Raw genomic sequence first — 1,153,433 nt, forward strand, 5'->3', positions numbered from 1 at the left:
CGTATGAAGCAAAACAACACAAGCAGGTCCTCAGTGAACTCCACAAACAGGCGTCGGACCTTTATGCCAGGAATTGCCCGGTGAATCCAGTACTCAAAGAACAGTACCCAAAACTTGCGGAAGGGGAACGCATACTCCCTAGGGAAACGCGAGTCACTCTAGCTCAACTTCGTTCTGGATACTGTAACAGGCTAAACTCTTACCTATCCAGAATCAACACCGACATACAAAACGTATGCCCCGCTAGCAATTTCTCCCCACATGACACCAACCACCTCTTTAATTGTAATGTGGAACCAACGCCTCTAACATCCCTTTCATTATGGTCCACCCCTGTTGAAACAGCAAGTTTCATTGAACTCCCGTTAGAGGATATTGATGACAATTTGTGATCGGTCGCACCTATTGGATGGGGCGAAGCCCTGCTACACCAACAACAACATAACACTCCCCAGCGCCTTCAGAGAGTGTCCTTATCGCTACAACAACAACAACAACTTTTTTAAATTCAAATGATAGCAACGGTAACGTGTATCCGTTCCTTTCCGTTCTCCAAATGCATTCTAATAAAAAAATATAAGTACATTTTATAGTAGGTTTTTACTTATAGTTTATTATATAATTATTATATTACTATCATCGTTTTTTTATTACATTTTTTTTTTGTTTTGTATGTGCTTTTCCTGTTCGTATTCTGTATTTAAACGTATCTTTAAATCCCCAATTTGTAAATTTTTTTGCCTTAGATAATTTTAACAATTTATCGTATCATAAAATGTTTTCAAAGTATTTTAAAAAAAATCTGCATTCATATAGAGTACATACAAGTCAAACTTATTTCTTACTTTATCATGTTTGATACACGTGTTTTAAATAATCCCAATTCTATGTGCAGCAGAATTTTTGTATATGCACTTAGCTTTTGATACTATAATAAAACAAAGCATTTTCCATGTAAAAAGTTCAATAACTAATATCGGGGAAGGGTAGTTTTGTTGCTACAAATGCGTTAACTTTTAATACATACAATTTTTTCTGGTTTTTTTTTTATAAATTTTGTGGTTTTGTCGTTGCATTTGTAGAACATAATTATAATAATCAGCAGCTTTCTGATCTTTATGAAATTTACTGTACAAATTGCCATACTCGTAAAGCAGCATTACTTTTATATTTCTGGAATTTCATATTTTTTTTGTTTGTATTGTATTTTATACGTGTATGTATGTGTATGTATATTTTCCTGTTGTGAGCAGCATTTCTACATCGCAAACATTATAAAGCGAATTTTTTATTTCATATATCCAATAGTCAAGTAATCAAGGCTCAACATGAACACATTGGTTCCTAGAAGTCTGTGTATCGTTGCCGAAGGTTTTGGCGTTTCGCAACAAAGTTCATCTGTTGACAAAAAACGAACCAAATTAAAAAATGTTTAAATATAAATTCTTGCATTGAATTATATATTGTACTACTCACTAAGCGCGCTTGACGTCGTTCACGACATAGCTCATACTGATTCAGTAAATTGGGACATCGCTGACTGATGAATTCTTCTGTTTCCCAATATAAACCAGGCCGATCAGCATAACGTAGCAGGAACTCCACCTGTTCGAAAAGAAATAACAATTCACATAAACGTAAAATTCATTAAAATTCTTGACAGAAAATCATGCTTCTAGAAGAGCATAACGCAAAAATGTGCGATGCAGCTGAAGGTTTGCAACCTAACCTGTGGAACGAGCTAATACATTTTGTACAACCGTGAGGTTACTGACACTACCCAAAATCTTCAGAGATTAATATCTAATACGGAGGATTGCCGCTTAGGGGCTGTAAAACCATTCTGGATGTTGTTACACAGAAGGAACCTCTCAGACAGGAGAAGATCCATCTCAGAAACAACACTGGTTTAAAATAGCGGCAGGCAAAGGCACTTAAAATTGTCTTCTTTTTTTTAGCACCATTTAGGTATTAACCCGACCCGCAGGAAAGATTTAATATAACCATGTTGAGACCCCTAGGCCAATCAACTCCCTTCTCTCCGTGGGAAACTTGTTATCATAAGGTCTCTTTCAAAATAATCAATTTTGTGATTAGGTAAAAAAGAACCCCCAGCGGGTAAAGGGGTCAGAATACACCCGCGTTAGGTATGCCTGTCGTAAGAGGCGACTAAAATACCAGATTCAAGGGGCTCTGTAGCGCAACCCTTTCAGGTTGCCAGCGCAATATATAGCTTCTTCAAACCCAATTTTCAACCTCACCTATCCGTGGCGAATCCTGTTTCATTAACAGACGAGGCTCTGGCGACCACAAGCTACTCATGGAACTTGGGGTTGGGGAGGGAGGAATGGCCTGAAGGTTTAATGTGGCCATATAAATCGTTCCAGAGATGGTCGGGCTAGCACCTTAATGGTGCTGTGTTACCGGAGCGTACCGGATCTGTATCCGGCAAAGGACTATCACATCGATAACAGTCCCCAAAGGCTTCGGGGAGTACATACATACATTTCATAAATCAAAAACAATTATGCAAAATCCAAAGACTGTACAATGTATAAATTTGATCTCATATATTTAATCTAAGTCCAAAGGCTCTAATCAATAAATAAATAAATAAAAAACAATTGTGGTTGAGGTTGAATAGTTAGTTTCACCAAATCCAACGTTTAAAGGGTAAAATTTGGAATAAAATACCGGAACAGCTTAAATGCATACATAACTTGTATGAAGAAGCAAGAATACGTTGTAATTCAGCTGAAATAACATTTAATAAAGGTTTAGAGTATCCTCGTGGGATGAAGAAGGAATAACGTCGTTAGCAGTGAGCCCACAAAAATCCTTTTCTCCCGTGAACGAAGGCGTAATAAAAAAGCTAACAAGTAAAAAATAATGCAACCAAAGACTAAATCCTTACCTTTCCGCATTTTATTTGTTTTCCTAAAATGCATGCAACACCATTCTCGGGCACTACTTCACCATGCATATCCTCCTCGTCGTCTTCAACAATTTCGCATAGCTGTGGTAAATCTTCTTCTTCTAGGAGACCGCTTTGCGTGGTGACATTACTTTTATCAAAAGAGCCAGCAAATGTTAGCGGATGTTCCTTTAAATAATCTTGCGCATCTTCTATCGTTTTAGCTATACTAACTATGTCTTCCTCTTCAACATCGTCCTCTTCATCCAATTCCATATCATCTTCAGCTGACATACCACGTTGACTACCACCGGACGCTTCATCACCGCCAGAACTTGCATCGCCAGATGAGCTTGCGCCACCTTGTGTTTTCAGTTTTTTCTTCTTTTTGGGAATTACCCTATTACCACCATCATTTTCTTTAACATCCGGATGAAACCGAACTTTTTTAGAACGATGATCGTGCTCATCTTGGACATTAGTACCAGAAGCTGCAGCTGCTGCAGCCGCTGCCGCCGCCGCACTGGTACTAGGACCCAATGAATATAATTCTGCCGTCGTTGTATTTTCACTTGGCGGTTGTTCACATTCCGGTGTAGATGATGCCGAAGAGGCAGATGATGCGGACGAGGTTGAATTGGTATCTTCTGTAGTTGTTGATGATTTTTTATTCACACACTCAGCTAGTGTGGTCTCTTTGAGGTTCTTAGAGATCTGCTTAACCTTTGTTTCGAAGGCATTACTATTGTTACTGTTGCAGTTACTGTTGTCGTTATTAGTACTACAATAGCTGGGCGCTTCAGCAACATCATTCATTATTATATTGGAAATATGCGTGCTATCATTCCTGATGTGAGTACAAAAATCATCATTTTCGGCATTGTTATTAACACTGGTGTTGGCGTTAGCGGTAGTTATCGTATCGTTTGCATTTGATTTTTCGTATGTAACCAACATTTGTGCTGATTTTGTATCATTTATTGTTTGTATATCTAAGCCGTCCATATTTTCATCGATTTTGTAATTATTTTCAATAGCGACAATATTTTTCCCATCGCATATACCATCTCCTACATTTTTTTCAGTCTTGCTTACTTGTGTATTGATGGAAATTGCAGGACGATTTTCAGTTTCTTCGTTATCCGATTTTGATGGTTTCTCATTTATAATATTAATGCCGTGCGCCAGCGCTGCTGCATTTGCCGTTGAACCTTCACCCTGGCCAACGTCATCTACTACACATTTTTTTTGCAAAGACTTGTCCAGCGAGTCGCTACCAGCCGAATCGTCATTCTTGGCGTCCATTCTAACCGGCGCCGTTGCGTTTTAGCCAAATACACTTGTTGTTTGGTACAAATACAAATATTACACTGTACAGCTATGTGGTGGATTGTGAAACGATTCCTGTTACCAATCTGCAGGCTACCCTGCTTTGTCGAGTCTACGGCCGTGTGGACGGTCGGTCGCCGCACGTAGTACCTCAATATTTGCAAATGTTCTTTCGCCAATGCGCGGCTCTTTTAACTTTACAAACAACCACACAAGTTAGTAGCGATATTTCCTTGAATTTTCATGTAGTTTTACACGTAGTTAGCGTTTTTTGCCTAATTTTTTCTTCTATTCATGCAAAAGGTGAAATTTTGTTTAAAATGTTTTTTGACGTTTGTTCGTGAGTTTTTGACACTGCTGAAACGATGATGCAAAGAAAGAAAGGAATGAAACTGCCAATAAAAAAGAATTACAAACCTCACGTTCCAATGAACAGTGATCCAGATAAGGATAAACATTTAACATGAAAATGCAGCATCAATAGCCGTGTTTTTTAACACGCGCGTATACGTTTCGTTTGCGCGTGTAAAAAAACGCCTATCCTCGCTTAGATAATGCTTAGGAGACCCATCTAGCGGCTGTGGTTAAACAACTAGCTACAGCAACAGGGTGTACCGAAAAGCGGAGACGCAACGCTCTGATGGCCATAGGGTATAACATATAGCTGAATCAGTTGCGATGAATTGTGGACACACATAGAATACATAGAATTAGTGTAGAGGGTGAAACAAAGACACATATTTCTGTTACATCTGAATATAATGCGTATTGAAATTTAGTATGAAAAAATTTATGCGCAGCAATTTCAGAGGTGTATTTATAGTTTGTCGCTTAGCAGTCAATATAAAGTTTAAGCGTAAACGGATATACGCGTGTTAAAAAACACGGCTAACATTGTTGTGTTCATTGTGAATCAAACTAAGTGTGATATCTTCTCCATAGACGTCAAAATTCCAGTGATTGGATCACCTAATTTGTAATTGACTATCGCTGTCTCATCCTGTATCCTTTTCTATCACCCGCTGAAGATAGGCGCCGCCATATTGAACCACCTGTCAAAATGCCGAAACGTAGACATATTGAACAGCCTGTCAGGCAGTTGACAGATAAGATATCACACTTAGTTTGATTCATAATGGTTGTGTTTGCATGTTAAATCTTTATCCGTGTCTGGATCACGCTTCATTGGAACGCGAGGAATGTTGCTACAGAAAACAGAGCCTGCTATCATAGCTCAAATGGACTGACACCCTACAAGAGCACTCTCGGGTAGATACCTTGAGATGTAGGCCAACCTTAAGGACGCGGCACAATGTTTTCCATAAATATGCCCTTAACACAAGCTTCTGCATTCCAATACCATCGCAAATATCAACCAAGACGTTGTGAGTTGAAAAATCATTTTGTGCGCACAAATTTGTAAATTCATATCGACGCTTGTTGTTGTTGTTGTAGCGATAAAGTTGCTCCCCGAAGGCTTTGGGGAGTTTTATCGATGTGATGGTCCTTTGCCGGATACAGATCCTGTACCACAGCACCATTAAGGTGCTAGCCCGACCATCTCGAGAACGATTTATGTGGCCACATTAAACCTTTAGTCAATTCCCTCCCTCCCCACTCCCAAGTTCCATGAGGAGCTTGGGGTCGCAGAGCCTCGTCTGTTAGTGAAACAGGATTCGCCGTGGATAGGTGAGGTTGACAATTGGGTTTGGAGAAGCTATATATTGCTACACAGCCCTTGAATCTGGTATTTTAGTCGCCTCTTACGACAGGCATACCTACCGTGGGTATGTTCTAACCCCCTAACCCGACACTACTATGTGTGAATATGTATTCGTATGAGTCTTCAAAATTCAGGTAAACGCTGTAAAATGTAATTTCCTTTTTTCTTTATTTGTTTTCAGCATAATCATATTTAGTCATTACCATATTTTTACTTATCCGTTACTTTACGTATCCGTATTGTCATCAGTTGTTGCTGCCTTAACCTAAAAATCGTTAAATTGTCATAAAATTAAAAAAAAACGTACAAAATTACATATAATAACTCTCTTATTAAATCTCTATCTGTATTTGCATCACGCTTCATAGGAGCGTGAGGTATATCTTATACCCAGAGCTGGAAATTCAGTATGCTATGTTCCTGAATAACACGTTAATTTGCCGTTTCCACCTAGGTGCCTTTAGGGCCTTCACAAATCACCTACCGACATTGCGCATTCACGAGTTCAAAATTGCTTCGTTCTGCGCATCTACGTCACAGTTGACTGCTTGAGCGAATGAAAGAAAGAGAAAAAAGAGCTAAAGGAAAATGACGTAAGAATGGCCCATAAAAAACAGCTGATCTTTTGTTTACATGCGCAATCTTCTGAGTGTGATTTGCACAAATCACGCACCAAAGATCGCGCATGTAAACAAAAGATCACCTCTTTTTTATGGTCAATTTTTACATCATTTTCCTTTAGCTCTTGTTTTTTTCTCTCTTTCATTCGCTGAAGCAGTCAGGTGTGAGGTGGATGCGCAGAACGAAGCAATTTTGAACTCGTGAATGCGCAATCTTCTGTGCATGATTTGTGTAGTGCCTTAGTCACAATTAACAGATAACGCTAACTGGCACTTTATTTTACAGAAAGCGTTCGCTGCATTGTGAATCAAACTAAGGCAAGGTGCACACGAGGGACAAGATATTTCATATAGCTACAATTTCTCTACGCCTCAAGATCTGCACACGAAGCTACTTTCGAGCGTCGCTACAAAAAGTAAACAATTATTGGAAAAAAATAAAAAATTAAATTTCTTCAGCTATACCCGTCCCCCAAACCAAAGGAAAATAGGTATTAAATGTTGTTTGTATCCCCGTGCCTTTGTAAATTATGAAAGGCAATTTTAAACCACCGCAGAGTAGGGTGATTTCTAGCTTCCAACACTTTTTAGCCTTTTAAACGCTTCAACAATGTCTAACCAAGCTGTTGTGGTGTTTAATACTCTTTTTCGCTTTGGTAATATACCTTTCACGCATTTTTATTAACTAAAGTAACATATTTTAACTAATTACACAAATTTTCATAAAAAAACGTAAACAAACATCTTGTTCTTCCTTTTTTTCAAGCGTACGTACATGGTACGTACGCTCAGCGACCAACATTGCTGTACGCTTAGCTACACGAAAATTTCATGCTTTGTCGCTTTCATGCAGCTAACGCTTCGTATGCAGCTCTCCATTCAAATACATGTGTTCGGCATCAAAGCGTACAAATTTCGCCTGCAGCGTCTGTGACGCGTAGCCTCGTGTGCACCTTGCCTAAGTGTGATATCTTATCTGTCAACTGCCTGACAGGATGTTCAATATGGCTACTTTTTAGCGTTTTGACATGTTTTTCAATATGGCGGCGCATAGGGCCGGCTATCTTCAGCGGGTGATAGAAAGTGATACAGAATGAGACAGCGATAGTCAATTACAAATCAGGTGATCCAATCACTTTGGAATTTTGAGGTCTATGCAGAAGATATCACACTTAGTTTGATTCACAATGGTTCGCTGATCACACAAATAAATCAAACACACTTCGTCCTATATTTAAATTAATACTTTTGTAAACACTTTATCCAATTTATAAAGAAAATTATTTCGAAAACATATTTCTTGTGAAATATTACACTCTTATGCATAAATTTCAGGTTACCATATCTTAAGTAGAGTATTCAATTCCCCATATTGTTGAAAATGTCAGCCAAATATACCGCCTTCCAGGTTTATTTTCTTATATATGATTGTGCTTGATCAATTTGATTTCAGAAATCAAGAAATGTTACGTAAATAAAAACAAATACAAGGCCGAGCTTCTGTTATGTTTAAAATACATAAGTCGCCCTAAAAGGAAAATGATTTATGTTTTTTTGTTTAACTTTATTAAAAGTATGAAGATTACTTTAGTCGAAAGAAAACAATGCGTTGAAATGATTTCAGTGCAAAAAATAATATTCATTAGTTGAATACAGACAAAATATTTAAGAAAAAAAGATACGATTAGACTAGACGAATTTTAGTAAACAAAATTTTACACTTTAAGTTGTTATTATATTTTTAATAAATAAGAAACAAAAATAACACATTTAAATAAGTTGTCTAAAACCAAAAAATGTGTTGATGTCCGAAATAAAATTTCAAACGACGCCAATTACATATGTATACACAGCGAGCTAGAAGAATATACACTTACTAATATTATAAAAAAAAATATTTTTGTTTTATTTTCGCATCCCAAGCGCCCCTTTCTCTTAAAAGAAACAAAAAAATAATAATAATAAATAAAATAACTTGACGTCGATAAGTTATACATTTGGCGTTGATGTAATATATGTATTTTCAAAATACTTTAAATTATAATTAACAAAAAAAAAAAAATTATGACACATGTAAAATCAAAAAAGTTTGTTCTTGCAAAACAAAAAATTAACTCTTTACTCATTAATACATAAGAATGTATGTATGTATAACCTAAAATATGCGCGCATACTCAAAATAAGGCACTCATAAGTATTGATTTTTTATTGTTTCCGTTGTGTTTTAAATTAAACTTTTTTTTTTCGTTTTGGAAATGCAGACTGTTATATTTTTTTAATAAAACTAATATTGCAAGGGCCGTTTTTTCATGTGAACTTTAAAATTTATAGTTATAGGTTAACCATAAATTTGGAAATTATGTTATCGGAGAGATAAGTCTTGAAGTCTACTTGAGAAAATTGCCCTGCATTTTTTTTTTTGCCAGTTAAATGTATCAATGCAATGTGCTTAGTCGCAAACTACATAGTTATACAAACAGGTCATAAAGTAATGAAATTACATTACATCTGGAGGATTAATACGTTATCAAACCAAAATCTAAATTGCGAGCGCTTTTAAAGAAAGAAAAATAAAAATATAGTGGCACACTTTTATAGAATGTAATAGTTGGTAGTAGTTCAATTTCGATTTAGTTATTTTTCCAAGTTATGTAGCAAAATTGTGTTAACTTCACTCGAACAACTGAATAACTTTTGAAGACTACTTAAGCACACTGCATTGAGTATTAACTAATAAAAATTGAGACTAATAGAGTGTATCTTCGTTTAATAAATGAAAAAAGAAACAAAAACATAACTCGTAACTTAATTATCAATTAAGAACACGAAATGCAAAAATATCTATGTTTACTCTTATTTCATTTCGAAATTATTGCCATTATCTCTAAACCGAGTTTTTTTTTATCTTTTGTTTTAAATTTCACTGCATTTAAAACTGTTTAATGCTTTAACCAATTTTTTTTAGTTATTACGTTCTCAACTTTCAAACTTTTTTATACGAAAAGTATAACAAGAAATATTCGAAAAGGTACTTCCATCATATTCCAAATTCAAACGTACTAAATTGAAACTAATACTCTTTTCTTTATAGGTAGTTTAGCTTTGTTTCGAAAATTAAAAAAAAAAATACAAATGACTTCGTTTGTTTATTCGTTTTCCTGATTTTCCGTGTCGGCGGTCGTTTCATCCGAAGCGGAAACGATATTTCGTTTACTTGACGATTTAACCAATTCCAAATATTTTTCGCCATCGAAACGATTACTTTCATCTCTTAAATCCTGTCGAATGAAAAAAAAAAGAGTGCAATTAGCACAAAAGGTAAAAATGATCAAGATAATTATGTTGTATTTGTTAAATAAAAAAATTGTATGTAATATGGGATAAAATTCAGTTGGTTAGTAATAAAAATTTTGGCTTACCTTATGTGTTAAGTTAAATTAATTGGCTTAAGCGTGACGATGAAGCGGAATTATGGCGGTGGTGACAAATGCGTATTAAGTTTGATGAATGGAATAATGAATATTATTTATATTTCACAAGTACGCGTCTAATTTACTAGCAACAGGCTGTTCTGTTTTGTGCTTTCGAAATTTTTGTATTTTTTAATATGCACATACGAGTTCAAGGTACTAATGATGTATTTATTTATGTAAAATGTAAAAGTAAATAAAAAATTTAAGTAACGAAACGAAAAAAATCAAATAAAGAAAAATGTTTAAATAAAATAAAATATAAAAAATAATGCAATTAGTAGCAAATATTCACAGGAACATATTGTTGGCTTAAATTGTAAACCTGCTGTGATATATTTTCGAAAAATTACTTTTTGATGCAGAAAAAACAGTAACAACATACAGTGCCAATTTTATATTGAGTTTACTTCCTATGATTTAAATGTAAATTAGAAAGGGTTTTGCCTCCAATGAAATTTTTATACTCAGCTGAGCAGAGCTCGCAGAGTATATTAACTTTTTCACATAACGGTAATCCGTAACGGCATAAACTAATCGAGATAGATATAGACTTCTATATATCAATATGATCTGGGCGAAAAAAGAAATTCATTTAGCCATGTCCGTGCGTCCGTCCGTCTGTCCGTAAACATGATAACTTGAGTAAATTTTGAGGTATCTTAATGAAATTTGGTGGGTAAGTTCTTGAACACTCATCTCATTTAAAATGAACGAAATCGGACTATAACCACGCCCACTTTTTCGATATCGAAAATTTCGAAAAACCGAAAATGTGCGATAATTCATTACCAAAGAGGGATAAACCGATGAAACTTGGTAGGTGGGTGGACCTTTCGACGCAGAATAGAAAATTAGTAAAATTTTGGACAATGCGCGTGTCACCGCCCACTTTTAAAATAAGGTAATTTAAAAGTTTTGCAAGCTGTAATTTGGCAGTCGTTGAAGATATTATGATGAAATTTGGCAGGAGCGTTACTCCTATTACTATATGTATGCTAAATAAAAATTTGCAAAATCGTATGACGAACACGCCCACTTTAAAAAAAAAAGAATTTTTAAGTCAAATTTTAACAAAAAATTGTATTTACAGTATATAAGTAAATTATGTCAGCATTCATCTCCAATTTCAAAATGGGCGTGGCTCCGCCCTTTTTAATTTAATTTTTCTAGAATACTTTTAATGCCATAAGAACAAAACTTTACCAATAATCCTTGTGAAATTTGGTACGGGCATAGCCTTTATGACGGCGAAATCGGTTGGAGCCACGCCCAGTTTTTATACACAGTCGACCGTCTGTCCTTCCGCTCGATAACTTGAGCAAAACTCGATATATCTTTACTAAACTTGGTTCACGTACTTATCTGAACTCACTTTATCTTGGTATTAAAAATGGGCGAAATCCGACCATGACCACGCCGACTTTTTCGATATCGAAAATTTCGAAAAATGAAAAAAATGCCATAATTCTATACCAAATACGAAAAAAGGGATGAAAAATGGTGATTAGATTGGTTTTTTGGTTTTTTATGTACATAACTTTAGAAAAAACTTTGTAAAATGGGTGTGACACCTACCATATTAAGTAGAAGAAAATGAAAAAGTTCTGCAGGGCGAAATCAAAAGCCCTTGGAATCATGGCAGGAATACTGTTCGTGGTATTACATATATAAATAAATTAGCGGTACCCGACAGATGATGTTCTGGGTCACCCTGGCCCACATTTTGGTCGATGTCTCGAAAACCCCTTCACATATACAACTTATGGCTACTTACTTTTAAAATACTCATTAACACCTTTCATTTGATACCCATATCGTACAAACACATTATAGTCACCTCTGGTGCACCTTTATGGCAATTTCCCGAAAAAGCGTCCACCTATAGAACTATGGCTACTCACTTTTAAAATACTCATTAACACCTTTCATTTGATACCCATATCGTACAAACACATTATAGTCACCTCTGGTACACCTTTATGGCAATTTCCCGAAAAAGCGTCCACCTATAGTACTATGGCTCACTCCCTTTTAAAATACTCTTTAATACCTTCCATTTGATACCCATGTCATACAAACACGTTCCATGGTTACCCTAGGTTCATTTTCCTACATGGTTATTTTCCCTTATTTTGTCTCCAAAGCTCTCAGCTGAGTATGTAATGTTCGGTTCCACCCGAACTTAGCCTTCCTTACTTGTTTTATATCGCTTTAGCGGGTTAACACTCTAACCCCACGATATAGATAAAACTTCCAAGGGCTAAAAATAATAAAAAAAAACAAGTAAGGACGGGACTGTCTTCGGCTGTGCCGAAGACTTCATACCTTTCATGAATAGGGCTGAACAATAATCTTATCCCCTTCGTAATCTCCGAATAATCGGATGTATAAGATAAGAAATATATAGTGAACAGATCTACATACCTAAACGATTTTTAAGGTAAATATAAAATAAAAACTAGGTAGGTACTTTGTGTGGGGATGCAAAGTTTCACGTTTTTGGTGGTCTGCGTGTAAAAACTATTTGATGAAACTTGATGAATTTTGAAGCTTCTAGCCGTAAAAAAGGGGTAAAAAAATACAGTTTATATGGGGTATATAACATATATACCACCGATCTCAATGATTTTTTAGACAACAATATATGGTATATACGTAAGCATTTGGTGAAATTTGAAGCTTCTAGCTGTTAAACCGGGCAGAAATTGCGTAAAGTTTCTTATCTGAACAATCGGTTGTATGAGATATATACTATGTATACCACCGATCTTAACGATTTTTTCAGACATTAATATATGCTATACACGTAAGCGTTTGGTGAAATTTTAAGCTTCAAGCTGTTAAAATGGCGCCGAAATCGCAAAAAAAAATATATATATACTATATATATACTATATATACCATCATATATATATTATATATATCAACGATCTCTATGATTTTTTGACACAACAATATATACTATAAACGTAAGCAATCGGTGAAATTTGAAGCTTATAGCTGTTAAAATGGGGTAGAAATTGCGAAAAGTTTCTTATCTGAAGAATCGGTTGTATGAGTTATATACTATATATACAACCGATCCCTATGATTTTTTCAGACAACAATATATGCTATATACGCAAGCATTCGGTGAAATTTGAAGCTTCTAGCTGTTAAAATAGGGCAGTAATTACAAAAGTTTCTTATCTGAACAATCGGTTGTGGGGGATATATACTATATATACGACCGATCTCATAAATTTTTTTCAGGCAACAATATGTGCAATATACGAAAGTGGTGAAGTTTGAAGCTTCAATCTGTTAAATTGAGTAAGATATGACAAAAATCCTCTTTTTCTGAAAAATCGGTTGTATGGAGGATATATGTATGCTATAGTGATCCGATCCGGCCGATTCCGACAAATGTCTAATCGGACACCCAAATACACCCGCTCACCAAATTTTATCAAGATATCTCAAAAATTGAGGGACTAGTTTGCATACAAACAGACAGACGGACATGGCTAAATCAACTCAGCTCTTCATCCTGATTATTTCGGTATACTTAATGGTGGGTCTATCTATTTTCCTTTAAGGACTTACAATTTTGGGTTTCGTGACGAAATTAATATACCATTTCATTTTCATGAAAGGTATAAAAATATGTAGGTACTTTGTGTGAGGATGCAGTTTCAGGTTTTTTGTGGTCTGCGTGTAAAAACTATGACTACGAATCACGTATTTCAACAATATATGACGTAAGCGTAACTATTTGATGAAATTTGATGAATTTTGAAGCTTCTAGCCGTAAAAAAGGGGTAAAAAAATACAGTTTATATGGGGTATATAACATATATACCACCGATCTCTATGATTTTTTCAGACAACAATATATGCTATATACGTAAGCATTTGGTGAAATTTGAAACTTCTAGCTGTTAAAACGGGGCAGAAATTTCGTAAAGTTTCTTATCTGAACAATCGGTTGTATGAGATATATGTATACTATGTATACCACCGATCTCAACGATTTTTTCAGACATCAATATATGCTAAACACGTAAGCGTTTGGTGAAAGTTGAAGCTTCTAGCTGTTAAAATGGGGCCGAAATCGCAAAAAAAATATATATATACTATATATACCATCATATATATATAATATATCACCGATCTCTATGATTTTTTGACACAACAATATATATTATATACGCAAGCAATCGGTGGAATTTGAAGCTTATAGCTGTTAAAATGGGGTAGAAATTGCGAAAAGTTTCTTATCTGAACAATCGGTTGTATGAGATATATACTATATATACAACCGAAACAACCGTCATTTTCATCAGAAATCGCTAACATCAGCAAGTCATTTACAAGAATATCTTAGTAAAGACGTTATAGTTTTCATTTTCCACTTAATCTTAGCATTTTTTAATTTGTATAACAATCAGAAAATTGTTTTTTTTAGCAAAAATACAGCTTATCGACAATTAAGTTTATAAAGAATGTTACTTGGAGCGTTCATATAACAGCGTGTGTAAATGGATATAATTTTACACCTTATAAATTTATATGCTTTATTGAGTCCCCCTAATATTTCTAAACGTATAGTAAAATCTACTACGATCGTAGTAGAACTCAAAGGCAGTTCTGTATGATAGACAACCCTCTAAATTATGCATGCCGAACTTTTCAGAATAAGGGAAAACGTCAACGGGATGAGAACACCTGAATATTAATTTCATCATGGATTTTTCCATACTAAAATAAATTGAATGCCTGTTAATTTTCAGAGTTCCCGATGTTCGATAAATCTAAATTAGCATTGGATAAGAGGCTCTGCCAAATCTTTTTGGAGATACATATATCGCACCTTTATGTATATATGACACACTGATCGTTTAAGAGTTAAATATATAGATCTTGATCATAAGACCAACTTCTTTACAACAACTGCTAGAAAATATGCTCTTCCTGCCTTCAAATCTGTTCATATACCTTGCGTTAGAATCTTCCAATACACACCCCCAGCTCAGCTGTAATGACCAAAGTAAATTTTAGAGCGAATGCGCATTATTAGGAACATTTGAAGAAAAATTCAGTACCAGGTGTTGTTATCCCAACAGCTGATTGCCTCTTCTTGATTTTTTTCCATACAGCGCTTTGTACTTTAATATGTGAGTTAATCGAAATCAATTAAAATATTCTTTTAACTTGACATTCTTCTACACGGCGAATTGGTTGAATTCGCCCAAGACGAATTCAGTACCAGGTGATCAAGGCGAATCCATACCAGGTGGTGCCAAAGCAAATTCAACCAATTCGCCGTGCAGCAGAATGTCAAGTCAAAAGAAAATTTTCATTGATTCCGATTAAATTACATGTTCTAGTACAAGGCGTTGTATGGAAAATAATCAAGAAGCAATCAGCTGTTGGGATAACCACACTTGGTACTGAATTCGCCTTGGAAAATTTCAAGCAGTTGCAAGGCGAATCCATACCAGGTGGTGGCAAAGCGAATTTAACCAATTCGCCGTGCAGAAGAATGTCAAGTCAAAACAAAATTTTCATTGATTTCGATTAACAAACATATTGGAGTACAAGGCGTTGTATGGAAAACATTCAAGAAGAAGCAAGCTGGAAGGACCAGGTGAAAAACGATTTAAACTTCCTTGGTGAGACCAATTGGCGCCAGTTGGCAGAGCGAAGAAGCGACTGCCAATTAAGTAAAAATTAAAAAAATACGTTGATGACCACGACCAATAAAAGGTTGTGAAAGGTCTACCCTTAGTAAAATCTGTATAATTTTGTCGGGGTGTTACCACATTATTATGATATTAAACCTCAGTAGTGTTATGGCAGCACTGAGTATGAAAATTAAATAAAAATTGTTTTTAATTTACCAATCCTAACCAAATTTAAAACGTGACATCTCTGTAACTTAATAGCTATGTATATAAGTTGCATTTTTCACAACCGAACTTACGACTTCCTTACTTCTTTAATTATTAAATGAATAACTTGGTAATGCGTAACGAAAAGGAAATAGAAACTCACAATCGCTTCAAAGCAACTAACTTTCCGTACACATTTACGATTTTGATACTCGTTAGGTAATTCAAAAAGGTAAGGACGGGATTGTCTTTGGCTGTGCCGAAGACTTCATACCTTTCATAAATGGGGCTGAACAATAATCTTATCCCATTCGTAATATCCAAATAATCGGCTGTATAAGATATGAAATATATAGTGAACAGATGTACATACCTTAGCGATTTTTAAGATAAATAAAAAATAGGTAGGTACTTTGTGTGAGCATGCAGTTTCACGTTTTTTGTGGTCTGCATGAAATAGCTTTGACCATGAATCACTTATCTCAACAATATATAACCTAAACGTAAGTATTTGATGAAATTTGAAGCTTCTAGCTGTTAAAGAGGGTCAAAAATAACAGTTCATATGGGCTATATACCATACTAGCTTATGACCGTGGGTTTTACCGAACGTTTCTATAAAAATATGCAGGCTACGCGTAGATGGCCATGGGTAAAACATAACAATAATTATCATTTCAAAAAAATTATTGTTCTGGCCTTGAGCTCGAATCGAACCTTGAATCATTTATCAATAGGCCGATAAAACCAAAGCAGTTCACCCCCCGTTTTCTTGGAGGTGTTAAGGATTGACCTCATATAACTCCTTACTTACTTACTCAATGTTCTAGCATGAATACCTTCAGAGTTATGCAGTAGCAAAGATTCCATTTGTATGGCAAGTGCCACGCCCCTTTTATATATCGAAATTATTTTTAACCTATGACCATCCCTGGAAGGTTTAAGTGGGTTGTGCAAATTTGGTTGTGATCGGTCGATCCGTTTAGGTCGCAAGCCGATCTATACCTACATACATAAATAATTTGAATTTTATATATATAGATATATAGATATACCACCGATCTCTGTAATTTTTTCAGACAACAATATATGCTATATATGAAAGCATATGGTGAAATTTGAAGGTTGTAGCTGTTAAAATGGGGTAGAAATTACGAAGTTTCTTATCTGAACAATCCGTTGTATGGGATACATATCATATATACGACCGATCTCTATGATTTTTGCATCTAAATTTAAAACCTATTTTATTTTGACTATGACTATGCGCCTTACAGTTTTGAGACTCGTGACAAACTTAATATACCATTTCATTTTCATGAAAAGTATAAAAATGATAAATGAATGTAAAAATCAAGTGAATTGCATGACATGGCTCAATTATATGGTTGGGTCATCTCATCAGCTGATTTAATTTTTTATTTTATTTTTTTTCATTTCACTGTTATAGGCATTGTCAAAAGGAGATGTAAAACGCAAAATGTAACTAACACATTGATAATTATTTACTGTCGTAGTGGTAAATTTTTTATAAAAGAGTAATTTCACAACATTTGCAACACACAGAATTGACAAAGGTATGTTGTTCCTGCAGAGATGAGCCAACCATATAGTGGAACCATGATTGCATGGTTAAAAAAAAAATTAAAAAAAAGCAAATGTAGTTGTTACATGTTGTGGGGGTGTGTGGTGAGTATGCATATATGATGTGGTGAAAAGTGGTGACCTAACTTGGATGAATTTAAAACACACCACCACCATTAAAAGATCCATACCCATTTTTTGTTTGCCAAATGCATGCGTTTATGTTACGTTTGGGTCGATGAGCTCGATCAATGGTGAAAAAAGCAATTACAAGCAATAAATTTAAATGATTTTTTTTAGATAAAATATCTAAGTAGATAAATACTTCTTTTCTTTTTATTGAGATTCTCAAAATAAATTAAAATACTTATTTTATGAGATAGCTAAGAAGAACATACATACAATACGTAGGTAATGCTCACATTACGTACTTACAGTTGTACATAAGTACATAGATACAAACACAGTTCCAATAAGTATATGGTATGTATTAGGTATGTATAAAATCTTAAGATTTTTTTTATTTCATGAATTCATGTTTCCATTTAACCACAATTTCTTGTTTAAATATGCATACATGCGCATTAGACTGGGTTGGTCCCCATACAAAAAAAAAGTTGCTAATGTCCGCCCCTAAATTTAAAGATTATGTTGAGAGGGTTTCGGAAATTTTTTTTTTTTTTATTTTTTTTTTTTTTTTTTGATCCTTCGAAATACAGCCGAAAAGGGTTTTTCGTCGTAACTTGATTATTTGCCGTCCGATTTTTAAAATTGATATGTCATTATTTTGGCCTTGAGAAGCTTCACATTTCCTCATGATATGTTTGGAGGAAAAATTATTATTAGGGTTTGCATTGAAAAGTTAATAAAGATATGCCAAATATCATGAATAGGGGAAGTCAAAGTAAATAAGTGAGGCAAACCTGTTGTTTCGTATTTATAATAATAACACTATGCGACAAAATTAACTTTTTTCTGGGTATTGGACAAAACCCCACTTTTTTGTAGAGATTGAGGCTTAAGTAAACAAAGTACTCCGTTTTTCGAAGTGTCAGAAGTCAGAGTCTGACTTTTCACCTAATAGCTGTTAGCACCGTAACAGCTGTTATACCAAATTTCTCAAAAAAAGAATTCAGCCCGTCAAATAAGGGAAAAGAGCGGACCACGCCCATATTTTTACTTTTTCAATTTGCTGAACGTGTTAACAAAAAAAATAAAATTTCGAAATGTTGAATTTGTTAGCTGACCTAATCATGTGAAAACGACTTTATAGATTAAAAGGACATTAAGGCAATGTGAAGCTTCTCAAGGCCAAAATAATGACATATCAATTTTAAAAATCGGACGTCAAATAACCAAGTTACAACGAAAAACCCTTTTGGGCTGTATTTCGAAGGATTAAAAAAAAATTTTTTTTTCCGAAACCCTCTCAACATAATCTTTAAATTTAGGGCGGACATTAGCAACTTTTTTTTTCGACCCAGTCTAATGCGCATCTACTAGTACATTAGACCGGATCAAAACAAAAAACCTTACAAATATATCTATGTTGGGGTGTATTCTAAGAACGTGTTTTATTGACACTGTCTTATGTACATATACATATATACGTTGAATTTTCATACATGTACTTATGTATATTGATCTTATGCCTAGTATGTGATTAAGTAAACAATTGCCAAATTTCTTTCTGCCGTAAATGAATTCAAGTGCCTTCTTTCACGGAGGATTGGAATTCTTTTCGCACTCGTACATATAGGAAATAGAAAAACCAAATAGATTATATATAATTTAGCACGATTTTTATTTATATATTTGAACGTTAGAGTGTGGCAAAAGAAACCAAACAAATTTTGTTTAGCTATGCTTCACACATTCAGATAATAAAAATTAAAAAAAAGAAAATATCCGACATCGAAGGGTAATTTCCTCGACTGCTATTTTGAACACAAATTTTCGGATGTACTGAATTACTAGAATTCGTACGTACTAGTAGAATTTCTTGAGAAAAATTGCGTACTGAGTTTGAGAGCATAAAAATTTCAAATTTTTATTTTCATATTTTTTGTACAAATATTGCGACTTGCGTAATTTTTTTTTTAGCCAAAAATAATTTTGTGAGAAATTTTTCAAAGCAAATATTAAAAACATGGATTTCAATAGGTAAATCTTTTTCTAAAAATGTATAAAAATACTAATCCTGGAAATACAATTGTTAACCCTAGTCTCGCAATTTTTAAAATTTTAAACTTTTTAAAGCGTAGTGGAATGAATAAGTATGTAAACAACTTGTATAGCAATTAAAATGAAATGAACATTAAAAAGTAATAAAACTTGCAACAGATTCAATTTTCGAACAGAAAATGTTTTTCTATAAAACATTTTCAGCTAATTTTGATATTTAAACATTTTCAAATAACAAGAATTTACACTTCTTGAAAATTTTCGAAACATTGCCTACTTTGAGTTTTTTGTTTAAAGATTTATAGATTATTGAGTGTAGGTATAGAAAAATAAATATATGTAATTTAAATAAAAGATTTCCATTTACTGCATTTTTAATATATTTTATAATTTGTAAAGTTATTTAGTTATAAATGTTTTTAAGTGTATTTCGGCTTTGTTGCAGTGTAAAAAAGGAAATATTTTAAAAATGTTGAAAATCTAAATGTTTTAATATTTAAAATTTATTTTATTTTAAATAAAATAATTTGTGAGATACATATTTTCGAAAATATATTTTTTTTTAATTTTCCAGGTTTTTTTATGAAACAATTTATTAAATATTTTAAAACTTAGATGTATTAAATTTACTGAAATTTCCGAAAAATACATTGCTTAAAAAAGTATATAAAACTTACGAGCTCGAAAAAAATTTTTTATTATTAAATTTCTATTTCGATTAGCAAAAAATGTTGCGTATTTTAAAGCAGCCTGCATAACGATATAAATGAAATATTTCGTTTGTTGAGTATCAAACACAAATTATCAAAAGATTTTCATTTCGATAAATGGCATATTTTCTTCCACACATTTTACACAATATTACTATTTCGAAAATTTATTAATAATTTTTTTGATAACTATAACTTATGTTAAAAATTTAGTTTGTTTTCGAAACAGTTCTTGTTAATAAAGTAAATTAGTGAAAAGTTAAGTCAGATATACTCATATAATAGTAAATTTTCAACAAAATTGAGAATTTAAAATTTTTTATTTTTTTTTACTTTAATTTCCTCTATTCCACGCCACATAACTCCAACGCATTTAGCAATCACTTGAGTTCATTTATTTCGTTTCAATACTTAATAATAGTTGAGGCAAATTTATTAATGGCCTAAAACTTTTTGCAATTGCTTGCATATTAGGTAACTTAAAAATATTAATTTTTCAATATTATTTTTAATTTCGAATGTTTTGAATAATTTGGCCTTTGTATTGTTTAATTCTTAATACTTATAGTCGTTTTATTTTGTTTTTAAACACTGCATATGTTGTTTTTTATTGTTTTCGCATTTTAATTTTATGAATACATATTTTTCTTTTGTTTAATAATAATCTGTTTCACAGCCAAAACACAGATTAGTTAGTGTAGGTTACAACTATTTTGAGTTTTTTTTTTTTATTAATACAATTTCAAAACTTTTTAACATTTTTAAAAAAGCTTTGCTTCAAGACGTCGAAACTCATAATACAAATATTTTTTTTTTACTACCTAGAAAAGTTTCAAATTGCGAAACTGATATTTTGCATGTTAGACATTCAAATGGTAATATGTACCAAAATTAAAAATATATATAAAATTATTAAAAGGAACAAATCTTTGATAACAGGTATGTTTGTTTTGTTTTTAAACTAACGCCACTTTATAAAAATATATGTATGTGTCTATATAAATATGTATATATATTTTTAATGGTAAAAAAAAGTTATAAAATTTAAGTTTTCGTATTAGGATCATTTCGAACAAATGCTTCTTTTTCATTTGCATAAAATGTGAATAAACATTTTTTTAAATTTTATAGAAAAAAAATGGCTGTTTGTACAAAAAAAAAAAAACTGAAATATATTAAGGAAATAGCAAAAACAAATAAAAACATAAAAATTTCGAAAATTTTTTCAATGAATATGACAGCCATATTCTAAATATGTGTTAAGTCTTTTTACACAACTTTGCTATTTAAAAAATAAAACTTGTAATATGTATCGTCATTCGAATAATGTTTTCGGGAGAGGGAAATTTCGAAGAATTTTTTTTTTCAATTCGAACATCATGGCAGCAAACTATGTAGAACCCAATTATTATAAAAAATTTGATGTAAAACTTCAGCATACGTATACGCATACTACATTCGAAAGTCCTCTAAGTATTAATTTTGTACGGTTAGAAAGGTGTATTTCAGTTTTCAAAAACAAAAACTGTATTTCAGTCTCTGCCGGTTTTCGAAAATAAAAAATTACGTTGTCATTTGACAGTTGCTTACTCTCAATTATAAAGTTCAGTTATAGATATTCTTTACGAAAATTCGAAGCTTTCAAAATTATTTTGTTACATTACATGTTTTAGATTGATAAAATTGTTTTTCATCTGTTAAACGATTGATTTACAAAGCAAGTTGCATTGTTTATTTAAAAAATTTTTAAGAGATGCTATGTCATTTACAAAAAACTTTTAATTTAGATATTTAATATGAATAATCAGCTATGGAATGATAACATACGATCACGGATCGAAAACTATGTTCACTCAAGCGATAAAAATTAGGTTACCTAACTTAAAAAAAAAAAATATTTTATGGATCTACGGAGTACGCCTTGTTCCTAGTTCACATATTTCATTAATCCGATACACCATTTCGGAGCTCTGTTTAAAAAACAGTATTCGATAACGGATCGTATGTTACGACTCGGCCCCAGACTTTATAAAAGTCTTCTTTAATCCTTCTATTTAATACGGACTCAATTTTCAAAAAACCAAGTTTTGCAAAATTTTCAACTTGAAACGTCGAAACTTCTGTATACTTTACAATTTTTAAACTTCGAAAGTTTCCACTGGAATTTTTTTTTTTTTTTTTTTTTTTAATGAAATGTAAATTATTATGAAATGGCCGCAGCTTGTAATGTCATTTTATATTATTTTCATCTCTTAAACCCCTTATTGATTATATTTTCGAAAATAGGGTTTATTTTTTTTTTAACTGTTTTAAGCAATTTTTGAACAAGGTTATGCTATTTTCATAAATGTCGAATCATAAAATATATACAATAGGTATTTTTTTATTTCTTACTAATATTCGAATGTTCTATACAAATATATAAACAGTTTTTCATTCAGTTTCGGTTTGCCTTTCGCACTCTCTGCTGCCGAGATTTTTGTATTGCGCTTATAATTCCACGAAATTTTCCAAAGTGCATCGCTTAAAAAATGCTGTAAGCATTTTTTGTAGCAATGCGGGTTAGTGTGGGTCGTTTCGTAATTTCAAATAATTTATAAATTTTTTAGCTTATGCGGCTATTAAAATATTGAACTTCATTTAAAACTTTCGATAAAAATGCTCTAAATTATTGCTCAAATTTTGCATACAATTTCAAAAATGCTTTCACTCGTTAGATCATATTTTTTATATACACATTTTATTTGTCTGGCAGTTAATTCTTTTTTCGAACAACCAATGTCTTAATTAATATTAACGTAAAATTTAATTGTATTATCTCAAAGAGGAGGATGAGTTCCTGCATCGATTTCTTATAATTATAAATATGTACATTATTATATACATAAAAGTCATTGCATCTCAAATGAGCTATGGTGAGAATCAAAAATTTATTTTCAAAATTGCTTTACATAGTATTCGTTATAAATTCATCAAACTACTTTTTGAATTTACGAAAAACTTATCTAATCTGTGGTGTCATGGAATTCATTTCATGTCGAATTTGAATTCAAAACCAATAAATATTGCTGCAATGATTTCAAAACATTTTGGTTTGGTGATTGATATTTTGAATATCAAAACAAAATTTCACAATCTAGGGCAGAAATATTTGTTGTTTATAAATCCAATTCCAACAATTGGATATCATGACACGCCTAAATAAATTCTTTCCGCTGCTATTTTTTTACTCGCCGGTACTCTAAAATGCATCCCTGAACTAGTTATAATAAGTTTGACGTTTTTCGAACAGTTTTTTAGATTGGTATTCGTTAATATATATATAACTTTTGTTTTTTAATATATGACTTCAGATTTTACAAATTCCAGTTTTTTAAAATTTAAAACAATTTCTGCATCTTTTGCACAAAAAAATTATTATTTCAAAACAAGTTAAAATTGTGCAATTTTCAATAACAAAAAAGTATTTTTTTTTTCACTAAGAACTTCATGGCAGCGTACATGGCGCTCTCTTCAGCGAGTGGTAAAGAGAAACAGGATGCAGCCACGATAGTCACTTTAAAAACCAGGTGATCGGTTCTATTTGTTATTTTGACGTCTATGCTGAAGATATCACACTTGTCTTATCCACAATGGATAGAACGGTTATAAATTGTGTTTATATTATGAAGAACTTCATTATTTGATAGACGAAGCGTTAACCAGAACTCATAAAAATCGAAAGTATTTTTGTCTCACCTTTGCACCATTTTGTATGAAATGACTTATTTGTTTATACACATTAGGGTGCCCGTTATTAACTTTTGTTATATTTTCATTTGAAGCTGTACAATGAGCGCCGTACGAAATATATTTCAAACTCCTCATATATCTTCGTTTAGAAAAAGGATGATTAAGTAACATTTTCGAAGAACAGCAATGTACACCGATAAAAACAAAATAATTAAAAAAAAACGACTTCGATTTTCAAGTAAAAATTTTTTTCTTCGAAAGTGGAGGGCGCGTATAATTTATAATCCACGAGCACCCTAATATATTACATACCTACATATGTATATTAATAGCTGAGTGGAAATCGATCCATACTACTCGGTATAGGTACTAAAACACTCGTACTCAAACTTTAATTAAAATACGTTCTAGCACAGAAATTAGTTCACACCACACCTGCGCGTATTAAAATAGCAGCAAAAAGATTTTCAAATTTCAGCAATATTTTCTTGATTTTCTATTATTATTGTTAGGTAAAAAACATTAATAACTCGTTCAACAAAAACTATGTATACTAGGGCGGGTCGAACTGCATGGGGAAAAACACTTCAGGTGCACATCCAGTTTCTGAATCTATCGGTCATATTGAGTAATATTTTCCATGGGACCATAGGTCTGAAATGAATTTTGAGCCTCCCTAATTTTGTTAGAAAATTGTATATCCCAATCCTAATCTGAATTTGACATTTATTTTCATGTATTTTATTTGTGAGAGCCCCTATTCGGATTGGGATATAAAATTTTTTAACAAAATTAGGGAGTCGAAATTCATTCAGACCTATGGTCCCATGGACAACATTACTCCGTATGACCCATAGATTCAGAAACTGGATGTGTCTTTTCAACAATAAATTTGGCCCACCCTAATGTATACTAATTTCGAGAACGTTTTCGAAGAAATTCGAAAGGCTTTTGGGAATCTTCCAGTAAATTTTCAAATTGTTATGCTACGAATTTGCGCTAGTAAGCACAGCGAGGAAGCGACTAGTTGGACGGGAAAAAACATTTAAAGAGTTAAGCGCAAATTAAGTAAGCTTCAGATTCTCTTCCATACAAACTGCGAAAAATTGTCTTTTTTACATTGAAAAAAATCCAGACGGCTTTTGGAAGAAATCAAAAGTTTTTACTTCCCTTTACTTATTATATTTCAAACATTTTAGATTCACCTCTAAATATTTTTACTGGTTCGATTTTCGAAAAAAATGGCATTACATTTTGAAATATTTTTAAAGCATAACATATTTTAATCTTTTATAAAAGAACTTAAAATCATATATGTTTATTAGGGTGGGCCGATTGGTATGGGCGAAAGTTAACCGATATCGCGCCATCGATTTTTCGATAGGATTTGGGCTCAAGAAAAAAAGTAGCACTACGCATACAAAAAAAAATAATTTTCGAGTCTTCGAAATTTAATTTTTTTGAATTTTTTTCGACATTGATTTTTAAGGTTTTTTTTGTGACCTACTAAAAAAATGTTCATATGTATACATGAAAATTGTGCAATCAAATGAAATTTTTTTTAGTAGGTCACCTTAAAAGTCAAAGTCGAAAAAAGTAAAAGAAAATGTATTTTCGCAGGCTCGAAAATTACTTTTTTGATTATGCGTAGTGGAACTTTTTTCTCCTGAGCACAAATCCTATAGAAAAATCAATGGCGCGATATCGGTTAATAAATCGACCCAGTCTAATGTATATCATAATTTTTTTAAGCATATTATTTCTTACGATTTTTTTTGGAAAATAAAGTTGTTTTGGAAAATTTTTCACTTACTTGTGGACTGGGTTTTTAAAATATTTGCACGCTTTAAAGTTTCCAAACTTCGAAGGGTTTTTACTTTCACCGACTAAATTCATTTTTATTTTAAGAAAATCCGCCGCTTCCAAAAAAATTTTAATTCATGATATATTTCTTGTCCCTAAACTTTTTATTGAGTTGATTTTAAAAATAAAACATGTTTGAAATTTTAATTCAAGATATATTTCTTGTCCCCAAACTTTTTATTGAGTTGATTTTAAAAATAAAACATGTTTGACTTACATTTGCAGACAATTAAATATTCTATGCACTGTGTTTTGAAAAACATCGAAAAAAGGAATCAAGGTTGTAATTGAAATTTGACAGAAGAGATATGATACTAAATTAAGTTTGATTTCTTTTCACAATTCGATAACTACTTAAAATACTAAACTATACTATTGAAGACTCTTAATTCAATATTGTGGTTTACCAATCTGACTCTTTTGCGAAGTGTAAAAAGCAAATAAATTAAGTTAAATTCAAAGCTTTTTTTGCCAACAAAATAATTTTTACAGTTACAACCTTTTTGACCGGTCTCCTGAATAACGACTTCGCTAAAATACGACCTTATTAAAAGAATGTCTGAGATACGTCCTTGCTAACAAAACTTTCAAGTTACGAGCTTTCTCTTATGATGGGTCCATATTAAATATGTGGAAACTTTCATGAAAATTTTAAATAATATTCTTTCGAAAACGTTTTTTCGCTTGGCAAAAATAAAAAAAGGAAGCAAATCGTTTTCGCAATTATTTTCTTGCGCGCATGTGTACATTTCTATATGCATATTAATTCTATATATTTACAGCTGACTTGTACCGCTATCAAACGAGATAGAGCGGTATTAAACGCAGCTAAAAAAAAAATAACTTATACTATTTGTGTGTAGTTATTAATTTTTTTTCATTGCACATTTTTTACTTCACTCATGCGTTATCTTTGTTTGTGTTCCATTTTGGTGTATTACAAGATTGTTATTTAAAAAAAACTGTACTCATTTCAACTAGGGCTGTGAACTGCATCCGGATTTTTCAACTATCCGGACAAACCGGATATTCGAATAACCGGATAGCTAAGCAAAAAATCCGGCTATCCGGATTCATAAATGGGAAATCCGGATATCCGCTATTCGGCTATCAGGATACGTAAACGGAAAATCCGGATATCCGTATGTCCGGATACTGGAATATAAAAGTTGAATATCTGCATATCAGAATTGAACGAAGCAAAACATCGAAAAATTATTCACAAAATATGTTTGTAGATTATTAAATTAACGTCAAAAATTAAAAAGCTACAATTTTACAAACAAGTGAAAATAAGAACAGTTCCATTTGTTTATATTGTGAAAAAACGCTGTTAATTGATTTAAATGCCCCACGAATTTATTGCTATTAATGTTAAATAAACATATATTGTACATCAATTTGTGGCTTTCACTGGATATCCAAAAATATGGTTATTAACTGGATCTTCATAAATCCGGATATTCGGATAGTTTCACAAACGAATATTAACCGGATATCCATGCCGTCCGGATTTTATCCGAGCCAACGGATACCCGGATATTCGAATATGCGGATAGTCCCAGCCCTAATTTCAACGCTATACCCTCAGTACACTCCATTTTAATTGCATGTCGAATTTGAGCGCATAAATTTTGGACGTTCAGTTGCGCGTCGCTGATTTGCTTTAACATCAGCTGTAATAACAATATCAGGTTTTGTATATTTCGTTTCACAAACAAATTCAACATCGCTTGCGTCGGTATCCCAGTTCTCTTCATAATCATCATCCACAACAACTCCAATTGCTTTCTTTGGGCGACTTTTGCTGCGCGATTTGTGTTTCGATTCCTTGATGTGTGCTGCTACACCGGTGCTTTTAACACCTGCTGCGGCAGCACTAACAGCGCTTTTTTTATTTCTTGAGTCGTTGTTGTTTGATAGTTTCTCATTTCTTGTTGTTGTGGTTGGTTCATATGATTGTTGCGTATTTTCTGTAATCGTTTTGTTTTGTTTATTTATTGAGTCAATCGAATTGTTCATTTGCTGTTCATTGGTTGTTTCAGTCAGATGTGTTGCACCTACCATTATTGATGATATCATTTTAATTTGTTTATTTAAAAGTTTTTGCGGTTTATTTTCCAAACTACTGCCAATCGGTGCTATGTTGGTTACATTGCCGTTATTATGAAATGTAGCTTTAACATTGTTTGTGGGCATGGCACCCACATTGCCAGCACTATATGATGGTGCAGTATTAACAACATAGCTGGGAGCACATGTGGTAGGACTTGTGCGCATAGATACTAATTTATCTTGTTGTTGTTCTAGATTCTGCGCATATTGTTGTTGTGTATGCTGTGCATATTGTAGTTGTTGAGAATGCTGTTGCAAAAGTTGCTGCTGCTGATGCTGCTTTTGTGTTAGATGCTGTTGATAATGAATTTGATGCTGTTGTTGATTACAATTATTAGCATTCGTGTCGGTACATTGTTGTTGCGTTTGTTGTTGTAGATTGTATGTACGATAGCAGGAATTTGTGTTAGTATTGTTATGATTATAATAACGTTCTGTCGTATATGGTTGTTGCTGTAGCTGTAATTGTTGTTGTTGTAGCGCATCATAACCCTCCTCATCAATACTAACAATTTGTCGATTAAAGAAACCCTTTCGTTTGATATGTAAAGATGTTTGTTGAAAATCATATAGCTGGTGACGATTATGATGTTGATTTAAATTATGATGTGAGGGGTGCACGTGCATAGCTTGTTGTTGTTGTGTAAGTATTGTGGCAGACGGCACTAACGTATTTGTTTTTGTGTTTGTTATAGCCGTCATACTTATATTACTATTTGTTACATTATTTGAACTAATCACACTAACAGCATTTCTGCCACACCCACCACCACCCGCACCACGATTTGTGTTTGCATTATTAGCATAACTATGATCATTAATCATATAATAATTATTATTAGATATATAACGCCTATTAGTAGTAGTTGTAGTAGAATTAGTAGTGGGAATAGGAGTAGTTAAAGTAATATTACTAATAGTACTAGCAGTTGAATTATTGGTAGCAATGGAGGAAGCAACACGTAATTTCTGTGATGAGTTAGTAACATGGGTGCTGTTGTTTGTGGTAGTGAGGTGTTGGTAGTTTACCTTATTACGTACGATGGCTGGACATTTTTCGCAAATTTTTTGCCATTCAGCAGGCAATGCCCAGGAATGAGGACTTTTCGCATAGTACAGCAAATGCTCATATTCGTGTACAATACGTGCTGTGAAAAAAAAAATAATAAGAAAAATATATAAAGATGTTGTTCTAACGATTTATTTTAAGATAATTTAGTAATAGCTTTCAACCTCCAGAAATATATATTTTTAATTTGTTGTTGTTCATTGGATTTTGACCAATAATATCAAAGTCTATATATATCCAAGCAATTTTCGAGGTGGTTTCGTATAGCTTTCCAGGCTATCTTCGAATATTTTCGAACTCGTATTAGAGCGATTTCAGAATAAACTCGGGACTATCTGCGAATCATTTCGCAACTTTTCGGGACTATTTTAGTAGTTTCGGGTACATTTTTTATTTCTGCACTGTATCAAAATCTTTTCTGTACTATTTGGAGACAACTTCGGGAGTGTTTTGGGGATCGCTTCGAGACAATTTCGAGATCAGTTCGGATTGTTATGTTTTAAGATTGGTTTCGGGATCATGTCGAGGCCTAAACAGTTTCGGAATTATTAGCGATAAGACTACTTCCGAATAGTTTTTAAATTTATTTCGGGGTTATTTTAATTATCTTTTCAAGATTGTTTAGAAAATAGAACGCGCCTGTTTTGGGACTATGTGTGTATTCTTCATCCTCCTCTAGGAACAGTTTAATTGTTATAACTATGAGCCCTTCTCAAGACCAATAGTATTTGGTATGAAGGTTTTGAAGAAAGGAAGACAAAGGACTTTGTTTTTATAGATTCAACGAAATTTTAGGCCCCTATTATGAGCACTATTCGATCTTCGATCTACACTGGCTATCGAACATCGAAAATCGAATTTGAAATTGGTATTATGACACCTCATCTCTGTCGAAACTTTCGTTGAGTATCTAATTTTCAAGCGAATAGAAATTTATTGTCGACGCTGTATCGAATAGAAAAAGAATTGTTTAAAATGTAAGTTTTTTGTATTAATGTTCTACTTTTTTACTACCTAGTAGTAATTTTAAACTATTTGAATTAATTTTATATAGGTCCAAGGTCGTGAGTACAAAACAACAGCTTGAAATACTGGAACTTGCACATTATAGAAATGCAACTTTGATGCAGCTCAGCCTCCTCGTAATTCAATTTTATCCATCTTTCACAAATAAAATTTTCCAAGACATTCAACACCTCTGATAGTACCACAGACACAGTCGGCTGGGCAAGTCCGAGTGCATTTTCATTTCCAATGGTCAGTTGGTAGGATCCCTGAGCACAAAATCGGAGAACTGTTGCCAATTTTAGAATATTAGGTATAGACTGTGAGTACAAAACAACAGCTTGAAAGACTGGTTTCAATTATGGAACAAAATCCCCATATAGCAAAAGGAACTTGCACATTATAGAAATGCAACTTTGTTTGATGCAGCTCAGCCTCCTCGTAACTCAATTTTATCCATCTTTCACAAATAAAATTTTCCAAGACATTCAACACCTCTGATAGTACCACAGACACAGTCGGCTGGGCAAGTCCGAGTGCATTTTCATTTCCAATGGTCAGTTGGTAGGATCCCTGAGCACAAAATCGGAGAACTGTTGCCAATTTTAGAATATTAGGTATAGACTGGGCTTTTGTGCATTGCTGCAGCAGTTTATCTGTACTGGACAACAAGTCCACGAACGCTTCTTTGGGCAGTCTGAAGTTTTGAATAAATCTATAAGCAAAACTTATAATTTCAACAAGTTAACAACTAATTTCCAAAGGATTTGAAGCATACCTCACCTGTCTTCTACTTCTGGCTAGCTCCAGTAAGCTTTCCTCTTCATCTGACGAATCAGCAAACCACAATTCCGTCGTAGTCATACATTTATTTTTAATATTTGCATTTAATAACTAGTTCTGCTTTTGTTTATTTTTTTGTTTTATTTGACAGAGTATTGGAAATGGAATGTGAATTGTGAACTTTTGAATTTATTGAAATTCACAATAACACTTGCCCTCTTCGAACGCGCGTCACAATACCGAATGAAAATTCGTTCGATCAGCTCTTTCGACCACAGTCGAAGATCAAATTTGTCTCATAATAGGGGCATTAGATTTTATTAGGCAATGACAGTTAAAGAAGAGATTTCTGAGTTCGGTGTGAACCAGACATAGTACACTAGTGTGCGCGTCGTTTCAAAAAAAATGCGAATAATTCAGTTGGCCAGAGCAAGAGCTTTTTCGTCATACGCCAAACATTTACGTTATGTCGCAATTCCTATATTTCTATTCTATATTTATGCAGAAATGTTCGCTTGTTAGAAAAAAGATGACAGGTGGGAATTATCAATTTTTAATTTTTTTGGTCACGAAACAGACAGAAAGAAATGTCTCCGACTCACTCACATACTCATTGGGAGCCGTTCTTCGATTTAACGACCTAACCGATTGGCGCGTGCGTATTCTGTTCAAATTACATGTAAAATAATGATGACGAATATTCAACTAAACGGGTTTTATTCGTAGGTTCCGAAAGCTTTCAGAATTACCCTCAAATGAAAGTTATACTTACTTGATTCGCTGCTGACTGCACTAATAGCAGCATTCTCGTTTTTACCAGCTGCCGCTTCTGGTGTGGAGTCTTTACGCGAGAAATGACTTCTACGCGAACGTGATAATCCATTATTGCTTTGGCTGGCAGCTAAAAAAAAAGAATTGAAAATTGTTTAAAAAATGCAAAAGCAAATAAAAGAGAAAATGAGAAAGCAAAATGTAAGCACACCATTTGTATCGGCAAATACTTCATCATCACCATCGTTCACACCATAATTAGCACCCTGTGTGGCCATATAATTCAAACCGATGCCACTATCCGCCAACGGTGGCGCTGCAGAATGTAATGGTGTACCCATCATAAATTGTGGCGCAGCAGCCATGGGTGTGGATGGTGTCGAAATCGGACTAACAATACTACCATCGAAAGCAGCACCAGCCTCAACTGAAGCTAAAAATTCTGCGCTGCTAAAGTAGTCATCCAACACTAATTTTGCAACCTACAAAGTGAAATGAAAATTTAAATATAGCAATTGTTTATCGCACGTCTATACATGTTAAGCCACAATTTACCCGCACAAGATCACAACAATCGCCAGTGATTCTAATTAGATGCTGTCCCACATTCACCGTATATTTGTATTCACCTAATGAAGCGTCATTGGTGGAAAATGAATGCAATAAAATTTGCTGATTTGGACGCAACACTTTACCAGCAGCTGCTGCTGCGGCGGCGACAACTGTAGGTGTGGAAGTGTTACCAACGACGGCGCCCATCATATTCATAACTTGTTGCTGTTGTGCTGCAGCAGCTGCTGCCGCTGCCGCTGAAGCAGTCATAAAGTTTTGAGCCGAGTTGAAACTTAGGCGATTGGTAAGATTGCTGTTGCCGGCGACCCCAACTCCCGGCGTACGTGGTGTAACAGCCTCATCGGAATTTGACGATGCCAGTGAAGAGCATGAGCCACCACCGCCAGCATGCCCACTATTTATAGCGGGATCAAGACGCACAGGGGAAGCATTGCGACGTATAGTGTCTTCGATAAGTTGTTTGGCATAGCTAAAGCGGGGAGAAAACTTATGTTTAATACTTTATATTTTGGCTTATACTATATTTATGATTTTGTGACTTTAAAACTCATATCTTAAGAATCATATGATAGTTCGTAAATATTTGCATATCATTTATATTTATATTCAGTATATACTCCTATCCTTAAATTATCCGGAGGCGTATGAGTTGCCACTTTAATATATGAAGTACTTGGGCGACCGAGCTTTGCTCGGGAATCTTCGAGTATGCCGCATAACATACTTTATTCTACATGTCATCATTAATCAAACTCTACTTTTTTTATATGTACACATGTCATGCGCCGAATTATTAATTTCAAACATTTTTTTAGTTATAGGTACACTATGAAAGTCTCACAATTCTATTACATTCCAAAAACTTGTAAATTTCACGAATGACAACTGTCAGTTACGGAAAATATCAGTTAGTTTAATTAAATGTCAACTCACTTCCCTAAGCGCCATCTGTTGGTAAGTAGTTAAATGGTTAGATGTCGTTTTCAAATTGAACATATGCCTCTATTGTTCAACGTTAGCAAATCACCATGGTGAGATATCTTTTTGCTGTGGTGAGAAATCTTTCTAATAGTAATCTGTGAGAAATTGCAATTATTCATTTCATATTTGCTAAAAATATGCATTTAAATATATTTTGCTAGAATTTGCCACGGTGCCTTGAAATTGCATTTCAATTTTATTAGCGTGTGTGAAATTAAGAAAATTAAGTCGAATCATGTGTAAGATTTTTTTACGAAGATTTTTAACTTTAATGTTCTCCTTTAAAGCTTTAATAGAATATATGTAAGTAGAGTACTATTTCATCTAACTACCCCAACCCTAAATGGCAACCCTACTCAAAAATGTCCCTATCGTAATGTGGAGTGAAGTACCTTTCGTTTGATACCCATATCGGCATATCGATGCAATTTTTTTTAATTTCGAATATGTGGCAACCCTAAATGGCAACCCTACTCAAAAATGTCCCTATTGTAATGCTGAATGAAATACCTTTCATTTGATACCCATATCGGCATATATCATGAATTTTTTTTTATTTCGAATAGGTGGCAACCTTGTGAAACATTCTGAGTGGCAACACCTAGGAAGAAAGTCTTAGAAGGTGATACATTATCTCTGTGCCAAATTTCATTTAAATCGGTTGAGCCGTTCCCGAGATCGTTCGGCTATACAAACATACAAATATACAAGAATTGCTCGTTTAAAGTTATAAGATAAAACAATCTTACTATATTTAGTTTAAGGAATATCAAACTAGAGTTGTATTTTGTTCATGCCCAGAAACTTCTGATAGCATTACTTAACACAATGCATTCGTACCAACTTTGTATTAATATGAACCCTTTTGTATATCTATATCTATCTCCAGCAGTTATCCCCCTGGGAAATTTCATGAATTATGCTTGGTTTTCATTAGCTCAAAATTACTTACTTACTTAATTGGCGCTTAACCGTTTAAACGGTTATGGCCGTCCAACAAGGCGCGCCAGTCGCCCCTTCGCTCCTCCAACCGGCGCCAATTGGTCACACCAAGGGAGTTTAGATCGTTTTCCACCTGGTCCTTCCAACGGAGTGGGGGCCGCCCTCTACCTCTGCTTCCATAGGCGGGTTCCGATAGAAACACTTTCTTGGCCGGAGCGTCATCTTTCATTGGCATATATTGCAGTCTGCTATATCCCACCTTCTTCTGATCCTTCGGTGTATATGGATCATATCTCCCTGCTGAAAATTGTTAATTCAATGTTGAAGCCCATTCATTCGATGATAGTCCTGGGGAACTTTAATCTCCCGCATATATGGACCATATCTGACGATGATATTGTCCCTATTTCTTCAAAGCTGTCGAACAAAGAATTTTTATCCGAAATGACTGAACTTTGCCTTAAACAGATAAATATAATTGCTAATATGTTCGGGAGGACCCCTGATTTGGTATATGTTGACGATACATCAAAATGTACTCTTAGCCGGGTTGAACCTCTAACTGTACCTGAAGACCCTTACCATCCTTCCCTGGATATAGCATACGAATTCGAAACAAATTCTCTGAGTAGCGCTGTATCTAAATACGACTCTAGTTTCAGATTTTACTTTGCGAAAGCTAATTTTAGCAAACTTAATCAAACCTTATCTACATTGGCTTGGCCCAAATACGGTGGAGATATTGACCAAAATGTGTCTGATTTTTATACCATCATTTACGGTATTTTGGAAAAGCACGTACCTAAGCGAAAACGTGTCTACCGAACCAGTCCAAATATGGTTCACTAAAGAGCTGAGGTCCTTAAAAAACAGAAAATCACGCTTCTTCAAATTATTCAAAAGGTTGGGCTCTCACTCCGATTACTTGCAGTACTCTATTTTGCGTCATAAATATTTTGAATTAAACAAAAAGTGCTATGATACATACATCTGCAAGATGAAAAGGAAAATAACTTGCAATCCGAAAGCCTTCTATGGTTTCGTGAACTCTAAGCGAAGGGTTATAGGACGTACCAGCGAGGTATAAAGTATCTTTGTGAAATAAGGGTCATCAAACTCTTTAGCCCAACGTTTGATAAAACCTAATACACCAGTTGCTTTGTTTATAGTGGTTGAAATATGTGTGGTAAAACTTAATTTCGGATCAAAAATAACTCCTAGATCAGTTACAATAGATATCCGCTCCAAAGGGTATAAGATGAAGTATATAAGATGAAAGGACCGGCTTCACACGGTGAAAAGTCATTTGCTTACATTTAAAGCAATTCAAAAAAAGTAAATTTGCAGTACACCGGCTTTGAAGTGAGTCAAGATCGGCTTGAAGCTGATTAAAACAGAACAAGTTCGAAGGCAGATATGTGTAACAGAGTTTTACATCATCTGCATACATAAAAACTCTAGAATGTAATATAACCTTCGGTAAGTCGTTAATGAACAGGGTAAAGAGTAATGGACCCAAATGGCTACCCTGGGGCACGCCAGAAGTTACATCAAACGACTTTGAAAGATTGTTGTTGAAGAAGACTCGCTGAGTCCTATTTTCAAGATAACTTGAAATCCAACTTAATAAAGGCGCTGAAAAACCCAGAAGATCAAGTTTGTGAACTAAGAGCTCGTGATTAACAGAGTAAAATGCATTACTAAAGTCGGTGTAAATTACATCTGTTCGTTTGCAATCTAAAAAACCATTCATAACAAAAGACCTAAATTCAAGCAAGTTGGTAGTAGTTGATCTCCGATGCACAAAACCATGTTGACAAGGTGATATTAAAGAGCTACTCAGGTATTGAAGCTGGTATGTAATTATATGCTCAAAAGTTTTAGGGATAGCTGAGAGCTTAGCTATGCCTCTGTAGTTCTCAATATTAGACCTACTACCTTTTTTATGCAAAGGTATAACAAACGATTGTTTCCAAATAGATGGGAATGATGCGGATTCCAGAGACAGTTTAAATAATTTAAAGATAGGCTCTGGTAAGCTGACAGCACAGTACTTAAGTACACAACTAGGAACACCATCTGGACCCGGTGAAGATATCGGTTTCAATGCAAGAAGATTATTAAGAACAGTATCTTTATCAATAAATGGGTTTAAAATATTATTAGAACTTTCCAAGCAATATGGATATAGATTACACATTGGGATGAATAGGTTGATTTAAAGAATTCTGCAAATAAATCTGCGATTTCGTGATCAGAATTTGCGTTTTTGCACCCATAAATAAAAGTAGGTGGGAAACCAGAAGTTTTCCTTTTGGAATTAACAAATCTGTAGAAACGTTTCGGATTATTAGTAAATTGGAATTTGCAACATGATAAGTAACCTTTAACACTGCTGGTTAAGACGATGAAAATTGGAGCACGCCACTAAATATTTAGAAAAATCAATAGCTTTACCAGATCTTTTGAAACGCTTATAGAGTCTAGATTTAATATTATAAAGTCTTAATAGTTGCTTTGAGAACCAAGGTGGTTTACCCGTTGTGGTACTGGAATAACGAAGAGGGACACAGCTTCCAAAGAAAGCATCAAGAGAACTATAAAACAAGGATGTCGCTGTTTCAACGTCTGTACACGCATAAATACTCGACCAGTCATAGGCAGAAACCAATTTATTGAGCTCAAGATGTTTTTCAAAGACGAATTTTAGTGAGCTCAATAAATTGATTTCTGCCCATGACTGGTCGAGTCTTTATGTGTGTACAGACGTTGAAACAGCGACTACCTTGTTTTATAGTTCTCTTGATGCTTTCTTTGGAAGCTGTGTCCCTCTTCGTTATTCCAGTACCACAACGGGTAAACCACCTTGGTTCTCAAAGCAACTATTAAGACTTTATAATATTAAATCTAGACTCTATAAGCGTTTCAAAAGATCTGGTAAAGCTATTGATTTTTCAAAATATTTAGTTGCGCGCTCCAATTTTCATCGTTTTAACCAGCAGTTTTATAAAGGTTAATTTTCATGTTGCAAATTCCAATTTACTAATAATCCGAAACGTTTCTACAGATTTGTTAATTCCAAAAGGAAAACTTCTGGTTTCCCATCTACTTTTATTTATGGATGCAAAAACGCAAATTCTGATGACGAAATCGCAGATTTATTTACTGAATTCTATAAATCAACCTATTCATCCCAATGTGTCCAGTCTAATCTATATCCATATTGCTTGGAAAGTTCTAATAATATTTTAAACCCATTTATAGATAAAGATACTATTCTTAATAATCTTCTTGCATTGAAACCGATATCTTCACCGGGTCCAGATGGTGTTCCTAGTTGTGTACTTAAGTACTGTGCGGTCAGCTTATCAGAGCCTATCTTTAAATTATTTAAACTGTCTCTGAAATCCGCATCATTCCCGTCTATTTGGAAACAATCGTTTATTATACCTTTGCAAAAAAAAGGTAGTAGGTCTAATATTGAGAACTACAGAGGCATAGCTAAGCTCTCAGCTATCCCTAAAACTTTTGAGCATATAATTACATACCAGCTTCAATACCTGAGTAGCTCTTTAATATCACCTTGTCAACATGGTTTTGTGCATCGGAGATCAACTACTACCAACTTACTTGAATTTAGGTCTTTTGTTATGAATGGTTTTTTAGATTGCAAACAAACAGATGTAATTTACACCGACTTTAGTAATGCATTTTACTCTGTTAATCACGAGCTCTTAGTTCACAAACTTGATCTTCTGGGTTTTCCAGCGCCTTTATTAAGTTGGATTTCAAGTTATCTTGAAAATAGGACTCAGCGAGTCTTCTTCAACAACAATCTTTCAAAGTCGTTTGATGTAACTTCTGGCGTGCCCCAGGGTAGCCATTTGGGTCCATTACTCTTTACCCTGTTCATTAACGACTTACCAAAGGTTATATTACATTCTAGAGTTTTTATGTATGCAGATGATGTAAAACTCTGTTACACATATCTGCCTTCGAACTTGTTCTGTTTTAATCAGCTTCAGGCCGATCTTGACTCACTTCAAAGCTGGTGCACTGCAAATTTACTTTTTTGAATTGCTCTAAATGTAAGCAAATGACTTTTCACCGTGTGAAGCCGGTCCTTTCATCTTATATACTTAACGTCAACTCTTTGGAGTGGATATCTATTGTAACTGATCTACGAGTTATTTTTGATCCAAAATTAAGTTTTACCACACATATTTCAACCACTATAAACAAAGCAACTGGGGTATTAGGTTTTATCAAACATTGCGCTAAAGAATTTGATGACCCTTATTTCACAAAGATACTTTATACCTCGCTGGTACGTCCTATTCTCGAGTTCTGTTCATGTGTTTGGTCTCCAATCTATCAAATCCATGTTGATCGGATTGAGTCGGTCCAGAGACGGTTTTTAATTTTTGCATTACGAGGTCTCAACTGGGAATCAAGTACTCATTTCCCACCATACAGGAATAGGCTTCTTCTAATTAATTTGCCATCTCTAGAGAATCGTATAGTATTTACTTGGCGTTATGTTCATTCACAAGCTCATCATTGGCGTGATTGACTCCCCTGACCTAATCAGTCAACTAAATTTTGCCGTTCCTGCTAGGGCGTCCAGACATTTTGTGCCCTTTCATTTACCTCTAAGCCGGCAAAATTTTGCTAGAAACAGTCCCCTACGTCATTGGTGCTCGCGGTACAATGATTTGTATAACTGCATTGGCTTTGAATGTTCGTTTGCCGCTTTACATACTGCTATACTCTTATGTTAAGCCTGATATTTTAATTTTATTTTTTCTTATACAATGCGATGTCAAATGTTTATAACATACTAATTTTCTATGTACCTTTTTTAAATTTTTTAATATTAAGAATGGCTCTGTATTTATATATATATCTGTCTATTACAATAATTCGTCGACCGCTTTGTGTTTGCGTCGACTTTAAATAAATAAATAAAATTAAATTAAACAAGTTGAAACAAATGTGAAGAATCAACAGAGTTATAGTGGGTTGGCACCCATTCGTTTTAACCTACAAATTTAAGGTAGCAAGTAGATATGTTTTAATTCCGAATATCGAAAAGAAAGCGCCTTAAATTACGCAATGTCTGTTGGAGTCCTGTAATAGGCCACGATGCGGTTCAGGAACGCATACTCCCCAGGGAAACGCGTGTCACTCTTGCTCAACTTCGTTCTGGATACTGTAACAGGTTAAACTCTTACCTATCCAGAATCAACCCCGACATACAAAATGTATACCCCGCTTGCAATAGGTCCCCACATGACACCAACCGTCTCTTTAATTGTAATGTGGAACCAACGCCTCTAACACCCCTCCCTTTCCTTATGGTCCACCCCTGTTGAAACAGCAAGTTTACTTGGACTCCCGTTAGAGGATATTGATGACAATTTGTGATCGGTCGCGGCTGTTCGGTGGGGCGAAGCATTGCTACAACAACAACAACAACAACATGCTGTTCATGCATTTCAAAGTTCAGACGGTCTGACTGAAACATCGAACTTTAATTTCCCATTGTAACGCCTAGATATGTGAAGAAGATGACTTACTTAGTAAAATAATCACCAATCGCGCATTCATGGGATTGGAAGAGTCTTCTTGTAAAACACATGAAGTTGCATTTCGATTAGATTTAATAAGATATCACATCATTCCACTAGGCTGTCAAGATCAGACTCAAGGAGTGCTCTTCTCTCTCGTGAGCGTTACTTAGTAAAATAATCACTAATCACGCATTCATGGGATTGGAAGAGTCTTCTTGTAAAACACATGAAGTTGCATTTCGATTAGGTTTAATGAGATATCACATCATTCCACTAAGCTGTCAAGATCAGACCCAAGGAGTGCTCTTCTCTCTCGTGAGCGTATAAGCATAATAAGTTTCCGCATACATCAATGGCTTGCAGTACTCCCAAAACACTTGGTAGGTCATTTATGAAAATTATGAACACTGGACCAAGGTGGCTACCTGGTAAAACCCCGCAAGTTACATTGATAAAATGAGACCAACAATTTTTAAATATAACAGTTTGCTTTCTTTCTCAAAGCTAGAAAGCCGAAACGGTATTGAGCAGAGCACATGTTTTAAGCACAATTGATGGAATTTGATCTGGTCTACCAGAATAAGAAACATTTAGATTTTCTAGATCCCTCAGTCGCTGAATTGAGTGAACACAGTCTGAATAGGTAATCCGGAGGCACCGAATCAGTGTAGTTGGATTGGAAGAAATCGGTAAACATATAAGCAATCTCGTAATTGTGGTTAGAAATATATTCATTGTTGAAATAAATCCTTTTATCTTTCTTTTGGAGTTACGGAAACTGTAAAATGACTTTAGGGTTGCAAAAAAAAATGTGTATCGCTTGAATGAGCGCGTCTTATGATTTTTAAGACGTTCGAGGTCTTTAGTGCTCCAAGCAGTTGATTTATAAAAATAAGGCGTTAAGTACGTAATTAAAGTGAAGTGTACTCTCATCTATATCAACAGTGTAATCGGGTCGGGAGATTCTTGAAATTTCACTGATACACTCAGACCAATTTGCTTTCCTAAACAAAATCTTGCAGGAGGTCTCACTTACGACTTCAGGGCCATGACTAGAACGACTGTACGATTCCAAATATAGGTTAAAACCGATATACCGAGTAATTCGAAGTGTCGTCCGTAAATATTATATCCAGACACTTACTTATTATGTTAATGATTTTAGAGAAAAATTGCAAAGTTTACAAACGGCGATGATTACTAGGACATGTTTCTGAATTTCACTTCATCTTCTAGCTTTATTATGAATATTGTTTAATTGATCCATAATTATATATTCCACTTCTGAATTTTACTATTTACATTACTTCACCAAATATAAAAAAATTTCCAGGTAAAAAGGTTCCATACTTTTTGTCTTGGCAACCTTACATTCCATAGTTAATACCCTGCACAAAGTGGTAAAATCTGTAGTATAAAAACAATTTTGAATACTTACTTAATTTTTTCCTCAGTTGGTCCAGTTATTTGCACCAAACGCTCCTTAGCTCCGGGATTTACTAAATTGAAATACAAGAAAACATTTATATTATTCATATTATTAGGTAGATTTTATTTATTTAATATATATTTTAGTAAAAATAAAGACATATGGCTTTTTAATCCATCTTTTGAAGCAGAGAATATATAATGTATGGAGCGCACACTTACAGTGTTCAATTTCAAAAATCCTAATTTTAATATCTATATGATTTTTATTCTTAAATGAACCAAAGTTAAATTCGACAATATTATCTTTTCAATACACTTGTAGTGCTCTAACTGATTTGTATATTCTCTGGTTATTTAAAATCGTGACCACGCCAAAAACTGTGCAACTAACACGCTTAACTAATGTATGTATAACAACATGTGAAATGAAGACATGTTTGATTAAGGCACGTTTTTCCATGCAATGTATATGAAGGAACTGACCTAAATATAGTATCTTAATATGAACTCATGTATGTACAAATGAAGTATAATTTTTTAGTTTCCAATGAAAACTTAAACGTTTTTTAACAAAAAAATAATAATAATAACTTGTAGGCATGCAAACTTAATACGAGCGACTTCTGATGTTGGCAAGTCAATGTCAAATTTTTTTATGCATAATATACAGATCAGATATGATAACTGATTTAAATAAATACAAGTTAAATAAAAAGGCAAAAATGGGTTAATGAATGATAATAATAAATAGTAATAAGCAATTAATTTATGTGAAAAGCGTAACCAGTGCCAAAGCCCACGATGTTCATATTAAATTTTTTTCAATTTGAATGCGTATATATGAGATTTTTTTAGTTGTTTTGTGGACATAACATTTGTTTACCTCTTTGGAAGGAGATTATGGTTTCACTTAACTCCTCAATCATATGGACACGCCTGCCTTTAATGCCCATTACTTGTATGAGCACGCAAATATCCAAAGAAATAGGCAAAATACAAATAGTTGAGAGAAATTAGAGCAGTTTATAACAAAAAAAAAATTTTAATATTTCTTGTGCCATTTTGTTTGTGTGCTAGGTAAGGAAACTCTTAATATTTACTATAGACACATTTTATTTTAATAATTTACCTTTTCCCGAATCTGCATTACGTATAACCACTTCGTCTTTACAATATGTTTTGCCCGGAATTTTGGTTGGTTTTGGAAACTTTCCCGAATTTCGTATTACCTCGCCTGGTGCCAATAATAATTGCGTTTGCTGCGCTGAACCAACAGCAGCTATAGCTGCTGCAGCAGCAGCGCCAGCCCCACCAAATGTGGGGGAGGTGCTAAGAAACCCGGTTTGTGTTAGATCAATATGTCCATCGGGTAGCTGAAAAGAGTACAATTGCAATAAAAAAAAGCTCGCAATCAAGTAAAGCTAGATTAAACTCACATCGATATTCGTTACTTGTTTAGTTTTATAATACGAATTGAAGCCATTATCTTCCCAACCTTTGGCGCGTAACTCTATCAATTCGAGCAGATTCAGTCTCGTCATAATATTTAAGCGTTCGTCCTGCGAAGCATTACGGAATACAACGAAAGCACGATCTAGTGTATCTTTTGATACGGTTTCCAATTGTGGACCATGTATGCGTAAATTTTGCACCAGCGCCGCCATTGGTTCAGTATTATTAATACCCGATTGTAGAGTTAACGCAACATTCTCAATCAGTTGAATTAACTCTTCGACAAGCATGTAATTATTTTTTAAAGAAGAACGTGATTGCGATTTTAATGGGCGTGGCGCCTCAACATTCTTTACTGTACGTCCAATATGCGCCATTTTTACACAGTCTTTATTTTTTTAGTTTATGAGTTTAGTTTTTGTTTAATGTTAAAAGATTAAAATCGTTTATTTTAATTTCGTCGTTCAATTTTGTGATTTGGTTTTATTATTTTATTTATTTTTTAACATTACTTAATAGTTATATTTTTAAAGTAGAAACTAAACGTGGTACTATTTTTTTCTTTGTTGTGTGTTTGAAGTAATTTTCTTATACGAAAGAAATGCTTCAACTAATATTGAAGGAAAATCGAGATAATCTCAAACGTTTTTTGCACCTCCCCCTAGAAAAGAAAATAATAAATATTACCATTAGTTCAAAAGACGACAACGACGAACCCCAGCGGGTTAGGGGGCTTAGAATATACCCGCGGCAGGTTTGCCTGTCGTGAGGGGAGACTAAAATACCAAATTGATTCAAAGGTTTGTGTAGTGCAACCTTTACAAGAGATTGCCAGCGCAATTTATAGCTACTTCAACCTAATTATCAACCTTACCTACCCGTGGCGAATCCTGTTTCTTGAACAGACGAGGCTCTGGCGACACGCAGTTCCTCATAGATCTAGGGGGAGAGAGGGCGGTATGGGACATAAGATTTCATGTGGTCATACTAAATCATTCCAGAGAAGATCGGGCTAGTTCTTTAATCGTGGTTGTTATGGGTACGTACCGGATCTGCATCCGGCAAAGGACCATCAACATCGATAACACTCCCCAAAACCTTCGAAGAGAGTCCTTATAGCTACAACAACAAAAACGCCAAAGTTGACACCGCAAATAATACCGAACGAAGTCTTAAGCTACAACATTATATATGCAATTGATCCTTCCTTAGAAAAAGACCAAAAATACCTATATTGGTGATGAAATAACGCCTGATCCATGTTGCAATAAAACCAGACAGGTGAAGTCAGCAATACAACAACAAAAATTTGACGGCACTCATAATCTGGTCATAAATTTTAAAGTAGTTACGAGGGAACATTTTTGGTACTATTTCACTACGTTAGTAGTGTAACGTGCGAAAGATATCCCTACATTGGAAAAAGAAAAGTAGAGAGCTTGGAGGTTAGGTTAGATTGAACTGGCCGTTCCATGAGGACCTCACATAGACTGATGAGTCCGTAGTGTTACCAGAAGTTTATTTTTCGACCAAACAGAAAACCTCTTTCAAAAACCAGGACCATGTTATAAAATAACTCCGTCCTCTTGGCAAATACCAGAAGTTTTCTAGGAATTATGCCCCTTGCTGCTTCTATATCTGACAGTTGTATCACTGCTAATAGCTGGATTCTTAGCCTGGCAAGCGCAGGGCACGAGCACAAAACGTGCTCGATCGTTTCCTCATCCAACCCGCACTTCCTACATCTGCTAATACTGGTCAAGCCTAACTTAAAGGCATGTGACGCCAGAAGGCAGTGTCAAGTCAGAATACCCGTCATGAGTCCTCAGTCCTCTTGGAGCTTGGACGGAATTCAGAAAAGTAAAGGAGAAAGAGGAAGAAGTGGGACCGGGTTATAGGGCTTATAATATACTCACGGCAGGTATGCCTGTCGTAAGAAGTGACTTAAATACCAAACTAATTCAACGGCGGCCACCGCGGTGTGATGGTAGCGTGCTCCGCCTACCACACCGGATACCCTGGGATCAAACCCCGGGCAAAGCAACATCAAAAATTTTAGAAATAAGGTTTTTCAATTAGAAGAAAATTGTTCTAAGCGGGGTCGCCCCTCGGCAGTGTTTGGCAAGCGCTTCGGGTGTATTTCTGCCATGAAAAGCTCTCAGTGAAAACTCATCTGCCTTGCAGATGCCGTTCGGATTCGGCATAAAATCATGTAGGTCCCGTCCGGCCAATTTGAAGGGAAAATCAAGAGGAGCACGACGCAAATTGGAAGAGAAGCTTGGCCTTAGATCTCTTCGGAGGTTATCGCGCCTTACATTTATTTATTTTTTTTTTAATTCAAGGGGTTGTGTAGGGCAACCCTTACAAGAGATTGCTAGCACAACTTATAGCTTCTTCAATCCAATTGTCAGTATCACCTACCAGTGGTGAATACTGTTTTTTACCAGCCGATGCTCTGGCGTGCCCAAGTTTTTATGGAACTAGGGAAGGTATGGTCATGTAGTTTTGGTTTTTTAGCTGACGCCACATTTGGATAACTTATTAATTTCCTCTTTTTTCGCGTTTTACCTTTAAGGTCTATCACGCCAAAATAGCACTGGTCGTGGTTAAAGGGTTCAGTCCACATCATTGGAACACCAAACTTCATGTTATGACCTTTATTTACCCTATACCCATGTCATTAAAGTTAATATACAGGAGGCGCAAATAAAATGAGCTGTCCAAGATTTATCGAGATTTTTTACACGGAAACTGAAAAGTATGCATCTTTGACAGAATTAGTTCTTTTCCGAGCTGAGTTTCCGAAAATATAATGTCCGCAAATAAAGCAAAAATCATCCGGATTATTTTTGCATTTAAAATCTCTTTTGCAACAAGCCATTTCGTAAACACATCTACCGATATAGTATGTATAAATTTGCACTACAATTTGCAAAAAAAAAAATTTACAACAAACAGTAGTGACAATTAAATACTTGATGTCTTTTTAAGTTTATTAGACCCTAAGGTAGAGTGACCAAATGAAATATCTCGCCAATTTTATCAAAGCAATACTAAAATTTTAGGATAGACGCTTGCAAGTTAACGGGGCTATAGTCTCAACGGCACGTCCGATTGTTGTACTGGTATGCTTAAATTTTTCGTAGTTAAATTACCTACAACACCACCTTTTTTCGTCAATACAATTTTTCCGATTTTAAAGTGGTTAAATCTGAAGTTTTGTAAAATATTTCGTCTTTTTTTCAACATTTTTTGAACGTTTTTTGGCATAGTGGCCAAACTACTGAAGATACTTAAGGGAGGTGAAGGCAAGAAATTTTTATGGGAATTAGTATAATGCATAACTCAACAGTTTAGAACGAAAAAATTAAAAATACAAATTTTTGCCGTACCTATATGAAGTAGTGTTCAGCAAAAATGGGAATTTTCATATTTTCGACGATATCTCGGAAACTAGATCTGCCTCAGGAAAATGGAAGTCATATTCGGAATCAGGAGAAAATTTCACTTTAGGAAAGGCGTCCTTTATTCTTGGAGACTAAAGTTGATCAAAATTTGTCGAGTAGTGTAACCGGCAAAGAACCATCAGCATCAGTAACACTCCTCAAAACCTTCTGGGAGTGACTATCGCTACGTTCCGGTCACAGGCACCATTAAGGTAATACCCGACCATTTCGGGAACGATTTAGTATGACCACATGGAATCTTCTTGACCATCCCGCCTTCCCACCCCCTATATCCTAAGAAACATGGGGTCGCCTGCTAAAGAAATCGCATTCACCTCTGCTGCTGACAATTTGATTGGAGAGGCTATAAATTGCGCCGGCAACCCCTTAAAAGGGGCACCATTACCTAAAAATTCAGTCATCTTGTAGAGCGCTAGGTGACCTAGTTCAAAAGATAGATTTTAAGAGTGAAACAAGAAAAGAAACCCCTTAAGATCCGCCAACTTAGCAAACTTTTGTTAGTGCCCTCGGTTTGTTTTTGGAAGCCCTATCATATTAGCAATTAACTATGTCACGTGCACTACTTCCATTTTTGTTGTTGTTTTGCTTTTGTTTAATTTCTATTGTATTTTTCAATAAGCACCATATACGTCTACTGGCGGCAATAAGCATTTTTTTTGGGTTGTTGATTTTCTTAATTTGCGTTGCTTGTATATACTTATGTATGTATATATTTTGTTTGTTTACAAATGAATGTTTGTTAGCTGCAGTTCTTACGTGTTCTATTGATGAATTGGAATATTTTCAAACTTTATTTTTTTATTTTTATTATAGCGATTCCAGCAAAATTTGTTAAATAATATCGGTTCCTATATCAAGCAATTTTTTTTTTTTTTTACAGCTTAATTATTTCTTTATATATTCAGGTTAGGTTAGGTTGCGAGGGCTGAGCTGGACACTATGGTAACAGCTCACTACTTAGGCCACCAATGGGCTCATTTTAATGCCCTATACGGTCTCAAAGAGGACCCCTACCCTGCCTAAAGCGGGTCAAACCAATTCGTGGAATTTATGTATTTTGCTAGAGCCTTGATTTCATAGCTAGAGACCTCAGCAAGGTCATGTAGAAAAGGTTTACCAAGGATAGCCAACCTACGCCTACTAAGCGCTGGGCAATGACAGAGAAGGTGCTGGACACTCTTCTCCCCTTCTGTACATCTGCAGAGGCGACAATAGTCGAAGGTCGTTACCCCCATTCTAGCACCATGCGTGCCTATTAAACAATGCCCTGTTAAAAGCCTTATCAGGGATGGATGTCTCACACGATGATATGGCTGACCATAGTCCATTTGCAATTTTTATAGTACTTGTGTTCACATAAAGCCTGAACGTGGCCATGGGTATACCTACCGAATAATTTCCTGGAAGGACCCATATAAGGCTGATACTGAAGTGCTGCGCCATATCGTTAGTGACCGACTTTGCGTTGTCGACGAATGAGTCCAGGGCCTTTAATGCGGCCTGGCTGTCTGAGAAAATAAACACCCGTTTACCATCCTTAGGCATAGACCCGAGATGATTCACAGCCGTGTGTATTGCCAGCATTTCCGCTTGGTGAACACTTCAGTGAAGGTTAGAAATTTAGCTTCTTATTCTTCATACATTTGCTACTTTGTTTGCCATCACGACAACTTCTTTGCATCGCGTTTAATCTTGTACAAGTCTGTGCTTTGGAAAGTAATGTTAACTGATATACATATGAGGTATTCCAAAATGAAGGGTCGGACACTTGTCCCGTTGATTTCATTGAAATTTTAAGTAGGTTCTCCTAACTTGTGATTTGAGAAGCTTTTAAATTTTATCACTTAAGGGAGGATTCATGCTTATCCCAAAATTTACCGGTAGAACAACGAAATCCTCCACCGTTGTAAGTGAATGATTTCACTTCCAATTACCGACTTCAACACGACAGAAAAGCTGAACAGAATTAGATGAAATTCGGCACAATAGTCCAAATTGCTCTGATGGCTATATTAAAAAAAAGGTTAGTCCTCCGCCCCCACGAACAGTTACTTTTTAATTATATTTAACCGTCTTTGTGATTCAAACACAACAGATAGGCAAACCGGATTTTGATGAAATTTGGCAGACAGTCAAAAGACATGTTCTTTTGAAAAATGGAGCGAAGTGTACCACGAGCAGTCGCCTGCCTCCAACCAGGGAGGAGCATTTGGGACTATTTTGGCAGCAGTTTCTGATCATTTTCGGATTGTTTTAAGGATGGGAGGGTGGGAGGGACGCAACAAATTAAATGGAGTTACACTGAAATGAAAGTCCTTGGTCGGGAAAAATCCCGAGTCGCTCCGGTACATAGATCCGACTGCCTTGGGAAGCGTTGTTTTAAGGATCATATCTCTGTATCATTTTGGCGTTTTTTTTTTTCGGAATCTGCGGATTATTTCCGGATCATTGCGAGACATTTTAGGGTTGATTTCGGGATACAAATTTTATATTATTTCAGGAAACTGTCGGAGCTACCTGAGGATTATTTCGGAAGTTTTGCTTTGATTTCGAGATTACTTCGTGAACATTTCAAAATTATCTTCGCATAATTTAGAACCTACCTTATATCAGTAAAGCTATATTAATTATAATATAGGCTATAGAAAACTTTTAGTATTTGCCAAGAGAACGGAGTTATTTTTAACATAAGTCCTGGCTGGCACCTGATTGAGGTTCTTACGTTTCGTCGTCAAACAAATTCTGGCAACACTATGGACACATTCAGTCTATGTGAGGTCTTTATTGACCGGCCATGTCAATCTAACCTATATCGGGAAGCCACACGTCGCCCATTGGAAATACGCATTGTTGTTAAAAAAAAAAAAAAAAAAGCGATAAGGACACTCCCCGAAAGTTTTAGCGAGTGTTATTGATGTTGATGGTCCTCTGTCTGTCGGATACAGATCCGGTACTTTTCGGCAACAAGCACCATTAAGGTACTAGCCCGAATTCCATGTTACCGATTTTTGTGATAGCTTGAACTTATGAGCTTTTTAGTAACCTCCTACGACAGGATATACTCTAGACCCCTAAACCACTGGGGTTAATGAGCTCGACTGTATATTATTTACTGCATAATTAAAGTACTCATTCCAGAGTTAATTGTTAGCTTTATTATTTTGTTTTTGTCTACATAGATACATAATTACAAACAAATATTCGCCGCTTATCCGGCGCATGCACACACAACTAAACATACGTTTGTATACATATTTAGTGGTATGAATATGACTATTGGCATGAAACATTTTAGCAATGTGATGACGACTCTTGAATTTAAATTAAGGTATTACTTAATTTGAAAGCCTACGAACAAAATGCTGATATTGCAATTTGTTTAATAAATGTATTGAAAGTCTAAGATACAAGACTATTACCAGCCAGATTACAATAATCTATACAAATAGATTAATCTATACAAATAAAATATATGAATCATCTTAAGACATCATAAAGCAAACTCGTAAAAAATGTGTGCGTTGTCTATTGATAAAAAAAATTAAAACTTCCATTCAAGTTTCGTGTCTATGAAGTTGGTTCGTTTAGAACAAGATTGATCTTGCCCTCAGCAGTTTATGGGATTTGTGTATGCAAGCACCACTCTCAAATTCACTTGCATTTGTTTTTAGTGGAAATTTTTATTTGGATTTTATTTTGCTTTATATCGCCAGTTTTAATGTTAACAGATTTAATTCAAAATTTTAATTTGTTGGAAAACGCAGTTTTGATTTTTCAAAAATTTTATTCAAAGACCACTTGAGTATTATATGTAAACCTAAATCTTACCAGTCGGCTGTTGTGGGGTATCTATCTTAAAATCTCGAAGAACTAGAATTTTGGATTACACCAGTTTACAATCAAACGAGCAATAATGTACATACTTGCAACAAAATCATGCATCACTTCCTTTTTATTTAGTTTTTGGCGCTGCTAGTTAGTCCACCAATACTCAATTGTATCATCTACATCTATACATATACATAATAGCAACAATATATAATATATTAATCATTTACTAAACACAAAAGCAACAAAAATTGTTAAATTCGCAGCTATCAAAGAACTGCGTCATTGCTTGGATTGCGCAGTGACGGCGTTTGTTATTAATAAAAGCGATTGAAACGTTGGTAATGTTTTACAAGACGGTGAACCACCTAATTTTTATCAAAAATTATCAAAGGTGGTATCAAAAGACGCGTCCCGACCTCCATTTCAAGAATCCGAAATCAAAATTTTTATTTCTGTCAAAAGTTATTTTCAAAAAACCGTAGAATGACCTAGAGAGGGTTCGATATAGGGGCCCGATACAGTTTTTTTTTTGCAGAGAACACCTTTCGACGTTGGCGGTCTTCGGCCGCGTTTTAAAAAAATAACCATGGGTGGGTCCAACACCGGTTTGGGGATCAAAATTAAATTCCCGCACTAATATCAACTAGACTTTTACCGTTATTTGTTAAGGTTATTACATGTCTAGGATTACAAAGTTTTTGGTTTCGAGGTGGTGTTTTATCTTTAATTTCAACCTTGGAGCGGCATATTCGTGGATAAATTGCGCTTCTTCTTTGGATTTATTGCTTGCGCCATCGCTGACGTGCTTTTTTCTACGCTTTGTAAGAACCGTCGCACATTTTTATGAACTTTTCAGCTATGTTAAAAAAAACCTTTTCTCACCGTTATTTTTATAAATTTTTATTAAATAACTTTTTAATGGCAGTTTGCATTAACTTTTTCAATAAGAAACACATTTTTTAGGGAAACTTACCAGAAATTCTGCAAATCTACACAAGAGAAAAACTTTTTACTGTTCGTCGTAGTGGATGAAACATCCAATCAAAGCAAACGCAGCAAAATTGGAAATGTTTCACTGCCATTTTTGTGGATTGAAACCATTGTGAATTTCTGTAGGGTGCCATTGTGAATTTAGTGTGAATTCACAATGGTGCTTTCGCTGGCGTGTTGGAATAAATAGGGCCCCTATTAAAATGCGTGCACACTATGCGATGCGACACGTTCCACAAAATATTCGCGGCATTTTTGACTAAAGGGCCCATTACTGATACTTAGCATAGACTTGACTTGACTTGAGAGCTGTCACTTACAGTTCTGTTAAATGAACATTACATGTTACTGATTACTGAAAACTTAGCAACACTTAACTTGACTTAGAAGTCTGTTGAATTTCGATTTTCTATGTAAGTTCTAAGTGACGTTTAGGTTTTGAGATGTCATTTGTCTGTTTCCATTCCATTTTGAAATTTTGTCATACAAATTGACATTTATTGATTATGATGCCATACTGTATGCGCTAAGTGTAGTATAATCATAGCTAGGTTGCCAAGTTTACGCCAAGTCAAGTCTATGCTAAGTATAGGTATTGGGCCCTTAATTGGTCAACTTGGTCGTGTCGTGTCGTCCGATTGTCGCTATGTGTGCATGGTTCCATAAGAATTCATGCAAAGAATATTGTCTCGCTACATGTCGCGTCGCTTAGTGTGCACGCACTTTTATGAGCATTTTTCGATCTTCGCTGGGTATCGAACATCGAAAAACGAATTAAAAATTGTTATTATGACATCTAATCTCTGTCGAAATTTTCGTTGTGTATCTAATTTTGAAGCGAATAGAAATTTGTTGTCGACGCTGCATCGAATTGGAAAAAATTGTTTGAAACCTAAGTTTTTTGTGTTTATCTTCTACTTTTTTGCTATCTAATAGTAATTTCAAACTATTTGTATTAATCTTATATAGTGTAGGATGCTTTATTTTTATTAAAATTAAAATCCACACAAAAATTATTTAAAAGAAAATGTAATACTGTTTTCACACAGACGGCTTATTGAATAATAAAGGCAGTTTTCTACATTAAGATGCTTATTGAGCTTAATCTTCCCTACAAAATTCGAATCTATAATTATTTCATTAGTAGCTAATCGAATGCCTAATGAAGTCAAAGCACAATGCAACTCTGTTGGCAGCGTTCCGCTTCCGTTTCCGAAATAATTATGTAAAAGTGCAGATTATAAATATGTAATCTATTTATGTTTATTTAATATTAATTCCAGCCTTTTACAACATCAAAAATTAAATTGGAAAAAGTTGATGTTTCCATAAGCATGCATGCAAAATGGTCAATGGGAACCGTGCTTATCTGTAAACAATACACACACAAATATGTTATGTACATGTACATAGACGCACACATTGATTCCTACGGGCTTGGGGGTTCGGTCAAACGTGTTTCGTACGACAAACGTCCGTACGTACGGCACACGTCGGTGCACACTTGCAGCTTTACATGAGCAATGCGCCACCTTCTATAATTCCATCATGATTATGTACATATTTTGGATAGAATATACATTAAGGGACAAAGGGGAGGGGGTTGGGAGTGGTGGAAGGAGGTGGTGGTGAATCCCCCTTTCTAAAAACACCACCCCCACCCACAGGAGGCTTATAGTTTGATCACAATTTAATCACCCCTATTCTGCATTTCGATTACGTTCCCGTTCTACGTTCCGCTTTAATCGAAGTTGGGTATTCTGCATTACGACGGAATAGTAACGAGAAGAGGAATGTGTACGGAATGTGTGAACATTGGAACAAAATAAATAAAAGAAAATTTGTAAAAAACACTGAAAAACGTTTATATTTTATTATCCACACCATTTTGTACAAAAGAAGCAATAGAATATATTGCCGTAGTGTTATATTTTTTTGAATGAAGTGCTTTCATAATTGTAAGTGTGTTTTTGTCGTTCTTTTGGCCAATTCCCTGCGTGGCCACCAAGTTTTGTTAAAACGGATTCCTGCACGAATATAGTTGACATTTTCTGAATTTACGGATGCTAATTTCATTGCGCTGGCCTAAAATACTTTATAAAGATTTATTTATTCTTTCCGCAAGCATTGTTTACGTGTTCGCTTCACTTTCCTCTACTCCGGCAGCTTGCTTTGGCATATAACTTTCCAAAGTACTTTCACTGTAGTACTCCATGGAGCACCCACACCCAAAGTACTAAAGAGGAATTGTGTCGGAAAGAATTATCGAAGTGAATTTAATTTAATATGAAAGTAAATGAAGAGGGGCAATACAACATTTATATTTTATACTACGAATATTCTTATGTTATTTAAACTAATATAGTATGTATACATAAAACCAAAGAGGATAAATATAATAAGAGCCGTCACTCGTTATTTTTTAGGCATTTACTCTATGTAAACTGTGAGGTAGTCGCTACTTTTGTTTTATGAGGGACATTTTTGAATTGCGTCCCATTTATCCATGCGGTTGTTGTTGTTGTAGCAGTGCTTCGACCCACCTAACAGCCGCGAGCGATCACAAATTGTCATCAATATCTTCTAACGGGAGTCCTAGGAAACTTGCTGTTTCAACAGGGGTGGACCATAGTGAAAGGGGTGTTAGAGGCGGTGTTGTCACTTTATGCACATGTGTTTTTTGGAAAGAGAATTAAATAATTAATTAAATACAGTCGGAAAAATAAACACAAATACTCTATGAAAATGTATAGAAGACATTTATAAACATCTCGCCCAAAAACATCGAGTAAATGCCTAAAAAATAACGAGAGACGGCTCTTATTATATTTATCCTCTTTGATAAAACCAGTGGGCGGTTGCATTTTATCAGAGTTGCTATAGAGCTCCCTCACTAGGGTAGGCACCTTGTCGTTGGTGTGAGGGCTTAGCCGAACTCCATAGCGCCCGACTATGAGGCGGAGCTGTTTAGGACTGACATCTACGCCGTTTCGCCTCATAGGAGGGCGGCGGGATGTCGGTGACCTAGAACTGCCAACCCCCTAATCTAGGGTGTTATGAGGACCGTGCCTATTGGACGATTTGCAGCCAGGCGATAAATTCGGCTGTATTCGAACGGAGCCCTCCCGATACCGGGCCATCTTGGGAAGTATTTATGGCCTTACCACAGTAAGGGGCGCTGCTGTGGCGGACGGTTCTTTCCCCGTATATAATACTGGACCGCTGAGCCCGCATTGTCGGGCAGGTGGTCGTTCGACCAAGATGAACGACCCATTACCTGATTGTAATAAGGACGATGTAAAGAGGAGGACTGAGTCGCCATCCAAGGACGACAAATACGAATTAAGCGATGCGTCGGACTCGGGGAGCGAGAGTAGTGCTGATTCAATGAACTCCGTGTTGGAGAAGCACACAAATGAAAACGGAGTAGAAGAGTGGAGAAGGGTACGGAGCAGAGGAAGTAAAAGAGCTCTCTCGCAGTACCGTACAGCACTAAGAATTGTACAACGCTTGGGAGCAGTGGTTGACCCAACAGAAGTGGAGATAGAGCGCTTGGAATGGGCCCATGAAGCGGTAGAAGTAGGTCGAAGGCAGTTCAAAAGGTTTGCTGCGAGAAACCCTCGGTTCTGCAACCGGTACGAGGAGGAAGAAGCGTCGAATGGCAGAATGAAGACGCAACGTTTGGCGACAAGCCTGCTTTCAAGAGGCAGAAAGGACCCAGTCCTAGAGCCGCGAGGCAGGGCAGTCGCATAGACAAGACAAGTAGGCCCAAAGCTGTAAGACAGATGGGCTCCAATAGCGAGGTAGCAACTACCTCGAAAGCTGCGCGTCAGAGGGAAGTCCCAACTTCGAAAGTAGGAGATAAGCCAAAAGAAGATAACGCTAAGACTCCGGCTCCCTCGGAGGCGCTAAAGGGAGTTAACGCTAAGATTACGGCGTTCTCGGAGGTGCCAAAGGGAGATAACACTAAGACTCCTGCTTTTCCCGAGAAGATGAGTGATGTGGCAAAGCAGTCACTGACTGTGGCGCTGGTTGATCGTAGCAGTCCCTTCGGACAAATGACTACTGAAAGGTGGCACCGATATCGTGGCCTACCGAGGATGGTCAGTTCTACATCTTCCAAATAAACAAGCAGGCGGAGGATATTTTGTACACGCAGCTTGCCAAAATTTCCTTTGGCACTGGCAAAATTTACATGCGACTCAGGAAAAGAAGTCCCGAGGATAAAAACCCTAACACGCTAGAGGTGGGCGAAGTCGAAAAGGACCTCAAAAGCCTAAGGGAAAAGACAGGTGGAGGTCCCCGTCGTCACCACGAACGTGCTAGAAGAGGACCAACCGCTAAATGGTGCTGTGACTCCCACAGGGGAACACCCGGCACAACAGTCACGAGAGGCTGAAGGGGGCCTCGAATACTCTAAACCAAAAGGGCAAGGGGAGGACGACGAAGTCAAGACGAAGGTGCTGGAGGGGGACAAACTGCCCAATGGTGCTGCGAGTCCTACAGAAAAACCTCCAACACACTAAAGTGGCGTCGAGCGAACTACTCCTATCCCTTGAAGAGGGTTCGTTTGACGTGGCGCTGATCCAGGAGCCGTGGCTCTCATCGGGAGGAAAGGTTTCTGGACTTACCGCGCGCGGGTTTGGCGTTTACTACGCGCAAACGTAAGGATGGGTGCGAGCTGTAGTAATGGTAAGGAAACAGCTGCATTCATATATGCTGCCTAATTACACCACTGAGGATCTCGTAGCGGTGGCCGTTGAGCAAAAGAATAAGCAGGCATTTATCCTGGCGTCCTGCTACATGGCCCATGCTGCGGAGGCTTCACCGATGGAGTGCAAAAGGCAAAGTACAGGAGGAAGAGCGCAAAGGGCGGTTGGTCATAGGCAGATGCAAACGCGCACTACAATGCGTGGGGAGGCGCAGATGCAAACGCGCACTACAATGCGTGGGGAGGAGCAGATAAGAACGAGAGAGGGGAATCTCTATTTTGTTACATCCTGCAAACCAATTTTCAGGTAGCCAACAGGGGAAATGTCCCTACATACATTGGTCCAACATCCGGCAATGTTCTGGATATTACATTGAGCTCCGAGTGATATATCAAGGTATGATTGGATGGTTCTTGATAGACCATCCTTCTCCGACCATGCGTATATCGGCTTCAGCATCCCCCTAAAGAGGGTAGAGAAGGGAGGAATCTTTAGAAACCCTAGGTCAACGAACTGCACTAAATTCCACAAACATGTAGAAACAAAACTGGGACAACCCAAGGTTTCCAATGTGGAGGAACTGGAGGAGTCGAATGAATTCCTAACAAGGACGCTTATTACTGCGTATAACAAAGATTGCCCTCTAAGAAGATTCAGAGGAAAAGCAAAGCCGCCATGGTGGAGCAAATAGGCTGAGTCTTCTAAGAAGACAGGTAAAAGAAATGTTTAAGCTCCCAAAGACCGCGGAAAGCGAAACGTGTCCGGACGAGTACAGGGTCTACTGAGGATCAACAAGCGTGAAATTACCAGGGCGAAGGGAAACTCATAGAAAAGTTTCTTTACGGACATAGAGTGCTCCAGCGAAACAGCACGGTTCAAAAAAGTCCTAGCAAGGGGAAACATAGTCCAGGGACTAATAAAGAAAGAGAACGGGGAATGTTTACATAATAGTGATTGAGGTGCTTCTCGACACACATTTCCCATCGGGAGACGGTTTAGAAGACCCAGCAGACATTACTCACACTTCGATCACGGAGCTAGTAGTGCCGGGCTTGGTGACCGATACCAAGATAGAATGGACAGTGAAAACGTTTTATAAGTTTAAATCGCCGGGCCCAGATGGTATATTCCCGGTCATGCTACAAGTTTCAAGTATGGCGGTTATGGAATGGCTTAAAATATTATTCGATGGGTGCATAAGGCTGAATCATGTACCGCACTCTTGGAGAACTGCTCTTGTAGCTTCCTACCAAAGGTGGGGAGGATCGGTCACGTGTATCCCAAAGAATATAGACCCATTAGCTAAACATCATTTCTGCTAGAAACTATTGAGAGGCTGATAGATGTGTACATAAAGTCCAACGTGGATGAAAAGCTGATCTCCACAACACAGCATGCGTACACAAAAGGCAAGTCGGTAGACACCGCATTGCATAGGGTCGTAATAAGCATAGAGAAATCCCTGTAATATAAGGAGTATGCTCTAGGAGTCTTCTTGGACATTGCTGGTGCTTTCAATAATGTTGCAACATGGGCGATTTTCGATTCTTAATTACATTAAAGTACATCCTGCCTTAATCAGATGGATCGGCTGCATGCTAAATTGCAGAAAGATTACATCACAATGGGGATTGTACGAGGCCACGAAATCAGTGGACAGGGGCACGCCGCAGGGAGGGGTGCTATCACCTCTGCTGTGGACGCTGGTCATCAACCAACTGCTCAGGCAATTCGATGAGGGACACGTAAAACGTACGGCTTACGCAGATGACGTTGCAATTGTCATAAGTGGAAAGTGCCTTACAACGATTAGTTCTTTGATGGATCGGGCGCTTCGGGATATTCATACCTGGGCATCTAATGTCGGGTTGAAAGTCAAAGCGGAGAAGACGGATATGGTCTTGTTTACAAAGAGGTACAAGGTCCCAAATTGGACCACGCCTAAGTTGGGAGGGGTGACCTTGCAGGAGAAACCTTGCACAAAATATCTAGGAATCATCCTAGACAGTAAGCTGTCATGGAAGCTCAACGTGGAGGAGAGGGTCAATAAGGCCTAAACGGCACTCTATGCATGTAAAAGAATGCTGGAGTGTACGTGGGGCCTATCGCCCTCTCTTTCTCATTGGATTTTTACAGCGATTGTAAGCCCTATTCTATACTATGGAGTTCTTGTTTGGTGGAAAGCCACACAAAAACAACATATCTCAAAAAATTAGAGGAAGTATGCAGATTATCGATGCTTAGCATTACGGGAGCCCTGAAAACAACCCCGACGGCTGCACTGTATGCCATTCTACACATTCCACCTGTAGACCTGGTATCAAAGAACAAAGCATTAACGACCGCAACCAGCCTCGGTGCTTCGGAGCAGCTTGAGCGCCGACCATATGGCCATAGTAGTATAGCGTCATCAATCACAAGACGAACAGACTACCTGATTCCCTATCTGCGCTTCGATGGAGATCTTAAGGCCACAATAGAGGTGGACGGTTAGCGCAAGGGTGCGCAAATGGCGGACGAGGCGATACATGTGTACACCGATGGTTCCAAAGTAGTGGAAGGAGTAGGGTTTGCGGTATACTGCGCTGATCCGGAAATAAGCAGATCCTACAGGCTGCCGGATTACTGTAGCGTTTTCCAAGCGGACGTAACCAAAGCAGTAGAAACCCTGGAAGAGAATAGCTTAAGCTCCAACCGTGTTAACTTTTATATTGACAGTCAAGCAGCAATTAAGGCAATAATCTCGCATAGCAAAGCATCTAAATGCCAGTCCCTGGAGAGAATCGGGACAGGGAGAAGCATACATCTATATTGGGTCCCAGGGCATACGGGAATAGATGGGAATGAAAAAGCAGATGAACTAGCTAAAAAGGGCGCATTCCTTGAAGCTTGCTTCGTAGACGTCCCAATTAGACTAGGCGAGATTAAGCGAAGGCGAGAGGTGCACCTGATGGACCAAGCAGGAAAGGCGTAAGTTCAAGAGCGGGGCTGTAAAGTGTCGAATACTATATGTAGGTCTTACAACCTTAGACTAACAAGGTTGCTTCTATCATTAAAAAGAGAGGACTGTATATTCATGACGGGTATTCTGACTGGACACTGCCTTCTGGCGTCACATGCATTTAAATTAGGCGTGGTCAGTGATAGCAAATGTAGGAGGTGCGGGCTGGAGGAGGAAAATATCGAGCACGTTCTGTGCTCATGCCCTGCGCTTTCCAGGCTAAGACTCCAGCTATTAGGAGTGATACAGCTGTTAGATCTAGAAGCAGCAAGTGGCTGAAATCCTAGAAAGCTTCTAGTATTTGCCAAGAGGGCGGAGTTATTTTATAACATAGGTCCTGGTTTTTGATAGGGTTTTTCAGTTTGGTCGTTAAAACAAACTTCTGGTAACACTACGGACTTATTCATTCTATGTGAGGCCCTCATGGACCGGCCAGTTCAACCTAACCTAACCTGCCATAGTAAAATTTTATTATCAGTTATTTGCATGCAATATTTTATTTTTGGCAACTCTGTTCGATCGTCATCGTGTCTTGATCACGGTCGTTATAAAACGAGCAATGATCGGCTGATGGTGGGCCGCAAACGCATTGCAAAGGAGTATTGTTAGAGTACTCCAACATGAAGAAAATGGAACACGTAATCCAACAATTTTTGCAGGGTTGCCCATTCACATACAAAATTTCGCGAAGCACTGTTATAAACATATATACAACAAAAATACATACTAACATATTTTGTGTCGTAATCGATTGTTATATTGCAGTTTTTAATTGCGAAAAATGTTAGAAGAACATGTACCAACGAGTGGGATAAATAATTTCACTTGCAAAATGTGCCAACACCCTTAGCCAAAGCAAATGTCAAATTCTTCTTCTTATGATTTGCTTGGAACACAATCAAGGCGAATTCAGTAGAGATAATGGCGGAACGATACAAGGTGGCAGCATGGTGACATACATACAAACATAAATAAAAGTTCCATGTACTTTGTTTTTGTAAATTCGATGAACAAATGTCAAAATCGTACTGCGCCGGAATTTGATGTATCAAATCAAATAAAAACAGTTTATAATCAGCTGTCCCGTGCTGCCACCTTGTATCGTTCCGCCGTGGTAGAGGTGGTGTTATCCCAACAGCTGATTGGTTCTTCTTGACAATTTTCCATACAAAGCTTTCAAGGCGAATCCATACCAGGTGGTAGCAAAGCGAATTCAACCAATTCGCCGTGCAGAAGAATGTCAAGTCAAAAGAAAATTTTCATTCATTTCGATTAACTGACACATTTCTGGACAACTAAGTGTGATATCTTATCTGTCAAATGCTTGACAGGATGTTCAATATGGCTACTTTTTAGCGTTTTGACAGGGTGTTCAATATGGCGGCGACTATCTTCAGCGGGTGATAGAAAGAAATACAGAATGAGGCAGCGATAGTCAATTACAAATCAAGTGATCCAATCACTTTGAAATTTTGACGTCTATGCAGAAGATTTCACACTTAGTTATCATTCATAATGCATAGGCTTGTGTTAAACGCATCTATATGAAAATCTTGCTTATGGGCATTGTTTACTATAGGGCCGTTCCATTGGTTTATCGAGCTCTGGCTCTGGCTCAAATCTCATTGCAACGATCTGGATCAACTTTATGAGAGCTGGCAGCACTAATATAAAACATCTGTTTTGTAGAAAATAAGAACGTACAAAAAATTTTAAGATACTGATAGAATTATTAACATTTAAATAGTTTCGCACGTAAGAAAACTATTTATTTTCCTTACATCATCTTCAAGTTGTTTACTCTTTCAGTGTTTTTGCTTTTAAATATGGCGAGATCTTTTATGTATACACAAATGTACACGTATTTAGTTCAGTGCTACAATAGCTCAACTATATGGTTGGCTCATCTCACCAGTTGATTTTATTTTTTTCATTGCACTGGAGTAGGGATTGTCAGAAGGAGATGGCAAACATAAAAAGAAACCAACGAATTTTCAACATTTTCTGACTACTTACAAATTCTGCTAAGTTTTATGTTTTCATTCCATTCCATTCGCCTAACACCAACACGCTAATTTTGGCAATGTGAACACAGGTATGTTATTGCTGTAGAGATGAGCCAACCATATATTTGAGCCATGAGTGCTACCAACTCAAAAGTGGTTAGCTGTCAAAAAATCTACTAAAGAAAACAAAACGAACAGAACTGCTATACGGGGCCGTTTTCATTTAGCTGACATTTTAATTGACACAGCGTAGTCAAAAGTGACGACAAACACAAATGACACTAGCCGTGTTTTTTAACACGCGTATATCCGTTTACGCTTAAACTTTATATTGACTGCTAAGAGACAAACTATAAATACACCTCTGAAATTGCTGCGCATAAATTTTGTCCTACTAAATTTCAATACGCATTATACTCAGATGTAACTGAAATATGTGTCTTTGTTTCACCCTGTACACTAAATCTATGTATTATATGTGTGTCCACAATTCATCGCAACTGATTCAGCTATATGTTATACCCTATGGCCATCAGAGCGTTGCGTCTCCGCTTTTCGGTACACCCTGTTGCTGTAGCTAGTTGTTTTACCACAGCCGCTAGATGGGTCTCCTAAGCATTATCTAAGCGAAGATAGGCGTTTTTTAACACGCGCAAAGGAAACGTATACGCGCGTGTAAAAAAACACGGCTACTATATGAAAACCCGTTTTCATTAAAATGGCAACGTTTGACGTGAAATTTGACATAATGAAAACCAGCCATACGGATCAGAAATTGAACCAGATAAATATCAGGATCACAACGTTGTTGTTGCATTTGCATGTTAAATTTCTATCCGTATCTCGCTCAAGTCTCAATGGAACGTAACTTATATAGTTTGGCAGCTTAAATTGAGGTTATGTTGCGAATAGAGTGGAAGGCACTCGAATTCAGTGAAAGAGGACACTCGAATGGTGTGGAATGAAGAACAGTAAGAAGAGCAGAGTTGCATTGGATCAATATACTTCAATCATTGTATCAATATTAAAGACATATTTAGAAAAAAAATAATTAAATACTTGAGTACAAGCAAACATTTTCTTTCAATTACTGCAATTAAGGTGTCCTAGATGCTATATATTCCAAAATTATAACATTTTATGTGTGTTTAAAAATTTTATTTCAATTTCCCTAAGATTTCCGTAATATGGCCATTAGTGATGTTTGTGTGTGTGTGTGCAAATTTTGAGCGATCAGCTGTTAGTTGCGATACATGGTAAAGTGCATAGTGTACCTATACCAAGTGTGTTCACTAAGCGATAAACGTCAAAACTACAAACAGCCTCGCTCACCTGATGGAAATCTCAGGTCTAGAGTCGCATTTTTGGTCTCAACGACAACATTTTTGACTACCAATCGTATCGATTTTTTCAATTTTTCAATCATTCGGCGCACTCGGTAATGGTATCCATTTTGAATTCGCTGTCATTCCGAATCCAGCGAGTGCCTGTCAGAATGCTTGACAGATAAGTCAACACACTTGTACTTGTACACTATGGTAAAGTGTACAATGCTTATGGGTCGGAGCATGGCTCAATTATATGGTTGGCTCATCTCATCAGCTGATTTTATTTATTTCATTGCATGGTCGATGGGATTGTCAAATGGAGATGGCAAACTCAAAATGAAACCAACACATTGGCAACATTTTCTCACACATACAAAAACTGCTAAGTTTTATGTTTCCATTCCATACCATTCGCACCAACACCAATACACAGATTTTGACAATTTGAACAGACATATTTTGTTATTGTACAGATGAGCCAACCATATAGTAGTTGAACCATGGGTCGGAGCAAAAAGATTTTTCACTTGTATCAATTCACAATGCACAGAGCTGAGCCATGGGAACTTGATTATTGGCTCGACGTCGTCATTGTGAATGACAATTGACGTTCATTGTTCCTTTTGTTTTTAGCAATTTCCTGCGAAAACTATTAACAAATTGCGAATTCATTTCTTGAAACAATAAAAAATACTTCGATTTCCATCAATGGCTTTCGTCGTTTCCGAAGAAGATGAAGAAAGTTTGCGAAAGCAATGTGAAAATGCATCTTTGGAAGATGTCACAGATCAAACAAAGAAAGTGGGACCAAAAGGACAACTACCGCCCATAAAATTAGGCATGTCGTTTAGTGATTGGAAGCAAAAAAAAGAGGCTGAACAGGATAACACAAGCATAAAACCAGAAAGATTATGGAAACCTCCTGCGCAAATAAGGCAAAAGCAAAATTTTAGTGGGCCGTTCTTCGAAAGCAATCAACTGCCTGAGTATTATAACAACAACCAAATATCTAGGAGTCAACAACAAAACTTTCCAAATTTTAATGCCTTTCCACCACGACCGAACAATCAACAAGGGAGGCGGAACTTTTTTCAAGATCAGGCAATACCACCACTAAAGCCCCCACCGGCTTTTGATGATGTTGATGACCAGCGCTGGTATAACGGACCACTGATGCAACCAATGTTCCCACCAATGCCAAGAAAACCACGGCTACAACAACAAGGCATGCGTACAAACACATCCGGTCAATACAACAACCGTTTCCTAGGACAGAAACGGCCATCCGCAAGTCTTAAACCAAAATCTGGACAAACAGGCTTTAGGACAGCGTCGAAACCAACCAAAAAAGAATCGCCAAGAGAGAAAAACACCCCAGGGAATTCGTCTGAAGGAAATAAAACAGTTCAAGATATTCGTACAGAGCCACAAGTTTATATATACAGACCACGTAACCCCAATCGACCAGAAAAATTCAAAACAAATTGGATTGTGTTGCCAAAAGCACCACCGCCTATGAATGCAAATACACCTGAATCACGTGAAGAAAAGGCACGCTTATGGCGTGAATACCGTCAAGCTATGAAACCTTTTAAAAATCGTGAATTTAAAAATGCTAAACGAGTCATCCAACGACTGGGTAAAAAGGATTTAAATGAGTTGGATGAAAAGCAACGTGAACGTCTAGATCGAGCAAATGAACTAGTGAATTCTCATAAAGCAATGTTAAATGAACGTATTGCAAACCGTTCGGCACGTATTGAAAAAGAAGTAAAATCTGGAAACACAGGACAAAACTCATCGAACAATTGGGTAGTGGGCAAATCCATGAAGGAATCATACAAGGGTGATGCTCAGAACTCTACTCAGTCACAAAGTCGCCAATCGATGCCAGCGAATAGTTTTATATCTGGTGGTTTTTTGCAACCACTGAATTCTTAAGCATAACTCCTTAAAAAATGTATCCCTGTTTATAGAATAGTATCGAAAGGGTTGCAGTGTTAATCTAAAAGGAGAATAATAATCTTTCGAAATAAAACTATTAAACACTATATATGTATAGGTTAGGTTAAGAAGAGCATATACGATTCCAAACGATTGACGGTGAGTAGTGATGCAAATTTGATCTGTTTCGTCAGAGGTCTTCTTCCTGGCCATTTATTAGCCCCTGCAGAGATATCTTGATGGCTCTCAGAGTATCTGTAATAAGGGTGCGATAACATAGGGGCGATCTATGTTAGTGGTATAAGGAGCTTGAATAGCCATTGGCATACGACACTGACTTCCTATGAAGGACTGCCCATATTCGTAATACTACCTAGAACCTCCGTGGAAATTTTTGATGTGAGCGATCACATAGTTCCTCTATATCGTGCCTGGTGGTCTGTATTATACAATACTACTCTCATTACATATTTCCTTTATTGGCCTTTGCAGCGAAATATTATAGGTACTGCGGCTCTTTAATTTAATCACACATTATACATACATACATTTATACTAAACTTTATTTTGATTAGGTATCTGCTTCGTTAGTTCACTCTGTTGATTTCTATTTTCTTCTGTAATTTCCCCCAAAAGCTCTTTCCGTTTGGTCTTACCACGTAATATTGCCGCCTTAAAAAGATCACAATACAATTCAATTGCCGTTGGCGTATCATCATTACCGGGCACTGGGTATGTTATTAAATTAGGATTGCAATTGCTGTCCACCACTCCAATTGTGGGTATAGCCATTTTTGCAGAATCACGTACAGCAATATGCTGCGTTAATATATTGTTTTGTGTATTCAAAAAGATGCAGAGGTCAGGCAGACGTGTTACAGCACCAAATTGTACGTTCGCATTGGTAAAAATACCTCCACGCCAAAAACGCGTATGTGAGAATTCACCAGCTTCCATGGCTTTTTTCTCCACCAAGTGCGCATTTAAAGCATTTCGATTGAAGAATAAAATAATACCATCACGAAAAGCTATATGCGCTGCTATATTCAAGGCATCACGTAGATGTGCAGCTGTTATATCCAAATCGAAAATAAGATGACCTAACCTATTGCCGTAGATATAGGGGCGCATACGATCATCCAAAGAGCCTTCTTTATGTCCATAATGTACACGCGCATTGAAGAGATCACGGACAGTAAAAAGGTTGTGTACTTGGAAATAGTCTGGATGTTTCAATATACGTTCCTCAATGAGCGCAATGTCTTCCGGTTCTGTGTTGGTAGTGACTTTTATTGCAGGTTGCGCTTGTTGGTGTCGCGTTGAAATTGTAGAAACGGTGCGTAAATTAAAAACACGTTTAGCTGCAAAAGTAAGAACAACTAATTGATTTGGTATTCCTTACAATTTTTTAATATGAATTACCAGATTTTAGTGAGTTTTGTAACATTTTGTTTTTCTCCAATTTTACCTCTTTGCAAGGAACCACACCACCATTGTAAATTTTACCAAGTAGCGCAACTAACAGCTGATCGGTGAAAATTCGCACATTCACACGCACAGTTCTCGACTCAGTTTCAAAACAAAACTTTAGATTATTTAATTCAAATTTTAAAGTGAGATAATCCTTACATATTTATGTATACAGAATATATATGGCGTTTTTGTTGTTATTAAAACAATAGTTTTATTTATATTAAAGCTTTTATCATTTTTTTTTTTAACTTCGAAAAATCTCCGAACACCATTCCTTCATTATATGACATTCGACTGCCTAGTCCACTGCCTTCCACTCTATTCGCAACATAACCTCTACTTAAGCTGGCAAACTATATAGTGAACAATGCACACCACAAACCATAGTACAGGTTTACAAGTATGGTATGTATGAGAAGGAAACTATTCCTTTCTCTTTCTAACATACTGCCGTTTGACACTTCGTTCAGTGCCAAACTAGTGTGGAACTCAGTGGAACCTGCGTGGAACATGCGTTTTGACACTGAACGAGTGTCAAAATTACCGGGGTTGCTGTCGTGGAATAGACGCAGGGAAACAAAAAAAGGAGCGGAATATCAGATATGGGTTGCCGTGATGGTAAATTTTTTTTTTACGAATTTAGTATGAAAATGTATTGCACCTATATGCGTCCTACAGAAAATTATACAAAAGTCTTGAATTGGGGTATCTGAGGACGTGTAGTTATTGCAGCATTAAGAATAGAAACAAGAGTGCTAAGTTTTTCTACACGTTCAAAAGTTCTCCGCGAAAAACAGTTTGAAACCGAGGTCGACTGCAATTATCCGTCCAAAAATGTGGATGGAGAAATAAAAAGACGCGTTTTGTCCCGTTATCTATAGTTCAAAGGCGAAAAAGTATTCGAATTATTGGAAGCGAGGCTAAAACGCGTCTATTAATACCTCCTTCGACGGTTTTGGTCGTGTTTTAGGAATCGTCGCCGTTAAAAAGTATCACAGTTTGTTAATTAAAATTATCCAAAACATATGGATTTTAAACAGAGATGTAATTAAGTGGTCATTTGAAAGTAAATAAGGATATTTCTTTGTAATTTTGCAATAAAAATTTTACACAGCTTTCGTTAGCAGCTACTACACTTTTCTTGGACCTAAGAAGTACAACAGTGCCAAATAGCATCTACACAAAAAACGAACAAGAACAAGCATTTTATCAGGTGAGCGTGGCTGTGTATGTGCGCGCTGCTACATATCCTACTTGTAGACCTGTACTATGCCACAAACCCATTAGTGTTCGAAAATCGCACGGCGGAACTATACAAGCTGGCAGCACGGAGACAGCTGATTTGTACTTTTTTAATATAATTTGACACTTCAACTTCCGGCGCAAAAGAAAATTTTCATAGATTTTGATTAACTGACATTTTGTTGTACGAGGCTTTGTATGGAAAATTATCAAGAAGTAGCAATCAGCTGATGTGATAACACCACCTATAATGAATTCGCCTTGTATTCCAACAGCTGATTGCTTCTTCTTGATAATTCTCCATACAAAGCCTTGTACAACAATATGTCAGTTAATCGAAATCAATTAAATTTTATTTTGACTGGACATTCTTCTGCACGGCGAATTGGTTGAATTCGCTTTGCCACCACCTGGTATGGATTCGCCTTGATTTTTATGTGGCCCGTGGATGAACCAAGGCGAATCTATACCAGGTGGTGGCAAAGCGAATTCAACCAATTTGCCGTGCAGAAGAATGTCAAGTGAAAAGAAAATTTTCATTGATTTCGATTAACTGGCATATTGTTGTACAAGGCGTTGTATGGAAAATCCTGGACTTCCGCGCCAATGTTGTTCTCTGAGGCACGCCTCTTTTTGTCTGAACTTTTCCCTTATTGTATGTGACTCTATTGGCATGATGAGCTCAGGTCCTATTGGCTTTTCGGCCGCTGCCAACCTGGCAAGCTCGTCCGCTTTCTCGTTACCATCCACTCTCTGTGTCCAGGTACCCATGCTAGACGGATGGTGTTATAGACTGCTAGCCTATTTAACATCTCTACGCACTCAAGGGCTGTTGAGGATTTAATCTCAACTGAAGATAGTGCCTTGAGCGCAGCTTGACTGTCGCTGAGTAAAGCGATTTTCTCGTTGATATATCCACGCTGTAACTTTATCTCTGCACACCGGCTTATGGCGAGAACTTCGGCTTGGAAGATGCTCGGATATTTTCCGAGTGGTAGAGATATTTTGGTTCGGGGCCCGAATATCCCCACTCCTATGCCCTCCGGTGTCTTCGTGCCACGGTGTACCATATTATAGTGTGTTCCTGGTGAAGCGCTTCAATCCTGGAGGTGTCCCACGTTCATTTGTTCCCCAGCTCTATTTTAAAGCGCTTCTCAAACTTAATTATGTTCCTCGTGTCATCTGTGGTAAGTTGGATGAGTGGAATCTGCTCCTTCAGCTTCTCCATGTTTCGTGACTGTATTACTTTGCCTCTTCCACATCCCTCTTTAGTTATGCTGACTAAAGTACTCCTGGCTGCCTGCTCAATTATTATATGTAGAGTTGTTAACTCAAGCAGCACCTCTATTGCCACCGCCGGGCATGTTCGCATGGCTCCCGTAATGCAGACACATGCCAAGCGTTAAAGCTTCGTGAGTGATTTTTGTACGGTCGCCATGGTTGTCCTTGATGCCCAAGCAACTGCTCCATACACTATGATAGGTCTCACTATCATAGTGTACATCCATCTTAGGATCTTTGGGCTGCATCCCCAGCATCTTCCTGCAATACGTCTGCACACCATTATTGCTCTTGTGGCCTTTGATATGGTTTTGTCGACGTGCTTCCTCCATAAGGCTTATAGTCGAACGTGACTCCCAAGTATTTCACCTCAGTCGTGTACTCCAACTGTACTCCATCCATTGTGATTTGCCTTATCCCGTCCAGTTTTCTTCTCCTGGTGAAGGGCAAAATGGCTGTCTTGTGAGGGTTAATTCTTACCTCAGTACACCATTCTTTTGTTAACTTCAATGTCCTTTGCATTATGCCGCAAAGGGTGCTCTCAAATCTGCCTTTAACAATGATAACAATATCATCCGCATACCCCTGACGTCGGGTTCAGTTTTCTCAGAGCCTCTGTAGAAGTTCATCTACTACCAGTCTCCACTGCAGGGGTGACAGGACGCCCCCTTGTGGACATCCCTTCGTTGTTTTGATCTCTACTGTACCGTCCCCACTTGAGGTTTCGGCAATCATCGTACGCAATAAGGCGTTTATCCATATACGGATTATACGTTGTATCTCTCTTCTCTCGAGTGCCCGATTTACACTTTCATGTGTTGTGTTGTCGAAAGTCCAAAAATGCGTATAGCGTAACCTCCCTGCACTCGAACGCACTTTAGATTTCTGTGGACAGTTGATACAATGGAGTTTCTGTCGACCTGCCTGTCCTATATGCATGCTAATATCGATGTAGCGGAATTCTATCGAGAGCAAATGAACAAATCGTTCCCGAGATGGTCGGGCTAGCACCTCAATGGTGCTGTGTTACCGGAGCGTACCGGATCTGTATCCGGCAAAGGACCATCACACGATAACACTCCCTGAAGCCTTCGGGGAGCAACCTTATCGCTACAACAACAACAACAACAACAGCCTTTGATTTAATCTCGTGGTCTATAATTTTCTCCATTGCTTTCAGAGCAAAGGATGTCAGGCTTATAGGCCTAAAGGGCTTTGGACCTGGCCAGGTGTGCGATCAACTCCTCTCCCTGCTGCAGAAAGGTTGGATATATGCACAATGGGATAGATATATCTATCCTCTTTGATTATGTGTCGGAGCTATAATAAAGAAATAAAAAGCACACGATATTTTGCATGACGTGAAAACGGCTTTTTACTCTCAAATTGTTTTCCAACACTGATAAAATCATTCTCATGCAACCCTGAAATCGTAGCGTTGCTTTCTGTAATTTTTTAGCGCTTCATTTTCTCTGCAGATTGCGTTCTTTTTATAAATAGTGATTCGTGCGCTGGTTTAAATAAATTTGTTAAATAAAAAGTGTTTAAATTAGAAATATTTTCTTAATTCAGTGCCGCAAGAATTGAATAATTCTTTTGTGAGTATAAAAATATATCAAAAGAATAGTTTAGAAAATATTTCTTCATGCATTGAAAATTTCGGATCATTGTCGGGAGCACGGCGCCGCAACATGGCGGCTTGCTGTACATACATTTTTCTTTTGTGAAATCGATTCGTGTAATTAAAAAATGCACTTAGTCTTTTTTTACAACTTTTTTTAGTTATATGCAAGCAAAAAAAAAAACAAGAAAATCTTTAATTTCCTCTCTTGTTTATATTTAAAGTTAAAACAAGTACCAAATAAAAAACTTCAGTCAATATGAAATCAAAGAAGACCGATTCTGGTGCTGCCGACGATGTTAACGATTCATCGGAAGAAGAGGAGGAGTATGCAGTGGAAAAAATTTGCGGCCGCCGCGTGCGTAAGGGAAAGGTAAGTACTGACATATGTACGTACTTATGTACATTCCTATAAAGTCTACGTATGTATATGTATATACAATACACCCGTTGACTTTCAATTTTTTCAAGTATTTACAAGTTCCCGTTTTTCTGCATTTATTATAGGTGGAATATTTCCTAAAATGGAAAGGTTATCCTGAGGAGGAGAATACTTGGGAACCTGTTGAAAATTTGGATTGTCAAGATTTGATACAAGCATATGAAGCAAATCGTGCGAAAGAAGAGGTAAGCACACCTAGCTCGCGTGTAACAAGCACAGCTTGTAAATTTGAGGCCCCCTTGCAAATAGTTTTTGGGCGGGAAATTTTGTATATATTATGAATGGTGCGGAAGTAAAAAAATCTTTAGAATTTTTTCTACATATGTGGAGATCTAAAATATATAAATAGCAGATTTCACGTAATGTTACATAACTTACATCTGCTTCTTCAACTGACTCTTTACTGATCTTCTATCCGTTTTTCTTGCCATCTCCTATTATCTCTAAAGATAAAACCTAATAATTATTACCGTACTACCAATGCAAATTAACATATATTCTTATTTCTGTTCTACGTCCATAGGCTAAGCTCTATAAATTTATAATGTAATAATCATTTCTTAGTTTACAAATTATCTATTGTTTATTTACGTTATTGAAATATTTTTGAATTTTCGCTTTTGATTTCAGTCACTGTTCAGACTAGTTGTGCTAGGAAAAATTTTATAAAATACAAGGAAAAAATACCCCAGCGGGATAGGGGGTCAGGATATACCCGCGGTAGGTATGCCTGTCGTAATAGGCGACTAAAATACCAGATTTAAGGGGATGTGTAGCGCAACCCTTCAGGTTGCCAGCGCAATATATAGCTTCTCCAAACCCAATTGCCAACCTCACCTATCCGCGGCGAATCCTGTGTCACTAACAGACGAGGCTCTGGCGACCCCAAGCTCCTCATGGAACTTGGGGGTGGGGAGGATGGCCTGAAGGTTTAATGTGACCATATAAATCGTTCCCGATATGGTTGGGCTAGCACCTTAATGCTGTGTTATTGGAGCGTACCGGATCTGTATTCGGCAAAGGACCATCACATCGATAACACTCCCCAAAGCCTTCGGGGAGCAGCCTTATCGCTACAACAACAACAACAAAAGAAATAAATACATGCAGTGGAAGACAAACCATTTATATTCTAAGTTTGCAAATTTTAACCATGCATGGCTCATTAAAAAATAAAAACAGTAAATTTTGATCTAAAACTTCCACTTTGTATATAGTTTTGTTTAACGACATTTATCATATATATTTTCGAGCGCCTTTTACGATCAGTGACTGAAATCAATTTTCATTCGAAACGCTTTAACTATGCAACCAAAACTATTTCTAAAAATTGATAATACATTTTGGATCTAACTAGTAATAATTATCGCCAGTTCAATTTATCCGATCCACTAATTCAGAGCTATTGTTATTTATAAAATGAGTTTTGATGACGGGAGTGCCTTGTCCGTCCTGATGTCACGTTTTTTAAATTTTTCCCAAATTATTAAAAGAAAATTTAAATTTTTTACATTTGCATTTCCGTTTTTGTTTGCTTTCTTGATGTTTTTAAAGGTAACTTCTTTTCAAAAAAATGGCGCCCTTGCGTGGTGTATATTTTTGGACGTTTGCATTCAAACGGATACAAACAATCTGGTTCAATGACTGCCTATGCCGGCTACTCAATTTTACGTTCACAAGTATAATACGTTAAATAGAAGTTGTTACAAGAACTATATCAGTATGATTAAGAGCCAAAGTTTTGACAATCCTAAGTCGTTTTTCAAATTCGTTAATTCGAAAAAGAAGATAAAAGGGTTTCCATCTACAATAAAGCTGAATGATATCATTTCCAACGATAGCTTCGAAATTGCAAATATATTCGCGGATTTCTTCGAATTCAATTATTCAAATACCTCTGATTACCGGCCACTGAATTATCCTTTCAAATTGTCTCCCCTGAATTCCCATGTAGTCCCATTTATACGTACTGATGATGTTTTAACTCACCATCACCGCCAAAAAGGTTGAGCATGACATCGGTCATGTTAAACCATCCAAAGCAGTGGGCCCAGACGGCATAGCCATGCCGATGCTTAAAAGCCTAGGGAAAGAGGGTTTCAAATATTTAGCGCATGTCTTCAATCTGTCTCTTTCCACCTTTGTCATATCTGAGAAATGGAAAATGGCCAAGGTGGTCCCGCTACTAAAGCCTGGGAAACCAGCTAACATAGGTGAGTCGTATCGTCCGATATCTCTCCTATCGCCAGTGGCAAAGACGCTTGAAGCCATTTTGCTCCCTTATTTCCAAGCAAATTTGCAGCTAGCCCCTCATCAGCATGGCTGCAGAAAACTCCATAGCACTACCACCGCGCTAAATGCCATTAGCACCCAGATAAATTGCGGTTTAAATCAATACCCCCACCATAGAACAGTACTCGTAGCGCTAGACCTATCAAAAGCTTTCGATACGGTCAACCATGGCTCGTTACTGCAGGACCTGAAAGGGTCTACTCTTCCCCCATGTCTTAAAAGGTGGACCGCAAATTATCTGGGTGGTCGGCAGGCATCGGTGCAATGTAGAAACGAAACATCAAAACCAAGGAGAATTAAACAAGGGGTGCCACAGGGTGGTGTCCTATCCCCATTTTTGTTTAATTTCTACATATCTAATCTACCTTCACCACCGGAAGGAGTCACAATCGTTTCCTACGCCGATGACTGCACAATAATGGCCACAGGCCCAGGCCCAAAGATCGATGCGCTATGCAATAAAATAAACGGCTACCTCCCTGATCTCTCCAGTTTTTTCGCCTCGCGAAACCTGGCATTATCACCAAATCTTCCGCGACCTTATTTACAACATGGACGCCCCAAATGTCGACCATTTTGAACATCCACGTCGATGGCACTACGCTACCGACTGTCCTACACCCCAAAATCTTGGGTGTGACGTTTGATCAGGATCTACATTTTGGTGAGCACGCAGCCGCAATTGTTCCGAGAATTCAGAGCCGTAACAAAATCCTCAAATCCCTCGCTGGCAGTACTTGGGGAAAAGATAAAGAAACGCTCATGACTACATACAAAGCAATTAGCCAGCCGATTACGTGTTACGCGTCACCCATATGGTCGCCAAGCCTAAAAATCACCCACTGGAAGAAACTACAGGCCTGCCAAAATACTGCTCTCAGAATCGCCCGGGCTCTCTTCTTATGTCCCCAGAACACCATCTGCATAATGAGGCGAGATTACTCCCCATCAGGGAGTGAAATGAGATGCTGACCAAACAGTTCCTGTTGAATACCCAGAAACCTGGGCATCCCAACAGACATCTGATTGATGAACGAGCACCGCCTAGGGACTTAAGGAGTCATTTTGAGGAAATACGGCACCTGAGAACCCAGCCGTATGAAGTGAAAAAACACAAGCAGGTCCTTGGTGAACTCCATAAACAGGCGTCGGACCTTTTGTATTTTGTATTTGTATTTATTAGGCAATTCATCCCAGCACAACAATTCGACAAAAATTATTTTACAGTGCTAGTCGGTAAAAGGCATAAAATAGGAACAATCTAATCTTGAAACTTAAAGCTAATGACTATGGCTAAGAAAAGGTTACAACAAATAATATATTTAATAAATAGTAAATAGATAAATAAAGGAATGATAGAGTACATTTGCTTAGAAGGAATCAGTATTTTAATTGTCTAGGTTATTATAGAAACTTGTTAATTCTTTATTGAAGAGCAGAGCATTGCTTATAAGCCTAAGTCTAGAAGGGAGCGAGTTCCAAAGACGTATGGAATTAATGAAGAACTGGCGATCAGATATTAGCATACGATGTCTGAAGTGGGTAAGGAGAACAGATCTAGACGACTGGAGAAAATTTAGCCTCCGATACAGATAGTCAGGTTCCTTTATATATATTAATTTATGTAGCGTAGTGAGCGTTTTAAGTTTAATAAGGTTATCGAAAGAAATGTTTAGCAACCTGTAAGCATGTTGAGAGACGTGGTCAAGTCTTTTCAACCCATAGACGTATCTAGCAATGTTGTTATACACAACATTAAGTTTCCTATTACATACATAGTCACAATTGGAGTAAACCTCACAACCATAAAGGAGCGTAGGTATTAAGTACGCTTTTGCTATTAGTAGACGAATATGTAACGGAGTAAAATATTGTGTAAGCCAGAGTGTACGAAGCATCCCATACACTTTTCCCACTGTGCGGAAGATGTGATCTTTCCATGTCAGGGTTTTGTTAAAAACTATACCTAGATTTTTTGCCGTGTCAACGTATTCTATAATAGTGTTGTCTAAAATTAAATTTTCCATTCCACTTTTATCTAGTGACCTTCTATGAATGACTATACATTTCGACTTCTTAGGGTTAAGACATAAGCCGTTCATAGAAGCCCACGTACCAATTTGACACAAATCGTAATTTAAGTTATTAATACATGAACTGGTACGATCACTAGGACAGCACATATACAATTGTACGTCGTCAGCATAAATGTGAATATTACAATACTTGAGAACACCAGGCAAATCGTTTATATACAAAACAAATAACAGGGGACCAAGGATTGAGCCTTGTGGGACTCCTCTTAAAACACTGACGAAGTCAGACTTTCTGCTACCAACACTTACTGCCTGAGTTCGGTCGGCCAAATACGATCTGATTAGGGCTGTTGCACAGTTGGAGAAATTAAATAGGTTGTCCAGCTTCTTGCAGAGAACGGTGTGGTCGACCGAGTCAAACGCTTTTGAATGGTCGAGAAGAGTCAGGAAAGCAGTAAAATTTTTGTCAACTTGTTCTCGAATATCCTCTATCACCGATAGGAGCGCCGTTTTACAGCTACGATTTGACCTGAATCCAGACTGGGAATCTGTGAGAAGGTTATTATTCGGCACATAAGTATTTATCTGGCAGTGCAAAATTCGTTCGACGACCTTGGAAAGGAAAGGCAGAATAGCTATAGGCCTATACTCCTTGTTTTGCTTGGGGATTGGGATTACCTTAGCAACTTTCCAACATTTGGGAAATACACAGGACGTCAGCACAGAGTTAACCAAGTAGGTTAAGTGAGGAAGGATTTTAGGAAGAATTATTTTTAAAAATTTCGGACATATACCACCGAACCCCATAGCATTAGACTTTACTGAAAGAATGGCTTGAACGACATCACAATCATCGACACTCGCAAACTCAAGAGGACCAAAATCAACATTAGCGCGACACAATAATTATCAGCACATATATTGTCAGTTGAGATTGGCAGATTTACAAAATTTATATTTATCTCATTAATGTCTACATCAGGGAGGACAGAAATATCACATTTGGATTTTCCGATACCAATATGTTTAATCGACTTCCAGGTTTCCTTCGAACTCAAAGCAGCACTAAACTAATGGCTTTGTTTGCAGCGATCCTAGCCGTTTTGAAGCAGTTGTGAGCCTCCAGGGTTTTGTATCTTTTCCATCGTGAGTAAGCAAGGTTACGCTGGTGAATTAAGTGTTTTAGATTGGCACTAAACCAAGGGGTATTATTGTGTGTAGCAGCTTTGAGTTTCACTGGCACATAGTTGTCGAAAAGCCTAATAATATGGTTCTGTAGGAATGATGCCTGATCATCGACCGATGTCAGTGTACGAATCAAGCTCCACTCAACCGACTCCACCGCTGCATTAAGGGAACTGTAATCTATGCTTCTAAAATCACGATATGTAAAGGAACATTGTATGTGTGACGTTTGAAAATTGTAACTAAGAAATATCAGATCGTGTTTTGAAAAGCAAGATGCCGACAATTGATCGTAGTGGAGCAATTTCAGGGGATCATTCACAAAAAATAAATCCAGCAAAGAAGAATTTGAGTCAGTAAAGTGTGTAGGTGAAGTTAAATTGGTGGGAAAAAGTCCAAGAGACTCCATACTTAGCTTTAGAGTTGAGTCGACGAGAAGGTTGGAGTTGAAATCCCCAGCGATGATTATATTATCATAGCTTATAAGTAGAGGCTCGAGAAATTCAATAAAGCCAGAGAAGTCAACTCCACGATTAGGTCTGTATGCACAGCCGATAAGAAGCCTTTCATTATTTACAGAGAACACGTCTACGAACACATATTCGACAAAATCACTTGGACTAGCACTGCAGCAAAGTTTACAGGATAAACTACTTTTAACATATATAGCAACACCACCACCATGACCACGTCTATCAGCCCTGAAAAGTTGATATCCATTTAGTTGCACCAAATCATTTTTGTGACATGAAGAAAACCAGGTTTCGGAAATACATATAACATCTATATCAGAACCCTCAGATATGAATCTCAATTCATCCAGCTTTTTATATAGGCTTTGCGCATTAAGATGGATGACTTTTAGCCCTTTAGTACGTTTGTTGAATACGCGCAACAGTGTATGTAAGCAGTCTTTGGAACTAGACAACCTATAGTCTAGGACCATCACTATATATGGGATATAAAGAATGCTCTGCGATGCGCAACAATAAAGACAACATAAGTGATTGTTTACAAGTATGATAGGGAGATATAAAGACAGAAACGAAGAGACTCAAGAACTTAAGTAATATACCATACATAGAAATTAATTTATTGATCATTATTCGTTGGCGCAGCATCAACTCGAAAGGAACTCGCGCTTTCTTCGCCGGTATTCTCAAGACGCTCTAGAAAATCCAAGCTATGTATTGCTTCAGGGCTGGCGTTGGCTGTTCGTCTGATATGTACCAGACCCTTCTTAGAAAAAACCGCCACTACCTTCCTTTTCTTCTTTAGACGGATCGCTGCCTTGAAGATCGCATAATTTTGCCTAGACAGCGAAGCATTTATATAAATCGGAGCATTTGAATTTATGCCCACATGAACTAATTGCAGACCCTTGATGTTTGGATTGTTTTGGCGCCTAAAGGTGCCTATACTTTTTAGCAATTTGTTTCTGTCTGTCGGCGACTGAAATTTGATTATTACGGCCGGATCTGTCACGCTGTTGTCTATTTTCCGTAGCCGAAAAATGCTCATTATAGGTATTGGTTGCAATCTAAGAGTGGAACAGAGGTGATGAAAGACACTTGCTAAGTTTTCTCCTTCCTTAAAGGGAATTCCGTGTACACGGACTTCACTTGCGGCAATATGGCTCTCTTGCTTTGACGCATTGTTTTTGAGTTTTTTTACTTCCTCTTCGAGATAACCAACGCGCTCGAACGCACTCTCCAGCTGAGTAACTCTTGCATTAAGCTCACTGACCTCTTTCTTCAGCACCACAAATTTGTCTTCTAGTTTTTTGCATACGAATTCCGGGAATTTCCCGGTGAATCCCCCCTGCAACGGCAAGTTTCCTTGGACTCCCGTTAGAGGATATTGATGACAATTTGTGATCGGTCGCGGCTATTAGGAGAGGGGCGAGCATTGCTACAACAACAACAACAACGGCATAGCCATGCCGACGCTTAAAAGCCTAGGGAAAGAGGGTTTCAAATATTTAGCACATGTCTTCAACCTGTCTCTTTCCACCTTTGTCATACCCGAAAAATGGCTTAAAGCCTAGGGAAAGAGGTTTTCAAATATTTAGCGCTACTAAAGCATGGGATACCAGCTAACATAGGAGAGTTGTTGTTGTTGCTGTAGCGATTAGGTTACTCCCCGAAGGCTTTGGGGAGTGATCGATGTTATGGTCCTTTGTCGGATACAGATCCGATACGCTCCGGTAACACAGCACCATTAAGGTGCTGGCCCGACCATCTCGGGAACGATTTATATGGCCACATTAAACCTTCAGGCCATCCCTCCCCACCCCCAAGTTCCATGAGGAGCTTGGGGTCGCCAGAGCCTCGGCTGTTAGTGAAACGGGATTCGCCGCTCGAAGGTGAGGTTGACAATTGGGTTGGAGAAGCTATATATTGCGCTACACAACCCCTTGAATCCCAACATAGGAGAGTCATATCGCCCGATATCTCTCCTATCGCCAGTAGCCAAGACGCTTGAAGCCATTGTGCTCCCCACTTCAAAGCAAATTTGCAGCTAGCCTGTCATCAGCATGGCTTTAGCAAACTCCATAGCACCACCACCGCGTTAAATGCCATTAGCACCCAGATAAATTGTGATTTAAATCAGAAGCCACACCATAGAACAGTACTCGTAGCGCTACACCTATCAAAAGCCTTTGATACGGTCAACCATGGCACTTTACTGCAAGACTTGGAAGGGTCTACCCTTCCCCCACGTCTTAAAAGGTGGACCGCATTTTATCTGGGTGGTCGGCAGGCATCGGTGCAATTCAGAAACGAAAAATCAAAGCCAAGAAGAATTAAACAAGGGGTGCCTCAGGGTGGTGTCCTATCCCCACTTTTGTTTAATTTTTAGATATCAAAGCTACCTTCGCCACCAGAAGGAGTTACTATCGTTTCTTACGCCGATGACAATAATGGCCACAGGCCCGGCCCAACGATCGATGAGCTTTGCAACAGAATAAACGGCTACCTCCCTAGTCTCTCCAGTTTTTCGCCTCGCGGAACCTGGCATTATCACCGACTAAATCATCCGCGACCCTATTTACCACTTGGACGTCCCAAATGTCGACCATTTTGAACATCCACGTCGTTGGCACTACGCTACCGACTGTCCTACACCCCAAAATCTTGGGTGTGACATTTGATCAGGATCTACATTTTGGTGAGCACGCAGCCCCAATTGTTCCGAAAATCCAGAGCCGTAATAAAATCCTTAAATCCCTTGCTGGTAGTACTTATGGAAAAGACAAAGAAACGCTCATTACCACATACAAAGCAATTGGCCAGCCGTTTGCGTGCTACGTGCTATATGGTCGCCAAGCCTAAAAACTACCCACTGGAAGAAGCTACAGGCCTGCCAAAATACTGCGCTCAGAACCGCCACGGGCTGTCTTCTTATGTCCCCAGAACACCATCTACACAACGAGGCGAGAATACTCCCCACCAGGGAGAGAAATGAGATGCTAACCAAACAGTTCCTGTTAAATACCTAGAAACCTGGGCATCCCAACAGACATCTGATTGATGAGCCAGCACCGCCTAGGGACTTAAGTAGTCTTCTCCGTAAGCATTTGAGGAAATACGGCACCTGAAAACTCAGCCGTATGAAGCAAAAAACACAAGCAGGTCCTTGGTGATCTCCACAAACAGGCGTCGGACCTTTATGCCGGGAATTGCCCGGTGAATCCAGTACTCGGGGAACAGTACCCAAAGCTTGCGGAAGAGGAACGCATACTCCCCAGGGAAACGCGAGTCACTCTGGCTCAACTTCGTTCTGGATATTGTAACAGGTTAACCCCGACATACAAAATGGGGGCATACATTTTGCAATGTGTCCCCACACCAACCATGTCTTTAATTGTAATGTGGAACCAACGCATCTAACACCCCTTTCATTATGGTCCACCCCTGTCGAAACAGCAAGTTTCCTTGGACTCCCGTTAGAGGATATTGATGACAATTTGTGATCGGTCGCAGCTATTAGGTGGGGCGACACGTTGCTACAACAACAACAACAACGTGTTTTAACTCACCTGGAAAGTTTAAAAATGATCAAATTCCGTCAGTTGTGTTGAAATCTTGTGCTCGATACTTATATCGACCTCTAGCCTGTTTGTTCAATGCCTCCCTGAAGCAAAGGATATTTCCCAAGAAGTGGAAAGAATCATTCATACCACTGCATAAAAATGGAAGTAAAACGTGTGTTATAAACTATAGAGGAATAGCTAAGCTCAACACTATTCCTAAGCTACTTGAATCGATAATCACAGAACAACTTGCTTTTAGAGTATCTTCGTTAATTGACTTTTCACAACATGGCTTTTGCAAGGGTAAGTCTACGGTGTCCAACTTGCTTGAGTTTACAACCTTTGTATCCAACAGTTTTAAGACTAATTGTGAAGTTGATGTTATTTATACTGATTTTAGTAAGGCCTTTGATAAAATTTCTCATTCCATACTTTTATTCAAACTTGATCGGTTAGGATTTCCTCCGTTGTTCCTCTCTTGGGTTTCTTCTTATTTATGTATGTATGTATATGTTTATTAAGTCTATGAACGAAAAGAATTTTACAGACTAGATACAAATGAATAGAAAGATATAAAAACTATATAGTCAAACTTATATATTAATTACCGTGTAAATAATAAAAAAGAAAAAAGATAACAATAAGATGAATAAATAATAAAAATAAATTACAGCCACAAATCCAGAGAAGACTTGAACGTACTTCTCGACAAAGAGAAATCAAGAAGGAAACTCCCTGAGAGTCTATTAAATACGGTAAGTGCGCGGAAAATCGGGTCAAACATGCAATAGTTAGCTCTACGCAAGTAAAAGGGCAAGAAAGTACGAAGACACCTATTAGGTACATTAAAATTAACTTTAGCTAGAAGAGCTGAACAATCCAAAGAGCCAGTGATGAGATCATAAACAAACATTAGTAGATGCGCAGCTCTCCGGATTTCAAGAGACTGCAGATTGATAAGCATGCATCGCGAGTAATAGGATGGGGTTGGATCGTCAAAGTTAATAGAAATTAAGCAAAATCTAATGAATTTTCTTTGAACCCTCTCTATTCTGGCAGAGTGGCCACTATAGATGGGATTCCAGACAACTGAGGCGTATTCTAATTTTGAGCGAACTAAAGAGATAAAAAGTGCCTTCCTGGTATAGGGATCCTTGAAGTCTTTTGCATATCTGCGAAGGAAGGCAAGGTTTCTGTAAGCCTTCGGAAGGACATAACAGATATGACTAACGAAGGAGAAAGAGGTGTCGAAGACAACACCTAGATCAATAACTTCTTTGACAGAAGCCAGTGGAACACCTGAAATACCGTAGGGCGTGGTATGCAGGGTAGACGACTTGGAAAAAGACATTTGAAAGCATTTTTTGACATTTAAGTAGAGATTATTGGCATTACACCAAGCAACAAGATTATTTAGATCATTTTGTAGGAGCACTGCATCTGGCGGGCCATTAATTCTACGAAAAATCTTAAGATCGTCTGCATATAAAAGGAAATCAGACGAATTAAAGCAGGAACCAATGTCATTAATAAAGAGCACAAAAAAAAAGAGGACCAAGAATGTTACCCTGAGGTACCCCGGATGTTGCCAAGAAAGGTTGGGACTTACAGTCTTCAATTTCGACGCACAAGGACCTATTCGACAAATAAGATTTTAACCATGATAGGAAAACAGAGTGAAATCCGATGGATTCCAGTTTAAATAATAAGATTTTATGCGATACTTTATCGAAAGCCTTCGTGAAATCGGTGTATACAGTATCTACCTGGCAACCGTCCTGAAATGCAGAGATGCAGAAATCAGAAAACGACACTAGGTTCGTAACAGCCGAGCGACCGGCCACAAACCCATGATGACACGGCTCAATGACGCTTTTGATGACAGAAGTTAGCTTCTCTTTTATAATTTTCTCAAAAAGCTTCGAGCAAACTGTTAGTTTGAGCAACTGTTAATTAGAGACGTCATTTTTATTGCCAGCTTTAAAGATTGGACAAATGGAACTTTTTTTCCACCTATCGATAAAAGTTCCGGAAGACAGGGATAAATTGAATATATGCCGAAGAGGTATGCACAAAGATAAACTACAGAACTTCAGGACAAAGGCACAGAGGCCGTCACTGTCACATTTTAACGAGGGTTTAAGGGAGGACATAGCATTGCTGACGTCATCGCCGGAGATCACGAGGGAGCCAAAATCTAGACGATCATAGAACCCGGACGAATAAGAGTCATTCAGATCTACAGTAGCATCATCAAAGTTTGATTTAAAGAAATCAGCAAACAGCTCAACTGTTTCTGGTAGGGACTGGGAGCGTACACCATTAAAGCTCATGCAGATCGGTATATTCGTCGAACCACGTTTGGATCGGATAAAGTTCCAAAAGGCTTTGGGATTTTCTTTAAGCTCATTTTCGAGCCTACCCATATAGCGATTGTAAAGGAATTTGTCAAGGACATTAAATTGACGCACACTGGTAGTGAACTGTTCTCTGAGAAGGATATTATCTGAATCTGCCTTGAATAAGTTATTGAGTTTGTTACGCTTATTTTTCAACCTCTTAAGAGTTTTATTATACCATGGTAATTTATGAAGCCTGGGCCCAAAACGAGGCACAATACTTTGAAATGTTTCAGTCAAATTCGATAAGAAAATATCATAACAAACACTGACGTCATTAGAGGGAAATATGTTTTCCCAGTTAATTTCAAATAATACATTGTTCAGCTCGCCGAAATCAGTAGATCGAAAGTTGAAAGGGGAATTATCTAAACCAGGTGATGTAGGGATAGCATCGAAGTTATGTAGATGATTAGCTATTGGTATATGATGCCTATCAGATAGACATACAGGAAAAGTACTCTCAGAGAGTTATATATATATAGATATATTAAATTCTCGTCGACGAATATAAGATCAAGTAACCTCGAGAGAGTATTAAATAAATTATTGATTTGAATCAAATTACAACTTAAGGTATTATCTATGAGGCTAATTTCATTAGAGCGCGTGACATTGGTAGGTGTCAAAATTCCATTATATTGAAAATCTGACCAGACAATATCTGGTAGATTGAAGTCTCCAAGTATACAGAAGTTGGCATCAGTATGAGTTTCGCATAAATTAACGATGTTCTCCACATGACCATTATATAAGCAATCACCACTATTAGGCGGTATATACGAGCAACAAATGAAAGTAGAGCCAGATGAACTGGAAACACAGACACACAGCTGATCGAGCAGCGTATCCTGATTATGTAGTTGAAACTTTAATGAATGCAGGCTTCTGTTAACTGCAATTAGGACACCACCACCTTTCCTTTGACCGGTGTTCGCGAAGTCTCTGTCTTTACGGAAAGTTAGGAATAACTTAGGGTCAAAGTACTCATCATCAAAGAAGTCTTCGTTGAGCCACGTTTCAACGATGACGTATACGTCGTAGTCCAAACGAGACGTAGCTAAAAGAAAGTCTTTAGATTTGGTGCGCATGCCGCTAACATTTTGAAAGTAGACTCTCAGAGATGCACCCGATACGAAGTTTGGGATGTCATAAGTGTTGCAATACATATCACTAGGTAACCCTACGACACAATTTGGTTTCCTCCGTTTTTTGGAAAAAAACGAAAAGGCTTTACAGTGACGTTAGAGGGCCACAAAGCAGCGTCGAATAGCTTGTTATAATCAGCTGATAGCACGCGCACTTTAAAAGAAACCCTGACCAAGGAGTTGATGTCAGCATCCCGCCTCACCAACTTAAAACAAGCCTAAGCAGAGGCATCGATTTTAATGTGTTCAGATATGTATTTGACAATTTTTTCCTCTGTAACTGAAGGCTTGAATGAAGATAAATGAATCCACTTGTATGGTACAAAGACATCTAACTCAGCATTATTGTTATTGCCACTAACTACTGATGAATACACGACTTTTTCTTTTGGTGCATTTATGCTAGGCTTCACTGTAATGTGGGCATTTGATGGCAGAGGTGATTTATTAAGAGCGCTGGCAGCAGCATTGGCGTACGATGTAGTGGAAGAAGAAGGGGCACGGTGCTAGTATTTGATAACTCACTGTTAGTGGCAGTCGACGGATTGCTTGAATTTTTCATATTTCTTCTCTGCTTGGAGTTGGCAATAGACTTTACCTTAGTTGCTGCTGATGTATTTGTAGGAGTATTATCGTTATTGATAGTGAGAGTATTTGACACGAGTGGTTGCGTATTAAATGCAAGTGTAGAAGTAGAAATTGTAGATGCCAATGTACAGGTAGAAGTAGAAATGTTATTAGTGAGAGACTTTGATAATTGTGTTTGTTCATTTATATGTGTAGGTGTGGATGGATGTTGAGAGATTAAAACAGTAGATTGATTACTTGAGAAAGCGTTTAGCATATCTGATTCGTTAGAATAAGTAGATGTAGACGAAGAAGAAAATGTAGGCAGAGCACGACTATTGTTGGAAGAAAGACCGTTTGATAATTGCAGAGGATTTGATTGCAAACTGGCGACACATGAGTTGTTGTTGTGTATGATAGGACTAGACGGGGAAGTTGACGCATTGTTTTTGTTGTTGACATTCGGAGAACTTTCAGCAACGTTCAGATTGTTGTTGGATGATTTCAACGAGTTCATTAATAATTCTTTGAGATAATCAAATTGTTTTGAAAAATTAAAAAGTTTGTTATCAATAGCAATTGAGATGAGTTCAAAACCAAGTTTTTGAGCAGATAGCACAGAGTCAAGTGATTTGCAGAGCTTATCCGGCATATCAACGCACTCCTCACACAAGTAGAGCAAGTGACGATTAGATTTGATTAGTCTCACATCATAATCCGATATATTTTTGCAACATGCACGATGAAATAATCTTTTGCAAAAACCATTACACGGCACGATATTAGAGTCAGATTTCGAAAAGCATTTATTGCACTTGGCACAACAATCGTCCATTATGACAAAATAAAATGAAAGTAAACAAAATAAAACGAGAGAGCGGTAAGAAACACGTCCGCACACAACGACGACTCGGACTATTTAAAGGAAAGAAAACAGTTATATTCAATAATTGCTGGTCTCGGTTGATAAACGTAACTTCTGGTGTTCCTCAAAGCAGCCACCTTGGTCCGGTTTTGTTCCTGTTCATTTTTAATTAATTTAATTTAATTTATTTATTATTACGGCTGTTTAGGCCTAAAACTTAAACTAATAAGTACAATTCATTATTATATCATTTATTTATATTGAATATGCTGTTGGAATGCCATGTGATTCCGATCAGCATATTTACTGGCGTAACAAACGGACGAGTCTGGGAGCCAGTCATTTAAGGAAGGTTGGAAATGACGCGTTTCCAATCCTCCAGGGCTCCCAGCTTAAGGCAACAAAATTTGGAACTTATATTTTTCAATTATATTTGTATTTTAAGCTGTCGGAATGTATTGGTCTCCGATCAACACAGCTAAACATGTCTTTGGATGTTGGAAATTGAAGTGTACCCAATCACCCCTCTACTTTGTTTAGTAAAGACGCTGTCGGAACGCATGAAGATTCCGATCAGCACAGCTCAAAATATATTGGGAGGTTGAAAAGGACGTGTTTCCAATCCCCCCTGCTCCAACTTTTGTTTGACCTTATTTTGGTTACACATCATATAATTTTATTGTTATATTAATGCTGTCGGAATGCGAGTGATCCCGATCAGCAACAGTAAATATAGGCTGAAAATACCGAATTCCAGCGAAATTTGTTGTTGGAACTGTCTGGAGTTACAGGTGGCGACTGATTTTCTTTTCCTTAGGGCCGGTTGCATTGTATTTTGCTGCTACCAGTATTACCATTCCCTTTTCTCGCTCCAGTATCGGTATGTCATGTAAAAAAAAAAGAAAAAAAAAAACTTTATCTTATTGGAAGGGTTTTACAATGCTCCAATAAGCTTTTTTTTAAAAGTATTGAAGTTATTACTACTTTTTATGTGATTAGGAAGTTCATTGAAATATTTCAGGCCCTTATAAAATATATTTTGCTTGTCCACTTCTGTTTTGAAAAGAGGTAATCTAAAATTATTGTTTTCTCTGATTACGTATAATGTGCATCATTTACATATCTAAGCTTTTCGCTGAGGTATGTTGGTAATTTACCGTGCTTAATATTAAATACAAATTTCATACTGTGGTAGAATATGAGCTGTTTTATACTCAACCAGTATAGTGCTTCTATCATGTTATTAATGGGAGTATCATACCTCATGTTTAATATAAATCTCATAGCTTTATTTTGCATAACTTGTAGCTTATCTACCTGAGTTACATTGGCCATAAAGAATATTGTGGAACAATATATGAAATGCGGCTCTATGATGGATTTATACACTTTCAGTTTGTATTTTCTACTGATAAATTTGCATGATCTTTTCCAAAAACCAATTTTCTTGCCTATTTTGGCAACTATATAATCAATATGATCATTAAATTTTAATTTATTATCAATCTGAACCCCTAAGTACTTGAAAGTTTTAACTTCGTTAATGTTTGAGTTCATTATTTTTAGCTCGATATTACAAGATTCCTTATTCATCGCTCTAGATATGACCATAAAATGGGTTTTATTAACATTAAGTTTAAGCTTATTGTTACAAAGCCACCTGTATAGGGTGTTCAAGTCTTCCTGCATTTTGCTCCTAGCTAACATGATATCAAGTTCACTTACTTCGAGCAGTGCGTCATCCGCAAACAGCCTTATTTTACTATGTTTTAGCGCCGAAGATATATCATTTATATATATGTTAAATAGGACCGGTGCCAAAACCGATCCTTGTGGCAATCCAATTCCTGTCAATACCTCTTCCGAGACAACCGACTCAATGGCTGTTTTTTGTCTTCGGTTACCTAAAAAGCTCTGAAACCACTGCAGCTCGTTGCCCCTAATTCCAATTTTTTCTAATTTTTTAATCATTATATTTCTGTCTATAGTTTCAAATGCTCTCTTTAAGTCGATAAAAACCGCAAGTATACTTTTCTTTTGATTTAGTTCTTCTTTCCAACTCGATATTACATAATTTAAAGCCGTTTCACAAGAGTGGCCTTCTCTGAAACCGGATTGTTCTTTAATTAGTATTTTATTTATTTCCAAGTAACTTACGAGCTGATCTTTTACTACTGTTTCTAGAATTTTTTCGATATTCGGTGTTGATCGGTCTCAGATCTTCTGCCTTTAATGAATTTTTTATCTTCTTTATTGTCACTATTGTTGATATTTTCCATGCGTCGGGCACTATTCCCTCTACTAATGATTTATTTATGATATCCGCATAGACGCATAGAAATGTCCCATGTATGACACGGAATCCTTAATTACTCCTTCTGATAGTAAATTTGTTCCTCCGATTTTATTTTTTAACCTTTTAGCTACCAATATGACATCAGCAACCGTAACTTCTTGGAATTTCAGACATGTGCTAACCGTGTATTGCACACTGTCGCCACTATCCAAAGTTTCGATTTCTCAATTTATGTCACCAATACTATCAACAAAGAAGGAATTCAATGCTTGAGCTATATCCTCGGGTGTTTCATATCTTATACCATTTACAATCACTGTCAGGATATTGTCACGCACCTCAGTTAAGTTTACTGCTTGCTTGAGGTGTTTCCACATTAATTTCCTATCAGAAGAATTTAAGGCAATATTTTTCTCCATATATTTAATCTTTTTAACTTTGATTAGTTTCTTATAATACTTCGCAACCGTATTATATTCCGAAAATTCACCAGATCTTCTGGCTTGTGAGTGCAATTGGATTTTTAATTTGTTAATTTCGGTCAGTTCATGATCGTACCACTTATTTCTCAACCTCACTATCCTGTCTTGTTCTGATGTTAATAAACCCATGCAGTGTGATAAGCAGGTATTTATATATTCAACCGAGTCATTGAGATGCATATTTTTTAATACGCTGAAATCATAGTTTCTTAATAAGTAAATGAGGTTATCAGCAGAATAATTCTTCCAACACATTGTGGGTATCATTCTCCGCAGAGGATTTGAATTACACACTTTGAAAGCAAATGAAATGGTTTCGTGATCAGAAATTCTGTGATTTTCAAGATTAGTACAGGACAGTACATCAGCATTTGCATATAGTAGATCTATTCTCGTTTGGGACCTCTCAGCAATCCTTGTATTGAAATTCACCATTTGCCTCATCGCGCTACGTGAAAATATCTCATTGAGCTTAGAACTCGTTGCGGTATTAACATTCATGTTAATGTTAAAATCCCCAATTAACAAGGAGTTTGTACCACTCTCCAGTTCCTCAGAAAGTATAGCTTCCAAGTGATTTAAAAATTCGATATCATTTAATGTCGAACTTTTTAAATTTAATTATAGCACACCAAACATTTAAATCAATAGATCTGTTATACCTGACTTTATACTCGATACCTTTTTTTAATAGTAAGACTACACCTCCTGTGTGTACTATGAGAATCGCAACGAACCATTGTATAATAAGGAATGTTTATTTCCGCATCACTAACATCCGGTGTTATACATGCTTCTGAACATAGAACGATGTCCGGATCTAACTCTTATATAATTCTTTCGAGTTCAGGTTTGTTGGCTAGAAAGCTACAAATATTTAGGTAATGCACTGTAAGTTAAAAGCTTTAATCCCCCGATCAGCTAGTTTTAGTGGCTAAAAGCCCACGCGTTGTCTTTCCAGCTTAAGTTTCCTTAAATAAACTGGGCATTCATGACTCATGATGTTGTGTTCTGTATTAATATTTAAACCTAACCGATTATTACTATCTATACAATTACCACATTTATTTAGGGGTGCACTCTCTGTGCATTCTTCGACTTTATGTTCCCCGCTGCATTTACTACACCTCTGTTTAAGTGTACAAGTAGCCGCTATATGGTTAAACCCTAAGCATTTATAACATCTTTTTACCGTTTGAGCATCGTAAACTGGACAGCGGTCCCAACCAATATTGATTTTCTTGCATTTCAACACGTCTTCATAGTATTTGTGCTCAATCTTAATGACTGCATTGATATATGAGGCTCTGTTTTCCTTCCTTGATTTAATAACTCTTACACATTTCATTTTAGCATCTCGCAAAAACTCATTTTGGTTGGTGATCTTACCAACTATTTCCTCTTCAGGATGCTCAGTACCAATGTTAGTCACCATGATTTTAGGAAAATATATTTTCGGTTCAGCTATGTTGTATTTACTTTTATCTAGCCTTTCTGTTAGAGTGTCCTTAATTTTATCCTTATCACTAGCTGACTTCGCACTAATAATTATTGTACCATTGTTTCTATTTTGTACCCTACCTATATTCAAATTGGATGGATCTATTTTATTCAAGTCCGTTTTTGTTTTCTCTAATGCTTGTTTAACCTTGGGTTTAATTACTATTGGAGGAATTCCCTTAGTAATATTGGCATATGAATTGACTTCCATAGCAGTAACAGCTTTATTTTGGTTTGCAACCTTTTTAACCTCTCTTATAATTTCCTCCTTTTGCTTATTAAACGCTTCATTTGGGGTATTGATCTTATTAAGCATTTCTTTGTTTGCTTTGCAAAGACTCTACATGTTTAATCAACTCTAATTTTTCCGTGTTCACCCTGTTTATATTATCCACAATTCTTTTCATCTCTCTTTCGCTGTGCGTTATGGATGCGCTTATCTCCCTTTTGTGTTCATTCAACATTTTTTTAAGTTTTGCTCCCTTAAATTTACTTTGTTAATTTCTGAAATAGAAAGTATTTCTCTGAGGGCATCATCAACATTGGAGATATATGTCATACAACCATCGCACATAAATCTTAAAAATTGGCAGCCTTGCAAGCATGAACTGCTTATTCGTCCATAGATGCACATGCAATTGTTTTGTGATACACTTTACCACACACACCCTCACATCGTACACCTGTCTCCCTCTTTATTTTTTTGTGGCATTTATCGCACACCTCCATTCTCTTTTATTTTTCTGTTTTCACTGTTACATACATATATATATATATGTCGAACTGAACAAGCAAAATATATTTTAGCACAATACCAATTGAAAATTTCACTTTAATGTTTATTTGTATACAAAAACACTTTATTTTTTGAATGTTCGTACATCACCTGCTGTAACTTTATTGTTTACACCACTTTTGTGAGCTTATTAACGCACAGAACTTAAGAATTTTCGCTTTCTTTAAAGACTCTAAAAATACACGTCCGTCCGCCGCTATATATATATATCCTCATAAAACCGACAATATTTTCAATTCAATAGGTTTTTCATGGCCCCACGCCAGTTACAAAATCAGTAAAGTTTTTAATATTTATTTTTCCACAGCTAGTACACAATGGTAATACCATAGAGGCCAGAACCACGTGTAGCAGCTTGCGAATTCATTAATGACCTTCCTAGTGTTTTGAAGCGCTGCAAGCCGTTGATGTACGGTGATGATGTCAAACTTATAATGCCTATCCGCTTCCCCGTGGATAGGGCATTTCTTCAGGCTGATCTGAATTATCTAGTTGATTGGTGTAATGTAAACGCATTGTCACTAAACCTGCCGAAGTGTAAGATCATGGGTTTTACAAGGAAGTCCTTCCAATCCCATGATTATGCTATTGGCGATTATATAATCAAGCAAGTCACTAACTTTATTGATTTAGGCGTTAAAATGGACCCAAAACTGGATTTTAAATTTCATATTGAATCTTGTGTGAATAGGTCTAAAGGTAATTTGGCTTTCGTTAAACGTTGGTCTAAAGAATTCAATGACCATTCGTTACAAAAACTCTCTTTATATCGTTGGTCAGGCCTATTTTGGAATACGCTTCAATAATTTGGAATCCGCGTTATCAGGTTCATTCTGTCAAGCTGGAATCGGTCCAGAAACAACTTTTGCTTTTCGCTTTTAAACACTTACCATGGGATCCCTCAAAAAATCTTCCCCTACTGCAACCGGTTAAAACTTTTCAGTTACCGTCGTTACAGAGCCGAAGGGAGATGCATGGCGTCTTATTTATTGTAAAACAAATAAGAGGGTCAATAAATAGTCCATTTTTGCTTGGTGAAATCAAGTTTAATGTTTCAATTAGGCTGATGTATATTGGAACGATTTTCCGTCATCCCTTGTCAAATTTGGCTTTGAGACAAACCGGTTTCGTCATTGTGCCATCATCAGTGTCGATTTTCGTTCTGATCTGTTGTTGTCGTTTGCCCTGTATTATAGCAACAAATATAGTAGATTCTAACATTGCATATAGATTGGTCCAAATGAACCCTTCGGCTCCTCCACTGATTGCTCTACCAAAAATTCACAAGCCGGGCACGCCAATGAGGCCCATCATTAATTTTAAATCGGCACCATGTTACAAACTGTCCAAATATTTAAAAACGATATTGCAAGATACTCTGGAGCTAACTAACGAGTATGCAATAGCTAACACAACAGAACTAATAGAGAAACTTGAGACCGTAGAGCTAACAAAGAACAGCAAATTGGTATCTTTTGACATAAAAGATTTATACCCATCAATACCACTATCGGAAACTTTGGACATAGTTAGCTCAACAATAGTTCATTATACAAAAAATAAAGTGAAAAGTATGCAAATCACAAATACGCTAAGAACCACTTTACGTCAAAACTATTTACAATACAACAAAAAAATCAGCCATTCTTATGGAAGTTTTCATGCAAAATCTGGAAGAAAAGTACATACAGGAGCCGAAGTCCAAATTAGGCGTGTCATTTTATGCTAGATATGTGGATGACATAATATGCGTTTTAACTACTAATAACGAAGAGCTTGTACTGGAGTACCTCAGCAAGAAGCACGAAAATATAAAATTTACAATGGAAACCGAAAAAGACGGAGGAATCAACAATCTAGATCTCACGATAAATATTGATAAAGAAGCCAAAAGATTTAACTATGTCATATAGAAAGCCAACGGCCACCGACACAATAATACATAATACCTCAAATCAAAATATTCGACGGTAGAATAATAAACGAACAGATAAACACAATTTCTGACACAATATTCGAGCCTTTAAAACTTGTTTACAAGAAACAAAGTAATCACATAGGTACAACAGACAAACACAACAACAAATACACCCAAAACAATTAACACACCAATACAACAAACTCACAAAGAAGGTCAAACAACTTAAATTACGGATTTTTACCTGCCTCAGTCAGCCACACAAATCGATCAGTAAACCCACCCTCGGTTGTAAATGAGCACCAGCACGCAGCATGTACTTACGAACTATAAATACAGGACAAACCTCAACAACAAACAGATTAGAACGAAAATCGACACTGATGATGGCACAACGCCGAAACCGGTTTGTCTCAAAACCAAATTTGACAAGGGATGACGGAAAATAATATACATAATTTATCCACCCTGTCGGAATATCAACAAAACAAAATAAGTCCAATTAGGCCATCTAGACATTTTATTTCAATTTTTGTAGCTACATGCAGATCGAATTATGAAATGCACGAAACACTTCGCTGTTTATGTCATGATTTTAATAAACACTGTAAAAATTTCGACGCCGTGACTCGTTCTTTAGTATTAAAAAATTTCTTTTAACCACATTACATTTGTAATTTGAAATGAAGCAAAGAACGCTAAACCGCGAAAATACTGTTCAACCCTCTATTTCAAATATAAAATAGTAGTTATGGAAACATGATCATTATTTTTATATGTATGTACTCAAATTTATTCTGTTTAAATTTTGTCTACTATTAATTTGCTCTATTGTTGTCAATTACATAAATTCTCGTGTGCCCCTTCCGGGAAAACAGCACCATCATGAGTACTCTGCGTGAGGTCTTTTTGAGATACAAGAATTCATTTACTACGTTTTAACTTCTGCTTACTTTCAAATTTTTTATTTGAAATTGTCAAGCGTTTAATTAAATACTTTTTAAATATTATTTTAAAATATTGCATATGTTATTTATATCGTACATTATATCTTTAAATTAAGTGTCTGTATATTTGGTCTGTATGATTGTTTAATTTGTAGACTGAAAAAAAAAATTAAATATTTACTAAATTAAATAAGAGTGTATCTGCGCGTGTGCACTGTTTTTCTAAGAAACGAACACTAAAACAATAGCCATCATTCAGTGATTTTTCTAGCTCCGTATCAATTGAGAAGCAGAGTTTCTGGCTCACAAATTGAAAAAGACGTCTATTTGGGTTTATCTGGCTCAACTCGTTGTTGCATTTATATGCAAAATGTTTTATCTGGCTCAGGATCTCTGCCACCGGATGATGCCTAATAAGCACCAGAAAATCATCTACCTTGTCAGGAAATGTGCCCCTTTTGCTTTTTTGCAATTCAACGACAGGAACACACTTTTGGGTTGCGTTCCGTTCCGTCTTTATATTGCAGTCGAACACCAAAAATGAGACAGCAATCGAAATTAGCATTTTTCGTTGAAACGAATTGAATACTTTTAATACTTTTGATACTTATCTTCATTCTAGCCTCCCGCATCTAGCAAACAATCTGAAAAGAAAGATTCCTCCAGTAAAAAAGATGCAAATAGCAGTGGACGATCCAGTGCTGCAGGTACCAAACGCAAGTCAGAAGAGAAAACTGCAGGTAAGGTTTTCTCTAAAACTTAAGACAAAAGTTACAATAACAAATTTCCTATTTCTCTCACAGGTGGCAAGAAGAAACGTCGAGATTCATTAAAATCTGAAACGGATAACGATTCTGTGTCTGATGTTTCATCGCGTACCTCAGAACGTACTGGTTTCGATAGAGGATTAGAAGCTGAGAAAATACTTGGCGCTTCCGATTCGAGCGGTGGTTTGACTTTCCTCATACAATTTAAAGGTGTAGATCAAGCGGAAATGGTACCAGCACCGATTGCTAATATTAAGATACCACAAATGGTTATAAAGTTCTATGAAGAACGTCTGTCATGGTATTCAGACAATGAAGAGTAAAATTAAAATTATAATTAGTTTTGAGGATTAAATATCTAATGTATATCAACAAACAAAAAACAAAGACGTTAAAACAAAATGCTAGAACACAGAAATGCATACCTACATTCACACATATACATCCCTACCTATAACTATACGACTTTTATTTAAAAACTTTTTTTCTACTAAAATGACAATGGACGACAACAAAAAGTATACATTGTTAAAATACGCCGAATGGATTATGATAAAGCTTATTATTTATATTTTAAATGAAGGAAGGTTTTCCATATTAAGTTTTTCCATATAAAACAATTGAGATATTTAACTTGGAACATCATAAAAAATGGTTTTAATAAACTTTTTTTATATTTGTTTTTAAATAGCAAATCATGAAGAAAGTGTTGTATCACTTATTCTGCTGTCTGTTAAGTAAGTTTGATATGTTCAAACCTTAATGTACTCTTGTGGGAAATATGTTCGAATAAAAGTCGAAAATTAATAAATAAAAAGCTTGTTTGTTTTAGAAATGTCACTTTAATGGTGTGGGCTTCACGAATGGTTGGGTTAAGGGGGCTTTTGGCACTCCCCGGTAAGGTTTGCCTGTCATAAGAAGCGACAAACCCAAATCCCGTACGAGGGTTGTGTTGTGGGCTTGGCACACTCTACCTAAAAACCCTTGCCAATGAAGAAACTAGGCGATAGGGCATGTAATTAGAATTTCGAGACTCTTGCATAAAAAGATACCGACTGGTTACTGTTTTCGTGAAGGCAAACGCTGATATTGAAATGTAGAATGGTGCTGACACGAGTCAGTTCCGAATAGGTCGAAACGTTTCTAAAAAGTTTTTGAATGGATTTCATTTCGATTCGAAAATATTGTAACGAATTCTGGGGATTTCTGATTAATATGCAACCTTCTGCTAACGTTCGAATCGCTAAACTGTTGAATAAAGCACTCCAATATTCAGTATTGCAAACTGGTCTTTATTTAGATAACCAATGGCGTGCTTAAGTCAAAACTGATTAGTCATTCCTCAGCTTGCGTCGCTTTTATACTATCTGTTGCTTCGTCCGCGTATTTCTCCAAAGGTCTAGAAGTTTCACCTTCTAAAACTCTTGTATCTCCTGCTTGGTAATTAGTTATATGCGTGTGTATGTGTGAGGAAGAGCTTCGGCTGATGATTACATCTGTGTGTGTGAGATAGCTCTTCGTCGCCTTCTACATATGTAAGCGTCGCTAGCTTTAATGTGTACATGTACATACGAGTGGCTGCTTCATGTTTTTGTTGTTGCGTGATTATTTACTAACAGCTTAGTGATGCTAAGATTTGCCACAATAATCTCTAAGCTATGTACATATAAGCCCATGTAGTCGAAATTCGAAAGCAGCTATGGTGTACCAAAGGTCTCGCAGAACTTATAAATAACTTTTTTTAACAAAATATTTGCTTAGAATTATTTTTCACACTGGTGCGGGATGGCACGAATAAGGAAAAACAGTTTCAGAAAAGATTTCGGACGAAGTAAAGTTGTTGTTGTTGTTGTTCTTGTAGCGATAAGGTTGCTCCCCGAAGGCTTTGGGGAGTGGTATCGATGTGATGGTCCTTTGCTGGATCCATGAGGAACTTGGGGTCGCCAGAGCCTCGTCTGTTAGTGAAACAGGATTCGCCGCGGATAGGTGAGGTTGACAATTGGGTTTGGAGAAGCTATATACTGCGCTGGCAACCTGAAGGGTTGCGCTACACAGCCCCTTGAATCTGGTATTTTAGTCGCTTCTTACGACAGGCATACCTACCGCGGGTTTATTCTGATCCCCTAACCCGCTGGGGCAACGAAGTAAAGTCTTAAGCATCGTCGACTTCAATCCGGCACCATGGGAGTCGCAGTATCAGGTGGTGGACATTCTACGGTCCTCGATTAGCGAAATCATTAAACATTTCTATTGCCATTTTTTGGGTTCTTCAAGGCGCTGGATGCAGGATGTGCTTAGTGGGAGTTTACATTGACCCATGATGTATCATTGTGAGAGGAAAGTTCTTGAATAACATATGCTACATTTTGTGCATTTAGCTTGATTTGGTGAGAGAGTAGTGCGAAAGTCGACTTGGCCGTCAACTGAAAATAAAAAACTTGTTCTTCAATGAGAAGATACTCCATTTAAGTTGATTGGAATCATACAGAACACGAATCTTTTATGATCTTAATGGATTGGTAATTTTTTCTATGTATTTGCGGGTAGCCGAAAACTAAGCCTTCCTGGTCAGGGATGCGATGAGTGGGTTGCTATCCACTCATCTGACGGTTACAGAGATTCAATATTAACTTCGAAACTGGATCGAAAATGAATGCTCACAAGGGTGATCTTCGCGGATTCAAGGGATTGTTAAGAGCATTATATCTTCACAGCTGCCCAAGGGCGTGTGAGGCGGGATGTTCTAGGAGGTTCAATGTGGTCAAATAAAATCGTGCCCGAGATGGTCGGTAAGTACCTTAATGATGCTTGTTACCAGGACATACCAGATCTAGCAATGGAAACCGTCCGACCTGCGCACAGTGGACCGAAATTGAAAAGTTGGGACTTAGGACTTTAAATGTACATTTTTGTATTCTGTGATCTTTTTCAATAATTTATTGTTATATAAAATTTTTTCGTAAAACCTAATTTAAAAAGTTATGACACTTTTAGTAACCGGGTTTCATATCGACATACCCTAACGAGCATATGTGTACATCTAGGTATTTTTTCCAATTTCCAGTAATTTGGCTTCACTAAAATAATTTTTACTATTTCTCAACAAAAATATGGTCAAGGTCTAACCCAGAAGCTTTTAATTTTATTTTAAAAATTTGTGCAAAATTCGCGAAAACTCGACGAATCAGAGTTAATAGTTCGCCATGAAATCAAAGTGGCGCTTAGATTTACTTGCTATAAAAAGGGTTACAAAGAGTTGACAGTAGGCCATGAAACAAAAGGTGAGAAAATTATTGAAGTTTTTGGGCATAAAGTGTTTGGAAGTGGAAGCAAAAGTAAGCAGTGCGCGTCAAACTAACTTAAATTGCAATAACTTACTATCTACGACTCGCTGTTTTCGAAATGGATTGTGATTTAGTGACAAATTCTGATTTATTTGAAAAATTGAAAGAGTGTGGCAATATTAATGACTATATATTTTTATATAATTTTATTAAATCCAAAAATTTGATACATCTTAATGGTAAAAATTTTAACAATTTAAAAGCCTTTTGCTCAAAGCAGTGTTTTTATCAATCTGCATAGAAGGTGGAAAAAATCAGGATCCAAAGATCAAGTGTTTAAAGATACAAACATTGAATGGTTACAGAAGCAAGTAGCTTGGCAAGATTATATAAAAAAAGCTACCGATGAATCCAGTTACTTCTGACCCATTTATTTCATCCAGAAGATCGAAATTACCTAGTAAGCATGAGGAAATATCCGAAGAAGTGAAATCTCTACTACTCCTACCGCAAAACCCCGACTATGATACAGAAAACAAAATATTTTAGTTTCACATTTTAATTGAGTACGATTATACATACCAAATATGAAACGCAACATTCCCACTCAGCATTTAGGTGAATAAATTTTGAATTTCCCTGCATATCAATACAATTTGATTACTCTTTCTGACTAAATAATGAGTTATCATACAATTAAACAAAAGAAATAATCAAATATGAATACTTTTGATCATCAAAAACTGAATATAATTTTTCAATCACATTTTGGAGTCATATTTGAATCAAATGTGTTTACTTTAGGTGATCAAAAATTTTAACCATTTTTCATTCAGCTTTCTGAATCTTTTCTGACAATCTTTGTTGACTGAATAATGAATTTTATACTTGTTAAAATTTTACTTTTGATTGAAGATCTTATTTTTTCACACACACACATTTTTTTCAATCATGAAGTTCAGAAAAAATATATTAAAATTATAAATATTTAAAAATATATACTGCTCCTTACAAAAGACATCCCAAACCATTTCTCCACCTTCGGCTTCCCAGAAAATACAAATCCAACCATTAGACAATACAAAGGTTGTGAACTATTTGAAACCCAGGTAAGTGAAAAATCTCAACCAAAACGATTGAAATATGTTCACGAATATGATCAGAAAATGACTGTGAAAAGCATTCAAATATTACTCTAAAACAATTAAAGCCCAATTTTTCAATGATATCAGATATGAACAAAAACCGTTTCGAAATATGAATCATAAATGATTATTCAAGAATAATCACATTTATGGTACATTTTCCTCCCGACGATGCGTTAATTTTCGAACAGAAAATGCTTTTGAATTTGAACGTTTTTAATCATCTTGGGGTATGATATTTGAATATTTTTTCATCAAAATTTTCAAAAAATGCTGGCTGGGCTATATATATTTTGAGATTTCATGGACTATTGACCGATCGAATTGACCGGATTTGAACCTTTTTGGATTGTTAAATGTAAATTCAATATAAAAAAATTTAATGTATAATATTAATTATCAAATATTTTTGTTTTAAAATATTACCCAGAATTAAAAATGGATTCGCAATACTAAAAAAAAGCAAAAAAAAAAAATTGTTTTGTTTTTAAAAATTAAAAGTGATTCGCAATACTAAAAAAAAAAAAAAAAAACGCGAACCTTTTCGAACCATGAAACCGAGTACATTGCATAGTATATAACACTAACAATATAAATAAATTATTCAAGTTTTGAGGAAGTGTGAGGAAAATGAGTTAACGGTAAAAATGTAATTTTTCCCATACATTAAATTTTTTTATTTGCTATAACTTTTTTGTTTACAACTTTATGAAAAAATACTCATATATAAAAACCTCATGTAATGAGACTTAAAATCGATCCCCATCAAAGTTTTTCTGTTATTAACTAATATTTTTTTCATTTCTCTAAGTCCACTGAAAGCCAAATCCAGACCACTGTGCGGCGCAGTCGGACAGCACAAACGACAAAGCCTAAATCTTTGAAGGCATGTCCACCCATATCTAACCCCCAAAGTGACCACTGCCCACGGGTTAACCGGAAAGATCGCGGAGCTAGCTGATTAAAAAACCTTCAGTGAGTGTCTTTATCGCGACACAAAAAAAAGAAAAAATATTTGGCCCTGTTTAATTAGTTTGTGTCGTGCTCCTTTTTAAATTTCCCTACATATTGCCGGTAGATTTCACGCGTTTTATGCCGACTCCGAACGGATAAGCTTTTCGTGGCAGAAATACAATCGTAGTGTTTGCCAAACCACAGCAGAGGAGTGACATTTTTGATGTTGCTTTGGCCGGACTATAACCCGCGACCTTCCGTGTGGTGTGCGGTGCACGCTACCACCACACTACGGCGGCCACAAGCAGAAGAAAACAAGTAAGGAAGGCTAAGTTCGGGTGTAACCGAACATTACATACTCAGTTGAGAGCTGTGGAGACAAAGTAAGGGAAAATCACTATGTTGTAAAAAGAACCTAGGGTAACCCTGGAATGTGTTTGTATGACATGTGTATCAAAAGGAAGGTATTAAAGAGTATTTTAAGAGGAAGTGGGCCATAGTTCTATAGATGGACGCCATTTAGGGATATCGCCATAAAGGTGGACCAGGCCTGACTTTAGAATTTGTTTGTACGATATGGGTATCAACTGAAAGGTATTAATGAGTATTTTAAAAGGGCGTGGGCCTTAGTTCTATAGATGGACGCCTTTTCGAGATATCGCCATAAAGATGGACCAGGGGTGACTCTAGAATTTGTTTGTACGATATGAGTATCAAATGAAATGTGCTAATGATAATTTTAAAAGGGAGTGGGCCTAAGTTCTATAGGTGGACGCCTTTTCGAGATATCGCCATAAAGGTGGACCAGGGGTGACTCTACAATTTGTTTGTACGATATGAGTATCAAATGAAAGGTGTTAATGAGTATTTTAAGGGGCGTGGGCCTTAGTTCTAAATGTGGACGCCTTTTCGAGATATCGCCATAAAGGTGGACCAGAGGTGACCTTAGAATTTGTTTGTACGATATGAGTATCAAATGAAATGTGTTAATGATAATTTTAAAAAGGAGTGGGTCGCCTAAGTTCTATAGGTGGACGCCTTTTCGAGATATCGCCATAAAGGTGGACCAGGGGTGACTCTAGAATTTATTTTGTACGATATGGGTATCAAATGAAAGGTATTAATGAGTATTTTAAAAGGGCGTTGGCCTAAGTTCTATAGATGGACCCCTTTTCGAGATATCGCCATAAAGATGGACCAGGGGTGACTCTAGAATTTGTTTGTACGATATGAGTATCAAATGAAAGGTGTTAATGAGTATTTTAAGAGGGCGTGGGCCTTAGTTCTATATGTGGACGCCTTTTCGAGATATCGCCATAAAGGTGGACCAGGGGTGACTCTAGAATTTGTTTGTACTATATGGGTATCAAATGAAAGGTGTTAATGAGTATTTTAAAAGGGCCTTAGTTCTAAATGTGGACGCCTTTTCGCGATATCGGTATAAGGGTGGACCAGGGGTGACTTTAGAATTTGTTTGTACGATATAAGTATCAAATGAAAGGTGTTAATGAGTATTTTAAAAGGGCGTGGGCCTTAGTTCTATAGGTGGACGCCTTTTCGAGATATCGCCATAGAGGTGGACCAGGGGTGACTCTAGAATTTGTTTGTACGATATGGGTATCAAATGAAAGGTGTTAATGAGTATTTTAAAAGGGCATGGGCCTTAGTTCTATAGGTGGACGCCTTTTCAAGATTTCGCCATAAAGGTGGACCAGGGGTGACTCTAGAATTTGTTTTTACGATATGGGTATCAAATGAAAGGTGTTAATGAGTATTTTAAAAGGGAGTGGGCCTTAGTTCTATAGGTGGATGCCTTTTCGAGATATCGCAATAAAGGTGGGCCAGGGGTGACTCTAGAATTTTTTTTGTGCGATATGGGTATCAAATGAAAGTTGTTAATGAGTATTCTAAAAGGGAGTGGGCCTTAGTTCTATAGGTGGATGCCTTTTCGAGATATCGCCATAAAGGTGGGCCAGGGGTGACTCTAGAATTTCTTTGTACGATATGAGTATCAAATGAAAGGTGTTAATGAGTATTTTAAGAGGGCGTGGGCCTTAGTTCTAAATGTGGACGCCTTTTCGCGATATCGCGATAAAGGTGGACCAGGGGTGACTTTAGAATTTGTACGATATGAGTATCAAATGAAATGTGTTAATGATAATTTTAAAAGGGAGTTGGCCTAAGTTCTATAGGTGGACGCCTTTTCGAGATGTCGCCATAAAGGTGGACCAGGGGTGACTCTAGAATTTGTTTGTACGATATGGGTATCAAATGAAATGTATTAATGAGGGTTTTAAAAGGGAGTGGCCCTTAGTTGTATATGTGAAGGCGTTTTTGAGATATCGACCAAAATGTGGACCAGGGTGATCCAGAACATCATCTGTCGGGTACCGCTAATTTATTTATATATGTAATACCACGAACAGTATTCCTTCCAAGATTCCAAGGGCTTTTGATTTCGCCCTGCAAAACTTTTTCATTTTCTTCTACTTAATATGGTAGGTGTCACACCCATTTTACCAAGTTTTTTTCTAAAGTTATATTGTGCGTCAATAGACCAATACAATTACCATGTTTCATCCCTTTTTTCGTATTTGGTATATAATTATGGCATTTTTTTCATTTTTCGTAATTTTCGATATCGAAAAAGTGGGCCTGGTCATAGTCGGATTTCGGCCATTTTTTACACCAATACAAAGTGAGTTCAGATAAGTACGTGGACTGAATTTAGTAAAGATATATCGATTTTTGCTCAAGTTATCGTGTTAACGGCCGAGCGGAAGGACAGACGGTCGATGTGTACAAAAACTGGGCGTGGCTTCAACCGATTTCGCCCTTTTTCACAGAAAACAGTTATCGTCCTAGAATCTAAGCCTCTACCAAATTTCACAAGGATTGGTAAATTTTTGTTCGACTTATGGCATTAAAAGTATCCTAACCAAATTAAATGGAAAAGGGCGGAGCCACGCCCATTTTGAAATTTTCTTTTATTTTTGTATTTTGTTGCAACATATCATTACTGAAGTTGAATGTTGACATAATTTACTTATATACTGTAAAGATATTAACTTTTCTTTTAAAATTTGAATTAAAAAAAAATTTTTTTTAAAAAGTGGGCGTGGTCGTTCTCCGATTTTGCTAATTTTTATTAAGCAGACATATAGTAATAAGGGTAACTTTCGTTTAGGCCATTTATTGTTCATGTCGAAAATTGGTCGGATATGGTCGAAAGTGGTATCAACGGATGCGCATCACTGCCAGTTATAAGAAACTAATGGCGAAATTTAAATCTTTCTAACTGTTCAAAAGTTATTTAAAAAAACAGGCGCTTTCGATGTCAGCTTAACACGGACTTTGTATCACTCAATTCACCAAGTTATTAAAAAACACTAAAAGAAAAGTTATATAATAATGAACAATGAATTCAAATAAAATGACCGAAGGCCAACATGTTTTCAAATTGTCCTCAAGTTGTTAAAAAAAGCAAATTACCCAAAAAAGGTGCCGATTTAAAAAAAAAATGTTATATTGCAATTGCCTGAACGAATAAGCGAAATCAGTGATGCAAAATCCTTTAGTAGGTTCTAGGGGCATAACACTCCTTTAAAATGATTCTTACCACATACTTAAGTTGATGATATATGTACGTATGAGAAGGGTTTGAAAAATCACTTGGGCTTACATTCAAACATCTGTTGTTTATTTGCTAAACTATACAATAGCGTCTGAAATGTTAATTTTGATTTTCACACTTCATCCTTCAACACCCAGGCCTTCCGGTTTGACATTTCCTAAAGTTGGTGGCCCTATCCAAAACTAGTCCCTTGGAGTGAATCACATTGATTATAGCCTATCAACCAAGTTTAAATATCACCTTATTATCACATTACAGCTCCTTTTACAAATGTGAATACGTAGCCACATATATGTACCTGGTGAGGCTTTGTCCTTCGCAAGAACACTCAAAGTGGTGAAGCAAAAGCTTTCCCAAGACAGTCGGACTAATGACCGTGTGTGCTACTACCCTAACTTAGTGGACAGTCGAACTAGTCTGATAACTGAAGCTACGCGGTCATCAATAATGAGCTCTTATATCATGAGGCCGGAAAATAGCAACTTAAAATCGGTCGATTTTCATTCTAAAATATCGTTTTGATTTAACGAATACTATTGAAATCAATGTTGTAAGCACAAACGTCTGCAAACTTTGGTCTACATTTTAAAAATTTTATCCAGGGTCCTTGTAAAGTTTCAATTATGTAGATGCGCTGAGGATTATACGATTTTCACCCATGGGTTACGCAATAACATCCACTTAGACTGCTTATGATTTGCAGGGCGCATCCTTGGCCGAATAGTCACTCCCTAACGTTTCAAGGTGTTTCTCTGGTGTAGCTCGGTAGCATAGCACGACAAAAAGTCTTCGGAGCTACACCTAGAGCTTCTAGGAAAGTGACATCGACGAAGGTACATATGAGTTCGAAGTCGCAGTCCTATAGCTTCTGTGCTGGCATATGGTGTGAGGGTCAGGAGGCGTGGTAGCGACTGGTGGTCGGGATTGCTACTATTCGCACATCGGGAATTGTAGCTCCTAATCATGGGGAATTGTAGCTCGAAAAAACTGGATGCACCCTGTGCCACGAGAGTCATGAGCAGGGTTAGGATTTAAAGCAACAAAAATTTGCAAATGGGCAAAATGAGTTTTCCAAAAAGGAAAAAAAGGCGTTTATTATTTAAAGGAGAAAATCGGTATAAATCTACGTTCTTTTCAAATCGTCCTGAAATAAAAATGTGTTCTGCACTTGAAAATATTGAAATTAAAACGATTTTATATACATAAATAGTCCGGAAGACAATGCATGGTATATATAAAAAGGCAAGAAAAAGGCAAAGCACCTAGAAAAGGGGGAAAAAGGCGATAAAATCAAAAAAAGGCACAAAAAAGGCAATATAGCAACTTATATTTTTAGTAAAAAAGATGTCAAACGCGTAATTCTTGATTTCATTTACAGATAGGACCACGCAGACAAAATAGGCAAATTCCTTAAAATCCTAACCCTGGTCATGAGTATTAATGGACCATTAATAGCAACCGTAAGTTGCCTTTGTGCGCGACCGCCAAGGAGCCACGAATGATTTAAAGCAATTGTGTTCGCGACGATTATTAGGAGTTAACCCCAACTACGCTTTGCACGAGATATAGAGACAAAAGTGTGACCATTTTATGTATCTCTATTTCTTTTCAGCAAACGCAGCAGTACCAATTCCAAACACCGGGGTTAGGTTCGAAGCCTCTCTGGAGTAAGTGAACGAGGGACAATCCCTCCACAAGGAGCTACTCCTGAAAAATTTTGAACGATCTGCGAGATTTTGAGGCAAAAACCCCGGATCTTTTCGAAATGGCCAAAACGTTGATTTCCTTAAATACATACAAACAAAACCTTTCCTAAATATTATTTTTTAAATAGAAAAATCAGCTTTTTAATTAAAGAACACCGGCGTACGCCGGCGCGCCGCCGCCGATAAAGTGATCGGCGTAAACCTCTACTGAGAGCTCAAACATTTTCACCTAGAACAATTTTTTGACTCGGACTTTTTTGACTCCAAAAAAAAAAATATTATTTTCCGTCCCTGGTTTTTATGTCGTTCGTTATAGAGAACTACTTTTCTGCGGCTGCACTACTGTGAGGTAATATTGCTAAGGAGCGCATTGATTCACTCAAATTTTCTTTTAGAAGACTCTTTTCAGTTCCCAATTTTATCCATCCTTTAAGAATATCGTCGGAAAATATCTTTTCGTTGTTAAGAATTTCCATGGAAGTCTTGTGAAATGGAAAAGCTTTAAGTAAGGGAACAATCGTTGTCATTTGACTAGAATTAATATTTTTTTCATCAAAATTTTCCAAAAGGTGTAAATTTTCGTCTTCGAAATTGCATCGTTTCTTAATTTCCTTACAAAGGCAAATGTTGGTAGATTTTTAGGCTTTGGTGGTAGAAGTGGTAGAAAATGAAAATGGGCTAAAAAGTTGCTAGTGGTAAAGTCCGTGCACTGCATACACACACTCAGCCAGCGTATGCATATGATTTTCCCGCGTTTTTTTACCTTTTTCTCTACCTCTCCTTCAAAGAAATTGTTTATGCCATGTTTGTATGTGTATTATGTGGTGTACATTAAAAACCATCAAACGGATAACGAGTAGATGCACGGAATCTGTTAGATTCCATGAATTTTCCTTTGACAAAATTCAGCTTTTCAACATATGTTGCATCAAGACGAATGAGTTCGATGATGTTTGGTCGTAATCAAAAAAGAGAGTTTTTATTCTAGGTATTGATGTAAATAGTTTTCATTCGAAGTCGTTTTAACATCGCGGGCTCAAAGTCCAGCGAACATTACAGATACGTGCAGGATTTGAATCTTTCCAAGGCAAGCCGACTGCTTCCAGGTATACGAACGTTTGTAGCTACAGCTAATGGCGAACAGCTTGTGATGCCGCATCTTCGAACTGATATGCCATTCTTTCGGCATTGAAAAGTTTTATAATCTAATATATATTATAAATGGGAAAGTTTGGATGTTAAGATGTTTGGATGTTTAGATGTTTGGATGTTTGGATGTTTGGATGTTTGGATGTTTGTCCAGACGTTTGTCTTTGTGACTCAATAACGCAAGAACGGCTGGACCGATTTGGATGAAATTTTGCACACATATAGCCAATAGTCTAGAAGGATCTACTAGATATATATTTTTCAAAAGGGGCGTGGTCCCCGCCCCCTAGGAACAGTTATAATTTAATTATTATATTTTTTCGTCTTTGCGACTGAATCACGCCAGAATGGCTACACGGATTTTGATGAAATTTGGGACACAGACAGTAGTCTACTAGCGAAATTTTTTTCGAACATGGAAAGAGGGGTGGGGGTCCCACGAAACTTCGAGTAATTATTTTTCATAATTTTTACACATTATAACTTTACGTATACTGGCCTTCACCAATATCACAGACTCAAGGGGTCAAATAAGTCGAGGGCTTACAAAATAAGCAGTGACACCCTCCGCCCGCCCCCCTTTATCTCCCCCTCTGGTGTAAAATCCATAAATTGTTATAACTCAATCTAAATTTTCTCCTAAATCAATAGTTTTTGGTATCTGGTACATACAGAACGAGATCTAGACAATTTTGGAGGAACGATCAGTGGTCCTCTCCTCTACTCCCGCCATCCGCCCTCCATCAATTGTTTTTATTAGCACGCTTTTATTAGCTTTACCTGTATGTTTCTATCTAACTTTTTATTCGCTCCAATGCGCCTGCTGCCTTATTAACATGGTTTTATAATTAGCTTCACCTTATTTGTAATCCCGTAAGAGTCATATCGAGACCCTTCCGGGATCATTTCTGGATGGTTTTCGGGATCGGTCCGGGATTACGCCGGGGTAATTTCGGGACTTTTTCGGGACTATTTCGGGATCATTTTGGGACCCTTCCGGGATCATTTCTGTATAGTTTACGGGATCCGTCCGGGATCCCGTCGGGGTTATTTTGGAATATTTTCGGGACTATTCCGGAATTATTTCGGGACTATTTCGCGATCATTTGGGGACCCTTCCGGCATCATTTCTGGATGGTTTTCGGGATCCGTGCAGGATCTCGTCGGGGTCATATGGGGACATTTTCGGGATCATTTGAGGGCTCTTCCGGCATCATTTCTGGATGGTTTTCGGGATCCGTCCAGGATATCGTCGGGGTCATTTGGGGACTTTTTCGGGATCATTTGGGGGCTCTTCCGGCATCATTTCTGGATGGTTTTCGGGATCCGTCCGGGATCCCGTCGGGGTCATTTCGGGACTTTTTCGCGACTAATACGGGATCATTTGGGAACCCTTTCGGCATCATTTCTGGATGGTTTTCGGGATCCGTCCGGGATCCCGTCGGGGTCATTTCCGGACTTTTTCGCGCGACTAATATCGCCATAAAGGTGGACCAGGGGTGACTCTAGAATTTATTTTGTACGATATGGGTATCAAATGAAAGGTATTAATGAGTATTTTAAAAGGGCGTTGGCCTAAGTTCTATAGATGGACCCCTTTTCGAGATATCGCCATAAAGATGGACCAGGGGTGACTCTAGAATTTGTTTGTACGATATGAGTATCAAATGAAAGGTGTTAATGAGTATTTTAAGAGGGCGTGGGCCTTAGTTCTATATGTGGACGCCTTTTCGAGATATCGCCATAAAGGTGGACCAGGGGTGACTCTAGAATTTGTTTGTACTATATGGGTATCAAATGAAAGGTGTTAATGAGTATTTTAAAAGGGCCTTAGTTCTAAATGTGGACGCCTTTTCGCGATATCGGTATAAGGGTGGACCAGGGGTGACTTTAGAATTTGTTTGTACGATATAAGTATCAAATGAAAGGTGTTAAAGAGTATTTTAAAAGGGCGTGGGCCTTAGTTCTATAGGTGGACGCCTTTTCGAGATATCGCCATAGAGGTGGACCAGGGGTGACTCTAGAATTTGTTTGTACGATATGGGTATCAAATGAAAGGTGTTAATGAGTATTTTAAAAGGGCATGGGCCTTAGTTCTATAGGTGGACGCCTTTTCAAGATTTCGCCATAAAGGTGGACCAGGGGTGACTCTAGAATTTGTTTTTACGATATGGGTATCAAATGAAAGGTGTTAATGAGTATTTTAAAAGGGAGTGGGCCTTAGTTCTATAGGTGGATGCCTTTTCGAGATATCGCAATAAAGGTGGGCCAGGGGTGACTCTAGAATTTTTTTTGTGCGATATGGGTATCAAATGAAAGTTGTTAATGAGTATTCTAAAAGGGAGTGGGCCTTAGTTCTATAGGTGGATGCCTTTTCGAGATATCGCCATAAAGGTGGGCCAGGGGTGACTCTAGAATTTCTTTGTACGATATGAGTATCAAATGAAAGGTGTTAATGAGTATTTTAAGAGGGCGTGGGCCTTAGTTCTAAATGTGGACGCCTTTTCGCGATATCGCGATAAAGGTGGACCAGGGGTGACTTTAGAATTTGTACGATATGAGTATCAAATGAAATGTGTTAATGATAATTTTAAAAGGGAGTTGGCCTAAGTTCTATAGGTGGACGCCTTTTCGAGATGTCGCCATAAAGGTGGACCAGGGGTGACTCTAGAATTTGTTTGTACGATATGGGTATCAAATGAAATGTATTAATGAGGGTTTTAAAAGGGAGTGGCCCTTAGTTGTATATGTGAAGGCGTTTTTGAGATATCGACCAAAATGTGGACCAGGGTGATCCAGAACATCATCTGTCGGGTACCGCTAATTTATTTATATATGTAATACCACGAACAGTATTCCTTCCAAGATTCCAAGGGCTTTTGATTTCGCCCTGCAAAACTTTTTCATTTTCTTCTACTTAATATGGTAGGTGTCACACCCATTTTACCAAGTTTTTTTCTAAAGTTATATTGTGCGTCAATAGACCAATACAATTACCATGTTTCATCCCTTTTTTCGTATTTGGTATATAATTATGGCATTTTTTTCATTTTTCGTAATTTTCGATATCGAAAAAGTGGGCCTGGTCATAGTCGGATTTCGGCCATTTTTTACACCAATACAAAGTGAGTTCAGATAAGTACGTGGACTGAATTTAGTAAAGATATATCGATTTTTGCTCAAGTTATCGTGTTAACGGCCGAGCGGAAGGACAGACGGTCGATGTGTACAAAAACTGGGCGTGGCTTCAACCGATTTCGCCCTTTTTCACAGAAAACAGTTATCGTCCTAGAATCTAAGCCTCTACCAAATTTCACAAGGATTGGTAAATTTTTGTTCGACTTATGGCATTAAAAGTATCCTAACCAAATTAAATGGAAAAGGGCGGAGCCACGCCCATTTTGAAATTTTCTTTTATTTTTGTATTTTGTTGCAACATATCATTACTGAAGTTGAATGTTGACATAATTTACTTATATACTGTAAAGATATTAACTTTTCTTTTAAAATTTGAATTAAAAAAAAATTTTTTTTAAAAAGTGGGCGTGGTCGTTCTCCGATTTTGCTAATTTTTATTAAGCAGACATATAGTAATAAGGGTAACTTTCGTTTAGGCCATTTATTGTTCATGTCGAAAATTGGTCGGATATGGTCGAAAGTGGTATCAACGGATGCGCATCACTGCCAGTTATAAGAAACTAATGGCGAAATTTAAATCTTTCTAACTGTTCAAAAGTTATTTAAAAAAACAGGCGCTTTCGATGTCAGCTTAACACGGACTTTGTATCACTCAATTCACCAAGTTATTAAAAAACACTAAAAGAAAAGTTATATAATAATGAACAATGAATTCAAATAAAATGACCGAAGGCCAACATGTTTTCAAATTGTCCTCAAGTTGTTAAAAAAAGCAAATTACCCAAAAAAGGTGCCGATTTAAAAAAAAAATGTTATATTGCAATTGCCTGAACGAATAAGCGAAATCAGTGATGCAAAATCCTTTAGTAGGTTCTAGGGGCATAACACTCCTTTAAAATGATTCTTACCACATACTTAAGTTGATGATATATGTACGTATGAGAAGGGTTTGAAAAATCACTTGGGCTTACATTCAAACATCTGTTGTTTATTTGCTAAACTATACAATAGCGTCTGAAATGTTAATTTTGATTTTCACACTTCATCCTTCAACACCCAGGCCTTCCGGTTTGACATTTCCTAAAGTTGGTGGCCCTATCCAAAACTAGTCCCTTGGAGTGAATCACATTGATTATAGCCTATCAACCAAGTTTAAATATCACCTTATTATCACATTACAGCTCCTTTTACAAATGTGAATACGTAGCCACATATATGTACCTGGTGAGGCTTTGTCCTTCGCAAGAACACTCAAAGTGGTGAAGCAAAAGCTTTCCCAAGACAGTCGGACTAATGACCGTGTGTGCTACTACCCTAACTTAGTGGACAGTCGAACTAGTCTGATAACTGAAGCTACGCGGTCATCAATAATGAGCTCTTATATCATGAGGCCGGAAAATAGCAACTTAAAATCGGTCGATTTTCATTCTAAAATATCGTTTTGATTTAACGAATACTATTGAAATCAATGTTGTAAGCACAAACGTCTGCAAACTTTGGTCTACATTTTAAAAATTTTATCCAGGGTCCTTGTAAAGTTTCAATTATGTAGATGCGCTGAGGATTATACGATTTTCACCCATGGGTTACGCAATAACATCCACTTAGACTGCTTATGATTTGCAGGGCGCATCCTTGGCCGAATAGTCACTCCCTAACGTTTCAAGGTGTTTCTCTGGTGTAGCTCGGTAGCATAGCACGACAAAAAGTCTTCGGAGCTACACCTAGAGCTTCTAGGAAAGTGACATCGACGAAGGTACATATGAGTTCGAAGTCGCAGTCCTATAGCTTCTGTGCTGGCATATGGTGTGAGGGTCAGGAGGCGTGGTAGCGACTGGTGGTCGGGATTGCTACTATTCGCACATCGGGAATTGTAGCTCCTAATCATGGGGAATTGTAGCTCGAAAAAACTGGATGCACCCTGTGCCACGAGAGTCATGAGCAGGGTTAGGATTTAAAGCAACAAAAATTTGCAAATGGGCAAAATGAGTTTTCCAAAAAGGAAAAAAAGGCGTTTATTATTTAAAGGAGAAAATCGGTATAAATCTACGTTCTTTTCAAATCGTCCTGAAATAAAAATGTGTTCTGCACTTGAAAATATTGAAATTAAAACGATTTTATATACATAAATAGTCCGGAAGACAATGCATGGTATATATAAAAAGGCAAGAAAAAGGCAAAGCACCTAGAAAAGGGGGAAAAAGGCGATAAAATCAAAAAAAGGCACAAAAAAGGCAATATAGCAACTTATATTTTTAGTAAAAAAGATGTCAAACGCGTAATTCTTGATTTCATTTACAGATAGGACCACGCAGACAAAATAGGCAAATTCCTTAAAATCCTAACCCTGGTCATGAGTATTAATGGACCATTAATAGCAACCGTAAGTTGCCTTTGTGCGCGACCGCCAAGGAGCCACGAATGATTTAAAGCAATTGTGTTCGCGACGATTATTAGGAGTTAACCCCAACTACGCTTTGCACGAGATATAGAGACAAAAGTGTGACCATTTTATGTATCTCTATTTCTTTTCAGCAAACGCAGCAGTACCAATTCCAAACACCGGGGTTAGGTTCGAAGCCTCTCTGGAGTAAGTGAACGAGGGACAATCCCTCCACAAGGAGCTACTCCTGAAAAATTTTGAACGATCTGCGAGATTTTGAGGCAAAAACCCCGGATCTTTTCGAAATGGCCAAAACGTTGATTTCCTTAAATACATACAAACAAAACCTTTCCTAAATATTATTTTTTAAATAGAAAAATCAGCTTTTTAATTAAAGAACACCGGCGTACGCCGGCGCGCCGCCGCCGATAAAGTGATCGGCGTAAACCTCTACTGAGAGCTCAAACATTTTCACCTAGAACAATTTTTTGACTCGGACTTTTTTGACTCCAAAAAAAAAAATATTATTTTCCGTCCCTGGTTTTTATGTCGTTCGTTATAGAGAACTACTTTTCTGCGGCTGCACTACTGTGAGGTAATATTGCTAAGGAGCGCATTGATTCACTCAAATTTTCTTTTAGAAGACTCTTTTCAGTTCCCAATTTTATCCATCCTTTAAGAATATCGTCGGAAAATATCTTTTCGTTGTTAAGAATTTCCATGGAAGTCTTGTGAAATGGAAAAGCTTTAAGTAAGGGAACAATCGTTGTCATTTGACTAGAATTAATATTTTTTTCATCAAAATTTTCCAAAAGGTGTAAATTTTCGTCTTCGAAATTGCATCGTTTCTTAATTTCCTTACAAAGGCAAATGTTGGTAGATTTTTAGGCTTTGGTGGTAGAAGTGGTAGAAAATGAAAATGGGCTAAAAAGTTGCTAGTGGTAAAGTCCGTGCACTGCATACACACACTCAGCCAGCGTATGCATATGATTTTCCCGCGTTTTTTTACCTTTTTCTCTACCTCTCCTTCAAAGAAATTGTTTATGCCATGTTTGTATGTGTATTATGTGGTGTACATTAAAAACCATCAAACGGATAACGAGTAGATGCACGGAATCTGTTAGATTCCATGAATTTTCCTTTGACAAAATTCAGCTTTTCAACATATGTTGCATCAAGACGAATGAGTTCGATGATGTTTGGTCGTAATCAAAAAAGAGAGTTTTTATTCTAGGTATTGATGTAAATAGTTTTCATTCGAAGTCGTTTTAACATCGCGGGCTCAAAGTCCAGCGAACATTACAGATACGTGCAGGATTTGAATCTTTCCAAGGCAAGCCGACTGCTTCCAGGTATACGAACGTTTGTAGCTACAGCTAATGGCGAACAGCTTGTGATGCCGCATCTTCGAACTGATATGCCATTCTTTCGGCATTGAAAAGTTTTATAATCTAATATATATTATAAATGGGAAAGTTTGGATGTTAAGATGTTTGGATGTTTAGATGTTTGGATGTTTGGATGTTTGGATGTTTGGATGTTTGTCCAGACGTTTGTCTTTGTGACTCAATAACGCAAGAACGGCTGGACCGATTTGGATGAAATTTTGCACACATATAGCCAATAGTCTAGAAGGATCTACTAGATATATATTTTTCAAAAGGGGCGTGGTCCCCGCCCCCTAGGAACAGTTATAATTTAATTATTATATTTTTTCGTCTTTGCGACTGAATCACGCCAGAATGGCTACACGGATTTTGATGAAATTTGGGACACAGACAGTAGTCTACTAGCGAAATTTTTTTCGTACATGGAAAGAGGGGTGGGGGTCCCACGAAACTTCGAGTAATTATTTTTCATAATTTTTACACATTATAACTTTACGTATACTGGCCTTCACCAATATCACAGACTCAAGGGGTCAAATAAGTCGAGGGCTTACAAAATAAGCAGTGACACCCTCCGCCCGCCCCCCTTTATCTCCCCCTCTGGTGTAAAATCCATAAATTGTTATAACTCAATCTAAATTTTCTCCTAAATCAATAGTTTTTGGTATCTGGTACATACAGAACGAGATCTAGACAATTTTGGAGGAACGATCAGTGGTCCTCTCCTCTACTCCCGCCATCCGCCCTCCATCAATTGTTTTTATTAGCACGCTTTTATTAGCTTTACCTGTATGTTTCTATCTAACTTTTTATTCGCTCCAATGCGCCTGCTGCCTTATTAACATGGTTTTATAATTAGCTTCACCTTATTTGTAATCCCGTAAGAGTCATATCGAGACCCTTCCGGGATCATTTCTGGATGGTTTTCGGGATCGGTCCGGGATTACGCCGGGGTAATTTCGGGACTTTTTCGGGACTATTTCGGGATCATTTTGGGACCCTTCCGGGATCATTTCTGTATAGTTTACGGGATCCGTCCGGGATCCCGTCGGGGTTATTTTGGAATATTTTCGGGACTATTCCGGAATTATTTCGGGACTATTTCGCGATCATTTGGGGACCCTTCCGGCATCATTTCTGGATGGTTTTCGGGATCCGTGCAGGATCTCGTCGGGGTCATATGGGGACATTTTCGGGATCATTTGAGGGCTCTTCCGGCATCATTTCTGGATGGTTTTCGGGATCCGTCCAGGATATCGTCGGGGTCATTTGGGGACTTTTTCGGGATCATTTGGGGGCTCTTCCGGCATCATTTCTGGATGGTTTTCGGGATCCGTCCGGGATCCCGTCGGGGTCATTTCGGGACTTTTTCGCGACTAATACGGGATCATTTGGGAACCCTTTCGGCATCATTTCTGGATGGTTTTCGGGATCCGTCCGGGATCCCGTCGGGGTCATTTCCGGACTTTTTCGCGACTAATACGGGATCATTTGGGAACCCTTTCGGCATCATTTCTGGATGGTTTTCGGGATCCGTCCGGGATCCCATTAGGGTAATTTCGGGACTATTAGGGGATCATTTGGGAACCTTTCCGGCATCATTTCTGGATAATTTTCGGGATCCGTCCGGGATGCCGACGAGGTCATTTCGGGACTATTTCGGGATCATTTGGGATACCTACCGGCATCATTTCTGGATGGTTTTTGGGATTCGTCCAGGATCCCGTCGTGGTCCTTTCGGGACTTTTCAGGGACTTTTCGACTAATACGGGATAATTTGCGGACCCTTTCGGCATCATTTCTGGATAGTTGTCGGGATCCCGTCACGGTCATTTCGGGATTATTAGGGGATCATTTGAGGACCTTTCCGGCATCATTTCTGTATGGTTTTCGGAATCCTTTCGGGATCCCGTCAGGGTCATTTTGGGACTTTTTTGGGGCTAATACGGGATCATTTGGGGATCCTCTAGGGGTCGTTTCGTGACTTTCTGTTTTATTTCGGGATCATTTGGGGACCCTTCCGGCATAATTTCTTGATGGTTTGCCGGATCCATCAGGGTCATTTCGGGACCATTTTGGGATCATTTGGGGACCCTTCCGAGATCATTTCTGGATCCGTCCGGGATGCCGTAGGAGCCATTTCGGGATTTTTTGTTACTTTTCCGGGATAGTTTTTGGACCCTTCCGGGATCATTTCTGGATCTGTGCGGGATCCCATCTGGGTCATTTCCGGAATATTTCGGGATCATTTTGGGATCCTTCCGGAATCATTTCTGTATGGTTTTCGCGATCCGTCGTTGATTCCCTCGGAGCCATTTCGGAACCTTTTCTGGAGTATGTCGGGGTCATTTGGGGACTTTTTCGGGATCATTTGGGGCTCTTCCCGCATCATTTCTGGATGGTTTTCGGGATCCGTGCGGGATCTCGTCGGGGTCATTTGGGGACTTTTTCGGGATCATTTGGGGGCTCTTCCGGCATCATTTCTGGATGGTTTTTGGGATTCGTCCGGGATCCCGTCGGGGTCATTTCGGGACTTTTTCTCGACTAATACGGGATCATTTGCGGACCCTTTCGGCATCATTTCTAGATAGTTGTCGGGATCCGTTCGGGATCCCGTCAGGGTCTTTTCGGAACTATTAGGTGATCATGTGAGGACATTTCCGGGATCATTTCTGGATAGTTTTCGGGATCCTTTCGGGGTCCAGTCAGGGTCATTTCGGGAATTTTTCGGGATCATTTAGAGATGGCCTTCAGGATTCGTCCGGGAACCCGTCAGGGTAATTTCTGAACTTTTCCGAGACTATTTCGGGATAATTTTGGGACCTTCCCAAGATCATTTCTGGATGGATTTTGGGATCAGTCCGGGATGCCGTCAGGGTCATTTTGGTATTAGGTGATCATTTGAGGACCTTTCCGGCATCACTTCTGGATGGTTATCGGTATCCGATCAGGATCCCCTCGGAATCATTGCGGGACTTTTTCGGGATCATTTGGGGTCCCTCCCAAGATCATTTCTGGATGGATTTCGGGATCTGTCCGGGATCCCGTCAGGGTCATTTAGGGGTGCGTTCGAGATCCCGTCAGGGTCATTTCGGGACTTCTTCGGGAATATATCGGGATCATTTCTGGATGGTTTATGGATCCATCCATGACCCCTTAAGGGTCATTTCCGGACTATTAGGTGATCATTTGAGGACCTTTCCGGCATCACTTCTGGATGATTTTCGGTATCCGTTCGGGATCCCGTCGGAATCAATGCGGGACTTTTACGGAATCATTTGGGATTCCTTCCGGCATCATTTCTGGATGGTTTTCGGGATTTGTCCGGGATCCCGTCGGGGTTATTTCGGGACCTTTTCGGGGCTAATACGGGATCATTTGGGGATCCTCTAGGGGTCGTTTCGTGACTTTTTCTGTATTATTTCGGGATCATTTTGGGACCCTTTCGGCATAATTTCTTGATGGTTTGCCGGATCTATCAGGGTCATTTCGGGACCATTTTGGGATCATTTCGGGACCCTTCCGAGATCATTTCTGGATCCGTCCGGGATGCCGTAGGAGCCATTTAGGGATTTTTGTTACTTTTCCGGGATAGTTTTTGCACCCTTCCGGGATCATTTCTGGATCTGTGCGGGATCCCATCTGGGTCAATTCCGGACTATTTCGGGATCATTTTGGAATCCTTCCGGAATCATTTCTGTATGGTTTTCGCGATCCATCGTGGATCCCCTCTGAGCCATTTCGGAACTTTTTCTGGAGTTAGTCGGGATAATTTAAGGACCCTTCCTGGATATTTTCTGGATGGTTTCTGAGATCCGTCCGGGAGCCCGTCAGGGTAATTTCGGAACTTTTTCGGGATCAATTTGGTACCCTTCAGGCATCATTTCTGTGTGGTTATCTGGATAAGTCTAGAATCGTGTCGTTGTCATTTCAGGTTTTTTTGGGACTACTTCGGGAACTTTTGGAAACACTTCCGGGGCGTTTCTGGATGGTTTTCGGGATCCGTCCGCGATAGCGTCAGGGTCATTTCGTGGCTTTTTCTGGATAATTTCGTTATCATTTTGGGATCCTATCAGGTTATCAGGTCATAAAGTTCTTTTTTTTACTCAATTACAAAAATAAAATGCATTAGACAGAAAAAAAATTTTAAACAGATAACTTTATAAGCAGGCTAACGTGAATAGCCCACATATTTCATTTTCTCCTTGCGGACGGGGCCGCGGGTAAAGGCTATGAATTATAAATCCTTTTGAGCTGTGCAGTAATTTTCACATGACCGAGTTTTCATAGTTGGGCAAACCGATGCGGCTGTTTACAGTTTTTTTTTAGACCCAGTTTAGTGTACACGATTTAAAAACCCTGACATTTAAATTATAAAATCAAAGCTAAAAATGTAAGTTTAGAGTGCCGGTAAGGTTATAGGAATAGTCCTTAAATGATCCCGAAAACTATTTGGAAATGATCTCGAAAGAAAATTCTGAAAACAATCCATAAGCATTCTCGAAATTATCCCGGAATGATTTTGAAATTATTTCATATATAATTTCGAAATGATCCGGCTCCCTAAATGATCCCTAAACAGTCTTGGAATGAGCTTAAATGGATCTCAAAAGGGTCACGAATACCCTTCGGAAATTAATTCCGGAATAGTCTTGAATTGAGCCTTAAATAGTCCTGGAATGATTGAAATTATGTCGAAAAAAATCCCACAACAATCCCGAAATAGTTACGAGATCAATCCCCTAGTGGTTCCGAAATAGTACCGAAATAGTCTTCAAATTATCGCAAACGCTTCAGTTTTGCCTGTTTGATCTTCCAATTTTAGCTGTCTCCAGCCATCAACTACGTATGTAAGACATAAAGCTATACACACTTATTGATATTTATTGTGCTAACATTTTTCTCTCTTTTTTTATATTTTATTCGAATTTGAACTAAAGCCAAAAAAATTGAATTTTATCGAAAAATCCAAATAAATTAATTTTAGCTGAATTAGGTGCGCTGTTTCTGCACTGCACTGTAAGTCTGTCTGGCTTTCCTATGGAAATCGATTGATGGCAACTGCATGAAGCCTATCAGGAGGAGACTATGCCTGCATGCAGAGATACTTAAGTATTTTCGTATTGTAAAACTATTAGACGGTTCCAAAATATTTTAGGTATTCACGCAGGTAAGGTTATGTGGAAATTAACAAAATTTGTTTTTGGACAGAAACTGAAAGACGACGACTCCTAGGATGGAGGAAATATATGCCTACTATCCACTCCCTGGATAGCATAATGAGAGACAATCTAATATACCAATTATACCACAATACGGAAAAGAACCTTTTTAGTCAGTGGGTGCAGTATTTTGCCAATTGGCATCAGAAATTCCAAGTGATCTCGATTGGATAGAGGTATTGCTATGCGCCTTTTTGCACTTCGACAGAGCTTTCGGCAACAAGTATAACGCAAGTGTGTAGGGAACTAGAGAAGAAAGATACTTAAGAACTATTATTATACAATAGGGGATAGCACGGTGCGTTTTGAGAACTACGAATGAATTTCCGCTAGGAGGAGTACAGCAACATCTATTGGAAAATTTAATCCACTGCCAGCGCTACGTGGTTTGCTAAGTCATCATTTATTTATTTAGTTCAGTCTACGGTATTACAAACTTTACAGACTAGATAATAATAGCAACAGGTAAATTGTGAGAGCAAACTATATGAAGAATGTGTGAATGAGCTGAACAGATTTTCTGCCTGCACCTCTAACTTGATTGCCTTGATAGCAGACAAAAAGGTATGGGGAGCAATGATAAGGCTTAGAGGCTAGCAAAAAGAAGCAGCGGACTTGAATATCTCCTTGCAGTAGGTCATAGTAGGACTAGTGCGATGCCACCGTCCGAACAAGAAGACACTTGGCCTTGGCATGAGCATAAGTACATAGATTGTGAACTTCAAAAACGTAGTGCTATAAATCCCTAGGAGTTGACCAATGAGCTTAAAGATATTACCACTAATGAATTTGCTACAATCACATTCCGGTTACATGGACAAAGCATGAGAGTGTGTCACACTAAATTCCGGTAGAAGGTAGCAAAAACTGGCCAAAAATTGATTGCCATTCTTAGTGGAAAGAAGTATTTTCGCTCTCTCAACCTAGCCCAAATAAGTCTAATCACCTTTTTGATAAGTTCATACTTTCCATTTGAACAATGCATGCCTAAATCGGTGGGAAGCCGCTGAAATCGCGGCTCATGAAGTAGTGGCAATATTGGAGAAGGCCTTCCCGTAGAAGCAATTTACTATGACTGCACTCATTGATGTGGAGAAAGCCTCCAATAACGTTAAGCTGACACGATAGAACCCGGCCTTAATATGGCTATAAGGAGTTGTATCTTGTTCTTCTTAGCAGCCGTCATCAGCTGATCTAAAAGCTGAAACAGCTAGGATAGAAAATATATTGTCACGGATATTAGCATCACTAAGCTATACCATCACTAAGGCCATGCTAAGCAGTATTTACGTCAATAATCAAATCAAGTATACACATATATAAGGCAGCCCAGAGAGATGTCACACACAGATGCATTTACTTATACGCCTATGTGTACTCGAGAGACTGTAAACTACAACATTCACATCAATAATTCAATCATTATGTATCTACATAAACGAATAAATAATTGCGTCTACACATATGTACGTATACGAGCAGTGGAGCGGCAATGCACAAACACATGCATATATCTTATCTGAGTTGTCACAAGAGAGGGCAATAATTTGTGCACGTAGTTGTGGCTGGCGATTTTGTAGCCGAAACTAACTAGTAATTTCTGGAATGGAAAAGCCTAGAAGTATGCAATTAGAAATCAAAAAGTATAAAAGGCGCGACAGTAAAGGCGAGGAGTTTGAGTTTGATTTGAGTTGTCAAGCAGTTACGACTAAGACGATATCTAGCGAGCAATAGCAGTATTATTTTGAATAGTGGAGTTTCATCTGAGCTATCAGTTTGGTTATTAAGCTATTCGTTGCACAGTTTGAGTGTTATTGTGAAGTATTTTAATAAAGGCCATTTTCCATTATTCAATATTGGAGTTATTTATTCTACAGTTTAGCGATACGAACCTAGCAAAAGGGCAAATAAGAGGAATTGCAGCAAAATCGTTACAATTGGTGTCAGAAGAGGAATTGTTGAATAAATTCCAGAGGACAACAAGGACATGGTACAGTTCAGTGAATTGAAGATCCAGCAACTAAAGAAGGAGTTGGAGAGCCGTGGATTGAATACAAGCGGCGTTAAACTTGAACTTCAGGCACGGCTACGAGAGGCAATGGAAGCGGAAGGAATTGATGTGGAAGAGTATGACTTTCATCTTGATGGCGAGGAAGTAACAAAAATTTAAGAGAAAAACGAAACATCGCAGACAGTTACGAGCACAGACTTGAACATGATTTTGGCTGCAATATCTGCTCAAACATCGACAGTGGCTTCTCAACTGGAATCGCAAAAGACAGATATAACATCTCATCTGGCATCTCAACTAGTATCCCAGGAGAACCGTATAACATCCAAGATGGAAGAACAGAAGACACGTATTGCAGAAATGTCGTCAGAAATAACATCGAAAATTGAAGCACAAAAAACGCGTATTTCACAAATTTCAGCACAGATATCATCTCAGATCTCCACACAACTAGAAGAGCAGGAAGTCCGTATATCATCTAAACCGGAAGCGCATATGGAAGAAAAACTAACCCAGTTTCATGAAGGCTTCAGTGGTCGACAGGATAAAATCGAGGCCGAGGTGGATGCTTTGAGAGGACGTATCGAGCAGTTACAACTAAATCGTCCAGCAGTTTCAGCGAGTAATCCAAAGGTAAAAACACCATGCTTTGACGGTTCTGTTCCTTTCCAGGTCTTTAAGCTACAGTTTGAGAAGACCGCAGCAGTGAACAACTGGAATGCGGAAGATAAAGTTGCTGCACTGTTCGTGGCATTGAAGGGGCCAGCAGCGGAAATCTTACAGACGATTCCAGAGTACGAACGGAACAGTTATGAAACATTGATGGCTGCTGTAGAACGACGTTATGGAAGCGAGCATAGGAAACAGATATTCCAAATTGAGTTGCAAAACCGTCACCAAAGAGCGAATGAGACTTTGCAGGAGTTTGCCTCGGATGTTGAAAGGTTAGCTCATCTCGCAAATGCGGACGCACCCGTGGAATACACCGAGAGGGTAAAAATCCAGAGTTTCATAAATGGTATACGGGACGTGGAAACGAAGCGAGCTACATACGCAAATCCAAAGCTGACATTTGCTGAAACGGTATCACATGCATTGACTCAGGAAACCGCCTCACTATTGAGTAAACCAGCATACAAAGCTCATCGTGTGGAAGTGGAAAGACCAGATTGGGTAGACACAATTTTGGAAGCACTGAAAGGATCACAACAGAAAAATGCGGGAGTTATTAAATGTTTCAAGTGCGGCAACCCAGGTCATATTACACGACATTGCAGCAGCGGTCCCAATAGCTCCACCAATGTGGGTGGTTGTAAACGCAGAGCAGAAGGTGATGAGCAAATCTCCAAGACCACTCAATCGTTAAACTAAATCGAGTCAGCCGCAAGGGGCGACAGCTGGCTCCCGCAATTGAATGCCCCATAATCAATCTCTATCTCGCAGATTGGAAGTAGATCGAGCAATCTTACTGTTGGAGGACATGTGGACGGAAAGGAACGTTTACTGACTTTAGATACGGGTGCATCTCATTCTATCATTCGAGCGGATTTAGTCAACAAAAATATAAGACCATTGCTTGGAGCAAGATTACGTACAGCCACGGGAGAGGACACCCAGGTAATTGGAGAAGTAGAATGTGAAGTCGCAATTGGGAAGGTCACGGTAGTACACAATTTTATAGTGGCAGAAATTGTTGATGAAATCATAATTGGAGTGGACTTCTTAATCGACCAGGGCATCAAGATCGACATGCAAAGCAAGACGATGCGATATAAAAACATGTATGTACCACTTAATTTCGGCTACGAGAGAGGCTACAGCAGTAAACGAGTGTTGGTGGAAGAGAGTCAGCAAATACCACCAAAATCCGAAGCAGTCATCTGGGCAAAGGTTGATGGAGATTGTGGGACAAACAAATTGTGGGTTGTCGAAGCAGCAAACAAATCAGCACTAAACATACTTGTAGGAAAAACCCTGGCTATGACAAAACAAGATGGACGTATTCCGGTAAGTGTACTCAATGAGTTCAAGTCACCACTCAAACTGACTAAAGGAGCTATTTTGGGAAGATGCCAAGAGGCTGAAGTAGTTATTAACTGTGAACAGCTCCAGGAACACGTTTCAGCTAGTAATACTGATCTTCCAAATAACATCACGGCATGGACGCAGGGGCTAGAGGAAGCATATCAGAGTAAGGCAAAACAACTGCTCCTGAGGTACGCGAACATATTTGACCAGGATGATTCTAAACCAGGCCGCACCAACGTTGTGAAACATCAAATTGACACTGGAGATGCGAGGCCGATCCGTCAAGCTCCACGTAGTGTTCCACTGGCGAAGCGGGAAGTTGTGAGTCAAATCATTCAAGAAATGAGCGACAGCGGCGTCATCGAACCATCAGCTAGTCCATGGAGCTCACCGGTAGTACTTGTAAAAAAGAAGGATGGAAAAATGAGGTTTTGCGTGGACTACCGGAAGTTGAATGACGTAACGAAAAAGGATAGCTACCCATTGCCAAGAATTGACGACACTCTGGACTCGCTATCTGGTACGAAATGGTTTTCCACGCTGGACTTGAAAAGCGGCTACTGGCAAGTGGAGGTGAAGGAGGAAGATAAAGAGAAAACAGCCTTCAGTGTCGGTGATGGGCTTTGGCAATTTACAGTGATGCCGTTTGGACTTTGTAATGCACCAGCTATTTTTGAGAGACTCATGGACCAGGTACTGAAAGGACTACATTGGAAAACATGCTTGGTGTACCTGGACGACATCATCGTATTGGGCAAGAATTTTGATGAACATCTTAGGAACTTGGAGGAAGGTTTCCAAAGAATAGCTGGCGCTGGTCTGAAGTTAAGTCCCAAAAAGTGTGCGCTGTTTAAAAAGGAAGTAAATTATTTGGGTCACAAGGTAACGACAGAGGGCATCTGCACTGCGAACGAAAAGATAGAGGCTGTAAAGGATTGGCCAAGACCACAGAACCTACATGAATTAAGAAGTTTCCTTGGGCTGTGCACATATTACCGCCGATTTGTACCAAATTTTTCCAGCGTAGCCCATAGCCTCCATGAGCTTACAAGAAAAAATAAAGCTTTTGAATGGAAGAAGGAGCAAGAAGTGGCTTTCCAAACATTGAAGGAGCCCCAATGTTAGCATATCCGATTTCAGGAGCAAAATTTATTCTAGATACAGATGCGAGTGGATATGCTATAGGAGGCGTTTTATCACAACTGGTCGATGGACAGGAAAAGGTAGTTGCATATTACAGCCGTTCGATTGGAAAATCAGAGAGGAACTACTGCGTTACGCGCAGAGAGCTGTTGGCATTGGTAGAGTGCATTAAACATTTTCACAAATACCTCTACGGCCAGCGATTCCGCGTCAGGACAGATCACGCAGCGTTGAAATGGCTTCTGCAGTTCCGTAACCCGGAAGGACAATTGGCACGGTGGATCGAGCGACTACAAAGCTATGACTTTTCCATTGAGCATCGAAAAGGTAGTACCCATGGAAATGCTGATGCAATGTCACGAAGACCATGTAGTTTGGAATGCAAGCACTGTTCAAAGGCCGAGGCTAAAGAAGACATTATAGATGTCCGGCTAATGACTATACCGTGTACGGATGAATTGAACAAGGAACAACTAAGGAAGTGTCAGCTAGAAGATACAGATCTGTCACATGTTATGCAAGGGCTAGAACGAAACGAAAGACCAAGCAGAGAGGAGATGTCAGCAGAGAGTCACATTGCGAAGTCATATTGGGCACAGTGGAACAGTTTAGAATTGATATCCGGTTGCTTGCATCGAGTATGGGAGAGTGAGGATGGTCAATGCAAGAAGAAACTGATAGTTGTTCCCAGAAAGAGGATTCCTGACGTGCTCAGCGAGCTGCACAATGGTCCAAGTGGAGGTCATCTTGGAATCACGAAGACACTCGAGAAAATTAAGCAGAGATTCTATTGGGTTGGTTGCCGTCAGTCGGTCACCGAGTGGATTGCCAATTGCGAGGTATGCAACAGAGCGAAAGGGCCCAAAACCCGAAGTCATGGCCAGATGAAGCAGTATATTTCAGGTGCACCCTTTGAAAGGATCGCCATGGATGTCGCATGTCCATTTCCTACTAGCAACCGCGGAAACAAATACGTACTGGTGGTTATGGATTATTTCAGTAAATGGCCGGAGGTATACCCAATCCCAAACCAAGAAGCAGAAACAGTAGCAGAAGTGGTTAAAAACGAATGGGTTGCAAGGTATGGTGTACCAATGGAGTTACATTCTGACCAAGGCAGGAATTTTAAATCAGCTGTGTTCCAAGAAATATGCAAGAAGTTTGGCATTCGAAAAACACGGACAACTGCATTGCATCCTCAGTCCGATGGTATGGTGGAACGTTTCAATAGAACATTGGAGGAGCATTTAAGGAAAGTAGTAGACAAGTACCATAAGGACTGGGATACACACATATCATTATTCTTGATGGCCTACCGATCGGCAGTACGGGCCAAACTCCCGCAAAGGTAATTTTTGGCAATGACCTTCGACTGCCAGCTGATTTGAAGTATGGGATAGATCCGATGCGGAGAGGAATGTCAAGAAATCCACTGATGTCTTGGAAGAAGAGCTGAGAGAGATACACGATCTGGTAAGGCAACGAGCAAAGATTATGAGTGACAAGATGAAAGCGAGGTACGATAAAGCAATTAATGCGGAAGGGTTTCAGGAAGGAGATTTGGTGCTGCTATACAACCCACAACGAAAAAAAGGTTTGTCCCCGAAATTGCAGTGTAACTGGGAAGGCCCATACAAAGTTGTAAAACGGATCAACGATGTAGTGTACCGCATACAAACCACTACCAAACCACGAACCAAAATGAAAGTGGTTCATTTGGAAAGATTAGCAGCGTTTAGATCGAGAGCTTTGTCTGATCGGGACGATCAGACTTAGGTGGAGTGCAGTGTCACGGATATTAGCATCACTAAGCTATACCATCACTAAGGCCATGCTAAGCAGTATTTACGTCAATAATCAAATCAAGTATACACATATATAAGGCAGCCCAGAGAGATGTCACACACAGATGCATTTACTTATACGCCTATGTGTACTCGAGAGACTGTAAACTACAAACATTCACATCAATAATTCAATCATTATGTATCTACATAAACGAATAAATAATTGCGTCTACACATATGTACGTATACGAGCAGTGGAGCGGCAATGCACAAACACATGCATATATCTTATCTGAGTTGTCACAAGAGAGGGCAATAATTTGTGCACGTAGTTGTGGCTGGCGATTTTGTAGCCGAAACTAACTAGTAATTTCTGGAATGGAAAAGCCTAGAAGTATGCAATTAGAAATCAAAAAGTATAAAAGGCGCGACAGTAAAGGCGAGGAGTTTGATTTGAGTTGTCAAGCAGTTACGACTAAGACGATATCTAGCGAGCAATAGCAGTATTATTTTAAATAGTGGAGTTTCATTTGAGCTATCAGTTTGGTTATTAAGCTATTCGTTGCACAGTTTGAGTGTTATTGTGAAGTATTTTAATAAAGGCCATTTTTCCATTATTCAATATTGGAGTTATTTATTCAACATTTTAGCGATACGAACCTAGCAAAAGGGCAAATAAGAGGAATTTGCAGCAAAATCGTTACAATATATATGATGTTTTGGCGACGTAAGAACACATCTCGTGGCAGTTCTGAGCGCAGCTTCCTCCATTGTAAACATGTAGCACGCAAACGGTTGGTAAATTGCTTTATAGGTAGCTGTAAGCGTTTTCTTACAGTAGCGTAATGCCATCCGCTTTGATGCATGCCGACCACTCAAATAATTTGCAGTCCACCTTTTAAGACTAGGCGGAAGAGTAGACCCCTTCAAGTAATGTGCAAAAAGGTTTTGACATTTCGTGTACTATGAGTACTCTTCTGTGGGGTTCTTGAATAACCCATGGCTGTTGCCATGTCACATGTGCGGTGGAATAGAGGGGCTACAAAGCTTCAAGTGTCTCGGCTACTAGTGACAGGAGAGATATCGGTCAATATGATTCTCCTTCGTTAACTGGTTTCCCAGGCTTTAGCAGCGGTACCACTCTCGGCATATTCCATTTTTCAGGGATAGAAAAAGTGGACAGAGACAGGTTGAAGAAAAGCGGCAGGTAACCGAATCCCTCACTGACGAAGCTTTTTAGCATTGGCATGGCAACCTCGTCCGGCCCTACTGCTTTTGATGGTTTAGTTAGTTTGATGGTTTCTTCAACCTCTTGGCGGTGGTGGTAATGGGAAACGCACTTTACGTTTATGTGTAAGTCTCTTGGCTGCCGTCCGGATTTGTCTACCGACGATTGCCAATGGCGATGGATGTTCTTGTTGTTGTTGTTGCAGCGAAGGACTTGGGGAGTGTTATCGATGTTCATGGTCCTTTGCCGATTGCAGATCCGGTACGTTCCGGTAACAAGCACCATAAAAGTGTTAGGCCGACCATCTCGGGGATGATTTGTTATTGTTGTTTGCCATATACTAAAGGCTATGGATATTTGGTTACTGTGCTTTGTCGGATTTGAGAGGTACTTTGCGGTTGACCATAGCTTACCAACACCAGCCGAGAAGTTACCGTTCGTTAGGCGTTCCTCCCATTTCGCCCGCCTATGTTTATTCACATCACATTTATGATGAGCAAGTTTATGCCATTGATTTGAGGGTCGCCAGGGTATTCCTTTCTCACAAAGAAACGCTCTCTCGCCAAGTTTGTGGTTTCCGATGGAAAAATTTGCGAGCCGAAGTGGATGCAGCTGGTCAGATACTAAATTTCCTACAACTCGTATAGGGGTGATACGTCAACATTTCAGGCCTGCTGACAGATTGTAGGTTGGAAGGTCACAGATTGTAATGGGAAATTTTTACTTCTCATGAGGCTAATAAAACAAAATAACAAAATGAAGTTTCTTATCCGCCTTTTATCCGACTCCATTTCTGTAGCTTGTTTTCTATGGCTTCGATAAAACCAAAAGGTGTTAGTACCGGATTATATATGGCAAATAGCAATAACAATTTTATTTGGGTTAAAGGTTACTTTGATATCAACAACATCACTATACCCATGTAGTTCCTCCGAAAACTCTAAAACCTAGTATAAGGCTCAAACCTTTTGAATTTATTTGGAAATAAACTTAATATGATTCTAAAACGGTCTAATAAATATTTAAATTTTATTACAATTCGCAAAAATAATGATGTAACTATACATATGTACTCTATATCTATGATCGTCTAACAGTGGGCCTCTGTGCTTGGATAGATTTAGTTATCCATTTATAACACGTGTATCCACATGACATACTTTTTTGCGGGCGACGAGGTCAACATCACGCAGCAGTTTGTGATCGATAAATCACCTTCTAAAAAACAAAAGCAGAAATATGAAAAAAAATAAAGTAAAAAAAAGTTAAGTAAAAATTTGGCGACTGTACAGGCCGCTTAAGAATTGCTGCCATTGGACAACGCACAGTGGTGGAAGAACTTTACGTCCACGGACAATATTTTTATACTCAGCTGAGCAGCGCACATAGTATATTAATTTTGTTCGCATAACTGTAATCCGTAACGGCATAAACTAATGGAGATATATATAGACTTCTATATATCAAAATGATCTGGGCGAAAAAAGAAATTTATTTAGCCATATCCGTCCGTCCGTCCGCCCGTAAACACGATAACTTGAGTAAATTTTGAGGTATCTTGATGAAATTTGGTATGTAGGTTCCTGTGCACTCATCTCAGATCGCTATTTAAAATTAACGAAAGCGACTATAACCACACCCACTTTTTCGATATCGAAAATTTCGAAAAACCGAAAAAGTGCGATAATTCATTACCAAAGACGGATAAAGCGATGAAACTTGGTAGGTGGGTTGACCTTATGACGCAGAATAGAAAATTAGTAAAATTTTGGACAACGGGCGCCCACTTTTAAACGAAGGTAATTTAAAAGTTTTACAACCTGTAATTTGGCAGTCGTTGAATATATCATGATGAAATTTGGCGGGAACGTTACTCCTATTCCTATATGTGTGCTAAATAAAAATTAGCAAAAAATTTTAAAAGTCAAACTAAAAAAAAATTGAATATCTTTACAGTATATATGTAAATTATGTCAACATTCAACTCCAGTAATGATATGGTGCAACAAAATACAAACATATGAAAAAACGACATAATTCTATACCAAATATGAAAAAAGGGATGAAACATGGTAATTGGATTGGTTTATGGACGCAAATGTAACTTTAGAAAAAACTTTGTAAAATGGGTTTGACACCTACCATATTAAGTAGAAGAAAATGAAAGAGTACTGCAGGGCGAAATCAAAAGTCCTTGGAATCATGGCAGGAATACAGGAATATACATAAATAAATTAGCGGTTTCCGACAGATGATGTTCTGGATCGTCCTGGTCCATATCTCGAAAACGCCTTCACATATACAACTAAGGGCCACTCCCTTTTAAAACCCTCATTAATACCTTTAATTTGTTACCCATATCGTACAAACACATTATAGAGTCACTCCTGGTCCACCTTTATGGCGATATCTCGAAAAGGCGTCCACCTATAGAACTAAGGTCCACTCCCTTTTAAATAATCATTAACACCTTTCATTTCCTATCCATATCGTACAAACGCATTCTAGAGTCACCCCTGGTCCACCTTTATGGCGATATCTCGAAAAGGCGTCCACCTATAGAACTAAGACCCACTCCCTTTTAAATAATCATTAACACCTTTCATAGGAATATACATAAATAAATTAGCGGTTTCCGACAGATGATGTTCTGGGTCGTCCTGGTCCATATCTCGAAAACGCCTTCACATATACAACTAAGGGCCACTCCCTTTTAAAACCCTCATTAATACCTTTAATTTGTTACCCATATCGCACAAACACATTATAGAGTCACTCCTGGTCCACCTATATGGCGATATCTCGAAAAGGCGTCCACCTATAGAACTAAGGTCCACTCCCTTTTAAATAATCATTAACACCTTTCATTTCATATCCATATCGTACAAACGCATTCTAGATTCACCCCTGGTCCACCTTTATGGCGCTATCTCGAAAAGGCGTCCACCTATGGAACTATGGCCCACTCCCTTTTAAATAATCATTAACACCTTTCATTTCCTATCCATATCGTACAAACGCATTCTAGAGTCACCCCTGGTCCACCTTTATGGCGATATCTCGAAAAGGCGTCCACCTATAGAACTAAGACCCACTCCCTTTTAAATAATCATTAACACCTTTCATAGGAATATACATAAATAAATTAGCGGTTTCCGACAGATGATGTTCTGGGTCGTCCTGGTCCATATCTCGAAAACGCCTTCACATATACAACTAAGGGCCACTCCCTTTTAAAACCCTCATTAATACCTTTAATTGGTTACCCATATCGTACAAACACATTATAGAGTCCACCTTTATGGCGATATCTCGAAAAGGCGTTCACCTATAGAACTAAGGTCCACTCCCTTTTAAATAATCATTAACACCTTTCATAGGAATATACATAAATAAATTAGCGGTTTCCGACAGATGATGTTCTGGGTCGTCCTGGTCCATATCTCGAAAACGCCTTCACATATACAACTAAGGGCCACTCCCTTTTAAAACCCTCATTAATACCTTTAATTTGTTACCCATATCGCACAAACACATTATAGAGTCACTCCTGGTCCACCTATATGGCGATATCTCGAAAAGGCGTCCACCTATAGAACTAAGGTCCACTCCCTTTTAAATAATCATTAACACCTTTCATTTCATATCCATATCGTACAAACGCATTCTAGATTCACCCCTGGTCCACCTTTATGGCGCTATCTCGAAAAGGCGTCCACCTATGGAACTATGGCCCACTCCCTTTTAAATAATCATTAACACCTTTCATTTCCTATCCATATCGTACAAACGCATTCTAGAGTCACCCCTGGTCCACCTTTATGGCGATATCTCGAAAAGGCGTCCACCTATAGAACTAAGGTCCACTCCCTTTTAAATAATCATTAACACCTTTCATAGGAATATACATAAATAAATTAGCGGTTTCCGACAGATGATGTTCTGGGTCGTCCTGGTCCATATCTCGAAAACGCCTTCACATATACAACTAAGGGCCACTCCCTTTTAAAACCCTCATTAATACCTTTAATTTGTTACCCATATCGCACAAACACATTATAGAGTCACTCCTGGTCCACCTATATGGCGATATCTCGAAAAGGCGTCCACCTATAGAACTAAGGTCCACTCCCTTTTAAATAATCATTAACACCTTTCATTTCATATCCATATCGTACAAACGCATTCTAGATTCACCCCTGGTCCACCTTTATGGCGCTATCTCGAAAAGGCGTCCACCTATGGAACTATGGCCCACTCCCTTTTAAATAATCATTAACACCTTTCATTTCCTATCCATATCGTACAAACGCATTCTAGAGTCACCCCTGGTCCACCTTTATGGCGATATCTCGAAAAGGCGTCCACCTATAGAACTAAGGTCCATTCCCTTTTAAATAATCATTAACAACTTTCATTTCCTATCCATATCGTACAAACACATTCTAGAGTCACCCCTGGTCCACCTTTATGGCGATATCTCGAAAAGGCGTCCACCTATAGAACTATGGCCCACTCCTTTTTAAAATACTCTTTAATACCTTCCATTTGATACCCATGTCATACAAACACATTCCAGGGTTACCCTAGGTTCATTTTCCTACATGGTGGTTTTCCCTTATTTTGTCTCCAAAGCTCTCAGCTGAGTATGTAATGTTCGGTTACACCCGAACTTAGTTTTCCTTACTTGTTTTCTTTTAATACTTTATCTAGACTTAAGTATTTTTCTGAATTAGGGTGTGTATGTGATTATTCTGTAGTTGGGGTCGAATTAAGGATGTGTACGCCACTGGGCCAGTTCATAAGTGGGCATTCGAACGCACCCCTCTAAGCGGTAGTATTACAAGGTCTCTGTTGCTTCCAGAGCAATGACTGAGTTATATCACATCAAAGCCACCTTAAACAGTTCGGTCATGTCACAAAATCACTAAATTGAGAGCTAACTGCTAAGTCGATGTTCTTGTTACGCGGGTGGCCACTATTGGCAAATGCTCTGCTGTTGTTAAGGAAAGCTGCTGATGTGACAGTCCTCGACCGCGTATTATTCCGCGTTGACCCGACGTTCTCAACTGGTTGTTGTGGGGCACTCGGCAGAAGGCCCGATTTTGGTTAGGTCCTTACATAATTTACATGGCTACTTCGTTTGTTCCATCCCACTGTACTGTGATAAAGCTCTCAGTAAATGTCACAACTACTTATTTCGCTTTTTTTTCTCAAAAATCAATTTCAATTTTTATTGTTGGTTATGCTTTTTTTTTTAGGTCAATTAGTATAGATTTTAAAAACAAGTTATTTTTATTCCCACTCAATACTCAGCAAAAGACCTACAAATGTTCCTGCGTCAAGTATGAGATTGGGAAATCTTTTTGGTATTTCACCTGGTGGTGATTTCGGTCCGTTCTCGCGAAACATGGATAACTGGTGTGACTTGTTACGAAACGTCCAAAATCGACAAGGTGGGTGGTTAAAACTTGCAATACCTTTGTGGTATGTATTACGGCTCTCATCGAGCTGCTGATAGAAAGACCCCATCAACCTTTCCGTGTCACTACAGTCTACAGCGGCAAAATATTCCCTTAACGCAGTCCTCTGTAGAGGGTATGACTGAATTGAAGCTTGCACAGGCAGCAGTTGATGGCAAAAACTGTCCTATATGTAATAAAATTTAAGATGGCAAGAATGCTAGAATACTCGAAATGAAAAGGCCTATAGACTATGTCACGAAGCCTGATCAGCGACAGAGTCGCAGTCGCCGTGCCAGCAACATCTACAGGACATGGGTTCAATGCAAGGGTAGGTGTTGCTCTAAATACACCGTTGATACCAATAACGTCTGTTCGTTGTATTGATATCTCCATTTAGGCAATGCTCTCCATGCGCAGTGCGTTCCATGGAACCCCATAGATCAGAATCGACTTGACACCCATCTCTTAAGGCCAGTGTGCAAATCTTACGATGTTAGACACACAACGTTGCTTATATCTCAATAAATAGTGGCTCAAGGCTCAAGATGCGTGATAGGGGGACTGCCTTCTGGCGTCACATGACTAAACTAGATCTGCTTGTGTGCCGCGAAGTATAAAAGAAACAAATTGTAGGAAACTTCTGGCCTGTACAAACACCGCGCTTAGAGCTGCTTCTATATGTCTTCTTATATCGCCCCAACATCATCTACACAGTAAGGCGGAAGTGCTTTCTATAAAGGAGAGAAACGAAATGACGAACGAACAGGTTCTGTACCGGGGAATGCAGACATCTGATTGAAGAGGCTCTGCACCCAGGATCTTATGTTCCTACTAATCTCCGCACTACGAAGAAATCCGGCATCCAATAATTCAGCCGTTTGCACGAAGAGAGCATAAAAAGCCCTTAGAGTCATCGACAAAAAGTCGGCAAAATCCTACGCCGAAAACGCCCGGCGAATCCCGTACTTTGGTACAACTGCAAGTTTCCTTGGACTTCCGTTAGAGGATATTGTTGACATTTTGTGAGTGATCGCAACTATTGGATGTGGCAAAATTTCCGAACTACCGCAGAGCTATCGCGTTAGTAGATGATTCTAGTTCTAATTATGTAACCTTGCAATTCGGATGGTCTACGAAATGTGAAAGTGCCCCCTTTGCAGATTTCTTCAACACAGTTATAGAAAACTTCTAGTATGAGCCAAAAGGAAGGAGTTATTTTACAACACAAGTCCTGCCGATTGGATTTTTCTGTTAGGTCGTCAAACAAAATATGGGTTTACCATGGAGACATTTTATGCAAGATGTTTATGGACCCGCCAGTTAAACTAATCTAACAAAGTACCGGCGATATTACTCCAACCGAGGATGTCCTCGTAAAAACAATCAATTGCCAAGGTTTTCAGAAAACTTCCTCCGATTAGGGTTGCCAGGCTATCAGCTCCACCAGAAGATTGTTCACTACCACGATGCAGAGTAGGCGAGATAGTAACACCCTCTGTGACATATCTCTGCGCACGCTTCTCTCGATTGTGGACACTCGGCTGCTATAGTTTTTTACACTAATATTTGTTAGTGAATTCCACCAGAGCCCTCCCGACTCCTAAGTCAGCCAGGGCTTTTGGTTTCCGTTGACCTTACATTACGAGGAATGCCATACTAAATCACAACCAGAGCTATGTAGTAATGACTACTTCAGGAATTAAATTAACATGAATTCCCAATAACAAGGTCATCGGGGAAGTAATCAATGATTTTCCTCCACAGCAACGGAATTGATTACATTTTAATTACTCAGAAGTAAAAAATACCAAAAGTAATTCATTTTTTGAGACTAGAGAACATGAATTTTTGTTGTTTGTAATTGGAAACAAGTAAGGACGGGACTGTCTTCCGCTGCGCCGAAGCCTCCATACCTTTCATGAATTCGGCTGAACAAGAACTTTATCCCATTCGTAAAATCCAAATAATCGGCTGTATAAGATATGAGATATATTTAGGGAACAGATGTACATACCTAAGCGATTTTTAAGATAAATATAAAATAAGTAAAATAATTAAAAAACAAATTTTAAGTTAAACGGTTTTATTGAAAACAATACTTACATGAAGTAATAATAATAATAAAAGTTAGAAAATAATTAGGTAGGTCCTAGGTACTAGTCATCACACTCCTCATCAAAGCGTTGGGCGCGTGAATTTTCTAAAAATGTGAGGCGTAGAATAACCTGACTAAGGTTCAGTTGGTCTTATATATGACTATCAATAGAAATTTGATGCGTCTAACGCTTTTATTTAATTGTCTGAGCAACGCCCTAGATTGATGAGGAGTGTGTTGACTAGTACCTAGGACCTACCTAATTATTTTCTAGCTTTTAGTATTATTATTACTTCATGTAAGTATTGGTTTCAATAAAACCGTTTAACTTAAACATTTTTTTAAATTATTTTATTTTCAAGTTTTTAGTCTTTATTTAATTGACTATTATTTCTCATTCTATTCAGTTCATTTAGTGACTCATTATTACGAGGACTCTTCCTTGACAATTTGTTACAATCTAAGTCCTGAATACATAATCCTTCCAAAGGCTTTACTCGACTCTGCGCCACGTATGCTTGTCCCTCCTCCCACTCCAAAATATTTTGATATCACTTCTACCGGACTGTATATAATATTTGTTCCAAATATGAGCCAAATCGGATATCATAGGTCGCTTTCTATTCATGTATGTATTATGTCTTCCAAATATGGACCAAATCGGACCACAAATACGATTTTTTTGAATATCTCGATCATTGCGCCACCTAGCGGCGATTTTTTTCATAGGTCGCTTTCTATTCTTGTATGGATTATGTGTTCCAAATATGAGCTAAATCGGACCACAAATACAATTTTTGTGGATATCTCGATACTTTTGCCACCTAGCGGCGATGTTTTCTTATTATTGCATTGTCATTGGGTTATGAACTATATTCCAAGTTTCAACCTTGTAGCTTATCGGGAAGTCACTTAAATTCCAATTACAAAATTCGTGCCGTCCAACCAACCGGCCTGTCAAGTCAAGCTAAATAAAACCGTTTAAAAAAGGTCGGTACTTTGTGTGAGGATGCAAAGTTTCACGCTTTTTTGGTCTGCATGAAACAGCTATGACTTTCATGGACTTATCTCAACAATATATCACATAAACGTAAGTATTTGATGAAATTTGAAGCAGATATTACGAAAAATGTCTTATCTGAACAATTCGTTGTATGGGATATACACTATATATACCACCGATCTATACATTTTTTCCAGACAACAATAAATGTTCTATACGTAAGCATTCGCTGAAATTTGAAGCCTCTAGCTGTTAAAATGGGGCAGTAATTACGAAACGCTTCTTGTCTGAACAATCCGTTGTGGGGGATATATGCTATATATAGGACCGATCTCAACCATTTTTTCAAACAACATTATGAGCAATATACGAAAGCATATGCTGAAGCTTGAAGCTTCAGTCTGATAAATTGAGGAAGATATGTCAAAAATCCTCTTTTCTGAAAAATTCGACCGGTACCGACAAATGTCCAATCGGGCACCTAAATATACCCGGGACTAGTTTGCATACAAACAGGCAGACGGACATAACTAAATCAACCCAGCCCTTCATCCTGATCATTTCGTGTACTTATTGGTGGGTCTATCTATTTTCCTTTAAGGACTTACAATTTTGAGATTGGTGACGAAGTTAATATACCATTTCATTTTCATGAAAGATATAAAAATACTTTGTACGAATTCAATTTCTGCCGCAATACTTACGCAAAGAATTGAAAATGTAATTAAAATTTGTCTAATTACATTACTGGAATGCCAAAAGTAATTAAGAATTCCCCATGAAAGGTAATTAATTCAATTGCTGTGAAGAAAAAGAAATTTACTACTTTTTCCCATTACTGAGAAATGTAATTGTTAATGTAATGGAAATGCATTTACCCAGCTTTGATCACAACTAGGTGTATAATGTTCGATGTCATTCGATTTTAGATCTCCTTACTTTTGGTTTGCTTGTTAATTTTTCGGATTTGATGGCACAGAATATATAGCAAAATATACATTATATAAGTCAATGCGCCATTTCTGCTTAAATCCCATTTGGACATGCTTGCAATACAATTATTTGACAGAATTTAGGCATTTGCCATACATTTTTTTTTAGTTTTTTAAATTTATTTACTTGTGCGTTGTAAACGCACTTGTACGTATGTATGTATTTTGAAATTAGAAAGGTGTGAGAAAATAGCTCAAATACTAAGTAATTTGGTTTTTTTAAATGAAAATTGTTTGCAGTAAATATATTAAATAATTTATATTAAACTGTAGTAGAGTAGACACTTTCATTTATGTATTAAAATTTGTATTTTTTTCTATGTACTATTTGAGTAATTATAATTGAGTGAAAGTTGAAATTATTTGTACTTAAAATTGAGTGGCGACATTTACCCCTTCAATGAACCAAAGAGGTGTATGGATTTTTAGTTGGTACCGAAATCTTCTAATCAACAGTTCTTAGCTCTTGAGAAAAGCTAGTTGAAATAGAAAGTTTGAATAGCAAAATTGCGAATTGCAGGAGAAAGGTGCGTGTTTATATGAAAAATATGGAAAGCATACATATGTATATATGTGACATTTTCTAGCAACAAAAAAGCGTTGAAATAAATGTGTGCGATTTTTTTTATAATTTTTTTTACATGCTATGTGTAAGCTTTATATTTAGAAAATATACATACATATATACAAAAAAAAAAAAAAATAAAAAGAAAAAATAAAAATAATATACGTTTTTTATATGTCGCACTAGCAATAGATTAAAATTAAAATTAGCAAAGAATTTTTGTATAAAAAAATTGAAGTCATAAATTTGTTGCCGCTTCCTTTAACTTTTTGTTTGTTAAGGAATTTTAATTTGCAAAATTTACACATTTCATATGAAAGAGTAGTTTTTTCTGTGCTTTTTTTATAATAATTATCTGTTTTTTTAGTATCTATGTCGTTTGTGTGGGTGTATGCTAAATTTTTTATGTTTATGTCCAACGATATTAAATAATTTGGTTTGCAAAGAAAAGTTATTTAATTTTGATTAAATAAAAAAATCACAATTAAATGGCAGAATTCCAATAGTATATGTATATACATAGATTGTAGCATCAAATTATCTGCTTAAAAAAAATCATTTTTAGAAAATTTTGGTTTGACATAAAAAGTGTTTGGACCAGTGACGTAACAATAGGCTGACAGGGCTGGCAAAATACTACGACCCCCAACCCAAGAGGACCCCGGGCCAAGAGGCCGCGCGCTAAGTATTTTATTTGAAAAGTATTTTTTTATAAATTCTGCTAAAAATCTAAAGCGAGCCAACTAAATACCATAATACAATATCAGGTTAATCTTTAAGCATTTCAGCCAAACTAAACAAAAAGAGAGAGGTTATTGATATAAAAAATTTTTTGAAACAATTTAACAAATTTATAATTTTTTGTGCATAGTATCGAAAGATGTAATATTTTATCAAGTTTTATATCTAAAAAAGAAAGTGAGTCTTCAACTTCAATAACATTAAAACAGTAAACCCTACTAGATGTCCTGTGCATGATGTAGTTTTTCTTTAAAAGCTCGGTTTGTTGAAGTCCAAAAAGCGCTAACGAAAACATCCCGTTAAATTGCAAATCAGATGAAAGAAATGAAGCTGTTCCGTTCAAAAAGAAGATCGAAAACTATAATTTTGTTATGTTAATGGTTTTCCATTGCAAGATCCTACTTACTATCGATGCAGCCTGTAAAGCACTTCAGTCTAAAGCCACCGATCTCTCAAATGCCTTATGCAAATGTCTAGAAGAGTTGGAAAGGTATCGACGTGAATTTGAAAATTTTAAGATCGATTTTTAGTGTAGTAGAAAAATGGCTCATCACTCCTGAATTTTTTAAAACTCGCCAGAGGATGCTAAAACGCCAATTTGTTGAGCTTTGCGACGATGAGCGTCTCCAATATCGTGAAAGTTTGTTCAAAGTGAACATATCTGATCGATTATTGGATATTTTATATTATAAACCATCTGAAATCGTGTTTCATTCCAATTAATGAAATTGTTTTAAATTCCAGTGTTTTGCTGCCTTCCACTTTAATAATTTGAAATGACACTGATCTATTGAAAAAAGCTCTAGAATTCGTTGAGATATATAAAAAAAGACATATCTGAATCATTTGCCAGGGAAATTCTCAGTTTTCGACCCACTTTCAGAGACGAAATGGAAAAATCGTCGTGTATTAGAGACTTCGCTGATTTATTAATAATAAAAAATAATTTTATTTCTTGCAGCTTTTCTGAAGTATGCACTGGTTATTCTTACAATTCCTGATTGATCATGTTCAAAATTAAAATTGATAAAAACCTACACTCAGAGAAAAAATCGTTCTAAAACGAACGAAACAAGTTCAAAATTAAGAACATTCGTTGACAAAAGTCTGTTAAGTGCGTTTTTTCTTAACTCGTGACCGATCTGCTTGTTTTAAGAACAGTTTTTCCAAGCACACCGTTCGTATTTTCTGACCACTTTGGTATTGATGTGTGAAACTTCTGTGCTTATTTCAAGGACTACTTGGGCTTGATTTGAGATTTTTCGTTCTCACGCTTCGAGAACGATTTGAGGTCGATTTAACATTTTTCGGTCTCAATTCAAGAACGGTTCATGCTTGATCTTTGGTGGGAGGGGAAAGTATTTTTTTCAATAGTAGCCATTTATTTTTGAATTAATAATAATTTTTTTGTCATAAATAAAAGATATTTATAACAAACAAATTTTTATCAAAATTCAAAAGTTTAAGAAAAATGCATAATATGCATTTTTTTTATACATTTCTCTTATTGAGAAATTATTCTTATTTGAAGACGTAATCTGCATATATACTTAAAACATTTTTTAACAAGTTTGAGAATTACCTGTGCATATATAAATGGAACTGAACGAAAAATAAGACTTGAAAAAAATAGAACATACAAAAATTGTTTTAAAAAAATTTAGAGTTTGACGGTGATCGAACTCGGGCCACACGATTGCAACCGCAATATCATAACCGCTGTGCCACAACAACTGCTTAATAGCTCGTGCCAAATGTTGTATTTAACATTGTAGTGCACACGAATTGTACCGTTTCTTTTTTCTTGAACTTAATTTAAGAACATTGTTCTTAATTTAAGAACATTGCTCTGATTAATAGAACATTTGTTCATATTTTAAGACCAGCCGTTCTCTTTTCAAGAAAATGGTTGTCAATTCAAGAACAAGGTTGTTGTTTTGAGAACAGATCATTCGTTTTTCAATAACAACACAGTAAGAACATGAAAAGCTTGAATTGAGTCCGGTGGTGCTGGATTTTAGAACCGCATTTTTCTCTGAGTGTACATGCATATATAAGATTAAAATTATGTATAGACCAATTTCTGAGTGGAGCATCACCTTATCTCAGCAACCTTAAAAAATAAAAAAAAACCTTACTTAAGATTTTTTTCATAACTTATTTCAAAAATGCCATATCTTAACATGGATTCTGGACGTCTTTCAACCGAATTCTGGGATAGAACGTTTTTTTTAACAGAATTCTAAGATAGTTGGTAAAAATAAATGAGAAAGACCATTGAGATAGGGTAGGGAATGAAAATGAAAAAAAACCGAGAGGAGGTCTCGGCCAAGCTTCTCTTTCAATTTTCGTCGAGCTTGAATTTATTTTTTTCTACAAAGTGGCGGGACGCAAGGCAGTAATATTCTCTGAAAAAACGGATCTACAGTCACTTCTCTGCTTGTCAATAAATCATTATATTTTTAAGAGTGATTTCAATCTGTAATGTTTGTCCTACACATTTTAATCTTAACATAATTATTTTTTGGTTTTGTTAATAGCCTTATAAGTGTATTTTAACTTTCTGGTTAATTATTGAGCTCAAAGCCGCAAGGATAAATAAAACACCATATATTTTGTGGTATTATAATTTATATAATTGGTCGATATTTCGGTTTCAATCTGAAACCATCATCAGGATCAAATGAATGTACTTCATAATTATTTTATTTTATGAAATTTTATTTTATTTTTAATTATTTATTTTATCGGCCCTAGAAGCCAAGATTAGTGGGGTTGCTGATTTGCATTACTTTTAAGATATGATGTATCTGATATCTCTATTTTATTGTTTCCCCAAGCATTTCTATTTTTGATAATTTTGCTGTTGTACTATAAAAGACTAAGTCTTATTGTACTAATGTTTAATTATTAAATAAATACAAATACAAAATACAAATGGATGTATTCTGCCAGGAGTTCGATGTCAGCTGCAAATTAAGGCTGCCCAACCATTGCAGTGCCTTCCAAAAAAAAGTCACCAATGTTAAAGATGCGGAATTAAAACCCTTCGGTTGTTCTGGCTAGGCAATGTAATGCGAATGAAACTCTTTTACAGAACTTCGGCACAGAAGGTATTCTTATCGGAACCCATCTATGGAAGCAGATGGTAAGCATAAGCTGTACTACCTTAAGGTCGAAGGCTGACAGAGATTTATTCACCGCACTCACAGTGGCATCGAACTACTTTTCGATATAAATTATTTGGTTGCTTGGGCATAAATATATTCCTGGCAACTATCTTTTTCTTAGCTCAAGCATGCACTTTTGAGCCGAATATTGCTATTAAAAGACACTTTGGGGCTCCGCTAGCCACTTGCGCTCAGCTTCTGAATAGATAGGCATCAAATAAACTTAGCAGGCGCAAGATTCACACCACCTTTGCATAGTGGTTGACTCCAAGCGCTAGGCGAAGGTATTGTCGCTAAAGTTTATGTAGCAAAGTTAATTATTCAGAGTGTTTACAGTGCACTTTCCAATGGGAAACCAATCGATACGCCTTAAAATCCTAGACAATCCCAGATGTAGGGAGGATGACGAGGTATAATCGTCCATCAACTTTATATTCACCTATTAAGTCCTTACGAGGACTAGGCGGGCATACCTTTGGTCGGAGGAAGTTTATTCGTGGGGTGACATAAAGTCAACGGCCAAAAAGATCAATGTCAATCAAATATTTTGACAATTTCGATTGGCTATAAGGTCAATTGACTTTGTGTTCTTTCTTAATTTTATCTTATAATCAATTAGGAAATTTCCGTTTGACCTTATGAACATTTCGAAAAAAAAACAATACCGTATACACCAATTCAAGATCAACCGCAGGATTGGTTAAACGTTTGGTTAAATATATTCTTCTTATTTCAAAGGAGTCATCGAATTTGCACTAAAATGGAACCAGTATCAGGAAAAGTAGCACCGCAGACCTAAATTTAAAATTGCGCTATTTTACATTCCAAATTTTCACTAGTTTTCATTTAAATGAATTATTTTTATATTATAGACATATGATTTTGGACTAAAATAAGACCGACATATAAAAAAAGAAGCAACGCAGGTGAAAATTCGGAATAAAAATCGCGCAATTTTTTATTCCGATTTTTCTCTAAACTTTTACTTGAATAAGTTCTTCTTATCACAGAGGCAATTATCAGGACGGTTTTTTTATTCAAATACAATAACTGTAATTCAACAGTTGTTGATATTTTCATACGTGGAGGTGCGAAAGAAAATAATTGACTTTTTGGCCACTTGACTTATGACCATTCCAAGTGGAGGTGCGAAAGAAAATAGTATACTTTTTGGCCACTTGACTTTATGACCATTTCAGGTTAGGTTAGGTTGAACTGGCCTGTCCATGAGAATCTCACATATATTGAATGAATCAAAAAAGCAGTATATTCAAAATGTCTTATCGTTGACATGGTAACCATTTGAAATTTGACTTCAATTGACTTTGTGGCCATTTGAAGTGGTAACAAGGTCAATTGGCGTAATGGCCATTGACCTTACGTCACCCCTCCTTATCCAATATCAATATCTGCCTTATCCGCGCAACTTTAGCGTTGGCACGCCACATTTCACTCACATTTGATACTCAGACTTCATAAATGTATTTTAAGATCTTCACTGGGTCCACATTTTGGTAAACAAGAATCTATTGCTTTTTAATGTTTCTTTATTTTTATTTAAGATTCATGTCATATTTCACAAATGTTAAAATTACATATGTTTCTTAGCTAATAATAAATAATGCGGTTCATATGGATTTTGGGATTAGTTTTTCCTTGTGGGTTACTTAGTGATGTCAAAGTTTGGCACTGCGGCTCCAACTGGCATACACGTAGATATTTACTCTTCCAATTGTTGTTTCTTTTTTTTTGGATATTATTCCACTCATTAGCAAACGATTTCATAAATTGCAGGATTTGTCCATCGGAACATATTATGTCTTCAAGGCTGCTTATTTGATATGAGCTCTCTGCCCCACTCTCTTTTAGCTTTAAGATTATATTTACAAAATTTGTCGGATAATCAACCAATATATTGAGGTAACTACTCTCTAACTCTGAATCAGCGAATTGAGAAACATATTTGCTAGGACTTGGTTTCATGTCGTTTAGTAGACTATAGAGCATGTTACCAAATCTGAAGTAGTCTGCAAGTTCATATATATCCAGTAACCTTTGTAAACGATTTGTTGCTCTTTTGAAGGTCAATTTAGAAATATTCTCTTGGCCGAATACAAGCTGATGCCCACTGATCTTTGACTGATTAATTTCCATGCTGAATTATATGTGCCTCGATGAAGGAAGTTTTCTTTCACAACAACCGCATATGAAGGTGATAGTTCTTCCCACTGATGGAAGAATGCAGCTGTTTTCAACTTTCAAAATAGTAAAAATGTGTTGCTGCCTTTGAATATTTTTCTATTCTGAGTTATTTCATATTTTACAGGGGCTTATATACAAATTTCTACAATTATGTTCCTTACCTAATTATGTACATATGAATGTTCTGTGTGAAACTTTTTGTATCCAACATATAAAATCTCTGCTTTGCACTTCACTGGTACACATCTAGTGCATTCGGAACACTTAGTTTACCACCATCAATATTTTTACAGGTAGACACATAATTGTACATACCCAGCAGGAAATGAAGCTAACTAAATGTTGGTTCCCAATAAGCGAACGTGTGCTATTTTATCGCACACTAACTACAAAAGAGTCAGAACATGAAAAATGTAAATGTTCAGGAGAGAAGAAAAACTATTTATGTGAAAACGTCTGTAATGTTATACTGAAATCCAGTTTTACAAAGAAGGAGACCTTCATTATAAAATGAATTGACGAAATGTTGTTGTAATTATTTGTTCACGGACAAAATATATAGCAATTTTGAATTATGACTATTTATGACAATTATATATGATAGACATTTCATCAAAAAAGGCACATTTCACAATAATACAAGCAAATTTACTTACTCTTTACGTATAAAAAGACACAATTTTAATTAATACAAAATAAAGTTAAAACTTTCTTGCAACAAGATAGGCAGAATTTAAAATAATACTCTTTATACGTAAAAAAACTGCTCAATTGTTCTTAACACAACTAAAAATAGTACTCATTAGGTTGATACAGCCCAAGCGATGCAATCAACACCAAAACTGGCATAACGGTAATTTTTCAGTTACAGAAGAAAATAATGACAACGAAATTTAAGGGGCAGTTAGAGATGTGTACTGTGAATTGGTTTATGGAAAAAAACCGATTTTGAAAAATTTCAAGTTATGACTCTTTTGTAGTTAGTGTACGATATGTTTAGTTTCTTTGAAAAAAACTATCCGGGAAAAAGGCAGCACTACTTGTCAGCTACTAGTAGTCAACTAATTTAAGTCGAAGTATGAATAAGCCTATTACGAACTACTGTATTTTTCTGTTTTATTAGAAATATTCCTTATCTGACACATTCGAATTAACTCAAATTAAAATATATATGTCGATTAGATTTTTCTAAAGTTCTCAGCAAGGCGTATCCATACCAGGTGGTGGCAAAGCGAATTCTACCAATTCGCCGTGCTGAAGAACGTCAAGTCAAAAGAAAATATTCATTGATTTCGATTAACTGCCATGGTGTAGTACCAAGAATCCAAGGCGAATTCAGTACCAGGTGTTGTTATCCCAACAGCTGAATGCTTCATCTTTATTATTTTCCATACAGTGCCTTGTACTATAATATGTCAATTAATCGAAATCAATGAAAATTTTCTTTTGACTTGACATTCTTCTGCACGGCGAATTGGTTGAATTCGCTTTGCCACCTCCTGGTATAGATTCGCCCTGAAAGAATCAATCAGCTGTAGGGATACAACACCTGGTACTGAATTCTCCTTGCTTCTCAGTTACAGTCGTTGCATGGCAAATTGTTAATAGCTGATTTTTTTTAGTCAAATACTTTTCGGAATCCCGCTAAAAAGTTAATAATTATTTAATTTTTGTTGTATATATTTTGCGGTATACATCACTGATGCCCTAGGGCCTAGGCGGTAGAAACTGTACTCATCTCCATTACATTTTCTAAAGCTCCAACCTAATTCAAAATTCCACATTCTCTATCTAGTTCAACATTGGTTTCTAACCACACCAAAATAATGTACTGCTCCGAAACCAAGTGTACACTTCAAATTATTAATTTCTAGCATTGTTTGTGTCGGTTTAGTATGTATGAAGAACTGTTAGAGAGCGTGCTCTATTTTGGTATTATTAATAGATCGTTCATTAGGAGATTTTTGATAGTTGTGCTATACCGCGAGTCGAGGAACAAGTGAATGAACGAATTGTGTATAATGAAAGAAAAAATGTGGTGCTACGAAAAATGGCAAAAATGTGATTGCACCGGCGACAAAGAATGTAAAGCATTATTAGGGCAACTCAATCAAACTCGCCAATGGCTCCTTAAGTTCATAAACCATGCTAACCGCAATCAATTTGCGCGAATTTATATTCCAAATTTCCTCTTAACCTTTATTAGAATTAGCTCTTCCTATCTTAGGGAGACCCCATTGGGCCAGTTTTTTATCCGATTTATCACTAGGCTGGACTAAAATATAGGAAACAACGTAAATTTTTTCATTCTACTGATCCAAAATATAGCGAAAGCAACAAAACAGTTGTAACATTTTAATATATGCAGCTGCGAATAATTGGCCTTATGGTCGCTTGAGAAAAAAGAGTTTACTTTATGATCATTTCGGAAACCCAGTATTGTCATAATGTCAATATCGTTGACATTGTAACCATTTGAAATTCGACGTTATGACCATTTCATATGGTCACAGGCTCAAGTGACTTTGTGGCCATTTGAAATAGTCATAAGGTCAATTGACGTTAAGGCCTTATGTCACCCCTCCTAAATTTATTACAAAAGCGCGCAATTGTTGGCGTGTGTTGGTTGTGATTTGAACCATAATAGATCTAAAGGAAGGTCGCATAGCATCGAGGCCTAAGAATATTGATATCATTGGCTTTAATGAAAGCGCTGTAAGTTGAGCCTTCTCCGGAGTGGACAAAGAGGCAAAAAGTGGGTCTTGCGGTGAATGACACATTCGCACCGTGGCGGCCACGTTGTTACTTAAGGATAGAAATTCGAGATTGTGTAGGATTTCTTTTATCTGGGAACCAGCATTAACAGTGAAAACAACGCTTCGAAATCAAATGGGCTGAGTAAGCAATTGAGAAGTAAAGTCCTCTCTCGATGAATAAAAATCACGATCTACAAGTCGCTCATCAGATGGTTCTTAGAGTTTTCGATTGAAAAGTTCTATGGAAAATGTATGGTCCTGTCCGTGAAAGCTACGACGAGTATCGAAGGTGGTATAGTGATGTGCTATATGAGCTTTACGCAGCTATGAAGATAGTGCAAACGAATAAAAGGGCAATGGTTTCGCTGGCTAGGTCATCTCATGCGAATAGACGAAGCCGCTCTGGGCAGGAAAGTATTCCCATCAGCAGCCATATTCAGAAGCACTTTCCCTTTTTAGCTCTGCACCAAACATTTTGATCATAACTTACTGAATTTCCTGCAGGGTATTCACAAAAAGGTACTAATCTTAATCGTTTTTCCAACTACCAATGCATTTAAGTCAGCTAAATTACAATGCAGGTAGTTTTTATGTACTGTAACCTTGTTTTATTTTAGTAACTATTTTTCTCTAGGATATTTCTACATATTTTTGTGTTTGTGTGATTGGTATGCCTTTATGTCCTGCAGTCAAACACCAAATCAGTCAGAAAGCCAAGTACCAATAAAATACTCTTACTGAGATGAAACTAGTCCGAAATTAGTCGAACTTTGTATATTTTAAAGTTATTAAGTTCTAAAGGAACTTATTCATACAATTTAATTTTTATTTGTAAGACGATTAATTGTTCATAACAACCTTTTTGAATTAATTTTATAGGCAATTAAGTGATGAGTGAAATACAGAGCTTGATGACCACCTTTGCCATTTTGGCGGCGCTTTTGGTTTTCCTCTACATGGTGTATGCCATGTTTTAGGCTGGAAAACCTGCTATAAGATGTCTAGTTGAAAAAAGGAACACAAGATGGGTGGTAAGTTTAGTTACTAATATTGTTGTATGTATAAATATATTTTAATTACGCTGTTCAGGCACGGAATTGTTTTCCTCGGCAACAGGATACTCTCTTATCGATTAATTAGCTAAGAAGCGGTGAAGCAGGTATGAGAGTTCCCGCAACTCGATATCAAAAAAATGTCTTGTCGAAGAAAATGTCCATGTCTGAACAGTGTCACTGTATTCAGTAAGTGATTAAGTGATGAAAAGATAATAATAATAATAATAATAAAAGATAATAATAATGAATAAGATAATAATCAAAAATTTTATTTATAAACAAATTGAAGGCAATTTACATGTTAAAAGTAGACACTTTACTGTTAGCACATGCATTTCAGACATACTAGAATATTTAGTGAAAATAAAATTGAATCTGTTAATGCAAAAACAACATAAAAACATTGTTGTTTTTTAGATAATCAATTTAACTAAATATTGTTCGAATTCCATTAAAACAGTACGATGAAAGGTGTTTCCGTTCATTGAAAAACATTTCAATCTGCTTATCATGACTCAATTATATGGTTGGTTCATCTCATCAGCTAATTTCATTTTTTTCATTTCACTGGCATAGGGACTGTCAAAGGGAGATGGAGAACGCAAAATGTAACCAACACATTGACAATTATTTACTGACGTGGTGGTAAATTTTTTATAAAAAAATGGTTTCACATCGCTTTAAGTTATTTTTTTAGTAAATGCTAATTTAGCGTATTATTTCCCCACAACACACAAGAATTGCAAAGTTTCATGTTTGCCCTCCATTCCATTCGCCTAACACCAACACGCAGTTTTTTTGAACAAAGGTATGTTGTTGCTGTACAGATGAGCCAACCATATAGTTGAACCATGCTGCTTACATATATGTGCATACATTAGAGTGCTACTTATAACTCAAAGCTAAGATTTCTCTATATAGACTCAAAAAAATAGAATTATTTTTTTTTTATAATACCCAAAATATATATATAGTAGGCGATATCAGCGCAGTCTTGGCAATAAATGCTACTTTGGACTAGGTAGGCAATTGAAAATTAAAGTCCTCTCTCGGCGAACGAAAATCATACTCTACAAGTCACTTATCGTACCCGTCCTGCTATATAGGGCAGAAGCATGGACCATGACAACAGCAGATGAAGCGGCTTTGGGAGTGTTCGAGAGAAAAGTTCTTCGAAAAATTTATGGACCTCTACGCGTTGGCGATGGCGAGTACCGAAGAAGATTTAATGATGAGCTGTAAGAGCTGTACGCAGACAGCAACATAGTCCAGCGAATTCAAACGCAGCAGCTGCGCTGGCTAGGCCATGTTATGCGAATGAAAGATGATGCTCCGGCCAAGAAAGTGTTTCTATCGGAACCCGCCTATGGAAGCAGAGGTAGAGGGCGGCCCCCACTCCGTTGGAAGGACCAGGTGGAAAACGATTTAAACTCCCTTGGTGTGACCAATTGGCGCCGGTTGGCGGAGCGAAGGAACGAATGGCGCGCCTTGTTGGACGGCCATAACCGTTTAGACGGTTAAGCGCCTATTAAGTAAGTAAGTAAGATATCAGCGCAGTAGTTAAAGTTCATATTTTTATATATAGAGTTTTAATAGCGTTTTTTGAACCTTAAATACGCCGCAACCGCTTTCAAGCAATGCCAAAGAAGATATCACTACTATAATATTGTCGATTTTGGATTAAAAAAAAAAATTTATATATACTAATTTCTTGAGTCTTTGTAGAAAAATCTTAGCATTGACCACTGTGGGACACCTCTTAACCGCCTACAATCGGAACCAAAAGTTATGTGTGCTATTTTTATACTCAGTTGAGCAGAGCTCACAGAGTATATTAAGTTTGATTGGATAACGGTTGGTTGTACATATATAAAGGAATCGAGATAGATATAGACTTCCATATATCAAAATAATCAGGATCGAAAAAAAATTTGATTGAGCCATGTCCGTCCGTCCGTCCGTTAACACGATAACTTGAGTAAATTTTGAGGTATCTTGATGAAATTTGGTATGTAGGTTCCTGAGCACTCATCTCAGATCGCTATTTAAAATGAACGATATCGGACTATAACCACGCCCACTTTTTCGATATCGAAAATTTCGAAAAACCGAAAAAGTGCGATAACTCATTACAAAAGACAGATAAAGCGACGAAGCTTGGTAGATGGGTTGACGTTATGACGCAGAATAGAAAATTAGTAAGATTTTGGACAATGGGCGTGGCCCCGCCCACTTTTACAAGAAGGTAATTTAAAAGTTTTGCAAGCTGTAATTTGGCAGTCGTTGAAGATATCATGATGAAATTTGGCAGGAACGTTACTACTATTACTCTATATGTGCTAAATAAAAATTAGCAAAATTGGATTAAGAACACGCCCACTTTTTAAAAAAAAATTTTTTTAAATTCAAATTTTAACAAAAAATTTAATATCTTTACTGTATATAAGTAAATTAAGTCAAAATTCAACTCCAGTAATGATATGATGCAACAAAATACAAAAATAAAAGAAAATTTCAAAATGGGCGTGGCTCCGCCCATTTTCATTTAGTTTGTCTAGAATACTTTTATTGCCATAAGTCGAACAAAAATTTACCAATCCTTCTCAAATTTGGTAGGAGCATAGATTCTATGACGGTAACTGTTCTCTGTGAAAATGGGCGAAATCTGTGGAAGCCACGCCCACTTTTTATACACAGTCCACCGTCTGTCCTTCCGCTCGGCCATTAACACAATAACTTGAGCAAAATCCGATATATCTTTACTAAACTTAGCCCACGTACTTACCTGAGCTCACTTTTTCTTGGTATAAAAAATGGGCGAAATCTGACCATAACCACGCCCACTTTATCGATATCGAAAATTACGAAAAATGAAAAAAATGCCATAATTCTATACCAAATACGAAAAAAGGGATGAAACATGGTAACTGGATTGGTTTGTTGACGCAAAATATAACTTTGGAAAAATCTTTGTAAAATGGGTGTGACACCTACCATATTAAGTAGAAGAAAATGAAAAAGTTCTACAAGGCGAAATCAACAGCCCTTGGAATCTTGGCAGGAATACTGTTAGTGGTATTGCATATATAAATAAATTAGCAGTACCCGACAGATGATTTTCTGGATCACCTGGTCCACATTTTGGTGGATATCACGAGAACGCCTTCACATATACATCTAAGGGCCACTCGCTTTTAAAACCCTCATTAATACCTTTAATTTGATATCCATATCGTACAAAAACATACCAGAGTCACCCCTGTCCCACCCTAATGGCGATATCTCGAAAAGGCGTCCACCTATAGAACTAATGCCCCCTCTCTCTTAAAATGCTCAGTAACACCTTTCGTTTGATACCCATATCGTACAAACATTCTAGAGTAACCCCTGGCCCACCCTAATGGCGATATCTCGAAAAGGCGTCCACCTATAGACCTAGTGTCCACTCCCTCTTAAAATGCTCAGTAACACCTTTCGTTTGATACCCATATCGTACAAACATTCTAGAGTCACCCCTGGCCCACCCTAATGGCAATATCTCGAAAAGGCGTCCACCTATAGACCTAATGCCCACTCCCTCTTAAAATGCTCAGTAACAGCTTTCGTTTGATACCCATATCGTACAAACATTCTAGAGTCACACCTGGCCCACCCTAATGGCGATATTTCGAAAAGGCGTCCACCTATAGAACTAAGGATTACTCCCTTTTAAAATACTCATTACCACCTTTCATTTGATACCCATATCGTACAAACACATTCTAGAGTCACCCTGGCCCACCCTAATGGCGATATCTCGAAAAGGCGTCCACCTATAGACCTAATGTCCACTCCCTCTTAAAATGCTTAGTAACACCTTTCGTTTGATACCCATATCGTACAAACATTCTAGAGTCACCCCTGGCCCACCCTAATGGCGATATCTCGAAAAGGCGTCCACCTATAGACCTAATGTACACTCCCTCTTAAAATGCTCAGTAACACCTTTCGTTTGATACCCATATCATACAAACATTCTAGAGTCACCCCTGTCCCACCCTAATGGCGATATCTCGAAAAGGCGTCCACCTATAGACCTAATGCCCACTCCCTCTTAAAATTCTCAGTAACACCTTTCGTTTGATACCCATATCGTACAAACATTCTAGAGTCACACCTGGCCCACCCTAATGGCGATATCTCGAAAAGGCGTCCACCTATAGAACTAAGGATTACTCCCTTTTAAAATACTCATTACCACCTTTCATTTGATACCCAAATCGTACAAACACATTCTAGAGTCACCCTGGCCCACCCTAATGGCGATATCTCGAAAAGGCGTCCACCTATAGACCTAATGCCCACTCCCTCTTAAAATGCTCAGTAACACCTTTCGTTTGATACCCATACCGTACAAACATTCTAGAGTCACCCTTGGTCCAGCTTTATGGCGATATCTCGAAAAGGCGTCCACCTATAGAACTAAGGATTACTCCCTTTTAAAATACTCATTACCACCTTTCATTTGATACCCATATCGTACAAACACATTCTAGAGTCACCCTGGCCCACCCTAATGGCGATATCTCGAAAAGGCGTCCACCTATAGACCTAATGCCCACTCCCTCTTAAAATGCTCAGTAACACCTTTCGTTTGATACCCATATCGTACAAACATTCTAGAGTCACCCTTGGTCCACCTTTATGGCGATATCTCGAAAAGGCGTCCACCTTTAGAACTAAGGATTACTCCCTTTTAAAATACTCCTTACCACCTTTCATTTGATACCCATATCGTACAAACACATTCTAGAGTCACCCCTGGCCCACCCTAATGGCGATATCTCGAAAAGGCGTCCACCTATAGACCTAATGCCCACTCCCTCTTAAAATGCTCAGTAACACCTTTCGTTTGATACCCATATCGTACAAACATTCTAGAGTCACCCCTGGCCCACCCTAATGGCGATATCTCGAAAGGGCGTCCACCTATAGACCTAATGCCCACTCCCTCTTAAAATGCTCAGTAACACCTTTCGTTTGATGCACATATCGTACAAACACATTCTAGAGTCACCCCTGGCCCACCCTTATGACGATATCTCGAAAAGGCGTCCACCTATAGACCTCATGCCCACTCCCTCTTAAAATGCTCAGTAAAACCTTTCGTTTGATACCCATACCGTACAAACATTCTAGAGTCACCCCTGGCCCACCCTAATGGCGATATCTCGAAAAGGCGTCCACCTATAGACCTAATGCCCACTCCCTCTTAAAATGCTCAGTAACACCTTTCATTTGATTCCCATATCGTACAAACACATTCTAGAGACACCCCTGGTCCACCTTTATGGCGATATCTCGAAACGGCGTCCACCTATGGAACTAAGGATCACTCCTTTTCAAAATACTCATTAACAGCTTTCATTTGATACCCATATCGTACAAACACATTATAGAATCACCCCTGGTCCACCTTAATGGGGACATCTCGAAAAGGCGTCCACCGATAGACCTAAGGCCCACTCCCTCTTAAAATGCTCAGTAACACCTTTCATTTGATACCCATATCGTACAAACAAATTCTAGAGTCAGCCGTGGTCTACCTTTATGGCGATATCCCTAAATGGCGTTCATCCATAGAACTATGGCCTATTCTCTCTTAAAATACTCTTTAATACCTTTCATTTGATACACATGTTATACAACCACATTCCAGGGTTACCCCAGATTGATTTTCCTTATTTTGTCTCCATAGCTCTCAACTGAGTATGTTATGTTCGGTTACACCCGAACTTAGCCTTCCTTACTTGTTGTTCTTGATATTACCGTTTGAAGGGGGGGGGGGGGGGGCTTGAGAAAATCGGCAATTTGATTTATAAGGACCACCCTAATGTACAGATATTTTATTTATACATTTTTGTTCCTATATATGCTAATTTAAACTTTATTTCACACTTTGCAAAATAAACAAATTAAATTTATTCAATTGGTTTATATACAAAGTATTTCCCTTTTGACAAGTGACAATAATGATATTTAATGATCACCACCTCCAGTTATGACACTTTTCGATTTAATATCGATAACATTTTAAATACTCAATAAAAGTATAGATTTTAATACCCATATTAATCAAAAGCTAATTGATATTTAGAAGAGTTTGATGATTTCTGGATTACTTGTGACCGGCTTATTGCACTGAACTGTCAAATTTATACATACACACACAATCTTTGCTTAAATTTATTCAACTCCATCCACCACCAACAATTGTAGCACTACACTTCAGCATAACTTCACCGTAAATCTATGGCTCTTTGACACAACTTTTTGTGTGCCACATTTTATAGCCAGAGGGTGCTACAGTTTGCGTACCTTAAAGCCTCTTCACCTATTGGAACTACTCTTCCTTATTTGTAATTTTGTCCCTTTAATTAACCAGTTTCATCGATTCACCGTTAATTTTGGATATCAGCCCATAAGCCACTGATCGGCGCCGGGGAAATGTTGTTACAAATCAGTCATTCCCCTTTTCACCATTAAAGGCACGTGCTTCTACCTTTCACCATTCTCCAGTCAACAACAACCATCTACAAGTCCTTTCCTTCACCAACTCCGCCGGTCTGGTTTTACAGGTAACTATGGCATGGGTTCGCCCCTACCCGTTTTACCATCCATCATACTCTGTATACCATACACCAGTTCATCGTTTTCCAGCTCTGCGCCTATTAGCCATACATCTTTCCGCATTAGGAAGCTCGCATTTACCATTAACCACTTATTTAAATTGACCATCTCAGCTCCGAATGTTCACTTTTCTTTCTTTTTTTCAAAGCAGCTAGCATCGAAAGCCTCAAAGCCAGTGTGTGACTTTCACCGTCCTCCTAAACCTCATAACCCCCTAAGTACTATATGCCCCATCCATAGTACTTTTATCTTGAGATGTTTTTTCTTTTCCAAATTTTATAAATTATTTTAATTATATATAAATTTTTTTAAGTATTATTTTTTGTTTACACTCGTCAGTAGCTTAGGGTATCGATCAAGCGATTCACCGTTATTAATTGACCCATGTGGTTTTGGCGTCAGCTGTTCGTTCACTGGTGTATCCTACAACCGATTCAGCGTTAGCTCATTTCAACGGTTGGATTCACTGTTCTTCTATTCTGCTCTCACGTACTTCAACGTTAACCACCTGCTTCCCCTTTTACCTTGCATCAGCGGCTTAGTCATCTACCAAACATCTACCATTTTCCCGACTAGTAACAATTTTTCGGTACGGTTTGTATGTGTGTCTGATCCAAAGGAGGTGGGCCCTCTACTCAGTTTTGGATTGACTTAGTGTTTCCTTTTTATTTTGTTTTGTTGATTCTCCCGAATTCGTTGGCTTTCACCTCACAGAGTGTGATTATCGCCAGAACAATAACAACGTTATAGGTAACACCTTTATCTTTCCAGTACCTGAGCCAATCATTGCTTTCCGTCTAAATAAAAAATTCAGTTTGGTTACGACTCTACTTTGAGGGATCAAATCCGACAAGCAACTACCAGACTATCAACAGGCTTACTGCAGTGGTAAAAAGAACAGTCGATCACTTGTCAAGATGGATGCCTGTTTTGTTCAGCACGGCAAGTGCGATGGGCACCCCGCTTGGGCAATACCCATAACTATTTGTAACCTGGTTCTCGTACTAGCGACTTCACATCCGGACAAAGGACTGTCCGAATCTGTAACACTACCTTAACCTTCGGGGAGTGTTTTTGGGTAACAACTGCAATAACCAGCCTCTCTTCAGGTGAACTTTGTTCTATTCCTTTCCTTTAAACGAAGTAAATATCGTTTTAGTTAGTATAATGTCGCAGCGCGATCCTCCTCCTTTGCCATAAATTCTATTTTCAAATCAATAGAGCACAAAACCGCCAATCAAAATAAACTTTTTGATAGCAAAAAAAGAAAAAAATAATTACCTCCCCCACACAAAACCAAATCGGATCATTGCATGCCAAACACCGCCCAACGCCATCCCCCACTAATCATTCAGCACATCCGGTGCCATCTGCATTGAGAATAGGAAAATTATACATCCATATTCCATTAGGCGTACAAACGTACTTGCCGCAACGTGCGAATAGCGGGGGATTTGTTGAAAGGCGTCGGAATTTCGGATATTCGGCTGTTTGATTATAAGATGTTGATACCAATGATTTCTTTGAGTGAACGTGTCTTTTGTATGCTTGTTAGTACGTTATGTGGAAATATTCTACATAGATTTTAGGCTTTTTTATATAATTTTTTAGTTGATATAAATGCATATTTATTCTAATTTAGTATGCGTAAGCAGAGGCGTTCTTAAAAGAGGGTCCAAGAGTATAATTTTTTCATAAAATTGGGATATTCTGGCATTTGGTGCTCAAGCATGGAGATGCTGTGCATTAAAGCCCCGTCACATAAGCAGTTTTTCATATATGTAGATGCGTTTTACTCAATCTTATGTATTATGAGTAGATTGCACGTATTTTTCATGGAGAACGGTAGATTGAGCGACACTGGCGCCATCTGACATGAAAAAGTAGCCAACTTTCAAATTTTGATGCAAGCAAAGCATAAGAAGCAGAATTTGACGTTTGCTTTGGCTAATTTGGCTTTGGTTATTTTTCCCACTCGTTGGTAACTTTTCAAACATTTTTCGCAATTAAAAACTGCGATATAACAAATGAATACGACACAAAATATGTTAGCAAGTATTTTTGTTGTATAGGGAGAATGTTTACAACAGTGATTATTGTTGTTGTTGTAGCGATAAGGACACACCCCGAAGGCCCTGGAGAGTGATATCGAGTTGATGGTCCTTCGCCGGATGCAGATCCGGTACGTTCCGGTACCATATCGGGAACGATTTGTTATGACCAATGCGTCCTTCAAGGCCATCTCGGCCTCCCACCCTCTAGATCCATGAGGAGTTCGGGGTCGCCACAGCCTCCGCTGTTAATGAAACAGGATTCGCCACGGATAGGTGAGGTTGACGTTTGGAGAAGCTATGTATTGCGCTGGCAACCTGAAAGGGCTGCGCTACACAAACCACTTGAATCTGGTATTTTAGTCGCCTCTTATGACAGGCATTCCTACAACAGTGCTTCGCGTAATTTTGTATGTGAATGGGCAGGGCGAAATAAACTTCAATTGCCAAGTCTGAAGTTCCTTCATAAAGCAGCATCTTGGTTGATTGTAGCGATGTTACTGGAATGCATAAGCTTGTGTTAAACGCATCTATATGAAAAATTTCATAGTGCCGCGGCCTATAACGAGTTAAGAAGGAGCGTAGCAACTATAAAGTATCAGCTTTTATTCTCTGCACTATCTTCATATTTGCTTAGGCTCATACAGCTTATCAGTATAATATACCTTCTTCGACACTCGCTGTCGGCATCACGAACAGGACCATCAATCTTCCGGAGAACTTTTCTCTCGCACACTCCTCTGGTAAAGCGTGAATTCTGTTCTTCATTGGCAAGAGGTATATGTGCTTCGATTGATTTCTCGGCTGACATTATTTTCGCTGGTTTTGAATGGCTCAGAGAGCCTTAAGGAGCTGGTGATGTTGCCCAACATCATATGGAAAAGCCTTATTAACTTAAAAAAACTATTTGGTGGTTGGTGGAGTTTATCTCCGATTATATTTAGACCCAGCTACTCTTTCAATTTGCTTTTCATGGCAGAAATGCACATGGTGTGTTTGCCAAACTTCTGCCGAGTACGACCCCACATAGAAAAACTTATCTTATTAAAAAAAAAAAAAAACTGGGCCCGTATCGCGTTATAAAATCCTTGCTCGAAATAAATCTATTAAATCGAAATAGCTCTGAAATGAGCAATCAGATTAGGGAAATTTGTAATATGAGGGCTACCAGAACTTATTAGAATATGCTTTTCGATACGTGATCGTATAACACGATACGGTCCCTGTTTTCTAAGTTTGTGCCGGACCTGAACCGAAGACCATCGACGTGGTAGGCGGAGCATGCAACCACCACACCATGGGGGCCGCCATCATCATCAGTCATAATTCATTAGCGCTTACCCTAGCTATTACTGTTCGTGAAATATGCTGCCATTTGAGAGCATTAAGGAAGATCAAGTTTCCCTCCACTTGTCTCTGCTCACCTGCCTCTTAGTCTAGGTCTCCCCATTACTCTGTTTCCAAATATGGGATAGGACATATTCTGAACCGAAGTATCTTTATCCATTCGCAAAACATTTGTCAATCATGAATGTAAATGCTTAGTTCCAAATGCGTTGAAAGGACATGTTGAAAACCAGTGTGGGTCAGCGGCCCCAATTGGCCCCCTTCCGCATAACGACTTCGATTTCGATTTGATTCCGTGTACTCTGAAGCAAATTGGCGTGGTCATTATGGAGAACTCTTGCAGATGCGTTTGCCAGTTTCATAGTATCATTCGGTACGAACGGTCTGCTTCGATTAATTGATACCTTGCGGTGTGTGTTTGCTAATGAAAGAAAATTATAATGAGTATTCAAGATATATAATAATTTCAAGTAAATTTTAAAGCGGGGAAAAAATAATTGGAAAACATTAAACAAATTGATTCAAATAAAAATTTACGAAAATTGAAGGAAAAACATTTTTTTAAAAATAAGCAAATTTAAAAACATCAAAAAGAAATTGAAAAATTTGAAAGCTGTAAAAAATTTTAAAAATTGATTGAAATAAAAATTTACGAAAATTGAAAAAAAAAAACAATTATAAATTAAAGAAAAATTTTAAATGAAAAAAGAAAAAATATAAAAAAAATTTAAAAATAGGGATTTAGTTCTAATGATCAAATAAAAATTTACGAAAATTGAAGGAAAAAAACATTTTTTTTAAAAATAAACAAATTTAAAAACATCAAAAAGAAATTGAAAAATTTGAAAGCAAATTTAAAAAATTGATTGAAATAAAAATTTACGAAAATTGAAGAAAAAAAAAACAATTATAAATTAAAGAAAAATTTTAAATAAACAAAGAAAAAATATAAAAAAAATTTAAAAATAGGGATTTAGTTCTCATAATTCTTTACATTTATGAAAATTTAGTGCTTAAACTGTTATAATAAAAAAAATCAAATATATTTTGACCGCTCAGCTTTAATATAAATTTTTGTTTATCTCTCGCTTATATCGTGTAGCTTTAAAAAACCACTTGTCACCAACAACAACAAAAACAACAACCAAATCAACACAATGAATGAAGCCAAGAGTTTATTTACTACTTTCGTAATTTTGGTCGGATTGTTGGCTTTACTCTATGTTTTTTATGAGGCCTTTATTTAAATTCTTCAGTTAAACAACAACAACTAGACATGATTTCCACGTTTTAGTTTTATCTTCATTTCTACCCTTTATGAACACACACACTTTCTGTGTATGTTAGGGGTATAATTTTTTGTTTCGTTTTTATTTTGTTATCATCGATTCATGGGTTTAAATGAACGGAATGGATATGAAGGATATCTACATGAAATCTGACAAAAACAACAACAACAACATCATCTTACATGATACAATTATCACGCGTAAACAATTCCAAGTAACATAAAAAGAAATAATTTAGGATAGAAGAAATGGTAAGTGACAATATTAAATTTTTGAAACTTTTTATAATGAATACAGTAGGTTCCAGCTAAAATGGCACTCTTGCCAATACTGTTAAAAAAAACAAGAAAAATATAAAAAAAATTCAAACTTCAAAAAATGTAAAATTAAATTTGAAAAAATAAAATTATTTTCAAAATTTTATTTATTATTGAATTTTCTGTTTGTAATTATTAAAAACTAAAAAATCAAAAGGCAGTAAAGTTTAAAAAGTAAAATTAGATAATTATAAAGTGCGAGTTTCACGCTTGTTTGAACTATATAAATACTTTTATTTGGCACACAATAAAAATTAAAGAATATGAACAATTAAACGGGTTAATGAAGAGTCATAATCATGTGCTTCTGGTAAATAATTCTGTTCGGATTAGAAGTTGTCTTCATGTCTTGTAAATCTAAAATCAATAAAATTAAATTTACTGCCTTTTTCCTCTTTTTTTCATTGAATGGTTCAATTTACACTGCTTTTATGCTTTGAAATCATTCTTACAAAAAAGTTATTATAATGTTAATTTAATTCTAAGATATAACTCTTCCAATTAACAATTTTTAGAGAACAAAAGCAATAATATTTATTTTTTACTGCATCCTTGCCTTGAAAAATTGTTTTACTGCTTTTTCGGGTTAAAAATTTAAGATATTTGAAATAAAACACAAGTTTTAAATCTTGTTTCATCTTTTAATTTAAATTCTTTAATTATTAATTTTTTAGTTAATGAATAAATTGGTATATCAGAAATATATAAGCAACAAAATTCCTAAAAGGCAGTAAGTGAACTTTACTGCCGTTTTGCTATAGATGGCAGTATAGCTCATGGAACTTAAGTAATAATAAAAAGTGATTAAAATTTTATTATTTATTTGCTAGGTTTATATAGACGGTTAGAAGTTGCTAAATTTTAAAATTAGTGTGAAAAAGTCCCATCTCTGAAATCGTTTAAGGAACTCGCCATCTCGGAACCATCACAATCTCAACAATCAGAAATTAAACGTTTGCGGAGATAGCGCGAATTTGAAAAAAAGTCTGGCTTTTTTAACTGACTTTTTTTGTTTTGTTGATTTTCCGACAGGGTGGATAAATGATGTATATTGGAAAGATTTTCCGTCATCTATTGTCAAATTTGTGTGGCTGACTGAGCCAGGTAGAAGTCCGTGATTTTAGTCGTTTGGCCTTCTTTGTGGGTTTGTTGTTTTGGAGCGTTAATTGTTTTGTGTTTATTTATTGTTGTGTGTTTGTCTGTTGTACCTATGTGATTACTTTGTTTTTTGTAAACAAGTTTTAAAGGCTCGAATAATGTGTCACAAATGTTGTTTATCTGTTCGTTTATTATTCTACCGTCGAATGTCTTCTGTTTGTAGATTTCCATGTTTTCGAGTACGTTGAGACGTCGGCCTTTTGCTTGTATGTGAAGAACCCTAACTGTTTTATTGATGTTTGCTGGGGAACATTCATTTTCGACCATGTGATTCGCGAAGTTAGAATCGGGTATAATGTTTGGATTTCGTGTTTTAATCAAAAACAAAAAATTGCAAAGCAATCCAATCCAATCGTTGAATAAGACTACCCTCCGCCAAAGTTCTCATTTACTTTTCCTATTTTTTGTAGCCTTACTCTTGCTCGTTCTTTCACTTCTACTTTATCTTCTTCTTGGTGGCATCCTCGTCCTCGTCCACTTTCTTTCGGTCTTCTCTTTCCCGTTTTTCTATTGGTTTGTCCCTTTTCTTGCTCCCTTTTGCATCTCTTAAGTTGCACCCTACATTTTTTAATGCCCGCTTCTTCTCCCCTTTACGTTTTCTTTCCGTTTCCCGAAATCTTTATTTATTTCATTAAGCTTTCGAACTCACCCTTTCCCTCTTCTTTCGGCTTTCCTGCCCCGCTCCCCAACTTTTCTTCTCTTCTTTTTCAGCTACACCTCCGTTAACTTCACTCGCCTCATTTATTTCAATCCTTCATTCTTTTCTGTTTCGATTCCCGTTATCTCTTCCTGCTCGCAATCTTTCCCTCTCTCTCTTTTTTCTCACTATGTTTCTGCATCTGATATTTCTATACTAGCGCTGCACCGTTTAAGCGGCTTTGGCATCAGATCTCCATTCTTCTACAACCCTCTCTCTCTTTCCACTCCACTTAATTTAATTTCTTCTCCTTGCAGCCTATTTCCATTTGCCATTCCTCTCTTTTCACCTCTCCACCATCATGTATCCTTTTACCTCTGCATTTTCCGTTTATTTTTCCTTTCTTTCTATCACCTCATCTTAACCTATTTGTCCTCTTCGGTTCTACCTCATCCCTCCCGTCTGCTCACTATTCCTGACGACTCCTACTACTCATCTGCCTCATAAATAGGATCACTATACCAATTACTGAATATACAAACTTGAACTATTTTCGAAAGGGGCGTGGCACCATCTACTTTTCTTAAATTGTAAACTATTTTATCTTTACTATACATGTACTAAATTTTGTCCAAACACTATTTTTCTATTTTAAAATATTCCCCCTTCTCTCTTCCCTCTTTTATCTCTAGGTCTATTCCAATCCGATGACACACTAAACGCTATACAAGTCCTACACTCCTGAAAGTCACCCCTCGCGTGGCAGTCATTGAAATACTTCCTTACATTCGACATGAGGTCGCAAGGTTTTATCTAACCATCTCCTCGAAATTGGACAGCCTTGGCTGGCTTTTCAGTTTATAGGGGAATTGAAGAGATGCCTTGTTTGTACAGGTTCTTATTGAAAGATTCTGGAAAACAGTTGCTATTGTCATTTCAAAGGCTTCTTCCAGTAAAGTACTCTGACCTCCTGAAAGTCTCTACACTCCTGAAAGTCACTCCTTGGGTGGCAGTAATTGAGAAATTTCGTGACATTCGACATGAGGTCGCACATGGTTAGATATGTCCTCGATATTGGACAGGTTTGGTTGGCTTTTCAGTTTATTGGGAAATTGAAGAGATGTGTTGTTTGTAGTGAAAGATCCTGGCAATCAGTTGATATTGTCCTTTCAAAGACTTCTTACAATAAAGTACTCTGAAGTAAATCTCTTGTAGTCTGGTGCTGCGCCTTTGGGAACAAAATCTAGTTTGAATTCCCTGATGCCGGGCCTCAATTTATTTCCCTCTTGCTCGTGTAGCCCTTGGGAACTCATTGCAGATCAATAAAAGCACGGATTGGCTATACCGTTGGTGTTCCTCAATTTTAAGGACTATCCAGTCATCCATCAGGGTATTCGAATTCTGCAGACTCAGACACTGGCCATAAATTCTCATTTTGGTCAGGCTAATGCGCGTTCTAGGCTTTATGAGATTCTCCGAAGCCAAGATGATCATCAGCGAAGGACCATGGAATTCCTTGCCGATCTTAATTTTTTATAACATTTTGTAGAGCCCGTTTTCACTTTGAAATCTTACCTTATTCGCATTTTTAAACTATTTTAGGAACATGGCCAAACTTTTTTGTTTAATGTTTTTTAAATTCCAAAATATAGAATGTTTTTTTTATTTTTATTTTTTTTTCAACTCGTTGCCAGTAAATATCAATGCGTATATACATACATATGTATGTGGATATATTTTCGCTTTTGAACACCATTATATTTAATGGGGCATTTTATTTTTTAAAACAGCCATGAACAAAAATTTAAAAATTGAAATATGTGAAATTTTCTAAAGTGTGACAGTATTATGGAACAATTCTAAAACGACAGCGCTGACAAGATGACCGCTGTTGAATTGCCAAAACACTTTCGGCAGCAACATTTTGAAGCGTTTTGTATGTGTGAAGATTTTGAGTGATGCGCTGAGTAAAAGCAGTACCAACTATGTATGGTTGGGTTTGCTCTTGGTATTTTCGAAATTGAGACTGTTCTCATTCCGCTATGATATATTTTGCCATAAGTGTCCAAGTGGTACTACTCCTCTTCCAAGAAAATAGATACTTCAGCAATTATGGGAGTGATGATATTGGGGAGAAGAAAGTGACCATAAGGTTGGAAAAAGAGAGGATAAGGTAAAGAAAAAGATCAAGGGAGAGTGAAAGAAGAGAAAAAGGAACAGGAGAACTGTAAGGGAAAGGGATGGCGATAAAATTTAAAGAGAGAGAAAAAGAAGAAGAGGAAGTGGAAGAAGAATGTGAGAATAGATTGAAAAATAAAAAATAAAGGAATGGAAAATTATGAAGATAAAGGATCAGCAGGGAGGTGAGTAGGCGAAATAAGATGTGTTGCGGAAAACGAAACGGAAATGAAGAATGAAAGATGAAAAACGGACGGAGCCGACAAGAAGCCGAAAACCGAGAGAGGTAAAGACTAAAGGCAAGACGAAAGGAAAAACGGCAAAAGGGATAGGAAAGGAAGGGAAACCAAGTAGTGAGAGAGATTCACCATCTAAAGGTCGAAATCAAACAGAAGAGAAAGAGAACGCCACCGGACCCGGGGTTTCTCAGTGGGCCCCCGATTTAGAGGTACTAAGACATTTTTTTTTAATTCAGGATAGTCTTTAGTTGTTCCATGTGCAAATTTTAAGCCGAATTTCAAAAGCAACGAATATTGATAATGATTTTTTGCCTGGGCCTGAGGAGACAATAAGAACATCAAACAAAAATGTATGTTTACATGAATCCGAAATCGTAAAGTTTTCGTGGTGACACTGGTGAAGGTTCATCTCCAAAAATTCATCCAACAATACCACCAACTCTGTATCAAAGTCCAGATTATTTAAACGACTTCGATATCGGTACCGTGAATAATGAGTTTTGCGATCTGAAGAAGTCAACGAAATAGTTCGTCGAGGTCATCAAAAGTGTCCTGTTATTTCTCCACGTGATTGTCATGACGAGGCATTTCCTACCTCGTTGTTAAACAGAATATTGCCAAATGGAGAGAAAGTGGAGCGTGACTGTTTAGTGTGGAGTGCTAGTAGCAATGCTTTTTATGGCCTACCATGTCATCTATTAAGCACCAATACTTTAGTCGACCTAAAATTTGTTCTGCGGATATTCGAAATTCCAGGTATCGAAGAGCTATACAATAAACTGCCATTACACGAAAATACTCAAGATCACATTAAATGTTATATTCAATGGCGATCTTTACAAAATCTAATTCAAAAGGAGGCTACAAATGATACACTTATCAATGAACAACTAATCACTGAAACTCAAAAGTGGAAAGAAATTTTATATAGAATTTTGGACATTATTTTATTTTTGGGTGAAAGAGGTCTAGCTTTCAAAGGTATATATCTTGGTGAATGAAACAATGGACATTTTTTGGGCATCTAAGATCTCATAAGCCATTATGATCCGATATTTAGAGAAAGTTAGGATTTCACAACAGCAGCACAAACGTTTACAAGTTCACTATCTTTTCCCAGACATTCAGAACGAGTTTATAGAAATTTGTGCAAAGCATGTGAGGGAAACTATACTTAGATCAAGGCAAGAAAGCCAAGTATTTTGCTATTATCGTTGATGCTATGCCTGATGCTATTCACGTTGACTACGTTCATTTTGCGCTAACTCCATTTCAATTCGAAAGCAACAAATTTTACAATTCAAGAACGGTTTTTGGCTTTCGTGAATTGTAACCAAAAAACTGGTGAGAAAATCGCTGATCTAATTGGCCATACTTGATTGAAGATTGTCGTGCACAAAGGTACGATAACGGCGTCAATATGAAAGGAGATTACAACGGAGCACTACGTCACATTCTCGACAAAAACTCGAATGCTGATTACTCGCCTTGTGCAACCCACAGTCTCAATTTATGTGGTGTTGATGCTGCAAAATGTTGTACGGCTGCAATTACTTTCTTCGGAGTTGTACAAAAGTGTTTTACTATTTTCAGCAGCACTCCACAATGATGGGACATCCTAAAAAAATGTACCGAGCTCTCTTCATAGTCTTTCAGCCAAAAGCCAAATTTGACTACGCAAGCATACGGCGATGTTAGCGCCATTCTCAAGTACACCAACAAGTTCGAATGTATCTTGCTCCTCAATTTGGTTGAAAATACTGACTACCATTAATGAAAGAAACGTGGTCCTCCAAGCTAGAGACGCCACGATCTAGATGCCTTATTAGCTGATTTGAAGTTGATCAGGAACCAATGGGAAACAATTTTAAACGAATGCAAAACAGTTGCCATCAATTGAACATCCCGCCAAAGTTTCCGGACATTCGAAATGGAAAACCCAAAAGACGTTCTGAAGATAATTTAAATGAGATGAGTACGGATGATTCAGAGTCTGATTTTAAAAACAATACATTCTTGGTGATCGTTGATTCGGTAATCAGTGGCATTACTGAACGATTTGCAGCTATGCGAAATTTGAGCGAGACGTTTTCCTTTTTGTGGCAATTTGAAGACATGGATGAAACTACGGTTCAGGCAAGCGCAGCAAAATTTGTCGAAAAATACAAGTCAGACATTTCTCTAAGCTTAGAATGCGAAATAATTCACTTGAAACACATTTACGAAGCAAATCTTGATAAAGGTCTGTCACCATTGGAATTGCTAAATGCCATCTACATACATATGTTCAAAATCTGTATACAAATTTCCCCAACATTTGTGTTGCTTTACGTATCTTTTGCGCTATACCTGTCACTGTAGCTGGTGCAGAACGTTCCTTCAGCGTCCTTTCAAGAATGAAAAACTTTCATAGATCGTGTTCATTTCAAGAGCGAGTTTCAGGACTTGCCACGTTTTGTGTTGAATCCATTTTGGCAAGACAGTTAAATTTTGATATTATTATAAAAAATTTTGCAACGCAAAAAGCAAGAAAAGCCACTCTTTGATATCCGAACTTTCTATGTTGAATAATAAAAATTTATAATCATAATTAAATTTATCAGAAATGTATTAAAATGTTACCCAATAACTAGAAAAGATTATTTGAAACAATATGTGGCTGTTAAAAGATAATTTTATTTCTACGTTACAATAAAATAATTGTTTTTGTTTTTATCGGCCTATTGATAAATGATTCAAGGTTCGATTCGAGCTCAAGGCGAGAACAATAATTTAATCATTTATCAATAGGCCGATAAAAACAGAAACAATTGTTAATCGTACACGCCCGATCGTCTCGGGAACAATTTACCAGAAATAGCCTTACCAACTTTGATCTTCACCCTCAAGAAAATCGGCATTCGGCCATTACGTTGCTGTCGACGACAAAATCTGTATGAAAGGGGTCCATGGTCACAAAGCGTGCCAAAAATTCTCCTGGTCGGCTTGGTACACTTCGAGTTTGGGCTTTGAATTTCTCCTTTTGTTGGGCCGTTAACATTATCGACACTCAATGTGCGAGAGATTTTTAGAAAACTGCAATATGAAATCCCAGTATACCCGCAGTGAGGGACGTGGATGGGTGTATTTGACGATGTTTGCCTCCCTCTAGTCAATGCTGCTCCCAGCTTAAACTCCTTGTGACATATGGTGGACAAGTGTTCTCTTATGTTTTCACTAAGATGCCGTGAATATCGTTGGTAGACATTTTTTTCAAGCAGAGATATTTGATGACAGCTCTGATTTATTTTTCGCCCAGTTAAATGTTCGTGGCCTATTAGTCTGATTTTTTCCCAAACACCCGCCGCAGTGTGGTAGTAACGCGCTCCGCTTACCACACCGAGCGGCCTGGGTTTAACTTTCGGACCAAGTAACATAGAAAATTTAAAAACAAGTTTGTTTCAATTTAAAAACAAATTTTCAGAAAACATTTGAATAACGCCCAGTTTTCAGGATTTGTTTCAAAAATGCCCTATTTCGGAATTCGGTTGAAGAACGCCCTTTCTGAGAATTTGATTCTTAAACACCCTAGCTAATGTCAAATGTATTGACTTTGAGCTCAGTTAGGGCGTTTTTGAAGCAATTGCTGAGATAGGGCGTTCTTCTAGCGAATTCTGAGATAGGGCATTTTTGAAACAAATCCTGAAATAGGGCGTTATTTAAAAATTTTCTGAGATAGGGCGTTCTCGAAACGTCAGCAAAGATAGGGTGATATTCCACTCAACAGTCGAAATACACACGAAGCTTTGGTCGAATCACTTCCGAGGGGCGACCCCACTCAGGAAAACTTTATTCTAATTGAAATAAGTTTCTTCTTAATTTTGATGTTGCATTGCCTATGACTTGAACTTAGGCTCTTCGGTGTGGTAGCACACCACGGGCTCTTCATTATTTTGTCGTTAAATTTGTTTAATATGAAAACTGCTGTATTTTAATTTTAATTATTTTATGTACATATACATATGTTGTGGTTTTTATGGACATCGTCAAGTTGATATTCTTTCCAATTTATGCGGTATGCTTTGTGAACATTTTCCGAAATTTAAAAACTACTTTTTATGTTCTATAGTATTTATGGCATTCTTTCATGTAAAAATAAAAAATAGGCACTACATTATGTTGCGAAGAATTTTCGTGTCACAAAATATGAAGAAGAAATGAAAGAAAATATATTTTGAAATTAGGTCACAAAAAGTAAAACGTGTGAAAACTACAAAGTGGCAATCAATTATATTTAATAATTTGGTAAAAATTTAAACAACGTGACATCAGGGCGGACAACGCGACAGTTGTTTCGATTATACCTTTTATCAGTCCAATTCCTCGGAATATTGTTCTCGCGGATTTTTTTATTCCCGCTGAAAAATTCCTCCAATTCTTTTCTCCTAGGGAGAACAATAATTGGGGAATAGGAATTTCGAATTTTCGAAGTCAGCTGTTTTGTCAATTGAAATTTCGTTGCGCATTTCCTATTTTGTTTAAAAAATAGAAAAGTTTAATTATTGTTGCGAATTTGTTTGAAATTAAGAAATAAAATATAAACAATGCATAGTATTGTATTTCATGTGGTATTCACTGAAATGAGTAATGAATTGGTGCCACAGCAACATCAACAGAGGAGCATAAGAAGAAGAAGACGGCGGGATAACACAAATCCGCCGGAGTTGCCTGCTTTCATTCAGCAAAACTATTTTCTGGCGGCCAAGTCGAGTTGAATTAGTCTTTCATCATATGCCAAAATCTATTTAAGCCTTCTTAAAAATCCTTGCGCAATTTCTGGATGGCTGCATTAAATATACGAAGAGCTCTTCCGTTGCTTATGATATACTTTTCGACTTAAAATAAAGAATATTGTGGTTGTTGTTGTTGTTGTATTAACAGTGAGAATATTGTGGTAGAATATAAATACATATTTTAGCACAGATTTGTACAAGTAAGTGTTCTTTCTTAAAACAACCAATTTCCTTTAACTATTTTTATACATTCCCTTTAATTTAACTAGTGAAAAAACTCCTATGAAATGGCATAGAAATCTCCCTCTCCCTCACATTCATAATACCAACTTTTCTCCCATAACCGGTTTCCGCTTTTTCGAACATTGTTCAGAATACGAGGAAAGGGAGAAGTGAAAAAACTCACAAGGAATTTTTATTTAGAATACGAGGATTGGGAGAAGGGAAAAAACTCGCACGGAATTTTCGTTTAGAATTGGGCTGTATATCTCTTGAAAGCATTTTCTTCCGGGAGAGGCCTCCGAACCCGCACTCCTACGATGGTTGAAGTGTTACAAACGCATTCAGCCATGTCATGCCTTAGTTGTTGTAAACCTTATCCCAATCGCCTTCTTTGCATATTTTCTTTGTGCACAGTCCATACTTCGTATGGCATCATGTGGTAAAGAAACTTGGTGTTGTTCCTTTTGTTCTATTTATAGAACTACAACAAATTAACTAATGTTGTCTATTTGTATGAGTTTTAAGCGGGGATTGCCCTTATTGCTTTAAATGTATGAAGACATTTATTTGTAGCAATTTTTAATTTATAATTCATTTAATAATTTCGAAAAAATTTAAACAACGTGACATCGGGACGGACAAGGCAATCAATTACTTTTGATAAAGAAATTTCTTAAAAATCAGGTTGTCAGCAAAAGTTTTATATATTATACTAAGTCTTTTTATTTATTTCATATGGGCTTGAAAACACGTATAATATGTAAAATCTTACAACAAGCGTTCGCCATATGCTTTTCTTTTCAAGTAGTTTAATGGATTTTGGCAATAATTTTATTTAGGTCGTTCAATCTAGCCCAATAAGACGCGAAAGGCCAAACAATATGCTGCACTGAAAAAGTTAAAAAAATTTTAAACACTTGAAAATGTATACAAAATTCTACGTTCCATTTTAGTTAACATACAAAATGCTATAAAAACATTTGGCTTCATGTCAAGAATGGCGTAATGGAAATTCAATGATTTTCAGCTGCTTTTTGGTTAATGAAAATGTATAAATTAACTTAAATAATACATTAGGTCTATAAAAGTTGATGTTGAATTTTCCTAAACGATACCTGAATATGTATTTAAATTATTTTTCTCTTATTTTAGTTGTTAGTTTAATGAGTTTAATTAAAATTTTTAAATAATTAGATTTTTTCAATTTTTGGCTTTGTAGATGACGTCAACGCTGGACCAACTGTGAGAATATCATTAAGGCAATATCTTTTCGTGAATCAAGGAATATCCTGCAGCTTATGCATAAAATGAAATTTCGGTGAGTTTGCAGGTAAAAATCGATCAATTAATACACTAATCTATATGTATGTATGCGTGTATGTACATCAGGGTGTATCCCTCTATATTAAACAAAAACAAGACACAGAAAAAAGCGAATTCCCGACAACTCTAAGCTCTGAAGGGTGAAAATTTCATAAATTTTTCAAAATAACATTCGTAGGCTAGGTTAGGTTACGTTGAACTGGTCGGTCCATGAGGACCTGACATATACTGAATGAGTCCATAGTGTTACCAGAAGTTTATTTTAACGACGAAACTGAAAAACCCTATCAAAAATCAGGACCTATGTTATAAAATAACTCCGCCCTCTTGGCAAATACTAGAAGCCTCCTAGGACTTAAGCCACTTGCTGCTTCTAGATCTGGCAGCTGTATCACTCCTAAAAGCTGGAGTCTAAATCTGGCAAGCGCAGGACACGATTACAAGACGTGCTCGATAGTTTCCTCCTCCAACCCGCACTTCCTACATCTGCTATCACTGACCAAGCCTAATTTAAAGGCATGTGACGCCAGAAGGTAGTGCCGAGTCAAAATACCTGTCATGAGTCTACAGTCCTTTCTTTTTAATGATAGAAGCAACTTTGTTAGTCTAAGATTGTAAGACCTACACATAATCTTCAACACTTTACAGCCCCGCATTTGAATCTACGCCTTACCCTCTTGGTCGATCACATGCACCTCTCGCCTTCCCTTAATCTCACCCAATCTAATTGGGACGTCTACGGAGCAAGCTTCGAGGGATACGCCCTTTTTAGCTAATTCATCTGTTTTTCAGGCAGTCTGTTCGTCCTGTAACATTCGTAGGGAGTTTTGTGTATGGACCTTGCTTTGTCGATATTCGTATGCATTATGATCGGCTGGAATTTCCTCGTGTCCGGATTGCGTATTTCGAGACTCTTTATTTCTGTACTATTTATTTCGGAATCCCTACTTTTGGACTTGTGTAATTTGAGATTGTAATTACTACCCCTGAAGAATACGATCAATGATTATACTCCAATGTTTGGACTCAAGGACTCATCGGTTATTTCGATAGGAAACATTTTTTTTTCATGTTCTGGGAAGCAGCAGGGAAGTAACTATTTACAAGAAAAGACGTAAAAGAGTTTTGTTGGCGAAGATGTTTTGTTTTTTTATGCACAATATCAGGCTAGGTTGAGTGGGAGTGTACCGGAAATCTCCATACTTTCACGCGAAGATTTTTCTAATCCATTGTGATTGTTGGGGATATTGATTGTAAGACAGTTACGTTTGGGAGGAGGCACACTCGTCCAACAATATAACTCCTAAATGTTCCCTTCCAAACCACTTCCTTTTCCGCATCAACTTTAGAAGGAGCGCAAGACCCTAAACCATAGGCGTCGCAAGACTCTTAAAAAAATGGGCATCCAGAAATCTGAGTAATTTTTGTCTGTAGTCTTAGGCATAGGCAAAAAAATGACAAATTCACTGCTCTTCCTTCTCAAAGCTTCTGAATTGCTGGTGCACACGTCGTCGAAGAATCGGTATCTACGTTGGCTCATTGACCTGAGATGACCGCCATAAGTATTCTCATTGTAGATTTGTTTGGTTGAGAAACAAATTCCTTCTATTTCGACCGCCCTTAGAGCATATGTGTAATTTTTTCCTTATGATCGGGTTGGCGTACAGAGTTGTTCGTAACGTTTATGTTCCTTTCGATCATGTCCTCAGCAATTTTGTTCTCTTTGATGTTGCTTTTCTTAGGGATGCCAGCGATGTTCAACACTTCTGTACAGATTCCGATTTTACCAAATTAGATTTGTTTTGCTCTTAATGCAGCTTGGCTGCCAACAAAGATCTTAACAACAACAACATGTTGGTCGCTGGAGTTGCACTATTCTTCAGTAATCCTGATGACTCTTCGCGAAAATCCCAGAACCAGATTTTTTTTTTTCATTTTTGAGCCATTTGCGTGCAATGTTCTTGACTATGTCTAAGCTCTTCACCCGGTTAGCGTTGCCTTTCCATGTCTAGTTTATGAGACGGTAACCTGCACCACCTGCTAAACGTTTGTTCTCTGATTTGCTCTGCTTCTCAGCCAACTCCAGTATAAACTCCGCTGCCAATACTGTAGGCAGTATCCACACTGACACCATTACTAGTCTAAAGAACTGTATCGAAAATTTTGCCAGCTAATTCCGTCGATATTTTATGCCTACCGGCTTCGACAATCAGGTGAGTAATTATCTCACCGGCTTTATATCCACTTTTGGGTCAATGATGGTCATTTACATGCTCAGAGGATTGTTAACTGTGGTTTGAAATGTTATGTTGCAGTCTCAAGCATCATTGATGCTCGTGATTCCAGACGATGTTGCTGTGAACGCATATTTGACCAAATCTTTTGTGCGTCCATCAGGTCTCCAGCTTTTGCAGCGATGGCTGCTTTGAACTTTGCTACGATCCTTCAGTGCTGCTCAAACTTTTTAAACTAATCTTAATATAATTGTTCTGGTAGGTCCGTGAAATCACTGCAGTACATAAAGTTTCGGGACAATGTGCGGTAGCACGCCTTCTTGAAAGATAAAGTTTCTATTTCGCATAACTTTGAATAAAATTTGGTTGATACCACTAATTATGGGCTCTTACGTCGAGACAGACGGCTAATATTTGGTAGAGTGAACCTCCATATGGAGAGAGAAAAGGAGTGTAGAGTGGGAATAAGATAAAGAGGGAAAGGGACAGGGAACGGAAGTGAAAACTAACTTGAAAACTAAAGTTCGGACAGAACCAAGGCTGCCAGATCCGCTCAAACCATCAATTCGTATTTTGAAAGAAAACTCTTTGTTCAAACATTCTAATATTGAGAAATTTTATTTTTATATAAGTGTGTGTATTTGCGCAAATATTTTGCTACATTAACCACCAATGCAAAACTTAGAAAACCGATAAATATTTATTTTCAATTTTATATGCATATTTATCTTTTGTTTTTGTGTATGCAAATAAATTGTTGCTATTGGAAGTGCAATTATTTATTTAGAATTTTGAAAAAATAATCAATAAATATCGAAAACTTTTGTTCATGTGCATTTTCTTTCAATCTTTTCTATTTATTTTCGTTACATTTGTACATTCATGGCAATTTCATTTTAATAAATAACAACTACTTTGTTTACTTCTACGTCTCTGCACAAAAAAAACAAAATACCAGCAGCCAAAATGTGATTTAGGAAAGGGCAGCGGAGTATACGCAAAGTAAATCAAAACCAACAACACAATGGATATTTCACCAACAGCTGTCAACAAATTATTCATCACTTTGTCAAAAGCGAAACATTTTTCTTTAGTCATCAACTCCAAGAAATTGCGTTTATTTAAAAATAGATTCATATTCATAAAAATTAAAAAAAAAAAAAAATACTATACAGAAAAGCGTAAATCAAAAATCTTTGAAATGTATTTATTACATAATTTTAAAATTAGTTTTATAAGGATATTTGTTACATTTAAGCCGTAGTTGTAGTGACTTTATAATTATATAAGATGATATGATATATTAAACAGCAGCAAAAGGGAATAAATAAGAAAAAGAAAAAATGGGTTTTTATGAAATGGAAAAGGTAAGAGCTTTATAAAGAAAATAAGAAAATACAAAAAAATATCACAGCATATACATATGTATATTTTATTTTAGCTAAAAACAGACACGGCGTGGCTGAATGTGTTTTTGTTACAGTTCAAACATCGCAGGAGTGCGTGTGCGAATCCCACTTTTGAGAGAAAAAAAGAAGATTTAAAAAGATATACAAGGTATAAACGAAACAGCTGTCGTCTTGTCCGTCCTGTCACCAAACTCCAACCTTCGCTAACGATAAAACTCCATCGACAACAAGTAAGGAAGGCTAAGTTCTGGTGTTATCGAACATTACATACTCAGCTGAGAGCTTAGCTGCGTTGGTTGCGTAGAGTTTCGCAGATAGTTTATAAGTGGTCTTTAATTCCATATTACATGCGTTTGGGAAATATCTAACGTTTTTTGGACCGATTTTCCTTCATCCTTTGTCAAATAAGGGAACATCACCATGTAGGAAAATGATCCTAGGGCAACCCTGGTATGTGTTTGTATGACATTGGTATCAAATTAAAGGTATCAATGAGGGTTTTAAAAGGTAGTGGCCCTTAGTTGTATATGTGAAGGCGTTTTCGGGATATCGACCAAAATGGGGACCAGGGTGACCCAGAACATCATCTGTCGGATACCGCTAATTTATTTATATATATAATACCACGAACAGAATTCCTGACATGATTCCAAGGGCTTTTGATTTCGCCCTGCAGAACTTTTTCATTTTCTTCTACTTAATATGGTAGGTGTCACACCCATTTTACAAATTTTTTTCTAAAGTTATATATGGTATAGAATTATGGCATTTTTTTCATTTTTCGATATCGAAAAAGTGGGCGTGGTCATAGTCGGATTTCGCCCATCTTTAATACTAAGGTATAGTGAGTTCAGATAAGTACGTAAACTACGTTTAGTAAAGATATATCGATGTTTGCTCAAGTTATCGTTTTAACGGCCGATCGGAAGGACAGACGGTCGACTGTGTAAAAAAACTGGGCGTGCCTTCGCCCATTTTCACAGAAAACAGTTATCGTCATGCCCTTACCAAATTTCACAAGGATTGGTAAATTTTTGTTCGACTTATGGCATTAAAAGTATTCTAGACAAATTAAATGAAAAAGGGCGGAGCCACGCCAATTTTGAAATTTTCTTTTATTTTTGTATTTTTTTGCACCATATCATTACCGGAATTGTATTTTGATATAATTTAATTATATACTGTAAAGATATTCAATTTATTGTTAATATTTGACTCAAATTTTTTTTTTTTAAAAAGGGCGTGTTTGTCATCCGATTTTGCTTATTTTTATTTAGAACACATATAGTAATAGCAGTAATGTTCTTGCCGAATTTCATCATGATATCTTCAACGACTGCCAACTTACAGCTTGCACAACTTTTAAATTACCTTCTTTTAAAAGTGGGCGGTGCCGCGCTCATTGTACAAAATTGTACTAATTTTCTATTCCGCGTCATAAGATCAACCCACCTACCAAGTTTTATCGCTTTATCCATCTTTGGCAATTAATTATCGCACTTTTTCGGTTTTTCGAAAATTTCGATATCGAAATAGTGGGCGTGGTTAATGTCCGATTTTGGTCATTTTAAAGAGCAATCTGAGATGAGTGCCCAAGAACTTACATACAAAATTTCATATTTCATATTTATTTATTTAAGTCTATGATTACAAAAATCTTACAGACTAGATTCCATATGGATATATGTGTACATATGTATATAGATAGTACTAAACTATTTAGCTAAAAACAGAAAATAACATATTTTTAGAGCAAAATTTAGTCAAGTTATCGTGTTTACGGACAGACGGACGGACGGACGGACATGGATAAATGAACTTCTTTTTTCGCCCACAACATTTTGATATATAGAAGTCTATATCTATCTCGACTAGTTTATGCCGTTACGGGGTACCGTTATGCGAACAAAATTAATGTACTCTGTGAGCTCTGCTCAGCTGAGTATAAAAATATCTAAAGCAGTATCAAGTGCGCAGAAAAGCATGAAACATTTATTACTATACCATACTTCTACATGGGACTTAGGCGGTTATTCCTCATGACCACAATGTACTAATTGTTGCATACTTTTCTGTACACTTAATACTGTTTTTGATATTTTCGTCGATGGAGTTTTAGCGTTAGAGAAGGTTGGAATTCGTGGGCTGATGTCACGTTGTCTCAATTTTTCTCAAATAATTAAAAAATATAAAAAATTATGACTTAGTGTATTGCTTTATATATGTTACCTAGATATACACAAAATATTATCCAAATTGGTAGGGTCGTTTTCGAGAAAATAGCAGATACACAAAGCAACGAATATAATCAGGTTAGATGGCAACCCTACTAGGAAATATTTCTGTTGAAATAGAACTTTAAATACCTTTCGCTAAGTACCAAAATGGGTAAATCTTATTTCACGATCTAGCAAAAATATAAGATCGTAAACAAAATTAAAGAGGTGGTCACCTCGGAAACTCATTCTTACCAGCTGAGCTACTCAGTGAAAAAACTTAATTAAAATGGAGAGAATAACTCACAAATAAACTTTCACTCAACAGGTTCAAGACGGGGTAAAAATAACAGCGGATATACATATAAAGTAAACAATATAATGAGACTGAGTCAGTAGTATCGTTACCCTTAAAGTGTACGATCTCATAAAATAATACGGGTCGCGTAATACGTTTTACAATGAGTGACTGAAACCCATTTTTATTCAAAAACTATGCAACTGGCAAACTATTTCTGAAAACTATAATAAGTTATGGATCTAATCTAACATTTGTAGCTAGTTCACATATGGCTTAAATACGATCCAGCATTTCAGAGTTATTGTGATTTAAAAATTGAGTTTCAATCACGGATTGTAAAACCCAGTCCAGGGCCCAGTTTTTTCACTTTAGGTAAAATTTCCGAAGTACTTACTTAGAGCATACTCGTACTTTTACTGATTATGGCTACATGGTATTAAATGGATTGTGTATCATAACCCTTACAAGGGGTTCCTAGCGCAATTTATAGCTACTCAACCCTACCCGTGGCGAATCTTGTTTATTTATCAGACAAGGCTCGGTTCACCCAAGTTGCTTACGGAAGGAGGGGGTAGAATGACCTAGAATGTTTAACGTGGTCATACAAAATTGTAGCCGAAAGGGTCGGGATAGTTACTTAATGGAACATACCGAATCTGCATCCGACAAAGGACCATTAACATAAAACTCCCCAAAACCTCGGAGAATCACCTTATTACAAAGAGAAGACTATCGATCGTTTTAATAGCCATTTTGGCAGCATTATTAACTTCCAAATTCCTCCTAACCCGGAAATATTTACACGGTTCACTTATTTTTGCTCCATATTCAATCGAAGGTGTTCAAAATTAGGGAAGACTGTATCTCGTCGAGCTACTTTCGGGTAAGCAAGATTCGGACCGCTTGTTCACCACAACACAAGGTGTCCCTGAAGAGTATCATATGGGATGGACATAACACCCCGTGTAACAGGAGTTTTCAGATGAACAGTCTGGGTTATAACGTGGCACCACTTCGACTCAAGAGCTTAAAGCAGGTTGCCTCGGACCCCGATAAAAAAAAAACAATACCCCACTTAAAGGGCATCCCTGTACAATCTTCGCTGGGACACAGCTCTTTCCATCCACTGTGATAGTCAGCAAATAGCTCATTTAATTTTGGTACTGTAAAACATTTATGACCTTCATTTGCTATAATTTTCTTTTTCAAATCACGTCACATACTTCGTACGAAATAATCAGAGCTTAACTGTACACTTGCATTTAATCACGGTATTTTAAGTCAATTAATATAGTAAATATTACCTAATTCGTATCCATAACTTTTAGGCAGCTCTGTATGCTGTAAGTTCAATGTTTACCTAGTTAGGTACATGCTTACGCTGTAACTACATAACTACTTACTCAGACGTGTAAGCACAATCATATTAAGAGGAGGTCAAATTTGATTAAGGTACTCGCGCTCACCCAACTGATAAAATCCAAAATTTAAAACCAAGTAGTAAATCTTAAAAATGAAAAAAAAAAAAAAAAAACACTTGACATTAAATCTCATTAACCGTAACAAAAGTTGAACTTCAGTACTTTATTAAGCTTGAAAATGATTAAGGGTAAAACGTCTAGATGAGAAACAAATAAATGTACACATATGTATTTAATAGGGTGCCTCGTTAAAAAAAATGTTTCACTAAAAGTATTGTATGTTATTACCTGCTATGGAATCGCAACATACGATCACGGATGGAATACTATTTTTACTCAAGCGATAAAAACTAGGCTGTCGAACTATTTAAAAAAATAATAATATATTATGGATCTAGCAAGTACGCGTTGTCCCTAATTCTCATATTTCATTAATCCTATACACCATTTCTGAGCTACTGTTATTTTAAAAACGGCATTCGATCACGGATCGTATGTTACGATTCGTCCCCTGGGTGACCGACAATGTATTTTTTAGTAACTTCTCATTGAGCTACAAACATGAAACTTCATAGATAGGTTAAGACAGCTAGGCAATGCAACAAAAGGTGGAAAAATTCCGCTAGGTGATGCACGGATCAAAATAATTATATAAGAACTTAGAAATTGGGAATTTTGAGATCGGTTTTTAAGTAACTCCTCGGTGAGCTAGAGACTTGAAATTTCAAACTTAATTCAGAAGCCGATGACGGTATAAAACGTATTACCAAAAGTTTCACTAAAAGGAGCACGGATCGAGATATTTAGAAAATTCGTCCGAATTTGGCAATTTTTGAGGTTGAGTTTTAAAAAAACCTGTAGATAGGCTAGGGACATACATTTTTGAACATAGCTTGGAGCAGAATGATACCTCAATATTCACGATAAAATAAAATTGCCTTTATGGGCAGGGATCGAGATACTTGAGATATTTAGAAAATAAATAAAGGGGGCGAATTTCTACCTATTTTTAAGAATCTTCTCTTTAAGCTACAATCTTGAAACTTCAAACATGTCTATCTGGTTCAGAGAAAGGTAAGAATGAAATGAAAGGAGGGTGAAAGTTTCGAAAGGTGGTACACCGATCGAGAGTTTTAAAAAATTCGAAAAGAAAGAAGGATGGAATCTTGCGGTCGACTTTGTAGTAATTTTCTATTCCCGTTAACATTGGACGCTGACGTATACTTCAGAGCCCGGCAACAGTGCAACACAAAAAGCCACTAGGTGGCGTAGGTATCGAGATATTTTCAAAAAAGTAATAAAATTAAATTAAAAGACGAACATTTATCCCACTTTAATATTTTTGTTTCTAAACATTTTTTTACAATTTCAATGTCAAAATTTTAAAATCAAAGTCAGCAAGAATTTGTCTTTGCATATGCACACATGCCCATTTATATAAAGGAAGTGCTTAAAAATTGTTTGTTTTCTTTTTATTTAAACTTCAAACATGTAATATCTTAAGTAGCCACATCTAAGCAAGATGGCTTGGAATGTAGCGCATTCAGTGGCGGATCCAGGCTGCTTTTTGCGGTGGTGGTGGGGGGGGGGGGGGGGGGTGGGGGGAGATTTCAGTCAGTAATTGTATCTCCCAATAGCTGATGTGTTTTGAACAAAGTTCATATCAAGATACTTTATACGTGAAAATGCAATACAAAACAACAAGGGAAACGTATAGCAGACCGTTATTTTTTAGGGGTAAATTTATTAGTATTTTTTTACATCGTTTAATAATTTCATACACATATTTGGTTTCATTTAGTTATTTAAATTAACAATAGTACATCCAATTTTTTGACATCATTTTTATCTTCTGCATAGTTCATATTCACACAGTAAATTTAATTCTATGCTTCACTTTTCAATCTTAATATCGAAATGGGTATTTAAAAATGCAAGGCCAGTGAGTCTGTTCTTGGACATTGTGGACCGTAACCATGTTTTCAACCGGCGAAGTGCCGAAAAGCTCCTTTCAGCACAAACATTGCTAGCTGGAAGCGTGGCCAGAATTTTGATAAGAACATTTATTGATGGAAACGCATATTCATTGCAATCACTTAAAACTTTTTCAGCTGATAGTGGAATTGATTTTTTGTGTTGCTTATCAGACCAGCGTTCTGACCACACTTCGTACTCTCCATCTAGATTCATTTTATTTCCTCCAATAAGAGATGCGTATCCTTTACCAAGATCTTAGACAAGCTCTTTAGACAAATTTTTTTGCAATGTATTATCTTTGATGATTCGCGATGGGAGTAGCAAATTAAGATCAAAAACTTGCAATTTATCTTCAGGTAATCTACCTTGTAAATCAAGAATGATATGATCAAGAAGAGGTATATAAAATGCTTTTCGATAATACTCTTCAGCGTCTGATGAAGTGTAATTCGCTCGATGTGTTTGCTTTTTAGCAATTCGTGGGAGGACCATATCAAACTTCAACTCATCTCCTAAAGCGACTATTTTTTGTAAAATCCCGAAAAACGACTTTCTGCTTCAAGTCAATGGTTTTTCAATGTTCGCAAAGTGTCACTCAATGCTTCAGAAGCTTGATTCAAATCTATTGACGGTATTTGCAAAAGTAAGTTTAGTGGTCGTGTAACAGAAAGTACATTCCTCAAACAAATCTTAGAAATCGCGAACTCTGTCTCGCAAATAGATTTCAATATAGAAAGGGCCTCAGAACTTGTTGTTGAATCTTGCCAAGTAGAAATTTCTTGAAACGAAGCAACAATTTTTATGATGTTTTCTTCAAACTGCATTATACCATCATGTTTTTCAGACCAGCGCGTTTCACATAGTCCACTTAATGATTCCTGCAGATGTTTTTTGAAAACTATTGTACGTTTCGGAGACTGATTTGGAAAACTGATAATTTTTTTCATCAACTCAATACAATCCTTTGTTTGAAGAAATTTCGACGTTTTCGCAAACGAGTTATTGAGACAATGGTTGAAACACGGACAATGATTAGCATTGGTATTTATTTTAATAAGTTTCTACACAGTTCCCTTAACTTCTGATGTCATTACAGAACATCCATCCGTTCCAATTCCAACTCAATCTTCGAAGGGTAGTCCTAAATTATTAAATCACTATGTGTGCAAGGCTAACTTGCCAATTTTTTCTCTCCATTTATAACATCTTCTTCTCGGATCGAATCGTACGCATCAAGGAAAGCTACAAAATCTTCTCTTATATTGCCATCACATAAGATTCTGAATAACCTTTATTCAGTAAAGTAAGGTTTGATTCAGTATGTTATCAACAGCGCAAATATTTCTGAGCATTGGACTGATTTGCATGAGCATTCTTACTGTTGAGCGCTAATATTATTTGAAAATTGATACTCAATTAAAGCATTCATACAAAAACTGCATTATGAAAAGTACCAAATATCCATCATTATATTTATACAAATACTGCATAAAAATAGTGGGTTTCTGGGACTTCGTGAAAAAATTTTGTTCCGAATAAATTTTGGAAAAAAAAATCTAGTCTGGGGGGGGGGGGGGGGGGGGGGCGCGATCGCCCTTTGACAAAAAGGCCATGTCCGTCCGTGAAATTTAGACAACTTTTTGAAAATGGGCGTGGCACCGCCCACTTGTGATAAAACCAATTTTACAAATATTATTAATCATAAATCAAAAACCGTTAAACCTAAACAAAATCGGTTAAAGATCACGGGTACTTTTATATAAAAGATTTCTAAAGGGGTCGTGGGCGAATCAAATAAGCTATATCTTTGCAAAAAAGAGCTTTATAGCAATTATATTTCTTTTACCAAGTGAAATTATAACAAGAAATAGGAAAAAATTCAAATTTTTGAAAGTAGGCGTAGACGTATCAGCCTTATTCCGAAATCTCATCAAAATTATCTATAAATAACACCCAAAATTAATGACCAAAAGAGCTTACGGTACATGATATAAGACAGACATTAACGAAAACTCTTCTTCAAGTTCTGGCTTCCGAAATGCAAGAGGGGTGACCCTGTAGGAGACTCTTGTACAAAAAAATTTTAAAATTATTCTGGACAGTGAGCTGCAAGAGCTCGAAGGAACTTTATGCATATAAAGGATGCTGAAGTGTACGTGGGGTCTATCGCTGTCTCTCCCTTATTGAGTATTTACTACGGAGCACTTAATTGGTCGACTACCACACAAAAATGCAGGGGATTACGATGAGGCGGTTTCACACGTAGTTTAAAAAAATTTCCTCTTTAAAAAATATTTAATACAAAAGAGGACGTGGTTCTGCACCACTTTTTGTAAATTTTTATAGGAACTTGTTCACGCGATGTCAATTCTTCTTCGAGTTATGTCTCCTGAAACGCTGAAAGATACTTGATGAAAAAAGCCATGTCCTTCTTCCGCCAATTTTATTTCATACCTGCGATGATGGTTTGAGAGTCTAAAAGCATTGCCTTTATTGCTTACTATATTCGTGCACAATCCGTTTACAAAATTTTTCATAACTAAAGTGTGCGTGGTCCCTTACCGATCTCGTCCATTTTTCTCAGCACATTCCCTATGGAAAAGATTGTCGCTTTGCAAATTTCGTGATGACAACTTAAAAGGTTTTTGATCTACGATTATAAAAGCCTTAAAATCTACCTATCTACCTATTATCGTGTTTACAGAAGAATGGGCGGATATGGCTATTGATCATTTTGAAAAAAGGAAGTCCATATTTATCTTGACTGAGTTATGCCATCACAGCGTACCGTTATGCGCATAAAATTAATCCACTCTGTGAGCTATGCTCATTTGTAAGATCGCGGGTTCGAATCGAGCTCAAGCCCTAACTATAATTATTTTATCTTATTATTGTTATGATATAATTTTTCTTAAATGAAAAAATGATTTAAATTAGAATAGAAGAAAGAAAAAATTTAGACAACTGCCCAAGGCATATCATTGTTAGGCCTTGAGCTCGATTCGCATAGCGATCTTACAAGTCAGTGGGCCGATTTAACAACAAACATTTTTATGCTCATTTGGGTATAAAAATAATGAACGATGAGATAAATATTTGGTTTCAAAGACATTCGTTTCAAGGTTTAGGCGCACTTTGGGCCATATTGAGATTTTTTTATGTTCTCAAGACAATATGAACTTAATGACACCGAATGTAAGCACGAATTCAAAATTCATTTTTATTTAAAAGATATTCATCATAAATATGAACAAAAAAAGATTTCTTCAAAAAATATTACATCGAGTTGGGGTTTGTCATTGCCGGTTAGTTCGCATTTTGTTACATACAAACATACATACACCTGGCACTAAGTCTGAAGATTACACAATTACCGTAACAGTGTGCTTTAAGTTTATTGCGATACCGGCAGTGAAATAAAATAAATACTAACCGACAGCCAAAAATTACATTAAAAGACTCGTAAATGCGGTTTATTCAAGCCATAACGGTGATGAAGCCTCACAAAATGTGTAAGCACGCAAGTGCAACTCTACTGAGTTTAATTGAATATATGTACAGTACGAGTTTGTTTATAGACAAGTAAGTATATTCATAAAAACTTACTTTAATACTTTTTGTTCTTGTATCAATTCATGTATACGTAACATATATATTGCATTTTCGTACAAGTCTTTCATTATAAAGGTCGCGTCACAATGAAAGTTTCCATATAGATACGTTTAGCACAAGCTTATGCAATCCAATAACATCGCCACAATCAACCAAGATGTTGCGTTTATAAATATGAAGAAACTTCAGACTTGGCAATTAAAGTTTATTTCGCCTTGGCCATTCACATAAACAATTTCTCGAAGCACTGTTATAAACATTCTAACTATACAAAAAAATACTTGCTAACATATTTTGTGTCGTATCCATTTGTTATATTGCAGTTTTTAATTGCGAAAAATGTTAAAAAAGTTACCAACGAGTGGGTAAAATAATTTCACTTGCAAAGTGTGCCAGCACCCTTAGCCACAGCAAATGTCAAATTCTTCTTCTTATGCTTTGATTGCAACAAAAGTTGCAAGTTGGCTACTTTTTCTAGTCATATGGCGCCGGCGTCGATAAATCTACCGTTCTTCATAAAAATACGTGCAATCTATTCATAATGCGTAAGATTGAGCTAAACGCATCTATATGAAAAACAGCTTATGTGACGGGGCTTTAAGTTGCTTGTGGTTCTACGCCTGCACTGTGCGCAAGCATGAAATTTGTTAACTTCTCTTACAACAAAACAATGGAATCGTACGATTTGTGATGGTCATTTTTACCAATCTGCATTCAACCGGTTTGTTGTCTCGTACTACATAATAATTGGTGGCCGGCGAAGACAAAATTAAAACAAAAGCAGTAAAACTAGAAAAAAAAATTATAAATGTCAATAAAGAGAGATTTGATTGCTTGTATTGTGTAATTTAAAAACATTTTCAGGTTGAAACCGCTTGCAGATTTCGTAAATAGCTAAATTTTATAAATGACTTACGAATGCAATTTTTTCACGTTAACAAATTATACTGCAAGTGCAGCGGGTTAATGCCAGATATATCAAACAACTTATATAATCAGGAAGTTTTGGGAAAAGAGATCCACCTAAGCAACTTTTAAGCAAATCAATTAAAATTTCTTAGAATAAGCTTGAAAAAATATATACAAATAGGTTTTTTTAAATAAGTTTACGAGCCAAAAATAGAGCATACGTTAAAAAAGATACTTAAGTAATTATATTTATATCTGTACACGTGAGTGCGTTTGTTAAAATGTAGAAATTAAAATTATATGCAATTCATATCAGTCTTCTAGGCCTTTTTTGCATGCGTTGTCAAGTATTCGTGACGTAGTTGACGTGTCATCATGTGAGCAATTCGTATGCGTAGCCACTCTGGACTGAGTTTCATGAAGAAATACTAAAAGAAATAAGATTAGGTAAGATATTGTTAGTAATATCTTTATATGATATTAAATGATGTCATGTGATACATAACGGTAAGATGTGATTTGATATAATATTATATGATGTGATTTCGTATATAATATATATCTATTTTAATTATTGTACTTATTGTTTATTATTGCAATAATATTGTTCAATCTAACAAGCTAGGCTCTTAGAGTCGTCATAACAAATAAAAAATAAAAATTAAAAAATTATAAGATATAATATGATATTATAAGAAGTGTAAGATATGATGTGATATGAACTGCTACGATATGATATAATATCATCATATCATATAGTACCATAAGATATGAAAGCATTGTGTGATCGAAATATTATCAGAGAATTTACACTTACACTTCTCTACACGTTCGCTGCTATTATGCTAAGATATAGTGTGATATAAAATGATGAGATATGAACTGTTATGACACGATAAAACGTTAGTGAAAAGGTTAGTGAAAAATGTAGATGGCTCCTAAAATGTAATTGTAAGTAGCGGCTACCATAGAAGTACTCAGCTCTAAAAAAGGAATAAAAAGTAAGCGTTTCTAGACAAGTACTCGGTTTCAACAAAATAACCGAAAGTAACCGGTAGACCAGAGAAGTAGGGTATCTCAAAAAAGAAACGAAAGTAACCGGAACCAGAGAACTGCTCAGCTTAAGAAAAGTAATTAAAACTAACGGGTCCCACAGAAGTCCTCTATTTCAAAAAACTTCCCAGTTCCAGAAAAGAAATTCATTAAAAAAACGGTTCCAAAGCAGTTGCCGCTTAAAGAAAGGTATTAGGTTAAAAAGGCACTTGATTCCAAAAATTTAACTGTTTCAAAATTGTAACTAGCTTCGGAAATGTTAACCGGTTTCATAAAAAAATAGCTTTCAAAATCTTAGCTGTCAAGGAACAAGTTCCAAAAAAAAAGGCGTATTTAGGAGAGTAATCGGCTCAAAAAAGTGTAGGTTTTCGAAAGAAGCAGCAGGTTCCAAAAAAGTAACTCAATTTCACCTGTTTCAAAAACGTTCGAAAAAGTTTACCGGTTCCGTAAAAGTACAATAAAGTTTAGCAGTTTCAACAGGTCCACGGTTGGAATAGGAAATAGTTACACAAAAGTAAACGGATCTACATAAATATCTGTGTAGATACCACTACGAACTGGTTGTAAAAAATGACTGGCCCCAAAGAAACATCTGATTCAAAACAAGTTACTGGATAAAAATAACGGACCGTTTTCGAAGAACTAATTCGCTTACTAGAAGTAGCCGGTCTAAAAAAAGTATCTGTTCCAAAAAACTAACTAGTTGGAAAAAAGTAAGCGGTTCAGAACACAGAACCGGTTCAGAAAATGTGATGGGCTTCAAAACAGTAAACAGTTTCAAAATAGTAAGCGGTCCCGAAAGAGTAACTCAAGCTAAAAAGGTAATTGGTTCTAAAAAGTAGCCGGTTCCAAAATCTCGCCGGTACCAAACAGTAGCCGGCTACAAATAAGTAAACGGTTATATAACACAAACTGGTTCAAAAAATCAAACGGTTCAGAAAAGCAAGGAATTCCAAAAAAATAACAAGTTCCGAAATTGAATCGGTTCAAAAAAAAAAAAAAAAAATAACGAATTCCAAAACCGAACGTATAACTGCAAAGAAGCTAGCTACATCACATTCGCTAACCTTTCAGAGTATTTAGATCCCATAATAAAGTCAAAACGCTGCGAAATGATTCCGAGCTGAATCAATTTGGATAAACCGAAATTGTGTTGATGTGATATCATATATTCATATATGAGGTACGATGGAGTATGGTATGATATGGAATACGTGATGTATTATGGTTACTATGTGATCTCTGGAAGGTCCAATCGCTAAGATTGAATTTCTAACAAAATTGAATTCATACTGCCATATTCCCACTCTTTTGTCCCACCCTAATATCAAACATTTGCATACCTGCAATCCATGTGTCCAATACCCTGTCGTTAGCGCTGTTTTGCCCAGCGTAAAAACTGCCGAACGTGTAAAACTCTTCACATCTGGTATTAAGAAGCCACCCTTCATCACCGTATCTGAATATTGATTCATTTTTGTGACCAAAAATAATGGTGTGACACATTGTACTGTGATATTGTAATCTGCCAATTCACGCTCGATCGCTTGTGAGAAACATTTCACATAACGCTTGGTTGCTGCATATACAGCCATATAAGGTATAGGCTGCAATTCACTACCGGACGATAAATTCACAATAGCGCCACGCTTTTGTTTCTTCAACTCTGGTATAAGCATGCGTGACATTATGGTGACCGCCGCAACATTAATATTGATTAGATCCCAAATAATATCCTCCGGTATATTGGCAAGTTCATCGGGATAATCATACATTTTGCCCACGTTGTTAACTAGGAGAAAAGAGAAGTAGAAGATAAAAATATGATATAGTTCATATCATAACTTGACACTGATTGTGAGACTCATAGTGTATAAATACACATAAATTTACGATACAGCTAGTCGGGACTAAATCATTTTTTTCGAGATGAAATCAAATGATATGACATAATGATATGACAACATACGATATGAGTTGACCTGATTTGAAAAAAATATCGATGGATGAGTGGAAAATCACCCAATCTCGGCTGTAAAAAATATTGGAGCACAGCCCAGATAAAATTATTAAAAAATATGCATTGCCTGTTGAACATTATTAAGGAATGCTTCGGAAGAGGCAAAGTAATTCAGATAAGCTCAGATAGCAGCTCCCACTTATAAATCCTCCCAGGGACATCATTGATGAGATCGCCATATTCGAAAAGAGATTCAAATTTGAGTTAGGGAATAAAGCCACATAGAAATTTTCAGGGTGTCGGCTTTCCAGCAAGTACATATGGTTGCATATTACATCGATGGCTTGGGGACATTAGAAGACATTGGATCGTGAAGGTTTAATGCCAGAACAAGTATGTTCATACCAATGGGCCAGCTCCTGGCCGTACTTCAAGTTGATATCATCCATAAGTTCATGAGCAAATAAAAACTTGAAAAATGGTTGGTTACTCAAATCAGAGTATGGCAACGAACAAAAAAATAGCTCTAGGCTCGGCGCTTCCGTACAGTCTTCTATTTTATAAAGTTCGATTCAAATGCCTTTAAAGTAGCATGACTGTCAATACAACATTGTTATGCTTGTCACTGAAACTGAAGTGTACCGCAGCAACCTAGCTACGATTTCTATGGAATGATCGCAAGCTATCCCAAATGGTTTCGATACTGACTTTGAATTGGTGATTTTGAAACCAAGCAAGAAACTATCCCGAACACTTGCTACTAAAACAATCGCAAATTCGAAATCCGGAGATAGTTCGGAAATTACAGGAAAATAAGTCTCGAAATGGTCCTGAAAATTTCTAGAGATAGTCCAGAAATAGTTCAGAAATAGCACCGAAGACAATTCTGAAACTATGACAAAATTACTTCTAAAACAACCCCAAAATGTTGCGAAGATAGTTTCAAGATGATCCAGAAATAATACCTAAAACAAGATTCTTCAATACAATCTGAAGTAGTCCCGAAAATATTAAAAAAACAAATCTTAAAATGTTTCGGAGATAGTGCTGAAATGATCCGGAGATACATAAGTGCAAAAAACTCCAAAACTGAAACGGAGATAATCCTGAAGTGGTCTCGGAATGATTGCGAAAAAAGTCCCGATATTATTCCTAAAAACAGAGACGAAGGCTTTTTGAAATTCGAAATAATCCGGGACAGTGCCGAAACCATCCAATCTTGAAATAACCCTGAAATGATTTCTAAATAATACCGAAATTTTTACGGATTGATTGCTAACACAAGCTCGAATTGTTGAATGTGTCAAAACGGATCCCGAAAAAAATACCTATACATTTTCCCCAATGTTAACTCAGTCTCCTGCCATGTTCAATCCGTTAACAAAGAGACTCGATCAAAGCCACGTCTTGTTGTGGTACAACTTACAACGAAGATATAGCCAAACGTGCAAGGTTCAAGTTTATATATATATATACAGATACTTATAAAATAAAAGAAGAAGAGTATCGTACTCACCAAGTATACCCACTGGTATGCCACTCAATTCTCGCTCAATATGAGTATAAACTTCACGCCCTTTAGCAAAATCCGCAACAATCCATTTGGTCTTCACTTTGTATTCAGTTTCTGTAATGAGATTAAATATAATAAAATATAATAATTATCTAAATAATTTAATTTTCGTGCTTCATCATTATAATTATCGTTTGTTCTCACTTACCAATCTCCTGGGCTACCGCCATAAGCTTTTCCTTTGTACGTGAGATGAGCACCACATTGATGCCTTGTTTGGCTAATTCTTTAGCATATTCTCGACCAATGCCATCGGTTGAACCGGTGATTACTGCAATCAAAGGTAAAATGCGAAAAAAAACAATCGTATTCAAGCTTTATTAGTTAAATGTGGTCGTTTTTGAAAATTTTGGTTTGTGGCCATTCAAGCTAATTATCAGTTAAATGTTAATTGTCCTTCTTTTATGAGTACTTACAGCACATGCAAGCAAATTTTCAAAATAAAGTACAAAGAAAACAAAATAATAAAAAAGACTGAAAATAGTTACGCAATTCATTTAAGTGTAGTTACTTGGTCGCGTTTCATGGACGCAAATATTCAAAGTATGTGCTAATGGTGGTATTTAATTTTAATATTTTTCGTACTTCTTCATTACGAACACAAACAAAAAAAGCTCGAAATATCAAATTACAGCTTCTTAAATCTGCTGGGCCATTAGTTTACGTAGTTTACAATAGATCCCCACGATTCCACTAGGTTTCCCAAAGCACCGAAATGAAACCTTTATATATGACGGCCGCCGTGGTGTGATGGTAGAGTGCTCCGCCTACAACACCGAAAATTCTGGATTCACGACCCGGAGAAAGCAACATCAATATTTTAGAAACAAGTTTTTTCAATTACAAGAACTTTTTTCTAAGCGCGATCACTTCTCGGCAGTTTTTAGCAAGCACTCCGAGTGTATTTCTGCCATGAAAAGCTCTCAGTGAAACTCATCTGCCTTGCAGATTCCGTTCGGAGTAGGCATAAAACAAGTGGAGACCGTCTCGCCAATTTGTAGGAACAATTAAAAGAAGCACGACGTAAATTGGAAGTGAAGCTCGGCTTAAAATCTCTTCGGAGATTATCACACCTTACATTTTTTTTATATGACTCATCAACATTCGATTTCATTGAATAAATTCACAAAAGAAGCACCTGGATGTAACCTCAATTCTAGTTACTTCTCCTAGTCCGTGTGGACACATGAGAATGTGAAAAGTAAAGAAGGTGGCTAGCTTGGACTCGGCGAATCACCTGTAGTCTATCCTTGAACGCATGGTCGGTGAAATATCTGTTCCTTGCCAGTTTTATGGATTAAGAGTGCAATCATATAAGATACTATTATTCGAACCTTTCAAATCGGCGGAACCGCATGGTGTGCTACAGGCCATGTTGAAAGCTGCTTGCGACAAAATCGTACGACATCTACATGATATCGTTTCAAGATTCCTACCAAATGGTTATGTTCCCGAAGCTTGGAGTAGTGTACGGATGAAGTTCGTTTCTAAAGAGGAAAACTAAATCACTCGGAAGCCATGGACTATATGCCAATAAGCCCCTCCTTCCTTATACTCAAAGCACTGGAGTGATGTATTGACCTGCAAGAGATTACGCAAACTTCTGCAAGATGGACGCAGCTAAGCACGCACACCAGAAAGGCAAATCAGTTAAAAGCATCCTCTACCAGGTAGTCAGCGTCATACTGAAATCACTGAACTGCAAAGACCACACCTTGGCAGCCTTCCCCATATTAAGGGTGCCTTCAACAACATTCAAACGGAGGTAATCTGCAGGGCATGGAACTCAAGACTCTATCGTTCCATGGATCGATTCTATAGCCTGAAGTAGGGTCGTCAACGCAATTTTAAGAGCTGGCTTAGTATGTAAAATGGATACCAGTGGCACCCCTCTATCGCGTCTTTTATTTATACTGGTAGTTAATGAATTTATAGAAATCGTCAGAGCAGAAGGAACGAATAGGCCAAAGACTTAGTGATTCTGATTACAGTAAGTTCCTGCTAACGATTAGAGAGCTCATGGAAATTGCACTCTGCGGCGTTTCGCGATGGGCAGAGCAAAATTTGCTGGAGCTAAATCAAAAAAAAATCGAAACTTACTTGTTCCCAAGAAAACAAAAATTCCGTCCTTTGACTTACGGAGGCTAAACGGTACAATGATAAATCTCTCTTCTGAAGCCAAATATATTGGCATGACTACCGACTTCATATTAGGCTGGAAAAAAAACGTTAAGGTGAGATCAAAGAAAGCTCTGGCAACATTCACCCCATACTAATGTATGGAGCTCTTGTCTGGTGGCAATCGCTAAGCAAAACGAGCAATAAACATAGGGTTGGAAGGTGTAAAGACTAGCATGCCTGGGTATGTCAGGCACAAATCAGTGCACTACAGGAAGGGTTAAATATAATTTTTCACATGATGCTTCTATAAGTGTTCGTGCAAGGATTGGCAGCGAACAAGCGATTAAGAGAGTTCAACATGTAGAAATCAACCAAAACGGGATCATAGCTGTTCTTGTAGACTTCCAGATGTATAACATAAGATATCCTTCAAGGGAGGAATGAGAGGAAGGCCTAGCCAGTGGTAGGAAAAAGGGAACTGTATATGAATTGTACTCACAGCATCTGCCGTACCGACTTCCTAGCTCATGCCGTGTCTTCTAGACGGAGGTCTTAGAGAGAGCAGTCAGCCAACTCCAGGACAGTACGATCTGAGGAACCAATATAACGACATTTGTAAACTGCCTTAAATGCATACAAATGTCATGTAGAGGTGTCGAGCTAGGCTGGCGTCCATAAAACATTTCAAAATCGTCTTTACTGGGCCCCTGAGTTCAGCGGTATTGAAGGGAATGAATTTTCAGATGATATGGTAAGTAAATTTTCTGAGGAAAATGCAGGAGTATGAGAGTAGAGCATGGGGTTTTGCTGTGGACCAATCGGTATGACTTCGAGTTATCAAGGATAGGAAATAATCTAGCTAGAACTAGAACAACTCAGCTTTATCGGCGCACGGCTTTTTAATAGTTTGGCACAAGGTGGATATTTCACTTCTACTTAAGTTTATTAGAGAAAGCAAGTAGCTCGTTGAGGTAATCTGGTTGAACGCATGTGGCATTCACAATAGACAAAATTGTCTTCAAGCCAAGGTGTGAAAAGTTCAAATGCACGCCCTATCAACCTAACCTAACCTAAGACCTTTTATTCCTACTAACTTTCAATATGATGCTAGGTTCCAGTTTATAGACTAATTAGTATAGCAATCTTGAGCTCAAAAGTCATATATATGGAATCGTATCGAAAATTGTGTGCCATAAATAAAATTACAGGTTGACGTGGCTAAATGAAATCAGATCACCACCTTATCAAAGTTCAATTCCATTTTAATAACAAAATCTAGCACTTGATATCTTAGAATTCCACTCTAAATGGCAAAAATAATCTAAAGCATGTGAGACTCACGCGACTATAGTTAATTGATATCATTAAGTTCATAATAAACGACAAAACAATAACAACACTCATAATAAGAGCAGTAAGAACTTATAAGAACAACAATACTAAACAGTTTAACTGACAATCATAATATGCCGGTTAGAGGCGCCGCGACGCCTTTTAAGCCAAGCCGGTTTGGCGCTTAATGTAAAGCTTCAGCTATTATTGTTTTAGCTCGACGCTGCTTGCGAGTTATTAGCGCACAGGTGAATGACTGACAAAATGCATAACAACAAATAATGTTTGCAAAACAAACAACGAGTATAACTACAAGAAGAGGGAAAGAAGAAAAAAGCGAAATTAGTTGAGTCGGCGGCCAACGTGGTGTGATGGTAGCGTGCTCCGCCTACCACACCGTATGCCTTGGGTTCACACCCCGGGCAAAGTAACATCAAAATTTTAGAAATAAGGTTTGGCAAGCGCTCCAGGTGTACTTCTCTCAGTGAAAACTCATCTGCCTTGCGGATGCCGTTCGGAGTCGGCATAAAACATGTAGGTCCCGTCCGGCCAATTTGTAGGGAAAATCAAGAGGAGCACGACGCAAATTGGAAGAGAAGCTCGGCCTTAGATCTCTTCGGAGGTTATCGCGCCTTACATTTATTTTATATTTTTTAGTTGAGTCGCAAGTCGCGTGTAAATTAAACTGCTTTAATTATATTGTGAACCCTCTAGGAAAGTTGATATCGTAAAACCTAAGAGGTAGGGGGTACACTTCGAAGCTAACTATGAATACGTCAACTGGGACAAGGGTGCTCAAGAAATTCTGCAAAGGGCATCATTAAAAATTCTCCTTCTTGATGAGCAAAAATTCACTCAAACATCTATCTATAAAATCACCTGCCTTCAAAAGTCGTACCCCCGAAAACTTAAAATAACGGAGCCAAACATCAACAATGTTATAAGCTTAACAGCAATAGAATGGATGATTTTCTATCTTCTATCTTATGATTTTTTTCTATGTTGTACCTTTGACTTTGACTGGCACCGGTAGGATTGCGCTCATTATTAAGGCAGCCTGGGGTAAGATTCAACCAAGCTAGAGTTGAATAGTACCTTTAGTAATGAATACTCCGTAATTTTAATGCCTGGTAAACGATGCACCGGTGAAGATGGTCGGTTGATGAATTATGATGTGGCGAGTGTTTAGTTTAAGCGAATACTAACTGTGGAAATAAATCGGTTACTGCTTGTGGAACAAGGCAGTGCATATCATAAAAACCGGTAGATCCGTAAAAAGTCAGGTGATATTCAAAATAGCCGTCTGATTGATGGAACGTACGGTTGTTGCGAACGCACCGGTGTCTTGGAAATAAGCTAGATATGAACTATAGGTTTATTTCAGTATTACTTCTCTGGCGCCCCAAAAATAGTTGGTAATCGAAATCGCCAACCGGCGTGATCAATGAAAGTAGCGGGATTGTGAAGGATAAAAGAGTTCGAGTGATAAGAGTGATAAGACTAAACATAGTCTAATTATGTTATATAAAAGTATATTGAAGAGTTTTCCGCTGTAGCTATTTCATTTCCAAAGCAGCAACAGTACTAGGAGTCAGTAATACGATTTTTCTGGCTAGGGCTTTTTAGGACTATGGGAGCCGTAGTGTAAAAGCAATAATTTTGCATCATATTGATTTTGGGACTTTTTCACCTTGAAGCATTTTTTAGGATATTTTTTTTCAAAGCTGGGCCAACCAAAAAATGTGTAGGCTTTCCTGGGCTAACCTCGAGCCAAGGAACATTTCGCTCTTTTTCCCTTTGGGGGGTTTTCAATTTGAAACGTTTTTTTACGAAATTTTTTTTATCCAAGAGTGGGGATAACGAAAAAAGGATGGGCCATCTTGGGCTAACCTTGGCCAAACGAAACATAAAGTTTTTTATCGAAAAATTCCCCTTTCGTAGTGCTAACTTCGCATAGCTATACTTTTACGGTACTTATTTCCTACAAGACAGTTTTTAAACGGTTTTATTTGGCTTGACTCTGTATAGCGAGCGTTGTTTACGAATTTTGTAATTGTCATTTAAGTAACTTCCCGATAAGTTACAAGCTTGAAACTCCACTAGGTGGCGCATGGACCGAAATATTAAAAAAAATCGTATTTGTTGATTTGGCTCATATTTGGAACACATATTACATACAGGAATAGAAAGCGACCTATGAAAATAAATCGCCGCCAGGTGGCGCAAGGATCAAGATCGTTTGGCTCATTGAACAAATTTTACATACAGTCCGACAGAAGTGGCATCAAAATACTTTGGAGCACATAGGTTCAAATTTCGCGCTCAACGCTTTTATTTATTTTTCTGACCAACGCACAGTGTGATATATCATCAACAGCTGATATAAAGTCACTATTGCAATAAATTATTAATTTTTATAGCTCTACTCACCAACTAACGCTTTTACATAAAAATAAATATATTATTTGTAAAAATTTATTAGTATTTCACCACTTTTTAAGTTTTTATTGAACTAAACAAATTTAAATTAAGAAAGGTTATATGAAAGTTAGAAAAATTCATTAGAGAAAACGTATTATTCTGAAGAAAAGCATACTGTAACGAATTTACTGCAAATCCTCTTATTTGCAACCTTCTGCTAAGTTCGAATCACTAAACTCTTGAATAAATAACTCCAATATTTAATAATGCAAAATGGCCTTTATTCAAGTACTTCACAATAAATAACTCTACTATTGCACGACAGATAGCGTGCTTAATCGAAACTGGTTGTTAGCTTAAACGAAACTAACTCGCGCCTCTACTGTCGCGGCCTTTTATACTTTTTGATTTCTCGTTGCATATTTCTAGGCTTTTCCATTCCAGAACTTACTAGTTAGTTATCAGCTACAAAATCACCAGCCCCAACTACGTTTATGGCTTCTAATATGCGTGAGTACTACTTGCACAAATTATTGCCCTGTCTTGTGAGCACCTTATATAAGATATATGCATGTGTTTGTGCGTTGCTTCTCCGGTGCTCATATGGATATGTGTGCAGATATAATGATTGAATTATTGATGTGCATACAAATCACTGTTTAGCATCGGCTTAGAGATGGCAATACCCCTTAGTGTTGCTAACATTCGTAACAATATTTTTGTATGTAGTAATAAGTAATTGCAATAAACTTAAATCAATGTAATGAAAATCAAAAAAAATCCGAGTCGATAACGTTATGTTAATCGCTGAAACTGAAGTTGAACTCCTCATCTAGGTCTGATATGTCTGAGCCTTGATCAAAATTTGCTTCTGAGTTTGACAGTAGTTTAAGTACTTCTTTGTCGAATGCCTCATTTGCCTTAAATTCATTCGAGTTCTTTTCTGAAATAGAGTATATTAGGGGATCGGACGACAAAAATTATATATTGAATAAATATTCCATCGTATATTTACAAGAAGACATCTTTCTTGTAATATTTCGCCTGTAGCTCTTAAAATCTTTAATTCTACTCTCCAGTGCTTCCTCTGAGAGATTTCCTGTTGGAAGTACTGCTTTATTAACAATGTCTGCCCCATGAATCAAAATTTTGTGAACGCTCGATGGCATGTAATACCATAGGTACATATCTACAAAGATTTTTGTAGCCAAATGGCATACTTTCGAGATGCTTCGGAATCAACGGCGAATCCACATGACATTTCAAGTATGACAGCAAATCGCTTAATTAAATTTTCTTCAACTCCCGTTATTTCCGCAGCATTTGAAGGGCATTGGAAAAAACGTTTGGCTGTGTTGCCATAATTGGTCGTCCCAAGGCTTTGTTTTGGAAGATCTACTAATAACCCCTTGTCTTCTTTAAATCTCTTTTTTTTCTCTCTTCAACAATCTTTTTTTCCTTCGAGAGTTTTGTCCACCAACGCTTGTAGATGGACTTCCGCTGACAGATCAGTTATAAGAATGGATTCCTTTGCAGGATAACATGCAATTTTTGCTTTTCTAAGGAATTCATATGATGGGTAAATGTCAGCATGTCTTTGTTTAGCCCCAGAACGTATTTCTTAATACGTTTTAGCTGTAAACTTTCGATTTATATATGGGGCTACTGCCTCTTCTGAGGTATATTTAACTAACACTGATGCTGGACGAGTAAGGGCATGTTATATTTTAGTTGCGTCTGAATTTTTTGTGATGGCTTTTAACATTATGCTGCATCCCGCTGACCTGATAACCTCAAACTAGAAGCAGTTGCAAAAGTCAACTCTTCTTTTGAATAGTTTCTATCAAATGTGATCACTTTTTCCTTTTCGACTGATGAATAGTCTCCGAAAAAGATATCACTGGTCATCCCTTCTTTTTTTAAAATACGTCTGCAACTTTTCCACTCACTAATTTTGAAACTGCTTTTTTTTATTGGACTCAAACTTGAGCTGTAATTTTTTTTCTTTTACGTTATTTCGCTCCCTTGAAATTGCCATATTTCCTGAAAACAAAATATTACATGAAAACCTGCATTTTCCTACAGCTAAAGTTATACAATTTTAGTTTTACGAATAGAACTAAACAAGTTTAGATAAAAATTAAATCGGATAAATACGGATAACGAAATTGCTGGTCTTATGAATTCAAAACATTTTAAAAAATTTACATAATAATATTATCCCACTATAACATGAAAAACTAATTCCTTTTTAATTAAAATCACAAAAATGTATATTTACTAAAATTAGCATACTTTAGAAAATAAACACAATATTATATTTTAGCAACTGAAGTATAACTCACAGAAGGCCAGCAATTTAAACTTTCACATTCAATAGAGTTGGGTCGTTCTGAACTTGTTCAATTGGCCGGGTCTCTCAACTGAACAAGTGAACTAGATCTTCGATTTCTTGCTCTCTTCTCGTTCGCGAACATTGTAAATTCATACATATGTACCATGGTGGAATAACCAGGTGAAGTAAGCCGTCAATTGTCTCGCTCTAAATTCTTCTTTGTTCTGTCATTCGGCTATCTGAAAATTTTTCACCAATAGCTATCATCCGGTGGCAAAATTCTGAGCGAGATAAATAATTTTGCATGTAAATGCAACAACAACGATTTGAGCCAGATAAATCCAGATAGAAGTCTGGGTTAATTTGTGAGCCAGATAATTTGTTAATTTTTAGTTTGGCAACGCTGCCTTTAATAAACCTACTTTTTCAAAAATAGATGTCGCTGCTTAGCCTTTCGCCGCATGAGTTAAATGAAAAACAGCGGCGAAATCTGCCTATCACATTTCACGTGTGCGAAAATTTCACGGCATCTGCTTCTCAAGTCTCTCAATGATCCAGAGCATTCCCGTGAGAATTGAGCGTGAGCTGGAGCTGTAAAACTCACTGAAAGACGGCAAATGTTGTCCCCGAAAAAGTGTTGCTTTTTGCATTTTTCAGGAGTAAAATATGCCACTTTTAGTACTTTTTTGACATAAACTATGAGGGGAATATCGATGGACCTCTACTGGATTTAATTACAAAAATTCATCAGTTAGGGTATCTTTGGTGTTCTCTTCCATAAGTAAGGCCGTGCTAAACTAATACTTCCATACTTTTGATATTATCTTTATATACATTTAATTTGTTCCCAAAAAAATTTAAAAGGACTTTGTTCTCAAAAAAATTTAAAAAGGACTTTGTTAAAACAAACTATTTGCATTCACGTCATATTCAACCAAGGATTTTCCCCTGTACAGTACTAGTGAAGACTTTCGAAGAATGTTTTTCTCATTCCTACAAGAACCCCAAAATTGTCGTATTATACCTTATTTTGAAAAAAGTTCGGCTAAACAGTGGTATTTTAAATATACAAAAAATTTTAACTCACTGTTGCTGTTTGGTCCTAAAAATCAGAACACTAAGATGAGAGGAATGTTACACTTACAGATTGTAATTTAGAATATATGAATCCAGCTCGCCTCGGATCAGCATCTTATCGTTCTAGGCCGAATGCCACTGGGCTAGTCTATCCCCTGATATATTTTGCTAAATAATAACTTGGTAACATTAGTAATACATCATGAATTCAACTGTCAAGAATGTTTGGGGGATCTTCTGATTAAGTTTGTTATTATATATTAGAAGAGCATATTTTTTATTCCCGACTCTCAACGAGAAATCAATAAAGCAGATGAACATGTCAATGAGTTTTAAGGGACGGAAACACATTTAAGACTATGATCACTTCCAAGTGTGACTGTAAAACTTTTCATCGAACCCGAAACCCATTTAAGTTTCGCCAAAGGCAGAAAAGTACAACTAAATAACTGACGTACATATGTATGTACCTTATATGAATAACACATGTTTCTTTTATGTCCGGTTTTTCAATGAAAGTTTCAACTGCAGTTGAAATTGAGGTCAGTTAAAGTGGTCACATTGAATTTTTTATTTTTATTCGATCCTAAAAGTAAAGTTAACTCGCACTGGTCCTTTGTATTCAATTTTGCATTGGCGTTAGGTGACACTGATATGCTGAAAACAGCAATTTCTGTAATGGCTTTCGTAGCAAGGTATTTATTTTTCTACTCCTATTTCTTCAAAGCGGGTAAAAATTTTACCCTCTTCTGACCGACGAAAATACATCACTACCGTTTCAGATAGCGTACATCTTCCTTCTTTTTTTATTTACTTCACCTGGTAATTCCACCATGCATATGTACGTAGAAATTTAGTGAGCATGAATGGATCGATGATGCCACTTACACTAAAGATATGTGTGGCACTGTTACAAAAAGATATGTGTGGACTATTTATGAAAAATATCTTTTATAAGAAACTAATTTTTACATTTATTAAACTTGAAAAGTTCATATTTACAATTTGTGTCTTTAATCTTTCAACTTCCTGGATCTTCCGAAATTTGTAACTTTTTTGAAGTTAATTATACATATATATATTAACTTATTTATTCATAACACATTTAAATATACTACACAAAGCATTGCTGCATACACACCCCCACCTATACTTGTTGACTTTTTTCGTGGGTGTGAGCAGCAGTGAACAAATTTGCTTGAAAAAATGAACAGATGAACAAAAAGAACAACTTGTTCGTTCATCAGAAACAGAACGAAAGAACCGAATTTCTGAAATGAACGAAAAAGCACAACTCTAACATTCAATGGCAAAAAGTTGAGTTAAAACTTTTTCCCAAATAATATCTGTGGAATTTTGACAAAACAACTTATTTCAAATCTGACAACTTTTCAGTAGAGCTAAATATGTGATTTGAATAAAACTGAAAGATATTTAAGGCAAAGTATACAGCGGATATAATAAAAGGAAAATTGCCCCGCATTTTAAAATGTATTTCTTAATTTTTAATGCAGTACTTTTCTTTAAACTGCCTTTAAAATTATATATGTTGTTATGTCAAAATTTTTTTATGTAAAACTTATACTTATTTCTATTAAGTTGTTTTGTCAAAACTATTTTCTACATAAAATAGATAAAAATTTCCACCTATTTCAAAATAGGTTGTTTTGTAAGACTTAGCCAAGCAAACAAATGTGAAATAAGGTGAAACGTAAAAAACACATAGTATATTTTTATGGAAATCCAATAACTTTTATGAATAGTTACATATGCATTTATTTAAAATATTAAATTTTATTATTATTATCAAAATCTCGATATTCATTTTCTTCGATTTCATCAATATCTGAGTCTACTTCCACTTCGCAATCGCCTTCAACTTTTAAATTTTTGTAGTAACAGTGGAACTCTGTATTTATAAAAGGTAACACATTTCTTCTTGCTGGAAGAAATAGCCAGGGGTCTTGCGTAGCAATTATTTAACGAAAAATCCAAATTTTTTCGTCGTCTTTGATTAATATTTACCTCCTTGAAACTTTCATTACAGTCAAAGGAATTCTTATAATGCAATACGCCTGGTGTAGACTTTTTATACCGCAACCAGCGTATATTTTTCCATTCGAATTTCTCGCCTGTGGGAAAACATAATTTAAAAGTGAATAAATGAATTATATATTTATACATATCATCAAAAGATTAAAATGCTGCCTCCGGGTTTGAAAACTTCTCTTTATGACTATTTCCAAAAGAAATTTTTGCAGTGTGCTGCTTATTCCATTTTTTAAATCCATTTTTGACAACTTGTGAACCCGAGGAAAATATTTTCTACTATAACTTATGATAATATAATGAGATAGGGTCTTCTCGAAACGCCTGCGGACCTAAAATGATTTTTCACTCAGACTTTGATAAAATAATCTATGTGTGTACCTGAGCTATTTGTTGTTTTCCAATTAGAGTTATTTTTAAACAAGCCGGAAAAATCAAAGAAGTCGTTTTGTTTTAGTTCGTGAACGATATACTTTTTGTTCGCAGCTGCGATAAGGTTTTCCCAATCATGTGGATGTTGGATAGATCCTGAAGAATTTTTTTTCGATTTGGGCATGTACTGTGTCACATTCCATATGGGTGTGACCAACTACAAGAAATTTGTGGTCAATAGTTTCAATAGTTGTGCTTTTTAAAACAATTTGGAACATTGCACAGATATTGGCATTGCGATTTTGCCCAGGGCATGAGTCACTATATAAAATAATGTGTTTGACCATCGGAGGTACCGTTGAAAGGCATTTAAAAATACACGACCCTATATCATTTGATTCCCTCTTTGCGATTGTCTCATTCCAAATGAAACAATGGGCTTTGTTTGTAGATCCCTCATGCATTGTGAAAATATATGTCTATAACGGACGCTTGTAAAAAAACACTGATGTATTTATACGTGGAGTCGGCAAACATTGTTTTAAATCCATTGAAAACATCATGACAGTTTTGTCGGCTACAGAAAGTTGTTTATCGGCTTTCTTACAGCTTTAGGCAAAGTCTGCTTGGTCGTGATGCTCTTTTTGTAGTGACTTAAGACTAGATTTTTCTTCGGCGTCCAAAGAATTTTGTATTTGCAACATAAACTTCTCGCAAGTGTTGCACAAATCAAGCTGCGGCTTTTTGAGTTTGATATTCAAAGAACGAAAATTTTCACAATATTTCGATTTTGAAACTGGATCATCAAATTTTTCCGCATACAGATTGTATAACTTCGAAATATTGAGATCACTTTGGAAGTACAACATGTAGGTGTGTCTACGGCTATAATGACTTTGATATTTTGGTATGCTGCTTATGTGCTCCAAAACTTCATTATGATTTTCAATTGAGAGTTTGTGTGATGGAGCGTGTTTTCCGCGGCGATCTCCCTTAATAAGTCCACCACACTCCAGCTGAACTTTGTATTTGTTTACTCTTTTGATCATTTGTTCGGTTTCCCCAAATATTTTTAAGAAACACATTTTACATACCCGATGTCTTGCGGAACTGATCTCAAAGTGATACAAATAGTTATATTTGCGATCGCGAGGATTTGCTGATTTTCGAAAAGTTTCAGAATTTTTCGCCTCAACTTCAATTAAACTTGATACAAATTGTCGGCCTTTAGTGTAGTCCCCCAAACTCCAATAATTTTTAAAAAGGGTTTTCTGCTGGTCAAAGTTTAGTTTTAAGTGACATTTCCTGCGGCATTTTTTTAACCTTTCAATTTGTTTAGCTGGCATTTTTTTATTTTTATTAGTATAGTACTCTTTACCCAAATTTTTGTTTTGCTTATTAAGTTTTTTCATTTCCTTCATTCTTGGGGGAGAATCATTTTCTTCGGGTAGATCCCAATTAGTACTATAACTTGGGACTACTGATCTGTCTTCGATATTCTCCGAAGTAGAACTCAAATTCGACAGAGTAGATGGTATATAATCCGAGTAAAGAAAATCTGTCATAAAAAATATCTTCATTGTCACAAGATTCTGGACTTTCTGTATCACTTTCACTGTTTTTCGTATTTTTTTGTTGCACGTTATATGAATTTAGGCTCTAACACTAATCCATCATCAAGCAAAATATGGCTTTGACACACTTTGTTTCTGATAAATTAACTAGATTTGTATTTTTAGACAATTTCCTAGCCATATCTGCCATCTGGCGTCCCCTTTGCATATTTAGTTTTAATGGTTTTATTGTAACCGAAATCTCTTATTTTTGAAATTTTTTCAATACAGCATTTGGCAAAAGCACTTATTTATAAATAAAAAATATATTGAACACTCTTTTCACTTTTACAAAAGCACGTATTTCAAAATAAGATGTCTTGTTTTTTCAAAATTACCCCGATACTAATTTCACAAAACAAACTATTTCAATATAAGTTGCCAAAAAAATTAATTGTAATTTGATATAACAATTTATTTGGAAAAAGGGTGCTTTGTGAAATATGATTTTTATTTTCATGGCCGCCTTAAACCGAAATAAGTTGTTATAGAAAAACTACAATGATTACAATTATTTGAAGTTTTTTGAATTTTTCGATTTAACTGAGAAAAGTTGTTTTCACCGACGCAGTTTAGAAAAAAAATGAGTTAAGTTGATTTTTCGGATACTGTAACTTTCTAACTAAACATCATAGAAATAAACCAGTAAGACCAAAATATGCATACCAATTGACAAAATTACATGCAATTAATATCTAAAATATTTCCTATCTTGAGATAAGTTGTTTTGTCAAAACTCCACAGATATGCTTCCGAATAAAGCTCCGTTAGTCGATTCAACTTAGTTCAAATTTCCTAGTTTTTTTATTTTTTCGCTTAATTACGCATTTCTAAATAGAATTTCAAAATAATTTTTGAAATTCAATGATATGCTTTTTTTAGTTAATATTTTCTAAAACATGAAAGTAATATACTGTGCAATGCCCTGGATTGATGAGGAATGTGATGACTAGTACCTAGGACCCACTTAATTATTTCCTAGCTTTTAGTAATATTATTACTTAATCTATGTATGGTAGTCAATAAAACCGTTTAACTTAAATTTTTTTTAAATTATTCTTTCAAAGTTAGCATCACAAGGTTGGTAAATGCTTGCTTGTTGTTATTTCATCTTTTTTTAATTCGTTAAATCGTAAATTTAAGTATGAAGTTTGATTACGCCAAATAAGCGTTTGGCAATTCATTCATAAAGTTTATAGTTTTTTGTTGTAATGTTTGTTGAATTACCGCACACAAATTGTTCACCAAATTACTATTTCAATCATTAGAAATTTTATATACATTTTGATAGCAGTTACATTTTTCTTTAATTAATATTTTTTTTTTCGCAATTAATTTATGGTTAATAAATTTTTGTGTAAGTAAATTTACTAGATCACATTATTCAAAGCTAGCTTTATTTTACATGCGCAGATGGCAAAAAATAAGATTTTTTGTTACACTTTTTTGTATTTACATTTTATCTGTAAGTAGCAGAACCGGCAGACGTTGTTCTGCCCCAAATTTGGCCTATCTGCATACATTTTAATAAGCTTTTTCCGTCTAACTCTGCCCTACCCCTCTACACTTTTTCCTAATATTTTTATTCACTCCTCCCTCCGCCTTTTTCGCTTCATCTCCATCTTCGTCTCATTCTATATCTTTCTCAGTCTCTTTCTCTCTTTTCTCTTCTCTCAAGTTTTTCTCCTTCTTCCTCATCTCTTATTGCCAGTCCCAGAGGGTGGTATGTATTTTCTTCAGTTCCATTCCGAATCTCAGTCCCAGTCCCACTCCGAGTCCCAGTCTCAGTCCCAGTCTAGTCCTAATCCTAGTCCCAGTCCGTCTCTGGTATACTTCCCGGAAAAAAGCACCGTAAATACTAATATAGGCAAATTTATATACGAAATTTCAGGCAAATCGAATAGGACGTATGTAAATAGGTATGTGGGCATTATTAATTCTTGTCTTTATTTCGGCTTCGCATGAATATTTATCAGTTTTGCCAGGTTGATGCGACTGAATCGAATATCACAATGAACTTTAGAGCTCTCAGCAACAGCTTTCAATTGATATCCATAATACATACACATTCTAGGGGTATTTGGGTCCATGTTTTGGCCTATATCTCGAGACCCTAGTCACTCAGTGGTGTAAAATTTACTCTGTACTAAAGCATACATCAACAGATTCAGTTTGATACCCATAATGTAAAAACACATTCTAGGTGTATCTGGGTCCACGTTTTGGGCTATATCTCGAGACCCTAGTCTCCCAGTTGTTTGAAAATTATCCTCTACTATAGCACTCATCAACAGCTTTCATTTGATATCCATATTGTATAAACACATTCTAGGGGTACCCGGGTCGAAGTTTTGGGCTATATCTAGAGACTCTAGCCTCTCAGTTGTATGAAAATTATCCTCTACTATAGCACTCATCAACAGCTTTCATTTGATATCCATATTGTATACACACATTCTAGGGGTACCCGGGTCCACGTTTTGGGCTATATCTCGAGACCCTAGCCTCCCAGTTGTATGAAAATTATCCTGTACTATAGCACTCATCAACAGCTTTCATTTGATATCCATATTGTATAAACACATTCTAGGGGTACCCGGGTCCACGTTTTGATCTCAAGACCCTAGGCACGTAGTGAAAAAAAAGGTAGACGTTGGCCGATTTTCAGACCTACCCAATATGCTCACAAAATTTCATGAGAATCGGTTCAGCCGTTTCGGAGGAGTTAAGCCTCTAACACCGTGACAGAATAATTTTATATATTAGATTAAATAATAATTATCATTTTAACCTTTTTCGGCTGTTTTACATACCTACATACATATTTCGTTTGCAAAATTTTTCACACGCGCAGATTAAATGTAAATGGTTACAATAGATACAAACATTCAAAAACCAGTTGTAGTTTTCAAGGGCGTTCAGATCTTCTTCTTCTTTTTGGTTTTTTGTTTCAGCGTGCTATTTTATAAATATATTTTATTCATGTGCACAGGCGTTATAGGTCACCACACTAAGTTGTAGGCAGTGCATAATTATTTATGATGAGAAGATTTTTTTTGAAGCATAAAGGAAAAAAAAGCTATATTCTATATGTTAATGCATATTTTGTGTTGGCTGTTGTTAAGGAGTGGGAAAACTTGTCACTCAAAAGATATTGGATATAAACTCAATTCGGCTCTCACATCAGTTCTCTGCGAGTAATTATGGACCAAACGATGTAATTGAATTGTGGGAGCATATCGATCTAGAAGTGCCGAAAAAAGTTAGGCGAAAACATGTTTAACTATTTGGAAGAGTTTTTGGGATAAATTCTACAGATTATATACCATTGTAAACTTTACCAAGTAGCGCAACTAACAGCTGATCGCTCAAAATTTGCATACACACACAAACATCACTAATGGCCATATTACGGAAATCTTAGGGAAATTGAAGTTAAATTTTTAAACAGACATAAAATGTTATAATTTTGGAATATATAGTATCTAGGACACCTTAATTGCAGTAATTGAAAGAAAATGTTTGCTTATTCTCAAGTATTTAATTATTTTTTCTAAATTTATCTTTAATATTGATGCAATGCTTGATCCAATGCAACTCTGGTCTTCCTACTGTTCTTCATTCCACTCCATTCGAGTGCCTATTTTCACGGCCTGCGAGTGCCTTCCACTCTATTCGCAACATAACCTCGAATTAAGCTGCCAAACTATATAGTAAACAATGTTATATACTCAGTAATATAAACGAAAAAATGTCAGTTGATGGCTGGAAGACTGCACTGGAAGAACGACACTCTGGTTCCGCCTAAAATAAAGGTGTCTAAAAGAAGGAATCTAAGTTATAGCGCATTTCAATTATGAGCTGTAAGCATTTCCTATAGAACATCGCTGATATGAAGGACAAGAGCTGTAAACAGTAAAGTTAAAATTGTAGCAAGAAGCCTGAAAAATTAAAAGGCACCATGGTCCGACGTCAACCCAGCAGAAACCATCAAAAAATTGCAAAAATGTACCCAAGGAATCTGCTGAATATTTGTAACACATGCTTAAGTAACGGATTGTTGTACGATACATGGAAACAGCATCAGGTTGTGTTAATAGGCAAGGGTAAAGGGATGGCATTCGATGATCGCACGGTATTAGGACCAACCGTATAAGTGAGCATCGAAAAAATTCCCATCGATCTATTAGCGCTGCAAAGAAGAAAGTTATAGTAAGAAAAAAAAGCAGAGATTATGAAGTACTCGTAGAGTGCGATGAATAAACATACGTGTGTATACATATGTACGTCTAGAAAACTAACTAAAATTATCGGCAACAAGTGATACCGACAAATTATAGTTTTATTACCGGCTTACTATCGGTAGGTGGCGACCGCCATGGTGTAATTGGTAGCGTGCTCCGCCTACCACATCAAAGATTCCGGGTTCACGCACCGCGCAAAGCAAGATCAAAATTTTAGAAACAAGTTTTTTGAATTAGAAGAACATTTTTCTAAGTGGGGTTCGCTTCGCGGCGGTGTTTGGCAAGCAATCCGAGTGTATTTCTGCCATGAAAAGCTCTAGGTGAAAGCTCATCTGCCCTGCAGATGCCGTTTGGGGTCGGCATAAAACAAGTAGGTCCCAATTTGTAGGAAAAATTGAAAGGTGAGAGTACTACCCAAATTGGTAGAGAAACTCGGCCTAAAATCCCTTCGGTATCGGGAGGGAATTTTTTTCGTTGAGTTATCGATGAGCCATTGCCCTCTTATTGACCTTATATTTGCTTGTTATCGATGGGTTACAGATGTGCAATCGATTTTATACTGAAATCTTATCGTTCTCTGTTTCGTAACAAACCGGTGTGTCGTCGATAACACGCTGATAACAAACTAGTAGCTCTCCGATATAATCGATCGATATAATTTTTACTAGATTTTTGCACCAACGTCTACAAAGCTCTGGATGAAAAAAGAAGTTGTGCTGGTCTCTTTGTGGACATAACAAAAGCTTTTGATATGGTCGATAGGGGTGTACTATTGGATAAACTATATAGTGCAGGATTCCGCGGTGTTATGCATAAGTGGCTTAAATTGTATCTGTCGGGCAGAACACAAAAGTTAAAGTGGAATGTAGCTACAGTAGCTTACAGCTTGTTAATCTGGGCGTTCCCCAAGGCTCAGTTCTTGGTCCAATATTGTTCTTGGTCTATATTAATTCAATATTTAAGCTTCCATTGAGAGGCAAGGCCACTGCCTTTGCAGACGATCTTGCAATTGCGTACAGTACACCGAATTACTTTGAATTAATATGTGACATTAACCATAATATACATTTGTTACGAACCTGGTTCGCTTCACACAAACTGATTGTAAGTAGTAAAACTAGACTTATGTATTTCAGTCATGTTCTCAAAGAACAACCAAGTTATGATGTCATATTTCACTCCGCAGTGTGCTCTCGCTTTAACATGCACCATATAGCGTGCACTCAAAGTGACGCGATGAGATCTTTTGATTGTAATAGAAACTGTAGTGAGAGCTGCTTCAGGATTGAAGTTGTTGAGAATTTCAAGTACCTAGGAATTATAATAGACAACCGCTTGACATGCCAACCTAATATAAACGCATGCAAGTCATTTTCTGTCAAAAATGTCTCATGCACATACAACTTGTATGAGAGCAACCCAAATTGAATTTGCTGCGTGAAAACCTAACTCGATTTCCAATTTTTGTTCTGCGTGACATTTAGATTTGACGTTTGCACACATGCTTTACATTGTCGCAACGCATGCTTATTTGGGTTAGGGCAAAAAACGCCGGTTCTTTGCGTGCGCTAAAAAAACGCAGTGTGGTTTTATTAGGTTGGCATGTGAGTTGGTCTGAGCACATTAATGCTCTAAAAAAATACTTTCTGTATACCACTCGTCACTTTTATCGGCTGAAAAAGTTATGTTCAATATCCACTCTAAAAACAGTTTACTACGGAATATTTCAATCTAAACTGCAATATGGTATCACATGCTGGGGCGGCGCTTCGGCTAATAAGCTGTCAGCAGTGGTAACAATTCAAAAGGGGGTTATAAGGCGAATATGTAGTGCAAACTATAGGTCTCACTCTATGCTATATTTTAGGAAAGTAGATATATCTCCGTGTCGACATCTCTATCTTTACAAAGTTTTAAAAACATTCTTTATGCGGTGTGGCTACCTGGAAAGCTTTCTTTCGGAAGTCTACAACTTACGAAGAAATCTACTTCCGATGGTACAAATTCCGCATACTAGGACGTCGCACTTTAGAAGTTTTTACACATACACGTCGTGCAAATTTTTCAAATCCCTTCCTGCCACTGTACAGGTAATAAGAAATGTCAACTTATTTAAAAAAGAAGTTAAGCTGTATCTTTTTGGTTATAATCACTTTGAATTAGAAACGATGCTTAGGATGACCCTATAAACCGTACATACCTTAGGAAGCTGCAAATATTTAGTATTGATTCTCTTTCATATCTTTGATGATTTAATTTAATGTATAACTTAAACTCTTTATGACATTTTTATTTTTGTACACCCCACACAAATCAATATACCAAAGCTAGGACTGGCATTTAGAACTATGTTAAACTTTAATATAAAAAATGCCATATACTTTTCCTATGCTGCATAGTAATTTGAAATTATTTAATGTAATATTGTAATCTTAGGTTAATAAGTATGCATCTGAAAATGTTTAATAAAATACAATACAATACAATACATTTTCGATAGCAAACCTATAGCGTTACATAACAAATGGTAAATTTTTAGATAACACAGCGGTACTTTTTCTATAAATAACCGAAAACAAATCGATACAATTTTTGATAGCAAATTTTAGATCAAAAATAGTTAGTGCCAGTTCGATAACAAATCGATAACTTTTCGGCAGCAAATTGTTAATTGTTTTCGATAAAAAATTCTACAATAAAGAGATAAGTTTTCGATAAAAAACTGGCAACTCGACGAAAAATATTTCAACTCTGTAGGTAAATTTTCGATTCAAAATTGATAACAAAGTGATAGCTCGTCGAAAAACATTGAATAACTTGGTCGTGACTACACTTACGTTTACGCTCTGTATTCCCCCAAATACCATTCCAAACCCCCACACTACGCTTTAGCTTGCACTTAATTTACGCTTACCATCTGGATTCCCCATACTACAAGAAAAGATATTTACTCATTAAAAATATTCCAGAACCCATCCAAAATCGGGAAAGTGATCAATAATATTTCTGAGTAGAACACTATTCTTCATGAGTGAACTTCACGATCCACAGTAGTTTTGCGCTGAACATCTACCTTCATATCATAAAAATAATTATGAACAATACTACAACCATAAGTTTGTGGCATTCAACTCTTGACAGAAGGAACAACCTTAAACTTCAAATATCGGATAATAAAAAAAATTAATAAATAAATGTAGGGCGCGATAAACTTTGAAGAGATTTTAGGCCGAGCTTCTCTTCCAATTTGCGTCGTGCTCCTTTTTAATTTTTCCTACAAATTGGCGGGACGAAACCTACTTGTTTTATGCCGACTCCGAACGGCATCTGCGGGGCAGATGAGTTTTCACTGACAACTTTTCATGGCAGAAATACATTCGGAGTGCTTGCCAAACACTGCCGAGGGGCGACCCCGCTTAGAGAAATTTTCTTCTAATTGAAAAACCTTATTTCTAAAATTTTGATGTTGCTTTGCCCGGGGTGTGAACCCAGGGCATACGGTGTGGTAGGCGGAGCACGCTACCATCACACCACGGAGGCCGCCGATATCGGATAATTTATGTCTAGGAAAACCACATCTTCCGTTACGTCTGCCGAATGTGTTTTAGCAGTAACCATAGTTTTAGTGCAGGACGTATAATTGATTATTAAAAATTTGATTTAATAACAAAATAAATTACTCATTTGATTGATTGAATCTAGTTACTGACTAATCAAAAAAGGAATTTTTCCATATAATCAGTTTTAAGATTAATTAAAAAGCAAATTGATTGAATAATCGCTATTTTGAATAATCACAGTTTTGATGAAGTGAATAATCATTTTTTTGCAGTTTCAAAAAGTATAACGTATGTATTAAAATTTTGCTCTGCAGCCAATTTTCGATTAACATGTTTCAAAACTAATCGAGTAGTTTTCGATTTTGATTAATCAGAATTGTGATTTGAATAATCTAAATTGTGATTAATCAGAATTGTGATTAATTAGAATTGTGATTAATCAAGTAATGGATTAACCGAACAATTGATTATTCAACTAGCTCCATTAATCGAATAAAGGCACAGACCTAGTATTTTTCTACACAAAGAAAATAAAACCACTCACCTGCCCACTTTCCAAATTTTTCCACCAATGTTTGCGGCACTTGCGGTTGAAAGTATGGCTCCAAAATTGATTTCACTATTAAAATAACCGATTTAAGATTATCGAAGAAAAATGCGGCAATGGCCAGAAGGCCCACCAAATAAACACCGAACGAAATTAGTTGCCAAACGAATGCCATTCTTAGCAAAGTATAAATGTTCACTTCATTTACTGTAGACATTGTGTTGATATTTTTAAATTTTAGTATATTAGAAATGCAACCAGTGTGATTGAACATAAACAGTTATCAGTTTTACAAAAAAAAAAACAAAAAAAAAATTGAGTGTTTTGTTGATAGGAGCACTTTTTTCAATATAGAAGGTAGCGAAGTGCAAAGGCCTATTCGAGCTGATAAGGAAGCGTTTGGAGAATTTTTTGTTTACAAACTAAGCAAACACAAACAAAAAAGTCTATTTTAATAATTTTTGTAGTAGCTTATTTATACACACTTTCGACATAAAATTGTATTCCTGTTGTTTATTTGTACACATTTCTCTTTGAATGCACATCCCACGTTGTTTGATTAATTCATTTACTATTTTAAGCTTTTCGTATTTTTTGTGTGCAACCTTTGTCCACAGAGTTTATTTGTGAATATTTAAATAATTAAATTTTCTTTACATTTGGTTTGAAGCTCAAAGAAAAAAAAAAACACTGCATGTTCAAACACTTTTGGAGAAATAAGGCAAAAATCGCGAACTCACTAAAAAGAATTAAAATCAATTGCCTCACTTTAATTCAATCAACCAAACTATTCAATAATTAAGTTTTGCTTATTTTCCTCAAAGCTTGCATGGCATAGAGTGAACCGCGCGTTTGGCCATCGAGTAGTCAACTGATTGTTCAATCGGCAAGTTTCAGATGTAAAAGAATTGTACAACTTGCTGCGCTCCTCAAGCAATGGACTACCTACAATCACTAATTGTCTACGATCAAAAAAAAAAAGTGGCTCTGCAGTTAAAGCTGCGCTCAGCATTCGAAAAGCCAGCGATGCTATGCACAATGTACGCACAAGTGTTGGTATACATGTCTCATAAATTATTCTCTTCAGCCAACTTTAAGCTCAGCCGAAAATGCAGCAGATGCTGTGCAGCTTAATTTAGCATAAGCATTGCTGATAGTTGGGGTTGTGTGTGGGCTTCAAGTTTGACTTAAGTTTTTTTAGGGTTTTATCCATTATTCAATTTTTACATGTAAATTTCTGTCGGCTTTTGTATGGTGTTTAGTGAATGGTCGTGATTGTTTAATAATGAGCATTCTTATTTTTCGTTATTTGACCTCGGCAGATGCCACTTAAAGCTGTGCCAAAAATCTAAAAGAAAAACAAATCAAGCGGGATAAAAGTTTGGCATGAAATTTGGGCGAAGTTGAATTATAATATAAATAAAATAATAAAAAAAAAAAATTTTTGGTTAAACGGTTTTATTGAAAGCAATACTTACATGAAGTAATTATAATACTAAATGCTAGAAAATAATTAGGTAGGTCCTAGGTACTAGTCATCACACTCCTCATCAATCTGGGGCGTTGATCAGATAATTAAATAAAAGCGTGGGCGCGGGGCAACCAGCCTGTCAAGTCAAGCTAAATAAAGCCGTTTAATTAAAAAAACCGTTTAAAAAGGCGTGAGTATCAAGTACTTGTGAAGTTCGAGGGGTAAACATACAGCGTCACGTCTAGAAAAATAATGTTCTTAAATTAAATAAAGCTCGCCAAGAGGTGAATTTACCACACAAAAATAATTCCAGTCTATATGAGAACGGCTCGCTCTGCTTCCTATCGGTTACAACAGATACCGGCAAGTAATTGTTTTTTTATCGGTTTATTATCATCAGCAATCATGAGCTGTCGGTTTGGCGGCCGCTCCGCGTACCACACCTGGGTTCACGCCCTGGGCAAAGCAGCAACAAAATTTTAGAAACAAGGTTTTATAATTAAAAGAAATATATTCTAAGCGGGTTCTCCCCTCGGCAGTGTTTGGCAAGCACTCTGAGTGTATTTCTGCCATGAAAGGCTCTCAGTGAAAACTCATCTGCCTTGCAGATGCCGTTCGGAGTCGGCATAAAATGAGTAGGTCCCGGCCCGCCAATTTGTAGGAGAAATTAAAAAGGAGAATGACGCAAATCGGAAGAGAAGCTCGGCCTAAATTCTCTTCTGAAGTTATCGCGCCTTACATTTAATTTTTTTTATCGGTTTGATATCAGCTTGTTATCGTCGAGTCATCGGTTTCTTATTGGCTTCTTTCTTATCGCCACGTTATCGGCGGATTTTGGGTGTGTCATCGATTTTATATCGAAATTTTATCAGTATCTGTTTCACAAAAAACCAGCGAGACTTCAAAAACAAATCGATAACTTTCCGATAATAAATTTATATATTTTTGATATCAAATCAAATCAATGGATAACAAGTCTATACATTTTTGATAACAATTCGATATCGATAGCCTCTTGATAAATAAACGATAGCTTCCCGATAATGAATCGATAGCATTTCGACAACATACTCTTATTATCGATAGCAAGTTAGTAACACTTCGATAGCAAATCGATAGCTAGTCCTTCATCGATAACGCTCCCACATGTAACAAACAGAGAAATGGACAACACGCTCATAATCCGTCGATATAAAACCGTCAACACACCGACAACAATCTAACATTACATCGTCTAGTTTAGGCTGTGGCTTTGCTTTCACAAGGATTGGTAAATTTTTGTTCGACTTATGGCATTAAAAGTATTCGAGACATTTTAAATGAAAACGGGTGGAGCCATGCCCATTTTGAGATTTTCTTTTATTTTTGTACTTTGTTGCACCATATCATTACTGGCGTTGAATGTTGACATAATTTACTTATATACTGTAAAGATATTAAATTTTTTGTTAAAATTTTACTTAAACAAATTTTTTTTTAAAAGTGGGCATGTTCGTCATCCGATTTTGCTAATTTTTATTCAGAACACATATAGTAATAGGAGTAACGTTTCTGCCAAATTTCACCATGATATCTTCAACAACTACCAAATTACAGCTTGCAAAACTTTTAAATTAGCTTCTTTTAAAAGTGGGCGGTGCCACGCCCATTGTCCAAAATTTTACTAATTTTCTATTCTGCGCCATGAGGTCAAACCACCTACCAAGTTTCATCGATCTATCCGTCTTTGGTAATGAATTATCGCACTTTTTCGGTTTTTCGAAATTTTCGATATCGAAAAAGTGGGCGTGGTTATAGTCCGATTTCGTTCATTTTAAATAGCGATCTGAGATGAGTGCCCAGGAACCTACATGTCAAATTTATTTCTTTTTTTGCCCAGATCATTTTGATATATAGAAGTCTACATCTATCTCTAACTTATAAGCGCATGACGCCAGAAGGCAGTGTCCTGTTAGTATGCCCATCTTGAGCCTTAATTCTTCGTCTTCACGGATATGAGCCTCTTTGTGAGTCTAAAATCGTAGGCTTTGCACAAGATCTTAGAAATTTTGCATCGCCGTGCTTTTGTCCACGCCCTTACTGTTTGATGAATCATACGCACCTCCTGTCTTCTTTTAATTTCTCCCAAACGGATTGGAACTCTATTGTAGTTTCAGCGAGTGTTGCACCCTCTTTTGCCAACTTATCGGCCTCTTCGTTATCTTCTATCCCTTTTTGACCGGGAATCCAGTACAGACGTATGGTCCGCCCTGAGCGTATTTTTTGCAATGCTTTTTTGCATTCCAGAACACTTTTTGATGAAGTGCTGTGTGAGATTATAGCCTTAATCGCCGCATGACTATCAATATATATATTGACGCAACTGCACATTCACCAATATATAATACCAAAAACCCCAGCGAGTTAGGGGCTTAGAATATACCCGAGGTAGGTATGCCTGTCGTAAGAGGCGACTAAAATATCAAATTGATTCAAGGGTTTGTGTAGCGCAACCCTCTCAAGGGGTTGCCAGCGCAAAATATAGCTTTTCCAACCCAATCGTCAACCTCACCTACTCGTGGCGAATCATGTTTCATTAACAGCCGAGGCTCTGGTGATCCCGAACTTCTGATGGCTCTAGGGGTGGGAGGGCGGTATGGCCTAGAAGGTTTCATGTGGTCATACCAAATCGTTCTTGAGATTGTCGTGCTAGTACTCTTATGGTGCTTGTTAACGAAACGTACCGGATCTGCATCCGGCAAAGGACCTTCAACATCGATAAAACTCCCCAAGGTCTTCGGGGAGTGTCCTTATCACTACAACAATAACAACAACAACCAAAAACTTCATAAAGGCACTCAGCTGAAGTAAGTGAATAAATGCTCTTATATGATAGGAATTTTGGTTCACACGAGAAAAGATATCTGGTTGCGTTATACATAATTTGTCCCCAAATTAAATTAAACTAACATATGTAGAGTGTGGAGTTGAATAGGACTATTGATATTGAATCGCGGTAGCCCATCGCTAGGGCATTATTCTTATTTTTGTTTGTTTTTTTTTCTATTCACTCATGTTAGTTTCATTGCAACGTAAACGTTTAATCGCCTCACAGTTTTAGTAGCAGCATAAAACGATTTGTGCAAGCTGAGGTCGCTTATAAATAAATTACATTTATGGTGACGAAAATATGAATTGTTTTTAGTGTGGTCATTAATTACTCGCACGTCTGTCATTTAAGTTTTAGTTTTTATTAGAGTGAGTAATTGTTGTTTTTTAATTGCTGATCAGTTTATTCAGATATGGCTCTATGAATCCTAGGTATACATAAAGAATCTAACATTTCAATAGGTTTAACTATGGAACATTTGAAATCAATAATATGTCTTTTGTATTCATGCATTACGTTTCAAAAAAAAAAAAAAAACAACAACAAAAAAAAACACTTTCCGGCTTTCAAGTATCTTGACCTTAATATGCACAGAGATCTCACAAAGAAGTCAAAGCACTTTTTAACTAACCATAAACAACGCCTACGGTGCAACATTTTTTAGTCAAACTAAAAAATTAGCTTTGGATTGATAAGCATTAACTTGTTATTAAATTAAAATATGGCTACGTCTTAACGATATTTCCTCAAAAGCCAAATTTGTTAATTATAACTAAAAAATGGTAAACTACATTTAATGCGCATGCGTACGCACATGCCTACGTAAACAACGGTTCACCTGCAATTTTTCAATTTAGAGCAATTTTCGAGTTAAAATTAATAAACACAATTTATAAATTAATAATAAACATTACTTTCAATTGCTATTAATAAGTAAACTACTTAATACGTGTGAACGCTTACTACTTAATTAAAATATGTGTAAAATTGAGTTTGTTACACTCTAAAATATACCTAATTAATGTAAAATGAATAAAAGAATATTGCCATTATGCCTTGACCTCTCAACAATATTGCTTTATAACCTCTGTAAGTAAATGCAGCCGTAACAAGCGTGACTGCAAAAAAAGAAAAAAACATGTTTATAAAAATTTAATGATTTTTTAATCTCCATAGAACAGAATGGGTTCAAACTACCTTTTTGCAGCTATTAAGTTTAAAATTGAGTTTGGTGTCAGGTGTAAAAGTGGTAGCTCCAAAAGTATCTTTTGCCGACTTTGTTGGATTTTTAAGTAACAAAAAAAACAAGGACGTGACTGACTTCATATCTTTCATGAATGGGGCTGAACAATAATCTTATCCAATTCGTACCATCCTAATAATCGGCTATATGAGATATGAAATATATAGTGAACAGATGTACATACATAAGCAATTTCTAAGATAAATAAAAAACCAAAAGCTGGTAGGTACTTTGTGTGAGGATACAAAGTTTCAAGTGACAATAAATCACTTATTTCAATAATATTGTAACGAATTTGCTGCAAATCCTCTTATTTGCCCTTTTGCTAGGTTCGTATCGCTAAACTGTTGAATAAATAACTCCAATATTGAATAATGGAAAAATGGCCTTTATTAAAATACTTCACAATACCACTCAAACTGTGCAACGAATATCTTAATAACCAAACTGATAGCTTAAATGAAACTGACTTTCAAAATAATACTGCTATTGCTCGCTAGATATCCTCTTTTTCGTAACTGCTTGACAACTCAAATCAAACTGAATTCCAGCGCCTTTTATACTATTGATTTCAACCTTCGTATATTCTTGAATCTACTAGTCCAGCAGCTCTCAAACTTCTCAGCTGTAACTACAATTGCACAATTTTATACATTTTCTATGCGCTTCCAGAATCTACTAGTCCAGTAGCTCTCAAACTTCTAAGCTGTAACTACAATTGCACAATTTTATAGTTTTTCTAATTGCATACTTATAGGAGTATCTCAGATATATGCATGTGTTTGTGCATTGACTCTCCGCTGCTCGTATTCGTGCATGGTACATATATGTAGACGCAGTTGTTGGTTCGTTTATGTAGATACATAATGATTAAATTATTGATGTGAATGTTTGTAGTTTACAGTCTCTCGCGCACACATAGGTGTATAAGTAAATGCATCTGTGTGTGACATCTCTCGGCTGCCTTATATATGTGTATACATGATTTGATTATTGACGTAAATATCGCTTAGCATGGCCTTAGCATCGCCTTAGTGATGGTATAGCTTAGTGATGCTAATATCCGTGACAATATATAACGTAAACGTAAGTATTTGATGAAATTTGAAGCTTCTAGCCGTTAAAAACGAAAGCCGGTTGCTATATATACGACCGATGTCTTGGATTTTTTTAGACAATAATAAATGCTCTATACGTAAGCATTCGGTAAAATTTGAAGCCTCTAGCTGTTAAAATGGGGCATTAATTACGAAAAGCTTCTTATCTGAACAATCGGTTGTGGTGGATATATGCTATATATATTACCGATCTCACCAATTTTTTCAGAAAATAATATGTGCAATATACGAAAGCATATGGTAAAGTTTTAAGGTGCAATCTGATAAATTGTGGAAGATATGACAAAAATCCTTTTTTATGAAAAATCGGTTGTAAGGGAGATATATGCTATAGTGGTCCGATCTGTTCGGTTTCGACAAATATCTAATCAGACACCTAACTATATCCGCTCACCAAATTTTATCAAGATATTTGAAAAATTGATGGACTAACAGACGGACGGACAGACGGACATGGCTAAATAAACTCAGTTCTTAATCCTGATCATTTCGGTATACTTATTGGGCTGTCTACCTCTTCTCCTTTAGGGACTTACAGTTTTGAGATTCGTGACAAACTTAATATACCATTTCATTTTCATGAAAGGTATACAAATTGTTATGAGAGGCTTAACCAAATAAGTTTAATGCAGACATGTTTATAAATAAAAATAAATGTAAGGCGCGATAACCTCCGAGGAGATCTAAGGCCGAGCTTCTCTTCCAATTTGCGTCGTGCTCGTCTTGATTTTCCCTACAAATTGGCCGGACGGGACCTACATGATTTTATGCCGACTCCGAACGGCATCTGCAAGGCAGATGAGTTTTCACTGAGAGCTTTTCATGGCAGAAATACACCCGGAGCGCTTGCCAAACACTGCCGAGGAGCGACCCGCCTAGAACAATTTTCTTCTAATTGAAAAACCTTATTTCTAAAATTTTCGATGTTGCTTTGCCCGGGGTTTGAACCCAGGGCATCCGGTGTGGTAGGCGGAGCACGCTACCATCACACCACGGTGGCCGCCAACATGTTTAGACTGTCAAAAAATAGTTAAATCTTTCAATAACTAAGGAAAAAAATTTATAGAAGTTAAAATAAATGTATACCACTCCATATTTGTATATAAACTATTGTTTCGGCACACATATACATCACTTTATATAAATATTTATACATATATATGTATATATATATATTAGACTGGGTCGATTTATTAACCGATATCGCGCCATCGATTTTTCGATAGGATTTGGGCTCAGGAAAAAAAAGTTCCACTACGCATACCCAAAAAAATAATTTTCGAGCCTGCGAAATATCATTTTTTTTACTTTTTTCGACTTTGGTTTTTAAGGTTTTTTTCATGATCTGCTAAACAAATTTGCATATGTATACCCTGTGCGTCCCAAAAATATTTTTTTATACCTTTCATGAACATGAAATGGTATATTAACGAAATTACTCCAAAAATATTCCTTCTATTATTTATTTACTAATTTGAGTCTGTCAATTTCAATCCTCACAGACTATAATACAAAGAAATTTTAAAAAGTCTGTATGTCTAAAAGTAATCAGTGTGCTAAGAAAGCGGAGTTCAAAACATTCACCCCAGCAAGTTAGGGGGCTTAGAATATACCCGCGGCAGGTATGCCTGTCGTAAGAGGCGACTAAAATACCAAATTGATTCAAGGAGTTGCAAGCGCAATATACATATATCTTCTCCAACCCAATTGTCAACCTCAACTACCCGTGGCGAATCGTGTTTCTTTGACAGTCAAGGCCCTGGTGACCCGAATTCCTTATGAATCTAGGATGTGGGAGGGCATTATGATCTAGAAGGTTTAATGTGGTCATACCAAATCGTTTCCGAGATGGTCATACTTGTACCTAAATGGTACTTGTTACCGGAACGTACCGGATCCGAAAAAAAATTAAATTTAGAACTTTTGATTGCAGTAAAAAAATTGCAGCTTTCTTATAAATAAGGTCTGGCTGGACAAAGCCACAATGGAAAGTATCTGACAATGAGGCTAGTGGCTTCTAGTTCGTTACGAATCACTTTTATAAAATGATGAAAGTCTGGCAGTCGCGGGCTCTTAGACTAAAAGCTTCCAATGGTGACGGCCCCGATAATTTTTTGGCAAAGCTATGTATGTGATGCCGCTACAATTACGGCATTATGTGATGATTACGTAAATGCGAATTAAAACGCAGCGGCTGCGCTGGCTAGGCCATGTTATGCGAATGAAAGATGACGCTCCAGCCAAAAAAGTGTTTCTATCGCAACCCGCCTATGGAAGTGGAGGTAGAGGGCGGCCCCCACTCCGTTGGAAGGACCAGGTGGAAAACGATTTAAACTCTCTTGGTTTGACCAATTGGCGACGATTGGTAGAGAGAATGAGCGACTGGCGCACCTTGTTGGACGGCCATAACCGTTTAAACGGTTAGCCGCCAATTAAGTAAGTAAGTGATTATTACGTTGGGGGGTGACCGCTGCGCTGACTGTAATATTTGTTATTTAATAGCACTAATTTTTGAGTCAAACTTACAAATCTTAACACGTTAAACAAGGAGTAGGTACTTTCTTCATTTATTTGCTTCTAAAAAGTCAAAGGTTTTGTTGATATCTTTCGCGATTCCTTTGTGACGTTAAAACTTGGCAAGAAAGTTATTATGTTCGATACGCTAAGCACAACTGTACTATTTAGAGAAAGCAAATAAGAAAATTCCTCATTGTGTTAAATCATATATAGATTTACAGCCCACTATAACCGAATATATATGGCCTGAAGTTTCAATGTGGCCATATAAATCGTTCCCGAGATGGTCGGGCCAGCACCTTAACGGTGCTGTGTTACCGGAGCGTATCGGATCTGTATCCGACAAAGGACCATCACATCGATAACACTCCCCAAAGCCTTCGGGGAGAACCTAATCGCTACAACAACAACAACAACAACACCGAATATATATATGCAATGATAACTTAAAGTGCTGTTAGTTTTTGTTAAAAAATACGAAAAAAAATATATGCAAATGTTTGCTTTACACTTTTTAGCAATAGTCCATGACTACTGTTAACAAATGACATAAGCAAATGTTTATAAAATATATAAAAGTACAATTTTTATTATTTGCTGCTGTTTGACAATTCGCAATGACTGTGAAAACGCTATTTTCGTTGCCGTCAACTTTATTAAGTATTGCTTGCGGACCAAAAGTACTTAGTGTGTCATTAGTGACATTACAAACAGAATTCTTCAAAAGGGCCTTGAAGTTACATTTTACTAAGTATTAGTTGAAACTACATATATTTGTTTTTATTATTAATACCATCACTCGTTCTGTTGCTTGTGTTTTTTATTTTTTATTTTTGTTTTGTAATTTGTAGACAAGGTTACCATTTTAGGTTTTTATGGCGCATGCGCCAAATCTGTCAAATGTAAATTCAGGGAAGTGTAATTATTCGACACTCAAATGTGCAAGAAAAAAATTTTAATTACTTAAGCTATATAGAGAACTAAGATTGTGATTTGGATATTTAACTTAGTTCATTTAAATACTATTGAGTTTTGAAAAACAATCGCTTTATTTGTTTAATTGACTTTGCATGTTAAATTTTTATAATTCTAAATTTGAGTTTAGCGCTTTTTGTTACGTTTGTTTTGATTAGAACGCCTGCATGATTTTTTTCTTTTGTAGTTGAAGTGATTGATATCTTGACAGGTCGTGCTAAGATTTGTTGTCACTGTCTGTAACAAATGGCATAACGTACTATGCAGTTGACCTTACATTTGAATTAGAGTATTTTTATTGCATAACAATCTAGCTGTTAAAAATCATTTACAGCCCCGCCAAATGACAGTTAAAGCGCAAAAGAGATATTTGAAAATTAAAAACACTGGGTTACAATAAACAATTAAGAAAGTCTAAGTTCGGGTGTAACCGAAAATTATATACCCAGTTGTGCACTTGAAACGGTGTTATTATTTGCTTTGTGTGGTTAATAGTTATAAGGCTGCGCCAGTGGCGTAGCTACCTTGGGTGGCACCCGGTGCGGAAGTTTGTGGTGTCACCCCATCAAAAGTAAAAAACAATAAATTGTATATGATAAAGGTAATCGATTATTTATTATTTATAATATTGAAGAAATAACAAAACACAATAAAAAATAAGACAGAAAGGAATTGTTATACAATCACCCTTATTGTCATTGACTCACGACGACGTTTTAAATTCGGTATTGCCGTTGTCGTTTTCGATAACTATTGACGACTATCGACACATGTTTGGTATTGGCTAAGCAAATTTGCTGTCGTCATCGCCCTCACACGACGCCATTTGTGTCGACGATGTTTTTACTGAAGACAGAAGGAAAATTTGTAAGTAAAACATTTCTTTTTTAATTAATTAAATATACATATATGTAATATGCATTGTTTTCTTAGATATTCAAAATAGATATAGATAGATAGATATAGATAGGTAGATATTCAAGTAGCTGGGCTAGAAAAGATCGAAGTTATTTCTGATTTTTTTTCTATTGAGTCTAAGCTCCTCTTTATTATTTTCGTTACTAGAGCCCATAATAAAACATTTTTGTAAAATCTTGAAAAGAAATATTTAAACAAATCTCAAATCGCGAAAAAAGATACAGAAATAGTAAAAAAAATCGAACTGCTGATCCAGAATTGACAGAGATGGTAGATTTTCCTTTCGTTTTATCGATAAATTGTCGTTGTCGTCTCAACAAGCTTAGCCAATACCGATTTGGTGTCGAAGTGACGACGACGTCGATACGATGTGACGTCGACTGAAATACGACGACGAAGTCGACGACGACAATGACAATAAGGGTGAATTGCTTTGACAGCTGCAAATTCAGCAATTACTTCATCGAAATTTATATTTTGTATTGCCTCGTGTTCGATGTCTAATATACGATGATTGTTAAGCCGCGATTGGGTCATTGTTGCCCGCAAATAATATTTATTAATTTTAATTTACTGAAACTTCTCTCACACGAAGCTATGGACACGCAACCCGCCATAAACCATTCATAAGATTAGGAAGAGATTCTGTAAAATCCCATTGCTATTCTTGATAGAACATTAATGACTTCATTCTGTATATCTGGTAAAAATATGATACTTTTGAGGCTTTATCTCCCTCCAATTTCATCATGTGTTCTTTCAACACTACATTATACTTTGACAATAGTTTTACTAAATCCAAAAAATTGCCTTTATTTTTAGAGTCTTGTCCTGTATCATGTACACGAAACGCCAAGTTTTATTTTGCCAGAAATAAAGTTATATCCAGTAATCTAGTCAAAAGTTGCTTCCACTTCTGTTTTTCTATATCAATCAATTGCAAAGCTGCATCATCTATTCTTTTATTCAATTTTAGTCTCATTTTTGGAAGGATTTTCCTTCATCCTTTGTCAAATAAGGGAAAATCACCATGTAAGGAAATGAATCTAGGGTAACCCTGGAATGTATTTGTATGACATGGGTATTAAATGAAAGGTATTAAAGAGTATTTTAAAAGAGAGTGGACACTAGTTCTATAGGTGGACGCCTTTTCGATATATCGCCATAAAGGTGGACCAGGGGTGTTTCTAGAATGTGTTTGTACCATATTGGTATCAAATTGAAGGTACTAATGAGGGGTTTAAAAGGGAGTGGCCATTAGTTGTACATGTGAATGTGTTTTCGAGATATCGACCAAAATGTGGACCAAGGTGACCAAGAATATCATCTGTCGGGTACCGCTAATTTATTTATAAAGGTAATACCACGAACAGTATTCCTGCCATGATTCCAAGGGATTTTGATTGTGCTCTGCAGAACTTTTTCATTTTCTTCTACTTAATATGGTAGGTGTCACACTCATTTTACAAAGTTTTTTGTAAAGTTATATTTTGCGTCAAAAAAAAAAAACAATCCAATCACCATGTTTCGTCCCCTTTTTTCGTATTTGGTGTAGAATTATGGAATTTTTTCATTTTTCGAAATTTTCGATATCGAAAAAGTGCGCGTGGTCGTTGTCGGATTTCGCCCAAGATAAGGTGAGTTCAACTACATAAGTACGTTAAGCAAGTTTAGTAAAGATATATCAATTTTTGCTCAAGTTATCGTGTTGACTGTGTTTAAAACTGGGCGTGGCTTAAACCGATTTCGCCCATTTTTACAGAAAACAGTTGTCGTCGTAGAAGCTATGCCCTTACCGCATTTTACAAGGATTGGTAAATTTTTGTTCGACTTAAGGCAATAAAAGTATTTCAGACAAATTTAATGAAAAAGGGAGGAGCGATACCCATTTTTAAATTTTCTTTTATTTTTGTATTTTGTTGCACCATATGATTACTATAGTTGAATGTTGACATAATTTATTTATATATTCTAAAGATATTAAAATTTTTGTTAAAATTTGACATTTAAAATTTTTTTTTAAGTGGGCGTGTTCGTCATCCGATTTTGCTACTTTTTATTTAGCGCACATACAGTAACAGGAGCAACGTTCCTGCCAAATTTCATCATGATATCTTCGAAGACTGCCAAATTACAGCTTGCAAAACTGTTAAATTACTTTCTTTTAAAAGTGAGCGGGGCCACGCCCATTATCCAAAATTTTACTCATTTGCTATTCTGCGTCACAAGGTCAACCTACCTACTATGACATATATAGAAAGCCAACGGCCACCGATACAATAATACATAATACCTCAAATCACCCCAAGAGCATAAATATCTAGCATTAAGGCACTTGGTACATAGACTTGAAAGAACACCTCTTACAAAAGAGGCATATAAGAGAGAACTTGAGGTCATATATAATATCGCTGCAAATAACGGATATAAGAAAGCATTAGTAGATAAGCTCAGAAGGACAAATGGAGAACCAAAAAGAAATAATGAAAAGGAAAATAATAGCTGGACGACTATGACATATACTGGAAAAGCAACATATAAATTGACAATCTTCCTTAAATAATACAACATTAACGCAGCATTCAAAACATCGATAAATCTAGGGCGAAAACTAAGAACTAACACTAACTCAGAGGATCCGTTTAGCAGCCGCGGCGTATAGAAGCTTACCTACGGATGCCAACATAGTTACATAGGACAAACAGGATGGCAAATAAGAACGAGGTTCAGAGAACATATTACAGATTACAACAAAAAAGTACGGAATCCAAACATTATACCCAAGTCTAACTTCGCGAATCACATGGTCGAGCATGAATGTTCCCCAGCCAGCATAATAAAACAGTTAGGGTTCTTCACATACAAGCAAAAGGCCGACGTCTCGACTAACGTACTCGAAAACATGGAAATCTACAAACAGAAAACATTCGACGGTAGAATAATAAACGAACAGATAAACAACATTTGTGACACATTATTTGAGCCTTTAAAACTTGTTTACAAAAAACAAAGTAATCACCTAGGTACAACAGATAAACACACAACAACAAATAAACACAAAACAATTAATGCACCCTTTCTCAAGATGATCTAGATATTCATTTGAACATTCGTGGTCAGCTACTTTCGGATTTAATTTCCACCACTCTACCAAATTTCAATGTAATATCTACACCTACTAAATTTCATTAGCTTAGCTGTATTCGTTTTTCAATTATCTAATTTTGTTGCATTTTTATAAATTTCCGATATCGAAAAAGTGGGCGCGGTTATCGTCCGATTTCGCTCATTTTCAATACCAATCTATTCTAGATCCAGATAAGCCCGTGTACCGAATTCGGTGCAGATATCTCACTATTGCTCATATTGTCATGCTAATCGACAGATCGACGAACGGACGGATGGACGGACTTTTGGCTCAATCAAATTTTTTTCGATACTGATGATTTTAATATATGGAAGTCTATAACTATATCGATTCCTTTATAGTTGTACAACCAACCCTTATCCAATCAAAGGGCGTAAAACAGGTATACAAGTTTTGGAAAATACTTCAAGTCGTAAGGCTAGTCGAGTATGCAAAACCTACATACTAGGATTCACACAAATGTCCTATTTTTATTATCTTGAAAATTTTTGTTGTAGAATAAACTTAAATAAAGTTATGAGCTAATTTTTGCGTCCAGCTAAGAAAAAGTGGTGTTTAGGATCGTAATTCCAAATTTCGAGGGTGCATTCGAAATTCTAAGTATGTAAAGAAATGTAATTTCACTGTCACACACTGTAATAGTTGCAACGATAACATTTTTCAAGATATTGACATTCTTCTTTGGATAAGTCTTACGAGTATCGAGAACGAGGCCTTGAAGCCTTTGAGCTTAGATAGGTATGCATGATGTTACGTCATGATTTCAGCTGTTCATTCTTTATGCGGACGCCACGCAAGGATGCCATTAGTCAATGAACCGCGTTTAACGAGTTTAGATGAACCCATTTTAGTTGTAGATATGCAGTCTACCTATGGACACGAGTATCGAGCCAACCTCTCAAACGCAGGGTCTGCTTAGCTTTTGCCACACTTCGACTTCCCTACAACATGGTAAGTCCGGTGCACAACCATCCATTGGATAAGGGGATTTCCGTGACTGGTGTTGTTCTAAAAACTGCACTGGTTCGTGCTAGCGCTGCTCATTGTACTTTTAGCTGTACTAGCAATGTCTATACGTTACATCTGACAATTACCGAGTATATGCGTATCCTCCTTGCCAACATTTCATACAGCCAGTGCACAGACCTTCATGCGGGGTTTTTGTAATGACTCCTACCTGAGCAATAAAAAGCGTGCGAAGTTTTACAATCCTACCTCTCTCTTGTCCTGGCAAAGTCTCAGCATGAGCGCAAGTCCATGAGACAACCGCTTAACCAACTGCACATTCCCCAGCCTTCTGTCTAGATGTATTTATTAACACCAAATCACCTAGGTAGATGCTCTACTGTTACCATTTAATGTAGATAGTTTTGTAGAAGTTTACGGTTTTCATAATTATTGAACAGTCATAGATGAGTATCTTTGGGGTACCAAAGCTATTTATAAAAGAGCTAACAAAGGGCGACAGACAATTTTTGGCAACACAAACTAACTAAATTTCCTTTTGGGTAGTGTGAGCTTTATCTTAAGTAAAGACACAAACTAAGCAAAAGCTTTCATTGTATCAAAAGTTCACGTCTCTATTACTTATGTATGTACATATGTCTGCATGTAGTAGATATATGTATAAGTATGTAAGAGATTTACGTATATCAGATGCATGCATTTACGGCTACATATAGCTTACAAAATTGAGTTAGGGAAATGGAACCAGTTCTAGTTCACAACGAGGCTAATAAAAATATTGATCTCTTTACATAAAAATAAAAGAGAAAAGCAGAAGAAGAAGGAGAAGAAGAACAAGAAATATATTAGATGTATTGTTATATACATATATTCGGCTGTATTTGAATGGAGACTTCCCATAATCGCGCCGCCGCGGAAAGTGGTCATACGAACAAGGCGAATTTGGTGAAGGATACTGAGAGTTTTAGGACTGAGGGAAGAGACGAATAGAGCACTATAAGTGGAGAGTCGAGCCAGGAGAGCGACGATAGCGGTTTGGCTATTAGTTTTGTCGGGATGTGTGGCTACTGGCTTGCCTGAATAGCGAACAATTAAAAAAACATAATATATATGGGTTCACAGTACCGCACAGTGCCAAGGATCCAACGAGTAGCCTTCCAAACTGTATCAGGTTCGAGGAGAAAGAAGTCACAGTCGAGAGAAGGGGAGAGATATCACGAAAGGCTCTGAGTTAGAGAGGCAGAAAATAATAGGCGAAAACCACTTTCTAGAGTCGCGAGTTTAACAAGTTGTGGGCATAAGTCTAGGACCACTGGGCTAGGAATTGAGAATCGAAAGACAGAAAGGTAGCAAATAGTAACAACACATCCACTCCACTAATAGAATAGAGGGATGAGTATGTATTTCAGAAACCAGTAGGAGGTAACAATGACATTTAGCCTAACTCGAATGACTCCAGATTACTCTGAGGAGCGGAAAAAATGATGATAACATTGCAGTATAACTACCGTACTGAGGAGTTACAATTGAGGAGATACAATTGCTGAACCTAACTCCGGTAGTGGGCCTGATATCACATTGAGTTCTGATCGTACTATATCAACTTAGGACTGGAGAGTCTCTTAGAAGCCCTAAGGCAATGGATTGAGCCGAATTCCAGACACTTTTGGATATACAACTGGGCTAATCTAAAGGAGTTGTTAGCTTGGACGGGTTAAAAGAAGGGAAAAAACCATAGGGCGGAGCTAAGAGTTGGGATTCTTCGGAAAAAAGTGAGGAAAATTTGAAGTTCGCGAAATCCCTAGAATCAAGAGTGAGAACATAAGTAAAATTCGGAGTAAGAGTAAAACTAAAAATATAAGTAAGAGTAAAAATGAGAGTAGAGGTAGCAGTAAGAGAAAAAGTAGGAGTATTATATGCACTGTGGCTTTTATATATATCTATTTTGCTAGACCTTTCAGCCCATTACTGTAGGTGAAGGCTTTTAAAGTAATGTGAGTATGTGTAAGAGTAAGAGTAATAATAATAGTAAGAGTTATAGTCAAAGTATTAGTAATAGCAATAGTAATAGTAGGGGTAAGAGTAAGAGTAAGAGAAGTAGAAGGAGTAAGAGTAAGATTAAGAATAAGAGAAAGAGTAAGAGAAAGAGGAAGAGTATGTGCTAGAGTAAAAGTAAGAGTAAGGATAATAGTAGGTGTAAGAGTAAGAGAAAGTGTATAAGTAAGAGATAAAGTGAAAGTAAAAGTAAGACCAATAATGTAAGTATGATGATGGGAGCAATTACTTGCGCGTTAAATAGTTTACGTATCCTAAGTTTAAATATTTGGATATCTTGATACGGCAGTATAATCAGAATAAGACTAACTCATATGAAATTAATTACGTTTCCGCTTAGAAATCGTCTCTGCACTTATACCCCTTAAGTGTCCTTATGACATCCAAAAAATATTAAATGTGGACCTAGGATGAGTCTCATTACCATTAACTCTTAATTTTTGGAATTTTAACGCATTTTTGTTCAGTATTCGAAGCGGAATTCATAAATTAGGCGACAAAAACGTACTCAAACCTTACTAAACAGACTACAATAACAACAAACTAAACAGTATGCACTTAGAATTGTAAAAGCATACATACAAGGAACATGTGTAAAAATATATGCATGTGTGTGCGTTTGTAGATGTATGTATGCTGTAGTGAAGTCCCAGTGATGCGCTTAAGAAGATCAGGAAACGGAAATATGGCGTGGTGCTGTGAGTTGAACTTTACACGACCGTCACCCCAAATCACTTGCCAAAAGCAGTCAGAGCACTCAGTTCAGCCTAGTGTAGTAATATAGATAAAAGCAACAACAATAACACAAACAGATACGTTGTGACCCAAGTCGGCCACATTGAGGCTGGTCTGCTGACAGCGTCAAACCATTGTGGAGTGTGTAAGTTGGTTGTGTTAAATGTTTGAAGTGGAAAAATTTGCTGATTCACATAAACATATTTATTCATACAAATAAATTGATTTCTTTTTTGTGTTAGCACGTATGCGGTTAGAAATATATTTGTATGTATGTACGCATGTGCATATTTTGCATTGGTAACATTTAGAATGCCACAAATGTGGTGAATACTTAAAAGAATGCCTGACGTTAAAAATATTTTTGCTTCTAAAAATTCGTTTAACCACATTGTGTCTTATGTGGGAAAAATAAATTTTGCGAATTTTTCGGTTTTCAATGTTCCACTTAAGGCAGTCAAGTTCGGGTGAAACCGAACAATATATACCCACCTGTGGGCTCTTACACTATGAATAAAAAAATGTAAAGAGGATTATAACGCACATTAAATAGGAGAAAATCTGAAATATTAGGGATTATAGCAGTTATAAAACTAAAAAAAAATATTTTCTCGCCGACGGAAACCAATAACTATATTTCCCCTTTTTAAAGTGGACAGCTCCGTCCGACCACCGCTGAGTTATCTCCTGGGTAATGGACTTGCTATGGACCAAAAGGGTTGACTGCGAAGTCCCAATGTCCTTTTGGTCATGCTTGGATAGGAAAGGCACCAGCTCCTTCTCAAACTGAATAAATCCGCGGTGAGGGTATTTACGGGTGTCATCACAGGTGAATACCAGGCGAATACCAACAGGCTCCCTCTGCAGAAGCTGTTAGGATGAGGAGGAAAAGGGGTCGATCTACCACTTTCTCTGCCGATGTCCGGGGTTTCAAAGAAGATGGCTCCGATTTGTGGGCTCACGATTCTTCGACAACCTGGCAGGGGTTGGGAAGGCAGACGTCTCGCTTCTTCTTGCGTTCATCACGGAAAACAACCCTGCACGTACTGAGGGCACTCACAATGGGCAAAAATGTCTCCAATTGGAAGTGTGGGTAATACCCACCTCTTAATCTAACCTAACCTAACCTTTTCCCTTTTTTTATTCGTAAAATAATAATTATTTTTTCAGTTTTTTATTTTTCTCCGAACATAAAATTTTTTTGTATGTTTTTTATTTCGATCTAAAAATAAATGTTATTTTTCGAGTTTTCTTTTGTCCAGAAACTTTTATTTTAGTACGTAAATTTGATTTGTCATATATCAAAAATTATGTTAAGTTCAGACCTTCAAACAAATTTTTGTGAAAAAAGTGGGCGTGGTAGCAAAAAAAATGGGGTATTTACAAATTGTTATTATCAACTTATCTGCTTAAGAATTATTTGTATTTTGTTTATGTAAAGTGTAAAAAATAATCACTTAAGCAGATAACCAAGGTCACTTAAGTACCCCAGATATTTGCATCAAGTTTCATCATGATATCATTGTAATTTGTGCAAAGTTTTAAGGCTGGGTTTCCCTACTTTATCACATTTTTTTTTAATTTGCTCGAAATTTTCGATATCGCAAAAGAGGGCGTGGTTATAATATAATTTCGCCTTTCTTCAATAATAGCATACAGTGGCTTCAAATGAGCTCGTTCTTTGTAAATGCTTTAAGTTTTTTTGTTTTAAATGTGGGCGGTGTTACGCCCGTTTTTCAAATTTTACCAAATGATTGTTTTGGGACATGAAGTCAACCTGCTCACCAAATGGCATCCCTCCATACTGAACTATTGCGTTTTCTCCATTTTTCGAAATTTTCGATAACGAAAAAGTGGGTGTGGTTCTAACTTGATTTCGCTGAATGAAAACATATTGTGGCTTGAATCAAAAAATATAGCCCTCTGCGCTTTTACTGACGTATGAGGGAATTTCGATAACACAACACATCAAACTATCGAACAAGCTATTATTGACAAGGACATCAGCCCTTTGATTATTCGATGGGTGCTGTCCATGTTAAAGAGTCGAAAAATCCATTTGGAACTGGGAGGGAAAACTGAATCAATTGCGGCCACAAGAGGATGCCTACAAGGAGGTGTGCCCTCCCCTCTCCTGTGGATCCTGGTCAGATCCTTCAGTTAATGAAAACCAAGGGATTTGACACACAAGGGTATGCAGATGACCTAGTCATTTGCATCACAGGGATACACGAGGAAACAATATCCGATCGTATGCAACATGCTCTTCGCAGCATAGAGAGGTGGTGCGATACCAAAGGACTGTCTATCAACCCTAACAAAACTGTCATAGTGGCTTTCATCCGGAGAAGGCAAGCATCCATCCCAGAACCATCCCTGGGTGGAACTAAATTACAATTCTCAACGAAGGCAAAATACCTAGGGGTCACACTGGATAGAACCCTCACATGGAATGCTCATTTGAATGTTATCCTAAACAAAGCAAGAAGACCTTTCTTCGCCTGTACTCAACTCTACGGCAAAATATGGGGTATATCTCCAGAAATGGTATACTGGACATTTAATACTCTTGTAAAGCCAATTCACCTATGCTTCCCTAGTTTGGTGGCAGAAGGCCACGCAAAAAACGGCAACCGCAAAACTAAAAACTAAAAAAAAAAAAACTAAAGCATTGGCATAACGGGTGCGATGAGAACGTCCTCTGCTGATGCACTTAGTGTTTTAGTGGGAATACTTCTCTTCCGTATTCTGATAGATGAAGAGACAACACTAGGTGCACTAAGACTTCAAAATATTTCGGAGTTGAAGTTAGGAAACATGATAGGGCATATGAAAGTAATAAAAAGTGTTCATTGTGGAAAAACACACTGGGAAACAAGGAATCCTTACAATGACCCTGAGGTCTGGTTTACCTATGGATCGCAATTCGATGACGGAAGAACGGGAACTTCAAGAAATCGATACCAACGGAATGCTACCCCACTATATTTCATGCAGAAATCCATGCAATAGCAGTTTGCGGTAAAGAATGTCTACGGAGAGGCCCATCCTCGAAGAGCATCTACAATATGTCGGACAGCCAGGCGGCTCTGCGCACCTTGCAGTCCTACACAGTTACATCTAAGCTAGTGGATGAATGCATTGAAATCCTTAATGACTTGGGAGTCAAAAACAAGATTTTGTTAGGATGGGTTCCCGGACATCAGGGACATGAAGGTAATGAACATGCAGATTACCTAGCAAAGCAGGGTGCAACAGCAGCATTCTATAGTCCAGAGCCCTTTTGTGGACTCACAGAAGTACACACCAGGGAAACCATAAGTAACTGGGAAACAAAACAATTCAGATGTCACTGGATTGACTGCCCAGGGCAAAAACTGACCAAACTGTTTAAACTTTCGGCAATGAAAGTATCAGCCAAACTCATTCATCTAAGCAGGGAGGACCTCCGAACTCTCACTGGGTATTATAAGGGAAAATGTGGTCTACGATATCACGTAAGTAAGTTAAATCTATCCGATACTCAAATTTGTCGTTTCTGTGAGCTGAAGGATGAAACGCCGGTTGACATTCTCTGCGAATGCGTCGCTCTGGCTAGAGAAAGACTCTCCCATCTAGGTGGTGTGACTCTTAATCCCTAGGTGATATGGAGTAAAAAGCGTGAACAGGGACTTAGATAGATTAAAAGCCTCCACATACATAATTATGCTGAAAGGTCATGCACAATAGATCTACACAAAGGTCGCAGTGCTTCCAGGCCTAACAATAATAATAATAATATTGTGTCTTCCGATAAGCTCGTATACTGCAATAAGTGAAGATCTTACATTGTAAAAGGCTTAATATTTTCTTCAAGAAAATGCGGGCGTTGCCATGCCTACTTTTGAAATTTTCACCTAATTTATAACTTGAGTTATAAAATCAGTTCATAAGCGTACAAAATTTCTAATTGTTAATTTCTCATTTGTGTGCGGTGCCACGCCTACTTTACAAAATTTTTATCCTGTGTCTATTTTCGTCATTTAAACGGCAATTTTTAAGGTAACACACAATTTTCGTTCATTATCGAAATTTTCGATATCGAAAAAGTGGGCGGTATTATAGTACGATTTCGCATGTTCTCATTACAAATTTTTGTGGGGTCAAGATCAGCCCGTGTACCGAATTTAGCAAAGATATATATATGTACATGAAATGTATCTCAAGTGTTGAAGATCAGAAGAACGGACCGCCAGACGGACCTGGCTTAACAAGAAGTTTATTACGCCGATAATTTAAGTATAAGGAAGTCTTAATCTTTCCCAATTGCCTTATACCATTGTAGCCCAGCGTTATGCGACTAAATAAAAATTGATAATATCTTATGTAGTGCTACAACTGGTTATAAAAACCAAATCATGCAAAGATGCCGGTCACAACTAATTAAGCTAAATGATCAGTAGGATTTATGGTATTTGTGCAGCGGAAAATCAGTGAGACAAATTTTGTTGATGCTACATTGCTGCATAAGATTACCCGCATGTTAAGATAGCGACAATGAATTAATCTAATTTGAAAAACCGAAAAAAAGAATATTTGGCTTTGAAGGAGTTCGCTTTAGATTTAAACTAATGTGATTTTCAATTTAGCAAAGCATTTGTGTATGGATGCGTGTGTGTGTGTGCCATTATATTATCACCCGCAAAGTATGCAATAAATTGAAATTTATTAAGCGAACATTTTTGTAGCTGAACTTTCGCTAATCTCATTTAATTGCTTTTTAAGCGCACTTTTAGGCGCTGACTCTTCGTGTGTGGCTGCGGCGCGTATAAATTAAATGCAGCAAACGCCAACTAAATGTTACTCATACGCCGTGTGTGACGCCTGTGAAACATGGAAAGGTGTGAGTGAAAATAAAATATTTCAAATTTATACGCAATAATGTCATTCAACTTAGATGTTCACTAATGCTCGAGTCTAAATCACTGCCTCTAAGTGCAATGCATTCAAATATCAAGCAGTAAAAAGAAATTACTTTTGCCTAAAACTCTTTAGAATATTCAAATACTTGGGCTGCATTTAAAGTTATAAGCCCCATGGAACTTTTTTTGTTTTGTTAATTAACTTCGCATACCGAAGATGATTCAATGATGAGCGGTATGCAGACATCAACAGAGTGCAGCAAGCAAAAATCCAGTAGCTACGCTGGCTAGGCCATGTAGTGCGAAGGAAAGATGATGCCCCGGCCCACAAGGTTTTCCTAGAACCCGCTATAAAAGCAGAGGAAGCGTGCCAATTGGCGCCAACTAACTTAGCCATGAAGAATGTTTTGCTACCTGTTAGACAGTCTAGGGTTAAGCGTTAATTCATTAAGCAACAATTTCAGGTTCATTGAGCAAAGAACGAAACAAACTCAGGATGTGTTCATATATCGATGTCTAAGTGAAATATCACCAAATTTCAGCTGCCAATTTAGGAACATCCTTTATCAGAATTTGTTTGAAGAATGCTCTCTTAGTTTAAATTGATTGTATGCTGGGACAGTTGATATTTCACTCGGCAGTCGTTTGTGTGACTGATATCAAAAGTCATGACCAATATTTTTGGGTATATGACAGTTGGTATCGTAATGCCAATAACCTGGATGTCTAGTGAAGTGTGGACTCTATTAAAGAACCTTTTCCCGTTGCCAATAATGTGCAGTCATCATCTTGGGAAACTCTGATGCCTCCTAGATGTGGCGACGGGAGCTTCAATATATAGAAATTAAGCGAAAGAGTCGTTAAAAAACTACCTTTGGGGATCCTATTTTCAGGGCTTCTTGAAATTGGAACTTCATTTCTGAACTGTAGTATACCTACCTTTTTTTCAGTTTATTCGCGGTCCACCTTTGAAGACAAGGGTGAAGTGACTGACTAAGCCTGTGTGAAGAGACAAACGTGCCATAGTTGATTGTGTAAGACGCCTTTGACAGATTGAGCTGGTACTGTAGTTTGGTAGGGCTCATTGATTTAATTCGAAAATTATTTGGGTGGCATGTTAGTCTGTAGCAGTGCTATGCATATTTGGAAGACGTCCTAATGTGCTGCTAGCTGAAGATTATTAGTTAAACAAAGGCTTATTGTGGTTTCCTATGTCCTCACTACTGGTGCAAGAAGAGATATGGCTCGATATCACTCTCCTTGGTTAGCTCGACAGTTTTAATTTTTTAGCCTTGATGAAGAAGAGAAGTGACATTGAAAACGAACTGTAGCAGGAACGTGTCTATTTCGTCGGTGCCTTCTGCTTTCTGGCTTCTTTAACCTGTGGGAGTCGTATCGTGTTATGCTTTGTACCTGTCTGGCCTTTTCAACCGAGGAATGCTGTACATATTGTAGGCAAAAGGCGATAGCACTTTATCACCAAAGACGATGAATATATTGTCATTGTGCTTCATCGGATTTGGAAGTGACTTTACGGTTGACCACAACTTCCCAACACCTGCAGGGTGGTTGCAGTTCTTGCGATAACTTCAGCCGGTTATTTTCATTGACCACTTCTGATGTCCATATAGAGATCCCTAATTTGAAGGTCTCCTTGGTCTTGTTGTTTCACGAGATCGCGGTCTGCTATGGCTGCAGCTTTTGTTGGAAAATGTGCCGGGATTCCCCCTTTGGCGGGCAGACATCTCATGTTAATTTTTCTGGAACAATTCAATTAACGAACGATCTAACAACTTCCATTTTTCAAACTATCAAAAAATTAAATCAAACGAACTTTTTTATATGAAACATCTTTGCTCATAGTATGTGGGATTGCGTTTATATACTCTTTAATAGAAACCAAGCTTAACTCCAATTTAGGGAGTGAAAACATACTTCTTAAAACTTTCAATTTTCAGGATTCAGCTGGTATTTCCATTACTTTTGATTGGGGTGCGGTAATGCTACGAGTATCTACTGCTACAACAAGGGAACGCTACTGCCTTCTCAATGTTACGGTTTAAGTCAGTGTCATTATTATGGCTATTGAGATGGTGGCCGTCTCAATTAGGTCACTGACACTGCTACAGTTACGGCTATGATTATTGTGAACGTTATGGTAATGCTTTCGGGTACGGATCTCTCGCACTATTAAGGTCACTATCGACTCGGCCAGTCCCACTGCTAAGGTCAGGGTTGTTGTTGCTGATGCAGATTGGGTACGTTTCCCGCCCTCCCACTTCCCAGATCCAAGAGGTACTTGGGGTCGCCAGAACCTCGGCTGTTAAAGAAACAGGACTCGCCACGGGGAGGGCGAAGTTGACAATTGGGTTAGAGAAGCTATAAATTGCGCTGGCAGCCCTTTGAAATTATTGCCCTATATAATCTTTTGATTCAGTTTGGTATTTTAGTCGCCTCTTCCGACAGGCTTACCTGCCGCTGGTATATTCTAAGCCACCTAACTCACTGGCGTCAGGGTCGCAGTTACTGGTAAGGTTTTAGTATTTGACATCGATACGGTCATTGCTTCAAAAAATATTCGACACAGAAAAAGGCACACAGTTGCAAGCATTAAACGGATTTAGTGAAAAATATTTATCTTAGTCTGTAAAAAGCTGTGAGGTTTTGCTAGAACAAAGTCATTACCTGCTGTCAGAATAGACACAATGAGTCCTGGTTCGGTCCTAGTCTAAAAAAATAAACCAAAACTTCTCTGGCGATTGCGCATTTGTTGAAATTAGGCGTGACCTGTGATTATATAGACCAATTCTGATTGCTCATTGGGATTCAGTGCATTAATATGCATGGGAATAACTATGTCGCATTAACAGTTCTACCAACTTATTTTTTGTGGGGCTGCATAATATGTCAGTTTTAATTTTTGCGAGCATTTGCCATCTGTGAAGCTAGTTGTTTGCGAGCTCAGTGCTGCTCAGTGTTATTCATTTCTTACTAACAATGCAGTTTCCCCCAAGCACAAAACTTCAACGGCAGCCTTCGTAAATATATCATCTGTCTTTAAAGTGGCATATTCCTAATTTATCTAGCATATGATAACTTAAGTAAATGGCAGACAATCGGTGCATTAGATTGAGCCTTAAAAAAAAAAAAAACAAAAAACAAAAAAAAAAAAACATAAAATAGAGCAATTCACATTTTGTAAAGCATAATAAAAATCACTTACTCACATGTTGCTACACATAATAATTTTCGTCGCACTAAGAAAAGTAAACACAAAACCAGACTAAGAGTACGAAAGGACGATGTGAAGCCGCTACAACACACAAGTCCACAAAAAAGTACTTAAATATATTTTGCTTCGTACATTTGTTATATCACACATTACAAATTCGTACATTAAAACAAATTTATTTATACATAAATATCTAATAAACATATATTTTATAAATTTTGTTCTTTTTTCTTTGCCTAACTCATATGGATGTACATTCATACGCAACGCCTTTGAGCTGTCACTAAAGAAGTCAAGCATTTTGAATTATGTTTTGCAATTTTTGCGCATTTAGCCACAGTCGTCCATCCCCCCTCTGCTAGTCTCTAGTGCCTCTGCCATCATTCTTTGTGAACTTTTTAATATAAACTTGCCGCCGCCTTATGTCTGCCACATGCATTGTTTTAAGTTTTATATTACACAATATTTCGATTATTTACTTAAATTCTTTTATCTTTATATTTGTTGTTATTGCATTTTTATTGTAATTGTACTACGTCTTTTTCAAAGCCAAATTACCAGTTGAAATTAGAGCGCATTTTATTGTTGTCGATGTGCTTTGTATGTATGTATGTTTGTATGTACTTGCGACAATTTTATAGGCAGGACATATAAAAATGACACATGCTGCAGCATACCAATTTTGTAGTATGCTAAGTTTAACCCTTTCGCTGCAACTGTGACAATTTGTCCCACCTTAACTCAAAATTTATTTCTTACTTATGAAAACTTTTATCAGAATTGCCTAAGTACGCATTCTGGTTACATTAATCCAACAAACCAGATTTGATCTGTTATATATTGTTGTTGTTGTAGCGATAAAGACACTTCCCTAAAGTTTTGGGGATTGTTATCGATGTTGATGGTCGTTTGCCGAATATAAATCCATTACGTTCCAGTAACAAGCCTCATTAAGGTATAAATCCGACCATTTCGGGAGCGCTTTAATACATATTGTACGCATTGTACCTTCTAAGCTATCCCAACTCTTTCCTCCTAGTTTCGTGAGGAAATTGGGGCCACCAGAGCCTCGGCTGCTTAAGAAACCGGATTCGACAAGGGTAGGTAAGGTTGACAAAAAGGGTTGGAGAAGCTATAAATTGCAAAGTTAAATTTTTTTTTCCAAACTATTTCTGAAATATTTTTGGACCAACATCACTGGAGCTTGTTTTGGAACTATTGCAGTACTATATCGCCTATACTTCACGTTCAGTTTGGGATTATCATATTGTCATTTCGAGATTGATGGGTATGATTTTCCATTTTAAGACTTTTTCCAAATTACTTTTAGAATGCTTTAGACATTTTATAGACTTGCTGTTTTGGAACCAGGATAATTTCGGAATAAGTAGATTGTCCGAATTCATCTGCATGACTTTCTATTCAAAAAATTTTTCGAATAATTTTTGGACAAATAGCGTAAAAGGACCCTAAAGCGATACTAAATAAATAAATTATTCACATTCTAAACAATCAAGGTGTGAAAAGAAACAGATTTTTAACTTTCGTATAATTTGAGCCATGCCAAAACTGTTTTAGAAACGTTACTGAATCACACGGCGAGTATTTTCGGAACTATCTAGGGAGTATTTCGGGTAAACCTCAAGAACTAACTTCGGGATTTTCCTACGCTAATTTTGGAACCACTTTTGTTTGTTTTAGGGAATGATATATACGATCACTGGATCACTTGAGCCTTAGGGCCATTTCGGGACTGATATGTATCACCTCCAGGATATTTCGTGATTAGTTTTTATTTGTTAAAGTATTCCCAACTACTTTGTGGAACGGCTCTGGGTTTATTTAGTATTACTTTCCTTATCTTTCTCACTTTCAGAGTATCTTCGAGGCGATTTTTGGATTTTTTTGAAGAGCCTTTCAGGAATATTTACATGTCGAAAAGTGCCCTCAAGCAGGTTTAGAGGCTTAGAAAATTCCTTTGGCTCGTCATTGAAGTATTTGCGAGTGTTATCGATATTGATTGCCCCTTGCCGGATACTAGCCCGACCATACATTTAATATGACCACATTGAGTATTCTAGGCTATCCTTGGATGGATATAACTTGGATAGAACTTAATTTCCATGAAACTAAAATACTTCGCATGGGGGGGGGGGGGGAGGCTACATCGTAGATAGCAAAAATTGATACACATTAACGAATTTTCCAAGCTCATTAAATTCAATAGACGGTTTCCAAGAAGCAAAAAAGATTAAGAAGATCAGAAATAATGATCTTAAAAAAAATTCTACAATTGGCATGCTTTCAAATCTTTCTAATTAAAGGCGTTGTTTGCACTTTAAGGTACGAATATCTCAAAAACTTGAAGTGCTGGGACTGTTTAGACTCAGATTCCTGTTCACCACGTCGAAAAATTAGAAAAGCTACTGGTTGAAAACATTTTTTTTTGGATTTTTGTCGGCCTGTTATATAGTGGAAAAGGCGCCTTTCGCAATATATGGCACGAATACCTCCAAAACCTGAACCAATTTTGAAATTCGGACTTCGGATAAAGGTTTTTTGCAATAAAAAAAAATATAGAAAACAATAAAAAAACTCGACACCGATTTTTTATATTTTCTTGTGACACAGTGCAATGTTTGTTTTTCTCTTTAAAGGGGGATATTTGTGTCACAAATTTTAAATTATACATATGGATATTAAAATGATATTGTGACGAATATTAGTAACGCTAAGGGATATTATCATCTGTAAGGTAATACTAAGTAGAGACTTGTATGCCCATCAACAAATTAATCATTATATCCATACAAGCAGCGGAGAGCACAAACACATGCATATATATGAGATACTGCCAAAAATAGGCAATCATCGGTGGAAGTATAACTCACATATACACGCGCATATGACAAGCTATAACGTGCATCTGTAGTTATGTTATAGCTGGTAATTTTATAGCTGGTAAACAAATAGCAAATTATAGAAATAGAAACGCCTAGAAATATGTCAACGAGGAAACCAAAAAGTATAAAAGCAGCACCAGCTGAGGCACGACGAATCAGTTTGATTTAAGGACGCTATCTGTTGAGCAGTAGAAGTGTTATTGTGAAGTACTTTAATAAGGGCCATTTTGCATTATTGAATAGTGGAGTTATTTTTTCAACAATTTAGTGATTCCAACGTTAGTAGAAGGTTGCAAATAAGCGGAATTGCACTAAACTCGTTACAATATTTTGAACAATAGCGGGACTAAATTCCAATAATACCGGAACTTTTGGGACTTAAAAAAAATCAGGTTGCCGTGATCGTCATCCGTAGTACATACCGTATATTAGGGTGGGTCGATTTGTATGGACGAAAGTTAACCGATATCGCGTCATCGGTCATGAAAAAAACCTTAAAAATCAAAGTCGAAAAAAAGTAAAGAAAATGAAATTTCGCAGGCTCGAAAATTATTTTTTTGGGTATGCGTAGTGGAGCTTTTTTTCCCTGAGCCCAAATCCTATCGAAAAATCGATGGCGCGATATCGGTTAATAAATCGACCCAGTCTACTGTATATAGTATATACTGTGTAAGTAAATTTTAAACTCCTACATAAATATCACAATTGAAGCAGTAGACTTTAATTTCATAGCCCTTATGATAATTCCAGCCCACCACACGAGCCAACGAAAAATCAGATAAAAAAGAAAAAATAACTGTACAAAAGCGCCAAATTGACTGCATCAGTGAATTTTGAATAAATCCGCAATATTTGCGGCTGCGACTCAAAGTGGTAATAATACAGCAAACAAAGACAACAACAATAAAATAAATAGAAACATAGAACTCAAATGCCAAATGCTGGTAAACTACTCTTACTTGCAACAAGAACAAACCAAAAGTACTTAACAAGAACCCCACTTTAGAAAAACGTACTACGTCACTACAAACAAAAAGATGCTTCGAGAAGTTTACCAACGCAACAAAAAACAAGTAAGGACCGGACTGTATTCGGCTGTGCCGAAGACTTCATACCTTTCATGAATGGGACTGAACAATAATCTTATCCCGTTCGTAATCTCCAAATAATCGGATGTATAAGATAAGAAATATATAGTGAACGGATGTACATAACTAAACGATTTTTAAGATAAATATAAAATAAAAAATGGCAAAAAACCCCCTTATCTGAACGATCGGTTGTATGGGATATATATTATATATAGCTCCGATCGAAATGATTTTTACAGGAAATCTTCTATGATATATTAGAATATATATCACCGAGTTTCACGATTATACTTTCTAAATTGCGGCAGGAATGACCAAAATCGTCTTATCTGAACGATCGGTTGTATGGGAGATATATGTTATTTATAGTGGTCCGATCCTACCGGATCCCACAAATGTCTAATATAATACAAAAATACATCCTTTTGCCAAATTTCATTGAGATATCTCAAAATTTAAGGGACTAGTTTGCGTTCAAACAGACAGACGACAGACGGACGGACGGACATGGCTATATCAACTCAGTTCGTCGCCCTGATCAATTCGGTATACTTAATGGTGAGTCTACCTTCTATATTTCTCAACGTTACAAACATCGGACAAAAGTTAATATACCATTTCTTGTTCATGAAAGGTATAAAAAATGGTAGGAAAAAATGTTTCGACTTTTTATTTCTGCATTTAAACAGATTTGAGGAAACACTGCCGCTTTACGGGCGTACGTTTTAATGATGCATGAATATTAGCAACTTGTCGTTCCCCCAATTTGCCATTGTGATGCTTATTTGACTTTTGCGGTATTTGTAATTTTTGCTTTTTTTTATGGCTTGTAAGTATATGAAAATTATTCTGATTTTTTTTTTTGCACGAATTGTTCAACAATGGCGTGAAAGCAAATAATGTTGATGCGATTAGCTGAAAAGCGATTTTCAAGTACAAATTAGCCTCATTGCCAAAATTTGCAAAGCGAATTAAACCGTTGTGCAATAACAATTTCAAGTGCTTGACTTAAACATTGAAATGTTGGCGTTAAATAGCTGTGGCAATTGTGGTTTTAAAAAGTTGCAAAAATAAAAAGATATGACCACTTAACTGTTATTTGGTATTTGGTGATATTAGAATGCACGACGGCCTCAAACGTGTGATATGTTGCAATTCCCTGCTGAAGCGATGATGGAGTCTGCAAATCGAACTAAGACAAGAGGGACTCTTCGCTGGATTACTACATTAATGTTTGTGTTATTGCTGGTTCCCAAAAAAAAAAAACGAAGTCTTTCGAAATTATGGCTGCCAACAGTGACGTGGTTACCAAGGCACAAATGCACTGACTCTTTGCTTGATGGCAGCAGGTACTTCGCTTTGTCCTCGTTCACTATCAAACCCATCTTTTCCACTTCTTCTTCCAGTTTGGAGTCAGCAGAACTTCGGACGGGAGTGTTTAAACCAATGATGTCAATGCCGTTCACATACGCCAGGAATTGCACGCTCTTATAGAATATTGTTCCTGAGCGGTTATGCTCTGCAGCTAGTATACTTTTTTCCATTATAAAATTAAAGAAATCGAACTATAGGAGATCACTATCTCTGAAGCCTCGCTCGGAGAAGGATTCTGACTGAGCTGATAGTTTTCCTCAAAGTGATTTTGCACAGCAGTATAAGTTTTGCGGAAAACCCAAATTTAGGCTGCTCCTGTTCGTGTGCCGAAGGTGGCTTTAAAATCGACAAAGAGGTGATGTGTGTCATTTCTTTTTTCTCGGGATTTTTCCAAGAATTGGCGCATAGTGAAAATCTGCTTGATAGCAGATTTAGCATGTTTGAAGCCGCACTGATAGGGTTTAATCAGCCAATTCAAGAGGGGGTTCAATATTCCGTACAAAAGGCTTGACGGAACCTTTATGCGATACAAAGAAGGCTGATCCGCAATAGTTGGCGCAGTTTGCAGAACTCTCCCTCTTATGAAATGAGCATAGAACACTTAGATTTCAATCGTTGTACATACACCCGTACATATTTTGCAAAGAAGTTGATGCATGCGCCTGCCTAACTCCTCGCCGGCGTATTTCAATAGCTCCGCAAGTAAGCCAAAAGCGCCCACGACCTTGTTGTTTTTTAAATCTGGTTATCGCTATTCTTACTTCGTCATAGTTTGGTAGGGCAAAACTTCTTCCATCATTATTGATTGCGGGCTCGGGCTCATCATTTTTCCTATGCGTTACATCGCTCTCTCCATTAAGGAGCAGAGAGAAGCATTCCTTCCATAATCTAAGAGCACTCTGGACGTCGGTTACCAGGTCACCTTTTTCGTTTTTAAAGGACTGAAAACCTTCTGCCCCTGTTCTTTTCTTCCGTCTCACTTCGCATCTCAATAGCGTTCACACTCTCTTCTTGTTGCGTTTACTTTCAATATAACCTTATAGGCAGCGTTCTTTCTTTCGATTACAACGCGATACTCTTCATCGTACAAGCTGGTTTTCCATTGTAACCAATTTCATTCTCAGTGGCGGTACGAACTGCTTCAGAGATGTACTCCCTTTGCATCTGCATTTCGTCCGGTTCACTTGCGTTTTATAATTTGATTAATTTGTGAACAGAAACATCAATCTGAGGCTATCTTGAAGGTTTGACTGCCAGATCAAATTCTTAGCATAATAGTTGCACTTTTATCTAAACATGTTGGTAATTGCACGTGCTGGAAGGGCTCTACTTCTTAAAACCTGCTGAGAGTAAGTTGCAGGAAAACGAGGAAAAGTCGATTGCTTGTTACCTCTCCCGATATTCTCAAGAACCGATACATATTAGGCTGGCCTTATTTTTAGAAACCGTCAACTTAATTTCGGTCTAGTTTGCAATCAGCTCGGAACTACTTTCAGAATTTTTTTTGATAGGTTCATGGTATCCCTTGTATAAATTCGGTATTGTTTAGGATTTGTCAGTAATGTATTGGGGCTAGTTTCGGGTGTGGGTTATTAAAGAATATTTTCAAGATTCTTATGAGACTTCGGTATTATTATCGTAATTTGTTCGCGATCATTTCGAAACCTATTTTAAGTAGTTTTGGTCCTGGGACAATTTTATAATTGTTTTTGAATTATTCCTAACAAATTAAGAAATTATTTTGGGGATTATTTTATAGACCATTTCGGGAATGCTATTTTTTATAATAAACTAGCTCTCCCGGCGGAAGTTGCTCTGCCCTAGCATTAGTCTATCTGCATAATTTTTAAGCAGTTTTTACCTCTTATTCTCTTTTCCTTTCTCTTCCCATTTTCCTTTTCTTTTTATCACTCCTCCTTTCTCTTTTTCTTCGTCTCTTTCTCCCTCTCCATCTTTTCCCTCACTTCTTTTTCGATTCATCTATCCATATCTCTCTATCTTCGTCTAACTCTATCTCTTTTCCCTTCCCTCTTTTCCTTTATCTCTAGTTCTTCTCCACCCTTTTTCCCCAGTCCCAGTCCCACCCCAAGTCTCAGTCACACTCCCAGTTCCAGTTCCAGTCCAAGTCCCAGTAGCAGTCCAAATCCTAGTCCAAGTCCCAGTGCCGGTTGGTCCCTGCTCCATTTCCCGAAAAAAAGTTTTATAAATACTAATCTAGGCAAAGGGCTACCTATATGCCCAATTTCAGGTAAATCGAACCAAGAACAGAATTTGTTCGAAAAGATCGCTCACTGGTCCACTTACCTGAAAGAAACTTCACAGGAATGCTATCCTATCTTCAAGTTGGATCAAACTGCACTGCAAAATGGCCTTTATTAAAATACTTCACAATAAATAACCCTACTATTGCCCGATTGATTGCGTGCTTAATCAAAACTGATTATTGCGCCTCTACTGGTGTCGCCTTTTATATTCTCTGATTTCTTCGTTCGCATCTTCTGGGCGCTTCCATTTCCAGAACCTACTAGTTGGCCATCAGCTATCATATTTCTCATCTGTAACTACAGATGCACGATTTTATAGCTTCTCTCATTGCATACTTTCGGGAGTATATCAGATATATGCATGTGGTTGTGCGTTGCTTCTCAGCTGCGTATACGTACATATGTGTAGACATAATGATTGATTCGTTTATGTAGATACAAGTGACTGCCTGATTTATTGTTGTTGTGACTTCATTTACTTAGCATCAGACTAGGAATGTGAGTATCACTTAGTGTAACTCATATTCGTCACAATATGTATTAAGATTACAACTGGGAAACAATTACTTTGGTACTCTCAAAAGCGTTTTGGTGCATTTTTTGGTACAAGGAAAAATATGGGAGCGGCAGCATTGGTTGCATAGGAAAAATTGAAATTCATATCACATCTTAGCACATACGAAATAGAGAAATATTGCATTTGCGAAAGGGGTGTAGCAACAGGAATAATAACAGCCGGATTAATTCTATTAGCTAAAATATTAATAAATTGATCATTTACAAAATTTTGGTTGCTATAAATTAACACTTAGTCCTATTGAATAAAGAAAAAACATTATTGAAATCGGTCAAACCGTTTTTGAATATTAGCTAAAATTTTTTTATAAATTATACGTGAAAAAATGTAAATTTCAAAACTCACATAACGTACACAATTTTAAAATGACCGAAACAATTCTAAAGTTCGAATATATTTTGAAAACTATCTTTACAGATTACGAACTGATATCAAATTTTCCCGAAAACCAGCCTGAAAGATCTTTAAGTTATACCGCATAGATCCCGAAGTGACCTCAATACAATTAAACATAAAACTATTTCAAACTTATTCCGGAGTAGTAATAAAAGTTACACTAAAGCCATATTACAAACAACGCGATATGGTCCTGAAACTGTTACCCAAATCGGTCCGGAAACTTGTTTCGAAATATTTCTAAAATAAATTTTTTTTGTGCACTGCGCTTACCCCTGGGAGCAACTGATTTATCCGGTTTTGGATATACATTCTCTAAACTCTTTGCTAATTAATAATTTATTGAGATTCCAGTTTAATTACTGCATTACTTATTTAGTTATTAAAAATCTCAAACCAAAATAGAAGAAGAATAAAAAGGACAACATTCACCGAGCAAATGAACACAATAAAATAAACAACTGAAACTGCGACACAGCCTTGAAGCAACTGCCAAACTTTGGCAATAAAACTGCAATCGGTTGTGAATTATGTGCCACAATTTGGCTTACTAAAAGGTTTGATACGCAAAATAAAAAAAAAATAAATAAAAAAAATATATATATATGAAACAAAGAAACACCTGTTTGCGCAGGCAATGAACTAAACAACAATAACTGACAACTGCCAAAGCAGTTCAACCGACAACAACCGGCAAAGGGTGGTAACCTCAGGGCAAAGGACATAAAAAATGACTTAGTGCGATTACACCTGCAGAGCGACCAATTTGTCGGGGATATTGCACACACACATATACGCACACAAAGGTATTCATAACAGCATATGTGAACCCCTGAATTGACAATACAAACAAATAATAATGGAAAAATTGCATGACTTTTCAAATTCGAGTTTAGAGTTAGCTCTGTAGCTCTCCTATCAATGTCATAAAATCAAATACGAAACTCATAACAACCACAAATATGGACGCAGAGCGCAAAAAATCAAAATCAAATCTCGACGGCAATAAAAGTCAAATCAAAACCATAAAACAGCAAATTATGGCAAGTTTAGTTTAGAGATGCAGCATTTAACTGTTATTTGCAAATACCAAAAGAAAACAAGTAAGGAAGGCTAAGTTCGGGTGCAACCGAACATTACATAATCAGCTGAGAGCTTTGGAGACAAAATAAGGGAAAATCACAATGTAGGAAAATGAACCTAGAGTAACCCTGGAATATGTTTGTATGACATGTGTATCAAATGGAAAGTATTAAAGAGTATTTTAAGAGGGAGTAGGCCATAGTTCTTGGACGCCATTTAAGGATATCCCCATAAAGATGGACCAGGGCTGACTCTAGAATTTGTTTGTACGATATTGATATCAAATTAAAGGTATTAATGAGAGTTTTAAAAGGGAGTGGTGGTAGTTGTATATGTGAAGGTGTTTTCGAGATATCGACCAAAATGTCGACCAGCGTGACCCAGAACATCATCTGTCGGGTACCGCTAATTTATTTATATATGTAATACCACGAACAGTATTCCTGCCAAGATTCCAAGGGCTTTTGATTTCGCCCTGCACAACCTGTATGTGTCACACCCATTTTACAAAGTTTTTTCTAAAGTTATATTTTGTGTCAATAAACTAATCCAATCACCATGTTTCATCTCTTTTTTCGTATTTGGTATAGAATTATGGCATTTTTTCATTTTTCATACTTTTCGATATCGAAAAAGGGGGCGTGATCATAGTCGGATTTCGGTCATTTTTTACACCAATATAAAGTGTGTTCAGATAAGTACGCGAACTGAGTTTATTAAAGATATATCGATTTTTGCTCAAGTTATCGTGTTAACGGCCGAGCGGAAGGACAGACGGTCGACTATGTATAAAAACTGGCCGTGGCTTCAAACCGATTTCGCCCTTTTTCACAGAAAACAGTTATCGTCCTAGAATCTAAGCCCCTACCAAATTTCACAAGGATTGGTAAATTTTTGTTCGACTTATGGCATTAAAAATATTTTAGAGGAATTAAATGAAAAAGGGCGGAGCCACACCCCCTTTTTGAAATTTTCTTTTATTTTTGTATCTTATTGCACCACATCATTACTGGAATTGAATGTTGACATAATTTACTTATATACTGTAAAGATATTAAATTTTTGTTAAAATTTAACTTTAAAATTTTTTTTTAAAGTGGGCGTGGTCCTTCTCGGATTTTGCAAATTTTTATTAAGCGTACATATAGTTCCTGCCAAATTTCATCATGATATCTTCAACGACTGCCAAATTACAGCTTGCAAAACTTTTAAATTACCTTCTTTTAAAAGTGGGCGGTGCCACGCCCATTGTCATTTCATCGCTTTATCCGTCTTTGGTAATGAATTATCGCACTTTTTCGGTTTTTCGAAATTTTCGATATCGAAAAAGTGGGCGTGGTTATAGTCCGATATCGTTCATTTTAAATAGCGATCTACTCAAGTTATCGTGTTAACGGACAGACGGACGGACGAACGGACGGACATGGCTCAATCAAATTTTTTTTTCGATACTGATGAGTTTGATATATGGAAGTCTATATCTATCTCGATTCCTTTATACCTTTACAACCAACCGTTATCCAATTAAAGCTAATATACTCTGTGAGCTGTGCTCAACTGAGTATAAAAAGAAATATAATAGCAAAAATGTGTATCGGTAGAATTGGTTGTTAGAGGGAGGAGGACAGAAAGAGTGGCGAAAGGGAGGCTGCAAAAAATGAGGGGCTGCAGTTAGTTTACTAAAATATAACCACAAACCAAAGCTCTTAGGTAAAAAATATATAAAAATCACCAAGTCTTTAAAGCACTCATTTATTAAAAATAAAATAATTATAAAAAAATTTTAGTTAAACTGTTTTATTGAAAACAATAAAATTAAAATAAATTTCGCTTACAAAATTTGAACTTATGTGCTTCAAAGTATTTTGATGTCACTTCTGCCGGACTGTTTGTAATATATGTTCAATGAGCCAAAACTATCTCGATCCTTGCGCCACCTGGTGGCGATTTTTTCATAGGTCGCTTTCTATTCATATATGTGTTATGTGTTACAAATATGAGCCAAATCGGACCACAAATACGTTTTTTGAAATGTTTGATCCTTGCGCCACCTAGCGGAACTTTTTTCTTATTATTGCATTGTCAGCGGGTTCTGAATTATATTCCAAGTTTTAAGCTTGTAGATTATCGGGTAGTTACTTAAATTTTAATTACAAAATTCGTAAACAATTCTCGCCAAGCTAAATAAAACCGTTTGAAAAATATAATTCAGGGATATTTTCCATTGGTTTGAAAATAATTAAAACATGTAAGGATGGTACTGTCTTTGGCTGTAACCAAGATTTTTTAACTTACATGCTACCGGACTATAGTCTGATTGAATTTTTTCGAAGGTCGGGGGTGAGCGATCCCAAAAGGTATAAAAAACAATCTCGAATTAGTTGCAAATTATAAAAGAAACTTAAAGTGATCATGAAACATATCCTGAAAAGATTTTAAAATATTTTAAATATATACACACATTGCCACCCTCCCGAAATTAGCCTGAAAAAAGTCCTCAAATCCTTCTGGGAACACTATCGAAATTATTCGTAAACAATCCCGAAATAATTTAAAAGTGATCCTCAAAACAATCTCTAAATTATGCATCAACAGCACCGAAATGAATCGGAAACAATTTTGAAGTAATCTTAATATGGTCGAAAATGATGCCACAATGATCACAAAAACAATTTCGAGTTGATATCGAATACAACACGAAAGTAATACCGAAATGATCCCTAAAGTAATCCGAACACGAAAACAGCCTCGATATTGTCCCGAAAACAGCACAGATATGATTCGGATGACATAGTCCCTATGATTAAAAAAAAAGTTTCCGAAATGATTCGGAAATAATACAGAAATAGTTCTCAAAAATCCCAAAAAGTTCGAAAAACAATTCCGTAATAATCCAAAAAAAGTGCGGGAATCTTCTGAGGAAACTTCCAAAATAATCCGGAGAAACAAACCCGAAAAGATTTGGAAATACTCTCGGAGCGGCATAAGCCAATTTCGAAGTAATTAGAAAATAGCTCCCATATACGTACATAATTCTCAGCAGCAGCCTTCAAATGGTATTGAAATGACCGCGAGAATAGACACGAAATGACAATTCCAAAATAGTACTGCACGAAATTCCGAGTTGATTTAGAAAAGAATGCCGCAATTATTTATCCATAGATAGCACGAAAATGTTGTTGTTGTATCGAAAAAGTCTTGAATTGATGCCACATACAGTTCCGAAATGATCCTGAAATATCATCGTTCCGATCGCGGAATTAAAAGGATAGAGGACCAAATGATCCGAAACGACCTGGAGATAGTGCGAATTGATCCCCCGAAGTAGTCGCCACATCATCCCGAAGTGATACGGAAATTGTATCAAATTAGATTGCGATAACCGTAGATTATGAAAACAGTCCTTAGTGCATATGAACAAGACTGATAAGATTTGGTATTTAATTCGATACTAGTTATGTCCGGCAGCCGCCATAGTGTGGTGGTAGCCTAATCCACCTACCAAATCGAAGGTCCTGGCTGAAGGTCAGGGCAAAGCAATATCGAAAATTTCGAAAGAGTATTTTCAATTACAAAAAGTTTTTCTAAGTGGGGTTGCCACTCGGCAGTGGTGTGCAAATACTCCGCGTGTAGTTCTGCAATGAAAAGCTTCTTAGTTAAAATTCATCTGCCTTGCAGCAGCCGTTCAAAGTGGGCATAAAACATGTAAGTACCGTCCTGCCAATTTCAAAAAAAAAAAAAATTAAAATGCAGCACGACGCCTAAATCTTCTCGGAGGTAAATCGCGCCAAGTGTTTTTTACAGATTCCTGGTTTCTTTTTTTACTTCGGAAGATCAACTCGTACTATTTGGGACTACCGTCAGATCATTTTGGAATTATTTCTGGGATCATTTGGGTCCTAAAGCCTTTTGATTCCGGTATCAGTGCGATGATATTTCAAGATCCCGAAGTAATTGTTTCCGACATCAATTAAAGGCTTTTTTGATACTACAACCCCAATGTCGGGCTATCTGTGGATAATTTTGCTACTCTTTGTTAGATCAATTGGGATATATTTTCGAAATTTTTTCAGGATAGTTTGGGAATCATCACCAGATCTTTTTGGGTCTGTTGTATGTGTCATTTCAGGACAATTTAGAGGCTAGTTTTAAGAACTGGCACTTTATTTGACAGAAAGCGATCAATCAATTGTATGAAGTATATGTATTTCATATAGATGACCGATTTATTTGTAAACAGCTCAGAAATTTCACGTTTTTCCCTCTTAAAGCCTTGCAATGTAACTATTATCTATGCTCAGCGATCGGAACTAGCGGTAGAGCCATAGGCAGAGGTAGAAAAAATTAAAAATTTTGTACGCAAAAAAAATGTTTGCCCATTCGGTTAGTTAAGCTACATTTTCTTAAGCCACTCAAATTCAAATCTTAGCAACAACATAAACTAAGCAAACAGAAATATGGGCCATTGCATCGAATACCGCTTTTACCACTCAACCAACTGAATACAAAAACAACAGTAATAAATATTTAGTTAATATTATGCGTGATGCATACAAATCGCAAGCCCATCATGGACACATCAGTTACATAGAAGTATGGGCGAGATTGTTATTGTTGCCTTATTGCAAAGCAAATTTGTGGTCAACGTAGTCTGTTCAATTATGTGATGGACGTTTTTGCAGTTGCATTCAGAAGCATGTGATTAGATATTTCAGTGCGCAAACTAAATATGTTTGTATATATGTATGTATGCACATATGTACATGCCGACACCTACGCAATGCAAGAAAGATACGTGCAAACAATTAGATGGTAAACAGAGAAACCCCTCTTAACAGACACCTCCCTGGGCCGACAGTTTATCAAGTTTTAGGTACAATTTTTAGAACAAATTGCCCTCCGTAAGGCAAACACTCCCATAAACGGACGTGGACAGTTATTTGCTATAAAATGGGATGAAAAACTTCTACCGAGCGAACACGAACGGCGGACACTGAGAACTGCTTTCATAACAAATCAATCACAAACCTCTCTTAGATGGACTCGAACTCTTCGTAAGCGGACAATGTAAGTGAATAAATATCAATTTATACGTTTGAAAACGACGCACTTAAAAAGAGGTCTCCCTGAATAATACCAATTTCGCGTTAGATAAATATGTACTTAAGTTAAAAAGATAGTCATTGTCTCTCACTACTTAGTATCGCTTTTATGTAAAAGAAAATTAAGGCTTACACCTTACCTGAATTTAGGTTAGGTTGACTTGGTCGATCGTTAAGAATTTCACATAACCTACATGTGCCTAATTGTAAGCTCCTGCTTGTTATTATTTCAAGTGCTTATGTGCACCTTAAAATACTGTAACGATTTTAGGGAAATTCCGCTTATTTCAAACCTTGTGTTAACGTTCGAATCGCTAAACTGTTGAATATATAACTCCAGTATTCTGTATTGCAAAATGATCTTTATTAGACTACTTTGAAAATACTTCACAATAACACTTATACTTCACAACTATACTTCCCTACGTAACTGATAGCGTGTTTGAATCAAACTGATTACTGACTACTCAGCTTGCGCTGCTTTTATACTCTCCGCTGCTTCATTCGCATATTTCTACTAAGGTCTAGTAATTTCTCGAACTTCCTGCTTAGTTACCAGCCATGTAGAGGTATGCTTGTAGTTTGTAACCATATGCGTGTGTATATGTGAGTGCTATTTCGGCTGATGATTGCATGTGTTTGCGCGAATCTCTCCGTTGCCTTTTATGTATGTGAGTAAATGATGATTGATTTGTTTATGTACATAGCGGTGGCAGCTTAGTTTATTGTTGTATTCCTTTATTTAATAACCTTAGTGATGTAAGTATCACTTAGTGATGCTAATATTCGTCACAATACTCTTAGTTGTTGTGCTATGCGACATTAGCGCCTTAATTACCGTCTGGTTGTCAATACAAAAGTTTACGCAACTGTAGTTTGCGCCCTTTTTCATACTATCTCTAACAGCTTCTACGATATTTTTATTACCGAATCGGCACAATATACGAGTACCACACACCATGCCAGTTCTATGTCGTATATCATATATTTCGACGTTACGGCGGGGTTGCCCCACCCTTCCAACTATATTGAGGCCGAAGTACGGGTTTACATAATTTTTAGAATAGAATAATAATATAAAATTTGTCTTTAAATGAAAGGTTGAGTAGTAAATCTATGAATGTAAATTTAGCTACCTACTCCGTTGAGCGGACACATCTCTTGGGTGGAGGGGAGGTTTCACTGTATATCTAGGAATGTATGTTGGGGTTTAGTTTAACACATTATATAAGTGCATATATACATTCAGATGTAAATATGTATGCTGTAATTAACATGCAGATCTTGTAACAATTGTGTCCAACGATTTTTTCTTTTGCAACTTTTTTTTGCGATTTTCACCGAAAAACCTTAGAAAATTGTTCACATTATAATGCAATCAAGCAATAGCGTCGGCGTATATTTGTTGATGCTTCATAAAATTTGCATGGTTCATAAATAACAAAAAGCTTGACTAAAATGTGGGGAAAATTACGCGCTAAAGTCACATTCACGTACTTACATCAAGGCTTACTGAGTAATGTTGAACCAAGAGACAAATGGCGTACAAGTAAATCAGGACAAAAGACAAGAGCTTAAGACAACCAGCACCTACATATATCGGAGGCCAACAGAGAGTTTTAATGAACGATATAATGGTATTTTTCTAGCATTGAGTGGAGAGATCATCAGCTTATGATTTTGTGGTAAAGGCCGTGGCACAATGAAATTTTTCATATAGGATGAATTTCATATCAAATCCAATATGCGTTGAACCCGACCCCCTCAGAATTTTATGAAATTTTGCGTGGGGTTACATCTTACCCACCCAAACACAACCTCATTTTTAGAAATTGCATTTTCGAAAAATTGTGGGCGTGGCAAGGTATCGAAATATCCGAAAATATTAGAAAAATGACGATAATAGGTACATTTAAAGTGTGATTACTACGGAATGGCTTTACCGATTTCAAAGATATTTTTACCATTAGAAAGGTATTGAAATAAGCTTTCAAAAAAATACACTGTAAACATTTTTAGTACACTAAACAAAAATTTTTTTTTTAAATAAAATTTAAAACTGAAAAAACACTTCAAAGATCAAGCGATTTTGAAAAATAAAATTTTATTTTAGAAAGGTCTATTTAATATATATAACATATCTGAAAACTAAAATGGGGTTTTTTTTAATTTTTTTAAGTAAATGCATCTCTTGGTTACTTTCTCATATTTGGATATCACGCGTAAATTAATCAACCAATTTGAAAAATTTTTGTACCGTTAGAAAGGTATTAAAATCACCTTTGAAATCATATACTGTAAACATTCTATATTACACTGAAAAAAAAAATTTTTTTATGTTTTTCTACATTTTTTTTCAAACTGGGAAAACACTTCAAAGACCAAGCGATTTAAAAAAAATTTTTTTAGAAAGGTCGATTTAATATAAAAACTAGAATGGTGTTTTTTTTTTCTTTTAAAAAAATTTATAAGTAAAACCATCTCTTGTTAACTTTTTTTATTTTGCTATTATTGTGTGACAAAAATGGTACCTAGCTATACTTTGTATTAAGCTTATTTCAATACCTTTCTAATGGTATGAAGATCTTTGAAATCAGTAAAGCCATTCCGTAGTAATCACACTTTAAAAGTACCTATTATCGTCATTTTTCTAATATTTTCGGATATTTCGATACCTTGCCACGCCCACAATTTTTCGAAAATGCAATTTCTAAAAATGAGGTTGTGTTTGGGTGGGTAAGATGTAACCCCATGCAAAATTTCATCAAATTCTGAGGGTGTCGGGTTCAAAATGTACGTTTTTTTCAGCCTTCATCAGCCTTTTCATCATAAATGCATTTAACGCAAGCCTATGCATTCCAGTTAGATCACCACAATCAACCAAGATGTTGCGTTTATAAATATGAAGGTACTTCAGACTTGGCAAATGAAGTTTATTTCCCCTTGCCCATTCACATACAAAATTTCGCCAAGCACTGTTATAAACATTCTCCCTATACAACAAAAATACTTTCCAATATATTTTGTGTCGTATTTATTTGTTATATCGCAGTTTTTAATTGCGAAAAATGTTAAAAAAGTTACCAACGAGCGGGGAAAAATAATGCCACTTGCAAAGTGTGCCAACACTCTTAGCCAAAGCAAATGTCAAATTCTTCTTCTTATGCTATGCTTGCAACAAAAGTTTGCAAGTTGGCTACTTTTTCATGTCAGATGCCGTTAGTATGCTTAATCCACCATTCCCAATAAAAATATGTGCAATGTACTTATAATGCATGAGATTGAGATAAACGAATCTGTATGAAAAACTGCTTATGTGACGGGGCCTTAAGTACGGAAATATGCTTGATGTTTAATTCTCGTTCTTGGTATTGCGAAGCTAATCTGTACAAATTGGTAAAGTAAAGACTTAGCAATTAAAACTTATTTCGCCTTGCCCACTCACGTACAAAATTTCACGCAGCATTGTCATAGACATTTTCACTTTACAGGAAAAATACTTGCCAAGATATTTTGTCTCCTATACTTTTGTTAAAATGTAGATTTGAATTGTGAAAAACATTGGAAAAGTTACACAAGTTGAAGTTGGCCAAATTGTTCATGTCAGTTGGCGCTAGTATCGCTCGATCTGCCGTTCTCCCTCAAAATATGTGCAATCTACTCATCATGCATAGGATAGTGTTGAGCGCATCTATATGAAAAAAATTGAATCTGATGCGGCCATTGGCGTTTTTCTTATCCACTTAATTTGCATCATGTTCAGGTATTCAAATGGACAGTTGCATTACACAATTCAAATAAAGTAAACTCAATTTATCAGGGACCGTAATCATTTTAAATATTTATCAAACATCACTGAACGGTCGGTAGTAAAAATAAGATTTATATTAAAAGAGGAAAAAAGCGAAGCTAAAAAGCATATCCTTAAAAGTTCGGTAAAAGAAAAAAGAACATTAAAAATGGGGACTCATCTTTTTATGGCAAGACTGTTATGGTACCTGTGAAAAGGGTGCTATGAAACGTTTGAGTATCGTTCAGAAGGTCTTGTGAGATGCCTCCTGTAGCTGCCGCGTGTGCACTGGCTTGTTCCCGGAGCTTCAGCCTGGGGCGGGGTAGTTCAAACAGCTACAGGACCAAGATACCTTCTCCCTATTCTACAGTCCTAACAAGAAATATTTATACTTGCACACTAAACGTAAAGAAAACTATCACCTGAATCTTACTTCTACAAGCGTACTTACGTGTTCAACCCTTATCACCTTGCAGCACATATATAGGTTTCGGCTGCTCTAAACCCACCCTACCTTGGCCTTTAAGATGGTTATAAGGCCCCATTAGACCACCCCCCACTTCCTTCGATCAGACCAAACTAATTATTTTAGCAATCCATTATAAAAACTATATTTATTTACATTCAAGGCATAATTATGTGCTTATGGTACTTAGGATTCTAAGAGAAGAAACTCAACTTTCAAATTTCACATATGCTTCTATCACTTAACTACTAACACATTTTTTTGATGGGTCTTATACAAAAAGACAATAACTAACCTACCTCAACAGCTGGTATCGTATTTGGTCATTGCCCTATATTCTTAAAGTATGTAATTTTCATGTTCTAATTACATACCTACATACACATGCATTGGTTTTCGCAAAGAAACAGGAAAGGAGCAAACCAAGAACTAGGGAAGAGTGGGAGAACAGAGTCTACCACGTTTGGTTCTCAAATAAAAACAATGTTGGCAGAAAGTTTGAGTGAATCAAAAAAAAAAATGAAATTCTTTATATTATGAATGAATTCCAGTTCGTTCATAATCTTTGCATAGTTGTGTATGTATGTAGCTCAACAAACTAAGCTCCTCCATATGTACGTATCATCGTATGTATGATCACTTAGAAGAGAAGATCAGGATAGTAAACCAAACGTAAAAGAAATTTAAGTACACTAATTCTGCGTGTACAACCGCACTTGTGTATATACACACGTATATAGGTACATATGGATGAAAAAAAATTGTTTTTATAATTAGTGAAGAATAATAATTCAATATGACTTACATTGGTGTCAATAAAGCAGTCCCACGTAGCGAAGAGGCCTCCTTGCTGTGTGCGCTGAAATCTTAGGTTTATGTTTGTTTCATATATGCATATGTTATTTATTTTCCTATCCACCCTAATAAGTATTCATGTTTTTAGTTATTGTAAGAAATGAAATGAAACAAATCGACAAGAATTTCAATTGAAAAGCAGAAGAATAGTAAGGGAGGGATCACTAAATGTGATGATCTCCTAAATCACGTGACAGCATGCATGTGTATAAATATGTAAAATGTAGGTGTGCATTGAAATCGAGACTTTAAGATAAAACTAAAAGGAGAAAACCAACTCTTGTTGAGGGAGACTAATGATTATTTAGGCCCTCAGAAATGCCAAAATGACACTCTTATTTTAATCATTATTTAACAAGTATTATCGTTCTAATTAGATTTTATTTTCATTGACCTAATCAAGTTAGGTTAACAATAAGTTAAAAGGGGTAACTCTTTACTAAATTACCCTTTGGTTTTCTTTAGATAAGAAAGCAAATTCCTATGTAATATTTAGCGCGATTTAAGATTTTTCTTTTTCTCCTCTTTAAATTAATGTATAATTTCCTTCGGAATATAAAATGTTAACACCTTTTATCGCAATTAGCTTAGTGTGTGCACGTGTTTACACACACGTATATATAATGTTAAGTTATTTTTACTTTGGTGCATGTTTAATTTAACATAACATTTATTGGCACGGCAAAGTTAAAAATATTTTACTTTGGGAGCAGTAAAATTCAATTAGGATAAAAAGCAATATATTTGGGAGAGAAAATATGTTTATTTATCTGTGTCACGGATTTGTGGCTTCCAGGTGTAGGATGATGATGCTGATTCGCAGAGGATCGGCCTCCTCCTGGTGGTTTCCGAGTCTTGATGGTGGTAGCAGCTAGTTAAAATCTGGATGGTGGTTGCAGCCTGGTAGCCAGCAGAGATTTAACACGCGTTGCCGATTAAAATATTTGAAGCGCACACTTTTTATTTACTACTTTAAATAATATTTATATAACCGCGTCAATATATATTTATATCGTTTGGTTATACCATTAAACGTGGTTTTGAACTCATGATTATGTTGGCGTGTCTCTGCTGGTCTTACCTCCTTACACGTTCGTTCCCAAAAAAGAAAAGAAAGAAGTTTTTCCGGAAACTCAAGTGGGCAATTTTTGAAGGCTGGCAAATCAGCTGTTTCATGAATGTCATTGAAGGAAGTGTTCGGAATGACACAACTTTTAGTACAAATTGGGTTAATTGACAAGGGGAAAATGATATATACCCTATCGTAAGTTGTGTGGTTTTTTTCGGAATAATCATTATGACGAATATGTTTTTTTTTTTCTCAGGCACGTACGCCAGTACACACCCCCCCACCTAGAGTGTTGGTGCGTTGTTTTTGGCTTCCAAAATGTCTTTTCGATGGTATATTCCTCGTTTTCCACTCGAATCGTCTTCAAGGTCATACATGCAGTTTCCTTTTAGTGCCACCACCTTAGCTTTGATGAATTTTGGTGCAAGTTTTGCACAGAACTTCTTTGCTGCATCACTTTGTGCAAAATTTCGCCTATAAACCATGTCTCCTACATTAAAGTTTTTGGTGGAGCTACGCAGGTTATACCGTTTAGCTGAGTTTTCAAACGCCAGTCTAATTTTATCAACTAAAGACGTTCGGATCAGTTTAAGCCTGTCTGTTCTATCTATTTGCTGGTCATCTAGTACCTGGAGTGTTCGCAAAAGAGGATAGTCCTCGCTATGGGATAGCATTTGTTGACCAAACAGTGCATAGTATGGTGAGCATCCTATTGACTGATGGTAAGCACTTCTTAACGCTTCACCTATGTCAAGGAGATGTTTGTCCCAGAGCGTCTGATCATCCTTCAAGTACGCTCGGATGCCTTGTAGTATCGACCGATTCACCCGCTCGCTAGCATTAGCTTGAGGGCTGTATAAAGCTGTATATACATGTTTTACTCCCCGTTCCTTAAGCAAGTTATTAAATTGCGAAGATTTAAACTGTTTTCCATTATCACTAAGGATTATTTCTGGGGTTCCGAAGATGCTGAAAACTTGCTCTCTCATGAAATTACAAATGCCGGACGTATTAAAATTTCTAACTGGTTTGAGTAATGGGAATTTAGTTAAATGATCAAGAACAATTAAAATGCCGATATTGCCTTGTCGGGATCGTGGATATGGGCCAAGTAAATCTATATACAATTTTTGGAATGGACGTTGAACAGCATACTGGGTGGACATTGGAGGTCGCAGGATTACATTAGGCGCTTTGCTTTGACGACAAATGTCACAATTTTGTACGTAGTCTTTTACATTCGCGACCATGTTTGGCCAATAAAAATTCACGCGTAGACGCTCCAATGTCTTTGCTATGCCTGCGTGGCCTTTATTTGGCGGAGAGTGTGCGTCTTGGATAACTCTCTCGACTAAAGTTTTTGGGATCCACAATTTCCAGTTAAATGCTTCTCGAGACGGGTCTCCGTCAGGGTGTTCAGTTCGTTTATATAAATGACCATCTACTATTTGCAGATCAGGTAGTTGGCTTTCATTATTACGAACTTGACGTATTAACTTTGTGTACTCATCGGACGAAAACTCGGACGACATGAGATCTATAGACGGACGGACTTGTAACTCACTAATATCTTCGAAATTCTGCCGTGATAAACTATCGGGTACTACGTTTTGGGAACCTTTTCTATGCTCAATTGTAAATCGATATTTCTGGAGCTTAAGTGACCATCGGGCTAGTCGGCTAGAGAGATCTGACTGGCGCATCAACCATTGCAAGCTGGCGTGATCTGTGACGATGGTGAAATCTTGCCCTTCTACGTAGGCTCTAAACTTCTTCAAGCTAAGCATAGCTGCAAGACACTCTAGCTCTGTAACGCTATAGTTGCTCTGAGCCTTGTTTAGCTTTTGCGAGAAATAGGCAATTGGTACTTCGACTCCATCGTCATTTTTCTGCAATAAAACCGCACCAACACCAAACTTACAGGCATCGCATTGTATTATGAACGGTTTTTCATAGTTGGGACTCGTCAAGACTGGGGCACTACATAGTTTTTGCTTAAGGCTTTCAAACGCTGATTGTGCCACATCGTTCCAGCTGAAGTGTTTACTTTTCTTTAACAAGTTGGTCAGTGGGGTGGTAACAGTGGCAAAATTATCGACAAATCGTCTATACCACCCTGCCATACCTAGGAAGCGTCTTAGCTGTTTTATGTTAGATGGGACTGGATAGTTTGTTACAGCAGAAATTTTATCGGGATCCGTTCTAAGAGTGCCATCACCAACAATGTAACCAAGATAACGTACTTCCTTGATACAAAATTTGCTTTTTTCGACATTGATTGTTAAACCGGCTTTCCTTAGGCAGTGAGCAACATCGGACAAAACGGACATATGTGTGTCGAAATCTTCCGACACTATCAAAAGGTCATCTAGGTAGACAAATACTTGGTTCTTTAACTGGGGAGGAATAACACGATCCATCAAGCGACAGAGAGCTTGTGGGGCGTTGCACAGGCCGAAGGGCATCACGCGGTATCGGTAAAGCGGACGATTTGGGACTGTAAAACAGGTGTAATCTCTGGAGTTTTCTGCTAAGGGAATTTGCCAAAAGGCGCGTCGCAGATCAAGGGAACTAATGAATTTAGCCTTTGGTATTCTACTTAATATACCTTCTATATGTGGGAGGGGATAAGCGTCCTTTATTGTGACACTATTTACTTTTCTGGAGTCTAAACACAGACGGACTTTATTCGGCTTTTTCACTAGAACAATCGGACTGGACCATGGACTATTTGGAGACTCCTCGATTACACCTAACTTAAGCATCTCATCAATTTCTGCATGGACAAGCTTTTCCACTGCAGGAGAGATTGGAAAATACCTTTGCTTAATCGGACGGACGTTCGGTTGGAGCTCAATAACATACTCCATTAACGAGGTTTTTCCCAAGCCTTCTTTCTCGAAGTTTGGGAATCGGCTTTTAACTTTTTCAAGACGACGTTTTTGCTCAAAATTTAAGGGAAGAAGGTTTTCTTCTTCTTTCCATGGGGAAGGTGATATCTCGGCAACTATGTGGGGTGCGATTTGGAACTTGGCCCAAAAGTCAACTCCTAGTATAACTTTTTGAGACAAGCTAGGTATTATAAAAAATTTTATTTTCTCACTTCTACCTTCAAATTTGACGTCAAGTTCTACTGTGCCATAAACAACTTGCATTTTGCCATCGGCTGTACAAACTGCTGTTGTATGTTTGCGCAGTTTAGTTTTCGTACTAATCTCTTCAGCTAAATTCGAACCTAAACAAGAGACCTGTGCTCCACTATCGAGTAGGGCTAAATATTCTATTCCAAGGATATGTATTTTCGCGTAAGGCCTCACATCAAAGTTTTTTTGTTCAATAGAACAGATAGTGCTATTAAGCTGTTTTCGATTCTCCTTAACTTTTTTCCAAAATTCTACTGCACGTGCTGACGATCGAACTAAACGGCAGTTTGTTTTCGCATAATCAGTGTTGAATATTTTGCTTCTAATTTCATTATAATTTTGCATGCGAACTTTATATGGTATAATCGTATGAACGAAAGGGGTTAGTTTATTATCATCGCTAATATTATTATTATTTTTCCTCTCAAGTACTTTTAGACAATCCTCGCTTTGCGACTGAGGTGCAAATGTAGATTTATTATTTACGATTTGTTCTTCTGATCGTGGCGAGGGGTCTGTTTCAAACCCTCGCCCGCTTTCACGTTTCCCGGGTTACAGTTTTTACATGTAGGTCTGTATACATTACTGGCACCGCAACCGTAACAAAATACACTTCTTTCCTCCAGACAGTCGAAATACCGATGTCCTTCATTTTTGCAGTTCCAGCAAATAGATTTTGGTTTATTTAGATTTGTTGAAATTCCATCAATCTCGTATTCTATGTTTCCTGCTGAATCTTCTTCAGGGATCAACTCATTCACAAAACGTCGCTGTGGTGGTCGTTGATTGGTGGCAGATACTGTGGTGCTACACTTCGCAAGTTCATTCAGAAGGCTTTCACCTTTAAGACAAAGTCTTCGCAATTCAGCCATTGAACCGATAGGCAAGTATAAGAGTTGTTGGCGAACGCGGGGTCTCAGATTATGTTGCAATATTTCCACCAGCTCAGGTTCAGGCAAGGGAGTTTGTAAAGATTCTGCAATTTTCAGAACAGCATTTCGATAGTCATCGAATGTTTCGTTTGGCCCTTGCTTCCTACTGCGAATTGATTCCTTTATTTCAAAATCACTTTTGTGTTGTTGAAAGTTGGTTCGCAAAGCCTGGCAGAGAGAAGGCCAAGTGACACGCTCAACAGATCGCCGGTATCGCCAATACCAATCCCTTGCTTCGCTTACAAATAGGATTTGGACATGCTCACATAATAAACCGAAATTGCCGCCTAAGGTATCGACAACCTGACTTTCTATTCTATATATAAAGCTATCAACTGAAAGACTAGGGGAACCATCAAATTTAATATTCCAGTTTGATATAAGCTGAGCTATTCTTCCCGAGTTTGGAATATTGGTACTATCACTAAACCGTATTTGGTCTATATTTCTATGAAAATTCTGATTCTGAGAATCGTACGCTAACTGAGGAATATCAATAGGCCACGAAGGAGTTGATACATTTGGTTGTACCGTGCGAGGTGGATTAACATGTGACGGGCTGTTGTTTACAACAGGTTGCGCCGACTGTGCATTTATATTTAGTCTCTCTACTAAGTTGGCTATGACACCATCGAGTTTTTGCTCTAGAATTTGGGTAACGCGATTTTCTAAATCGTCAAAAATTGTTGCCTGCCTGGCAGATATCACTGCCGAAACTATGTTTTGGACTCGGTTGTCCTCTTCAGCATTGATGTTGATTGCACCTTGCTGTTGAAGTAGAGGTAAACTCGCTGCTCCTTGCGATTGGTGCTCAGGTAAACTACCTGCTCCTTGCTCTAGCGATTCTCGATGTTGGAAACTCGCGTTTAATCTCCGTCTCTCGTTAGGAGGATTTCCTGTCTGGGCAGCTAGACGCAATCTAGTATTCGGGCCTGGTTTCTGGGTAAATTCCTTGCTACAGCAATTCGCGTTGCATTGGGGACATGAGCTCTTCTTTTTGAGCCAAGTCAACAAGCACGTTCGGTGAAAACGGTGGGAGCAGACTGTTGTCAAAAGCTGATCGTTTTCATGGAAACTTGTCCTACAGATCGTACATCCGTTCTCCATTTTCAAAAGAATTTTGAAAAAAAATGAACAAAATAAAAATATGGATAACTAGCTATACTGACTTTTTCCCGTCGTAATATTAACTAGTCTCGAGTAAAAGGGTATTTTTGTTTTAGCAACCTTCGAAAGGATGCCGCAAAATCGAGTTCAGAAAATATATTATAATATTCTTATAATATTAGTATTATTAGGGCGATTCAAAAGAAAACACAAAAAAATATATTGATATCTAATATTGGTCTGTCACAATATAGAATAGTTCCACAAAATTAAACCAAATTTCATAAAAAAAATCAAAATATGATAAGTATAGAAAAATCTTCCAAAAAAACTGATAATTATCTATAATCAAAAAATGTTGTTCTGATTCTCCAGTCGTAGGGGTGTCAGAACTGGGTGATATCAGGCTAATGTAAGTACGCTGCAATCGTAAGGCATGGGTCAAGAGAAAGAAATAATCCACAAATTTAAATAGGTGGAGTAAACAATATTTCAAATCCTTAACAAAACTCAAACGAGTTGGATATCAAATCTTATCTTGCTTATAAAATTACACAAATTGTTGGGTACTGTCGGTAAGCCAGTTAGCATTTAGCTATACTGCAACTTAATTCCTCACAATTGAACAAAATGCAACTAACAAGAAGAAAATGTTTATTTCGAAAATTAAAGATATATAATTTATAAGATCGTCTACATACTTGGTGATTCGCGGTCAATTCCCAAGGCATATAACCCAAAAGAGTTGCAATTCCAGCAAATACTTGAGCACATAAACGCAAAAAAAAATTTATAAGAAAAAATTTAATTCCTTGGTAATTCCTCTTTGCATGAAAAGCTGGTCAAATCCGTAGGCATTAAGCTACATGGATTGCATTCCAAGAAATTTTTCGCTCAAAGATTCTTACATCACCAAAGAACTATGGCCGGACGGACAATAACGTATTCCAAAAGGGAATAAATACTACAGGCCAAAGAATGCTACTTATATAATCTCTCGGGCCCCACACTTGGACGCCATTTTCTGTTATGGTACCTGTGAAAAGGGTGCTATGAAACGTTTGAGTATCGTTCAGAAGGTCTTGTGAGATGCCTCCTGTAGCTGCCGCGTGTGCACTGGCTTGTTCCCGGAGCTTCAGCCTGGGGCGGAGTAGTTCAAACAGCTACAGGACCAAGATACCTTCTCCCTATTCTACAGTCCTAACAAGAAATATTTATACTTGCACACTAAACGTAAAGAAAACTATCACCTGAATCTTACTTCTACAAGCGTACTTACGTGTTCAACCCTTATCACCTTGCAGCACATATATAGGTTTCGGCTGCTCTAAACCCACCCTACCTTGGCCTTTAAGATGGTTATAAGGCCCCATTAGACCACCCCCCACTTCCTTCGATCAGACCAAACTAATTATTTTAGCAATCCATTATAAAAACTATATTTATTTACATTCAAGGCATAATTATGTGCTTATGGTACTTAGGATTCTAAGAGAAGAAACTCAACTTTCAAATTTCACATATGCTTCTATCACTTAACTACTAACACATTTTTTTGATGGGTCTTATACAAAAAGACAATAACTAACCTACCTCAACAGCTGGTATCGTATTTGGTCATTGCCCTATATTCTTAAAGTATGTAATTTTCATGTTCTAATTACATACCTACATACACATGCATTGGTTTTCGCAAAGAAACAGGAAAGGAGCAAACCAAGAACTAGGGAAGAGTGGGAGAACAGAGTCTACCACGTTTGGTTCTCAAATAAAAACAATGTTGGCAGAAAGTTTGAGTGAATCAAAAAAAAAATGAAATTCTTTATATTATGAATGAATTCCAGTTCGTTCATAATCTTTGCATAGTTGTGTATGTATGTAGCTCAACAAACTAAGCTCCTCCATATGTACGTATCATCGTATGTATGATCACTTAGAAGAGAAGATCAGGATAGTAAACCAAACGTAAAAGAAATTTAAGTACACTAATTCTGCGTGTACAACCGCACTTGTGTATATACACACGTATATAGGTACATATGGATGAAAAAAAATTGTTTTTATAATTAGTGAAGAATAATAATTCAATATGACTTACATTGGTGTCAATAAAGCAGTCCCACGTAGCGAAGAGGCCTCCTTGCTGTGTGCGCTGAAATCTTAGGTTTATGTTTGTTTCATATATGCATATGTTATTTATTTTCCTATCCACCCTAATAAGTATTCATGTTTTTAGTTATTGTAAGAAATGAAATGAAACAAATCGACAAGAATTTCAATTGAAAAGCAGAAGAATAGTAAGGGAGGGATCACTAAATGTGATGATCTCCTAAATCACGTGACAGCATGCATGTGTATAAATATGTAAAATGTAGGTGTGCATTGAAATCGAGACTTTAAGATAAAACTAAAAGGAGAAAACCAACTCTTGTTGAGGGAGACTAATGATTATTTAGGCCCTCAGAAATGCCAAAATGACACTCTTATTTTAATCATTATTTAACAAGTATTATCGTTCTAATTAGATTTTATTTTCATTGACCTAATCAAGTTAGGTTAACAATAAGTTAAAAGGGGTAACTCTTTACTAAATTACCCTTTGGTTTTCTTTAGATAAGAAAGCAAATTCCTATGTAATATTTAGCGCGATTTAAGATTTTTCTTTTTCTCCTCTTTAAATTAATGTATAATTTCCTTCGGAATATAAAATGTTAACACCTTTTATCGCAATTAGCTTAGTGTGTGCACGTGTTTACACACACGTATATATAATGTTAAGTTATTTTTACTTTGGTGCATGTTTAATTTAACATAACATTTATTGGCACGGCAAAGTTAAAAATATTTTACTTTGGGAGCAGTAAAATTCAATTAGGATAAAAAGCAATATATTTGGGAGAGAAAATATGTTTATTTATCTGTGTCACGGATTTGTGGCTTCCAGGTGTAGGATGATGATGCTGATTCGCAGAGGATCGGCCTCCTCCTGGTGGTTTCCGAGTCTTGATGGTGGTAGCAGCTAGTTAAAATCTGGATGGTGGTTGCAGCCTGGTAGCCAGCAGAGATTTAACACGCGTTGCCGATTAAAATATTTGAAGCGCACACTTTTTATTTACTACTTTAAATAATATTTATATAACCGCGTCAATATATATTTATATCGTTTGGTTATACCATTAAACGTGGTTTTGAACTCATGATTATGTTGGCGTGTCTCTGCTGGTCTTACCTCCTTACACGTTCGTTCCCAAAAAAGAAAAGAAAGAAGTTTTTCCGGAAACTCAAGTGGGCAATTTTTGAAGGCTGGCAAATCAGCTGTTTCATGAATGTCATTGAAGGAAGTGTTCGGAATGACACAACTTTTAGTACAAATTGGGTTAATTGACAAGGGGAAAATGATATATACCCTATCGTAAGTTGTGTGGTTTTTTTCGGAATAATCATTATGACGAATATGTTTTTTTTTTCTCAGGCACGTACGCCAGTACAAGACATACCAGATCATGCAAATTAAAGGTGCACACATCGTGTTATTCAATAAAGAAATAAGACAAATAGAACTTAATAAGTGGAGTATGTGTGCTTTTCCGTATTTAATCTGGTTTTATGGTAGTAAACAATAGATCACATAATTAGTTTGCGAACAAATATAACTTAATAAGTGGAGTATGTGTGCTTTTCCGTATTTAATCTGGTTTTATGGTAGTAAACAATAGATCACATAATTAGTTTGTGAACAAATATAACTTAATATGTGGAGTATGTGTGCTTTTCCGTATTTAATCTGGTTTTATGGTAGTAAACAATAGATCACATAATTAGTTTGCAAACAAATATATCTTAATAAGTGGAGTATGTGTGCTTTTCCGTATTTAATCTGGTTTTATGGTAGTAAACAATAGACCACATAATTAGTTTGCGAACAAATATATCTTAATAAGTGGAGTATGTGTGCTTTTCCGTATTTAATCTGGTTTTATGGTAGTAAACAATAGATCACATAATTAGTTTGCGAACAAATATAATCTTAATAAGTGGAGTATGTGTGCTTTTCCGTATTTAATCTGGTTTTATGGTAGTATACAATAGATCACATAATTAGTTTGCGAACAAATATATCTTAATAAGTGGAGTATGTGTGCTTTTCCGTATTTAATCTGGTTTTATGGTAGTAAACAATAGATCACATAATTAGTTTGCGAACAAATATATCTTAATAAGTGGAGTATGTGTGCTTTTCCGTATTTAATCTGGTTTTATGGTAGTAAACAATAGATCACATAATTAGTTTGCGAACAAATATAATCTTAATAAGTGGAGTATGTGTGCTTTTCCGTATTTAATCTGGTTTTATGGTAGTAAACAATAGATCACATAATTAGTTTGTGAACAAATATAACTTAATATGTGGAGTATGTGTGCTTTTCCGTATTTAATCTGGTTTTATGGTAGTAAACAATAGATCACATAATTAGTTTGTGAACAAATATAACTTAATATGTGGAGTATGTGTGCTTTTCCGTATTTAATCTGGTTTTATGGTAGTAAACAATAGATCACATAATTAGTTTGCAAACAAATATATCTTAATAAGTGGAGTATGTGTGCTTTTCCGTATTTAATCAGGTTTTATGGTAGTAAACAATAGATCACATAATTAGTTTGCAAACAAATATATCTTAATAAGTGGAGTATGTGTGCTTTTCCGTATTTAATCAGGTTTTATGGTAGTAAACAATAGATCACATAATTAGTTTGTGAACAAATATAACTTAATATGTGGAGTATGTGTGCTTTTCCGTATTTAATCAGGTTTTATGGTAGTAAACAATAGATCACATAATTAGTTTGCAAACAAATATATCTTAATAAGTGGAGTATGTGTGCTTTTCCGTATTTAATCAGGTTTTATGGTAGTAAACAATAGATCACATAATTAGTTTGTGAACAAATATAACTTAATATGTGGAGTATGTGTGCTTTTCCGTATTTAATCTGGTTTTATGGTAGTAAACAATAGATCACATAATTAGTTTGCAAACAAATATATCTTAATAAGTGGAGTATGTGTGCTTTTCCGTATTTAATCTGGTTTTATGGTAGTAAACAATAGACCACATAATTAGTTTGCGAACAAATATATCTTAATAAGTGGAGTATGTGTGCTTTTCCGTATTTAATCTGGTTTTATGGTAGTAAACAATAGATCACATAATTAGTTTGCGAACAAATATAATCTTAATAAGTGGAGTATGTGTGCTTTTCCGTATTTAATCTGGTTTTATGGTAGTATACAATAGATCACATAATTAGTTTGCGAACAAATATATCTTAATAAGTGGAGTATGTGTGCTTTTCCGTATTTAATCTGGTTTTATGGTAGTAAACAATAGATCACATAATTAGTTTGCGAACAAATATATCTTAATAAGTGGAGTATGTGTGCTTTTCCGTATTTAATCTGGTTTTATGGTAGTAAACAATAGACCACATAATTAGTTTGCGAACAAATATATCATAATAAGTGGAGTATGTGTGCTTTTCCGTATTTAATCTGGTTTTATGGTAGTATACAATAGATCACATAATTAGTTTGTGAACAAATATAACTTAATATGTGGGGTATGTGTGCTTTTCCGTATTTAATCAGGTTTTATGGTAGTAAACAATAGATCACATAATTAGTTTGTGAACAAATATAACTTAATATGTGGAGTATGTGTGCTTTTCCGTATTTAATCTGGTTTTATGGTAGTAAACAATAGATCACATAATTAGTTTGCAAACAAATATATCTTAATAAGTGGAGTATGTGTGCTTTTCCGTATTTAATCTGGTTTTATGGTAGTAAACAATAGATCACATAATTAGTTTGCGAACAAATATAATCTTAATAAGTGGAGTATGTGTGCTTTTCCGTATTTAATCTGGTTTTATGGTAGTATACAATAGATCACATAATTAGTTTGCGAACAAATATATCTTAATAAGTGGAGTATGTGTGCTTTTCCGTATTTAATCTGGTTTTATGGTAGTAAACAATAGATCACATAATTAGTTTGCGAACAAATATATCTTAATAAGTGGAGTATGTGTGCTTTTCCGTATTTAATCTGGTTTTATGGTAGTAAACAATAGATCACATAATTAGTTTGCGAACAAATATAATCTTAATAAGTGGAGTATGTGTGCTTTTCCGTATTTAATCTGGTTTTATGGTAGTATACAATAGATCACATAATTAGTTTGCGAACAAATATAATCTTAATAAGTGGAGTATGTGTGCTTTTCCGCATTTAATCTGGTTTTATGGTAGTAAACAATAGATCACATAATTAGTTTGCGAACAAATATAATCTTAATAAGTGGAGTATGTGTGCTTTTCCGTATTTAATCTGGTTTTATGGTAGTATACAATAGATCACATAATTAGTTTGCGAACAAATATAATCTTAATAAGTGGAGTATGTGTGCTTTTCCGTATTTAATCTGGTTTTATGGTAGTATACAATAGATCACATAATTAGTTTGCGAACAAATATAATCTTAATAAGTGGAGTATGTGTGCTTTTCCGCATTTAATCTGGTTTTATGGTAGTAAACAATAGATCACATAATTAGTTTGTGAACAAATATAACTTAATATGTGGGGTATGTGTGCTTTTCCGTATTTAATCAGGTTTTATGGTAGTAAACAATAGATCACATAATTAGTTTGCGAACAAATATAATCTTAATAAGTGGAGTATGTGTGCTTTTCCGCATTTAATCTGGTTTTATGGTAGTAAACAATAGATCACATAATTAGTTTGTGAACAAATATAACTTAATATGTGGGGTATGTGTGCTTTTCCGTATTTAATCTGGTTTTATGGTAGTAAACAATAGATCACATAATTAGTTTGCGAACAAATATAATCTTAATAAGTGGAGTATGTGTGCTTTTCCGTATTTAATCTGGTTTTATGGTAGTAAACAATAGATCACATAATTAGTTTGCGAACAAATATAATCTTAATAAGTGGAGTATGTGTGCTTTTCCGTATTTAATCTGGTTTTATGGTAGTATACAATAGATCACATAATTAGTTTGCGAACAAATATAATCTTAATAAGTGGAGTATGTGTGCTTTTCCGTATTTAATCTGGTTTTATGGTAGTATACAATAGATCACATAATTAGTTTGCGAACAAATATAATCTTAATAAGTGGAGTATGTGTGCTTTTCCGCATTTAATCTGGTTTTATGGTAGTAAACAATAGATCACATAATTAGTTTGCGAACAAATATAATCTTAATAAGTGGAGTATGTGTGCTTTTCCGTATTTAATCTGGTTTTATGGTAGTATACAATAGATCACATAATTAGTTTGCGAACAAATATATCTTAATAAGTGGAGTATGTGTGCTTTTCCGTATTTAATCTGGTTTTATGGTAGTAAACAATAGATCACATAATTAGTTTGCGAACAAATATATCTTAATAAGTGGAGTATGTGTGCTTTTCCGTATTTAATCTGGTTTTATGGTAGTAAACAATAGACCACATAATTAGTTTGCGAACAAATATATCTTAATAAGTGGAGTATGTGTGCTTTTCCGTATTTAATCTGGTTTTATGGTAGTATACAATAGATCACATAATTAGTTTGTGAACAAATATAACTTAATATGTGGGGTATGTGTGCTTTTCCGTATTTAATCAGGTTTTATGGTAGTAAACAATAGATCACATAATTAGTTTGTGAACAAATATAACTTAATATGTGGAGTATGTGTGCTTTTCCGTATTTAATCTGGTTTTATGGTAGTAAACAATAGATCACATAATTAGTTTGCAAACAAATATATCTTAATAAGTGGAGTATGTGTGCTTTTCCGTATTTAATCTGGTTTTATGGTAGTAAACAATAGATCACATAATTAGTTTGCGAACAAATATAATCTTAATAAGTGGAGTATGTGTGCTTTTCCGTATTTAATCTGGTTTTATGGTAGTAAACAATAGATCACATAATTAGTTTGCGAACAAATATATCTTAATAAGAGGAGTATGTGTGCTTTTCCGTATTTAATCTGGTTTTATGGTAGTAAACAATAGATCACATAATTAGTTTGCGAACAAATATAATCTTAATAAGTGGAGTATGTGTGCTTTTCCGTATTTAATCTGGTTTTATGGTAGTAAACAATAGATCACATAATTAGTTTGCGAACAAATATAATCTTAATAAGTGGAGTATGTGTGCTTTTCCGTATTTAATCTGGTTTTATGGTAGTAAACAATAGACCACATAATTAGTTTGCGAACAAATATATCTTAATAAGTGGAGTATGTGTGCTTTTCCGTATTTAATCTGGTTTTATGGTAGTAAACAATAGATCACATAATTAGTTTGCGAACAAATATAATCTTAATAAGTGGAGTATGTGTGCTTTTCCGTATTTAATCTGGTTTTATGGTAGTAAACAATAGATCACATAATTAGTTTGCGAACAAATATATCTTAATAAGAGGAGTATGTGTGCTTTTCCGTATTTAATCTGGTTTTATGGTAGTAAACAATAGATCACATAATTAGTTTGCGAACAAATATAATCTTAATAAGTGGAGTATGTGTGCTTTTCCGTATTTAATCTGGTTTTATGGTAGTATACAATAGATCACATAATTAGTTTGCGAACAAATATATCTTAATAAGTGGAGTATGTGTGCTTTTCCGTATTTAATCTGGTTTTATGGTAGTATACAATAGATCACATAATTAGTTTGCGAACAAATATATCTTAATAAGTGGAGTATGTGTGCTTTTCCGTATTTAATCTGGTTTTATGGTAGTAAACAATAGATCACATAATTAGTTTGCGAACAAATATAATCTTAATAAGTGGAGTATGTGTGCTTTTCCGTATTTAATCTGGTTTTATGGTAGTAAACAATAGATCACATAATTAGTTTGCGAACAAATATATCTTAATAAGAGGAGTATGTGTGCTTTTCCGTATTTAATCTGGTTTTATGGTACTAAACAATAGATCACATAATTAGTTTGCGAACAAATATAATCTTAATAAGTGGAGTATGTGTGCTTTTCCGTATTTAATCTGGTTTTATGGTAGTAAACAATAGATCACATAATTAGTTTGCGAACAAATATATCTTAATAAGTGGAGTATGTGTGCTTTTCCGTATTTAATCTGGTTTTATGGTAGTATACAATAGATCACATAATTAGTTTGTGAACAAATATAACTTAATATGTGGGGTATGTGTGCTTTTCCGTATTTAATCAGGTTTTATGGTAGTATACAATAGATCACATAATTAGTTTGTGAACAAATATAACTTAATATGTGGGGTATGTGTGCTTTTCCGTATTTAATCAGGTTTTATGGTAGTATACAATAGATCACATAATTAGTTTGCGAACAAATATATCTTAATAAGTGGAGTATGTGTGCTTTTCCGTATTTAATCTGGTTTTATGGTAGTAAACAATAGATCACATAATTAGTTTGCGAACAAATATATCTTAATAAGTGGAGTATGTGTGCTTTTCCGTATTTAATCTGGTTTTATGGTAGTATACAATAGATCACATAATTAGTTTGCGAACAAATATATCTTAATAAGTGGAGTATGTGTGCTTTTCCGTATTTAATCTGGTTTTATGGTAGTAAACAATAGATCACATAATTAGTTTGCGAACAAATATAATCTTAATAAGTGGAGTATGTGTGCTTTTCCGTATTTAATCTGGTTTTATGGTAGTAAACAATAGATCACATAATTAGTTTGCGAACAAATATATCTTAATAAGAGGAGTATGTGTGCTTTTCCGTATTTAATCTGGTTTTATGGTAGTAAACAATAGATCACATAATTAGTTTGCGAACAAATATAATCTTAATAAGTGGAGTATGTGTGCTTTTCCGTATTTAATCTGGTTTTATGGTAGTATACAATAGATCACATAATTAGTTTGCGAACAAATATATCTTAATAAGTGGAGTATATGTGCTTTTCCGTATTTAATCTGGTTTTATGGTAGTATACAATAGATCACATAATTAGTTTGCGAACAAATATATCTTAATAAGTGGAGTATGTGTGCTTTTCCGTATTTAATCTGGTTTTATGGTAGTAAACAATAGATCACATAATTAGTTTGCGAACAAATATAATCTTAATAAGTGGAGTATGTGTGCTTTTCCGTATTTAATCTGGTTTTATGGTAGTAAACAATAGATCACATAATTAGTTTGCGAACAAATATATCTTAATAAGAGGAGTATGTGTGCTTTTCCGTATTTAATCTGGTTTTATGGTAGTAAACAATAGATCACATAATTAGTTTGCGAACAAATATAATCTTAATAAGTGGAGTATGTGTGCTTTTCCGTATTTAATCTGGTTTTATGGTAGTAAACAATAGACCACATAATTAGTTTGCGAACAAATATATCTTAATAAGTGGAGTATGTGTGCTTTTCCGTATTTAATCTGGTTTTATGGTAGTATACAATAGATCACATAATTAGTTTGTGAACAAATATAACTTAATATGTGGGGTATGTGTGCTTTTCCGTATTTAATCAGGTTTTATGGTAGTAAACAATAGATCACATAATTAGTTTGTGAACAAATATAACTTAATATGTGGAGTATGTGTGCTTTTCCGTATTTAATCTGGTTTTATGGTAGTAAACAATAGATCACATAATTAGTTTGCAAACAAATATATCTTAATAAGTGGAGTATGTGTGCTTTTCCGTATTTAATCTGGTTTTATGGTAGTAAACAATAGATCACATAATTAGTTTGCGAACAAATATAATCTTAATAAGTGGAGTATGTGTGCTTTTCCGTATTTAATCTGGTTTTATGGTAGTAAACAATAGATCACATAATTAGTTTGCGAACAAATATATCTTAATAAGAGGAGTATGTGTGCTTTTCCGTATTTAATCTGGTTTTATGGTAGTAAACAATAGATCACATAATTAGTTTGCGAACAAATATAATCTTAATAAGTGGAGTATGTGTGCTTTTCCGTATTTAATCTGGTTTTATGGTAGTAAACAATAGATCACATAATTAGTTTGCGAACAAATATAATCTTAATAAGTGGAGTATGTGTGCTTTTCCGTATTTAATCTGGTTTTATGGTAGTAAACAATAGACCACATAATTAGTTTGCGAACAAATATATCTTAATAAGTGGAGTATGTGTGCTTTTCCGTATTTAATCTGGTTTTATGGTAGTAAACAATAGATCACATAATTAGTTTGCGAACAAATATAATCTTAATAAGTGGAGTATGTGTGCTTTTCCGTATTTAATCTGGTTTTATGGTAGTAAACAATAGATCACATAATTAGTTTGCGAACAAATATATCTTAATAAGAGGAGTATGTGTGCTTTTCCGTATTTAATCTGGTTTTATGGTAGTAAACAATAGATCACATAATTAGTTTGCGAACAAATATAATCTTAATAAGTGGAGTATGTGTGCTTTTCCGTATTTAATCTGGTTTTATGGTAGTATACAATAGATCACATAATTAGTTTGCGAACAAATATATCTTAATAAGTGGAGTATGTGTGCTTTTCCGTATTTAATCTGGTTTTATGGTAGTATACAATAGATCACATAATTAGTTTGCGAACAAATATATCTTAATAAGTGGAGTATGTGTGCTTTTCCGTATTTAATCTGGTTTTATGGTAGTAAACAATAGATCACATAATTAGTTTGCGAACAAATATAATCTTAATAAGTGGAGTATGTGTGCTTTTCCGTATTTAATCTGGTTTTATGGTAGTAAACAATAGATCACATAATTAGTTTGCGAACAAATATATCTTAATAAGAGGAGTATGTGTGCTTTTCCGTATTTAATCTGGTTTTATGGTAGTAAACAATAGATCACATAATTAGTTTGCGAACAAATATAATCTTAATAAGTGGAGTATGTGTGCTTTTCCGTATTTAATCTGGTTTTATGGTAGTAAACAATAGATCACATAATTAGTTTGCGAACAAATATAATCTTAATAAGTGGAGTATGTGTGCTTTTCCGTATTTAATCTGGTTTTATGGTAGTAAACAATAGACCACATAATTAGTTTGCGAACAAATATATCTTAATAAGTGGAGTATGTGTGCTTTTCCGTATTTAATCTGGTTTTATGGTAGTAAACAATAGATCACATAATTAGTTTGCGAACAAATATAATCTTAATAAGTGGAGTATGTGTGCTTTTCCGTATTTAATCTGGTTTTATGGTAGTAAACAATAGATCACATAATTAGTTTGCGAACAAATATAATCTTAATAAGTGGAGTATGTGTGCTTTTCCGTATTTAATCTGGTTTTATGGTAGTAAACAATAGATCACATAATTAGTTTGCGAACAAATATATCTTAATAAGAGGAGTATGTGTGCTTTTCCGTATTTAATCTGGTTTTATGGTAGTAAACAATAGATCACATAATTAGTTTGCGAACAAATATAATCTTAATAAGTGGAGTATGTGTGCTTTTCCGTATTTAATCTGGTTTTATGGTAGTAAACAATAGATCACATAATTAGTTTGCGAACAAATATATCTTAATAAGTGGAGTATGTGTGCTTTTCCGTATTTAATCTGGTTTTATGGTAGTATACAATAGATCACATAATTAGTTTGCGAACAAATATATCTTAATAAGTGGAGTATGTGTGCTTTTCCGTATTTAATCTGGTTTTATGGTAGTAAACAATAGATCACATAATTAGTTTGTGAACAAATATAACTTAATATGTGGGGTATGTGTGCTTTTCCGTATTTAATCAGGTTTTATGGTAGTAAACAATAGATCACAGAATTAGTTTGTGAACAAATATAACTTAATATGTGGAGTATGTGTGCTTTTCCGTATTTAATCTGGTTTTATGGTAGTAAACAATAGATCACATAATTAGTTTGCGAACAAATATATCTTAATAAGAGGAGTATGTGTGCTTTTCCGTATTTAATCTGGTTTTATGGTAGTAAACAATAGATCACATAATTAGTTTGCGAACAAATATAATCTTAATAAGTGGAGTATGTGTGCTTTTCCGTATTTAATCTGGTTTTATGGTAGTAAACAATAGATCACATAATTAGTTTGCGAACAAATATATCTTAATAAGAGGAGTATGTGTGCTTTTCCGTATTTAATCTGGTTTTATGGTAGTAAACAATAGATCACATAATTAGTTTGCGAACAAATATAATCTTAATAAGTGGAGTATGTGTGCTTTTCCGTATTTAATCTGGTTTTATGGTAGTAAACAATAGATCACATAATTAGTTTGCGAACAAATATATCTTAATAAGAGGAGTATGTGTGCTTTTCCGTATTTAATCTGGTTTTATGGTAGTAAACAATAGATCACATAATTAGTTTGCGAACAAATATAATCTTAATAAGTGGAGTATGTGTGCTTTTCCGTATTTAATCTGGTTTTATGGTAGTATACAATAGATCACATAATTAGTTTGCGAACAAATATATCTTAATAAGTGGAGTATGTGTGCTTTTCCGTATTTAATCTGGTTTTATGGTAGTATACAATAGATCACATAATTAGTTTGCGAACAAATATATCTTAATAAGTGGAGTATGTGTGCTTTTCCGTATTTAATCTGGTTTTATGGTAGTAAACAATAGATCACATAATTAGTTTGTGAACAAATATAACTTAATATGTGGGGTATGTGTGCTTTTCCGTATTTAATCAGGTTTTATGGTAGTAAACAATAGATCACATAATTAGTTTGTGAACAAATATAACTTAATATGTGGAGTATGTGTGCTTTTCCGTATTTAATCTGGTTTTATGGTAGTAAACAATAGATCACATAATTAGTTTGCGAGCAAATATAACTTAGTAAGTGGAGTATGTGTGCTTTTCCGTATTTAATCTGGTTTTATGGTAGTAAACAATAGATCACATAATTAGTTTGCGAACAAATATATCTTAATAAGTAGAATATGTGAGCTTTTCCGTATTTAATCTGGTTTTATGGTAGTAAACAATAGATCACATAATTAGTTTGCGAACAAATATAACTTAATAAGTGGAGTATGTGTGCTTTTCCGTATTTAATCTGGTTTTATGGTAGTAAACAATAGACCACACAATTAGTTTGGAGGCAAATAGAACTTAATAAGTGGAGCATGTGTGCTTTTCCGTATTTAATCTGGTTTTATGGTAGTAAACAATAGATCACATAATTAGTTTGTGAACAAATATAACTTAATATGTGGTGTATGTGTGCTTTTCCGTATTTAATCAGGTTTTATGGTAGTAAACAATAGATCACATAATTAGTTTGTGAACAAATATAACTTAATATGTGGAGTATGTGTGCTTTTCCGTATTTAATCTGGTTTTATGGTAGTAAACAATAGACCACACAATTAGTTTGTGAACAAATATAACTTAATATGTGGAGTATGTGTGCTTTTCCGTATTTAATCTGGTTTTATGGTAGTAAACAATAGACCACACAATTAGTTTGTGAACAAATATAACTTAATATGTGGAGTATGTGTGCTTTTCCGTATTTAATCTGGTTTTATGGTAGTAAACAATAGACCACACAATTAGTTTGCGAACAAATATAACTTAATAAGTGGAGCATGTGTGCTTTTCCGTATTTAATCTGGTTTTATGGTAGTAAACAATAGATCACATAATTAGTTTGTGAACAAATATAACTTAATATGTGGGGTATGTGTGCTTTTCCGTATTTAATCAGATTTTATGGTAGTAAACAATAGATCACATAATTAGTTTGTGAACAAATATAACTTAATATGTGGAGTATGTGTGCTTTTCCGTATTTAATCTGGTTTTATGGTAGTAAACAATAGATCACATAATTAGTTTGCGAACGAATATAACTTAATAAGTGTGGTATGTGCACTTTATTTCTACGTTACATAAAATAGCATAAATAGTAAATATTCTGTGTTATTATATTTTCAGCTCTTAATCCAAGAATCATTTAGTTGATGTGGCAAACATTTTTTTGTTGTAATCCATCAATAATGATTCATGAATAAGACGTCATTAATTAAATTTAATCAAACGTTTTAGTGGATTTTTTATAGGGGGCCCGTAAATTGTTTAGTCCCGGCCGGATTTTCTCTCTACGGCCCTGAGTGGCGTATGTGTGCTTTTCCATATTTAATCTGGTTTTATGGCAGTAAACAATAGACCACACAATTAGTTTGGAGACAAATAGAACTTAATAAGTGGGGTATGTGTGCATTTCCGTATTTAATACGCACTGCGGGGTTGAGGACTTTCACAGGATCACCCTGGGACTACTTTCGGAATCCGTTACTAGTCCTAAAATGGTTCAAAATAGTCTCGAAATGATCCAGAAGTGTTCCAGAAATGGCCCCAAAATTGCATCGCAACAGTTTCGATCTTTAAAATAATCCTGAAGTATTTCTGTAATCAACCCAAAATTCTCACGAAAAAGTCGTAAAGTTGTCTCAAAAAGGTCCAAGAATGTACGATTAAATTTCTTCCCCTTCAAAATTTGATTGAAGTCGCTCAAACCGTTACGCATGGAAAAGGTGGCCCTTAGCTCTGCATTAGTTAATATGCATGAGTACCTTTACGTTTGTTTAATGCCTTTATCTTCATTCTACAATTTTCTTTTTAACATACTTATCCTCGCGTTCCAATGGACAGTGACGCAGATCCCGATAAAAATTTAACATGCAAATGCATCAATAAATTAATCCATATGCATCACACTGGAATGCGGCGTATCTTCCTATTCGTATCTATATTCGTCTTCGTCTATTTCTAAACACTTTGTTTTCTTGTTCGCCATTGCAATCACATTTGTCTTCGCGTCTGCCTTCGTTTTACTCTCATGACTGTTTCGATTCTCTCTGTCTTCGTCTTTATATTTGTTTTAGCTTTATGAAACCGGAACAGCAGAGTTAGCTTATTAGCATCGAATGAAAGGTTCTTTTTGGCGTTCTATCGAATAGAAATAACGACATATGTATATTGCAGTATCTTTTCGTGCTGTCGAAAGCGTCCTCATATAATCGTCAATAATTAACATCTGTTAACATCGAAAGGACGTCAATGCTCCCTTTTAAACTTACCGTACCGTTCACACTCTCTTCTTGTTGTTTTCAATTACAACCTTGTAGCCAGCATGCTTGCTTATGGTTGCCACCCGCCACTGGTTATCATCCCACGGGTTTCTTCGTCATTGAGGGTTATCTTTTTTCTCAACGGAAACACAATGTGCTTAGGAGATATGCTACCAATGTTCCTGCATTCCGTCCGACCGAATTTTGCTGCGAAGACATTGGCAGTATTTTGTGATTGCAGCCTTTGGACGGCTGTTTTTAAGGTTGCACCCTTTAAGCTACATAGAGGTGGGCGCGGATTTTTTGACGACGAGATAGTGATCCCAGTCGATGGTGGGGGTGTTGAGTCATGCACACTCTTAAAATGCTTGGGGCATGCTTTGCCTCTATCACAATATGATCGATCTATTTGCCTGTTTTTCGATAGGTACTCGTATGACATCGCAGGTAGATGTTGACAAAATTTATTTTTATGCGAATAGAGGTGTTACTTTCGTCGATAAGCTTAAACGGCAGTTTGTAAGAGTCATCATTGGCATGGGAATGTGGATTTATGAAGCGTATATGAAATCCAATGGGGAATAATATTGAGTAACACGTTTGTTAAGCGAGTCCTCTGATCGAAGGAAGGTCCCCATTTGCAGCCGCATCTCTTGGTTATAAGTCGGTAACTATGGAATCCCTCAGCAAGCTCTAAATTGCATTACCTCTCCAGCTGACTACCAAAGAGATATTCAGGGGCTCCCACAGACACTTGGGCACAAGAGTACGAAAGTAGTCAACTACTTGAAGAGCATGCAAATGGATCGCTTCCTTGGTCTTTTACTAGTGAATGGCGAGTAGTAGTCTTTCCCACTTGCGGAGAGTTTCTACAACCGGCGAGTGACACGGGTCTATCTTTCAGTAGCTAATACTATCGCAATAATTAACTCAGGTGAGAAAGAGACTGTAGCCAAGTGCTGTTCTTATTCGCGGTCCCCGTAACTTACTTATAAGTGCTCATGTGTATGGCCAACTCAGTTTTCAGAAGAAAAAGTGTGACGCCTCACGTATGAATGTTTCTAAATAGGTATGTATATATGTATGTATAAATGGATGTGTGACTGTTTGGAAATTTCGCGATTTCGGTTTTTTTCTTGCATTGAAAGTATTTTTAAAAATGCAGATGTTAATCACGCACACACTCACATGGAAATGCTAAGTAAGTGCGTATGCGTGTGCGTCATAAATATTAGATACAAATAAATGCCTTAATTAAATTTTTAATTTTTTTATGGGCTTCCAATATTATCAAAATAGAAAATTGCCATTTCCATGCTCTACATTTTTAGATTCTCTTAAAGATATTTGACGTTTTACGATTTAATAAAAATTAAAGAAATTTTCCATAAAAATCCCTTCTATCATAAACGTCCATACAGTGAAAAAGATATATGAGTCGCTTAAGAAAGACATAGACACCCGATAATCTGCAGCGCCGTCAACGCGCTTTGTGCGTCGCTATCTGCATTATGACCGCTCAGCCGCCATCTCACTCCCACTTTGGTGTTGCCTTATTGTCTTCTATGCTATTCAATATGCTTTGCTATTTGAGGCTGCCTGTGCGCTATGTTGGCGGCCTCACATGTCAACGACACTTCCAGCAACTTATGCAGAGCACACAAATTGAACAGGTGGAGACTATCATCCGACAGCCTATTTTTGGCACAGAAATAAAAAGTTAATAGCAAGACACCTCTATATTCTTGCATTCTAAATTGCAGAAATGTGTGTGCTATTTCTTTAAGGGATTACAGACACGCAGATGGTGTTCGGTTCCGATTTTTAGAAAAATAAAAGTCGCATTTAGAGAAAATTGTAGACAGGTATTTGCTGTCGGGAAATTTAACTCAGTTCTTTGCATAAAGAATGGGTGTTCTATCTGCTCTGCTTTGTATAAGAAATATGAACAACTTGCTCCAGTACCTAGAGGGTCTTTTAAGTCGCGGCTTATGCTGATGACTTGACAAACTTTACCAGGGTTTACTTTCTGAATACATCGATACAGAGTAACCGCCTGCGAAACGAATGCTTATTACGTGCTATTACAGCTGCACGACAGGACTCAAAACCAAGTTAATGAGCTGTCATGAATGCGGTTAGAAGTGATTGGAGGGCTTCAGTCGGCATGTACTGGACTTCAGGGACAATTAGCTGGATGCACTCATCAAGGCTTGTACATTGGCTGAATCATATGAATCGTTATTCTTATATATACTTCCGGTATGATGAGTATCACTAGAAACTTCATCCATTGTCAAGAGAATGGAGGCGGTTCAGTGATTGCCACTACAGTGAAATGGCGCCCCCAACGGGTAAGGGGGCTTAGAATATATCCGCGGTAGGTATGCTTATCGTAAGAGGCGACTAATATACCAAATTTATTTAAGGGGATGTGTAGCGCAACCCTTTCAAGTTGTTGCCAGCGCAAAATACAGCTTCTCCAACCCAATTGTCAACCTCACCTACCCGTGGAGAATCCTGCTACTTTAACAGCCGAGGCTATGGCGACCCCGAGTTGCTCAGGGATGTAGTAGGTGGGAGGGTGGTATGGCCTTGAAGGTTTCATGTGGTCATACTAAATCGTTCCCGAGATGGTCAGGCTGGTGCATTAATAGTGCTTTTTACCAGGTCTCCATCCGGCAAAGGACCATCAACATCGATAACACTCCCCAAGATCTTCGGAGAGTGTACTAATCGCTACCAAAACAGCAACAACAGTAAATTTGCGTCAGCTTTCTGGCAAAAAGGCTTCGAGATGTGGGATATAAGCATGTGAATCGCGCAAACTCCAGCATTTCATCCGGTTCCGACTTTAACGCTGGCAGAGGAAACTACGGCATTACATTCACTACTTATATGCTTCCAAAAAAGCAATGAGGCGGGGAATAAACAAAAGCCAGAGTTTGGTGAACCTGTTCAAGGGTGATGGGAATATACTCTCTATTGTCAGTGATTGGTTTAACCTGTTAGTCATCTGATATTTAGAAATGAGAGGAAGTGTTCCATTATAGTTCAATTCCGGGAGGAATTTGCCCGGTCTCCAAAATGAATGTCATCCGTGTATTTTCTGGTATAACTTTTGGCCTTATTCCCAACAGCAAGCATGCGGAAATTGTTTTTGCTGTAGTCGCAAAAATACTCTCGAAGGGCCTGTGGATATAAATTGAGATAGCAGCATCAATCGACGTCATCACAGAAATTATGAAACAACAGAAACAACAACAACAGAAAGGTAAAGAAATGGTCTTTTATCCATTTATAAAGTCAAAGGTACCACGCTCGCTGCCACAATTGTCGCAAGCCATAATAATTTGTCGATCATGGTGAAAATATCAAAGAGAGCGTTACTTCAAGTGCAAAACAGGAGTGTCGACTGCAAGGATCAAAGAGGACGAAACAAAGGTTCAGCGTATAATGAAATCAAGATGGCCAATTAAGCGTGGTCGTTTGATAATTTGATTGAATTCTTTGAAGATATTTAGATATATATAAATGTCACGGAGAGAGGTTGTTATTTTTGTTGTTGTTGTAGTGATAAGGACACTCCCCGGAGGCATTGGAGAGTGTTACCGATGTTGACGGTCCTTTGCCGGATGCAGATCCGGTACGTTCTCGCACTATTAGATCCATCAGAGTTCGGGGACGCCAGAGCCTTGGCTGTTAATGAAACAGGATTCGCCATGGGCAGGTTAGGTTGACAATTAGTTTGGAGAACTATATATTGCGCTAGCAACCCCTTGAATCAATTTAGTCGCCTCTTACCACGAGCATATGTACCTGTCGCGGGCATATTCTAAGCCCCCTAACCCGCTGTGGTGAAGGGGAGTGGTAGGGTGAGGGAATGTAAGATAGTGTCATGGTGGACTGTTTTTGAAATATTTTTGTTAGAAATTCATTTAAGTTGAACTCTCCAATTATTTCTCAATACAATTAATGTGCAAATACCAAAACGAAAGCAATATTTTTCCGATTGAGCAAAAAAAAAAAAATTGAGCGAATTTATTTGAAATTTCTTCAAGCATTTTATAACGCGCGCGAATGAAAGATTTATGTATTTTGATACAATTTTACATTAAATAACAACAAAAAATAAAGGCAAATGCCAACATTCTGCACATTTCTTGTAATTGCTAGACATTCATATTATTGAACAGTCACGAGATAAAAAATGTAAAAGAAAAAATCGTAACGCTAACAAACGTCTCACATGAGAGGACACCAATGCTGAATTAAGGACATGTCAGGATATGCATTCGGGTATGTAAATATTGTCATTCGAAATTTTTGGCAAAAGGCGGACGTGCAATTGTTTTTAGCATATTCACTCATGCTCCAACCCTTAAACGAGATGCTATGCCCCGCTTAAGCACTGATGCGGACGCATATCCTTGCTAACTGCTAGGACTATTTTCTTTTGCTTTTGTTTTCTTGTGCAGAGAAGCGTTTAAATATTTTTACATACACAATTGCTAGAGGCAAGGAAAGAAAAATCGTAACGAATGTTATAACAATAATAACAATATTAATTTCTTTAGAAGACATTTCTAATCCTTTACTTACTATGCCTTTCTACTCCTTGCGCTGCAAATTCGTTTACAATTCATATTGTATGCCTTTTGGTATTGGTAAGCAAGCGATTGCATTACAATAACAACAAGTAAGGACGGGACTGTCTTCGGCTGTGCCGAAGACTTCATATCTTTCATGAATGGGGCTGAACAATAATCTTATCCCGTTCCTAATCTCCAAATAATCGGATGTATAAGATAAGAAATATATAGTGAACAGATGTACATAAATAAACGATTTTTAAGATAAATATAAAATAAACAAGAAAGGAAGGTTAAGTTCGGGTGTACTCGAACATTACATACTCAGTTGAGAGCTATGGTGACAACATAAGGGACCAGGGGTGACTCTAGAATTTGTTTGTACGATATTGGTATCAAATTAAAGGTATTAATGAGAGCTTTAAAAGGGAGTGTTGGTAGTTGTATATGTGAAGGCGTTTTCCAGATATCGACCAAAATGTGGATCAGGGTGACCCAGAACATCATCTGTTGGATACCGCTAATTTATTTATATATGTAATAACTGCCAAGATTTCAAGGGTTCTTTATTTCGCCCTGCAGAACTTGTTCATTTTCTTCTACTTAATATGGTAGGTGTCACAACCATTTTACAAAGTTTTTCTAAAGTTATATTTCGCGTCAATAAACCAATCCAATTACCATGTTTCATCCCTCTTTTCGTATTTGGAATAGAATTATGGCATTTTTTTCATTTTTCGTAATTTTCGAAATCGAAAAAGTGGTCGTGGTCATTGTCGGATTTCGGCCATTTCTTATACCAATTCAGATTAGTACGTGAACTAAGTTCATTAAAGATATGTCGACTTTTGCTCAAGTTATCATGTTAACGGCCATGCGGAAGGACAGACGGACGACTGTGTATAAAAACTGGGCGTGGCTTCAACCCATTTCGCCCATTTTCACAGAAACCAGTTACCGTCATAGAATCTATGCCCCTACCAAATTTCAGAAGGATTGGTAAATTTTTGTTCGACTTATGGCATTAAAAGTATCCTAGACAAATTAAATGAAAAAGGGCGGAGCCACGCCTATTTTGAAATTTTCTTTTATTTTTGTATTTTGTTGCACCGTATCATTACTGGAGTTGAATGTTGACATAATTTACTTATATACTGTAAAGATATTAAATTTTTTGTTAAAATTTTACTTTAAAACAAATTTTTTTTAAAAGTGGGCGTGGTCCTTCTCCGATTTTGCTAATTTTTATTAAGCGTACATATAGTAATAGGAGTAACGTTCCTGCCAAATTTCATCATGATATCTTCAACTACTGCCAAATTACAGCTTGCAAAAGTTTTAAATTACCTTCTTTTAAAAGTGGGCGGTGCCACGCCCATTGTCCAAAATTTTACTAGTTTTCTATTCTGTGTCATAAGGTCAACCCATCTACCAAGTTTCATCGTTTTAGCTTTCTTTGGTAATGAATTATCGCAGTTTTTCTGTTTTTCGAAATTTTCGATATCGCAAAAGTGGGCGTGGTTATGGTCCGACTCGCTAATTTTAAATAGCGATCTGAGATAAGTGCTCAGGAACCTACATACCAAATTTCATCAATTTACCTCAAAATTTACTCAAGTTATCGTGTTAACGGACGGACGGACATGGCTCAATAAAATTTTTTTTCGATCCTGATTATTTTGATATATGGAAGTCTATATCTATCTTGATTCCTTTATACCTTTACAACCAACCGTTTTTCAATCAAACTTAATATACTCTGTGAGCTTTGCTTAACTGAGTATAAAAATAGGTAGGTACTTTGTGTGAGGATGCAAAGTTTCACGTTTGTAAAAAAAATGACTACGAATCTCGTATTTCAACAATATATGACGTAAACGTAGGTATTTGATGAAATTTCATGAAATCCGAGGCTTCTAGCCGTAAAAAAGGGGCAAAAATGACAGTGTATATGAGGTATCCCTGCAAAAATCGTTGGATCATGTGGTCCACTGGAGTACGTACAATTATACTCCACTGTAATGCAGCAATGGACCAACTCATGTTTCTACCCGATCATATTGTAAGCCGATCAGTGCTCGTTTTTAACGATTGTAATCACTACACGATGTTTATTGGACTGTGGGTACTCCATGGATTACTCTGCAATCGCAATGTTAATTGGACCATATTTTTTGTATGAATTGTGGTTAATTTTGGAGCACTCGGTTGGTCCATAGCGAGTACTCCATACATGCATGCATGGAGTACTCGCGATTTTTGCAGGGATATAATACATATACCACCTATGATTTTTTCAGACAACAATATATGGTATATACGTAATAATTTGGTGAAATTTGAAGCCTCTAGCTCTTAAAATGGGGCAGTAATTACAAAAAGTTTCTTATCTGAACAATTGGTTGTGGGGGATATATATTATATATATAGACCGATCTCATCCATTTTTTCAGACTACAATATGTGCAATATACACAAGCATATGGTGATGTTTGAAGCTTCAATCTGATAAATTGAGGAAGATATGACAAAAATCCTCTTTTTCTGAAAAATCGGTTGTATGGAGGATACATGCTATAGTGGTCCGATCCGTCCGGTTCCGACAAATGTCTAATCGGACACCCAAATACACCCGCTCACCAAATTTTATCAAGATATCACAAAAATTGAGGGACTAGTTTGCATACAAACAGACAGACGGACAGACGGACATGGCTAAATCAACTCAGCTCTTCATCCTGATTATTTCGGTATACTTAATGGTGCGTCTATCTATTTTCCTTTAAGGACTTACAATTTTGAGATTCGTGCCAAAGTTAATATACCATTTCATTTTCATGAAAGGTATAAGAACAATGTCATACACTGGCATGTGGCTATTTCCTAACATTCTTCATTGAACCATTTTTACTGCCTCTGCTGTCACTTCCACTTCTTCCACTCGTTTTTCGGTGTGTTTTTGTTGGTATCCCATGCAGTTTGACTTTTTGTCGCCGTCTTGAGGGCCTTTGGCGTCGTTGCTGAGTTCAATTGGTTGTAGTACTCATACAGCCGCCACATACTCTTCTTACTCGTCCACTTACTCGTTGTTTATTTTTTTTTTTTGGATCCAAATTTTTATTTCGTTTCAATATTTACTTGCTTACATTGGATATTCATGTCCTCATGCACATGTGAGTCTCCTTAAGTGTAAGGATAATGAATAAGCTACTGCTGTTGTTAGTAAGGTTCAATGAATGGGTAAATCTTTGATATGCAAATTAAATTGATGGACAATTTGCTGAAGTGGTTGGAAGTTTGCTTTTATTTGTACTTAATGAAAATTGGAGAACAAAACATGGATTGAAAACATTTTTGGTCACATCTTCATATAAGCTTAAAAAAGATGCTCACCTTTTTATATTTAAAAAAAAAAACCTGAAGTTAAGTTAAGAGGACGTGCATGGCCACTTCCCACACGTTCACTCGCAAAAAATTGTATCCATATAAACCTTTCCATATAAACCCAGTCAGACTATGGAAACCCATGTGTCTGGAAAATTGAGCCATTTTGTCTTAAATCCTGGACACCGGTAAATGAAAAAATCAATGCTAAATGCAATGATATTCCCACACATTCCAACAGTCTCTGTCGAGGGAGCTTGTTGTTAGCACAGTGACCTGTGATGAAGCTGGTAAGTACCCTCACTGCAGGTTTGTATAGTTTGAGGAGGGGGCTCATTTCTTCCAAACATGCTTTTAGACATTACAATCCTTCCGATTGAAATTCGCAAATTTTAGCGCAAATTCGATGCGCTAAAAGCACGTTCCATGATAACCTGGTGGTGCTCGTATGGAGCTGTTTAGCTCGTTTATATTCACTTCAAATCCTTTCCTGACAATTTCAACGTCGACAAAGGGAAACATTGATGTCATATGGAAGGCAGCGAGTTTTGATACCTTCGCACGAAATCAGGACGAATTCGGAACTATTTCCTGACTATATTTGGATATTTCAGGACTATTTCAGCTCAATTCAAAACTAGTTCAACATATTTTCGTGAATTTTTTTGGGGATGTTCGTAATCGTTATGAGACCATTTCGCCGGTTTTTCGTATGCATTTCGGGAATATTCACTTAAAGACATCTTCTAGTCAATTCAGGATGATTATGAGACTATATTAGCATGATTCGAGACCATTTCGAGATAGTTTCGGGTTCTGTTTGGGAGTACGTCATAATCGATACGCGATCCTTTCGTACGTTTTTTGCGTTCATTTAGGGCCTAATTGCGAATAATTTTGGGAAAAGTTTGGGTTTATTAGGGAATATTTTAAAGGCGATATTTAACCAATTTCAGGATAATTTGGGGAGAGTTAAGGCACTAATTTGGGATTGGTTCGCTAATATTTTAAGACTGTTTCGGGAGTACAATCGAAATTATTAGAAGCCGTTTCGGCATCAATACACGGACAAAAAAATTCCAAAAAATTTCAGAACTAAAAACGGCTAGTATGAAGCGATTTTCACTAGTGAGTATATCACCGATGTCAGGGCAGTAGTCAGTAGGGCAGCAGGTAATAGGAGCGATGCAGATGTTTATGATATGCGGGTTACTACAATGATTTCAAGATTTGCATCACCCAAACGGACAGATATGCCTTGACGCTGTAAAAATTGTTTTCGAGATAATTTCGCTACTATTTCAGAGTCGATCCCGGAATCAGTTTGAAATAATTTAAGGACCATTCATTTTGCATTATTTTCGAAATTAATTCAATATTATTCCTTGATCTTTTAAGAATGTTTTCAGGATAATTTCGTGTCCATTTCCGGATCATATCGGAATTTTTTATTGTCTTCGGGATTATTTCGCTTTTTTTCTGAACCGTTTCGTAATCATTTCGAAACTATCCCAGATTATTTGGGCATGATTTTCTAGATTATTTCAGAACTGTTTCATAATTGTTTCGAGATCAATGTGGGACTGTTTCTAGATCATTAGTGTTCAAAAATTGGAAGTGGTTGCTCTATCGCTTGCACAATGAGAGCACAATTATGCTATGCAATGCAGACCTCTGTTCTAGATCATTGAAGAATTGTTTTCAGAATTATTTGGAGGCAATCTACGGATAACGTAGGTACTATTTTCGGGTTGATTTCATAACCATTTCAAAATAATATCGGGACTGCTTTCAAGAAAACTTCGGGACTATTTCGGAATATTCCCACGTCGCCTTCTGGAAAATATATACATGTAGATACTTTTTTCAAATCGAAAAAACTCTGGGTCTATTCGACCTTCTTTTTCTTCGTAATTGGAGCTTAGCCGTTTAAATGGTTATGGCCGTCTAACAAGGTGCGCTAGTTGCTCTTTCTCTCTACCAACTGGCACACATCGTTTTCCACCTGGTCCTTCCAGAGGAAAGGTGGTCGCCCTCTTCTTCTGCTTCGATATGCAGGTTCTGATAAAAATATTTTCTTATCCGGAGCGTCATCTCTCATTCGCATAATATAGTCTAGCTAGAATAGCAGCTGCGTTTTAATTCGCTGACTATGTCCGATGTGTGCGTAAATCTCGTACAACTCACCATTAAATCGTCTTCGGTACTCGCCATGGCCAATCTATAAATCTTTTGAAGAACTTTTCTCTCGAATACTTCCAGTGTCGCTTCATCTGATGCATAGTCCATGCTCCTGCACTATACAGCAGGACGAGTACGATAAGTGACTTGTACAGCATGATTTAATTGCCTACCTAGTCCAAAGCAGCATATCTTGGGAAGAATGATTCTTCGCTGGATTTCAGAGCTGATGTTGTTGTTTGTGTTAATTCTGGTTCTTGAATAAACGAAGTCTTTTACTATTGCGAAATTATGACTGCCAACAATGACGTGGTTACCAAAGCATAAATATGCTGACTCTATGCTTGATGACAGCAGGTACTTCATTTTGTCTTCATTCACCATGAAACCCATGTTTTTCGCTTCTATCTACCTAGACCAAGAATATTTTGTACATGCATCAGATCTAAGACCCGAGCAATAGCGGAAAAGTGAGCAATTTATTTTTTTGGTCACACTTCGTAGAACAATTCAACAAATTCATAACTTTGTAATCAAATTTAAATTTAATTGATTTAAGCTTTTCTCAAAAAATTAAGTTTGTGTCACCTTTTTCAAACAAAGGCAAAGAAATCAAATCTGCTATTTTTGACTTTTGCAATGTGGCAGCTTCACTTAATGTTGACTTAATGATGTGAAAACTTTTCGATAGCAAACTCATTGACTTCTTTGTTGAGAGCATCAAATGAAAAAAGTGTTGCACATAAAAAAAGAAATAAAAAAATAAAAAACTTAGGCAAACTCAACTGGAAACCATGTTCGACCTTAGACAAAGATTAGCTGGCAAATGGTGCAGAAAACAGTTAGTACTACATATGGATGCTTAGTTGGCGCTTGTGTGTAAGATTTCACCCAAATAGGCAACTAAATGGATTACTCGTATGTACACACACACACACACACTAACTAAATTGTTATCATAGTGTAACGCTAATCGCACCTCATCATTCAAAGGACTTAGTTAATAGTAAATCAGCAAATTAACACCCACACAAACAAAAAAACAAAAAGGCAACCAGAATTCATTCTCGCATTGCAAGCTTTGTTCATTGCTCAAGTGGCATTGTCCCAGAGTAAAAACTTTCTAATTGCTCTTTTACTGCTAGCATCAATTTTAGCTAATTTTTGTGTGTCCTTGCACCTGTGAAAAAGGATTTATCTGGGCATACAGATATTCTTGACATTTTAGTTGAATCAACACTTGCACAAACTTGTGCACTCAAGCTCATTCGCTTACAGATTTGTTTGTTGACAGTTCTACACATTTCTTTACCGTGACTTTGGTTTTTCATGCACTCATTTCTTATTGTTATCTTTTAGTTGTATGACTGTATTTATGTATATGTTAGTATATAATCCCCAATAGTCTGTTGACACAATCTGTTATCACAATCTCTGACTTTATTCTCATACAAAATGTAAATGCAAATTTCTAGTTGTTTTCTGTTTATAAATATTTCTCTTTTAATGCTCTCACTTTTGGTTATTTTAATCCATTAAGACTGTTCAAAGATAAGCAATATTATCGCAAAATTATTCAAAAAATTTTTTGGGGACAGCTTGCATACATATGTACATAGATATTATGCATGTTTTGATTTCCAAACATTTAGGCAAACAAAAAAGGGTTACCAAGTTGGCTATACGAGCTAAGAGTGATAAGCGAAAATCGTGACTCCAGTGGAATGTTGGTATGAGAATGACCTAGCAAGAGACGTTACGCGGCGAGACAATTCAACCCTAGAGACGCTGACATTAGAAAGCTCAACTTAGATACTATGCGGCTTGTAAATAGGAAAATCATCTAAAGAACAAGAAGCTTACTGCGGGTATCAGTAAAATGAGGTCAACCGTCAAATCCTTGTCCAAGCTGACAAAATATTGTAACGAATTCTGGGGATTTCTGATATATATGCATCTTCTGCTAACGTTCGAATCACTAAACTGTTGAATAAATCACTCCAATATTCAGTATTGCAAACTGATCTTTATTTAGATACTTTAGGAGTAGTACTTAACGATTATACTTCACAACTAATAGCGTGTTTAGATCAAAACTGATTAGTTATTACTCAGCTTGCGCTGCTTTTATACTCTCAGTTTCCTCGTTCACCCATCCCTCTTAAGGTCTAGTAATTTCGCGAAGAGTTGTATTTCATGCTTGGTTAGTTACCTGCTATATACATGTATATCTGTAGTCACCGCCTCTTCCATAGCCATATGCGTGTGTATGTGTGAGTAACTACTTCGGCTGATGACTACACATTTGTGTATGTGAGATATCTCTTCGTCGCCTTCTGCATAAGAGTGGCAGCTTAATTTTTGTTGTACATTTATTTAGTAGCAGCTTAGTGATGCTAACATTCGCGTCAATATAATAATAAAATATGCAACGCCTTTGGTTTATCCTCTGTCGGACTCGAAGAAAAGTGCGAGCGCTTTATGCCGGCAATTCGTAATGCAACCTTCAGTAGGCAAGGCTAGAGATCGTGCAAACAGATGGGCACATAAACACAAACACAACATACCGTCCATTATCATCACCACCAAAGTGTATAAAAATGCCCTCTGAATCAAAATCCCCAGACGATATAGCCACGCCAATACCGAAACACCTTGGTAATGAAGAAGCAAAGGCCCAAACACATTCCACTTTCGCGTTGTTTTGGTACTTACGCTGCGTCAACAGCTGACTTAGCACACCAGTGTGTTGATTGTATTGTTCGCAGTTAACAAATAACGGAACGAGAACGCAAAAGGAATTCAAAAAATTACGTTTTGGCATGCCTTGCCAGTCCACTGTTGTTTATGCTGTCTTCAAATTTAACATTTTTTTCCAACGAGCGTTATTTCAATATGAAGCCATCGCAAAAACAACGCAAAAGTCGAATGTATTTGAGCCTTAAGCTATCTGACGCAAGTTTTCTTCTTGTTGTTGAAGTCCTTTATCATTCCAGAATACAGGAAAATGGCAAGAATTATTTCACTACTAAAGCCTGGAAAACCAGCCTACGAAAGCGAGTCATATCGACCCTTTTCGGCAGGTTACAGATTCGTCGTGATTCATTCATATTGAATTTTTATCGGTATATGTTTCATAACAAACCGCTGAGTCGTCGATAGCAATTCGAAACCACGCTGATAACAAATTAGTAGTACTCCGATAAGAAATCGATATCTTTTTGATATCAAATCAATAAATTTTGGAAAGCAAATCTTTACATTTTGGCTATTTTTTAATTTTGTTTTAGCATATCGATAACTTTTCGAGAAATAATCGAGATTTTTTTTAAAACATTTCGATAAATTATTGATAATTTTTCTATAAGTCGATAATTTCTGAGTAGCAATTGGATAACTTATCAATATAAAATCGCTAACTCATTGATAACGTTTCTTTTCGATAGCAAATTTATAACCTTGCCATAAGAAATCGATTATTCCTTTATACCTCAATAAATTTACGATAACAAATCGCTAAGTTTGTTATAATATATCAATAACTTTTCACTAACTTTCGATAACATATCGACAACTCTTTGATAACAGACCGATGATTTTTCGGTATTTGTTAGATAACTTTTTTACAACATTTCGATAAGTAATCGATCACTTTTCAATTACACATGAATACATTTTTGATAACTATTCGATCACTCGTCGGTTAAAAAGTCGATGGCTCGTTGATAATATTTGTTATCGATAGCAAATTTTTAGCAAGGCGATAGTAAACTGCGAACTCATCTACATCTCGATAATTCTACCAACGATAATTTTTTGATAACAATTCGATAACTTTATTACAACATACCAATAGCTTTTTTATAAATAATCGACAACTTTTCTATAAAATATCGATAGCTTGTTGCAAACATTCTATAACTCGTCGAAAAAATCGGTAACTCATCTACACCTCTATAAACCTTCGATAATTTCTTGATAACAAATCGAACAATTTTGTTATAATATATCAATAACTTTTCTATAAATAATCGATAACTTTTCGATAAAATATCGATACGTTTTTGAAAATATATCGATTATTTTTTCGGTACAAAATTGGGAGCCTTTCGAAAACTTGTCGTAAAAATCGGTAACTCGATGATAACATTTTTTTATCGATAGCAAATTCATAACACTCAATAAGAAAATGGTAACTTCTCTATACCTTGCAGATAAAACACTTACATATAACAAACAGATTACTCGTCGATAAGAAATAAAACACCCATAATTCGACGATAACGATAACATATCGTTAAGTCATCGAGAGAAAATAGTTAGAACTTTGATAACACGTCTTGCATTGTTTTGTCTTATTTCACTCATATCAACTCTACAACGTTCATAGCTCCCACATTAAGCTGCTGATAAGTAACGTCACTTACGCTTACATCTTTTTTCTCCGGTTTTGGGAATTGAATCTTCCAATTCCAATAAATGGCATGGTGTCACTCAATACCGATTTTGGTTGTCGCACATGGTAATAGGTAACTCTATCACATTTTTAATGGTAACTTGAAAGGGTACGATTAGTCTTTCATGCCAGCAAAGTTCCTTCTTCTATTCCGCAAATCCTCCCATTCATGAATGCCAAACCCCTTGTAATTTCGTTTACAAAGTAAAATTTTGCAATGAAGATCCGTATCTTCAAAGATGTATGCAAGAAGAATTCACAAATGTAAGAACAAAAGAAAATTAAAAGAAATAACCCTCAAAACGATTTGCAAAAGCATTTTAATGAATGCAAATGGTCAACAAAAACAATAGGGCCACATGCACGATTCCCTCTTCCACTAAACGAACAAACGAACATAAATGGTGCACGAGACGAGTATCTTCTTGAAAGAGTTGCAATTTTAAAAATTTATTTATATGAACAAAGTGCTTACGAAAATTTTTATATCTTCATTACAAATGCAATAAAATGCAGATGTGAAAAATTATGAAAACATATGCATATGTGTATATGTATGTATGTATGTACCCATATGTAAATCTAAATATTAAGACACTGGCGCCACAAAATTTTTCTCCCTTTAAGACAATTTGGTTTGGACCAATTACATTTTTTGTGTTGAAATGCCATAAATGAAAATGGTTGTGGAATGGATTCAACACTATTTTATAGTCAAACTTTAATACTTAAATTTCCTATAGTAAAATTTTTCAATATTTATATGCCTATTAAATTTCTAGGCAGCGCAATGGTCAGTGGCCACGTTACAAGGCCCATGACAAAATGTCTCATAACTCAGATATGAATGTTGGCATTTTTTGTGGTCAACGTGCGAGTGCTTAACATAATAACCAAAGGGTTTTGTGTTAATTTTACAACAATTAACACATTTTAAATAGTTGTTGGTTTTGCTGTTGTTGTTATGCGTGCTTTAGCTTTATTAGAAACTAATGAAGAGCTCAACATTAAAAATACAGGGTGATACGATGTGTGAGGAAATTGCAACTCAAATTTTATGATAGGGTATGTAAGCCTGACAAGAAGGAGAGGGGAGACGTATGTATGTGAGTAGATGTCGGATACATCCTCCCCTCTCCTTCTTTCGCTTGCCTTTGTTTAATTTGCGATCTCCCTATCATAGGAATAGGAAATCGCTCACCCCTTATGCTCGTTTTTCTTTTCATCTCGTGTCTTTGTCTTAGTTTTATTCCTTATATACTTCTTCCAATTTAACTTCTTCTACCACTTTATGCCTCCTTCTTTATTTTATTACTCTAATCCCGATTCTGTTCCTCTAGCTCATTCTACTGCTACTTCTAGTTCAACTTCTCTACTTCTTCTCCTACTCCTGTTGCCTCCCTTCTTTTTCCTCTGGCTAATCCTTTTCCACACATTAATTGTATTTCTATTCCTTTTTAGAGCATACACTTATCAAAACTCTCTTATTTTCTCAAGTAGATTAACCTCCATAAGAAAATACCCCTACCTTGTTTGGACGAGTCAGGAGACTAGGATGACGTAAAGCGGAAATGTCAATACGGAGATGGCGTGAGATAGTACCAACGATCAAACCGAAGAGCCATTACAAAAAGCAGGCAGCTCCTGCTATAAAACGAAGATGCGGTCAGACCATGTCATAGGAAACTTCATAGTCCAGGAAACAAAAATCGCTTCCCCTGACTTAAATATCGAAAATGACTAATGTATCGCGTACAACATCTTGAACATCTCAAGTATCTGAAGTATCAATTGATTGATCTAGCACCTGCATATTTGTTCCGGTATAGATTACTGTCACAAGCGAAGCCGAGGTATTTATTCTCTGACGAAACTTAACACCGTGGACACAGAGACATTTTCAGAGAAAGTACTGATTATAATGCCCCTCTTATCTTCATCTTTACTTTTCCTATTTAGCACAGGAAACCATCTAGGTAAACTTATGTGGTTGCATTCGTTTTGCCTATAGTAGTTTAAGGGTTTGGGTGGGGCAGTGTGTAGAAGTCCACGAAAGTGGGGAAAGCTTCTGACCGCCATTCACCTGGGAATGGCCAGAGCGATTCTTTTGCATGCGGTTCAAGCAGCTCACTACTGCCGGTCGCTTGCGGCCAAGTATCCTCTGGGTAGCCGCTAAACACCCGTTTAGCGGTGAGCTAATGTGAGAAGGCGACAACCTGGCTAGGCCACTCTGACATAATTGGTTTAAGGGCTAGCCGGGGGAGATTTCATCGGCAGCGTCTGTACACCTCTAGGTGCGGCTGCAAGCGGGCGTCTGTCTTGGAGCAAGCGGCTCGCTATATAAACGTGCCAATTAATATTTTCACCCCCGCTGAGCGGGTTGTGTGCTGGGCTTGGGACCCGTCACGTAAAACCATACTCCAATGAAATATAACAACAAGCCTCGGATAAATACACTCTCTATTGATGACGACCATGGCAAACGTTTGAAGGACAATGAATTGAGGGCATGCACCTGGAACGTCCGCTCCCTGAATGGGATTGGTGCAGATGCCCGGCTGGTTGATGTCCTCGTCAAAGCAAAATCTGACATCACCGCCATCCAAGAAATGCGTTGGACGAAGCAAGGAAGAAAGAAGATAAAAAATTGTGACATATATTGGAGTGGCCATGCGAATAAGCGCAGTTTCGGCGTCGGATTCGTGGTGGGAGAGAAACTTTGTCGCCAAGTGCTGGCGTTCACGCCTGTGGACGAGCGTCTCGCCGCTATTCGAATAAAAGCAAAATTTTTTAATATATCATTCATCTGCGCCCATGCGCCGACAGAGGAGAAAGACGATGAGGTGAAATACACTTTTTATGAACGATTAGAACGCACATACGAGCGCTGCCCCCGTCATGATATAAAAGTCGTGCTTGGCGACTTTAACGCCAGGGTGGGCAAAGAAGGTGTTTTTGGCCCTACAGTCGGAAAGTTCAGCCTACACAATGAAACTTCTCCTAACGGACTGAGGCTGATTGACTTTGCCGGTGCTCGAAACATGGTCATATCAAGCACGAGGTTCATGCATAAAAAGATACATCAAGCTACATGGCTGTCTCCTGATCGAAATACTCGCAATCAGATCGATCACGTTGTGATAGACGGACGGCATGCCTCCAGTGTTTTAGATGTGCGAACGATCCGAGGACCTAACATCGATTCGGACCATTATCTCGTTGCAGCCAAAATACGCACCCGCCTCAACGCGGCTAAAAACAAGGAACAAAAAACACAAGGAAAGCTAGACGTCGAAAAGCTTCAATCACAACAGACTGCCAATGATTTCGCAACTCGACTCTCACACCTGCTCTCGAAGGGCACAACTCATCCTGAAGGAATACAGGAGCAGTGGGAGCATATCTCCAAAGCACTTCATACTGCCGCCGAGGAAAAAATTGGTTACCGGCGGCCATGAAAAAACAACTGGTATGATGAAGAATGCCGCGTTGCAACCGAAAGAAAAGACGCTGCCTACAGGGCTACGTTAAAAGCGAGCGCGACAAGAGGAGTGTGTGAACGCTATCGTGAGTTGAAAAGGGAAGCGAGATTCCTTTTCAGGAAGAAAAAAGCAGAAGCAGAAAGGCGTGAGTGCGAGGAGCTTGAGCTGCTAGCCACCAGGAATAACGCCCGAAAATTCTACCAAAAAATACGGCGACAGACGGAAGGTTTTAAGACCGGGGCAAACTCCTGTAGGAATGAAAACGGCGACCTTGTAACTGATGTCCAGAGAGTGCTTAGATTATGGAGGGAACACTTCTCTGCTCTCCTAAATGGAGGCAGCAATTCACCGCGCAGAGATGAAGAACCCGATCCCGCAATCGATGATGATGGAATATATGTCCCCCCGCCAGATTATGACGAAGTTAGAATAGCAATAACCAGATTGAAAAACAACAAGGCCGTGGGCGCTGATGGATTGCCTGCGGAGCTATTCAAGTTCGGCGGCGAGGAGTTGGTAAGGCGCATGCAGCAGCTTCTTAGCAAAATATGGGCGGACGAAAGCATGCCCGACGGTTGGAATCTAAGTGTTCTTTGCCCAGTCCACAAGAAGGGGGATACTGCAAAATGCACCAACTATCGTGGAATCAGCCTTCTTAATATCGCATATAAGGTCCTTTCAAGTGTATTGTGCGAAAGATTGAAGCCCACCGTGAACCGGCTGATTGGACCTTATCAGTGCGGCTTCAGACCTGGTAAATCTACCATCGACCAGATTTTCACAATGCGCCAAATCTTGGAAAAAACCCGTGAAAAGAGAATCGACACACATCACCTCTTCGTCGACTTTAAAGCCGCCTTCGACAGCACGAAAAGGAGCTGCCTATATGCCGCTATGTCTGAATTTGGTTTCCCCGCAAAACTTATACGGCTGTGCAAAATGACGTTGAGCAACACCATCAGCTCAGTCAGAATTGGGAAGGACCTCTCCGAGCCGTTCGAAACTAAACGAGGTTTCAGACAGGGTGACCCCCTATCGTGCGATTTCTTTAATTTGATGCTGGAGAAAATTATACTAGCTGCAGAACTTAACCGCACTGGAACAATATACTATAAAAGCGTGCAATTACTGGCATATGCTGATGACATTGATATCATCGGCCTAAACACCCGCGCTGTTAGTTCTGCTTACTCCAAGCTGGAAAAAGAAGCGGTAAAGATGGGTTTGATGGTGAATGAGGACAAAACGAAGTACCTGCTGTTATCGAGCAAAGAGTCAGCGCATATGCACCTTGGCAACCACGCTACTGTTGGCAGCCATAATTTCGAAATAGTAAAAGACTTCGTTTATTTGGGAACCAGCATCAACATTGGCAACAACATCAGCACTGAAATCCAGCGAAGAATCAATCTTGCCAATAAATGCTACTTTGGACTAGGTAGGCAATTGAAAAGTAAAGTCCTCTCTCGGCGAACGAAAATCATACTCTACAAGTCACTTATCGTACCCGTCCTGCTATATGGGGCAGAAGCATGGACCATGACAACAGCAGATGAAGCGGCTTTGGGAGTGTTCGAGAGAAAAGTTCTTCGAAAGATTTATGGACCTCTACGCGTTGGCGATGGCGAGTACCGAAGAAGATTTAATGATGAGCTGTACGAGCTATACGCAGACATCAACATAGTCCAGCGAATTAAAACGCAGCGGCTGCGCTGGCTATGCCATGTTATGCGAATGAAAGATGATGCTCCGGCCAAGAAAGTGTTTCTATCGGAACCCGCCTATGGAAGCAGAGGTAGAGGGCGGCCCCCACTCCGTTGGAAGGACCAGGTGGAAAACGATTTAAACTCCCTTGGTGTGACCAATTGGCGCCGGTTGGCGGAGCGAAGGAGCGACTGGCGCGCCTTGTTGGACGGCCATAACCGTTTAGACGGTTAAGCGCCAATTAAGTAAGTAAGTAAGTTTAAGGGTTTTTCTCTTTTCAATGGTCATGCTCGGGCGCCATGCAACGATCAATTTTATGAAGATTAACATGATAACTTCATGGCACCCTGACTAAAGATACATGCAAGTTATAAGTTGGGAAATCCTGCACGGTTTTAAAGCCGTTTCCAGTTTCATCTATCTGATCAGCGGTTTTGCTTGTTTTGTATTGTCATGCTCGGGCGCTCAACAAAGAGATTGTAATCTTGAATTTCACGAAGGTCGACTCCAACAATTCCATGATGCCCCGGTATGCATAAAAGTTGTAGTTTGTTAGACCTTGCCTTGTAAATGGCTGCGATACAACTCTTTTACATAACGACTAAGTTGAGACGGTCTCTCAGCTCTGACGGCTGTACAAGGCAGAGTTAAAGAAAGAAGGATGAGGAAGTGAACGAAGGAGTGTTAAAATCAGAAGACGAACAAGAGGAGGGGTGAATAGAGAGATAGATACAGGGAAATTTTACAAATAGGTACCAATGCGATATCCGAGTCGGACACCAAATTGCCTGGCTGGTAATATAAATTTACTAACGTTTTTTTTAAATCTCTTTCCAAACACCCATTTTAAAATAAAGCTTTCCTACATCACCCTGATGTTTGAGTTAAAAATATCCAGTCAACACAAAACCACGTGTGTCCACAAACTAAACACAAAACCCAAACAAGTAAACAATCGTGTAGCACGTGCTTCCTTTAACAACAAAAAAAAGGACACATCCTGTAAACATGCGCGCTCTAAGGCTAAATACTCTCGCCAATTACCCACACACACACACCCTCAACTTATAGCTTACTCACCACTCTCAATGAAAATTGTAAATGCTGTTGATGTTTACTCATACTCGCTCTCAAGCACGGCACTCAACGCATAGTATGCGTTGTTGTTTGTAACCCCACCAACTAAATTCAATTTTTATTTATTACCTATCCAACCAACGACTGAGGCCAAAGGACGACGGCACGAGACTGTTTGTGTTGCAGGTCGAACGACCGAAACAGTCAGCATGTGTCATAGTTGGCGGCCAAAAAAACAATGACAGCATCCAAGTCCACTTGGCGAAAAAAGTGTGTAGTAAATGGAGTTACTCGACTAGGACAATGCGGTTGATGCTGAATATGAAAGATTTCAGTATGAAGAAATAAATGTGAGATGCGGTGGAAGTAGACAGAGAAAGATAAACACAAGTTGTGAAACATCCGCAAGATGCCAAGAAACAAAAAAGTGGGCATCTAAATATTGAAGACGTTGATGAAAGTATGAGCTGTGCTTATGGATAAAATTTTGAACAAAAAGTTGGGGAGACTTTGTCAGCGCGTAGGCATCAGTGATATTAAAGGAGAAAATATAGACAGAAATATGTTTAGCATTGTTTTATAAATGAAATACGTTTTTGCCTTAAGACTGGTAAACGGATCACGTAGATCTACGCATGCAGGTTTACTTAGTGCGGGACAGTGGTTTCATTAAAATTAAAGGAAGAATTGTCTACTACAAAAAATGTCGAAAATATTTCAAGAAAGATTTGGGAACGGACACCTATGAAAAATGTTGGAAAAATAATGACGGCAATTAATACCCAAGGAGGCAGCTGGCGTGAAGACCGCACACATTACTAGATCGAAACACACATAACGAATCTCGTACCTCAATCCCTCACGACGAAATACACTTTCCGCCAACCGGGTATGCTGAAGTTATAGCGCAATATCACAGCTAAAAAACTAACCAAGCACCGGTAAGCCATGTAGTCCATAGTCCATGGTGAAGATTTGCTCCAAGTGGAAGATTTGGTAAAGCGCACTCATCAGCTCTTATGCAGAATATAGTTGGATTGAAATTTAAGTATGATTCGTTCAATCCATACAAAACGGTTATCCCGAAATCCGTGCCAATTACAGAAAATCACCATCGGGCGTATTTTGCGAAAGGCTGAAGGCCAAAGTCAATAATTGGGATCTGAGCGGCTTCAGACCTGATAAATCTACTACCAACCAGATTTTCAGGCCCTGTGCTCTATTCCAACATCAAACATTAAGAAAACAGTTTTATTAATTAGAAAAAGGGGTTTGTTTCTTAGCAGGTTCATCCCTCGGCGGTTGGCAAACATTCATTCAATGATTGGTGCTTAACAAACTAAGCGATTTTGGCCATTTCGTAACAAGGCACGCCAGGTATCCATGTTTCGCGATAGCTGACGCTGATTGGGATCAAATCGGCCTAAATATCCTGCGCACACATGGCCTGAGGTGTTATGTGGGCGGCAGTTTTCCGCACTAAACGACTCGAGTGGAATAGTTAATAGCGGCTTCCCGCTACGGTAAGATCACCGGTAGACGGCAACCGTTGAGTGTTAGTAGACTACAGCGTAAACAGCAGAGCAACTGAAAGCGGCTGCAGTTTGTAGAAGAAAATGGATGGTATTGTTATATTAACAGTTAGTCAATAGCTGTAATTTTTTGCTGAACCGCAAATGCACTCCACGAAGATTTATGCATACCTTTCCGCGGGGATGTTCTATACACCTTAACCCGTTGAAGGGTAAGTTGTAGTAAGGTATGGCGTACTCGGCAACACTAGCCATTGAATGCTGTTGAGCAACAACTGAGCGGTCGTACCCAAATGATAAGAGTTGAGCAAGACGGCGATTGACACCAACAGCGGCGATAGGACGTCGGATGGCAATGAAGGGCGGGCATGTAAGTAGAATAGCAGCGAAGATTGAATAGCGGTGACGGATTATGGGACGCCATTGTAACTATAAATTCGCCTGGTGTATAAACCTTTGCGGAGGCATTTTCTACCATTGCAGCATTAGTCGGCTTTACTCTCTGAGAATTGTATATGTCTCACGTCCCTTCACTGAGTTTACTAACAAGGTTTCACTTGCTCTATATGTATCTAGTCCATCCCCTTGGAAGATACTAGAGGAGCACAGCCTGAAAGAGAAGTTTTAATCTACCCTTGCACCGGCTTCCACGCCACAGCTAATTTTTTCGTAGGTGTAGACCTTCAGTGAAGAACGGACTTGACTAATGCGGCAGTTACCCACCGACGTGTGCCGTACGTAAGGACGTTTGTCGTACGAAGCACGTTTGACCGAACTCTCAAGCCCGTAGGAATCAATGTGTGCGTCTGTGTACATGTACATAACATATTTGTGTGTGTATTGTTTACAGATAAGCACTGTTGCCATTGACCATTTTGCATGTATGCTTATGGAAACATCAACTTTTTCCAAATTTAATTTTTGATATTGTAAAAGGCCGGAATACATATTAAATAAGTATAAATAGATAAAATATTTATAATCAGCACTTTTACATAATTATTTCGAATTATTTTCACAATTTTTCAAACTTTAATTAGGCGTTTTTGCATAAAATTGCAAACGGTCAGCGTACAAAAGTTTACTAGGCAACTCTGTCTAGTGAGAGAGGGATCAGCTGACACGTTCTTACGGAAAAAATCAAAATAGTTTTGATTTCTACGTTCCGGGCTACGTACGTACGGGCGTTGCACGTCGGTGAGTTTTCGTTTACATTGCACACTCATGAGATAGGTCGTGTCAGCTGACACGTTTTTGGTACGTACATTCGTGAGTAATTGCCGCATTACATCAGCCACTATTCTGCCAACGTCAAACTATCCATCGCCCGCGCGTAACGTGAGATAAAGCGCCTATTAAAGCTTGCCCAACTGGGCAACGACGACTGCTAAATATTATGTGATATAAATAAAACATCAGAACGCAACCAAACTGCAGAAAATATTGTATAAACTGTTATTAATCCCATTATACTTTGGTTGTTGAGTCACGACACTTAAATAAAACTAATGGCTATGTCACCTTCGTAAAGGAGTATTTTCAAATTATCTCTAGCACTTTTTTGGGCGCTGACTACAGAAATGATCCTGCGAAGTATGGCAGTCTATGTGAGGTCCACATGGACCGGCCAGTTCAACCTAACCTAACGTAGGGATGCAACAGATTTATCTGAAAGCTCCTTTACTTCTTTGTTGAGGTCCTCATCGCAGATGCTGACAGTCCACCGCAAATTATCCGCTTCTCCTTCTTCTTGTAGCGATAACGAGACTCTGGGAGTTCTAACGATGTTGATGATCCTTTGCCGTCTATTGATCCTGTAGGCTGCGGTTACCATACAAAAATCGTTGGATCATGTGGTCCACTCCTGTCGTACTGGAGTATTCCATGGATTACTCTGATGTAATGCTGAGCTGGAATATATGGTCCAGTCCTAGGACATCGCAGTGTTAATTGGACCATATTTTTATACTCAGTTGAGCAGAGCTCACAGAGTATAATAACTTTGATTGGATAACGGTTGGTTGTACAGGTATAAAGGAATCGAGATAGATATAGACTTCCATATATCAAAATTATCAGTATCGAAAAAAAATTTGATTGAGCCATGTCCGTCCGTCCGTCCGCCCATTAACACGATAACTTGAGTAAATTTTGAGGTATCTTGATGAAATTTGGTATGTAGGTTCCTACGCACACATCTCAGATCGCTATTTAAAATGAACGAAATCAGACTATAACCACGCCCACTTTTTCGATATCGAAAATTTCGAAAAACACAAAAAGTGCGATAATTCATTACCAAAGATGGATAAAGCGATTAAACTTGGTAGGTGAGATGAACTTATGACGCAGAATAGAAATTAGTAAAATTTTGGACAATGGGTGTGGCATCGCCCACTTTTAAAATAAGCTATTTTAAAAGTTTTGCAAGCTGTAATTTGGCAGTCGTTGAAGATATCATTATGAAATTTGGCAGGAACGTTACTCCTATTACTATATGTATGCTTAATAAAAAAAAAAAAAATATAAGTCAAATTTTAACAAAAAATTTAATATCTTTACAGCAGAGCCGGCCAAAAGTTGCACATGTGCAATCTGAGTTCGTATTTTCACACCGACACTAACGATGTGCGATCACGATCGTTTGCTTTCGCTTGTCACTCACTAAAATCAACAGTGAATGCAAAAGGAAAAGTCCATGCTACTTTTTGGCACATAATAAAAACAATATACTGCAAGGTTAAAGTGACTTTTAATACGTTTTAGTTAGTATTATTAAGTTTCTTTGAACATACATATTAATATTGACAATTTAGATATTAATAATTAATAATAATTAATTAATTATTAATAAATATTGACAATTCAATATAAGTACCTTTTTGTACGTTCTACTTAGTTTTATTAATTTTTATACATTTTTTTTTATTGAATAACTTTATGTTTTGAAAATATATATTTCTATCTTTACATTTACTTTGTTTTATATTTCTTTCTTAATGAAAAAGTGATTTTTTTAAGTAAATTTTGCATTGAAGGAACACTATACCTTCTTTTATAAAAAAGTTTTATCTGGCTAGCCCGACCTCCGCGTTCTTAGTTATATGAATATAGGTAAATATTGTTAGGATTAGCTTGAAATCAAATAACCAGAGTCCTTTTTAATTTCGAACTTCACAGTCCACATTTTCTTTTAGCACACTGTGGGGAGTTGTCACTCAATTTTTACACACACTTATGCAATTGTTTCAGTATTTGTGTGGCCGGCTCTGCTTTACAGTATATAAGTAAATTATGTCAACATTCAACTCCATTAATGATATGGTGCAACAAAATACAAAAATAAAAGAAAATTGCAAAATGGGCGTGGCTCCGCCCTTTTTCATTTGATTTGTCTAGGATACTTTTAATGCCATAAGTCGAACAAAAATTTAACAATCCTTGTGAAATTTCGTAGGGGCTTAGATTCTAGGACGATAACTGTTTTCTGTTAAAAAGGGCGGAATCGGTTGAAGCCACGCCCAGTTTTTATACACAGTCTTCCGTCTGTCCTTCCGCTCGGCCGTTAGCACGATAACTTGAGCAAAAATCGATATATCTTTACTAAACTCAGTTCACGTACTAATCTGAATTGGTATAAGAAATGGCCGAAATCCGACAATGACCACGATCACTTTTTCGATTTCGAAAATTACGAAAAATTAAAAAAATGCCATAATTCTATACCAAATACGAAAAAAGGGATGAACCATTGTAATTGGATTGGTCTATTGACGCAAAATGTAACTTTATAAAAAAACTTTGTAAAATGGGTGTGACACCTACCATATTAAGTAGAAGAAAATGAAAAAGTTCTGCAGGGCGAAATTAAAAGGCCTTGGAATCATGGCAGGAATACTGTTCGTGGTATTACATATATAAATAATTTAGCGGTACCCGAAAGATGATGTTCTGGGTCACCCTGCTTCACATTTGGTCGATATCTCGAAAACGCCTTCACATATACAACTACCACCACTCCCTTTTAAAACCCTCATTAATACCTTTAATTTGATACCCATATCGTACAAACACATTATAGAGTCACCCCTGGTCCACCTTTATGGCGATATCTTGAAAAGGCGTCCACCTATACAACTAAGCCCACACCTTTTAAAATTCCTTTGATACCCATATCGTACAAGCAAATTCTAGAGTCAGCCCTGGTCCACCTTTATGGCGATATCCCTAAATGGCGTCCACCTATAGAACTATGGCCCACTCCCTCTTAAAATACACATGTCATACAAACACATTCCAGGGTTACCCTAGGTTCATTTTCCTACATGGTGATTTTCCCTTATTTCGTCTCCATATCTCTCAGCTGAGTATGTAATGTTCGGTTACACCCGAACTTAGCCTTCCTTACTTGTTTGTATTGTGGTTAATTTTGGAGCACTCGCTTGGTCCACAGCGAGTACTCCATACATGCATGCATGGAGTACTCGCGATTTTTGCCGGGTAATCGCACTATTAAAGTACTAGACCTACCATAGCTTCATCGATTTGATAGAACTATTTTGAACCTTGTAGGTCATCCAAACCCCTCTTTCAGTGAGAAACTTGCTAGCTAGCTTTGGATTGCCCTTCGTCTTTGGTGAGCTGGTAGTCTTCTACGGCAGAACTATGCTCCTGTTGTAAGTTGCATGCGCTCCAACAGCAGGTCCCCCAAGTCATCCAGAGGAGACAACCAAATTTTCACCATTGGTATGGTTTGGGATCTCAATAGCTGGTAGCAGCATCCAAAGGAGAATGATCTCCAGATTAGCTTACTAGGACGGTTTCAGCGGAGTTAAACACTACGAGCTTCGACAACCTGCTCTTAAGCTCTATCCAATGTCGCTGCAAGGTTCTTTACTGTGAATTAATAAAGTACATTCTTATTGGGAACTTCTTAAATGAGACTCATCAGGAGAGAGAGCGCAAGAAACTAGCAGCATGTAAAGATTAAAAATTTCACGGAGAATGAGACCAAAAGAGATACAATGGGTTAACTACAAAGCAATTTGCATTTTATTTGTTTTTTTTATTTGTTTCTATGTTGGACATATGCGGTGGCGACAATGCACCAAACGACAACAAAAATAAATTCATTCGTAAAAGCAGCGCGCGATGATGACGCGCCAACAACGACGATGCCAAACGATTTGTACGACTTGGCCAACGACAATGCGAGAAAGGGCGATTACGATAGATATATGTCTATGAGTTTGTGTGTTTGTTTGTGTTGCCAGTGGACGTTTAGCTGTTTTGTCGTTTGGCAGGCTAAACCGAAACAAACCGAGCCACGGCACGTTAGTCGTCAGTTAGTTGGCCAAGAAAGTAGCAGCAGCCAAGAACCTGTGGTGTGCTAGCTGGCACCGAAAGTGGCGGTGTGCCCTTTGGGCGATTTTCTTGGATGATGGTAAAACAAATGCATTCAAGAAAATCGCCATAACGGCAGCCAGAAAAATATGGGCAGCAAATCAACACAGGAAAGCCAAGAAATATTTTGAAATCAAATAAAAAAAAAAACATATTTCAAATAAACATTTCGTCTTCATTTCGTTGGCCAACAAAGCAGTTGGGAGTGATGGTCCAAGATTCAGCCAAAGTGGCGAGTGTGTGTTTGGTTGTTGGCGGTGGTGTTGACAATTGAACGTACTTGGCCAAAGATTCCAAAACTCAACAGCAAAAAAAAAGTGTTGTATGAATGAAGTGGCAAAGTCTCGTGCTTTTACTATATGATGCCAATAGCCAACAGACACTACACGGGAAACGTGTTATCAACGATTAGCCAAAATCAGCTAAGAGTGATGGCCGCCAACAAACAAGAAGCAACCACCGAACGTCCACCTTCAAACATCATCATCATCACTAACTCAGCAGAGTGCTGAGCCAGAAATAATAGACAATGTTTTGGCGAAGCTCAACCAACTCTGTGTGTGTGTGTGTGCGTGTAGTGTTGTGAAGTTGTGCTGTTGAAAGTGAATTGTGAAGTTTTGGAATTTGCCAAAGTTTAGCATTGACCGACCAGCATTGATGGTTAGTTGCCAATCAACAGCTGTAGTGTTTTGCCCACTGATGCCTACATACAATCAACCAGCCAATAACATCTGGTGAGGAACAGTCAAAAAAAATAAATAAAGAATACGTCCGTCTCAATCATACAAATAAAAATTTTTATGCTGTCTTCAGTGAGTGTCGCACGTCATCAGACGCACACGTTGGTCGTATGCACGCAACAGTCAACAGATCCTGCCGCCTTGATGCGACAGCTGAAGTCAATGTAACAACGTGTAGTCAATTAAGATCCTGTGACCTTGAGCAATATGGAAAAAATGCTGCCTGCTGGCTGGCTATTGCCCAACATAAGAACACGCCATTGTTTGAACATCTTTTCTTTTGGCAACGGGCAAAGCCAAAACAAATGAAGTTGTATTACACGGTCGTGTTGGGTGAAACAAAAAAATGTCAACAAAAACACCACATCAACCGCACGTACTGTGTAAACGTGTGTCATCATCATAAGCAGCTGTTCCAAAACACTTTAGAATTATGGCCAATTATTTGGTCAGAAGCAAGCTAAAGCTAACTTCATTTTGGTGCGAGCTGTCTTACGCAGAATAACAACGAACGCGTTGAGTGAAGAACACGTGGGGCTTAACAACTGCAAGTACGACTAAAACGAAAAATTGAAATTTAAAAAACGCAAAACGAAGTCGCGAAGTTAAGCAAATATAAATAATATAAGTAAATAATAGTTATAAACAACTGAAAAATAGAACTAAGAAAAAATAGTAATAAGAAAAAATATATATATAAAATTACGAAAAAATATATATATACAACTATGATAACAAGAAAAGGCAAATAATTAGTGAAGTACGCGTAATAATTACAAAAACACTTAATCAACAAACACATATATAATAACCACATAAACAATTGTATTAGAATACTAAGCAGTTAAAAGATACACCTAATTAAACAAAAAATTTTTCAACATCTACAAACTATATGAATGCTATACTCACGTAGTAAATTTTACAATCGCAACGTTTATAGTGCAACAGCATCGGTGAATTAGTACCGTTAAAGTTCACTAGATCCGAAGATGTACAACAATTTATCCAAATTATTTATATATCAAAAATGTGGTAAGTTTATAAATTATTACTTCTTATAACTAATATTAGACAGTTCACAAGACCGCCTATTCGTCGTATGTGCTATGATTTTAAAACCCTTATATAAGCTTTAAGATGTGTAAAGTTTTAATAAAAAACAAGTAAGGAAGGCTAATTTCGGGTGTAACCGAACATTAAATTCTCAGCTGAGAGCTTTGGAGACAAAATAAGGGAAAATCACCATTTGGGAAAATGAACCAAGGGTAACCCTGGAATGTGTTTGTATGACATGGGCATCAAATGAAAGGTGGTAATGAGTATTTTAAAAGGGAGTGACCTTAGTTCTATAGGTGGACGCCTTTTCGAGATATCGCGATAAAGGTGGACCAGGGTTAACTCTAGAATTTGGTTGTACGATATGGGTATCAAATTAAAGGTATTAATGAGGGTTTTAAAAGGGAGTGACCTTGAGTTGTATATGTGAAGGCGTTTTCGAGATATCGACCAAAATGTGGACTAGGGTGACTCAGAACATCATCTGTCGGTAATTTATTTATATATGTAGTACCACGAGCAGTATTCCTGCCAAGATTCCAAAGGCTTTTAATTTCGCCCTGCAGAACTTTTTAATTTTCTTCTACTTAATATGGTAGGTGTCACACCCATTTTACAAAGTTTTTTCTAAAGTTATATTTTGAATAAAAAAAAAACAAATCCAATCACCAAGTTTCATCCCTTCGTATTTGGTATAGAGTTATGGCATTTTTTAAATTTTTCGAAAATTTCGATATCGAAAAAGTGGGCGTGGTCATAGTCGGATTTCGCCCATTTTCAATACCAAGATAAATTGAGTTCAGATAAGTACGTGGACTAAGTTTAGTAAAGATACATCGGTTTTTGCTCAAGTTATCGTGTTAACGGCTGAGCGTAAGGACAGACGGTCGACTGTGTATAAAAACTGGGTGTGGCTTCAAACCGATTTCGCTCACTTTCAAGGCAAACTGTTATCGTCATAGAAGCTATGCCCTAACCAAATTTCACAAGGATTGGTAAATTTTTGTTCGACATATGGCATTAAAAGTATCCTAGACAAATTAAATAAAAAGAGCGAAGCCACGCCCATTTTGGAATTTTCTTTTATATTTGTATTTTATTGAACCATATCATTACTGGAGTTGAATGTTGAAATTATTTACTTTTATATATAGGAAAATAAAGAATAAATATTTCCTATTGAAATTTATATATAAATGTATTTTATTATTTCACAATGAAAAATATTTAATGACTGACTCAACTATGAAAACTTGTTGAACAATATAAAATTTAAATCTTATTTGCTAAGCAACACTTTTTTTTCTGAAAACTTGAACTGCACCGCCACACTACCCCCCTTGGTAGAGAATTTGGCTACAAATCCAAAATTTCTCGAAATCGAATTTTCCTGCCAGACCGGGTCGTGCATTCTGGAACTGGTGCATTTGTAGGAACAGGAGCAGGTACAGACGTTGAAACAGGATCTGATGTAGAAGTAGGAATAGGTGTTGAAACAATGTCATCTTGAATAAAAAAAGCTGGTTTTACACGATCAATAGAGACCTTAGTTGGTTCATTTCGAATTTTGAGTGTGACTGTTTTTTTATCAGGATTAATTATTTCATACGGCCCGGTGTATGGAGGCTGGAGTGCTTTAAGAAATGGTCCAACTTTGAGAAAGGCGTGACTGCATTTCGAAAGTTCCTTGAAAACAAAAACTCCAGGTTGACAGTGTCTTGATGCTGGAAGTGGACGTAAGCGCGACATAAATTCACGTAAACTTGAAAGAAAACTGCTTGTATCATCGGAACTTTTATGTCCAAAACTCGAAGAAAGAAATTCAAATGGCAAACGAATCGTCTCACCATAAACCATTTCAGAGAAAATAGCCTTGATATCTTCTTTAAAAGCTGAGCGAATTCCAAGTAGAACTAGAGGCAAAGCCCGAACCCAGTCAATGTCGGAATGAGCCATGATTGCGGCTTTCAAGTGACGATGTAATCGTTCGACCAAAGCATTTGCAGCAGGATGCCAACTTGTAGTGAAATTATGGCGAATTCCGAATTGTTTAACAAAAATTTCGGAAAGGTGAGAAGAAAATTGAGCTCCACGATCTGAGGTTATAAATTCAGGAACGCCAAAACGAGATATCCAACAATCCAAAAGTGCATGAGTCACATTAACTGCAGTTATGTTCTGCAAAGGATATACCTCAGGCCATCGAGTAAAACGATCGATGACAGTCAAGCAATATCGAAAAGAACATGCAAGTGGAAGTGGACCAATCAGATCAAAGTGAATATGGGAAAATCTCTTTGTTGGAGTTTCAAAATTTTGAAGTGAAGCATGAACATGGCATGAAATTTTTGATCGTCGACAATCATTACAAGCACGAGCCCAATTTCGACAGTCTTTATTCATTGACGGCCACACAAACCGATCGCTGATTAGCTTGAGCGAAGCATTGGCACCTGGATGGCCCAGGTTATGTAGCTGATCAAAAACAGAACGACGAAACGGTGATGTGATGAAAGGCAGAGCTTTTCCTGTTAATGTATCACAAAACACAGTAAGTGAGGAACCAGGAATTGGCACACGCTCGATGCAGAGAGAAGAATTGTCTTGGGTATTTCTCTTAAGTTCATCGTCTTCTTCTTGAGATTCAACCAGTAACTTGTAATCCAACGGTACAGAAACAGCTTCAACTCGTGAAAGTGTATCAGCAACGGCATTATCGGCTCCTTTGATGTGCTGGATATCAGTTGAAAATTCCGCAATGAATGAGAGTTGTCTGAGTTGAACCGGTGGAAGTTTTTCACGTTTTTGTTGACAAGCGTAAATCAATGGTTTATGATCGGTGTAAATCGTGAATGAATGTCCTTCCAAAAAATGACGAAAGTGCTGGATTGCAGCGTAGATCGCAAGAAGTTCACGATAGAAAGCAGGCCAAGAGCATTCTTTTGAGGACATTTTCTTCGAGAAGAAAGCAAGAGGTTGCCACACGCCATCGACAAGCTGTTGTAAACATGCTCCGACTGAATGGTTCGAAGCATCTGTAAACAAACCAAGGGGCGCACCAATGCGAGGATGAACCAGAAGTGAAGCAGAAGAGATACAGTTTTTACAGGTTTCGAAAGCCTCTTCCAGTTCAAACGTCCAGTTGATTGGTTGAGATCCTTTCAGGAGTGGGTTGCTGACTGCGTTATTCAATGGAGCTTCGTATTTAGAAACATGCAGAATGAATCTGCGATAGAAGTTTAACATTCCAAGAAAACGTCGAAGACCTTGTGCTGTTTTTGGCAATGGAAAGTCCTTGATTACCCGGACGCGCTCTTCTGGAGCTTGTATTCTGGCAGCAGAGATAATATAACCAATAAAAGGTATTTTATTAACTCCGAAAGTACACTTTTTGACGTTGATCACCAATCCGTATTTTGCTAGATGTTCAAAAATGATCTTAAGATGGCGTTCGTGCTCTTCTTTGGAACGAGAGTAAACGAGAAAGTCATCCATATAAACGAAACAAAAATCTAAACTTCGCAAAACTTCATCCATGAACCTTTGAAAGGCCTTGTCAGCGTTTCTAAGTCCAAACGTCATGAATGGAAATTCAAAAAGGCCAAATAGAGTAATAATAGCAGTTTTGGAAATGTCATCTTCGGCTACAGGAATTTGTTGATAAACTTCAGTTCATTCAGTCAATTTTCGAAAATACTGTACAACCATCGATAAAGTGAGTGAAGTCATGAATGTGACGGACAGGATACCAATCTGGGATAGTTCGAGCATTATATGCACGAAAATCTCCACAAGGGCGCCAAGTTGAATCACTTTTTAGTGCCAAGTGTAAAGGCGATGACCAAGAACTCTCTGATGGACGAGTTGTACCAGCCTGTAACATAGCTTCGAATTCTTGTTTAGCTATTTTTAATTTCTCAGGATTTAAGCGTCGGACTTTGCTTGTCACCGGTGGTCCAGGAGTTGTACGAATGTGATGAACAGTCTCGTGTTTTATATTACGAGGTAAACCAGGTGGACGAGTAATTTCAAGAAATTGAGAAATGAGAGCACCGAAAATCGACGAGTCCTGAACTGCTTTAACACTGCTTTGCGATGAAGGCTGAGAAAAACCGTGTATTTGAAGACCAGTTGTGACGTCGACGATGCGTTTTGTACGACAATCCGGTAAAAGGTGATAATAAGCAAGAAAATCCGATCCAATTATTGGTAGATCGACGTCAGCGACGATAAATCTCCATGGAAAATCACGACGAAGTCCTAAGTTGAGATTCAAGGTTAGAAAACCATAATGTTTTGATCTTGCTTCCATTTGCAGCACACAAGTCGTAATTGACAGGAGAACGACGATCACGTAATAGACGTCGAGGAAAGCAACATAAGTCAGAACCAGTATCGACGAGAAAGCGATGGTTAGATATCTTATCAGTGACAATAAGGCGGCAACTGGTTGACAAGCAGTCTGATGCCGCATTCACAGACTGCTTTTTCCGTTTTTTAAATAATTACAGGGACTTACACATTTTTTCGCTTTGTCCTGGAATTTTTTATGGTACCAACAAATTTGTTGGTTAGAGTTGCTTCGATTTTGAGATTTGCTACGACGTCGAGAGCTGTTGGAAGAACTATGGGAATGATGGGGGCACGAACGAAAAGCAGACAATTCGGCCACTTGCTTTTGTAGATCAGCAATCGTATTTAATAGGTTGCTTTCGATGCTTTTATCGCTGAGCGCTGAATTTACAGCGAAAGTCGGTGTGCTCGGTGAGACTTCGACAATCTTGTCAGCAAGCTCCGCAATGTTGTCGAGCTGCAATTCTGATTGTGTCGCCAGAATAGCCTGGACGTTGGACGGAAGACGTTTAAGCCAGAGTTGACGAAGGAGGTTATCCTGCACTATAGTTGAACCAGCGAGAGAGCGTAAGTGACGGAGAAACTGCGATGGTTTGCGATCGCCGAGCTCTTCCTCACTGATAAGTTGGCGGAATCGTTGTTCCTCAGACGCAGACAAACGATCAATCAATTTTGTGCGCAAAAAAGTGTATGGATTCTGCAGAGGAGGATTTTCTATAACGTCCTCGATTTCCAATGCGATACGTGCGTCCAGCTGCGAAACAACATAATGGAACTTTGTTACCTCATTTGTGATATCCGACAACGTAAACTGCGAATCAGCCTGTGAAAACCATAATTTTGGTTTGTCAGACCAAAAAGGCGGCAGTTTTACTGCAACACGATGGACTGCAGGGCGATGATCGGCGAAGTTAGCGGCAAAATCATACTCCCACTGCTGCTGCTGTTGTCGTGGTTGCGGTGATGGTGACTGCTGCTGCTGCTGATGCTCCAATTGACGGTTATGTTGTTGTTGCGCTTGCTGGCGTAATTCGTCGATTTGTCGTTGAAGCTCCTCATTTTCTAAGCGAAGGGTAACGAGCTGATCTTCATCTCGAAGCATTTTATGAGATACGCGTTAAACTTTTATCGGGGTCACCAATATAGGAAAATAAAGAATAAATATTTCCTATTGAAATTTATATATAAATGTATTTTATTATTTCACAATGAAAAATATTTAATGACTGACTCAACTATGAAAACTTGTTGAACAATATAAAATTTAAATGTTAGTTGCTAAGCAACACTTTTGTTCCGAAAACTTGAACTGCACCGCCACATATACTGTAAATTATTAAATTTTTTGTTAAAACTTGACTTAAAAATTTTTTTGTTTTAAAAGGTGAGCGTGTTTGTCATCCGATTTTGCTAATTTTTATTTAGGACACATATAGTAACAGGAGTAACGTTCTTGCCAAATTTCATCATGATATCTTCTACGAATGCCAAATTACAGCTTGAAAAACTTGTAAATTACCGTCTTTTAAAAGTGGGCGGTGCCACGCCCGTTGTCCAAAATTATACTAATTTTCTATTCTGCGTCATAAGGTCAACCCACCTACCAAGTTGCATCGCTTTATCTGTCCTTGATAATGAATTATCGCAATTTTTCGGTTTTTCGAAATTTTCGATATCGAAAAAGTGGACGTGGTTATACTCCGATTTCGTTCATTTTAAATAGCGATCTGAGATGAGTGCCCAGGTACGTACATACCAAATTTCATCAAGATACCTCAACATTTACTTAAAATTTACCGTGTTTACGGACGGACGGACGGACATGGCTAAATGAAGTTCTTTTTTCGCCCAGATCATTTTGATATATAGAAGTCTATATCTATCTCGATAAGTTTATGACGTCACAGGTTACCGCTATGCGAACAAAATTAATACACTCTGTGAGCTCTGCTCAGCTGAGTATAAAAATACAACTCAGCCACCTAATAGGCGATAAACAACAATATCGTATAGGTTGTATAGTTTTAAAATTTTAAGTTGTATTGCACATATGGTGAATAGGAGACCTTATGAAATTTTTTCATTTCATTTTCATTTAAAAAAAATTATTTTATTTCAATCTCGCTTTGAGATGTGCCAATGAAAAAGCCTTATTCTCAAATCTCAAAAGTAAGTTCTAAAATTTATCTCATATAACCATTAAGCGGTTTTTAATAAATACTTTTTGAATTAAGAAATGTCTCAAACATATGTCAAACATGACCGGAAATGCCTTGTTTAAGTCGGGGAGGCTAGGTTAGGTTGAACTGGCCGCTCAATAAAGACCTCACATAGACTGAATGCGTCCATAGTTTTAACAGAATTTTTTCGACGAGCAAACGGAAGAACCCCAATCAAGTACCAGGATTGGAAAATACTAGAATTTACATAAAACCTAACTTAATTGCCGCTTCGAGATCTAGCAACTCTGCCGCCCATTATAGCTGAAGCCTTGAACTGGCGAGCGCAGGACATGAACGTGTTCAACGGTTTTTTTTCTGTAGCTCGCACTACTTACATCTGCTGTTACTGACGAGGCCTAACTTTTAAGCATGTGAAGTATCCACAAAACATTTAGGTTCGAAAACGATTAGAAGACGAATCGAATTCTAATGTATTTCTCTATGGTAGAAGGTTAGAGGACGATTTGCGAAACTCAGGTCAATTTCTAATGAGAATTTTGTAGTGAAACGCAATTAAGTTCAATTATTTCAAATTAGCGAAATTTTCATTGTATTGTTACGAATATTAGCAAAACTAAAGGGGTGCTGCTATCTCTAAGCCGATGCTAAGGAGCGCCTTGCATGCACATCCATAGATCAATCATTATTTATCTACATAAACGAGTAAAACATTATGTCTACACATATGTACGTACACGCAGCAGAGAAGAGATGCTCCCAAAAGTATGCAATTGTAATTGTTGAAGTGTCGCTCACAAATACACGCATATGAGAAGCTATATACGTGCATCTGTATGAGAAGCTATATACGTGCATCGAGGAAATCACAGAGTATAAAAGCACCAGCGGTAGAGGCGCTATAAGCAGTTTCGATTAAGACGATATCTAGCGAGCAATAGCAGAATTATTTTGAAAGTCAGTTTCATTTAAGCTATCAGTTTGGTTATTAAGCCAGCTAGTTGCCAAGTATAAGTGTTATTGTGAAGTACTTTAATAAAGGCCATTTTTCCATTATTCAATATTGGAGTTATTTATTCAACAGTTTAGTGAAAAGAATTAAGCAAAAATGCAAATAAGAGGATTTGCAAGTAAATTCGGGGCAGTATCATTGTATCACTATATACTTTTATTTGGTTATAAGGTTATGTATTAAGAATGAACATATTTCAAAGGCTTTTTCTATTATAATAAATTAAAACCGTACTTAAAGATTGAGCTCAGCTTTGGTTTTAGGTACGAATGAAGAAGCGTTTTGTTCATGCCATTCAAATAGCATTTCAATAATCTGCTCGCTTTCCTTTTCTAACTTTTTTATTCATTTTTACTTACGGGTGTTTATTATTATAAATAACAAGTAAAGGTGTCTAAGTTCGGATGTAACCTAACATTATATACTCGGCGTGAGCTTCAATTGTACATTTCATTTCAGATAAATTACTTTTCTACATAAGAGGTGGTACCGCCCGTTTAAAAAAAAAAACGTCTCCCCTTTTTCTCTTACAATAAAACTTGATAAGTGAAATATCATTGATTCAAAACTATTTTTTGCTCAGTTATAGCTAATTATATATATAGTAGTAGTAGTAGTTTGTTTTATTAAACAGAATCTTTTTACAAAGTTGATTACAATAAAAATTTTTATTTTATAACTAACCTTTGGCGTAGAGCCGTCAGTTTATAAGTACTTGTAGTAGGTTTTTCTGTACATTATATAATAAAATATTTCTTAAATATAAGTTTCAAAATTCCTCTTCTAAAATTTGCTTCCTATATTTTAACGCTGATTTAACGTACTGATTCAATGTGATCCAGTTTTTACCATTTAGGTATTCATTAATCTCTTGGTGTGTTAATACACTTTTTTTAAAAAATAATATTCTATATTCCATAAGGACGCGACAACTACCCAGAAAGTGTAAAACGTTTTCTTCGTTTCCCGAGTTACAAATTGGACAGCGATTAGCTGGCTGCTCAATATGAGGTTCGTAATTTAGTTTCAATAGTTCTCCTCTTACACGAAACAAATTGCTGTCGCATATATCCTAAATTCATCTCTAAAATAATTAAGCTCGCAAAGATTATGTTCGAGGATGGACTAAGTTCGTCTTACTTCGCTAGCTTGAGCTTTTAACAGAAAATGTTCCCTTTTCACTGCATCTATTTTAGCTAATATATTACGGTGCCATCTTTATGCGGTGTTGGTTCACCGTACTCATTGGCAAGCGCATCCTACTTTGGAAACATTGGGACCTAGTTTTTAGCAAGTGCATTGCGATTAGCTTTGGAAGACGGTTATTACCCATTTCCATAACTCTGCAAATATAATTGAAATGTGTTTTCAAGAAGTCAATATACAATTCTGGGAGTCCGGTTTCGAGATGAATCATATAGTTCCTCGGGGTGTTACGCGGTAATCTGAACAGCCTTTTAATAAAGTACCTCAGCAACATGTCTACTTCTTCGTAATATTCAATTCCCCATACTTCTGATGCATATCGCTTATTATTTTAGTCTAAGACCCTTTTAAACTTGTTTTATATCTAAGTTGCCGTGGTCTCTAACCGATCCCGTCCATTCTTACTAGAAATATTTTCTGCTATAAGGAAAATATGTTTACACAATTTCATTACGATATGTTAATTTTTCTTCGAGTTATGGCTCCCGAAACATATAAAATTGCTTAGTCATAAAAGGGGCGGTGGCACGTCTGTTTTTTAAATTTGAAGTTTTTCCCATTTATTGTTATAAATCCACATGGGATATGAAATACCATTGATATAAAGCTCTTTTTTGCAAAGATATAGCTTATTTTATTCGTCCACGACCCTTTTAAAAATCTTTTATATAAAAGTGGGCGTGGTCCTTAACCGATGTGGTTAATTTTTCTTCAAAGCATTCCTTATAGTAAGGGCAACCTCTCTGATGAATTTTGTTACGATAGGTTTAACGATTTTTGATTTATGATTAATAATATTTGTAAAATTGATTTTATCACAAGTGGACGGTGCCACACCCATTTTAAAAAATGTTTTCAAATTTTTATCAAGAGTCTCAATATCAGTTCACCCGTCAAATTTCAACATTCTAGGTGTACTATTTACTAAATAATCAGATTTTTTGTGTTTTCCAAAATGTTATATATATAAAAAGTGGGCGTAGTTAATATCCGATTTTGTTCATTTTCAATACCAATCTATTCTGGGTCCAGATAAGCTCGTGTACCAAATTTGGTGAAGATGTCTCAATATTTACTCAAGTTATCGTGTTAAGCGTGCTCCGCCTACCACACCGGATGCCCTGAGTTCAAACCCCAGGCAAAGCAACATCAAAAATTTTTAGAAATAAGGTTTTTCAATTAGAAGACAATTTTTCTAAGCGGGGTCGCCCCTCGGCAGTGTTTTCCAAGCGCTCCGGGTGTATTTCTGACATGAAAAGCTCTCAGTGAAAACTCATCTGCCTTGCAGATGCCGTTCGGATTCGGCATAAAATCATGTAGGTCCCATCCGGCCAATTTGTAGGGAAAATCAAGAGGAGCACGACGCAAATTGGAAGAGAAGCTCGGCCTTAGATCTCTTCGGAGGTTATCGCGCTTTACATTTTTTTTTTTATTTTTTTATTTTTTTATCGTGTTAACGGACAGACGGACGGACGGTCGGACATGGCTCAATCAAATTTTTTTTCGATTCGATGCCGTGCAAATAATCGATAACTGTGACAATAATCATAACATCGCATTTCTAGTGTTATTCGAATCGTTTCACCGTCGAATTCTAACTTAGTTCTCTAACCTAATTTTCGATTCGAAATGCATTAGAGAACTACATTGCAACTCTAATGTAAATTTACTATATTTCTCTAACATTAGAAACTGTGTTTGCTGAGAAGAGGCAGTATCCAGTTAGTATGCTCACCGTTTTAAGTCTTCTCTCTTCAGAGATATGAGCCACTTTTTCAGTCTAATATCATAGGATTTGCACATGATCTTAGAAATTTTGTAGCCCTGCGCTTCTGTCCACACCTTTACAGCTTGACCGCAAAATATTTTGATTAGGCCACATTCGTCCGTCCATCCGTTAACACGATAACTTGAGTAAAAATTGAATTGGGAATTGAGCGAACTACGTAAATCGCTATACTGGCTTTTTTGGACTCAGAATAGATTGGTATTGAAAACATGTGAAGTCAAACAATCACCAGGCGCCTTTTTTTCGATATCAAAGATTTCGTAAAAAGGAAAAAATCATTTCTTTACCAAAGGCTGGTAAATAAATGAAGCTTGAAAAATAGGTTGACTTTGAAATGCAAAATGGATATTTGATAAGATTTTTGGAAATAGACATGGCCTCGCAAACTAAAATCAACTCATCTTATGTCATTCCGAATGTCCTGCAGTCCCTCTGTTAACACAATAACTTGAGATATCGTCACAAAATTTGGTACACGAGCTTATTTCTTTCTATATCGAAAATTTCGAAAAATGGAAAAACTGACACAAAGTATTAAAAAATACTTATAAAATGATGGAACTTGGCGAGTGGACTAATTTTGGAAGGCAAATAGAAGTTAAATAAAATTTTGAAAAATGTGAGTGGCATTTGGGCGAAGAAAATTCAAAAAATGGCATCAGGACGGACAAGGCGACAGCTGTTTCCATTATATCTTGTAGATCTCTTCAAAGCCTTTTCTCCCGGGAGTGGGATTTGAACCCGCACTCCTACGATGGTTGAAGTGTTACAAACGCATTGAGCCACGTCATGCCTCAGTTGTTGTAAACTTTATACCAATTGCCTTCCTTGCATATTTTATTCTTTGCACAGCACATACTTTGTATATAATTATGTGTTAAAGTTATGCTTTTTGTTGGTGGCCGTTTCCGAACATATCCATCCTGATTTCACGTTGTTTAAATTTTTCCCAAATAATTAAATAAATTATAAATTAAAAATTACTTCAAATAAATGTAGGGTCTGCGGTATACTGTGCTGATCCGAAAATAAGCAGATTCTACAGGCTGCCGGATTACTGTAGCGTTTTCCAAGCGAAAATATTAGACGTAAGCAAAGCAGTAGAAACCCTGGAAGAGAATAGCTTAAGCTGCAACCGCGTTAACTTTTATATTGACAGTCGAGCAGCAATTAAGGCAATAACCTCACAGCACAGCATCTAAATGCGTGTTAGAGTGTAAGCAGTCTCTGGAGAGAATCGGGACAGGGAGAAGCATACATCTGTATTGGGTCTCAAAGCATATGGGAATATATGGGAATGAAAAAGCGGATAAACTAGCTAAAAGGGGCGCATCCATTGAATCCTGCTCCGTAGAGGTCGCAATTAGACTAGGCGAGATTAAGAGAAGGCGAGAGGTGCACATTATCGACCAAGCAGGAAAGGCGTGGCTTCAAGCGCAGGGCTGTAAAGTGTCGAAGATTATGTGTAGGTCTTATAACCTTAGACTAACAAAGTTGCTTCTATCATTAAAAAGAGAGGACTGTAGACTCATGACGGGTATTCTGAATGATCACTGTCTTCTGGCGTCACATGCCTTTAAATTATGCTTGATCAGTGATAGCAGACGTAGGACGTGCGGGTTATAGGAGGAAACGATCGAGCACGTTCTGTGCTCGTGCCTGCACTTGCCAGGCTCAGACTCCAGCTATTAGGAGTGATACAGCTGTCAGATCTAGAAGCAGCAAAGGGCTTAAGTCCTAGGAAGCTTCTAGTATTTGCCAAGAGGACGGAGTTATTTTATAACATAGGTCCTGGTTTTGGATAGGGTTTTGCAGTTTGATCGTTAAAACAACAGACTCAATCAGTCCATGTGAGGTCCTCATAGACCGGCCAGTTCAACCTAACCTAAATGTTTTCATAACCTAAATGTTTTCATATATTTAAAAGCAATGAGGGCAATCCTCACTTAATTTATACAAATAGACAACATTGGTTAATTCTAGAATAGAACGAAAACAAAAATACCAGTTTCTTTGAAACCGCAGTTTCCGAAGTTTCCTTTTGTTTTCGTGATCTATTCATACATGTGGGAAATTTAAAGTCTTGATTTACGGGTTTTCCCACAACCTAAAACATTTACATGCCACACAAATTTATAACACGCCACCAAAAATTAAATCACAACCACAAATATTTATTTATAGATAATACAAACATAAATAATTTCATTTTGACTGATGAGTGCATTATAACCCTATCTCAGCATAAATTCAATATTTTTTGACGTGAGCTGGAGCGTTAATGAAGCAAATTCTGAAATTTGGCGCTCAGTCCAGATAGGCACGAGTCAGCACCCTCCAATTCAGGTTTCATCGATTCTCGTACAAAGTTTAGTACTTCTTCGTCATTCAAATTTGTATATATACCCGGAAATCTGGGGTCCCCAGATTTCATCCCATTTGACGTCACTGTACAAATTTTTCCGTTCACAACGCCCGGTGCTCCAGAATCTCCACGACATGTATCACCTGCACCACGTGCACAAATCATTGATGATGTTAAAGTTCTTACTTTCGCATAAATTTGAGCACAATCCGGATTTGATATTATATCCAGGACAATAGTTTGGAGTGAATCCGAAGGCTGAGATGAGCCTGCAGATTTTGCACCCCATCCGCTAACCCACATTTTATAAAAATTCTGTAATGTAGTACTGCAAAGCGGAATTGCTTGTATTTTAGAACTCTTGGTAAAAGGTGAACACAATTTAATAGCTGCTATATCCATATGATTAGTTTCCTCATCAAAAGTCTCTGGCTTAATAAAACACCGCACCTTGCTGCTTTTTGGACCTTCAATACTGGTTCCACCAGCTCTAACTGTGACCCAATGCTCTTTTCTCTTATTCACGCAATGAGCTGCTGTAATTACAGTTTCCATATTTACCAATGAGCCAGCGCAAAAATAACTCAAAGGGTCATGTAATGAAACCATATAAGGGCGATCCTCTATTTTCGAAACTTTGGCACCATTAGAAATGCGGAATCGCGAATTCGCACCGCTCAAAAGACATATAAGCAGGACTAACAGCAGAGCGAAATAGTTTTGTAAATTCATTTTAAATAGTGACTGCTTACGACGATTGTTAAATATACAGTACAAGGCAAGAAAACTCTTTGGGCGATATTTATACCTTTTTGAAATTTTTAAAATCAGATAAACAAAAAGTTTTCGCTCTACCAAAATAACAAAGTAAATATAATTAAGTATATTCCACCAAAATGAAATTAGCGAGAGTTTGGACAAATATTTTACCGTCATTTTTAAAAGTAAATTTCTTTCGATTGTTTATATATGGGGTATTCCATCCCATTTCGACCAATTTTCAACCCGACCCCTTTAGAATTGGCTGAAAGTTTTTCTTCTTTTTCTAGCTTACGAAAGACGTTTTTCAGAATTTTTTCAAATTTTTTCATCCAACTCAAAAAAAGTTATGAATTTAAAAAAAAAAAAAACGGTGTTTTTTTCAAAATGCTATAACTTTTTCAAAAATTGACCGTTTGGGATCTTTTGTTTTTTTAAAAATTAGTTTTAAAATGTACTTTTCGGAAAAGATACAAAAAAATTAAAAATTTTTTTTTTTCAATTAAATAAAAAAAAAAGAATTATCGGCCCACTCCGGGATTAGTGGGGATGATTGCAGAAAACTTAAAAATTACAAAAAAAAAACTTTAAAATTTTTTTTGTATTTTTTCCGAAAAGTACATTTAAAAACACATTTAAAAAAAAAAAAAGATCCCAAACGGTCAATTTTTGAAAAAGTTATAGCATTTTGACGGCCACCGCGGTGTGATGGTAGCGTGCTCCGCCTACCACACCGGATGCCCTGGGTTCAAACCCCGGGCAAAGCAACATCAAAAATTTTAGAAATAAGGTTTTTCAATTAGAATAAAATTTTTCTAAGCGGGGTCGCCCCTCGGCAGTGTTTGGCAAGCGCTCCTGGTGTATTTCTGCCATGAAAAGCTCTCAGTGAAAACTCATCTGCCTTGCAGATGCCGTTCGGAGCCGGCATAAAATCATGTAGGTCCCGTCCGGCCAATTTGTAGGGAAAATCAAAAGGAGCACGACGCAAATTGGAAGAGAAGCTCGGCCTTAGATCTCTTCGGAGGTTATCGCGCATTACATTTATTTATTTTTTTTTATAGCATTTTGAAAAAAACACCGTTTTTTTTTTTAAATTCATAACTTTTTTTGAGTTGAATGGAAAAATTTGAAAAAATTCTAAAAAAGTCTTTCGTAAGCTAGAAAAAGAAGAAAAACTTTTAGCCAATTCTAAAGGGGTCGGGTTGAAAATTGGTCGAAATGGCCAGGAGTACCCCATATACATATATTAGGGTGTTTCGAGATATTATTGTAAAAACTCAAATTGTATGTTAAGGCAAAGGAAGAAGCCAAAATTGCAAAGTCACAGGTCATTTAGAAGGTAGTGCTCAATGCTCTTAAAAAAGATAGAGCGTAAATTTCTGTACAATTTCTGAAAAAAAGATTAGAAATGTTTATTTACGAAAACACTTATTTTATTTGGTTATTTTAAATTAAGGATCTTTTTAAAAATAAGTAAATTTTATAGGAAACTAGCTTATGCCCGCGGGTTTTACCACACTTTTCTATAAAAATATGCAAGCTTCACGTAACTGGCCATGGGTAAAACATGAGTTGGTAAGATTGGCTTCTGCTACAGCTAATGACTGTTGTTGTATGATATAATCATATTTGTAATAGGATTCCCCTCGCGTAGGTGAGGTTGACAATTGAGTTGCAGAAGCTCTGAAGCTATAAAGGTTTGTATTGCGCTGATCAATCCCTTGATTCGAAGCTAATGATCGTCTTGCGCTTCATTGATAGGGATAGGAAATTTGAGGCATTTAAAATTGAAAAGACAAATCTATGGATATGTTTCTGTTTTCGAAATTTCCCGATAAAATGAATTGCTTCAATGAAATCCTTAAAAGTTTTGTGATGAAAAGCCTTGTCCCACTACATAACCGTGGAGAAATAACGAAGCATAAATATTATGATATTATGGGCCCTTTTTAAGGATTAATTGATGAGGAGAAATTTCTGATGGCTCCAAAGAGCTAATAAACTCAATCGGATATGCACAGCATGGGACTCTTCCACGACTGTATTAATAGAGTGATAAGTTGTCTTGGTTTAGTGATATTATCATCCTCATTTTAAGGTGCCTAAATGCCTTTTCTCAAAGCTATTTATAGTTTGTAAAGATATATTCAATATTTGGAAGAAACATTAGCTATTAAAGCTTCAGCTGATATCATAATTTCTCAAAAACTTGCAGGAAAAGAAATGAAATTTGTTAGTAAAGAAATAGGAATTTTGCCATAATAAATTTCAAGAAGTTGTTTAGCAAAAGCTGCTGCTGAAGTGTTTTCGCCAAAATACCCTCTCATATTTCTAAAGAGGGTACATTTTTGTACGTAAAGGCGTCTATAGACGAAAAAGCACGCATTTACTTCAACTGCGGCTGTTACAGCAAGTACCGGGAAAGCACCACCTTTGGGATGATCATTACACCTTAAATTCTTAAGGGTTCGGTCTAAAACTTGCAGCGACTGTTTATGAGTTATGGTGCACACATCGCACACCCTCACTTTGGCCTGATACACATCGGCGTATCAGATGTTTGCAGACAGTGGTCATTTAAATGCGGAGTTGTACGTGCATCACACAAAGGGTATCCGCGGTATCTGAGAAAGCAACTGCCATAGTGATTTCTCTTTTTGCTCTTACATCAATTAATCAAATTATATAAACAGAAATGTTTTTCCGGTTCATTCAGGCGTATCCAAAAATACAAACCCTAAAGAAAACATAAAAGAATACTAAAGGAATAACAGCCAAACCTAACTCTGCAATCAAACTTCACGTGTTGAAATAACCTCAGTTTTTAAGATAGCCATAGTTCTGAAAGTCCCATTTGTCTTGTTTTGTTTTTGTTCCATATATTACTGGTGCTTTTAGGACTTAACGTCATATAGCTCCTGACCAATTTTCATTATTCCATTTGTATGGGAGGTGCCACGCCCGTATGAAACATCCAAAAAACTCTGTAGTCAAACTGTAGCTGTTACAATAACCTAAGTAAGTACGGCAGCCATAGTTCTAAAAAATCCCATTTGTAGGGAAGTTGCCACGCCCTCTTTTCCCCAATCCCACATTTTAGTGGAGGTGTTGGGACTTAACCTCATATAGCTCCCTACCAAATTTCATTATCCTACCATTACTACATCCAGAGATATGCAGTATTCCATTTGTATGGGAGGTGCCACGCCCCCTTCTCCCTCACCCCACATTTTCTTGATGGTGTTAAGGATTGACCTCATATAACTCATTACTGAATTTCAATGTTCTGGCATGTATACCTTCAGAGTTATGCAGTAACAAAGATTCCATTTGTATGGCAGGTGCCACGCCCATTTTATATATCGACATTATTTTTAGCCTATGACCATCCCTGGAAGGTTTCAAGTGGGTTGTGCAAATTTGGTTGTCATCGGTCGATCCGTTGAGGACGCACCCGATCTGTACCTACATACATACATACATAATTTTAATTTTATATATATAGATACAAATAATCAAAAAGAAGTGTTTATATTTGGCCTTTAGAAGTAAACGGTTTCTGCAGGCTTTCAAAAACGGCCCTCTTTGTTGGTTCAGTCGGAACGCGTTTTCGATTAGCCTCTACAATCTACAGTACAAACTGTCTTTCCTACTTATCATTTGTTATGATTAAACGACCGCCATAATATTCACAATGTTCAATTTGTTTTCATAGCTCACTTTCTTTCAAAAAAAAGTTATAATCCGACCAGTTCGTCGGATAGGTACCACAAATGTAACTGCAATGGTTTTAGCTATCTATTCGTCAATTTCTCTGCGTTTCCAACACTTTTTTTTTCAAAACATGCATTACTGCTGCTTGGGGTCTCTACTCAGTTTGTCACATACAAAAGTGCTCCAAAATGGATAAATCTGTCCAAATTTTCTTTCTCCTTATTTTTGAGGTAGTAAACTCCTTGACTGTGGAAAAGGAACAATTTATATGCATAAATAAGCTTAACCATCCAACGATTTATAGGCCCAAATGCTCTCGAATAATTTTTTTCTATTGGTTGCCTTAACACCAACAACGCCAGTCCGGTAAGTTCGAGGTAGTCATCTCGAAACTGGCCTTTCTTGTATGATGTAGCAAGGATTCCTATGCACTATTTTTTAACTCAACTTCTCCAGGAGACACAATTAGTGGTGTGTAGTCTGATGAAACAATTTCTTTCTATGACTCCTTTAACCTTTATATAAGGTATTTTCAGGTAAGCTCGAAGATCCCAAACATAATGTAAATACCTTACTCGAAACTATTTCCATTATGTGATGGCGACACAGAAACCATATAAGTTCTTTCTTCCGATGTTTGGCAATGGAAATGTATACACCGCTTTATGTACCAACTTTGACGGCTGTTGTATCAAGGCTCGTACCAATTACTTTATTGCCGAGATCCCATAATAGTTTTAAGTACTGCATCTCCAGCTTCCTTACCTGTTGCTTTAGCAAGTTTTGGCACCCTCAGCAATTTCTCATTTCCATCGGATAAGGAAACTAGCACTGGAAGCTTAAAGCCCCTGCCATATTCATGTCAAAAAGACTGTTCTAAGCCTTTGGCGAAGAACCAACTTCGTTCTTGCTTACTAACACTTTTTAAATTTTTTTTTGGAAGATGGTTGATAAAATTCATCATCATCAGTACCATTTTCTGTACAGTTTTTTGCACGTGAACTATCATTTTAGTTATCATCGGGTGGATTAATAGAAGAAGAAGTGGATTTTGCAGGAGGATCCGACTTTTCTCTTTGCTTCTCTTCTTTTTCAAATCATTCTAGTGCTCTTTCTTGCTTTGTAATATAATCGTTGTCTTAAGATGAAACGATAATTTTTCTCTCGGTTTGTTGGTCAATTGACTTTATTTTTCTTTAAGGCCACTGTGAATGCACTTTTCTAGTTTTTCAATCGAACCATTCGCATATTTATTCAGGGCTAGTGCTTTGCTCCAAACTTTAAATTTGAGGCTTTATAACAATTTTAAAATTCAGTACTCTAATGCTGAAAATTCTTAAAATGGTTAACTTCTGAGTCCTTAAAAAGAAAAGAACAAAAACTTTCTAAAATTAAGTTTTACAGAAATTTATGAAAACTTAACCTTATAGAGCTCTGCCATCCATACGTTTTACTGTGCTAAGATTTTGTAAAATAATTAGAGAATCCCTAGCTCTCTAAAAAAAACTTTAGATTTTTGAAACACCCTAATATGTATATGTTTATTTACAGTTGAACTATAGTACTGTTACCATCATCATATATTTAATGATTAAATACGGAAAAGTACAACACACTTATTCAATTCTATTTGTTCCCTTAAATACTTATTTGATCTATTGTATAACTACTGCCATAAAACCAGATTTGGAACACTGCTCGTGGACTAACATAATTAACATCTTTTGTTAAATATAAGTGAGACGTTAATTAGTTATTGATTTTAGGGTCTGTTCATCTTTCATATAATAATAAAATTGAATGATTACTAGACGACCTTAATAATAGTTTAGAAATTCATTGGTACAAAGAGTTTAAAGTGAGTTGTCGCAGACCTTCAAAGACATAAAAGTGCAAGGTTGAAAGTGGTGGATAGAGCACCGATACCCTATATACCAAAGATGCAGGTTTGGATACCACGTGTGGTGAAGTCAGAGGATACACGGGATTGGAAGGTGCTACATATATCTCGACCCGTGGAGGGGGGCCATAATTGCGTTCTCCAAATTAAGAAGGAATCGGAGGATGTGTTACCCTTACAACTGGGGAGAATGTCCTGATGCACTGGCAGTATTTATTAGCGCCTTAGAAAGAGGAGTCCTAAGCAAAATAACCCCAATACGCTCAAAACAGGGGTGGTAGAAATGAACTCCCATAACCTGAAATCAGCGGCAAAAATCCATCGCGTGAGATAAGTTGCGGAGAATATGTAGGGGCCAACAGTTCAAGGACGCTACGATTTTTACAGATAAACCATTTAACACAGTTAATTGGCGCCGAACGATATCCTCCGAGCTATTGACGGGCGATTGTTTTAAATGGCTCTGAGAAAGGAGCCATAGCTTTCATCTGCTTTTTCCAACCCTTTTTTCAAAACATTTGGTCATTGAAAGCTGCTTTTCTGCCGTTTAGGGTCTCTACCCAGTTTGTCATATACGAAAGTGCTCCAAAACGGATAAATCTGTCCAAATTTTCTTTCTCCTTATTTGTGAGATAGTAAACTCCTTGACTGTGGAAAAGAAACAATTTATATGCATAAATAAATTAACCATTCAGCGAGCGCGATTTATAGGCCCAAATGCTCTGCAATCATTTTTTTTCTATTGGTTGTCTTAACACCAACATCATCAGTCCAATAAGTTCGAGGTAGTCATCTCGAAACTGGTCTTTCTTACTAAGATTATGTAGCAGGGATTCCATGGCATTATTTCTTAGCTCAACTTTACCAGGAGACAAAAGTAGTGGTGTGATGTCCAATCGAACGATTTCTTTCTATAATTCCTTTAACCTTTATATTTGTCAGGTGAGCTTAAAGATCCCAAACATAATGTAAATACCTTGCTCAAAACTATTTGCATTATGTGATGGGGACACGGAAACCATAGAAGTTCTTTCTTCAGCTGATTTTCAATGTAAATGCATACACCACTCTTTATACCAATATTGGCGGCTGCTGTATCAAGGCCCGTACCAATTACTTTATTGCCGAGATCCCATGCCTTAATATTTTTAAGTACTGCATCTTCAGCTTCCTTACCTGTTGCTTTAGCAAGTTTTGGCACTCCCAGCAATTTTTCATTTCCATCAGATAAGGAAACTAGTACTGGAAGCCACATTCATGTCAAAAAGGTGCCTTTGTTGAAGAACCAACTTCGTTCTTGCTTACTAACACTTTTTCAATTTTTTTTTGGAAGATGGTTGATAAAATTCATCATCATCAGTACCATTTTCTGTACAGCTTTTTGCACTTGAACTATCATTTTAGTTATCATCGGGTGGATTAATAGAAGAAGAAGTGGATTTTGCAGGAGGATCCGACTTTTCTCTTTGCTTCTCTTCTTTTTCAAATCTTTCTAGTGCTCTTTCTTGCTTTGTAATATAATCGTTGTCTTAAGATGAAACGGTAATTTTTCTCTCGGTTTTTTGGTCAATTGACCTTTATCTTTCTATAAGGCCACTGTGAATGCACTTTTTCTAGAACTCCTCGCACATTTATTCGGGACTAGTGCTTTGCTCCAAAATTTAAATTTGAGACAATTTTATAATTCAGTACTCTAATGCTGAAAATTCTTAAAATGTTTATCTTCTGAGTCCTTAAAAAGAAACGAACAAAAACTTTCTAAAATTAAGTTTTACAGAAATTTATGAAAACTTAACCTTATAGAGCACTGCCATCCATACGTTTTACTGTGCTAAGATTTTGTAAAATAATTAGAGAATCCCTAGCTCTCTAAAAAAACTTTAGATTTTTGAACCACCCTAATATGTATATGTTTATTTACAGTTGAACTATAGTACTGTTACCATCATCGTATATTTAATGATTAAATACGGAAAAGCACACATACCCCACTTATTAAGCTCTATTTGTTCGCAAACTTATTATGTGATCTATTGTATACTGCCATAAAAGCTGATTAAATACGGAAAAGCACACACACCCCACTTATTAAGTTCTATTTGTGTTTTTTTTTACTGAACCCATTTAACCTTGAGTCAATTTTTGGTTAGAATTGCCTAATTAAAATTTCAATGCCTTTAAAAAAAAAACAAATGTAAGGCGCGTTATCCTCCGAAGAGATCTAAGGCCGAGCTTCTCTTCCAATTTGCGTCGTGCTCCTCTTGATTTTCCCTACAAATTGGCCGGACGGGACCTACATGTTTTATGACGACTCCGAGCGGCATCTGCAAGACAGATGAGTTTTCACTGAGAGCTTTTCATGGCAGAAATACACTCGGAGCGCTTGCCAAACACTGCCGAGGGGCGGCCTCGCTTAGAAAAATTTTCTTCTAATTGAAAAACCTTATTTCTAAAATTTTTGATGTTGCTTTGCGCGGGGTGTAATCCCAGGGCATACGGTGTGGTAGGCGGAGCACGCTACCATCACACCACGGCGGCCACAAGCTTTGATAACAGTTACAATTCATGACATTATAAATGCTATCTAATATAAAGGTGAGAGCACACAGCTGCATATAAATAATATTCGGTTTCCACACTTATATTTACTTATTTTTAACACGCTTTTATTAGCTTGTCCTGTATGTAACGGAATTTTTGAGCTTAATTTTCACCGGTTTCTAGAAGTCTGATTAATTTGAAACTTTGCATACGTATCAAGGACCGATAACAATGCATTAATGTGATGGTGTGGTGACATAACGTCAACGGCCATAAAGTCAATTGGCCTTATTACCACATTGAATGGCCATAAGTTTGATTGAAACTTTGCACACGTATCAAGGCTCGATGACAATGCATTAATATGATGGTGTGGTGACAAAAGGTCAACGGCCATAGGGTCAATTGGCCTCATTACCACTTTCAATGGCCATAAGTTTGATTGAAACTTTGCACACGTATCAAGGCTCGATGATAATGCATTAATGTGATGGTGTGGTGACATAATGTCTACGGCCATAAGCTCAATTGGCCTTATTACCACTTTGAATGGCCATAAGTTTGATTGAAATTTTGCACACGTATCAATGCTTAAAAGGCTCCAAACTCCGTTGCACCTTTTGAAGCATTTTAAGATAGGTACTTTTAGCTAGTGCAGGCCACCAGACCAAGGCACCATAAAGAAGAATTGGGCACAATGGCTGTGTAAATCCAGTAGGTCACCTTAGGGGAGAATCCCCAGGAGGTGTCAATTGCCCTCTTGCAGGTGAACAGCTCTGCTGCTGCCTTCTTGGATCGCTCCACTATATGGTCACTCCATAATAGCTTCCTATCCAGAATGGCTCCCAAATACTTGACTTGATCGCTAAACGCTAAGAACGTACCCCCAATTCTTGGCGGTGTACGATTTGGTACTTTGTACCTCCTCGTGAAGAGGACAAGCTCGGTTTTATTCGGGTTGACTTCCAAACCTGTGGCTGTGGACCAGTGCGAAATTTTGGATAGTGCCCCTTCCATTAGGTTGCAAAGAGTTTGCGGATTTTTCCCCAGCATGTTGACGCAGATGTCATCTGCATACGCGATCACTTGGTGACGTTCTGCCTCCATGAGGCGTGGTAGTTGGTTGACGGTAACCACCCAAAGTAGCGGAGAGAGAACGCGGCCTTGCGGAGTGCCTCTGTCGACCGGTCTGGGGATCACGCATCTACCTAGCTCAGTTTTAGTATGCCTACGCGTAAGCAAATTGTATATAAACTCTACCAGGCACGCGTCAACCTCCAGATCGGCCAGCGCCGAAGTGATGGCCTCAGAGAGAACGTTGTTAAAGGCACCCGCTATATCTACAAATGCCGCCAGTGTGTATTCCTTGAGGTCAAGTGACCTTTCGATAACGGATACCAGTGAATGCTAGGCCGTGTCAGTTGACTTACCCTTAGTATAGGCAGAACAGAAGATAAGCTTATAGGCCTATAATCATTTGGTTTAGAGTGGGAGGTTTTCCCTGCCTTGGGGATAAAGACCACGTTGACTTCTCTCCACGATGGTGGTACGTAATTGAGCCTAAGACAACCTATCAAAAAAAATTTTTTTTAAAGTAAAATTTTAACAAAAAATTTAATATATTTACAGTATATAAGTAAATTATGTCAACATTCAACTCCAGTAATGATACGGTGCAACAAAATACAAAAATAAAAGAAAATTTCAAAATGGGCGTGGCTCCGCCCTTTTTCATTTAATTCGTCTATAATACTTTTAAGGCCATAAGTCGAACAAAAATTTACCAATCCTTGTGAAATTTGGTAGGTTCATAGATTCTATGATGATAACTGTTTTCTGTAAAAATGGGCTAAATCGGTTGAAGCTACGCCCAGTTTGTATACACAGTCGACCGTCAGTCCTTCCGCTCGGCCGTTAACACGATAACTTGAGCAAAAATCGATATCTCTTTACTAAACTTAGTTCACGTACTTATCTCAACTCACTTGAATAATATGAAAAAAGGGATGAAACATGGTAATTGGATTGGTTTATTGAAATATTACATTAGAAAAAACTTTGTAAAATGTGTGTGACACCTACCATATTAAGTAGAAGAAAATGAAAAAGTTCTGGAGGTCGAAATCAAAAGCCCTTGGAATCTTGGCAGGAATACTGTTCGTGGTATGACCTATATAAATAAATTAGCGGTACCTGACAGATGATGTTCTGGGTCACCCTGGTTCACATTTTGGTCAATATTTCGAAAACGCCTTCACATATACAACTAAGGGCCACACACTTTTAAAACCCTCATTAATACCTTTAATTTGATACCCATATCGTACAAACACATTCTAGAGTCAGCCCTGGTCCACCTTTATGGCGATATCCCGAAATGGCGTCCACCTATAGAACTATCGCCATTTCTCTTTTAAAATACTCTTTAATACCTTCCATTTGATACACATGGCACACAAACACATTCCAGGTTTACCCTAGGTTCATTTTCCTACATTGTGATTTTCCCTTATTTTGCCTCCAAAGCTCTCAGCTGATTATGTAATGTTCGGTTACACCCGAACTTAGCCTTCCTAATTTGTTTTTCTTTTTTTGTGGATAAATCATTGTTTGGAAGAAAAAATCACCTGTTAAGGTGAAAGCGTGTAGTGAAAGAGTGTTGTGAATGAGTGTAGTGAGAGCTACACTTTGTTTATCTAGCAAAAAAAAAAAAAACAAGAACAAATCCCAATCATGTAGACACTCAATTTATTTTATTGCATTTTTAGCATTGAGTCACCCCCACTTGCATCTAAGCTCAAGAGCACAACAATTTGGCGCCACAATAAATATTTATTTCACCATATGACGACGCCCCAATTGTAAGTTTAACAATTGTAACTGTAATAAATTCATAGGCGCAGCGAGAATTGCACGGCCAAGTTGAAAGACCTTCATCTTAACAAAGCTGAACAAGAGAAATAATATTGATGGGGTTAAATGTGAATTTAATAAAAATAATACGTTAAGAAATATTTGTTACTAAAGCGAAGGAAATTCCGTTTAGCACAAATAAATATTTACCTAGAAAAACTTTGTTTATTTGTATTAAAGTAAAATTTGTGTGTAAGCAAATTAGTGCAAATATTATTAAAATTGTTTATTCATTTATTCAATGTCATATGATCATCTGACATATTTAAAATTTTCTTACATCTTTAACATCATATTAACTAATAAAATGATACGTTCATAAGTTTAAGTTCAGAAAATTAAGAACCAAGTTCAGACTAGGTTTTCATTCCCCATTCCTTTTCTTTGTGCAGTTTATGTGGGGTCTTTGAAACACTGCCGAGGGACGATCCCGCTAAGAAAAATGTTCTTTAATTGCAAAAACTTGTTTCTAAAATTTTAATGTTGCTTTGCACGGGTTGTGAGCCTAGGATCTTCGGTGTGGGTGGCGGAGCACGCTTTCATCACACCACGGCGGTCACATCCTTCTTTGAGAACTAATTACGGACACATCAGTTTAATCTTACCTAACATACTGTTTTCATGGAGAACTGTGAAATTTTCTGAACTTAAATTATAAATTTCTGAAATCGAATTGTAAAGTCCTGAATTTGAATAGTAATTTTCTAATTTCACTGGAAATTCTGAAAATATATTGTAATTTGTTTTTCATTATAATTTACTGGCTTTAAATTGCAATTTTCTGAGTCTCAAAAAAAATGTTGATCTTGTAATATTTTGAAATTGACTTGTAATTATCTGAATACAAATTATAATTTTCTTAACTTCGAACGGAAGTTTTGAACTTGAATTTCAGCTTTCTTGAGTAATTTGAAAAGTTATTTTTTGGATTAAAATTTGAAATTCTGAATTTGAGTTGCAACTTTATGCACTTAAGTTAGAATTTTCTGAATTTATTCTCAAATTCTGAATTCGTTTTGCATTTTTTGGAACTTGAATTATAATTTTCTGAATTTAATTAAAAGTTTCGAGTTTTAGTTGTAATTTTATAAATTTGCGTCGTAATTTTCTAAAACTAAAATTTAAGTTCTGAACTTCAGTTTTAATTCTTTTAATTTAAAACAGAAAGTCAAACTTGAGTTATAATGTTGTGAACTTGAATAAGAATTTTCAAAATTTTAGTTTTTAGCTGAATCTGAGTTGCATTTTTATGAAAATAAAATATAAATTCTGAACTTCAGTTGTAGTTTTCTAAATTTAAAACAGAAATTCCGAATTTGAGTTGTACTTTTCTGAATTGGCATTTAAAATAAAAATTCTGAGCTAAAGTTTTAATATCCTAAATTTAGAATAGAAAAATTGAATTTGAGCTGTAATTTTTTTAATATGAACTAGAATTTTCTGAGATTAAATTGAAAATTCTGAATATAAGTTGTAGTTTTCTAAATTTGAATTGAAATGTTCGGAATTTGAGTAACAATTTTCTTAATTTCAGTTCTTAGCTTAAGTTGTAATTTTCCGAATTTGAAATGGAAATTCTGAATTTTTATGAAATAAGAATTTTCAGAGTTTAAATTTAGTTATCATTTTCTATACTTTAATTGTCTTTTTTGATTTCAAGTTATAACTTTTTGAATTTAAAACTAAAACTTTGAACTTAAGTAGTAATTTTCTAAATTTAAAATAGAACTTCTTAATTTGAGTTGTGATTTTCTGATTTTGAATTGTATTTTTCTGAATTTGAGTTGTGGTTTTCTGAATTGGACTTTTAATTTTCCGGGTTCTAATTAGATATAGGAATTCACAGCTTAAGTTGCAGTTTTCTGAACTTAAAATGGAAATTCTGAATTTTAGTTGTAGTTTTCTAAACTTGAATTCGAATTTTATGAATTAGAATCTTAAATTCTGAGCTCAAGCTATAGTTTTCTGAACTTGGGTTCTAGGTTTGTTAACAGAGATATAATTTTCTAAATTTGGCTTCAAAATATAATTTCAAAGCTTAGGATATAATTTTATGCATTTGAAATTTAAATTCTGTATATGAGTTGCTGTTTTCTGATCTTGAATTAGAACTTTGGGAACTCATTTCATTTAAATGAAAATTCTGAACTTGGGTTCCAGTTTCTGAGACTGTCTCGAAGTCAAGGAAAGTTCAGGTCCATTAAGGAGACGCCTCAACAGAACGATCATTGCAGGAGTTCAGTTTCCGCTTGAAAAAGTCTAAATGGGTTTTTTTAGGTATAAACCAAACACAGTCGTCTTTGAATTTTTCCCATAAAGATGTACGGATTCATACAATTTATTTTTTGGATGGACAAGGAACTTTTCAATGACGAAGTTCGTTTCGCATGTGTTGTGATAATTTTAATTTTAACAAGTAAGGACGGGACTGTCTTCGGTTGTGCCGAAGACTTCGTACCTTTCATGAATGGGGCTGAACAATAATCTTTTCCCGTTCGTAGTCTCCAGATAGTCGGATGTATAAGATAAGAAATATATGGTGAACCGATGTACATACCTAAACGATTTTTAAGATAAATATAAAATAAAAAATAGGTAGGTAATTTGTGTGAGGATGCAAAGCTTCACGTTTTTTGTGGTCTGCATGTAAAAACTATGACTACGAATCACGTATTTTAAAAATATATGACGTAAACGTAACTATTTGATGAAATTTGATGAAGTTTGAAGCTTCTAGCCGTAAAAAAGGGGCAAAAATGACAGATTATACGGGGTATATAATATATATACCACCGATCTCTATGATTTTTTCAGACAACAATAAATGCTATATCCGTAAGCATTTGGTGAAATTTGAAGCTTCTAGCTGTTAAAACAGGGCAGAAATTGCGCAAAGTTTCTTATCTGAACAATCGATTGTATGAAATAAGTACTATGTGTACCACCGATCTCAAAGATTTTTTCAGACTTCAATATATGCTAAACACGTAAGCAATCGGTGAAATTTGAAGCTTCTAGCTTTTAAAATGGGGCTGAAATTGCGAAAATATATATATATATACTATATATATATAATGTATATACCACCATATATATACTATATATCACCGATCTTTATGATTTTTTCAACCAACAATATATGCTATATACGTAAGCATTGGTTGAAATTTGAAGCCTCTAGCTCTTAAAATAGGGCAGTAATTACGAAAAGTTTCTTATATGAACAATCGGTTGTGGGGGATATATACTATATATACGACCGATCTCATAAATTTTTTTAGACAACAATATGTGCAATATATGAAAATATATGGCGAAGTTTGAAGCTTCAATCTGTTAAATTGAGGAAGATATGACCAAAATCCTCCTTTTCTGAAAAATTGGTTGTATGAAGGATATATGATATAGTGGTCCGATCCGGCCGGTTCCGACATATGTCTAATCGGAGACCCAAGTACAACCGTTCACCAAATTTTATCAAGATAACTCAAAAATTGAGGGACTAGTTTGCATACAAACAGACAGACGAACCGACGGGCATGGCTAAATCAACTCAGCTCTTCATCCTGATTATTTCGGTATACTTAATGGTGGGTCTGTCTATTTTCCTTTAAGGACTTACAATTTTGGGTTTCGTGGCGAAATTAATATACCATTTCATTTTAATGAAAGGTATAATAATTTGCAACACCATTGAGAAAGTATAAAACACAAAATAAAAATTTATTATTACAACTTATAACTTTTTTTTTTGCTAAAATTTTTAATGCGTATACGTGGCGTATGAGTGAGACTAAGTAAAAAATATTACTCATACGCCAACGTAACTAAACCAAACTAGGTTTTATGGATGAAATACAAACTTTCATATAAACAAATGTCTGCTTTTCGATTCCTTCGATGAAAGATACAAACTGCAAATTAAGTTCTCTAAACATGAACAATTATTAATAATAATAAGAAGTGATTAACATTTCCTTTCGATATTTGAACATTTAACAAAATAAATTACATACTAACGCATAGAAAATTAACAAAAAAAGAAAACTATATATATATATTAATAATATTTTCTACCCCATACCAAGTGTTCATAGATAATAGTTCTAATTTGTTTTGATTTCTACATTACTTTATGATAAACAACGGTAATAAACACATCACTTATGAATATACAATATAATTTATGTATATCTACATGTGCTTGATTGCTTAGTTTTGAATGTAAATAAATTTCATAGAAATTTCCGGCTTTGTAAAATTTAATTTTTGTGTGATTATTAAAACGTATCAGAACAGAATTTTAGTTAAAATATGTATATGAGTTTGTCTAAGACGAGAAAAATGGGACGATACATTTGATTTATTAAACTTCCTTGTATTTAAAAGAATTATAACTTCATAAGTGCTTGAAGACAAGCTAATGAGAAACGATGTGTCAAAAATTCATAGCATTGTTCTCTTATTTAAATTTTTTAGAGTGAAATATGATTGATTTGTATATATTTTTTTCGTTTCTATGTATTTTTGTTTAATTTTCGGTTCCGATTTCTGTTGTAATTCCTGTCCCACTTTGAGTTGGAGTCTCTCTAGTTTTTTTTTTAGTTTCAGTTAAAGTTCAGGTTCTGGCTTATGTTCAACTACCCAGTCTTGCTGCAGTATTGCTTCCAATCCTAGTTCATTTTTTGGTTTCCCTTGCCGGTTTTTGCCTATTTTTAAGTTTCCATTTCGATTTCTCTTACTGTTTCCATAGTGCTTTCGGTTCCGATTCCAGTTTCCATATAGTTTTTAAGCTTCCATTCCGTTTCCTATGAAGTTTTTGATTCAGGTTTCAGCTCCGATTCCAGTTCGCACATTTTTTAAAGTCTCGACTCCATCTCCAATTAAAGTTTAAATTCAGGTTTCAGTTCCGATTTCATTTCACACTTTTCATGTTAAAATTTTCATTCAGGTCTCAGTTTCCGTCTTTTTATATGTTTGCGTTCCGTTTACCTTTGATTCAGGCCTCAGTTCCCGTCTTTTTTTTATGTTTTCGTTCCGTTTCCTGTTAAAATTTTCATTCAGGTCACAGTTCCAATATTTTTTATGTTTCTGTTCCGTTTGCTGTTAAAATTTTGGGCGCACTTCCTGTCTTATTTTTATGTTTTCGTTCCATTTCCTATTAAAATTTTGATTCAGGTCTCAGTTCCAATCTTTTTTCCTGTTTCCGTTCCGTATCCTGTTAAAATTTTTTTCTCAGTTCCCGTCTTTTTTTATGTTTTCGCTCCTTTTCCTGTTAAAATTTTGATCCAGGTCTTAGCTCCAATCTTTTTTTCCGTTTCCGTTTCGTCTGCTGTTAAAATGTTTATTCAGGTCTCAGTTCTGTCTTATTTTCATGTATCGTTTCCTTTTCTGTTAAAATTTTGATTCATGTTTCAATTTCAGTTTCGACTTTTTTTTGGTTTAGTTTTTGATTTCAATATTTGTGTTTATTGAGGTTTCGATTTAGGATTTTATATCGTTTTCAGCAGTGGATCTGGTTCCGATGCAAGTTTTAAAATCGAGCACGTGTTTTGTTCTGTTATTCAGGTTTGGATTAAATTTTTATTTATTTCAATTTGGACTGCGATTATTTTTCATGTTTTGGTTTAGTTCCAGTGTCGCTTTCAGTTTTATTTCCCATTTTGTTTCAGCCTCAGCTTTGGTTTCACTTTAATTCTTGTTTGATTTTCAGGTATTTCACGTATCGTTTCCGATTTCCCCTTTCGTACTGAATTTACTTTACATTATCACTTCGTTTTAAATTCAATTAAGAATTCGGAATTTTCGTACCAGTTTCGGCTACAGTCTTGATTCGGTTTGGCTTCCATTTCATAGAAAACTTGGTTTCAGTTGGAGTTTGTGTTGCGGTTCCAGTTTTTGTTCCAATTTCCACTTCACTACATGGACCATTTTATCATAATTTTCACTTTCGGTATTTGATTTTATTTACAGTTTCAGCTTAGGTTTTCGTATTAGTTCATGTAATCTTTCCGTATCGTCCACGGATTCGGTCTCGACTCTAATATCTAGGTCAAAGCAGTTCCTATTTAAAATACGATATTGCACCGTCTGTAAGTGTTCGTTACATATTCAGCTTTGATTGCGATTCTGTTGGGTTTCGACTTCGGTATTTATTCCGCATCCGGTTTTGATTCCACCTTCAATCCAGCATAGTCTCCAGTATAATCTTTCTAGAATAGAGTCCGCAATTCTCCGGGACTTCTGGCACCCTTTGTCATTAGCCCGACTGCCTCGGGAACTATTTTTTTTTACCCCTGAAACTTTGGGTCCGTGAATTTTTGTTGTCTCTAACGACAGTTAAGCCTATCAAAGGAATATTATAAGCAACTTAAACCGCGGGAGGGATGAAAACTTTTGATTGTAATTAGCGGACCAGGCGGACCTTGTCCTGTCTTGACATTGCTTTCTTATTGATAATTTTAAAAACATCCGGCCCCCTCTCCCTCATTTTATTTTTCATTCACATTCTCCCCAGTATATTTAAGTGTACGATAAGCTCCTCCCTCCTCCCCTCCGTCTGACTCCATGCTTCGCTTTCCTTGAGCTCGAAAGATATCAAGTTTCTAATTACTCAAATGTCATTTATTACTTATTAAATGCAGCGTCACTAATGTTGAACATGCAAAATTGTGTTGTCAACGAAAATTTATAGGCCATTAAAACAATTAACAATTTGAAAGAAATCGCCAAAACAAAAAGTCAACGCGAGCAGAATCTCTTTAATTACAAAACAACTTTTACCCTGACTACCTCAATTATACAAATTTGTGTAGTCATACAAAAACAAAACTACTCTTCCCACATCCTTTTACTTAAGCTGAAATGGCGTTAAAACATTTCTCAAGTTAATTAGCATCCTTCGTCCTGCATACGCCAAGTACTACAATGAATTGCGCCGAAGACAAATTTGCATTTAGGTAAATTAAATGAATTCATTGGCGAAGCGAGAGTTTAATTGCTAAAGAATTTGAGAAATGTCGCGCGAAGAACAACAAGTTTTTTTTATATATATGCGCTGCCTTTATGCTGTCAGCGCGAGAGTAAGGACATGCAAGGAATGTGCATGGATATTTGTATGAATACATGAGTTATTGGTTGACAACAAGAAAGCAGAGTGAAAAAATTGAATTGGAGATGGAACGGAGACCTTTTTTTTGGCGTTGGTCAATACAAGTCTAAAAGAGAGGAGTTGTAGCGATTCGACCGAAAAAACTAAAAATAATTGATTGTACACTGAAAGAAATGGTGCTAGTAAAATGAACAAATCGGTTCTGTTGTTCTTGACTTAACGGAGATTCGGGGAAATTGACCGAGTTCTTTGTCAAGCGAACAAATTGGTTTAGTCATTTCAACAGAAGAGAAATTGTCGCTCTTAAGTTAACAAAATTTTATAAAATTGACAGATTCTTCATCAATCTAACTGATTTTTCTGTTAACACAACTGATTTTACAGGTCATTTCAACGGCGATCAACTGTAAATACATGAGCAAATTTCAAAGAGAATTTTACGCTCACTGCGCTCTCTACTTTGTCTTTATGTCGATAGTGCCACTTGTTAAAAACACACCAAATTAAGAAAACCATCAAATCGAAAAAAACACACAAAATAGGAAAACAATAAAAAACTAGTTTTTCAGTTACCAATACAAAACCCCTTTTGAATTTACTGTGCTAAAAATTATAAGATACCGGGACACCTATTTATCGGGTACAATTTTGCAACTTCTCGTCCAAGCGAAATGCAAAATTGCGCCCCCTTGTTGCAAACGTTTTGCTTGAACGAACAGGATTTTTCCAAAGTTAGTATCATTTATTCAAGTTTTTCACTCACGCGTACGAATCTAATAAGATAATAAAAAAACATCATTTTTTGATGTTGATGTTTTCGACAAAATAAAAGTTTGAGTTGTATATAATAAGCTGGTCTGATCTATTTATGTGGGGTGCGAATAAGACAAAGCTTTTTCCACCTTACAGCTCAACGTTTCGCTAAGATTTTCTTAGCATCTTCAGGAGCGTAACTGTAAGTTTATTTAGAAATCCATAAAAAAAAAAAAAAAACACAAAAACAACATTAGTAGGTGTTACATATAGGTGCACAAAGTTTAAAACACACATTAAACATTTATATCTAACTTACACTGAAAATGGTAGATTTTTGTTGCACTAAATATTTACGTTAAAAAAACTAAACAATGATATTGTTGCATTAAATTTAACAAAAACATAAACATACAATGTTGATACCATCATTCGTGGTACTCTTGTCATACTAAACTAAACTATAAACATAACAAATATGTCGCGGCTATTTCATCGGTGTCTTCTTTCTTGTTAATCGTATATTCCCTTTTCTGCATTATACGTAGGCTCTCTAAAGTATATCTCGTCTTTTCTCTTCGTTCCTTATCTAGTATTCTTGTGTTGGCAAAATCAGCTGAGTGGTTGTTTGTTATTGCATGCTGTGATAGTGCTGTGCTGTGTTTTTGTTTTCTTATATCAGCTTCGTGCTCTGCTAGTCTGGTGCTTAAATTTCGCTTCGTTTTTTTTAACGTAAATATTTAGTGCAACAAAAATCTACCATTTTCAGTGTAAGTTAGATATAAATGTTTAATGTGTGTTTTAAACTTTGTGCACCTATATGTAACACCTACTAATGTTGTTTTTGTGTTTTTTTTTTTTTTTTTTTTTTTTTTATGGATTTCTAAATAAACTTACAGTTACGCTCCTGAAGATGCTAAGAAAATCTTAGCGAAACGTTGAGCTGTAAGGTGGAAAAAGCTTTGTCTTATTCGCACCCCACATAAATAGATCAGACCAGCTTATTATATACAAAATTAGATAAATTAACTGATCGGATAAATACGAAAATACGAAAAAAGTTTGAGTTGTTTTGGAATCGTTTCAACTTAAAGTGTTACGAAAATTAAACTTGCCGAATTACATGTAAAGTTACTCCAGTGGTGAATTACCTTCCTGCGATTTGATTCTTTACTTTTCTATAACTTACAAGTTCTCTTTTTAAAATGTTACGTCAAACATTTATACTACAAGTATTATTCGAAACAATCAAGTGTGGCAACTACATGCGAGAGAAGAAATTTAGAATGAGCTGAGCTGCAACTGAAAGAATTGAGAATCAGTTTTGTGACTACTATTTTCATTTCTATATTCATATGCATGTATTTGTAGCAAGCATGCGTATTTATGTATTCACATATTTACGTGTTTATATCGCGGCCGTGTGGTATGATGGTAGCGTGCTCCGTCTACCACACCGAAGACCCTGGGTTCACAGCCCGGGCAAAGCAACATCAAAATTTTAGAAACAAGATTTTTCAATTAGAAGAAAAATTTTCCAAGTGGGGTCGCCCCTCGGCAGTGTTCGGCAAGCACTTCGAGTGTATTTCTGCCATGAAATGCTCTCATTGAAAACTCATATGCATTGCAGATGCCGTTCGGAGACGGCATAAAACAAGTAGGTAGCGTCCCGCCAATTTGTAAGAAAAATTAAATAGGAGCACGACGCAAATTGGAAGAGAAGTTCGGCCTAAAATCTCTTCGTACATTATCGCGCCTTACATTTATTTATTTATATGGCAACATAGGTACTTTCATACAAAGCTCTCGCAACAACTTTTTTTTTTGTTCATTTGACTACTAAAACGGTCAATTACGAATCAACGATTTGTGCGCACTTGATTCAACATCTTGTTGCGATGGATAAAAATTGACAGAAATTTCGGTTGATTTTATCATTGTTTTTCATTCAGTGTACTAAAAAGGGCATTGATAGTGTTTTGCAGAAAGCCAACAAAACGAGAAAATATTTTTTTTTTTTCACATTAGACATTTGTTTTCTCAAAATATTTGTTTTTTTTAGCATTTCGCAATTTTGCAGCGGATTTTGCAGAAGATTTTTATACTCAGCTTGATTTACACACAGAGTATATTAATTTTGATTGGACAACGCACAGTGGTCGGTTCCATACGCTATAAATAAAAAAAATTTAAGTGAAAAGTATGTCACCCATGTGTCGTTAGTATCTCTTATTAGAACAGCCTTTCAAAAGGTATATTTGTTTTTGTTGTATTCGAATTGTACTCTTTAAGAATAGCTTCTTGAATTGAGGTTATGGTATTAGTTGGTTTTTGCAGTGTGAGCAAGTTAAAAACGTTTGAGCTATTCAAAAGTACATAAAATATCAATGTATTGAAAAAGGTATTTACTTCATTTTGAAATAATTATTGTGTCTTTCGCTTGTTGTGGTTTTTTTTTTTTTGTTATTTAAAATTTCACCAGTCCCTTTATTAGTGTTTATTTGCACAAATATTTCAATTTCAGCTAAAGTTTTAGTTGGGTTCCTCGCCGATCCTCCCGTCGGGAGTTATATCTTATTATTAGTTAAAGTTCTAAAATTCTAAAGTGTTAATATCCGCTGCCACTTTCTGCCATTAACTGTGTTTTGTGACAGTTTTCTGTTAGCGTCATCCTGATAAATCATTGTCGTATGTTATATGTGCTCACATAAAACATACGACATTATTTTATCCATTCGACGATATGCAAATGTAAACATTTGTGTGTGTTTGTTGTTTTGTTATTGTTATGTATGCAAGATCGTTAAATAACTTTAATTTCTTTATTTAATCCTATTAAAAATTGTATTTGGTATAGACACATATTACCAATTTTCTTCGTTTTTATACTCAGCGTGCTTTGCACACTTACTTACTTAATTGGCGCTTAACCGTCTAACGGTTATGGCCGTCCAACAAGGCGCGCCAGTCGCTCCTTCGCTCCGCCAACCGGCGCCAATTGGTCACACCAAGGGAGTTTAAATCGTTTTTCACCTGGTCCTTCCAACGGAGTGGGGGCCGCCGTCTACCTCTGCTTCCATAGGCGGGTTCCGATAGAAACACTTTCTTGGCCGAAGCATTATTTTTCATTCGCATAACATGGCCTAGCCAGCGCAGCTGCTGCGTTTTAATTCGCTGGACTATGTGGATGTCTGCGTATAGCTCGTACAGCTCATCATTAAATCTTCTTCGGTACTCGCCATCGCCAACGCGTAGAGGTCCATAAATCTTTCGAAGAACTTTTCTCTCGAACACTCCCAAAGCCGTTTCATCTGCTGTTGTCATGGTCCATGCTTCTGCCCCATATAGCAGGACGGGTACGACAAGTGACTTGTAGAGTATGATTTTCGTTCGCCGAGAGAGGACTTTACTTTTCAATTGCCTACCTAGTCCAAAGTAGCATTTATTGGCAAGACTGATTCTTCGCTGGATTTCAGTGCTGATGTTGTTGCTAGTGTTGATGCTGGTTTCCAAATAAACGAAGTTTTTTACAATTTCGAAATTATGGCTACCAACAGTAGCGTGGTTGCCAAGGCGCATATGCGCTGACTCTTTGCTCGATGTCAGCAGGTACTTCGCTTTGTCCTCATTCACCATCAAATCCATGTTTACCGCTCCTTTTTCCAGTTTGGAGTAAGAAGAACTAACAGCGCGGGTGTTTAGGCCGATGATATCAATGTCATCAGCATATGCCCACAGAGTATATTAACTTTGATTGGATAACGGTTGCTTGTACATGTATAAAGGAATCGAGATAGATATAGGCTTCCATATATCAAAATCATCAGTATCGAAAAAAAACTTGATTGAGCCATGTCCGTCCGTCCGTCTGTCCGTTCGTTAACACGATAAATTGAGTAAATATTGAGATATCTTCACCAAATTTGGTACACGAGCTTATCTGGACACAGAATAGATTGGTATTCAGCGAAATCGAATGATAACCACGCCCACTTTATATATATATATAACATTTTGGAAAACACAAAAAACCTTATTATTTAGTAAATAATACACCTAGAATGTTGAAATTTGACATGTGGACTGATATTTAGACTCTTGACAAAAATTTTAAAAAATTTGTTTAAATGGGCGTGGCACCGCCCACTTGTGATAAAATCAATTTTAGAAATACTATTAATCATAAATCAAAATTCGTTAAATCTATCGTAACAAAACTTGGCAGAGAGGTTGCCTTTACTGTAAGGAATGATTTGAAGAAAAATTAACGAAATCGGTTAAGGACCACACCCACTTTTATATCAAGGATTTTTAAAAGGGTCGTGGACGAATAAAATAAGCCATATCTTTGCAAAAAAGAGCTTTATAGCAATGGTATTTCATTTCCCAAGTGGATTTAAAAGAATAAATAGGAAAAATTATAAATAAAAAAAAAATGGGCTTGGCACCGCCCCTTTTATGACTACGCAACTTTCTATGTTTCAGGAGCCATAACTCGAAGAAAAATTAACGGATCGTAATAAGATTGGGTGCACGTATTTTACCTATAGCTGGAAATATTTCTAGTAAAGATGAATGGGATCGGTTAAGGATCCCGCCCACGTTTATATATAAATGATATTTAAAACGGTCCTAGACTAGAATAATACGCTACATCTTAGCGAAAAATAGCTTTGTATCAATGATATTCCACTTACCAAGTTTTACTGTAAGTGGAAATTGAGAAACACTTTTTTTTAATGAGCGCTGCCACGCCCCTATTCCGATCAAGCATTACACAACATTTCTAGCGCCTTACAAAAAATAAATCCCTTGTAACAAAATTAGAAAAATGAACTTATCTAAAATGAAGTGTACAATTGAAACTCACGCTGGGTATATAATTTTCGTTTACAACCGAACTTAGACACCCTTACTTGTTTATTCAAATTTTAACGTTCACGCTTAGGTTTTGCTGACACAAACAATGTGTCGGACATCCTGCCGAAATAATTCTTTAGCAGCTTTGCATACTTTTTTACACATTTTTTATTTTATTTTTTTTTTTCTTAGCATTTTTAATTCATTGCATTTGCTCCTTGGCAATTCTATTTCTTTTTTAGTTTTGCTCCGGAAATTGGCAAGTTTGTCTTGTTTTCCTGTTCACTGTCCGTACTTGCTTTGTTGCATATGTTCGAATTCAGCATATTTCTTTCCCTCTTAATTTATTTATTTTTTTTCGTTTCTAGCACCGGAAAAATGCTGGTCAGTCGAAAGCAGCGCTCAGCAATTGCTGCACAATGTTTTCCCTATCATTTACGCCTCATTTTCTTCGACGCGCTTTGTTTGTTAAGCGGGTAAATAAGAACAAAAAAGAAATGTGCAGGCTATTCACAGATTTATTGCCTGCAATTGGTGTCAATTTTATTGATAATCCAAATGCAACTTTCAGTTGAATGAGCTGCGATGTGAAAAGCTTATCTGAGTTCAATGAATGACATTTCTGGATTTATTTCATTTCTTAACATAAAACAAGTAAGGACGGGACTGTTTTCGGCTGAGCCGAAGACTTCATACCTTTCATGAATGGGGCTGAACAATTATCTTATCCCTTTCGTAATCTCCAAATAATCGGATGTATAAGATAGGAAATATATAGTGAACAGATGTACATACCTAAACGATATTTAAGATAAATATAAAATAAAAAATGGCAAAAAACCCCTTTTTCTGAACGATCGGTTGTATGGGATATATATTATATATAGCTCCGATCGAAATGATTTTTACAGGAAATCTTCTATGACATATTAGAATATATATCACCGAGTTTTACGTTTATACTTTCTAAATTGCGGCAGGAATGACCAAAATCTTCTTATCTGAACGATCCTACCGAATCCCACAAATGTCTAATATAATACAAAAATACATCCTTGTACCAAATTTCATTGAGATATCTCAAAATTTGAGGGACTAGTTTGCGTTCAAACAGAGACAGACGGACAGACGGCATGGCTATATCAACTCAGTTCGTCGCCCTTATCAATTCGGTACACTTAATGGTGAGTCTATCTTCTATATTTCTCAACGTTACAAACATCAGACCAAAGTTAATATACCATTTCATGTTCATGATAGGTATACAAATATATCGTTTGCTGCTAAATGAATAAATGGGAGAGTGTGGGTTTCTGGATATCCTTACACAGCCCCCTATTACTATCCTTATGCTAGGGAGATCCGGCATTTTTTTGAGGAGCAATATGAGCTGTTATTCTTCTTCTTCTTCTTGTAGCAATAAGTATAGCCCCAGAAGCTTTTTGGGTGCTTCATCGTTGTTGATGCTCCTTTGCCGGATCAGTATGCGGTATGTTGCGGAAAATACCATCAATAAAGTACTAGCCCAACACCCTCAGGAGTGATTTGAAATGATATTGTATCGCGGTTCAGAGTCACACTAACAAATTGACGTATTTCCAGGTATCATGGCGGGTATTCTGACTGGATACAGTGATAGCAGATGCCGGAAGTGCGGTTTGGAGCAGGCAACTATTGAACACGTTTTGTGCTCGTGTCCTGCGCCTGTCAATTAACGACTCCAGTTATCAGATCTAGAAGGTGCGAGCGATATAGGACTTAGAAAACTTCTCCTTCTGCTAAGATGACGGAGTTATTTTATAACATAGGTCCTGATTTTTGATTGGGCTTTTTAGTTTGGTCGTTAAACAAACTTTTGGTAACACTATGGACTCATTTAGTGTATGGACCGACCAGTCAACCTTAAGTAACCTACTGCTAAATTTCGTAGTAAAATGCTAAATAAGCGCATTTGCAGTCGACGTCGCCAGCAGCTTTGTGCGACACTAGCCTTAGATAGAAGCAAAAACCACAAACTCATATTGTAAGCTGGGAGCGTTTGCTTAGCTGTATATGAGTCCGTTTACTGCAAAATTTGGTGCCTCGTAATTGCGGCAGAAATTACAGGCTCACTGGTTCATATTATAGCAGCTAATTGTGGCTTTGATTGCCGTTATTGTGGCTGCGAACCAGATGCAACAAGTCGTCAACGACGATTTTTGCCAACCTGTAGCTGCGATACTTTGGGATCTGTCAGTCGTTGTGATAAAGTAATAAATATTTCACAACTTGACGGTTCATTCCACCCAATAAGTGGACCTATATGTTTGGAGCTGGTTAGGTTCCATCCATAAATTATATGTCGGGGCGGCAGTTAAGGTCAGCGTTATGCTCTAACACGGAAGCAGACAAAGAAACGACAATAAAACGTCACTATTCGTCAGGCAGGGGAGGGGGTAGAAAATCAGCTAATTGAGCATCGCATAAATTTTGGATGGCATCATAAAAAGTTCAGGCAGTCCCAAGTTTCACCACCTCCGGTTGACGCTAACTTGCACTTTATTCGACAGATCACCGAATTATTTCTACAACAGTTAGCATTAACCGGGTGAAAGAGGATCAAGACGGCTCTAGGAAGGAAGTATTTTTGCACATTTCTTTACAAGTTAGGTCCCTTGTCGTTTTTGGTGTTGTTTTGTAGTTTTAGCAATTCTTCGCTCCGTCCAATAGGTGCGATCACTCTCAAATTGCCATCAATATCCTCTAAACTGAGTCCAAGCAAACTTAGTGTTTCAACCGGGCTGGACCAAGATGTAATGGTGCTAGAGGCATTGATTCCACATTACAATTGTAATGGTTACTGCCCTGTGGGATACGTTACAAGCAGGATATGGATTGGCTATGTCGGGGTTGATTCTAGCGAAGTAACAGTTGAACCTATTACAATATCCAGATCGAAGTTGAGCTAGAGTGATGCACGTCTCCCTGGGTAGACTGCTTACCTCAATAGCGAGTTCAGGGTATTTGTTTTGGGGAAGGGGGCCATATTAATCCGATGACTTTTTGTGGACACATGTGAGGACCATTTTGTGCAACTTTTCTTTATACGGCAGACTTCTTAAGTGCCGCATTATTGCATAGTGCTTACAGAGATGACTTCTTAGGTTCACGGGAGGTGGGGCCTCTTAAATCAGATGTCAGCAAAAACGTTTTTTCAACATTTCATTTCTCCTTTATGGGCATTATTCTCGCCTCTTTGTGGAGATGATGTTCTCGAGACATCCCGTCGCGATTCTAAGCGGGGTGTTTGGACAGGCCTTTAGTTTTCTTCAGTGTTTTTTTCAGGCTCGGCGACCATATCGAGGACGCATAGCATACAATCCCCTACGAATCGGCCAGAAAAAGAAAGTTTAAATTAAATTAGATATGTCAATGTGGGTACTAAACGCAAAGTATTGTAGCGAGTTAACGTTCGAATCGCTGAGCTGTCGAATAGATAACTTTAATATTAAGTATGGCAAAATGGTCTTTATTTAGTACTTCACAATTAAAATTATCGCGTCCTTCACTAAAGCGCGTTAAAATCAAACTCAGCTTGCGCTGCTTTTATACTCTCTGTTGCCTCGTTCGCATATTTCTCCTAAGGTCTAGACTTTTCACGAACATGCCTTCTGTAACAGTATATTTATTTAGCTATACTCGTGTGTATGTGTGAGTAACAACTGCTGCTCTTAGCTGATGATAACGTGATGTGTGATTGTTTCCCTGTCTTCTTCGCTCTTATCTGCTGACTACATATGTGTATGTGTGGCTGTTTACTTTGATGTGTTCATTTCCATAAGTGTGGCTGCTTACTTTATTGTTTTTGTGCATTTAAGCAGCATAGTGATGTACAGAACTGCTAATATTCGCCACAGTATCTTACGACGTATTTCAACAAAAAAATCCAAAATGTGGCTGCCACCTGTTCTTATTATATACCTTTTATATTACTTTGTATAGCCAGTAGAAGTTCAGAAACAGTTCTGCCGATAAAAAATTATACACAGAAGTGTATTACATTCTAAGAGTTTCTCGTCGATGTTGCCACTAGGCATTTCTTTACAAGGTTACGTACTAATTGAAATTTCTCAGAGCCTAAACAAAATATGCCAGTAGTGTTACCACCTTAACTTTTATATTTATTGCTTTGTATAACTGCATTTATCTCGAAAATATCTAGATCAATTTGGACCAGATTTTCTGTACAAGTAATGCCCTAAATTTTAAGCCATTATACTAAAGTGTTTCTCCGTGAGATATTATTACAACGTTGCCACCTGATAGCAAAACAAAATAAGCAAAAAAATAAAATAAAAAGAAATATGCGAATATACAGACGTACAAAAGATATATCACATAGTATATCACGTAGAAATATTTTAGAGTAGGTTTGCCACCTAAACACAATTATATAATTCTATATCGTGATGGTGTGGAGTTTCTGGTACTTAAAGCATAAACATTTTTGTACTGTTTACAAGCTTACAACAAAGCCCAAAAACCACCTCACACTCTAACTAAAATTGGAAAAAAGCAACTTGGACAAACTGCAAAAGAAGAAGAAAACAACAAAGTGCACTTAATGGGCAAAAGAATACAAACAAAGGCATAATTTCCAATTTGTCATCAACATTTTTTTAAAAATCACTAACAAACATGCAGTTAAGCCATTTGCATTTACTAATAATTTTTAAGAAAATGAAAAATCGTTTGTGAATTTCATATGCGGCCGCTTAGAGCGCAAGCGAAAGAGGAGCAAGAGGTTGAACAAAAGTGCAGAAATATGCAAATCACTTAAATGCTAAAAGCAAATGATGTGAAATTAGAAGGACAAACAAAGAATACGTTGGGCAAGAGTAAAGTAAATGCAGCATGTGGGTGGTGCAAACTTTTTGGGCGTCAGTTGATGATCGGCAGTCTCGCAGGACATTAAATTATATGCCAAACACTTCTTTGTCCACACAAAGTAATATAAAATTATGAAAAATAATAACTCGAATTTTTCGCCTACATAACTTCTGGCATTAAATATGGGCCTTTTTTATCAAGAAGACTTGAGTAAGGAGACAAGTGGTGTGTGTCTGCAATTTTAGGCTTTGTGGCTGTGCGCATCGGCTTTGCAATGTTAATAAATTGCGACGCAAACAGAAGCGCCGACCAACATAAACACATAAATAGAGAGATGAAGACATAACTGCAGTCGAAATCAAAGCGAAAATTTGATTTGTAATTTGTGAATATTTCATTTTAATGATGATGACTTGCTTTGTGGTGGTGTAGGCAATAAATACTGTAGAGAAACAATTGTAAATTGATGAAGAAGTTATTATGATAGCTTTTTGCAGTGATTTAAGTTTGTGCTTAGAAAAAGCAAATTTCTTTTATTTTTGCAAAATTAAAAAAAAAAACAAATTGGCCTCAAAATTTTCTCCAGTACCCTTCTCTTCATCTCTCTTTCTATCTTCCTCTCATTCTTGCTCTCACCTTCCCTCTCCCACTCAATCTTCGTCTTCTGACCCTCTTCCTCCCAGCCTCGCTCTCCCTCTCACTCTCACTATTAATCTCACTCTACCTCACCCTCACTTTCACCCTTTCTCTCGTTCTGTCTCTCGACATTTCTCACCGCTCCCTGTGTCCATCTCCCTCTCTCTCTCTATTTATATCTTGCTTCTCACTTTTCTTGTGTGTTTATTTGACAGATGTAGTGCTAGCCCTCCTCCAAAAGCGGCAGAGTACCTTCACTGGATTGTGTCGGTATATTCGGGTTCGACCCTGAAAAAGGTGCTGCTTACTCTCCCATTTTAATATCGTGGGATCTGCGGTCTGTGCACCACCTTAAACCGTGCGTTCGTGCTTTGTCTTTTCAGTTTAGTAGCAACTCGCTCTAGCCGCCTCAAGCTCGGGATATCATTTCATGCGATCAACTTTACACCATTGGAAAACTCCACCGAATTGAAGTTTGGGAGAGGTTTACTCAGTTCGTGCACCATCCTCTTGTTCATAAAGCTAATAACCTACCTTTCAGCAGAATTCCGGTTGACATCAGTCCGAAGGGTTTGTTACTATATCGCAACGCTCAGAAACTCCTTCGACATTTCAGCCATCCTCTCTGGATTAAACGGAGTCTCAGTCGAGAAAGTCGTCGTCTTCATGTTACCTGACTTTGGTCATCGCCACTTCGCTCCCAAGTACCTATATTTAGGTATAATGTGTGTGTGTTGGTATTATGAAACTTAGTAAATGCCAGTGGAAATCCTTACATAATTTATTGTTATTTTTTACTTAGACTCAAATTGATGCGGTTTAGTGGTTTTAAAACAAATAACGGTACACATTCGAAAGTCGATAGAGGAAAAACAACTGTATGAACAGCACGGCGTATGAATAACAATATGAAGGCATCAATTTTTTTAAAATATTTTTTCATACTGCGTTTATGTAACGCTAAGTATATTTGTATGTATGTATGTATGTCTAAAAGTTAGTAGGCTTGTGTGTGCATAATAATCACTGCAGTGGTGCGTTGAAAGTCTGCAATTCGTAGCGCCTACAAGTCTAATGCAGCATTTTTCTTAGCTTTTCAAGTGACAGCAACAGCAACAACAAGCACCTAAAACAATATTTAAGCAAATAGACAACGCACAAGTGTGCCGCATCAACATAGCAAACACTTCCTCAACATTCTTCATAACTGCTATTATTTGGGGGGCTGCCAAGAATGACGGCTACAACAATAGCAAAAAAGGTTGTGAGAGTGCTGGTATATGAATATGCGTTTGGCAAACAAACCTGACTGCCAACAGCAACAACAACAGAAAGAAATCAGAAATTCTAGCTGGAAGTAAACGCATACATATGTGCATATATTAAGGTGGGTTGATTTGATACGTGTAAGAAGTTAACTTTATGTTAAACAAAAATTACATGGAGCTACATTTTGTCTAAAATATAATGCCGGATAAGTACGCAATATATCTGTACCATAAGGCTAGCGAACGAAAGGTCCTAGGAGAGCTTTAGTGAAGCAACTTTAGAATGACATAACTCGTGATAATATGCACCTTGGCCCTGGATAAAGCGTTCAGAGCTCGATTGATCCGTACAATCGAAGGCCAAACTAATTTCACAAATGCTGGGGCAGTTAAGTGACTTGATGATTTCAGATGCCCTACATGGACTCCTTTTTGACAATACCGCATCAATACAGCAATAATCGATGAAAATTATTCCTAATTTGACGTCTGACATGCAACTTCAGCTAGAGGATTCTCGCTTCCCAACCATTTTCAACAAGCAAATACCTATATCGGTCTGCAGATCCACAGAACATTTTTTTCAATATGATGCTCTACTCCAGGACCCACCCAATATTTATCCTTTAATACTTCAAGGTAATTGAGAGCAAGATCAAGCTTTCCCATACCACTATCAATAGCACCACTGTTAGGCTCACAGCCTTAATTATGACATCCGAGTAAATGTAAAATTTCCAAACCACAAGAGTATTGAATATCGTCTCATCCCCGCGTCCTGAATCGCGCAGGAGTTTGGCTAGAAGTCACCACCATCATCGAGAAAGCAGAAACTGAGTGCTCGTTTTGAACTCCAAACACTACCAGCTGTGTTCAGCTAACAACGTGTGAGAAGCAGAGAAAAGTATTGGTTGGATCATTGCTGCATATAGCCAGTTTACCAGTCTTCATGGCCCACTAGAAGCTCTTTAACAAAGGAAAAAAAGATTAAGGAGCATAATACACTATAATCCCTTCCCCTTCCTCGCTTTTAACGCCTTGCATTTCTTTCTAAATTTCGGGCCCACACAAGTCCGATTCATATGACTATAGGAATAAATTCAGGGCGATCACAACGATTCATAATACAGCCACGGCCTTATGCAGGACGTTCTCAAGCAGGAATTCAAGGGTATGTGTGGCGCATCTTCGGTTTAACGAGAAAATTCAACGCGTTCCAGTCGGATTAGTACCTGTAATGGTGCTACTTCCGAAGCGTACCTTATTAATATTCTGCAAAGGACCATCAACATCGTTAGCACTACCCAAAACCTTCGGGGAGTCGCCTTATCGCTGCAAGAAGAACAAGAAGAATAAGACATTGTTCGGCAAGTCTTCGAGGAATATTACCCAAGGAAAATGGTGTATACTGGTCCCTACAGCTCTATTTGTTTTACAATTAAATTACCGTTGCGGATTTAATTAGTTGGATATCCAGATATGGCTCGATCGGGATATATTACGGGCGTCTTTAATGCTCATCCGATCATCGTGGGAAAAGAGAAGGAAACGTAGTCGGAAATTAGAGGGAGATGTAGAATGTGAGGAAGAGAAAAAGATAAGTGTAATTGGGAATGGGAGTGTGAGTGTAATTGGGAATGGGAGTGGTAGCGAGAGTGAAGGTGGGATACGGAGTCGAGCTCGGAGTGCGGGTAGGTGCGTGATATAAGGATATTTAGGCGCAGAGAAGAGGGAATTAGAGAGGGGAAGGGATAGAAAAGTATCTTTATCGCTGTAAGAAGAAGAAGAAAAATAAAACCTTGTTAGACAATATATTACGGGCATCTTTAGTTCTCATCTAAAAGAAAAGGGAAACGTAGTAGGAATTTAGAGGAAGATGTGGAATGTGAGGAAGAGAAAAATAGATTGAAAGGGGAGGTTGAGTGAGAGTTGGAGTATAATTGGGAATGGGAGTGGAAGAGTTAGTGGGAGTGAGAGTAAGAGTGGGGGACAGAGTCGTGCTCGGAGTGGGAGTAGGACTGGAAGTGGGAGTAGGTGCGTGCGAGAGGGATATAGAGGCGGAGAGAAGCTGAACTTAGAGAGGGAAATTTGGAGAAAAGACTCGTTTTCAAACCAAATGTAAGTACAGTCTCAAAATTGAATAAAAATTACGCACAAATTGTATATAAAGTGCAAATCTACTCCTAAGCAAGCAGTACAAAATACGAGCTGACCCGCTCTATTGCAACACTTCTAAGGCAACGCAGCTAAAACAAATGCCAAAGCATAAAATCATATCCACACATTTTGCTATACACTTTTTTGTTGCTATATTTTCTGTTCTGCTGTTTCTTATTTGATTCTTAGCCAAGAAAATGTTAACATTATACGCCAAGAAATGTCAGAGTGCATCTTAAAGATTTACGAGCGTGCCTGTTTGCTGCTAAACTGTAATACGAATATGCTCACTGGAGTCGACAAGCAAATGTACCAAGTAGTACAAAAACAATAAAAACGAAAGGTGAGGGCAACAAAGGGGGCTACAGAGGGCGAAAGAAGTAAACAATTTACGACAAAAAGTAAACGCACAAATAGCATTTTCCGGAAAATTTACAAGTTTGTAGCATTGTGTATGCGTTTTATCGAAAAACAAAACAAATAAATGAATACAAGAATTTTTTTTTTTTGATTCCTTCCACTATTAACTTGGCTCACACGTTCACTTCACTGCCAATAGCAGCCTATGCAGTATTTCTTCTCGCCTCATCATTTTTGGCAACAAGCCGCAAATGCACGAACTGAAAATTACGTTGCGTATAACGCTGCTCATAAAATTTCATTCATTCAATGCCTGAGGGAGAGTCATATAGCCAGCCAGCAAACCGACCAACCGACCAACCAGCTAACATCTTCTCTAGCTTTTTGGCTGCTGGCCACCGTTTGCTGGTCGTAGCACACTGTTCGCCTGGTTATTATTTGGCGTCGTTGGCTCATTTTTCTTGGCACAGAGTCCTTAATTTTCTTGGCAGCCAACAACAACACAGCAGCAGCAACGCCTTCATCATTACAATTTGCTTAAGCGCTGGCGTTTTGTGGAATCTCGTAGCGTACGCGTGCCATATAAAATGTATTTTGTAAGAAAGTTTAAGTTCGGCTGGAGTTGAATATTATATAACAACTGGCAACCCGCAGCTTTTTTCCACACAGGTTGCGTTGTTTAAAAATAGTAATTTGTTGTTGCATTTTGAATTAATGGTTCAATTAAAAAATAAAAATAATTTATACAAAAAATAAGTCCAAAGCGAAGTTAAATATATATTCATACATATTCCCAACAGTAGCCAAAACATATAAATTATCTGTGTTTGTTACACGGCATAGGGCTACATATAATTGCCCATGTGTGAAATGTTGAGCTGTTAGGTCCAAGTATTTGTCCTGGAGCCTTATTTATTGTTACTGCAAAACATAATTTGACTGGAAACTCTAGCCGTTTAAATCGAAATGGGAGACCTGTTGATACTATCGGAATTCTTGGAATCAAGACGTTTTCTCCAGCACCACAACCAATCAAAATTGAACACTCAATCAAACCTTATTGTGAAAAGCTCAGCTCAAAAAGTTATTTAAATCGTAACAATAAATTATTATTAAAATATTAAACTGCATGGATGAAAGTTAAGGAAAAATTATCTTAATTAACTCTTTTCATTTTCTCTCTTTTCCTTTCGTTTCCCTTTCTCTTTTTTTCTTTCCTTCCCCTTCCCACCCTTCCTTTCCTTTTCTTTCGTTCTTTCCCTTCCTTCTTTCTTTTATTTTTCTCTACTATCCTTTTCTTTCCTTTCTCCTCCTTTCTTATCCTCTTTTCTCCTATCCTTTCCTTGTTTTCGTTTCCTTTCATTTTCTTTCGTTTCCGGTCCTTTCCTTTCCACCCTGTAATTTCATCTCTTTTTATTTCTTTTCCTCGCTTGTCCTGTCTTTTCCTTTCCTTCCCTTTTACTTCCCTTTCTTTTCTTTTATTTGTCCTTCAAAAAGTTCACCGAAAATTTATACCAAATAATATAGAAAATCGCGTTGTATGTTACTTTTGTTTAAACAATTTGGCTGATATAAAGGTGCGTCCACACCAGTAACAAAACGTGTTACAAACAGTTATATAACCAGTGGTATGTAACTTGTTAGAAATTTAACTAAAAAAATGTTGTATAACACGATGTTGTGTGACTTTTTTTCTATTTTCATAGCTGGCTACATGTCAGCCAGAGTTTGTCGGTATAGATCAAAGGAATTAGATAACTTGGTTGTATAACAAGTTGCAATTGTTTTAAAACAATTGTTATACAATTATGCTATTTCGTTACCGGTGTGGACGTACCTTTAGAAAGGAATGAAGGTTTTTTAAACGGTTTTATTTAGCTTGAGTTGACAGGCTGCACGGCCGCATGCACGGCCGTTGTGAACGAATCTTGTAATTGAAATTTAAGTAACTTCACGATAAGCTACAAGCTTGAAACTTAGAATATAGTTCAGAACCCGATGACAATGCAATAATAAGAAAAAAATCGCCGCTAGGTGGCGCAAGGATCGAGATATTCGCAAAATTCGATTTGGCTCATATTTGGAACACATAATACATGCAAGAATAGAAATCGACCTGTGAAAAAAATCGCCGCTAGGTGGCGCATGGCTCGAGATATTCTAAAAATTCGCATTTGTGGTCCGATTTGGCTCATATTTGGAACACATAATACATGTAAGAATAGAAATCGACCTGTGAAAAAAATCGCCGCTAGGTGGCGCATGGCTCGAGATATTCACAAAAATCGTATTTGTGGTCCGATTTGGCTCATATATTGAGGACTTAGGTTGTTACAAATTGTCAGGAAAGAGTCCTTGTAATAATGAGTCACTAAATGAACTAAATATAATGAGAAATAATACGCAATTAAATAAAGACTAAAAACTTGAAAATAAAATAATTAAAAAAAATTTGTAAGTTAAACAGTTTTATTGAAAACAATACTTACATGAAATAATAAAAATACGAAAAGCTAGAAAATAATTAGGTAGGTCCTAGGTACTAGTCATCACAATCCTTATCAATCTAGGGCGTTGATCAGACAATTAAATAAAAGCGTTGGACGCGTCATATTTCTATTGATAGTCATAAGTAAAACCAACTGAACCTTAATCAGGTTATGCTACGTCTCACATTTTTAGAAATTTCACGCGCTTTTATTTAATTGTCTGATCAACGCCCTAGATTGATAAGGAGTGTGATGACTAGTACCTAGGACCTAACTAAATATTTTCTAGCTTTTCGTATTTTTATTATTTCATGTAAGTATTGTTTTCAATAAAACCGTTTAACTTAAAATTTTTTTTTAATTATTTTATTTTTAATGCAGATCGAAGGTAAATATTTCAAAATTTTACTGCAAAGTACAATATTTCAAATCAATCCATCCGTTTATGAGTTATAGCTGTGTAAACAAAAATTTTATGATTTTTTACTACATTTTGGCAATTTGGCACGCCCCTATAATATATACCTTCAAATTATATTGAAAATATCCATCTCACGTAGCTAAGATTTCAAATGCAAAAACCGTTTTAAAGTCGGGGCATTCTGTGTGAAGATATTTAGCGACTTTATTTTCTAAGATTTACGAGTATATATAGATTACTAACACTTAATATATTTTCCTGAGCATCATTACCATTAGGTTTAGAACTTTGCTGCGACTAGCAAATGAAGGGTAATCGTGAAAAACGTTATAAGCTCCAATTATAGTTTTTCAATAGAGCAAAACAAATGTTATAGAATGGATGGATCGATTTTTTTGGTCAGCTTACCACAAGTTTGGATATTTGGCGAAAATGATATTTAAGCAATGAAGCTATCAAGAAGTTATTGAAATTGGTGTTTGCAACTTTTTTCGCGATAAGCCTTCAAATTTGTAGCTTTACGATAATTTACCTAAAATTTCAGGAGAAGATTGCCCAAACCTTTTTTTAAATTTCGATCCGTGTGCTACCTAGAGTTTCTTCTCTTAAATTGCCTTCTCATCGTGTTCGAAGTCGCGGTTCAATGAGCCAAGCCTCTAGGTCCTCGGCAGATTGCATAAAAATCAAGTTTTCTTAATATATCGCCCAACCGCCAACGACTTATTCATAACACTCCTTTAAAACAAAGGTTTCTAGTAATTAAAATTGTAAAGGAATGGACGGTTTCAACACTTCTCGAGGAAGATAAAATGACCAGCTGAACCAATCTGCTCGATATTCTGATCATTTCACAAATTAATAGATTTTTAGATGGTTTTACATGCTAGATACACGCAGTTTAGAGAGTCTTCAGGGGGTAAGGAGGATGTATAATATTCCTGCTGTAGACATGTCCGTCGTAGGATGCAACCAAAATGCACGTACCTAGAAAGTTCAGCATGGTGAGATGAAATCGTTCCCAAGATTTTTGGGCCAGTACTTTAGTGATGTTAATTTCCGGAACGTGCCGTTTCAATATCCGACAAAGGACCAACATCATCTATAAGAATCACCTCCAGAAGAAAAAGAACAAAAAGAGTCTTCAACAATTACCCTAAAGTTGGGAGATCCAATGCGCATTCAATTGTGTTTCCTTCCAAATGTTACACCAGCGACAACATTGAACACAAGGTTCTATACTTTGATTGGTTGATTATAGAGTCAGGAGTGGAAAAGAGCATAATTTTGGAAGGCGCTTCCTACCGATGCTGGGAGTTAGGAAAATTGTGGTAAACTTCAGAGCAAAAGGAACAATGGTAGTCGCTTGCTCCGACGAGTTAGTGTGACTGATCATAGGTAAATTCCCTCTAAACATTAGCTAACTCATAAAAATGTCACCTTATAAGAGAAGCGTACAGCAAGTGAGGATTGTAGACGTATGTCATTCACGGCATGTAAAACACTGTCATTCGACCGATTCTAACGTATGGTGCTCTAGTCTGGAGAAGTCCACTACATATAAAGAACTATCCCAGCAGCAAGGTCGAGAAGGTGCGAGCGCTAGGATGACTGGTACCAGCCGACTGCAGGCATGAATCAATATTATATGGCATGGCAAAAAGTTGATTAAACTGTTTCAAAACTGGTCTTATGTCCTATGTTGCGGCAGTTGTTGACCTCACGGTATAGATCATAAGGCATACTTCGAGGGATGAATGGGAAGAGGTAAGGACATTACAGTACAGGAAGTTGGCTCAAAAATGAAGAAGGCGTTTCATGCTAGGATGTACACTGGGCATCTGCTTCGTTGTAGCGACTTCCAAACTCCTGCACTGTTTTCAAGGCGCAGTTATATGTTATAGAGATAACAGCAGGACTGCTGCAGGACAGTATAGTCTAAGAGGCCAACATAACTAGATATGTCGAACATTAAGCTTGCTTAAATTTTTATTTATAGCGAAGCGCATCTAGTGTTTCCTTTTGTTTGATTCCCAGGCATTGATAAGGACAGGAAAATATCTGTAATGGATACAATGAGGGACAACTCCATGCGAACACTAATGGGGTATCTTTTGAGGAAAGTCGATGTTTATATCATGCTTTGGATCAACCAGGAGCGCTGCGAAGTCTCGAGATCCCTACGGTCATGTTTGTATAGGAGCGAACTTCCTTTTCAAATGAATTAATCTGCTATAGGAGTACTGACAGCCGTCATCACAGGTCATGGTGCTATAGCAGCGATGCGTCAACAACACATATTAACAAGCTTCCTCTGCAAAAGCTGTCAGTGCAAATGGGCAATAAATTGGTTGAAGGCTTCTAAGGAAGGATTTGGTTAAACGATGTGAGCCCACCCAGCACTCATTGAAGGCATTGGAATAAGACCTCCACCAGTTGTTGAGCGGCGCCATGGCGTAATGCAAGCGTGCACCGTCGAATGTCTTGGGTTCTACTACCAGGCAAAGTAACATAAAATTTTAGAAAATATTTGTTTTGGCAACCACTCGGAGTGCAATCCAACCTTGAAAAGCTGCTTAGTGAAAATTTATCTGCCTTTTAAGAGAAAATTAAAAAGGAACACGACGCAAATTGAAGGAAAAGCTCGGCCTAAACCTCTTCGGAGGTTTTTGTAGTTGATGAGCTAGCCCGATCTATGATTCGAGGTCGTAAGGTTGAATCCATAGAGACTTTTTAATGAGTTGAAAAAATTTATTCAGGAACAAAGAATGAAGCGTTAGCTTTGAAACGCAGTGATATGCATCGCGGTCGTGAACGATAGTGTTTGGCTTAGAAGTATCTTTCTCTCCTTCAACATACGCTTCCCTCCTCATGACAACTTCAGTAGAGATAAAGTGCACCCACTGTTCTCCTATCTTGCTCCGTCCTTCACATTCCCTATATGGAGGTGAAATCAGCCTTTGCCTTCGCGCATATAGCGGTCAGCTGGCGTCGGTATCTTTCACTGGAAGGGACTAGTCATAGCAAGTAGTCTATTTCAATTCACATATTCTATAGGTTTGGACGACTTTGTCAAAATGCATTTTAAGGTACTTTGTTGGGAACCTAGTTTGTCGCTAATAATTTTTTAACGATAAAGACACTTTATTTATTTTTTTTGGTTAGCGTTGTCCGTGCTTATAATACTTTGTCGGATAAAGATATAGCACGCCGCAGTCCAACTTACCTTCTCAGACTACTACCCGTAAAGAAACTGGTGTCGCCACAACCTTCCTTACTAAATGTATGCACGTATAGATTCCTATTTGCAGCAGGGTTCGGCTGAAAATGTGATTGGAGGAGCTGAGTAGCAATTTAGTTCTGTAATGTGTTCAACTATACACAGGTCTCAGGTCTTAAGGGTGGGAGGCTCTCCATTCAAGTTTTGGGCAAAAAGTACCTGCTATCACTACTGGGTATATACCAATCGTATTAACTAAAAGGCGCTAACAGAATTTTAGTGCTTTTTGATTTGCACTTTTTTAATTACTTCTGATTTGATTGTTGACGCACATTTTTGACGAGCTGCCCAAAGAGGCGCGTGCAGACTAAATTTTTTATTTTTTTGGCTGCCGATTTTTCAATGTTGCTGCTACTTTTACTGAGTTACTGATTGTTTATTGGCAACGCTCTCAACATTTGGCCAGCATCAACAATTAAAGATTTCCTACTTGGCCAATGATTCAACACGTATGAGGAGGCAGAGCAGCAACACCAACAGCAACGGGGGCAAGCAAGCAAATGCAGCTGGTAGACTTCTTGCTCAGCAAATATTATTCCTGGCATTCATTTGGGGTCCAACAGATGGCATTTAATACTTTTTTTTTTTATTACTGTTTTTTGAAATGTTTGATTGGTGCATAATTAGAGATAAGTGCGGGGTACATTTGCAGTTCATTCACCTTGCATATTCATCGCTTTTTCTTGGCAACTTTAACTGGCTCACAATGACCAGCATTTAGAATTAGAATTTTTTTGTTTTGGCTACGTTTAAGTGGGCTTGTCAATTTATTGGCTATCATACAAATATTTATTTGGGCTTTTGAGTTGTAAGAAAACTTCTGAATTTTGATTGTTATACTCAGTTGAGCAGAGCTCACAGAGTATATTAAGTTTGATTGGATAACGGTTGGTTGTACATATATAAAGGAATCGAGATAGATATAGACTTCCATATATCAAAATAATCAGGATCGAAAAAAAATTTGATTGAGCCATGTCCGTCCGTCCGTCCGTCCGTCCGTCCGTCCGTCCGTCCGTTAACACGATAACTTGAGTAAATTTTGAGATATCTTGATGAAATTTGGTATGTAGGTTCCTGAGCACTCATCTCAGATCGCTATTTAAAATGAACGATATCGGACTATAACCACGCCCACTTTTTCGATATCGAAAATTTCGAAAAACCGAAAAAGTCCGATAACTCATTACAAAAGACAGATAAAGCGACGAAACTTGGTAGATGGGTTGACGTTATGACGCAGAATAGAAAATTAGTAAGATTTTGGACAATGGGCGTCGCCCCGCCCACTTTTACAAGAAGGTAATTTAAAAGTTTTGCAAGCTGTAATTTGGCAGTCGTTGAAGATATCATGATGAAATTTGGCAGGAACGTTACTACTATTACTCTATATGTGCTAAATAAAAATTAGCAAAATTGGATTAAGAACACGCCCACTTTTTAAAAAAAAATTTTTTTATATTCAAATTTTAACAAAAAATTTAATATCTTTACTGTATATAAGTAAATTAAGTCAAAATTCAACTCCAGTAATGATATGATGCAACAAAATACAAAAATAAAAGAAAATTTCAAAATGGGCGTGGCTCCGCCCATTTTCATTTAGTTTGTCTAGAATACTTTTATTGCCATAAGTCGAACAAAAATTTACCAATCCTTCTCAAATTTGGTAGGAGCATAGATTCTATGACGGTAACTGTTCTCTGTGAAAATGGGCGAAATCGGTGGGAGCCACGCCCAGTTTTTATACACAGTCCACCGTCTGTCCTTCCGCTCGGCCATTAACACAATAACTTGAGCAAAATCCGATATATCTTTACTAAACTTAGCCCACGTACTTACCTGAGCTCACTTTTTCTTGGTATAAAAAATGGGCGAAATCTGACCATAACCACGCCCACTTTATCGATATCGAAAAATACGAAAAATGAAAAAAATGCCATAATTATATACCAAATACGAAAAAAGGGATGAAACATGGTAACTGGATTGGTTTGTTGACGCAAAATATAACTTTGGAAAAATCTTTGTAAAATGGGTGTGACACCTACCATATTAAGTAGAAGAAAATGAAAAAGTTCTACAAGGCGAAATCAACAGCCCTTGGAATCTTGGCAGGAATACTGTTAGTGGTATTGCATATATAAATAAATTAGCAGTACCCGACAGATGATTTTCTGGATCACCTGGTCCACATTTTGGTGGATATCACGAGAACGCCTTCACATATACATCTAAGGGCCACTCGCTTTTAAAACCCTCATTAATACCTTTAATTTGATATCCATATCGTACAAAAACATACCAGAGTCACCCCTGTCCCACCCTAATGGCGATATCTCGAAAAGGCGTCCACCTATAGAACTAATGCCCCCTCTCTCTTAAAATGCTCAGTAACACCTTTCGTTTGATACCCATATCGTACAAACATTCTAGAGTAACCCCTGGCCCACCCTAATGGCGATATCTCGAAAAGGCGTCCACCTATAGACCTAGTGTCCACTCCCTCTTAAAATGCTCAGTAACAGCTTTCGTTTGATACCCATATCGTACAAACATTCTAGAGTCACCCCTGGCCCACCCTAATGGCAATATCTCGAAAAGGCGTCCACCTATAGACCTAATGCCCACTCCCTCTTAAAATGCTCAGTAACACCTTTCGTTTGATACCCATATCGTACAAACATTCTAGAGTCACCCCTGGCCCACCCTAATGGCAATATCTCGAAAAGGCGTCCACCTATAGACCTAATGCCCACTCCCTCTTAAAATGCTCAGTAACAGCTTTCGTTTGATACCCATATCGTACAAACATTCTAGAGTCACACCTGGCCCACCCTAATGGCGATATTTCGAAAAGGCGTCCACCTATAGAACTAAGGATTACTCCCTTTTAAAATACTCATTACCACCTTTCATTTGATACCCATATCGTACAAACACATTCTAGAGTCACCCTGGCCCACCCTAATGGCGATATCTCGAAAAGGCGTCCACCTATAGACCTAATGTCCACTCCCTCTTAAAATGCTCAGTAACACCTTTCGTTTGATACCCATATCGTACAAACATTCTAGAGTCACCCCTGGCCCACCCTAATGGCGATATCTCGAAAAGGCGTCCACCTATAGACCTAATGTACACTCCCTCTTAAAATGCTCAGTAACACCTTTCGTTTGATACCCATATCATACAAACATTCTAGAGTCACCCCTGTCCCACCCTAATGGCGATATCTCGAAAAGGCGTCCACCTATAGACCTAATGCCCACTCCCTCTTAAAATGCTCAGTAACACCTTTCGTTTGATACCCATATCGTACAAACATTCTAGAGTCACACCTGGCCCACCCTAATGGCGATATCTCGAAAAGGCGTCCACCTATAGAACTAAGGATTACTCCCTTTTAAAATACTCATTACCACCTTTCATTTGATACCCATATCGTACAAACACATTCTAGAGTCACCCTGGCCCACCCTAATGGCGATATCTCGAAAAGGCGTCCACCTATAGACCTAATGCCCACTCCCTCTTAAAATGCTCAGTAACACCTTTCGTTTGATACCCATATCGTACAAACATTCTAGAGTCACCCTTGGTCCACCTTTATGGCGATATCTCGAAAAGGCGTCCACCTATAGAACTAAGGATTACTCCCTTTTAAAATACTACTTACCACCTTTCATTTGATACCCATATCGTACAAACACATTCTAGAGTCACCCCTGGCCCACCCTAATGGCGATATCTCGAAAAGGCGTCCACCTATAGACCTAATGCCCACTCCCTCTTAAAATGCTCAGTAACACCTTTCGTTTGATACCCATATCGTACAAACATTCTAGAGTCACCCCTGGCCCACCCTAATGGCGATATCTCGAAAGGGCGTCCACCTATAGACCTAATGCCCACTCCCTCTTAAAATGCTCAGTAACACCTTTCGTTTGATGCACATATCGTACAAACACATTCTAGAGTCACCCCTGGCCCACCCTAATGACGATATCTCGAAAAGGCGTCCACCTATAGACCTCATGCCCACTCCCTCTTAAAATGCTCAGTAACACCTTTCGTTTGATACCCATACCGTACAAACATTCTAGAGTCACCCCTGGCCCACCCTAATGGCGATATCTCGAAAAGGCGTCCACCTATAGACCTAATGCCCACTCCCTCTTAAAATGCTCAGTAACACCTTTCATTTGATTCCCATATCGTACAAACACATTCTAGAGACACCCCTGGTCCACCTTTATGGCGATATCTCGAAACGGCGTCCACCTATGGAACTAAGGATCACTCCTTTTCAAAATACTCATTAACAGCTTTCATTTGATACCCATATCGTACAAACACATTATAGAATCACCCCTGGTCCACCTTAATGGGGACATCTCGAAAAGGCGTCCACCGATAGACCTAAGGCCCACTCCCTCTTAAAATGCTCAGTAACACCTTTCATTTGATACCCATATCGTACAAACAAATTCTAGAGTCAGCCCTGGTCTACCTTTATGGCGATATCCCTAAATGGCGTTCATCCATAGAACTATGGCCTATTCTCTCTTAAAATACTCTTTAATACCTTTCATTTGATACACATGTTATACAACCACATTCCAGGGTTACCCCAGATTGATTTTCCTTATTTTGTCTCCATAGCTCTCAACTGAGTATGTTATGTTCGGTTACACCCGAACTTAGCCTTCCTTACTTGTTTTTTTTTTTTTTTTTGTAAGAAATTTAATGTTATTGGTGTTGTTGTTAATTTTTATATTATTTATTATTTATATTACCCACACATTTGGCATCTGTTGCATGAGCAATAAAGTGATGACGTCTCTCTTGGCAGTCAGTTAATATTTGAATTTGATGTTTGCCAATTTTTCACTTTTTGTTGGATTTATTGGTGAAATCACTTGTTTGATTGGCACCCGTTTCATATTGCATTGGCGTCATTTCTGCTCACTATTGCTGACAAATTTAGTGAAAGTTTTGTCATTAATATGCATTTGTTGTGGTAGGGAATGATTTGTGTTTAATGAAGACTAGACGATGTTGTTGACCTTTACAGTGTTAGACGATTGAAGTGTAGCCAACTTCACTTTGGCATATCTGTCAACAAGATACTGCCAACTATGTCAAATTCATAACAACAGCAGCTGTTTGTATTGTTATTGAGATGGTACCAAAAGTGTTTGTAGCTAAGTTGTACGGAACAAACGATATACGCAAAGTTTTTAGCAAAGAAGCTGGTACGCTTGCGCGAGCTTGGCAATTTCCATAGTATCATTTCATAGATGCAACAGCTTTCGTAATCGGTATATACAAAATACATAGACTGTTCCATCTGGGAAGCTTTGAAGAACTAGGCCAAAAGCATTTTTTGCCAAAAATAGTAAAAGTTTATTAGAGCAATGTATCAAAAATGTGAGCCAATACCCAATTCGCACTACAGTTTTATTGACTGGAGCTAATAGAATGGAGAGCGGGACAGTTGGTAGCCACACGTGTACCTATAGTGCTACAGTCTGTGCCAAAAGAATTTCAGTCAATTACTTCAGAACCACTTGCGACTGAAACATTTGAGAATGCGTTCAAAAGGTCTGCAAAAGGGGACAATTGCTATTTCGTTGGACATCACTACCAGAGCTAGGCCGAAACAAGTGCGAATGGCGGCAGCGTTGTTCCCCGAGCCCTCCACACTTTTGCTCTTTCTCCGATATATCTGATCCCTATCTCTTTTTAAAAGAACCCAATCTCGCCCAGGGACTGAAGTTAAAGGTAACTTCAGTAGAGCTTCGTTGACTTCTTTATCAACAAGTTATTGTTTTATTATCTGCGTATTATCGAAAACGAAATTATTAGCGAGATATGCTCATATTGCTTTATACAATTGTTTTGTTATTGATATTAGGGAAAAATTGCAAATTTTACTAACGGCGATGGTTACTAGGCCATGTTTCTGAATTTCACTTCTTCATCAGCTAGACAAGTAGCAATTAAGGCAATAATGTCGCATAGCACTGCATCTAAAAGTGTGTAAGAGTGTAAGAAATTCCTGGAAAGAATCGGGACAGTGAGAAACATATATCTATATATTATGTTCCAGGGAATATGGGAATAGATGGGAATGAAACAACGGCTGAACTATCTTAAAAGGGTGCATACCGCGAAGTTTGCTCCGTTAACGTGCCAATTAGATTAGGCGAGATTAAGAGAAGATGATCGATCAAGCGGGAAAGGCGTGAACCAAGCGCAAAGTGTCGAAGTTAATGTGTAAAAGTCTTACAACCTTAGACTAACAAAGTTACTTCTATCAGTAAAAAGGGAGGACTGTATACTTATGATGGGTATGCTGACGGTGCACTGCATTTTGGCATCTCATATCTTTAAATAAGGATTGGCGGCCGGAGGAGGAAACGAGCGAGCTCGTTGTGTGCTCGTTCCCCGCGCTTGGCAGGCTAAGAATCTAGCCAGTAGGCGTGATAAATCTGTCAGATCTAGAAGCAGAGAGTGGCTTAAGTCCTAGAAAACGTTTAGTATTTGGAGGATGGATTTATTTTACAACATATGTAGGTCCTGGTGTTTGATAAGATTCGTCAGTTTGGTCGTTAAACTGACTTCTGGAAGTACTATGAACTCTTACAGTCTATGCGAGATCCCCTTGGACCGAACAGTTAAACCTAACCTAGCTTACCTTTTCGAAAATGCCTGATATCAGAGCTTTTTGAAATAACATCTACATTAGCGAATGCAAGAATAGCAGTGGCCAATTTTCATCAAATTTTTTCTTTATTTTCAATATTCTAAAAAGGGGCTTCTTTAAATTCATTAAAAAAATCTATTCAATACTCAAAAAAATTGGAAGAGAAGCTCGGCCTTAGATCTCTTCAGAAGTTATCGCGCCTTACATTTTTATTTTCAATAATCAAAAACGTTCTCAGAAAAAACTGAAAATTTCGAAAAATTTTACGAATTTTTCCAACTTTTGAAGTTCTCTGAATTGTTTGTGTAAGCAGTTTTGTAACCTAATAACTTTTAATATAACAAAGTACAAGTTATATGTCTCTCGAAATCGCATTGATTTTTGGACACATTTTTCGGAAGTATGTTTAAAATTTTCTTCCACACAAAGTGTCAACATTTTGTTTGAAATTAAATCTGAAACACAGTCAAAAAATGTCAAAAATCAATGCGAATTTTGAGAGACCAATAACTTTCACTTTGTTCTAAAATAACTGGGCTACAATACGTGTATGCAGAGAACTCCAAATAAAAACTTCGAAATATTTTGTAAAATTTTCTCGTATTTTCGATTTTTTTCGAACATCTTTTTGTAATTGCTTTGGATAGTTTCAGTTACAAAATTCATGAAAGTTTTTGAATAAAATTTTGAAAATATAAAAATGAACTTAATTTGCGAAAATTGATAAAAAAAAACCTGCCATTGCTAGTTTTGTACTCGCTGCTGTATCACATAATATTTTTTCCAAAATGCTCAGGTTGTGCTACAAAGGAGATCTGATGCAAAATTCGTTGGAATGATTTCTTATATCAGAATTTTAATCATAAACACTTAACTCATTCCAAAATATTTTAAAAAGATTATAATATTCAAGATTTTTTCAAAACAAATCGGAAGTAGGGATGTTACGTTTCCGAAACGCCCCGAAAGAAAATCTTTCTGGCCCACCAATGAACCCAAACTTGGTCTACTTGTGAGCTCCCACCTAAGAAATCTTTTCTCATACATGATTTTATTCAATGAAAATTGGCATTCTGAACCATAGTACAATGACGCAAGAAAACTAAACAGAAACTGTTTTTGTGGAAAATCATATACATATTATAAACCTTTATTTTTTTTATTTGGTTATGAAATCTGAAAGATTCGGGGAATTATTCAATCAAAAGTCAAAATCCATCAACCCACTTAAGCTTTTTTCTAAGTACATTTATTATTCAATCGGCATGTGTTTTCGAAATATTAGGTATGTATATATGTAAGTATATAAGTATGTAAATATATTAGTAAGATATTATATAATGACTGAGGTATAAACAATTTTACATATGTGTGTATATAAATTTTTCAAACATATAAATACATCAAATAATTTCTTATGTCTATGGAAAAATTTCAGCACATAAATACAAAAAATATTTGGAAGAATAATATAAAAGTATTAAAAACACCAAAATAATTATATAATGTTTAAATTTGCAATAAAAATATTTTTGTTGCATTTTGTTCTCTAAATTTTTGCTTTGAAACATAATAAAGTTTTTATGATTGAAATTTTAATATATGTAAATAACAATTATGTGTATATGTGTGTGTGTTTTTATATATAAATACTTATAGATAACGCTTACAAAATATGTTTATTGTATTTGTAATATTCGAGGAAAAATAACACACGTCAGCAAAATAGAAAATAAAATTAGAAAGATTATGGTTGATCACTAATGACAGCACAAAAACCGTCTCTGCATCTGCTCCACCAGTCACCGAAAAATGTTGGGCGGGCGAACGTCTGCCGCCTTTGCCAAAGCTTCCTTAATACGTTATTATTATTTTTTTGTTTTTGTTTTTCTGTGTTTGTGTTGCTATTTTTAATTTTTGCTATTTTCACGTTCCTTGTTTTTTTGTTGTTTTGTTATTTTTGTGCACAGTTGCCGCAAGCAACCAACACCAACAAGCGCCCGAGATCAACAAAATTAAACCGTGGAAAATACGAGCAAATATCTGCGTTGCGCAAATCCGCAAGAAGTCAAGGAGGAAACGAAGGTGATGTCGGTGCACTGTGGGTTGTTTTGTAGAAATTTGTCTCAAAATCAAATATCTATATTTTCTATTAATTCAAAAAAAAAAAAAAAAAAATAATCTCTAGCAAACTCGAAAGACATAGTTCTGCCTTTACTTTGGTTTGTTTGCAAATTTCTCAAAGAAATTCAAGAACTTTCTATTGCTCAGCTTTTCTTTTTTGGTATCTAAATTCTGCTCTATATATCTCTTCCCACCCGCGCTGTTTGGGTTTGATGGTGAATGAGGACAAAACGAAGTACCTGCTGTCATCCAGCAAAGAGTCAGCGCATACGCGCCTTGGCAGCCATAATTTCCAAATAGTAAAAGACTTCGTTTATTTGGGAACCAGCATCAACACTAGCAACAACATCAGCACTGAAATCCAGCGAAGAATCAATCTTGCCAGTAAATGCTACTTTGGACTAGGTAGGCAATTGAAAAGTAAAGTCCTCTCTCGGCGAACGAAAATCATACTCTACAAGTCACTTATCGTACCCGTCCTGCTATATGGAGCAGAAGCATGGACCATGACAACAGCAGATGAAGCGGCTTTGGGAGTGTTCGAGAGAAAAGTTCTTCGAAAGATTTATGGACCTCTACGCGTTGGCGATGGCGAGTACCGAAGAAGATTTAATGATGAGCTGTACGAGCTATACGCAGACATCAACATAGTCCAGCGAATTAAAACGCAGCGGCTGCGCTGGCTAGGCCATGTTATGCGAATGAAAGATGATGATCCGGCCAAGAAAGTGTTTCTATCGCAACCCACCTATGGAAGCAGAGGTAGAGGGCGGCCCCCACTCCGTTGGAAGGACCAGCTGGAAAACGATTTAAACTCCCTTGGTGTGACCAATTGGCGGAGCGAAGGAGCGACTGGCGCGCCTTGTTGGACGGCCATAGACGTTTAGACGGTTAAGCGCCAATTAAGTAAGTAAGTAATATCTCTTCCCTCGATTGTCAAATAACTTTCTGTTTGTATCGCGTTATCGCTCCTACCAAGATCTCCGCTTTTCCCCGTCTATTGAACACCCTTACTATGTCTCTGGTTACATCTCCCTGACTCTCACCATCTAGCTCGAGTAAATCTGGCATTAAATAAGAATTTTTCAAATAGACTGGTCAATTTCCAGATAAAAGTATACCATAGAATGGACATTTTTTGGTGTTTCCAATCCACTTCCCGAAAAAAACACGCTGTCCTGAACGAACTCTGATTTACAAACATAATTTGGAAAAGAGTTTTAAGAAGTTTCAAAGCACGCTCTTCGTTTCCTCTCTTCTTCTCTATATCCATCTATTTATCAACTTCCTCTCCTATTTCTCTTCCTATAAAACTTCTTCCCTCATCATATACTTCAATCTTCCCATTTACTATATTTTTATGTGTTTCATTCATCTTCTCGTTCTTCCTGCTCTTCTTCCACTCTCCACACCACAATCCAACGGCCTTGTCTTCACCCTTACCTTCTTTTCCGCCTCGTGTCAATAGCTCCATATTTTCCCGGTTCCCTAGAACAAAATGTATCTTATCACATGATCAATATAGACAACTTAAAACAAAGTTTCAAGCAAATTTTGGGGGGCTAGTTTCATAGTTTCATAGCCCAGTGAGGCTTTATTCTAAAAACAAGTCAGTTTCCCTCACAGGTTCCGCATGTGAGAAGCAGTGCACATACGAGTAACTTGGTAACGCTGTTCTTATTAGAAAGACAGCTTGTCTTTTAAAGACGCCATCCGACTACTCTAAGATCTTTTGCGACAATATAGAAAGAAACCCCAAGACTACGTACAGCCATAGAACACAATTTCTGCGAGGTACGGAGAGAACTCCGAAATGGACAAGACTTCCCTTAGCGGCGACATTTTAAAAGTCCTAATGAACAGATTCAGCCTGCATCGACGAGACAAGGAGCGATAAGCGTAAATCCAATATAAATCGCTTTAAAATATCGGGGCTTCAACCCACAAAACTATAAAGCGAAGCGGACAAAGGTCCGATGCTACTAGCAGTCTACTAAGCCCCTTTGAGGCCCGGCCGTATTCCGCAAAGATCCACCGTGGCGGAAATAGTTTTCATGACTAGATAACTGAGGAATTATCATGTAAATGCCTTAAAGTGTGTCGGCCTAACAATAGATATATGTTAGTCGTAAGAGGCGTCTGTAATCCATGGATCCAAAGGTTATGGCACCCCAAAAAATCGTCCCCGGGGCAGTTTGGCTCGTGTCAAAAGCGGAACGATCAATATTTCATATAACTGGCGTGAATCAACGAGAATTAGATCCTTAGCCGTCTTAAATTCTGTTTTGAAGTGGAAAGGCTATAATGAAGCAAGTTCTCTCGTCATCCGAAATTCAGGCTTTAAATTCACATAACGTCCCGACTTAAGGAAGATAGAAAAGGTGAAGAAGTACAGTAATATTCACGGTTACGTTTAGAGCACTGTTATTTTTTATTGCTCTTATAGTCACGGTTATGGCTACGGTTACAGGCATGGGTACACTTACAGTACAATGGAGAATATTTCATAGGAACTTAACGATGAGATGGAGACGTGAAACTTTATGTAGATTTATAAAACTTCAATAGAATGTTTTGGGTTGTTTTTTAATATTCCTTGCAAATAATTTTGATTTCCAGACAAAATAAATTTAAAACAAGTAAGAACGGGACTGTCTTCGACTGTGCCGAAGACTTCATACCTGTCATGAATTGGGCTAACAATAATCTTATCCCGTTCGTAATCTCCAAATAATCGGATGTATAAGATAAGAAATATATAGTGAACAAATGTACATACCTAAACGATTTTTAAGATAAATATAAAATAAAAAATAGGTAGGTACTTTGTGTGAGGATGCAAAGTTTCAGGTCTTTTGTGGTCTGCGTGCAAAAACTATGACTACGAATCACATGTTTCAAAAATATATGACGTAAACGTAACTATTTGAAGAAATTTGATGAATTTTGAAGCTTCTAGCCGCAAAAAAGGGGCAAAAATGACAGTTTATGTGGGGTATATAATATATATACAACCGATCTCTATGATTTTTTCAGACAACAATATATGCTATATACATAAGCATTCGTTAAAACTTGAAGCTTCTAGCTTTTAAAACGGAGCAGACATTGCGCAAAGTTTCTTATCTGAACAATCGGTTATGGGGGATATATACTATATATACGACCGATCTCATCAATTTTTTCAGAAAAAAATATGTGCAATATACGAAAGGATATGGTGAAGTTTAAAGCTTCAATCTTTTAAATTGAGGAAGATATGACAAAAATCCTCTTTTTCTGAAAAATCGGATGCATGGAGGATATATGCTATAGTGGTCCGATCCGCCCAGTTCCGACAAATGTCTAATCGGACACCCAAATACACCCGCTCACCAAATTTTATCAAGATATCTCAAAAATTGCGGGACTAGTTTGCATACAAACAGACAGACGGACAGACGGACATGGCTAAATCAACTCAGCTCTTCATTCTGATTATTTCGGTATACTTAATGGTGGGTCTATCTATTTTCCTTTAAGAACTTACAATTTTGGGTTTCGTGGCGAAATTAATATACCATTTCATTTTCATGAAAGGTATAATAAACCATGACATAGCGGTGAAGTTTTAGGTGAGCTGGTGAGATGAGCAAAATAGATTGGTGGCAGACTAAGGCCGTGCCGACGGTTATGCGGCACATGTTAAAGGCCCTTAATGGATTTTATTTTAATTTTATTTTTTTGCTCACCAAAATACTTTCGACTTGTTTCACTTTTTGCTAAGTATTCAGTGTCATAAGCTCACATCTGTACATCTAGTATATAGTTACCTAAAAATTTTGCTTAAATGTACATCTAGAATTGTGCTTTCAACTTCGGGTCTATTTGTGTGCCCACAAATACGCCTTGATCACCTCTAGCAATGTTGTTGATTTTATTTATTGTATTTACGTGCTGTATATTGCTGTGTTTTTTAATTTTCTTGGCTATTTTTAGTATGTCTGCCCATTTTCTCTGGGTGATCTGCGCAGATTTCGTTAAAACGTCAATCTGAAAATGCGCAGAAATGTCACTTTCAAATGCTGAATTAGTGAGTGAGTGCCGAAAGAACTAAACCCCCAATAGGTTGAATAGTGAACTGGTTAGAGGAAAGGGGAGAGAAAAAGACAGGCAAATAGACAAACACTCAAACGTAGAGTGGAGCGAACAATAGCGACTTTTTTCGTTGTTTTGTTTGTGCGAAGTATACATAAGACATACATATGTATGTGTTGCTACTAAATAAATAATGGCGAATCAAACAAATATTTATATAACCATATGTTTATGTATAATCTTTAAGTATACTAGAGCTCGCCGAGTGGTTAAAATGAAAGCACTACAGTGGTCACTAAGTATAACACATGAAACTATAAATATCATAACCTTATGGTTTTATCTCTTCTTACCTTTACTATCTTTTCTCTTTTTTCATTTCTTTTCCTTCACTTCTCTTGATTTACTTTCTTTTCCTGTCCTTTCCTTTCATTTCTTTTACTTGACTTTCCTTTCCTTTGCTTCCCTTCCTTTCCATTCCTTTGGTTTCCTTTCCTTCCTTTTCTTTCCTTCTTTTTTTCCTCCTTTCCTTTCTTTTACTTTTGTTTACTTTTATACCCTTCCCTTTCGTATTCATTTTCCTTCATTTCCCTTGATTTATTTATTTTATTATTTTAGTTTTTTTAATTTCATTTAATTTCGTTTCGGTTAATTTTGTTTATTTTATTTTTATCAAACGGTTTTATTTAGCTTCACTTGACAGGCTGGCTGGCTGGTTGGCACGAATTTTGTAATTAAAATTTAAGTAACTTCCCGATAAACTACAAGCTTGAAACTTGGAATATAGTTCAGAACCCGATGACAGTGCAATAATAAGAAACAACTCCGATAGGTAGCGCAAGGATCGAGATATTAAAAACAATCTTATTTCTGGTCCGATTTGGCTCATATTTGGAACAAATATTACATACAGTCCTGTAGAAGTGACATCAAAATACTTTGGAGTTCGACTAGAGACAAGCATACGTGGCGCAGAGTCGAGTAAAGTCCTTGGAAGGATTACGTATTCAGATTGTAAAAAATTGTCAGTAAAGAGTCCTTGTAATAATGAGTCACTGAATGAACTAAATAGAATGAGAAATAATAGGCAATTAAATAAACACTGAAAACTTGAAAATAAAATAATTAAAAAAAATTTTTTTAGTTAAACGGTTTTATTGAAAACAATACTTACATTAAGTAATAATAATACTAAAAGCTAAAAAATAATTAGTTAGGTCCTATGTTGATCAAACAATTAAATAAAAGCGTTGGGCGCGTGAAATTTCTATTGATAGTCATATATAAGACCAACTGAACCTTACTCCGGTTATGCTACGCCTCACATTTTTAGATATTTCACGCGCTTTTATTTAACTGTCTGATCAACGCCCTAGATTGATAAGGAGTGTGATGACTAGTACCTAGGACCAACCTAATTCTTCGCTACCTAAAAATTCGCTTCCCAAGGCAGTCGGTTCTATGTACCGGAGCGACTCGGGATTTTTCCCGACCAAGGACTGTCATTTCAGTGTGACCCCATTTAATTTGTTTCGTCCCTCCCACAAATTGTCATCCTCCCAGCAGCTCCTTGCAGCAGGACTGCTACATATTCTCTTACTCCGGGAAGGTATCGAACCCAATCCGGGTCCGTCTCCTGACCCCGGTCCTGAGAAATGGTTTTGCTGCATTTGCCAGAAAAGAATCTTTTTAGGACGGTCATACTCTGTTCAGTGTGTCTCGTGCAAGGGATGGTTGCATCGGACAGGTTGTTCTGGGCTAGATCCCAAAACCCGACGTCCACGTAACTTTTATAAATCTTTTGTGGCTCCTTGCTGCTCACGCCCAAGGGCGTCCCGTAGTCTACGCCTAAGCGTATCCCCACTACCTTCCAGCAGCTTCGCTGCTCAGCAAGCCACAACAAGTACCCGCTGCTGCTCGCGCCCCACGGCGCCAACAACTCAAACAGCTGATACCACTCATAACTACTACCTTCGTAGTAGAGCTGGTAGCAATGCTGAGCATCAGCCCCTGCCCCGTCTTCTTCTCCACCCCTCTTTTCTGGCAGCAATCGTGCAGGTCAGGGAAACAGACTCTTAGTCCCTGCCTCCGTTTGCACCGTCTGCCAGCACAGAATATATAGGTTTCCGACATCCGTTCAATGCAGCTCCTGCCTTGGGTGGTGCCACTTTCCTAGATGTTCTGGTTTCCGCGACGGCAACCCCCCGACGGGTTTCATCGCGCCATGTTGCCAGGTCACAAACCCAAATCATCCGGGTACCCCAATGCTTGCCCAAGGGCGCCCAGTCCTAAGGCCACAACAGCAATTGCGTCCTGGCCTTCCACAACCTAGGCGTAGTCACCCCTCACTTACCCCTAGAGTGGCGGCGTCACCCCTCATGCACTTCAGAATTCTGCAGTTCAACTGTAATGGACTAACTGGGAAGATTACGGAGATAGTCGATTTCATGAAGCGGCACAACATCCGCATTGCTGCGATTCAAGAGACTAAACTCACAGCAAGATCTGCATTGCAGACCTGCTCTGGTTATAATGTCCACAGGAAAGACCGCGAGAGTGGAAATGGAGGCGGCCTCGCGTTTATTATACACCACTCTGTGCAATATCATATATTTGATCCTGGCATCGACCGCAGTGACAATGTCTTAGAACGTCAAAGCCTATCTGTCCGGTCAGGCGATGCAAACCTAGAAATCATTAACATCTACATCCCTCCTGCCACCTGTTGCCCCAGTGGATACCGCCCTAATATCGAGGCCTTACTCACTGGCAACAATCGCATTATCTTAGGCGATTTCAATGCCCATCATGACCTATGGCATTCAAACTTGGGGGCGGACAGTAGGGGTGAGATGTTGGCGGATCAAATAGACGAAACGACGTTCTGCACAATAAACGGAGACGCCCCCACACGTATGGTAGGAAGCTGTCATAGCTCGCCAGATATCTCAATCGTGAGCGCAGAACTCGTAAACTGCGTCAACTGGCAGCCGATGGTAACATTGGCATCCGACCACCTGCCCATACTTATTTCGTTCGAGCGTACCGCCGACTTCATCGTCACCGAAAAACGCACTTTCATAAACTTCAAAAAAGGAAAGTGGGAAGAATATAAATCTGCAACAGACAGCAGCTTTGCTGCCCTCCCTATCCCGACTGATGCCCGCCAAGGGGAGCGTGCCTTCGGTAAGGTCATTGAATCCGCCTCGGCACATTTCATTCCCGCCGGGAGAATTCCCGAAATCCGGCCCCACTTCCCGGCGGAGGCCGCGAGCTTAGCGAGGGAACGCGACCTTATAAGACAGCTTGATCCAGGCGACCCCCAAATAAGGGATATAAACCAACGCATCAGATTGCTTGTGGACGAACGAAGCGGGCGAAATGGGAAGAGCACCTAAGAGGTTGTAACCTCTCTACCGGTGTAGGTAAACTTTGGTCCACCGTAAAGTCCCTATCGAATCCGACTAAGCACAAAGACAAAGTTTCCATCGCCTTTGGCGATAAGGTGCTGTCGGATGCGAAAAAATGAGCGAGCGCTTTCTGCCGACAATATATAATGCATCCTACGGTCGACAAAGATAGACGGAGAGCCATTAGACACGCACATAAACACAAACTCAGCACGTCACCAATTACCATCACCGCTAGAGAGGGTGAGGACGCCATTAGTCGCGCTAAACCATCCAAAGCAGTGGGCCCAGACGGCATAGCCATGCCGATGCTTAAAAATCTAGGGAAAGAGGGTTTCAAATATTTAGCGCATGTCTTCAACCTGTCTCTTTCCACCTTTGTCATACCCGAGAAATGGAAAATGGCCAAGGTGGTCCCGCTACTAAAGCCTGGGAAACCAGCTAACGTAGGTGAGTCATATCGTCCGATATCTCTCCTATCGCCAGTGGCAAAGACGCTTGAAGCCATTTTGCTCCCTTATTTCCAAGCACATTTGCAGCTAGCCCCTCATCAGCATGGCTTCAGAAAACTCCATAGCACTACCTCCGCGCTAAATGTCATTAGCACCCAGATAAATTGCGGTTTGAATCAATATCCCCACCATAGAACAGTACTCGTAGCGTTAGACCTATCAAAAGCTTTTGATACGGTCAACCATGGCTCGTTACTGCAAAACCTGGAAGGGTCCACCCTTCCCCCATGTCTTAAAAGGTGGACCGCAAATTATCTGGGTGGTCGGCAGGCATCGGTGCAATTCAGAAACGAAACATCAAAACAAAGGAGAATTAAACAAGGGGTGCCACAGGGTGGTGTCCTATCCCCGCTTTTGTTTAATTTCTACATATCTAAGCTACCTTCACCACCGGAAGGAGTCACAATCGTTTCCTACGCCGATGACTGCACAATAATGGCCACAGGCCCAGGCCCAAAGACGATGAGCTATGCAATAAAATAAACGGCTATCTCCCTGATCTCTCCAGTTTTTTCGCCTCGCGAAACCTGACATTGTCACCGACTAAATCTTCCGCGACCTTATTTACAACATGGACGCCCCAAATGTCGACCATATTGAACATCCACGTCGATGGCACTACGCTACCGACTGTCCTACACCCCAAAATCTTGGGTGTGACGTTTGATCAGGATCTACATTTTGGTGCGCACGCAACCGCAATTGTTCCAAGAATTCAGAGCCGTAATAAAATCCTCAAATCCCTTGGTGGCAGTACCTGGGGAAAAGATAAAGAAACGCTCTTGACCACATACAAAGCAATTAGCCAGCCGATTACGTGCTACGCGTCACCCATATGGTCGCCAAGCCTAAAAACCACCCACTGGAAGAAACTACGGGCCTGCCAAAATACTGCTCTCAGATTAGAGGATATTGATGACAATTTGTGATCGGTCGCGGCTATTAGGTGGGGCGAGCATTGCTACAACAACAACAACAACCTACCTAATTATTTTCTAGCTTTTAGTATTATTATTACTTAATGTAAGTATTGTTTTCAATAAAACCGTTTAACTTAAAAAACTTTTTTAATTATTTTATTTTTATAATATTTTTAATTTTATTTGACCTAATTTCATTTTGTTTAATTGTTTACTTCATTTAATTTTCTATTAGTTTATTTTATTTTTTATTTCATTTTATATTATTTTATTTTCTTTTTTTTTTATTTTTTTTTTTTTTATTTTATTTTTTTATATTTTTTTGATTTTATTTTATTTTATTTTAATTTATTTTATTTTCATTAATTTGTTTTACTTTATATTGGTTTATTTTATTTTAATTTATTTTATTTTCATTATTTTGTTTTACTTTATATAATTTTATTTTATTTTATTTAATTTTATATTTTTGGTATTTTATTTTATTTTATATATTTTTATTTTATTTTTATTTTAATATTTTCTTTTTTATATATATTTTTTAATTTGTTTTTATTTTTTTACTTAATTTTAGTTTATTTTAATTTATTTCATTTTATTTTATTTTATTCCATTTTATCTTATTTTATTTTGTTTTTTTTTTGCAACCAGTAAAACGAAAAAGTACTGCAACTTGAAAATTCTCTTTTGTTTCTTGTGAACACATTGAATATCAGCATCTTATTTGCTCATATTCGCTGGAGAGTCACCGCTATATTACCAACAAAATAACTATGCACACACTCTTCATATATTTGCTCGCTATATCAAATTTGAGCTCGTTTGCATGAAGCCTGCTTTCTTCACTGATTAAATACGTGCTTTGCATCTGTGCTGATGTGATTTTTAAATTGATATCTAAGCGCTATATTTAACTTTTTTGAAAAGACCTATCCATACATGTACAATTATTTATATTTCAGAATTATAGTTTGGCTGTAAAAGGGGCACGACAATTTCAAGATACATGTACTATCTTTCTATCTATTTGTTGGGTACTCACTCTGCTGATCTGACAAATAAAGATTAAGATGTTATTAAGTGAACGAAAATACCACTGGAGATGGCACAATATCGGAATTTTTCTTTGAAAATGCCTTAAAAATGATTTCCTGAGAAATAAATATGATTTTCTTTATGGTTTTTGCAATACCCGCTTAAGTTTTAAAACCTATTCTAAATCAAATTAAATTTAAAGCTCTTAGATCTGAGAAACTTTAAACAAATACTCTTTTTCCCCGCATATATGCATAGCTAATTACTTGTGTCACTAAATCTGTATTTTGTTCGGCTCCCAGCTCTCATCCCAAAAACCATTTAATTTCATCGTTTGACAGAATAGAAATCGACCCCTAGCTGTTTGCTTTTATTAGAAAATAGATCACCGTGTGGTATGAGTAACCTCCCATATAAGAAAATATATAGTATATCAATTAGGGCTGTAACAAAGCTTCGTTTCGGATAAATCGGAATTGCCGAATTCAGACTTCGTGTTCAACTGTATTGGAAAAAGTGTCTTGTGCATATTCAGTTTCGAAGCAGGTTATTATAATAGACTGATGAAATTAAGTTCAGTCAGTTTCCATGGAAGACTATCACGTTTCAAATTCCTGTGGAACAATCAAAGAACTTGGATCAGACTGCATTCTGAAAATATCTTATATAAACTCCGAAGAAAACCAATAATGAATACCAAAAACCTAAAACCTAATATTTAATTAAAATTTGGACAGCTTCGTTAAATGCATTATATCATTGCTCCCTGCGAAAGCTAACACGGTTCAAATTCACCTGGAATACTAAAAGCCGGTACAGCCGTCACTTTTAAAATAGTGCACTTTGAGAGATTGCCTACCAGAATGAACGCAAGAAAACTGAAATTTTGATTTCTTGTTCCAAATTAAATTTCTATTTTATTTGCGTGGACATTTTTTTATACTTTTTATAAAACTTTTGAAAATAACATTTTCGTAGAACTTTCCAATTACATATGTAAATGGGCCTCATAAACCTATTATAATTAAACATATAATTATGTAAACAATAATATGGTAAACACACTTATGCAATAAACAACACTAAATTAGAATTCCCCTGCTAAATAAAATATTGTTCTTATTTATTTTGTGAACATGGGGTTTGTCGTATTTTCATCTAACAGCTCGCTAACTAGAAACTAAAATACGTGAGTATGTATGTACTACATATAAATATTTTTAGTTAATTACATTCTTATTTAAATTTTTTTATTTCTTAATTTACGCTGAAAGAAAAAGACTGGTAAAATCAACCGAAATACGGGTCAATTCAACCGAAATTTCGGTCAATTTTTATCCATCGCAATAAGATGTTGAATCAACTGCGCACAAATCGTTGATTCGTAATTGACCGTTTTAGTAGTCAAATGAACAAAAAAAGTTGTTGCGACAGCTTTGTACGAAAGTACCTATATCGCGGCATTTGCAAGGCAGATGAGTTTTCACTGAGATCTTTTCATGGCAGAAATACACCCGGAGTGCTTGCCGAACAGTGCCGAGGGGCGACCCCGCTTAGGAAAATTTTCCTCTAATTGAAAAACCTTCTTTCTAAAATTTTTATGTTGCTTTGCCCTGGGTGTGAACCCAGGGTCTTCGGTGTGGTAGGCGGAGCACGCTACCATCACACCACGGCGGCCGCCATATACATACGTAAATATGTGCATACATATATTACACAGTATACATAAGTACAAAGTAGAGAGCGCAGTGAGCGTAAAAATCTCTTTGAAATTTGCTCATGTATTGACTGTTGATCGCTCTTGAAATGACCAGTGAGATCAGTTGTGTTAACAAAAAAATTCATTAGGATTCTGTCAATTTTCCAGAATTTTGTTAACTTAAGAGCGACCATTTCTCTTCTGTTGAAATGACTAAACTAATTTGTTCGCTTGAAAAAGAACTCGGTCGAATTAACCATAATTCGATCAATTTCTCCGTTAAGTCAAGAACAACAGAACCGATTTGTTGACTTTACTAGCATCATTTCTTTCAGTGTATGTTCTTGCACACTTGTCGGTAAACAAGCAGTGATGTCCATAACACGTGTACGACATTAATAAAAATTTATATATACCGCTTTTTGATACCTTTCTCGAACATAAAATGTAATGTATACAAGGAAATATATATATATCAAACAGGAAGTATTGTTGAATAAACGCAGAGGCGGTCTGAGGCGATTTGGTTATGTCCGACTTTTCCTCTATCAGTTTGTATTCTCTTTTATTTTAGAGTTATCGGTCCGCGCAATATCGAACCAATCTAGCATACAGCTCTCAAACTGAAGATTTTACAGAAGAAAAATTTTCTCAAATATTATCTTGTTCAAAGAGGAACCCCTGTACCGAATTTCAAGCTAATGGCGCTGTCTAAGCTTTGGGACAATTGAGGGCGAGCAGTTTAATAAGAGTTATAAATGAGTAATTTTATGTGCTTGTAAGCGTATGAGTCGTGGCACAGTGGCTGACGTACCCGACCAAACGCCCGGGGTTGCGGGTTCAACTCCCACCAAGCATTCCTTTTTTAAATTTATAAATTATTATTATTAATGGACTGTATTGAGTTTATGGGGTTTTTGATTTAATGTATTCCATTTATTGAGTTGGGTAGTTTTAGTGTTATTGGTGTATTTAAGTCATGGGAGGATGCATAGCATCAGTACACCTTTATTTATTTAATTTGGGGGCGAGCACTGGGGGGCTCTGAGGCTTCGCTCTACTGAGCCACCTCATCCTCTATTTGAAGAACCCTTTAAAATGTGATATGGAGGCGAGCACGGGACGGCTCTGAGGTATTGGCACCCCATTTTCTACAAGAAAAACCTCTATTTATTTAATTTGGGGCGAGAGTTGGGCACTCTGAGGTTTTGCTCTAATGAGCCACCTCATCTTCTATTTGAAGAACCCCTTCAAAGTGTGATATGGAGGCGAGCACTGGGCTCTGATGTATTAGCACACCATCCGAAGAACCTCGCTTTTAATTAAAAAACTCAAACTATGTCTTTAGAATATTTCACTAACCAGTTGAGAATTACAAGCACACTCAATGGCTACTGAAACAAACGAACGAAAAATGTTCATAGTTTAAGTCGCTTAAACATACTCCCCCCTTAGACGACTTAGTCGTCTAATAAAAGTTCCATACGAGCCAGTGATCCGGCTCGAAGGACCATGTCTAAGCTTTGGGGCAATTGAGGGCGAGCAGTTTAATAAGAGTTATAAATGAGTAATTTTATGTGCTTGTAACGTATGAGTCGTGGCACAGTGGCTGACGTACCCGACCAAACGCCCGGGGTTGCGGGTTCAACTCCCACCAAGCATTCCTTTTTTAAATTTATAAATTATTATTATTAATGGACTGTATTGAGTTTATGGGGTTTTTGATTTAATGTATTCCATTTATTGAGTTGGGTAGTTTTAGTGTTATTGGTGTATTTAAGTCATGGGAGGATGCATAGCATCAGTACACCTTTATTTATTTAATTTGGGGGCGAGCACTGGGGGGCTCTGAGGCTTCGCTCTACTGAGCCACCTCATCCTCTATTTGAAGAACCCTTTAAAATGTGATATGGAGGCGAGCACGGGACGGCTCTGAGGTATTGGCACCCCATTTTCTACAAGAAAAACCTCTATTTATTTAATTTGGGGCGAGAGTTGGGCACTCTGAGGTTTTGCTCTAATGAGCCACCTCATCTTCTATTTGAAGAACCCCTTCAAAGTGTGATATGGAGGCGAGCACTGGGCTCTGATGTATTAGCACACCATCCGAAGAACCTCGCTTTTAATTAAAAAACTCAAACTATGTCTTTAGAATATTTCACTAACCAGTTGAGAATTACAAGCACACTCAATGGCTACTGAAACAAACGAACGAAAAATGTTCATAGTTTAAGTCGCTTAAACAGGCGCCATAAGTTAAATTTTGGGGAAGGGAATAGGTCGGACCCAGGTTCACTTTCCGGGCCAAATTCTGAATCTAAAGCATCCTCAAATCCTATAAACACATACACAAAATTTCATCAAAATCGGTCTGATCGTTTAGGAGGAGTTCAGTCACAAGCACACGTACAGAAGCAACATGTATATATGTATATTAAGATGGGTTGCTTGGAATAACTCTGCAATAGAGAGTAAAGTACAAGTAGAAAATTACTCTTAGAATATTTTAAATCGAAGAACTACAAGACTGGCAATGAATTTCATGATTTACCCATTGCACTTGATTCGTGAAAGGTATATTACCTTGGGCCCAGCCAAGAGCAGTACTGAACTTATTTGTTTAATTTTTAAACTTGTTTTATGTGTTTCGAAACGTTAATAGAAATACGTGAATATATAAACATTTTCACTGCTACGAGTAATTTAGCAAACTACATAAATTCGTTCAAAAATAAAATTACGCTAAGACAGAGCAAAAAGTCGATAACATATCGCTGACGTTATCGAATAACAAACTGTTAAAGGGGTTTCGATACTTTCTTCAACACTGGGGGCATATACAATACTTGGTTCGGGAAAAGAGTCCCAAGTCCCTCCGCCACATAGCACCTGCTTTCTTCAGCCAACAGTCAAGCCTAGACTGCTTTTATCCTGGATCCATCATCAGATCGGGGTAAACGGGCGTTATATTTATATGTATATATTTTCCAAAGCTTCTATAATCCTTTAGAGTCCACGCACTTATATGAAGTACGTCGTGAATAGAACATTTTTAAAATTTTATAGTTTGCATGACAGATTATTATTTCGATTTGATTTTTTTTCAATTTTGCAAATACAGTGGTTGCTATGACAACGCTGCATGACTTTACAACCTGTTAATAATTACCTTTTCGCAGTCAATTAGAAACTTTCTAGCTAGCTTAGCTACTTTCCGGAATTTCTTAAAACATACAACTTTTATATTTTTTAGCAATTCATATTTTTCCCTGCAGGGAAAATTTTTTAAATATTTTTAAAGAATCTGAATTTGAGATATCTTATATGAAAATAGTGCTTTGGAGATCGGATAATCCATATACTCACCCCAACTCAGAAAATGGAGCAAAACTTTTTGTCGGCAAAGCGGATGCTAGTATGTATGGGTTGAACTTCTAATAAAATAAAAATAATATAACAAAATTTTAAGCACTTCCTTTATATAAATGGACAAAAATCAGCGAAAAATTACTTTTTATAAAAAAGACATATTCTTGCTAAACTTTGATTTTTAAATTTTAACATAGAAATTGCAAAAATATTTATGAGAAGTAAAAATATAAAAGTTGAGCACACATTACTTGGATTGGAAAGTTGATAGGTAAGGAGAAATTATTAGTCAATCAATTGCGCTCCGGCTTTATATTTTTACTTCTTATAAATATTTTTGCAATTTCTATGTCAAAATTTAAAAATCAAAGTTTAGCAAGAATATGTCTTTATATAAAGAGACATTTTTCGCTAATTTTTGTCCGTTTATATAAAGGAAGTGCTTAATTTTTTTTATTTTATTTTCTCCTTTTCTTACATTTCCTCGGTGTCTTAACCTATCTGTTAAGTTTCACGCTTATAGCTCAAAGAAAACTTACATAAAAATAAATCCCAAAATTCCCTCCGTTCCGTTTGATTTTTCTAAATATCTCACTCCGTGCGACCCCTAGCGAAACTTTTTGTATTGTGTCATCGGCTGTCAGCGACCTCTGAATTAAGCTAAATTTTTAGCCTCTAGCTCATCGAGAAGTTACTTAAAACCCGGTTTCAAATTTCCAAATTATTATCTAATTTGTTCGATCCGTGCGCCACCTAACGGAATTGGTTTTCCTTTTGTTGCACTGCACCGTGACTATGTGTAAAGTTTCACGTTTGTAGCTCAATGAGAAGTTACTTTAAAATCGATCTCAAAACGCCAAATTTTCAAATGCTTATCTAAATATTTCGATCCGTGCGCCACCTAACGGAATTTTGTTCACCTTTTCTTAAATGTTCTCGGTGTCTTATCCTATCTGTAAGGTTTTACAGTTGTAGCTCAATAAGAACTTACATAAAAATCAATCCCAAATTCCTTCCGTTTCGTACGATTTTTCTAAATATCTAATCCCGTGCGCCCCCTAGCGAATCTTTTTGTATCGTGTCATCGGCTGTCATCGACATCTGAATTAAGTTTGAAATTAGCTTCTAGCTAACGGATTTTTTTCCTTTTGTTGCACTGCACCGTGACTATGTGTAAAGTTTCACGTTTGTAGCTCAATGAGAAGTTACTTAAAAATCGATTGCAAGATTTGTATGAAAAGCGGACAAACATTCAACCGACCTAATATAAAGGAAGTAAGAAACGATACCAATGGAATGCTTCTTCCCGAGGAGGTTTAACTTCGAGGCGTATCACCATTATGTCGGGTAGAATTATTTTGTGATGATCCGTCATCCTTTGTCAATTTTGGTTTGGAGACGGCAGGGTTTAATACTTAATTTTTATGTACCTTCCTACAGTTATTAAAAAAAAATTGTATTATAAATTATTTGATATTTTACAATTCGAAATGAAAATAATAATAGCTTTTGAATCCAATAATTTCAAAAATTGTAAGTTAGATCTTTTTTTATCTATAGAGACAAACAAGTGCTCCGAACGAAATTGAGCACTGGATACAGCACAACGCAGAAACCGGTGTACCTCCAAACCAAAACTGACAAGGACTGACCGCAAATCGTTTATAAATAATTATAATTAAATATCTTAGGCTATCCGAAAATGAACAGGCACACTACCTTGGCAAACCGCATTATGGTGATCAGAGGATAGTTTTTAAGAAGTCAATTAATACTTTTGTTTCCTTAGTCTGAAAAAAGAGGTGTTCTTGAACTGTCTCGCTATTTTTATATTTTTATTTATTTATATATATGTATATATATTTTTTTTTCTTTGTTTCAATTACATATGTCGCTTATTGATTTTGTCTCTAGAGAGATTCTCTATCCGAGCTATTTGCTTTTTGTTCGCTTAGTGCATTGCTATTTTTATCTTCCTTTCAATATGTCTTACATATTCGCTTTGCACACTTTTAATTAAGGTTAAAACAACAAAAAATAAATATATTCGTATTCATCAGTGAAAATACGACTTTTTGTGATGCACACATATGTACATACATATCTAATAGATATAAAAATTTATACATAAATATGCATTAAAGAAATAGGAACCTGCACATGTAACCATAGGGAGGTTCCATGAAAAAGTGAACCTTGGTGCGTAGATAATTTTTCTTATAAAACTGAAGACAGTGTGGATACTAATGTTGTAAAAATCTTCAGTCAACCCAAAGGTATTCAATTTTATCTTAAAACTAATTTGCAATACCTTTTTTTACTCTTACAGTAAAGTGCTGATTTAACTCGATTTTAATCAGGTTGAAAAGGCTTGTTTTGCAAAAGCTGTCAAACGATTTGTGATTTACCATTCGAGTGATTAAAAAAAAAATAACTACCTTAGTTCACCTTTAATTAATGAAGCTGATTCAAATACCTGTATTCTTATTATTCGATTTATAGTGCAGTATTAGCTTTGTCCCATCCGTGACAAAAAAAGTTGGAAGTTTTTATTATAAATTTTGCAAGTCGTTCTTTTATTTCATACTTGTTATAGAAACTAGTTCGAAATATATTGTAATGAATTTTTGGGAGTTCCTGATAATTATGCGCCTTCTGCTAACGTTCGAATCGTTGAACTGTCGAATAGGTAACTCCAATATTCAGTATTGCAAAATGGTTTTTATTTGGGAGTTGTACTTAAAAAATTCAATTGTACTTCACTACTAGCGTGTTTACTCAAACTGATTAACTGATTCCTCAGCTTGCGCTGCTTTTATACCCTCGATTACCTCGTTCGCCCATTTCTCCTAAGGTTTATTCGTTTCATGAACATGTATTCTAGAACAGTTGTATCTCATACTTGGTTATTAGCTATATACATGTATATCTGTAGTTAATGCTTTTTTGTAGCCATATGCATGTGTATGTGTGAGTAACAGCTTCTGCTCTTAGCTGCCGGCTACGTATATGTATGTGAAATAATATCTCTGCTTTAGGCTGCTGGTTATGTGTATGGAATATTCTTCGTTGCTTTGTACAAAAGTGTGGCTGCTTGCTTTAATGTGTACATGTACATATGTGTGGCTGCTTGCTGTTTTTGTTGTTACAATTATTTACTAACAGCATAGTGATGCTAATATTCGCCACAATATTTAACAATTCGGTTTTGACTTTTTCGAGGTTGTTAAGGAATTATTCAAGAATGTAGTATGTTCCTCCAGTAGGTATTGCTAGTACGCCTTATAATCGTAATAGGGATATCAACTAATTACGTCCATTAGAAAATTTAATCAAAATACTATCGAGAGAAATAATAATAGATTTTACATACATCGCAGAGCTTTTATAATATATAAGATCATTAACGGATATCGTCTTTCTTGTCCCACCCTTGACAATGATTAAACTTATTATAATTTGCATATATGCCAAGATAATGTTAGTTTTTTTACTACTGATTGTTTTTAGTACTGACAGAATGTTAAATGTCTCAACCTGTCAATCAGAACCTAAAATCTTAAGCTGGTTTTATCAGAATGCTTCAACAAAGATGAAATGTTGCACAGAATTGTCATACCCGTAATTATACAACAATGGTGAAGTTCACTTGTGAATGTGCTTTTGATATAAATAAACACAAAATTAATCAAAAAAAAAAAAAAACGTTTATTTACAGACTTTTAAAGGCAGAATGGGACAATCTATAATTTTTTTTACCTCATTGCTGTTTTGGGAAAATTTTAAAGAGTATACTCCATGTCAAAAAAAAAATTAATAATTGGTACATCAACATTTCAAATATTATATGTATTTGCACTTTACTGACTTTGAAAGAATTTAAAAGAAATTTTATAAATTTTCAAACGAGTTGAATACTCGAACTCTAAAGTTAATTCAGGGCGAATTCAGTATCGGGTGTTGGTATCCCAATAGCTGATTTCTTCTTCTTGATTATTTCCATACAGCGCCTTGTACTTTAATATGTTAGCGAATCGAAATCATTTCCCATAACCTTATAGAAGTTTTGATGAATTTTTCATATTTAAGGAGTTTTATGGAAATTCTATTTATACAGAATTTTGAACTTTAATTGTACAAAATTCATAAAAATTAATCGAATTGGAAAAAAGTTGCATTTTTTAATTAATCTAATTTTGTACGAAATTTTAGAAGTTTAGCGACTTTCGTTATACACAATTTCAAAATTTGTTATAAACAGCTTTTAAAGCTGATGCATCTTCTTCGTCACATAAGTGTGGTTCACACCCTTTGCATTAGCGTTTTATTTTATTTGAAACTTTCAAACTTATTATAATACATATGTATATGGCAGCATATCTGGTATAAATTTATCGAATTAATTTCTTACAATAAATTTTAAATATTTCCAAACATTTTACAGGACTAACAAAAATTTACCAATTTATTCCTTATAAAACACATATCGGAACCCGGTGACAATTTAACGTGAGGGAAAAAACTCTGCTAGCTGTTCCAGGACTCGGGAAAATTCTAAGAAAAAACTGCCGAGCTTGGAAAATTTGCTTTCGAGTTTTAAGGAACCAATAACCCCAAGACCTGAAACTTTGAACGAGGATTTGGGCTCTATTAGGTTGCAATATTTAGGACAAACGAGTTTTCTAGATAGGAGAGGGATCGATATATTTATAGTTATTAAGAAAGTCCACTTACAAAATGTGGATTCTTGCGACCGCTATTTGAGTAACTTTCCCTAGAGCTGGATTCTTAAAACTAAGAACTTACTTCAGGACCCCCATGACTATGGAACACGAGGTAAACAAATGTTCGATAGGTGGTCCAGGGAACTTCAAAATTAAAACATCGTTCGAACTTAGAAATTTTGGTTTCGAGTTTTAGGGAAGCACTTCCCAATAACAGAAAGACCTGAAAGTTTGAACGAAACTCTGGGCTTTATAATATTGTAATAATTATGATGGGACAGGGAGTGAGATATCTATGGTTATTTAGCTCGATTCTTGAAACTACGAACTTACTTGAGAATATCATGACTATGGAACACCAGTTAAAAAATGTTCGCTAAGCGGTCCAGGGATCGTGAAAATTAAAAAATCGTTCGAACTTAGAAATTTGGCTTTCAAGTTTTAAGGAACTTCCCAATAACATAAAGATCTGAAAGTTTGGACGAAACTTTACCTAAGTCCGGCAATGTGTGTTCGATCTTTATATTTTTGTTCCTCATAAAAAATTGTGCAGTGGTTATGTCAAAATTTTAATATCAAAGTTCAACAATAGACATCGTTTAAGTAGACAATTTTCGTTTGATTTGGTCCATTTATATAAGGGAAGTGCTTAAAAATTGTTTCTCTTCTTTTTATTATAAATTTTTCTTTAATTTGTTAAATTTCTTGAGTTAGTTTTATAAACTATGTCAATAAATTTCCAAACAAAAAATAACGAAACAAGCACAAGAACCACCCAATTACAACACATGACACAAAATTGCATAAAATTACATTACATACAACATAAAAAACATAAAGCATAACATAATATAATACGAAACACTCTTTCCAACTTGGCCGCATATTAACCACCGTACCATAACACAATACAATGAAGCTTTACATAACATAAAAACCAGGACATATCACAGCATAACATAACAGAATACAAAATAATAGACATAGCACAACATGACATATGTAACATAACAAAACGCAACATAAAACAAGTAAGGAAGGTTAAGTTCGGGTGTAACCGAACATTACATACTCAGTTGAGAGCTATGGTGACAACATAAGGGAAAATAACCATGTAGGAAAATGAACCGAGGGAAACCCTGGAATGTGTTTGTATGACATGTGTATCAAATGAAAGGCATTAAAGAGTATTTTATGAGGGAGTAGTTCTATAGGTGGACGCCATTTAGGGATATAGCCATAAAGGCGGATCAGGGTTGACTCTAGAATGCGTTTGTACGATATGGGTATCAAATGAAAGGTGTTAATGAGCATTTTAAAAGTGAGTGGGCCTTCGTTTTATAGGTGTTCGCCTTTTCGAGATATCGCCGTAAAGATGGACCAGGGGTGACTCTAGAATGCGTTTGTACGATATGGGTATCAAATGAAAGGTGTTAATGAGCATTTTAAAAGTGAGTGGGCCTTCGTTTTATAGGTGTTCGCCTTTTCGAGATATCGCCATAAAGGTGGACCAGGGGTGACTTTAGAATTTGTTTGTATGATATGGGTATCAAATGAAAGGTGTTAATGATTATTTTAAAAGGGCGTGGGGCTTAGTTCTATAGGTGGACCCCTTTTCGAGATATCGCCATAAAGGTGGACCAGGGGTGACTCTAGAATTCGTTTGTGCAATATGGGTATAAAACGAAAGGAGTTAATGAGTATTTTAAGAGGGAGTGGGCCTTAATTCTATAGGTGGACGCATTTTCGAGGTATCGCAATAAAGGTGGACCAGGGGTGACTCTAGACTTTGTTTGTACGATATGGGTATCAAATGAAAGGTGTTAATGATTATTTTAAAAGGGCGTTGGGCTTAGTTCTATAGGTGGACCCCTTTTCGAGATATCGCCATAAAGGTGGACCAGGGGTGACTCTAGAATTCGTTTGTGCAATATGGGTATCAAACGAAAGAAGTTAATGAGTATTTTAAGAGGGAGTGGGCCTTAGTTCTATAGGTGGACGCCTTTTCGAGATATCGCCATAAAGATGGACCAGGTGTGACTCTAGAATGCGTTTGTACGATATGGGTATCAAATGAAAGGTGTTAATGAGTATTTTAAAAGGGAGTAATCCTTAGTTCCATAGGTGGACGCCGTTTCGAGATATCGCCATAAAGGTGGGCCAGGGGTGACTCTAGAATTCGTTTGTGCAATATGGGTATCAAACGAAAGGAGTTAATGAGTATTTTAAGAGGGAGTGGGCCTTTCTGGACCAGGGGTGACTCTAGACTTTGTTTGTACGATATGGGTATCAAATCAAAGGTGTTAATGAGTATTTTTAAAAGGGAGTGGGCCTTCGTTCTATAGGTGTTCGCCTTTTGGAAATATCGCCATAAAGGTGGACCAGGGGTGACTCTAGAATGAGTTTGTACGATATGGGTATCAAATTAAAGGTATTAATGAGAGTTTTAAAAGGGAGTGGTGGTAGCTGTATATGTGAAGGCGTTTTCCAGATATCGACCAAAATGTGGACCAGGGTGACCCAGAACATCATCTGTTGGATACCGCTAATTTATTTATATATGTAATACCTGCCAAGATTTTAAGGGTTTTATTTCGCCCTGCAGAACTTTTTCACTTTTCTTCTACTTAATATGGTAGGTGTCACAACCATTTTATAAAGTTTTTTCTAAAGTTATATTTCGCGTCAATAAAGCAATCCAATTACCTTAACATATTTCATCCCTTTTTTCGTATTTGGTATAGAATTATGGCATTTTTTTCATTTTTCGTAACTTTCGATATCGAAAAAGTGGGCGTGGTCATAGTCGGATTTCGTTAATTTTTCATGCCAAGATAAAGTGAGTTCAGATAAGTACGTGAACTGAGTTTAGTAAAGATATATCGATTTTTGCTCAAGTTATCGTGTTAACGGCCATGCGGAAGGACAGATGGACGACTGTGTATAAAAACTGGGCGTGACATCAACCGATTTCGCCCATTTCACAGAAAACAGTTAACGCCATAAAATCTATGCCCCTACGAAATTTCAAAAGGATTGGTTAATTCTTGTTCGACTTATGGCGTTAAAAGTATCCTAGACAAATTAAATGAAAAAGGGCGGAGCCACGCTCATTTTAAAATTTTCTTTTATTTTTGTATTTTGTTGCACCATATAATTACTGGAGTTGAATCTTGACATAATTTACTTATATACTGTAAAGATATTAAATTTTTTGTTAAAATTTTACTTTAAAAAAAATTTTTTTTTAAAAGTGGGCGTGGTCCTTCTCCGATTTTGCAAATTTTTATTAAGCGTACATATAGTAATAAGAGTAACGTTCCTGCCAAATTTCATCATGATATCTTCAACGACTGCCAAATTACAGCTTGGAAAAATTTTAAATTACCTTCTTTTAAAAGTGGGCGGTGCCACGCCCATTGTCCAAGATTTTACTAATTTTCTATTTTGCGTCATAAGTTCAACTCATCTACCAAGTTTTGTCGCTTTATCGGCCTTTTGTAATGAATTATCGCACTTTTTCGGTTTTTCGAAATTTTCGATATCGAAAAAGTGGGCGTGGTTATAGTCCGATATCGTTCATTTTAAATAGCGATCTGAGATGAGTGCTCAGGAACCTACATACCAAATTTCATCAAGATACCTCAAAATTTACTCAAGTTATCGTGTTAACGGGCGGACGGACGGACGGACATGGCTCAATCAAATTTTTTTTCGATCCTGATTATTTTGATATATGGAAGTCTATATCTATCTCGATTCCTTTATATATGTACAACCAACCGTTATCCAATCAAACTTAATATACTGTGTGAGCTCTGCTCAACTGAGTATAATAACATAACATTTCATAACATAGCATACCATAACATAACAAAACGTAACATAAATATAACATATATGACAAACGAACTATCCAACATTGCCTAACATAACATAAGTTACTAGACATAACGTAACACAACATAACATACAGGAATAAAAGGGAACTATAATAAGGAAACAATTTTTTGTTAGATACAACAAATAAGAAACAAACTGCTACATTAGGAATATAAGTAACTGTGCGTGGATACTCAGGTTTTACACACGGGCATATAACTTAAGGCCAGAAAATAGTACTAGGACATTAAGTTTGACCTTTTGATTATCCGATCTGATAATTTTAATAATCAAGAAAGTTGATAGTAAGTTTTTGCAGAACTTCGAAACGTAAAAAACGTCGATTTTTACACTTTTTCAAGCGATACACTTGTTGTTTTTTTTTTTTTTTCGATAAAATTTTGAAGCATCGCTGAAACGCTATGAAATTTAAATCTAAATGTTACCTAAACATACTTCGTTCACATATCTATATGTTTTTAAAGTCCCAAAAGAATCGGTAGAAAGATGTTAAAATAAATGTGTTGCAAACTTTACAGTAAAAAATATATGGGGGTTATTCAACAAAATTTTAGATAAGTAACAATTTCATATATCTCCATATTTTGTTAAAATTTCGATATAATCGGTACAGAAGTGTTGAAATAAATATATAGTTAACATTGCGACCTCAATTTATATATATTTTGCTCGATCTTTTGATTATATCTTTTTGAGGCACTGTGTAAGACGAGTAACGGCGATGCACTATAGCTCCAATTTACCCCTCAACGCTCCTAACAAAAAGAAATTTGCGTGCTACCATGTTTCATAAAAAAATTTTTTCCCCAAACAAACCAAAGTTTGGCGAATTTCCCCATATACATACGTATATAACAACAAGAAAGGAAGGCTAAGTTCGGATGTAACCCAACATTACATACTCAAGTTAGAGCTATGGAGACAAAGTAAGGGAAAATCACCATGTAGGAAAATGAACCTAGGGTAACCCTGAAATGTGTTTGTATGACATGTGTATCAAATGGCTGGTATTAAAGAGTATTTTAAGAGGGCCATGATTCTATAGGTGGACGCCATTTAGGGATATCGCCATAAAGGTGGACCAGGGCTGACTCTAGAATTTGTTTGTACAATATGGGTATCAAATGAAAGATGTTAATGAGTATTTTAAAAGGGAGTGCGCCTAAGTTCTATAGGTGGACGCCTTTTCAAGATATCGCCATAAAGGTGGACCAGGGGTGACTCTAGAATTTGTTTGTACGATATGGGTATCAAATGAAAGGTGTTAATGAGTATTTTAAAAGGGAGTGGGCCTTAGTTCTATAGGTGGACGCCTTTTCAAGATATCGCCATAAAGGTGGACCAGGGGTGACTCTAGAATTTGTTTGTACGATATGGGTATCAAATGAAAGGTGTTAATGAGTATTTTAAAAGGGAGTGGGCCTTTGTTCTATAGGTAGATGCCTTTTCGGGATATCGTTATAAAGGTGGACCAGGGTTGACTCTAGAATGCGTTGGTACAATATGGGCATCAAACGAAAGGTGATAATGAGTATTTTAAAAGGGATTGGGCCTTAGTTCTATAGGTGGACGCCTTTTCGAGATATCGCCATAAAGGTGGACCAGGGGTGACTCTAGAATTTGTTTGTACGATATGGGTATCAAATGAAAGGTGTTAATGAGTATTTTAAAAGGGAGTGGGCCTTAGTTATATAGGTGGACGTCTTTTCGAGATATCGCCATAAAGGTGAACCAGGGCTGACTCTAGAATTTGTTTGTACGATATGGGTATCAAATGAAAGGTGTTAATGAGAATTTTAAAAGGGAGTGGGCCTTTGTTCTATAGGTAGATGCCTTTTCGGGATATCGTTATAAAGGTGGACCAGGGTTGACTCTAGAATGCGTTGGTACAATATGGGCATCAAACGAAAGGTGATAATGAGTATTTTAAAAGGGATTGAGCCTTAGTTCTATAGGTGGACGCCTTTTCGAGATATCGCCATAAAGGTGGACCAGGGGTGACTCTATAATGTGTTTGTACAATATGGGTATCAAACTAAAGGTATTAATGAGGGTTTTAAAAGGGAGTGGTGGTAGTTGTATATGTTAAGGCGTTTTCGAGATATCGACCAAAATGTGGACCAGGGTGACCCAGACCATCATCTGTCCGGTACAGCTAAATTATTTATATATGTAATACCACGAACAGTATTCCTGCCAAGATTCCAAGGGCTTTTGATCTCGCCCTGCAGAACTTTTTCATTTTATTTTACTTAATATGGAAGCTGCCACACCCATTTTACCAAGTTTTTTTCTAAAGTTATATTTTGCGTCAATAGACCAATACAATTACCATGTTTCATCTCTTTTTTCGTATTTGGTATAAAATTATGGCATTTTTTTCATTTTTCGTAATTTTCGATATCGAAAAAGTGGGCGTGGTCATAGGCGGATTTCGGCCATTTTTTTATACCAATACAAAGTGAGTTCAGATAATTACGTGAACTGAGTTTAGTAAAGATATATCGATTTTTGCTCAAGTTATCGTGTTAACGGCCGAGCGGAAGGTCAGACTGTGTATAAAAACTGGGCGTGGCTTCAACCGATTTCGCCCTTTTTCACAGAAAACCGTTATCGTCCTAGAAGCTAATCTCGTACCAAATTTCACAAGGATTGGTAAGTTTTTTTTCGACTTATGGCATTAAAAGTATCCTAGACAAATTAAATGAAAAAGGGCGGAGCCACGCCCATTTTGAAAATTTCTTTTATCTTTGTATTTTGTTGCACCATATCATTACTGGATTTGAATGTTGACATAATTTACTTATACACTGTAAAGATATTAATTTTTTTTTTAAATTTGACTTTAAAAATTTTTTTTTTAAGTGGGCGGGGTCGTTCTCCGATTTTGCTAATTTTTATTAAGCAAATATATAGAAATAGCAGTAACGTTCCTGCCAAATTTCATCATGATATCTTCAACGACTGGCAAATTACAGCTTGCAAAACTTCTAAATTACCTTCTTTTAAAAGTGGGCGGTGCCGCGCCCATTGTCCAAAATTTTACAAATTTTCTATTCTGCGTCATAAGTTCAACTCACCTACCAAGTTTCATCGCTTTATCCGTCTTTGGTAATGAATTATCGCACTTTTTCGATTTTTCGAAATTTTCGATATCGTGGTTATAGTCCGATATCGTTCATTTTAAATAGCCATCTGAGATGAGTGCCCAGGAACCTACATACCAAATTTCATTAAGATACCTCAAAATTTACTCAAGTTATCGTGTTAACGGACGGACGGACGGACGGACATGGCTCAATCGAATTTTTTTTCGATACTGATGATTTTGATATATGGAAGTCTATATCTATCTCGATTCCTTTATACCTGTACAACCAATCGTTATCCAATCAAAGTTAATATACTCTGTGAGCTCTGCTCAACTGAGTATAAAAATGTATGCACACATGAAACAGTACTAAATTTGAATTTATTGTTCGTTTCTTAGTTTTTTTAAGTTTCATAAAGCTCATTTGCAAAATTAAGTAAAATACAAATACTAAGTTAGATATTACTGTAAATAAATTGCATGTATTTATTTTAATTAGACAAATTGTAAACACATGCCTTTCAACTTAATTAATTTCATATTTTAAAAAAAGTCAATAGAAATTTACATTTTCTAACAAATTTGTTGAACATAAGATCAACAAAAAAATTTTGGCCAAAACAATGCCCACTTGTTAATTGACAAGAAATTAATTGTGATTTGTTGTTCTATAAAGTTTATATCAAAATTCTTTGTGAATTTTATTTTTCAACTCGTGCGTCGTATTTGCATTGCCAACGCTAACCTCTGCACTCTCCACCCTCTTTCGCACATGCACACACACTTATGTCAATTCAAGATGAAACAGGTGATGCGTTTTGTATCATAAATTTCAAAGAAAACAAAAACATTCATGGAGTTTTGCCAATAAGTTTTCCTGGACATCTTCCCATTCAGGCACACGCCTCAACGTCTACCACAAGCGCCAGTGACTATGCCGTTTGCCAACAAGAGCTCAGCCGATTTTGGCTTTTCGCCGAATCACTACAAACGTCTAAGTTTATTCTCAACCCGCCCCCTTTTGACTCTGCTGCCTCAACTTAATTCATTTGCATTTAATAGGTTTATTACGCATACGCAATATTATTTTTTGTTTTTGGCACTTGCACGTGATAAGTGGGTGAGTGGGTGAGAAGATGATTGTTGGCATGGCTATGCTATGCTATGATTTAGGTGTTGACATTAGTGTGCAGTAGAGACCCAAAGTCGCTGCGCCTTGGCTTAGGTCGTGGTTTGTCCTTCAGCGCACAGCAACAAAGCAAGTGTTCTCACAAGCCATTTGGTATGCAATAACTCAATTATTAACTGCTTGTAAATTTACAATTTGCTCTTTCTCATAGAAAGAGGGTGCTCTTAAGTTGAGAAGAAGAAGAAAAGTGACGCTGCTTAACAGATAAAGTATTGAATCGGGTTCATGTTGCGGCTAAATTTATTGCTCACGGATGTGAATAATTGTCTATTGCATATGGCAAGGCGATGGCTTTCGATATTAATTAATGTAAGGATAATGTGTTTAGAACCATGAGTGGAATATCGTCACGCATTTGTAATTTTATTTTTATTAGAATTTAAAGAAGCTGTTTCAATTTAAAGTGGTGACTTTCATTTAAAAAATGTTTTATATGCACACAATTTTCTAATAAAAATATTTAATATTACCTGACAGAACATAACACAGTAAAGCATATTTTAACATTACGTAAAATAACATAACATAACAAAGCACAACAAAACATTTCATAACATTACAAAACACATTTATCATAATATAACATAACAAGAGAGCCATTGCATAAATTGGCATATCGTCTAGTGGCCTCTGTCGATTTTGTGATCGCGAAGATGAGACTGCAGAACACATCTTAATGGAATGCGATGCAGTCGCGAGACGAAGACTTAGGATCCTAGGATCATCGGAATTGGAAAGTAGTCACATACATTCTCTGAAGCGGGAGAACCATTCTGGATTTTCTCAGAGAACTCGGCTTGGATGAGGTATTGTAAAGAGAATGAGGGCACAATAGACCAATAGGTCACAGTGCACAACATAGTTAATAATCATAACATAAGTAAGCATGACATAACATAATGACTATAAAACCGATATATAAAACATATGGCAGAAATATGAAAAAGGAAAACGTCCTATCTTAGCAAACGTTTGAAAGACTCCCTTTCTCAATTTTTTTGGATACCGGCCATTCTCCAAATTCCGTTGAGGAACACAATAGCTCGAAATTTATTAAAAAGCGCCATATCTCGGCATAAAATAAAATATTTAAAGTTAAGAAGGAGCATTCATGAAACAAATTCTGATAGAACATTTTTTAGCCGAATTCTAAGACAGTTCTCAGTTTTAGTTCAGAAAGCTACAATTGAGCTCAAATAATTCGGTAATTGAAATACGAATTCAGAAAACTACGATTGATCTTCGGAATTTCAAATCTAAGTTCTGATAATAAATATTTAAGTTCAGAAAATAACAGTTGTAGTTTAGCATTTGGATTTCTGAACTTCAAGTAAAAGTGCTAAACTAAAACTTTAGTTTTTAAGCTTGGATTGAAAACGTTTTTAAAGTTTCTAAACTTCAATTGTAAATTTCTTCACTTCAATTCTTATTTTCTGAAATTCAGTTGAAAGTCCTGAGCTTAAGGTTAAATTTTCTGAACTTCACTTATCTGCTTTTGCAAATTTTTGAAAACCAATTGAGTATTTCTGAAAATAGTTTAGTTTTTCTGTATAACGTTTTTCGTTTTTTAATTCTAATTTGAAATTTCACACGTAAAATTGCGTTTTTCTTAAATATGTTTGACTTTTCTGAATTTTTTTTTCAACATTATTTGCCTTTAAGCACTGAACTTCATTTCTGAAATATGAATGCATTTTTCTGAAATGCATTTGAGAACTCTGAAATAATGTTGGCAAAGTCAAGTTCAATATATAGAATAAATATTAGAATCTGAACAAAAGTAAAACTTTTCAGAAATGAATTGAAGTTTTTTGAATACATCTACAGTTTTCTCGAATTTTTTTTTTTAATATCAACTGTGTGTTCTTCATGTATGTTTGAATATTTCTAAATTTATTCAGACTTAGCTGCAAAAATGTCCATATTGCTAAAAAACAATAAGGTGGAATGAAATATGTTTGAATTTTTCATTATATTCGGACTCTAATTTGGATTTTACTTTAAATTTTTGGAGACTTTTACAAAATCATTGGCCCTTTTTAAAACTAATTTGAATTTTTCTGAAACATAATTGTGCTTTCCTGAAATATGTTTGAATTTTTCTGAATTGTGTTCACCTTTCGGAAAATTTTCTACTCTCTTCTGAGCATGTACTATCTGCTTTTCTGGAATAAATTTGTCCTCTTAAATAAAAATGAAAATAAATGTAAGGGACGATAACGTCACAAGAGATTTATGGCGGATCGTCTCTTCCAATTTGCGTCGTGCTCCTTTTAATTTTTCCTACAAATTGGCGAGACAGGACCTACTTGTTTTGTGTTGAATCCGAACGGTATCTGTACAAAAACAAAATATGTTAGTTCATTCACATTGTCAAAATGTGCGTGTTGGTGTTGGTGCGAATGGTATGGAATGCAAACATAAAACTTAGCAGTTTTTGTATGTTGTAAGAAAATGTTGCCAATGTGTTGGTTTCATTTTGAGTTTGCGATCTCCTTTTGACAATCCCATCGACCATGCAATGAAATAAATAAAATCAGCTGATGATATGAGCCAACCATATAATTGAGCCATGCATATCAATGAACAGCAAAAATCGAACACAACAACGTTCGATTACATTCGGCAACATGATCGTGTTCAATGATCCAACTTGCTTAAGCGAACATAATCGACATTGATTTAAAATGAACCAACTTATTACATGCGTGAATATGATCAATTGAGACGGTTGGTCGTTTGCCTCAACGGCGATTACATTCACCGGAATGAAAACGCAAATATGAAAACTCCATGCGTCTGAATATTTTCATGATTCTTCAGCGGGAGTCATTGGTTCCGTATGTCGTATCGCTGTAGTCGTATCCCTAACGTAATCAGCTGTTTATCGTTACAACGATAAACCAAAAACCAATTGGTTGTCTACGATACGGTTACGACCTTAGCGGCACCAATAATCGATTGCATTGATTCCCATAAGGTTGGTCGAATCAGCTGTTATAAGGTTACCGATACGGTTACTGCTAAAGCACCAATGTCTGCAGCTTTCTGCCCTTACGTCACGGCGACAAGCTACATATAAACATACATATAAACACTGCTTACGATTCTGTTTGTTTGCCGAACTAAACGATACTAGTTCTCGTGCTTTGATTTTATTCTCCGCTTGCCTTCGTTTGATCAATACAATCGTACGCAAAACCTATTCGGTCATTCGATCGCAATTATGCTAACAGACCCCCCTATTGCGAGTGTCGATCGGAATAGAATCGACAATTTGTCGATTCCATTTTTTGCATTTAATAGTATTACTATACAAATTAATCGCCAAATCTTTGGACCATTATAAAGAGTTATTTTATACAAGAGAGATTTTGCTATTTTTTCAACTTTTCGATATATATAACATAATTTGTATACATTATAAAGATAATCGATTATCGCTCAGCGGTCGACTATCTACTGCAATCGACACTCGCAATAGGGGGGTCAGTCTTCTAAAGACTGATGCTGAGTTTATTCAATTACGAGTTTATTCGCATGATTGAATGTGAGTGCAAGGCTTAGTGTTTGATTAAATCAAGAAAATTGTGATTTTTGCAGTTCTCTGATGCATATAACCAACAACTTCACTAAAAAAAACTTTTTTTTTTTAAATCGAATAAAATCTGGCAGCTGAAAGCCCACTCTACCCTACTCTCTAAAAATAAAAAATAAATGTTGCAAGCATTTGCATAAACTATAAACATTTTACTGTTGGCACATATAAACGGTTGCCAATAATTATTATATATGTACATACATAAAAAAATATTGCGTAACACTTTTAACGGGTTCATTGACGTGTTTACCAGGTTGCCAGCAAAGAAGATATGTTGTTGCCTTGCGTGTTTATTTATTTTTTTTTTATTCTTTGGAGCAATGCGTTTGAATAAAATTCCTTGGCAACGTTTCCTGAGGGTGCTTCCCCAGAAAAATGATGACGCCAAAGTTGGCAAAGTTCCTTGTAGCTACTATGCCTAGTGTGAGTAGTCACTTGGCCAAACACGCGATCAGCAGTGATATTGACAATGAAATTTACGTTGTGCGTAAACAATTGGAAAATTGGCAAAGGAAATGTAAATACAAATCCAAGAATAATATTCCGATGAATGAGTGCAGGCAGGCGATTATTTAGGAATGTGGAGATTATGGTTGGGAGAATTTTGATGTTTTGCCACCAGTGTGCTGAGTTATTTTTTTTTTTTTTTTTTTTGTAGCGTCTCATTTGCAGCAATTTTACTCGCCTTTCATATCCCTAACACCTAAATATATCTTTAGAAAATTGTTTTTTTTATCGGGCTATTAATAAAGTTTTCAAGCTTCGATTCTAGCTCAAGGCCAGAAAAATAATTTTTATGAGAAATTGCTACTTGAAGCACCGTCACATAACCAGTTTTTCATATAGATGCGTTTAACTCAATCTTATGCATTATGAGTAGATTGCACGTATTGAGCGACATTGGCGCCATGTGACATGAAAAAGTAGCCAACTTGCCACTTTTGCTGCATGCAAAGTATAAGAAAAAGAATTTGAGATTTGCTTTGGCTAAGGGTATTGGCACACTTTGCAAGTGAAATTATTTTTCCCGGTCGTTGGTAACATTTCTAACATTTTTCGCAATTAAAAACTGCAATTTAACAAATGAATAAGAGAGAAAATATGTTAGCATATATTTTTATTTATTTGTTTATTGTCTACCGAATAGTTCTAACAGACTCATTAATTAAAAAGTATAAAGAGACTAGTCTTAAAGCTACTTATCTCTAAGCTGAAATTCAAATTTTAGCATATGTATTACATTGAAATTATAATTGGCTGCATGAAAAATGACATCGAATAGACGAGTTGTCCTTAAATTAAGACTTGATGAGTGAACATGTATGAAATTAGTAATGAGTTCGCAGTTGATTCTAGAATTCATCACATTATACACAAAAATAATAGAAAAATAAGCGCTTCTCTCTACCAAACTTTGTAGACCTAGCAACTTGCGTCTGCCAATATAGTTCGGAAGCCCATTAGGCCATGACAGAGGACGCAAAGCCATTCTAGTGAACACCCTTTGCACCTTTTCAATTATAAAAGTAAGATTTTGATAGTAAGGGTTCCAAAATATATTTTTGTTGTAGTGCTTCGCGAAATTTTGTATATGAATGGGCAAGACGAAATAAACTTCAATTGCCAAGTCTGAAGTTCCTTTATATTTATAAACGCAACATCTTAGTTGATTGGGCGATAATACTCGAATGCATAAGCTTGTGTTAAATGCATCTGTAATGAAAAATTTCATTGTGCCGCGGCCTTTCTTTGCCTCCTTACCAACCCTATTTGACCTGCGTTGCGCCATCTGTTGCAAATCACTGATAAAGCTTGAAACACAATGCCCTGACGCCGCGAAATAAACGCGACGAACATCGCCTTGTCAAAAATAGAATCCCATAATTACATGAAGGTGAACACAATGAACGCCAAGAGCGAAATTTACGCGACGTCATTTTGCGACGATAGATTTATTTCTATCGTTGCCGCCGAGCGATGACGACAAACATCCCAAGGGTTGCAGCTGTTCAATTTTTTAAGTATAAAAAAAGAAAACATAATATCCAAAAACAAATTTTTTTTTCTTTACATATAATTTTTAATTTAATTTCTTAACATTTTTGTTTTGTTTTGTTAATTTCTTAACATTTTGGGCGTGTTTTAGCAGTCAAGTGCTAAAGCAGAGAATTAAAAAAGTTTTAATTGTTTTCATCTTTATTTCTAAATAATGGCCACTCTGAATAAACAGCGTCAATTTCGCCCGGCATTGTGTTTTAAGTAGACGAAATGTCTGGGCGTAATTTGAAAAATGTCATCGCCCGACGCGGCGTATATCGTCGTCGCTCGGCATTGTGTTTACAGCTTAATGTTGGATTTCGGTTTACTGTCAATTACTTTTTGACATTTCTATGTGCTCCTGGTTTATAGACAATTGTTTTTGTTATCGGCCTATTGAGTATTTCTCAAGCCAGTTGCGAATCACAAGCGCATTAGAAGGCTACCGATCACAATCACAGTCCTCGCTACAGCAGAACATTTGGCTGCTGTAATGCGAATATGTGATTTGAACTGTGATTAACTGTTAGATGTCGCAGTACGTTCCAATCTACCAAGGCTCTATAATAAAATTATTTTGATCAAAACAAAAACAAATATTTTTTATGTTTAATTTTTTTTTTTTCAATATTTTTAACGTTATTGTTTTAAACAAATTTCGTTTTGTTGAGCCCGTATCGCGTGTTAAAATTCGTATAGAAATAAGTTTTCACTCAAGTATTAAATCAAAATACCTCTGAAATCGTGAGTCCGAATAACGACATATGTGAGCTGGAGACTTCGCGTACTAGTTGGATTTATAATTTACCATAATTTGTATAAATAGTTTAGTTAGTTAGTTTCATATTTATAAATTGAGTGCAAAATGGATTCCGATACGAATCGTAATACATGATACGGTCCCTGATATCAAATAACAATATCTACCAAAATTCGTTTGAGTACTTTTTTCTATATACAATTTACTCAGAATAAGCTCAAGCCTCCAAATATCAAAGAGAAACAAAATATCGACTGCTGCGTGGAATATCAGCGTATCTCGGGTGCTGTTTCGAAAATGCCCTATCTCAGAAAATGTTTGAATAACGCCCTCTTCGGTTGAAAAACGCACAATCTCAGATTTTGTTTTAAAAACACCCTATCTGTGCTAAAATTCCATACACTTTGACACTGCTTGGGTCTCTTATGAAAAAAATTCTGAGATAGGGCATTTGGGCTTCAACCAAATTCTGAAATAGGGCATTTTTGAAACAATTTCTAAAATAGGGTGCTATTCAAACGTTTACTGATATAGCGCGTGAGGAGACAGTGAGACAAGGGTTGTACTGGGTCAAAAAGTGGAGAAACGTTTATGAAAGTGTCGACATGGTGCCCCTGACTTTGCTTCCGCATAGCTTAATATGCTCAATACCAATTTTACTAGAGAAATTAAATCAAAAAGAGTTTGCAGACTATGCCGATAGTTCTTTTCAGTCGTCCCATGATCTTTACTCCGACTTGCTCCCTATTCTGCATACACCATAAGTCTGATTTTCCGAGCAAGGGGTGGCTTACTAAATCTTAATGCTCGATGTTTTAAAAATGTTTTTTCCAAAAACTGTTCTATGTGCAATTTATATGTAGCTGAAGACACCTATCACTTCATTGGGGTATGTCCTATATATAAAGACATACGGTTTCATTGTTTTGATAAGTTTTAGATTTGCGAAAGGTGGTAAATATCCTTAAGGGTTATAACTGTAATTCACTCTTTGTTTATATAAGAAATTGCCTTAAGTATAGAGAACTTATTGTCAACGAATTTTCATAAATGAGTTGTTTAGTTATAAGTGATATTAAGACACACAACATTTATTTTTATTGTCTGGAATCTTTATTTATTTTTATATATTTATAGTTTAATTCATTTCGCTTTACTTTTGTAATTACTAGTTGAAAGAAAATAAATAAATCACTACTACTGCTACTGATATATCGCGTTGTCGGACTATTCATTAATGTGATGATAAATTGTGGGTCTAATGAGTACTCGTAGCCACTATTCCACATATTTCCATTATCCAATTCCTCGTTTCAGAGCTATTGAGATTTAAAAAATTAATTTGGATAACGGTCCGTTTAACACGATACGGGCCGTGCTGTTTAATGCTTCAATCGTTGTGACTTTTACTCGCAGCAAAAATCACAGGATTATTGGTTTATATTATCGTAGTTAATTGTGCCATGGAAGAGACCTGCGATTGTCATTATTGGTAAGGGTGATTGCGAAAGATACGCTGATGATGCAGCATTAAGTCTAAGAAGCTGTCACTGCTCTCTACTGTGATCTTTTTGTTGATGTGACAATATCACTGGTACAAGAATCTTTCTCAACCCTACCAGCTTCTTCTACAGGACGAAAAAGTCATCCATTCAACTTCTCTTTTAACAACGTAATTGTAGCATATTTTTGACCTTCCTCAAACCAGCTAACCACAGCCAAATAGTCGACTAACTTTTTGTATAGCAAAAACTTCGCCTGAAAGAAATTCTGAAAATATATAACTGTTATTTTAGCTCTCTCAGAGCAGGCAATGTATGAATCCAACGCTTCCCAATTCAAACCATAGGGCCAAAATGCCAATATCACAAATTATCCTATCAAAAGATCCAGAATGAAATTTAAAAAATTTAGGAAACTCATTTGCCAAAAGCGTTGTATCCGGTATATGTCAGGAAGAAATTCCGAAAAAATATTATAAACTTTATCTAACAATTCCGCACATAAAAGCTGGGCACGCTGAATAAATTCGAAAGAGAGCTAAATAAACAAGTAAGGAAGGCTAAGTTCGGGTGTAACCGAACATTACATACTCAGTTGAGAGCTATGGAGACAAAATAAGGAAAATGAACCTGGGGTAACCCTGGAATGTGGTTGTATGACATGTGTATCAAATGAAAGGTATTAAAGAGTATTTTAAGAGAGAGTAGGCCATAGTTCTATGGATGGACGCCATTTAGGGATATCGCCATAAAGGTGGACCAGGGCTGACTCTAGAATTTGTTTGTACGATATGGGTATCAAATGAAAGGTGTTACTAAGCATTTTAAGAGGGAGTGGGCCTTAGGTCTATCGGTGGACGCCTTTTCGAGATGTCCCCATTAAGGTGGACCAGGGGTGACTCTAGAATGTGTTTGTACGATATGGGTATCAAATGAAAGGTGGTAATGAGTATTTTAAAAGAGAATGGGCTTTAGTTCTATAGGTGAACGGCTTTTCGAGAAATCGCCATAAAGGTGGACCAGGGGTGACTCTAGAATATGTTTGTACGATATGGGTATCAAATGAAAGGTGTTACTGAGCATTTTAAGAGGGAGTGGGCATTAGGTTTATAGGTGGACGTCTTTTCGAGATATCGCCATTAGGGTGGGCCAGGGGTGACTCTAGAATGTTTGTACGATATGGGTATCAAATGAAAGATGGTAATGAGTATTTTAAAAGGGAGTAATCCTTAGTTCTATAGGTGGACGCCTTTTCGAGATATCGCCATAAAGGTGGACCAAGGGTGACTCTAGAATGTTTGTACGATATGGGTATCAAACGAAAGGTGTTACTGAGCATTTTAAGAGGGAGTGGGCATGAGGTCTATAGGTGGACGCCTTTTCGAGATATCGTCATTAGGGTGGGCCAGGGGTGACTCTAGAATGTGTTTGTACGATATGGGCATCAAACGAAAGGTGTTACTGAGCATTTTAAGAGGGAGTGGGCACTAGGTCTATAGGTGGACGCCCTTTCGAGATATCGCCATTAGGGTGGGCCAGGGGTGACTCTAGAATGTTTGTACGATATGGGTATCAAACGAAAGGTGTTACTGAGCATTTTAAGAGGGAGTGGGCATTAGGTCTATAGGTGGACGTCTTTTCGAGATATCGCCATTAGGGTGGGCCAGGGGTGACTCTAGAATGTTTGTACGATATGGGTATCAAACGAAAAGTGTTACTGAGCATTTTAAGAGGGAGTGGGCATTAGGTCTATAGGTGGACGCCTTTTCGAAATGTCGCCATTAGGGTGGGCCAGGGGTGACTCTAGAATGTGTTTGTATGATATGGGTATCAAATGAAAGATGGTAATGAGTATTTTGAAAAGGAGTGATCCTTAGTTCCATAGGTGGACGCCGTTTCGAGATATCACCATAAAGGTGGACCAGTGGTGTCTCTAGAATGTGTTTGTACGATATGGGAATCAAATGAAAGGTGTTACTGAGCATTTTAAGAGGGAGTGGGCATTAGGTCTATAGGTGGACGTCTTTTCGAGATATCGCCATTAGGGTGGGCCAGGGGTGACTCTAGAATGTTTGTACGATATGGGTATCAAACGAAAAGTGTTACTGAGCATTTTAAGAGGGAGTGGGCATTAGGTCTATAGGTGGACGCCTTTTCGAAATGTCGCCATTAGGGTGGGCCAGGGGTGACTCTAGAATGTGTTTGTATGATATGGGTATCAAATGAAAGATGGTAATGAGTATTTTAAAAGGGAGTAATCCTTAGTTCTATAGGTGGACGCCTTTTCGAGATATCGCCATAAAGGTGGACCAAGGGTGACTCTAGAATGTTTGTACGATATGGGTATCAAACGAAAGGTGTTACTGAGCATTTTAAGAGGGAGTGGGCATGAGGTCTATAGGTGGACGCCTTTTCGAGATATCGTCATTAGGGTGGGCCAGGGGTGACTCTAGAATGTGTTTGTACGATATGGGCATCAAACGAAAGGTGTTACTGAGCATTTTAAGAGGGAGTGGGCACTAGGTCTATAGGTGGACGCCCTTTCGAGATATCGCCATTAGGGTGGGCCAGGGGTGACTCTAGAATGTTTGTACGATATGGGTATCAAACGAAAGGTGTTACTGAGCATTTTAAGAGGGAGTGGGCATTAGGTCTATAGGTGGACGCCTTTTCGAGATATCGCCATTAGGGTGGGCCAAGGGTGACTCTAGAATGTGTTTGTACGATATGGGTATCAAATGAAAGGTGTTACTGAGCATTTTAAGAGGGAGTGGGCATTAGGTCTATAGGTGGACGCCCTTTCGAGATATCGCCATTAGGGTGGGCCAGGGGTGACTCTAGAATGTTTGTACGATATGGGTATCAAACGAAAGGTGTTACTGAGCATTTTAAGAGGGAGTGGGCATTAGGTCTATAGGTGGACGCCTTTTCGAGATATCGCCATTAGGGTGGACCAGGGTGACTCTAAAATGTGTTTGTACGATATGGGTATCAAATGAAAGGTGGTAATGAGTATTTTAAAAGGGAGTAATCCTCAGTTCTATAGGTGGACGCCTTTTCGAAAGGTGTTACTGAGCATTTTAAGAGGGAGTGGGAATTAGGTCTATAGGTGGACGCCTTTTCGCGATATCGCCATTAGGGTGGGCCAGGTGTGACTCTAGAATGTTTGTACGATATGGGTATCAAACGAAAGGTGTTACTGAGCATTTTAAGAAGGAGTAGGCATTAGGTCTATAGGTGGACGCCTTTTCGAGAAATCGCCATTAGGGTGGGCCAGGGGTGACTCTAGAATGTTTGTACGATATGGGTATCAAACGAAGGGTGTTACTGAGCATTTTAAGAGGGAGTGGACATTAGGTCTATAGGTGGACGCCTTTTCGAGATATCGCCATTAGGGTGGGCCAGGGGTGACTATAGAATGTTTTTACGATATGGGTATCAAACGAAAGGTGTTACTGAGCATTTTAAGTGGGAGTGGGCATTAGGTCTATAGGTGGACGCCTTTTCGAGATATCGCCATTAGGGTGAGACAGGGGTGACTCTAGTATGTGTTTGTACGATATGGATATCAAATTAAAGGTATTAATGAGGGTTTTAAAAGCGAGTGGCCCTTAGATGTATATGTGAAGGCGTTCTCGCGATATCGACCAAAATGTGGACCAGGTGATCCAGAAAATCATCTGTCGGTACTGCTAATTTATTTATATATGCAATACCACTAACAGTATTCCTGCCAAGATTCCAAGGGCTGTTGATTTCGCCTTGTAGAACTTTTTCATTTTCTTCTACTTAATATGGTAGGTGTCACACCCATTTTACAAACTTTTTTCCAAAGTTATATTTTGCGTCAATAAACCAATCCAGTTACCATGTTTCATCCCTTTTTTCGTATTTGGTATAGAATTATGGCATTTTTTTCATTTTTCGTAATTTTCGATGTCGATAAAGTGGGCGTGGTTAAGGTCGGATTTCGGCCATTTTTTATACCAAGATAAAGTGAGTTTAGATAAGTAAGTGGGCTTAGTTTAGTAAAGATATATCGGATTTTGCTCAAGTTATTGTGTTAACGGCCGAGCGGAAGGACAGACGGTGGACTGTGTATAAAAACTGGGCGTGGCTTCCACCGATTTCGCCCATCACAGAGAATAGTTACCGTCATAGAATCTATGCTCCTACCAAATTTGAGAAGGATTGGTAAATTTTTGTTCGACTTATGGCAATAAAAGTATTCTATACAAACTAAATGAAAATGGGCGGAGCCACGCTCATTTTGAAATTTTCTTTTATTTTTGTATTTTGTTGCATCATATCATTACTGGAGTTAAATTTTGACTTAATTTACTTATATACAGTAAAGATATTAAATTTTTTGTTAAAATTTGAATTAAAAAATTTTTTTTTTTAAAAGTGGGCATGTTCTTCATCCAATTTTGCTAATTTTTATTTAGCACATATATAGTAATAGTAGTAACGTTCCTGCCAAATTTCATCATGATATCTTCAACGACTGCCAAATTACAGCTTGCAAAACTTTTAAATTACCTTCTTGTAAAAGTGGGCGGTGCCACGCCCATTGTCCAAAATCTTACTAGTTTTCTATTCTGCGTCATAACGTCAACCCATCTACCAAGTTTCGTCGCTTTATCTGTCTTTTGTAATGAATTATCGCACTTTTTCGGTTTTTCGAAATTTTCGGTATCGAAAAAGTGGGCGTGGTTATAGTCGGATATCGTTCATTTTAAATAGCGATCTGAGATGAGTGCTCAGGAACCTACATACCAAATTTCAACAAGTCGGACGGACGGACGGACGGACGGACATGGCTCAATCAAATTTTTTTTCGATCCTGATTATTTTGATATATGGAAGTCTATATCTATCTCGATTCCTTTATATATGTACAACCAACCGTTATCCAATCAAACTTAATATACTCTGTGAGCTCTGCTCAACTGAGTATAAAAACAAAAATTTAAGTAAAATTTCAGTTTTGTGTGTCATTCAGCGCATTTAAACCAATTCAACGTATTCGCTTTTATGTACAATTCATCGTTCAATAAGATGCAGGAAAAATGCTAGCAAAATTAAGGAGCGCTGTATTGCGCTGGATAAAAAAATAAAAATCAGATTTTCAATGGATATAATTGATATACTCTGTTATACATTTATCATTCATATACATTGAAAAATTAAATTTTGAGTGCTATTCAGCGCATTTATATTTTTTATGTTTTGCAGCAGTTTATGGTATTTTGTGAAGCATTAAGCAAACATTGAAAATATCACAAAAAACTTTCGGATATAGCGCAATTCAGCGCGGTTAAATTAATTCAGAGAACTTGAGTTATATATGTTAAGTTTTCTAAGTAACTGTGTCATACTTTCCAGTACCTCAGCAATCTTTCGTAAGGCCTAAAGGCGGATTCAGCGCAATTCAGCGCATTTAACCCAATTCAGCGCATTCGCTTCTTATGTGTTAAATTTCTTTAGTAGGCGTTCCTTTTTTTGTTTTTTAGAAATTCAGCCTGTTTTTCGTGAAGCTTATGCAACTCAGCGACTGCTTTACGTAGTACTGGAAACAATTTCTAAGCGCTGCAGTTACTAAATCTTATAACTTTAAACGAGCAATTCTTGTTTGTTTGTATACTCGAACGATCTCGGGAACGGCTCAACCGATTTAAATTAAATTTGGCACAGAGATAATGTATCACCTTCTAAGACTTTCTAGCTAGGTGTTGCCACTCAGAATATTTCAGAAGGTTGCCACCTATTCGGAATAAAAAAAAATTATATGAGATATGCCGATATGGGTATCAAACGAAAGGTATTTCACTCCGCATTACAATAGGGACATTTTTGAGTAGGGTTGCCGTTTAGGGTTGCCACCTATTCGAAATGAAAAAAACTGCATGAGATATGCCGATATGGGTATCAAACGAAAGGTATTTCACTCCGCATTACAATAGGGACATTTTTGAGTAGGGTTGCCACCTTTTCGAAATTAAAGAAAAATTGCATGAGATATGCCGATATGGGTATCAAACGAAAGGTATTTCACTCCGCATTACAATAGGGTCATTTTTGAGTAGGGTTGCCATTTAAGGTTGCCACCTATTCGAAATTAAAGAAAAGAAACGTTGCCAGCACAACGAAACGTTGCCGAGCAAAGCTCGGCCGCCCAAGTACCGATTCATTATAAGCGCTGCATTGCTGAACAAAATTAAAGAAAATTTTAAATCAAATACTGTAGTGCCAAAAAAATATACTACATATTTTTAAGTTATCTTCCTAGTATATACATAAGTAACATACCCATCAAAAAAAGTAACATTAATGAAACTTTTCTCTCTTTAATCTCGTTACAGTCGCAGCAACAACAACATCCTTACTTTGCAAACCCACCCCACAGCCGAGGCACACATATATAAATCTCACCAATTGACAATTATCATATACGAGCTCTGCCAAGTGCTAAAAGCAACCTTCAACGTCACTGGACTCCAGCCAACACAACCAATGGCGTACGAGAATGCGCGCTCACTGGTACGATGCCAAAACGCTCACACCAACCGAACTCCACACCACACGAAACAAATTCACCACCGGAAATGCATTTTACTCGGCAAATCAACGCAAACCTCCTCCAACAAACTTACATTAGCTTTGCGTTGCACTCACGCGGTATGGGCTGTTGATGTTTTGCAAACGTGAGAGCAAGAATAAATCACTCATACGCCTGGCTGCACGGCAAACTAAAAAAATAGCGATTTTTGCCGCTTGAAATGTGTTTCGTTAGTTGGTTTATTATGGGGATGGTACGTGGAGGTAAATGGTGTAGGGTATTTGTTAGTAGTCACACGCTGAGATTTGTATGCGCAAGAGAGTGAGAGTGTGAGTGAAGTGCCACTTCGCTCATTGGCTGCAAGCACCACAAAGGATATGTAGTGTAATAATCTTACATATGTAAAAGGCGGCAGCCAATCAGGTGCCAAATAAGTTTGTTGACGAATTATTTACATTTATATATCCTTAAGCTGCTTGTAGCGCATATCTCATATAGAATAAGTTAGTATAAGAATAAGTATATAATATAATTATATAATAAGTATGGACCATAGTGAGTAATAAATTTGAATTTGACGCTTTGGTCCAAAGAGGGTCAAGGCAAATGTGAGTTTTTAACATCCTGCTGCTTTATGATATTTAAATGAATTTGTGCTATATTTGTTGCGATATTCTAAAAACGGAAATATCATAAAGATATATTAAATGTTAATCGTAGTCGTGTATATAGTTTTAGTGTATAAGCTAATCGTAATTAAGTAAGTAGTAACTAAGCTTATTATTCAGAAAAAAAGTACTCGTATCCGGATTAACAACAACTAAATCACGGAACTGTAGTCAAGTGGCGTTCCGCTGCGGTGTGGTCTGACAAATAACAACGTGGTCAGCGCATCGTCAGCAAATAATCCTAACATTTTTATTTTTCAATTACAACTAGCTAGTAAGTAATGTAATAAAGAATTAGCATATAATATTAAGTAATTTATCGAAATCATACTTATCTATAAATTGTAGAAAAACTAGATATTAGCTGAAAATGATGTGGAGAAGAATAATTAAATTGAATAAAGTTCGAAAAAAAACTGTGAAGCTCTCGGTAGCGGAACAAAAAAAACTTTGTTGTTTTTTCTTATTCGAAATCCCTTATAGTAAGTAGTTTAAGGATTAATGCAAACTGAAAGGTTTTGTGTTGGCAATGAATAGACAAACAAAAAATATTTGATCCGCGCATAACACCGTTCTTTGATTTTTCGTATTGCAGACGAATTGGGTTAAGAGTTTTACAATATACGTAAATATAATTACTTAAATAATTACAAATATTACTTAGGTAAGTTGTAGAAATTTATTATAGAGTAAATATTGAATAAAGTTTGAAAAAACTGTGATGCTCTCGGCAGCGGATCAGCAAAAAATACCGTTTTTTTATTTTGTCAGTAGTGATAGAATGATGCGAGTACTGAGTGAGTATCGATAATTTTCCAAGAAATACTCAAGTATTTCATACTCGATGCTTTTTACCAAGTGCCGAGTAAAGTAGCGATACTTTACCTCGATACTTTTCCCCTGATACTTTAAGACCAAATTAAACTTCCTTAACCCTAACGCCATAGTCGTAACCATACCCATATCCATAGCCATCTCCAATGTGATCGATTAATGGTGCCTTAACCTAAAAATCGTGAAAATTTCATAAAAATGAAGAAAACGCAAAAAATTACAAACCTATCTCACAAAAAATAAGTCTCTTAGTCATAACGTATCCAAAACAATGAATAAAATCTACAAAAAGTTATTAAATTCGCCAACTCAAATATTTTAGGTTATGGATATGGCGAGAAACCAAAAACCAATTGGTTGGCTATGGTATGGTTATGGCGTTAGCGTTATGGTATGGCACCATTAATCGATTACATTGATTTCCATAAGGTTCGATCAGCTGTTTTGTCTGGTTATGGTTTTATGGTTATAAGTCACCTTAATTGGCACTTTTCCGTGTCCACGATCTAATGGTTTAAAGCCCGGCTTATCAGTAGTTGGTTAAGCTAAACTTAAACTGAGTTTGCCTAAACTCTAATCAAATTTAAACTCCAGTTGAACTACAGAGCAGTTTTTAAGTCACAGTTTAAGGCCGCCTTTGGGGTATGCTTTTTCGTGCGGCAACATTGGTTTTTTTTATTATCTAGATAATTTGTAGATACGGCAACAGCTGGATTTTGTTTACCCAACAAACATGGAAAAAAACTCTCTAGCGAAACATATATCTAGTTGCGGAAGTGATAATCCAACATCATTATTTAATTATTCTTAAACCAGATAGTTCTCGAGTTGATATCCAACTTCATTCTCCAATCAATATCCAACTTTTCAAAAATTTTGTAAAATTAAAAGTTTTCGAGTTGATCTCCAACGTCATTAATATTTGTATTTTTAATGTACAGTTCTCAAATGAATATTCAACACATTTTTCCACTTGATATCCTACATTGCATATCGAGTTGAGTTGGAGTTGCACGACGCAAATTGGAAGAGAAAGTCGGCTTTCCCCCCGCGGGTTTCTCAGGGGCCCGCGATTTAGAGGTACTAAGACATTTTTTTTAATTCAGGAGAGTCTTTAGTTGTTCCATGTGCAAATTTTAAGCCGAATTTCAAAAGCAACGAATATTGATAATGATTTTTTGCCTGGGCCTGAGGAGACAATAAAAACATCAAACAAAAATGTATGTTACATGAATCCGAAATCGTAAAGTTTTCCTGGTGACACTGATGAAGGTTCATCTTCAAAAAGTCTTCCAACAATACCACCAACTCTGTACCAAAGTCCAGATTATTTAAACGACTTCCATATCGGAACCGTGAATAATGAGTTTTTGCGATCTGAAAAAGTCAACGAAATAATTCGACGAGGTCATAAAAAATGCCCTGTTATTTTTCCACGTGATTGTCATGACGAGGTATTTCCTACCTCATTGTTAAACAGACTCTTGCTAAATGGAGAGAAAGTGAAGCGTGACTGGTTAGTGTGGAGTGCCAGTAGCAATGCTTTTTATTACCTGCCATGTCGTCTGTTAAGCACCGATACTTTAAATCGAACTACAATTTTTTGTGCGGATATTCGAAATTCCAGGTATGGAAGAAGCTATACGATAAACTTCTATCGCACGAAAATACTCAAGATCACATTAAATGTTATATTCAATGGCGATCTTTACAAAATCTAATTCAAAAGGAGGCTACAATTGATACACTTATCAATGAACAGCTAAGCACTGAAACACAACAGTGGAGAGAAATTTTTTATAGAATTTTGTACACTATCTTATTTTTGGGTGAAATATGTCTAGCTTTCAAGGCGAAGGTACATATATATCTTGGTGAACGAAACGATGGACATTTTTAGGAATCTAAAATCTCATAAGCCATTATGATCCGATACTTACAGATCATTTGGAGAAAGTTAGGATTTCAAAACAGCAGCACAAACGTTTACAAGGTCCACTATCTTTCCCCAGACATTCAGAACGAGTTTATAGAAATTTGTGCAAAGAACGTGAGGGAAACTATATTAGATCAAGACAAGAAAGCCAAGTATTTTGCTATTATCGTTGATGCTATGCCTGATGCTAGTCACGTTGACTACGCTCATTTTTCGCTAACACCATTTCAATTCGAAAGCAACAAATTTTAAAATTCAAGAACGGTTTTTGGCTTTCGTGAATTGTACCCAGAAAACTGGTCAGAAAATCGCTGATCTAATTTGCCATACTTGATTGAAGATTGTCTTGCACAAGGGTACGATAACGGCGCCAAAATGAAAGGAGCCTACAATGGAGCACTACGTCACATTCTCGACAAAAACTCGAATGCTGATTACTCGCTTTGTGCAACCCACAGTCTGAATTTATGTGGTCTTGATGCTGCAGAATATTGTACGGCTGCAATTTGACTGCGCAAGCATACGGCGATGTTACCGGCATTCTCGAGTACATCAACAAGTTAGAATGTATCTTGTTGTCCTCAATTTGGTTCAAAATACTGACTACCATTAATAAAAGAAACGTGGCCCTCCAAGCTAGAGACACCACCATAGATGTTGAGGTCCGACATCTAGCTGCCTTACTAGCTGATTTGAAGTTGATCAGGAACCAATGGGAAACAATTTTAAACGAATGCAAAACAGTTGCTATTCATTTGAACATCTCGCCAAAGTTTCCGGACATTCGAAAGAGAAAACCCAAAAGACGTTTTGAAGATAATGGAAATGAGATGATTACGGATGATCCAGAGTCCGATTTTAAAAAGAATACATTCTTGGTGATCGTCGATTCGGTAATCACTGGTATTACTGAACGATTTGCAGCTATGAGAAATGTAAACGAGACGTTTTCCTCTTTGTGGAAATTTGAAGACATGGATGAAACTACGGTTCGGACGAGCGCAGCAAAATTTGTCGAAAAATACAAGTCGGACATTTCTCAAAGCTTTGAATGCGAAATAATTCACTTGAAACACATTTACGAAGCAAATTTTGACAAAGGTCTGTCACCATTGGAATTGCTAAATGCCATTTTTGTTCAAAATCTGTATACAATTTTCCCCAACATTTGTGTTGCTTTACGTATCTTTTGCGCTATACCTGTCACTGTAGCTGGTGCAGAACGTTCCTTCAGCGTCCTTTCAAGAATCAAAAACTTTCATAGATCGTGTTCATTTCAAGAGCGAGTTTCAGGACTTGCCACGCTTTGTGTTGGATCTGTTTTGGCAAGACAGATAAATTTTGATATTATTATAAAAATTTGGAGCGAAAACGGCAAGTAAAGCCACTCTTTGATATCCGAACTTTCTATATTGAATAATTAAAATATATAATCATCATTAAATTTATCAGAAATGTATTAAAATGTTACCAAATAACTAGAACAAATTATTTGAAACAATATGTGGCTGTTAAAAGAGAATTTTGTTTCTACGTTACAATAAAATAGTATAAATAGTAAATATTCTGTTTTAATTTTATTGTCAGCTCCAAAAAATCATTTAGTTGATGTGGCAACAATTTTTTTTGATGTAATCCATCAATAATTATTAATGAATGAGACGTCATTAATTCAAGTTAATCAAATGTATTAGTGGATTTTTTATAGGGGGCCCGTAAATTGTTTAGTCCCGGGCCCGGATTTTCTCTCTACGGCCCTGGGAATGGGAGGCGATTTCTGCACCTGGTGGTAAAAGAGAAGTATATGTTTATTTTCCAGAATCACTAAATATTTCTAAAAAAAAAAAGAAAACCCGCTAGAGTGACTAAGTGACGTTTTCTCCCAATTAATGTTTATCATGCAGTCTTTTCCAAAATTTGATACAGTTGCAAAAAGGAATTGAAAACTAACTTTCGACAGCCTGCATATTCGCAATCCGTTCATATTTCGGTCACTTCTTTTGCTCAGGAAGGGTGGATTTTCTGACAACATTTGTTATGGTTTCGCATCTTTGGTGGAAGCAGTAAGGAAGGCGGTCGGCATGATGTGGTGGTGCACAGTGGCTAGTCATTGTCGGCTGGGGCGGGTCCTTGCCAACCTTACTGTTCCTGCGCCATAAACAGAGAAAAGTTCCTATCATGCCTATCAAAACTGAAAGCTGTCAAAATCAAAAACCCTGACAGAAGCGCAGAGACCGACTCAAAACGCTTATAAATTCAAACTAAAACAACATCCGGTCGAACCGGATGTCACGGACAGACCGTTAAACATTCAAAAATTTAAAATTCAAAAAACAGAAACTTCAAAAAAACTAAGCGCAAAAAAAAATTTACCGAACCGGACATGGCCGGTTACCAACGTTGAAAATCAAACTAAAAAAAAACGGCTGAAAAATAAAAATATAAATAAAAGGGCCGAATATATCTTGGGGGCGCCGCGGGTGTTGTTGCGACGCCCGGTGCATATCCCACCCTCAAAATCCATGGCCACCGACGCACCTATTTTTCGGTGGCCCCTTACCTGCTTTTACCCTATGCCTTCTAAATAAAGGACGACGTCAACATTCCCATTATAAATACAATTTTTATTTATAATTCATTTCTATTAACGTATGTAAGCAACAAAAAAAAAAATAAGGTAATGCAGGTTTCTTAACCGAGGCTACAGCATTGTTGAACTACGAATAGCTAATTACGCTATGAAAATGTAAGTCAGTGTGTGTAGTGTATAAAGTGAGAAAAAAATGATCCAACAGAACACACTTTATTGGGCCGAAATCGAAACGAAATCTAATATGAATACTTAAGTCTGACTAAGCTTGTTCTGTTGGGGGTTCTTTTCTTTTCTCTTACTTTTGCTCGTAATATTTTAAATTATACAATTATTTACGTCTCCCCATTTCTTTTATAATCGTTATAAACGCTATGTGTGAGAAAAATATGTAATTAAATGTACTTATGTATAGTAAATATACTACATACAACGTAAGAATTTGGTCGAGTACCCCTTTTCTGTTTTCCCATCACAAAACATATTTTAGGGCTATAAAGTTGGGATACAAATTCCGATAATTGAGGCTCTCTTACAAAATTATTATGCTGTTGTAGTAGAACTTATTTTTGAGTTTTACAAAATATCAATTTCGTATAACGCATAGTATAATGACACTAACATGTAATATGTACCAAGAAAACTTATTATAAAAGCAATAAAGATTAAATTTGTATAGCGCTATGTATTATATGCACGTATATTATTTGCTTCTGGTTGTTCGAACGATATCGCTAGCAATAGTGATTCATATGTATAGATATATATATATATATATATATATATTGTATTTGAATGATATAAGAAAAGAGAGTTTCAATCTTCTAGCCAATTCGTGCATAAAAATTTTTTTTCTAACAATTTATGGTTGAGCTCCAAAAATGGATCGCTAAAACGTTTCACGTGATAAGGACGGCTTATTATCCATAAAATTTATAAAGCTAACTTCAAACATTTTAAAGCGACAAAATATATTATTACGATATAAAAAAGAGGATGTATGCCCTTGGCTGTAAAGCTAACAATTCCACGTATTCAATAATAAAATTTGACGAGAAAAATCGACCCTTGTTAAATGGATCAACCGGACTGTATAAAACCCTCTAACCATTACTTATAAGTTTCCTTGACTACCCTGCCAAAAACGCTCTCGTCATTCCACGCCATTGGACTAGTCACTTTACAGTCATAGGTTATATTCATAGTCACATTTGCATGGGTGTGGGTAAGTTTTAAGACCAAAATTTTTTTGTAGCGTAATAATTTTGAAGTTCATACATGGCTGGTACTTACATGGCCGCCAGAGTACGTACCGTGGGCCTCTGCCGGCGTGGTTACTGGTGATGTTGATTTTGCTGGTGAAATTGACGCTGTTGTTGGTTGTGGTGCGCGGTCTTGGGCGCGCTGTGTTGGTACTGTTGGTGGTTGTTGCGCTCTGGTCCGAGGTGATCGAGTGAACCTGGTGGCAATAAAACTTCGTGTTGACTTTTACGACCTGTATGACTTGGTGCTAATTGGGCGTTCGTTGTATTACGCTGCAGCGTAGTGCTGGCCCTGGAGGCGGAGATGGTGCCGGACGCTGTTCCAAAGGTGGTAGTGTACTTCGTAGACGTAGAGAAAGAGGTTTATCTGCGGATACCAAGGGTTCTCATCACAATTAGTTTAGTGCCGTCTGAATCCGAATCGTAATCACTAGTACTTTCCTCACTAGGTGTGACTGTGAAACGCCGACCTACTACTTCAACTGGATATTCTTTACGTTGAGCTTGTGTCAACACAACACAACCGTTGTAAGGTTTATTACCACCCAAAATAGACGAGTAAAAACGAGGTTTGTCGGAATGAACTGGTCGGTACTTTGCGCTATCGACTCTTTCCTAGTTTCTGGGCATTTTTCCGTTTGTTCTTTTGGTAGTTGGGTGAAGGAATCGGCCTGCAATTCCTCGTTGCGGTCTTGTGGTTCTTCACAATACTCTCTTGAATATGTGCACAGCACGGCGAGGGTGTTTTGCGGTGAGTTGAATATAGTCGGGGATGTGCAGTTGATGTAAGCAATAGTGTTAATGAAGCAGGAGCTGTGCTTGACGCCTTTGCCTCTTTGGTTTATAAAATTTTCCGATTAACTGCGCAAAAGAAAAGCCAACTCTTGCTTTTTCCCGGCCGGAAAAACGTGGCTATCGTTTTTGGTGCTTTTTTTCTAAATTTTTCCGTCTTTTTTGTTTTACTTGCGGCCGGAAACTCATGGCAATTTTCGCTAGTGATCGCCGGTCTGTTTTTTTTCTTGTTTTCGATACTTTTGTATCGCAACTTTCGCTCCATCGCCAGTCACTAGGTGTGTTCGCGCGAACACGCTCCCAAGTGGACCGTAACCGTGGACCATAACAGCAGACCGTAACACATTTACACTAGGTTAAGTTGAACTGGTCAATAAAGACCTCACATAGACTGAATGTGCCCATAGTGTTACCAGAATTTGTTTGACGTCCAAACCGAAGACCCCCAATCAGGTGCCAGGACATATGTTATAGAATAACTCCGTCCCCTTGGCAAATACTAGCAGTTTTCTAGGACCCAGCTTAATTGATGCGGCAGATCTGGCAACTATGCCGCCCCTAATTGCTGGAGCCTTGACCTGGCGAGCGCAGGTCACGAACACAGAACGTGCTCACACATTTACACTAACTGTCAGGGATTTTGGAGATACCAAGTTTTTCGAGTGGGAACACTTCATGTGAAAATCCCTATATATGAGGGCACATAATGATTGATTTCGCCGGAACTTAATCTTGCTTACTTGCATTCTGCTCAATTTAAAATAAATTTACGATCTCATTTAAAAAATGGAAAGTTTCTCCGCTTTTGGTAATAAACCCGAGGTACTCACTAGGATCAATTATACTTGATACCTTTCACTGAGTATGAGTATTAGCATCGATACTTTGATCCGTGCATTTTAAATGAGTACCGGTATCGATACTTTTTTTGTAAGTTCTGCCACTATTTGTCAGTCCTTTAATCCGTTTCCGTTGCGTGTGTGTTTCGTTTCCATACAAAAAACAAAAGAACATCATCGTCGTAATTAATAAATGACACCGCCATGAAATAACACAAAAGGACCTTGTCGGCTTTGAAGCAACCAAAGCATTTACATATATCAATCCGGCCTTAACCGCCTACACAATTTTAACCGTTGTGTAATAAGTCAGGCCAGATATCTTTGTTTCGCTATAGCTGACGCCAATTGAGAGTACTAAGGCCGTTAAAGTTTCCCTCCACCTTTCCTTCCAGCTCAGTGGAGATATTCGGTGGAAATAGAAATACTTTCTGTACCGGAGCGCTTTCGTCCATTCTCATAACATGGCCTGGCCAGCGATACCTTTGTAATATGTTCTTGTATGGCTAGAGCTCATATACTTACTTACTTACATGATTGGCGCTTAACCGTCTACACGGTTATGGCCGTCCAACAAGGCGCGCCAGTCGCTCCTTCGCTCAGCCAACCGGCGCCAATTGGTCATACCAAGGGAGTTTAAATCGTTTTCCACCTGGTCCTTCCAACGGAGTGGGGGCCGCCCTCTACCTCTGCTTCCATAGGCGAGTTCCGATAGAAACACTTTCGCATAACATGGCCTAGCCAGCGTAGCCGCTGCGTTTTAATTCGCTGTACTATGTTGATGTCTGCGTATAGCTCGTACAGAGCTCATATAGTTTACCATTAAATATCCTTCTATGCATACCGTTATCATCACAAAAATACTCATATATTTTCCTCAGACGCTTTCTTTAGAATACAACAAGCGATGGGATGGCCTCGCCTCTCGACACTATGGTTCCAAGACGTGCTTAATGAGGGGTATGTTGGGAAATTTGTAGAGAGTGATTTTTATCGTCGATAAAGTTTTTCATTTTCAAATGTTGGCAAAAGTGGTACTCCGTCGATGCCGGCTCAAAGTTGCCAGTGCGCCGCTTTATTCTTTGATGATTTCCAGTATTTCGTATTGCCCTCGTTCATCGCAATACCCACATCTTTGCCTCTTTATCCAATCTAAACATGACAGAAGTAGCCGTTGCTAGAATAATCGTTTCCAGTATTAGCTTAAAGAAATTTCGCGATAGGGAGTAGTTTTATTTAAAGCTTCTTTTGGTTTTCGCAAATCGATTCATTGTTATAATGTGACACTTTCAAAGCGTTTATGTATTTCGGGCCTTACAGAGCTGCTGACGTAACTCACCTTCATCTGGCAAATCCTTATAAATTTTATCTGGAACTAAAATTTAGACATAACAGCGTACATATTTCCAATCTCACTTCGCCATAGTAAGAGGTAAAATATATAATCCGTCCACTGCCAGTAATTAGGGGAAGTTTCCGCTCACTAGCTTAAGCAATCTATACGTTGGTTACCAGCTCACCCCTTTCATTCCTGCAGGAATCGGCCATATCCATAAACTATAAATTCTTAAGTTGGGTGAATTTTTTCACTTATTTGTACCTTTTGTTTGCCTTTTTGGATGCGTTTTGACTAGGTGAGTTATTATTTCGAGAAAACTTTTGAATAACGACCTAATTCAGAGTTTGTTTCAAAAACGCCCTATCCGAGCCAACATTCAATATATTTTGCCATTGCCTGAGGCGGTTATGAAAACAAATTCTGAGATGAGGAAGTTCGATCCCGCTCAAGCTGCACCGGGTGCTTTCGGCGCCGATGTAGAAGTTAACCGCTGAGTAGCGATCCGGGATATCTGCGTATCTGGAGCACAATATAAAAAATGAAAAAACTGTTGTTTTTATATCTAGAATAAGAAAATAAAAGAAATAAAACGTAGTAACAGTCACACGGCGGCTTTTATACTTGGAGGGACCCGACGGATAGCGTTTTGGGCAGTCCGCGTTCCAATACGCGGTAAACTGTATGTGTCCGTCAGAAAGGCGGAATGTAAAAAAGGTCAGTTTTAAACCTGGAGTCGGAGTGCTTCCCATGCCTATGGAAAATGAGAGAGCTACTCGTTAGAGCATTTCGCGCGGTCGGGGCATCGGGGCATCGGCGTGGCGCAAACTGCATGTGTCCCACAAACGAGCGCAATATAAGAAAAGACAACCCCATTTTTATAGCTGGAGTCGGCGTGCTGCCGGTTTATGATGAGAAAACTACTCGATGGATAGCGTTTCGAGCAATCAGCTAGCCGCTTCAGGGTAAATCTAAATTAGCTCGTTCACAAGTGCAATCAGCCGGATAAAAAAGCACAACTTCTTACCATATAGTCGGCAGCCAAACTACCATAAACGCCGCAGAGTAGGACGCTCGCTATAACATACCCTGTTGTTGTTGTAGCGATAAGGTTACTCCCCGAAGGATTTGGGGAGTGTTATCGATGTGATGGTCCTTTGCCGGATACAATCCGGTACGCTCCGATAACAAAGCACCATTAAGGTGCTATCCCGGCCATCTCGGGAACGATTTATATGGCTACATTAAACCTTCAGGCCATCCCTCCCTCCCCACCCCCAAGTTCCATGAGAATTCCTATACCTTGTTTTTGTAGTTCTACGGATTAGTGTCAAAACCGTACTGAGCTAAAAGTAGAAATGTCAAAGCTGCTAAAAAAAGTACCAATTAGCTTATTAGCAGATGGTGGAGAATCTGTATGGTTCCCCAAGATGAAACTGTTTAGATAGTTGAAGCGTTTTTTCAAGTTCTCTTGCGCAAAAAATTACTTGCTTCCCCTTGTAAGCCGATCTTGAAGATTTTTATTTAAAAACAAGTAAGGACGGGACTCTTTTCGGCTGTGCCGAAGACTTCATACCTTTCATAAATGGGGCTGAACAATAATCTTATCCCGTTCGTAATCTCCAAATAATCGGATATATAAGATAAGAAATATATAGTGAACAGATGTGCATACCTAAACGATTTTTAAGATAAATATAAAATAAACAAGTAAGGAAGGCTAAGTTCGGGTGTAACCGAACATTACATACTCAGCTGAGACCTTTGGAGACTAAATAAGGGAAAATCACCATGTAGGAAAATTAACCTAGGGTAACCCTGGAATGTGTTTGTACGATATGGGTATCAAATGAAAGGTGGTAACGAGTATTTAACGAGTATTTTAAAAGGGAGTGATCCTCAGTTCTATAGGTGGATGCCTTTTCGAGATATCGCCATAAAGGTGCACCAGGGGTGACTCTAGGATGTGTTTGTACGATATGGGAATCAAACGAAAGGCCTTAGTTCTATAGGTGGACGCCTTTTCGAGATATCGCCATAAAGGTGGACCAGGGGTGACTCTAGAATATGTTTGTACGATATGGGTATCAAATAAAAGGTGTTAATGAGTATTTTAAAAGGGAGTGAGCCTTATTTGTATAGGTGGACGCCTTTTCGAGATATCGCCATAAAGGTGGACCAGGGGTGACTCTAGAATATGTTTGTACGATATGGGTATCAAATGAAAGGTGTTAATGAGTATTTTAAAAGGGAGTGAGCCTTAGATGTATAGGTGGACGCCTTTTGGAGATATCGCCATAAAGGTGGACCAGGGGTGACTCTAGAATATGTTTGTACGATATGGGTATCAAATGAAAGGTGCTAATGAGTATTTTAAAAGGGGGTGCCCCTTAGTTCCATAGGTGGACGCCGTTTCGAGATATCGCCATAAAGGTGGACCCGTGGTGACTATAGAATGTGTTTGTACGATATAGGTATCAAATGAAAGGTGTTAAAAGGGAGAGGGCCTTAGTTCTATAGGTGGACGTCTTTTCGAGATAACGCCCTAAAAGTGGGTGACTCTATAATGTGTTTGTATGATATGGGTATCAAATTAAAGGCACTAATTAGGGTTTTAAAAGCGGTGGCCCTTAGTTGTATATGTGAAGGGGTTTTCGAGATATCGACCAAAATGTGAACCAGGTTGACCCAGACCATCATCTGTCGGGTACCGCTAATTTATTTATATATGTAATACCACGAACAGTATTCCTGCAAAGATTCCAAGGGCTTTGATTTCGCCCTGCAGAACTTTTTCATCTTCTTCTACTTAATATGGTAGGTGTCGCACCCGTTTTACAAAGTTTTTTCTAAAATTATATTTTGAATCAATAAACCAATCAAATTACCATGTTTCATCCCTTTTTTCGTATTTGGTATAGAATTATGGCATTTTTTTTCATTTTTCGTAATTTTCGATATCGAAGAAGTGGTCGTGGTTATAGTCGGATTTCGGCCATTTTTTATACCAAGATAATGTGAGCTCAGATAAATACGTGGACTAAGTTTAGTAAAGATATATCGCTTTTTGCTCAAGTTATTGTGTTAACGGCCGAGCGGAAGGACAGACTGTGTATAAAAACTGGGCGTGGCTTCAACCGATTTCGCCCATTTTCACAGAAAACAGTTACCGTCATAGAATCTATGCCCCTACCAAATTTCAGAAGGATTGGTAAATTTTTGTTCGACTTATGGCATTAAAAGCATTCTAGACAAACTAAATGAAAAAGGGCGGAGCCACGCCCATTTTGAAATTTTCTTTTATTTTTGTATTTTGTTGCATCATATCATTACTGGAGTTTAATGTTGACATAATTTACTTATATACAGTAAAGATATTAAATTTTTTGTTAAAATTTTACTTAAAAAAAATTTTTTTTAAAACTGGGCGTGTTCATCATCCGATTTTGCTAATTTTTATTTAGCACATATATAGTAATAGTAGTACCGTTCCTGCCAAATATCTTCAACCACTGCCAAATTACAGATTGCAAAACTTTTAAATTACCTTCTTTTAAAAGTGGGCGGTGCCACGCCCATTGTCCAAAATTTTACTAATTTTCTATTCTGCGTCATAAGGTCAACCCTCCTATCAAGTTTCATCGCTTTATCCGTCTTTTGCAATGAATTATCGCATTTTTTCGGTTCTTCGAAATTTTTGATATCGAAAAAGTGGGCGTGGTTATAGTTCGATATCGTTCATTTTAAACAGCGATCTGAGATGAGTGCCCAGGAACCTATATACCAAATTTCATCAAGAGACCTCAAAATTTACTCAAGTTATCGTGTTAACGGACAGACGGATGGACGGACGGACATGGCTCAATCAAATTTTTTTTCGATACTGATGATTTTGATATATGGTAGTCTATATCTACCTCGATTCCTTTATACCTGTACAACCAAGCGTTATCCAATCAAAGTTAATATACTCTGTGAGCTCTGCTCAACTGAGTATAAAAATAGGTAGGTACTTCGTGTGACGATGCAAAGCTTCACATTTTTTGTGGTCTGCATGTAAAAACTATGACTACGAATCACGTATTTCAAAAATATATGACGTAAACGTAACTATTTGATGAAATTTGATGAATTTTGAAGCTTCTAGCCGTAAAAAAGGGGCAAAAATGACAGTTTATATGGGGTATATAATATATATACCACCGATCTCAATGATTTTTTCAGACATCAATATATGCTATACACGTAAGCATTTGGTGAAATTTGAAGCTTCTAGCTGTTAAAATGTGGCTGAAATTGCAAAAAAAAAAAGTATATATATACTATATATATATACTAAATATACCGTCATATATATATTATATATATCACCGATCTATATGATGTTTTCACACAACAATATCTGCTATATACGAAAGAATATGGTGAAGTTTGAAGCTTCAATCTGATAAATTGAGGAAGATGTGGCAAAAATCCTCTTTTTCTGAAAAATCGGTTTGTTTGGAGGATATATGCTATAGTGGTCCGATCAGGTCTGTTCCGACAAATGTCTTATCGGACACCCAAATACACCCGCTCACCAAATTTTATCAAGATATCTCAAAAATTGAGGGACTAGTTTGCATACAAACAGACAGACTGACAGACGGACATGGCTAAATCAACTTAGCTCTTGATCCTGATTATTTCGGTATACTTAATGGTGGGTTTATCTATTTTCCTTTAAGGTCTTACAATTGTGGGATTCGTGACGAAATTAATATATTATTTCATTTCATGAAAGGTATAATTATTCTTTGTTCCTTAAATAAATTTGGAAAAGGGAAAATGAATCACAAATTTGAGGTGCAATGTGAACAATATATAAGGGCAAGATGGACATAATAGACGGCAAGATTGATTATGGGGAAAATGTTTTTTTAGTGGTGGCGAAACTGTACAACTTTCTTAGCTAAGTCGCAATCCTTCATGGCGACAGGTGTCGCGTTGGGCTTTGCATTCGCCTGTAGGTGCTGCAGAGGCTCGTGATGGATATGGTGAAAGGCGACATGGATATGGTGAATGACAAGATGGCAAGAACTTGGTGAAAATGTTTTTGTTAGATATGTGCCGAACCGGTTTTTATTCAGTTCTTACACAATATAGTACAAATTTTGATACGCTAACAGTTGATGGTGTATGATCTTTGGAATCATTTACTAAAGCCCCGTCACATAAGAAGTTTTCATATAGATGTGTTTAACGCATTCCTATACATACATGCCAATGTTAGCCTGAAAACGCTCTAAGGGCCAAACATAATCGACTTTTGCGTCATTTTGGCGCCTGTATTGCGTCAACAGCTGACTCTGAACTTTCACGCCTTAATTTATTTATTATGGCTATTTTCTTAAGGCGGAGTCATTGGTGGCGTTTTTCGTATCGCTGTAGTCGTATCCCTAACGTAAGCCTATATGATACATTGTTATCAATTAATGGTGCCTTAACCTAAAAATCGTGAAAATTTCATAAAAATGAAGAAAACGCAAAAAATTACAAACATATTCCACAAAAACTAAGTCTCTTAGTCATAACGTATCCAAAACAACATATAAAATCTACAAAAAGTTATTAAATTCACCAACTCAAATATTTTTAGGTTATGGATATGGCGAAAAACCAATCATCAATTGGCTGGCTACGACACGGTTACGACCTTAGCGTTACGATATGGCACCAATAATCGATTACATTGATTCCCATAAGGTTGGTCGAATCAGCTGTTATAAGGTTACCGATACGGTTACCGATAACGCACCAATGTCTGCAGATTCAATCTTCAGGCAACGCAACAACGTGTTTTAAATGTAAAGGATGTGTTTTAAATGCAAAGGATACAACCATAGAGCTAGTGAATGCAAAAATTAAGATGTTTGTAGCAAATGCTTGGGTAAACATAAACCCATGGAGTCCAAGGAACAACCTAAAAATATGTGCATAAATTGTATTAGAGCTAATGAGAAATTAAATCTAGGGCTTGATACCAATCACCCGTGCAATAGCAGACATTGCCCTGTCTACTTAAAACACTTAAATGTAAAAAAACAAAGGCTAGGATACCAGCTACTAACAATCAGACCACTGGTTCACCTGGACCATACTAATGTTATGCAACGTAGAGTATCAAAGTACCAAAAAAGATCCACAAAGGACATCAACAATGACTTTAAATGCATCTATTTAAACATAAATAGCCTAGTAGCTAACAAATCAGAGTTGGAAATGTTGGCTGAAGTTCATAGACCAGGCATCATACTGTGCTCTGAAACATGTACAACCAAAGATATTCTAGACAATGAATTAAAAATAGCAACCTAAAAAATGATAAGATGTGATTCCCATAGCAGGAACACAGGAGGTGTATTAGTTTATGTGCATAGTACAATTGATGCTAAAGTAATCTATAATGATAACATAAATGAAAACGTATGGTGCATTGTAATAAAACTGAAGAAGGTTGATAAAAAGTGGCAGATTGGAGCTCTGTACCACTCGCCAAGCACTAGTGATGCAGCTTTTGTAGAATACCTAAATGAAATTCTAATTGATAAATATGAAAAAAGTAACCATAATATAGTAGTCGGTGATTTTAATATTAACATGAACTGCATTTCAACATATAGTACTAAATTAAATGAGATATTTGCTGTGCATGAGCCAAAAAATAGAATTTAATACGCGAATCACAGATAAAAGTGAATCGAAAATTGATTTATTATTTTCAAACAAGGATGAAATTCTCTGTAATAATTTGCAGTAATACAAAATATCTGATCATTGAACTATAAAATTTAATATTAAAACGTTCAAAGTATACAAGATGAGACTGACCAAGAAAATCATAGCTTGGGACAAATACAATAGTGATATTTTAATAAGCATCCTTAGATCATTTAACTTCAACTTTACTATAAACTTGTCAATTGATGTTAAAGTCGAATTAATTAGTAATATAATGATTCAGGCTATGGAAAGTTTAACCTACGAGAAAGAAGTGCATATCAAGTTAATGAATAAATGGTATGACAGAGAATTGGCACAAATGAATAAATACAAATACAATATGTACACGTGTGCGTTACAAACTGGAGAGTGGGATGAATATAAAAATATAAATAGGTCATACAAAAAATTAGTCAAATTAAAAAAAAAATAAAGTATATGGAGAATAAAATCATTTTGAATGAATATAATGCTAAAGAAATGTGGAAATATCTCAAACAAACGGTTAACCTAACTAAAGATAACGAAGGGATAAAAAAGGTGATACTGGATGGCATACTGGCTGAAAACGAAACCGATCTGGCAAATGGTCTGAATAGATTTTTTGTAAACAGTGTGATTGAAATTAATAATAACATCGAAACCTGTCAAGTAGCACTAGAGGATTAATTCAAAATTAAAGTTTGCTGAAATTACCACCGATGATGTTATTAATATCCAAAAAGACTTTAAATATAAAATAGGTGGAAGGAAACCGCTATCCGAAGGTGTACTAAAAGATTGTATATCGTATACCGGATATTTATATGCTCAATAATCAATAACAGCTTAGAAGATGGTGTGGTACTGAAATGTGGAAAACGTCAACAATAATACCTGTGGAAAAAGTTAAAAAGACAATGCAACCTGAAGAACTTAGACCCATAAATACCCTGCCAAGTGATGCTAAAATTCTCGAAGTCGTTGTTAAGAATCAGTTGGTGAATCATCTTGAAGTAAATAATATACTAGTCTACCAACAGTCAGGATTTAGGAAAAAACATTCCTGTGAGACAGCGCTGAACTTGGTGACGTCTGATTGGAAAGAAGAGATAAACAACAAAAAAGTAGTGGTTTCAGTTTTCCTTGACCTCAAAAGAGCTTTTAAAACGGTGGATAGAGAGATATTAATAAAAAAAATGCAGCGGATTGGCATAACTGATATTGAACTTAAATGGTTCCGCAACTATTTGAAGCAGAGAAAGCAGAAAACAATTATAAATGCTGTGACGTCGGATTAATTAGAGCATAGGGTTACCTCAAGGCTCAGTATTGGCACCTATACTATTTCTTATATACGTAAATGACATAGTCAATGCTATCGAAGGTTGTGAAATTAGACGTTTTGCGGATGATGCATTAATTATGATAAGTGAAAATAATATTAATACTGCACTTGCCAAAATGCAACATGAACTAAATAACTTGTATAAATGGTTGTGTGGTAATAGACTGAAACTAAATATAAATAAAACTAAATATATGATAATAACAAGGAGGAATATCAATGAGGATGATATAGCCGAGCTAAACATAAATGATGAAATCATACAAAGAGTTAACAATATAAAATACTTAGGAATAATAATCGATAATAAATTTAAATTTGAAGATCATATAAATTATACAATTAAAAAAGTTGCTAATAAAATAGGAGTGATGCAGAGAACAACTAAATTCATTCAAAAAAAGTACAAAATAATTTTATATAAATCAGTTATAGAACCGCACTTCGTGTACTGCCCGTCCATTCTATTCATAATATCGGATAAAAAAGTAGACAAGCTCCAAAAGCTTCAAAATAGATGCATGAGATTTATTCTTGAGAAACTTAGAGATACACGAACGGCTGATAAGTTGAAGACCTTAGACTGTTTAAGTGTGAAACAAAAGATTTTTTTCCACTCCCTGAAATTCATATTTAATATCAAACATGGAAATGTACCTGAGTATTTAAATAAAAATATAGCATTAGTTGAGCAAACTCACAACATAAATACGAGGAACAAACATAATTTCAAATTGCCGTTTTTTAGAACTGAAATTGATCAACAGAACATTTTCTACAAGGGTCTGAAAAGTTACAATGATCTGCCTATGGATATAAAAAGTTGCAACCAAATAACAGTATTTAAAACAAAATTATATGAATATTGTAAAACCTTAGCTATAAGATAAAAAACTGTAATATTTTCTAATTTACGAATTAGGCTTCTGGCCGTAATAAATAAATAATCTAATCTTATTAAACAGCAAAGCCAAAGCAATACAAACAAATATTAAAAATTTACGTTTCACTTGCGTTATCATTTGGTTTGCGTGAAAGGTTATGTCTATTTCCAATCTCTAATGTTCAATTTTAGATAATATCTTCTACCGTTTATGGGTTTCTAAATTGGTTATTTTCATTTTCCATCATGACAAAAATCAAAATGTGACTTTTTCTTTTGCGTTCGTTGTGGCTGGGAAACGTGTGTTATTTCAAAGTGACGCCAGTGCCAAAACGATGCAAAAGTCGATTGCGTTTGGGTCTTCAGCACAAATTTTTCTTCTTATGCTTTGCTTGTAAAAAGTTGAGAGTTTGCTACTTTTGTATATCAGATGGCGCTGATGATGCGCAATGCAATTAATGCAATCTACTCAGCTGATTGTTCCCTTTTTAATATGCTTTTACATTTCATCTTCCTACAAAACCAAAGTACATGGAACTTTTATTTATGTTTGTATGTGTATGTCGCCCTACTGCCATCTTGAATAGTTCCGCCATAGGTTGGCTCATTTCAACAGCAACAACATATCTGTTTCCAAATTGCCAAAATCTATGTGCTGAAAGTAGGCGAATGGAATGGAGAGAAAACACAAAGCTTTTCAGTTCTTGTGGGTTGCTCCTCAAAAGAAGTGAAATGCGCCAAAGATTTGACATTATTAATTGGCAGATACGAAGTAAGTACTATGATTGCCCATTGCAATTTCTATTAGTTCATAAGTGAATATTACAAGCAAAATATAAAGAACTTATTTCTAAACTTTTGTGAAGATATTAGTGGATGATTAAATTTCCTATTAGTACACCAACAACGATTCCTCTACATCCCAGAGCGGTGGGTACTAATGGAAAATATAATCAAATTGTTGGATGTTTGCTAAATTGTAATCAACCAACTTTCATGTTTATATTTAATTTATTTCAGATTTGTTGATTATTTCCGGTTAAGTAGAGCTACTTTTACGTACGTTCAGCAAATATGACCATCAATGAAAGTAGGGAGACGACTTCTTTTCAAACTTTTTTTTAACAAGCTGCGCAAATTGGTTGCTGTTCGCTATTTTCACCAATTTCTGAAATTTAATAAAAACTAAACAAATAAAGTGTGTATAAAAGTATAAGTCAGACTTATTTTACCAAATTTTTAACAGCAGAATATTTTATTGCATGCTTGTCGTCACCAAAAACTGTGTTGACAAATTGTATGTTGACACGCGTCAATAGTACATCAATATTTTTGTGGTAAATACCAAAAAAGCATCAACAGCTGCCAATAGTTATCGGCTTTCATGACACCAATACCAATTGGGAGGTTTCGACACTATTTTTGACAATATTGACAACCGTAATAGGGGCGATTATATTAAAAAAGTTAGCTGTTTTCCAGTCAGCACCTGTATGGTTACACCATGGTTGCTGTCACAAATCACACACAGAAGATTGCGCATTCACGAGTTCAAAATTGCTTTGTTCTGCGTATCTACGTCACACTTGACTGCTTGAGCGAATGAAAGAAAGAGAGAAAAAAAAGAGCTAAAGGAAAATGATGTAAAAATTGCCCATAAAAAACAGCTGATCTTTTGTTTACATGCGCAATGCGCAATCTTTTATGTGTGCTTTATGGGTTGCTGTAGTGATGAGTCGCGGTTCAATGATATGGTTGGCTCACCTTTACAGTAACAACTTATCTGTGTTCAGATTGTTAAAATCTGCGTGCAGGTATTAGGCGAATAGGATGGAGAGAAAACATAAAACTTTTAAATTCTTCTCGGTTGTGGGAAAATAATGCGATAAATTATATGCATTTAGTAATAAAATAACTTAAAACTATTTTTTAATAAAAAATGTACCGCCACGGCAGTAACTAATTGTCAATGTGCTGGTTACATTTTGCGTTTGCTATCTCTATATAATCTGCTGATGAGATGAGCCAACTATGTAATTGAGCCATGGTAATGAGTCAACCTTATAGCGATCTTATAGCTGAGTCATGGCACTACTTCATATTAGAGTTGGCTGATCCCGTGATTTTTGAGGTACAGCGTGATCGGTGATTTTGTCGGTAACTTATTCCATGAGTCGCATTAACAGAAGTTGTGCTTTTTCGTTCCTTTCACAGATTCGGTTCTTTCGTTCTTTTTCTGATGAACGAACAAGTTGTTCTTTTTGTTCATCAGTTCCTTTTTTTTCAAGCAAATTTGTTCATTGCTGCTCACACCCACGAAAATAGTCTCATCGTACCTGCGTTTCATCTTACTACTCATTATCCTGGATCGTTCCCTCGCAATCTGTTGTTTGGCCGATGAACTACTTTGTAGAGCTTGCTCTTGCGGATTGGCTTCCATAATCAGTATCGTTCCGATGTTTCCCAACAGTAGTGCGCCCTGGCTTGAAACCACCCTTGCATCCTTTCTGGGAAATTCTTTCCTTCGTTTTAGTGCGTCCATTAGGGTTTCCAATGCCAGTGTTTCTATCGCAGGTACCTTCGATTTTGATTTGTTTGGCCCATTCGTTCCATTAACCTTTGCCCGATCTACTTTCCTTGACTTTTGTTGACTCTGTGGAATCTCCTCCACCAGCACATGCTTACTGCTGAAATCTTTCTCCAAACTGAAGTTAAGTGGCACATCCTTGATTTTATAGCGCATAATCTTCCTCCGCATATGACGTCATGGTAAACTAAGAAGTCCACTCACAATATGACTTCATCAACGAGCCACGCCACAAAGAATTTGTGTAGAAGCATGAACTTCCCAATTAAGACTTCACAGATCACTTCTCCCAGGACTTGGTTATACTCGCCAGTGACCGTACGCAACCTTGCTCCAGGTAATGGCTTTACTCTCCTGTTGACCAACTCAGATGGAATCAAGGAATGAGATGCGCCCGTATCTACAGTCAGTACACGTTCTTCCCATCCACATTCCCTCTGACGGTAAAACTGCTTGATTTCAAAGGACATTCAATAGCTGGAGACAGCTCTCGATCTCTACATCTTACTCTCTCTTACTCATCCCCTCCAGCTTTGTTATTAAGACCCCCCATGCTGTTGCAACCACTAGGATCCAGATCGCAATGACGTGCAATGTGACCGGGCTTCCCGCATTTGAAGCATTTGATAACTCTTTCACTCCGCTTTTGCGATCCTTTCAGCGCCTCCAATATTGTGTTCACCCAGTCTGGCCTTTCTACCTCCATACGGCGTGCTTTGAACGCTGGCTTACACAGAAGCGATGCTGTTTCATGAATGAGAGCATGTGATACCGTCTCTGTGAATGTAGGTTTTGGGTTTGCGTATGTCGCTCGCTTCGTTTCCATATCCCGTATTCCATTAATAAAGCTCTGGATTTTTACTTTTTCGGTATATTCCACGGGTGTGTCCGCATTCGCTAAATGTGCCACCCTTTCAACATCCGACGCAAACTCTTGCAATGTTTCACCAGGCCTCTGGAAGCGGTTCAGTAACTCCATTTAGTATATCTGTCTCCTATGCTCGGTTCAGTATCGTCTCTCTAGAGCGCCGATCAATGCTTCATAACAGTTCCGTTCGCACTCTGGAATGGTTTGTAAGATCTCAGCTGCAGGCCCTTTCAATGCCATGAACAGTGCGGCCACTTTATCCTCCGCATTCCAGTTGTTCACTGCTGCGGTCTTCTCAAACTGTAGCTTAAAGACCTGGAAAGGAACAGAGCCGTCAAAAGAAGGAGTTTTTACCTTCGTATAGCTTACTGAATTGCAACTCCTGTATACGACCTCTCAAAGCATCCACCTCGGCTTCGATTTTTTCCTCAAACTTCGTTATTTTCTTGTCCATACGCGCTTCGGGTTTTGATGATATACGCGCCTCTTGTGCTTTGAGTTGTACTGTTATGCGTGCCTCTTGCTCTTTCAGTTGTGTTTCCATTTTTGATGTAATCTGTGTCGACATTTCTGAAATACGCGTTTCTTGTGCTTCAATCTTTGATGTTATGCGTGTCTCCTGCGATTCCAGTTGGGATGACATTTGTCTTTCCTGGGCTTGAATCTTGGATGTATACGGTTCTCCTGGGATTCTAGTTGTGTTTCCATCTTGGATGTTATACGTGTCTCCTGTGATTTTAGTTGATATGCCATACTTTCAGTTATACGTGTTTCCTGGGTTTCCATCTTTGTCGATATCTGTGATAACAAAGCTAATATCGCATTATTCTCGACGCTTGCGACTGGACTCGGACTTCCGTTCTTCTCTTCAATTTTTGTTGTTGATTCTTCCACATCAGGATAAAAGACATACTCGTCCACATCAATTCCTTGCGACTCCATTACCTCTCGTAGCCGTGCTTTAATTTCGATCTTATTGCCGGTTGTATTCAATCCACGGTTCTCCAAATCCTTTTTCAGTTGCTGGATCTTTAATTCTCTCAACTATGTTATGTCCAAGTTGTATTTAAAATCTTCGGAATTTATTCAACAATTTCTCTTTTGACACCAATTGTAACGATTTTACTGAAACTCCTCTTAATTGCAATATTCTACTAACGTTCGTAGCGCTAAACTGTTGAATAATAACTCCACTATTCAATAATGCAAAATGGCCTTTATTCAAGTACTTCACAACAACACTATTACTTCTCGACATATAGCGTGCTTAAATTAAACTGATTTGTCGTGCCTCAACTGTTGCTGCTTTTATACTGTTTGGTTTCCTCGTTGGCATATTTCTAGGCGCCTCTATTTCTAGAATTTACTAGTTCGTTATCAGATATAAAATTACCAGCTATAACTACGTTTATAGCTTCTCATATGCGCGTGTATATGTGAGTGATACTTGCACAAATTATTGCCTACTTTTGGGAGTATCTCAGATATATGCATGTGTTTGGGCGTTGCTCTCCGCTGCTTGTATGGACATATGTATAGACATAATGATTGATTTATTGATGTGCGTACAAGTCACTGCTTAGTGTTGGCTTAGAGATGATAGTATTCCTTAGTGTTGCTAATATTCGTCACAATATGTATAATTAACTTCAAAAAAAGTTACACATTTCGGAAGATCCAGGAAGTTGAAAGAGTACAGACACAAATCGTAAATATGAACATTTCAAGTTTAAAAAATTAGTTTCTTACAAAAGATGTTTTTTCATAAATAGTCCACTCATATTTTTTTGTAGCAGTGCCACACAAATATTTAGTGTAAGTGGCATCATCGACATTCGTGCTCACTGTGAATTTCTACGTATGTATGTTTAAATTTACAATGGCCGCGAACGAGAAGAGAGAAAGAATAACATTAGATAAAACGAACTAAAAGAACAAATCACACCGAAATCGAAGATCTAGTTCACTTGTTCAGTTGAGAGACCCGGTTAATTGAACAAGTTCTGAACGAAACGACCCAACTCTAGCATTAACTTTTACATAACATTGGCCGTGTTTTTTTTACACGCGTATACGTTTCGTTTGCGCGTGAAAAAAAAGCCTATCCTCGCTTAGATAATGCTTAGGAGACCCATCTAGCGGCAGCAGTTAAACAACTAGCTACAGCTACAGGGTGTACCGGAAAGCGGAGACACAACCCTCTGTTGTATTTCTGTGTATAACATATAGCTCAATCAGTTGTGATAGATAGTGGACGCGCATAGAATACATGGAATTAGTGCAGAGGGTGAAACATGGACACATATTTCAGTTACATCTGAGTATAAAGCGTATTGAAATTTAGTAGTACTAATTTTAAGCGTAGCAATTTCAGAGGTGTATTTAAAGTTTATCGCTTAGCAGTCCATATAAAGTTTAAGCGTAAACGTATATAGACGTGGAAAAAACACAGATATTACTATTAATGGGACATTTCGGTGCCTCCAAGCCACACCAACCAAAGGCTTTTTTTTACAGATTTTATGAAAGAAAGCTAAATATATATATTTAGACTTTTTTTGCATAACGTTTGTTTTAGATTTTCATACATTTTTTCAACCTTTGCTGTTTTGCAACTATAAATATACAAATCTACTTCGAATATTAATGAAGTAAAAAATAATAATTTTATTTACTTGCATCTAGCACTATAATGTGCTGCAAATCTATAAAGTTTAATGATCGCAGTCGGATTCAAGGGGTTGTATGGGGGATTTAAGGGGTTGTGTAACGCAATATATAGATTCTCCAACCCAATTGTCGACCTCACCTTCGAGCGGCGAGTCTCGTTTCATTAAAAGACGATGCTCTGGCAACCCCAATTTCCTCATGGAAGTTGGTGGTGGGGAGGGAGGGACGGCCTGAAGGTTTAATGTGGCCATATAAATCGTTTCCGAGATGGTCGCGATAGTACCTTAATGTTGCTGTGTTATCGGAGCGTACCGTATGTGTAACCGGCAAATGACCATCACATCGATAACACTCCCCAAAGCCATCGGGGGGTAATCTTATCGTTACAACAGCAAAAACAACAATCGCAGTGACTCTTCCTCTGATGAGACCTGTGTTTGAAGGCTTCCTTAATCCTAACGCCATAGTCATAACCATACCCATATCCATAACCATTTCCATTGTGATTGATGAATGGTGCCATAACTTGAAACAGCTGACATTTTCATAAAAATGAGGAAAATGTAAAAAATCACAAACATATTCCACAAGCAATATATCTCTTAGTCAAAACGTATCCAAAATAATAAATAAAATATACAAAAAGTTAATAAATTCACCAACTCAAATATTTTTAGGTTTGGCATATGGCGAAAAACCAAAAACCAATTGGTTGGCTCCGACATGGTTATGGCTTTAGCGTTATGGTGGGGTCATGGTTCAACTATATGGTTGGCTTATCTGTACAAAAACAAAATATGTTAGTTCAGATTGTCAAAATCTGCGTGTTGGTGTTTGCGAATGGAATGGAATGAAATCATAAAATTTAGCAGCTTTTGAGTGTTGTAAGAAAATGTTGCCAATGTGTTGGTTTCATTTTGTGTTTGTCATCTTTTGGCAATCCCATCGACCATGAAACGACAAAAATAAAATCAGCTGATGAGATGAGCCAACCATATAATTGAGCCATGGGTAGGACACCATTAACCAATTACATTGATTCCCATAAGGTTGGTTCGATCAGCTATTTGATCTGGTTATGTATAAGTCACCATTAATTGGCCCTTGAGTTTGTGAGTTATCATGTAATTTTGTAACGATTCCAATCCGTATGTTGTTGTTGTTGTTGTAGCGATAAGGACACTCCCCGAAGGTCTTGGGGAGTGTTATCGATGTTGATGGTATGTTACGCTGGCAACCTGAAAGGGTTACGCTACAAAACCCCTTAAATCTATATGGTATTTTAGTCGCCTCTTACGACAGGCGTACCTGTTTATGTGATTGCCCATACTGCTCACACGTATAGGACAAATGTAAAAAAAAATATAGGGCTTTACTGGTCGTAAAATCTTTTGGGAACCGAAATTTTCGGTCACTAGATTTTTCCTGGGATTGCGTGGAAAACTTCTATATGAATATTGTAACGAATATTAGCAGCACTAAGGGATTCTATCATCTCTAAGCGGATGCTAAGCAGTGATTGAAGTCACATCAATAATTAAGTCATTAGGGCCGTTCCATTGGTTTATCGAGCTCTGGCTCTGGCTCAAATCTCATTGGAACGATCTGGATCAACTTTATGAGAGCTGGCAGCACTAATATAAAACATCTGTTTTGCAGAAAAGAAGAAGAAACGTACACACAATTTTAAGATACTGATAGAATTATTAACATTTAAATAGTTTCACACGTAAGCACACTATTTATTTTCCTTACATCATCTTCAAGTTGTTTACTCTTTCAGTGTTTTTGCTTTTAAATATGGCGAGATCTTTTATGTATACACAAATGTACACGTATTTAGTTCAGTGCTACAGTGGCTCAACTATATGGTTGGCTCATCTCACCAGCTGATTTTATTTTTTTCATTTCACTGGAGTAGGGATTGTCAGAAAGAGATGGCAAACTTAAAAAGAAACCAACGAATTTACAACATTTTCTTACTACTTACAAATGCTGCTAAGTTTTATGTTTTCATTCCATTCCATTCGTCCAACACCAACACGCTAATTTTGGCAATGTGAACAAAGGTAGGTTATTGCTGTATATAGTTGAGTCATGAGTGCTACCAACTCAAAAGTGGTTAGCTGTCAAAAAAACGACTACAGAAAACGAAACGAACAGAACTGCTATACGGATCAGAAATTGAACCAGATAAATATCAGGATCACAACGTTGTTGTTGCATTTGCATGTTAAATTTCTATCCGTATCTCGCTCTAGGCTCAATGGAACGTAACTATTATGACTACACATATGTACGTACGCGCAGCAGAGAAGCAACGCACAAACGCATGCAGATATCTTATCTGAGATATGCAATTATAATTGGGGGAAGTGTCGCTCACAAACACACGCGCATATGAGAGCTACACACGTACATCTATAGTTATAATTATAGCAGATAACCAACTAGTAGATTCTAGAACAGAAGCGCCTAGAAGATGCAACGAAGAAATCAAAGAGTATAAAAGGCATGAACAGTAGAGGCGCTGCAATCAGTTTCGATTAAGCACGCTATCTATCGAGCAATAGTAGAGTTATTTATTGTGAAGTACTTGAATAAAGGCCATTTTGCATTATTAAATATTGGAGTTATTTATTCAACAGTTTAGTGATTCGAACTTAGCAGAAGGTTGCAAATAAGAGGATTTGCAGTAAATTCGTTACAATATATTGATTGTGACACTGTTGATTCCTTTCAAGCTGTCGCTGAAGTGATCTATTAGTCGCTGTAACCAAATCACAGGTATACGAATATTTGCCAACTCTATTATACGTATTTCAGAGAATTGTGAATTTGTTAAGTGCTGTTTTCGTTATAAATTTTTACTGAGTAATTTTGCAAATCAAGAGAAAAATATTTGTTGAGGCAACGGCTGTATGGGCCGATAATTGGAACAATAAAAGTGATTAACAAATTTTTGCGTAGGTGAATAAAATTCTACGTTTTATTTTGTGTTAATTATCAAATAAAATTGGAGAATGGGTTTTGGAAAAATTTTCCATAAAAATAGTGACGATGTACTACAAAATTAAAGCGGATTTTGGTCAAGTGATTTATAAGATTAGGGTTGCAAGGGGATAACGTTTCTCCATTAAAATTATTATTTTTTTCCGCTGTAAAGACCATGTCACACACACGCACGCAAAGAATAAAGTGTGCGAGCGAGTAGACTAATTCACGCAAATATAGCAAAACAAACGAGTTTCACGCTACAATTGAAAGAAAGTGCATTTCTCAATTTGCCGTTCGCGAAATCTATAAAAACGATAGAATTAAATTTGCTAAAAAATTGATTTTCGTGTTAAATATTAGCATAAAAGTGAGTGTTTTTAGTATTTGTTGTATGTGCGTTCGAGAATTTCGGTGATATTAAAGTATAAACCTTTCATATTGTATGATGCGTAAGCTGTCGCAGTACTCGCTCAGGTGCTGGCTGGCTGCTTTCTTCAATTCGATGCCTTGTTATTGGGGCTGCTGTTTGTCATATCTTTTGTTTAATTGAATTTACGACTACTTTGTACACTTGTTTTGTATGCTGCTCTGGAACTGGACGTACTTAGTACGTACGTCGCAATTAGCAAATTTGCATGTGAAAAATTTATATGCAAATACAACTCGTTGCCTGCTGTTATGGGTTAGTTGAGGTTGCACTGCCTCCCACGCATAGGACGAAAAGGATATCGTATGGCGTGCTTTTGTTGTATTGTATATAACTTATGACACCTTATTTCTTTTCTCATCTAGTCATACGAAATTTTGATTTGTATAATGATCACAGAGGCTTAAAGTCATGTCAAAAACTCCTATATACGCCCCAAAATAATTTTCAAAGCGCTGTTTATAGGTAGAGCTTTAGCTAAAGTAGTATCTACTCGATGATATCAATATGGATAACTTCAAATTAAAAAAAATATATATGCTTTTATTTATTTTTTCATATGAATACGAATTGGCCATTGTGTTCTAAATTTTATCTGCAATGCGTCAGAATAACTTCTACTTGCGTGTGCCTTCAAGATAAAGCAACCAGTTCGGGAGTATGCGTTTGCAAGTGGCATGCATATCTACATGAATAATAAAAACCCGTGTATTCCCACTTCATATAATTGTTAAGCGCATAAATAGATATATACTAAATTACTATGCAAATGTTAAAAAAATAGTTGACGCCCACATTTCTAGGCTCCATATACATACTCCCCGTGCATTAGAGCAGCTCTAATTAAGCTCTATTTATTTCTAACAAATTACGCTATTAAAGTAATTTTTGATTACATCTTATAAGTGATTCTTCCCACTAGTATCTTTCCAGTTTATATTTAATATTTGCATACATAGCTATCATGTTTATCGTTCAATATATATGAAATAAACATGGGAAAATGTCAAATCCTGCCAGAGATACAGAGATATTTATTTAGTTTTACTTCTCTGAATCCTGCACTTGTTGACATTTCCATTTCATGCTATTCCTTCGATTTGCTTTCCTCTTGTTTTTCTCTATATCAGTTTAATGGTGACGCATCGTTCATCGTTTAACATCGGCATCAGCTGTTTTGGTTTAGGAAGATACAGTGGTGTGCGGTTAAATAAGAACCACCTTGTCAATATTGTTTTAATTTGTTGTATCAATATAAACTTCTCTTAAAAGCAGCTATAGCGTGTCTTAACATGGACGAGTCTAGCTTACCTGAAATAGCGTAATAATTCATTTTTATCGACAGTGATTCGGTCAGCTCCGCTTTGTTTGCTGTGTCAGCTAATATAATATCTCCATAACCAATGAAACAAACATCAGAAGGCGGTGTCTGTGTCATCCTCCTTCTCGCTATTAGGGATCATGAGGGAAGCACTGCAACAAAAACAACAACGTTAATCCCTCCCTAATAACATGAGGCCTGACAAGGCAGGATAGACAATAAGAACAAATCACGAGATACTAAACTACAAGAACCACTAACCAGGTACGACTAAAGCACTATTATTACAACAACAGTAGCACTGAATGGACTTAGATCTACTGGAGGAAACCAAATCATTGAACACCATTAAATAAGGACGACATACAAACTATGGACTAAAATATATCTTTTGAGTTTTTTCTAAAGCTTGGTAAGTTTTATGCCTAAACAGCTGACAATAAAATAAATTAAATATAAAAAAAAATGTCTTGTCAGACGGAAAACAAATCGATCCCCAAACACTGGGATCCAAAGGGTTGATAAACGCAATACAAAGTTTTATAGCTTCAAAGCTTCCGCAACCCAATTGTCATCCTCACCAACGCGAGGGGATTCCTGTTACAAATATGAATGTATCATACACATATTTAGCGGGCGAGGATCTGGCGACCCCAAGTTCCTCATGGAACTAGGGGTGGGGGGCGGTATGGCCAGACAGTTTAACGTGGTCAATGTAAGTTCCTGAGATGGTCGGGCTAGCGCCTTAATGGTGATTTGTTACCGGAACATACCGGCTATATATACGGCAAAGAATCAGCAACATCGTTAACACTCCCCAAAACATTCGGGGAGTGTCTTTATCGTTAATACAACAACAACAACATCCCCGAACACTGTTAATAACCTTCTTTCTTTCAATATAGGTGGCTCTATTCACTCCAAATAAGATTCATACACGGAATAAAGCAGCCCCATCCGTATTTTTGTCCAAAACTATTGGCGAGAACACAACATCAACGTCATATAAGCGGATCAGATCTCTTGGGTTGATATATTATAGACTTAAAAACTTCAAGAGCCGCCTCAAATCAAATTGGAAGAAAAGGATCTATGTTTTCAATGCAAACTCCGGATAACATCTGCAAGGCGGATGAATTTTTGCTGGGCGGCTTTAAATGGCAGAAATACACTCAAGGTGTTCGCCAAATCACTGCAGTGGGACGACGACACCGCTTAGAAAAAATGTATTCGAAGTATTTTAATGTTGCTTTTCTCATAATTTAAACCCAGGACTTAAGCCGGCCTACACCTGTATGGGGGCAAAAAAAATAGTTTCCTTGGAAGAGGGTAAAGTACCACTGCTTATTGTATTTATATCTTACCTAGAACCATCCCTAAATTGCGAATATTCCCTATGGTTTCAACAACGGTTATCGGAAACGAACGTTGAAGTTGGTGAGAAACTCGTTTTAAACAGATACTCCATTCGTTTTTTTGATTAAATCTTCTGTATGGGCAATGTAAAAGGAAGTAATATTTTTTGGTGCATCTTTCTGCTACGTTTTTATCATAATTTGGTAGAATGAGAAGCATAGTTCAAGGGGTTACAACTCTTTAAACATACAAGGAGTATTTATTTATTTATTTAATAATGTACAGATTTACAAATCTTACAGAATAGGTGTTGCAATTAAAAGTGGCAAAAAATGAAGCGTAAAAAAACAAGAAATGCTTATCAATCTAAATACAAAAGAATTTGCAAAAAATAACACATTTAGTTTTAACATGTTACTTAGTTAACATAGAGATATTACAATTTTAGAATGTGAGGGATTCCACTCAACCTACTGTCAGAGTGCAAAAATTGCGATCAGTATATCGTTGAAATGCTCATGATTCCAATCAGCATGCTGTCGGAATGCAGAGAACTACCCCAGCGGGTTAGAGGATCAGAATATACCCGCGGTAGGTATGCCTGTCGTAAGAGGCGACTAAAATACCAGATTCAAGGGGCTGTGTAGCGCAACCTTTCAGGTTGCCAGCGCAATATATAGCTTCTCCAAACCCAATTGTCAACCTCACCTATCCGCGGCGAATCCTGTTTCACTAACAGACGAGGCTCTGGCGACCCCAAGCTCCTCATGGAACTTGGGGGTAGGGAGGGAGGGAATGGCCTGAAGGTTTAATGTGGCCACATAAATCGTTCCCGAGATGGTCGGGCTAGCACCTTAATGGTGCTATGGTACCGGAGCGTACCGGATCTGTATCCGGCAAAGGACTATCACATCGATAACACTCCCGAAAGCCTTCGGGGAGCAACCTTATCGCTACAACAACAACAACAATGCAGAGAACTTCTGATCAGCAAAACAAGTACAATCCACGTTGTTGGAATGCAGTAGATTCCAATCAACGCATACTTCAGATGTTAGTTATGTTGTATGTGACATATACAATTTACAATATTATACCGTCATACTGCCGGAATACATGTGATTCCGGTGACCATGCTGTAACACTGCCAGTTATTCACGTTGTTGGAATGCGCAAGGTTCCAATCAACACAGTATCGATGTTGGTGGTCTTCTGCCGGATATAAATTCGGTACGTTCCGGTAACAAGCACCATTACAGTCGGGAACGATTAAATATGACCACATTGAACCTTCTAGGCCATCCCGCTCCCACCCCTAGTTCCATTAGGGACTTGGGTAAAAGCTTCAGGGATCAAAGACTATTAGATGGAACTATAATTTAATTTAATTTATTTATTATTACGGCTGTTTAGGCCTAAAACGTAAAACTACTAAATACAATTCATTATTAAAATCACTTAATTCGATTGAATATGCTGTTGTTGTTGTTGTTGTAGCAGTATGCTGTCGGAATGCCATGTGAGTCACTCTTTTAAGGGATGTTGGGAAGGACGCGCTTCCAATCCTCCATTGCTCCCGGCATAAGGCAACAAAATTCTGAACATAGTTTTAATTTATGACGCTGTCGCAATGCATGAAGATTCCGATCAGCACAGCTCAACATGTAATGGGAGGTTGAAAAGGACGTGTTTCCAATTCTCCCTGTTGCAACTTTTGTTTGCCTTTATTTTATTTTATTCTGAGTGGTATCTCAAATTGATGAGCAATGTTTATTAAAAGGTTGGAAAGAACGTGTTTCCAACCCTGTCCCGAATCACGCTGAAAGGACGTTGTGTACCATCAACGCAGCAACTGTCGGTCTGAGACTGCGATTTCGAGGTTTAGTGGGATCCATTTTTGGCTAATCATTCGGCGGGTTACGGCGTAGCTAGTTTTGCATTCCTCATCATGTGTCCGTACATGAAAAATCAAAAATAAGGACAATTAAAACTATAGAACATAGAACTTGTCAAAATTAAAGAAATATCATGTTTATTCTAACAATTATTTGCTAAATATCCGAGTACAATTATATATAACTGCGGCTATAAAGATAAAAACGAAATAGCCTCAAACTTCAATCCATTGGAATCATAGAAGTCCTTACTGCATCGTACACCACTGTATATCTTTAATTACTCGTTTACACAAATATGTGCTACAAATATGTGTTGTTGTATCTTATTGAATTTTTGCAGTTTTGCTTTATTGTAAACACTTATCCAACGTTGTACAGCACATTTAAATTAAATGTACTTTAATAATAGTTGTTCATTGTTGTGAAGAGTAAATTTTTCAAATGTGTGTTTTGTGATTCCATGACGCGTTAGCCAAGCAAGTAATTGTCTCCGTTCTATTTTTGTTAAGCTCAAAGGTAGTAAATCTGTCAACTCATTCTTGCGTTTCCAATATGTTTTTCAAACAAGTTTGTATATTTGTTCGTCATTTGTTATCAATTTTATTTTTCAATGAATCATTTGTGCATATTGCTGTTACATACATACGTACAGACATATATGATTTGAACTTTGCCTTGAAATGCAATGCAACAAACATGTTTTTATTATGGAAGCTTTTTTGAAACTTTTTTTGACATCTGGGATGTAATGCAGCAAAGAAAATTCAGTGATGCAGTATTGATGTTACCGTTTCAGAAGGTTTTACATATAGCTATGCCTCTCGTGTCTTTTACATCTCTTAATTATGTACATAATCCTTTTTATCAACAAAGTGACCGAAATTTCTGTAAATTTTTATCCATCGCAACAAGATGTTGAATCAACTGCTCACAAATCGTTGATTCGTAATTGACCGTTTTAGTAGTCAAATGAACAAAAAAAGGTGTTGCGACAGCTTTGTATGAAAGTACCTATGTTGCTATATAAATAAATAAATGTAAGGCGCGATAAACTCCGAAGAGATTTTAGGCCGAAGTTCTCTTCCAATTTGCGTCGTGCTCCTTTTAAATTTTTCTTACAAATTGGCGGGACGCCACCTACTTGTTTTATGCCGACTCCGAACGGCATCTGCAAGGCATATGAGTTTTCACTGAGAGCATTTCATGGCAGAAATACACTCGGAGTGCTTGCCGAACACTGCCGAGGGGCGACTCATACGCATGCTTGCTACATATACATACATATGAATATAGATATGAAAATAGTAGTCACAAAACTGATTCTCAATTCTTTCAGTTGCAGCTCTGCTCATTCTAAATTTCTTCTCTCGCATGTAGTTGCCACACTTGATTGTTTCGAACAAAACTTGTTGTATACATGTTTGACGTAACATTTTAAAAAGAGAACTTGTAAGTTATAGAAAAGTAAAGAATCAAATCGCAGGAAGATAATTCACCACTAGAGTAACTTTACATGTAATTCGGCAAGTTTAATTTTCGTAACAACTCAAACTTTTATTTTGTCGGAAATATCAACATTAAAAAATGATGTTTATTATTATCTTATTAGATTCGTTCGCGTGATTGAAAATTCATAAAAACTTGAACAAAATGTTACTAACTTTGGAAAAATCCTGTTCGTTCAAGCAAAACTTGCAACAAGAGGGCGCAATTTTGCATTTCGCTTGGACGAAAAGCTGCAAAATTGTACCTGATAAATAGGTGTCCCTGTATCTCATAATTTTTTGCACAGTAAATTCAAAAAAGGGTTTTTTCGTTTTGTATTAATAACTGAAAAACTAGTTTTTGTTGTTTTCCCCATTTCGTGCGTTTTTTCGATTTGATGGTTTTCTTATTTTGGTGTTTTTTTTTTAACAAGTGGCGCCATCGTCATAAGTACAAAGTAGAGAGTGCAGTGAGCGTAAAATTCTCTTTGAAATTTGCTCATGTATTGACAGTTGATCGCCGTTGAAATGACCTGTAAGATCAGTTGTGTTAACAGAGAAATCAGTTAGATTGATTACGAATCTGTCAATTTTACAAAATTTTGTCAACCTAAAAGCGACAATTTCTCTTCTGTTGAAATGACTAAACTAATTTTTCGCTTGACAAAGAAATCGGTCGAATTAACCATAATTCGATCAATTTCACCGAATCTCCGTTAAGTCAAGAACAACAGAACCGATTTGTTGATTTTACTAGCACTATTTCTTTCAGTGTAATGAGCATCACATGATCGCTTAAGTAGACAATAGCATTTAGTCCTTAGCATTTACTAATGTTCTCTTGCTCATGAGCGGCAAAAATTCCGAATATTCTTGACACAATTTCTTTTATATTTGTTAAATTCACTTGAATCTCCAGTTTATCCAAATAATGTTAACGAAAGTCATTTAGTGTCAGATAGTACATAAGAAGCAAGTTCGCTTACGTTTAGTTTTTATACTCAGCGTGCTTTGCACACAGAGTATACTAACTTCGATTGGATAACGGTTAGTTGTACAGGTATAAAGGAATCGAGATAGATATAGACTTCCATATATCAACATCATCAGTATCGAAAAAAAATTTGAATGAGCCATGTCCGTCCGTCCTTCCGTCTGTCTGTCCGTTAACAGGATAATTAAAAAAAAAAATGGTCGTGGCACTGCCCCTTTTATGACTAAGACATTTTCTATGTTTCGGGAGCCATAACTCGAAGAAAAATTAACGGATGGTAATAAAATTGGGTACACAGATTTTCCCTATAGCAGGAAATATTTCTAGAAAAAATGGACGATATCGGTTCAAGTCCACGCCCACTTTTATATAAAAGATTTTTAAATCGCCAGTTCTTCATTACTTCCATACGTCTTTGGAACTCGCTCCCTTCTAGACTTAGGCCTATAAGCAATGCTCTGCTCTTCAATAAAGAATTAACAAGTTTCTATAATAACTTGGACAATTAAAATACTGATTTCTCAATAAATAAATGTACTCTATCATTCGTTTATTTATTTATTATTTATTAAATAGATTATTTATTGTAACCTTTTCTTAGTCATAGTCATTAGCTTTAGTTTAAGTTTTCCTATTTTATACCTTTTACCGACTATAAAATAATTTTGGCCAAACTGTTGTGCTAGGATGAATTGCCTAATAAATACAAATACAAAAGGGTCGTAGACTAGACTAATAAGCTATAACTTAGCAAAAACTAGTTTTGAATCAATGATATTTCAAGTTTTATTGTAAGAGGAAATGGGGGACATTTTTTTTAAACGGGCGGTGCCACGTTTTATATAAAAAAGTGATTTATCTGAAATGAAATGTGTAATTGAAGCTCACGCTGAGTATATAATGTTCGGTTACACTCGAACTTAGACACCTTTACTTGTTGATTATATTAAACCAATTCTTATTATTAATATTTCAAAAATTTAATGCTATTGTAAAAGCTTCCACTCGCTTGATTTGCTGTATACATACCTACTTACGTAAAGCTAAACGTGTTATACGAATTACTTAATTATCATAAATATGTTAAATCATTCTCTTTATAAATTGAATAGTAACTACAAATCTAAAGCTCAGGTTAAGCTTTTTCGCAACAATTCCAAATCTTATTTTGGTTTGCTACTTACATACATACATACATATGTATGTACCTATGTATAACAATATGGGGCGTGTTAAGTTTTAATAAATCTTTTATAAAAAGAATTTTCAATAAGATATTGACCTACAATCGTCTTGGCGAGACGACTAAGTTTTAGACAAAACATTCTAAAACTTTTTGGTGCTTAGATATATCTTTACAGTTGTCGTATGAATGCCAAGAAGGGCATTTAAAATATAAAAATAAAATAAATGTGATGCGCGATAATCTCCGAACAAATTTTAGGCGAAGCTGCTCTTCCAATTTGCGTCGTGATCCTTTTAATTTTTCCTACAAACTGGCGGGTCGTGTCCTAATTGTTCTATGCCGATTCCGAACGGCATCTGCAAGGCAGATATCTGCAAGGCAGATAAGTTTTCACTGAGAAGCTTTTTATTGTCGAAATACATTGGAGTGTTTGCGAAATCACTTCCGAGGATTAGAAAAAATGTTTTTAATTGAAACAACTTTTTCAAAATGTTTGATGTAACTTTGCCTGGGAGTTGAAACCAGGACCCTCGGTGTTATAGGCGGAGCGCGCTACCACCACACCACGGCGACCACCACAAGAGCATTATTATAGCAAAAACACTAGAAAGCTTGGCTTCGGAGTTTGAGACTAAAGTATTGAACCCTTGCCGTTAGGGAAGCATTACTTTGACAACATGTCAGCTAAGTCCTCAATGGTATTCAAGCATCATGTGGGCAATCAATAACCAATGTAAAAATAACAATAAACAACCATAAAGAATATAACATTACAGTCTACTACAATATCGGCAGTCTGGGCATCGAGACCAACTAACAACTCAAACAGTTGTTGTTTATGTGCACCACAAGCATGCCCTTACATGCAAAAACAGGAGAATTCATGTATCAACCTTATGCTCTGCATATAGTAGTTGAGCGGTCTGCCAACCGCAGCCTGTTGTCGTTATTGTTACGTCTACAAACTTTTGCGGCCCTAACTACAGCAAAAGCAATAATAGAAAGTACAACGAAACCTATTAACAAAAACAACAAGAACAAGACCCAACAAGGGCGGTTTGTAGTGTCGCCTTTCGCCTGGAATGGAATGAGCACATTCATGTTCCAATCTGCGCCATACTTACGTTAGCCCGATCATTTCCACATCCTTGTGTGAGCAGGTCTGCGGGTCCGTAATTTTCCCGCTTTGCCGTTGTCGGAAAGAGCAACGTAGTTGCCATCGTCAGGGTTATCACCTTTTTCGTTATCTGCCAGTGTATTAAAAATTTCCTAAAAACTTTTTTGGCTCGAGATAAACAACGGGGTTTTTGGGTATCCGAAAATTTAAAAGTGGAATAAAAATCGTTTCGAAACATCGGAAAAAAAACTAAAATTGGATTGATGAAACCGAGTCAATCACCTTTGTAAATATATCCAATAATTGGCTATTACCCCCACCGTGTTAGGGGGTTAGGATATACCCGCGGTATAACTACCTGTCGTAAGAGGCGACTAAAATACCAAATGGATTCAAGGAGTTGTGTAGCGCAATATATAGCTTCTCCAAACCCAATTGTCAACCTCACCTATCCGTGGCAAATTCTGTTTCATTAATAGCCGAGGCTCCCGACCCCGAAGTCCTCATGGATCTAGGGGGTGGGAGGGCGGCATGGCTTGGAAAGGTTGTTGTTGCTGTTGTTGTAGCGATAAGGTTACTCCCCGGAGGCTTTGGGGAGTGTTATCGATGTGATGGTCCTTTGCCGGAGACAGATCCGGTACGCTCCGGTAACATAGCTCCATTAAGGTGCTAGCCCGACCATCTCGGGAACGATCTATGTGGCCACATTAAACCTTCAGGCCATCCCTCCTTCCCCACCCCAAGTTCCATATGAGGAGATTGGGGTCGCCAGAGCCTCGTCTGTTAGTGAAACGGGATTCGCCGCTCGAAGGTGAGGTTGACAATTGGGTTTGGAGAAGCTATATATTGGCGCTGGCAACCAGAAAAGGTTGCGCTACACAACCCCTTGAATCTGGTATTTTAGTCCCCTCTTACGACAGGCATACATACCGCGGGTATATTCTAACTCCCTAACCCGCGTCTAGAAGGTCGCATGGGGTCATACCAAATCGTTCCCGAAATGGTCGAGCTTGGTACCAGAACGTACCGGATCTGCATCCGTCAAAGCACCATCAACATCGATAACACTCCCCAATACCTTCAGGGAGTGTCCTTATCGCTATAACAACAACAACAGCAACATATTTGGCTATTCCGCCTTTATATGTTTACACTGTATGCATGAATAATAAAACGAAATTATAAATATTTTTTGTAGGATCGCACAATTGAGGCCTCACCATAGATACCTTTGTTAGGTATTTCAAATAAGGTCTTCATAAGGGATTATCATTCAAATGCTTAAGTTCCTAATGAGGGCTATAAGCGTGCATGAATTTTTATTCCACCAGCATTCACCTCACCTTATTGAAACCCCCTATTTACGCCTGAATGTTTCTTACAACACACACATTATTTTGGAGTGTTTATACAATAAAACACAATCCCGCCTTCTATGTGGTACAATGCCAAGGCATTTCTTTATAATTTTATATTTATTTGGCGCAATCATTTCTTAGTATGCATATAAGTTTGTATGTATGTAAATATGTATATTGAATACAAATATTTCCGTATATATCGCTCTAGTAGAAATTCTCCGTTGTTTTTATTTATTTATAATAATTTCATATTGACCAGCCGCACATTTCCTTCCCCACTTTTTTGTATTCCACGTCCTGTAAAATAAAATAAAATAAAATACTCGCAATGGATTTGTACTATTTGCATTATTTTTTGCTTTACCTTTTCTTTTTTTGTCTTCAAAGTATTTCTCGTTTTTCCGTATGCATTTCTAAGCATTTTTTCTTTACATTCATTTTCGTTGTTATTGAGTTATTGTTAAATTAAGTTTGTTGTTAATGTAGTAGTAGTTCGCTGGCTGATTTGTAATGGATGTGGTTGGTTGCTTTGTGTGTAAATTGAGTGAGTGACGTAGTGGTGCGAGCTTAAAATCAGCATCGCTTGAGTTTGAGCGGGTTTAGATATACACATATTTTATATCGAATTATTGTTATTAAACAAATCTTTGCATTTGTTTTGAAAAGAGCTTTTACAAAATATTTGCATGGTTTTGTTTTTTTTTTTTTGAGAATAGTGGGTGTTAAATTTTTTGCATTCCGATTTCTATGCAAACAGAAGTTGGAAAATTTAGCGTCATATAAGTACACTAGCAGGCACTAGGGGTACCCGCGTCCACGTTTTCGCTTATATCTCGAGACCCTAGTTACACGCGGGTACGAAAAATACCCCGTATCAAAGTACTCATAAACAGATTACATTCGATACCCATATTGTAGAAACATATCCCAGGATTACCCACGTCCACGTTTTGATCTCAAGACCCTATCCAGAACGGGATAAAAATTAGCCTATGTCTGTCTCCTGGTTCTAAGCTACCCCTCCACCAATTTTCAGCTAAACATGTTCATCCGTTACTTCCTCTTCAATTACTGTTTATCTATTAAAAACAAGTAAGGAAGGCTACGTTCGGGTGTAACCGAACATTACATACTCAGCTGAGAGCTATGGAGACAAAATAAGGGAAAATTACCATGTAGGAAAATGAACCTAGGGTAACCCTGGAATGTGTTTGTATGATATGCGTATCAAATGGCAGGTATTAAAGAGTATTTTAAGAGGGAAAGGGCCATAGTTCTATAGGTGGACGCCTTTTCGGGATATCGTTATAAAGGTGGACCAGGGTGACTCTAGAATGCGTTTGTACAATAAGGGTATCAAACGAAAGGTGTTAATGAGTATTTTAAAAGGGAGTGGGCCTTAGTTCTATGGGTGGACGCCTTTTCGAGATATCTTCATAAACGTGGACCAGGGGTGACTCTAGAATGCGTTTGTACAATATGGGTATTAAACGAAAGGTGTTAATGAGTATTTTAAAAGGGAGTGGTGGTAGTTGTATATGTGAAGGCGTTTTCGAGATATCGACCAAAATGTGGACCAGGGTGACCCAGAACATCATCTGTCGGGTACCGCTAATTTATTTATATATGTAATACCACGAACAGTAATCCTGCCATGATTCCAAGGGCTTTTGATTTCGCCCTGCAGAACTTTTTCATTTTCTTCTACTTAATATGGTAGGTGTCACACCTATTTTACAAAGTTTTTTTCTAAAGGTTTATTTTGCGTCAATAAACCAATCCAATTACCATGTTTCAACCCTTTGTTCGTATTTGGTATAGAATTATGGCACTTTTTTCATTTTTCGTGATTTTCGATATCGAAAAAGTTTGCGTGGTCATAGTCAGATTTCGGCCATTTTTTATACCAATAGAAAGTGAGTTCAGATAATTATGTGAACTGAGTTTAGTAAAGATATATCGATTTTTGCTCAAGTTATCGTGTTAATGGCCGAGCGGAAGGACAGACGGTCGACTGTGTATAAAAACTGGGCGTGGCTTCAACCGATTTCGCCCTTTTTCACAGAAAACAGTTATCGTCCTAGAATCTAAGCCGCTACCAAATTTCACAAGGATTGGTAAATTTTTGTTCGACTTATGGCATTAAATGTATCCTAGACAAATCAAATGAAAAAGGGCGGAGCCACGCCCATTTTGAAATTTTCTTTTATTTTTGTAATTTGTTGCACCATAGCATTACTGGAGTTGAATGTTGACATAATTTACTTATATACTGTAAAGATATTAAATTTTTTGTAAAAATTTCACTTAAAAAAAATTTTTTTTTAAATGTGGGCGTGGTCGTTCTCCGATTTTGCTAATTTTTATTAACCATACATATAGTAATAGGAGTAACGTTCCTGCCAAATTTCATCATGATATCTTCAACGACTGCCAAATTACAGCTTGCAAAACTTCTAAATTACCTTCTTTTAAAAGTGGGCGGTGCCACGCCCATTGTCCAAAATTTTAGTTATTTTCTATTCTGCGTCATAAGCTAAACCCACCTACCAAGTTTCATCGCTTTATCCCTCTTTGGTAATGAATTATCGCAATTTTTCGATTTTTCGAAATTTTCGATATCGAAAAAGTGGGCGTGGTTATAGTCCGATATCGTTCATTTTAAATAGCGATCTGAGATGAGCGCTCAGGAACCTACATACCAAATTTCGTCAAGATATCTCAAAATTTACTCAAGTTATCGTGTTAACGGACAGACGGACGGACGGACGGACGGACGGACGGACGGACGGACATGGCTTAATCAAATTTTTTTTCGATACTGATGATTTTGATATATGGAAGTCTATATCTATCTCGATTCCTTTATGCCTGTACAACCAACCGTTATCCAATCAAAGTTAATATACTCTGTGAGCTCTGCTCAACTGAGTATAAAAAGGGTATCAAAATCCGTTGCGTATTTTTAAAGGTTTAAGCATTCAAAGGGACATAGGGACAGAAAAAGCGACTTTGTTTTATACTATGTAGTGATGTACATCCATACATACCTATAAACCTACGCCCGAAGTTAAATAACGCAGCGAATGCTATATATGTACGTATGTATATCAAGCATCACTCAAAATCAATTAGCGCGGACAGTTCACAGCGAACAACCATATGATTCCATACGAAGTATGGGCTATGAATAAAGAAAATATGCAAAGAAGGCAATTGGGATAAGGTTTACAACTAAGGCATGACGTGGCTGAATGCGTTTGTAACACTTCAACCATCGTAGGAGTGCGGGTTCGAATCCCACTCCCGGGAGAAAAGGCTTTGAAGAGATTTAAAAAAGGTATAATCGAAACAGCTGTCGCATTGTCCGTCCTGATGCCACGTTGTTTAACTTTTCCCAAATTATTAAATAAATTATAAATTAAAAATTGCTTAAAATAAATGTTTTCATACATTTAAAGCAATAAGGGTAATCCCCGCTTAAAAAACTCATAAAAGTAAAATTTTCGATATTCCAATTTTAAGCTTAAACAATTAAAGTAGAAAGGTTTCGATTAAAAAAAATTAAATCTAAATTTTTTAAACGTTTTCGATTTGAAAGTATAATTTTGAATATTTTCGATTAAAAATGAAAGTAAAATTTTAAATATTATTTTCGATTAAAAATGATGGTAAATTTTTAAATATTTTTTTCAATTCAAAAGATAAAATCAAAATTTGAATATTTTCGATTATAAAATGAAAGTAAAATTTTGAATATTATTTTCGATTCAAAAATGAAGGTAAATTTTTAAATAATTTTTTTCTATTCAAAAAATAAAATCAAAATTTGAATATTTTCGATTCTAAAATGAAAGTAAAATTTTGAATATTATTTTGTTTCGATAAAAAAGTCGAACGTTTTTAGAAATAAAAGTACAATTTTCGATATTATTTTTAGCTTATAGAATAAAAGTAAAACTTTCGATATTACAATTTTAAGCTAAAAAATTTAAGTAAACTCTTCAATACTATTTCTGATTAAAAAAATTTTGACTTTTGGCTTAAAAATTGAAGTAGAAGAGTTTTCGATTAAAAAAAGTTTTATTCATAATTTTGAATAATATTTTCGGGTAAAAATGAAAGTGAAGTTTTTAATATTTTTTTTTATTCAAAAAATAAAATTAAAATTTGAATATTTTCGATTATAAAATGATAAAATGAAAGTAAAATTTTGAATATTATTTTTGATACAAAAAAAAAAAAAACAAAATTTTGAATTTTTTTTTCGATTCAAAAAATTAAATTGAAATTTTGAATATTTTCTATAAAATATTAAAGTAAAATGTTGAATATTATTTTCGATTAAAAATAAAAAGTTAAATTTTGAATATATTTTTCGATTAAAAAAAAAAGAAGTCGAGCTTAAAATATTATATTCGATAAAAAAAGTGAAATTTAAATTATTATTTTCTATTAAATATTTAAATTTTTAAATATTATTTCAAGCGATTTTAACTTGGGAAATAGTAAAATTATCAACATTCCGATCGTTTGTAAAATAAGAGTCAAACTTTCAATATTATTTTCGATTCAAAAATTTTAAATCAAGCTATGAAAAATCAACTTCAAAACTATGTAAAATTTTAACTATGATTTTTGACTTAAAAAATAAAACTCGACACCATTTCTTTCACGAATTTCAGTATCAGGGGGGAACTCTTGGGATTTAAGAGCTCGTTGAATTTTTACTTACTCATTCTCTAAAACATGCTCAACACTAATTGCGAAGTCAATTACACTGCGCCTTGTCTATTTGTTGCAATCGCTACAAGTCTCAATGTCATCGGCTGGAATTATTATTATCACAATTTCAGAAGTGTAGAAAGACATGTAAAGTAATTGAAAGAGGAAAAGAGAATTAATACTTAGTAGAATTCGGGACGTAGCAGTCCAGAGAGCAGCCAATTGGTGAGTGCTGCTGCGTCATAGTCATTATCGCAATCACTTGACGCGTGGAAGAAGCCGTACCAATCGTTAGATACTGAATGTAGAATAATAAAGAGCCAACTAGCAAAAGTGAATGGGGGCAGTCTAGACGGCAAGAGAAAATCAAAGTAGAAAAATAGAAAGGTCAGCGATAGCAACAATTTCATAGTTAGAATATGCCAGTTAGTTTGAAGTCTGTTGCTATTTATGCAAATTTTGGTGGTGTGCGTGCGTCGAAATATAAACGGATGGAAAATTATTAATTTTGTGTTTTTGTTGTAAAAAGCGTCGATTGAAAGTCGACGATTACATTTTAGTGTTTGTGTGTATGCATATATGTGGGTATGTACCTATAGTTGTGAGCACGAAAAAAGCATAAATATTTATAATTACCGTTTTTTTTAATTAATTCTTTTAACTTCGAGAAAAAATTCGAGAAGTGTATGAAACTTTTTTCTCGTATTTGTTTTTTTTTTAACACTTTTATTAATTGTACAACAAAAAGTAGGAAGTCGATTTCAAAAACGGTTCGAAAAAACTCGAAGTTTGGAATTTTGAAATTTTCTTCTCTTATTGAAACAATTTAGTGAATTGTAAAACGAAAATTAGCAGGGTAATTTCAAAAACGTTTTCGAAAAAATTTGGAAATTTTCTTCTTTTATAAATATATATAGGCATTCATTGCATTGTACAACGAAAGCGATGCAAACCAATTTCAAAAGCGTTTTCGAAAAAAGTTAAAATGTTTAAAAGTTTTCTTTTATTCATTTTTTTACTAATTTTAGGGAATTATATGAATTGTATATAGGAAACTATACAGACTAATTATGCAGACCACTTTCAACAACGTTTTCGAAAAAATTCGAAGTTCGAAATTTGGAAATTTTCTTTTATAAATAAATTCAATTTTAGGAAAACCATTCACTTAATTGTACAACGAAAGCAATGCAAACCAATTTCAAAAGCGTTTTCGAAAATTTTTTAAATGTTTAAAAGTTTTCTTTTATGTTTTTTTTTAGTAATTTTTGGCAACTTACGTACATATGTATATGAATTGTATATAACAAATTTTTTAAAAAATTCGAAGTTTGAAATTTTCTTTTATTAATATCGTCAATTTTAGTATATGTTAATTGCATAATGAAAACTTAAATATTAAACATAAAAATGAAAAAATCGAAACAAAATGTAACACAATTAGTAAAAACTGAAAACAAATAACACAATTATAAAAAAAAATTTAACCAACAGTTTATTAAAAAATTGAAAATAATCAAAATTAGCACAAGTTTTTAAAATTAACGCAAAAAAAAAAAAGATTTGAAGAGAGATTTACGGGGTATAATCGAAAATATTTATTAAACTAAAAATAAAAAAAAATTAACACAATTATTAAAAAAAATCAACACTTAAAAATTTCCACAAGTATCAAAAAAAGTTAAAAAAAAAAAATAAAAAGTTTAATAATAAGTCATAAAAATTAACACATTTATTAAAAAAAATTTACCGAAGTATTAAAAAGTTTTATATAATTATAAAAATTAAAAAAGAATAAACAGCATCATTAAAAAACAAAAGAAAGTTTAACCTTATTAATTTAAAACATAAAAAAACTTGACACAAACATACAAAAATAAAAAGCTTATGGCAACTATGCAAAAAAAAAAGAAATAATTATGACTATTACAAAAAAAGAAAATCACAATTATTAAAATATAACAATAAAAATAATTTAAACAGCTGTCGTGTCAGGATGGAACAAATAACTAACTAAAATTTAAACCAATTATTTAAAACTAAAAAATTCAACACATAAAAAAATTAAAAAATTAACCAAATTGTTAAAAAATTTACATTAATATTAAACAAGTAAGGATGGGACTGTCTTCGGCTGTGCCGAAGACTTCATACTTTTCATGAATGGGGCTAAAAAATAATCTTATCCCTTTCGTAATCCCCAAATAATCGGATGCATAAGATAAGAAATATATAGTGAACAAATGTACATAACTAAACGTTTTTTAAGATAAATATAAAATAAAACAGGGAAAAACCCACTTATCTGAACGATCGGTTGTATGGGATATATATTATATATAGCTCCGATCGAAATGATTTTTACAGGAAATCTTCTATGATATATTAAAATATATATCACCAAGTTTAACGTTTTTATATTGGAAATTAAGGGAGAAGGCTAAAAATCTTTCTATCTGAACGATCGGTTGTATGGGATATATATTATATATAGCTCCGATCGAAATGATTTTTTCATGAACTCTTCTATGATATATTAGAATATATATCACCAAGTTTAACGTTTTTATATTGGAAATTAAGGCAGAAATTGCCAAAAATCTTTCTATCTGAACGATCGGTTGTATGGGATTTATACTATATATAGCTCCGATCAAAGTGATTTTTTCAGAAAATCTTCTATGATATATTAAAATATATATCACCGAGTTTCACGTTTATACTTTCTAAATTAAGGGAGAAATGGCCAACAATCTTTCTATCTGAACGATCGGTTGTATGGGATATAACTATATGTAGCTCCGATCAAAGTGATTTTTTCAGGATATCTTCTATGATATATTAGAATATATATCACCGAGTTTCACGTTTATACTTTCTAAATTGCGGCAGGAATGACCAAAATCGTCTTATCTGAACGATCGGTTGTATGGGAGATATATGTTAAAGTGGTCCGATCCTACCGGATCCGACAAATATCTAATATAATACAAAAATACATCCTTGTGCCAAATTTCATTGAGATATCTCAAAATTTGAGGGACTAGTTTGCGTTTAAACAGACAGATGGACGGACAGACGGACATGGCTATATCAACTCAGTTCGTCGCCCTGATCAATTCGGTATTCTTAATGGTGAGTCTATCTTCTATATTTCTCAACGTTACAAACATCGGATCAAAGTTAATATACCATTTCATGTTCCTGAAAGGTATAAAAATTTTGAGTATTTACCACTGTTTTTACTTTCGAGTACATAATTTTGTAGTAGAAATTTCATGCCTGATAATTTCGATATTTTTATGAACATTTATTTTTGAACATTTCTTAAGTTTTAGACTTTTACGAAATTGCTTTTGAAATTTGTTTGCATAATTTTCTTTACACAATTCCTTAAAGTTTTTTTTTCCTAAAATTAGCAAAACTTAATAAGACAACGCAATAACTGCTAAAATGTGTTAGTAATTTTTGCTGCCTTCTTTCTGTACACAACTGTATTTAAATTGCTATTATACATATTCAATTCAGAATTTCTTAACAACGAAATATGAATGACCACAGCTTTACTTATAGCTTAAGACGGGCGCACAGTGTATGAGATGGATTCAAGCGAATTACACCAAAGTTAATTTTTTTGGAAAGTTTGCTTCATGGTATAAAGAAGATAAGAAATTTAAATATAGGTATGTTCAATGTGAACAAAAGAACAAGATAAGGCTATAAGAAAGTTTTTGTTTGGGGTAAATTCAAAATTTTTGGAGGGGGTCCAACTCCCAACCGCCCCCTCCCCCCCCACACACTGAAGGGGGGTAATGCATACAAACATATACACTTAGTTTGAATGAAATATATTAAGTGTGCTATTAATTTTTCGCGTATAAATCATGCAAAAATGCCACTGTGTGGCGGCGGAAGTAAAATGACGTTTGTTTTTATTCGTATTTAAATGCAAAGTTGATTTTGCGTTCATTCATCAATTCTTTGTCCTCTTGCTTACATTTTGTTTTTAAATACCTTTCTTAAGCGATTTTGTATTTGTTGCTAACACTCAAAAAAATGCTAAAAATTTTTAAAGGTAAGGAACTATTCAAACACGCATTTTTCTGTGTTTACTCTCGGTGTTCTTTTTTTAATTACTCACTTTTTGCTTTCCACTTAATTTTGTTGATTTTATATTCACATTTGTTTCGGCATTTCTTATCAGTTAATTGTGAAACAATAACAGCAAATTCGTTTGTTTATGTATGGGGTATTCCATCCCATTTCGGCCAATTTTGAACCCGACCCCTTTGGAATTGGCTGAAAGTATTTCTTCTTTTTCTAGCTTACGAAAGACGTTTTTCAGAATTTTTTCATCCAACTCAAAAAGAGTTATGAATTTTTAAAAAAACACCGTTTTTGTTTTCAAAATGCTATAACTTTTTCAAAAATTGACCGTTTGGGATCTTTTTTTAAATTTGTTTTTAAATGTACTTTTCGGAAAAAATACAAACAAATTTTTAAAGTTTTTTTTAAATTTCTCAGTTTTTCGAGATTTTTCGAATTTCGCCATTTTTTTTTTTCGTTTTTCTCATAAAAAACTTCAATCAATTCTGCAATCATCCCCACTAATCCCGGAGTGGGCCGATTTTTTTTTTTATATTTTTTTTAAAAATAAAAATTTTTTTTATCAATTTTATTTATATAACAAAAAAATGTAAGAAAATGATTTTTAAGTATTCTTTTCTTTATATATTATGGTAATCTACGATTAAAGTGACTTGCTTTCGCTGCCCAGCAACTGCATTAGGCCGGTATACACTTACATTCGTATTCAATACTTATACTTAATACTTAAAAATCATTTTCTTACATTTTACATAAATAAAATTGATAAAAAAAAATTTTTGTTTTTGAAAATAAAAAAAATATAAAAAAAAATCGGCCCACTCCGGGATTAGTGGGGGAATTGATTGAAGTTTTTTATGAGAAAAAAAAAATGGCGAAATTCGAAAAATCTCGAAAAACTGAAAAATTAAAAAAAAAAAACTTTAAACATTTTTTTGTATTTTTTCCGAAAAGTACATTTAGAAACAAATTTAAAAAAAAAAGATCCCAAACGGTAAATTTTTGAAAAAGTTATAGCATTTTGAAAACAAAAACGGTGTTTTTTTTAAAAATTCATAACTTTTTTTGAGTTGGATGAAAAAATTTGAAAAAATTCTGAAAAACGTCTTTCGTAACCTAGAAAAAGAAGAAAAACTTCAGCCAATGGGATGGAATACCCCGTATACATCTCGACATATTTACGAAGCAAACAAAAACAAAAAAACAAGCTAAATGAGAATAAGTTAGCTCCATTAATTTGTAATACCCAGCTATTTCTGTTAAAAATTTTACGATGACGTGAGCTTTTGAGTTTTTTTAAATTGTCTTTCTCAAATTATGATAAATGGCTCAAGGTCAGGACAGTTCTGTTGGTTTATTAACAGTATTGTAAGTAAAAAAATTCCCGCGAATATTAAAAAAATTAAAAAATAACAATAATTATCATTAGAAAAAAATTATTGTTCTGGCCTTGAGCTCGAATCGAACCTTGAATCGTAAAAAATAATAAGAAAAAAAGAACAGAAACAAATTAAATAAAAAATAAAACTAAATTAAAAGAAAAAAAAACACAAAATAAAAAGAGAAAAGAATATAAGGAAAGAAAAAAATAAAAAATTGAAAATAAAGAAGAGAAACCAATTGGGTTAAAAAATTAAATAAAAAAATATAAATAAAAAAAAACGTAATAAAAATAAGAAATAAGAATAAAATAGAATCAAGAGAAAGAAAGAAAGCAGAATCAAGCAAAAAGAAGCATAAAAAAGAAAAAAAAACAGGAATAAAAAGAGCTCGATTCGAACCTTGCATCGGGAATAAAAAAAGTTAAAAAAAAATAAATAAATAAAAGGAAATAAAAATGGTAAAATAAAACTAAAAACCAAAAAAAAAAAAAATTTGAAAAATAAAGGAAATTTAATTTAGAAAAGTGCTACAAAAAGAAATACTAAAAAAACTTAAATACAAATGTTTTAAATAAAAAACATACAAATTTTGGTCCCAACCCGAATCTGAACTAGCCTCTCGAATGCTAAAAGGGCTTTTAAAATAATAAAATGAGAAAACGATAAAACCCCGGTTCCGATAAAAATACTTTCTTAGCCGGAGCATTTCATTCGCATAACTTGGCCTAGCCAGCGTTGCCGCTGTGTTTTAATTCGCTGGACTATGTTGATTACCTACTAATCTGGTCATATTAGTCGTTCGCGAGATGGTCGAGCAGCAAGTACCTTAATGGTGCTTGTTACCGGAATATTGTGCCATAGCGGTTAAATTCTGCAGCTAGTATAATATTCTCCATCATCAAACTAAAGAAATGGCACGATGGGTGGTCACCCTATCTGAAACCGCGTTTAGTTTCAAATTGCTCGGAGAGGTCCTTCCCAATTCTGACTGGGTCAATTTCTGGATGTGTGTCAATTTTTTTTAGCAGGTTTTTTCCCAAGATTTTGCGCATTGTGAAAATCTGGTCGATGGTTGATTCACTAGGTCTAAGGCAGCACTGATATCAGCCGATTCACGGTGGGCTTAAAATGTATGCACAATATACTTCACATATGCGATGTTAAGAATAATGCAATTGTCCCACCATATTTTGCTGCATACTACAACAACACTGCTTCAACAACAACAACAACCACATTTTGCAACGCAGCTGATGCATGCGCCTTACCAACTCCTCCCCGCCGCGTTTGAATCGCTCCGCAGACAATCCACCATCGCCGTCGGGATTGTTGTTTTTATACCCAGCTGTACTTGTACACAGGGTATTATAACTTTGATTGGATAACGGTTGGTTGTACAGATATAAAGGAATCAAAATCATCAGTATCGAAAAAAATTGCATTGAGCCATGTCCGTCCGTCCATCCGTCCGTCTGTCCGTTAATACGATAACTTGAGTAAATATTGAGATATCTTCACCAAATTTGTTACACGAGCTTATCTGGACCCAGAATAGATTGGTATTGAAAATGAGCGAAATCGGATGATAACCACGCTCACTTTTTATATATATAACATTTTGGAAAACACAAAAAATCTGATTTAGTAAATAATACACCTAAAATGTTGAAATTTGACGTGTGGACTGATATTGAGACTCTTGATAAAAATTTGAAACTTTTTTTAAAAAGGGCGTGGCACCACCCACTTGTGATAACATCAATTTTACATATATTTTTAATCATAAATCAAAATCTATCGTAACAAAATTCGGCAGAGAGGTTGCGTTTACTATAAGGAATGCGTTGAAGAAAAATTAACGAAATCGGTCGAGGACCACGCCCACTTTTATATAAAAGATTTTTAAAAGGGTCGTGGACGAGTAAAATAAGCTATATCTTTGCAACAAAAAAGCTTTATGTCAATGGTATTTCATTCTCCAAGTCCCAGCCAACATTTTTTGAAAATTTTGATAAAAATATATTTAAATATCATGCCCCAAGATGATTAAAAACGTTCAAATTTAAAAGCATTTTCCGTTCGAAAATAACTGCATCGTCGTGAGAAAAATGTACCTTAAATGTGATTATTCTTGAATAATCATTTATGATTCCTATTTCGAAACGCTTTTTATTCATATTTGATATCATTGTAAAATTGAGCTATAATTGTTTTAGAGTAATATTTGACTGCTTTTCAAAGTAATTTTCTGATCATATTCGTTAACATATTTCAATCATTTTGGTTGAGATTTTTGAATCATTCTTGAATACGATTATCATGCATTTATTCTTCTTATCTCATTCAAAATAAGATACTAAATAATAATTTTATTTCATCAGGGGAAGAAAGCATGCGGAAGTAAGCTATTCGAACCACAGGTAACTTGCAAACAAACTTGACCGATATACACCTGCGACTACAACATCCAACATCAGTTATTATCATCTACATCTTAAGATACGGATACGTCACGGGATGTTGAAGCCGTATCCAGGTATGTCAAGATAGTTTCACTCACCTGGGGTTCAAATAGCTCACAACCTTTGTATTGTCCAACCATCTTCAAAATGATTCGAAAAATGATTTTCAGTTTTTGATCATCAAAAGTATTGATATTTGATTATTTCTTTTGTTCAATTGATTGATAACGCATTATTTAGTCAGAAAGAGTAATAAAATTGTATTGATATGTACGGAAATTCAGAATTTAATCACCTAAATGCTGAGTGGGGTGGATTTATAACAATAAATAGGAAAAGTTTCAAATTTTAAAAAATGGACGGGGCACCGCCCCTTTTATGACTAAGCAATTTTCTATGTTTCGGGAGCCATAACTCGAAGAAAAATTAGTTCAGAATAGAACCATATATATATGTATTGTAACGAATTTATGGAAATTCCGCTTATTCCAAACCTTCTGCTAACGTTCGAGTCGCTAAACTGTTGAATAAATACCTCCAATATTCAATAATGCAAAATCGTCTTTATTAGACTACTTTGAAAGTACTTCATAATTACACTTATACTTCACAGGCAATAGCGTGATTAAATCAAACTGGTTCCTGACTACTCAGCTTGCTCTGCTTTTATACTCTCTGTTGCCTTGTCCGCATATTTTTAAAAATGTCTAGACGTTTCTCCCTCTAGAATCTTCTACTTGGTTACCAGCTATATGTGTGTGTATTTGTAGTTTATAGCCTCTCGCATATGCATATGCGTGTGTATTTGTAGTTTATAGTCTTTCGCATAGGCATATGAGTACTACTTCGGGTGATGATTACATGTGTTTAGACTTCCTTACTTGTTTAATCTAGTTTCTGCTATTCATAATCGGGTGTGGGTACATTAATTCCAATCATCATTGATTGCGTGCTCGGGTTCGTCATTCCTGTACGGCATATCGCTGTCTCCATTTAGGATAGCAGAGAAGTGTTCCCTCCATAAACTAAGTACTCTCTGGACATTAGTTACAAGGTCGCCCTTTTCATTCTTTCAGGAGCTTGCCCCGGACTTAAAGCCTTCCATATGTGGCCGAAGTTTTTGGTAAAATTTGCGCGCGTTATTTCTGGTGGCTAGCAGCTCACGCTCCTCCTACTCACGCCTTTATTGATATTTATTATTAGATAATTTAAGTTAAAATATTAGCATAAATTGAACTTTCGTTGGATGAGGTCACAAACTATCCCCTTATAAGCGATTAGTGTAAATGTTATTCGTTGCTGGCAAAGAGGGAGGTCTCCATCGTTAACATCAATTTTATTTGGGGGCATTTGCTTAATTTGCTTATGGGTTATTAAGCAGGCATTTTAATAACTTTTTTGATTTTTCTTTAAAGTAAAAGAAATACCGAAAAAAAGAAGAACACTGACAACAACGGCCGCCGTCCCTTTTGCGTAAAGGCTTAAACGCATTGCAGCTGCAACGTTAAGCTACGTTAATTAACAATCAAAAAAATATTCGCATTCACATTCCCAACAATCGAACAAATAGTAAATATTGAACATTGAAAGAAAAAGAAATAAATCAACAAAAAAAAAAAAATCGGCAGATCAAAACCATATTTCTCTTTTGTGAAAATTATAAAGTTAAAGACGACGTAACATTTGTGTTTGCAGCAACAGCGTGGGAAGTAAACCAATTGCAATTGAAGAACAACAGCGAGTTAAAAAGAAAAAAATTCCAAAACACTCATTGCTAAAAGTACAGCAAGACGATGGCAACAACTGCACGTAGCGGAGGTAATGCTAGTGGTGGTGGTGGCTCAGTTCAACGTCCCAACGGTACACAACAAAATAAGAATTGCCAGTTCAAATTGGTGCTATTAGGGGAATCGGCGGTAGGCAAGTCATCGCTTGTGCTGCGTTTTGTCAAAGGGCAATTCCATGAATACCAAGAGAGTACGATAGGCGCTGCATTTCTAACACAAACGATTTGTATAGAGGATACAGTCGTGAAATTTGAAATTTGGGATACTGCTGGACAGGAAAGGTGAGTTTGTTGATATAGTTATACGATTTTAATTAATAACTTATTCTTTTTCTATAACAATACAGATATCACAGCCTAGCTCCTATGTATTATCGTGGTGCACAAGCCGCCATTGTTGTGTACGATATACAAAATCAAGACAGTTTTCAACGGGCTAAAACCTGGGTCAAGGAACTGCATAAACAAGTGAGTTTTTTTTTATTTCAGAAAATTAAAACAATTTTTGCATTTACTAAGCCTTGTTGACATGAATGTGAATGACTTTATTATGGATGGCTACTCGGTAAATTTTTGTGCAATCTCATTTTGAATAGCATTTGGTAACAAGGCATATTTCTGTGCATCGATTGCTGAGTAGAATACAGCCCTCTTCTTAGAAATACCTTTTAAAAACGCTCCTTTTCAGAGTTTATTTGATATAGTACGTTTATCCAAAAAAATTAAGATACGGTGTTGTAGAACTAGAATCTAGGTTAACCATTGAGTGTTTTAGGAGTAAAATTTACATTTTTGATTTGCGATTTTACTTTGTTTAAGCGTAGAAATCTATAACTCTTACTTCATCGCAAATATGTTAAAAATGGATTGGAAACGTAAGGGCTCTTCCTAAAATCTTTGAAGCTTGGAAAAAAATTATTGTTCATTGATGCATATTAGACTGGGTCGAAAAAAAAGTTGCCAGTGTCCGCCCCTAAATTTGAAGATTATGTCGAGAGGGTTTCGGAAAATTTTTTTTTAATTTTTTCTGATCCTTCGAAATACAGCCGAAACGATTTTTTCGTTGTAACTTGGTTATTTGACGTCCGATATGTCATTATTTTGTCCTTGAGAAGCTTCACATTTCCGTTTAATGCCCTTTTAAGCTATGAAGTCGTTTTCAAATGATTAGGTCAGCTAACAAAATTTTACCCCCCCTAATGTATGTTTTTTCCTTACCAAACGAAAGTACTTAAAAATTCAAGAAAATGTTGCTTTGAAACCATATTACTAAAATAATAAACACAGAAGTTATAGTACTTTCAATATTTATTGCAACTGTTATTTTACCTGATTCTTATTATACTTAGACCTGAAACTCATGATATTTTTGGCGGAAAAATTGCAGGGTTTGCATTGAAAAGTTAATAAAGATATGCCAAATATCATGAAGAGGGGAAGTCAAAGTAAAAAGGTGAGTCAAACCTGTTGTTTCGTATTTATAATAATAACGCTATGCCACAAAATCGAATTTTTTTCTTGGTATTGGACAAAACCCACTTTTTTGTAGAGATTGTGGCTTAAGTAAACAAAGTACTATCTCCGTTTTTCGAACTCAGCCCCCAAAAAATAGATATCGGCTTACGAAGCTCGAAGTTTGAAATAATAAAATTTTGTTAGTTGACCTAATTATGTGAAAACGACTTCATAGTTTAAACGGACATTAAACGGAAATGTGAAGCTTCTCAAGGCCAAAATAAATATCAATTTTAAAAATCGGACGTCAAATAACCAAGTTACAACGAAAAAACATATTCGGCTGTATTTCGAAGGATAAAAAAAAATTAAAAAAAAATTTTCCGAAACCCTCTCAACATAATCTTTAAATTTAGGGGCGGACATTAGCAATGTTTTTTGTTTGTATGGGGACCAACTCAGTCTAATGCATATCATACCATTTGAGAAACGCTTGCCCATTGTTTGCTGGGTACATAGGTATATAATAATTTTTGCCAATTTACATTACGATTAATAATACCTTGTTAAATTGAATTTGAATTTATTTATAAATCCACTTGTTTTTGTTTGGTCAACGACCTGAAAACCAAATTAATGTTCGAGTAGCTTTGTTGCCATTGAAGCATTTTGTTCGCTTTCTCCGTGATATTGGTGTGCGATATTTAAGCTGATTTTGGTTCTGCAATGCCATTTAATCGCAGCTAATTCTGAGATAGAGATCTAGACCTTTTAAATCAAATGTAAAATTTATTTATTATTTTTTATTTTTCTATTTTTATTTCTTCTTCGTCTACAGATAATCTTACAGACAACTTGATTAATTAAATATTTTAAATAAATTTAGTTTGAAGGTATTTACACTCAAATTAAAAACAATAGCCTCAGATTATGTGTTGCATAATCGAATGCGTCTCGATACTGGCTCATTATATGCATAGGTAGATCTATGCGCAGGAACAGTAAAAAGTCTACCCTGTCTAAGTTCACGTGCTGTATGGTTGAAATTTATTGACTCATAGATTTGAGTACGATTTACTTTACCATTGACGATGTTATATATGAATATTATTGAAAAGTAGCTCCTTCTGTCTGACAAGCTTGTCAATCCTAACAGTTTACGCCTTCCCAGATAATTAGGCACGCCGTCAGGCCAATTAAGTTTACATAAAGTAAACTTGGTAAACCTTTTTTGCACCCTTTCTATTTTGTGAGAGTGCATTTGGAAGTATAGACTCCAAATAATGCAGCAATAGTCTAGAAGACTAGGCACCAACGAGATATACAGTGATTTTAAGGTCATTGGGTCAGAGAATTCGGTGGAGTTACGACGTATGAAGCCAACCATTGAGAAAGCTTTTGGTCGATATGCTTTATAAAAGTTAGATTGGAATCAAAAATAAGACCTAAGTCCTTAAACAACGTATTCCTTTCTAATTTATTAATAATAAAGAGCTTCATATCATCAGCGAACACTAAACAGTCTGCTTTTGCAAAAAGATTTGGCAAATCATTGATAAATATAAGGAATAGGAGTGGACCGCAATGCGTTCCCTGCGGTATACTTGACCATGCGTTTACTGATAGAGAAGAGCTAGTGGTGCCCATTTTGACAAATAGTTTCCTTCCTGTTAAGAAACTATGAAAGAAATTTAAAATTTTTCCGTTTCCGTTGAAACCGAAAGCCCAGAGCTTGTTGATCAAAATTGCATAATCAACCTTATCAAAGGCTTTTGAAAAGTCAGTATAAATTACCTCAAGCTGGGCTTGATCTTGGAGAGCATTTACAATTTTTTTTGTAATTAGCATAAGATTTGTGCAAGTCGACTTTTGTGGCATAAATCCGTGTTGGAATTTCGATATTACACAATTTACCTGATTCATTAGTCTTTTTTGAAGTACGAAATCGAATAGCTTTGAAATGGTGCTTTGCTTTACATTAGGTTTGTAATTGCAAACGTTATTGCGATTACCAGACTTGTATATAGGGACAATTGATTCTATTTTCTAACAATCTAGAAAGGTTGAATTATCTATACACATATCGAAAATATTTGCTATTGGAGTTGATACAAACGCTGAATGCAGCTTAAAAAATATTGGGGCAAAACCTTCATGATCCACGCAGGTGCTTCATCCGATGAAATCGTTAAACTATCGATATTACCTAATAGTAGGGGAGCCGACTGCAAAAAACATGTTACATGTTGTAGTCAAATGGGACCAGTATAACTCATTTACTGGTATTTGGGGAAACCTCAAGCCATGGACTTGCCAGATCCTAGCTTGGCAGGATCGTGGTAATTCGTCGATGAAAAGTAAATTTTCGGCCAAAATATGTTTCATAGTGTATTCAAATAAAATGTTCAAATTATGAGAATTGGCAACGCCATGACCCCAAAAGTACCGACTTGCCACCTCCTATCCTGGAAGAAACCCTTGGCAAGTCGGTTCAAAGAAGGAGCAATTGCACCAAAATATGTTGCATAGTGTATTAAAAAAAAATATTCAAATTATAAAAGGTCGCAACGCCCTGACCCCAAAAGTACCGACTTGCCACCTCATATCCTGGAAGAAACCATTGACAAGTCAGTTGTTGTTGTTGTTGTTGTTGTAGCAATGCTCGCCCCACCTAATAGCCGCGACCGATCACAAATTGTCACCAATATCCTCTAACGGGAGTCCAAGGAAACTTGCCGTTTCAACAGGGGTGGACCATAAGGAAAGGGGTGTTAGAGGCGTTGGTTCCACATTACAATTGAAGAGATGGTTGGTGTCATGTGGGGACGCATTGCAAGCGGGGCATACATTTTGTATGTCGGGGTTGATTCTGGATAGGTAAGAGTTTAACCTGTTACAGTATCCAGAACGAAGTTGAGCAAGAGTGACACGCGTTTCCCTGGGGAGTATGCGTTCCTCTTCCGCAAGTTTTGGATAATTTTCGTTAAGTACTGGATTCACCGGGCAATTCCCGGCATAAAGGTCCGACGCCTGTTTATGGAGTTCACCAAGGACCTGCTTGTGTTTTTTCACTTCATACGGCTGGGTTCTCAGGTGCCGCATTTCCTCAAAATGCTTACGGAGATGACTCCTTAAGCCCCTAGGTGGTGCTGGTTCATCAATCAGATGTCTGTTGGGATGCCCAGGTTTCTGGGTATTCAACAGGAACTGTTTGGTCAGCATCTCATTTCTCTCTCTGATGAGGAGTATTCTCGCCTCATTATGCAGATGGTGTTCTGGGGACATAAGAAGACAGCCCGTGGCGATTCTGAGAGCATTATTTTGGCAGGCCTGTAGTTTCTTCCAGTGGGTGGTTTTTAGGCTTGGCGACCATATGGGTGACGCGTAGCACGTAATCGGCTGGCTAATTGCTTTGTATGTAGTCATAAGCGTTTCTTTATCTTTTCCCCAAGTACTGCCAGCGAGGGATTTGAGGATTTTGTTACGGCTCTGGATTCTCGGAACAATTGCGGTTGCATGCTCACCAAAATGTAGATCCTGATCAAACGTCACATCCAAGATTTTGGGGTGTAGGACAGTCGGTGGCGTAGTGCCATCGACGTGGATGTTCAAAATGGTCGACATTTGGGGCATCCATGTTGTAAATAAGGTCGCGGAAGATTTAGTCGGTGATAATGCCAGGTTTCGCGAGGCGAAAAAACTGGAGAGATCAGGGAGGTAGCCGTTTATTTTATTGCATAGCGCATCGATCTTTGGGCCTGGGGCTGTGGCCATTATTGTGCAGTCATCGGCGTAGGAAACGATTGTGACTCCTTCCGGTGGTGAAGGTAGCTTAGATATGTAGAAATTAAACAAAAGTGGGGATAGGACACCACCCTGTGGCACCCCTTGTTTAATTCTCCTTGGTTTTGATGTTTCGTTTCTAAATTGCACCGATGCCTGCCGACCACCCAGATAATTTGCGGCCCACCTTTTAAGACTTGGGGCAAGGGTAGACCCTTCCAGGTCTTGCAGTAACGAGCCATGGTTGACCGTATCAAAAGCTTTTAATAGGTCTAGCGCTATGAGTACTGTTCTATGGTGGGGGTATTGATTTAAACCGCAATTTATCTGGGTGCTAATGGCATTTAGCGCGGTGGTAGTGCTATGGAGTTATCTGAAGCCATGCTGATGAGGGGCTAGCTGCAAATTTGCTTGGAAATAGGGGAGCAAAATGGCTTCAAGCGTCTTTGCCACTGGCGATAGGAGAGATATCGGACGATACGACTCACCTATCTTAGCTGGTTTCCCAGGCTTTAGTAGCGGGACCACCTTGGCCATTTTCCATTTCTCAGGTATGAGAAAGGTGGAAAGAGACAGATTGAAGACATGCGCTAAATATTTGAAACCCTCTTTCCCTAGGTTTTTAAGCATCGGCATGGCTATGCGTCTGGGCCCACTGCTTTGGATGGTTTAGCACGACCAATGGCGTCCTCAACCTCTTTAGCGGTGATGGTGATTGGTGACGCGCCGAATTTGTGTTTATGTGCACGTCTATTGGCTCTCCGTCTATCTTTGTCGACCGTAGGATGCATTATATATTGTCGGCAGAAAGCGCTCGCGCATTTTTTCGCGTCCGACAGCACTTTGTCGCCAAAGGCGATGGAAACTTTGTCTTTGTGCTTAGTCGGATTCGATAGGGACTTTACGATGGACCAAAGTTTACCCACACCGGTAGAGAGGTTACAACCTCTTAGGTGCTCCTCCCATTTCGCCCGCTTGTGTTCATCCACAATCAATCTGATGCGTTGGTTTATATCCCTTATTGGGGGGTCGCCTGGATCAAGCTGTCTTATAAGGTCACGTTCTCTCGCTAAGTTTGCGGCCTCCGCCGGGAAGTGGGGCCGGATTTCGGGAATTCTCCCGGCGGGAATGAAATTTGCCGAGGCGGATTTAATGACCTTACGGAAGGCACGCTCCCCTTGGCGGGCATCAGTCGGGATAGGGAGGGGGCTGCCCTGTGGCGGCTGTCTGTAAAGGATTTATATTCTTCCCACTTTCCTTTTTTGAAGTTTATGAAAGTGCGTTTTTCAGTGACGATGAAGTCGGCGGTACGCTCAAGCGAAATAAGTATGGGCAGGTGGTCGGATGCCAATGTTACCATCGGCTGCCAGTTGACGCAGTTTACGAGTTCTGCGCTCACGATTGAGATATCTGGCGAGCTGTGACAGCTTCCTACCATACGTGTGGGGGCATCTCCGTTTATTGTGCAGAACGTCGTTTCTTCTATTTGATCCGCCAACATCTCACCCTTACTGTCCGCCCGCAAGTTTGAATGCCATAGATCATGATGGGCATTGAAGTCGCCTAAGATAATGCGATTGTTGCCAGTGAGTAAGGCCCTGATATTAGGGCGGTATCCACTGGGGCAACAGGTGGCAGGAGGGATGTAGATGTTGATGATTTCTAGGTTTGCATCGCCTGACCGGACAGATAGGCCCTGACGTTCTAAGACATTGTCCCTGCGGTCGATGCCAGGATCAAATATATAATATTGCACAGAGCGGTGTATGATAAACGCTAGACCGCCTCTATTACCCAGAGCAGGTCTGCAATGCAGATCTTGCTGTGAGTTTAGTCTCTTGAATCGCAGCAATGCGGATGTTGTGCCGCTTCATGAAATCGACTATCTCCGTAATCTTCCCAGTTATTCCATTACAGTTTAACTGCAGAATTCTGAAGTGCATAAGGGGAGACGTCGCCACTCTGGGGGTAAGTGACGGGTGACTACGCCTGGGTTGGGGAAGGCCAGGACGCAATTGCTGTAGTGGCCCTAGGGCTGGGCGTCCTTGGGCAAGCATTGGGGTACCCGGATGATTTGGGTATGCGCCCTGGCAACATGGCGCGATGAAACCCGTCGGGGGGTTGCCTTCGCGGAGACCAGAACATCTAGGAAAGTGGCACCACCCAAGGCAGGATCTGCATTTGGCGGATGTCGCAAACATATATATTCTGTGCTGGCAAACGGTGCAAACGGAGGTAGGGACTAAGAGTCTGTTTCCCTGACCTACACGATTGCTGCCGGAAAAGAGGGGGGGGGGGGGGGAGAAGACGGGGGCAGGGGCTGTTGCTCAGCATTGCTTCCGACTCTACTACGAAGATTGTAGTTATGAGTGGTAGCAGCTGTTTGAGTTGTTGGCGCCGTGGGGCGCGAGCAGCAGCGGGTACTTGTTGTGGCTTGCTGAGCGGGGCTGCTGGAAGGTAGTGGGGGGGGGGGGGGGGCGCTTAGACGTAGACTACGGGACGCCCTTGGGCGTGAACAGCAAGGAGCCACAAAAGATTTATAAAAGTTACGTGGACGTCGGGTTTGGGGATCAAGCCCAGAAAAACCTGTCCGATGCAACCATCCCTTGCACGAGATACACTGAACAGAGTATGACCGTCCTAAAAAGATTATTTTCCGGCAGATTCAGCAAAACCATTTCTCAGGACCGGGGTCAGGAGACGGACCCGGATTGGATTCGATGCCTTCCCGGAGTAAGAGAATATGGAGCAGTCCTGCTGCAAGGAGCTGCTGGGAGGATGACAATTTGTGGGAGGGACGAAACAAATTAGATGGGGTCACACTGAAATGACAGTCCTTGGTCGCGAAAAATCCCGAGTCGCTCCGGTACATAGAACCGACTGCCTTGGGAAGCGATTGACAAGTCGGTTCAAAGGACACGGTATGCTTGAACTATGTTTTATTCCGAAGTCATACTATATCGGTTTTTTTGCGGATTCCTTCTTTGGAAATTGAATTAAGCTCAGCAATACAAGTTTACGAAAATTCCCCTAGCGCTTTTTGAGAAAATTGTAGTTCAGTGCATCGTCATGTAATATGAATTACACTGTTTGGCAGTGAAAATATTCTCTTGACGAGATATACCTCAACTCGTTGGTCTAGTCGAGCACATAAAATCTGCATACTTAGGGTTTCTAATAGACCCTCAAATTTTGGAGTTAGGGATCAAAAACCCATTTTTCATAGGTTGATTCATATAATATTCTACAAACTGTTAATTTGTAAAATGTTATATATATGTATATGACTTGTACATAATTAGCATCGATGAAATGTGCAACTTATACTTTGCACTGAATCAGCCCAATTACGCTAAACTGATTTAAAAATAGAAATTTTAACTCTTATTCAAGAATTCAAACATGGAGCGTTTGGTGTAAGGCGCACAAGAAATAAATTAGCTAGATCACCGGTGGACCTTACCCTTGAACAATCCATCGATGCTAATGCAGCAAACACTTAAACAGGTATAACCGACTTCACAAATTCGATTTCAGCCAGTCAACGATGGGCCCTTAGTCACATTATGCGCCCTAAAGTATTATCTCACGTATTCCAACAGGCCGTACTTACAAACAGTGATGATATTCATATGCATTGCAAAAGAGTCGAATCTAAAGGGACCCGAAATAATCTCGAAAGCATAATTTCGGTTGTGAAAAAATCAATAAATCCATTTCCTTCAAATAATCACAAAGACGTTCTCTTCAATATATCCACTGGTAGAGCAGCTTCGTCTGAAGTTGCAGACTTCCTTCTAAACGTCGTGTCACTGGGAAAAAAACAGAAGGTAACTTTTATGGAAAATGTTTCTGCGGCACCTGGTAGTTTTGAAAAACTGAATAAGCGGAATATAATTTCCAATTTTTCCACTCAGTGTGCAAAAAAGAAAATTTGCAGTAAAGATGGAAGCAAAACGGCTTTGCTTAAGATGGAAAGAGATGTTTTTGGAAGGCTTTTGGGTATAGCTGCGAAAAAATGTAGATATTGAATTTTGTCTCACTTTTCCACTAGCTCCGGTAACTCCAGCATTATTTCAGTATTCGGGAGAAATGAATCGTACCGAAAAATCAGCGTTGGCAAAACTTTTGACATCTCGCGCCAACCCAGTGTCCCCCTTCTGTTAATGTGGATATAATCGACGGTTTCTCTTTTTTTATATCATCTTAGAGCCTCACTCCCACAAACATGCGGAAAGTTGGCCGAATCCATCTTGCAAAGAGTATGTAGCACTTCGTCAACAGAAATTCATCTAGTCTTCGATAGATACTTTCATCCATCTATCAAAGATCTTCAAAAGCAGACGCGTAAAGAATTTGACGTTCCATTCACTATACGTGGTCCGCTTCAAACACGTCCAAATGACTTTGTAGGTAGCTTGAAAAATTGTCGTTTTAAGGAGTGCTTCGTGAGATTCTTAGCAACTCATTTGGAGAATGACGAAATGGCGTTTGTTCTACAAGACAAGAGAGTTTTCATAACAGTCGAGGAGCAGTGGTTTTCGTTGTTAAAAAAGTGGAAGGAAATTTAGAATGCCAGCACGAAGAGGCTGATGCCAGAATAATGTTTCATATATCGAAATTGGCGCCCAACTCAAAAGTTCTCGCAAAAGCATCGGACACTGATGTTCTGATTATTTTACTAAGTAATTTATACAAAGTTCCTGACAAGCAAATTTGGCTGGGTTGTCCTCAATCAACAAAAAAGAATCGCATCCTAGATCAAGAGTGCATAGATTGTTCGGACGAAGCGTCCATCCTTGGTTATACATAGTGCTTAGCTCTGCCAGCATATCATGCTTTCACTGCATGTGATTATACAGCGTCGCTTTTTAATCGAGGGAAGGCGAGGCTTTTTAAAATTTTGGAAGGTAATAAACTTTTTCAACAAGCGTTTGCTTCTCTGACTGATCCAACCGATGTATGTATGTGATGAAAAAAAGATGGAAGTTCTACAGGAATTCACTTGTAATATGTATAATGCGAAATGCTACGTCAGTGTCAACAATGCAAGGTAAAAATTTTCCAAAGGATGTACGGAACAACAAAAGATTATGAAAAATGTATGAAGAAAATTAAGGGCTTTGACTCAAGTACTATCCCACCATGCTGGAAATCCCATAAGCAAAAATTATTAAGGACAGCTTATGTCAGTTCCATGTGGCTAAACGCGACTGAATCAACTTGTGTTAAGTTTCCTGCGGAAGAATGTGGTTGGTTTAATGATCACGGAATTTTTAAACCACGCTGGTTCGACGGTACGTCTTGATGTTGATGAGGTGTTGAGATTTTCTACAAACAGTTCGGAAGAAAATGTAGACTTCGATAAAATAGTGTTGGCCGGAGATGAATCTAAGTACTTTTTGCACAGTTAAAATAAAATATGTAAATATATTCACTTTAAGCTAAATGAAACTGAAAAATATTTAGAAAAAACACGCATTATGGTGCTCCTTATTTCGCAAATGTGATCTTTATTTGCAATGCAGCTCGCTAGGCGAAACAATTTTTTTCATGTGCATATAACTATACAACAAAGGCGCAGACTAATGTAAACATTTTTTCTTTAATTTATGAATACAGCCATGTTGGTTATTTCATCATGTTTGAAATATGCATTAATAAATAATCTCTAAACCGTATGCGAATATAATCCTTAGTATTAAATCTTTTTGAAATAGTGTAAACAACTGTGAACTTAAAACCTGCAAATTTTTTTTCCTGCGACGTGTATGAGAAAATAAGATTACCCTTCATGCAAAATTTCAGATCGGTAAAAGATGTAACATATAGTGCACCACCTTTCAACCGACTTGCCAAGGGTTTCTTCCAGGATAGGAGGTGGCAAGTCGGTACTTTTGGGGTTGGTGCGTTGCCTGCTTTCATAATTTGAATATTTTGTTTGAATACACTATGCAACAAATTTTGGTGCAATTGCGCTCCTTCTTTAAACCGACTTGCCAAGGGTTTTTTCCAGGATAGGAAGTGGCAAGTCGGTACTTTTAGGATCGGGGCGTTGCCACCTCTCATCATTTGAGCATTTTATTTGAATACACTATGCAACATATTTTCGCCGAAAATTGACTTCATCGACGAATTACCACGATCCTTCCAAGCTAGAATCTGGCAAGTCCACGGTTTGAAGTTGGCCCAAATACCAGTAAATGAGTTATACTGGTCCCATTTGAATACAACATGCAACATGTTTTTTGCAGTGGGCTCCTGGACTAGTAAGGGCAAATTGTATGATTGCTAACTGCGTTGCATTTATGATACACTCTCTGACAGTAATTGCAGCATCGGCAGGACTTTCAGACACTGTATTTTCAAAGAAGAATCTAGTTGGATAGTCATTGGTTTTCTGTGTTGAATTAATGTATTGCCAAAATTTGTTAGGCTTAGATTTTCACATAGATTCAACTTTTGACAAATGCTGTTTTTATAATAATTATTACAAATATCTTTAAGTTCGACTCTAGCACCTCATCCTTGGTCTTATTCTGTAACTCGATTCGAAAGGAAGTTTGTTTAAATTCGGATTTTTTCAATTCGCAAATCTACTTTTTTACACATTTGAAATACTACTTGCGAATACTTCATTCGATTTTCGAAAACTTGGAATTATGTATATCGTGTTTCATTGTAAATATATACATATAATAATAATATAACTAGGGTTCACCAAACCCGTTGATCCTGTTTTTTACCTCTAATCCAGCGATCTTGACAGACAACATAATTTCCAAATAAATTCCATATAAACTAATAGCTTCCGAAAGGTTGCCTTCAATGCCAGACTCGGTTCATATTCGTCGGGTGTATTGCTAAAGTTTGTACGAGTTTCTCCGAAGCGTTTGTTGTTGTCAATCGGCATGTCAAGAATATGATAGAAAGTTAGAGCATACATACCCTGGCGCTCCGCCATAGAAGGCGGTGTGTGACCTCAGGGCTGGAAATGTTTCTGATTGACTCGACATGGGCCTTAATGGTCGTTCACCTCTTGATAATGACTCGAGGGCTAGGATAAGGAGAACGTGACCTTATAAGGCAGCACGACCCCTGCGACTCCCAAATAAGGGATATAAACCAACGCATCAGATCTTGTGGATGAACACAAACGGGCGAAATGGGAGGAGCATTTAAAGAACCTCTATTACGGTGTGGGTAAGCTTTGGTCCACCGTAAAGTCCCTATCGAATCCTTCCAAGCCCAATGACAAAATCTTCATCGCCTTTGGCGATAAAGTGCTGTCGGATGCGAAAAAATGCTCGAGCGCTTTTTTGCCGACATATTTAATGCATTGCACGGTTGACAAAGTTAGACGGCGGGCCAACAAACGCGGACACAAGCATAAATACAGCGCGTCCCCAATTACCATCACCGCCAAAGAGGTTGAGGATGATGGTTCATGCTAAACCATCTAAAGCAGTGGGCCCAGACGGCAAAGCCATGCCTATGCTTAAAAATCTAGGCCAGTAGCCAAGACATTTTTATAGCCATTCTGCTTCCCTATTTGAATGCAAATTTGCAATTAGCCAGTCATCAGCATGGCTTCCGAAAATTACTTAGCACTACCACCGCGCTAAACGCCATTAGCACTCAGATAAATTTGCGGATTAAACCAAAACCCCCACCATAGGACAGTACTCGTTGCTCTAGACCTGTCAAAAGCTTTTGATAGGGTGAACCGCAAGCATTATGAGGAAATACAGCATCTGAGGGCACAGCCCTATGAAGTAAAACAAATAAACAGCTCGTCAGTGATATTTACAAACATGTCAGGAATTGCCAGGTGAGCCCAGTTTTTAAAGAAAAATACCCAGAACCCGCAGAAGAGGAACGCACTCTCCCAAGGAGACCCGCGTCACTTTAGCTAAACTAGCGTCACTCTAGCTAAACTTCGATCCGGGTACTATAACAGGATAAACTCTTATCGAGAATCAACCCCCACATACATAATGTATGTCCTGCTTGCAATGTGTCCCCACATGACATCAACCATCCCTTTAATTGCAATTTGGAACCAACGCCTCTAGTACCCTTCTCACTCTTGTCCACCCCTGTTGAAACTGCAAGCTTCCTTGGACTCCCGTTAGAGGATATTGATGACAATTTCTGATCGGTTGCGCCTATTGGATGGGGCGAAGCACTGCTACAACAAAAACAACAAAAACATCCTATTATAATTACTTTGTCATGATTTCTCGTCATCTCTTCTCAATTTTGGTTTGGGGCAAATCGCTTTCGGCATAGTGATCCTCAGTATCCGTTCCGTTGTGTTCTTTATTGATAACTTTTTATTTTTTTTAAATTGTGATAATTAAAATATTTTTTTCAAATTCCTCATTCTCAGGCATCACCGAACATTGTTATTGCCCTGGCTGGCAATAAAGCGGATTTATCTAATATTCGTGTCGTAGAATATGAAGAAGCAAAGCAATATGCCGAGGAGAACGGTTTACTCTTTATGGAAACTTCGGCAAAAACGGGAATGAACGTAAATGATATCTTCTTAGCTATTGGTAAGTATTTTCCAATTGGTAACATTCATAACTTTGTAGAAGTGATTATTAATTTTAATGTTCATTATCCTTTACCCGTGGCTGTGTTAGCTCGAAGAAAACAAAATACGAAATTTCTTTCAAATAAAAATACAAAATTACATTTACAAGTGTTATTTGTCTTAAACGAATAGACACAGAGCTATAACGTTACAAAAAAAAAAAAAAAAAAAAAAAAAATGCCACCAACCAACAATCCAGAAATAATCCGGAAATAGTTTTGTTATAATCCCAAATACAATACTGAAATGTTCCCGAAAGCAATTTCGAAATAGTCCCAAGATTGCCCCTAACAAAATTATAGCAAACACAATCCCTAAAATTTACGAAGGTAGCTCCAAAAATATCTCGATATGGTACCTAAAGTCTTGAAGTGAGACCTAAAATAGTCGCGAAACAAATTTGAAATCTGTCGGGAATTGTTCCCAAATACCTCTGTTATGATCCTTAAAACAATCAAAAAAACATACGAATTTAACTTGAATTAGTCTCCAAATTATCGTTGAGACCAAACCAAAATGTTCGAAATTGCAAAACTATTTCGAATATGGATAATTTATCTTGAAATAGTCATAAAATTGTCTCAAAAACAATCCTGAAACCGACCAAACCAAAACTAGCAATAAGGTACTAGGACTTATAGAATAATTCCGTTTTCTAGGCAAATATTAAAAGTTTCTGGGACCTAGTTTAATTGCTACCTCGAGACCTGGCAACCCTGCTGCCCCCCCTAGTAGCTGGACCCTTGACTCGCCGGCGTACAACACGAAGACAGAACTTGCCCGCGGTAGGTATGTCTGTCATAAGAGGCGACTAAAATACCAGATTCAAGGGGTTGTGTAGAGCAACCCTTTCCGGTTGCCAGCGAAATATATAGAAACCCAATTGTCAACCTCACCTATCCGTGGCGAATCCTTTTTCATTAACAGCCGAGGCTCTGGCGACCCCGAACTCCTCATGGATCTAGCGTGTAATCGTTCCCGAGATGTTCGGGCTTGGTACCGGAACGTACCGGATCTGCATTCGGCAAAGGACCATCAACATCGATAACACTCCCCAAGGCCTTCGTTGCTTCCTGCAGCTCGCACTTCTCACATATGCTGTTACTGACGGCGCCCAACTTATAAGTGACGCTTGATTTATTATATGCAAGTCCTGTCTCTTTCATTTCTCCTTAATTGGATTGGGTCGTCTAGCATCGATTCATCCTCTGTTGCCAACTCATCGGCCTTTTTGTTAGCTTCTATCCGCTTATGACCGGCCAGACGTTAGTCTCTCCAATGGTTCTTTGCATTACGGGATACTTCTCGATGAAGTACTGTGTGAGATTATTGCCTTAATGGCCGCCTGACTGCAGTCTAGGCACGCTTCCGACAGAATTTCGTTTGCCTTCTTCATGGCAATAATTTCTGTTTCAAAGGCCCTGCAGTGGCTTGGCAGCCTGTAGGATCTACTTATTTGTGGATTGACACATTAAACAGTAGACCAACCATCGGTATACACGTGCATAGTAGTTTCTACTATATCCACACCCTTGAGAGAACCCCTCTAGCTATATTTAAGATTTTTTTGGCTTGTGCTTTATCTTTCAAAACGATGGATACTCAATATTTCAAATTTATACAGAATTTTGCAATTTGGAAAAATATTTTGAATGCAAACAATGAAATTCTGAAATTTTGTAATTTAACTTTAAAAGGCTTACCCTTATTCAAAGAAATATTATAAAAGGTTTATAAAGTTTTTTAAATGACATTTTCATACAAATCTATGAAAGCTTTATAAACCTATTTTTTACGAATAAGGTGGTTAAGTTTCTATAAAAAGATGCTTAAAATATTGCAACGAAATTAACATTCCCCTTTCTGCTCCAAATAGCTAAGAAATTACCCAAAAACGATGGGGCACATAATCAAGGCGCTCCTGCTGGTAGAAGGCTGAACGATTCTGAAAATAACCGACAAACAAGCAATTGCTGCAAGTGATGTCCTTTTGTAGGTGAGATTCGAAATTGAAATGCGCCTTATTTTAGTTTTATAACTAATTATATAAACATTTTTCTATATTTGCAGAAAATAAAATTTCCAACGAGAGATTTGAAAACGTTATGCTGATAATTATAAATAAAACAATTAATATTTAAATTACAATTAAAAAAAAAAAACAAAAAAAAAAAAAACAAAAAGAAGCAAATGTAAGAAGGAGGATGAGGAAGTTGAGTGGGAAAGCAACCAATAATAAATAATATTAAAATTTAAATTATAAAATTATGATAAAACGATATGATAATGATATGAGAATAGATTAAAATAAAGTCACATTAAAAAAAAAACCTAAACAAATGCCTCCCCTTATTCAGCTCCAACATACAATTTTAAAAGAGCAGCGTACTATCCTATACATACACACATATAGTAAACACGCACCCACAGACTCACACCTGCCTATGCGCTAACGAATAAAGCAGATACTACTTTGCCCCCGCCTAACCTTCACGTATACCCCCTCAACTACATTTGGATGCATACAGCGTTTAACGTATGTGTTAGTTACTTCGCAAGCATGAAAAAAGAGAAATTGAGAAGTTTATTAAGTAATAATTAAAATCATAATTATTAAATGAAAGTTCAAAAAAACTTTTTGAGAGATAAGTAAAATGAAAAAAAAAAAAAAAAAACAAATCTACATATACTTTATATATAAAAGTAACGATTATATAATAATGATCCGTTGAATTATGCATACCAAGATCACTTTTTATTGTAGAACGTTACAACAAAATTCCAGGCAGCAGTTGTTGTCAATATTATTGCATGTAGCTTTCAATGCTTGCTTTTTTGTTTAGCAAATTACAAGTATTTGTATGTGTGAGATTTTGCCATGAGTTTGACGAAGCTTCTTAGCATAACTTCAGGCTAGGACTCTTAATTGCAGTTACAAACTTACATATTGTAAACATATAAAAATACATACATGCAAGCGCCACATATGCTAATTTGTTTGCATATCGTCAGTCGGTGTAAAGGTGGTAGCATTTTTTTATATAATTTTTATTTTGTCGCTTTCTTTTGGCTAAGTCAATTTTCCTGTGTCAAACAAATCACTAAAAACATACTTTAAATATAGCAATTCCAAATTGAAATTTACTTTTGGTTAGTGTACGTATTCTTCGCTAAAGAACATTTACTGTATCATATAGAACACAACATTAATAAGATGTGATGATGATGTTGAAGACGCAAGTATCATGTTAAATAAATATAATTAAAGTAAAGTAAATAAAAACTATCAAATCGTTTAATTAAATTTTTAATTTCACACATTATTGAAATAAAATATTATATACATACCAATATATTTAATTATTATTGTTTTTAAAATATGTATGTATGTATTCATTAAAACAAAATTATAAAAAAATTATTTTTTAATCGAAAATTAAAATTTTACGTATAATATTTTCCAATTATACATATTAAAATAAATTTACTATTATTTGTATGTATGAAAAATCATTATAATATTAGTAATGCTAATATTAATAAAGAAAAATTCCGATGAAATAATAAATCATAAAATGTATAAGAAAATCCATAAACATACATATGTATAAAAATATTAATAATAATAAAAAAATAAGAAATATGTGTTTGAAATGTATACTAGACAAAGTTTAACAAATATGCCAAACGTTTTTTTTTTTTTTTTTTGAACTAAAAGAACCAAATATCTACTTTGCAATTGTTTTATGAGACTTCTCTTCCAAGATTGAAATGTAGACGAGAAAATAGTCAAATAGCTGAAAATGAATCTTACATAATTCCACCACAAGGGACGATTAAGACTTCACTACAGATAAATTCAAAGATATTAAGAAAATTCTAGGCGCACAATTTTTCAATGGGGTGCTAGGATTCTATGCCTTGCAGAAATGGGTTCTGTGCTTTATAGCGCCTCACAAATTACGATGTACATATGTTTCATTATCGTAATAAAGTTCCTACAGAAATATTTCCCGATCTTCGCTCACCCCGGCCAAACGTTTGGTATCGTAGAGCATGAGCTGTACCTAGAATGGATATAGCTCATCGAATAATAATGTACATCACCGCTGTCCAGGCTATGCTGTACGAATGATTGAAAACACTGTTGTCCAGAAAGTTCATATGTCGTTGGCAATAGATGAGGGCTAAGACTTCTTTCGAGTCTCTAACTAGCTTCAGTTAAAGCAAAGAAATAAAGTAATGACTGGCGACCTGTTATTGAACTCGACCATAGTCGTATAGACATTCGGAAGTGGAATACAAATAAAGGAAAATACCTTACAAGGTAAGTAAAAATTTTATTTTAGATCATAAATTGAAGATAAGAACATAAAAAATACCTCTATAAATAAGACATCCTTCCATCATAAAAGAGGTGCGGGCGAGGAGCTTTCCGAACAGGCATTTATGCCACGAATATCATTAGAACTCAAAAGAAATCGCTTTGTCAGGTAGAAAGAGGCACTGCACCAGCTTGATCCCTCTTGGTGCTCCGAATTGGGGTTGGTTATCGCGAAACAGGGATAGCTGACGCTATCTACTAGGAAACTTACAAAATCTCCTTAGCGGTAATCACCAAATTAATGATTATGATGATGATTCTGCGATAATTTGAGAGATGAAGGGTGATGCGACACACCACTCTTTTATATTGGATTCAACACATCCTAAGGTATACGTGTGCTTCGAGTTTTGGAAAACTAATCTAAAATAGCATACATCAAATGAGGTAACAATGGAGAGGGTATTGCACCTCATTGTTATAGTTATCAGAAAACCGATTGGAACCAATTAAGTTCCCGTAGCACAGCGAACATTTTCAGCTTACTCCAAGCACTTGACTAGACTACATGTTGAACATTGCGTTTAAATCCAGGCCAGCCGTTGCATGATCCCCAACCGTTTGAAATTAGAAGCAGTGTCTTCGTTCACTATACCTCCACTCCATAAAAGAAGATCGACTTATGGTCAGTGCAGTGCTTGCCAACGGCCCTAGGTTATAAGGCGACCTGGACATTCCTAGCTCTGACCTATATACAAAGTTTTCAAAACAAATATCTGTAGTGCATAAGATCCCGGTAAACGTTCGGAATATTACCATCTCTGCGTTCGCGATTTTGACCACAACACAAAGGAGGAGACACAGAACACCCCCGGAGGTGGTCCCTCTTCTCAACCATTTCGGATTTACTCCATATCCGAATCTTATACAATTTATACCCACCTTTTACACAATTTTTTTCATTTCTAAATTAAAATTAAAATGTACTCAATGATTTTTGGAAACTTTTTATTAACCATTTTTATTTTAAATAATAATGATTCTATTCAAGTTATTTTCTCGAAATAAACTGTGTCGTGATTACAATTGAATATTTGTTGTTTTTGTATGAACTTCCACTTATTTATAATAGAAGTACATATTGGTTGTGTTTATTATTGTTTTATGTAAACAAATATAAATATGTTTACTGTGTTTTATAAAGTTTTAACTAGTATTTCAATAAGAGTTTTGTTTGTTTACTATTTTTTTTAAATTTTTTTATTATGTATAGAAGTTTTTTTTAATCTATGTAAATGTGTATGTAATTATTTTTTAAATTATTAATTATATAATAAATATCGGACTAAACATTGATATAATCGGTCTGAACAGCCGCACCTTTAGTCCTGCTTACTCCAAACTGGAAAAAGAAGCGGTAAAGATGGGTTTAAAGGTGAATGAGGACAAAACGAAGTACCTGCTGTCATTGAGCAAAGAGAAGCGACTCTGGGAGTGTTCGAGAGAAAAGTTCTTCGAAAGATTTATGGACCTCTACGCGTTGGCGAGTACCAAAGACGATTTAATGTTGAGCTGTACGAGCTTTACGCAGACATCAATATAAACCAGCGAATTAAAACACAGTGTCTGCGCTGGCTAGACCACTTTATTCTAATGAAAGATGACGCTCAGGCTAAGAAAGTGTTTCTATCGGAACCCGCCTATGGAAGCAGAGGACGAGGGCGGCCCCCACTCCGCTGGAACGACGAGGTGGAAAACGATTTGAACTTCCTTTGTGTAACCAATTGGCGCCAGTTGGCAGAGCGAAGAAGCGACTGGCGCACCTTGTTGGACGACTATAACCTTTTAAACGGTTAAGCGCCAATAATATTTTGCATAACTAAATCAAACGAGTTTTTTTTTGCTAAAGAGGGGATTTCAAGTTTTGCGAAATTTATTAAAATTTTATTTTTGTTTATTACATGGTATTGTTTTTTGTTTTAAAATTTACTTCAACAGGTTAGATATTAGTTGTTCGTTCTTATAAGCCTTCAAATATATTTATGTTTTTTTTTAATAAGTACTAAGCAAATATTTAGCGGCTTAGAATTATTTGGGGCTATTTAATTTATATGGAGTCTGTAAAATAAGCGATGTTTATTTTTTGGCTATGTTTATTTATGTATACTAAAAAAAATTTTTATTTTTTTAAATCTACATTTTTTCGATTAAATTGAATAAAAAACTACTACAAGGCAACAAAATGGCTTCATTTTAATAAAAATTTGAAGTGATGTGTTAGGGTGGAGCGAAAGAAACTTATTAGCTTGGATATGGCGCATGTTTATTTTATTTGCTAAGTTACTAATCGTTAAAATTTCGAATATTTTTTTTTTGTAACTACCCCTTTATAAGCTGGGAATTGTTGGTTAAGTTTTTAATTACGAGCACCCTAATATGTACGTTAAAAACATCAAATATAATTCAAATAATCTACCGTGGTGATGTAGATAGAAAGAGTTAGAGAGAGATACTCGTACATACAATATGAGGTCATAGAATTATAGAGAGGTAAAGAAATCCATTCTTCAATAATATAATAATACTTAAAGATTTAATGGCAGAAGTAGGGGGCAGTATAACGGTTTTAAGGTGGTACGCGTTTTGAGACTCTTTACTAATATATAATAGTTTAATAAAAAATTTAAATTAACAACAAAAATTTCAACAAAAACTATAAATATATGCAGAAACATTAAAAAAAAGCAAAATTTCAACAAATATTTGTTTTAAACGATAAATTTAGTTTAGTGTAACATATTTATATATGTTTGTATATATTGCAATTATTTACTTATATTTATTATGTATAATTAGCAGTAATTTTTTCCAAATATAAATGTGAGTACCTATCAGAAAGTAGTACTGCTGTATACGGGCCATTCTATGTCAAATCGATATTTTTGATTACGCTCTTGATTAGGATGTCAGTTTTTCAAAATTTTTGTTTATCGTGAAATGTGGTTTGGTCAAGGAAAATTAAAATTTTTTTTCTGGATCCTCGTTTTTGATTTTTATATTTAAAATTTTGGAAAAAAAAATTCGTTGATTAATTTTTAAGTCATAAAAGTCAAAAACCCTTCTGTGAATTTTGTCAATCTTATTTTGATTAGTTTTTGCTGTTATATATGTATGTATATAAAAAAGGGTGTAGAAAACTCTTTAATTTATAAAATATTTGATATTTGAAATTTTTTATGTAAATAAAATAAAAATTTCCATATTTTATTTTATACAACTTCATCCATTAAAAAACAAAAATAGACCATCTCTTGATTAGTTCTTGTTGTTATGAATGAAAACAGGTGTAGAAAATTTTTTTATTATAAAATAAAAAAGAAAACAATTTATATAAACAAATTTTATTTTATAGAATATAATTCTGATGTGACAGAAATTTTTTAAATTTTAGATTTAAGACTTTAAAAAATATTAAGAAACTGTTTTTCTTCGTATAATTCTAAGTTTACATCTGTACAAAATCTTTAAAAAATTGGAAACGTTTTTGAATTTTTTTTTATCTAAACACTGTTCGAAAAAAATTTTATTTTTAACAGTTAACTGTACAATTCTAAAAACAGTAAGCTTTTAATTTAGCTGAAACTTTGGTTTAAGTCTAAAATTTATTTTATTTGAAAAAAAAAAAAAAATAAAAAAATGCACTACTTTTGGCTAATTTTTACTGCCAAAAGTAAGAAAATTTTAAGAAAATATATGTAGCTATGAAATTTGAATATATTAAAAAAAAATGTATTCCAATTTAAAGAAAAAAATTTCAAAAACCGAAAATTCATGTTTTTGTATTAATTTTTAAAACTATTCTATACTATATCATGGAATTTTGTTCTTATTTTTCGAATTCACAGCAATTCTTGTTACATAAAAGTGAAAAAAATTGCATAAAAATATGTATATGTATGAAAATGTGTTTCCACTTTATCACTTAACCCCCGATGCGACATTATTTTCAGGGAGATGCGATGGTTAATCCTTTACAAAAAAAGCTCAAAATTAGTATCAAAAAATGTGAGGTTATTTTTTTTAATTAAAATTCGGTCCTGTTTTATCATTTAAAATAAAATATTTTTTTACTAAAATTTCCTTTAAATTTGATTGAATGCGGTTCGAGAAAGCTTACATGAAATTTACTTTCAAAAGCACCCCATTTGAGCATAGGATCGGCAAATTTTTAGATTAGCTGTAGCGTTTTAGAACTGTGTGCCGAAACAGGGTGATATTTTACTTAGGCTATTATGGTTTAGGACCTACTGCGATATGTTTTTTTTTAAATTTTTTAAGTACACTATTTTTGTTATTTATGTGGCAGAGCCAAATCATTGGTGATCACAAGACCCTACCCAGACTGGGATTATGGCTGAGATGCGTAGCGGTGTTTGCAACCAATTGTAGTCTTGATATAGAATGGCCCACATAATATTTTTGCTAATTATTTGCAATCAACTTTTAATTTGGTTCTATAAATTTTAATAAGTATGTGTCTATGTATGTGTGATTTGTTCTATATCACTAAAAATATGCACTAAATATGTATGTATGTTTGCATGTGAGAGAGGAAAGTCTATATTAATTCGTTTTGTAAAATTCCTTACTGGTTTTCTTTTTTAAAATTTTGTTTTTATATGTTTTTTTTTTTGTTGATGTTAGTTTTTTGTTGTTTAGTCTTCTTATTCATACCTATTATTAATTTAGTTTTAATTTATTATATATATTTTTTTTCTAGTTATTATACATTTGTCACGCTGCTCTATATGCTATAAGTAATTTTTATTTCCAAACGTTTTTTTTTGTTTCGCTACAATCTAAATATTTTAAAATTTGTTATCAATTTCAGCGCAAGTATGGCTTAATATGTTCTTTTATTATGTTTATTTTTTATAAAATTTACAAAATACCTTGTTCTACTTTCTAATAATTTTAATATTTCTTTTATATATTTTTGTTTGTTTTTTTGGTTTGTTTACTTATTATTATTCTTTGTTTTAATTATTACATATTATTATTAAATTATTCCAGTTTAAATGCCAATTTTATTATTTTTTATAATTTTTTATTATATTTTCAAATATTTTTTATTTTTTTTTTTTAATTATAAACTTTTTCTTTAAATTTATGTCATTATTATTAAACTGTCAGCTATTTATTTAAATGTCTAATGCTTCTTAATCATAAAACATTGTTAAATTTTTTTGTTACTTCATTGTTTTAACTTTGTTGTTTATATATTCAACTTTTTTTTCAGTGTTGCTCTCCTCTTGCCCATTTTAATTTTTGTTCATATTTTCGTTTCATTTGTAATTTACATTGTTTTAACATACAATTTTACCAATTTACTGGTTTCTTTATATATGCAACCAATTTTCTTTTATTTTAATTAAAATTTTCAATTAAACAAAAAAAAATCGATTATTATTACTCAATTAAAGAAAAAAATATGCAAGTTTCATAAATTTTTGTTATTATCGCCTTTACATATTTTTGGTTTCCTTTTATAAAACAATTTCTTTATGTTTTCTTCTTTTACTTTTGTTGTTTTTTAGTTCGTGTCATTATTCACCTCCCTCTCCTATACAACGATCGGCTCATCCCCATGCAGATCACACGAGCCAATATTTTCACCCTTGTAAGGTGAAAAGTCTGTGATGACTGCTTTCGGTTCGGCGCCAAATTGTATATCTTGTAAACAGCCTTTGAATGGTTCGTTGAAGCGTCCAAACGTACGTTCACTCACCAGCTCCTGATTGGGGAAGCCACCTGAAGGAGAAAATAAGAACAAAACATGTTTTAAAAGGTAAGTTGTAATAAAAATTGTAAATTTAATCCTAGGTAAAACAAATGCCTAATTATAAAAAAAAATGTGTGTCCTTAACTATTATGGAAAAGTGGGCGATGCCACGCACCTACTGCGAAAAGGCTCAAATTGCCATGCCTACATCATTTTTTGTAAAAAGCGACCACGTGTTCAGGCGCCGTTTCTTTAGGTAAAAGGTGTCTCGTATGTTTTTGCTACAAAAACAAAACACCTATCTGTTACTCAGAAAATCGCATCTGCGCAATTGATCGCAAGAGAGCCATATAGTTCCTCTATAAGAAGGAGTAAAAAAGGAAGAAACAAAAATGGAGAGGGCGCTATGAAGGAGAGAAAAAGAGGGAGAACTGGAAGAGGAAGAGGCTTCAGTGACAATTGCACACATATTAAGCGAGCGAGGCTGTGGCGACCCACACTTCCGTATGTAAGGAGGAGTGAGGTGGAAGGGATGTGACGTATAAAAGCTATAGACCTTTTAATAAGTTGGAGAATACCAGTCCATTCATTGCGTGAGTTGGGTAAATAAGTCATATCATCTGCTCATAAATTGGCTATAATATCATGGATCAGACCAATTTGAGGGAGGAGCCTCAATTTATACAATACCGTCAGGGCATCGCTGAGGCGGCATCTACTTTGAATAAATCTTGTTCTTGTCGTCCAGAAATTACGCTTACTGCTTTTAATAAAAGCCAATTAGTTTTGCGAAAATGTTTTTTCGAAAGGTACAGCAATAGTATTTCAAACTTGAGTGAGGCTGCAAAAATCCTGAAATGAAGCCTCGTTTCACGACAAATATCTATTATCTATACATATACCACCAATTGTGGCAGGGTGAGGATATACAAGAGCTGCAGTCAAATACGATGACATTATTGGATCTTTAGGCAAGGTTAAATTTTGGTGAGATACTGGCTCAGCTTCTTGATGAATGGGTGTTTATAGATGGTTTTGGATAACTTCTGGGTCGCATTGGTTAGCCTATCAGAATGACAGAACTGCGCATTCTTGCAGCCATAGGGCTTGCCTTTGATAAACAAAAGGCGTGGAAACAAGCACAGGGCTGCAAAGTATCGAAGATCATAAGCAGGTGTTGCGATATACTACTAACAAAGTAACCCTTATTAAGAGACTGTAGGCTCATCATGGGAATTCTGACTGGAAACTGCCTTTTGGCGTCTCAAGGTTTACAATCAGTCCTCGTCAGCGATACCAGTTGTGGGCAGTGTGGGTTACAAGAGGAAACGGTGGAGCCCGTTTTGTGCTCCTGTCTCCCCTTGCCAGGCTAATATCCTAGCTATTAGGACTCAAGATTTCAGGGTTAAAAGCAGCAAAAAGGATGGTCCCTGAAAGGGAATCTTATCTTAAAATATGAACACGTTCAGTCTATGTGAGGTACTCACACACTAGCTCGATTACGCTTTTGGGTTTCAGCACTGACAAATAGAGAAAAGTCCGACTTCGCTTCATTTTATAGAAATGTCGAAAACGACAAACACATTTTCAACTTTTCCTTACTCCATACATCGTGATACGCTTTGCTGTACTCTTCTTTTGCGAAGTAGCTCCTTACAAAGAAGCTTTGACCTTTTAAACTGAGGTATTCTCAAAGATATTCTGTAAAATAGGAAGAGACGAAGGTTTTACCCCCCAGTGACAGATAGGCTAAAACTGGTTCGGAAATGTATCAGTCAAACGCTTGTTCCTTGAAATTACTCACTTGAAAACTTGACATAAGTGGCATTGCTTGGCTAGTACGTTCTTTAAATCACCTTCGGCCATCGAATATATATTGCTCAGTTGCGTTTTTTTATCTTTAACTACCTACCCCTTGCTTTTTTTCATGCTAGGTGGTACTGTTAAATCTAAAATTTTGTTTTGGAGAACAGATAAGCAAAGTAGGTTAGGTTGAACTGGCCTCATACAGACTTAATTTTAAGGTTTAACCAGATTGTGTTTGACGGCCAAAAAGGAAACACAAGTATGAGAACTTTTGTTATAAAACTATTTTCTTCTCAAAAATACTAAAAGCTTTTTCCATACTGCGCTGTCGACTAGTAGCATGAAAATATCGCATCGATTGCAATTGTGGTCAGCTAAGCAACTTTATCGATCGTTCAGCCGCGTAACAAACCCAACTTAACAAACGCGATTTTCAACAATTCAACAATGTGTATGTATAAGCCATAGCTCAGCTGTACATACTTACCTACTCAAAATCAACAATTGGTCGTAAACAGCTGTTAAATTAATAATTTTTTATTTCTCTGAGCGGCAATGTGAGGAAATGGAAGTTATGACATAATAGGGGGACTCATGTAACCGTATAAATGCCTTATAAAGTGTGTAAACGTATAAATTTATCTAGTTTACGCACGAGCTGTCAAATTTTGTATGAAAAATCATTTACACAATTTGTATAAATTTACGCGCACATTTCATTGTGTAAACGCGGTAAACTCAAAGGAATGCAACCTTGCAGACATTACAGACGCATTTTCATCAAAAATCTCCAACATCAGCAAGTAAAGGCGTTTTAGTTTTGATTTTTCACTTAATCTTGGTATTTTTTAATTTGTATAACAATCAAAAAAAATTTTTTGGAAATAATACAGCTGAAAAACAATCAAGTTTATCAAGAGTATTACTAGGTGCGTTCATATAACCGCGTGTTTAAATGGATATAATTTTACACCTTATAAGTTTATATGCTATCATGAGTCCCCCTAATGAGAATTTTGAGGTATGGGCTCATATCTTGTTTTTAGAATTTAGTTTGTATTTGGAAATTCATGTTTTCAACATCGGAGCGCATATAAAATATGACTATTCAATCGCAAGTCGCTTACAATTCGGCATGAGTTGTATGTCATGTTTCTACCATGCGCAATAAAGCGTGAAAAAAAACCAGACGAAATTTGTATGAGGAAAGGATGCAAGAGGCACAGAAACCTTGAATAGTAGGTGACAGATTCATGTGACTAGCACAAAATACAAACTCAAGCTTGAGTTAAGCCACACACAGACAACTTACAAAGTACCAATCAAGAAATAGAATGGCTGCCGGATAAACTAAATGAATTGTAGAGCGCTACAAGAAAATTGCGATCGAGACAGACAAAGAGACACAGGTGAGATAGAGTGTGTGCATGAGTTTGAGTGAGATGCATTCCTCATGGAGCCAGAAAAGAACAAAACAAAAAAAAAAAAGAATTAGCAAAACAATAAAAATATTAAACAAAACGAATGCGCACAAGTAGACGACGAAGATTAAATATCTCAACGTGTTCCAAGCAAGTTCGAGAGCGTGCGAGTGCGGTGTGTGGTGGTGAGTGGTGAGCCAGGTGATCGTGAGTGTTGGCTTGGTTGGCTGATTGATAAACAAACAAAAAAAAAAACAAAACGAAAACGTAGAATGATAAGTTCAAGAAACAGTGCAGATCGCTAAGCTGGCCAAAGTTGGTGAGGTTAGTACGTTAGTGCGGTCGGTCGGTCGGTGTCGGCGAGTGCGATACGTTGTGCGATTAAGAAAATATCCATTCATACCTACATTTAAGTTGGGATGAGTTCAATGAGGTCGTGTTGCAAATGAACGAAGTCGGTAGATAGAAATAACTAAGTGCAGAGAAAAGTAATAATTAAAAATAATTAATAGCTTCTTTTATGCCGAGAAAGTGGAAATTAAATAAATACAAAAAGGTTAGTGGCCCTAAATTAAAGAAATCTGACCAAGTGAAATGCAATACTAAGAAACAAAAAAAAAAACAGCGTTTTATGTGAATTGCAAAAGTGATTGCCTCGCACGTTTCAAGCTCAAAATTGTGTAGTGAAGAGGAAGCGCAGGCGGAAAAGTAGTGCTGTGAATGTGCGAATCAGGCTTGTGGGCTGCGTGCAACTTTTATTGCGAAATAAGATCAAAATCAGACTTGGATGCTAGGAATATGAAGTAAGTGCTTTAGGAATAGTACTAATTTTATGATCCGTTGCGAATAGCGCAAGTGAGTAATTATTGGTGAAAAAATTCAATTCTCTTTACCACACGGCACCACCACAATACATCTTCGTTATAATCCACGTCGAATATGCCGGCAGACCTCGATTCTCGTTGAGGCGAGATCAAAGAAAGCTCAAGCAGCTTATCAAACTTGCAAAAAAGCCTTCGGTATGAGCTGGGTATTTATCCATGGTATGTGCAAAACTCTCATCCGAACCATATTGTGTAATCCTCTTACTATTCCGGTGGAAAACGATAGACAAAAACAAAAGCAATCAAATAAAGGTTGAATATGTGCAGGGGCTGGTATGCTCGAAAATACCAAGTATAGTGAGCAATACATTTGCGAATTCTGCTTATTTAGCAGGCAAGGCTCTGGCGACCCAAAGCTCCTCACGCAAGGAGGAGTTGGGTTACCTGCAAGAAGGTTCAAAGGGATAGCCATTTTTCACAGCGTACTGGATCGATATCCGAATAAACCAATAGTTTTGAAAATAATGGACTAAGAACACACTACGATGTAAGATGGCACGGCTAGGGGTCCATTAAACGATTCAAAATCTGACTTAATGTCCTTTACGGGCTAAATATATTACGGCAGTTGTTGACTTCCAGGCACAGAATGGGAAGGGTGTTGCACTCTATACACACGGCTTAAAAATAGAAAAAGGTTATGGGTGCCATTCTTTCAATGTGCTCCAGGCGGAAATCTCAGCCAAAGAGAGAACTGCTGCATTGCTCCAAAGCAGTACAGTCCCAGAGACCAATATACCTATGTTCGTTGACTGTCAGATTGCTTTAAACGCATTCGAATCTAATCGGTTATCGTTCGAAAGTATCGAGCATCGCTGGCATCCATAAGGTATTTCAGTGTCTCCCTTTGTTGGCTCTCCTGGCACAGAAGTAGTGTAAGCTAAGCTTCGGAAATGAGCATAAACTAGGCGCACAGCTTCGTGCGCCACTGTAAGGGTTGATTGTGAGGTGTCAAGGTCTTTTTCCTAGATTTGTGGAGAAAATTAAGAATTTTTACTAGTGTCTTCACTTCTTTGTCACTTTGCTATTGCACCAATTCTTTGACGATGGCGCATAACATCAAGTTCCCTCTGCACAAGCTGTCAGGATGAGGAGTAAGAGGACAATATTCAGCAAATGTTAGTCAAAGAAAGTGGTCTGGCGTTAAATGGTTGTTCTTCGAGTGGCCTTTCAGATAAGCATGTTGTGTTTTATACAGCTCCGAGCTATCCAACCTACCGATAAGATTCCAAGCTTTTTAAAATATGAGACTAAAGACGGCTCTGAAATTCTTTGCCTTTTTATAACCCTTTGGGTAATAGTCAATGAAGAAGGTAAAAAAGAATCATACCCCATAAGTTTCTGATCATATCTAGAAGATAAGCCGATATTTTATAGTGTAATGTCAAAGTTTGTAAGAGAATATGACTACCTGTCCTGCAGACCTTCCGAGTATTCATAGATCAGATAAAGCTTCGGCTTCGATAAACGAGCTGTCAGAAAGTTTAATAGGTTTAAAGATATTCGGTCATTGTACGTGACGCTGCTTTGAAATTTAACAGTTTTAGTTTCATACGACAAACGGCTTTTCGATTTTAAATTATTAAGTAATTAAAATAATCTAGGTAATGCAAATTTAGTAGAATTACTAATACCAAACTCTGCTTGCTAGAAGCACTTAACTAATAATAAAAACCAAATTATAGATAATTATTGCCTATTGAAATTTGCATTAGAAAATCAGTTAAATTTTACTGGTAATGCAAATTAAAAAAATCTTCGTAATGCACTTTCTTTAGCATTTTCAATACCAAAACTCTTTACTTGAACTGAACCAAAAGCAAAAGCAAAATTGTAAATCGTGACTACCTACTGTCATTTGTATTTGGAAACCAATTAAATTTTACTGTTAACGGAAATTAGTATAATTAAGATAATGCAAATAGAACTGCCAATATCGAAGCTCTGATTCCTTCTAGAACTGAACTAACAACAAAAACAAAATTATAAATATTTTCCACTTATTGGCGTTTGTTTAAGAAAATCAATTAAATTTTGTTGTAATGGTAACTAAGGTAGCTTAAATAATTCAGGTAATGCAATTTCTTTAGCATTATTAATACCAAAACTGTTAACAAGAAACACTGAAATAGTGTGAAATCACAATTATAAATATTAGCTGTGATTTTTTTTAACATCTACATACATATACACTTAAACTTTATATGGACTGCCAAGTGCATAACATTATCTACACTTACGAAATTGTTGCGCAGAAAATTAGTACTGCTAAACTGCAGTATGCATTGTACTCAGTTGCAACTGAAATGTGTCTCTCACTTTTATCTCTATACTATTCTCTACTTCTATGACCGAAATGTAAGTGCGTTCACGATCCATCGTAACCAATTCAGCTATAGGTTATACACTATGACCAGCAGAGGTGCGTGTCTCCGCTACTAAGCACAACCCGTTTTGTAGCGAGTTATTTAACCACTGCCGATAAATGTGTCACCTAAACATTATCTAAGTGATGATAAGCGTTTTTATACCCGCAAATGTAGATTTATACACATGTAAAAAAGCACGGCTATTAAGTATCTACTGGCATTCGTATTAGATCAGTAAAATTTTACTGGTAATGCAACTTATATTACATTACCAGTTGCGCAAAGTGCCCATCTATGCCAAGTCAAACAGCTGTTGGATTGTTATTGACTGCTTTGGCAAAGTATTGGGTTGATCAATCGCGGGCAGTTAATCTTATCGGCTTTTATTCACGTTTCGTTCCAAAAAGATAAAAATAAAGTTAGTCAATTATTTGCGAAAAACGTAAAGAAAAAACAAATCGCATACAAATTGCAAGGAATTTCGTTTATTAACAACATCCACTGGCAGTTGGTGTGAATAAACAATTAAAACCTCTCATCGAACTCTCATACAACCAAACAATGAAAAATATTTGAATATTAATGGCAACTTTCTAACTTTTCGAACTTTGCTTGGCTCGTAAAGTTTTGAAGAGCTGCAATGTGCGCATGCGCGTGTTGGCATTTTTGTCATCTGTAAGCGAAAGAGGAGGTAAGAAGATGAAGTGTCAGCCTCAAATAAAGTAGCCAACAGCTGCCAATTTGTCATTTGTTTTTTGTCTTTTTTAATGCTATTTAAGCTTATGATTTATGTTTGTATTTACCTATGCGCGTGTGTGTGTAAGTATCTCAGCTATATGAAGGATTTGATAGATTTGTTATTATGCATTTGTTTATGTGAAGTAATTTATTTTGCCGGTTTCCAAGAAAGTTGCAGCGACAGTGGGACAATGAAAGGAAAATTAACCTAAAATATATTTCCTAGCTTTTTTTTTCAATTAAAAAAAAGACACTGATATGGGAGTGCGGTCGATGAAATGGAACTAGAGTTCGATGCACACAGAAAGCCAGGCAATCGCACGCGAGTTCGGGCACTCTCAGACCATCTTCGATTGCACCGCAATTGAGCTAGAAGAGCGCCGTTAATCGCCGCGATTTTGGCTTAGCAGATACTACAGTTATGTACTGCAGATTGAACTTGCGACTTACACCGACATCTTGACAGAAAGTCCCCCCGAAAACCTTCTAAACCTAAACAATGGTCTGTACTGGAAGGTAAAGCGTCGAAGATGGCAAGAATGCGAGTCTCCGACGTCAGATAGCCGGTAGCCCATATCACAAATACTGATCAGCGACCGGGCCAAAGTCGCTTTGACCCAAGTATCCACCGAATGTAGCTTTAGACAAAAAACCCATAGAGGAGTAAATCCACTACACGATCCTTGTCGAACGGCACAGCTCTTTTGGATCGCCCCCTTTCAGCAGAACAAGGCAATCGAGGATTCCCTAGCCCTAATGTCAACAATGAATGTCCAAGACAACTTCCTGCTCAGTATAGTTCACTGATATTGAACCCTAAAAGAAAGTACCAAAGTTACTCTTCCTATATAGAAAGGCCTGTAAGCCTTAAATCACTTAATATAAGAAACTAGTTCAGTTTTGCTAGGGTTGACATCGTACATATGACTCAGCCCACCAATTCACCATGTCCAAATAGAATTGCAGTACATGGCGCAGGGTGTCCAGAACATTCACCATCTGCGTATGCAACCACTGACTTTTTTTACACCACCAAGTAAAGGAGACAGTATCCGTCTTATCTTGTTTTGTTGGTTTTCCGACAGGGTGGATAAATGATGTATACGAACGATTTTCCGTCATCAGTTGTCAAATTTGGTTTTGAGACAAACCGGTTTCGGCGTTGTGCCATCATCAGTGTCGATTTTCGTTCTGATCTGTTGTTGCCGTTTGTCCTGTATTTATAGTTCGTAGGTACATGAGCAGTTATGTCAAAATTGGATGCTTGTATATATCTAGTTATGTGTATGTGTTCATTGCTTTGTGTTCATTCAGAACCGAGGGTAGTTTACTAATCGATTTGTGTGGCTGACTGGGGTAGGTAAATATCCGTAATTCTAGTCGGTTGACCTTCTTTGTGGGTTTGTTCTTTTGGTGTGTTAATTGTTTTGTGTTTATTTGTTGTTGTGTGTTTGTCTGTTGTACCTGTGTGATTACTTTGTTTCTTGTAAACAAGTTTTAAAGGCTCGAATATTGTGTCAGATATTGTGTTTATCTGTTTGTTTATTATTCTACCGTCGAATGTCTTCTGTTTGTAGATTTCCATGTTTTCTAGTACGTTGAGACGTCGGCCTTTTGCTTGTATGGGAATTACCCTAACTGTTTTATTGAACATTCATTCTCGACCATGTGATTCGCGAAGTTAGACTCGGGTATAATGTTTGGATTTCGTATTTTTATACTCAGTTGAGCAGAGCTCACAGAGTATATTAAGTTTGATTGGATAACGGTTGGGTGTACATATATAAAGGAATCGAGATAGATATAGACTTCCATATATCAAAATAATCAGGATCGAAAAAAAATTTGATTGAGCCATGTCCGTCCGTCCGTCCGTCCGTTAACACGATAACTTGAGTAAATTTTGAGGTATCTTGATGAAATTTGGTATGTAGGTTCCTGAGCACTCATCTCAGATCGCCATTTAAAATGAACGATATCGGACTATAACCACGCCCACTTTTTCGATATCCAAAAATTCGAAAAACCGAAAAAGTGCGATAATTCATTACAAAAGACAGATAAAGCGACGAAACTTAGTAGATGAGTTGAACTTATGACGCAGAATAGAAAATTAGTAAAATTTTGGACAATGGGCGTGGCACCGCCCACTTTTAAAAGAAGGTAATTTAAAACTTTTGCAAGCTGTAATTTGGCAGTCGTTGAAGATATCATGATGAAATTTGGCAGGGACGTTACTCCTATTACTATATGTACGCTTAATAAAAATTAGCAACATCGGAGAAGGACCACGCCCACTTAAAAAAAAAAATTTTTTTAAGTAAAATTTTAACAAAAAATTTAATATCTTTACAGTATATAAGTAAATTATGTCAACATTAAACTCCAGTAATGACGTGGTGCAACAAAATACAAAAATAAAAGAAAATTTCAAAATGGGCGTGGCTCCGCCCTTTTTCATTTAATTTGTCTAGGATACTTTTAATGCCATAAGTCGAACAAAAATTAACCAACCCTTTTGAAATTTGGTAGGGGCATAGATTTTATGACGTTAACTGTTTTCTGTGAAAATGGGCGGAATCGGTTGATGCCACGCCCAGTTTTTATACACAGTCGTCCGTCTGTCCTTCCGGATGGCCTTTAACACGATAACTTGAGCAAAAATCGGCATATCTTTAATGAACTTAGTTCACGTGCTTACTTGAACTCACTTTATCTTGGTATGAAAAATGAACGAAATCCGACTATGACCACGCCCACTTTTTCGGTATCGAAAATTACGAAAAATGAAAGAAATGCCATAATTCTATACCAAATACGAAAAAAGGGATGAAACATGGTAAGGTAATTGGATTGTTTTATTGACGCGAAATATAACTTTAGAAAAAACTTTATAAAATGGTTGTGACACCTACCATATTAAGTAGAAGAAAATGAAAAAGTTCTGCAGGGCGAAATAAAAAACCCTTAAAATCTTGGCAGGTATTACATATATAAATAAATTAGTGGTATCCAACAGATGTTCTGGGTCACCCTGGTCCACATTTTGGTCGATATCTGGAAAACGTCTTCACATATACAACTACCACCACTCCCTTTTAAAACTCTCATTAATGCCTTTAATTTGATACCCATATCGTACAAACATATTCTGAAGTCACCCCTGGTCCACCTTTATGGCGCTATCTCGAAAAGGCGAACACCTATAGAACGAAGGCCCACTCCCTTTTAAAAATACTCATTAACACCTTTCATTTGATACCCATATCGCACAAACAAAGTATAGAGTCACCCCTGGTCCACCTTTATTGCGATACCTCGAAAAGGCGTCCATCTATAGAACTAAGGCCCACTCCCTTTTAAAATACTCATTAACTCTTTTCGTTTGATGCCCATATTGTACAAACATATTCTAGGCTCACCCCTGGCCCACCTTTATGGCGATATCTCGAACCGGCGTCCACCTATGGAACTAAGGATTACTCCCTTTTAAAAAACTCATTAACACCTTTCTTTTGATACCCATATTGTACAAATTCTAGGGTCACCCCTGCTCCACCTTTATGGCGACATCTCGAAACGGCGTCCACCTATGGAACTAAGGATTACTCCCTTTTAAAATACTCATTAACACCTTTCTTTTGATACCCATATTGTACAAACAAATTCTAGGGTCACCCCTGGTCCACCTTTATGGCGATATCTCGAAAATGCGACCACCTATACAACAACCACCACTCCCTTTTAAAACCCTCATTAATACCTTTAATTTGATACCCATATCGTACAAACACATTCTAGAGTCACCCCTGGTCCACCTTTGAGGCGATATTTCGAAACGGCGTCCACCTATAGAACTAAGGCCCACTCCCTTTTAAAATACTCATTAACACCTTTCGTTTGATGCCCATATTGTACAAACATATTCTAGGGTCACTCCTGGTCCACCTTTATGGCGATATCTCGAAACGGCGTCCACCTATAGAACTAAGGATTACTCCCTTTTAAAATACTCATTAACACCTTTCATTTGATACCCATATCGTACAAACGCATTCTAGAGTCACCCCTGGTCCACCTTTATGGCGATATCTCGAAAAGGCGACCACCTATACAACAACCACCACTCCCTTTTAAAACCCTCATTAATACCTTTAATTTGATACCCATATCGTACAAACACATTCTAGAGTCACCCCTGGTCCACTTTTATGGCGATATTTCGAAACGGCATCCACCTATAGAACTAAGGCCCACTCCCTTTTAAAATACTCATTAACACCTTTCGTTTGATGCCCATATTGTACAAACAAATTCTAGGGTCACCCCTGGTCCACCTTTATGGCGTTATCTCGAAACGGCGTCCACCTATGGAACTAAGGATTACTCCCTTTTAAAATACTCATTAACACCTTTCATTTGATACCCATATCGTACAAACGCATTCTAGAGTCAACCCTGATCAACCTTTATGGCTATATCCCTAAATGGCGTCCACCTACAGAACTATGGCCCACTCCCTCATAAAATACTCTTTAATGCCTTTCATTTGATACGCATGTCATACAAACACGTTCCAGGGTTTCCCTCGGTTCATTTTCCTACATGGTTATTTTCCCTTATGTTGTCACCATAGCTCTCAACTGAGTATGTAATGTTCGGTTACACCCGAACTTAACCTTCCTTACTTGTTTTGTTGTAATTTCTAATATGTTCTCTGAACCTCGTTCTTATTTGCCGTCCTGTTTATCCTATGTAACTATGTTGGCATCCGCAGGTAAGCTTGTATACGACGTGGCTGCTAAACGGATCCTCTGAGTTAGTGTTTTTTCTTAGTTTTCGCCCTAGATTGTTCGATGTTTTGAATGCTGTGTTAATGTTGTATTTTTTTAAGAAGTTTGCCAATTTATATGTTGCTTTTCCAGTATATGTCATAGTCGTCCAGCTATTATTTTCCTTTTCATTATTTCTTTTTGGTTCTCCATTTGTCATTCTGAGCTAATCTACTAGTGCTTTTTTATATCCGTTGTTTGCAGCGATATTATATATGACCTCAAGTTCTCTCTTATATGCCTCTTGTGGAATAGGTGTTCTTTCAAGTCTATCTATCAAGTGCCTTAATGCTGCATTTTTATGCTGTTGGGGGTGATTTGAGGTATTATGTATTATTGTGTCGGTGGCCTTTGGGTTTCTATATATGTCATAGTTAAATCTTTTAGCTTCTTTATCAATATTTATGGTGAGGTCTAGATAGTTGATTCCTCCGTCTTTTTCGGTTTCCATTGTAAATTGTATATTTCCGTGCTGCTTGTTGAGGTACTCCGGAACAAGCTCTTCGTTATTAGTAGTTAAAACGCATATTATGTCATCCACGTATCTAGCATAAAATGACAAGCCTAATTTGGACTTCAGCTCCTGTATGTACTTTTCTTCCAGATTTTGCATGAACACTTCCATAAGAATTGCTGATGTGGGGCTTCCCATTCCAAGACCGTTTGTTTTTCTATATATTTCATTGTTGAATTGAAAATAGTTTTGACATAAAGTGGATCTTAGCGTATTTGCGATTTGCATACTTTTCACTTTTTTTTTGTATTATGAACTATTGTTGAGCTAACTATGTCCAAACTCTCTGATAGTGGTATTGATGGGTGTTAATCTTTTATGTCAAAAGATACCAATTTGCTGTTCTTTGTTAGCTCTACGGTCTCAAGTCCCTATTAGTTCTGGTGTGTTAGCTATTGCATATTCGATCCTTAGCTCCAGACTATTTTTCAATATCGATTTTAAATATTTGGACAGTTTGTAACATGGTGCCGATTTAAAATTAGTGATGGGCCTCATTGGCGTGTCCGGCTTGTGGATTTTTGGTAGCACAATCAGGGGAGGAGTCGAAGGGTTCATTTGGACCAATCTATGTGCCATGTTAGAATCTACTATATTTGTTGCATTTTTTATAGCAACTTTGATTTGTTTTTCGTATTCATCTGTGGGATCCTCTCACATTCTACGACATTTCATTTCCTCTATGAGATCTTCGGTTTTGGATATATATTTCTCTTTTTCGATTAGCACAGTGGTGTTTCCTTTGTCCGCTTTCGTTTTGACAATATTGTTTTTCCTTAGTGTATGCGGTAGATTCTTTATTGTTTTCTCTTCTGTATTAGATTTTCGTCCTTCCTGTGCTTTCACCTCCTTTTTTATGATTTTCCTGCACATCTGTCTTGCGTATCCCCCTTTGCGGCGTGCCTCTGCATACTCTTTCTGCAGTTATGGCCCACCCCACTCCTACGTGGCAAATTGCACTTGAATGAAGAACTGTTTCCGTTGCCCTGCCTTTGCAATAGTCATACTGCAGTACCCGATAGAAGCCCATAATGAGTCCAGTCTTGAGTGAACAGATCAATCAGACGCTCCAAACAAAGAGCGACTTACTGGTCTGAAGTCTTTTTGACATACAACAGAGCTGTTACCAGCCTTTGGAATAAAAGTGACATTGACAATGCTGCAGATTTTGATATGTAACCCAGTTTAAGGCAATTGGTGTAAATGATAACCAGCAGCAGAATCTCCAAAGAACTTGAAAGTTACGCAGGAAGTGTGCTTTGTGGCTCTGACTTTCATAGGTCTTTAAAGAATGAACAGCGCATAAATCGTCTAGCCATTATTAACATCGCTCAAGCACCCCACCAGAGCAGTATTTCTTGAGAATTTTTCTGAGCTTTGCAAACTGATTGCAGCCTTACACGTTCCGCTTGACATTCTTCATTCTCGTTGTGTATATCCCCAGCTTCATCTTGTAGAGCTCCAAGTCCTAAGGGTAGTTTACTACTCCTGGCTCATTGTAGAGACGTGTACTGAAAGTTTTAAGGTCGTCAAAAGATTTCGTTCTTCCCACTATAAGTTTCCAAAGAGCAGAATTGTTAAAAGCCTCAAACATTTACAGAGTTGAAAATTTTCACCACAGCGTCTATCGTAATTTAAGAGAAGTTGAAACTCACAGCAGCTGCAGCATCTTCGTACACTACAGGTTTATGTTTGTGCTTCTAGGATTCCTATGACTTATTTCATACACCAAAAACTGGTTTTACCGGCTGCCAGAAAAAAGTGCTTGGTATAAACCCTCCAACTTGATACCCAATTCATAAGCTCCCAACCAACCAAGTTAAGATCCCGAAAATCTCCTTATACTACATTAACAAGACTCGGGTCCTTCCTCTGTCACATGTACAGAGCCACTCATATATAATAAGTAAAAGTAAATAAAGGCTTTCATTCGCGAATGAAAGATGCCGCTCCGGCTAAGAAAGTGTTTATATCGGAGCCTGCCTATGGAAGCAGAGGAAGAGGGCCGCCCCCACTCCGCTGGAGAACCTGGAGGAAAACGATTTAAACTCCCTTGGTGTCACCAATTGGCGAGTTGATAGAGAGAAGAAACGACTGGCACGCCTTTTTCAGTAGGGTTATAAGATAAGGCAGATAATAATCTTTGTGAACCAGTCGGTAATTTGCAGTCAACTCCTTATCGACCTATAGGAAAGTTTCCATTGGCCTTCCCATTGCCAAAATAAAAATATATATACCATGCAATTCTTACCTTTCTTCTCTAGCGTAGTTTTAAGCTAATTTTAAAGAGATTCTTATTTTTACTTACCCAAAAAGAATACATCCTCATAAGTAATTGATGGCTCTTTACCCCTACGCGTTGCAAACGAACGACGCGTCGTCAATATGCTGCGCTGTGTTGTGATCAATGACGTCGCCGCCGCACCATCCAACACCTTCTCAGAGAAAATCACTTCACCATCAAATTGTAATTCCAAACGACTACGATCGATTATTATTTTGGCAAAATGCCAACTACCATCCGTAATAAATCCAGTTGATGGCATCTCCACGGTGTCATTGTTTGAATTCAATAAATTGCTCGCCATTTTCAAATGTCCATTTTCCAAACCTAAACCCAAAAACTTATTACGATCATGTTCGCTCCACAATAATAGGCCATCGGGTTCGATTGTAGAGAAATTCAGTGAAACTTGTATGGCTTCACGTGGTCGCACATACATGGATGGACCGCGGCGCTTGTCTTTCATTGGTATGCGTGGCGGTGGTAAGATCAGGTAACTGTTTCCACGGAAGCTAGGCGTTGTAGGCTTACTCATGGCTAGTCGCGGTGCGGTGTTTGGGTGGCAAAAAGCGTGTAGAAGTTGAAAGTGCAGGAAATTGTGAAAATGAGATAGAAAAAGGAAAAAAGAAAAATAATGTAATTGCACTCGATATATAATTTGTGTGTGTGAAAGTGTAATTTTTTAATTTTATGTTATGAGTAAATTACGTTTTGTGTTTGAAGCTACTTAATACAAGTTGATGTGCACAGCCTCCGACGGCAGGTTCAATTAAAAGCTTATTAACTTTTTTATTTCCACAAGTTTTTTCTTACAGTCGCCAATCTATTTGCATATTTATACCTGCACTTGGAAATGCACCTACCCAGTAGGAAATTTAAAGCAACGAACAAAAAGAAGCAGTGGCAAATCAAATTTCGTCAATTAAAATTCTCATAATTTTATTTTCGATATTTTAGCTATGCAAACCAATCTCAAAAGCGTTTTCGAAAAAATTCGAATTTCAAGAAAATTTTACGAAAATTTCGAATTTTTTTTGGAGTTCACTGAGTTTTTTTGAGTACGCAATCTTGTAGTCTAGACATTTTAGTCCAACAGAGTAAAAGTCGTAGGTCTCTCAATACTCGCATGCATTTTTGAACATTTTTTCAAGAGGGATTTTTAGATTTTCCTCCATACGAAGTGTGAACAATTTTCTTTTAAATGGAAGACAAATTCAAACTTCCTTCGGTGAAAAATTGTCAGAAATCAATGTGAATTTTGAGAATCCAGTTATATGTACTTTGCTAGACTAAAATCGATTAGGCTTCATACTTAAGTAAATTCAGAGAGTTCCAAATAGAAAGTTCGAAATATTTGGAAAATTTTATCGATTTTTCGAGTCTTTTCGAAAATGTTGGTAAAGAAGCTTTCGCCTGCCCCATGCTTCTTTAATAACTGTTGGGGTATACTCGCCATGTCCATAGTTTCGTTCGTGCTCGGGCGCCAATTGTAATGAGGGTTTCCTTTGCTCCGATACTTCCTTAATAACTGTTGGGGCATACTCGCCATTTGGTTTGCAGAGTTTCATTAACAAAATTCATTTTGAGGTTGTGGTGACATCCACACTATCTTGCGGACATCCATCCAAAGAGAGACGACAAATCACTAAAGTTCGATATTTTTTGTACGGGTTTCGTGGAAGGAGGATATGCCGTATACAGTGGCCGATATATATAAGCCTCACCTTCGCGCGTCTACGGGGAAGAACTTACTATTCTCTTGAAGGGCTACCCACACCCGCAGATCATGTTATTGATCACACTGATGGGGGATTAGTCGCTAAATGTTTCTTCTACCTACCTTCGTTGCTGAACGAAGACTTCGCATGCGAAAAATGTGTGGCGTACCTCGCTTTTCTTTCAGCAGTGTAGGTGGATCGAGTTTTCAAGCTTTCTCATTCTCTGGTATTATTTAAGTAAGTGTCCGTGTCCTGTTGAAAATGGGATCAGCTAGAAGTAGACTTCTTCCTGTAGCCGCTCCAACCATCGCTAATCGGCAAGGTAGAGGTGAAAAGTGATATAATTGAGATCGCTGTCAGAAAAGCTCTCCATCACTCTCCTTACAGCAGCATTTGGCAGCAGAGTTTCTAAAGCTGATGTTTATATGGGGAATCGAGTAGTGAGCTTGGCTGACATCGCAAAGACTAGCTTTTTCTGACTGTTGGACTGCTTACCATGTTAGCAGTAGGATAGCGCAGATCTCCAATAAGTTCTAGCTTGTTCCTCAACATTTACGTGTGCCGAAAGAGGAAAAAAAGGAAAATGAAGAAATTGAAGGTCAGGCAGAAAAGTGCGTCTGCTTCCTCCTAATACTTCACAATACTGAGTTCAATGGATACAGACGGAAGCAATTCACTGGTACCACCCAAATCAGTCAAGATGTGTAAAAGAACGAAAACTGTGTTACTGGCTCCTGTAAGAAGCTTTCTGTAAGGAGCAATAACACAGTTGTTGCCACTGACAAGGCGAGTGCAGTTGCTAGCGAAGGAAAAATTAGCGTCAAAGTCTCTAGGAGACATCAAAACTAGCCTCTTCTGCATCGCATTCCTAAGGCTACCCTCGGAGGAACACAGATAGCCCTATCGTCTATGGGTCAATTAAAACCAAAGCTTATTTATTTATTTATTCTGCTTCAAAGGGACTGTGGCCACCAAAGTTCATAGCCCCGTATTGTGGTACGCAGGGTGCGACCGACGCGGTTGATGAGCCTGTCGAAGTGAAACACTAAGCAATCTAATAGGAAGTATAATTGTTTTGGCACTGCGTCAATGCCGATGAATGTAAGGGGAGGACCTTCTTGTGCCAATTTGTATTGGTACCAATTGTAAAGGTAGGATACATATACTATGAACGAAAGGCTGAGTTTAATGGCACAATTTTAGTGTTTGAAGGAGATGTTGAGGGTAACAGTTGTTGCCCGTCGTTAGAAGTGACAGGAGCATGAATTGCAGTGCCGTTCGTATCATATGCATATGGTGGCCTCTTAGTAGCTTGTGATATTATCGGGTCACCGTGTGATTCCGAGTGCTTATGACGGCTCATGGCTGATGCGTGTTCTGAGTGCGCAATGATCCAAGATGATTGAGTATTTTCACTCACAGGATAAGTGGATTTTCGGCGATGATACCGAGAGGGGTGCTAAGGTGGGAAGTGACCGGATCGGGGACTCTATAATCGCAATTGGAAAGTCATGCTCAAATAATCTAAGACGTTTTTGTTTTTTTTTACAAAAAACCAGACTTTAAGATGTATTCTGCTAACAGCTCACTTTGTCGCGTATGATGGAGGTAGGTAGGTAGGTTGAACTGGCCGGTCCATGAGGACCTCACATAGACTGATTGAGTCCGTAGTGTTACCAGAAGTTTGTTTTAACGACCAAACTGAAAAACCCTATCAAAAACTAGGACCTATGTTATAAAATAACTCCGTCCTCCACTTGCTGCTTCTAGATCTTACAGCTGTATCACTCCTAATAGCTGGAGTCCTAGCCTGGCAAGTGCAGGGCACGAGCACAGAACGTGCTCGATCGTTTCCTTCTCCAACCCGCACTTCCTACATCTGCTATCACTGACCAAGCCTAGTTTAAAGACATGTGTCGCCAGAAGGCAGTGTCCAGTCAGAATACCCGTCATGAGTCTACAGTCCTCTCTTTTTAATGATAGGAGCAACTGTGTTAGTCTAAGGTTGTAAGACCTACACATAATCTTCGACACTTTACAGCCCCGCGCTTGAACCCACGCCTTTCCCGCTTGGTCGATCATGTGCACCTCTCGCCTTCGCTTAATCTCGCCCAATCTAATTGGGACATCTACGGAGCAAGCTTCAAGGGATGCGCCCTTTTTAGCTAGTTCGTCCGCTTTTTCATTCTCATCTATTCCCATATGCCCTGGGATCCAATATAGATCTATGCTTCTCCCTGTCCCGATTCTCTCCAGAGACTGCTTACACTCTAACACGCATTTAGCTGCTGTGCTATGCGAGATTATTTCCTTAATTGCTGCTTGACTGTCAATATAAAAGTTAACACGGTTGCAGCTTAAGCTATTCTCTTCCGGGGTTTCTACTGCTTTGGTTACGGCTAATATTTCCGCTTGGAAAACGCTACAGTAATCCGGCAGCCTGTAGGATCTGCTTATTTCCGGATCAGCACAGTATACCGCAGACCCTACTCCTTCCAATACTTTGGAACCATCGGTGTACACATGTATCGCCTCGTCCGCCGTTTGCGCACCCTTGCGCCAACCGTCCACCTCTATTGTGGCCTTAAGATCTCCCTCGAAGCGCAGATAGGGAATCATGTAGTCTGTTCGTCTTGTGATTGATGACGCTATACTACTATGGCCATATGGTCGGCGCTCAAGCTGCCCCGAAGCACCGAGCCTGGTTGCGGTCGTTAACGCTTTGTTCTTTGCTACCAGGTCTACAGGTGGGATGTGCAAAATGGCATACAGTGCAGCCGTCGGGGTTGTTTTCAGGGCTCCCGTAATGCTAAGCATCGATAGTCTGCATACTCCCTCTAATTTTTTGAGGTATGTTGTTTTTTGTGTGGCTTTCCACCAAACAAGAACTGCATAGTATAGAATAGGGCTTACAATCGCTGTAAAAACCCAATGAGAAAGAGAGGGCGATAGGCCCCACGTACACCCCAGCATTCTTTTACATGCATAGAGTGCCGTTGAGGCCTTCTTGACCCTCTCCTCCACGTTGAGCTTCCATGACAGCTTACTGTCTAGGATGATTCCTAAATATTTCCTGTAAGGTCACCCCTCCTAACTTAGGCCTGGTCCAATTTGGGACCTTGTACCTCTTTGTAAACAAGACCATATCCGTCTTCTCCGCATTGACTTTCAACCCGACATTAGATGCCCAGGTATGAATATCGCGAAGCGCCCGATCCATCAAAGAACTAATCGTTGGAAGGCACTTTCCACTTATGACAATTGCAACATCATCTGCGTAAGCCGTAAGTTTTACGGGTCCCTCATCGAATTGCCTGAGCAGTTGGTTGATGACCAGCGTCCACAGCAGAGGTGATAGCACCCCTCCCTGCCGCGTGCCCCTGTCCACTGATTTCGTGGCCTCGTACAATCCCCATTGTGATTTAATCTTTCTGCAATTTAACATGCAGCCGATCCATCTGATTAAGGCAGGATGTAATTTAATGCAATTAAGACCATCCATAATCGCCCATTTTGCAACATTATTGAAAGCCCCGGCAATGTCCAAGAAGACTCCTAGAGCATACTCCTTATATTTCAGGGATTTCTCTATGCTTATTACCACCCTATGCAATGCGGTGTCTACCGACTTGCCTTTGGTGTACGCATGCTGTGTTGTGGAGAGCAGATTTTCATCCACGTTGGACTTTATGTACACATCTATCAGCCTCTCAAAAGTTTTGAGCAGAAATGATGTTAAGCTAATGGGTCTATAGTCTTTGGAATACATGTGACCGATCTTCCCCGCCTTTGGTAGAAAAGCTACACGAGCAGTTCTCCAAGAGTGCGGTACATGATTCAGTCGATGCACCCATCGAATATTATTTTAAGCGATTCCACGACCGCCCTACTTGAGACTTGTAGCATGGCCGGGAATATACCATCTGGGCCCGGCGATTTAAACTTAGAAAACGTCTTCACTGCCCACTCGATCTTGGTATCGGTCACCAAGCCCGGCACTACTAGCTCCGTGATCGAAGTGTGAGTGATGTCTGCTGGCTCCTCTAAACCGTCTCCCGATGGGAAATGTGTATCGAGAAGCACCCCAAGGGATTCCTCACTATTACGTGACCATTCCCCGTTCTCTTTCCTTATTAGTCCCTGGACTATGCTTCCCTTTGCTAGGACTTTTTTCAACCGTGCTGTTTCGCTGGAGCACTCTATGTCCGTACAGAAACTTTTCCATGAGTTTCTCTTCACCCTGGTAATTTCGCGCTTGTAGATCCTCAGTAGATCCCTGTACTCGTCCCGACACGCTTCGCTTTCCGCGGTCTTTGCGAGCTTAAACATTTCTTTTACCTGTCTTCTTATGATGGAGGTAGGTTTAATAAAATCTGCTTCCTGAATTTTCTTGCAGGGTATGCTTATTCTACAAAAGTGCACCTTGTTGCACCTCTACTGCGGTTTATGAATTGTACACGACCTCATCTGTGTAGAGTTTCTTTGCTTGCAGTTTTTAGCTTACTTCAGCACAGCCATGATCTCGTTTCAACTCGAAATCAACTCATCTTTATCGCCGTCTTCATATTTAGCTCGCTACTTTGTAGAAGCGACAACGTCTCGCTTTTTAGCTTATTCACTTTAATAACCACATTTTGTTTTTGTTTAATTTAAATGGTATCTGTGATTTCACAACATCAAAGCAAACTTCAATTGTTTAAAAATAGAATTAAGTATGTTTTTCTTTACGGATCTAGTTTGTTTTATGCAGTTTTTTATAATTCGACGCAGTCTCACATAGCAAAGATCTTAGGCGCAAACGAAGGAAAATGTTTTTGCTATTTAATTAGCCGACACAAAATGTAATAAAAGCGCTGTGTTTTTTAAGTGCCATATAATAGAAATATTGTTTAAAGCGTGAGATTTGAATTCGAGAGTCTGAAAAGAACCAAACATCAGCTGGTGTAACCGTTAGTTCAACTGTCAAACTGATGTTTCATCAGACACTGCAGTGGCGGCTATCGTAAATTTGAGCTGATATGAAGTAGCCGTTTGTTGTTGCCAAGTACGTTTTTATACTCAGCTGAGTTAATATACTCTAACTTTGTTCGCATAACGGTACCCCGTAACGGCATAAACTAATCGCGATAGATATAGAATTCTATATATCAAAATGATCTGGGCGAAAAAAGAAATTAATTTAGCCATGTCCATAACCATTAGTAAAATTTTGGACAATGGGCGTGGCACCGCCCACTTTTGAAAGACAATTTAAAAGCTTTGCAAGCTGTAATTTGGTAGTCGTTGAGGATATCATGATGAAATTTGGCAGCAACGTTACTCCTATTACTATATGTGTGCTAAGAAAAAATTTGCAAAATCGGATGACGAACACGCCCAATTTAAAAAAAAAAAATTTTAAAAGTAAAATTTTAACAAAAAGTTGAATATCTTTACAGTATATAAGTAAATTATGTCAACATTCATCTCCAGTAATGATATGGTGCAACAAAATACAAAAATAAAAGAAAATTTCAAAAAGAAAATTTAAAATTTTTTCATTTAATTTGTCTAGAATACTTTTAATGCCATAAGTCGAAGAAAAATTTACCAATCCTTGTGAAATTTGGTAAGGGCATAGCTTCTATGACGATAACTGTTTTATGAGAAAATGGGGGAAATCGGTTGAAGCCACGCCCAGTTTTTATACACAGTCGGCCGTCTGTCCTTCCGCTCGGCCGTTAACACGATAACTGGAGCAAAAATCGATATATCTTTACTAAACTTACATCAAGTACTTATCTGAATTCACTTTATCTTGGTAATGAAAATGGGCGAAATCCGACTGTGACCATGCCCACTTTTTCGATTTCGAAATTTTCGAAAAATTTAAAAAATGCCATAACTCTATACCAAATACGAAAAAAGGGATGAAACTTGGTGATTGGATTTGTTTTTTTTATTCAAAATATAACTTTAGAAAAAACTTTGTAAAACGGGTGTGACACCTACCATATTAAGTAGAAGAAAATGAAAAAGTTCTGTAGGGCGAAATCAAAAGCCCTTGGAATCTTGGCAGGAATACTGTTCGTGATATTACATATATAAATAAATTAGCGGTACCCCACAGATGATGTTCTGGGTTACCCTGGTCCACATTTTGGTCGATATCTCGAAAACGCCTTCACATATACAACTTAGGACTACTCCCTTTTAAAATACTTATTAACACCTTTCATTTGATACCCATATCGTACAAAAAAATTATAGAGTCACCCATGGTCCACCTTTATGGCGATTTCTCGAAAAAGCGTCCGCCTATAGAACTATGGCCCACTCCCTTTTAAAATACTCTTTAATACCTTCCATTTGATACCCATGTCATACAAACACATTCCAGGGTTACCCTGGGTTCATTTTCCTACATGGTTATTATACTCAGCGTGCTTTACAGCTTTACATAACTTTGATTGGATAACGGTTGGTTGTAGAGGTATAAAGGAATCGGGATAGATATATACTTCCAAATACCAAAATAATCAGTATCGAAAAAAAATTTGATTGAGCCATGTCCGTCCGTACGTCCATCCGTTAATACGATAACTTGAGTAAATATTAAGATATCTTCACCGAATTTGGTAAACGAGCTTATCTGGACCCAGAATAGATTGGTTTTTAAAATGAGCTAAATCGGATTGATTTTATATATATAACATTTTGGAAAACACAAAAGACCTGATTATTTAGTAAATAATATACATAGAATGTTGAAATTTGACACGTGGACTGATATTGAGACTCTTGATAAAAATTTGAAAAAAAATTTTAAAATGGGCATGGCACCGCCCACTTATGATAAAATCAAATATTATTAATCATAAATCAAAAACCGTTAAAGCTATCGGAACAAAATTCGACAGAGAGGTTGCCTTTACTATAAGGAATGGTTTGAAGAATAATTAACGAAATAGGTTAAGGACCACGCCTACTTTTATATAAAGGATTTTAGAAGGGTCGTGGACGAATAAAATAGCCATTTTTTTGCAAAAAAGAGCTTTATACCAATTTTATTTCATTTCCCAAGTGGATTTATAACAATAAATAGGAAAAACTTTAAATTTAAAAAATGTGCGTGGCACCGCTCATTTTATGACTAAGCAATTTTCTATGTTTCGGGAGCCGTAACTCGAAGAAAAATAACGGATCGTAATTAAATTGTGTACATATATTGTCCTTATAGTAGAAAATATTTCTATTAAAAATGGACGGGATCGGTTAAAGACCACGGCAACTTAGATATAAAACAAGTTTAAAAGGATCGTAGACTAGAATAATAAGCTATAACTTAGCAAAAAATAGTTTTGATTCAATGATATTTCACTTATCAAGTTTTATTGTAAGAGGAAATGGGGAGACATTTTTTTTAAACGGGCGGTGCCACGTGTTATGTGGAAAAGTAATTTATCTGAAATGAAATGTACATTGAAGCTCACGCTGAGTATATAATGTTCGGCTACACCCGAACTTAGACACCTTTATTCGTTTTCCCTAATTTTGTCTCCAAAGTATATAATGTCCGGTTACACCCGAACTTAGCCTTCCTTACTTGTTGTTGTTATTCTTGTAACCCATAAATTAGTTGTGACTGTCATATTTCTGTTGCTTGATTTTCGGTTATAAATCATTTTTTTTGTTCTTCTTTATAGCTTTTCTTTGCTTATTTTGAGGCGCTTGTGCGTAACTTTTTTCTTTGAAATTCCAAACTCGTTTTATTAAAACTATTTTATTTGAAATTTATCTGGGTGGTTTTTATAGTATTTTCTTACAAAATATTTTATTTTTTATATGTATATACAGCTTTTTTTTATTAATATACATGTTGTAAATATTTTGCTGTTAGTTAGGTCTCGCTTCTACTGGTGCGTATGCACTATCATGAAAGGCGATTGGTCGTTCACACTTCTGAGTAAATAAAACCAGTAAAGAAATCTAAGCCGCGTTAAACCGAACCTAATATACTCAGTAGAGTGCATCACTCTAAAAAGGTTTAAAATGTTATTATAAAAATTTATTTTTTAACACGCTTATATTAGCTTCACTTGTATGTATGCTTGTTTGTAACTCTCTAGCGTAGGCGCGCAAAGGAGAGTTAAACCCATCGGCAATTATTGAAGACTCGCAGCAGTGGTTAAATAACTTCCCACAAAACGAGTTGTGCTTAATAGCATAGACACGAACCTCTGTGCTATGGTGATATCAACATCATATATCTAAGTGGATTTAGATACTAAAACGCACCATATTTGCGTATTTTTTAGTTTTTTTTTTAATATATTTATATTATTCTTATTTCCCATTTTATGCTAATTCATATATTTTTGTGAAGGCATTAACCCACGCCACATTTCGTTACAGGAATTATTGACATAAGTAACATGCCAACCGTGGATATTATGAAACATTTTTTTTAAACCTCCACCCTGTATTGGAAATCCGCGACTGAAGTAGTGAGCTGTATGACGCATGTATAATTTTTATGCTTACAATAATCGAAGATCAAATTGAGAACTAAAGACCAATTTGGCCGTTTTCACAGGGTGTCTTTTTCTTAGATCAGTCACTGAGGTCTTTTAGTGTGATTTTTTAACTAAAAAATTTTGACAATTTTTTCAGACAACCATGCCAAATACGTAAGCTTGTGGTAAAATTTGTTGTTGCTAGCTGTTAAAATGAGGCAGAAATGGGGCAGAAATGGCGAAAACCCTCTTATTGGACAATCGGTTGTATGGGAGGTATATGCTATAGTGGTTCGATCCGGTCAAATGTCAAATCCCCCACCAAAATATGCCTGCTTACCAAATTTCATCAAGATATCTCAAAAATTGAGGGACTAGTTTGCGTTCAAACAAACGGACAGACGGACAGACGGACCGACATGGCTAAATCAACTCAGCTCGTCCCCTGATCATTTTGGTATACTGTCTAACGGAAACATATACATAAAAAAGATTTTGAGTCTTGAAAATGAAAAAAATCGATTTCGACCAAAACAAGTCCCAGAAACCCAAAAAAATAAATTTTTTAAAAAACTGTTAATGCCTTCGTTTTTATCGCATATCTTTAAGTGGGGTAGGAACTATGAGACAATTTCGTTTTCGTCGGCAACACTTTTGCACGTTTCTGAAAAAACTGAAAACTGAAAATTTTTTAAGTAGGTCATGAAAAAAACCTTAAAAATCAAAGAAAAAAAAGTCAAAAAACTCAAATTTTGCAAGCTCGAAATTTATTTTTTTGGGTATGCTTAGTGGAACTTTTTTTCCTGAGTCCAAAACCTATCGAAAAATCGATGGCGCGATATGGGTTAACTTTCGTCCATGCAAATCAACCCAGCTTAATGTACATACATATGTACGTACATAGGTATATTGTTGAAACGATTTTTTTGGGTGCTTTCGGATTTTTCCTTTAGGGTTTTCAGAGTACTCCCTTCAAGTGTACTATTATAAAACCGTATTAAATCATGCTTTTATTATATTTTTACTGCATATTTGAAAATTTAACATTTTTGAGCAACAAGTTTGACCTATGGAAATTTAAAATAGACTGCGACTAAACAGTCATAGAAGAGATTAATATTATTGAATGCAAACGAGTCACAGATGCCGCCATAGCGACTTTGAGATTTACTGTGATCTTTAATATGATATTTGCCAACTTCACTACATGCTAATTGTGGGTATAATATTGGATTTAAAACAGCCCAAACCTATACCTAATTAGTTCCTCAATTACGTGATAAAAAGTTGGCATTACTCAGCCTAATTGCCCGTCTAAGTTTTTTGTGATTACAAATTAGTGAGTCAACACGTACTAACTATAAAATCAACACTAAGTAGAATTTACGCAAATTCATATAACAAAAAAAAAAAAAAACCGCTTAAACTATCTAATTCACATTTCAGTTAAAGTTAATTATACGATCATGATTTACCTTAATTTAATTGCTCTCGTAGAGGGCTAACTCATCGACAACCAATGCCAATGTCGCACTTTGTTCTAATAAGCGTTTTTTTTGGTTTAATCTAAACTCAATGCCAAACAGTTACTACTTAAATTAACTGTTTTAATTGCCTGCCACAAAATTAATTTAGCTTTTAAGTTCAGTACTGATTTTTCCACCATTGTTTAGGCAATTCCGTGTTTAAATCGATTAATCGTAACAGTAAACTGAAATACTTTTCTAGAACTAATGTCATTGTTGTTTTTTTGTTGTTATATTTTGTGTGTAGCATATTTTTTTTGTAAATATTAGTTTTTTATATTAACCGTTCTTGTGCACGGCTATGAAGTACCCGATGGGCCGAATATAAGAGTGTTAAGCACTTTTCGCTAATCCACCCCAACCTAGTTCAGGCAACGACATTCCCGAAATGTTCATGATTTGCAAATCGGTTAACATATAGTTTCAGGTATCAAAAGGTGCTGCATAATAGCTCTAGAGGCCACAACAAATCAATTTATCTTGTTGCAAAGGTGAATTATCAGCGTTGCCATCGTCATTCAATTGACACACTCTTTAACTTAATTAACTCGGCAGCGCCAGTTCTGACACACAAATTAAGCAAGGGGTGCCACAGGGTGGTGTCCTGTACCAGCTTTTGTTTAACTTTTACATATCGAAGCTCTCTTCAGAAGGAGTTTGTTTTATTCCTGGGCATTCCAGGAACTTAATAAGACATCTTCGTAAACACTACTTAATAATCCAGCCATATGAAGAAAAGGAGCATGAAAAGGCCTTCATAGACATCCAAACTGGTCCCGTTAGAGGATATTGATGAGTGGTCGCACCTATTGGGTGGGGCGAAGCACTGCTACAATAACATACAAATTTAACGGAGCAAAGACAGCGCATCTACTGAGCAGCAAACATTTTCACGACGCAATAGCGCTAAAATATTGCGTTAGTACTGGCGCTGGCTTCATGTTAACAGCGCCAACCCAACCTTAACTCAAACGTTTATAAAAGTGTTTAGCTGGAATGTAAGAAATCTTCGCTTATTTTGTCACTTACCTATTTCACAGTAAAATCCACCCCAGCCGTTGGGACACGAGCAACGTCCGCTGCGTAAACAACGTCCATTATTCTTGCAAGGTATCAATTTACAACTCTCCGAGTACTCGCAACGATCGCCCTTCGCATACTCAGGACAAATGCAGTGAGGTTGAAGTTTTTCATCAAGCCAACAATGGCCGCCAGCCTCACACGAGTCACCACCACATGCAGTGCCATCACAATCGCGAATATTGCGGGCATCTAAAAAAGAAATAGAAATAATTAGTAAATGTGTCCCACTAAAGGGCGCACCACTAAACTACTAACCAATAATATTTGTCACGTTCAGCACAATGCGTGTACCACTAACCACTAAACCGCGTACACAACCGCGGAATGGTATTGGGAAACCAGAGATGGCATTATGTGGTAATTTTGATAAATCTTTCAGACCACCAATATAGAGTAGCGAATCGGGTTCGACGAGCACCTCAGCAGACGGCGCTAACGCCGAGGATGCACTACCCTCAACCCACAGCGTTAGCCAGCGTCCACGTTGTGCCATTTTGATCTTATGCCATTCGCCAATTGCCAGCATGCGAACACTACGCACGACTGTAACATGACTGTTGGGGCCAGATATGCGGAATTCAACGACACCACCTTGTAGTGAGAGCGATACAAAACCGACTTTCTTATCTTGATTATTATTTAATGTGCCGAAGTAAAGTAAGAGACCACGTTCGGATAGCGGGCGCAGTTGGAATTCGATAAAGAAGAATTGTACACGATGATGCTCCTCGAAAGTCTTTGAACCCATAAGCGGTACAGGTGAGAAATTGCGTTGTTTCTCCACCTCGTTAAGTAATTTCATGACAAAGTGTTGACTCGAAGAGGCGATGGGTTTCGGTGGCATCAGCTTTTTCGTAAAGTTGCGATAGCTTATGATTTGTGAACGTTTCGAACCCATCTTATCGGAGCCGTCGTAAAAGTAGGGCCAACGTACAGACAGGTAAGAGCGACGTCCTGTGAGCGAGACGTCACTGAGGGCGCGAATATCTGTAAGGGAGAGAGGATGTTCGTTTGTTAGAGATGAAAAACAGAATTAGTCGGGTTTCGAACGCAAATTGATGAAATTTTTTCTATACATTCTTAGTATATTTTTTACAGATATATTTATACATCCATTTGCGAAATATGCTATATGTGTCCGATATCAATAAACAACTTCACACTTCGATAAACAAATATTAGTTATCGGCAGTGCAGTCTTACCTTCATCACAATTCTTTCCGGTACGTCCCACTGGACAATCGCATTCATAACCATTCACGAGCGGCACACACGTTGAACCCTCCGCACATTTGTTGTTGAATGAATCGCACGGGTTTTTGGGCTGAGCGCACAACGGACCATACCAACCTTCTTGGCAAATACAGCTGAAAATGGCAAAAATAACCATTTAAAACAGCACCAGAATTTACACACAAAGCCCTACTACTACTTACGTAAAGGTTGCGCCATGTTGCAAGCAAGCGCCTTCATGCTGGCACGCATGCCTATGACATTCCCTTGTACCACATTGTCCCACGCCACGTCCACGCACCCCACGTGTCTCCTGCAAAGGCACCGTCACTTGACCCGCCTTCAAATTCACATCGTATATACAACCCTGAAATCCAGAGTGCAGCGGTAGATCATGCGGTAGCGTATTGAAATTCGCAATTTCATGTCCACCCAAGTAAAGTATCGGCATTACATCCATACGACTTACGCTGCCCGGTGAACGTCCGGTGATATTAAATTTACCATCCACCGAAAGCCAAGCTTGTCGGCCAATGCGTCCTATTTTAATTTCGTATGGTACGCGTGGTGCATCCAAACGAAAATCAATCGGCTTCTGCGTAAATATACGTCGTGGTCCACCACCCAAATTCCATGTGAGCATTATATAACCCTGTATAAAACTCACAGCCAAATGGTCACTTTTCTCATCATGATAACCCGATTGACCTATGAAGGCCAGCAGTGATATTTGCGACATCGTTTGTGGTAATATCTTAAAACTCAACTCGATTGAGTATTCCAATGGTATTGGCACAGTGTATGCGACAAACGAAGACAGACCACTCACGCTACCCGAAAATGAAGGCAGCGCGACCTCGAGATCTGTAAGATTTTTAATTGTAGCTGGCGAAACTGTGTAGAAGGGAAAACCTTGTTTTTGTGTGTGGATACGGGTATTGACACGGATAAGGATTGCCGGTGGGAGAGGTCACAGGTAACAAAGGTATTAGAAAATTTTGATTTGATTAGTCATCTGCATTCCAAAATGTACTTTTCAATGTAAGTACCTACGAGTACGAGTACAAACGAGTACATATGGATGCGAAATCAAATATTACTAATGGGTTTCGAACGAATGCACGAACGAACTTTGCATTTGAAATATGTAGTGTGATTCATATATTTGAATGGTTGTGGATGTATGGGTTTTTGCGCATCACAAAGATTGCTAGAATGTGTGTGGGTGTATGTGTTAATGTACGTGAATCTTCAAACTTACTGTGTTCGCAGTAGTGTCCGTGTTTACCCAATGGGCACAAACAAAGGTAGCCACTGCCGGGGAATTGTACGCAAGTGCCACCATATTGGCAAGGATTGTCTTCGCATACGGATATCTCACAAGTTGGTCCCATATAGCCGGTGGGACATTTACATTTCCATTTTTCTGTTTTCTCGCCATTTTCATCGACTTCGTTGGACTCAATTTTGATACAAGCAGCGCCGTTGCGACATGGACTCGATAGGCAGGCAAGCGAACCGCATTCTGTGATACCAAAGCCATCCAAGGCATCGCTGGAAACAAACGATATGACGAAGTAAAGGGTTAGTTTTAATAGTAAATGTTTATAAGTTGGAATTTGCTGAAGGCTGAGGTAGAACTCTGCCAATCCAGATTCAAGTAAAGGTTCTGCAAACTTCAGCTTAATAAGAACACATTGTTTATGTGCTAAAATCCATTATATTAAAACGCCGCTGGTTGTAGTGTTTTGAGGACACTAGCTATTATCCCTCACTAATACGCTCTTACCGACCGGCTTAAACCAGAGCTGGGGAGAGCAGACCTACCAGGCATAAGGGAAGTGGGCAGAGATGTTGACCTAAAACTACTGGCTCACTTCTTCGATCTGAAGAGCTAAAGGCTTAATGGGGTTGGAATCGCTATGAAAATATATCTGAAAACAGGAAAAAAATTAAGATATATAAGCTAGACTTGATGATATAAGTTTTGCAAAAGGCAATAGCCTCAATTTGTCTCTCTCATCCAATTAAGATAAAGTCAGTCATGTTAATGCATAGAAGATCTTAATACCCTATATTGAACCTTTTTACCTGAAGAAAATTTCTTCCTTATCCTCATTATATGACTTTTAGGTGTTTCTATAGAAGGCGAGGTGTGGTCTGTAAGGTTTTCCTATCAAACCAAGTTTGACAAGATATTGCGAAAAATTTATCCATTATACTGATAGTTTACCATATATTTTCCTCGGTCTTATGCGAGGTTATTCCTGTACAACTCTCAACTCCTATATCCTAAACCCTCAGATAAGACTCCATTCTGTGCGAAGTTGACTTTTGTCCTCAATTACTCTAAGATCAAAGAATAGCTCACTTTAAGAAAGAACTCTCGAACTATTAGCATTCCTAGTACAATAACTTAAACATTGACCTGACTGCCCTATTATGAGGCTAATTGTGACTTTTTCTTCATTGACGTGATCCAATTTCTTTACGGAAGGTGTCGTCTGATGGCCCAGAAGATCCAAAGATCTTGCATCCAAGCGCTCCTCTGAAAGTCGGTGTAACATTGCAAGGCAACAGTTCCGAAGCGTACCGAATCTATATATTAATCCATCAAAGATTTCTCAACTCCGAAAACTCTTCTTGAATTTCTGAGGGTAGAGTAAGACGTCTTACATCTGTCCCTACTCGGAGGCCATCATGCCTTTTAACTGAGCTTAGCTGTATAGCTCATACCTCTTTAAGTAGATTTTCCAAGGATTAGTTTCACCAAAGTTGCCAAGTAGATTATTTTCCACAGAAAAAAATTATTTCCTATATCCTGCGTGTATTCAGAGCTGCCTTTCCTCTCATTCCTGGTACTTCAACTGGCTACCCCACTTAAATTGTTCCTAGAAAAACTGAAAATTTCTATCTAGGCCAAGTACCATTGACGTTACTTCAGGTACGTAGACGCCTCACTTTCAGTTTTTATGTTTGACCTCAATGCAAAACCTTTCACCTTTACATGATTCACGCTCATTTTACAGTTTGTACAAAGCAGGAAGATAAGTGGAGCACAAGCGCTTTTAACGGTTTTCGGTGACAAAAGCAGCAGCAGCAGCGCCAGTGCCGACAATAGCCCAACGGCCATGCGACTCCATCATTCAAGTGCTTCAACAATGAACTAAACGATCCAGCGACCAAAAAGCTTTGAATATACTTGGAATAAAATATGCGCGGCCTTTTACAGGAACAAAAAAAAAAAAAAACGAGAGCACTAAAAATATATAAATTTAAGCGAAAATCAACAATTCGAAAAGCGTTGTGAAATAAACGTGTTTGAGCTGTTCAACAAAGGTGGGCGAAGGGTGGCGTGTGGCTTGAAAAAACGTTTTAAAGATGACAATTTAATGTTAAACGGAAACGAAATGTAAATGCAAACTATTCTTCGGCGTTAAGTGCCCGGAAACTTTAAAGATGATGATAGAGTTGCCGTTTTGGTAAAATTCTACTAAAATTGGTACATTTGCGGTTGTAATACGGTAAAACGTACATATGTATAAGTTAATCGAAACCATTAGGGAAAACACTATTGTATCCGAAAACTTATGAATGATGTATCTAACATCCTTAAAGACATTTAAAAGCTTGTCAAGTTCATATCGGTGTATTGATTGATGGCATATCACATCAGTAAAGGTAACATCAGATCAAATCTTCGGAAAGCAAATTAAATTAAGTCGATATCATAACAATGCAACAAATGTTGTCATATCTCACCAGTTAAGGAAACGTCAGATCAAATCACGAAGGTAAAAAATCAGATTAAATTTGGTAAGATCTGATATGTTTGACGAGCTTGAGGCCGCAAAGTAAAGCACAATGTTTAAATAAGGGAACACTTTTTTTAATATGGTCGATATTTCGACATCACTCTGAAAGTCATCCTCAGGATCGCATGAATATGCTTTATCAAAGTAAATAAGGCTTATTAACACCAACTTAAAATTTGGTAAGATCATATCCTTGTGTCATATCACATGAGTTAAGGTAACATCAGGTCAAATCTTTGGAAACCAAATCAGATTAAATTTGGCAATACATATCATAACGATGCATCGACTAATGTCATTAAAGGCAACATCAGTTCAAATTATTGAGTCCATATCAGATTAAATTTGGCGAGATCTTATTCATCCATTCGTGATGTCACATCGATCAATTCATCATCAAGAGATCATGTGACCGCAGAACAGACCACATCACATCATATCACATCAAGTAACATGCATCACATGAAATGAAATTCATAACGATATCGACCCTGTTCAGATCAAAGCGTCACTATGAGTTTCATCTGATGTCAAAGTCAAATAAGGTTAAATCACATCACACCATGTCACCGTCAGGTCATTAGAAAATGTTATCAAATTTAGTCACCTCAAAATCTTATAACAATATCTCATATGCTAACAATAGCAATGTAAAGTGATATCTAGCTCAGAATAAGCTAAATAACAAGATATCAAATCAATCTCAGTATGATATCATAAGATAACGACATTGTTTGGATAAGATACTATCACATCACATCATATGAAATGAAACTCAAACAAATGGTACCGAATTCAATCAGATGATGTTATATAATATCATACACAGAAAATCATACTCATAACGACATGAAATGATACACATTTGACCGAATCCAGATTATATGGAAAAAAGTAATTAAGATATCAAATGGTTGGATCTGGTCATATATGAAAACGCAAGAAACGAGTAAAGATATTAAATGATATCGCATGAATGAAGTCACATCACATAACACCACATCAAACCTGCTCAAAATCATAAAGATATCATTGATATCAGATTAAGTCAGAACATACCAAGCTCATAATGATATTCACTTATATCAAATATGGGTATATCAGATCAATTTTTAAAGGGTGACGTCGGATTATATTATAGAATACCAAAAATGGGAAGAAATGGAAGACAGATTTACCGAATTTAATCAGATGATGTCACATCACAACACACACAGAAAATCATACTCATAACGATATCAAACGATACTAATTTGACCGAACCCAGATTATATGGCAAAAAAGTAATTAAGATATCAAATGGTTGGATCAGGTCACATCTCAAAACAAAAGAAACGAAATTTGTAAGGATATCAAGTGATATCGCATTATGTCACATCACTTTACCCCACATCAAACCTGCTCAAAATCATAAAGATATTATTGATATCGGATTAAGTCAGATAAAATCAAGCACAATATGATATTCACTTATAACGAATATGGGTCGATCAGATCATGTTTTATAGGGTGACGCCAGATTATATTCGGGTGCCTTATAGAATACCAAAAATGGGAAGAAATGCAAGACAAATTTTCGTGTAATAAATAAGTAACCGGCAACCATGCTTCAGATGCGTCAACGCATAGCCGCCAGCACATCGCAAAATGCATTCGTAAGGTACGTGACACACAGACACATACCTATTGCTCTTCATTCTCAAAAGCTGTCAGCGGGCTAGGTAATGGGTCGTCAGGCGATCGGGTCAGTTATGAGCGTTAAGAGCAAAGTGCAAGTAAGAGATAAGAGGTTTGTTCCACTGAAATATTTATGCACTTGCATAATATTGACATTAAAATTAGCACACTCGATGGCATATAAACACACACACACATATGAAAGCAAATAAGCATATCTACTTAAGTACACTTAAGAGTCGATGTGACGTGCCACAAAAGTCATTCTATGTATTATTATAACGGCTCTGCCAACTCGACTCTCCCTGCTCAAGGGGGCACTCTTTCCATTGCACTCCACGAATGCACGAGGTCAAGTGCTACAGCACACAATTGGCATTTTTGTGAAAAGTTAAATTAATTTCTGAGCGCTGCTGTGCAAGTCCTTCCGGCCAACCAAATGAGTAAAGTCAACGGTCAAAGTTTGGCCAAACAAACTTTTTATAAATTAATTACGAGATATGCTTAACGAAGTAAGTAAGTGACTTTATACTAAGAGAGAGAATTCGCACTTTGCTATGTTTTTTTGCTTGACAAACTTCGAAAATTTATAATGCGCTTTATGGTTGTTGTTATCAAAAGTTATCGGCGAAAATTTTTTGTTCATTGAAGCTTAAAAAAGCTGCTTTTTATATTTTTCATTCATAATTATAGCTAATGAACGAAGCGTGCAAAGAGTGCAGAGGAAATTGGTAATTTGCACAAAGGCAAGAAAGTTGTGTGTGGTAGTGAGGGGCTTGGGAGGTATGGAGTGCCTGAGGGAAGGTAGTTTTTGTCAACTCTAAATAAAAGAGAGTCACTTAGCGTGTAAGCAATCGTAGTGCAGTCTTAAATCGTTTGATCTGAAAAGAAGGCAGGCGTAGCGTAGTTATCGGTGTTGTGTAAAGTTGTGGAAAATGTTCAACTGTGGAAGGCGGTGAGTTATATCTCTCTAGAAAGCCTACCTCTCTTCGCTGCAGCTCAGTCACATGTGAACATAGTTGAAAATTAATATATTGAAACGAATTTACTTGCAAATCCTCTTATTTGCAACCTTCTGCTAAGTTCGTATCACTAAACTGTTGAATAAATAACTCCAATATTGAATAATGGAAAAATGGCCTTTATTAAAGTACTTCACAATAACACTTATACTTTGCGCTAGCTGGCTTAATAACCAAACTGATTGATAGCTCAAATGAATCTCCACTATTGGCCGACAGATTGCGTGCTTAATCAATAACTGCTTGATAGCTCAAATCAAACTGAATTCCAGCGCCTCTACCTTTGCTGCCTTATATACTCTCTGATTTCAACGTTCGCATCTTCTAGGCGCTTCCAGATTCTACTAGTTGCCATCAGCTCTCAAACTTCTCAGCTGTAGCTACATTTGCACGATTTTATAGCTTTTTTCATTGCATACTTTCATGAGTATCTCAGATATATGCACGTGTTTGTGCATTGACTCTCCGCTGCTCGTATACGTACATGTTACATATGTGTAGACGCAATTATTGTTTCGTTTATGTAGATACATAATGATTGATCTATGGATGTGCATGATATCACTGTTTAGCATCGGTTTAGAGATAGCACCACCCCTTAGTTTGCTAATATTCGTAACACTGCCCTCCACCTAAGTCTGATCGACCCGATCAGACAAATCTCCCGATCTAAACGCCGCTAGCATCTCCAAATGTACCACTCTTCTAATCCGTGGTTTCCCAGTGGTTTGTATGTGGTAGATGGTATCACTGATCTTCTTCACAACTTTGTACGGGCCTTCCCAACTGCACCGAAATTTGGCTGGAACACCTTTCCGCCGGTGAGGGTTGTTTAACAGTACCAAATCTCCCTCCAAGAAACCTTCCGAATTTTTGTTCTCATTGTACCTGCGTTTAATCTTACTACTCATTATTCTTGATCGTTCCCTCGCACTCTGTTGTTTGGCCAATGAACTTCTTCGCAGAGCTTGCACTTGACAGATTGACTTTGCATCATCATTATCGTCTGGACGATTCACAACAGTAGTGCGCGCTGGCTTGAAACCACCCTTGCATTCTTTCTGAAAAATTCTTTCAGTCGTTTTAGTGCGTCCATTAGGGTTTGTCGATGCCGGTCTTTTTCTCGCAGGTACTTTAATTTCGCTTTATTTGGCCCATTCGATCCATCAACCTTTTCTTTTGACTTTCGTGGCCTATGTCGAGTCTTCTCTACCATTACTCGATTACTACTGAACCCTTTCTCCAACTTGAAGTTAAGTGGTATATCCTGGTTCTCATAACGCATCACCCTTCTGTGCATATCGATCTTGATGTCATGGTCAACCAAGAAGTCCACTCCCAATATGACTTCTTCAACGATCTTCGCCACAACGAATTTGTGTAGAACTGTGACTTTTCCAATCAAGACTTCACATACCACTTCTCCCTGGACTTGGTTATACTCGCCAGTGACCGTACGCAACTTTGCTCCAGGTAACGGTTTTACTCTCCTGTTGACCAAGTCAGATCGGATTAAGGAATGAGATGTGCCCGTATCTACAGTCAGTACACGCTCCTTGCCATCCACATTCCCTCTGACGGTAAGACTGCTTGATTTCCTTCCAATTTGCGACACAGATATCACTCAATAGCCGGGGCAAGTTTTCGTTCTTTACATCCGACACGCTCTTGCTCATTTCCGCCAGCTTTGCGTTTACGGCAACCCACATTGTTGGAACTATTAGGACCAAGATCGCAATGACGTGCAATGTGACCTGGGTTGCCGCACTTGAAACATTTAATAACTCCGGCATTCTTCTTTTGAGATCCCTTCAGTGCTTCCAAAATTGTGTCTACCCACTCTGGCCTTTCCACTTCCACATAAAAAAAATAAATGTAAGGCGCGATAACCTCCGAAGAGATCTAAGGCCGAGCTTCTCTTCCAATTTGCGTCGTGCTCCTCTTGATTTTTCCCTACAAATTGGCCGGACGGGACCTACATGTTTTATGCCGACTCCGAACGGCATCTGCAAGGCAGATGAGTTTTCACTGAGAGCTTTTCGTGGCAGAAATACAATCGGAGCGCTTGCCAGACACTGCCGAGGGGCGACCCCGCTTAGAAAAATTTTCTTCTAATTGAAAAATCTTATTTCTAAAATTTTGGTGTTGCTTTGCCCGGGAGTTGAACCCAGGGCATACGGTGTGATAGGCGGAGCACGCTACCATCACACCACGGTGGCCTTTCCACTTCCACGCGATGAGCTTTATATGCTGGTTTACTCAATAGTGAGGTAGTTTCCTGAGTCAATGCATGTGATACCGTCTCTGCAAATGTTGGATTTGGGTTTGCGTATGTGGCTCGCTTCGTTTCGACGTCCCGTATGCCATTTACTAAGCTCTGAATTTTTACTCTTTCGGTGTATTCCACGGGTGCGTCGGCATTCGCCAAATGTGCAAGCCTTTCGACATTTGTCGCAAACTCCTGCAAAGTCTCATTAGCTTTTTGGTAGCGGTTTTGCAACTCTATTTGGAATATCTGTTTTCTATGCTCGCTTCCATAACGTCGTTCTACAGCAGCCATCAATGCTTCATAACTGTTCCGTTCGTACTCTGGAATCGTCTGTAAGATTTCGGCAGCTGGTCCTTTCAATGCTACGAAGAGTGCAGCAACTTTATCTTCAGCACTCCAGTTGTTCACTGCTGCGGTCTTCTCAAACTGAAGCTTAAAGACCTGGAAAGGAACAGAACCGTCAAAGGATGGTGTTTTTACCTTTGGATTGCTTGCTGAAACAGCTGGGCGATGTAATTGCAACTCCTGTATACGACCTCTCAAAGCATCCACCTCGGCTTCGATTTTTTCCTCAAACTGCGTTATTTTCTCGTCCATACGCGCTTCAAGTTGTACTGTTATGCGTGCCTCTTGTTCTTTCAGTTGTGTTTCCATCTTTGATGTTATTCCTGTCTCTTGGGAATCCATTTGTGATGACATGTACTTTTTCTGTTCTTCTAGTTGAGATGACATATACGTTTTCTATTCTTCTAGTTGAGATGACATATACTTTTTCTGTTCTTCTAGTTGAGATGCCAGTTGAAATGTTATATCTGTCTCTTGCGATTCCAGTTGAGAAGCCACTGTCGATGTTTGAACAGATATTGCAGCCAAAATCATGTGCAAGTCTGTGCTCGTAACTGTCTGCGTAACTGTCTCTTCCATTTTTGTTGTTTCCTCGCCTTCAAGGTGAAAGTCATACTCTTCCACGTCAATTCCTTCTAATTCCATTGCCTCTCGTAGTCGTGCCTGAAGTTCGAGTTTAATGCCGGTTGTATTCAATCCACTGCTCTCCAACTCCTTCTTCAGTTGCTGGACCTTCAATTCACTGAACTTTGCCATGTCCTTGTCCTCTGGAATTTATTCAACAATTCCTCTTCTGACACCAATTGTAACGAATTTACTTGCAAATCCTCTTATTTGCAACCTTCTGCTAAGTTCGTATCACTAAACTGTTGAATAAATAACTCCAATATTGAATAATGGAAAAATGGCCTTTATTAAAGTACTTCACAATAACACTTATACTTTGCGCTAGCTGGCTTAATAACCAAACTGATTGATAGCTCAAATGAATCTCCACTATTGGCCGACAGATTGCGTGCTTAATCAATAACTGCTTGATAGCTCAAATCAAACTGAATTCCAGCGCCTTTACACTTGATGCCTTATATACTCTCTGATTTCAACGTTCGCATCTTCTAGGCGCTTCCAGATTCTACTAGTTGCCATCAGCTCTCAAACTTCTCAGCTGTAACTACATTTGCACGATTTTATAGCTTTTCTCATTGCATACTTTCAGGAGTATCTCAGATATATGCATGTGTTTGTGCATTGACTCTCCGCTGCTCGTATACGTACATGTTACATATGTGTAGACGCAATTATTGTTTCGTTTATGTAGATACATAATGATTGATCTATGGATGTGTATGATATCACTGTTTAGCATCGGTTTAGAGATAGCAGCACCCCTTAGTTTGCTAATATTCGTAACAATATTATATATTAATATACCCCATTGTTTGGTATTTTCTTTGAACGAACTACCCTCATCATCTTTCTTTGTTGTTCTTCTATTGCACATGCCTTTACTGTTCTGCTTCCTTTTCTTCCTGCATTTCTTCTTCCTATTCATCTTACCCTTCTTTTCATTACCCACTCATTTCCCTTTATGTGTCCCTAGCTCTATTTCCCAACCTCCTTATTCTTTACCTCTAACTCCTTACCCGCATTTCCTTTTTATTCTTCTTTCACTTCTTTTTCTTTTCCTTTGCCTTTCCCCAGCCTTTTCCTTTTCTCTTCATTGGACTTTACCCCATCCATCATATTCTACGCTCCTCTCATCTTGCTACCATTTCTCTTTTGATTTTACCCTCTTTCATAGGCTGAAATACAAGAATTACCTTCGGCCCTTTCCTCAATGGATGTCTGTCACCGGTTTACTCAGTTCTTTCCACAACACCTTGAGCATCATCCAAAGAAGTTCTTCTCCTACATATACCCACCTTTCGGTGGGATTGTTATGATCAGTGAGCGGCAGAGTTAGGGAGTGCTTTACGACGTCATTCATTCACTCGTGGATAGTCGAAGTTGGAGCGATACCTCCATTGAGTTTCTTCGAATAAGCCGGAGTCATTAAGTCACCTCTCTTTGCCTTATGACCTACTTCCACCATCCTGCTTATTACAATTTACTGCTTTTTCCATTCCTTTCCTGTGTAACCTTTTTCGAAGTACTTGCTTCCTCGCTTTGGAGAACCTATGCCCTATAGCTGTCGGCATGGATGTCTTATTGATGAGGATATCTTGCTTAATATCCTTGAGATTTAGTACTTTCCGTCTCTTAAAAGTTGACCGTTGCCTCTCATTCCCCTCACACCGCTGGGGTTTTTTTTGGGGCAAAGTACTTTTCAGCGTATGATCTCATTACAAGCGCTTACCCTTCCGGTCAGCTAGGCCGACTACGGCTTCCAAACAATTCCTAAAACTACCCTATACTGTGAGGGGTTCCCTTGCACTCTTTGCTTCCGCCATTATTTTTTTTGTGGTGGAACGGCGCAGATGCAAGACCCAAAATCGCGCGGCTACATGGTAGAACGCCATGAGCTTCGTCTAAGCCTTCACACAAGTTGCCTATTGAGGGAGGACATAAAAGGAATTTCAAAGCATTTTGGTATAAAGCTATCGGCCATACAACATAAATGGCCCCTATTTTCATTTACTTTACATATTACTTACCCAAATATCTCGCGTGTTTGCTCATTTATCTTCAGCGAATGCAAACAGCCAGTAAAACCGGTACCACTTTGAGCTGGAGGTAATTCAATGATAAGACCGATTGGTGCTTGCGGCGCACCACCCAAATGCAACCATGTGTTCAAAATTACCTCTGGTGTATACATGCGCGGTGGTAACAATTTCAACCAAGTCGGTTGGTCACCAGACATGGCCAGTGTATCGTTGACCAATAGGGAGGCATTGCAATGGGTGTAATTGCGACTGAAGTCCAATCTAAAAAGAAATTAGAATAAAGAAGGAAAATATTAGAAGTTGATAAAAGTAATGATTCAATGAATAAAAGCGCGACTTTGGAAGTGTATCGTAATTTTTAGAATAAAGAGTCCCAGAGCTTTACATAATTAGGTCCTTAGTTTCATGAGAACGGTTTTCTGAGTTCGTTTTATTCATGTTTGTATGGTGAAATAAACTGTCGGCATCTTTGACTGGTTTAAAACAAAATAAGTAAGAAACCATATCGTTAGCTTAATGTGAAAATGTGTTAAGTCACTTTTTTGAAAAATTGTATTTTAATGCGGTTTTAAAACTGAATTCAAAATACATCGATCACCAAAAAAAAAAAAATATTTAAATTTTTCATTTTTACGTGCTGTGGGCAATGATGTGTAAATGTGCTAAGTCGTCAGCTGTTAACAAAAATGTGCTAAGTCAACCTGTCAATAATATCAATCTGAATTATTAGTCATTTCTTTGTGCGCGCATTTTATTTATTTATTTAATTCATTCAGTCTAAAAGTATATGCTTTGTTGTTGTTGTTGTATTAACGATAAAGACACTCCACGAAAGCTTTGGGGAGTGTTACTGATGTTGGCCCTTTACCGGATATAGATCCGGTACGTTCCGGTAACAAAGCACTATTAAATTACTACTAGCTCGACCATCTCGATTTATATGACCACATTAAACCTTCTAGGCCATTCCGCCCTCTCCACCCCCTAGTTCCATGAGGAACTTGCGGTCGCCAGAGCTTCGGCTGTCAATGAAACAAGATTCGCCCCGGGTAGGTGAGTTGACAATTGTGTTGGAGAAGCTATATATTGTGCTGGTAACCCCTTGAAATTGGATTTACCCGATTGAGACATGCCTTTGGTGTTTGATAAATGTTTTGCGCTGGCCATAATCTACTTCAATTCTTACATGTCGATAACTACATGCTTTCTTACAGACTAGTTAAAAATAGAAAACAATTCAAGCTTAAACTTATATAAGCTGTTATTAAAATTAATAACACTACTGAATCGATTTGCTAGATGTATAGTCCTAGTTATAGGTTCATTCATAGCATAATTCGTTTTATGAGTTATTTCGATAAATAATCTATTATGCCGGAGATCACGCAGTGGAATATATGGAATGAACAAATTAGATAAATCAGAGCAATTCGTGCTAAAGTTTATTACATTATAGGCAAGCGTGAGTGAGATAAAAGTTCTTCTGTCATGCAAAGCCTGAAGACCAAGCAATATGTGCCTGCTGGTATATGATGGGAGGCCGTCTGGCAAGTGAAGCATACGTAAAGCAATTTTGTAAAAAATTTTGGAACTTTCTCAATTTTATAGGAGTTAGATTTATAGAAAGGATTCCATATTATTGAGCAATATTCAATACCACTTCTGACCAAGGATATATAAAGTGCCTTCAACGTCATAGGGTCCTTAAAGTCACTGGTGTTACGTCTACTGAACCCAACCATTGTAACAAATTTTGAAACAACGAAATCAATGTGACTAGAAAAATAGATTTTGGAGTCAAAAATTACAACCAAGTTTTTACTCTCTTGACAACGATTAAGATATTTAGCACTTAGTTTGTATATAAAGTATGTGGCAGTTGTCTTTATGGAATAAGACACAACACAGCATTTGTTTGATTTTAAAAATAAGTTATTGTCTGCGCACCATCCGGCGAAAGAGTCCAGATCAGAACCGCTAGAAATAAAGTAAATAAACAAATGTATGGCGCGATAACCTCCGAAGAGATTTTAGGCCGAGCTTCTCTTCCAATTTACGTCGTGCTCCTTTTTTTTAATTTTTCCTACAAATTGGCAAGATGGGACCTACTTGTTTTATGCCGACTCCGAATGGCATCTGCGAGGCAGATGAGTTTTCACTGAGAGCTTTTCAAGGCAGAAATACACTCGGAGTGCTTGCCAAACACTGCTGAGGGGCGACCCCGCATAGAAAAATTTTCTTCTAATTGAAAAACTTTATTACTAAAATTTTGATGTGTCTTTGCCTGGGATTTGAATCCAGGGCATTCGGTGTGGTAGGCGGAGCACGCTACCATCACATCACGGTGGTCGCCAATAGTTAGAAATAGTTTGACAAATAAATAGTACTTTTTTTGAAATATATAGTTTTAGAGCTATATTTCAATCATTAAAGGGGGGGAGTGATGGGGAAACATATTGAGTAAAAAGTGCTAAGTCAGGAGAAAAAATTTGTTTTGAGTGAGGAAATTGTGCTAAGTCATGAAATAGCTGCTAGGTTAGCATACATGATTTTTATTAATCGTTTTCAAAGCTTCTACATTCAAAAGTATTGCAACTAAGGTATCCATATTCACAGTTTAGAAAAAAGGTTATTTCAAAAATTATTCAGTTTTTCACATTAAGCTAACGATATGTAATACTCCTATATTGCTAATAGAAAATGCTCGCAATGTGTTTTTAATTCGAAATCAAAACAAGACAGCCTATAAAATTTTTGTGATTGTAACAGCATAAGTGTGACAAGAAAAATTTTAAATTTAGGTACATTCGATTATTGAATGCAAATACAAAAACGTTCAAACAGCAATACATCGGCACTCTGATGTTTGGGAATGTACCTAGCCTTATATGCAAGAAATAGAAAATTTTCCATTTATGACAGGTTGAAAGACTAAGGGCCTTACTGTGTAAAACGCGAGGCGAGACATTTAGTGACACACGGTATCATATCAAACCTAGGTATTTACATTACTATAACAATAATATTCCCTCTATTTACTGACAGTAGTAAAGAGTCCCAGCGTTTTGCATATTCAGCCCCTTAATTCCTAGAAAGGGATTGATGCTGCGCTCACATAATTTTTTTTTTTGCGTAACGGCCAACATCTTTTTGCAACAGTAAAATTAAAGCAAATAAGTATTTGGATAGTCAACTAAAGTCAAAGTTCAATGGAGAGGGGTGAATGGTTCCAAGGTGACGTTGCTGAGCCAGAAATTATTTCAGTAATAAGTTTGCTGAGAAGTAAAACGAGTTAGTGGATACATATGGTGAGTTACTCTAGGCTTAGTACTTGGTATGGCGCGTATCAATTGCTGTTAGTTTGTTGAATGTAAGTGTGTGATTCCCAGTCGTGAGGACGTGCTTTGTTGGAGTGATGAGAGAAAACCCTGGCATCCTCTAAAAATGTGTTCTATATAAGTAAGAAAGATACGGTTACCTAGGTTAGGTTGATAGAATCTAAATAATTTTTATCCCAGCGAAGCAGAAGGCGATCTCTTGGCTATGTTGTCACCGCAAACACTCATCGAAAGTTTAGTGGATTGTTGCAGATGTGGACAGTCCTTCTACGGTATGCTGTGGTACTAGCAACTTCTAGTACTAGTTGAACTCGAACCTTTATCCGGGGGGGAGGGGGGGGGGCATGTCAAAGTTACCTAGCTCGGCTTGTGTCATCGAATAAAACGGATAGTAAGTTCTGCCTCATTACTGCCCATTCTATCCTGAGGATGATCATACTTCTGAGCATTTTCAGTGTACCTTCCTCGCCAACGCAAGGAATCGAAAAGAAATTATGGGTACGCAGAGTTATTTCTGCTTTTACCAAACTTTCTGACTCCGAGATTACGGGACGACTAAGCATTTCTTGTGCATCTTCATGATCTTCATGCATATGTCCCCTTGTTCCTAGTATCCGTTGTGAGACGAAGAACGTTGTTGGAAGTTTCTTGAGAAAAGTAAGCAGTTCAACAATTATTTTAGAAGAAAAACCATATAAGAGTAGTTTTGACCAGAGGTAAGATATCTTACCCTTTGACCACTAAATTAGATGGACCAGGTACGAAAACACAGGATTTCCCAAATACGATGAACTTACAATTAATCTAAACTTTAAAGTTTAAGTCTATATTGGGGTTCGTAACATGCGCACCTCCAGGAGCCATGAGTTTTGGCTTAAAGTAAAGTAATCTAATTTGTATCATTTTAATGTAAAGTCAGAGAAGATTCTGTCGATCGGTAGGTAATTGTTCGGATGCCATAATATTCATAGGCATCCGTTAGGCTGCCTATTTGGTTCGATTAATAAACAAATGCTTTTAACGTTTGCCCAGCGCTAGCATCGCATGACTTGGTTCCTGGGGAGTGTTATCAATGTTGATGGTCCTTCACCGGATGCAGATCTGGTACGTTCCGGTAAGCACCACTAAGGTACTAGCCCGACTATCTCGGTAACGATTTGGTATGACCACTTCTAGCCCATCCGCCATCCCACCCCCTAGATCCATGAGGAGCTTGGGGTCGCCAGAGCCTCAGCTGTTAAAGAAACCGGATTCGCCACGGGTAGGTAAGGTTGGAGAAGCTATATATTGCGCTGCCAACCCCTTAAGAGGGTTGCCCTACACGCCCACTTGAATAAATTTAGTATTTTAGTCGCCTCTTACGACAGGCATACCTACCACGGGTATATTGTAAGCTCCCTAACCCGCTGGGGATGCATGTTTAGGTCATGCTGTCTTTTATAATGCACATCACTGTGTTTACATATTTTCATTGATCTCTTTTGCATTTCTATTTGCATATCTAACTAAATTTTGAGCCATCGCCGTTTGTATTAATTCTACTACAAGTATTACAAAAACAAAATTTTGTTGCTAAGGTTACAAAAGCGTGTACTCGCTGCTTTGCTGTTGCTATAGCTTTTCCGAACGTCCTTGAACAAGAATTTATTCTCGAGCAAATTGAAGGTGAGCTTTTGAATTTTTCGCTGAGGACAAGCGCACATTTGGGTGGCGATGGCAAGTGCGGCAGGAAATTTGCTTTTCTGTGGAATTTGCATCGTATTGTAAAGAAAACATTTAACAAAAATTCAATATTAACAAGTAAGGGTGTCTAAGTTCGGATGCAGCCGAACATTATATATTCACCGGGAGTTCCAATTGTATAGTTCATTTCCAGAGAAGTTACTTTTTCGAATTTTGTTACAAGGTATTTATTTTTTTTTTGAGGCGCTAGAAATGTTGTGTAATGCTTGACCGGAATAGCGGCGTGGCAGTGCTCATTAAAAAAAATGTGTCCCAATTTCCTCATACAACAAAACTTGGTAAGTGTCTGCGACCTTTTTAAACATCCTTTTTTTACCAGAAATATTTCCTGCTATAAGGAAAATATGTGTACACAATTTCATTACAATCCGTAAAACATAAAAGAAACATAAAAGAGGCGCTGCCACGCCCATTTTAAAAAATTTGAGTTTTTTGCTTTTTCTTGTTATAATTTCACTTAGGAAACACAATTGATATAAAGCTCTTTTTTTGCAAAGATATAGCTTATTATATTCATCTACGACTACTTTAAAAATCTTAATATATAAAAAATACGTGTCACAACATTTTCGGCCGCGATGGACTCCTAAACTACTGAACCGATTTTGAATTTGTTTCGCACCCCATATGTAGTTTGATCTAACTTGAGACATAGGATAGGTTATATCTCAGTTTATAGTCGCAATAATCGCTTTATTTTATTGCAAAATTTTTTTTTGGTTTATACGTAATAATAAAATGTTACGTATACGCAGTGGCACTCATATTTTCAGGTGGTGCGGATATACTTCCGTGTAATTGCTTGGTGTTTAATTAAACAACCTGCTTATCAATAAAAAATATTATAGCGAATGATATCAAGTATAGCACATCACCAGGCCGAGAGGGTGGGGGGGGGGGGGGGGGGGGTTTCTGAGGGGGCTTCTGAGGGGCCCGCGATTTAGAGGTACTATGAAATTTTTTTTAATTCAGAAGAGCCTTTAGTTGTGTAGAGGGTAATTTTCATACCCCTGGGTGACTAGGGTCTCGAGATATAGGCCAAAACGTGGGCCAGTGAATGCCTAGACAGTGTTTATACAATATGGATATCAAATGAAAGCTGTTGATGAGTGCTTTAGTACAGAGTAATATATTATCCAGAGACAGACTGCGACTGGGATCAGGACTGGGACTGAGACTCGGAGTGGGACTGGGACTGGAATAAAATACATACCACCCTCTGGGGCAATAAGGGATGCAGAAGAATGCGAAGAAATTGAGAGAAGAGAGAAGGAGATTGAGAAAGAGATAGAATGAGACGAAGATGGAGATAGATGAAGCGAAAAAGGCGGAGGGAGAAGTGAATAAAAGGATTAGGAAAAAGTGAAGAGGGGGGAGGGCAGAGTCAGACGGAAAAAGCTTATTAAAATGTATGCAGATAGGCCAAATTTAGGGCAGGACAACGTCTGCCGGGTCTTCTAGTCTGTTATATAAAAGTGGACGTGATTCTTAACTATTTTGATTATCTTCACTCAGTCTATATAGTGTCTCTGCCAAATTTTAATGTAATATTTTTAGCGGATTTTGATTAACGGCATGTTAAACTTCCTATTTTCTTCTTCTAAATGTGGGTGGTGCCACACCCATATTTCAATTTTTTTTAGAATTTATGTTTTGCATCATAAAACCAATCCACCTACCGAATTTCATTTTTAAAGACTTTCGATGTCAAAAAAGTGGGCCCTGTTATCGTCCGATTTCGCTCTACTAATCTATTCTGGAAACATGGGGGATCACTCAGAGATTCGACATCTCGGTTTTCACGGACGGATCTAAAATGGCTTGCGGAGTGGGAAAGGGAGTATTTGCGACTGTCCCGCCCACGTCCTTATGTATGCGGCTTTCCGACTCGGCAAGCGTGTTTCAAGGTGGGATTTTCGCTATCCAAGAGGCGTGTAAAGCGTTAATGGATATTAATAGTAACGGTAACAGGGTAGCCATTTTCTCCGATCGGCAGGCGGCTCTTGGGGCCCTCGGGTCAGCGACGATAACATCAATTGGGCAGTGTAGGTAGAGCGCGATTATTCTGGCGAGCAGGCAGATCGTTACTCTGATATGGGTGTCGGGACATCGAAAACATACAGGGTAACGAGATGGCGGATGAGCTGGCACGGCCATCTCTTACCCTGTATGTTTCGATGTCCCGGCACGGTGTGGAGCAGCTCTTGATGTCTCAGGAGCGAAGGAGGTCCTTGCGCCCCCTGGGACTTATCAAGGGTCGCATCTCCCAGCAATGGTTGAGCGACGCCAACAATAGGTGGAAGCGGTTCCCGTCCTGTAGAGTCTCCAAGAGCATGTGGCCCTTATATAACGAAACATGTTCTATAGCTGTCCTTAAGATGAACAGAAGGTATATATCCAGAGTAGTTGCGGTGCTCACGGAGCATTGGATAATTGGGGTACATGCGGCACGGATGGTACTGGAACACAATACCTTCTATCGCAGCTGCAAGCGTCCGGAGGTGGAGGAAACGGTTGAGCATCTGCTGTGCGAATGCCCAGCACACTGTCGAAGCAGAATACATTTTCTTCAAAATTCATTGGTTCATTGGTTCACTCACGAGTTGCGGTATCAAAACGGCGAATGAGCGCTAATTAGAGTTAATTGGCACTCGTCACCCCAACCAACCAACCGACCAATCTATTCTGGGTACAGATAAGCCCGTATACCGAATTTGGTGCAGACGGACATGAATAAATCTAATTTTTCTTCGATTCAGATGATTGCGACATATGGAAGTCTATATCCATCTCGATTCCTTTATACCTGTACAACCAACCGTGATCCAATCAAAATTAATACACTCACGCACGCTGAGTATACAAAAAATGTTTGCAAAGACACACACGCTCACACACGATTATATACTAAGTACATGCATACATATTCTTTTATATCGCTTTGAGAACTAATAGTTGAAATACTTTTACCTCTGAATGCATTGTCAATGTATGTGTTTGCATATTTTAGATTTCGTTTTCGATTACCTGCGAAGAGGCCAATTGAAATGGTGCCTATAGAAAAGGGCGTATGTATTTGCTTTAACTCAGACGGTCAAATATGTGCATGTATTGTAATATCCCCTCTGGTATGCGTGAATGTGTGTAAGAAATTTTGAATGCTTAAGAGGCTCCATACCTGGGACCCATTCTTATGAATAAATTATATGGATTTAATTTGTATTTTTGTCCTAATGGATGGTTTAAAATAGATATTTTGAATATGATATGCTTGCAAATGTGGAAAAAGCTATTCCAAATAGCGGCTTTAGGGCGATAATCCCTTTAAAAGCTTTATACAACATATGCACAAAGCATACCTGAGCCTTAACAAAGTTTTAAATTATTAAATGTACTGTTTTTGATGACTTTTGTATGAGTAAGACGGCATAGCGCGTTACCTATAGGCAAAATTTGGTCTAAATGTATCAGTAGTTTTTGGGATAGTAATGGAAACACAAACAAATATATGTAGCAAGATCAGTTGGTAACCTTAGGAGAGAACACCACTTAGAAATATTCGTGTTGAAATATGATAAAATAAACTTAATTTCGTACTTATAATGAACCACCTAATTTAATATATTGAATAAATGGCAACCTTGTAAAAGACCTAAGTGGCAGCAAGTGTGCAAATGGTATTAAAATGTATCGAACTTCATCCATATTGGTTGAGCCATCTGCGGAAAAGCAGCGGATATTTTAAGAAATAAAAATAATTGTATCTTCCAAGCAGAATTTCTGGTTATAAAGAGGGTGTTTATGCTCCTGTCGGAATACTTGGTGGGGGACGCGAGGTGGGCATTTACTTAGATAGCCAAGCAGCGCTCATGGTGCTTAACACCGGCCTTGCAGATGTCGTTCGGAGTCGGCATAAAGCAAGTAGGTCCCGTCCCGCCAATTTGTAGGAAAAACTAAAAGGAGCACGGCGCAAATTGGAAGAGAAGCTCGGCCTAAAATTTCTTCGGACGTTATCGCGCCTTACATTTTTTTCTTTTTAACCCTTAAACGGGCAAAATAGAAATATCAAAATTTTGGATTTGAAAATTTTAGTTTACGTATAATTTTTCGTCGCTGAGGTCATATTCGAAATCAGATCTCTAAAACTCTGTCTAGTTTTGGCGCTAGGTCCCAAAATTTGAACACCGTCTGTAGACGGTCTTGCCCTTGTAAGAGTAGGAAATTGCGTTTACATTATTCGTGAGTGTGATAATCTCTGAAACAGTTTTTGCTACTTGATTAACATAAATGTATTTGACCGTTGGTACAAATGGTATGTGTATCTGATTTCTTGCAAAGCTTGCACGCTTTTTTTGCAGTCCACTCAGGAATATGGTCAAACTTATCATATCTTATGTCGTCCCGGGGGTGTATTGCTCTTTTACCAACGGCGTTTTTACTGTGGATAACATGTGGGGTGCTTGGGGCCGTCCGACTGTTGGCCTATTAGTAGAAGCACACAGAGCTTCAGCTAACTCCAAACGAAATTGATATAATGTGAAACCTTTTACCCGTAGGTTGCTCTCGGAATATGATGAATTCTTTTGACGATATAGTATGAAGGCATTGGTGATCGCCATATCAAGTAGATGATAAAATATGCGCGTCATGGTATCCATTGTTTGTATACGCAAATCGTTTCTACCCATATAAGAATCCATGAGGTCTACACCTCCCATGTGCGAGTTGTACTCACGAATTGTTTGTGGACAAACTATCTCTGGTATTTCTATTATATCTGTGTGTTTTCGATGGGTAGGGGGCGGCATCCCCTTTAGCAAATGGTTGGATACCTACATAAGCTGAACATAGTCGAACGTTTTTACTGTCCTTGCAAAGGACTGTAGTTACGTCTGCTCCGTAAGCGGTGCCACAAAATCAATTGTATATCCTATGCCTGTGTTTTTAACCTGCGCTCCCGAATCAGACGGTAACTTGCAATTAGCTATTCGGTTGGCCCGAATTGTACCTAGTGAAAATATACCACGAGAGCGTAATTAAACTAGAAGAGGAAGAGATGAATATAAGCTGTCGAAGTACAGAATATGTTTAGCAAAATTAGGTATGGTTTGCGATAACCGAATCAGGACATTGCTCGAATCTGCCAGATCTGGTGTGTCTGGCGGAACAATATTATCACCGGCTCCATTATAAACTTCAAATCGGTATGCGTATCCATTCGTATCACATATGACGAACAACTTGATACGCCATTTATTGGGTTTATTGGGCATATATTGCCGTAAGTCATGCCTTGCTTTTGTTTTGCACATTTGCTCATCAATACATAACCGAGCTTGTTTGGGAACGGAGTCGAAGCGCTCGTTCAAAATCTCAATGTCTTTCCTTATTCAAAACAACGAATCGTATCCTGGTTCATCTTTTTTGATACGGTTTCCCTCATCAGCAAATGATAAGTATTTCTTTATTGCCACAAACTGCTTCCAAGGCAAGGCTTCCGGTATATGCTTAAATCCAAATTCACTCCAGTGTGACTCTATATTTGGATATCGAAAAATAGACACATATATCAGAATGCCGATATAACTTCGAACTTGTGCAGCGTTAGTTGTGAATTGCGTATTTATATCTTCTGAACGGGCTGCTCGATTGGTTTCTTCAACAATCAAATTGAACAGTTGGTAGTTAAAAAAATTATTGAAAAAGTCTGTATGAGGTAACTCAGAGTCTCCGCGGAAGGCTATTTCATATATATGCATTCTCATCGACCTTTGGCGCCATAGAATATTCGAGAACTCAGTAGATCGCTTGTCTATGGCATCTACGATTGATCCTGTATATCCACCTGCTGATGGTCTTACCTGTGGTCCTCTAGGGTCAACAGTTGATAATAGTGAATGCGGTCTTTTCGGTGGCTGGTTCAGGTGGGAGACTTTGTATTTTTGAAGCTACCGTTGTCGATGAAACATCAGTAAGTGCGCTAAGGTTCAGCAAAAGTCCATCTCCCTTTTCAAAATTTCCACTGTCTATCTCATCTAAAACTTCCGTTATAATTTCTTCTTCTTAAGGCGATATCTGATCAACAACGTAATCTGGGTCGGCTATACTGTCGCTACCATCCTCGTACTTGGAATCTTCATTAGACAAAATAGTTGAGTTCATCAATTGCTCGATTTCTTCGTCTGTCATTGAAGATAGATTGAATTTCTTTCTTTTATCTTCGTTAGTCAGCTCCTGTGGTCTAGGTCCTTCCATCTTCTGAAAATACCACCAACACATACGAAACTAGCCTTTACAGACGTAAAAAGTAGGTGAAAAACAAGGTGACCACAATAAACTAGTGTTGCTCCATCAAATTAGGAATTTTCGTTAACCTTACCTGAGAAAGACCGTCCAGGGAAGGCCTTAACAAAACACTAAAAAACACCATATTTTCTTTGTTCGATTTTGAGCCAAACATGAAATATGAAAACCAACAACATTTTAACTTGCCTTAAAAATTCCCAATTAAATTACTTCACTGGAAATCACTTTTTTATGAATTTTAAATGTGCAAAATTTCTAGAACAAATTATGCCTCACTTTTCACTTTGTCTCGCACTAGAACTAAGAGAAAAGTTGAATTGTCCCACTTAAGAGCTTTTTTTATGAATTAGGAAGGAGGAATGTATAATATTCAATGAATGCATGCGAATACGTAAAAAGCAAAGATTTTCTGCAGACGGTCTTGCCTGACAAAGGCCTAAAGAAGGCTTAAAGGATAAATTCCTAAAGTTTTTTTTAAAAAAGGAAGGTATAACGCTGCTCGGAACAGTTATATGTAGATGAACTCGTTTGGAATTTGATAGACAGGCAAACCAATATAAATTTTTTTGTTCTACCCGTCAGTATTTTTATTTCAGGATTTTGATGAAATGTGGCACCAAAGTAGCCAATAGCTTGGTGGGATCTCGTTGCTTTTTTTTAAAAGGGTGACAGGGCCCTATAATCATTTGTTTGAATTGCTGGACCTCAAAGTATATTGACTTCAAATACCTTTTGATATGCGGACGGTCCCGTACCCCTTATTGGTGGGGGGGGGGGGGGGGGGGGGGGGAGGGTAGATAGATGGGTCATATAAATCTAGATTCGGGCAATCTCGGAGATTTGAGCCTCCCAGTAGAGCCAGAATATTGAGCTATTTTTGAAGAATTTCGGGATTTCAGAACTGTTTATTTGTGATTGCGGACAGTATTCTAAATTTTATTCGGGATTATTGCGGCACAGTTTCGCTATTATTATAGGACTGTTTTTGACTACTTTCAATATAATTCTAGACTATTTCGAAACCCTTTCGGTAAAATCTCCCAATTTTTTCGGATTATGTTTGGGGGAACTTTCAAACTTATTCGAAGTTTTTTTTGGGAAGGATTGGGAAACTGTTTCGGAACCCTTTCGTGATAGTTTTAATTAATAACCGGGAAAAATTTTTTAAAATTTCGGAATAATTTCGGGATTGCTTTCGGGATCATTCCAGATTTATCTATGGGTAGCTTCGAATTCGATTTTTGAAGATATTGCGACAGTTTTTGCATGATTACGTTTAAATTACCTTGCACAGATAGGTTTCAGGGGTGGGAGGAAGCCTACAACAAATCCACCATAGTTCGTAAAAAGATGTCACCAACTTGGTGGAGCGGGGAACTAAGGAAACTTAGAACAGCAGTAAAGAAGGCTTTCAACGAGTGTCACACAACAAAAGAGTGGCAGCTACCCAATACAAGAAAGCTATAAGCGTAGCAATGGCTTTGTCTGGTAAACTTTGTACTCCTCAATAGAAAATACTCTCGAGTCCTCAGGACTGAGTAAAATTCATAAGAAGTTCATAAGAAGTGAGGACGGGGTATGGACGGACCCCCTAATTATGAATATGCACTTCCTAGAATGCCATTAAGCGCCAGTAAAATAATCTCCTAAGACGCGCTACCACCCCAGAGGGTTTACTGGACTGGAAAGTAGACAGCGATAAGATAAGTTTCGCAATAAGCTACGATGGCGTTACCCCGGTGATGCTTCAAAATCTAGACCATAGAGCTATTATCACTATTTCTTATGGGTCACAAAGCTAGAGGGGCTCTTTAGGGGTTTTTTCTGAACTTTTTTCTGGATAAATTAGATACTATTTCGGCATCGTTTCGGTATGGTTTTCAGAACATTTTTCAATATATTCATGTTTTCATACTAATCTAGGGACTACTTCGAAATTCTTCAATGAACTATATGATGGCAGCTCACAGCTGTGCACACAAAATTCGGCTACACCCGAACTTAGACTCCATTACTTGTTATATTTCGTTTTTGACTCAACTGATGTTATCAATGCAATCTGACTCAGCTTTGAATCTTTCGGCGGCAGCGAGCAATAAATAAATGTTTACATTAATGTTGTTATCATTTCAGTTGTCATAACTTAAGTCCTTTTAACAATTTTTGTTGTTATATGGGCCTACTGATTTGTAAGATCGCGGGTTCGAATCGAGCCCTGCAACAGATGTCGCAGTGTTGAGAGTATCAATTGGCACGAACCAGAATAGAAGTAGGATTAATGAAGACAAAAAAAAAACCGCTGTGATGGCTGAATGGTTATAGCAGCGGCGCCTAAACGTTGCCGATGAAGGAATTTAGCAGTTCCCGAAATGGATCTATACATCGAGCTTTGGCAGTTGTCTAAATTTTTTCTTTCTTCAATTCTAATTCAAAAATTTTTTTCAATTAAGAAAAAATTTATCATAACAATATTAATGATAAAAAATTATTGTTAGGCCTTGAGCTCGATTCGAACCCGCGATCTTAAGTCCTTTTATTGTTCTATAGCTTCAAAACTTTTTTCTCATTGGTTTGTGTTCACTCTTACTGAAAAATTACTTTCTTTTGTTTGTGTTTTGCAACTTCTTTCGCTTTCTTTAGTTACTTTGCTTGTCTTATTTTATTTGCCGAAATTGTTTTAGTCCGCATAAATTTTAAAACAAAACGTACTACCAGTGCGTACGTGAATGTTTTACATTAGCGCAACAACAAAAGTGAATTATAGTTTCCGTATTGGCAAAATATTGTGACCACCAATGACAGGTGTAATAAAGAACATCAGGCGCCTCACACATAATTCTTCAATGGCGTTGTAGACAAACGAGCATTTTATGGGCATCGCGAAGTTTACTCATTCCTTCCAGCGGGTGTGGGTGTGTGCAGGTGAGGGTTGTACACCTTTGTTTACTACTCTGAAATTACAAATTTATTTCGCTCATATATTTTTCGTGCTTCATTTGAGGTTCGCTTGCGACTAACACTTTGTTTTGATATTTATTTTATTTTTCCTTTTTGATGCTTTGATATTTTGCGCGTATTTATGTTTTGTCTTATTGGTGTTTTTCTGTCGAATTTTGTTTTCGTTATTACTTTGTAAGTTATGTTGTTTTTATTGTAAGCGCTTTTGTTTTGATATTTTTATGTGGCATTCGTGAGTGTAACTTAGAGTGAATTGCTCTGACTGTGGTTTGAAATATTTATTGCATTGTTTTTATTCAGACCAATTCCAAATATTCTCGTGGAATTTTGTTCTCGCGGATTTTTTTATTCCCGCGGAAAAATTCCTCCAATTCTTTTCTCCTAGGGAGAAGAATAATTGGGGAATAGGAATTTCGAATTTTCGAAGTCAGCTGTTTTGTCAATTGAAATTTCGTTGTGCATTTCTTATTTTGTTTAAAAAATTGTAAAGTTTAATTATTGTTGCCAATTTGTTTGAAATTAAGAAATAAGGTATAAACAATGCACATTATTGCATTTCATGTGGTATTCACTGAAATTAGTAATGAATTGGTGCCACAGCAACATCAACAGAGGAGCATAAGAAGAAGAAGACGGGGGGTAACACAAATCCGCCGGAGTTGCCTGCTTTCATTCAGCAAAACTATTTTCTGGCGGCCAAGTCGAGTTGAATTAGCCTTTCATCATATGCCAAAAAATCTAGTTAAGCCTTCTTAAAAATCCTTGCTCAATTTCTGGATGGCGGCATCATATATACGAAGAGCTCTTCCGTTGCTTATGATATACTTTTCGACTTAAAATAAAGAATATTGTGGTTGTTGTTGTATTAACAGTGAGAATATTGTGGTAGCATGTAAATACATATTTTAGCACAAATTTGCACAAAAAAGTGTTCTTTCTTAAAAGAACAAATTTCCTTTAACTATTTTTATACATTCCCTTTAATTTAACTAGTGAAAAAACTCCTATGAAATGGCAGAGAAATCTCCCTCTCCCTCACATTCATACATGGCGCAACGATACAAGGTGGCAGCATGGAACAGTTGATTATAAACTTTTTTTATTTGATTTGATACATCAACTTCCGGTGCAGTACGATTTTGACATTTGTCCATCGAATTTACAAAAACAAAGTACATGGAATTTTTATTTATGTTTGTAGGTATGTCACCATGCTGCCCCTTGTATCATTCCGCTATGCATTCATAATACCTACTTTTCTCCCATAACCGGTTTCCGCTTTTTCGAACATTGTTCAGAATACGAGGAAAGGGAGAAGTGAAAAAACTCACAAGGAATTTTTATTTAGAATACGAGGAATGGGAGAAGGGAAAAACTCGCACGGAATTTTAGTTTAGAATTGGGCTGATTTTATTTTTTATTTTTTTTGCTTCTTGTTTCGCTGTAATTCTATTGCGCTCAAGTTCAAGCACTTCGATATTTTAAAACAAGTAAACACTAATACATACTTAGAAGTGTGCGTCATTCCATGCTAAATCGATCAACGGGTTGACACCTTCAATCCCGATCTGGATGAATATGAATACAAACTGAACTTTTTTTAAAAACCCCTTACCTTAGGTAAGTTTGAACTGCCCAGTCCGTGACGACTTCACACAGACTGAATGAGTTCGTAGTGTTACCAGATGTTTGTTCAAGGAATAAACTGAAAAACCCCACAAAAACCAAAACCTCTGTTATAAAATAACTCCTTGCTCTTGGAAAATCCTAGAAGCTTTCTAGAACTTATGTCACTTGCTACTTCTAGATCTGACAGCTGTATCACTCCTAATAGTTGGAGTCCAAGCCTGGCGAGCGCCTGCAACTCGCATTTCCTGCATCTCATATTACCGATCAAGCATAATTTAAAGGCATGTGACGCCAGAAGGCAGTGTACAGTCAGAATACCCGGCATGGGCCTACAGTTCTCTTAATGATAGAAATATGATCTTCCATAACTTTCAGCCCTGCGTTTGGTTCCAAGCCTTTTCTGTTTGATCGATCATATGTAACTTTCTCCTTCTTTTAATCTCGCCCAATCTTATTGGAACGTCTACGGAACAAGCTTCAAAGGATCCATTTATTCCTATATGTCCTGGAATCCACTCACTTTTAGATGTGGTGCTATGTGAGAATATTGCCTTAATTGCTGCTATTTTCTTCTAGCGTTTCTCTTGCTTCAGTCACGGATGCTACTTCCGCCTGAAAAACACTACATAGATCTGCCAGCTTTTAGGATCTGATTATTTTCGAATCAGCGCAGTATATCCTACTCCCTCACTTACTTTTGAGCCATTCCTGTACACGTTTATCGCTTCGTCCGCCATTTGAGCATCCATGCGCCAATCTTCCGTCTCTACCCTCACTTACTTTTGAGCCATTCATGTACACGTTTATCACTTCGTCCGCCATTTGAGCATCCATGCGCCAATCTTCCGTCTCTACCGTGGCTCTAAGAGTCCCATTGAAGCGCAGGTAAGGAACTACGTAGTCTGTTCGTCAATATTTGTTGATGGTATACTATTAAGGTAGTACGGTATGCGCTCAAGCTGTCCGGGGCAATGAGTCTCGTTGTAGTTGTTAACGCTATGTTCTTTGCCAACAGGTATACTGGTGGGATGTGCAGAATGGCAGTGTCACCGTTGCATGGGTTTCAGGGCTACCGTTATACTAAGCACTGATAACTTGCATATCTCCTCAAGAATTTTGAGTAACGTACTTTTTTGTGTGGGCGTCCAACAAACAAGGACTCCATAGCATAGGTGAGATTTTACAATCGCTGTAAATATCCAATTAGAGAAGTAGGGCGATAAACCCCACGTACAGCCCGGCATTTATTTACATGCATAAGTAACCGTCGAGGTCTTCTTCACTCTATCCTTCACGTTGAGTTTTTCTTGAATGATTCCTAGATATTTTTTTAAAGGGTTTATTCTGCAGGGTCGTCCCTTCTCGCTTCGGGTCCTTATACCTCCTAGTAAACAAGACCATATCTGTCGATTTCGCACTGGCGCTCAAACCGACATTAGATGCTTTGATATGTATGTATCTCCCGAAGCGCCCGATCCATCAATGAGATAATTAGTGCAAGGCACTTTCCACTTGTGTCAACTGCATGCTGTAAGTTTGAAGAGTCCTTCATCGAACTGCCTCAGCAGTTGATTTATCTTAATCTTAATTAAGTGCTTATATTAATTTCTTAGTGCTGCATGAGTTTTCACTGAGAAGCTATTCACGGCTGAAATCCACTCGAAGCGTTTGCCATATCACTTCCGAGGGAGCTGTTTCGATTATACCTTGTAAATCTCTTCAAAGTCTTTTTTCCCGACAGCGGGATTCGAACTCGCACTTCTGCGATACCAGCACTGTTACAAACTCATTCAGCTAATGCTATGCCTTTGTTGTTGAGAAACACCATTACTCTGAAAATATTTTACCTAGGAACTCGTTTTGAAAAATTTGAAACTAATAAGGTGATACCATTGCGTAAGAGACTATTTGACATGGAACAACTCATATCGTATAAGAATCCCCATTAGTGTTTCTTATGATAAATGTGAGTCATATTTATTTTTATTTTCCACATTTCCGCCCTTACTCTGTTTTTATATTCTTAAATTAAACTTTTTATTTCATTCACTTTTTCAGTTAGCCGGTAGTTACAGCAACAAATTGGGTCACTTATTGTTGGTCTCGGTTCATTCAAGGCTCAGGTGAGTTGACAACAAATCTTGGCAAAACTTTTTGGCTCCAATATATGTATGCATGTATGTAAGTGTGTTTGTTTGCTTGTTTCTATCCCCCACAGGTTCTTGTATCCTCGCTTTATTTATTAATCTGAGCAACATTTTGGGTTGTGTACTTATGCCGTTATGACATTGCTATCACCTCTCTGCAGTATGGAGGTGTGTTATGTATGCAGGAGATAGGTGGAGCAGGTCATTTGTTCTATGCTTTGTACTGGCAAACAAAGTTGACCGAAACTTTTTGTTTTTTCATTGATAAATGAATTTCTCGATTTCCATTGACAATTGTTAAGTTTTGTTTTGGGAATTCGTAAATATTTTCAATCCATTAGTTTGCATTGAATTTTTTGATTAAGAAAATTAGTTTTGTCAAAGTCAATCGGAAAAGAAATCTAAGTGCAAATCTTTGAAATTTTGCTAAATTAATTTTACAATTCATTAGCATAAGACAAATGAAGCTAAGAATTTTGGACATATATGGGAAACTTGCAACACTCGTGGATAAATTTAAACTGGTATGCAAAGGCGTATTTTTCTTTGTTCTTGCCCAATGGGAACTGCTGGTGGTAAGGAAAACCTGAGCGATGCACATAAGTACATAGTGACGTCACAGCTTGCAGTTGGTGCGTTTTCAACAAGATCAGTAGGAGCAAACTACCCTAGCATTAGGATCTTAAGGTGGGGTTGGATAAGGAAATATGATGAAATGAGTAAATATAAAAATCCTCTATAATCGTGTAGACCTGCTCCATTGGATAGATACGGGGGGCGGTGCCTCACGTTTCTAATCGGCATTCAGGATGCCTAATTTACGCGAAAATATTTGCTTAGCCACCCATAAGTCCAGATAAATTACGCACTGAAGCAGGAAAAATCAAATCATAGGACGGCATTCGTGGCACTTGAACTGAAAAAAGCTTTTGGCATGCTACTCCAAGACATAGAAGATTCAATCATTCTGGATGAACCACAAATTGTCTGGATAGTCGACAAGCGTCGGTTTCATTTAGGAAAAAAGCTTCAAAACTAGGAGAATTAAATAGGGGTTACCAAAGGATAATATCCTATCCCCACTTCTGTTTCATTTCTACAAATCTAAGCTGCCTTCCCCACCTGAAGGATTTACTATCATCGCGCCGATGACTGCACGGCAATGGCAACAGAACGTGGCCCTCTAATAGACGAATTAGTTTCTAGAATAAACACATATGTATCTCCTCAGTATTTCTAGTTTCCTCGCATCGCGCAACCTGGTACTATCTCCGGCCAAATCCACAGACCTGTTCACGACGTGGGTGCTTAGAATATATCTGCGGCAGCTATGCATGTCGTAAGAGGCGACTAAAATACCCAAATGATTCAGAGGGTTGTGTAGCACAACCCTTTCATGGGATTGCCAGCGCAATTTATAGCTTCTCCAACCCAATTGTCAATCACATCAAGAAATGGCGAATTCTGTTTCTTTAGCAGTCGAGGCTCTGGCGACCCCAAATTCCTCGTGGAAGTAGGAGGTGGGTGTCGTTTAAGGTCCAGAAGGTTCATTGTAGTCATATTAAATCGTCCTCGAGATGGTCGGGGTTGTACCGTAATGGTGCTTGTTACCGGAGCGTACCGGATATATATCCAGCAAGGGCCATCAACATCGATAACATCTCCTAAAACTTTCGGGTAGTGTTTTTATCGCTACAACAACAACAACAGATGACGCACATATAGGACTTTCTTGTCGCTGATGTTACGCTACCGAGTGTCAATCATCCAAAGATCTTACGGGTTACGTTCGATAACACTCTTACCTTCAAAGTGCATGCATCCGAAATTGTTTCAAAAGTACAAAGCCACAGAGCAACAGAAGCCTCAAGTCAGTTGCCGGCAGCACTTGGATATAAGTTGAAGAAATGCTGTTTACCACTTACAAAGCAATTGGCCGGCCGCTCATATGCTACGCGTCACCAGCCTCACTTACAACTGCCACGGAATGTCTTATGACTCGTGAACATCATCTACATGGTGAGGCATAAGAGCTCAACATAAAAGAGCATAACGATCAAACAGTTTTTGCTAAAGTGTCAATAACCGGGACACCCTAGCAAACAACTGCTCAATTTAGTCCCACCTACAAGAGAGACACTGACACATCTCCGTGCCTACGTAGCCGATCGATCAAGACAAGCTTAAAGAGACCCTAAACCTAAAGCATTCAGAATCGGTATCTATATACACTATAAAACCGTTGCAGAAGAAGTAAGCAGACTACCAAATGAGACAAGAGTCATCCTGACAAAACTTCGTTCTGGATACTGCAACAGGTTAAACTATTACTTGTTCAGAATAAACCCCAACAATCATTGCACTCAAGGGGTTGATAAGCGTGGATTCAAAGGGTTGATGAGCGCAATTCAACCCACCTACGCTAGGTGAATTCTGTTTTAAATATGCATGTATCATACACATATTTAGCAGGCGACCCCAAGTTCTTCATAGGTGGGGGAATCCCCGGAGGCGTTATGGCGTAGAAGGTTCAATGTGGTCATATTAAATCGTTCCCGAGATGGTTGGTCTAGTACCTTAATGGTGGAACGTACGAGATCTATATCCGACAAAGGACCATCAACATCTATAACACTCCCAAAAAACTTCGGGGAGTGTCCTTATCGCTACAACAACAACAACATAAGTAATGTATGTCCTGCATGCGATGTGTCCTCATATGAACCCAACCATCTTTCAATTGTAATGTGCAACCTACGCCTCTAACAGCAACTTCCCTATGGTTCACCCCTTTTGCAAGTTTGGAGACAAATATTGTGTGGTCGCACCCATTGAATGAGGCGCAGCATTGTTAACACAGCAACAACGTATAGATACTGTTAAAAAATGTCCAGATCATTGTGCGATATTTATTTCACTTAACTCCCTCAAGTATACGCATTTGTACGCCGTAATGTACGCGAATATTTCTTTAAATCAGAAGTGAGCAAAAAAGGATCATAAAAATGTTTCAATTGAACGATTATAACCTTTTTTGGTACAATATTAAAGTATCACTGTACATATAGTTTGGTACTCCATTTAAGCAAACGTTAAATCCTTCAACAACTAAAAAAACACAAATTTTCCAATTATTTTTATAGTAATTTCAACAGTTTTTCTATTTATGTGAACATCACACATACGTGAATTACATTCATGAAAACGCCGGTGAGAGTGAGCGTGCATATATGTGTGTGTGTATGCATGGATACGACGTGCTTTCATGCTTTTATTGATTCAACCACACACATAAAAGCCACTTTCCCTTTTTAACCAAAGCAAACAAAGTTGTGGTCAAGTGCAATCAACCAGTTCGAGGGTTTTTATGTGTTAGAATCATAAAAGGACGAAGCTAAAAAGGGGTCAAAAATGCCATAATGAAAAAGGGAAAATGGGAATAGAAAAAAATATGGTAGTAAAATCGAAAATTAGGCAAAGAGAATGGAACAAAGCGAATGTGCAAGTGTGTGTTAGTTTGTATGTATGCATGTTGATACAAAGTGTAGTTTTAGTGATATTTTAAAAGATTTATGAGGTATAAATTACTTGTGCTTGAGAAGTATTTCTTTTACGCATTTTCACTTTTATGTTTTTCCCATGTACTCGTATGTATTTATGTATGTACTATTTTTGCTGATAATGTATATTCCATGTCAAATGGGTTGACCGGAGTTTATTTAGTAAGTTTATGTTAAATGAAGATGTTTGCCCTAATTTGTTTTATTTGAACGGCTAAATATATAAATTTGTGCATATGTATAAGTGTATGTAGTAGTATTTAATCGTTGTACTTCTTGTCAATAGCCTCAAGTAAAAGCACAAGTGTTCAAAGGAAAATTTACTTAGGTAAATGTACAAAGTGGAGGATGGGGCCGTGTGTAGAAGTCCACGAAAGTGGGGAAAGCTTCTGACCGCCATTCACCTGGGAATGGCCAGAGCGATTCTTTTGCATGCGGTTCAAGCAGCTCACTACTGCCGGTCGCTTGCGGCCAAGTATCCTCTGGTAAACATCCGTTTAGCGGTGAGCTAATGTGAGAAGGCGACAACCTGGCTAGGTCACTCTGACATAATCGGTTTAAGGGATAGCCGGGGGAGATCTCATCGGCAGCTCCTGTTCACCTCTAGGTGCGGCTGCAAGCGGGCGTCTGTCTTGGAGCAAGCGGCTCGCTATATAAACGTGCCAAGTAATATTTTCACCCCCGCTGAGCGGGTTGTGCGCTGGGCTTGAGAGCCGCCACGTAAAACCATACTCCAATGAAATATAACAACAAGCCTCGGATAAATACACTCTCTATTGATGACTACCATGGCAAACGTTTGAAGGACAATGAATTGAGGGCATGCACCTGGAACGTCCGCTCCCTGAATGGGATTGGTGCAGATGCCCGGCTGGTTGATGTCCTCGTCAAAGCAAAATCTGACATCACCGCCATCCTAGAAATGCGTTGGACGAAGCAAAGATGAAAGAAGATCAAAAATTGTGACATATATTGGAGTGGCCGAATAATTGGAGTGCACAGTGTTTCGTGTAGAACAAGCTAGCTGGACAAAAACAAAGTTCTTATTCCAAGAAAAGTGTAATGAGAAATGAAAGAAAACAAACAAAATAACGGGATTTTTGCTTTTTTTGATATTTTTGCTCATATATATTGAGTAATTGAAGTAAGAAGGCAGGAGTGGCCGTAAAATGCATTGATTAATTTGCAAAATTCTTGTTGAATATTAAGCTTCATATTTCTTTTAAGTGAACACTTTTATATAATTTTTTTGATGCATTCTAAGCTCGCAGGTAAGTAAAATTTTTTAATAGTAATTCTTTCGCAATAAGAGTATTTTCAATATATTTAACATTCCGTTATTAAGAAGAAAAGGTATTTTTTCTCTATATCTTTAACTTTAGGGACAAAAAAGTTACATACATCCGAGGACATCCGGGCTAAATTTTACATATGTTATAGTCGCAAGTATTCTCTAATAGTCGAAAGAAAAAAAATTGCGAATTCTTTGCACATCTATTTTTAATTTTTTTTTTTTTTTTGTAGATTTAGTTATCTCTACATATAAAATAGGATGTATGTACGTACCAGCTCCGACGAGATATTTGAACCTTTAAAGCTGATCTACAAACGGCAAAACCAATTCCCAGGTACAAGAAACAAACACGTAGTCATTAAACACACAAAAATAAACGCGCAAAGTCAATAAGAGCACACCAAAAGCAAAAAGGCGAAGATCACTGACTTCAACCTGCCACAACCTACCGCACCAGTCACCAGGCCATAAAAACAGGTACATACAAAGCAATCCTAATGCAGGTATAACCACACAGGAACGTTACACAAAACAACCCCATTTGGTAGCATCTACGCCTATACCTGAATGTAATATAAATACTGCACAACTGATAACAAATCAGAGTGATCAACGACACTTAAGATGGCAGCACAACAATCATCAACTATTCACCCTGTCGGAAAATCAACAACGCAAAGCAGTTTAGTTATAACCGTACCAAGAACGGAGTTTTTTGACATTTGGGTTCAACATTCGAAGGAAACCAGATATAAAGAATTATTGAGTTTTGTTGTACTTAAGTACGATTTAAGCGAAGCAGCCGAGTATTCGATAAAAAGTTTAAGCTTACAAATATCGGCATATTCGTCGAAGCTAGATCAAAAGTGGAATACTTTTGGAAGACATAGGGAGCGATTATTGAATAAAAACTAGGAGTGGCTTTCGGGTCCAGACTTAACATTTACAATAACGGTGGATTCAAAGTTGCCATCAGACCAACCAACCACTTCTTCAGGTGACCCCGGCCCCGGAAGACGAAAGAAGGACTGTTAGCTGCAGTGAAAAAACCAAACGGCGTCGAGTGGATGACCTCTTGCAATCTAGAAGTCCTGGTGAGTTACTTTATGCGGCAGAAGTATCAACGCGTATGTCCGGCAACAGAAATGTTGCTAACATTATAAAAATCACAGGAAACCACTCAAATATCCGGCAAAAAGATGACATGTGAGCCTGATGCAAGATGCTTTTGCAATGTAGAAGCTTTAGCATACTACGTAGATAGCAAGTCGACGACTCATGGCTACGAAACGACTCGGAAGTGGAGCATCAAGGCAGGCCATATGGTTTATCCATCATTTTATAGTCTAAGAAAAGCTAAGGCAGAATGCTATCCAAATGAAATTGATCTGGGTGAAACACGTGCGGAAATTAAAGTCCAGTCCGTATTAGATAAAACCGTTGAGCGTTTAGTTTTAGCAAATCAAGAAGTTTTTGTTAGTTTATTACCTACAAACTTGACGTATACTTTAATCAACAAGTGGGGTTACGATGGAAGATCTGGCCATTAGCACATATAAGCAAAAGTTTACATGCAGTTCTGACGCTGATGAGTTTTTGTTTATATTTTATTTCGTTCCTCTTCAATTACAGGATGAAAAAGGTAACATTGTTTGGAAGGATCCTCGACAAGTACATGCTCGAAGAATACGAAGTTTTCATAAATCACAATATGCTTCTAATAATGATTGACGGAAAAGTTTGCAATGCTTTGACTGAAACTTCTTCCGCACAAAAGTGTTATATTTGTGGTGCCACTCCAAAAGATATGAATAATGAGTTACGGGACTTTACGCCTAACCGAGACAATCTTGGTTTTGGTTTGTCTACTCTCCATGCATGGATAAGATGTTTTGAATGCTTGCTTCACATGGCAGCTTAGGAATGAGGCAGATGAAGAGAGTGTAAAGCTACGTTCCAACGAAATCCAGAATAAATTTAAAAGTGTACTTGGATTGATAGTAGATAAACCAAAACCAGGCTTCGGCAATACCAATGACGGCAACACTGCTCGTAGGTTTTTCGAAAATTCTGAGGCTAGTGCTGAGATTACGGGATTGGATGTAACGCTCATCAAAAGATTCGACACTCTCCTTCGCGCATTAGCATCTGGGTACAATATAGATATCAAAAGATTTGAAAAATTTTCGGTCGAGACTAAAAAACTATACATAGATCTCTATCCATGGTTTAATATGCCTATTACAGTTCATAAAATTTTAGTGCATTGTACTGATATTATAAAATCAGCAATTTTACCTATTGGTCAACTTTCTGAGGAAGCACAGGAAGCCCGTAACAAAGATTTGAGACGATTCAGGGATGACAACACACAAAAGCAGTCGCGTGAAGCCACGAATAGAGATCTTATGAATATGTTGCTTATAACACCGGATCCTTTACTTAACAGTTTTTGGGAAATACCTAAGAAAAAATTTAAAAGTCTGACTTCAGAAGTCTTAAATTTACTGTCCCCCGATAATGTTGAGGAATCAATAAATACCCCAGTTTTTTCAATCTTTCACAGTAGTGTTGCTGATGCTCATGACTATTCCACAAGTGACTCATCGAATGAAAGTGATGATAGCGAATAATAACATAATTATAAAAGATAACCTATAACTTTTTGTTGGATCAGGTTTTATTTAATTTAAATCTATTGTCTTTTCTACTTTGTATGATACTGTACTTTTAAGTTTTTGTAATAAGAAATTTTCCCACAATTAATTTAATTATTTACATTGTTATTATTATTATTGTAATTCACTTTTACATTCCTGACTGGTACTATAAAATAATTTTGTAAAAATTGTAGTGCCAGGAGAAATACTCAAATAAATACAAGATATGTATGTACATATGTACATACATAAGTAGACACCCCTTTTTGGACAATTCTTACAATTTTCGCTTTCGCAAATTTATTTTAACTAATTTCCGATAAGAAAATTTGTCACGATCTATAACAAAAACTAAATTACCTATATTTAAAAAATGTTTGAAAAATTCGACGAATTTTCATAAAAAATTTTTATTTTTTTTCCGAATTTTTAGAATTTCTTAGAGTATTTAAGTACAATAAAGTAATATTCTTAAGTCCTTTAAATTTTTTTGAACCTATTCACATGAGTTACCTACTGTATATGAAATAAGCAAATGTATGCATATGAAGTAAAATTTTGGAAAAAAATAAAAAAAAGAACATATGGCTGAAAAAAATGACGTGGTTGTAATAAATGACTGCATATGAAACGGAAAATCTCATAAAATAATTTTGTCCAGCTAGCTTGTTCTACACGAAACACTGTGGAGTGGTACGAATAAGCGCAGTTTCGGCGTCGGATTCGTGGTGGGAGAGAGACTTTGTCGCCAAGTTCTGGCGTTCACACCTGTGGACGAACGTCTCGCCGCTATTCGAATAAAAGCAAAATTTTTTAATATATCATTCATCTGCGCCCATGCGCCGACAGAGGAGAAAGACGATGAGGTGAAAGACACTTTTTATGAACAATTAGAACGCACATACGAGCGCTGCCCCCGTCACGATATAAAAGTCGTGCTTGGCGACTTTAACGCCAGGTTGGGCAAAGGTTGGCCCTACAGTCGGAATGTTTAGCCTACACAATGAAACTTTTCCTAACGGACTGAGGCTGATTGACTTTGCCGGTGCTCGAAACATGGTCATATACAGCACGAGGTTCATGCATAAAAAGATACATCAAGCTACATGGCTGTCTCCTGATCGAAATACTCGCAATCAGATCGATCAAGTTGTGATAGACGGACGGCATGCCTCCAGTGTTTTAGATGTGCGCACGATCCGCGGACCTAACATCGACTCGGACCATTATCTCGTTGCAGCCAAAATACGCACTCGCCTCAACGCGGCTAAAACCAAGGAAAAAAAAAAACACAAGGGAAGCTAGACGTCGAAAAGCTTCAATCACAACAGACTGCCAATGATTTCGCAACTCGACTCTCACACCTGCTCTCTGAGAGCACAACTCATCCTGAAGGAATTCAGGAGCAGTGGGAGCATATTTCCAAATCACTTCGTATTGCCGCCGAGGAAAAAATTGGTTACCGGCGACCACGAAAAAACAACTGATACGATGAAGAATGCCGCGTTGCAACTGAAAGAAAAGACGCTGCCTACAGGGCTACGTTAAAATCGAGCGCGACAAGAGGAGTGTGTGAACGCTATCGTGAGTTGAAAAAGGAAGCGAGACGCCTTTTCAGGAAGAAAAAAGCAGAAGCAGAAAGGCGTGAGTGCGAGGAGCTTGAGCTGCTACCCACCAGGAATAACGCCAGAAAATTTTACCAAAAAATACGGCGACAGACGGAAGGTTTTAAGACCGGGGCAAACTCCTGTAGGAACGAAAACGACGACCTTGTAACGGATCTCCAGAGAGTGCTTAGATTATGGAGGGAACACTTCTCTGTTCTCCTAAATGGAGGCAGCAATTCAGCGCGCAAAGATGAAGAACCCGATCCCGCAATCGACGATGATGGAATATATGTCCCCCGCCCGATTATGACGAAGTTAGAATAGCAATAACCAGATTGAAAAACAACAAGGCCGTGGGCGCTGATGGATTGCCTGCGGAGCTATTCAAGTACGGCGGCGAGGAGTTGGTAAGGCGCATGCAGCAGCTTCTTAGCAAAATATGGGCGGAAGAGTGCATGCCCGACGGTTGGAATCTAAGTGTTCTTTGCACAGTCTACAAGAAGGGGGATACTGCAAAATGCACCAACTATCGTGGAATCAGCCTTCTCAATATCGCATATAAGGTCCTTTCAAATGTATCGTGCGAAAGATTGAAGCCCACTGATTGGACCTTATCAGTGCGGTTTCAGACCTGGTAAATCTATCATCCACCAGACGACATGGTGACCCCCTATCGTGCGATTTCTTTAACTTGATGCTGCAGAAAATTATACTAGCTGCAGAACTTAACCGCACTGGAACAATATACTATAAAAGCGTGCAATTACTAGCATATGCTGATGACATTGATATCATCGGCCCAAACACCCGCGCTGTTAGCTCTGCTTACTCCAAACTGGAAAAAGAAGCGGTAAAGATGGGTTTGATGATGAATGAGGACAAAACGAAGTACCTGCTGTCATCGAGCAAAGAGTCAGCGCATATGCACCTTGGCAACCACGCTACTGTTGGCAGCCATAATTTCGAAATAGTAAAAGACTTCGTTTATTTGGGAACCAGCATCAACACTAGCAACAACATCAGCACTGAAATCCAGCGAAGAATCAATCTTGCCAATAAATGCTACTTTGGACTAGGTAGGCAATTGAAAAGTAAAGTCCTCTCTCGGCGAACGAAAATCATACTCTACAAGTCACTTATCGTACCCGTCCTGCTATATGGGGCAGAAGCATGGACCATGACAACAGCAGATGAAGCGGCTTTGGAAGTGTTCGAGAAAATTTCTTCGAAAGATTTATGGACCTCTACGCGTTGGCGATGGCGAGTACCGAAGAAGATTTAATGATGAGCTGTACGAGCTATCCGCAGACATCAACATAGTCCAGCGAATTAAAACGCAGCGGCTGCGCTGGCTAGGCCATGTTATGCGAATGAAAGATGATGCTCCGGCCAAGAAAGTGTTTCTATCGGAACCCGCCTATGGAAGCAGAGGTACAGGGCGGCCCCCACTCCGTTGGAAAGACCAGGTGGAAAACGATTTAAGCTCCCTTGTTGTGACCAATTGGCGCCGGTTGGCGGAGCGACTGGCGCGCCTTGTTGGATGGCCATAATCGTTTAGACGGTTAAGCGCCAATTAAGTAAGTAAGTAAGTAGGGAAATTCAAAATTAAATCATCTAAGTGCTGAGTGGGTAATGACATGAAGGAATTGAGAAATATAGGGACCTCCTTATATCAAAATTTTTAAAATTCGATACATTGGTTAATTTTAGCTCCTTTCTCTGGTATTCAAATTGGGCGAAAACGAGCGATAACAGAGCTTCCTTATTCGATATCGAAAGCTTCCAAAAAAGTGGAAAACTGACACATTGCATTTAAAAATACTGTTAAAGTGGAAAACCTTTGCGAGTAAATTAACTTTATGACTAAATCGTGAAAATTTAGTAAAAGGTAAAGGGAAAATGGGCGGAGTATCGCAGAAATTTAGTAGCGATTTCCTCCTCCCCAGCTTACGACGCCATCACCTTTTCCTTCTCACCTTTATTTTGTTTTAAAGTTTTTGAATTCATCTTGGTCGTACGACCAATGCGTCAAAACGTAATTACCCACTGGCTTCAAATCATGCAATAGGCACGGTCCGCATACCACCCTGGACTAGGAGGTTGGCAGTTCATGGTCACCAACATCCCGTGGCTCCCTATAAGGCGAAAGTGCGAATTTTCAAACAAAATTAGCGAGGCTCGAAGTTCATTTCAGACATATGGTCCTATGTACAATATTACTCAGTATGACCCATAGATTCAGAAACTGGATGTGAACCTGAAGTCCCCCCCCATTTTCCCCATACAATTTGACCTGCCCTAATGTAGATATAAACTTGGCTCTAAAGGTGTGCGGCTGTTTTAATTGACTAAGTAGCTGTAAAAAATATGCCAATTGAGCTAACTTATATTGCAGCGTATGATGAACAGAGTGTATGAATAAATGAATTAAATGGGAATAAAATAGAAAAAGTAAGAGACTTTGAATACACCGTAGAAGGGATTCAACAGGTTCATAAGCGCAACTCATAGATTCAGTAATCAAATTTTCAATCTCACCTACGCGTGGCGAATCCTGTTGCAAATCTTTCATACACTTATTTAGCAGGCGAGGCTATGGCGACCCCCAGTTTCTCATGCATCTAAGGGGTGGGGTCGGGATGGCCTACAAAGTTCAATGTGGTGATAATGAATCGTCTCCGAAGCGGTCGAGCTAGTACCTTAATGGTGCTTGTTAACGGAAAGTCCCGGTTCTTTACCCGGCAAAGGCACATCAAAATCGACAACACTCCTCACTCCCTCGCTACAACAACAACAGCAATATATATATACCATAGAAAATTCGAGGGGTGCACAACATTTTTGCTGCTACAGCGTATTTATAGCAGAAACTGCGTGTACCGGAGCATATCTGGTAAAGACGGTTCATATCCTTATTACTCTACTTCTTATTACTCATCATTATCATCATTAACTGGAGCTTAGCCACTTAAACAATTTTGGCCCTTGCATGTCACGACAGCACCAAGAGATGTCAAGTCTTCCACCACCTGCATCTCCCAGCTCAGTGAAGGTTTCCCCCTTCCTCTGTTTCTACAATACGGTGTCGACTGAAATACTATAATGGATGGAGCGTCTTCGTCCATTCGAAAAACATGACCTAGCCAGAGAAGCTTTTGGGGTTTCGTTCGCTGCCCTTTCAGTCACATGCCCGTAAACTCATTACTATATCTCCTTCCCTACTGGCCGTTGGCATCACGAACAGAACCATATATCTTTCTTAGAACTATTCGCTCCAACACGCCATCTCATCTTCGTTCGAGATAAAAACTGTCCGCCACAACAGCGCTCCTTTTTGTGGAAAGGCCGTCATTACTTACCGAGAAGGCTCCGTTCAAATACAGACTAAAATACCTACTGACTTCAAATCATCCATTAGGAGGCTGGCAGTTCTTGCTCACCGACATGCCGACAGGTGCTATGGAGTTCGGTTAAGCCCTCACACCATCGACAAGATGCCTGCTATAGTGTGTTTGTTGTTGTTGTTGTAGCGATAAGGACACTACGTTCCGGTACCAAAACCGACCATCTCGGAAACGATTTGTTATGACCACATGCGATAGATCCATGAGGAGTTCGGGGTCGCCAGAGCCTCGGCTGTTAATGAAACAGGATTCGCCACGGATAGGTGAGGTTGCCAATTGGGTTTGGAGAAGCTATATATTGCGCTGGCAACCCCTTGAATCTATTTGGTATTTTAGTTGCCCCTTACGACAAGCATACCGGTTATAGTCTAACCCTCTAAGCTGCTGGGGCGCTATAGTGAGGTAGTGAAGTTTCGTAAAGAGTAGTAAATTTATTCCTCGTAGCCAAGATGTTCACTGCCGATATCTTTTTCTGAAATTTGTACAGATTCCTTGAATTACATCATGATCCCTATCCTGTTCTACATCTAATCGAAAAGCATGTTTTGAACAACAATAATTCATGGTAAATCGAAAAAATAACATGGTCAACTAGTCACCACAACACGATAGCTTATTAGATTAACAATTTGTTACCAATTTCCTTGGTCCTCATGGACCGGCCAGTTCTACCTACCTACCTACCAATTGCAAAATTCCACACATTTTTATTGATCGTTTCAACCGAAATCACTTTCGGTTCGTGTTAAATGGGCTTACACTGAAAAGACAGCCCTAGATCTATAAAAATCCCGAGTTGCTCGGGTAGATAAAATCTGCTACAGCGAGCGTATCGAACGATATTGGTCCTTTCCAGCTTTTCAACGTTTTTTTTCATAAAGAAATTGTCAAAATTAGCAAATATTCTAAACATCTTTTGAAATTTGCCCCTATTTCTAGCGATTTATAGAGTTTTGAAAGAAATTAATTATTTATTGGTGAACTGCTAGGCTAGGCTCAGCTATGTACTTCAACCAAAAACAAATTGCTTAGCTACGGTATGGTTATCACTAAGGCGTTACGCTATGGCATTTCCATAAGGTTGATTGCATCAGCTGTTTCATACGGAGTTTGCCAGGCCCATAAAATATTTATCTCATTTTCTATTCATTAAAGAGGGAACTTTAAAGCTAAGAATAAAGTTTCATCTCACAACCTTGGGCATTTACATGTCTCACACCTTCACTGCATACAATCAAAAACATTTTTTTTAAATTGCAATTATAAACATTTATTTGAAGATAGCACAAAAAAATATCGCCATTTCGACTGCTGATTGGAATATCACCATATCTCAGCTGCCGTTTCGAAAAAGTTCTATCTTAGAATAATTTCTATATGCTTTGACGTGAGCTGCAAAGTGTATGAAAAAAGGTTTGAAATGGGGCGTTCAGCCGAGTTAGGGGGATTTTCCACTCAGTAGTCGATTTATAAAAACACCCTGCAATTAAGACGCTATCGCTTTGTTTAAAAACTTGAGAACTTGATAATGAGTCACAACTGTAAAAACACTCGGTAAATTGGGGTTCTCATTACAAAGATTATGTGATGCCACCGCACAAAGTTTTCCATCTACAATGCCCGGTGCCCCGGTGTCTTCAACGCACACATCAGCTATATCATGACCAGCACAAATCATTGATCGTGTAAAAGTACTTCTTGCTATTTCATAGCGCGCCTTACAATCATTATATATTAATGAAGTCAAGGAAGTAGATTGGAGTGTATCTGAAGTCCTTCCATTTTCTGCAGTTGTCCAACCCCATCCACTAACTTGCATTTTTGTGCGCCATTGAAATGTACAAGTACATAAGCCTATTGTATCTACTGTTAGACCACGGTTAAAACATCCCCTCACTTCAATCACAGCAATATTCAAATGTTTTGTAATGGGATTATACTTACGTGGATAATCTACATTATCCACTTGGAGAGCTTGTCGATATTCAGACATATCAAGTAAATTCGACACACCGGCTACAACAGTGAACATGTTCTTATTTAAATTTACCACACAAGTTGCAGCTGTAACCACCTTCTTCGTAGTGACTAATGAACCAACACAATGATTTTTTCTTTCAAAAAGTATTGACACCAAATGTGGACTCATCTCTATATTCCAATCAATGCCACCTACTATGCGATACTCCGAATTCGTGAAAGTCAAAATGCAGCCAAGCATCACAAATAAGATCGCTAAATAATTGCGTAGACACATTTTAGTTTAAGACTATTTCCACAGCTTTTTAAGTATAAAGTACACCAAGATCAATTTTGAGCACGCTATTTATACATAATTGGGTCGTGTGAATGAAAAATAAGCAAAAAAGTTTCCGTCTAGATTCCAGGAATATGAACAATAAAAACACTTCTACATTTGAATTAAAGTTACTTATTTAAAAGAATTTTTTTTTCACTCAACCCATATAACCTTGAGAGAATTTTTGGTTAGAAGTGCCTAATTAAAATTTCAATGCCCTTAATGATGAAAAATACAAACTATTTATACAGCTTTTTAAAACGACATTGCTATAGAAATTTTTTATTATATAAGCTTTCTAGTTTTATGAAAAGAACAAAGCGTACAGTTAGTTAATTTCATTTGTTTCCAAACTGCTAATATGTTCTATCTTATACTGTCACATGACCAGAGTTGGGAGCAGTGCAATACATTTTGAGTAACAACACTGCTCGAACTTAAGCGATATGACATAATCAAGATCTTGTTCAAAGTGTTAATGAGATCCTTAATTTGTAATGGATTTAAGCATCTTTCCGCCTTTCTTATGTTCGCAAAATTAACGTGTTTTAGACGGCTTCCATAGGAATTTCGAAAATGAGTTTACGTCGCACAGTGGCGCCTTTTGAGTTTTTTCTTTGCAAAAATCATAACTTTTGAACCAATGAAGATATTTTAAAAATTTAAAATGCAAATGAAAATCAATTATTTGGTTTAGTTTTATTGTGTGAAAGCTCAGAATGTCACAGATACAGGGTGCTTCAGAAAAATGCAAAACAAAATGTTTTTAGTAAAAATAAAAAAAAAATAAAATGAGATTTGTTTTATAATGACGTATTTAAGCATTAAATAAGATAAAATAATGATTTTGATAAGATAGCGTGGTATCTAAGTAGTCACGTAATTAATAACTACCAAAATCGATAGACGTATTGTTTCTTTTTAATGGCAATACTCTTATAAATCTCAAATGCCCGTTTTTGGTGCCACAATAACAAGGTGCTTCAAAATTCATCGTAAAATTTTACAGGTTTTTTTTTTTTTAATTTACAAGCCAAATATGTATTTTATTAATAACTAGAAGTTGTTGAAAGTGGTTCAATGAAATTTTATTTGAGCTAAAGATTAAACAGCCAACGAATTTTGGAAAAGGGGAGTGGCACTGCCCATTTATGCTAAAAAGTTTGATGTTAGTAACGGCTTTACCAATTTGTACCAAACTCGATAGACGTATTGATTTCTATAAAAATTTAATACTCGGCGAAATGCCTAAGCTTTAAAATGAATTTGATAAACTTTAGAGAAATGCAATACCGAAAAGTATATATTTATAAATTCCTAAATTAATTAATTCTTTTATTTGAAATAAAAAATTAACTTGTACATAGATATCTTATTTTTCAATAAAGTAACAAAATTGATTAGTAAATATCTTTTTCATTGTTGTGATAAGAAATGAGAAACTTATTTTATCTTAACATAGTCATCGTCACTGGAACATAAATCAACCATTTCTGTGTTATACGCATCTGTAAGATCTTTTTGTATTCTTACATACCTCATAGATGATATGTCTGAATCAGAAGAGATAGCTAACATGTTGAAAAGGTCTTCGTTTTGTCTAACTCGTGATACTTTGCAGGTGTTCATACATCTATATCTTTTGTAGTCCTTGTTCTTAGATTCTTCAGCTTCTTCAGACAATTCGCCTAATTGTAAGCACGGGTACTCTATTAAATCTTTTCATGTGCTAAAATTTTATGTACCGTTGGTGTAAGTTTCTTCTCAGGATACTTTTGATGCAGCAACTCTGTAGTTTTAGATGCATATTCTCCAAATTTGGGTTCATTAACTGGTCCATGGCAGTTTAAAATATTTAAAATTACTCCCAATCTTTTCACAGTATTTCATCAACTCCTGTTATGCAAGCAGTCACTTAATGGTTTTCAAAAAATCTTCTTGAGGAGTTACCATCATTTTTATTTCCGTATCTATACTTTGAACAGTCAACTCTAAGGCCAATCTCTTTATAGAATACATCCTGAATTTTTTTTTCTCCTGTTTTGATTCTCCTTACATGTTGTATTGTCGTCGAAAACTTCTCGTTGTTGTGGTAGTGTATAAACCAGCTTCAAAACAAATTCCATACATCTTATCCTAGCATGCAAAGGAGATATTCCATACTCATAATTTAGTTCGTCAATTATTAAATCATCAAGATTTTCAAAGTCCTTTTGGCTCTTACAAATTGGACATTTCATTGTAGATGTCGTATTTGTTATTAAGTTCAAAACTTTTCCATCGACCATTGTTAGAAGAAAATCATGCTTTATTCTAATGACATTCCCCTCTTCAATTTCAATTATTGTTGATTCTAATTTGGCAATTTGATTTTTTATATCACTCACTGTATCTTTTATGAGTTCCGAAGACTCCTTCTCGTATTTAAATAATATCGGGCGGCACAATATAGTTGATGACGGACGTGGATTTTTCCAATATTCTGAAGCTTCATCTTTTAGTCGTAATGGAACAATAGAAGCCATAAACATCTGTAATTGTTTCATCGTCTACATTTATTCTTTGTTTATATGCGCTTTCTCCTGATGATCCATCACAGCCCCACTTAGTTATCAATGCTAGCTCCTTTGGCAGTGATTTCAGCTTTTCTTCAGTAAAACTTTGAAGCAGTCGTGTAGTTTTTACTTCGGTTATTTTGCGACTTAGAGGAACTGCTTCTTTGTTGGCTTGAGTAATTTTTTTGTATCCAGGTAAAATATCGGCATTACATTGCAATAATGACTTACGCAATATAATATATTTTCCTTCGTTAAACCGAGATCTATAAACAGCGCCAAAGCTTCTTCGGGAGTGTAATTCCTAGGTAGCGCATTTGCTGGTGTGGGAATGCTGTTTTTGATCCTCATCAGTCGCACTGGACTTGCTACCGCAACTGCTTCTGTTATATAAGACTTCACGTTTTCTTCCTCTTTTTTATATTTAATAGCCAGTGCTTCTGAAAGATGAGTCGTGGCCATAGCTTTTGTGGTTTCAGACAGCTTCCTTTTCCTTGTGTAGGTAGAACACTCTTCTATGGGTTTTGTTGGTCTCCCTCTAGTTGGATTGGTTGACGTGCTAGGCATTTCTTCATCCAAAAAAGTTTTGTCAGCTAGCCACTTTTCATGCTTACTTAGAAATTTTGAATTGTTACGATAGACGTCCTTCCATTTTCTTTCTATCATAAACCATTCTTCTGTGTAAACCATTTTTTTCTTCCAGGCCTTTCTTTTCTTTAATGCTTGTTTCACCCCCTAATTCTCTCATAATAACCTCAACGAAGTCCCGTCTTGACTTTATAGATTTAAACACCGCAAATAGTTTCGAGTTTTCTAGATACATATTAGAATTGGCTTCGTATCTGACTAAATATTAATCTGTGAACTATATTTAAAAATACTATTCACTTTATTTAAGTAAACAGAATACTGAGTTCCTTAATCTCCAAAAGACGAATGATAATGTACATTGTATGATGGATAGCTTTATATACCTACTCAAATTATCAAAATGAATTTCAGGTATACAATTCGTAACTAAAAAAATGTATGTTGTTAACAAGTTCCAACAACAAAAACGACCTTGGGCGTATTTATGCCCAAGGTTGTTTAACTTTATTTGATGTAAAAAGTGAAGTTGCAGCTGGACGCAGGTAGACTTTATGAATTTAGGTAACTGAATATTTCACAAATAACTACGGTTTGACGGAGCACATATTTTAACATTTTTTTTTTCATCAAAGTTTTAAAAAGGGCCTAAAAATAGGCATTTCCGCCAACTTTTAACAAAAAAAAACATTTTTTTTTGTTTCAATCCTAAATTAAATTATCTTTAATTGCCATACAAGAAAACGACAACCGGCCGCCTTATTTACTCACAAAACCATTTTAAATATAACGAAAAAGAAGAAAAATTTCAAATTTTTCCCAATGTTGAAAATTGGTCAACTTTGAGCGGCTCTACCTGCTAAACTATAATTTTCTGTGAAAAAACAGTTATACACTCTTGATCCCTGGAAAATTCTCTATTAGAAACATGTATTAAATTTAGCGAACGCTTTCATGATTTTTTTGATTTTCCATGCTTTAACGGCAGAGGTGAGATCCCAACCACGTTTTGTAAGCTTAATGTTTTTTTGAGAAAACTTATTAAAAACGTATATTACGTTTATTTTGCTTATTGGGTATTGATAGAAAGAAATTTTTTTTTCACTCAACCCATATAATCTTGAGAGAATTTTTGGTTAGAAGTGCCTAATTAAAATTTCAATGCCCTTAATGATGAAAAATACAAACTATTTATACAGCTTTTTAAAACGACATTGCTATAGAAATTTTTTATTATATAAGCTTTCTAGTTTTATGAAAAGAACAAAGCATACAGTTAGTTAATTTCATTTGTTTCCAAACTGCTAATAAGTTCTATCTTATACTGTCACATGACCAGAGTTGGGAGCAGTGTAATACATTTTGAGTAATAGCACTGCTCGAACTTAAGCGGTATGACATAATCAAGATCTTGTTCAAAGTGTTAATGGGATCTTAATTTGTAATAGATTTGATCATTTTTCCATCTTTCTTATGTTCGTAAAATTAACGTGTTTGAGACGGCTTCTATAGGAATTTCGAAAATGAGTTTACGTCCCTTCAAATAAAACAACCTTGTCACTGGATTTTTAGATGTTTTTACAAGAGAATATGGGGTCCCAACCACGTTTTGTAAGCTTAATGTTTTTTTGTGAAAACTTATTAGAAACGTATATTACATTTATGTTAAGAATCAACAAAACAAACTTTGTATTTTTTATATACTTGTTACAATATTCTTTGAAATAAATGTTCATTCGTTCTAGATATTTTAATCGACACGTTTCGTATTTCCAATATATATAAGCTATATCTTATGGGCACCTAAGCTTTGAATCATGCTTTGAATTAAAAATCAATTAAAAATTTTTTTTTTTGGAATTGAAGAAAACTCTTTTTGAACATATTTTTTTTTGTTGTTGCTGCTTTACTAAAAATATTTGGAAACGGCTTCTATTCACCAAATAGAGAAGCTTAATGATTACAACAACGATTCGTGGAATGTACAAATGAAAAGCGTTCTTGTACAATTGGAGCTATGGAAAATTGTAAACGGGAGCTGTATCGAATCAGTATGTATAACCTCGGAGGCTATTACGAAATCGGTATATCAGGACGAAAAAGCTCTAGCTTCAATTATATTAAGTATAAATGCATCGCGAATCAACCATATCGAACATGCAAATTCAACGGCTATAGCGTGGAACGTTTTGAAGGATATTCATCAGCCACGTGGACCAGCCAGAAAAGTGGCATTGTTTAAGGATTTGTGGAATCTCAAAGTTATTGGTGATAATATTGCATCGTATATTAATACATTTACGGATATTGTGGAAAAACTTAATGAAGTTAATGTCAATATACCAGAAGAGCCATTGTAAATGATGAATAAGTGTGATATCTTAGCTGTCAACTGGCTGACAGGATGTTCAATATGGCTACTTTTTAGCGTTTTGACAGGGTGTAATATGGCGGCGCCTATCTTCAGCGGATGATAAAAAGAGATACAGAATGAGACAGCGGGAGGCAATTACAAATCAGGTGATCCAATCACTTTGGAATTTTGACGTCTATGCAGAAGATATCACACTTAGTTATCATTCACAATGAGAAGAGCTTTTAGTAATCATGATGTTATCAAATCTGCCGAATGGCGCCGGTTGGCGGAGCGACTGGCGCGCCTTGTTGGATGGCCATAACCGTTTAGACGGTTAAGCGCCAATTAAGTAAGTAAGTAAGTAGGGAAATTCAAAATTAAATCATCTAAGTGCTGAGTGGGTAATGACATGAAGGAATTGAGAAATATAGGGACCTCCTTATATCAAAATTTTTAAAATTCGATACATTGGTTAATTTTAGCTCCTTTCTCTGGTATTCAAATTGGGCGAAAACGAGCGATAACAGAGCTTCCTTATTCGATATCGAAAGCTTCCAAAAAAGTGGAAAACTGACACATTGCATTTAAAAATACTGTTAAAGTGGAAAACCTTTGCGAGTAAATTAACTTTATGACTAAATCGTGAAAATTTAGTAAAAGGTAAAGGGAAAATGGGCGGAGTATCGCAGAAATTTAGTAGCGATTTCCTCCTCCCCAGCTTACGACGCCATCACCTTTTCCTTCTCACCTTTATTTTGTTTTAAAGTTTTTGAATTCATCTTGGTCGTACGACCAATGCGTCAAAACGTAATTACCCACTGGCTTCAAATCATGCAATAGGCACGGTCCGCATACCACCCTGGACTAGGAGGTTGGCAGTTCATGGTCACCAACATCCCGTGGCTCCCTATAAGGCGAAAGTGCGAATTTTCAAACAAAATTAGCGAGGCTCGAAATTCATTTCAGACATATGGTCCTATGTACAATATTACTCAGTATGACCCATAGATTCAGAAACTGGATGTGAACCTGAAGTCCCCCCCCATTTTCCCCATACAATTTGACCTGCCCTAATGTAGATATAAACTTGGCTCTAAAGGTGTGCGGCTGTTTTAATTGACTAAGTAGCTGTAAAAAATATGCCAATTGAGCTAACTTATATTGCAGCGTATGATGAACAGAGTGTATGAATAAATGAATTAAATGGGAATAAAATAGAAAAAGTAAGAGACTTTGAATACACCGTAGAAGGGATTCAACAGGTTCATAAGCGCAACTCATAGATTCAGTAATCAAATTTTCAATCTCACCTACGCGTGGCGAATCCTGTTGCAAATCTTTCATACACTTATTTAGCAGGCGAGGCTATGGCGACCCCCAGTTTCTCATGCATCTAAGGGGTGGGGTCGGGATGGCCTACAAAGTTCAATGTGGTGATAATGAATCGTCTCCGAAGCGGTCGAGCTAGTACCTTAATGGTGCTTGTTAACGGAAAGTCCCGGTTCTTTACCCGGCAAAGGCACATCAAAATCGACAACACTCCTCACTCCCTCGCTACAACAACAACAGCAATATATATATACCATAGAAAATTCGAGGGGTGCACAACATTTTTGCTGCTACAGCGTATTTATAGCAGAAACTGCGTGTACCGGAGCATATCTGGTAAAGACGGTTCATATCCTTATTACTCTACTTCTTATTACTCATCATTATCATCATTAACTGGAGCTTAGCCACTTAAACAATTTTGGCCCTTGCATGTCACGACAGCACCAAGAGATGTCAAGTCTTCCACCACCTGCATCTCCCAGCTCAGTGAAGGTTTCCCCCTTCCTCTGTTTCTACAATACGGTGTCGACTGAAATACTATAATGGATGGAGCGTCTTCGTCCATTCGAAAAACATGACCTAGCCAGAGAAGCTTTTGGGGTTTCGTTCGCTGCCCTTTCAGTCACATGCCCGTAAACTCATTACTATATCTCCTTCCCTACTGGCCGTTGGCATCACGAACAGAACCATATATCTTTCTTAGAACTATTCGCTCCAACACGCCATCTCATCTTCGTTCGAGATAAAAACTGTCCGCCACAACAGCGCTCCTTTTTGTGGAAAGGCCGTCATTACTTACCGAGAAGGCTCCGTTCAAATACAGACTAAAATACCTACTGACTTCAAATCATCCATTAGGAGGCTGGCAGTTCTTGCTCACCGACATGCCGACAGGTGCTATGGAGTTCGGTTAAGCCCTCACACCATCGACAAGATGCCTGCTATAGTGTGTTTGTTGTTGTTGTTGTAGCGATAAGGACACTACGTTCCGGTACCAAAACCGACCATCTCGGAAACGATTTGTTATGACCACATGCGATAGATCCATGAGGAGTTCGGGGTCGCCAGAGCCTCGGCTGTTAATGAAACAGGATTCGCCACGGATAGGTGAGGTTGCCAATTGGGTTTGGAGAAGCTATATATTGCGCTGGCAACCCCTTGAATCTATTTGGTATTTTAGTTGCCCCTTACGACAAGCATACCGGTTATAGTCTAACCCTCTAAGCTGCTGGGGCGCTATAGTGAGGTAGTGAAGTTTCGTAAAGAGTAGTAAATTTATTCCTCGTAGCCAAGATGTTCACTGCCGATATCTTTTTCTGAAATTTGTACAGATTCCTTGAATTACATCATGATCCCTATCCTGTTCTACATCTAATCGAAAAGCATGTTTTGAACAACAATAATTCATGGTAAATCGAAAAAATAACATGGTCAACTAGTCACCACAACACGATAGCTTATTAGATTAACAATTTGTTACCAATTTCCTTGGTCCTCATGGACCGGCCAGTTCTACCTACCTACCAATTGCATAATTCCACACATTTTTATTGATCGTTTCAACCGAAATCACTTTCGGTTCGTGTTAAATGGGCTTACACTGAAAAGACAGCCCTAGATCTATAAAAATCCCGAGTTGCTCGGGTAGATAAAATCTGCTACAGCGAGCGTATCGAACGATATTGGTCCTTTCCAGCTTTTCAACGTTTTTTTTCATAAAGAAATTGTCAAAATCAGCAAATATTCTAAACATCTTTTGAAATTTGCCCCTATTTCTAGCGATTTATAGAGTTTTGAAAGAAATTAATTATTTATTGGTGAACTGCTAGGCTAGGCTCAGCTATGTACTTCAACCAAAAACAAATTGCTTAGCTACGGTATGGTTATCACTAAGGCGTTACGCTATGGCATTTCCATAAGGTTGATTGCATCAGCTGTTTCATACGGAGTTTGCCAGGCCCATAAAATATTTATCTCATTTTCTATTCATTAAAGAGGGAACTTTAAAGCTAAGAATAAAGTTTCATCTCACAACCTTGGGCATTTACATGTCTCACACCTTCACTGCATACAATCAAAAACATTTTTTTTAAATTGCAATTATAAACATTTATTTGAAGATAGCACAAAAAAATATCGCCATTTCGACTGCTGATTGGAATATCACCATATCTCAGCTGCCGTTTCGAAAAAGTTCTATCTTAGAATAATTTCTATATGCTTTGACGTGAGCTGCAAAGTGTATGAAAAAAGGTTTGAAATGGGGCGTTCAGCCGAGTTAGGGGGATTTTCCACTCAGTAGTCGATTTATAAAAACACCCTGCAATTAAGACGCTATCGCTTTGTTTAAAAACTTGAGAACTTGATAATGAGTCACAACTGTAAAAACACTCGGTAAATTGGGGTTCTCATTACAAAGATTATGTGATGCCACCGCACAAAGTTTTCCATCTACAATGCCCGGTGCCCCGGTGTCTTCAACGCACACATCAGCTATATCATGACCAGCACAAATCATTGATCGTGTAAAAGTACTTCTTGCTATTTCATAGCGCGCCTTACAATCATTATATATTAATGAAGTCAAGGAAGTAGATTGGAGTGTATCTGAAGTCCTTCCATTTTCTGCAGTTGTCCAACCCCATCCACTAACTTGCATTTTTGTGCGCCATTGAAATGTACAAGTACATAAGCCTATTGTATCTACTGTTAGACCACGGTTAAAACATCCCCTCACTTCAATCACAGCAATATTCAAATGTTTTGTAATGGGATTATACTTACGTGGATAATCTACATTATCCACTTGGAGAGCTTGTCGATATTCAGACATATCAAGTAAATTCGACACACCGGCTACAACAGTGAACATGTTCTTATTTAAATTTACCACACAAGTTGCAGCTGTAACCACCTTCTTCGTAGTGACTAATGAACCAACACAATGATTTTTTCTTTCAAAAAGTATTGACACCAAATGTGGACTCATCTCTATATTCCAATCAATGCCACCTACTATGCGATACTCCGAATTCGTGAAAGTCAAAATGCAGCCAAGCATCACAAATAAGATCGCTAAATAATTGCGTAGACACATTTTAGTTTAAGACTATTTCCACAGCTTTTTAAGTATAAAGTACACCAAGATCAATTTTGAGCACGCTATTTATACATAATTGGGTCGTGTGAATGAAAAATAAGCAAAAAAGTTTCCGTCTAGATTCCAGGAATATGAACAATAAAAACACTTCTACATTTGAATTAAAGTTACTTATTTAAAAGAATTTTTTTTTCACTCAACCCATATAACCTTGAGAGAATTTTTGGTTAGAAGTGCCTAATTAAAATTTCAATGCCCTTAATGATGAAAAATACAAACTATTTATACAGCTTTTTAAAACGACATTGCTATAGAAATTTTTTATTATATAAGCTTTCTAGTTTTATGAAAAGAACAAAGCGTACAGTTAGTTAATTTCATTTGTTTCCAAACTGCTAATATGTTCTATCTTATACTGTCACATGACCAGAGTTGGGAGCAGTGCAATACATTTTGAGTAACAACACTGCTCGAACTTAAGCGATATGACATAATCAAGATCTTGTTCAAAGTGTTAATGAGATCCTTAATTTGTAATGGATTTAAGCATCTTTCCGCCTTTCTTATGTTCGCAAAATTAACGTGTTTTAGACGGCTTCCATAGGAATTTCGAAAATGAGTTTACGTCGCACAGTGGCGCCTTTTGAGTTTTTTCTTTGCAAAAATCATAACTTTTGAACCAATGAAGATATTTTAAAAATTTAAAATGCAAATGAAAATCAATTATTTGGTTTAGTTTTATTGTGTGAAAGCTCAGAATGTCACAGATACAGGGTGCTTCAGAAAAATGCAAAACAAAATGTTTTTAGTAAAAATAAAAAAAAAATAAAATGAGATTTGTTTTATAATGACGTATTTAAGCATTAAATAAGATAAAATAATGATTTTGATAAGATAGCGTGGTATCTAAGTAGTCACGTAATTAATAACTACCAAAATCGATAGACGTATTGTTTCTTTTTAATGGCAATACTCTTATAAATCTCAAATGCCCGTTTTTGGTGCCACAATAACAAGGTGCTTCAAAATTCATCGTAAAATTTTACAGGTTTTTTTTTTTTTAATTTACAAGCCAAATATGTATTTTATTAATAACTAGAAGTTGTTGAAAGTGGTTCAATGAAATTTTATTTGAGCTAAAGATTAAACAGCCAACGAATTTTGGAAAAGGGGAGTGGCACTGCCCATTTATGCTAAAAAGTTTGATGTTAGTAACGGCTTTACCAATTTGTACCAAACTCGATAGACGTATTGATTTCTATAAAAATTTAATACTCGGCGAAATGCCTAAGCTTTAAAATGAATTTGATAAACTTTAGAGAAATGCAATACCGAAAAGTATATATTTATAAATTCCTAAATTAATTAATTCTTTTATTTGAAATAAAAAATTAACTTGTACATAGATATCTTATTTTTCAATAAAGTAACAAAATTGATTAGTAAATATCTTTTTCATTGTTGTGATAAGAAATGAGAAACTTATTTTATCTTAACATAGTCATCGTCACTGGAACATAAATCAACCATTTCTGTGTTATACGCATCTGTAAGATCTTTTTGTATTCTTACATACCTCATAGATGATATGTCTGAATCAGAAGAGATAGCTAACATGTTGAAAAGGTCTTCGTTTTGTCTAACTCGTGATACTTTGCAGGTGTTCATACATCTATATCTTTTGTAGTCCTTGTTCTTAGATTCTTCAGCTTCTTCAGACAATTCTCCTAATTGTAAGCACGGGTACTCTATTAAATCTTTTCATGTGCTAAAATTTTATGTACCGTTGGTGTAAGTTTCTTCTCAGGATACTTTTGATGCAGCAACTCTGTAGTTTTAGATGCATATTCTCCAAATTTGGGTTCATTAACTGGTCCATGGCAGTTTAAAATATTTAAAATTACTCCCAATCTTTTCACAGTATTTCATCAACTCCTGTTATGCAAGCAGTCACTTAATGGTTTTCAAAAAATCTTCTTGAGGAGTTACCATCATTTTTATTTCCGTATCTATACTTTGAACAGTCAACTCTAAGGCCAATCTCTTTATAGAATACATCCTGAATTTTTTTTTCTCCTGTTTTGATTCTCCTTACATGTTGTATTGTCGTCGAAAACTTCTCGTTGTTGTGGTAGTGTATAAACCAGCTTCAAAACAAATTCCATACATCTTATCCTATCATGCAAAGGAGATATTCCATACTCATAATTTAGTTCGTCAATTATTAAATCATCAAGATTTTCAAGTCCTTTTGGCTCTTACAAATTGGACATTTCATTGTAGATGTCGTATTTGTTATTAAGTTCAAAACTTTTCCATCGACCATTGTTAGAAGAAAATCATGCTTTATTCTAATGACATTCCCCTCTTCAATTTCAATTATTGTTGATTCTAATTTGGCAATTTGATTTTTTATATCACTCACTGTATCTTTTATGAGTTCCGAAGACTCCTTCTCGTATTTAAATAATATCGGGCGGCACAATATAGTTGATGACGGACGTGGATTTTTCCAATATTCTGAAGCTTCATCTTTTAGTCGTAATGGAACAATAGAAGCCATAAACATCTGTAATTGTTTCATCGTCTACATTTATTCTTTGTTTATATGCGCTTTCTCCTGATGATCCATCACAGCCCCACTTAGTTATCAATGCTAGCTCCTTTGGCAGTGATTTCAGCTTTTCTTCAGTAAAACTTTGAAGCAGTCGTGTAGTTTTTACTTCGGTTATTTTGCGACTTAGAGGAACTGCTTCTTTCTTGGCTTGAGTAATTTTTTTGTATCCAGGTAAAATATCGGCATTACATTGCAATAATGACTTACGCAATATAATATATTTTCCTTCGTTAAACCGAGATCTATAAACAGCGCCAAAGCTTCTTCGGGAGTGTAATTCCTAGGTAGCGCATTTGCTGGTGTGGGAATGCTGTTTTTGATCCTCATCAGTCGCACTGGACTTGCTACCGCAACTGCTTCTGTTATATAAGACTTCACGTTTTCTTCCTCTTTTTTATATTTAATAGCCAGTGCTTCTGAAAGATGAGTCGTGGCCATAGCTTTTGTGGTTTCAGACAGCTTCCTTTTCCTTGTGTAGGTAGAACACTCTTCTATGGGTTTTGTTGGTCTCCCTCTAGTTGGATTGGTTGACGTGCTAGGCATTTCTTCATCCAAAAAAGTTTTGTCAGCTAGCCACTTTTCATGCTTACTTAGAAATTTTGAATTGTTACGATAGACGTCCTTCCATTTTCTTTCTATCATAAACCATTCTTCTGTGTAAACCATTTTTTTCTTCCAGGCCTTTCTTTTCTTTAATGCTTGTTTCACCCCCTAATTCTCTCATAATAACCTCAACGAAGTCCCGTCTTGACTTTATAGATTTAAACACCGCAAATAGTTTCGAGTTTTCTAGATACATATTAGAATTGGCTTCGTATCTGACTAAATATTAATCTGTGAACTATATTTAAAAATACTATTCACTTTATTTAAGTAAACAGAATACTGAGTTCCTTAATCTCCAAAAGACGAATGATAATGTACATTGTATGATGGATAGCTTTATATACCTACTCAAATTATCAAAATGAATTTCAGGTATACAATTCGTAACTAAAAAAATGTATGTTGTTAACAAGTTCCAACAACAAAAACGACCTTGGGCGTATTTATGCCCAAGGTTGTTTAACTTTATTTGATGTAAAAAGTGAAGTTGCAGCTGGACGCAGGTAGACTTTATGAATTTAGGTAACTGAATATTTCACAAATAACTACGGTTTGACGGAGCACATATTTTAACATTTTTTTTTTCATCAAAGTTTTAAAAAGGGCCTAAAAATAGGCATTTCCGCCAACTTTTAACAAAAAAAAACATTTTTTTTTGTTTCAATCCTAAATTAAATTATCTTTAATTGCCATACAAGAAAACGACAACCGGCCGCCTTATTTACTCACAAAACCATTTTAAATATAACGAAAAAGAAGAAAAATTTCAAATTTTTCCCAATGTTGAAAATTGGTCAACTTTGAGCGGCTCTACCTGCTAAACTATAATTTTCTGTGAAAAAACAGTTATACACTCTTGATCCCTGGAAAATTCTCTATTAGAAACATGTATTAAATTTAGCGAACGCTTTCATGATTTTTTTGATTTTCCATGCTTTAACGGCAGAGGTGAGATCCCAACCACGTTTTGTAAGCTTAATGTTTTTTTGAGAAAACTTATTAAAAACGTATATTACGTTTATTTTGCTTATTGGGTATTGATAGAAAGAAATTTTTTTTTCACTCAACCCATATAATCTTGAGAGAATTTTTGGTTAGAAGTGCCTAATTAAAATTTCAATGCCCTTAATGATGAAAAATACAAACTATTTATACAGCTTTTTAAAACGACATTGCTATAGAAATTTTTTATTATATAAGCTTTCTAGTTTTATGAAAAGAACAAAGCATACAGTTAGTTAATTTCATTTGTTTCCAAACTGCTAATAAGTTCTATCTTATACTGTCACATGACCAGAGTTGGGAGCAGTGTAATACATTTTGAGTAACAGCACTGCTCGAACTTAAGCGGTATGACATAATCAAGATCTTGTTCAAAGTGTTAATGGGATCTTAATTTGTAATAGATTTGATCATTTTTCCATCTTTCTTATGTTCGTAAAATTAACGTGTTTGAGACGGCTTCTATAGGAATTTCGAAAATGAGTTTACGTCGCTTCAAATAAAACAACCTTGTCACTGGATTTTTAGATGTTTTTACAAGAGAATATGGGGTCCCAACCACGTTTTGTAAGCTTAATGTTTTTTTGTGAAAACTTATTAGAAACGTATATTACATTTATGTTAAGAATCAACAAAACAAACTTTGTATTTTTTATATACTTGTTACAATATTCTTTGAAATAAATGTTCATTCGTTCTAGATATTTTAATCGACACGTTTCGTATTTCCAATATATATAAGCTATATCTTATGGGCACCTAAGCTTTGAATCATGCTTTGAATTAAAAATCAATTAAAAATTTTTTTTTTGGAATTGAAGAAAACTCTTTTTGAACATATTTTTTTTTGTTGTTGCTGCTTTACTAAAAATATTTGGAAACGGCTTCTATTCACCAAATAGAGAAGCTTAATGATTACAACTACGATTCGTGGAATGTACAAATGAAAAGCGTTCTTGTACAATTGGAGCTATGGAAAATTGTAAACGGGAGCTGTATCGAATCAGTATGTATAACCTCGGAGGCTATTACGAAATCGGTATATCAGGACGAAAAAGCTCTAGCTTCAATTATATTAAGTATAAATGCATCGCGAATCAACCATATCGAACATGCAAATTCAACGGCTATAGCGTGGAACGTTTTGAAGGATATTCATCAGCCACGTGGACCAGCCAGAAAAGTGGCATTGTTTAAGGATTTGTGGAATCTCAAAGTTATTGGTGATAATATTGCATCGTATATTAATACATTTACGGATATTGTGGAAAAACTTAATGAAGTTAATGTCAATATACCAGAAGAGCCATTGTAAATGATGAATAAGTGTGATATCTTAGCTGTCAACTGGCTGACAGGATGTTCAATATGGCTACTTTTTAGCGTTTTGACAGGGTGTAATATGGCGGCGCCTATCTTCAGCGGATGATAAAAAGAGATACAGAATGAGACAGCGGGAGGCAATTACAAATCAGGTGATCCAATCACTTTGGAATTTTGACGTCTATGCAGAAGATATCACACTTAGTTATCATTCACAATGAGAAGAGCTTTTAGTAATCATGATGTTATCAAATCTGCCGAAGTCGTATGAATCATTTACAGTCGCGATAGAGACGCGAGATTTACTGCCAACTTTGAACACACTGAAGGTGAAGCTGATGGAAGAAAGCAAGAGGAAAAGCGGACGTGAACGTAATGCAAATGAGTGCAGTCAGCAAGCTTACCTTGTGCGTGGTAAACGTGAAAAAATACTAGAAAACAGGTTTTAAAGAGTCGGAACGTGAAGTGCCTTAACTGTGGGAAAATTGGCCATTTTGCTGCAAGCTGCAACGATTCATGAAAGAAAAAACAACGGAGAAATGATGAGAGGGCATTTTCATCAGCGCAGGATCAAATACTTGGAAAAGGTAATTGGTGCATCGATATCGGAGCGACATCGCATATGTGTTGCGATCGTAGCATGTTCGTAACATTTGAGGAACATCAAGAAAAAATTGCGTTAGCTGGTGAGAATTTCCTTGAGGCTAAGGGTCGTGGAAACGTAGCGCTGAAAACGGACAAATTTAAGGTAACGTTACGGAATGTTCTATACGTACCAGGCATGCAAAGCAATTTTATATCCGTAAGTAAAGCTGTGAAACACGAAAACACGATATTTTTTAATAACAATTGTGCAATCATTAAAGACACATATGGTGATGAAATTATCAGGGCTAGACATTCGAATAATATTTTTAGGGTTTTTAACGAGAAAAGTAAATGTTTTGCCATTAATAACTATAACGATAATACAATGACGTGGCATAATCGTTACGGGCACTTGAATTTTGCAAGTCTTAATAATATTTCAAAGAATAAAATGGTAAATGGTTAAAAAATAAAACATTTTCCTAATGATATTCAATGCACAACGTGTATGGCAAGTAAAATTTGCATTCAACCTTTTTCGAAAAAAGAAGTTAATCAATCCGAAGATGTTTAAGACATCATTCATACACATGTATGCGGTCCAATGAGTAAAAACTCATTAGGAGATTCGAAATACTTTGTCACTTTCATAGATGACATATCCAGATATATTTAAGTTTACATTATTAAATCAAAATCGAAAGTTTTTGAAACATTTAAAGTTTTCAAGTCGCTTGTGGAGCGAAATACCAACAAGAAAATAAAAGTTTTGAGAAGTGATAATGGTACAGAGTACGTTTATAGAGAATTTGATAATTTTTATACTCAGCTGAGCAGAGCTCACAGAGTATATTAACTTTGTTCGCATAACTGTAATCCGTAACAGCATAAACTAATCGAGATAGATATAGACTTCTATATATCAAAATTATCTGGGTGAAAAAAGAAATTCATTTAGCCATGTCCGTCCGTCCGTCCGTCTGTAAACACGATAACTTGAGTAAATTTTGAGGTATCTCGATGAAATTTGGTATGTAGGTTCCTCTCATGTAGATTCATTTCAGATTGCTATTTAAAATGAACGAAATCGGACTACAACCACGCCCACTTTTTCGATATCGAAAATTTCGAAAAACCGAAAAAGTGCAATAATTCATTACCAAAGACAGATAAAGCGATGAAACTTGGTAGGTGCGTTGACCTTATGAAGCAAAATAGAAAATTAGAAAAATTTTGGACAATGGGCGTGGCACCGCCCACTTTTAAAAGAAGGTAATTTAAAAGTTTTGAAAGCTGTAATTTGTCAGTCGTTGAAGATATCATGCTGAAATTTGGTAGCCACGTTACTCCTATTACGAAATCGGATGACGAATACGCCCACTTTAAAAAAAAATGTTTTTTAAGTCAAATTTTAACAAAAAATTTAATATCTTTACAGTATAAAAGTAAATTATGTCAACATTCGACTCCAGTAATGATATGGTGCAACAAAATACAAAGATAAAAGAAAATTTCAAAATGGGCGTAACTATGCCCTTTTTCATTTAATTCGTCTAGAATACTTTCAATGCTATAAGTCGAACAAAAATTTACCAATCCTTGTGAAATTTAGTAGGGACATAGATTCTATGACGATAACTGTTTTCTGTGAAAATGGGCGAAATCGGTTGAAGCCACGCCCAGTTTTTATACACAGTCGACCGTCTGTCCTTCCGCTCGGCCATTAACACGATAACTTGCGCAAAAAACGATATATCTTTACTTAACTTAGTTCACGTACTTATCTGAACTCACTTTATCTTGGTATAAAAAATGAACGCAATCCCACTATGACCACGCCCACTTTTTCGATATCGAAAATTACGAAAAATGAAAAAAATGCCATAATTCTGTACCAAATATGAAAAAAGAGATGAAACATGGTAATTGGATTGGTTTATTGACGCAAAATATAACTTTAGAAAAAACTTTGTAAAATGGGTGTGACACCTACCATATTAAGTAGAAGAAAATGAAAAAGTTCTGCAGGTCGAAATCAAAAGCCCTTGGAATCTTGGCAGGAATACTGTTCGTGGTATGACATATATAAAGAAATTAGCAATACCCGACAGAAGATGTTTTGGGTCACCCTGGTCCACATTTTGGTCGATATCTCGAAAACGCCTTCACATATACAACTAAGGGATACTCCCTTTTCAAACCCTCATTAATACTTTTAATTTGATACCCGTATCGTACAAACACATTCTAGAGTCTCCCCTGAACTTATTGCGATATTGCGATATCTCGAAAAGACGTCCACCTATAGAACTAAGGCCCACTACGTTTTAAATAATCATTAACACCTTTAATTTGATTGATACACATGTCATACAAACGCATTCCAGGGTTACCCTAGGTTCATTTTCCTACATGGTGATTTTCCCTTATTTTGTCTCCAACGCTCTCAGCTGAGTATGTAATGTTCGGTTACACCCGAACTTAGCCTTCCTTACTTGTTTGAAGATAAATGTAATCCAAAGGCAATTAACGGTACGATACACTCCACAACAAAATGGTGTAGCTGAACGGGCTAATCGTACTTTAATAGAAATGGCTAGAAGTATGGTAGTGTATGCTGGCCTAAAGAAGCTAGCCTGGGCAGAAGCTATAAAAACACCAGCTTGTTTAAGAAATAGATATCCAACAAGGAGCATGATAGACAAAACTCCATTTCAGATATGGACAGGTAGAAAATCTAGTGTGTGCCAATTGCATTGAATAAAACCGAAAAACGTAAGTTTCGTGCTAAGGGAAAGTAATATATCTTCATTGGATATTCTGAGATATCTAAAGCCTTTCGCTTATTTGATCCTATCACTCGCAAAGTTGTTGTCAGTAGAGATGTTGTCTTTATAGAAAAAAAAGAGTGGTTACTCAAAATTTAATAAAACAGGATACTAAAGAGTACGCTACATGGAATGAGAGTGATTTTACCAATCTAATAAAAGTTAATGCTGATGAAATTGAAGGGGTAGAGGAAGAAAGTGTTCCACTGCAGCAAGAAGAATCATTGCCAGTCAACATTAGTGATAGTATAAATGACAGTGAAGGAAGGTTATCTGAATCTATCGTTACAGAAAATGTTAAGATAGGTCGAGGAAGACCGAAAATCATTCCTCAGGTAGACCAGGTCGACCGCGAAAAGTACCTAATATGCTAGGTGCTATAAGTAGGGGTGAAGACATAAATGTACCACAAACGGTCAAAGAAGCTTTAAGTTCAAAGTACTCTAATGAGTTGAGAGAAGCAATGAGTAAGGAATAAGAATTTTTACTTGAAAACAATACCTGGTGTTTAGTTGATCTTCCAAAGAATCAGAAAGCAGCATGATGCAAATGGGTTTTTGCAGTAAAACGCGACAAAAATGGAGAACTGGAGCGGTTTAAGGCTAGCTAAAGGTTGTAGCCAGCGATATGGTGTCAACTATGATCAAACTTTTTCACCAGTTGTTAGATATGAAACAATTCGTATGGTAATTGTATTAGCTGTAGAATATGAAATGTTTTTACATCAGGTGGATATATCCGCGGCATACTTAAATGGAGATTTGAGGGAAGAGGTTTATATGAAACAGCCCGAGCAATTCATAGATGAAAAATATCCGAATCGTGTACTTAAACTCAATAAATCCTTGTATAGTTTAAAATAGCCAGATCGTGAGTGGAACGCAAAGTTAGAAGCCGTCTTAAAATCAATCAGTTTTTACTCAAGCGCAAGTGAACCGTGGCTTTACATAAAGGAAACGCAGGGTGTATTAAGCATTATAGCAGTATACGTAGATGATTTGATGTTGGCTAGTACAGATAAAGATGAGCTTATGAGCATAAAAGCAAGTATTGCTGAAAACTTTAAACTAGTTAATAAAGGAGAAATAAGTCATTTTCTGGGCATAGAAATTAATCGAGATGGCGATCGAGGAGGAATCAGTATTAGCAACGAAAATTTCATTAAGAAACTACTTTTGGAATATGGCATGCAAAATTGTAAACCAGTAGCAACACCTTTAGATGCTGGGTTTCAGGTTAAATGTAACAACGTGCATTGCAAACAAGTTGATAGGGTAAATTATCAATCGCTTATAGGATCACTGATGTATGTGGCATTTGCAACCCGGCCTGATATACTGCATTCTGTATGCAAACTTTCACAAAGAAATACAGATCCTCATGCTGAACATGGAAATGCTGCGAAACACATTCTTCGACACCTTTCAAAGACGGTGGATTACAAACTGCAATATAGAATGACCGGAACGCCAATAGAATGCTACGTTGATGCAGATTGGGGTGGTGATACCGTGGATCGAAAATCTTTCACTGTATACGTTTTTATCTTAGGTGGTGCGTTTTCATGGCAGTCTAAAAAACAAACCACGGTCGCACTGAGCAGTACTGAAACCGTGTATATGGCATTGTCTGCAGCTGCAAATGAAGCAGTTTACATAAGAAAAATTATTACAGAAATAGGTTTGGTTTTGACGGTAAGACGATAGTTGTCAATGGAGTTAATGTCAGTGCTCAACATCTTGTCCAAAATCCTGTGTATCATGCACGCAGCAAACATATTGGCATTCGGTATCATTTTATTCGGGAAATATATATGAAGAAAGAAATCGAGTTCAACTGCACTTCAACGAACGAAATGATAGCTGATATTTTAACGAAGAACTTGTCAAAAATTAAACATAATAAGTTTGTTGCAATGTTGGGACTTTCTTAATTTAATATGCTTATTAATTAATTATTTTTCAATGTACTTAGTTTTTAAATACATACGCTGGATATTTTGTTGAGGAGGAATGTTGAGAATCAACAAAACAACCTTTGTGTTTTTGGTATACTTGTTACAATATTCCATGATTCAATTACTAGAGGTTTGTTCTTCAATGATGACAGATCTTTGACACTCCCAACTTGAAAAATCTGGACGGGTTGCTTTTACGAAGTAAGGAAAACGGGGAATAATTCAATCCCCTTCAGTGAAATTGTAGTAGACAAGTATCTTTGGTAGATAATAGTAGTGATAATAAATTTGTAAATGCCAAAATTTTTTGGGAAAATAATTCATTTCCTACGAAATATTTCGTGAATTGATAAAGTTATGTTGGTTTCATCATTCTTTCAGAAATTGTTTGAACAATGCCGTACGTTAGAATTTTATTCAATAATGCACTATCTCAAAATTTGTTTCCAAAACTCCCTACATGAGCATAAGTTCAATGCATTTTGTTATAAGAGGGAGTTAATGAAAAGCATTCTGAGGTGAAGCGTTCTTCAATTTAACTCTAATATAGGGCGGTTTTGTGACAAATCCTGAATTGTGAAATTTTTGAAAAATATTTTGGGATAGCATGATTTTGAACAGGCAGCCCACATGGGGTGATACGCTACTCAGCAGCCGCAATGAACTGACAAAAACAAAAGTAAAAGAAAATGGCTAATTGTCGTAGAACTTTATATTCCTACCTTGACTTTGACAGAAGAGTTAAGCTTTTGTGCGGTCCTGCCGCTACACAGGGAGTATTCACCTTTTTATTCTGAAATTTCGGAAAGCTCTTTTCCGTTAAGTATTCATGGAAGCTTTCCGGACAAACCGTTAATTTAGAATATTCGGAATATGTTCATTTGATACTACCTCACGAGGTCCGAATATACATAATATTCCAAATATAAACAGATTCTCTTAAATGGAGACGGATGTTCCGAACATACGGAATTAATAGATCAGAAGGTCGACTTTTAATACGCGCCCAAAAATATCGAGAGAAGTGTCAAAGACGCGTATTGACCTCGATAACAATAATTCGAGGGCGGAAATAAATATTCTAGCTCGTTCAAAAGATATTTTCGAAAAACCGAAAATTACCCCGGGTTTCGTTGGCGGCCTTCAGCCGAGCTTATAAAAAATTACCCTGGCCGGTCCACCAATGAGGTCGGATGAAAATTAAATGCGTGCAATTTCCCTTTGTACACAAAATCTTTTTCAGTGCACAAAAACATTACAACAAACACATGAAAACGCGTATTAGCAGTCCTGTTCTAGACTTTTACCTGAATAAGTTAACATGCCCAATGAGTACATTTCGTTATGGCATCTCCATTATTTACTAATGACATTTTTACGTGAATCGATTTAATATTCGAGGTTTTGACGTTGAACGATGAATTTTGAATTGGCTTAGGTTTCGTATGTTCACAGGTTTACGAAAGTGCACGATACCTTGGTGTCCGTACTTTTCATAAAACCTATGTTCAGCCACACTAATAGATCATGGCATAGTTAATAAATTCATCATAAAATTAAAATAAATGTTCTAAGGAATTATGCAGTTAAGAACTTATCGGGTATTTGTAAACTGATTGCTTCCTATTTCTACTACTAATATTTTTCGACAATTCGCAAAGAAACAACACAGTTAACGGTTGTCAATTCGATTTGGGAGCAAAATGGCTGCAATTGTCAAAAAATGTGGCTGTCGAGCAAACCTCTTGTGATTGAATCATGACAATATTCATTGAAATATATGTTCATTCATTCTAGATATTTTAATCGACACGTTTCGTATTTCCAATAGTTTATTTTGCTTGTTGGGTATTGATAGAAAGACATTTTTTTTCACTCAACCCATATAACCTTGAGAGAATTTTCGGTTAGAAGTGCCTAATTAAAATTTCAATGGCCTTAATGATGAATAAAAATAAAATAAATAAATTTTAAGCACTTCCTTTATATAAATGGACAAAAAATCAGCGAAAAATGTCTCCTTATATAAAGACATATTCTTGGTAAACTTTGATTTTTAAATTTTGACATAGAAATTGCAAAAATATTTATAAGAAGTAAAAATATAAAGGCGGAGCGCAATTGATTGACTAATAATATCTCCTTACCTATCAACTTTCCAATCCAAGTAATGTGTGCTCAACTTTTATATTTTTACTTCTCATAAATATTTTTGCAATTTCTATGTTAAAATTTAAAAATCAAAGTTTAGCAAGAATATGTCTTTTTTATAAAAAGTAATTTTTCGTTGATTTTTGTGCATTTATATAAAGGAAGTGCTTAAAATTTTGTTATATTATTTTTATTTTATTAGAAGTTCAACCCATACATACTAGCATCCGCTTTGCCGACAAAAAGTTTTGTTCCATTTTCTGAGTTGGGGTGAGTATATGGATTATCCGATCCCCAAAGCACTCTTTTCATAGAAGATATCTCAAATTCAGATTCTTTAAAAATATTTCAAAAATTTTCCCTGCAGGGAAAAATATGAATTGCTAAAAAATATAACAGTTGTATGTTTTAAGAAATTCCGGAAAGTAGCTAAGCTAGCTAGAAAGTTTCTAATTGACTGCGAAAAGGTAATTATTAACAGGTTGTAAAGTCATACAGTGTTGTCATAGCAACCACTGTATTTGCAAAATTGAAAAAAAATCAAATCGAAATAATAATCTGTCATGCAAACTATAAAATTTTAAAAATGTTCTATTCACGACGTACTTCATATAATTGCGTGGACTCTAAAAGATTATAGAAGCTTTGGAAAACATATACAAATAAATATAACGCCCGTTTACCCCGATCTGATGATGGATCCAGGATAAAAGCAGTCTAGGCTTGACTGTTGGCTGAAGAAAGCAGGTGCTATGTGGCGGAGGGACTTGGAACTCTTTTCCCGAACCAAGTATTGTATATGCCCCCAGTGTTGAAGAAAGTATCGAAACCCCTTTAACAGTTTGTTATTCGATAACGTCAGCGATATGTCATCGACTTTTTGCTCTGTCTTAGCGTAATTTTATTTTTGAACGAATTTATGTAGTTTGCTAAATTACTCGTAGCAGTGAAAATGTTTATTTATTCACGTATTTCAATTAACGTTTCGAAACAAATAAAACAAGTTTAAAAATTAAACAAATAAGGTGCAGTACTGACCCAAGGGCTGGGCCCAAGGTAATATACCTTTCATGAATCAAGTGCAATGGGTAAATCATGAAATTCATTGTCAGTCTTGTGGTTCTTCGATTTAAAATATTCTAAGAGTAATTTTCTACTTGTACTTTACTCTCTATTGCAGAGTTATTCCAAACAACCCATATGTGCGTGTGACTGAACTCCTCCTAAACGATCAGACCGATTTTGATGAAATTTTGTGTATGTGTTTAGAGGATTTGAGGATGCTTTAGATTCAGAATTTGGCCCTGAAAGTGAACCAGGGTCCGACCTATTCCCTTCCCCAAAATTTAACTTATGGCGCCATTAGCTTGAAATTCGGTACAGGGGTTCCTCTTTGAACAAGATAATATTTGAGAAACTTTTTCTTCTGTAAACTCTTCAGTTTGAGAGCTGTATGCTAGATTGGTTCGATATTGCGCGGACCGATAACTATAAAATAAAAGAGAATACAAACTGATAGAGGAAAAGTCGGACATAACCAAATCGCCTCAGATCGCCTCTGCGTTTATTCAACAATACTTCCTGTTTGATATATGTATATATATTTCCTTGTATACATTACATTTCATGTTCGAGAAAGGTATAAAAAAAGCGGTATATATAAATTTTTATTAATGTCGTACACGTTTGATGGTCATCGCCGCTTGTTTACCGACAAGTGTGCAAGAACATATACTGAAAGAAATGATGCTAGTAAAATCAACAAATCGGTTCCGTTGTTCTTGACTTAACGGAGATTCGGTGAAATTGATCGAATTATGGTTAATTCGACCGAGTTCTTTTTCAAGCGAACAAATTAGTTTAGTCATTTCAACAGAAGAGAAATGGTCGCTCTTAAGTTAACAAAATTCTGTAAAATTGACAGATTCCTAATGAATTTTTTTGTTAACACAACTGATCTCACTGGTCATTTCAAGAGCGATCAACAGTCAATACATGAGCAAATTTCAAAGAGATTTTTACGCTCACTGCGCTCTCTACTTTGTACTTATGTATACTGTGTAATATATGTATGCACATATTTACGTATTTATATGGCGGCCGCCGTGGTGTGATGGTAGCGTGCTCCGCCTACCACACCGAAGACCCTGGGTTCACACCCCGGGCAAAGCAACATAAAAATTTTAGAAATAAGGTTTTTCAATTAGAGGAAAATTTTCCTAAGCGGGGTCACCCCTCGGCACTGTTCGGCAAGCATTCCGGGTGTATTTCTGCCATGAAAAGATCTCAGTGAAAAGTCATCTCCCTTGCAAATGCCGCGACATACATAGGTACTTTCGTACAAAGCTATCGCAACAACTTTTTTTGTTCATTTGACTACTAAAACGGTCAGTTACGAATCAACGATTTGTGCGCAGTTGATTCAACATCTTGTTGCGATGGATAAAAATTGACCGAAATTTCGGTTGAATTGACCCGTATTTCGGTTGATTTTACCAGTCTTTTTCTTTCAGTGTAAATTAAGAAATAAAAAAATGTAAATAAGAATTTAATTAACTAAAAATATTTATATGTAGTACATACATACTCACGTATTTTAGTTTCTAGTTAGCGAGCTGTTAGATGAAAATACGACAAACCCCATGTTCACAAAATAAATAAGAACAATATTTTATTTAGCAGGGGAATTCTAGTTTAGTGTTGTTTATTGCATAAGTGTGTTTACCATATTATTGCTTACATAATTATATGTTTAATTATAATAGGTTTATGAGGCCCATATACATATGTAATTGGAAATTTCTACGAAAATGTTATTTTCAAAAGTTTTATAAAAATTATAAAAAAATGTCCACGCAAATAAAATACAAATTTAATTTGGAACAAGAAATCAAAATTTCAGTTTTCTTGCGTTCATTCTTTAGGCAATCTCTCAAAGTGCACTATTTCAAAAGTGACGCCAGCGCCAAAACGACAAATTTGTACCGTCTTTTAGTTATTCTATGTGAAGCTGTCCAATTTTGAATTGTATATTGAAATGTAGATTTTAGGTTTTTGGCATTCATTATTGATTTTCTTTATTCGGTTCATATAAGATATTTTCAGAATGTTATCTGATCCATGTTCTATGATTTTTCCAAAGGAATTTTAAACGTGATAGTCTTCTTTGGCAAGCGACGATATAGAAGTTAATTTCATCAGTCTAGTATAATGACCTCCTTCGAAACTGAATATGCACAAGGCACTTTTTCCAATACAGTCGAAAACGAAGTCCGAATTCGGCAATTCCGATTTATCGGAAACGATGCTCTGTTACATCCCTAGTTAACATATATATATTTTTTTTATACGCTAGGTTACTCATACCACATGGTGACCTATTTTCTAATTAAAGTAAACGGCTAGGGGTTGATTTATGTTCTGTAAAACGATGAAATTAATTGGCTTTTGGGATGAGAGCTGGGAGCCGAAAAAAATGCAAATAATTTTTTTCTCAAGAAATAATTTTTAATATATTTTCAATGAAAAATTCCGCTATTGGGCCGTCTTCAGAGGCATTTTTGTTCACTTAATCACATGCCAATCTTTATTTGTCAGATTAGCAGAGTCAGTAGCCAACAAAAAGATACGAGTATATAAAAGATAGTACATGTATCTTGAAATTGTCGTGCCCCTTTGACAGCCAAACTATAATTCTGAGATATAAATAATTGTACCTGTATGGATAGGTCTTTTCAAAAAAGTTAAATATAGCGCTTAGATGTCAATTCAAAAATCCTCAGCACAGATTTAAAGCACGTATTTAATCAATGAGACCTGCAGGCTCCATGTAAACGAGCTCAAATTTGATAAAGCGAGCAAATCTATGAAGAGTGTGTGCATAGTTATTTTGTTGGTAATATAGTTCACAAAAAACAAACGAAAATTTTCAGTATTTTTTCGATTTACTGGCTGCAAACAACAAAAAAAAAAACAAAATAAGATAAAATGAAATAAAGTAAAATAAAATAAAATAAAATGAAAGAAATAAAAATAAAATAAAATAAAAATATATAAAATAAAATAAAATAAAAAAAAAAAATAAAATAAAATACCAAAAATATAAAATTAATAAAAAAAAATTATATAAAGTAAAAAAAATAATGAAAATAAAATAAATTAAAATAAAATAAAATAATATAAAGTAAAACAAAATAATGAAAATAAAATAAATTAAAATAAAATAAAATAAAATAAAAAAAAATGAAGGGTGTTGATCAGACAAATAAAATCGTTGAGCGCGTGAAATTTCTAAAAATATGAGGCGTAGCATAATCTGATTAAGGTTCAGTTGGTCTTATATATGACTATCAATACTGTTACGAATATTAGCAAAACTAAGGTGTGCTGCTATCTCTAAGCCGATGCTAAACAGTGATATCATGCACATCCATAGATCAATCATTATGTATCTACATAAACAAAACAATAATTGCGTCTACACATATGTATCATGTACGTATACGAGCAGCGGAGAATCTTTGTGCTGCTGAAAGTATGCAATGAGGGAAGCTATAAAATCGTGCAATTGTAGTTACAGCTGAGATTGTCAAAAAATGTGGCTGTCGAGCAAACCTCTTGTGATTGAATCATGACAATATTCATTGAAATATATGTTCATTCATTCTAGATATTTTAATCGACACGTTTCGTATTTCCAATAGTTTATTTTGCTTGTTGGGTATTGATAGAAAGACATTTTTTTTCACTCAACCCATATAACCTTGAGAGAATTTTCGGTTAGAAGTGCCTAATTAAAATTTCAATGGCCTTAATGATGAATAAAAATAAAATAAATAAATTTTAAGCACTTCCTTTATATAAATGGACAAAAAATCAGCGAAAAATGTCTCCTTATATAAAGACATATTCTTGCTAAACTTTGATTTTTAAATTTTGACACAGAAATTGTAAAAATATTTATGAGAAGTAAAAATATAAAAGTGGAGCGCAATTGATTGACTAATAATATCCACTTTCCTACCAACTTTCCTCCACCTTTATATTTTTATCTCTCATAAATATTTTTGCAATTTCTATGTCAAAATTTAAAAATCAAAGTTTAGCAAGAATATGTCTTTATATAAGGAGATATTTTTCGCTGATTTTTGTCCATTTATATAAAGGAAGTGCTTAGAATTTTTTTAATTTAATTTTTATTTTATTTTCTATAATTTTAGACAAATTTGTAAAATTTTTTCTGAATTTTTTGCACATGCAGTTTTGTAGTCCAATCAATTTAAGTGTAACAAAGCAAAAGTAGGTTCTCTCAAATTTTGTAGTGATTTAAATTTTCTTCAATGCGAAGGGCGTATAGCTCGTTGTTTTTAGATAACATACGATAACAAACGGCATACGATAAATCCTACAATTATGGCTGAAATCAAAATTTAAGCTCTTGACTCTAATATCTGATGCTTAGACCGCCAAAGCTTAAGCGTCCATTAAGTAAGTAAGACCGCCAAGCTAAAAAAGAATTTAAAAAAAATTTTGTTACAAAAGAAAATTTGTGTCTATAAAGAAAGCACCTCTTTAACATAGTTTACCTGAGAGCTTAAGAAAAATTGTGTGACCGACACAAAGAATGTTGTGTGCGGTAAAATGAAAAGTTTTTAAAATATACGAAAACATTCATATGTCTCTCAAAAGTAGAGCTTACGATTTCTTCTCGAACATAAGCGAGATTTTCGAGACCCGAGAATTCGAGAACTCAACTTCTCACTAGATTCTCGTGTCTCGAAGTCCTCGTAAATCTCGCAAGCTTCTCGATATTCTTATTTAATCGCTGTATGGACAGTATTTATACACTTGTTTTTTTTTTTTTTACTTGTGACTTTTTTGTTGATTATATTGCTTCAATGACATTTAACTTAAAATATATTTATTATACATATAATTTTGTTCGCAACATTTTATTTTTCAACGAGACATCAAGAACACGGCTTCTCGCGAGATTCTCGAATCTCGCATTACTCGTAGGGCTCGCGAGATTCTCTAATCTCGAATTACTCGTAAGGCTCGTGAGATTCTCGAATCTCGAATTAATCGTGATACACGCGATCTTCTCGACTTTGAATTCAGTCGCTGCACTGGCAATATTCTACACATTTCGGGGTTTTTTACTTGTAAGTTTTGCGGATATTTTGGCTTGTGCTCCAGAAGAAATCGTAAGCTCTATATAAAACAGCAATGAATCGCTTAAGTTGAATTTCGAGAAACTCGCCAGCCTTACGAGTAATTCGAGATTCGAGAATCTCACGAGCCTTACGAGTAATTCGAGAATCTCGCAAGCCTTACGAGTAATTCGAGATTCGAAAATCTCGCGAGAAAGCGAGACTCGCGAGAAATCTCTTCTCGAACATGTTCGAGAAATCATAATCTCTCCTCTTAAGCATAAAACACTAAACTAAAAAAATCCTGAGATCATGGAAAATGGGATTGGTTTTGCACCATAATTTAACTTGATCATGGGCGTAATCAAAATGGCAGCAGAGGGAAGGTGAATTGGAGAAATTTTTTGCTCTAAATTAATTGATTTTCGTATTGTTGGGACTGGTAGCCTCCTGAAGGTATTATCACCTTAAAGCTGTTGCTTATCTTCAGTGTCAGTGTTACCCTGCAGAGAATCGCAGTAGTTCCGAACTATCGCAGCACTATCTCACTAGGAGATAGCACTAGTTGTAATTACTTACCCTCGCAGTGCTTTCAACTGACATTTTCAATATTTTGATGTGTTAGGAAATGGAAATTGGCAGACCTTTTGCACGCATTCTTAACTATTTCAATGGTGGGTTGTTTTGAAATAGGCGCTGCTCTGAGTAATTTATTTAAATTCATATAGCTCAGACTCAGAAGTGTCGGTACAAGTGTGGATAACAACTGTACCACTTTGCAAACCAATTCATACTAGCTCGGGGGTAGTCAGTAAACCTGTAGTTCGAAACTAGTGCTTTGCGTGACTGTCTACCATTTCAGCTGCCGAATAGTTACACCTATGTAAATAAATGCATACAAAAGAATCAAAATCTTAACTAGCAGCAAACGCACTAAGCTAGGCATCAGCTAACAATCACAAAACTACAACAATAATAAATACCTTGCTAGTAAAGGTGAAATCTTAGTCAAAAACGATTGCGAAGACATTTATTAACGCGCTATAATTATCGTAATTGCATGAGCTAAGTGCATTTGTAGGAAATATATGTAGAGAGGGTGGATTCTACGAGTGCCGATATGTATGTATGTCTCTGCAAAAGTGGATTGCTATAAGCGCCAAGGCATAGTTTTCAAAAGGGATTTAGTTGAATGATTGGCGCTACGAACGCTCACTATGTACTATGTTGCAAGTACTTTGTGTCTTAGATACAAATCGCCGCCGAAGGACGTCATTTTGGCGTGAAAGCTCATTAAGACTAAATACGATAATTTCATGAATATAGATATGCCCTTTCGCTACTTACTTACGACTAGTACTTGTTTGGTTGCTATGAGCAACTATTAACAAACATACATACATATACACTTATATACCATATACCCGTTAAATTGTTATGGTCAAAAGGGCAGACTTTGTTGTTTAGTGTTAGCCTTCAAGCGTTGTTTGTATGTATATAGTGGGTACATAAATAGTTTTGTTGCTTTGCTCTTTATGTACGCAGTTTTATTTAAGCTTTTACTTGTGTTTTGTTATTTGCTTTATGACTTTATTTTGGTTAAATGAGGACATTTCGTATGATTTCGGTTTTTGCCCATTCATTTCCTTATCTACTTATTTCACTATTTTCGATCTTTGTAAAATAGTCTCTGGGGTGCAATAAATGTTGTTCGTTTTTGTTATTTCTTTTTTGTTGGTTTGGCTTGAGGACCGCAAATTAAGCATAAAAAGTTGGCATGCCATAAAAATAAACTCGCTTACATATGTACGTATGTGAGTGCGATTAAATAGATTCTCACAGCTTAGGGCCGTTTGCCTTAAAAATGTCTTTTACCATTACGTAATATCGATGAATAAGTAGCTTTAAGCAATAAAATCGTCAAGTATGCCTTGAGCCCCAAAAATGTATAAATAATGTTGTCAGAAAATGCTTGAAGTGCATTATTTTGTACGTAGTTTGTGATTTTGATGACATATTTATTTCTTGGTAATGATATCAAGGGTTAATCGATATGCTCTTCTTGTTATAAAAATTACAACAGAATTTGTTTTTACTTCTTTCTACCCTGTCTACTATTTTCCAAAGGGGAAAAGCAACTATACTTCTTAAAATATTTGTAAATTTATTGAATGTTTCATTAAAATGTTTTGTTGTGCAATGAAGGGTTAAAATTTTGTAAAGAACTTGACTGAAGATTTTACTGGGTATCATCTTAGACAAAATTTTAATTCATTTCCAATTAATTATAACGTTATTTTCATACAACTTTTGAAAGTCTCAAAAGAAATATTTTTGTAAAGCGAGTAAAAGCGTTAAAGTTTTTTAATGATTATTTTCCAAATATATGACTAGGTTTTCTTTAAGACAAAATCTAGTTTACTTCTCAATAAAGGTAAACTAAAGATTTATAAAATTTTTTAAAGTCCTAGTAAAATTCATTTGATAAATAAATAAAGGGTTAAAGGGTTTTCTGAATATGTATTATAAAGCCTTTTTCTGGGCATTTTGTAAGATGAAATCTGATTGTTTTGTTTTCAATAATTTTCATAAAAATATTTCGTGAGTCGCAATGAAATTTATTTGTTGGTAGAGTAAAGGGTGGGTGCTTATTTAAATTTCATAAATTTTTCGAAAGCCCCAATATAGGCATTGAAGGGTTAAGGTTTTCTGAAGAATTGTTATTGATTAACGTTTAGTTAAATACTTTATCGTATAAAGCAAAATCTGAGTTCGTTAGTATTTTACTTAAACGTGATTTTCATCAATTATTTGAAAGTATCGAAAATTTTCTAAACAAATTTTTACCGCTCAGGTTGACTGTTAGACCAAATCGGTGCTTATTTAATTTCCACACATTTTTCGAAAGTGTCAATAAAATTATTTGGCTTGGCTATGTATAATTAATGTTATCTAAAGAACTATTTGATTAAAGTTTTACTAAATACTAGGGTGATCGACCCGGTTAATTCGAACCGGTTTTAAGCAGGTTTTTTTTTTTAATTTTTTGGACGGTTTTATTTTTATCCTAAAATTTCGAATATCGAATAACCCGGCTTTTTTCTTCGGTTAACCGGATTTTCAGAAGGTCTGTAAAGTCCTTCGAAAGTTTATCGAAATACAGTGACATGTTCCTCAGACGAGAAATCAGAATGTGAGTTTGAAGGTGAAAAGTGATCAACTAGTTTTTGGAGATTTATAAATGTGTCAATCACACTCTTTTGTATTTAAACCTTAAACCCTGCAGTGAAGATAATATTGAAATGCTAACAGATCTCAATAATCTTCCAAAGCCTTTGGAAGTTGCCATTTTAGAATTGTCCAAAACATCCGTAACATTAGTAGAAGCAGAAGGGATATTTAAATTTTTGTATACCAACATTTAAAAATCGCAAGTCACGTTGTCTGTAGATTTAGTAAAACGCTTACAAAAGCAATTAATGGAACGCCGAGTTAAAGTTCTCCAAACATTGATTTTGTACTTAAACACTGGCCAATTTTTCGTTCATGACTCTTTTTTAGATTACGCTTCCCAAAGTTAAACAAAAAAAAAATATAGGTGAAATGGGTGCGACCCTCGTCGCAGTTTTGATGCCATGTAACTCGTCTAAAAACCTACGGAATGTTACGGTCAATGTATTACAACCAGCCAGAGTTGTTGATAAAATTAAGAATATTCGGGATTGCTATCACAGATAACCCTCTGAGGTCTTCTAGAAACGGGGTTCCAAGGAACCTTAGCCGGGCTCTAGCTAGAGCCGGGCATTTACACATAAAGTGTTCTACTGTCTCCCTGGCATTTGGATTTTTGCAGCTTCTGCAATAGTCGTTATACGGAATGCCCATCTTTTCCGCATGCGTAGCTACTGCCCAAGGACCGGTGCAGACTGCTATCAGTTTGCGTGTGTTAGCCCTGGATTTGTTCAGAAGACTTCTCGTCCTCTTTCCATCATAGTTTGGCCAAATGGATTTTGATATCGCACAGGTGGTGATGTTATTCCACTTTGTTTGTGCTTTCTTCAAGTAGAGGCTTTGGATATTCCCCTTGGCTACTGCTAAGGGTATACTTACTTCGACACTGGTTATTTCCTCGTTCATCTCCGATGAGCCCCTGCGTGTTAGCTTGTCGGCCTTCTCGTTACCCTCTATCCCCCTATGACCCAGGACCCAGATAACGCGTAGTTCAAGATCGGTGGATAACTGGGATATGAGTCGCTTACAAGCCCACACTAATTTTGAGTTAATATGTGGCTAGGAAAGCGCTTTTATCGCTGCTTGGCTATCCGACAAGATGCAAACTTTACCAGCCACATTCAAGCCCTCCAGTGATTTGCAGGCTTGCCAAATCGCGAGGATTTCTATTTGAAACACGCTGCATTGCGATGGGAGTCTGAATGATGCAGACAAATCTAGGGACTCAGAGAAGACTCCGGCCCCCACTCCCGATTCCATCTTGGAGCCGTCAGTGTAGATTTGGATGTCATCGACCCTTATGCCCGGGTTTCTCTTCCACTCGTTCCTGCTTGGAATGGCGGTATTACAACCGTACTCAAACTTCAGTTTGCGAGGGTAGTAATCTGCCTCGGTACTACATGTACCATCCGGAAGTTTCTTTAGCATACTACCATATCCTTGCTGAGTATCCTTCCAACACCCAGACTCTCTGCGTCTCAGTGCGGTTTGTTACGATGTACAAGGTATATGCAAGTCGCTCGGAAGCAGGTACAAAATGGGGTATAAAGCAGCTGTGGGGCAAGTGCGTCCGGCCCCTATGGCACCAACGCACGCAGTGCGCTAGACATTTTGCAGGCTGGTGAGATTGTAGCCCTTACTTAGAGCTTTCCACAAGACTATGGAACCATAGGTAAGCACCGGTCGCACCACCGCCTCGTACGTCCAAAGTACCATGCGTCCCCATTTCTTACCAAACATTGATTTGCAGGCATAGAAGGCGATGCAGGCCTTCCGTATCCGCTCTTCGATGCATACTTTCCAATTCAACTTGTAGTCAATTGTTAGTCCCACTCGATACTCGATAACAGGGTTAGTTGCTGGCCGTTTAAGAATGTTTAAAAAAAAATATATATAAATTGTTTGGGAAGAATCAAATTGATACACCTCATTCCAGCACAGAGCTAAGTGTTTCGGATTCAGAAAATTATTTAAAGAGTGAGTTGGATAAGACCACTCGCGATATTCAAAACTCAAATCATTTAGCGAAAAAGTGCGGCAAAGGAATTTTGGACGATTTTGTGCATTTGGCTAAGTGTCAGAAACGGACAGAAAATCTTAGAAAATTGTATGACGCATTACTGACAATAAGTCCTACTAGAACATTGAGTGAAAGAGCATTTTTTGTCTCAAGTTTCATAAAGACTAAAGAAAAGAATGGAGTGAGTAAGAAACTTTCAAGCTGTATTTTATTTTTAAAAGATTACTTTTTGGTAATTTTTATAGCCTTATACGTTTATGTTGTGTTAATTTTATGAGCTTAAAGGCCGTAGGTAAAATAAAACACAATACTTAAAATTGCATTGGGTTTTAATTTGTTGATATTTCGGCTTCAATCTGAAGCCATCTTCAGGAAAATGTGATAATGCTTGTTCACATATGATCAATTTAAAAGATTTCTATAATCACAATAAGTAAAGTCTTCACATATGTTGACTTTTTGTTTCCATAAATGAATATTATACTTTTTTATATACTTTTTTTATAACTGTATTAAATACATATTGAATTTGTTTTGTTTTTAATAAACGATTTATCTATTGGTATGTTAACCTTTTATTTTTAGCTGAACGGAAATTTTATTATTTTGGGGCAAGTACTAAACACCGGTTTATCCGGGTTTCCCCGGGTTTGAGAACATAAAATCGGTTTTTTTTCTAATTAACATTTTTCGAATAATCGGAAAACCGGGTTTTGAAAAAAGTCGGTTAATCGAACACCCTACTAAATACCTTAAAAGACAAAATCTGACTTCGTAGGAATTTTATAAAAAGTAAATTTTATAAATTTTTTGAAGGTCTCAATGAAATTTATATTTTGGTCATGCAAAGAATTAAAGTTAAAAGTGTATTTAGTTTCACTAATGAAGGGTTAAAATTTTCTAAAAACCTATTGAATTAATATTTTACTAGATACATCTGAGTTTAATCTTACCAAAAGGTCATCCTTATAATTTCAAATTTATTGTATTAGATGGGCATTGAAGGATTAACGTTTTTTCAGTTTTTAATTGCCGAAGATTTAGATCGGCATCTTCTTAGACGAAATATGAGTGCCATCGCTATTTGGTAAATAGTTATTTTCATAACACTTTTCAAAGAGTCCATAAAAGCGGTTTGATGGGTAGTTTCAGGGTTTCTTTATATAAATTTATCTGTTATATTGCACGTGAATTTTTTAATTTTCTTTTTACTAAAAAGGAAGTTTCATAAAAAGTTGATCAAGTAAAAATACATTTTTTTTTCGTTGTTTTAGTAAAGGGTTAAAATTTTCTCAATATTTGTTGAGCGCTAATATCACATTTTCATACTTTTTTGAAAGTCCCAGTAAAATTTTTTTGATCTGCGCTGAAGGGCTTAAGTTTTCTTAAGATTTTTTGAGGTGGGGTTTGTCGAAGAGTAGAAGTACATCAAAGCGCAATGAATAAAAAAATAAAGTACTTATGAAATTAGTTTAATTTCTTCCCAAAGGTCGTTGGTGAATACAGGTCCTGACGGAGGTTCTAATGGTACTGCTCCCTTCGTTCCTACTTGCTGTGCTTCCGCAAAGTAGCGCGCGAAATTTATTTCAGCCACGGAAGCATGTGTAGAAGAAGGGATGTTTTTCATCATAAAAACATAGGAAAGGGGCTTACAGGAAACTGCCCAAAAAAAAAAGCTCAAGTGTAATTACTGTGTAGTACTTATTAAGCTTCTCAACTAAACTATTTTTACATTCAACATTTCAATTCATTGAAACTATCCAATTTGAAAAATTATCTTAAAAATATGCAAATATCTTCTCATACAATACATATACATTCTTTGTCTACTTACTCTGCACGTATTGTAATCTCATTGCCCGTATTCACCGGTGTTTCCAGCTCACTCAACAGCATCGTTTGTAAACCACAAGAGAATTGGAATTGTAAAAGACCTTTTTGCAGGAACAATGCCATATAGTGACCACCTTTAGTGCCCTGAGCTGCGGCCAGCATTATCAGACCATTTGTGGCACGTGTGCGCACTTTCAATTGTACATGCATTGGCAGGACCGAATCCAATGACTCATGATGTGGTATGTCCTTATGGATGCGATGCGATACATATGAGTCGCCAGAGAAGGCGGCATTCTTGATGATGATGGGTAACTCGCACAAAGCACCTTGGCGGTCAAAGCGGCAAACACACTGGAAGTAGAAGAGAAAAATGTAAAGTTTGCAAATGAACAAAATGCAAATTTTTGGCTTAATACTACGACATTTTTTGTTGTTAAGTTATGAGGGTGCTTAAGTCAACACTATTTAACTGAAAACTTATTTCTAAAAAGAGCTTTACGTAGATGTTTCGGCTTTATTGTAATAGTATGAACTTTGTTGTACTACCGGAGTAACTTTTGTTTCTGACATCGGACTCACAGCAATATACATACATACATAAGAATTTGTTCCGAAACTGCACTTCCCTGACTAAAATCCCTTAAATAGATGTACGCGAACTCATGTAATAGTGTTTAAGAGGGAAACGCTGGAGGAGTTAGAGGAATGCGAAGGAACAATCAAAGTGTAAAAGAACTCGAGAATTGGGAGGGGGGGTGTCTGCTTCAGCAGCTGCTAGCAACTATATTCTCATTAGGAACTATAATTAAATAAATAAAAGGCGCGATAACCTGTGAAGAGATTTTAGACCGAGCCTGTCTTCCAATTTGCGACGTTATCCTTTTACCTTTCCTTACAACTCGGCGGAACGGCACCTACTTGTTCTAGCCGTCTCTGGGTAATTACAGATGAGTTTTCGCTGAGAGTTTTTCATGGCAGAAATACATTCGGAGTGCTTATCAAACATTGCCGGTGGGCGACCCCGTTTAGAAAAAATGTCTTCTTATTGAAAAAACTTGTTTTTAAAATTTTGATGTTGCTTTGCCCGAGGGAGAACCTAGGATCTTCGGTGTGGTAGGCGGAGCACGCTACCATCACACCACGGCGGCACTAATTTTTGACATTTAAAATTAACTCGGAGTTAAAAAGATACTTGGAGCCTGGAAAGTAGGCTTAACATATTACGCGGGTTCAGTTAGGCCAGGCAGAGGGACTGCCCAGATATGGCGTTAATTTGAGCACAGCTATATCTTGCAAAATCTGTCACAACAATCTGCCCTAGAAGATAGGTTACTATTCCATCCTTTTTCCTATTATAAGCAAACATGATTTTTCCAATGCCAACATTCCATAGTAAGCTTGAAGCCGATGTAATGAAGTCTTATCATAGCTCGGGACGAGAAAATTTGCTTACGAAATACCTCGTTCCTACACTAAGCGTGACATTAGTGCCAGAGTTGGCCATGTTTTGGTTGTTGCTGCTGTTGTTGTATGCGCTTCGGCCTACTGAACAGGTGCGACCGTTTGAAAGGGGAATTTGCTGTAAGAGGCGATAATTGCACAGTTAAATTGCACTTGTGTTTGATGTCGTTTGGGTCCTTATATGAAGGACATACCCCGCTCACGATGTGCGGTCATACATATACGAAAGATTGGTGACTCGCTCTGGTGAGACAGGGAGCTTCAACATGTAGAAGCTAAACAAAAGAGTGGAACCTTCGCACCCCGTTTTAAATTATTCTTAGTATCCTTATAGTAACCATTCTTAAACGGCCAGCAACTAACCCTGTCATCGAGTACCAAGTATCTGGGACTAAAAATTGACAGCAAGTTGAATTGGAAAGTATGCATCGAAGAGCGGGTACGGAAGGCCTGCATCGCCTTCTATGCCTGCAAATCAATCTTTGGTAAGAAATGGGGACTCAAGCCAAGCATGGTACTTTGGATGTACGAGGCGGTGGTGCGACCGGTGCTTACCTATGGTTCCATAGTCTGGTGGGAAGCTCTAAGTAAGAGCTACAATCTCACCAGCCTGCAAAAAGTCCAGCGCACTGCGTGCGTTGGTGCCATAGGGGCCGGACGCACTTGCCCCACAGCTGCTTTAGACCCCATTTTGCACCTGCTTCCGATCGACTTGCATATACTTTGTACATCGTCACAAACCGCACTGAGACTCAGAGAGTCTGGGTGTTGGAAGGATACTCAGCAAGGGCATAGTAGTATCCTAAAGAAACTTCCGGATGGTAAATGTAGTACCGAGACAGATTACTACCCTCGCAAACTGAAGCTTGAGTACGGTTGTAATACCGCCATTCCAAGCAGGAATGAGTGGAAGAGAAACCCGGGCATAAAGGTCGACGACATCCAAATCTACACTGACGGCTCCAATATGGAATCGGGAGTGGAGACCGGAGTCTTCTCTGAGTCCCTAGATTTGTTTGCATCATTCAGACTCCCATCGCACTGCAGCGTCTTTCAAGCAGAAATCCTCGCGATTTGGCAAGCCTGCAAATCACTGGAGGGCTTGAATGTAGCTGGTATAGTTTGCATCCTGTCGTATAGCCAAGCAGCGATAAAACCGCTTTCCTCGCCACACATTAACTCAAAATTAGAGTAGGCTTGTAAGCGAATCATATCCCAGTTATCCACCAACCTAGAACTACGCGTTATCTGGGTCCCTGGTCATAGTGGGATAGAGGGTAACGAGAAGGCCGACGAGCTACCACGCATGGGCTCACCGGAGATGAACGAGGAAATAACCAGTATCGAAGTAAGCATACCCTTAGCAGTAGCCAAAGCTTCTACTTGAAGAAAGCACAAACAAAGTGAAATAACATCACCACCTGTGCGATATCAAAATCCATTTGGCCAAACTACGATGGAAAGAGGACGAGAAGTCTGCTGAACAAATCCAGGGCTAACACACGCAAACTGATAGCAGTCTGCACCGGTCCTTGGGCAGTAGCTACGCATGCGGAAAAGATGGGCATTCCGTATAACGACTATTGCAGAAGCTGCAAAAATCCAAATGCCAGGGAGACAGTAGAACACTTTATGTGTAAATGCCCGGCTCTAGCTAGAGCCCGGCTAAGGTTCCTTGGAACCCCGTTTCTAGAAGACCTCGGAGGGTTATCTGTTATAGCAATCCCGAATATTCTTAATTTTATCAACAACTCTGGCTGGTTGTAATACATTGACCGTAACATTCCGTAGGTTTTTAGACGAGTTACATGACATCAAAACGGCTTTAAATAGGTACTTGGGCGACCAGGGTCGAAGCCATTTCACCTACCTACCATCCTTATAGTATATCTATACATTCTTGTGTGTCACTGAGCTCCTCGTTAACGGCTTGGATCCGGATACTTTTTACAAAATGTGTAGTTTTCGGGTCAGGGTACTTTTAAAGGCCAAGTACTTTTTATAATCGAGGTACTGTTTAGAAACTGGTAATTTTTTGGATGTGCTTTGTATGAGTGTGTTTTGAGTGTACTTTGTGGAGCTGGGTACTTTTTTACAGCGGGTACCTTTTTAGAACTCGGTAATTTTCGGTTTGCGATACTTTTTTAGTATTGGGAACATTTGAAAAACCTGTATTTTTTCGGATGCAGGACCTTTTTTAGAACCGGGTATTTTTTCAGAACGGGATACTTTTTTAAAGGGGTGTCCATTTTTTATAACCAGGTACTTTTCTGAGCGCTGTACTTTTTCTTTAAAACCTAGTACCTTTTTGGAGGCGTGAACTATTTTAAAAACCGTCTACTTTTTCATATACGGGTTACTTTTTTTAGAACCAGTTACTATTTTAAAACCGGGTATTTTTTTGAACTGGGTACATTTATTTTCGAACCGGGTACTTTTTAGGAGCAGGGTACTTGTTTAGAACTGGGTATTTATTTAAATCGGTACGGTTAAGCCACTCGGTATGGGATATACTATTAGTAATAAGCCGCTAGCTATTATTCAAAAGGAGAGTCACATACATACAAGCATACAAATGAAGCTTTTATAAGCCCGACTTAAAGTTTAGAGTTTTCGAATAAGAGACGTGCGTACAGGACAACGTCTGAAAAGTATATACGCATTCCTAAATTGCACCGATACCTGCCTACCATTCAGGTCCATGTACTCAGATTGGCGGGAAGAGATCAAACTTTCATGTCTCCCAGCTGTGTGCCATAATTGACTATGATAAAGCTTTAGACAGGACAAGCGCCATGGGCTCTGTATGAAAGTGAGGTTTATTTAATCCGTAATTTCTCTGAGTGTTACCGTGGCCCGTTTTTAGTGCTATGCGCTTTTCGGATACCATGCTAATGGCTGGCTACCAGAAGATTAACGGTATAATTCACTAATGGCGCCGGTAGACACATCGGCGTTGTGACTCTCCTCACTTAGCTGGTTTCCCGGGACTTAATGTCGGAGCCACACTTGCCAGTTTTCATATTTCGTGAATGACAATAGAGGCCAGTGTCAAATTAAAAATATTTTCTGGATAGCTTAGTACGACGTAGCCGAGGTTTGTTATCATTAATTATATTCTGTCAGAGGCTATTGCTTTCTACGGTTTGAACTCTGCAGTGGCTTATTTCATCAAATGTGACGTGATTTTACTACACTAGAATCCAGCGCTCTCCAGTACCGGTAGATACTAGGTCGGTCGTAGCGCTAATGATTAGATTTTACCACATTAAGCCTTGTGTTATGCCCGCAATTCCGAAGCAAACTCTTAGTATCGAACAACTCTTTTTCTGAAAATAGCTCCTAAAATGTACTGTGGCCATGAAGTAAACTTTAAAAAATACAAAACGAACAACTTTTCACTTTCCACTTGATAGTTCCGTGCACAAGCTTAAGACATAAGTGTATGCAAATTTATACTTACTAAAGCCAAGATGGAACCTGTTCAAACAAAATTCGAAATTCCAGCACTCCACAGTATTACTCCCACCAGCGTTTGAAATACAACATAAAATTTTTAGCCGCTCGAGTAATAAAATAAACTAAACTATAAAATTTTTTTTGGTATTTCTTTTGACTATAGACCTTGTATATTAGTACAGTTAACGTGCGCTTTAATAGCGGTTCTTTTATGCGTGGATATATAATCTCAAAAGGAATGAATATGTGAAACAAGTATGTGTACAAGCTTATTTGTTTTCAAACATATTTGTCTGTGGTTTTGGCTACAACTTTCTAATACCATTGCTCGCCTTTATTATTTTGCTACGAATAATTTATGTGCATATGTTTGCGTGTGTGTGCCAAATTAATACAAATACTAACAGATTCCTTAATGACATAATAATACGAACGTTGGATAAAGCAAGGGAAATAAAAACATCCTCACGTTGCAACACACATGCATTCATCTCCATATAAAGCGCTGCCTTTGTATTGTTTGTGTAAGGTTTTATTACTTTTTGAATAGCGCTAGCATTGTATTAGTTAATGTGTGTAATATTGTGTACATTGAGTTTCGAGGAAAATCACGCTAACTAAAACTTTATAATACCTTAGTGTGGGTGCAACAGTGCGTATACGTAACTTTTATTAAGGATGCTAGTGATGTTGCAAAGCTTTGATTTTTATTTCAAATTCAAAACAACGGAATCTTAGATTGATTTAGAACTCTGATTCTGATTTCGGTGCCATTTGTTTGAAATCTTACTTTAGCGGAAGTCGAGCAAAAAAGCTATGGCTTACGAACAATTTTGATTTTTTGGCACTAGCAGCCCAGCTATCTAATTCTTTTTTTTAAGAGTACTTGTACATGGGGGTATTACAACTTTAATCGCAAAGCAGTGAAATTCTATGGTATTAAGAATCGAGATTGATATAGACATCCAACTTTAAGTATTGAGAAAGTTTCCGATTGAGCCATGTAAGTCATTCGGTCTGCCTATGCGTCCGCCCTCCGTTTACATGATAACTTGAGCAAAAATTGAGATTTCTTTTACCAAGTTTTATAAACATATATATGAACACAGAAAAGATTTGTATTGAAATAAAGTAAAATAGAAATATAACCAGCTCACTTTTGGAAAATAACAAAACAAAATGGAAAATATTGTATAGGTTGGGCCTGTTTATTTTTCTAGGTATTAGTCTACAAATTTAATCTAATCTAATCAGACTAAAGAAAATTACGAACTCACTGCACAGAAAAATACAAAGTGAACGAAATTTGTACTATAAACAAGTAAGGACGGGACTGTCTTCGGCTGTGCCGAAGACTTCATACCTTTCATGAATGGTGCTGAACAATAATCTTATCCCGTTCGTAATCTCCAAATTATCGGATGTATAATATAAGAAATATATAGTGAACAGATGTACATACCTAAACGATTTTTAAGATAAATATAAAATAAAAAATGGCAAAAAACCCCCTTATCTGAACGATCGGTTGTAATGGATATATATTATATATAGCTCCGATCGAAATGATTTTTACAGGAAATCTTCTATGATATATTAAAATATATATCACCAACTTTCACGTTTTTATATTGGAAATTAAGGGAGAAATGGCCAAAAATCTTTCCATCTGTATGATCGGTTGTATGGGATATATACTATATATAGCTCCGATCAAAGTAATTTTTTCAGAAAATCGTCTGCGATATATTAAAATATGTATCACCGAGTTTCAAGTTTATACTTTCTAAATTAAGGGAGAAATGGCCAAAAATCTTTCTATCTGAACGATCGGTTGTATGGGATATATACTATATATAGCTCCGATCAAAGTGATTTTTTTAAGGGTATCTTCTATGATATATTATAATATATATCACCGAGTTTCACGTTTATACTATCTAAATTGCGACAGGAATGACCAAAATCGTCTTATCTGAACGATCGGTTGTATGGGAGATATATGTTATAGTGGTCCGATCCTACCGGGTCCGACAAATGTCTAATATAATACAAAAATACATCCTTGTGCCAAGTTTCATTGATATATCTCAAAATTTGAGGGACTAGTTTGCGTTCAAACATGCAGACGGACGGACGGACATACGGACATGGCTATATCAACTCAGTTCGTCGCCCTGATCAATTCGGTATACTTAATAGTGAGTTTATCTTCTATATTTCTCAACGTTACATACATCGGACCAAAGCTAATATACCATTTCGTGTTCATGAAAGGTATGAATATATACATATATATTATATTAAATCAGTTGTCGGGATGGACGGTGATGCTGAGCAACGAGAATTGATTATTAGTGTTGTCGACATGAACGTGATTCCTGGAGGTTGACAAAAACGTGATTTCAAGCCACGAAGCGAAATCATTGCTAGTTGAGGGTAGTAAATAGATATTTTTTTTACGATGAGTAAGTCGCATATGTTAATATTTTTGCATTGCTTATTGAAATCAGCACACAGACAACGAAGAGATTCGCGTATTTAGAAGTTCGATCTGCATGCGCTTATATAAAGTGGTTGTTTATTTAGAATATATTGTTTTTGAAAATGGGAGATATTGAACTACACTCAAGTCCGCTTTTTCGATATCAAAAATTTCGAAAACTTCGAAGAATGGAGAATATGTGATGGTTCAGGTCTATCGAATCGCAGTGTAGATTAGTATTGAAAATTGACGAAATAATATTATAGCTCATAAAATAGTTAAGTTACAAATAAACCATTGAAATATGACTAATAGCTTGAGATATTATAATGTAAATTATGAATTTTGTTAAATTATGGAAAATGAGCGTGGAATTGCCTACATTTAAGAAAAGGAAACTTAAAACTATAACAAGCCATTAATGAGAAGACGTTGAAGTTATCATGTTGAAATTTGCATTTTGATTTATTTTCTGCTATAATTTTTAAAATAAGTGAAAATTAAATCGGCTTGACGGCCGCACCCATTCTAAATAAAACTTTGTTTTTAGAGTTTGAACCGTAAATAAATTTGTAGATTTACAGAAACTTAAAGTTACATATATTGCTATATTAAAAAGTGATGTAGTCAAGCTGCAAACCAAAACTAAATTTAAAAAATTTAAAAGCTTGCGGATCCACTCTATTTTAGTTTAGCTTTCCTCAATTTTTACAGAGCCATAAGTCACTAATGTTCGTGTTGGCTGTTGAAATGTATGAAGTAAATTGAGAGCTACGCCTACAGAGCCTGTGAAAATATTATTGAAAATTCACCCAGCTGTGGATTTGGTCCCCGTCAAACTAGATATTCTTTCTTGCAGTTTGTTGCTTAAATTATTTTTATTTTCAACAATATATGCATGTAAGTATGTTTTCTTGTAGTCTTAGTCGACTTTCAAATTCGGTTATAATTGTGATAAGGAAAATTTGTAAACATCCGGCTTCGATTTCGGTTTCGGTAAAGCTATTTCGGTAACATACCTACTGCGTTCATATTAGTTTTCACAAAGGTGTAACATGTGTGTATATTTAATTGCAATAAAATTGCTGGTGTATTTTGAGCTTCATGTTGCAAACTACTCAATACCAAAAAAAAAGACCCGTCAATGTTACTAAATATATGAAATTAAATGACGTGATGTAAAATTTTGTTATGACAGATATTGATTTCAAAGATACGTAATGATTGACAACTGCAGATGAAGCGGCTTTGGGGGTGTTCGAGAGAAAAGTTCTTCGAAAGATTTATGGACCTCTACGCGTTGGCGATGTCGATTACCGAAGAAGATTTAATGATGAGCTGTACGAGATATACGCAGAAATCAACATAGTCCAGCGAATTAAAATGCAGCGGCTGCGCTGGCTATGCGAATGAAAGATGATGCTCCGGCCAAGAAAGTGTATCTACCGGAACGCGCCTATGGAAGCAGAGGTAGAGGACGGCCCCCACTCCGTTGGAAGGACCAGGTGGAAAACGATTTAAACTCCCTTGTTGTGACCAATTGCCGCCGGTTGGCGGAGCGAAGGAGCGACTAGCGCGCCTTATTGGACGGCCATAACCGTTTAGACGGTTAAGCGCCAATTAAGTAAGTAAGTAATGATTGTTTTTACAGCGTTTATATGAATATATTCGAATTATGTTTCAAAAGAAAGTTCACTTCTCTAAACGGTTTTTACTTTTTAAATAAAATTTAATTTGCGTTGTGTTCCTTTTAATTCTTCATAAAAACGGGTCCTACTTGTTCTATACCAATTCCGATCGAATTTCAAAAAAGCAATCGATTGACGAAACTCGAAATGCTATACATTTTTTTGATTAAAAAAAGCAATGTTTATTCGAAAAAATAAATAATAATAAAGCTAGTTTTTTATAGCATTTGTGCACTTCTCAGAATAAATATGTTCCAATGACTTGATTGATAATTTTTTTTTTGAAAAGCAGAAAAAAATTTTTATTCAGAAAAAAAATTATATTTACATACTATGTTTTTTTTATCTTTTGTGAACTTTTCACATTTGGAATAAATATCTGCGAAACTCTTCATTACAATTTTTTTCATAAGGCAAAAAAAAATTTATTCGGAAAAAAAATTTTTTTGTTAAGAAAAAAATTTTGGTTAAAAACAAAAAAATCTGTCTTGAAAACAGTATTTATTTGTATTCAAAAAGCTTAGAACCCCTGAATATAACGAAATTCAGAAAATATTAAGGGTTATGCAGAACAGGCTTATAGAAATTTTTCTCCAGAAAAAAATTATTTTTTGAGAATATTTTTTTTTTATGTTTTCTACAAATTGAAATACTATTCATTTAAATATTTTTAAATAATTTTTAAATTCTTTCAGAAGAAAAATTTTTTTTAGAAACAAATTTATGTTTATGTTTTTATACTCAGTTGAGCAGAGCCCACAGAGTATACTAACTTTGACTGGATAACGGTTGGTTGTACAGGTATAAAGGAATCGAGATAGAACTCCATATATCAAAATCATCAGTATCGAAAAAAAATTTGATTGAGCCATGTCCGTCCATCCGTCCGTCCGTTAACACGATAACTTGAGTACATTTTGAGGTATCTTGATGAAATTTGGTATGTAGGTTCCTGGGCACTCATCCCAGATCGCTGTTTCAAATGAACGATATCGGACCATAACCACGCCCACTTTTTCGATATCGAAAATTTCGAAAAACCGAAAAAGTGCGATAATTCATTACCAAAGACGGCTAAAGCGATGAAACTTGGTAGGTGAGTTGAACTTATGACGCAGAATAGAATATCTGTAAAAATTTGGACAGTGGGCGTGGCACCGCCCACTTTTAAAAGAAGGTAATTTAAAAGATTTGCTAGCTCTAATTTGGCAGTCGTTGAAGATATCATGATTAAATTTGGAAGGAACGTTACTCCTATTACTATATGTGTGCCTGATAAAAATTAGCAGAATGACCACGCCCACTTAAAAAAAGAAAATTTTTTTAAAGTCAAATTTTAACAAAAAATTTAATATCTTTACAGTATATAAGTAAATTATGTCAACATTCAACTCCAGTAATGATATGGTGCAACAAAATTCGAAAATAAAAGACAATTTCAAAATGGGCGTGGCTCCGCCCTTTTTCATTTAATTTGTCTAGAATACTTTAAATGCCATAAGTCGAACAAAAATTTACCAATCCTTGTGAAATTTGGTTAGAGCATAGCTTCTGTGACGATAACTCTTTTCTGCGAAAATGGGCGAAATCGGTATGTAGCCCCGCCCAGTTGTTATACACAGTCGACCGTTTGTCCTTCCGCTCGGCCGTTAACACGATAACTTGAGCAAAAATCGATATATCTTTACTAAACTCAGTTCGCGTACTTATCTGAACTCACTTTGTATTGGTATAAATAATGGCCGAAATCCGACTAAGAACACGCCCACTTTTTCTATATCGAAAATTACGAAAAATGAAAAAATGCCATAATTCTATACCAAATATGAAAAAAGAGATGAAACATGGTTATTGGATTGGTTTATTGACGCAAAATATAACTTTAGAAAAAAATTAGTAAAATGGGTGTGACACGTACCATATTAAGTAGAAGAAAATGAAAAAGTTTTGCAGGGCGAAATCAAAAGCCCTTGGAATCTTGACAGGAATACTGTTCGTGGTATGTCATATATAAATAAATTAGCGGTACCCGACAGATGATCTTCTGGGTCACCTTGGTCCACATTTTGGTCAATATCTCGAAAATGCTTTCACATATACAACTAAGGGACACTCCCTTTAAAAACCCTCATTAATACCTTTTATTTGATACCCATGTCATACAAACACATTCTAGAGTCACCCCTGGCCCACCTTTATGGCGATATCTCGAAAAGGCTTGCACCTATAGAACTATGGCCCACTCCCTGCCAAAATACTCTTTAATACCTTCCATTTGATACACATGTCATACAAGCACATTCGATGGTTACCCTAGGTTCATTTACCTACATGGTGATTTTCCCTTATTTTGTCTCCATAGCTCTCAGCTGAGTATGTAATGTTCGGTTAGCCTTCTTTACTTGTTTTCTTAGGGCCTCATTCTCTATTACGAAACGAACGTTCGTTTCGCCTCAGAGACGAATCGCTGGTGTATTGGCACTATGTTAAACGATGACAGCATATCATTTGACAATTGCTTTCGCCTTTCTGATTGACATAAAGTAAGAAACGTAAAGGCCGAACGAAAATGATAGTGAATACCATTGGTAGACGAAATTGTTTGTAGACGAATCGTTCGTCTAGATATCGTTCGCAATACAGAATGAAGCCCTTAACTTTTGTGAACGTCTCACATTTCGAATATATGTCTGTGAAACTCTTCATTAGAGATTTTTTTGTAAAGTAAAAAAAAAAAATTTTATTCGGAAAAAAATTTTATTGGGAAAAAAATTTTTTTTTGTTAAGTAAAAAAAATTTGGTTAAAAACAAAAAAAAAATGTGTCATTGAAAACAGTAGTTATTTTTATTTAAAAAGTTTAGAACTCCTGAATGTTTTTCAAATTTCTAACGAAATTTAGAAAATATGACGGGCTATGCAGAACAGGCTTATAGAAATTTTTCTTAAGAAAAAAATTATTCTAATGAGAATTTTTTTTATGTTTTCTAAAAATTTAAAAAAATATTCATTACATATTTTTAAATAATTTGTAAATTTAGTTTTAATTTAAAATTATAAAATATGAAACCTTAAGGAAAGAAAGGCATATAAGCTTATTAATAAGAAACAAACAAATTCCTCATAGAGAAGAAAAATACTGTTTTAGTTTTTTAAAACATTTATTTCTTAATTGTTGAAAAATATTTAGTTTATTTTGGTAGTCAATAATTTTCGCCGCTAACGCGGCCAAATTGAGCAATAAGCTTTGGCCACGGCGTGACTAATTTGGTTAGGCGTATTTTAGGATTGTTGAACGAGAGACACCTTTCTTAGCTTGAATTCTTGAAGGGACTAGTTTCTAGTGACGTGCAGGATCCGATTATCAACATGGCTTGTCTGACCCATGACAAACCCTGTAGGGCGGTGACGTCACTCTTTGCTTTAAGGTGGGCATTGTTTAACTAAGTGGAAGTTTATTCGTACTCAAGAATATGGACATTCAAGTTTTGTTCCCTTAAATTGTCGCTCTTCAAATTATTCATCATCAGATAAGAAGTGGCTCGGCTAGTTTTTTTTCTTAGAATTTAATTTCCTGCTAGAAAACAATTACTTAAAAAATATCACAGGTTATACATACATTCACGTCTACTAATACGCACATGAGACATACAAATGTGCTTGTTAAATTAACTACCCACAAACCACTTTTGTAATTTGTTTCAGTTTATGCCTTTGTCGCAGTTGGCTTATTCGTTGTTGTTGTTATTGTGCAGTCAAACCTTTTGTGGTTAAAATTAAACTTGACTTAATAGCGTGCAGTGGCAAAAAAGTTACTTAATGCCACTCGAGATGCGGTATGCACACAAACGCACGCCTCTGCATATATGTGTATGAGTGCATATGCTAACAAAGTCATAAGGCTGCGAAGTGCACTTCACTGAGTCTCGAGAGGCAACAACAAAAAAAAAAAAACAGCGACGCAATAGAGTTGAGACCTGACGCTAATGTCACACACATAAGTATCGTTTTTGAATTGTTAGACAGTTGTTCTTGGTGGTGTTTGTGGCCAGCCACTCATGCACCTACTGAGAATTTATCAACATCAAGCGACAAGGTCGACTTACAAAATCGGCAAAAACACGTACACAGCAAGCGTTGTAGTTGGATGTATGTAAATACCTTGCACCTGGTGAACTTAGCCACTGCGTACACATTTGAAAGGTTGAGATCTCAAAAAAAGCTATCCTTGGGTAATTTGACATTTTTTCTTATTACTGTATTATGGGTTTGCCAAGCCTCAGTTGTTTGCGAAAGTAAAAATATTGTTTACAACTTAGTGCGGTAAGCCTGCTGAGTCTTTAGAGCAACAACTAGGCTTGTGGATGAAAAATGGAGATGAAAAAATAGACTGCAAACACATGTAGGTGGTATAATATGAATTGAGAAAGGAGAATGAAAAGGTCACGAGGTGATGAGGAAAATACTGAAAAATGTCATAAGGCGTAAAATAGGGTTAAAAGGAAGCTGCAGCAGCCTACGGCGATGGTGAAAATATGATATATTTTGTTTGTGTTGGAAAGACCGCCACACATGTACACACACAGAAGTATATAGACAGACAGGTAATTCAGACTCTCTGTTATGCTGATAGTTTAATTACTTATGCGCATTAAAGTGGCATGCCAGTTGAGTTCATGCCACTGCGCAGATTGTGTTCGCAACTTTGACACAAACGATAGTAAAACTCGTTCTCATGACGCAAAGTGATAAAAGGTATACATAAATATATTTGTGAAACTTAAAAGAGCACCGTGGTACTGGTATGATAAAAAAGATGAAAGAAGCATCATCCAGAGAGATAGAGGTTGAGGGTGACCAAAAGAAACCGAGAAAGAACGAGGGAAATAAAACTGAATGCGAGCGCTGTGCTGAAATTGAAAGAGAAACTGAATGCGAGTCCAGTTCCAAAACCAAAACAGAAACCAGATGCGGGTGCAGTTCCGAAAATGAAAGATAAATCGTATGAGAGTTCAGTTCCGAAACTGAAAAAGGAACCAAATCCAAGCTGAGTTCCGAAACTTAACGAGAAACCAGATCGGAGTTTAGTTCAAAACTGAAAGAATCCAGTCGAAGAGAAACCGGGTCCGAGACCAGCTTCGAAACTAAAAAAAAACGTGATCCTAGTGCAGTTCGGCAACTAGATACGAGTCCAGGCTGAAACCAGAACGGAAAATGGAAAACTGAATCACGGACCAAAAGCTGACAGTAACTGAAAGCATCCAGTGGAAGAGAAACCGGATCCGAGTCCAGCTCCGAAACTAAAAAAAAAAAAAAAACCGGATCCGAGTGCAGTTCGGCAACTGGACACGAGTTCAACTTGAAATCAGAACGGAAATTGGAAAACTGAATCACAGACCAAAAGCTGACAGTAACTGAAAGCTTCCAGTGGAAGAGAAACCGGACCCGAGTCCAGCTCCGAAACTAAAAAAAAAAAGGAAACGAGATTCGAGTCCAGTTCCGCAACTGGACACGAGTTCAACCTGAAACCAGAACGGAAATTGGAAAACTGAATCACAGACCAAACGCTGACAGTAACTGGAACCAACCTTGGAATTAAATCTGGACCCGAAACCGGATCCCAATCTGGTACCAACGCTGAACCCGGTTATGGATTCCTATATGGACTTCAACCGGTATCGGAACCGAATCCGAGTCCTAACGTCAGACTGAAACCAGAAGCTACGCTTGAACATAATCTTGTAGCGAAACCGGAACCGAAATACGATCCAAATCGGTCCTAAACCGAAGCCGATTCTCGTACCGAAACTGGAAATCTAGCACTGGAATCGAGATCGTCCCAAAACCGAAGCCGGGTGTATATAAAAATCTGGATTGAAATCAGACCGAAATAAGAACCGAAACGAGAAGCATTAGGAGAAATTACGAGAATACCAAAAGTGAAACTAAAATAAGAGCTGAAACGGGAAATATAACTGAGGAAAAAGCTGAGGCTGAAAGCTTACTGAGATACAAACGTGAGACAAAAGTGGAACCTGAAAAATAACCAGGACCCGCCCCGCTTAAACAAAGTCAAAGTGCAAATGAGAATCGATTTCTCAGTAGGTTTCGAAATCAGGTGCCTCGTCTTTCTGATCAGTTTTTGACTCCGAGCACTCAGCGGACTTATAGAAAATGACTAAAATTCGGTTTTCAAAGTTTTTTTTAGAGTATTGTCTAATGGGAGTACATTCGGTTCGTCTCAAATATGCTGGCTAGTCTGAGCTATGTTTGTTCTATATAGGACGATGAGGATATATCTAAAATCAATGTCTATGATGTGACAAGTAAAACAGGCTCAAACTTGTATTGTGAAACTATTCCTCGTAAACTCTGCACATTTTTTCAATTTCCATGCCACTGTGCACCGCATTGATGCAACTTTAGCGAATGCATAACAGCAACATTTCGCACATTTCTATTGCACAAAAGTTCATAAAATTGTCACACCCCGGAGGAGTCAAACGGCAAGCAAGCTGACAGCATTCGCTTTAAGCTTACCAAACACGCAGCTTCATAAATATATTTAAGCTTGATTATACAACATGAAGAAACCATAGTCACGTGAATCCAAACTTATACGTATGTATATACAAATACGTATTAATGAAAAGCTGCTCGCATAGTTTGGTGTAAAAATATTTAACGTGAAAATTTAATTTAAATAAAAGCTGCATGCTAACGCGGAAATATATACATTTATTAATTTTTGTCGGTTTTGCTTTGTACTCAGATATATATTTATATGTATAATATATTATAGTAGTAACTATATGCATATATAAGTTAAGGCTTTATAAAGCAAAATAAGACAAACAAGTACCAACCCATGGTTTTTGTTTAGGCTTCGGAAACTTGACAAAACCACGTAATAAAAACGCCCGAGAAGGCACTTGAACCCAACCTATAGAAGCTTTTAAATACGAGCTTTGCACACTTAAACTGCGTGCAATGCTGCGCTTGATTGCCTGGGTGCTATCACACTATTTGACAAAACCCAACATATAAATGGCGCCTGAGTAGCTACTTTAAACCCTACATTCCCAAGCTTTCTAGTATGGGTTTCGGAAGCTTTTGGTGAGTGACGTATGACGCTCGACTACCTGACTTCATCTTTTGACTGAAGCCTTTTCATAAGTGGCGCCCGTGTAGGGACTTCAATCATACCTACTACTGAACCATTTCAGTATGAGTATGACAGTATGACATATTACGTACGGACACTTTTGATGACTAACGTATGGCGCTTGACTACATGATCTCACCCTTTCAAAACCCTTGTCATAATTGACGCCCACTGAAATATTTCAGTATAAGCTTGAATTTAGTTTTAAATTTACGACGCTTTGTGCTCGATTATCAGATCATTTTCATAGCCTTTTAACAAATCTCATCTCTTAAATGGCGCCCGAACAGATACTGAGCCCATACTGAAGCGTTTCAGATTGAGCTTCGAAAACTTATAGAGCATGACGATTTGCGCTTGATGGCTTGAACGTTACCTTACCATTAAGCAAAACATACCTTATAAATGGCGCCCGAGCACAACTTGAACCAAACCTTTTGAAGCGTTGCAATACGCGCTTGATTATCTAAGCACTTCCTCACCTTTTGAGAAAACCCTAGTTTTAAATTGCGCACAAGTAGAAACTTCAAACATTCCTGCTATTAAAGTATTTCTGTATGAGCTTAAACTTTGTTTAATATGTAGCGCGCTGCGTTCGATTGCTTGCCTTAAATGACTTTCAAGCAGGGACTTGAATCCAAGCTACAGAAGCGTTTCTATATGAGTTTAGATTATTTCACGGTGTGACATATGCCGTTTAATTGCCTGAGCGATAATCAAACCTTTGAAAAACCCAGCCCATTCATGGCACCACAGCGGGGACCTGACGTTTTTTCGGGCCTTGTATATTTCAAGTGTGTGTCGTGGGCGCTAAGTCAGTTTCGACAAAACCACCGCATAAATTACAACTGAGTTAGAACTATGGCCACAAACTCAGCTTTTTTAATAAGCCCACTAGGTACTTACAATTTTTGGGGCAACTCTACGAAAGTGGAATACTACAATTTTCTGGAATTGAACTCTGCTCTACGTTATGTTGCTTTACCTAAATGCGGCCCTGTACTGCAGTACCCTCTAACTACCATAATTTTGTCATTGCTTTAAACAACGTCGCTTTGCGCTGTATCTGTCTATCATAAATTATGAAACTCTATGCCTGCCACCTACAGCCAACATACACACACTGATATGCACACTAAAACCCCAGCCAGCATTTTTTGAAAATTTTGATCAAAAAATATTTAAATATCATACCCCAAGATGATTAAAAACGTTCAAATTTAAAAGCATTTTCTGTTCGAAAATTAACGTATCGTCGGGAGAAAAATGTACCATAAATGTGATTATTCTTGAATAATCATTTATAATTCCTATTTCGAAACGCTTTTTATTCATATTTGATATCATTGTAAAATTGGGCTTTGTTTTATTTGACTGCTTTTCACAGTCATTTTCTGGTCATATACGTGAATATATTTCAATCGTTTTGATTGAGATTTTTGAATCATTTTTGAATGCCATTATAATGCATTTATTCTTCATATCTCATTCAAAATATGATACTACATAATAATCTTATTTCATCAGGGGAAGAAAGCATCCGGAAGTGAGCTATTGGAACCAAAGGTAATTCGCAAATAAACTTGACCGATATACACCTGCGACTACAACAACCAACATCAGCATTATCGTCTGCATCTTAAAATACGGATACGATACGGAATGTTGAAGCCGCATCCAAGTATGTCAAGATAGTTTCACTTACCTGGGGTTCAAATAGCTCACAACCTATGTATTGACCAATCATTATGTATTTTCGGGGAAGCTGAAGGGGAGAAATGGTTGGGGAAATCTTCTTTCACGAGCAGCATTACATTATTTTTGTCTTGAAGAATATCTTTTGCCTAAATAATACAATATTTATATATTTTTCTTAGCTTCGTGATTGAAACAATTATGTGTATGTGAAAAAAATAAAATTATGAAAAGTAAAATTTCAAGAAGTATAAAATTCATTATTCAATCAACAGATATATTCATAAAATATATATATATATATAAATATATAAAATATATATAAATAAACACATTTGATTCAAATATGGTTACAAAATGTGATTGAAAAACTATATTCAATTTTCGATCATCAAAGGTAAGCATATTTGATTATTCTTCTTGTTTTTTGAAATATTAAAATTTAGTCATCAAATGACTTCAAAAATGATTCCAAAAATTGATCGAAAAATGCTTTTCAGTTTTTGATCATCAAAAGTATTCATATTTGATTATTTCTTTTGTTCAATTGTATGATAACTAATTACTTAGTCCGAAAGAGTAATCAAATTGTATTTATATGTAGGTCATTTCAAAATTTAATCATCTAAATGTTGAGTGGGACGTGGATGCACTATTTTACTATCAGTATTTAGCTAATTTACACTTTCATCTTAAGACACAAACAAGTTGTTTCCTTTTTGCAGCTACTACAAAGCAGCTTCATATTCATGCATACATATATATATATGCATTATAGTAGTTGAAATTGTACTTAGCGGCTTGGAGTTTGTAAAGCTTTGTGGAGCATTTATTAAGCTTCGCTAACTATTTTGATATGACTATAAGCAACTTATTTAATCACTTATGCAGACTCGTGTGTAAACCTGCATATTTTTAGTTATTAGCATGTGATTGTATGCAATTTTTTTTTTACCTGTTGTTGGAACTAGATTTTGCCATTAAAAGTTTAGTTGACTTAAGTGTTTTGTTAATGAAAATTTGAGAATGACTATAAATTGTCTGAAAAATTAGAGCTAATATATACGCCGTAGGCACTTGAATATTTTTAAATGTGTTTTTTTTTATATGACTTAGGTATCCTTAACAACATTCTTCAAGTAAGAATTTGTGAATTAAAGTTTTTGTACTGATTGTTTCCAATTTTAGCAGCTGTATCTATGTATGTCAATCTAAATTTCAGTCCTCACTGCAGATTTTGATTTTTAATAAAACAAAAATGACTATCAAATTTTGAATAAAATGATTGGTCAATTAATAAGTCGTTAGTATATGTTAACTGAAATCAACAATTCCTCAAGTCATAAATAAGTAGACCTCAGTTAATTACTTTAATCCATTAATCAGTCCTAGATATTAGTTTAAAAATTCTCTAATTGATTTACAAAACAGTAAAATTATACAAAATAGCAACCATAAATTCACAATTGTAAATTCCTCAATCTAATCATCAATAATCATTCAATTGATCAACAGCTTTAATGAAATAAAAAGAAATCAATCCAATTTTGTATTCAAGTCATAAGTGAATATATTAGTTGTCACATAAATTAATCAAATTTAATAATTATTCAAATCATCAATTGGTCAACATCGATTAATAGTATATAAATCTATTAAAAAGTTACCACATAAATCATTATGAGTCTAACAATCAAAGAAAGGCACAAGTAAATTATTTTCTCGTTGACTCACAAAAAAGTAAATTAGCAAGTAAAATCACAATATTTAATCGCTCAATAAAGATTAAAAAAACAAGTAAGGGTGTAACCGAACATTACATACTCAGCAGAGAGCTTTGGAGACAAAATAAGGGAAAATCACAATGTAGGAAAATGAACCTAGGGTAAACCTGGAATGTGTTTGTGTGACATGTGTATCAAATGGAAGGTATTATAGAGTATTTTAAAAGGGAGTGGGCCGCAGTTCTATAGGTGGACGCCATTTCGGGATATCGCCATAAAGGTGGACCAGGGGTGACACTACAATGCGCGTGTACGATATGGGTATCGAATGAAAGGTGCTAATGATTGTTTAAAACGTAGTGGGCCTTAGTTCTATAGGTGGACGCCTTTTAGAGATATCGCAATAAAGGTGGACCAGGGGTGACTCTAGAATGTGTTTTTACGATATGTGTATCAAATTAGAGGTATTAATGAGGGTTTTAAAAGGGAGTGGCCCTTAGTTGTATATGTGAAGGCGTTTTCGAGATATTGACCAAAATGTGGACCAGGGTGACCCAGAACATCGTCTGTTGGGTACCGCTAATTTATTTATATATGCAGTACGGCGAACAGTATTCCTGCAAAGATTCCAAAGGCTTTTGATTTCGCCCTGCAGAACTTTTTCATCTTCTTCTACTTGATATGGTAGGTGTCACACCCATTTTACAAAGTTTTTTCTAAAGTTATATTTTGCCTCAATAAACCAATCCAATCACCATGTTTCATCTCTTGTTTAATATTTGTTTTTTTTAAAGTGTTCGTCACCCGATTTTGCAAATTTTTATTTAGCACAAATTTTTAGCCTGCCAAATTTCACCACGATATCTTCAACGACTGCGAAATTACAGCTTGCAAAACTTTTAAATTACCTTCTTTTAAAGGTGGGCGGTGCCACGCCCATTGTCTACAATTTTACTAATTTTCTACTTTTCATCATAAGGTCAACGCACCTACCAAGTTCCATCGCTATATCCGTTTTCGGTACTGAATTATCGAACTTTTTAGGTTTTTCGAAATTTTCGATATCGAAAAAGTGGGCGTGGTTGTAGTCCGATTTCGTTCATTTTAAATATCGGTCTGAGACGAGCGCTCAGGAACCTATGTACCAAATTTCATCAAGATACCTCAAAATTTACTCAAGTTATCGTGTTTACGGACGGACGGACGGACGGACATGGCTAAATGAATTTCCTTTTTCGCCCAGATCATTTTGATATATAGAAGTCTATATCTATCTCGATTAGTTTATGCCGTTACGGATTACCGTTATGCGAACAATGTTAATACATGCTGTGAGCTCTGCTCAGCTGAGTATAGAAATATATAATAACTCAATCAAATCAGAAATCAGAAATTTAAGTAAAAAATTTCGTAATTTCAGTTAGTTCTTCGATTAATAAGTCAGCCCCAGTTAATTAGTTTCAAATTTAATCTATAATATTACTATCAAAACATTGCGCTAATGTATCATATTCCCATTGACTTACCAACAAACACAATCACTAGTTAGTCTTTATATTGCTTGCTCATTCGCTGAACTTAACAAACCAAAGTCTTAAGTGATGAATTAATTTAAATAAAAATAAATTGCGACTAAATACGGCAGCGTGTGAGTTTTTTGATTGCCAAGTAATTTTTGTAGTCATTGATGAATTACGAAACATTTTGAAAGTCAAATGATTAAAAAATCGTTGATTATTTCATGATTTACTACATCAATAAATGATCAGTTTTTCCTAGAAATCATGACTAAATATAGTTTCAATCTTGGGATGTCAAGTAACAGCATCAAAAGTAGATATTTGTTTAGAAAAAACATTAATCGATTCTCAAGCTTGACTTATTCTTCAGTAAATAAGCAAACAATTTACGTTAACGGGGCATTAATTAATATTATTAGATATCAAACAAATTAGATATTGCCAAAAAGAGTCATTGAATAAACGGAGTAGTTTTCCAAGATTAGATAGAATTGTATAAATTAGAGACGAGTTTCTATAGGGACTTGGAAGGTGCATATGGATTTTTACTAAAGGCTTGACAGATATAATGTTAATCTGGAACTTAGTTATTTCAATTATGAAATATGTCGATTGAGCTTCACATTATAGGCAATGTCGGATTCGGAAAATCTTGGATTAAAAATACATATTTCATTATTGTTTGGGATTATGAGTCAGAAAATGACTGAATATATATATATATATATATATATATATATATATATAAAGGGCGATAGCCTCCCAACAGATTTTAGGACGAGCTTCTCGTCCAATTTGCGTCATGCTCTTTTTAATTTTTCTTAAAAATTGGCGGGACGGGACCTACTTGTTTGAACCCAGAATCTTCAGTTTGGTAGGCGGAGCACGCTACCTTCACACCACGGTGGTTGCCGAACACATCTAATAATAGTATTAGTATTACTGTCCTTAACTACACTGAAAGAAATGGTGCTAGTAAAATCAACAAATCGCTTCTGTTGTTCTTGACTTAACGGAGATTCGGTGAAATTGATCGAATTACGGTTAATTCGACCGAGCTCTTTGTCAAACGAACAAATTAGTTTAGTCATTTCAACAGAAGAGAAATTGGCGCTCTTAAGTTAACAAAATTCTGTAAAATTGACAGATTCCTGGTCAATCTAACTGATTTTTCTGTTAACACAACTGATCTTACAGGTCATTTCAACGGCGATCAACAGTCAATACATGAGCAAATTTCAAAGAGAATTTTACGCTCATTCTACTTTGTACTTATGACGATGGTGCCACTTGTTTAAAAAAAATACCAATATAAGAAAACCACCACAACGAAAAAACACACAAAATGGGAAAACAACAAAAAACTAGTTTTTAGTTATCAATACAAAACGAAAAACCCTTTTTCGAATTAACTGTCCAAAAAATTATGAGATACTGGGACAGCTATTTATCTCCTCCAAGCGAAATGCAAAATTGCGCCCTCTTGTTGCAAAAGTTTTGTTTGAACGAACAGGATTTTTCCAAAGTTAGTAACATTTTGTTCAAGTTTTTACGAATTTTCACTCAAGCGAACGAATCTAATAGAATAATAAAAACATCCTTTTTAATGTTGATGTTTCCGAGAACATAAAAGTTTGAGTTGTTTTGGAATCGTTTCAACTTAAAGTGTTACGAAAATTAAACTTGCCGAATTACATGTAAAGTTACTCCAGTGGTGAATTACCTTCTAGCGATTTCATTCTCTATTTAAAATGTTATGTAAAACATTTATAAAAGTTTTGTTCGAAACAATCAAGTGTGGCAACCACATGCGAGAGAAGAAATTGAGAATGAACTGAGCTGCAACCGAAAGAATTGAGAATCAGTTTTGTGACTAATATTTTCATTTCTATTTGCAAAGCGAAGTTCAAAACTATAAATTAAATAAATTATAAAATATAAAATTTGGTGATAGTGTATAATGTTTAATGTGTGACAGCATATTTGATGTAAGTCCACTTGACGTTCGGTTAGTAAGTGCCACCTTGGTGTCATGTTAGCGTGCTCCGCCTGCCACACCGTATGCCCTGGGTTCGCACCCCGGGCAAAACAACATCAAAATTTTAGAAATAAGGTTTTTCAATTAGAAGAAAATTTTTCTAAGCGGGGTCGCCCCTCTGCAGTGTTTGGCAAGCGCTCCGAGTGTATTTCTGCCATGAAAAGCTCTCAGTGAAAACTCATCTGCCTCGCAGATGCCGTTCGGAGTCGGCATAAAATATGTAAGGAAAATCAAGAGGAGCACGACGCACATTGGAAGAGAAGTTCGGCCTTAGATCTCTTTGGAGGTTATCGCGCCTTACATTTGTCTATTTATATGGCAGCATAGGTACTTTCGTACAAAGCAGTCGCAACAACTTTTTTTGTTCATTTGACTATAAAACGGTCAATTACGAATCAACGATTTGTGCGCTTTTGATTCGACGTCTTGTTACGATGGATAAAAATTAACAGAAATTTCGGTTGAATTGACCCGTATTTCGGTTGATTTTACCAGTCTTTTTCTTTCAGTGTATTCGTACAAGTAAACTGGGTAAAGTCTCTCTATTAAACCAGAGCTGGGCCAATTCAAACAAATAAATTGAATAAAGAAATAAAGAAAAAAAAGAAAGAAAATAATTATTTTACCGAATAAGGTGCAACAGCCTGATTGCAGGCTATACAATTTACGTCTAGCAAAAAAAAAAAAAAAAAAAAAAAAAAAAATAAAAAACAACAAAAAAAATAAAAATAAAATCATAATTATTGCATGTGAGTTATTGCACGGGTAATGTATAGCTGACTTGTTGGACTAATTAAGAAAAAATTTAATAATAAATTTGAATAATGTAACTGTAGTAATTGCGAAGTTTTCATGCTAAACCAGTAATAATCTTAATTATTTTATTTGTATTGTTTTACGGAATAATGTACAATTGGCTGATTGATGGCTATTGTAGTTTTCAAGATAAATCGGAGGAGGGAAATTCAAGGAAATTAAATAATATATTATTACATTTGAATTATTTTTCGGAATAATGTTGTTATTAAGACTGATTGCATGCTTTTATATTAAACCAGTGGTATCTTTCGTATAAACAAGTTGTAGCATTATACGTCATGCCCACCTATGCAATACATTTGCGGCATTACGCATCATGAAATTCTATGCCAATACATTTTTGTAATAGCATAATCATATTACAATGTTATGCGACATAAATTATATTGACCTAACACAGCGGTAAGCCAACATCAATGGAATGCCGAATATGAAACCCTTGTCAATTCACACATTACAAATTTTGCTCAGTCACTCACCCCGGTCAATACACTTGCCGATCATCAATGTTAGTTTGCCATCAAAATATTTACATACAAACATTTTACATGAATAGCAATCTGCTGACTTTGCATACAAATCTACATGTACTATTAATACAAATCTACATACATACACACCACTAATACTAGTTCGTAAGTATTAGAATAATTATGAATGTATAGGTTAAGAAATTATGTATAAAAGGGAAAAAATTTCTTTTAATAAAAAACAATGACTATCTGACATTCAAAGTCTCCTAATCTTTTATTTGAGCATTTCACAGTGGTGGGCCAATTTATTATTGCTGACGACCGCCGTGGTATGATGGCAGCATGCTCTACCTCTCAAATCGAAGGTTCTGGGCGAATGTCCAGCGAAAGGTAATATCACAAATTTAGAAACTAGCATTTCCAATTAGAAAAAATTGTTCTCTACACGGGGTCGCCCCACGTCAGTGATTTGGCATACACTCCATATGTATTTGTGCCATGAAAAGCTTCTCAGTGAAAATGAAATTAAAATGAGTCGGCATAAATATGTAGGTCCCGGTCCGTCAATTTGTAGGACAAATTAAAAGAAGCACGACGCGAATTGAAAAAAAAAGCTCCTCGGCGGTAAATCGAGCCAAGTATATACAAGGTTTTGTTAAATACTTCTCAAATAAAGAGTTCAGTTTATGTTGCCCAATTTTATGTAAGTATGTACATAGCAAAAATGGGCTGCTCCCTGTAATTATATTCATGAAATGATCTTTTAAACAGCTTTTGGCCTCGACAGAATTGATTTTAATGCTTTAGCTATTTAAACTGGGTCGTAATGCTCCAGCAACTTTTATGCTTTATTTTACTTTACTACTTTTTTATAGCTTGCTTGAATAAATAAAGCCAAACTTTTTTATTGTGAGGTTTTGCTTGTATGCAAGTATCCCACATGTTGTTGTTGCAATATGTAGTTTTGCAAAACTTGTAGGTGAATTTAATGAAACTAATAACGCGAACAAAAGCGTTTAAAACAAAAATGCTATTAAAACACAATACAGATACAACATAATTATGCACAGAAGTAATTGGTCTGCGCCTAAAATTATGTTTGGTATTTACTTTTATGAATGCGGTATCAAGTATGCAGATATTTTGAATGCCAACAAACATTTTTATACTCAGCTGAAGAGCTGATAGCCATAGCAGCTAGTGCTCTCTTTTGTTAGTCTTAAAATTCATTTTAAGCCTAAATACATAATAATAATAATAATATACTCAACTGAGCAGAGCTCACAGAGTATATTAACTTTGTTCGCATAACGGTAATCCGTAACGGCATAAACTAATCGAGATAGATATAGACTTCTATATATCAAAATGATCTAGGTGAAAAAAGAAATTCATTTAGCCATGTTCGTCCGTCAGTCCGTCTGTCCGTCCGTCTGTAAACACGATCGTTAATTTTGAAACTATTACAATAAATAATATTGAAATAGAAAAAGTAAATACGATTAAATATTTGGGTGTTCAGATTGATTGCAAATTAAAATTTGATGCCCCTGTTGACTATTCAGTAAGTAAAATAGCAAAAAATTATGGTTTATGCAAAGAACTTGTAAAAACTTAAGTAATTATTACAAAGTAAAGGTTTATAGATCCATAGTTGAGCCTTACTTTATTTATTGCTCAACAATATTTTTTATTATGAAAGATTCGCAAATTGATAAGTTGCAAAAAATGCAAAATAAAGCAATGCGCTTTATTTTAAGCAAACGTTATGATACTCCTATAAAAGACATGCTTCTAAGTTTAAATTGGATGAGCGTTAAACAACAAATATTCTTTAACACAATGAAATTTATTTATAATATAAAGCACGGAATTTTGCCTGAGTATCTCAGAACAGGTATTACGTTTAATTACGAGGTCCATGATATAAATACAAGGCAGAGAAATAATTTTAAATTGCCAAATTATAAAACCGAATCGGAACAAAATAGTCTTTTTTACAAAGGGTTGAAATACTTCAACGAACTACCTGAATATATAAAAAATTGTGATAGAATCTTATTTAGCAGCCGGTTGTATGACTACACCAAATCTAGGCCGATTAAATGATATAGTCGTTGAGATTTAAATGCATTAGTGATACATGTGTCATGATTACAATTTTTTTAATTTAAAAATTTAGATTAAGTACACATTGTTAATTAATGCAATCATATTTTTAAGTTTTGAACTAGGATCTTAGAGTCGTAATAAATAAATAAATAAATAATTTGGTATGTAGGATTCTGAGCGCTCATCTCAAATCGCTATTTAAAATGAACGAAATCGGACTACAACCACGCCCACTTTTTCGATATCGAAAATTTCGAAAAACTGAGAAAGTGCGATAATTCATTACCAAAGATGGAGAAAGCAATGAAACTTGGTAGGTGCGTTGACCTTATGACGCACAATAGAAACTTAGAAAAATTTTGGACAGGGGGCGTGACACCGCCCACTTTTAAAAGAAGGTAATTTAAATGTTTTGCAAGCTGTAATTTGGCAGTCGAAGATATCATGATGAAATTTGATAGGTACGTTACTCCTATTGCTATATGTACGCTTTATAAAAATTAGCAAAATCGGATAACGAACACGCCCACTTTTAAAAAAATTTTTTTTTTAAAGTCAAATTTAAACAAAAAGTTTAATATCTTTACAGTATAAAAGTAACTAATGTCAACATTCGACTCCAGTAATGATATGGTGCAACAAAATATAAAAATAAAAGATTTTCATTTAATTCAACCCAATAATGAGAAAACGTAACTTTCTAATGAGAATACGTAAATTAAAATGAGAAAAGGTAAACTGATAATGAGAAACGGTAAATTAGTAATGAGAAAATATAAAGTTATATTGAGAATATGTCAATTTGTAATGAGAACTCTACACCTTTTCAAACCAATAATGAGAAAACGTAAATTTGTTATGAGAATAAGTAAATTAAAATGAGAAAAGGTAAACTGATAACGAGAAGCCGTAAATTTATAATGGGAAAATGTAAATGTATAATGATAAAAGTAAACTGATAATGAGAAACTGTAAATTAGTAATGAGAAAATATAAATTTATATTGAGAATATATAAATTTGTAATGAGAAAACCTTAGCTTGGATGTTATAACTTTAGTAAACAACTTTATGCATGTAAATAGTAGGCAGGCTTTCAGAAAACAGAACGTCATACTGCCATTTTTGTATTCTGTCTTTAAAATAAAATAAAAAATGTAGAAAGTTACATAGTCGATAAAATTGAGTTTCAAGATGACTGCGCGATTGAGCAACACCTTGGAAAACCTGGTAATTGTGTGTGATAGCGCGCCTTACCACTCAGTCATCGAGTCAGCGGTAGCACAGCACTGCAACAATATGTCGCAAGTGCTTCGATTGCGTACATACTCACCTATGTCGAACCCCATAGAAATAGTATGGTCCAAACTTAAAGCAGAAGTAAAGACGACTCTCCGCGTACCTGTTGTGACTGGAGCAGGAGTAGACGAATAGCGGCTCCAGTGTTTAGAAAACGCCATTGATGACACCAAGAAGAAGTTGACGGGAGGGGATTGTGCAAGAGCTGCACAGTATACAACAATATTTCATGCAGATGTACTCGTACTACAAGACATGACTGTGGGGTGGGTCAATAAACGAAAAAGACAGATTTTGTAAAATTATTAGATTTCTCATTATTAATTTACATATTCTCATTTTGAATTTGTGTTTTCGCATTACTAATTTACATTTTCTTATTACCAGTTTATATTTTCTTATTACTAATATACGCTTTCCTATTACAATTTACGTATTCGTTTTACAAAATTATTTTTTCCCAATATAAAATTACATTTTCTCAATATAATTTACGTTTTCTCATTACAAATTTACGTTTTCTCATTATTGGTTTGAAAAGGTGTATAAATCTCATTACAAACTGACGTTTTCTCATTAAAAATTTACACATTCTCAATATGAATTTATATTTTCTCATTACAAATTCACAATTTATCATTATCAGTTTACCTTTTCTCATTTTAATTTACCTTTTCTCATTACAAACTTACGTTTTCTCATTATTGGGTTGAAAAGGTGTATAATACTTTTAATGCCATAAGTCGAACAAAAATTTACCAATCCTTGTGAAATTTGGTAGGGACATAGATTCTATGACGATACAGTTTTCTGTGAAAATGGGCGAAATCGGTTGAAGCCAAGCCCAGTTTTTATACACAGTCGACCGTCTGTCCTTCCGCTCGGCCGTTAACACGATAACTTGCGCAAAAAACGATATATCTTAACTAAACTTAGTTCACGTACTTATCTGAAGTCACTTTATCTTAGTATAAAATATGGCCGAAATCCGACTATGACCATGCCCACTTTTCCGATAACGAAAATTACGAAAAATTAAAAAAAAAAATGCCATAATTCTGTACCAAATATGAAAAAAGAGATGAAACATGGTAATTGGATTGGTTTTTTGACGCAAAATATAACTTTAGAAAAAACTTTGTAAAATGGGTGTGACACCTACCCTTGGAATCTTGGCAGGAATACTGTTCGTGGTATTACATATATAAATAAATTAGCGGTACCCGACAGATGATGTTCTGGGTCACCCTGGTACACATTTTGGTCGATATCTCGAAAACGCCTTCACATATACAACTAAGGGCTATTCCCTTTTAAAGCCCTCATTAATACTTTTAATTTGATACCCATGTCGTACAAACACATTCTAGAGTCACCCCTGGTCCACCCTTATTGCGATATCTTGAAAAGGCGTACACCTATAGAACTAAGGCCCACTACGTTTTAAATAATCATTAACACCTACCATTTGATACACATGTCATAAAAACACATTCCAGCGTTACCGTAGGTTCATTTTGCTAATTGGTGATTTTCCCTTATTTTGTCTCCAAAGCTTTCAGCTGAGTATGTAATGTTCGGTTACACCCGAACTTAGCTTTCCTTACTTGTTGTTCTTGCAATTGCAATAAAACCTGATTCAAGGGTTTTGTAAGCAACAAAAACAGTACTAATAATGCATACTTTTGGGCTTTGCACCTAAAGATTTCGATTTCTAATTAGTTTGTGCCTGTTAAAAGAGTGCGAAGAGTAATAAAATTGCTTTGTTACTTACTTTTTTTAAAAGGAAATGTAAAAAAATTATTAATGTACTGTGCTTACGTAAGCGCATTAGGGTGGAATAAATATTTTGGAAAAATTCGGTCGAGTAGCTTTGACCTGCTTTCTAAGGCACCGCCTTTCTTCAATTAAAAATATAACTATTTTGATCAAATCGAGTGCAACACTTCGCTATAACATACAATAAAGTTTGTCTTCGAGAATTTTTCAATAATTAGCGATCAGCCTATCATTTCTTTGCTCTTCTTCTATGTGTAATACAAAAATAAAATTTCTTGTTTTTGTTTTAGATTAACTCTACATACATACTTCGTTTTATATTATTTCGCTCATATGTATTTGCATTTCTATGCAATTTTCTTTGTTTGTTTTGTAAAAATTTCTACTTTACGTTGGGAAACGGTAAAATTGATAGAATATTTCTTTAATTAAATTCTGCTTATGGCATTTTGATGTTTTAATTTCTGTTTGTTAAAAGCAATATAACGGCTTTATCGAATAGGAAAATATTTTTCCATTTTCATATGCACTTTTGCTTGTTTGTATCTATGCGTGAATGCATATTAACATTTAAGAAATTTCTTTGTAATTTTTGCCAATTAAACGATTTGGAAGACTAACAACGAGTTTTGAGGTATTTATAGTTGTAGAGAGTTTACATAGGAAAAAAATTACAATAAAAATAAAAAAATAAAAAAAATGCTTTAACCCTTTCGAACCTATTGATACACCGTATGTACCAATAAATGTGTATATTGGACTAAATCCTCAAAATCACACTCACACTGAATAAAAAACGTCCAAAGCAGGCTTTTTAGTTTGTCTAAAGGTACATATAAAAATTAAATAATTTTCTCCTGTGCAGTACGCTCAGTTTTGAGTTAAATAGTGAAAAGTTCGGACACGTGTTTGGTTTTTGAATAATAATCTTTAAAAAAAAAAGTTGTAACTGCCAAACAAATTATTTTTATGGAAGATATTTATTTTATTTACAAGCTTTAGCATATTTAGTGAAATATTTATATGGATTTGCTTGAGTTTGTGGAGTTTCAGTGAGCTGGTACTTATATGTACAAGTAGTATTTTATACTGGTACATATACATACCAACAGGGGCTCTCTTCAAAAAAGAAGTATTATCTCATCTTTCTTTTATAAAGAAATACCATGTCGAAACCTGAGCTCAGACAAAATTACTGAACTACTGATTGATGAAATACTTGATTCAGATGACGATGATACAGGCACTGATTTTTTAAACGGAAATGATGATAATTATTTGCTAAAATTGGGTTCGCACGGCGAAGAATCTGGGTCCTCTTCATCGTCCAATAGTGAGCTGTCAGATGTTGAAAGCATTATAGCACCGAATGAATTTGTGGGATCCAATTTAGCACAAGACGTCTTCTCTTTGAGAAAATTCCATACCTATACATATTATAAGTGATAACCGTGTGCGTAATATAAGTTCGGAAATTCCTCTCAATTCTTTACCCTTTCAAAATTTTTCAAAAAATGTTTCCTCGAAGTCTGTGCATGTATATTGCACAATGTACAAATGATCCCATTTCTGAGTTTCAAACCGCAAAAAAAGATCAAATATAGTAAAGACTGATACAAAGTATGCTAGGCTCTATGTTCGCTATGTCTTATAACAAGCTTCCGACTTTAAAACATTATTGGTCAAAACATCCTTCAATAAGTAATGCTATTATCAAGACTGCAATATCTCGTGACCGCTATAAATTTTTGGCATCAAAATTATATTTTGTATTTTCTCAGAAACCAACTGATTGCAGTAAAACTTATTACATCGGCGATGTTGTGGAGTATTTGAGAAGTACATTCCAAAAATACCGGCAGGATAAGGTTAGAAATAAGTTCTCAGGGACAGTACATCTGGTCATTAATATCAGGTATTAAAACTGCAGCCGTACGCAAATCCCAATCACCAAGCCGTTTATCTCAACGAAAAAAGGGGGCTGAGCAACGTATCCTTACATTTACTAATTCTTATTGATGTTGATACTACCAACTGTTTTGTTTTTATGTATAGTTTTCTATAATCGGGTTTCCAGTCAAAATAATTGGAAAAACGCCTTTATTATTTTATTGCCGACGTTTCGACCGTTTATTGTGGTCTTCTTCAGGGCTTAAAAATCTCTGCGTTCTTCTTCGTCAGGTTTTTCGTTATATATATATGACTTTAAATAAAACATAGTCACTTTAATGCTCAATTAAGGAAACGGAAATTATTTTACAAATTAAAATTACTAATTTCAATAGGCAACCCACAATTTATATGTAAAACGTCAAATATGTATACATATGTACTTAAATACAAATTAGAGTTTGAAATATAAATTGTGGGTTGTCTATTGAAAATAGTAATTTTAAATTGTAAAATAATTTTCGTTTCCTTAATTGAGCATTAAAGTGACTATGTTTTATTTAAAAACACATATATATAAAGAAAGACCTAACGAAGAAGAACGCAGAGATTTTTAAGCCCTGAAGAAGACCACAATAAACGGCCGAAACGTCGGCAATAAAATAATAAAGGCGTTTTTCCAATTATTTTGACTGGAAACCCGATTATAGAAAATTATACAATTCTTATTGAGACTCGAAGATGTTGCGCAAAGTGTGCGCAGGACAAAACACAAACCAGAACCAAACAAATTTGACAGCAATGTGATATATCACTTTGCAAGATGTGCTTCGTAAAATATCATACTCAAAAATAAATTAGATTTATACATAATTTTCGAAATTTAATAATTGTATGTTTACTTTTTAAACATTTTTCTTGGAAGTAATATACTTTTTTGTAAAACTTTTATTTTTTCCAATAAATGATTATCCATCAATATGAAAATTTTGTGTTATTATTTGTACGTTGAGAACTGCTGGTAGAAATGTTGTACAACGCAATAGTACTGGTGGTACAATGTTGTACCAGTCCCTCCCAGGCCCCCCATCATAAAAATTTGAAATTTTTGAATGCAAATAATCTAGTTATATGTATCTTCATAACTTGAAACTAATTAAATTATATTTACTTGACAGTTCATAGTACCAATAAAAGAAAGTATTAATCTAGGAGGTTAATCAAAGAAACTACAGTAATGTATATAAATAGGAAAAGGAGTGGTCCCGGACTAGCCCGTTTATGATCTTGAAAACAGCCCCGAAATGGTATTGAAATGATCTTAAAAATAATAATGAAATAACACGGATAGTATTTAAATAATCATGAATATGTATAGAAAACAATATTCAAATGATTCGAAAATTGTTCCGAAATTATACAAAAACAAGTAAGGAGGGGACTGTCTTCGGCTGTGCCGAAGACTTCATACCTTTCATGAATGGGGCTGAACAATAATCTTATCCCGTTCGCAATCTCCAAATAATCGGATGTATAAGATAAGAAATATATAGTGAAAAGATCTACATACCTAAACGATTTTTAAGATAAATATAAAATAGAAAATGGCAAAACACCCCCTTATCTGAACGATCGGTATAGGATATATATTATATATAGCTCCGATCGAAATGATTTTTACAGGAAATCTTCTATGATATATTAGAATATATCACCAAGTCTCACGTTTTTATATTCGAAACTAAGGGAGTAATGGCCAAAAATCTTTCTATCTGAACGATCGGTTGTATGGGATATATACTATATATAGCTCCGATCAAAGTGTTTTTTCAGAAAATGTTCTATGATATATTAAAATATATATCACCAAGTTTCACCTTTATACTTTCTAAATTAAGGGAGAAATGGCCAAAAATCTTTCTATCTGAACGATCGGTTGTATGGGATATATACTATATATAGCTCCGATCAAAGTGATTTTTTCAGGATATCTTCTTAGATATATTAGAATATATATCACCGAGTTTCACGCTTATACTTTCTAAATTGCGGGAGGAATGACCAAAATCGTCTTATCTGAACGATCGGTTGTATGGGAGATATATGTTATAGTGGTCCGATCCTACCGGATCCGACAAATGTCTAATATAATACAAAAATACATCCTTGTGCCAAATTTCATTGAGATATCTCAAAATTTGAGGGACTAGTTTGCGTTCAAACAGACAGACGGACGGACAGACGGACATGGCTATATCAACTCAGTTCGTCGCCCTGATCAATTCTGTATACTTAATGGTGAGTATATCTTCTATATTTCTCAACGTTACAAACATCGGACCAAAGTTAATATACCATTTCATGTTCATGAAAGGTATAAAAAAAAATGCCGAAATGCTGCGAAAATGGTCCTAAACTGATAGCGAAACGCTCCCAAAAAGAATACTGATATAACTCCGATAGTCTCTAAGTTATCACGAAATGATAAAGAAAATAAGATCTAAATGAGATAGGTCCGAAATTATCCCGAAAAAAAAAGGCCCGAAATGATACGCAAATAGTTTTCGAATGATCGTGAAACTATCCTAAATGGGGACTTAAAGCTTATTGAAAAAAACATCTTAATCAATTCGGAGATAGAAAATGACCCCGAAAACAATCCCAGAAGATACCGAAATAGTCTCGAATTAATTTCGAAAATAATCTCTAAATGATTCCGAAATGATCTACAGCTGATTCCAGAATGATTCTTGCCCAATCGCAAAGATTCCTGCAATGATTCCGAAAGGGCCCAAGATATATTCAAACCTATCCGTAAAATAGTCGTAAAAAAGTCCCAATATTGTACCAAATACAATCCTGAAACAGACCCCAAATAGTACCGAATCGATGCCTAACGCGATGTGAATAACGATTACGTTATAATCTCAAAACCTTCCTCAAAACTATTTCAAAATAATTCTTAAACTATTTCAAATTGATCTCGAACTATTCCCGAAAATTTTGCAGAGATAAACTCCGACATGGCCCCCAAAGGGTAGAGCAATTATATCGAAATAGCTTCAAAATTATCGCAAAATAGCATCAAAGTTATCCTGAAAACAATTCCAAAATTATCTAAAAATATTTCAAATTATCGCGTTAACCACTTTGAAACTCTCCTGAAATATTATAGACAACAGTTACGATATGGTCTGGAAATAGTCCCGATATGGTCAGGAAATAGTCCATAAATGTTGTGAAGCAGTTCCGGAATGATCCGGAGATCATCTATTTAGACGAAACTTTTAATTACTATCATTGTTAAAGGTCAGCATTTTTAGAGTTGAAACTATTAAAACAAGCTAAGTGTATGCGCTCCAAGGGGCGTTGAATCCCACCCCATTAAAAAAAAATATATATATATATTCATATATCATTCTGGGCTATTGGATATATGCACGTGCGCTAAATTTCTGGCATCATTAAGCTATAACATAAAGGCGTGAACCCCTAGTGATGAAATGTCCAGGAACTTCAGAACCACTCACTTTTAGTCGTTTGTCTTAAGGACCCTATTAGGCGTCCATATTCACATTAATTGTTTTTCTCGGGGGCTGGCTATAGCCAACTCGCCTATTTCAGGATCGTTCAAAGAAGAATACGCTACATGAAGTAGTTCACAAGGTGGAGTCTTCCCAAACAGTGTGTTCAATAATGCCCCAGCTGAAGGCAATAGAACTTGCACGATTTGCTTTAGGTACTGAAATTCTATTATAAACTGGACAGGGCCGCTTTTACAGAGTTGGGAGCTGGTAAGTTCATATCACATCCGTGCAGAGCTTCGGTCTTGCGATGGTAACTAAAACTCCTATATACCAACAGTATTTTCCACACTTGTTCTATAACACCCTTCAGGACTCTTTTTTCCTGCATACGACAAATTGCTGTAAATATGAGGAGCGACAAGACAGATCTGTGTACCTTTTGTGCGACAGTACAGCGCCTCGCCGAAGCAGAATGGAGTTTATTAGAAAATATTTTCTCGGGAGCCTTCGAGTACTCTAGAAAAAAACGTAATAATGAAAAATTACTGCATTCACAAAGAATTCACGCAATACATCACACACTTTTTAATTGGCAATTGTTTGCTTTATTGATTTTATCTTGTTGTTGGTTTGTGGGTAAGTTTTGCACGAGTTTACTCTTGTTGTAGTTGACATTACGCGTGTTCTGGTTTGTTTTCGCAGTTTAGCTGTTCATTGTGCAAAAACCTCATTGTCTCAGTTAATAAATGCAGAGTCAGGAAAAACTATTGCTATGGATGTGCTAATATAATTTCTCACAGTGGCGAAAGGTATCCGAAGATTGATCGAAAATGATGCCAAAATGTTTTCAAAATGATCCAAAAAGATTTGATAATAGTCCCGAAATGTATCAAAAATGCTTCCGAAAATTATTCAGAAATAATCCAGAGACAGTACGGAAATGATCCTGAAATGTTCCTGAATTCATCCGGAAAATAGTCCCGAAATAATCTCGGATTTCGAAAATTATCGCCGAACACGTCGAAAATAATTTGACTCGAAATGGTCCCAAAATCATATCAAAACATTTCCAAAATCCTACTAAGAACAGCCTCGAAATATCCCGAGGGTGGTTCAGAAATAAACCGAAGACAGTTCAGACAGAAACAATTTTGGAATAGTCCCAAATCGATAATAAAAACTATCCCCAAATGGTCCCCAAATTACCAAAAAACTATGCCGAAAACAATACCAAGGCTATCCGGAAATGGTGTCAAAATTAAAAAAGTTCCGGAAGAATCCAAAAAGATAACTCGAAAGTTTTCCTGAAATGTTCTCATGTTTATCCCGAAAACAGTCCCCGAAATTTTCCAAAGTTACCACCAAAACCACTAGAAATTATACAAAGATAGCGTTACCCTGAATTGATCCAAAAATTATCACGATATCTTCCCAAAATTATACCGAAAAGAATCCCGAAACAATCCATTAATTATCACAAAATGGTCTACAAATTATAGCGAAATAGTCCCGAAAATAATTTCGAAGCAATTCCGAAGTATTCGAAGAGGAATTTCTTAATGTTTCATAAAAAGACAGAAGGTGATCCAAAAAAGGCGGCAAAAGTTGTTCCTACATTATTACAAAAATACACGATGTAAGATAAAACCTGACCGCTATTCCACATACTCGGGGAGGGGTGTTAGGTGTCTATCTGTATCTGTATTGGTAGCCAATATCATAAGCCTAAGAGCCTAAGCCAACTAGACTCTGAGCTAAAACGATTAGCAAAAAGGGATACAACAACATTTAGAGTGGGATCGGGGTTACGAGAGGCGATAGGGAGGGGGGAGAGGTCTTAGGGTTCGGCACAGCTGGCCTTTCAAAAATTATTTATGGGTCCATTGTATACTCAATATCATTGTTCTAGATTAATATACTTAGATTTATAATGATTCAAAAATAGAAAAAAAGAACTGCGCTTAAAGGGCGTGGGACCCCTCTTTGAAAAATTCATTCAAATTCGAGTAAACGTTTTGGCATGATTAATTCACTAAGCACAACATCCATATTTATTTTTTAGTTTTAATAGTAATATTATTATGGAAAATATAAAAATTAAAATTTCACATTAATTTCTAAAATGCAAATTGGTAATAAGCGGCCCCTGAAGAAATGCCAATACATTTCGTGTGCATGTATTTGTTGTGTTAATGTTATTGTTATTATACAACTGCAAATTAATTGAGAAAGCGTGATATATATATATGTACAGCAAAGAACTGAAAAATAGCAGTTGCAAGTTTTTTAAAATTTCGCCAGTTAAATTCTTCTCTTATTTATTTACGATATTTTAGGAGAAAAATTCTATGAAACTTGTCGGTGAAGCTTTGCAGAACAATCTAAAACGTTTTCATAAAAACCCGAAAATGCAAACAAAAATTTTACGAAAATTTCAATCTTCTAATTGGGAGTTTTCTGGGTCTCTCAGGTTTTTTTCCATATAAAAAAAGTTTTATTTTTTGTATAGAGGATAATCTAAAAAAAAATGTGTGCCATCATCAGTGTCGATTTTCGTTCTGAAATGTTGTTGTCGTTTGTCCTGTATTTATAGTTCGTAGGTACATGAGTAGGTATTGTCAAAATTGATGCTTGTGTATATTTAGTTATGTGTGTTCATTTAGAACCGAGGGTGGTTTTTACTGATTGATTTGTGTGGCTGACTGGGAAAGGTAAAAATCAATAATTTTAGTCCATTGATCTTTGCGGGTTTGTTGCTTTGGTGCGTTAATTGTTTTGTGTTTATTTGTTGTTGTGTTTGTCTGTTGTACCTGTGTGATTACTTTGTTTCTTGTAAACAAATTTTAAAGGCTCGAATATTGTGTCAGAAATTGTGTTTATCTGTTCATTTATTATTCTACCGTCGAATGTTTTCTGTTTGTAGATTTCCATAATTTCGAGTACATTGAGACTACGGCCTTTTGCTTGTATGTGAAGAACCTTAACTGTTTTATTGATGTTTGCTGGGGAACATTCATTCTCGACTTTGTGATTTGCGAAGTTAGACTCGGGTGTAATGTCTGGATTCCGTATTTTTTTGTTGTAATCTCTAATATGTTCTCTGAACTTCGTTCTTATTTGCTGACACAATATTCGAGCCTTTAAAATTTGTTTACAAGAAACAAAGTAATCACACAGGCACAACAGACAAACACACAACAAATAAACACAAAACAATTAACGCACCAAAGCAACAAATCCACAAAGATCAATGGACTAAAATTATTGATTTTTACCTTTCCCAGTCAGCCACACAAATCAATCAGTAAAAACCACCCTCGGTTCTAAATGAACACACATAACTAAATATACACAAGCATCAATTTTGACAATACCTACTCATGTACCTACGAACTATAAATACAGGACAAACGACAACAACAGATCAGAAAGAAAATCGAAACAAATGATGGCACAACACCGAAACCGGTTTGTCTCAAAACCAAATTTGACAAGGGATGACGGAAAATCGTTCCAATACACATCATTTTTGAGATTGGTTTGCATAGTTTCAGTAACAAAATTCATTGCTTAAAATATCGAAAATAAAAAACGTAAGATCTATTTGATTTTTTCTTACATGTATGGAGCAAAATCTAAAAGACCATTTGGAAAAAAATTTTAAAAATCAATAAAAAAGGTGGACATTTTCGTATACTTTTTTCGATTTTTGGGGTATTAGTTTGCATAGTTTCAGTCAAAGACTCAAAGGATGTTTTATTAAAATAACAAAAATAAAAAAGAAGAACTAAATTGACAAGATTTGATAAAAATTTAAACAGCAAGTTTTCTGTTCGCAACTGTAGGCATCGCAGATGCTCTAGCGGGTCGTATGAAAAGCTTATTTTGCTGAGCATTAAACAAAGATATTTTGTATGATAAATGCAATTACCGCCAACTGGTTATGAAATGAAGCAGATAATCAGAAAATATCAATTCATAAATAAATGCTGGCGGTCAAAAAGCCAATTGAATTTAAATAATTTTTAAGTTAAAAGTATAATGAATGAGTATCGAAAAATGCCATCATGCAAAGTTACGAACGGCGTGTGAATTGAACCAAAAATTTTGTGAACATTTTGTCGGCTGAGTGCACATGTACGCGTGTTTGCTGCGTAAAATTCAGTAAAGTTGTAGAGGTTAAAATTTTTAGAGAACATTTTTATACTCAGTTGAGCAGAGCTCACAGAGTATATTAAGTTTGATTGGATAACGGTTGGTTGTACATATATAAAGGAATCGAGATAGATATAGACTTCCATATATCAAAATAATCAGGATCGAAAAAAAATTTGATTGAGCCATGTCCGTCCGTCCGTCCGTCCATTAACACGATAACTTGAGTAAATTTTGAGGTATCTTGATGAAATTTCGTATACAGGTTCCTGAGTACACATCTCAGATCGCTATTTAAAATGAACGATATCGGACTATAACCACGCCCACTTTTTCGATATCGAAAAGTTCGAAAAACCGAAAAAGTGCGATAATTCATTACAAAAGACAGCTAAAGCGACGAAACTTGGTAGATGAGTTGAACTTATGACGCAGAATAGAAAATTAGTAAAATTTTGGACAATGGGCGTGGCACCGCCCACTTTTAAAAGAAGGTAATTTAAAAGTTTTGCAAGCTGTAATTTGGCAGTCGTTGAAGATATATTGATGAAATTTGGCAGGAACGTTACTTCTATTACTATATGTCCGCCTAATAAAAATTAGCAAAATCGGAGAAGGACCACGCCCACTTAAAAAAAAAAATTTGTTTAAGTAAAATTTTAACAAAAAATTTAATATCTTTACAGTATATAAGTAAATTATGTCAACATTCAATGATATGGTGCAACAAAATACAAAAATAAAAGAAAATTTCAAAATGGGCGTGGCTCCGCCCTTTTTCATTTAATTTGTCTAGGATACTTTTAACGCCATAAGTCGAACAAAAATTAACCAATCCTTTTGAAATTTGGTAGGGGCATAGATTTTATGACATTAACCGTTTTCTGTGAAAATGGGCGAAATCGGTTGATGCCACGCCCAGTTTTTATACACAGGCTTCCGTCTGTCCTTCCGCATGGCCGTTAACACGATAACTTGGGCAAAAATCGACATATCTTTAATGAACTTAGTTCACGTGCTTACTTGAACTCACTTTATCTTGGTATGAAAAATGAACGAAATCCGACTATGACCACACCCACTTTTTCGATATCGAAAATTACGAAAAATGAAAAAATGCCATAATTCTATACCAAATACGAAAAAAAGCATGAAACATGGTAAGGTAATTGGATTGTTTTATTGACGCGAAATATAACTTTAGAAAAAACTTTATAAAATGGTTGTGACACCTACCATATTAAGTAGAAGAAAATGAAAAAGTTCTGCAGGGCGAAATAAAAAACCCTTAAAATCTTGGCAGGTATTACATATATAAATAAATTAGCTGTATCCAACAGATGATGTTCTGGGTCACCCTGTTCCACATTTTGGTCGATATCTGGAAAACGCCTTCACACCACTCCCTTTTAAAACTCTCATTAATACCTTTAATTTGATACCCATATCGTACAAACTCATTCTAGAGTCACCCCTGGTCCACCTTTATGGCGATATCTCGAAAAGGCGTCCACCTATAGAACTAAGCCCCACGCCCTTTTAAAATACTCATTAACACCTTTCATTTGATACCCATATCGTAAAAACATATTCTAAAGTCACCCCTGGTCCACCTTTATGGCGATATCTCGAAAAGGCGAACACCTATAGAACGAAGGCCCACTCCCTTTTAAAATACTCATTAACACCTTTCTTTTGATACCCATATTGTACAAACAAATTCTAGGGTCACCCCTGCTCCACCTTTATGGCGATATCTCGAAACGGCGTCCACATATGGAACTAAGGATTACTCCCTTTTAAAATACTCATATACACCTTTCTTTTGATACCCATATTGTACAAACAAATTCTAGGGTTACCCCTGGTCCACCTTTATGTCGATATATCGAAACCGCGTCCACCTATGGAACTAAGGATTACTCCCTTTTAAAATACTCATTAGCACCTTTCATTTGATACCCATATCGTGCAAACGCGTTCTATAGTCACCCCTGGTCCACCTTTATGGCGATATCTCGAAAAGGCGACCACCTATACAACAACCACCACTCCCTTTTAAAACCCTTATTAATACCTTTAATTTGATACCCATATCGTACAAACATATTCTAGAGTCACCCCTGGTCCACCTTTAGGGCGATATTTCGAAACGGCGTCCACTTATAGAACTAAGGCCCACTCCCTTTTAAAATACTCATTAACACCTTTCGTTTGATGCCCATATTGTACAAACAAATTCTAGGGTCACCCCTGGCCCACCTTATGGCGATATCTCGAAACGGCGTCCACCTATGGAACTAAAGATTACTCCCTTTTAAAATACTCATTAACACCTTTTTTTTGATACCCATATTGTACAAACAAATTCTAGGGTCACCCCTGGTCCACCTTTGTGGCGATATCTCGAAATGGTGTCCACCTATGGAACTAAGGATTACTCCCTTTTAAAATACTCATTAACACCTTTCATTTGAAACCCATATCGTACAAACGCATTCTAGAGTCAACCCTGATCCACTTTTATGGCTATATCCCTAAATGGCATCCACCTATAACACTATGGCCCACTCCCTCATAAAATACTCTTTAACGCCTTTCATTTGATACACATTCCAGGGTTTCTCTCGGTTCATTTTCCTACATGGTTATTTTCCCTTATGTTGTCACCATAGCTCTCAACTGTGTATGTAATGTTCGGTTACACCCGAACTTAACCTTCCTTACTTGTTTCAAATTACTTTGCTTAAGTGCAATTTAAAAGTTTCTCAAAGAAAAAGTTTCCAGCAAATTCGCTATGCAAGAAAAACTCAATTTCTTATATGCAAATATTGAATCTTATGAATATATATGTAGATGTAGATGTTAATATGAATTTATACATGATTTTATTGTCGAAATTTATGTACTTTTCAAGTTTTATTTTTTTGATTTTATTGCTAACTTTTGCCATTGGAAAGTTTTGCCCATTTATTCAAGGTGAAGATTAAGGAAATTTGTTTTCTAAAAATATCAAAAATAGTAATGAGTATTAGGGTTAAATACTGTATCAATAAAAATAGCTAAGGTTTCATTAGCGAAATTTTGCAGATTTTTTTAACAGCATTCAGTATTCGTATATATCGCAGGCTTAGATAAAATAGGAGTCAACTCAAAATTCTGAAACTTGAAGGATATGAATACCAACGGGCTTCCCATTTCAATACTTTCCCAACTGTTTACTCGATTTATTAAAACCTTAATACCCAATAGGCGTGAAAAGGCTTAAAACAAACAAATCCATGGATGCATTGCGATTTTTCGAGTTGTTCGCAGTTTTGATCTAGGTGGGCGATATCATTTTTTTATACTCAGCTGAGCAGAGCTCACAGAGTATATTAATTTTGTTCGCATAACGGTACCCTGTAACGGCATAAACTAATCGAGATAGATACAGATTTCTATCAAAATGATCTGGGCGAAAAAAGAAATTCATTTAGACATGTCCGTTCGTCCGCCCGTAAACACGATAACTTGAGTAAATGTTGAGGTACCTTGATGAAATTTGGTATTTTCGTTCCTGGGCACTCATCTCAGATCGCTATTTAAAATGAACGAAATCGGACTATAACCACGCCCACTTTTTCGATATGGAAAATTTCGAAAAACCGAAAAACTGCGAAAATTCATTACCAATGGCGGATAAAGCGATGAAGCTTAGTAGGTGGGCTGACTTTATGACGCAGAATAGAAAATTAGTAAAATGTTGGACAATGGGCGTGGCACCGCCCACTTTTAAAGGAAGGTAATTTAGAAGTTTTGCAAGCTGTAATTTGGCAGTCGTTGAAGATATCATGATGAAATTTGGCAGGAACGTTACTCCTATTACTATATGTATGCATAAAAAAATTTAGCAAAATCGGAGAAGGACCACGCCCACTTTTAAACAAATTTTTTTTTTAAGTCAAATTAAAAAAAAAAAGTTAATATCTGTACAGTATATAAGTAAATTATGTCAACGTTCAACTCCAGTAATGATATGGTGCAACAAAATACAAAAATAAAAGAAACTTTCAAAATGGGCGTGGATCCGCCTTTTTTCATTTAATTTGTCTAGAATACTTCTAATGTCATAAGTCGAACAAAAATTTACCAATCCTTGTGAAATTTGGTTAGAGCATAGCTTCTATGACGATAACTCTTTCCCGCGAAAATGGGCGAAATGGGGTTGATGCCACGCCCAGTTTTTATACACAGTCGACCGTTTGTACTTCCGGTCGGCCGTTAACACGATAACTCGAGCAAAAATCGATATATCTTTACTAAACTTAGTTCACGTACTTATCTGAACTCACTTTATCTTGGTATAAAAAATGGGCGAAATCCAACTATGACCACGCCCATTTTTTCGATATCGAAAATTTCGAAAAATGAAAAAATGCCATAATTTTATATTAAATATGAAAAAAGGGATGAAACATGGTGATTGGAATGGTTTTTTGACGCAAAATATAACTTTAGAAAAAAATTTGTAAAATGGTTGTGACACCTACCGTATTAAGTAGAAGAAAATGAAAAATTTCTGCAGGGCGAAATCCAAAGCCCTTGGAATCATGACAGGAATACTGTTCGTGGTATACATATATAAATGAATTAGCGGTTCCCGACAGATGATGTTCTGGGTCACCTTGGTCCGATATCTCGAAAACGGCTTCACATATACAACTAAGGTTAACTCCCTTTTAAAACCCTCATTAATACCTTTAAGTTGATACCAATGTCATACAAACACATTCTAGAGCCACCCATGTCCACTTTTATGGCGATATCTCGAAAATGCGTCCACATATAGAACTAAGGCCCACTCCCTTTTATAATACTCATTAACACTTTTAATTTGATACCCATATCGTACAAACACATTCTGGCCCACCTTTATGGCAATTTATCGAAAAGGCGTCCACCTGTAGAACTATGCTCCACTCCCTTTTAAAATACTCTTTATTACCTTCCATTTGATACCAATGTCATACAAACACATTCCAAGGTTATCGTAGGTTCATTTTCCTATATGGTGATTTTCTCTTAGTTTGTCTCCAAAGCTCTCAGCGAACTTAGCCTTCCTTACTTGTTTGTAGAGCTCTTGTAGTTTGCTTTATGTTTCTAGTTCAGGGGTAGCCTGTTCGATCATTGGGACCAGGAGAGTATTACGACCACATTGGAATATTCACTGGTTTTCAGATTACGCAGACCCTGTTGATTACCATAGCTGGCTTTCCGTGTGACGTACGAGCATTGGACTGCTCGAAACTAGCCTCGTCGCAGAAGGCAAACGCTACGGCAACTTGCTTACGCCTGGACCCAAGCTGTGGGCGAACATGGTTTAGCGTGCTAGTCTCGAACTTGTCTTTTTGCCACCCTAGAAAGATAGAGGCGGGCTACAATCTCTGGCTTCTAAATTTTCGATATGGAATCGAAGGAATGGCGGTGGTTATCGTTTGGTCATAGATGACATCCTTCAGTTAATGAAAAACAAGGAAATTGACACACAAGGGTATGTACATGACCTATTTATTTGCATCGCAGGAATGTACGTGTAAGCAACATCAGATCGCACTCAACAAGCCCTTCGCACCAAAGAGAGGTGGTGCGATACCAAAGGATTGTCTATCAATATCTGATAGAGAAAGAGGCAACACTAGTCGCACTAAGACTTCCAAATATTTCGGAGTTGAAGCCAGGAAACCTGAGAGGGCATATGAAAGTAATAAGAAAATTCATAGGGAATCCCAAATTACAACTGCGTGACGTAATGTCCCCTAATGTAGTGTCCATTGTGGGTAGGACCTACTGGGAAAGAGGGAATCCCTATAACGTCCCTGACTCAGAGGTCTGGTTCACGGATGAATCGAAATTCGATGACGGAAGAACGGGAGCTGGCATCTATGGGTCGAACTTCAAGAAATCGATACTAATGGGATGCTACCTCACCATATTTCAGGCAGAAATCCATGCAATAAAAGTCTGTGGTAGAAAGCGTCTGCGGGGGGCTCAACATCGAAGAGCATCTACATTATGTCGGACAGCCAGGCGACCCTGCGTGCCTTGAAATCTTACACAGTTGGATCTAAACTAGTTGATGACTGCACTGAAATCCTTCATGACCTGGGAACCAAAAACAAAGTTTTGTTGGGATGAATTCCCGGAAATCAGGAACAAGAAGGTAATGCACATGCAGATTACATAGCAAAGCAGGGTGCTATAGAAGAATTCTATGATCCAGAGCTCTTTAGTTGACTTACAAAACTACACAACAGGGAAACTATAAGTAACTGAGAAACTTAAAAATTCAGACGTCACTGGATTGACTGCCCAGGGCAAAGACAGACCAAACTGTTTATACTTCCGGTTAGGAAAGTATCAGCCAAATTCGTTAAACTATGCAGGGAGGATCTAAGAACTCTCACTGGGTACTATACGGGACGCGGTGGTCTACGATATCACCTAAGTAAGTTAAATCTATCCGAAACTCAAATTTGCCGTTTCTGGTGGTTTTTGGTTCGGTTTTTGGATTTTGAAATAAGTTCGGCTCGGTTCGTGGTTCGTTGCAAAGCCCCAAAACAGTGCACCTGGTTGAAAGACACATTTGCTTGTAGGGCCTCCGTGGCGCATACGTAATGTCAATACAATGAATGGAAACATCTACGAATAAATTTGCCTTATATGCATGCCCTTCTCATGATACTTTCAAAACTCCTGAAACGTTGAATGAACTTTAAATGTGGTGTGCACTATTTCGATATTTAATTAGTTCATCATCAACCGGTCATTCTTGGTTCTCTTCTTTTTATGAACCAAAGCCACTTTTATTGTTTCAGTTTTCATATGTAAACTGGAAGACCCGACAGACGTTGTCCTGCTCTAATTTGGCCAATCTGCAAACATTTTAATAAGCTGAACCGTCTGTACCAAAGCACTCATCAACAGCGTTCATTTGATATCCATATTCTATAAACACATTCTAGGGGTACTCGGGTCGCAACCAAACCTATGTAGTAACCACCGCGTGAGGTTTACGCAACTTGCGTGAAAGTATGAACAAAATCGACCGACGCATCTCTTCAAACACCGGCGACCAACTAACATACATTTTAGCCTTTCTTTTTATATACATAGATTTTTATTTTTCACACTTCACTATAATATTAAAACGAAATGCAGATTTTCGTTGCTTTTGAAATTCGGCTTAAAAATTGCACATGGAACAACTAAAGACTCTCCTGAATTAAAAAAAATGTCATAGTACCTCTAAATCGCGGGCTCCCTCCGAAACCCCCCCTCTGGACGGGCCTGGTGATGTGCTATACTTGATATCATTCGCTATAATATTTTTTATGGATCAGCACGTTGTTTAATTAAACACCAACCAACTACACGGAAGTATATCCGGACCCCTGAAAATGTGAGTGCCGTTGCGTATACGTAACATTTTGTTATTGCGTATCAACAAATAAAAAATTTGCAATAAAATAATATTGCGAATATAAACTGAGATATAACCTACCCTATATTTCAAGTTAGGTCTAACTACACACGGGGTGCAAAACAAATTCAAAATTGGTTCAGTAGTTTAGGAGTCCAATGGCGCCAAACATAGTGACACGTGATTTGTATATTTTAAGATAGCCTTGTTATTTGTAAAATAAACGTTAATTAAATTTCCAATGTAATTAGTTGAATAAAATAAACCCCCTCTCATATTCACAATTAATAATAATTAATTATGACAATCGCTTAAACGAAAGAAGTAAGTACTGCAAATGTTGAATAGACCAGGAACAATTAATTTATTGACATTAATTTATCCATTGAAATATTGTCTGCTTTCTATAAAAGAATAATAAATTGAGCAGAGATTTTTGCACATATATAAAAGGAATTAAAGATATGCAAAATATTTCTGCTTTTAAATAAAGTTGACTGCTTCTGTTCCAACGAAATTTATTTAATTAAATAATTTCGAAAAAATTTAAACAACGTCACGTGAGGTCAATACTGCAGCTGTTCCGACTATACCTTGCAAATCTATGTGAAAAGAAACAAATCTGTGCTTAGAAGGTAATTGAGAGAAGTGTCACAATAACAATAAATGGTGTTGATGGAGTGCTGCCTGTTAACAGATCAATAACTGCAGAAGTGCGTTTGTGAGTCCCACTCCAGAGAGAAAGGGTCACAGGCGGAAAAAAGGATGGTAAAGTACCCAATGAAAGAGCTGAGACTCGCGCTTGGTGTATGCGGAACAACTAACTCTAACTTAAGGGAAGAAGTCACTGACGCACGGTTCACATCGGTGAATGGAGCGGTCATCGCCACGATACCAAAGGTCAAGGTATGGACCACGGATATAGTAAAGTTCTTTATGAGTATACCGAAACGGGATTTTAAGGAACTAATCTTGACCTTCGGAGGAAAATCAACACTTAAAGAGCGGGAGTTTAACCAATCCAGAGTTTGGTGTCTTTGATGAAGAGATGAGGGAAATACACGATCTTGTAAGACAACGAAACAAAGTTATGAATGACAAAATGAAAGCCAAATACGATAAAGCAATTAATTCGGAAGGTTTTCGGGAAGGATATGGTGCTGTTATACAGTCCACAACGAGAGAAAGCTTTGTTGCCGAAGTTTCAGTAAATCGGAAGGCCCATACAAAGTTGTAAAACGGTTCAACTATGTAGTTTGTCTCATACAAACAAATGCACAGTGGTCGGTCTTATATGGAGTTGGTGGCCAAAAATACTTCCAGTTGAGATATCAACGTGAAGCTTTGGCCACGGCTTTACAAATATGTCAGAATTATTTTTCCATAAAATTGGTGCGGGTGATACTTTCATACCGACCCGCAACCACCCACCTTCACCGCATGCATACAAAAAGTAAGTAGATGTGGGGGAAAAGTGGTAAGATGTGTCTATCGCAAATACAATGTTTAATATGATTAAATAAAGAAATTAAAGTTATTAAAGGGTCTTGCATACATAACAATAACAAAACAACAAACACACACAAAATTTTACATTTGCATATCGCCGACTGGATAAAATAATGTCGTATGTTACATGTCAGCGCATATAACATACGACAATAATTTATCAGGCTGAGGCTATCAGAAAACTGTCGCAAAAATTAGTTAGTGGCAGAAAGTGGCAGCTGATATTAACACTTTAGAATCTTATAACCTTGGCTAATAATAAGATATGAGTCTCAACGTGAGAATCGGTGAGGAACCCAACTAAAACTTTAGCTGAAATTGAAATATTTGAGCAAGTAAACAATAATAAAGTACTTACTTAATTGTCGCTTAACCGTCTAAACGGTTATGGCCGTCCAACAAGGCGCGCCAGTCGCTGCTTCGCTCCGCTAACCGGCGCCAATTGGTCACACCAAGGGAGCTTAAATCGTTTTCCACCTGGTCCTTCTAACGGAGTGGGGGCCGCCCTCTACCACTACTTCCATAGGCGGGTTCCGAAAGAAACACTTTCTTGGCCGGAGCATCATCTCTCATTCGCATAACATGGCCTAGCCAGCGCAGCCGCTGCGTTTTAATTCGCTGTACTATGTTGATGTCTGCGTATAGCTCGTACAGCTCATCATTAAATCTTCTTCGGTACACGCCATCGCCAACGCGTAGAGGTCCATAAATTTTTCGAAGAACTTTTCTCTCGAACACTTCCAAAGCCGCTTCATCTGCTGTTGTCATGGTCCATGCTTCTGCCCCATATGGCAGGACGGGTACGATAAGGGACTTGTAGAGTATGATTTTCGTTCGCCGAGAGAGAACTTTACTTTTCAATTGCCTACCTAGTCCAAAGTAGCATTTATTGGCAAGATTGATTCTTCCCTGGAATTCAGAGCTGATGTTGTTGCTGGTGTTGATGCTGGTTCCCAAATAAACGAAGTCTTTTACTATTTCGAAATTATGGCTGCCAACAGTCGCGTGGTTGCCAAGGCGCGTATGCGCTGACTCTTTGCTCGATGACAGCAGGTACTTCGTTTTGTCCTCATTCACCATAAAACCATCTTTACCGCTTCTTTTTCCAGTTTGGAGTAAGCAGAACTAACAGCGCGGGTGTTTAGGCCGATGATATCAATGTCATCATATCAAACAATAATAAAGGCACTGGTGAAATTTAAAATAACAAAAAAAAAAAAAAAAAAAAAAAAAAAAAACACAACAAGCTGAAGACACTAAAATTATTTCAGAATGAAGTAAATACCTTTGTTCTCAATATTCGTTTTTATAATAATACTTTATGTATTTTTAAATAGCTTAAACTTGCACTTTATTTTTAACTTTCTCACACTGCAAAAACCAACTAATACCATAAACTCACTTTAGAAGCTATTCTTAAACAGTACAGTTCGAATACAACAAAAATAAATATACCTTTTGAAAGGCTGTTCTAATAAGAGATACTAACGAACATTGGTGACAAACTTTTCACTTAGATTTTTTTATTTTTGGCCTATGGAACCGACCACTGTGCAATGGCAAACCATGAAACAAAATGAAAGTGTTTCATTTGGACGCTGCCAGCCTTTAGATCGGAACTTAGGTTGAGGGCAGTGTGGCGAATATTAACATCACTATGCTGTTAGTAAATATCCGCAGAAACAAATATAGCAAGCAGCAAAACTTATGTACATTTACATACATAAGCAGCAGCTCGAAGTGAAGAGCTATCTCACATACACTACTTGTGCTAAGAGCAGAAAATTCTACTCACGCATACACAGGCATATGGCTAAATAACGAAGTATGCGGTAGAACTGTTCTATCTTCGTGAAGTCTGGACCTTAGGAGAAATATGCGAACGACACAACAGAGAGTATAAAATCAACGCAAGCTGAGGAATAACTAACCAGTGTGATTTAAACACGCTTTTGTGAAGTACGTGATGATTGTGAAGTACTACTCCCAAAGTAGTCTAACAAACACCATTTCGAAATACGGAATATTGGAGAGTTATTTATTCAACAGTTCAGCGATTCGAGCGTAGGTATATAACTATCAGAAATCCCCAAAACCCGTTACAATATGTTAAAATCAGCATCAGTATGATATTTGTGTTTCCCAGCACTTAAAGTACTCATCAACAAAGCCATTAAAACTATCTCATCATCTCACATATGCTCGGCCTTGTAGCACAATGCACATCATTACTAATGGCCTGAGGTGATCTAACATACACACAGTTATCTACAAACATTCTTTTGTTCGCTTTGTACTTACCCTTGATCCCTCTGATGTCGTAACGCACGTACCACCATTATAGCAACCCATCTTAATACAGTCCACATCGGTGACATTATCTATAGCACCGCCTACAGGTGACGCACCACCACGTGCAATATCCGTTTCACCACCGCCCGTTGATACAGTATTTGCACTTTCGACTTCCTCACTGCTGGACACTGTTGCTGTGACAGGTTTAATGCCTGGAGGTACATAAGTGCTGTAGATTGGTCGTGTTGGTGACGTAGGCTGCGCTGATGTGGGTGTTGATGGCGGTAATGTTGTGTAAGTTGTTGGCGCTTTTGTACTAGGTGCTGCTTCAGTTGGCGATGGATAAGTGACCACTGCAGTGAGTGTAGTGCTTGGCATCACGGTAGATGGCGCAGGAGGCAATGTTGTTTCCGGCAATGCCGCTGGCATTGTTGGTGGTGCTGTTGGTGCTGCTTTTGATGGCGGCGGCGGTGGTGGTGCTGGTTGTGTGGTCTCCTCGTGCTCAGCTGCTTGTGTTGTGGTGGCACCAGCTGTTGTGATGTCTGTATGCTGCGTTGTAGTTGTGTGACTAACCAAATCTTCGGTGTACAATGGTGTAGTTGTGGTCAGCTCAACAGCCGGTGGTGTGTGCGGTGGTAAGTTGGTAGGCGCCACTTCATCCACATGATAATGATGACTGTGCGTAGTATGTTCGACATGATGATAATGCGTATGTTCTGTGGTAAGCGGTGGGTGTGTGTGACCATCATCGACACCACTTTGTGGCGCTTGTGTGGTATGATGATGATGGTGGTGATGATGATGATGATGATGCGTAGTTAGTGATGGTGTTGCTGTTTCAGCACCTATATGTGGTGGTAATGTGCTGCCGCCAAAGTGCACAGCTGGTTGGTAGGTTGTGGGACGCATTGTAGTACCCATATCCTTGTAACGTGTTGTTGTAACAGACATCACCTCGGGATACTCGGTGAAGAAGGGTGCAGCTGTGGTGCTAACACCACTCTTGTCACTCCAAATGCGATGTGGTGTTGTTGAAATTACATGCTCACTAAAATCATGATACTCGGTGGGCACATGTTTGCTAGGGTGCATCGTGCTGCTGGGATAGAATAAAGTCGGTGTTGGGCGATAGGCGGGACGTGCTGTCGAGTAGTCGATGGAGTAAGTGGTCTCTATGGTGGTAACAAAATGCTTGAATGGTGGACGCGTGGAGTATATTATGATAGGACGTTCTTCGGAGTCTACGCTTTTCGAGGCGGGTACATAACCGGAATCTGCGCCGCTGATTGCTGCCTTTGCTGTGGTTGTGTCCACGACGTGACCCCTGATCGTGTCATATTTTGTGACTGTAATATATTCATCTGAAGTTCCCAACTCCGCTGATGCGCTGCCTTCGGAAGAGTATGAAGTATCACCTGACTCTACAGTGTACGAATGCGATGCTTCGGTTGGTTGTGTTTTCTCTTCTGAAGAAATCGGAATAACGCTACTTGCAGTTGTCACATGTTCTGGCGGTGGTTTGACTTCCTCTGCACCTGCACCAACATCTTCATCTACCTTCTCCGCACCCTCCTCTACCTCTCCCACCGCTCCCTTAGCAGAAGTGGACACTGTAGCAGCACCATTTGTATCTTCAACAGCCGTCGTCGTCGCTGCCGTTGTTGTTGCTATTAATGTAGCCCCATGCTGTGTCACTGCTGTTGTTGTTGTTGTCGCCATTGTACTTGCAGGCGGCGTTGTTGTTGCGGCTGCTATTGGTCTTACCATTGTTGTCGGCGACATTGTCGATATAGTCAACGTATAATTACAATCCAACGAATCCTCGCCAATCATTAGGCACTCGCATAACATTCCTGTTAGTAGCGGCGGACATGAACATGAAAACGTGTCAACACCATCAATGCACACACCACCATTCATGCAGCGTGGGCCCAATTGGCATTCATCATATTGATATTCACATTTTTCGCCATGATAATCGGGCACACAATAGCACGTTGGGATACCTTCTTCCATCAAGCAAAGTGCATTATTCTGACATGGATTGTCCGCACAAATTAGTATCTCTTCTTCGCAATTGTTCCCCGTATAGCCCATTGGGCAAGCGCATACATACGAGGCCAATTTATCAACGCACACTCCACCATTTTGACATGGCGCCGATTCGCACTCATTGATCTCATCCTGACAGATACGTCCATGCCAGCCAGCTGTACATTCGCATGAGAACTCCAAGCCGGGACCCTCAATGCATTCGCCACCATTTTGACACCGCGCACCAGTGCCTATAAAGTAGGAAAAAAGAGAAAGTGTAAATGAGACATGAAAGAAAGAGATCATCTAGAGAAATGCGATAGATTGCTATGAAACCAGCGGACGGGTAGAGTTTGATTGAATATGAATGGATTTTTGTGTGGTGCATATTACGTTATACATATACACATATGATGCAGGTGTATGGGTGTGCTTGTGGTTTTGTATCCATTCGTGTACAGTGTTGCGCAACAAAATTACAAAACGAAATTTTTGAAGTATTAAAATATGAGAAAACCAGGTCCTTTTCCCCGCAACATTGCCACAAAATATTGACGGCACAGCGGTCAGCGCTGGTAGAAACTCCGCTCTTAGCACAACCCTTCGCTTGGCTTTGTGTGTCATGTTGAAAATAAATCCAGTGGATATTGCGGGTAAAGCGCCTGTGGCGACGTCGCCGTTGACAAGGCTACGTGATTTAGACTATGAGCTTTCTGACTGCGGGCAGTCAAGCATACTTATCAACTTTGATTTTATCATTGGAAGTACAGACTACTAGTAGGTGTCGAAAAGTGACTCCTGTGCAAGATTTAGTACGCTTATATATATGATACAGGGCTGAGGAGAGGGTCTCATTTAAGGTAAAAGCTCAAAAGTTTCAGAAAGAATCCTGTAGAGCTCAGAACATTACGACGAAATCAGTAAATAATTAGGTAATATTCATGGAGAGCAAAGGCTTTTCAGAATAATCATATGAAGTTCAGAAACAAAAATTCGGAAAAAGCAAGTGCGTCCCGCAAGTTGCTTTCATGTTTCATATTAAGCTGTAAAAAAACGTTAAAAGCATATCCTAGAAACTCAAAAGCATTTCAGAAAATTGCACATGTGATTAGGAAGTCCGAATATAAGAAACGCTCAAACATTTTTCATAAAAGCTAAAAACTTAAGAGAAGCTTGAAGAAAAGCTCAAATCAAATTCAAAAAAGCTCAAAAGTTTATTTTAGAAAATATTCATAGTAAATCCAGAAAAGCTCAAAACCTTATAAAAACTATTTAAGTTCGATAGAGGCTGAAAAAAGTGAAATAAAATTCAGAAAAGTTCAAAAACTAAGAAAAGTTTTTATATTTATAACAAGCGAAACAAAAAGCTAAGCTAAAATTCAGAAAAGCTCGAAAGCTTTAAAAAAAATGTTTTGCAAATTATCGTATATGCGATAAAAGCTGGCACTTTTCACTTTTCGTCACGGCTGGTGAGGGAAAAAATTCCCGTAGATGGTACTTGAAGAAAAAAGTAGTTAAAGTTGTCCAAAAATAATAAAAAAATTTAAGCTGCCACGTTGTTGTTGTTGTTGTAGCGATATGGTTACTCCCCGATGGCTTTGGGGAGTGTTATCGATGAGATGATCCTTTGCCGGATACAGATCTGGTACGCTCTGGTAACACAGCACCATTAAGGTGCTGCCCGACCATCTCGGGAACGATTTATATGGTCCAATTAATCCTTCAGGCCATCCCTCCCTCCCCACCCCCAAGTCCCATGAGGAGCTTGGGGTCGCCAGAGCCTCGTCCGTTAGTGAAACAGGATTCGCCACAATAGGTGAGGTTGACAATTGGGTTTGGAGAAGCTATACATTGCGCTGGCAACCTGGAAGGGTTGCATAACATAGCCCCTTGAATATGATATTTTAGTCGCCTCTTACGACAGGCATACCTACCGCGGGTATATTCTGACCCCCTAACCCGCTGCCACGTCTAAAACGCCGCTTACTTCATAAATATTCTGTTCATTTTGAAACTATGCAGTTTGATTTTGAGGTTAATTGAACTTATTTTTTTCGTTCTACAGTTACATTTTGTCGTATAAAGTTACTAAACAGCTTTTATCAACAGCAAACTACTTCACGGAAAGGCTCAGAAATATCCTTTAAAAGCTTTTAAATAGTAAATTAGCAATTCGAAAAATACTCTTTAATCTTTAAGAAATTAGTATTCCTTTTTTTAGAAATCTCAAGAAAATCTATATTTCGTATTGATTTTTTCTCGCACATCACTGTACTTTTGTATATGCCCACATGATTGAATGGTTTGTTAACAAAAATTGAGTTTCATATATCCTTCCCCCCTCAAAAGTACTCGATTGGATAACGCTCTTATATTCGATATACACTTACCCGTCTCACAAACAGCCACATCGATTTCACAATTGATGCCCAGGTAGCCCGGCTGACAGGTGCAGGTATAACCATTGTTACGGTCACGACAATGTCCGCCATTTTGACATGGATTGGACATACACTCATCGACATTTTCTTCACAATTGATTCCTGTTTGTTGTTTTCATGATTAAGGTTTCATTGTTGTTGTTGTGGTTTGTGCGTTTAAAAGAGTGTTTGAGTGCAATCAAGTGAAGCGAAAATATGAAAAGAGAAGAATTGAAGAAAATTTATTTTAGTGAGAAAAGTTTCAATTAACTAAATATGTGGAAAAATGTTTTCGATTCAATTTTATGAAGCATGAAGTATAAGTCTAATACTTATTATAAAAGTAGTCACATATGAACATACGTGGATATGTACATGTGTATTAGGGCGGGTCGATTTAAAAATCGCTCATTGCTCTGTGAAAACGGTATTCTAGGGATCAAAATAAGAAACTTTGCCGAAGGAACCATACCGCTAAAACGAATTCTGGTGTCCCCCAATTTGGGTCGAACTTTTGGGTAGGGGCAAATTTTGAAAAATCCCACTTTGACCCATTTAGAGTGCTCCAATCGAGTCGAAATGTATGACCGACCCCCACTAACTTTGGAGGCCCGACCCACCGATGCCAGTGGCACACCCCCTGGAACCCCCTGGGGGTTCACCATACAAACATTTGAAAAAATCGCCGGTTTTGCACTTTACATGAAAAAATCAGATAAATGGCTGTTTTTTCTTTATTTTTATTTATTTATTTATAATAATATTTATTATTTATTTATAATAATATCAATTTTTTCTCTTAAGAAATTTATTTAGTCAGAACATATGTAAATGAAAAAATTAATTTAAGTGAGTTATAGAAAAGAAACTAAAAAAAATTATTGTTTGAAATCATTTTTACTTTCAAGTCTGGGCAATTTCGCACGGCTCTCTAATGTCGTCGCCATAACAGTCTCTACATTTTTCGGTATAACTCATTTGGAAACGCTAGCTAGCAATTGAACATGTCGTTCCATTCCTTGTATGTGTGATGGAATTTTTGGATCATTAAAAGGTGGATCATCTTGATTTAAATATTCTTTCAATGTATCGTACGGAATGCTTCGCGTGAATGGTGGTTCAAATACGATATTTATATCATTCAAATTGATCATTTCCGTATAACTTGTGTAATTAGAGTTTATATCTGGTTTTTTATAAACTCTAAGTTCCATTGGCTCGTCAACATCGGTTCGATAGCGTAGAATTTTCTTGATGGCACAGTCGCGCTTTTCTTTGCTATCATCAAACAACATTGATAACAAGATATTTTCCGAATGCGCATAATATGAATTATCTTTAATTACTTGATTGGTAAATTTAATAGCCTTGTTTAATATAATTTGATAATTTTGATTGAGCTTTAGGCCAGATTATTGAATAAAACTTCTTATTTAGTAGTATTCAAAATATATTTATTTTTCGATATTTCGACTTCAATCTGAAGTCATCATCAAGAATCTACGAAAAGAAAACAATTAACATTTTTAAACATACATTTCCGTAGCAAAAATACGACTTACACATATGGATATGTATGATCGACTGAACAGAAATTATGACAACATAATTTTAGTAAAAACAAAAGATAATAAATAAATAAATATATTTTGAATACTACTAAAAAAGAAGTTTTATTCAATAATCTGGCCTAAAGCTCAATCAAAATTATCAAATTTAATTACTTGATTGACAATTTTGCGTAAATGAGGTTCTGGAAATCGTGACCAACCAATGAACTTGAAAAATAATGCACTGCCGTACACGACAGAGCTGTAATACTGGATATTGAAGTACATCGGCACATAACATTTAATTATAAATTCAACCAGAATTCTTAAATTTGCATCTGGATTATCCGTTGTCACATATAATCGCAATATTCTAGCGGCCTTGGTGAGCCACCGAGAATGTACAATTTTCCCTGGTTTGATGTTAGCTAGATCCACCGGAACCACGCCGCTAGAAATTGCATGGGCCATGTCGTATAAGTACTTCGAATCGGTGGAAAATTCAATTTTTTCTGGAGCAGGGAGCATATTTTGCAACTCAATTTTCTGGAAGCCGTCCACCCCCTGAAAATATATAATAATAAAATAATTAAAAATGGTTGACAATTATAATAAATGAGTGATAGCAATAATTTACCGGAAGAGTTTCACAAGTTTCGATTTGACGGCTCAGTTTTCCGGTTGCCGATCTTGGTCCAGTGCTGGTTGATTTATCCAAAGCTTCAAACAAATGCCGAAATGGAAGTTCGTTGAAGTGTAGAAGGCAAACGAACCAATGCAATGGTCTTTTTAACAGCAATTCGAATCATCGTATAATTCCACCGTGTGGGCCAGTGTTTGTTGGCTCACCGTCAGTGCATATTCCAATTAATGCATCCAGTGATATATTTTTATCAGTTTACAGTGATATATTTTTATCAGTTTTTTTATCAGTTTTTACAGTGATGCTTTGGTTTTAAAAGGGTTGTAAAAATGCTAATTTCTAATAATTTTTTTAAATTTCGTTTCTATTACTAAGTTAAATTCATTTTTTCATTTACATATGTTCTGACTAAATAAATTTCTAAAGAGAAAAATAAACTCCAAAAAGAAAAAACATAGGCATTTCGCTGATTTTTTCATGTAAAGTGCAAAGCCGGCGATTTTCTGAAATGTTTGTATAATGAACTACAAAGGGGGTTCCAGGGGGTATGCCACTGGCATCGGTGGGTCGGGCCTCCAAAGTTAGTGGGGGCCGGTCATACATTTGGACTCGATTGGACCACTCTAAATGGGTCAAAGTGGGATTTTTCAAAATTTGCCCCAACCCAAAAGTTCGACCCAAATTGGATGACACCAGAATTCGTTTACAGGTTTCTTCGGCAAAGTTTCTTATTTTGATCCCTAGAATATGATTTTCACAGAGCAATGGGCGATTTTTTTGCCTCCCCACAAATCGACCCGGCCTAATGTGTATGCATGTATATAAACTTAAATTTCTAAATGTGTTGGATTTAATGTAATAAAGTCCGCAATTTATTTTATATCAAGGCGCACAATGTGAGAAATATAATTATCAATTAGAATTAGAAATAGTTTAACGCAAAATTATTTCAAGCCTTAGGTAATTAAAAGTAAATAGTTTTGTTGGAATATCTTAATTATATGTGACATATTCAAATTCCATTAAACTGCAAATTGCTAACACAAGAAATTAAATTCCTTTTGCAGATTTTCAGGAGACAAGTGGATTAAGGCTTTAAGGTAAGTTCATCTTAAGATTCTTATGGTAATAATACTAGGACGATTAGAGGACGAACAAACTACTTGTTTCTATAACTGCGCTTCGAAGGGGCCAGGTTAGAGTCAAAATATAAGGGGATGGTTGGCGGAAGGGAGCCCAAATGGCGGAAAAGGCGATTCACGAATACACCGATGGCGGCAAAGTAGCGAAAGAAGAAGGGTCTGCGGTATACTGTGCTGATGCGGAAATAAATTGATCATACAAGCTGCCAGATCACTGTAAAGTTTTTCAAGCGAAAGTGGTAGCCGTAGCCAAAGCAGTAGAAACAATGGAAGAGCATCTTAAAGTATTTTAGAGTGTAAGCAGTCCCTGGTAAGAATTGGATAATGGAGAGGCATACATCTATATTGGGTGCCAGTCTATATAGGAATAGATGGAAATGAAAAAAAGGATAAACTAGCTAAAAAGGGTGATTCCATTGAAGCTTCCTCGGTAGACGTGTCAATTAGATTAGATGAGATGAAGAGAAGGCAAGAGATGAACCCAAGCGCGGGGTTTCAAAGTGTCGAAGGGGTCTTACAAACTTAACCTAACAAAGTTACTTCTATCATTAAAAAGAGAGGACTGTAGACGTATCACGGGTATTCTGACTGAACACAGCCTTCTGGCGTCGCATGCTTTTAAGTTAGACTTTATCAGTGATAGTAGACGGAGGAGGTGCCGTTTTGAGTGATGCAGCTGTCAGATCTAGAAAAAGCAAGTGGCGTATGTCCTAGAAAGCTTCTAGTATTTGCCAAGAGGACTATGTTATTTTATAACATAAGTCCTGGTCATATATGCATGTCGAAATGATGTGAATAGCGAGATGAGTTGATTTAGCTATGTCTGCCTGTTTAGATGCAAAATAGTCCCCCAATTTTGGAGGTATCTTGTTGAAATTAGGTTGGCGGTTTATTTGGGGGTCCGATTGGTTATTTGTAGAAACCGACTAGATCGTACCACTATACAATATATCTTTGATATAACCAATTTTTCAGATAAGAGGCTTTTCGATATTTCTTGCTCATTCGAGTAGCTGAAAGCTTGAAATTTTACAGCAACAAGGCATGTATTGTCAAGATTAATCGTATATATTCCATATAACTAGTTGTTCAGTTTTTAAGTGATTTTTGAAATTGCGTCAAATTATTAAAAGTATAAAGTCTTCGGCATAGCCGAATTATAAAAATCACAGTAGATCCTCCTTAACTTCAATTAAGACATAATCGACATATTTCAATAACATTTGTGAATAAAATCCCCACTTCACCATATCAGGTCAATATTTTACAAACACAAATTTACTTGGCTACATGCACAGCCCTCTTCATCATTTTTTGTTCCATCAACATATGGATTTCCTTTATACGAACTTTTCATTGAATTTTCATGATGACTATCAACCAAGTGATAAACGAATTCCATAGAACATTGAAGAGATTATATGCAAAATATGAAGAATTTTTCAATATAGTAATCCATCGTATATGTATATCAATTTTTATTAACCCTCCTCAATACGTTACATTGGCTGCGATGATGACGGACTGGCACCGAAGGGACAGCAACAGGAATGAGTCATATGAATGATTAATTAACACATGCGCCGGGCATATGTAACAGAGAAGGAAAACAAACAAAAGAAAAACAGTGGTCATGTAAGGTAAGTGTATACATATATATGTATATAGGCTTATATTTATAGGCAGAAAGTATCACAACTGCTGTCCCAATAACAAACCAACACATGTCAGCGAGAGATCGAAATAAAGAATACCACTTCACCATGCTATGAATGTATATATGTGTGTATGTATATGAGCAAGTTTACATATTCCAATAAATTCGTATTGTATGCTGTGGCGAAATGAGTCTGAAAAAATCCCATAACAATCAAATTGTCGATCGAGCGGCCTACTTCGCTCCAAGACCAAACACACGACAGACCCACTGATTGACCGATAGCGCGCTTACTTGGTTGGACCTCAGCATCGATTAAATTTTATTGACCATTACAACGGTTGAGCTATGTTTGTATGCATATATTTGTATATATGTGTGATTGGTATACGAATGTCAGACTCTGTGTGTGTGTGTGTGATTCCATTTATGCGTTGGTGTTTGCATGCCCCAGTGGCAGCGTTGCTGAAACCTAAAATAAAACCCGAAGGCAATGAATCTACTAAAATAATGAAAAGAAAAAGTGTAAGAAAAAATTGGTTAAAGCGAATATGAAAAACGCAACAGTACCAACAATAGCTGTGGTAAATATTAAAAGCTGCTGGCAGCAAAGTGAAATTGAATCTGAGCATACAAATACAGGGTGCTGAATAAAGAAGAAAAAAGAAGAGAGAAAAAAGTAAAAGAAGAAATTAACGGACCAGCGCGGTTTAAACTCCAAGCAAAACCATTCAAATGATTGGGCTTAAAATAAATATAAATAATTAAGTACTTTGGTCAACAAGATGTTAGAGAAGGTTAAGTCAGGTTAGGCTTAGATCACGAAGCTAGGTTAGCTTTAGAGGATTACGTTCGGTTAGGTTAGTTAGTTTAGATGAGGTTAGGCTAGAAACTGTTTTACTCTTGCTGTACCAGCTACCGTAGGTCAAATCATCTCCGTCTTTTTAGTCCCGGACAATGGGCACAGCTGAGCTACACGTTTTCTTAAGCCATCTGCAAGAGATACAGTAATTCTATGTTTCAATGCGATTGCCTGCCTGTCAAAAAGTGTGTCGAGTGAGAGCTTTTACCTGTATCGATAGCCGCGAATTATTTGGAATAAAAATGTGGCTGTGCTTCCTTTATACTTGTAACATCAAGCTAGCCTAGATCTTTCGCATGCGTAAAGTGCGAAACTAAGCTCATTTTCATGGTTATACACTATACAGAATTTGGCCCGCAAGGAGCCTAAAAAAGGCTATAGGTAAACCTAGAGGGATGGGGGCTGAGGTTGTACTCCTCCCGGCCAACGCATTACCACTTCAGTTACCTTTAATAGCCATGCATTTAAGTCCCTATAAGAGGCTGATATTCAAGTGCAGGCCCATTTCATTGAGAGTTATTTGGCATTGAATGATCGATTTTGTGTTTTCCATACATGTGGCCAAGACCTTCGGTACGGTCTGACTGGCTCATGTCTCCTATCTTTTGCCGTAGGTATACTGAGCGATATATGCTTCAACAATTGAAAGGGAAGAAAGAGTAGAGGTCAGGTGGAAATATACCTCCCATCGAGCTTAGAGTCAAGGTTGGAGAAAGTTATCAATCTTAAGATGCTCACTAAAGAAGTGGGTGGGATGACCTAGCAATTTCGACCGTGATCATATCATATCTTTAACAAAATTTCGGTCTAGCATCTTGTAGTGGCAAGTTTCTAGAGCGTACCGGATCAGTATTCGGCAGAAGCGCTAACACTTCTTAAAACCTTCGGTAAGAATCTTTAGCGCTACAAGAAGAATAAAACTATATTAATGGCGGTGACCACTGCCACGACGTTTTGAACTATAAACATATATAGCTTGGATCTGTGGCACTCCCGATTTTCTTACAAAATATAACCATAATCAGACCCACCTATCACTAGTCTCTTGCAACGGTAAGTTAGATATGAGTACTCCGATGAACGTGTCAATGATACTAAGTTTGTACTCGTTGTAGTGTGCTAAGGAAATTTATCATAAAACATCTTAGCTCATCAGGTGTGATCTTAGAAAAAAGGAAGAATGTGCATTTTCAGGGACAGTAGTATACCAGCGACCTCGAAAACGAGGAGAATTGCGTTGCCTCAGAAAAAATAGTTCACGTACTTGGACGCAACGGGGGATGTTAGAGATATCACGATACAAAGTAGGAAAAGGTACGTCTGGTGAGAGAGAACAATTGTGAGAGCATTCGAAGGAAATTCGAACAGAACTATATTAACTCTATTATCGTCACTTTAATTCGATCACTCGTTTTATATCTTCCTTATCCCGCTACTATTTTGATGTAATTTTATCTTCATCACTTTATTTGACTCACCCTATTTCCGTCGCTTTAGTACCGAGAGTTTGTTTCATTCCTCTGTTTCGGCCACTCTATCTCCGACATTCACTTACCTTCCGTTATCATATTTCCGTTATTATTTTCCCATCTTTATATAACCTTATTTACTATATTTCTTTTACCCAATATCCGTCAGTCTATTTTCCTTACTACTTTGCCATTACTCCACTTCCGTCCCTATGTTTCTAGCAATATATTTCTGTCACTCTGCTTCGGCTAACCTATTTTCGTCACTCTATTTCTATCACTCGCATCCCGTCTTTCTATTTCCGTCACCTTACTTCGGTCGCTATATTTCTATGACTCCTCTCTCGCATCTCTATTTTGGTCATTTTACTTCTGTCACTATTTTGCTGTCACTCTTTCCATCACTCTATTTCCGTTGCCCTACGTTTTCTTCCTTTTGTTCATGTCACCTTGACGCCACTTTGTTTCTACCACTATATCTCCGTCGCTTATATTAATACATTTTCTTCGCTTTGCTTCCGTGGCCCTAGGTTTGTGACATTAGTTTTGTCACTCTCTTTCCGTCACTTTTTTCTGCCACTCTTTTGCAATCGCTCTATTTTCGTCTTTTTTATTTTCTGTCACTCTTTTCTCCTCATTCTAATTCCCGTAACTATATCTATTACTCTACTTCAGTCACTATACTTCCGTTACTCTGGTTCCGACGCTCTTTCACCGCCACTATATTTTCGTCACTAAATTTTCGTTACTTGTAGGCAGAATTTTCCCAAATTTATTTCGCATTTTTTTTTAATTTTACTAGCGTAAATTTCAACGAACAATATTTTCCATTCACCCTGTTTCTCTATAGCAATCAACATGCGTTCGTTTATCCCCAAGTTTGAAATAAAAAATTGTTCACACATTGACGAGCCTCATATACATAAGTAACTATGTAAGCATTTGTTTTGGCTTGCGGACGTATGTCCACTTAAAATTCTACAAATACAGCTTTGTAAATATAAATAAAGCACAAAAAACTCGTAAATTATTAACACAATCTCCAATGCAATTTTAAGGAAAAAAAAAATCAAAAGAAGAAAATGTGTTAAATAATTTTATATTAAAAAAGAAAATTAGCGCATTGTGTAATTTATTCTGAGTGCGTAAATGAAATAGTGCAATAAAAAATGGAATTTTTTCTCTCTCTCTCTCTTTTAATTGCCTTGAAAATGATCAAATGAAGGACTAACGATAAATAAAGCATTTTTTAAACTTTTTAACTTGCGTATTATGTATTTGTATCTACGTATATTAAACGAACACAGAAAGTAAAAAAAAAATGGAAATAAATTTGTGGTAGTTGGTTAAGCTAAGCTTAAGCTAAGTTTGCTTAAACCCTAGTCAAATTTAAACTCCAGTTAAACTACTGAGCAGTTTTTCAGTCACAGTTTAAGGCCGCCTTTGGGGTAGGTCTTTTTGTTCGGCAACATTGGTTTTGTATTATCTAGAACAGCTGGATTTTGTTAACACAGCAAACATTTGGAAGATATTTCTCCAGCGGAGGTGATATCCAACATCAATATCTAGTTATTGTTAAATATTTAGTTCTCAACTTGATATATTATAATTATCGAGCTGATCTCCAGCGTTATTAGTTTTTTTTTTCAATTATTATCCAACCTTTGAGAGATTTTGAGAAATGTACAGTTTTCAAATGAATATTCAACACGTTTCTCCAGTTGATATCCTAAATTAGATATCGAGTTTAGGTAGAGTTGAAAAACATCTCCAAGGTGGTACCACCAAAGCCAACAACTATTTATTGTGAGAAATAAACACCCGATTGATAGCAGTAATGAAGCGTAATTTATGAAAAATAAATCATATATATATTAATTGAAAATACTGCAGTATTTGAATCTTAAACTTCAGTCTAGTTAAAGAATGACAAGTTAGGAACTATCATTTTTCAACTTAAGTAATATCATTTTTCGCTTTATACAAACTTCCCTCTTTTGCTGAGTACGGTAGGACTCTCAAGTGGAGCCACTGTTTCGTAACAACTCTTGAAATTTTAGCGGTATGCTAGTTATCAACATGAGCTCTAATGGTACTCAAGCCCAAATGCTGGGTGAGAAATATTTAAATATCAACGTACCAAACGAGAAATAATGCATAGAATTTCTTTGTATAAGTTTTGAAAGTGTTAGGCTCACGGCAGAGTGCTCGCTATAAGCTATGCTAGGCGAGAAGCAATTTTTATTTTCATATATTTTACATAGTGTTGTATAGCCGATCGAAATATCTAGCCGTTATTAATATTATTATAAAACAAGGGTTTTTTGTTTTTTATTTAATAATTTGGGAAAAATTTAAACAACGTGACATCAGGACGGACAAGGCGACAGCTGTTTCGATTATACCTTGTAAATCTCTTCAAAGCCGGGAGTGGGAGTCGAACCCGCACTCCTACGATAGCTGAAATGGGAGAAAAGCTTTTGAAGAAATTTACAAGGTATAATCGAAACAGCTGTCGGCTTGCCCGTCCTGATGTCACGTTGTTTAAATTTTTCCCAAATTATTAAATAAATTATAAGATTTAAAATTGCTTGAAATAAGTGTTCATATATTTAAAGCAATGAGGGCAATCCCCGATTAATTCATATAGAGAGACAACATTTGGTTAATTCGTTGTAGTTCTATAAATAGAACAAAAACAGCAAAATAGCAAGTTTCTATGAAACCGCCTTACAAACATGCATAACTTCAACGCATAACTACATGCGAATTATGTGATGTGTGGAAGATAATATATGCGAAAGAAGGCAATTGGGAAAAACTTTACAACAACTAAGGCATGACGTAGCTGAATGCGTTTGTAACCATTTCAACTCCCGGGAGAAAAGGCTTTGAAGAGATTTACAAGGTATAATCGAAACAGCTGTCGCCTTGTCCGTCCTGATGCCACGTTGTTTAAATTTTTCCCAAATTATTAAATAGATTATAAAATGAACAAGTAAGGAAGGTTAAGTTCGGGTGTAACCGAACATTACATACTCAGTTGAGAGCTATGGTGGCAACATAAGGGAAAATAACCATGTAGGAAAATGAACCGAGGGTAACCTTGGAATGTGCTTGTATGACATGTGTATCAAATGAAAGGTATGAAAGAGTATTTTAAGAGGGAGTGGGCCATAGTTCTATAGGTGAACGCCATTTAGGGATATCGCCATAAATGTGGATCAGGGTTGACTCTAGAATTTGTTTGTACGATATGGGTTTCAAATGAAAAGTGTTAATGAGTATTTTAAAAGGGATTGGGCCTTAGTTCTATAGGTGGACGCCTTTTCAGAATATCGTTATAAAAGTGGACCAGGGTTGACTCTAGAATGCGTTTGTACAATATGGGTATCAAACGAAAGGTGTTAGTAAGTGTTTTAAAAGGGAGTGGGCCTTAGCTCTATGGGTGGACGCCTTTTCGGGATATCGCCATAAACGTGGACCACGGGTGACTCTAGAATGCGTTTGTACAATATGGGTTTCAAATGAAAGGTGTTAATGAGTATTTTAAAAGAGCGTGGGCCTTAGTTCTATAGGTGGACGCCTTTTCGAGATATCGCCATAAAGGTGGACCAGGGGTGACTCTAGAATTCGTTTGTACGATATGGGTTTCAAATGAAAGGTGTTAATGAGTATTTTGAAAGAGCGTGGGCCTTAGTTATATAGGTGGACGCCTTTTCGAGATATCGCCATAAAGGTGGACCAGGGGTGACTCTAGAATTTGTTTGTACGATATGATGATCAAATGAAAGGTGTTAATGAGTATTTTAAGAGGGAGTGGGCCTTAGTTCCATAGGTGGATGCCTTTTCGGGATATCGCCATAAAGGTGGGCCAGGGCTGACTCTAGAATTTTTTTGTACGATATGGGTATCAAATGAAAGGTGCTAATGAGTATTTTAAAAAGGAGTGGGCCTTAGTTCTATATGTGGACGCCTTTTCGAGATATCGCCATAAACGTGGACCAGGGGTGACTCTAGAATGTGTTTGTACGATATGGGTATCAAATTAAAGGTATTAATGAGGGTTTTAAAAGGGAGTGGCCCTTAGTTGTATATGTGAAGGCGTTTTCGAGATATCGACCAAAATGTGGACCAGGGTGATCCAGAACTTCATCTGTCGGGTACCGCTAATTTATTTATATATGTAATACCACGAACAGTATTCCTTCCAAGATTCCAAGGGCTTTTGATTTCGCCCTGCAAAACTTTTTCATTTTCTTCTACTTAATATGGTAAGTGTCACACCCATTTTGCAAAGTTTCTAAAGTTATATTTTGCGTCAATAAACCAATCCAATTACCATGTTTCATCCCTTTTTTCGTATTTGGTATATAATTATGGTATTTTTTTCATTTTTCGTAATTTTTGATATCGAAAAAGTGGGCGTGGTCATAGTCGGATTTCGGCCATTTTTTACACCAATACAAAGTGAGTTCAGATAAGTACGTGAACTGAGTTTAGTAAAGATATATCGATTTTTGCTCAAGTTATCGTGTTAAAGGCCGAGCGGAAGGACAGACGGCCGTCTGTGTATAAAAACTGGGCGCGGCTTCAACCGATTTCGCCCTTTTTCACAGAAAACAGTTATCGTCCTAGAATCTAAGCCTCTACCAAATTTCACAAGGATTGGTAAATTTTTGTTCGACTTATGGCATTAAAAGTATCCTAGACAAATTAATTGTAAAAGGGCGGAGCCACGCCCATTTTGAAATTTTCTTTTATTTTTGTATTTTGTTGCACCATATCATTACTGGAGTTGAATGTTGGCATAATTTACTTATATACTGTAAAGATATTAACTTTTCTTTTAAAATTTGAATTAAAAATTTTTTTTTTAAAAAGTGGGCGTGGTCGTTCTCCGATTTTGCTAATTTTTAGTAGGCAGACATATAGTAATAAGAGTAACGTTCCTGCCAAACTTCACCATGATATCTTCAACGACTGCCAAATAACAGCTTGCAAAACTTCTAAATTACCTTCTTTTAAAAGTGTGCGGTGCCACGCCCATTGTCCAAAATCTTACCATTTTTCTATTCTGCGTCATAAGTTCAACTAACTTACCAAGTTTCATCGCTTAATCCGTATTTGGTAATGAATTATCGCAGTTTTTGGATTTTTCGAAATTTTCGATATCGAAAAAGCGGGCGTGGTTATTGTCCGATATCGTTCATTTTAAATAGCAATCTGAGGTGAGTGCCCAGAAACCTATATACCAAATTTCATCAAGATACCTCAAAATTTATTCAACTTATCGTGTTAACGGACAGACGGACGGACGGACGGACGGACGGACGGAAATGGCTCAATCGAATTTTTTTTCGATACTGATGATTTTGATATATGGAAGTCTATATCTATCACGATTCCTTTATACCTGTACAACCAACCGTTATCCAATCAAGGTTAATATACTCTGTGAGCTCTGCTAAACTGAGTATAAAAATTGCTTGAAATAAATGTTCATACATTTAAAGCAATACGGGCAATCTATGATTAATTCATATAGAGTTTTTTTGATTAGTCGGTTATTTCATCAACAATTAATGACAATGTGCCTGCCAACACTTTTCTTTTTAATGGCTGGCATAATTTATATCCTAGGTGAAATGTCATTGTTCTGGTACATTTTATGGACTGAGCAATTTTTTATGGTGAGAGTTCCATTGAAGTTAATTCAAAATTATATGGGGGCTAACGAAAGTGTGGCGAATTTTTGGGCAATATTGTGAATTTTTACCTTAGTGAAAAGAAAGAAACGTACCAATCGTGGCTACTGCCAAAAAAGGACCAAAATTGAAGAAAAGGGACCAGCGGACCAGGACCATTTTTGGTCCAAATGGACCAAAGTGGCAACCGTGAAAGCGAAGAAAACTATCTTTTGAATTTCTCCACAGACACTGGAAAGTTTTTCGGCGATGACAGCGTTACCACTTGGGCCAGAATCGCGGATAAAGAACTGGTAACGATATTCGGTTACATAATGTTCTGGGTACTATTTTACCGGTAACGCTCAGAATCGGGCGTAAATGGTATAATTTGTTTTGTGATAGGAATACAGTCAGCTGATGAATTGTAAGAGAAACTCATATCTAAATATTGCATATATTTAGGTGCTGAAAAATTTCCACTGATATATTTTGCTTACTTTTATTTAGCAATAGCTTCTTTTTTCAATCGAACCACCACCTTTGAGCAATGATTTCTTGCGTCCCATTGCTTTGACTCTTGAACCTCTCTGCTGTAGTCTCCACGTTATGGGCCAAATAGCAGTAAAGCAGGATATCTAAATTTCTTTTTCCCTTCTGTTCGAAAAGGTCCTATAGCTCTTACCTGTCAATGCCTATCTTAACTTTCATTACTTCGATATAAATAGCTAACATCCACAACAACGAGACATTACAGTAGCGGGGTTCTAGGCGGTTTTTCTTGCTGCTAATCGATTTTAACTTTAACGACTTCATATGTGCGTACGAGCTTGTGAGAAGCTATCATAAATAAAAAAAGTCTACTTACAAAAAAAGAAAATCGATACTAAAAAACAAAAAGAAAAGAAGTAAACAAAAGTAAAAGTAAAACTTGCCTTCACATAACCATGCTGCCCTATAGTTTAATCCCTTCAGCATAGCATACATATAGGCGCACTCGTCACAAATGTGAGACAATGTTTTTTATGTATCCACGTGTTGACATGTACGTATTACATGAGCTGACTGTTGGTTGGTTGTTGGCTAAAATATGACTAGGCAGTTAAAGTGTGAGTCGGTACTTATAAGTGTTGGTGTGTGTGGAGTGCAGCAAAGGGTGAATGTGAAGTGACGTAAAGTATGCTACTCAAAATTGTACTGTGGTCAAATGTTAGAAATATGATCACGCCACTTCTACTCGCATTGAAATGCAACCCCAAGCGTTAACGAACACTTCCTGCATTTGTGCACACATACATGCCCTGTAGGAATAGAAGTTTTTTGAATTTAAGTCTAATCAAGTAAGGAAGTCTAAGTTTGTGTTAAACCGAACATTACATACCCAGCTGTACACTTGAAATGCTGTTGTTGTTGTTTGTTTTGTGTGCTTAATAGTGTTACAAGGCTGTGAAATAACATATGGATCTATTTTGAACTAATTTTCGAGTTATGGCTCCCGAAACATAGACAACTGCTTAGTCATAAAAGAGGCGGTGCCACGCCCATTTTTTAAATGTGAAGTTTTTCCTATTTGTTGTTATAAATCCACTTGCGAAATGAAATACCATTGATGTAAAGCTCTTTTTTCTTGCAAAAAAAAAAAGCTTATTTTCTTCGTCCACGACCCTTTTAAAAATCTTTTATATAAAAGCGGGCGTGGTCCTTAACCGATTTCGTCAATTTTTTTTCAAATTATTCCTTATAGTAAAGACAACCTCTCTGCCGAATTTTCTTACGATATGTTTAACGATTTTTTAATTATGATTAATAATATTTGTAAAATTGATTTTATCACAAGTGGGCGGATTTTGTGGTCTTCCTAAAAATAGTTTCGGCATAATTTGGGATCTGGTTTCTTATTTGGTTTCTTTTATCTAAATTAGTTTTATTTTCTTCGGATTCTGTTTATTCCATCCAAACAAGTATAATTTCGTTCCTTGTTCGGTTGCGGATTTAGTTCATTTTTTTTCTCTAAATTATTAAGGTTCGAAATAATTTCGGGGTCGCTTTCGGTTTTTTACACAAAATAGTTCCAGTTTCGGTCTTGCCTCATTTCTTTAAAATAATTTGGCTTAGAGTCGATTTTAGTTTTGAATTTTGTTTCTTTATTCAATTTTGCAGAAAAGTACCAATTTTGGTTTCATTATCAAAAAAAAAAAAAAAAAAAAACTCGATTTAGTTTCGATTTTGTTCTCAACTATTTTTTTTATAATTTCGATTTCACCTCGGTTTCAGATTTAATTTCGCTCCTCCAAAAGGGGTTCGCTTTAGTTCCGATTTAGATTTTGGTTTCTTTCCTCAATGTAATTATTCAATTTACAACATCGCCGAACCTGCCTTTCAGTTTGAAGCCATTCAAAATAACAAGTACATACCCGTCGGTCTAGACGCTCTCCTATTTACACATTTCTATGACTAATTCTTAAACCTGGTTTAATTGATAAGAATATACTCTGAATTTACTTTATCTTTCATTTGGAGAGTGAAGATCTTTACAAGAGTAGACTACACTATATTAACGAGGGGCCAGTGTCTTAACCCTACTGAGATAACGTACGCCTCTGAGACGTACGCCGTTTTAATTTTTCTCAGTCTCCCACAATCGTAAAGAGAGAACATTCTCATTCTCAGTTTTCTCAGCTACCATTACCAGCTTGTCAGAGGGGGGGCGGGCGGGGGGTGTTTTCAGTAGTAACTTTTTTGTTTGCTGAAATATCCTTAAACTTTTACACATCTCTCAGACGTACGTTATATTTCTAGGGTAAGAAAATAACGTTATCTTTCTAGGGTTAAGTAAACCGAAGCCATTCGTTGTACTTATACAGAGAGATGTGCTAATGCAAGATCTTCCATCAGATGGTAATGTGAATCTACTGTATCTGATTCTAAAACATCGCATCTATAACAATTTAAATAATTCCAGGTGCGCCTTAAAGCAAGCAATTTTTATTTTAACTCCATTTCCGTACTACCGAAGGGAATGTGTCTGACATAATATACAATTTTTGTTGCTAACTAATCCTCAACGGGCAGCTTAATGAGTTAACGCTACACAATTTCTTTTGTCTACCTCTCCCCAAAAAGTTTTAACTGGTTCGTGTGAATTGGTATTTTCTTTTTAGAAAATTACAATTCTACCCTGCAAGGGCTTGAACATTCGCACCCTCTTTTGCCATCCATACAAAGAATGAGTGAATTAGAGCGTAACATAAACAAACCGCAGCAGCTCAACTGCCCACCACAAGTTTGTTAATTTGACAGCCACTGTCTTTACATACATTGCTACTATCGCTCTATTTTTTTTGTCACCGTATAAATTTCCAGTCGACTTTAACGATTTTCCTTTTCCGCTATTTTTTTCTTGTTGCTACTTCTTGTTTACTGCGTAAGAAATGAAAACTGAATTAAAAAAGCATTTTTTTTACCTTTATATTAAGTCGCTTTCATGTTTGTCACCTCATTTTCATACGAATTTTTGACCCACGGAAAAGTCTTTTTCGGTAACTTCCCGTTGAGCTAGACACTTGATACTTAGAACATAGTTCAGATCTGGAAGATATTACAATGCAGGTAAAAAAAAACCGCTAGGTGGCGCACGGATCGAGATATACAGAAAATTAATTTTAAAATGGAAATTTTGCGATCGACTTTTAACTAATTTCTCGGTGATCCAGAGACGTGAAACTTTGCACATAGTTTGCGAGTCGATGTCATTATAATTCGTGGAAAACAAAATGCCGCCAGGTGGCAGACGAATCGAGATAAACGAAAATCCCTGAAAAAACGTAGGGAATTTTGCGATCCATTTTTAAGTAACTTCCCGGTGAACCAGAGACTTGATACTTGGGCCGTGAGTCAGAACCCGGTGACAATGCAATATTTGATCAATCAAATTTCGCTAGGTGGCGCATGGATCGAGATATTAAGAAAATTAGTTTTAATTTGGGAAACTTTCAATCCATTTTTAACTAACTTCTCGATGACATAGAGACTTGAAACTTGGCACTTAGTTCGAGGCTTGGTGGCAATACAACTTACAGAAAACAAAATTCAGCTAGGTGGCGCGCTAAGTGAGATAACTACAAATCCTTAAAAAACGAGGTAAATTTTGCAATCGATTTTTGAGTAAGTTCCCGGTGAGCTGGAGATCAGAGTCCGGTGACAGTGCAATATTTTATAAAAAAAAAAATCCGCTAGGTGGCGCATGGATCGAGATATTAGGAAAATTAATTTTAATTTGGGAATCTTTCAATCCATTTTTAACTAACATCCCGGTTACCTAGAGACTTGTAACTTAGTACGTAGTTCGAGACCTGGTGAAATACAATGTATAGAAAAGAATGTTCCGCTAGGTGGGTCAGGACCCGGTGACAATGCAACATTTGATAAAAAAGATTCGCTAGGTAGCACGCGGATCGAGATAGTAAGAAAACAAATTTTAATTTGGGAATCTTTCAATCCATTTTTGGCTAATTTCCCGATTACCTTGAGACTTGAAACTTGGCACTTAGAAGCCTGGTGGTAATACAACTTATAGAAAACAAAGTTCCGCTAGGTGGCGCGCTAGTCAAGATAACTGCAAATCCTTTAAAAATGGGGGGAATATTGCAATCGATATTCGAGTAACTTCCCGATGAGCTAGAAACATGAAACTTGGGACGTAAGTAAGAACCCGGTGACAATGCAATATTTTATCAAAAAATTCCGCTAGGGGGCGCATGGATCGAGATACTGAGAAAACTAATTTTAAATTGGGAATCTTGCAATCGATATTTAACTAGCTTCAGGCGTTGTAGAATTCCGCCTCGTTGAAGGCCCAACTCAATGCACGTCCTTGCATACTTTTAGGCGTACGTGACTCATCACGATTCTTTTAGACTCTCAGGCGTATGCGAATTTCACCACAATTTTCCGCTGTGTAAATTAAGTAGCTGACAAACAAGGTGAAATTCTCTTGTTATCATGCACATTCACCAGCATTGAAAATTCACGACATCATCAACTGTGTTGAATTTACTTCCTCAACAATTGTGATCATATTCACCAACAACGATTGCGTTGCACTATCCGGCTTCGCCAATTATGAGAATAATCGCCAACCATTCACCACATTCATCCTCTTTGTCCAACTCACCCGCTCCACCAATATCAAGAATAGCGAACAGCTATAATAATTCACCGATTTATATGTAGCACACATACATTCTTCTTCTATTTTTTGGTCCATTTTTATAAAGGCAATCCATAAAATATTTTTATCACCTTTTTATTTGAAACAAACATGTACCGGGAAATAGCGTGGATATATGTTGCATACTTAAAGGCGGCCGTGATGTTTTTCATACGATTTTTAATTAAAAGCCAGCGCACCAGGTCAGCTGCCCACCATAAGCCTATTAATTTGATAAGCACTTTCTCTATGTATAAGCCTACAACCGGTCACTTTTCTTGTAGTCGCACCGTGCCGACTTTAAAGAGTTTGCTTTTTCGCCGTTTTACTTGTGTAAGGTATGAAAAATGTCAAGTAAATTGGTTATTCACAATGCGGAGGAGAAAAAAGGGACTAACAGTAAATTCAATTGCAAACGAATTTTTTTTAACCAGAATGTTTCTTTAAAAAAGCAAATCAGATATGCATGTTTTTAGGCTGATATGGTATTTTAACGAGATTTTTGATATGAAGTTACAGAAAAGAAATTACATTTTGGATAAGTTGTTGTTGTTGTAACAGAGCTTTTCACCACCTTAATCGACACCATCCTTTATTCAATCAAAACGTTCTAGCCGAAGGCCTAAAGAGTTCACTTTAAACAGGTTTAGAGCTAAGAGAAGTTGCTCTTAGAAAGCTTTGGTCAGCTGAACGTATTGAAAAGATGATCCGTCGTGCGTGGCATTCTCTAAAAGAGGTAAAGATGTCCCATTATACAGCTAAGTACCAAGGAAGACCTCAGTTTTTTTCAAGTGGTGCTTGTTAGCTCTCACGACCAAAGAAGCGAAAGGTAGCTCATGGTCAGCTGGTCCTTTGCCTTAGTTGTTCACAGCAGCATTTGTAAGCGTCTACCAAAGGTGCAGCTGTAACTGTATAATGAGTTCTTTTTTATACCTTTCATGTTTCTTTTTCAAAAGGAGGGTAGAATGACTAACATTATAAAATTGTTACCAAGATGGATGCACTGGTCCCTACTAGGCGTCACTTCTCGAGCTCATCGAAATCATACAAAGGATCGTCAACATCGATTAAACTTTCCAGAACGTTGAGGAAACTCCGTTATCGCTTTCAAAACAATAGCAAAAATAGTGATCAGCGAAACCTTCGTCTGGTAAGGAAACAGTGGATAAATGATACAACGGTTACAGACTTTTTATTTAATCTCCATTGGTTTGGATTCTTCTTATTTCCATGGTCTGTTGAACGGGTGAAGCAGACTACATCATAGTCTTTGATCATGATGCGTGATAAACCCTGATTTAAGGTTTTCGAGAGTAATGTTGCCATCGGCAATACTTCACCGTGTCTGTGGTAAACAGTGCTATTGGTTTGCTATATATTTTGAATATAATAGGTAGCTCCTGTACTTCAACGGATAGTTAGCTCCTACCTACTTAAGTATTAGCGCGGAGATGTCGTCAGGGCTCATGGAGTTGTATGCTTCGGAAGCTTTGCCTTTTTTGGATTTTGCCTTTATGGTGGCTTCTTGAGCTTTTTGTACTGCCAATTACAGGAGCCTCTACATGGTTTTTCTATTTGGACGCCTACCTTATTTGCCAATACAAACTGGGTTGAGATGGAGATCCGCCATCTCCTCATGTCCCAAGAAATGTTGTTTTTATAAGCATAAGATATTTAGTTGCATTTATTCGGGTAGGACAGGGACCAAGCTAAACTTATCAGCACTTTTATACATCGGCAGAGAAGCTTCTGAATCTACAGTTTTCCATCAATTTTCTCGAGTATGGTGATGGAACAGTCATAGGTATTCTAGAGTCAAGTCCTTCGCTAGAACACCTGAATAAGGCGAAAAGTTGGAGCTCGCGTAAACTTGTGAGTCAATAGATGATGCTTACCTAATTGAACAATACAGGGACGCGTGCTTTGTCGAATGCGATGGAGTTTTAGTCCCTGTTAGCTCATAATGTGAGATGACATAAATAGCTTCTTGAACTATTACGATTTCAAGATCGTTCTGGTGTGATGTTCCGAATTAAGTACTTTTGTTTCATTAATTATGTCGATTGCATATTTGCAAGAGCAAAAACGACACAAAACCGCTTCACCACTGTACCATCTTCAGTGTCGTTTTTTTTGATTAGAAGATGTAACACCGAAGATGGGACAAATTGAAAATTTTTGTTTTTCACACACAATTTGAAAAAGGAACAATCACAATCGTCCGATATAAAAATAGCTTTTCATCCGAAAAAATTACACTGAAGGTAACACATCACCGAATGCAGGTTTTCCCAAATCATGTTAGATAAGAGCTCGTCTAAAATCGTAAACTATACATATCGATAACAAAAGAGTTCATTTGCTCTTACAGATACCTTGCAGTAATGAGCACTACTCCTAACATTTTTGCACAATCCTGACTTTCGAACCATACCAGCCAGCATTTCAGACTTCCTCCACACATATTTTTGTTCTATATTTACACACATAAATTTAACAAAAAAAAGTTTATACATTAATTATGGCACACCTTTTGTTTGCATACTTCCCCACGAAAAAGATTGCAAACTTGCACGAATATTCATTGCATAACCGTCCTAGAAATCTAGACATAAAACAGAATTAACAAGAATTAATGTAAAATATGATCTTATGCTTGAATCACGAGAAAATTTTATTTGCAGAACTTCTAGGCTTGCGCAAACCTTTCAAAAACATGCAGTAATTTTGCAGTTTTTGTAGTGAAATCCTACGCCGCACTATGGGATATTTTGCAGAAATTTTGAACTAAAAATCATTTTGAAGCTCATATTTTTGTGACTAGCTAAAAAATCGTGTGAACGTTCACAAACTTGCTATTCAAAAACGTTTTTAAATTCCGTAAGTGATTGATTGGAATGAAAAATGTTTGTTTCTTAAAATTTAATGCGCTACTAATAAAATAGTAAATGTTTTCTCTTAACTAACTTAATTAACTTGCAGTTATTCCAAAGCTCCCCTTTTGTTGTACTTAAAAATATTTTTCAAAACAAATTCAGTACCAGGTGTTGCTTCTCATCAGCTGATTGCATCTTCTTGATATTTTGCATACAACGCCGTGGTACTATAGTTTGTCAGTTAATCGAAATCAATGCAAGTTATTTTTTGAGTTGACATTTTTCTGAGCGACGAATTGGGTTTAATTCGCTTAGGATTCACCTTAATATTTTTCAAAAAGTTTGTATTTTTTTATTACTGGAATATTTTAGTTTAGAAACTTTTGGTTCTCAAAAGTCCACAAAAATTTATTTTTGAAAACGTTTTTTAAAACCATGATTTAAAACTATAACTAATGACTTTTTTGATTTCCGAACTTTGTTGAGTTACAACAAAAATTTTATATAATTTCTACACGCTTTCAAGATATTTGATTGAAATTATGACAGGCTTTTTTAAAATTACCCACAGTGCACTGCTGATCTCCATCATCACTGCATAGAACCACGTCCTCTCACAGCCGTTAGAAAAAAATAAAACAAAAACAATTACTGAACCAATCTCTGCAGCTGAACGAGCTAACTTTTCAAGAATTCAAAGCTGAGGCGAAAGACTTTTAGACAACTCTCAACATCAAAGTCCTGGCCAAATGCAATTCGCCGAATTAAGGCAGTTTGACTGGCAAGTCGAGAAGCGCTTTACAATCCACTTCACTTCCAAAAATTTATGGAAAAAAAAAGTTTAAGTTAGCGAATGAAGTGAATGAATGAACATGAACATAAGCAAGCGAATCCAAGTGGCTGCTGTCAAGTGCAAGCAGGCGAAGAAGGCTAACAACAATAACAAAAGAAAAAGTAAGTTAACTAAAATGAAGTAAAAGAAGAAGCACTGTACAACAATAACAAAGTGCGCACGTTATATTTCAACACTTTTGTTTTGTCTTTGCATTGCTTTACATGACTTTCTTCGTTTTAACATTTTTCGTTTGTTTTTTTTTTTACTCTGCGTAAAGTTTCGTGAATTTGTTTGCAACTTTACACGCCAACAACTTTGCACTTGCAACATCTACAATACTTGCAACAACAGCAATAAAAACAAACAAGAGTATAAGCAACACAGACAGGAAGACTTTTCGAGCAGCAACATAAAAATAACAAAAAATATTAAATAAATAACAGCAGCAAACGAGGCAGTTGCAATAATAGCAATAAAACAACTATAACAACAAAAACAGCATTAAAATAGCAATATGTATTGCTTGTATACATACATATGTAGCTATAAATAGCAGCAGGCGCAACAACAGCGACACCTACGGCAAAGCCAAGAATATGCAGCAAAACAATAACAAAAAGACGTTTTAAGAAACATGGCACCGAAAATTAAATTGCAACAAAGTTTACAACCAAAAACAAAATTAAATGACAAGGATGTGGGGCGCATAAATGCGAAGTTAGTGCAGAATTGTATGTAGACTTGCAAGTAAAATATCTTCTTTTTTGCTTCTTAGTCTGCAAAAGCATTGGTGTAGCACAAAAAATTTTGGAAAGCGAGACATTTGAATATTGGTTAAAATTTGAATGCAGTTAAAAAAAATGTTTTTAAGAAAATTATCGCATTTGATGAATTAATAAAATATTTAAATTTTTTCAAAAAGTATTAAAGCCTCAAAAATTCAGATGAGTACAATAAAAGAAGATTCTGTATGGTATACACATAATTTGTTTAAATATTTTTCAAAACTTTTTTCCAACAAATTTCAAAAAAAAAATTTTAAATATCTGTTCTACATTTTTTGAAAACGTTTGGAAATATTTTAAAAATTTTCTTTTTTTATTTGAATCAAAAAAAAAATTATTATACATAATTTTTTCCAAATATCTAACAAAACTTTTTTCAAAAATTTTGATAACAAAAATTTTACTATTCCATGTATTACAAAAAAGTTTCAAGATTTTTCCAAAATTCCCAAAAATATGGTTTCTACAATTGTTTTGATTTAAAGAAAACTCACTACGAAAGTCATAACAATGTACATATACACTATATTTTACGTTTTTTAAATTTTTTTAAAAGTGTAATAGATATGAAGTGTAATAGATTCATGCGATTTTTCACCATTTTTTCATATTCTTCTATACGAGCAAAAAAAAAAAAAATTATTTTCAAAAAATTTCTCGAAATCTCAGTTTTGAAGTTTTTACTAAAACCCGATATTTCTTTATTGCAAATTGCAGTTTGTTAAATCGAAGGCCACGAGCTTCCAAAATATTGAAAAAAAATTTTTTCGGCCTTTTGATAAAGAATTCCAGGTACGAATTCAAGCTCGAGGCTAACCGTGGCCACCGTGGTGTGATGGTAGCGTGCTCCGCCTACCACACCGTATGCCCTGGGTTCACACCCCGGGCAAGGCAACATCATCATTTTAGAAATAAGGTTTTTCAATTAGAAGAAAATTTTTCTAAGCGGGGTCGCCCCTCGGCAGTGTTTGGCAAGCGCTCCGGGTGTATTTCTGCCATGAAAAGCTCTCAAAGAAAACTCATCTGCTTGCAGATGCCGTTCGGAGTCGGCATAAAACATGTAGGTCCCGTCCGGCCGATTTGTAGGGAAAATCAATAGGAGCACGACGCAAATTGGAAGAGAAGCTCGGCCTTAGATCTCTTCGGAGGTTATCGCGCCTTAGATTTATTTTTTATTTATGTTGTTGTTTTTTTTATAAATTTTTCTATCTTTTACTCCTAGCAATTTTAAAATTATAAGAAATTAAAAAAAAAAAAAAAACAATAATTACATAAAAATTATTGTTATACGCCTTGAGATGGAATTGAAGCTTGGAATTTAACATTATTTTTGGAACTTAAGAAATATCCCCAAAATGCTGAACTATTTGTAAAGATATTTTTAAACTCAAACTTTGTTCAAATATTAAAAATCAAAGAACGCCCAATTTTCAAGAGTTTCGAAGAAAGTTTTGTTTTCTTTGCATATGAAATGCAATTTTTTTTAAAGATTTTTTTTTGTAAAGACACCATTAACAAAAAAATTTCATTACATGTTTTTGTGATATAATGAAATTTGTTTGTTTTAATTTGTACATGTATTTTATATTTATATTTCGTTATATTATTTATATAATAGATGTTAAACAAATTATTTAACTTTTGAAAACCCTTTCTCAGTACTTGTTTTTGCAGTTTTAAATAACATTACAGTTTTATGATGTCGACTAATATTTAAAAAATATATATATATAGAGGATTAATCGGTAATTCGAAAAATATTCAAAATTGTAAAATTTTTCTGTTGGGATTTGTAAATCATCATAATATTTTTTTTAAGGCTTACATTAGTTTAACATCTATATTTGTGTATATGTAACTTTTATAAAAAAAATTATAAACATAAATGTTACGCTTACGCATCGGTACCCGCCTTTCCAGGTGGCACGGCTCTGTTTGCCTGTAGTTGGTCGTGCTTATCTTAAGTTCAGCAGCTTAAAATCTTTAAAAACTTTGACTTTGACTTTAATAAAAATGAACTTCTTCTTAAAGTTATAAAAAACTCAAAATGAACTGACGTTTTTGAAAAACGTCGATTTATATGACAAATTTGGTTTACTTCTTGTGTGTCATTTCACATCAACTTGCCGGTTAAGCCAAATATTTGTCGCTTGAAATATAATTCGACCTCAACTGAAAAAAGTTTGAAAAAAATTTTAAAATTATTCTGAAATATTTTTAGAAACATTTTGAAATACTTAAAAAGATATTTTTTTTTGTTTTTTATGATAACTATATTATAATTATAATTTTTTAAATATTCTGTACCAAATTCAAAAAAAATTTTGAGGGAGATATGTGGAAATGTGTGTGTGTGGCACACACACCACAGTGATTTATATATATATAAAGGCAGTAAAATATGACAAATAACACATGTGTTATCATTACGATAATATTTATTAACTAAATGGCTTCCTGGAATTCTTCAAGTGAACACATTTGCCTAAGCAAATGCTATGATATCGTGTTAAAATTAATATAAATACCATTTGAGTATTCTGCTTCAAGTTAATTCTAAGAATTTGTCCACTCAACAGGACATGTTTATACATACATTTGAATATGGTATACATTAGACCGGGTCGAAAAAAAGTTGCTAATGTCCGCCCCTAAATTTAAAGATTAAGTTGAGAGGGTTTCGAAAATTTTTTTATATTTTATTTGATCCTTCGAAATACAGCCGAAAAGATTTTTTCGTTTAACTTTGTTAGCTGCCAAAATAATGACATATCAATTTTAAAAATCGGACGTCAAATAACCAAGTTACAACGAAAAAGCAGTTTCGGCTGTATTTCGAAGGATAAAAAAAAAAAAATTTCCGAAACTCTCAACATTAGCAACTTTTTTTTTTTGTATGGGGACCAACCCAGTCTAGTATACATACATATATGTATATGGGTATAATATTCGAAGAGCGAGTATGTGTGAGTCTGTACATTTTGTGTACAAAACTATATTATTTACGTTTCTTGTTGAATTTGTGCCAATTATTGCAAATACAAATATTAACATATACAAATTAATGATAAAAGCTTTTATAGCTGTTAAAGCAAAAGTGTTCTTGTGCCAGTGTTTTGTTAAGTAATTTGCCAGTGGGCCATGCCAAATTTGTTGCTGTACAAAAAGTTTTATACATATGCAGGTATGAAAACAAATCCATCACATATATAATTACAGTAAATATTCCATTGAAATGAATGCTGTCTGGACATTTCATTTAATTTTTGATGAATAACTGCAGTTTAAGCCGCAGTAGTATAAATTTAGATACGTATTAGAGTGGGCTAGTTTATTTTGGTATCGTGAAAACATTGCCCCGGTTATCCAGAAAGATAGCCGGTAAAAATTTCAGCTTTTCGTGTGGATGTTTGAAGGTCCTTAAATTTGATTTTAGTTTTTCCATAAAAATCGCCAAAGTGGTAACGACCAGTGGTATGATGGTAGCATGCTCCGCCTACCACACGGAAGATCCTGGGTTCACGCCCCGGGAAAAGCAACATCAAAATTTTAGGAACAAGTTTTTTCAATAGGAAGACAATTCTTCTAAGCAGGTTTGCCCTTGGCGGTGTTTGGCAAGTACTCCGAATGTATTTCTGCTATGAAAAACTCTCAGTGAAAACTTATGTGCCTTGCAGATGTCGTTCGGAGTCGGCATGAAACAAGTAGGTCCCGGCCAAATTTTTAGGAAAAGTTAAAAGGAGCAAGACGCAAATTCGAAGAAAAGTTCGGCTTAAATCTCTCGCGCCCTACAATTTCGGATGGGATAGCCATTACATTATTTTTGTTCAAATTAGACTCCCTGCGGAAGAATGAGCTCAAGGCCGGTTAAGTGGGCTGGGGAACTAAATTAAACTTTTGTCCAAATAAGAAAACAGAAACACTTTATTCCAAAACGGAGCTGGTTATAAAGAAGCAACTGGTTCCATTAAAATAATCAGTGCCATAGAAAATCCCAGTTCCAAAAAACGTTATAAAAAACTTTGTTTAAATTGCCTGGTTTCAAAAAGGTGCCAATAACCGACTCCAAAAGAGCCACTAGTCCAAAAAAAGCCACTAATTTCAACAAGTAGCTGGTTCCAAAAAAGTAACCGTTTCCAAAGAGCAACTGGTTTCAAAAAAATAACCGGTTTTAAAAGAACTACTAAGTAAGTAGTTACAAAAAAAGTACTGCTTCCAAAAAACTACACGATTCCAAAAAGTTAACCGGTCTCAGAAAAGTAAGCAGTTACAAAAAATAACCGATCAATAAGTTTCACTTGAGTTACCTGGCCCCTTTCAAAATAACTAGTCGGTTCCAAAAAGTAACATCTCAAAAAAAAAAAAAATAGTCGCTTTCAAAAACCATGTTAGGTTAAAAAAAAACAAGAATAAAAATAAAATAAAAAAATTTTAAGCACTTCCTTTATGTAAATGTACAAAAATCAGCGAAAAATGTCTCCTTATATAAAAACACATTCTTGCTAAACTTTGATTTTTAAATTTTGACATAGACATTGTAAAAATAATTTTGAGAACTAAAAATATAAAAGTGGAGCGCACATTACTTGGATTGGAAAGTTGATAGGAAAGGAGATATTATTAGTCAATAAATTGCGCTCCACCGTTATAATAAAAACGATTTTTCTAAATATCTCATCCCGTGCGCCACCTAGCGAATCTTTTTGTATCGTGTCATCGGCTGTAATCGACTTCTGAACTAAGTTTGAAATTTCAAGTCTCTAGCTCATCGAGAATTTACTTAAAAGCTGGTTTGAAAATTTTCAAACTCATATCTAGTTATTTCGATCCGTGCGCCGCCTAACGGATTTTTTTCTTACTTTTGTTGCATTGTCACCTATGTGTAAAGTTTCACGTTTGTAGCTCAATGAGAAGTTACTTAGAAAACGATCCCAAGATTTGTATGAAAAGCGGACAAACATTCAACCGACCTAATATAAAGGAAGTAATAAAAACTGTTCTAAGAGTACCGTTCCTAAAAGTAACCGTTCCTAATGTATTAAAATCTCTTCTTTCAGCAAAAAATTAAATATACATATGTGACCCGGTCTATGAAATGGTGGTTTATGACTGAAAAAAGAAATTGCGAGAAACAGCTGTTATATATAAACAACGCATTTCTTTAGGACGTTTGTGCTCTTCTTTTTTTTTGAGTCATAGACCGGGTCACATATGAGCCCTTTATTTTGAAATTGGTATAAGTCGTTTCCAACTCATGGCCTTAAACGCACTGTTATTATATGTTATAATAAGAATTGCATATTTTGGCTATGGGACTCTAACAAAGAGGAGGCGGGGAAAGAGAGATACCAACAAATTACCCCTGAACTTAAACGACATGAAATGACTTATACCACTTTCAAAATAAACGGCTCATAAATAATAGTTTGAAAATGTTTTTTTTATACATTTGTCCATTTAAAGTGGACTATCCATATATTCATTGCTATTTTGTTATTGCAAATGTTAAAAACTGTTACAAATCAAATTCGGAATCGATTTGCTGTCGTCTACAATTGTATTCTTTTATTTTGTATTTGTTGTTAAATTTTTTTTTGTATTTTGTGCTTATTTTGTTGTTCTTTTTTTACTTTTCCATTGCAGCTCTTTCATTTATTTATGCAAACAGCTGCGAGAGTCGGTGTACATTGATAAAAATAACGTTTTACTTCTATTTAATACACATATACATATATACAAATTTACGTGTGTTCGTTTGCTCATTGTGTCTGCCTTTAATAAATTTGATGTTTTCTCGTTTGTCGCTTATTTATTTGCAACTATACAGTTATAAATATTTTTGTAGTTATCGATAATTAAATATTATTGCATGGTCATCTGATAGCAATAAAATGTTTACAAATACATAGCTACATATAAACATGCATATATTATTCTAGTGTTTGTGATATATTTCACTAGGAAGACTAATTCGTTTGCAAATTTTTATGCAGTTGAAAATTTGTGATTTTTTTCAAACCTTTTTTGGCGAGACTCTTCTTTTTTCTGGTTGGTGAAGTGCAGGTATTTCTAATTGATAGTTGAAATTATGCAGTTTGCGTTTGCATTCTCTCTAAGGACTGCGGATAACTGACTTCTTTATGAGGATGAATAAAAGCGGAGTTTACGATAAAAAAAAAAACTCAGCTATACAAATTTATTGACCTTTACATAAATGTTCAACTAGAGTACTAAGCTTGCGAGATTTTCTCCATATAAATCATAAACTTACGGGTTTTTGGTAAATATTTTGGTGATAAAATGTCTTGGGAAGGTGGATAAAGTAATGATTCCAATATCTCGGTTAGAAAAAAATATCAGAATATCTGTATATAGCCGGCGCCTGGTCTTGTTATGTCCTAGGATAGTTAGCTGTATCTAGAGCTTAAAATGGCTTTAGTATCGAAAAATTCTGTTTTCTTACTTACGAGTAATATCCCATGTATTCAGATAGATGATATTTTTGTTGTCCAAACAGCCAATTCGGCCAAGACGTAGTATGTGGCCCTGCTAGTAAATTCTATCAAGGCGCAGATGGCAATTCATATAATTTTTTCTAGATTTTACTATTTGTTGCCTAAATAGAACAGTTAGTTCTGCTCAGGCGCTGTATGCAACCTGTTCAATTATTTTAAAAATCGATGAAGGTGCCATACAAAGGCTTGCTACATAATTCAAAATGGTAGACGCTTAGGGGCTATCAAATTGATATATGCCGTGCAGCGATATTTATATCTTTGCGGAAAATGAAATGGTATATTAAGTTTGTCTTGAATCTTAAAGGAGAAGGGACCATATTTATTGGTCGAAATGATCAGGATGACGAGCTGAGTTGATTCAACCATGTCCGGCTGTCTCTCTGTTTGAATACAAACTAGTGCTTCAATTTTTGCGATATCTTGATGCATATTGGGGAACTGGTATATTTGAGTTTTCGATTCATCACTTTTCTGAACCAAACCAATCGGACCACTATAGCTTATACAGCGGATTTTTTTGAAATTTGTTATTTAAAATGGAGATCTAACAGATGGAAACCTAAAATTTCGCAGAATGATTACACATAAAGCTACATCGTTTAGACTGGTCGCATATATAATTATATGCCATGCAAGTGATTGATCAAACTTTATGAATTTTTGAAACCTCAACACATTATTGTTCAGTTCCATTCATGAAAGGCTCTGCCGAAGACAATCCCGTCCTAACTTGTTTAGAGTAAAACTGTGCCCCAAAGCAGCCGGACTTTAGTTGTATGATCTGTATGAAGGAAGTTGAAAGACAGAGAGGGCATACGCTTGAATCTTTAAATACATTTTCTACTACTCAGATTGTTAATATCATGTACCTGCAACGGAGTTGATCTGTAACAACAGGACACTAAAGTACTACCGAGGACACTAATGCACTACCGAGGACACTAATCTACCACTGAAATAGCATTAGGACATGGACCAGCTACACTTTTTAGTTGAGTCCAACCAAGGTAAAGCTAGACAGTATCTAGGTAGACATCCCAAACTCTGGCCATACATAAAAAGTATTGACAATCTGTGAACAGCGTTTCTTTGCTTTCCTTGGAAAACACATGATATTACAAATAAAAATTTGTGCAGTTCCTTCAAAAAATAACACCACGTTTTCTGGGCGGCATGATTATCTCAATAGACATACAATCAAGAGTATGCTTGTTATCCGTATTCACTTTATCTTAGTAACTTTCCTACACAAAGACAACATAATTCATAAGAGAGGAGAGGGTGTTCACTTATTAAAATTTGCAGTATCTTGAGCATGTTCTTACAAGTATTGTCAGGCAATGTGAAGTCATACAGAACTCTGGCGATAAGAAGACAGCCCTTAGGTTGTCAGTAATAAAGAACAGCTGGGAAGAAAGAGAACACGAATTATACCAAGTAGAGGTTGAAGGTGAAAGAAGAGAAACCTGATAGGGGGGAAGAAGAGGGAGGGGAGAATAAACAGCGCAATAAAGTTATCCAAATGTCGGATAAAAAATATTCTTTGAGGACAATGTCTTTTATGGGAGAGGAGTGCTCGCATCATGGCATTGCAGTAGCGCATTTGAGGACTGATGACTTTGGAAGTTTCCAAAATATAAATACCCTATGAGATTGTTCGCGTGGAAAAAAGTTTTTTGTTCTATATTTTGAATAATTAGTGTTAGCCTAAGTCAAACTACATAGCAGCCCTCGAATCACCTTAACCTTCTGTTGACAAACTCTTCTTGTTATACCTGAAATGCTATATCCTCTTTATTCTGTTAAAAAACCGAACCGAAATCGTCCACAAATATATCTGAACCCACCAGAGGACCGAACCACTTTTCGTAGCGGTGCAATGCTTAATTCAATAACTTCTATAGATAAATTAATAAATTTGTTTTTTTTTGTCTACATACTTTGTTCTATTTGGCATTATAAAATTGCTTTTAATTTGACATTACCTCTTAAAAGTTTGGTAGTGATGAAAAAAGTTAAAAGGAAATAGGAAAGAATGAGACTTTGAGAATTGATTAAGGGATTTGTCAGCGCATTTCATAACTTTTCCAACCCAATTGTAAACCGCACCTATACGTACCAAATCCTGTTTATGTAGCAGGCGACTATGGCTACTCCGAGTTTCTCAAGGAAGAAGGGGGTAGGATTACCTAAAAGACTCAGCATGGTTATATCAAATCGTTTTCGAGATGGGTGGGCTGTCTTCTGTCATCATCATCGATAAAACTGCCCAAATGTTGCGTGTCTCCTTAACGTTACAAAAAGAAAAGAAGACAAAGTTTAAAAATTGGTTTTTAATAAATAAAAATCATATCATTCGGCAACACAAAGCAGCTACCAAATAATATTGATACCTATGATAAACTTTTGGAATAACTACCTTGATGTGGCCCAAGTTATCTAAAGAGTTCTTGTAACACAGGTTTCAGTAGAGAAAGCGTTTTCTCCCTTAAAATTTAAAACCTTGGACTGCGAGGAAATATTAGTAAAGGTTAACTAGAAAATATTGCTGTAATTAATCTCAAGTCATTATTGCAAATCAAAGTAGAGCTTACGAATTCGCGAACTTGTTCGAGAAGAGATTTCTCGTGAGTCTCGCTTTCTACTGCCAATGCAGCGACTGAATTGAAAGTCGAGAAGCTCGCGAGTATGTCGAGAAGAAATCGTAAGCTCTAAATCAAAGTATTTCTGCTGTTTCCTTTCCCTTGAGCACAAACTAAAAAATCACTCATACGCACTGGTGTACATTTTTCAATAACCTATGCAATATTTTGCAAATTACAACGGCATGATTGATTGCGATCAAAGAAAAATTAATTGCAAAAAGAAAATATTAAAAAATGCTCTTTCATCGTATTGCACACACACAAACATACATAAACAATAATGATTTCCTTTCATTCGCAAGCCAAGCGAAAATTTGCTGTGTAATACTAAATTCAATTGTTCCGATTTCTTACAAACAAAGACTCATTGCAACGTTGTCAAGAGAAGAACGTGATTTTAGTTCTTATGAGCGCCAGTATTATTAAGAGGTGCAATTTGCTACAGCGCTTTGTGATATTAAACTAAAGGAAATAAATCACATTAAACTAAAAAAATAAATTACATATTTTCGCAAAAAAGTTATGCAATCGCAGCAAAGTTCACGATATAAAAAAAAATCAACTCAAATGCCGTTAGCAAGATACGACTGTATTTCAAGTAAAAAATCGCGCTATTTTGCTAAAGGAATGCTCTTTGATTTTAACTGTGAATCATTATTTATTTCATTTCAATTTGTTTGCTTTTGCGTTTTTTTATTTCGAATTCACTTTGTGCAGTTTGTGTACTTTTCTGTAGATGCTCCCGGCAACTCATTTTGTACAAAGATACTGAAATTTTCTAAAAAAAAAAAGGTATACAAAAGCAACTATAATAATGTCCTAAAGTATGTACATTGTGTAGTATTTATATGTAATATTTGTGCATGCTTGTTGTGCACAAATAAAATGTAAAAGAAGTGTTTTGATTTGGAAAATTGTAGGCAAGGTCGCGTTAGCAAACAAAAGTGATTGAGTACGAAAGTAATAAAAGATAGGGATGTAGAAAAGTGTATGAAAATGAATTATATAAGAGTATGCAATACAAAAGCGAGATGATAGAATATAGGTAAAATACAAATGTTTTCGGCTCTCATAGAATATAAAATGAAAGCACGTAGGGATGCTGTGCATAATTTCTTTTTATTTTAATTTCTGAATTACTAAGATCTTACTCTGTCGTCATTTTTATCAAAGAAAACCAAATAATAATTTCGTTATGAAATAAGCTGCAGTTTTTATTAAAGAAATTGCGCTAAGTCCAAACTAAACAAATTTTAAATCTTCAAAACATATTATTCAAAGCATATTGTAGCGGGTTTGGGAAATTCTGGATTAATCTGCACCTTATGTTATGGTTCGAATTGCTAAACTGTTGAATAAATAACGCAAATATTCAGTATAGCAAAAGGTTCTTTATTTAGAGCACTACTGTGGTAGTAGTACTTAACAACTAAGTTACTTGCGTACTTCACGTATAGCTTTAAAAACATGCTGATCCTACATAACTTGGACTACGCTACTTTCGTCGTCTATGTTCGCATCCTTCTTCTGTTTCTGCACACCATTCGCGAACAGACGTCTCGAACACTTGCTTATTTATTCCTCGCTTCTGTATCACATGGTTGAATATTTAGCTACATACATGTATATGCGTAGGTAGTGTCTTTTTCGCTCTGAGCTCACTACAAGTATGCGTGAATGTTTCTTTTTATACTCAGTTGAGCAGAGCTCACAGAGTATATTAAGTTTGATTGGATAACGGTTGGTTGTACATATATAAAGGAATCGAGATAGATATAGACTTCCATATATCAAAATAATCAGGATCCAAAAAAAATTTGATTGAGCCATGTCCGTCCGTCCGTCCGTCCGTCCGTTAACACGATAACTTGAGTAAATTTTGAGGTATCTTGATGAAATTTGGTATGTAGGTTCCTGAGCACTCATCTCAGATCTCTATTTAAAATGAACGATATCGGACTATAACCACGCCCACTTTTTCGATATCGAAAATTTCGAAAAACAGAAAAAATGCGATAATTCATTGCCAAAGGCGGTTAAAGCGATGAAACTTGGTAGATGGGTTGACATTATGACGCAGAATAGAAAATTCGTAATATTTTGGACAATGGGCGTGGCACCGCCCACTTTTACAAGAAGGTAATTTAAAAGTTTTGCAAGCTGTAATTTGGCAGTCGTTGAAGATATCATGATGAAATTTGGCAGGAACGTTACTACTATTACTATATATGCGCTAAATAAAAATTAGCAAAATTGGATAAAGAACACGCCCACTTTTTAAAAAAAAATGTTTTTAAATTCAAAGTTTAACAAAAAATTTAATATCTTTACTGTATATAAGTAAATTAAGACAAAATTCAACTCCAGTAATGATATGATACAACAAAATACAAAAATAAAAGAAAATTTCAAAATGGGCGTGGCTCCGCCCATTTTCATTTAGTGTGTCTAGAATACTTTTAATGCCATAAGTCGAACAAAAATTTACCAATCCTTTTGAAATTTGGTAGGAGCATAGATTCTATGACGTTAACTGTTCTCTGTGAAAATGGGCGAAATCGGTGGAAGGCACGCCCAGTTTTTATACACAGTCCACCGTCTGTCCTTCCGCTCGGCCGTTAACACAATAACTTGAGCAAAAACCGATATATCTTTACTAAACTTAGCCCACGTACTTATCTGAACTCACTTTATCTTGGTATAAAAAATGGCCGAAATCCGACCATAACCACGCCCATTTTATCGATATCGAAAATTACGATAAATTAAAAAAATGCCATAATTCTATACCAAATACGAAAAAAGCGATGAAACATGGTAACTGGATTGGTTTATTGACGCAAAATATAACTTTGGAAAAAACTTTGTAAAATGGGTGTGACACCTACCATATTAAGTAGAAGAAAATGAAAAAGTTCTACAAGGCGAAATCAACAGCCCTTGGAATCTTGGCAGGAATATTGTTAGTGTTATTGAATATATAAATAAATTAGCAGTACCCGACAGATGATTTTCTGGATCACCTGATCCACATTTGGTCGATATCGCGAGAACGCCTTCACATATACATCTAAGGGCCACTCGCTTTTAAAACCCTCATTAATACTTTTAATTTGATATCCATATCGTACAAACACATTCTAGAGTCAACTCTGGCCCACCCTAATGGCGATATCTCGAAAAGGCGTGCACCTATAGACCTAATGCCCACTCCCTCTTAAAATGCTCAGTAACACCTTTCGTTTGATACCCATATCGTAAAAACATTCTAGAGTCACCCTTGGTCCACCTTTATGGCGATATCTCGAAAAGGCGTCCATCTATGGACCTAATGTCCACTCCCTCTTAAAATGCTCAGTAACACCTTTCCTTTGATACCCATATCGTACAAACATTCTAGAGTCACTTCTGGCCCACCCTAATGGCGATATCTCGAAAAGGCGTCCACCTATAGACCTAATGCCCACTCCCTCTTAAAATGCTCAGTAACACCTTTCGTTTGATACCCATATCGTACAAACATTCTAGAGTCACCCCTGGCCCACCCTAATGGCGATATCTCGAAAAGGCGTCCACCTATAGACCTAATGCCCACTCCCTCTTAAAATGCTCAGTAACACCTTTCGTTTGATACCCATATCGTACAAACATTCTAGAGTCACCCTTGGTCAACCTTTATGACGATATCTCGAAAAGGCGTCCACCTATAGAACTGAGGATTACTCCCTTTTAAAATACTCATTACCACCTTTCATTTGATACCCATATCGTACAAACACATTCTAGAGTCACCCTGGCCCACCCTAATGGCGATATCTCGAAAAGGCGCCCACCTATAGACCTAATGCTCACTTTCTCTTAAAATGCTCAGTAACACCTTTCGTTTGATACCCATATCGTACAAACATTTTAGAGTCACCCCTGGCCCACCCTAATGGCGATATCTCGAAAAGGCGTCCACCTATAGACCTAGTGCCCACTCCCTCTGAAAATGCTCAGTAACACCTTTCGTTTGATACCCATATCGTACAAACATTCTAGAGTTACCCTTGGTCCACCTTTATGGCGATATCTCGAAAAGGCGTCCACCTATAGAACTAAGGATTACTCCCTTTTAAAATACTCATTACCACCTTTCATTTGATACCCATATCGTACAAACACATTCCAGAATCACCCCTGGCCCACCCTAATGGCGATATCTCGAAAAGGCGTCCACCTATGGACCTAATGCCCACTCCCTCTTAAAATGCTCAGTAACACCTTTCGTTTGATACCAATATCGTACAAACACATTCTAGAGTCACCCCTGGCCCACCCTAATGGCGACATTTCGAAAAGGCGTCCACCTATAGACTAATGCCCACTCCCTCTTAAAACGCTCAGTAACACCTTTCATTTGATTCCCATATCGTACAACTAGAGACACCCCTGGTCCACCTTTATGGGGATTTCTCGAAAAGGCGTTCACCTATAGAACTAAAGCCCATTCCCTTTTAAAATACTCATTATCACCTTTCATTTGATACCCATATCGTACAAACACATTCTAGAGTCAGCCCTGGTCCACCTTTATGGCGATATCCCTAAATGGCGTCCATCCATAGAACTATGGCCTACTCTCTCTTAAAATACTCTTTAATACCTTCCATTTGATACACATGTCATACAACCACATTCCAGGGTTACCCTAGGTTCATTTTCCTACATGGTGATTTTCCTTATTTTGTCTCCATAGCTCTCAACTGAGTATGTAATGTTCGGTTACACCCGAACTTAGCCTTCCTTACTTGTTTCTTCTACACTCTTACCGGCTAATGTACGTGAAATATTTATTCTCTTCGCTCCCAGCTTTGCTGTTTACATGCAAGTGCTGTTGCTTGCTTTTGTTATTGTATATTTTACTAGCAGCATAGTGACGTATCGAAATCGCTAATATTCGCGCACAGGTTGAAATATGTTCGAGGTAACGATGTTGGTTTTATGTGTACCGGCTCGCGGTCAATATATTTATTAATAAAAACACCAGTTTTTATTTTTCATTCCCATATATTTCGGTTAAACGTCGGTAACCGTCTTCAAGGGACTATACAAAACAATGTAAAAACAAATCTTCATACATGTAGTATACCATAATTTATAAACATACACACATTTTGAACTAAACGTCCGTTCGCGTTGGTGTGGAGTTTTGTATTGTCGATTTTGTTGTGAGTAAGTGTCTGTACAAGTGAGCGACGTTGATCGTGTCTGTTTTGAAGTTTTGTCGTATGTCTAAAACTAATATTAGCCGAGGGAACTTTAACAGAAACTAATAACTTCAGGCTTTTTGAGAACAGCTTCATCGACTTCTTATCTGTAACAACCGTGATAGACAGGTAATTGCTTGTTTAAAAACCCGCAAGGTCGATAGATAACCTCTGAAGATATTTCTAATTTGCGTCGTCCTCCTTTTAAATTATCCTACGAATTGGCGGCTCGGGACCTACATGTTTTACGCCGACTCTAAACGGCATCTGCAAGGCAGATAGGTTTTAACTGAGGAAACTTTTATGGCAGAAATACAATCGGAGTGTTTGCCAAATCACTGCCGAGGGCGACCCCGCTTAGAATTCTTTTTTTAATTTAAACACTTTCCAGACTTTTTTGTTGCTTTGCCGGGTGCGCGAACCCCGGATCTTCGGTGTGGTAGGCGGGACACGCTGCCACCACACTATGTCGGCCGCCGCAAATCCTATAAAAAGCGATAACTTTTCGGTATAAAATCGGTATATTTTTTTATAACAAATCGATATTTATTCTATAATATATCGACAACTTTTTGATAACAAGCCGATGGCTTTTCCATAACAAACCGGTAACACGCCCATAACAAATTGATAGCACTCAGATAAGGAATCAACCGCTTTTTGATAACAAATCGATAAACTTTTGATATATTTTCGAAAAAGTGTTCAATAGTTTTCGGAGATAAATCAATAGCTATTCGTTAGCATATCTATTTATAACTTTTGATAATAAATCCTTAACTTTTCGATAACTTTTTGCTAACATATCGATAATGTTTCGATAACCGATCAACATATTTTTTATAATTAATAGATAATTTTTCGATAGCAAGTCGATTTCTTGTCGCAAAAGAATCAGTAGGTCATTGACAGCCAGTGTTATCGATACCTCATTTACTTTACTTCGATATCAAATCGTCTTTACCTCGTCCATAACGTCGATAACACGCCTACAACGAAACGAGAACTCATCGATAACAAACCATTATCACTTCTATGACTAATTGTAAAACGCGCCGTCCATTATCGGTTCCGGTTTTCTAATCTTTAGTTTGCTCCCCCTCCTTTTATTTTCTTTTCTTTGCTTTCCCTTCCTTTCCTTGGGATCATTTCGGAATCGCGACGTGACATTTCGGGATCATATCGAATTTTTTCGCCATAATTTCGTCACTATTCAGAAGTCAATTTAGGACCACTTTGGGATTAGTTTGCGACTATTGGGCGATCACTTTCGCAGCATTTCTATATTATTTTCGGGTTCAGTTTGAAGTATTTCAGCATCAGCTCGAACTTGTTTTTGGGATCGATTCAAGACTATGGGAAGAACACTTGTTCGCCCTCTTGAACGAAAGCAGAAATAAAGTAATACGTTCAAATCGAGCTCACAATCGATGACGTTACTTAATGCTACCCCACCTGACTATGACGAGGTATGAATAACAATATTCAGATTAAAAAAGTGAACAGAGAACAAAGCATAGGGCGTTCAAAGATTGCCGACTTGCAGTAACATTGTTTTACGAGAGAATTTTCGATACTTGGAATCATTCTGTTCTTTGCCAAATCCATGAGAAACAAGATCATAAAAACTGCGACAACCAATGTGAAAACAAGCTCCATAGTATCGCCTATAACATCCACTCAAATATACAGATATTCTTTCGAATATTTAAGCCCGCTGTGAACAGACTCAGCTTATAGGTGCAGCTTAAGGCCTCTGGTAAACCTACCATATCGATCTCACGATATGATTGCTGTAAAAACAAAAAACTATCTCTTCCGAGGTGCTCGAATCTAAATGAGGTTTCAAACTAACACAACTTTTTGAATAGGTTTTGTACTGCAGATATCCGCACAAGGTTCTCATATTTGTATTGCCACGTGCTAATCTATCTCCTGCTGGTACTAGCTCCTCATACACCGTGCTTCACGTTTATTATTGTATTATACGCTACAGCCCCACCTTCAAATTTGCTAGCAGTAAAGTATAATTGATCGCATAGCTCTTCTAGCCAACCTATCTCTTCGCAAAACCCGCTTGTTGTTAGCTGCAATTAAAATGCAAATAAATCTAGAAAAAGTAAGATTCGTAGCGCCTTTGTAAACTTCATATGTATGTATGTATGCGCGAAACTTTGATCTGTTTTGCATTGGCTCTTGTTGCACCATCTGTTTAGCACTTGTACACCAACCATTGCACATTTTCTCCAAAAACTTGCACCCAGCAGCTGCATTGCTAACAAATCCTTTTTAATTAATTGCATTTTCCATTGAATTTGGGAAATTAATGCCAAAGCCATCCCCACACACACACTTTTATCCACATCCACTTTCCTTTCCTTTCCTCTTTGTATTCAATTGTACTCGAATCTAAGCTAGCGCGCCTGTAAATGAGCTTGCAGGTGTGTGTGTGTGTATAAATAAAAGCGCTGGGCCAATAATGTGTAGTCACTGGAAACTTTCATGGTTGTTGTGATGGCTAATGTGGTTGTCCTTGTTGTGGTTGATTTTAGTGTGCGCCAACCAAACAAAGGTGCTGCTTAGCTGTAAAAGCGAATGATTTGTATGTAGAGCTGTGACTGTGGTTAGCGGTTGGCTCTCAATCTAGTTTACCTTATCGAAACGCTATTCTAGCAAGCTTCTTCCCTTCTATATGTTTCCCTTTTGCTGCGTATATTAATATAATGCTTTTACTTGTTGTTTTACTTGCTTATTGCTTGTTGCCACCCTCGCTGTAAACTGCATATTAGCCATAAGTTGTCGTTGTTACTATACTTCCTTCTAACGGCTGTCGCTTGTAGTAATCATGTGTATGCATGTGGAAAATTTCACTTCAGATTGCAAAAGCGCGGAAAATTAGAAAATTATTGTGGTTGGCGAGGTGTATAAAAAAAGAAAAATCGCTGATATACTGACGTTGAGTTAGAGAACGAAATTGTTGATGTTCGTACATAGTTAAGCGCTGGAGGTAGTTTTAAGCAGGCAATTTAGCTCAAAGCGTTTGCAGTATAAAATATGCTGTGCAAATACTTGCACATATTTATGTTTCTGGGTGCTTTTCAATTATGCAGCAAATTAAAGTAGAATAAACTCAAATTATAATCGCTCATACGCCCGGCCAACGCACGTTGGGGTATTTGATCAATTTAGCTGGCCAAAAGTCGATTTTTGAAAATATTCCAATTTTTTTTAAATACTCTCCCTGGCATCCTAGATGTCCACTGAATAGTATACATACCCCAAAATCCATCTGCAACGTCAACGAAGCTAACCGCGCACATCCAAAATTGTATAAAAATTGTGTTCGATGTATTTTTGTATTAAAAAGCAATATACTTTACTAACCTAAATATTTGTTCACTTGTATAGCCTTAATCAAATCTAGTTAGATTTTTTTAGGACAGGTAAATGTGCTTTTAATTCATATTGAAACGAATTTAGTGAAACTCCGCTTATTTTACACCTGCTACTAACGTTCGTATCGCTAAATTGTTGAATAAATAACTGCAAAATTCAATTATGCAAAATGGTCTTTATAACACTGATCCTTCGCAACCAATACGAGCTTAAATCAAACTGATTGATTATGCCTCAGCTGGTGCTGCTTTTATAATTTTCGGTTTCCTTGTTCGCATACTTCTAGGTGTTTCTCCTTCTGGAATTTACTACTTGTGTACCAGCTATAAACTACAGATGCACGATTATAGCTTCTCGCATAGCCATATACGCGTGTATATGTGAGTGATACTCCCACCGATGATTGCATAGTTTTGTGAGTAGATCCGATATATTCATGTGTTTGTGCGTTTCTCTCCGCTGCTTGTGCGTACATATGTGTAGATATAAAGATTGATTTGTTTATGTAGATACAAGTGACTGCTTAGTATCGGCTTAGAGATGATAGTATGCCTTAGTGTTGCTAATATTCGTCACAATATGTTAGATTTTTTATACCGCATGCTTTAACGAAGTTACTCTACTTGTAATGCTATTACTTTTCAATATAAATTTTTTAAACCCCTCGCAAACAAAATGATATATCGTTTTTTCATGGCATATCATGTCAGTAATTTTTTGGCAATACATTAGCTTATGTTTTTTTTCAAAGTTTAATAACAAAAACGGCTGCGCATACCCGCGCTTTTTTGAGTGGTGATCAATTTTGAAAGAGACTGATACCCCTATTGGCAAAAGGTGGCAACCTTGTGAAAACATCCTCAGTGGCAACACCTATGTGAAATATCTTAAAATGTAATACTATACCGATGTACCAAATTTGATCCGAATCGGTCAAGTCATTTCCGAGTTGGAAGTGGATATACAAAGAATCATAATAAAGGTGAGGTGGCTACCCTAAGTGGCAACCCTACTCAAAAGTATCAATAGAAATGCGGAGTAAAATACCTTTCGTTTGATACCTATATTGACATAAATATCTCATGTAATGCCAAAAAATGACACCGGGTCCCTCCGAAACCGGTGGCTCGATCCAAGTAATTCTGCGCGGAACACCGTGAGTTTACTGTCAAAAATTTCCTTTCAAACAATGAAGTGAGACAACCACTTTTTTTGAACAGAAATAACTGCTGTTTTAGTTTTGGCCAGCTGGATTGATCAAATACCCCACCCTGCAACGGTCCAGTACTTTTGTTTCAGCAGCAAATTTCTCGTCGGAGCTGACTGAAGTAAAACAGAGTTTACAAACACGCTTTAACTTAAAATAAAAAATATAACTTAAAGTAATATGAGTAATATTGTATAACATAACTTAACATTAGAGAGCATAAGACAAAATAAAATAACTTTAAACTTTGATGTTTTTAAACGGTTTTATTTAGCTTGACTTGACAGGCCGGCTGCACGGCCGTTGTGAACGAATTTTTGTATAAGTATAATAGCACAGCGTAAAAAATATGACATGATAAAACACAACGTAAAATAACCTAACACACCATAACATAACCCCCCATAGCATGACACCAGATAATATAATATAACATAACATAAGATAACATAACACAATATAAGATAACATAATACAAACTGACATGAAAAGAAACACGCACTTTGACGATGTATCTGGCCGTGAGGCTAGACAGTAAGTTCACCTACTCGAAGCACATCTGAGGAGCCTGCGAAAGGGCTGCACACACCATAGCTAATAGAAGTAGATTAATGGCAGACAAACAAAGGAGGTCCAAAGCCATGTTCAAGGAATCTGCTAGCATCAGCCTCGAGTTCTCTACTCTTATACGGTGCAGAAATCTGGGCAGATGCAATAAAATACCGGGAGTACCGAACTGCCTTCACCTCGGTACAGCGCGGAAGGACGCTGTAAATAGCTTCGGCTTATGGCACAGTCTTGGCTGAAGCTGTTTTGCTCATTGCGGGAACCATACCGATATATCATCTCGCTAAGGAAAGGAAAGCAATATGCGGAGGCGCATCTGATACGAGTAGAGCTGCTGTTGCGATATAGACGCGAGGAGAATCGACTTGGCGCTGACACGAACAGTGGCGCAACAGCAATATCTCCACAGAATAGGCAATGTTGAAAGTCCGAAATATCTATACAATGGGGATTCAGATTATGTACCCCACACCTACTGTGAGTGCGAGCACTTCGCGAAACAGCAAAGGAGGGTAGAAGAGATAGCGACAGATTGGATAAGGAAGCACATATGTGAGGCTTATAATTACGGGAAAATGGATGCCTAGCCCATCCGAGTGAGAGTAGCCAAGGAGCTCACGTAGCGCGTTCCCGTACCAGCTAAATGGCAGAAGGGAGTCTCACAGTGAAAAAAAAAACGAAACCATTGCCAGAAATTGCTGAATTACATAAAGCAACATCGCATGACATAGCAAAATATAACCTAATATAAACATAAGTGCACACTTTTACTAATATCGATTCATGTCAGCACACCTTCAGAAAAAAATTACGTATACGCCCCACCCTACAAGCAGCTGAATGAATGCATTTCAATAAAGTCAAGCAAATGCGCTTAACATGAGGATGTGGTAATGACAATAAGTTCAGCTAGTTAAGTGCGCAACTAGCCTTGGCACAGTATTTAGCCATTTTTTGAACCTCTCGAGTGCCCAAATTTCCTGCGTTCTCCCCTGCAATCGTCTACAAAACGGGTTCACTCCTTTGATACCAAAAGTTCAGCTCATATCTGCTTTGTGAACATTTTCTGCTTCTCTTACTTTTTTCCACTTCACTGATTTTTCATCCTCAATGATTTCCCGCAAGGTATCGAGGCGTATTCTGTCAGCAGTAAGCAAAAGAGCAAATAAAAGTAAATAAGTACGTGTTTGGGTACGGTAGCATTGAAAAAATTGGTGTAATGCATCGTTGAAGGAAATAAAAATAAAAACAGCAACGCTTGCAATTCACGTTTTTACTTGTTTAGAGTTTTCCTCCTTTTAATTTGAATGATTTTGCGTAGCTCCTCTTATTTCCTTCGCATTGTTTTTTGCATTCCTTTTGCTTTAAGTTATTCAACGTGCTTCATGGTCGTATGTAGCCGTTTGTCCACCACCAAAATTAAATGCTGTCGTACACAACTTTATTTCAAAAACAAAACAAGAATTAATGTGGAAAGCACCAAAGATGCAAAATTAAAATTGCAATATTCGTTTGCTTTCAAGATGTGCGTTTGCATTGACAAAGTGACAATGACAATGACAATGCTAGTTATAGCTTTAGTGGCAGCGAACGGATCTGTGGTTTTATTTGCAAATGAAAGTAAAGGAAGTTAAAATGCAAAGCTTACTTTTGACACTTTGAAGTGGTATTTAACGTATCATTATTTGGTGGCAAATTCAAGGTTTTGAACATTGTAAGTACTCATTGAATGTTGGACAGAAGCCGTTTTCTTTCTTTCGTTCAACAATTATTATGTTATTATTTGCTGGTACGTTTGCACAGGTTTACGCTAATGCGCTGATAAAATCATTCACTGGTACGCGTTCACGATTTTGAAAATTTATGCTAGTTCTCTCGTAGTCAGCTTTGCGCTAATTCCTTTTTACGTTGCTACGCTTTCACACTTTCTTGCTCGTGTGCTATCACTTTCATACAATTTAAAGCTGCTTCACTCATGCGTTAGTAAGATTTTATGCTTTTACGGTGGTACGCTTCTACGCTGGTATGATCCTGTGTAGTACATTTTTACGCCGATACGCTGATACGCTTTCACGATATTGCGCTGTTACGCTTCGCGCTGTTACAGAAAGCTAGGACGCTAGTACGCTTACATCATAATGCCTTTAGTAAGCTTTTACGTTTACACGCCGGTATCCATTTACGCTAGTATATTATTGCGATATTAAGCATTTACGCTGACAAGCTTTAATTTTATTATTTGTTATTATTTTATTAATAATTATAGGATTGACCTCTCATGCGCTAGTAAGTTTATATACTAACACACATTTTCATTTTTCGCTAGTACGCTTTTACGACAACCCGCTGGTATACTTTAAGCTAGTGCGCTTTCACGATAATACGTTTTAATTTTTTCAATGCCAGATTGTTCTTACTCTGGCTCGATTTAACACGAACACGCTTTTACGTTGATACGCTTTTATGATAATATGCTTTTAAGCTGATATGTTTTTATACTTACACGATCAAGTTGTAGCATTTGTTTGCTACTCCGCTTCTACATCTATTTCGCTCTTTGGCTTCTCCTTTACGGCTGTACGCTATAAAGGCGCCTAAGACTACTATAATTTTCCCCAGGGCACTGTCAATCGTACCCTAAAAAAGGTGTGCATGTTGGTGAAGTGGCTTTATAAAGTAAAATGTCTACATTTAACACCAAATGAGCTGTAGGGTTACCGACTTCTAACAAGGCTTTACATCGTCTTATATCCCTTTCCACGAGCTCTTCTGGGACTCATCTTTTTGCCAAGGCGGTCTGCAAACTCATAGATTTTATGACAAACACGCTTTTACGTTGATACGCTTTTATGATAACATGCTTTTACGCTGATATATTTTTATACTTACACGATCAAGTTATAGCATTTATGTGCTACTCCGCTTAAACATCTATTTCGCCTTTTGGCTTCTCCTTTACGGCTGTACGCTATAAAGGCGCCTAAGACTACTATAATTTTCCCCAGGGCACTGTCAATCGTACCCTAAAAAGGTGTGTATATTGGTGAAGTGGCTTTATAAAGTAAAATGTCTACATTTAACACCAAATGAGCTGTAACGGTACCAACTTCTAAAAAGGCGTTATATGTCTCATATCTCTTTCCACGAGCTCTTCTGTGGACTCATCTTTTTGGCAAGGCGGTCTGCAAACTCACAGACTTTATGACCCTGATTAGTTTAGCTCAAACTGCAAGGAGGAAAGTGTTTCTGCCTGACCGGCATTATATTGAACGATTTTCAATAATACCCTTCGTAAGTCGTCTCTACCGTATACTGCAAGGGGTTGATAAGCAAAATACAAAGCTTTACGGCTTCAAAGCTTCCGCAACCCAACTGTCAACCTCACCTATACGAGGGGAATCCTATTACAAATATGAATGTATCATACACAGCAGGCGAGGCTCTGTCGACCCCAAGTTCCTGATGGAACTAGGAGGTGGGATGGCCTAAAAGGTTTAATGTGGTCATATTAATCGTTCCCGAGATGGTCGGGCTAGTGCCTTTATGCTTTATTAACGGAACGTACCGGAGCTGTATCCGGTAAAGGACCATCAACATCGGTAACACTCTCCAAAACCTTCGGGGAGTGTCTTTATCGTTAATACACGAACAACCGTATTATTGTATTGCTTGAATTTCCCTCTAAAATACAGTGGTGTAACATTGATATAAATTTTTCGCAGTTCCGGCTAAAGGAGCAGTTCCCAATTTATCTTTATCCGGTTTTGATCTATCCGCTTAACAAGAGTTTGATTTTAAGTATGTGCTTAGCCAGGGCATACAAAAACGTAGTTTTAACATAACATTTTCTTTGAGTTCTTTTATTATTTTCATAAGTGCCAGCTCAGAGGAAGAAATTAATTTAATTTGAGCTCGTACAATGGAGGAAATAAGACCCATATTGGCCAGTCATCATACTTTAAAAGGAAAAGTCATTCATTTCGGACTCAGATGCTCGAGCACGAGCGTCCTCCCGGGCAAAGCAACATCAAAAACAAAACTTTTTTTTTTAAATTTTAATAAAGTTTTTCAAGTGTGGCGGACTTCGGCAGTGGTTTGGCTAACACTCCTAGTGTATATCTGCCACGAATAGCTTCTCAGTAAAAATTTAGTTGCCTTGCAGATGTTACTCGAAAGGGGTATAAAACACGTAGGTCCCGTCCCGCGCAAAGTTCTTTGATTTCAATGAGTCCGTCATGTAAGCCTTTTCTGACTCTTTTGTGACTCTGTGTGTTTGCTTCGCTTACTAAGTATATAATTGAGTTTGTAATAAATGAACCGTCATTAATCATCAAAACTAGCAGCTGTAATTAGCCTTATTTTAGCAGGCGCCCTACTTCAAGTTCCATTTCGGCTTCGGTAGTACCAAATTCACTTTTAATTGACTTGTCGCATTGGCTTCTTGGAACGTGTGTTAAATGCAGCATTTGAGGTGCTTAACCTAATTTGTTATTAGTATCTAATAAAACATAATTTAGCTGGCGTAGGTGAATATAAATGTGTTATATTGCCAATTGATTTCCATATAGAAGAAATGAGGATTATCTGTTGATATTTTTGTAGTTGAAATATTTCAACTAAATTATTTTATTATACTCAGCTGAGCAGAGCTGACAGAATATATTAATTTTGTTCGCATAACGGTACCCCGTAATGGCATAAATTAATCGAGATAGATATAGACTTCCATATATCAAAGAGATCTGGGCGAAAAAGAAATTAATTTAGCCATGTACGTCTGTCCATCTGTCCGTAAACACGAAAACTTGAGTATATTTTGAGGTATCTTAATGAAATTTATATTTAAGAATTCATGAGCTTAACACCGGCTTATAATAACTGAATTTCAATTATTATGTTTTCTAAGAGAAACTGAAAAGAAAGAAACATTTACTGGCATATTGCGATGGACCCATTTCGAAAACCGCCAACGTAATTATTATCAGGCAATTTTGTAATGTTATCATTACATTCGCAACGGAGAAGAACTTTACAAAAATAAATCTACACGGCACACAAATTAATATAGAAACAAAATCTCTCAATTGTGTTGTTAGTGTAGAAATAAGAAAAACTGAATTAAGCATGAAAACAAATACCAGCAGAATGGCCTAGTGGTTAAAGGCTACTGCAGTTTCACCATGTGATTCACGGTTCGAATCCCGGTGAAACCTTTGATATCATTACAAAATTTCCTGATGATGATTACGTTGGCGGTTTTCGAAATGGGTCCATCGCAATATGCCAGTAAATGTTTCTTTCTTTTCAGTTTCTCTTAGAAAACATAATAATTGAAATTCAGTTATTATAAGCCGGTGTTAAGCTCATGAATTCTTAAATAATGAAATTTGGTATGTAAGTTCCTGGGCACTCATATAAGATCGCTATTTAAAATGAACCACGCCCACTTTTTCGATATCGAAAATTTCGAAAAACCGAAAAAGTGTGATAATTCATTACCAAAGACGGTTAAGCGATGAAACTTGGTAGGTGGGTTGACCTTATGACGCAAAATAGAAAATTAGTAAAATTTTGGACAATGGACGTGGCACCGCCCACTTTTAAAAGAAGGTAACTTAAAAGTTTTGCAAGCTGTAATTTTGTAGTCGTTGAAGATATTATGATGAAATTTGGCGGGAACGTTACTCCTATTACTATATGTATGCTAAATAAAAATGACGAACACGCCCACTTAAAAAAATTTTTTTTAAGTAAAATTTTAACAAAAAAATTAATATCTTTACAGTATATAAGTAAATTATGTCAACATTCATCTCCAGTAATGATATGGTGCAACAAAATGCAAAAATAAAAGAAAAATTCAAAATGGGCGTGGCTCCGCCCTTTTTCATTTAATTCGTCTAGAACACTTTTAATGCCATGAGTCGAAAACAAATTGACCAATCCTTATGAAATTTGGTGGGGGCATAGCTTCTATGAAGGTAACTGATTTCTGTGAAAATGGGCGAAATCGGTTGAAGCCACGCCCACTTTTTATACACAGTCGACCGTCAGTCTTTCCGCTCGGCAGTTAACACGGTAACTTGAGAAAAAATCGATATATCTTTACTAAACTTAGTTCACGTACTTACCTGAACTCACTTTATCTTGGTATTAAAGTGGGCGAAATCCGAGTATGACCACGCCCACTTTTTCGATATCGAAAATTTCGAAAAATGATAAAAATGTCATAATTCTATACTAAATACTAAAAAAGGGGGTGAAATATGGTGATTGGATTGGTTTTTTGACGCAAAATATAACTTTAGAAAAAACTTTGTAAAACAGGTATGACACCTACCATATTAAGTAGAAGAAAATCAAAAAGCTTTGCAGGGCGAAATCAAAAGCCCTTCAAATAATGGCAGGAATACTCTTCGTAGTATTACATATATAAATAATTTAACGGTTGCCGACAGATGATATTCTGGGTCACTCTGGTCCACATTTTGTTCGATATCTCGAAAACGCCTTCACATATACAACTAAGAGCCGCTCCCTTTTAAAAACCTCATTAATACCTTTACTCTGATACCCATGTCATAAAAACACATTCCAGGGTTACCCTAGACTAATTTTCCTACATGGTGATTTTCCCTTATTTGACAAGTGACGTGATATGGAATTAAAAACCACTTATAAACCATCTGCGAAACTAACGCAGCTAAGATCTCACCCGAAATTAGCCTTCCTTACTTGTTTATATTTTTTTTTCTTGCTTCATGTATTGTATTTTTAGATGAATATGAACTAAATTTGTTTAAATTTAAGTATTTATAGTTTGACGTTTTTAAGTAAACCTACTTGCGTAAATAAATTCAAATCAACAAATATTTCCTTTTATTTCAGACTCCCGTCATCACCAGATAATGCCTGTTGAATTCCACAATCTTGAGAGTTAAAAATAAACATCTTTCAGCTGTGCTACGAGTATATGAACCTTGACCCTGACAAGTGTATGCAGTTGAAAAGTGAGTTAATGCATTTGTATTTGGCTAAGTCTTAGAAAGAATGTGTGCGTACACTGTAAGAAATACAAATACAACAAAAATACTGCAGCAACACGATTAAATATAAAAGAATCATAAAATAAATCAACGCAAGGAAAGAAAATATGGGAATGACAATGAACTTGAATTGGCAGTAAACAGAAAAATGAGTAATGTACGCAACATTACTCTCTGAAGGCCTCATATCGTATTAAAATTGAAAAACAAAACTGCAACCGTTAGCTCTAATGCCATGTAAAGTAACACTTAACAGTTATTTGGCTAAAAAAAATTTCCAAAAACTTATGTTTGTAAGTTAACTTAAGTGGTTGAAGCTAAACCACAACTCAGGTAACTTTACCAGAAACAAAAAATCTCGGGCTTTTTGAGAAGAGCTTAGTGGAATCCTTATCGGTAAAATCTGGGGATTCGTATACTTGAGATTTTTTGCCTCTCGGGATTTTCGGTAATTCTGGATACACAGGAGTATCCATGAATTAAGCTTGCATAGATTATTTAACAAAAAAAAAAAAAAAACACAAATAAATAAGTTTTACAAAAACACATCTTCAACATGACGCATATTTTGTGTACCACAGGTAAAAAATCTAGCTGATTAACAGAAGCAAAAAATATATACAAAAATTCTAGAAACCCGAAATGGATTTTGAAGAGGAGAGATGGTTAAGTTAGATTGATCTGGTCGGTCAATAAAGACCACACATATTCTGAATGTGTCCATAGCGTTAACAAAATTTGTTTGATGACCAAACAGAAGAGCCCCAGTCAGGTGCCAGGATTTATGCTATAGAATAACTCCGTCTTCTGGGCAAATACTATACGCTTTTTAGTAGCTTCGGCAGCTCTGCCGCCCCTAATAGCTGGAGCCTTGACCTGGTGAGCCGAGGACAAGAACACAAAACGTGTTCAACCGTTTCCTCCTGCAGCTGGCACTTCCTACATCTGCTGTTACTGACGAGGCCTAAGAGGCATGTGACGCCAGAAGGCAATATCCAGTTAGTATTCCCATCGTGACCGTCAAGTCTTCTTTCATCAAAGATATGAGCCACTTTGTCGAAGTCAAATATCGTAGAATTTGCACATGATCTTAGAAGTATTGCAGCCCCACGTTTCTGCCCACGCCTTTCCTGCTTGGTGGAACATATGCAACTCCTGTCACCTTTTGATTTCTCCCACACGGACTGCGATTTCTACTGTCGATTCAGCGACTGCTACATCCTCATTTGCTAACTCACCGGCCTCTGCATTACCATCTATCCCTTTATGACCGGGAACCCAGTATATATATATATGGTTCGGCCTGAGCGCAGTTTTCCAACGCCTCTTTGTATTCTATATCACTTCTTGCTGAAGTAGTGTATGAGATTATTTCCTTAATCGATGCCTGGCTATCAATATATATGTGATCCGGTCTATGAAAAGGTGGCTTATGACTAAAAAAAAATTACTACTACTAAGAAACTGAAGAAATACATTGTTTATCTTTAACAGCTGTTTCTCGCAATTTCTTTTTTGAGTCATAAGCCACCTTTTCATAGACCGGGTTACATATATTGACGCGACCGCAGCTTAAGCATGCTTCCTCCAGAAGAGGAGTGATAGTTTTAAATATAATAAGGATCGTAAAAAATTTCTAGTATTTACATGACCTCAAATTTACCTAAGTAATGCGCTTTAGGCAATTTTAGGTTTGAGTATCTCAAAAACTTGAAGTGCCGGGACAGTTTCGATCCATATCCGGGTTAACCACATCGAAACCTTCGACAAAGTATAGTCTTGCTTACACATTTTATTTGGATTTTTATCAGCTTGTGATATATTACGTTTTCCATAATTTTAAGACACCAGTATGTATTTCGAAAACGTGAAAAATTTTGGATAATTTTATTTCATATTAAGGTCCTTGCAACAAAAACTTCTAGAAATCATTAGCAAAAATCTTGCCACAGACTTTGTTTTTATTTTGTTCCGCAGTATAATGATTGTTTTGCTTTTAAGAGGGTGCGCGGAACAAATTTTAAATTATTCAAATGGATATCAAAACGTTTTTTTAGCAATCCTGGGACTTAAGTCCAATAATCCCCAGAGGTATTTGGGACTTAAAAAATACTGGAATCCCGGGATCGTTACCCTTAGTAAGAAACGATACCGGCTAACTAGGGATAGCGAATTATTTTCGTCGAGTTATTGGTATGTTATCTCCAAGCCAGCGGCTTCTGGGTTTCTTTCGGTTTTGTTATCTACGGATTACGGACGTGCAATCGTTTTTGAATTGAAGTTTTTTCGATATCTGTTTCATACCAAACCGATGAGTCTTCGATAGCATACCGATAACACGGCGAAAACAAATTGGTAACACTACAAATAGAAATCGATATTTTTTCGATATCAAATTGATAAAAATTTGATAACAAATCGATATTTTTTCTATAAAAAATCGATACCTGTTCGATAACAAATCGAAAACAAATTGTTAACACTCCGATAAGAAACCAATATATTTTCAATAAGAAATCAATAACTCTTTGATAAGACTTCGTATATAAATCGAAAACTTTCGATAACAAACGAAACTTGACCAAAAAGCCGCTGTCACCACTTAGGTATAAAACCCGCAGACGTCCTGAATTATAACTGTGTGTTGCGAAAGTGATCTGTATGAAGACCGAAATGAAAACGCTCTAATGTTTTTGTAATTTAAATATGTGTTTAAGGGTAGTATAACTTTTGGTATAGGGAAAATATTGTACAGGACAGTTTTTAAAAATGTCAGCTTTTTTTTTTACTGCTTAGAAGTTCGTCATAGCGTTTTTCTATACAAATAGTATAGGGAATAATATCCAATTTAAGGTTGAACTTTAACCCAGAATAACTACTAAACAAGACAAGTTAGCTTAAACAATTCTGTAATTTGTATATTTTTGTCTACTCTATAACAGCTAGTAATTTGGGTAATAAAAGTTAGAGCTCTGGTACAATCTTTATAAAAAACTCGGAAACCTTGCGTATGATTTGTATAGAGAAATTAAGGTCGCGACGAGGCGCTTTTAAACACTGAATAAGAAGCTAACATATGTACCGGCTATATTCTGAACATTATTTTCACAAAACAAGAAGAATAATTTTTTTTGTCCGCCCTAATGTATAATCGAGTGTGCATCTTCTCTCTCAACTGCTAGTTACCAACACTATTGTAACGAAACTTGGTAGGTGAGTTGACCTTATGACGCAGAATAGAAAACTAGTACAATTTTGGACAACGGGCGTGGCACCGCCCACTTTTAACAGAAGGTAATTTAAAAGTTTTGCAAGCTGTAATTCGGCAGTCGTTGAAGATATCATTATGAAATTTGGCAGGAACGTTACTCCAATTACTATATGTATGCTAAATAAAAATTTGCATAATCGGATTACGAATACTCTCAAATTTTTTTAAAAGTCAAATTTTAACAAAAAGTTTAATATCTTTACAGTATATAGGTAAATTATTTCAACATTCATTTCCAGTAATGATATGGTGCACAAAATACAAAAATAAAAGAAAATTTCAAAATGGGCGTGGCTCCGCCCTTTTTCATTTAATTTGTCTAGGATACTTTTAATGCCATAAGTCGAACAAAAAATTACCAATCCATGTGAAATTTGGTAGGGGCTTATATTCTAGGACAATAACTGTTTTCTGTGAAAAAGGGCGAAATCGGTTGAAGCCACGCCCAGTTTTTATACACAGTCGACCGTCTGTCCTTCCCCTCGGCCTTTAACATGATAACTTGAGCAAAGATCGATATATCTTTACTAAACTCAGGTCACGTACTTATCTGAACTCACTTTATATTGGTATAAAAAATGGCCGAAATCCGACTATGACCACGCCCACTTTTTCGATATCGAAAATTACGAAAAATGAAAAAATGCATAATTCTATACCAAATACGAAAAAAGGGATGAAACATGGTAATTGGATTGGTTTATTGACGCAAAATATCACTTTGGAAAAAAACTTTGTAAAATAGGTGTGAAACCTACCATATTAAGTAGAAGAAAATGAAAAATTTCTGCAGGGCGAAACCAAAATCCCTTGGAATCTTGGCAGAAATACTGTTCGTGGTATTAAATATATAAATAAATTAGCGGTACCCGACAGATAATGGTCTGGGTCACCCTGGTCCACATTTTAATCGATATCTCGAAAACGCCTTCACATACAGAACTACCACCTCTACCTTTTAAAACCCTCATTAATACCTTTAATTTGATACCCATATCGTACAAACACATTAAAGAGTCACCTTTATGGCGATATCTCGAAAAGGCGTCCACCTATAGAACTAAGGCCCATTAAAATACTCATTAACACCTTTCATTTGATACCCATAACGTACAAGAAAATTCTAGAGTCAGTCCTGGTCCACCTTTATGGCGATATCCCTAAATGACGTCCATCTATAGAACTATGGCCCACTTCCTCTTAAAATACTCTTTAATACCTTCCTTTTGATACACATGTCATACAACCACGTTCCAGGGTTACCCTAGGTTCATTTTCCTACATGGTGATTTTCCCTTATTTTGTCTACAAAGTTCTCAACTGAGTATGTGATGTTCGGTTAAACCCGAACTTAGCCTTCCTTACTTATTATTATTGCTGTTGTTGTGAATACTTTTGCATCCTCATTTCATATAATTCAGCTCCAGCCGTTGAAACAATTTAAAATTATAATTTAGCTACAAATCAGAGTGAAGGCAATGTTTGTTTATCAACGTAACAGCCTACAATGCAGTGTGAATTGCAAAAAAAAATAATAATTAGAAAATACTATTACTTAAATAAGAACGCACGTCCGGACGCACGAGTATGCACGCACGCACTTGGTGTAGAATTTCTAATTTATAAATTTTTTTTTTTTGCTTTACAGCAATAACGCTATGAGTTAGCTAATGCTTTGCAAATTTCCTACTTATTTTCTTTGCATGTATTACTCCACCACATATACATACATACACACACAACTACACGCGAAATTGCATTTTACTATTTGCTCTGTAGTCGAATGAGCTACTCAGTATGTTGCGCAATAGCGATGCTGATGATGATATTTCTCATTATGCATTGCATGCAATGCAATTACTGCGTATACGCAAAGTATCTTATAAATACAATAACAATAAACTGATATGGCAACATAACATGCCGCCGCTAGCGTTATTTCATATGAAAATTAAGCGACAGAAGAAAAAATGCATATTCTTTTGTAATAGAGTTGCAAAAATAACATTCCATTGAGTAATGAATAGCACGTAGGGCAAGAATTCTAGCTCAAGAGGTGAAGACACAAACTTTTACAGAAATTACATAACAACAACATTGAGCGGTATGCCTCGGAAAGAACTTATATTGTGTTGCTTTTTCTTTCGTAGCCAAACCATTGCTGACTAAAAATCCAGTTAACAAAAACTTCTTTTCAACCATCTGCAAATATACCGGGACTATCATAATGGTAGTAGCACAGCCCACTACATTCATAACTTAGTTACCATCTGTACAAGCGACCTAGACCGTGAAAATAAGTGGCACGTTCGCACGGTTGCGTTCTATTGATAGATAGTTGTACTATTAAGAGACAATTTCAAAGCACCTCAGCCTTCTTTTGCAAATCGCTTACAGTAGAATGCAGCTAAAGTGGTTGAAAGAGACTGAGGTGCGTAATACCAAGCGCAACGGATGATATGAAAATGTGTAATAATAAATGGAAAATACAGTGAGAGTAAGTTGAGATATCGATATTTGCGACGGCTGCTTCTACTCTGATAAACTGAAAATATTTTAGATAGCATAATGTGACGTAAGTGTAAACGAATGCAAAGTTATAAGCTCAAAAGTTGGTGATTAAGATTTTTTTTTTGTTTTTTTTTTTGTTTTTTTTTTTTTTGTTTTTTGTGTAACGTGGAAGGAGGAAATGTTTTATGCACTAACCGGGTTTTTAAGTCTCGGTGCTACGCTCTGTAGCAGCGAGCCTCTCCGAGTGTCGGACTCCCTTTTTTTCTTCATGGGCTACCCACTAAAACCTAACCTCCCACGGCCTGCGCATTTTCTGCACCTGGGACCGCGTTTAGCATAACTTCGGGTACGGAAGCGCGCTACGTGAGCCCTTTGGCCACTCTCACTTTACTGGCCTAAGCAACCAACTTGCCGTTTAGCGAGGAAAATATTCCTTGCATATCTGCTGACCATGTTCCATCTGTCACTTCCGCAGGGCGTCTGCGGATACCGTGCGGTAAGCTGAGGCAATTTCGTAGCGCCTCTCTGCGTTTGACAGAAGTAATAGCTGCTCGGTACTTTCGGAATTCCAGTGCATCTGCCCAAATTTCTGCACCATACAAGAGTATAGAATCCGAAGCGGAAGCAAGCAGCTTCCTTATACATGGCCTTGGCCCGCCTGTATTTGCCATTAATCGATTTAAGTATCCTATGGTCTGGGCAGTTTTCTCGCTGGCTCCTTGAAAGTGTTCCGAGATGGCAAGTTTTCTATCTAGCCTCACCCCAAGGTATTTCGTGGAGCTGCCTGTTTGTACTTGTCCACGTCCAGTATGACCGGTCTAGCTTGGTGGCACGCGGATTCGACTTTCCTTACCGCATTTTTAACCTCGGCTATGCCATCTATTGTGGAGTGACCTTTCCGGAATCCATGCTGCCGATGGGACAAACCTCCTCCATCTTCAATGGCTGCTATCAGCCGTTGTTTAAGGAGGCTTTCCATCATTTTCCCGGCCGTGTCGAGCATGCATAATGGTCGAAAAGACGACGGGCTTAGCACAAGGTGCGCTGTCTTCCACCTTGTTGGTAAGATCCTGGCTTCCAGGCATATGTTATACATATGCAGAAGCAACTCCAGACTACTCTTAGCAGCCAGTCTTATTGCTTCAGCTGGTATTCCATCCGGTCTTGGCGCTTATCGGGCTTCATTCTGTGTAAGGCCGCTTTTAGCTCACCTTCACTGAACGGCTGCTCGTCGTGGTCTAGGTGGGCCACGTGGTCACTCTCTCTGCTTGTGCGATTGAGGTCTTGTTTGTGTGGTTCAGGTGGCTTCTACCGTAGCGTTCGCCGCTTCAGCACTGACGACTATATGTCGTGCGCTCGATTGTACAACAGCGGAGAACAGAAATATAGCGTCAACCTTAGAGGCGTCCCATTTTGTTTTCATACGGGGCGGTCTCCCTGTTCGACTTTGCCCTGAGTCATTAAGTGGAAGGTGATATAGTTATGGTCACTACTCGTAAGATCCTCCATCACCCTCCATCCAGCCGCCTTTGAAAGCAGGATTTCCGATGCTAATGTAATATCAGGGATAGAGTATCCAAAGCCTGGTCGCCGATATGTCGGGGTCGTGCCGGTATTCAGAATGGCCAATCCAAGTCGGGCAGCCATTTCTAGCACTGGCCTTCCTCTGGAATTAGTCTGGGGTATTCCCCACTCAACAGCCCTAGTATTGAAATATCCAGCGACAATCACGTTACCAGCTTCATCACGAAAATCGTCCTCAAGTAGTTTTAGCTTATCTTTAAACCCTTGAATTGGATCATTTGGGGACAGGTAGCAGCTCACTAGTGTGGTATGCGCCACTATTACGCGTACGTCGCCGTTTCCGACAACACGGCTTCTTACGTAGGTGCCAACGTCCACAGTCCAGATCATAGCACCTGTTAAGCCTACGTGCCAGTCACTCCTGCCCCTATAAGGTTCGCTGAGCTGGCTCTGTTTTCGAGAACCAGTTGGTCGAGCAGACTATCGGTTAACCTGCTTCGGTTCAGGTTGCCTTGAATAAAACTGGTCACTTGCGCGCCTGTGTGGCCTTTGCGGCAGCGAATGACTCCCTGTAGGTGCTGCATGCTCCAGACCTGGGAAGGTGGTGGACCTTCTCTTACTGGCATAAAAAGCACTTTGGAGTTTTATTATTATTATTTTTACAATTACTATAAAGCCCAGAAGCTCTGCGACCTTTATTTTCATCTATTATGCTTGACCGTAAAGTACCACTTCAGGCTTTATACTCCATATCACAAAGGGATTAGGAATCACGCCACCTAGATGGGTGAGTCTCTGCCTTATCAGAGAGATCAATTTGAAGATAATGTGAACCTGTCTTTCATCCTCCAGCTCATAAAAGCGACAGATTTATCTGTCGGATAGATTCAACTTACTTCGATGATATTGTTGACTGCACTATACGGTAAGTACCCTGTAAGATTTCGCAGGTCCTCTTTACTTGGTTAATGAGTTTAGCGGATACTCGTTGCTAGGTTGAACTGTCCAGTCCATGAGGACCTCGTATAGACTGAATGAGTCCGTAGTGTTATCGTTGCTAGAGAGCGGAAAAAGAAAAGTTGAAAGCGAAATAAGTTCTATGAGAGGAAGAAAAAGGATCAATGTAGGTGACGCTGGTGTTGGTAGCGGTGTTGGTTTAGAAAAAAAAATTTAATTTAACGATCGGTTTAATGACCAAATATGTATCTTACAGTCTTTACACCAATGGCAATAAGAAATAGAGGTTGGTTTAAGCTTTTGCGCTTAATTGAGGGTTTGTATCATCATCATCGCCTAAGCGATTTTGTAAAAGATCACGTCCGCTATCCCTGTTTCGTTATATTCGACGCCAATTGGGAGCAGCAAAGGATGTTAAGGCTTCCTAAACTTGCCTCTCCTAACTTAGTGGAGGTTTTCTCCTTCCTCAGCTTCCAAACTGCAGTGTCGACAGAAATAATTTCTTAGCCGGAGCGTTCTTGTTCATTCGCATAACATGACTTGGCCAGCGAAGCCTTTGAGTTTTTATTCGCTACACTATCGTCATATCTGCGTATAGCTCATATAACTCATCATTATACCTCCTTCGATACTTGACGTTGGTATCACGGACAGGACCATACATCTTCCGGAGAGCTTTTCTCTCGAACACTCCAAGATCCACTTCATCTTATCTCGACACCGTCCATGATTTCGAGCCATAATTCAGGTATTATATTCTAGAGTGTAATATTTATTTGTCGAGAGAGGACTTCAGTTTTTAAATGCCTACTCAGTTCAAAGTGGCATTTGTTGGCAAGAGTTATTCTCCTTTTACGGCAAGACCCTCTTTTTTTCTTCTTTGTCTTATCCAGAGAAGATAGAGCTCACAGTGCGTTTGTTCTGGCCAATAATATGCCAAAAATTTTAAGCTCTTATAATAGATTTTACCATCATGACTTCTTTCTGCAGCAAAAATTTTATTCTCCAGCATTATATTAAAGAAACCGTATGAAAGCAAGTCGTTTTTTCTGGAGCCTCGTTTGGTTTCGAATGGCTCGAAGAGGTCCTTCCTGATCAAAATGGAGCTGGTGGTGTTGCCCTACCTCTTTAAGTAGAGCCTTATTATCTTTGCAGGGTGCTTCAATTTAGACATATCAGCATACAAGCAGCTTCTTTTCGCGCTATCAAATGCTGCTTTCAAGTCGACAAAGATGGAGAGTGTCGATTCTCTTATCGTTGGTCTTCTTCAGAATCTGGCGAATGGTGAAGATCTGGTTGATAGTAGGTTTACCAGGTCTAAAGCCGCACTGCTAAAGTCCAAGGTTTTACCTCGACTTTGAAATATAATTCACCTGTGACTGCGCCGTGAGTAGAGAGGATTACAGCAGTCAACCAAACTAAAACTGCTTGCCAAAAGTTGTAAAATTTTCAAAGTGGTCCTCGTAACACTTACATAAAAACGCAATTCTTTTACTTTGTTCTCATTTTGACGTTCAACTCGTTTTTGAATTTTTTGCAATTTTTTCATTCACCACAAAGAAAGTCAACAAAAACAGCGGTGCAAAGAAAATTTCTATTACCATAGCAGAGCTAATTTATTTAAAGGTTTTGCGTGATGCAATGCAAGTTCGCTAACGTACATTTCCCTCTTCGGTTGCCTTTCATTTTATAAGCTGACGCAATTTGAGCTTACAGAGGTAATAATGCATTTAATTGAAGTTTTTGCTGATGTAGCGAAATATGAAATTTATAATTAAATGCATGTTTTCGTTTTTTAGAGTTGAGTGTGTTGATAGCCTTGCAGTGCATATGGGGTATTCCATCCCATTTCGACCAATTTTGAACCCGACCCCTTTAGAATTGGCTGAAAGTTTTTCTTCATTTTCTAGCTTACGAAAGACGTTTTTCAGAATTTTTTCAAATTTTTTCATTAAACTCAAAAAAAGTTATGAATTTTTAAAAAAACACTGTGTTTGTTTTTTTTAAAATGCTATAACTTTTTCAAAAATTGACCGTTTGGGATTTTTTTTTTTTTTTAATTTGTTTTTAAATGTACTTTTCGAAAAAATACAAACAAATTTTTAAAGTTTTAAAATTAAATATTGAACTCCGGTTTAAAAAACTGCATTTGAAGAAAAAACGCCGACCGGTGACGCACGAATTGATATGTTTGAAAAATTCGTTAAAAAATTTGGAATATTTGGATGGATATTAACTTAGAGCAAACCTAGAGCATTGTTCAAAACCCCGTCACAATACAACACATAATATAAAAATTGTTTGACCATTCAGGCGAATGAGAGGGAGAGTAGTTAGAAGAGAAGAAGTAAGATAAGAGGGTGGAAAAGGGGAAGAAATGAGGGAGTGTAAAGTAAGAAGATTTGACAATATTAGGGAGATGGAGAGGTAGAAGAAGAGGTGGAGGAGAGAAATATCGGAGTGAATATTAGCCATCATACAGTGAGGTTTCCAAGTCCGTATTACGATCAATTAGTATGCTCTGGGCCATTTTGAGACCTGAGAAGCAGCGTTAATTTTGTACACATGGGTTGTGATATGCAGATGTCGCTGTTGTGTTTTTATTATTTTTGAAACAGCAACTTTATTATAGGCAGTGTGGCCACACTTTAGACAAGAAATTAGTAAATCGTCTGGCTCACATATTGAACCAGACTTTTATCTGGATTTATCTGGCCAAATCGTTGTTATTGCATTTACGTGCAAAATTTTTATCTGACTCAGGATCGTTGCAACCGGATGATGGCTATTGTCATATAATTTAAGGCGCTTCATGCTCCTTTTAAATTTTTCCTTAAAATTGGCGGGATGGTGAGTTATCACTGACAACTTTTCATGGTAGAAATGTACACTGCCGAGAAGCGACGCCGCTCAGAAAAACGTTCTTTTTATTGAAAAAACTAATTTATAAAATTTGTTATTTTGCTAGGGGTGTGAACCCAGGATGTTCAGTGTGGTAGCTGGAGCACGCTATCATTACACCACGGCAGCCGCCTATTTTCATATATAACCAAGAAATTTATAGGGCAAGCCAAAAACTGCCGGGCATTTTAGCCTCATATAAAATGACGGGCAGTAAATCTCCGTGTTCAGTGTACTGGTTGCCGATTAGAACAAAGCGAAACCGAAACAGGAAGCGCAAACATAAACTTAACGCGAAGCCAAAGTCAAAACCGGAATCAGAACTGAAAAGCCAAACAGAATCAAAACCGCAACCGAGATTGAAGTCGGATCCCGCATCGCAAGCAGATAGTGAAAAGTAGATATAGCCGAAACCACACACAAAATCTTTTTTTCCAAAGTAGGCATGATTTCTAGCCGCAGGAATTTTTTCCGAAGAACAAAGAAATGTTTGTATAAACAAGCAAACTTTACTTATAAAACGTATAAATTGAGGAAGAACTGGCGCAAAATCAATTCAAGTTTGCATGACTTGTGGAATTTTTGTTTGTGTGCGTAACATAACCTGGTAGAGAAACTGAAATCCGAACCGAAGGCAGAACGTAAGACGAAATTGGAATTTGAATTGAAATCACAAACGAAATAGAATTCAAAAACGAAAGCGAAAAATAACTTGGAACCGTAATTGAATACAAAACAGAAAGCAGATTTCATGCTGCCATCAAAACCGGAAATGAGAGGTAGTTTAAAGCCGTTAACGGGACAAAAACTTAGAGAGGAAAAAAATCCGGATCCGCAGCCGAAGTCGTAACATGGCTCGGAACAGGAAAAAAAAAAATTTAGATCCAAATCAGGAAACTCAGTACGAAACTATAGCTGTAATCAAAACCGCAGCCATAAAGAGGCTAAGAAGTGAAGTTGAAATGGGATAAAGATCCAAACGTGGAACAGAAGCTGTCCTGGGAACTGAAATTATAGTCCGCGTTGAAACTGAATCCATACCTTAGTCGGAATCGAAAAAAATTAGCTATTAAAAACGAAACCTGATAGAACTGAAACACAAACTATGAACAAAACAATAAGCGGCCGTGAAACCGCAACCGCAAGGTGATCAGAACCCAAACCGAAACCTAAACTGTAAAAGGAACTGGAACCAAACGTGGAATGGTAACCGAATCTGGACACGACAAAGAACTGAAAGACAGTCAGAAACTAAAACTTAACTGAAAGACAGTCCTGAACAGACATTTTTAATCGAAGTGAATTCGTACAGGAACGTTATGTTAAGTGCACTGACCTGTCCATGGAGACCTCTCATAGACTGAATGAGCCCATAATATTACCCTAAGTTTGTTTAACAACCAAACTGAAAGATCCTATGAAAAACCAGGGCATATATTATAAAACAGCTATGTCCTCTTGGTAATTACTAAAAGATTTTTGAGACATATAACACTTGCTGCTTCTTGATCTGACAGCTGTATCACCCCTAAAAGCTGGAGTGGCAAGCGCAGGGTATGAGCACAAAACGTGCTCGATCTTTTTATCCTCAAACCCGCACTTCCTACATCTGTTTGCACCGCTATCAAACGAAAGGGGGACCTACAGCTAAATAAAATTGGGAAATGAAACCGAAATCAGAATCAAAAGTAAAAATGAAGCCACATTTGAAATAGTAATAAATTTTCAAGAATCGAAATATCTAGCAGCATGTGCGCGTTTAAAGCTTTTACTATTTTAAAAGACAAAGCTGCTGGCAGCATCTCACCTACTTATACATATGCACTAGGGCGGGTCGATTTTTGGGGAGGCAAAAATATTGCCCATTGCTCTGTGAAAATCATATTCTAGGGATCAAAATAAGAAACTTTGCCGAAGGAACCATACCTCTAAAACGAATTCTGACCGATGCCAGTGGCACACCCCCTGGAACCCCCCTGGGAGTTCACCATATATGTTTGTATGCACTCTAAATGGGTCAAAGTGGGATTTTTCAAAATTTGCCCCTACCCAAAAGTTCGACCCAAATTGGGGTGGGGGGGACATCAGAATTCGTTTTAGAGGTATGGTTCCTTCCGCAAAGTTTCTTATTTTGATCCCTAGAATACGATTTTCACAGAGCAATGAGCGATTTTTAAAGCGACCCGCCCTAATGTGCACATATATCACGATATTGTGGTCGTCACGTGAGTGGGTCGCTTTCAACAAAAGTACAAAATGAATGACTGCAAGAAGTCGTGCATGAGAAAATTTTGTTGAAAATCTATGTTTTGTGGTAAAAGTGCGAGTAAGAGAACAAAAGCCTTGTACACCGTGTGCTCGTATGCAGTACTTTGCTTATTCAAACTCAAATATATTTTTCGTATTTGTTGTGTTTATTACATTTATTAGTTCCATTTACGTGTAAGTGCTTCACACGTAACGCACGAAGTACTTCCGTAACAAATAGCGTGATATATTCACATTCGCAGTATGAAGAGGGGTGAAAGTTGTGTAGGGGGAAAAGAGTAACTATGATCTCTGGGATATTTAAAAAACTATCAGGAAGGTGCGAAACTATTCTTAGCAGAAAAAATGTCATACAATTCTACGTGATGCTGATTAGCAATGATGCATTAACAATGACGCTCACCAGAAGAGAAGATTTACAGTATTTTCTAGTTTCAGTGCTGAGGCCCTGGTATTTGGGACTATTGAGCAGGAGTTAAAAGAGGCTCTTCTCTTGGCATTCTGCTATACGACCCATAACGATAAGGCCCCACCGGAAGATTTTAAAAGGCTGGGGAGAGACTAAGAGCACAATGAATGTTTACCACACTGTACAGATTGGTGGAGATGGAAATTAGAGAAGTGTGTCCAGTTTCTGTTAGATACTGCAAAGTAGTCAACAAGCAGTTAACAGAGATAGTGCTCCTACATATGCCGCGCCCACATTAAGCAACGTGTTTAATATTACGATGTGTTCTGAGCGCTCCTTCTCAGACAAAGTATCAGACACAATTTACCCCTAACGGACTGATGGTTGTGTAGGATGAAATAGTAGTGAGAGTGATAAAGGCGGAGAACGGAAAAGATACGGAGGAATACGGAGCTACCAATACAAAGTATGCCGGACAAACCCAAAACTTAATGGGCGATTCAAACCTTGCCGATGATTAAATCACTATACCAGGTGGGATATTTCTTGTAAAACTGCAATGGGAAGTAAAACTACCTTACAGAGTCTTTGATGGCTGCATAAGACTAAATCATGCGGTGACCAGCTCACTTCGACTTCCCACCAAATTTAGGAAAGATCGGCCATAGGTACGCTAAAGATTTAGCGACAGAGGATAGAAATGAAATGCTGAACAAACAGTTTCTGTTGAATACCTAGAAATCTGAGCATCGCAAAAGACATCTGATTGAAGAAGTTCCGCCTCCCAGGTACTTAAGAAGTCATCTCCGCAATCATTTTGAGAAAATAATTCACCACATAACTCAGCTGTATGCAGAAAAAACAGCACAAAGAAGTCCTGAGTGATATCTACGAAAAAGCCGCGTATCTACATATATGTCTGAAATTGCCCGGCGAACCCCGTTGTTACAGTCAAATACCAAGAACTTGCATAAGAGGAAGGCAACCTCCCCTGGGAGACGCGCGTCAGTCTAGTTCAACTTCGATCTGGAGACTGTAACAAGTTAAACTCTTGCATATTCAGAATCAACGCCAACATACATAATGTATGACCTGCATGCAACGTGTTCCCCACGTGACACCAATCCTCTTGTCAATTACGATCTGGAACCAACGCTGCTAACACCTCTTTCTCTCTGGTCCACCCCTTTTGAGACTACAAGCTTCTTTGGACTCCCGTTAGAGGATATTGATAACAATTTATGAGTATGCGCACCTATTGGATGTGGCGAGGCACCGCTACAACATAAACAACAACAACAAATACGGAGCGTTGCGTTCCGCTTCTTTGTCATAGTCTCTAATGTGTTCTCGAAAGCTCGCCCTTAATTATTTCTCCCTTTCTTCTATATAACTGTGTTTGCATTCGCAGATAGATATCCACTAGAGCGATCCCTTACGATAGTAACGTGGCATATCCATACTCTGATATAACACGCCCATTTTTTAAAATGCTATATTCGGTTTCATCCAAAATTAGATTTTATAAATAATTTTCTTAAGCAAACAAACAACGCCCCAACGTAAACTATTTGAGTAAGAATTTTTAACACATTATTTTATTTTCATACTCATATTTACATTCTGCGACATACAGGCTACATACATACATATGTTTATTTATATATAAATAATATAATAACAGTTTCTAGTGTTTTAAAAATAGCTTCCTAGACTCGCACGGCTTCCGTGTTCCTGGCAAATGTTAACCAAATGAATAACATCAACGAGTTGTTGTAACAATGAATATATTTTTAGGTTTGAAAGTTTGTAACCAAACCACACATACATATACACATATGTACTTATATGACAGTACAAAAGTGTATGAAAGACAAAAGTTGCAAGTAGTATGACTTGAGCTTTAAAATCGTAGAAAATAGTTTTATTATATGCAGTTTTGTTTTACCAAAGTAGAGTAGAGATTTCAGATGTGTAAGTGTAACTACGTTTATGTTTTGTTATAAAATCATATGTGAATCCTAAATAGTATGCACATATGTTCGTATTTGTAAAGGCACTCCACTTACCGGTAAAACCATCCGGACATGTACAATTGTAATAGGCAACGCCATCTATGCAAGTACCACCATTTTGACAGGGCCCCGACCAACATTCATCCCAATTTGTTTGGCACTGAATTCCCGTGTAACCATCGATGCAATAACACGAATAGGAGCTGCTAGATGTTAAAAATGAATATAGAAAAAAGAAAAGGAAATATAAAATAAAAATAAACAAATAGTACAAAGAGTAGCAAAAGCACACACAGACACTGAATACGTTAGTTACTTAGAGAGAGTGTAGAGCGTAAAAAACTTAAGTGCACTTATGGACTGAGTTAAAGCAGACACATATGCTTGCATTTCTGTAAACGCTAGACTGGGTCGGTAACCGAAAGAAATAAAAAAGTTGTTAGAGATCAACCGTATATTTAAAGATTATGTTAAGCGAAATCAAATTTTTAAAATTAACTCCTCCTTGCAAATACAACCGAAGTTTTTTTCTTCAGTGTACCGGGTTAATTTTTTTATTTTAGAAAAGCTCTCTAATTCTTTTTGATGACCTTCTCAGCTCCACAATCGTTTTCACATAGTACGTTTCTCATTACTTGGTAAGCTTAGAAGCATATTTTAAGGCGCTTGGCGGCCGCCGCAGTGTGATGATAGCGTGTTCCGCCTACCATACCGAAGATACTGGGTTCATGTCCAGGGCAAAGCAACATAAATATTTTAGAAGCAAGTTATTTCAATTAGAAGAATTTTTTTCTAAACGGGGTCGCCCCACGGCAGTGAGTTGGCAAGCACTCAGAAGGTACTTCTGGCATGAAAAACTTCTCAGTGAGAACTTATCTGCCTTGGAGTTGCCGTTCGGAGGCGGCCTTAAAAAAATTTAGGTTCAGTGCCGCCGATTTGTAGGAAAATTTTAAAAGGAGCACGGCATAAATTGGACAAGAAGCTCGGCCCAAAACCTCTTCGGAGGTTATCGCTCCTTACGTTTATTTATTTCATTAAAACTTGTTTAGGAAACAAAGCAATATTAAAATGACTGCAGGCTCAAATGGACATTAGAAGGAACTATAAAACTCTTAAGCTCTTTATGACAAATCAACTTCAAAAATCGGATGGCAAATAATCGACCTTTGTTTTGTGTCTTAGGAACCATCTTTTTTATCCTCCAAAATACACTATATAAAGAAAACACAAATAATTTTTATTTTTTATTTTTTTTTCCGAATACGATATTTAAGTTTAAATTTTTATATAAAATTTTAAGATTTTAGAAGTTTTAGTCTTGACTCTTGGCTTTCTTACGACGTACTTTAAATTTTATTTTGGGTTTGAGTTTCAAAATTTAAATACTTAAATAAACTTTACGGACTTTTGAAGTTTTAGACTTGACGTTTGACTTTATAGCGATGTACTTTCAAACTTTGAATTTTGAACCTTTTGATTTGTGGATCCTGAATTCTGGGATTATGAATGTTATGAATTTGAATTGTGAACTATTAATTAATATCGAAATTTGATACTGTGTATTTAATTTGAATTTTATGATTTGAATTTAAACAATTTAGTTTGAGTTTTGACCTCAAAATTGTCAATTTTGAACATGAAATTTTGAATTTTGAGATCTAAATTTTGAATAACGAATTGTGAGTTAAGAATTTGGAATTTTGAATATCAAGTTTTGAGTTTAGAATTTTAAATTTTGTATCCTAAGGTTTGAATTTTGAGTTTTGAATTTTCTACTTTCTCTTCTAAACTTTAAAACTTTTGAATTCCGAATTTTGAGCTTTTAGATTTGAGTTTTGACAATTGAAAAGATGCCTTCGAATTTTGAATTAGGGGTTTTGAATTTGGAATTTTGACCTTTGAATATTCACTTTATGTTGAATAATGAAGTCTTAGTTATGAATTTTGAATTATAAATTGAACTGAATTGAATTGTTGAATTTTAAATTTGGCATTATTAATTTACAGTTTTGATTTTTACGTGTGAATTTTGACTTTCGAATATTTAGTTTTGAGCGTAAAATTTTGAAAATTGCATGGTTTGTTTAGAATTTAAATTTTTTATAAAAAATTTTTAGCTTTGAATTTTGGATTCTGAAATTTGAAATTCATGTTCTCAATTTCGTATGTTAAATTTTGAAATTCGTTTGTTCAATTTTGAATTTTAAATTTTGAATTTAGGATTCTAATTTTGGATCTTTAATTCTGAATGCCGTATGCCGAATTTCGAATTTTGAACGTTGGATTGTTAATTTAAGATTTGTAGTTTTGAATTTTCAACTTAGAATTTTATTTTTTGAGTTATGTGTTTTGAATTTGGAATTTTGTTTTTAAATATTCGCTTTATGTTGTATAATGAATTTTTGATTATAAATTTTGAATTATAAATTTTGAGTTTGCGTTTTTGAATTTTGACTTTTGAATATTTTACTTTGAATTTTGAGCGCAAAAGTTTTATTATTTGATTTTAAATGTTTGGTTTTGAATTTTAACTTTTCGGATTTTGAATTTTAAACTTTGAATTTTGTATTTTGAGCTTTGTATGTTAAATTTTTCATTTTTGAAAAACGGTTTTCACTTTTGTTTCGAAAAGTTTGGAATTTTAAACATTGAATTGTGGATTTTCATTTCATTTGTTAACACAAATTTTATAAATGGATTTCAAAACAATTAATTTTAACCTTTCAGTTTTAATTTTTTTAATTTTGGAATTCTAAATTTTATATTTACAATTTAGAAACTTCATGTTTTTATCTTGAATTTTGAATGTTTAATGTATACATTTTAGTTTAAAAATCTAAAGTGAAAATATAGAATTTTGATGTTTTATGTATTTTTAAACCCAGTCCTATATATATGTATGTACATCTACATACAATGTACGTATGTATGTATATATGCTTGAATATGCTGTCTGCAACATATTTGTATTTGTTTTTTTGTGTGCTCCTCGTTGCAGGTGTAGTTTCGTATAGAAATATTTTGTATAGTGCAATTTGCTCAGTTTATATGGGCGTTTTGTGGGCAACGCTTTGTGAATAATAGTACCACCGCAAAGTTTTTGGCATGACATAAAAGGAATTTTGTGAAAAACTAAAAGAAGAAGCTCTAATTGCCGTTTACAAAAAAAATGAAAAAAAAGAAAAATTAATGCCCAAAAATGAAACACTAGTGAAAAAATTGTATTATACCACTTAGCTGTGGATTTGAGTCAAAAACTTAGTTAATTAAAATAAGATAGATAAAGATATAACTCTTTAACTGGTTAAACTACTTAATACTATGCCAGTGATTCCAGCTTCAGCTTAGACAGCTCATCATAAAATTTGGCATCATGGATGATATACAAACCTTTAAGGGAAATTTTTGTTGAAATGCTTTTGACGCCGGTTTTGGCTTCGTAGCATACATCGTATGAGATGTGTTTTGTCTAAGGCTGGGGTAACGCTCAGTCAATCCAGAGTCGAGTAAAGGTCCCACAAACCCCTACTGAATAAATACACAATATTTATGTGTTACGAACACACGGAAGATATTAGGGGCAGCAGCTTTCCGTCGCAAGATGGCGAGGGGGCGGAGCAGCGGCTAACGGTCGTTCGAATAGAGGAGGTTCGGTAGGGCGGTTGAACGGTCGGGTAACTGACGGGTTGGTACGGTGGTACGGAAGTAGCGGCGGGATAGAAGCAGCGGCTTAACGGCGATAGGATGGCAGACGGCCAACGGTCGTCGTAGCAGTGGCGTGACAGATGCAGCGGCTTAACGGCGGTAGGATGGCTAGCGGCCAACGGTCGTCGTAGCAATGGCGTCACGGATGCAGCGGCGGTGGGCTACAGAGCGCGTACCAGGGCCGGGGGAGAGGGGAAGTAGGCTGGCGACGGGGTTTACCTGGACAACGGCTGCGTGTTCCGGGAGGGGTAGGATGGGCGTACCGGCGGGCTTGTATTGGTCGGTCGGCTTCGGCAGGGTCATGCTGATCGATCGTCTTCGGCAGGCTCGGTAGTCGGCGGGGTCAGTCACCTACGGGAGAAACTGCGAGGACCCGGGTTAGTGCTGGTTTCACCGCTGGACACCCCCGCCTCTCAACTTGCACACTAGTAGAAGATGCGTAAGGAGGACGGGGTTGAACCAGCCGAGACGCCGTGGGTCGACCCGTGGCGGAGGGGAAGTGCACCTTAACGGCACAGCGGCAGCCCCTTGTGCGCACGCATCGGCTCACGGCCGAAACCAGAGCTGCGGAGAGGGGGTCGTGCGGTTGTTCGGGCGGCGAGTCATTCCTTACCAGACCAGGACGACGGAGGGAAGGATAGTCCGAAGACACCACTCGCGTCGTCTTGGTGCAGCAGGGGGTGACTCGCGTCACGGCCGCACTCTCTTCTCCACAGCTAACTATAGGGAGTGGTCCCTCCGCTCCGGCTAGCCTAATAAAACCAGAGCTGAGAGGGAGGGGGGTTATTTGGTCATTAGTGCTTGAAACACAATGCCGAGCGACGACGATATACGCCGCGTGACATTTTTCAAATTACGCCCAGACATTTCGTCTACTTAAGACACAATGCCGGGCGAATTTGACGCTGCTTATTCAGAGTAGCCATTATTTAGAAATAAAGATGAAAACAATTAACACTTTTTTAATTCTCTGTTTTAGCACTTGACTGCTAAAACACGCCCAAAATGTTAAGAAATTAACAAAACAAACCAAAAATTTTAAGAAATCAAATTAAAAATTATATGTAAAGAAAAAAAAATTTGTTTTTGTATATTATGTTTTCTTTTTTTATACTTAAAAAATTGAACAGTAGCAACCCTTGGGATGTTTGTCGTCATCGGCCGGCGACGACGATAGAAATAAATCTATCGTCGCAAAATCACGTCGCGTAAATTTCGCTCTTGGCGTTCATTGTGTTCACCTTCATGTAATTATGGGGATTCTATTTTTGACAAGGCTGTTCGTCGCGTTTATTTCGCGGCGTCAGGGCATTGTGTTTCAAGCTTAAGGCAGCGGGCCGCTCAACACCGAGGTGGGCGATGGAGGGAAGGATAGTCCGAAGACACCACTCGCATCGTCCAGCCCAGTTGAAGGGTGATTCGCGCCATGACAGCGCCCCCTTCCGCTCAGTCCGAGCCGCGTGGGAGGGGGTATTTGGACATTGAGGCGGCGGGCCGCTCAACACCAGGGTGGGCGACGGAGGGAAGGATAGTTCGAAGACACCATTCGCGTCGTCCAATTGTGGTGCAGGGTGACCCGCGCCATGACAGCGCTCCCTTCCACTCAGCTAGCTAGCCGGAGTGGCAACTTTGTCTTTAAGAAGACAACCATTCCCGCTGACTCACCTGCTAGGATTGAATTGCAAAAATGCAAATTCGCTGTTTATATGGGTGGTGCCGCAAACTGGTTGAGAAACCAATACACCATTATTGTGATTTTCTTGTGTTGACGGAACACACCATTGGTTTGCCATCAGTCGTTGGTAGCGTCTGGTTACTTACCATAGTGGTTGTTGGCTATGCTATAGAGAAATAAGTACAGGGGTTCTGGTTTAAGTGAATAAGGAAATACAGGGGGTGATGTTATTGTGAATCTACGTTACAGTCCCCCTCCCGCTTCGGTTGATGGAAAGCTGTGGTGGGGAAAGGTGGTTCTCCAGGAATGGCCTAGGTATTATGCCGGTGTACGCGTGGGCGAAGCACTGGTCATTCCACTTAAGTTGTAACAGAGTTAATGTTAACATTTCAGGTTCAATCGCAAAAAAGTATTATTCTAATTATATTTTGTAGTTAATAATAAACATTTTTTTTTTTTTTTTTTTTTTTTTTTTTTTTGTCGGGGTGGGGTCGTACTAAACTGTATCGTTTTCGTACTTCTCTTGTTCCCTTTTTAATGTTGTGTAGATATATAGTAGTTGTTTTTTTTTTTGTAATTTGAAAAATAATTCACATTTCATTTGTGCCTTAAGTCTAACAAGCGTTTTTGTAAATTGTATAAAAATATAAAAAAGAAATGTTGCGGCCTCCTCTCTTGATGTCTCATTCAACTGGTACTATTCGGTTGATTCCCATCAGCGAAACTTTCGCCCGATTCTCGCCCATCATCTTCACCTTGACCCGCTGGTTCTTCCAGTAGAGTTTCCAGCACTTCTTGCTCAGTTTTGTCTGGCGTTTCAGCTGTACTTCCCTCTTCGTATGTTGTTTTCTTAGTGTCGTTGTTTTCGGTGTCGCCCCGTTCCTGTGGCTCTGGTGCCACCTCTGGTTGCGTGTCTTCTTCTTTTATGGCCATTAGTTGTTCTATTGGTGGCCCATGAAAAATATGGATTCTCTCAATCTTCGGCTTGTTTGCCGGCCACACTGTTGCCTCAAACGGCGGGTGCCACGGGCGTATCGGTTTCGGTGAGTCCGGTGGTGTGGGTTGCCGGTGCTTTCGACTCATTGTTGGACGGTTTAATTCCTGCAATGAGTAAGTAAAACGGGGTTTGTTTAGGATTCGTACGGCTTTAAGTCTTGCAAGTGCGCGTGCGCGTGTTGTCGCTTTGGTTGTTTCGGATGGCCTAGTTTCACCGTATTCGTGAAGACATATTCCATCACCAAGTATGGGCCGGACAATTTTGGTGCTAACTTCTGGGCAAATTTATCTGCCGCGGATGAGAGTGGGTGGTCCCTTTTCATCACATGCTCGCCTATGCGTGGTTTCCATTGCCGTCTGCGTAAGTCGTAGTGTTTTTTCTGTTGCTTTGAAGCTTTGGCTAGGTGCCCTTTTATCTCGTCCCATAACTTGGTGACGGACGGTGGTACGGTTGGTGGCTCTGCTGGTACTGCTCCCTGCGTGCGCACTTGCTCCGGTGCTGCAAGATCTCTACCGTAATTGATTTCTGCTGCCGCTGCGGTTGTAGATTCGTGACTACCCGTGGTTATCGCGAATGCTATTTGCGGAATATCCTGGTCCCAGGTGCGGTGGTCGTTCTTGCATCGCTGAGCTATCATGGTATTCACGACTCGGTTTGTTCGCTCGGTGGGGTTTTCGTGTGGTGCGTAGGCTGCCGCAAACTTGTGATCGATGCGGTGGTCGTTCAAAAACGTTGCTAATGCCTTCCCGACGAATTGTTTGCCATTGTCGGTGAGGAAGGTTTTCGGACAGCCAAATCGGTATATGACTCTTTCTTGGAGTGCTTTGATTACGCTGCCGTTGTCGCCTGGCGCACTGGGATCAACTCTACCCACCATGACGAGGAGACAAGTATTTCCTTGCTTGGAACAGGGCAGTGGTCCCACGAAGTCGGCGGTTACTATTTCCCATGATCGTGACGATTGCATGGTTGCCATCAATCCTGCTGGGCGTCTTTGCTCGACTTTGTATTCCGCGCATCTGATACACTTCCGTACGTGTTTGAGAACATCGCGGAACATCCCGGGCCAGTAATAGTTCTGCTGCGCTATTTTGAGCGTTTTCTTCACCCCGAGATGTCCGGCGGAGGCGGCATCGTGGACTTCCTGTAGTATCGCCTTCAGCGTGTTGTAGCGGGCTGAGGGAGAGCGCGTTGGCTACCACATTTTGTGCTCATTTCCTGTATTCTATCTCGAAGTTATATTGTTGTAGTTCCAGTGCCCATCTTGCCAGACGTCCATCGGGGTTTTGGAGCGAGTGCAGCCGTTTTAGTGAGTGGTGGTCGGTGATGAGGGTGAAGGGATACCCCTACAGGTACGGTCTCATCTTTCGGATACCCCATAGCATGGCGAGGCATTCTTGTTCGGTGGCCGAGTATCGCTTTTCCAGCTGAGTTAGGCTTCGGCTGGCGTAAGCTACCACATTCTCGTGGTCGGAATGGCGTTGATAGAGCACGACCCTCAGGCCCTCTCCGCTCGCGTCGGTCTGAAGAAAAAACGGTCGAGAGAAGTCTGGATAACAAAGTATTGGCGCGCTGGAAAGCTCATCCTTGAGTGCTTTGCAAGCGGGATTTTGATGCGCCTCCCATTTCCAGACTTGTCCCTTTTTCAGCAGTTGGTTAAGCGGTGCGGCCAGCGTAGAGAAGTCTGCCATGAAGCGGCGGTACCAGGACGCGCGCCCAAGGAAACGGCGGAGCTCTTTGAGCGTTTTCGGTGCGGGCATCTCCTGTACAGCGGATACTTTTGCTGGATCGGTGTGAATTCCTTTCGAACTGATGATGTGTCCTAGGTAATGGAGTTGTTGCTGGACGAAGCTGCACTTTTCGAAGTTTACTTGCATCTTGTGTCTTTGTAGGTGCTCGAACACTTCCCCCAATATCGCCAAGTGTTCTTCGAAGGTATCTCCCAACACGATGGTATCGTCCAGGTAGGCGAAAACTTTTGGTTGGAGTTCGGGCCGAAGTATTAAATCCAGAGCGCGATGAAACGTAGCCGGGGTAGAGTGAAGGCCAAATGGCATAACTTTCCACTGGAACAATCCCCTGCCAGGAACTGTAAATGTGGTGTAAGGTCGAGATGCTCTGGCGAGCGGGATCTGCCAGTAGCCGTTCTTCAAGTCGATAGTAGAGATGAACTTCGCCTCTTTCAGCTGGTGGAGAATGGCTCCAATTTGCGGCAGCGGGTAAGCATCCTGTTCGTTGGCGGAGTTCAGCTGACGGTAATCTATGCACATCCTCCGCATGCCCTGTTTTTTGCAGACTAGCACGATTGGCGAGCTGTACGCGCTTCGTAATGGCTCTATTATTCTTCCTGTCAGTAACTCGTATACCTCCTCGTTGATAATTTGTTGCATGGCCGGGTTGCGGGGTAGTATCGTTGCTTCAGCGGTCGGTTGCATTTGAGGCGGATCGTATGCTCGGCTGCAGTGCTTGGTCCGGTGATCTCGCCAAACTGCTTTTGATGGTGTGTCAGGAAGTTTCCCAGCTCCCGGGTGCTCTCTTGGTCACGGTGGCCTCCAACGGCTGGCCATCCAGCGTGAGGATGATTCCCATTTTTTGTAGGAAGTCCATTCCCAGGATTACCTGTTCAGCCAAGTTCGGGATGACGGACAGCATCGCGTCTGTGGCTTGTCCTTGATATACAATACTTGCCGGGTAGGAGTTCGAGGTAAAGACACACGTCTGGTCTGCCGGCTGGATGCTTCGCTTGTTGGGGCGCGCCTTAATGTTGTTCTTTTCTAGGTGCTTCCGTACGGTGTCGTCTACGTAGGATAGGGTGTCGCCGGTGTCCACTAGTGCGCGCACGCTCATGCCCTCGATGACCACTGGTATGTAGAATCGGCCATCTACTTGTGTTTTTGCGGTTGATTTGCCGGCGGGTGGTTCCCTCGGTTTCTCTGGTCGGACGAACGGTTCTTGGCGGCGTCCTTTAATAGCGTTGGGCGGCATCCTGGATGCGTTCTCGGTGATTGGGCTAGTCGGAGGGCAGTGGCACTCCCTGGAGAGGATGTTGTCTTGGCCACACCGGTAGCAGAACTTCCTCCAGAGGCCCTTGCATTGGAAGCGGTGGTGTCCGCGTTCCTTGCAGCGCCAACAGCACTCTTTGCTGTAGTACTCCATGTGCAGGTGGTATAGGCTGTGGACCACCATCTTTCCCTGTTTTGCTTCCTCGCCTCTTAGCAGCCCATACTCCTCCAGCAGCTCCTCGATCGTCCTAAACTCGCTGCGCTTGACGAAAAGGCGGTATTCCACGCGTAGACCATCGTAGATCCGTTCGAGGTGATTCTCTTCGCACATCGTTGGGTGCTGGCGGATCAGCGTTTCCAGCGCGAGGATGTAGTCCTTGGCCTTCTCCCGGCCTTGCTGTTTGCGTTGTCGGATAGCCTCTTCCAAATGGCGTAGGTGTCGCTTAGGTAGAAAAAAATGTTGCGCCTCCCTCCGCAGATCGCTCCAGCGGTGTATGTGTTGCTTACGTACGCGGTACTACTGCAGTGCTTTCCCGCGTAGAAGCTCCGACAGCGTTGGGAGGAGCCGGTCGACAACGATGCGGTAGCATTCGGCGAGCTCCTCTATTCTCTCAAGGAACTCGTGCAGCGACTCCTCTCCCGAAAAGTTCAAATCCCAACGGCGAACGGTATTCATAAGTTCACCGTCGCTCATTTCGTCTCGTTTTGGTGATGCGTTCTCTCTCTTTCCTTCGTACGGCTGTGGGCCGTGGATCTGGATTGAAGGGATCGGTTTTGTTGTTGGCTGAGGAAGCATAGCGGACTTCCCCTCTTCCTCGTTCGCTTCCAGTTCCAGCTCCTTCAGAAGGTCTTCACTTGATTTTCTGGCGCGTTTCACTCTTACGTAAGTGCTCAGTGCGCGACGCAGCTCGGCTACGGTTTGGCCGTCGACGTTGATTCGGTGTTCCTTACACTCCTCGATCAGCCTCTCCCTCTTTAGTGGGTAGATCCAATTGAGCGAGTCGGTGTTCAGCAGCGTGCCTTCAGGAACCGGTGTATTTGTTGTTTCTGATGGTGAGTTCGCCGAAACCGCCCCGGCAGTGTTGGTGGTTGTTGTACTTGTTTTTTCACGGTCATCTGCGGAGGAAGGTCTCTGCTCGGGCGCCATTTATGAGGTGGGTTTTGTCTAAGGCTGGGGTAACGGTCAGTTAATCCAGAGCTTAGCAAAGGTCCCCTACTGAATAAATACACAATATTTATGTATTACGAATACACGCACACACGACTGGAGATATTAGGCGGGCATCAGCTTTCCGTCGCAAGATGTCGAGGGGGCGGAGCGGCGGCTAACGGTCGTTGGAATAAAGGAGGTTCGGTAGGGCGGTTGAACGGTCGGGTAACGGACGGGTTGGTACGTCGATACGGAAGCAGCGGCGGGATAGAAGCAGCGGCTCAACCTCGTTCTCTTGATGACGTGACGCAATTGTCCCATGATATTGCTTGTGTTGCATACCTTATAATGACATTAAAATCTTGCTTTAAGATATGATTTATTTTGTTTTGTTGATTTTCCGACGGGGTAGATAAACGATGTATATTGGAATGATTTTCCGTCATCCCTTGTCAAATTTGATTTCGAGACAAACCGGTTTCGGCGTTGTGTCATCATCAATGTCGATTTTCGTTTTTTACGATATGCTTGCACTTACGATGCTGCCACTATTTTACATTCAGTGGCGCTCTATAACCGACCATACCGTTCCTCTACCAATAGCCCTCCTAGACTGCACTCGTAAAGGATGAATATTGTTTCGGGATTTTATTTTGGCCATTTCAAGCCACTTTTAGGGTCAATTCAAGAATATTTTTGGATCATTTAGCTCTTATTTTGTGTATTGAAATGTTGAATATGGCTCCACAAATACAGGGGGTGGATTGACACAAAATCAACGGCCACTTTAAATAGCTTTTACATAAATTGGTTTTATGCCCATTTCAAATTGTCGTAAGATCAACTGCTTAAATGATATTTCTTAATTTGACTTTAGGGCCATTTAAGAAATTTCTGATATAAGGGGTTGAAAATAAAAAAAATAACTGACCTTATGGCCATTTAGGAAAAAAAAAAAATGACTTTATGACCATTTCGAAAGAGCAGGATGGTCATAATATCATTGTCGTTGACACTGTAACTATTTGAAACTTGTTGTTGTGACCATTTTATGTGGACATGACTTCAATTGACATTGTTTAAATTTAAACTGGTCATAGAGTCATTTGTTGTTGTGGCCGTTGATCTTATGCCACGCCTTCCTTCTAAAATAAGTATAAGCTGACAATATAGTAGTGTGTCAGTTTTGACGACTCTAATTTCTGTTTTTCATTTTTACCACTACAATTTCCCTTTTAGATTGAAGGTTATATTCAGTTTGCTTACACAGCTGTCATGTATTGTTAGCAGTCGCTTTGCTGTACGCCACTGCGTATACGCAACCTTTTTCATCATTAGTGCGCCACATAATTTGCCTATTCAGCACATACGACTTTAAGTTCTGCTACATTTCTTTGAATTTGCTCACACAAGTTGCCACCAGTCTTTCTTACATAAGTACAGTACCTTTCTTATATTACAGTGCTGACTTACTTTGATGTTCCTGTACTTTTTTCCCCTAAATGGCTGTTGTAGATATCGTTTATTCGTTTCCAAAATATAATTTGATATTCATGTTAGTTTTAGTATATCCTTTCATCTTTCTTATTTTTTTTATTAAATTGAGCTTATTTCTCTTCAAAAGAGGTGTTGAACAAATTTTGTTTTCATGTTTTCTACCTTCTTTTGCTACTTTTTATGTTTGACGTGCTCTTTTTGCTGCCTTCCAAATTGTTTACCCTTTCATATGCCATTATTAATTCGCTTTGTATTGCTTGCTCTTTAATTTTCCAACTCGTTTATCTTTTGTCGTTTCTTTACGCACTTTTTGTAATCTTATCAAGCATCTAATCTTTTCTTTCAACACTCACCTTGTTGGCAGTGCTTTTTAAGTCATTTGGTTTTTTTTCTTTCAGAAATTCCTTTGCAGTTCGACGCCTCGTATTTCTGTTAATGTTTTTTTCGTTTTTCTCTTTTTTCGCATTTCCTCAATGTTAGTTTCTAAGTTGTTTGTCTGTTGATAAAAATAGTAAATCAGCAGTTTGTTAGGCAGTCAGCTGTTTAGTTCAAAGCCCTCTACAATTTTTGAAATACACATATATTCATTTATGTATGCGTGTATGTTTGTATGTAATTCTTGACTTTACAATCCTACAGTTGCCATTCTATTACACTCACATTTGCTGCTCGTATTCATGTTGAAACTATTGCTCTTGCGGTCCTGTGTGTGTGAATTTACTTGCCATGTGGTTGTTGTATTTCAAGTAATAGTTTTTTTTTTCCGAACAACCGCATATGTGCCAAATCAACATTTGGCACCAACTTAATGCTTTGTTAGTAGCGACAGCTGCACTTATTTCTTATTTGATTCCTTCACACTTCCTTCCAACTTCCTTTGGGTATTAGATAACGTGTTCACTTGCCACACTTGCAACTTTTGCCACATATGTGCAAGGCATTAACAACATAGCATAGGTAACTTGGGAATATTTTAGTCAAAGTTTTACATTTATTATGTTTCTCTTCTTTTTTACGATTCGTTTCACTCCTGGATTATAGTTTTTTAAAAGTCAATACTGAAGTTAAAGTTAAAGAAAATGTTTGATCTTCATGACCAGGGGTGGGCATGAGCTTAGCACCTGCTAAGCGGTCATATACGTATACGACGAGCGAACGAAAAATGACTACTTCGTCAAAATCAACGACCAAACACATTTAGTTTGATTTCGACGGCCGTACAATAAGGAAGTGTCGCACGTAATACTACCATACAGAACGGTCGAAAAATACGTACATGTGAATGAAAAATTTCCAGGTTGAGTTGGAGTTATCATGGTGGAATAACCAGGTGAAGTAAGCCGTCAATTGTCTCGCTCTAAATTCTTCTTTGTTCTGTCATTCGGTTCATCTGAAAATTTTTCACCAATATTGGCGCCGAAAAAGTGTTTTTTTTTTTTTTTTTTTTTGCATTTTTCAGGAGTAAAAGATGGCAGTTTTAGTATTTTTTAAACGGTTTTATTTAGCTTGACTTGAACAGGCCGTTGTGAACGAATTTTGTAATTAAAATTTAAGTAACTTTCGGATAAGCTACAAGCTCGAAACTTGGTATATAATTCAGGGCCCGATTACAATGCAATAATAAGAAAAGAAAACTCCGATAGGTGGCACATGGATCGAAATATTTCAAAAAATCGTATTTGTGGTCCGATTAGGCTCATATTTGGATCACATAATACATACATGAATAGTAATAATAATACTAAAAGGTAGAACATAATTAGGTACTAGTCATCACACCCCTCATCAATCTAGGGCGTTGATCACAAGTTTTTATAATTTTCCCTCAAACTAAATATTGTGGCTTATTGGCGCTATTTAAAACAAAAAAAAGCTACTTCCCATTCAACCTGAAAAATTTTGCATTCATAAGCACGTACATACATTCGTATTGTACGACCAAACACTGTACCAAGACTGCGTGCGATACGTGCTTACAGTACAAGCGCTGAAATCAAACTAACTAAATATTTGACTTTACATTCGTGCTAGCCACGCGTTCGTGTATACTAACACATTCTCAATTTGCTAATCGTGCATATGTAGTGGTGCCCACCTATGTTCATGACTGATTTATTGTTGCATATCAATTCGAATGGCTTTCTCAACTATCTGTTTGACCGAATTAATTTCCACATGCTGCCTATTTCAGAATGAAAAGTGAGACTAAAGACGATATTAAACAAATTTTAAAAAGATTGGCAGCACCAAGGGAGGTCAAGTCTTCCTCCACCTGCCTGTTCCAAGTTAGTGGACATATGCCCCTTCCTCTGCTACTATATGGCGGTGTCGACTGTCGTATTTTTTCCTACCACCTTCTACCACATATTTCATTTATAAGCCTTTGTTATTGGCCTGCACCATGGATGAGGCCATACATTTTACGGAAAACTTTTCTCTCGAACACCTCAAGTGCGAAAAATTGTTCTGACGAATAAATAATAAAATCAATTTTTCTCCCGTAAAATAGGACAGAAGATGGAACAACGCCGGAGACAACTTCTCTTCAAATCAAACCTATTTTAATAAATGATAAGAAAGCGGTTTGCCAAAATTTTGCAAAATATGACTTAAAGTCGTTCTGATCAAAAATTATACCGATGGTGCCAAAGCGACACGTACAGCTGATCTTAGAGAGAACGAACCTTGAACCTTTAAGCAAACTGCGCTGAAAATAACACTCTGCCGAAGTTGGTTTCAGATTTGACGAATTGTACTCTCGGAAAATTGCACTGAGGATGGTACATAACCGAGGTAGCCACTTTGCATCAACTGACATTGGGTTTTTACTTAAGATGGAAATTTATCCCTTAAAAATAACACCAAAAAATAAATATAAATTTTCGAACAATGATGAAATATACGTCTGAGGAAAAATTCGCCTGAAAATGGCAGAAGGAGAAGAAAGCTTTTCTTCATACCAAATTTTACAAGGAATAATGGAAAATTATTTCAAAGGGAAATAGCAATGTTATTATTTATTTTGATGGAACAGTTACGAAGAGATGAAGAAGGTGTCAGGCCTCCGCTTGTGTAGGTCCTCAGCATACTCTTTGAAGCTAGTTTAAGCTGCTAATACAAGTTCTGGCTGAAGGCTGAGAAGAAAGCGGAGAAGAAGATCACAAGGTATGCTCAATGGGTAGGCAAACTTAGAAGGTGCAACATGATAATATAAATATCAAATCATTGTCGTTTGCTCGTGCCGCACGTTGGGCGCCGTTGCTATATTGGGAGGAGGTGCAGGAGGCAGGCTTTGTACGTTGGGTGTCATTGTAATGTACCTGATGATTTGTGTAGTGATGAGGGTTGGTAAAAAGGTATGCCTTAGTGGTCCCACGTTGGGCGCAAACTTTTTTTGTGGTGCTACATTAAGGCTCGGAACATATTATGACCACACAGATAATTTCCTGTTCTGATGAAGTGCTTATACAACTGTTGCTTTATTATTATCTATAGTTAGGAATATACAATGAAACTGATGACAAATATAGATTACATGCTTATCAATGTAAGTTTAAATTTAATTTTAATTTTTCTTAATGGCAATCGCTTGCTGTCAGATGAGATTGCAAACTCACTAAAGAGATCCCCAAGCAAACAAGACATCATTACTCCTACCTTATAGTATTGATTAAAAAAAAATAACAGAAAAAAAGTGTGCTTTCATCAACGCCACCGAACTTACCACACAAACTAACCGATAATGGTTTAAAATGATCTAACAAATCGAACAAGCAGAAAATTAAAAGACCAATAAGTACAGAATAGGGCGGCAAAAGCAAATCCTAGCACAACCCACACAAAAACCGGAGAGTGACCAAAAGCAATACTTCACTTCAAAGAAAATTCCAAAACGTACATATTTTAAAGGTATGTGGAATTTACTTTTTCACAGTAAAGTGTGTATGTATGTGTATTTGCCACTCACTGGTCACTCAAAGTCAATTGTAGAGTAACCGTATATGTATGTACGCCCTGTGCGTTTCTAAGTGACTCCTGGAATATTTTTAAGTTAATCGTAACGATGGTAGCTGCATTTTGTGTATGTGGAAGTGCAGCAGCATGTGGTGAGCATTACATAATCATACCAGAAGTCCCTCGACGATGCTTTAGTGACATACGCCAGGCTAAAATAATCAACGTTAATGCTGCTTTGCCAGCAGCGAATGAGGTTTATTGCCACTCGAACGGGTTGATTGCTATTTGAGTTGAGCACAAAGTAAAAAAAAAACACCAACACATGAAAGCTCACATATACCGACATTTAGCCAGCAAAAAATTTGCGCCTTATTTTATGTAATCAGAGCTCTACCTCTTCCTGTATCTCTCCCCATCTCAGTCCTTCTCTACGTTCTTATTTCGATTCAATATTATTTATTTTTACCTCTCTTTACTCATACCGCTCAATTTACCACTTTCTTTACCCCTCTGACTAACTAACGATAAAAAACGATTTTTTAAAATAAGTCAAACCCTATCTCAATATTAATTCAGGCAAAATCCAAACCGTTACTTAAAGAATAAGGACTGATACTAAACGCTCTGCAAATTGAAAATTGTGCATAAAGTGCTCACAGCTAATTTATTTGTATTTTTTTTTTTTAATTAAGTTTTCCATGCTATTTCTATCGATCACAGGTAAAGACATTTTATCATTTTATTCGTTGCTCTCCGTATGACCGAAGTTTTCTGGAGAGGTCCGATATCAAGCTTTGTACAACTGTTTTATCCACTTTTGTGACATTGTTCGCCACATTCATGTTACTTCTGTAACGGTTTTAGTCGGTTTCTTTATCCTCAATATTTTTTATTCCATCTGAGCCCCATATCGCTTAATTGGGCGCAACTAATGCACTTTGGGTGGATTCAAGTTCTTCCTAACATAATGTACATTGTTTTCTTTGAACCACTTTTGGGTGACATGAGCCTAATGTTCTGAAGCCAAGTCCGTCCAAAATATAAATTAACCATTATGGCGACGTGAAAATATCAGAAGGCGTTTTTGAAGACACTCTTTCACATAAATTCCGCGTTAATGAATCCCACCGTTCAGAGGGGCATGGGATAAAGCCCACATTCACAAATAGTTTGCCAAATCAGAACTTTCTGCCAATTTTTTCTATCAAGGTGTTTTTTTCTGAATAATAATGCTCTCTCCCGACTACAAGCAGTAGAACTGGGTACTTGGAAACTTTCTTAGGTCCATTTTCAAAGACGTTTCGTCGTCCATAATAACATAAAGTTTTGGGTGGATTCAAGTACCTTCTAACATAATGTACATTGTTTTCTTTGAACCACTTTTGGGTGACACGAGCCTAATGTTCTGAAGCCAAGTCCATCCAAAATTTAAACTAACCATTATGGCGATTTAGAAATGTCAGAAGACGTTTTTGAACACACTCTTTCACATAAATTCCGCGTTAATAAATCCCACCGTACAGAGGGGCATGGGATAAAGCCCACATTCACAAATAGTTTGCCAAATCAGAACTTTCTGCCAATTTTTTCTATCAAGGTGTTTTTTTCTGAATAATAATGCTCTCTCCAGACTACAAGCAATAGAACTGGGTACCTGGCAACCTTCTTAGGTTCATTTTCAAAGACGTTTCGTCGTGCCGTTAAGTGTAAGATAAATGCTTTTTGATCTGTTTTTCACTTCGTTTTGGAACTTTTTTTATGGGCGGTCACTTCTTGACTTCACTAAGCCTTCCTCGAAGTCCTATAGGAAGTTCCAAATTTGCAGAACTTTCTGTACCAGTACTTATTTTATAGAACATGTCCTCATTGGTTTACTTCCCGGAGTAAAGGTATCCCAAATAAAAAACTAGGATACCTATGTACTTAATTTCGAAGGCAAATCGAATCATACTCATAGACCATTATGTGACCTACTTCCGGGAAAAATATAGTCATTTGAAATAAAGGAGCGTAATATGACTCTTCTAGCAAATCAGATGGAAAGTTTCTTAGTAGTAAATATTGGCGCCGGGCATGTTCCCGGGTGTGTGGTATTAAAGATTTGGTATTAAAGATTTTGAGCCTCGGGGGGTGCCCTGAAATTCTTTCATCCTTTCTCAGCTTAGCATAAGACCCACTAAGCACCCTTTTCTTATTTTAACTTTACTTTGCTCATTACATTCCCCAAAGTGTGGGCAATAACCTGACGAAATTTTATTGATAGATGATGAATGGTCCGCCAGCTTATTTCTCTAAGCGCTGTTGCGGCGGACTAACATAAACACTCTATTAAAATTTCTCTATGTAGATCTGGAGAAAAGTTCCTCAAAAGATTTATGGACCTTTACGCATTTGCGATGGCGAGTACCGAAGAAGATTTGGTGATGAGCTGTACGAGCTTTACGCAGACATCAACATACTCTAGCAAAGTAAAATGCAGCGCGCCTTGTTAGACGGCCATAACCGTTTAAACGGTTAAGTGCCAATTAAGTAAGTAAGTAATGTAAATCTTGCGCAGACATGTGTCATGTAAGACTTCAATTAGAAACATCTGTTTTTGTTGCCGATGTTATTTAATATAGTTAGATAACCATTCATGCTCATAGTTTTCATTTGAAATTACTCTAACTTACCAAAACTATCGCTACTTAATGGACTTTTTAATTCAGGTTTGCCTTGTTCCTTTCCTTTTTTTTTCTTCTGATATTTTTCCTTTTTAAAAATAAATTTTTTTCCCGTGTCCATATTTACGAAAGCTTTTTAATCGTGCGCATTTAAAAACATTGTAAGAGTGAACATATGACCTATTTCTGATCTGTTGATATTTCGCTGACTGAATTTCCCTTAAATTTATATTTGTTTCCATTTTTCTTCAAGGTTCTGCTCGGGCGCCACTCAAAATATTTTAAAACGTATAGTCGAAATGAAAACTTTTCTTTGTAGTTTCTTTTTAATTAAATAATTGCGTATACTTCAAAACTCAACAATAAATCGTATATTATTTCAGTGGTTTTTTGCAAAACCGCATAAGTCAATTTAAGAAAAATTCAAGTTTTGAATGCCACATTGTGCGCTCTTCCTATCCATATATTGCTACTTTTGTATATTATTTCAATGGTTTTTTGCAATAACCGCATAAGTCAATTTAAGAAAAATTCAAGTTTTGAATGCCACATTGTGCGCTCTTCCTATCCATATATTGCTAATTTTGTATATTATTTCAATGGTTTTTTGCAATAACCGCATAAGTCAATTTAAGAAGAATTCAAGTTTTGAATGCCCCATTGTGCGCTCTTCCTATCCATACATTGCTTCTTTCGAGAAGTTACTAAAAAGTACTATAACACGAGCTCAGAGTGGTAATCATATACAAGTTTGGTGTAAACCAAATAAGTTAATAGAATGAAAAAGGTCATTTACCGGTACATGTTCGCGGAAAGAATTTGTATGGGCTTTATAAGACTGATGGACCATGTACGATTTTTTTGATGTGCACATACGCGCTAAACAAATATGTAATGATGTTTGAGTATAAACGTACTTCAACGATGTTCTTGAGTTAGAGTAGTAAAAAAAGTAGTAGAAGCCTGAGCTCAAAGGATTTTGTTAGCCACTTCACATGGAAGCGCCTGCACAGACAAGCGGTGTGAGTAGCAGCAATATATCTACGATGTTTGGTGAAGCGAAAGATTTATATGATTCGGCTGAAGTCTATGTATACAGATTTGTTAAAAGCGAAATCAAGTGCAGTATGTGAGTTATTAGGTGTAAAATATAAAAGCGAATATGCAAATCTACAAAAGTGCATAACAATTTTCTACTGAGTGGTTGCATTAAACATTGGTTAAATAGAAGATCAGAGCGAAGGCACTATGGAGGTGCAGCCGGGCATTCATATGGTTGAGTGGATAAAGGCATCTGCCTTTGGACTAGCATAAAGTATGAATGTTGGAAATTTCGGGGTCAATACTCAGCTCCCGAGAAGCTAGCTGATGAAGGAGTGAAATTCAGTATTATGTCCTAGTAACCATCGCCGTTTGTAAACTTTGTAATTTTTCTCTAATATCAATAAAAACAAGTAAGGAAGGCTAAGTTCGGGTGTAACCGAACATTACATACTCAGCTGAGAGCTTTGGAGACAAAATAAGGGAAAATCACCATTTAGCAAAATGAAACTAGGGTAACCCTGGAATGTGTTTGTATGACATGTGTATCAAATGAAAGGTGTTAATGATTATTTAAAACGTAGTGGGACTTAGTTCTATAGGTGGACGCCTTTTCGAGATATCGCAATAAGGGTGGACCAGGGATGACTCTAGAATGTGTTTGTACGATATGGGTATCAAACTAAAGGTATTAATTAGGGTTTTAAAAGGGAGTAGCCCTTAGTTGTATATGTGAAGGCGTTTTCGAGATATCGACCAAAATGTGGACCAGGGTGACCCAGAACATCTTCTGTCGGGTACCGCTAATTTATTTATATATGTCATACTACGAACAGTATTCCTGCCAAGATTCCAAGGGCTTTTGATTTCGCCCTGCAGAACTTTTTCATTTTCTTCCACTTAATATGATAGGTGTCACACCCATTTTACAAAGTTTTTCTAAAGTTATTTTTTGCGTCAATAAACCAATCCAATTACCATGTTTCATCTCTTTTTTCATATTTGGTACAGAATTATGGCATTTTTTTCATTTTTCGTAATTTTCGATATCGGAAAAGTGGGCGTGGTCATAGTCGGACTTCGGCCATATTTTATACCAAGATAAAGTGACTTGAGATAAGTACGTGAACTAAGTTTAGTTAAGATATATCATTTGTTGCGCAAGTTGTCGTGTTAACGGCCGAGCGGAAGGACAGACGGTCGACTGTGTATAAAAACTGGGCGTGGCTTCAACCGATTACGCCCATTTGACTTAAAAAAAAAATTTTTTTTAAAAGTGGGCGTGTTCGTCTTCCGATTTCGCTAATTTTTATTTAGCACACATATAGTAATAGGAGTAACGTGCCTACCAAATTTCATCATGATATCTTCAACGACTGCCAAATTACAGCTTGCAAAACTTTTAAATTACCTTCTTTTAAAAGTGGGCGGTGCCACGCCCATTGTCCAAAATTTTTCTAATTTTCTATTTTGCGTCATAAGGTCAACGCTCCTTCCAAGTTGCATCGCTTTATCCGCCTTTGGTAATGAATTATCGCACTTTTTCGGTTTTTCGAAATTTTCGATATCGAAAAAGTGGGCGTGGTTGTAGTCCGATTTGGTTCATTTTAAATTGCGATCTGAGATGAGCGCCCAGAAACCTACATACCAAATTTCAACAAGATACATCTAAACTTACTCAAGTTATCGTGTTTACAGACGGACGGACATGGCTAAATGAATTTCTTTTTTCACCCAGATGATTTTGATATATAGAAGTCTATATCTATCTTGATTAGTTTATGCCGTTACGGATTACCGTTATGCGAACAAAGTTAATGTACTCTGTGAGCTCTGCTCAGCTGAGTATAAAAACTATGGCTAAAGTTGCAAACAATTTTCCTCTGATCCACAGATTAGATAGAACTAGAATGGAGTATCAGAGCCCTTATCTATCATAGGACGTCAAGTAACACAAGTAGGTTATTATAGAAATTTGGTACGTGAACATTTTGGTTTAATAGATCTGAGATTTGTAAAAACGCACAAAATGTATATCTTCCGCTAAGAACGTTGATACAGCTGGGAAATTTTAACAGCTTTCCCGCATATGATTTAGCGCATATGAAGTTAAGGCCGGTTCGGTGGTCCGATCGAAACTCACCTTCGCATATTAGTATGAATGGAGAGGACAGCAAAGGAACTCGTGGATTATTCATTTAAGCGGTCACTTCATCTTACTAGAAGTTTATTATTGTTCTACAACTCTGACAGAGGGCTTATACGTGGTGAAAAAGGCTTTGTTCTCTACTACTAACTGGATAATTGGAGTGCTAGAGGTCATGGCCTGCGTTTAGGTTTCTACGGATTATACTATTTGTATACTTAGTTGAGCAGAGCTCACAGAGTATATTAACTTTGATTCGATAGCGGTTGGTTGTATAAAGGAATCGAGATAGATATAGACTTCCATATATCAAAATCATCAGTATCGAAAAAAAATTTGATTGGCCGATGTCCGTCCGTCAGCCCATTAACACGATAACTTGAGTAAATTTTGAGGTATCTTTTTGAAATTTGGTATGTAGGTTCCTGGGTACTCATCTCAGATTGCCATTAAAAATGAACGATATCGGATTATAACCACGCCCACTTTTTCGATATCGAAAATTTCGAAAAACCGAAAAAATGCGATAACTCATTACCAAAGACGGATAAAGCGATGAAACTTGGTAGGTGAGTTGTACTTATGACGCGAATAGAAAATTAGTAAAATTTTGGACAATGGGCGTGGCACCGCCCACTTTTAAAAGAAGGTAATTTAAAAGTTTTGCAAGCTGTAATTTGGCAGTCGTTGAAGATATCATGATGAAATTTGGCAGGAACATTACTCCTATTACTATATGTATGCTTAATAAAAATTAGCAAAATCGGAGAACGACCACGCCCACTTTAAAAAAAAAATTTTTTTAAGTCAAAATTTAACAAAAAATTTAATATCTTTACAGTATATAAGTAGATTATGTCAACATTCAACTCCAGTAATGATATGGTGCACAAAATACAAAAATAAAAGAAAATTTCAAAATGGGCGTGGCCCCGCCCTTTTTCATTCAATTTGTATAGGATACTTTTAATGCCATAAGTCGAACAAAAATTTACCAATCCTTGTGAAATTTGGTAGGGGCTTAGATTTTAGGACGATAACTGTTTTCTGTGAAAAAGGGCGAAATCGGTTGAAGCCACGCCCATTTTTTATACACAGTCGACCGTCTGTCCTTCCGCTCGGCCGTTAAAACGATAACTTGACCAAAAATCGATATATCTTTACTAAACTCAGTTCACGTACTTACCTTAACTCACTTTGTATTGGTATAAAAAATGGCCGAAATCCGACTATGACCACGCCCACTTTTTCGATATCGAAAATTACGAAAAATGTAAAAATGCCATAATTCTATACCAAATACGAAAATAGGGATGAAACATGAGGATAAGAGCAGTTTGTCTTGACCCACAGGAGTCATAGTTGCGGAAAAGACGGAGAAAGAAAAAATAAGTATGGACGCAGAATCTGGAAAGTAGCCATAACAGAGGGAGGCACCATCTGGAGTGAGCTAAAGTGGAAATTTTGTGGGCTTTAAAATTCATACTTTTTTGAAGACTATAAAGGGATCGGACCTAAGCGCGCACGGTTTGTGCGCCGATAAACAAATTATTAACAATTCCATTACGCCGTGGTGTGATGGCAGCGTACTCCGCCTACCACACCGAAGATCCTGGGTTCACGCCCCGGGAAAAGCAATATTAAAATTTTAGATACAAGTTTTTTCAATTAGAAGAATAATTTTTTAAACGGGGTCGCCCCTCGGCAGTGTTTGGCAAGCGCTCCGAGTGTATTTCTGCCATGAAAAGCTCTCATTGAAAACCCGCCTGCCTTGCAGATTCCGTTCGGAGTCGGCATAAAATAAGTAGGTCCCGGAGCACGACGCAAATTGGAAGAGAAGCTGGGCCTAAAATCTCTTCGGAGGTTATCGTTCCTTACATTTATTTTTTTCTATTTATAAGAAATCGCTGAGTTTTCGTTACCATATCGATTACTTTTTTATAAAAAATCTATAACTTTTCGATAACAAATAGACAACTTTTTGAAAACATCCATTTTTTTAAACTTTATTAGTAATCGATAAACTTTTTATAAAAAGTCGATATATTTTCGGTAGCACGTCCATAATTTTTTGGGAACAAATCGCTAACTTTTTGACCATAAATCGATTTATTTCCGGTAAATTTTCGATGGTAAATCGATTAAAAATCCGTAAGAACCCAATTACAAATTGGTTCCACTCCAACCACAAATTGATAACTTGTCGATAACAAATATAAAACCTCTTGATAGCATATACACAACACTGTTATAGTTGACCGAAGAAATTCGATATTCAATCGATAAAGTTTCGATAAAAATCCGATACCTCATCGATAAAAAATCGTTAACTCATTGGTATGCTTTGGTATACAACATCGATGAAAAACCGTTAACACTACGATAACAAATTGCTAGCTTTGCTTTACTTTCAAACACAAACACCATTAGGACCTTTTGATCCACTTTTTAAACCGTTGTTTTTGAGATTTCTTACTGTACATTTACAAGCTTTCTACGCTGTAACCAAAATTCTTTAGAAGCACCTTTCCTTGCCTCAACTGCATCGTGTGCGTTGTTCCCACGTTACGTTGTAGTGTACTCACTTCACTCACGTTTACATTCTGCACTCTCTTATAAGGCGAGCAAAGATTTTTACACCAGAAAAGTAATAACATTAATGTAAATTCATTCAAGTAGGTTCTAGCTTGACATAAGGTGTTTGTGTGGGTTGATATATATATATATATATTTAGACGGAGTCATCATGTGTACGGAGGTCTCACCTACATTGTTTTATATGTACTTACCTATTTAAGCCATCGATGCAAACACCAAAAACACATGGATTACTGAGGCAAGCGAAACCAGCTTGACCACAACCGAAAGCAGCCAACAAGCAAAGTACAGGCAACAACCAAACGAAACTAGATGCAATCGTTTTATTATTATAGTTGTTGTTGTTGTAGTTTATGGTAGTACTCTTTGTTGTTGAATGATTTGAACAAAATTGTTCAGCTATTGCAAATAGTTGCTCAGTTAAAGTTTGACATGAAACATTCAAAATGGATCGTGTTGCTGGCAATGTTGCTGTTGCTTCAACTTCAGGTGTACGAACATTGATTTCTGTTGCTAAGTATGTTGTTTTTCCTGCGGCTCCTATTTTTATTATTGATGTTTCTGTTTTTGCTGCTGCGGTTGGGGTTGAAAAGTTTGTTATAGTGGCAATTTTGTTAGTTGGGTGTGTTGAATATGTTGGCCACTCAAATGCAGATTTTAAAGTTTTTGTTGCAATTTTTGCAAGTGTTGTTTGTGTGGGCGAGTTAGTTGTTGTTAACTTTTTTGTTTTAGTTGCCCATGTCAATTTCATAAAAATATTTTTCCTCTCCACTTTTGTTGTTGATAATTGCTTTGAAGTACTTTGCTGCCCATAATAATCAAAACTTGTTTTATTTGTAGTTATTTTTGTGGTCAGTGGCTGTCTTGTAATATCCGCTAGGTGGTCGTTAAGCAGTGAAATCGACTGGTATTGACTTCGCTGAGTTTGCAGTTGGGATTGGTGCTCTATTTGGTTATGAGACTCTTGTTGGAGCGCTGTTTGCACATTTAGCTCTAGTTGGGATGGTGCTTCTACCTTTTGTTGTTGTGTTGATATATCTGGAAGTTTTTGTTTTTTTGATTTGTCTGTTTCTTCTTGTTGACTCTTTCGTTGCTCTTTATTACTTAATTGCTTTTCCGCTCCTAGTGCGCTTTTTGAATTCTTATTTTGCTGCTGCGTCTTCTTACTCATTATTGTTTGGTGCTTGGTTGTTATGGGAGCTAAGTTGGTTTTATTGTTGCTACTGTTATTTATAATTTTTTGATTATGTTTGCTGTCTTGCTCTTGCGCAGCATCAATTTCTATCTTGCGTTCGTATCCCACCTGCCGTTCTCTCATTCCACTCAGCCTTCTTGCCGTAAGTTGACGGCTTCCAGCAGCTGTTTCTTCGTTATTTGCATTTTGCCTATAATTTTCAGCATTTTGGGTGCCAATGATTGCATTTTCCACATTTCTTTCACCACTTGTTCGCTTATTTTTAACTGGCCCCAGCGTTGCCGTTTTCATTACGTACAATGTATCGCTGACCTCAAGCGCATTTCCTACATCACTGAAGCTATTTTTGCTCTCGTTAGGTGCAATCTCTTCTTTGTTGTTATTGGTGTTAACGCTCGTGTGCTCCAAAGCTGCCAGCGTCGCTGTCGCCAAGCGCCGTTTCTTCGTCATCTTATTTTTGGTTGTTTATTTCAAGCAAATTACGTTTAGCTTCATCAGTGTGTGGGCGTGTGGACTGTGCGCCTCTTATTGAAGGCCGCTCTCTTAACGCTGTACCCTTAACACCTTCAGCACACCTCACCTCCTTAGGTGCAGCTTCACTCAATTTCAATTTCTCACTTTCAATGCCTTGTCCACAGTATAACTGCTTCACAGTCTTGACCTAAACCCGTTCCTTCAGCTCTTCTCCCTCACCTCCACTCCTTCACTCAATATTTATTTTTTTTCAGCTTGGTTTTCTCTATTTTTGTTTTTCAGTCGCACTATTACTTTCATCAACAGTTATTTATGTCTTTCATATGCTATACTTTTTTATAGCGCTTCTTATTTGCCAAAGTCGTGCACATCCCGTACACGCCCTCTTTGGCTCACTTACTCGTTATCTTTAGCTGTTTGCCGTCTGTCTCCGGCAACTATTGATTGATTACTTATTGAGGCAACAAATGTAATATTTTCTCCTTCCCTTCCCAAACTCACGTTCCTCGCATATGAGCGCAAATTTATTAAATGTTTCCTTGTTTATTCGCTTTGTTTAACATCGTTGCTTTTACAATTCCTTAATGCGCCGCAGTCTTCTTTCATTCGTCGTCTTGCAGTTGTTTCTCACTTTTTCTTTCGCCCTATTTCTAATTTATTTTATTGCTGTTTTGTCTGTTTTTGTTATTGCACAATATGGTTTAAGTGTTTTATTAAATTTCATCGGTTTGCGTAAATTGTTTATTTCCTTGTGGCATATATAGTCTCCTCTCACTTCCAATATATTTCGTTTGGTGTTTTTGCTTTCGATTTATTTTCTTCTCTTCTTCGTGCCTTTACGTTGCTTGTTGCAATTTTCTCCTCGCTTTAGTTGAATTTTTTTTCTGGTTTTATTCGTTTATGTTTCCTTCCAGTGTTTCTCCTCTTTGACAGCTCGATTTCATTACTTATCGTTCGTTGGCTTGCAGCATCAAGCGGATTTACATTTTTGATTAGTGCGCTTTGCTGGAGTGCATTGATTTTTTTCTGCAAAAAAAGAAATTAAAAGTGATATAGCTAAAGGAAATAAAAATAGATATCTTTGTCTATGTTATAAGATTTTACCTTTAACTTGTGAGATACAAACATTTCCTTACATTTTCTGTTGTTTTTTGTATGTTCACCCTAGTAAATATCCCGATATAATCTCCAAAATATTTTTGAATAGTCCCTATGTGATCTTTGAAACAATATCGCAATGGTCGCGAAGGGATACCTCTAGAGTTCAGAAATGAACGGCAATTAATTCGGAAATAGTTCCTAATTCATAGTGGAAATGCACGAAGTGGGCTTGAAGCATACCTGATACCATCTTAAAGCAATGTTGGAATGATTTTGACACAAACCTTGCAAAGTTTGAAATGATATTAAATTAATAGCCAAAGCATTCCAGGAATAGTCACAAAATCAAACCGAAATCAAACGATAATAGTCTCGAAATTATACTGAAAGGTTTTCGGCGTCATCCCAAAATGATATCTGAACCAATCTTGAAATAGACCGTAAGACATTCCTTAACACCCCCGAAATGATCGGGAAACATGCCTGATACTATCCTTAAGATAACCGCGAAATAATCATGGTATGATCCATGATAGATCTCGAAGTAACTGTAAACCAATCCCGAAAGAATTTCAGCATCTTACTAAAATCATTCGGAGACAGTGCCGAAATGATATCAAAAGCTTCTAGAAAGCACCCCGAAACCATTTAAAAAAAAAAATATTGAAATAATACAGAGACTGCCATGAAATGGGTCCGACATAGTATCGATAATCGTTAGAACAATTCTATAAGTCCCGAAAACTTGACATAATAAGATTTGTTTCAGCCAAGTGTTGTTGTTGCAGCGATAAGGGCACTCCCCGACGGTTAAATACCAATAACAACCACCGTTAATGTTGAAGTTCGACACTCTCGGGAGCGCTGTAATATGATCACATTGAACGATGCGACAGTCTAGAGATAAGTTGAAGACAAGCACCATGTAAATAAATCGCTCATTGTCAAAGTTTTTCATGTTATAAAAGAACGCACTGCAAACCAGCGTAAACTATCCTTAAGTAAGTTCATCAGGTTCCTGCACCATCTGAGCGCAATACCTCACTCCTCTCTCGAGATAAACATATGGGTTATGAAGCGAACAGCTGGGGTTGAAAACTTTCGACAGTAATGTGCCGTGTTAAGATTGAAGTCGACACTAGTATGACTGTTGCATTGTTCGTAAATACATATACAGTGTCTGCAAGCCTATTTATAGCCCGTGTTGCGGTCACTCCCTCCGTTAACAATGCTAGCTCGGTGCATATTCAACAATGTTTCTATTTCTGTTTCAACATTAGAAACATAGGCTTGGGCATTATACTATTCATAAAAAAGTCTCGGCTTGAACACTATATAATACAGTCAGTGCACCAAAAGTCGAGAGAGCTCCCAGCATTTGCTAAATACTTTTTTTTAGCTCTGTCGTCTAAATTAACAGAAGCATTTGAGATTCTGTATTAGTTCGTTTACCAACACAAACAAGTGGAAAGGAGACTGAGCACCCTTGTGCACACGTACATATGCAAGCACAGATCACCTATATCCTTATCCTTGCCTCTGCGAGAAAAGTCACAGGAGAAAAGCCACAGATAGTGTTTGTTATCCGTTCAATAGTGCTCAGATATCCGCTTTGCGAATGAACACCACTCGTCTGTCCAATTCTGTGTCTTGCGGTCCTTTTTCTCTTTTCTGACCTCTTTGTTGTGGTTTCGTTTGTGGTTATAAATAAAACTTACTCACTCAGAGCCGCTCTGGAACCGGCCTTCAATAATTCCAAGGTTATCTATGCTAAGCGATAGTTGACGCATAGTCTCATAAAAGACATGCGTGCGGGGCCCGACCGGGAGTCAAAATAGGAGTATCTCCACCTACACTACGAACTTCATGACGACGGAACCGGAGTGTACCCAGAGGGCTCGTTGCACAGTTCAGTAAACCATGTTTTTATAATATTTTATTACTTACATAGTTTAACTCTTTTATCCTGCATAACATTTAAAAAAATGTTTCGTATACGCACCGGTAACCGTCTTTTTACGTATATGTCTGCGTGTAATTGGCTGATTTTTATAACCAGCTGTACTTGTACACAGGATATTATAACCTTGATTGGATAACGGTTGGTTGTACAGGTATAAAGGAATCGAGATAGATATAGACTTTCATATATCAAAATCATCAGTACCGAAAAAAAATTCGATTGAGCAATGCCCGTCCGTCCGTCTGTCCGTTAACACGATAACTTGAGTAAATATTGAGATATCTTCACCAAATTTGGTACACGAGCTTATCTGGAACCATAGATTGGTATTGAAAATGAGTGAAATCGGATGATAATCACGCCAACTTTTATGTATAACATTTTGGAAAACACAAAAAACCTGATTATTTAGTAAATAATGCACCTAGAGTGTTGAAGTTTGACGTGTGGACTGATACTGGGACTCTTGATAAAAATTTGAGAAAATTTTTTTTAATGGGCGTGGCACCGCCCATTTGTGATAAAATCAATTTTACAAATAGTATTAAACATAAATCAAAAATCGTTAAACCTATCGTAACAAAATTCGGCAGAGAGGTTGCCTTTACTATAAGGAATGTTTTGAAGAAAAATTAACGAAACCGGTTAAGGACCACGCCCACTTTTATATAAAAGATTTTTAAAAGGGTCGTAGACGAATAAAATAAGCTATATCTTTGCAAAAAAGAGCTTTATATCAATGGTATTTCATTTCCCAAGTGGATTTATAACAATAAATAGGAAAAATTTCAAATTAAAAAAAATGGGCGTGGCACCGCCCCTATTATGACTAAGCAATTTTCTGTGTTTCGGCCACCATAACTCGAAGAAAAATCAGTTCAGAATAGAACCGTATGTATATGTATTATAGCGCAGCCTTGTAAGACTATTAAGTACACAAAACAAACAACAACAGCATTTCAAGTGTACAGCTGGGTATGTAATGTTCGGTTTCACCCGAACTTAGACTTCCTTACTTGTTTAATATAACTCGTGATTCTATTATGCTTTATCAGCCCAATTCTAAATAAAAATTCCTTGTGAGTTTTATAACTTCTCCCATTCCTCTTATTTGGAACAATGTTCGAAAAAGCGAAAAAATAGGTATTATGAATATGAGTGAGAGGGAGATTTCACTACCATTTCTTACGAGTTTTTTCACTTGTTAAATTAAAGGGAATGTATCAAAATTGTTAAAGTAAATTGGTTCTTTTAAGAAAGGACACTTATTTGTACAAATAAATATGTACATTCTACCACAATATTCTTTATTTTAATTCGAAAAGTATATCATAAGCAAGTTTGAAGCAGCCATCCAGAAATTGCGCAAGGATTTTTTAAGAAGGCTTAAATATATTTTGGCTTATGACGAAAGACGAATTCAACTCACTTGGGAGCCAGAAAATTGCTTTGCTGAATGGAAGCAGACAACTCCAGCGGATTTGTGTTATACTGCCGTCTTCTGCTTCTTATGTTCCTTTGTTGATATTGCTGTGGCACCAATTCATTACTCCTTTCAGTGAATACCATATGAAATGCTGTGCATTGTTTATACTTTTATTTCTTAATTTCAAACAAATTCGCATCAATAGTTAAACTGTTAAATTTCTTAAACAAAATTAGAAATTCGCAACGAAATTTCAATTGACAAAACAGCCGACTTCGAAAATTCGAAATTCCTATTCCCCAATTATTGCTCTCCCTAGGAGAAAAAAGTTAGAGGAATTTTCCCGCGGGAATAAAAAAACCGCGTGAACAAAATTCCGAGGGAAAATTTAGAATTGGGCTGTATATGAAATTCTCATGCACAAAAAATTTATTTGGTTCAGTTTGACAAAAACAACTCCCATTATCAACTCTCCAATAACAGATGAGAGTACAATATTCAACTACAACCACGCACAAACTAAATAGAAGAAATCTAATTAAAAAAATTTTAAACAGAGCAACAATTGTTCAACTGAATTTTCTCGGAATGACAATGTGCAATTTTTGTTTTTTGCTTAGCCCGCAGAGTTGTCAACGCTTAACAACAGATAACAAGCAAACCAAAGTTAAATGTGATGCGATAGGGGTTGAGGGTTGCAGATGACTCCACAACGACGACGCTGACTTGGCAACAGCAAAAGTTATGCGTTGACAGCGATAAACGGCAAATTAACAACACGGCTGCGAGTCAAATGTAGCAACAAATGGTGCAATGAATGAGGGATGCCCATTACAGCACATTCACACACACACACAGAAGTACTTAGGCGCACTCTAAGTGTCCGGTGAGTGTTCAAGCAAATGCAGAGCAATGCTCCGACTGATGGTCATGAGTGGGCAAAACCTTAGTACAGTTTTTGGCAAACACCAAGCAAAATGGTGAGTGAATGAAGGCCAGCGAATATTTTGTCAACAAGTTGGCCAACAACAGCACATTAATAGAAGAATAAGTTTTTTTCGAGTCCATGTTTATATATGCGTGTGTGTGTGCGTGCATGTTTATTATGCATTAGCAAAACTGTTGCTTTTTTGCATGCGTTTATTTGATTTGAATGTGCGAATTTTTTTCTGACTAATAAAAGTTGTTCTGAAACTCGTATTAGTAGTAAAATTTTTGGTTTTTTAGAGTAGCAGCATTGGGGTTTTGGTTTTTTTTTTTTGCAATTCTCTCTTACCATTGCAAACAGCTGCTAAAGCATGTAAAATTATCGCGTTTTTTTAGAAAAGCACATGTTTGCATTAACAGAAAGTATTTATATTTTGACGGAAACAAAATTATATAATTTTTTAGAATAACTCTTATTTCGTTAGACTTCTTTTAAAAATACATCTAGCGAAGCTTAGAACATGCTATTTTGGGCTAAGTATGCCATAATCTAATTTTGCAATAAGATATGGTATGTTTAACAAGGTGTTTCATATTTCGTTACTTTCAAGTAGATCACTTTATCGCCGATGGGAGCGTAGGCTCTATTATATACCGGCAGTGGTGGCGAGGCCGGAGTGGCGGCGCTCGACATTTTTACTTTAAAAACTTGATTTTTAGAGATACGGCTTCGGTTATTACAGTTACGCCTATGGTTACAGTAATAGTAACGATTACGGTGACAGTAAGGGTCATAGTAATGGGTACGATTACAGTTACAATAACTCAAATGTTTATGATTACTGTTCCAGTCACAGTTACGATTACATTCCGGAAGTTAACATCATTAAGGACCTAGCGCGACCAAATCGGGAACGTTTTTATGTGACCATGTGAGATCTGCTAGTTCTTTCGCCTTTTACGACAGCTATGCCTACCACGAAGATGTTCTAGTCCCCTAACCAGCAGATGGTGGAAGGAGGGGATAAAAAGATGGGGATAAAAAGTTCCCTTACCTAAATTCACAGTAATGCGTCGGCTTTCTTTTCGATTGTTATATATAAGAGAGTTAGCTCTAGCAGCGTCTCCATCACCACCTGTGGGCACATGTTGGAGCATGGTGATTGATTTCTGCACTGTCATCAAAATATTGCCTCAGAAGAGTTGGTATTTATTGTTATTGGAGCTGCCGCATTGATGGGTTCCTACTCGGGCGCCGTTTCGTCAAACGCCTAAGTTCGAGGTAATGATAATTGAACTTGAAATGACGAATGCGTACAGCGTTATGGATTTTTCAATTTTGGTTATGATGTATATTAGAACGATTTTCCGTCATCCCTTATCAATTATCGTTCTCATCTGTTGTTCTCGTTTGTCTTGTGTTTATAGTTCGTAGGTACAAGAGCAGGTATTGTCAAAATTGATGCTTTTGTATATTTATGTGCATGTGTTATGTGTTCATAAACAACCGCGGGTGGTTTTTACTGATCGATTTGTGTGCCTGACTGAGGAAGGTAAAAGTCAGTTATTCTAGTCGTTTGACCTTATTGTGGGTTTGCTTTATGTTATTTCTTTTTTTGTCCAGGGTTATTCCGTTCAACTCCCTAATAAATTTTTCCGTTGATAAGCGAAAAGTTCACTACACTTGCGATTTTGTATCGTTACAGTGATTGGATTTGATTACCCAGGTGAAAGGCCAGGGCTGCTCTAAACAAAAAAATTTTAACTTTTGATGACAAGGTCAACAAACTGCAACCATATTAGTTTTTATTGGTATTGTTTAAGTCCCCCTGAAAGTAAAGCATTAAAAATAATCCAACGGTAAAATATGCCGTTCAAAGAAGGTGAAAACAAATCCACAGAAATTAGGGTTTGGGTTTTTGAAGTAGCATCAGAGTCTGCCAAATTCATAAACGACAAAGAGCTGCCAGCAACCTCAACCATATCTTAAAACCTAGCCTCTCACAAGCACTTCTGAGTACTTTCACTATTCTTGTAATAACTATAATAAACACAAAACTTTACCATAACCTCAAACCCAAACTTAAATACAATAAACCAACCCTCAAACCTGCCAACTTATTGATCTTTGACAAATTCATTAATCCTGCATGTACTAGTCGTTGTGTTTTTCCAATTTTTTATAGTTTTTGTTGCATTTTGTAAAAAAAATTAATTTAACTTTTCAAACTGAGTATGAAATTTATTGATTTCACGCCGCACACATTTAATGCTCTCTGATAGCTAAACGCACGGGAGAGATGCGGAGGGAGGAGAGTGTAGAGGATAGAGTAAAAACGAAGCTAGGGGAAAAATGAAAATGTATGCAAAATGAAAAACCACAAAAGAAAAATGTTTGTACTAAGAGATAGTACAAAACAGAGGGGCAAGCTTAGTAATGAATGCTTGAAAGCTTAACAAAACGTTCAACTCATCCAAAAACATTGGCTAAAGCTCATGCTGTGGCTGATATTGTCGGAGATGCTACATATTGTAGAATGATATTAAATATGTAAATATTGAAGAATTTTACTTTTGCTTTTTATGCCATATCCCCAGCTACACTAAAGCTTTTTACACTGAATTTGCGCACTCCTTCCCTCCGCACACACACACACACACATCATTCGTTAGGTTATTGTGACCATTCACTGCACTTATGATTTACGATTTTAATTTTTGGCACCAGCGTATTTGATGCAAGCTCAATTTTAACCATATTTTCCCACGACTCAATTCAATGGCACTCACAGACTAACTCACGAACTCAAACAGAGTTGCTTTAACTATTACTCACTCTTTTAGTACATCCATACCCCTCATGTCTAAGGATATTCCCTAGATCCGCAGTAAGCGAACATTATCTGTAAAATTATTTCCGTCATTTTGTGTGCTTTTGTAATTCGCAAAATCTTGAGCTTTGCAGGAATTATTTGTCAGCTACGTAGCGGGTGGCCTTGACGTGAATGAAGCTGTGGCAAACAGTTGCGGTTGATAGGGCACATCGGCTGATTTACTCACAGCATGAGTTATGAAAAACTTTGTTTGGTGAGATTGTACACTGAAGGTGGTAGATAGCAGTGATAGTAAAAATGGAAGACAAAGACTTTGAGCTTGATCAAGGGACTGATCTTTTTTTTTATATCTCAATGAAGTAAGGGCTTTAAGGTTTTTGATGTGTTTAGTTCTCTATTACGTAAGTTGAAATGTTCGTATTAAAAGGGACTCAATATGAAATTCCAGTTTTGAGTTTTGAGCTTTTGTCTTATGCTTTGTGATTGCGAATGTTAGTGTTTAGAGTTTTCCAGGAATAGTATTAATTTCAGTTCCGGTAAAATTTTGAGGATTTACACAGCATCGAGCTGTAGCAAGTAGGTCCCGCCAAATTGTTGGAAAGATTAAAAGGAGCACTACGCAAATTGGAATAAAACGCGGCCTAAATATCTTCAGATGTTATCGTGCCTTACATTAATTAATTAATTTATTTATTTATTTTTATTACGGATTTTTGACTTCCAGATAAAGTTCAAAAATTTGTTCAATTCAATTGGAGCTTGACTGAAGTTCTTTAAGGCTTAAGATTATCTTTTTAGAGAGTGACTTTGGAATTTAAAACTTTAATTGATGTTTGGTCTTTGATACTAAAGTTTTTCGATTTTAATTTTAAGTTTTGTGTTTCGAGCTATTGAGCTTTTACATGAACCCTGTAATTAAAGCTTTTAAATTTTACTGTAAAGCTTCGAATTTCGTGCTGTGGAGCTTAAGCTTGACTTTTTATACTTTAGTTTTTGCGCTTTACTATTAATTCTGATACTCAGTCTTTTAAGTTTGAGCTCGATTTTAATTTTGAGATTTAAATTTGGGGCTTTTGAGCTTTAGTTTGACTTTTGAGTGTTAAGCTTTTAGATTTCATATTTGAGTTTTGAGCTTTAATGTTCTGACACTTAAGCTTTGATATTCATTTTTGAGTTTTGAAGATCGAGTTTTTGAGATTGAGCTTAATTTTTGATTTTTGAATTTTCAGTTGTGATTTTCGAATTTTTGGGCTTAAGCTTGACTTCTTTACCTAAGCGTTTGGATGTGAATTTTCAATAACGAATTTCGAGTTTGTGAGCTCAGGCTTGATTTTTGATACCTGAGCTTGATAGTTAAGTTGTAATTTTCTAGGTTTTGAACTTGAGCTGTTAGGTAAACTTTTTGAGTTGAGCTTGACTTTTACCACTTAAGCTTTTGAACTTGAATTTAGAGCTTTTGAGCTTTAGTTAGAGTTTCTGCTTTTGAGTTTTGGCTTTAGGTTTAAAGTTTCCAGTTTTCGGGCTTAAGCTTGACTTTTGATATCCCAAGTTTCCGGTTTTGAATTTCGTGTTTTAGATCTAAGAAATGTATGTAAGTTTTAAGTTCTGTGTTTTAAACTGTTGACTAAAGCTTTTTAAGTTGGAGATTTCGGTTAGTTTGGAAAGCTAGCTGCTAGTTAAAAGTTTTAGTTTTCAGTCTTAGTTTTTCAGTTTTGCGTAATGACAGCTGTATACTGGGTTTTGATTTCAAGCTTTGACTTTTAGTCGGTTAATGTTATGCCGTGTTATCTTCTATTGTGTTAGTTCATATTATTGTGACGAATATTAGCAACACTAAGAGATACTTTTTTTTTTTTTAAGAGATACTATCATCTCTAAGCCGTTACTACGCAGTCATTTGTATCTACATAAACAATCCATCATTAATTATGTCTACACATATGTACATACAGCTGCGGAGAGTTACTCACAAAATTATGCAATCATCAGCAAAGTAGTTCTCACACATACACATGCATATAACTGAGACACTCACAAAAGTATGCAATAATCGCCCATATTGCTATGCGAGAAGCTATAAACGTGGAACTGTAGTTTATAGCTGGTAAACAAGTAGTAAATTCTAGAAATGCCTAGAAATATGCAAACGAGGAAACCGAAGAGTATAAGGGCAGCACCAGCTGAGGCATGGGGAATCAGTTTGATTTAAGCACGCTATGGGTTGCGAAGTATAAGTGTTAACGTGAAGTATTTTTAAAGTAGCCTAATAAAGACCATTTTGCATTATTGAATATTGGAGTTATTTATTCAACAATTTAGCGATACGAACGTTAGTAGAGGGTGTAAAATAAGCGCTGTTTCACTAAATTCGTTACGTTATGTTATGTTTTGTTATGTTATGTCATGTTTTGTTATGTTATGTTATATTTTTTATGGTATAAAATGTTATGTTTTTGTTATGTAATGTAAGGTTATAGATACGAACGTTAGTAGAGGGTGTAAAATAAGCGGTATTTCACTAAATTCGTTACGTTATGTTATGTTTTGTTATGTTACGTCATGTTTTGTTATGTTATGTTATATTTTTTATGGTATAAAATGTTATCTTTTGTTATGTAATGTAAGGTTATGTTGTTTTGTATTATGTTATGTTATGCTATGTCAATTTCATACTTTATAAAATTAGTTTTTACAAATTAATTTTGTGCTCAGTGTTGTTATATGGAGCGTATTGTTCACTTAATACTTAACTTATCAAATTCTACCCGGCCTTAGCTTTTTTAATACTTCTTGAAACAAGGATCATACTAAATTGAAAGTGTACACACACAAACATACTTGTATGCTCTCGTACTTGCATACGTATGCATTTGTAAAACAAAACATTACAGTTGGTTGCCTGACTAAGTGCAGAGTAACAATCCATTTTAATTAAACCGTAAAAGTTTACATTGTCAGCGGCATAAAAAAAAAAAAAAATAAAATCCATTTTACGTGACCTATTTAGAATTTACACTTTGCTGACTTGCACTTGTAATGGATATGAATGCTTTTTTCTTCACATGCATAAACACATACATACGTACATACATACATACATACAAGTGAACCGTATTTGTATGTAGTCAATAAATGTAACAGCATTTTTATTTGTTGACAACTGGCATTTCTGAAAAACCACAAAATGAAGTACCTAACATGGATTTAATTGTTCTTTTATTTCTCTTTTATACACTTATTTTCTTATTGTGGTTTTGATGGTTGTATGAATTTTGACTTTTTTCGGTTTGAAATTTGCTTTTGGTTAACCCGAAAAGGCATAACATAACAAGAATTGTACTACTTATTTGATGGGTAGAGAGAGGGAGAGGCTCTAAATATAATAATAATAAGACCGTGTGCAGGAAGTGTACGTTTATACGTAAGTGTGTACGTGTGTAAATTGTACTTACATATCTACCTATCAATACAATACAAATTGTGTTACATACTTTATTTTCATTGCTCGTGTGGTAAGGTATGTCAATTCTGTAAATGACTTCTTTTTTAGATAATTTAACCAAATGCAAAGTTGGTTGGAAATTGGATTGTATGCCAGTCTCAATAAAAATTCCACTTTGAAAGGCTCTCTGTCAGGCAGGGAATAAAGGGAATTCAATATGAAAATTGTACATGTCTTATGCCGTTCGAATGAATATTTGCTGGGAAGCAGATATTTCACATTCGAAGTGCTTTTGCCGACCACAATACTGGTTTTATATTTTTTAATATTTTGTTAAGTTATGTTATGTTATGTTCCGTTATGTTATGGTTATGTCATATAATATTATCTTATGTTATATTTATGTTATGGCTATGTCATATTATTTTATGTTATGTTATATTATGTTATATTTTTTTATATTATGTTAAGTTATGTTATGATATGTTATGTTATGTATTATTATGTTATGTTATATTATGTTATGGTTATGTCACATTATATTATGTTATGTAATGCTATGTTTAGTTATGTTACTTTAAGTTAAATAAAAACTTATGTTAAACCACAAATTTTTTCTTAAATGCCACATGAAATTTAACGAAGAAGTTTTTTTTCGTTCAACTTCGTGAATTTTCCATTTAAAGTCAACATTTATTTTCTACCTTATTGCTTTCTGGATTTGTGCTTAGTTATCAAAAGTTAGGAAGTTTTTCTGAACTCGAAGTGTTTTTATGGGCGCGTTGGTTGATATAAAAATTGGATAAAACTTTCTTTATTCCGTGTGGACTGATATTCCAACCAGTTTTGGGAACCCACAGGACGGCAGAATATTTCATAGGCTCCAATATCAACAGAACTGATAGGTTAGGTTTGGTTGAACTGGCCGGTCCATTAGGACCTCACATAGACTGAATATGTCCGTAGTGTTACCAGAAGTTTGTTTTAACCACCAAACTGAAAAACCCTATCAAAACTCCGTCTGTCCTCTTGGCAAATACTAGATGCTTCCTAGGACTTAAGCCACTTGCTGCTTCTAGATATGACAGCTGTATCACTTCTAATAGATGGAGTCTTAGCCTGACAAGCGCAAGGCACGAGCGCAGAACGTGCTCGATCGTTTCCTCTTCCAGCTCGCACTTCCTACATCTGCTATTACTGACCAGGCCTAATTTAAAGGCATGTGACGCCAGAAGGAAGTGTCCAGTCAGAATACCCGTCATGAGTCTACAGTCCTCTCTTTTTAATGATATAAGTAACTTTGTTAGTTTAAGGTTGTAAGCCCTACACATAATCTTCGACACTTTACAGCCCTGCGCTTGAACCCACGCCTTTCCTGCTTGGTCGATCATGTGCACCTCTCGCCTTCGCTTAATCCCGCCCAGTCTAATTGGGACGTCTACGGAGCAAACTTCAAGGGATGCACCCTTTTTAGCTAGTTCATCCGCTTTTTCATTCCCATCTATTCCCATATAGATGCATGCTTCTCCCTGTACCAGAACTGATAAGCAGTTGTACTTTGTGTGTTTACTTATTGTACCACGGCCGCCGTGGTGTGATGGTAGCGTGCTCCGCCTACCATACCGAAGATGCTGCGTTTGCACCCCGGGCAAGGCAACATCAAACATTTAGAAATATATTTTTTCAATTATAGGAAAATTTTTCCAAGCGGGGTCGCCCCCCTGCAGTATTTAGCAAGTACTCCGGATGTATTTCTGCCATGAAAAGCCCTCAGTGAAAACTCTTCTGCCTTGCAGATGCCTTGCGGAGTCGACATAAAACAAGTAGGTCCCATTCCGCCAATTTATAGGAAAAAATAAGAAGAGCACGTCGCAATTTCGAAGAGAAGCTCGGCCTTAAATCTCTTCGGAAGTTATCGCGCCTTAAATTTTTGAATTTTTTTAAATTTTATCAGCTTTCCTTCTCTCAAAACTTAAGAAAACTCAGATATCGTTGGCTTTAAAGGAAGAGTAAGCCTTTCGGGTCAGCCATGATGATGATGATGATTTCCGGGGATTTTTATGGATGCTGTGGTTGATACTAAAACTAAATAGAACTTCAACCTTTTGGCCTGTACTATCACAAGACGGCGGAATATTTGATAGGCCACCGTCGCACCAAAACTGATTAATAATTGCACGCTGTGTATTAATTACATGGGACCAATTTTATCAGTCCTTTCTCCCCCAAAGCTTAAGAAAAAGCAGGTATCATTGGCACCCAACATTAGGTGACTCTAATATTATGCGAAGCAGGTGATTTTATTGTATTCATGGAATGTCAAAATATTTTTTAGGATCGGTAAGTAGCAAGTGATTGCGCTCTATGTGCTCTTCTTCGCTCTTTTACGCATCATCCGGTCATGTTGAGGATGACAGCTACATAGCAAAAACTTTAATATTGCCGTCATCTGTGATCGCGATCTCTACACGATAAAGACGGAATGGTGAATTTTCCAAAACATTTTTCTCAGCTCCACTCAAAAAAAAAATTGCCATAGCGAAAAATCATTTTAATTTTGGTAAAAACAGTTCCTTGAGTGTTTACTCCCGGTAATTTGTATTATCTTAAACTGGTAAACGTTTTTAGGACCGACTCTAGTTTAGTCATCATTTAGAGTCATCAATCTGGTATGACTAGCTCTGAGATTGTAATGCAAGTAGCATCTCTCTGCTCCTAGGCATGATCTCCCGAAGGAAGAAATGGTAGCCAATGCTTTAGACATTTATTACAACTGATTCTACTTACAACCAGCAACTTAAACTGTTCTAGTAATACGAGTTCCTTCTCAAATTACTTATTTACTTCTTTGTTCCGATATGCCTCACTTAAGCTGCTATGCCCCATCTGGTAATTCAAACTGATGGATTCATATAAATCAATCTTTTTCTGTATCAATGTGGCACTGGTGCTAATCAAAAAAACAAATTTTATTTAATTCACTCCATAAGCTTGTGTTATTTATTATGTTTTTTGGTCATCCAGGAATTATATGAATCCTTTTTCATTTGAAAAAGGTGAAAAAACAACAGAATTTCCCTTCTGAACAAAATTTATCACATCGCACATTCATAGCTCCATAAAATTTCAAAGAAAGTGTACTTGACACTCAAATAAAAAATGGTTATATTAAAAGTGTGTAGCATAATCCGAAACAACAACAAAATCTCATTTAAATTTATGTTCTACCATCTGAGGTCATAGCAACTACAATTCACAATTCACTCATTGGAATATCAAGGTGTTCAGTTAAGAACACAAGGTGTACTTGTCAGAGTGGACAAGTTTATTATGCTTACACAATTCTTAAGTAAATGATTGAATGAATGAACGGATTAATGAATAGAGAGAGAGAGATAGCTTTAGGTCACTTCATGTGCACGTTTGATAGTAAAGTAGAAACAATACATCAATTCTTCTAAGATTAACCACGAAAAATGTTTGTAATGAAAAAAATTATAAAGAATGATGGTCAGGTGAAGGCTTAGAAAGGAGGAAGAAGTGAAGCAAACACCCAGAAAGCAAATAATGATAGTGCTAAGTAAGCATATGTTTCAATGCAATAAGTAATCACTGAGCAACCAAATTCAAAGTCAATTACTTGGAGCGAGTTGGTCCCCAAGTTTTCGTCAGGAATCTAAGATGTTGTAAGTGGAGCCCGAGCAGATACCATTCAGCAGCAAAACTCAAGAGCTTTACTTTAGTGCAAAATGGCTCATTAAGGCTCTAGAGCCCTTCAGTGAGGACTTTAGTGGGAACCATAATTTTTCTGGTAAGAAAGATCTTAGATATTTGAATTGGTGCCATACAGTCACCAAAGTTTAGGAGTTTTACTTTAGCCCGAGTTGATTCGTCAATTTTTTTTGCATAAATGACCTACAATTTTTAAGTCGCGCTCGAATGGGATCAACACATTCACCAAATATAAAGTGCTTTACTTTAGTTCGAGTTGAGCCATATTCTATTTTAAACGGTTTTATTTAGTTTGACTTGGCAGGCTGGCTAGCTGGTTGGCCGGTTAAGAAACTTCCCGATAAGCTACAAGCTTGAAACTTGCAATATAATTCAGAACCCGATGACAATGCAATAATAAGAAAAAAACTCAGATAGGTGGCGTATGGATCGAAGTATTTCAAAAAATCGTATTTTTGGTCCCATTTGGCTCCTATTTGGAGCACATAATACATACAAGGATAGAAAGCGACATATGAAAAAAAAAATGTCCTTTCAACATTAGCCGTGTTTTTTTTTTTTTTTACACGTAAACGTCTATATGCTTAAACTTTATATGGACTGCTAAGCGTCGAACTTTAAATACATCTCTGAAATTGCTGCGCATAAAATGTGTACTACTAAATTTCAATACGCATTATACTCAGATGTAACTGAAATATGTATTTTTGTTTCACCCTCTACACTAATTCTATGTATTCTAGGTGTGTCCACAATTCATCGCAACTGATTTAGCTATATGTTATACCCTATGGCCATCAGAGGGTTGTGTCTCCGCTTTTCGATACACCCTGTAGCTGTAGCTAGTTATTTAACCACTGCCGCTAGATGGGTCTCCCAGGCATTATCTAAGCGAGGATAGGCTTTTTTTCACGCGCAAACGTAAACGTATATGCGTGTATAAAAAAAACCCGGCTATTTACATAGATATCTATGCAAGTGCTAGCTTGAGAGAGTATATCTAATAATTACCTGCAGTGCGACCACATACAAACACCCTTTGAGTCGCAAACATTTTTATAAGCTTATAGCTTTTAATTATTTTTGCAAATGCTTAAAGGATTGGGAAGTTCTTTATTAATTCGGCGTTCCTTAAAATGTAGTTGGAAAATTTTCAAATCCTTTCGAAAGTATTGGGTCTGAAATTACATTTGCATACATTTTCATTTTTTTTTTATATGAATTAAGAGGGGATTGCCCTCATTGTTTTTAAATGTATGCAAACATTTTTTGAAGCAATTTTTAATTTATAATTTATTTAATAATTTTGGGAAAGAATTTAAACAACGTGACTTCAGGACAGACAAGGCGACAGCTGTTTCGATTATACCTTATAAATCCCTTCAAAGCCTTTTCTCCAGGGAGTGGGATTTGCACCCGCACTCCTACGATGGTTAAAGTGTTGCAAACGCATTGAGCCACGTCATGCCTCAGTTGTTGTAAACTATATCCCAATTGCTTTTCTTGCATATTTTATTTTTTTTCACAGTACATACTTCGTATATAATCGTGTTTTAAAGTTATCCTTTTTGTTGGTGGCCGTTTCCGGCCATGTCCATCCTGATTTTACGTTGTTTAAAATTTTCCCAAATAATTAAATAAATTATAAATTAAAAATTACTTCAAATAAATGTTTTCATATATTTAAAAGTAATGAGGGAAATCCTCGCTTAATTTATACAAATAGACAACATTGGTTAATTCTTTTTAGTTCTAGAAATAGAATAACAAGTAAGGAAGGCTAAGTTCGGGTGTAACCGAACATTACATACTCAGCTGGGAGCGTTGGAGACAAAGTAAGGGAAAATAATGTGTTTGTGTGACATGGGTATCAAATGGAAGGTATTAAAGAGTATTTTAAAAGGGAGTGGGCCATAGTTCTATAGGTGGACGCCTTTTCGATATATCGCAATAAGGGTGGACGAGGGGTGACTCTAGAATGTGTTTGTATGACATGGGTATCAAATGAAAGGTATTAATGAGGGTTTTGAAAGGGAGTGTCCCTTAGTTGTATATGTGAAGGCGTTTTCGAGATATTGACCAAAATGTGGACCAGGGTGACCCAGAACATCATCTGTTGGGTAGCGCTAAGTTATTTATATATGTCATACCAGTATTCCTACCAAGATTCCAAGCGCTTTTGATTTCGCCCTCCAAAACTTTTTCCTTTCCTTTCTCTGTGTCTTCTTTCTTCATTTGTTAAATACTATTTGATCTATAACCAGCCAAAGGTTATCATCACTACTGCTGTCTTTTAATATTTATTAATTACTTTTATTTAGTTTTAAGGTTTACATTTACATACATAAATATTTCACTATTATCCGTTATATTTAATTTAATTTGATTAATCTAATTTATTATTGATATAAATGTTCAATTTTGTATAGCTCATGCTATTCATGACTAGCATTGTTAAATAATTTGTCAAAATTGTTGTGCTGGGAACAAATTTTCAAATAAATACATACATACATACATACATTTTCGTCTACTTAATATGATAGGTGTCACACCCATTTTAAAAAGTTTTTTCTAAAGTTATATTTTGTGTCAATAAACCAATCAAATTACCGTGTTTCATCCCTTTTTTCGTATTTGTTATAGAATTATGGCATTTTTTTCATTTGTCGAAATTTTCGATATCGAAAAAGTGAGCGTGGTCATAGTCGGATTTCGCTTATATTTTTTATACCAAGATAAAGTGAGTTGAGATAAGCGCGTGAACTAAGTACGTGAACTTAGTAAAGATATATCGATTTTTGCTCAAGTTATCATGTTAACGGCCGAGCGGAAGGACAGACGGTCTACTGTGTATAAAAACTGGGCGTGGCTTCAACCGATTTTACCCATTTCAACCATTACCGTCATAGAACCTATGCACCTACCAAATTTCACAAGGATTGGTCAATTTTTGTTCGACTTATGACCTTAAAAGTATTCTAGACGAATTAAATGAAAAGGGGCGGAGCCACGCCCATTTTGAAATTTTCTTTTATTTTTGTATTTTGTTGCACCATATCATTACAGGAGTTGAATGTTGACATAATTTACTTATATACTGTAAAGATATTAAATTTTTTGTTAAAATTTGACTTAAAAAAAAATCTTTTTAAAAGTGGGCGTGTTCGTTATCCGATTTTGCTAATTTTTATTTAGCACACATACAGTAACAGGAGAAACGTGCCTGCCAAATTTCATCGTAATATCTTCAACGACTTCGAAATTACAGCTTGCAAAATTTTTAAATTACCTTCTTTTAAATGTGGGCGGTGCCACGGCCATTGTCCAAAATTTTACTAATTTTCTATTTTGCGTCATAAGGTTAACGCACCTACCAAAGTTCATCGCTATATCCGTTTTCGGTAAAGAACTATCACACTTTTTCGGTTTTCCGAAATTTTCGATATCGAAAAAGTGGGCGTGGTTATAGTCCAATTTCGTTCGTTTTAAATAGCGATCTGTGATGAGTGCCCAGGAACGTACATACCAAATTTCATCAAGATACCTCAAAATTTACTCAAGGTATCGTGTTTACGGACGGACGGACGGACATGTCTAAATGAATTTCTTTTTTCGCCCAGATCATTTTGATATATAGAAGTTTATATCTATTTCGATTAGTTTATGCCGTTACGGATTACCGTTATGCGAACAAAGTTAATATACTCTGTGCGCTCTGCTCAGCTGAGTATAAAAACAAAAATTCCAGTTTCTTTGAAACCGCAGTTTCCGCAGTTTTCTTTTGTTTTCATGATCTATTCATACATGTGGGAAATTTAAAGTCTTGATTTACGGGTTTTCCCAGAACCTAAAGCATTTACATGCCACACAAATTTATAACACACCACCAAAAATTATATCACAACCACAAATATTTATTTATAGATAATACAAACATAAATAATTTCATTTTGACTGATGAGTGCATTATAACCCTATCTCAGCTGCCATTTCCTTTATGCCCAATCTCAGCATAAATTCAATATTTTTTGACGTGACCTGGAGCGTTAATGAAACAAATTCTGAAATGGGGCGTTCAGTCGAGATAGGGTGATGTTCCACTCAGCAGCCGACTTGTAGCAGCACCCTCCAAATAAGGTTTCATCGATTCTTGTACAAAGTTTAGTACTTCTTCATCATTCAAATTTGTATATACACCCGGAAATCTGGGGTCCCCAGATTTCGTCCCACCTGACGTCACTGTACAAATTTGTCCATTCACAACGCCCGGTGCTCCAGAATCTCCACGACATGTATCACCTTCACCATGTCCACAAATCATTGATGGTGTTAAAGTTCTTACTTTCTTATAAATTTGAGCACAAACCGGATTTGATACTATATCCAGGACAGTAGTTAGGAGTAAATCCGAAAACTGAGATGAGCCTGGAGATGTTGCACCCCATCCACTAACCCACATTTTATCCCCATCCTTTAATGCAGTACTGCAAAGCGGAATTGCTTGTATTTTAGAACTCATGGTAAAGGGTGAACACAATTTAATAGCGGCTATATCCATATGTCTAGTTCCCTCACCAAAAGTATCTGGCCTAATAAAACTCCGCACATTGCGGCTTTCTTCACCTTTAACATAGGTTCCACCAGCTCTAACTTTGACCCACTCCTCTTTTTCCTTTGTCAGGCAATGAGCTGCTGTAATTACAGTTTCCATATTTACCAATGAGCCGGCGCAAAAATATCTATAAAGGGAATGTAATGAAACCATATATGGGCGATCCTCTATTTTCGAAACTTTGCCATTAGAAATGCGGAATCGCGAACTCGCGCCGTTCAAAAGACATATAAGCAGGACTAACAGGACAACGAAATAATTTTGTAAATTCATTTTAAATAGTGACCTCTTACGACGATTGTTAAATATACAGTGCAAGGCAAGAAACTCTTTGGGCGCTATTTATACCTTTTTGAAATTTTCAATATCAGATAAACAAAAGTTTTCGCTCTACCAAAATAACAAAGTAAATAAAATTATAATTAGAGAATATGGACAAATATACTGCCGTCATTTCTAAAAGTAAATTTCTTTCGACTGTTTATATATATGTTAGGGTGTTTCAAGATATTATGGTATAAACTCAAATTGTATGTTAAAGCCAAGGTAGATGTCAAAATTTGCCATTTAGATGACAGTGTTCAATTCTCTTAAAAAAATGAGAGCGTAAATTTCTGTTTATTTACGAAAACACTTATTTTATTTGGTTATTTTAAATTAAGGATCTTTTTAAAAATAAGTAAATTTTATAGGAAACTAGCTTATGCCCGTGGGTTTTAACACACGTTTCTATAAAAATATGCACGCGTAACTGGCCATGGGTAAAAGATGAGTTGGTAAGATTGACTTCTGCTAATGACTGTTGCTGTATGATATACACATATTTGTAACAGGATTCCCCTCGCGTAGGTGAGGTTGACAATTGAGTTGCAGAAGCTCTGAAGCTATAAAGGTTTGTATTGCGCTCATCAATCCCTCGATTCGCAGCTAATGATCGTCTTGAGCTTCATTGGTAGGGATAGGAAATTTGAGGCATTTAAAATTGAAAAGACGAATCTATGGATATGTTTTTGTTTTCGAAATTTTCCGATAAAATGAATTGCTTCAATGAAATTCGTAAAAGTTTTGTGATGAAAAGCCTTGTCCCACTACATAAGCGTGGAGAAATAACGAAGCATAAATATTATGATATTATGGGCCCTTTTTAAGGATCAATTGATGAGGAGAAATTTCTGATGGCTCCAAAGAGCTAATAAACTCAATCGGATATGCACGGCATGGAACTCTTCCACGACTGTGTTAATAGAGTGATAAGTTGTCTTGGTTAAGTGATATTAACATCCTCATTTTAAGGTGCTTAAATGCCTTTTCTCAAAGCCATTTATAGTTTGTAAAGATAGATTCAATATTTTGAAAAACATTAGCTATTAAAGCTTCAGGTGATGTCATAATTTCTCAAAAACTTGCTGGAAAAGAAATCAAATCTGTTGGTAAAGAAATATGAATTTTGCCATAATAAATTTCAAGAAGTTGTTTAGCAAAAGCTTCTGCTGAAGTGTTTCCGCCAAAATGCCCTCTCATATTTCTAAAGTGAGTGAATTTTTGCACGTAAAGCCGTCCATAGACGAAAAAGCACGCCTTTACTTCAACTGCGGCTGTTCCAGGAAGTACCGGGAAAGCACCACCTTTGGGTTGATCATTACACATTAAATTCTTAAGGGTTCGGTCTAAAACTTGCAGCGACTGTTTATGAGTCTAGGTGAACACATCGCACACCCTCACTTTGGCCTGATACACATCGGCGAATCAGATATTTGCAGACAGTGGTCATTTAAATGCGGAGTTGTACGTCCACCACACAAAGGGTATCCGTGGTATCTGAGAAAGCAACTGCCATAGTGATTTCTCTTTTTGCTCTTACATCAATTAATCAAATTACATAAACAGAAATGTTTTTTCCGGTTCATTCAGGCGTATCGAAAAATACCAAACCTAAAGAAAACATAAAAGAATACTAAAGGAATAACAGCCAAACCCAACTCTGCAATCAAACTTCACGTGTTGAAATAACCTAAGTTTTTAAGACAGCCATAGTCCTGAAAATCCCATTTGTCTTGTTTTTTTTTTCTGTTCCATATATTACTGGTGCTTTTAGGACTTAACGTCCCTGACCAATTTTCATTATTCCATTTGATGGCAGGTGCCACGCCCGTATGAAACATTCCATTTGTATGGTAGATACCACCCCCTTTTTTATATTGAAGTTATGTTTAGCCTATGACCATCTTGGGAAGGTTTCTAGTGGGTGATTCAAATTTAGTTGTGATCGGGCGATCCGTTTAGGGTGCAACCCGATTTATACCTACATACAAACATTCATAATTTTAACTTTATATATATATAGATAGAAGAAGTTAACAAAAAATTGTAACGGCGGAAGATTCTTAAACATCCAAAAGGAATAACAGCCAAAAAACTCTGTAGTCAAACTTTAGCTGTTATAATAACCTAAGTTTGTACGGCAGCCATAGTTCTGAAAAATTGCATTTGTAGGGAAGTTGCCACGCCCTCTTTTCCCCAATCCCACATTTTAGTGTAGGTGTTGGGACTTAACCTCATATAGCTCCCTACCAAATTTCATTATCCTACCATTACTACATCCAGAGATATGCAGTATGATATATTCCATTTGTATGGGAGGTGCCACGCCCCCTTCTCCCTCACCCCACATTTTCTTGATGGTGTTAAGGATTGACCTCATATAACTCCTTACTGAATTTCAATGTTCTAGCACGAATACCTTCATAGTTATGCAGTATCAAAAATTCCATTTGTATGGCAGGTGCCACGCCCATTTTATATATCGAAATTATTTATAGCCTATGACCATCCCTGGAAGGTTTCAAGTGGGATGTGAAAATTTGTTTGTCATCGGTCCATCCGTTGAGGACGAAACCCGATCTGTACCTACATACATACATACATAATTTTAGGCTTTCAAAAACGGCCCTCTTTGTTGGTTCAGTCGGAACGCGTTTTCGATTAGCCTCTACAAACTGTTTTTCCTACTGATCATTTGTTATGATTAAGCGACCGCCATCATATTCACAATGTTCAATTTGTTTTCATAGCTCACTTTCTTTCAAAAAAAAAATTTATAGTCCGACCAGTTCGTCGGATAGGTACCACAAATGTAACTGCAATGGTTTTAGCTATCTATTCGTCAATTTCTCTGCGTTTCCAACACTTTTTTTTTCAAAACATGCATTACTGCTGCTTGGGGTCTCTACTCAGTTTGTCACATACAAAAGTGCTCCAAAATGGATAAATCTGCCCAAATTTTCTTTCTCCTTATGTAGCGCCAGGTGTGAAATAAATAAACGTATTTTCAGTGATGATACAAATGCACTAAAATCTGCAAATTTATTCAGCGATTATTTACATACAAGGCACTAAAATCTGCAAATTTATTCAGCGATTATTTACATACAAGGCTTACGTTTAATTTAATGAATAAACTTACACTTGTGTTTAGCTTAACACCCGAACGCTTAAAAGAGTACAATTTTAAGTTTACTTGACTTATATATCGAAAAAAGGCAACTAGCGGAACTATTCCTTTAAAATGAATTTAATATAACAAAATATATAGAAATTAGCGGAACTCGCTGTTTTGCCGCTATTGAACGTAAATATAAGTATCGTGTGAGAGCGCAGTAACTTGACAACGAAATGGGAATAGAAGTAAGCGAAAGGCACAGCCGGTTTGCGATGACACTAGCGCCGGCGTATTGTTTTACGGACGCCGCAACATCCCCTCCTCCGTAAACTTTGAGCAGTTCTCTGTGCAAGGTTTACCCTTCACGTCCAGTCTTGCGAGTTTTACAGCAGGTCGAGTGAGCAGCCCTGCCTCGGTTTTCACTACAGCGCTTCGTACTTGCCCGTTTTTGGAAGCGTGAACATCGATTACCACCCCTTTTGGCCAAGTATTCCTCTTTAAGTTGTCATCTGCGTCTTTTGGAACCACTTAGTTCGTCTGGTTAAGCAGGGTAGATACTCACGGATCCATCTCTTCCAAAACTGATCTGAAATTTGACTGGATATTCTAAAATGTTTACCCAAATCTTTTACACATGGGCTATGCTCGTCCTTTTCTCGTATGCCGCTAGAATTGCCCAAGAGAAAATGATTTGGAGTTAGTGCCTCCATTTCGGGGTAATCCAAAGGTATGTAGGTCAGTGGACGAGAATTCAAAGTATACTCGACGTCGGCCAAAGCTGCCCTGAGCACCTCTTCTCGAATATCCATTTTTGGGAGAATGTCCATCAAAATGGATTTGATTGATCGGACCATGCGCTCCCAGGCACCGCCCATATGAGGGGTTATAGGCGGAATGAAGTGCCATTTTATTTCAGGATGATGCCTCTCCAGCTCTCCGGATATCATGCGTTCCATTTCGTTTTGCAGTATACGGCTGGCCCCGCGAAAATTAGTTCCATTGTCCGACCATATGCACTTTGGTACACCACGGCGAGACATAAACTGTTTCAACACGAGCAGGAACGAATCTGTGGACAACGAGTTGCAAACCTCAATATGCACTGCTCTGATAGTCAAACAGGTAAACACAACCCCCCAGCGTTTCTCTCGTCGCCTGCCAATCACTATTTCCATGGGCCCAAAAAAGTCTACACCAGTATTTGTGAATGGCCTTTCGTACGCTGCAAATCTCTCTGGTGGAATATTTCCCATTTCCGGGAAAGCTGGTAGAGCTTTGCGGTTTCGGCATAGTTGACAATTCTTTGCCGTTTCTCTGACCAAGGCTCTCAAGCCCTGCACGTAGTACCGCTGTCTCATTTCATTAACCACAATTTCGTTGTGGTGATGATGAAACTTTCGGTGGTAAAATTCTGTTATGAGATATGAAACACGGTGGAGACGTGGCAGTATGATAGGTCTGCGAGCGTCCCAAGGTACGTGTTGAACGGCGTCTATTCTTCCTTTTACTCTTAGGAGACCATATTCGTCCAAATACGGAGAGTCTTTAAAAATCGAACTAGTTTTTAGAACTGCTTTCCCTTTCCTGAGAAGGTGTATTTCCTCAGCGAACACTTCCTCTTGACAGCAACGAATTATGAAGCATTCAACACCGGCAATATCATTTATTTTGGGCAATGTGGCGAGTTTTGATAAATTTGTTCGCTTTGTGACTTTCTGAAGAAACATAAACACGTAGCTTTGTGCATTCCGCATTTTTTCCCATTTGCTAAACCGTTGCGGATCCACACTAATCAGTGACCATGATGATCTCACGGCCGTTTTTAAACCTACATGGCAGATCAGTTCTTTATCGTTATCATGATTATGGTTAACATCAGTGGGTGGCCAGTTCTTTTCTGCTTGATACAAAAACGACGGTCCGATATACCAACGCGCAGCTCCATTGAATTCTACGTCATGTTTAAATTTTGTACCTTCGTCGGCAACGTTATCCCCCGACGGTACCCATCTCCATTCGTCTACTCTGGAATTTTCCAATATCTCGCCAACGCGCACCGCCACAAACTGATGAAACTTTCTCGCATCTGATTTAATCCAGCACAAAACATTTTTTGAATCCGTCCAGAATACTCGTTTTTCGATGAAAATTGACAGCTCTTCAGAAATAAATTTTGAAAGTCGCAAACCAAGTATTGCGCCCATTAGTTCCAGTCTTGGAATAGATAAGGGCTTAAGCGGCGCCACTCGGGTCTTAGACGCAACCAAGCAGCAACTGACGATTGACCCTTTCTCTGCTCGGAGGTATACTACGGCCGCGTACGCGTCTACACTGGCATCGACAAAGGTATGTAGCTGGATTCGTTCACCACCACTTACTAATGGATCGCACCGAGGAACCCAGATCTTTGCGATTGCCGGCATGCATCGTAGCCACTTCCACCATTTATCTTGTTGCTCTATACGTACAGGCTCGTCCCATGAAACGCCTGATCGTCATACTTCTTGCATCAAGATCTTTGCAGAGATGATGTTGAAACCTAAAAGTCCTAAAGGGTCGAATACTGTCATTATGATACGTAACATTTGACGCTTTGTTGGTATATGGTTTTCATCATAAATTTGTTCAGGAAAATTTTCGAAGAATGTTAGAACGTCTTCTGCGGGTGACCACCACATACCAAGTACCTTTTCATGCCGAGAGAGTGGTTCTTCAATATACTTGTCATTCTGTGTGGACTGCCCTGTTATAGCCAATAAAACCTTCCTGGAGTTAGATTTCCAGCTTCGCATTTCAAACCCTCCCTCAGAGTGAATAAAACGTACTGTCTTGGCCAATTCGATCATCTCGTCTTCAGTTTCCACACTCTGAAGCCAATCATCTACGAAGGTGTTATCCAAGATCGCTTTAACAGCGCATGGGAGCTCGGCTTCAAAGCGGGCAGCATTTTTATTCTTAACGTAGTTAGCTAGCGATGGAGAACAAGTTGCCCCAAATGTCATTACTTGCATGACGTATTCGTTTGGTTGCTTGGATGTGTCACCTTCACGCCACAAAAACTTCTGAGCAGTCTGATCCTCCTGTCTAATGCGTATCTGGTGAAACATCTCACGGATATCACCGCACAATGCTATAGGCTTTTCGCGAAACCTGATGAGAATACCCAACAGCGACTTCATTAGGTCTGGGCCTTTTAAAAGGACAGAGTTTAAGGCGGTCTTTCCTACAGCAGCTGCTGCATCCCAAACTAACCTGGTTTTATTTTTGCGAGGGTTGGTGACAGTAAATATTGGTATATACCAAGATTTTGGACCGGCCAGAACTTCCCCATCGCGCAGTTTTCGGACATAGCCTTTCTCCTCATATTGTTTAATGGTATCTACTAGAAATGACTTCAGGTTTGGATTCTTTGCCATCCTCTTCTCGAGACACAGTAGCCGCCGCATAGCCATGGGTTGGGACTCAGGCAAATGAATATAGTCATGCTTCCAAAGGAGACCAGTTTCCCATCGTTTATCACTCGGTAAATATTTCGTGGTTAAATCCATTATACGCTGCGAACGTTCGTCTTCCTTAGAAAGTAAAGTGGGTACTTCTTTTATACCAATTGATTCGACGGCATAGTGTGACTTAACTAGCTCCTCAATACTGCTATCAGAACTGCATGTACAAACATGCATTACGCGTTGGTGAAAGGTTCCGCCTACATAGTTACGCCCATAAACGGACCACCCTAGCTTACACTCCGCTGCTATTAAGTCGTCTCCATCCTGCTCGCGAATTTGTATTGGTACACCAAGCTTAATGTTATCGAGACCGATAAGAATGCGAGCTTGCGCTCCAATATATGGCTCCATTGGCAAATCCTTCAAATGATTTCTATGCGTTATAGCGCTGCCCTCGAGTGTTTGAATAGGTAGATTAAGACTAGTTACTGTTCGGACCCCCTTTATAAGGAACTTTCTTGAGGTTGGGCTTTGAGCAGAAATATGCAGCGCAACGGACTTTGAGTTAGCTTCGTTTTGAGTAACCTCGCCGGTCCATTGAAGGCAGAGTTCTTCCTTAGGTCCGTCAAGGCCGAGTTGTGATGCCAACTCGTCTTCGATGAGAGTACATGCTGACCCTTCGTCAATAAAGGCATACGTATTTATTGAACCTAGTTTACCTTGAAGTGTAACTGCTATATAGCGGAATATGGCGCATTTTTTCTCCTTGGCATGAAACAAGACTGTTTGATTACGAGAAAGGTTATCCTTGGGCTCAGAAACTTGTAGTGGGCTAATGTTGCCATGAGGTGAGTGAAGGAGTATGTTATGCGGCATTTTGCAGCCATCAACAGTACACTTCCTTCTAGAATTACAGCGCCGTACGAAATGCCGTTTGAAACATCTTATACATAGTTTGTTTTCCCTAATAAATTTCCACCTCATATCTATACTCATCGCTTTAAATTCCCCGCAATCCGACAGGGTATGTGTCTTTGAACACCTAGGACAGTTTTCTACTTCGGAGCGTCTGAAGTCATGAAGCATAACCCTCTCTCTAGATGTTTTACGACGTCCTTTTCTTTCCTCACTAGCATAAAGTGACGCATTACTATGCTCGATAGGTGTAACTTGGCTAGCGCAGGTGGCAAGATTGAACAGCCATTCGTCAAATAGTGCTATATCAACTCGCGCGTGAGACATACGGTGTTTACCCCAATCCAACCTAAGGTCGCATGGAAGTCTGCTTATCAAATCATTCAGGAGCATAGGATCGTTCAGGTAATCCTCTAGACCAATGGCTTGCATTGTAGCTCGATAATTTTGCACGGCCAGGGCAAAGTTAACTAAGGTATTCAGATTTTCAGTTTTGACAACGGGTTGCTGTCTTAATTTCTTTTGAAGAGTCTGGTGGATAACGTCCGGACGCCCATACAACATGCGTAGTGTTTCTATGGCGTAGGATATAGTACTAGGCATCATTAACTTTCCCCTTACGTCGTCCAAAGCTGAACCCTTTAAACATTTTTGCAACCGAATTAAATTTTCTTGGTCTGTGAAGCCACACCTTATCGTCGACTGTTCAAAATTAGTTATGAAGAGCGGCCACTCTTCGGGGTTGCCAGAAAAGGTTGGCAGGTCCTTGGACATTACCTGACGTGCAGCTACGTGCGATGTAGATAAATTTATATCTTCTAATGAGTTTCGTAAAAAGGGAAAGGTTGTATTGGCCACATTAAATGAAGTTGTGGGCGCTGTATAACTGCCAAAATTATTATTGGGTAATGCGTTTGGTACGCGCGTAGGAGTGAAATGGTGCGAAAGATAACTCAGGGTTATTGCGGCAGACGGCATTAGATGTGGAACAGATACATTGGAAAACGTAGTATTCGAAGAGGCGACATTATTTTGCAGTATGTGATTGCCGAAAGTTGTAGGATTTATTTGCGTACCCATTGTCGCAAATAAGTTGGCGTGTTGCGCCGTATCACGACAGTCACTAACCTGAGAATGAGCTACAGAGTAATTTTGCGTAGCTGGTTGGAAGTTGGCTCCGAATCTAAACGAGGTGGATGAGGAGGGTGCGCTAAAGTTTCGAGGCGCACCTTGCGTGCCGCGTGAGGCACTACTAAAAATATTGTTTTCTATGTCAAGAGTAGAAAACTGCGCACTAAGATTTTGCGCCCTATTGTCCGTGGTGGGTGCCTGGGGTGCCCAAGTCACTTGCGGACCTCTTTCCTTATTAGCATTATTACTTACGGCACGAGGAATTCTCGGTCGTTTTTGGGGTGGCGCCAGACGTAAGATACCAGAGCGTGTGCGAAGTGGTGACATATCAGGGTTGTTTAAATTCTGATTTGGCATAAAACTTGGAATAGTGTTACCTGTAGAAACTCGCGGCGTTGAGGCGGTGACCTGCTGGGAAGAACCTGGCTGTAAGTTATCTACCGTTGAAACATGTGCCTCTGTTGATATGTGTGCATCTGGGGGCGCGCTGCCAGTTGCTGATGCTGGGGCGCCGGTCGAGGCGTTTATACCTGTTGACGCAGCCAATGTGGTAGAAGCAGCAGTATTGCGATTTTGCAAGGTTGCGCTAGGTAGTTCTGTTGCTTTAGCAGCCGCCAATTGTTCTTCGTCCGACATTTTCAGCTCAAGTTAAAGTTGAGGTTATGGTACCGCAGGAGCTCCGCTTACACAAATTGTATTGTGGCTGAACCGTGCCAATTGCAAACTTCTGTAGGCTTTTAAACAAAACTTCGCCGAAATTGCTCAATATATTGCCTAAGCCAAAGTATTTTAGTTTTGTAGCGCCAGGTGTGAAATAAATAAACGTATTTTCAGTGATGATACAAATGCACTAAAATCTGCAAATTTATTCAGCGATTATTTACATACAAGGCTTACGTTTAATTTAATGAATAAACTTACACTTGTGTTTAGCTTAACACCCGAACGCTTAAAAGAGTACAATTTTAAGTTTACTTGACTTATATATCGAAAAAAGGCAACTAGCGGAACTATTCCTTTAAAATGAATTTAATATAACAAAATATATAGAAATTAGCGGAACTCGCTGTTTTGCCGCTATTGAACGTAAATATAAGTATCGTGTGAGAGCGCAGTAACTTGACAACGAAATGGGAATAGAAGTAAGCGAAAGGCACAGCCGGTTTGCGATGACACTAGCGCCGGCGTATTGTTTTACGGACGCCGCAACACCTTATTTTTGAGGTAGTAAACTCCTTGACTGTGGAAAAGGAACAATTTATATGCATAAATAAGCTTAACCATCCAACGAGCGCGATTTATGGGCCCAAAAGATCTCGAATCATTTTTTTCTATTGGTTGCCTTAACACCAACAACGCCAGTCCGGTAAGTTCGAGGTAGTCATCTCGAAACTGGCCTTTCTTGTCTGATGTAGCAAGGGTTCCTATGCACTATTTTTTAATTCAACTTCTCCAGGAGACAGAATTAGTGGTGTGTAGTCTGATGAAACAATTTCTTTCTATGACTCCTTTAACCTTTTTATAAGGGATTTTCAGGTAAGCTCGAAGATCCGAAACATAATGTAAATACCTCACTCGAAACTATTTCCATTATGTGATATCGACACAGAAACCATAGAAGTTCTTGCGTCAGATGTTTGGCAATGGAAATGTATACACCGCTTTATATACCAACTTTGACGGCTGTTGTATCAAGGCTCGTTCCAATTACTTTATTGCCGAGATCCCATAATAGTTTTAAGTACTGCATTTCCGGCTTCCTTACCTGTTGCTTTAGCAAGTTTTGGCACCCCCAGCAATTTCTCATTTCCATCGGATAAGGAAACTAGTACTGGAAGCTTAAGCCCCTGCCATATTCATGTCAAAAAGACTGTTCTTAGCCTTTGGAGAAGAAACATCTTCGTTCTTGCTTACTAAAACTTTTTCAGTTTTTTTTTGGAAGATGGTTGATAAAATTCATCATCATCAGTACCATTTTCTGTTCAGTTTTTTGCAATTGAACTATCATTTTAGTTATCATCGGGTGGATTTATAGAAAAAGAAGAGAATTTTGTAGGAGGATCCGAATTTTCTCTTTGCTTCTCTCCTTTTTCAAATCTTTCCAGTGTTCTTTCTTGCTTTTTAATATATTGTCTTGAGACGAAACGATAATTTTTCTCTTGGTTCGTTGGTCAATTGACCTTTATTTTTCTTTAAGGCCACTGTGAATGCAATTTTTCTAGTTTTTCAATCGAACCCCTCACATATTTATTCAGGACTAGTGCTTTGCTCCAAAATCTAAATTTGAGGCTTTATAACAATTTTACAATTCAGTACTCTAATGCTGAAAATTCTTAAAATGTTTAACTTCTGAGTCCTTAAAAAGAAACGAACAAAAACTTTCTAAAATTAAGTTTTACAGAAAATTATGAAAACTTAGCCTTATTGAGCACTGCTTTCCATACGCTTTACTGTGCTAAGATTTTGTAAAATAATTGGAGAATCCCTCCCTAAAAAAAAACTTTAGATTTTCGAACCACCCTAATATGTATATGTTTATTTACAGTTGAACTATAGTACTGTTACCATCATCGTATATTTAATGATTAAATACGGAAAAGTACAACACACTTATTAAATTTTATTTGTTCCCTTAAATACTTATTTGATCTATTGTATAACTACTGCCATAAACTAGATTTGGAACACTGCTCGTGGACTAACATAATTAACATCTTTTGTTAAGTATAAGTGAGACGTTAATTAGTTATTCATTTTAGGGTCTCTTCATCTTTCATATATTAATAAAAATGAATGATTACTAGACGACCCTTATAGTAGTTTAGAAATTCATTGGTACAAAGGGTTTAAAGTGAGTTGCCGCAGACCTTCAAAGACATAAAAGTGCAAGGTTGAAAGTGGTGGATAGAGCACCGATACCCTCTATACCAAAGATGAAGGTTTGGAAACCACGTGTGGTGAAGTCAGAGGATGCACGGGATTGGAAGGTGCTACATGTATCTCGACCCGCGGAGGGGGACCATAATTGCGTTCTCCAAATTAAGAAGGAATCGGAGGATGTGTTTCCCTTACAGCTGGGGAAAATTTCCTGATGCACTGGCAGTATTTAGTAGCGCCTTAGAAAGAGATGTCCTAAGCAAAATAACCCCAATACGCTCAAAACAGGGGTGGTAGAAATGGACTTCCAGAACCTGAAATCATTGCGTGAGATAAGTTGCGGAGAATATGTAGGGGCCAACAGTTCAAAGACTCTACGGTTTTTACAGATATACAATTTAACACAGTTAACTAGCGCCGAACGATCTCCTCCGAGCTATTGATGGGTGATTGTTTTAAATGGCTCTGAGACAGGAGCCATAGCTTTCATCTGCATTTTCCAACCCTTTTTTCAAAACGTTTGGTCATTGAAAGCTGCTTTACTGCCGTTTAGGGTCTCTACCCAGTTTGTAACATACGAAAGTACTCCAAAACGGATACATCTGTCCAAATTTTCTTTCTCCTTATTTGTGAGATAGTAAACTCCTTGACTGTGGAAGAGAAACAATTTATATGCATAAATAAATTAACCATTCAGCGAGCGCGATTTATAGACCCAAATGCTCCGCAATCATTTTTTTCCTATTGGTTGTCTTAACACCAACATCATCAGTCCAATAAGTTCGATGTAGTCGTCTCGAAACTGGTATTTCTTACTAAGATTATGTATCAGGGATTCCATGGCATTATTTCTTAGCCCAACTTTACCAGGAGACAAAAGTAGTGGTGTGATGTCTAATCGAACGATTTCTTTCTATGATTCCTTTAACCTTTATAAATGGGATTTTCAGGTGAGCTTAAAGATCCCAAACATAATGTAAATACCTTACTCGAAACTATTTGCATTATGTGATGAGGACACGGAAACCATTGAAGTTCTTTCTTCAGCTGATTTCTAATGAAAATTCATACACCAACCTTGATACCAATATTGACGGCTGTTGTATCACGGCCCGTACCAATTACTTTATTGTCGAGATCCCATGTCTTAATAGTTTTAAGTACTGCATCTCCAGCTTCCTAACCTGTTGCACTGGCAAGTTTTGGCACTCCCAGCAATTTCTTATTTCCATCAGAAAAGGAAACTAGTAATGGTAGCTTAAAGCCCCTGCCACATTCATGTCTAAAAGGATGTTTTAAGCTTTTGGTTGAAGAAACATCTTCGTTCTTCCTTGCTAAAACTTTAAAATTTTTATTTTTTTTTTTAAGAATTCATGAGCTTAACACCGGCTTATAATAATTGAATTTCAATTACTATGTTTTTTCTAAGAGAACCTGAAAAGAAAGAAACATTTAGTGGCATATTGCGATGGACCATTTCGAAAACCGCCAACGTAATCATCATCAGGCAATTTTGTAATGTTATCAAAGGTTTCACCGGGATTCGAACCGTGAATCACATGGGGAAACTGCAGTAGCCTTTAACCACTAGGCCATCCTGCTGGTATTTCTTTTCATGCTTAATTCAGGTTTTTTTTTTTAGAATAAGTTTGATGAAATTTTTATCAGTACCATTTTCTGATAAATTTTTTGCATTTTGACCGATCACTCTAGTCATCATCGGGTGGAATACTAGAAGAAGAAGGGAGAACCATTTTTTTCTTTGCTTCTCTTCTTTTTCAAATCTTTCTAGTGCTCTTTCTTGCTTTTTAATATATTATCTTGAGACCAAACCATAATTTTTCTCTCGGTTCTTTAGTCAATTGGCCTTTATTTTTCTTTAAGGCCACTGTGAATGCACTTTTTCTAGTTTTTCAATCGAACCCCTCGCATATTTATTCGGGACTAGTGCTTTGCTACAAATTTTTAATTTGAGGCTTTATAACAATTTTAAAATTCAGTACGCTGATGCTGAAAATTCTTAAAATGTTTAACATCTGAGTCCTTAAAAAGAAACGACCAAAAACTTTCTAAAATAAAGTTTTACAGAAAATTATGAAAACTTAGCCTTATAGAGCACTGCCATCCATACGTTTTACTGTGCTAAGATTTTTTAACAAATGGAGGGTCCCTAGCTATATAAAAATAACTTAAATTTTGAACCACCCTAATATGTATATGTTTATTTACAGTTGAACTATAGTACTGTTATCATGATCGTATATTTAATGATTAAATACGGAAAAGCACACATACCCCACTTATTAAGATATATTTGTTCGCAAACTAATTATGTGATCTATTGTTTACTACCATAAAACCAGATTAAATACGGAAAAGCACACATACTCCACTTATTAAGATATATTTGTTCGCAACTAATTATGTGATCTATTGTTTACTACCATAAAACCAGATTAAATACGGAAAAGCACACATACTCCACTTATTAAGATATATTTGTTCGCAAACTAATTATGTGGTCTATTGTTTACTACCATAAAACCAGATTAAATACGGAAAAGCACACATACTCCACTTATTAAGATATATTTGTTCGCAAACTAATTATGTGATCTATTGTTTACTACCATAAAACCAGATTAAATACGGAAAAGCACACATACTCCACTTATTAAGATATATTTGTTCGCAAACTAATTATGTGGTCTATTGTTTACTACCATAAAACCAGATTAAATACGGAAAAGCACACATACTCCACTTATTAAGATATATTTGTTCGCAAACTAATTATGTGATCTATTGTTTACTACCATAAAACCAGATTAAATACGGAAAAGCACACATACTCCACTTATTAAGATATATTTGTTCGCAAACTAATTATGTGGTCTATTGTTTACTACCATAAAACCAGATTAAATACGGAAAAGCACACATACTCCACTTATTAAGATATATTTGTTCGCAAACTAATTATGTGATCTATTGTATACTGCCATAAAACCTGATTAAATACGGGAGGGTGGAGCCGTGTGTAGAAGTCCACGAAAGTGGGGAAAGCTTCTGACCGCCATTCACCTGGGAATGGCCAGAGCGATTCTTTTGCATGCGGTTCAAGCAGCTCACAACTGCCGGTCGCTTGCGGCCAAATATCCTCTGGGTAGCCGCCAAACCACCGTTTAGCGGTGAGCTAATTTAAGAAGGCGACAACATGGCTAGGCCACGCTGACATAATCGGTTTAAGGGCTAGCCGGGGAGATCTCATCGGCAGCGTCTGTACACCTCTAGGTGCGGCTGCAAGCGGGCGTCTTTCTTGGAGCAAGCGGCTCGCTATATAAACGTGCAAGCAATATTTTCATTTTGGTGTCCGGCGGCCACGAAAAAACAACTGGTACGACGAAGAATGCCGCGTTGCAACCGAAAGAAAAGACGCTGCCTACAGGGCTACGTTAAAAGCAAGCGCCACAAGAGGAGTGTGTGAACGCTATCGTGAGTTGAAAAGGGAAGCGAGACGCCTTTTCAGGAAGAAAAAGGGAGAAGCAGAAAGACGTGTGTGCGGGGAGCTTGAGCTGCTAGCCACCAGGAATAACGCCCGAAAATTTTACCAAAAAATACGGCGACAGACGGAAGGTTTTAAGACCGGGGCAAACTCCTGTAGGAACGTAAACGGCGACCTTGTAACTGATGTCCATAGAGTGCTTAGATTATGCAGGGAACACTTCTCTGCTCTCCTAAATGGAGGCAGCGATTCACCGCGCAGAGATGACGAAACCGATCCCGCAATCGATGATGATGGAATATATGCCGCTCCCCCCCCCCCCCCCCCCCCCCCCCCCCCCCCCACCGTTTAGACGGTTAAGCGCCAATTAAGTAAGTAAGTAAACGCTATTCGTCAAAAGAGCCTAAGTAAGCCTTAGTAAATGCTATAATTAAATTGACCGGAAAATTACAAAATGTTTGCCTCCTATTTCCATTAGTAATATTTTTCACAAGTTTGCAAAAAACAACGCAATTAATGAATGTCAATCTGCAGTCGTCAAAAATGTTGTCAGCCGAGCAAGCCTCTTGCGATTGAACAATGGTTCCAGATAATAGCCGAGTTTTCTTTTTTACACGTAATGCTTATACTCACTTAGATAATGTTTAGGAGACCCATCTAACGGCAACTAGCTACAGAACATGTTGTACCGAAAAGCGGAGCCATAGTGTATAACCAGGCCCGTCAAGGGTGGAGGGGGGGGGGGGGGGGGTAGGGTAAGGTTTGACCCAAGGATAATTGACTTCATGATATAAAAATTTATGTTTTTAAAGCAGTATCACAGTATTTAAAAATATAAAAGCTAATTTTAGTCGCATGAAAAAAAAATGGTTAAAACATGTCAATTAGGAGTGGGTTATATATGACTAGGTCGCGCTCTACAAAGTGTCAATCAGGATTTAGGCGAAATAGTCGAGTTAGCAGATGCTGCCAAAAACATTTTCGTATTGAGGAGGGAACGTGCGGAAGAAAATTTCAAAACAATTTTTCAAGCAACTTTGTGAATATGTGATAAGTATGAGAATGAAATTCGAAAACCAAGATTTGCACGCGCGAATTTACAGCGTGAAATTGAAAAATACTATCGAATTTTTGTATACATTCCTTACTTGGATCTTTCCATAACGCATTTATAAGATCGATTTTTAAACACAGAGAAATTTTGTCTAACTTCACTTGTCTCTTCCCTGACAAAACACAACATTTTGATATAGAGTCTTGTTGTAAATTATTTAAGACATTTGAATCTATTTTGCATGACTCATTGCCAGTAGCGTTGCCAAATGTCCCGTATTGGCCGGGACATCCCGTATTTTTCACAAATTTTAAAGTGTCCCGCAGGAAAATGCTTTGTGCCGGCATTTTCACAATATCAACATTAATAAATTATAATCTGCTACGAAACATGGCCATATTTGCGGCTTTAATTGTATTCATGCATATTGCATGCAACTCGCTGGCTATCGAACATCGAAAATCGAATTAAAAATTGGTATTATGACATCTAATCTCTGTCGAAATTTTCGTTGGGTATCGAATTTTGAAACGAATAGAAATTTGTTGTCGACGCTGTATCGAATTAGAAGAAAATTGTTTGAAATGTAAGTTTTTTGTGTTCATCTTCTACTTTTTTGCTACCCAATAGTAATTTCAAACTATTTGTATTAATCGTATATAGTGGTAGTAGCTTTATTTTTATTAAAATTAATATCCAACCAAAAATCATTTAAAAGAAAATGTTATATTTTCATGATGCAAAACTGAATAATGAAAATTTTTGAAAATAGTAAAATCAATATTGAAAATTAAAATATTGTAAAACATATTAAAATTACAAAGTTCAAAGAGTAACATAATAACAAGGTTAAATAAAAATAATTAAGTTAATATAATTTAAGAACACTGCGTATGGGTCCAAGGTCGTGAATACAAAACAACTGCTTGGAAGACTGATTTCTTAAATTGGACAAAATCCGTTTATAACAAAACGAACTTGCAGAAAGGATCAGGTGGAACAAATTTCGAGTGCATTCTCGTAAAAATCTGAGAATTGTTGCCAAAATGGTTGGAATAGACTTGGCTCTTGTGTATTGTTGCAGCCATTCATCTTTACTGGATAGCAAGTCCATGAACGCTTCTATGGCCATTATGAAGTTTAGTTTGTAACAACATGTTCAGAAAGTTACAATGTTTAGAAAGCTACAATTACGCGTTGAAATTCATTTCAGCGTTTTATACTTCTGGCTAATTCCAGTACTTGAGATTTTTTCTTCATAATAAATAATTTTGCTTTTATTTTATTTGACAGATGATGGGAATTTGCTTTACTGAACAGTTGAATTTATCGAATTATCGACCAATGACGCTAGTCTTGATCGAATGAGTGTCATAATACCGAATGAAAATTCGTTCGATCTGCTCTTTCGACCACAGTCAAAGATCAAATTTGTCTCATGATAGGGGCCAAAAACTCATCCCTACTGTTCTTCTAAATATTGTCTATGTTTGACATATCGCACACCTAAATATTCATTTTGCATGGGGAAGCGTTGTGTTTTAAAATAACCTTAGCAAAATGAATCCATAGAATATTGAATTCGCATTAAACACAGTAAACGTATTAATTATTAGCATGTTTCATAAAAATATTTGTTATAAATAAATGAGTTTAAAAAGTTTAATTCTATCTAAGAATTATTTCGCCGAAATGAGCAACCCATGCAAATATATAAGTGTTTCTTATTTTTCAAATGTCCCGGGAAATTTCTAAAAATCCCGGGAATTTTGCTCAAATTTGAGGTTTGTCCCGGGAACCCGAAATAAAAATCTGGCAACCCTAATTGCCAGCAATATGGACTTGTAAGGCTCAGCTGTGGAGCGACCGCATCGCGGGTATGAAGATTCATAATTCATTAGAAGCCCTTGATATTTGTAACGCTGATGCTTTCCCCAATATACATCAAGTGTTGAGAATCATGGCTGTTTTGCCTGTTAAGACTGCCGGAAATGCACTAACGTTTTCAACTTTGCATCGCCTTAAGAGTTACCTAAGATCGACAATTAGTGAAGACCGCCTTAATGGTCTTGCTGCGCTTAATATTCATAGCAATTTACACGTCGATGTTGAATTGGTATTAAAAGCATTTTTCTCTGTACCTCGACAGGTCGCACTATTGAAAGAGCAGTAGTTTGAAAATAACTACAATTTGGTTTATATTTAATAAAAAAATTATAAAAGGATCATATTTTGGGATATTTCATTGTTGTCATTGCAAGGAATTTTTAGAAACCGCTAGATAAACCCACGCCCCTCCCCCGCGACTCTAATTCTTCCTTCGAACACAAGGTTCCTTATCCCGGCAATAATATTTTTTACTCAAACCCCCAAATTTTTATATGCTTATAGTTTTTTAATTACCTTTGCAATTGCTTAAAGGGATGAGATATTCTTGATTACTTCGGCGTTACTTATAATGTAGTTGGAAAATTTTAAAATCCTTTCCAAAGTATTGGGTCTGGAATTACATTTGCATAAATGTTTTCTTATATGAATTAAGGGGGGATTTCCCTCATGAAACCATTTATTGAAGCAATTATTAATTTATTATTTATTTAATAATTTTGGGAAAAATTTAAACAACGTGACATCAGGACGGACAAGGCAACAGCTGTTTCGATTATACCTTGTAAATATTTTCAAAGCCTTTTCTCCCAGGAGTGTGATTTGAACCCTCACTCCTGCGATGGCTGAAGTGTTGCAAACGCATTGAGCCACGTCATGCCTCAGTTGTTGTAAACTTTATCCCAATTGCCTTTCTTGCATATTTTATTCTTTTGCACAGTACATACTTCGTATATAATCATGTTTTAAAGTTATCCTTTTTGTTGGTGGCCGTTTCCGGACATGTCCATCCTGATTTTACGTTGCTTAAATTTTTCTCAAATAATTAAATAAATTATAAATTAAAAATTACTTCAATTAAATGTTTTCATATATTTAAAAGCGATGAGGGAAATCCCCACTTAATTTATACAAATAGACAACATTGGTTAATTCTCTTTAGTTCTAGAAATAGAATAAAAACAAAAATACCAGTTTCTTTGAAACCGCAGTTTCCGCATTTTTCTTTTGTTTTCATGACCTATTCATACATGTGGGAAATTTAAAGTCTTGATTTACGGGTTTTCCCAGAACCTAAAGCATTTACATGCCACACAAATTTATAACACACCACCAAAAATTAAATCACAACCACAAATATTTATTTATAGATAATACAAACATAAATAATTTCATTTTGACTGATGAGTGCATTATAACCCTATCTCAGCTGCCATTTCCTTTATGCCCAATCTCAGCATAAATTCAATATTTTTTGACGTGAGCTGGAGCGTTAAAGAAACAAATTCTGAAATGGGGCGTTCAGTCGAGATAGGGTGATGTTCCACTCAGCAGTCGACTTGTAGCAGCACCCTCCAAATAAGGTTTCATCGATTGTTGTACAAAGTTTAGTACTTCTTCATCATTCAAATTTGTATATACACCCGGAAATCTGGGGTCCCCAGATTTCATCCCACCTGACACCACTGAACAAATTTGTTCATTCACAACGCCCGGTGCTCCAGAATCTCCACGACATGTATCACCTTTACCATGTCCACAAATCATTGATGGTGTTAAAGATTTTACATTCTTATAAATTTGAGCACAATCCGACTTTGATACTATATCCAGCACAGTAGTTTGGAGTATAACCGAAAAGTGAGATGAGCCTGGAGATGTTGTACCCCATCCACTAACCCACATTTTATCACCATTCTTTAATTCAGTCCTGCAAAGCGGAATTGCTTGTATTTTAGAACTCTTGGTAAAGGGTGAACACAATTTAATAGCGGCTATATCCATATGTCTAGTTCCCTCATCAAAAGTATCTGGCCTAATAAAACGCCGCACCTTGCGGCTTTCTTCACCAATAATATAGATTCCGCCAGCTCTAACTTTGACCCACTCCTCTTTTTTCTGTGTCAGGCAATGAGCTGCTGTAATTACAGTTTCCATATTTACCAATGAGCCAGCGCAAAAATAATCAACATCATCATGTAATGAAACCATATAAGGGCGATCCTCTATTTTCGAAACTTTGCCACCATTAGAAATGCGGAATCGCGAATTCGCACCGCTCAAAAGACATATAAGCAGGACTAACAGGACAACGAAATAATTTTGTAAATTCATTTTAAATAGTGACTTCTTACAACGATTTTTAAGTATACAGTACAAGGCAAAAAAACAATTGGGCGATATTTATACCTTTTTTAAATTTCAAAATCAGATAAACAAAAAGTTTTCGCTCTACCAAAATAACAAAGTAAATATAATTAAGTATATTCCACCGAAATGAAATTAGCGAGAGTTTGGACAAATATTTTGCCGTTATTTTTAAAAGTAAATTTCTTTCGATTGTTTATATATATATTAGGGTGTTTCGAGATATTATTATAAAAACTCAAATTGTATGTTAAGGCAAAGAAAGAAGCCAAATTTGCAAAGTCACAGGTCATTTAGAAGGCAGTGCTCAATGCTCTTAATAAAGTTAGAGCGTAAATTTCTGTACAGTTTCTGAAAAAAAGACAAGAAATGTTACTTTACAAAAACACTTATTTTATTTAGTTATTTTAAATTAAGGATCTTTTTAAAAATAAGTACATTTTATAGAAAATACAAATAATCAAAACGTAGTGTTTATATTTTGCCTTTAGAAGTAAACGGTTTCTGTAGGCTTTCAAAAACGGCCCTTTTTGTTGGTTCAGTAGGAACGCGTTTTCGATTAGCCTCTACTATCTGCAGTAACAACCGTTTTTCCTGCTGATCATTTGTTATGATTAGGCGACGGATATCATATTCTAATATTCACTTTGTTTTCATAGCTCGCTTTCTTAAAAAAAAAGAAGTGATAATCCCGCCAGTTCATCGGATAGGTACCACAAATGTGACTGCAATGGTTCTAGCTATCTCGTCATCAATTTCTCAGCGTTTTCCAACGCTTTTTTCAAAACATTTGGGCATTGAAATCTGCATTACTGCTGTTTGGGGTCCCTACTCAGTACGGATACATCTGTCCAAATTTTCTTTCCCCTTATTTGTGAGATAGTAAACTCCTTGACTGTAGAAAAGGGACAATTTATATGCATAAATAAGCTTAACCATCCAAGGAGCTCGATTTATAGGCCCAAATGGTCTCGAAATATTTTTTGCTATTGGTTGCCTTAACACCAACAACACCAGTCCAGTAAGTTCGAGGTAGTTATCTCGAAACTGGCCTTTCTTGTATGATGTAGCAAGGATTCCTATGCACTATTTTTTAGCTCAACTTCTCCAGGAGACACAATTAGTGATGTGTAGTCTGATGAAACAATTTCTTTCTATGACTCCTTTAACCTTTTTAACACGCTCTTATTAGCTTGGCCTGTATGTAACGGAATCTTTGGGCTTAATTTTCACTGGTTTCTAGAAGTCTGATTAATTTGAAACTTTGCATACGTATCAAGGACCGATGACAATGCATTAATGCGATGGTGTGGTTACATAAGGACAACGGCCATAAGGTCAATTGGGCATATTACCACTTTGAATGGCCATAAGTTTGATTGAAACTTTGCACACGTATGAAGGCTCGATGACAATGCATTAGTGTGATGGTGTGGTCACATAACGTTAACGGCCATAAGGTCAATTGGCCATATTACCACTTTGAATGGCCATACGTTTGATTGAAAATTTGCACACGTATCAAGGACCGATGACAATGCATTAATGCGATGGTGTGGTTACATAAGGTCAACGGCCATAAGGTCAATTGGCCATATTACCACTTTGAATGGCCATAAGCTTGATTGAAAATTTGCACAAGTATCAAGGACCGATGACAATGCATTAATGCGATGGTGTGGTTACATAAGGTCAACGGCCATAAGGTCAATTGGCCATATTACCACTTTGAATGGCTATAAGTTTGATTGAAAATTTGCACACGAATCAAGGACCGATGACAATGTATTAATGCGATGGTGTGGTTACATAAGGACAACAGCCATAAGGTCAATTGGCCTTGTTACCACTTTGAATGGCGATAAGTTTGATTGAAGCTTTCCACACGTATCAAGGCTCGATGACAATGCAATAATGTGATGGTGGGGTGACATAAGGTTAACGGACATAAGATCAATTGAACTTGTGACCGCCCCAAATGGCCATAGATTGGAAACCTTGCACATAATGCGAAAAATGCATTCCTTTTTATTAGCTTGGCCTGTATGTAACGGAATCTTTGAGCTTAATTTTTACCGGTTTCTAGAAGTCTGATTAATTTTAAACTTTGCATGCGTATCAAGGACCGATGACAATGCATTAATGCGATGGTGTGGTTACATAAGGTCAACGGTCATAAGGTCAATTGGCCTTATTACCACTTTGAATGGCCATAAGTTTGATTGAAACTTTGCACACGTATCAAGGGTCGATGACAATGCATTAGTGTAATGGTGTGGTGACATAAGGTTAACGGCCATAAGGTCAATTGGCCTTATTACCACTTTGAATGGCCATAAGTTTGATTGAAACTTTGCACACGTATCAAAGCTCGATGACAATGCATCAATGTGATGGTGTGGTGACATAAGGTCAACGGTCATAAGGTCAATTGGCCTTATTACCACTTTGAATGGCCATAAGTTTGATTGAAAATTTGCACACGTATCAAGGCTCGATGACAATGCATTAGTGTGATGGTGTGGTGACATAAGGTTAACGGCCATAAGGTCAATTGGCCTTATTACCACTTTGAATGGCCATAAGTTTGATTGAAACTTTGCACACGTATCAAGGCTCGATGACAATGCATTAGTGTGATGGTGTGGTGACATAAGGTTAACGGCCATAAGGTCAATTGGCCTTATTACCACTTTGAATGGCCATAAGTTTGATTGAAACTTTGCACACGTATCAAAGCTCGATGACAATGCATCAATGTGATGGTGTGGTGACATAAGGTCAACGGCCATAAGGTCAATTGGCCATATTACCACTTTGAATGGCCATAAGTTTGATTGAAACTTTGCACACATATCAAGGCTCGATGACAATGTATTAGTTTGATGGTGTGGTCACATAAGGTTAACGGCCATAAGGTCAATTGGCCATATTACCACTTTGAATGGCCATACGTTTGATTGAAAATTTGCACACGTATCAAGGACCGATGACAATGCATTAATGCGATGGTGTGGTTACATAAGGTCAACGGCCATAAGGTCAATTGGCCATATTACCACTTTGAATGGCCATAAGTTTGATTGAAAATTTGCACACGTATCAAGGCTCCATGACAATGCATTAATGTGATGGTGTGGTGATATAAGGTCAACGGCCATAAGGTCAATTGGCCTTATTACCACTTTGAATGGCCATAAGTTTGATTGAAACTTTGCACACGTATCAAGGCTCGATGACAATGCATTAGTGTGATGGTGTGGTGACATAAGGTTAACGGCCATAAGGTCAACTGGCCTTATTACCACTTTGAATGGCCATAAGTTTGATTGAAACTTTGCACACGTATCAAAGCTCGATGACAATGCATCAATGTGATAGTGTGGTGAAATAAGGTCAACGGCCATAAGGTCAATTGCCCTTATTACCACTTTGAATGTCCATAAGTTTGTTGGAAACTTTGCACACGTATCAAGGCTCGACGACAAGGCGCTAACGTGATGGTGGGGTGACATAAGGTTAACGGAAGAAAGGTCAATTTAACTTATGACCACCCCAAATGGCCATAGATTTGAAACTTTGTACATAATGCGAAAAACGAATTCCTTTATTAATGATAGAAGTGGATGCATGACACATCTACGAAAGAGCATACTGTAGCCCTTTTTTACACGCTTTTATTAAGTTAGCCTGTATCTATCTATGTATCTATGTATCCATGTATGTATGTAACGGAACCTGGAGTGGAGCCGAGAGCCCCGGTAATGCAGATCCCCAAACTCCATTGCAACTTTTGAAGCATTTTAAGATAGGTACTTTTAGCTAGTGCAGGCCTCCAGACCAAGGCACCATAAAGAAGAATCGGGTGCACAATGGCTGTGTAAATCCAGTAGGTCACCTTAGGGGAGAATCTCCAGGAGGTGCCAATTGCCCTCTTGCAGGTGAACACCTCCGCTGCTGCCTTCTTTAATCGCTCCACTATTTGGTCACTCCATAATAGCTTCCTATCCAGAATGACTCCCAAATACTTGACTTGATCACCAAACGCTAAGAACGTACCCCCAATTCTTGGCGATGTAAGATTTGGTACTTTGTACCTTCTCGTGAAGAGGACAAGCTCGGTTTTATCCGGGTTGACTTCCAAACCTGTGGCGGGTTGTACTCCTGGAGCAGCTCCAGGATGTCTGCTGGGTCCGTTGGCGTCACTGGAACCCAGGCTCTAGCCCTTGGTCGTGAGGGGATATCACGCGCATCCACTACCTTGAGGCGCGCGCCCGGATATACCATCCCTATCAGGGCGATTCCATGGCATTATTTCTTAGCTCAACTTTACCAGGAGACAAAAGTAGTGGTGTGATGTCTAATCGAACGATTTCTTTCTATGATTCCTTTAACCTTTATATATGGGATTTTCAGGTGAGCTTGAAGATCCCACACATAATGTAAATACCTTGCTCGAAACTATTTGCATTATGTGATGGGGACACGGAAACCATTGAAGTACTTTCTTCAGATGATTTTCAATGAAAATTCATACACCAACCTTGATACCAATATTGACGGCTGTTGTATCACGGCCCGTACCAATTACTTTGTTGTCGAGATCCCATGTCATAATAGTTTTAAATACTGCATCTCCAGCTTCCTAACCTGTTGCACTGGCAAGTTTTGGCACTCCCAGCAATTTCTTATTTCCATCAGATAAGGAAACTAGTATTGGTAGCTTAAAGCCCCTGCCACATTCATGTCTAAAAGGCTGTTTTAAGCTTTTGGTTGAAGAAAACATCTTCGTTCTTGCCTGCTGAAACTTTAAAATTTTTTTTTAGAATAAGGTTGATACAATTTATAATCAGTACCATTTTCTGATCAATTTTTTGAATTTGACCGATCACTCTAGTCATCATCGGGTGGAATACTAGAAGAAGAAGGGGATTTTGCAAGAGGGCCATTTTTTCTTTGCTTTTCTTCTTTTTCAAATCTTTCTAGCGCTCTCTCTTGCCATTTAATATACTCTTTGTCTTTAGACGAAACGATAATTTTTCTCTCGGTTCGTTGGTCAATTGACCTTTATTTTTCTTTAAGGCCACTGTGAATGCACTTTTTCTAGTTTTTCAATCGAACCCCTCGCATATTTATTCGGGACTAGTGCTTTGCTCCAAACTTTATATTTGAGGCTTTACAACAGTTTTAAAATTCAGTACTCTAATGCTGAAAATTCTTAAAATGTTTAACTTCTGAGTCCTTAAAAAGAAACGAACAAAAACTTTCTAAAATTAAGTTTTACAGAAAATTATGAAAACTTAGCCTTATTGAGCACCGCCTTCCTTATGTTTTACGGTGCTAAGATTTTTTAAAAAATGGAGGGTCCCTAGCTATATAAAAATAACTTAAATTTTTGAACCATCCTAATATGTATATGTGTATTTACAGTTGAACTATAGTACTGTTATCATGATCGTATATTTAATGATTAAATACGGAAAAGCACACATACCCCACTTATTAAGTTCTATTTATTCGCAAACTAATTATGTGATCTATTGTTTACTACCATAAAACCAGATTAAATACGGAAAAGCACACATACTCCACTTATTAAGATATATTTGTTCGCAAACTAATTATGTGATCTATTGTTTACTACCATAAAACCAGATTAAATACGGAAAAGCACACATACTCCACTTATTAAGATATATTTGTTCGCAAACTAATTATGTGGTCTATTGTTTACTACCATAAAACCAGATTAAATACGGAAAAGCACACATACTCCACTTATTAAGATATATTTGTTCGCAAACTAATTATGTGATCTATTGTATACTACCATAAAACCAGATTAAATACGGAAAAGCACACATACTCCACTTACTAAGATATATTTGTTCGCAAACTAATTATGTGATCTATTGTTTACTACCATAAAACCAGATTAAATACGGAAAAGCACACATACTCCACTTATTAAGATATATTTGTTCGCAAACTAATTATGTGATCTATTGTTTACTACCATAAAACCAGATTAAATACGGAAAGCACACATACTCTACTTATTAAGTTATATTTGCTCGCAAACTAATTATGTGGTCTATTGTTTACTACCATAAAACCAGATTAAATACGGAAAAGCACACATACTCCACTTATTAAGATATATTTGTTCGCAAACTAATTATGTGGTCTATTGTTTACTACCATAAAACCAGATTAAATACGGAAAAGCACACATACTCCACTTATTAAGATATATTTGTTCGCAAACTAATTATGTGATCTATTGTATACTACCATAAAACCAGATTAAATACGGAAAAGCACACATACTCCACTTATTAAGATATATTTGTTCGCAAACTAATTATGTGGTCTATTGTTTACTACCATAAAACCAGATTAAATACGGAAAAGCACACATACTCCACTTATTAAGATATATTTGTTCGCAAACTAATTATGTGATCTATTGTATACTACCATAAAACCAGATTAAATACGGAAAAGCACACATACTCCACTTATTAAGATATATTTGTTCGCAAACTAATTATGTGGTCTATTGTTTACTACCATAAAACCAGATTAAATACGGAAAAGCACACATACTCCACTTATTAAGATATATTTGTTCGCAAACTAATTATGTGGTCTATTGTTTACTACCATAAAACCAGATTAAATACGGAAAAGCACACATACTCCACTTATTAAGATATATTTGTTCGCAAACTAATTATGTGGTCTATTGTTTACTACCATAAAACCAGATTAAATAAGGAAAAGCACACATACTCCACTTATTAAGATATATTTGTTCGCAAACTAATTATGTGGTCTATTGTTTACTACCATAAAACCAGATTAAATACGGAAAAGCACACATACTCCACTTATTAAGATATATTTGTTCGCAAACTAATTATGTGGTCTATTGTATACTACCATAAAACCAGATTAAATACGGAAAAGCACACATACTCCACTTATTAAGATATATTTGTTCGCAAACTAATTATGTGGTCTATTGTTTACTACCATAAAACCAGATTAAATACGGAAAAGCACACATACTCCACTTATTAAGATATATTTGTTCGCAAACTAATTATGTGATCTATTGTATACTACCATAAAACCAGATTAAATACGGAAAAGCATACGTACTCCACTTATTAAGATATATTTGTTCGCAAACTAATTATGTGATCTATTGTTTACTACCATAAAACCAGATTAAATACGGAAAAGCACACATACTCCACTTATTAAGATATATTTGTTCGCAAACTAATTATGTGATCTATTGTTTACTACCATAAAACCAGATTAAATACGGAAAAGCACACATACTCCACTTATTAAGATATATTTGTTCGCAAACTAATTATGTGGTCTATTGTTTACTACCATAAAACCAGATTAAATACGGAAAAGCACACATACTCCACTTATTAAGATATATTTGTTCGCAAACTAATTATGTGATCTATTGTATACTACCATAAAACCAGATTAAATACGGAAAAGCACACATACTCCACTTATTAAGATATATTTGTTCGCAAACTAATTATGTGGTCTATTGTTTACTACCATAAAACCAGATTAAATACGGAAAAGCACACATACTCCACTTATTAAGATATATTTGTTCGCAAACTAATTATGTGGTCTATTGTATACTACCATAAAACCAGATTAAATACGGAAAAGCACACATACTCCACTTATTAAGATATATTTGTTCGCAAACTAATTATGTGGTCTATTGTTTACTACCATAAAACCAGATTAAATACGGAAAAGCACACATACTCCACTTATTAAGATATATTTGTTCGCAAACTAATTATGTGGTCTATTGTTTACTACCATAAAACCAGATTAAATACGGAAAAGCACACATACTCCACTTATTAAGATATATTTATTCGCAAACTAATTATGTGATCTATTGTATACTACAATAAAACCAGATTAAATACGGAAAAGCACACATACTCCACTTATTAAGTTATATTTGCTCGCAAACTAATTATGTGGTCTATTGTTTACTACCATAAAACCAGATTAAATACGGAAAAGCACACATACTCCACTTATTAAGATATATTTGTTCGCAAACTAATTATGTGATCTATTGTATACTACCATAAAACCAGATTAAATACGAAAAAGCACACATACTCCACTTATTAAGATATATTTGTTCGCAAACTAATTATGTGATCTATTGTATACTACCATAAAACCAGATTAAATACGAAAAAGCACACATACTCCACTTATTAAGATATATTTGTTCGCAAACTAATTATGTGATCTATTGTTTACTACCATAAAACCAGATTAAATACGGAAAAGCACACATACTCCACTTATTAAGATATATTTGTTCGCAAACTAATTATGTGATCTATTGTATACTACCATAAAACCAGATTAAATACGAAAAAGCACACATACTCCACTTATTAAGATATATTTGTTCGCAAACTAATTATGTGATCTATTGTATACTACCATAAAACCAGATTAAATACGGAAAAGCACACATACTCCACTTATTAAGATATATTTGTTCGCAAACTAATTATGTGATCTATTGTATACTACCATAAAACCAGATTAAATACGAAAAAGCACACATACTCCACTTATTAAGATATATTTGTTCGCAAACTAATTATGTGATCTATTGTTTACTACCATAAAACCAGATTAAATACGAAAAAGCACACATACTCCACTTATTAAGATATATTTGTTCGCAAACTAATTATGTGATCTATTGTATACTACCATAAAACCAGATTAAATACGGAAAAGCACACATACTCCACTTATTAAGATATATTTGTTCGCAAACTAATTATGTGATCTATTGTATACTACCATAAAACCAGATTAAATACGAAAAAGCACACATACTCCACTTATTAAGATATATTTGTTCGCAAACTAATTATGTGATCTATTGTTTACTACCATAAAACCAGATTAAATACGAAAAAGCACACATACTCCACTTATTAAGATATATTTGTTCGCAAACTAATTATGTGATCTATTGTATACTACAATAAAACCAGATTAAATACGGAAAAGCACACATACTCCACTTATTAAGATATATTTGTTCGCAAACTAATTATGTGATCTATTGTATACTACCATAAAACCAGATTAAATACGGAAAAGCACACATACTCCACTTATTAAGATATATTTGTTCGCAAACTAATTATGTGATCTATTGTATACTACCATAAAACCAGATTAAATACGAAAAAGCACACATACTCCACTTATTAAGATATATTTGTTCGCAAACTAATTATGTGATCTATTGTTTACTACCATAAAACCAGATTAAATACGAAAAAGCACACATACTCCACTTATTAAGATATATTTGTTCGCAAACTAATTATGTGATCTATTGTATACTACCATAAAACCAGATTAAATACGGAAAAGCACACATACTCCACTTATTAAGATATATTTGTTCGCAAACTAATTATGTGATCTATTGTATACTACCATAAAACCAGATTAAATACGAAAAAGCACACATACTCCACTTATTAAGATATATTTGTTCGCAAACTAATTATGTGATCTATTGTTTACTACCATAAAACCAGATTAAATACGAAAAAGCACACATACTCCACTTATTAAGATATATTTGTTCGCAAACTAATTATGTGATCTATTGTATACTACCATAAAACCAGATTAAATACGAAAAAGCACACATACTCCACTTATTAAGATATATTTGTTCGCAAACTAATTATGTGATCTATTGTATACTACAATAAAACCAGATTAAATACGGAAAAGCACACATACTCCACTTATTAAGTTATATTTGCTCGCAAACTAATTATGTGGTCTATTGTTTACTACCATAAAACCAGATTAAATACGGAAAAGCACACATACTCCACTTATTAAGATATATTTGTTCGCAAACTAATTATGTGATCTATTGTATACTACCATAAAACCAGATTAAATACGAAAAAGCACACATACTCCACTTATTAAGATATATTTGTTCGCAAACTAATTATGTGATCTATTGTATACTACCATAAAACCAGATTAAATACGAAAAAGCACACATACTCCACTTATTAAGATATATTTGTTCGCAAACTAATTATGTGATCTATTGTTTACTACCATAAAACCAGATTAAATACGGAAAAGCACACATACTCCACTTATTAAGATATATTTGTTCGCAAACTAATTATGTGATCTATTGTATACTACCATAAAACCAGATTAAATACGAAAAAGCACACATACTCCACTTATTAAGATATATTTGTTCGCAAACTAATTATGTGATCTATTGTATACTACCATAAAACCAGATTAAATACGGAAAAGCACACATACTCCACTTATTAAGATATATTTGTTCGCAAACTAATTATGTGATCTATTGTATACTACCATAAAACCAGATTAAATACGAAAAAGCACACATACTCCACTTATTAAGATATATTTGTTCGCAAACTAATTATGTGATCTATTGTTTACTACCATAAAACCAGATTAAATACGAAAAAGCACACATACTCCACTTATTAAGATATATTTGTTCGCAAACTAATTATGTGATCTATTGTATACTACCATAAAACCAGATTAAATACGAAAAAGCACACATACTCCACTTATTAAGATATATTTGTTCGCAAACTAATTATGTGATCTATTGTTTACTACCATAAAACCAGATTAAATACGGAAAAGCACACATACTCCACTTATTAAGATATATTTGTTCGCAAACTAATTATGTGATCTATTGTATACTACCATAAAACCAGATTAAATACGGAAAAGCACACATACTCCACTTATTAAGATATATTTGTTCGCAAACTAATTATGTGATCTATTGTATACTACCATAAAACCAGATTAAATACGAAAAAGCACACATACTCCACTTATTAAGATATATTTGTTCGCAAACTAATTATGTGATCTATTGTTTACTACCATAAAACCAGATTAAATACGGAAAAGCACACATACTCCACTTATTAAGATATATTTGTTCGCAAACTAATTATGTGATCTATTGTTTACTACCATAAAACCAGATTAAATACGGAAAAGCACACATACTCCACTTATTAAGTTATATTTGCTCGCAAACTAATTATGTGGTCTATTGTTTACTACCATAAAACCAGATTAAATACGGAAAAGCACACATACTCCACTTATTAAGATATATTTGTTCGCAAACTAATTATGTGATCTATTGTATACTACCATAAAACCAGATTAAATACGGAAAAGCACACATACTCCACTTATTAAGATATATTTGTTCGCAAACTAATTATGTGATCTATTGTTTACTACCATAAAACCAGATTAAATACGGAAAAGCACACATACTCCACTTATTAAGTTATATTTGCTCGCAAACTAATTATGTGGTCTATTGTTTACTACCATAAAACCAGATTAAATACGGAAAAGCACACATACTCCACTTATTAAGATATATTTGTTCGCAAACTAATTATGTGGTCTATTGTTTACTACCATAAAACCAGATTAAATACGGAAAAGCACACATACTCCACTTATTAAGATATATTTGTTCGCAAACTAATTATGTGATCTATTGTATACTACCATAAAACCAGATTAAATACGGAAAAGCACACATACTCCACTTATTAAGATATATTTGTTCGCAAACTAATTATGTGGTCTATTGTTTACTACCATAAAACCAGATTAAATACGGAAAAGCACACATACTCCACTTATTAAGATATATTTGTTCGCAAACTAATTATGTGATCTATTGTATACTACCATAAAACCAGATTAAATACGGAAAAGCACACATACTCCACTTATTAAGATATATTTGTTCGCAAACTAATTATGTGGTCTATTGTTTACTACCATAAAACCAGATTAAATACGGAAAAGCACACATACTCCACTTATTAAGATATATTTATTCGCAAACTAATTATGTGATCTATTGTATACTACAATAAAACCAGATTAAATACGGAAAAGCACACATACTCCACTTATTAAGTTATATTTGCTCGCAAACTAATTATGTGGTCTATTGTTTACTACCATAAAACCAGATTAAATACGGAAAAGCACACATACTCCACTTATTAAGATATATTTGTTCGCAAACTAATTATGTGATCTATTGTTTACTACCATAAAACCAGATTAAATACGGAAAAGCACACATACTCCACTTATTAAGATATATTTGTTCGCAATTGATTATGTGATCTATTGTTTACTACCATAAAACCAGATTAAATACGGAAAAGCACACATACTCCACTTATTAAGATATATTTGTTCGCAAACTAATTATGTGGTCTATTGTATACTACCATAAAACCAGATTAAATACGGAAAATCACACATACTCCACTTATTAAGATATATTTGTTCGCAAACTAATTATGTGGTCTATTGTTTACTACCATAAAACCAGATTAAATACAGAAAAGCACACATACTCCACTTATTAAGATATATTTGTTCGCAAGCTAATTATGTGGTCTATTGTATACTACCATAAAACCAGATTAAATACGGAAAAGCACACATACTCCACTTATTAAGATATATTTGTTCGCAAACTAATTATGTGATCTATTGTATACTACCATAAAACCAGATTAAATACGGAAAAGCACACATACTCCACTTATTAAGATATATTTGTTCGCAAACTAATTATGTGACCTATTGTTTACTACCATAAAACCAGATTAAATACGGAAAAGCACACATACTCCACTTATTAAGATATATTTGTTCGCAAACTAATTATGTGATCTATTGTATACTACCATAAAACCAGATTAAATACGGAAAAGCACACATACTCCACTTATTAAGATATATTTGTTCGCAAACTAATTATGTGGTCTATTGTTTACTACCATAAAACCAGATTAAATACGGAAAAGCACACATACTCCACTTATTAAGATATATTTGTTCGCAAACTAATTATGTGATCTATTGTATACTACCATAAAACCAGATTAAATACGGAAAAGCACACATACTCCACTTATTAAGATATATTTGTTCGCAAACTAATTATGTGATCTATTGTTTACTACCATAAAACCAGATTAAATACGGAAAAGCACACATACTCCACTTATTAAGATATATTTGTTCGCAAACTAATTATGTGATCTATTGTTTACTACCATAAAACCAGATTAAATACGGAAAAGCACACATACTCCACTTATTAAGTTATATTTGCTCGCAAACTAATTATGTGGTCTATTGTTTACTACCATAAAACCAGATTAAATACGGAAAAGCTCACATACTCCACTTATTAAGATATATTTGTTCGCAAACTAATTATGTGATCTATTGTATACTACCATAAAACCAGATTAAATACGGAAAAGCACACATACTCCACTTATTAAGATATATTTGTTCGCAAACTAATTATGTGATCTATTGTTTACTACCATAAAACCAGATTAAATACGGAAAAGCACACATACTCCACTTATTAAGATATATTTGTTCGCAAACTAATTATGTGATCTATTGTTTACTACCATAAAACCAGATTAAATACGGAAAAGCACACATACTCCACTTATTAAGATATATTTGTTCGCAAACTAATTATGTGATCTATTGTATACTACCATAAAACCAGATTAAATACGGAAAAGCACACATACTCCACTTATTAAGATATATTTGTTCGCAAACTAATTATGTGGTCTATTGTTTACTACCATAAAACCAGATTAAATACGGAAAAGCACACATACTCCACTTATTAAGATATATTTGTTCGCAAACTAATTATGTGATCTATTGTATACTACCATAAAACCAGATTAAATACGGAAAAGCACACATACTCCACTTATTAAGATATATTTGTTCGCAAACTAATTATGTGATCTATTGTTTACTACCTTAAAACCAGATTAAATACGGAAAAGCACACATACTCCACTTATTAAGATATATTTGTTCGCAAACTAATTATGTGATCTATTGTTTACTACCATAAAACCAGATTAAATAGGGAAAAGCACACATACTCCACTTATTAAGTTATATTTGCTCGAAAACTAATTATGTGGTCTATTGTTTACTACCATAAAACCAGATTAAATACGGAAAAGCACACATACTCCACTTATTAAGATATATTTGTTCGCAAACTAATTATGTGATCTATTGTATACTACCATAAAACCAGATTAAATACGGAAAAGCACACATACTCCACTTATTAAGATATATTTGTTCGCAAACTAATTATGTGATCTATTGTATACTACCATAAAACCAGATTAAATAGGGAAAAGCACACATACTCCACTTATTAAGATATATTTGTTCGCAAACTAATTATGTGATCTATTGTTTACTACCATAAAACCAGATTAAATACGGAAAAGCACACATACTCCACTTATTAAGTTATATTTGCTCGCAAACTAATTATGTGGTCTATTGTTTACTACCATAAAACCAGATTAAATACGGAAAAGCACACATACTCCACTTATTAAGATATATTTGTTCGCAAACTAATTATGTGATCTATTGTATACTACCATAAAACCAGATTAAATACGGAAAAGCACACATACTCCACTTATTAAGATATATTTGTTCGCAAACTAATTATGTGATCTATTGTTTACTACCATAAAACCAGATTAAATACGGAAAAGCACACATACTCCACTTATTAAGATATATTTGTTCGCAAACTAATTATGTGATCTATTGTTTACTACCATAAAACCAGATTAAATACGGAAAAGCACACATACTCCACTTATTAAGATATATTTGTTCGCAAACTAATTATGTGATCTATTGTATACTACCATAAAACCAGATTAAATAGGGAAAAGCACACATACTCCACTTATTAAGATATATTTGTTCGCAAACTAATTATGTGATCTATTGTTTACTACCATAAAACCAGATTAAATACGGAAAAGCACACATACTCCACTTATTAAGATATATTTGTTCGCAAACTAATTATGTGATCTTTTGTTTACTACCATAAAACCAGATTAAATACGGAAAAGCACACATACCCCACTTATTAAGTTATATTTGTTCGCAAACTAATTATGTGGTCTATTGTTTACTACCATAAAACCAGATTAAATACGGAAAAGCACACATACTCCACTTATTAAGATATATTTGTTCGCAAACTAATTATGTGATCTTTTGTTTACTACCATAAAACCAGATTAAATACGGAAAAGCACACATACTCCATTTATTAAGATATATTTGTTCGCAAACTAATTATGTGATCTATTGTTTACTACCATAAAACCAGATTAAATACGGAAAAGCACACATACTCCACTTATTAAGATATATTTGTTCGCAAACTAATTATGTGATCTATTGTTTACTACCATAAAACCAGATTAAATACGGAAAAGCACACATACCCCACTTATTAAGTTATATTTGTTCGCAAACTAATTATGTGATCTATTGTTTACTACCATAAAACCAGATTAAATACGGAAAAATACACATACTCCACTTATTAAGATATATTTGTTCGCAAATTAATTATGTGATCTATATATATGATCTACATATATAAGACCAACTGAACCTTAATCCGGTTATGCTATGCCTCACAATGTTAGAAATTTCACGCGCTCAACGCTTTTATTTAATTGTCTGATCAACGCCTTTGATTGATGAGGGGTGTGATGACTAGTACCTAGGACCTAGTACCTAGGACCTAATTTTCTAGCTTTTAGTATTAGTATTACTTCATGTAAGTATTGTCTTCAATAAAACCGTTTAATGGAACATTTTTTTTCATTTTTTTATTTTATGTTCAGAATGGGATGGAATGTTTTAAGTGGCGCCCACTCAGTAAGGGAGTTTTAAATGTTTTGCGTACAGGTGAGCTGATCAGCAACAAGGATCTAGAATCCACTAAGTAGCACTGCAGAAGAACTATACAGTCACAGATTTTAAAGTATTTTTTTTTTAATTTAAGTCTAGGTCTAGGTGCGCGAGGAAGAAACAGCTCGCAACCAAATTTAGAGTATTTCGTTTCGTAACGAACCTATTAAAATTTTTTTTAGTTATAAAGATCTAGCATCCTTGAGGTGTTGTTCCTTGGGGGAAGTTAGGCCATTCATATTTTAGTATTAAGGTTCTTGGATCTTTAAAATGTTACCCATATATGTAACTTTGGTACGACCTGACTCATTAATTTTTATATGTTCTAGATTTTGGTTTCTTTAAATGGTGCCCGAGTAGGGAGAGAAAAGTTTTAAAGAGCTTTGCTTTAAGTCGTGAAGCTACGTATTCTATAGCCTTTGCGTGGGGCCCTAGCAATAACAATTGAGTAATATTTATTTGAAGCAATTTCTAATGTATAATTTATTTAATAATTTCGGAAAATTTAAAGAACCTGATACCAGGACGGACAAGGCGACAGCTGTTTCGATTATAACTTGTAAATCTCTTCAAAGCCTATTATCCCGGGAGTGGGATTTGAAGCCGCAATCCTACGATGGTTGAAGAGAATAGACAACATTGGTTAATTCGTTGTAGTTCTATAAATAGAACAAAAGCAACAACACGAAATTTCTTTGAAACCGGCTTGCCAACGCATAACTTTACCACATGATGACACACGTAGTATGTACTGTCCATAAAGGAAATATGATAAAAAGAAATTGGGATAAGCTTTACAACAACTAAGGCATGACGTGGCTTAATGCGTTTGTAACACTTAAATTTACCAAATATAAAGGGTTAAACTTTAATTACAGGTGAGCCATACCTGTTTTTATTATTAAAGCTCTATGATCCCTGAAGTGGCACCCGAGCTAAAATAGACAAACTTAAAGTGTTTCACTTATAAGCGAATCGGCCCATGCGGATTTTTAGCATTAAAAATCTAATATTTGTAAGTGGCGCCCGAGCAGGAAACGTTCAGATAAATGTTTTACTTATGATCGAGTTGGCTCATTAATTTTTGGCTGCTAAGTGAATAAAATTCCTGGAGTTTTACTTTTCATCGGCCTTTAAATTGTTGCGTGTTGAATCACTAGAATTCTTTAAGTGGCGCCCGAGCAGTTGGGTCCTTATGAATTTCAAAAATTTGACGAAGGAAAACAAAAATGCTTTTTGTGCTTAAAAGCGGCGTCACTTGCACTTTAAAACCTATCGCCTAAGTGCTTTGTTAGGAAAGCTCAAAAAACATTTCGTTTTCAGTTTATATACAACTAAGTTTCAAAAAAATTCAAATATTCTTTTCTCGCATTTAACTATCTATTTGAACAAAATTCTGACAATAACCACTTTTAAATCACCTGAGAGTCTTAATAGAATCAACACTTGAAATCTCATGCAATTATTTCGTGTTGAAATTGAAACACCTTTGAATGAGTTTAAATTGCTGCTTTGTTGCGTTAAAGCATTGTCACAATTCATGTTGTTTTCCCCGATGTGACCCGCTGGGGAAAACAAATCAACACAACGTCAAGCAGTGCTGTCAGCTAGCACTTTGCCAACGAAATGCTAAACAAATGTTATACGTCCATCAATGACAAACAAAGAGAGTAGTTCAGTAGCTCGAGTTTTGTAGTATTTCTGCTATTTGTTGCCAAATGCAGCTGAGTTGTCTGAGTTTCCACCTAAATTGGAAGATATACTAAGAGTATGCGTAAATGTTTGAATGAATTCTAGAGAAGCTTGAGCCAATTGTAAGTCAAGACCACTCAACATTTTTATGGCAGTTTTATTGGTACGTATGGTATTTTAGTAGCATTTTAAAAGTATAGCAAATCCACGCGTACATTTAAGAGCGCTATGCGGAAAATAGAGGAACTAGAATACAATTAACATATTAAGTGAAATATGTGTGTTTACTTTGAACTTATGTGTTGAGTGAAGAACCGCTGGAGCAAAAGTGGCGTATGCTTGAAAAAATTTATGAATGCATTAAAAATAATAAAACGAACATTAGGATCTACAATCCATATCTAAAATACTTCCTCAATGTTCTACCTAAATCAATTAATTTACAAATCTTTGCATGATACGCAAACTTTAGAAAGTTCTCTGACTACTTGTTATGTTGTGTGGCCTACTTTAAGGCACACAAACAGTTTAATGACTTTCTAAAACGAGGATGCATAGTCTCACGCATATGCTATATGCATTTAAGTGGTAGATATGTGTTGGTTATAGTATTTATTCATTTTGTAAGCTTTCACTAAATTTTACATCGCATGCCAGCCCAATCTCATTCACTCTTCTTAATGGTCGTATTTAAATTCACACATTAAAAAGTGTTAGTGCTTAATATTTCGTGATGTGAAAATTACAGCGTTTGAGAGCATTTAATTTGAAAAGTGCTTCATTTGATTATTTGATTATGTGCTGTGATTTGCCAAGGAAATAATAACAATTAACAATGCTTATGGAGAATTTTTTTATTATTAGAATTAGTATTAGAATTGACAAACTACAAGGTTTTTTTTTTTTAATACAGTAAAAACAGCGTTATACTCAGTCATTTTAAATACTATCACCTTTCGGGCAACTAGATTTCTCTGTTGATATCTTTGACAGAGGATATAAAAAAAACAGTCGTTTTTTAGTTTGAAAGCTTTTAACTTAGCCTAAGTGCTTACTGCAAAATTTTCTTTAGTTTTCGACTTACAATTACGCTCATAAATAAAGCCGATGACAATCTCTGCAAAAATCGCGAGTACTCCATGCATGCATGTATGGAGTACTCGCTATGGACCAAAAAATATGGTCCAATTAACATTGCGATGTCCTAGGACTGGACCATATACTCCAGCTCCGCATTACGTCAGAGTAATCCATGGAGTACCCACAGTCCAATAAACATCGTGTAGTGATTACAATCGTTAAAAACGAGCAATGATCGGCTTACAATATGTTCGTGTAGAAACATCAGTTGGTCCATTGCTGCATTACAGTGGAGTATAATGGTAAGTACTCCAGTGGACCACATGATCCAACGATTTTTGCAGGGAATGTGTTCCCTGTTACATCGTTTCTACGGTCATTACAGCTATGTAACGAAACTTCTTAGTTATTGTGTTTAACATTAGCCGTGTTTTTTTTTGCGCGTGAAAAAAACGCCTATCCTCGCTTAGATAATGCTGGGGAGACCCATCTAGCGGCAGTGGTTAAACAACTAGCTACAGCCACAGGGTGTACTGAAAAGCGGAGACACAACGCTCTGTTGTATTTCTGTGTATAACATATAGCTAAATCATTTGCGATGAATTGTGGACACACATAGAATACATAGAATTAGTGTAGAAGGTGAAACCAAGACACATATTTCAGTTACATCTGAGTATAATGCGTATTGAAATTTAATAGTACATATTTTATGCGCAGCAATTTCAGAGGTGTATTTAAAGTTCGACGCTCAGCAATCCATATAAAGTATAGACGTTTATGTGTATAAAAAAACACGGCTATTGACAATTCCTTAACTCATTTGGTGGTATCTTAAGGCGAAAAAGCTGGAAAGCTCCTAGCAGTTTGCATAAAAGCAACAGTGTTTCATAATAGTAATAGTTTTATCCTTGAAGAACAAAATTAATATAATTGTTTACGAAGGAATAATCACGCAAAATATGGAAATAGTAGGCGGATTATATTACAGTTAATTATTCTTAAAATGCTATGGGCGAAATATATTAAATATGCTTTCATTTTCGAAGTGGACGACCACGAAAGGCCAGTGTACGCGTTGATAGGACTATCGCCAATACGTGGACCCGGGTACCCCTAGAATGTGTTTATACAATATGGATAACAAATGAAAGCTGTTGTTGAGTGCTTTAGTACAGGGTAGTTTTCATACCTATTGGTGACTAGAGTCTCGAGATATAAGCCAAAAGGTGGATCAGGGTAACACTAGGATTTGTTTTTGCATTACGGTTATCAAATTTAAGCTGCTGATGTGTGCTCTAGTATTGAGTAATTTGTATACCGCTGGGTGACTAGGGTCTCGTGGACCCGGATACCCCTGGTATGTGTGTGTAATATGGATATCAAAGAAAGCTGTTGCTTAGATCTTTAAAGTAATTTTCATTGTGATATTCGATTTAGTCGCATCAACCTGGCAAAACTGTTAAATATGCATGTGAAGCCGAAACATTGACATGAATTAATAATACCCACATACCTATTTACATATGCCGTATGCGATTTGTCTCAAATTTGGTATATTAATTTGCCTGTATTAGTAGTATTTACGATACTTTTTCCGGGGAAGTAGACCATAGACGGACTGGGACTGTGATTAGGACTAGGACTGAGACTGAGACTCGGAGTGGGACTGGGACTCGGAAGAATGAGAAGAAGTTGAGAGAAGATAAAAGAGGGAATGAGAGGGAGACTGAGAAAGAGATAGAGTGAGACGAAGATAGAGATAGATGAATCGAAAAAGATGGAGGGAGGAGTGATTAAGAAAAAGTGAAGAGGGCAAAGTTAGACGGAAAAAGCTTATTAAAATGTATGCAGATAGACCAAATTTAGGGCAGAACACTGTCTGCGGGGTCTGCTAGTGGAATTGTATACTGTAAATTTATTAAATTTTTTGTTAAAATTTGACTTTTAAAATATTTTTTTTTTAAAGTGGGCGTGTTCGTCATCCGATTTTGCTAATTTTTATTTAGCACACATATAGTAATACGAGTAACGTTCTTGCAAATGATGATATCTTCGACGACTGCCAAATTACGGCTTGCAAAACTTTTAAATTACCTTCTTTTAAAACTGGGCGGTGCCGCGCCCATTGTCCAAAATTTTACTAATTTTCTATTCTGCGTTATAAGGTCAACCCACCTCCAAAGTTTTATCGCTTTATTCGTCTTTGGTAATGAATTATCGCACGTTTTCGGTTTTTCGAAATTATCGATATCGAAAAAGTGGGCGTGGTAATAGTCCGTGTTCGTTAATTTTAAATAGCGATCTGTGATGAGTGCCCAGGAACTCACATAGCAAATTTCATCTAGATATGTAAAAATTTACTCAAGTTGTCCTGTTTACGGACGGACATAGCTAAATGAATCTCTTTTTTCGTCCAGATCATTTTTATATATGGAAGTCTGTATATATTTCTATTAGTTTATGCCGTTATGGATTACCGTTATGCGAACAAACTTAATATACTCTGTGAGCTCTGCTCAGCTGAGTATAATAAATATTATTATATCATTAAACAGCTGTTTAGTTATGCTTTCTACATTTTGCAATTAACAAAATGCATTCACCACCTTTTTCAAATACAAGTGCTGTAATGGATATGAATGTCACTATAAGCCATTTTCAAGTGGTATAATGGTATTTGAAGAAGATGATAGTGAGTGGAAATCTTGTCTGGGCATCTAAAAGACGGAAGATGTTGAGCACATAAGCTTAGCGCTAGAAAACTGGCGGTTGAAAGCGCAGAGCGGCAAGTTAAACAGAAAAACAAACCACCTGACACGTCTCCACATTCTTTTACGTTTAATATATAAGAAAACTTGTGTCTTTGCCCTTTAGAGTTATATAAGTCGAGTGCTTGCTTTGACGGCACTTGGCATCGCGAAACAAAAAATATTACAAAATAAAATAAGAATTTTTGTTGTTATATCGGCCTACTGATTTTAAGATCGCGGGTTCGGATCGAGCTCAAGGCCTAACAATAATTTTTTATGATTATTATTGTTATGATAAATTTTTTCTTAATTGACAGTTGTCTAAATTTTTTCTTTCTTCTATTCTAATTTAAAAATTTTTTCAATTAAGAAAAAATTTATCATAACAATAATAATGATAAAAAAAAATTATTGTTAGGCCTTGAGCTCGATTCGAACCCGCGATCTTAAAATCAGTAGGCCGATATAACAACAAAAATTGTTAATACATCCCAGAGCACGGGGAAAAAGTGTCAATAAAATATGACACTATGGCAGCATTGCCAACAAACAAGTCCAATTTTCACAGCCATTCTGCAACAGATGTCGCAGTGTTGTGAATATCAATTGGCACGAACCAGAATAGAAGTAGGATTAATGAAGACAAACAAAAAACCGGTGTGATGGCTGAATGGTTATAGCAGCGGCGCCTAAACGTTGCCGATGAAGGAATTTAGCAGTTCCCGAAATGGATCTATACAACGAGCTTTGGCAGTTGTCTAATTTTTTCTTTCTTCTATTCTAATTTAAAAATTTTTTCAATTAAGAAAAAATTTATCATAACAATAATAATGATAAAAAATTATTGTTAGGCCTTGAGCTCGATTCGAACCCGCGATCTTAAAATAAAATAAGCCAAATGGAAGGCGCATCCAATATGTGAATAAGCGGTCTGTGGAGTCATCGTGCTTTTTTTTTGTCAACTCAAAATATGTTGCCACAGTCATTAGTTGTGTGCAAGCAACAACGTCAATAGCGGTTGTTAACTCGTATGCTCCTGTGACCAACGATTTGCACGACTTGCCAATCACATTACGTGCATTTGCTGATTGCTGCCGTCACACACACACACACACACATACACAATTGAGTTTTCCGCTAAGCTTAGCTCACTTTAACATATGTTGCTGTAGCAAGTGCAACTGCTTCCGCTTATACTTTCCAATCGTTGTTGCTCTATCCTCGTTTTGGTTCTGACCTTCAATGAGATTTAACACACAAGTGACGCGTATAATTTTCACCGCTGTCCCACATCAAACAGCATAAACACTAACACACGCATACAAACGTCGTCTTTTAGTTGCTGAATTCTGTAATATGTGCACCGCTCCCTTGATTTTGACACATGCATTAGTTTGTATGTATGTGCGTATTTGTAATCTTAGATGGCTATGTACGTTTGAGTAGCTGCAACAGCTGCTGCTTTTCAAGTGCTATAAACGTTGTTTTTCGTTATTGTTATAGTATTTGCTACTTAGAAGTCAATGCGACTAAAACAGTATCTTCTCACCTATATGTATGTATATGAATTCCATACACTGGCCAGCCTCCTTATGTGCGTACTTGCGCTTTTGTATACTCAAGTGTGTATGTGTTTGTTTGTATTTATTAGGAGGATTTAAGCTGTTTGCATTAGCTAAACAATGAAATGGCATCTTGAATACACAAATACTTATATATGTATGTGTAAGTGTGCGCGTTTTGGGACTATCTATCTACAAAAATCTTAAACTGCGCCAAAAATTTAACCAGTATCAGAAGACGCTCGCTTCTAACTGTGACCAAGGAAAATCGGTCCTGAAAGAATAATCGTCTTTGAAAAAAAAAAATAAATTCTGAAGGAGTTATCGCTTCCGAAAGATAAACGGTTCAGAAAGAATAATCGATGGTAAGACCATAATCGTTTTTAAAAGATAAAACAATTCTGAAGTAATCACCGGTACTGGTGAAATATTAGATATTGAAAGAATTATCGGGATGGGAACAGTAAATGCTTTCGAAAGAATTATATTGTTTGTATGAATAGTTGATTCTGGAAGAATTAGTTTTGAAATAATAATCGGTTCTCAAAGAATAATTGGTTTTGAAAGAATAGTCGCGCTTCCAAAAGAAGACACGGTATCGAAAGTTGGATCGATTGTAAAGAGTTACTGTAACGAAAGAGTAAGTTGTTCTCAAAAAGTAATAAGTTATAAAAACTGACTCAGATATTTTTAAAGTAAACGGTACCATGAAAGTAGTCCGTTTCTAAAAATTTCTTAAAATTGTTTTGAAAAAGTAAACAGTTTCGGAAAAGTAAGCTATACCAAACGAGTCACAAGTACCCGAAACTGTTTATTTTTCTGATCATGTTTCTTTAGGTATTGATTTATTTCGGAGCCTTAGTTGAGCCCCAAAAACTGATCCTTATTTATTTTGAAATTCAATGGGATGAACTCCTTTTGATTTCGAAAATATTATCGAAGGGGTCCGCAAATTATATTGAAATTATTGGGAATTCTTGGCTTGGTCGAAAAAATATAGTTTTGAAACTAAGTAAAAATTTTGGTGATTTCAAAGCACTATTGGTAGTCACAGAATAAAGTCTGTTTCGTATGGCAAATGTCATTTACTGACCTTGAAAAGCTGCCAACGAGAAAACTCACTCATGTTGAGCAACATAAATTTGATGAAATCTTCTTAGGTTAGGTTGAACTGGCCGGTCCATGAGGACCTCACATAGACTGATTGAGATCGTAGTGTTACCAGAAGTTTGTTTTAACGACCAAACTGAAGAACCCTATCAAAAACCAGGACCTATGTTATAAAATAACTCCGTCCTCTTTGCAAATACTAGAAGCTTCCTAAGACTTAAGCCATTTGCTGCTTCTAGATCTGACAGCTGTATCACTCCTAATAGCTGGAGTCTTAGCCTGGCAAGTGCAGGGCACGAGCGCAGAACGTGGCCGATCGTTTCGCCCTTTTTCGCTAGTTCCCATCTATTCCCATATGCCCTAGGACCCAATATAGCTGTATGCTTCTCCCTGTCCGGATTCTCTCCAGAGACTGCTTACACTCTACCATGCATTTAGATGCTGTGCTATGCGAGATTATTGCCTCAATTGCTGCTTGACGGTCAATGTAAATGTTAACACTGTTGCAGCTCAAACTATTCTCTTCCAGAGTTTCTACTGCTTTGGTTACGGCTAATATTTCCGCTTGGAAAACGCTACAGTAATCCGGTAGCGCATAATGCTACACTCCCCCGAAGCGCAGATAGGGAATCAAGTAGTCTGTTCGTCCTGTAATTAATGACGCTATACTGCTATGGCCGTATGGTCGGCGCTCAAGCTGCCGCGAGGCACTGTGCCTGGTTGCGGTTGTTAAGGCTATGTTCTTTGCTACGAGGACTACAGGTGAAATTTGCAGAATGGCATGCAGTGCTTTGGGGTTGTTTTTAGGGCTCCCGAAATGCTAAGCATTGATATTCTGCATACATCCCCTAATTTTTTGAGGTAGATTGTTCTTTGTGTTCTTTCCACCAAACAAGAACTCGATAGTATAGAATAGGGCTTACAATCGCTGTAAACACCCAATGAGAAAGAGAGGGCGATATGCCTCACGTACACCCAAGCATTCTTTTACATGCATAAAGTGCCGTTGAGGCCTTCGTCACCCACTCCTCCACGTTGAGTTTCCATGACAGCTTACTGTCTAGGATGATTCCTAGATATTTTGTGCAAGGTTTCTCCTGTAGGGTCACCCCTATTACTTAGGCCTGGTGCAAGTTGGGACCTTGTACCTCTTTGTAAATAAGACCATATCCGTCTTCTCCGCGTTGACTTTCAACCCAACATTAGGTGACGAGGTATGCATATCCCGAAGCGCCCGATCCATCAAAGAGCTAATCTTAATGTTAACAAGTAAGGAAGGTTAAGTTCGGGTGTAACCGAACATTACATACTCAGTTGAGAGCTAAGGTGACAACATAAGGGAAAATAACCATGTAGGAAAATGAACCGAGGGAAACCCTGGAATGTGTTTGTATGACATGTGTATCAAATGAAAGGCATTAAAGAGTATTTTATGAGGGAGTGGGCCTTAGTTCTATAGGTGGACGCCGTTTCGAGATATCGCCATAAAGGTGGGCCAGGGGTGACTCTAGAATTCGTTTGTGCAATATGGGTATCAAACGAAAGGAGTTAATGAGTATTTTAAGAGGGAGTGGGCCTTAGTTCTATAGGTGGACGCATTTTCGAGGTATCGCCATAAAGGTGGACCAGGGGTGACTCTAGAATTCGTTTGTGCAATATGGGTATCAAACGAAAGGAGTTAATGAGAATTTTAAGAAGGAGTGGGCCTTAGTTCTATAGGTGGACGCCTTTTAGAGATATCGCCATAAAGATGGACCAGGTGTGACTCTAGAATGCGTTTGTACGATATGGGTATCAAAGGAAAGGAGTTAATGAGTATTTTAAGAGGGAGTAATCCTTAGTTCCATAGGTGGACGCCGTTTCGAGATATCGTCATAAAGGTGGGCCAGGGGTGACTCTAGAATTCGTTTGTGCAATATGGGTATCAAATGAAAGGTGTTAATGAGTATTTTTAAAAGGGAGTGGGCCTTCGTTCTATAGGTGTTCGCCTTTTCGAAATATCGCCATAAAGGTGGACCAGGGGTGACTCTAGAATGAGTTTGTACGATATGGGTATCAAATTAAAGGTATTAATGAGAGTTTTAAAAGGGAGTGGTGGTAGTTGTATATGTGAAGGCGTTTTCCATATATCGACCAAAATGTGGACCAAGGTGACCCAGAACATCATCTCTTGGATACCGCTAATTTATTTATGTATGTAATACCTGCCAAGATTTTAAGGGTTTTTTATTTCGCCCTGTAGAACTTTTTCATTTTCTTCTACTTTATATGGTAGGTGTCACAACCATTTTATAAAGTTTTTTCTAAAGTTCTATTTCGCGTCAATAAAACAATCCTTACCTTACCATGTTTCATCCCTTTTTTCGTATTTGGTATAGAATTATGGCATTTTTTTCATTTTTCGCAATTTTCGATATTGAAAAAGTGGGCGTGGTTATAGTCGGATTTCATTCGTTTTTCATACCAAGATAAAGTGGGTCCAGATAAGTACGTGAACTGAGTTTAGTAAAGATATATCGATTTTTGCTCAAGTTATCGTGTTAACGGCCATGCGGAAGGACAGACGGACGACTGTGTATAAAAACTGGGCGTGGCATCAACCGATTTCGCCCATTTTCACAGAAAACAGTTAACGCCATAAAATCTATGCCCCTACCAAATTTCAAAAGGATTGGTTAATTTTTGTTCGACTTATGGCGTTAAAAGTATCCTAGACAAATTAAATGAAAAAGGGCGGAGCCACGCCCATTTTTAAATTTTCTTTTATTTTTGTATTTTGTTGCACCATATCATTACTGGAGTTGAATCTTGACATAATTTACTTATATACTGTAAAGATATTCAATTTTTTGTTAAAATTTTACTTTAAAAAAAATTTTTTTTTAAAAGTGGGCGTGGTCCTTCTCCGATTTTGCTAATTTTTATTAAGCGTACATATAGTAATAGGCGTAATGTTCCTGCCAAATTTCATCAAGATATCTTCAACGACTGCCAAATTACAGCTTGCAAAAATTTTAAATTACCTTCTTTTAAAAGGGGGCGGTGCCACGCCCATTGTCCAAAATTTTACTAATTTTCTATTTTGCGTCATATGTTCAACTCATCTACCAAGTTTCGTCGCTTTATCGGTCTTTTGTAATGAATTATCGCACTTTTTCTGTTTTTCGAAATTTTCGATATCGAAAAAGTGGGCGTGTTTATAGTCCGATATCGTTCATTTTAAATACCGATCTGAGATGAGTGCTCAGGAACCTACATACCAAATTTCATCAAGATACCTCAAAATTTACTCAAGTTATCGTGTTAACGGACGGACGGACGGACGGACGGACATGGCTCAATCAAATTTTTTTTCGATCCTGATTATTTTGATATATGGAAGTCTATATCTATCTCGATTCCTTTATATATGTACAACCAACCGTTATCCAATCAAACTTAATATACTCTGTGAGCTCTGCTCAACTGAGTATAAAAATAATTGCAAGGGGTCCATAATATCCCAACATCGCCAAGTTGCTAGATTATTCTAAATCCTTAAGACACATTCTTTTTATTCTTCACATTCTTATATATATAAAATAAAGGCATGCTTTTGGTGCTGAAACGAACTAGCTCTTACAAATGTGACCGTCAAAAGTTTCCCATTAACTTTCATTAAGAAGCTTCAGCAGAATATAGCAAACTCAGTGCATTTCTTGAACCAGAAATATTTTATAGGTTTTGCGGAAAAGAGAGACTCACTAGTCAATTATGGCGGTATACCGAAATGACCTGCCTGCTTAGATGACAACCGTATATGGCCTTCCTACGTATGGGGTATCTTATTTTTAGACACACGACCAATTTGTGCTGGTAGGAAACTATGATCTAGTTTACATATAACGAGATTATCTTTTTTTTTCATATTTAACTTCTAATCGTTAACTAAATAACTAGATTTCCAATATAATCGGTAATTATGATAAAATTTTAGAGATGCAGATTTCTTTTTGTAGAAAAATTTACGCCTCTAAAGTGTAATCTCTAACTGGATGCACAAAACAAAAGAGAAACGTGAAAATTTTATAGAAAATGATCTTTTTCTAGGGGATGGAACATACGAAAATGAGTAGGAATGCGTAAATGTTGTCTAAGTTACAATTAGATATAGCACCTTAGCGTTAAACTTTCTAAGTGCTCTATTTTATAATGTTTGCCCATCAGGTTTTGTTTTACTAATTTGTCACTACTTTCTTATGGGAATGTCAAAATTTAATGGAGAATCATTTATGCCGCTTGGTTGCTAAAAACGGGCATACAATATCACCACAGTTAGCTACTTTTAAGCCTAAAAGAGGAGATAAGAAATTGTAAACATATTTTCACCAAAAGGAAAGTGCCGACGGAGTGCACAAATATGTGTAGGTATCAGCATACTTTTATTTAGTGCTCGGGCGGCATATGTTAGTTGATTGAACAGCTCTTAACGGGTGTGTTCGCTCTTTATTAAAATTATTAATAAACCGTGTATGCTACTCTGCGAAGCGCTTTCTGCAGGTAAATAGGTGAGGTGTAGGTGCAAACCAGCATATTGATATTGAGTGCTCGAACGCCAGCTGCTAGCTTTGTAAATAAAACATTTTTAATAGGCACGTCCAAGCCACATGAGAATTATGCAAATATCAATCATTCTCAATTCAATAGCACAAATTAGCTGTGCAAATACATAAACAAATCATATGGAAATTACTGTTGAACAAGCCAAATGTGTCACAATATTTTCGTTGTGCCCGTTTCCTGAAATCTAGAAGGTTCTACTAGTTGTACAAATATCAACCATTCTCAATTCAATAGCACAAATTAACTATGTAAATAAATAAACAAATGAGATGGAAGTTTACTGTTGAAAAAGCCAAATGTGTCACAATATTTTCGTTGTGCCCGTTTCCTGAAATCTAGAAGGTTCTACTAGTTGTACAAATATCAACCATTCTGGTGAAAAAGCCAAATGTGTCACAATATTTTCGTTGTGCCCGTTTCCTGAAATCTAGAAGTTTCTACTAGTTGTACAAATATCAACCATTCTGGTGAAAAAGCCAAATGTGTCACCATATTTTCGTTGTGCCCGTTTCCTGAAATCTAGAAGGTTCTACTAGTTGTACAAATATCAACCATTCTGGTGAAAAAGCCAAATGTGTCACAATATTTTCGTTGTGCCCGTTTCCTGAAATCTAGAAGTTTCTACTAGTTGTACAAATATCAACCATTCTCAATTCAATAGCACAAATTAACTATGCAAATATATAAACAAATGATATGGAAGTTTACTGTTGAAAAAGCCAAATGTGTCACAATATTTTCGTTGTGCCCGTTTCCTGAAATCTAGAAGGTTCTACTAGTTGTACAAATATCCACCATTCTGGTGAAAAAGCCAAATGTGTCACAATATTTTCGTTGTGCCCGTTTCCTGAAATCTAGAAGGTTCTACTAGTTGTACAAATATCAACCATTCTGGTGAAAAAGCCAAATGTGTCACAATATTTTCGTTGTGCCCGTTTCCTGAAATCTAGAAGTTTCTACTAGTTGTACAAATATCAAACATTCTCAATTCAATAGCACAAATTAACTATGCAAATATATAAACAAATGATATGGAAGTTTACTGTTGAAAAAGCCAAATGTGTCACAATATTTTCGTTGTGCCCGTTTCCTGAAATATAGAAGGTTCTACTAGTTGTACAAATATCAACCATTCTGGTGAAAAAGCCAAATGTGTCACAATATTTTCGTTGTGCCGGTTTCCTGAAATCTAGAAGTTTCTACTAGTTGTACAAATATCAACCATTCTGGTGAAAAAGCCAAATGTGTCACAATATTTTCGTTGTGCCCGTTTCCTGAAATCTAGAAGGTTCTACTAGTTGTACAAATATCAACCATTCTGGTGAAAAAGCCAAATGTGTCACAATATTTTCGTTGTGCCCGTTTCCTGAAATCTAGAAGTTTCTACTAGTTGTACAAATATCTACCATTCTCAATTCAATAGCACAAATTAACTATGTAAATAAATAAACAAATGAGATGGAAGTTTACTGTTGAAAAAGCCAAATGTGTCACAATATTTTCGTTGTGCCCGTTTCCTGAAATATAGAAGGTTCTACTAGTTGTACAAATATCAACCATTCTGGTGAAAAAGCCAAATGTGTCACAATATTTTCGTTGTGCCCGTTTCCTGAAATCTAGAAGGTTCTACTAGTTGTACAAATATCAACCATTCTGGTGAAAAAGCCAAATGTGTCACAATATTTTCGTTGTGCCCGTTTCCTGAAATCTAGAAGTTTCTACTAGTTGTACAAATATCAACCATTCTGGTGAAAAAGCCAAATGTGTCACAATATTTTCGTTGTGCCCGTTTCCTGAAATCTAGAAGGTTCTACTAGTTGTACAAATATCAACCATTCTGGTGAAAAAGCCAAATGTGTCACAATATTTTCGTTGTGCCCGTTTCCTGAAATCTAGAAGTTTCTACTAGTTGTACAAATATCAACCATTCTCAATTCAATAGCACAAATTAACTATGTAAATAAATAAACAAATGAGATGGAAGTTTACTGTTGAAAAAGCCAAATGTGTCACAATATTTTCGTTGTGCCCGTTTCCTGAAATCTAGAAGGTTCTACTAGTTGTACAAGTATCAACCATTCTGGTGAAAAAGCCAAATGTGTCACAATATTTTCGTTGTGCCCGTTTCCTGAAATCTAGAAGTTTCTACTAGTTGTACAAATATCAAACATTCTCAATTCAATAGCAAAAATTAACTATGCAAATATATAAACAAATGATACGGAAGTTTACTGTTGAAAAAGCCAAATGTGTCACAATATTTTCGTTGTGCCCGTTTCCTGAAATCTAGAAGTTTCTACTAGTTGTACAAATATCAACCATTCTCAATTCAATAGCACAAATTAACTATGTAAATAAATAAACAAATGAGATGGAAGTTTACTGTTGAAAAAGCCAAATGTGTCACAATATTTTCGTTGTGCCCGTTTCCTGAAATATAGAAGGTTCTACTAGTTGTACAAATATCAACCATTCTGGTGAAAAAGCCAAATGTGTCACAATATTTTCGTTGTGCCCGTTTCCTGAAATCTAGAAGGTTCTACTAGTTGTACAAATATCAACCATTCTGGTGAAAAAGCCAAATGTGTCACAATATTTTCGTTGTGCCCGTTTCCTGAAATATAGAAGGTTCTACTAGTTGTACAAATATCAACCATTCTGTTGAAAAAGCCAAATGTGTCACAATATTTTCGTTGTGCCCGTTTCCTGAAATCTAGAAGGTTCTACTAGTTGTACAAATATCAACCATTCTGGTGAAAAAGCCAAATGTGTCACAATATTTTCGTTGTGCCCGTTTCCTGAAATATAGAAGGTTCTACTAGTTGTACAAATATCAACCATTCTGGTGAAAAAGCCAAATGTGTCACAATATTTTCGTTGTGCCCGTTTCCTGAAATCTAGAAGGTTCTACTAGTTGTACAAATATCAACCATTCTGGTGAAAAAGCCAAATGTGTCACAATATTTTCGTTGTGCCCGTTTCCTGAAATATAGAAGGTTCTACTAGTTGTACAAATATCAACCATTCTGTTGAAAAAGCCAAATGTGTCACAATATTTTCGTTGTGCCGGTTTCCTGAAATCAAGAAGTTTCTACTAGTTGTACAAATATCAACCATTCTGGTGAAAACGCCAAATGTGTCACAATATTTTCGTTGTGCCCGTTTCCTGAAATCTAGAAGGTTCTACTAGTTGTACAAATATCAACCATTCTGGTGAAAAAGCCAAATGTGTCACAATATTTTCGTTGTGCCCGTTTCCTGAAATCTAGAAGTTTCTACTAGTTGTACAAATATCAACCATTCTGGTGAAAAAGCCAAATGTGTCACAATATTTTCGTTGTGCCCGTTTCCTGAAATCTAGAAGGTTCTACTAGTTGTACAAATATCAACCATTCTGGTGAAAAAGCCAAATGTGTCACAATATTTTCGTTGTGCCCGTTTCCTGAAATCTAGAAGGTTCTACTAGTTGTACAAATATCAACCATTCTGGTGAAAAAGCCAAATGTGTCACAATATTTTCGTTGTGCCCGTTTCCTGAAATATAGAAGGTTCTACTAGTTGTACAAATATCAACCATTCTGTTGAAAAAGCCAAATGTGTCACAATATTTTCGTTGTGCCGGTTTCCTGAAATCTAGAAGTTTCTACTAGTTGTACAAATATCAACCATTCTGGTGAAAAAGCCAAATGTGTCACAATATTTTCGTTGTGCCCGTTTCCTGAAATCTAGAAGGTTCTACTAGTTGTACAAATATCAACCATTCTGGTGAAAAAGCCAAATGTGTCACAATATTTTCGTTGTGCCCGTTTCCTGAAATCTAGAAGTTTCTACTAGTTGTACAAATATCAACCATTCTCAATTCAATAGCACAAATTAACTATGTAAATAAATAAACAAATGAGATGGAAGTTTACTGTTGAAAAAGCCAAATGTGTCACAATATTTTCGTTGTGCCCGTTTCCTGAAATATAGAAGGTTCTACTAGTTGTACAAATATCAACCATTCTGGTGAAAAAGCCAAATGTGTCACAATATTTTCGTTGTGCCCGTTTCCTGAAATCTAGAAGGTTCTACTAGTTGTACAAATATCAACCATTCTGGTGAAAAAGCCAAATGTGTCACAATATTTTCGTTGTGCCCGTTTCCTGAAATCTACAAGTTTCTACTAGTTGTACAAATATCAACCATTCTGGTGAAAAAGCCAAATGTGTCGCAATATTTTCGTTGTGCCCGTTTCCTGAAATCTAGAAGGTTCTACTAGTTGTACAAATATCAACCATTCTGGTGAAAAAGCCAAATGTGTCACAATATTTTCGTTGTGCCCGTTTCCTGAAATCTAGAAGTTTCTACTAGTTGTACAAATATCAACCATTCTCAATTCAATAGCACAAATTAACTATGTAAATAAATAAACAAATGAGATGGAAGTTTACTGTTGAAAAAGCCAAATGTGTCACAATATTTTCGTTGTGCCCGTTTCCTGAAATATAGAAGGTTCTACTAGTTGTACAAATATCAACCATTCTGGTGAAAAAGCCAAATGTGTCACAATATTTTCGTTGTGCCCGTTTCCTGAAATCTAGAAGGTTCTACTAGTTGTACAAATATCAACCATTCTGGTGAAAAAGCCAAATGTGTCACAATATTTTCGTTGTGCCCGTTTCCTGAAATCTAGAAGGTTCTACTAGTTGTACAAATATCAACCATTCTGGTGAAAAAGCCAAATGTGTCACAATATTTTCGTTGTGCCCGTTTCCTGAAATCTAGAAGTTTCTACTAGTTGTACAAATATCAACCATTCTCAATTCAATAGCACAAATTAACTATGTAAATAAATAAACAAATGAGATGGAAGTTTACTGTTGAAAAAGCCAAATGTGTCACAATATTTTCGTTGTGCCCGTTTCCTGAAATATAGAAGGTTCTACTAGTTGTACAAATATCAACCATTCTGGTGAAAAAGCCAAATGTGTCACAATATTTTCGTTGTGCCCGTTTCCTGAAATCTAGAAGTTTCTACTAGTTGTACAAATATCAACCATTCTGGTGAAAAAGCCAAATGTGTCACAATATTTTCGTTGTGCCCGTTTCCTGAAATCTAGAAGGTTCTACTAGTTGTACAAATATCAACCATTCTGGTGAAAAAGCCAAATGTGTCACAATATTTTCGTTGTGCCCGTTTCCTGAAATCTAGAAGGTTCTACTAGTTGTACAAATATCAACCATTCTGGTGAAAAAGCCAAATGTGTCACAATATTTTCGTTGTGCCCGTTTCCTGAAATCTAGAAGTTTCTACTAGTTGTACAAATATCAACCATTCTCAATTCAATAGCACAAATTAACTATGTAAATAAATAAACAAATGAGATGGAAGTTTACTGTTGAAAAAGCCAAATGTGTCACAATATTTTCGTTGTGCCCGTTTCCTGAAATATAGAAGGTTCTACTAGTTGTACAAATATCAACCATTCTGGTGAAAAAGCCAAATGTGTCACAATATTTTCGTTGTGCCCGTTTCCTGAAATCTAGAAGGTTCTACTAGTTGTACAAATATCAACCATTCTGGTGAAAAAGCCAAATGTGTCACAATATTTTCGTTGTGCCCGTTTCCTGAAATCTAGAAGGTTCTACTAGTTGTACAAATATCAACCATTCTGGTGAAAAAGCCAAATGTGTCACAATATTTTCGTTGTGCCCGTTTCCTGAAATCTAGAAGGTTCTACTAGTTGTACAAATATCAACCATTCTGGTGAAAAAGCCAAATGTGTCACAATATTTTCGTTGTGCCCGTTTCCTGAAATCTAGAAGTTTCTACTAGTTGTACAAATATCAACCATTCTGGTGAAAAAGCCAAATGTGTCACAATATTTTCGTTGTGCCCGTTTCCTGAAATCTAGAAGGTTCTACTAGTTGTACAAATATCAACCATTCTGGTGAAAAAGCCAAATGTGTCACAATATTTTCGTTGTGCCCGTTTCCTGAAATCTAGAAGGTTCTACTAGTTGTACAAATATCAACCATTCTGGTGAAAAAGCCAAATGTGTCACAATATTTTCGTTGTGCCCGTTTCCTGAAATCTAGAAGTTTCTACTAGTTGTACAAATATCAACCATTCTCAATTCAATAGCACAAATTAACTATGTAAATAAATAAACAAATGAGATGGAAGTTTACTGTTGAAAAAGCCAAATGTGTCACAATATTTTCGTTGTGCCCGTTTCCTGAAATATAGAAGGTTCTACTAGTTGTACAAATATCAACCATTCTGGTGAAAAAGCCAAATGTGTCACAATATTTTCGTTGTGCCCGTTTCCTGAAATCTAGAAGGTTCTACTAGTTGTACAAATATCAACCATTCTGGTGAAAAAGCCAAATGTGTCACAATATTTTCGTTGTGCCCGTTTCCTGAAATCTAGAAGTTTCTACTAGTTGTACAAATATCAACCATTCTGGTGAAAAAGCCAAATGTGTCACAATATTTTCGTTGTGCCCGTTTCCTGAAATCTAGAAGTTTCTACTAGTTGTACAAATATCAACCATTCTGGTGAAAAAGCCAAATGTGTCACAATATTTTCGTTGTGCCCGTTTCCTGAAATCTAGAAGGTTCTACTAGTTGTACAAATATCAACCATTCTGGTGAAAAAGCCAAATGTGTCACAATATTTTCGTTGTGCCCGTTTCCTGAAATCTAGAAGTTTCTACTAGTTGTACAAATATCAACCATTCTCAATTCAATAGCACAAATTAACTATGTAAATAAATAAACAAATGAGATGGAAGTTTACTGTTGAAAAAGCCAAATGTGTCACAATATTTTCGTTGTGCCCGTTTCCTGAAATATAGAAGGTTCTACTAGTTGTACAAATATCAACCATTCTGGTGAAAAAGCCAAATGTGTCACAATATTTTCGTTGTGCCCGTTTCCTGAAATCTAGAAGGTTCTACTAGTTGTACAAATATCAACCATTCTGGTGAAAAAGCCAAATGTGTCACAATATTTTCGTTGTGCCCGTTTCCTGAAATCTAGAAGGTTCTACCAGTTGTACAAATATCAACCATTCTGGTGAAAAAGCCAAATGTGTCACAATATTTTCGTTGTGCCCGTTTCCTGAAATATAGAAGGTTCTACTAGTTGTACAAATATCAACCATTCTGGTGAAAAAGCCAAATGTGTCACAATATTTTCGTTGTGCCCGTTTCCTGAAATCTAGAAGGTTCTACTAGTTGTACAAATATCAACCATTCTGGTGAAAAAGCCAAATGTGTCACAATATTTTCGTTGTGCCCGTTTCCTGAAATATAGAAGGTTCTACTAGTTGTACAAATATCAACCATTCTGGTGAAAAAGCCAAATGTGTCACAATATTTTCGTTGTGCCCGTTTCCTGAAATCTAGAAGTTTCTACTAGTTGTACAAATATCAACCATTCTGGTGAAAAAGCCAAATGTGTCACAATATTTTCGTTGTGCCCGTTTCCTGAAATCTAGAAGTTTCTACTAGTTGTACAAATATCAACCATTCTGGTGAAAAAGCCAAATGTGTCACAATATTTTCGTTGTGCCCGTTTCCTGAAATATAGAAGGTTCTACTAGTTGTACAAATATCAACCATTCTGGTGAAAAAGCCAAATGTGTCACAATATTTTCGTTGTGCCCGTTTCCTGAAATCTAGAAGGTTCTACTAGTTGTACAAATATCAACCATTCTGGTGAAAAAGCCAAATGTGTTACAATATTTTCGTTGTGCCCGTTTCCTGAAATCTAGAAGGTTCTACTAGTTGTACAAATATCAACCATTCTGGTGAAAAAGCCAAATGTGTCACAATATTTTCGTTGTGCCCGTTTCCTGAAATATAGAAGGTTCTACTAGTTGTACAAATATCAACCATTCTGGTGAAAAAGCCAAATGTGTCACAATATTTTCGTTGTGCCCGTTTCCTGAAATCTAGAAGGTTCTACTAGTTGTACAAATATCAACCATTCTGGCGAAAAAGCCAAATGTGTCACAATATTTTCGTTGTGCCCGTTTCCTGAAATATAGAAGGTTCTACTAGTTGTACAAATATCAACCATTCTGGTGAAAAAGCCAAATGTGTCACAATATTTTCGTTGTGCCCGTTTCCTGAAATCTAGAGGTTTCTACTAGTTGTACAAATATCAACCATTCTGGTGAAAAAGCCAAATGTGTCACAATATTTTCGTTGTGCCCGTTTCCTGAAATCTAGAAGTTTCTACTAGTTGTACAAATATCAACCATTCTGGTGAAAAAGCCAAATGTGTCACAATATTTTCGTTGTGCCCGTTTCCTGAAATCTAGAAGGTTCTACTAGTTGTACAAATATCAACCATTCTGGTGAAAAAGCCAAATGTGTCACAATATTTTCGTTGTGCCCGTTTCCTGAAATCTAGAAGTTTCTACTAGTTGTACAAATATCAACCATTCTCAATTCAATAGCACAAATTAACTATGTAAATAAATAAACAAATGAGATGGAAGTTTACTGTTGAAAAAGCCAAATGTGTCACAATATTTTCGTTGTGCCCGTTTCCTGAAATATAGAAGGTTCTACTAGTTGTACAAATATCAACCATTCTGGTGAAAAAGCCAAATGTGTCACAATATTTTCGTTGTGCCCGTTTCCTGAAATCTAGAAGGTTCTACTAGTTGTACAAATATCAACCATTCTGGTGAAAAAGCCAAATGTGTCTCAATATTTTCGTTGTGCCCGTTTCCTGAAATCTAGAAGGTTCTACTAGTTGTACAAATATCAACCATTCTGGTGAAAAAGCCAAATGTGTCACAATATTTTCGTTGTGCCCGTTTCCTGAAATCTAGAAGGTTCTACTAGTTGTACAAATATCAACCATTCTGGTGAAAAAGCCAAATGTGTCACAATATTTTCGTTGTGCCCGTTTCCTGAAATCTAGAAGTTTCTACTAGTTGTACAAATATCAACCATTCTGGTGAAAAAGCCAAATGTGTCACAATATTTTCGTTGTGCCCGTTTCCTGAAATATAGAAGGTTCTACTAGTTGTACAAATATCAACCATTCTGGTGAAAAAGCCAAATGTGTCACAATATTTTCGTTGTGCCCGTTTCCTGAAATCTAGAAGGTTCTACTAGTTGTACAAATATCAACCATTCTGGTGAAAAAGCCAAATGTGTCACAATATTTTCGTTGTGCCCGTTTCCTGAAATCTAGAAGGTTCTACTAGTTGTACAAATATCAACCATTCTGGTGAAAAAGCCAAATGTGTCACAATATTTTCGTTGTGCCCGTTTCCTGAAATCTAGAAGTTTCTACTAGTTGTACAAATATCAACCATTCTGGTGAAAAAGCCAAATGTGTCACAATATTTTCGTTGTGCCCGTTTCCTGAAATCTAGAAGGTTCTACTAGTTGTACAAATATCAACCATTCTGGTGAAAAAGCCAAATGTGTCACAATATTTTCGTTGTGCCCGTTTCCTGAAATCTAGAAGTTTCTACTAGTTGTACAAATATCAACCATTCTCAATTCAATAGCACAAATTAACTATGCAAATATGTAAACAAATGATATGGAAGTTTACTGTTGAAAAAGCCAAATGTGTCATAATATTTTCGTTGTGCCCGTTTCCTGAAATATAGAAGGTTCTACTAGTTGTACAAATATCAACCATTCTGGTGAAAAAGCCAAATGTGTCACAATATTTTCGTTGTGCCCGTTTCCTGAAATCTAGAAGTTTCTACTAGTTGTACAAATATCAACCATTCTCAATTCAATAGCACAAATTAACTATGCAAATATATAAACAAATGATATGGAAGTTTACTGTTGAAAAAGCCAAATGTGTCACAATATTTTCGTTGTGCCCGTTTCCTGAAATATAGAAGGTTCTACTAGTTGTACAAATATCAACCATTCTGGTGAAAAAGCCAAATGTGTCACAATATTTTCGTTGTGCCCGTTTCCTGAAATCTAGAAGTTTCTACTAGTTGTACAAATATCAACCATTCTCAATTCAATAGCACAAATTAACTATGTAAATAAATAAACAAATGAGATGGAAGTTTACTGTTGAAAAAGCCAAATGTGTCACAATATTTTCGTTGTGCCCGTTTCCTGAAATATAGAAGGTTCTACTAGTTGTACAAATATCAACCATTCTGGTGAAAAAGCCAAATGTGTCACAATATTTTCGTTGTGCCCGTTTCCTGAAATCTAGAAGGTTCTACTAGTTGTACAAATATCAACCATTCTGGTGAAAAAGCCAAATGTGTCACAATATTTTCGTTGTGCCCGTTTCCTGAAATCTAGAAGGTTCTACTAGTTGTACAAATATCAACCATTCTGGTGAAAAAGCCAAATGTGTCACAATATTTTCGTTGTGCCCGTTTCCTGAAATCTAGAAGTTTCTACTAGTTGTACAAATATCAACCATTCTCAATTCAATAGCACAAATTAACTATGTAAATAAATAAACAAATGAGATGGAAGTTTACTGTTGAAAAAGCCAAATGTGTCACAATATTTTCGTTGTGCCCGTTTCCTGAAATATAGAAGGTTCTACTAGTTGTACAAATATCAACCATTCTGGTGAAAAAGCCAAATGTGTCACAATATTTTCGTTGTGCCCGTTTCCTGAAATCTAGAAGTTTCTACTAGTTGTACAAATATCAGCCATTCTGGTGAAAAAGCCAAATGTGTCACAATATTTTCGTTGTGCCCGTTTCCTGAAATCTAGAAGGTTCTACTAGTTGTACAAATATCAACCATTCTGGTGAAAAAGCCAAATGTGTCACAATATTTTCGTTGTGCCCGTTTCCTGAAATCTAGAAGGTTCTACTAGTTGTACAAATATCAACCATTCTGGTGAAAAAGCCAAATGTGTCACAATATTTTCGTTGTGCCCGTTTCCTGAAATCTAGAAGTTTCTACTAGTTGTACAAATATCAACCATTCTCAATTCAATAGCACAAATTAACTATGTAAATAAATAAACAAATGAGATGGAAGTTTACTGTTGAAAAAGCCAAATGTGTCACAATATTTTCATTGTGCCCGTTTCCTGAAATATAGAAGGTTCTACTAGTTGTACAAATATCAACCATTCTGGTGAAAAAGCCAAATGTGTCACAATATTTTCGTTGTGCCCGTTTCCTGAAATCTAGAAGGTTCTACTAGTTGTACAAATATCAACCATTCTGGTGAAAAAGCCAAATGTGTCACAATATTTTCGTTGTGCCCGTTTCCTGAAATCTAGAAGGTTCTACTAGTTGTACAAATATCAACCATTCTGGTGAAAAAGCCAAATGTGTCACAATATTTTCGTTGTGCCCGTTTCCTGAAATCTAGAAGGTTCTACTAGTTGTACAAATATCAACCATTCTGGTGAAAAAGCCAAATGTGTCACAATATTTTCGTTGTGCCCGTTTCCTGAAATCTAGAAGCTTCTACTAGTTGTACAAATATCAACCATTCTGGTGAAAAAGCCAAATGTGTCACAATATTTTCGTTGCGCCCGTTTCCTGAAATCTAGAAGGTTCTACTAGTTGTACAAATATCAACCATTCTGGTGAAAAAGCCAAATGTGTCACAATATTTTCGTTGTGCCCGTTTCCTGAAATCTAGAAGGTTCTACTAGTTGTACAAATATCAACCATTCTGGTGAAAAAGCCAAATGTGTCACAATATTTTCGTTGTGCCCGTTTCCTGAAATCTAGAAGTTTCTACTAGTTGTACAAATATCAACCATTCTCAATTCAATAGCACAAATTAACTATGTAAATAAATAAACAAATGAGATGGAAGTTTACTGTTGAAAAAGCCAAATGTGTCACAATATTTTCGTTGTGCCCGTTTCCTGAAATATAGAAGGTTCTACTAGTTGTACAAATATCAAGCATTCTGGTGAAAAAGCCAAATGTGTCACAATATTTTCGTTGTGCCCGTTTCCTGAAATCTAGAAGGTTCTACTAGTTGTACAAATATCAACCATTCTGGTGAAAAAGCCAAATGTGTCACAATATTTTCGTTGTGCCCGTTTCCTGAAATCTAGAAGTTTCTACTAGTTGTACAAATATCAACCATTCTGGTGAAAAAGCCAAATGTGTCACAATATTTTCGTTGTGCCCGTTTCCTGAAATCTAGAAGGTTCTACTAGTTGTACAAATATCAACCATTCTGGTGAAAAAGCCAAATGTGTCACAATATTTTCGTTGTGCCCGTTTCCTGAAATCTAGAAGTTTCTACTAGTTGTACAAATATCAACCATTCTCAATTCAATAGCACAAATTAACTATGCAAATATATAAACAAATGATATGGAAGTTTACTGTTGAAAAAGCCAAATGTGTCACAATATTTTCGTTGTGCCCGTTTCCTGAAATATAGAAGGTTCTACTAGTTGTACAAATATCAACCATTCTGGTGAAAAAGCCAAATGTGTCACAATATTTTCGTTGTGCCCGTTTCCTGAAATCTAGAAGTTTCTACTAGTTGTACAAATATCAACCATTCTCAATTCAATAGCACAAATTAACTATGCAAATATATAAACAAATGATATGGAAGTTTACTGTTGAAAAAGCCAAATGTGTCACAATATTTTCGTTGTGCCCGTTTCCTGAAATATAGAAGGTTCTACTAGTTGTACAAATATCAACCATTCTGGTGAAAAAGCCAAATGTGTCACAATATTTTCGTTGTGCCCGTTTCCTGAAATCTAGAAGTTTCTACTAGTTGTACAAATATCAACCATTCTGGTGAAAAAGCCAAATGTGTCACAATATTTTCGTTGTGCCCGTTTCCTGAAATCTAGAAGGTTCTACTAGTTGTACAAATATCAACCATTCTGGTGAAAAAGCCAAATGTGTCACAATATTTTCGTTGTGCCCGTTTCCTGAAATCTAGAAGTTTCTACTAGTTGTACAAATATCAACCATTCTCAATTCAATAGCACAAATTAACTATGCAAATATATAAACAAATGATATGGAAGTTTACTGTTGAAAAAGCCAAATGTGTCACAATATTTTCGTTGTGCCCGTTTCCTGAAATATAGAAGGTTCTACTAGTTGTACAAATATCAACCATTCTGGTGAAAAAGCCAAATGTGTCACAATATTTTCGTTGTGCCCGTTTCCTGAAATCTAGAAGTTTCTACTAGTTGTACAAATATCAACCATTCTCAATTCAATAGCACAAATTAACTATGCAAATATATAAACAAATGATATGGAAGTTTACTGTTGAAAAAGCCAAATGTGTCACAATATTTTCGTTGTGCCCGTTTCCTGAAATATAGAAGGTTCTACTAGTTGTACAAATATCAACCATTCTGGTGAAAAAGCCAAATGTGTCACAATATTTTCGTTGTGCCCGTTTCCTGAAATCTAGAAGTTTCTACTAGTTGTACAAATATCAACCATTCTCAATTCAATAGCACAAATTAACTATGTAAATAAATAAACAAATGAGATGGAAGTTTACTGTTGAAAAAGCCAAATGTGTCACAATATTTTCGTTGTGCCCGTTTCCTGAAATATAGAAGGTTCTACTAGTTGTACAAATATCAACCATTCTGGTGAAAAAGCCAAATGTGTCACAATATTTTCGTTGTGCCCGTTTCCTGAAATCTAGAAGGTTCTACTAGTTGTACAAATATCAACCATTCTGGTGAAAAAGCCAAATGTGTCACAATATTTTCGTTGTGCCCGTTTCCTGAAATCTAGAAGGTTCTACTAGTTGTACAAATATCAACCATTCTGGTGAAAAAGCCAAATGTGTCACAATATTTTCGTTGTGCCCGTTTCCTGAAATCTAGAAGTTTCTACTAGTTGTACAAATATCAACCATTCTCAATTCAATAGCACAAATTAACTATGTAAATAAATAAACAAATGAGATGGAAGTTTACTGTTGAAAAAGCCAAATGTGTCACAATATTTTCGTTGTGCCCGTTTCCTGAAATATAGAAGGTTCTACTAGTTGTACAAATATCAACCATTCTGGTGAAAAAGCCAAATGTGTCACAATATTTTCGTTGTGCCCGTTTCCTGAAATCTAGAAGTTTCTACTAGTTGTACAAATATCAGCCATTCTGGTGAAAAAGCCAAATGTGTCACAATATTTTCGTTGTGCCCGTTTCCTGAAATCTAGAAGGTTCTACTAGTTGTACAAATATCAACCATTCTGGTGAAAAAGCCAAATGTGTCACAATATTTTCGTTGTGCCCGTTTCCTGAAATCTAGAAGGTTCTACTAGTTGTACAAATATCAACCATTCTGGTGAAAAAGCCAAATGTGTCACAATATTTTCGTTGTGCCCGTTTCCTGAAATCTAGAAGTTTCTACTAGTTGTACAAATATCAACCATTCTCAATTCAATAGCACAAATTAACTATGTAAATAAATAAACAAATGAGATGGAAGTTTACTGTTGAAAAAGCCAAATGTGTCACAATATTTTCATTGTGCCCGTTTCCTGAAATATAGAAGGTTCTACTAGTTGTACAAATATCAACCATTCTGGTGAAAAAGCCAAATGTGTCACAATATTTTCGTTGTGCCCGTTTCCTGAAATCTAGAAGGTTCTACTAGTTGTACAAATATCAACCATTCTGGTGAAAAAGCCAAATGTGTCACAATATTTTCGTTGTGCCCGTTTCCTGAAATCTAGAAGGTTCTACTAGTTGTACAAATATCAACCATTCTGGTGAAAAAGCCAAATGTGTCACAATATTTTCGTTGTGCCCGTTTCCTGAAATCTAGAAGGTTCTACTAGTTGTACAAATATCAACCATTCTGGTGAAAAAGCCAAATGTGTCACAATATTTTCGTTGTGCCCGTTTCCTGAAATCTAGAAGTTTCTACTAGTTGTACAAATATCAACCATTCTGGTGAAAAAGCCAAATGTGTCACAATATTTTCGTTGTGCCCGTTTCCTGAAATCTAGAAGGTTCTACTAGTTGTACAGATATCAACCATTCTGGTGAAAAAGCCAAATGTGTCACAATATTTTCGTTGTGCCCGTTTCCTGAAATCTAGAAGGTTCTACTAGTTGTACAAATATCAACCATTCTGGTGAAAAAGCCAAATGTGTCACAATATTTTCGTTGTGCCCGTTTCCTGAAATCTAGAAGTTTCTACTAGTTGTACAAATATCAACCATTCTCAATTCAATAGCACAAATTAACTATGTAAATAAATAAACAAATGAGATGGAAGTTTACTGTTGAAAAAGCCAAATGTGTCACAATATTTTCGTTGTGCCCGTTTCCTGAAATATAGAAGGTTCTACTAGTTGTACAAATATCAAGCATTCTGGTGAAAAAGCCAAATGTGTCACAATATTTTCGTTGTGCCCGTTTCCTGAAATCTAGAAGGTTCTACTAGTTGTACAAATATCAACCATTCTGGTGAAAAAGCCAAATGTGTCACAATATTTTCGTTGTGCCCGTTTCCTGAAATCTAGAAGTTTCTACTAGTTGTACAAATATCAACCATTCTGGTGAAAAAGCCAAATGTGTCACAATATTTTCGTTGTGCCCGTTTCCTGAAATCTAGAAGGTTCTACTAGTTGTACAAATATCAACCATTCTGGTGAAAAAGCCAAATGTGTCACAATATTTTCGTTGTGCCCGTTTCCTGAAATCTAGAAGTTTCTACTAGTTGTACAAATATCAACCATTCTCAATTCAATAGCACAAATTAACTATGCAAATATATAAACAAATGATATGGAAGTTTACTGTTGAAAAAGCCAAATGTGTCACAATATTTTCGTTGTGCCCGTTTCCTGAAATATAGAAGGTTCTACTAGTTGTACAAATATCAACCATTCTGGTGAAAAAGCCAAATGTGTCACAATATTTTCGTTGTGCCCGTTTCCTGAAATCTAGAAGTTTCTACTAGTTGTACAAATATCAACCATTCTCAATTCAATAGCACAAATTAACTATGCAAATATATAAACAAATGATATGGAAGTTTACTGTTGAAAAAGCCAAATGTGTCACAATATTTTCGTTGTGCCCGTTTCCTGAAATATAGAAGGTTCTACTAGTTGTACAAATATCAACCATTCTGGTGAAAAAGCCAAATGTGTCACAATATTTTCGTTGTGCCCGTTTCCTGAAATCTAGAAGTTTCTACTAGTTGTACAAATATCAACCATTCTCAATTCAATAGTACAAATTAACTATGCAAATATATAAACAAATGATATGGAAGTTTACTGTTGAAAAAGCCAAATGTGTCACAATATTTTCGTTGTGCCCGTTTCCTGAAATATAGAAGGTTCTACTAGTTGTACAAATATCAACCATTCTGGTGAAAAAGCCAAATGTGTCACAATATTTTCGTTGTGCCGGTTTCCTGAAATCTAGAAGTTTCTACTAGTTGTACAAATATCAACCATTCTGGTGAAAAAGCCAAATGTGTCACAATATTTTCGTTGTGCCCGTTTCCTGAAATCTAGAAGGTTCTACTAGTTGTACAAATATCAACCATTCTGGTGAAAAAGCCAAATGTGTCACAATATTTTCGTTGTGCCCGTTTCCTGAAATCTAGAAGTTTCTACTAGTTGTACAAATATCAACCATTCTCAATTCAATAGCACAAATTAACTATGTAAATAAATAAACAAATGAGATGGAAGTTTACTGTTGAAAAAGCCAAATGTGTCACAATATTTTCGTTGTGCCCGTTTCCTGAAATATAGAAGGTTCTACTAGTTGTACAAATATCAACCATTCTGGTGAAAAAGCCAAATGTGTCACAATATTTTCGTTGTGCCCGTTTCCTGAAATCTAGAAAGTTCTACTAGTTGTACAAATATCAACCATTCTGGTGAAAAAGCCAAATGTGTCACAATATTTTCGTTGTGCCCGTTTCCTGAAATATAGAAGGTTCTACTAGTTGTACAAATATCAACCATTCTGTTGAAAAAGCCAAATGTGTCACAATATTTTCGTTGTGCCGGTTTCCTGAAATCTAGAAGTTTCTACTAGTTGTACAAATATCAACCATTCTGGTGAAAAAGCCAAATGTGTCACAATATTTTCGTTGTGCCCGTTTCCTGAAATCTAGAAGGTTCTACTAGTTGTACAAATATCAACCATTCTGGTGAAAAAGCCAAATGTGTCACAATATTTTCGTTGTGCCCGTTTCCTGAAATCTAGAAGTTTCTACTAGTTGTACAAATATCAACCATTCTCAATTCAATAGCACAAATTAACTATGTAAATAAATAAACAAATGAGATGGAAGTTTACTGTTGAAAAAGCCAAATGTGTCACAATATTTTCGTTGTGCCCGTTTCCTGAAATATAGAAGGTTCTACTAGTTGTACAAATATCAACCATTCTGGTGAAAAAGCCAAATGTGTCACAATATTTTCGTTGTGCCCGTTTCCTGAAATCTAGAAGGTTCTACTAGTTGTACAAATATCAACCATTCTGGTGAAAAAGCCAAATGTGTCACAATATTTCGTTGTGCCCGTTTCCTGAAATCTAGAAGTTTCTACTAGTTGTACAAATATCAACCATTCTCAATTCAATAGCACAAATTAACTATGCAAATATATAAACAAATGATATGGAAGTTTACTGTTGAAAAAGCCAAATGTGTCACAATATTTTCGTTGTGCCCGTTTCCTGAAATATAGAAGGTTCTACTAGTTGTACAAATATCAACCATTCTGGTGAAAAAGCCAAATGTGTCACAATATTTTCGTTGTGCCCGTTTCCTGAAATCTAGAAGTTTCTACTAGTTGTACAAATATCAACCATTCTCAATTCAATAGCACAAATTAACTATGTAAATAAATAAACAAATGAGATGGAAGTTTACTGTTGAAAAAGCCAAATGTGTCACAATATTTTCGTTGTGCCCGTTTCCTGAAATATAGAAGGTTCTACTAGTTGTACAAATATCAACCATTCTGGTGAAAAAGCCAAATGTGTCACAATATTTTCGTTGTGCCCGCTTCCTGAAATCTAGAAGGTTCTACTAGTTGTACAAATATCAACCATTCTGGTGAAAAAGCCAAATGTGTCACAATATTTTCGTTGTGCCCGTTTCCTGAAATCTAGAAGGTTCTACTAGTTGTACAAATATCAACCATTCTGGTGAAAAAGCCAAATGTGTCACAATATTTTCGTTGTGCCCGTTTCCTGAAATCTAGAAGTTTCTACTAGTTGTACAAATATCAACCATTCTCAATTCAATAGCACAAATTAACTATGTAAATAAATAAACAAATGAGATGGAAGTTTACTGTTGAAAAAGCCAAATGTGTCACAATATTTTCGTTGTGCCCGTTTCCTGAAATATAGAAGGTTCTACTAGTTGTACAAATATCAACCATTCTGGTGAAAAAGCCAAATGTGTCACAATATTTTCGTTGTGCCCGTTTCCTGAAATCTAGAAGTTTCTACTAGTTGTACAAATATCAACCATTCTGGTGAAAAAGACAAATGTGTCACAATATTTTCGTTGTGCCCGTTTCCTGAAATCTAGAAGGTTCTACTAGTTGTACAAATATCAACCATTCTGGTGAAAAAGCCAAATGTGTCACAATATTTTCGTTGTGCCCGTTTCCTGAAATCTAGAAGGTTCTACTAGTTGTACAAATATCAACCATTCTGGTGAAAAAGCCAAATGTGTCACAATATTTTCGTTGTGCCCGTTTCCTGAAATCTAGAAGTTTCTACTAGTTGTACAAATATCAACCATTCTCAATTCAATAGCACAAATTAACTATGTAAATAAATAAACAAATGAGATGGAAGTTTACTGTTGAAAAAGCCAAATGTGTCACAATATTTTCGTTGTGCCCGTTTCCTGAAATATAGAAGGTTCTACTAGTTGTACAAATATCAACCATTCTGGTGAAAAAGCCAAATGTGTCACAATATTTTCGTTGTGCCCGTTTCCTGAAATCTAGAAGGTTCTACTAGTTGTACAAATATCAACCATTCTGGTGAAAAAGCCAAATGTGTCACAATATTTTCGTTGTGCCCGTTTCCTGAAATCTAGAAGGTTCTACTAGTTGTACAAATATCAACCATTCTGGTGAAAAAGCCAAATGTGTCACAATATTTTCGTTGTGCCCGTTTCCTGAAATCTAGAAGGTTCTACTAGTTGTACAAATATCAACCATTCTGGTGAAAAAGCCAAATGTGTCGCAATATTTTCGTTGTGCCCGTTTCCTGAAATCTAGAAGTTTCTACTAGTTGTACAAATATCAACCATTCTGGTGAAAAAGCCAAATGTGTCACAATATTTTCGTTGTGCCCGTTTCCTGAAATCTAGAAGGTTCTACTAGTTGTACAAATATCAACCATTCTGGTGAAAAAGCCAAATGTGTCACAATATTTTCGTTGTGCCCGTTTCCTGAAATCTAGAAGGTTCTACTAGTTGTACAAATATCAACCATTCTGGTGAAAAAGCCAAATGTGTCACAATATTTTCGTTGTGCCCGTTTCCTGAAATCTAGAAGTTTCTACTAGTTGTACAAATATCAACCATTCTCAATTCAATAGCACAAATTAACTATGTAAATAAATAAACAAATGAGATGGAAGTTTACTGTTGAAAAAGCCAAATGTGTCACAATATTTTCGTTGTGCCCGTTTCCTGAAATATAGAAGGTTCTACTAGATGTACAAATATCAAGCATTCTGGTGAAAAAGCCAAATGTGTCACAATATTTTCGTTGTGCCCGTTTCCTGAAATCTAGAAGGTTCTACTAGTTGTACAAATATCAACCATTCTGGTGAAAAAGCCAAATGTGTCACAATATTTTCGTTGTGCCCGTTTCCTGAAATCTAGAAGTTTCTACTAGTTGTACAAATATCAACCATTCTGGTGAAAAAGCCAAATGTGTCACAATATTTTCGTTGTGCCCGTTTCCTGAAATCTAGAAGGTTCTACTAGTTGTACAAATATCAACCATTCTGGTGAAAAAGCCAAATGTGTCACAATATTTTCGTTGTGCCCGTTTCCTGAAATCTAGAAGTTTCTACTAGTTGTACAAATATCAACCATTCTCAATTCAATAGCACAAATTAACTATGCAAATATATAAACAAATGATATGGAAGTTTACTGTTGAAAAAGCCAAATGTGTCACAATATTTTCGTTGTGCCCGTTTCCTGAAATATAGAAGGTTCTACTAGTTGTACAAATATCAACCATTCTGGTGAAAAAGCCAAATGTGTCACAATATTTTCGTTGTGCCCGTTTCCTGAAATCTAGAAGTTTCTACTAGTTGTACAAATATCAACCATTCTCAATTCAATAGCACAAATTAACTATGCAAATATATAAACAAATGATATGGAAGTTTACTGTTGAAAAAGCCAAATGTGTCACAATATTTTCGTTGTGCCGGTTTCCTGAAATCTAGAAGTTTCTACTAGTTGTACAAATATCAACCATTCTGGTGAAAAAGCCAAATGTGTCACAATATTTTCGTTGTGCCCGTTTCCTGAAATCTAGAAGGTTCTACTAGTTGTACAAATATCAACCATTCTGGTGAAAAAGCCAAATGTGTCACAATATTTTCGTTGTGCCCGTTTCCTGAAATCTAGAAGTTTCTACTAGTTGTACAAATATCAACCATTCTCAATTCAATAGCACAAATTAACTATGCAAATATATAAACAAATGATATGGAAGTTTACTGTTGAAAAAGCCAAATGTGTCACAATATTTTCGTTGTGCCGGTTTCCTGAAATCTAGAAGTTTCTACTAGTTGTACAAATATCAACCATTCTGGTGAAAAAGCCAAATGTGTCACAATATTTTCGTTGTGCCCGTTTCCTGAAATCTAGAAGTTTCTACTAGTTGTACAAATATCAACCATTCTCAATTCAATAGCACAAATTAACTATGTAAATAAATAAACAAATGAGATGGAAGTTTACTGTTGAAAAAGCCAAATGTGTCACAATATTTTCGTTGTGCCCGTTTCCTGAAATCTAGAAGGTTCTACTAGTTGTACAAATATCAACCATTCTGGTGAAAAAGCCAAATGTGTCACAATATTTTCGTTGTGCCCGTTTCCTGAAATCTAGAAGTTTCTACTAGTTGTACAAATATCAACCATTCTCAATTCAATAGCACAAATTAACTATGTAAATAAATAAACAAATGAGATGGAAGTTTACTGTTGAAAAAGCCAAATGTGTCACAATATTTTCGTTGTGCCCGTTTCCTGAAATCTAGAAGTTTCTACTAGTTGTACAAATATCAACCATTCTCAATTCAATAGCACAAATTAACTATGTAAATAAATAAACAAATGAGATGGAAGTTTACTGTTGAAAAAGCCAAATGTGTCACAATATTTTCGTTGTGCCCGTTTCCTGAAATCTAGAAGGTTCTACTAGTTGTACAAATATCAACCATTCTGGTGAAAAAGCCAAATGTGTCACAATATTTTCGTTGTGCCCGTTTCCTGAAATCTAGAAGTTTCTACTAGTTGTACAAATATCAACCATTCTCAATTCAATAGCACAAATTAACTATGTAAATAAATAAACAAATGAGATGGAAGTTTACTGTTGAAAAAGCCAAATGTGTCACAATATTTTCGTTGTGCCCGTTTCCTGAAATCTAGAAGGTTCTACTAGTTGTACAAATATCAACCATTCTGGTGAAAAAGCCAAATGTGTCACAATATTTTCGTTGTGCCGGTTTCCTGAAATCTAGAAGTTTCTACTAGTTGTACAAATATCAACCATTCTGGTGAAAAAGCCAAATGTGTCACAATATTTTCGTTGTGCCGGTTTCCTGAAATCTAGAAGTTTCTACTAGTTGTACAAATATCAACCATTCTGGTGAAAAAGCCAAATGTGTCACAATATTTTCGTTGTGCCCGTTTCCTGAAATCTAGAAGGTTCTACTAGTTGTACAAATATCAACCATTCTGGTGAAAAAGCCAAATGTGTCACAATATTTTCGTTGTGCCCGTTTCCTGAAATCTAGAAGTTTCTACTAGTTGTACAAATATCAACCATTCTCAATTCAATAGCACAAATTAACTATGCAAATATATAAACAAATGATATGGAAGTTTACTGTTGAAAAAGCCAAATGTGTCACAATATTTTCGTTGTGCCGGTTTCCTGAAATCTAGAAGTTTCTACTAGTTGTACAAATATCAACCATTCTGGTGAAAAAGCCAAATGTGTCACAATATTTTCGTTGTGCCCGTTTCCTGAAATCTAGAAGTTTCTACTAGTTGTACAAATATCAACCATTCTCAATTCAATAGCACAAATTAACTATGCAAATATATAAACAAATGATATGGAAGTTTACTGTTGAAAAAGCCAAATGTGTCACAATATTTTCGTTGTGCCGGTTTCCTGAAATCTAGAAGTTTCTACTAGTTGTACAAATATCAACCATTCTGGTGAAAAAGCCAAATGTGTCACAATATTTTCGTTGTGCCCGTTTCCTGAAATCTAGAAGTTTCTACTAGTTGTACAAATATCAACCATTCTCAATTCAATAGCACAAATTAACTATGTAAATAAATAAACAAATGAGATGGAAGTTTACTGTTGAAAAAGCCAAATGTGTCACAATATTTTCGTTGTGCCCGTTTCCTGAAATATAGAAGGTTCTACTAGTTGTACAAATATCAACCATTCTGGTGAAAAAGCCAAATGTGTCACAATATTTTCGTTGTGCCCGTTTCCTGAAATCTAGAAGGTTCTACTAGTTGTACAAATATCAACCATACTGGTGAAAAAGCCAAATGTGTCACAATATTTTCGTTGTGCCCGTTTCCTGAAATCTAGAAGTTTCTACTAGTTGTACAAATATCAACCATTCTGGTGAAAAAGCCAAATGTGTCACAATATTTTCGTTGTGCCCGTTTCCTGAAATCTAGAAGGTTCTACTAGTTGTACAAATATCAACCATTCTGGTGAAAAAGCCAAATGTGTCACAATATTTTCGTTGTGCCCGTTTCCTGAAATCTAGAAGTTTCTACTAGTTGTACAAATATCAACCATTCTCAATTCAATAGCACAAATTAACTATGTAAATAAATAAACAAATGAGATGGAAGTTTACTGTTGAAAAAGCCAAATGTGTCACAATATTTTCGTTGTGCCCGTTTCCTGAAATCTAGAAGGTTCTACTAGTTGTACAAATATCAACCATTCTGGTGAAAAAGCCAAATGTGTCACAATATTTTCGTTGTGCCCGTTTCCTGAAATCTAGAAGTTTCTACTAGTTGTACAAATATCAAACATTCTCAATTCAATAGCAAAAATTAACTATGCAAATATATAAACAAATGATACCGAAGTTTACTGTTGAAAAAGCCAAATGTGTCACAATATTTTCGTTGTGCCCGTTTCCTGAAATCTAGAAGCTTCTACTAGTTGTACAAATATCAACCATTCTGGTGAAAAAGCCAAATGTGTCACAATATTTTCGTTGTGCCCGTTTCCTGAAATCTAGAAGTTTCTACTAGTTGTACAAATATCAACCATTCTCAATTCAATAGCACAAATTAACTATGTAAATAAATAAACAAATGAGATGGAAGTTTACTGTTGAAAAAGCCAAATGTGTCACAATATTTTCGTTGTGCCCGTTTCCTGAAATCTAGAAGTTTCTACTAGTTGTACAAATATCAAACATTCTCAATTCAATAGCACAAATTAACTATGCAAATATATAAACAAATGATATGGAAGTTTACTGTTGAAAAAGCCAAATGTGTCACAATATTTTCGTTGTGCCCGTTTCCTGAAATCTAGAAGGTTCTACTAGTTGTACAAATATCAAACATTCTCAATTCAATAGCACAAATTAACTATGCAAATATATAAACAAATGATATGGAAGTTTACTGTTGAAAAAGCCAAATGTGTCACAATATTTTCGTTGTGCCCGTTTCCTGAAATCTAGAAGGTTCTACTAGTTGTACAAATATCAAACATTCTCAATTCAATAGCACAAATTAACTATGCAAATATATAAACAAATGATATGGAAGTTTACTGTTGAAAAAGCCAAATGTGTCACAATATTTTCGTTGTGCCCGTTTCCTGAAATCTAGAAGGTTCTACTAGTTGTACAAATATCAATCATTCTCAATTCAATAACACAAATTAACTATGTAAATATATAAAAAAATGACATGGAAATTTACTGTTGAACAAGCCAAATGTGTCACAATATTTTCGTTGTGCCCGTTTCCTGAAATCTAGAAGTTTCTACTAGTTGTACAAATATCAAACATTCTCAATTCAATAGCACAAATTAACTATGCAAATATATAAGCAAATGAGATGGAAGTTTACTGTTGAAAAAGCCAAATGTGTCACAATATTTTCGTTGTGCCCGTTTCCTGAAATCTAGAAGTTTCTACTTGTTGTACAAATATCAAGCATCCTCATTTGTATGCTTTCATGCGAAACAGGCTCTTGCGAAAAGTTGGCGTATGTAAAAAGCAGCCTTTTTTCAATAAGTGCTCGGGCGCCAGCCATGCTGATCAATAGGATAATTAAGCGCTAAGCTAGAAAGCGATTCAGAAGAGTTTAAGAAAGATGACGGTTTTTTTTTTTAATTTTCGGAAAAAATATTCGCATTCCACTTTGCTTGAGAGTCACTGTACAATGTAAAATTGCGACCAATATAAATTACAATTGAGTGTAGCTATTTGTACTCACTTAAGCAAAGCACACACATTTGTAATTTAAACATTTGGCGTAAATGCGAATGAATGTGAGTAAATATATTATTGTAAGTGTTTATGTTCATTGACTATTCCACCCGTCATGTGTTTCTAACTTTTTTAGTTTTATGTTAAGCTGACTGTTAAGTCGAAAATCCGCACAATGCTTTTGTGTTTATCAAAGCGTTCATTTGGCCTTATTCTTGCTCGTGCCTTGTCCTGCGACTGTGCTCTCCCGACGTAGTGGATGAGCATTTCTCATGTATATTCGCATGTTTGTTCGCATTTTTTAATTTCCCATGTCATCTCCACTCTTCTTACCTTATTGTACTCTCTTACAGTCTTGTCCTTTATATAAAGCTCATGCCCTACAAAATGTGCTCATTATTTGTTTGTTTTTATTGGACATTCGCAATTGTTTTCCTCGCTATTTGTTCCTATTAGCTGACCATTTTTTGTTTATTTTTACTTTCTAACTTGAAATATTTTTCAACATTTTATGAGCAATTATTTGACCATTTTGTTTGGTAGTATAAAAGGCGCTTGGAATGAAGGCTGGCATTTCGAGGTCAATATAAAACTGTGGTGTTTAAATTTGTAGATTTTTTAACGATTTCAAGTTTTTTTTTTTTAATTTTGTCTGGAAAGTTGGCGTGAATAGTATTTTAGTCAAAATCCAGGATATAAAAACTCCCCGGATGGCATTTACACCATTTTTCCGTTAGTCTATTCTCAATGTGTCTATTATTTCAATCCGGTCAAGCTAGAAATAGGAATTTCACAGGCACATCCTCCTTCGAATCGATTGTGCTAGGACAATTCTTTTATAAATCGTTGAAGTCCCGGAACTTATAGTAGCGTCTCGACTGAACATTGGCGCGAATGCAACAGATTACTCAGTCGATTCGGACCTTGCGGCTGCAATGGAGAAAATTGCCTTCTGTGTTCCACTCGATGCTTTCCGAATGGACCAACTCAGTTTATGCCAGGCGCCTTTGCGCTACTATGCTAACCTCGTAAATGTCGTGGAGCTGAGTTCAGCCGAGTTCGGAGATATTCTACACAACGTTAGACGCATGAGTTGTTTGACTTTCCTACACATTTAAAAAAGAAAAGGATCTAGCTCATGCGCATGCCTTTACCTTTACTTTAGAGAAGTTCCTGGAAATTTCTAGCGCGTGTTGAAAGTCTAGACAGAACCCAATCCTTTTTGTTATGCCTTGCGGAAAAGCTTCTTTCTCGAATGGGGGTAGGAGAGCCAATGGGGAAAAGCAAAAAGAGAATGAGAAATAGGAAAAGGAGAAGAAAGAGAAATGGGAGGAGAAAGACATAGAGAAGACTAAGGAAAGGAAAAGAAGGTAAAGGAGAAGGTTAAATAAAATGAGAACGGAAAGGAAGAAACGAAAGAAAGATAAAAGGAACAGAAAAGAAGCAGATAGAGAAGGGACGAAAGTGATGGTGACTGAGAAGGAGAAAGAGAACGAGAAGTAGGCGAAGAAAGAAAAAAGAGAAACGGAAAAAAAGAAGAAGAGAAGAAAAGAGAAGGAAGAAGGAAAAGAAAGATACAAAATAAAAGGGTGAAAAGGAGAACGAAAATAAGAAGGAGCAGTGGAATGTGTAACCCCATTTAAAAAGTAGAGGGAAAAGTGAAAATGTGGAGAATGAAATAACAAAGCAAAAGAGAAAAAGGAAGAGAAAGGTTAAGAGAAGAAAAACTAGGAGGAGGAGCAGATGGTGCGGAAAATTCAGACCCTGAGCAAATAGAAATGAAGGTGAATAAGAAGAATGGGGAAACATCATCTTTTCGTGAATAAGGAGAGAGAGAAAGAGAGGCAGAAGAGGAGGGAGAGGAAGATCGAATAGCTAGAATCATAGTCCAATATACTCCTTCAAATGTTTCGCATTTATAACTTCGTACTTCTGTATGCTTTCTTGCATATCACACGTGTGAGCAAAGTCAACTCGTGAAGAGAAGAAGCTCGAACTTCAAAAAATGTATGTCAACTCTTTGTTAAAATAACCTTTATATGCACATAAATGACTTTTTACGCAGTAAAAACTTCTATTGGAATCGTTAAAACAAATTTAATAAATGAATCCACTTTGATCACTCACCAAATTATTAAAAACATGACAACCGTAACAACCACTGAATAAGCAAAAGTTTATTTCATAAACCAGCGACTGATAGAATTTCAGGCAACTAAAAAAAATATTCATGGCCAACAGAAAAGTCACGACAAAATAATTTACTTCTTAGGGTTCCGTATGTCATATCAAAGCCCAATTTCATTGCAGGTTATTGATTGCGCGCAATCAACTGTAATTGGCGCGTTTCATTGGAAAAATAACTGAAACCAGTTGCGGTTGATGGGTAACAGCAAGCGACAGACACACATTTATATTTTGCCACACAAAAACCGCTGTCATTGAAAATGCAACAAAAGTCAATTTGAAATTTGCACACGTTTTGTTTTTGCTGTAAAGCAGAGGCTTTGAGGTTTGAGTGTGAAAGGCAGGTGGTGTAAAGAGACGAAAGTGATGTTGCAACTAATGTGGCAAACCAACATTGCAACCGATACGACCATTGCGGCCAACATTGACAACAGCCAACTGGTTTTCGGTTGAGTTTGAATTTGATTGAACTCATCTGTTTATACAAAAACAACAAATCATAGAACACACCATATTATTGTCTATGTGTTTATTTGTATATTCGTATGTTGCATTGTTTGCCTCTTAATTAACTCTGTACTAAGCGAATGATTGTTGACATGTGGCATGTGGTAGATATATGTGTATGTATGTGCTTATGGTGTTACTGTGTAATAGCAAATTACATACGTACACATCTAACTTACAAACCCACTTAAAGCACACAGGAGTGTGTTAACATAGACAACCCATATATATGGTTTAGCGGACTAAAAGCAGCAAAGTCAAAACAAGCAGCAAACAAAAACAACAGCGTCAGCCACATCAGCTTCAAGATTATTAGCATCGGACCAACAGCAAAACCAAATTAAGCCATCAAATTTTATTGCGTTGTGGCATATCCTATATTTATCCTGGTATTATTGAGCCTAATTGCAATTTGTTTTATCATTAGACACTTTTGGTATGACGTTGGCTAGAAGCCGCGCGTAACAACACAAAAAAGTAGGCACTTTAAGTTCATTTCACATACATTTATGTATGTAGGTGTATAATCATGATATTCCCTTTTTTGGCTTTCTTTTTCAAGTTGGCTTATAGCGTCCAACCGCAGGGTAGCGTGGTGACAGACAATTGAAAATTTACTGATCGCGCTGCGGTTGTGACAGTTTTGTCTGTGCAATGCTTGAATACAAAGAAAAAAAAAAAATCTTGTGCGTATATATTTGGGTGGTCATATGTAAATAAAATTAAAGAAAAAAAAACTTTTTTAAAAATAAGCTTTTATTATTTTGGTTAATAAAATTAACTAAAAAGTAAACAATAAATTGACTCTAAAGAAATATAACACTTTATAAGTTCATTGTAAGCTTAAACGATAATTAGGCTTTTTCGTCTGCGACAAAAAATTCTATATTGTACATAATTATATATTTTTAACATTAAAACTTTACACCTAAATTATTAAATCTTACAGTTTATATCACAGTCCTAATTGTTCTAATAAAAAACGTGTTAAATTTTGATGGTATAATTAAGAACATTTAGGATCTCCTTTTCTTGCTATCGCAATGTAACACGCTTTTATTAGAACAATTAGGACTGTGATATAAACTGTAAGATTTAATAATTTAGGTGTAAAGTTTTAATGTTAAAAATATATAATTATGTACAATATAGAATTTTTTGTCGCAGACGAAAAAGCCTAATTATCGTTTAAGCTTACAATGAACTTATAAAGTGTTATATTTCTTTAGAGTCAATTTATTGTTTACTTTTTAGTTAATTTTATTAACCAAAATAATAAAAGCTTATTTTTAAAAAAGTTTTTTTTTTCTTTAATTTTATTTTTTACTTTTTAGTTCGTTTTATTAACAAGTAATAGAAGCTTGTTCTTATAAAAGCTTTAAATATAAGTATAGGGGGTGAAACAAAAACACATATATCAGTTACATCTGCGTATAATGCGTATTGGAATTTATTAGTACACATTTTATGCGCAGCAACTTCAGAGGTGTATTTAAAGTTTAAAGCATTGTAAATATAAGTATTGAAGTCATGAGCCTGGGCATTCGCGCAATTTTAGTGATGTAAATTGCATGGCGCCAGCGCCAATGCGGTGCCAGCTCAATGGTAGCTCATTGACGAAATTACTCCAAGCGAATTTTTGACGCTTCTTAGTAGTGAGTGCGTAGTACATTTTACTTGCGCTATTGAGTGAAACGACTTTTGTGTGTCAGGCACGAGTTTGGTGTTATTGGCGCTACTGGCAGTGATGACACTGAGCTGTTGACGGTAGCGCTGGTAGTTCAGATTTTGAATCAGAGAAAGAATTGATGACCCGTGTGAATTATTATGGCTTTGGCCGTGTAAATTATTATGGTGTATTTGTATATTTTAGATTTAATGCACAATTAATATTTGTGTGTTTGAGCGGCCAAATAAAAACAGTAGTATTGCTAAAGTGCTGCTTAGTTGATGGAATGTCGCTAAATTCTTAGCGATGATCAGCAGATTGTCAATATTTCGTTCAACGGACGCGCGAAATTGCCACATCTGCTCAAATTTTCCAAAGATTTTCCATTCTTGATTTAACTTAAGCTGTTATGCCAATATTTTTCAGCCAGCTTTTTTCAAATAGGTAATTTTTCAAAAAGCAAAATAAATTACAGAAAAGATTACAGGGTTAAACAGCCTTAAAAATTCAGCTATGTTGGTTATACACAGAAATACAACAGAGGGTTGTGTCTCCGCTTTTCGCAAGCGATGAGATTCACCACGCGTGACACGTGATTCACCACGTCCAAATATCACAATCCACGGATAGGTACCGGCGTGTTTGTATGGGACTTAGGCTGTTATGCCAAAGTAAATACAAATCTTTACCGATAACTGTGTTATCGATTAATTTATCGAATTCTAACAAAGCAATATTGCATTGTCATCGGAGTTATACATGTGTGCAAAATTTCAGCTCAATCGGACACCGGGAAGTGTATCAAATTTAACTTGCAAGATTCCATTACAGACAACAAAAGTGAAAGTAAATAAAAGCTTATAAAAAGAATAAATCGAATATATTATTAACGATTTTTGTTGTTGCAAATCCAAAAAATTTGTTTAATTTCTTTGAGTTCTCATAGAGCAATCTAAAATGTGATTTCTGAGGGGCAAAACCGTTTCCAACCGTGAACAAATTTTATATATGATATTTCTGACCAAGGTGTAGGGGTGATACAAAAAAAAAAGAAAACACTCATTTGATTTATTATCATCACCCTTGTATTTATAGCATATGTACATCGTTAACTCGAACTATACAATGCAATCTCAAATATTGGCGGATGATGCAATACATGTGCACACAGATGGTTCCAAATTAGTGGAAGGAGTAGGATTTGCGGTATACTGTGCTGTGGAAATAAACAGATCACATGAGCTGCCAGATCACTGTAGCGTTTTCCAAACGGAAGTATTAGTCGTAACCAAAGCAGTAGAAACACTGGAAGCGATTATGTAGCTTAAACTGCAGCCGTGTTAATTTTTATATTGACAGTCAAGCAGCAATTAAGCATAAGCACAGCATCTAAAAGTGTGTTAGAGAGTAATCCCTCAAAAGAATCGGAACGAGGAAAAGCATACATCTGTGTTGGGTTTCCGGGCATACGGGAATAGATGGGAATAAAAAGCTCTTGAACTAGTTAAAAAGGGAGCATCCCTTCAAGCTCGCTCCGCATACGTCCCAATTATATTGGGCGAGATTAAGAGAAGGCGAGAGGTGCACATGATCGACCAAGCGCGGGGCTGTAATGTGTCAAAGATTATGTGTAGATATTACAACCTTAGACTAACAAAGTTGCTTCTGTCATAAAAAGAGAGGACTGTAAACTCATGACAGGTATTCTGAATAGACAATACCTTCTGACGTTACATGCCTTTAAGTTAGGCTTGGTCAGTGATAGCAGATGTAGCAAGTGCAGGCTAGATGAGGAAACGATCGAGCACGTTTTGTGCTCAGATCTGGATACAGGCAGCGGCATAGGTTCTCCTTCTAGAAAGGCGACTTCTTTACCTGCCCTGTAGACATCATATAAGTGAAATATTGTTAAGAGCAGCTTTTGAGTGTAAACTTCCCAAATCGTCTGGTCCCAATGTTCAATTGCTTAAAAGATTTCAAGATGCCTGGCCAAATATTGACAAAAGCAAATTCTTACCTGGAGTTGATGAAAAACAAATATCTGATATTTTCAATGTGGATAAATGCACGATAGTGGAGTTTTTGAGATCCTTACACAATTTTACTCGAAACGATTATGAAGAATTTTCTGTACTTTGTTTGATTTTCTTGGGCGCATTTCCAAAGAGAAATATAAGCTTAAAATACTCGGGAGAAATGTATCACGCTCGGTGGATGTCCAAGGCCATTTACACTTTAAAAATATATCTATTTAGAACTGAATTTAAGATGAATGCTTCTACTTTTTCAGCGTTACGTGACCTTTGCATCTTCATAGTAAAAATTTATGTGGAGTATTGATTTTTATGTCAACTTTCTCCGAAAGCGCCACAGGCTGACTTTAAGCTTATTATGGATTTGCATGAATTTAGAAATGTAGATGAAGAATTATCGGGTACAGTTTTAGGTAAATTGCTTAATCATCTATGGTATCTAAGTTCTGAAGCAATGACATTTTCCTTATTTGATGATGAAATTGACTTTGAAACGAAGGAGAAGATGTGAACAAAAATAAATAATGTAGTTGAATCTGAAAAAGAATTGCGGCCACCTAAAAGAGTAATGATTACACGTTCGGATGTAAAAGACGTTATAAACAAAGGACTGCATCAGTTTACTTGTCCAGCAACAAAATTATTTTTTAATCGATTTGGTATAAGTGCCTCTTTTTTAAATGAATCAGCCTTCGGATGGGAGTCGAATAAAGAGTATGGAGAGACGAAAAAAATTGCTAAAAAAATTAAGGTTGTAAATGACACAGCTAAGAGAGGGGTACGGTTGATCGAAGAGTATAACTCCAAGTTGAGCACGGATGAAGATCAGAAACAGTTTATCATACAAGTTGTGTCGGATTACAGAAAAAAGTATCCAAATTATCAAAAACAAACGCTTTCAATGAAGCTTCAGCAGGATTAAAGTTAATTATTTTATAAATTTTTTTACCCTTATGTACATGAATTATTTGTTGTTAAATAAATGAAAAGTTGAGAGGATGTAATTTCTGTAATATGTAAACATATATGTTTGTTGAATCACCTTCATATCAGAACCCAAGAGTGGTAAATGGCTTGGTTCATTATTTCAACATGTTTGTGGCACGAGTTTACGTTGGTCAATTAAGTCAAAATTGTGTGAGGATTATTTGCTCTTTATATATATATAACCATTTCAGTGGGTAAGACCTTAAAGTTTGACAATTTTTTGTTCCATACAAATAAGGGCCACTCTAGTGTGTATGTATGTACATATGAATGACAGACAAGACGGTTGTAAAAGCGAATTGCGCATATACAATGACGATGATGAATTCAATTCATTTCATTCGTAGTGCCCTTAAGTGCGTTACAATTGTGAGTCGGTGTCAGTGTAAATTTGATTGTCTGTGAATTTGTATGTGTGTAGGTATGTCTATGTATGTAAATTTATATTTGCATATGTGTAGCATGAAATGATAAATTATAGTAGTTATATACATGCAGCTACATTTGAATCATTCCAGGAAAAAACGAAGTCGAGGGATTCAATCGGTCAGGCAGTAGTGGTAGTATAACGCATATTCTCAATTGGAGTGGAATCTGTATTTGCGCAATACAGCAATGAAGTAAACCGGTGGGAAAGACGGAAGAATACGAAACAGAGTATAAATTGGGATTAATTCGAGGCATTTCCCTGATTAAAAAAAATGTAAAGCGAAATATCTCCGCAAAGATTTTAGGCTGAACTTCTCCTCCGTTCGGAGTCGGCATAAAACAAATAGGTCCCGTCCCGCCAATATGTAGAAAAAAATTAAAAGGAGCACGACGCAAATTGGGGGGAAGCTCAGGCTAAAATATCTTCGGTGGTTATCGCGCCTTATATTTATTTCTTTTTTAGGGTGGAAATTAAGATTTATTTTATGATAATTTCTGAACTGTTTTCAGGATCAATTCAGTACTATTTCGTAATCAATTCGAGATGATATCTTTATTATTTCAGGAGAAGTTTGAAACAGTATTCAGATCATTTCGCGAACGTTTTCGAGTTTATTTTAAGAATCCCGAAATAATTTCTGTATTATTCGTTATTTTATTGTTAATTTTGGAACTGTTTTCAGGATTAAGGTAGAACTATTTTGTCACAATTTCAAAAGTATTTAAGACAAATCTTAAGATCATTTCGATTTTAAGGTTCAAGATGGGACTATTTCCTGACCAATCCGAAATAGTGTTGTCAATGTTTTTGAGAAAATGTCTTTATTATTTCGTGAAAATGTTAGAATAGTCTTCAGATCATTTTGGGATCGTTTTCAGAATCAGTTTGGAACTATTTTGAGAGCATATCGGGATATCGTAGGGACAGTTTTGTGGTCGGTACTATTTGAAACTACTTAAGAATTATTTCGGGATTGTTTGAAGATTCGCGTCGGAAATCACTAATTTTCTTAATTGTTATGACCGGCCTGTAGGGTTCTTATTATTTTTATTTAACTTTGTATTTTAGTTACTTTGAATTTTGTAATTTTTAAAATGTATTATCAATATCTTAAGTTTCAATGTTGATTTTTGAATTATCAAAAATTTTCATTATGAAAAGAAATTTGTAAAACAAAAAGTTAAAAAGATCAAAATAAAACATAAATTTAATTTATTTATAATCCACAATTGGCGATCTCTGCTTTTTTAAAAATTGTGTTGTGTGCAAATTAAAAAAAAATTTCAAAATTTCGCAACAATTCAGTTTTCGCAATATTAAACGAAATAAACCAAAGTTGTTTATAAAATAGCAAAATCTGATTTGAGGAAAATTAACAAAACAGCCAACAGGCAGCAGACAAAAGGTGACAGCAACAATAAAGCAGTACCAGCCGTAAACCAAAAGCAGACATAAAACAAAAACCAACGCGACTTTGGAAGTTAGACGGAGACAAGTGAAAAATAGAAAAATAGAAAAGTGAAAGTAGAAAATTCACAAAAGAAAAACTTGAATCAGTGCAGTGTGCTGTTGGAAGAACTCAATAAAAAGAAAAGTGTTTTTAATGTAAAACCAACCAAAGGCCACATAAAAAACTTACAACACAGAAGCAACTTGATGAAACCCAAATCAAACAAAATTTGGCTAATTTAAAAAAAAAAATGAAATATTGAACGATTTGACGATTTGTGATAAATTCTAACCTACTTGCAATTTAACAGAAGTAGAAAGTGAAGAGGTAAATAAATATGCAAGTGAATCCAATAACAACAACGATAAATAAAATCTGACATAATCAAATCAATCAGATTTATTGTGTGAAGCTACATATTATATATACAAGTAGCGAGAGAAGTACTTGGTTGACATTTTCATCAGCTGACCAAAGGAATTGTGATTAAATGGTTACTAATAAACCACTAAAAAAAAAAAATAATAATAACCATCTACAAAAATTTATTATATTACAAGCATATACATAAAAAACTGGTAAAACAAATAGAGATCTCAACACAATATCGGTTCATATATAGACTAAATAGTCAATAGACTAGACAATAATAGACAATCAAACATCACATCAAATACGAGGTGTGCTACCCAACATTGCCTATTATCGGTGCTATTTGTGCTGCAACTCTAAGACGTATTATTTTGAAGTCTGTTGGTGTGTAGAAACGCAGCGTGAGGAAAGTGGAACAAATAAACAAAAACAAGAAGAAACGTATGTCGCAACAATAAAAAGAAAGATAGATATAACAGGCAACAACAAATCAAAATAACAAAGAAATGGTGAGCTGTATCATATTATTCAAAACTATTTATATAAATTTTCATATATTTTAAATATATATATATATATATACATAGCTATATTAATCAAAATTTATCTGAAATTAAAATTTAATACATTTTAAATAGTTGTAAACTCTCTCTTCAGGAGATTTAAAAGAATATTTTGCATTTGATAACGTTAAATTTTAAACGTTATTTTAAAAATAAATGTCTGACAGTCCATTTTAATTATGCTTCTCACGCGACCAAACGATAGAAACATGTCTACACCAACACATCGGGTTAACGATTCGCTTATTGATTTAGAAGGGGTTTCTTCGCAAAATGATCTAATAAATCCATATGCGAATCCTAACAATAACGAAATTTTTTCCACTTCAGTGAAACTTCCACAATTTTGGACTAATTATCCGGAAGCATGGTTTATTCATGCAGAAACACAATTTAGTACTAAAAACATTACACAAGAAAACACTAAATACGAATACATCATGACAGCACTTCCGCAGGAAGTGATAAAAACTATTTTGGATTTTATCCAAAATCTTCCTATTAATAACAAATTTACTGAACTTAAAAAAGTGTTAATAGAAAGAGACTCGCTTAGTGAAAATTCGAAATTTGATAAAATTTTAAACGATTCTGAGTTGGGTGATCGTAAGCCCTCAGAATTTTAACGTTCATTAATTATATTAGCCGGGTCAAATTTTAATGAAAATATTTTAAAGAAAATTTGGATGCGTAAACTTCCTAAAAATTTGAGTATGATTTTGGCTAGTTCGAGTTCTAATAATATTACCGAATTAACAAAATTAGCAGATAATATTTGGGAAGTGATAAACAAAAATGAAGTATTTTCGGTTAATAATTTTTCGGATACAAAAGCACAAAATTCTGTTGTTGAAAACTTGGTGAAAACGACCTCTTTGATTTGTGAGAATTTCCAGAAACTCTCTTTAGAGTTATCTGAAGTCAAACCCCAAATTTATAGAAATCAACCTAGATCGCGGTCCAGTTCGAGATAGATTAGGGATAGATCGAACTCACGAAATAATCAAAATTGGTTGTGTAGATTCCACTACAAATTTGGAAGTAATGCCAGGAAGTGTGAACAACCTTGTTCGTATAACAAAAAACAAAGATTCAACAAACTAAATTCTTCCGTTCTTGCAGCGACTAGCGACGGAAATTTAAAATTTTCGACGCGTCGCTTATTTATTTTTGATAGAGAAAACAAACAAAATTTTTAAATTGATAGTGGAGCAGAAATTTCGGTATTACCCGCGTCTAAATTTCCTCATACGAAACGTTCAGACATAATCCTCACTGCAGCTAATTGCTCAACAATTGCCACTTACGGGAAAAGGCTTTTAAATGTAAATTTGGGTTTAAGACGTGAATTTCCCTTTACATTTTTGATTGCGGATAAAGCCAAGCCAATAATTGGCGCTGATTTTCTTTGTAAATATGATCTTCTTATAGATATTAAACATAAACGTTTAGTAGATACATTAACCAATCTCTCAGTTAATACAGTATATTGCTTTTGTGATATTCCATTACCCAAATTATTTGTGGTTGAAAATAAATTTACAAAATTATTAAAAGAGTTTCCGTCACTTATTTCAGAGCCAGATTATACTAAACCTGTTAAACATACAACAGTACATCGACTTGTAACAGAAGGTAGTATTCCATTTTCTAAGCCCAGGCGCTTAGATCCGGTAAAATACAAAGTCGCGAAAACGGAGTTTGATTTCTTAATTAAAACAGGCATTTGTCGGCCTTCAAATTTTTCAGTAGCATCACCACTTCACCTTGTACCTAAAAAAGAGTTGAATGATTGGCGTCCATGTGGTGATTTTAGAAGATTGAATATTGTAACTGTTCCCAATCGTTATCCCTTACCTCACATTCAAGATTTTAATATGAACCTTCGTAATAAAAATATATTTTCAAAATTAGATTTAGTTAGGGCATATCACCAAATTCCTATGGCTGAAGAAGATATTTATAAAACTGCTATTACAACACCTTTCGGTATGTTTGAATTCATGAGAATGCCTTTCGGACTTAGAAATTCTGCACAAACCTTTCAAAGATTCATAAATGTGGTAGTAGGTGACTTAGATTTTGTATATGCTTACATCGACGACTTACTTATTGCAAGTAAAGACGAAGAACAACATTTAAAAGATTTATGTATCCTTTTTAAACGCCTTACAGAGTACGGTTTAAACATTAAACCAAGTAAATGTACTTTTGGTGTGACAAATATAGATTTTTTCGGACATAACATTTCTGGAACAGGTATTCGACCTTCCGATGAAAAGGTATCAGCTATTCGCAATTTCGAACGTCCAAAATCAGTTAAGCAGGCACAGAAATTTATTGGTATGGTAAATTATTATCATAGATACATTCCAAAACTAGCAGAATTTACAAACAAAATTTATGATCTAATTAACAAAGTAAGTAAGAAACGTGACAAAACTTTGGTATGGGACGAGAATTCGAATTAAGCTTTTGAATGCATTAAAGATAAATTTGCATCTACGATACTGTTAAATCATTTTAACAAAGATGCTAAATTATCTTTAACAGTAGATGCATCTAACACAGCAATTGGGGGCGTTATACAACAAAATTACAATAATAAAATTGAACTCATTGAATTCTTTTCTAAAAAACTTTCTCCAACTGAAATTAAATATAGTGCTTTTGATAGGGAGTTAATGGGGATTTACTTAAATATAAAACATTTTAGATATATTTTGGAAGGACGACAATTTACAGTTTATACTGACCATAAACCTTTGACTACTGCTTTAAATTCAAAAACAGAACGAAGTCCTAGACAAACGAGACACTTGGAATTTATAGCGCAATTTACTGATGACATACAATACATTAAAGGAGAATTCAATGTTGTAGCAGATACGCTATCTATAGCTTTTGAGGTTAATGCAATATATAATACAGAACTGAATTTTAAAATTTTACAAACTGAACAACAAAAAGATTATGACTTAAATCAACTTGTATCTGATTCTCAATATCTAAATTTAAAACTAATTAGTATTCCCATTTTAAATTTTAATATTTGGTATGAAATTTCAGGAGAAACTCCTAGGCCATTTGTACCGAGTAATTTGCGAAAGACAGTATTTGATATTTTACATGGAATAGCACATCTGGGTACAAGAGCTACACGACGGCTCATAGTTAAAAAATATTATTGACCTGATATGAATAAGGATATTGTAACGAATTTGCTGCAAATCCTCTTATTTGCCCTTTTGCTAAGTTCGAATCACTAAACTGTTGAATAAATAACTCCAATATTGAAGAATGGAAAAATGGCCTTTATTAAAGTACTTCACAATCACACGTATACTTTGCTACTCGCTGGCTTAATAACCAAACTGATTGATAACTCAAATGAAACTCTACTATTGGCCGCCAGATCGCGTGCTTGATCAAACTGATTGATAGCTCAACTCAAACTGAATTACTTCTTACTCGCCGGCCCCGCTTTTATAGTTTACGCTGCATACTTCTAGGCTCTTCGATTTCCAGAAGTTACTAGTTAGTTTCGGCTACAACATCGCCAGCCACAACTACGTGCACAAATTATTGGCTCTCTCTTGTGACAACTCAGATAAGATATATGCATGTGTTTGTGCATTGCCGCTCCGCTGCTCGTATATGTACATATGTGTAGACGCAATTATTTATTCGTTTATGTAGATACATAATGATTGAATTATTGATGTGGATGTTTGTAGTTTACAGTCTCTCGCGCATACATAGGCGTATAAGTAAACGCATCTGTGTGTAACATCTTTCGGCTGCTTTATATATGTGTATACATGATTTGATTATTGACGTAAATACTGCTTGGCATGGCCTTAGCATCGCCTTAGTGATGGTATAGCTTAGTGATGCTAATATCCGTGACAATATTAATATTTGGTCAAAAGAGTGTCTTAATTGTCAAAAGTCTAAAGTTTATCGTGATACAAAATCCCCTGTTGTCAAAATTCAAATTCCAAAGAATAGATTTGAACACATCCATTTAGATATAGTTGGACCATTACCTATTTCAAAAGGACATCGCTATATTTTAACGATTATTGAAAGATTTACCCGTTGGCCTGAGGCATATGCATTAAAAGATATTTCAGCAACTACAATTGCAAATAAGTTTTTTAGAGAATATATTTCTCGGTTTGGAGTTCCGTTAAAGATAACAACTGATCAAGGTAGCCAATTTACATCGAAATTGTTTTCAGAGTTAACTAAATTACTTGGTAGTCACCAAATTACAACATCCGCATATCACCATCAAGGAAATGGTATGGTTGAAAGGTTTCATAGACAATTAAAGACTACTATAATAGCTAGAGAGGACACAAATAATTGGTATGACGAGTTACCTGTCATATTACTTGGTTTGCGATCTATTTACAAAGAAGATATTTCGGCTACACCAGCGGAAATGGTTTTTGGTCAGAATTTACGTTTGCCAGGGGAACTTGTTGTGCCATCAGCTAAAAATTTCTCATCAACTGAAATTTTAAGTAATTTACGTGAACATTTTCGAAATGTTAGATCAAATTTAAGTCATCATAAAGATGCTGATACTGGAATTTATGTCCCAAAAGATCTTCAAACTTGTAAATTTACATTTGTTCGAGTCATTAATAAACATTCATTACAACAACCATATGAAGGACCTTACAAAATTGTGGAAAAAGACCAAAAATGTTTTAAACTTGAAATAGATAATAATATTAAAACTGTTCCTATTGATAGATTAAAACCTGCAATAATTGAAACAACAGACACAAACAGCACCAAGAATTTACATAAAAAGAGAGTTACATTCAATTTGTTTAATGATAAATTTTCTTGAAGGGCAAGTAATGTAGGGTTCTTATTATTTTTATTTAACTTTGTATTTTAGTTACTTTGAACTTTGTAATTTTTAAAATGTATTATCAATATTTTAAGTTTCAATGTTGATTTTTGAATTAACAAAAATTTTCATTATGAAAAGAAATTTGTAAAACAAAAAGTTAAAAAGATCAAAATAAAACATAAATTTAATTTATTTATAACCCACACGGCCAAAAAGGCACGCCAGTCGCTTCTTCGCTCGGCTAACTGGTGCAAATTGGTCACAGCAAGGACATTTAAATCGTTTTCCACCTGGTCCTTCGAGCGGAGTGGGACCGCCCTCTACCTCTGCTTCCATAGCGGGGTCCAATGGAAACACTTTCTTGGGCGGAGCGTCATCTTTCATTCGCATAACATGCCCTAGCCAGCGTAGCCGCTGCATTTTAATATGCTGGACTGTGTTGATGCCTATCATTAAATCTTCATCGGTACACGCCGTCGCCAACGCGTAGAGGTCCGTAAATCTCCCGAACACTCCCAGAGCCTGTTATACGATGTAGTCAATGTTCATGCTTCTGCACCATACAACAGGACGGGTACTATAAGTGACTTGTAGAGCATGATTTTCGTCTGCACAGAAGTCCAAAGCAGCATTTATTGGCTGTAGTGATTTTTCGCTGAATTTCATAGCTGATGTTGTTGTTTATGTTAATGCTGGTTCCCTAATAACTAATAACTATTTCGAAAGTGCAGCATATCAATTGCTCCCATTGCCATGGAGCGACCCCAAAATATATGTAATTGCTTCTTTGCATCTGCTAGACTCTATCAGCTTGAACTGAGTTTCTCAGCTCACAGTCAGATAAATTTAGGCACCCCTAGTCGCTCCGCCAACAGACAACTGTGCTCCACATGGATTTATTCTGACAAATTTGCATATAAATTCGGCAGCGGCTGTCTGTGGTACAATTTAGAATTTCACTAGTAGCAAGCATCTCCACACTAACACATGTAATATGGCATGTAAATGCATTTGTATGCGTGCTGCTGGAAAATCACTCATAGCTGAATGCTCATAAATATCAGCCAACAAACCAACCATTGAGCTATGGGTTTTTGCGCTTTTATCTGCATACTTATACACACACACAGATGAAGGCGCAAAGCATATGCTTTTATAGCTCAACCGTTACTATCTCTGCTGTTATTTCAGTGGCAAATTGCCTTTCTTTATCGAGTTTTTGAAGTTTGTGCTGGCAAAAAGGGCTTTAAGTGCTGTAGGCATGTGCCCCTGTACGCGTAGTGGTGAGGTGCAGCAAGTAAAGCAAAATTTTACTTTGTAAAGCACGTGCCCTCTCGTTAGTAAGCTTTGTGGTGTATCAGGCGTAAAAGGTGTTTGAAAAAGTTTTGGAACCAAAGTGTTTGTGATTTGTTTGCTTTGCTTTTTGAAGAGTTTCTTGGAGCAAAAGTCATAAATTGCGTGCGTGTTCTTTTGTGCGTTTACGTTATGCTTAAGTTAATGCTCAATGTAAATATTATTTTTACTATAAAATCTGTTGTAATGAGATTCATAAATATAATGAGATATAGAGGAATTATTTGATGGTTTCTTCTTTTGTTAGCATTTTTTATGAAGGATCAAAGTATGGAAAAAGGATATGTGGGATATGCTGAAAAAGTGGAATGTGTTTTGATGAAGTTGTCATAAGCGGAATTTTTCGTTATTAATTTTAGAGAGAAGGTGGTTTTGGGTAATGATGAAAATATATTTACCACAGGTGTGTTTAAAAAAAAAACACACACAACAAAAAGGGGAACAATTGTATGGCTATGCAGGTGGGAGCGTCGGGCTCTACCGTGGCATGAATCTAGATGTTAAGGTGCTACGCGTCCCTGATATGGTCGCTGATTTGAAAAGAAACAAGCTGGAGGAAGCTGCAGACATGTCAAAAAACCAAATACAGAAATGTGCAATAATCATCCTAATAGATATCCTTTGGATCTCCGCAAGCACTTCGAAGAAATCCGGCCCAGAAGAACTCAAAAGTTTGAGTTAGACAAAAATTAAAGCGCCCTTAGCCTCATATACGAAGAGTCGGCAAACTCTTATGTCGCCAAGTGTCTGGGAAACCCCTTTTTCAAACTCCATTACGTGAAATTCACAGCTGAGGGGAGCAGACTTTCCAGGGAAACGAGAGTTCGCCCAGCGGTCAAGTTAGACCACAACAGTGATATATAGCACCGATATCGGCAAGTTATTATATTATCTTATAGTTATCTTATTATCGGTGACCGCCGTGGTGTGGTGGTAGCGTGCTCCGTCTGCCACAACGAAGATCTTGGGTTCACGCCCCAGGCAAAGCAACATCAAAATTTGAGAAATACGTTTTTTCAATTCAAGAGAGTTTTTGTAGCGGGGTTGTCCCTCGGCAGTGATTTGGCAAGCACTCCGAGTGTATTTTCGCAATGAAAAGCTTCTCAGTTAAAACTCATATACCTTGCTGATGCCGTCCTGATTCGCGCGTAGGACGTAGGTTCCGGCCCGCCAGTTAGTAGGAAAAGTTAAAAAAAGGAGCACGACGCAAATTGAAAGAGAAGCTCAACATAAAATCTCTTCGAAGTTATTGCGTCTTACATTGTTTTGCTTTTTTATTATCGATAGCGAATTATTGTTGTCAAGTAATCGGTTTTATCGGCCTCAAACATGCTTTTATGACTCCTATGAGAAATCGAAAACTCTTCGATGTCAAATCGATAACTTTTTTATAGCAAATCGAAAAGACTTCAATAAGAAAATATATCTTTAGATTTCCTGCAGACAAAAAAAGATAACACCCCGATAACGAATTGATAGCACTTCGCTAACAATTCGACATTTTTTCTATAATAAATCGATACAAATTCGATAACAAATTGAAAGCTGTCAATAATAAATCGACTAAGCGCCTATAACAAATTAGAAAAACTTCGATAGCAATTCAATGGCTTCCCGATAGAAAATCGATAGATGTTCTGTAAATAATCGATAACACATCGATAATGAACTTTTAACTATCCGATAAAAAATCGAAAATTTTTTGATAGTATGTCAATACAAAATGTAGTAATTAAATAATTTAATAAGTCGATAACTATCGCGCCTTCAATTTTTTTATATTATTGATAGCGTATTATTGCTTTCAAGTTATCGGTTTTTATCGGCTTGCTATCGACGGGTCGCACGCCTCTAACAAGTCTTTAGCATGAGAACTCGAAAACTCTTCGATATCAAATCGACAACTTTTTATAACAAATCGAAAAGATTTAGATTTCATATACACAACAAATAGATAACATACGGATAAAAAATTGGTAACACTTCGCTAACATTAGATAATTTTTCTATAATAAACCGATAATAAGCGATAGAAAATTGAAAACTTGTCAATAATTAATTGACAAAGCACCAATAACAAATTAGCAAAACTTCGGTAGTTTGCCGAAAGTAAATCGATAGCTTTTCAATAACGATTCGATAACCCTTCGATAACAGTCTGATAAGAAATCGAAAATTTTTATATATTGTGTCGATAAAAATATAATAATTAAATAATTGAATAAGTCTATAACACATCGAAAAAAATTCTCTTTTCTCACTGAAAATCTTTTTTATCGATAGCAAACTTCGTTAGTAAATCGATAATTCATTAATACCACACCGAAAGCAAACTAATAACTCATACGATAACAATTTCCTTCATTTGGTTTCTCATTTCGCTCATATAAACGCGTACTACGCACATTGTTCCCACATTATGCAACCGTGTAGTGAATACACTTACGTTTACATTCGAAATTCCGCCATAATGTGAGCAAAGATGTTTACACATCACAAAAATTGTGTCTATTTGTATAGATCCAGAGTTCGTGAAGTGTGCCTTCTACTATATCGCAATATCATTCGTATCATTAACGTGAGGCAGTGCAAACAGTTTCCAAAGAAAGGTCTGTTAGATCAATTGGCCATATGGCCACCTTAAATGGCATAATCAGAACTGTGAAGAATAAGATCTGCTGATGTGGTCGGAAAAGGAAATTTACAGGCAAATTTCTCACTGATCCAACAAAGTTCACATGCAAAAAGTGTCTTATGTCTTCAAGTTACTGCTTACTGTTATCAAATTTGAAAGTTAAATACAATTAACGTTAATACAACAACCAAAACCAAAGCCCAGCAGCTTTGTTTCCTAGTTTTTTGTTTTGCTATGCGAGATGGCCTAGAAGAAATTTCATTAAGCACCTGACTTTTGCTTCAAAGAAATTGACCTGCATCCGCTGAGCTGAAAAAACAGGGAGACCGTGATTTGTCTACGCTTGGTGATTCCAAATGCATCAGATATCACAGTAGGTCTTGTTAAAATAAAGAATGACATTGTTAGTTCATGCATAGTGAAAAACGCATCATTAAGTTTTTTATCGATTCTCACCAGTTAATACAAATGAACTGAAAATCTTTTAGCCTCACTTTATACCAAAAGCAAATTCTTAGTTCAGACGTTACGCATTCAAGCTTTCAAGTAACACTACCAGCTATTTGTTGAAAAGTTCTTTCTCACCGAATTTCAAAATACTTTGTATGCGTATATTACATAGTTTAGTATGTACATTAGAGGGGGCATAATAAAAAAAAAAATTCTTTTGATGAAGTCAAAACAATTCTATATTTTATTTCAGGTGCCTCATCGCGACTTTAGCTGTTCCATACAAATCCCATGAAGAGTCTCATACAATTTGAGGTTGCATTTAATACTCCAATAACTAATTAACGAAACAAATTAGCAAAAACTCTTGCAGACCTTTCTGTAGACCGTTCAATTTCCTAGAATAATGCTTTTGTAAAGCTAGTGATTTGGGTAGCAAGGGTTAGAACTCTTGTGCACTTTAAAGAAAAAATTCCCAACACATTTTATATGGAAAAATTATACTCGCGATGAGACACTTCGAAACCTTAAAATAAAAAGCTGAAATTTTCGCAGGCTATCTTTTTGGATGTCTAGAAAAATATGTTCATCCTATCAAAAGGCAACAAAAAATTTTTTTTAACTCACCCTAATATATTTATATTCAAGAAACCCAAATGAGTTGCTGTAACTATATTGAGGCTCAGCTGCAATCGGTGCGCTCATTGATTTAACATGTAAATATCTGCAACTTCACAACAACAAAAATAAAATAACAAAAAACCAGTCAAAAGTTTTACTGTTGCGTATGTGCACTGATTTAATGGTTTCTCAACCAGCAAAAATTAACTCTAAAGACAATGTTTCTATGCAATTTGCACTTTGTGCTAGGGCTAAGTGTGCGTGTTAGTGTGTCAGACTATATGAAAGTTAAGCTAAAGCTATAAGTAAAGCTGCTCCACATATTTTCACTTTTTTACACCTCACCGCAGTACAGGGAATGTGCTGGTATGCGTGTGTGTGTGTGTGTCTGCAACAGCAGTTGTTGTGGTGGTATGCACTGTGTGGTACGCGTGAATTGGTGTACTATTCGTTCTCTTTGTGAAATCTGTAACTGTATATTGAAATTAGTTTGTATATGAGTGTAGATTCTGTAGAATGTTTGGTTTGGAAATGGCAATCCCGAAATTGTGATATAAATCGTTGTGGATATTTTCTGAACAATCTGTTAACCCTCGAAGAGCTTTTCGCTATAACTTCAGACCATTTTGGGATCTGTTACAGATTTTTGGAATGACTTTAGAATGTTACCAACTTTAGAATCGTTTTCAGGATTAAGTCGGCAACATTTCTGATCCAATTTTTGTCTTCTTCGAAGCTATGTCAGGAATAGTTAAATTCCATTGCGGCTTAATATGGGGACTGTTTGAGAAGAGCTTCGTCGGTTTAATGTCACTAGAAACTAACATCGACGATTTATCGGATTTTAACTTATTTTTATCGAAGCGTAATCTTTTTTTAACCTTTTTCTATCGATTTAAACATTGTCGACGAACTATGCTACGCTATCGGTTTGCTACCAACGAATTGTTCTTCAAAGCCGGAAATCGCACTCTTGTCGAGTTTATATAGGGTTGGTTATCGGCTTGTTATCAATAACATCCATTATCAATGGGTTATCTTCTCCAGCAATTTGTGGTGTGCTGCTTTGGTCGGGGATTAACGTTTAGTAGGACCAACACTCTTACCCTACTCCTGGCCGGCCGATAATGCACCTATAGAAAGCATATAGCCCGTCATTAATAAGCCGAAAGTATTTCGATAAGCAATAACTAATCTAGACTTCTTCGATAAATTTGATATGTATAACAAAACTATACAAAATCGATAACAAGCTGATAATTTGTCCATATCGTAGTCAAATTTTTCTTCGCAATGCTAGTCGCTACCGTAATTTTATTCGATCGTTACCACAATCTGTATTGTAGACGTCATCGTTCTAATAACCGTAGCCAGAAAAGTAACTGTAATTTAACGTAACTGCAATCGTAGTATCGTGTCCGAAACCATAACAGTTATTTTAGTCATAGTCTGAACCTTACTCCCAACCTTTGCTCTAACAGAAATTGTAATCTCAACCGTCACAGTAGCCGAAACAATTACTTTTATCGTGACTGTAACTTTTTCACAATCGATCCGTAATCGAAATCGTTATAGCAGCCGAAATCGGAATCGTAATTGTAACGGTAACCGCAACCGTAACCGTAACTGTACCCGTGAAGTTATTCACAACGGCAATATAAATCTTAATCGATATCGTAATCGTAACCGTAATTTTTAACGTGACCATAACTGTAAATGCAACCTTAACAGTAATTGTGGCCTAGCGATAGCCGTGACAGAAAATGTAACCATAATCGTAGTCGTCATGGCCAACTTCAGCCTTTTGTAATTAAAAACTCATTTGAGCATCCCGCCAGATGTTATGTTCATAAAATTTCGGTATCCCGGGCTTATCTAAATTCCGAAAAATAATAACTTTTTCTTACATGCCTTTGTTAACATGTGTATATGTCTGTTGTATCTTTATATGTATGCGTGTGCGAGTATACTTTTGTTCAATTTTGCTTTGTTGAATTTTGCTGCTACAGGCAATTGTAATTTAATTTGCCGTCGACTTGGCATTTACATATTTGTTTGCGCCTATATGTATGCTATGATTGTTTAATAATAACTTCGTATCGTTTCGTTTGCCTCACTCGAGCGATAAGACTTTTGCATTGCTGCAGCATAAAACTCATGCTTGCATGTACGTAGCTGTGTGTCTGTGTGTGGAGGTTGATATGTATGTATGCAATTATTACCTCTTTCAAAAGTCAAACATTTGCAACACACACGCACATAAACAATCATATTTATTGACAATGCTGGCTTGTGTTGCGTCTTTCGCTTGCTTCGGTTTCTTCTTCTTGCATTTCTTAAATGTTTAAACGTGTTTTGTTGTTAAGAGTTTGTGTAATCAATGTTGCCATGTAGAAGTTCTATCCGTTACCGTTACCAACATTACCCCTTACACCCTTCTTATCTCCGTTTGCTATTGCAATAACTTGCAACTACGAATTCTTGTTCTTCTTTATGTATACGTAGTCTTACCTGTCCTGATTCCTGTCGTTACTTGTTATTGTTGTTATGCCTCATCGTTATTGTGGTTAGACGTGATTTTCTGCTATAATTCACAGATAAAAGTGTGTTAAGGTGTAAGACTGTTTGTGTGTGTGTGTTGATATGCCGGCATGTAGTCAACTTTCAGCTTATAACAACAAATAAGCGCTTAACAATTCAGTTGCCTCCTTTTAGCTCAGGATCTAGTTATTTCTCAAAATAAATTGTATATTAACTATATTATAAAGGTTATACCGCACATATACACCTGGTCCATGACTGAACATGACTAGTCGACGTAGTACAAAAACTCCAAAACAAAATATTAGAATTTAAAAATAATCAAAATCGTCTTACAAGTATGATATTACAACCATTCCTAACAATAATTGTAATCGTAAGACAACGCGTAACTGTAAAAATTACTGTAATTTTAAGAGTAACCGTAACTGTAATCGGAAACGTAACTGTAAATTTCACCGAAATCTTAAACCCTATTATAATCGCAACTGTTACGGCAACCATTACCACGACCGTAGCCGTAATCGTAAAAGTAACAAAAATTGTGGCAAAAACATCTATTACCGCAAAATTAAGAATACGCTTAACTGACTTATCTTGTTTGGTTGATTTCCCGACAGGGTGGATAAATGATGTATATTGGAACGATTTTCCGTCATCACTTGTTAAATTTGGTTTTGAGACAAACCGGTTTGGGCGTTGTGCCATCATCAGTGTCGATTTTCGTTCTGATCTGTTGTTGTCGTTTGTCCTGTATTTATAGTTCGTAGGTATATGAGCAGGTATTGTCAAATTGATGATTGTGTATATCTAGTTATGTGTATGTGCTGTGTGTTCATTCAGAACCGAGGGTGGTTTACTAATCGATTTGTGTGGCTGACTGGGGTAGGTAGAAATCTGTGATTTTAGTCGTTTGACCTTCTTTGTCGGTTTTTTGTTTTGGCGTGTTAATTGTTTTGTGTTTATTTGTTGTTGTGTGTTTGTCTGTTGTACCTGTGTGATTAAGTTGTTTCCTGTAAACAAGTTTTAAAGGCTCGAATATTGTGTCAGAAATTGTGTTTATCTGTTCGTTTATTATTCTACCGTCGAATGTTTTCTGTTTGTAGATTTCCATGTTTTCGAGTCCGTTGAGACGTCGGTCCTTTTCCTGTATGTGAAGAACTCTAACTGTTTTATTGATGTTTGCTGGGGAACATTCATTCTCAACCATGTGATTCGCGAAGTTAGACTCGGGTATAATGTTTGGATTCCGTATTTTTTTGTTGTAGTCTCTAATATGTTCTCTGAACCTCGTTCTTATTTGCCGTCCTTTTTGTCCTATGTAACTATGCTGGCATCCGCATGTAAGCTTGTATACGCCGTGGCTGCTAAACGGATCCTCTGAGTTAATGTTAGTTCTTAGTTTTCGCCCTAGATTGTTCGATGTTTTGAATGCTGTGTTAATGTTATATTTTTTAAAGAAGTTTGCCAATTTATATGCTGCTTTTCCAGTATATGTCATAATCGTCCAGCTATTATTTTCCTTTTCATTATTTCTTTTTGGTTCTCCATTTGTCCTTCTGAGCTTATCTACTAGTGCTTTTTTATATCCTTTGTTTGCAGCGATATTATATATGACCTCAAGTTCTCCCTTATATGCCTCTTGTGTAAGAGGTGTTTTTTCAAGTCTATGTACCAAGTGCCTTAATGCTGCATTTTTATGCTGTTGAGGGTGATTTGAGGTATTGTGTATTATTGTGTCGGTGGCCGTTGACTTTCTATATATGTCATAGTTAAATCATTTGGCTTCTTTATCAATATTTATCGTGAGGTCTAGATAGTTGATTCCTCCATCTTTTTCGGTTTTCATTGTAGATTTTATATTTCCCTGCTGCTTGTTGAGGTACTCCAGTACAAGCTCTTCGTTATTAGTAGTTAAAACGCATATTATGTCATCCACGTATCTAGCATAAAATGACACGCCTAATTTGGACTTCAGCTCCTGTATGTACTTTTCTTCCAGATTTTGCAGGAACACTTCCAAAGAATTGCTGATGTGGGGCTTCCCATTCCAAGGCCGTTTGTTTTTCTATATATTTCATTGTTGAATTGAAAATAGTTTTGACGTAAAGTGGTTCTTAGCGTATTTGTGACTTGTATACTTTTCACCTTGTTTTTTGTGTTATGAACTATTGTTGAGCTAACTATGTCCAAAGTCTCCGATAGCGGTATAGATGGGTATAAATCTTTTATGTCAAAAGATACCAATTTGCTGTTTCTTGTTAGCTCTACGGTCTCGAGTCTCTCTATTAGTTCTGTTGTGTTAGCTATTGCATATTCGTTCCTTAGCTCCAGAGTATCTATCAATATCGTTTTTAAATATTTGGACTGTTTGTAACATAGTGCCTATTTAAAATTAACGATGGGCCACGTTGGCGTGTCCGGCTTGTGGAGTTTTGGTAGCGCAACCAGTGGAGGAGCCGAAGGGTTCATTTGGACCAATGTATGTGACATGTTAGAATCTACTATATTGGTTGCATTTTTATAGCAACTTTGATCTGTTTTTGGTATTCATCTGTGGGATCCTCTCTCATTCTACGAAATTTCAGTTCCTCTATGAGATCCTCTGTTTTGGATATATATTGCTCTTTTTCGATTAGCACAGTGGTGTTTCCTTTGTCCGCTTTCGTTGTGACAATATTGTTTTTCCTTAGTTTATGCCGTAGATTCTTTATTGTTTTCTCCTCTGTATTCGATTTTTGTCCTTCCTGTGCTTTCACCTCCTTTTTTATGATTTCCCTGCACATGTGTCTTGCGTGCTCCTGTTCTTCCTGTGGTATCAATGATATTGCGATCTCCGCATCTACAACCGCTTGCTCCGTTTTCCGGAAAATCGTTCCAATATACATCACTAAGCTTAATCTGAAATTGCAATCACTACCGTAGCCTTAATTAGGAGAATAAACCACAATCTAAGTAAGTGCAACACGAGGTAGCCGCAGCCATAACTCTAAACGTACCGGTTACTTCAACTGTAACCATGACTACACTGTAAAGAGACTTAGAAGAACTTTTCTATATTCGTCAGAAAGTAGAGGGAAGCTAGTCCGGACAGAGAAACAAACGGAGAAGGGTACGAAGCAGATACCGGGCAATGTCAAGAGTTGTCCAGCGCTTTAAAGCCGCGTTCAACCCAACCGACTTGGAAATGGCACTAGGGTGAAGGAAGCAGAGCGCTCGAAGATGTCGCGCTTATGCCTGCCATGAAATTTTAAATGGAAATGAAGAGGGAGCGATGGACCGAAGACGACGAAGCTACTTTTAAAAGGAATGTAGGACAGTGTGCTAACACCATCAAGCTTATTCTATCAAATCCTAGAAGACAGAGCAAACATCGAAGATTCGACCACTTCAAAGGTTGAGACAAAAAGTATCAACTCGCAAGAATAGAATAAAAGGCGGATGGAGGATTTGAATGGTAATTGGCTGCCACAAGTAAGTTTTCTGATAAATCTGGAGATGTGGTATGTACATGCAGTGGGAATCATACGTCAGGTTAAACACCAATGCAGGGAGGGTTTCTAAATGGACTAAGCCTAAGTAGTAGTAACCACACAAAACAAACACAACTTACTTTTTCTCACAGTTCTTTCTACTAGGAGCAAAAGCCGAAAAAAGCCTGTAGGGCCCTCTAGAAACGCTTGAAAAGAATATCTGGGAAGAATGTGGGAATTAAAAGACGGCGAAAGTTAATCGCGAGTAAACACATTTTCGAAACTACCTCTAAGGGCATAGTTTACAAGTCAGACACTTCCCATAGCATCAGGTTCTTAGCACCGGATGGCTCCGGTTTTTTTGTTTTCCAAATTAATTTAAACACACAGTTCCTTCAAAGCTTGGTGTCTGCTCTTGTCCTGCGGTAGACGTCTAAGCATATTCCACAGCAAATATGCGGTACTGCTTGTACCAAACGGTGCTTAAGGCTCTCATTGCTACTTTCAATAGGTGGGAGCTATACCGAGCTTCAGCTTTCGCGGACGACGAACTCCACATCCCTCGAACTAAGAAAACAGTGCTGTTTATGCCTCGATAATTTTCATTGTTCTAGATGCTTTTTAAGCTCGCATAGCTTCTTAGGTATTATTAACTAGATATCCTACTACACCGGGTATCCCATTGCAACTATAATAGCTGTAAGTGACCTAGTCGTATATCATCTATGCAGCACCAGCCGTCATTGACTGGCAGGGCAACGAAATCTTAACTTACCGTCAGATCAGATAACCGAAACTGTAACGACTAAGCGTATCTGTGAGAAAGAAATCGGTCGTTAATAAAACATCATCAGTCACGCGATGCAAAGCTGAAAATCACCTATAAGCTTTTGTCCCAATAACAGCGCGCTACTCAGGGCCTCCCGGTATATTATATTAACAGATATAGGGCTAAGAAAGCTTTCTTCTGGAGTATAGAAACTTCGATCTGATTTTTCTTAGTTAGAGAGCAGCGTTAGAGAGCGAAAAATATCCAGGTGACTCCCAAGTAGCGATCTTAGGAAAGAAATCATAACACCAGTATACGTGAACAATCGTTCCAAGTAGAAATAGTATAAGTATTACAGGGACTGAAAATAATAATTATCTTTTTTCGGAGTCGAAAATGTCCTGGTCAAAAAATTGCCCTAGGTGAAAATGTTTGAGTTCCCAGGTATCCCTATTCCAATATCATGTCGAATCATACATCCTTTTTATTTTTCGAACTTTTCCCATAAAAGTCACATATAAAAGTAAAATCTGTATTTTATTTTTATAGTCCGATAGAACTAGTTAATCTCGGAGTTTTAAAAATAAAAGTCCGGAAATAAGAGTTAAATCCGGACTTTTATTTTCTTCAGGCCAAAATAATAGTTCGTCTTGATAACAAAGAATCGGCTTATCCGAATTGAAAAAAATTGTTTGTTTTTGATAAGCAGTTTCTTTATTATCAAGCGGGACTTTTATTTTGGCTTTAAAAAATATAAGTCCGGATTTAACTTTTATTTCCGGACTTTTATTTTTAAAAGTCCGAGTTTAACTAGTTCTATCGGACTCAAAATCCAAATATATTAAAAGTCCAAAGTTAATAGTTTTGGAAGGAATTATATTATAGAAGGAATAACAGTTTCGGCCCCTAGTATATTAAGAATTGCGCAACCCATCTGTGGTATGAGTAAGTCAGGGTAAACAAGTCACCTTTGTTCCCAGGCACAGGGCCTTCGATATAAAAGCTACGCTTCTAAATAAACAACAAACTGAGGAGATAAGACCTATTAACACGTTACAATGTGATGAAAAAATTTTGGAAACAGTGGTAAAAGATCAGCTGGTAAAATATTTAGAAGATAATGTAATTATTATACCTCAACAATTTGGTTGTAGCTAACTCGAAAGAAGACTTAAGCAGGAAAAAACACATATTAGCTGCGTTTTTGGATTTAAAACGTGCATTCGAGACGATCGACCAAAACTTAATGCTGAAAAAGCTTTCTTACATTGGCGTTTCTGGTATAGAACTAAAATGGTTTCAAGACTTCCTAATTAACAGATACCAAAGAACAGTGATTGGAACGTCCGTATCGGATAAAAGGGAGGTACCTGTTGGTCTACCTCAAGGGGCTGTGCTGGCACCCATACTGTTCAATATATATATTAACGATATAACTAGCTCCATTAAGCACTGTGAAATAAAATTGTTTGCTGATGATACATTACTGATGATAAGTGGGAATAATATTACTGAAATATATTCTAAGCTGCCAGAAGATCTTAACAGCGTATATGGTTGGTTATGCGTAAACAGGCTGAAAGTGAATGTCAATAAAACGAAATTTATGGTTATATCTAGACGCAATTTTCAAACAGTGAGCTACAAAACTTAAATATAAATAATGAACTAATAGAAAAAGTCAGCACCATAAAATAATTGGGAATAAAAATAGATGATAAGGTGAATTTCAACGAGCACGTGGATTATACGGTAGGAAAAATAGCGAAAAAGTTATATTTTACACAACAAACCTGCAAATATTTAAATAGAAGGTTTAAAATCATCGTCTACAGATCTATAATCGAACCTCATTTTATTTATTGCCCAACTATATTTTTCATCTAGCGAGATAGTCAGATATACAAGCTACAAAAGCAGCAGAACCGAGCTATGAGATTCATTCTAAAAAAAAAAAAAATAACACACCTATCAGAGACATGCTATGCTCTCTTAATTGGCTTAGCATTAGACAGCAACTTTTTTATTATACCATGAAATTTATTAAAAACATAATAGAAGGAACTTTGCCTGCGTATTTGAGGACTAATATAAAATATGTAAAAGATATGCACTCTGTAAATACTCGTAATAAAAATGATTTTAATCTGTCGGCTTATAAAACTGAAGCAGACAAATGTAATCTGTATTATAAAGGTCTTAAATCCTATAATGAACTATCGAATGATATTAAATCATGTCATTCCAATAAATTTAAACAAAAATTGTACAATTATTGCAGAACACTACCAATTTAGTGCTGGACAGGCGGGCTTCCATAGCATCGATAGAAGTGCAACGAAACTATTCTGCTATGTAGCGCCAAGACATCCAAGCTCTTGTACGCATACATAAAAGGTTCCCGAAGCACATATTGAAACGCATTACTCGATTAACTCAGTGCATCGCCGTGCAGATATTGCTTTCGCGCTTTACTAGCATGCGTAAAATGCATACATACTACACTAGCACAACACTTTGTTCGCATGATCTGGAAGTCTCCCATCCATAGTACTCCAAAGTAGGACATAGATGTAACTATTCTAGGTTGCATAGTCCAGAAGACGTTTATAAACATGTAAAATAGTTTTAAGTTAGGCTAAGGAAAGCCGTAATAAATAAGTACATTACATTACATTACAATTTCTCTAATATTTCAAGTTTTTCTCCCTGCGTGATTTGAAATTTTGACAGACTAAGGCTAAATCTACTGTTAACACTATGAACACATTCGGTCTATGTGAGGTCTTTATTGACCGGTCAGTTTAATCTAACCTAAGGCTATATCTGCTCTATTTACGTCAAGAAGGGAGCCGATGGCTTAGATATTCCCCTTAAGTAACGAACCGCAAATAAATCCTTAAGTCAATGCCGATGAGCTGACCTTGTTAGCATAACCTAATTAATTTTAACATTTCTTCTTCTAACGCTTATTCTCATTCTGCTAGTGCTAATTTGTTATCCGTTCCTCTGTTTTCTCTGTGTTTTCACGTACCTTTTTTATTTCTGAAACAAGGCAGTTATTTAACAGAAACTATTATTAACAATGTGTTTAGTGTCAAATAAGAGTAAAACTATATTTAAGCGGGAAAGCAGCGAGTGAGTGAAAACTAAATAAGGAAAGAATTGGGCTAAAATCGATTAGTAGCACTTGATTAATACTTTTGCTCGAGTGTTGGTGTGTTGGATGAATTGGTTGAGTGTTTGCATAAAATTTCCGTATAAAAGCGGATATTTTTTCAATGAATCAGTTTTATGATAAATGAATTTGAGTATGTTTTAAATATTGAGTTCCATCACCACAATGAAAACTGCAAATTTGAGCTGAAAACGTATTTTATATCGGAAGAGAAATTTATTAATTTGTTCAGGTTGCTTCATTTCTTATACGGACATAAGACTCTATTCTTAAATAAATTTAAAGCTTTTCCAATATGCAAAAAAAAAAAAAAAATTAATTAAAATGAATATAAATGAGTTCACTTTAATTTGCAAGATTCCCTTTTGCTCACCACAATGGCCTTTGCTATGGTTTTTGCTAGAGCAAAAATACCAAGTAAAAGCGATAAGAAATAATCATTAGTACTTGGCTTGAATGCATTTAATTTTATGGCCTGTTGCATTGCAGTTCGAGCGCTTTTTTAATTTTATCTTTTTTCAGCATTTTAATCTATTTTTATACTCAGCTGAGCAGAGCTCACAGAGTATATTAAGTTTGTTCGCATAACGGTAATCCGTAACGGCATAAACTAATCGAGATAGATATAGACTTCTATATATCAAAATGATCTGGGTGAAAAACGAAATTCATTTAGCCATGTCCGTCCGTCCGTCTGTAAACACGATAACTTGAGTAAATTTTGAGGTATCTTGATGAAATTTGGAATTTAGGTTCCTGGGCGCTCATCACAGATCGCCATTTAAAATGATGAATGTTTTCTGTGAAAATTGGCGAAATCGGATGAAGCCACGTCCAGTTTTTATATACAGTCGATCGCCTGTCCTTCCACTCGGCCGTTAACACGATAACTTGAGCAACTTATTTAAACTCACTTTATCTTGGTATGAAAAATGGCCGAAATCCGACTATGACCACGCCCACTTTTTCGATGTCGAAAATTACGAAAAATTAAAAAATCCCATAATCCTATACCAAATGCGACAAAGGGGATTGGTTTATTGACGCAAAATATAACTTTAGAAAAAACTTTGTAAAATGGGTGTAGAAAATGAAAAATTTCTGCAGGGTGAAATTAAAAGCTCTTGGAATTTTTTGTATGACATATATAAATAAATTAGCGGTACCCGACAGAAGATGTTCTGGGTCACCCTGGTCCACATTTTGGTCGATATCTCGAAAACGCCTTCACATAGGCAACTAAGGGCTACTCTCTTTTAAAACCCTCTTTAATACTTTTAATTTGATACCCATATCGTACAAACACATTCTAGAGTCACCCATGGTCCACCCTTATTGCGATATCTCGAAAAAGCGTCTACCTATAGAACTAAGGTCCACTACGTTTTAAATAATCATTAACACCTTTCATTTGATACACATGTCATACAAATATATTCTAGGGTTACCCTAGGTTCATTTTGCTAAATGGTGGTTTTCCCTTATTTTGTCTCCAAAGCTCTCAACTGAGTATGTAATGTTCGGTTACACCCGAACATAGATTTCCTTACTTTTTATTCTTTACATTTATTCGACTTTGGTTAGCTTAAACTGCTACGTTAAGCTATTGCCATTTTAAGTATTAGTATTTGTGCATATATTTTTTTATAATTTTTTCTCCAAATGAAACGCTTTTCGTGTTTCCATTACTCCTCTGTTTTAATGTTTCTGAAATTTGGTACAAAATTTTTGGCGAAAGCCATTAAATTTGATGCTAAATTGAGGAAGTGGTGGGGAAATTTGTTAGTGAAATGAACTGCTTTAAAAAGTTAGTATTGTGTGCAGAAAGATGTCAAGGATCAAGTGATCCAAAAAGTTCAAGCTTTAATCAAGAAATGAGCTCGAAACTGTCGGCATCTAAATCTGTTTGCCGTTATTTTGCTAGTTGTTTTGACTAATATTTTTTTTTTGTATTTTGCACCTTCCTCAGGGAAATCTGGAATAACATCAATTTATTTCTTTTATTTGGATTTTAATAAGTTTCATTTTAATTTCGATTTAACTTAAGAGTTAGTTATAGCAGCGGCGCCTAAACGTTGCCGATGAAGGAATATAGCAGTTCCCAAAATAGATCTATACAACGAGCTTTGGCCGTTTTCTAATTTTTTTCTTTTTTCTATTCTAATTTAAATAATTTTTTTCATTTAAGAAAAAATTTACTATAACAACAATAAGATAAAATAATTATTCTTACGCCTTGAGCTCAATTCGAACCCGCGCTCTTACAAGTCAGTAGGCCGATATAACAACAAAAATTGTTAAGATGTGTTCACTAAAAAAGAGAATTTGAATGCATTAAAACTTATTTTAATTCCATTACATATTTTAGGTACTGATATTTTCTTGGATTTTTCAAAAATTGTATCCCATTGTAACACTTATACTAGTCACGGTGTTCTGGAAGGTGGTTAGGTTTCCTTGCGATAACGTATTTTATTTATGGTCAGATTTTTTAGATAATATTTCTTACCCTGATTATCACGTCGTTTAACAGAATCTGGAGTAACGCGGAAGAACCTTTAGAAAATGTAGTGGATAGACGCGGTTTGATTGGTAACTACTCAGTCAAAGTTATGGCTGATGGTGAACAAGGATTCTTTAAAATGTGTATGTTCATTATTCCAGAAAACTACGTTTCTGAAAGTCTACATGAAGAAGGTTCATCACGGAAGAAGAGCAAGATTATCAAGTGTACGAGTGTACACAAGTTATGTTAGGTATTTTACCGCGCATCAAAGAGACCTAAGAAAATTTTAAAATATTATTTGATCTTAAAAAAATAAATGATATTTCGATGAAATTTGTGTCCGACTTCAAACTCTTACTTCGCGTGAATGGGCAACAAACAGCCACAGCAAATTTTCCTTGTCCTTATCTAATATATAAAATTCTTCTGTCACGGTTTTAGAGGCTGAACTCCTCCGAAACGGCTGAACCGATTCTCATGAAATTTTGTGAGCATATTGGGTAGGTATGAGAATCGGCCAACGTCTACCTTTTTTTCGCTACGTGCCTAGGGTCTTGAGATCAAAACGTGGACCCCGGTACCCCTAGAATGTGTTTATACAATATGGATATCAAATGAAAGCTGTTGATGAGTGCTATATTACAGGATAATTTTCATACCACTGGGTGACTAGGGTCTCGAGATATAGGCCAAAACGTGGACCTGGATACCCCTAGAATGTGTTTATACAATATGGATGTCAAATGAAAGCTGTTGATGAGTGCTATAGTACAGGATAATTTTCATACAACTGGGAGGCTAGGGTCTCGAGATATAGGCCAAAAGGTGGACCCGGATACCCCCAGAATGTGTTTATACAATATGGATGTCAAATGAAAGCTGTTGATGAGTGCTATAGTACAGGATAATTTTCATACAACTGGGAGGCTAGCGTCTCGAGATATAGCCCAAAACGTGGACCCGGGTACCCCTAGAATGTGCTTATACAATATGGATATCAAATGAAAGCTGTTGATGAGCGCTCTAAAGTTCATTGTGATATTCGATTTAGTCGCATCAACCTGGCAAAATTGATGAATATGCATGCGAAGTCGAAATAAAGCCAAGAATTAATAACACCCACAGAACTATTTACATACGTCCTATTCGATTTGCCTGAAATTTCGTATATAAATTTGCCTATATTAGTATTTACGATGCTTTTTTCCGGGAAGTATACCATAGACGGACTGGGACTGGGGTTAGGACTAGGACTGGGACTGAGACTAAGATTCGGAGTGGGACTGGGACTGAGACTCGGAATGGGACTGGAACAAAATACATACCACCATCTGGGATGAAGAAGAAGGAGAAAAACTTGAGAGAAGAGAAAAGAGTGGAGACTGAGAAAGAGATAGAATGAGACGAAGATGGAGATGAAGCGAAAAAGACGGAGGGATGGTGAATAAAAAAAAAAGATTAGGAAAAAGTGTAGAGGGGTTGGACAGAGTTAGACGGAAAAAGTTTATTAAAATGTATGCAGATAGGCCAAATTTAGAGCAGAACAATGTCTGTCGGGTTTGCTAGTTGATTTATAAAACTGTAAGATTTGCGAGATTGTAAGGAAATAGAGAATATCTCAGATGCAGACTCAATAGGAAATGATAACTGCGACATGGAAATGGCAGATGAACTCTTGGACGCTAAAATTTATGGCGATTTCCGTCACGGTTATGAACAATTTGTATTACTAGGGGGTAATAAAAAAAATTCCGTTCATAGTAGAAGTACTATCAATCCACCTTTATTCGCTGAACCAGATGACTTCAGGGTGATTGAAAAATGCGTAGTACCAGAGCTCCATATATTGCAAGGCTTCGTAAATCATATGTTCTGGAAATACCTTGTACCGCACTTAGGCAGAGAGAAAGCCCTTTTATTTCCTCAAAACCTTGGTCTGGTGTCGAAAACTTACCATGGAGAAGCGTTTGAAGGGAATGCTTGCGGAAAATTACTCAAAGAATCAGCAAAATTGTTAAATCTGTAGCATCGTGGGTGGAGAATTATCATTTATTCAATTCATTGCAGCATTTAGAGCAATGGACGAAATTGTGAAATCGATCTTCTGTGTAACGAGAATTAAGTCAGATTTAGATAAACATATAACAGATCTCAAGAAAGCTCTCGCTGCTCTTGATGTGAGTTAAACTTTGAAAATTCGTGTAAGTTTGAGCTATATTCAAGAATCGCTTGAATGTTTGGACGCAGAGGAAGGTTTCGGTTTGTCGTCTGAACAAGCTGGCGAAAGTACTCATCACGGGATCTTTTAGGATCCCATTTAGGCCAGGTTTCTTTCGAAGTTCGACACCCCGGTGTTTGTAGCCATCTTTCGTCAGCTTGACGGTGGATGTGCTCTCTTAGTATTAGCTTGCATGCGAACAGGGGCATACCTAAGCGTTCTTGGCCAGGAAGAACCTACGTGGTTGTACCCTGCCTAGCGAGTTCATCTGCAATGGAGTTTCCCTCGATGTCCCTATGTCCAGGGACCCATGTGAGCTGTACACAGTTCTGCTGAGCCATCTCTTGAAGAGATAGGCGACCGCTTAGTGCTAGTTCGGAATTGAATGAGTAAGAGCCAAGAGATTTTATGGCAGCTTGGCTGTCGCTGAAAATAAAAATTTCTTTGCCGACGGTGTGTGTCTCTATCATATCTGCGGCTTCCATTATGGCTGCAACTTTTGCCTGGAATATACTGCAGTGGTCGGGTAGTCTGAAGGGGAGCTGGAGGTCAAGGTCTCTTGAGTATACTCCACCTCGTACTCTACCGTTTAGCTTGGAGCCGTCCGTGTATAAGGAAATGCTGCTGTCAATAGCAAGGCACCTATCCGACTCCGTCCAGTCATCCCTGCTGTGAATGTTTATATTAAAGTTGGTTTCCGCAACTGCTGTGGTTGCACAGCGATCCGTGCTAGTAGGAAGAAAACTGTATATATTTAGTATACTTGACAATCCTGTGGTCTTTTTGTTCCAACACGACAACTTACTTAGACGCAGGGCTGACGTTGCCGCCGCTCGATAGCCAGCTAGATCCAATGGAAGGATGTCAAGAATTACCTGAAGAGTTTCGCTAAGCGTTGTTCTTAGAGCCCCGCTTATGCTTATCATGCTGGATCTGTGGACTTTACCCAACAAGTTTAGGTTTGACGCCTTGCTCAAGGCTGGCCACCATATGACTATCCCATACAGCAGTATGGGTCGGATAATGGCGGTATAAATCCATCTGCACTCCCACTAGCGGTCTATTTACGTCCAGACCAGTGAAAGCATTGTTAACGGCGTCTGGACTTATATTGTTGAATGCTCCTTCAATGTCTAGGAAGGCCACAAGACAATAATCGTTTTCGAACAAGGATGTTTCGATAGTAGAGACTAGGTCGTATAGCACAGTTACCACAGATTTCCCTTTGGAGTACGCGTGTTGATAGCCCAAAATGAGGTTCCTATCAATGTTGGTTGTGAGAAAATCGTTAATTATTCTCTCTACGGTCGTGATTACGAAGGCTGAAAGACTGATAGGTCTATAGTCCTTCGGATCGTAGTAAGAGGCTTTGCCTGCCTCAGGAATGAATATGACCGTGGCGCTCCTCCATGCACACGGAATAAGTTTAGAGCCAAACAAACAGTATATATCCGCACCCAATTGGCTTATAACTCAAGAGAGTAGATAAGTTGAGCGGGGAAAATCCCGTCTGGTCCAGCTGCCGCATAAGGTTTAAATATTTTAACTGTCCACCCAATCCTCTCCTCAGTGATAGGTATATTCACAGCTTGGTTTGCTGCAGGTACTTCCGGTGCGTTGGTCATGTTTCCCGGGAAATGTGTGTCCAGGGGCAGCTCTAGGGTTTCCCCTTCTGTGCTGGTCCAGGGACCATTTGGTCCTCGCAGAAAGCTAATAGCTGTTTGCGTCTTAGAAAGCACGCACCGTAGCCTTGATATGTCAGCGGCACTTTCGACCCCAGTGCAGAAATTTTTCCACGAATTTCTCTTCGCTTGTCTCAGGACTTTTTTGTAGGTCCTTAGTTAGCCCTTGTATTCTAGCCATTGTGACCCATCATCAAGGAATTTGGCTTTGTTAAACTGTTCTCTACAGCATTTACGAAGTAGGTCCAGATCATGGAACTACCAGTGAGGTTTACGCTTACCGCGTGGTTTTGGCATTGGACAAGCCTGCTCTAGGGCATTTGAGAATGCCGATGTGAAGGTTTCTACCAGACCCTCTAGCTCCTCCGTTGATGAGGGGCTTAGTGAGGGCAGTGCTGGTAGTTCTCTTGCTAACAGCTCGTTATGTAGTTCCCAGTTTGTATTACGTGGGTTACGTCTCTCTAATGAACGAAGAACTATAATATTACATCAATATACCGGTGGTCTGAGAAGGAATGTTCCTCAAGAACACCCCATTTTTTAACCCACTCGTAAACGCTTTCGCTACAAATAGTGAGGTCAATAACTTCTTTACGGCTTTAAGTAATAAAAGTTGGTTCATTGCCTACATTGCATACTACCCGGTTAGTTGTTAAAAGGTAATCAAAAAGTGACTCACCACGAGTGTTTATGCGGAACTTCCCCACTGTACGTGGTGGCTGTTTGCGTCTGTCCCGATGAGCAGATGGCCTTTGCTTAAGTCGGCCACCAGATCTTTTACTGTCTTTTGCGGAGGAGGTTCCTCTGCATCGTACGGCACATAAATGGAGGCTAGCGTTAATTGGATGCCTCCGCTTGCCAAGCTGGCCGCTGTAACGTCATCATTGCTATAGTTAGGTAAGAGAACGATGTTTAGCTCAGACTTTAGTAAAATACAGGTTCTAAATTTACTTTCATCTGCAGCTCGGATGAGCTTAATCCTAATTACCCCCAATCCGCAAATCCTTGAATTATTCACCCAGGGTTCTTGTATAAGGACCACGTCGACGTCGCCTTTAGAAAGGCGACTGATGAGGGCAGCCGAGGCTGGCTTACATTTGTGCAGGTTTATCTGGAGCAACCTCAGCATGAGCTTGCTCAGACTTCCCTGCATCTATCACCGTGACGTTGTGATCCTCCCGGAAACCAGGCTTTCGGCTTATCCGCTTCCACTTCGGGTGCTTCAATGTCCGTGTCCAAAGAGGCGCTCGAAATGGATGCGAGCTGTGCGTCGCCACGGTATACGTGAATTACGATCTCGCCGTAATACACTCTTCCTTTGCTCTGTCTAAGGGGCTCGAGAACTTCCTTATGCAGGGCCAAAACGATATGTCTCCTAGGTCCTACAGCATCCTCGACCTGAATGACACTACATTCCTGCGCTGGGAGAGCTGGGTTCATTAGCTGCAGCATCCTGAGAATTCTGTCAGGTTCTGCTGGAACTGCTAGAACCCATGCCCTAGCCCTTGACCGAGCCGGAATGTCCTTCCAGTCGACGACCTCAATAATCGCCCCGGGATAGACTTGTCCCAGCTTTGCGGCTGCTGCCTTGTACAGCGCAACAGACCTTACGTCTTCGCAAGCGAGCACCTTGATCTGGCCCTGGTACCATCCTGTGTCAGAACCTCGCGACGGGCTACTCGAAGACTCCATCAGCATGTCGAGAACGGCGTTACCGATTTCATTCGGGAAGTACGGCCACTGGTCTTTACGGATTGCACCACGGTCATTCATTCGGTCCAGGATTCCTATAAGGAGCCGGCTCTTGGCTATCTCGGCAAAGCTGGGGTTGGCTACCGCGGGGTGATTCTATTGCCTTTTCGCCGGGGGTTTGATATTCTCGTCGAACCTTTGACGCTTGTAAGGGGTTGCGCTTTCGACTTTTGTTGACGGAGAACACCCAAAATTCGGCAGCAGAGCTCGTGCCCTTTCCACCGAATTCCTGGCGTACTCTGACAGCGTTTCCAGCGGAACGCCCTGTGGGACTCTTCTTGAGAAGGGGTCCGACCCGTAGTTGCCCTCGCCCTCCTATAAGAATTACTCAAAAAGTGAAGAATGGTATTTTCGCGCAATAGGGTCGTTTCATGATTCCAGGTCACAAATATCCTTGATTTAAAATTTTCTATATTTGATACATCGCCCATTTAAAAAACACAACTCTTAAGTGAAAAAATGGAGAAAAAATAAGCATCGGAGAAAAACCTGAATAATAAATTAATGAATCATTTTCTTCATACAATTTTAAGCTTAGTATAAAGAAAATAGTTTATTTTAATTGAATTCAAATAAGTGGTAAGTGAATTATGTCCGGTATGCATGTTTGGCTGCAAGGATTAAGGCTGCAATTTTGTGTAGCATGGCAGTGCAAAAAACCCTTAGTTTTTGTTTTTTTTTTGTTTTTTTGTAGTTGAGCAATTTTTCAATAACGCATTAATAAATTCTCTTAACGTGGTTGATAGAATTTTGTTATTTGTTGAAAAAACATTGAATAATGACAGGCAGCATGGACTAAAAGTGGTCAAACATGTGTAGCTTGGCAGTGATTTTACAAAAAGTATATAGTTTTTTCAATAAACTAGAAATTTACAGGTTCGCTTATACAAAATAAATAAAAAAAAAATAAATAAAAATTATGTGGCTAAGCTCAAAACTGCAGGAAATTATGAAGAATACAAGCAGAACAGATCTGCTAAAGCAAGTCGTCTAGGTTAGAAGGGAATTCTAACAAGTAAAATTATACACGGAAAGTAGATCGTGCATTTCCACAATCTTACTTACTTACTTAATTGGCGCTTAACCGTCTTAACGCTTATGGCCGTCCAACAAGGCGCGCCAGTCGTTCCTTCGCTCCGTCAACCGGCGTCAATTGGTCACACCAAGGGAGTTTAAATCGTTTTCACCTGGTCCTTCCAACGGAGTGGGGGCCGCCCTCTACCTCTGCTTCCATAGGCGGGTACCGATAGAAACACTTGTTTGGTCGGAGCATCATCTTTCATTCGCATAACATGGCCTAGCCAGCGCAGCCGGTACGTTTTAATTCCCTGGACTATGTTGATGTCTCATTTCCACAATGACTAACTAAAAATAAAGCTGTGATGGTCCACAATTTTTGTAATTTTTTCAGCACGTTGAGCGCGATAATTTAGCTAACAACGCTTCTGAGTTTGTGCGCGCTGTATCCATTACTTCATCAAAAATAGCGGTTGAAGAAGTGACAGAAGAACAAATTAAACGATCAACGCGGAATCGACAACTGCTAAGTTATTTTCAAATGCGAAACCAATACCCAATATTTCTTGTGCCTACCAAATACAAACGCAGGAGAAAAAAGTAATTTTCTTTTTTATCTCTAAACAAGGATATAACTATTATATGTACATCCCTATATACATATGTAAATATATGCTGCGAATATGATTTTTACGTTTTTGTATCTATATATATAAAATTCAAATTATGTATGTATGCATGTAGGTATAGATCGGGTTGCGTCCTAAACGGATCGACCAATGACAACCAAATTTGCACAACCCACTTGAAACCTTCCAGGGATGGTCATAGGCTAAAAATAATTTCGATATATAAAAGGGGCGTGGTACCTGCCATACAAATGGAATCTTTGATACTGCATAACTCGGAAGGTATTCATGGTAGAACATTGAAATTCAGTAAGGAGTTATATGAGGTGAATCCTTAACACCATCAAGAAAATGTGGGGTGAGGGAGAAGGGGGCATGGCACCTCCCATACAAATGGAATATATCATACTGAATATCTCTGGATGTAGTAGTGGTAGGATAATGAAAATTGGTAAGGAGCTATATGACGTTAAGTCCTAACACCTCCAGTAAAATGTGGAATTGGGAAAAAGGGGGCGTGGCATTTTCTTGAAATGTGATTTTTCAGAACTATGGCTGCCGTACAAGCTTAGGTTATTATAACAGATAAAGTTTGACTACAGAGTTCTTTGGCTTTTATTCCTTTTGAATTTTTAGTAATCTTCCGCCGTTAAAAATTTTTGTTGACTTCAGTCTATCCGCATCTTCTATCTATCTATATATATAAAATTAAAATTATGTATATATGTATGTATGTATGTAGGTATAGATCGAGCTGCATCCTAAACGGATCAACCGATTATAACCAAATTTCCACAACCCATTAGAGACGTTCCAAGGATGATCATAGGCTAAAAATAATATCGATATATAAAAGGGGCATGGCACCTCCCATGCAAAATTAATATTTGGTACTACATAACTCTGAATGTATTCATGCTAGAACATTGAAATTCAGTAAGGAGTTATATGAGGTCAATCCCTAACACCCCCAAGAAAATGTGTGGTGGGGAGAAGGGGGCGTGGCATCTCCTATATAAATGCAATAATGAAAATTGGTATAGAGCTATATGACGTTAAGTCCTAACAGCACCAGTAATATATGGAATTGAAAAAAAAAAAACAAATGGAACTTTCAGAACTATGGCTGCCTTAAAAGCTTATGTTATTTCAACAATTAAAGTTTGATTGCAGTGTTGGGTTTGGCTCTTATTCCTTTAGTATTCTTTTATGTTATCCTTAGGGTTGGTATTTTTGGATACGCACGGAGGAACCGGAAAAACATTTCTGGATATTAATTGATGTAATTGTAAGGTGTAATGATCATACCAAAGATGGTTCTTTCGTGTTACTTCCTTGAATAGCCGCAGTTGAAGTAAATGCGTGCTTTTTCGTCTATGGACGGCTTTACGTGCAAAAATTCACTCTCTTTAGAAATATGAGAGGGCATTTTGGCGGAAACACTTCAGCAGCAGCTTTTGCTAAACAACTTCTTGAAATTAGTTATGGCATAATTCCTATTTCTTTACTAACAGATTTGATTTCTTTTCCTGCAAGTTTTTGAGAAATTATGACATCACCTGAAGCTTTAATAGCTAATGTTTTTCAAAATATTGAATCTATCTTTACAAACTATAAATTGCTTTGAGAAAAGGCATTTTCGGCACCTTAAATTGAGGATGTTAATATCACTAGAACCAAGACAACTTATCTCTATATTAACACAGTCGTGGAAGAGTCCCAAGCTGATTGTCCGATTGAGTTTATAAGTTTTTTAAGCCACAGAAATTTCTCCTCATCGATTGATACTTAAAAAAGGGCCCATAATATCATAATATTTATGCTTCGTTATTTCGATTCTCCACGCTTATATAGTGGGACGAGGCTTTTCATCACAAAACCGAGGATTCCATTGATACCGATAGATTTGTCTTTTCAATTTTAAATGCCTGAAATTTCGTATCCCTATCAATGAAGCTCAATGACAATAGATGCGAATCAAGGGATTGATGAGCGCAACACAAACCTTTATAGCTCCAGAGCTTCTGCAACTCAGTTGTCAACCTCAGCTACGCGAGGGGAATCCTGTTACAAATATGATTATATCATACAACAACAGTCATTAGCTGTAGCAGAAGTCAATCTTACTAACTCATATTTTACCCATGGCCAGTTACGCGTAGCTTGCATATTTTTATAGAACCGTATGGTAAAACCCGCGGGCATAAGCTGGAATTAACATATTATTTACCAGCTCAAACATTTATTCATATAGTTTTAGCTGAAACTACGCTAGAAACTATATTTATAATTCGTACGTGTAGCATGGCAGTGATTTGTTGTAGCGAGGCAGTGGCCATGGATTATAATGAAATTGGAAATAATGAAAGTGGAAATTGGATTATAATGAAATAGCAGATCTCTGGCCTTGGCTTGTTATCTTGCCTTCGGCATACAGGAGAGGGAATCGTATCCCTTGTACTAGTTCGCAGATTTTTCCGAAAAAGTATACTAACATCTTAACACACTTCCAAAATTGTGTAGCGTGGCAATGCAACAAAATCCACCATTACTTTAAAGCCATGAACGACACAGCGAAATTTAAATAAAAAGAATAATGCATTTTGGAATCCATTCGCAAGGCGCTTAGAAAGTCCTACTTTAGTTAAATAGTTTAAAAGGTTTATATGTGAGGGCATATGAGAGTGCTAAGAATTTTTTTTATATTCAGTGAATTTGTAACTGTGCCTTTTCTGCAGGGCAAAACAACAAAAGAAGTGCTATAAGTGTAAAGGGGTTGAGCAGCTCTGCCTTTCATGAAAACGAAACGGTATATTAAGTTTGGCACGAATTTCAAAATTGTAAGTCTTTAAAGGAGAAGAGATAGACCCACCAATAAGTGTACCGAAATGATCATGATGACGAGCTATGTTGATTTAGCCATGTCCGTCTGTTCGTTTGTCTGTTGGTCTGTCTATCTGTTTGAACGCAAACTAGTTCCTCAATGTTTGAGATATCTTGTTGAAGTTCGGTTAATAAGTATATCTGGGTGTCCAATTAATCATAAAACTGTTTTTTTTTTTCGAAAAAGAGGGTTTTGTCATTTACTCCTCATTTGAACAGCTCGAATATTGAAATCTCACATGATGTTTAGACATAAAGTATGCATTGTCGTCTGAAAAAAATTATCAAGATAGGTAATATATATAAGAACCGATTGTTCCGATAAGAGATTTAACGTAATTTCTTCCTCATTTTAACCACTAGAAGTTGGAAATTTTTCAAATGCCCACAAAAACATATTTAAATATATGAATTCTTTCAAAATTTTTTTGTTATTATAATACAAAAAAAAAAAAAAATAAAATATTTTTAGACATGCGTGTTCTTTTTTTATTTTTGTTTATATGTTTTAATTGATACATTTGTTTTTAAATGTATGCATTGATTTATAATACTAATTCGTGTGTTATAAATATTTTTATAATATATAAATATATTTACAAACTTTATTAGAAATATTATTTTTAATTATTAGTATAACTACGCACTAATACTTTTTTAAAATTTCATTTAAAAAAAATTTTATTTACAAAAAAATTACGAAAAAAGTTAATTTGTCTCCAGACTTGAGATCATTCAAATCATACTCAAAGTCCTGGGTACCAGTAAAACAAATTAGTAACATGAAAACTAAGTTTGGATGAGCCTTTCTTAGTTCAGATTTAAAAAGAATTCATTTATATTATTAATTTTTCTGTAAAGCCAGTTTTCTAAGATGACTTATGTCAACCGAAAGATTTAATTGAAATTTCTATATAAACCATAAATAAGCTCGAGTAAGCTTCAACAAACTCATTCCGAAGAAATGAAGTCCTGCAAGCAGCAGTTTGCTCAAAATATTCAATAATGACATATGTAAATTGTTGTGCAAATAAGGTAGAAAGAATTCATGTAAAGATGTTTTCATGGAAATCATACGTTTTTCTGCATTTGTAAATATTCAGATGATTAAAGTAGAAACAGCATAGATATGCAAAATGAAAAAAAAAAATTGCAAATAATGAGCAAAGTATAGAAATATAAATGGCAAAGACTTACTTAGTTTGCATATGAAAAGAAAAATTGTTTGTATATTTTGCCAAATGGGCATACCCTTGAACAATAGCAAAACGCATATTTGCTTAAGTATACCATATGAATATGCACATGTGAATATGTAAATACAAATACTTATTTATATGTAAATGTGAACAAAACATGCATTATGCAAATCAGATGAATATGTGGAGGATGTGTAGCAAGAGCGGAAAAGGCAATAGCGACGACAGAAAGGTTAATTCAATAAATTCTAAATAGAAACCGAAAGACCTATTTGTTAAATATTTCCGCATTCGTGAATTATTTAACGTAAGCACTTTAAAGAATTTTTGAACAACACAAAATTTATTAAGTAGAAGAAAACCTCTAAAAACATTTCCGACGTACACGGCGTATGAGTAACAACTTATAGTTGGATACTAGGCGCTTGCCGGAGTATTTGAAAAGAATAAAATAAAACATAAATAATTTCAAGTTATCAAAAAAGTCCTCTTTATAGCCGAAAATCTTTATTCATTATTTTGTAAGGCGTTGGTCTCGTCAAAATATCTTAATATTGAACCTCAGACATACTATATATGAGGCAAAGATAGCGCCCAATGTCGGGCATGGCAAGTTTTGTTGAAAGTATAAGTCCCCAGAAATGTTGAGAGCATTAGAGTGTAATGAGTAATGTCATGCGCAACTATGAGGAAGAGTTAGGTTCGCAAAAAGTATAAATGGTTAATAAAAGAGTAGTAGGTTTTGTGAGGTGTAAGTGTCAATGAGCGAATGCTTCTTAATTCAAATATTGTCAGCTTATTTATACTAAATTATTCTAAACATATTCTTACATACATATTTACTTTAAGCATACATACTTACATACATATTTACCTTAAGCATACATACTTACATACCTACATACAACTCGACACAAAATATGTACCTACACATCTGTGTTGAGCTGTGACTTCTGTGGGAAATGCAATGTCAGCAAATTTTCCGGTATGCAAATTTGGTTTAGTTGGGCGTTGTACACACACATATATTAAATCGTGTGAATTGCTCTGTCAGCAACAATTAGCACATGCCTTTTTTGTGTTGATGAAAATTTAGACACTTTTTGTTATAGGGTAGCATATTAACTGATTTACTTATTTGGCATTGAAATTGTTGGCTGTTTACACTACAAAAGTCATATCAATCTTATTTATGAAATATGTAAAACGATGTGGAAGAAAGCCTTTAGAGGAGGGCACTCAAATAGTGATATGTCGAAGTAAAAAACGGAGGCTGAAAAATCGTTTTATACATAAACAAATTCAAGTGCTGAAGACTTTGGCATGTTGAATTCGTACAGATCAAATTTCGTACGATGAAGTTTTCATTTTGAATAAGTCACAACTTAGGAAAGCTGAAGATATTATGCATCGAACCCACTCTGCCAAATTTTACCGACGTCTAGTATAAACCAAAATTAAGGTTAAGAATGTGATTGTAGTCTAAGAAAACGATCACTTTCGTTGATCCTATTTATGAGTATTTTTATATATAGAGAATAGGCGAGCTTTCCTCCTCCTCTGCTTAAATCGTTCCATACATTTATTTGTTATTTCTAGATGCGGTACCATCCAAGCTTTTTCGCCATAAATATATAACGTAGAGTTGAATACGTTTGGTAGAGCTCCGTACTTATCTCAAAACTTTACTCAATGTGTCTCGGTGTCATGTGTTCTTTCTATGGACCTCATTGATCCACATTTTCAAATACTGTGATATTTTGCTTTTGATTTGCGTGTGAAATTTGCTCGCACATATGAGATCAGCGCGCTCCGTGGATCGGCTAAGATCTCTATGTGATCGTATACCATTTACAGTATTTTATCAGGCTTTTTTTCACCGGCATAGTTCAGTTGAGAAAAGCGGTATTTACAGAGGTAGATACTCTCCTTTATGTGTGTTAGCTGTGTGCTGGATGTGTGACATAAATAGAGATAACGCTCAGTCACATTTTCTTGAGAAATATGCTCTATTATTAGCTTTTATCTCTAAAACAGGGTTTTCACCCGGGCGCCAGTTTTTATTTAAGGTGGTGGCAGCACTCAATCAAATATAATATATTTCTCCTAGTACGCCATTTATTAGCCGTGTTGCGATAGGTCGCATTTTTGTGAAAAATGTAATCCATTGAAAGTTCGTGGTCAATCAGTTTCCTAAAAAATCGGATCCCTGCTCGGGCACTATTTTTAAAGTGTGCTTTATCAAAGGCAGATATGGCGCTAAGCGTCCATTTCCAGAGAAATATGCTCAACTGTGAGCTCGCATTATCTACGAATTCATTTTCCAGCTCGAGCGCCATATCTGCGCGTCAGTCATAATGATACCCTTCGGTATCTTGGGAAAGTACTGCATGCTCGGGCGCCATTTATGGAATCAAATAGCAGAAAATATACATTTGTGCTGTCAACATTGAACATGTCAAAAATTATATATAGAATATTTTATATGAAGGGAGGGTCATTCAGTAAAATGTTCGTCGCATTCATATTTCGATGATTACCACATGTCAGTATTTTATTGATTCCACATAAAAGCAAGTGTAAAGTGAAAACTTGACCGTAAATATTTTTTACTGTTGCTGATGATGAATAAAAAAAAATATTTGGAAAATGTTTATGCTTACAAACACAAATAAATGTGTAGTAATTTTTTGCTAAGATAATTTTTCACCACAAACTACATAATTCATGTTTAAAATGAGAATATTTGGTAGATAAATTTGTATTTCTTGAGAATGTGTGCAGTGTCACTAAATGTGTATGTATGTATATCTACATACATTAGGGCAAAAGAAATGCTTTGTTTGGTGCTAAAATTTCAAAAAATATCACATCATTCCGGGTGATATCACATCACACGATATATATATCACATCATTTATCCACATGACATCACTGCAAATAATTTTGAGCTAAAAATTCAAATCAAGCACAGTTTTAATAAGGAAAGCTTGTGTATCAACTAAAAAAAATCTAACGAAATTAGACTTAGCTTAGATTAGGTAAATATCATCACATTGACCTTTGTCATAATATGACCTTTGTCATAATTGTCATGCATAACGTCGTAAATTATAATATTTTGTAACGTAAATTTAAGAATTAAAGATCTGTGTACGAGGGGGGATTGCTGGAGTTATTAAGAAATATTATTATATGCAAAATCTACTAAAACAAATTCAAAACAAGTAAAGGTGTCTAAGTTCGGGTGTAACCGAACATTATATACTCAGTCTGAACTTTAATTGTACATTTCATTTCAGATAAATTACTTTTCTACATATCACGTGGCACCGCCCGTTTAAAAAAAAATGCCTGCCCATTTCCTCTTACAATAAAACTTGATAAATGAAATATCATTGATTCAAAACTATTTTTTGCTAAGTTATAGCTTATTATTCTAGTCTACGACCCTTTTAAACTTGTTTTATATCTAAGTTCTTTATAGAAATATTTCCTGCTTAGAAAAAATTTGTGTACCCAATTTAATTACGATTCGTTAATTTTTCTTCGAGTTATGGCTCCCGAAACATAGAAAATTGCTTAGTCATAAAAGGGGCGGTGCCACGCTCATTTTTTTAATATTCGAAGTTTTTCCTATTTCTTGTTATAAATCCACTTGGGAAATTAAATACCATTGATATAAAGCTCTCTTTTGCAAAGATATAGCTTATTTTATTCGTCCACGACCCTTTTAAAATTTTTTTATAAAAAAGTGGGCGTGGTCATTAACCGATTTAGTCAATTTTTCTTCAAAGCATTCCTTATAGTAAAGGCAACCTCTCTACCGAATTTTGTTACGATAGGTTTAACGGTTTTTGATTTATGATTAATAACATTTGTAAAATTTATTTTATCACAAGTGGGCGGTGCCACGCCCATTTAAAAAAGTTTTTCAAAATTTTTTTCAAGAGTCTCAATATCAGTTCACACGTCAAATTTCAACATTCTAGGTTTATTATTTACTAAATAATCGGGTTTTTTGTGTTTTCCAAAATGTTATATAGATAAAAAGTGGGCGTGATTATCATCCCATTTCGCTCATTTTCCATACCAGCCTATTCTGGGTCCAGATAAGCTGGAGTACTAAATTTGGTGAAGATATCTCAATATTTACTCAAGTTATCGTGTTAACGGACAGACGGATGGACATGGCTCAATCAAATTTTTTTTTTTTGATACTGATGATTTTGATAATGGAAGTCTATATATATCTCTATTCCTTTAAACCTGTACAACCAACCGTTATCCAATCATAGTTAATATACTCTCTGTGCAAAGCACGCTGAGTATAAAAAAAGTTGTGCTTTGCGTCGCTCTTATGTGCATACATATGTATAGTCTTATTCACCCTGGTGTTAGTGCCGAATACTCATCATTTTCAATTCTCTGTATCCTTATGTTCACTTATTCACTCAAATATTTACGTGATAGTGTCTCTAGTGCACATAAAAAATTACTAACACTTTTGTAAGCAACAAAAACATACTACTTGAAATTCAATACTCTATTCGTTCAATAAGCTTTCATTTCATAGCGACAATTTCGTTTTGACCTCATTTTTCCATCGATGAAATATTCACGACAAACAGCGAAGCAAGAAAAATATCATAAATAAATTGACAAACTGTGCGGTACGTAGCAAAAGCCATAGAGCAAATATAAGACCAAATACATAAACGAAGAGGTTGGCATATGTAAGCACATTAGGGTGTGATTGACTAAAGAGTAGGGCGGGTCGATTTAAAAATCGCTCATTGCTCTGTGAAAATCGTATTCTAGGGATCAAAATAAGAAACTTTGCCGAAGGAACCATACCTCTAAAACGAATTCTGATGCCCCCCCCCCCCCCAATTTGGGTCGAACTTTTGGGTAGGGGCAAATTTTGAAAACTCCCACTTTGACCCTACCCAAAAGTTCGACCCAAATTGGGGGGGACATCCGAATTCGTTTTAGAGGTATGGTTCCTTCGGCAAAGTTTTTTATTTTGATCCCTAGAATATGATTTTCACAGAGCGATTTTTTTGCCTCCCCACAAATCCACCCGCCCTACTAAAGAGCTTAAAAAAAATTTTGAAAAATTTTCTGACATTTTTTCAGCATAAGATTCGAGTTGGGCGCTGTTTTGCAGTTTTTGCATGCCCTATTGGGACAGATCTACTTTGTGTGACGTAGATATTTTAAAGTTGGTTGTTATTTTGACACTCGGCCATTTCAAATTTTTATGAAGTACTGTACACAATGGGACGGGCAATGCGACGATTACTTCGATGATTCCGTACATACATGTTTTCAAGAGATTCTCATCCTGAATTGATATTGCTGTCAACTTCCCACTCTCTTAAAAAAGTTTTCTCAACTTCATGACTTTAAGGAAATATAGGCAAAATTCGACTTTAGTCATGGCTTCGGTTTAGTTCCGACTTTAATTTCCGGTTCATCTACGGTTTAGAGCTCAGTTTCGGTTCTAGTTTCAGCTTCGATTTGGGTTCCACAACCGGTTTCGCTTCTGGCCTCGGTTTCGGATTCAGTTAGTTTCTGTTTTTGTTTTCGCTTCAATTACGGTTTCGGTTTAAAGTTCTGTTCAAGCCTTACGGATGGATAGGAGCTGCTTTGCTCCTATTCGGTTTCAGTTCCCAGTCTTAGTTCAATTACGGTTTCGACTTTAAGTTCGGTTTTAGCCTTTGAACCTGTTTTGGCTCTGCTTTAAGGTTTTGCTTAAATTTCGGTTTAAGCTGTGGGAATCGAAAAAATTTAGTTCTGTTTGCCGTGTGAATCCCAGTTTAGAGCTCGGTTTTAGTTCCCACTCCGGTTATAGCTTAGGTGTATCTGTTCTCTTTATGGTTTATTTTCTAGATTTGATTTCTCCTCTGGTAAAAAATTTCGTTAGATTTCAGCACCGGTTAAAAATGAAGTTAATTTTGGGCTTTTTCCGGTCCCAGTTTCGGCCTCGTTTATGTTTTCGGTTTAAATTGGGGATTATATTTTGCGGTTCAAGTTCTGTTATAATTTAGGTTCCATTTCAATTGCTGATCAGGGTGTGGGTAGATTCCGATACCGGTTTCGGTTTTGCTTTAGTATGGGTTTTGGTTTAGTTCAGATTTCGGTTTAGATTTTAGTTCAGGTTCCGTCCTCGGCTTGGGTATGGTTTCAAGTTTGCGTAATTCTTTGCTTTGCTGATGGTGATAATTATATTGAAAGCCCGATGGCGGAAGGTTCCTAACACTCAACAATAACATGTTTTAGACGAAGTCAAAGTTAAAGAGTATGCCCTACGTCTGCTTAATGGATTACCTGGACAATAGTATTGATATTTCAATGACAGGACGGTAGTCAGACTTAGGGTTGACATTTGTCTCTATTTTGAAAATATTAAAGGCATCTTCTTTATTAAAAAAAATCCTCCCTTGTCAAGTGAGTTTCCAAATGATTTGCTTTCACGTTATGAGCTTTGAAAAAAAATATATATAGTTAAGTGCAGCACCCTAATGTGCGCAAATACCCACCATATGTACGTATGGACTCTGCGTTGGCCTTAACTATGATTCGATGTGTGTTCTGGTTGCACTGAATTTATGTTTACTTATTTATGACAGGTGGTGTTGGTGAAGATGATTATTTTGCCTTTGCTGGTCGTTTCAAATAAAATATTTATATGCATGTATTAGTGTACTTAAGTATCATACTTATGAATGTATTTATGACTGCGCTTCAAGAGTACGACTGCTTAAGTATCTAATAATTTTAGTGCTTTGTTTGTTGTTATTGATGTTGTCTTTGGAATAAACCAATAAGCTTGAATAATATTTAGGTTAGTAATGTCATTTGTTGGTTTTTCAAATAATTAAGTTAGAAAAATAACGGTAAGAGGAGGAATATATCTATTTGCTTTAACTTATTTGTGAATTGTAATGGTGAATTTTATATTCCTATGTACAATTCTTTGAGAAGGCCTCTATTTGAGAATTTTTTCTGTGCAAAATGTACTCAAGGTTGAATAGTTTTTGACTATTTTTGGGAAGTAAAATGAAACGTAAGCTGGTGCAAGCCTAAATTTTTAAGGCAAGGAAATTTTTCCTGCGGTAAAATGGCATGAAGGTAGCACAACCGAAGTTTGACATGAAATGACAGCAAACTGTTCTTGATGAAGATGGCACAATCACGAAACTAATTTTTCTCCCAGTCAAATTTGCAAGCTTCTGCTGGCATATCTCAACCTACCCGTAAAGTTAAGGGGAAAAGAATATGCCCGCGATAAGTATTCCGATCGAAAAGGGACAATGCCCGTCAACTTACTACAGTCGTTGTACTCAGGTTTAGGTTTCTTCCTTGGGGATTCGGTTGAATCGCGGGGGTTGCGTTTTCATATCGTATTTTGGCGGTTGCCTTCGGCTTTTCCTTGGCTTTTGCCTTCGACATTTTCCCAAAGCTTTCGCCTGCGACTTTTCACACTGAGCTGAGCAGAGCTGACGGAGTATATTAATTTTGTTCGCATAACGGTACTCCGCAATGGCATAAACCAATCGAGATAGATATAGACTTCTATATATCAAAATGTTCTGGACAAAAAAAGAAATTAATTTAGCTATGTCCGCCCGTCCGTCCGTCTGCCCGTAAACACGATAACTTGGAGTAAATTTTTAGGTATCTTGATGAAATTTGATATGTAGGTTCATGCCCACACATCTCAGATCGCTATTTTACATAAACGAAATCGGACTATAACCACGCCCACTTTTTCGATGTCGAAAATTTCGAAAAACAGAAAAAGTGCGATAATGCATTACCAAAGACGGATAAAGCGAGGAAACTTGGTAGGTGGGTTGACTTATGACGCAGAATATAAAATAAGTAAAATTTTGGACAATGGGCGTGGCACCGCCCACTTTTGAAAGAAGGTAATTAAAAAGTTTTGCAAGCTGTAGTTTGGCAGCTGAGTATGTATTGTTCGGTTACACCCGAACTTAGCCTTCTTTAATGCGATCAATTCACCTTCTGTGAATTTGACAATAAAGCAGACTTAACGAAGCTATGCGATCTCTTCTTCGCTGGAGTTGGCAGTAAAGCATTCTATTCACAGTTATGCGGTCACTTCAGTCTTCGTATCAGACAATAAAGCAGACTTAACGAAGCAATGCGGTCTACTTCGTTGGAAAGTTGACATGTACTTTACTTTTGGTTGGCTGAGGAGGGTATGAATTAAAAAAAAAAAACAGGATTAGCCTGCTTTCATCGGGCCACTTGAGGGCAGTGCGCTGTCACAACGTCCGAGAAAAAAAAAGCATAAATATTTCAAAGACTCTTCTGTGGGAGATCAAAGAAAAGGCCAATCACATCCCTAAATTGTGACCCCATTGTTTAACCCGTTGATAAATTTTCGTTTGTTGATAACAATTGATAATTGTAAGAGTGGATTTGTGCTCACCCTTCTTTTTGAAATGTTTGAAACTGCGTTAGGCTGTGCTGACCGATGGCGTGTGATCTAAAGTACTTGTGGTTAATTAAGATTTATCTTGTACAGATGACGTTGAAGTAGTTATTCACATCGAACGGACATTTCAATCATGATGTGTTGACAAGGTTGAATCACATTCACATAATTGTGATGCAGGTTATGCTGGTGCTCAGAAAAGGTTGTTAACTGAGGGATGTACTTGTATTAAAATTGTAGCTGATATTTGTGCTTGGAATATAATGGTAATGTAATTTAAAGTGGAGTTGTTTTGCAACCGGATATTACTATACTTAAAATGGTGAGACCTTGTGCCGACAGATGAGTCATTGATAATGCAATTAGATCCGTGTTTGACAACGTTAGGTTGAGAGGTTGAGTCTTCCATTGTCAGATACACAAGTTGAAGCATGTTTAATAATAATCACTTTTACGCTTTTAATTGTTCCTTATCTTAATCAGATCTGCTAATTTTAGTGTTTTGTTCCTTCGTCCTCTTGTATTTATTTAAACTAACTATAATTAAACAAAATAAAATAAGTTAAGTTCAACCAACAAACTTTTGTTTATATATAAGGTCTGCATGTTGACCTTAAAGTTCGAAAAAAAAATATTAAAATAAAACGAAAACATACAAACACTCATAATTGGCTAGAGATAACAACATTAAAAATGTCTGACCACAAACTTTTGCAAAAGCAATTTGGTGTTTGGAAAACTTTAATGGGCAAAGTTTGAGAAATTTAAGTTTAACGGTTTGAACAGATATAACCATATACGGTTGTTGTTTGTTTAACAAATTTCGTGCTTGTTTCATGACAATCTTTTTTTGAGCGCAGACAGCTGAGCATAAGAGGCAGCAAAAAAAAGATACAATATGAACTAAAACAAAAACAAAACAAATCTGCTTAACTAAGTGTGCATAATTCATAATTTAATTAAAAACCCAACCGAATGAAAAAATTACATAACTGCATACACACACACAAACGTGCATATTTAAGTAAGCACAGAGGCTGAAGAAGACCTATAAAGCAAAATATATTTGTGCACTGAGCAAATGAAGGCTAAGCAAAAATAGAGTGAACAAATGTAAAAAAAAATTGTAAAATGAGATTACAAAAAAAAAAAAAAACAATAATAAGCAGAAACAAGTAAAAACATTTTAAATTATGGTACATAGATAGTGCATTTAAAAATATTGAGGATTGCTGTATGGATATGTACCAGATGTGGTAGGAAGGTGGACGCAAATGACTATAGCAGGAAGATAACTGAAAAACGGTTGGTAGAATCCTCGTTTGTCCCATTAAAGTTGAATACGGATGATCTGCTTAAATGTTCACAAAAAAGTTCGCCAACATATGCTTTGTTAGGAGTGACAAAATATGTTAAATGTTGCACGTACATATGTACAGTGACAGACAAAAGTCTAGATAAATAAAAAATAGGTAGGTACTTTGTGTAAGGATGCAAAGTTTCACGTTTTTTGTGGTCTGTATGAAATAGGTTAGACCATGAATCACTTATCTCAACAATATACGACGTAAACGTAAGCATTTGGTGAAATTTGAAGCTTCTCGCTATGAAAATGGTGTAGAAATTGCGAAAAGCTCCTTATATGAACAATCGGTTGTAGGGGATATATGCTATATATACAACCGATCTCATCCATGTTTTCAGAAACCAATACGTGCAATATGCAAAGCCTCAATCTGATAGAAGATATTGCAAAAATCTTGTCTTATGAAAAATCGGTTGTATGAGGGATATATACTATAGTGGTCCGATCCGACCGATTCCGACAATTGTCTAAATATACCCGCTTAATAAACTTTATCAAAACATCTCAAAAATTGAGGGCTAGTTTGCATACAAGTACGATCCATTTAACCCTCAAAAAATGTAACTGTACCAACTCCAGTGTCCGCAACAGCTTCCCAAATCATAAAAATGCTATGGTGGCGGCTTGAAAACTGTTACAAAATTCTTCGAATCAAGTGCAGTATTTTTCTTCCTCCACACTTTTGTTCTTCCATCGTTACCGAAAATATTGAACTTTGACTCTTTGACGAACAAAACTTTTTGCTAAAAATTCTTCTCCTTTTCCTTGTGTGCCTACGCATACTCCAAGTCATGTTTATGGATTTTTTCAGAAATAAGAGGTTCTCTGCGTGGGTTCTACCTTGAGAGCGGTTTTTGTGCAGCGCTCTTGGATTGACACAATAACCGTATGAGCTTGCAATATCTTCGTCTAATTTTGGAGCAGAAACTTTTGGATTTTTGTCCACTTCTTTCAAAATAATGCTTAAGCCTCGGCGAGATAGTTTGCGCTTCTTATGTTCTGTAGAACGAATATTTTCATAGTTTTTTACAATGGTCTGTACTGTTTCTGGACACAAGTTTAAAATTTTAGCAATTCCATGATATGATTATTTTTTTGTGTGTTGTACAACCAAATTTCTTACGCCGTTGGAGTCGTCATGAAATATGTAGGTCCCGTCCCGCCAGCTTGTAGGAAAAATTAAAACGAACGCGACGCAAATTGGAAGAGAAGCTGGGACTGATAATTATTTTAGTTATTTTTAAAACGAAATTGCAAGTAATATTTTTCCGCAATGTTTTTGTCTTTTCTAAACAACCAAAGTAGGGGGTGTATTTAGAATTCTGTCCGTCACTCTATATATGAGTGTATGTGATATTCCTCTAATATCTTACTGTTATATAGAAAACAATTTTTTTTATAGTGATATGTGATATCAATAAGCATCGAGTTATATGCTCATAAAAGTGCCTAAAATTATGCGATGTAATATGTAAGTAAAGTCTGTAACGATTTAATAGGGTGATTACATTCAACACGGCGCGTACAGACCACAACCACAATAAAGCAAAGCTTGACGACAACCGTAGCCAAGCATTGGCTTCTTGATTAATTTGAAAGCGTCAGCCACAAATATAAATTACAGCAAACAGTAGCGAAAATTTTTTTAAAAATATTATTTATGTTTAAAGAAACACCCAAAAGAATGATTTTAGCTTTTATTATTTGTTATTCACTACTAATTTAGTTTTTATTGACAAAATATAAAGGACGCCACTCACTGTCGCTTCCCAAAAATATAATTAGGTTTTATCTGGCTACAACGGCTTTCGTGATTGATTGTTGTGCTGCTCTGTCTTGCCGAAAATTACGACACTCATAAGAACATGTGTAAAAATAATTTGACATTGTCGCTTCGTAGCCGAAGTCGTGAATGTAATCAGGCCTAATGTTTCGCGTTAATAGCAGGTCTAAGCCTCCCAATTGCGGCGGATTTTTTTGTGCTTATTGCGAAAACTAAACTCTTTAAAAGTTCCATATGCGGTGGTCTATATTATAGTTATAAGCATTAGCACTGCTTTGTTTTATACGATATACTAGCAGACCCGGCAGTCGTTGTTCTACCTTAACTTTGGTCTATATTGGTTGAAGAAGCTTTTACCTCTTACTCACTCTCCCCTCTCTTCCCTTTTTCCTTGTCCTTTTATTCATTCCTCCCTCTGCCTTTCTCTTTTTCTGCATCTCTTTATCCATCTCCGTTTCCTCCATCACTTCTTTTCTGATAAATTTTTCCCTATCTCTCTCTTCTTCTAACTCTATCTCTTTCTAGTCCTTTTATCCTTCCCTCTTTTCTCTTCTCTTTAGTTCTTCTTATTATTCTCCATCCCATATTCCCAGTCCCAGTTCCAGTTACAGTCCGAGCTCAAGTCCAAGTCCGATTCCCATTACCAGTCGGTCCCTTGTCCATTTCCCGGAAAAAGTGTCTTAAATCCTAGTATAGGCAAAGGGCTACCTATATTCCAAATTTCAGGCAAATCGAACTATGAATAGAATTTGTTCGAAAAGATCGGCCTATAGCCCACTTCCCGACATAAACTTCACAGTGTTGCTGTGAAGCAACCCTGCAAATTTGAATAAAATATTATCTTTGTCTTTTTCCCCTTTTTTCTCTCTCTTCAGTTGTCTCTCTCAACTTCCTTCGTTTTCAGTTTCTTACGACTTTTTTTATTACTTACTTCCGTATCTCTCACTCTCTTCTTTCTTTCCCTATAGCTCATTTCTCTTCTCTCTAACTCCATCCGTTTCTCTTAATCTGTACACCATCATTCTTCTGTCTTTCTTTAACCTTTTCTTTCTCTTTTTAGCTCCCTCTCCTCTTCCCCAAACCGCTTCTCCACAGTTTTTCGCTCTCCACTCTCCTCGTTTTCGATTTCTTACCTTTTTGCTTCCACATTTCTAGGAATCTTTTTATACTCAGCTGAGTAGAGTCCACTTTGTTCGCATAACGGTAATCCATAACGGCATAAACTAATCGAGATAGATATAGAGTTCTATATATCAAAATGATCTGGGTGAAAAAAGAAATTCATTTAGCCATGTCCGTCCGTCTGTCCGTCCTTCTGTAAACACGATAAATTGAGTAAATTTTGAGGTATCTTGATGAAATTTGGTATGTCGGTTCCCCGGCGCTCATCTCAGATCGTTATTTTAAATGAACGAAATCGGACTACAACCACGCCCACTTTTTCGATATCGAAAATTTCGAAAAACCGAAAAAGTGCGATAATTCATTACCAAAGACGGATAAAGCGATGAAACTTGGTAGGTAGGTTCACCTTATGACGCAGAATAGAAAACTTGTAAAATGTTGGTCAATGGGCGTGGCACCGCCCACTTTCAAAAGAAGGTAATTTAAAAGTTTTGCAAGCTGTAATTTGGCAGTGGTTGAAGATATCATGATGAAATTGGTAGGCACGTTACTCCTATTACTATATGTGTGCTAAATAAAAATTAGCGAAATCGGATGACGAACACGCCCACTTTTAAAAAAAATTTTTTTTAAAGTCAAATTTTAACAAAAAATTTAATATCTTTACAGTATATTAGTGAATTATGTCAACATTCAACTCCAGTAATGATTTGGTGCAACAAAATACAAAAATAAAAGAAAATTTCAAAATGGGCGTGGCTCCGCTCTTTTTCATTTAATTCGTCTAGAATACTTTTAATGCCATGAGTCGAACAAAAATTTACCAATCCTTGTGAAATTTGGTAGGGACATAGATTCTATGACGATAACTGTTTTCTGAGAAAATGGGCGAAATCGGTTGAAGCCACGCCCAGTTTTTATACACAGTCGACCGTCTGTCCTTCCGCTCGGCCGTTAACACGATAACTTGCGCAAAAATTGATATATCTTAACTAAACTTAGTTCACGTACTTACCTAAGTCACTTTATCTTGGTATAAAATATGGCCGAAATCCGACTATGACCACGATAAATGAAAAAATGCCTTAATTCTGTACCAAATATGAAAAAAGAGATGAAACATGGTGTTTGGATTGGTTTATTGACGCAAAATATAGCTTTAGAAAAAACTTTGTAAAATGGGTGTGACACCTACCATAGTAAGTAGAAGAAAATGAAAAAGTTCTGCAGGGCGAAATCAAAAGCTCTTGGAATCTTGGCAGGAATACTGTTCGTGGTATTACATATATAAATAAATTAGCGGTACCCGACAGAAGATTTTCTGGGTCACCCTGGTCCACATTTTGGTCGATATCTCGAAAACGACTTCACATATAAAACTAAGGGCTACTCCCTTTTAAAACCCACATTAATACTTTTCATTTGATACCCATATCGTTCAAACACATTCTAGAGTCACCCGTGGTCCACCCTTATTGCGATATCTCGAAAAGGCGTCCACCTATAGAACTAAGGCCCACTACGTTTTAAATAATCACTAAAACCTTTCATTTGATACACATGTCATACAAACACATTCCAGGGTTACCCTAGGTTCATTTTGCTAAATGGTGATTTTCCCTTATTTTGTCTCCGAAGCTCTCAGCTGAGGAACTTAGCCTTCCTTACTTGTTTTGTTTAGGAACGTATGCGAAATATTAGTGAAGGAGAATTAAAAAAAACGTTACATAAATTCATTTTTTTCACAGTGATTCGGTCCTTAGTCCGCTCTTTGGAACAAAAGTGCCCCAAAGACCTACTTACTATCCTCGGCAAGAAGCTACCAATGAATGTAGTCGCATTCTGTATATGATTTTTTTCAAAACTGAGTGGTATCATTGACATTGAATTCTGTCCTTACAAATCAGGATAAAAACTATCAAAAATTATTTTGAAAATTTCAACCGTTCCTGTGCGAAAAGGTATTATTTTTGTTTGATCATTTTATTTAAATTTAAATTAATTTGTCTACCCTGCCTAAATTATCCACTTCCATGATTTTGTTTTAAAGTTGAATATTGGACGCGAAAATATTAGAATGAGATTCATAGTGTTTCAACGCCTGCAGTTTTTCATACAAAATGCCACTTTGCTTTGGGCCAAGTTACTGACGTTGCGGGCGCGCCAGCATACAATGAGTAACTAAGTGTAGGCGTGTGTCAAGCTGTGTTGGGAAAACAAGCTAGCCGATGTCGTCAAACTTTTGTGATCAAACATTTCAGATGACTAGCGACCGACCTACAACTCGTTAGAGGCAACCAAATACATACATAGCTTATATACAGCAATTGTTTGAATTGCCGGTGGCACATAAAGGCGACCAAATGCAAAAAAAAATGGATATGTTAGAATGCTTTGGACAGAGCAAGGGTGCAAAACGCCTGCAATGGGGGACAACTTCAAAGTGAGCATGAACACACATACATATGTACATATGTAGTATATGCATATCGGCATAATCATATGTTTGAGTTAAATACGCGGGCATGTATAGCCATATGTGCGCTCATGTATGTTGGCAGCAGCGCTTGCGCTTTTACGTATGTGTGTGTGTCCTCGTATTTATGTGTAACAAATGTTTGTATTTGAGAATCTGTTGACATAGCGACGAAACTTACAAGTTGTTGCCAACATTTGGTTACATATTTTCAGACCTATCCGATTTGTAAGTGTGTGTGTTTATATGCATGTGTATATGTACATTTGTGGCTATGGCAAGTATCATGTGACGCAATTTATGTTTGTTTGTTTTTCAACTTTCTGTACTTTGGCGAAAACAGATGAAATTTTATGTGTGGCATATATTCAGGCGCATAAAGCCACACACATACACTAGCATGATGCTGGAACATGTATCATAACCATTTGCAGTTAAGTTGGGTTTTTTTTGCTTAGCGCTTTAATCGCAAGGGCATAGTGGCCTTCACACGTAACCAGTGTAGGCAGTGAAGTAAGTCAATGATACATGCGTGCTGTAAGTATTTTTACACTTACTGTGTGGTAAAATGGCACATGTAATGTTTATTTACAAACGATATCGCCAATTTGATCCAAATAAACATACATTTGCTTGCCGATGTTCTTAGCTAAAAGAAAGATATAAGAAACATTTTCCAAAACCACCGATAAAAGCGATAAAAATGCTTTTCTAAATCCAAAAAGTGTTAAAAAATAGTTATTTATTTTTCCCCTTGGTTCTGTGAATTATTTACCTTAAACCAAAGGTTTTGCAACTTTTCCGACCCTGAAGAAAATATAAAGAAATACCCCATATGGTCGAAAACTAATTTTAGAAAAATCTACCAATTTTGAAAGTATTTTATTTCGAGCACTGGCATCAAATGAACCAACTAATATAAAAATTCTTTTCAAAACCCACAGCTATGTATAACAGAAAACAAAAGTTAGGTTAGATTGAATTGGCCGATCCATGAAGACCTCACAAATACTGAATGAGTCCGTAGTGTTACAGAAGTTTATTTTAACGATCAAACTGAAAAATCTGCTATCACTTACCAAGCTTAATTTAAAGGCATGTGACGCCAGTGTCCACTCAAAATATCCGTCGTAAGTCTACAGTCCTCCCTCTTTAATGATAGAAGCAACTTTGTTAGTCTAAGGTTATAAGACCTACACATAATCTTTGACACTTTGCAGCCCCGCGCTTGGACACACGCCTTTATCGCTTGGTCGATCATGTGCACCTTCCGCCTCCTCTTAATCTCGCCCAATCTAATTAGGACGTCTGCGGAGTGAGCTTCATGGGATATGCCCGTTTTAGCCAGTTCATCTGCTTTTTTATTCCCATCTATTCCCATATGGCCGCTGTGGTGTGATGTTAGCGTGCTCCGTCTACCACACCGAAAATCTTGGGTTGACGCCCCGGGAAAAACAACATCTAAATTTTAGAAACAAGTTTTTTCAATTAGAAGACAATTTGTTTAAGCGGGGTCGGACCTAGGCAGTGTTTTCCAAGCACTTCGAGTGTATTTCTGCCATGAAAAGCTCTCAGTGCAGACTCATCTGCCTTGCAAATGCCGTTCGGAGTCCGCATAAAACAAGTAGGTCCCGTCTCGCCAATTTGAAGAAAATTTTAAAGGAGCACGACGCAAATTGGAAGAGAAGCTTGTCCTATAATCTCTTCGGAGGTAATCGCGCCTTACATGAATAAATAAATATTCGCATAAGCACTGGAACCCAATATAGATGTATGCTTCTCCCTGTCCCAATACTTTCCAGAGTCTGCTTACCCTCTAACACACTTTTAGATGCTGTGCTATGCGAGATTACTGCCTTAATTGCTGCCAACCCCTAATCCAGGGTGTTGCCCGGACCCTGTCTATTGGAAAATTATTCTAAGCGGGGTCGCCCCTCCGCAGTGTTTGCCAAGCGCTCCGGGTGCATTTCTGCCATGAAAAGCTCTCAGTGAAAACTCATCTGCCTTTTAGATGCCGTTCGGAGTCGGTATAAAACATGTAGGTCCCGTCCGGCCAATTTGTAGGGAAAATCAAGAGGAGCACGACGCAAATTTGAAGAGAAGCTCGGCCTTAGATCTCTTCGGAGGTTATCGCGCCTTACATTTGGAAAGCTTTTGTAAGTTCCCTTTTCTTCGCACAAGTGTTCACTTAAATTATTTTCCTGAACGTTTTACTAGGGTTTCTTTCAGAGCAGTTCTTTGCACAAAGAAAGTAGACAGATTACTTCGAGCTGGTTAGGGGGCTTAGAATATACCCGCGGCAGGTATGCCTGTCGTTAGAGGCGACTAAAATACCAAACTGATTCAAGGGGTTGTGTTACGCAACCCTTTCAAGGGATTTCCAGCACAATATATAGCCGCTCCAACCCAATTGTCAACCTAACCTACACTTGCCGAATCCTGTTTTTTTAACAACCGAAGCTCTGGCGACCCCAATCTTCTCATGGATATAGGGCGTGACAGGGCGCAATGGTCTAGAAGAATAGTATCTTAATGGTGCTTATTACTGGAAAGTACGATATCTGCATCGGGAAACCGGCCATCAGCAGCGATAACACTCCCCAAGACCTTCGGGAAGTGCCCCTGTAGCTACAACAATAACGACTACAGATAATATGAGTATCTTGAAGTATGCTATAGTTTGTCATGTCTTATTTAATTCAAGCAAAAATTTGTGTACATATAGGTTAGGTTAGGTTAAGAGGGCTTGCGTGGGCGATACCCACACTTCCACTCGGAGACATTTTTGTCCATTGTATGTACCCTTAGTAAGTACGGGGTGGCGGCAAATTCGGTTAGCCCCGTTACCTCCTGGCGGTCCTCAACGAACCACTGGCTTTTCCTGATGAACCCAAGAAGAAGCGAGACGTTCACCTTCCCAACCTCTGCCAGGCTGTCGAAGAAGCGTGAGCCCAGAAATCTAATCCTTCTTCTTTGAAGCGCCGGGCATCGGCAGAGAAAGTGGTAGGTCGACTCCTCTTCCTCCTCATCCTGAGAGGGAGCTTGTTGGTATTCGCCACCGTCGGATCATTGGTGCGATAGCACAATAACCTGTGATGAAACCCAAGTACCAAGTACCCTCACCGCAGATTTGTTCAGTTTGAGAAGGGAGCTGGTGCCCTTCCTATCCAAGCTTGGCCATAAGGACCTTGAGACTTCGCAGTCAACCCTATCGGTCCATAGTAAGTATGTTGCTCTGTTCTCATATTCGTCGATTCTCCCCAGGAGACAACTCAGCGGCGGTCGGACGGAGCTGTCCACCTCACTTATGTCTAAGTCGGAACCTTTCTTAGCCATCGCATCCGCGAGTTCATTCCCTTCAATGCCGGTGTGCCCAGGGACCCAGCAAAGGGCGACATTGAGATGACTTATAGAAGCCAGAGAGGCTCTGCACCTCCGCACGATGGCCAATTTTATCATGTTGAACTCTAATGCCCTTAAGGTGGCTTGGCTGTCAACAAAGATTGTTACGCCGGTGTTGGGGACCGCGTTATCTTGGAGCAGCTTTCCCACTCTGTCTATGGCATAGACCTCGGCTTGGATTACACTGCATGCGTCAGGAAGTCAGAATGATTGGCTTAGCTGAAAATGTGTTGAGTACATCCCAGCTCCAGTTCTCTTTTCCATTTTCGAGCCATCGGTGTATATTGTGATGCCCCTGCCCGTGTCTAGGCCTACAACCCATTCCTCCCTTGAAGGATATCGCATTTTCTGAACCTGGAAGTCCAAAGTCCCTATGATGTGGTCTGTTTTGGAAGTTAGGTCGGTTATTATTCCGTTTAATTGCCCCTTCGTCATATCGTCCAGAATCGTCGGTGTCCGTGCTTAGCTGTTTGCCACATGTTGAATTCTCTTAGTCGTAGAGCTCCTCTAGCGGCTATTCCCTGCACGAAGACTTGTAGAGGCGTCAAGTGAAAGATTACATTTAGCGCTTCCTGAGGTGCGCTGCTCGCGGCGCCTGACATTCCCCCGCATGCCAGCCCTTTGTTTGTACCTTCCCAATCTTCGTTTGATTACTGTTTTTGTCTGGCGCCTTCCACCAGACTAGAGCTCCGTATGTTAGTATCGGTCAAATGACTCTACTGTACATACCATGAATGACATGTGGTGCCAGTCCCCAGTTCCGCCCAAACGCCCTTTTGCAGGCGTATGGTGCTAGAGCTTTTCTGATCTCATCTCAACGTTCCTTCTCCAGCTTAACTTGGAATCGAGTATAATTCCAAGATATTTCGCTTCCGAAGATAGGTTTAACGTTGTGCCGTTTAGCCTCGGTAAGTTAAAGGAGGGTATCTTTGTCTTTATCGGGAACAGGACAGGTTCGGTTTTTGTTGGGTTTACCCCAGCCCATTTTACCCTGGCCATCGCAAAATGTCACAAAGTGCCATTTCCATGAGTTTGCTGATAGTTGGCAAAATTTGCCTGTGATCAGAACCACTAAGTCATCGGCGTATGCAACTACCTCTCTTCCTTTTCTCCTACAGATCTCAAGAATTTGTGTACACATAAATCGGATGTATTTTGATTCTGCCAATCATTGCCATCCACTCTCTGCTAAATTTCTGTAAAATTATATCACAATTTTTATTCTGTTTTAGGCACATTAAGATTTCCAACTTTGGAAAATAATCCACACATAAACGTTGATATCGGTATTTTTCAGAAAAAAAAAGTTGCGAGTTAAATACGCCTGTACAGGATCCTTGAAAGCTAAAAGTGTATGAGGGAAAATGTGTTGCATATTTTAGGGCTCAAATTTGCTTGTCCTGTCGGTTTCACATGTAAAAAAAAAGTAGCAAACATCTGAGCAAATTATTATCTCGTACCATTTTCAAGATAACCTACTGCAAACGAGCACGCTCTGTAAGGAGTAAAATTTGATAAAAATTGCGTGTGTCTAAAATATGTTACTGGCTATGTTTAAACGCCTACAAGCCGACTATAAAAGCATTGTCAAGTTTACTGAAAAGCACACACGCTTGCACTTACACACATACATATGTAAAGTTATGTTTGCGAGCAAGCTTTAATGTTGACATTTCATATTTTTTACAACTTTGTAGTTGACACTCACACTTAGTACATACATATGTAAATACTAAACACACAAAAGTGTTCTTATAAGTAAGCAACATTTTTACTTACGCAGCAGAGATTGCGTGTGCTTCTGCTACCCACTTGAACAGCAATTGTTGCTACTGTTTCTGTTGTATCTGAGTTATAATAAAATTTAATTTTTAAATATGCGTCGTCTTTATTTGTGCTGCGTTACAAAAAGCAAACAAAAGAGAGGACAATGGGAAAGAACGACTGAGTGTACTCAGGATAAATATATACATACACACATATAAACTTTGCATGCGTTGTACTTGTTGTAGTTGCTTGTATTTCAGCTCATATGCATGTAAAATATATAAAAATTTTATTAACACCAAAATATTGGGGAACGAAAATTTAAGAACATTTAAGAAAATTGGTAAAATGAAAAAGTTTTAATAGGGGTTTTTCAAGCTACATTGGCGTAATTAAAATATGGTAGACATTTATTCACATTTTTTTAGACTCTTGTTGGCATTTAAGTAATATTCCTCTAACCACGACAGACATAATGTTAGACGCCTAGATCTTTATAGAACAATGAAAGGATGGTTTCTGGCCACCCATAATAGTTTTGAGAGAGAAGGCAATGTAAGCACTATGCAATCATTTTCTTTTTATCTGGCCCTACGTTAAACAAATTTTTCCAGTGGGGAAATTACAAAACACCAATGATCACAGTTAACAGTGAATGGTTTAGATAAAAAAAAAAATAATAAAAAAGACTAAAGGGAGCGATTTTCGACTTCCAGGTTCAGAACATATGATATCCTTCAAGGGAGGAATGGGAAGAAGGCATAAACAATGGCAGGGGTATTACAAACTACACCGACTGCTCGAAAATAGAAAAGGGTTGGTTGGTTGGTTGCTTTGCTGCCCGGCTATGGAGCCGGGCCCAAGTAGCGCTCTAGGCGCCATTTTGATGCACTTCCTCCTTGAACCAATTACGTTTTGGATTGATGTACCCTGCGTATAGTTTTACTCAAACCACTTGGTTAGATCGATAAATCTACTGATGTCCTTGATTCGGCAGTTTGGCACCGCCCTTAAGTCCGGAAACACATAACTGCCTAGAGTTCGGGACCGAAAATTCGCGAGAGCTGTGCACTCGCAGAGAAAGTGAGTAACCGATTCCTCAGCACCCTCCTGTCTACAGCTCCTACACCTCTCATTGTAGGGGATATCCATTCTATTCGCGTGTGTGCCAAATGGACAGTGCCCTGTAATAGTGGCCGTGATTCTGTATATTTCCTTCCTAGACCTATTTAGTAGGTCATCGGTTGTTTTCTGGTTGTAGTGTGGCCATATTAATTTGGTGATTCTACAGGTGTCCGTAGAGTACCAATCGCGGATTGCTATTTTCCTTAGATAGGTGAGAATGTCTCTTTGAACTGATGTGAGTGGTCGATGCACCGCGACTGCTTCCGTGATGTCTAACGATGCTCCTTACTTTGCAATTTCATCCACTTTTTAGTTGCCGTCAATGTTCCTGTGGCCGTGTACCCAGCTGAAAGCGACAGCTGCCTGCTCGGCTGCCTCACGACGACCCTATTACAGTTATCGATGGCTTTAGAGGATGTGTACGGTGATTCTAGTGCTTTGAGTGCCGCTTGGCTGTCGGAGTATATAACTACCTGACCGTCTATCCGGTTCTGCAAAAGAAAGATGCAGGCCCTCTCTATTCCTTGCAGCTCTGCGTGGAAGATGCTGGCTGTGTTTGGAAGACGGATGGGGATTGCGACTTTTAGTTGGTTAGAGTAGACACCTGTACCGACACCGCAGTCCATTTTGGACCCGTCAGTGTAGATTGAGGTGGCCTCCTCCCTGCTAACTCTGTCGTCCGCCCAATCCGTTCTAGAGGGTATCTGAACCTTGTAATATCTGTCGAAAATCAGTATTTTGAGAGGTAATCTGTTGTCGAATCTACATCGGTGAGCCTTGTTAGGATGTCACTGTGGCCATAACCTTTTTCTTTCCAGCATTTAGACTCCCATAGACTGATGGCTGTGCTGATCGCTGTACATCTGATGTGGAGGGTCAGTGGCAGCAAATTAAGTATAACGTTTAGTACATCCGTCGGGCACGATCTAAGTGCACCCGTTACACCTGCGCATGCTGCCCTTAGTATTTTGTTTAGTTTTTTAGTGTTGTATTGCTTGTTCAGGGAAGGCCACCATGCTATGGCTCTGTACGCCAGGATGGGCCTTACGACCGCCGTGTAGAGCCACATCATAAGTTTTGGCTTTATCCCCAATTTCTGCTGACTATTCTCTTCCACGAGTAGTATGCGGTATACGCCTTCTCTACTCTTTTTTCGATATTGGTTTTCCAATTTAACTTGTTGTCTATTTCGGCGCCTAGGTACTTAAGTTCCGAGAGTTCCATTCCATCTATTGAAGGTAGTCGAAAAGTTGGTATTTTTGTTCTGTTACTGAACAGTATCAGTTCTGTTTTGCTAGGGTTGATGTTGAGGTCGCACGATGTTGCCCAGGTGTGCAGTCTGCTTAGCGCGCCCTGAAGGATGTCGCTTAGCGTGGAGGGAAAACCCCCGAGACTGCAATGACCACATCGTCTGCGTATGCTACTGCCTTAACGCCATTATTGTCGAGTTCGAATAGTATCTCGTTCAGTGCAATGACCCAGAGTAGTGGCGAGAGGACCCCGCCCTGGGGTGTACCTCTGCTCACTTTGCGGGTCATTGTTACTGAGCCCATATCCGCTGTAATAGAAAAAAAACTCCAGGCCGACGTGTATGCCATAGTCAGAGCAGCAAAGCCGTTTCAAGATAGTATTGTCTCCGATACCGACGTAATAATCTTTGTTGAAAGCGAAGCCGCCTTAAGGGTATTACAGTCCAACATGCTAAAATCGGATATCGTGCGGAGGTGTCGAGGGATTGAACTCGCAGATGCGATGGCTAGGAAATGTTCTGATTTGGACAAAAGTGAAGTGGACAGCTGCGTCCGACCACCGTTGGGTTACCACCTGGGAGAATCGATGAATATGAGAACAGGGAAACGGACGTGCTATGGACCAAAAGGGTTGACTGCGATGTCTCAATGTCCTTATGGCCATGCTTGTATAGGAAAGGCACTAGCTTCCTTCTCAAACTGAAAAAATCCGTGGTGAGGGTACTTACCGGTGTCATCATAGGTCATTGAGCTATCGCACCAATGCTCCGACGGTGGCGAATACCACCAAGCTTCATATGCAAAAGCTGTCAGTATGAGGAGGAAGAGGAGTTGATCTACCATTTTCTCTGCCGATGTTCGGGGCTTCAAAAAAGAAGCCTCATTTTTCAGGGCGCATGGTTCTTCGACAGCCTGGTAGAGGTTGGAAAGGCGGACGTCTCGCTTCTTCTTGGGTTCATCAGGGAAAGCAAGTGGTTCGTTGAGGGCCACTATGAGGTAGTGGGCTTAAACGAATGTGCTGCCACCCTGCACTTACTGAGGGGACACACAGTGGACAAAAATGTCTGCAAGTGGAAGTGTGGGTAATACCCATGCACGCGCTCTTAACCTAACCTAACGTAAAGGATAATAACATTAATACGTTTCTTATTACACAGAAATAAATAGATTGAGTTTTACTTTTTGTGTTTTATCATAACCTTCGTGTTACCGGGATATAAAACTTCTGTAGGCTGCGGAAAGTCCACATCTGTAGCAAGTATGCAACTGCTTGTAAAACTAAGATTATGTTTATGGTTAAGATTTATTTATGATTATGAAAAACTACTTTACGTTCATACACTTACTAATGCTTTTATTTAAAGTTGCATTAATTTAACAAATTTAAGGCCAGAGTTTTCTGTGTGATCTCAAACAGTTAAAGGTGAGCTAAATTTGGCTTTGTCATTTTGGCTATTTAGCCTAAATTTTACTCCTCCTCTTAGTTAAAGCGCAAAAACTACGGATTAAGCTCGAGTTTACTCAAATATTTCACAATATGGACAGCGTACAGGATAAGTTGGTTGTTTGTCATTGGAAACCAAAGAAGTTGATAAATATACGTTTTTGTTTTATTCTGCCATCTGAAGTTTCTTCCCACTCATACTGTTTTCTTGAACTTCCTTCGGCGTACTTTTACGCCTCATAACTCATGCCAAGAGCTCATTCTCCAGGTCTGTTGCGTCGACCACTGATTCTAAGCGTTAGACAATTCTTAATACTACACTGTACTATATGAAGATTATCTTACTCCCTCTGATCCGTACCTCTTTCCAATCGTCTTGTCTGATTGCATTCTGCTTCCGTTCCATCACGAGCTCATTGAATTTCTGCTATGTTCGCGCTTTGAGTGCGAGTCATCTCTACCACATGTAGGTCCCGCCGCGCCAATTTGTAGGAAAAATCAAAAGGAACACGACGAAAATTGGAAGAGAAGCTCGGTCGGTGTTCGGAGGTTATCGCGCCTCACATTTTTTTATTTTTTATAAAGCTAACTGAAAAACTAAATACAAAAAATTCTTCCCTTCTAACAAATTGTTCATGTACGTCAATACATCAATTGTGTTTGCAATAAATTTCATTCAATACATTTTTCAATGACTTCATTTTCGCTTGAATACTTAGCAAAGTACGTGAGCAATCGTAGCAAAAACCTTTGCACTCAACATGCAATGCAAGCAAATGTTGCATACATTTAGGAGTATGACTAAAAATGAAACATTTCGCTATGCAACGGACAAGTAGCATACGAAATTTGCCCATTTCAATGCGTATAGATGATGCTAGAGAAATTGAGAACATAAATACCTTTTTGTGCTTGAATGAAGTGTGTTGTACATGCTTTGCAGCGTAACAAAAAAGTTGGTAGCCTAAAAGTAGGCTATGTCGTAGATAAGTGGAAAAATGAGGCGAATATGCAGATTTTTTATACTTCATTTTGGAGCTCGCATATTTTTAGCTTTTGACGCTCCCTTTTTTCCACTGTTTTTAGTTTTCTTATAACTATATATCTGGATTCTGAATGCCCGGAAATATGTTATGAGCTAAAATGCAATTCAAGCACCATCAAAGAGCGATTCTTAAAATTTTGTGTCGTCATTTTGCTTCGTTTATATTTTGTTACTAACATCATTGCAAATTTTTGTTTTATATTATTATTTACTTATTGCTGTGCATACGCTTTTTAGAATTTTTTCTTTCCTTCACTTTTACAGTTCATTTGGAATTTAACACAACATTCAAGCGGTTAGTCGTCCTTTGAAAATGACTGCCACTTCTGCCAAGCTTGGACTGAATACCTTGGAGTATAACTACAAAAAAGACATTTTTTTTCAAAAATAGAATTTTTTTTATAAAAGGTCCTTTGCTTAAAATTCTTCCACTAAATTGGTCGTATTTGAGGCTCAACATAAAATGCAGCATTTATTTTTTTCTTTCGTATCTATTTACTGATTAAAGTGAACGGTAAATAAATTTCACGTCGTTGGTGACATTGTTGCGATTTTTTTTCTTTTTTTTTTAGTTTTAAACTTCAAATGCACCAATTTTTTTCGCCTAAGGTCACAAAGAGTATGTAGTAGAGAAGACGTCCTTAAATGAGAATATTTGTTGCACTTATTTTTGAAATTTTTCTCATAAGAAGTCTGTTTTATGTATTACGTTCAAATACTTACAGATGGGAGGGTACTCAGTTGGGAATAGTGACCCCTTCAAGACCCAGCAAATATTTGTAGATAAAATAAAAGTGGGCACCTTAACATGAACTTCTGAACTCATAATGAGGTGTCCGCAATTAGGACTACATCATCCTAAGATGACAGGGTGGTATTGTGAATGCAGCCCTTATCATTATTACATCCAAGCCGGCAACCAAGCCTCCGCCTAGAAGAAGAAACCTAAAAACACTTTTTAATTGATTATGGAAAGGGAGCTTGAGAGTGAACCAGCTAACGAAGGCGAGTCTTATCGAGCGATATCACTTCTTTCGCCAGTAGCTAAGATATTGGAAACGGTTCTGCTCCCTCATTTCATGGAAAATCTTCGCTTAGCCCTGCACCAGCATGGCTTCCGTAAAATGCACAGCACCACCACCGCACTAAATGCCACTAACGCTCAGATTAATTAAGGATTAAATCTGCAAAAAACCATCATATTACGATGCTCGTGACACTTGACCTGTCAAAAGCTTTTGACACAGTCAACCACGGCATGCTACTCCAAGATATAGAAGGCTCACACCTTTCCGCTTGTCTAAAAAGATGGACCGCTTATTATCTAAGTGGTCGGCAGGCATCGGTTGAATTTAGGAACGAAATTTCTAAACCTAGAAAAATTAAACACGGGGTTCCACATCGTGGTGTCCTCTCCCCGCGTCTGTTTAATTTTTACATATCTAAACTCCCTTCCCCACCAGAAGGAGTCACAAGCATTTCTTATGCTGACGACTGCACGATTATGGATATAGGACTTGGCCTTTCAGTTGATGAATTAGTTTCTAAAATAAACAGCTACCCCCCGATCTTTCCGGTTTCTTCATCTCGCGCAACTTGGCATTATCACCGACAAAATCCACGGCGACCCTGTTTACGAAGTGGAAGGGACAAATGTCGCAAATATTGGACGTACGCGTCGACGGTGTCACACTACCGACTGTTAGTCACACAAAAATTTTAGAGGCAACATTCGATAATACTCTAACCTTCAAGGCTCATGCCACCGAGATTGTTTCTAAAGTACAAAGTTGCAACAAAATCTTCAAGACGCTTGCCGACAGCACATGGGAAAAAGATAAAGAAATTTTGCTGATGACGTACAAAGCAATTAGCCGGCCGCTCAGGAGTTACGCGTCATAAGTCTGGTCGCCTGGTCTTAAAAATGCACACTGCAAAAGGCTACAGGCCTGTCAAAATGCTGCACTCAGAACTGCCACCGGATGTCTCGTTATGACTCCCGAACACCATCTACATCTACGCTAAAGAGCTCAATATTAAAAAGCACAACAAAATGCTGAACAAGCGGTTCTTGCTTAATTGTCATAAACCAGGACATCCTAGCAAACAACTGCTTCATTTAGCACCGCACGGAGATTAAGGGAACATCTCCTAAAGCACTATGATGAGATCCGGCACCTGCCAACACAGCCGTTTGATCTAGGCAAGCATAAGCAGGCCCTTATCCAAATCTACACAGAATCGGTAAACGCCTTTGTCAAGATGCTCCCGTTGAACCCCGGTATTAATTTGCAATATCCCACCCATGCAGAAGAATAAAGCACACTACCAAGGGAAACACGAGTCACCCTGGCCCAAATTCGTTCTGAATACTGTAACAGATTAAACTCTTACTTGTCCAGAATCAACCTGACATACATAATGTATGTCCTGCATGTGATGTGTCCACAGATGACACCAACCATCTTTTCAATTGTAATGTGGAACCTACGCCTCCAACACCCATCTCCCTATGGTCCGCTCCTGTTGAAACAGCCAGTTTCCTTGGACTCCCGTTAGAGGATTTTGACAACAATTTGTGAGTGGTCATGCCCATTGAATAGGGCGAAGCACTGTTAATACAACAACAACATGTCGCAAATTGGAAGAGAAGCTCGGCCTGAAATCTCTAAGGATGTTATCAAGCCTTATATTTATTTATTTAAGGTATGTCACATATGGTAAAAAATTCGTTCCGGGTAATACGGGACTCATATCAGTCAAAGGGCCGTTCATATTCGTAAGGTTTGGCCAAAGCTTAAGGGAGCTATTTTGCGGTCACAACAATAATAATAATACTTCATGCGCCTCACAGCTTTTAAGCACGATTATATATAGTTCTGATCTTCTAGATTAAAATTGACTTGCTACAACAAACACTGAAATTTATCGGAAAAGGTGCAGATAATTCTAACAGAGAAAGAGCAAGCGTTTTTGTCCTTTTAACAAACTCCCCCTAATGTGATAGTCTGCCTACGCCGCTGCCAGCGTTAGTGCCGGCAAGTAAGCAAGTAAAACTTCAACTTTGCTTATAGCACCTACCATGCATAGGAGATGGTAAGCAAAAACAAGCGATCAAGTGAAGTGAGTCTGTGTGTGTGTGTTTGTGTGAGTGTGTGTGTGTGTGCCAATACATGTTCATATATTTGCGCCAATGAAGTAGTCACATATTTGTTCAAGTACAAGGCAAACGCTACTAACACAGCACACACGTTTGTACATACATAATCGTTAAAAAAAGTTTTGCACATACATATATTATTGGAAGCACACGTGTGTATGTGTGTGTGTGTCTATGTCATAACACATCCTCTTCACATATGCAACCACTCATGCAAAAGAACCTGTCAGCAACCGGTTCACCTGCTATGCTCTTCAAATCTACAGAAGCTTTTTTTCAGCGCCCGACTTTTTGCTTGCTTCATCATTGCTATGCCTTGCCTCTTTCCCGCTCCTTTAACGTAACTAAGATATTTATTTGCTCTTGCTTTTTGTGTTGCCATCACCTTCGACTTTGGTTGGTAATTTTGCTGAGTAAGGTTTTGCTCAAGAATTTATTTTTTATTTTCAATAATTTTTTTTTTATTTACTTTCTTCCGGCACCTTTCCTGCAAAATGTTTACTTTTTTTCTTACAAAATTTTTGTGGATACAAAAGAAAGAAAGAAAGAAAAAAATTGAGCATGTTCATCATGCCATCCATGGCTACTTTTATACCCAGATCTACTTATACACAGGGTATTATAACTTTGATTGGATAACGGTTGGTTGTTCAGGTATAAAGGTATCGATATAGATATAGACTTCCATATATCAAAATCAGCCGTATCGAAAAAAAATGTGATTAAGCTATGTCCGTCCGTCCATCCGTTTAGACGACAACTTGATCAAATATTGATATATTTTCATAAAATTCGGTTTGCGAGCTTATCTGGACCAAGAATAGATTGTTATTGAAAATGAGCGAAATTGAGCCATAACCACGCCCATTTTTTCGATATCGAGAATTTAGAAAAATGGCAAAAATTAGATAATTCAAACACGAATACCGCTAAGCTAATTAAATATTGTATGTGTATTGGTTTTATGACGCAAAACATAAATTCCAAAAAATTTGGCATATGGGCGCCGCACCACCCACATTTATTTATTTATCATCGTCTTATATTTATTTAATGATCAAAATTAGTTCAATAAGATTTGAAGTCTTTTATAGTACAACATGAATAAGTAGTAGTACAAAAAGAAAATAAACAGTTACATGATACTGATATAAATAGATGTATATATATATATATATATATATATATATATCTAATATATAAAATTCTTCTGTCACGGTTTTAGAGGCTAAACTTTTCCGAAACGGATGAACCGATTCTCATGAAATTTTCTGAGCATATTAGGTAGGTCTGAGAATCGGCCAACGTCTACCTTTTTTTTTTGCTATGTGTCTAGGCTCTTGAGATCTAAACGTGGACCCGGGTACCCCTAGAATGTGTTTATACAATATGCATATCAAAACGAAAGCTGTTGATGAGTGCTATAGTACAGGAAAATTTTGATACAACTGGGAGGCTAGGGTCTCGAGATATAGCCCAAAACGTGAACCCGGGTACCCCTAGAATGTGTTTATACATTATGGGTATCAAATTGAAGCTGTTGATGTATGCTATAGTACAGGATAATTTTCATACAACTGGGAGGTTAGGGTCTCGGGATATAACCCAAGACGTGAACCCGGGTACCCCTAGAATGTGTTTATACATTAAGGGTATCAAATTGAAGCTGTTGATGTATGCTTTAGTACAGAGTAAGTTTTACACCGCTGAATGACTAGGGTCTCGAAATATAGGCCAAAACATGGACCCGGATACCGCTATAATGTGTGTGTATTATGGATATCAAATGAAAGCTGTTGCTGAAAGCTCTGAAGTTCATTGTGATATTCGATTTAGTCGCATCAACCTGTCAAAACTGATAAATATGCATGCGAAGCCGAAATAAAGACATGAATTAATAATACCCACATACCTATTTACATTCGTCCTAATCGATTTGCCTGAAATTTCGTTATAAATTTGCCTATATTAGTATTTACGATGCTTTTTGCCGGGAAGTATAATAGAGATGGACTGGGACTGGGATTAGGACTAGGACTGGGACTGTGACTGAGACTCGGAGTGGGACTGGGACTGAGACTCGGAATGGGACTGGAACAAAATACATACCACCCTCTGGGACTGGCAATAAGAGATGAAGAAGAAGGAGAAAAACTTGAGAGAAGAGAAAAGAGAGAAGGAGACTGAGAAAGAGATTCAATGAGACGAAGATGGAGATGAAGCGAAAAAGACGGAGGGAGGAGTGAATAAAGAGATTAGGAAAAAGTGTAGAGGGGTAGAGCAGAGTTAGGCGGAAAAAGCTTACTAAAATGTATGCAGATAAGCCGAATTTAGGGCAGAACAACGTCTGCCGGGTCTGCTAGTATATATGTATATATATAGTGTAAGCCTATCCATAAAAGCTAATTTGTAATTTATTCAAGTACCGTGATCGAATACACAGCCAGTCTACATACTATTATCAGAAAAATAGTTATAGATAACATTCTTGTAGTTGCTCCTGCTTATACTATTTCTTATAGCATTGGGAATAGAATTCCAGGTACGTATAGTGTTCACGAAGAATAGTCTAGTGGACGCAACAGATTTAAATGTGGGTACTATAAGGTCGTTTGAACGAGCGGATCTTGTGATGGAAAGCTTATTATAAAGATATAAGGGCGTCTTAGTGAACATGAGTCGGAAAAGGAAAATGCAGCTCCTGGCTATTTGACATCCCAGAAGGCTAGATTTCCAACGGGATATGTGGTCGAACTTTGAAAGTCCATACACATAGCGTATTATATGGTTAAAGGCCACGTCTAACCCATGAGCCGAGTGCGAATTTAGCTTATCATATATCAACTCGGAATATGTCAAATAAGGTAAAATTAATTGGACAGCCAATTTATGGCGGATGTTAGGAGGAGTAAACATCGCCGATTTCGCAGTGCGCCATACACCCTTCCTATAGCCTGGTTAACGTGGTCAACACAAGTCAAACTGGAGTTGACTACAAAGCCGAGACTCGTCTCAGCCAACTTTTTCTTTGATATAGCTAAGACTTAAGTTTTATTTGCGTTAAGACGAAGCCCGCTGTTATTAGCCCAATGGAAAATTTTTGAGATGCCAACGTTAAGTTTAGAACAGAGATCATCGACGTCATCAATACGGCTAGAAAGGTAAAGCTGAACATCGTCTGCATAAGCGTGCATAGTAAAAAATTTGCAGACTGTAAAAAAGTCGTTGATAAATAAGCTAAACAGTAACGGCCCAAGAATTGACCCCTGAGGCACACCGCAGACTATTGCACTAAGTCGTGTCATTTGGGACCCAATAATATAGCTATTGCACATTCATGCTTAGCCCTAAATCCAGACTGCAAAGGTGACAAAAGTTGATATCTCTGCACGTGGTTTCAAATTTGTTCGGCTATTAATGCCTCAAATGCTTTGGACAGGTCAGGTAGTATGCTAATAGGACGGAACTCAGAATGAGTGTCGGCATACTTCTTCTTTGCAATGGGTCGAACTGATGCAGTCTTCCATTGATTAGGGAAGCAAGACAAAGTAATGCAGTGATTCACAATATGAGTTACGGCTCCAATGATGAATGGTAACACCATTTTTATAAATCTTATAGGAATCCCATCCACACCAGTCGCTGGGGATAAACGTACGGTGAGCGCCGGGTGTAGGGCAGATAACAAAGACTTCATTAAGCAGGTCAGGATCTAGTGTGTAAGCTTCATCATTGCCACTACCACATACACGCAGGCGTTTAAGGTTACGCCTTAAAACATTAGGAGGCAGGGAGGGGTCAAGCTTGGCAACATAAAAATTACGCTTTTCACATCTGATAACGGAAGTTGCTCTGTTCCTGGCAGCTTTGAACGAATTCCAGTTAGACTGGTAAGAATTTGCTTTCCATTTAGATAAAGCCTTGTTACGCGCCTTGATTGCTGCCAACACTCTAGGCGTGAACCAGGGTGACACCGATGATTTTTTCTTACCAAATCCCTCCGGGACATGCTTGTTAAAAATACTTAGTAGATTCTCATTTAGGAACTCAAGCAATCATTAACACTACTAAAATACCAACAATTGGACTAGTTCACTTTCATTTAGAAAAAGAAAATTTGGAAATTTGATGAACCGTGAATCAAAAGCGGTTAAAGATATTACATTAAAATTCGGCAGAGGCACTATCCTTGCTCAGTTATATAGACTAATAGCGTTTTCTTTTCTGAAATAAATTGTTGCCTAAGTAAATGGTAAAGCCTTGATAGAGTTACTCGTACCCCAGAAAATGTTCAACATTTATAGTGTATATAACGAACATTTCAACTCACCATATTCACTCATATTAACAGAGTATATGTGGAACATAAGAGCGAATTGAGAGTTTCACAGAGTTGCATTGCCACACCGCCATTTTATACAGGGTAAATGTGTAACGCTTTTGCGTTGCGAGCAGGCAACAATTTTCACAAAAGAATGAATTACCCCGTAAAGGCGTTGCCTGTTTTTTTGAATAGAACAACAACCCTTGCGCGGCGTAAAAAAAGCGTAACACTTTAGCCAAAAAAGAAAACGTTATAAGTGAAGATAATTAAAATCAGTTTAAGACCACGCATGCTTTTCCTAAAGGTCTAACCTTAACAAAGTTTGCAATAACTCTATGGTATTTAACTACATTTGACGGATGTTCTACCTCAAATTTTAAACAAATTTTGAAAATGGACGTCCCTTTTTTGTTACTCTTTCCAAAATACTTTTAATGCCATAAATCGAATAAAAATCTACCAATCCGAACGAAATTTGGCATAAACATTTTTTTCATAAGTAAAACTGTTTGCTTTGAAAATGAGCGAAATTGCCTGAAAGCCACTCCTATTTCAGCATATCAAGTGCCCAGCTGGGTATGTTATATTCGGTTTCAGCCGAACATAGACTCTGGTACTTTTTTTTTTTTGATTTTTTATAAATTTTTTTTTTTTGTATGAGATATTTAACATTAAGGAAGTCGTTTGCTGGCATTAAAGATAATTGAATTATTTTAAAATTGTTTGCTCATTTTCTATTGCTGCTTTTTAGGCGTGAATCAAGCTTTTGTTATGTTAAATAAAAAGAGTGAAAAAAGTGTCGAATAATATTATATCCATATGGGATTTGTTGTGGCTTTGTGTTTACAATCGCTTAAAGTATATTTAATAATAATATTTTCATTATTTTTTTAATGTTTTTCAACAATCGCTTAGACATTTCTTAACTTAGCACATCTGCTAGTTTTTTGTCGAGGCATCATCATCCAATCATCAATCATAATTTATGTCGTACATAATTTTGAACATCATCGGCATTTTGAACAAGCCAAGATAACATATTTACTGAAGAAGCAAACTTTTAACAACAAAATAGCACAGCAGCATATTCTATATAAGAATAGCGAGCACGAAAATAGCAGTGGCCATTTCTATCAGATTTCGTTTTAGTTTTAAGCAAAAACTTCCAGAAATTTTTTTCCCTGAAATTATGCAAATCAATTTTAAAAAGGTTTTCGAAAAAATTTCGGAAATTTGTGAAAATTTTAAGAAATTTTCAAAATTTTCATTTTGAATTTTCTGAATTTTTTCTAGTATGCAGTTTTGTAGCCCAATCAATTTTAGTCTAGCAAAGTTCAAGTTATAGGACCCTGTAAATTTGGATTGATTTTTTTTTTAAAAAGTCTTATACTTTTCTTCCGCAGCATTGCTTTACTTTACATATGTTTTAAGGTGCCCATTTTGGACACCATGAAAATGTTCTGCCCACACACACTCACCCAATAATAAATGTGCAAACTTTGTTTGAATTTATATTTAAGTTGCTTTATTTAGTTTTGTATTTAATTTGTGTAGTATTTCTTTTGTCTTAGTATGTATAGTTTGTTCACCTTTAGTTAAACTAATTTTCAAAGAAATGTATTCTTATTTTTAGGTTATAGTCTTTATGTTTAATTTCACACGTTGTTTTCTTGCACGACCACACTCTTTCTTTTCAGCCACGAACTTAATTTCATTTTCGCTATATCGCTGAATGCCATTGCCACTGCTGAGTGCAATTGGCATTGCTTTTCAGCAACAGCTGACGGCGATGCCACTTGCACTCAGGGGTGCATTTTGTTGCGTAAAGCGCGTAACGCAGTGCGGTTATACCACCCTTCCTTAGAAAAAGAAGAATCTGACAAGTTGATCAGATTTGTCATATTCTTCTTGTTCTCTGACTTTCAAATTGTTTTGGTTGAACGAATGTATGATATTAGGGTGTTCCTCCCCTTTTTTCTCATTCGTTCAATCGGAACAATTTTTTTTCCTTTCACATATGAAATTAAGTTAATATTAATTTAATTACTTACATGTAATTTGTTTTCTAATTTCTATTGCACTAAATTAATGTATTATATATATTTATTACAAATAGTGCGTGCATATTAATTTTTGATTTTATTTACATGCAAATTAAAAAAAATTTTTTTTTTTTTTTTTTTTGTTTTTGTATATTAATATTAATATAAATTTTAATTTGATATTTCATGCTTTAATAACAAAGTACTGAAAATTTAAAATTAATTACAAGCTAGTTTGTAAATTTATATGAGAAAAAATTCAGTTAACCTTATTGATTCGGTTTTTGTGAACGGTTTTTTCCTTTTTATTTACTTCATCAAAAACCGTAACATTAACTCCATCCATTTTTGTGACTATATATGGTCCTTGGTAAATGCTTTCATGCTTATTTCTAGGTTCTTTTTGTATTACTACCTTATCGTTTATATTAATAGCTAACGGACGCGCCCTCTTATCATACAGATCTTTATTTTTAATTTTATGTTTATTAATTAAATCTTTTGCTAATTTATGCGTTTTTTGTAGTCTATATTTTACTTCTTTTGCATAATTTTCAACATTGTAAATTGGATCGATTTGTTCCTTTTGAACTTCATTTGGTAAGGTAACATTTCTACCGAATACTAATTCGTATGGAGTGAATCCATTATCAAAAACTGTACTAGGAGTTGTATTATGCAAAAATGTAAAATATTTCAAATAAACGTCCCATTCGGGGAAGTTATCATTTAAAAAAGCTCGTAAATATTCATTAAATACCCGATGATTTCTTTCAATTGTACCTAGGGTTTCATGATGGTAAGCTGTAGAAAAATTATGTTCGATTTTTAGGAGTTTGGTTAATTCAGAGAAAATTTCGTTTTTATATTCGGTTCCTAAATCGGTTTTAATTGATTTCATTATGCCATAAATGAGGATGAAGCTTTCAAAAATGGCTGTTGCAATTGTTTTTGCTGTCTTATCAGGGACTGATATGGTAACAAGGTATTTGCTAAAGTCGCACATAATGGTAACCGCGAACCTATTCCCATTATTCGACTCAGGCAAAGGTCCTATTGTATCTACAACTACGACATCGAAAGGTTTGCAGGGTGTTGGTGTAAGCACTAAATTTTCTTTGGTTTTTGGCTTGACTTTATTCAAAAGGCATTTTTTGCAATTTTTGACGTATTTGACAATGTCACGGGTCATACCTTTCCAATAATATTTCGTACGTATTTTTGCGTAAAGCTTTTTATTTCCGCAGTGACCTCCTGATATCGGGTCATTGTGGTAAATTTCCATTAATTTAAGTTTCTTGTCGTTGTCTGTAACTGCTTCAACAGGTTCTATTAATAGTATTTTTAAATTTTTTAAAATTGAATTTCCTGTATTTTTAAAATTTGAAATAGAAAAATATTTAAATATTTGATCATCTTTTTGCCATTCTGCTTTCTTAATGTTGTGTTTACCAGCTTCTTTTTCAAGCTTCAAAAGTAATTCATCTAATTGCATTATTTTGTTAGTATACACAATATTAAGTAACTCGAGTTTTTTATGTTTTAAATGCGCATATATTTTTAAATTGATTTTATCATTGCCGTTGTCATGACATATTTGGCTTTTTATCCTATGAATTTTCTTGGAAAAATTATATGAAAACTTGTCGACTACCTGTAATTTGACATTTTCTTCGTTTACGTCTTCAGCCGATTGTTGTAATTGTTCGTGACGTTTCGTCATAGACCTCGTCTGTACTTTTAAAATTTGATTATTGGACTTTTTAAGTTCTTGGATTGAAATTCGCGATAATGCGTCTGCACCTACGTTAGATTTTCCTTTAATATATTCTATGGTAAAATTATATTCGGACAGTTCCAAACGTATTCTGGAAAGTTTCGACGACGGATCTTTCATATTAAATAGATAAACTAGTGGACGGTGATCTGATTTAACTTTGAAGTGAGTGCCATAAATATATGGACGAAATTGCTTTATTGCAAAATATATTGCCAAAAGTTCTAATTCTATTATTGGTTTATTTTGTTCTGATTTGCTAAAGGATTTTGAAGCAAAACAAATTGGCAAGTCGTTACCGTTATGATTTTGACTCAGTATCGCACCACACCCTAACTTTGAAGCATCAACCGTAATTAAAAATTCTTTGGTGAAATCTGGATATTGTAAAAGTTTTGGAGAAATCAGACTTTTTCTTAGTTTTTCGAAAGCTAACTCACATGCCGTATCCCAATTAAATTCAACCTTCTTTCTACTCAAACGATTCAGTGGAGCTGCTATTATTATTATTAGGCTGATTCCGATTTCCGCCGCTGGAACGGAAATTTTGCCTTTGATTGCTGCGATTGAAGTTGTTGCCATAGTTACTGTTACTAAAGGATGGTCTATTTTGTCTATAATTGTTAAAGTTACGATTTTGATTTTGGAAATTTCGACCTCGGTTATTACTTTGAAAATTTCTAAAATTGTTATTGTTCCGCGCTCTAAATGCCAAAACTTGACGTTCTTTTATTTCATTTGATTGCTCTACAATCAGTTTGGCTACTACGTCCTTGGAATCAGAAAAATTGGTTGAAGCAAGGATTGATTTTACTAAACTGGTTTTTGCGTTCAATCGGCAAACGTTAACTGTTTGCTCGATGGCCATTTCACGGGCTTTGGTCTGAGTAATCCCTTCGATAATGAGCGAACGCTCTAAAGCATCAGACAATTCCTCAACGCGTTTTGCAAAATCGGTGTAATTATTATTATTAACTTGCAAAGCTGCGAATTTTCCGGCCACAACTTTGGAGTTGTCGGGTTTTATCCGGTTACGTAGTGCTATTTTTATATCGTTAACTGAAAGTACTTGAGTTGGTATCGCTTCTCGAGCTTTACCATCGAGTTTGGATTTAATATATGAAATACAAATGCTAGTTAAATTTTCGTCGACAAATTGTTCGATTAACTCAATTTTAGTAATGAAAGATTCGAGACCTAGGGGCTCACCGCTATAATTTTCACGCATAATACCAGCACATATGCCGATAAACGTTCTTTTTTCTTCAGGAGTCGCCATATTTGTATCGGAATTAGGAGGATTTGAAATATTTGTTTCGGGCAATTCCTCAAATCCGTGAAATTCTCCGGACAAAGAAAGTCTAACAACAAGGTTTTTGATTGTATTGGGCGAATATGTGGTTGAGCCTTTGGAAACTGGGCTTTTAAAATCAAGATTTTCGGAATCGGAATTTTCGGAATTAAAATTTTTGGAATTGGAATCAGAATTTTTGGAATTTTCGGAATTGTCGGAATCTGAGTTTTGTTCTGAAATTCTAGGAACCACTTTTTGATTTCTAAGGAACATATGTAGTAGGAAGCAAAGAAGAAATATTTAAACTAATTAGAGTCGAATTTGTAGAAATTGCTTACGAAAATTTAACAGAAATTGAAATTGAATTGAATGTTGATGTGAAATTGAAAGAATTATCCGGCAATTTAATGAAAGACTGAATATTTAATAATAAATTGAATGTATATTGAAGTAATTTAATTTAAATTGATTTCAAAGGAAAATATTTTATTTTTGTAAAAGGACTTGGCTGATGATAACGGACGCACCGCTTTATTAAAAAGATCTCAATGTGTTTGTGCTTTTACGGACGCACCGTTTTTGTTTAAAATTGTATGGTTTTATTTTTATAGATACGGGCGCACCGCATCTTTTCAAATTTGTTATACGAATATCCTCGGACGCACCGGGATTAAGAAAAATGTCATTGGTTTTGTACGGAACCACCGTTTACGCAAAAAAATCTTTTTGGTTAATTACGGAACCACCGTTTACGCAAAAAAAATTATGTATGTTTGTTTACGGTTTTATTTTGTTTATGTCCAAAAAAAAATCCCATATTTCTTAAGTATGTAAGATTACTCAAAAATTAAATTTTTCACCTCTGATTTATATATCAGGGGCTTCATATCAAAACACGATAAATGCAATCGACAAAAAAAAATTTTGTGAAGTTAGAAAAAATTTGCAAAAAGTATTGATCTGGTGAAAAACACAATGTTTGCTGACCATCTTAGGTAGGCTAGTCTCACAATTCTCAAAATTAGATATTCGCATGAGAATAAGATTATGTCAAAATTCCGAAAAAATATTTGTATGTACACTTATGGGCTTGATTTGAAGCTCCTCAAATGTTCTATCTATTTAGCAATATATTATTCATATTCACAAGAATATTTAATGTATTTGTTGTAGTTTATGTATAAAAGGTAAAAAAAGTCGTAAATTTTAGTATGTAATTAATATGGCAGTTACTGAAATATGTATGCAATTTGAAATGATTATTTTGAATGGTCGCAAGTAGAAAATGCGAAATTTTAGTTATACAAGTTTAATAAATTCGATATAGGTGTATTTCATCAAAATTTTAAAATTTAAAGTTACAAATTCCAAAAAGTTATACATACATACATATTTTTGCCGAATGATACTGCTTTATGCTGCTGCTATTAACGCTGCTCCGCTTCCGAATTGCTGACCGAATTCAGCTGCTGCTCCTAGGGTTTGCCTCTGCTGCTGGTTTTCTTCTGCCGCTTTATAAGTCGTTGGTTAGCATACTTGTTGTTTTATGTATCATGTTATACTTGTAGTTTTGTGGTGGGATTTACGCCGTTATACTTGTCGTGGCGTGTTTTTGTACAATTGAAATATGGTCTGATGCTCCGTTATTTTGCGTATTGGGTTTTTGGTACAGCCCCAACCCATGATTTTCATATGTATGTATGCATTTTTTGTAACTTTTGCATTTTTTTTTGAGAGTTTTATATATTTTTGTAAGTGTTTTTATAGTTTTTAAAGAACATTTTTTTTTGTGTAGTTTTTCGTTTTTAAATTTTTTTGTAAGATTTTTGCATTTTTATATTTTTTTTGTAGGGTTTTTGTAAGTTTTGTATTTTTTTTGTTTTTTGATTTTTATGGTTTTTTTTTTTTTTGTAGATTTTTAAATTTTATGTAAATTAAATTGTAATTCTTTAGGAAAAACTGTATTTGTTTAATTCATTTTTAATTAAATTTTTGAATTTTAAGTTACGATTTAAATTTTTTAAGATTTTAAGTTTTTCTTTTTGATTTTTTGTGTATATGTTGTAATTTTGTTAATATTTAATTTTTTTGATTTTTGCACTTTAATTAGTGCCTGTTCGGAGGCTTGAATGGCCACTCGCCGCACTTGCAGGCCTTCGGCTCACGGTCGCATTTAAGGTGCCCATTTTGGACACCATGAAAATGTTCTGCCCACACACACTCACCCAATAATAAATGTGCAAACTTTGTTTGAATTTATATTTAAGTTGCTTTATTTAGTTTTGTATTTAATTTGTGTAGTATTTCTTTTGTCTTAGTATGTATAGTTTGTTCACCTTTAGTTAAACTAATTTTCAAAGAAATGTATTCTTATTTTTAGGTTATAGTCTTTATGTTTAATTTCACACGTTGTTTTCTTGCACGACCACACTCTTTCTTTTCAGCCACGAACTTAATTTCATTTTCGCTATATCGCTGAATGCCATTGCCACTGCTGAGTGCAATTGGCATTGCTTTTCAGCAACAGCTGACGGCGATGCCACTTGCACTCAGGGGTGCATTTTGTTGCGTAAAGCGCGTAACGCAGTGCGGTTATAATGTACTAGAGATATATGCCGCCGATAAACGCCGCCACCGCAGATTTTTGTCGATTTTCGCACGCCGCCGCCGAATGTAAAAAATATCAGCGCGGCGGCGGCGGCGGCGTCCGGCGCGTTATTATATTTTCTTCTCGTTTAAGACCGTTAAGGCCATTTATTGTTTATGTCCAAAATTGTTCGGATATGATCGAAAGTGGTATCAACGGATGCACATCACTGCCAGTTATAAGAAACTAATTTCGAAATTTAACTCTTTATAACTATTCAAAAGTTATTTAAATAAACAGGCGCTTTCGATGTCAGCTTAACACGGACTTTCCATCACTCAATTCACCAAGTTATTAAAACAAAATACTAAAAGAAAGTTTGATAGTAAATTTGTATGCTCACTTTGCATATTTTTTTCAAAAAATTAATAATGAACAATGAATTCAAATAAAATGATCCAAGGCGATTCAAATTGTTTTCAAATTGTCCTTAAGTTGTTAAAAAAAAGCAAATTGCCCAAAAAAGGTGCCGATTTTTAAAAAAAATTTATATATTGCGATTGGCTGCAAGAATAATCGAAATCAGTGATGCAAAATCCTTTAGTAGGTTCTAGGGGCATAAACACACCTTTGAAATGATTCCCACCTCATTCTTAAATTGAGGATATATGTACGTATGAGAAGGGTTTGAAAAATCACTTGGGCTTACATTCAAACATCTGTTGCTTATTTGCAAAACTGTACAATACCGTCTGAAATGTTAATTTTGATTTTCACACCTCATCCTTCAACACCCAAGTCTCCCGGTTTGGCATTTCCTAAAGTTGGCGGCCCTATCCAAAACTAGGCCCTTGGAGTGAATCACATTGATTATAGCCTGACAAGTTTAAATATCACCTACACGTTACGGCCCCTTTTACAAATGTGAATAGGTAGTCACATATATTTACCAGATGAGGCTTTGTCCTTCGCAGGAACACTCGAAGTGATGAAGCAAAAGCTTTCCCAAGATAGTCGAACTAATGACCGTGTGTGCTACTACCCTAACCTAGTGGACCGTGGAACCACTCTGAAAACTGAATCTACGCGGTCATCCATAATGAGCTCTTATATTATAGGGCCGGAAAACAGCAGTTAACATCTTTCAACTTAAAATGGGTCCACTTTCATTCTAAAATATCGTTTCGATTCAACAAAGACTATTGAAATCAATGTTGTGAACACAAACGTCTGCAAACTTTGGTCTACATTTTAAACATTTTATCCACGGTCCTTTTAATTATGTAGATACGCCGAGGATTATATGATTTTTACCCATGAGACTGCTTATGATTTCGAGGGCGGCATCCTTGGCCGAATAGTGACTGTCCAACGTTTCAGGGTGTTTCTCTTGTGTAGCTCGGCAGCATAGCGCGACAAAAACATCCGTCAAAAAGTCTTCGGAGCTACACCTAGAGCTTCTAGGACAGTGACGTCGACGAAGGTAAGAGTTCGAATTCTCAGTCCTATAGCTTCTGTGCTGGCATATGGTGTGAGAGTCAGGAGGCGTGGTAGCGGCTGGTGGTCGGGATTGGTACTGTTCGCACATCGGGAATTGTGGCTCTTAAAAACAGCCGAAAAAACTGGAAGCTACCTGTACCACTAGAGGCATGAGTATTAAAAGTTCATTAATAGCAACCGTAAGTCGCCTTTGTGAATGACCGCCGAGCAGCCACAAATGATATAAAGAAATTGTGTTCGCGACGATTATTAGGAGTTAACCGCAGGTGAAACTATGCTTTGCACGAGATATACAGACAAAAGTGTGACCATTTTATGTATCTCTATTTCTTTCCAGCAAACGCAGCAATTCCAAAGACCGGGGTTAGGTTCGAACCCTCTCTGGAGTAAGTGAACCAGGGGCAATCCCTCCACATGGAGCTACTCCTGAAAATGTTTGAACAATCTGCGAGATTTTGAGGCAAAACCCCGGATTTTTCCGAAATGGTCAATAAGTTGATTTCCTTAAATACATGCAAACAAAACCTTTCCTAAATATTATTATTTTTTTTTAAATAGAAAAATCAAGCTTTTTAAAGTAAAACTTTGTCTGCAAACTTTTTGTTAACTTCAGTCTATCCGCACTTTCTATCTATATATATATAAAGTTAAAATTATGAATGTTTGTTTGTAGGTATAAATCGGGTTGCGTCCTAAACGGATCGGCCGATCACAACTAAATTTGAATCACCCACTAGAAACCTTCCCAAGATGGTCATAGGCTAAACATAACTTCAATATAAAACAAGTAAGGACGGGACTGTCTTCGGCTGTGCCGAAGACTTCATACCTTTCATGAATGGGGCTGAACAATAATCTTATCCCGTTCGTAATCTCCAATAATCGGATGTATAAGATAAGAATATATATTGAACAGATGTAAATACCTAAACGGTTTTTAAGATAAATATAAAATAAACAAGTAAGAAAGGTTAAGTTCGGGTGTAACCGAACATTACATACTCAGTTGAGAGCTATGGTGACAACATAAGGGAAAATAACCATGTAGGAAAATGAACTGAGGGAAACCCTGGAATGTGTTTGTATGACATGTGTATCAAATGGAAGTCATTAAAGAGTATTTTATGAGGGAGTGGGCCATAGTTCTATAGGTGGACTCCATTTAGGGATATAGCCATAAAGGTGGATCACGGTTGACTCTAGAATGCGTTTGTACGATATGGGTATCAAATGAAAGGTGTTAATGAGTATTTTAAAAGCGAGTAATCCTTAGTTCCATAGGTGGACGCCGTTTCGAGATATCGGCATAAAGGTGGACCAGGGGTGACCCTAGAATTTGTTTGTACAATATGGGTATCAAAAGAAAGGTGTTAATGAGTATTTTAAAAGGGAGTAATCCTTAGTTCCATAGGTGGACGCCGTGTCGAGATACCGCCATAAAGGCGGACCAGGGGTGACTCTAGAATTCGTTTGTGCAATATGGGTATCAAACGAAAGGTGTTAATGAGTATTTTAAAAGGGAGTGGACCTTCGTTCTATAAGTGTTCGCCTTTTCGAGATATCGCCATAAAGGTGGACCAGGGGTGACTTTAGAATATGTTTGTACGATATGGGTATCAAATGAAAGGTGTTAATGAGTATTTTAAAAGGGTGTGGGGCTTAGTTCTATAGGTGGACGCCTTTTCGAGATATCGCCATAAAGGTGGACCAGGGGTGACTCTAGAATGTGTTTGTACGATATGGGTATCAAACTAAATGTATTAATGAGAGTTTTAAAAGGGAGTGGTGGTAGTTATGTATGTCAAGGCGTTTTCCAGATATCGACCAAAATGTGGACCAGGGTGACCCAGAACATCATCTGTTGGATACCGCTAATTTATTTATATATGTAATACCTGCCAAAATTTTTAGGGTTTTTTATTTCGCCCTGCAGAACTTTTTCATTTTCTTCTACTTAATATGGTAGGTGTCACAACCATTTTATAAAGTTTTTTCTAAAGTTATATTTCGCGTCAATAAACCAATCCAATTACCTCACCATGTTTCATCCCTTTTTTCGTATTTGGTATAGAATTATGGCATTTTTTTCATTTTTCGTAATTTTCGATATCGAAAAAGTGGGCGTGATCATTGTCGGATTTCGTTCATTTTTCATACCAAGATAAAGTGAGTTCAAGTAAGTACGTAAACTAAGTTCATTAAAGATATGTCGATTTTTGCTCAAGTTATTGTGTTAACGGCCATGCGGAAGGACAGACGAACGACTGTGTATAAAAACTGGGCGTGGCATCAACCGATTTCGCCCGTTTTCACAGAAAACAGTTAACATCATAAAATCTATGCCCTCACCAAATTTCAAAAGGATTGGTTAATTTTTGTTCGACTTATGGCGTTAAAAGTATCCTAGACAAATTAAATGAAAAAGGGCGGAGCCACGCCCATTTTGAAATTTTCTTTTACTTTTGTATTTTGTTGCACCATATCATTACTGGAGTTGAATGTTGACATAATTTACTTATATACTGTAAATATATTAAATTTTTTGTTAAAATTTTACTTAAAAATTTTTTTTTTAAAAGTGGGCCTGGTCCTTCTTCGATTTTGCTAATTTTTTTTAAGCGTTCATATAGTAATAGGAGTAACGTTCCTGCCAAATTTCATCATGATATCTTCAACGACTGCCAAATTACAGCTTGCAAAATTTTTAAATTACCTTATTTTAAAAGTGGGCGGTGCCACGCCCGTTGTCCAAAATTTTACTAATTTTCTATTCTGCGTCATAAGTTCAACTGACCTACCAAGTGTCGTCGCTTTATCTGTATTTGGTAATGAATTATCGCACTTTTTCGGTTTTTCGAAATTTTCGATATCGAAAAAGTGGGCGTGGTTATAGTCCGATATCGTTCATTTTAAATAGCGATCTGAGATGAGTGCTCAGGAACTTACATACCAAATTTCATCAAGATACCTCAAAATTTACTGTTATCGTGTTAACGGACGGACGGACGGACGGATGGACGGAGGGACGGACATGGCTCAATCAAATTTTTTTTCGATCCTGATTATTTTGATTTATGGAAGTCTTTTATATATGTACAACCAACCGTTATCAAATCAAACTTAATATACTCTGTGAGCTCTGCTCAACTGAGTATAAAAATGGCAAAAACCCCCTTATCTGAACGATCGGTTGTATGGAATATTTATTATATATAGCTCCGATTGAAATGATTTTTACAGGAAATCTTCTCTGATATGTTAGAATATATATCACCAAGTTTCACGTTTTTTTATTGAAAACTAAGGGAGAAATGGCCCAAAATCTCTCTATCTGAACGATCGGTTGTATGGGATATATACTATATATAGCTCCGATCAAAGTGATTTTCTCAGGATATCTTCTATGATTTATCAGACTATATATCACTGAGTTTCACGTTTATAATTTCTAAATTGCAGCAGGAATGGCCAAAATCGTCTTATCTGAACGATCGGTTGTACGGGAGATATATGTTATAGTGGTCCGATCCTACCGGATCCGACAAATGTCTAATATAATACAAAAATACATCCTTGTGCCAAATTTCATTGAGATATCTCAAAATTTGAGGGACTAGTTTGCATTCAAACAAACAGGCGGTCGGACAGACGGACGGACGGACAGACGGACATGGCTATATCAACTCAGTTCCTCGCCCTGATCAATTCGGTATACTTAATGGTGAGTCTATCTTCTATATTTCTCAACGTTACAAACGTCGGACCAAAGTTAATATACCATTTCATGTTCATGAAAGGTATAAAAAGAGGGCGGCTCCTACTATACAAACGGAATGTTTGATACAGCATAACTCTGGAAGTATTCATGCAGGAACATTGAAATCCAGTAAAGAGTTAAATTGGATCAATCCCTCACACCACTAAGAAAATAAGGGTTAGTATTCTTTTATGTTATCTTTAGGGTTGATATTTTGGATACACATGGAGGAACCGAAAAAAAAACATTTCTGTTTAATTTGATATTAATTGATGTAATTTTAAGGTGTAATGATCATCCCAAAGTTGGTGCTTTCCTGTTACTCGCTGGAACAACCGCAGTTGAAGTAAATGCGTGCTTTTTCGTCTATAGACGCCTTTACGTAAAAAAATTTACTCTCTTTAGAAATATGAGAGCGCATTTTGTCGGAAATACTCCAGCAGCAGCTTTTGCTAAACAACTTCTTGAAATTAATTATGGCATAATTCCTATTTCTTTACTAACAGATTTGATTTCTTTTCCTGCAAGTTTTTGAGAAACTATGACATCACCTGAAGCTTTAATAGCTAAAGTTTTTCAAAATATTGAATCTATCTTTACGAACTATAAATGGCTTTGAGAAAAGGCATTTAAGCACCTTAAAATGAGGATGTTAATATCACTTAACCAAGGCAACTTATCACTCTATTAACACAGTCGTGGAAGAGTGCCATGCTGTGCATATCCGGTTGAGTTTATTAGCTCTTTGGAGCCATCAGAAATTTCTCCTAATCAATTGCCCCTTAAAAAGGGCCCATAATATCATAATATTTATGCTTCATTATTTCGATTCTCCACGCTTATATAGTGGGACGAGGCTTTTCGTCACAAAACCGAGGATTCCATTGATACCGATAGATTTGTCTTTTCAATTTTAAATGCCCCAAATTTCGTATCCCTATCAATGAATCCCATGGACGATCATTAGATGCGAATCAAGGGATTGATGAGCGCAATACAAACCTCTATAGCTTCAGAGCTTCTGCAACTCAATTGTCAACCTCACCTACGTGAGGGGAATCCTGTTACAAATATGATTATATCATACAACAAGAGTCATTAGCTGCAGCAGAAGTCAATCTTACCAACTCATGTTCTTCCCATGGCTAGTTACGCGTAGCTTGCATATTTTTATAGAAACGTGGGGTAAAACCCACGGGCATAAGCTAGTTTTAAATATAAAAGAAAACAAGTAAGGAAGGCTAAGTTCGTGTGTAACTGAACATTACATACTCAGCTGAGAGCTATGGAGACAAAATAAGGGAAAATCACCATGTAGGAAAATGAACCTAGGCTAACCCTGGAATGTGTTAGTATGACATGCGTATCAAATGGAAGGTATTAGATAGTATTTTAAGAGGGAGTGGGCCATAGTTCTATAGGTGGACGCCATTAGGGATATCGCCATAAAGGTGGACCAGGGCTGACCGTAGAATATGTTTGTACGATATGGGTTCTATAGGTGGGCGCCTTTTCGAGATATCGCCATAAAGGTGGACCAGGGGTGACTCTAAAATTTGTTTGTACGATACGGGTATGAAATGAAAGGTGTTAATGAGTACTTTAAAAGGTATTGGGCCCTAGTTCTATAGGTGGGCGCCTTTTCGAGATATCGCCATAAAGGTGGACCAGGGGTGACTCTAGAATTGGTTTGTACGATATGTGTATCAAATGAAAGGTGATAAGGTGTATTTTAAAAGGGAGTAGGACTTAGTTATATATGCGGACGCCTTTTCGAGATATCGTTATAAAGGTGGACCAGGGGTGACTCTATAATGTGTTTGTACGATATGGGTATCAAATAAACGTATTAATAAGGGTTTTAAAAGGGAGTGGTGGTTGTTGTATATGTGAAGGCGTTTTCGAGATATTGACCAAAACGTGGACCAGTTTTACCCAGAACATCATCTGTCGGTTTCCGCTAATTTATTTATATATGTAGTACCACGAACAGTATTCCTGCCAAGATTCCATGGGCTTTTGATTTCGCCTTGTTATATTTTGCGTCAATAAACCAATCTAATTATATTTTTCACCCCTTTTTTCGTATTTCGTATAGAAATGTGGCATTTTTTTCATTTTTCGTAATTTTCGATATCGAAAAAGTGGGCGTGGTCATAATCGGATTTCGGCCATTTTTTATGCCAATGCAAAGTGAGTTCAGAAAAGTACGTGAACTGAAAATTTACTCAAGTTATCGTGTTAACGGACAGACGGACAGACGGACGGACGGACATGGCTCAATCAAATTTTTTTCGATACTGATGATTTTGATATATGGAAGTATATATCTATCTCGATTTCTTTATACCTGTACAACCAACCGTTATCCAAATAAAGTTAATATACTCTGTGAGCTCTGCTCAACTGAGTATAAAAATGAGCCGCATGCGTTGAAAATATTTCAATACGAAATATGAGCCTAGAAAGAAGATATTTAGTAAGTTTTTCGAGCTCCCGAAAACTGTTGTGGTGGAAGAATCATGGATCGAAGTATGCAAAGCAGCCAAGGGAATACAGCCGTAGGGTACGTACTTTTGCTCAGAATATTTTGATAAAACATTTACGTTTGTCAATTGCTTGACCAAAGGGTGTCTTTATAACCCAAAACCGCTTTTTCTAAAGAGTTTAGTATATAAATGCAATTTTTATGAAAGTAAATGGTGAAAAATTAGCTACAAGTCCATATTTTTTGCTTTCTTAATTATCGCATAATTCAAGTGTAGCGCTGGAGGAAGTAATTGTTAAGCCATTTTTAGAGAACATTTCCCCCTGTAGTTTTGCAGATTAGCCACTACATGTGAGCTTCCTTATGCCCTTTGTAACAGGGTCACCTCGGGGCAAGCCCCGCAGATGCATATTCTGGGCCACTATAGCATTGGCAGGGATGTGGAGTGCGACAAATTAAATACCTACCACACACTTTTTCACAATATGTCTTGGGAAATATCCAATAAAGAAGCATGGTAATAGGGTCATGCTAGAACAACAGGGGTTTTCCTGTAGGTATTTGTTTTCTGCTTGGGGTCAAGCTACCATATGAGTCATCAACCAATGTAGTTAGCATCCACTATTTTTCAATAAAATTGCATGTTTTACTGAAGTCTCAATCGATATGTACACACATACATCGTACTAGAGCATGTTATTAACCGTGTTTGTTATTTTACATCTATAGACGTTTACGCTTAAACTTTATATGGACTGCTAAGCATCAGACCTTAAATACACCTTTGAAATTGCAGCGCATAAAATTAGTAGAACTAAATTTCAATACGCATTATACTCAGATGTCACTGAAATATGTGTCTATGTTTCACCTCTACACTAATTCTATGCTTCACCTCCAAAAATGGTGTATATCCATTATTCATCGCAACTGATTCACCTATAACTTATACATTATCATAAATCGCACACAGAAGATTGCGCATTCACGAGTGCAAAATTACTTCGTTCTGCGCAACTACGTCACACTTGACTGCTTGAGCAAATGAAAGAAAGAGAGAAAAAAAGAGCTAAAGAAAAATGACGTAAAAATTGCCCATAAAAAACAGCTGATCTTTTGTTTAATTGCGCAATACGCAATCTTGTGTGTGTGCTTGTGATACATTATGGCCACAAGAGGTTTGTGTATCCGATTTTAGGTACACCCTGTTCTGTAGCTAGTTATTTAGCCACAGCCGCTAGATGGGCCTCATAAGCATTTACTAAGCGAGGATAAGCGTTTTTTTTACGCCCAAACGTATACGCGTATAAAAAAAAACACGGCTATTATTGTCTCAGATGACCATTGCCAACCTGAAAGAAATGCCCATCCCGAAAAACCACAATTTCGCCTTAAACAGTAACGGTATGTCAACGCTTCTAACAAAACAACAAACATTGGCCGTATTTCAGTGAGTTTTACAGCTCCGGCTCCCGCTCAATTCTCACGGGAATGCTCTGGATCATTGAGAGACTTGGGAAGCAGATGTCGTGAAATTTTCGCACACGTGAAATGTGATAGGCAGATGTATTTAACTCATACGGCGAAAGGCTAAGCAGCGACATCTATTTTTGAAAAAGTGGGTATATTAAAGGCCGCGTTGCCAACCTAAAAAGAAGTAATTAAGAAATTGTCCGGCTCACAAATTGAACCAGACTTATATCTGAATTTACCTGGCTCAAATCGTTGTTGTTGCATTTACATGCAAAATTATTTATCTGGCTCAGGATCTTGCCACCGGATGATAGCTATTATGAAAGTTCAAAAGTTCCCAAATACGTAAAAAATTTTTTGGTGGAACTACCTTCTTTTTTATACCACGCCTTCACCTAAGTTTACCTTTCTTAAATTATCGAAACTGAAAAAATTTTAATTTAAAATACCAAATTTGGTCAAAAAAATGCCCTTGCTATTTTCGTATTCGTTGCTGTACATATTGTATTTAGCCAAATCTTCGAAGCTATTAAAGACCTGTATATGAACTTGTGTATGTAAAGGAAATACATTAAATACTAATCAATATAGAAACAAGCAGCTTCAGGAACGTTTTTTTATATTGATGCAATGCCTCGGAGCTTTGCAGTGTGTGTGAAGTTTAAAGTTTGTAGCTCAATGGCTCAACTGATAACAAAATTCTCCCTCCCTCCGCGCGTCTACTATCGGCACTATGTATGCACTTTCTTTAACTTCTAAAATACGTTTAAAATTTCAAGTCTATGGCTTGCAAGGAAGTTATACAATAACCGATTGAAACATTCCAAATCTCGAACGAGTTTTCTAATTTTCCAACACCATGTGTCGCCGGAATATTTTTCACTTTGTTTCACTGTCTCCATCATTTGAACTGTGAAAAGATTTTAGCTCAGTGGAAGTCTCTCAAAAATTTTTGGCAAGAGTTCATCCCTTCCAAAGGATTGTCCTCAATATCTAGATCCGTGCGAAACCGTTTGTTTTATGTTTTAGTTATCATTGATACATTGTTGGCTCCATGGTAGAACTGGCGGAGATTTTCCTCCGAAAGCAATTGAAGCTCTGAAAATATGTGACCTTGATAGAAATTCTAGGTAAAGCAGCAAAAATGAGGAAAAGTCGAAGTATTTGCTGTCATCCACGAAAGAATCGGGGCACTCGCACCTTGGCAGCCACGTGACTGTTTACGGATATAAATTCAAGACTGTGAAGGATTTCGTATACTTGAGTGCAGCACCAGCTCTTAGAAATCAAACGGAGTGACAATAACTCTACGTTTGATTTGGATTGAGTAGGAAATTACAGAGGGAAGTCGTATCTCGACGAACAAAAATAAGGCCCTAAAAGTCGCTCATCATACCTGACCTGATGTATGGCTCAAAATCATGGATGTCGTCGAAAGAAGATGAGAGCTTTACGCAAACATGATGATAGTACAGCGAATAAAACCCCATACACTTCGCTGGCTAAGTCATGTTTTGCGGATGGACGAAGACGATTTGCACAAGAAAGTTTTCCATTCGAAAATGCAGTTTCGAAGCAGAGGTAGAGGGAGACCTCCACTGAGATGGAACAGGCAGGTGGAGCAAAACTTAGCCTCGCTTGGTGCTTCCAAATGGTGTCATTTATCGCCAAATAGGAATAGCTAGTAAGCGCAAATTAATTCTGATGATATAAAAAAAATTTGTTTCCGATGGAATAATTTTTCTGCGGAGGAACTTCCCGCTCATTGCATATTGGCAGCTACGACCGCTGGGGCTAAAACGTATTTTTTACGAACGCCGAATAAAAGCTTGGCTTTGAAGTACAATGACAAAATCTTACGCAGCATTTTTTGTGAAGAGTGAGTGGAAGAGTTCCCTCTAAAATCCAAAAACTCTCTGAAATTCGGTTACCAGATCGCCATATTCATTCGACTAGCGCTTGAAACGGCGAATTTGTGGTAACATTTTTTTTTTCTGTTGCCTAGTAACCCAAAATTGTAGGAGTACCGTCAGTCTAACGCAATATGGTCGATCTAGTGCCAAATTTTTGTATTGAGACAAGTAAGGAAAGTCGTCGCTGACGCAAGGTCCGATGAATGGATGAGCAATACTAACATTTTAATTTTTTCTGTTAAGGCTACAGAGTTTTTTTCGTGAAGTTTGTCTTCTTTCTCCTCTCCTCGCCCTACTATCGTATAAATTGTCCAATTACCTCTATCCGGGGACCTCCTAGCAGGAATTTTTTCTCCATTTCCTGCATTGTCGCGTCGCCCTGAACTAAGTGTTAGGTTTCAAGTTTCCATTTCAATTAAAGACCAAGCGCAAAAGTCCACATATTTAGTTTCACTACCGCATTTAGAATATTTTTTTATTTTTGCATCTTGAATGTCAATGTGTCCCTAAGTTATCTTCAAAGTTTCATGTATTCAGTTCAAGAAATTTCTTAAAACTTGACAGCAAAATTTTCACATTTGACCTATTTTTCTAAATATCGCGATTACTTTGGTACCTAGCGAAAATTTCTTCATCTTGAATTTGTCATTGGGCTCTGAAGTACGTTCCAATTTTCACGACTCTAGCACCACGAAAGGCTTTCGAAAAATTGCTTCCCCAATTTCGTACTGAAACTTGCATACAAACATAAAATCGACTTAATAAAAAGGAAAAAAATTGGAAGAGAAGCTCGGCCTAAAATCTCTTCGGACGTTATCGCGCATTTCATTTATTTTTATTTATTAAAAAAAAAAAACGAAGTGAAAACTCATATTCATTATCCTTGCTACAAAGAAGACTGTCCTTATGTATACGGAAATTTCAGAAACAATTTGTGTCGTTTTTTTTATAATTTGCTTATTTTGCTCTTAGTTTTCATAAATCTTTTCGTTCTCAGAAATAATTTTTCCCATGAACCAATGACTAAAGATCCCGTAATGCCACAACCGTGTATTTGTAATTTAATTTAGGAAAAAAGTTACTGTCAAATGACGTAACGCTCTTCAAGTTTTTACGTTTCTTGAATTATTATTTTTCATTGAATTGTCATTGACGATTTTCCTTAACGAACAAAAATTTTAATTTCGTAAAAGTTGATTTTTTCCTGGCGATTGTTTATTATTTTCAATCAAATTCTAAGCCAGGAGACTTTTAATCGTTTGTGGTGATGCATAGTATTCGGTCCAGTTCAGGAACTTAACATCAAAACCAAGAAGAAATAATTAAGGGATGCCGCGGGGCGTGTTCCATCCCCACTATTATTTAATTTTTACATATCGAAGCTGCCTTTCCCGCCCGAAGCACTTACCATTGTTTTCTACGCCAATGATTACACGATACTTGCAAAAGGTCCTGCCCTTTCATCTATGCACTTTGTTGTAAAATTAACAACTATCTTCCTAGTCTGGCGGCCACCGTGGTGTGATGGTAGCGTGCTCCGCCTACCGCACCGTATGTCCTGGGTTCACACCCCGGGCAAAGCAACATCAAAATTTTAGAAATAAGGTTTTTCAATTAGAAGAAAATTTTTATTAGCGGGGTCGCCCCTCGGCAGTGTTTGGCAAGCGCTCCGGGTGTATTTCTGCCATGAAAAGCTCTCAGTGAAAACTCATCTGCCTTGCAGATGCCGTTCGGAGTCGGCTTGAAACATGTAGGTCCCGTCGGGCCAATTTGTAGGGAAAATCAAAAGGAGCACGACGCAAATTGGAAGAGGAGCTCGGCCTTAGATCTCTTCGGAGGTTATCGCGCCTTACATTTATTTTTTATTTTTTATCTTCCTAGTCTTTGGTGTTTTTTCGCCTTATGAAATTTGGCATTATCATCGGTCAATTCTTCAGCGACCATATTCACCACGAGGACCAAAAACGCGTCGGAAATGTTGTAGCCGATAAATGCCAGGCGAACCCCGTTCTCAGAGTACAATATCCGAAGCTCACAGTTGAAAAAGCCAAATTGTCAGGGAATCACTCTGGCACAACTGCCAGCTGAATACCGTATAGGTAAAACTTTTATCTATCCAGAATCAACCCCTATATACATAATGTATGTCCTGTATGTAACAAATCAACCACCTTTTCAGTTCCAATGTGGAACCAACGCCTTTAACTTTCTTTAGTAAAAAATAGATAGTTTCCGTGGAATTCTGTTAGATGGTCTAGCAATTCCTGAGTTCTCGCACCCATTGGATGGGGAAAAGCATTGCTACAACAACAACCAAACCGGAAATACATGACATTTATGGCGTTCTATCTTGATATCAGACATCGGGATATCTCCGCATCTGCCCCCCTTTTGTCACGATATGAAAAATATATTTTGAAGCTGTTTAAATTATGGAGCTCACAGTGGGTGAATAAAAAAGGAGACTGTGTATTGCGTAAATCATTGTGTGTTATTTGCTGGAATGTCATAAGGAGACAATCCTCCGCAGGTATGAGCGCAGTATTCTAACAGGCCTGCAGCGTTCTCCTTTGATTTTCATTTAAGTCAGGCGGCTGAACAGTTCCCTTGAAAACAGTGCTTCTTTATTTTTCCCCCAAGAGCTGGCAGCAAGTAACTTAAAGATTTTATTGCGCGTTAGAGATGTAGAGAAAAGAACACTAACCACTGACAATTTTTCGGAGAGGTTTCTAAAATCCATGGATAATGTTTAAAATGAAGTTTTGTGTTGTTTTTATTTAAGATTTCTCATAAATTAATAATTTTAATTTCAAAAAATATCAATAGAAGTCCAATTCAAAAAATTTTCTTTGTTTTTTGTCTTTCCCTCTTATAAATTTAACTTCATTTGAAACATATTTCAAAAGCGTGGCGTCACAGCAGAAGTTTTACTTTTTGTTGTTGTCTTTAATGCGAGATCTGTTACTTGGTTCATGGGTTATTACCGAATAAAAATAATTTTGTTTATTTAAAAAAAAATAAAATTATTTGGGTGATGAATAAATTATTTTGTTCTTTATTCGCATAATGAAAAAAAAAAAAATGTTTGTCTTTCAGTTAACATATAAACATTTTTGTTTTTTGTATGAATTATGCGGGGGTGCCTTTATTGCTTTTTAAATGTATGAAAACATTTATTTGAAGCAATTTTTGATTTATAATTTATTTAATAATTTGGGAAAAATTTATACAACGTAACATCAGGACGGACAAGGCGAAAGCTGTTTCGACTATACGTAAATCTTTTCAAGCCTTTTTTCACCGGAGTGGGATTTTTTTTTTTTCTTTAGAGAGGTTCCATTCAAAAGAGAACCTTTGTGCGGAGATAATTTTTCTTACAAAACTAGAGAACGTGTCGATACAAATGTTGTGAAAACCTTCAATCAAACGAAAAATATTAAATGTATTCTTAAATGCATTTTCAACACATTTTTGTCTCATAAAGCAAAGTGAAGATTAAACTACATATTTAAGTCAGGTAGAACAAGTAAAGGTATCTAAGTTCGGGTGTAACCGAACATTATATACTCAGCGCGAGCTTCAATTGCACATTTCATTTCAGATAAATTACTTTTCTACATATCACGTGGCACCGCCCGTTAAAAAAATGTCTCTCCATTCCCTCTTACAATAAAACTTGATAAGTGAAATATCATTGACTCAAAATTATTTTTTGCTAAGTTATATCTTATTATTTTAGTCTACGAACCTTTTAATCTTGTCTTATATCTAAGTTGCCGTGGTCTTTAACCGATCCCGTCCATTTTTACTAGAAATATTTTCTGTTATAAGGAAAATATGTGTACAAAATTTCATTACGATATGTTAATTTTTCTTCGAGTTATGGCTCCCGAAACATAGAAAATTGCTTAGTCATAAAAAGGGCGATGCCACGCCCATTTAAAACAATTTTTTTTCTTTTTTTATCAAAAGTCTCAATATCAGTCCGCACGTCAAATTTCTACATTCTATGTGTATTATTTCATAAATAATCAGATTTTTTGTGTTTTCCAAAATGTTGAATATATAAAAAGTGAGCGTGGTTATCATCCGACTTCGCTCATTTCCAATACCAATCTATTCTGTGTCCAGATAAGCTCGTGTTCCAAATTTAGTGAAGATATCTCAATATTTACTCAAGTTATCGTGTTAACGGACAGACGGACGGACATGGCTCAATCAAATTTTTTTTCGACTCTGATGATTTTGATATATGGAAGTCTATATCTATCCCGATTGCTTTATACCTGTACAACCAACCGTGATCCAATCAAAGTTAATATACTCTGTGTGCAAAGCACGCTGAGTATAAAAAGCTTGTTTTGAAATAGTTGTCAATTTGTGATTTAAAACTCGAGTCATCAAAAGAAAAAATAACTGCATTAACTCACAACTATTTAATAGAACAGAGAAAAGTACGAATTTATATAATCCGTTTATTATTATTATTAAATCTATCGAATAGTGTTAACTTTGTACCAACCGTGACAAGAAAAGCCAAAAAATTTTATTCTAAATTTTGCAAGTCGTTCCTTTTTTTGATAATTGTTATACAATGTCAGAAACTCGATTTAATTATATCCAACGATTCAGCTTTGATTTCTATGAAGTTGTTAAGGAATTATGCAACAATAAGTTTGTCCCATTCATGACAAGTATACAGAAACTGTTATTAGAAATGAGCAGGCATTGGTAATTTACCCTATAATCCTATAAGAGATATCAACTAGTTACGTCCACTAAAATTTTTAATTAAAGTACGACATCTATGAAGTGGGTTTTATGATGGACCTTGAATCTGAGTCAAAGTCTAAGAGACCCAAAATTCTTAATATTTTCCGTAACTGAAATTTGTTTAGCCCACGATTTAATCCCATGACGTGCAACATATTTTAATACTTTGGAATACTTTAATTATCATTAACAAGTTCATTTATCGTTTTTCATTGCAATAAATCCTACCCGTGTAATTTGATTTTACATTAAGGAAATTCAGGATTTTGTGCAAATGGCCTAGCTTCATTGCATTTTCAAGCTGGTGTCGTACTTTTACACAAAACGCCAACAAATTATACGGGTATGCATTTGCTACGTCATGGTATATACACAACAACAAGAACCAGCAAATGTCAATACAAAAAAAATGTTAAAAAGAAAATGTTTGTTAATGAAAAAAGTTGTTCACAGTCTGTAGGTTATATTTGTTATTGCAATGTTTTCAATACCAAATGCACAAAACTCTGAACTGCAATAAAATCATTTAAGAAAAATTAATTGCTTGTATACTATTAGATTCCTTAAATGTTCGTTTATCTAAAAATATTTAAACAATACATGCTACTTCCATATATTTTCAGACTTTTTATATTTTATAGCTTCACTAATGGATAACGTCTTTTTTTGTCCCACCCGCGAATTATAAAATTTATTATAATTTGCATATATATTAGAAGCTGTAATCTTCAACCGGTTTTTCCAAAATGCGTCAACAAGGTGAAATATTGCGTGCAAATGTCCCACCCGAGACGATGGAACATCCATCTAAATGAGCTTACTATGAGCTTTCAAGCTGCGAAATTATTCACAAATATATTATCTAAACAAAAATTTACTCGAATAATGCCCAACTCTGATTCTTAGAAACACTAATAATAATTCTTGCTTGTTTATTCTGTTTCCTTTTCAATTTAATAACAACCCTGCAAAAATCGTTGGATCATGTGGTCCACTGGAGTACTTACCATTATACTCCACTGTAATGCAGCAATGGACCAACTCATGTTTCTACACGAACATATTGTAAGCCGATCATTGCTAGTTTTTAACGATTGTAATCACTATACGATGTTTATTGGACTGTGGGTACTCCATGGATTACTCCGATGTAATGCGAAGCTGGAGTATATGGTCCAGTCCTAGGACATCGCAATGTTAATTGGACCATATTTTTTGAATGAATTGTGGTTAATTTTAGAGCACTCGCATGGTCCATAGCGAGTACTCCATACATGCATGCATGGAGTACTCGCGATTTTTGCAGGGAAGTGTAAAAGTTAAGGTATTTCTGCTTACCTTCAAATTTAGTATGTAAGTAATACTTTGCACCCTCTTCCCTTTAGACGGCCTAAAATGACGTTGCCATGCTAACAACAAACACAAAGCACTTTATTTATTGCTAAGGAAACCGAACGAAACAAAGCGGACACAAACAAATTAGACACCAGAAATATTTGTTTAGCTTTTGATTCTTTCACTCAAATTCGTTAGCTAATAGGCAATACTTAAATTTCTTCGTTAAATTTAAGTAGCAGTGCAGAAAAATTTAAATAATTTTCATACGTGAAAACAATCACTTTCTTCTGAACACCAGACACTAACACAATTCAGTTTCGTTGTTTATTGTACGCACAGGTTTATGGCTTATAACAGTTTTTTTTTTAATGCATTTGGTTTAAATTTCTTGCACTTTTTTTTAATATTGAAGTGATTTATCGATTTATTTTTAAAGAAAATTTTTAAAATACTGCTTTACGCATTTTTTTATGTCTCCACCTAGTTATCCTTTCGGTTTTTTTGCAATTATTTCATACACCAATTTAAGCTTTGCGTTCAAATTCCGTTTTACACTGCACAAAAATAAAAAACGAAAACGCCAACAAAGTAGCAGCAACCTTTGCGACCACTAACCACAATAATGTCACATCACGTCACACGTCACTCGTGCAACACGCCAATACCACCACTGTTCGCTGTTTGTGGGTGCAATGTGCATTTAGGCTCAACTTCTCAGCAAACAAGCACAGCAAAAAAAAATGTTTTGCTGCTACTACTGAGCTAATTATAGAGCACCAGCATGGTAACACTTATTTCAACTTTTTATTTTTTCAATTTCACTATTCAAATTGTTCAAAAGTATTTTTGAATATTTCAAGCGTCAAGCGCTGTTTAATGAAACACGACCGTTTGCAACCGTAGCTCGTCGACAACTGCTCGGCCAAGGGTATTGCATGTATGCAAAGAGCCACCACCCCCGTTATATGCGTAAGGATCCGGTTCGAATGTTTGGTCGATTGTCGCGAATTGCGTACCGAATGCAATTGGTTTTAGCTTATTGCGCCCACAACTGCATTCATATCAAGCCATAGTTTATTGAGAGCTGTCAAAGGTTGCTTTTGTTCTGTGTAATTTTTGGATTTTACACTTACCACTTTTATTTGACACTTATTTGTAATAAGGGAAGTGCTCATTTTACGTTTTTTTTCTCTCGCTCTGCATATGTGTGGTGAGTCGGCGCAGCGCAAACCGGAACTCTCACCAAACTCATTCTCTTTTCAATTTCTGCGCTCGTTCTCGTTTTTGCGTACTTAATAATTTTCTCTCCTCATCATATTCGAGTCCTTTGCTGCTCAATGAATTTTTATATACTTAGTTTTGCTTATTTCTGTTTCCACTCTCTTTCGTTCAAAACATTTTCCGGTTTGTTTATGTTTTCTTTAGTACTTCCAGCCGGCTTTTTGACCAACGTGTCGTATACGTAACCAAATGATTTCTGCCATGCCCACAGCTAACAAATCGAATGTGCTCGTGTCAGTGCATACAAATTTACCAGGGATTGCAAATAACTGTTATTGATTATGTTATACATTTGTTCGTATGATATTTTTGGGAAAAGTGGAAAGTTTTTCAAAAAAAAAAAAAAAAAAAACATCGAGAAATATTTTTCGAGCGATTAAAATAAACTGGTGCAATAACTTCTATTTTGCGAGCGAAATTTAAAACTCGAAATATAAGAGTTATTTTGCTAGCGATATATAAATTTGGAAAGCAACAGTTTTTCTCCGATCGAAGTTAAAATACTCAAAACTATTATTTCAAATAACTGTTACTTTTCTAGTGGGCCAAAACACTCAATAAATAACTGTTATTTTCCGAGCTCAGCAAAAATCTCGAAAATATCTCTCATTTGCCGAACAAAATAAAATCCTCAAAGAATGAACGTTATTTCCCGAGCGAAATAAAAAACTCAAAAAAATTAAATTTTGTGCCTCGAGGAAAATAGAAAACCAAAAAATAATGGAAATAATAACAGTTACTCTCCTAGCGAAATTAGTATCTCAAAAACTAACTATTATTTTTTGAACGAACTTAAAATCTTGAAAAAAAAACTTATTTTTTTTAGCGAAATAAACAACAAGTAAACTTCCCAACAAAATAAGGAAGTTTTGAAATAACGGTTATTTTCCCAGCATATAAAAAACTTAAATAAAAACAAATATTATCGGAGTAAAGTTTAAATACTCAAAATTGTTATCTTAAATAACTGTTACTTTCCGAGCGAACAAAAAACTGATTAGATATCTGTTTACTACCGAGCTTAGTAAAAAACTGTAAAATATCTAGTATGTTCTGAGCGAAATTGTAAACTAAAAAAAAAAAAAAAACAGAGAAAACTAAAAAAATTATGAAAGTTATAACGATTACTTTCCTAGAGAAACTACAATCTCAAATAATAACTATTATTTTTAGAGTGAACACATAAAATCTCAAGAAAAAAACCAGTTATTTTTGAGCGAAATAAACAACAAAAAGAGTATCACTTGTATCGAGCGATATACACTGAAAGAAATGGTGCTAGTAAAATCAACACATCGGTTCTGTTGTTCTTGACTTAACAGAGATTCGGTGAAATTGATCGAATTATGGTTAATTCGACCGAGTTCTTTGTCAAGCGAACAAATTAGCTTAGTCATTTCAACAGATGAGAAATTGTCGCTCTTAAGTTAACAAAATTCTGCAAAATTGACAGATTCCTAATCAATCTAACTGATTTTTTTGTTAACACAATTGATCTCACTGGTCATTTCAACAGCGATCAACAGTCAATACATGAGCAAATTTCAAAGAGAATTTTACGCTCAATGCGCTCTCTACTTTGTACTTATACATGTTGTGTACTATATGTATGCACATATTTACGTACATATGTATATGGCGGCCGCCGTGGTGTGATGGCTGCGTGCTCCTCCTACCACACCGAAGACCCTGGGTTCACACCCCGTGCAAAGCAACATAAAAATTTTAGAAACAATGTTTTTCAATTAGAAGAAAATTTTCCTAAACGGGGTCGTCCCTCGGCACTGTTCGGCAAGCACTCCGAGTGTATTTCTGCCATGAAAAGATCTCCGTGAAAACTCATTTGCCTTGCAATTGCCTTTCGTACAAAGTTGTCGCAACAACTTTTTTGTTCATTTGACTACTAAAGCGGTCAATTACGAATCTACGATTTGTGCGCAGTTGATTCAACATCTTGTTGCGATGGATAAAAATTGACAGAAATTTCGGTTGTATTGACCCTATTTCGGTTTATTTTACCAGTCTTTTTCTTTCAGTCTAAAAACTCGAAAAATAGTTTGTTTGCTAGAGAAAGAAAAAACTCCAAGCATAGGAGTTATTTTTCGAGCAATATAAAAAAAAAATTTAAATAACTGTTATTTGAAATTTTACTCTTAAAAACTCAAAAAAAAAAAAAAAAAATTTTTGGGCGAAATAAAAGACCCAAAAAATAATTATTAAAAAGCAATTTTCATAATAAAACTTATAACTGCTAATATCCCTGAAACGTACGTGTGTACATCTCCGTATGTATTCTACCTCTATATTTGTATGAGTGTTTGTTAGATTTGTAGTACAAGCAAATCGTTTTAAGTATCAAATTATACTATTTGCAATTTATATGCTTAACCATTGATACTTTACGTTTCCCTAGTGGAATATTTGTGTGTGTACATTTGTACCTCGCTTTCTTTGCAAAAATATCTTCTTACTTATTTGTATATATCAATAAGTATGTGTGTATGTGTCTTTGCTTGATTGAATTACTTCAATACTCTTGATAATGCTGTTTTCTTTTTCATAAGAAATACATTCGCATTTTTTGCTTAGTTCATTGGCGGGCACAAATGATTAGGCGGTAAAGGATATATATTAGGGTGGGTAGATTTATTAACCGATATCGCGCCATCGTATTTTCGATAGGATTTGGGCTCAGTAAAAAAAGTTCCACTACGCATACCCAAAAAAAAAAAATTCGGGCCTGCGAATTTAATTTTTTTGACTTTTTCGGCTTTGATTTTTAAGGTTTTTTTCATGACCTACTAAAAAAGTTTTCATTTTTTTTTTTTCAAAAAACTGTTATCGACTGTGATCTTATTCCTAATTTAATTTAGTTATTTGCCAAACTGGACAAATTAAAAAAAAAAATTATAAGAACTACTTATACGTTTGTGTTTGGCCTCTTTTAATAAACCTTTTAAAATATAGAGTATGGATTTGATTCATTGATAGACCACCCAACATCTCAATTGTTTACCATTTCCTCGTTTACGAACAGAAATGTGACACAGATAGCCCTGACATTTTTTCAATTTATCATGAGTATTAGACACATGTTGGTTGCACGGATGGGAGCTATCAGGAAAATTTAAGCTATTAGGATTAATTCTGAACCAAATAGCGCCGTACCGACTAAGGGTACCTTCGCAGAACTTATTGTTGTATTTCGCGCACCGATCGTACACTTGTCATATCATACGAAGATTTTAAGTCAGATTAAATCGGGATCACTTTGCTGAACCCTCGAGATCATTTCATGATGATTTTAGCACCACTTTGTGTAAATATACTGAAGATGTCAGTAAGCCATGTCTTGTTATTGTACAATTCTTTTCTTAGTTTTCCACTACCATCTCCTCTCCCAATCCCAGTCCCAAAAACACTACCAGACCCGCCCCTACTCACACTCACTCTCTCATTGCCGTTCCATTTACAGTTCCCTCACCCACTTCTATTGCTTCTCCCTCCCTCACATAAATTTATTTATATATGGAATCTCTACACGCAAATCGACTACCTACTTCAACTGAGCGACCACAAGAACACTACGAAACTATATGAAACTAAAGCAGCCAAAATTTCTAAAACCGCATTAATTTTTATATATAAGATACCCGTGTATAACTGATCCGTCTTTCTTCCCGATAATACTTCTCCCTGCGAAGTAGCTACTCTTGCAGTAAATCGAGGCCTCTGTCGTATTGTAGCTTTTGCAAAAAAAAATGTGTGTCTTCTTATCGGAAAGAAAAGTTGCTGAAAAATAAGCAAGTCAGCGAAGTAGCCGTATACCAAATTTCAGAGAAATCGTACCATAAACAATTTTTTTAGAAGATGTCGGTCCTTGGCTCACTAACCGGAAAAATAACTAATAAATCAGAACACATTGTGAATTTGAAGCATCGCCAAATCCCCTCGAACACACACGCACGAAATATCATCAAAATCGATCCAGTGGTTGAGGAAGAGTTAAGCCACAAACACATATAAGAAATATATATATACTAAGATAAGTCGAGCCCTGGTCCACCTCCCAGAATGAAAAGTTTTTCAAATATTATCTTGGTCAAAGAGGTACCCCTGTACCGAGTTTCAAGCGAATCACACCATAAATCAGATTTTTTGATAATTTGATTTCTGATAATTATGCACTTTCTGCTAACGTACGAATCGCTGAACTCTCGAATAAATAACTCCAATATTCAGTATTGCAAAAATGTATTTATTTAGACTACTTTGGGAATAGGACTTCACATTTATACTTCACAATTATGCTTCATTAATAGCGTGTTTAAATCAAACTGACTACTGATTCCTCAGCTTGCGCTGCTTTTATACCCTCGGTTACCTCGTTCGCCGATTTCCACGTTTCACCAGCATGCCTTTTAGAACAGTTGTATCTCATGCTTGGTTATTTAGCTATATACGTGTATATCTGTAGTTTATATTTTTCTTCTAGCCATATGCGTGTATATGTGTGAGTAACAACTTCTGCTCTTAGCGGCCGGCTACATATATGTATGTAACTTGTGTATATAACCTCTCTGCCTCAATCTGCTAGTTATGTGTATGGAATATTCTTCGTTGCCTTGTGTATAAGTGTGGTTGCTTGCTGTTTTTGTTGTTGTGTCAAAACGGTATACCAGTACCGAATTTCAATCAAATCGCACCATAAACTAAACTTTTTGTAAGAGGTCGGTCCCTGGTCCACTCTCCGGACCGAATTGTGAGCTTAAAACATCTTCAAACCCCTCAAACATAGACAAACTTTCATCAAAATCGGTCCGAGATATACATATGTATCAGAGAACAGCAAAAATCGAACACAACAATGTTCGGAAACATGATCGTGTTCAATGATCCAACTTTATTCGCATGATTGAATGTGAATGCAAGCTTTAGTGTTTGATTAAATCAAGAAAATTGTGATTTTTGCAGTTCTCTGATATGTATATTAAGAAGAAGTAATATATGTATTAAGATTTTTTGTTTTACAGTTGGGTTGGTAAAACTGATTAGATATAATATAGCGCTCAACATTCCCTTGAATCTCCCATTAGGTTCATCATCCCCCTCGTTATATAGCATTAAGGTGAAATGTTCCTGCCAAACATTACGTATAATACAGCTAGGCATTTGAAAATAGTGTCGTTTTCGTTTCAAGGTCTTATGATTTTGATTCTTTAAATGGCTTCGGGAATAAAATGTCATTGAAACATTGCATATACGACGAATATTACACCTCTTGAATTGCCTAAATGCTCGTCAAATTTCTGTTTTATTTTAACTCGACTTTGGCTTTTATTACTTGTTGTCGCAGAATGGTTCAATATACATATGCACATGTTTAGTGATTGTCATAGCTCGATTTTTTAACACTTAAACAAACTGCAAATTTCTCTCAAAATTATCTAGTTCGATTTTTCCTAATTGCTAAGACCTCCTTACACTTGAATCCATTTTCGTTTGTCATTCCTTATTGTCAGCAATGAACTGTAGAAATTTGTTTCATTGTTACTGACGACATCTCACAACTCAGACAAATTGGTTAAACAAGAAACGTGGAACACGGCCAGCTGTAAATTTGAAATACCGCAATGCATGGGAAGTTGGTGGTTCCTATTTTGAACGCACACAATATCCTTTATTAGCATATTTTAAGGACTGAATGTAATACATGCATACGCATTTGCATACATGGCTGTACATGCATACATACATACTCATTCAAGCAACCTCTTTTCCAATGGCTTTAATAAGTTGTTATATGTCACAAATTTGACAAGGAACGTCTCTTCACATAACTGCTACCCGCGCCTCCAGCACAACACCAATTTTTTGATACAACAAAATGAAATTTAAAAATTCGTAAGCCAGCGAGCTTTTTTGTCCTATTGCCTACTGTACAATGGCATAGAAAGCATCGCTCCTTGAAACGAGGTGAATTACCTAATTAGGATTACAAACTCAAAATTTTTGTATATCATTTCCGATTGCCCACTAGTCCGGTTTTGGTTCCGATTCCGATTTAGGTCCTAGTTCCGATTATTTTTTCGGTTCCTGTTTCGATCCTGGTTTGTAGTCCGATTTTGGGCTTGCTGCTGATGTTGGATACCGCTCCCCGTTAGTTTTCGTTTTTCGTTATGGTGAAAGCTTTGGCGCTGACTTCCTTTTTTCTTTAAGCTATGGTTTAAGTTTTTGATTGCGTTATAGGTGATGCTCCGATCTTGATTCAAGTTTCGGTTCTTGTTTAAATTCCCGATTAAAATTTAACTCAACTTCCTGTTTCAGTTTTTGCTTAAGCTCAAGTTTGTGATCTCCGGTTTCGAAATAATTTGCCAGTTACAATGTTTTTTCCTTTCGGATTCAACTTCAATTCGGTTCTAATTTGTTTTTACGCTCCGGTTTTGCTACTAGTTTAAATTGTTGCTTGGGTTACTGGTTTAGTTGTCAATCCGATTTTCGTTTCAATTCTTTGTAAGGTTCTTGTTTGGGATCTGTTTGTTGGTTTCGGTGTAAGCCTGGAAATAGGTGTCTATTTTTGTGGTGTCTCTGAGTTAGCTTTGGGTGGGTTTGGTTTCAATTCCAATCTTGTTTCGAGTTATCTCTATTCGGTATTCCTTCCCGTCTCTGTTCCGCTTTTACATTCAGCTTTAACTTCCGTTCCAATAACACCACCGGTTTTCTTTCCAGTTTCGGTTAAGTACAAGGCGCTATAACCTCCGAAGAGATTTTAGGCCGATTTTCTCTTCCAATTTGTCTGGTGCTCTTATTAGCCGACGCCGAACGACATCTGCAAGGCAGATGTGTTTTCACTGAGAAGCTTTTAATGGCAGAAACAAACTCAGAGTGTTGGCCAAATTACTTTTTCATAATTGAATAACTTGTTTATACATTTTTTGATGCTGCTTTCCACGATCTTCGGTGTAATAGGCTAAGCACGCTACCTCTACACCACGGCAGCCACCAGTTTCGATTGGAGGTTCTTTTTTTTCTGTATGTTGTTTTGTTTTTACTGGTTTCGAATTCAGTATCCATTTCAGATTCAGTCTTGATTCGTTTTTATTTCCTGTAACATATCTAGGTAAAGCTTTGGTTTAACTTGAGCTCAAATAATGGCTCTAGTTTTCTTTTTTGTTAAGGGCACAGCTCTGTTTTTGGATTCAGTGTCTATTTCAGTTCCAATCCTATTTCTTATTTCTTTTCTAAATTAAGTTATTGCTCCTTTTCGAAATCCTTAGTTCTTAAAATTCTTACTGTTTCCAAAGTTCCGATACTTTTTTTGTTAAAGCTTCGTTATCGATATAGGTCTCCTATTTCTGTTCCGCTGATGAATTTAGTCTCAACCTCCGATTCAATCTATTGTTATTTTTCCCTTAGTTTCATTCGGAACCGAGACCGTCCGTTTTAAATTCCCTCTCCAATTATCTACATGTATTCATTTTACGTATACGCTTTTGTGGCTGTTTCAGACAAGGGTATTTGCTTTGCTGCCAAATTCGATGGTATTTTATTTCTCTTGAGCTCGGTCTCGTTGTGGCTCTCGGTTGAGATATGAGTTCAAGGCCGACTTCGTATTGGCTCTCGTTTGAAATATCTTGGCAGTGTTCAGTCTCGTATTCGATGGTTTCATATTGGTTCTTGTTGGAGATGTCAGTTAAGGTTCACTCCCACTGTCACTTCCCAATCCACTACAACTACTACAGCCAATCTCACTCCGCTTAAAACTTCCACCCTCACTCCCACTTCCACTTCTACTTACATTTCCACGGCCACTCCTATTCCCACTCTTTCTCACACTCCCACCACCATGCCAACTCCTCCTCCCAATATCAGTTCTATTTCCTAAAGTTTAGACGTCCTTTCAGTGTCCGTTCTCATATTCACTCTCGGTTGAGGTGTCAGCTCAGGGATCGGCCTCTTATTCGATATCGGCAAAGATTTCAATTCAGGATTCGCATTTGCTCTCGGGTGCTCTGGCAGCTTAGGTTGAGATGTCAGCTCAAGTTTGGGTCCCTAAATCGTTCGTCTCGTATGGGTTCTATGTAGATATGTCAGTCCTACTTTTACTTCCAGGCTCATTCTCACTCCAAATAATACTCCCACAGGGAGTCCGACTCTTATCCTAACACCAATCGTTCTAACTCCCACTACAACTTGCATTTCCCCTCCCATTCCAAACCCTACTCTCACCGCTACTACCACCTTCCATCTCTATTCCGACTCCTACTCTTGATATTTGGCACCGTTCCCTTGATTAAGACTTCGGTTCAGTCTCGTACTCGCTCTCCTTTGAGACTTCTATGTCAGAGTAAGATTTTTATCTTAGGAGGTTTAGGTCCAGTGTTCTGCACTCGTTTGAGATCTGGATTTCCTTTCCTGTACAACTTGCCATGCGGGTTTATTTAAATCTTAGATAAACTAGAGGTTTCAGATATGAGCACAGTTTATCCTCGATCTCAGATCATAGAACCCAAATCAGAGCCTGTGTTTACTTTGGTGGTTTGGAATCCGGGACGAATTTTTTGTGCGTTTTTTCCCGGTTTCATCCCACCGTGCGCCAATAACATGGTTGTTGCCTGCAATTGGTCGTTGCCTAAAACAGGGCTCAATGATTCAAGTAGTAATTGTCGACAAGTGTTCAATACGCTACAAAAGTAGTTGCGCTTACAACTAGCCTGCACACACACACACACCCAGTGCACCAATAATTCAATTTCACTTACGAGTACTTTACGTATCATTGCAGGACAAACACGGAACAAGCAATACCAGCAGCAGCAGCTAAGAAGAATAGAGATCATAAAAAAGTATAAAAAGCCACAAACGGAGCGCAAAAGTAGGGGCTAACGGAGAAGACGAAGGCGAATTGAAAAAGGTAGGCAGGCACCTAAATAAACGAAATTGCAGTTATATGCCGTCGGTCGCCAGCGACGCAACAACAACAACAAATGCAATGACAACAACCAACTCAACAATGGCAACGCCGACCAGTATTCGATTAACAAAAACAAGTGATAGTATAACAACAATAACAACAACAAAAGTAGATACCACAACAGCATTGCGCGACACACTTGCCACATCATTGTCTTCTGCAATACAAGCAACAACAACACCAACAGCAACAGCAACAAAAATAAAAATTACCTCAGATCCAGGCATTTTATGCTTTCATCATTGCAATGTAAAAGTTTTCTGCTTTCATTTACCTCATCGTTGTCCCAAATGCAAACAAATATTAGATACGGGCGACGACGTCGGTGGTAGTGATGGTTGCGGTAAGCCTGCAGGAGCTAAGGGCGATGTTGATGAGGGAGAAGCTCATTGTGCTAGCGAAGCAGATAGCAATAGTCGCAATAGCACTACAGACGATCGTTTTCCTGGTGGTGGTATTGGCGCATCGACGCGTTTGCTACCATTTCGTTTGCCCTATCCATTTATACGCGCCTCGCAGTATCCCTGCGCGATTATTTTGCGTCCAACCACAGGCGATTTTCTCAAGTGAGTATAAAATAAAAAAGAAGTCAGCTGTATTTGCCAGAAGACTTCTTTGATGTTGCATATTATTTTGTAAGTTAATGTAAAATGCTTTAGAAGCTTATATTCACGCGAAAGGGTGAAAGTTTACAGTCGAAGGACACACTAAGGCTTGCTGGCCCATTGTGATACCACTGTGTGGGCTATAGCCTTTCCTCGTTTAGATGTGTTAGAATTTGAACCAATTTGTTCTCCTGATGTAGGGTAGACTATTTTCAATTTTTGCAAAGCCAAGTTCTGCTAAGCAGTCGATGAAATACTTATTCAGACATTCCATATGTATACTTGCCAGAGCAGGGCATCTACAGAGGAACTGCTCGACGCTTTCTATCTCCTCTTTATTCCTGCAGCTCCAACAAAAATCGTTGGTTGGAATTCCCATGCGTTCGACGTGTATTCCCATCAGGCAGTGGCCCGTTAGTATCCCGATCAGTGGACCTAAGGAGAGACGGTTGAATTTAATGAGGAACCTAGTTGGATTATCATTTATGCGAGGCCAGGAAAGGTTGGCGGCGGTTATTTTTTTATTGAAAAACTCGACGTAACCATAAAATCAAGGTACCACGTCATTTTTATATAATATAGCATCTACTCAGACAGCCAGGCGGCAATAACGGCTCCGAGCTTGACTGCGGTGCAATCCAAGGCAGACTGGGAGTGGCCGACCTACCTCAAGCTATTCTGTGAGTTTCGCTACAAAGCGGCATTCCAGAAAGTGTAAAGCAATCCCTGACTGTACCACAAGTGGACGATAGCAATGTCTTAAGAAAGAAATCTACTAAATGGTAAAGATCTGCAGAAAGGGAACTTAATAAGTTCCTAGGCGACTGTATCAATATTATAGCTTGGAGGTGGCTTCATGCAGGCTCATTGAACAAATTGCATGGTCAGATTGCAAAAATGCCAACACGACATTAAAAGGTATTTCACGTCCGCTCGCGGAGATAGGTCATACTAGACACACAAACGAGTAAGATATGTCTTGCCAGCTCTTGAAAAAATAGGCGCAACTTGATCTGCAACTAAGAAAGAAGTCTAAGGCACAACAAATTTAATACGGTAGAATCTGGGCAGTTTAAAGGGATCTCGGCGAAAGAAAAATTGTATTCTGTCATCTTATTTCATGGCACATAACAAGAAAGTCTAACCGAAATAAAAAAAAGATTGGCGGATCAAGAAAAGTACAAAAAACGGCTTGTGTTAGGTGCAAATGCGTTTGGGTACAATCAGGTAATCAGAGACAAAAGGTGACGCCTTTTTTGCGTCATATTTCAAGAAGTCATTTAGTGCCTTGCATGTGAAGCGTCCCTCTTAATGTAATACCAACAGGGCTGTGATATGTTAAGGTGTGACTGAAGAGTACAAGGGAAAAGTTTTTATAATGCCATGCATATATGTATCAGCAGAAGCGTCTTACCTAAAGGGGGTAGAGACGTGCAGAAACATTAGGATTCGTAAAGCTCCTGAGTTTTTCCTTGTTCAATTTCACCCAATATTAGATTGGGTTAATTGTAAACTTTAGATTATGCCTTTTTTAGTTGCTAACTTTGTTATACTCAGCTGAGCAGAGCTCACAGAGTATACCAACTTTGTTCGCATGACGGTAATCGGTAACGGCATAAACTAATCGAAATAGATATAAACTTCTATATATCAAAATGATCTGGACGAAAAAAGAAATTCATTTAGCCATGTCCGTCTGTCCGTCTGTAAATACGATAATTTGAGTAAATGTTGAGGTATATTAATGAAATTTGGTATGTAAGTTCCTGGGTATCTCAGATCGATATTTAAAATGAACGATATCGGATTATAACCACGCCCACTTTTTCGATGTCGAAAACTTCGAAAAACCGAAAAAGTGCGATAATTAATTACAAAAGACGGATAAAGCGATAAAACTTGATAGGTGCGTTGACCTTATGATGCAAAATAGAAAATTTGTAAAATTTTGGAAAATGGGCGTGGAACGGCCCACTTTCAAAAGAAGGTAATTTAAAAGTTCTGTAAGCCTTAATTTGGCAGTCCTTGAATATATCATTATGAAATTTTGCAGGAACGTTACTCCTATTACTATATGTGTATATAGCAATATCGGATGACGAACACGCCCACTTAAAAAAAATTTTAAATTTAAATTTTAACAAAAAATTGAATATCTTTACAGTATATAAATAAATTCTGTCAACATTCAATTCCAGTAATGATGTGGTGCAAAAAAATACCAAAATAAAACAAAATTTCAAATTGGGCGTGGCTCCCCCCTTTTTCATTTAATTTGTCTAGAATACTTTTAACGCCATAAGTGAAACAAAAATTTACCAATCCTTGTGAAATTTGATAAGGACATAGCTTCTATGCCGGTTGCTGTGAAAATGGGCGAAATCGGTTGACGCCACACCTTGTTTTTATACACAGTCGACCGTCTGCCCTTCCCCTTGGCCGTTAACACGATAACTTGAGCAAAAATTGATATATCGTTACTAAACTTAGTTCACGTACTTATCTCGACTCAATTTATCTTGGTAGTGAAAATGGGCGAAATCCGGCTATAACCACGCCCACTTTTTCGATATCGAAAATTTCGAAAAATGAAAAAATGCCATAATTCTATACCAAATAGGAAAAAAAATTGATAAAAACATTTTAAGGACTACCTTTGTATAAATGGACCAAAAAATAGAAGGCAATTTTTTTTTTACTAAAAAACTTTAACAATAGCTCTTTTAAAAAATTTTGGTATTTAAAACTATTAAGGTGAAGCGCAATCTTTCAATTTAAGGCAAACCATGTACTTGGGATTAAGTAATTGATTATTTAAAATTTAAGCACTCGCTCTACCTTTATAATTTTAAATCCCAAAATTCTTTTAAAAGAGCTATTGTTAAAGTCTTTTAGTCAAAATTCAACAAGATTATGTCTGTATTGAAGGAAAAATTGCCTTCTATTTTTTGGTCCATTTATATAAAGGTTTTTATCATCTTTTTATCTTCACTTTTTTAGTACTGCACACAAAAAGGCATTTGGAATTTTGGGTTCTGACTCACGGCGCAAGTTTTAAGTCTCTAGCTCACCTTGAAGTGACTTAAAAATCGTTTGCAAGATTCCCCTCGTTTTTCAAGGATTTGCAGTTATATTGATTAGCGCGCCACCTAGCGGAAATTTGTTTTGTATAAGTTGTATTGTCACTAGGCCTCTAACTAAGTGCCAAGTTTTAAGTCTCTAGGTAACCGGGAAGTTAGTTAAATATGGATTGAAAGATTCCCAAATTAAAATGTGTTTTCTTACCATCTCGATCCGCGTGCGCCACTTAGCGATTTTTTTTTATCAAATGTTGCATTGCCACTGGGTCCTGACCCACGGCCCAAGTTCCAAGTCTCCAGCTCACCGGCAAGTTATTCAAAAATCGATCTCAAGATTCCCCTCGTTTTTCAGGGATTTGTAGTTATCTCAATTACCACGCCACCTAGCAGAACTTTGTTTTCTATAAATTGTATCGTCACCAAGCCTCGAATTTTGCGCCAAGTTTCGAGTCTCTAGGTCACCTAGAAGTTAGTTAAAAATGAATTGAAAGATTCTCAAATCAAAACGAATTTTCTGAATATCTCGATCCATGCGGCACCTTGCGAAATTTTTTTGTTCAAACATTGCATTGTCACCGGGATCTGACTCACGGCCGAAGTATCAGGTCTCTAGCTCACCGAGAAGTTATTTAAAAATCGATCGCAAGATTCCCTCCGTTTTTCCGGGATTTTCAGGGATTTTCGTTTATCTCGGTTCGTCTGCCACCTGGCGGTATTTTGTTTCCCACGAATTGTAGTGCCATAGACTCGCAAACTATATGCTAAGTTATAAGTTCCTCTGTGACCGGGAACTTAGATAAAAATGGATTCAAAATTCCCAAATCAAAACTAATTTTCTTAAATCCCGATCCATGCGCCACCTAGCGCTTTTTTTTTTTTGATAAAATATTGCATTGTCACCGGGTTCTGACTCACGGTCCAAGCTACACGTCTCTAGCTCAGCGGGAAGTTATTTAAAAATCGATCGCAAAATTCCCTGCTTTTTTTCATGGATTTTCAGGGATTTTGGTTTATCTCGATTCGTCTGCCACCTGGCGGCATTTTGTTTTCCGCAAATTGTAGTGCCATCGACTCGCAAACTGTGCGCTAAGTTTCAAAACTCTGGATCACCGAGAAGTTGGTTAAAAGTCGATCACAAAATTTCCATTTTAAAATTAAATTTATGTATATCTCGATCCGTGCGCCACCTGGCGGATTTTTTTCACTTGCATTGTAATGTCTCCCAGATCTTAACTATGCTCTAAATATCAAATGTCTAGCTCAACGGGAAGTTACCGAAAAAGACTTTTCCGTGGGTCAAAAATTCGTAAGGAAATGAGGGGACAAACATGAAAGCGACTTAATATAAAGGTATAAAAAAGGGATGAAATATGGTGATTCTGGGTCACCCTGGGCTACTTTTGGGTCGATATCTGGAAAACGCCTTCACATATACTACTAAAGGTCACTCCCTTTTAAAACTCTCATTACTACCTTTAATTTGATACCCGTATCGTACAAACACGTTATAGAGTCACCGCTGATCCACATTTATGGCGATATCTCGAAAAGGTGTGCACCTATAGAACTACGGACCACTCCCTTCTAAAGTACTCTTTAATACCTTCCAGTTGATACCCATGCCATACAAACACATTCCAGGGTTACCCTAGGTTCATTTTCCTAAATGGTGATTTTCCCTTATTTTGTCTCCAAAGCTCTCAGCTGAGTATGTAATGTTCAGTTACACCCGAACTTAGCCTTCCTTACTTGTTTTGTTTGAAGATTTTTAATATTTCTATTTTATAGCGATTACAACAACTCAACAGATTTACACATAGCTGTGACGACCTCAACGGGCTGCGTTGTGGAATTCGATAGACATGGTTTGAGGCGTCATCGTGCCGACACTGTACGAATGTCTGATTGGTGGCAATGTCTATTGGTGGGCGATGTACCCGAACCATGGTACGACTATTGGGATGACATACTAAAACAGGTAAATTATCTTTGTTAGAACAACAACAACAACATCAATGCACACACACACACATATATACAGAGCATAAAATGCATATGGCTTCAGTATGCTTCATTGCATGCCTCAAACCAAGGAAAAGAATTTTGCTATGCACTGAAGACCACATACATTACACACACACACATACATACATAGATACGAACGCCATCTTTTCAACTCAATCACTTTACGTATGTCTATTATTTGTCTTTGCTTTTGCTGTTTTGTGTGGCTATTCATACTTGCTTTAACATATGTTTTCTAACCTGCAGATATGTAATCAATCTGATCGTTGGACCATTGCCCATTATCAAGAGGATAGTCACAATTGTTATACATTCGTATTGGCATTTCTGCAAGCGCTTGACTACGATAAGCTAAGTGCAGCAGCATGTTCGAAAACTACATTCTGTGAAAAATATATAGTTCCTAGAACCACGCAAGCTGGTAAATATATATCTTTGTATCGTAAGTTACGTGATACGGGCGTATACGTGCATCCACATCCACATTCGCATCATCAACACCAAAGGCATTCAATATTCAAGCAACAACAACAACAACAACTTCAGCAAAGACAACAAAAGCTTTACACTAACTTGCAACAAGAACCGAAGCAACCACGTGGAAAGTCTAGAATCAATGGCTTTAGTAATGGTTCAGCTGGTTCAGCAACAGTCCTATTGGCTAATGGCGGCAAATTGAATGGCATCATTTTACGTGCACCCAATCTTTGTACTATCGAGGAATGACTGACCTAAGTAAGAGCCACAATTTCTCATTTGCTCATTCTTTTATGTAACTAGGCGTGCATTTATTGGATCAACAGCGACAATTTATTAAACAATCAATGGAAAATGGTAACCATAATGTTTGCCGCAGCAAAACCAGCACTACTGAAACTACTTTTGACAATAACAGCTGCTCTACGTTCACACACACGTACACACACATACAAGCAAGCAGCTGGTTAAGATGGTTAAAAGTGGCAGTTCCTACTCAGTTCCAGTTGCCTCATTACCAGCAGCCAACTACCAATGTTCCTCGAGAATGCGTCCTTCCTTCGTTTTTGCGATTGTCTGCTTTCTCAATAGTTATCATAATCCTTAGTTATTTCCTTCTGTCATGTATTTATTTATTTTACTTTACTTATACCTATTTTAATATATATTATATATGAAATTTATTTTTTCCTTATTTTTTCTCTTAAGTATTAAAAAGTAAGTTACTATTAGTTAAACAAAGATGTATTAATTATAAATAATTTGGGTATAAGCAGGTTGCTCTATTAAAAACTGTCCAATTAAACGCAAACATAATCGAACCACCAGTTAAGACGGGTACCGGTGTGTATACGTAACATTATATTTTTTATACTCAGTTGAGCAAAGCTCACAGAGTATATTAACTTTGATTGGATAACGGTTGGTTGTACAGGTATAAAGGAATCGAGATAGATATAGACTTCCATATATCAAAATCATCAGTATCGAAAAAAAATTTGATTGAGCCATGTCCGTCCGTCCGTCCGTCTGTCCGTTAACACGATAACTTGAGTAAATTTTGAGGTATCTTGATGAAATTTGGTATGTAGATTCCTGGGAACTCATCTCAGATCGCTATTAAAAATGAACGATATCGGACTATAACCACGCCCACTTTTTCGATATCGAAAATTTCGAAAAATCGAAAAAATGCGATAATTCATTGCCAAAGGCGGTTAAAGCGATGAAACTTGGTAGATGGGTTGACGTTATAACGCAGAATAGAAAATTGGTAAGATTTTGGACAGTGGGCGTGGCACCGCCCACTTTTACAAGAAGGTAATTTAAAAGTTTTGCAAGCTGTAATTTGGCAGTCGTTGAAGATATCATGATGAAATTTGGCAGGAACGTTACTACTATTACTGTATATGTGCTAAATAAAAATTAGCAAAATTGGATGAAGAACACGCCCACTTTTAAAAAAAAAATTTTTTTTAATTCAAATTTTAACAAAAAATTTAATATCTTTACTGTATATAAGTAAATTAAGTCAAAATTCAACTCCAGTAATGATATGATGCAACAAAATACAAAAATAAAAGAAAATTTCAAAATGGACGTGGCTCCTCCCATTTTCATTTAGTTTGTCTTGAATACTTTTAATGCCATAAGTCGAACAAAAATTTACCAATCCTTCTCAAATTTGGTAGGGGCATAGACTCTATGACGGTAACTGTTCTCTGTGAAAAAGGGCGAAATCGGTGGAAGCCACGCCCAGTTTTTATACGCAGTCCACCGTCTGTCCTTCCGCTCGGCCGTTAACACAATAACTTGAGCAAAAACCGATATATCTTTATTAAACTTAGCCCACGTACTTATCTGAACTCACTTTATCTTGTATAAAAAATGGCCGAAATCCGACCATAACCACGCCCACTTTATCGATATCGAAAATTACGAAAAATGAAAAAAATGCCATAATTCTATACCAAATACGAAAAAAGGGATGAAACATGGTAACTAAATTGGTTTATTGACGCAAAATATAACTTTGGAAAAAACTTTGTAAAATGGGTGTGACACCTAGTAGAAGAAAATGAAAAAGTTCTACAAGGCGAAATCAACAGCCCTTGGAATGTTAGCAGGAATACTGTTAGTGGTATTGCATATATAAATAAATTAGCAGTACCCGACAGATGATTTTCTGGATCACCTGGTCCACATTTTGGTCGATATCGCGAGAACGCCTTCACATATACATCTAGGGGTCTCTCGCTTTTAAAACCCTCATTAATACCTTTAATTTGATATCCATATCGTACAAACACATTCTAGAGTCACCCCTCGCCCACCCTAATGGCGATATCTCGAAAAGGCGTCCACCTATAGACCTAATGCCCACTCCCTCTTAAAATGCTCAGTAACACCTTTCGTTTGATACCCATATCGTACAAACATTCTAGAGTCACCCCTGGCCCACCCTAATGACGATATCTCGAAAAGCCGTCCACCTATAGACCTAATGCAGTTATTCCCAAGGATAGGCATCACCTACCCCTGGTCATTACTTGTAGTTTTTATTGTTATGCGTCGGATACTTCAGATAGCAGATTAACATTCAACTTCAATTCATGCGATTTTCCTAGATTTAACGATTTTTTAATGGAAATAAACTGGGACGAATTACTGGAGGGACTTGATACCTCTAACTGCTTCGCCACGTTCAAATCCAATCTATTTAGTCACTCTTTGGATAAAATTCCGGTAAAGCGAAAGAGGCCGTATAAACTTCCGTGGTATTCGAAAGAATTAAAAAAACTGAAGAACATAAAAAATAAATATTTGCGTAACTTCAAACGGTCAAAGAATCATATATTCTTTACTAAGTACAAGCACTATTTAAAGATATTAAATCATTTGGATAAGTTTCTGTACAATAACTATATTTATAATATTGAGTCGAATATTAAATCGAATCCTAAAACTTTTTGGAACTATATAAAGTCAAAAAAAGGCGGCTCCATTGTACCCTCTGGAGTTTTCCTTGATGATCAACCTGCGCGCATGGATACTCATTAACATCTTTCATTTGATACCCATATCGTACAAACATATTCTAGAGTCACCCCTGGTCCACCTTTATGGCGGTTTCTCGAAAAGGCGTTCAGAACTAAAGCCCATTCCCTTTTAAAATACTCATTACCACCTTTCATTTGATACCCATATCGTATAAAACACATTCTAGAGTCACCCCTGGTCCACCTTAATGGCGTTATCTCGAAAAGGCGTCCACCGATAGACCTAAGGCTCACTTCCTCTTAAAATGCTCAGTAACAGCTTTCATTTGATACCCATATCGTACAAACAAATTCTAGAGTCAGCCCTGGTTCACCTCTCTTAAAATACTTTTAAATACCTTCCATTTGATACCCATGTCATACAACCACATTCCAGGGTTACCCTAGGTTCATTTTCCTACATGGTGATTTTCCTTATTTTGTCTCCATAGCTCTCAACTGAGTATGTAATGTTCGGTTACACCCGAACTTAGCCTTCCTTACTTGTTTTAATTATAGTTTGGTATTAAAACAGTGTAAGGATGACCGTTAAGAAAAGAAAAATGTTCTTCGCATTAATTTGAACGCAATCGAAAAAAAACTAATTTATTCCGTTTTCTTTATACAATAAAATTCGACTGACAAATATTTGAAAAACATTTTAATAATTTTATATTTTCTTGACTCGCCGTTCATTGGCTACTTTGTCGTGAAGAAAAGTGAGAGTAAAGTAAAGTAGCACAAAGTGGTTTTCTGGATTGCCTTACAACTCGGCCATACCTGCAGCCTCGGATCGATCTCGATTCGTGCCCAGTAAATTATCAGTATCCTCGTCGTCGATATTATGTAAATCATCATCAAAAATATCGGGAAGCGCACACCATGGTTTTATTTTGTCACTTGAGTAAACTGAAGAGTAATACTTTCCACTTCGTTGAGCACCAGGTATGTTCTGTACGACATACCGATCAATACCAAGAATTCGTGATATTTGGAATGGACCCTTGTACCGCGGTTCAAGTTTGCGCGAATTGCCAGTACTAGGTGTCTCGTATTTAACCACTACCAAATCCTCGACGTTATACATTTTAGGGGTTTTATGGGTTTTGTCGTAGCGTTGTTTGCTTTTAAAATGTTCCTTCTGTATACGTTCAGCTGCCTCTTCATAATCGTTTATCAAATTCTCATTCGTTGATTCATCATTTTGTAGCGCAAGTACTATTTTATTTTTCAAAATATCGCGTGGTTTAAAACTCGAATAATAACTCCTGAGGTGACCTCGATGAAATTTTATTACGCATGCTGTTGGTAGTCCATTGAATTGCTCGTAATACATCATCCCATTTCTTATCACTGTTAACTGAAGGCAGTAACATCGAATGTATTGTTTTGTTACATCTCTCCACCAATTTATTTGCCCTTGGTATCCGAACAGCGTTACAGATTTGTTGGATGTCATTTCTTTACAAAAATCCTTAAAATCCTTGGACGTAAATGCCGTTCCGTGATCTGAAATGATTCTACTTGGAATCCCCACGTAACTACTTAATTCATTAAATACCTCGATAACGTGTTTAGTTGCTGTAGTCTTGACTGCGCGCACAATAGTGAAACGTGTGGAAGCATCGATACAAACGAGATTATGTTCATTGCGCTTTGAACTTTTCGGAAACGGACGTAGGTGATCTACGTGTACAGTTCGGAATGGTATAAATTCTATTTCTCCAATATGAAATTTGCCTTCCTTTTTACCCCCAGGCACTTTATTGTACGTACAACCAATGCATGATTTCAAGTACGACTTAATAAAATTGCTCATGTGCGCAAACCAGATATGGTAATTTATTCGTGTAATCGTTTTCTCCTATTCGAGGTGTCCTGCTTTATCATGTGCAATGTTAACAATTTGCGAGCGCAGAGCTTTTGGCACCACCCAAAGATCCTTCCCCTTTACTTTTTTGAATAATCTGTCATGATTTAAAACCAATTCTTTGCTTACCATAGGGTCGCCTTTTTGTAACTTTTCTACCAATTCTTTGATTGAGTTATCCTGGAGTTGCATTCCAAATAACCAATCGTCGTTGCTAACTTTAATTTTGTCAATCCACCTAGATGCCGTTTCTAAGTCCCGCGACTCTTCGACATTAATTATTTTTTATTGCATACATTTATAACACTAATTTTGCCGTTTGAAATCACCATTTGCATTTTGTTAAACACATCTTGTCCCAATAACACATCTACCGTCAAAAATTTATCATCAAATATGTAAAGATACAAATTTTGTTCAATACCGTCAACCTTCAAATTGACACGTACTCTTGAATGGGCATATATCACACCGCCACAAAACCCGCTTATCCTTAAAGCACACTTTTCTTCGAAACCTTTTGTTTGACCTGCCCCTGTTTGACTGATCATACAATACTCACTAGCTGTATCGATTAGGGCTGTGAACGTTTTATCGTTTATTGTAACCACTTTCTCAAAATCTTTTTCAGGAATTACCGTTCCATATTCCGTTTTGATCATACGCGTCGAAGCACGTTTCTTGCCATAATTTCCAGGCTCGGTTTTAGGATGCACTTTTTGACAGTCGTTGCACCTACGTCTACGTTGTGGTTGAAGACATTTCGATGAAATGTGCTCGTTTTGTTGACAATTGAAACATATTAAGTGTTTATAACCTTCACGTTTTTCACCGTCTCGCGTTTCACCGGATTTTGTTTCAAAATTTGTCTTTTCAGGTTTAAACCTACGCACGGGTAAGTTTTTAAAGTAATCTATTACTGTTTGTCGAAATTCGCGCATTGAACTAAACCGATTTGCTGCAATGGCAATTTGAAACTCACGTTGTTTAATACCGTCTCTTGCGTATTTAACAATAGAGGATTCACTTATCCCGAACCTCTTACCTAACGTAATGATACGGAAGCAGTAGTCAAGGAGACTCTCGTTTGGTTTACGCGTCGTTTGACACATTTTAAAATGTATATCAGCTTCATCTGGCACACAACCAAACTCTTCACATAAACATTTCGATAATTCACTCCAACTTGAATACAATTTTCAGTGGAGTCCAGCCAGAACTTTGCTGCACCTTTCAGTCGACTATACACCGCTAATAGAAAACATTTTTCCTCCCACTGATAAGCTTGGACCGCAGTATTTACCCCTTCTACGAACTGTTCAACAGATACCGACGATTCCTTTGTTTGATCAAATTCTGGAATAGTTTCGGCAATTTCCTTCACTGAGTAGCCACTACGCCCAGACGTTGCAATGGAACTACCAGCAGAAGAAGCTGCCCGCTCTAGATCACTACACGTAGTCGTTGCAGTTAAATTTTGATTGGATTGCAATTGATGCATCAACGAACTAAACATGTCCCCTAATTCATTAATTTGGTTTTGTATATTCTCGATACTATCCGACCCAACAGCTTCGCACAAACGCAAAACTAGCTCATTTTTCAGACCTTCAGTGGACAAACCTTTTAAGCTATTGCATGGATTTTATTGCGGGCTTGGCGACTAAATCAAAAAAAACCGTAACGGATATTTGTCAAAAAAGGTTCGAAAATGTTCGAAAAGCTTCGAAAAAGGTTCGGTGTTAGCAACAGGCCAAATACATAAAATTGGATCTCTATCATAAAGTTAAAGTTAATGTTTAAGTTAAAGTTAAAGTTAAAATTAAAGTTAAAGTTGAAGTTGAAGTTAAAGTTAAAGTTAAAGTTAAAGTTAAAGTTAAAGTTAAAGTTAAAGTTAAAGTTAAAGTTGAAGTTGAAGTTGAAGTTGAAGTTGAAGTTGAAGTTGAAGTTAAAGTTAAAGTTAAAGTTAAAGTTAAAGTTAAAGTTAAAGTTAAAGTTAAAGTTAAAGTTAAAGTTAAAGTTAAAGTTAAAGTTAAAGTTAAAGTTAAAGTTAAAGTTAAAGTTAAAGTTAAAGTTAAAGTTAAAGTTAAAGTTAAAGTTAAAGTTAAAGTTAAAGTTAAAGTTAAAGTTAAAGTTAAAGTTAAAGTTAAAGTTAAAGTTAAAGTTAAAGTTAAAGTTAAAGTTAAAGTTAAAGTTAAAGTTAAAGTTAAAGTTAAAATTAAAGTTAAAGTTAAAGTTAACGTTTTTTTTTTTTTTTTTTCTGTGTTTTGTGGAAGGAGGAAATGCTTTATGCACTGACCGGGATATTTAAGCCTCACTGCGAGACTCTCCGAGTGTAGGACTCCCTTCTTCCATGAAGTCCTACCCACTAAAACCTAACCTCCCACGGCCCGCGCTAGTCCCCGTACCTGGGACCGCGTTTATCATTACTTCGGGTACGGGTGCGCGCTACGTGAGCTCTATGGCTACTCTCACGCTAATGGGCTAGGCATCCGTCTTCTCGTTTACTGGTAAGTATATGCCTCACATATGTGCTGACCGTATCCCATCTGTCTCTTCGACAGGTCATGTTATTAATGACACTGCCCGGGGATAGGTCGCCAAGTACATCTTCTATCCTCCTTCGCTGATGGGAGAAGTGCCTGCATTCGAAGAAGGTGTGGCGTACATGGTCTATTTCCCCACAGTACAGGCAGCTCGGGCTATCAACCTTACCCATTCTGTGTAGGTATTTGCGGAAGTAACCATGTCCCGTTAGAAACTGGGTCAGGTAAAAGTCTACCTCTCCTTGCGGTCGCTTCAACCATGGATTCAGTTCAGGGATTAGTTCCCTAGTCCACTTTCCTACGATGCTGTTGCTCCACTGATCTTGCCAACGTCGGATCGATTCTTCTCGCGCCTGCATGGCAACAGCAGCTCTACTTGCTTGCGATCCGTTGTCATATATTGTTTTTCTTTCCTCAACGAGAAGATATATCGGTATGGTTCCCGCAACGACCAGGACAGCTTCAGCTGATACCGTGCGGTAAGCCGAAGATATTCGCAGCGCCCCTCTGCGTTGGACCGAGGTGAGGGCGACTCGGTTCTTTCGGTATTTCATTGCGTTCGCCCAGATTTCTGCACCATATAAGAGTATTGAATCCGAGGCTGATGCAAGCAACTTCCTTGTGCATTGCTTTGGGCCACCTGTGTTTGCCATTAATCTATTCAACTGCGCTATTATGCGCCCAGCTCTTTCGCAGGCCCCTCGTATGTGATCAGAGAAGTTGAGTTTGCTGTCTAACCTAACTCCCAGATATTTCGTTGAAGCGAGTGTTTCTATTGGCTGGTCCCCAACCATCATGTTCCTGGTAGTGGGAATACGTCTCTTTGTGAGGATGACGATCTCCGTTTTGGCTGTTGCTAACTGGAGACCGTGCTCAGCCATCCACCTATTTACATTGCGCATGACCTGGTTTAATTTTAGCTGTGCCAGCTCGCAGCTTGGTGCTGTTATCACAGCTGCCACGTCGTCTGCAAAGGCAACGAGGAAGGTGCTTTCTGGCATGTCTAATCGAAGAAGACTGTCGTAAGTTATATTCCAGAGATCGGGACCTAGTACCGAACCCTGGGCTGCTCCACCTGTTATTTTTACCTTTTAAACGTTAAAGTTAAAGTTAAAGTTAAAGTTAAAGTTAAAGTTAAAATTAAAGTTAAAGTTAAAGTTAAAGTTAAAGTTAACGTTAAAGTTAAAGTTAAAATTAAAGTTAAAGTAAAGTTAAAGTTAAAGTTAAAGTTAAAATTAAAGTTAAAGTTAAAGTTAAAGTTAAAGTTAAAGTTAAAGTAAAGTTAAAGTTAAAGTTAAAGTTAAAATTAAAGTTAACGGTAAAGTTAAAGTTAAAGTTAAAGTTGAAGTTAAAGCTAAAGTTAAAGTTAAAGTTAAAGTTAAAGTAAAGTTAAAGTTAAAGTTAAAGTTGAAGTTGAAGTTAAAGTTAAAGTTAAAGTTAAAGTTAAAGTTAAAGTTAAAGTTAAAGTTAAAGTTAAAGTTAAAGTTAAAGTTAAAGTTAAAGTAACGTTAAAGTTAAAGTTAAAGTTAAAATTAAAGTTAAAGTTAAAGTTAACGTTAAAGTTAAAGTTAAAGTAAAGTTAAAGCTAAAGTTAAAATTAAAGTTAAAGTTAAAGTTAACGTTAAAGTTAAAGTTAAAGTTAAAGTTAAAGTTAAAGTTAAAGTTAAAGTTAAAGTTTTTTTTTTTTTTTTTTTTGTGTTTCGTGGAAGGAGGAAATGCTTTATGCACTGACCGGGATATTTAAGCCTCACTGCGAGACTCTCCGAGTGTAGGACTCCCTTCTGCCATGAAGGCCTACCCACTAAAACCTAACCTCCCACGGCCCGCGCAAATCCCCGTACCTGGGACCGCGTTTAGCATTACTTCGGGTACGGGTGCGCGCTACGTGAGCTCTATGGCTACTCTCACGCTAATGGGCTAGGCATCCGTCTTCTCGTTTACTGGTAAGTATATGCCTCACATATGTGCTGACCGTATCCCATCTGTCTCTTCGACAGGTCATGTTATTAATGACACTGCCCGGGGATAGGTCGCCAAGTACCTCTTCTACCCTCCTTCGCTGATGGGAGAAGTGCCTGCATTCGAAGAAGGTGTGGCGTACATCGTCTATTTCCCCACAGTACAGACAGCTCGGGCTATCAACCTTACCCATTCTGTGTAGGTATTTGCGGAAGTAACCATGTCCCGTTAGAAACTGGGTCAGGTAAAAGTCTACCTCTCCGTGCGGTCGCTTCAACCATGGATCAAGTTCAGGGATTAGTTCCCTAGTCCACTTTCCTACGATGCTGTTGCTCCACTGATCTTGCCAACGTCGGATCGATTCTTCTCGCGCCTGCATGGCAACAGCAGCTCTACTTGCTTGCGATCCGTTGTCATATATTGTTTTTCTTTCCTCAACGAGAAGATATATCGGTATGGTTCCCGCAACGACCAGGACAGCTTCAGCTGATACCGTGCGGTAAGCCGAAGATATTCGCAGCGCCCCTCTGCGTTGGACCGAGGTGAGGGCGACTCGGTTCTTCCGGTATTTCATTGCGTCCGCCCAGATTTCTGCACCATATAAGAGTACAGAATCCGAGGCTGATGCAAGCAATTTCCTTGTGCATGGCTTTGGGCCACCTGTGTTTGCCATTAATCTACTCAACTGCGCTATTATGCGCGCAGCTCTTTCGCAGGTCCCTCGTATGTGATCCGAGAAGTTGAGTTTGCTGTCTAACCTCACTCCCAGATATTTCGCTGAAGCGAGTGTTTCTATTGGCTGGTCCCCAACCATCATGTTCCTGGTAGTGGGAATACGTCTCTTTGTGAGGATGACGATCTCCGTTTTGGCTGTTGCTAACTGGAGACCGTGCTCAGCCATCCACCTATTTACATTACGCATGACCTGGTTTAATTTTAGCTGTGCCAGCTCGCAGCTTGGTGATGTTATCACAGCTGCCACGTCGTCTGCAAATGTAACGAGGAAGGTGCTTTCTGGCATGTCTAATCGAAGAAGACTGTCGTAAGTTATATTCCAGAGATCGGGACCTAGTACCGAACCCTGGGCTGCTCCACCTGTTATTTTTACCTTTTTTTGACCGTGAGTACTTTCATGTATTAGATACCTCTCTCTTAGGTAGTCCCTTAAAATTTCTAACAAATATTGCGGTACTTTGAAAGTGCTTTCTAGTGCCTCAAGCATGTCCTCCCACCTAGCTGAGTTAAAAGCGTTTTTGACGTCCAGCGTGACCAGCAACACTATAGGTCTTGCTCTGTGGCACGCTGTCTCGGCTTTCTTGACTGCGTCTATAACTTCTGCTATGGCATCCATTGTAGAGTGCCCCCTCCGAAAACCATGCTGTCTGGGCGACAGTCCTCCGGCGTCCTGTAACGCTCTGGTGAGGCGTTGCTTCAGGAGACTCTCCATCAATTTCCCTGCTGTGTCCAACATACATAGGGGACGGTAGGATGATGGAGAGTTGGGATCTCCTTTCCCTTTTGGAATGAGAACCAGTCGTGCTGTCTTCCATATGGTGGGGAAAATTCTTTCTTCGAGACATTTGTTGTACATGTGCAACATAAGTTCTGGGCAGTCGTTTGCAGCTAGTCTAATTGCCTCCGCGGGTATTCCGTCGGGCCCAGATGCTTTCCTAGGTTTCATAGTTCGCACGGCAGTTTTAAGCTCTTCTTCTTTGAATGGTTCCACGTTGCGATCTTCATGGGTAACGTACCCGCCCTCCCTAGGCAGTTGGGTGGGAAACAGGCCATCCACAATGTTCCTTATTTGGTTCTCGTCCATCAGCTGGTTTGGCGGACGGAACTTCTTCATTTCTATCTTATATCCCTGCCCCCATGGGTCTCGATCCACTTCCTCGCAAAGCGCTTTCCAGCACTTAAGCTTGCTTTGCTTAATGGCAGCACTAAGAGCTTTCTTCGCTCCTTTGTACGCTTCCGACTTTTCTAGAGCCTCAGGCCTGCCGCGCGCGCGAGTTGCTAGCCTTCGCATCCTGTGGCATATTTTCCGCAGCTCCGCGATTTCGCTATTCCACCAGTATACCTGATTTTTACCCCTCCACACTCCCCTCCGTGGCATAGAGAGGTTGCAAGCGTGGCGAAGACAGCTCATTGTCTTTTCAACCGTCTCTTCCGTCGGACTGGAGTTGTTGATTATCCGTCGGGCATCCCCCAGTACTGATGCGGAGAACGTGGCAGAGTCGACCTTGGATGCGTCCCATGCTTTTGTTCTGCGTGGCCCGTTCGGAATCTGCCTCTGACCGGGATCGTTTAGGTGGAAAGTGATGTAGTTGTGATCGCTGCCAGTCAGATCCTCTATGACTCTCCATCCAGCAGCGGTCAGCAGCAGGCTTTCTGGCACTAGTGTTACATCGGGGATCGAGTATCCAAAGCCTGGCCGTCGGTATGTAGGGGTCGTAGCAGTGTTAAGCACGTTCAAACCGAGCCTGGCTGCCATCTCAAGGACTAACCTTCCACGGGTGTTAGTCTTCGGCATTCCCCATTCGACGGCTCTTGCGTTAAAGTCTCCCGCCACAACCAGGTTACTAGTTAAGTCCCTCAGGTCGTCTTCAATAAGTTCAAGCTTCTCCCTGAACGTTTGAATGGGATCATTCGGGGACAAGTAGCAGCTTACTATTGTGGTATTATTCGTAGTTAGGCGGACGTAGCCTTGTCCGGTAACACGGTTCACAATATTGGCGTTTGCATCTGTCATCCAGATTGCGGCGGTGCCGGTGTTGTCTATATGCCAATCATTTCGGGCTCTATAGGGTTCGCTGATGATAACGCTGTTAGCTTTATGGTCTAAGACCAACTGTTGTAGTAGCTCATCAGCAAGTCTGCTCCGGTTTAGGTTGCCTTGGATAAAACTAATCACTATTGAATTGAGACTTTGGCCTTTGCAACAGCGAGTGCCGCTCTGAAAATGCTGCATGCTCCAGATCCAGGGACATGATCGAGCTTCTGTGTATTACACAGGTAACATTTTGGAGCTGCGGTACAGGCCGAAGCTTTGTGGCCGCTTTGCCCACACTTCCAGCAGGCGTTACTCCTGTCTGGACCCTTGCATTCTGCCTTCCGGTGTCCGTAGCCGAGACACCTAAAGCAGCGTTGTACTTCTGCTCGCTGTCTGATTCGGCACTGTATCCATCCGATCGGAATTTTACCTTTTTTGAGTAGGGCGTTGCCAATATTCTCGTCCATTTCGACGACCGCCATTTTCTGTTCTCTTTGGTTTGCTGCGAACACAGAGACACGGAGAGGTCTAGTGATTTCTTCTTTTCCGACCTCCCTCCTTATTGCGTCTTGGATTTCTGTTTCAGTTGTGAGACAGTCCATGCCAATCCAGATTGCGGCGGTGCCGGTGTTGTCTATATGCCAATCATTTCGGGCTCTATAGGGTTCGCTGATGATAACGCTGTTAGCTTTATGGTCTAAGACCAACTGTTGTAGTAGCTCATCAGCAAGTCTGCTCCGGTTTAGGTTGCCTTGGATAAAACTAATCACTATTGAATTGAGACTTTGGCCTTTGCAATAGCGAGTGCCGCTCTGAAAATGCTGCATGCTCCAGATCCAGGGACATGATCGAGCTTCTGTGTATTACACAGGTAACATTTTGGAGCTGCGGTACAGGCCGAAGCTTTGTGGCCGCTTTGCCCACACTTCCAGCAGGCGGTACTCCTGTCTGGACCCTTGCATTCTGCCTTCCGGTGTCCGTAGCCGAGACACCTAAAGCAGCGTTGTACTTCTGCTCGCTGTCTGATTCGGCACTGTATCTATCCGATAGGAATTTTACCTTTTTTGAGTAGGGCGTTGCCAATATTCTCGTCCACTTCGACGACCGCCATTTTCTGTTCTCTTTGGTTTGCTGCGAACACAGAGACACGGAGAGGTCTAGTGATTTCTTCTTTTCCGACCTCCCTCCTTATTGCGTCTTGGATTTCTGTTTCAGTTGTGAGACAGTCCATGCCAAGTACTTCCAACTTCATCCGCTTGGAGAGCTGTTGTGCTTCACCGACCTCTCCTACTGCACTACCTATAGCTGCTCTGAAGGCCGTCTGGTCACTGCAGCGCGCCGTTTCAATCAGTACGTTACCAGATTTGGTTTTTCGTACTGACCGTACCACCGTACCTGTGTCATTAGGGCGGAGCTGGCCGCGTATGGCCCCTAGTACCTGGGCATAGCTTTTGCCTTCCACAGGTTTTACCACAAAAGTTGCTGCTTGTCTCCTCTTTCTCGCCCGTTTTTGAGCTTTAGGAGCTTGGACGGGGGTTGCCTGCTTGGCTGGCTGGGCCCGCTGTTTCAGCCTCCGGCGCGCTACATTGGACCAAGACTCACCTTGTGAAAGCGTATTTGTTCTTTCATCTCGTTTCTTTTTGGCTTCCAAGTCCTCCGAGTGGGAATCTGAGCTCGTTCGTGCCCTCTTGCTTTTTCGGCCCGATTCTCTGCTCTCATCTACCTTTTGGGCCCTTAACGATCCCATGCAGCTTAACGCTTCCTCGAGAAGAGCCATACCGGTTTTTATGTCCTTGGACACGGTCCTCTGCTTGAGAGCGGTTTCCTGCATCTCGCGCAGCACTGATACCGCGTACTCCAGCAGTTCGTCTTGGCTCTTCCCTTCGAGGCTTGTGTATGAGAGTGAGCCTCTTGGCGGAGTCGCACGTTTCTCCTTCCCAACAGCGCGCTGTGCAACGACATTGGGTGAGCTGACCGACGCTTCTTCCCTTGCAGTAGCAGGTGTTGACTGGCTGGGGTTATTGCGCAGCTGTGCTTTCGCTGCCTTTGTCTTTTCCGCCGATTCGGTGCCTTGTGTGGGCATTACCGACAAGGTCGCTTTAGCGGGGGTTGTTAAAACCGGCGATCTCAGCACTTTAGTGCTCTTCTTGAACACCGCTTCATCGCCCCTTTCTTTCTCGCTTTCTCTACTTTTATCTTCCTTTGTTGTTTTTATTTTGTTGCTCATTTGTTCTATTGGGTCTCCGCTTCAAGCCGCTATCTCCGCACGATGTGCAGTCGCCGTCTTCAATTCCCGTGGTTATCTTTGCAGAAGCAGGGAGGCCACGCGTGGGTTGACACAGGTCCTTATGGGAGTCTGTGTTCAGAGCCAGAATATAGCGTTAGTCAGGAGTCGTCTCAACTGAGCCTGCACCACCAACTTAATGGCGACGTGCTTCGAACGTACTTGAAGACCTGCCAAGGTTTTAACGAGACGGAGACGATGCCGATATTAACCTACCAGCCGTTTTGGCAAGGTGTCACCCTTGCTTATTAAGGTAGTAGCCTATCGTCATCGCCAGCCCGTAGCAATCAGTTCATAATCATATTTCCAGCTTTGGTCAACAGGATCTTACTGGTCTCGATCCTGTGGATGCTTGATGGGGTATTTTAGGGCGGCATCCTATCGCCCTTCCACCGGAACTTTGGGATGTGTTGCCCTTAGAGCAACACATTCCCATTTTTCCACTGGATTGCTCGTTTTGGTTCGCCCTGAGTACTTAATTCACTCAGTACCTCCCGTCTTGTGGGAAGCGTTCCTCTATCCACCACCTGAGGAGGCGCCCGGTAGGGGACCGATACCCCCGCGGGAAAGTTAAAGTTAAAGTTAAAGTTAAAGTTAAAATTAAAGTTAAAGTTAAAGTTAAAGTTAAAGTTAAAGTTAAAGTTAAAGTTAAAGTTAAAGTTAAAGTTAAAGTTCAAGTTAAAGTTAAAGTTAAATTTAAATATTTAAAAAATTGTTTCAGTTACAATAAACCTATAATTTCAATTATAAATATTTCTAAATAACCTATGTTTGTACATATCTTGTAAGATAATAATAAAAAAATTTTAACCAATATTAACTTCTCATTTATTCAATAAAATTAAAAAATTTGTTTTCTTATCGGTCACTACGCTTAAAAGGTGTAACTTGAATTAATATCAAAGACAAAACTTGAATTAATATCAAAGAAAACAAAATGTTGCATAAATATTATAATTGCATAAGTTGATAATATGCAATAGCTTTACCGCGGCAGTCCCCGAGTGCCACAAGTTCTTATTTTTGTTCAAAATTTCTTTTAAATCCGTTAATTTTAACGTATTTATTTTAGCAAGAGGCATTTTGATTACTTTTTCATATATTTACGTTTAACAACTAAATCAAATTATTTCTGTAAGATACGTTTTAATTTGCCCGGATTTATCTGCTTCTGAATTTGTAAGGATGATCGTTAAGAAAAGAAAAATGTTCTTCGCATTAATTTGAACGCAATCGAAAAAAAACTAATTTATTCCGTTTTCTTTATACAATAAAATTCGACTGACAAATATTTGAAAAACATTTTAATAATCTTATATTTTCTTGACTCGTCGTTCATTGGCTACTTTGTCGTGAATTCAAAAGTGAGAGTAAAGTAAAGTAGCACAATGTGGTTTTCTGGATTGCCTTACAACAGTCAGAGTGGACTAGGTTGGCAATTGAAAAGTAAAACCCTCTCTAGGCAAAAGAAAATCAAGCCTTACAAGTCACTTAACGCACCCGTCCTGCTGTATGCTGCAGGAGCATGAACCATGACAACAGCAGATGAAGCGGCATTGGTAGTGTTCGATAGAAAAGTTCTTCGAATGATTTATGCACCTCTACACGTTGGCTACGGCGAGTACCGAAGAAGTCTTAATGATAAGCTGTTCGAGCTTTATGCGGACATCAACATAGTCTAACTAATTAAAACGCAGCGGCTACGCTGGCTATGTCATGTCATGCGAATGAAAGATGACGCTCCGGCTAGCAAACTAACTTTACTAACTTATCGTACCCCGCCTTTGAAAACAGTGGTGTGCCTCGTTCCGGTGGAAAAACCAAGTGCAAAACGATTGAAATTCCCTTGGTGTGACCAATTGGCGCCAGTTACCAGAGCGAAGAAGCGTCTGGCGCGCCATATTGGACAGCCAAAACCGTTTAAGCGGTTAAGCGCCATTTAAGTAAGTAAATAATTTACATAGAAACATAGTTAATATAAAGATGATAAAAATGTGTTATCCACGATGTTCAGTTTTTTGTCCTTTCCCTCCACTAGAAATAGATATACAATTTTTTCTAACTTCTTCAGCGGTTGTTTACAAGCTCAGTGATAATGGCTGTTGCATGTGCTGCCAATTTTCTAAACTCCGGGCAACGGTAAAAGCATTATAAACCCGAAAAAATACATCCACGAGACATCAAACACAGTGTTGCACGAAGACACCGAAAATACAAAGCCGTGCCAAACATTGGTCCCAAATGGCAAAGCCATATTGATGTTAAAACATTTCAATGGTGAGGGCGATAGATACCTTACACAGTTATTCAATTTATCGTTCCTGTAAAATGAAAGTCTGGAAGGCAGAGAGGCAAAGTGTTATAGTTCACGTAAGTACCTGCCAAGTATGGTCTAACCACACAGTGTTCTAAAACACATGGATTTTATTACGCAAGTTGCCGTCCCAAAAATTTTACAACAACAATAGTTTGCTTTACGTAGAACAATATACAATCTACTTGGTGAGGTACTAGGGCTATCTAAAATCTTTAACATTTTTTAAATTTTACCGCAACTTGACCGAGAGAAGGGTATTTTAATGATGTTCTGTAATGGCTGATGTGTCTTAATCGAACCCTTGACAATACTGGCCAGATTAAGCTAGAATTCCATAACCAAAGACAAGAATTAGGGGATGTGAACAACCTTTTGACTGAACTACAAAGAAGACTCAGCTTACAATTTAGAATAGCCTAGAAAAAGGCAGGTTGGGACAAGCCCGACGAAAAACTTTGCTATCAGCTTATAGATCGAAACCAAAAAAAGAACTCTCCTAGCTTATGAGCAACCCACAGTACCCCGAAACTCTTTACAAGTGCCGTTTCAGGAACAGGAGAACGAAACTTGTATACAGGCTAATCAGGGGGTCCTGCTCCCTGCAGCACGAGTTTAAATAGATCAGGATGGGTCCCGCAAAAGATATACGTGTCACAGCTTGCCACATTTCAAGTAATACACATTACGCCGGGTTGGTTACCCCATATTTGGGTTCACCTTTCCAGCCCAGATTCCCTGCTTCGCGTAAATTCTAAACACCTAATGCGCAGAGAGTGGTACCGATTCATATCTCTCCATGTTTTAGAAGCGAAGACAATTAATTTGCTCCTCTATAAAGGAAAATGTCCACTGTCCTATAAAGCCTTATGTAAAATATATAGCACTATTGCTGAGCTAATTTCCGCAGTCATCCAGATAAAGGCTTTTGGAAAAGATACTGCTTATTTACTTAAGGTCGACGGCAAGTTGCTACTCAAGTTTCCAGGGGTCTAACAAGCCGTAAGACAGCTGAAAAGATGTAAGACGATTAAGAAACGAAAAATAAAGTAAACAAGCGACGAGATAGGAAATCACATTCCAGTCGATCTTGAAGAACGCATCGCTAATTTGAGCTCCCAACATACACTACACACAACTCCGCACACAGAACACCACTACTACTACGATCCTTAGGACGTCTTATCACTATTTAAACAGAAGGGCGGAAATGCTGAATGTTAAAGAGCAAAAGGCACGATAATTTCGATAATCTCTTTTATAGCAATTCGATAACTTTTCGATCAATTTGTGTTAAGAATCGATAGTTTTTCGATAACACGACAGCTTTTCCATGGTAAGCCGATAGCTCGTCGCAAAGAAATGGATAGCAGGCCGATAACCTTTCGATAACAAATCGATAACTCATCTACAGCAAACGGTTAACACCTTGCTCTGCTTTGACTTGCGGTTTGATTTCGCTCATATCAACCCTACCGCATATATTGTAACCATATTAAGCTTCAGTGTATTGACAACGCTTGCGCTTAGATTCTGAACTCCCCCATACCGTGAGCGAAGATGTCTGCACTTAAAAAAAATTACCTGTGCATGTCACCAGGTCCCTATAGTTGGCAGGACACTTCTCCTATACTACCATCGGCTCTAGCCTATTGAGGCTCAAATGCAATTCCAGCTGCAGGCCTTCAATTCATAGTCCTTAAAGATTTTGCCATGGTCTTCAACAATAAACAATGGTAGTTGTTGTTGTTGCTGTAGCGATAGGGACACTCAGTGCAAGTTTTCGACAGTGTTACCGATGTTGGTGGTCACCAAGCATCATGAAGGTACTAGCCCGACCATCTCCGGAACGATTTAATATTCGCCTCGCGTGGGTGAGCTTGACAATTGGGTCGTGGAAGCTTTGAATTGCGCTCATCAATCCCTTGAAGCAATGGTCACATATGCTTATTTGTGTTTGCTAAAGTCAATAAGCTCTTAAAGCGATTTCATCAAAATGGTTTCAGCATACCTCCCTATTTGTCCGCAATGGCCTTACCCTCCCCACGTTTTGGTTAACAGATTTTGCAAACAAGCATCTCAAGTTGCTCAGAGTAGTTGCATTATATTTAGCTGCTTATTTAGAAGTAGAAGCACCTCTATTCGGTCGAATTGGATATTCACCCAAAAGTTCGATTCGAGAAGGTGATTTCTATGCTGCTGACAATTTCAGCAAGTAATTAAGTTGTTCTGATTTCATGAGCTTCTTGAGTTACTAAGTGAACTATTTACACTAATTGAATAATACAAACACGTCTCACCCGCTTATAAATTATGTTGGGTAGTTTTCGCGGTCGGTACGAATAGAACGTGGAAAAAAGAAAAAAAAATTTATTCAAAAACTTGTAAGAAAAAAAAACGTTAAAATTTAAGTCCGGTTTCTCAAGGATTATATCTTAAACCAATCTAAAGAAGAGTGAACAAGCTTTAAAATAAGCATTTAAATTATTAAACTGACTTTCTTTACACCCCTTCACTTTAAGTGGTACTGGCATGCAAACAAAAGCGATGAAAAAACAAAAAAAAAAAACATTACAAATAAATGGAGCGCAAGTTGATTTGAAGGGGCCAACGCTGAGGGCGAACGATTACCTCATAACCTAGAAACAGGCAAAGAAATAAAATTAAAATAAGTAAACACCACAAAGAATGACGGAAAAGCTGGAAAAAGTGAAGAAATATAAATAAATCCGATTTAAAATCGCAACGAGTAAAAGTCTGGCGCCCGCGTTGGAACAAACACTCACCCCTACTCAGCCCCCACAACTCGGAGCCATAGCTCATTATCTGCACATTTTGCACGATGACAAAGAACACAATGCCAACAACAATTAATGCTGTAGCAACCAAGCAATAAGCAAAATAATAGCAAAAAATTAATAACAATAATAATAAAAACAATATGAATGTGAAAACAATAATAACAAGAAAGGTGCAAGTTTGTGAATAAATGTAGACTGTATACACAATAGCAAGGTTTATGTGGTTACATTTCATGGGAGTTGAGGAATACAGTTGGACAAAGACTTGCATGTTCTATTAAGCATTGCAAGCTTCACAAGTATACGGGCCGGAAGGAATAATTCCTGCGCAAGTTCTTTGGTGGTTTCTTGCTCCTGGCTGGCTCCTATTTGTGCCAAATCTCCGTGGTTGGGCTATTTTCCCAAGTCTTGGAATGTCGTCAAAGTCAACTGCACTCCAAAATCGGGAAACATCTTTCAATGAGCCTATCTCGTTTTCTTTTTAAACCGTTGATACGCCTTACTGATCTTAACGTAAGAAGCAAGATTCATTAAGTTATTTATTGTCAGGAGTAAATTTTGTGAATACACTGAGGTTTTTTTACAGTATTACCTAAGTTTCGTAACCACGAGGGCCGAATCATGAGAAATAGCTGTCAGCCCTAGCTAAACGAAGACGGTTTTGTTCCGCGGTGGTACAAAATTGCTGAATTCTTACCACACTATTGGGGGAGTACTGCTGGTGATGTCTTATAGAGTTGAGTACTTTGCTTGCCTTGCAGCTGGGGGCTCTATCAAAGTGTGATAGTTTGGCTATACGATATAGGGGTCAACCCGATTCTCTTTTAAAGATATATTGTCTGATAGAGAGCTCTAGACATTTCTACCACTGTTAAAAGTTTGGAAGAAGAACAGTGATTGACCATGTCTGGAATAAGCGCGGCCTTTCACACAATACATACACTGTTACTCAAGACAAGGCTGAATCTGTATCCGGTTAAAATTGTCGGCAAAATGGCTGGGCGGCAATATGGCTTCGTGATACGTGTTATACGTGAATTACGGGCACTCCAGCATTTTGACCGACTTCGACTTCATCACCGGAAGGGCAGACCACATCGAGCCATCGACATCTATTCCATTAAGGAATGAATGGACTGTACAATTAATATGGAACGAGAGTCTGGTGAACGTTCACGCATAGATCCTGGCTGGGCGGGAGGGTTGGGTGTGGAGTCTTCCACGATGAGCTCGATGTTAACTGTAAATTTACTTTTGATCACTGTAGCGCCTTCCAGCTGGAAGTCGCCGCTAAAAGGATACGGTAGATGGGATGCCATCCGCCGCTTTTACTGTTCGGGAGTATAACATGTACTCAGATAGTCAGGCGGCTATCAAAGCACTTAGTTCCGTTAGGTCGACGGTTGTGAGGGATGGCTTCACCTTACTTAAGGTGGCATCTTATTATTTTTTTATAAAAATTATCTGTGTTCCATGGGATAAGGATATCCCTAAAAATTGTAAGGCAGATCTCTTGGCCCGGGTTGGTACGGGCGAATTAAAACTGTCTGTGTGTGAGACGTATCGGCGAAATGTTCTAAAATGGATGTGGGCCACTTTCATTGTTAGAGTATGTGTTAACACAGCGTACCAAGATTTAAGTGACAAAAAACGATGTTCTCTAACTGTACAGCTGCCACACAACCTATCATAACCTAACTTAATCTAATCTAGTACGACGCCCATAAGTATAATTTCTTTTCTCCTTTCCTATATACACGTTGCCACAGATACCATAAGGCCTCGGTATGATCCCGATTGTACTATAGCAATTTCGTAACAAAATCAGTATATTCCTCGATTTTCTCAAGGAGATCATCACACGTTGATCAGCGTGCAGAGTTTTCTGCTGCATTTATGTATTCATAAAATCCTTAGTAGAGGCGACAGGGCTATAGATTGAAATGAGTCTCATTACTTCTTTTGATAAGTAATATGTGTTGTGAATAGTTCACACCAGACTTTTACCTACTTCAACTTTTGGGTATAAAAATTTTCGAAATGTAAGTTAAAGAAAAACAGCCAACAACAATAACACAAAACGAATCCTTGCAAAAAGCTTTTGTTGAATGGTAATGATGAGCGCCTGCACAAAAACAATAACAACTTTAACAATAACGATGCCAACAATTACCGTTAATAATAATGACGTTTTGTTTGTGGCTATAATAGCAAGTGTTGATAACCATGGCAGCGACTATTTGCAACAATTATCACAACCACACATATAAACATACACACATAACTAAACACGTGCACACACACAACAACATAAATAAGTACAATAGAATTTAAATCGCTGCAGTTTGCCAACAGCGGTTGCTGACATTAATGCCAATTAAATCTGTAGCCAGGCGTTGGGTGAGGGGTAATAAAAAAGTAAGGCAAGTTGGGTTGGGGATATGAAGGTAATTCAGTGTAATGCGGTAAGAAGACAATAATTTGAATAACTAAAATGTTGCAGCATGAAATTTCTAAGCCAAAAATAAACAAAAGCAACAAAACAAATTTTGAATCAAAGTGACAACAAAAGCAATTGGAATTGCAGTTGCAAATTTCAAACAACAATAACAATTATACCATGCTCAGTTGCCTTAGCATAATAATCAAATGTTATTGTTGGAACGTTGCAGTATTTGTAATCTGTTGTTTGTTTTGCTACAATTGTTGTTGTTTGTGCTAAACGTTTGCATTCAATTTTTTTGTTTTGCCTTACAACAATTTTCGCTTTTGACTTTTGCGCATCTGCAATTTTATTTTTTTTTTTTTAATTCAGCTGTAGGTATATAAACCCTGCAGCGAATCGTACTAATTCCAAACAAGTGCACAGTACTACTTTTAATTCAATCTCCTGCAAGTCCCATAGTAGCCCTCTTTACCGACATTTGTGGCTTAAGCAGATACAATACGTTACTTATTTGGCTGACAAGGAAGAAACTGACAGCAGAGTTGACTGTGAATCTTTTAAAAGCCCCGCCTCATAACGAACGTTTTTAAGGATAACGGCAGATTGAGCGATGCTGGCGCCATGTGACATGAAAAAGTAGCCAACTTTCAACTTTTCTTGCAAGCAAACCATAAGAAGAAGAATTTGACATTTGCTTTGCTTTGCGAAGTGTAGCAGCAACTTCGCAAGTGAAATTATTTTTCCCTCTTGCTGGTACTTTTCTTATATTTTTCACTGTTAAGAACTGCACTTTAACAAATGAATAGGACACAAAATATGTTAGCAAGTGTTTTTCTTGTATTGAGAGAATGTTTATAACAGTGATTTGCAAAATTTTCTATGTGAATGGCAATGTAGAAATAAACTTCAATTGCCAAGTCTAAAGTTCCTTCACATTTACAAACGCAACATATTGCTTGATTCTGGGGATGTTACTCGAAAGCATAAGATTGCGGCCTTAGCGCTAAACGTCAGATAGATCACGTATCAGTCGTCGCATCCGGCATACTTTGCCACTTAACATATGTCGCACTTAATTTTTTTTTGAAATGTTTTTTGCGCTTTTGTGTAAAATTGGTGTTTAAAATTAATCAATGACATTAGTTGACAGACAATAATTATTTTGTTATTAACTATGTGTCTCACTTTACGCCGCGCACGAGCTGTCATTGAAAAATGACGGTCGTTGTTGCACAGACGGATTGTATCTGCTGAGCTCTTTAGAACTCGTTCAGTCGCAGGGAGATTCTGAAACAGTTGCAGCCTTTGATTGATTAATTAAATCAGATCTGATTAATGCCGGCAAAGCTTCGAAAACAAGCGCATATTTTTACTTCCTTTATATAAGTTTCGTTTGATGTTTTTCCGTCAATTTCCATACGAAATTGGTGGCTCTTGCAATCCATTTTCAATAACTTCCTTAATAGAGCTATACTCTTGATAGCTGGAATACACATCGAAACCATATAACAATTCAGAGTGAGGGAAAACAAATTTTTTAGGTGGCCCAGGGATCGTGAAAGTTTGGAAATGTTTCTTTCGCGTTTTAAGGAACTTCCCGATAACTCAGAGATCTGAAACCTTAAACGAAGATTAATGCTCTATTAGGTTGTATTATTTTGGATAAAGAATTTTAATGAGGGGACAGGGATCGAGATATTTATAGATATATAAAAAGTCCACTTAAAAGATGTGTAATTTTGCGGTCGCTATTTGAGTAGCTTCCCATGAAACTATATTCTTGAAACTAACAACGTACTTGAGAACCCTATGACTGTGCAACATCACGGGAAAAAGTTTTCTCTAGGTGGAAAAACTGTTAGAGCTTAGAAATTTTGCTTTCGAGGAGAAAATTCACTATATGCTAGAGATCTGAAACTTTGAACGAAACTTCGGGCTTTATAAGGTTGTAATATTTAAGATAAAAGGGTTTTTTGAATGGTATAGTGATCGAGATATTTAAAGGAATTAAAAAGTCCTTTTAAAATTTTGGATTCTTGCGACTACTCTACTCACTGAGCTACGAACATGAAACCTTACACATAGGTCAAATCACCTTGATAATGCAACAAAAGGAGAAAATAAAAAGAAGATGAAAAAACGTGTAAGTACTTCCTTTATATAAATGAACAAAAATAATAGAAAAATGTATCTTTATAAAAAGACAATTTTTGAACTTTGATTTTAAAATTTAGCATAACCACTGTACAAATTTTTATGAGGAACAAAAACATAAAGGTTCTTCGCAATAAATAGGCTTTCGATATGACTATCACATTTCAACAAGATTATGTCTTTGTTTAAATAGACATGTTTCATTCATTTGTAGAGATGGGAAAGAGGTTTACCCAAATGGTAAAAACCCGGTAAATTGTTTATATATGGTAAAAATGGTAAGTACCCAAATATTTACTCAAAAGTAAGGTAAAACTAGTCTTACGGAAAATATGGGAAACAAATACACAAATTCAATCCAAAATGTACCCGATTTGTAATGTATTGGTTGGCATTTATCCATTGCGTTATCCTTTGAATTAGTTTTAATCTGTAATCCAGCATTTTTAATAAATCTTTACCCGATTATGCATACCGTAGCAAAAATTTTAATTAAAAAAAGAGGCAGAAAAAATATCCAAATTTGAGCCTTTACAGTCGCTATGATGTCCTTTGAGAGGCCGGCACGAATGTATTTCTCTGCTTGCAATGGTCGCCCTATATGAGCCTAATAATTTGAGCCTAAATAACAGTCCGACATGTGTCTTAAAAGGCTTTTAAACAGCTCATATTATACTTTACTGGAACTCTTTCCGACGCCGTTTTCAACTCTAATAAACTCTGTTTATATTACACATATTTGGCCTATTTATTAGGCATCGTCAGCGCTTATTGGGGGCATATATAGTTCGACAAACCAAAACAGAGTGTGGCAGCTTTGCGGTCACATTAAAAATGTCGAGAAGCATCTATGGGCGGAAAAACGTCATATAGAATTCACTTCAGGCTCCTAAATGAGTTCATAACGAGTGCAAAAGATCCAAAGTTTAGACACCTTTCAGACTAATTCTTGACTCCGAGTGTTTCCAGGGTTGTTTGTTTAAAATCAAAATGAAAATTTTTTAATTTCAAAAGATGTTTAATTTAATTGCTGAATTGTAACTCCAAGCAGCCTCTATACAAATGATTCTTTAATATCCAAAAAAAGATACAAAAAAGGATTATTCCATACCCCATTACACATAAAAATGGTAAATACCCGTTACAATCCCATCTCTATTCATTTTATCCATTTATATAAAGGAAGCACCTAAAAATTGTTTATATTTTTATTTTCTTCTCGTATTTGTGTGCTAGAAGAATGTCTGGGCATAGAATTTACACATGAAATGTTTTCTCTGCTGCTCTGCTGATATTTTGTCATACGACACGTCCCGCTCTGCATCCAATTAGCTCTGTTAGGGAGTAGTCATTAAACCACTAATGCGATACTTTCGCTTTGCGTGACTGTCTCCCGTTTTTTCTGCTTGGTATATTTGGGTGTTCTTCTGCAGCATATCGAAAAGGGAATGCAACGTATGACGATTTGTGACATGCAGCCATAGAAATCGAAAATAAGCCTCATTAAAATGTGTGTCAAAATCGCAAAAAAGTTAATTTCAAGCGATCAAAAAAAAAAAAAAAAAAAAATAAGGAAATAAAATTGTATGCGTATGCGTTGATGGGGTGGGAAGTTAAGTGGGAGAAGACATTTTGATGAAATGTTGATTAAAATTTGATTGAGGTTTTTGGCGCATTACATGCCTGCAGGGACCATCACGCATAGATACAGTTGTAGACTACATATGTACAGGTTCGAGGAATATTTCCGAACTCGTGCCGGTTGGATGCAGAGCGGGATAGTTGGCATTCCCACTGATTCCAACAGCGATTAAGTTTTAGCTACATGCATTTGTATTTATTAGTCAAAGCTTGCAACTAATTCAGAACCTACCTATAACCTACCGGGATAAAAAAGTGTTCAAATTGCCGTTTAATAGGACAGCGCAATATTTTAAGTGTCAGTTGAAAGCATTGGGTGAGGAGAGAGTTAAAGGTTTTTTCGTCTCTTAGCACGATTAAACGCATCTGCACCACATTATCTAGCTAACTTGTGAACAATAGTCTCATCTCTTAATCTCCTTCACATTCTATGCCCTCTCTTCTAACTCTCAACCCACCTCTCCCTAATCCTCCTCCTCAGCCACCACAACTCGTTATTCCAATCTTCTGTCTTTCCCTGTCTGTTCCCCTGTTTCTGTGAACCTTCCTTTCCCTACATCTCTTCATCCCTATGTCCCCCTGCCGCTCCCTTCACATCTTCCTCTACATTCACATCTTCCTCTTCCCCATCCGTCGCAATCACCACTTCTTTAAACCATGAATATAAATATTCCGAAAGAACAAGACGAAGTACCAAATTTCAAGAAAATTGCATCGTAAATAATATTTCCTAGAACAGGTCGCTGGTTCACTTTACGGAGAAAGATGTATCTTATTGCTTTTATTAGCTTCCCCAGTATAAAATTTCAAACAAACCGAACCACTCAAAAGACTTCTTAAAGCAAATCGGTCCCGGGCTTACTTACTAGAAAGAAAAGTATCTTAAATATTAAGCTCCTTAAAGAGCTTGCGACGTTTTATGTTTCAAACAAATCGCGATACTTAAACAAATTTTTTAAAGTTTTTACTTTATAATTGGCGCTTAACCGTTAAAATGGTTACTGCCGTTTAAGAAGGTGTGCCAATCACTTCTTTCTGTGTTAACTGGTGCCAATTGGTCACAACACGCGAATTTAAATCGTTTGTCACCTGGTCCTTCCAGCGGAGTGGGGATCGCCTTCTCCCTCTGCTTCCATAGGCCGGTTCCGATAAAAAAAAGTTCTTGGCCGGAGAGTGATCTTTCATTCGCATAACATGGAATATCCAGCGTAGCCATTGCGTAAAGCTCGTTCAGCTCATTATTAATTCTTCTTTGGTACTCGCCGTCGCCAACGCATAGAGGTCCGTAACTTTATCGAAAAACTTTTCTATCGAACACTCCCAGTGCCATTTCATCTTATGTGGTCATAGTCCATGTTTCTGCACCATACATCAGGACGGGTACGAAAAGTGACTTGCAGAGCAGAGATATTCGTTTGCTCAGAGAGGACTTTACTTTTCCAAAGTAGCAATAATGTGCAAGAGTGATACTTCGCTGGATTTCAGACCTGATGTTGTTGTTTATGTTAATGCTGCTTGCAACTAAATGAAGTACTTAAGTTACTATTTCGAGATTATGGCTGCAAACAGTGACGTGGTTGCCAAGCTGCAAATGCGCTGCCTTTTTGTTCGATGAGTGCAGTTCATAGAAATGACATTTGTTATTGGATTAAGGCTGCTCAATTTCACCAGAGGCCGAAACATTTTCATTTCCAAGTTCCAGGTTTTAACATAAAAATCTCTATTAAAGTACGTGCCTGTCACCCAATTGAAAAACACATCCAGATCGATTGTGTTTCGATAGACGTTCGGAATGCCTGCAGTATTTTAGTTTGCGAATGAAAAGCGGTCCCAACATCGCGGCAGATCTCTATATCGTACCACCGTTAGTTGGAGAAGGAAGCAAATAAATAAATAAATAAATGTAAGGTGCGATAGCCTTCGAAGGGATTTAAGGCCAAGCTTCTCTTCCAAATTGCGTTGTGCTACTTTTAATTTGGCCTGCAAATTGGCGGGACGGGACCTATTTGTCTTTAGACGACTCCGAACGGCATATGCGAAGCAAATGAGTTTTCACTGAGCGCCTTTCGTGAAAGAAATAAACCCGGTGTGCTTGCAAAACACTGTCGAATTGTGCAATACAATGCAATTCAATAAATTCGGCGAGAGATGGAACAGTTTCAATCCCCGGATGAATTCCAATAGAAAACTGCGACTAGGCCATGTCTCGAGAGTGCTTAAATTCTGGAGGTAACACTCCTTGCTTTCTTGAATGGAGGCATCAATGAAGCATGCTGGCAAGAGGCTGATCCCGAGCTGACAATCAGATGTTTAAATATTGGATATGAAGTCTTGGGTAGCATTTTTTGCTAATTATTGAAAGACTATTGTGGACCAGCTAATTGAACTCTTTCAGTCATCTTCAGATCTAGTAAAGTTTCCAACGGCCAGGTTTTTCAAAATTGGTCTCGATAGCACAAGATGGAGTTGCATATATGTTGCATTCTCTGTATTTGGTTTCCATGCAAAACTTGTACGCCTCTGCAAAAAGACGTTGAGTTCCCCGAGCCATTCGAAGCGCAACATGGTTTAATACAGGGTGACCATAAAAAAATAGTTTCAGCCGAGAAATCAAATGCTACTTTAGGCAAAGTTTTTTTGTGGAGGTTTTCGTGACTTAGTTGCGGTAATATAAATTTTAAGGATAATGAAACAATTTTTTATACCAAAAAAACAAAAAGAACAAAACTGGTCAATTAATTTTTCTATTTGCTTTCCAATTATTTTCCTGCTTGTCACGCATACTAGCATAAGAGCTTACTCACTCTTAAACTGAATTTGCTATAATTTACATGCATAGAACGAAAATGAAATCCAGTGAACTTTGCAAAAAAGAAAGACTATCACAAAAAGCCAATCGAAATGAAAATCTTTGAAAATATAGAGGAAACTTAAAGCTGTACAATAAGCATCTAGGTAAAAAGGGGAGGGGTTAAGTCGATGCGTAAAGACATTTTAAACTTTTTTCAAGGTCCTTAACGTTTCAAAGCGGCCAACGCAGGCCTAACCCACAAATTTTGCAGATACGCATGCAAGTACGTTTGGACGTATTTCCATAGCTAATAAAACACAAACGCATATAAAAACGTAACTATTCTTATTAGCTCAACTATACATTTTTCTACGGGTGCCACTTTGCTAAAATTGGAAATGGATTTTTTTACGTTTCACAAGTATGTCAATTTTTTGATTGGTAAACACCTTTCCTCATGCTGTGGGTGAATCTTGAATGATAGAGTTACGGAAGTATGGACGTAATGTGTGGGAGAGGTGGGGGGGGAATGGGAAAGAAAGGCAAGGAAAGGAGAAAGACAGGGCAGAGGAAAGAAAAGATGAGAAAACCTTAAACGGAAAACGTGTTATACATTTGTTATCGATAGCAACCGTTATCGACGAGTTATAGGATTGTAATTGACGAATTAAGGGCGTTTGCTCATTTCTTTCGACAGACTAATGGTTTCTCATTTATTTATTATCGGTTTGTTATTGACAAGCTGAAGACGAGTTATAAATATGTGATCGAAGTTTCATATATTTGTTGTCGATTTGATGAGTTATCGGGTTTTTAACGACGTTTTTATCGAAATTGAATCACCAAGTTAAGGGTTTAAGACCAAATGTTATCGATCTGTTATGGAAATGCTATAGATTTGTTATCGGAATGTTATTGATTTGTTATCAACGTGTTGTCATCGTATTCTCGATCTTTTATGGTCGAGTTGTCGGTCTGTCATCGTTTTGTATTCGAAGTGTTTCGATGTTTTTATCGATAGCGACGTTATTGACGGCTCATGGGTGGGTGTGAAATCAATAAGATACCGATAATTGAAAAAAATGTTTAACTGACCCCTTGTAACATAACTGGCTTTTGGTGGTAAGGCGGAGGTGGCATGCGGCATGGTTGCAAGCCCCCGAATGGGGTGGTGAAGTAGTTCATGCCTAGCTGAAAAGAAATAAATAGAAGAATCCTGAGGAAAGTAGGAGGAGAAGAAAAAGAATGAAGGCCTGTCCTGTCAGGTGGAGTCTTCCCGCCCTGTTCTGCGCATCTTGTGCGAAGCCATGGGCGCTGTTTTGACCCCTAAATATTTTACAGCGCCTCCAAACCTGACGCCCGTCCAGATATTTATCTGTCACTCAGCGATTTCTCCTCCGTATTACTCTTCACCTACCGTAGCGCGCCCAAAGGCAAGCCACACACCAAAAGGATTTTTACCTCAGCCCTGCATTTCAATGAAGAACACATAGTTCAAGAACACATTCTTCATGTGTTTATTTACAAACAATTCCCTTAAACCTAGGTATGTATATTCAAATCTAAGTAATCCTATCTCTACGATTAAAACTCTAGAATTTATATACACAAAGAGAAATTAAATTAAAAAAACCCATAAAACTGGAACTCAAGAAAAAATTCAACTCTGCTAATTCAATCTAGTTGTGTATCTTTTAGTCTACTTAATTATAAGTCTTGAGAAAAATTCAATTTATAACGTGTTTAAAAAAAAAAAAAAAAAAATGTTAACACTAAAATATGTCTAAAATCATAATTTCTTTCACATAGCCTTTGTTTTCATCAGCAATAAAAAGTTTAATTAATTATAACCTAACCCGGCCTTGAGCTCAAAAATATAAAATAACAGTTTATACTGACGGCCAAAAAAGAAAATAAATCAATTATAACCTAAGTAACAAAAAATTATTTTATATTCTTATTATCATATATATATCGCCCCATCTTAATGTTTTCGTTTGCATAAGCAAACCTGACGAATCTAAAACATACAATCTCTGTTATCTTAACGCTAATGAAAAATTGCAAAGCTTTTACATGTGAAGGATTCCTGACCTACCATAAGGTGCATATGGCATTGCGGAAAAAGAAAAATAATAAAAAACTAGTTTTGAGAAAAATGAAAAAAATTAAAGAAAAAAAAATTTTTTTTAAATTAAGCTTTTGTTACTGGTTAATAAAATTAACTAAAAACTAAAAATAAATTGACTGTAAAGAAATATAACACTTTATAAGTTCATTGTAACCTTTAACGATAATTAGGCTTCTTCGTCTGCGACAAAATAGTTCCATATTGTACATAATTATATATTTTGAACATTAAAACTTTACACCTAAATTATTAAATCTTACAGTTTATATCACAGTCCTATTTGTTCTAATAAAAAGCGTGTACGGAGTACCGTTATGCGAACAAAATTAATATATTCTTTGAGCTCTGCTCAGCTGAGTATAATAATCCCGAAGTGATCCTTAAGCCAACCTAAATGGCTTCGATAGTTACTTAGTCCGAAACGTGAACTTAATTGTTCTAAAACGCTTCTGAAAAAGGCTCGATATGATTTCGAAAATAGTCCATAACCCATCCTGAAATCGTTCCAAATCGGTTTCGGAATAGTCTCGAAATATGTCCGAAGTCTTTCTGAAATGATCCTCTATCTCTCCCGAAATGATTTCGAAATAGTCTTGAAACGATCTTGAAGTTGAAACAACTTACTAAATCCGAAGTGAGCCTGCAATTATTCCAAAGTGGTCCTGAAAAGTCTGGTAATGATTCCGAAATGATTCCTGAAATTCCCCCAAAACTTCGCGAAAATAGTTTCGAAATGATCCTTAAAAAGATCATGCAGTGTTCGTGAAGTCAGTCCAAAATGTTCACGATACAGTACAGAAATAGTTCTAAAATGATCCAGGAATATGCGATACAAAACTATGTCGTGTGGCAACCACGTTTTAAGACTTCCTTACACACATCTATGCAAATCTGCACTACTATTCAACATTACTTACATACAAACTCTGCAATTGTTTTCGATTCAACATTTTTTAGTTCAATTTCTTTTCATCTTATGTCTGTGTGAGTGTTTGTGTCTATGATTGCGTTTCATTCGTTTGCATATTGGGGCTTCATTTGGCCGCTTTTATGGTAGGCAGTTTTTTCCGTTCCTTTAAAATTTAATTACAAAAGTTGTCTTTTTAACACGCTTTTATTAGCTTGGCCTGTATGTAACGGAATCTTTGAGCTTAATTTTCATCGGTTTCTAGAAGTCTGATTAATTTGAAACTTTGCATACGTATCAAGGACCGATGACAATGCATTAATGTGGTGGTGTGGTGACATAAGGTCAACGGCCATAAGGTCAATTGGCCTTATTATCACTGTGAATGGCCATAAGTTTGATTGCAGCTTTGCACACGTATCAAGGCTCGATGACGATGCATTAATGTGATGGTGCTGTGACATAAGGTCAACGGCCATAAGGTCAATTGGCCTTATTACCACTTTGTATGGCCATAAGTTTGATTGAAACCTTGCACACGTATTAAGGCTCGATAACAATGCATTAATGTGATGGTGTGGTGATATAAGGTCAACGGCCATAAGGTCAGTTGGCCTTATTACCACTTTGAATGGCCATAAGTTTGATTGAAACTTTGCACACGTATCAATGCGCTATGACAATAAATTAATGTGATGGTGTGGTGACATAAGGTCAACGGCCATAAGGTCAATAGGCCTTATTACCACTTTGAATGGCCATAAGTTTGATTGAAACTTTGCACACGTATCAGGACTCGGTGACAATGCATTGATGAGATGGTGTGGTGGCATAAAGTCAACCGCCATAAGGTCAATTGGCCTTATTACCACTTTGAATGGCCATAAGTTTGATTGAAACTTTGCACACATATCAAGGCTCAATGACAATGCAATAATGTGATGGTCGGGTGACATAAGGTTAACAGACATAAAGTCAATTGAACTTATGACCACGCCAAATGGCCATAGATTTGAAACCTTGCACATAGTGCGAAGAACGCATTCCTTTATTAATGATAGAAGGGGATGCATGGCACTTCTACGAAAGAGCATACTGGAGCCCTTTTTAACACGCTTTTATTAGCTTGGCCTGTATCTATCTAATGTGGAGTGGAGCCGAGAGCCCCGGTAATGCAGAGCTCCGAACTGCGTTGCACCTTTTGAAGCATTTTAAGATAGGTACTTTTAGCTAATGCAGGCCACCAGACCAAGGCACCATAAAGAAGAATCGGGCACACAATGGCTGTGTAAATCCAGTAGGTCACCTTAGGGAAGAATCCCCAGGAGGTGCCAATTGCCCCTGCAGGTGAACAGCTCTGCTGCTGCCTTCTTGGATCGCTCCACTATATGGTCACTCCATAATAGCTTCCTATTCAGAATGACTCCCAAATACTTGACTTGATCGCTAAACGCTAAGAACGTACCCCCAATTCTTGGCGGTGTAACATTTGGCACTTTGTACCTCCTCGTGAAGAGGACAAGTTCGGTTTTTTCCGGGTTGACTTCCAAACCTGTGGCGGGTTGTACTCCTGGAGCAGCTGCAGGATGTCCACTTCCACTGTTGTTTCGGGATCCTGCCATCTTCGCTGCTCTCGTCTATAATGCCAATGATCTGCCGACCCTTGGCAATTTCTGCGAAAGACCGCATCCAGCCCCCTGCGTCTTGGCCCTCTTCGGTGCCGTGGGGTTGGATTCATCCATGGACCGCTGGCGTTTCCAGGTTTCATCACTCTCGACTAAAACTTTTAAAATTACTTGAACTAAAAAATTAAAAATAAACAATAGTTTAAAAAAACTAAAAAAAACACGCTTTTATAGCTAACCGAACTAAAAAATAGAAAATAATTTTCAATTAAAAAGAGTATGTAACAGTAGCAGAAGGTCAAGCAATCATTTATAGTTAATCACCTCAAAATAAAATTATAATGTAAAGTTTTTATTTTGCCGGCTCTAGGTCAAAAGTAATAAAACGATTTTGACGACGATGATTTGATTTCGATCACCTTCGGAGATCTTCATCAGGGGGCTACAACAATAATAAACAATTCAGCTTAGTTTGTAATAACTAACAATAATAACTAAATAAACCATCCTATGTATATAATCACATTCATATTTATATACATACATACATTTATATTTTTATTTTGCTAATCTGCGTCCGTTCGGTTCGCCATGTAGCTTTGAACTAATTTTCCACGATTCTAGCAAGGGTCTGTAAATATGTGAGCAGCCGTCGGTATCTATTTTATAGTTAAGTCTCTTGTTTATTGGTGTGTTTGTTATGTGGAGCATTTCTAAAGTGAAGCGTTTTTTGTAATTTTGCTCTGTTTGAAGTATGCTCACTGCTTCGAAATCTGGTTGATGGCCGCTCTCTGCACAGTGGGCCGCAAGTGCAGTTTTTTGCGTGTTACTAGCTGCTCTGCATTTGATATCAGATCGGTGGCCTGATATCCTCGTTTTCAATTTATTCTTAGTTGTACCTACATACCCTTTGTAACATTTATCGTTTTCATTTCCAGCGCATGTAATTTTGTATACAATGTTGTTTTTGTCTAATAATGCTACTTTACTTTTCATGTTGTTGTAGAAAATATTCGTCGTACAGGCTGGTTTATGTGCAATTTTGATGTTTTCTTTGTCATATATGTCAGAACCTTTTAATCTGTCGGAGAAGCCTGGTAAATATAACATCGATTTGTACTTTGTAGTTGTTTTTTCTCCGTTTTTGGGTATTTTATTTCACTGTAAGTTTTTATCATCCTCCGTATAATTCCATGAGGGAAGTCATTCATTTTTAGTATATTTGCTATTTTTCTTTTGTTTTCAGGGTGGAACACTGCATCACTCGTGTCCAACACCTTCTCAATAAAGTTTTTGGCTGTATTTATAATCATGCCTCTCGGATGTTTGGATTTGTAGCTCATTATCCGTCCTGATGATGTGGGCTTTTGGTACCAATCTACTTTTATTTGGTTACCTCTCTTACATACGAGACAATCCAAGAAGGGTAATCTGTTTTCAGTCTCTAGCTCCATGGTAAATTGTATATCTTTATGATATGTGTTTAGGGTTTTCATTGTTTTCTCTAGTTCGTCCTACCTTACTATTGCAAATACAACATCTACGTACTTACTAAGTATTCTCGTGTTTGTCACTTTCTTAAATATTTCTTCCATGATGATGTCGGCTACTATCGGTGATGCCGGAGATCCCATTGGAAGCCCTCTTAACTGCGTATAAATAATTTCTTCATACTTAAAATATCTATTCTCTGTGATACAAAAGGTCAATATTTCCATAAAGAGCTTTTTTGGTATATCTGTGTATTGTTTTATGTCATCCCACATTGTCATTATAGTCCCTATAGCTAAATCCGTTGGTACACTTGGAAACAATGACACTACATCAAACGACACAAGACGTTCATCATCACATATACAGGAGTTGTTTATCTTATTTTTGAACTCTATTGCACTTTTTACATAAAATTTTGATTCGGAAGTCAGATTTTTTAAAACGTTGGTCAAGTATTTACACAAATTATAGGACGGAGAATTAATCATTGAACAAATTTGTCTTAAAGGTATATTATCTTTGTGTACTTTTGGCGCACCATATATTCGTGGTGGTAGAGCGGTATGGGTTGTCATTTGTGATCTTTCTCTTTTTGTAATGATACCTAGTTTCTCTAATTTAGCTACTAATTGATTGGTTTTTGTTTGTAAACGCAACGTTGGGTCTTGCCGTAGCCCCCTGATGAAGATCTCCGAAGGTGATCGAAATATATTGGGAAAATAAAAAATCAAATCGTTTTATTACTTTTGACCTAGAGCCGGCAAAATAAAAACTTTACATTTAAACGTATAAAGGTCGCTAAAATCAAATACTAATAAAATTATAATAAAATTTAAGTTATTAACAGAATAATTTAATTCACAGTAAAAAGCGTGGGGTGCATTTGACTACATTTCATATCTTTCCTCTCAGATAGTTGCCAATAGAATGATTGTAACATTCAACATCAAGCACCCCACGCTTTTTACTGTGAATTAAATTATTCTGTTAATAACTTAAATTTTATTATAATTTTATTTTGAAGTGATTAACTATAAATGATTGTTTGACCTTCTGCTACTGTTATATACTCTTTTTAATTGAAAATTATTTTCTATTTTTTAGTTCGGTTAGCTATAAAAGCGTGTTTTTTTAGTTTTCTTAAACTATTATTTATTTTATTTTATTGACATTCATTTTGTTCGCAAGCTATGCTCATATTTAGTGTTTTCCATTCATATTTACCAGAGAATTTAAACACAATGAGAAGGCGTTATTTTGGCATCCACTGCTTACGATCCATTTGCATGTGTCACGTCTTGCACTTCACCACTATTCCCCAAATTCATGTTAACTTAACAGGGTGCAAGACGTAACAGAAAATTCTCTTAACGATTTCCTCTGTTCGTCTGTTACCAAAAAATCTCTGATCAGAGCAAATATATTGGAAATTTGAATTCTCTGATTTTTTGTAAATAAATTATGATGGTTGGAAGGTTGAAGTCTTCGGCACAGCCGAAGACAGTCCTGTCCTTACTTGTTTTTTTTTTATATTCAAAGTGTGAATTTGAATCTGTGCCTATGATTCAGGGCAAAACAAAAACAAAAGTGCTACAAGTGTATAGGGGTTGAGCAGCTCCGATGTAAAGAAATATTTTGACAAGTATAAAATGCATTATTCAGTCAACAAATATAGTCAAAAAAGATTCAGAAAGCTGAATTAAAAATTATTATAAATTTTTGATCTCCTAAAGTAAACACATTTGATTCAAATATGATTCCAAAATGTGGTTGAAAAAATATATTCAGTGTTTGATCATCAAAGTATTCATATTTGATTATTTCTTTTGTTCAATTGTATGGTAACTCATTATTTTGTCAGAAAGAATAATCAAATTATATTGAAATGTAGGGAAATTGAAAATTTAATCACCTAAATGGTGAGTGGGTATAAACAAACCTAGATTGGTATATATGTACACACATATATTCCTAAACTAAAGATCAGCCTACACCCCCATTTCCCACCCCCTTCATTGATATCAATATATCCATGCATAAGCTAACAAATGTTTGTACATACACATGTTCAAATAAAAGACAAACTGTCTCAATCAACCACTTCCTACAAAAACTATTCTTACGCACAAGCATATGTACAAATCTATGTTCATATGTAAGCTAAGAAATATTTTTATATTCGCATGTTGACAAACAAAACAAAATTCACTTCAACCATCCAACCATACGCACAAGCACACATACATATGTACATATGTATGCTCATGTTTTGTATTTAAATCGCAAAATCCTGAAAACTAGCTTCCTCTTGATTTTTCATTCATAAATGCTTCTTCTTAAGTTGTCCGAATTGGTGATAGAATTCGGCAACATAGCATTTTGCAATTCGGCAACATGGCATTTGATAAAATCGTCTGAAGACAAATTTTTGCGATTTTATAAATTCCAACTTCGATGCATGTTGGGGGTATTCATTATGACGAGCATAACTACTTTCATAACCCCGCACTTTTCCTTTGAAATAATACCAAACTATTTATAAGCCTGTATGAAAGTACTAATATGGTAGTAAAAAATGCAAATAAAGATGCACACATATTGCCTAGTAAATGTCCACTAACATATTAGCAATATAATCTAAAAATTTCCATCCATTGTTCATATAAATTATTGCAAATAATTTTCTCATATCCTGAATTGCCGAGTTGTCACAGCTTATGGACATTTTTATTTGCTATTTGAAGCCCCCTATCATATTCTGCCGAAAAATTGTTCGCGCAGTCACGCAGCCAAATTTGCAGCAACTGTGTTGCAGTTGCTACATAAGAGTGGGGTTTTACCCGTTTCTGGCCTGAATTCCCACTGTGACGTCATACTGTATATGCTGACTTGTTTATCACATGTCAGTACAAAGTAAGAATTTTACATTATTTTCATAGATAAAAATTAATATATGGGAGCGGCGAAATAAATTAAAGTAATTTTGCGAAGAAATATAACATTATTTCGCAAAAGAGCAATAAATTCTTTTATTTTAATTTTATAATAAATTCCCCTTTTAGCTGTGAGCTATTAAAGGTATAAACGGCAACACTTTTAACCACCGACGACACATAATTTGGCTCGTGCCTATTGTATTTCGTCGGCTAATTGCTACGAGCATTGATATTTACATATCCATGGCCGTATACGCGGATTGCCATAATTGATTTGGTCGCTTCATAACGCGGAAAGCGACAAGTTGTTTTATTAATAACTTAAGACACTGCCACAGCATCAAAGCGACCAAGCTTTTTATACATGTCTGCCTTTAATTGGAGTATTATTGAATATGTATATATGTATGTACATTTGTACTTTTTTGCTTTGGTTTGTATTTTCATACATATATATTCAATGATACAATGCTCAACATCTGATCAACAGGCACATGTCTTTTGTGTATTGTTGGTCTTATTTACATATTTAAGGGTTGATTTGAGGCAGGGCAAATGTATTTAAGTTTGACTTGGCTTATCAAACCTGCCTTTGAAAATATTCAAGTACATAGGTACTTACATCATTGTACTGAATAACACATACAAAATGCTTTAGGAAATTTCTTTATAGGTACCTCCCCTCCCACCCATAGTCCAAATAATAACTAAATATTTTTTTATTTATTCAATTGTTATCAAATATTTTATTTATTTCAATTTATTAATAATTCATACTTCATGGTTAATATGCATACATTTTATGCAAATTAACGTTTTATAAATATGCAATGGATTTCGTGTGCACAGAAATTCCAAGTGTGCAAATGCCGTCGGCAAAACACTATTTGCATGCATATTTCAATTTGCATACATTTTCCTAACATTTTAATTTATTAACAAAAAGGGATGGGATAATTCATAAATGTATGATTAATTTACATACATTTCATGAAAGGGCATATTTTGGGTATATGAATAGGTTTTTGTTTGTAAAGAAATAAGCAAAATTTCTGCAATTTGCATCAACATAAAGCAAGCAAATATATTGCTATTATTATATCAATTAAGTTCAAATTCATATTAAATCATAAAACAAGCAAATATATTTCTACAAGTAATAAAATTTAAATTTAATTAATCCTACTAAATACCTATATTCCCACAAAGAAATCATATTAAGAGAAAATCCAGAGAATTTATACACCAGCTGAAACTGTTGACAGAGAATTTTTGCTGTTAACTGGTTAACATTGAAATTGGATTGTGTGTGGTGAAGTGCAAGACGTGTTCACATGCAAAAAAGTTGGAATCTAGCAAAAACGCCTTCTCATTGTGTTTAAATTCTCTGGTCATATGTTCGCAAATACGGCCGACCAGATCTTTTCATCGCATTTACGTGTAATCCGATGTGGAACGATATAAAAAACAAGTAAGGAAGGCTAAGTTCGGGTGTAACCGAACATTACATACTCAGTTGAGAGCTATGGAGACAAAATAAGGAAAATCACCATGTAGGAAAATGAACCTAGGGTAACCCTGGAATGTGGTTGCATGACATGTGTATCAAATGGAAGGTATTAAAGAGTATTTTAAGAGAGTTCCATCGTTCTATATGTGGACGCCTTTTCGAGATATCGCCATAAAGGTGGACCAGAGGTGACTCTAGAATTTGTTTGTACGATATGGGTATCAAATTAAAGGTGTTTCTGAGCATTTTAAGAGGGAGCGGGCCTTAGGTCTATCGGTGGACGCCTTTTCGAGATATCGCCATTAAGGTGGACCAGGGGTGACTCTAAAATGTGTTTGTACGATATGGGTATCAAATGAAAGGTGGTAATGAGTATTTTAAAAGGGAATGGGCTTTAGTTCTATAGGTGAACGCCTTTTCGAGAAATCGCCATAAAGGTGGACCAGGGGTGACTCTAGAATATGTTTGTACGATATGGGTATCAAATGAAAGCTGTTAATGAGTATTGTGAAAAGGAGTGATCCTGAGTTCAATAGGTGGACGCCGTTTCGAGATATCGCCATAAAGGTGGACCAGGGGTGTCTCTAGACCGTGTTTGTACGATATGGGAATCAAATGAAAGGTATTACTGAGCATTTTAAGAGGGAGTGGGCATTAGGTCTATAGGTGGACGCCTTTTCGAGATATCGCCATTAGGGTGGGCCAGGGGTGACTCTAGAATGTTTGTACGATATGGGTATCAAACGAAAAGTGTTACTGAGCATTTTAAGAGGGAGTGGGCATTAGGTCTATAGGTGGACGCCTTTTCGAGATATCGCCATAAAGGTGGACCAAGGGTGACTCTAGAATGTTTGTACGATATGGGTATCAAACGAAAGGTTTTAAAAAAAAATTTTAAGAGGGAGTGGGCATTAGGTCTATAGGTGGACGCCTTTTCGAGATATCGCCATTAGGGTGGGCCAGGGGTGACTCTAGAATGTTTGTACGATATGGGTATCAAACGAAAGGTGTTACTGAGCATTTTAAGAGGGAGTGGGCATTAGGTCTATAGGTGGACGCCTATTCGAGATATCGCCATTAGGGTGGGCCAGGGTGACTCTAGAATGTGTTTGTACGATATGGGTATCTAATGAAAGATGGTAATGAGTATTTTAAAAGGGAGTAATCCTTAGTTCTATAGGCGGACGCCTTTTCGAGATATCGCCATAAAGGTGGACCAAGGGTGACTCTAGAATGTTTGTACGATATGGGTATCAAACGAAAGGTGTTACTGAGCATTTTAAGAGGGAGTGGGCAAGAGGTCTATAGGTGGACGCCTTTTCGAGATATCGCCATTAGGGTGGGCCAGGGGTGACTCTAGAATGTTTGTACGATATGGGTATCAAACGAAAGGTGTTACTGAGCATTTTAAGAGGGAGTGGGCATTAGGTCTATAGGTGGACGCCTTTTCGAGATATCGCTATTAGGGTGGGCCAGGGGTGACTCTAGAATGTGTTTGTACGATATGGATATCAAATTAAAGGTATTAATGAGGGTTTTAAAAGCGAGTGGCCCTTAGATGTATATGTGAAGGCGTTCTCGCGATATCGACCAAAATGTGGACCAGGTGATCCAGAAAATAATCTGTCGGGTACTGCTAATTTATTTATATCTGCAATACCACTAACAGTATTCCTGCCAAGATTCCAAGGGCTGTTGATTTCGCCTTGTAGAACTTTTTCATTTTCTTCTACTTAATATGGTAGGTGTCACACCCATTTTACAAAGTTTTTTCCAAAGTTATATTTTGCGTCAATAAACCAATCCAGTTACCATGTTTCATCCCTTTTTTGGTATTTGGTATAGAATTATAGCATTTTTTTCATTTTTCGTAATTTTCGATATCGATAAAGTGGGCGTGGTTATGGTCGGATTTCGGCCGTTTTTTATACCAAGATAAAGTGATTTCAGATAAGTACGTGGGCTAAGTTTAGTAAAGATATATCGGTTTTTGCTCAAGTTATTGTGTTAACGGCCGAGCGGAAGGACAGACGGTGGACTGTGTATAAAAACTGGGCGTGGCTTCCACCGATTTGGCCCATTTTCACAGAGAACAGTTACCGTCATAGAATCTATGCCCCTACCAAATTTGAGAAGGATTGGTAAATTTTTGTTCGACTTATGGCATTAAAAGTATTCTAGACAAACTAAATGAAAATGAGCGGAGCCACGCCCATTTTAAAATTTTCATTTATTTTTGTATTTTGTTGCATCATATCATTACTGGAGTTGAATTTTTACTTAATTTACTTATATACAGTAAAGATATTAAATTTTTTGTTAAAATTTCAATTAAAAAAAATTTTTTTTAAAAAGTGGGCGTGTTCTTCATCCAATTTTGCTAATTTTTATTTAGCACATATATAGTAATAGTAGTAACGTTCCTGCCAAATTTTATAATGATATCTTCAACGACTGCCAAATTACAGCTTGCAAAACTTTTAAATTACCTTCTTGTAAAAGTGGGCGGTGCCACTCCTGGCGGCCCTGGAAAAACATTTGTGATTTCATTGATTTTAGCAACTATTCGATTGCAACAGAAAATTTCTTTGGCACTCACTTCTTCTGGAATTGCTGCAACTTTAATTGATGGAGGACGAACAGCTCATTCAGCTTTAAAATTGCCATTGAATATACAGGTGGTTGAAACTCCAACCTGTAATATATCCAAAAATTCAGCGATGGCAAAAGTTTTGCAACAAGCAGCGGTCATTCTATGGGATGAGTGTATAATGGCAAACCAAAAAATCATTGGAAGCATTAAATCGAACGATGCAAGATTTACGCGGAAACCGAAGGCTTTTTGGTGGTGCTTTCATTTTATTGTCAGGTGAATTTCGGCAAACATTGCCCGTTATTCCACGATCAACACCGGCAGATGAGATCAATGCATGTTTGAAGTCTTCCGTTTTTTGGCGATACGTGAAAAAATTAACATTATACATAAACATGCTTGTTCAGTTGCACAATGATCAGTCAGCAGAGCAGTTCTCGAAGCAATTGTTAGAGATCGGAAATGGCAAAATTCCAATCGATAAAACAAATGGTTTGATTACATTTTTTGTACAATTATCCAATCAAAAGAAGAATTAATTGAACGAGTGTTTCCAAATATTGTTCAAAATTACATTAATCACGATTGGTTGAGAGAACGCGCGATACTGGCACCAAAAAATGTACATATCAATGAAATCAATCATCACATTCTGAAAAAATTGCCAGGTGTGGTGACAACATACAAGTCAGTGGATAGCGAAATGAATCAAGATGACGCAGTGAATTATCGAGTTGAATTTTTTAATTCATTGGAACCGTCTGGTATGCCACCGCATTGTTTAAATTTCAAGGTCGGTTATTTTATTACGGAATTTAAATGCACAAAAATTGTGTAATGGAACAAGACTGAATGTAAAAAAGTTGATGGCAAATTTAATTGAAGCAATCATACTGATCGGCAAAGCGAAAGGTGAAATTGTGCTTATACCGCGAATCCCACTGATACCAACAGACATGCCATTTGAATTGAAGCGTTTGCAATTTCCAGTGCGCCTGTCATTTGCTATGTCAGTCAACAAGGCGCAAGGACAACCGCTTCGAGTATGCGGATTGAATTGGGAGGAACCGTGCTTTTCGCACAGACAGCTATACGTTGCCTGTTCCAGAGTAGGCATTCCAAATTGTTTGTTTATTCTTATCTCAGATGGAAAAATGAAAAATGTAGTGTATCCAAATGTTTTGGATTAAGAATTGAAATAAAGATTAAAAATATTCTATGATATTTTATTCTTTTTCCAATACTTATATTGGTATAGCGAAGCACACCGGGGTCCCGGTAGTAGTACTTATAATTATTTTGAAGTGTTCCCTAAACGACCACCCAATTACCCGGGTAGGACCTCAGGAAAACATCTCGGAGTGACCCCAAATGATCCCGGGAGGACCCCGAAGGAGTCCCCAAAACCATCCCGAAATGACCCCAAGGGAGTCCCAAAATCATCCCGGAATGGCCCGAGGGAGTCCCAAAAACATGCCGGAATGACCCAGAGGGGTCCCCAAATTCATCCCGAAATGACCCCAAAATGGCCCCGAGGGAGTCCCCAAAATCATTGTTGATTTGGTTATTGCATGTGTGCTGGTTAGGGTCTTGGTTAATTAAGGTGACAATATGGATATCAATCAAAAGGTATTGATGAGGTTATCAATATGATCAAAAATCCACTTAGATTTGGGTGTATTGATCTAAATTTGGACCCTAGAATAATTTTCTGAAATATATGTGTTAAACGAAAAGCATTGGCGAGGACATGAATATAGGGTGCTTTAATTTCAATACCCCATTTTGCTTCGGAGATATACATATGAAAGTGAGCGTGGTTGTAAATCGATTTGCTTAGTTTTTGGCACGAATATTCTCTAATGTCACAACAGTACGCTTAATATTCCTAAAAACAATCTATTTTTAAACTTGGGAGTAATAGTCCGCTGGAGACAACATAAAGTGACAACAATTATTTAATTTATTTATGAAAGTGAATTTTGTTTTGATGACTTGGCATTCGTGAAAAATTTTATTTATATAGCTTTTTTTTACGAATTTTACAGACACATTTTCAGAGCTATCGTAAAAAAGTAGGAATGGCGATTTCGCTCATTTTCAGAGCAAACAGTTGTAGCTTTGGAAACATGTTTATGCAAAATTTCGTTCGGATTGGGAGACTTTTGTTCGAGTAAAGTATTTTGGGAAGAGTAACAAAAAAACGGGCGGGTTACGACCATTTTCAAAATTGGTTTAGGTTTTGCTCTAGCTCAACCATACCACTACTGGGGTAGAATATCAGTCACATTTAGTTAAATACCATAGAGTTATTGCAAACTCGGTTAAAGTTAGACCTTTAGGAAAAAAGGACGTGATGATATTGTCGTAGAAGTAGTGGCAAAGAAACTGGATGTGAAGAAACGGCTGACGAAAATGAAGCTGTCTTCTGTGGATGAATTAGTAACGATAGATGATTATATAATAAAGTCACAGTCTTTCTTGAAATATTTATGAGTAAACATTGACTCAAAGCTTACTGTTAAGGAGCACTTAAAGGCGGTTGCAGAGAACGTATCTAGAGTAAGTGGAGCCCTAATGCGAATAATGCCCAACACCAGCAGCATCGGTGAAGCTACCCGTTATCTTTTATCCAACGTAACCAGCTCAATAACCCCAGCGGGTTACGGGGTTGGAATATACCCGCGGCAGGTATGCCTGTCGTAGGAGACGACTAAAATACCGGATTCAAGAGGTTTGTGTAGCGCAGTCCTCTCAGGTTGCGAGCGCAATACATAGCTTCTCCAAACCTAATTGTCAACCTCACCTATCCGTGGCGAATCCTGTCCGGTACACTGCCGAAATCGAAAAATTAACAAAATCGTTGGAGGGATGTGGCAACCAAATACGTCACACAATCAGCTGTAAAGGCCATGTGTAAGAACTCGGCTAACGAAAGAGTTAAACTGAAAATGCAAGCAGGAACGCTCACATCTATGAACGAAGCTATTTCACAATTCACGAATAGCTGTACTGAAGTCACTGGTAACCCAAATACAGTTTTACGCCTGACGCGCTCACAAGGTAATTACCGAGGTAACTTCCGAAGAAGCTACCAAAATAATAATTATCGAGGTAACCAATATCGAAGATATTACGGTAATACTAACAAATATAATAATAATAATAGTAATACACAAAATAATAATTTCCCAAGACGCAATTTTGGAGGTCAGTCAAGATCATCCAATCAGAGTAACACGAGCAATATCCGTAGTATAAACCAACAGGAAAACCAGCAAACTCCACTCCAAAAGTAAATGCTAACGGTAATAAAGTATATACATTCAACTTGCATCAGAACAGCTACATATCTTCCAATACTACTCTAAATAAGTCAACTTGAACGTTCCTGATAGATACAGGAGCGGATATCTCAATAATAAAGAAGGGTGAAATTGACAGTAATGTCACAATAAATAACTCACAGATCACAGATTTAAAAGGTATTGGCCGAGGCATAACAAGCACACTTGGAACAGTAAAAGCAGATCTTACAGATGATAGTATTTTAATAGGACACAAATTTCACATAGAAGAAGACAATTTCCCAATCCCATGTGATGGAATTTTGGGACTCGATTTCATTAAAAAATATAATTGCCTTTTAGATTATAATAAAAATGGGGACAGCCTAATACTACGACCATACGATTACCCAGGAGATATAGTAATACAAATGACAAATAGACCAACAATCAATAGCATTACAATACCCGCAAGAGCCGAAGTAATTAGACAGGTTCAAATCAATAGTTACAATAAGGAACTATTAGTACCTCATCAAGAATTGACTGATGGCATTTTTGTAGCCAACACGATAGTAAACTCAAATAAAGCAAGAAGAATAACAAGAATAATAAATACAACAGATAAACATACAAGCATTCAAGGTTATGACATCAAAAAGGAAAGTTTAGAGGATTATGTAATAATTGAAAATAAACCTCACTGTAAAGCTAATATTAAAGAAAAGTCAGAAAGATTGAATAAAAATTTCCCACCATTCGCTAGTAAATCACTCAACACATTATGCTCAGAATTCGTTGATATATTCTCATTAGAAACAGAACCAATTAGAAAACATTTCTGGAATTATCATGTAAATTGTTTCCTGAAGATCATCATTCAAAAAAGTAGTTGTTACATCGAGATGAGTCGTGTTAAGTCCAAGTTGAACTGACATAGAAAAAAACATTCTTAATGTAGTGTGCCTAACTACTGGCGAAAAGGTTACTGTTTGCGAATAGACCTTGGCTACTAATCGTGCACGGAAACTAAAATCATTATTGCAATCGTATTTTTTCTTCAATACCCATTTACATTTTACTATCGTACTTGTTTGCGGTCTTTCGGTTAACTCCCACGCGTCATTTTCCTCAAAACTCTGCAACTCTTCTTGAATCGCTGCTTTCCAATTTGTGCTTTCAGGTCCTGCTAAAGCCTTTTGAAGTGTTAGACCAGTAGCATCATCATTAGCGACGTCATTAACGCACAGGTTTGAGAAACCGTCAAAATCTTCAATGTAGCATATATTTTCATCATTCACCGCAACATCTAATTCTGATTCGGATGATTCTTCTTTTACCAAGGTTTCTTCTTTAGCATCATCCCCCACTGAATCGAAATTTTCTTTAGCCTCAATAGTGCATTCCGATTTCGATTCTAAATCGAGATTGTTTTCGCATTTATTTTTAATTTGAACTATACACTCTGATTTAATATATGGTTCTATTATAATTACATCTCGACTAATAAAGACAGTTTGATGTACTGGGTTATAAAATCGATATCCTTTAGTGACTTCCGAGTAACAAGGATACATTTCTGTAATTTTCCATCCCATTTTCTTCTTTTTTCTTTCGGGATGTGTGCCGTTACTGTGCTACCGAAAATGCGAATATGACTAACGTCTGGTTTGGAATCATACCAAATTTCGTAAGGCGTTTTTCCGCCAAGTGCCGCTTCCACAGTACGATTCTGCAAATATGTCGCTGTATTTGTAGCTTCACCACAAAAATGCTTACCTAGATTTGCATCGAAGAGTAAGCGTCTAGCCTTTTCTACTATGGTGCGATTGAACCTCTCGCATAATCCGTTTTGTTGAGGTGTGTCAGGCGTAGTTTTCTGGTGAACTATTCCTTGTTTTTTTCAGAAAATTTTGGAATTCCAGATTACAGAATTCGAGACCATTGTAACTTCTTATGGACTTAATGGATTTCTTTGTTTGGTTTTCTACCTTGGCCTTAAATTTTTTGAAGTATTTTAGTGCTTCCCTTTTCTGCTTCATAAAGTAAATGAAAGCCATTCGGCTGTGATCGTCAACAAACAATAAAAAAAGGACGTGCGGCACTCGGGGACTGCCGCGGTAAAGCTGTTGCATATTATCAACTTATGCAATTATAATATTTATGCAACATTTTGTTTTCTTTGATATTAATTCAAGTTTTGTCTTTGATATTAATTCAAGTTACACTTTTTAAGCGTGGTGACCGATAAGAAAACAAATTGATTACTTTTATTGAATAAATGAGAAGTTAATATTGACTTTACCTTTAATTTTAACTTTAACTTTAACTTTAACTTTAACTTTAACTCTAACTTTAACTTTAACTTTAACTTCAACATTAACTTTAACTTTAACTCTAACTCTAACTTTAACTTTAGCTTTAACTTTAACTTTAACTCTAACTCCAACTCTAACTTTAACTTTAACTTTAACTTTAACTTCAACTTTAACTTTAATTTTAACTTTAACTTTAACTTTAACTTTAACTTTAACTTTAACTTTAACTCTAACTTTAACTTTAACTTTAACTTTAACTTTAACTCTAACTCCAACTCTAACTTTAACTCTAACTTTAACTCTAACTTTAACTTTAACTTTAACTTTAACTTTAACTTTAACTTTAACTTTAACTTTAACTTTAACTTTAACTTTAACTTCAACTTTAACTTTAACTTAAATTTTAACTTTAACTTTAACTTTATCTTTATCTTTATCTTTAACTTTAACTTTAACTTTATCTTTATCTTTAACTTTAACTTTAACTTTAACTTCAACTTTAACTTTAATTTTAACTTTAACTTTAACTTTAACTTTTACTTTAACTTTATCTTTAACTTTAACTTTAACTTTAACTTCAACTTTAACTTTAATTTTAACTTTAACTTTAACTTTAACTTTAACTTTAACTTTAACTTTAACTTTAACTTTAACTTTAACTTTAACTTCAACTTCAACTTTAACTTTAATTTTAACTTTAACTTTAACTTTTACTTTAACTTTATCTTTAACTTTAACTTTAACTTTAACTTTATCTTTAACTATAACTTTATCTTTAACTTTAACTTTAACTTTAACTTTAGCTTTAACTTTAACTTTAACTTTAACTTTAACTTTAACTTTAACCTTAACCTTAACCTTAACTTTAACTTTAACTTGAACTTTAACTTTATGAGAGCAGAGACTCGGGCCGAAAAAAGCAAGAGGGCACGAACGAGCTCAGATTCCCACTCGGAGGACTTGGAAGCCAAAAAGAAACGAGATGAAAGAACAAATACGCTTTCACAAGGTGAGTCTTGGTCCAATGTAGCGCGCCGGAGGCTGAAACCGCGGGCCCAGCCAGCCAAGCAGGCAACCCCCGTCCAAGCTCCTAAAGCTCAAAAACGGGCGAGAAAGAGGAGACAAGCAGCAACTTTTGTGGTAAAACCTGTGGAAGGCAAAAGCTATGCCCAGGTACTAGGGGCCATACGCGGCCAGCTCCGCCCTAATGACACAGGTACGGTGGTACGGTCAGTACGAAAAACCAAATCTGGTAACGTACTGATTGAAACGGCGCGCTGCAGTGACCAGACGGCCTTCAGAGCAGCTATAGGTAGTGCAGTAGGAGAGGTCGGTGAAGCACAACAGCTCTCCAAGCGGATGAAGTTGGAAGTACTTGGCATGGACTGTCTCACAACTGAAACAGAAATCCAAGACGCAATAAGGAGGGAGGTCGGAAAAGAAGAAATCACTAGACCTCTCCGTGTCTCTGTGTTCGCAGCAAACCAAAGAGAACAGAAAATGGCGGTCGTCGAAGTGGACGAGAATATTGGCAACGCCCTACTCAAAAAAGGTAAAATTCCTATCGGATAGATACAGTGCCGAATCAGACAGCGAGCAGAAGTACAACGCTGCTTTAGGTGTCTCGGCTACGGACACCGGAAGGCAGAATGCAAGGGTCCAGACAGGAGTACCGCCTGCTGGAAGTGTGGGCAAAGCGGCCACAAAGCTTCGGCCTGTACCGCAGCTCCAAAATGTTACCTGTGTAATACACAGAAGCTCGATCATGTCCCTGGATCTGGAGCATGCAGCATTTTCAGAGCGGCACTCGCTATTGCAAAGGCCAAAGTCTCAATTCAATAGTGATTAGTTTTATCCAAGGCAACCTAAACCGGAGCAGACTTGCTGATGAGCTACTACAACAGTTGGTCTTAGACCATAAAGCTAACAGCGTTATCATCAGCGAACCCTATAGAGCCCGAAATGATTGGCATATAGACAACACCGGCACCGCCGCAATCTGGATGACAGATGCAAACGCCAATATTGTGAACCGTGTTGCCGGACAAGGCTACGTCCGCCTAACTACGAATAATACCACAATAGTAAGCTGCTACTTGTCACCGAATGATCCCATTCAAACGTTCAGGGACAAGCTTGAACTTATTGAAGACGACCTGAGGGACTTAACTAGTAACCTGGTTGTGGCGGGAGACTTTAACGCAAGAGCCGTCGAATGGGGAATGCCGCAGACTAACACCCGTGGAAGGTTAGTCCTTGAGATGGCAGCCAGGCTCGGTTTGAACGTGCTTAACACTGGTACGACCCCTACATACCGACGGCCAGGCTTTGGATACTCGATCCCCGATGTAACACTAGTGTCAGAAAGCCTGCTGCTGACCGCTGATGGATGGAGAGTCATAGAGGATCTGACTGGCAGCGATCACAACTACATCACTTTCCACCTAAACGATCCCGGTCAGAGGCAGATTCCGAACGGGCCACGCAGAACAAAAGCATGGGACGCATCCAAGGTCGACTCTGCCACGTTCTCCGCATCAGTACTGGGGGATGCCCGACGGATAATCAACAACTCCAGTCCGACGGAAGAGACGGTTGAAAAGACAATGAGCTGTCTTCGCCACGCTTGCAACCTCTGTATGCCACGGAGGGGAGTGTGGAGGGGTAAAAAGCAGGTATACTGGTGGAATAGCGAAATCGCGGAGCTGCGGAAAATATGCCACAGGATGCGAAGGCTAGCAACTCGCGCGCGCGGCAGGCCTGAGGCTCTAGAAAAGTCGGAAGCGTACAAAGGAGCGAAGAAAGCTCTTAGTGCTGCCATTAAGCAAAGCAAGCTTAAGTGCTGGAAAGCGCTTTGCGAGGAAGTGGATCGAGACCCATGGGGGCAGGGATATAAGATAGTAATGAAGAAGTTCCGTCCGCCAAACCAGCTGATGGATGAGAACCAAATAAGGAACATTGTGGATGGCCTGTTTCCCACCCAACTGCCTAGGGAGGGCGGGTACGTTACCCATGAAGATCGCAACGTGGAACCATTCCAAGAAGAAGAGCTTAAAACTGCCGTGCGAACTATGAAACCTAGGAAAGCATCTGGGCCCGACGGAATACCCGCGGAGGCAATTAGACTAGCTGCAAACGACTGCCCAGAACTTATGTTGCACATGTACAACAAATGTCTCGAAGAAAGGATTTTCCCCACCATATGGAAGACAGCACGACTAGTTCTCATTCCAAAAGGGAAAGGAGATCCCAACTCTCCATCATCCTACCGTCCCCTATGTATGTTGGACACAGCAGGGAAATTGATGGAGAGTCTCCTTAAGCAACGCCTCACCAGAGCGTTACAGGACGCCGGAGGACTGTCGCCCAGACAGCATGGTTTCCGGAGGGGGCACTCCACAATCGATGCCATAGCAGAAGTTGTAGACGCAGTCAAGAAAGCCGAGACAGCGTGCCACAGAGCAAGACCTATAGTGTTGCTGGTCACGCTGGACGTCAAAAACGCTTTTAACTCAGCTAGGTGGGAGGACATGCTTGAGGCACTAGAAAGCACTTTCAAAGTACCGCAATATTTGTTAGAAATTTTAAGGGACTACCTAAGAGAGAGGTACTTAATATATGAAAGCACTCACGGTCAAAAAAAGGTAAAAATAACAGGTGGAGCAGCCCAGGGTTCGGTACTAGGTCCCGATCTCTGGAATATAACTTACGACAGTCTTCTTCGATTAGACATGCCAGAAAGCACCTTCCTCGTTGCATTTGCAGACGACGTGGCAGCTGTGATAACAGCACCAAGCTGCGAGCTGGCACAGCTAAAATTAAACCAGGTAATGCGTAATGTAAATAGGTGGATGGCTGAGCACGGTCTCCAGTTAGCAACAGCCAAAACGGAGATCGTCATCCTCACAAAGAGACGTATTCCCACTACCAGGAACATGATGGTTGGGGACCAGCCAATAGAAACACTCGCTTCAACGAAATATCTGGGAGTGAGGTTAGACAGCAAACTCAACTTCTCGGATCACATACGAGGGGCCTGCGAAAGAGCTGCGCGCATAATAGCGCAGTTGAGTAGATTAATGGCAAACACAGGTGGCCCAAAGCCATGCACAAGGAAGTTGCTTGCATCAGCCTCGGATTCTATACTCTTATATGGTGCAGAAATCTGGGCGGACGCAATGAAATACCGGAAGAACCGAGTCGCCCTCACCTCGGTCCAACGCAGAGGGGCGCTGCGAATATCTTCGGCTTACCGCACGGTATCAGCTGAAGCTGTCCTGGTCGTTGCGGGAACCATACCGATATATCTTCTCGTTGAGGAAAGAAAAACAATATATGACAACGGATCGCAAGCAAGCAGAGCTGCTGTTGCCATGCAGGCGCGTGAAGAATCGATCCGATGTTGGCAAGATCAGTGGAGCAACAGCATCGTAGGAAAGTGGACTAGGGAACTAATCCCTGAAATGAATCCATGGTTGAAGCGACCGCACGGAGAGGTAGACTTTTACCTGACCCAGTTTCTAACGGGACATGGTTACTTCCGCAAATACCTACACAGAATGGGTAAAGTTGATAGCCCGAGCTGCCTGTACTGTGGGGAAATAGACGATGTACGCCACACCTTCTTCGAATGCAGGCACTTCTCCCATCAGCGAAGGAGGGTAGAAGAGGTACTTGGCGACCTATCCCCGGACAGTGTCATTAATAACATGACCTGTCGAAGAGACAAATGGGATACGGTCAGCACATATGTGAGACATATACTTACCAGTAAACGAGAAGACGGATGCCTAGCCCATTAGCGTGAGAGTAGCCATAGAGCTCACGTAGCGCGCACCCGCACCCGAAGTAATGCTAAACGCGGTCCCAGGTACGGGGATTTGCGCGGGCCGTGGGAGGTTAGGTTTTAGTAGGTAGGCCTTCATGGAAGAAGGGAGTCCTACACTGGGAGAGTCTCGCAGTGAGGCTTAAATATCCCGGTCAGTGCATAAAGCATTTCCTCCTTCCACGAAACACAAAAAAAAAAAAAAAAAAAAAAACTTTAACTGTAACTTTAACTTTAACTTTAACTTTAACCTTAACCTTAACCTTAACTTTAACTTTAACTTTAACCTTAACCTTAACCTTAACTTTAACTTTAACTTGAACTTTAACTTTAACTATAACTTTAACTTTAACTTTAACTTTAACTTTAACTGTAACTTTAACTTTAACTTTAACTTTAACTTTAACTTTAACTTTATCTTTATCTTTAACTTTAACTTTAACTTTATCTTTAACTTTATTGCCAGTGAATTTTACATTGTTACCCTTTTTTATGAGTTGACTCACAGAAAGAAGGTTTGTTGTTAAACTCGGAACACAAAGTACATTCTAAACATCTATTTCGTAATTGCATTTATTTGTATTCGTCGTTATTTGTACTTTACCTGAACACAAGACTTTTATTTTCTCGCTGTTCGCTACAACGATTTCCTTGCCTTGCTCGTACAATGCATTTATAACCCAGTCCTCTCTTGCAGTTAAATGCACACTAGCACCTGAATCAATATTAGTATCGCCTGTGGTCGAAATTCGACCAACGTGTATTTTTTTCAACTCAGTCTATGCATCTAGGTTGGAAATATACCAGACTGGTCTAACTTACTTGACTTTTTCTGTAAAATTTTGAATTTTATCTAAGACTTTGTACTTTTTGATTGTATTTTCTTAAAGTTTCTACAAACTTTTCACATGTAATTATAACGTTTTGGTATGGAGCTCCTTGCACAAAAATATAAAAATTATATAAAATCAAATGAAATTGACATAGAATTATGGTAAAATTACTTGAAATTAAGTGAAGTGAACAAACAGTTCCATATAAAAACGCAATAAGAGCACTTAGACCTTTTTCCGGGTTTTAGTGTGATCATTGTGGAAATACGAAGATTCTAATCTTCGGATATTTAATGTTGGGTTTCCCATTGGGATCTATGTACGTAATTAATTTGTATTAAATTTGTAAACACTCCATTTCATGAATATATATGACCATATCTACCATAAAATATCGTCTGTGAACAATATAATAATAAGATATAACAAAGCAGAATAAATTAGAAAGAAAAGAAAAACAAACAAAAACATTGAAATTATACACGCAAACATATTTACTAAAATAAAATTAATTTCATAACTTTAAGCGACATAAACAAATTTGGGTTATGGGATTTAAGAATCCGATTAATGGATATATAATCCAACAAAGTTAGCCTAATAATAAATATAGTGGGTAATATACTGCCTATGCAATACGGCCGCTATGATGCCGGTTGCCGTTTTGACCTAAAATCAAAAACGTTTTTGGGACTTTTTTTTGTTTCGTTTAATGCACAACGTGAAATTTTCCGATTCAGTCAAGTGACATTTAAATAATAATAAACCAGTTTGAAATAAGAGAATATATAATAAAATAAAATAAGAACTAAAATAAATTAGAATAAAAGGCAATATAAAAAATTTAATGTTATATTTTTGTAACTTTTTTTTTGTTCAGTATAAGACGTACTTTATCTAAAATGAGGATTAAATCTGCAAATGCAAACAAATTTTCGGGCAAAGTTGCCATTAATTGTTATAAATAAATTAGTTAGTTTCAACAAAAGTTATCTCATTATTTGCGATTTCATGTTTTCTGAAAACACCTAAAATAAAAAACAAAGAATCTGTTAAATAAAAACTTATGTATTTACGTGTAAGCGAAATTTGCCACAAAAAATGGGCCGGTCAAAAATTAATTCTATTTAAGATTTTTTCGTACGCTACAAATTATTTTGGAACAATTTTTTAGGATTTTGGTAGAGGCTCTTTTAGGTAAGTGGCAACAATGGGAAACCATGTTTTAATCCAGGCATGCTTAACCAACGAAACGATATCATTTCGTTACGATAATCAACGTTAATAAACGAAACGAAGTCATTTCGTTTCGTTTATAAACGTTAAGATCGTCAAATTAACGAAATGATTTCGTTTCGTTTTCTGCCATATCAAAACGAAATCAAATCGTTTATGTTGATTTTTAATTTCAAACTATGCTGGCAAAGCTGATTGATGGCGGAGTCATTAAAGGTGAAAGTATTAGCCAAGCTGATTGCAACTTTTCTCATGAATTTTGACAGTACGAACATTTCTCCAAGTATTTTTGACATTACCACCAACGAATTACACAAACAAATTACATAGAGTTTGTGTGTGTATGTGCGCTCGTTGTTGCCACCTTACGGCTTCACCATTGCTATAGCATTGCCAGCACAATTCAAACATAAAGTATCACGTTTTTGTTAACGTTTTTAACGTTAACGAAAGCTTTTCGTTTCAGTTAAAAACGAGATACAATTTATTTTGATAATTTCTTTATCGATAATATTTCGAAGTGTTTCAACGGAAACGGTGGAAATTTTTTGATAAACGATTAGCTTAACGTTAAGGTGCATCCCTGTTTTAATCTTTCACCGTGTAGCGCGTACGCTTATGTAGGTTTGTGTCTTAGAGCACTTACATAATTTGTCCAAAGATGGCGCGCTTTTGTGCAAGAAAGTAAATACCGATATTTGGAGAGATTGTTGGATTTACAAAAAAACTTTTTCTTGTGTCTTAGAACATTTACATAATTTGTCCAAAGATGGCGCGCTTTTGTGGAAGAAAGTAAATATCCATATTTGGAGATAATGTTGGATTTACAAAAAACTTTTTCTAAAATTATATATATTTGTTAACAAAAATAGGCCTATCTATGCACTGCGGCTGATCTATACGAATCGACTCATAGCACTTTTATATGATTTTACGTATGTTAACTATGCGAAACCGCCTGTCAATTGTTTGTATGGAAATTTTGTTAGCGTACTAATATATAGTGGGTAATATATTGCCTATTCAACACGGCCGCTATGATACCGGTTGCCGTTTTGACCTAAAATCAAAAACGTTTTTGGGACGTTTTTAAGCCGCCTCCAATAAGATCCAGACGGCGGCGAAATTCTTATGCGCAGCCGTGCGCGGCGAGTGGAAAGGCACAAGCACTGCCATCGTCAGCAACGATCCTTTTTTCAACGAATTAGTCAAGGACCATAGCCGGCTATCGCGGACGCGCTCCTTTTATATAAATTTAATTAATACTTTGAATTTGTATTTAGTTTGAACACTTGTAAATACATATCTCATTTAGAGTGGTTTAGTTATGAACATTGAAAGTCAAACGAAGAGAGACCCACAGTTTTGTCCATGGTCCTTCGCAGCCTTCTTTGGCCCGCCCCTAAAAAATTTAATTAAGATTAAATTATAAAAATCGAATTTTCGTTCGTTTGGAAAATAAATAAAAATTTTTCAAAACAAAACATACAAAAGTGGAGACACAGTGAATAAAAACTGAAGAGTGAAATCAAATTCGTTTAGCCATGTCCGTCCATCCATTTGTCCGTAAACACGATAACTTGAGTAAATTTTGAGGTATATCGATGAAATTTGGTACGTAAGTTCCTGGGCACCCATCTCAGATCGGTATTCAAAATGAACGAAATCGGGCTATAACCACGCCCACTTTTTCGATATCGAAGATTTCGAAAAACCGAAAAAGTGCGATAATTCATTACCAAAGACTGATAGAGCGATGAAGCTTGGTAGGTGGGTTGACTTTATGACGCAGAATTGAACAGTGGTACAAATTTGGTCAACGGGCGTGGCACCGCCCACTTTTAAAAGAAGGTATTTTAAAAGTTTTGCAAGCCGTAATTTGCAGTCATTAAAGATATGATGATGAAATTTGGCATGAACCTCGCCGCTATTACTATAAGTGTGCCGAATAAAAATTAGCAAAATCGGATGACGAACATGCCCACTTAAAAAAAAAAATTTTTAAATTACCAATTTTAACAAGAAAATTAATACCTTTACAGCATATAAGTAAATTATGTCTAAATTCAACTTTAGTAATGATATGGTGCAACAAAATACAAAAATAAAAGAAAATTTCAAAATGCGCGTAGCTCCGCCCTTTTTCATTGTCTGTCTAGAATACTTATAATGCCATAAGTGGAACAAAAATTTACCAATCCTTGTGAAATTTGGATGCCATTACTTCTATGATGATAACTGTTTTCTGTGAAAATGGGCGAAATCGGTTGAAGCCACGCCCAGTTTTTATACACAGTCGACCGTCTGTCCTTCCGATATATCTTTACTAAACTTAGTTCACGTACTTATCTGAACTCACTTTATCTTGGTATTAAAAATGGTCGAAATACGACTATGACCACGCCCACCTTTTCGATACCAAAAATTTCGAAAAATTAAAAAAATTCCATAATTCTATACCAAATAAAGCAAAAGGGATGAAAAATGGTGATTGGATTGGTTTTTTGACGCAAAGTATACGTAACTTTAGAAAAAACTTTTTAAAATGAGTGTGACACCTACCATATTAAGAAAAGAAAATGAAAAAGTTCTGCAGTGCGAAATCGAAAGCCCTTGGAATCACGGCAGGATATTGCATATATAAATAAATTAGCGGTACCCGACAGATGATGTTCTGGGTCACCCTGGTCCACATTTTGGTCGATATCTCGAAAACGTCTCCCCATATACAACTAAGGCCCCCTCGCTTGTAAAATACTCATTAACACCTTTGGTTTGATACCCATATCGTACAAACACATTCTAGCGTCACCCCTGGTCCACCTTTATGACGATATTTGAAAAAAGGCGTCCACCTATAGAACTCATTAACACCTTTCAGTTGTTACCCATATCGTACAAACACTTTCTAGCGTCACCCTAGGTTCATTTTCCAACATTGCGATTTTCCCTTATTTTGTCTAAAGCTCTCAGCTGAGTATGTAATGTTCGGTTACACCCGAACTTAGCCTTCCTTACTTGTTTTTGATTATTTTTTTAATCAAGTGATAATTAATCATTAAAAATAGAAAACAATGGTAAGTAATCATTACATGGCGCTTAAAGAAAATATTCAATTGAACGGCTAATCATTTCCATTAGTAATCATTATTTAACAGGTCTAGTTTCATGGTAGTATACAATAGATCACAGAATTAGTTTGGGAACAAATAGAACTTAATAAGTGGGGCAGACCCGACGAGAGAGGGGGATTCCTCCCTGACCCGGGGTTTTTCAAGGGGCCCGCGATTTAGAGGTACTAAGACTTTTTTTTTTAATTCAGGAGGGTCTTTAGTTGTTCCATGTGCAAATTTTAAGCCGAATTTCAAAAGCAACGAATATTGATAATCAGTTTTTGCCTGGGCCTTCGAACTGTGAGGAGACAATAAAAACATCAAACAACAAGTAAGGAAGGTTAAGTTCGGGTGTAACCGAACATTACATACTCAGTTGAGAGCTATGGTGACAACATAAGGGAAAATAACCATGTAGGAAAATGAAACGAGGGAAACCCTGGAATGTGTTTGTATGACATGTGTAACAAATGAAAGTCATTAAAGAGTATTTTATGAGGGAGTGGGCCATAGTTCTATGGGTGGACGCCATTTAGGGATATAGCCATAAAGGTAGGATCAGGGTTGACTCTAGAATGCGTTTGTACGATATGGGTATCAAATGAAATGTGTTAATGAATATTTTAAAAGGGAGTAATCCTTAGTTCCATAGGTGGACGCCGTTTCCAGATATCGCCATAAAGGTGGAACAGGGGTGACCCTGGAATTTGTTTGTACAATATGGGTATCAAAAGAAAGGTGTTAATGAGTATTTTAAAAGGGAGTAATCCTTAGTTCCATAGGTGGACGCCGTTTCGAGATATCGCCACAAAGGTGGACCAGGGGTGACCCTAGAATTTGTCTGTACAATATGGGCATCAAACGAATGGTGTTAATGAGTATTTTAAAAGCGAGTAATCCTTAGTTCCATAGGTGGACGCCGTTTCGAGACATCGCCTTAAAGGTGGACCAGGGGTGACTCTAGAATGCGTTTGTACGATATGGGTATCAAATTAAAGGTGTTAATGAGTATTTTAAAAGCGAGTAATCCTTAGTTCCATAGGTGGACGCCGTTTCGAGACATCGCATTAAAGGTGGACCAGGGGTGACTCTAGAATGTGTTTGTATGATATGGGTATCAAATTAAAGGTATTAATTAGGGTTTTAAAAGGGAGTGGTGGTTGTTGTATAGGTGGTCGCATTTTCGAGATATCGCCATAAAGGTGGACCAGGGGTGACCCTAGAATTTGGTTGTACAATATGGGTATCAAAAGAAAGCTGTTAATGAGTATTTTAAAAGGGAGTAATCCTTAGTTCTATAGGTGGACGCCTTTTCGAGGTATTGCAATAAAGGTGGACCAGGGGTGACGCTAGACTTTGTTTGTACGATATGGGTATCAAATGAAAAGTGTTAATGAGTATTTTTAAAAGGGAGTGGGCCTTCGTTCTATAGGTGTTCGCCTTTTCGAGATATCGCCATAAAGGTGGACCAGGGGTGACTCTAGAATTTGTTTGTACGATATGGGTATCAAATTAAAGGTACTAATGAGAGTTTTAAAAGGGAGTGGTGGTAGTTGTATATGTGAAGGCGTTTTCCAGATATCGACCAAAATGTGGACCAGGGTGACCCAGAACATCATCTGTTGGATACCGCTAATTTATTTATATATGCAATACCTGTCAAGATTTTAAGGGTTTTATATTTCGCCCTGCAGAACATTTTCATTTTCTTCTACTTAATATGGCAGGTGTCACAACCATTTTATAAAGTTTTTTCTAAAGTTATATTTCGCGTCAATAAACCAATCCAATTACCTCACCATGTTTCATCCCTTTTTTCGTATTTGGTATAGAATTATGGCATTTTTTTCATTTTTCGTAATTTTCGATATCGAAAAAGTGGGCGTGGTCAATGTCGGATTTCGGCCATTTTTTACACCAATACAAAGTGAGTTCAGATAAGTACGTGAACTGAGTTTAGTAAAGATATATCGATTTTTGCTCAGGTTATCGTGTTAACGGCCGAGCGGAAGAACAGACGAACGACTGCGTATAAAAACTGGGCGTGGCATCAACCGATTTCGCGCGTTTTCACAGAAAACAGTTAACATCATAAAATCTATGCCCCTACCAAATTTCAAAAGGATTGGTTAATTTTTTTCGACTTATGGCGTTAAAAGTATCCTAGACAAATTAAATGAAAAAGGGCGGAGCCACGCCCATTTTGAAATTTTCTTTTATTTTTGTATTTTGTTGCACCATATCATTACTGGAGTTGAATGTTGACATAATTTACTTATATACTGTAAAGATATTAAATTTTTTGTTAAAATTTTACTTAAAAAAAATTTTTTTTTTAAAAGTGGGCGTGGTCCTTCTCCGATTTTGCTAATTTTTATTGGGCGTATATATAGTAATAGGAGTAACGTCCCTGCCAAATTTCATCATGATATCTTCAACGACTGACAAATTACAGCTTGCAAAAATTTTAAATTACCTTCTTTTAAAAGTGGGCGGTGCCACGCCCATTGTACAAAATTTTACTAATTTTCTATTCTGCGTCATAAATTCAACTCATTTACCAAGTTTTGTCGCTTTATCTGTATTTGGTAATGAATTATCGCACTTTTTCGGTTTTTCGAAATTTTCCATATCGAAAAAGTGGGCGTGGTTATAGTCCGATATCGTTCATTTTAAACAGCGACATGAGATGAGTGCTCAGAAACCTACATACCAAATTTCATCAATATACCTCAAAATTTACTCAAGTTATCGTGTTAACGGACGGACGGACGGACGGACGGACATGGCTCAATCACATTTTTTTCGATCCTGATTATTTTGATATATGGAAGTCTATATCTATCTCGATTCCTTTATATATGTACAACCAACCGTTATCTAATCAAACTTAAACTTAAAACGTATGTTTACATGAATCCGAAATCGTAAACTTTTCGTGGTGACACTGATGAAGGTTCACCTTCAAAAAGTCTTCCAAAAATACCACCAACTCTGTATCAAGGTTCAGATTATTTAAACGACTGCGATATCGGTACCGTGAATATGGAGTTTTTGCGATCTGAAGAAGTCTTCGAAATAATTCTCCGAGGTCATCAAAAGGGCCCTGTTATTTTTCCACGTCATTGTCATGACGAGGCATTTCCTACCTCGTTGTTAAACAGAATCTTGCGAAATGGAGAGGAAGTGGAGCGTGGCTGGTTAGTGTGGAGTGCCAGTAGCAATGCTTTTATTGCCTACCATGTCGTCTGTTAAGCATAAATACTTTAAATCGACCTAAAATTTGTTATTCTGGCCGATATTCGAAATTCCAGGTATGGAGAAGCTATACGAAAAACTGCCATCACAAGAAAATACTCAAGATCACATTAAATGTTATATTCAATAGCGATCTTTACAAAATCTAATTCAAAATTGATCCACTTATTAATGAACAGCTAATCACTGAAACTCAATAGTGGAAAGAAATTTTATATAGAATTTTAGACACTGTTTTATTTTTGGGTGAAAGAGACCTAGCTTTCAAAGGCGAAAATATATATCTTGGTGAACGAAACAATGGACATTTTTTGTGCCTCTAAGATCAAGAATGGTTTTTGGCTTTCGTGAATTGTAACCAAAAAACTGGTCAGAAAATCGCTGATCTAATTTGCCATACTCTAGGTAAACATAAAATCCCATTAAAAGATTGTCGTGCACAAGGGTGCGATAACGGCGCCAATATGAAAGGAGCTTACAACGGAGCACTACGTCACATTCTCGACAAAAACTCGATTGCTGATTACTAGCATTGTGCAACCCACAGCTTCAATTTATGTGGTGTTGATGTTGCAGAATGTTGTACGGCTGAAATTACTTTCTTCGGAGTTGTAGAAAAATGTTTTACTATTTTCAGCAGCAGTCCACAACGATGGGACATCCTCAAAAAAAATGTACCGAGCTCTCTTCATAGTCTTTCAGCCAAAAGCCAAATTTGACTGCGCAAGCATGTCGGAGATGTTACCAGCATTCTCAAGTACATCCACAAGTTCGAATGTATCTTGCTGTCCTCAATTTGGTTCAAAATACTGACTACCATTAATGAAAGAAACGTGGTACTCCAAGCTAGAGACGCCACTATAGATGTTGAAGTCCGACATCTAGATGCCTTAAGTTGATCAGGAACCAATAGAAAACAATTTTAAACGAATGCAAAAAAATTGCTATTCAATTGAACATCCCGCCAAAGTTTCCGGACATTCGTAAGAGAAAACCCAAAAGACGTTCTGAAGATAATTTAAATGGATGATTACGGATGATCCAGAGTCTGATTTTAAAAACAATACATTCCTCGTGATCGTTGATTCGGTAATCACTGGCATTATTGAACGATTTGCAGCTGTGAGAAATTTCAGTGAGACGTTTCCCTTTTTGTGGCAATTTGAAGACATGGATGAAACTACGGTTCGGGCGAACGCAGCAAAATTTGTCGAAAAATAAAAGAATGCGAAATAATTCACTTGAAACACATTTACGAAGCAAATTTTGATAAAGGTCTTGCGCTACTGGAATTGCTAAATTCCATTTACATTTGTTCAAAATCTCTGTACAAATTTCCCCAACATTTCTGTTGCTTTACGTATCTTTTGCGTCCTTTCAAGAATCAAAACTTTCATAGATCGTTTCATCTCAAGAGCGAGTTTCAGGACTTGCCGCGTTTTGTGTTGAATCCCTTTTGGCAAGACAGTTAAATTTTGATATTATTATAAAACACTTTGCAGCGAAAAAACCAAGAAAAGCCACTCTTTGATATCCGAAACTCCTATATTGAATAACTAATATTTATAATCATCATTAAATTTATCAGAAATATATTAAAATGTTACCAAATAAGTAGAAAAGATTATTTGAAACAATATGTGGCTGTTAAAAGAGAAATTTATTTCTACGTTACAATAAAATAGCATAAATAGTAAATATTCTGTGTTATTATATTTTCAGCTCTTAATCCAAGAATCATTTAGTTGATGTGGCAAACATTTTTTGTTGTAATCCATCAATAATGATTCATGAATAAGACGTCATTAATTCAATTTAATCAAACGTATTAGTGTATTTTTTATAGGGGGCCCGCAAATTGTTTAGTCCCGGGCCGGATTTTCTCTCTACGGCCCTGAGTGGCGTATGTGTGCTTTTCCGTATTTATTCTGGTTTTATGGCAGTAAACAATAGATCACACAATTAGTTTGGAGACAAATAGAGCTTAATAAGTGGGGTATGTGTGCATTTCCGTATTTAATCATTAAATATACGATGATGGTAACAGAACTTTAGTTCAACTGTAAATAAACATATACATATTAGGGTGGTTCAAAAATCTAAAGTTTTTTTAGGGAGCTAGGGACCCTCCCATTATTTTACAAAATCTTAGCACAGTAAAACATATGGAAGGAAGTGCTCTATAAGGGTAAGTTTTCATAAATAAAAATTTCTGTAAAACTTAATTTTAGAAAGTTGTTGTTCGTTTCTTTTTAAGGACTCAGAAGTTAAACATTTTAAGAATTTTCGTTTCATCTCAAGACAAAGAGTATATTAAAAAGCAAGAAAGAGCACTAGAAATGTTTGTTTCTCTTCATTTTCAAAGACAAAAGTGGGATCCTCCTGCAAAATCCACTTGTTCTCCTATTAGTCCACCCTATGATGACTAAAATGATAGTTCATTTACAAAAAACTGCACAGAAAATGGTGCTAATGATGAATTTTATCAACTTTCCTCAAAAAAAAAAAAAACAAAATTGAAAAAGTTTTAGTAAGCAAGAACGAAGATGTTTCTTCACCAAAGGTTTAGAAAGCCTTTAAGGCTTAAGGTTTAGAAAGGCTTTAAGCTACCAGTACTAGTTTCCTTATCTGATGGAAATGAGAAATTGCTGGAAGTGCCGAAACTTGCTAGTGTAACAGGTTAGCTGGAGATGCAGTACTTAAAACTATTAAGACATGGTATCTCGGCAATAAAGTAATTGGTACAGGCCTTAATACAACAGCCGTCAATATAGGTATAAAGAGTGGTGTATGCATTTTCATTGAAAACGAGCTGAATAAAGAACTTCTAAGTTTCTGTGTAGCCATCACATATGTAATATAAATAGCTTCGAGTAAGGTATTTACATTATGTTTGGGATCTTCAAGCCCACCTATATATAAAGGTTAACGGAATTATAGAAAGAAATTGTTTCATCAGACTACACACCACTAATTTTGTCTCCTGGAGAAGTTGAGCTAAAAAATAGTACATTGGAATATTTAGTAAGAAAGACCAGTTTCGGGATGACTACCTCGAACTTACTAGACTGGCGTTGTTGGTGTTAAGGTAACCAATAGAAAAATGATTGGAGATCATTTGGGTCTATAAATCGCGCTAGATAGATGGTTAAGCTTATTTATGCATATAAGTTGTTTCTTTTCCACAGTCAAGGAGTTTGCTATCTCACAAATGAGGAGAAAGGAAATTTATCCGTTTTGGAGGACTTTCGTATGTGAAAAACTGGGTAGAGACCCTAAACAGCAGTAAAGCAGCTTTCAATGACCAAATGTTTTGAAAAAAGGGTTGGAAAAAGCAGATGAAAGCCATGGCTCCTGCATCAGAGCCATTTAAAACCATCACCCCTCAAGAGTTAGGAGGAGATCGTTCGGCGCCAATTAATTGTGTTAAATGGTTTATCTGTAAAAACCGCAGCGCCTTTGAACTACATATTCTCAGCAATTGATCTCACGCAATGGATTTTTGCCGCTGATTTCAGGTTCTCGGAGTCCGTTTCTACCACCCCTGTTTTGAGCGTATTGGGCTTATGCTATATGTGCTTAGGACTCCTCTTTCTAAGGCGCCAATCAATACTGCCAGTGCATCAGGACATTCTCCCCAGCTGTAAGGGCAACACATCCTCCGATTCCTTCTTAATTTGGAGAACGCAATTATGGCCCCCCTTCCCGGGTCGAGATACATGTAACACTTCAATCCCGTATATCCTCTGACATCAAGACACGTGGTATCCAAACCTTCATCTTTGGTATAGAGGGTATCGGTGCTCTATCCACCACTTTCAACCATGCGCTTTTATGTCTTCAAAGGTCTGGGGCAACTCAGTTTAAACCCATTGTACCATTGAATTTCTAAACCCCTATAAAGGTCGTCTAGTAATCATTCAATTTTATTAATATATGAAAGATGAACAGACCCTCAATCCATAACTAATTAACGTCTCAATTATATTTAACAAAAAAAGTTATTTATGTTAGCCCACGAGCAGTGTTTCAAATTTGGTTTTATGGCATTAGTTATGCAATAGATCAAATAAGTATTTTGGGAACAAACCTTTCCGTATTTAATCATTAAATATACGATCATGGTAACAGTACTATAGTTTAACTGTAAATAAACATATACGTATTAGGGTGCTTCAAAAATTTAAAGTTTTTTTAGAGAGCTAGGGATCCTCCAATTATTTTACAAAATCTTAGCACAGTGAAACATATGTAAGGCACTGCCCTATAAGGTTAAATTTTCATAAATTTCTGTAAAACTAATAAAAAAACAGAATAAATGTGCGAGGGGTTCGATTGAAAACCTAGAAAAGGGCATTCACGGTGGCCTTAAAGAAAAATAAAGGTCAATTGACCAAAAAACCGAGAGAAAAATTATCCTATCATCTCAAGAAAAAAACAGAATATTAAATAGCAAGAGAGAGCACTAGAAAGATTTGAAAAAGAAGAAAAGCAAAGAAAAACATGGTCCTCCTGCAAAAACCCTTCTTCTTCTAGTATTCCACCCGATGATTACTAAAATCATAGTTCAAATGCAAAAAATTGATCAGAAAATGGTACTGATTATACATTTTATCCACCTTCTTCTAAAAAAAAAAAAAATTGAAAAAGTTTTAGCAACCAAGAACGAAGATGTTTCTTCAACCAAAGGCTTAGAACAGCCTTTTAGACATGAATGTGGCAGGGGCTTGAAGCTACCAGTACTAGTTTCTTTATCTGATGGAAATAAGAAATTGCTGGGAATGCCAAAACTTGCAAGTGCAACAGGTTAGGAAGCTGGAGATACAGTATTTAAAAATATTAAGACATGGGATCTCGAGACAATAAAGTAATTGGTACGGGCTTTGATACAACAGCCGTCAATATTGGTATCTAAAGTGGTGTATGCATTTTCATTGAATATCAGCTGACGAAAAAATGTCTAATGTTTTCGTGTCCCCATCACATAATGGAAATAGTTTCGAATTAGGTATATACATTATTTTTGGGATCTTCAAGCTCACCTGAAAATCCCATATATAAAGGTTAAAGGGATCATAGAAAGAAATCGTTCGATCAGACTACGCACCACTGTTTTTGTCTCCTGGTAAAGTTCAGCTAAGAAATAATGCCATGGGATTCTTGCTACATCATCTTCGTAGGAAAGACCAGTTACGGAATGGCTTCCTCGAACTTATTTGACTGACGATGTTGGCGTTAAGGCAACCAATAGAAAAAAATGATTGCAGAGCATTTGGGCCTATAAATCGCGCTCGATGGAGGGTTAAGCTTATTTATGCACATACATTTTTCCTTTTCTACAGTCAAGGAGTTTACTATCTCACAAATAAGGGGAACGAAAATTTGGACAGTTTAATCCGTTTTGGAGCACTTTTGTATTTGACAAACTGAGTAAAGACCCCAAAGAGCAGTAATGCAGATTTCAATTAACAAATGTTTTGAAAAAAAAAGAAAAGGTTGGAAATCACAGAGAAATTTATGAAGAGATAGCTAAAACCATTGCAGTCACATTTGTGGTACCTATCCGATGAACTGGCCGGATTATCACTTTTTTTTCCAAGAAATTGAGCTACGAAAACAAAGTGAACATTGAGAATATAATGGCGGTCGCTTATTCATAACAAATGATCAGCAGGAAAAACAGTTGTTACTGTAGATTGTAGAGGCTATTGGAAAACGCGTTCCGACTGAACTAACAAAAAGGGCCGTTTTAGAAAGCCTACAGAAACCGTTTACTTCTAATATATTATCGCTTATAAATGTAAAACAAGGAGTGTTTTAAAGGTGTTTTATTTTTTGCCATATTTTTTATAGCAACGTGGAGTGAAACCCACGGGTATAAGCTAGTTTCCTATAAAATGTGATTATTTTTAAAAAGATCCTTAATTTAAAATAACCAAATAAAATAAGTTTTTTTGCAAACTAACATTTCTTGTCTTTTTTCCGAAATTGTAGAGAAATTTACGCTCTCACTTTTTTAAGAGCATTGGGCACCGCCTTCTAAATGGCGTACGATTTTGCAATTTTGGCTTCTTTATTGGTCTTAACATACAATTTGAGTATTAACAATAATATCTCGAAACACCCTAATATATATATATATATATATATATAAACACTCGAAAGAAATTTACTTTTGCAAATGACGGGCCAAATATTTGTCCACGCTCTCGCTAATTTCATTTCGGTGGAATATACTTAATTATATTTACTTTGTTATTTTGGTAGAGCAAAAACTTTTTGTTAATCTGATTTTGAAAATTTCAAAAAGGTATAAATATCGCCCAAAGAGTTTTCTTGCCTTGTACTGTATACTTAACAATCGTCGTAAGAGGTCACTATTTAAAATGAAACAAAACTATCTCGCTCTCCTTTTAGTTCTGCTTATATGTCTTTTGAGCGGTGCGAGTTCGCGATTCCGCATTTCTAATGGCGAACTAACAACTATAGAGGATCACCCGTATATGGTTTCATTACATGACTATGTGAATTATTTTTGCGCTGGCTCACTAGTAAATATGGAAACTGTAATTACAGCAGCTCATTGCGTGTATAAAAGAAAAGAGAGTTGGGTCAGAGTTAGAGCTGGTGGAACCAGGATTGATGGTGGAGAAAGCAGCAAGGTGCGGCGTTTTATTAAGCCAGATACTTTTGATGAGGAAACTAGACATATGGATATAGCAGCTATTAAATTGTGTTCACCCTTTACCAAGAGTTCTAAAATACAAGAAATTCCGCTTTGCAGTACTACATTAAAGAATGGTGATGAAATGCGAGTTAGTGGATGGGGTGCAACACGTGCAGGCTCATCTGAGTTTACGGTTTTACTCCGAACTACTGTACTGCGTATAGTATCAAAGTCGGATTGTGCTCAAATGTATAATAATGTAAAAACTTTAACACGATCAATGATTTGTGCACGTGGTGAAGGTGATACATGTCGTGGAGATTCTGGAGTACCGGGCGTTGTGAATGGACAAATTTGTACGGTGACATTTGGTGGGGTGAGATCTGGGAACCCCAATTTTCCGGGTGTTTACACAAATTTGAATGATGAAGAAGTTCTAACATTTGTACAAGAATCGATGAAACCTGAATTGGAGGATGCTGCTACAAATCGGCTGCTGAGTGGAACATCAACCTATCTCGACTGAATGCCCCGTTTCAGAATTTGTTTCATTAACGCTCCAGGTCACGTCAAAAAATATTGAATTTATGCTGAGATAGGGCCCAAACGAGATGGCAGCTGAGATAGGGTTATAATGCTCTCATCAGTCAAAATTAAAATATTTATTTTTGTATTATAAATCTATCTATAAATAAATATTTATGATTGTGATTTAATGTTTGGTGGTGTGTTATAAATTTGTGACGCATTTAAATGGCTTAGGTTGTGGGAAAGCCCGTTAATCAAGACTTTAAATTTCCCACGTGTAAGAACAGATCATGAAAATGAAAGAAAACTTTTGTTTTTGTTCTATTTATAGAACTAACAAGAAAGGAAGGCTAAGTTCGGGTGTAACCGAACATTACATACTCAGCTGAGAGCTTAGCTGCTCGTAGGGTTTCGTAGATGGTTTATAAATGGTTATTAATTCCATATCACATACGTTTGGGAAATATCGACCAAATTTTAGACCAAGGGTGACGTTTTTTGGAAAGATTTTTCTTCATCTTTTGTCAAATAAGGGAAAATCACCATGTAGGAAAATGAACCTGGGGAACTTGGAATCCTCCGCTATGGCAGGCACCTTGTCGCGGTGCGGAGTCTGATGCCGCTTCCATGAGGCGCTGAACATACAGAAGAGATGCACTGGCATCCTCCACCGGCATGGCTCGAACTTCGTGGATAGGTAACCAAGAACAGCTGCTTTTTTGTGCGACTGTTTTCGCATGTTAGCGACGGCACTTCTTGTCCGCCGAATGCGTCTGTTACCCCAGGTTAGGGGCGGCACCTGGCATACATAGCCTAACGGCACGTGTGCGTCTTTTCCCCATGCCAGGAGCGGCAAACAACGACGCACAGTGGCGCCTCTGCCGTTAAAGCATGGCAAAAATCAAAAAAATCATGAAAGCGTTCGCTAAATCTAATACATGTTTCTAATAGAGAATTTTCCAGGGATCAAGAATATGCGACTTTTTTTTCACAGAAAATTACAGTTTACCAGGTAGAGTCGCTCAAAGTTGACCAATTTTCAACATTGGGAAAAATTTTAAATTTTTCTCCTTTTTCGTTGTATTTTAAATGGTTTTGTGAGTAAATAAGGCGGCCGGTTGTCGTTTTCTTGTATAGCAATTAAAGATAATTTAGTTTAGGATTGAAACAAAAAAAATGTTTTTTTTTTGGTAAAAGTTGGCGGATATACCTATTTTTGGAAATGTCTATTTTTAGGCCCTTTTTAAAACTTTGATGGAAAAAAAAAATGTTAAAATATGTGCTCCGTGAAATTAATAGTAGTTATTTGTGAAATATTAAGTTACCTAAAGTCATAAAGTCTACCTGCGTCCAGCTGCAACTTCACTTTTTACATCAAATAAAGTTAAACAACCTTGGGCATAAATACGCGCCTGAGCAGGTATATATAATTCAGTACGGCAATAAGGTCGTTTTTGTTATTGGAACTTGTTAAAAACATACATTTTTTAGTTACGAATTGTATACCTGAAATTCGTTTTAATAATTTGAGTAGGTATATAAAGCTATCCATCATACAATGCACATTATCATTCGTCTTTTGGAGATTAAGGAACTAAGTATTCTGTTTACTTAAATAAAGTGAATATTATTTTTAAATATAGTTCACAGTTTAATATTTAGTCAGATACACTCGAAGCCAATTCTAATATGTATCTATAAAACTGGAAACTATTTGCGTTGTTTAAATCTACAAAGTCAAGACGGGACTTCGTTGAGGCTATTATGAGAGAATTAGCGAGTGAAACAAGCACTAAAGAAAAGGAAGGCTTGGAAGAAAAAATTGGTTACAATACATTATGATAGAAAGAAAATGGAAGAACGTCTATCGTAACAATTCAAAATTTCTAAGTAAGCATGAAAAGTAGCTAGCTGACGAAACTTTTTTGGACGAAGAAACGCCTAGCACGTCAACCAAACCAACTAGAGGGAGACCAACAAAACCCATAGAAGAGTGTTCTACCTACACAAGAAAAAGGAAGCTGTCTGATACCACAAAAGCTATGGCCACGACTCATCTTTCAGAAGCACTGGCTATTAAATATAGAAAAGACGAAGAAAACGTGAAGTCTCATATAACAGAAGCAGTTGCGGTAGCAAGTCCAGTGGGACTGATGAGGATCAAAAAAAGCATTCCCACACCTCCAAATGCGCTACCTAGGAAATACACTCCCGAAGAAGCTTTGGCGCTGTTTATAGATCTCGGTTTAACGAAGAAAAAATATATTATATTGCGTAAGTCATTATTGCAATGTAATGCCGATATTTTACCTGGATACGAAAAAATTACTCAAGCCAAGAAAGAAGCAGTTCCTCTAAGTCCCAAAATAACCGAAGTATCAGCTGAAATTGATATACAAAACCTAATAGATCCTACGTCTACATGCCTCCTTCAAAGTACTACTGAAGAAAAGTTGAAATCGCTGCCAAAGGAGCAAGCATTGATAACTAAGTGGGGCTGTGATGGATCACCAGGACAAAGCGCATATAAGCAAAGAATAAATGTAGACGATGAAACAATTACAGATAGTAATATGTTTATGGCTTCTATTGTTCCATTACGACTAAAAGATGAAGCTACAGAATATTCGAAAAATCCACGTCTGTCATATAGTTGATGATGTAAATTAGAACCAAAAAGTAAGGAGGGCTAAGTTCGGGTGTAACCGAACATTACATACTCAGTTGAGAGCTATGGAGACAAAATAAGGGAAAATCACCATGTAGGAAAATAAACCTATGGTAACCCTGGAATGTGGTTGTATGACATGTGTATCAAATGAAAGGTGTTAATGAGTATTTTAAGAGGGAGAGTGCCTTAGTTGTATATGTGAAGGCGCTTTCGAGATATCGCCATAAAGGTGGACCAGGGGTGACTCTAGAATGCGTTTGTACGATATGGGTATCAAATTAAAGGTATTAATGAGGATTTTAAGAGCGACTGGCCCTTAGATATATATGTGAAGGCGTTTTCCCGATATCGACCAAAATGTGGACCAGGGTGATCCAGAACATCATCTGTCGGGTACCGCTAAGTTATTTATATATATCATACCACGAACAGTATTCCTACCAAGATTCCAAGCGCTGTTGATTTCGCCCTGTAGAACTTTTTAATTTTCTTCTACTTAATATGGTAGGTGTCCACCCATTTTACAAAGTTTTTTCTAAAGTTATATTTTGCGTCAATAAACCAATCAAATTGCCATGTTTCATCCCTTTTTTCGTATTTGGTATAGAATTATGGCATTTTTTCATTTTTCGTAATTTTCGATATCGAAAAAGTTATAGTAGGATTTCGGCCATTTTTTATACCAAGATAAACTGAGTTCAGATCAGTACGTGGACTAATTTTAGTAAAGGTATATCGGTTTTTGCTCAAGTTATCGTGTTAACGGCCGAGCGGAATGACAGACGGTGGACTGTGTATCAAACTGGGCGTGGCTTCAGCCGATTTCGCCCATTTTCACAGAAAATAATTATTGTCATAGAATCTATGCCCCTACCAAATTTAAGAAGGTTTGGTAAATTTTTGTTCGACTTATGCCATTAAAAGTATTCTAGACAAACTAAATGAAAATGGGGGGAGCCACGCCCATTTTGAAATTTTCTTTTATTTTTGTATTTTGTAGCATAATATCATTACTGGAGTTGAATGTTGACTTAATTTACTTATATACAGTAAAGATATTAAATTTTTTGTTAAAATTTGACTTTAAAAAATTTTTTTCATCTGATTTTGTTAATTTTTATTTAGCACATATATAGTAACAGTAGTAACGTTCCTGCAAAATTTCATCATGATATCTTCAACGACTGCCAAATTACAGCTTGCAAAACTTTTAAATTACCTTCTTTTAAAAGCGGGCTGTGCAACGCCCATTGTCCAAAATCTTACTAATTTTCTATTCTGCGTAATAAGGCCAACCCATCTACCAAGTTTCATCGCTTTATCCGTCTTTGGCAATGAATTATCGCATTTTTCGGTTTTTCGAAATTTTCGATATCGAAAAAGTGGGCGTGGTTATAGCCCGATATCGTTCATTTTAAATAGCGATCTGAGATGAGTACCCAGGAACCTACATACCAAATTTCATCAAGATACCTTAAAATTTTCTCAAGTTATCGTGTTAAAGGACAGACGGACGGTCGGACGGACGGAAGGACGGACATGGCTCAATCAAATTTTTTTTCGATACTGATGATTTTGATATATGGAAGTCTATATCTATCTCGATTCTTTTATACCTGTACAACCAACCGTTATGCAATCAAAGTTAATATACTCTGTGAGTTCTGCTCAACTGAGTATAAAAATAATTGAAATTGAAGAGGGGAATGTCATTAGAATAAAGCATGATTTTCTTCTAACAATGGTCAATGGAAAAGTTTTGAACTTAATAACAAATACGACATCTACAACGAAATGTCCAATCTGTAAGAAGAGCCAAAAAAACCTTGAAAATCTTGATTATTCAATAACTGACGAACTAAATTATGAGTATGGAATATCTCCTTTGCATGCTAGGATAAGATGTATGGAATTTGTTTTGAAGCTGATTTATACACTACCACAACAACGAGAAGTTTTCGACGACAATACAACATGTAAGGTGAAACAAAATAGAGAAAAAAAAATAATTCAGGATGCTTTCTATAAAGAGATTGGCCTTAGAGTTGACTGTCCAAAGTATGGATACGGAAATACAAATGATGGTAACTCTTCAAGAAGATTTTTTGAAAACGATGAAGTGACGGCTCATATAACAGGAGTTGATAGAGATATTGTGAAAAGATTAGGAGTAATTTCAAATATTTTAAACTGCCATGAATCAGTTAATGGACCCAAATTTGGAGAATATGCATCTAAAACTACAGAGTTGCTGCATCAAAAGTATCCTGAGAAGAAACTTACACCAACGGTACATAAAATTTTAGCACGAAAAAGATTTAATAGAGTACCAGTGCTTACCATTAGGAGAATTGTCTGAAGAAGCTCAAGTATCTAAGAACAAGGACAACAAAACGTATAGATGTATGAACACCTGCAAAGTATCACGAGGTAGACAAAACGAAGACCTTTTCAACATGTTAGCTATCTCTTCTGATCCAGTCATATCATCTATGAGGTATGTAAGAACACAAAAAGATTTTACAGATGCGTATAGCTGGCTGAGCTCAGGCCAAGGGGGTCACTGCTGGCGGACAGTGAACGGCCTATTAATTAGGTTAGCTGCGAATATCAAATAAGCAGCCCTCGACCAAGAGCGGCTGGTGAGAAGGGTTTGGCTTAAAAGGCCTAAAGCACCCTGAGAACCTCCAGTGGCAGGGCGAGTAGATGCCGCCCTGAATTAAGCATCCACAGCCTAGTACGGGTTTGCTTCGAGGGAATACCTACCCAAGATAGGGAGGCAACTATACGACGTGAGATACACACTCAGGAAGGTAAAGAGGTAAATTATTTGTAAATTTAAGGTGATTGTCACATTAAGACTGAGCCCAGTAAGGTCTTAATTAAGGTATACTGGAATCAACGACTCGGGTATGTTTGTTAAGGGCTGGCGAATGTGGCATTCGGAAATCTCAGTACACGGCTTGACACACCGTCGAAATGACTTTCCGGTTAATGTCCCATTCGTCTCCGTCCCATTAAAACCTTGGCAGGCCTTGGGGTACGTTCAAAGTCCGTCATCATTAAGTTGGTGGTGCAGGTTCGGTTGAGATCCTCCCGATTAATACTGATCTGGCTCTGAACGCAGTCTTCATGAGGGACTGCGTCAACCTTCACGTGGCCTCACTGCCTTCGCCTAGACAACCACGGGATCTATATAGTTAACTGCACACTCGGACCAAGATAGCGGCCTCAAGTGGGGACCCAATTAAATAAATGATGAGCAACAACAAGACTAGAATAAAAAACCAAACACAGGAGAATGAAATAGCGTTCAATCTATTCGTAGGAAGGAAGCTAGCTCGCTCTCCAGATGGGCGTGGCCCATCGGCTGGGGGCCTTAACAATTCGTCGCAAGTGGTAACGAAACCCAAAGCGGCGGAGGCCGAAAGCAAGCAAGGAGCGTTGTCGCCGGGTGCTACACCGAAGCTTTGCAAAAAGAACTCCGGCAGCAAGGCTCAAACGGGCACACCATTATTAAGTGAGCTAATTAAGCAGGCGTCAGCTGCGTTAAATCAGCAAAACCCCCTGGAGAAAAAAAGATGACCAAGCTAGGCAAGGCGATTGAGGACTTGATGCAGTTCTTCATATGGCGTAATAATATACACGCGGAAATCAAGCGCTTGGCCTCCGTAATAAAAGTGCTGTACATCGAGTCGGCCCTAGAGGTAAAGAATCTAGAACATAAATTGCGTGCAAGCGAATGTGCCAAGGATAGAAGTCCATCACCCCCAGGAAAGCGACCGAGGAATAATTCGTACTCGACCAAGGAGAACAACGTGGTAAAACCCACTACTACACTAAAAGACGTCTTGCCAGGGCACGTGGGTGGTCACAAACGACGGCAGGAAACGCAAGAGAAGACGGAGCGGAAAGAGGAAACTGCAGCCCAAAAGACGGGAGAGTGGCAGTTAGCTAAAAAGAAGAGCAAGAAAAAAGCACTTAGGGCTAGGCCGGATGCAATCATAATTTCCAAGGCGGGGGATGCGACATACACCGACATATTGCGTAAAGTGAGAAGATGCGACGAATTAAAATCCCTGGGTGATGACGTCAAAACTATTAGAAGAACGGCGAAAGGAGAGCTGTTACTAGAGCTGAAAAAATCGCTAGATGGGCAAACAAGCGCGTACCAAGCAGAAATTGAAGCGGTACTAAAGGACTCGGCTAAAGTTGTAACAAAGTCCCAAATGGTCACACTACAGTGCAGAGATCTCGATGAGATTACTACGCCCGAGGAGATTTGCAACGCCCTCCACCAGCAATGCAACATCAAACTCCCAGATGTGGCTGCCACAAAAAGCATACGCACAGGGTACAGTGGCACGAAGTCGGCACTTATAAGCCTTACAGCGGATGATGCCAAGGCGGTTCTTAATACGCAAAGAATCCGGGTAGGATGGGTTTCCTGCCGAATTAGAGAGCTCAAGCAAGAGAAACGCTGTTATAGGTACTGGGGCTACGGGCATATAGCTCAGAAATGTAAGGAGACTGTAGATAGGTCTAGCCTATGCAGGAAATGCGGCCAGGAAGGTCATAAGGCTGCAAGTTGCGAAAACGCACCGAAATGCGCGCTATGTGGGGGACAACATTCAGCAGGCAGTTTTAAATTCCCACAACGAGAGGGCAGCAAAATTACTGTCTGATGAGGATATTGCAGCTCAATTTAAACCATTGCGAGGCAGCCCAAGAGCTATTATCCCAAACAGTCTATGAAGAAGGATATGACATAGTGGTACTCTCTGAACAATACAAAAATCGCCAGGAGCAGGGTTGGCTCTCAGATTCAGCAGGGAAAGCCTCAAGTTGGGCACCAGGGAAATTTCTCCCACAGGAAATTATGACGCCAACGGTAGCAGGATTCACGTGGGCAAAACTCAACGGTATATACGTCTTCAGTTGCTATGCCCCTCCGAGCATGACCATCGCCGAGTTCGAAGATATGATATACGGGATCACCATTGAAGCACGAGGTAAAAACCCGCTTTTATTGTGTGGAGACTTCAATGCATGGTCATCTGTGTGGGGAAGTAGACGAACCAACGAAAGAGGGAGAGTTCTTCTCGAAAGCCTTACTTCTTTGAGGCTAGAACTCCTAAATAAACCAGGGATATATACCTTCGATACAGGTACCAGACGATCCATTATAGATCTTACCTTCGCTATCAGCGAAATAGCAAGACGAGCAAAATGGTCCATAAGCAACGTCTACACACACAGCGACCATAAAGCTATTAGCGTAGAGCTGCTCGAAACTCCACGAACGGTAGCAGCAAGACATCGACAAAGTAGGAAATGGAAACAGCACCTTTTCGACCCACAAATATTCGACATTATATGGAAGGACGCCATAGTACGAGAATCGCATGCGGAAGACGAGTCGGTTCAAATCACTAAGTTGCTATGTATGGCATGTGATGCTGCCATGCCCAGAAGTCGCGGAAAAGCACAGCGCACTCCGGTATATTGGTGGAATGACGAAATTGCGGAAGAGCGTAGAAAATGTCACAAAGCACGAAGAATATCGCAGAGGGCACGCTCATCACCACGATATGCGGAGCTACACAGCAAATTCCGCAAATTACAGAGCAAGAAGTGCTGGACGCTGCAAAAAGAGTTGCTGATAACAAATCCCCAAGACCCGACGAAGTACCAAACATAGCCCTTAAGCCGCGATCACAACTAGGGCTACATTATTTACCCATCTTTTTAATGCCTGTATGCAAGAATGCGTGTTCCCTCGCCCGTGGAAACGACAAAGACTTGTCCTATTGCTGAAACGTGGAAAACAGCCGGACCAACCATCCTCATATAGGCCACTTTGTATGCTGGATTCCCTAGGGAAGATTTTCGAGCGTATAATTAGTGAGCGCCTACAGCTGACTCTAGAAAGACCAGGTGGCTTATCGAATGGTCAATATGGATTTCGCAAATCAAGATCCACCGTAGATGCAATACAAACAGTCGTCAATATAGCTAGAGAAGCTATCTCTGGAGGCCAAAATAATAGGAAGCTCTGTGCACTGATTATGTTGGACATCAAGAATACTTTTAACACTGCGAACTGGATGCAGATAATGGAAGCGCTGCAAAGCTTCGCCACTCCAGCTTACTTACGCAGAATAATAGGTAGCTATCTTAAAGACAGAGTACTTCTTTTTGATACGGATCAAGGAGCAAAAGAGTACAAAATCACAGGAGGCGTCCCACCGGGATCTGTTCTCGGTCCAACGCTTTGGAATGTAATGTATGACGGGGTGCTAAAGATTGATCTACCAGAAAACACGCAAATTGTGGGATATGCTGATGATATTGCAATTGTTTTAGTGGCCAAGAAACTGGACCTGCTTCAAGCAATATGTAATGACGCCGTAGCAAGAATAAAGGAATGGCTGACCAATACGGGACTGGAGTTGGCTAGCCAAAAGACGGAAGTGGTATAAGTAAGCTCCAAACGATCGGCGAACGAGTTAATCTTAACTGTCGGGGATCACCAAATCACCTCAAATGATTCCTTAAAATACTTAGGAGTGCACATTGACTCTAAGTTAACTTTCAAAGAGCACTTCAGAACGGTGGGGAAGAAAATTAACAAAGTTAATGGATCACTTATGCGAATAATGCCTAACATTGGTGGCCCGAGCGAAGCTACACGTCAGCTATTGTCCACAGTAACCAGCTCAATAATACTATACGCAGTACCAGTGTGGTATGGATCTAAACAGACCCATCAAAAATATATATTAGCAGCGTACCGACTTGCTTCTTTAAGAATAGCAAGTGCTTATCGGACGGTGTCCGACGATGCGATCCTGGTTCTAACCCGGAAAATCCCAGTGGACTTACTGGCAAGCGAAATGGCCGATCTGTATAACACTAATATCGAGCAACCATTTGAATAAGACAAGAAAAGAGCAAGGACACAAACAATAGCTAAGTGGCAAGAACGGTGGGAGGCCTCGAGTAAAGGGCGTTGGACTTTCACACTAGTTTGGAACGTAGCCCAATGGAAGGAGCGGAAGCACGGCGAACTGAACTACCATCTCACGCAGATAATGAGTGGACATGGCGGTTTCAAAGAGTATTTATGGAAGAGTAGGATAGAGGAAGGTCCTCATTGCCCAATGTGTACCACGGAGTTAGAAAACGCAGAACACGTCATGTTCCACTGCCCCCGTTTCCACGAAGAAAGACTCACCTTGCATGGAGTCTTTGGGGAGGAACCTACCACGAGAAATTTAGTATCACATATGTGCAACAGGAAAGAGTGCTGGACTGCAGTGAGCAAAATGGCATTTATAGTAATGACACGCCTGTTGGATGCTGAGAGGGAGCGCAGAGAAATGCGTATGCGAAGCAGTGGCGATTAAATGGACACTCAGAGCAAATAGCGGGAACCTGGACGCAGGGATAACAGTAGGCTCTTAAAAAATGAGAAATATGGAACGCCACCCTGAAGTAATGCGAAAGTGGTGCCGGGGTGGGCGACGGTTCCAGAACGGGGCTGTCTTTTAGGTTACGGACACACGGTTGCTGCGACGGCACTAATTATGGTGCATTAGGCATTTATCAGCCTCCCCGCAAAAAAAAAAAAAAAAAGATGCGTATAGCTCAGAAATGGTTGCTTTGTTAGATATTTGTGACGATGACTATGTTAAGATAAAGTAAGTTTCTCACTTCTTATCACAACGATGAAAAAGAGAGTTACTAATCAATTTTGTTACTTTATTGAAAAATAAGATATCTATGTACACTGCGGCCACCGTGGTGTGATGGTAGCATGCTCCGCCTACCACACCGTATGCCCTGGGTTCGCACCCCGGGCAAAGCAACATCAAAATTTTAGAAATAAGGTTTTTAAATTAGAAGAAAATTTGTCTAAGCGGGGTCGCCCCTCGGCAGTGTTTGGCAAGCGCTCCGGGTGTATTTCTGCCATGAAAAGCTCTCAGTGAAAACTCATCTGCCTTGCAGATGCCGTTCGGAGTCGGCATAAAACATGTAGGTCCCGTCCGGCCAATTTGTAGGGAAAATCATGAGGAGCACGACGCAAATTGGAAGAAAAGCTCGGCCTTAGATCTCTTCGGAGGTTAACGCGCCTTACATTTTTTTTTTATGTACAAGTTAATTTTTTATTTCAAATAAAAGAATTAATTTAATAATTTATAAATACATACTTTTCGTTATTGCATTTCTCTAAAGTTTATCAAATTTATTTTAAAGCTTAAGCATTTCGCCTTCAAACGAATATTAAATTTTTATAGAAATCAATACGTCTATCGAGTTTGGTATTTAATTTCATTGAACCACTTTCAATAACTTTTAGTTATTAATAAAATACAATTTGGCTTGTAAATTAAAAAACAAAAAAAAACATGTAAAATTTTACGATGAATTTTGAAGCACCTTGTTATTGTGGCACCAAAAACGGACATTTGAGTTTTATAAGAGTATTGCCATTTAAAAGAAACAATACGTCTATCGATTGTGGTAGTTATTGATTCAGTGACTACTTAGATACAACTTTTTATCATAAGTGGGCAGTGCCACGCTATCGTATCAAAATGATTATTTTGTCTTATTTAATGCTTAAATACGTCATTATAAGACAAATCTAATTTTATTTTTTTTATTTTTTACTAAAAACATTTTGTTTTTGCATTTTTCCGAATTTTTTTGAAGCACCCTGTATCTTTGACATTCTGAGCTTCCACACAATAAAACTTCAGATAATTAGCTTTCATTTGCATTTTAAATTTTTAAAATATCTTCACTGGTTCAAAAGTTATGATTTTTTCAAAGAAAAAACTCAAAAGGCGCCACTGTGCGACGGCTTGGAAGAAATCTTTTCTTATCCCACTCCATAAAAAAGGAAGCAAGTCATCTATTGAAAACTATCGTGGAATTGCAAAGCTCTCCGCTATCCCTAAGCTTTTCGAAGCAATCGTTACGAATCACCTTACATTTTCGATTTCTACATTGATAGCTTTGTATGGCTTTTGTAATAGCAAATCAGCCACAACCAATTTGCTTGAATTTACAACTCACGTCTTTAATTGGTTTAGAAACAATCATCATACCGACGTTATATACACTGATTTCAGCAAAGCATTCGACAAAGTACGCCACTCATTACTTGTCTATAAACTCGAATTGCTTGGCTTTCAACCTGGCCTAACTCGCTGGATCTCCGCCTATCTTCGCGGCAGAACTCAAAGAGTAAGTTTTAAAAACACTTGTTCGAATGTCATCGATGTTTACTCCGGTGTGCCTCAGGGCAGCCATCTCGGTCCGATTCTGTTTCTGCGCTTAATAAACGATATCTCCACAATTATAAAATATTCTAAAATTTTGATGTATGCCGATGACGTAAAACTTTTTAAGTCATACGCTTCAGTTGAAGAACGTTCTGTACTCCAGTCGGATTTAAATTGTTTAGTTACTTGGTGTAATGCAAAAAATCGAAATCTCTACATCCCTTCTTCAACTTTTAAATGAACCGTGAAAATATTCACTCGAAACTGACAGTAGACGATCCATTATGGATCTCACCTTTGCTAGTAGCGACACAGCGAGGCGAGCAAAGTGGTCCATCAATAAAGTCTACACACTCAGCGACCACAAAGCTTTTAGCTTAGAGCTAGTAGAAATTGCACCAAGGATAACTTCCAATCAGCTACATAGAAGAAGATGGAAACAATACCTTTTTGAACCACAAACATTTGATGTTGGGTGGAAAGATGCCACAATATGAAGGACACATGCGGAGGACCTGTAGGTGCCAATATCTAAGTCACAAATTATGATGCTTCCATTCCCAGAAGTAGCGCCAAAGATATCGGACTCCTGGTTACTGGTGGAACGACGAAATAGCGGATGAGCATAGAAAATGCCACAAAACACGGCGAAGGGCACGATATGATGAGCTACATAATACCTACAACGACCAAAGCACTGCGCTAAAAAATGATATAAAAAACAAGTAAGGAAGTATAAGTACGGGTGATACCGAACAGTACATACTCAGCTGAGAGCTTTGGTGACAAAATAAGGGAAAATAAGCTTGTAGGAAAATTAACCTAGGGTAACCCTGCAATGTGTTTGTATTAAAGGTTATTTTAAAAGGGAGTTGGCCATGGTTTTATAGGTGGACGCTTTTTCGATAAATCGCCATAAAGGTGGGTAGAATGTGTTTGTACGATATGGGAATCAAATGAAAGATAGTAATGAGTATTTTAAAAGGAATTAGCCCTATGTTGTATATGTGAAGGCGTTTTTGAGATATCGACCAAAATGTGGACCAGGGTGACCCAGAACATCATCTGTCGGGTACCGCTAATTTATATATATATGTAATACCACGAACAGTATTCCTGCCATGATTCCAAGGACTTTTGATTTCGCCCTGCAGAAGTTTTTCATTTTATTCTACTTCATATGGTAGGTGTCACACCCATTTTACACTCACCATGTTTCATCCCTTTTTTCGTATTTGGTATAGAATTATGGCATATTTTTCATTCTTCGAAATTTTCGATATCGAAAAAGCGAGCGTGGTCATAGTCGGATTTCGGCCATTTTTTATACCAATACAAAGTGAGTTCAGATAAGTACGTGAACTAAGTTTAGTAAAGATATATCGATGTTTGCTCAAGTTATCGTGTTAACGGCCGAGCGGAAGGACAGGCGGTCGACTGTGTACAAAAACTGGGCGTGGCTTCAACCGATTTCGCCTATTTTCACAGAAATTATTTATCGTCATAGAAGCTATTCACTTACCAAATTGAAGATTAGTAAATATTTGTTCGACTTATGGCATTAAAAGTATTCTACACAAATTAAATGAAAAAGGGCGGAGCCACGCCCATTTTGAAATTTTCTTTTATTTTTTATTTTGTTGCACCATATCATTATTGGAGTCGAATGTTGACATAATTTACTTATATACTGTAAAGATATTTAATTATTTGTTAAAATTTGACTTTGAAATTTTTTTTTTTTAAGTGGGCGTGTGCGTCATCCAATTTTGCTAATTTTTAGTTAGCGCAAATATAGTAATAGGAGTAACGTCCCTGCCAAATTTCATCATGATACCCTCAAGGACTGCCAAACTACAGCTTACAAAACTTTCATATTACCTTATTTTAGACGCTGCCACGCCCATTGTCCACAATTTTACTAATTTTCTATTCCGCGTCATAAGGTCAACCCATCTACCAAGATTCATCGCTTTATCCGTCTTTGGTAATGAATTATTGCACTTTTTCGGTTTTTCGAAATTTTCGATATCGAACAAGTAGGCTTGGTTATAGTCCGATTTCGTTCATTTTAAACAGCGATCTGGGAGTACCCAAGAACTTTAATACCAAATTTCATTAAGATACCTCCAAATTTACTCAAGTTATCGTGTTACGGACAAACGGATGGACGGACGGACGGACATGGCTAACTAAATTTCTTTTTTCGCCCAAATTATTTTGATATATAGAAGTCTATATCTATCTCGATTAGTTTATGCCATTACGGGGAACCTTATGCGAACAAAGTTAATATACTCAGCTGAGTATAAAAATAAGAAAGCGTACTACAAAGAAGTAATGGAGAGTGTCGATCTTGACCCTTGGGGATTGGCTTAGAGCACGGTGATGGCTAAAATTAAAAGGCAGAAATCTGAGCAACCTACATACTAACTAGAGGAATCGTCGAAATTCTTTTTCCGACAAATTACAGGTCCTACCAAGCGAGGACCTCAAAGGTGTGGAAATCCCACGAACAATAGAGCAGAAAGTACTGGATGCAACATATAGAGTAGCAGATAACAAGTCCCCGGGAACGGATGGAGTACCAAATATAGCCCTTAAGTCCACGAAAAGGTCTAAAACATCGGCATATATGGAACTCTTCAACGCCTGTTTTCAAAGAGGCGTGTTCACCCGCTCATGGAAATGGCACAGACTGGTTATTTTGCTGAAACCTGTTAAGATGCTGGTTGCCACCCTCATACAGAGGTCAAAATAGAAGGAAGCTGTGTGCACTGATGATTTTCGATATTAGAGTTGCTTTAAAAACCGCGATCTGGATGCTGATAATGATAGCGCTACGAACCTGCTTTCTTGCCTAGATTAGCTGGTAGCTCGTCATCTAGAGACAACTTAGAATATGTACTCCAAATTGGGAGGCCCAGTAACAATAAATATTTAATCTATTTATGTTAGTGAATTTTGTTTTGATGGCTTAGCATTCGTAAAAAGTCTTGCTTATATAGCTTTTTTCGTACGAATTTTACAGAAACATTTTCAGAACTATCATAAAAAAGTAGGAATGGAGATTTCGTTCATTTTCAGAGCATAGAGTTGTATCTATGAAAAACATGTTTATGCCAAATTTCATTCCGATTGGGAGATTTTTGTTCGACTTATGGCATTAAAACTATTTTGGAAAGAGTTACATAAAAACGGGCGGGTGAAGCCCATTTTTCAATTTGGTTTAAGTTTTGTTCTAGCTCAACCATACCACTACTGGGGTAGAATATCACTCAAATATAGTTAAATACCATAGAGTTATTGCAAACTTTGTTAAGGTTAGACCTTTAAAAAAAGTGGACGTGATGATATTGTCGTAGAAGCAGTGGCCAAGAAACTGGATGTGCTCCAAATATTTTGTAATGCCGCCGTGAGCAAAATAACGAAACGGCTGACGAAAATGGATCTGGAAATGACTAGCAGTACGACAGAAGTGGTTTTGATGACCTTAAAATGGACCGTGGATGAGTTAGTAACCATAGGAGATTATATAATAAACTTGAAATCTTTCTAGAAATATTTAGGAGTAAACATTGACTCAAAGCTCACTGGTAAGGAGCATTTAAGGGCGGTGGGAGAGAAATTTTAAAGAGTTAGTGGAGCTCTAACGCGAATAATGCCCAACACCAGCGCCCTATGTGAAGCTATCCGTTACTTTTATCTAACGTAACCAGCTCAATAATGTATGGCACGGATCCAAAATGATCCACCAAAAAGATATACTAGCAGCCTACCGTATTATTGCTATACTTCTTCGCTGAAACTTCATGTTAATTCGGATTGTATTAGAATTGTACGAGCGTTAGCATCGTGAACTAAGCTACCACCCTATGCAGATATTGAATGGGTACAGTGGTTTTAAGTTGTACCTACATAGGCGTATGATAGAAGAGAATCATTTCTGCCAACACTGTCCCACCGAATTGGAAAACATAGAACACGTAATATTTCTTTGCCCTATATTTCATGGCGAGAGACTCTCTGTAGAGAGAGCTTTTGGAGAGGAGCCTTCCATTGGGAGTTTAATTTTCCTAATGTAATTCACAATATTGGACTGCGGTGAGTCAAATGGCATTTCTACTGATGTTGCGTTTAGTGCATGCCGAAATGGAGCGCAGAGAGATGCGAATGAGAAGCAATGCTGATTAAATGCCCCCTATGCCTCACAGCGGTACCGCAGGGAGTGGGAACATGAACGGGATTAGCCTGGTTTCACAGGGCCACTTTAGGGCAATGCGCTGCCCCACGTCCAAGAATATCATTCCCTGGATTGTATCTCCCTTAGATGGGCCCTTCCTCAGTCTCGCCTTTTCCTGCAATTTCTTTTTGACCTATGATTTCACGTTCATCCAACACACCTCTATATCCGTCACCCTCCTCTATACCCTCCTTATTTGACGCTATTTCCAGGTTCTCGATGTTCCTTTCAGCCTCCACTACTTTTAGCATATTTTCCTTATTTTCAAGATTGACGACACCATTAGTAAGATTGTCATCATCCAACAAGTCCACCAAATACGCCTTTATATTCGTCATTTGCCGCTAATTTCAGATTCTCGGAGTTCGTTTCTACCAACCCTTTTAAGCATATTGGGGTTATTGTCTTTAGGACTCCTCTTTCTAAGTCGCCAATAAATACTGCTAGTACATCAGGACATTCTCCCCAGCTGTGAGTGCAACACATCCTCCGATTCCTTATTAATTTGGAGAAAGCAATTATGGCCCCCCTCCGTGGTTCGAGATACATGTAACACCTTCCAATTCCGTGTATACTCTGACTTCACCACACGTGGTATCCAAACCTTCTTCTTTGGTATAGTGGGTTTCGGTGCACTATCCACCACTTGCAACCTAGCGTCTTCATGTTTTTGAAGGTCTGGAGCAACTCTCCGTAGGCATCCTAAAGTCGCATTTTTGCCGCAGGTCATCAGTTTAAACTCATTGTACCATTGAATTTCTAAACCCCTATAAAGGTCGTCTAGTAATCATTCAATTTTATTAATATATGAAAGATGAACAGACCCTAAAATCCATAACTAATTAACGTCTCACTTATATTTAACAGAAGATGTTATTTATGTTAGCCCACGAGCAGTGTTTCAAATCTGGTTTTATGGCAGTAGTTATGCAATAGATCAAATAGGTAAGTAGTTTGGGAATAAATAGAATTTAATAAGTGTGTTGTACTTTTCCGTATTTAATCATTAAATATACGATCATGGTATAGTTCAACTGTAAATAAACATATACATATTAGGGTGGTTCAAAAATCTAAAATTATTTTTATATAGCCTGGGACCCTCCATTTTTTAAAAATCTTAGCACAGTAAAACATATGGAAGGCAGCGCTCTATAAGGTTAAGTATTCATAATTTTCTGTAAAACCTAATTTTAGAAAGTTTTTGTTGGTTTCTTTTAAGGACTCAGAAGTGAAACATTTTAAGAATTTTCAGCATTAGATTACTGAATTTTAAATTTTTATAAAGGCTCAAATATAAAGTTTGGAGCAAAGCACTTGTCCCGACTAAATATGCGAGGGGTTTGCTTGAAAAACTAGAAAAGTTGTATTCACAGTGGCTACTCTTAAAGAAAAATAAAGATCAATTGACCAAAGAACCGAGAGAAAAATTATCGTTTCATCTCAAGCCAAAGAGTATTTTAAAAAGCAAGACAGATCACTAGAAGCATTTGAAAAATAAGAGAAGCAAAGAGAAGAGTCGGATCCTCCTGCAGAATCCATTTCTTCTTCTATTAATCCACCCGATGATGACTAAAATGATAGTTCAATTGCAAAAAACTGTACAGAAAATGGCAGAATTTTATAAACAATCTTCCAAAAAAAACAAGTAAGGAAGGCTAAGTTCGGGTGTAACCGAACATTACATACTCGGCTGAGAGCGAAGGAGAAAAAATAAGGGAAAATCACCATGTAGGAAAATGAACCTAGGGTAACCCTGGAATGTGTTTGTAAGATATGTGTATCAAATGAAAGGTGTTAATGAAGGTTTTTAAAGGGAGTGGCCCGTAGTTGTATATGTGTAGGCGTTTTCGAGATATTGACCAAAATGTGGACCAGGGTGACCCAAAACATCATCTGTCGGATACCGCTAATTTATTTATATATGTAATACCTGCCAAGATTCCAAGGACTTTTCATTTCGCACTGCAGAACTTTTTCATTTTCTTCTACTTAATATGGTAGGTGTCGCACCCATTTTACGAAGTTTCTTTTTAATTTTTATTTTGCGTCAATAACCCAATCCAATTGTCATGTTTCATCCCTTTTTTCGTATTTGGTTTAGAATTATGGCATTTATTTCATTTTTCGTAATTTTCGATATCGAAAAAGTGGGCGTGGTCATAGTCGGATTTCGATCATTTTTTATACCAATATAAAGTGAGTTCAGATAAGTGCGTGAACTGAGTTTAGTAAAGATATATCGATTTTTGCTCAAGTTATCGTGTTAACGGCCGAGCGGAAGGAGGGACGGTCGACAGTGTATAAAAACTGGGCGTGGCTTCAACCGATTTCGCCCTTTTTCACAGAAAACATTTATCATCCTAGAGTCTAAGCCCTACCAAATTTAACAAGGATTGGTCAATTTTTGTTCGACTTATGGCATTAAAAGTATCCTGGACCAATTAAATGAAAAAGGGCGTAGCCACGCCCATTTTGAAACTTTCTTTTATTTTTGTATTTTGTTGCACCATATCATTACTGGAGTTGAATGTTGACATAATTTACTTATATACTGTAAAGATATTACATTTTTTGTTAAAATTTGATTTAAAAAAAAATTTTTTTTTTAAGTGGGCGTGGTCTTTCGCCGATTGTGCTAATTTTTATTAGGCATACATATAGTAACAGGAGTAACGTTCCTGCCAAATTTCATTATTATATCTTCAACGACTTGCGGCCACCGTGGTGTGATGGTAGCGTGCTCCGCCTACCACACCGTATGCCTTGAGTTCGCACCCCGGGCAAAGCAACATCAAAATTTTAGAAATAAGGTTTTTAAATTAGAAGAAAATTTTTCTAAGCGGGATCGCCCCTCGGCAGTGTTTGGCAAGCGCTTCCGGTGTATTTGTGCCATGAAAAGCTCTCAGTGAAAACTCATCTGCCTTGGAGATGCCGTTCGGAGTCGGCATAAAACATGTAGGTCCCGTCCGGCCAATTTGTAGGGAAAATCAAGAGGAGCACGACGCAAATTGGAAGAGAAGCTCGGCCTTAGATCCCTTCGGAGTTTATCGCGCCTTACATACTTTTTATTATTTATTTATCTTCAACGACTGCCAAATTACAGCTAGCAAAACTTTTAAATTTCCTTCTTTTAAAAGTGGGCGGTGCCACGCCCATTGTCCAAAATTTTGCTAATTTTCTATTCTGCGTCATAGGTTGAACTCACCTACCAAATTTCATTGCTTTATCCGTCTTTGGTAATGAATTATCGCACTTTTCAATTTTTTCGAAATTTTCGATATCGTAAAAGTGGGCGTGGTTATAGTCCGATATCGTTCATTTTAAACAACGAGCTGAGATGGGTGCCCAGGAACCTGCATACCAAATTTCATCAAGATACCTCAAAATTTACTCAAGTTATCATGTTAACGGACAGACGTACGGACGGACATGGCTCAACCAAATTTTTTTTCGATACTGATGATTTTGATATATGGAAGTTAATCAAAGTTAATATACTCAGTGAGCTATGCTCAACTGAGTATAAAAATTGAAAAGGTTTTAGTAAGCAGGAACGAAGATGGTTCTTCACCCAAGGCACCTTTTTGACATGAATGTTGCAGGGGCTTCAAGCTACCGGTACTAATTTCCTTATCTGATGGAAATGAGAAATTTCTGGAAGTGCCGAAACTTGCTAGTGCAACAGGTTGGGAAGCTGAAGATGCAGTGTTTAAAAGTATTAAGACATGGGGTCTCGGCAGTAAAGTAATTGGTACGTTGACACAACAGCCGCCAATATTGGTATAAAGAGTGGTGTATAAATTTTCATTGAAAAACAGCTGAAGAAAGAACCATGGTTTCCGTGTCCCCATCACATAATGTAAATAGTTTCCAGTAAGGTATTTACATTATGTTTGGGATCTTCAAGCTCACCTATATATAAAGGTTAAATGAATTATAGAAAGAAATTATTCGATCAGACTACACACCACAAATTTTTTCTCCTGGAAAAGTTGAGCAAAGAAATAGTGCATTGAAATCCTTGCTACATTATCTTAGTAAGAAAGACCAGTTGCGATACGACTACCTCGAACATATTGGACTGGCGTTTTGGTGTTAAGATAACCAATAAAAAATGATTGGAGAGCATTTGGGCCTATAAATGGCGCTCGCTGGATGGTTAAGCTTATTTATGCATATAAATTGTTAATTTTTCACAGTCAAGGAGTTTACCGTTTCACAAATAAGGACAAAGAAAATTTGAACAGATTTATCCGTTTTGGAGCACCTTTGTATGTCACAAACTGAGTAGAGACCCCAAACAGCATTAACAGTAAGTAAACAGATTTCATTGACCAAATGGTTTGAAAAAAAGTTGGAAAATGCAGAGAAATTGATGAAGAGATAGCTAAAACCATTGCAGTCACATTTGTGGTAACTATCCGACGAACTGGTCGGTTTATCACTTTATTTTGCAAGAAAGTGAGCTATGAAAACAAAGTGAACATTATGAATATGATGTCCGTCGCTTAATCATAACAAATGATCAGCAGGAAAAGCAGTTGTTATCGCAGATTGTAGAGGCTAATCGAAAGCCGACTGAACCAACAAAAAGGGCCGTTTTAGAAAGCCAACCGAAACCGTTTACTTCTAAAGACAAAATATAAACACTTCATTTTGATTATTTGTATCTATATCTATACATATTATAAAAAGTAAACACTTTATTCCTGTCGCCGATTGACGCTCAAACGCGTTTACGGATTTTAACCAAACTTACACACAGGTCAGGTACGCGCATGGTTCTTATGTACTTTTTTTTTGCAATCGGAAAAGGGGGCGACAAATGGGATTTTCATAATCAATATCTTTGGAAGTATTAATGTTAGACTACTGAAATTTGGTAAGTCCCTATTGTTGTTTATGTTTTGAATAATAAAGGAACTTTCAAAATTACAACTGAATATTTAGTTGAGTTGAGAATCACAATAGGTGTATACCTTTTTTTTGTGATAAAAGTTTCAAAAATTTATATTACAACTGAAGCATGTTAGTCTTTCATGCGAACAACGAAGTATGTTAGTCTTCCACGCAAATAGCGAATCATGTTAGTTTTCATTGGGAGCGCCGATATGGACATGTCACTTTAAACAATTGCGAATTAAATGACTAAACCTCCACCTATATATTATTGAATATATATATCCTTAATGTCGGAGGACGTATTAAAAAAATTGAAAATGATTTTGGACTTATCTGGGTCCACATTTTGCGCGATATCTCCCAACCCGATTGATATATCCAAGCAAAAGACACTGCTCTTTGCAGACCTCTTTAGCCCCTTTTGTTTTATCTGTACGAACAGATTTTTTTGTATATCTCTACAATGTAGAGGGTATACTATTATAAACTCCCGAAAAAAGGGTACATAATTTCAGGGAGAAGGGTCCTGTAGTTTAATCGAGAAGGACTCGCGAACATACTCACAAATTTTCTCTTTCATAATTTAAGTAAGGAGTAACATGAGATAACAAGTACTTAAATATTGTTGCGTGTCACATTTTAACATTGCATTTACTTTTTTCAGAAAATGAACTAAATAAAAACGTAAGCGCCATGAACTACTACATTTATAGACTTATGGTACGCCAAAATCAGGAAAATAACATTTTGAAATGCCGCAGATGGTTTCAAAAATATGTTGTGGATATGTGTGCGAAGGTCGAGACCGAACGTTTGAATTTCATCCGATTCAATCAAAAGAAATTGAGATCGGAAGAATACAGCCATCTGTGGGATGCCATCAATAATAATGGTAGTGTCGCAGATATAAGTAGAATGGTTATTTTGCCTGCGACTTACACTGGAAGCCCCCAGCATATGCATGAGTATGAACGGGATGCCCTATGCTATGTCCGTTTATATGGTCGCCCCGATTTTTTCATAACATTCACATGTAATCCTCAATGGGATGAAATTAAGCAATATTTGTATGTTGGAAAATGATCTGCAGACCTTGACGATATTACTGCACGGGTATTTCGGCAAAAGCTAAAGTCACTAATCAGTTTTATTGTGAAACACAAAGTTTATGGGGAAGTTAACTGTTAGGTATATTCTGTGGAATGGCAAAAGAGAGGATTTCCACACGCTCATATTATGATATGGTTGGCCAACAAAATAATGCCCAATCAAATGGATGATGCGATTTGAGCAGAGATTCAAGATCAGACTATAGATCCAGGTTTATTCGACGTTGTAACGAAAAACATGATACATGGGTCGTGTGGTGTTATAAATGCCAATTCGCCGTGAATGCGTGATGGAAAATGTACGAAACGCTATCCCAGAGCATTGCTTTCTCAAACAATTATTGGGAATGAGGGGTATCCATTTTATCATCGACGTTCAACAGAGGACAATGGCAAATCAATAGTTTTGCGTGTAAATGGTCAAGTCATTGACGTTGATAATAGGTGGGTTGTTCCTTATTCACCAATACTGTCAAAGGTCTTCAAATCTCACATAAATGTAGAGTATTGTAACTCTGTTAAATCAATTAAATACATCTGCAAGTATGTTAATAAAGGCAGTGACATGGCAGTTTTCGGTGTTGCGGATAATAGAAATGATGAAATTACCCAATACCAAATGGGCAGGTACATTTGTAGCAACGAGGCAATATGGCGAATACTATATCTAACGATTCATGAGCGTAATCCACCTTTTGCTCATTTCACAGTACATTTGGAAAATGGGCAACGTGTTTACTTTACAGTTAATAATGCTCAACAGGTTCCAGGACAACCACCATCAACTACATTACTTTCTATTTTTAATTTATGTTAAAGACATCCATTTGCTCGAACACTGCTTTACACCCATGTACCAACATATTATACCTGGAAATTAAATTTAAAGGTATGGGATAGACGTAGGAGAGGAACACACGTTCAGGGTTATCCTGGAGTGTTTGTAAGTGATACCATAGGACGGCTTTACATAGTGCATCCCAGTCATGACGAGTGTGTTGTTTTGCGTCTGTTGTTAATTAATGTTCGTGGCCCCACATATTTTTTGTATTTGAAAACAGTTAATGGACAGTTGTTTCCTACTTACCGTAGAGCATGTCAGGAATTGAATCTTTTAGAAAATGATAATCTCTGGAATGCCACACTAATGGATGCATCCAATACAGGTTCACTGCAACAAATACGATCATTATTTTCAGTACGATATATTTCAGGAAATCAAGAATTGGCGGAAATGTATAATGAGTTATTGCTAATCATTAAAGATATGTGTTTGTTAATTGCAAACAAAACATTGTCGCAATTGCGTTTTCCAGCACCAAATCGACCAGTGCATGATATATTTAATCAAGAGATGCAACGCGAACGACACTATATGTTAAATGACTTGAACACATTAATAAATATCAATTTGCCGAAATTGAATCGAGAGCAAAGGCATGCCTATGACATCATTATTGAAGCTGTGCAAAAACAAACGCAGGAAAAACATTTTTGATTTCCCTGCTATAGGCAGCTATAAGGTTTCGGAGCAACATAGCATTAGCACTCGCATCATCTGGGATAGCTGCTGCGTTGTTAGCTGGTGGTCGCACAGCCCACTCAGCACTCAAATTACCCCTTCATATCAATGCTAATGAAAATCCCACGTGCAACATATCAAAAAATTCGGGAATGAGAAAGGTTTTGCAAGAATGTAAATTGATACTCTGGGATGAATGTACAATGGCGCATAAGAAATCATTGGAAGCGTTGGACAGTACCTTGCAATAGCACTTAAGCAACATTTTGTGGCGCTTTGATATTATTGGCGGGAGATTTCCGTCAGACATTGCCTGTGATTCCCCGTTCAACACTAGCAGATGAGGTTAAATCCTGCTTAAAGTCGTCAAATTTGTGGAGGCACGTACGAACACTCAATTTGACTACAAATGTGCGAGTTCAAATACAAAATGACCCATCAGCCCATATATTTTCTAGACAATTACTGGCAATAGGAAATGGATATATAGCTATTGATAATACTACTGGCTTAATCACTTTGACCGATAACTGCTATAATTTCGCACCAACAAAACAGCAATTGATTTCAAGTGTTTTTCCAAACATTGGTCACAACTATACAAATAGTAAGTGGTTAGCTGAAAGAGCTATACTTGCTGCGAAAAATAATGCCGTTGATGAATTGAATCTCGATCTTTTAACTCATATTCCTGGTGAAGTTGTTACATATAAATCAGTTGACACTATTCTAAATCAAGACGAAGCTGTGAATTATACGACTGAATTTTTGAATTCTTTAGATTTAACAGGATTGCCACCTCATTGTTTGCAATGAAAAGTAGTAGTATTAGTAAATCCACCTCGATTGTGTAATGGTACCAGACTAACAGTCAAAAGGGTTATGACTAACCTCACTGAGGCAACGATTTTGACAGGAACGTTTGAAGTGGAGCATGCATTGATTCCGGGGATTCAAATGATGTTATCAGATCTGCCTTTTCAGTTTAAACGATTGCAATTTCCAATACGTCTAGCGTTTGCCATGTGCATAAACAAAGCACAAGGGCAATAATTGGCATTGTGTGGAATTTATTTGGAATATCCATGGTTCTCCCACGGTCAATTATATGTAGTATGTTCACGTGCAGGTAAGCCATCAGCTCTTTTTATATACACCACAATTCAGGGCAAAAGAAAAAAATATTGTATACGAAAGAGCTCTTCAATAATTAGTTAATATGAAAAGTATGACAATCGGCAGTCATTACAAATAGCAGACAATCTGTTGTCAATTGTCTAATCGAATTGTTGATTTTAGTTGAAACGGTTCCTAATGGGTTGCGGCCGAGTCGGTTTTGTAATTTTTTGCATAATAAAGCAATATGCATGTTATAAGCGATTTTTTTTCGCTCTCTTCTTAGGTCGAAAAACGATCAAAGAGAATGGTTTTCCGACACAAGAACATGAGAAATATAGTTGACCGTGTGAAAAACATTAACTTCCCATTTTCAGACCACACTCAACGATTGGTTCTATGATTTATTGATTGTCATGATGAAAGCTAGGAGAATTGAAACTTGGATTCGCTAAACTCGAATGGCATACCGCAGGAATGGCAGACTATTTGCACGCGTTCCATTGATGGGCAACAGAAATTGAAATAAGTGCGTTGAAATTCTCGGACTGACAACTGCCGCAACTTTGAACTTTCCTTTTAGTACGTTCGCTAATTTATGATATTTTTGTTTTCTTTGTCTGAGTCAGTCTTTTGGTAATAATCAGGAACAATTGGAGTGAATCATCGAAATCAGTTTAGGCCCTCTTTAGCTATAAGCATAGTAGCTAAAGTCACTTTGTTCGTTCCATACAAAATACCTACGAAAATTATTTGCTTTATATATATATTTTTTTTTTGCGAATTTTCTTAGATATTTTCCTTTTCTGGTCGGATACCAGTCCAGAATTTTGGTTTCATTAAATTAAAAAAAAATCATATAATTACATTATTTAGTTTTGGAGCTAATTACAGTATTTAACTATTCATCAGAAAATGTTAAGACAAATAATAAATATATATATTATCGCTTATAAATGTAAAACAAGGAGTGTTTTAAAGGTGTTTTATTTTTTGCCATATTTTTTATAGCAACGTGGAGTGAAACCCACGGGTATAAGCTAGTTTTCTATAAAATGTAGTTATTTTTAAAAAGATCCTTAATTTGAAATAACCAAATAAAATAAGTTTTTTTGCTAACTAATATTTCTTGTCTTTTTTTCAGAATTTGTATAGAAATTTGCGCCTTCACTTTTTTAAGAGCATTGAACATTGCCTTCTAGATGACCTATGACTGACTTTGCAATTTTGGCTTCTTCCTTGGCCTTAACATAACATTTGAGTTTTTACCATAGTATCCCGAAAAACCCTTATATATATATATATAATAGAAAGAAATTTACTTTTGAAAATGACGGGCCAAATATTTGTCCACGCTCTCGCTAATTTCATTTCGGTGGAATATACTTAATTTTATTTACTTTGTTATTTTGGTAGAGCGAAAACTTTTTGTTTATCTGATATTGAAAATTTCAAAAAGGTATAAATAGCGCCCAAAGAATTTTCTTGCCTTATATTGTATATTTAACAATCGTCGTAAGAGGTCACTATTTAAAATGAATTTACAAAATTATTTCGTTATCCTGTTAATCCTGCTTATATGTCTTTTGAGCGGTGCGAGTTCGCGATTCCGCATTTTTAATGGCGAATTTTCGAAAATAGATCATTACATGATCAAGTGAATTATATTTGCGCTGGTTCGTTGGTAAATATGGAAACAGTAATTACAGCTGCGCATTGCCTGAAAACAAGAAAAGAGCGCTGGGTCACAGGTAGAGCTGGTGGAACCCATTATAAAGGTGGAATAAGCCGTAACGCGAAGCGTTTTATAATTCCAGATAAGTTTAATGAGGAAACTTTTCATATGAATATAGCAGCTATAAAATTGTGTTCACCCTTTGGCGAGAGTTGTGCAATACAAACAATTCCGCTTTGCAGTACTGAATTAAAGAATGGTGATGAAATGCGAGTTAGTGGATGGGGTGCAACATGTGCAGGCTCATCTCAGTTTTCGGTTTTACTCCGAACTACTGTCCTGGATATAGTATCAAAGCCAGAATGTGCTCAAATTTATAATATTGTAAGAGCTTTAACACCATCAATGATTTGTGGACATGGTGAAGGTGATACATGTCGTGGGGATTCTGGAGCACCGGGCGTTGTGAATGGACAAATTTAGCATCCCGAAAATTGTTGTTCCTACACACTTTCTAACTTTTTTAATCTGGTATTGAGGAAATGTATTTATGATGTGTTGTGCTGATTCATGTGCATCTGATCGAGTTTTCTTAGACAACAGTATGAACAATGAACATGGCTGCCATTTGGCAATATGGATTTTTCAGATACAATGGAAAGAGATACACCACAACAAAACATATCTGTCATATCTTACTTTCGGTATATATTGACATTAAGTCTTTTTGTTACGAACTATGGAGAATCAACGCGTGTGTTCAATATTTATATAGTTTTCGATGCATAATTGAGTATTTCTTCATTTTTAATTGAATTCTTATCAATATCTATAATACATTGGGAATTCCTTCTGTAAGTATGTCGTATCGTTGAATAAAAACATAGTAGAAAATTGTGGCAATGATGTATCATGTTTTTTCATTTCATTTCATTTATTTGAGTTTTTTGTACAAGTAAGACATAGTCTTTTAGATAGTACATCAATCGTATCACATTATCAAAAATAAAAGTAGAGTAATATAATATAATATAATCTAATATAATATAACGTAAATACAAGAATTAAAAAGATAATAAATTAAACTTATTCTTTAACAATTAAACATCCTCAGTTCAAAATTTTTGTGAAAAGGATAAAGATATATAATTAAAGGGTAAGTTAGGAGTTGAGAAAAGATAATACTGCCTGCTTAAAACATCCTGCTTTCCTAATAGTTTTAGTTGCATATGGGAGTGAGTTCCATAGACGGATTGTACTGACAAAGAACAATCTGGATGACGTTGTGTACTTAAAATTCGGGACTAATAGATTCAAAGTCCGTGTAGATTGGCAGAAACTTAGTTTGTTAAATAAGTACGGCGGCTTTTGTGAGTGTATTAGCTTATGCAAAAAACAGAGATTTCGCATTTTTAGGAAATTATAAATATTGCATCCGAGAATCGGCATTGCATATGAAGATATGTGATCAAATTTATATTTAGAAAAAACACCCTTTTTGGGGCTAACTTAATTCACTTCGGTAACTAGTTAAATAATATCCTGGACCTTATTTTTGTTGATAATAATCTAATTACTCACTTGACCGAATGTACGTTTCCTATTTATAAGTCTGACATGCATCATGTACCATTATCTTTATCTATAGAATTATTCGACCTGGTGCCGAATAACAACATTATTTATACTGTCCGCTCCTATAATTTCAAGGATGCAAATTATGATACTCTTAATTCACTCATATCTGAAACTGATTGGAACTCTATTTTCTTTGCTAAAAACCCTGCTGAATGCTTCGATACTTTCCTGCTTGTGTTGTTAGATACCTTCAGTACGAATCTCGCTTTACTTCCGGTTAAAGTTCACAACCTACCCTGGTACCTTACTAGGTTAAAAAAAAACTGAAAAATCAAAGAAATAAGTACGATAAATTATATAGTGCGTCTCTCGACATTTCTTTTAAAGATCAGTATCCTATTATATGACTCAGTTTAATGTTCTGGATAAGTTCTTATACAGTAAATACATTTCCCGATTTGAGGATGAGTTAAAAGCAAATCCTAAATCTTTTTGGAACTATGTTCGGTCTAAGAAAGGTTGTACCAATATCCCAACCTGTGTGAAATTTAACGATACCAGTTCAGAGAGCCTCGCTGTTACAGTAAACCTGTTTGCTGATTTTTTCAAATCTACATTTGTTGTTGATGCGGATTATATTAACAACAGGTATTCCTTTGATACACCAAAGCCTTTAAACTATGGGTCCCTGTCTGTATCTGTAATGGACATTATTAAGGGTATCTCCTCCTTACAGTCCTCACTGAAAAATGGTATACATGGTTTGTCCTGTTTTTTATTTAAAAAGTGTCGTAGTTCTCTTTTTGTTCCATTGCGCCATATTTTCAATACTTCGCTTTCGACCGGAGTTTTTATTGATCGCTGGAAGCTGGCGTCCATCACCCCAATCTTGAGGTCAGGCAATAAAAATGATGTAAAGAATTATAGGCCAATATCTAAATTGTCGACCTGTTCCAAACTTTTTGAAAATGTAGTTAAGGACAAGTTATCGTTCGCTATCAATAAAATAATCGATCCATGTCAGCATGGTTTTATTGCAGGGCGTTCGACTGTTACAAATCTAGCGGTTTTTCCCTAAATTTGTGTCTCAGCGTTCAAGGATGGATGTCAAGTTGACACCATATATACAGATCTTTTCAAGGCTTTTGACACAGTTTCGCATAAACTGCTTTTGTGGAAACTTGAAAACATGGGCTTTCATTCAAGTTTTCTGTTGTGGCTGAAGTTTTACCTAGAAAATAGGATATATTTTGTTGAAATCGAGAAATTTAAGTCCTACAAATTCTTAGCAAAATCCGGTGTACCACAAGGTAGCATCCTTGGTCCTATTTTATTCATAATTTTTATACTCAGTTGAGCAGAGCTTATAGAGTATATTAAGTTTGATTGGATAACGGTTGGTTGTACATATATAAAGGAATCGAGATAGATATAGACTTCCATATATCAAAATAATCAGGAACGAAAAAAAAATTGATTGAGCCATGTCCGTCCGTCCGTCCGTCCGTTAACACGATAACTTGAGTAAATTTTGAGGTATCTTGATGAAATTTGGTATGTCGGTTCCTGAGCACTCATCTCAGATCGCTATTTAAAATGGACGATATCGGACTATAACCACGCCCACTTTTTCGATATCGAAAATTTCGAAAAACCGAAAAAGTGAGATAATTCATTACAAAAGACAGCTAAAGCGACGAAACTTGGTAGATGAGTTGAACTTATGACGTAGAAAAGAAAATTAGTAAAATTTTGGACAATGGGCGCGGCACCGCCCACTTTTAAAAGAAGGTAATTTAGAAGTTCTGCAAGCTGTAATTTGGCAGTCGTTGAAGATATCATGATGAAATTTGGCAGGAACGTTACACCTATTACTATATGTACGCTTAATTAAGATTAGCAAAATCGGAGAAGGACCACGCCCACTTTTAAAAAAAAATTTTTTTGAAAGTCAAATTTTAACAAAAAATTTTATATCTTTACAGTATATAAGTAAATTATGTCAACATTCAACTCAAGTAATGATATGGTGCAACAAAATACAAAAATAAAAGAAATTTTCAAAATGGGTGTGGCTCCGCCCTTTTTCATTTAATTTGTCTAGGATACTTTTAACGCCATAAGTCGAACAAAAATTAACCAATCCTTTTGAAATTTGGTAGGGGCATAGATTTTATGACGTTAACTGTTTTCTGTGAAAATGGGCGAAATCGGTTGATGCCACGCCCAGTTTTTATACACAGCCTTCCGTCTGTCCTTCCGCATGGCCGTTAACACGATAACTTGAGCAAAAACCGATATATCTTTAATGAACTTAGTTCACGTACTTACTTGAACTCACTTTATCTTGGTATGAAAAATGAACGAAATCCGACTATGACCACGCCCACTTTTTCGATATCGAAAATTACGAAAAATGAAAAAAATGCCATAATTCTATACCAAATACGAAAAAAGGGATGAAACATGGTAAGGTAATTGGATTGCTTAATTGAAGCGAAATATAACTTTAGAAAAAAACTTTATAAAATGGTTGTAACACCTACCATATTAAGTAGAAGAAAATGAAAAAGTTCTGCAGGGCGAAATAAAAAACCCTTAAAATCTTGGCAGGTATTACATATATAAATAAATTAGCGGTATCCAACAGATGTTCTGGGTCACCCTGGTCCACATTTTGGTCGATTTCTGGAAAAAGCCTTCACACCACTCCCTTTTAAAACTCTCACTAATACCTTTAATTTGATACCCATATCGTACAAACTCATTCTAGAGTCACCCCTGGTCCACCTTTATGGCGATATCTCGAAAAGGCGGCCACCTACTAAGCTCCACGCCCTTTTAAAATACTCATTAACACCTTTCATTTGATACCCATATCGTACAAACGTATTCTAAAGTCACCCCTGGTCCACCTTTATGGCGATATCTCGAAAAGGCGAACACCTATAGATCGAAGGCCCACTCCCTTTTAAAAATACTCATTAGCACTTTTCATTTGATACCCATATCCTACAAACAAAGTCTAGAGTCACCCCTGGTCCACCTTTATTGCGATACCTCGAAAAGGCGTCCACCTATAGAAATAAGGCCCACTCCCTTTTAAAATACTCATTAACTCCTTTCGTTTGATACCCATATTGCACAAACGAATTCTAGAGTCACCCCTGGCCCACCTTTATGGCGATATCTCGAAATGGCGTCCACCTATGGAACTATGGATTACTCCCTTTTAAAATACTCATTAGCACCTTTATTTTGATACCCATATTGTACAAACAAATTCTAGGGCCACCCCTGCTCCACCTTTATGGCGATATCTCGAAACGGCGTCCACCTATGGAACTAAGGATTACTCCCTTTTAAAACACTCATTAACACCTTTCTTTTGATACCCATATCGTACAAACGCATTCTAGAGTCACCAGTGGCCCACCTTTATGGCGATATCTCGAAAAGGCGACCACCTATACAACAACCACCACTCCCTTTTAAAACCCTCATTAATACCTTTAATTTGATACCCATATCGTACAAACACATTCTAGAGTCACCACTGGTCCACCTTTATGGCGATATTTCGAAACGGCATCCACCTATAGAACTAAGGCCCACTCCCTTTTAAAATACTCATTAGCACCATTCGTCTGATGCCCATATTGTACAAACAAATTCTAGGGTCACCCCTGGTCCACCTTTGTGGCGATATCTCGAAACGGCGTCCACCTATGGAACTAAGGATTACTCCCTTTTAAAATACTCATTAACACCTTTTATTTGATACCCATATCGTACAAACGCATTCTAGAGTCAACCCTGATCCACCTTTATGGCTATATCCCTAAATGGCGTCCACCTATAGAACTATGGCCCACTCCCTCATAAAATACTCTTTAATGCCATTCATTTGATACACATGTCATACAAACACATTCCAGGGTTTCCCTCGGTTCATTTTCCTACATGGTTATTTTCCCTTATGTTGTCACCATAGCTCTCAACTGAGTATGTAATGTTCGGTTACACCCGAACTTAACCTTCCTTACTTGTTATTAATGATGTTGTCTCTTGTCTAAAATATTCTAATTATTTACTTCATATACACGATTTAAAACTCGTCCGTAAGGTCACCAGTATTTCTGACGCTTTGCGTCTGCAGGAAGATCTGAATGCTATCGACGATTGGGCTTCACAAAATAACCTGCGACTCAACATTAGTAAATGCTGTCACATAACGTTTACTAAGTCAATGAATATCCTTTCGTCCATGTATTCGATCTCAAACGTAACGCTTGCCTTAGTTGATGAGTTTCGTGATCTTGGCGTAATTTTTGATTCGTCTTGCTAATCATGTTAACTTTCTTGTACCCAAAGCGTATGCCAACTTGGCTTTCTTACGACGATATGCGATGGATTTCAAAGACTCGTATACCAGAAAGATTTTGTATAATTCCTTGGTACGTTCAAAGTTAGAATATGCCTCAGTCATTTGGAATCCGATATACTCTTCACACTCTTTAAGAATTGAACGAGTTCAGCAGAAATTTATGCGGTTTGCTCCTCAACCTCTACACTTTGATAATCCCATGCCACCCTACACTACGAGATGCATGCTTATCAATGTCTTGCCACTTGAAGTCAGGCGTTCTGTTTAAGGCTTAATGTTTATTTTTGATATAATATCTGATGCTATTGAATGTTCTGAACTTCTGGGTCAGGTAACTTTCAATGTCCCTAACATAGCCCTCCGCTTTCACAATACATTCCGTATTGAAGTGTTGCGTTCTAATTACTTCAGTTTTGCTCCCCTTCCAAGAGGACTTGTAAAATTCAATCACCTATATAGGAGTCTAGATCTTGATTTTGCCATGTCTAGATCTCTCTTCAAGGCATGCATTGAGTCTTAATATCTTTCATATTAAGTCATACTTAAATAATAATTTAGTTCTAAGTACACCTGTAATCTAGTCAGCAAGGTGTGTTACCATTGACTCAATAAAGAAATGAAATGAAATGAAGTTTGTTGCACGGTTTGTGGTTTCGTTTTGTCTTTTGGACATATACGTGTGGGTGTATTTCGACGGCGCATTTTTTGTTTGCACATGTGCTTTCCTTAAATTAAATTTCTTGCGTTGAACATGGAGTTTTAGTGAATTGTTTTGCTTTCTCTTGAAGAAAATGCCTCGAGCCAGACGTCAAAATGTCGGTCGACGTACGCGTAATGCTACAGAATGTTACTTCAAAGAAGAGCGCAAAGTATTGATGATCTGTCACAACAAAATGACATACGACGTGAACGATATGCACGAAATAGATCTGCAGAACCACAGCGGCAAAGAAATCAAGCACGACCAAGACAAATACGACGTCGTGTTCAAGAAAATATGTATCGTGTTGCTTTTAATTACGATCCACAAATTATTTACAGTATGCATGGATATATTGGATTAATGAGTGCGATATGTCCACATTGTGAAGCAGCTAAGTTCCTGAGTGAAACGGCTGTCATGTGTTGTGCTAATGGCAAAGTGAAATTGCCGGCATTTGAAAATCCACCTGATCCATTGCACTCATTGATTTTTGGAGGATCACCAATGTCTAAGCATTTTATGAATCATATACAGGAATACAATTCATCATTTCAAATGACTTATTTTGGTGTTACAAAAATTATAAGAGACAATTTTATGCCGACATTTAAGGTGATTACTTCATTTGGAATATCTAATTGTTCTGCAGATCTAAGTAACAGTTTCTACAATGTTTTTAAGGATTCTGATCCAACATCAAATTAAATTGCATACATATTACAGATTCAAGGTCAGATTTATCATCGAGCGGGTGCATTGTTACCATTTCCTGACGCAAACCATCAATTTTTGCAAATCTATTTTATCGGAGATGAAAATTGTGAGTTGGATGGACGTTGCACAATTGGCTCACATACAAAACGAGCAATTATTTGCGATCTCCAAAGATTTTTTCATCAGAACAATGAATTGGTGAAATTGTTCAAAACCGCTCTCGATCGTATGCCATCTGATAATCACAAAATCATAATCAGAGCGGACAAAACGCCTTTTGGTGAGCATGCCAGAAGATTTAATGTACCGACGATTGATGAAGTGGCAATTGTAATTGTTGGCGATCAGTTTCAATCCCGCGATATCGTACTTCATCGTAGAAATGAACAATTACAGCGTATTTCGGAGCTTCATCGCAGTTACGACGCATTATAATATCCAATTCTACATTGGAAAGGCGATGAAGGTTATCACATTAATATACCAATGATAGATCCAAGAACCGGTAAATAATATACTAATTATATTAATCAGATATTAAATAAAAACTAAAATTTAAAATCGAATGAACATATTTTTTACAGGTCGAGATGTTCAAATGAAAGTTAGTGCGATGAATTATCATTCTTATCGATTGATGATTCGTGCACAAGAACAAAATTACATTCTGAGGTGTGGTAAAAGTTTTTACAAATACATTGTAGACATGTATGTAAAAAGTTAAACTGAACGTCTCAATTTCATCCGATTCAATCAAGCCAAATTGCGATCTGAAGAGTACATACATTTGCAAGATGCAATAGCGAATGATATCGGACGTCTGATGATATTACCAGCTTCTTATATTGGTAGTCCACGCCACATGTCCGAATATGCACAAGGTGCTATGTCATATGTTCGAAAATACGGCCGACCAGATCTTTTCATCGCATTTACGTGTAATCCGATGTGGAACGATATAAAAAACAAGTAAGGAAGGCTAAGTTCGGGTGTAACCTTATATACTCAGTTGAGAGCTATGGAGACAAAATAAGGAAAATCACCATGTAGGAAAATGAACCTAGGGTAACCCTGGAATGTGGTTGTATGACATGTGTATCAAACGGATGGTATTAAAGAGTATTTTAAGAGAGTTCCATAGTTCTATGGATGGACGCCATTTAGGGATATCGCCATAAAGGTGGACCAGGGCTGACTCTAGAATTTGTTTGTACGATATGGGTATCAAATGAAAGGTGTTACTGAGCATTTTAAGAGGGAGTGGGCCTTAGGTCTATCGGTGGACGCCTTTTCGAGATATCGCCATTAAGGTGGACCAGGGGTGACTCTAGAATGTGTTTGTACGATATGGGTATCAAATGAAAGGTGGTAATGAGTATTTTAAAAGGGAATGGGCTTTAGTTCTATAGGTGAACGCCTTTTCGAGAAATCGCCATAAAGGTGGACCAGGGGTGACTCTAGAATATGTTTGTACGATATGGGTATCAAATGAAAGCTGTTAATGAGTATTTTGAAAAGGAGTGATCCTTAGTTCCATAGGTGGACGCCTTTTCGAGATATCGCCATAAAGGTGGGCCAGGGGTGTCTCTAGAATGTGTTTGTACGATATGGGAATCAAATGAAAGGTGTTACTGAGCATTTTAAGAGGGAGTGGGCATTAGGTCTATAGGTGGACGCCTTTCGAGATATCGCCATTAGGGTGGGCCAGGGGTGACTCTAGAATGTTTGTACGATATGGGTATCAAACGAAAAGTGTTACTGAGCATTTTAAGAGGGAGTGGGCATTAGGTCTATAGGTGGACGCCTTTTCGAAATGTCGCCATTAGGGTGGGCCAGGGGTGACTCTAGAATGTGTTTGTATGATATGGGTATCAAATGAAAGATGGTATTGAGTATTTTAAAAGGGAGTAATCCTTAGTTCTATAGGTGGACGCCTTTTCGAGATATCGCCATAAAGGTGGACCAAGGGTGACTCTAGAATGTTTGTACGATATGGGTATCAAACGAAAGGTGTTACTGAGCATTTTAAGAGGGAGTGGGCATGAGGTCTATAGGTGGACGCCTTTTCGAGATATCGTCATTAGGGTGGGCCAGGGGTGACTCTAGAATGTGCTTGTACGATATGGGTATCAAACGAAAGGTGTTACTGAGCATTTTAAGAGGGAGTGGGCATTAGGTCTATAGGTGGACGCCTTTTCGAGATATCGCCATTAGGGTGGGCCAGGGGTGACTCTAGAATGTTTGTACGATATGGGTATCAAACGAAAGGTGTTACTGAGCATTTTAAGAGGGAGTGGGCATTAGGTCTATAGGTGGACGCCTTTTCGAGATATCACCATTAGGGTGGGCCAGGGGTGACTCTAGAATGTTTGTACGATATGGGTATCAAACGAAAGGTGTTACTGAGCATTTTAAGAGGGAGTGGACATTAGGTCTATAGGTGGACGCCTTTTCGAGATATCGCCATTAGGGCGGGCCAGGGGTGACTCTAGAATGTTTGTACGATATGGGTATCAAACGAAAGGTGTTACTGAGCATTTTAAGAGGAGGGAGTGGGAATTAGGTCCATAGGTGGACGTCTTTTAGAGATATCGTCATTAGGGTGGGCCAGGGGTGACTCTAGAATGTGTTTGTACGATATGGATATCAAATTAAAGGTATTAATGAGGGTTTTAAAAGCGAGTGGCCCTTAGATGTATATGTGAAGGCGTTCTCGCGATATCGACCAAAATGTGAACCAGGTGATCCAGAAAATCATCTGTCGGGTACTGCTAACTTATTTATATATGCAATACCACTAACAGTATTCCTGCCAAGATTCCAAAGGCTGTTGATTTCGCCTTGTAGAACTTTTCCATTTTCTTCTACTTAATATGGTAGGTGTCACACCCATTTTACAAAGTTTTTTCCAAAGTTATATTTTGGGTCAATAAACCAATCCAGTTACCATGTTTCATCCCTTTTTTCGTATTTGGTTGGGCGTGGTTATGGTCGGATTTCGGCCATTTTTTATACCAAGATAAAGTGAGTTCAAATAAGTACGTGGGCTAAGTTTAGGAAAGATATATCGGTTTTTGCTCAAGTTATTGTGTTAACGGCCGAGCGGAAGGACAGACGGTGAACTGTGTTTAAAAACTGGGCGTGGCTTCCACCGATTTCGCCCATTTTCACAGAGAACAGTTATCGTCATAGAATCTATGCCCCTACCAAATTTGAGAAGGATTGGTAAATTTTTGTTCGACTTATGGCATTAAAAATATTCTAGACAAACTAAATGAAAATGGGTGGAGCCACGCCCATTTTGAAATTTTCTTTTATTTTTGTATTTTGTTGCATCATATCATTACTGGAGTTGAATTTTGACTTAATTTACTTATATACAGTAAAGATATTAAATTTTTTGTTAAAATTTGAATTTAAAAAAAATTTTTTTTAAAAAGTGGGCGTGTTCTTCATCCAATTTTGCTAATTTTTATTTAGCACATATATAGTAATAGTAGTAACGTTCCTGCCAAATTTCATCATGATATCTTCAACTACTGCCAAATTACAGCTTGCAAAACTTTTAAATTACCTTCTTGTAAAAGTGGGCGGTGCCAAGCCTATTGTCCAAAATCTTACTAATTTTCTATTCTGCGTCATAACGTCAACCCATCTACCAAGTTTCATCGCTTTAACGGCCTTTGGCAATGAATTATCGCATTTTTTCTGTTTTTCGAAATTTTCGATATCGAAAAAGTGGGCATGGTTATAGTCCGATATCGTTCATTTTAAATACTGATCTGAGATGAGTACCCAGGAATCTGCATGCCAAATTTCATCAAGATACCTTAAAATTTACTCAAGTTATCGTGTTAACGAGCAGACGGACGGACGGACGGACGGACGGATGGACGGACATGGCTCAATCAAATTTTTTTTCGATACTGATGATTTTGATGTATGGAAGTCTATATCTATCTCGATTCCTTTATACCTGTACAACCAACCGTTATCCAATCAAAGTTAATATACTCTGTGAGCTCTGCTCAACTGAGTATAATAATTTGTTCGACGGTCAGTCACCAACAGATCGACACGATGTTACAGCACGTGTATTCCGGCAAAAATTGAAATTGAAATTGTTATTAAGTATAATTAAGTGTTTTTGGAAAGGTAGAATGTTGGATGTACTCGATTGAATGGCAAAAAAGAGGTTTGCCACACGCACACATATTGATATGGCTGGTACGTAAAATAACACCGGACGAGATTGATAGCGTCAATTCAGCCGAAATACCAGATCAAACCATCGATCCACAATTATTTGAAGTGGTAACAAAAAACATGATTCACGGTCCATGTGGTGAAATAAATATGAATTCACCATGTATGATCGATGGGAAATGTTCAAAGCGGTATCCGAGAGTATTAATTTCCGATGCCATAACAGGCAATGACGGATATCCATTGTATCGATGTCGATCATTTGAAAATTATGGTAAAACGGCGATAATAAGAGTGCGCAATCAATACATCGAAGTTGACAATCGTTGGGTCGTGCCATATTCACCGATACTGTCAAAAGTTGTTCAGGCTCACATAAATATTGAGTAATGTAACTCAGTAAAGTATATCAAATACATTTCTAAATATGTGAAAAAGGAAGTGATATGGCTGATTTTAGAGTAGATGGTGAAAATAGACGGCCACCGTGGTGTGATGGTAGCATGCTCCGCCTGCCACACCGTATGCGCTGGGTTCACACCCCGGGCAAAGCAACATCAAAATTTTAGAAATAAGGTTTTTCAATTAGAAGAAAATTTGTCTAAGCGGGGTCGCCCCTCGGCAGTGTTTGGCAAGCGCTCCGGGTGTATTTCTGCCATGAAAAGCTCTCAGTGAAAACTCATCTGCCTTGCAGATGCCGTTCGGAGTCGGCATAACACATGTAGGTCCCGTCCGGCCTATTTGTAGGGAAAATCAAGGGGAGCCCGACGTAAATTGGAAGGGAAGCTCGGCCTTAGATCTCTACGGAGGTTATCGCGCCATACATTTATTTATTTTTATTTTATGGTAAAAATAGAAATGATGAAATCACTCAATATCAAATGGGGCGATACATAAGCATTAATGAAGCAATTAGGCGTATCTTTTCGTTTCCTTTGCACGAAAGACATACTGTTGTTGTCCATTTGGCAGTTCATCTGGAGAATGGTCAACGAGTTCATTTCACTACTGAGGATGTACATCAGAGAGCAGCACAACCACCAGCAACTACTTTAACTACTTTTTTTAAATTTTGTATGTCCGTAAACACGATAACTTGAGTAAATTTTGAGGTATATCGATGAAATTTAGTATATACGTTCCTGGGCACCCATCTCAGATCGGTATTTAAAATTAACGAAATCGGACTATAACCACGCCCACTTTTTCGATATCGAAGATTTTAAAAAACCGAAAAAGTGCGATAATTCATTACCAAAGACTGATAGAGCGATGAAGCTTGGTAGGTGGGTTGACTTTATGACGCAGAATTGAACACTAGTAAAATTTTGGCCAACGGACGTGGCACCGCCCACTTTTAAAAGAAGGTATTTTAAAAGTTTTGCAAGCCGTAATTTGCAGTCAATAAAGATATCATGATGAAATTTGGCAGGAACCTCGCCGCTATTACTATAAGTGTGCCGAATAAAAATTAGCAAAATCGGATTACGAACATGCCCACTTAAAAAAAAAATTGTAAATGACCAATTTTAACAAAAAATTTAATACCTTTACAGCATATAAGTAAATTATGTCAAAATTCAACTTTAGTAATGATGTGGTGCAACAAAATACAAAAATAAAAGAAAATTTCAAAATGCACGTAGCTCCGCCCTTTTTCATTGTCTGTCTAGAATACTTATAATGCCATAAGTGGAACAAAAATTTACCAATCCTTGTGAAATTTGGATGCCATTGCTTCTATGATGATAACTGTTTTGTGAAAATGGGCGAAATCGGTTGAAGCCACGCCCAGTTTTTATACACAGTCGACGGTCTGACCTTCCGATATATCTTTACTAAACTTTGTTCACGTACTTATCTGAACTCACTTTATCTTGGTATTAAAAATGGTCGAAATCCGACTATGACCACGCCCACCTTTTCGATACCAAAAATTTCGAAAAATTAAAAAAATGCCATAATTCTATACCAAATAAAGGAAAAGGGATGAAAAATGGTGACTGGATTGGTTTTTTGACGCAAAGTATACATAACTTTAGAAACAACTTTTTAAAATGAGTGTGACACCTACCATATTAAGAAAAGAAAATGAAAGAGTTCTGCAGGGCGAAATCGAAAGCCCTCGGAATCACGGCAGGAATACTGTTCGTGGTATTGCATATATAAATAAATTAGCGGTACCCGACAGATGATGTTCTGGGTCACCCTGGTCCACATTTTGGTCGATATCTCGAAAACGTCTCCCCATATACAACTAAGGCCCACTCGCTTGTAAAAGGCCCACTCGCTTGTAAAATACTCATTAACACCTTTGGTTTGATACCCATATCGTACAAACACATTCTAGCGTCACCCTAGGTTCATTTTCCAACATTGCGATTTTCCCTTATTTTGTCTCCAAAGATCTCAGCTGAGTATGTAATGTTCGGCTACACCCGAACTTAGCCTTCCTTACTTGTTTTTGATTATTTTTTTAATCAAGTGATAATTAATCATTAAAAATAGAAAACAATGGTAAGTAATCATTACATGGCGCTTAAAGAAAATATTCAATTGAACGGCTAATCATTTCCATTAGTAATCATTATTTAACAGGTCTAGTTTCATGGTAGTATACAATAGATCACATAATTAGTTTGGGAACAAATAGAACTTAATAAGTGGGGCAGACCCGACGAGAGAGGGGGATTCCTCCCTGAACCGGGGTTTTTCAAGGGGCCCGCGATTTAGAGGTACTAAGACTTTTTTTTTAATTCAGGAGGGTCTTTAGTTGTTCCATGTGCAAATTTTAAGCCGAATTTCAAAAGCAACGAATATTGATAATCACTTTTTGCCTGGGCCTTCGAACTGTGAGGAGACAATAAAAACATCAAACAAAAACGTATTTCACAGTCAAAAGTCAAAAGTTCATTTTTTATTTATTTATTTATTTATTTAAAATACACATATAAGACATAGTCTTTTACAGTGCCATATTTGCTATTATTCTTATTACTAGTACAAAGTAAGTTTAAAAGCTAGAAACAAAAATAGAAGTAACATTCAAACCATACAGCATATGTTCCATGGAGGTAAGTAAAAAAGAAAAAGAAAAAGTAAAATACAAAAGAATGTTCAAGAACAAAGGGTGCGATGTACAGCTAATTTGAAGCACTTAGGATTTGATTCTAATTTTACTTTATTAGGCAAAGCATTCCACAACTGCACAGCCCTAACGAAAAACATTCTCGATGTTACTGAATACTTAAAATGCGGTACAATTAGATTGCAAGTACGGGATGATTGTGCGAAAGTAAGTTTTACAAAAAGGCATTCCGGCGTACGAGAAAAGATAATCTTATGTATAAATATTAGTAAACGACGGTCAAAGAATGCTGATAAACTGCATTCAAGAATAGTTTTTGAGAAGTTCGAAATATGATCATATTTCCGTTTAAGATAGATATATCTGGCACAATTATTAATCAGTAGTTGATATTTGTTCATGGAAGCTTTATCCAGGCAACCATATATCAATTCATGGTAAGATATTATTGGTATTAATAGACTTTTGACAAGTTTAAGTTTTATATCTTCTCGAATAAAATAAGCCGTTTTCCATAAATGCCTTAACATATAATATAACCTACTAATTGAGGAATTCACATGATCAACACAAGTTAGGTGCTTATTTAAGATAAATCCAAGAGTTTTGACATTCTTCTCATATTTCACAACACTTCCATTTATAACTAGCGGAGAAATGCCATTCAGATTGTAGGAAAAATGTGAAATAGCGATCGCCTGTGTTTTGGATGCATTAAGGTGTAGCTTGTTCTTTTTAGACCATTGAAATATAGCTTCTAAATCTTCATTTAATCGGCAAACTAAATCCTCTATTAAGCCAAGAGGGGCAGAAAGGTATATCTGAGCATCATCCGCGTAGAGGTGAATGGATACTTTACGACAGCATTTTTCTATGTCATTAATGTACAAACTAAATAAAATTGGACCAAGAATAGAACCCTGTGGAACCCCAGATTTTACTGGTAATAACCTGGATCCACGATCCCCACATATTACCCGTTGGTACCTGTTTGTCAAATAGCTCTCAAGCAGCTTCACAGCATCGCTACTGAATCCAAAATATTTTTTTAGCTTATGCAGGAGAATTCTGTGGCAGACCGTGTCGAATGCCTTAGAGAAGTCCAATAACGTAAGAATTGTGAGTTCGCCATTGTCAAATTTTGGTCGTATGTCTTCTAAAACCTTGAGCATAGCGGTTGAGCAACTATGTCCAATGCGATAACCTGATTGATTTTCCGAAAGCAAATTTTCTTCAGTCAGATATTTCCTAATCTGGTTCGATAAGAGCTTTTCCAAAACTTTTGATAAGCGTATGTTTACATGAATCCGAAATCGTAAACTTTTCGTGGTGACACTGATGAAGGTTCACCTTCAAAAAGTCTTCCAACAATACCACCAACTCTGTATCAAGTTTCAGATTATTTAAACGACTGCGATATCGGTACCTTCAATATGGAGTTTTTGCGATCTGAAGAAGTCTACGAAAAAATTCTTCGAGGTCATCAAAAGGGCCCTGTTATTTTTCCACGTCATTGTCATGACGAGGCATTTCCTACCTCGTTGTTAAACAGAATCTTGCGAAATGGAGAGGAAGTGGAGCGTGGCTGATTAGTGTGGAGTGCCAGTAGCAATGCTTTTATTGCCTACCATGTCGTCTGTTAAGCGCAAATACTTTAAATCGACCTAAAATTTGTTGTTCTGGCCGATATTCGAAATTCCAGGTATGGAGAAGCTATACGAAAAACTGCCATCACAAGAAAATACTCAAGATCACATTAAATGTTATATTCAATAGCGATCTTTACAAAATCTAATTCAAAATTGATCCACTTATTAATGAACAGCTAATCACTGAAACTCAATAGTGGAAAGAAATTTTATATAGAATTTTAGACACTGTTTTATTTTTGGGTGAAAGAGACCTAGCTTTCAAATGCGAAAATATATATCTTGGTGAACGAAACAATGGACATTTTTTGTGCCTCTAAGATCAAGAATGGTTTTTGGCTTTCGTGAATTGTAACCAAAAAACTGGTCAGAAAATCGCTGATATAATTTGCCATACTCTAGGTAAACATGAAATCCCATTAAAAGATTGTCGTGCACAAGGGTACGATAACGGCGCCAATATGAAAGGAGATTACAACGGAGCACTACGTCACATTCTCGACAAAAACTCGATTGCTGATTACTAGCCTTGTGCAACCTTCAATTTATGTGGTGTTGATGTTGCAGAATGTTGTACGGCTGAAATTACTTTCTTCGGAGTTGTAGAAAAATGTTTTACTATTTTCAGCAGCAGTCCACAACGATGGGACATCCTCAAAAAAAAATGTACCGAGCTCTCTTCATAGTCTTTCAGCCAAAAGCCAAATTTGACTGCGTAAGCATACGGCGATGTTACCAGCATTCTCAAGTACATCTACAAGTTCGAATGTATCTTGCTGTCCTCAATTTGGTTCAAAATACTGACTACCATTAATGAAAGAAACGTGGTACTCCAAGCTAGAGACGCCACTATAGATGTTGAAGTCCGACATCTAGATGCCTTAAGTTGATCAGGAACCAATAGGAAACAATTTTAAACGAATGCAAAAAAATTGCTATTCAATTGAACATCCCGCGAAAGTTTCCGGACATTCGTAAGAGAAAACCCAAAAGACGTTCTGAAGATAATTTAAATGGATGATTACGGATGATCCAGAGTCTGATTTTAAAAACAATACATTCCTCGTGATCGTTGATTCGGTAATCACTGGCATTATTGAACGATTTGCAGCTGTGAGAAATTTCAGTGATACGTTTCCCGTTTTGTGGCAATTTGAAGACATGGATGAAACTACGGTTCGGGCGAACGCAGCAAAATTTGTCGAAAAATACAAGAATGCGAAATAATTCACTTGAAACACATTTACGAAGCAAATTTTGATAAAGGTCTTACACTATTGGAATTGCTAAATGCCATCTACATTTGTTCAAAATATCAGTACAATTTTGCCCAACATTTCTGTTGCTTTACGTATCTTTTGCGTCCTTTCAAGAATCAAAAACTTTCATAGATCGTTTCATCTCAGGAGCGAGTTTCAGGACTTGCCACGTTTTGTGTTGAATTCGTTTTGGCAAGACAGTTAAATTTTGATATTATTATAAAAAACTTTGCAGCGAAAAAACCACTCTTTGATATCCGAAACTCCTATATTGAATAACTAATATTTATAATCATCATTAAATTTATCAGAAATATATTAAAATGTTACCAAATAAGTAGAAAAGATTATTCGAAACAATATGTGGCTGTTAAAAGAGAAATTTATTTCTGCGTTACAATAAAATAGCATAAATAGTAAATATTCTGTGTTATTATATTTTCAGCTCTTAATCCAAGAATCATTTAGTTGATGTGGCAAACATTTTTTTGTTGTAATCCATCAATAATGATTCATGAATAAGACGTCATTAATTCAATTTAATCAAACGTATTAGTGGATTTTTTATAGGGGGCCTGCGAATTGTTTAGTCCCGGGCCGGATTTTCTCTCTACGGCCCTGAGTGGCGTATGTGTGCTTTTCCGTATTTATTCTGGTTTTATGGCAGTAAACAATAGATCACACAATTAGTTTGGAGACAAATAGAGCTTAATAAGTGGGGTATGTGTGCATTTCCGTATTTAATCATTAAATATACGATGATGGTAACAGAACTTTAGTTCAACTGTAAATAAACATATACGTATTAGGGTGGTTCAAAAATCTAAAGTTTTTTTAGGGAGCTAGGGACCCTCCCATTATTTTACAAAATCTTAGCACAGTAAAACATATGGAAGGAAGTGCTCTATAAGGGTAAGTTTTCATAAATTTCTGTAAAACTTAATTTTAGAAAGTTGTTGTTCGTTTCTTTTTAAGGACTCAGAAGTTAAACATTTTAAGAATTTTCGTTTCATCTCAAGACAAAGAGTATATTAAAAAGCAAGAAAGAGCACTAGAAATGTTTGAAAATGAAGAGAAACAAAGACAAAAGTGGGATCCTCCTGCAAAATCCACTTGTTCTCCTATTAGTCCACCCTATGATGACTAAAATGATAGTTCATTTACAAAAAACTGCACAGAAAATGGTGCTAATGATGAATTTTATCAACTTTCCTCAAAAAAAAAAAAAAAAACAAAATTGAAAAAGTTTTAGTAAGCAAGAACGAAGATGTTTCTTCACCAAAGGTTTAGAAAGCCTTTAAGGCTTAAGGTTTAGAAAGGCTTTAAGCTACCAGTACTAGTTTCCTTATCTGATGGAAATGAGAAATTGCTGGAAGTGCCGAAACTTGCTAGTGCAACAGGTTAGCTGGAGATGCAGTACTTAAAACTATTAAGACATGGTATCTCGGCAATAAAGTAATTGGTACAGGCCTTAATACAACAGCCGTCAATATAGGTATAAAGAGTGGTGTATGCATTTTCATTGAAAACGAGCTGAATAAAGAACTTCTAAGTTTCTGTGTAGCCATCACATATGTAATATAAATAGCTTCGAGTAAGGTATTTACATTATGTTTGGGATCTTCAAGCCCACCTATATATAAAGGTTAACGGAATTATAGAAAGAAATTGTTTCATCAGACTACACACCACTAATTTTGTCTCCTGGAGAAGTTGAGCTATAAAATAGTACATTGGAATATTTAGTAAGAAAGACCAGTTTCGAGATGACTACCTCGAACTTACTAGACTGGCGTTGTTGGTGTTAAGGTAACCAATAGAAAAATGATTGGAGATCATTTGGGTCTATAAATCGCGCTAGCTAGATGGTTAAGCTTATTTATGCATATAAGTTGTTTCTTTTCCACAGTCAAGGAGTTTGCTATCTCACAAATGAGGAGAAAGAAAATTTATCCGTTTTGGAGGACTTTCGTATGTGAAAAACTGGGTAGAGACCCTAAACAGCAGTAAAGCAGCTTTCAATGACCAAATGTTTTGAAAAAAGGGTTGGAAAAAGCAGATGAAAGCCATGGCTCCTGCATCAGAGCCATTTAAAACCATCACCCCTCAAGAGTTAGGAGGAGATCGTTTGGAGCCAATTAATTGTGTTAAATGGTTTATCTGTAAAAACCGCAGCGCCTTTGAACTACATATTCTCAGCAATTGATCTCACGCAATGGATTTTTGCCGCTGATTTCAGGTTCTCGGAGTCCGTTTCTACCACCCCTGTTTTGAGCGTATTGGGCTTATGCTTTATGTGCTTAGGACTCCTCTTTCTATGGCGCCGATAAATACTGCCAGTGCATCAGGACATTCTTCCCAGCTGTAAGGGCAACACATCCTCCGATTCCTTCTTAATTTGGAGAACGCAATTATGGCCCCCCTCCGCGGGTCGAGATACATGTAGCACCTTCAATCCCGTATATCCTCTGACATCAACACACGTGGTATCCAAACCTTCATTTTTGGTATAGAGGGTATCGGTGCTCTATCCACCACTTCCAACCATGCACTTTTATGTCTTTGAAGGTCTGGGGCAACTCAGTTTAAACCCATTGTACCATGAAATTTCTAAACTCCTATAAAGGTCGCCTAGTAATCATTCAATTTTATTAATATATGAAAGATGAACAGACCCTAAAATCCATAACTAATTAACGTCTCACTTATATTTAACAAAAAAAGTTATTTATGTTAGCCCACGAGCAGTGTTTCAAATTTGGTTTTATGGCATTAGTTATGCAATAGATCAAATAAGTATTTTGGGAACAAATAGAATTTAATAAGTGTGTTGTACTTTTCCGTATTTAATCATTAAATATACGATCATGGTAACAGTACTATAGTTTAACTGTAAATAAACATATACGTATTAGGGTGCTTCAAAAATTTAAAGTTTTTTTAGAGAGCTAGGGATCCTCCAATTATTTTACAAAATCTTAGCACAGTGAAACATATGGAAGGCACTGCCCTATAAGGTTAAATTTTCATAAATTTCTGTAAAACTAATAAAAAAACAGAATAAATGTGCGAGGGGTTCGATTGAAAACCTAGAAAAGGGCATTCACGGTGGCCTTAAAGAAAAATAAAGGTCAATTGACCAAAAAACCGAGAGAAAAATTATCCTATCATCTCAAGAAAAAAACAGAATATTAAATAGCAAGAGAGAGCACTAGAAAGATTTGAAAAAGAAGAAAAGCAAAGAAAAACATGGTCCTCCTGCAAAAACCCTTCTTCTTCTAGTATTCCACCCGATGATTACTAAAATCATAGTTCAAATGCAAAAAATTGATCAGAAAATGGTACTGATTATACATTTTATCCACCTTCTTCTAAAAAAAAAAAAAATTGAAAAAGTTTTAGCAACCAAGAACGAAGATGTTTCTTCAACCAAAGGCTTAGAACAGCCTTTTAGACATGAATGTGGCAGGGGCTTGAAGCTACCAGTACTAGTTTCTTTATCTGATGGAAATAAGAAATTGCTGGGAGTGCCAAAACTTGCAAGTGCAACAGGTTAGGAAGCTGGAGATACAGTATTTAAAAATATTAAGACATGGGATCTCGAGACAATAAAGTAATTGGTACGGGCTTTGATACAACAGCCGTCAATATTGGTATCTAAAGTGGTGTATGCATTTTCATTGAATATCAGCTGACGAAAAAATTTCTAATGTTTTCGTGTCCCCATCACATAATGGAAATAGTTTCGAATTAGGTATATACATTATTTTTGGGATCTTCAAGCTCACCTGAAAATCCCATATATAAAGGTTAAAGGGATCATAGAAAGAAATCGTTCGATCAGACTACGCACCACTGTTTTTGTCTCCTGGTAAAGTTGAGCTAAGAAATAATGCCATGGGATTCTTGCTACATCATCTTCGTAGGAAAGACCAGTTACGGAATGGCTTCCTCGAACTTATTTGACTGACGATGTTGGCGTTAAGGCAACCAATAGAAAAAAATGATTGCAGAGCATTGGGGCCTATAAATCGCGCTCGATGGAGGGTTAAGCTTATTTATGCACATACATTTTTCCTTTTCTACAGTCAAGGAGTTTACTATCTCACAAATAAGGGGAACGAAAATTTGGACAGTTTAATCCGTTTTGGAGCACTTTTGTATTTGACAAACTGAGTAAAGACCCCAAAGAGCAGTAATGCAGATTTCAATTAACAAATGTTTTGAAAAAAAAAGAAAAGGTTGGAAATCACAGAGAAATTTATGAAGAGATAGCTAAAACCATTGCAGTCACATTTGTGGTACCTATCCGATGAACTGGCCGGATTATCACTTTTTTTTCCAAGAAATTGAGCTACGAAAACAAAGTGAACATTGAGAATATAATGGCGGTCGCTTATTCATAACAAATGATCAGCAGGAAAAACAGTTGTTACTGTAGATTGTAGAGGCTATTGGAAAACGCGTTCCGACTGAACTAACAAAAAGGGCCGTTTTAGAAAGCCTACAGAAACCGTTTACTTCTAATATATTATCGCTTATAAATGTAAAACAAGGAGTGTTTTAAAGGTGTTTTATTTTTTGCCATATTTTTTATAGCAACGTGGAGTGAAACCCACGGGTATAAGCTAGTTTCCTATAAAATGTGATTATTTTTAAAAAGATCCTTAATTTAAAATAACCAAATAAAATAAGTTTTTTTGCAAACTAACATTTCTTGTCTTTTTTCCGAAATTGTAGAGAAATTTACGCTCTCACTTTTTTAAGAGCATTGGGCACCGCCTTCTAAATGGCGTACGATTTTGCAATTTTGGCTTCTTTATTGGTCTTAGCATACAATTTGAGTATTAACAATAATATCTCGAAACACCCTAATATATATATATATATATATATATATATAAACACTCGAAAGAAATTTACTTTTGCAAATGACGGGCCAAATATTTGTCCACGCTCTCGCTAATTTCATTTCGGTGGAATATACTTAATTATATTTACTTTGTTATTTTGGTAGAGCAAAAACTTTTTGTTAATCTGATTTTGAAAATTTCAAAAAGGTATAAATATCGCCCAAAGAGTTTTCTTGCCTTGTACTGTATACTTAACAATCGTCGTAAGAGGTCACTATTTAAAATGAAACAAAACTATCTCGCTCTCCTTTTAGTTCTGCTTATATGTCTTTTGAGCGGTGCGAGTTCGCGATTCCGCATTTCTAATGGCGAACCAACGACTATAGAGGATCACCCGTATATGGTTTCATTACATGACTATGTGAATTATTTTTGCGCTGGCTCACTAGTAAATATGGAAACTGTAATTACAGCAGCTCATTGCGTGTATAAAAGAAAAGAGAGTTGGGTCAGAGTTAGAGCTGGTGGAACCAGGATTGATGGTGGAGAAAGCAGCAAGGTGCGGCGTTTTATTAAGCCAGATACTTTTGATGAGGAAACTAGACATATGGATATAGCAGCTATTAAATTGTGTTCACCCTTTACCAAGAGTTCTAAAATACAAGAAATTCCGCTTTGCAGTACTGAATTAAAGAATGGTGATGAAATGCGAGTTAGTGGATGGGGTGCAACACGTGCAGGCTTATCTGAGTTTACGGTTTTACTCCGAACTACTGTACTGCGTATAGTATCAAAGTCGGATTGTGCTCAAATGTATAATAATGTAAAAACTTTAACACGATCAATGATTTGTGCACGTGGTGAAGGTGGTACATGTCGTGGAGATTCTGGAGTACCGGGCGTTGTGAATGGACAAATTTGTACGGTGACATTTGGTGGGGTGAGATCTGGGAACCCCAATTTTCCGGGTGTTTACACAAATTTGAATGATGAAGAAGTTCTAACATTTGTACAAGAATCGATGAAACCTGAATTGGAGGATGCTGCTACAAATCGGCTGCTGAGTGGAACATCAACCTATCTCGACTGAATGCCCCGTTTCAGAATTTGTTTCATTAACGCTCCAGGTCACGTCAAAAAATATTGAATTTATGCTGAGATAGGGCCCAAACGAGATGGCAGCTGAGATAGGGTTATAATGCTCTCATCAGTCAAAATTAAAATATTTATTTTTGTATTATAAATCTATCTATAAATAAATATTTATGATTGTGATTTAATGTTTGGTGGTGTGTTATAAATTTGTGACGCATGTAAATGGTTTAGGTTGTAGGAAAAACCTTTAATCAAGACTTTCAATTTCCCACATGTATGAATAGATCATGAAAATAAAAGAAAACTTTAGTTTTTGTTCTATGTATAGAACTAACAAGCAAGGAAGGCTAAGTTGGGGTGTAACCGAATATTACATATTCAGCTGAGAGCTTAGCTACTCGTAGGGTTTCGTAGATGGTTTATAAATGGTTTTTAACTCCACACCACATACGTTTGGGAAATATCGACCAATTTGTAGACCAATGGTGACGTTTTTTGGAACGATTTTCCTTCATCTTTTGTCAAATAAGGGAAAATAACCATGTAGGAAAATGAACCTGAGGAACCTTGGAATCCTCCGCTATGGCAGGCACCTTGTCGCGGTGCGGGGGGGGGGGGGGGGGGGCCTAACGCCGCTTCCATGAGGCGCTGAACAAACAAAAGGAGATGCTCCGGCATCCTCCGCCCGTATGGTTTGGACTACGTGGAGAGGTAACCAAGAACTTCTGATTTTGCCTTAACGGCTACGTGTGTGCGATTGTTTTCCCCTGTTAGCGGCGGCACTTCTTGTCCGCCGGTGCGTCTGTTTCCCCAGGTTAGGGGCGGCACCTGGAACACATAGCCTCAACGGCACGTGTGCGTCTTTTCCCCATGCCAGGGGCGGCAAACAACGACTTCTGTTTTTCCACAGCTTGGGGGCGGTCGAGTCCGAGTCTTTTAGAAGGAGTGGTAAACTTAAAAAACTCCAAGGGTAATGGCGAATTCGATTCCTCGAGTATAACAGATAAGGAAGAGAGGAAAGTTACGGTGCAAGGGGTCGGATCCCCAGTACCGGCGGTAGATGGTGGGCGAGGAGGCGACTGGGAGAACAAGAGCTCTGTCCCTGTCCGAGCACACTCTGTGGAGCACGGCAGAAGCAGGATCTGAGTCTGGTGCTGAAAGAAGCGTTAAGTCTCGGATGAAGAGTCTAACCATTGTCAGCGCCACGGAGGATGAACTATCATCACTGGTCTGCGACGACGAGGAAATAGACTCCGAGGCTAAGAGCGTGCAGAGTGACCAAGCGCAGATATCGGAAACTGCGGAGGATAAAGGGTCAGAGTCGCAGATGGTAAAAATGTAACAGAAAGCCCTGAAGGGCTACAAAAACTCTTCCTACTACCTTCGGAAAATGCAGAAGAAAGATCCTGCCACTCTCACTGTGAGAGAAAAGGCACTTATTTGGAAGCACAAGAAGGTAGTAGCAAAGTTCAAGGCAACTAACGGTGCTAAAACTAACCGCCGGAAAGCGTCAGACGATCAGGGCAAGGACGCTAAAAAAGCGTCCTCGTCCGGATCGATGGACGCACAAAGCCGGAAAAGGATCAAATCCGAAGAGGGACCCGAAAAGGAGTTAAAAAAGCGGAAACCTGGCGCTACTTTCGATTGCACCTCAAGTCTTCAAGTAGCCATCATCGACAAAAATCAACCCTGATGGAAAGATAACGCCGGAAAAATGGCTGCTTGTAGAGGCCAAGCTAATAGGGAGGATGCTCAAGGCTGATAGCAATGAGATATCCTTCGACGGTGTGGGCTGGCAGAAGGGCGTCAAGGTCGTTGGGTGCTGCAACAAGAAATTTGTGGATTTCTTTCTTTTTTTTAATTTCGAATAGGTGGCAGCCTTGTGAAACATTCTGAGTGGCAACACCTAGGTAGGAATTCTTAGATGGTGATATTTTATCTCTGTGCCAAATTTCACTTAAATCGGTTGAGCCGTTCCCGAGATCGTTCGGCTATACAAACAAACAAGAATTGCTCGTTTAAAGTAATAAGATTTAAATTCATGCTTGAACGTCAAAAACTCGTTTAAAAAATCGACTTATTCAAAAATGGCATTAGAGATATTAGAAATACCATAGCGAAATGTTGACTGTGTTAACTTATTAGTCCCTATACTTATTTGGAATATTCGGACCTCGTGTGAATATTATCAAACGAACGTGTTCCAAATATTTTAAATTAACGGTTTATCCTTATCGACTCCATGAATACTTAAATGGAAAAGAGCTTTACGAAGTTTCAGAATAAATAGGTAATACCCCTTGTGTAGCAAGACCGCACAAAACTAAACTCTTCTGTCATAGTCAAGGTCGGAATATAAAGTGCCAGGACAATAAGCTATTTTCTTACATTTATTTTCTTTGATCAGTTCCTTGCGGCTGCCAGTTCGAAATCGTCCTCACTCGAAATATTTTTATCTTGTTTTGTTGATTTTCCGACAGGGTGGATAAATGATGTATATTGGAACGATTTTCCGTCATCCCTTTTCAAATTTTGTTTTGAGACAAACTGGTTGCTGCGTTGTGCCCTAATCAGTGTCGATTTTGGTTCTTGAAACCAAATTTGACAAGGGATGACGGAAAATCGTTCCAATATACATCGAAATATTTTTCATAAATTTCCCATTTCAAGATTTGTCACGAAAACGCACCCGACTATGAGGCGGAGCGGTTTAGGACTGACGTCTACGCCGTTTCGCCTCATAGGAGGGCGGCGGGATGTCGGTGACAAGAACTGCCAGCCCCCTAATCCAGGGTGTTATGCGGACCGTGCCTATTGGACGATTTGCAGCTAGGGGATAAATTCGTCTGTATTCGAACGGAGCTTTCCCGATACCGGCCACCTGGGGAACAACTGATGGCCTTTCCAAAGTAAGGGACGCTGCTGTGGCGGACGGTTCTTTCCCCGTATATAATACTGTACCGCTGAGCCCTCCTTGTAGGACAGGTGGTCGTACGACCAAGATGAACGACTCATTACCTGATTGTAATAAGGACAAGGACGTCAAATACGCATTAAGCGCTGCGTCGGACTCGGGGAGTGGGAGTAGTTCTGATGCAATGAACTCCGTGTAGAAGAAGCACACAAATGAAAACGGAGTAGAAGAGAGGAGAAGGGTACGGAGCAGAGGAAGTAAACGAGCTCTCTCGCAGTGCCGTGCAGCACTAAGAATTCTATAACGCTTGGGAGCAGTGGTCAACCCAACAGAAGTGGGTATCAAGTGCTTGAGATGGGCCCATGAGGCGGTAGAAGTAGGTCGAAAGCAGTTCAAAAGGTTTGCTGCGAGAAACCTTCGGTTTTGCAACCGGTACGAGGAGGAAGAACCGTCGAATGGCAGAATGAAGAGGCAACGTTCGGCGGAGGGCGACAAGCCTGCTTTAAAGAGGCAGAAATAACCCAGTCCAAGAGCTGTGAGGCATGGCAGTCGCATAGACAAGACAAGTAGGCCCAAAGCTGTAAGACAGATAGGCCCCAATAGCGATGTAGCAACTAACTCGAAGGCTGCGAGTCAGAGGGAAGTTCCAACTACGGAAGTAGGAGATAAGCCAAAGGGAGATAACGCTAAGACTCCGGCTTTCTCGGAGGTGCTAAAGGGAGTTAACGCTAAGACTCCGGCTTTCTCGGAGGCACCAAAGGGAGATAAAACTAAGACTCCGGCTTTTACCGAGAAGATGAGTGATGTGGCAAAACAGTCACTGACTGTGGCGCTGGTTGATCGTAGCAGTCCTTTCGGACAGATGACTACTGAAAGGTGGAGATCTGTGGAAAGGGAGCTTATTAGTTTAATGCCTAAGATGATGCGGGAACAACCAAGTAAGCCCCTTCCAACCTTTAATTCGGGGGGTGGTATAATGGTGTGAAGATAATAGCGTGCGACAACATCGCGAGCTTGCGGTGGCTGGAGGAAGTGGTTCTAAGCCTCCAAAGGGAAGGCTCGGAGGGTACACTGCGACTTCTGCAGCATCAGAATCCGAACATACCGACACAGGATTGGAAGGTACTTACTGTATCTCGGCCTACCGAGGAAGGTCAGTCCTACATCTTCCATATAAACAAGCAGGCGGAGGATATTTTGTACACGCAGCTTGGCAAAATGTCCTTTGGCACCTGCAACATTTAAATGCGACTCAGGAAAAGAAGTCCCGAGAATAAAAATCCTAACACGCTAGAGGTGGGCGAAGTCGAAACGGACCTCAAAAGCCTAAGGGAAAAAAGACAGGTGGAGGTCCCCGACATCACGACGAAGGTGTAAGAGGACCAACCGCCAAATGGTGCTGTGACTCGCACAGAGGAACACCCGGCACAACAGTTACAACTTCGTCGTGACGTCGTCGTCCTACCCTTGCCTTTTTGGTTTAGAGTATTCGAGGCCCACTCTAAACCAAAAGGGCAAGGGGAGGACGACGACATCACGACGCAGTTGCTGGAGGGGGACAAACAACCCAATGGTGCTTCGAGTCCTACAGGTAAACCTCCAACACAGTAAAGTGGCGTCGAGTGAACTCCTCCTAACCCTTGAGGAGGGTTCGTTTGGCGTGGCGCGGATCCAGGAGCCGTGGCTCTCATCGGGAGGAAAGGTTTCTGAAATTAGCGCGCAAACGGAAGGAAGGGTGCGAGCTGTAGTAATGGTAAGGAAACAGCTGCATTCATATATGCTGCTTAATTACACTACTGAGGAACTCGTAGTGGTGGCCGTTGAGCAAAAGAATAAGCAGGCATTTATCCTGTCGTCCTGCTACATGGCCCATGCTGCGGACGTTCCACCGATGGAGTGCAAAAGGCTAGTACAGGAGGAAGGACGCAAAGGGCGGTTGGTCATAGACGCAGATGCAAATGCGCACCACAATGCGTGGGGAGGAGCAGATACGAACGGGAGAGGCGAATCTCACTCCAGCCAAAGGGGAAATGTCACTACATACATTAGTTCAACATGCAGCAATGTTCTGGATATTACATTGATATATCAAGGTATGATTGGATGGTTCTTGATAGACCATCCTTCTCGGACCATGCGTATATCAGTTTCAGCATCCCCCTAAAGAGGGTAGAGAAGGGAGGAACCTTTAGAAAACCTAGGTCAACGAACTGGACTAAATTTCAAAAGCAGGTAGAAACAAAACTGGGACAACCCAAAGAGGTTGCCAATGTGGAGGAACTGGAGGAGTCAAATGAATTCCTAACAAGAACGCTTACGGCTGCGTATAAAAAAGCTTGCCCTCAAGGGAAGATTCAGAGGAAAAGCAAAGCCGCCATGGTGGAGCAATGGGCTGAGTCTTCTAAGAAGACAGGTAAAAGTTATGCTTAAGCTCGCAAAGACCACGGAAAGCGAAGCATGTCGGGACGAGTACAGGAATCTACTGAGGATCTACAAGCGTGAAATTTCCAGGGCGAAGAGAATCTCACGGAAAAGTTTCTGTACGGACATAGAGTGCTCCAGCGAAACAGCACGGTTGAAAAAAGTGCTAGCAAGGGGACACATAGTCCAGGGACTAATAAAGAAAGAGAACGGGGTATGGTCACGTAATAGTGAGGAATCCCTTGAGGTGCTTCTCGACACACATTTCCCATCGGGAGACGGTTTAGAAGAGCCAGCAGACATCAATCACACTTCGATCACGAAGCGGGTAGTGTCGGGCTTGGTGACCGTTACCAAGATCGAATGGGCAGTGAAAACGTTTTCTAAGTTTAAATCGCCGCGCCCAGACGGTATATTCCCGGCCATGCCTCAAGTTTCAAGTATGGCGGTCGTGGAATGGCTTAAAATAATATTCAATGGGTGCATAAGGCTGAATCATGTACCGCACTCTTGGAGAACTGCTCGTGTAGCTTTCCTACCAAAGGCGGGGAAGATTGGTCACGTGTACCCCAAATACTATATACCTATTATCTTAACATCATTTCTGCTCAAAACGTTTAAGAGGCTGATAGATGTGTACATAAAGTCCAACTTGGATGAAAAGCTGCTCTCCACAACACAATATATGTGCGCTAAAGGCAAGTCGGTAGACACCGCATTGCATAGGGTGGTAATAAGCATAGAGAAATCCCTAGAATATGAGGAATATGCTCCAGGAGTCTTCTTGGACAATGTTTCTAAAGGGGCGATTATGGATGGTCTTAATTACATTAAAGTAAATCCAGCCTTAACCAAATGGATCGGCTGCATTTTAAATTGCAGGGCGATTAGGTTGTTTGATGTAACGTCTGGTGTGCCTCAGGGTAGTCATTTGGGTCCGTTACTTTTTACTTGTTTATAAATGACTTACCACAAACTCTCATACATTCCCGAACTCTTATGTATGCGGATGATGTTAAACTTTGTTACTCATACTTGCCTTCGGAGTCTTCCCGTGTGGAGTTTCTTCAGGCAGACTTGGACTCATTTCAATGTTGGTGTACTGCAAATTTACTAGTTTTGAATTTCTCGAAGTGCAAACTAATGACATTTCACCGAGTGAAGCCAAGTTTGACATCGTATACGTTAAACAGCACGCCTTTGGAGCGTATATCTGTCGTAAGTGATCTAGGCGTTCTTTTTGATCCTAAACTGACTTTTAATACGCATATTTCATCAATGGTAAGCAAAGCAACGGGTATACTCGGTTTTGTGAAGCGATGGGCTAAGGAGTTTAATGATCCGTATCTGACTAAGACCCTCTACACATCGTTGGTACGACCAATCTTAGAGTATTGTTCGTGTGTCTGGTGCCCAGGGTATCAAAACTTTATAAAGCGTATTGAGTCAGTACAGAAGCAATTCATTATATTTGCACTACGTGGTCTTAACTGGGATTCTAGTGTGCATTTGCCACCATATAGAAATAGCCTTCTCCTTATAAATCTGCCAACATTAGAAAATCGAAGAACTTTACTCGGGGTAATGTTCATTCACAAGCTCATTATGGGCGAGATCGACTCATCTGATCTTGTTAGTCGACTAAATTTTGCTGTTCCTGGTAGAACGTCCAGGCACTTTGTGCCTTTTTATTTACCACTTTGCCGGCAAAATTTTGCCAAAAATAATCCACTGCGAAGTTGCTGTTCGCACTACAACAACTTGTATAACTGCATCAGTTTTAATGTTTTTGTTTTCCGAGTTGCATAATTCAATACTGTCACGTCTGACCTGATATTTTGTACTTTCTTGAATTTAAATATTTTTAATTCTAACATTAATTTTATGTTTTATATATCTTAGTAGTAGACCGCATTGTGTCTGTGTCGACTTTAATCCAAATAAATTAAATTAAAATTAAATTAAATTACATCACAATGGGGATTGTAGGAGGCCACGAAATCAGTGGACAGGTGTACGCCACAGGGACGCTGTGGACGGTGGTCATCAACCAACTGCTCAGGCGATTCGATGAGGGACTCGTAAAACTTACGGATTACGCAGATGACGTTGCAATTGTCATAAGTGGAAAGCGCCTTCCAACGATTAGTTCTTTGATGGATCGGGTGCTTCGGGATATTCATACCTGAGCATCTAATGCCGGGTTGGAAGTCTATGCGAAGAAGACGGATATGGTCTTGTTTACAAAGAGGTACAAGGTCCCAAATTGGACCAGGCCTAAGTTAGGAGGGGGACCTTACACGAGAAACCTTGCGAAAAATATCTAGGAATCATCCTAAACAGTAAGCTGTCGTGGAATCTCAACGTGGAGGAGAGGGTGAATAAGGCCTCAACGGCACTCTATGCATGAAAAAGAATGCTCCCTCGTTGGGTTTTTACAGCGATTGTAAGCCCTATTGTATATTATGGAGGTCTTCTTTGGTGGAAAGCCACAGAAAAAACAACATACCTCAAAAGATTAGAGGGGGTATGCAGACTATCGATGCTTAGCATTACGGGAGCCCTGAAAACAACCCCGACTGCCGCACTGTATGCCATTCTGCACATTCCACTTGCGGACCTGGTAGCAAAGAACATAGCATTAACAACTGCAACCAGGCTCGGTGCCTCGGAGCAGCTTGAGCGCCGACCATATGGCCATAGTAGTATAGCGTCATCAATCACAAGACGAACATACTACCTGATTCCCTATCTGCGCTTCGAGGGAGATCTTAAGGCCACAATATAGATGGAAGGTTGGCGCAAGGGTGCGCAAATGGCGGACGAGGCGATACATGTGTACACATATGGTTCCAAAGTAGTGCAAGGAGTAGGGTCTGCGGTATACTGTGCTGATCCGGAAGTAAGCAGATCCTACAGGCTGCCGGATTACTGTAGCGTTTTCCAAGCGGAAATAGCAGCCGTAACCAAAGCAGTAGAAACCTTGGAAGAAAACAGCCTAAGCTGCAATCGTGTTAATTTTTATATTGACAGTCAAGCAGCAATTAAGGCAAAAATCTCGCATACCACAGCATCTAAATGCGTCTTAGAGTGTAAGCGGTCCCTGGAGAGAATCGGGACAGGGAGAAGCATACATCCATATTGGGTCCCAGGGCATATGGGAATAAATGGGAATGAAAAAGCGGACGAACTAGCTAAAAAGGGTGCATCCCTTGAAGCTTGCTCCGTAGACGTCCCAATTAGACTGGGCGAGACTAAGCGAAGGCGAGATGTCCACATGATCGACCAAGCGGGAAAGGCATGGGTCCAAAAGCGGGGCTGTAAAGTGTCGAAGATTATGTGTAGGTCTTACAACCTTAGACCAACAAAGTTGCTTCCATCATTAAAAAGAGAGAACTGTAGGTTCATGATGGGTATTCTGACTGGACACTCCCTTCTGGTGTCACATGCCTTCAAATTACGCTTGATCAGTGATAGCAGATGTAGGAAGTGCGGGTTGGAGGAGGAAACGATACAGCACGTTCTGTGCTCGTGCCCTGCACTTGCCAGACTAAGACTCCAGCTATTAGGAGTGATACAGCTGTCAGATCTAGAAGCAGCAAGTGACTTAAGTCCTAGGAAACTTCTGGTATTTGCCAAGAGGACGGAGTTATTTTATAACATAGGTCCTGGTTTTTGATAGGGTTTTTCAGTTTGGTCGTTAAAACAAGCTTCTGGTAACACTATGTTGTCATTACTGACTTTTAATGGTAAGGCGGAGGTGGCATGTGGCATGGTTGCAAGCCCCTGCTAGCTCGTCGAAGGGGGTGGGGTTTTGCACACCTGCCTTACCCGCAGTTATCTCAACAAAAAAAGTGGTTCATGCTTAGAGATGAATACATAAATAATGGGAAAGTAGGAAATGGAAGAAAAAAAGGAAAGGAGGCCCGTCCAGAGTCAGGGGGAGTCTACCCACCCTCTTCGCGTATCTTACGCGAAGCCATGGGCGCCGTGCTGACTCCTCTAATTTTACGACGCCCCCAATACCTGACTCAAGTTCGTCTGTCTAAGGGTACTTCACGTCATTGTCCCTCTCACTTCCCCTCTTCTTACCTGGAACAACACCCACACCAAAGAGTTGAAAATTTAGCCTTCCATTACCGAAATAAATTTAGCTTCGACCTTTCAAATTTTCCAACGTTATAAACATTATTTTATTCAATTTTAAAGTCACAAACAAAATAAATGGAAGATACCCTAACCACTAGTCTTAAATCTAGGTGTGAGAAAAAAATTATCGCAAAAAAAGAGGCTAATAAAGTATTTTGACAATTCTCTTTAGCAGTACAATATATCTGTATAAACAAAAGCTTGACATCTTCAAATAACTTTTCAACCATAAATCAAAAAAAAACAATCCAGTTCGAAGCAAAAAAAAAACAAAAAGGTAATTGAATTCAAACAAAATTATTGAGCGATATTGATCGTCACCCCCTAATGTATTCTGTGTTAGGAAGATACTTTGCTTCTACAACAAAAAAATCATTGTCATATCTTTCCTTCTACTAAACCGCAAAAAGATCTATCGGTATGTATATACAAAAGCAGCTAAAGTTAATGCAAATTCCTGACCTAGGCTAAGGTATTATGTACATAGGCATATATATAGGTCAATGCTTGCATACGTACACCTATATGTAAAGAGACGAATATGATAGTTTTTTTTTTCTTTGTTTTTTTTCTTTTCTTCATTTTCTCACTCACCTGATCTCAGTACATCAGCATTGCAGGCGCCTTCAAGCTGTGGGGGACCCGTGAGGGAGGAAAAGTTTACATACATATATCTCTTCTCACTCGTACCAATACCATCCGTTCATTGCCTAAGTAAGGTTCAATGGAATTTTGAAACCGACTCCACGCTCACTCACTCGTGATAGCGGGCGTCGAGTGGGTCACAAAATTACGCGGCCGAAAAAACAACACAAAGCAAAAGAAAAAAAAATCACACAAAAAGTATGTGAGTGCCATAAAAATTTGCTTACAGCAAAAAAAGTATTATTGGTAGCTGGCATACAAAAGTGTGTGGAGACAAAATTGTTAGAGCTCCAAAAAAAAACCCCTCCAAAGAAATCTGTGTGCGCAGGAAAAAAAAATGACAACGAAAATATCAGAAAAAAAACTAAAACCCGAAGGTTAGCTTAGGAGCCAACAAAATGTGCTTACGTGTGACCAACCAAAACAAAAAAAAAAAAGAGAAATGTGCAAGCCACGCGTTCCTAGCTAAAACACAAAGGAAATCCTTACAGAAATAAAGGAAATAGTGATGTTTAAAAAAATTTTGAAATTAACCAATTGTTATAAATAAAATAAAAAAAATGGTTATATGCGGCAAACAATAAAAAAAATGTGTTCCCTCGGCCCTCCTTGGCCTTTGGTGGTGGTGACGTTGCTGGTGTTGCTGTCGGCGTTGCTGCTGGTGGCGATGCTGTCACTGCTGCTGACGTTGGCTGGCTTCTTCTGTCGAACGTTGGCGTTGGCGTGGGCGCTGCTGTCGCTCAGTTAATGTCGCTTGCAGGCCACGATCACTTCCTAGCCTGGAAGTTTCTCTCTCTTTCCCTGCTCTCTATGACATTCCACGGCAATCCAATGCGCTACATATGTCGTTGGAACATATGTGTTCCAGAATTTCCAATCCCTTTAAAAATGTTTAAAATGTGGGTAAGTATGTGCCTTAGCCCCTTCCTAAGTCCTGCCCCAAAATCTATAAAAGAAACAAGAAGCGAAAAAAACGAAAAATTGTCTACAGGCTGCATATCATGTCTCGTTGTTTCCTTTATTGCTTCCTGCACCCATGTATGTATGCCCAGCCATACCCTATCTTTCCAATCCCAATTGGCACATAATGCAGTAAGTATGGACATACATACATACATATATTCATGCAATAAAGCAAACCAAAGAAAAAGTTCTTTCTTTCTGTTTTCACCTACTAATCTCATTTCAACTTAAATTTTTTTTCCAAATCAATTATCTTTTGTCCCTTTAACTAATTTCAAGTTAATTTTATAGCGTTTTCTTTTCTGTAAAAAAAATGTTGCCCTCTTAAAGTCTACCTTTTGATCTAGCCACCTACCGCGATGCAAAAATGGCTCTTCTTCGTAGTCAATGGACCCCTTTTCTTATTCGGTGGAAAATATTTTTTGAGCTGGGAAAAACCAACAGGGCGACACCATTTCCAGAAAAGAAAACTCCATTAATTTACTTCGGATTTTTACTTTAACTTAAATTAACTTCTGCTACTCAAAAGTTCAAACTCAAAACAGATTCAGATTAACAAAAATTGTTTTATTTTTAATTTTTTTTTTCTTGGGTTTATTTTATTTTTTTTTCTTTCATTTTACCCCAATTTTATTTCAACTAACTTCTAATTTCCAAAAATAAAATTTTTTTTTTCTACCTATTTATTTTTCTATTCATTTAATTTTTTTTTTACTAAATTTTAGACTGCATTTTAAAGAGATTTTTTTTTCTTCCACTTATGTTTAATGCAAACAAGATCTTTAGATTAGGTTTAAGTTGAAGAAAAATTAGCTAAATTTTAATTTATGTCAACTGAGGGAATAAGTTATATAATTTTACCGTGGCGAAAAATAATATCGCTAAAGTTCAACTATCTGCAAAAAAAATTCTTTTGCGTCATTTGAGATCAATGTCTATTTAAATGATTTTTACATTTATTGCCAAAGGGAAACTTCGCTCAACTTACGAGTACAAGAAGGGTACATCAAATCGAAAGATGATGGGCTTTTAAATTTTTTCAAACTTTAATTTTAAAAGTGAATGTTTTTCTCAAATGAAAATGAAACAGTTATCAAATTTAAATTTTTAGGAAAAAACACAAAAGGATTTTTTTCTTTTAAGGAATTTAGTTAAATAAACAGTACATTAGTACTTACCGGTGGCAGGATGTCCAACGGACTTTGCTTCTCGTTGTTATACTTTACAATTGTGCAGATTGAACGGAATTGAAACCGTTTTGCGAAAATTACGGGATTTTTTTTGTTTTATTAAAAAATGAAGTTTTTTTTTCTTTTTTTCCACTTGACCGGCACTATACTTTACTTTAGCTTTTCCGCGGCACGCCCACGCACTTTAAATCCAACTTTTGCAATGATTTTCTGAGCTTCGGCTCGATCGTGCGCATACCCCGATTCGTGTCTAAACGGAATTTCCTACCACTTTCACTCAATTCACACCCACGCATGTGCAGTTGCATTTCGTTTTTTGCGCATGCACACATTCGTACCTGTACATGTAGGCCTCCTTCCACTAATGTTGCGCAACGCGCGCAGATACCTGGTCGAGATACATTTTGTCGATAAGGGTGTTACGCAAGAACAAGTACGGTTGCCGGTGACATATGTATCTATGTATCTTGAGGCTAGCGTAACAACTACGGACCCAATCAGTCTATGTGAGGTTCCATGGACTGGCCAGTTCAACCTAATCTAACCTATGGCAGTATACAATAGATCAGGCAATGAGTTTCGAAACAAATAGAGCTTAATAAGTGGGGTATGTGTGCATTTCCGCGTTTTTCAACTGTAAATAAACATATACATATTAGGGTGGTTCAAAAATCTAAAGTTTTTTAAAGCGCTAGGAACCCTCCAATTATTTTAGAAAATCTTAACACAGTAAAACATATGGAAGGCAGTGTTCAGTAAGGTTAAGTTTTCATAAATTTCCGTAAAACCGAACTGTAGAAAGTTTTTGCTCCTTTCTTTTTAAGGACTCAGAAGTTTAAACATTTTAAGAATTTTCAACATTAGATTACTGAATTTTAAAATTGTTATAAAGCCTCAAATATAAAATTTGGAGCAAAACACTCGTCACGACTAAATATGCGAAGGGTTCGTTTGAAAAACTAGAAAAGGTACATTCACAGTGGCTACTTTTAAAGAAAAATAAATTTCAATTGTCAAACCAACTGAGAGAAAAATTATCGTTTCATCTCAAGGCAAAGAGTATATTAAAAGCAAGAGGGAGCACTAGAAAGATTTCAAAAAAAGAGAAGCAATGAGAAAAGCCTGATCCCCCTGTCACTTGCAAAAAACTGTACAGAAAATGGTACTGGTGATGATGAATTTTGTCAACCTTCTTCCAAAAAAAAAAAACAAATATATAAAGGTTTAGTAAGCAAGAACGAAGGTGTTTCTTCACCAAAGGCTTAGAACAGCTTTTTTGACATGAATGTGGCAGAGGCATTAAGCTACCAGTACTAGTTTCCTTATCTGATACAAATGAGAAATTACTGGAAGTGCGAAAACTTCCTAGTGCAACAGATTGAAGCTGAAGATGCCGTACTTATAACTATTGAGATATGGGATCTCGACAAGAAAGTAATTGGTACGGGTCTTGATACAACAGCCGTCAATATTGTTATCAAGATTGGTGTATGCATTTTCATTGAAAATCCGCTGAAGAAAGAACTTCTATACATAATGGAAATAGTTTCGAGTAAGGTATTTACATTATGTTTAGGATCTTCAAGCTCACCTGAAAATCCCATATATAAATGTGGGATTGGGTTTTTATACAACATCTCGACGTTTTCTCAGCAACCTTGTGACCCGAAGAAGCAACAAAGATCACGAGAAGCAATAGTTAGTTGACGACGTGAAGTCAAACCATAACAACGGCAAAAGGACGCGTGTGATAGTTGACCATCTTGAATATTGAAATTAATCAAATATCATATTACATTCAGCCATTTGTAATTTTCATTAATTAACTTTGTAACTCAAACCTTTAGTTTCAAAATTAAACATTAAACATTCTATTTATAAACATTAATATATTAAATATTATATTTAAACTTCGTAAAAAGGACAGTCTTATAGCACTAACCCCTTTTTACCCACATTTTTGGGGGTTCAACCTTAAGAGAAAAGTAATTGAGTGCGCGAAGAAATAATTAAATGTCGGAAAAAAATCTATTGCAAAAGTGTGAAGCGCTGAGTCGTTATTTCTAAAAAATATACAAAATAGTTGCATAAATCGAGATGTAGTGCCTTAATGATTTTATGGAAAGAAGCATTAGCACTAGTAGCAAGGCCAATATTGTGACGCTGCATAAGATGGCGATAGACACAACCGACGCAGACTTCGAGAATTTGGCGGCTTTGAGTACGACGAAAAAATGAAGAATACTCTTTGCTCATACGGCGAAAGGCTAAGCAGCGACATCTATTTTTGAAAAAATAGCCGCGTTGCCAACCTAAAAAGAAGTAATTAACAAATTATCTGGCTCACAACTTGAACCAGACTTCTATCTGGATTTATCAGGCTCAAATCCTTGTTGTTGCATTTACATGCAAAATTATTTATCTGGCTCAGGATTTTGCCACCGGATGATAGCTTATATGTAACATAATGGGCATAAGCTACAACGTAGACGATGTGAACCTACACATATTTCGAAATTTGCGACGCAATGAATTGTTCACAGAGAAAAACAACAATGACGATGACAGCGATGATGGTGACAACGACGACGATAATAAAGAGGACAACGACGAACCGAACAACAGCAAAGAGAACAAGTAAGGAAGGCTAAGTTCGAGTGTGACCGAACATTACATACTCAGTTCAGAGCTGTGGAGACAAAGTAAGGGAAAATCACCATGTTGTAAAAAGAACCTAGGGTAACTCTGGAATGTGTTTGTATGACATGTGTATCAAATGGAAGTGGGCCATAGTTCTATAGATGGACGCCATTTAGGGATATCGCCATAAAGGTGGACCAGGCCTGACTCTAGAATTTGTTTGTACGATATGGGTATCAAATGAAATGTGTTAATGATAATTTTAAAAGGGAGTCGGCCTAAGTTCTATAGGTGGACGGCTTTTCGAGATATCGCCATAATGGTGGACCAGGGGTGACTCTAGAATTTATTTTTACTATATGGGTATCAAATGAAAGGTGTTATTGAGTATTTTAAAAGGGAGTGGGCCTTAGTTCTATAGGTGGACGCCTTTTCGGAATATCGTTATAAAAGTGGACCAGGGTTGACTCTAGAATGCTTTTGTACAATATGGGTATCAAATGAAAGGTGTTAATGAGTATTTTAAAAGAGCGTGGGCCTTAGTTCTATAGGTGGACGCCTTTTCGAGATATTGCCATAAAGGTGGACCAGGGGTGACTCTAGAATTTGTTTTTACGATATGCGTATCAAATGAAAGGTGTTAATGAGTATTTTAAAAGGGCGTGGGCCTTAGTTCTATAGGTGGACGCCTTTTCAAGATATCGCCATAAAGGTGGACCAGGGGTGACTCTAGAATTTGTTTGTACGATATGGGTATCAAATTAAAGGTATTAATGAGGGTTTTAAAAGGGAGTGGCCCTTAGTTGTATATGTGAAGGCGTTTTCGAGATATCGACCAAAATGTGGACCAGGGTGAACCATAACACCATCTGTCGGGTACCGCTAATTTATTAATATATGTAATACCACGAACCGTATTCCTTCCAAGATTCCAAAGGCTTTTGATATCGCCCTGCAAAACTTTTTCATTTTCTTCTACTTAATATGGTAGGTGTCACATCCATTTTACCAAGTTTTTTTCTAAAGTTCTATTTTGCGTCAATATACCAATACAATTACCATATTTCATCCCTTTTTTCGTATTTGGTATATAATTATGGCAGTTTTTTTTTCATTTTTCGTAATTTTCGATATCGAAAAAGTGGGCGTGGTCATAGTCGGATTTCGGCCATTTTTTACACCAATACAAAGTGAGTTCAGATAAGTACGTGAACTGAGTTTAGTAAAGATATATCGATTTTTGCTCAAGCTATCGTGTTAACGGCCGAGCGGAAGGACAGACGGTCGACTGTGTATAAAAACTGGGCGTGGCTTCAACAGATTTCGCCCATTTTCACGTAAAACAGTTATCGTCCTAGAATCTAAGCCTCTACCAAATTTCACAAGGATTGGTAAATTTTTGTTCGACTTATGGCATTAAAAGTATCCTAGACAAATTAAATGAAAAAGGGCGGAGCCACGCCCATTTTAAAATTTTCTTTTATTTTTGTATTTTGTTGCAACATATCATTACTGACGGACGGACGGACGGACGGACGGACATGGCTCAATCGAATTTTTTTTCGTTACTGATGATTTTGATATATGGAAGTCTATATCTATCTCGATTCCTTTATACCTGTACAACCAACCGTTATCCAATCAAAGTTAATATACTCTGTGAGCTCTGCTCAACTGAGTATAAAAATGACGGCGAGACTACGGTAGTAGATCAAATTAGCGTGCACAGCTCAAATCATGAAATGACTCAATATTTTCCGTCTTTCAGTGAGTTTTACAGCTCCGGCTCAAGCTCAATTCTCACGGGAATGCTCTGGATCATTGAGAGACTTGAGAAGCAGATGTCGTGAAATTTTCGCACACGTGAAATGTTATAGGCAGATGTCGCCGCTATTTTTCATTTAACTCATCCGGCGAAAGGCTAAGCAGCGACATCTATTTTTGAAAAAGTAGGTATATTAAAGGCCGCGTTGCCAACCTAAAAAGAATTAATTAACAAATTATCTGGCTCACAAATTGAATCAGACTTCTATCTGGATTTATCTGGCTCAAATCGTTGTTGTTGCATTTACATGCAAAATTATTTATCTAGCTCAGGATTTTGCCACCGCTATCTTCCTATTATGAGTTTGATCCGAACAGAAGAGATGTTGAAAATGGAAGCAGAAAAAACGAACGCAGCGCAATGTACAAAGGCATGAGCGTGAATAGGTGTGTGTTAAACGAAATGCCGAAATTTGCAATGACATTTCGCGATGTAGAGGACTCGATAAGAGTATTTGACGGTTCAAACAAAATTTCTGTTGATATTTGTTGCCAAGAATTTGAAGAGCTATCTGAAGTAATGCAGGGGAATTGTTTACAAAAACTTGTGTTTGCAAAGAAGTCTGCGATGCATAAGATGGCGAGGTGTTGCGAAATTATTTGTGTTGAATAAGAGAGGGTTGAATTCATGGCAAGCATTAAAGAATGTGCTACAACTGCGGCGAAAAAGGACACTTGTCAAATAGTTGCAAAAGCAAAGACAAAGGTAAAAAATGTTGTGATCTGGCTTACAAAGAAGTGAAAATTGGTGACACAATTTATAATGCGCTGTTCGATGCTGAAGCAAATATTGTTCATGCTAAAGTTGAGAAATTGCTTAAAGAGGGTGTATTTGAAGAGTCCAACTCAGATTTCAACAGTGCTGTGGCTCTAGTTAAAAAACACGATGGATCGCCTAGACTGTGCATCGACTTTCGTAGATAGGTCGTAATAAGGTCATAATAAAAGATAATTTTGCCCTTCCGCTAATTGACGACCAGCTTGATCGTTTACAAGATGCTAGTATTTTCAGTACAATCGATTTGAAAAATGGATTTTTTCACGTGCCTGTAGCGGAATCAAGCAGAAAATATACGTTCTTTGTAACACAACAAGGGCAATATCATTTTTGCAAGGTACCTTTTGAGTTATCTAATTCGCCAGGCGTATTTCAAAGCCATATAAACGCAGTATTGCGAAAGTTCATGAAAGAAAATATTGCATTGCCATATATCGACGATGTGATAATTCCAGCCAAGAATGAAGAGCAAGCATTACACAACCTAGAAAGGGTAATCAACACCTGCCGGGACTATGGGTTAGAACTGAATTTTAAGAAATACCAGTTTCTTAAAAATAGAGTAACATTTTTCGGGTATGTAATCGAAAATCATACAATACGGGCATCGCCCGATAAAACAAAAGCAGTGGTAAATTATAAAATACCTAGTACAGGGATGGGCCTATTTTCGGCTCCTAAATCAGTTTCAGTGCCAGCGAGTGGTAGGTGAGACGTTTGTATGTTTTGGGGTGTTAGGGGAGTAAAAAAATACATTAGAAATATCGTACGCTTCATCTCAAACGATATTCATCGCAAGAAGGTTGCGGAAACACTAACAAATTGAAATGAAAATATTCTCTCTCGAAAACCAATTTCCAAAATGTGTTGTAACAGTACGAAAACAGAAACATACATTTTTTGGCAAGAAATACGAAAAATGGAATAACCATAGACTGACGTCGACTTTATGTTATTTAATTTCTCTTAAAAATCTTAAAATATTAATTTATCCAAAAGAGTGCTGAATTTCATTGTAGTTTGAAATTGAGGCTGTGAGGCTAGCAGCTAAATAAATAAAGTTTTCCGAAAATAGGACCACATCGTCTTGTTTTATGATTTAATTTTTTTCAACAATTGCATCAAGTACAAAGTAAATATTGACTGTAATAAAATATATATTACTGTAACGAATTTACTGCAATTCCCCTTATTTGCAATCTTCTGCTAACGTTCGAATCACTAAACTGTTGAATAAATAACTCCACTATTCAATAATGCAAAATGACCTTTATTAAAGTTCTTCACAATAACACCACTATTGCTCGCCAGATAGCGTCTTAAATCAAACTGATTGTCGCACCTCTGCTGTTGCGGCCTTTTATACTCTGTGAATTCTCGTTTGCATACTTTTAGGCTATTCCAGAATTTACTTAGTTACTGCTATATAACTACAGATGCACGTGTATAGCTTCTCATATGTGCGTGTATTTGTGAGCGACACTTCCACAATTATAATTCCATACCTGCATCCCAGATAAGATATCTGCATGTGTTTGTGCGTTTCTTCTCTGCTGCGTGTACGTACATATGTGTAGACATAATGATTGATCTATTGATGTGCATACAAGTCACTGCTTAGCATCGGCTTAGAGATGATAGTATCCCTTAGTGTTGCTAATATTCGTCACAATACTAATATATATAGAAGTTTCTTATCACAAAATGGATTTTTATAAATTTTTTTTTTTTTTTTTTTTTGCTTAGTCTACTATTTTACGTTATCACTATATATATTTAAAAAAAATGTGAGCCTAGAAAGAAATGTATCAGTTTACAAATAAAAAAAGTTACCAATGGCATAAACAACGACTAATTTGACCAGTATGGAGGAATTTTCGAACTTCTGCTGCTCACATATATATATCGTTAAATCCACACTGTAAAAATTGTTGGAGCATGTGTTGCATGTGTGTTTAATTTACGGCGACCATTTTTCAAATTTTAAAATTTGCTTTGTTTATGATTTGAATCATAAAGGAACTTTTAAAATTACAACTGAAAATTCAGTTCGAGTTTTTTTATTTTTTTTTTTTGTGTTTCGTGGAAGGAGGAAATGCTTTATGCACTGACCGGGATATTTAAGCCTCACTGCGAGACTCTCCGAGTGTAGGACTCCCTTCTTCCATGAAGGCCTACCCACTAAAACCTAACCTCCCACGGCCCGCGCAAATCCCCGTACCTGGGACCGCGTTTAGCATTACTTCGGGTACGGGTGCGCGCTACGTGAGCTCTATGGCTACTCTCACGCTAATGGGCTAGGCATCCGTCTTCTCGTTTACTGGTAAGTATATGCCTATGCAGTTCGAGTTGTGAATCACAAAAGCGACATTACATATTTGTGGCCTTTAGTGCGAGCGAAGCCGCCAGTAAAGGGTAGTTTATCCTAAAACGCTTAATAATTTGAACATAATAATAGCGGTGTCAGCTCTATTTTCCACATATGTATAAGGCCAAATACTCTCTCTTTATAAATCTTATGTGTGTTTGTATATTACTCTCTTCCTGTTTTCTTCGCCCCACATACCTGCACTTGATCGTCCTTCACCTAGCACTTAAATGTGCAAAGAGTGCCCGTATGAGCAAAACGGCTCGTATGAGCCTAGTACGTCGAAACAGCTTCTGCGGATTTGACGAAGAAAGGCGTAAAATTCGAAATTAGTTCACCAGCCGTGGAAGTCTTCCATGCGCTAAAGAATGATTTGATCAATAACCCGGTACTTGGTATATACAATAGAACTTATGAAACAGAGTTACACACAGACGCATCTATAGACGGGTTTGGTGCAGTACTGCTGCAGAAATCACCACGCGACAGCCAGCTCCATCCTATATACTATATGGGTAGAAAAACCACCGAAGCACAACGCAAATTTACTAGTTATGAACTATAATTACTGGCAGTGATTGAGACACTAGCGAAATTCAGAGTGTATTTGCTTGGTACAAAATTTAAGCTCGTTACAGACTGTAATGCATTCACCAAAACGTTGGAGAAACAAAATTTATGTACACGTGTGGCTCGTTGGATACTTCTGTTACAAGAGTTCGACTATGTAGTGGAACATAGGGCGGGCACCCGTATGAAACACGTTCAACACGAAGCCGTTACGCAGTCATAACGAAACGCAACGATGAGTTTCCTGCCCGAATAAGTCAAGCTCAACAAGAAGATGATACTTTGAAATTGAACTACTACGAACTACTCGTAGTACCAGAAAGCATGCTGAAACAAATTATTAGTCAAGCACATGAAAGAGGTCACTTTGCCATAAAGAAGATGAAAGAACTAATACTAAAAGATCATTTTATTCCGAATATTGACGAAAAAATCAGACGACACATCGCATATTGTATACCCCGTCGTTTGTATTGTAGTCGCAAGCTAGGCAAGCAAGAATGGTTACTGCATCCAATACAGAAAGAGGAGTTACCACTTCATACATATCATGTAGATTTCTTGTGTCCATTGCATTCAACTTATAAGCAATATCAACATATTTTGGCGATAATTGATGCATTCACTAAATTTTGTTGGTTGTACCCTACAAAGTCGACAACCACTTTAGAGGTAATAACGAGACTCCGCAATCAAAGCGTAATTTTTGGAAATCCCGTAAACAGCTGAACGCTGTAACTGCTTCTGAGGAATCGCCGTGACTGACTGACTGTGATAACATCTGCATTTCGTTCACAATCACGTTTACATATAATCTCAATCACATGACTCAATGAATCTGTGATTCGTACTGCGACTAATTACCCTGCAAAAATCGTGTCACCAAAAACGCACACATTCCCTTGAGTTTTTTGACAGCCACAAATACACCGAGTGTATATGTGAAAATTCGGAGCATAGAGTTAAGAAAATGAAATAGCAGGATGAAATATTTATTTTATACTAGCGAACCCGGCAGACGTTGTTCTGCCCTAAATTTGGCCTATCTGCATATATTTTAATAAGCTTTTTCCGTCTAACTATGCCCTCCCCCACCCCTCTTCACTTTTTCCTGATCCTTGTATTCACTCCTGCCTCCGTATTTTTCGCTTCATCTATCTCCATATCCGTCTCAGTATCTTTCTTTCTCAGTCTCCTCTCTTTTCTTTTCTCTCACGTTCCAGTCCCACTCCGAGTGTGAGTCCCAGTCCAAGTCCATCTCTGGTCTACTTCCCGGAAAAAAGGATCGTAAATACTAATATAGGCAAATTTATATACCAAATTTCAGCAAAATCGAATAGGACGTATGTAAATAGTTATGTGGTTATTATTAATTCATGTCTCTATTTCGGTTTCGCATGCATATTTATCAGTTTTGCCAGGTTGATGCGACTAAATCGAATATCACAATGAAAATTAATTTAGAGCTCTCAGCAACAGCTTTCATTTCATATTCATATTACCCACACATTCTATCGCGCAATGTTGCCAGGTCGCAAACCCAAATCATCCGGGTACCCCAATGCTTGCCCAAGGACGGCCAGTCCCAGGGCTACAACAGCAATTGCGTCCTGGCCTTCCCCAACCCAGGCGTAGTCACCCGTCACTTACCCCCAGAGTGGCGACGTCTCCCCCTATGCACTTCAGAATTCTGCAGTTAATCTGTAATGGACTAACTGGGAAGATTACGGAGATAGTCGATTTAATGAAGCGGCACAACATCCGCATTGCTGCGATTCAAGAGACTGAACTCACAACAAGATCTGCATTGCAGACCTGCTCTGGGTATAATGTCCACAGAAAAGATCGCGAGAGCAGAAATGGAGGCGGCCTCACGTTTATCATACACCACTCTGTACAATATCATATATTTGATCCCGGCATCGACCGCAGGGACAGTGTCTTAGAACGTCAAGGATTATCTGTCCGGTCGGGCGATGCAAATCTAGAAATCATCAACATCTACATCCCTCCTCCCACCTGTTGCCCCAGTGGATACCGCCCTAATATCAGCGCCGTACTCACTGGCAACAATCGCATTATCTTAGGCGATTTCAATGCCCATCACGATTTATGGCATTCAAATTTGCGGGCGGACAGTAGGGGTGAGATATTGGAGGATCAAATAGAAGAAACGACGTTCTGCACAATAAACGGAGACACCCTCACACGTATGGTAGGAAGCTGTCACAGTTCGCCAGATATCTCAATCGTGAGCGCAGAACTCGTAAACTGCGTCAACTGGCAGCCGATGGTAACATTGGCATCCGACCACCTGCCTATACTTATTTCGCTCGAGCGTACCGCCGACTTCATCATCACCGAAAAACACACTTTCATAAACTTCAAAAAAGGAAAGTAGGAAGAATATAAATCTTATACAGACAACCTCTTTGCTGCCCTCCCTATACCGACAGATGCCCGCCAAGGGGAGCGTGCCTTCCGCAAGGCCATTAAATCCGCCTTGGCCCGTTTCATTCCCGCGGGAGAATTCCCGAAATCCGGCCCCACTTCCCAGCGCAAACCACAAACTTAGCGAGAGAACGTGACCTTATAAGACAACCTGATCCAGGCGACCCCCAAATAAGGGATATAAACCAACGCATCAGATTGCTTGTGGATGAACACAAGCGGGCGAAATGGGAGGAGCACCTAAGAGGTTGTAACTTCTCTACCGGTGTGGGTAAACCTTGGTCCACCGTAAAGTCCCTATCGAACCCGACTAAGCACAAAGACAAAGTTTCCATCGCCTTTGGCGACAAAGTGCTGTCGGATGCGAAAAAATGCGCGAGCGCTTTCTGCCGACAATATAGATAGACGGAGGGCCAACAGACACGCACATAAACACAAATTCAGCGCGTCAGCAATCACCATCACCGCTAAAGAGGTTGAGGACGCCATTGGTCGCGCTAAACCATCCAAAGCAGTGGCCATGCCGATGCTTAAAAGCCTAGGGAAAGAGGGTTTCAAATATTTAGCGCATGTCTTCAACCTGTCTCTTTCCACCTTTGTCATACCCGAGAAATGGAATGGTCCCGCTACTAAAGCCTGGTTAACCAGCTAACATAGGAGAGTCGTATCGTCCGATATCTCTCCTATCGCCAGTAGAAAAGACGCTTGAAGCCATTTTGCTCCCTTAATTCCAAGCAAATTTGCAGCTAGCCTCTCATCAGCATGGCTTCAGAAAACTCCATAGTACTACCACCGAGCTAAATGCCATTAGCTCCCAGATAAATTGCGGTTTAAATCAAAACCCCCACCATAGAACAGTACTCGTAGCACTAGACCTATCAAAAGATTTTGATATGGTCAACCATGGCTCGCTACTGCAAGACCTGGAAGGGTCTACCCTTCCCCCAAGTCTTAAAAGGTGGACCGCAAATTATCTGGGTGGTCGGCAGGCATCGGTGCAATTTAGAAACGAAACATCAAAACCAAGGAGAATTAAACAAGGGTGTTGTCCTATCACCACTTTTGTTTAATTTCTACATATCTAAGCTACCTTCACCACCGGAAGGAGTCACAATCGTTTCCTACGCCGATGACTGCCCAATAATGGACACAGGCCCAGGCCCACAGATCGATTGGCTATGCAATAAAATAAACGGATACCTCCCTGATCTCTCCAGTTTTTTCGCCTCGCGAAACCTGGCATTATCACCGACTAAATCTTCCGCGACCTTATTTACAACATGGACGTCCCAAATGTCGACCATTTTGAACATCCACGACGATGGCACTATGCTACCGACTGTCCTACACCCCAAAATCTTGGGTGTGACGTTTGATCAGGATCTACATTTTGGTGAGCACGCAGCCGCAATCGTTCCGAAAATTCAGAGCCGTAACAAAATCCTCAAATCCCTCGCTAGCAGTACCTGGGGAAAAGATAAAGAAACGCTCATGACTACATACAAAGCAATTAGCCAGCCGATTACGTGCTACGCGTCATCCATATGGTCGCCAAGCCTAAAAATCACCCACTGGAAGAAACTACAGGCCTGCCAAAATACTGCTCTCAGAATCGCCACGAGCTGTCTTCTTATGTCCCCAGAACACCATTTGCATAATGAGGCGAGAATACTCCCCATCAGGGAGAGAAATGAGATGCTGACCAAACAGTTCCTGTTGAATACCCAGAAACCTGGGCATCCCAACAGACATTGGTTGATGCACCAGCGACGCCTAGGGGCTTTAGGAGTCATCTCCGTAAGCATTTTGAGGAAATACGGCACCTGAGAACCCAGCCGTATGAAGTGAAAAAACACAAGCAGGTCCTTGGTGAACTCCGTAAACAAGCGTCGGACCTTTATGCCGGGAATAGCCCGGTGAATCCAGTACTTAACGAAAATTATCCAAAACTTGCGGAAGAGGAACGCATACTCCCCAGGGAAACGCGTGTCACTCTTGCTCAACTTCGTTCTGGATACTGTAACAGGTTAAACTCTTACCTATCCAGAATCAACCCCGACATACAAAATGTATGCCCCGCTTGCAATGTGTCCCCACATGACACCAACCATCTCTTCAATTGTAATGTGGAACCAACGCCTCTAACACCCCTTTCCTTATGTTCCACCCCTGTTGAAACGACAAGTTTCCTTGGACTCCCGTTAGAGGATATTGATGACAATTTGTGATCGGTCGCGGCTATTAGGTGGGGCGAGCATTGCTACAACAACAACAACAACAGTTTGTAAACAAATATAACTTAATATGTGGTGTATGTGTGCTTTTCCGTATTTAATCTGGTTTTATGGTAGTAAACAATAGATCACACAATTAGTTTGCGAACAAATATATCTTAATAAGTGGAGTATGTGTGCTTTTCCGTATTTAATCTGGTTTTATTGTAGTAAACAATAGATCACACAATTAGTTTGCGAACGAATATAAATTAATAAGTGTGGTATGTGCACTTTTCCGCATTTAATCATTAAATATACGATGATGGTAACAGAACTATAGTTCAACTGTAAATAAACATATACATATTAGGGTGGTTCAAAACCCTAAAGGTTTTTTAGAGAGCTAGGGATCCTCCAATTATTTTACAAAATCTTAGCACAGTAAAACATATGGAAGAAAGTGCTCTATAAGGTTAAGTTTTCATAAAATTCTGTAAAACTTAATTTTAGAAAGTTTTTGTTCGTTTCTTTTTAAGGACTCAGAAGTTAAACATCTTAAGAATTTTCAGCATTAGATTAATGAATTGTATAATTGTTATAAATCCTCAAATATAAAATGCGAGGAGTTCGATTGAAAAACTTGAAAAAGTGCATTCACAGTGGTCTTAAAGAAAAATAAAGGTCAATTAACCAAAGAACCGAGAGAAAAATTATCGTTTCATCTCAAGACAAAGAGTATATTAAAAAGCAAGAAGGAGCACTAGAAAGATTGGAAAAAGAAGTGAAGCAAAAACTAAAGTCGGATCGTCCTGCAAAATCCACTTCTTCTTCTATAAATCCACCCGATGATGACTAAAACGATAGTTCAGTTGCAAAAAACTGTACAGATAGTGGTACTGATCATGAAGAAAATTATGAACCGTCTTCCAAAAAAAAAATTTAAAAAGTTTAGTAAGCAAGAACGAAGATGGTTCTTCACCAAAAGCACCTTTTTGACATGAATGTGGCAGGCGCTTTAAACTACCAGTACTAGTTTCCTTATCTGATGGAAATTAGAAATTGCTGGAATTGCTAAAACTTGCCATTGCAATAGGTTAGGAAGCTGGAGATGCAGTACTTAAAACTATTAAGACATGGGATCTCGGCAATAAAGTAATTGGTACAGGCCTTGATACAACAGCCGTCAATACTGGTACCAATAGTGGGGTATGCATTTTCATTGAAAAACAGCTGAAGAAAGAACTTTTATGGTTTCCGTGTCGCCATGACATAATGGAAATAGTCTCGAGTAAGGTATTTATGTTTGGGATTTTCGAGCTTAGCTGAAAATCCCTTATAAAAAGGTTAAGGGAATCATAGAAAGAAATTGTTTCATCAGACTACACACCTTTTGTCTCATGGAGTAGTTAAGCTAAGAAATAGTGCATTGGAATCCTTGCTACATCATCTTAGTGAGAAAGACCAGTTTCGAGATGACTTCCTCGAACTTATAGGACTGGCGTTGCTGGTGTTAAGGCAACCAATAGAAAAAAATGATTCGAGAGCATTTGGGCCTATAAATCGCGCTCGTTGGGTGGTTAAGCTTATTTATGCATATAAATATATAAATTGTTCCTTTTGGACAGTCAAGGAGTTTACTATCCCACAACTAAGGATGTAGAAAATTTTGACAGATTTATCCCTTTTTGGAGCACTTTTGTATGTGGCAAACTGAGTAGAGACCCCAAACAGCAGTAATGCAGCTTTGAATACCCTTATGTTTTGAAAAAAGGGTTGAAAATCGCAGAAAAATTGATGAAGAGATAGCTAAAACCATTGCAGTCACATTTGTGGTACCTATCCGATGAACTGGCCGGATTATCACTTTTTTTCCAAGAAAGTGGGCTATGAAAACAAAGTGAATATTGTGAATATGATTTCCTTCGCTTAATCATAACAAATGATCAGCGGGAAAAACAGTTGCTACTGCAGATTGCAGAGGCTAATCGAAAACGCGTTCCGACTGAGCCAACAAAGAGGGCCGTGTTTGAAAGCCTACATTTTGATTATTTGTATTTCTATAAAATGTACTTATTTTTAAAAAGATCTTTATTTTAAAATAACCAAATAAAATAATTGTTTTTGCAAACTTTTCTTTTTTTTCCGAAATTGTAGAGAAATTTACGCTCTCACTTTTTTAAGAGCATTGAGCACTGCCTTCTAAATGATGTACGATTTTGCAATTTTGGCTTCTTCCTTGGCCTTAGCATACAATTTGAGTATTAACTATAATATCTCGAAACACCCTAATATATATATATATATATAAACAATTGAAAGAAATTTACTTTTGAAAATGGTGGGCCAAATATTTGTCCACGCTCTCGCTAATTTCATTTCGGTGGAATATACTTAATTATATTAACTTTGTTATTTTGGTAGAGCGAAAACTTATTGTTTATCTGATTTTGAAAATTTCAGAAAGGTATAAATAGCGCGCAAAGAGTTTTCTTGCCTTGTACTGTATACTTAACAATCGTCGTAAGAGGTCACTATTTAAGATGAATTTACAAAATTATTTCGTTATCTCGTTAATCCTGCTTATATGTCTTTTGAGCGGTGCGAGTTCGCGATTCCGCATTTCTAATGGCGAACTAACAACTATAGAGGATCACCCGTATATGGTTTCATTACATGATAATGTGGATTATTTTTGCGCTGGCTCATTGGTAAATATGGAAACTGTAATTACGGCAGCTCATTGCCTGACACATAAAGAAGAGGGGTGGGTCGAAGTTAGAGCTGGTGGAACAAATATTAATGGTAGAGAAAGCAGTAAGGTGCGGCGTTTTATTAGGCCAGATGATAAGACTAAATATATGGATATAGCAGCCACTAAATTGTGTTCACCCTTTAGCGAGAGTTCTAGAATACAAGCAATTCCGCTTTGCAGCACTGAATTAAAGAATGGTGATAAAATGCGAGTTAGTGGATGGGGTTACACAAGTGTAACCTCAAAGGAGCTTTCGGCTTTTCTCCGAACTACTATCCTGGATATAGTGTCAAGGGAGGATTGTGCTAGAATTTATAAGAATGTAATGACTTTACCATCATCAATGATTTGTGGACATGGTGAAGGTGATTCATGTCGTGGAGATTCTGGAGCACCGGGCGTTGTGAATGGAAAAATGTGTACGGTGGTGGCAGGTGGGACGAAATTTGGGAACCCCATATTTCCTGGTACATATACAAATTTGAATGATGGAGAAGTTCTAAAATTTGTACAAGAATCGATGAAACCTGAATTGGAGGGTGCTGTTACAAATCGGTTGCTGAGTGAAACATCACCCTATCTCGACTGAATGCTCCATTTCAGAATGTGTTTCATTAACGCTCCAGCTCACGTCAAAAAATATTGAATTTACGCTGAGATTGGCCATAAACGAAATGGCAGCTGAGATAGGGTTATAATGCACTCATCAGTCAAAATGAAAATATTTATGTTTGTATTATAAATATATCTATAAATAAATATTTGTGATTGTGATTTAATTTTTGGTGGTGTGTTATAAATTTGTGACGCATGTAAATGGTTTAGGTTGTAGGAAAAACCGTTAATCAAGACTTTCAATTTCCCACATGTATGAATAGAACATGAAAATAAAAGAAAACTTTTGTTTTTGTTCTATTTATAGAACTAACAAGTAAGGAAGGGTGTAACCGAACACTACATACTCAGCTGCTCGTAGGGTTTCGTAGATGGTTAATAAGTGGTTTTTAATTCCATATCACATATGTTTAGGAAATATCGACCAAATTGTAGACCAAGGGTGACGTTTTTTGGAACGATTTTCCTTCATCTTTTGTCAAATAAGGGAAAATCACCATGTAGGAAAATGAACCTGGAGAATCCTGGAATCCTCCGATATGGCAGGCACCTTGTCGCGGTGCGGGGTCTAACGTCGCTTCCATGAGGCGCTGAACAAACGAAAGGAGATACTCCGGCAGCCTCCGCCCGTATGGTTCGAACTACGTGGAGAGGTAACCAAGAACTTCTGCTTTTGCCTTAACGGCTACGTGTGTGCGAATGTTTTCCCGTGTTTGTGGCGGCACTTCTTGCCCGCTGAATGCGTCTGTTACCCCATGTTAGAGGCGGCATCTGGTACACACAGCCCTAACGGGTCAATAAGTCAACAGGTGCGTCTGTTTCCCTAGGTTAGGAGCGGCACCTGGCACACATAGCCTTAACGGCACGTGTGCGTCTTTTCCCCATGCCAGGGGCGGCAAACAACGACTTCTGTTTTTCCACAGCTTGGGGGCGGTCGAGTCCGAGTCTTTTAAAAGGAGTGGTAGACTTAAAAAACTCCAAGGGTAATGGAGAATTCGGTTCGTCGAGTATGACAAATAAGGAAGAGAGGAAATTTACGGTGCAGGATCCCCAGTACCGGTGGTAGATGGTGGTCGAGAAGGCAATCTAGCGTCGAGATCCAGCGACTTCTCAGGCTGTGAAACGGAACCCCAGGCCACACAGTCTACGAATGCTACTATAAGAGCTCTGTCCCTGTCCGACCATGCTCTGTGGAGCACGGCAAAAGCAGGATCTGAGTCTGTTGCTGAAGGGAGCATTAGGTCTCGGTTGATGAGTCTAACCATTGTCAGCGCCACCGTGGATGAACTATAATCACTGGTGAGCGACGACGATTAAATAAACTCAGAGGCTGAGTGTTCTGCAGAATGATCAAGCGCAGACGTGAGAAACTGCAACTGACGCTGCTAAAACTGACGACCGGAATGCGTCAGACGATCAAGACAAGCGTCCTCGTCTGGATCGATGGGCGCACAAGACCGGAAGAGGATCAAATCCGATGTGGGACCAGAAAAGGAGTCAAAAAAGCGGAAACCTCACGCTACCTTCGACTGCCCCTCAAGTCTACAAGTAGCCATCATCGACAAAATCAACCCTGACGGGAAGATAACTCCGGAAAGGTGGCTGTTTGTAGAGGGCAAGCTAATGGAGAGGATGCTCGAGGCTGATAGCGATGAGATATCTTTCGACGGGGCGGGCTGGCAGAAGGGCGTCAAGGTCGTCGGCTGCTGCAACAAGGGATTTGTGGATTTCTCAACGAAAGCAGTCCACGGCCTGGGCGCTCGTTGGCCGGAAGCACAGTTGGAGGCTATCACTCGCTCTAATTTACCGCTTCGTCCGGTGGTATCAGTATGGATGCCACCTCCAGTAATGGCAACGGAGTCATATTGAAACTATTGGGCAAGCAGAACAAAGAGCTAAAGGGCAATGGCAGGTGGTCTCGATGACCCCTTCCAAGACGAGGGCGGGCAGCGACCTACTGATCGCAATCGATCAGACATCACTGCATGCCACAAAGAGGCTCAACTGGGTCTTTAGGTTTGGGCTGGGCTCCCTTAAGGTATTTGTGCCGGTTGTCAGGCCAGATGCCGCCTAGGGAGAAGCTCGCGGTGGTGCAGATTAATTTGCACCACTCAGCTTCAGCCTCGCTGGACCTAACGAAATACATTGCAGAAAACAGGGTACACATAGCCCTAATCCAGAAACCCTGGCTGGTTAGGGGCAGGGTTTGCAGAGTAGGGCTAGACGGCTAATGTTAATTGCACCACAAGAGGGTAAAATTAGAGCATGCATTGTAGCTAAGAAAAATATTAATCTATTTATCTCTATACAGCACTGTAAAGAAGACCTCGTCACTATATTATGCGAACAAAAGCAGGGGCGCAAGCTGCTGCTATCGTCCGCATGCTTCCCGTACGAGGGTAACACGCCACCACCAACACCTGTCTGCGAACTTCACGCATACAACCAGCCTTGTCATCGGCTGCGACCCCAATGGACATCATGAGCTATGGGGGAGCAGCGACACAAACGCAAGAGGTGAGTACATTTTTGACTACTTACTTACTACTAACTTAATTGTATGCAACAAAGGCAACCAGCCAACATTTAGGAAAAGAATTAGAGAGGAAGTCATAGATATCACCCTGGTCACAAACTCTCCCAATGTAAGAATCGATGACTGGAGATTTTCAGACACATGTTCCTTCTCGGACCACGGTAGGATACTCTTCAACATCGATCTTGTGAGTGGAAGTTCCCCGGCCATATAGAAATCCAAGAAAAACAGACTGGAACAAATATTCTGGAGTAGTATCTCACAAATTGGCATCCACGAAAATGGAAGACAGACGGGTGGCTAACAATATAGACAAACCGTTAAAACGACTGACAACGGTATCGACAAGCACTTTTGTACTCTGTTGTCCCCTTACTAGACCACGGGTAAGACATAGAACTACGTGGTGGAGCACAGAGCTAAGCCAACTCAGGTCAACAGCAGGAAAACTCTTCAACAAAGCCAAACATAGCCAGCTAGAATCGGACTGGGATGCCTACAGATGTAGCTTTAAGAAATACAAAAGCTGCATCAGGAAGGCAAAAAGAATATAATTGGAACAATACTGTAAGAACTTGGCGACGACAAATGAGGCATCAAGACTTCGGAAAATACTATCAGGATCTAGATCAGCTCTTAGCAGCATAAGGAAGTCTGATGGCTCATGGACCGTCTACAGCCAGGAAACTCTAGAGGTCTTGATGGAGACACACTATCCGGGATACGACAGGCACGACGATGCCAGAAAACCGGGCATACCCTCCGGAAACCGATGTCACGGACATCGTTGATTGGGATAAAATACCATGAGCTGTAAAATCACCTACAAATCGGCGGAATGGTTATGTACCCGAATGCTGTAGAAATGTACGCTATTCATTCCCAAAGCAGGAACCCTTAACCACTCCGAAGCCAAAGACTATAGCCGAATAAGCCTCTCCTCCTTTATCCTTAAAACACAGGAGAGACTTATCGATCTACATATTAGAAACAATTCCAATCTCTGGCAGACAGATGCAGCTCAGCATGCATGCCAAAAAGGAAAATCAGTTGAAAGTGCCCTCCATGAGGCAGTCAGTGCCATCGAGAACACACTAAGCTGCAAGGAATATACCTTGGCAGATTTCCTCGATCGATTCTATGCTTAGGAGTAGAATTGTCAACGCGACTTTAGGGACTGGTTCTATTGGCAAAATGACCACCAGAGGTACCCCCCACGGCGAGGTGCTATCGCCTCTTCTCTGGATACTGGTGGTCAACGAAATTCTTGAAATCTGTAGGAGAAAAGGAAGAAAGGTAGTTGCGTACGCCGATGACTTAATGATTCTGATCACAGCTCAGCATGCATACCAAAAAGGAAAATCAGTTGAAAGTGCCCTCCATGAGGCAGTTAGTGCCATCGAGAACTCACTAAGCTGCAAGGAATAAACCTTGGCAGCTTTCCTCGACATTGAAGGCGCTTTCAACAACGTGCACACGGCGGCCATCTGCAAGTCTCTTATACGATATGGAACCCAAAGTTCTAAAGGTGCATGGATCGATTCTATGCTTAGGAGTAGAAATGTCAACGCGACTTTAGGGACTGGCTCTATTGGCAAAATTACCACCAGAGGCACCCCCAAGGCGGGGTGCTATCGCCTCGTCTCTGGATACTGGTGGTCAACAAAATTCTTGAAATCTGTAGGAGAAAAGGAAGAAAGGTAGTTGCGTACGCCGATGACTTAATGATTCTGATCACAGGCAAATTCTTTCCAACTATCAGCGAATTCTTGGAAACGGCATTTTGCAACATTTCGCGATGGGCCGGGCCAAAAGGGTTGGGGGTAAACCCAACGAAAACCAAACTTGTCCTATTCACGGCAAAGACAAAGATACCCTCCTCTAATTTACAGAGGCTAAACGGCACAACGTTAAACCTATCCTGGGAAGCAAAATATCTTGGAATTATACTCGATTCCAAAATAAGGTGGAGAAGGAACGTTGAGTTGAGATCAAAGAAAGCTCTAGCAGCATACTACGCCTGCAAAAGTGCTTTTGGGCGGAACTGGGGACTGGCACCACATGTCATTTATGGCATGTACAGCACAGTCATTCGACCGATACTAACATATGGAGCTCTGGTCTGGTGGAAGGCGCTAGACAAGAAAAGTAATCAACAGAGCATCGGGAAGATACAAAGGATGGCATGCCTTGGAATGTCAGGCACCATGAGCAGCGCACCTCAGGAAGCCCTAAAGGTAATCTTTCACTTGACGCCTCTACAAGTCTTCGTGCAGGGATTAGCCGCTAAAGGAGCTCTACGACTAAGAGAATCCAACATATGGCAAACAGCTAAGCACGGACACACGACGATTCTGGACGATATGACGAAGGCAATTAAAGGGAATAATAACCGACCTAACATCCAAAACAGACCACATCACAGGGGTTTTGGACTTCGAGGTTCAGAAAATACGATATCCTTCAAGGGGGAATTGGAAGTAGGCCTAGGCAATAGCAGGGTCAGCACAATCTACACCGAAGGCTCGAAAATAGAAAAGAGAACTGGAGCTGGGATGTACTAAACTCATTTACAGTTAAGCCAATTATTCCGACTTCCTGACGCATGCAGTGTATTCCATGCCGAGGTCTATGTCATAGACAGAGCGGCAAAGCTGCTCCAAAATAGTGCGCTCTCCAACACCGACGTAACAATCTTAGTTGACAGCCAAGCCGCCTTAAGGGCATTAGAGCCCAACACAATAAAATCGGACATCGTGCGGAGGTGTAGAGCCTCTCTGGCTTCTCCATTTGCTTGGTTCCTGTCTCCCTTAGCTTGGCCCTGCGCACAGCGGCATTGAATGGAATGAACTCGCGGATGAGATGGCTATGAAAGTTTCCGACTTAGATATAAGTGAGGTGGACAGCTCCGTCCGGCCGCCGCTGAGTTATCTCCTAGGGAGTTTCGACGAATATGAGAACAGGGCAACGGACTTGCTATGGACCAATAGGGTTGACTGCGAAGTCTCAAGGTCTTTATGGCCATGCTTGGATAGGAAAAGCACCGGCTTCTTTCTTACACTACACAAATATGCGGTGAGAGTACTTACGGGTGTCATCACAGGTCATTGTGCTATCGCACCAATGCTCCGACGGTGGCGAATACCAAAAAACTCCCTCTGCAGAAGCTGTCAGGATGAGGAGGAAGAGGAGTCGATCTATCACTTTCTCTGCCGATGTCCGGCGCTTCAAAGATAAAGGCTCATATTTCTAGGCTCACGCTTCTTCGACAGCCTGGCAGAGGTTGGGAAGGTGGACCGTCTCGCTTCTTCTTGGGTTCATCATGGAAAGCAAGTGGTTCGTTGAGGACCACTAGGAGGTAATGGGGCTTAACGCATTTGCCGCCACCTTATACTTACTGAGGGCGCTCACAATGGACAAAATTGTATCCTAGTGGAAGTGTGGGTAACACTCACGCGCGCCCTCTTAAATTAACCTAATATAATCCTGGAATGTGTTTGTATGACATGGGTAGCAAATGAAAGGTATTAAAGCGTATTTTAAAAGGGAGTGGCCTTAGTTCTATAGGTGGACGCCTTTTCGAGATATCGCCATAAGGGTGGACCAGGGGTGACTCTATAATGTGTTTGTACAATATGGGTATCAAATTAAAGGTATTAATGAGGGTTTTAAAAGGGAGTGGCCCATAGTATATTGTATATGTGAAGGTGCTTTCGAGATATCGACCAAAATGTGGACCAGGGTGACGCAGAACATCATATGTCGGGGACGGCTAATTTATTTATATATTGTGATGAATATTAGTGACACTAAGCGATACTCACATCACTAGTCTGATGCTAAGTAAATGAATCCACAACAACAATAAAACAGGCAGTCACTTTTATCTAAATAAACGAATCAATCATTATGTCTACACATATGTACGTACACGTAGCGGAGAAGAGACGCACAAACTCATGCATATATCTTATCTGAGATGCTCCTAAAAGTAGGAAATTATCTGTGGAAATGTCACTCACATATACAGGCGCATATGAGAAGCTATACACGTGCATCTGTAGTTATAATTTTATAGCAGTAACTAAGTTAATTCTGGAAACGCCTAGAGGTATGGAACGAGGCAATAGAAGAGTATAAAAGCGGCAGCAGTAGAGGCACGACAATCAGTTTGATTTAAGCAAGCTATCAGTTGCGAAGTATACGTGTTATTGGGAAGTACTTTAATAAAGGCCATTTTGCATTATTGAGTAGTGGAGTTATTTATTCAACAATTTAGTGATTCGAACGTTAGTAGAAGGTTGCATATAAGAGGAATTGCACTAAATTCGTTACAATTGGTGTCATAAGAGGAATTGTTGAATAAATTCCAGAATTGCAGAGCACAACAAGAACATGGCGAGGTTAAGTGAATTAAGGATTCAGCGATTGAAAAAGGAGTTGGAAGCCCGTGGATTGAATATAACCGGCAGTAAGATAGAACCTCAAGCACGGCTACGAGACGCTATAGAGTCAGAAGGAATTAATATGGACGATGATGTCTTTCATCCTGATGGGGACGAGACAACAACAAAAAATTAAGAAAAAAACGATACATCGCAGGCAGTTACCAGCACAGACTTGAACGTGATATTGACTGCAATATCTGCACAAACGTCTACAGTAACATCCAAGATGGAAACTCAACTGGAAGAACAGAAAACGTATATGGCATCCCAACTGGAATCGCAAGAGACACGCATAACATCCAAGATGGAATCACAAGAAGCGCGTATTTCAGAAATGTCGACACAGATTACATCCAGGATGGAAGCACAAGAGGAGCGCTTATCATTGTAAGTGACACAAATGTCTTCGCAGTTAGAAGCACAGGAGGCAGGGGTAACATCAAAGTTGGAAGCACAAGATACAAGAATTTTACAGCTCGAGGACAAAATTAATACCGAGATAGAAGCTTTGAGATGTCGTACACAGGAGTTGCAACTAAATCGCCCAGCAGTTTCAACGAGTAATCCAAAGGTAAAAACACCATCCTTTGACAGTTCTGATCCTTTCCAGGTCTTTAAGCTACAATTTGAGAAGACGTCAGCAGTGAACAACTGGAATGCTGAAGATAAAGTTGCTGCACTTTTCATGGCATTGAAAGGGCCTGCAGCTGAGATTTCACAAACCATTCCAGAGTAGGAACAGTTATGACGTATTGATGGCTGCTGTAGAACGACGGCACGGAAGCGAGCATAGGATACAGATATACCAAATGGAGTTGCTGAACCGCTTCCAGAGGCCTGGTGAAACATTGCAAGAGTTTGCGTCGGATGTTGAAAGGCTGGCACATTTAGCGAAAGCGGACGCACCCGTGGAATACACTGAAGGGATTCAGAGCTTTATAAATGGCATACGGGACGTCGAAACAAAGCGAGCTACATACGCAAACCCAAAGCCAACATTCGCAGAAACGGTATCACATGCTCTGATTCAGGAAACAGCGTCGCTTCTGTGTAAGCCAGTTTTCAAAGTACGCCGTGTGAAAGTAGAAAGGGTAGAGTGGGTAGACGCAATTTTAGAAGCTTTAAAAGGAACGCAACAGAAGAATAATGGTGCAATCAAATGTTTCAAGTGAGGTAACCCAGGTCGCATTGCTCGTCATTGTAGCACCGGTCCTGGTAGTTCCAACTTGGGTGGCCGTAAACGCAAAGCTGGAGGAGATAAGCAAGAGCGAGTCAGATGTAAAGATCGAAAACTTGCCCCAGCTTTTGAATGTCCTGTGATATCTGTGTCGAAAATTGGAAGGAAATCAAGCAGTCTTACCGTCAGAGGGAATGTGGATGGCAAGGAACGTGTACTGACTGTAGATACGGGCGCATCTCATTCCTTGATTTGATCTGATTTGGTATACAGGAGAGTAAAGCCATTACTTGGAGCAAGGTTGCGTATGGTCGGCGAGTATAACCAAGTCCTGGGAGAAGTGATCTGTCAAGTCTTAATTGGGAAGGTCATCGTTCTACACAAATTCGCTGTAGCGGAGATTATTGATGAAGTCATATTGGGAGTGGACTTCTTAGTTGACCATGACATCAAGATCGTCATGCAGAGAAGGATTATGCGTTACAAGAACCAGGATATACCACCTAACTTCAGTTTGGAGAAAGGGTTCAGTAGTAATCGAGTACTGGTGGAGAAGACTCGACAAAGACCGCGAAAGTCAAAGGCAAAGATTGATGGATGGGCCAAATAAAGCGATATCAAAAGTACCTGCAAGAGAAACACTGGCATAAACAAAACCAAATGGACACACAAAAACGAAGGAACGAATTTCCCAGAAAGAATGCGAGGGTAGTTTCAAGCCGGGGCGCACTACTGTTGTGAAACGTGGGAACGCTACTGATTATGCGAAGCCAATCCGGCAAGCGCAAGCTCTACGAAGTAGTTCATTGGCCAAACAACAGAGGGTGAGGGAACGGCCCAGGTAGTAAGATTAAACACAGGCACGGCAAAAAAAATAATTCGGAAGGTTTCCGGGAGGGAGATTTGGTACTGCTATACAACCCTCACCGGCGGAAAGGTGTTCCATCCGAATTTTGGTGCAGTTGGGAAGGCCCGTACAGAGTTGTGAAGAGGATCAGTGATGTCATCTAAGGCATACAAACAATTGGGAAACCACGAAACAGAAGGGTGGTTCATTTGGAGAGGCTAGCAGCGGTTAGATCGAAAGATTTGTCTGATCGGGACGAAAAATATTAGTAATGGAAATAGGAGGCAAACATTTTGTAATTTTACGGTCAATTTATTTATAACTTATACTAAGGCTTAATTTCACCATTCCAACCGGACGTGTTTGCCCGATACGGATTGAATTGCATAATTCCTTAGTATAACTTTTTTTTTTTTTTTGATTTTATCGTAGGTTTATTAGATATGCCAGGATCTATTCGTGGGGCTGAACATAGGAAATTTTTATTAAAACTAAACCTATCAACATTCGAAACCTAAATCCAAATTTAAATTCATGGTTGAACGTCAAAACCTCGTTCAAAAAATCGACTTATTCAAAAATGGCATAAGAAATATTAGAAATTTCATAGCGAAATGTTGAGCGTATTAACTTATTCATTCCCTATGTTCGGAACATTCATCCCCATTTAAGAATTTGTGGAATCGTTTTATATTTGGAAAATTATGTATTTACTTATTTGGAACATTCGGACCTCCTGTGGATAGTAACGGTTTATCCTTAACGATTCCATGAATACTTAAATTGAAAGGATCTTTCCGAAGTTCCAGAATAAATAGGTAATACCCCTTGTGTAGCAAGACCGCTCAAAACTAAACTCTTTTGTCAAAGTCAAGGTCGGAATATAAAGTGTCAGAATAATAAGCTATTTTCTTATATTTATTTTCTTTGATCAGTTCCTTGCGGATGCCAGTTCAAAATCGTCCTAACTCGAAATATTTTTCATAAATTTCCCATTTCATGATTTGTCAAGCAAACGTTCTATATCATAAATAGATTGAAAAACGCCTTATCTCAGAATGCTTTTAATTAACTCCTTCTAATTTAAAATGCATTGAACTTATGTTCATATAGGGAGTTTATGAAACAAATGATGAGATAATGTATTTTTACACGATTTTATTTAGCTTGACTTGGCAGGCCGCACGGCCGAATTTTTGTAATTAAAATTTAATTAACTTCCCATAAGCTACAAGCTTGCAACATGGAATATAGTTCAGAACCCGATGACAATGCAATAATATGAAAAAAAACTCCGATAGATGGCGCATTGATCGAAATATTTAAAAAAATCGTATTTGTGGTTCGATTTGGTTCATATTTGGAACACATATTACATTCAGAAATAGAAATCACATGAAAAAAAAATCCGTCTAGGTGTGGCAAAGATCGTGGTATTAAACATACTCGTATTTATGGCCTGATTTGGCTAACATTTGGAACAAATATTCCATACAGTCCTGTAGAAGGACATAAAAATATTTTGGAGGCGAGGAGGAACAAGCATACGTGGCGCCGGGTAGAGTAGTCTTTAGAAGGATTATGTGACCTAGATTATAACGAATTTTCAGGAAAGAGTCCTGTAACAATGAGTCATTATATGAACTAAATATAATGAGAAATAATAACCAATTAAATATAGATTAAAACTTGAAAATAAAATAATTCAATAAAAAAGGACGTGTGGCACCCAGGACTGCCGCGGTAAAGCTATTGCGTATTATCAACTTATGCAATTACAATATTTATGCAACATTTTGTTTTCTATGATATTAATTCAAGTTTTGTCTTTGATATTAATTCAAGTAAACCTTTTTAAGCCTGGTGACCGATAAGAAAACAAATTTTTTACTTTTATTGAATAAATGAGAAGTTAATATTTAACTTTCACTTTAACTTTAACTTTTAACTTTATTTTTAACTTTAACTTTAACTTTAACTTTCACTTTAACTTTAACATTCACTTTAACTTTAACTTTAACTTTAACTTTATTTTTAACTTTAACTTTAACATTCACTTTAACTTTAACTTTAACTTTAACTTTAACTTTAACTTTAACTTTAACTTTAACTTTAACTTTAACTTTAACTTTAACTTCAACTTTAACTTTAACTTTAACTTCAACTTTAACTTTATTTTTAACTTTAACTTTAACTTTCGCTTTAACTTTCCCATTCACTTTAACTTTAACTTTAATTTTAACTTTAACTCTAATATTCACTTTAACTTGAACTTTAACTTTAACTTTAACTTTAACTTTAACTTTAACTTTTACTTCAACTTTAACTTTAACCTTAACTTTAACTTTAACTTTGACTTTAACTTTAACTATAACTTTAACTTTAACTCTAACATTCACTTTAACTTTAACTTTAACTTTAACTTTAACTTTAACTTTAACTTTAACTTTAACTTTAACTTTAACTTTAACCTTAACTATTGTGAACCGTGTTGCCGGACAAGGCTACGTCTGCCTAACTACGAATAATACCACAATAGTAAGCTGCTACTTGTCCCCGAATGATCCCATTCAAACGTTCAGGGACAAGCTTGAACTTATTGAAGACGACCTGAGGGACTTAACTAGTAACCTGGTTGTGGCGGGAGACTTTAACGCAAGAGCCGTCGAATGGGGAATGCCGCAGACTAACACCCGTGGAAGGTTAGTCCTTGAGATGGCAGCCAGGCTCGGTTTGAACGTGCTTAACACTGGTACGACCCCTACATACCGACGGCCAGGCTTTGGATACTCGATCCCCGATGTAACACTAGTGTCAGAAAGCTTGCTGCTGACCGCTGCTGGATGGAGAGTCATAGAGGATCTGACTGGCAGCGATCACAACTACATCACTTTCCACCTAAACGATCCCGGTCAGAAGCAGATTCCGAACGGGCCACGCAGAACAAAAGCATGGGACGCATCCAAGGTCGACTCTGCCACGTTCTCCGCATCAGTACTGGGGGATGCACGACGGATAATCAACAACTCCAGTCCGACGGAGGAGACGGTTGAAAAGACAATGAGCTGTCTTCGCCACGCTTGCAACCTCTCTATGCCACGGAGGGGAGTGTGGAGGGGTAAAAAGCAGGTATACTGGTGGAATAGCGAAATCGCGAAGCTGCGGAAAATATGCCACAGGATGCGGAGGCTAGCAACTCGCGCGCGCGGCAGGCCTGAGGCTCTAGAAAAGTCGGAAGCGTACAAAGGAGCGAAGAAAGCTCTTAGTGCTGCCATTAAGCAAAGCAAGCTTAAGTGCTGGAAAGCGCTTTGCGAGGAAGTGGATCGAGACCCATGGGGGCAGGGATATAAGATAGAAATGAAGAAGTTCCGTCCGCCAAACCAGCTGATGGACGAGAACCAAATAAGGAACATTGTGGATGGCCTGTTTCCCACCCAACTGCCTAGGGAGGGCGGGTACGTTACCCATGAAGATCGCAACGTGGAACCATTCCAAGAAGAAGAGCTTAAAACTGCCGTGCGAACTATGAAACCTAAGAAAGCATCTGGGCCCGACGGAATACCCGCGGAGGCAATTAGACTAGCTGCAAACGACTGCCCAGAACTTATGTTGCACATGTACAACAAATGTCTCGAAGAAAGAACTTTCCCCACCATATGGAAGACAGCACGACTGGTTCTCATTCCAAAAGGGAAAGGAGATCCCAACTCTCCATCATTCTACCGTCCCCTATGTATGTTGGACACAGCAGGGAAATTGATGGAGAGTCTCCTGAAGCAACGCCTCACCAGAGCGTTACAGGACGCCGGAGGACTGTCGTCCAGACAGCATGGTTTTCGGAGGGGGCGCTCCACAATCGATGCCATAGCAGAAGTTATAGACGCAGTCAAGAAAGCCGAGACAGCGTGCCACAGAGCAAGACCTATAGTGTTGCTGGCCACGCTGGACGTCAAAAACGCTTTTAACTCAGCTAGGTGGGAGGACATGCTTGAGGCACTAGAAAGCACTTTCAAAGTACCGCAATATTTATTAGAAATTTTAAGGGACTACCTAAGAGAGAGGTATCTAATATATGAAAGTACTCACGGTCAAAAAAAGGTAAAAATAACAGGTGGAGTAGCCCAGGGTTCGGTACTAGGTCCCGATCTCTGGAATATAACTTACGACAGTCTTCTTCGATTAGACATGCCAGAAAGCACCTTCCTCGTTGCCTTTGCAGACGACGTGGCAGCTGTGATAACAGCACCAAGCTGCGAGCTGGCACAGCTAAAATTAAGCCAGGTCATGCGTAATGTAAATAGGTGGATGGCTGAGCACGGTCTCCAGTTAGCAACAGCCAAAACGGAGATCGTCATCCTCACAAAGAGACGTATTCCCACTACCAGGAACATGATGGTTGGGGACCAGCCAATAGAAACACTCGCTTCAACGAAATATCTGGGAGTGAGGTTAGACAGCAAACTCAACTTCTCGGATCACATACGAGGGGCCTGCGAAAGAGCTGCGCGCATAATAGCGCAGTTGAGTAGATTAATGGCAAACACAGGTGGCCCAAAGCCATGCACAAGGAAGTTGCTTGCATCAGCCTCGGATTCCATACTTTTATATGGTGCAGAAATCTGGGCGAACGCAATGAAATACCGGAAGAACCGAGCCGCCCTCACCTCGGTCCAACGCAGAGGGGCGCGGCGAATATCTTCGGCTTACCGCACGGTATCATCTGAAGCTGTCCTGGTCGTTGCGGGAACCATACCGATATATCTTCTCGTTGAGGAAAGAAAAACAATATATGACAACGGATCACAAGCAAGTAGAGCTGCTGTTGCCATGCAGGCGCGAGAAGAATCGATCCGATGTTGGCAAGATCAGTGGAGCAACAGCATCGTAGGAAAGTGGACTAGGGAACTAATCCCTGAACTGAATCCATGGTTGAAGCGACCGCACCGAGAGGTAGACTTTTACCTGACCCAGTTTCTAACGGGACATGGTTACTTCCGCAAATACCTACACAGAATGGGTAAGGTTGATAGCCCGAGCTGCCTGTACTGTGGGGAAATAGGCGATGTACGCCACACCTTCTTCGAATGCAGGCACTTCTCCCATCAGCGAAGGAGGGTAGAAGATGTACCTGGCGACCTATCCCCGGGCAGTGTCATTAATAACATGACCTGTCGAAGAGACAGATGGGATACGGTCAGCACATATGTGAGGCATATACTTACCAGTAAACGAGAAGACGGATGCATAGCCCATTAGCGTGAGAGTAGCCACAGAGCTCACGTAGCGCACACCCGTACCCGAAGTAATGCTAAACGCGGTCCCAGGTACGGGGATTAGCGCGGGCCGTGGGAGGTTAGGTTTTAGTGGGTAGGCCTTCATGGAAGAAGGGAGTCCTACACTCGGAGAGTCTCGCAGTGAGGCTTAAATATCCCGGTCAGTGCATAAAGCATTTCCTCCTTCCATGAAACACAAAAAAAAAAAAAACCTTCACTTTAACTTTAACTTTGACTTTAACTTTAACTTTAACTTTAAATTTAACTTTAACTTTAACTTTAACTTTATTTTTAACTTTAACTTTAACTTTCGCTTTAACTTTGACATCAACTTTAACTTTAACTTTATGATCCGGGGTGGGCGTGAGCTTAGCACCTGCTAACAAGCCAATCTATAAACGCACGCAAGTCATTTTCTGTCAAAAATGTCTCATGCACATACAACTTGTATGAGAGCAACTCAAATTGAATTTGCTATATCTATGGTAAATAGCGAAACTTTATACCCAGACATAAGCTCTTCTGATTTTTCAGATGGGGAATATTTTATATAAATAATTAGTTTGTAATATTTTTTTATGTATATACACATATGCAATCATTTAAAGTAATTCCATGTGCTAGTCAAAGAAAATGTGCCTGATATGTTTTGAAACAGGAAGTTATGCTTAAGTTATGTTTATAAGTTTTTATTTACAAATGTGTAAACTAACATATAACAAGTAAGGAAGGCTAAGTTCGGGTGTAACCGAACATTACATACTCAGTTGAGAGCTATGGAGACAAAATAAGGGAAAATCACCATGTAGGAAAATGAACCTAGGGTAACCCTGGAATGTGTTTGTATGACATGCATATCAAATGGCAGGTATTAAAGCGTATTTTAAGAGGGAGTGGGCCATAGTTCTATAGGTGGACACCTTTTCGAGATATCGCCATAAAGGTGGACCAGGGATGACTCTAGAACGCGTTTGTACAATATGGGTATCAAACGAAAGGTGTTAATGAGTATTTTAAAAGGCAGTGGGCCTTAGTTCTATGGATGGACGCCTTTTCGAGATTTCGATATAAAGGTGAACCAGGGGTGACTCTAGAATATGTTAATGAGAAGGTGTTAATGAGTATTTTAAAAGGGAGTGGGCCTTAGTTCTATAGGTGGACGCCTTTTTGGGATATCGTTATAAAGGTGGACCAGGGGTGACTCAAAAATGCGTTTGTACAATAAGGGTATCAAACAAAAGGTGTTAATGAGTGTTTTAAATGGAGTGGGCCTTAGATCTATGGGTTGACGCCTTTTCGAGATATTGCCATAAAGGTGGACCAGGGATGACTCTAGAATGCGTTTGTACAATATGGGTATCAAACGAAAGGTGTTAATGAGTATTTTAAAAGGGAGTGGGCCTTAGTTCTATGGGTGGACGCCATTTCGAGATATCGCCATAAAGGTGGACCAGGGCTGACTCTAGAATTTGTTTGTACGATATGGGTATCAAATGAAAGGTGTTAATGAGTATTTTAAAAGGCAGTGGGCCTTAGTTCTATGGGTGGACGCCATTTCGAAATATCGCCATAAAGGTGGACCAGGGCTGACTCTAGAATTTGTTTGTACGATATGGGTATCAAATGAAAGGTGTTAATGAGTATTTTAAAAGGGAGTGGGCCTTAGTTCTATAGGTGTGACACCTTTTCGAGATATCGCCATAAAGGTGGACCAGGGCTGACTCCAGAATTTGTTTGTACGATATGGGCATCAAATAAAAGGTGTTAATGAGTATTTTAAAAGGGAGTGGGCCTTAGTTCTATAGGTGGACACCTTTTCGAGATATCGCCATAAAGGTGGACCAGGGCTGAGTCTAGAATTTGTTTGTACAATATGGGTATCAAATGAAAGGTGTTAATGAGTATTTTAAAAGGGAGTGGGGCTTAGTTCCATAGGTGGACGCCTTTTCGAGATATCGCCATAAAGGTAGACCAGGGGTGACTCTGGAATTTGTTTGTACGATATGGGTATCAAATGAAAGGTGTTAATGAGTATTTTAAAAGGGAGTGGGCCTTAGTTCTATAGGTGGACACCTTTTCGAGATATCGCCATAAAGGTGGACCAGGGCTGACTCTAGAATTTGTTTGTACGATATGGGTATCAAATGAAAGGTGTTAATGATTATTTTAAAAGGGAGTGGGGCTTAGTTCTATAGGTGGACGCCTTTTCGGGATATCGCCATAAAGGTGGACCAGGGATGACTCTAGAATGCGTTTGTACAATATGGATATCAAACGAAAGGTGTTAATGAGTATTTTAAAAGGGAGTGGGCCCTAGTTCTATGGCTGGACGCCTTTTCGAGATATCGATATAAAGGTGGACCAGGGGTGACTCTAGAATTTGTTTGTACGATATGGGTATCAAAGGAAAGGTGTTAATAAGTACCTTAAGAGGGAGTGGGCCATAGTTCTATAGGTGGACACCTTTTCGAGATATCGCCATAAAGGTGGACCAGGGGTGACTCCAGAATTTGTTTGTACGATATGGGTATCAAATGAAAGGTGTTAATGAGTATTTTAAAAGGGAGTGGGCCTTAGTTCTATAGGTGGATGCCTTTTCGGGATATCGTTATAAAGGTGGACCAGGGGTGACTCAAGAATGCGCTTGTACAATAAGGGCATCAAACGAAAGGTGTTAATGAGTGTCTTGAAAGGGAGTGGGCCTTAGTTCTATGGGTTGAAGCCTTTTCGAGATATTGCCATAAAGGTGGACCAGGGGTGACTCCAGAATTTGTTTGTATGAAATGGGTATCAAATGAAAGGTATTAAGGAGTATTTTAAAATGGAGTGGGCCTTAGTTCTATAGGTGGACGCCTTTTCGGGATATCGTTATAAAGGTGGACCAGGGGTGACTCTAGAATTAGTTTGTACGATATGGGTAACAAATAAAAGGTTCTAATGCGTATTTTAAAAGGGAGTGGGCCTTAGTTCTATGGGTGGACGCCTTTTCGAGATATTGCCATAAAGGTGGACCAGGGGTGACTCTGGAATTTGTTTGTACATTATGAGTATCAAATTAAAGGTATTAATAAGAATTTTAAAAGGGAGTGGTGGTAGTTGTATATGTGAAGGCGTTTTCGAGATATCGACCAAAATGTGGACCAGGGTGACCCAGAACATCATCTGTCGGGTACCGTTAATTTATTTATATATGTAATACCACGAACAGTATTCCTGTAATGATTCCAAGGGCTTTTCATTTCGCCCTGCAGAACTTTTTCATTTTCTTCTACTTAATATGATAGGTGTCACACCTATTTTACAAAGTTTTTTTCTAAAGTTATATTTTGCGTCAATAAACCAATCCAAATACCATGTTTCAACACTTTTTTCATTTTTCGTAATTTTCGATATCGAAAAAGTGGGCGTGATCATAGTCAGATTTCGGCCGTTTTTTATACCAATAGAAAGTGAGTTCAGATAATTATGTGAACTGAGTTTAGTAAAGATATATCGATTTTTGCTCAAGTTATCGTGTTAATGGCCGAGCGGAAGGACAGTCAGTCGACTGTGTATAAAAACTGGGCGTGGCTTCAACCGATTTCGCCCTTTTTCACATGAAACAGTTATCGTCCTAGAATCTAAGCCGCTACCAAATTTCACAAGGATTGGTAAATTTTTGTTCGACTTATGGCATTAAATGTATCCTAGACAAATCAAATGAAAAAGGGCGGAGCCACGCCCATTTTGAAATTTTCTTATATTTTTGTATTTTGTTGCACCATGTCATTACTGGAGTTGAATGTTGACATAATTTACTTATATACTGTAAAGATATTAAATTTTTTGTAAAAATTTCACTTAAAAAAAAAATTTTTTTTAAAAGTGGGCGTGGTCGTTCTCCGATTTTGCTAATTTTTATTAGGCATACATATAGTACTAGGAGTAACGTTCCTGCCAAATTTCATCATGATATCTTCAACGACTGCCAAATTACAGCTTGCAAAACTTCTAAATTTCCTTCTTTTCAAAGTGGGCGGTGCCACGCCCATTGTCCAAAATTTTACTTAGCTTCTATTCTGCGTCGTAAGTACAACCAACCTACCAAGTTTCATCGTTTTATCCCTCTTTGGAAATGAATTATCGCAATTTTTCGATTTTTCGAAATTTTCGATTTCGAAAAGTGGGCGTGGTTATAGTCCGATATCGTTCATTTTAAATAGCGATCTGAGATGAGCGCCCAGGAACCTACATACCAAATTTCGTCAAGATATCTCAAAATTTACTCAAGTTATCGTGTTAAGGGACAGACGGACGGACGGACGGACATGGCTTAATCAAATTTTTTTTCGATACTGATGATTTTGATATATGCAAGTCTATATCTCGATTCCTTTATACCTGTACAACCAACCGTTATCCAATCAAAGTTAATATACTCTGTGAACTCTGCTCAACGGAGTATAAAAAAAATGTAATGAATTAACCAAAAAATTTCTGGACTTTTTTTAGCTTCTTTTTTTTCTAAATTTTGCCTTTTCTAACCTTTTTTTTTTTGCCAATCTAGCTTCTTTTTTTTGCATCACCTGGCAACACTGGACGTGTGTCGTACGTACGTACGTTTGCCGTACGAAACACGTTTGAGCGAACCCTCAAGCCCGTAGGAATCAATGTGTGCGTCTGTGCACATGTACATAATATATTTGTGTGTGTATTGTTTACAGCAAAGCACTGTTGCCATTGGCCAGTTTGCATGCATGCTTATGGAAACATCAACTTTTACCAATTTAATTTTTGATGTTGTAAAAGGCTGGAATTAATATTAAATAAATATAATAGATTACATATTCATAATCTGCACTTTTACATAATTATTTCGGATTATTTTCACAATTTTTCAAACTTTAATTAAGTGTTTTTGCATAAAACTGCAAACTGTCAAAAATTAGCGCACAACAGTTTACTAGGCAACTCTATCGAGTGAGAGAGCGATCAGCTCACACGTTCTTACGGAAAAAATCAAACTTATGCGGCAGTTACCCACGAACGTACGTAGAAAAAACGTGTCAGCTGACACGACCTATCTTATGAGTGTGCAATGTAAACGAAAACTCACCGACGTGCAACGCCCGTACGTACGTAGCCCGTTATTTTGATTTCAACGTTCGGGCTACGTACGTACGGGCGTTGCACGTCGGTGAGTTTTCGTTTACATTGCACACTCATAAGATAGGTCGTGTCAGCTGACACGTTTTTGGTACGTACGTTCGTGAGTAACTGCCGCATAAAACAGAGTACCAAAGAGTACGTGTGACACGTGTTCATCGTTCAAGCATTGAAATCATTGTTTACTATATAGTTTGGCAGCTTAAATAGAAGTTATGTTGCGAATAGAGTGGAAGGCAGTGGACTAGGCAGTCGAATGTCATATAATGAAGGAATGGTGTTCGGAGTTTTTTCAAAGTTAAAAAAAAAAAATGATAAAAGCTTTAATAAGAATAAAACTATTGTTTTAATAACAACAAAAACGCCTTATATATTCTATATACATAAATTCGTAAGGATTATCTCACTTTAAAATTTAAGTTAAATAATCCAAAGTTTTTGTTTGAAATTGAGTGGAGAACTGTGCGTGTGAATGTGCGAATTTTCACCGATCAGCTGTTAGTTGCGCTACTTGGTAAAATTTACAATGATTGAAATCAAACTAAATAAATGATTGATTTTGCTTTCGTGCTCGCTACGCGTTCGTGTTTACTAACACATTCTCAATTTGGTAGCCGTGTAAATGTAGTGGTGCCCACCGCTGTTTATGATAGGGATCCAATTTTATGTATTTGGCCTGTTGCTAACACCGAACCTTTACGAACCTTTTCGAACCTTTTCGAGCCTTTTCGAGCTTTTTGGGATCTTTTTTGACAAATATCCGTTACGGGTTTTTTTGATTTAGTCGCCAAGCCCGCGATAAAATCTATGCAATAGCTTAAAAATTTTAAGTTAAATGGTTTTATTGAAAACAATACTTACATTAAGTAATAATAATACTAAAAGTTAAAAATTATTAGGTAGGTCCTAGGTACTAGTCACCATACTCCTCATCAATCTAGGGCATTGATCAGACAACTATATAATATAGGATGGACGCGTCAAATTTCTATTGGTAGTTATAAGTAAGACCAACTGAACCTTAAACAGGTTATGCTATGCCTCACGCATTGACTCCAAAGCTGGTATTAGTTTATTTAATAGTTTTAAATCTCAAACATTACTTAATACAAATTTGAAGCTAATTAAGGTTATCTCCAAATATGAAAAAAATTGCTTATAACATATGAAACATTTTATTGTATTTGTAATACTACAACCATGACTTTTTTTTTCTATCACAAATAAGCATTTTGTAGCATCCCAAAGGATCTTAATGGCATGCATAATCCCAATGCACAAGCCCACATATAAAAATTGAGCGTGACCTCAGCGTGAGCTTCAATTGTGCATTTCATTTCAGATAAATTACTTTTCTAAATAACCCGTGGCACCGCCCGTTTAAAACAAAAAATGTCTCCCCATTTCCTTATACAATAAAACTTGATAAGTGATATATCATTGATTCAAAACTATTTTTTGCTAAGTTATAGCTTTTTATTCTAGTCTACGACCGTTTTAAACTTGTTTTATATCTATGTTGCCGTGGTCTTTAACCGATCCCGTCCATTTTTAATATAAATATTTTCTGCTATATATATATAGGAAAATATGTGTACACAATTTCATTACGATATGTTAATTTTTCTTCGAGTTATGGCTCTCGAAACATAGAAAAGTGCTTAGTCATAAAAGGCGCGATGCCACACCCATTTTCAAAAATGTTAGTATTTTCCAATTTAACCCAGATAACCCTAAAAGTTACTCAGGTGAAAACTTGTGATTTTTTTGGAAATGTCTGTTTAAAACCGCTATAGAAAGAGACTCTGATACTTAAAAAAAATTTTTTTTTTATTATTTTAGAGGACATTAGGAATATAAGGGATAAAAACATATTTTTATTTATTGGAATAGAAGTTTACAAACACTTGGTATGTACTCCAATATTGCATTTTACAAATCTAGTAGTAGTTTTTTGATGGCAATATCCACATCGGGTTTGTTTTTCCTGTGGCTCTACAAGATGATCCATACGGTCATAGCGAATCTCAGCTTCTTCGGAGCAACTGGCATCGCCTTTTTGGTAGGTTGATTGCTTCCGATGGGTAGTCAGCAGCATGGCAGCCACTGCACGCCTAAAGCTCAGTTGGTCAAAACTTCCGCCCCGTTCGCGATGTATGATCCAAGCATTTTGGAGCGCCGTATCGATGCAGTGGGCTAGCAAAGGTAGGCACCATTTTTTGCCCCTGATTGAAGTCCTATACAAGCTTATATTTTGGTCAGAACGGTCCACTCCTACCATGTTAGAGTTATACATGTAAATTAAATGCGGTTGTTCTACACATATAACGGTATATTGTCGTCCGACTCATCGGATGAGCTTTCATGCCCGACTGCAATAAATTTTATTTCTGCTGGCGCTTGCAGTTGGGTAGATGGAAAATTATTTACGCCAAAAGCTTTCTCAGGACCAGAATCTTCGTCGTTTGCATTAACTGGAGGAAACAAAACCACTTCATCGATGTCGCCAGTATTTTCCTCACCATCTTCCAAAAAAACAAGAACCTCATGAAGTGAGTGAGAGACCTGCAAAAAAATAGTTCTTGTAGACATCTATCTTCCTAATGTCCTATATGTAGTACACTAGCATTAGCTCATTTTTACTTGCATTTTTCAAAATTAGTAATTTTCTAAATACGACAATGAGCACTTCTCTCACTGAGGGACTGTAAACACTTATACTAGGTTCAAACACACACCAAATTGGCAATTTATACTCTTTGGGCAATTTATTACGCAATTTGTCATATAATAAATTGTAATAATAAATTGCCAATTAAAAAAAAATTGCGTAATAAATTGTTTCAACCTGCAAATGCAACATTGTAAAGTGTGTTTTTTATTGAGTATATTTAAACGTCACTTACGCATGGCTGAACTATATGGTTGGCTCATTTCATCAGCTGATTTTATGTCTTTCATTTCACTGGAGTAGGGACTGTCAAAAGAAGATGGCAAAATCAAAATGAAAACAAAACACTGAACACATTTTCTTACAACACACAAAAATTTCAAAGTTTTATGTTTTCATTCCATTCTATTCACCTAATACCAACACGCACATTTTGACAGTCTCAACAAAGATATGTTGTTACTGTAGAGATGAGCCAACCAGCTATCAAATTAGTATTGTGTAAGCTAAATAGAGTTGTATGAACACCACTCAATTTAAATCGAAATAGCCTCAATTTATTTTTCTGTTTGAACATAGTATTACTAACGCTGTTGCGCAATTTCTACTGCATGCAAAAATGCATTCCCGTTATTTCCTGGCCATCGGGCGCGTGCGTGAGTCGACTTGAAATTGGTGTCATACATATAGTACATTAGGGTTATCTGGGTTAATGTAATAATTCAATTTAGAAAGTAAAATCTATTGATACAAAGCTCTTTTTCGCTAAGATATGCTTATTATTTTCGTCAACGACCCTTTACAAATCTTTTATATAAAAGTGGGCGTGGTCCTTAACCGATCTAGTCCATTTTTCCTAGAAATATTTCTTGCTATAGGGAAAATTTGTGTACTAAATTTTATTACGATCCGTTAATTTTTCTTCGAGTTATGGCTCCCGAAACATACAAAAATTCTCAGTCATAAAAGGGGCGGTGCCACGCCCATTTTTTTAAATTTGAAGTTTTTCCTATTTATTGTTATAAATCCATTTGTGAAATGAAATACCATTATCCATTAAGCTTTTATCCATATTATAAAGCTTTTTTTTGCAAAGATATAGTTTATTGTATTCGTCCACGACCGTTTTAAAAATCTTTTGTATAAAAGTGGGCCTGTGGGTAGTCCTTAACCGATTTCGTTAATTTTTCTTCAAAGCACTCCTTATAGTAAGGGCAACCTCTCTGGCGAATTTTGTTACGATAGATTTAACGATTTTTTATTTATGATTAATAATATTTGTAAAATTCATTTTATCACAAGTGGGCGGTGTCACGCCCATTTAACAAATTTTTACAAAATTTTTATCAATAGTCTCAATATCAGTTCACACGTCAAATTTCAACAATCTAGGTGTATATTGGAAGCAGAGGTAGAGGGCGGCCCCCACTCCGTTGGAAGGTCCAGGTGGAAAACGATTTAAACTCCCTTGGTGTGAACAATTGGCGCCGGTTGGCGGAGCGAAGGCGCGACAGGCGCGCCTTGTTGGACGGCCATAACCGGTTAAGCGCCAATTAAGTAAGTAAGTAGATAAGGTGTATTATTTACTAAATAATCAGGTTTTTTCTGTTTTCCTAAATGTTATCTATATAAAAAGTGGGCGTGGTTATCATTCAATTTCGGTCATTTTCCACACCAATCTATTCTGCGTCCAGATAAGCTTGCGTACCAAATTTGGTTAAGATATCTCAATATTTTTTTATTTTTATTTTTTTATTTATTTATTAAACATTTTCTTAATGCATATTTTAAATAAATTACAATATTGAAAGAGCACATTCTATTACTATATAGCATAAGAAAAGTACATGGCATTTTTTATATTAAATTTTTAAAATAGTATTAAATGCCAGTTCACATAGTAAAATTCTTTTTCAGTGTGGGGTGTATAGTTTTTAATAATATTATAGAATAAAAAACGCAAGTTATCGTGTTAACGGACGCACGGACGGACGGACATGGATCAATAACATTTTTTTTTGATACTGATGATTTTGATATGTGGAAGTCTATATCTATCTCGATTCCTTTATACCTGTACAACCAACCGTTATGCAATCAAAGTTAATATACTCTGCGTGCAAAGCACGCTGAGTATAAAAACAGATTAAAATGTAAATACGTACAGTTGCGCAGGTGTGTTTGAATATGTGTGTATATGATGTAGGTATGCAAAAAAGTTGATAAGGAATTTTCTTTAAATAAGTCAAAGCAATACAACCATATTACTAGAATTACTCCCAAGTAAGTGCTCATTGAGCCATAATCGCCAACAAGACGTAAGCGACAAAATTTTCGATTTTTTGTACTTAGCTGAGCAGAGCTTACAGAGTATATTAATTTTGTTCGCATAACGACACCCCGTAACGGCATTAACTAATCGAGAAAGATATAGGCTTCTAAATATCAAAATGATGGGCGAAAAAAAAAAATTATTTAGCCATGTGCGTCCATCTGTCGGTAAACACGATAATTTGAGTAAATTTTGATATATCTTAATGAAATTTGGTTTGTAAGTACTGTGTCACTCATCTCAGATCGCTATTTAAAATGAACGAAATCGGACCATAACCACGTCCACTTTTTCGATATCGAAAATTTCGAAAAACCGCAAAAGTGCGATACTTCATTACCAAAGACGGATAAAGCAATGAAACTTGGTAGGTAGGTTGACCTTATGACGCAGAATATAAAATTAGTAAAATTTTGGAAAATGGGCGTGGCACCGCCCACTTTTAAAAGAAGGAAATGTAAAAGTTTTGCACGCTGTAATTTGGCTGCTGAGAATGTAATGTTCGGTTACACCAGAACTTAGCCTTCCGTACTTGTTTCTTATTTGCAAAGAGTTGCAAACTATATTAGAATCCTTAGTTTCATAGCTAAAAAATAAACTACTGAGAAGATTTAGTGATAAAAAAGTCCTACCTACGATAACTTCACACACCCTACAGTGGTGTTGTTGTTGATATAGCGATAAAGACACTCCGCTATCGTTTTGGGGATTGTTGTCTATGTTAAAGGTCCCTTGTCGGATATAGACTTGGTACGTTCAGGTAACAAGCACTATCCAAGTACAAGCACGACCATCTCCGGAACAATTTAATATCATCACATTGAATCTTTTAGGTCATTCTGCCTCCAACACCTGTGTACTTCTATGAAGAACTTGAAGTCGGTGAGGTTGACAATTACGCTGGCAGCGCCTTGTAAGTGCTGCGCTACACAATCCCTTGACTCATTTGGATATTCTAGTCGCCTCTTACGACTGGCATACCTGCTATTCTAAGATCCCTTACAACAGAGGCAACTTTACAAGAAACAAATAAGATTGGGAATAAAAAATCTCTTGCCTTTTGAAGTCAAGTCGATAACTTTTTGATAACGAATCGATAAAAAATCGATAAAACATTGGCAATAGTCCGATAACAAGCAATAACACATTGATAACTTTTCGATAGCAAATTGGCAATTTAGCAATAAAAAATCAATATATTTTTGATAGCTTTCGATAAATAATTGATACTTTCGAGAAAAATTCTGTATTATCTTATAGCATGTCAATAACGTCTGTATTACAAATAAATAACTTTTCGAACACTTTTTAATAACATATAGATAACGTTTCGATAATGAATTGATAACTTTTCAATAAAAAGCCATCAGCTCGTTGAGAAAATGTAAGTGAGTCATTGATAAATTTTTTATCAATAGCAAATTCATTAACAAATCGGTAACTCGTCCCTATCCTGTCGAAGCGAAGCTATAACAAACCGATAACACATCGATAACAATCTCTTAAAACTGCTTTAACAAACTGATAACACCCCGTCCGGTTTCGTTTCTAGCTTCGGTTTTGTATTCTAATCTTTTCCTACTTCTTCCACTTCTTTTTTCCTTTCCTTTCCTTGTCTTGTCTTGGCTTCGCAGATATAGCCATTAGCATCGTAATTATAGTCCACATCACTATCGACATTGTTGTTATACTCTTCTTTTTCTTCCTACTCTTCGTGTGCTTTATCTTCTTCACACTTATTTCTTTTCCTTTTTGATTCCACTTTCTTTTTCATACATATATCATCGATATGTTTTTTTGTTTTCGTTAATTTCCACTGATTGATTTGCTTTATGATTTCGCTCTCATCAACTTCACTACGTACAATATTCCCACATTACAACACCGTGTAGTATTTTTATTATTACTATGCCTGGAAGTACTGCGACCTTTGTGCAGATCTATTGTGCATGAACTTACAGCCTAACTTTGTATCTGGAGGCTTTTAAGGTCTCTAAGTACCTCTTCAGGCTTTTTACTCCATATCACAAAGGGATTAAGAGTCACACCACCTAGATGGGAGAGTGCTTGTCCAGCCAGAGCGACGCATTCGCAGAGAATGTGAACCGGCGTTTCAGTATCGGATAGATTTCGAGTATCGCATAGATTTAACTTAATTAGGTGATATCGTGACCACAGTGTCCCTCCTTAGATTAATGAGTTTGGCTGATACTTTCGTTTCCGGAAGTATAAACAGTTTTGCCTGTCTTTGACTTGGGCAGTCAATCTAGTTACGTCTGAAATGTTAAGTTTCCCCGTTACATATAGTTTCCCGGGTGTTTACTTTAGTAAGTCCATAAAGGGCTCTAGACAATAAAATGCTGCTATAGCACCCCTCTTTGCTAGGTAATCGTCATGTTCATTACCTTCGTGTTCCTGATATCCGAGAACCCATCCTAACAAAACCTTGGCTCCCAGGCCATTAAGGATTTTAATTTAGTCATCCATTAGCTTAGATGTAACTGTGTAGTATTGCAAGGTACGCAGGGCCGCCTATCTGTCCGACATAATGTAGATGCTCTTCGATGTTGAGCCTCTCCGCAGACATCCTCTACCACAGACTTCTATTGCATGGATTTCTGCCTGAAATATGGTGCGATTGCATTTCATTGGTATCGATTTCTTGAAGTTCGGCCCATAGATGCCAGCTCCCGTTCTTCCGTTATCGAAGTTCTATCCATCCGTGAACCAGACCTCTGAGTCTGGGTCATTGTAGGGATTCCCTGTTTCCCAGTGGGTGCTGTCCACAATGGACACTTCAAAGATTCGTGAGATTCTGAGCTTAGGGGACATTACGTCACGCAATTATAATGTGGGATTTCCTAAGAATTTTTTTATTACTTTCATATGCCTTATCATGTTTCCTAGCTTCAACTCCGAAATACTTGGAAGTCTTAGTGCGCCTAGTGTTGCCTCTTTCTCTATCAGAGTAGGGAAGGGAGGTATTTCCACTAAAGCACTAAGTGCATCAGCAGGAGACGTTCTCATCGCACCCGTTATCCCAATGCAAACTAGTCGATGCAATTTGCTTAGTTTTGCTGTTGCCCTTCTTTGCGTGACCTTCTGCCACCAAACTAGGGAATCATAGGTAACACCATGTAGTAACTGCACTTACCAGGGGCGGATCTACGGGGATATTGAATGAAATAGTGATTCAGCGCTTTGCCGCTTTTTTTGACTCATTTAAAACATCATCTGTCAATTTTGTAGTTTCTCCTAAGGTCTTGATTCTTCAACTGCAGTTCTTATTACGAATACCAACATATATTTTATTTTAAATCTAAGTAAAAAAGGGGTGGCTTTTTGCCTTTTTTTTAATTAGAACTCGAAATAACAGACAAAAATTGGACTCCTCATAATCCCGGTTCTACCACTTACACTTACGCTTACGTTCTATATTACTTCATACAACATACCTATTTGTTTAATATTGACCCCAAACGGTATCTGCAGGGCAGTTGAGTTTTCACTTACAGGTTTCATGGCAGAAATACACTCGGAATGCTTGCCCAAAATTGCCGAGGGGCGACCACGCTTACAAAAATTGTATTCTAAACTTGTTTCTAAAAAACTTGTTTCTAGGATTTTGATGTTGCTTTGCCCTATGCGTGAACCCAGGATCTTCGGTGTACCTGGCGCGGAGCACGCTACCATCATACCACGTGTGGCCACAATGACTACGACTGTGAATATAAAAGTGAGACTTAATGCTACACGCTGCCGATAATTTACGCCAATATGTTTGGAAGCTAAAACGTTCTCACGCTAGTATGCAAGTAAGCTCTTATGATAGTATCTATGGATGTACCAGGCATGCTTAACCAACGAACCGATATAATTTCGTTACGATAATTAACGTTAATAAACGAAACAAAGTCATTTCATTTCGTTTGTTAACGTTAAGAACGTCAAATTAACGAAATGATTTTGTTTCGTTTTCTGCCATATCAAAACGAAATCAAATCGTTTATGTTGATTACTAATTTCAAACTATGTTGGCAAAGCTGATTGATGGCGGAGTCATTAAAGGTGAAAGCATTAGCCAAGCTGATTGCAACTTTTCTTATGAATTTTGACAGTACGAACATTTCTCAGAGTAATTTTGACATTACCACCAACGAACTACACAAACAAATTAGATGGAATTTGTGTGTATGTCCCCTCGCTGTTACCACCTTACGGCTTCACCATGGCTGTGGCATTGCCAGCACAATTCAAACATAAAGTATCACGTTTTTGTTAACGTTTTTAACGTTAACGAAAGCTTTTCGTTTCGGTTAAAAACGAGACACAATTTATCTTGATAATTTCTTTATCGATAATATTTCGAAGTGTTTCAACGGAAACGGTGCAAATTTTTTGATAAACGATTAGCTTAACGTTAAGGTGCATCCCTGGGATGTACACTAGTACGCTTCATACCAATAGGCTTTTACGCTAAAATGATTTCAAAATCATACACTTTTACGCTAATACGTTTCTTCAATAGTACGATTTCACATCAGTGCGCATGTACGCTAATACGCTGTTATGCTTTAATAGGCACACTTTATTACGTTGATAAATAAATAAATATTCTTTTACGCTTATGTTATCCCGTTCTTACTCGTATAAGTTACGCTTATGCTCACGGTCACGGCTTGAACTATGACCATATCAATATATATTTACGACAATAACTTTAAACTGATGTCAGGAGATTAAGGCAGGTGCAGAAAAATATGTCATAAAACGAGCGAAATTATAATGCCCATCTGTAATTGGCACAAACATTGCATGCATGAAAACGTCTCGGGGAAGTATGTTTATGAGCTAAGTAAGTGTAACAAGTAAATATTTTCGATTCTTCTATCCTTCGTACGCATAAAGGGCTATTTAAAGTTGACATAATCATAACGCCATAGTCATAACCATATTTTTACTTATCCATATCAATTGGCATCAGTTAGTGAAATTTTCATAAAAATGAAGAAAACGTAAAAAATTACAAACATATATCACAAAAAATAAGCCTTTTAGTCAAAACGTATCCAAAACAATAAATAAAATCTACAAAAAGTTAATAAATCCTTCAAATCAAATATATTTAAGTTATGGATATGGCGAAAAACCAATAACCAATTGGTTGGCTATGGTATGGTTATTGCTAGGGCGTTATGGTATGGCACCATTGACCAATTACATTGATTTCCGTAAGATTGGTTAGATCAGCTGTTTTATATGGATATGGATACGTGAAGTTTAAACGGCCCTTAACAGGTGATTATAAACATAATGTGGCATATCGTAGAACCTATGAACTTAATGGACGGACTTATCATGGCATATTTTTGAGCCAAGGTAACGTGGTGTTAAGCAAATTTTGGTTTTTAACATATGAACTACATTCTGTTTAAATTCATTTGTTTATCCTCAAGTTGGCGAAATCGCGGGTAGAAGTTAGTAAATAGTATACTTCATATTAGTCAATTGAATTAAATATTTATGTGAAAATATATCCTCGAATGTAAATACATATCTAATTATGTGCCCACGAGTTTGGCTGCGTGCAAATTTGTGCCCATGAAAATGTTGTTGTAATTTGCAACACATCGACGGCAATTAGCTCGCTTTGTAATTAAGTCGCGCTTTTTTGCATTGCGTGCCCTGCTTGTAAATTACCTCAATTACATTGATAAAATAAAATAATAAAAATAAATTAAAATAAGTACAAAAAGTTATGAGTTGCAATATTAGCAACATTCAATAAAACATAAGTACGATATAGCTAATCAATACGTGTTGTTGCAACTAAATATTGTAGTATATCTTAAAATTCATTTATTCTTACATACATACATTTTGTCGTGTGGTCCTGTCCAAAATAAAAAGTGCAATTAACTCGAACTCAATAATTATTTATGCATTTCTATATGTGTGATTCATATTTGTTTATTATTGACATTAGAGAAAAATTTTAAGTTTACAAACGGCGATGGTTACTAGGACATGTTTCTGAATTTCACTTCTTCATCAGCTAGCTTTTCGAGAGCTGAGCGTTGAACTCGAATCTCCAACATTCATATCAGTGCCAAGGCAGATACCTTTAGCTGCTAAGCCAAATGAATGTCCCGTTGTTCGCTGTACAATTGGTCTCTAAGTGTTGCCCTTTTGTTTCTATTCCTTTTGATCACCATTTAGGCACATGCACTCTGTATGTAGTTTATTCCTAATAGTGTGGATATGATTTTTAGGCGCGCTTTTGAAAGCTTAGTAACATTTGTTCGGATTTTTACAGTATTTGTTTTTAATACTTCCGCTGTTGCTATTATACCAATATCATATGTATTTAATTAGCGAGCTTTGCTCATATTGCTTTATACAATGATTTTTGTTATTGATATTAGAGAAAAATTGTGCAACAAATCGACTTTCCTGGAGGCACGCAAATTTCCGGCTATGCAGATTATACTGCCAATGAACTGGATCTACTCCAAGCATTATGTAATGACGACGTGAGCTGGAAATGACGACCTTTGGTGACCTCAAAGCGAACTGTGGATGAGTTAGTAACCATAGGAGATCTATACTATAATAAATCTCTAGAAAATCGTGTCTGTATATCCAAGATTTCTAAAAAAAAAATGAGTGTACTTGGCGTTTGGAATGTCGCAGAATCCACCGGCACCACTTTTTTCTGTTTGTCTGTTTGCCTGTATGATATCGATAATCTCGGAAACTAACAAATGGATTTTTATGAGACTTTCACAGATGGATAGCCTGTAATCCAGAAGGGAATCTAGAACTTATTTCATTAAAATCGCGTGAGAAACAAAAAAGATATAGTTATTTAAGCTATAATTAAGCTACTTTTAAGGATTTTTTTTTTGAAAAACTAAGGCAAATGCACTTAGCTCCAAATAAATATCAAAGAATGCCTTTGCAAAGTTTTTTTTCAATTTCATATAAATTAAAAATCAAATTCATGAATAGATACAGTGGCGTACCAAAAAAAATTATTTCACGCTGCCATATTACGATAATCGATTAAAATGAGGTTACGTAAAACCCTTAATATGCGTACAATATGGGCATCAAACAATAGAGGAAGGTCACAGGTTTCATTTGAATTTTGTGATATTTCGATAAATTTATCGATAACTGAGTTATCGGTCAAAATGTATTTGCTCCAAAATCTATAAATTTACCTACAAAAACGCGTTAATCAGGGACTCAAAGCTTTTGGTGCAATTCGATTTATCTATTCGCTGACAGGTGGCGCAAAGTTATCGTGTGTACTGCGATGCTTTGGTAGGTGTGCGATTGGTTGTCGTACACATACACTAAATAAAATTTTCGTAAATGATGTAATGCCAAATGTCGAAAAGGTTATTTGTTATGTGCCCATTTAGTTTTCATTGCATTATTTTTAGAAACACTATGCCCAAAAAGCGTTCAAATTTATCTAAACGCACTAAATCTGCTAAGAGGTTAAGACTAGAATCGAGTGAAAATTATGAAACGAGACTTTCGGAAAATATAGAACGTATATCATTTATCAGGTCTATGGAAACTCCTTCCGAAAGTGATGCGCGCCGACATATTGATAGGGGACGCCATGCTTTGTCGCGCGAATTGGAAGCACCGCACGAAAGAGAAATTGGTCTTAGTTTGCAGCAAGTTAGGACTAATTTAAATCGATTTTTTGAAAGCAGTGAAGGTCGACATACACGACTCAGCACTGACCGAGAGCACCATGTATTGTCTCGAAGTTCTGAACCTGTTGTCGAGAGAGAGTCCCGGCTAAATGATCAGCGTATCCGCTCCGCAAATTTAAGGTCACAGGAAACAAGTGACCAAAGGGGCAATAGGCAGATGGCTGATCGTGAAAGTCACGCGCTGTCTCGCGAATTAGAAACCTCCCCTGAGAGAGAAATTCGTTTAAGTACGCAGCAAATTAGGACAAATTTAAATCGCTTCTTTGAAAATGAAGAAGAACAACATATACGACTCAGCAATGACCGAGAGCGCCACATATTGTCTCGAGGTTCTGAACCTGTTGTCGAAAGGGAGTCCCGGTTAAATGAGCAGCGCATCCGCTCAGCATGTCCAATGTTATGCCAAACAAGTAATGAAAGGGTCGATACGTTGAACGCCGATTGTGAGCATATGACATCCGAAACGTTTTCGCATCGTGAGGAACGTTTGATAAATGATCGACATCGCCATAACATTACTAGAATGCTGGAAAGTAGCAACCAACAACGCAGCAGTATAGTTATGACTGCAGAAAATTACGAACGCCTACGTGAAGACCAAGAAACATACAGGGCCAATGAGAGGGAAAGAATACGCGGAAAACGGCAGTTGGAGGCAGAGGAAAATCGCCAAGTTCGCCTGCATGTTGACCGCGTGCGACATACGCTAAATAGGAAACAAAATGAAATGAAATTAGTTTGAAATGCAGATTTTGTGAAGCCCTTAAATTCCAAAACGAAACGGATGGAATGTGTTGTTCCAATGGAAAGGTCAGTTACGAAATTTTCCTAAATCCGCCTGAAGTTTTGAAAGCTCTGCTCAACGGTGATCACTCGCAGTCAAAGCACTTTTTAGAAAACATTCGTGCGTATAACAGTGCATTTCAAATGACATCTTTTGGAGCAAAACAAGTGACGGAAGGACCTTTTATGCCAAAGTTCCTGCAAATATATTTCGTAGCGAATTATGAAGATCAGGCGGCTATAAGAAACGAAAACTTTCCACAACTTAATCGTAGTCTGATATCTATTCTGCAAAATATGCTACATGATGTAAATCCATACTTTCTCGATTTTGAAAATGCCCTTGATTTCGTTCCCGAAGAGCAAAATAATAATTATAAATTTGTAATATGTGCTGATAAAAGGCCCGCAACAGAACATCCAAGAAGGTACAATCCTCTTACTACAAATGCAGTTGCAGTTGTTTTAGTCTACCAAGAGTGTGAAAGGCGCGTTATTGGTTTGCGCACCCATGACGATCGTCTTCATCGTATATACGAGACACATCGATCATACGATGCGCTTCAATACCCATTAATTTTTTGTCACGGGGAAGATGGATATAACTTTGAATTACATCAAATTAACCCTACTACTAGATTGCCAAACCCATATAAAAAGTTGTCGTCACAACAATTTTATGCATACATGCTACAGATAAGAGCAAACAGTTTTGTATACTTGCAAAGATTTCGTGGACTATTTAATCAGTTTATCGTCGATGTGTATGCTAAAATTGAAACGGAGCGTTTGGTTTACATAAGGACTAATCAAAGACGGTTGCGTGCTGAGGAGTATGTGCACTTACGTGATGCTATGAAACAAGATGGAGGTACAGAAAATTTGGGCAGATTAGTAATACTTCCGTCCAGTTTTACGGGAGGTCCACGATACATGCACGAACATACACACGATGCTTTTTGCTACGTTAGAAAATATGGAAAGCCTGATCCCTTTATAACGATGACAACAAATCCGAAATGGGCTGAAATTACACAGCAACTTTTGCCTGGTCAAAATGCATACGATCGGCACGACATAATAGCGAGAGTGTTCCACTTAAAAATTAAAGCTCTAATACGCCTAATTTCAAAGGAGAATCTGTTTGGGTCAGCTTTGTGCTTTATCTACAGCGTTGAGTGGCAAAAACGAGGTCTACCACATGCACATGTACTTCTCTGGTTGGAAGACAAAATACGCCCTAACGATATTGATAATGTGATAAGTGCCAAATTTACAGACAGCAACACAGATGCCACACTATTTGACATAGTAAGAACACACATGGTCCATGGTCCTTGCGGGATATTAAATAGCAACTCTTCATGCATGCAGGACGGCCGATGCTCGAAAGATTATCCACGGGCACTTATAGAACACACCATAACGGGAGAGGATGGATATCCCTCTTATCGGCGACGGTCCTCAGAAAAAGGTGGGTTTACTGCCACTTTAGTGAAGATATAATTTTGGACAATAAATGGGTCGTACAATATTCATCTGTATTCTCCAAAACGTTTCAGGCCCACATCAACGTGGAAGTGTGCAGTAGTGTATCATCCATTAAATATATATGCAAGTATATAAATAAGGGCAGTGACCAGGCAACGTTTGCGTTAAGGAATGAGAATGACGAAATAACTAGATTTCAATCAGGGCGTTATATAAGCTCTTCAGAGGCCGTTTGGAGAATATTAAGCTTTCCCATTCATGAGCGATATCCCCCTGTAGTGCATTTGGAGGTTCATCTAGAAGGAGGGCAAAGGATATACTTTAATTGCGAAAACGTGACAGATCGAGTAGAAAACCCGAGGCAAACCAGTTTACTGGTATACTTTCGGCTTTGCGAAAGAGAGAGGTTTGCGAGGACCTCTTATTACACGTATGATAAGCAAAGAGGTGTTTTTAACCGCAGGAAACGGGGCAGATCTGTAGATGGGGAGCCCGGCATTTTTAAGGAACATGTCTTTGGACGTGTATATATGGTTCAACCGAACATTGCCGAGTGTTTTTACTTGCGGTTGTTGTTGCATACAGTACGAGGACCTACTTGCTTTTCGGACCTTCGCACTTTTTTGGGAGTTGAATATCCCACTTTCCGCGATGCTTGCCTAGAACGCACTAGCTTGACGATGACAAGCATTGGGATCATGCTATATCCGAAACAAGCATTAGTGACAGTCCAAGCCGGTTGCGACATTTGTTTTGCGTTTTAGTGGTATTTTGTTCTCTATCGAATCCTATGGCTCTGTGGGTAAAACACAAGGATAAGCTGTCAGAAGACTATCTCAGAAGCATGCGACGCCATATTGAAGGGGAAATTAACAACGTAATGCGGGACAATGCTTAATCGAACTTTAGAATACAGTTTTGTCAATGGGGGGGGAACTTTCTATCCAAACACGGCTTACCCGAACCATCTATAGACGGTGAACGCGTTAACAGGGAATACGCAAGCGAAATTTCGTATAATCCTACAAAACCTGCGGACACTCTACGTAGTGGCATTCAAGGTATAACGGATGAGCAAAGAGGAGTATTCGAACGCGTTTGTTATAGTGTCGATAATGAAGTAGGTGAGGTTTTGTTTTTAGATGCCCCTAGTGGGATAGGAAAAACTTTCCTAACTAAAATTGTTTTGGCAAAGGTGCGAGCTCAAAGCAAAATAGCTCTGGCAGTGGCTTCATCTGGTTAGCTGCAACTTTATTACCTGGTGGTAAAACTGCCCATTCCATGTTCAAAATCCCCATACACTTAGATATCAATGAATATCCAATGTGCAACATAGCAAGAAATTGCGAAAAAGCCAGCGTTATTCGTGACTGTGTGTTTGTAATATGGGATGAATGCACCATGGCGAACCGGACAGCCGTAGAAGCTGTGGACAGAACGCTGAGGGATATACGCCAAAATGACCAAGTTATGGGTGGTGTTACTTTTCTATTTTGTGGAGATTTTCGGCAGATACTACCGTTCATACCACGCGGTACAAGAGCAGATGAAATACGAGCGTGTTTGAAGAGCTCATATTTATGGTGTAACATTAAAAGAATGCATTTAACAGAAAATATACCCGCTCGAATCGGAGGCAACATAAATGCGCAGAACTTCTCCGAAACTTTGCTAAAGATTGAAAATAGTACATACCCCGAAGAAGAGGGCAAAATTACACTGCCCGATAATTTGTGCCGTACCGTACATTCTTTGCAAGAACTAATTTCTACTGTTTATAATGATCTAGGAGTCTGTCATGATAACTTTTGGCTTTGCGAGAGGGCTATCTTGACGCCACGAAATGACCAGGTTTTGAAAATCAATTCGTATATACTCAACGATATTCTGGGTGAGGAGGTCGAATATTTTTCAATCAACAGAGTTTTGGAGCAAGATGACTCAACAAATTTCCCTCTGGAGTTTTTAAATAGCCTTGGTGCACCTGGACTTCCATCCCATAAAATTATTTTGAAAATCGGAGCACCAATTTTTCTGTTGCGCAACCTAAGCCCACCAAAATTATGCAATGGAACGAGGCTCAAAGTTGTTTCTCTAAAACAAAATATAATTGAAGTAGAAATTTTGACAGGCAGTGGCAGAGGAGAGAAAGTCTTTATACCACGTATCCCCCTTATACCAAACAACATTCTCTTTAGATTTAAACGTGTTCAATTTCCGGTGATCCTTTGCTATGCTATGACAATCAACAAAGCACAAGGCCAGACGATGAGTGTTGTGGGCGTTGATCTGACTGTGAGTTGCTTTTCTCATGGCCAGCTTTACGTGGCGATCTCGCGGGTTGGTGAAGCAGGCAAATTAATCGTCTATGTTCCTAACACTTCCACATCAAACGTTGTTTATAAGGAAGCATTATAAAACACTTCTTTTTTTAAATAAGCATTACAAATGTTAAATTTTGTATTACAAGTTAACTCTCCACACATACACATACATTCACACTAAAGAGCTTGGAATAATTTTGTTTTATGTGTGCTAAGTATGTAAGCATTCACTTTTATAACAATCATAATGCTATATATGTCTATGTATGCGCATAAGTTATTCTATAACAATTTTATATAATTCGCCTAAATGTATGCAACAACTAAAAATTAGAAAGTCGTAAAAAGCTATCAAAATGAATTCTTTTAAAATTATTCACTCAACAAAAAAGTATTATTTTTTCCAACCTAATTTGTCAACGATTTTGCAAGCGAAATAAACATGTATGTACCCATATATAAAAAAAAAACTTTCTTTTATTCCCTGGTATATCAACAGGATCTGTAAGTATTTTCCGTTTTATATCTTAAATGTGTATGTATATACATATATGTATGTAAGTTCCGGCTTATAACTTTTAACCGATTGAAGCAATATTTACTGATTTTATTGCATGCGTTAGCGGTAAGCTTATGCGGCAGTTACTCACGAACGTACGTACCAAAAACGTGTCAGCTGACACGACCTATCTTATGAGTGTGCAATGTAAACGAAAACTCACCGACGTGCAACGCCCGTACGTACGTAGCCCGGAACGTAGAAATCAAAACAATTTAATTTTTTTCGTAAGAACGTATCAGCTGATCGCTCTCTCATTAGACAGAGTTGCCTAGTAAACTTTTGTGCGCTAATTTTTGACCGTTTGCACTTTTATGCAAAAACACCTAATTAAAGTTTGAAAAATTGTGAAAATAATTCGAAGTAATTATGTAAAAGTGCAGATTATAAATATGTAATCTATTTATACTTATTTAATATTTATTCCGGCCTTTTACAATATCAAAAATTAAATTGGAAAAAGTTGATGTTTCCATAAGCATGCATGCAAAATGGTCAATGGCAACAGTGCTTATCTGTAAACAATGCACACACAAATATGTTACGTACATGTACACAGACGCATACGGGCTTGAGAGTTCGGTCAAACGTGTTTCGCACGACAAACGTCCGTACGTACGGCACACGTCGGTGGGTAACTGCCGCATTAGAGTTCGGTCAAACGTGTTTCGTACGACAAACGTCCGTACGTACGGCACACGTCGGTGGGTAACTGCCGAATTAGACAAAAGAACTGAAAATAAGATATGGTAATAGAAATGTGGGGGAAGAGTGAAGAAAATACCGAAAAGAGGTTGAGCGCGAGCTAAGAAGAATGGGACCGCCAGAAAAAGGCACAGAGTAAAGTAAGTGGGATGGACCAAGCAATAAAAGGGGGGGAGGGATAATGTGGGAAAATAAATATTGTTTTATATAAACGGAGCTTGCACATGATTTCGTGATTTAGGTTAGCACAAATGTTTTAAAATTTGTTAAGTTAAAGACCCAAGATATCGATATTTAAAGAAAAATAAGGGCCACTTTAATATAAATACGCATCCCGAACAACGTCGGGTACCCTGCTAGTTATATAATAAAGTCAAAGTATTTCTTGAAATATTTAGGAGTAAACATTGACTCAAAGCCCATTGTTAAAGAGCACTTAAGGGCGGTGGGAGAGGAAGTATCTAGAGTTAGTGGAGCCCAAATGCGATTAATGCCCAATACCAGCGCGCTAGGCGAAGGTATCCATTAGCTTTTATCCAACGTAACTAGCTCGATACTGTATGCCACGGACCTAAAATGATCCACTGAAAAGATGTACGAGTAGCCTGCCGTATTATTGCTATACTTCTTCGCTGAACCTTCACATTAATTCGGAATGTACTAGAATGGTACGAGCAGAAGCATCGCGAGCTAAGCTACCACCCCATGCAGATATTGAATGGGCACGGTGGTTTTAAGGTGTACCTACATAAGCGTAGGATAGAGGAGGACCATTTCTGCCAAATTGGAAACGAAGAACACGTAATATTTCATTGCTCGATATTTCACGACTTGTGTGCAGAGATTTTTTGGAGAGGAGCTTTCTATTACGAGTTTAGTTTCCCCAATGTACAGACATATACAATATTGGACTGCGGTGAGTAAAATGGCATTTCTAGTGATGTCGCGATTGATGCGTGTCGAAATGGAGCGCAGTAAAATGCGCAGGAGAAGCAGTGCTGACTGACCGTGCCTCACCGCGGTACAGCGGGTGTGAGAATATGAACAGGATATGACGAGCATCACAATGATATTAGCCTCTCGATGTAATATGCGAACATCACAGGGCGATATCATTATCGCAACATCAATTATAATTGTGTGTTGCAGATCAACTTGTTTGTTGTATTGTATCGAACATTTGTTCGAAAAGTTCGTCACGACCAATAATGCTCAGTGCAACAACATAAAAATATACTTAGCGTCGATGTGCTCTGACGAACCAACAAAGTTAATTGCTTCTGAGCGGGCGAGCGTAACTTAAAAGCCCAGGTAAGGCAATCACTAACACACCCACTTGATATTGTACAATTGTACACATATAGGTATATATATGTAGATTGGAATTAGTGAGCATGCACTAATACTTGGAAAACAATTCGCAAAACGAAGGTGGCGCTCAACTAGTGGAACAGAGAACTACTAGATGATGTTAAGGCACAAATCATACATACATACCATGCAGAAAATCCAATGATGCAAGCTATCGCACAACCAGTATGAATGCTATGCCAAACTAGTCTTCATCTGTCCTTTTTTTTTTGTTTTTTTTTTTTCAAGAAACTGGTAGATTTTTTTTGCTGTATTCCAGGTATAGTAGATTTCGATCATATAATAACAGTCCCAAACCGGATCGGATTACCAAGAATAATCTCTGTCCGTATTTAAGATGAGATAGCCTAGATACGCCAGGGGAAAGAGGGCGAAGCACCCGACAGAAAAAAGTACCAAGTTCGAACCCTAAGAGGAGGATATGCGGAAATATAAAATTTTAGCTTTGGTTGTTTGCTACTCAACGATCGACAGTTACGTAGATGATTTATTTATGGTTGACGCAAATTTTCAATCAACTTTTTGTACCAGTACGAATTTATGCTGGTATATTCCTGTTTTTTTTGTGAAGCAAATTGTGATGGCGTGATTCATGACGGTATTTCTCATCTCTCGATTCAAGTAAAGAAGTCATTGTCTGATCTGACTGTACAAAAGTATAATAAGAAGAAAAGAAAATAAGAACAATGTCTAACGGGAAGGTCAGGTGATGATGCCGTTTGACCTATACCTAAGGAGAGAAGATATGGAAAATGGGAAAACTCCCGGTAGAAGCAAAGGTTTTGAAGGCGTAGGCCAAAGATTAAGCTTTTCAGTATGGAATTGAAGTTTGGATGGTGAACGTCGTCGGGTTTAGCGCAACGCATACCGCTAGCAAACCTGGAAGTAAAGAAACTATTTTTCCGAAAAATTCACGAATTCAACTGCTTGATGATCGAAATCAAGTTTTTAAGTCAAAATAGCTTTAAAATGGTGAAATGGTGTTAGACCCAAAGTTTATTGTCATTGTTATAAATAGTTGGGCAGTTCAATATTTAACGTTTGAGTGAAAATGGTTTTCAATACTTAACAGTATAATACAGAACGTGTCCAGTTACATTGTTGCTGTGTCAAAATAATTTGACTGTGAAAAACTGAAATTTCAAATACCAATTGAGGTTTTTGCCATTTATCTCGTATTTAAATTATAAGAAAACCAGAAATTTTATTTACTGAATTGGTAAAGTGAAAAGTGCATTGCATCAACTGCGAGTTATTGGGAAAAATACTATAAATTGAAACAACAAAAAAAAAAATTGACGTAGCATTGTAAGCGCGTTTGAGTGCATTTATATATTGAGAACATTGGGAAAATTGGCAACAGAAAATAGGCACCAATGGATGACACCTAAAAGCAGTGTGAAAGAAAAATAGTTGGAACAAACACATCACAAGAATTCCATGTGTTTTTTTTTTATCATGAAACTCCTATTAATGGTTGTTGTACCCCAAAAAGGCAATTTTGAAGTAGATATCGCTGAACTCATCAGCCGCCTACACACTAAATGATAAAAGCGAGCGTGCGGAAAAGAATAGACTTTTGTAAAAACTGAAACTAAACCTTGATGTATTAAATGAATAAAGAGGCCAATGAGACAACATAACTTTAGAAAAAGTGAAACGAAAAGTAAGAAGGAAATTTGAATAAAATCATCACGCGGGTGAAGGACCAACCGCAACATATATCAACCCTCCAATGCCGAGATTCCTAACAAACGTGGAGATGGTCAACATATTGCTTTCCCGATAATCTAGATTTAGAGTTAAATAATTTTAATGCTGTTTCACTAAATTTTCTATGTAAAATTTCTAGTGCCATATGATTGCGAATGTAGAGTAATTTACAATTTTCTTGTCCCTAATACGATTATTTCCTGATAGTTTTTTTGCAATTATTAGAATTTAAAAAGAAAATTCATATAAACTCGCACTTTCGATATAAAATTTTAAGTGTTGATCTCGTAGTTAAAACCGTAAATGGGCTCGCCCTTTTAAGTTCGTTAGTACATTATTTTTGTATAATTAAAACCATTCGATTTACTAGTGATGCCTAAATAAGCATTCTAACATATTGCCAGTGTAATTTCCAAATTAATTACAGCACTACCAGACATGGTCGCTAGACATGATACATTGAACTTACAACATTCTCATCATCGTCGCTGAGCTCACCGTCGCATCGATGGAGACCAAGTAAGTAGAAAGAAAAACAAGTAAGGAAGGTTAAGTTCGGGTGTAACTGAACATTACATACTCAGTTGAGAGCTATGGTGACAACATAAGGGAAAATAACCATGTAGGAAAATGAACCGAGGGAAAACCTGGAATATGTTTGTATGACATGTGTATCAAATGAAAGGCATTAAAGAGTATTTTATGAGGGAGTGGGCCATAGTTCTATAGGTGGACGCCATTTAGGGATATAGCCATAAAGGTGGATCAGGGTTGACTCTAGAATGCGTTTGTACGATATGGGTATCAAATGAAAGGTGTTAATGAGAATTTTAAAAGGGAGTAATCCTTAGTTCCATAGGTGGACGCCGTTTCGAGATATCGCCACAAAGGTGGACCAGGGGTGACTCTAGAATGTGTTTGTACGATATGGGTATCAAATTATAGGTATTAATGAGGGTTTTAAAAGGGAGTGGTGGTTGTTGTATAGGTGGTCGCCTTTCCGAGATATCGCCATAAAGGTGGACCAGGGGTGACTCTAGAATGTGTTTGTACGATATGGGTATCAAATGAAAGGTGTTAATGAGTATTTTAAAAGGGAGTAATCCTTAGTTCCATAGGTGGACGCCGTTTCGAGATATCGCTATAAAGGTGGACCAGGGGTGACCCTAGAATTTGTTTGTTCAATATGGGCATCAAACGAATTGTGTTAATGAGTATTTTAAAAGGGAGTGGGCCTTATTTCTATAGGTGGATGCCGTTTCGAAATATCGCCAAAAAGGTGGACCAGGGGTGACTCTATAATGTGTTTGTACGATATGGGTATCAAATTAAAGGTATTAATGAGGGTTTTAAAAGGGAATGGTGGTTGTTGTATAGGTGGTCGCCTTTTCGAGATATCGCCATAAAGGTGGACCAGGGGTGACTCTAGAATGCGTTTGTACGATATGGGTATCAAATGAAAGGTGTTTATGAGTATTTTAAAAGGGAGTAATCCTTAGTTCCATAGGTGGACGCCGTTTCGAGATATCGCCATAAAGGTGGGCCAGGGGTGACCCTGTACAATATGGGTATCAAAAGAAAGGTGTTAATGAGTATTTTAAAAGGGAGTGGGCCTTAGTTCTATAGGTGTACGCCTTTTCGAGGTATCGCAATAAAGGTGGACCAGGGGTGACTCTAGAATGTGTTTGTACGATATGGGTATCAAATGAAAGGTGTTAATGAGTATTTTAAAAGGGAGTAATCCTTAGTTCCATAGGTGGACGCCGTTTCGAGATATCGCTATAAAGGTGGACCAGGGGTGACCCTAGAATTTGTTTGTTCAATATGGGCATCAAACGAATTGTGTTAATGAGTATTCTAAAAGGGAGTGGGCCTTATTTCTATAGGTGGACGCCGTTTCGAGATATCGCCACAAAGGTGGACCAGGGGTGACTCTATAATGTGTTTGTACGATATGGGTATCAAATTAAAGGTATTAATGAGGGTTTTAAAAGGGAGTGGTGGTTGTTGTATAGGTGGTCGCCTTTTCGAGATATCGCCATAAAGGTGGACCAGGGGTGACTTTAGAATATGTTTGTACGATATGGGTATCAAATGAAAGGTTTTAATGAGTATTTTAAAAGGGCGTGGGACTTAGTTCTATAGGTGGACGCCTTTTCGAGATATCGCCATAAAGGTGGACCAGGGGTGACTCTAGAATAAGTTTGTACGATATGGGTATCAAATTAAAGGTATTATTGAGAGTTTTAAAAGTGAGTGGTGGTAGTTGTATATGTGAAGGCATTTTCCAGATATCGACCAAAATGTGGACCAGGGTGACCCAGAACATCATCTGTTGGATACCGCTAATTTATTTATATATGTAGTACCTGCCAAGATTTTAAGGGTTTTTTATTTCGCCCTGCAGAACTTTTTTAATTTTCTTCTACTTAATATGGTAGGTGTCACAACCATTTTATAAAGTTTTTTCTAAAGTTATATTTCGCGTCAATAAAACAATCCAATTACCTTACCATGTTTCATCCCTTTTTTCGTATTTGGTATAAAATTATGGCATTTTTTTCATTTTTCGTAATTTTCGATATCGAAAAAGTGGGCGTGGTCATAGTCGGATTTCGTTCATTTTTCATACCAAGATAAAGTGAGTTCAAGTAAGCACGTGAACTAAGTTAATTAAAGATATGCCGATTTTTGCTCAAGTTATCGTCTTAACGGCCATGCGGAAGGACAGACGGACGAATGCGTATAAAAACTGGGCGTGGCATCAACCGATTTCGCCCATTTTCACAGTTAACGTTATAAAATCTATGCCCATACCAAATTTCAAAAGGATTGGTTAGTTTTTGTTCGAATTATGGCGTTAAAAGTATCCTAGACAAATTAAATGAAAAAGAGCGGAGCCACGCCCATTTTGAAATTTTATTTTATTTTTGTATTTTGTTGCACCATATCATTACTGGAGTTGAATGTTGACAAAATTTACTTATATACTGTAAAGATATTAAATTTTTTGTTAAAATTTTACTTTAAAAAAAAAATTTTTTTAAAAGTAGGCGTGGTCCTTCTCCGATTTTGCTAATTTTTATTGAGCGCACATACAGTAATAGCAGTAACGTTCCTGCCAAAGCTCATCATGATATCTTCAACGACTGCCAAATTACAGCTTGCAAAACTTCTAAATTACCTTCTCTTAAAAGTGGGCGGTGCCACGCCCATTGTCCAAAATTTTACTAATTTTCTATTCTGCGTCATAAGTTCAACTCATCTACCAAGTTTCGTCGCTTTATCTGTCTTTTGTAATGAATTATCGCAGTTTTTCTGTTTTTCGAAATTTTCGATATCGAAAAAGTGGGCGTGGTTATAGTCCGATATCGTTCATTTTAAATAGCGATCTCAGATGAGTGCTCAGGAATCTACATACCAAATTTCATCAAGATACCTCAAAATTTACTCAAGTTATCGTGTTAACGGACAGACAGATGGACGGACGGACGGACGGACGGACATGGCTCAATCGAATTTTTTTTCGATACTGATGATTTTGATATATGGAAGTCTATATCTATCTCGATTCCTTTATACCTGTACAACCAACCGTTATGCAATCAAAGTTAATATACTCTGTGAGCTCTGCTCAACTGAGTATAAAAACAAGTATATAAATACTGTCCAAACAGCGATTAAGTAAGAATGGCGTGAAGCTCGCGTAATTTACGAGGACTTCGAGACACGAGAATCTCGCGAGAATTCGAGTTCTCGATTTCTCGAGTCTCGAAAATCTCGCTTGTGTTAGAGAAGAAATCTTAAGCTATAATCATAAGTTGCGAGCACTGGGTACTATATTTCATTATTATATGCCCTTAATACAAAATATTAGTATTAAATCCGTTTTACATGCAATAAAAAATTAACAATTCTTTAAAATTATGTTTTTTACTTACACTACTTAGATTTTCGCTTTCAAAAATATCCTTGATTATATTGCTGACACAAAACTAAGTTAAATGCTTTAATTTGCAATATTTTGTTTTTATTTCACGAAACACTGATAAATCACATATTGATGGTTTACGGAGATGCTACACATCAATATATATTGACACTATTGCCATCCACATTGATTGATTTCAAAATTTCTAGATATTTTATTGTGATCCAAAAATAATTCCAGAATTTAATATGAAAGGCAGGACTGGCAAAGTTAGGGGAGTCCCCTGTTAAACTTATTTCGCAGTTGGTCGGTTGGATGAGTAGTTTTACATATATACATAAATAGTTCTCATAGTGGATGAACCGTAACGATTACACATTAATATGCAATTGCGTTGTTAAAAGTTCTTCAGAGGTGGATCTAGATATATTTATTGATAAGCAAACTTTATTAGAGTGATCATAATCAAATCGTGAATATGGTAAATACCTATTTATCTACATTTATTGACTAAACTCATTAATTACTATCACTAACAAGATCATGCGCAAAGACTTTGCCGTAAAGTATGTACATACATATGTATATATTTGAATAATATTTCATCGGTCAAATCAACTAATTGCATAACTCAGTATTTCATATTTTACAATAGGGGGATTTAAAACAAGAAAAGAAGTTAAGTCAGGGTAGAACCGAATATTATATACTCAGTTGACAGCTTCTATCGCCAATTAGTTTTAGTTTTTTAAAACTTAGTATAATCAAAACAGGGCATGTTTATTAAAGGATCTTGCCTACTTTTATTAGAAATATTCCCTTTTATAGAGGAATTATGTGTACGGAGTTCATAAATATCTTGTTTCCAGTTGTGGCTCCGAAAACGAAGACGAAATATTATTCTAAAAAGGGTAGGTGCAACTCTCATTTTAAGATATTTACAAATAGGCTCTCTACATCTAAAACACCATCGACATACATTTTTTCGTAAAGATTTTGACTATTATATTCGCCCAGGGTAATTTTCAATATCGTTTATATAAAAGTGGGCGTGGTCCTTCACAGATTTCGATAATTTTTTCCCCGGCTTATTCCCTGTTATAAAGGCAACAATTTGCCGTGTTTTGGGTCTACTTTTGTTTTATGCGAAATAATTGAAAATTTTATTTTGTCAGAAGTGGTCAGTGCCCTCCCCTTTTTGTGAATTTTTAAAATTTTGAACTAGGGGACACTATATCAACCCACTTCTGAAATTTGGTATGGTAGTTAATAATGCAGCTACTGAATTATCACGTTTTGGTGTTTTTGAAATGTTTATGTATATGAAAAGGGGGCGTGTTTATTGTCCGATTTCGCTGTGAGCTTTGCTCAACTGGGTATAAAAAAGGAGTGAGTACTAAGTACTCGTGAAGTTCGATTTGTAAACATATTAGCGTATGTCCAAAAACCGAATGTTTTTAGATTAAATGGAACTCGCCCGGGGGTTTAAGTTAGACCCCGACATAGGAAATTTTATCAAAACCAAATAATTTTAGGCTTTTTGCGAAGAACTTCGTCGTTCTCATCGGAAACAACTGATACTGACATTATATAGTTTTATTATGGTCATATTAGCAATTACAAATCGTCAAGTTATCGGTTTGATAAGGAATCTTTAAAGCAATAATATAAAAAATCGATAACTTTACGATTACGAATGGATATCTTTTCAATAAATTACAGAAGCCTAATCTATAATAAATTTATAAAAGAATCCGCAAACTCATCCCAGAACTGTCTCATTAAAAGACAGTACTAGTACTTTTAACATTGTGATGTCCCACGAAATGACAATTGCCTCACAGACCTTTTGAAAGCTCTTAACTGGTTCAGTCCTAGGTGGCTCTTAAATAGTCGTAGCCTTCGATTTATCAATTTAAAAACAAATAGCTCAAACTTTAGCGCTGTTAGTGCAGCGTGGCTACCAACTGTCCCGCTCAGCATCCTACTATATATAGTTCATAGGTAATAATTAAACGTGTAGTGAGGGACTGTCTCCCCTTTTCGCTGCAGGTTGGATGCTGCTGTATATACCCATGTATTATTATTTTGATTACAGTTTATTTTGTAGGTACTAACTTAGATTAATTTAAAATAAATATTTAATGGGTACACATAATTTTAGGAACCGCAGAAAAAGAAACAATTTTCCGGAGCCCAATCACGACAGCGAAAACGAGAAAAGAGGGACAGATGGAGCAATTGGCGGCTTCCTTAAAGAAAGTTTTAAATAAGCCAGAAAATAAAGAAACGGAATATCAAGAAAATGTTTACGAAGCCTTAACAGACGCAGCTTTAAATCAAGAAGCTATGGACGTTCAGAAGGAAAGTACATTGAAAAAGTACTTCTGAAGAACCTGTAAGCAATTTGCCGTCATCATCTGTAATTTGTAGCAATTTAGATTGTGGTGATGATCCCGGCTTTTGGTCTGCCAGTATTTCCAATGATCTTGAAAATATTTTAGTTAGTCGTGGGTTTATACAGGTGTAAAACTAAAACTTTCCTCTAAATGACGATGGAAGAAAATTAACAGACAATTACTATTGTAACGAATTTAGTCCAATTCCTCTTATTTGCAACCTTCTAACGTCCGAATCGCTAAACTGTTGAATAACTCCAATATTCAATAGTGCAAAACGGCCTTTATTAGACTACTTTCCAATAACACTTCTACTTCTCAACATATAGCGTGATTAAATCAAACTGAATACTGATTCTCAGCTTTACCTCCTTTTATGCTCTGTGATTTCCTCGTTCGCATACTTCTAGGCGTTTCTAGAATTTAACTTAGTTACCAGCTATAAAATTACCAGCTATAACTACAGATGCACGTTATAGCTTCTCATATGCGCGTGTATAAGTGAGTGATACTTGCACAAATGATTGTCTACTTTTGTGAGCAGCTCAGATAAGATATATGTATGTGTTTGTGCGCCTCTCTTCGCTGCGTGCACGTACATATGTGTAGACATAATGATTGATTCGTTTATGTAGATAGAAGTGACTGCTTGCTTTATGGTTGTTGTGGCTTTATTTACTTAGCATCATATTAGTGATGTTAGTATCACTTAGTGTCACTAATATTCGTCACATTATTATAGAAATCTTGCCAATGGAGAAAAAGTTATGCGAGAATGGCTTGTTTACTCCACTTCAAAAGATCCTGTCTATTGTTTTTGTTGTAAAATATTTGGTAAATCTATTATAATCTTGCCAATGGAGAAAAAGTTATACGAGAATGGCTTGTTTACTCCACTTCAATGGATCCTGTCTATTGTTTTGTTGTAAAATATTTGGTAAATCTATTATGGTAAATCTAGTAGTTTATCTTCTAACGGTTTTTCTCATATATGTAATACTCCTATATTGCTACAGAAGGCTAGTTACATTCCCAAACATCAGAGTGCCGATCATGGGGGAATATCCAGGTGAAGTAAGCCGCCAATTGTCTTGCTCTAAATTCTTCTTTGTACTGTCATTCGGCTATCTAAAAAAATTTCACCAATGTTGTCCCCGAAAAAGTGTTGTTTTTATACTCAGTTGAGCAGAGCTCACAGAGTATATTAAGTTTGATTGGATAACGGTTGGTTGTACAGGTATAAAGGAATCGAGATAGATATAGACTTCCATATATCAAAATAATCAGGATCGAAAAAAAATTTGATTGAGCCATGTCCGTCCGTCCGTCCGTTAACACGATAACTTGAGTAAATTTTGAGGTAAATTGATGAAATTTGGTAAGTAGGTTCCCGAGCACTCATCTCAGATCGCTATTTAAAATGAACGAAATCGCACCATAACCACGCCCACTTTTTCGATATCGAAAATTTCGAAAAACCGAAAAAGTGCGATAATTTATTACCAAAGAAAGCTAAAACGATGAAACTTGGTAGATGAGTTGAACTTATGACGCAGAATAGAAAACTAGTAAAATTTTGGACAATGGGCGTGGCACCGCCCACTTTTAAAAGAAGGTAATTTAAAAATTTTGCAAGCTGTAATTTGGTAGTCGTTGAAGATATCATGATAAATTTTGGCAGGAACGTTACTCCTATTACTATATGTACGCTGTATAAAAATTAGCAAAATCGGAGAAGGACCACGCCCACTTAAAAAAAAAATTTTTTTAAAGTAAAATTTTAACAAAAAATTTTATATCTTTAAAGTATATAAGTAAATTATGTCAACATTCAACTCCAGTAATGATATGGTGCAACAAAATACAAAAATAAAAGAAAATTTCAAAATGGGCGTGGGTCCGCCCTTTTTCATTTAATTTGTCTAGGATACTTTTAATGCCATAAGTCGAACAAAAATTTACCAATCCTTTTGAAATTTGGTAGGGGCAGAGATATTATGACGTTAACTGTTTTCCGTGAAAATGGGCGAAATCGGTTGAAGCCACGCCCAGTTTTTATACACAGTCGTCCGTGTGTCCTTCCGCATGGCCGTTAACACGATAACTTGAGTAAATTTTGAGGTATCTTGATGAAATTTGGTATGTAGGTTCCTGGGCACTCATCTCAGATCGCTATTTAAAATTAACGAAATCGGACCGTAACCATGCCCACTTTTTCGATATCGAAAATTACGAAAAATGAAAAAAATGCCATAATTCTATACCAAATACGAAAAGAGGGATTAAACATGGTAATTGGATTGGTTTACTGACGCGAAATATAACTTTAGAAAAAACTTTGTAAAATGGTTGTGACGCCTACCATATTAAGTAGAAGAAAATGAAAAAGTTCTGCAGGGCGAAATAAAAAACCCTTGAAATCTTGGCAGGTATTACATATATAAATAAATTAGCGGTATCCAACAGATGATGTTCTGGGTCACCCTGGTCCACATTGTGGTCGATATCTGGAAAACGCCTTCACATATACAACTACCACCACTCCCTTTTAAAGCTCTTATTAATACCTTTAATTTGATACCAATATCGTACAAACACATTCTAGAGTCACCCCTGGTCCACCTTTTTGGCGATATCTCGAAAAGGCGTCCACCTATAGAACTAAGCCACACGCCCTTTTAAAATACTCATTAACACCTTTCATTTGATACCCATATCGTACAAACATATTCTAGAGTCACCCCTGGTCCACCTTTATGGCGATATCGCGAAAAGGCGACCACCTATAAAACGAGGGCCCACTCCCTTTTAAAAATACTCATTAACACCTTTCATTTGATACCCATATCGTACAAACAAAGTCTAGAGTCACCCCTGGTCCACCTTTATTGCGACACCTCGAAAAGGCGTCCACCTATAGAACT

The 1,153,433-nt window shown here is 36.9% G+C and overlaps 9 protein-coding genes and 3 long non-coding RNA genes across 48 annotated transcripts; 6 read left to right on the top strand and 6 right to left on the bottom strand.

The window, feature by feature from the left end:
• Positions 1-499: 499 nt before the first annotated feature.
• Positions 500-4,588, bottom strand: LOC137242838 (uncharacterized). The gene is made up of 3 exons (XM_067770091.1): positions 2,915-4,588; positions 1,477-1,605; positions 500-1,398 (listed from the first exon to the last, which is right to left on the bottom strand). The coding sequence occupies exons 1-3, from the start codon at positions 4,217-4,219 to the stop codon at positions 1,345-1,347; spliced, it is 1,488 nt and encodes a 495-aa protein (XP_067626192.1). The 5' UTR covers positions 4,220-4,588; the 3' UTR covers positions 500-1,344.
• A 1,527-nt stretch (positions 4,589-6,115) lies between these two features.
• Positions 6,116-51,059, bottom strand: mxt (Eukaryotic translation initiation factor mextil). 5 transcript variants are annotated; one of them, XM_067768328.1, is made up of 10 exons: positions 50,972-51,059; positions 42,685-43,361; positions 42,378-42,621; positions 42,132-42,203; positions 41,256-41,316; positions 32,304-32,790; positions 31,960-32,230; positions 31,750-31,878; positions 29,150-29,268; positions 6,116-9,864 (listed from the first exon to the last, which is right to left on the bottom strand). In XM_067768328.1, exons 2-10 carry the CDS (start codon positions 43,075-43,077, stop codon positions 9,733-9,735), a joined length of 1,908 nt encoding a protein of 635 aa, XP_067624429.1. In that variant the 5' UTR covers positions 43,078-43,361; positions 50,972-51,059; the 3' UTR covers positions 6,116-9,732. The 5 variants fall into 5 exon arrangements, with proteins under 5 accessions (XP_067624429.1, XP_067624430.1, XP_067624426.1 ...); XM_067768325.1 differs by lacking the exon at positions 6,116-9,864 and adding an exon at positions 17,847-28,651; XM_067768326.1 differs by lacking the exons at positions 6,116-9,864; positions 50,972-51,059 and adding exons at positions 17,847-28,651; positions 50,881-50,901.
• Positions 51,060-62,622: 11,563 nt separating this feature from the next.
• On the top strand, positions 62,623-64,088 carry LOC137241100 (uncharacterized). Its single transcript, XM_067768330.1, has one exon. The coding sequence runs from the start codon at positions 62,744-62,746 to the stop codon at positions 63,974-63,976; it is 1,233 nt and encodes a 410-aa protein (XP_067624431.1). The 5' UTR covers positions 62,623-62,743; the 3' UTR covers positions 63,977-64,088.
• Positions 64,089-64,437: 349 nt separating this feature from the next.
• Positions 64,438-65,611, bottom strand: mRpS2 (mitochondrial ribosomal protein S2). Its single transcript, XM_067768331.1, has 2 exons — positions 65,402-65,611; positions 64,438-65,340 (listed from the first exon to the last, which is right to left on the bottom strand). Exons 1-2 carry the CDS (start codon positions 65,424-65,426, stop codon positions 64,535-64,537), a joined length of 831 nt encoding a protein of 276 aa, XP_067624432.1. The 5' UTR covers positions 65,427-65,611; the 3' UTR covers positions 64,438-64,534.
• Positions 65,612-69,412: 3,801 nt separating this feature from the next.
• Su(var)205 (Suppressor of variegation 205) lies at positions 69,413-94,089 on the top strand. The gene is made up of 5 exons (XM_067768332.1): positions 69,413-69,573; positions 69,821-69,969; positions 70,104-70,223; positions 93,128-93,245; positions 93,309-94,089. The coding sequence occupies exons 2-5, from the start codon at positions 69,856-69,858 to the stop codon at positions 93,593-93,595; spliced, it is 639 nt and encodes a 212-aa protein (XP_067624433.1). The 5' UTR covers positions 69,413-69,573; positions 69,821-69,855; the 3' UTR covers positions 93,596-94,089.
• A 41,317-nt stretch (positions 94,090-135,406) lies between these two features.
• Positions 135,407-171,298, top strand: LOC137241103 (uncharacterized). 5 transcript variants are annotated; one of them, XR_010949912.1, is made up of 5 exons: positions 135,407-135,554; positions 145,341-145,492; positions 156,686-157,123; positions 167,615-167,725; positions 170,911-171,298. It is a non-coding gene; the product is annotated as an uncharacterized lncRNA (long non-coding RNA). The 5 variants fall into 5 exon arrangements; XR_010949909.1 differs by having other exon boundaries at positions 170,914-171,298; XR_010949910.1 differs by having other exon boundaries at positions 167,615-167,713.
• Positions 171,299-178,304: 7,006 nt separating this feature from the next.
• On the bottom strand, positions 178,305-209,006 carry LOC137241105 (inactive hydroxysteroid dehydrogenase-like protein 1). Its single transcript, XM_067768333.1, has 5 exons — positions 208,052-209,006; positions 186,532-186,654; positions 186,327-186,437; positions 184,194-184,642; positions 178,305-182,225 (listed from the first exon to the last, which is right to left on the bottom strand). Exons 1-5 carry the CDS (start codon positions 208,326-208,328, stop codon positions 182,118-182,120), a joined length of 1,068 nt encoding a protein of 355 aa, XP_067624434.1. The 5' UTR covers positions 208,329-209,006; the 3' UTR covers positions 178,305-182,117.
• A 95,041-nt stretch (positions 209,007-304,047) lies between these two features.
• Positions 304,048-411,449, top strand: LOC137241106 (uncharacterized). Its single transcript, XR_010949914.1, has 2 exons — positions 304,048-306,107; positions 410,095-411,449. It is a non-coding gene; the product is annotated as an uncharacterized lncRNA (long non-coding RNA).
• Positions 411,450-428,162: 16,713 nt separating this feature from the next.
• Positions 428,163-430,917, bottom strand: LOC137242839 (uncharacterized). Its single transcript, XR_010950385.1, has 3 exons — positions 430,753-430,917; positions 429,339-430,688; positions 428,163-429,257 (listed from the first exon to the last, which is right to left on the bottom strand). It is a non-coding gene; the product is annotated as an uncharacterized lncRNA (long non-coding RNA).
• Positions 430,918-438,457: 7,540 nt separating this feature from the next.
• Rab5 (RAS oncogene family member Rab5) lies at positions 438,458-480,084 on the top strand. 10 transcript variants are annotated; one of them, XM_067768360.1, is made up of 6 exons: positions 438,463-438,615; positions 463,878-464,031; positions 464,158-464,530; positions 464,596-464,716; positions 477,879-478,047; positions 479,965-480,084. In XM_067768360.1, exons 3-6 carry the CDS (start codon positions 464,256-464,258, stop codon positions 480,069-480,071), a joined length of 672 nt encoding a protein of 223 aa, XP_067624461.1. In that variant the 5' UTR covers positions 438,463-438,615; positions 463,878-464,031; positions 464,158-464,255; the 3' UTR covers positions 480,072-480,084. The 10 variants fall into 10 exon arrangements, with proteins under 10 accessions (XP_067624457.1, XP_067624462.1, XP_067624461.1 ...); XM_067768356.1 differs by lacking the exon at positions 463,878-464,031 and having other exon boundaries at positions 438,458-438,615; XM_067768361.1 differs by lacking the exon at positions 463,878-464,031 and having other exon boundaries at positions 438,458-438,611.
• A 3,447-nt stretch (positions 480,085-483,531) lies between these two features.
• On the bottom strand, positions 483,532-941,222 carry eys (eyes shut). Of its 4 annotated transcripts, none has more exons than XM_067768337.1 (14): positions 940,190-941,222; positions 742,906-745,409; positions 718,338-718,486; positions 653,055-653,207; positions 648,637-650,915; positions 598,077-598,429; positions 528,880-529,152; positions 518,359-518,651; positions 517,301-517,961; positions 517,068-517,231; positions 516,120-516,851; positions 515,811-516,053; positions 503,067-503,579; positions 483,532-488,223 (listed from the first exon to the last, which is right to left on the bottom strand). In XM_067768337.1, the coding sequence occupies exons 2-14, from the start codon at positions 744,357-744,359 to the stop codon at positions 488,036-488,038; spliced, it is 7,455 nt and encodes a 2,484-aa protein (XP_067624438.1). In that variant the 5' UTR covers positions 744,360-745,409; positions 940,190-941,222; the 3' UTR covers positions 483,532-488,035. The 4 variants fall into 4 exon arrangements, with proteins under 4 accessions (XP_067624438.1, XP_067624436.1, XP_067624437.1 ...); XM_067768335.1 differs by having other exon boundaries at positions 517,301-518,009; XM_067768336.1 differs by having other exon boundaries at positions 718,338-718,489.
• Positions 487,658-958,849, top strand: LOC137241108 (uncharacterized). 17 transcript variants are annotated; one of them, XM_067768343.1, is made up of 8 exons: positions 487,658-488,260; positions 546,924-546,988; positions 656,345-656,377; positions 657,956-658,059; positions 702,270-702,391; positions 950,256-951,010; positions 955,918-956,107; positions 956,401-958,848. In XM_067768343.1, exons 6-8 carry the CDS (start codon positions 950,421-950,423, stop codon positions 956,878-956,880), a joined length of 1,260 nt encoding a protein of 419 aa, XP_067624444.1. In that variant the 5' UTR covers positions 487,658-488,260; positions 546,924-546,988; positions 656,345-656,377; positions 657,956-658,059; positions 702,270-702,391; positions 950,256-950,420; the 3' UTR covers positions 956,881-958,848. The 17 variants fall into 17 exon arrangements, with proteins under 17 accessions (XP_067624444.1, XP_067624442.1, XP_067624447.1 ...); XM_067768340.1 differs by lacking the exons at positions 487,658-488,260; positions 657,956-658,059 and adding an exon at positions 491,012-492,224 and having other exon boundaries at positions 956,401-956,889; positions 956,958-958,849; XM_067768339.1 differs by lacking the exon at positions 487,658-488,260 and adding an exon at positions 491,014-492,224.
• The last annotated feature ends 194,584 nt before the right edge of the window (positions 958,850-1,153,433 follow it).

The sequence above is a fragment of the Eurosta solidaginis genome, chromosome 2 (genome assembly GCF_040869045.1).
Source record: "Eurosta solidaginis isolate ZX-2024a chromosome 2, ASM4086904v1, whole genome shotgun sequence".
NCBI classification, from domain to species: Eukaryota; Metazoa; Arthropoda; class Insecta; order Diptera; family Tephritidae; genus Eurosta; species Eurosta solidaginis.

What these genes read in the sequence shown, in the direction of transcription:
- mRpS2 (XM_067768331.1), bottom strand. Translation starts at nt 65,426, where the DNA reads ATGTTACAAAACTCACTAAAATCTG. An exon ending in ACAAAACTCACTAAAATCTG is followed by an intron (nt 65,341 to 65,401) that starts GTAATTCATATT and finishes TTACTTTTGCAG; the next exon opens with CTAAACGTGTTTTTAATTTA.
- mxt (XM_067768325.1), bottom strand. Translation starts at nt 43,077, where the DNA reads ATGGCGCATATTGGACGTACAGTAAAGAATGTTGAGGCGCCACGCCCA. An exon ending in CATAATCTCCTTCCAAAGAG is followed by an intron (nt 41,317 to 42,131) that starts GTAAACAAATGT and finishes ATTTCAATTTAG; the next exon opens with TAAATCCCGGAGCTAAGGAG. An exon ending in CCAACTGAGGAAAAAATTAA is followed by an intron (nt 32,791 to 41,255) that starts GTAAGTATTCAA and finishes TCCCCGCTTTAG; the next exon opens with CTATGCCAAACAACTTATCG.
- LOC137241100 (XM_067768330.1), top strand. Translation starts at nt 62,744, where the DNA reads ATGGCTTTCGTCGTTTCCGAAGAAGATGAAGAAAGTTTGCGAAAGCAA.
- LOC137242838 (XM_067770091.1), bottom strand. Translation starts at nt 4,219, where the DNA reads ATGGACGCCAAGAATGACGATTCGGCTGGTAGCGACTCGCTGGACAAG. An exon ending in AACAAATAAAATGCGGAAAG is followed by an intron (nt 1,606 to 2,914) that starts GTAAGGATTTAG and finishes CTTTTCGAACAG; the next exon opens with GTGGAGTTCCTGCTACGTTA. An exon ending in AACGACGTCAAGCGCGCTTA is followed by an intron (nt 1,399 to 1,476) that starts GTGAGTAGTACA and finishes TTTTGTCAACAG; the next exon opens with ATGAACTTTGTTGCGAAACG.
- eys (XM_067768334.1), bottom strand. Translation starts at nt 744,359, where the DNA reads ATGACGAAGAAACGGCGCTTGGCGACAGCGACGCTGGCAGCTTTGGAG. An exon ending in ATGTCCGGATGGTTTTACCG is followed by an intron (nt 653,208 to 718,337) that starts GTAAGTGGAGTG and finishes AACAACAAACAG; the next exon opens with GAATCAATTGTGAAGAAAAT. An exon ending in CGGAAAGAATTGTGATGAAG is followed by an intron (nt 516,852 to 517,067) that starts GTAAGACTGCAC and finishes TCTCCCTTACAG; the next exon opens with ATATTCGCGCCCTCAGTGAC.
- LOC137241105 (XM_067768333.1), bottom strand. Translation starts at nt 208,328, where the DNA reads ATGTTCAATCACACTGGTTGCATTTCTAATATACTAAAATTTAAAAAT. An exon ending in AAAATTTGGAAAGTGGGCAG is followed by an intron (nt 186,655 to 208,051) that starts GTGAGTGGTTTT and finishes CTTTGATTGCAG; the next exon opens with TAATCACCGGTTCAACCGAT. An exon ending in GGCGGTAGCCCAGGAGATTG is followed by an intron (nt 186,438 to 186,531) that starts GTAAGTGAGAAC and finishes ATCTCATTACAG; the next exon opens with AAACTGAATACAAAGTGAAG.
- Rab5 (XM_067768356.1), top strand. Translation starts at nt 464,256, where the DNA reads ATGGCAACAACTGCACGTAGCGGAGGTAATGCTAGTGGTGGTGGTGGC. An exon ending in GATACTGCTGGACAGGAAAG is followed by an intron (nt 464,531 to 464,595) that starts GTGAGTTTGTTG and finishes ATAACAATACAG; the next exon opens with ATATCACAGCCTAGCTCCTA. An exon ending in TCAAGGAACTGCATAAACAA is followed by an intron (nt 464,717 to 477,878) that starts GTGAGTTTTTTT and finishes CCTCATTCTCAG; the next exon opens with GCATCACCGAACATTGTTAT.
- LOC137241108 (XM_067768343.1), top strand. Translation starts at nt 950,421, where the DNA reads ATGCCGTCGGTCGCCAGCGACGCAACAACAACAACAAATGCAATGACA. An exon ending in ACCACAGGCGATTTTCTCAA is followed by an intron (nt 951,011 to 955,917) that starts GTGAGTATAAAA and finishes TCTATTTTATAG; the next exon opens with CGATTACAACAACTCAACAG. An exon ending in GGGATGACATACTAAAACAG is followed by an intron (nt 956,108 to 956,400) that starts GTAAATTATCTT and finishes TCTAACCTGCAG; the next exon opens with ATATGTAATCAATCTGATCG.